The sequence below is a fragment of the Lepidochelys kempii genome, chromosome 1 (assembly GCF_965140265.1).
Source record: "Lepidochelys kempii isolate rLepKem1 chromosome 1, rLepKem1.hap2, whole genome shotgun sequence".
Classification (NCBI taxonomy): Eukaryota; Metazoa; Chordata; order Testudines; family Cheloniidae; genus Lepidochelys; species Lepidochelys kempii.
Genome location: NC_133256.1, coordinates 294,698,672 through 295,852,104, shown reverse-complemented (window position 1 = coordinate 295,852,104; position 1,153,433 = coordinate 294,698,672). Strand labels below are relative to the sequence as shown.

Below are 1,153,433 nucleotides of genomic sequence, written 5' to 3'. Positions count from 1 at the left end.
TTGTACAAATAAGCTTTGAAAAAATACATATGGGCTAAAAAACTCATATTGTGGGAACAGCGATGAGCCACAAAAAAGGAAATGTTTGTGTATTACAAAGAAAAAGGTTCTGGACTGCTGTGCAGAATCAAATATGAGACAGCTTGATGTATGCACAGCTGTTCATGTTTAAGGACAGAATACAGACATAAATATGGCCAGAATGCTTCGCTTTGGTGCTACAGTATTTTTATAAACCAGATTCAAAGGCATATCTGTCATAACTGAACACAAGGCGAAATGTATCAGAAACAGAGCACAGACGCCTTTCTCCACAGCCAGGATAAACAAAACCAATAAGAACCTCTCAAGTCATGGACATGTAAAATAAATCTCATTGTGCAAAAGAAAACCACCTTATTTATATGAGATGATTCAATGTCAAATATTTCGCCCACATCAGATAACGCTTCTGTTGAATGAAATGCAGAGGGTGGTTCTTTTTCCCCTCCTGACTGCCATTATCACTGTCGCTTGTCTGTCTGAACTGAAGCTAATATTTCCAGGAAATAGCTCTTTTTAACAGCAGAATCCTACTCTCTCTGTGATTAGTTTGGCTTGTGTCCAAAGCACACCAGTAAGAGAGCCTCACTAATTAAGACATGGGATAAAATGAGTTCCTGCTTGTTTAATTCACATGTACAGTGAGGTCCATCTTGAGAATCACAAAGGCGCAAGAAAATGTGGAGACGTACCAGAAAAGAGCAAAGCCGGCCTACAAGTGAGGTTATGGGCAGGCAGTCAGGAAACCGGACCTTTTCCCAGGTTTGCAACTGTGTGATCTAGAACAAGTCATTTAGGGCCAAATTCTGCCACCCTTATTCACAATGAGTAGTATTTTTATATGAGCCAAGTCAGTAAAGTACTACACAACCTGAGAAGGGGTATCAGAATCTGGCTTTCAACTTGTCATGGCTCAATTTCCTCATCTATAAAATGGGACTAAGTAAACTACTATGTTGTGAGAGTTAATTTTTAACAAATGCTTTGGTATCCTTTGCTGGAATGCAAGTGGAAAGTGGTGTCATTTATTTATAAAGGTCAAACAAAACTGTAGAGAAGTCTTGGAAATACTCCAAAGGTAGATTACAGCAACATCTCTACTGTGACGTTGTTGTTTATGGCATACACAGTCCTGTTTGAAACAATCCCATTTATGAGTTAGGATTTCTCAACCCAAGTGATCTTTATTTTTCTGCTACCTATTCCTTTTTTAATGTTCTCTGATGGTTTTTAACTTAAGAATTAAATTGTTAAAATATTTGAGAATCTTTTGGGTTGGTTTTTTTCGTTTGTGTTTTGTTTTGTTAACTGGACACTACTTTAGGGAGACAGTCTTCTTTCCAGGGAGAACCTTTAAATAAGACTATAAAGGAGATTTGGATTTTTTTAAAAAAGACATGAGAATACAGAAGATGCTTGTAGGACAGTAACGCTATAAGCACCAACATGGGAACAAATATTTAATAATGGTCTCTTCACTCTAGCGGAGAAAGGTATAACAGGATCCAGAGGCTAGAAGTTGAAGCTAGACTAATTTAGACTGGAAATGAGGTGTACACTGTTAACAATGTGAGTAATTAACCACAGGAACAATTTATCAAGAGTCCTCACTGACAAGATAGGATGTTTTTCTAAAAGATATTCTCTAGGAATTAGTTTTGGCCTGTGTCACACAGGAGGTCAGACTAGATGATCACAATAGTTCCTTATGGCTTTAAAATCTAGAAATGAATAAATGAAAAATACTCTTTGCTTAGATTGTAAACTTCTTGAGCCGGAGACCATCCTTTTATTGTGTGTTTCTATAGCACCTTGCCACATAAGGTCCTGGCCCGTGACTGGGGCTCCCAGGCACTACCGTAATACAAATAATAAATAATAACAACTCTACACTTTAGAACTTAGGTAAATAAAGTATAAAGAGTTTTTTGTTCAACCCCTTAAATAAAATTGAGAAGCTAGGCTAAAAACATTCAAGATCTATGGAGTGAAAAAAAACCCCTCCACTGTGTTTAAAAGCTCATCTTGGATATTATAGGCTTTAAGTTAGATAAAGCCACATAAAAAAATTAACACACATGTGCATGTACTCCCACCCTCACATTAACATACTAAAGATATTCTCTGCAGAACCTAAGATCTGGCTTATTGTGTCCTGTCCCTACATATAGTGGGGTGGCTGCCCACACAGGCGGAAGAAGGGTTAAAGCAGCCTTGGGGAGGCTGCGGAGAAACCAGCCAATTAGAAGAGGGCGTATTGAGCCAGCCAATAGGGAGAAGGCTTAGTGAAGCGGCCAGCCTGGCCCATATAAGAAGGCCAAGGGAGGAGGACTGGCTGCCCTGTAGAAGGGTTGAGAGAGATAGCACCACGGACAGAGCAGTGCTCGGCAGGGTCAGGGGAGAGCTCCAGCCTGATGGCTGCCAGACTGAGGCCCTGGTACAAGGGCGGAGAAGGTGCTAGGGCTGCCGGGAAGTGGCCCAGGGAAACAGACAGTGGAGTAGGAGGAGGGGCAGTACATGGCCACCCCAGCAGTTGATGGCCACCTGGAGTAGAAGGTGGGCTCAGGTCCTCCCCTTTTGCTCCCCCCCACTTGCCACTGAGTGGAGTGGCCAGTGCATGGACTGCAGTTTGCCACAGAGGCAAGTGGCTGGACTGAGGCCTGTTGGGTCCCCTGGAATGGGGGAGAGAACTGAGTGGGGCACAGCCAGAGGGCTGTGTGCAGAAGAGGATGCCGTGGAGGCGAGAGTGATGACGGGTGAGACACCACCTGAGGAGGGCACACTGGCAACCCTGAGTTAATTCCCAGGACAGCCAGCAGGAGGAGCTGTATTGGTGAGTCAAATGTGACTTGTAAAACTACAATATTCTGGATCAGATTCTCAGGTGCATTGTGCTATTTTTGCACTGCTTTGGTGGCACAAAGTGGCTGGAAAACAGACTGATCTGGCCAGATGTGACTTCATGCAAGTTGAGATGCTCTCAGCTTACACAGATGCAGTGAACTCAGCTCCTGTACTACCTGTCGCATATGGCTGTAGTATGTGGGCGTGAGGGGAAGAAGGGCTCTAAACCATAGCTATCCCCACCTGACATACAGTCCTTTGGGGACTGTTGCCAGATAGTGCTGGTTAGAGCAGTCCCCAGACAACCTACCTGCCAGATTCTAACTAGTGACTTGAGTGACATTTGCTGTTGAGTGTGTGAAAGGCAAGTCTTTTCCCATTCAGTCTGCCTCCCCATATCTAACAATAAGAAATGAATGCTAATACTTCCACCAGAGTCAATATTTCATAGCTGCATAAGGAGGGGGGTTCACCACGTTGGAGGTTGTTTAGTATTATTGTCCCCATTTTCCCAATGGGTAAACTGAGACGCAGGGATATAAAACGACTTTCCCAAGGTCACACAGCAAATCAGTCGTAGAGATGGGACTGGAACCAAGTAGTCCTGAATCCTAGCACTTTCCATTAGCCACAAGATCGTCTTTCCCCTAATTTTACTTGCACTGGAAAAATCAATGAAGCAAAGAATCTGGGCCCATATTTTCAATACGAGGAGCCCAGTCCTCCAGTCCTTCCTAGGTTAACGTGTGTGTGTGTGTACTCACACACTGCTGCATACAAATTGTTTTTTGTTTCTGTTGTGGCTGTAGAAAAGGGGTTGCAAATGTCTCTGAAGGTTTAGTATTGATCTTCTTTATTTATAATCCATTTATACTCTCGACTCACATTAGAGCTTGCTGAACCTGTGCATTTAGGGCCAGATCAAGCTCACAATGAAGTCAATGGGTTTTTTCTATTGATTTCAATGGGAGTAGGATATGATCTCTAATAAGCAATAGGAAAAAAGCCTGTCTTTCTCTCAGGAAAGGCTTAATAGGTGATACTGTAATGAGGTGCCCTCTTACAAAAAGGTCATGCTTTTTACAAAAATGTGGCAGCCCATTTACTGGGACAGGAGGAAGAATTATTATAAATAATTAAACCTGAGAGAGACTTGCCAAAGTACGAAGTACATGTAGTCACACAATATTCTTGCATTTTAAATGATGCCTATTCACTAGGGGTCACATGTGGCATTTAGCCATGGCCTTGTCTGAGGGCATGAAGCCACTTGATTTCCCAAGCGGTGCCGGGAGAGTGCTGGAAGTAGCATAGCTTTAAGAGGAGCAACTTTCGTCTCTTTTTATGTAGCCAGTCAGCTCTGCTGGGCTGCACGTGGGCAATGGAGCTGTGACTCCATGTAGTCCTCATCCCTTCCTGTCTCCTTTTTGGAGTACTGTTTTGGGAGCAAGAGGCTAGCACCTCAGAAATAGTCTCTGTGCTTACCATACATCAGTTAGTGTTTGCGTATAATATATACGTGTGTGTGTGTAAGTGTATATATACTTTACATTTTATTTGGTGATTTAGGTAAATTATCAAAGTACTTTCTAAACTTTACAATTCTGTATTTTTCTTAGTGTTTGGACAATTCGTATAATTTAACCTTAGCACCAAAAGAGACAAGTATAAAATAAAATGACAAAGTAATATACAGGTATTTGTCCACTATTTCACTTATACTATGGGTATGTCTACACTGTGGTTGGTCACGTGTGGCTGGCCTGTGCCAGCTGACTTGGGTTCCTGAAGCTCGGGCTTTGGGGCTGTTTAATCGTGGTGTAGACATTCCAGCTCTGGCTGCAGCCTGGCTCTGGGACTCTCTCACCTCACAGGGTCCTAGAACCCGGGCTCCAGCCTCAAACTGAATGCTTGCATCAGAATTAAACAGCCCCACAGCCCGAGCCTGAGTCAGCTGGCACAGGCCAGCTGCAGGTTTTTAATTGCAGTGTAGACATAGAATCATAGAATATCAGAGTTGGAAGGGACCTCAGGAGGTCATCTAGTCCAACCCCCTGCTCAAAGCAGGACCAATCCCCAATTAAGTGTAAACCTAAGTGTAAACTAAAACTGACTAGTTTTCCAATTGACATCATGCAGTTTATCATGTGTAACAGCCACAAGATGGAGCTCTGCACATAACATTAAGAAGGTTCATCATATGGAGCACAGATCCGGCTTCAGATTGTGGTATAAATTTTGTGTGATATCAATTAAAGGAAATGAAAACATAATATTATAGGAACGATACATAGTTTTCATTTCAGTACATGAGATTTCGAACAGGAGCAAATATGTCAACAATATCAAGTAGCCACATTTATCAGCACTATTCATTAACCTGCATGTGTCCTTTAAATACCCTTTAGATTAAAAACTAGTGAGTTTGCACAGAATGATTGATTGAAAACCCCTTCCCCTCCCAAACAAATCAAAATCCGAAAGTGGGGAATTCATGAAATGCCAGAACAGTGAAGTACATTCGCCCTAACATTGGTGCTGAAACTCAGGCAGACAGAAGCATAAAAGTCATGCTCCATTGAAGAATTTATTATAAAAGTATTTTCAATGGAAAGAGGAAAAGGAATAAATTCAGCCCCAGCTGGCATAAGTAGAGGTTGACTTTGGTCCACAGGTTTTTAATGACAAAGAGCTATTTATTCAATGTCACTACAGTAACCACATTAAAACTCTGCTATTTTGTTGTGACTTTGATGTTAAAAGTCTAAACAAACACGGTTTGTTTAGTAAAAGATAAAAGGACAGACTCTGCACTTAGAGATCTGAAAACTGCCCAGCACTCAGAAGGAGTCTTTTATTCCTGAAAGGGCAAGGCCAGGGGAGACAACCAACTACCTCCCTCCCATAAACTGCGGCATGATCTCTGGCCTGTTAGTGGCCAAAGCCCTGCCCCCAGAATGTGGGGAAGGGAAGGAGTGGGAGATAAATTCCCAAGGTTGGCGCATGGCTGGCTGCGCCCAAGCACCTTTCAAAGATTCGGGGTGGCCATCAACTGCAAATCCAGTCAACCCCCCTTCCTACTGAGACAGAGAGCATCTTCTGTTATTCCTGCACCAGGAACTGGAACACAAGGTTAGAGCGTGAAGGGCAAAAGAACATTTAAGCCACTTTTATGCTCCATTCCCCCACCTAAATTAGAGTAGTCCTAAGGTTGCTCTAATTTGTGTGCTCCAGTAACATCTCTTCCCCTCTGACCTGCCCACAGAATACCCCATACACTACAAAGTACACGTTGAATGATGCAGCAGTATCCAGCCTGAGGAAGCTTCCTCCTGTGTAATGCGGTCAGGGTGCAATGCTGATTTTACCCTATAAATAAGAAAATAGCTTGAGGTTGTGATGTTACTTGATTAAAATTTCAATCTGCGCAGTAAATGTAATAGCTTTGATTTTATGTCCCATCATTAAGTGCATTGGAAAACTGCAGTAGCTCATACCATGGTGTGGCAACTGTTGGCAAATCAATACTTAATGGTGACCATGGTAGTGGGGTATGATGGACAACATACCTGTATTGAAAAACTCTGGAGCACTGCCAATGCCAGTATCAGCTAATGGGGCACTTTCCAAAATTAACAATATGACTTTATTGTAGCTTATTGAAACCGGGAGCATTTCAGAAGTCGAATTCTACTTTATATGCATTCTACCATCTGGCTGTTTTTAGTGGCTATTGCCCACTCCCAGAGTGGCACTGCCTAATTTCTGGTCCCACCCTACCCTGTCCCAGTCCTTCTCTTCTTGTGGATCCCTGTCCTGAGAACAACTTCCTTGGAGTCCTGGGGAGGGGGACAGATTGCCACTGAGGGAGCTGACTGTCTCCCTGCCTGCACTGGAAGAGTTAGGTCTGCATGTAGAGGGTCCCCTCTTCATGAAGGTCAGGAGGCAAAATCTGCCATTATGTATATATGGGTGATATTAATACACTAGAATGATTCCCCGATGTTAAGCACTAAGGGCTAGATTCACAAAGGGCACCACTTGGATTCACAGAACCCTCACTCAGCTGCCTTCTAATCCTGTAGGTGCCTAAACTTGCTCAGAGCCTAAATGCTGGCAGTAAAAGTTCCCTTGCTGCCTGTGTTTCTGCCTCTCAGCATGTGCACTGGAGCCCCTCTCTAGCCATCCGGCTGGCTTAAGCCCCAGAATGATTCACAACTGGGGGAAAATAGACGCTCCTCTGCCTAACACATGCAGGGCCCTATCCAGTAGGCACACTCAGAGGCTGCCTAACTCCACACAAAACAGGCAGCAGGAGGAGCGCCCATATAACCTTTAGCCCAGTGGTTAGGGTATGTGCACAGGGTGTGGGTTACTCCCATTCAAGTCCCCCATCTGCCTGCTGAAAAGGGATTTGAACTTGGAGCTGCCACCTCTCAGGCAAGTGCCCTAATCATTGGCCTATGGGATATTCTGATGTGAAGGTGCCTCATTGTCTCCTGGCAAAGCTGTTCTACTTTGGATAAATAAATAAATAGTCATTGGCTACTGGGGCTCCCACCTCTGAGGTAAGTGCCCTACCCATTAGGCTACAAAGTCATTGTCATAAATATAAAGGGAAGGGTAAACCCCTTTGAAATCCCTCCTGGCCAGGGGAAAACTCCTCTCACCTGTAAAGGGTTAAGAAGCTAAAAGTAACCTCGCTGGCACCTGACCAAAATGACCAATGAGGAGACAAGATACTTTCAAAAGCTGGGAGGAGGGAGAGAAACAAAGGGTCTCTGTCTGTCTATATGCTGTCTTTGCCGGGGATAGAATCATAGAATCATAGAATATCAGGGTTGGAAGGGACCCCAGAAGGTCATCTAGTCCAACCCCCTGCTCGAAGCAGGACCAATTCCCAGTTAAATCATCCCAGCCAGGGCTTTGTCAAGCCTGACCTTAAAAACCTCTAAGGAAGGAGATTCTACCACCTCCCTAGGTAACGCATTCCAGTGTTTCACCACCCTCTTAGTGAAAAAGTTTTTCCTAATATCCAATCTAAACCTCCCCCACTGCAACTTGAGACCATTACTCCTCGTTCTGTCATCTGCTACCATTGAGAACAGTCTAGAGCCCTCCTCTTTGGAACCCCCTTTCAGGTAGTTGAAAGCAGCTATCAAATCCCCCCTCATTCTTCTCTTCTGCAGGCTAAACAATCCCAGCTCCCTCAGCCTCTCCTCATAACTCATGTGTTCCAGAGCCCTAATCATTTTTGTTGCCCTTCGCTGGACTCTCTCCAATTTATCCACATCCTTCTTGTAGTGTGGGGCCCAAAACTGGACACAGTACTCCAGATGAGGCCTCACCAATGTCGAATAGACGGGAACGATCACGTCCCTCGATCTGCTCGCTATGCCCCTACTTATACATCCCAAAATGCCATTGGCCTTCTTGGCAACAAGGGCACACTGCTGACTCATATCCAGCTTCTCCTCCACTGTCACCCCTAGGTCCTTTTCCGCAGAACTACTGCCTAGCCATTCGGTCCCTAGTCTGTAGCTGTGCATTGGGTTCTTCCATCCTAAGTGCAGGACTCTGCACTTATCCTTATTGAACCTCATCAGATTTCTTTTGGCCCAATCCTCCAATTTGTCTAGGTCCTTCTGTATCCTATCCCTCCCCTCCAGCGTATCTACCACTCCTCCCAGTTTAGTATCATCCACAAATTTGCTGAGAGTGCAATCCACACCATCCTCCAGATCATTTATGAAGATATTGAACAAAACCGGCCCTAGGACCGACCCTTGGGGCACTCCACTTGATACCGGCTGCCAACTAGACATGGAGCCATTGATCACTACCCGTTGAGCCCGACAATCTAGCCAGCTTTCTACCCACCTTATAGTGCATTCATCCAGCCCATACTTCCTTAACTTGCTGACAAGAATACTGTGGGAGACCGTGTCAAAAGCTTTGCTAAAGTCTAAGAAACAATACATCCACTGCTTTCCCTTCATCCACAGAACCAGTAATCTCATCATAGAAGGCGATTAGATTAGTCAGGCATGACCTTCCCTTGGTGAATCCATGCTGGCTGTTCCTGATCACTTTCCTCTCATGCAAGTGCTTCAGGATTGATTCTTTGAGGACCTGCTCCATGATTTTTCCAGGCACTGAGGTGAGGCTGACTGGCCTGTAGTTCCCAGGATCCTCCTTCTTCCCTTTTTTAAAGATTGGCACTACATTAGCCTTTTTCCAGTCATCCGGGACTTCCCCGGTTCGCCACGAGTTTTCAAAGATAATGGCCAATGGCTCTGCAATCACAGCCGCCAATTCCTTCATCACTCTTGGATGCAACTCGTCTGGCCCCATGGACTTGTGCACGTCCAGCTTTTCTAAATAGTCCCTAACCACCTCTATCTCCACAGAGGGCTGGCCATCTCTTCCCCATTTTGTGATGCCCAGCACAGCAGTCTGGGAGCTGACCTTGTTAGTGAAAACAGAGGCAAAAAAAGCATTGAGTACATTAGCTTTTTCCACATCCTCTGTCACTAGGTTGCCTCCCTCATTCAGTAAGGGGCCCACACTTTCCTTGGCTTTCTTCTTGTTGCCAACATACCTGAAGAAACCCTTCTTGTTACTCTTAACATCTCTGGCTAGCTGCAGCTCCAGGTGCGATTTGGCCCTTCTGATATCATTCCTACATGCCCGAGCAATATTTTTATACTCTTCCCTGGTCATATGTCCAACCTTCCACTTCTTGTAAGCTTCTTTTTTATGTTTAAGATCCGCTAGGATTTCACCATTAAGCCAAGCTGGTCGCCTGCCATATTTACTATTCTTTCGACTCATCGGGATGGTTTGTCCCTGTAACCTCAACAGGGATTCCTTGAAATACAGCCAGCTCTCCTGGACTCCTTTCCCCTTCATGTTAGTCCCCCAGGGGATCCTGGCCATCCGTTCCCTGAGGGAGTCAAAGTCTGCTTTCCTGAAGTCCAGGGTCCGTATCCTGCTGCTTACCTTTCTTCCCTGCGTCAGGATCCTGAACTCAACCAACTCATGGTCACTGCCTCCCAGATTCCCATCCACTTTTGCTTCCCCCACTAATTCTACCCGGTTTGTGAGCAGCAGGTCAAGAAAAGTGCCCCCCCCAGGAATGGAGTCTTAGAACTTTTAGTAAGTAATCTAGCTAGGTATGTGTTAGATTATGATTTCTTTAAAAGGCTGAGAAAAGAATTGTGCTGAATAGAATAACTATTTCTGTGTATCTTTTTTGTAACTTAAGGTTTTGCCTAGAGGGGTTCTCTGTTTTTTTAATCTAATTACCCTGTAAGGTATCTACCGTCCTGATTTTACAGAGGCTGATTTCTTTACTTCTATTTACTTCTATTTCTATTAAAAGTCTTCTTGTAAGAAAACTGAATGTTTTTTCATTGTTCTCAGATCCAAGGGTTTGGGTCTGTGGTCACCTATGCAAATTGGTGAGGCTTTTTATCCAACATTTCCCAGGAAAGGGGGGGTGCAAGTGTTAGGAGGATTGTTCATTGTTCTTAAGATCCAAGGGTCTGGGTCTGTAGTCACCTAGGCAAATTGGTGAGACTTTTTACCAAACCTTGTCCAGGAAGTGGGGTGCAAGGTTTTGGGAAGTATTTTGGGGGGAAAGACGTTTCCAAACAGCTCTTCCCCAGTAACCAGTATTTGTTTGGTGGTGGTAGTGGCCAATCCAAGGACAAAGGGTAGAATATTTTGTACCTTGGGGAAGTTTTGACCTAAGCTGGTAAAGATAAGCTTAGGAGGTTTTTCATGCAGGTCCCCACATCTGCACCCTAGAGTTCAGAGTGGGGGAGGAACCTTGACAATCATTCTCACTCTTCCCACCCCTGTCTGGCTTCTTGCAAGAAATGCCGTAGGCACCTGACTCCAGGAGAGGGTTCACAGCTAAGAATCCCAAGCAGAGGTAGGTTTCTCCCTCCAGCCAGGATTTAGACACTCAACTCCCTGAGGGGGCAGGGCTTAGGACACATCCTCTCCTTGGCATCTCCCTGTGGCTAGCTTAGGCAGCTCCCCACTCAGCGTGTTGGCTGTTGTGAAGCCATTCTTAGGTGCTCATCTCCCTCCTTTCACTGTATAAGGATTCTACGTTCCTAACTCAGGGTTTGTGAATCCCAGTGGTTTTCTACATGCTTAATAGCTAGGTACTGTGACACTCAGCAACGTAACACCTACCCTTCGTGAATCTAGCCCAAACTTTCTCTGCATGACAATGAACTGGGAGGAGCTGGATTTTCTTGATCATAAAACAGTTTTGGAATGAGAACAAGCATCATTCATTTTGTGATTTTTGTAACAAAGAATCCTATATGGAAGCTGTATCCTTTATAGTTCTTGATTGAAATGGCCAATTATAATAATTCAACAGTCATTATTCCAAATCCTTTAAAAAAGGATAAAGCTTACTAAGATTATCCCAAAAAGGCATTCACTAAAATGCTTTTAAAAGTTAGTTACATAGTAGCTGATGATATCTGCATCTTTTCAATGTTTCTTTATTGAATGTAGTGGTCCATAATCTGAACAGCCACTTCCTCTGTAAAGATGTCTAGACTCCTGTGATTAATCTTAATCAACCAAAGACCTCTACATGGAGGACTCCTTAATAAAACGGCATAATATCCTGTTGCAGGACTGGGTCTTTACTTAGAATTAATATTGTCGTGTTAGGATTATGCTTTCTTCTACAGAACAAAGTACTTTCCAACATTAAAGTTTCCTGTAGCTCTGTTGCTATGTTCTTTGCACTCCCCAAACTCACCTGTGAGTTTTAAGTGCACAAGATTTGCAGGATTAGGCCTTAAATCCATGAGACATGAATACAATTCTAGATACAAAGGAGTTTTTTAAATAAAATATTTAAAAAACGAATCGCTCTACACACTGATTTCTGTTTGCCTGTATAGTGAATACAACTGATTGTGTGGCAATTATTTCAAGAATTAAACTATTGCATTTTGCTCAAATGATGCTAGGAGTTTTAACTGTTCTGAAGGTATACAAGAGCTTCATTATTTTTGGAACACTATACTATACTTCACTGTGGAAAAAATATACTAAAGTACTCAAGTGTCAATCACACAAGCATATTTATTATATAAATATTTTATAAATTAGAACATTTTAATTATAAATGTAAACATTTCTAGGAAAATAGTGTTATATATTTCTTATACATGTTTACAACTAGTTTAAGGCACATAGTGCAAAAATACTTTTCTGATACAGAGATCACAAAATAGTCATCTACATGTGTTACTTTTAAGCAGTTGCTTTTTAGATATGTGGTGCAATATAGCCTTTCATTAAAATGTATTCCTAACTCGGCTAATACTTTGTGGGTAAAACCAAGATATAGCTGCCATATGACCTACCAGTTCTCACTGGCATATAAATAGTTAGCTGATATTTGGTTTAGAGTTGAAAAATGCCTATAATTATCTAGTACATAATGTGTGGTTTTTATGCACATAGAAAAGCTTATTTTGAATACCTGAGAATTTACCTGAAACAGGTAATCTTTATGCTGTACTTATTTCTGCACTTCTGGACTTGGACTAATTCTAAACAACAAATCAAACAGCTAGATCTTGTCTGAAATGGAAACGTTTCCTCCTATACATTTAATTTTTCTAGGATGAAGCACTTCTAACAGTGCGCATTACAGTTGCATTTATTGCCCTCTGAAAAATTAAACTGTACTTCTCAAAAACGTGCACTATGCACACTTTGACCTAATCCTGCCTTCCCTTGTTGAACCCAGAACTTTCACTGAGGTCAATGGGAATTCTGGGTGTGGAAGTGAGACAAGATAGGGCTTTTGTTAATATGCTGTTGGCCACTTCCAACAAATAAAATGTCTGGAGTATCTGGGCAGAGGTTAAGTAAATATGTATAGTTATATAACCGCAAATTGTACAACATACACAATATATTGCTCTTACAGTATACACAGTTGTGTGAGAGGTAGGGTTTTAAAACTAGATTTTCAAACTATGACGTGTTTCTTTATTTTCTTGTACCCACAACAAAACAGCGTTTTGATGTTTAACATTTTTCCTGGAGACTACAGAGATTAAACCACACATTCCAGAACTAATATTACTGTTTGAGCACCACAAAAAGAGAGAGAAAAAATGAATGTTTTTAATGACAGAAATGGGGGGGGAACCTTTGGAAACTGTATCAGGAAAAAGTATATTGATGATGCACTCTTCTGATGTAAATTGTTGACAAAACATAATTCCCAACAGGTTTCATAAAGCTGAAAGTAGTTGAAATTATTAATTGGTGTCCTTCTTTTCTTTCTACATTTTAATATAGTTGATCCAGAAAATCAACACAGTATATGCATTTTACTGTACATTGTACAATGACGTGCACTGATTAGTGGCAGGTACAGTATTACAATTATGGTCCAGTTTAAGGTGTTACCAGTAGTAACATCAGTGCAGTTTATTTTACTTGCTTGTATATACTGTACATTGAATGAATACCTCTTTATTAAAACCTGAGGGTTTATGATTGTGGTTTATGCACCTGTTAGCCCATCACTAAATGATTAAACAATGATATGCATCCCTGAACACTGAAGAAAATGGGAAGGAATTCTTAGTAGTAAATTAACATTTCAGAGATGAAAGACTGAAAAAAATAATAGCACCTAGAATTTGCACCTTAAAGACAGTTTTTCTTGCTTTTGATGTTCTTACCACTTCAGGGTTTTATTTGAAGTTGGAGACCAATACTTGTGTTAGGAATACATTTCCCACAGAACCCTCCACATCTTCCATATATTTTAGTACCATCCTGGAAATTAGAGAGGCAAAAATAGCAAGAACTCAGTCATGAGAAACTATCAAAGCCATAATTACACACAATAGTTTAATAAAATGGTGACTCATCAGAACCTTTGACACAGCCCACTGAAGACTACGGTATCTGGGAGACAAGACCAAATTAACTTGAACACACTGGGTTTGTCTACACGTTGTAGCAGTGTGTGCCAGAGGGCTGTAAACTGTAGACACTCTGAAGTGTTGCACTCTAACCGCCCTGTGTAGACCTTGCTAATGCCCTCTAAAAGGTTCCTAGCATGTGTTAACTTAGCACTGTTTCAGACAGGACTATGTCAATGGGCAATAGGTACCTATTAGCACAGGTGCCAGCTTCCTGCTTGTTCCAGGGGTACTCAACCCCAGGTCCCACCCCCAACCCCACTCCACCCCTTCCCTCAAGCCCCCATCCTGCCCTGCTTCTTCCTGCTTCTGCCCTCGGCCCCATCCCCACCCATGCTCCGCCCCCACCCTACCTCTTCCCTTCCCCTTCCCTGAGCGTGCCCCATTCCCACTCCTCCCCCAGTGCATTCTGCATGCTGCAGAATAGCTGATCGCGATGGGCAGGAGGCACTGGGGGAGGAAGAGGAGCTGACTGTCAGTGGGTGCTAAGCACCTGCTAATTTTTTTCTGTGGGTGCTCCAGCCCTGGAGCACCCATGGAGTCAGTGCCTATGCCTATTAGGCTGGGTCAGCAGGGTCTATGCAGGGTAGTTAGAGCCCAATCCTTTGGAGCATTCTACAATTTACAGCCCTCTGGCTAGGCATTGTCCTACCTAGTAGACAAGTTCATAAATTCATAAAGTATCTGTGAAAGTGTCTCAGTCAAGTCAAGAATGGACAAAGAATATGCACCCATGGAGCACACATTACTTACTTGAGATTTGTGTATATCAACAGTTGCATAATTGCCCTGAGCAATCCATCTAGCTGTACTGGATAGCCTCAGGCCAGTGCCTGTCAAATTAATGCTGAACTGCCCCTATCAAAAAAAAAAAATCAAAGCACAGAGCTTATGTACAAACTTTAAGACACTTAACATTAGCAAATACTACTTAGAGTATTGCATTGTAACCTTACGGTTACATACCGAATTTTGTATTTCTAAAGTCAAAAAGCCTAGAAACCTCTATGTTGGCACACACAAGCCTTTTACTGTATTTAGCTCACTCACCATCTCTTATACCTGAGAGTAAATTATTATTTTAATATTTTTCTCTCCTATTATAATAAAAAATTACGTTACATCAAATACTCAGACATTTTGTGATGTTCCCAGATAGTTCTTGCAAAGGAATTAATTATGGACAAAAACATAATGATCAGGAGTTCAGTTTAGATTAGAGAAACATCCAAAAGTGCTGATATTTATTTGAAACATAACCAAGCATTTTCATCAAGAGACATTGCTGGAATTCTGGTACAAACTGTTTTTTGTGTGATCCTTGCAGTCATTTCTGGTTTGCTAGTGGTGGGAAATAATGCTGAATAATACCAATTATGAGTTCGTTGGCATAATTACAATACCATATAACATAACATCAGTTATCATAATAATCAAATAACAATTCTGGTCAAAAGCCAGACATTTTGAGAGATGAAAAACAACAAATTTCAACAAAATACTTTAAAAATTATCTGAATTTCTGAAAATCTCAAACTTTTTGGATTGGTTCATGTTTTTGGTTTGATTCACATTTTATCTGAAGTGAATTGTTTATTATTCCTAACTGAAATCAGATTTTATTTTAATTAGTGTGCTAAAAAATGTGAGACCTGCCAGAATGAGGCTTGCTTTCTTAAAAATAGACAAAGTGGGTGAGGTAATATCTTCTTTTGGACTAAACTCTGTGGATGAAAGAAACAAACGTCTGAAGCTTTGAAGAAGAACTCTGTGGAGCTCAAAAGCTTGTCTCTCTCACCAACAGATGTTGGTTCAGTAAAGGATATTACGTCGCTCACCTGGTCTCTCTCATATCCTGGGACCAAGATGGCTACAACAACACCCGAAACAACCATTTCTCAAAAGATAAATATTTTAAACTGTGTTTTGAACTTTTTGGAGCAACATCGGCATGGTCTGCCATACTCTGGCAACTACGGACAAATCCTTCTCTGCTACTCACAGCTCTCAGCCTTTTTCAAGTGTAGTTTCCAGTCAAGTGCCTCACCCTATTCTGAAAGTGATAGCTCACTCTTCCATGCTTACAGAATACTTAATATACCTCTTAACAAAGCAATCAATACAGATACAAACAAATATTTAAATTAAATTCACTGCTAAATACAAAGTTGTACAATAAACACAATTTCAGAGAAATACATAGATTCCAGAGCCCTTTTATATGCAAACCTTTATTTAAAAATAAAAATCAAAGATGGACTTGAAATACACTTTAGAACAGACAACATGTTCGGAACTAGAAACTATACTACACTTTTTCCACTAATTTTTTCCACTTTAGAAAATAAATGGTGACACAGAAGACAAGTTGCAGAAATTGAATAAACTACAATCATGCAATATCATGGTTGAGCTTTTAAACAAACATGTCAGTAAATACTCTGTATGTGTGTGTGTGTATATATATATATATAAAGGTGTGTATATATATATATATATGCACTGTACATACAAACAGTGACAAAACTTGCTCCCCTTAGTAGCCAATGAGGATTTTGCCATCGACTTTAATGAAAACTGAATATAAGCCTGTCCTGAATGTGCTTGTTTCAAATTTTGTAAAGTGACAAGGGGTATGAGATTAGTACTATGCAATCGAAATCTCCATCAACTCCAGTCATACTTCATGAAAGACTTTCCCATTTTACTGTTTTATTCTTTTGCCAAAATCCAACATGGTAAATATATGTACTACTTACTGTTGGATGGTTTCATCTAGGCTTGGCAGAATTTCGATTTTAATTTTTTTTTACAATTTTGACAGATAATATCAATATTTATTTTTAAGCATTTTTTTTTCAATTTTTATCTATCTAAATTTTCACAATTGTGAAATTCTAAGGGGGTCAGTCAATTATTTAATGACAGATATTGAGATTCAAAAAGTTAAAGCTTTATAAATATTAAAACACAAATTGTCAACATCACATGCAAAAATATACAAAATGAATATCCTTAAAATCAACAAATCATACCTGGTTTTCCTATTGATTCACTAGTCCATTTTTAACAAGCTTAATTCTAAAATCTAATTACTGGATTTTGACTCTAATAAAGTTTTCAAACAGTATTTTTCTTATTTTGCTTATCTGTAAATTTCGATGATCATCAATGGAAATACTTTTTTCTCAGTTTGTGGTATACAGTGAAATCAACATTTACCAATTTTTACTGAAATCGAATCCTTCCAAGCCTAGTTTAAAGGTATAAATGTTAAGGTGTTCATGAGATACCTGTATTTTGATAGTACCCAAACTTTATCAAAAATAAACTACATACAAAGGACTGTATGAAGAGTTTATTTTTATTTCAGGGTTCTAGTGATGCACATACACCATTCAAGCTTCACTCTTGTGATTCATATAGATGCTGAAAACACCAGTCTCATATTGTATAGTTTGGTATAACTTATTTCCTGTATATTTTCATGTCTAGTTGCTCTTTTTATTTTTTAGGACTCATACCCCTGGGTGTACTGGCACAAGCTGATGTGTTACACAGGTGAGGTGGTTCTTTGAGTACCAAAGAAGCGGAACGTATTAATTTTATGGCATACAGCATCTGGAGAAAATTAATGCAAATGGAGTGTAGCTTATTCCATAATCATAGGCCCATAGTATTTCATGAAGTAACTTCATCCACAGTGATGTCATGTTGCAGAAATAAATGAACATTGCATATGTGCAATTATACTGATGGCACAGCAGTTGCCTGTCATGTATAATATTCAGGCTTGGGAGCAGATCTGAAAAACTTTGAGAGTGAAGGAAGTGGTGCAATTGATCTGAACAGAGACCAGCAGCACTCCTTCAAGGCATCTCCTGAGGTGTGACCACTTCAGTGCAGAGATATATCCCCAATTAGCGGAATCCATTATCATTAGTTATTAAAGGTCATGTTCACCACTGGTGTAAAGAGATGCAGTTCAATAGAGCTGTGCCCACTTAGGTCAGTAGTGGATTTGGCCCTATGATTTTTTTTTTTTTCAGTATCCAGTGCTCTGAAGCACTTGTGAGGATTTTTGTTTATTTGTGGTTTAATTTTCTGGTTACTGTATTCTGGTCCTGGTCTTAGGCCAGTGAATGACATTTGGCTGCTTGGGATGCCCTATTGTATCTGCATGTATCAGACCTCTGCTCTTTCTCCACACAAGTATTCCAACATGTTTCATGAAGTCCCAGGTGATAGATCATTAAGGCAACTCACAACACATGCTGGGAAGTATTCTTTTGCTGGTGAGCAATGAGAATTCTATGATTCTATGATCTTTAAGTACTGCCTTTCAGCTCCTCCACTCTTTATGTGAATGAATGTCTCATGCCATATACATCATGGGAGCAGAGAAACCAAGACAAAAATACAGAGAAGGGGAGTCAGCTGATAGGGATCTGACGAAGAGGAGATGGAAAGGGATGGAGAGGAAAAGAGAAATTGATGGGGCCATAGCAAGGGAGGAGAGCTGGAAAGAGGGATTAGAAGGACATACAAAAAATTTAAGGGGTAATGCACATCAGAAGAACACCAGTGCAAGAGGCAGGAACACAAGAGATCAATAGCAGATTGGATACTTATACATGGAGCAGGAACATGAGGGACAGCAAAAGAGACAGCTGTGGGGAAAACAATTTCAGGGAGCAAATGTAACGGATGATGGACTAAAAGAGAGAGGAGCAAGAAGCAATTACTTATTAATGTACTGTATTTTTGTACAGAAGATTGAGTGTACATTAGTCGATTGCATCTCCCTACTACGACCTCTAGTAAAATGGTCTTTTTCTTAAGTGTTAATTTCATGGAAAAAAATTATAAATACCTGTGGGCATCTGGCAGCACTATAGCAATCTCCAGCTGTAGCAAAAGGAACAGCTCTCCCAAATACAATCTGAGCAAAGAGAAGGTCTGTAGCTAATAAACAGATATGACAATTATTTAGCACTGGAATTGTTGCTTTAAAAACTTATTAGTAGACAAGCAATATGCAGAAAGTAGCAAAAGTGGGTGGGTTGGGGAATTTGGGGAAGGGGTGGAGTGAGGGCAGTGCAGGAGCGGGGCCAGAGGCAGGGCAAGGTGTCAAGCACCCACCAAGCAGAGGGGAAGTCGGCGCTATGGTGTAATCTGCTGTAGGAAAAGGCTTACTTCATGGAATATCAGGGTTGGAAGGAACTTCAGGAGGTCATCTAGTCCAACCCCCCTGCTCAAAGCAGGACCAATCCCCACTTTTTGCCCCAGATCCCTAAATGGCCCCCTCAAGGATTGTGTAGAACTGATCAATGAAATTGTTTTTAATTGTTCACTTTATTAATATAACTTCATAAGCAAAGTTTTATGAATGAAACAACATTCATTCATAAAACCAGTTACCCCAATAACTGGATAATTGAGTTTCACTTTCAATCCAATTGCTGCTTGAATCACTGAAACTTGCACTGCTTCAACATTGTAACTTCTGTTCACTATTTGCCATTCCTTACACTTGTCCATGTTGCAACCCAAACTCCATTTTAACTTATCCCAAACTCCATTTTAAAATGCTCACTTCATTTTTGCAAAACCCTGCTGTAATCTTATTAGTTTAGTTCAGATGTGTGAATGAAGTATGGATGGATGATGGAATCAACCTCCAGTCCCAGCCTGTCCTGATGAAATAAAGTGTAAACACCAACGGCTGAAGATGCAGACAACAGCCCTGACAAAGTAAGAAGAGTCCACCCTCAAAAGAAAAGAACAAAAGTACAATTGAAGAAACATCAAAGCCAGGTCCTAGGCTGAAAGTCATGTCTGCAATTGACAGGTGATCAATCACACTGGACCCAGAGGCAGCATGACACAGCAAGACCTATAGACTCTGGATTCAAACTAAAGCCTACAAAAAGGATGGGTGAGATGGAAGACTTTAGAGGGTAACATTCTGCTGCCAACATGGAAGGGCATCGGTGCACGCCCAACAAAGACCCAGCTCTTCCTTTTGTCCAGCTTTCCTGGCCAGTTAGCCGCCACAAGCTACGAACCCAAGCCACGAACTCAAGCTACATTCAGAACTGGTAACTATATAGCAGCTACAGAACATTTGGTGTGTGTGTATGTATGTGTGTGTGTGTGTGTGTGTATATACAAAGGTATTAGATATTAGTTATTGGTCTTAAATCAAATTGTGTTATTATAATAAATGTGACATCTTGTCTTGTCCCCTGAAACAATCCTGTGCAGTTTTGTCTGTATAACAATTGAACTCACAACCCTGGGTTTAGCAGGCGAATGCTCACACCACTGAGCTATCCCTCCCCCTTAGTTCTGCTCTTGAGAAACACATACATCGGATTATGCATGTGTATTAAAGTTATGAGACACCCATGAAAGCTTAAGGTTTGAACCTGTGAAGTTTCATTCATGGAAGTGCCATTGAAGTTAAGAGTTTTGTTTGCGTAGAAATGGCGCAATTGGGTTCTAAATTTGCATTTATAGTAGTCACTTTAAAATTCCAAGAGAAGGGTCATTACATAGAGTTCTGTAATAATATATAAACACTTACTGTCAATTTGCATAGAGATTATATCAATTCTTATTTTGCTAAAACTGGTATGTCCAGCAGCAAGGTAGTCATTTCTGCATGCACAGTCTTGCCTTCTGCTTCCATTGAAAGGACATTCATATGGATTTTGTAACCTGTAATAGCACATTTGGTTTCTATTTTTGTATGTTTTCTAAAGTAGTATCATACTGAAAAACAATCAAATCATTTTATACTACGCACAGAATATCGAACAAATACTGAATAGTACAGTAACTCCATGCTTAACATTGTAATTATGTTCCTGAAAAATGCTACTTTAAGCAAAACGATGTTAAGCGAATCCAATTTCCCCATAAGAATTAATGTAAATGGAGGTGGGGGGAAGGGTTAGGTTTCCAGGGAAATTCTTTTTGCCAGACAAAAGACATCATATATACACATACACAGTACAAGTTTTAAACAAACAATTTAATACTGTACACAGCAATGATGATTGTGAAGCTTGGTTAAGTGGTGAAGTCAGAGGGTGGAAGAGGGTGGGATATTTCCCAGGGGATGCTTTACTGCTAAATGATGAACTAGCATTCTGCTGAGCCCTCAAGGGTTAACACATTGTTGTTAATGTAGCCTCACACTTTACTAGGCAACACTAATGGAGGGAGGGGAGACAGCATGGCAGAGAGAGACAGAGACACACACCATGTGTGAGAGAGACACGCATTGCCCCTTTAAGTAGAGTGACCCCACCCTAAGTACACTGCCTTTTTAAGTAGATCAGCAAGTTGAGACAACAGCTGCTGCCAGCAAGCTCCCTCCCTCCTGAGCCCTGTCATGTCCCCCCATGCTCTGTGGAGATTAGGTACAGGAGTGGCGGAAAGGGGGACACCCTGACATTAGCATCCCTCTCCCCCCCTCTCCCTTGCACAGCAAGCAGGAGGCTCTGGGGAGCCGCTCCAAGGCAGAGGGCAGGAGCAGCACATAGCCATGGGGGGAGGCACAGCTGAACTGCTGGCAATTGATAGCCTGCTGGGCAGCTGCCACACAGGGAATTTAGGGGAGTGGGGAGCTGATGGGGGGGCTCCCAGTTCACCCTGGTTCCAAGCCCCCACCAGCTAGCTCCAACGGGCTGCTCTTCCTGCAAGCAGTGGACAAAGCAAGTGGCTGCTAAACAACGTTATAAGGGAGCATTGCGCAATTTTAAACGAGCATGTTCCCTAATAGATCAGCAACGTAATAACAAAACACCATTAACTGGGACGACATTAAGTGAGGAGTTACTGTAGGACCTTTATACACTTGGGCCAACAGCAGCACTGGTATAACCAGGTACCATTTCCACTGAAATAATAAAAGGTCATCTGTAAGATCAGTTACTGCAGGTACACACAAATTCAGTATGGAAATATATTTACATTAGTAATGTACATTTGTGTGCCTACAACTTTGAAAATTGTGCCCAAATATGTTTCTATGCATATGATTCCATAAAGGAAAACTCTGCTTTATAGTTTCAAACTACGAAATACATTTCATAAAGTAAGAACCCCACTGATTTTATACCTGTAACCATATACTTCAGAAAAGTTGTCTGCTTCACCTTTAACCAATGTTAAATATTCTCTGGGATTCTCAAACTGCATCCCCGAACAATAAATCTACAACCAAAAATATAACCCTTATTATTATATAATACACGTTTTATTTCACAACCCACCCCTTTGATAGAAATGTTAATAGTACCTTTATCAATCTTCCTTTAACGTTCAGTAAATATTCACCATCCTTTCTAATTCTTTTTTTACTCTGGATTTCTTTGCAGCTGGTGAAAGCTTCACCTTAAAAATGAGTGATTGAACCATATCAATATTTCATGAGCTGAGAATTGAACCTGAACAGCTAATTGTGTATATTTGTGTTGCAAAGATATTTATTTTACAGTTTTACATAAATATCCCAAGAAAGCATTTGGTACAGTACATAATCATCACTGTCAATTACTTACATTCTTTTGCATGACAGATCTTTCTGGCTGCTGGTTTTAAACGTGACAGGCACAAGCTACTGGATAAGCCATTTTCAGTCATGCATTCTACTCTTCTTTCCTTTATTCCCACTCCACAAGCTACTGAGCACTACACACAGATAACAACCAGAAGTTCAGAAGAAAATAAACCACTAACACTATCAGCAAATACATTTTGGTAAACTTTTTTGTGTTTGAGGAAACTGTAAAGTTTTAGCTTGCACATTTATACTCACTTTGCTCCATTTCCCCACCTTCCAAGTAGCTGGTTGTAAACATCCCCTGATATTACATTTATAAATGTGTGGGGAAGGCACTATTGGGCAATCTCGATATGCTACCGAGCGAAGACCATAAGCACGATTATTCCGAATAGTGTGGATTCCAACACAGTATGTGATCCTTTGTTGGTAATCAAGCCCACAGCTGGCTGAACACTGAAATAATAACAAAAAGCATTATTTTTGGTGATATTTGCAGCATCAGAATATAGTTAGTGAGTCCTGATCCTCTCTTCAGTGAGAGTATGGGGCGTAGTAGACATTATTCCTACATATGCTGGCCCAGCATTTTTTTAGTAATGATCTGGCAGAGTACAGAAATGGAGCTCTATAATAACTATGCCTCAAGACCTGTGGAGCCTTTGGAGGTGGGAGCTCATGCTGTCCCAAGACAGGAACATGGCTCTGCAGTTACCTCCACACAGTGCAGGCAAGAAAGGCCCAAGGGACCAGGAGCCTGATGTAAAGCCTACTGAACTCAATGGAAAGACTCCCACTGACTTCAGTGGGGCTTTGGATGAGGCCCCAGGAGAGGTTCTTCAGTACACAGAAAAGAAATTTGGTGGTAAGGACCAAGAGGAGCAGCTGTTCTCTAACAGGTGGGTCATGAGTTGTGCCTAGTAGATCATGGCAAAATCTCTAAAACATGGTGGCTGCTGCAACCAAGGTGGAGAAAACTGATAGGAGGGAAGAACCTCCTTTTATCTTCCTGCTGATGCCACTTCACCCCATTACAGTTCCTCCTATTCCTTCACCCCCGGTACTCTGCTCCAGAGAAGAGTCACTTAAAGATGGTGAGACGCTGACGGTCTAGACCCAGTGCCCTCCAGCACTCACAGTTCTCAGCCCCGTCCCCAGGCTCAGTGCAGCACAAATGCAGTGGGAGGAGGGAGAGAAGGAGAAGAGCTTAAGTACTCCTCCTGTTGCCCCCACCCACAGGTATCAGAAAATACCTACCCATCAGTACTCCTCCCACCCAGAGCTGCAACGGATTGTGGAACACAACCACAGAAAATTGTGGTGTTGGAGTCACAACAAGAAATCATGGTTGGTGTGAATGTCCCATGCGGAAAAAGTCTAAATTATTATTTTTTTACACAGAATGTACAATTTATATTAATATTCTCTTATATACAACATCAAAATGAAAATTTGGTTAGCAACATGATTAATTTACCTGTGACAAGTCTCCTGTAACCACAGCATATTTACAGGGAGTAATCCTGCATTTTTTGATCGCTAGAGGCTTTGTGGCAGGATCACAGGAACTTTCATTTACTTGGATCTTGTTTTCATCCACACACGTGACCTTCCGGCGTGTTTCCTTTTTCCTACATGATGCTGAGCACTGAGTATGACATAAATAAATTACAGCTTTTCCATTTAAAATGGTTATTTATACAACAAATCTATCTGGTGGTTGCTATTCACAAGTAAAACTTTGAAACAAAGATGTAGTGAAACCTGTTATCTATTTCAGTACAAAACACCCAGGGTGTCCAAACCTTTCACTTTGTTCTCAAAGCTCGGATACCAGTACTTGTAATTATACACCCTTATTGTTTCATATATGACTGTGTAACATGTGAGGTGAGCCAGAGGTTAAAACGAAGAAAATGTCAGGCCATGATAAGGGGCTGGGTCAAAATGACTCCTCTGTGTGAAAGGATAAGAAACAATAAGCATTCAATTAATGTAGGCTGGGTAACTTGGTCTTTAGAAAATGAAGGTCTTGCAAATGTTAAGTTATAAAGGAGTTTTGATACAATGAATCCAAACTCTACATTAGTAACCATTAATACTGGATATAACTGTGAAAGAAGGGGCAGGGAGAATGTGAACAAAGGAGTTTCACACAAAGGGTATCAAACATGAAATGAGTTACCAAGAAGAGACAGCAAAGCAAAATGCATTTACGTTTCCAGTTCAGAGCTCTGCATTTCTAGATAAAAAATACGAGCATTTGGAGAACAGGGAAAATCCATACTTATGCTTGAAAATTTGCATTTCCTGTTATAAAACTCATTATCCTAAACATTTCTGAACAGTCTAGCGAATCTCTGCACCACTGGCTAGCACATCATGTTTATGTTTGCCTTGGCTAATATTCATCCCCAGTGTGCCAATACCACAGCACTCCCAATACTCCAACAGTGGGTGCCTCAGGACTTCTTTGTCAAGTTAGTGCCACTTCCTTTGTCTTTGGTGAGGGCTGAGAAGGAGAGGTGGCAGCACTGTGCTTGTTGGGATGGGGGGAGGATGAGAGGAAGAGGCAGCCAATGAGGAGCAGAGACACACAAGGATAGAAGAGGGGCATTGAAAGCACCATACAGAGAAGCTGAAGCATAAAGGCTAGAAAATGGCAAAGGAAGACATGTGGGAGCAAATGAAGCTAGATGATGAAATTTTTTTAAAAAAAGTAATTAAAATAGAAATTTCAATTCTCAGTTCAGATAAACATTTTTAGAGGATTTTTTTAAAAAGGAAAACGAAATAAATAATTCCCTTAAAGAAAAACAGCCTTCACCGGGATGGACCTGGAAAGGTGCATGTGCACAGCTCCCCATGAAGCCAGGGTTCAGCATTAACATCATCAGGCGAGGTGTTCACATGCATTATGTGCAAAACATTCTTGTGATGCTAGCACTAATGGCTAGTACCACAAGGATGTTCTGTGTGTGTAAAGTTTGGTTCCTCCCCTCTGTTCTGCTAACATCATAGTACTTCAATGATTACAGTCACTCACATTTCATAAACCGAGATTTCTCAAAGTCTATTACAATGTGGAGCACAGCTTAATAGAGATTGTCTCTAGGACACCTCCCTCCCAATCTCAGTCATGTGGACACTCCCATTCCTGATCACATAATGTCCCTCTGACAAATGCTGCAGTTGCTTACATGAGAAAGTGACAGTAGGAAAGTATTTATATATCTTCAACTTTCTTGTAATTGATTTAGCACAGGAAAATATGCCCGAATCATGTGACCAACACCCAGCTCTTTGCAAACCACCAGCAAGTGATCTGTGGATTATCTGTGGTTTATGGCATGTATGTTAATAGCAAGTCAAGAGGACTATACTTTTACAGTATAAATATTGCACCATTTACATTTAAAAATCATCATACCCAAATCTGGGACTTTGTTCCCCTAGGAGCCTGATTCTAAGAGACAGCATCCCTGAGGATCAGGCTATAAATTAACATTACATAACAGCTACGCTACCTGTGCATCTTCCTGGCTATGCTTTTTTAAAAAAAAATTATCCACAATACTTGTTTCACATTTTTACTTCTTTATTTTTTCCTGTTACTACAATGTCAAAACCATCTACAGTTCTGTGCCTTTTGATTTTTCTTGAACGGGTATGCCATGTTTTATTTTTTTATTTTTAAAGGCAAATCTTCCCATTGTAGAACTTCCCATTGTGGAAAGAAATGTTCCCAAAAGGATTATATCCTTGGATGAAATAGTTCATCTTCCCTTATATTCCGGTTGGTTTTTTTGATTCTTAAAAGTTGATTCTTTTATAGTTTCTGATTTCTGAGGCCCCCACTGTTACACATTTTCTACACTACATACAGGTTACATGGGATTGGAGAGCGAGAATTATTACATTAAAATTAGTTTTAAAACTCCCCCTTTAGGGACCTGCTGATACTTCCTGCACTATTTCTGCCTACAACTCTAGACAAAAACGTTCTTTATTAGAAAGAAAAAGTGCCTTTGAAATTTTATGCCACAGCTTTTGAATTTTGCAGGCCTGTTCACATTTGCAGGCAAATTACATCAAATTAGTTGAAAGGCCATACTTACATCTTGCCATTCATCTGTCAGCCATTGGTACAGCACACAGGCAGGCAGCCAACAGGGCTTCTGACTAGGGGGCTGGGCATCATGATTGCACATTGCTTCATTCACTCGACCCCTGCCTTTCAGCCGACAGTAAACATCCCGTTGTTGAATCCCCACTCCACAAGTCACCGAGCACTACAGAAAATACATACATAAAGAAAGAAAGAATATGAAAAAGGTAGCCACCAAATATGGTAAAAACAACGAGGAGTCCTTGTGGCAGCTTAGACACTAACAGATTTATTTGGGCATAAGCTTTCTTGGGCTAGAACCCAGTTCCACGAAAGCTTATGCCCAAATAAATTTGTTAGTCTCTAAGGTGCCACAAGGACTCCTCGTTGTTTTTGCTAATACAGACTAACACAGCTATCCCTCTGAAACCTCTCACCAAATATGGTGTCATTTCCATTATCACATGTCATTCATAAACAAAGGTGCTTGCATATTACCCTTTTACAGTGCACTTATTACACTAACACACCTCTGTTTTCTACTGTTTGTTAACATAGTTCAGGTGTTTACTTCAATTTTCTACATTTTTGTCAGAAGAGATTTAGGATGAAAATGTCAAATTACAATGGAAAAAAACACCCCTTCAACAGGTGAGGTTAAATATATACCACAGAATAAGGACGATGATCCTGCGAAGACATATGGCAACATGTTTAACTTAAGTCTCAATGGGAATAGTGGCTATTCACATATGTAAAGTTAAGTACATGCACAGGCTTTGCAGGATCAGGCCTATATAGCTGAAATCTTAGAGTTTGTTCAGTTTTAGAGCCCTGCGCAGGACTCAAAAATGTGTATCTGCATCTGATCCGTGATCCACAAAAACTGTTTGCAGATATTTGCAGAGCTCTACTAACAGCTCTGTGGGTCACCGCACACCAGTGACGCAGGGCTGAGCCAAGCCCCCGACCCCCAACCACCCACCACTTCTCTCCAGACACCTCCACCCCCCTTGGGCCTCCTTCCCTGCTCCAGGCAGGGAGGCTATAATCCTGGGCCCTTATATGCCGCACCACCCTCCCAGTGTGGGCTCGGACATGCCTACACAACCCTTGGCAGCTCTAACACACACATATCCAGCCGGAACAGACAGCAGTGACAACTACTCTCTTCACAGCCCCACTGTTGCCACCCGCTAGCCTAAAGTATAATCAGACCTCTTCAAAATGGCACTTGGCTCACTCCCTTCTGGGAGTTGTAGTTTACCTTCTCCATCAGAGCAAGCTGGGGTCTACAACTCCCAGAATGCCCAGCGGGCTATTTCCACATGTCACAGCCCGCTGCTGCATGATTCAGAGAGCTGAGCTGGAGCCTGAGGGCTGGGTGACAGCCACTCCATTCGGGTGAATGTGTGCTGCAGAGCCCTGCACACATATAAAATTTGTATCTGCATCTGAGCTGTGATCCGCAAAAATGGTCCATGGATGTGAAGCAGATATCCATGGATTTGCAGGGCTCTATTCACTTTGCTAAATTAAGAAATGATAGGTAGAATTACATGTGGTCTTAAGGAGTACAAATATTATGGTCAGTATATTAGCTCACTCTGAAAGTGGCACATTCTGGTTAAAGAGAAAGAAACAATTGTCTGTATTACTGGTTAGCTAGAGATGTTTTCTGTGCCAGTCTACAAGATAAAATGCATGTGTAATTCCATGAAGTTACATCAAGATCCTAAGGAACATTGACTAAGCTGGTTTCATTTAAATGTAATGGGCAGAACGTAGTTTATACGTTCCCCTTCAAGGAGTAAGCTTAACTCTGCTGCATTCATTAAAGATCGCTGTTAACTGTTGTAGTTAAATGAAAGAACTATAATAACAGCTCTGAAAGATTACAGAAGACTAATCAGCTACTTATGAAGCAAGCCACTAAGGAAGACATTTGAAAATTTTTTTGTTTTAATCTTTTAATTAAGTACACTAACATTTATTTATATTACAATTCTATGTGATAAGATCTAACCTATTCTTTTAAAGCTTGTGTATTGTGTGGGTATATATCATATCAGCTATGTTATATTCTTCCCAAAGAAAATGTTAAATTAAAAACCACACAGTTATCACCAGTGAACACGAACAGTCACAACATAACAATACTTGAGATTCCACACTGATTTATTATTCTAAGTATTCAGAATTCCAGATACGAAGAACTCTGACAAAGAGAGACAGAGGGCGTGACATGGGATCCATGCTGACAACACACATTTACTGTCAGGTAAGTAACCTTCTTCAAGTATGTGTCAATGTGGATCCCACTCTAGGTGACTGACAAGATGGGACAGAGGAGTCCTGATTGTCTAAGCAAACAGTGATTGTAATACTGCTCTCCTGAAGCTAGTATCTGTCCTTGCAGATAGATCGAGGGCATAGTGTTTAACAAAGACCACTGGTGTACTCCCATTGACTGCCTCAGGTATTTGTGATATAGGAATATTCCTGGAACAGGAGGAAATCTTGACCTCGAGATGAGTGAGTTTTCACATTCAGAGGAAGTGGTACATCAGCTGTCTGGTAGCAGATTGAAATGCACTGCATGTTCGATTGAGATATTCTCTCCAGGAGATGGCTTGACTCTTTGAAGGCCCAAAATGGCAACAAAGAGATAGGGACAGAACTTGAAGGGCTTTGTTCTGTCCACATAATACAATAAAAATCTTAAAACATACGAAGTGTGAAGTTTCTTCTCTCGCGGTGCAGAATGAGGATTGGGGAAGAAAACAGGCGGGTTGGTGTACTAATTTAAGTGAAACTTTGAAGACCACCTTAGGATGAGTTCTCAGCATCACCCTGTCTCTGTGAAATGTTGTGTAAAAAGGTCACTCATATAAGCTTTGCAGCTTGCTGATCTGCCTGGCTGAAGTAATTGCAATTAAGAAGACCATTTTAAGGATAAGATGGTATAAGGAGCACTCTGCAAAAGGCTTTAAGGGGGCCTCCATGAGGTTTGCAAGGCCAATGTTGAAATCCCACACAAGAGGGAGTTCCTAGACTGATAGACAATCACTGTGGGATGTGAAAATATGGAACAGGATTAGGCAGGTGGTGACAGGCTGAAATGGCTACTAGATTAATGTTAATGGAGCTAAATGGTCTTTTAAATGCAGGAGATTCTCCAGGGGCTTTAGTATGGGCTCCTCCATTGTGTTAAGCTTACATTGTGTTGTCCATACTGAGAATCTTTTCCATTTAGAGAAATAAGTTTTCTTTGTGGAATGCTTCTTGTTTTGCAGGAGGATTTCTTGCACCTGAAAGAAGCAGTCTGTCAGTACCACTCAACTAGCCAATACCCAGGCTGTCAGATACAGTAACCGTAGGTCTGGATGAAGTATTTGATATTGGTTCTGCAATATTATGTCCAGACAGTCTGGAAGGCTGGATGGTATCCAAAGAAGGCGCATTAGCCAGAATTGTCTCAGGCAATATGGAGCTATCAGAATTACTTTGGCTTTGTCCTACCTGATCTTGCATATTAACCCAGGGCTTGGGAATGGGCAGGAAAACATACATGAGTCCCAGAATCCATGGTATGAGGAAGCTGTCTACTAGCAAGCCAGGCTCATACCTCTTTTGGAACAAAAGTCTGGACATTTTTTATTGTTCTTCAAGGAAAATAACCATATCACAGGATTTCCCCATTGATGAAGGTGTGCCTAGGGATGGGGAAGAAGAGTATATCTTTTCAAGGAGTGGTGCTGCGGCATAAGGCGATCTCAGTGCCAGGATGATGGTGTACACCAGTTCTGAAGAAGGTCTTGGGGCCAATGATGTAGACTCCTCTACTAGTATATGCTTCAGTACCAAAGTGGTCTTGGAAGCTGGCACTAATGTCTGTATCTATTTTGCTGATGGTGTCCATGATGGTGTTGAGGTCAATACTGGAGGGTCAGTGTTTGGAACTTTCCTTATGAAACAACACCAAGTGGTCTCTGGAGCTTCTGTTTGCTCTATGATCAGCCTTGTCTTGGAGTACCAATCTTCAGTGTCAGAGTTGTCAGTGTGGGCTCATCAATGCTGAGTCCTTTTTCTACATGTTTTTTCCCCTTTGGTGCTATGTCTTGGCATAGCATGCCTGGTGATGGGGGCTTTTGTCAAAGATCACTTCTTTGGTGCCTGATCAGACAGCTAGAAGCACCAATCTCCTCAGGCTCAGAGGTGACTCTCATCAATTTTTCCAAAAGACAGAGCTTGAGATGAGTGTCTTGAGACTTCCATATCCATAAGGAGAACAAATGGCAGACAGAACACTAGTTCAGTATGTGGCTCTTCCTGAGGCAAAACAAGCAGAGACTATGGCCATAGGTGAACAGAATGAGACTGTCACTGGAGAAACAGAACTTAAAGCTGCAGGGCTTTGAGTCTGCCATGAGCATGTGGCATGAAGCACCTAACAGTGGTTGTACAGGTTGTGTGGCTTTTTTAATGTTTCCAAATTGGTAAATTAAGGAGAAGAAATGGTTACCAACCTGTTCCATAACTATTGTTCTTTGAGATATGTTGCACATGTCCATTCCATGAGAGTGTGTGCGTGCCCAGTGCTCTGCTGTTGGAGAGTTTTGCCTCAGTGGTATTGGTCGAGGCAGTGCATGCATCCTCTGCCTCCTCATGCTGCTGTGAAATGGTATAAAGGGGAAAGCCAACCCCAAATCCCATTGGTTCCTTCTAAATGGACAGATTTTGATATAAAGGGGAAGCGGGTAGGTCATGGAATGGACATATGCAACACATCTCAAAGATCAATAGTTACAGAACAGGTTAGAAATAGTTTCTTCTTCTTTGAGTGATTGCACACATCCATTCCACTGTAGGTGACTCCCAAGCTTTTCGATCTGAACGTGGGATCAGAATACATCTGAATAATGATAGAAGGACCACATGTCCAAATCTGGCATCATCTCCAGATTGCTAAGAGATGGCATAATATGATGTAAGGGTAGGCATTGAAGACCAAGTTGCTGCTCTACAAATGTCTAGAATAGGCATTTGAGCTAAAAAGGCTGCAGAGGCTGAGTGTGATCTCACTGAATGTGTTCAGTAGTTCCCTTTTCAATGGAGATACATCAGCCAAGTCATAGCACAAATGTATATAGGAAGAAATCCACTATGACATTCTTTGAGAAGAGGCCAGAAGTCTTTTCATCATGTCTGCAATTACCCTGAACAACTGTGACGATTTAGTTTATGGTTGAGTTTAAATGGCTTAGTCCTTTCCAAATGAAATGCTAATGCTCTCCTAACATCTGGAGTCTCTTCTCATCCCTGTGAGCATGAGGCTTAGGGAAGAAAGTTCGTAAATATATTGCTTGATTGATGTGGAAATGGGACTCCAGCGTGGTGAGAAATTTTGGGTGAGGATGTAGGTTTACCTTGTCCTTATGGAACGCTCTATACGGACGGACAGATACTAGAGCTCGTAACTCACACACTCTCATGGCCAAAGTGATCACTACCAAAATGGTTACCTTCACTGAGAGATGGAATAAGGAACAGGTAGTCCAAATGGAGGACCCATTATCTTTGTCAATGGCAGATTTAAGTCCCAAGAGGGAATAGGATCCTCTACTTGGGGATACAATCATTCCAGACCTTTCAAAAATCTGATTGTCGTGGGATTGGAAAAAAGATAACAATTATCAGTTAGAGGATGGAAAGCTGAGACAGCTGCTAGGTGGACTCTGACGGAACTAATGGCCAAACCTTGCTGGTTCAGGTATAACAAATAATCCAGCACACGACATATTGAAGCCCGGACTGAGGAGACCCCTTTCTATTGGGTCCACATGTACAATCTCCTCCACTTCACCAGGTAAGTATACATACTAGATGGTTTTCTATGGTTTAAGAGTATGTCTTGCACTGCCGTGGAACAGATCTCCTTCTGAGGTGTCAATCACAGAACTTCCAGACTGGCACGTGAAGAGACTCTAGGTCAGGATAGAGAAGGTGACCATGGTCTCGTGAGATCAAGTCTGGGTCCAGCAGTAGAGTCAAAGGAGCCCTAATTGGGAGGATCAACAGAATGGAAAACAAGTGTTGGTGAGACCATGCTGATGCTATAATTATTAATAATGCATAGTACTGATTGATTTTCAACACCACCCTGAGCAGGAGTGGAATAGGAAGCAATGTGTACAGAAGCTTGTCTGTCTAGTGCACCACAGTCAGAAAATGAAACTGGCTACATCTAGACAGAGAGACCACTCATTGTGGCTGGAGAAAGACCTGCTCAGCTGCTTTATCTAGGGAGGTGGTGGAATCTCCATCCTTAGAGGTTTTTAAGGCCAGCTTGACAAAGCCCTGGCTGGGATGATTTAATGGGTCTTGGTCCTGCTTTGAGCAGGGGATTGGATTAGATGACCACCTGAGGTGTCTTCCAACCCTAATATTCTATGATTGTATGAATTTATTATCTGCCAGACTGTTGTGAACACCTGGAAGGTGGGATGCTTTGAGGTGGATTGAGTTGGTGACATAAAAAATCCCACAATAGCTTTGCCTCTTGCAGAGAAGAGTCAACCAGGCCCTTCCTTGCCTGTTCACATAAAACATGGCCACCGTATTACCCATAACTACTAGCAAATTCCTTCTGGTGATATGGTGAAGAAAAGAGTAACAAGCTAATCAAATGACTTTCAGTTCTCTTACATTTAAGTGGAGAGTTAAATCCTGGGCAGACCACAGACCTTGAGGGTGTAGTAATCCCATGTGAGTCTCCCAACCTACGATAGAAGTGTCCATAACTAAGGTCAAAGTAAATTGAAGACGGGCAAATGGAATGACACACACACATTGGATGGGTCTGTCCTCTTGTCCAGAGAGACCAAGATTTGAGTGTGTACCCAAACCAGAGAGACCAAGATTTGAGTGTGTACCCGAACCACCAAGCTCAGCCATTTTTGCAGCTTCCTGAGATGAAGACTGGCATGTTGAACCACATAAATATATGAGGCTATATGCCCCAGAAGTCTGCAGCAATTCCGTACTGTTGTGGTAGAATGGGCCTTCAGGTTTAAAGAAATGGCCAGCATCATCTGGAACCTGGCCTGAGGGAGGAAGGCCCTGGCTTCCATAGAATCTAAGACTGCTCCTATGCATTCTATCCTTTGTACAGGTGACAGAATTGGCTGTTCCTCATTGAAGAGCAATCCTAGCACACCAAAGATGAATTGAACCATGGCCATCCTAGACAGCACTTGGTCTTTGACACAACTTCTCACCAACACTTGAACGCCTGATTTCCTCAGGAATGCCACCACCACTGCCATGTACTTTGTGAAAACACATGGTACTGTGGACAGGCCAAAGACAGGACTGTAAACTGGTAGTGAGAGTGAATGATGAACAACCTGAGGAATTTCCTGTAGCTTTGATGTATTGCCACATGGAAACATGCATCCTTTAAATCAAGGGTAGCATACCAGTCACCAGGATCCAGGGAAGGAATAATGGAAGCCGGCATGATCATGCAAAACTTTATTTTCTTTAAAGGTGTTTGTTGAGTTGTTGCAGGTCTAATGTAGCTCTGAGACCTTCTTTTGCTTTTGGGATAAGGAAGTAGTGAGAATAAAACCCCTTCCCTCTGTGAAGTGGAGAACTTCCTCTATGGCTCCCAATCAGAGAAATCAACTCCTTAAAGGAAAATTTCATCATGATCTCTCCTCTAACACGTCAAAATCATAGAATCATAGAATCATAGAATATCAGGGTTGGAAGGGACCCCAGAAGGTCATCTAGTCCAACCCCCTGCTCGAAGCAGGACCAATTCCCAGTTAAATCATCCCAGCCAGGGCTTTGTCAAGCCTGACCTTAAAAACCTCTAAGGAAGGAGATTCTACCACCTCCCTAGGTAACGCATTCCAGTGTTTCACCACCCTCTTAGTGAAAAAGTGGCTGTCTGGAGTTCCCAGGCTGTCTGGATGAGCTGATAGCCACTGATGAAGTGAGAGAGGCTGGTCTCCTATAACTTCTGGTCCTCTTTCTAGGCTGGTCCTGGTGGTGGGGCATACACAAAGCATACCAGTGTGACTGCTGGGGACAAGAAGAGAAGAAGGTATTGGTGAGATCATTGTCAATTTGCCTCTCAATGGAGCTGAATGTGGTGCCTAAAGTATCAGACACTGAACCACCGCAGATGGCAAATTTTGACTAGCAGTCATTGGTACCAGGTGAGAAGGTTCTTGGACTGCCAGCAAAACCACTGCTGAGAGACTCAGCAGATGGTGTGCTGCAACATATGCTTCAGGAGTTAACAGTATAGGAATAGTCTTCTGTTGCTGCTGAGCTGATGAAGATTGCACTGCTTAGTCAGGCAGTGCCACCTTAGGGGTCATAACAGGGAAAATGCTAAGAGTAGTGGATCAGATATTGCTGTTCCACCTCAGTGTCAGATATAGGCATTAGAATTCTCATTGTTACAATAAGAAGCAGAAGAGCAATTGAAAAGTTTCTGCACATACATTTTCTATTATTGTTACCCCTATACATTCTTGACATATGGGAGGAAAGAGACCCACCTTAACTATTCACATGCTAATCTAAATAGCGCTCTCTCTCGCACACACAAACAAACGTTCTTTGTGCAGCTTCATCTTACCATTTCCATCCAATATTTTTAAGACTTCAGCAACCACCAAATCATATGAAACAGTTCTTCCCCCTTTCTCTACATCTTTATTTCCTTTTAGGATACACAGTCCACCCCAATCACATAATTGGCAAAGTTCCTAAAGTGTGCACCTTTTTAAGAGACAGAATAAATTATCTGATACAATTTGAATAGATATGTACTAAAACTTTTTTTATTCATTTCATTTGAAGATCACAGATGCAAGGGTGGAGGTTTTATTCTCCAGACACATAATTGTTAAATTTCCAGGTGCCTACATGTGAGGGTAAAAGAGACAGTAGACTCTGTATACGCATTTTTGTTTTCATGTAGTATTTTTCATCACAAGTACATGCCTGTGTCAGCTGGATTGTAATAGAAACTGTGAATTTCAAAATAACAATAAAAAGTCAAGGTGCTGAAATGAAGAATTCGCTATAATTCTCCAGGGCACATCTTTGGTTGCAATTTATGAAACTATAAGGATAATACTTTCAATTATATTTTAATAGGAAAAAAGTACTGAAATGCAATTATTTATGATGCATGATTATACTGTAGAAATGTTATAATTCAGTCTCAACATACAGTCACCCAGACACATGACTAGGGGTAGACTTGCCAAATATGACTCAGACAAAACAAATTTAAGGTGCAAAACAAAACATCTATTAATGCTAATACAACAAAATGTTTCTGAGTGTGTAATGCTGGAGCACATACACAAACTTCCACACAATCTCTGCTTCCAGTGTTGTACTAGATTTCTTTTACCAAACCCTTACTGTCTCTATTTCTTTGAGTAACTAATTACCACACTGGTGATTCTGTAAACTAGCTCCAGCAAGGTTGCCCCAGGCCTACTATTAGCAATTGTCAGGGACTGACTGACCAATTCACAGAGCCATGTTCTTTCTAGAACAAACTTGGGAGTAGAGGCAACTGCCATTTTCTCTTTAGGTTAAACAGACTTTACATTGAGAGGCTGATATTGGGAAGTCAAAACAAATTAAACTCAAGTTTTTTTTCCCCATTCACTGGGGAACACTGTTTTCTTCTTCTGGCTTTATCGAAGCTGACGCCTCATTGCACTACTCATTGTTCTCCTTAAAAAGGAAAATTGTAAGAAAAAGGGTTGACAGATGGTTTCACCTCTGCTCTGGGAAAGAGTTGGAGAAATAGAAAGTTACAGCGATTAAGGAAAAAGGAGTTAAAGGGGAGGATTGGTAAGTACCATTCATTCTCTATTTGTACCATAGACATAGGCATTCATAGATTGGGTCAGTTTTTCTGCTGTGGTCACTTCCTCTGGGTGTGGCAGAGAGATGAGACTGTCAGGGTGCTGGTTATAACTTCCTGATTCGCCATGTACTATTAGGCATAGGTCAGAGCAGCCTGGTTCACTAACCTGTGCCAGCTGGCTATGGTAATGAAAGGAGCATTTGCCAGCTAGTGACTGCCAAAGCACATCGTGCTGCAGGCACACCCCTTCGTGTACCTCCACACTTCTCCAGACCCCCCACTAGAATCTCCCTCTGTTTGCATGGCCTGAGTAACACAATGGAGACAGGGTAAGGAAGTGAGCTGTAGCTCACGAAAGCTCATGCTCAAATAAATTGGTTAGTCTCTAAGGTGCCACAAATACTCCTTTTCTTTTTGCGAATACAGACTAACACGGCTGTTACTCTGAAATCCATAATATCAGGCTCCCAACACGCAAGAGACTCTTAAACAACAAGGAAGCATCCTGGGAGGGTCTTTGTAGCAGGGAGCGGGGGTTTGGAGGAAAAGAATGGCGCTTCTACCCATCCCCCCCCCATCAAGTTCTCCAAAGTCAGGTATCCCTAAAGAGACAAAAAGAGGATGGGAAGAAACCCAGCTTTTGGCCAGGCCATTTGTCGGAGTTCTTCCCCTTCAATTCCAGGGGACTGAAGAGTGTGTGTGACACTATTCAGTTAAACAGGTAAACTAATCTGTCCCATATATACACAGAAGAATGACAGCAACCTGCAATATTTCTGATGAATACATTATTATACATATTATGATAATACCATAGCTTGCAAATGTTTGTGTAGATTCTATTGCTTATAGATGACGGACAACATTTTCAAAAGCATGTGGGACACAGTGGGATTCAGGCTTCTTGGTGCCTAAGACATTTTTGAAAAGTTTACCCTTAGAGAGCAAGTTAAAAGCAAAGTACTGCAATGTGATGAATTATGACACAATACATTATTACACACTGATAAGAAAACCTCAAAAGATTTGAAGTTCTGTTTAAAAAAAATCACAAAATGTAAATGTTTATCTTAACAATTTCATCTTGAATATACATATTAGGTTAGCTTCCCTTCAAGAACAGGCTGCTCTGTGAGAGGAAAGCCCCAAACTATTAATCAGCAACAGATGCATATTATCAAATAGATTTGCATTTTCACTTGCAAATTTGTGAGTCGTTTCTGTGATTTAGTTTAAAGATAAAAGCAAGACCTTAGAGTGAGCCACTTCAGTTTAAACTGGAGATATAATTAGTGTGGGTATGAAACATCTTCCATATGAAGACTAGGACTTTTCAGCTTGGAAAAGAGATGACGAAGCGGGGATACAACAGAGGTCTATAAAATCATGACTGGTGTAGAGAAAGTAAATAAGGAAGTGTTATTTACTCCTTCTCATAACAGAAGAACTATAGGTCGCCAAATGAAATTAATAGGCAGCAGGTTTAAAATAAATAAAAGGAAGTATTTCTTCATACAATGCACAGTCAACCTGTGGAACTCTTTGCCAGAGGATGTTGTGAAGGCCAAGACTATAACAGGGTTAAAAAAAGAACTAGATAAGTTCATGGAGGATAGATCTATCTATGGCTATTAGCCAGGATAGGCAGAGATGGTGATCCTAACCTCTGTTTGCCAGAAGCTGGGAATGGGCAACAGGGGATGGGATCACTTGATGATTACCTGTTCCTTTCATTCCCTCTCAAGCACCTAGAATTGGCCCCTGTCAGAAGACAGGTTACTGGGCTAGATGGACCTTTGGTCTGACAAAGTATGGCATGTGTGCAGCACATGAAGAACAACTTCTGTCTAGCACTTTAATTGAAGCAGTATGGCATTAATATGGCCTTTTATGCTTTGCTTAGAAGGAAGAGTGGTATATAATTACAGTACATTTTACATACCTCCTTCCACCTGTTGGCCTTCCATGCAGGACATCTGACAGCTCTACAAATTTTGTGGGTTCGAGGCTTCTTTATATGTCTACAGTTTTCTTCCTCTAATTTAATTTGGATGCTGTTCACACAATGTACATCACGATACTTTATACCCTTTCCACAGGAAACAGAACACTGGAAAAGAAGAAATAGATTTGCTTTATTCCTTTTTCTTTATTAGAATTTTAAAAGAAGTTGAAAAAACAGAAAAAGCAACCACTTAGCATATGCCATAATACAAATAAAAAATGACGGTTTTATATTGTGCAATATCTACTGTACATGTCTACTTTGAAGTTACTATAGAAGTTGTTTCATAATGGACAGTACTTATTGTTCACATCCTGGCCAACAATCAGTTAATTGTTCATTCAATCACTCATTTGTAAATATATGAGATCAGCCGTCAACACACGAGATCTCATAAATATGCTGTTATAATTCTTGGAGTCTGATTTGTGTCCATTTATTCTTTTACGTAGAGACTGTCCAGTTTGGCCAATGTACATGGTAGAGGGGCATTGCTGGCACATGATGGCCTATATCACATTGGTAGATGTGCAGGTGAACAAGGCTCTGATAGTGTGGCTGATGAGATTAGGTCCTATGATGGTGTCCCCTGAATAGATTGTACATTGGCCAAACCGAACAGTCTCTACGTAAAAGGATAAATGGACACAAATCAGATGTCAAGAATTATAACATTAAAAAAACAGTCAGAGAACACTTCAATCTCCCTGGTCACTCAATTACAGACCGAAAAGTGGCAATATTACAAAAAAAACCCTTCAAAAACAGACTCCAACAAGAGACTGCTGAATTGGAATTAATTTGCAAACTGGACACCATTAAACTAGGCTTGAATAAAGCCTGGGAGTGGATGGGTCATTACACTAAGTAAAACTATTTCCCCATGCTTATTCCCCCTCACCCGCGCCTACTGTTACTCTCATCTTCTTGTCAACTGTTGGAAATGGGCCATCCTGATTATCACTACAAAAGGTTTTTTTTCTCCTGCTGATAATAGCTCACCTTAATTGATCACTCTCATTATAGTGTGTATGGCAACACCCATTTTTTCATGTTCTCTGTGTATATATATATGTATCTTCCTACTGTATTTTCCACTGCATGCATCCAATGAAGTGGGTTTTATCCCATAAAAGCTTATGCTCAAATAAATTTGTTAGTCTCTAAGGTGCCACAAATACTCCTTGTTCTTTTTGCTGATACAGACTAACATAGCTACCACTCTGAAACCTGAGAAATGATAGTTGCAACAATGATTTTATTTTTAATGTAAAGGTTATTTTTACTCCATGCTTATCTAATGCCTGCTGAAATAACTAAATAAATCAGAATAGTTTGGGATTATGTTTTTAAAAATTTCAAAAGGCAATAAGACCTCATACTTTAAGTATAACCTTTCTGGAAAACCTACAGACAGGAGCTATAGATTTTGTATCCTGATCTTGAATTCCTGCACACCCAAAATTCCCATTCATTATAGGGATCAGGACACAAATTTTTAGCTTCACTGTGTAGGCTATATTATTTATGTTCCGATAGAATGTTTTAATTCACCAGCATTTTAGTGGTTACTAAAAACATGAAAGTCTGATTGACTTGTTTAATGTACTTTTGTTGTTTCAGTGCTCACACCACCTATAGAAGGAGGAACAATCCTTGATATACCAGTAATAAAGAAAAATACTGATGATAAACATTTACTGCATTTTAAATTCTTATTTTGCATAGTTTACTGTTGTCATTCAATTTGTAAACCTCAATCTCTACAAAATTATTTAAAACCAAACAGACTAACAAATCAAAAAGAACCACAAACAATGCAGGTACTGCTCAACGTGTAAGAGTGGCAGAATTGGACCTTAGTGAATTTTTTTTTTCACTAAGAGGGTGGTGAAACACTGGAATGAGTTACCTAGGGAGGTGGTAGAATCTCCTTCCTTAGAGGTTTTTAAGGTCAGGCTTGACAAAGCCCTGGCTGGGATGATTTAACTGGGAATTGGTCCTGCTTTGAGCAGGGGGTTGGACTAGATGACCTTCTGGGGTCCCTTCCAACCCTGATATTCTATGATTCTATGATTCAAAGTCCACTCTGATCAATGGAAAGACTCTCACTGACTTCAAGTGGGGCTTAGATCAGATCTTTGTTAGTTAGCATACAGTAGAACCTCAGAGTTACGAACACCTCGGGAATGGAGGTTGTTCACAACTTTGAAATGTTCATAACTCTGAACAAAACGTTATGGTTGTTCTTTCAAAAGCTTACAACTGAACATTGACTTAGTACAGCTTTGAAACTTCACTATGCAGAAGAAAAATGCTGCTTTTAACCATCTTTATTTAAATGAGAAAAGCACAGAGACCGTTTCCTTACCTTGTCAATTTTTAAAAAAACTTTTCCTTTATTTGTTTAGTAGTTTACGTTTAACACAGTACTGTACTGTCTGCTGCTGCCTGATTGTGTACTTCCGGTTCCGAATGAGGTGTGTAGTCGATGGGTCAGTTTGTAATTGTGGTGTCCGTAACTCTGAGGTTCTACTGTAGTTGGTACAAGGCTCAGTTGTGCTATTTATGCACAGGCCTGCATTTCTACCCAGGTTCTCTGATGCATGGGAGGAGCACACTACCTCTTTGTGAGGTTTAGCTGTCTGCCAATTTTGTTCTACATGCCGTTATGGAGGTGGCATCCCCAGAGGAGGAAGCAGTCCCATTGTTCCCTTAAATGCAAGGACTGCAACTAGACATGGCTCTCTTCTTGTTGTTCTTCTTGGCCCTTGTCCTCTTTTCACTCTGCACGCTTCCGTAGGAGCCGGGCACAATTTGGCCCATAGTGCTCAGCACAGATATAACACTTTTATTTGTATAACATATTTAAAAGGAGGTTAGTTATTTTTGACTTATTGATTACAAACTTGAATTGATTTTGGAGTTGTGTGAAGAACACATTTTCCATATATCATGGATCACATGTGTAGAAAGACTTTCACAGGAACTTTATATCTTGGAAAAATATGAACATTTTTCTTAAAACAAATACAAGTTGAAAAATAATCCACAAGTTTTTTTCCTGAAATTTTAGCATTTGTCTCAACATGGGTTAAGATAATATTTCCCATATTGCAGATCCTTTAAAAAATATTATAAAATGCAGTGAAAAGCTGGAGTTGATTAATATCGTTCAATGTCATTCTGTAACCCTGGAAACTAGGAGTCATCGGTTAAGTCTTTTTTTCAGTATTAAACTTTTATGAGGCTCAGCCTAATGCAGCTGCTGGCACTCTCCGAAGTGTACAAGTTAATTCTTATGCAGAAGGAGCATAATCAATTGCAAGCAAATTAAGGCTCTTTTTTGAAGCAGCTTAAATATAATTCTGAGCAGTTGCAATAAATAAAGCTTTACTGGGAGGTTTTAGATGTATCCTTTTTTATAGATACTTTAAAAAAAACTAAGCAGTTGGATTTTTCTTGGGATTTTAATCTACATTTATTTTAACTTCTTTTCAAGGGAACATTTTGTGTCCGTACCCTAACCAAGCCAAATGGGATTTTCCAGTCTCCACTTTGAAAACAGCTTAGCAAGTGGAAAGGATATAAACAGCTCCTGCTTGTGCTTTTGTTAGCAAGTGAATGGCATAAAAGTTGTAAGGCTATGGGCAAGACGGGAAAAGTAGCATCTAATGAGAATAATATATCTACCACAGTGTAAAAAAAAAAAAAAGACTTTTAGGTGTGATTGTGTGACCGTACTGAGCCAGCATATTCAAAGATTACAAACTCATACAAATTGCAAGAAATTGGACTAGAGACTTTCAAATTCTAAGGCTCAATCCAGAATCTATTCCAGTGAGGTAACAGGGATTCCAGTGAGGTAACAAGGATTGGAAAAATGGTGGATTTCCTGTTGTGATCCAGAAGGCATGTTAGAGAAGGGAGGAGACACCACTACAATGTCTTGCACTCTAATGATCTTTGGTTGGCACATTGACTCCTAGGGCCATAGTCAAGTGGGAGTAGTTTAAGCTGCTCTAAAACTATGCAAGGACTGTAATGGTTCTTGGTTAGCTGCAGGATGGTGACTCCTTTAATGGCTTCTTAGCCCAGCTGTGCCCACTTCAGGGGCCAGCTGGAAGCTACTTCAGTCTCTGCCATTAGTTAGAGCAGGCTCTCTTCATGTCCCCTTTCAGTTGGCCATGCCTCCCCCATGCTGGAGGGTTAGAAGCGGTGGTGTAGAGTTGTTACACCAATTCTGTACCAAAACATGCATTCCCTCTCTGCTGAAGGAATTCTCAGCTGGAGAAATTCATAGGGTTTAACTCACCTTTGTAGTTGTGGAGCATTGTAAGGAGGCCATATCAGACTCTAGAACTGGGCCTCTCTCATTTCTGATTTGTAAGTTATTAACCCTTTATTAAAATAAAGCGAGTTCTTTACAACACAAATTACTGTAATACACAAGCACTAAAAGAGAAGGTGACAGGGATGAAAGACCAGAGAAACCAGCAGAGCTGAGACAGAGGAGCTTATCGTAGGTATGTATATTATATACAGTCATTGCAATGATTTTCTATCATTTCATCCTACCTTGCCCATCTTCAGTTAGTTCATGGTTGTATTCCCCATAGTCCTCTTACCATGGTGTTAGAAAACAGGGTAAGGGGCTACAAAGTGCCCCGTTACTGTTACGTGCAGGCTCACTCATTGTGGGTTACAATGTGGGGGTGAGAAAGTAGCAGCCAACAAGCTTCAACAACATGCTCCATAAGCCAGAATTCTGGACTCCTCAAAGTCAGGATTCAGACCAGGACACAACAACAAAGATCACCTCTTTGTGTCCTGGGCATAGGTAAGATCTCCATGCTCAGCCTGCTGGATCTTTGACCCAGTGGACTGCAAGACACTGCTAACACAGCTACATGACAGAACAGGAATAGATGGCCCAACACTACAGTGGCTCCAATCATTCCTCTCCAGCTGAACTCACAGAGGTGTGATGGGTAACTGCTTCTCCTCCCTGAAGACCCTCACCTATGGGCTCCTGCAGAGATCCATATAACACTCTTCAATATCTACATGAGCCTACTGGGAGAGCTAGTAAGATACTCTGGCTCAACTGCCAGAAGTATGGTGATGACACTCAATTATATATCCCATTTGCAACTGATGCAACCAGATTACTACACAAGAAAGTATCAAAAAGGTTCAGTATCAGGAAGCATGACAGTCATATCATGTGTGTTAAAAGCGTTTTGTTTATTATATAAGAAATACGGTGACTACGGAATTTAATAACTTTAATTTGTTCCAAATACTCACTCTTATTTGTATATTGCCCAAACAATTTTCTAAAGTACTGATTGCACAATGGATAACATTTTTCATGAACCTTTGTACTGAAAGCAGCAAAGAAATTATACACACTCATTACTATGCCACTGTAAAATTATATATTCCTAAATGAAAATTAACCCAGATGGCTGTTTACATTTATTAAATCAGGTTTCTTGTGCTGTCAATAATAGAGTATGTTTATTTATTGACATTAAAAATAAAATCCATCTGTTTTTTTAAAGAAATAGCATGTTGTAGTATTTTATTAGTAAGAAATAATTTTTGTACTTTATCTATGTTACTTCCCGGGGACTTTTGAGTCAGCTCTTGGAGAAGTAGGTTTTGCATTGTGGCTACAACATTCCAATTAATTCCATCAATTGTAAAATCCTTTCTAACCTCTCCTTAAAACTCTCCTCTGCTAAATGCCTACAAAATACTTGACAATGGTTTTGCGGCTATTGTGCGATGCCTACTGCTTATCATGTTAATTAGCATTGTCTCATTGTTACCTTGTGCTCCCCCAATCTGTTATATCCAACTTTTTTTTTTAATACTGAGCCTGTAAGCTCTTTTGCATAAGGACCATCTTTATTATGTGTGTACAGTGCCTAACACAATGGGGCTCTGATTTCTGACTGGGGCCCCTAGGCTCTCTGCAATACAAATAAATAATATTTAAATGGCAGCGGCAGACATACATTGAAGGAAAAATTATACCCACCTAAAAACCAGCTATGAAACTGGTCATAGAATTTAAAAGGATGAAATTCTGCCCTGTTTTATATCCAATACAGCCCCTTTGACCTGAGTCATTTTTCACAAGTTGCAAGGCAGGGCAAAATTAGACCTATGGAATTCATAGAGTAGAAAAGTATTGGTCCAGTGTGTCATGACTTCTTGTCAATAGAGAATAGTCCCTTGAATACATTTTCTAGTGTTCTGTCCAGTTCAGTTTTAAATGCTTCAGGTATTGGGATGTCTACCACTTGCCTTGGGAGACTATTCAAACCCTAATAAATCTTATTTTTACTTTACTAGAATACAGTCTAAACATTCACTTAAAGTTATCTGATTCATTATTTCCATTTATACCACCTAGCACCTTAATTTCTCTCCTCTTTGTTGTTTCCACTCTTCCAGTAACATAACCCCCTTTGCTGTCTTTCGGCCAAGCTAATTATTTCATTTTTCCTCATAAAACAATCCCTGTTGTTCCTTGACACTTTTTGTTGCTTTTTTTCTGAACTCTCTCTAATGTATTTTTCTAGTAAGGCAGTTCTTTCAACTGAACCCAATATTTCAGATACAGTAAGTTGAATCACAACCATTTAGGGCTGGGTTTTGCCAGCTTTATTCAAGCTGAGCAATACCTTACTCCATGAGTAGTTACACTGAAACAAATAAGACTACAGCAAAAGGTACAACTCAGTACAAATAAGGATGGCAAAAACTGACCCATAGAAAGGGATGTGGACACAAATGGTGCCCAAATATTACACTGGTCTCTTTTGCTGACATTTTACATTGCAATTTCATGTCTAATTTGCTGTCAATTGTCACCCCTCACTCCAAGTCTCTTGATGTTATCTTTTCCCAGATTTGTCTCCCCCTCATAGAGCATATGATATGTGCTTTGAGTTATTTTCCCCCATATATATAAGATTGTAATTTTCAAACTTTAGTGATTTTGTTTTCTTCCTAATACTTGTTCCATTATTATGGAGGCACATGTCATGGCTCCCTAATTAAGGTTGATTTGAACTTCGCACTAAAAGTAGGCATTCAATCTATTTGTTGCGTATGAAGAATACAGTGCATCCTCAAAATTACAGCACTTACACTTTGAATACAAAATGAATTTTCTGATAATTTCAATAAAACCATTAGACTGAGTTAAAAATTATTTTAAAATGGGTCCTTTCATAAGTTGAAAACCCTGACTAAGACCATGGTTTTTGTCCCCAATGATCTCAGCTCAGTTATTACCCATTTATACTAAAATTGGCAGAGGTAAATCTGGTACAATGGGTAGTTTTTTAAAATAAATATTTAGAGTTAAAAGTCACTTTCCCTTTTATCCTTCATAACTGAAGGATATGAATTCTCTTTCAGCAGAAGCTGGCTTATAGAATCTTCAGGGAAACTCATGAAGAATGGCCCTTTACCAAAATGGCTGCCCTCCCCTACTGTTCTTAATGGTACTAAAGCCACAGGATACCTTACTAAAGATAGCTACCACCTTCATTCTCTTGCTCCTTGGAGTGCTCTGCTCTACCTTTTGAAAGCATAGGGCAACCATCTTTCCTAGGCCAGTTTGGAAACAATGGGAATCACTAAGCTAAGCTAAGCTTTTGCTAAGCTCAGCCTGTGGCGTCAGTCTCATTGAGAGCAGTGGGAGATGGTGGCTATTTTGAGGCAGCCATCTTAACCATGCACAGCATATGTGCCTTAGTCCCATTAAAAAGAACTGGGTAAGGGTGGCCCATTTTAAAAGAGGACAAGCCTGTGTGAATAATAATGCCTATTTCTTATATAGCACTTTTTATCATAGGTCTCAAAGCACTTAATTTTTAATGTACCAATTCACCAATACTCCTATGAGGTAATGAAGCAATAATAAGCTCCATTTCACAGATGGGGAACTGAGGCACAGAGACAATAAGCAACTTGCATAAGATCACACAGAAAGTCCATGCTGAAGCAAGGAACTGAACGCAGCTCTCCATGCTCCTAGCCAAGAGTGCTAGCCACTGGACCATCTTTCCCATTCATTGAGTTTCTTTGTTGAAGATTTTATGTGTCACCCCTCTGCTGAAAGAGAAACCTTCTATTTTGAAGAATAATGGCAAAAATATTGCTCTTAATCCAAATATTTATTTTCAAACCTACTTGTTGCATCATATTTATTCAACAGGTAGGGCATATAGGGAAAGTGTGTGTACACACAACACATGTGAATGGGAGTGTGGAAGGCAGGAGGGAGACAACTGAGGCTCTGTGTGCAGGGAAATGTAGAGAATAAAAAAGGAAAACTGGGATGTAGATGTCTACACTCCCTGTAATATATGCTGCTCTGGTGATGCAAAGCAGCTTAAAACCAGGCTTAACTGTCCCATCTGCTCTTACTTTTTATGCTGCTCCAAAATGACAAAGCATCCAGAGTACAGCTATAAATCTACTCCTGAAATTTAAAATTAAATAAATAAATAAAATATCTCAGGTTGACAAATGATGTGAAGATATGCATTCGGGTTGGGTTTCTTGTATAGTGTTCATATGTGATATTTTTAGTCATTTCAAAAAACACAGAAATCTCCAGCTAACAACCTAGTTTAAGATGAACATAAGGTCAGAGCTGCTCGACCCCAGCAGGGGCAAGGCTGGCCAACAACCTGATTTCCCTGCCCTTAGGTGAATTCTCTCTTCCTGTGCAGCTGCTCCTAAGTCTTTATTCCATATCAGCTCTCCTGGGGCAATCTGGTGCGCTAGATATATCTACATTTCCCATGGGAAAGAAGGTCCTTCTGTGATTATAGCTCCCCTCACTGTCATACTAAAAATCTGCAGATATTTTCAGATGAACGTATCACGCATCAAGAAGTTAGTGGGGAAAATTCCTGCCTAAGCAGAGCAGCAGTTATATCTCACTTAGGTGCATAAGAAACATAAGCATCTCCTTCTGCAATTGTCTGAAATAAAATGAGAACTCGTTTGGAAAGTTAAACACTTAAGAAAGTTAAAAGGCTTGTCAATAGAATTTAGCTTTTTCTGTCTAGTTGAATTTTAAAGAGATATTAGACTTCCATTTATTTGGCAGCCAAAATAGTTTAAACTTAATTAAATCAAATTTTATAATTAATGTCTTTCCATTACATAGTACCACCTTTTCTTTTGGGAGATTCAACTACATCCACATTTTTTTAAGGGTACATTCATTGTATTGAAGTGCATCCGATATTAAAAATTAATAATACAGTCCTTGGAAATATTTTCAGAGTTACTTTTTAAGCAGTGTCCTCTTTTTACATTGGACTGATACTTTTTTTTTTGCAAATGAATAACCATCTTGCTTTCTCTATATGCACAGTGAGTATTTTCTCCTGAAGTTCTAGACTGTATTCTTTTCTCCTTAGAAAATTTAAAATACAGTAATTGATCAATCTTCATTATTTAAAAGGAGACCTAAGACCAGTAATTTTATTTACATTGCTCCTCTTCTGTGTGCAGAAGAACATAACTTCGCGCCTATATGAGATTTTCTTTGTAGTGCTCAAAGCACTCTACAAAGGTGTTGTTAGCCTCATTTTACAGATGAGGAAATGGAAGAACAGCTGGTGCCAAGTACACTTTGGACACATTGCCTGCGGGTGGCAATATGCAGTATGTTCCTGGTGCAATGACTGTGAGCATGAAAACAATGATCGTTGTTGTTTGCCTCATCCAAACTGCCATTTACTTCAATAAAAAAGTGATACCATTGCTGCCGTCCTTATCTATCCCTCCGTCCTCCCTTCAATCCTTGAGAAAACATAATTGTATTTGTAATACAAAGTTGCAACAATCCAGAGATGTGTGAGAAGGGTTGTTTATACCCTTGAGATCTCCAGTGTGGGTGCAGAACACAGGAGTATGAAGTCAGAACCTTTTGCTACCTCTTTTTATGGGCCCTGAAAATTCTATCTGTGGCTCTGAGGAAATCTGTAAGCTTCCTGACTGAATCAGAGATTCTATTTCTGGCTTGTGCTCTGAGGTAAAATGGGCGTGGTATGGCATGGCATTCCGCGGCACCATGCTTATTGTGTCTCATTTTTAAACTGATTTGCAATATTAACATGCCCATTTTACCAGTAAAAATATGCTTTCTAACTGCTGGTCCTGCAAACCCAGCTTGGACTCTGAAAATCAAGCTGGATTAATTCTTTCTTACACACTGTCAATTGTGATAAGGATTCTGGTCAAATTATGCCTTCACTCATACCTGTGCAATCATTTTGAGTCTGATTCTCCAGGATCACTCTATCAGTGTAAAGTTTTTCTGAATTCAGTTTATCTGGTCTTTGGAGAATTCCCACAGGAAGGGCAATCATTGGGTGGCACAGAGTCAATATATCAGCTCCTATACCACCCCCCAACACAGGGAGCAAGGACAAGGGAAATGAGATATAATGAGATATATCTGCAACCTGTCAATCTCCAACTGATGTAACTTGCATTGAGGGATGAGACAGGCACAGAATGGCCCCAGTACAAGGTGACTAATCCACTGAAGTCAATGGGAGCTTTGCCATTGACTTGAATAGGGGCAGGCATAGACCCGTAATACCAATAGATCCCAAATTAACTATGAGGTGAAGCTATTGTGAAGCATGTTATAATGCATTTTCTTAAACCAACAGAACTATGGTGAACCAAGTGCTTTTCAAAACAGCAAAGGCCTGTAAGTCTGGAGTACTCCACTGAAGTCAACGGAATAACACCAAAGTAGGCGAGGGGAGAATCAAGCCCCCAAATGCCTGTGTTCTTCCTATGGATTAACAGCATGCAAAAATGCCATTTTTGAAAATTACATAATTTGACATTTTGAACAAGGGATAATAGCCCATCTAAAACTGACGAAATAATATATTCTGTTTGCTATTCTCTTAATAAATGTAAGTCAATGAATTGATTTTTTAAATTACAAGTATGTGTGTCCATACTGAAAACAATGGCAGAGTTTCAGCCTTCTATAAATTATAAGTCCCTAAAAATGGGCTGATGTTATCCTTGTGGTCCATTGAGAGCACAGAATGTCTAGCACGCAGGAGTGTCAAATACAGACCACACAAACTCGGATGCTCATTCCCACCTCCTTGGGATAGGAAGGGATTTGCCATGCTTACCAGTAGCTGCTTCTGGTGAAAAGATAGGGTTCCACTTTCTAGATGAAGTTTTGTGTGTGTTCTTTCAGCTGAAGAGTGATGGTTCTGCCTTGGTTGGGAGTGACTATAGAGTGAACACTGATGAGCTTGGATAAGATCGTGTGGTTGAGAGAGATAGAGGATTAATGAAGGATAAATAGCAGCCTTTCACAGAAGTCCAAGCTAAACCCCAAAGTCCTCGTTATTATAATTCCCAGAGGGGAAGATGGGATGTACAAAACATTCAAATCCAAATTTCATAATATAAAATTGAATTTAACTGAAATTTTGGAATTTGTCCCAAGCTGAATACAAACCAACACAAAACCCACAGAAGAGACAAGCCATTCCCACTGTATTTCCAGTAAGCATATACTGCAAAATACCCGAAGGCAAAAAAATTTGTAGTAGTCCATGTTGTGATAGCACCATTTCATAAGCATGGTGAAGCATTCATTAAGAGAGTTCCAGATGGAAAATTGTGTGGCAGACAGTAAGAGAAGAAAATGACAGCAGGATATAAGACGAACACAAGACAGGCAAAGATAGAAGAAAGGGCAAAAGAAGAGAGATTATCAGAAGAGAAAATAATGAAAATGGCTCAGATAGAGGACAGAATACAAAATAGAAAAAAAAAAAGCCTACAGAGGCAATATTCTTATTTGTTGTATACAGATATGAATACTGTACTCAAAATCCGAAACCAAATATGAATCTGAGACCTGTCCTCCAGAAACTACTTTCTTGCAGGTTTTTGCCATTCTGGAAGAGGTACTCAAATGGAGGCAAGAGTAATCCACTGGGGAACCGGCTAGCACTGGCAGAACTAGGGATGGCCCTATGTTATATAGAGGGTAGATAGTAATAGTCTATAAGGTTCTATAATTGAAATGCCTGAACAAGGCTTGAGCTATCTAAACAGAACTGTGTGTTGGCACAAAACTTTTAACTGTGCTAGATTTTTGTGATTGCTTTTAATATTTAAAGAGAGCAATTACTATATCCTGAATGAATGACAAATGATTTTTAACAGCAATGTCTGTCATGTTTGCCACCTCATTTAACATTCCTTTTTTATATTCCATTTCATCTCCCTATTATCCCTGCCTTACTCACTCTTGACTTGAATTCATGGCATCTGGTTACCAGCTGAGAATTAGACAAACAACATGTATTCCTTTTTTCTGCCATCACTTTGCTCGTGGACTCTTCTCCCTCATGTGCAGCCCAAAATGCTGAGCTTAAGTAATCTGGAGGATCTTGCATGCTGTTTTTTACCTTCAACCCTTATTTAGGCAAAACTCCCACTGAAAATTATTATAATAGATATTAAAAAATTGTAAGGGGACAATCAGTTTATTAATTTGCTGGAAAAATAATTTAACAGCATTGCTCAATCAGTATCCTTTTCCACAAGTCCAGTACATGTGCCTAACTCTTTATCACTATTTTGTTTAGTAATATATAACATGGAGACAGATAGCTGGAGGCAAGTAAATAATTTAGAAAATATCCGACAGGTAGGATATTCAAAAACAATCACTTTTTGAAATCAATGGCAAAAAATGGTAAGACTTCAATGGGAAGAGTTAGTCCCATGCTGGCACTTTTGAAAATCTCATGCTAGGAGTATAAACTTTCTGTCATTACAATTCTACATTCAGCCCTACTTTTTGGCTCCATCTCCAGGTAATGCCAGGTATATACTATACATTTGGTACCTCTACTGTCACAGTGGACCTCAAATTTACTGACTTCACTAATCGTCAACAAGACCCCCCATTTCCTCTCCATCACTCCACACATGTATAGTGCAAGATTTCACTATGGGAGAAGGGTACCATCAGAAACAAATGACAGATGGAACAGAAAAGAAAAGAAACTGTGTAAGAACCAGTTTGAGGCCTCTAAGTAACAAAGGGTAGGAGTAAAAGAAACACGATTTGGGTCTATTGCTGTTATCAACAAACAACAAACAAATACACTCAGGGATACCTTTCAAAAGAGTGGAAATAGACATTCTTGCACTGTCCACTGTGCATGAAAAACAATAATAAATTTAGAGAAGATCCATTATTACCTTTGGGCACAGAGCAGTGGATTATGTCAGATTATGTCAGAGAGAGCAGATTATCTTCTGTTCCAACCCCTTCTGAGGAATATATGTGTTGTTAAAGAAAGGCAGATGGTACCACAGAGATGATACACCGCCACTGCACATGAAAAAGGGATGATCTGCACTTAAAGAGTGCCTTGTATATGTGGATCTCTACAATACAATCTGGACCATTATTTTAACTTGACAGAGCCCCTTTAACTGTATGAGCCAGCTGAAATTTAAGGATTTAATTTATGTGCTTTTCTCTATTTTAAAAATTATATGGATCTTTCTTTTTCTTAACAGAAATGGGCTCCATTCAATTAACCTAAAATGCAAAAATATATACAGACTACCCATTCACAAAATGGCAGACTAGCAGAGTTTAGCTGTGTGTGTACGAAAATAAATATGAACACAAGGAAATAATTTATACTGTCTCAGTGAAAATGAGGTAGGATCACAGGCTCAAATAGGGAAAGAACAAGTTAAAAATTACTTAGACCAGTTAGATGTTTTCAAGTCACCAGGGCCTGATGAAATACATCCTAGAATGCTGAAGGAGCTGACTGAAGAGATATCTGAGCCATTAGCGATTATCTTCTAAAAGTCATGGAAGATGAGTGAGATTCCAGAGGACTGGAAAAGGGCAAATATAGTGCCAATCTATAAAAACAGGAATAAGGACAATCCTAGGAATTACAAACCACTCAGCTTAACTTCAGAGCCCAGAAAGTTAATGAAGCAAATAATTAAGTAATCAATTTGCAGACACCTAGAAGATAATAAGGTGATAAGTAACAAGTCAGCATAGATTTGTCAAGAACATACTGTGTCAAACCAACCTAATAGCTTGCTTTGACAGAGTAGGGGGGAAGCAGTAGATCTGGAGTATATATATTGACTTTAGTAAGGCTTTTGATACTGTCTTGCATGCCCTTCTCATATACAGAAACTAGGGAAATACAACCTAGATGGAGCTACTATAAGGTGGGTGCATAACTGGTTGGAAAACCATTCTCAGAGAGTAGTTATCAGTTGTTCACAGTCAAGCTGGAAAGGGCATATCAGGTGGGTCCCCGCAAGGATCAGTTTCGGTCCAGTTCTGTTCAATATCTTCATCAATAATTTAGATAATGGCATAAAGAGTACACTTACAAAATTTGTGGATGATACCAAGCTGGAAGAGGTTGCAAGTGCTTTGGAGGATATGATTAAAATTCAAATGATCTGGGCAAACTGGAGAAATAGTCTGAAGTAAATAGGATGAAATTTAATAAGGACAAACACAAAGTACCCCACTTAGGAAGGAACAATCAGTTGCACACATACAAAATGGGAAATGACTGCATAGGAAGGAGTACTGCAAAAAGGGATCTGGGGGTCATAGTGGATCTCAAGCTAAATGTGAGTCAAGAGTGGAACACTGTTGTCAAAAAAGCAAACATCATTCTGGGATGTATTAGTAGAAGTGTTGTAAGCAATACATGAAAAGTAATTCTTCTGCTCTACTCTGCACCGATTAGGCATCAACTGGAGTATTGTGTCCAGTTCTGGGCACTACATTTCAGGAAAGATGTAGACAAATTCGAGAAAGTCCAGAGAAGAGCAACAAAAATAATTAAAGGTCTAGAACACATGACCTATGAGGGAAGATTGAAAAAATTGGGTTTGTGTCATCTGGAGAAGAGAAGACTGAGAGGACACAGGACAACAGTTTTCAAGTACATAAAAAGTTGTTAAAAGGAAGAGGGAAATTTTTTTTCTCCTTATCCTCTGAGGATAGAAGAAGAAGAAATGGGCTTAAATTGCAGCAATGATGGCCTAGGTTGGACATGAGGAAAAACTTCATAACTGTCAGTTAAGCATTGAAATAATTTTTAAGAGCAAGTTAGACACACACCTGTCAGGGATGGTCTAGATAATACTTAGTCCTGCCTTAAGTGCAGAGGACTCGACTAGAAGACTTCTCAAGGTCCCTTCCAGTCCTACAATTGATTCCAGTCCTATGATTCTTACCAACTGCAATCTACACACTGTCATTTTGAATAATGTTAGCAGAAACACAATGACGACCCAGGAGGTAAATGCCATATCAAACACACATCTGTAAACACCTCCCTTCTCACCTCCCCAAATGTAAACTTTCATATATTTTATACTGTTAAAAACTAGGTTTGTGTTTGGAGAAAGCCTCAATTCTACTAGATAAAATTGTTAAGAGTCTTCAACTACAGTATATTTATTACTTAAATCTGCATGCAGAATAACAATAGCACTATTTATTTATAAAGTGCTGAAAATTTCAATGACAGCAAATATGTAATTGTACCTCATTCAAAACATTTTGTTACCCTTTCACCCCACACCCTTTCCTCCTATTGTTTGTTATATTATTAATATAGGCCTCCATCTTGCGTAACTTTAAAGCTCATGAGCAGTTCCACTGGAGTCAATACCCACTCATATGCTTAAAGTTAAGTGAATGTGGAAGTGTTTGCAAGATCAGGGCCTTACACTGTAAGGTCTATAGTGACTGCACTGTATACAAAAGGGACTCAATCCTGGCTGGGTCTTTAGGTCGTATGGTAATAATAGGAATTTATTCAAATATAGTTGTAGAAAGTTTGCATAATATGACAAAGATTAAGAAATACCCAGGCACTCAGTTCAATTCTTATTTTATACTTCCTTTTTCTGGTTAGGTTTGAGATCTTCACAAACACACAACAGAGACATATTATCTAAGCATGTGGTGGTGGGAGTGTTTTAATGATCTTGAAAAGTGTAGGTGATTTTGCTCATAACATAGAACAATGTGGAACACTCGACTAGGGAACTAGCTTTTTTCCACAGAACACTTCACTATGGGTCTGATCCTGCTCCACTGTAGTCAATGGGACTTTGTCATGGACTTCAGTAGCATAGCATCAGAACCTCAAAAGAACAGCTACTTACCCTTTAGTAATTGTGGCTCTTTGAGACATGTTATCCACCTGGATTCCACTCTTGGTGCACATGTGCCTCATACACTTTAGATATGATTCTTTTAGCCAGCAGTGTCTGTTTGGGCCGCACTTACATCCTAGATGTCCTTGTGTCCCCCAGGGTATAAATGGCAGAGCGGGCCAACCATCCCTCAGTCCTTTTGCCAATACATTATCCCAGAGAAGTAGGAATCTGTAGCAGCGTAGAAAGTGTGTGGGTGGGAAATCTATATGGACAATACATCTCTAAGAATCACAGTAAATGTAAGGTAAGTAAACACTCTTTCTTCCCAAGTGATTGTCCACATGGATTCCACTCCTGGGGACTAAAAAGCAGTTTTTTGATTGTTTGAGCAGGACTCTTGGTACCCACCTCCAAGCAATGACTTCAGGATAGCCTTATCAAAATGGACGTCCTATGTGGAAGCCTTTACCAAAAGAACGGTGTCTTGAAAATCTATGGACCAAACTCCATACAGCTTCCCTAGAGACTTAAGAAATAGGGACGTTCTTCAAACAGGAAGCCTGAGCATGAATGGAATGAGCTCTCACATGGGTTGGTGGCTCTAACTTGGTTAGTTCATAACATGTTTATAACTGCAGTGGGGGGGAATGTACCTAGTGAGGTCCTGCAGGAGTCTGTCTTGGCTTCTGTACCATTCAATACATTCATTAATGATTTGGACAATGGAGTGGAGAGTATGCTTATAAAATCTGTGGATGCCACCAAGCTGAGAGGGGTTACTAGCAATTTGGAGGACAGGACTAGAATTCAAAAACATCTTAACAAATTGGAGAATTGATCTGAAATCAACTAGATGAAATTCAATACAAACAAGTGCAAAATAGTACACATAGGAAGAAAAAAAATCAAATGCACAACTACAAAACGGGAAATAACTTGCTGGGCAGTAGTGCTGCTGAAAAGATTCTGGGTCTTACAGTAGGATACAAATGGAATACAAGTCAACAATGTGATGCACTTGCTAAAAAGGCTAACATTCTGGGGTGTACTAATAGGAATGTCATATGTAAGACCCGGGAGGTAATTGTCCGCTGTACTTGGTGTTGGTGAAGTCAGCTGGAGTACTGTATCCAGTTTTTGGCACCACATTTTAAGAAAGATGTAGACAACTTGGAGAGAGTCCCGAAAAATGGGGCATGTTTAGTTTTCAGAAAAGAACTGAAGGGGGACTTGTAAACAGCCTACAAATAAGTTGAGGGCTGTTATAAAAAGGACAGTGATTGATTGTTCTCCATGTACACTGAAGGTAGGAAAAGAAGTAATAGGCTTAATCTGCAGCAAGGGAGATTTAGGTTAGCTATTAGGAAGAAATTTTCTAACTATAAAACTAGTTGAGCACAGCAATAGGCTTCCAAGGGAGGTTGTGAAATCTCTGTCATTGGAGTTTTTTAAGAACAGGTTAGACAAACACCTGTCAGGGATGGTTGAGGCATACTTCATCCTGTCTCAGTGCAGGGGCTAGGCTGGATGACTCCTTTTAACCCAATGTTCCAACGATTTCTATGTTCTCATGCAGTTGGACACCCATTCTTATAAGTATCTGATGACCTCCCTAAGGGGACAGGCCCTGAGTTTGAATTCCATTTCTATTCTATATAGGTTCTTATATTGCATTCACTTCTGTAGTATCTGAGCATCTCCCAGTAGTGCATTAAGCAATCTGTCATATTTGTTTCATTTTATTTTTATAAAGTCAATGGACAAAGAACTAAGGCCCAGGTCTTCAAAGGTAGGTTGAAAGCTGTTGAAATCAATGTAAGTTAGACAGTTAAATACTTTTAAGGATCTGGCCTAACTCCAACCTTTATGCCCTCAGATGGGGGATGTGGGACATCTAAGGTGCAGGCGTGGCTGCAACAGGCACTGCTGGCCAAAAGAACCTGATCTTGTGCATATGGGGCACATACGCACCAGGAGTGGACTCCATGTGGACAATCACTTGAAGAATCTAATGTCTGCTACAGTCAAAACTGCTATTTATGCATTACAACATATCAAAACAATCATGAGTTTTATTCTACTTCTGTATAATTTAGAGATGAAACCCAACTGTAGTATTTAGATCCTGGTCTGGCCTTCTCGAAGTTCAGTGGTATTCAGATCCAGAAACATCAGCCATCTCTCAAATTTGTATCTGCATCTTGATTCTAAGCCTCACAATATTTGCAGATGTTCAGAGTAGGCCCATCTATACTAATGTATAAACTGTACCAGTTTATCTTAGTTCATTATACCCAGGTATTACAATAATATCTTGCATTTAAATAGCACCTTTTATATAAAAATGTCAAAGTAATTTACAAACTTTCCTCTATGAAATCCCACTGAATCATAATAAAAGAGCATTTTAAATAGACACTTTTGTGTTTATACTATATTAAGCCATAGTCTTAAGACACTTACTGCTGCAAAGTACTAACTCAACCCCCCTCCCAATCAAACTGAATAAGAATTAAGTGAAAAAGACAATAGTTCAGTATTCATAAACTTGCAAAATATAGTTTCATTTTTACACAGTGTTTTAAAAAATTCTATATGAATTTAAGAAATAGGGAAAATAAGGTAATTCTTTTTTGTTTTTAAATGTTAAATAGGAACAAAATATATTTTTGTGTAGTCCGAGTCATGAGAAATACAATATTTTACCCACCTCTTTACGTCATCTTCCATTTTCTTTTCAACCTATTACATTCTTCTGTATTTTTCAGTCTACATATTATTATTTAGGCCCCAATCCTGCAAACGCTTATGCACAAGTTTATGCACTGAGACTACTCATATGCTTAAATGTAACCATGCATGTAAGTGTTTGGAGATTTGGGACTTAGGGTGCTTCAGCAGGAAAAAATCAAGAAACATAGGAATAGCCACACCAGTCAGACTAGTTGTCTGTTTGTACAGTAGCCTGATAATGGTCATTACCAGAATCCTCAGAGAAAGAAGCAAGGACCCTCATAATGGACAATTATGGAATAACCTGCCCATTTGCTAACCCCTGTAGATCAGTATAACCTGAAGCATGAGTGTTTACATCCTTTATATATTTTAAACATAGCTAAGATAACCACAGATATCTAATACTTTTTTTGAATCTTGTTGAGCTTCTTGGACTCAATGATATGTTGTGGCAATGAGTTCCACAAGCTTATTATGGATTGTAGCTGGATTTTCAAAGGTGCAATAGGGAATTACGTGTCCAGCTTCGAACTCCTATTCAGAGATGGGTCCCTAATTCCCTTAGGCTTCTCTGAAAATCCTAGCTTCTCCAAAAAAACCAAAGTAATTTTTAAAATTAGGGTTTTTTTGGTTTTGGGGTTTTTTTTTTGCTTTTCATTTTCAGTGAATATTCCATTGTTTTTGTATTATTAGGAATGTTAAACAAAAGTACTTGCTTTTTATTCTCTATGACATTTATTATTGCACTGACTTCTATTATGTCCCTTCTTACTTGTCTCTTCTCTAGATGAAACAGTCCTAATCTTTTCCAACTCTCCTCATATGGAAGTCTTTCCAGTGATATAACAACTTTAATTGCCCATCTCTCTCTCCTTCTATTTCTGATATATCTTTTTTGACATGGTGTGATAATAATAAACAGTGTTGCAGCTGAAGGTGTACCATCAATTAACATAATAAATAGCATTAAAATATTATCAATATTGTTTTGTATTATTTTGCCACTGATGTTAGTGGGAGCAGGATCGGACCCTAAAGTTACAGCTACAGTCCAAGGAGGTCTGCCACCAATATCCTTTAATTTTATCTCCAAAGATCATGCATCAACCTGGATATTTCATGCCAATCTACCCATCTTCATTAATTGCTGCTGTTGTTCCTAAGTAAGCTTTCTGGTGGCAACAATGATTAGTTAGAGTAATTCATTTTAGGTTCAGGTATAAAAGCCATGACAAGTTCTATAATATAACAACCTTTAATATTTTACAAAAGAAATCCTTAACATTTTGCCCCTGTGAAAATAATGCTACTGAAAAACCGTAGAAAATTCATTACAATACAAAGATCCCTCAATGGTAACAAAACATTTCCCACAATAGTGGTTAATTCCAACATTTTTTTAAAAGAAGCCCAAATATTAGGATGCATTAATAAAGCACAAATTAAATATAAACACAGACAAAGCCACAAAACATGTGTCAAACAAATAAGGGTTAAAATGCAACTGTATTTCACACAGACACCAAGTCACATCAACATAATAAATTATCAGACATAAATTATAAATTATTTATTTTTTTAAACTACACAGACAATATAGTATCAAAATGGATGAATTTATACTAAATTTAATAAAACCAACACATACAAATCTTCTTTCTGGAATTTTGGAAATAGCTATTTTGATCCATTTTAATCAAAATTATGGTATAGTTAATAGTCTACTATTCCAAGTCCATTTTATGACACAGTCTGGATAGTGGCAGCCATTATCAGTTGATCTCTGAAAAGGCATTCCTTTCTCTCAAAGTTTTAAAGAATGAACAGCATATGCTACCATTAAAGATTTCAGTCAAAGGGACATTAAACATGTTGTGTCAGTAATGAGGTATTCTGAAATTTGACAATATGCAGCAGCAGTGGTAGAGGTATAAGAATGTAGCTGGTTTTGAAAACCATGATTTCTGATCCTGAATTCCCTTTTAATATAAAAGGTTAACTTTAAGGATATAAATACTCTGTATATACTATAGAAGTGAATGCAGGCACTTTTAAGAAACATAATAGGATCTTTGCATTAAAATGAAAGCAAATAAATATTTCTACTTATGCACCATTGGCCTGCTCCTGCTCCTAGAGAAATCAATGGGAAATTGGCATTGACTTCATTGGGACAGGACTGGAACCTCAGTTTTTTAAAAAAATACTTTCATTCATAAAAATAAAATAAAAATTACATTTCTTCCACTAGTGCAAAGACAGAGTTCTTCAGTGAAGTAATTCTGGAGTTAATGACTAAAGGGAAAACCTTGAACACTAAAGAAATCAGCGATATTTGTCTCAGAGCTTTAAAATACGTGACTGAATGATAGTAAGTGATGCCATTAAAAATCTTTAAAACATAAAACTAACTAGAGAGAGGAGTTCATCCTCCCATTTATGCACTGGTAATACTAACGACAGTTGCATGTATCAATATTTGCCCAACAATAGAAGAAAAAACACATAATATGCCACTGGTATGTTGAATATGCCTCTAGAAGGGGTACCTTATCTGATCTGTATAAATATCCTAACAATATACTTTATTCTAAAAACAGAACTATAATTTTGTCTTTATTTAAGGAGAAGAGGAATACCTGATTCAGCTCTAGTCTATACATGAATCCATTGATAAGAAAGATACCTGAACACGGACCAGCTGAGGGTGGCTCCCAAGTATGCAGGACAGTTAGCATTCTTAAAATGAAGCTTCCTAATTCTTAGCTCCAATAGTAAATGTTGATGTACCACACTCTTTCTCATTTAAAATTATCTGAGCACTTAAATTAATACTTAATTTGGGTTTTTCTCACTCTGTCATGTTGGAGCTGTTCCAGTTTTTATAAATAATTAAATATTCATTAGGTCAGAGAGAGGCTCTATAGTCCGATGATGGAGACTTGGGTTCAGGTTCCTATTCCAAACCATGCAAAGCAAATATTCAAACCTGGGTTTCCTATATCCCAGTGGAGTGCCCTAACCACTACGCTGTTGGCTATTCTACACTTGCCTGAAGACCTGGCTGTTGCTACTTGAAACAGAGTGCAGAGAGACACACCTGTCTCCACCCTAATGATGTATGCCATTTTTCAGTTTTCGCTTTGGTATTCCATGCTAAAGCCCTGATTCAGGAAAGCATCCGTATTCAGGCAGCACTTAAGTTCACGTTTAAGTCCCATTGAAGTCAATGTTAAGCATATATTTATGTGCTATATTGAATAGGGATGGACTTAAACATCTAAGTATATTCTTAAACTGGAACCTAAATTAGTAAACTTCATATTGTGATGAAATACCTTTCCTGAACTTTTTATGTAATTATTAAAAATACTGAGAAATGCAGGAGCACCTACGCTACTCTCTTTCAAACCCTTCCTCAAGACAAACTTGTTCTGTGAAAACGTACATAGTTTACATAGACTTTAAGGCCAGAAGCGACCACCAGGTCATCTAGTCTGACCTCCTTCTATCACAGGCCATTGACACCTGCACACTAAACCCAACAACTGAAATGGGACCAAAATATTACAGCCCATGGGACATTAGACGATTATGTACTACAGGGAGAGAATAGGAGGGACTAACATGCACCAGTGCCCGAGGCCCCCGAAAGGCAGGGAAATGATTAAATGAAATATACCCAGATAATCCTGGCAATGACCCACTCACACACTCTTCAGATGAAGGCAAACCTCGCCCCCTTTCCAAGGTCACTACCAATCTGACCTGGAGGAAATTCCTTCCCTAACCCACATATAACCGTCAGTTAGACTCTAAGAATGTGAGGAAGAACCAGCCAGTCAAGCACTTGAGAACGAGAATGGTCAGTGCCACTACAGAGCCTTGGCCCACCCTGTCCAGTATGCACTCTCCAGCTGTGGCCATCTCTGATGCTTCAGAGGAAGGAATTTTTTTTAAACCTCCCAGAATACACCGGGGGGAGGGCGGGGCTAAAATCCCTTCCTGACCCCGTACTGGTGGCCAGCCAATCCTCCTCCTAGTAAATTCTATTCTATTGTTTTTTTAAAAAAAGCATAAACTCTGGAGCAACTATGTGATGTCTGCAGACTGTGCTCAACCAGCGCTCTAAATGAAGTAACAGCTTTTCATTTGTCTTTTACAACGTAAAATCTAACACACTGTCAGCCCTCAGAAAATAACCATATATTACTATTTAATTTCACAATTTGACTATAAGAATCCTCAATGAAAAAACTAAACAATTATTGAATAATAATATTTCATGTTGTCTGAAAAAATATTGTGACAGATGGAAATTTCCTGCAATACCCTGGACAAACCTTACTGAATTAAGTTAAATCTTACTGAATTAAGTTTAAGTATTTTAGGAGCCCATTGTATTAAAAATGCAAATGTTTATATACTATTGTGGGATTGTATGAAAACAGGATTAATGCAATATCTTGCAAGTATCATGAACTTCAAAAGACTCTGTTGAACAAGGTAGCAAACATGACTAATCTTTTGGGATGCTATACGTAAAGCGGAATTCCTGGGAAGTACTGGAACAGAAAGGATTGCAAACCCCCAACTACAAATTCAGCCTTTGAAGCTTCACCCTGAGGGGAGGTCCTTAGGTATGCTGATCACCTATTACATGAGGACAGTTCAAAGATCAAAACTGATTCTCGAGGAATCAACAGACAAAGAAAGGACTTTTGAAAACATAACCAGAGTTTAAACTGACTCAGGGCCTTCTTCCTGAGCTAGCAAATTGATAGGATCTCTGGTACATGGAAGGCCGCAATCCTTAGGGAAGGATTGGAGGGACTTTGGCCTACAGAGGTTCCATACAACTGTGTTCCTGTTTGGAGCAAAAGGTGTGATCAACCTGAAACCACAGGAAAACCCCTGGATGGGAGTTGAAGGACTACTCCTGCCACCACCCTTTGTGGGGGGAGAGGATGATCTCCGGTAAGCTTATTAGTATGTCTGTTTTCTCTGTAGTGCTTTCACCTTAAGAAAAAATATGCCTGCTTAGAAAAAAACAGTGTGGTAGCTTTAGCAATTAAACAGTGTGCCATTTCTGAGGACAGAAGTGAAGCAAGTCTGCTTAGGCAGATTGTCTTTTGCTGGGAACAACACAGTGAAGGCAGGAAACTGGTCAGCCTCGAAATACCGCTACTGGGAGGGAGACAGATGTGGGTCTCCACCCAAGAAAGGCAATGGCAATGGGTAGGACCATAGCTGTATGTACTACGGCCATTTTGGTTTGCACCGCAAGATGTAAGCTACAGAAGGGAGGCTGCCACAAGTTAAAGCCACCTTCTGTGTAGTGCCTCCAGGGGGAGCAGCACAGAATCCAACCTCCTGTTCTCAAGAGAATAAGACAATCTGGAATGTCTTACTAAAAGTTTCCAGAACTAAGTCAAGATGTCTTACTTCGTGCACTACAGACAAGAACCCAACACAGTATAATGAAAGAAGGAAAGAATAAAGTATAAATCATTAATAAAAATGTACTGTTAGCAAACTGATAAAATACCATGGAATTTTCTCTTGATATTTTACAGTGTGGCATATGGTCTCCATATATTTTTTGTTTTAAGTTTTTTTTAATTCTTCCACAGAGTTTTGAATGGTTGGCTCAACTCTTTCACACATAAAACCAGGGAAGACTTAAAGGAAAACATCCTAGACATACGGGGCGGAATATTTTCCTGGTGTAATTCCACTGAAATAAGTAGTTATATGAAAGGTTAATTTAGCCCATGTACTATCATGCACTGAATGTATCAACACAGAGATATTGTACTCAAGTATGCAGCAGTTAGCCTGAAAGACTGTACCTACAAATTTGACTTACAGGTTTTTTGTACACATGCCACTGCCAGAGATTTAATAGATTAATTATATTAATAATCTTACTTTATTTCAAGAATGTGACAAATGTATTATTTTGGATTGATTTGTATCCCCACAAGAATAATTGAAATCATTCAGAGTCCCTGAAAGATATATGGATCTAGCATAGTCACCTGACCTGAAGTGTACAGGCGGAGCAGACCTGTTAAGTAAAAATGTGCACATTTTTACACTAACACTTTTCAGGACCGAACTGCATTTTAATTGAATTTCAGTAATCTTCAAGCAATTACAAATCCTATTGAAACTGATCTAACACAGTCTCCCTATAGTGAACCAACTATTCTACACACAGTAGCACCAATCTAGTAGTGAAATATGAAGCTATCACATCTCCACATCTTACAGACCTGGCTATAGCATTCTTTGGAGTCACTTCCAGCAGTCTATCAAACATCGAGGCCAAAAATATGCAATTACCAATGACAGTTACTCTGAAGAAGCCAAGAGCTTTTAGTTCTGAAATATAATCTGATAATAGCTCATTTCAAGTGCAAATTGTTATTATTTCTTGCTTATACCTATACCCTCATCTGAAGGCAGACACATGACGAACTCCTCACTCTATACTGGAAGAAAAAGAAATGACAATTGGCAACTGACACATTCTTTCTAACTCTTGTATCACACTTATTGCCTGTCCTGAGGATTCTAAATTCTTTAGCTCAGTTAGTCGTCTTCTCCATCAGCTTATGCCTGAGGCTAGAACCCAAGAGGAGGATCTAGTACAACTAGTACTTTTGCAGAATCAATGAGCCAGAGTTTCTGGGCCAGCTGAGAAGCAGTCAGAGACAGATTTGAACAGGGACAAAGCAAACTTTACACTTCCTCATAGGTGCCGACTCTGTGGGTGGTCTGGGAAGCACCCATGTGGAAAAAACGGTGGGTACTTAGCACACACTGGCAGCTCCCCTAGCAGAACCTCCCTCTCCCCGCAGTGCATCCTGCCCACCGGCAGGCCCCACCAATCAGTGCCTCTCCCTCCCTACCAGCGCCTACTGCGTGCCACATATCAGTTATTTTGCAGTGTCAGGAGGCGGTGTGGTGGGAGAGGAAAGAATTGGGCAGAGAAGAGGCAGGGCGGGGCCTGGGTGGACCACGGGGCAGCACTCCCGGCAGATTAGAAACTTGGCACCTGTGCACTTGCTCAAACCTCAGTAGGGCCTGGGCCAGCTCACACTGTAAATTAAAAGTAACTTCAGGGCTGCTCTAATTTATGCTCCACCCTGTGTTCCCTCAAAGGCCATTCCACAGCCAGGGATTGATGGGGCATAGTGATGCTGTATCTGTGTCTCCTTTCCCCTAGTCCTCCCCTCTCCCTCATGCAGTTGGCAAGGAGCAGAAGATTGTATACAACACATTATGACAACTCTATAGTAATTGCATATTCCCTGACAAAGAGGGAATCCTTCTGGAGCCAGGTGCATAAGATTTATAGCTGCTTTGCACCACCAGAGATGGGCAAAGCAATGAAACAGGAAAGAGAATCTGCTTCAGTATACTTTTAACTACAAATTTCTATTACACAATTTTTATTAACTTTTTATTATTGAAGTGGATGAGACAGATTGTCAGATGGTGTCACTTGGAGTAGCTCCAATGAAATCAATGGCGCTATGTCAATTTACACCAACTGAGAATATGACCTCATATTACTAACCTCCACACCTGTTGTAAAGAAAACTATAACAATGTGCAGATATACTATGCAGTAATGTTATCAATATTGCTGCAAGGTTATAGAACATAAGAATGGCCACACTGGTTTAGACCAATGTCTTTCTAGCCCAGTATCCTGTCTTCTGACAGCGACCGGTGCCAGATGCTTCAGAAGGAATGAACAGAACAGGGTAATTTAATAGAAACATCCATCTCTTCTCATCCAGTCCCAGCTTCTATCAGGCAGGGGTTTAGGGACACTCAGAGGATGGGATTGTGTCTCTGATTGTCTTGGCTAACGGCCTTTGATGGACCTATCCTCCATGAACTTATCTAATTCTTTTTGAACCCACTTATATTTTTGGCCTTCACAGCATCCCCTGACAGCAAGTTTCACAGGTTCACTGTGTGTTGTGTGAAGAAGCAGTTCCTTATGTTTGGTTTAAATCTGATACTATTTATTTCATTGGGTGACCCTGGTTCTTGAGTTATGTGAAGGGGTAATAACATTTTTATTCACTTTCTCCACACCATTTATGCTTTTATAGACCTCTACACCCTCTCCCCCTTTAATCCTCTCTTTACAAAATTGAATAGTTCCAGTCTTTTTAATTTCTCCTCATATGGAAGCTGTTAAATACTCCTAATCGTTTTTGTTACTCTTCTCTGTACTTTTCCCAATTCAAATACATCTTTTTTGAGATGGGGCATCCAGAACTGCATGCAGTATTCAAGGCCTGGGTGTACCATGGATTTATACAGTGGCATTTTGATATTTTCTGTCTTACTATCTAACCCTTTCCTAATTGTTCCTAACATTCTGTTGGTTTTTTTGACTGCCGCTGCACACTGAGCAGATGTTTTCAGAGAACTACCCATGATGAAAAAAGGTACTTACTCATACCTGTTGTTCTTTGAGGTGTGTGCAAATGTGTATTCCACATAGGCGTGTGCATGCACAATGCACTAGAGCCAGAGAATTTTGCCTAATAGTGCCCATAGAGATTGTGCCTGCGCCTTGTGGCTGTAGCCAGTCTCCCTCCTGTATGAGGTGGCCGTGCCCCAGCCCCCCTCAGTTGCTTTTCCCTGAATGCCAAGAGCATAGAGTCCAGTGCAGAGGGGAAGGAGGATGAGTTCTGGAATACATCATATGTCCAAGAACAGTTACAGTACAGGTAACTGTTTTTTTTTTCTTCAAGTAGATGCAGCTGCGTATTCCACATAGGTAACTCACAAGCAGTAGTTGCAAGAAGTAAGGCTCGGAGTTTATTTAAAAAAGGATTGCAGAGATGCCTTCCCAAAGTTTGCATCTGCTGTGGATGCTGCAGAAATGGCGTAATGATCCATTAGTTGAAGTCCTATATTTAAACATCACTTAACAATACCATCAACATAGCCTGTGCTCTCCTAGAATAAGCTCACATCCTTTGAGGGGGCATAATCAGAGTTATTTCATATTCTGTCTTGATACAGGAAGTTAACCACCTAGAGATCATCTGCGAAGAGATTGCTTGTCTCTTCATTCAGTCTGCATATGACACAAACAGATGAGGCGAAGCATGAGAGTTTAGTCCTTCCCAGGTAAAAGGCTAGGAATTGCTGATGTCCAATGTGTGAAGATGCTGCTTGCCCAGGGTTGAATGCTGCTTAGAAAAGAATACAGGTATATATCCCGCCAGATTCAAATGAAGTTGAGAAACCACTTCAGATAACAACTTAGGGTGTGGCCACAAGGTCACTTTGTCTTTGGAAAATTGTGTGTAAGGAGGCTCTGCTATCGAAGTCTGCAACTCACACACTTTCCTCGTAGATGTCATTGCCACCAGGAATATAGTTTTTTGACACAAAAGAGAAAAAGAAGAAGATACCAAAGGCTTGATTGCAGGTCTGATCAGAGCTGCTAAGATCATATTAAGGTCCCACAAAGGAACAGGCTCTCTCACTGGTGGGTGGAGACAAAGCATCCCTTTCAAGAACCTTGTTACCAAGGTATTTGAAAATACTGACCTTCCATGGATGGGTGGAGGAACACCAAACCTGCCACCAAATGCATCCTCAATGAGCTAAGTAAAAGACCTTATGACTGAAGACGTAACCCATGGGCAACCATGTCATGAGATTCAGAGAGCTGAGCACAGGATGCAAAGTCTGACTGTGATGCTGAGTCCGGAGGTCGGAATGAAGAGGAAGGCATATGGGAGGCCAAATTGATAACAAGAGAAGGCCAGAGAACCAACACTGCCTCAGCCATGCTGGAGCAATGAAGATGACCTTGGCATGGTCCAATTTCAGTTTGAAGATCACCTGCAGGACGATTGGAATCAGTGGAGAATGCATATAAGAGTGCTGGTTCCCAACCCAGGTAAAAGTTATCAGTCAGGGAGCCTGGATCAAGCCCCCCTTGAGAGCAAAACAGATGGCATTTCTTGCTGTCTCTCATAGTGAACAGGTTGCTTCAAAGATGGACTTCAGGATACTGGGCTTCAGGGACCACTCATGATTCAGGGAAAGATTCTTGCTGAGGTAATCTATAAGTTCATTTTGGAGTCTAGGTAAACGATCGGCCGCTGGAATAATACTCTTCCCAATGCAAAACTGCCAGAGCCACAAGCCTGTTCTGGCCACAAGCCCTGAACTTTCAGCAACCCCAGATGTGCTCCCCACAACAGTCCTGGTTGTTGGGGGCTGAGCAAGGAACACCCTGGCATATGTTATCCTGAACTCCACCACCATAAAGAGACCAGGAACGGTGGAGAACGTCGGACCAGTCTGTGCAAGTGATGATGAGTCAGATGAAAGACTGACTTCAGCCATATTTGGAGAAGGAGAAGACAGTCTGGCAAAATGGACCACGTGTGTGCATAAGGCCATGTAACCCAGCATCCTCAGGCACACTGAAGCTGTGACAGAGGGTTGAGACTGCAGCTCCTGACAAAGGTGCCAAATTGCCTGAAAAGGGTTAGTTGGCAAAAATGCTCTCAAACTTGTAGACTCTATTAAGGTCCCAATGCCCTAATCAATTAACTTGATTTTTCAAATGGGGACCATTGTTGACTTCCCATTGTTTCAGATGAGACCTCGGCAATTGAGTAAGTGTAGTGTGACGTGTACATGAGAGGACTTCTTCTCTGGACTTGCCTCTCAGTAACCAACCATCCAGATATGGCAAGATGAATTCTCTTCTTCCTGAGGTATGCCGCCACCACAACTATACATTTGGTAAAGACCTGAGGAGCAAAGGATTGATCAAAAGGGAGTAAGGTGTATTGATAGTGCGAGTTCGCCAAAACAACCAGGAGAATTGCTACATGGAAATAAGTGTTCTGAAGGTCCAGGGCAGCAAACCAGTCATTATGATTTAACATGGGGATGATAGCTGTTGGGGTGACTCACCATATCGGATATATTTGTTGAGGCTTCAGAGGTTGAGAATAGGTCTCACCCCTCCCTTGGATTTGGGAACCAAAAAGTACCAGGAATAAAACCTCAGACCTCATCACTGCAGGGGAACCTCCTGCACAGCTCCCAAAGCTAGCAGAGAGAGACTGAACCTGTTTAAGGAGCAGTGTATTGTGAGAGGGGCCCCTGAAGAGGTGTGGGGAAGAGGGGTGGAAAGGAACTGGATGACATAACCTGATCTGACACTGCTTAGGACCCAGCTGTCCTAGGTCCCAAACATTATAAAAGCGACACAGCCTGTTCCCGAACAGTGGGGACGCAAATGTAGAAATCACTACAGGCCCCAGACACAGAAGCCAAAATGGGCACTTTGTAAATGCCAGGGGTCGTGTCGACTGGCTGAAAGCAGAACCAGAAGGCCTTTGCCTCCAGGAACTATGACCCTTCTGTAACAAGAGGTTTTGCTTTGAATGTTCTGAGATACCTTGCAGCACCTTAACAGAGACTTGCAGGAAAACCTCGGAGGGGGTATAAAACACTGAAAAATTCACTTCTCCCAGTTGACATAATTAAGGTGGTGGCAGTATCAGGACACTTTGATTTGCTTAAAACAATAATTAATTTTAAGATTAAGGCTCTAAATAAGTAGAAAATAATGACAGTTTAAATATAGAAAATCCAACATGGTGGATCAAAATGGCGGAGACAGGGATGACATATTTTAAATTTAGAGAGTGGAAAATTCCAGAAGGTTCCAGGAACTCAGAGGGAGGAGCTCTGCTATCTAACAATAGGTCAGAGGGAGGAGCTTTTACCCAAGATGGCATCAGAAGGAGGAGCTATCTAAAAATAGGAATGACATAATAGGAAAGATCTAGAATTATGCTAATATCTGGAAGCTGATTGGCTGAGATGAGCTGACCTTGGGAGAGCAACCACTATATAAGGCTGACAGCCAGCAGGCTGAGTGTAGTGGGTTTGGGGTTTCTGGAAGAGCAGAAGTGGGAAGACACCTGAGCAAGAGAACGCTACCTGGAAAGAAACGAAGAAGGAAAGCAGCAGCAAAGGCGGAACTTTCCTGAGAGCCGCAGCAGAATTCCGAGGTTGCCTTGGCAATCGCCTTCAGAGCAGCTGCTTGCCAGCAGCAATGGCCAGCAGCAACCACTGCTACATCCACAGCTGAAGGCGCAGTAGCAGGAAGACTGCGGCTGTGGAAACCTCAAACACAGAGAGATCAGAAGGACCAGTAAGACAATACAGAGGGAATTTGGGTACAGTACAAGTGTAAGTCTGATCTTCTTTCTACCTATCATTTAAGGTAGACACACTGCGTGTGTCTATTAATAAAGTTGGATGCCTGTTTCTGGGGAGATCTCCCCCGCCCATTCTGTGACTGGCTGATCACCACTCTCACAGGATGTTAAATATTAAACATCAGATATTAAATGTTTAGTGTTAAGTGTTAATGTTAGTTTTAAGTAAATGTTTTCTTTTTAATCTGTGAATATGATCATGGTTTCTCACATGTGTGTATAAAGGCTGCATATACTACATTGTATTAAGTAAAGGATTAGATTGTAACACTAAGACTTGTGTATGCGGAATCTTTATATTCTTGTTACATTGGACCTACTGTAGTCTCTATATAGGTTAGGTATTTTATGCAGTCTGTCTCTTTTATTTTGCTATGTCACTTTACTGTATAATTCTTAAATGTGATTCTGTTGAGTTTTACTATATCCTATGTATCTTTTTTTGCTTTATTAAACTCACTGTAACTTTTATTTCTGTTAAATAAATAAATACTTTGTTTTCGAAGAATTTCTGCTTGTGTGTGTTAATCCTTGAGCGGAAGGCTGTATCCGTGTCCTTTCAGGGGTTAGCAAGACTAGCTTCCTCTGGGGAGCCCTCTGTGGGTCAGAGACAAGCCCCAGGGTAATACCCTAGCAATTCCTTTAGGGCGGGCCACAATCTGGTTACCTTTTTGTTAAATAAGAAGTGCTATCGTAGGCTAATTTAATTGGCATCTAAAATTTAAGGTAACACTTCCTGGGGTACTCCAGCTCCCTTGCAGAAAAGAAGGATTGCCCAATGAAGCATTGTGAGAGTCACTGTTGCTGCTGGCCATCATAATGACACCTATGTATTGCTTCTCTGTAGGCAGCACTAAAGCTGGAGTGCTCCGGAGGGTCTTTGCAGGTTCCAGGAGAGTGTCATTAATAGGGAGACCTACTCTCCCTGGAGCAGATAGTTGGAAAATGTAGAGGAACTTGTGCATATTCTTCTGTAAAAACTCTGCCTGGATGCCCAAGGAAGCAGCCACATGCTGCTAAAGGTCCTGGTATGCCTTCAAATTCTCAGGCATTGAGGGAGAAAGGAACCTGGTATCACTGAATCATCAGGAGATGATGCAGAAGTAGCCAAGTACATCAGGGATGTATTCTGTTCCTGAATAACCGGACCCAGATGAGACAAGTCTGGAGGCCCTGAAGAAGACAACAGTTGTCTGAGCTTGTGGCGGATCAGCAACAACATTAGCCACCAACAGGACCCGTGATTTCGCTCTGGAGCAGGCTGAAGAATATGATCTCTGGGACTGAGGAGCATCCCAGGGATTCCAAGGAGGCCTCTGTGGGTACAGATAAGGCACGGGTGGCCAGTAGGCACCAAGCCAGGAGCCCAGGTCCTGACTACAAGGAGAGTGCTCATCTCAGTATCAATACTGCTCCAAGAATAGTCCCTGGTGCCAATCAAGCGATGAAGGCTGGGAGTAGGACCCTGACCTGGATACCGAGTCCTCCCATGTTTCTGGTGAAACAGTGAAGCCAGTCCCAATGGTGCAAGCAGATGGTTAGACTCATCCACAGCCCAACAGGAACGTGGTACTGGCGCTGATGAGGAATGAGGAATCGGCATAGCCGGTACCAAATATCTGACACCTACTCCCGGTGCCAGGGAAGGCATTGGTACCCGAAGTAGAAGGCGGAAACTGCTGCCAAGACAATGTTGGTGCCGAGGAGTGCACCAGTGCTGAGGAGGTCCTCAGTGCCAGGCCCTACACTGGCCTCAATTCTACAGTCTGTGGTGCAGAAGGACCAGGCTGCTGTGCCGACTGACCCTTTGTCTCTGCAACACCATCAAAGGGGGTCACCAAGGCGATGGAGGCCGTTGCCCTGGTAACATCCTGGATAAATGGAGAATCCGGAATAAATAGGCAGAGTAAATCTGCTGCCTCCTAGTATGCCACCAGCTTGGAGATGGTTGGGGCTCTCAGTGTTCTCAGCACAGTACCTGGATCCTTTGTCTCTTGGGGGAGGTACCAGCAGCTTCATTTACAAAGTCTGAAGGCAACAGCTGATCTGGGGCCTTGGTAGCGAAACAGGCCTCATGGCCTGCTCGAGAAGGTGCTGTTCCAAGTGTAAGTCTCTGGCCACCTGGTTTCTTCTGGTAAATGATTTACAAATAGAGCACTGCTCCTCAGTGTGTCCCCCTACACATGGCAAGCATCTCATGTGGGGATCACTATTAGGAATTGCCCACCCACATGACGGGCAGTGCTTGAACCCTGGTGAAAGCATCACACAGGGCAATAAGTATCCTAACGAACTAAGCTAACACTATCTAGGGTATTAGGGACTATCTAAAAAGTATATAATGAAGAGAAAAACTCAGAAAACTGAGACAGAGAATGTGAGCTGATAACCATAGAGAGCTCCAGCTTCAGCCATGGGCAATGAGAAGGAACTGGGGGTAGAGGGTGGAGGTCAGGGCAGAACTGCCTCATATAGCCAGGGCCGCAATGTTCCCTCTAATATGGAATGAATTTTATTATGTTCAGCACCAATATCAAGGTAACGTGTGGATGTGCACCACCAGTAGAAACAAAACACCTAGATACAATATACATTTTTAAAAAGTTACCATAGGTATGGAAGAAGAAAGAATATTAAAACAAGGGATAATTAACAAGGTGCACTGCTTACAATGTTTATTTAATATGAAATCAAATAAAAAGAAAACTAACACTGCAAAATGTTCAGTAATCCTCTTTTCCTGCCGCAGCCCTGGGGCTCGGCGTCTCTCCCCGCCACAGCCCCAGATCTGGGAGACAGGTGTCTCTCCCCACCACAGCCCTGGAGCTGGGAGAAAGCCCTCTTTCCCCACTGTAGCCCTGCATGCCACAAGTTCCCCCATCACCACCACCCCACCTCATTCCACTGCCCCCACCCACACCCTATTCCCCACCTCACCCCACACATCCTCCAGGCCCACCTGTGGTTACCCCCGTGTGTGCTGCATGCATGCCTGTGCGGCTGTACTAATCAGGTGTGCAGCCTTTGATGACCTCTCGTGCGGCTGCACAGGCGTGAAGGTTAGAGGGAACATGGGCCAAGGGTAAGGTTACAGCCCAAGGCACGAGCACTGCATCTACAGATACTGCTAGGCAAAATTCTCCAGTTTTAGCTGGGCGTGCACACACCTAGATGGAATACATGTCTGCATCTATTTGAAGAGCTCTGAGATCTCTTACTTGAATGGTATTCTGTTAATTTAGACCCCATCATTGTGTATGTATAGTTGGGATCATGTTTTCCAGTGTGCATTACTTCACATCTATCAACTTTAATTTCATTTGCCATGTTCTTGCCCAGTCACCCAGTTTTGTGAGATCTCTATGTAACTCTTCACAGTCTGCTTTCGATTTAACTATCTTGAATTTGTATCATCTGCAACTTTGCCACCTCACTGTTTCCCCTTTTTCCAGATCATTTATGAATAGGTTGAACAGCACTGGCAACGGTACTGATCCTCAGCAGACCCCACTATTTACCTCTTTCCACTGTGAAAACTGACCATTTATTCCTATCCTTTGGTTTCTTTTAACCAGTTACTGATCCATGAAAGGATCTTTCCTCTTATCCCATGATTCCTTACTTTGCTTAAGAGCCTTTGGCATGGGACCTTGTCAAAGGCTTTCTGAAAGTCCAAGTACACTGTATCCACTGGATCCCCCGGCCCATGTCTGTTGACACCCTCAAATAATTCTAGATTGGTGTGGCATGGTTTCCCTTTACAAAACCCGTGTTGACTATTCCCACCATATTTTGTTTATCTATGTCTCTGATAATTCTGTTCTTTATTATAATTTAAATCATTGTGCCTGCTACTGAGGTTAGGCTTACCCCTGTAATTGCCAGAATAGCCTCCAGAGCCTTTTTTAAAAGTTGGTGTCATATTCGCTACCCTTGGTACAGAGAGTAATTTAAGTGATAGGTTACATGCCACAGTTAGTAGTTCTGCAATTTCATATCTGAGGTCCTTCAGAACTCCTGGGTGAATGACATCTGGTCCTGGTAAGTTTTCACTGTTTAATATATCAGTGTGTTCCAAAACCTCCTGTACTGACACCTCACAACCACTGCAGTGAAGGCCAATGCAAAGAATTGATTTAGCTTCTCCACAACAGCCTTGTCTGCCTTTAGTGCACATTTAGCCCCTTGATTGTCCAGTGGCCTCAGTGATTGTTTGGCAGGCTTTTTGCTTCTGATGTACTTAAGAAAAAATATCCTGTTTGTTTTTGTGTCTTTTTCTAGTTCTTCAAATTCTTTTTTTGGCCTGCCTAATTATACTTTTACAATTGGCTTGCCAGAATTTATGCTCCTTTCTATTTTCATTGCTAGGATTTGACCTCCAATTTTTAAAGGATGTCTTTTTGTCTCTAACTGCTTCTTTTACTGTTGTTTAGCCATGGTAGCTTTATTTTATTTTATTTTTTTGGTCCTCTTACTGTTTTTTCTATTTGGGGGATACAGTTAGTTTGAGTCTCTATTACAGTGTTTTTAAAAAGTTTCCATGCAGCTTGCAGGCATTTCATTCTTGTGACTGTTCCTTTTAATTTTCATTTAACTAGCTTCTTTATTTTTAGGTAGTTCCTCTTTTTGAAGTTAAATGCTAGTGTGTTGGGTTCCTTTGGCATTTTTCTCCCTACAAGCACAATGAATTTAATTTTGTTATGGTTGCTATTACCAAGCAGTTCAGCTATATTCACCTCTTGGACCAGATCCTGTGCGCCACTTATGACTAAATGAAGAATTGCCTCTCCCCTTGTTTCCCCTTGGGTTCCAGGACTAGCTGCTCCAAGAAGCAGTCAATAATGGTGTCTAGAAATATTATCTCTGCATCCCATCCTGAGCTGACATGAACCAAGTCAATATGGGGATAGTTGAAATTCACCATTATTATTGAATGTTCTATTTTTGTAGCCTCTCTAATCTCCTTGAGCATTTCACAATCACCATCTTGGTCAGGCAGTTGGAATTATATTCCTACTGCTATACTCTTTTTATTCAAGCATGGAATTTCTATTCATAGAGATTCTGTGGTACATTTTGATCCATTTAAGATTTTTACTATATACAACTTTATGCATTCTTTCACATATAGTTCCACTCCCCCACCAGTGTGACCTACTTTGTCATTCCTATATATTTTGTACCCTGGTATTACCGTGTCCCATTGATGACCATAGTTTCACCATGTTTCTGTGATGCCTATTACATTAATATTATCATTTAACACCAGGCACTCAAGTTCAGCCATCTTAGTATTTAGACTTCTAGTATTTATATAAAAGCACTCATAGAATTTGTCAATATTTAGTTGTCTGCCTTCATGTGATGTAACTGAATGGGACCCTTTTTTGTTTGACTGTTTCACTTTCAGTTCCTAGCTGTACTCCATCAACTTCTAGCCTCACCTCTTTACTAAGATACAGATAACTCACAATTTTATATAAAATATATAATGTGCTCTTACCCAGACTCATACTTGTTATCCAATAACATTTTTATTTAAGAATGCAGAACTAGATTCTACCTAGTTCCTACAGAGCCTTTAAGGGGGTGGGAGAGAATGGGAGGGGCAAGGTGAAGATTAGGCAAAATCGAAGAGCTCCGGAGATTACAGGGAGGCTACCAGAAACTCATCCAAGGTTGCCCAGCACTACAAAATGACACTCTCGAAGGCAGAGTCATGGCTTCTCCCTATCCTTCCATACACACTGGTCAGCAGAGCCAGTGAAGTGGGAGTGAAGAAATATTCTAAGTGTAGCACTTTGCAGCAGTGCACACCACAATGCACTGGGGAGCTCAGGGTAGGCTTTCTGCTTCTGAGACAGAACACCTCTGGTGCTCCTCCAGGGCTCTGCGACTTTGCACCACTCCAACTAAGGGTTGTGTCAAATACACACAATCTAGCCCTTAGTGATCAATAATTCCAGACAATGTGCCTTCATCTAAGCCCTACTTAAAAGGTGATTTGAAATATTTTTTTAAAATGTTCATTATAGTTTTATGTGCTGAATACTCCCAATAGTAAGATTAAGAAGCATAGTCAATACATGTAGCATTTGAATATACTTTCATCTTAGGTCCCCCTCCTGGTTTTGATGACCAGCTCCCTCTCAGAGTGACACCCAATAGGCAATATGCTGGTGATGTTAACATCACCACAGAACCCCACTAGGGCATGGAGTCAAGAGAGGGTCCTAGTGGGTGCTAAAAAGTGCCATTTTAAACCATATGGCTTAGTTTTGAAAGATATAAAATGCACTTTATATTACTTGGGATATAAAATAATATGAAAATCTTTGCAAAACTACATCACATACGGTTTAATTAAAAGGGCATTTACCTGGACCCCACTTCCTCAACAGATTGGCTCTATGCTCCACCAGGTTACCATCCCACTTATGACTGTGAGGGCACCCACATATTGCAGTGCAATCTGCAACATCACTCAGAGAACAAACTGGCAGTAAGTGATTTCAGGAGATCGAAAAGGAATAGACATTGAGCTTATTGTCAGTGATATGCTGAAAGTTCTGCTTACCCTTTCAACATGTAATTCTACAGTTAAACAAAACAAAACAAAAGCATATATTAGTAAGTGTTTGCAAGTCACCAGTTAACATATGGCAAATGGCTAAACAAGATTTGCTTAAGACATGCAGGCACCAGCGTAAGACTGAAACTCTGATTGCACAGTGGAAGAAAGAGATACTATTATAAATTATTAATTAAAACATCTATTTCAATTTATATTTGTACCAAATTTAGGTTATAACATTAGATTATTTAAAAATATTTTAAAATTGAAATCTGAAGTTCACTTAATATAATATTTCCACGTTCCTTGATCAAAAACACGAAATTAAATCAGCTTGTTAATATAAGTAATGTTTAATAAAATTGTGATCCTGGTTCTGCTCCCAATGAAGTGAATGGGATTTTTGCCACTGACTTCAGTGGAGCTGGATCCAGACCCTACAGTAGTTGCCATTGAACTTTTTACAATTTTTGCACGTTGTCTAATAAATGTTACTGTGGCATTCATAACATAGGGAATACTACCAAGTACCTTAGCATAGGGTCTACTATGATTATTTCAGGAATGTAAATTATCTGCAAATGGGAACTGTACAGATTTTAATGGTGATCACTGTATTTGTTTTTACATAATAATAGATAGTGACATATAGATAGGAGCTCTATTATAATTATACAATTATACAGACACCTTTAATTAGTCATTGTTATATCCACAAATGTAAACCTTTATACACAATTGTACATAAAATGAAGAGTACAGTACTGACTGATTACAGGGGAAACAAAATATACGTGTGTGAGGTACTTAGATGTATCTTTGATTAGAATGTTATGCATTAGATATCTACATACAAATATAGATATAAATATTTAGTTAATACTATAGTACAAATTACAGTATTTATTTTAAAAGTAAAATCCCAAATTGATTCCTCCTCCTGCAGAACAAACTGTTAATCAGCACTATAATCCAGGATGAACAGCAACAAAATTTAAAATGTGTCTTATGATGGTTTACATCCTACTCCCAGACAAGTCAATGAAAGTTTCCCATTTAATTAAATGGGAGCAGGAGCAGATGCTTAATAAAGCTACAATGGGTACATTCCACACACAGTTTTATCTCCCTGTGATCAATCAAAAATACTATATACAATTTATAAAAGGAGAGAGAGAGAGAGAGAGAGAGAGAGAGGGAGGAAATAGTGAATACTATCATACCGATTTCCATGGTCCCCGTTGCCATGAAACATCACCAGGGCAAGAACGCACATTACATTGTGCCATGTTAGGTGGCTTGTCTAGAATTTCACAGCTTTGATCATTCAACATTTGGCCATTAGGAAGCTGACAAATCACTAATCTTGTCTTTATTCCATCTCCACATGTATGAGTACACTAAAAAAATTAAAAAGATATAGTTTAGGGGTCTCATCAACAGTCTTCATATACTAAGCAGATATTTGTGTAATCAGTAAACTGTTATTACTATTTAATATTTTTATTGTGCTACTGCCCAAATGCCTCAGGCAAAAATCTTGGTCCCATTTACTAGGTGCTTCACCCATACATAATGAAAAGGCAGTTTGTGCCCCAAAGAGCTTACAAAACTACATTTTTATATTTAATTAACATTTGTCTACAAAAGACAAGAAGATAGAAGACAGTCTGCTCCTTCAGGCAGAAGTGAACACTAGTGTGAGAGAAAACAAATTAAGAGAAACTAGTCATTCTTCAGGGTTAGCACCCAGAGTCAGTGTAGCATGTACCCCTTCTTCTGTGATAAGGGCAAATGGAAATTGGACATGAAACTGAGTTTCCTGTTTGAATAAGAGAACCCCCAGGAACACTAAGCAACAAAGTACACTACCCATCCTGATGTTAATATTCTGATTCTTAAAGGCCATTTGTTTTGTAGACATAGGTGTCTCCTGATATACGCACTACATATTTATTTTTTCAAATTTAAAATTATTGTTTTGTAGAACAGAAACAAAAAGAGAGAAACAAACTTTAGCCAGAAGTTCTGTTAAACATTACATGCACTGCTAAAACAAATGGAAAAGCTAGTTTGCGTTCACTCTAGCCCAAGCTCACTCCTAGTTAACTTAATCCATTCTTCTCAGAAAATATTGCTTATTTATAATAAACTATCAGAAATAAATTATAATCTGATGAGGAAACAGTATGTCCTACTCCTTTATTGTTGTATACTCTGATTCTTTATTAAAAATACTAAACCAAAGGAGGGCTGTATATACTGTACAAAGCAAATTCCTTACTGTGCAGCTATTAACAGAGAAATTGCCATGATGCACAGGCTAGGCCTAGGGAACCAAGTTACTAGAGCTGGTGAATAACATATGAAAAAAATCAGATGCTGAATTTTCCATTTTACTCATAAAATTCAAAAAATTATCTACTAATTATTGACGTACATGGGATTCGATATGTAGGAGGTGATGCAAGTGAGAACCTAGGTCAGAATAAACTGAAAATATTTGTTTTAACTGTACATGTGGTCTTTGGCATAGAATCTATGGTCAAAGTTTGCTCATACATGCAATAGAGAATTCGTTTCTTACTTTCTTAATTGAAAACAGTTCATACAAACCATCACAATTAAAGAGTAGGAGTTGATAGAAGAAAAGAAAATCATTACTGATAAAGTTTGCAGATGCCACAAAGATTGGGGGAGTAGTAAATAATGAAGAGGACAGGTCACTGTTACAGAGTGATCTGGATCACTTGATAAGCTGTGTGCAAGCAAATGATGTGCATTTTAATATGGCCAAATGTAAAGTTCTACATCTAGGCACAAAGAATGTAGGTCATTCTTACAGAATGGGGGACTCTCTCCTGGGAAGCAATGACTCTAAAATGACTTGGGTCAAAAGGGCTAACACAATCCTTGGATGTATAAACGGAATATCAAGTAGGAGTAGGGAGGTTATATTAACTCTGTATTTGGCACTAGTGCAACTACTAGTGGAATACTATGTCCAGTTCTGGTGTCCACAATTTGAGAAGGATTTTGGCAAATTGGAGAGGGTTTAGAGAAGAGCCACATGAATGATTAAAGGATTGGAAAACATGCTTTATAGTGAATCAAAGAGCTCAATCTGTTTATCTTAACGAAAAGAAGATTACGGTTGACTTGATTACAGTCTATAAGTAGCTACTTGAGGAACAGATATTTGATTAAAATAGAGGGCTCTTTAGTTTATCAGAAAAAGGTATAACCAGATCCAATACCTGGAAATTAAAACTAGATACATTCAGACTAAAAACAAGGTGTACATTTTTAACAGTGAGGATAATTAACCACTGGAGCAATTTATGAAGAGTCGTGATAGATTCTCGATCACTGGACATTTTAAAATGAAGATACGATGTTTTTTCTAAAAGATATACGGTAACTCCTCACTTAACGTTGTAGTTATGTTCCTGAAAAATGCGACTTTAAGCAAAACGATTTTAAGCGAATCCAATTTCCCCATAAGAATTAATGTAAATGGGCGGCAAGGGGGCGGGAATTAGGTTCCAGGGAATTTTTTTTTTTTGCCCAACAAAAGACTACACACACACACACACACACACACACAGAGTATAAGTTTTAAACAAACAATTTAATACTGTACACAGCGATGATGATTGTGAAGCTTGGTTGAGGTGGTGGAGTCAGAGGGTGGGACCCAAACCCCTTCTCCTCCAGCATTTATAACAGAGATAAATATAAAAATGTGTTTTTAATTTATAAGGGGGAGGAGAGTCACACTCAGAGGTTTCCTGTGTGAAAGGGGTCACCAATGTAAAAGTTTGAGAATGACTGCGTTAGACAATGATTTTTGGAGTAAAACCTTATCCCACCCAACTCATCTTTTTAGAAAAGAAAATAATCTTAAATCTCTCCTGGTTCAAGACACTACCAGAGTGGAGCACTGAATTAAAGAAATTTTACAATAACTCCTAATTAGACTAAGGAATAATTGCCATGTGTCAGGCAGCATGACAAAGCTATAACCACTAGCGAGTCCTACTGATCTATTGCTTATAGATATGGTGACCAGATGCCAGTAATCAACAGAAAGAGCATGCCCTTTTATAGGCACTCTGTATCACAGAGGCTGGATTAATCATTCAACAAATAAATTGCTTATTCATTGTGAAGACAGTGGTAGATAAAAATTGTTTGAGTTTGAAAATGTTTGATCCTTTTGAGACTAGTAAAAAAGAGTTTCTGTTGCATACATACTTAAATAATTATTTTACCTTTTTTTTAAAAAATGCTCAAAAGGTTCACAAATATATTTTTTTAAATTGTGAAATAATCTTACTTCTCCCCAGCTCCCATAGTTCCATCGTGGACAGTGTCCAGAATCACAGCGTCTTGACTCTGGTGGCTTTGTTGCCTCATCACAGTAACTAGCACTTATTCCATCCACATCTTGACACACTACAACCCGACGTTGGAATCCGCCTGCACAAGTACTAGAGCACTAATAAAACATAAGGCAAATATACATCTTTGTTAGTTGTGAAGACACTGCAATGTACAATATATTGCTTAAATGAACTTGAAAATAAGAAAGTTGGAAATTGGCACTGAACTATAAATTTAAAACCCCAAAAACCAATTTTGTTAAAGGTCTAAGCGTTCTAAATTTTAAAATCAAAATAAGTTGTTTTTGATTAAACATATTGCTTTTCAAATAAAAATGTATATTTAAGCTTACCAAATAGATACTGTACTACAATGTCATTTTCAGAAATGTTAAAAAAGATAAGAGAGAACTCTAATGCATACAGAATGATGAACATAGTAAATACATTTTAGTAGTTTGCTTACTGCTCCCCATGGTCCTGTTCTCCACTGGTTTCCTCCTACAGAAGGATGGCTCCATTGATTTACATTATCTTGTGGGTGATGGCCCCTGTGTATTGGAGGGTAATCTAGTTCTGGAAAATGGCTTGGATAGTCATTCATTTTAGGAATATGACGATAAACTGGAAGGCATGGTGGCATGTTACACTCTTGCTCTTTGGAAGGACGGCTTTCAGGATCACAGTAATTCTCGTCAATTTGTTGATGGTAGTTGACACAGACAACTTGTCTTGTTGCTATTCCATTATCACATGTAACTGTGCACTGACCAAAAATTAACCCAACACGTGTGATACAACATAACATCAAAAAACAATAACTAAAGATATTCATATTTACTTTTGAAATTAATAAATGTATAACTATTTTTTTCAGGGCACGGACAGTCTCTTCATATACCTCTACATAGCACTTAGCACAACGAAGACCCAATTCTAATCAGAGCCTTTAGGCACTAACATAATATAAATATGCAGCAGCAGCAGCAACAAAAATAATACTTACGGGTGACCAATTTCCAGCTTGCCACTCTCCACATGGACTAAAACAGTCTGAAATCTCAGGTGGTCTGGGTAAGTGTGTACAGAGTGATTCATCAGCAACTCCACCATAAGCATCCCTACAACTCACATAGCGAGCACGGTTACCTTTTCCACAAGATGCAGAGCACTATGAAGCAGAACAATATATGTTAATCATATTTTATTAGATCAAAAAATCCAAAATTAACTTGCAAACGTAAGCATATTTAGTACTATCATGATTTAATACAGGTTTTAATCCATAAATTAAACACAAAGAGCCAGATTCCAACCTCAATTATACTGCTATAAACCCAGAGTCATAGAATACCAGGGTTGGAGGGGACCTCAGGAGATCATCTAGTCCAACCCCCTGCTCAAAGCAGGACCGATCCCTAATTTTTGCCCAAGATCCCTAAATGGCCCCCCTCAAAGATTGAACTCACAACCCTTGGTTTAGCAGGCCAATGCTCAAACCACTGAGCTATCCCTCCCCCAAGTTACTCTTAAAGTAACCCAAGATGTGTATTTGTCTCAGCCTGTATCACCTTTCTTGGCCTCTCTCCATGGTGAATAGCTCCCTTTCAGGTGTAGTCTTGGGCGCAACTGCTAGTGGGGAAACCTTGACAGTGTGGCTCTAATGGAGCTGTGCTGTCGGGGAATGAGGGGTAGAGTACTGCTAGATGGGCCTGACATGTGCAGCTTACAGAAGGGCTATGGGCTTTGGACGTGCAACCGTAGCTGTTTCACATGAGTGTATATGTTAAGATGTAGTCCTCAAAATATATGATCGCATTATCACGTAATTATTATTATTTTCTACAGTTTAGATATCTATAGGTAGCTTCTTCCTATACTTTTCAACTATTTTATAGTGAGACTAATTTTATTGACAATGATAAAGTATATTTAGGGTCTGATTTATAATGTCATTACTCTGTTTTTGACACCAGCAGAAATCTATCAGGCCCTCCCTGATGTGTTCATATCTCAAAAACTGTCCAAGAATTGAGTCAAAGGCTTTTTGAGTAGGCATCATCTCAACCCGGTCTCAATTTCAGTACACTTTGCACGGCACAGCTAAATTAGACATGCATGCATGTCTCAGTTATACACTTTATGAACTTACACAAAAATATACAGTAGCAGTGCATCTTTTCAAATGTTCATATCTCAGATAAATCAAAGCCAATTTTTACCAGAGTACTCAGACACTTCTTTGCAATGAAGTTTATTGACACGGAAAATTACAACTTTAACCCCACCACTGTTCAGCAGTACAGCTGTTTAAACCAAAGGCATCAATAATCCTTTTATAATGGGAAAAATATATATTTTCCCTCTCCCTATACTTAAAAACTGGTGAATCATTTTTTGCACAGCTGACCCCCAAAAGTTCTTTTGAGAGAACTCAGATAGAATATTTCAGACAGAAAGGTAAAATTTAAGTTCTAAGCACTGAAAAATGGGACAGAATGGGAACTTTCTTAATTATATAATTAGCTACTATGCTCACTATAATATATTACATACTGGGGTCCATGATCCATATCTCCACTGAGTCACCTTCCCTATAATAGGAAGCGATGTCGTCCATAATTTTGTGGTTTCTGGACAAGGAGGCATTTCACAGTCCTTTGAAAAAAAGAATAATGTAAACTTTAAACATATTTTTCAGAAGTGCAAAAAACAAAGCAAATCACCATTATATTATGGTAACACTATTTTTCAGTAATACTGTTCTCTACTTTTCCATAGCCTTATTCAATGGTGTTTAAAAGAACATTTACCCCATATTAATTATGGTTCTTTAAGATGTGTTGTCCACACAGATTCCACTTTTGAGGACAGATTCATAAAGTACCAGATTTAGGCACCATTAGTATTCACAAAACCCCCATTCAGCTGCTGCCTAAGTTTTTGCAGTACAAGTTCCCTATGTGCCTATTTCTCTGCCTTATTGGCATCTGGGTCCCTAAGCAATAGCATGATCCACGAACTAGGGGAAGATAGGCGCTAACTCATCTGTGGGGCTTGATTAGAGATCACCTAACTCCGTACAAAACAGCCAGGAGGAGGCGGCGCAGGAGCTTCCTGATATTTTTTAGCCTAGCTGTGAAGGTAATAACGCAGGATGTGGGAGACCACCAGCTCAAGTCCCCACTCTGCCTGATGAGACAAGATTTGAATAAGGAGTTGCTACCTCTCAGGTAAGTGCCCTAATCACTAGCCTATGGGATATTCTAGTGCAGGTTTCCTTCAATTCTCCTGCTGAAGCGATTACAATTTGGATAAATTATTAAATAGTCATTGGGCCTGAAAGAGAGAAAAACTCCATAGCTGGCAGGTAGGGCATTCTTCTGAGAGGTGGAAGACCCAGGATCTAATCCTCCTGCTCCAATGACCCTTGTAGAGAAGGGAGAGGAAAAACCTATCTCTACATAGTCCTTAGTCTGCAGATTTTTGTTTTGTTTATTTTGAGCCTATGGGCAGAGACAACTTATTTAAGGCTAACAATGAATTAATAATGAAGTAACTAGCAGTAACTACTCTATTATTAGTAGTTAGAACTGTATTAGCTAACTTGCTCAGTCCAAGGAAGGCGGACATGATCTATCTCACAACCACGGGCAATAAGAAGAAACAGAGTCTGAGTTGTGGCTGCCCTGTCCTTTATGCCCTCAGCTACAGGGCACAGGCATGGCCTCAGCAGATACTGTTATTCAGAAGAATCTGATCTCCTGTGTATGTGGTGCATGTGCACCAACTGTTGAATCTGTGGGGACAATCACTTGAAGCAGCAGCTTTATTTCAACATTTTAATCACTTATTACATGCCTATACATTTGCAAGGCTTGTTTAAGTAGCCCTCTTCTGCAGCAGCCTGATCCCCAACAGCAGTCAAATTAACTCGCTGATTCCTCTTAAATAATTCTTTCGCCAACGTTACAATCAGTCAGCCCTATGTTCTTTGTCTTCCGTGGGCTGATGATTGGACTCAGCCCTAGGAGTTTGCTGGTGTTCTGGAGCTGTACTGGGTACTTAATCCAGTGGCTGGATGTACATATGAATAGACAATCCCTATGGACTCCAGAACATTTGCATTATATTATTAGAAGGAATCAAAGATCAATTGAGTGTAACAAAGAAGCATTTTATTAGGGGAAAGGATAGGATTAAATTAAAAGAAAGGGAAGGATAGGAATCTGGAATAAAAGGAAAGGGCAGTGAATCAAGTTATACCAGCTTATACAACTGAAATATATTAACCTCAGAGATTCCTCCCGCAAGTAGTCATATTCCCCCTCTATTAACTAAACATGATCAGAATCCCACAACAGAGTCTGGCCCCGCCTGCAGGTGGTCAGCCTATGCATATTGCTCCATGCACTGGAGTGTTTTAGTATTAATCAAAGGTTCTTTTGACTGTCTGCAAAAGTCTTGGCAGTCCCAGTCATGTGCAGGCTATTCAGGGAGTGGTCGGCTGTCCAGGAATGTCAGTCAGGCTCCTGCCCCGTAACGCCTTTTCTCTTGCTCAGCGTCCACTATCCAGATTTGAAGTACACAGTATGAACACTTAGTTTCAGTATAATATTCCCAGCCTCTAGGCTACTGGGAGATACTTCTCTGAAGGCCCTCGCCGCAAATGGCAATGAGGCTACATTTATATAATTGGGTTTATTTAAATAAAAAAACAAACAATTGTTTGCTTGAAATGCATTTGTTTGACTTACTTGACTATCTCTAGGACGGGTAGCAGCATTACACTCTCTGTCATCCTCTAAAATAACTCCATAAGTGCCAGTAACACATTTGACTGCACGCATTTGGTATCCACGTCCACATGTCACAGCACACTGTTAAAGACAACAATTTTAGTTGCTTCAAATAGTTTAAAACTTGGTCATCATTTTAAAATGATAAAATTTCTATTTTTAAACAACATCCGTGTAACAAGAACAGGAATGTAATAATCTAGAAATATTTTTTTTCCACAGTCCTTTTTTAAATTTAAATTTATTCTTGCTCTAAAAATATTCTAATGATAATTTAACAGATGGAATAACTTTAATATTGAATAATAATTCTGAATACCTACTGCACAGGAGCTAATTTACATGCTTAATTACCATACCCATAATTGTATTCAATGCATCTACAAATGAAAAGTTACACATAACTTGCCATTTTATGCACAATTAGCATTATTTAATCTATTTTCAGAGAACTGCTTGTCTAAAGCCCTGAAAATCAGACCCCCATTTTACAGCAATTGGCCTGCTCAACAACTATGGCTAATGCAAATACAGTAAATTTATATCCCCGATAACCATCTTTATCCACAATCATGTCCCCTCCAAACATTGCTCAAGTCACAGGAAGTGCCCCTTTGAGATCCCACTGAATATCAAACCTCACCCATCCAACCCCAACGTCTCTCTCGGACAAAAAAGAAAAGCAGCAGTATTAGAAGAATATGCAAAAACACCCTTTGTGCTTCTCTAATCCTGATAATATTCAGGCTTCAGACTGCTCCAGACATAAATCAGAGCAGCCCTCAGGATGCTCTAATTTACACAGGCAGGCAGCAGCTCCAGAGGCCACTACAGCATTCAAAGATTGCAAGACACAGGGATGTCCTCGTCATTTAAAAGGCACAATGGATATATGCCACCCCAAGCATACCCCCAGGAATCCTCCAGGGCTGGTTATGCTGGCCTTAGGCAGAGTGACCATATGTTGTGGTTTTTCATATAGTGTCCCAAGAAATTATTTCAGGATCATATCAAAACATTTGGGTTTTTATAGCTTCAAAATTTGCGTTTAAGATCCATTGTACACCAAGCAGAATTAACTTTCTGTACTAGAAACAAACTGCCAATGAAATAAGCTTCCAGTGTGATAAACATGGTAGGGAATGAAGTGAAAAGTCAAATCAGTATAGATCAGTGGTCAGCAACGTGCAACCCGCATGCTTCCCGCAACTCCCATTGACCGGGAACGGTGAACCACAGCCACTGGGAGCTGCGGGAGGCTGGGCCTGCAGAAGGTCAATGTAAACAAACTGTCTCATGGCCTGCCAGTGGATTACCTGACGGGCTGCAGGTTGCCCACCACTGGTGTAGATGCTATGAAAGCTGTTCTTTTGCTCAAAGCTTTTATTTCGTTATATACTCGTTCAGGACTCTGAGTTATCAGAAAAAAATCCTGTATTCTAAGAAATATGCACATGTTGTTAAGTCAGAAGTTGGCAGTAAAAATTGCAGTTTATCAGTAGATGCCAATTCATGGAATTTGGAGTAATGTGAATGGAGAGTTTTGTTTTGTTGTTATTTCATGGATTTCTAATTTGGCAAATTTCTTGTAGGTGTTGTATCAGAAATGCCAAGTACAGCAATTGCTTACATGGAAAAGTAATATTATGAAAGTATTTAATGGATTTTGAGCTCATTTTAATGCAATTTAGCAGCTGGAAATGAAGAGAGGCCAGCACCGGTGACAGATCATTAGCAATTGCTCTGCAGACTCCCAGCACTACACTAAATTTGAGAATTCTGCCTTGGATGGAGAGAGATTAAATAGATTAGACAGATGAAAAGTTCTATAGAAGTGAAAAGTATAGTTCAAGGAAGTGCTTATAGGCCTCTTCTCCACAAGGTCCCTGCATCTCACAGGTAAAAGAAATATTATCATATGTTTTCCAGCTCCCTAGCTACAAGTTCTCACTGAATATCAGAGACTTCTTGTGAATAACCTGAAAACAATGCTGGTTTGATTATTCAGACAGAGCTCCACCAAATTAAGGAATCTTCTTTTGAACTATTTTTCAACTACTTTACTAGAAATATCCCTCTTTCAAACGAATACATCCTATTTTGGAATTTTGCAGTATATCGGATATATACCAGATATATGCCTTTAGAAACAAAGCACACTGCTAAATTGTAAATACACTTATTTTAATTAAAATAAATAAACTGTGCATTTTTCCTAAAGATTCTATATTACATTAAGCAGCCAGAGATTCTTAACAGTATCATTAGCTTGGCATATATAGTCTTATATTTTAAATCAAGGTTGCCCCTAGAAGTGCAGATTTGTCTAGAAATGACTGGCTGGACATTTACCACCAATATGACTGCTCTGGGAATTGCATCTACTTTCATTAATTTTAGGTTAGCAACACATTTTACTCAACACACATAAAACATGCTGAAGTGTGACAGAATCTTACAACCTTAGCAATTATATTCCAACAGAAAATATTTTAAAACTTTGTTGTTGCATGATCATTCAAAAGTCTGGAATAGATGAAAAAAGCAAAAATGCATATGTACTCACTGATCCCCATGGTCCTACTTGCCAAGATGCACATTCATGAAGTTCACATGATCTTACTGATTCTGGTCTAGAGTTTGGATTACAGAAGTTCTCTCTCAGTTTTTCATCATTCAGTTGACACCATACTTGTCGATGCCTCATTCCCTTCCCACATGTCACAGGACACTGCAGAGTGGTAACATTAAATTTGTCAGCTGATAAAAAGTATGAAATATAAATGAATAGATTCACCTTTTCCAGTTATTTGTTGGACTTCAGTTAATATATAGCTAATCACAAAAACATTTTTATAGTTTAATACAACCAATTCTTTATTTTCTTGCTTTCTAACCAGTTCAAGGATATACCAGTCCAATGATCTATAAACATTTCCCCAGCTATAAAAATGTGAATACAAATTAAAGTTCATTTACTCATTAATATTAAATTAAAGTATCATAAAATGTATACTTATCATAAATTATGAAAAAACATATGCCTTAACTTCCAGAGGAAACATGTTTAGCCCATTCCTAATTCAGAGAAAGCCAGTATAATCTACATGAAAATATAAATAATAATGTTCTTTGCTTGATTGCATAGTTTTTATTACTTCACAAAAATTAGTGGTAAGATATTAGATAAAATCCCTATAAGAACCCTCACAGTCTTGCAATAACATATCCGGGAAAAACTGAATTACTGGTAAGTTTTTCACAAGACATCAAGCAAACTATCAGGAGAGCTCTGCAAAATTCTAGCACTAGAATATGCTATATTTAATGTACAATGAAAATAACTAGTAAAACCAAAACTGTGAACATTTAAAAAGTACTGCTTACATTTAAAGAAATTTTTAAAGTAGTATAATAATATCAAAGGAGCCTGAAGTTTTGCGTGATTAGTGTTACCTCACTCCAATCACTAGTAGCCCAGTTTGGACATAAAAACTCATTACAGTTCTGCGTTATAATCCTTGGAAGCTCATGACATTCTCTATCAGCTAGCCGACGACCAAAGTTGTTCACACAAAAAGCTTCTCTCGTTCTTATGCCTCTCTCACAGCTCCTGGAACACTGGAATATAGAAAAAAGTAAAACAGAGCACAAGAAATATACTGTAATAAAGACCAATTCAAGCTACATTAAAAATAGATCCATTGGGCCAAATTCATCCCTGGTGTAACTCTACAGACCTCAAATAAATATCTCAGAGATAAATTTGTTCCTTTGCTGTTTAGCTCCATGATATAGTTCATAAACTAATGTTAAGGCTGCAATTTTATACCTTATCTTCTTAAAATACATATAAAACATTATGTTAATAGAAAGCAATTTAAGTTACAAAATAAAGCACTTCCAAGTTAGGAAATGCCAGATTTATGATTGCCCATGTAGCCTCTTGCATCCCTCCTGTGTATTGAATGATGCAGGGATTCTGTGGAAAAAATAGTATATGATCATGCAATTAAAGACTAACATAATGCATATACACAAGGAGGCAGAATTACAGTTGCATGGACAACCTTAATTCTGGCATTTCCTAACTTTCAAGTGCATGACTTTGCCATCAAAATAATTTTCTTTAAACATAATTTTTGTGTGTAATTTCTTAAGTATTTTTAAAAAGTAAAAAGTTAAAAAAAATTATCTTATATATGAGTATAACAACACCCCTGCCACTCTACATCATCAGCAGGGTTTGAACACTGAACATTCAGCATTGCTCTATCACAAACTGTTAGCACTTGAGCTTCAAAACTAATTACATTAGCTGGCAGAAGGAGAAGGCTGTTATCCCAGAGGAGGAAATAAATCACTGATGTCATGTGGTAGGTCTTTTTTTCTTCTTCTTGTTTTCTAACCAATGCCCAATTCAAGGATATACCAGTCCAATGATTCATTAGCATTTCTCCACCAACAAAAATGTGAATATAAATGAGAGTTCATTTACTGGTAATGTTAAAGTATCACTCATGCTAAAGGAGTTATTGGAGAAGCCTAGCTTGGGTAGGTTTAGGGAGTTCTTACGGGAGGCTGGCCTGGTCTGGCTCTCTCTCTTGCCTCTCTCTCCAGAGGAAGTGAGCAGCACCTGCCCTAGGGGATGGGGAGGATGGGTTTCTGAAGCCATATGCTAGGTCCAGAGGGGTTACAGATGAAGATCAGTCCAACTCTTTCCCCCCGCCCTCCCACCTGCATTGGGAGCTGGGGGAGCTCTTGCCCTTTGTTTTGCCTGCTTAGAGGAGGATGTGACACTGGGACTATGTATCACGTTCATTGGGGTATGGATTGGGAAGACTCCAGCACTACAGCTGCTCTGACAGCTCCCAGTTGTTCCCAATGTAGTTTGTGCTGGTGCTGTGATGATGTGGTTGTGTTCAGTGATTTGGCATCCTGCCAAAATTTTCCTGAAGAATGAAAGCAAGAGATGCAAAATGGCAATTTTAAAACTGTTTATAACTCAACTAAACCAGAATGGAAATGTAACTGGGACAAAGAAAATGCTCTTCTCTCTGCTGAATTTCAAAGGCCAGTTTCAAACAATCAAGGTGTTAGAGCTTCTATAAAAAAAGTTTCAATAATCTTTTAAAATAGAAAGTGTCAGGAAACCTAAAGATAGGGTTTGCTACCAATTCCCCTATAACAACTCATATTTTCCGAAGATATTTTTCTTTCGGTTACTTAAAAATCAGAGCAAATTACTATCAGAAAAAAATCAAAATCTAGTATGAGCACTAATCAGACGAATTGCAATCGTACAATCACAAGGGTTTGAATTTGTACCTCTGACCATTCCGTGTAGTGCCAGCTTGTTAACAGACAGTCACCATGACAGGGTTCTCTGATTGGTGGTTTCTGCTGATCAGCGCAGTATTTATCATCCACTGGAACACTCAGTCCTTTTGAAACAGAGTACTTCATGCAGTGGATGTCTAAAGACCGATACCCTGGGCCACACCGTGATGTGCACTCACTTTTGCCAATATTATGCCACCTACAAGTATAAACTGTTATATAAAACTAAATATATTTTAATAAATACAAAATAAATGCATTAAGCACTCAGATACTATAGTGAGGAATGCAGTATAAAATCGATTTAGGCAATAGATTAAATAAATTGAAAGTAAACATAAGGATTGAAATTTTCAAAACTGTCATGGGGATTTAAACACACAAACTGAGGGTTTGCCTACACAGCATTTTGGACCGAGCAGGAGAGAGCCTCCCAGCCCAGTTTGACAGACTCCGGCTAGCAGGGCTCATACTAGTGCTCTAAAAATAGCTACATAGACAGCGTTTTACACATTGTGGCTCGGGCTGGAGCTCAGCCGCTGAATCCTAGGGAGAAGGATGGACTTCCAAACTTGAGCTCCAGCCCAAGCCACAACGTCAAAGTGCTCTCTCTGTACAGCTATTTTTAGAGCATTAGCACGAGCCCTGCTAGCCCAAGTCTATTGACCTAGACTGGGAGGCTCACTCCTGCTTGCTCCAAAATGCTGTATAAACATACCCTGAAAGACTTCTAGACAGTTTTTTTAATTAACAGAACTTGTGACTAAATCCCTTGGGTGATTTTGAAAATCTCAATCAGTGATTCTAACCATGTATTATTTGAATACTGCAACCTGGGCATTCCTGGTGCACCAGCAATAGAAGACTGGGCCCCAAATGATTTCCTATTGAGAGTATAATTCTTGGTGAAATTCAGTAAAGTCAGAGTATTTTGGATGCTGGGGAGGTGAAATTCAGCCCCCTCAACAAAGAACCAAAATAAATACAATATTTCTTAGTTTCACAAGTGTAAATCCAGAGTGTGACTCCATGCAATCAACTCATTTTCTTTTTTTAAAAGGCTGGAAGCTCACCTGTGCATAATACTTTGTTTAGATCGACAACTACAAAATAGTTAAGTGTTAAAAGAGCCTTTTCATAAAAACATCTTTTTACCTTAATTCACACTCTGTGTTGCACTTTTCAGAGACTGCTGGTAGAGGAGGTACATTTTCACATCTTTGGTCAGACACTACCAAGTGATCGCTCTTACGTATGCATGTAACTTTTCTTCTACGAAGACCTTGAACAAAACATTTGGAAAAGTTTAAAGAGCTAAGAAACTCTCTCTACTTGCCTCCCTAGGAGTCTCACAAGTCATCGCTGGTCCAACCCACACAGCTGGTCACACCCTGGAAGATGTTGATTAGGGTTGGCCAACAAACAAGAATTCCATTTTGTGAGAAATTTTAAGGTTTCAGAATTTACTTTTGTTTCTCATCAGAACCTGAATTTTTTTCACAAAAAAAGGGAACAACCTGAGAGAGAAACAGAGAGAGAGAGAGAGAGATCCCCTTAGCCCAGAATAGCCAATACTCCAGTAGTTAGGGAACTCACCTGAGATATGGAAGACCCAGCTTCAAGCTCCTGAAACTGGTTCCCAGGTATCTATCTGGAGTTGCTCACTGTCTTCTTTTGACCAAAAACTCCAGCCTGGACCTGAGAAGCCTTCCCAAAGACAGTTTCCTTGAAACAGCCACAGTTCCATAAGAAGCTTAGGTTTTGACAAATCAGCATTTTCTGACAAAAATGCTTAGTCAAAAAAATTCCATATCAGTTCTTATGTTGATGTAGAAGACAACACAATCCAGCTACTGCGTCAGCATCACCTGATTAAGGCAGTGGCCAGAGCTCTGCTTACTTCCAGGCAACTAGAAATACCCACAATCCTATCTGATCAACCCTATCAAATTCCAAAGCATGTTAAAAGATCACAGTACTCCACCTACAGGCAAGGAGTTGAGAATCTGGAGAGGTAAGATAACTGTAGCATGATGACAGCTATCAACATTCTGGCCCCCAAATTGCAAAAGGCCAAGAGAACTTTTCTTTCTATCTCTGCAGAAGCTGCCAAATTTCACCCATATGAGGTATTCACGGTGGTAAACAGCACCATCAATTCTGACCACCTACAGTCCAAAGCAGAACTTAGCACCAAACACTTCATGAAAAGATCACACACATTCAGGAAGTCTCTTAGGCTTCATGTAGCTAATATCCCTTTGCCAGATAGTAAACAGCACTTCTGTTCCTTAAATTCAGCCCATTCACTCCACAACTATAGAACATTCTGAAGGAGACTCAACCAAAAACCTGTGAGTCTAATCCAGGCCCTTTCTGGTTCATGAAAAAGAGTCACAAGCAACTAATATCCCTCTGACTGAAAGGACCAGTGTCTCTTCCTCTTTCAGACATACAACAGTCCTACCGATAATGAAGAAATCCATGTGGCGGTATATCAGAACTGACTAACTACCACGCCATATCAAACTTTCCACTTCTGAGAAAGCCCAGAGAGAAGCTACCCAAAAGCTGCTTTCAAACTCATCTAGCTGCAGCCAATATTCTAGACCTAGCATAATCTGGATAGAGGCCAGGACATGAAACAGAAACAGCATTAATGGCACTGATGGATTATCTCTTGATGTCAACAGATGGAAGGCAGACATCCAATCTCATACTCCTGGATCTCTACAGCAGTACGATCAATCATGTGAACCTGCTGTCCTGCCTAAAACACAAAGCAGGAGTCTAGGAGAATGCAATTCCTGGAGGGAATCACCCAAAGGGTAGCAATGAGAAACTGCCTCTCTACCTGTGGAGTGCCATGATTAGGGCTCCGTGTCTTTTCACGGAGGTCGCGGAAGTCACGGCGGGAACAGCTGTGGGGGGAGTGGGGAGCAGCAGCTAAGATTTAGTCCGGGGTATTTATGGTACAAGTCATGGACAGGTCATGGGCCATGAATTTTTGTTTATTGCCCATGACCTATCCATGACTTTTACTAAGAATACCTATGACTAAATCGTAGTCTTAGCCATGACATACATCTACACTGCAAATTAAAACCCATAGTGATGAGTCTCACAGCCCGGTCAATTGACTCAGACTCGTGGTTAACCGTTGGGTTAAAAATAGCAATGTAGACATTCCTGCTTAGGTTAAGAGCCTGGGCTCTGACACACAGTGAGGGGGTAAGGTCTCAGAGCCTGGACTCCAGCAAGAACATCTACATGGCTATTTTTATCCCCACAGCCTGAGCTGCAGCCTGACCTGGGCTCTGAGACTCGTTGCTGCGGGTTTTTCTTTATAGTGTAGACATACCCAAAGGGATCAATTCTCTCTTTAGTTCTATGCAACATCTACACGCAGCAGTGAGACATCATGGACTCAAATGCCATGCACATGCAGATGCGACATAGCTTTTTGTTATCCTCTGCAATGTCTATTGTGTGGACCTCCTGGTTATTCATAACAAGCTTGGATATGAAGCTTAATCCACTATGATAGGTTTCTTTAACTGAAAGATTTTACTGAGCTTTCTCTGACTTTTAGGAGATTCAGCTAAGGTTTAGAAAACATACAAATGGCTCCTTTTGTTGGCGCTCTGGCTTAGTTCATGTCAAGCAAGAGCACTAGCCGTATCAATCAGATTCTTGTAAGGCAAGTGGCTAGTCTTTTATGAGATTATATAATGCAACCATTTTTGAGTCAAACTGCTTCCATAATATAGAAATTCAATTATTACTGCTAGAACTGTTGTGAAAATGTTAAAATAAAACAAAATAAAATACCTTTCTCTCTATATAAAATTTTAAACTAAATAGAATTAATAGAATAAATCCTTTGAATAACTCAATCCATGTTGTCACACTTTTCTGGATGACACATATCTTACGTGTACCTTAATTTCAATATCACTCATTTTAATCTCTAAATTTAAATTGCCTATAATTTCATGCAAATTTTACACTTTTACAGTTGAAAATTATTTACATTACATATAAATTGTTTTCAGAATCCAGAATAGAAGATACAGAACTCTATTTACACTAAGGAAATGAATCCCTCACCATTTAATGTTTCCTGCATTTATTGGTGTACCTGGTTTTCAGGACTTTATCCCAAATTACGTGCCACATTTGGGCATACACAGGTTGAGATGCATGATGTGACATGATGTTAAATACTTCTGAATTTACATATAAGAATATGAAATAACATCATAAACAGAATTCTGATTTCAAAAAGAATTCACAATACCTTGGCACATTTTGCTGCACTCTTGCCAGGGACCATATGGATCCCAGGTAAACAGATCACTTCTCTCTTCTATAGGGATACTGAATGAATAACGCACATCAGGATTGTACAAATTCCCTACACACAATACCTTTAAAGATATAAAAATAATACTTTTTTTCAATAAATTGGCCAGACTATAAAAATATAAACACTTATTAACTTTACAAACTTATTAAAACATAAAAAATTCACCTGCAAAATTAACTCTTCTTCTAGTCGATCAGTGCTGTTAATTCGCTCTACAGTGTTGTTTGAACCACTGTACTCAAAAATGGCTCCTTGTATACCGATTTCTTTTTTAGACATGCTTACAACAAAATTTCCATTCAGGATAAAATTCCCATGAGTATCAGATAATGCTAAAAGTAAAAATTTGGGAATAAACATCTATCCCAATTAAAAGGTATAATACACATGAATACAAATTTGATATTTTGTTTGCATTTAGTTATTCATTATGATAATTGGTATTTTTTTTTATTTATGACAAACAGCTTTGGAAACATCAGAAAGATCTGATACCATTAGTAACATACTTCTATTCAGTAGGTTCTATCTACATCATTAAAATTTGGGGGACCTGATTACAACAGCGTAGTAATACCAGAAATATTTTTTAAATGATTTGGTCCTGTCAGTATACCTGGGAACAGTTTGTATTACTGAATTATTCTACAGTCTTGTATTCTACAGGGCTATAGTTCTATTCAGTAACATTGTTAAAATTGGGTAAGTCCTAGGCCTTTATTGGCAACACTGAAATGTGCATTCTGGCATTACATGATCTATTTTAATATTGTAAGATAGGCTTTTAGAAAACTATGCTTCTTTTCTCCTGGTAGTTTTCATCAATGGATCGAATGTATGTATAATGTATGTATAGGTGACCATCTGAGCTTGCTCTCTGTGCATGCTTAACATTCTGACAAAAAGCTCTGAAATGTGCTTGAAATGTGTAAGCTCGAAAGCTTGTCTCTTTCATCAACAGAAGTTGGTCCAATAAAAGATATTACCTCAGCTACCTTGTCTCTCTAAAATTAATGAAACATTTAACTGCAAATGTCATAACACTATTGAAAATAAATGTTTTCTGCAACAATTCTACTCTGTCCAAATCTCGTTCTTCCACTTTACATCCCATTAAATAAACTATGTAGTTCGGCTATAACAGAGATTTCAACTTATAAATAAATGGTATGTTTTCAATAAATATGCATTTAAAAAAATCCCAATACCTGCTCTAATTTGATTTGGTACTAAACAACATTTTGATTAAAAAAACAGAACAATATAAAATTAACATGACACACATTAAATTAATTAAAAACTGTCTAACTGGTAGATCTCAAAATGTAAGTATAAACAGGGAATCGTCATTGAGCAGGTTTGTTCCAGTGGGTCCCACAGGGATCTGTTCTTGGCCCTACACTATTTAACATTTTTACCAATGACCTAGATGAAAACATAAAATAATCACTGATAAAGTCTGCAGGTGACACATAAATTGGGGGAATGTTAAATAATGAAGAGGACAGGTCACTGATTTATAGCAAATTGGATCACTTGGTAAACTGGATGCAAGCAAACAATACGCATTTTAATATGTCTAACTGTAAATGCATACACCTAGGAGTAAGGTATATAGGCTATACTTATAGGATGCAGGACTTTCTCCTGGAAAGCAGTGACTCTGAAAAAAGATTTGGAGGTCATAGTGGATAATTAGCTGAATGTGAGCTCCCGGTGCAAAGCTGTCGTTAAAAGAGCTCATGCAATCCTGGAATGCATAAACAGGAGAATCTCAAGAAGGAGTAGAGAGGTTATTTTACCTCTACATTTGGTACTGGTACAAATAGTGCTAGGAGACTTTATCTAGTTCTGGGGTCCACAATTCAAGAAGAAAGCTGATAAATTGGAGAGGGTTCAGAGAGGAGCCACAAGAATGACCAAAGGACTAGAAAGCATGTCTTACAGTGATAGACTCAAGGAGCTCAAACTATTTAGCTTAACGAAGAAAATGTTAATGGGTGACTTGATTACAGTGTATAAGTACCTACATGAGAAATGGGTATTTAATAAAGCTCTCCTTATTCTAGCAGAGAAAAATATAACATGATCCACTGCCTGGAAGTGAAAACTAGACAAATTCAGACAGGAAATAAGGCATAAATTTTTGACAGTGAGGGTAATTAACCCCTGGAACAATTTACCAATGGTCATGGTGGATTCTCCTTCACCAACAATTTTTAAATCAAAACTGTTTTCCTAAAAGATATGATCTAGGAATTATTTTGGGGAAGTTCTATGGCCTGTGTTATTCAGATCAGACTAGATTATCACAGTGGTCCCTTCCAGCCAGAGAATCTCTGAATCCCCAAAACCCATTCAAGTTCCTGGTTTTTTTCCAGATGAAATTACACTTGTGTAACTTCTGCAGAGGGAACCAGGCAACCCAGGTGATGGTAAATTATAATTACACAATTGCTCTTAGGACTTTATCAGACTTCTTATATTTTATGTCTGCAGTAGACCTTTGGCAAAGTACACACAAACCATCTATCAGCTGTTGTTTACTGGAAATCTTTACCAAGGTAGTTGTCATCTTCTGGTTTTCCTGAATAGCTGTGCTGACGAATGTCAATGTTTGTAGCTCCCATGGGAATTTTTACTACAACATTATAACCTGGAATATAATTGTACATAAATTAGGTCTTTCTAACCACCACAAACATTCATATACTTGTAAAAAGTAATTTTCTGAACATTTGTTTAATCAGCTTTCTTCCCATACTCTGACAACCAGTGAGGGATGGCCAGCTGTTAACCCAGCTCATTTTTTGGCAGGAAGGAAATTCTAGTAGCTTCTTTTAAAATAGAGAAATTAAGCTATATAAAATCTAGTCAAACTGAACTGTTATAATACTTATTGATTTCATATGTAACAAAGAAAATTATTTTTTCTGGTTTTATGAAAACTGAATGACGTTAGTGGACTCTATTAATAACGTTAGTGGACTCTATTAATAAAATCCTTTCCATACACATGTCTACAGAATAGGACCTGGAGGACCTGGCTTCAAACTTTCTGTGAGAGCTCGGACAAGTCACTTAATCTACCCTGTGCCCCAGCCCTCCATCTGTAAAACGGAGATAATACTTCCCTATTTTAAAGGGGTGCTGTGAGGTGAAAATCCATTAATGACTGCTAGGTGCTCAAATAGTACAGTGTGAAGGCCAGGCAGGTAGGTAAGTTATATACATTAGACAAATTAGTCGTGTTAGATCTGCATCTTCCAGATGTGAGCTGGGCTACTCATTAGAGTACGGGTCTAATGTGCTCCCTTCAAGAAGCAATTCTTCATAAACGAGTCACCACATTCTACAATTACTCCAGCTAGTCCCAAATAATAGGTATTGAAGCAGCATAGTTTTGAGGTAACAAAATAATAGATAGCCAGATCCACATTTGAGAGAAACAGTCACACTCTTCTCACATGTACAGTTAAAATGTTTATTCACAGCTGCTATCTGAACATCCAGGAGCACCACACAATCTAAGAACCCTATATTGTGAACCTGCTTAACACATGATAGCACAATCAGTCAGAAGAATTAATATAATTCTTGATAACTCCTCCAATTGCTTCTCTATCCACTAACATTACCTCAGGATTATTATTAGCACTAAGCTTCAACTGGCTAGCGCACATCCATGGGTAATAAGCTAAAAATATAACTATAACACCCCTCCCCAGTTTCATTATCCACTAATTGTACAGTATTGTATTAATCACATAATAATCAATGTGTATAACCCAAACAGCTTAGTGTTAGCACAGATTTATTATGTCTACCACTTGGGGGCAGCACTGTAATTGCAAACTGTTACAATTTGCACATCTTTAGTCAATAGTCCACTACCTGCTAATTACACAATATATCTTCCCAATATAGAATAAAAAACAAACACCCAAAAAGCCCCCTATCAGTCACACCCAAGAGAAGCTAAAAAGGGAGAGAGGAAAGAGGTAGTTGGAGGAGAGAGGAGAGAAGACAAAAATGGGAGGAAAGAAATTTTAAAATAACAGAAACATTGCCATTTAGCATGCTGACATGAGACAAGTAACTGGAAAATTACATCACTGACTTTTGTGGGTGAAGGGACAATTCTTTGTCAAGTACTCAGATACTTCAGTTAAAAGTGCAATATAATAGAAAGACCATTAAAAATACCAAGTGTGAGTAATTAAATGTAGCTGTCTCCTCAAACCAGGATGCCAGTATATTTGCATTTAGTTGCAATGAATTGCTGATGACTATTTTATTAACATTTAAATATGTAGGGCAAAACTATAACTTAACACTACGTGGCACGCAGAGCACTGCTACAGTGACTGATCACACAGGCTGCTCCTGCAGTAGCATAAACCAAACCTCAGATTGGTCCCTGGGTACATAAGGAGTGAGAGTGACTACTACTGCACACCCCTGAGAATATCAAAGAGGCAGAGTATTGCATCACAAGCTGGTGAGGCCTACACATACCAAACTTCCTGGTAAAATCAATTTGCTTGTACAATACAGCCTTGAGAGAGCATCTTATCTCATCAGTGTGACTGGAGATGTGCTTGTGCTATCTTGGGGGTCACCTCTCTGTTTCTAGGCAGATGCTACCGATCAACTGAACATCACATTCTGTGAGGGCTGTTGCATTCCTGCTTGAACATGACTGTCAAACTGTTAGAGCTGTGTGGGCAGTGCAGGCTAGAATATCTGTGGCATATTTGCTACTACCTGATACTGGTTTAGGGTCTGTAGACATGCCCTCATATGCATAACCCTGCCCATTTTGAGTGACTCCACCATCATTTTCTTACAGAGCCAAGCCATGTCATAGTAACAGTGGGCAGAGCTAGTGACAGTTATGAACTATTCCCTCTGATCGTGCATGCAGCAGGTAGTTGCCTCACTACTTGCTACCACACATTTAGTTTTCTGGAAAACCTAGTGTAGTCACATAGGATGTATGATGATTTAGGGGCTTAATAATTAAAGCACAATTTAAATTTTACAATTAACTGTATAATAGAAGAAAAGAACCCAATTTTACTTCCCCCAAAAGAAGCTTTATAATCTTGCCATGTCAAATTCTGCACTGACCAACACGCTTTGCTGCAAGCCCAGCAAAGTCAGAGGATTTGTCGAATAAGTAAGGGTAGTAGAATTTGGCCCTAAGACTACATCATACCACGTTGTGTTGCTCAGAGAAGCCTAGTGGGAGGTACAAAACATAATGGGTCTTATTCTCACTGATAGTAAGCCCTTTTACACAGGCTCATGGAAGGGGGGTAAACACAGGGAAAACAATCTATTAGCAGTCTAAATGGTTGTTCAAAGTGCACACACCCTGCACACAGGGCACTGCACCACACCTACGGATGGCACTGGAATAACTGCCACGACCTAGCCCTTCTGGCATATGCACAGATTTGTTTTCCTAACTAAAATGATTAGGTCTTAATTGTGTTATTTCTTCAAAATACAAAGTCCTGCAACCTGTCAGCTGAAAATGAAAAAACAGCCCAAAAAAACCCCTTTTTCACTTCCACCATAGAAAGAAAAAAGTGCCTGAAGCTACAAACTTCATTATTTTTCATAATTTACTAATTTTCAAGACCAGACTTAAAATAAAAATGACTAAATTAACAATAATTTATTTTTTAAATTTTATTAAAAAAGAAAACCTATTTTTAAATGGAAAATTCCATGCTTGAGCATGTTTGCTTTTAATAAAGAGCAAACTGACTCAAAAATATGTAAGGTGGTAACAGATATACTAACACAGCCTTGTTGACAGTGGCATTAATGCCATTTTTATCAGAATATGAAGATTGGTATCAGACACATTCTTAATTCAATTCATGTGCTAACCGTGCAGTACATGATCATTAATGGTGATAAAAAAGCCCACAGTTCCTTTACAGTTTTATCAAATTCTTACATCCTTTCACTGTTACAATTTTAAATGTACATTTACAAATTCATATTGTTTCTGATTTAATAATAATAGGCACTTACTGTGCCTTCGACCATCCATCAGCACAGAAACAAGAGGGGATTGTGTGTATATACATGTGGGAGAAGGGAGAGAGGGGAGACAGTGGCTGTGTGCCACTTTTACACCTTCTGGTGTTTTTGCCTCATCCCCTGGGATGAGCACAGACCATCTGCCAGGGAAAAAACAGCCAAAGTCCAGCAGCATTTTGCACATTCCCATTCTCCAGGGGACAAGGGGAAGGTGCCAGCACAGAACCTTTCTGGCAGCTCTACATTGGCCAGGAATCCCCCCTTTTTACCAAGGATCATCTCCACCCAGTTTGCTGCCCCTTTAAACTAGTGGAGCACCCTAAAGGGGCCACTGGAAAACTGATGTCCAAGGTCTCCTGACCCTCTGTCCCATGCTCTTACTATGAAGCTATGGTTCTGTATGCTATGCTTGACAAGAGTTTCTATTTATATATACACTAGTCTCTCGAACCCTCCTACACACTGATGTAAGACCTACAAATAGTGTTAATGAAGAAACTGAGATAACAGATTCTCTGTGTAAGAGGTTTTCCCACTAATTGTCATTGATCAGAAGAAGGACATACATCTTCTGGTAATCTGGGATAAGAGAGGGCATGACATTTTATGGGTCTATATTTGTCATTTCAATAAAAGAAGAAAATCAGCTAGGAGCTCACACCTGGGATTCATCCCTCTCTCTCCTCATGGGGCCAGTAGGAGATGCTGGAGCCCCATGGGCTGTGTAGTTTCAGCACAGACTGATCACAAAGTGCAGGAGGCAGGAAGCACTCTTTTCCAAAGACAGCTCTGCAACTTTTCACCACCCCATTTCCCCCCTCCTTTTTGCTTTGACTTTACTCAGCAACTGACTTTTTCCTAAATAGGTCAGCAAACCACAGCGTTTGTCTCTGTATCCTTGAAAGAGCTTTTGTGACTCAAAATCATGAATATTTTCTGTTGGCAGAGGATAGCTCAGTGGTTTGAGCATTGGCCTGCTAAACCCAGGGTTGTGAGTTCAGTCCTTGAGGGGGCCGTTTAGGGATTGGTCCTGCTTTGAGCAGGGGGTTGGACTAGATGATCTCCTGAGGTCCCTTCCAATCCTGATATTCTATGATTCTAAAGAACGTTCACTGAAATCATACTTTAAACACAACTCAAATGTAAAATAAGAGAAAAACATACCATAATGAGCACTGTTGAAAGTACCTGCAAGTGTCTTACATGAAGAATTATCACCGCCACAGATTCCACACTTATCTCTCCTTGCCTTGGAATTCAACACATGATCACAGCCAGCTTGCTACAAGAAATACAATAAATCTGTGTTGCATATACTGTAATAAGTCATTCAGCTCAGTAGAAAACAGTGAAAATGGCACATTTTAAGATTTTTCCTCAAAAAGATTTTATTCACTATATATATCTATATATCTATATCTATATCTATCAATGGACTATCTCCATCTTTGTTGGCAAATCACGAACAGTCTTTTATATGATCTTAGGTGCTGTGATGTAAGGACAAAGTATAATAGTTCTGTTATTCTAAGAAAGAACAATGCAAATCTATTTAATATTTCTGCATTTCTTGATGCATTAACATTTTATAAAGCTTTTCTATCTACAATATTGAATGTTCACTATAAATTTTAAAGACAATTTGTTGAAAAACCTCTGTAATGTTAAAATGAATCAATTCCTTTAGTATTATGTGCACATGAACATCAATTTCTTTTAAACTCCATAGTTGTAAAATAAAGAATGATCTGATTTATTGACTATTTATATGACCTTTAGCTAAGATACTAAGAATAATAAATCCAAGATCACTATTTTAATTTTTAATTCTTTACTCAGACCATTCCCTTTCCCTCCTCCACATAAGTACAGTTGCTCTCTGGCATTCCTCCCTGTGGTTTACCCTAATAAAGGGTCAAATTTTACCTTCACTTTCACATTATGCAACCCACTGCCATCTGTAAGGTTGCATGGGGATGGAAAGCAAAATCTGGCTCAAAGTTCTAGGTGGTTTTAGCTTCCCTCTCCCTATAAAAAGGCCTGTGGCATTACCATAATTTTCATCCATCTAAGAAAACTGAAATAATCCCCTTGGGAGCTAAATTGCCTCCTGATTTTGAGAAATGTGATGTAAAACCTTCTCTCCATAGAGGTAATAGCACTTTTCTCTGATATTTGACTGGGGACGAAAACACACATTCAGAGCCTTATTCATTTCCCATTACTCCAATTTTACATCAGTGTATCTCTACTGACTTCAATAGAGTTACCCCTAATTTACACCTGTTTAAATGAGAGAAGAATTAAGCTCTTATGATTCAAATCTGGGTCTTTATTTTATGAGCTCTATCTCTAGGTTACTAAGCTGACTGGGATCAGAACTTTGTTAAAATTGGTTCAAACAACTTTGCTTTAGTGGTTTCCAAGAGGATTTGCTTTGCCATATATTTTTATATTTAGAGAGACACAGAGACACAGAGAGAGAGAGAGAGACTGTGTGTGTAGTGTATAGTATGTATATAATAATATGTAGTATACTGTAGCATATACTATATAGTATAAGGTATACATACTATATATAAAATGAAAGAGCACAACTGGGTACCACAGCAGAAGTCATCTGCATAGATGAATTTGCGGACTGAGTCAGTAGCAGGTCGATTGTGTACAGACTGAACAAGGTGGACACAAGCACACAGCGTTGGGGTAAGATGTTGGATTGTCTTCTCCATTCACTTGTTCCATCTCATGAAAATGCCTGTCAGGAAGTAGAAGTTCAGCAGTGTCCACCACTCATGCTACGCGAGCTCTTGACAGTTTTATCAGAAGACCAGTGTGCCATCCTGTATCGTAGGCTGCTGTCAGGTCAAAGAAAACAGTTCCGGTCTTCAAGTTCTGTTGAAACCTGTTTTCTATATATGTAGTGAGGGCTAGGACTTGGTCACATGTGCTTCAACCCTTCTGGAAGCCAGCTCGGTCAACGCTGAGAATTGCCACCACCTCTGGAGATATACGCTGTAGGATAAGCCACTCCAAGTCTTTGAATCTGACAGATAGCAGTGAGATCAGTTGGTAGCTTGCTGCATTGTGTGGGTCTTTTTCAGGTTTTAAAAGGGTAATGATTTTTGACATTCTCCAAATCCTTGACAAGTTGCCGACACTGAGAACTCACGTCAGGAATTTGGATAATCATTGATAAGCGTTGGTTCCAAGGTGATTCAGGAATTCTGGTGAAAGTCCAGATTTGATGTTGCACAGTACAGTGTCTAGTTCAGTGTTTGTGAATGGTGCTATGCACTAACAAAGCAGATTACATCATCTGAATTGCCGCCATTCATCGCAAATCTGCCTTTTTACAAGCTTATTCAGGGGAACCTTTGCAACCTGAAACAAGTGGTGAGCAACTTGGTTTGGAGTAACAGGAGGATGGGGCAGCACTTGCTGTGCCAAGTCAACACAAAAGGTTCCAGGGTTCTGGCTGGAATGGATGAAATTCATATTCCTTGTTGTTTGCTCCCATCTTGCTTGTATCACAGCAGCTAAGGACTTTATTAGCTGGTCAGCAAGATCTGGATCTCCAGACAATTATACTGCATAAATAGTTCTGCACATATGGTGTCAAAACAAGGAATGTAGACACAGCAAGAGCCTTGTGGAATGGATTCTCACGCTGCTTTCAAGATGGCTCCATGGAAATGGTTGTAGGTGTCATTGACTGGCATGAAGCATGATGGGATAGTAACGATACTTCATTCCAGGATTTAGCTAAATTTCTCCCATTTAGGTTTCCTGAAATTCCATCTTCTTTTGTCTAAGTTTCTAACAATGGGCAGCTGAAGGCCGACATGGATAAGTGCTTGTCTGTGTTGACTGTGTGGAAAGCTGTCCAAGAGAAACATATGATGCTGGTTAGAGATGACCAACTAGTGATGTCACCCAGCAGAGGTCACATGAGCAATCACGTGACCATCTGGCTGAGTGAAATGTACCCCATTGTTTTCGGTCATGGACGAGAACAAGGTTGTTGTTTGATGCCAACCTGCCCAAGATGGCAGACTACTGTAGCACTTGACGTCTCCAATGAAGTATGACCAAGCCAGTTTTCAGTGTCTTCCACCTCCACAATGCAAGTGCTAAATGTACGTTAGACATCTTTCTCACTGGATAACGACTGAAACACGAGGCAAACCAGTCTACCTTGGTGTCACACTAGACCACTATTTGACTTACCACAGCATCTAAAACAGATTGCTGCCAAAGTCAGGACCAGGAACAATCAAATCAGCAAATTAGCCAGTTTGACACGGGCACAGGTGCACAGAAGACTTCGCACATCAGCTCTGGCACTGTGCTATTCCTCAGAAGACCATGCCCGCTTGGTGTTGTTCATCTCACAGTAAATTGGCTGATGCTGAATTGAACTCAACCATGCACATCATCACAGGCACCCTATGCCTGACTCCTATTCCATGGCTACCAGTTCTGAGCAACTTAGCTTCTCCACATGTCACAGACAATCAACAGCCAAACTGGTGGAAAAGCTACATGCCAATCCAGGACTACCACTGTATGCAGACATCTTCAGTCACCGCAGAGCATGATTCATGACCATCATGGTCTTAACTGCCAGATCAGAATTTTTCAGCAGCAACCCTATGGTGCAATAAGTGGTCAGCTAAAGAGATCTGGAACGGTTTCACTGTCGCTGATCTAACCGTTCAACATCCGGGATTTGACCTGCCACATCATCTTTGGACTCTGTTGAACAGGTTCCAAACTGGCCAAGGAATATGCACAGCCAACCTCTACAAGAAGGATCTACGTATGACCCACTTTGTCAGCATGGTCTCTGTCAGTCAATTGTGCATGTTGTCAATAAGTGTCAACTAAACAGACTTCATGATGGCCGTAGGGCCCTTCATTATGCTGGTGACGCTCCTGTCGGGGGGCTCATCAAGCATTGCAAATGCTAGAACAGTGGTTCTCAAACTTTTGTACTGGTGACCCTTTTCACACAGCAAGCCTCTGAGTCCAACCCCTCTTATAAATTAAAAACACTTATTTATGTATTTAACACCATTATAAATGCTGGAGGGCGGGGTTTACGGTGGAGGCTGACAGCTCACAAACCCCCATATAAGAACCTTGTGACCCCCTGAGGGGTTCCAACCCCCAGTTTGAGAACCCCTGCGCTATAACAACTGTATGTAGTATACACTATAGTATACTATATAAAGTATATATAGTATACATATATATGTGATAAATATTTATTAGTATGTTAATACATTGTATATATATCAGTGTTATAATATCCAAGTTAAGTTTAAATACCCTGCATAAGCCTTGAACGCATATGTCATTGGTTTCAGTTCCACAGGGAGTACCATCGGCAACTCTGTCTTTCAGCTGGTAGTAGGAAGTTGTTCCAGACACTCGGCAAAAAAGTTTACAGCGATCTTTCATAGAAACTGTAAAGAAAATCCATCATGATTTTTGTCTGTTGTAAAGCTTTAAGTGAATGAACATTTTTATTTAGTTAGCAAAGAAAATCTGTATTTACTTACTGCCACTGTATTTTGGAAGCCAGCGTACAGCAGATGTAAGACCATTGATATTGAAATGTTTACCATTGAAATCAGAGCACTGTTGCTCTCGAAAATCTTGTTTGCCCTTTGGACATGAATCAGTACTACATGATCGAAATTTCATCCTGCGACCCACACAGTATTTCCCTCCATTTCTCGGCCTAATCAAAATGATTCAAAGTAAAGTACATAGGATCAACATCACTTCCATCATTTGTTTCTAAAACAAGCAGTTGATCCTAATGGCAAAACTTCAAAACAGTCTTTTATCATATCCATTCAGCATTGTTTTTCCCTCTTACACGTTGATATTCAGACCTGATTCTCCACTGCTTTGTGCAGTGAATAGTGAATGCAAAGTGGGTGTATAATACTACCATTTTAGAATCAGGCCTTTCAAGTCTATAATAATCTGAATAACATGAACATCTACTAATTTGTAAGAGCCACATTTTATTACCCTTGTTAGTTGCAGTACTTTACTCTGCAAGAATTAGTAATTAGTTTTACACTGCAGTGGTGCCTAAGGGCCACAATCAGGATCAGAGGCCCATTTTATTAAGTGCTGTACAACCATATAGTGAGAGAGAGTCCTTGCACTGAGGAACCTCATTCTAATGAAGTTACTTGCAGTAAGGGAGGCAGACTCAAGCCCTAAAGCATTATTCTCCAAAGTTCTAACATTAGTTTCATTACCACTGGAAGAGGCAAGTCACATTTACAAGTCTCTACACGCAATTTTAAAACATCTGAAAAACACATACAATTCACCTGAGAGAAATTATAAAATTAACTCAGAAACCTTCTGAATATCAGAGATTATAGACTGACCTCCTCCAGCTTTAGAAATGATTGAAATGGCTATTTATTTTCCTATTGCCTTGAACTAACTTGCTGGGATACAACAATATCAAAAACATATTGATATAAACAAACGAACAACATACTCAGGTCGATTACACAGCCTGGTTGTGCTTTTGATTCCACCTCCACAGGTTCTTGAACATGAATTATAAGGTCCCCAAGGTCCCCATTCTCCATCTACAGGACGTGTTTCAATATCTTTGCTTACACAAATCCCATGGTAACAGTGCTGTTCAGTTGACAAACAATAAAATTTAAAAGTTAGCTATGTGTGCTTAAAATCTGAAAACCAAAATGGAAATAATAGAAAAATTATATAAAAAAAGATATTGTGAAACAAGATTAATGGAAATCAACCAAGTTTATTACTGCAAGGTTACTGTATCACAGAAGCAAAAGAGAAAAAATCTTATTAAAAAAAACTCCACAAAATTAAAGCTCAGCACCAATGGTTAACATCAGATTTTCCAAACGGCTTAGCTTCCATTTTAGGAATGTAAATGAAGTGCCAAAATTTCAAGAGTGTTTTGCAAACAACAGCTCTCATTGAGAACTTTTGAAAAGATGGCCACTTCATTTAGGCACCAAAATGGGAGCCAAGTTCTTTTGAAATTCTGACCCTAAATGCTTATTGATATTTTACACACAAACTTTAGATTTAGATCTGCAGCAGTCTTCATCTTATAAGTTCCCTTCTATTTGCTTTGAAAATTCATGATGAAAAGCAAACCTAAAAATTCTACCATGTTATCAAGCCACCACGAAATTCAAAGTGTTTTAAGTATTCTACGAAAGCAAACAAAGCTAAAGGAAATATTAAGTAACATTCAGAACAATTTGATTTCATTATGATGTATGCAGTGTTCTTGTAGCCATCCTAGTCCCAGGATATTAGAGAGACAAGATGGGCAACTTCTGTTGGTGAGACAGACAAGCTTTTGAGCTACACAGCGATCTTCCTCAGGACTGGGAAAGATACTCAGAGAGTCACAGCGAAATCTCAAATATCATTTTGATGACACTCTAGATCTGATTTGTGCATGAGCCTGAAGACTTGCAGATGAGAGTGACTGGCAAAAAATACTGTGAATGGAACTGGCCAAATTCAGCTATGGCATAAAGTGCAACTCTCATGTTAGCTGCTGGGGGTTACATTAAGACAGAGATAACATAATTACTGTATATTCTGTTAGGGCCACTGCAGTTATTAGATTTGGCACCTTATACCTGTAACTAACATATTATTGTTAATACAAGCCATGAATGAGCATGGTACATTCCAGCCAAGTGAGAGACAGTATTACTACTTCTAAGAGTGTACAATCTAACCTCCCAGTCCTGCACACGAGTAGCCCTACTGAAGTCACTAGGAATTTTCCTGAAAAAGCAATTATTAAAAACTGAGTAAGGACCTCAGGATTTTGTGCATGGGTGAGATTTTTGTAAAAGCACTTAAGGGAGATAGGTGCCCTACTCCTATCGACTAACTATGGGAACTGGGGGACTAATTCCTTTAAAATCCCAGCCCACATTTGGTCTCTACACATGGGCATAGCATCAATCCTACACTATGACTCCCAGTGATTGCCTCATTGGACCACAAAGAATGCAACTAATGATAATACTATACAAAAATTCCCAAGTAAGCATGGGAGAAGGTTCTAGATTGGCTCTGGAGATCTAGCAATTAAAATAACTATGGCAGAATGGATAGAAACAATGAGCCCAGTCTTCCTCAATAGAACTGAATAGATCACATCAACACAGGTTTATGCTATGGGTTTATTATCCACATATACAGCATAAAATGGGTCTTGAAAATTACCCTTTTTGTTAGTCAGCCAATACCGAATACATCACGTTTAATAAACATTTTGCTCTGGATATTGGAACTTATTCACTAATCAGATTTCAGAGTAACAGCCGTGTTAGTCTGTATTCGCAAAAAGAAAAGGAGTACTTGTGGCACCTTAGAGAGTAACCAATTTATTTGAGCATAAGCTTTCGTGAGCTACAGCTCACTTCATCGGATGCATACTGTGGAAAGTGTAGAAGATCTTTTTATACACACAAAGCATGAGGAGAGTGGGGTGGGGGGAGGTTTCCACAGTATGCATCCGATGAAGTGAGCTGTAGCTCACGAAAGCTTATGCTCAAATAAATTGGTTAGTCTCTAAGGTGCCACAAGTACTCCTTTTCTTTTTACTAATCAGATTCTCCATATTGAATGCTGACTGATCTCTTATCTGGTTGAAATTCTCTGAATTTTTTGCCCTGGGTCACCTCAATGTCCACACTGATAGTATATTTTGAGCATTGGATCCTATGGATCCTATCAATCCTATGGATCCTCCAGAACATGGGAGGATGGGTCTACTCAAGGTAGATTTTGGCCTACAAACAGAAGAGCACATGCTGGATTTTATCTTAGCTTAGGACTGGTTACAGAGAGAGTGTGGCAATTTTACAGTCAGACCATCACCCCCTTCATATTAGGATCAAAACCTAGATTAACATTAAATTAAAAGGACTAAAGGACTTGTTTCATTAGTCCAATCTCACAAAATGATGACAATCTCACAAAATGATGGACCTAATACATTTTCAGTACACTAAGGGATATGACTATTGAGCTGTTGGACTATGCCAATGGCCTAGAAGGACATTATGATGATGATAGCTATTGAAAAACTGGCTCTTGAATATTTCTTCCCTCTGCATCATCCTCACAGGTCACCTTGGTATTGATATAATCATTGTAACAAATGAAACAACCACAAAAGATACTAGAGTACCATAAGCTGTTCTATCCCACCTACTCATATCCTTGAGTGGTAAAGAAGTAAGCCTTCCTAACCCCACTAGCAAGGATGGTGGAAAATGCCCCCCTTGACACTGTTCAATGCATGGCCCTTCTAAAAAAGTTGCCATTTTCATCAGAACTCATTCATTATTGGCTTTCTGTTTCTCAGTGTGGCAGGATATGACAGCATATTTATTTCCATAGATATCTGTATTGTGCATATCACTTTCTTGCAGTGGTGTCTATTATAGGGTACAAATATTCATTTTATATCTGATATGTTTTGGGTCCAATTCCATCTGCTTAGCCCAGTCTTCTAGTACCTCCAAATTATGAAAATGTGATGATACTGTGAGAGACCTCAAATGGGAATATGAAGAAACAAAGCTCCCGTATGTGCAGAATTTGCCAAGAGGATGACCAGAAATCAAATATGAATACAGTGGACTGAAAATTCTAGCTCTTATTTTTTTAAAAAAAGTACTTTATTCAAATCTGAAATTTTTACTGTACAACTGTTACAGATATCTGACAGCATAGCCTAAGCCAAAATTTAAAAAGGGCTACAATAACTTCATGGGAAATTTCTGAAAAGTTGCACATAGAAATCCTATGTCTACATCAGGATTATTTCTCCCCATAAAAGTGGTAAACACCTGTTCACATCTGGGATCTTAATAGTTTCTTCAATGAAGTTGTATCCGCTATTGTTCTGCTACATTCCTTCAGAAGCAACAAGATGAAGTCACAGTAGAAAATTGATGCACCAGACACATTCCAGATGTTCCTTTGGGCTTTCTTCAATCATTTAAAAATTTTCTCTTTTCTTTCAAAAAGATCCTTGTGTGTTGATTTACATTATATATATATACATACACACACACACACACACACCATGAGAAGTGTGCTAGGTAGTTTATAATCCTGCACATATGTACACAAGAATAGAGACAATGGAGAGACGTTAACCTTCATGACTGTACTTTAACTAAACAATGGGTTAAACTCAAGCCCAGGAGAACCAGTTTCCCAACCTCTCTTCAGGGATCTGGCGGTTGGAGAGTGGAAAATTCCCAAACAGGACAAAGAAGTCAAGGTGTTGATACTAACCTTTTCAAAACCTCAGAGACTGGGTGTGTCTGGCAGAGAGACTCACAAAGCAAAATAGGAAGCTTTTGGGTAGGAGTGAGAAAGTGGCTGGACCAGCCAAAGTCAGAGAAGGCTAGTGGGGAGAGAAGGATCCATGTTTCAGAACACAAGCTATGCACTACATCAGAAGGATCCTGAATACCCCAGATGACTCTGACCCCAGCCCTAAGAATGCTCTGGACTGGTGGGGAAACTGAAGCAGGGAACTGCATGTAGGGTTTATTATTTTTGTATAGGTCTGTGTATCTCTCATATGATTCACTAAAGAGCAATATTAGAATCCTGTTCAAACTGTCTGTATGTTGTATGTTACCACATGCCCTTGAAAAGTTAAGTTGTGGACCCAGAACACCCAGACAGCTGGAGTTCTGGGAGAGCATGGGGGGACTCTGAGTGGTAAGTACTGGTACTAGGAGCTTGGCAGTGGGTCACATGGTCACAGCTCTCAAGATGGGGCTGCTAGACACAGGGTCTGTCCCGATGAGTGTGTGCCTAGAGGTCCCAAGACAGCTGCATTGCAAGGACTTCCTTAGGGCTCGCTTCCAGGGGCTTAAAGCACCCAGGATTCAAAGGTTGGATCTCCTCACAGCAGTCTGGCAAATGACCAACAGGGGGCACTCAACTGGGTCTGTGACATAGGGATTGGTGATGATGCATGCTCTTCTAGAATATCAAGTTCAACTACATTCAAATCTCAGAAGACCACGAAATGAAGACTTAAGATAACGCCATGCCGACAATGGAATCTTAACTCTGCCCTCTTTGAGTCATGATGCAACACACGGCTAACACACGCATACTAGCATTTTACCCTTATAGATGCTGCAGAGTACACGATGTCGCACATCTTCTCTTTGCTAAGGCAAAACTAAGGTTCAGGTCAGCATAGCAAACAACAGCTACCTATACCTGGCCTACAGTTAAGCAATGACCCTACTCCACACAAACCACCCCAGACTTACTACATATTACCTCCCCTTCACCCTTGCTCTGAGAATTTGTTCTGAGACACTAAGCCCTAGAGACCACTGTCTCGTACACCATCACACTGCTGACAATTCCCATAAAAAGACCACTGTGCATTGCTACTGACACAGCTTACTGAAATGAGGTATATTTGATCCTTTGAAGTATACATCCACCTCTCATTATATCACAGTAACAACTATGCCAACCTGCGCCAACTAATCCCTCCAGCATTCAGTGTAGCTAAACCTAATGCTACAAAGGCAGTTGGAGTGAATGCTGGAATTCAGATCTGTGGAACAAAACACAACACAAACAGCAGCACATTCTCTTAGTCCTTCCCCATTTCTACTTTTTATGGCACCACACTTACTGAACCACACTTACTGAACCATTCCCAGTGGCTATTGCCAGCTCCAAGAGGCAGAGTTAAGGTTCCATTGTGGAGGTGACATGGTACCTTAACTCTTCATTTCTGAGTTTTCAGAAGTTTGAGGATAGCTGAACCAAACAAAGGCACCAACCAAATAACAATACTGGAATGTTGCAGTAAGTTTAATCAATAACAAATATAATTTTCTAAATTTTATATGTATATATATATAAAATGTTTATTTTTTTGAAAATTCCATGGTGCTGAATCCATTGGTGATTTGTGGAAGTGTAGCACTCCACTTATGCACACCAATATGTAGGGCTGGGGCCCAAAACAACAAAAACAAAAAAATCCCAAAAATGTAGGCCGTCACTCCATCCCGAAATCCCCACATTTTGCCACGTGGCATATGCTATATCAAGCATCTTCCCCCAGAGCACACCACCACTTAGGAACATCCAAACTAATTAAAAATTAAGTAGACCTGTTCAAAAATGGAATATATGTCCCAATGGAAATTCCAATATTTCAAAATTTGTTTTCAACCCGAAGTGGAACAAAATATAGAAATATCTAAATTATTGTAGAATGAAAAGTTCCATATATTTTGGGTTGAAACTTTTTTGTTTTTACATATTTGATCTCAACAAAACATTTAGACATTCCTGAATCAAAATGTTTTGTTTAGGCTCAGTTCAACACTAAAATGCACACACCTGAGTTGCCACTATGCTTCACTGAAGCTGTGGTTTGGGCACCTCATACCTTCATTCTCATCCATGGGTAGGCTCTCTTATCAGACTATCTCAGACTATATTGATTTGGTTCAACCAACTGAAGTGTTTTGATTCAAGACAATAGTAAAATACTTTGTTTAGATTTTCCCAACAGAAAATTGAAAAAAAAATTAGGAAAACTTAAACTTTCCCAAAACAAATTTTGATTTTGAGGAAAGCATCTTTTTCATTGAAAAAACATTTCAACAGAAAATTCCTGACCAGTTGTAAAATGAAATCAAACCTTACCTGTATTTTTCATACTTTTAAAGTCTGCATAACAATGTTTCTTTCTGATAGATATTATTTAACAATTTTTTTAGTACACAAAATTTAAAGAAATAAAAACAAATGCAGGCATCTACATATCAATTCATGTAAAGCTAATTTGGCATGGCTCTGAAGTCAGGTCAAGATGCAATCTCGTTTAGGCCTGGTCCCCACAAAAACTTGCACCAGGTTAACTAAAGGTAGAATTTTAAACCAATACAATTTTGCATGTGCGGGCTTGTCTACACTACAAAGTTAAATCAACATAAGAGAGCTTACGTTGACTTAACTATCGAGGTGTACACACTGCAGTGCTCCTCCCGCTGGTTTTACTCTCCTGCTATAATGACATAAAAAAAACACCTCGACAAGAGGTGTAGCACTTAGGGTGACACCGTTGGAGCAATACAGTTTCAGAGTTAACACTGTGTTGCTTATATCACCCTAGACAGAAGTTGTCTAGGAGTTGTCCCACAATGTGCAGCATGACGGCTCTCGTCACCAGTTTGAACTCTGCTGCCTTACAGCCAGGTACACAGGCATGCACCCCTCCCCTTTTAAAGCCCCGGAAGTTTTGAAATTGCTCTTCCTGTTTGCTCGGCATGGAGAGCTCACATAGTATTTGCCTAGCTGAGCATGCCAGCTCCACGCAGCAAATGCGCTTCTGCCCGGAGTACACAGGCGGTGGTGGATCTCCTGGCTCTGTGGGGAGAGGAGGCTGTGCAGGCACAGGTCTGCTCCAGCTGGAGGAACTTGCTTGGGGCACGGAGGAGAAGGGCTATGATAGGGACAAGCAGCAGTGCTGTATAAAAAATCAGAGAGCTGAGGCAGGCATAGCAGAAAGGAAGGGAGGATATATCACTTCTACCAGGAGGGGACTGGGGTCAGGGTGGTGGTATATGGGTGGGGGGCTGGTCAGGGGAGCAGTCAGGCTGGAGGTCGTGGGGGAATATGGGAGCTGGGGCAAAGGAGGGTGTGGGTATATGGGAGGGAGAAGCAGTCAGGATGGGTGCTGTGGGGGAAGGTGGAGGGTGGGGTCAGGATGGTGGTATATGGGTGGAGGACTGGGCGAGGGAGCACTCAGGGTGGGGATCAGGGTGCTTAGCCTCAGGTTGTGGGGGAAAAAGGCCATGGTTTTAAAGAAGAATGAAAAGAAATAGAATTAAATCTTTCCCTGGGTAAGTAAAAACAGATACCACTGCCATTCACTTTTTCATATAGATGTAAACTGTGCTGGGTTAAATTATTGATGGAGGAAGGGAAACTGGTAAAATTTTTGTACATCTATTGTAGATTATTCATTAAAGAAAAAAGATTTACTTTTCCTGAGGAAGGTTTTTGTATTAAAATAAATCCCAGTTTTCAAGACATCTTTACTTTAGTAAACACATTAAGTTAAAATACATTACAGCATTACATGGCTCTGTATAGTATTATTAAAAGCGAGTCAGTGTCATATGGACCAATACTGTATTTCCATTACATTGCACATATTCAGAATTGGAATGAACTTTGGTTATCTGGGCAATATGATTTGGGTCTCTACCTCCACCGTGATCACAGATGCAAAGCGGTATACTTTTCACTCTCATCTCTGTTAAAGGAAGGAAGGAGGTGTCTCAAAAGCAATCAGTTTTCAGAAAAAAACTGGACCAGTGCCTCCACTTACAAGAATCTCTGTCTTTCTACTGCACCTGTAGTTATTTTTGCTCTGATATGCTCTTTTGAATTTATTGCCTCAATTCTGTATTGAAGTGGTAGTACTGAAATGTATTTACAACAGAATTCATAAGAGCTAGTAGCTGCAGAAAAATCATAAGCAAAGAGGATCAAATCCTTTCCTCTTTTCACAGGTGCACAAGTCCTGATATAAAGAGAAATTACTGTAGGGAGGCAGAGGGAGAGAATCACAAGGGAGTTCTCTGTACACCTCATACTGTGCTGCATGTGAGTTACAACACACTACAACAAATCATTAGATAAAAATGTAAATAATCTCTATTTGAAACAAGGCGAGGGATTTCCAGTAGAGATAAGGAGGTTTTAGTACCGTTATACAAGGCACTGCTGAGACCTCACCTGGAATACTGTGTGCAGTTCTGGTCTCCCATGTTTAAGAAGGATGAATTCAAACTGGAACAGGTACAGAGAAGGGCTACTAGGATGATCCGAGGAATGGAAAACCTGTCTTATGAAAGGAGACTCAAGGAGCTTGGCTTGTTTAGCCTAAGTAAAAGAAGGTTGAGGGGAGATATGATTGCTCTCTATAAATATAACAGAGGGATAAATACCGGAGAGGGAGAGGAATTATTTAAGCTCAGTACCAATGTGGACACAAGAACAAATGGATATAAACTGGTCATTGGGAAGTTTAGACTTGAAATTAGACGAAGGTTTCTAACTATCAGAGGAGTGAACTTTTGGAATAGCCTTCCAAGGGAAGCAGTGGGGGCAAAAGACCTATCTGGCTTTAAGATTAAACTAGATAAGTTTATGGAGGAGATGGTACGATGGGATAACATGATTTTGGCAATTAATTGATCTTTAAATATTCATGGTAAATAGGTCCAACAGCCTGTGATGGGATGTTAGATGGGGTAGGATCTGAGTTACTACAGAAAATTCTTTCTTGGGTATCTGGCTGGTGAATCTTGCCCATATGCTCAGGGTTTAGCTGATCGCCATATTTAGGGTCGGGAAGGAATTTTCCTTCAGGGCAGATTGGAAGAGGCCTTGGAGGTTTTTCGCCTTCCTCTGTAGCATGGGGCACGGGTCACTTGCTGGAGGAGGATTCTCTGGTCCTTCAAGTCTTTAAGCCACGATTTGAGGACTTCAATAGCTCAGACATAGGTGAGAGGTTTTTCGCAAGAGTGGGTGGGTGAGATTCTGTGGCCTGCGTTGTGCAGGAGGTCAGACTAGATGATCATAATGGTCCCTTCTGACCTTAGTATCTATGAATCTATAAGTTAATCATATGTTTGAGGTTTGTTTTAATTGTGGCTGAAACCTTCTCCAATCATACAAAGCTTAATTAGAAAAGAAAAAGCATTCCAGGACCTCCTTACACTCTCCTCACCCCATTCCATGTATCTTCTGGGGCCGCAGCTGTACCCAAGGCACTCCACTCCACAGGAGATTAAACACGACAGCCGCACATACACCCAGCTGTGAGAACCTCGTTGGTGTACGTGTTTGTGAATTCCCTCTTCCTTCCCCTTTAAAGATACTTTGCCGTGCATGTATGAAGGTTACCTCATCATTACATAGGTATGTTTCCATGGTTATGGAATAAAAATCTACTTATGGAAACTGAATTTATCTTCAAATTCTCCACCATAGGGTGGCTGCTGCTAATATTCACCAACAATAGGTGCATGTGCATTGTTATAGTTGGGCACACAGAGCAATCATTTCAAGGTTCACAGCATGGTGCAAACAAACAATGCCAGGGTCAGCACACTATAGCAACACACATTACTGTGGCTCATTTGTTAAAATGCTCCTTCAGGGCTTCCCTCCCCTGAAGAGTCCGTCTGTTAAGTTCCTCTTATAGCCTTGTGTTCATAATGCACAACACAATACTGAAGAGCAGTGCAGGATCCGTGCTTTCTGACAGAGATGGCTGGTTCACAAGTTACCAGGGCAGTTGAAAAGCAGCTGGAATGATGGGAGTGAGAAACCTGCATCATGTGACGCTGAACCTGCCTTCATTGTAAACCCTTCCCAAAACACCCAGTAGGCCAGTTGCACAGTGGAATAGCTACCCACAGTGCACTGCTCTCTGTGCTGATGCAAGAGCTGCTACTGTGGATGTGTTCTACCAACACAAGAAGCATAGCGTGAACATGAAACAGCAGATTCATTACAGCAGTGGCTGTACATCAGTGTAACTTAAGTCAACTTAACTTTGTAGCAGTGTCGCTGAAAGCCAGCAAAACTATCCCCAAACTTTTTACCTTATGCCCCCCTTCTGCCTCCCAGAGCTGAGGCTGGGAGCAGGGCTGTGTCTCCGGGGGGGGATATGGACAGGGGTAAGGGAGCCGAGGCTGGGGCCACAGCTGGGGGCAGGCACGGGGCAAGTAGCAGAGCCCAGCAAGTAGGACCAGCAGCCCGGACCCTGCATGTATGGCCAGGTGTGGGGCCGGCAGCCAGGACTCTGCATGCGGTTCTGGGCGCAGGACCAGCAGCTGGGATCACGTGTGAGCAGCTGGAAGCGGAACCCTGGGTGTTGGACCAGCAGCCGGGACCCCTCGTGCAGGGCCGGGAGCAGAACCCCAGGCATGGGGCCAGCAGCTGGGATCCCACATGTGCAGCCAGGAGCAGGGCCGGCAGCTGGGACCCCACGTACACAACTGGCAGCCAGGACACCACATAAAACCTGGAGGTGCTGCAGCACCCCCTGCACCCTTACTTCCCACACCTATACTTTATAGTGTGGACATAGCCACTGTAGTTGACTTTCTTGTCAACTACTTCCATGATTTTACTACGTATAAGTACTGAGAAATAGCAAATGTTAAATCTTACCATTCCAAGACCACATTCCGTCCCATCAGCCAATGGCATATGCTGAGTACGACAGCCCTTGTGAATTCCTTCAGCACTTGTGCACCATAAGCGTTTGCATTGTTTCTGAAAAGAAAACAAAATTTCAGTTCCTTTGCTACACCCGTAACATCATTTTGTTCAATGACCTACATATTAATTACATTTCTCTTACCACATGCACCTTGTAATATTTGCAAATAGGAGAATTCTAAAAGCTATCATTAAAATATTTTTCACAAATGATACTCCTTATAAAATAAGAGAAGAGATTCTGCATAAGGAAAAACAAGTAATATGGAATATTTTGATTGGACTCACTGGATTAGCAAAATCAGCCAACTTCACATCATAACTTGGTGATCATAACTTTATGGCATATTGGCAGTGCTTGCTCTTTAATTATTAGCACTGAATGAATCCATCATGACATTTTAAAGTTTGTACAGATATCCAACAACCAAAATTCCATTTTTTATTTATCAACCTGTGTATAGCTTTGTTTCCAGTTCACTGTTCTGCTATTAAGAAACTGCTGACCTTGACCTGTAGGTTAAGCTTATCATGAAAGCTATTCTAAGCACTGCAATTCTAACAGGCATGAATTATAAAATAAAGAAAAGAACCCCTTCTCATTCATTTCAGCATGTATATGAATTACTTATTTAATGTAAAAATTAAGCCTACTTTTTAAAACCAAACTCACAATTAAGAACAAAAAACTGTGTAGTGACTAGGTTATTGTATGGATAATGTAAAAATGAATAATTATTGAATACATTTGTAAGACAATAAGAGAAAAATACTGAAGTCAGAATACATCTGTATAAATTCAGGTTTCCAGCAACAACCACTTCATGCATAAATGCACAGATCTAAATCACCTTATTCCACTTACTCTTCAACGCCACATAAAACTCTCCTAGCACTTTGAACTACCAAGCTTTCCACTGAAGTTTCTTGTCCTCTACCATGCTAATTTTTTAAACTCTTCCACATGCTCAAGGAGAAAAAAAAAACATTTGTTTAAGGATAAAGAGTCTGTGGGATTTCATTTCAATTTTGAAGAAACTGCAAATAGTATTTTTTCAAAAATTGTTAAATAAATGTTAAAGATGGTTTTCTGTGTTGTGAGGCTTACCAGATAGGGGCATACTTGTGACCCAGGACCAAACATAAGTTCACACTGCTTGTTGACATCATACATTGATCCAGGCAGCTGTGATGAAAGATCATATATTCTTCCACTTGGTTTGTCGAGAAGGCATTCCCCATAACCAGTACTGTTATAAAATTAACAAAATGTAAATAAATTGTTTTTATTGAACTTTTACAAAATATACAACTTTGGAGATAATCCCACTTTGTGATTATATTACAAAATGTAAAACACTAATTAATTGATTGTTGGGAGTTATGCATATGTAAATACTGTAAGATCTGCCCCCACAAAGTAAGCTGTGGGTTTGCACGTATATTTAGCTTTGCACATATACTTAGCTTCACAACTGCCTTTCTAAAATACCACATCAGAGCAACAACAAACATAAAACTTCCAAAATAAACCACAAGAAATAAACAGCTGTTACGATTTGAGGACAATCACCACTATAATTATGCAGCAAAACAATATGCATTTTTTGTAATATAAAATAAAATTATAGAGGTTTCTATTTATTTTCAACTGTTTCATGCAAACTGTTTACAGTAATTGATATTTTAGATGCTGATCTACAAGTTTGCATGTTAAAATGAAAATTACAGGCATGGATGAAAAATTCCCCTATTTGATTCTTCTTAAGATTATCTTACAATTAATTAATCAACAATGCTCTCTTTTGTGAATTTTTGAGAAAATGAGAATTGAAAAAATTGTCATAGCAAAGAAAAAGATCAAAAGGTCTTGACTCAGGAAAAATCTAATTATAACCAGCATTCCTCATTTTAAAAAGAAGCTTTTCATAAAAAGAAGAGGGTGTGCATTTTGATCTAGATACACCATGTTAAATATATTGATGTACTTGATTGTGTTGCCAAGGCTCTGATTCTAAAAAGACTGAAGCATGTCCTTAACTTAATTTTGTGAGTAGTTCAGTTGAAGTCATGAGACTACTTACAGTAAGTAAAGGTAAGCACCTGCATCAGTCTTTGGAGGATTGAGGACTACTTTTCTAAGAATGAATATTCAAATATTAAACTGTTCAGTAGTTGAAAAGCAAATCCATGGCAATATAGCATATGACAAATACAAAGGAACACAGAGTGCTTTTAAAATAGCATACAGTTATATTTAAGCAATGTTTTGTAAACAGTTTCAAGAGACGACAATTGAAAAAACAGACTACATTATATTGATACTTACTCAAGAAACTCAGTGATATATTTTTGACTGCATTTTGACCAGGTCCATGGACTTGTGTGATAATTTAAAGTTGGGGCCATTACATGGTACTGATATTTTATTCCAGCTTCTTTACACTTAAAACTATCATCATGGGGTATATTAAATCTAAAAGACAAACAAACACACTCCAAAACAAATTCAGTAAAAATTCATTTTAAGTTTACTTTATTACATCACCAAAAGTTCAAGTCTTAAGTTTCAAAATGCCTTTCATGTATAACAGGACTCACCTGTAATTGTGGCTCTCTGCTAATATGGTGATAGATGCCCTAGAAATGCCTTAGATAAATTCTGTAGCATCTTTTATCCAAAAGGATCCTAAAATATATTAATTCTTACAATTGTTCGGAAACTATGAATATCTAAAAAAATGTAGTTGTATATTTTCACACTATGACCAAATTCTACCTTTAAATACCCAAATGAGGCTCCAGCTGTCTTACTAAAAACACACCAAAACTTACACCTTGTATTGCTCTATTTCTTTTAACATAAAAGTGTGTACAAATCTTCTTATGAGTGGGGTTTCACTATGCATTCGTCTTCCACCTATACTTTCAGTTTTTCACTTATACTTAGGATCAAGTATGAGTCTATCAATTCATTTTTATCTGCAATGAGAATTATTCTGAATATTCAGTCCAATGTAGTCTTACTCGGTTTGTTTTTTTTTTACTATGTATAATATACATGTAGATAAAATTAGTTATAGAGATTAGTATTACATTCTCAAAGAAAGAACCACTCTGAGATTTTCAAGGCTAACTGGCATAAGTGCTTGAACTAGGGATGCTTCCGCACCCCCTGGCTTGAAGTGGTTTCCATCACATACCAGGTTTACAGTTTGGTTCAATGGCTCTCAACACCCCCATCATGCAAATTGTTCCAGCACCCCTGCCAAATGGGGATTAATTTCACTATAAGCTATGTGGCTAAACACCCTACTTGGCTTTGAAAATGTCAACCTCTTTGGAACATGTAGTTTTAGAGAAACGGTTTATCCAACATACTGTATTATACATTAATAAATAGGATACACATAATATATGCTCCCATACACACACCTTAATTGTGACTACTAAATACACAAATTACATAAAGCCCAGCATTATTATATTTATGCAACCAGCAAAGTGCAATATTTTGCTCTTTGAGTTGAAGCATTGTTACATGTGGCATGCATCTAAGTGAACATGAAAGGCATATCCAATTCACAAGCTGGCTTCTAGGCTGTGAAATGCCATCATCACCTAAACTGTGGCATGCCTCACAGACCCAGAGCATGACACGCCTTTTACTTCAATGATAGGCATGCCACTTACCATGTGTTGTCCTTGTCTTCCTCTCAGATTTTTAATAAGATATTTTTATTTGGTTGTGTATTCCTATGGTGCTCTAAAATGGCGAACACACTTAAGAATATTTCTAAGTTATATTAAAAACTTGGTATTTATTTAAACTGAGGTTATTTATTAAAGCTAGATTGTGGTTGGGGTAATAAGGCTACCCTGGGAGGTGGGTGGGTGCAGGAGGTACCCATCCCTAGCTCCCTGAATGCAGTGTTTGATCTGTTCCGATCACAGCTCTGGGCACAAGGGACAAACAGGGGCTTTTGCAGCCAATGCTCCCCACGCCCACTGTGAGCAAGTGGATGGGGAGTGACAGAGCCACAGTTTTATTCCGGAAGACGTGTTTCAGTCAAACACAAGGTATTGGTCTCAATACAGGGGTAACTGGGTGAAATTTAATGGCCAGTAACATCCTGGAAGTCACACAATATGATATCATGGTCCCCTCTGGCCTTAAACTATGAATCTATATATATTAAAAAGAAATCAAAACATTTATTCCATTGGAAAATATATACTTACACATGCCCAAGTTCATGTGCTATAGTAAATGCAGCACTTAATCCATTTTCTTCACTTATAGAACAGCTGCGCAGTGGGTCACACATTGTACCTAATTCCGCTAAACCTGAAAAAATGAATTTTTATATAAAAGCCTTACAGTAAAATATTCATCTAGAAGTATTGACTATATAAATGAATATTAAGGGGGTACATGTTCAAAGTGATGCCTAACGGATACAGCCAGAGGCACACAAATTAAGCACCTACCTTGATCCAGAAAATCATTCCCAAAATATATACCAAGGCAAGGTTACTTTACCAAGGATGCAGTACCATAAAGGTTGACTTTCTAAGATGCACATTATAAACTTTACATTTACAGTATGATTTCCTCATATCTGTAATACAATTCTCTTACAAGTTCTCTTAAAAATATTATACTGATTTAACAAAGTAGCTTACCTAGAGTATCACACTTCTCTCTAGCTCTGCAGATATCTTCCCTTGAAGAAAAAGATGTTATTTGAAACTATTATAATATCCAAAAGAGAATCCAAAATTGTATTCCAAACAACAAAAAACACAGAGGACCAGATCTCGAGCTGGTATAAATTGATGTAACTGTATTGACTTCAATTGAACTACACTGATTTAAACCAGATATGGATTTGATGCATAATTTTTAATATATAAATGTACAGATCAGTTTTAAATTCTTGTGAACAAGTTAATTTAAACTCAACAGACTTAGCCCACACTATCACTGTCTCTCAAACTTGCACTGAACAAGAAGCCTAAATACTACATCCCAGATCTCCAAAGATACTTAGGTAACTGAATCCTGTTTTTAGGTGCTGCTGCAACCCACAGAATTCCCATTGTTTGGCTGCCGCCTTACCCCGTAGGCATCTAAACTCACTCAGTGCCTAAGCTTTTGTAGTAAAAGTTCCCTCGGTGCCTACATTCCTGCCTCTGAGCTTGCGCACGGCAGCCTAACTCTAGGCCTCTGGGCACCCACCTCCTGCCTAAGTGCCAGAGCGATCCACGAGCTGGGGAAAGACAGGTGGTCACCTGCCTAAGTTTGCATGTGGACCCAGTCCAGTAGGAATGCTTAGAGGCCACCTAACTGCACACAAAACAACTTGCGGGAGGAGGGGAGGACAGAAGGTGGATCTGCCTTATAATCTTTAGCCCAGTGGTAAAAGAATTCACTAGGATTTGGGAAACTACCAGTTCAAGTCCTCCCCACCCATCTGACAGGGAGGGATTTGAACAGAATCGTCTACCTCTCAAGTGAGTGTCCTAATCTATGAGCTATAAAGTCATCCCCACTCTGTCTTTGCCCCCAGATAACATTTAATTATTCAATTATTTGATTAAAGTGGAACAACTTCAATAGGACAGATTGAGGGAAACCCACACCAGAATATTCTATGGACTAGTGATGAGGCCACTCACCTGACAAATAAGAGACTCTGTTCAAATCTCTTCCCCTCAGCAGACAGAGGGAGGAATTGAGCTAGTGGTCTCACACATTTCGGGTGAGTGCGCCATCCACTGGGATAAAAGTTATGAGAGTTTCCTCCCAGTTGTTTTGTGTGGAATTAGGCAGCCTCTGAGTATACCTACTGGACTGGGCTCCACATACACCTTAGGCAGAAGAGCGCCTATTAGGGTGACCAGCTGTCTGGTTTTTGCCAGGAACCGTGGCCAATGGGAGCTGCGGGGACAGTGCCTGCAGGTGAGAGCAGCGTGCAGAACCACCTGTAGTACCTCCACCTAGGAGCCGGACCTCCTGGCTGCTTCTGGGGCGCAGTGCAGTCTGTGGTGCCAGGACAGGCAGGAAGCCTGCCTTAGCGCCACCTGCTGCGCCACTGACTGGGAGCGACAGGACGTAAGTCCGCGCCCAACCCCGAGCCCCAGCTCTGAAACGCCCCCACAAACCTGGAGCCCCCTCCTGCACCCCAAGTCCCTCATCCCCTGCCCCACCCCAGGGCCTGCACCTCCAGACCAGAGCCCTGACCCCCTCCCGCACCCCAACCCCCTGCTGCAGCCCAGAGCCCCCTCCCACACCCTGAAACCCTCTGCCCCACCCCCAGCCTGGAGCCCCCTCCTACACCCCAAACCCCTCATCCATGGCCCCACCCCAGAGCCTGCACCCCCACATGGAGCCCTTACCCCCCCTTTACCGCAACCCCCATCTGAACCCACAGACCCCTCCCACACCCTGAACCCCTCATCCCCAGCCCCACCCCAGAGCCCATACCCCCAGCCAGAGCCCACACCCCTCCCACACCCTGAACCCCTCATTTCTGGCCCCACCCCGGAGCCCACATTCCCAGTTAGAGCCCTCACCCCCTCCCGCACCCTAACCGCCTGCCCCAGGGCAGTGAAAGTGAGTGAGGGTAGGGGAGAGAGAGCCATCAAGGGAGAGGGAATGTAGTGAGCGGGGGGCAGGACCTCAGGGAAAGGGCAGGACAGGGGGCGGAGCCTCTGGGAAGGGGCAGGGCTAGGGTGTTCAGTTTTGTGGGATTAGAACGTTGGCAACCCTAATGCCTATCTTCCCCCATTTTGTGGATTGCGAGCAGAGCTAGGCACCTCTCTGCAGCCCAAATTGAGACACTGAACTCCATAAGATGGGCAGGGTGGGTCTTAATACACCTCCTTCTTCTACATCATTTATGGGCAGGGTGGGTCTTAATTACACCACCTTCTTCTTCACCATTCACTGGGTTAGGCAGTTCTCCTCCTAGCATGCTGGCTTTGTGGATCACATTCTAAGGTGCCTATCCTTAGATTCCCATTCATTGTATAGGAGTCTAGGGGCCTAACTTCAGTTCTATGGATCACAGTGTTGTTCCTGTGGTTTTCTAGGGGGCTAAAAGTTAGGTGTCATGACACTCAGCATCACAATGCCTAAGTCCCTTTTGTGGATCTCAGCTTATGCTATTTCTCTGGCGGGTTCACAATGCACAGCAAGCATAGAAATGCTGCTGAAAATTGTGCAGTATTGTTCTGGAAATTTGAAACTGCCCTAAGCAGAGGAACCAACAACACTGCTGAAATTAAGAAAATAAAATTCAGGACAAGATCTAAATGCAGCTTATTATTTTTTTTCAGTGGATATAAAACAAGGTTTAAATATCAGAGAAACTGAAAGAGAAAGAACAATTAGGGAGGGTATATCTTTTATGCTTGAACACCAGAAAGACCGAGAGAAGTGGAGACAGGAGGAATATATATTAGATCTAATGCTTCCCCCCATAAAGTATTAATTTTGTAAACTGCTGTTCAAAAGTAGACCATCATTAAGTCAGTGCAATGGATTCCATTAACGTTATTGCTTTGGTACAGCACCCTAGCACTGACTGAACTGTACTGGTACAATGGATAGAACCTTCATTTCACCAGATCACAATTTCAGGAGTGATCCTGCTCCCACTGACTTTAATGGGAACTCAATCAGCTGGTCTGTTACCAATACAACATTGTCACTGTAATTTTTCATGCATTGTTTCTCTGTGGTCTCAGGATACAACTGCACTTGAGCTGAAGATAGTATCCAGCTCAGGTAGATATATGCACGCTAACTCTGATTGAGCTACCATGCTAAAAACAGAAGCATAGCCGCAGAGCTGCAGGCAGCGGAATGGGCTAGCCATCAGAGTAAGTATTGAGAGTCCCTGGCAAGACTGTACTTGGGCAGCTAGCCAACCCTACCACCTGCACCACCATGGATACACTTCTATTTTTAGTGTGCTAGCTCACTCAAACTAGAGTGTATACATTTACCTTAGTTGGAAACTACACCTTCAACTCAAGTATAGATGTATCTTCAGAGTACAAAACATTTAATTTTATTCCACTATTGATTTCTTCATTTACTTTAATTAACTTTGAAATAGTTCAGTGCAACAGTTAAAAATAATGTCAGAAACAAACTGTTACTTGTCTGACATAGTTCAATAAATGTGACTATTTCAGAGGCTGTACCTTGTAATGAGAACAGCAGTATCATGATGAGAAGGGTGAGTATCATCCAGAATGTTCTGTGTTTGTTGCCATAAACAAAAATTACGAAGCGTGGTAGCTGCATTAAAATTGATGGCTGGTCCTTCCTGTATAGGAAATTGCCAAGACACAACAAAGACTGTAAAACTCATTCACTTGCAATATTTCAGACATGTGGTATCCAATTCTGCAAGCTGATCTGTGTGGGTGAACAGCAGGCGAGGAATCAATAGGGCTCTATGCAGGAGTCCTCCCACACAGATTAATTTGCAGGATCAGAGCCGTAATGTGGCCAGTAGTCAGACAGACAGTAACGTAACCAGTCTTTTAAATCAGTAAGTATAACCCTGTGTCATATACTGATTACAAAGACGCTGTTAGAAAAATATTTATAACAAAATAAATCAACATAAAAATATTTTTAAAAATTCAGATCTACGTTATGCACACTATCTTGGACTGATATAATTTATAACATCTAATTTGTCATGTTTATTTTTTTAATTTCACTCAAGTTTGGACAATGAAACACATGGGTCTTATGGTAAATATCATTTTCTCCTTCTTATACACAGCTGCAATGCTGCTATAATTGAGGCCAGATTATTTTGTGCTACTGACAGACCACAGACGACAACTAGGGAGGGAGGAACAGTTTGTAAGATTCACTTTGTGGCATTTTCAGCAGATTGTATGAGGGGAGGGGATACCATCTCCCATGCACCCTGCAAAACAAAGGATCTCAGGGGATCCATCAGCAGCTAGGGCCTCCATACTGCCACCCTGTCGCACGACCCCTTACAGAACTCCCTCATTCCTCTGGCAACATGGTATTAATGAAGCTGCGCCCAGGAGACTTATCCTGCAAGTAGCTGCCCTATAGCCCCTTATGAGGGTCTGACTTAAAGGCCATTTAAGTCAATGGGAATTCCTAAAAGAAAGGATGGAAGGAATTCCACAATAAAAATAAACCTGCAGTAAACCTCTCTGTGTGTGTAAACTAATTCCACTTGGGGCTATAGTTAACCCTGACACCTACATTCTTTCTCTGTTTTGTTTGGTTTTGGTGGAGGGGCTTTTGTTTGGGGGGGTTGTTTGTTTTTATATCAACAAAGTGATGGTCATAGTAAAGGTAAGTATAACTGACCTTAACATTTAAAAAACAAACTGTTTTTGTTGAAATTATTTTATTTTAAAAAATTAGCATGCAAACAAATCTTTTGTGCCTAATCTGCTGGAAAATATCCTATTAATCAATATATTTTTCTTACCTGTTCATTGTGAATTACAATTAGTTTTACAATCATTATATTTATGAGATTTCCAATACTTGAGTCTTTGTAGATTGCTGCAACCTAGAGAGGAAAAGGTAGTAGGATTAGACTGTTAAAACTATATGGCAAATTTGAGATCTCTGAGTATTTTCATACTCAGTTATTTAGTTAAATTTTTATATTCAGTTATAAGCATTCAAATACCACACTGGTTACCAGAAGATGGACAGATTATACTCAGTTACACCTTTTACGATCTGTCATTTGTTCACTATAACTGAATATACCTGTTTACTATAACAATAATTAACACTGAATAAGACTAAGATCAAATGGACTCTCCACAGATATGACAGAGACAAGGTAGGTACTGGACTGACTTCTGTAGATGGAAAGTACAAGCTTTCAAGCTACACAGAGCTCTTCTTTAGGTTTGGGGAAGGAAGAATAGTGTTTGAGCTAAATATAAGTTGGAACAGACTGTTAAGCAGAAGGGTTAACATGTTGGAGGCAGTCACTTGAAATGAAGTGGGAAATTGGATTAGATTATTATGCACAGAGGGTCTGAAATGGGCAATTTAGGGCACCAGGCACTGCGGTGTGTTACAAATTGTTGTAATGAACCAGAAAAACAGTGTCTCTGTTAAGTTTATGGCCTTTGGTGTCTAGCAGAGTTATGAATTAAAATTCCCAAGTTCGCCTTTCATTGAAGGTGTTGTGCAGGTTTCCCCTGAGGACAAGTATTGCAAGATCAGATATGGAGAGATCCTTTTGTGAAAAATAAAGGAGTACTTGTGGCACTTTAGAGACTAATAAATTTATTTGAGCATAAGCTTTCGTGAGCTACAGCTCACTTCATTGGATGCATTCAGTAGAAAAGGTTCACCCACAGGTGAAGTTTGTCCTTTGTCATTTTTCTGTGTGAGTTCCTTCGAGAGTGTAGTGATTGTTCCATTTCACTCACACAGTTGTTGGGGCATTTGATGCACTGGATAAGGTATGTTCTTCAGGTATGTTGGCAACAAAAAGAAAGGAAAGGAAAGTGTGGGGCCCTTAATGAATGATGGAGGCAACCTAGTGACAGAGGATGTGGAAAAAGCTAATATACTCAATGCTTTTTTTGCCTCTGTCTTCACGAACAAGGTCAGCTCCCAGACTGCTGCGCTGGGCATCACAACATGGGGAATAGATGGGCAGCCCTCTGTGGAGAAAGAGGTGGTTAGGGACTATTTAGAAAAGCTGGACGTACACAAGTCCATGGGGCCGGACGAGTTGCATCCGAGAGTGCTAAAGGAATTGGCGGCTGTGATTGCAGAGACATTGGCCATTATCTTTGAAAACTCGTGGCGAATGGGGGAAGTCCCAGATGACTGGAAAAAGGCTAATGTAGTGCCAATCTTTAAAAAAGGGAAGAAGGAGGATCCTGGGAACTACAGGCCAGTCAGCCTCACCTCAGTCCCCAGAAAAATCATGGAGCAGGTTCTCAAAGAATCAATCCTGAAGCACTTACATGAGAGGAAAGTGATCAGGAACAGTCAGCATGGATTCACCAAGGGAAGGTCATGCCTGACTAATCTAATCGCCTTCTATGATGAGATTACTGGTTCTGTGGATGAAGGGAAAGCAGTGGATGTATTGTTTCTTGACTTTAGCAAAGCTTTTGACACGGTCTCCCACAGTATTCTTGTCAGCAAGTTAAAGTAGTATGGGCTGGATGAATGCACTATAAGGTGGGTGGAAAGTTGGCTAGATTGTCGGGCTCAACGGGTAGTGATCAATGGCTCCATGTCTAGTTGGCAGCCGGTGTCAAGTGGAGTGCCCCAGGGGTCGGTCCTGGGGCCGGTTTTGTTCAATATCTTCATAAATGATCTGGAGGATGGTGTGGATTGCACTCTCAGCAAATTTGTGGATGATACTAAACTGGGAGGAGTGGTAGATACGCTGGAGGGCAGGGATAGGATACAGAGGGACCTAGACCAATTGGAGGATTGGGCCAAAAGAAATCTGATGAGGTTCAATAAGGATAAGTGCAGGGTCCTGCACTTAGGACGGAAGAACCCAATGCACAGTTACAGACTAGGGACCGAATGGCTAGGCAGCAGTTCTGCGGAAAAGGACCTAGGGGTGACAGTGGATGAGAAGCTGGATATGAATCAGCAGTGTGCCCTTGTTGCCAAGAAGGCCAATGGCATTTTGGGATGTATAAGTAGGGGCATAGCGAGCAGATCGAGGGACGTGATCGTCCCCTTCTATTCGACATTGGTGAGGCCTCATCTGGAGTACTGTGTCCAGTTTTGGGCCCCACACTACAAGAAGGATGTGGATAAATTGGAGAGAGTCCAGCGAAGGGCAACAAAAATGATTAGGGCTCTGGAACACATGATTTATGAAGAGAGGCTGAGGGAACTGGGATTGTTTAATCTGCAGAAGAGAAGAATGGGGGGGGGATTTGATAGCTGCTTTCAACTACCTGAGAGGTGGTTCCAGAGAGGATGGTTCTAGACTATTCTCAGTGGTAGAGGAGGACAGGACAAGGAGTAATGGTCTCAAGTTGCAGTGGGGGAGGTTTAGGTTGGATATTAGGAAAAACTTTTTCACTAGGAGGGTGGTGAAACACTGGAATGCGTTACCTAGGGAGGTGGTAGAATCTCCTTCCTTAGAAGTTTTTAAGGTCAGGCTTGACAAAGCCCTGGCTGGGATGATTTAATTGGGGATTGGTCCTGCTTTGAGCAGGGGGTTGGACTAGATGACCTCCTGAGGTCCCTTCCAACCCTGATATTCTATGATTCTATGAAGGTACATCACAAGTTGTGACAAGCATGTGAAGGACCCATAAATCTTGAAAGGTGTGTTGTGGGGGTACTGATCATCAGAGCAGTGGAGATATGTCCACAAGTTTTGCATCTATTGTTCTGGCAGTGTCTGGTGCTGCTTTGAGTTGGTGTGTCCTGGACTATGGGGAGATTTCTTCAGATGATGATCTTGGTGAGGTTGGGGGGTTATTTGAAGGCCAGAGGAGAAAGTCTGGGAAAGATTTCTTTTAGGGTGTGGTACCCTGAAAGAAATCTTTCCCAAATTCCAATATAACAGTCAGCCTACATAGATCCCTTTGAAAGACCAGGGAATAACACAGCAGGGACTGAGACACACCATTGAAGGTAATGGAAGCTTTGCCACTGACTTTAGTGGGAGCAGAACCAAACTCTAAGAGACTAGTTTCACAACATGCCTCAAAACTGTACCAAATATTTTGCAGAAGATATTTTCTGCCCATGCAAAACCTACATTTGCATAAGCAAAGAGGCATTTCTGCACATAAATCAGGTAGCTAGACCACAGCGCTCACTGGCTAAACCCATGGACCAGGGTGAAGCCACAGTGAAAGCTTACCCTTCATGTAGAAAAGTAACTGTGTGTGAGGGATCGCAGGTCTCAAACACAGACCTATAAGTCTCCAAGCAATGCCCAGACCACAACTGCCACAAGACAGCTCTCCAGAACCATTAGGGATAGGTGCTAGCAGAACTCTGGCGCACCAGATGCTCTGCCTATGAAGCTCCTGATTGGAGCAGACATCCAGCCCTACCAATTGGCCCACACTACCTAAGCCAGAAGGAGGCACAGGAAGTTGTCTAAGCAACTGAATGAACTCCTAATCAGCAGACGTACAGGACCCAAAGCCCCAACTTTGGTTTGATCCTGGCATTGTTACCTGACTCCAGTTTGATCCTTGATACTGCTACTAATTCTGATTTTGGCTTCACCCCAAGCATTGTTTCCTGGTTCCTGACTCTGACTTGACCCTGGGCATGGCTATCTGACTCCACTCCTGACCCTTTGCATGAGTCCTGATCCCCCCACTCTGGCCCCAACCCTTGGCATGATCCTGACCCTGTCTCTGGCTCTGACTCTGGCTTTGGTTGCTGGCTTCTGACCCTGACTCTGACCACTAGGCCTGACCGCCAACACCCCTATCCCTAAACTGTGTCTCTTCAAGATGTGTTGTCTACATGGATGCCACTCTTTGTGTATATACATCCCATGTGCATTAGATTGGCTTCTTTTGGCCAGAAGCGTCCATCGGAGCTGCACCTGTGCCCTAGATACACTCACATCCTCCCTCAGACCCCAGTATAAAAGGGAGGCAAGTCCAACCATTTTCAGTTCCTTCACCAATACCCAACCCCGATGTGGGAAGGAATATATAGTAGCAGGAAAGGAGGGTGAGTTGTGGCATCCATGTGGACAACACATCTTAAAGAATGACATTTATTCTAAGGTACATAAGTAACCATTCTTTTTTCTTCAAGTGATTGTCCACATGGATTCAATTCTTGGTGACTAACAAGCAGTAGTCTGATTGCTTGGAGATGGGTACTAAGAATCCTGCCTAAACAATGATTGCAGGACAGCCCTACCAACATGGGCATCCTATTTGGAAGCTTTGACCAAAAGATTAGGGTCTCGTAAATGTGAGGACCAAGCGTAATGTATTTGCCTTACAAGTCTCAGGAATAGAGGCATTCTTCAAATATACAGAGGTTGCCTGACCTCCAGTGGAATGAGATATAATGTGTTCCAGTGGATCCAACTTGGGCAGCTCATAACATGTTCTTATGTAGCTGGACACCCATTTTGATAGATTTCTGTGAAGATACTGCCTGATACTTAACCCTATCAGCAAAGGCCACAAAGACCCAGATCTTCAAAGGCATTTAGGCTCCTAACTTCCAGTGAAATCAATGGAAGTTAAAAATCTAGATACCTCTGAGAATCTGTGCCAGTCTAGGTATGTTTCTAAATAATTTTGTCTTGGTAAGACAGTATGACAATGCCCTTACCACATCAAGTGTATGAAGTTTAGCTTCCGCTGGGATTGGGTGAGACTTGGGGAAGAAAACTGGGAGATGAATAAATTGGTTCTTATGGAACTCAAACTACTTTTGGCAGGAACTTGAGGTGAGGCCTGAGAGTAACTCTAGCCTTCTGAAATACTGTATAAGGGAGATTCATAATATGGGGGTGAATCTTTCCCCTCCCCACCTTTGAGCTGATGTGATGGCTACTAAAAAGGCAGTCTTCACTGATAGGTAGTAAAGTGAAGATGTTATTAAGGGTTCAAAGGGGAGACCCATGAATCCTGTTCATACCATAGAGGTCCCAAGAGGGAGGGAGCTGCTGAACTGCAGAAAAAACATGACTGAGGCCCTTAAGAAATCCAGTCACTGTAGAGTGAGAAAATACAGTGTGCTCCTGGATAAGAGGGTAATGTGCAGCTATTGCTGCTAGTTCCCTTTGGAACTAATAGAAAGCCCAAATTGTTGCAGGACTAGTGAATAGCCCAGTATCAATAGATGTTGTCAAGGGAGACAGCTGGTGCTGAGACATCCAAATAAAAACCTTACTCACTTAGCTTTATAAATCTGTCTAGTTGAGGATTTCCCATTTTGAAACAGAATGTTCTGAACTTCAGCTGAACAGCTTCTTTTGGTGGATGTCATCCAGTCAGCAGCCAGGCTGTCAGATGTAACAATGATGAGTCTAGATGTAGGATCTTACCATTGTTCTGTGAGATTGTATCAGGCAAAGGAGGTAAAGTGATCAGAGGCTGCACTGAGAGGTTCACTAGATCTGAATACCAGAACTGCCTGGGTCCCAGACCGGGACCACCATGATCATCATCTCTGCCTCTTGTCTCAAGATCCTCAGTATTATCAGACCTCAGTCCCAATATTGAGGAGATGAAAAAGACAACTTCAGGGAGCCTGAACTGGAGCACCATCTAGATCAGAAAACTTGGCATAATTGTTCTGGTCTGTGAGAAATAATTCCATTGATGGCTATCCCCATTTGCAAATGATGATCTTCAGCACTGGGTCCTTGAGCAACCACTCATGGTTGTCTGAAATGTCTGTTGTGGTGATCTACTAGTGAGTCCTGTATACATGGAAGATGCAAGGCCAGTGGCATGATCCAGTGATGAATGCACAAATCTAAGCCAAATGGCTTTCTGGCAGAGTGGAGATGACCTGGTTCCTCCGTCTGTTGACATAAAGCCTAGTTGTGGTGTCGGATTGTGTCCATTATGTCCATGTGATGACTGCTGTGTAGATACACTGATTTCAACCACCCCGTCTGGTGCACAGGTGAAGTCTGGCAAACTGTATCACATAGGTGCATGAGGCCATACGTTCACGAGCCTGAGGCATATTCTCACTGATGTCCTTGATTGAGTTTGAAGTTGGTTGAGGAGGTTCCATCTTGACAAAGGTAGGCTCTCACTGACCTGGAATCTAACACAGCTCCTATGAACTCTCTGTTTGAGTCAGAGAAAGTGTGGATTTTTCTCGATTGACTTTGAGGTTCAGAGTGGCGAGTACCTTTAATGTTATTTGGTGACCTATTGAGGTGATCTTCCTCAGATGAACTAGTCATCTAGGCATGGACAGAACTGAATCCCTTCTTTCCTTAAAACAGCCTTCGTTAACAATTTCGAGGACCCAGTGGCCCAAGGTCATCTGAGTCTAGGCTTCCACAAAGTAAGAGTTAGTTGATGAAGGGGGGTCAAAGGAAGTGAACCTTGATAAGTTGTCAGGCTCTTGACACCTGCTTCCTAGTAGAGGATGCAGACTTTGCAGCAACAAAGGAAGAGGTGGAGGGTTGTTGTCGGAGGAACCTCTCTGTCTTGGCAGCTCGGAGGCTGACTGTGCAGAAGGACACTAACTGAAGAAAGCCCGTGGTCTGACTTGCTTCCTTCTTGGGACTGGAATGGAGCTTTGCCAATTTATGCCAGCTGCGGATCTGGTGTACAGTATTTTATTTTGAACATTTGCCTATTTTTGTTTAAGTCTTATCTGACACCCTGTTATGTTGCTGGAACATACCTCTGATCTCAATGTATATCTGCCCCAGGTCAATATAAAGTTACCTTTATATTACTGATGTCGCTCACAGATCTCTTTTTGTCCAATCTGAATGCTCAGCACCAGTTGGTTTTCCTTCAGTGCAAATGGGTTGAGTATGCTAAGGACCAAATTCTTTCATTAAGGGACATACTAGAGTAGGCTGTAGGAGGAATTCAATGTCTCTCAGATCTCAGAGTTCTAGGGTGTGCAACCACTGCACCATTCCTTCAAAAGTAGCAGTATGTGCTTCTGTCTGCAGCTGACCAGAGAGTCAGTGTGCAGGAGAGGAGGAGCAGGACCAGAACCAAACCTCCACCCCCTCCTCATCCCTTTTGTGATGATGAGCAGATACAGAGACACTATCCCTAAGCTGCTCTAGCATTTCAGTCTTCTCTTCCCTCCAGATCCTCAGCTGGTGTTAATTATGTATTACTATTATTAATTATTATTACTGTTGTTTATTACCATAGTGCCTCAGAACCTTATTCAACATGAACCAGGACTCTATTGTGCTAGGTGCTGTACAAACACAGAATGAAAATCACAGTCCCTGACACAAACAGTTTACAATTGAAGTAGTTCAATTACCTGAAGCCATCTGAGAATCTGATTATTATTTTGAAAATGCTACAAGCACCAATATAAAATAACCTGGGCATTTTGTTTCACAACAGCTACATGTTCTTAATATGTTTTCAAAAACAGCACTGCTGTGTACATTTATTCATTTTACTTAAATATTACAGTGAATTATTACCTATTACTAATTCTTTTAATGTTTTTTCAGATCAAGGGCTAGATTTTACCACATTCAGTTATGGTAAGTAGCACCTTACCGCACTGAAGTCAACAGAGCTACCAGCTAAGGTTCTGGCCCCGATCTTCTATGTTTACAGAAGTTCCTTGTTTCAATACAGAATTCCATCTGACTGGACGCAGATGCTCCAGTAGATTTAAAGGGTGTAAAATTTAAAGGGAAAATACCAGAACAGTAATAAATTCACTTACTATTGGCAACATCACTTAGGTTTACTTACTATTGACATAAGTGTTAATATATAGTGCTGCAAGCTCCGTCCATGGTGGCGAACCATTTTGGTATCAGCTGTAACCATCACCTCTACATATCTTGGATAGGAAAGAAAACGTTTTTTCCGGGAATGTGGATTGCTTCTATCATCCTCTATTGATAGATTTTTAGAAGCATACTCTAAAACTGTGGCCTTTTGTAAAATATTTAGGTCTTCATTTAAACTGCCATAGTCTGGAAAAGGTAAAGTGATTTTCTTCATCTCTTTTTCTGTAAGATAAAAAAACCCAGTTACTATAGCATGCAGTTTCTAAACTTAAAGAGAGTAAGGAGAAAGATTGCACAAAATAAAGTGCAAAAGCTGTAATATTTACAATCTGCTTCCAAAATTAATCAGTGTAATTACAAAACATTAGATAGGGAAGCCTGAAACAGGAATATCAAATTGGATATTTACAGTACACTATTATACAGTGTACAGTTGTCCCATATATGGTGTCATTGTAAGAAATGATATTTGTATTACCATAGTGCCTAAGTGCCCTAGTCAATGTGGACCAGGACCCTATTGTGCTAGGTGCTGTACAAACACAGAGCAAAAACATTGTCCTTGTCCCAAACAGGGGAAAGAGACGTATTACATACCTTTTAGAATGCAAATCATTTTAAAATTCAAACTGACAAGCTGGAAGGACAAGAGCAGTATGATGTCCACCTGCGTGAACCTCAGTTTAAAGGGTGAAATCTGATACAATGCAGTTGTAGACGAGACAACAACTCATTGTAATAGCTACACTCACCATCAAGGCTTACAGGAAACATGGACAAATAACACATAAAAGAAAGATCTCAGAACTGCTATACCCAATTGCTGTTTCTGCCCAGACTGTGACTGCACATGTTCAAAGGGGTTCTGCAAGGACACAGATTAATTGCATTAAATGTATGTGTAGGAGTCAAAGAAGCAAGAATTTGACACACAGAGGAGGAAGAAAGAGAGGACAAAGGAATACATAATCAAGGGCCAAGTTGTGGAGTCTCCCCGTTTGTGCTCCTCAATCACAAGGCCTGCTCCAACACCACTAGTCTCATCAAGGGAGGTAGGAAAGACAGAATGAAGTTGGGGCCATTGCCCTTCCCTTTCTGCCCCCCTCAGCCAACTAAGCTGAGCCAGCACAGGGAGGAGGAACTCATGATCTATACTTCCAGAGGGTGATGGAACTGTAATGCCACTGCAGCACATAGCTAGCCACAGCCAGGATTCCTTCTGACTTGCCTTTGGCACCAATTTCTCCCTTCCCCCACCCCACCCCCAATGTTCTTTAGCCCATAATATGATCTGAATGATTTTGATACTATAGCACAAAACAAAAAGTTACCACTACAGTAATTGATACGTTAAGCATAGAAAAGTCTTATGCATGCACAGGTGCTGCTTTTCACATATATTTCATAAGCTTTATTAAATGTCAAAATGAGCAGTGTATTTTCATGATAATAAAGGGCATTATCATCTAGTGAGCAAAAAACATACACATTTAAAACATTTACAATCAATGTTTACCAAATACTCAAACAACTCAGAAGAAACTGTTCTGTACAATCAAATAAATAACACAACTTTAGACAAATAAAAATGTAGAATACATTAGCAATAATGTTGCTTAAGTTTGTGTTTACCTGAAAGACTGGAAAGGTACCAGTTCTGGTCTCTTCAGGTAAATAATGTATGTTTTATAATCTTCCATGAAAGGGTTGAAATTGTTTTTCTTTAAAATAAAACAGGGACATTAAATACAAAAAATTACATTTAAATAGTAAAATTGTGACACAAACCAACAAAAGCCAGGAAGTTTATAAACAAGGCTGACACTGAAGACTTAATTCAGGTCATTACAGGGATTTTGTTTTGTTTACACTTTTATGTCCTTACTCTCATTTAAACATAATTTTTTGTATTTAATTAATTAAGGGCTTGAATTCTTTGTGCACCCAAAACCCCTAGTTCCAATTTGAGGAGACATACCTGTGCTAGCTCTGATAGAGCACAGTCTTAGAGGCACAAGCTCCAGGAGGGGCATGCCACCCTGACTATGTCCCAAGAGTCTCCTATGGGTACATGCTCAGGGCACCTAGCCCCTTCCATCACTTGTATTGCCAGGGCTACCCACTATTTTTAGCACACTAGCTTGATCAGCACTAGGGCAGGTATATCTCCTCAAACGGGATTACACCCCCAGCTTGAAGTTCAGACATACCCTAAGACACCCAGACTCCCTATACAATACCTGGGGAGAGTTAGGCCCCAGAGAATGGGATTCACAAAAGCCAGCACACTGACCAAGGAGCTGCCTAAGCTAGCTAGAAGGAAATACCAAAGAGAGGAACTTGGCCTAAGCCTTGCCTTCAAAGAGACTCAGCACCTATGCCTGGGCTGGTGTCATTCTTGTTACTGCTCTAGCCCAATGTATATGAACTATCTGGCAAATGACCTATCTGGCTTTAGGATTAAACTCGATAAGTTTATGGAGGAGATGGTATGATACGATAACAAGATTTTGGCAATTAATTGATCTTTAAATATTCATGATAAATAGGCCCAATGGCCTGTGATGGGATGTTAGATGGGGTGGGATCTGAGTTACTACAGAAAATTCTTTCCTGGGTATCTGGCTGGTGAATCTTACCCATATGCTCAGGGTTCAGCTGATCGCCATATTTGGGGTCGGGAAGGAATTTTACTTCAGGGCAGATTGGAAGAGGCCTTGGAGGTTTTTCACCTTCCTCTGTAGCATGGGGCACGGGTCACTTGCTGGAGGATTCTCTGCTCCTTCAGGTCTTTAAACCATGATTTGAGGACTTCAGTAAGCTCAGACATAGGTGAGACGTTTATTGCAGGAGTGGGTGGGTGAGATTCTGTGGCCTGCATTGTACAGGAGGTCAGACTAGATGATCATAATGGTCCCTTCTGACCTTAATATCTATGTATTTATACACAGTGGAACAGTTCCAACAGAAGAGACAGGGAGCCCTGCTACAGAATATCCCCATAGCCTGGTAGTTAGGGTATTCTCCTGGGAAGTGGGAGACAAAAGTTCAAATCCCATCTCACATTAGGCAGAGGCAGGAATTGAACTTGGTCTCGCACATCCTGGGTGAGTGCCCTAATTGCTGAGTCATAAGGGAGGAGCTGCTGCTACTCTTCCTCCTTTCTGTCCTCCAGCTGTTTCGTGTTGGTTTAGATGTGCTTTGAGAACATCTACCGGATCAGGCCCCAAATGCAATATAGGTGGAAAACGCCTATGTTTTGAATCCTACTCAGAATTATCAGTGAGTGAGGTGCTGAGCCGCTGTGCGCTGTCAGGACTGAGGCAACTTTGCGCATGCTCAGCAGCAGAACCTTAAGTACCTCGGGACTTCAGGCCCCTGCATAATTAGGAGGCACCTGAACAGGGGTTTTTAAAATGCCAGTAAGGCCTAAGTGCTGGATTTAGGTGCTTAAGTGGCACCAAGACTCCTAGTTCCCCTTGTGACTCCCACTCTGGGTGTCTAAAGCAAGCCAAACAAAATAAATAATCCAAAGTCTGATTTGCCTGTCAGAGGCTAACAGTGGATTAACTCTGTTGAAGTCAGTGGAGTTATTCGGATATAAAATCAATGTAAATGAGGAGAGGCAATCAATGTAAATGAGGAGAGGCACCCAACAGCAATTTTCTGAAGGCATCTTCTACAGAATACAAAAGCTGTGAATCTACTTGTAAATGGCTATTAGCCAGGACAGGCAAGGAATGGTGTCCCTAGCCTCTGTTTGTCAGAGGGTGGAGATGGGTGGCAGGAGAGAGATCACTTGATCTTTGCCTGTTAGGTTCACTCCTTCTGGGGCACCTAGCAATGGCCACTGTCGGCAGACAGGATACTGGGCTGGATGGACCTTTGGTCTGACCCAGTAGGGCTGTTCTTATGTTATGGTTCTGCTACTTTTCACTAGTAAATGAATCTGATCCTTTATTTTTTAGCACAACTCTGTCTGAACAAGTACAGCAAATACAGCAAAGGTTTTCAGTAGAGCTGATTTGTTATCTGATATTTAAAAAATGGAAATGCTAATTATTCTGTGACGATCCAATCATAAAGGGTCACATTCTCCTACCCTTACTCACAATGAGTAGTTCCATATTCCATGAGGTACTACCATGCACTTTGATATCAGTGCAAATATGTAAGGCGTAAGTGCTCAGTGAGAGTAAGGGTGACCGAATATGGCTACAAATGCATAACATTACTCCTAATATTTTTAAAAGCACTGAACTATAATTTATGCCCACAGTTAAAAGAAAAATTACCATACAATTTCCCATGCACAGCCACATGACTACATGTAAGGGGGCTTAACTGGGTTTTAGTATCATAATTCACTTGATTGTGAAAACAAAGGTATCATTTTTGAGAGCATTACACTCCAGGGAAAGCAAGCTGGTGGAGGAGTACTCCACAAATAGTATGTAATTGAATTGGCATACAAGTCACTGGACAACGTCCAGTAATGTGCCTTCAGGAGGTCACTGTATCTCCACTATGTGTTGCCATATGTTGTCCGCCTTCAGAACCAGGAAGAGCTTACAAGAGGATGGGGATTGGGATACAATGAACAATATCAACAAAGACCTATTAAAATTAGAATCTGGCAGCTTTCAGAAAACTTACAATTATCAATTTAATATGTCGATGGATCTGATCTGTGAAGATATGTCTACACTGCAAAAAGCAGTAGAGAGTCTCAGAGCCCGGGTCAAATGACAGGCTATAAATAGCAGTGCAGACATTTCTGCTTGGGCTGAAGTCTGGGCTCTAAGACCCTCACCAGGTTTCAGAGCCTGGGTGCCAACCCAGCAGGAATGTCTACACTACTATTTTTAGCCCTATAGCACAGGCCCCATGAGCCCAAGGTAGTTGACCTGGGCTCTGAGACTTATTTCCATGAGGGTTTTGTTGCAGTGTAGACGTATCTTGAGAGGCTTACCATGCCTATGTGTTTAATCTTTGAAAATCTAGGGCAAATTTAAGTTTTGGAGTATGAATGCTTTGAAAAACTTTATTTTAAACTGGAGACGCAGTTATGATGTGGGATACTTGTTCACAGCTGCACATTTATAAATGTTCATGAAAAAAATCAGATTGTGATCTCATTTATGCTCATGTTAATTCATAACCATTCACTATCAAGGAATTGTTCAGTAGTGCTATGTCATACAATGCTACCGAATTACAATTCAAGAAAAATAGTGGATATATTTGTGACAGATATGGGAGTTTCCTGCAATCTCTTTTAGAGATCTTACTGTATTAAGTTTATGCATCATTTCAGGCCAGGAATTTTATGTAATTCCATGGGAGAAGGTAACCACAGTCCTCCAAGAACTAAAAACAGTGGGGGGTGATTAGGCAAATTCACTCAGATTGTAATATCTACAGAGTGGTACCACCTCCTGAGGAGGCTTGCCTGTACTAGTTCAGATTGGATTTTCAAGAGGCCAACAGACAAAAACAAATTTTTGGATAAATAGCCTGAGTTTAAACTGACTCAGGGATTTTTTTCTGATCCAGCAAACAGAACCTTCTGTCCAATCCTTAGATGAGGTGGGAAGGACTGACATCAACCAAAGCCCTTATGGAGATGGGGGTTCTTTTGTGCTTTTTAATACATTTTCTCTGTAATACTTTTACCTTAAGAATAAATGCTCTTGCTTAGAAAAAACTGCACTGTAACTTAAAACTGTGGGCAATTACTCTGTTTATAGCCTCTGAGGAGAAAAGCAAAACAGGCCTGCTTAAGTAGTCTGACCTGCTGGAGAATTCACACTGTAGGCAGGGAATAGTACAGCCTGGGGAAAAAAACCCAGTCAGGAGGGGGAGAGACGCATGTCTCCACCCAAGAGAGATAGCTGCTTGTGATCCAGAAGCCTCAGTGGGTGCCCTTGGTGGGCCACAGAGGAGGAATACCGGAACAGTTGGCCTGAACTGTGACAATATTGAATTAACAAAAGGAGACTTAGCCCTTGCTCTCTAAGCAAACTTCTGGCAGTTTCACTAAAGGAGTATTTCTGAACTGATTTAGTAAACTGGGTGCAAGTTTGTGAATAGATATTCTTAGGTTGGTTTAAAAGTAGCTTAATTTGGTTATGCACAAATTTATACCGATTTAACTCAATAGTTTTAGGCCTTGTAGAATCTCTGATTTAGGTGAAATAATTAGTGTGACAGTGAACTAGTCTGCTCCTATATTCTGCTCTGTCTGTCTACACAGCCAGAGAGCTTCAGCCATTAAACACCCCACTTCAGTTTATCTACATTGGCTCTTTCCACTACCTTACTGATCCATACACCATACATTAACAACAGTTTCACCTCTCTTCTCTGCTGAGGAAATGGAAGAGCTCACAACCCAGAGAATGTTCCTGGTTCTGACCCTGCTAGCCTCCCTCTCTCTCCCCTACACTTGCTTCCTGTGCCTTCTTATTCCTTCTGTGTTGATGGGCCAATTTGATCGTTAATCCTCGCCCAGCCCATTCTAACCCACTAATTAGGCCCCCATCAGGTCCATCCTGGGGGGACTTAATTGGTGTTTAAGTGACTAGAGTGCTGGCTCAGCTGTTGATTCCCAGCGCACTCTCACAATTACCTTTACAAAGCTAGTTTCCCAGAATCTTTCATTTTGTGGATATGATGGAAAGGGTAGAGAATGAAATGAGTTTTCTTTTGGATTTGATTAGAAAAACTGCAAAATCTGACACACCAGTGAAATGGCAGTGACCATGATTTGGATAAAGGATAATGTGTAGTTTTTTTAAAAAGTGCAATTATTATTAATTTTGTTTATTACAGTAGTTCCTAAAACTAACCAAGAATGGGGCCTTATACAAACCTAGTGCAAGAGCAGACATTGAACAGAAATATAAAAGACAATGTCAGATCAGAACTCAAAAATTATAACTGGCGGTGTAATATTTACATGAATTTGACTGAAACTCTTGCTTTTTTTTTTTAATACAAGGAATAATCTGATGACTGATATTTCCATGATTTTCAAATAAAGTACAAACTACCTGATAGACAATACCAATCAATGGATATCACCATGTTTTTAAAGTAACCTTCAACAAAATACATATATAGAAATATAATTTATATGCCATTTGTAATGCACAAGATTAAACTGTATGATCATAATGGTCCATTTGTGCCCTTAAAATCTATGAGTCCACAGAATTTTTATCTTATACTTACTGCTTCCAAGTTTAAAATCCACCTAACAAGATTCTAGGAATGTTACTGTGTCACTCTGAAGCCTAAAATGTCTTCTGAGTCAGCGTGAGGTGATGGAAGCAGCTACAAGCATGACAGAGCTCTTTTTGTTCAGAGTATAACCAACTTGAATCATTACTCAGTTTTGCGGTCTGTTACCGTACAATTTTTAAGTTCTCAGCCATTTTGACTTTATGAATTATACCGGTGAGGTGTACAGTTATAGTAAGGCATGTATCTATGTCATGCCAAGAGTCCTGGATCACTGTCAGATTAGAGGTAACTCAACTAATCACCACCCTTCCTCCACAGCTAATCTATTTACAATTTCATTGACTGTATGAAGGGAAACTGCATAGACGGTGGATTACTTGGCTCAACTGCCACACCTATGCGCCCAACTGCCGCCCACACATCCCTCCCAACACAACACCCCTAGACTTAAATCAACACAATCACCCAACCACTACACACAATAACCCCAAACACACATAGCTCCTCACCGCAGCACACCCCCCTCATTTGCCACTCCTAAAAATCCACACAACTTTCCCAGAACAACACAACCCACACACAACACAACCAGCACACACAATAACCCCACACATAGCTCCTTACTGCAGTACACATCCCATTCACCATCAGCACAAGTCTCCCAACACAACCCCAAACATAAATCAACACAACCACCCACACAACAGCAATATCTGTGGTCTGTTACTGTCCAATTTTTAAGTTCTGAGCCATTTTAGGATTGTTATTGTTTTTACAAACAGCTGGTCTTACTAATTAAAGCCAGGTGACAGGATGGGCTTTCAGCTACTAGTATGTGATAAGAGATTTCAAAGATTAAAATCACAAGCACAAACTACTAAAACCACACCACTACACATTTTCAGGGCATTGATATTTTCAAATATTTAATTATATATTCCTTAAGAGGAAAGGGTACAGTCTGACTTTCTTTTGACCACTATCCTCCTGAGAAAAGATGGTAATTGTGAATTTTCAGCGTTGCATGTACATGCAGAATGAGCACACATTGGTTTCAATCTCATCAAAACTAAAGAATTCATTAAACAGGATGCTTCTCAATGCCAGGTCAAACCAAACATCATAACCTACTTTCTCCAGTTTTCTACTATGAAGCTGCACACATTTGTGCTTTCTTTGAAGTCACATAAACAAAGCCCTTATGCTCATATTAAAAGCACAAGAAAGGCATCTATTATGTCAATAGGTTTAAAACACTTAGACACAATGAGGAATACTTCTAAAATGGCACTCTTATAATAGTAAGTTGATATCCTACTGTTTGGAACTAAAGTTGACACCTAGAATCTCAAATAAATTATTTCTAAACCCACTCCTTGGTCTAGATGTGGAACTTTGAAGGTAGCTGCAGATGTCTTTTTCCCCCTGTTTCCTCACGTTGCAGTCTTCAATAAACCATTAAGATGCATGCATGTCTACACACACAAGTGTAGAAAAATGTACACTATACTACAAAAGCACAACGCGGAATTACAGACCAGTCAGCTTAACTTCAGTACCCAGAAAGATAATGGAGCAAATACTTAAGCAATCAATTTGCAGGCACCTAGAAGATGATAAGATAAGTAGGGCCCTGCTAAATTCACGGCCATGAAAAATGCATCACAGACCATGAAATCTGGTCTTCCTTGTGAAATCTGGTCTTTTGTGTGCTTTTATCCTATACTATACAGATTTCACAGGGGAAACCAGCATTTCTCAAATTGGGGGTCCTGACCCAAAAGGGAGTTACAGGGGGGTTGCAAGGTTATTTTAGGGGGGTTGTGGTACTGCCACCCTTACTTCTGCGCTGCCTTCAGAGCTGGGCTCCCAGCCAGCAGCCACTGCTCTCCAGCTGCCCAGCTCTGAAGGCAGAACCGCTGGCAGCAGCAGTGCAGAAGTAAGGGTAGCAGTACTGCAGCCTACCCTACAATAACCTTGCAAACCCACCCACCCACCCCCAATTCCCCTCCCGCCCACACACACACATCTCCTTTTTGGGTCAGGATCCCTACAATTACAACACCGTGAAATTTCAGATTTAAATAGCTGAAATCATGAAATTAACAATTTTTAAAATCCGATGACTGTGAAACTGACTGAAATGGACCATGATTTTGGTAGGGCCCTAGTGATAAGTAACAGTCAGCATGGATTTGTCAAGAACAAATAGTGTCAAACCAACGTAATAGCTTTCTTTGACAGGGTAGAGGGGAAGCAGTAGATGTGGTATATCTTGGCTTTACTAAAAGTAAGGGTTTTGATACTGTTTTGCATGACCTTCTCATAAACAAACTAGGGAAATACAACGTAGGTGGGGTACTATAAGGTGGGTGCATAACTGGTGGGAAAAGCATTCCTAGAGAGTAGTTATCAGTGGCTCACTGTCAAGCTGGAAGGGCATATCAAGTGGGGTCCCGCAGGGATCAGTTCTGGTCTGATTCTGTTCAATACCTTCATCAATAATTTATATTATGGCATAGAGAGTACACTTATAAAGTTTGTGGACAATATCAAGCTTATTAAGGGTTGCAAGTGCTTTGGAGGATAGGATTAAAATTCAAAATGATCTGGACAAACTGGAGAAATGGTCTGAAGGAAACAGGATGAAATTCAATAAAGACAAATGCAAAGTACTTCACTTAGGAAAGAACAATCAGAGCCACACATACAAAATAGAAAATTCCTGCCTAGGAAGGCATACTGCAGAAAGGCAGGGGGTTCATAGTGGATCACAAGCTAAATATGAGTCAACAGTGTAACACTATTGCAAAAAAAAAAAATCAAATATTCTGGGATGTATTAGCAGGAATGTTGTAAGCAAGACTCAAGAAGTAATTCCTCTGCTCTACTCCATGCTGATTAGGCCTCAGCTGCAGTATTGTGTCCAGTTCTGGGCACCACATTTCAGAGAAGATGTGGGCAAACTGGAGCAAGTCCATAGAAGAGCAACAAAAATAATTAAAGGTCTAGAAAATATGATCTATGACAGAAGATTGAAAAAATAGGTTTGTTTAGTCTGGAGAAGAGAGGACTGCAGGGGACATGATAGCAGTTTTCAAGTACATAAAAGATTGTTGCAAGGAAGAGGGAAAGAAATTGTCTTTCATCTCTGAGGACAGGACAAGAAGCAATGGGCTTAAAATGCAGCAAGAGTGGGCTAGGTTGGACTTTATGAAAAACTTCCTAATTGTAAGGGTGGTTAAGCACTGGAATAAACTGCCTAGGGAGATTGTGGAATCTCTATCATTGGAGATTTTTAAGAGCAGGTTAGACAAACACCTGTCAAGGATGGTCTAGATCAGTGCTTCTCAAGCTGTGTGATGTGGGGGACCAGCAATTTTTTTTTCCAATGTGCGCGCAGACCGGCTGCCAATGGCTGACGGACCGGCACCGGTCCGCAGACCGCCACTTTGAGTAGCACTGGTCTAGATAATACTTAGTCCTGCCTTGATTGCATGGGCCTGGACTAGAAGACCTCTCGAGGTCCCTTCTAGTCTTACAATTTTATGAAAATATAGATGTTTTAAAGCACTGTGCTACATCCATTATTTGCCCTTATGCTATTAGTAGTGCTTTTTTCCTTTCATATGCAAGTGAATCATCTCCTAAACTGTGAAGCTTTGAAAATTACTGCCAATATGTTGTGACATATACTAATCCTATGTTCCTCGGGTACCCCTTTTTCTGTTTCTCAATGTTAATATACTAATACAATATGGATATGTAATATGAATATACAATATTTTAAAAATGCATATAGTTAGAACAACAGTACTTACGCTAATGGTAAATATTAGATAATACAGTATATTATAGGACAGGAAGATTTAATGTATTACTTTTTAGATTTATTTGCAATAAATTTCATTTATTTTGTGAATCTACACAAAAATTGAAAATATGTTCCTGATGCTGAAAAATTTAATCTATGGAACAATCATTGTGAAAAATAAAACATGTGCATAAGTGTTTGAAAGACTGATGTATATTTTTGCAAGCTAATTTATTCTTACATTTAAAGTGGGACATTTGTTTTTCACCAATGTTTGTTAGGTCTATGTGAAACAAATAAAATACATTCTAAGGCCTCAGTGACAGCGATAGTCATTAATACCACGATGGAAAAACATTTTTTAAACATACAATTTGTTAAAACACTAAAAACCATAATGAACAGACATAGACATCAGAATTTAAAGTGTAACTATACCTGAAACTTCACAAGGTTTATGGGATTTCTGATAAATGTCATTTTTTAAATCTTCATGTCTGTATATAAGATGTGGTTTGTTATGATCATCTTCATGTTCATCTCCATCTGCCTTCATCAAAGGTTCTAAAAAATATTCACCATCATGTGCTTTAAAGGTGCCCATCTGAAAATAAGACAGAGGCCGTCAATGTATTTTCCTCTGAAAATTATATTTTACACCAGTGATTTTATGTGTGCAGTAAAATTTGTATGAAGTACTCAAAATTAACTACAAATGAAAATGTACTATATGCTCTATTATGCTGTCATTGAAGTTTCTGGGTTTTTTTAAAATTGTGTATTATACACAAATCTATACCACCACCCTCATTCTCTATGGCCCCAATCTTGCAAGTACTTTCACATATGCAGACCCTTGAGCCCACTCAAAGTCCCACTGACTTCCAGACTGGGGCTGAAGTTTGGAATTTTCTGCTCCAAGGTCAGCTCAGATTTGGGGAGCAGGGCAATCTTAACTACAGGGTTTTATCAGCATGTCAATTTCTGTGTTGAGCTGTTGCCCATTGTTTTTTGCAGATATAACGATTTTCTCTTAAAATTTCAATTTTACGGTACAGTAAAGCAACTCTTTTCTTGAAAACTAATCTACTTCAAAATTTATTTAAAATAAGGTTTTAATACATTTTCTTATAATGGTTTTCTGTCCTTTTGCTGAATGAAAGAACCACACAAACAACAGAGAAAAGTGACTGAGCATATAGGGGAATCATTTGCACAAAAGCAAAAAAAAAAAAAAAGTCCCCTGCAGACCCTTCAACTGAGACACCCTATACAGCATCTTTCCTTTTCTACCCTTCTTATAATTATAACTGTAACTTGTTGGTTATTTTATTTTATAAAAAGAAAAGGAGTACTTGTGGCACCTTAGAGACTAACAAATTGATTTGAGCATAAGCTTTCATGAGCTACAGCTTGCATCCGATGAAGTGAGCTGTAGCTCACGAAAGCTTATGCTCAAATTACTTTGTTAGTCTCTAACGTGCCACAAGTACTCCTTTTCTTTTTGCGAATACAGACTAACACGGTTGCTACTCTGAAACCTTTATTTTATAAAAGTACATGCACATAAGGAAGGTATACACCCGAAGGTAGAGCTTCTGGCAGTGGGGAAACACTATATTCTTATGCCTTTGGCTAAGGTTCATTTGGAATTCAGAAGGTTTAGAGCATGACCTGAAAATGAGGGTGCTACACAGTATATCCACGGAAATGCTGGTAGGCAATGATATTTTGCATATGACTAAGCCTGTTCATGTTGTAACCTGTAGTTAAAACAAATATTGTGCTGGGATCCCAATGAGAAATGATAAAGAGCCAGAAACTGCTCAGGGGGGAGGGGAAGGACCCTCCATCTCCACTGCAGCAGAAGAAATTAGTCTGTTTCCGGGTGTGGGAGGGGCAGAAACCAACTTCTGTATGGCAGAGGAAAAGCATTAAATAAGGTAAAGTACTTGTCCTGCATACAGGATGTCCCACTGAAGACAAATGAGGCATTGTGTAGCATCCAAGGACAGAAACCTTGTTGAATGCATTCCAAGTTCCCTCCAGGAAGGGGAGAGCTACGCATGAACTCATCCCATCAACTTGGATTCTGAGTTGAAGGGGATAAAAATCACTGACAAGGAGAAACTCCATCTCTTTATGCTCTCTGGACTCTGAGGGGCAGAGATTCCTAAACATAAGTAAGAGATCCCCATGTTGCTTGGCATGGGTCATCCCTAAAGAGCAGTTTATTATAGAAGTGTATATCGCCTTCTTAAATTTGAGACTAAATCCGGTGTGAATGTTTTCTGCTTTAACCTAGTAAATAACATTTCTTTTCTTAGTTAATAAATCTCTAGTTAATTTATTACAGGATTGGCAACAGGAGTTGCCTTTGGTTTGAGATCTGAGTAGAAATGACTTGGGATAAGTGACTAGTCCTTTGGGACAGAGAGTCCTGGAAAACACCACAAGCAGTTGTTTGTGCCTGCCCAGCATTGTGGAGAATCAATGTTGCTAGCATATGATTGGCCTTTTGCTAGTCACTTGTGGGCATAGAGAACCTATGAGGGATTAAAGAAAAATTTCTATTGGCCAGGGATATAGAATGATGTGAAAAATTATTGCAGGTCTTGTGAATTATGCCAAAAGGAAAAGACCAGCAGGGCCTCAGAAAGTTCTCCTACATCCCTTGCCTGTGATACAAAAGGTATTTTATAGGATAACAGTGGACACTATGGCCCCTAAGCCATGTTTTACCCAAAGGGGGAAGAAATATATCCTTGTGGTAGTGGATTTTGGCATTTGATATCCTGAAGCAGTAGCTCTAATAAACAGAGACTGATTCTGTGACAAAAGTCCTTTTCACTATTTTTTGCAGAGTGGGTTTCCCTAAAGAGATTTTATCTTACATGAAGTCAAATTTTATGTCTCAGCTTTTCAGTGAGTTATGGGAGTTGTGTGGGTTGAAACAAAAGCTGTCCCCTGTCACCCAGAGACAAATGGTCTGGTGGAGAGATTCAATGGACCCTTTAAAATCTATGCTGGATTATGATCTATTAATCCGATTGATCTGTCGCATGTGAATCCTGCCAAGATTACACCAAATATCATGCTGTCTGGAGTGGCTCATGACCATGAGTGCCAATCTCAGGACAGACCCTCCAAAAGCAGGGCAATAACCTCAAACTAGTTGTATGTTCTATAATCAGATTTCACCAATGCAGTAACAAGCATGAACTCCTAAAGCACTAGAACACCTTACCATGGAGTCACAGGCCAGACTGGGTAGGTGTTGACAGAAGACAGGAACAAGGGATTGGCTGGTTGAGAGGGAAGACAGGTTCAAGAACAAGAAATGGAAGCACTAGACAGCATGAAGCACCAGCATTCAGGGACTCTCTGCATAATCCATAGGACAGGACAGAAAAAGCAGGCAGGAGAAGAACACCTCAGAGGAAACGCAAGAGAGGGCAGCACGTAACAGCTAAGAGGTCCCAGTCAGCAACAGCAGCAACAGCCAGGAACGAGGCCCCAGAGAAAGCCTCTCTCAGAGAGCCTAGAATGGCTTGGAAAGGAGGTCCACAGGAAAGCTCCAATCAGAGCTTCGCAAAGGCAGCTAAAAGGTGGGGACCATAGAAGAAAGCCCCTATATAGGAGCAGTATGAAGCAATAGAAGAGAGGGGCCTGGGTAAACACCCTGTAGGTGGCAGCAGTGAAAATAACTGATAGTCAGGAAGACAAGGACACTGACTTCCCCCTCTAGATCCTACCACTACTGCTTCTGGTAGCGTACAGCAATTTGTCCTCAAAATTTTAAGGTTGGAAACCCCTTTTTCACAGTCAAACATTTTCATTAACCCCCCCCCCCCCTTACTTTTTTACTCTTCTGTAATACAGTAGAACCTCAGAGTTACTGATACCTTGGGTATGGAGGGTGTCCCTAACTCTGAACCAGGGGTAGGCAACCTATGGCACGCGTGCCGAAGGCAGCACACAAGCTGATTTTCAGTGGCACTCACACTGCCCGGGTCCTGGCCACCGGTCCGGGGGGCTCTGCATTTTAATTTAATTTTAAATGAAGCTTCTTAAATATTGTAAAAACCTTATTTACTTTACATACAACAATAGTTTAGTTATGTATTATAGACTTATAGAAAGAGACCTTCTAAAAACATTAAAATGTTCTACTGGCACTCAAAACCTTAAATTAGAGTGAATAAATGAAGACTCAGCACACCACTTCTGAAAGGTTGCCAACCTCTGCTCTGAACAAAACACAGTTCAGGCTCCCATCAGCTGACACTCCAGGCCAGGCTTCAGCAGCAGCTGAGCTCCCTCAACAAGGGCAGTTTCCTTGCAGGTAGCTTCTTTCCCTGGGTCGCACTGAGTTTGCAAGCTTGTCCCTCTCCCGTCTGTGTAAACAGCGCATCCCCCTCCCAGCCGGAGGAAGGGCAGGTAAAAACAATCCCCCTCCCCGCAGGGTGAAAGCAGTGCAGACCCCGGCGCTGCTCCTGCTCTGCTGGCTCCAGCTGCCTTGGGCTAGCAGCCCCAACATCTTCACCGCCAAGCTGTAAGTGGCTGCCCCACATGTGGGGGTGGGGGTGGGAATGGAAACAGGCAGCCCAGATGTGCCTACTTTTAGATGCAATACAGTCACAGTACAGTATTTGCTTTTTTTTTTTTTTTTGGTCTCTGTTGCTGTATGATTGGTTACTTCCGGTTTCACATGGTGTCCAGTTGACCAGTCAGTCCGTAACTCTGGTGTTCATATCTTTGAGGTTCTACAGAGTATGTATCAGTGATAATAATGATAAGCCAATGTGAGTTATTTTTGAGTATGTTTAGAGAGGTTGACAGAGAATACTTGGCCTTGAAGGGTAACGATATGCAAGGAGTAAGATTTTCTTTGCTTTATATTATAATAAAAATTTCAACACGTTACAGTTCCCGATTGCCTTTTGTGACCCTCCTGAAAGTTACACCTATTTGTTGGGAAGAACAGGTGAACAGGAATTGGGTAGTATCCTTTCGAATAGTAGGTGAGCCCTCTAGTGGTGATCAACATACTATGTCTAGTAATCTGTCAGAGTAGTAGCATATTTTATGGTTATGTCTACACTGCTGTTAAACACCCACGGCTGGCCCATGCCAGCTGACTCAGGCTCACAGGGCTCAGGCTGCAGGACAGTTTAATTGCGGTGTAGATGTTCAGGCTCAGGCTGAAGCCTGAGCTCTGGGGCCTTTCCACTTCACAGGACCCTTGAGCATGGGCACCAGTGCAAGCCCAAATGTCTATTGTGACCCACTGAGGCAGACAGACAACTGAGAATACCAAATTCAGGACAAAAGTAAACTTGCTAGCCAGTGTGGTGAAACAGAACAAATCAGAAATGCAGCCTGCTTAGGTATTCCAGTCCTCGATTCAACACCCAGACACCAGATTTAATGATTAATGGTTATTTAAAACCAATTTCATCAAACAAAAGGTTCTCCAGATCCCAAAGGACCAGCCACATACCCAGGTCAATATATAACTCAGATCTTACCCAATAATCACACTATTGCCAATCCTTTAATATCTAATATCTAAAGGTTTATTTATAAAAAGAAAGAGATGAGAGTTAGAATTGGTTAAACGAATCAAATACATACAATAATAGCAAAATTCTCGGATCAGACAAAGTAGTGATGGCATAAACTGCTAATTGGTTACGTTTCTGATTGCTCCCAAATAATTGGAAAGTCCTCGGTCCCTTGGCTAGAATGCTCCCATTAGTATAAGTCCATAATCCAGAGATCAGAGCAGGAAAGAGGCAAAATGGAGATGTTTCCAGGGCCTTTTATAGCTTCTGCCAATGTGGAGGGAAACCCATTGTTCCAAACAAAGCCCTCAGCACAGCTTGTAGAAAAATACAGGTAACAACATGGAGTTTAGAACCACATGGTCTCATCACATGCCCTTGCATGCTTTGAAAAAAGTCATAGCAGAGGGCATTGCCCATATTCTAGCTAGAACATTCACAGGAAGGTTCATCAGGTAGGTATACGCCTCTTCTATATGTAAGGTGACTGTTGCCCCCTTACTAACATTCAGTGGGGGATGTTTTAGTTGCTAGTTCCCAGTACTAAAAGGGGGAAGGGTCGATGGGGAATCAGGACCCTGAGACTGACAGCCCCCAGGAACAATGGGGAGAGGCCACTGCTCCAGGTCCGCCTGAATGACAGGGCCAGCAGGCTAATCAGGGAGTCAGGAGGCCAGGGAGGTCCCGTCCTCCGTGTGAGCGGGGTTTGTCTGAGTCAGACAGAGTGGGGCTGAGCTAAGGAGAAAGCAGGGGCCCAAGCTAAGCTGGAGAGCAGAGCTGTGCCAGATCCAGATCCAGAGGGACCAGAAAAGCAGCCCAGAGAGAGCAGACCCTGTCCTGGGAGCAGAGCTGCAGCCCCAAAGCCAGAGGCACAGCCCGGAGAGAGCAGACTTGCCCTGGGAGGAGAGCTGCAGCAACCAGAGCCAGAGGGGCCAGAAAAGCAGCCCACGAAGCAGGTCAGTGCTGGGAGCAGAGTCACAGAAGCAGCCTGCAGAGCAGACCTGTCCTGGGAGCGGAGCTGCAGCAACCGGAGGCAGAGGGGCCAGAAAAGCAGCCCACGAAGCAGGTCAGTGCTGGGAGCAGAGTCACAGAAGCAGCCTGCAGAGCAGACCTGTCCTGGGAGCGGAGCTGCAGCAACCGGAGGCAGAGGGGCCAAAGAAGCAGCTCAGGGAGCTGGAGGCAGAGCAGCAGCAGCAGTGCAGAGACAGAGTGGTGGAGCTGGGGCTGGAGCAGTCCGGAGCTGGGTGCGGTGAGCAGCTGGGGAGACCAAGGGGGACCCTGGACAGCAGGCCCAGCACAGGGAGACACCTCAGCCAAGGGGCTCTGCAGGTTAGGCTTGGATCATAACCCCGACAGGGCTGGGGCGACACTGGGAAGAAGGGTCCTACCACTTAGAGCCTGAGAGCGTGTGGCCACCACCAGAGCTAGTGTCCAACCCACAGCATCCCTGCAGCACAGTCAGGGCCTGAGAAGAAGGCCTGGGACTTACAAGGAACAGACTGTGAACTGCCCTGACATTCCAGAGACACTGTTTGTGATGTTCCCTGCCACAGAGCGGGTTGATGTTTCCTTTAACCTTTCTCATTTTTCCTTATTCTTTTTAAAATTAATTGTTGATTAAATAACTTGCATTTGCTTTAAATTGTATATAATGGTCAGTGGGTCAGAGAAGTGCCCAGTGCAGAGAGAGTACCCTCGAGTGGGAACACCCTAGCCCCTGTCCTAGGTCACCACAGCAGGGTTGGGGGTCAAGACCCCCAGGAATCCTGGGCCCAGCCTTGTTGGGGTTACGAGGACTCTGCCAGACAGGAAAATGGAAGGGGAGTCCTCAAGGGCAGGGAGGCCACTGGGTAAAGGAAGTGGGAGCGAGGACTCAGATCCTTTCGCTAGCCCACTTCACCAGGGTAGTACAGAAGCCAGGACAGTTCCTCACAACAGCGGGACTATTCCCGCTTACATATAGTCCATTGTGAGTTACGTGTTCTTTGATGGGCAATTCAACTTGAATAGTCCCTTCACAATATGCTGGCCAGACTAGAAGTAAGCTGCCTTGTGAGTGTGACCACAGGAGCGAACACATTTGAAATACAGGTATATAGTCAATATTCATAACTTCAGATACAAAAATGATACTTGCATACAAACAGGATAATCATTCAGCAAATCATAACTTTTCCATTGACACCTTACATAGCATACTTTGTACAAGATTTGTTGCAATTCTAGAATAGTGGTAGCAACAATGATCTACACATGGTCATATTTTTTAATCATATGAAGTGACATCTATACTGCAATTAAACTGCCCCTTAGCCCGATCCCTGCGAGCCCAAGTCAGCCGGCACAGGTCAGCTGCAGGTTTTTAATTGGAGTGTAGATCCTACCCTATGTCACCACATGTAACTAGGCCTTGAATGTGATGTAAGTAAACACAGTTACATGAGTCCACTGTGTCTGTTTGACGCTTTCATATTATGCATGCTGTGTAAACAGCAAGAGACAAAACACCCCCCATAATTGATACATCCATTTCCCCACCACTGCCTCCTCTCATGCCTCACTCTGCAGAGGTAGGACTTTCTTGGTGTCAGATAGATCTAAATTCTTGGCAATGCCTGGGCACACAAACAGCCTTCAGGTCTCTGTGGCACAGCATACGCTCAGCTCAACTTTCCCACACTCATTACTTTTGTGCTGTGTGGTTTTTGAGGGAAGGGGGGGGGGCAGCTCAGAAGCTGGGATTCCCGGCAACCAGAAGTTCTACAGCCTGTCAGAGACAGCCTTGAGTGGATATGACCTTCTGGTCCAAAAGTCCTAGGGGCAGAGAGAGGGAGGTCCTGTCACTCAGACTTAAGGAAGAAAGCTTTTGTTAAGATTTAGATTATTTCATTATTTGAATTACCAATACAGTCAACCCTAAGAATGGGGTAAGATTGACTTTATGCAGTGTGTACAGTTTTTATTTATACATTAATTCATTCTGTGGCCCCCTTCTCTTTACACTCTACACCTTATCTCTGGGCAGGGAAAACAAAAATCATTATAAAAATCAACATTTTAAATTTAAACTAGATTTTTTATTTACATGTTGCTACTATTTTTCTTTCTTTCCATTTTATAGTTTCAAATTACCAGAGTGGATAATTTGTACTTGTTTCTTTAATTAGTTTTCCAGTTGAGAATAGAATTTAAGATTTTACATAGAAATGTTTTCTACTAAGAAGTTTCACACTTAAAATGCTTGTCTATACCAAAAAGATAAGCCCAGTCATGTGCCTCCTTAATATCTTACAGTGAGAACACAAACTCAAACACAGAATTCAGTTGATAAGCAAACAGCTTGTGATAGGTTTTAGAGTAGCAGCCGTGTTAGTCTGTATTCGCAAAAAGAAAAGGAGTACTAGTGGCACCTTAGAGACTAACCAATTTATTTGAGCATAAGCATTGAAAGCTTATGCTCAAATAAACTAGTTAGTCTCTAAGGTAGCTTGTGATATATTTGTAACCAACATCTTGCAATATATTGAACTGCCAAAAGTCAAGAAAACTGAAAGGCCTGGACCAGGCTATATTCCTCCATCAGAGTTTGCTTTTTGAAATCAATAGGAAGTGTGTTCTTAAGTCACTTAAACAATTTTGAAAATTCCATTCTTAGGTGCATATTATATATATGCAAAAAGAAAGGGAGTACTTGTGGCACCTTAGAGACTATAGCTCACGAAAGCTTATGCTCAAATAAATTTGTTAGTCTCTAAGGTGCCACAAGTACTCCTTTTTGCGAATACAGACTAACACAGCTGCTACTCTGAAACCTGTTATATATATGGGCTCCCCTGAGGAACCTAATATTAGGCTTATATTTTTAAAAATTTTGGCTTGTGTATAGCAAAGTTCACAATAACTTTATTAATGTATTTAAAATCAAAATAGCATTCCATTGTTAACACTGAAGCTATTTTGTTTTGAATTAGCAGATTTTATCAATAATAAAAATACATAAAAATGTTTAGCTCCTGATTCTGCAAACCCTTATGTATATGCTTAACTTTTGGTTTAAGTAGTTCCACTGAAGTCAATGAGACAAGTGGTGTGGGTAATGTTATACAACTAACGTAAAATTTTTGTATCATCAGGGCCTTCATTTTCAATATTAAGGATTTTGTCTGCCAGTTTTGTAAATTTCAAATAAGATACCTTACCCCTAGTGGAGTTTAAAAACAAACCAACAAACAGCAACATTTATAATTTAGGTCATTATATATATCAATTTACAGTTACAATAGCACGTGTTTTCAAATCAGTTTTACAAATCCTCAGTCTAATTTAAATCAATTATTTTGTTTAAAAAAATCGAGTGATTTAAATAAATAATTTAACTTGCCTAGATTTAAAACATTCCATCCTGTCTCTGAGTGATCTTCTCTGTAAACGTTACTTTAGCTATCAGCTTTATGCTGTAGACTCACAAACCTTCCTCTCTGCTCCAGATCTGTCTTCCTCTATTCATAAGAAAACCTCAGCTTGTCTTTCTGACATTTCAATGTGATGACCAGCTCTCGACTAAAATTTAACATGGGCAAAACTGAGCTCCTGATCTCTCCACCAAAGACCTCACTTCTACTGTCTCTATTATCAAAAAGTGGACAACACCACAATCCTCCAAGTTGCTCAGACCCATAATCTCATTTCATCTTCATCTTTGATTTGGCCTTCTCTTTTGACCCACACATCCAGACAACAACTAAATCTTGCTGCTTCTTGCCACACAATACATTCAAGATCGACCTTGATGCCCACTACCGTGACTACCTGAATTCCATTCTTCTTGTCTGCTTTTTTCCCATAAACACCTTCAGGCTTTCTCCAATACAACATATCTAATATATGGGAAAAACTCTCAGTCAAAATCCATAAAGTCACCATTTTATCCTTCGTTCAATCTCTCCTTAAAACTCTATTCTGCTGTAACACACACAGAAAACTACCAACTGGTAAAGGATAGAAAGGAGACAAGTAGTGACTACTACCACTGGTAGGTTAAGAATTGTATCTACAGTTAATCTGTGATGAAATATCCAATTTTTGTTGTTACCTACCCCATCTTCACTCCCCTCTCAGCTGCCTATATGTTTGTCTAATTCACCTGTTATGTCTTTTCTTTTAGACTGCAACATCTTTGGGACAGTGACTGTCATTTACTATATGTTTATATAGTGCCTGTTACAGTGTTGTCTGGACGTGGCTGAGGCCTATAAGATCTACTATAACATAAATATTAAATAATAATATTTGGAACAAAATTGGAATGGTCCCTGCTCAGGGAGCTTTTTAAGATACATCTCACAAACCATCATGGCCAGAATACTTGCAATTAAACCATTGGAAAGTTAGAAATTTCTGCTTTGTATATTTGCTCTGAATATCAGACCATTTCATCACTTCATTCCCATTACCAAATTGCCTCTATTCCCCGTTTAATTTCTAACCAAATTTAATCACTGTTGTCTTGAAAACAAATGATGTACACCACTTGAAAAGATTAGAATCTGAATTTTTAACTGCAGGGGAATATGGAACTATGGACTATTACAATTATGCCATAAATGAAATGTGGAGAGGAAGCACACCAGGAATCAGAATGATCAATATTTTTATTACCAAATGTTAATTATGTAAATTACAAAGTTCTCTAGTTAAATAAAACAAAGTTCATATTTGAGTGGCCAGTGTGGTTACATCTCTTTGATACATTTGAGTTTGATTTCATAAAATAGTTCCTTTTTCTACATTCAAAAGATGTTTCAATGACCCAAATAAGTTAAAATTGAAAGAATGTTGGATGTCATCTGCTATTTTTCCCTTTGACAGATATTTTCTCCATTTAATAGGACTCTTATATTTCCCATTAAATCTGGAAAATAAACCATAGGTGACATAAGCAACAGCATGGATTGAAATTACCTCTAACCTTTGCTGGGAAAGTAATCTGCAGTATAAAAGTCTTGTGAAATAATTAAAGTTAACATTCAACAACATAGCAAACATACTGAAAAATGTATTTTAGTAAAGGCTGTGACAATCGTGAGTTAAGGCCCAGTATTTTGTAACGTGCCAGAGCTTGTGGTCTGAGGAGAAAGGAAGACAAGGCTTTAAGAAAGAGAGAAGTATGTTAGTTGCAGGAATTTCGAAAAGACAGTAATTGTGACCCCTATTACATATGAAGAAGCAAACACCACTACCTGTCTAGATGTCTTGCCAAAAGGATTACTCAAGAAAAAAAAAAAAAAAAAAGAGGGATATGAGCCGAAGATTACTTCTATGAGCCCAGGAGGAGTCAATAGAACCTCTCCAGAGTCCAGGTTAAACAAAACCTCAATATCATGCATGAGAATCACAAAAGAGAATGGGCAAGAATAAAAACACTCTTCTAGTTTAACAGAAAGAACCTGCATTTGTCATTTAATGCCCAAGCAGATCCCAGAATATCCAAATGTCAATGAAAGAAATTCATAGCGTGCTGTTTACATAGCAAAGTCAAAATCCCAGCTTTAGGGGACAGAAAAGCAAATGTGTGCATAGTGTCAAGTTAATGGGTGGGAAGTTAATCTCTCAAACTCAGGTCTTAGGCTACATCTACACTACGTGGTAGGAGTTTGATTTCAAGCTCATATACACGAAGCCCTCACCAAGCTAGTGTGAGTAAGGCAAATATAAGATTTTAGTGTAGCTATGTTGCACGGGCAGCGCAGCAGAGCTTAGCCATGCAGAGTACAAACCCACCTGAACCCTGTAGGTATGTACTCGGCACAGCTAAGCTGTGCTTCTGCAGCCAATGGTACCACAGGCACACTATTTATCTTTGTGCTAGCTCTCATCAAACTAGCACCAGGATGTGGATGCAAGCTGGGAATCACACCCCTAGCTCATAGTGGAGACGTAACCAAAGAAAGCTTGACAAGAGTTATTGGAGTGGAAAAAAGTCTCGGATTTGAAGCCACCAGTACAGTTCAAATCCCTAACTAAGACAGAAGTCTGGGTTTCGTTAGTTGCAAGTGGGGACATTATTTAGACCAGCAGTTCTCAAACAGGGGTCTGAGGCCCAGTGGGGGGCTGTGAGCAGGTTTCAGGGGGTCCTCCAAGCCGGGCTTGCATTATACTCATTGAGGCCCAGGGCAGAAAGCCAAAGCCATGCTGCCCTGTGCCCCACCAACCAGGGCTAAGCAGCTTAGCTTCACATGGCCCCCTGTGGCGTGCGGCCCCGTGCAGTTGCCCTCCTTCTTAATGTAGGCCCTGGCAGTTGTTGTGGCACAGCTGGGCTGTGGAGTTTTTATAGCATGTTTGGGGGGGGTCTCAGAACGAAAAAGGTTGAGAACCCCTGATTTAGACTGTTAGGTTCTTATACTTGTCAGTCCATCTAAAGAGAAATCATAGGCTTTAACACTGTAGCCAGTCTTGCAATCCTTTATTCATGAAAGTAATCCTTACTCTGTACGTAGCCCATTAATTCCAGTGGAACTACTCATATGAGTAAGGATTATTCACATAAAGCAGAAGAGCTGCAAGCTCCAGCCCTTATCAAACGGGATAACCAATCAATAGTACAGTGTTACCAATATGAAATGAGGTAGCACCAACAACATGAAACATAAAGCATGCTGTAATGCGGGGTGGAAAAGGAGGTTCTTGTAACACCCCTTGCACTTTTTCAATACATTAAAATATTGAATGAAAAAGAAACATTTACAGTTAAGCAATTCAAATAAGTATCCTAAAATTAACTAGCACAGCAGTTCTCAAACTGTGGGTCAGGACCCCAAAGTGAGTTGCAACCCCATTTTAATGGTGTCACCAGGACTGGTGTTAGACTTGCTGAGGCCAAGGGCCAAAGCCCGAGCCTCACCACCTGGGGCCAAAGCTGAAGCCTGAGGGCTTCAGCCCTGGGCAGCAGGCTTCAGGCTTTGGCTTCAACTCTGGGCACCAGGGATTAAGTTACAGCCCCCCGCCTGGTGCTGCAATCCTTGGGCTTTGGTTTTGTGCATGCGCGCGCACACACACACACCCCCACCCCCACCGGAGGCTGCAGGGCTCAGGCTTCGGTCACCCCTCCTGGGGTCATGTAGTATTTTTTGTTCTCAGAAGGGGGCCATGGTCCAATGAAGTCTGAAAACCTTTTGAAGGTTTTCTCTCCCCCCACCCCACTCTCCTGCTGGTAACAGCTCATCTTAAGTGATCACTCTCCTTACAATGTATATTTTTTCATGTGTGTATATATAAAATCTCCTCACTGTACTTTCCACTTTATGCATCCGATGAAGTGAGCTGTAGCTCATGAAAGCTTATGCTCAAATAAATTGATTAGTCTCTAAGGTGCCACAAGTACTCCTTTTCTTTTATTAAAAGTAAATGGGCCATTGTACAGCATCACGATACAGAGACTCGGCTGATGGCCCTCTCACACCTGTAAATGTGCTACATGCAAGAAAGCTTGTCCCATTAGTGTGAATTCTGGAAGGAGGAAATAAATATATCTGACATGAAAATTCTTCATCTCTTTGCTGTTTGGAGTCTCACAGGGTTGGAACTAGAAAGCAAAAGCAGAGATCCCCACAGTCAACCTGGGTAAGCCTTAAAAGACATTCAGTGCTGATAGATTACTACAACTCAGTCACCTTTTGAAAGTACAGACTATAACTCATGTGTATACAAGTTTCTTGCTTTAATCTATAAATAACTCATTTCTTTTTGCTAGTTAATAAATCCTTAGTTTGCTTTAGGATTGGCTCATAGTATTATGTCAGTCCCACATGACATTCTGATAAATAAGCTGAAGAAATGTGGGCTTGACAGAACCACCATTAAGTGGATACAAAATAGGTTAAACAACTGCAAACAAACTATAGTTAGTAATAGTAGTAACTATTAATGGAATTATGTCAGATTGTGGGAGGTCTCAACTGGGGTTCCACAGGCATCTGCTCTGGGTCCGGTGTTGTTTACCATCTTTATTAATGACATGATAAGTATAGAAAGCATACTGATCAAGTTTGCAGTTGACAGAAAGCTGTGGGGGTTACCAATACTTTGGAGGATAGAGCTAAAATTCAGAGGGATCTTGATAAACTGGAGAACTGGGCTATAAACAACAAAATGAAATTCAACAAAGACAAAGCATAGCACCTACCAAGGACAAATGTTAGGTGCTACACTTCGGAAGAAAAATTAAATGCACAAATATAGAATGGGGGGGAACTGGCTTGGCAGCACTGCTTAGAAGGATCTCAGTTGGAGTCAGCAATGCAATGCTGTTGCAAAAAAAGCAAATGCAATTTTAGGTTGCATTAACAGAGGTATAGCATGCAAGTCCCGGGAGGTGATAGCACCGCTCTACGCGGTGCTGATTAGGCCTCAGCTTGAGTACTGTGTCCAGTTTTGGTCACCAATGTATAGACAGGAAGTTGAGAAACTGAAATGATCCAGAGGCAAGTGACAGAGATGATCAAAGGGATGGAATAAAAGCCATATGAGCAAAGGCTGAAGGAACTGGGTATGTTTAGTTTGGAAAAAAGGAGATTAAAGGGGGATATGATAGCGGTCTTCAGATACTTGAAAGGCTGCCACAAAAATGATGGACAAAAGTTGTTCTCTTTTGCCACAGAAGGTAGGACAAGAGGCAATGGATTCAATCTACAGCACAGCAGATTTAGATTAAATCTCAAGAAAAACTTCCTAACTGTAAAAACAGTAGGACAATGGAACAGACTGCCTCTGGAGGTTGTCGAAGTTTCTTCACCGGAGATTTTCAAAAGGACGCTGGACAGCCATCTGTTTTGGATGGTTTAGACACAACAAATCCTGCCTCTTAGAGGGAGTTAGACTAGATGACTGATGCTGTCCCTTCTAACCCTATGATTATCTTTGGTGTGAAATCTGAGGTACAAAATGAACTGGGGTAACTGACTAGTCTCTTGAGACTGGAAGCAACCTGAATTTTTTGTGGTCTTTATTGTACATAACTATTTATCAATAAGTCCAACTTGCCTGGGTGACAGTATAGACTGGCATGCCCAAGGGGACTGCCTGTGACTCCATGGTAAGATTGTTACTGTGCTTCAGAAGTTCACATTTGTTACTGGGTTGGTGAAGTCTAAATTATAGAACAAACAACCATCTGGGGACATCTGTCCTGCTTTTCCAACTGTCTGCCCTAAGGTTGGCACTCGTGGTCATGAACAACTCCATACAGCGTGATCATGAGTATGAAAATTTATTTTAGACTTCAGTGGAACATTCTGCTTTGCAAAAAAACAAAGACTTTTAGTTCATTTCCCAAAACTGGCAACATTAGTCAAAATGCTTGAATCAGAATGTTATATCAGATAAATGGCAAACTCAGTAATCCATAAAAACATCATATCATCCTGACGTGCAAAAACTTTACTGCAAAGTTTACAATAGATTAAATATGAAATTCCAGTGCATTGCCAGACAGTGAGATTCCTGTAGGAGACATAAATGTTACAAGAGAAATGATGTAATTGTAGATAATGGACTAGCCCAAAGAAAAACACAGCATTTTCCAAGCACAGTAAATGAAAAAGAATTGCGGAAAATCAATGAAACCCAAGTCACTTAGCAGATATACGCAGACAAGTTGCCAAATACATGTTGAAATAGAAGTTCAAGCCTTTTCCAAGAGTTGAAGATGGAATTTGGCTGACTCACATTCTGCAGATACATGTCAAATCATATAAGCAGAAATCTGTCTAAAACACTTCCATAAAGAAGTAAAGGCATATCAAAAGTAGATAGATCTCATAAGCAGATCTCATAATAGAAAAAGATTACAAAATCAAAGTCATCTTCTCTAACACATACCTCTGTGATTCTCATAGACTTTAAGGTCAGAAGGGACCATCATGATCATCTAGTCTGACCTCCTGCACATTGCAGGCCACAGAACCTCACCCATCCACTAGACTAGAGTGAATTAAACAAAAAAATCAGCATCGGACAAACAACCCATTCCATGGATCAAAGATGTTCTGCATGAGTTAGGCAGTTGTCTGTATTAGATCAAAAGAAAAATACATTTAGGTTATATGGATGAACAATTCTGTCTACTATATGGAGTCTGTTTGAATAGTTTAAAATTTCATTAGGCTTAACTAACATACTTGCTACCCTACAAGAGTAATGGAAGAAATTAAGAAAACCTTACAGAATTTATTGATGAGGTATATATGAATACACATGTTACAACCTGGTGTTTAATAGCACCTTTGAACAACACATGGACAAGTATAGCAGCAGAGGCTACAGAAACATGAAATTAACCTTAGTTTCCAAATTGAAAAGGGTTCAGAAAAGAGCTACAAGGATAGGAGTTTGGGAAGACACACCTTGGACTTAAGAAGCTGAATGTATTTAGTTTATCCAAGAGAAGATTAAGAGGTGACCTGATTGTAACCCACAAATGTCTACATAGAGTAGAGATTTCTGACAGTAGATAGCTCTTTAATCTAGCAGAAAAAACCATAACAAGATCCAGGGGCTGAAAGCTGAAGCTAAATAAATTGAGACTAGAAATAAGGCACAAGTCTTTAACAGGGAAGGCAATTAGCCATTGGAACAACTTACCTAAGGACATGGCAATATAGGTGGCAGGTATAAGAGGCCAGGGAAGACTAAGCCTCCCCAAACAGCTGACCTGACACCTTTGGAGCACTCCCACCAAAAAGGTGGGCACCCCAGCTGTGGCCCTGTCAGCGCTCCACCCGGCTCCCGCTCATCCTCTTCCCTCGAGGCTCCACCTCTTCCCATCTCTGCTCCACCCATGTGGGGGCCTCACAGGATGGGGTGAAGAAACAGGAAGCTTTATGCTAGGAGGGACCAATCAGCAGCTGGCTGCTAGTCAACTGATTCTTCTGAGTCAGTGGTTGTAACCTCTGCTTGCAAGATATCAGCTGCAGTTTCCCTATATAGCCTTGCAGCATGGTAGTGCAAAGAATAAGGCTCATGCTTGGCAACCCTACAGGCCTGACTTCAGGACGCATGGTGCCTGACAAATGATGAGTACCCTTTTAGATTCTTTATAATTATTAACAACAACACTCTGCCATTATCATTAGTAATTTGCACTGGCAGGAAGGCCCTGGTAGAAAGTTAATAGCTTGACTTGGAGGAATACAGAAAAAGGGAAAGACAGCTTAGGCACAGACATTCAGTGATCCAATGAGAGGCGATCCAGCTGGAAGGTTCCAATTTTGCAGTTTTTATCTTGAGGCAAATGGGGGTGGTGGGTGGGAGTAAGTAGTAAGGCTGGAGAGACAGGAAGGCAAGAAAAGCAGAATCCTCAAATTTAGAAAATCTCCACATGGCTACTGTTGTGAAGAATATGGATGTTGCTCTCAAAAGAGGTAACGGACTGTCCCACATCATAGAGCTGTTTCACAGCAAAACACCCTTGCATCCAGCAAAGAAAAAATTTGTGCTGCTTCTACCTGCTTTCAAAAGTGAACGGGCCTACCAAAATGGACTCTGGATAGACAAATTAATTCCGCCTAAGAACAATGCACAAGATAAAGCAGACAGTTTCGTGTACTTCTAACAACATGTGGAGAATGTTAAAATCAAAAGATAGTACTAAGTCCCTAAACCGATATTCATCAAGAGCTCAAATTGCCAAAACAATCTAATGGGGATATCAGGAGAACTGATGGAAGCCATCCATTTTGACTGTTAAAAATGAACTGGACAAAATACTAAAACTATACTACAAGGAACAATCTTTCATTTGCAAGATGGACTGGATGATCTAACATGTCCAACTTTTGTAAATCTTCATTATGAGATATTAATGCTATATCTTTGGAAAGCGGACTTGTACTGAATTGACTAGTCTCTCAGGTACTGTAACTGTAATTGCCGCAGAAAGCTCCCACTCAACTGGTGAAATACATTGGAAACATGTCCAAATGTTCCAATCTCACCAAAAGTACCATAACGCGTACAAAAGAATGACAAACATATCCTAACAGGAATGCCTGTTATGAAGTTGTGGAATTCAGAAATTACAACTTAATATGCGATTTGCATCTTGTGTTGACAGAAAGTTGTGATATTTAGTTTATGAGGGAAAACAATATTCATGTGTGTTACATGGGAAGATGTACTGTACACTATAGCACATTTTCATTGTAAATTGAGATTATAAGACTTTATAGGACAGGGGAGCTTGTCTTGTTATTTGTTCTTAAAACCCAGTGAAATAAATAAAAGCTAAGAATCTATATTTCTACCCCTCTGTCACTCTAATTTAGAACTGCCTATGCCCAGGTTAGTTCAACTCTGAGAAACAGGAAAAAGTTTGCTACATATGTTTCTGTCCCTTGTTACTAGAGATGGCAGAAAATTTTTGAATTTCAAGACTGATGAAATTTTGAATTTTAAAAATCAAACAATATGCTTCAACAAATTTTTCCACTCATTTTTTCCCTTTTTTGATCAACTATAAACCTGTTCAAACTGTTTCAAAATTTCAATTAAATATTGAAATTTGAAAAAAGGGGTGTTTTTTTTTTCCAAAATTTCCCCTCTCCACTTTTTGACCAGCTCTATTTGTTACTACCTCAGAATGAGCCACACACAAATATGACAATATTCAGAAGTCTAGTAAGGACCACTTAACATATAAAGATAAAAAGTTACTTGGTCACATTATGCAACAGGTGATCATTATTCCCATTAATGCATAAACAGTTTTAAAGTTCTATATCCAAGATATTGTGCGCGCTTGGAAATGTGAATATGATTGGACAGGAGAGGAAAATTTAATTCAACTGCTGATTAAACACTGATTTAACTTAGTTTAAACAGCATTAAGCTTTCCTTAAATATGACCATTAAACCACTTAAACAGATAATCTCATCTACAAGTCCAATTGTCTGAACAAAGTTGTTTATATATTATGGCAACTAAATCGAAGCGGAAAACTCAAGTCTCAGCTCATATGAATTATCAAAAGATCAATATAGCTGAGCATTACAAATCACATGAATAAACACCTTCCACATTAAATAGAAATAAGGCATGGGAAATTCACAGTAATATATACCAAAACCTGAATAACCTATAAAAACTCTTTAAAATATTTAAGGAAACTGCATATTTTTCAGTCTAACCAAAATAGCATACAGTAAGTCATTTTCCTAATACTCATGCTATTCTGAACAATTTCTTTATTTTAAATGGGATTTCAGCATTATTATTTATTAATTACTATGTTTCTCAGCACTTCCCAATGGAATGGTAAAGACTACTAAATACTACATAAAAACAAAAATAATAAACTTGTTTAACATAAGACTTCAATTTAATTTTGAAACAAACTGAATCTGCCAAATATCTCTGTAGAGCAATTGACTAGACTCTATCAATGATTGCCTCAAACCCAATTACATACCATGGAGTCAAATTCCCCCCATATTTACACAAGCTTAAATCTTACTGAGTTAACTGGGAGTTGCACATGCCTGAAACGGACAAACTCCTTTTGAAATAATATATAATTAAATGAAACAATATATAAATAGAACCATGCAAATTAGGAGGCCCTTATAAGTTGGTGTATCAAGAGACAAAGAATAAACAATATAATCTAAGATGTTAACACTTCACAATACAATGTTTAAGTTTGAGTTAACTCAATGTATATTAAGTTTTAAGCTAATTGATGAGGTAGTGATCAACATGCTAATGTTTAACACTTGGGTTCTACACCATACAGATATAAAGCCACAAAGACTATCAACAAAGGGATGCTAGTTACACAAAGGATCTATTTACACTTCAAATACAGCCAACTCAGACAACCTAGTTACAACACTGTTGCAATTAGCAGTGTAGATGATAACCATGTCGCACAAGCTTGCTAAAGCTTGGGATATGAAACAGTTAACATAAACTTTTACATGTCTGAAGTTTTAACACATCTACACTATAAATAGCAACCACATTGTAACTAGGTTGGAAGTCAAAAGCACTGTAATCAGGTTTTGTAAATTGGTTGCATTTGCAATATAAATGGGCTCAAAAATATACCAACTACACAGAGAGAGAGAGAGATTGATCTTGCATACATTTTGCTGCATCATATCATACAAACTTGCAAAGAAAAGGACAGGATAGGCCTCTGAGGAAGCTATCAGCTTGGAAGCAGAGATGAAAGGTCTTATTAGCACATAAGGTTTTTATATAGCTTAACTCAGTAGTTTTCAACCTTTTTTCATTTGTGGACACCTAAAAAAATTTTAATGGAGGTGTGGACCTTTTTGGAAATCTTAGACATAGTCTAAATTTAGTTTCACCCTAGGGGTCCGCAAACCACAAGGTGAAAACCACTGGCTTAACTCATATTTTGTATTTAAATGCAGAGCCTAGCTAATGAGTTCTACAGTGGTATTAGCCTAGTTATTTCAATATTTTGTATGGACTTACCTTTCATTATTTTGATTTTTTATTTATTTTCAATTCCATGCCAAATAAAATTTGTTCTGTTTAAGATATCTGGAATGGTGATAGATAATGGTTTGCTTGTAAACAAGCACTGTTTGATACAAGATGAACAAAACTCTCTTAAGATCTTAAGGAAGGCTGAGACAGAAGAGAAATAACTACTGGAACAGTCTGTGAAAAGTGAGGAAACCCAGGGTCTCTTCCACAAAATGGTTCTGAAAGGAAGTTGGGATAGGCCAGCAAAGACACAAGGAAAGTTTAAACACCTGAAGAAGAGTGATAGGCATGGTTAATGACCCATATAGCACTTCGGTGAGTACACACATATAATCACCTTCTTCCCCAAACTTTCCAAAGTACAGAATGGGACACAACTGCCCAACTCAAACCAGAGCAAGAAATTATCGAAGTAGTAAGCCTGACAGCAAATCAGCTAGTTCTTTTGCTATTCAGTGGCATTTACAAGCAAATGGAGATCAGTTTCCATTTTCAGTCTTAGTTCAGATGCACTTGTGTGTCAAATATAACAAGATACACACCATGAGATTATTTTTCTCTCCCACATCAGGAGGTGGTGCTGCTTCATGTGGAATGAGCCATAAACCCAAAAGAAACCTTATAAAAATCACTGATACACATTCTGATCCATTTCAACACATTAATTTAATGTGGATAAATGTAAAGTAATGCACATTGGAAAAAATAACCCCAACTATACTACAATATGATAGGGGCTAATTTAGCTACAACTAATCCGGAGAAAGATCTTGGAGTCATCATGGATAGTTCTCTGAAGACGTCCACACAGTGTGCAGCGGCAGTCAAAAAAGCAAACGAGATGTTAGGAATCATTAAAAAAGGGATGGAGAATAAGACTGAAACTATCTTATTGCCCTTATATAAATCCATGGTGCGCCCCCATCTTGAATACTGCGTACAGATGTGGTCCCCTCATCTAAAAAAAGATATACTGGCATTAGAAAAAGTTCAGAAAAGGGCAACTAAATTTATTAGGGGTTTGGAACAGGTCCCATATGAGGAGAAATTAAAGAGGCTAGGACTTTTCAGCTTGGAAAAGAGGAGACTAAGGGGGGAATATGACAGAGGTATATAAAATCATGAGTGGTGTGGAGAAAGTAAATAAGGAAAAGTTATTTATTTGTTCCCATAATATAAGAACTGGGGACCACCAAATGAAATTAATGGGTAGCAGGTTTAAAACAAATAAAAAGAAGTTCTTCTTCACTCAGCACACAATCAACCTATGGAACTCTGAGCCTGAGGAGGTTGTGAAGGCTAGGACTATAACACGGTTTAAAAGAGAACTGGATAAATTTATGGAGGTTAAGTTCATTAATGGCTATTAGACAGGATGGGTAAGGAATGGTGTCCCTAGCCTCTGTTTGTCAGATGGTGGAGGTGGATGGCAGGAGAAAGATCACTTGATCATTACCTGTTAGGTTCACTGCCTCTGGGGCACCTGGCATCGGCCACTGTCGGTAGACAGGATACTGGGCTGGATGGACCTTTGGTCTGACCCAGTATGGCCAGTCTTATGTTCTTATAGATTCATAGATATTTAGGTCAGAAGGGACCATTATGATCATCTAGTCTGACCTCCTGCACAATGCAGGCCACAGAATTTCACCCACCACTCCTAAAAAAGACCTCACACCTATATCCGTGCTATTGAAGTCCTCAAATTGTAGTTTGAAGACCTCAAGGAGCAGAGAATCCTCCAGCAAGTGACCCGTGCCCCATGCTACAGAGGAAGGCGAAAAACCTCCAGGGCCTTCCAATCTGCCCTGGAGGAAAATTCCTTCCCGACCCCAAATATGGCGATCAGCTAAACCCTGAGCATATGGGCAAGATTCATCAGCCAGATACTACAGAAAATTCTTTCCCGGGTAACTTGGATCTTACCCCATCTAAAAACCCATCACAGGCCATTGGGCCTATTTACCATGAATATTTAATTACCAAAACCATGTTATCCCATCATACCATCTCCTCCATAAACTTATCGAGTTTAATCTTAAAGCAAGATAGATCTTTTGCCCCCACTACTTCCCTCGGAAGGCTATTCCAAAACTTCACTCCTCTGATGGTTAGAAACCTTCGTCTAATTTCTAATCTAAATTTCCTAGTGGCCAGTTTATATCCATTTGTTCTTGTGTCCACATTGGTACTGAGTTTAAATAATTCCTCTCCCTCTCTGGTATATTTATAGAGAGCAATCATATCTCCCCTCAACCTTCTTTTAGTTAGGCTAAACAAGCCAAGCTCCCTGAGTCTCCTTTCATAAGACAAGTTTTCCATTCCTCGGATCATCCTAGTAGCCCTTCTCTGTACCTGTTCCAGTTTGAATTCATCCTTCTTAAACATGGGAGACCAGAACTGCACACAGTATTCCAGGTGAGGTCTCACCAGTGCCTTATATAACGGTACTAAAACCTCCTTATCCCTACTGGAAATACCTCTCCTGATGCATCCCAAGACGACATTAGCTTTTTTCACAGCCATATCACATTGGCAGCTCATAGTCATCCTATGATCAACCAATACTCCAAGGTCCTTTTCCTCCTCCGTTACTTCTAGTTGATGCGTCCCTAGCTTATAACTAAAATTCTTGTTATTAATCCCTAAATGCATGACCTTACACTTCTCACTATTAAATTTCATCCTATTCCTATTACTCCAGTTTACAAGGTCATCCAGATCCTCCTGTAGGGTATCCCTGTCCTTCTCTAAATTAGCAATACCTCCCAGCTTTGTATCATCTGCAAACTTTATTAGCACACTCCCACTTTTTGTGCCCAGGTCAGTAATAAAAAGATTAAATAAGATTGGTCCCAAAACTGATCCTTGAGGAACTCCACTGGTAACCTCCTTCCAACTTGACAGTTCACCTTTCAGTAGGACCCGTTGTAGTCTCCCCTTTAACCAATTCCCTATCCACCTTTCAATTTTCCTATTGATGCCCATCTTATCCAATTTAACTAATAATTCCCCATGTGGCACAGTATCAAACGCCTTACTAAAATCTAAGTAAATTAGATCCACTGCGTTTCCTTTATCTAAAAAATCTGTTACTCTCTCAAAGAAGGAGATCAGGTTGGTTTGGCACGATCTACCTTTTGTAAAACCATGTTGTATTTTGTCCCATTTACCATTGACTTCAATGTCCTTAACTACCTTCTCCTTCAAAGTTTTTTCCAAGACCTTGCATACTACAGATGTCAAACTAACAGGCCTATAATTACTTGGATCACTTTTTTTCCCTTTCTTAAAAATAGGAACTATGTTAGCAATTCTCCAATCATACGGTACAACCCCTGAGTTTACAGATTCATTAAAAATTCTTGCTAATGGGCTTGCAATTTCTTGTGCCAATTCTTTTAATATTCTTGGATGAATATGTTTTGGTGGAACTTATACCCCGACTTTTGTCCTTCAAAAATATTTAATAAACTGTCACCAACTCAAATATCCCAAATACTGTTTAACAAGAACTTCCTGGATCTGTGTGGAGGCACTTCACACTCTCACTAGAGGAAGAAGAATACAGAAACACAGCCCTATCCTGATGGCTAACAGTTGGAGAGCTTTCTCCTGTTCATCGTGTATGGGACTATTAGGAGAGTTAGTGAGAAGAACTGGATTCTAAAGTCTTATTATGCTGATCACAACCAGTTTTCTATCTCCAGTTTGTGAGACTCATAGGGTATAATTAAGTATCTCCCCCCCAGTATCTGGTAGAGATTGTGTCATGGAGCACAAATTGGTCGTGGTTCAAAACTAATAAAATTGAGATGATGACGATGATAAGGTTGGCAAAGTAACCAGAAGATATGACAAAGATTATATTGATCCCTTTGCTAGGGATGAGAGATAGGACGCATATCCACTCCGTGCCACTCCAGTACATAATTCTGAGGTCCTGGTAGCTTTTCAGTTGTTTTTAGATGATCAAACAGCAGTGGTGACTAGGACTGCTTTTTTCAATATACAGTGAGTCAGGAGATTGTGACCTCTTCTCACAGTTACAGACCTTGCTACCATAATCCAGTCTGCTGCAATACACTTTACATAAGGCTACATCTGAAATCAACTGGAAGCTAAAGTGAGTGAAGTATGTGTTATAGACTGCTTAATAAGCGGCTCTCTCCCCAAGAGCACATGAGACCAACCTTCTATGATCTCCATTGGCTACTAGTTGGTTTGCTGGTGAAACTTAACGTGTTAGTTTAGTCCTATAAGCCTGAAAAGGTTTGGGACCTGCCTGTATGAGAGCCAGCATCTCTCCTGTGTGAAAATACTGCAGTTGAGATCACCTGTAGCACTCAGGCTGAAATCCCTTTGGTTTGTAAGAGCAGGTCTGCAGACAGGTCATTTTCTGTGAGGGAACCTCAGATGTAGAATTCACTCTCCCACACACACCTCATGGTTTGAAATAATAATAGCTGCCAGAATTTGCTGACCTTTGTGGCATGCTTAAAAGACTATCTATTTGCATATGTGTCCAGGGAGAGCAGAAGGTGTGTGGAGTTTGGGGAAAACTGAAGTGTGGAAGTTTTGTTTCCTGCTGACTGGCTGATGAGGTTTGCTGCTGTTCTGCTCTTCTTGTTTTTATTATGAACTGTTTATACAATGATTTGTCAATGCACTCAGAGCCTGGGATAGGTGTCCAAATCCAAATAAATACATATATCATGTAAGTGTCACAATACAATATAAGATGTATGTGGAAATCCCTCTGTGTACTTTCAGAGGGGTCACATACAGAGGTGAAAGCTCAACAATACATAGTCAAGGTTGTGGTTGCATAAAATTGGTGAAAGACAGTGACAGTAGAATTCATAGGATCTCTGCAGAGAATATGTCCATGTTTGTCCTAGAGAGTTTGGAGTGTGACATTCCCCTCAATCAGAAAAGAGAGAATTTTCAAGAGCAATTTGCAACTATGGTATCTACTTTATGATAAGGAGTCCACAACTTTACTTTCTAAAATGTTAGCTTATATCCATGAGGGTGAAACAAGAATTAGATGCAACCCACCTATTATCAAGTACAATTTTGTCCTAAGAATTCATTGTACTAAGAATTTAGAGATATTTTTGTATAAGATAGGTATATTTTGATGGGGAAAATAACTAATTTGGACAGGAGTCCTCTTCAAAGAAATCAGGTTCAGATATATCCATATTACATGAAGCATTTGGGGACACATGAGGTTTGTCTTAAATAACTGGGATAACAGAAGCCTAGCTTCTCTGAACTGAGTCGTTGGAAGTGAGACCTATGTTATTTAAGAAGATATAGGACAGGAGTGGGCACTATTTTAGCTTTGACTAGCAAGACTGAGGTGGCTTTAACAATAAATCTTTTTCTTGTTTGTGATGGAGAAGAGATAGTTCAAGCCTTTGGTGCCCAGAATGCAGGTGAGCTATCAAAGACAACTCTGGGAGAAAAAGAGGAGAAAGTCATGCCTCTAAGGCAGGGGTGGGCAAACTATGTCCCGCAGGCTGGATCCGGCCCGTCAGGGCTTCGGATCCAGCCCGCAGGATTGCCCCTTGTGGTGCCGCAGGTCCCTGCGGCCCGGGAGGGAAGGGGGTGCAGAGGGCTCCACGCGTTGCCCTTGCCTCCAGGCATTGCACCCCGCAGCTCCCATTGGCCGGAAACAGGGAACCACGGCCAATGGGAGCTTCGGGGGAGGTACTTGGAGGCGCGGCAAGGACAGCGCGCAGAGCCCTGTGCCCCCCACTTCCCCAGGGGCCACGCAGAGACGTGGTGCCAGCCACTTCCCAAAGTGGCGCGGCGTGAGGCCAGGGCAGGCATGCAGGGAGCCTGCCCTAGCTCCTGTGCGAGCTGCTGCCACCCCGGAGCTGCTTTAGGTAAGTGGTGCCAAGCTGGAGCCCAAAACCCTCCTGCACCCTGCCCCCCCAACTCCCTGCCCTAAGCCCCCTGAACACCCCCTACACCCCAACCCCCTGCCCTGAGCCCCCTGCTGCACCCTACACCCCAACTCCCTGCTCTGAGCCCCCTGCAGCACCCCGCACCTCTCCTGAACCCCAACCCCCTGCCCTGAGCTCCCTCCCGCAGTCCACACCCCTCCTGCACCCCTGCGCTGAGCCCCTCCTGCACTCCACACCCCTCCTGCACCCAATCCCTTGCCCTGAGCCCATTCCTGCACACTGCACCTCCTCCCACAACCTGCACTCCCTCCCGCACCCCACACCCTAGCCCCAGCCCTGCATACAATTTCCCCACCCAGATGTGGCCCTCAGCCCAAAAAGTTTGCCCACCCCTGCTCTAAGGGCATGTCTCACTTTAGAGTCACAGGTTCATATGAGTTGTTGGTTCTTCAACTGTTAATGGTTGCTCTTCCTTGATTTCAGTTGAGGCAGATACCTTTGATCACTCAGAAGCCACCATACACAATGACTGAGTTTTGCCATGAGAGGCAGAGAGATCCTGTTAGACATGCTCACATGATATGGTCATAAAGAGCACTAAATAATTTTCCTATTCTTCTATTTCACACATTTAAATGTCCCCTTAGGTAGAATGCCTGACTAGACTGGGGCGGAGGGGGAGCCTAACAAAAGATTGTGAAGCAAACCTGAGAGCTTAAACAGGCAAAGTGAGACTGAGGAGCCTTGAGACAACTGTGTTGTCAATAAAATATTCTCTTAGTTACAAATGGCTGTTCAAGTGTGACATATGCAAAACCCATTTAGTTAGAGATTGGCCTTGTCTACAAGAATGGACAGTGAGGGAAAGTTAACAGGAAGCAGGCCAGAGTATGTGAGTAGTAGTGTCAGTGAGAAATCATGCTGAAGAAAGGAAAAGCGAGAGCACAAAAGACAAAACTATGAGAATCAGGGAGAAAGTAGCAGAGAAAAAAATCAACTGAAAAATCCAAGTGAAAAAATAAAGCATTCAACTCCCAGTTCTCTCTCATTGCACTGAGTGCCTGGAGAGTTTGAACAGATTCCTGTCCTGTCTTTTTTGCTTACATATAAACATAACAATACTTAAGTTTTACTCAGTGAGTAAATTCCTGTCTCTTATGCCAATTTGTGTTGGTGAGGGATGACAATACTAGTAGTACTTAAGTATTTCCGTGACATATTATGGAGATTTAGGGTTACAGCTTCATCTACCAGAATAGAGGATTCCTAATGAACTCAGAATGTTTAAGTGTTTGTCAGCAGCAATTAAATTTGTCCAAAGAGTGATTGTTTGTCAATTGTTGACAGTTGGTAACATTTTTCCTATCTTTTCCCCATCTGATTGTAAGCGGAGTCAGGATGAGCTCCACCCTGACATCTGGTGGTGAGTTGTGGCAAGTTGTGGAAAAGAACATCAGGGACTGATTTCATTTGCATATGCACACCCACCCCCCCCCTAGCATGAGCCCATAGCTGCCCAAATGGTCACTTTGGCTGCTATGGGATCCCCAGTTTCTCTGTTATTGGGGCAGGAAAAATAAATTATTATCCTGATTATGTGAATCAAGGACAGTGGAACTGTACTTGGCCTTTTGTTATGATGGAGGGACTTGCCATCAACTACGTAGCACTCGCTAGGCAAGGGACATGGGTCCCAAAACTCAGTGAATTGTGAGAGGCTGGGGACAGGTATTAGTATCTGGTGGTATAGCCCCCTGGTAAGAGCCTTATATGCTAATTGCACTTTCTCCTCTCTCTACTGTGGAATATCAGAGCTAATTTTGATTCTATTAGCAGTCTAGTTACACGCTGCTGAGCTGAATTCGCTTTGGGCCTATGGTGCACCAGCACTGAGGCTCCGCTACTAAAAGCTGAAATCACAAAAGAGCTAAACTTACTAAGAGCTGAAATCACTGAGTGTAGTGTTAAGTACTGGGGAGCCTGAAGATATATTGCGGAGCAGTTTGCGAGACAGCTGGAGCGGCTCATGGGACGGCTGGCAGAGCGGAGCGGCTGGTGGAGCGGAGTAGTTTGTGGGATGGCTGGAGCAGCTCATGGGGGTAGCTGGCAGAGCGGAGCAATTTGTGGGATGGCTGGCAGGGTGGAGCAGAGCTCCATGGAGAGGTGGGCAATCGGCTTTGGATCACGTAAGGTGCCCCTTAACCCCCACTCCCTCCCCATCTCCACCCAGGTCGGGAGGTAAAACTCTGCAGATAAACTTTCGAACTCTGGGGCTGCACTGACCAGGGACAGAGACTTCTGGGTTGTTGGACTTTTGGGACTTTGGGTGACTTTGCGGGACTCAAGAACCAAAGGGAAAGGACACACCCCAATTTGCTTGGGGTGGGTTTTTTTGCTCATGGGTTGTGTTAGGAATCCTGTTGGTGGTGTTTCCCCAACATAATGCCACATTGTTTCTCTCTGTTATTAAAAGGCTTTTGCTACACTCAGACTCTGTGCTTGCGAGAGGGGAAGTATTGCCTCTTGGAGGCGCTCAGCAGGGGTGGTAAATATTTGTCCCAGGTCACTGGGTGGGGGCTCGAGCCGGTTTTGCATTGTGTTATTGGAAGGAACCCCTAGATACTGAACCCGGCCCTTGTTGCTGCCAACTTTGATGGGTAGAAGGGTTACATGATATAATACTGATGCTCATGTACGTTATATGCTTAACTGAGCTTCTGCACACTGATCTCTTCTTCAGAGTTAGGAAGTAACTATTAGTTAAAATTAAATGTTACCTAAAAGGAAAATTTAGCATCCAGTGACAAGCACTGTAAAAGTTTTCTTTGAAAACCCAATTTATTCCAACTCACTAGTACTGTTGTACTTTAACTACATTAAAGAGGGAAAAACCAAATACCAGTGGGCTGTTATCTGTATAATGTAATTCCAGATGAGTCTAACCACTGGCATATGTTAGTACCAGTTTCTGACGGCCATCCAATTTTTAACCAAATATAATTAAAAATAACACTTCAGTAAAACAAATTCCAGGACTGTTTACTTTTCTTGAAAAGAAGCTACTACACTCCTACTTAGTAGCAGACACAATTGTTTTCAGAATCCCCAGAAAGGTGATCCACCCACCCCCTATTAAAACAAAACAAACAAAACCTCTTGCACTGAGTAAGTTCTGGAGATCAACGCTTGGGCCCAAATTCTCCCCCCTCTCCCAAAATCAGAATAGCCACATTTAGTGTGGAGAAGAGGGGCGTTACCAGAAGGGTCTGAAAAAAATTCTCTGCTTAAGTGACAGAGGTGACAATTAAGTTACTCTGAAGACTATTACACACCTGACACTGCTTTAGTCCTTACCACTTCTGTTTTTCTATGCTTCATGTAACAGAAGATCCAGTGGCTTTATGTTCAGCAGAGTTTGGGTGTGGCAGAGACAAGCTGGGATCTGTACTACATACAAGGACTGCACCTGCAAAAAGGCTCCACGTATCCCTACATATACTCCCTTCCCACACATACAACCCCACAATAGAACCATGCTGGATTTGGAGTCCTCTGCAATGAAAGAAGGGGATAACATTTGGCAAAAGATTGGCCAACCCATCCTTCCAGCTGCGGAAAATGGTTTATATCTCGCTAGAGTCCAACAACATATCCCTGTGTCTGTCTCAAGAACAACACAATTCTCCTCAAGGGGCTGAGCCTACTGTTTCTACAGCATTAAATAGTTTAATTTTTTTTTAATTCTCACTTTTTCTTTAGATAGGAGCTACCTTGAATTGAAGACTCACTCCAGTCATGATTATTAAATAACGGTGTCATCTACTATATTGAAATATTCTTTTCAATAGTATTTCCCTGTATTTCTCAATCAACTTGTAAAATTAAATGAATTTTTACCTCTTTTGTTTTTTCCTGTCTGGATAATGTTTGAGAGGCCACTTTGGTCCACATGCAGCCAGTGACATCCACAGGAGACCTTGTTTCCCACTCTTGTAGGAAGCTAAAATTGACTAATGCAGTAAAAGTAAAAACAAAAACAAAGAAATAGAACTTACGAAAATAAAGTTTGAAATTTTAGAAATGACTCAAAAGATGTAAATTGTCTGCTTGCAAGTGATCAGAAGTCCAACTGTGAGCCCACTTAACCTCCTGCCTTTGACTGCATCCCCAACTTTCCTAATTATAGATTCTCTCCTGCAATTATTACAAACTCCCTAATAACCTCTTAACCTCCCCCTGCCATTTACATCCCTGAACCTAGTGAAAGTTCTGCCATGTAACACATCAAAAGTGCACACAATTTGTCAACAGCCTTTAAGCAACATTCCCTGGGTACTGTGCAACCATATATGCTCTTGGGAGCAGCTTACACGGAGGTCAGAAAGAGCAGCAGAAGCTTGAGAGGGTGACTGGAGTCAGGGATGCAAACAGGAAGAGGGTAGGAACTTAGGAGGCAGTACTGAAGGATGTGGATGAAGTCAGGGAAGTGGAGAAAGATGCCAAAGAGATTAAGTGGGTATTGAGACCTGGTTTACCAACTAAACTTCTGATCACTCTCGGGTACATTGTATACATCTTCAGAGCAATTTTTAAAAAAAATTTTAATTTTCCTGTAGCATTTTTAAGTCCTGTTTTTTCCCCTTAACTTTTACAGCATTGGTCCATAGCAGTTCCCCTGAAGCATATGAAACTGGAGAACATAACTGTCATCACTTGGCTCAAAACAGCCTTTCAAACTTCACTCACTTCTAATTTCTTGGGAATTGCAATGAGGGAAATTCTCCCGCACCTTTCACTTCCACATGCCAGGCTCAAGTAACTGGGTTTAACATGGAGAAAATGGGTCCCACTAAGAGACAGGATTTGTCCCAATATAATTACAATAAAGGGTTATAAAATAACTAAGGGCTAAATTCTACTATCCTTACTCACAGTAGTACTTTCTCCATGATTAGTCCCATTTAAAACTATACATGACAAAGACTGGCTGTTGACTATACAACACAAATAAACTAAAAAACTGAGAAAAATATTTTTCACTAACTTCTTTCAGTTCCAATAAGCTTACATATTATTTATAAATACAATAGGTACAAATATTTCAGATAGTTGTGCCTTTCAGGTTAGTGATGTCCCTTCAAGTAGTGAAAAACTGCTTTACATGGGATGGGAGTTCCTAGATAATGAAAACTGTAAAAGGAGAAAGATCTATTTGCTGCAGCTTATTATACCAATCTAGTCTGAGCACCTTTCAATAAAACATTAAACATGATGAACTTCTCATCCTCTCCCAAGAGGGAGAATTGTACGTGCAATATAGTGTTTTGTTTTGGTAGAGTTTTGGGTGGAGTTGGTTTTTCATTTTTTATGATGTACATCAGTATTTATTAGGGATGCTTCAAAAGCAAGATTGGATATGCACATGAAAACAGTCTCTGGTCTAGACCGTTTACTTTTTCAGCTCAAATAGTCAATGTTTTAGGGCTAGACCAAGTCTGCAGGCTCAGGTCTGAGTATACAATAGCACATAGTTACACCATCCCAAAAGGAGCACATGGAAGGAATTGAGCAAAGACACCCCTCTGAAGTATAGTTTCCTCTGGGGCTCCCCTTTTAACACTGTCGCAGAAGGGAGTATGCTATTTGTCAGCCTTTTGTAAATTGCTGCATAATCCCCCCACTCACATCCAGCTAGCTCTGCTCTATTTTCTGCATCTTCCTTGCTCAAGTGCTCGTAGGGAAGAGTATAGTATATGCAGCCCTTGTGCCCCCAATGCCCAGACCTAAAAGCCTTACTCCTTCTACTTGCATGCATGGCAGCACGGGACTAGGCCTGTACACAATCTAGTCCTAAATTAACATAGCAGCAATTACACAATCATATTTTTAAAGGGAAATGTTTTATAACATTGTGCTTGGATGGCAGGTCTATTGAACATAACAGCCCTCACTCTATGGCCTAGTCTACACTTGGAAATTAGGTTGGTGTAACTACATCACTCAGAGGTGTAAAAAAATCCAGACCCCATAACACCTCAGTTAAACCGCCTCTCGAGGAGGTGGAATACCTATGCTGATGGGATAATCCCTCTCGTCGACACAGGTAGCGTCTTCACTGAAGAGCAGCACGCTGCTGTAGTGTTTTAAATGTAGATAAGCCCTATATCTTACTCCTTTACCACATCTGCAATATGTTCTAAGTGGTTTTTTTTTGGTTTGGTTTGGTTTAACTAAAACAAAAATATACTCTGTGTCAATACGTACTACTTGATATTAAAAAGCTCTGAGATACAATTTTATCATTACAAGTTTAGAATGCTTGATCTATAAAATACCAAATATTAGACAGGATAACTTAAATAACTGCTTTATAATGTCATCCTCGTTTTAATATAAAGCAGTATTATCACAGTGAAAAAACAAGAAATTGACAAAAGTGGCAAAAGAAGAAGCCAGTGTACATCTTCAAAGAGTGTTGGGTAGTTTGTGATTTGTAAATAAAGAAGAAAAGGCCAGTTCTCATATTTTGTAGCCCAGGGTGGGAATCAGAAGAGTAAATAAAACAAATCTACTTAGCTTTATGGCTCTCATGAGCTCAGTATATACGTGGCCTAATTCTGTTCTCACTGAAGTCAACAGAAGGTTTTTTTATTTACTTCAATGCAGAAGATTTGGATGATTGTGGCACAGGGAACACTGGGAGCTTCTCTTCTTCATCTTCTTGTCCTACAGCATTTGTGGAAGCAGACGAAGAAATAGCCAGGGAAAGGCTAGTGTCTGTACTATCCCAGGACACCACATCACTAGTCCTGACTTCTTACCCGTCTGTACATATATAATGTTTAATGCTGATTTACAGCATCACTTAATCAAAACACTGGTTTATTGTATTTCTGAGGCAGAGTTTTTTCTGTGTTAAAATGCCATACCAAACAATCCTATAATATGCCAGTAGCAGATCTTATGAAAATGGCATGCGTATAGCTCACCAAAAAAGAATCATCAATACAACACAGTGCCAACACCTACACATACTCCTGGCATGACCAGCTACCTCGAATAATGCTTGAGAATTTCAGACTGAGCTCTGCTGCAAAGGAGCCTCTTTCAAACAGGGAAAGAAATGAATGAAGGAGAATAGGAAGCAATAACCAGCATGCTTACCAGGCCACCACAGAGGCTGAAGACAGCCGTATGTGTCTCCTGTGCATTGACATGCCCCCGGTAGAAGCAGTGGCGCAAGTCAGAGGAGGGCTGCTCCTGTGGGGACCCCACATGCATCACTTTATAATGAGCAGCAATGAATCCTGCATCAGTGCTCAAGTTCAGTTGGAAGAGCTGCCCATAAGCATTGAGCTGGTAATGTGTCCTGAAAGCAGCAGGCTCCCCTGGTGCCTCCAAGCTCCTTTTCCTCCTCCTGAAGTGATGTGTGTGAGGGAAAACGTCTCCAAATTCATTCACTCGGGTAGGTGTGACTATCTCGTAGGAAGAGAGTTCCTTCACTAAGGTCTCTGCAACAGGAAGAAAGAGAGCCATCCTTACCAAATAGTGTGGAAATAAGCCACACTTTTATCCAAAATTTGCCCACTAACATGCAGCTGCCTTACTTGAGGAGACATGGGTCAGGAAGGAGACTTTGGGTCTCCAAAGGAATCCCTCCTGTGTCTCCTCTCCAGGAGACATACATTATCAGTGCATACACACTCCAAACACTCGTACATACTGTAGGTACCAGCTCCCACTACCGTACACACGACCGGCCTCCTACACCCCCACACACTGTGTGCCCCCCCCCCGACCCCCAGCATGCTTAGCAGGAGGCTGAAGACTGCCCTGTGTGCCTCCTTTCCATTGACATGCCCATGGTAAAAAGCAGAGGCGCAAGTCAGTGCCATTCACATACAGTGTGTGTGTGTGGGGGGGGGGGTAATGCACCACACTCAGCCTGCCTCCCACAACCCAACTCACAGACCCTATGCCACACAGTCCCTACTGACCCACCCCGCCAACCTAGGCTCCACAGCCTCCCCACTGACACGAGGTACTACACGTTCACTCCCACTCCGTTTTGCGCCCCACACATTCAGGGCACACACAACCCCTCTCTCCTTTTCACCCCCTCCCCCCATTCCAGTTACACACACCGCACAAACACACACGAATATGCGCTCCACACTCACACGCGTGGCCCCCCACACACGCACCCGGGCACGTGCTGAACACACACACACACACACACCCCCACACCCCTCCCTCCTTCCCTGCACTTACAAACGGGGGGTGAAACCCCGGCCCCCCTGACATCAGCGGCACCATTCCCAGCGCCCTCCAGGGAGCCGGGATTTCCCTCCGCGTGCGCCCCGCCACCACCACCCGGGCGCCGCGTTCCTCGAAAGCACCGCGCCGCGGTGTCACCTCCAGCTGCCCGGGGACGCCCCGCCGCTCGGGGCCGAGCCCAGCCTTCTTTGTTGCCGCCTGTTTACCTTGCGAGGGGTGAAACCGGACTTCCCAGGACTTGGTGATGAGAAGGGAGAGCGGGCACAGCAGACCCGCTAGCCACTTCGCAACCCGCATGGCTCGCTCCGGGGGCGCCCCGCCGCGGAGCTCCCCCGCCCCCCCGCGCCCCCCCCCCCCGCGCCGCCGCTGCTCCAGCAGCAGCGCCCGCTTCAGCAGCCGCAGCCGCCACCCGGCTGGGCCGACCCCGCACGGCTCGGCTCTTTCATGTTCCTGGCGCCCACCCTGGTCCCCTGCGTTGTCTCTTCCTTTCCCGGCTTCCCCGCTACCCCTTCAGAACGCTGCCCGCTCCGCAGCCCCTTCCCGGCTCCCCCCCGCCTGCACTCTGGCATTCGCTCTCGGCTCGCTCTCTGCGCCGGGGTGGGCGAGGGCGGTTCTTCCCCTCCTCCCGCAGCCTGTGGGGAAGCGAGGAGCAGCATGCCAGCTTCACTCAGTCCATGGCCATCCCAGGACCCCCGATCAAAGAGACTGCCCGCCCCCTTGGGGCAGGGACCTGGCCAATGAGTGGAGCCGGCTCACTCCAGCCACTCCATCTCACACACACACACACACACACACTCTCTCTCTTGCTGTCTGACACAATCAGGCACCGCAAAGTGTAATGAATAATAATAATCACTCCCAACTACAGAAACCTACACATAAGAAGAAAAGGAGGACTTGTGGCACCTTAGAGACTAACAAATTTATTTGAGCATAAGCTTTTGTGAGCTACAGTGTGGGGGGGGGGGGGTACGCACCACACTCAGCCTGCCTCCCACAACCCCCTCCGATGAAGTGAGCTGTAGGGCACCCGAAAGCTTATGCTCAAATAAATTTGTTAGTCTCTAAGGTGCCACAAGTCCTCCTTTTCTTTTTGTGAATACAGACTAACACGGCTGCTACTCTGAAACTACACATAAGAGTTCATCTCAAAGTGCTTTCATGCCTTCGCCAACCAAAAACACACAATCCTCAGCCAAAACTTTTTGTGACTCTAGAGGTAAGCCCGGAAATATGTGTCAATAAGAAATGTACTCAGAGCCCATTGTCCTAGTCTACAAAACACAAACACTTGAAAAGCCTGGAAGTTCAACTTTTTATGCTCAAAGAAGAAAAAAAAGAGCTCCATTAAGCTTGGAAATACACAGCAAAATGATCACCTAAAAACCTTAATTCTGCCAGCCTCCCACACTAACCTTCTACCCATTGCACATTAGGTGTAAAATGGAGCCATTTTGGTAAAGGATTTTGTTTGAAGGGGGTCCTGATAAGGATTTTAAGACGTTTGTAGCCTGTGGCTGTAAACATCATGGACTTGGTTTTCTGTTACACTAGGTCACCTTAAGTTTGCTGTGTGGGAGCAGTTGTCATAAAAACCCTTAACCAACTATTCAGGAAAGCACTGGGTCAATCACATAATGATTATGGTCCAGATTACTAGCTTTATGGAAACGTTTTTAAGAGGTATTTGAAAGATAGTAATCTGGCAATAAGAAGAAGTGTAGTATTGCCAACCTCAAGAGATCCAAAATCTTGAGCTGGACCCCCTTGAGAGATCATAAATCAGACACCCCAAAACATGAACTTTTTAAAAAAGATTATACGGGGGAGGGGGTTGGTGTCTTGATTTTTATACCTCCCCTGCCCATCATGTGTGTGAAAGAGAGAATTAGTGTTGCCCACTATCCAAAATTTAGTGGGTAAGGTAATTCTGGCCTGCACTGCAAAAGCTCTCATCCCCACTTCTGCTCCCCAATTATGTTTGCTCCCAACCTCCAGATCAAAACTGCCTTGGCCCCCCCATCAGTTCTGCTCCCAGACAGCCCCCAACTCTCCAGCAGTTCATCCCCTCCCCCTTGCTCTTCCTGGGGTTCTTCACACCCTCCCTCTTCCAGGTTTGGAAGGGGAAAGCTGTAGCACAGTCCCCTCTTCCCTTCCAGGTTGGGGGGGCAGCTCCAAGGGATTTTCACTCCCATACACCTGCTCCTTCCCAAGTTTGGTGTTGCAGGGGGAAGGAGTAGAAGAACCCTGTCAACTGCTCACAGAAGGGAGTAGAAAGAAGGAGCAGGAGCTGTTCTGAGCTGCTGAGCTATTTCTGCTCCCTCCTGTGAGAACAACTTTAGGTAGCTGCAGGGAAAGGCAGTAGAGATCTCTTCCTACAGCAGCTCTGGTTGCTCTGCTCTAAGGGACAGACAAGTGGGGCAGGCAGCCAATCAAAGGGGTCTTCCTTCCCCCAAAGCAGGCCTCAAATTCATTAAAGAGCTAGAGCTTCTCCCTCATGGCCAGACTCAGCTCCAGCCCAGCCAAAATCCCTTCACTCAAAATAAAAATAAAAATAAAAAAATTAAAAAAAGGTAGCATTAGCAATACTGAGCAGAATGTCCACAGGCAGCCTGGAGCTGGTAACATCCACCACCACCACACACACTCGCTGCCAGAATGGTTCCTTTAGGTAGTTGGGTTTAAATTGGAGCAACTTCAGGACTGCTCTAACTTATGTTAAGGGCCAAACCAGCCACTGGTCAGCCCCAGAATCAGGGAATCAGAAAAGTGAAATAAAATTACCTTTGTCCCTACTGCAGGTCTTGTGCTGAGCTCAGCTTGGCCAGACAGAAGCATGACTTTCTTTAAATCCACATTGTTTCCTTAGTTGTCAGTGGAGCTGAAGAACCCTAAAGTACTGGGCTTGATCTTGTATATGTCTATGATATGTAAGGGTGATCCTTTTCCACTTTGCAGCCTTTCACTATTTTTCACTGAAATCTTTGAGATGTTCATATCTCCAACTACAGTGTCTATATATCCATGGTTTCAGAGTAGTAGCCGTGTTAGTCTGTATTCGCAAAAAGAAAAGGAGTACTTGTGGCACCTTAGAGACTAACAAATCCATGCTATGTGATGCAGTAAAATAACACTTTTAGAGTTGAAAACCTGTATACATTGAGCACCTTTCCCTGAATGATTATACTGAATGTGCTCAATTTTGGGAGTGCCTTTATGTAAAAGTCTCCCTTGGATAACTGGGTATGGTCTTAAAGAAAGTGGGTATGTTCACTGTAATTTGTAGAGAGGTATTTTTCACTTTAAATGCTGTAACAGTGATCTATCCACAAGCATTCAGTACAGTACAGTACAGTTGGATAAGTGCTCAGTATTTAGAGTAATTGATGCAATTAAGCAATAGTGGATGGTAGCTCCTGGTATTTATTTCTTCTGAAGACATTCTCATACAGGGGCAGAGTAAGATTGTTTAGGACAGTGACCCTAACTGTGCATTTCCTTACTTTCTAGTGGTTCTGTCTATTGTAACCTTAGCTTTCAGTATCCAGCTTTATACCCTCAACTCCAGTTTGACATTTTTTGCCTGGGATTTTTCTTAGATATTAAAAAATACTTAACCATTGCTTGGTGACAGGAAGCCCCTGGAGCTTGGGAGCTTAGTACTATACAAACATATAGTACACCATCCCTACCTATTTCTAAGCAGTACAGACACACAAAAATATCAAGGTCGATTACCATTATTATGGACTGTGTCCTTTGTGGAAAATAAGTTTTTAATGTGGCATTTGAAAAGAGGGTAAAATCTGGGAGCAAGGAGAGGAACACTGTTACAACAGTAAGGACAGCATGCAAGAAAGAATAGAGATGAGAGCTGGAGAAAAGGAGAGCGGGGGAGAAAGAGAGAAACTATTTATCAGTGACCCTTTTCTGTGTTCTCTTTATCAGTTCTCAGGATCATGGGAAATGACACTAAGCTAGTGCCCAATAAAGCAGTATGATTTAAAAATTGCCAGTGATGGAGAATCTACCACAACTCTTTATAAATTGTTCCAGTGATTAATTACCTTCCCAGTCAAAAATTTGCCACTTATTTTAGTCTGAATTTGTCTAGCTTCAACCTGCAGCCTTTGGAGCTTGTTTGACTTCAAGACAGAAGAGAATGCTACTGTAACCCACACCTCCATTTAGTGGCACTGAGACCACTTAGAGAGAGATTATGAGTCTGTTGTACAGATTTGTACAGACAGTTGGCTTTTAGCTCATGCAGTAGAGGCTCATGCATTGAGGTCCCAGGTTCAATACCATCTGCCGATGTTACACTATTATCAAATTTCCGTTCTCCATATAGGTACTTACAAACTATGATCAAGTCACCCCTTAACCTTCTCTTTAAAAAACTAAATAGATTGAACTCCTTGTGTCACTCACCATAAGGCAGGGGTTCTCAAACTGGGGGTCAGGACCCCTCAGGAGGTCGCAAGCTGTCAGCTTCCACCCCAAATCCTGCTTTGCCTCTAGCATTTATTAAATATATATAAAAGCGTTTTTAATTTATAAGGAGAGTCACACTCACAAGCTTGCTATTTGAAAGGGGTCACCAGTACAAAAGTTTGAGAACCACTGCTATAAGGCATGTTTCCTAATCCCTTTGTCATTCTCTTGGCTCTTCTATGAATCATCTCAAATTTTTCAACATCCTTCTTGAATTATGGACCCCAGAAATAGATGCAGTATCCCAGCACTAGTTGTACCAGTACCAAATACAGAGGTAATATAACCTCTCTAGTCCTACTCAGTATTCCCTTATTTATACATCCAATGATCATATTAGCACTTGTAACCACAGAAGCATTGTGGCAATTCACTTGGAGATCTAATTGAACATGAGTGTCAACAGTGGCACTTCAGCATTACAGAGTCAAATGGTGGAGGATGAGACAGTGATTAGCATTGCTCAGAGCAATTGCACTTGCGCACAATGATGGTGTAGGTGCCTATGCGCACAATGATGGTGTAGGTGCCTATGCATTGGTGCAAGTGCTTTTGTGTGTGTAGATGCATGCTGTGTTGGGGTTGTAGTGGTGCCAGCACCACCAAAATGCTCCAGTGGAGACAAGGCTACAGAGATCAACAAAAAGATATTCCCATTTTGTCAATAAGGAACAAGATCAAATGTGATCAACAAAGTGTGCTTATGGAAGGAGAAAGAATCACACAGCTCAGTTTTGATTTTCTATACCAGGGTGGCCAAACTTACTGACCCTCCGAGCCGCATCTGACAAGCTTCAGAAGTTTGAGAGCTGGGGTGTGCCTGCTGGAACTTCGGGCTTCTGCCCTGTGGGAGGCACCTGCCAGAGTTTGGGGCTTCTGCTCCACTCATGCGGAAGCCCTGAGCCCCAGCAGGCGTGCCTGGCGGGGCTGAAGCCCCAGGACCTCCCTCCTGACTGGGCAGAAGCTCCTACCCCACCACTCTGGTGCAAGGCAGAGGTCCTGAGCTCCGCCACAAGTTTGTTAGGTGGAGAATGGGGGGGTTGGAGAGGCTCCGTGAGCTGCACTTTAACTGTAAAAGAGCTACATGTGCCCCGCAAGCCACATTTTGGCCACCCCTGTTCTGTACGTTGTTTACCAATATCTGAATTAAGGCTCTCTATGTTTCAGTTCTTAAAGTACACTCATCACTTCTTGCTATGCTGTCTAATGGCTAGATTTGCACAAGCTTTATTCACACTGATGAGCTCTTGCAACAATGCATAAGCATTCACTCCACCTTGCACTTGCTCTAGGCAAGCCTAATGAATCTGACTCCAGGTTTTGAGTATGCTCCGCCAAGTGGGAGTGGGAGTTTTCACCATTGCTGCTGTTATTTGTCTGGCAATATTTTTCTATCCTTTTACACCGCAGTGGCTATATCAACAACATGGAAAAGAGATAAACTTACTTTTTTTTTTTTCTAAAAATGAAAGCTTAGCATTTACTGAATATTGCAGAAAGCAGCAAGAACTGCAGAGTCCTTAAAATCATAGGCTCTGCCATTCTTCCACGCCTGCAGTTTCTCCCATCCCTGATGTTAACGGAACATTTGTTTGGGCGGATTTTTTTGGATGATTAGGCTATCTCTGTTTTAAAAAACTTTCCCTTATGTAAATTATCCCACCAGTAGCCTTAGTCAAGTCAAGCAAAAAGACTATACAGTGATGTCATACATTGGACAGTAAATTGTTAACCTCTGATAAAATCTTAGCAGATGCCCTCTGATAATGCTCTTAAGTGATGCTTCAACTAGCTTATGATTTTCAAATATATGGGCCAAGCTCCAAAAGCCCAACCCATTTATGTTCCCAGGGTGGCTCCGCCCTCCTCAAGGACAATGCGGCCATTAAACAACGCTGGAAGGAGCACTTTGATAGCCTACTAAACTGTGAATCCATGGTCTCTGAAGACACCATCAAGTCTATTCCACAATGCTCAGCAATGCAACACCTTGCTGATCCCTCATTTTCTGAGGAAGTCCAGTGTGCCATCATCCACACAAAAAATCACAAGGCACCAGGCCCCGATGGCATCCCAGCTGAGGTTTTTAAAGCTGGTGGAACAATGCTCCAGCACAAACTTTGCCAACTCCTCGACAAAATCTGGACATGTGAAGAAATCCCACCTGACTTTAAGGACGCCAACATTGTTACAATATTCAAGAATGGGGCCAAATCTTTGTGCAGGAACTACAGAGGTATTACCCTGCTCTCCATTGCAGGGAAGATCCTTGCCCGGGTCCTACTAACCCGCCTTCTCCCCCTTGCTGAGGAAGTCCTCCCTGAATCACAGTATGGCTTCAGGCCATCCCGAGGCACAACTGACATGTCTTTGTGGCATGACAGATTCAGGAGAAATGCAGAGAGCAACACCAGAATCTGTTCATGGCATTCATTGATCTAACCAAGGTGTTTGACTCTATCAATCATGATGCCCTGTGGAAGGTGCTGTGTAGGTTTGACTGTCCACAGAAATTCATTTCCACCATCAGACTATTCCACTATGGGATGACTGCCACCATTCTGTGCTATGGCTCAGAGACCGAACCATTCACCATTCGCACCGGTGTCAAGCAGTGCTGTGTCATTGCTCCAACACTTTTCTCCATTTACCTTGCTGTGATTCTGATTCTCATTTGCGACTGCCTTCCTGATGGAATCAGGATAGAGTATCGTATGGATGGCCAACTCCTCAATCTCTGACATCTCCAAACAAATCACAAGATCACAAGAATTGGCATCACTGACCTTCAGTATGCAGATGACTGGGTCATTCTTGCACACATGGAGGCCGACCCTAAATCTTTCTGCAGATGCCTATCACAGCCTAAGTCTTTCTCTCAACATCGGGAAAACCAAGGTACTCTACCAGCCCTCACCTGCACAGACTACTCTTCTTACTCCACAAATCACCATCAGTGGAGAACCCCTGGAAAATGTGGACCATTTTCTGTACCTTGGCAGCCACCTCTCCCAAACAGCCAGCATTGACATAGAAATTGAATACAGGATCTGCTGTGCCAGCCCAGAAGACTACTCAAACAAGTCTTCAGTAATAGGGATCTGCAAACAGGCACCAAGATCTTAGTTTGAAAGGCAGTTGTCAGCCCCACCCTTCTCTATGGGTATGAGACCTGGGTAACCTACAGACAACATCTCAAGTGACTGGAGTGGTTCCAGCAGTGCTGCCTCAAGAGGATTCTCAGGATCAGCTGGGAAGATGCTGCACCAACATCAGCGTTCTCCCTGCAGCCAACATCAGCAGTATAGAGGTGTAGGCAGTGGTGAGCTGGAGCCGGTTCACACCTGTTTGCTGGAACCGGTTGTTAAATTTAGACGCCCTTTTAGAACTGGTTGTTCCGCGAGGGTTCGGATTGTTACACGAAGGACCAACCGCTTCTAAAAGGGCTTCTAAATTTAACAACTGACCAAAAGTGGCGCCTTAGGCGCCGACTCCGTGGGTGCTCCGGGGCTGGAGCACCCACAGGGAAAATTTGGTGGGTGCAGAGCACCCACCGGCAGCTCCCCGCCCCGCACCCAGCCCCAGCTCACCTCCGCTCCGCCTCCTTCCCTGAACATGCCGCCCTGCTCTCCTTCTCCGCCCCCCCACTTCCCGCAAATCAGCTGTTCCCGCGGGAAGCCTGGGAGGGCTGAGAAGCAGGCGGTAGCTTCGCACTCAGGCCCAGGGAGGCGGAGCAGAGGGGAGCTGGAGCAGGGGGGCTCGAGGAGGGCCACCCGCGCCGCAGCAGGTAACACGGGGGGCGCGCAGGGGAACTGCTCCCAGCCCCAGCTCACCTCTGCCTCCCTGGGCCTAAGCGCGAAGTCGCTGCCTGCTTCTCAGCCCTCCCCAGCTTCCCGCATGAACAGCTGATTCGCGGGAAGCGGGGATGGGGGGGGTTTCAGGGGAGGAGGCAGAGCGGAGGTGAACTGGGGCTGGGCGCAGGGTGGGGAGCTGCTCTGCACCCACCAAATTTTCCCTGTGGGGGCTCCAGCCCCGGAGCTCCCACAGAGTTGGTGCCTAAGGCACCACTTTAGATGTGATCAGTGAGGGGAGCAGCCACTCCCCCTGCTCCCCCTCAGCTATGCTCCCCCGCCCCGAGGAGCCAGAGGGACCTGCCGGATGCTTCTCGGGAGCCGCCGCAGGTAAGCATCGCCAGGACTTCCCATCTCGCCCTCCGGCAGGTCCCTCTGGCTCTTAGGGGCGGGGCGGGGTGGGCACCCACTACGGTGGCCCATGAGACCCTCCTGCCCGGTTCTGGGGGCAGTCAGGGGACAGGGGAGGCGGGTGGATGGGGCAGGGTCTGGGGGGGGGCGTCAAGGAATGCGGGGGGGTTGGATGGGGCAGGAATCCCGGGGGGCAGGGGCGGGCCACTACCCCCTCGTGGGGTGAGGAGGGAACCAGTTGTTAAGATTTTGGCAGCTCATCACTGGGCGCAAGTCATGAAATACCAACTCCGCTGGCCTGGCCACTGTGTAAGTATGCCTGACACTCATCTCCCGAAACAAGTACTCTTCTCTCAGTTAAGTCAGAGAAGAAGGGCTCACAGAGGGCAGTGGAAGCATTTCAAAGATGTACTGAAAGTACACCTTAAAAAGGGATGCATCAACCCAACAAACTGGGAGGACTTGGTGCGGAACAGAACACAGTGGCGCTACACCATACACCAAGCCACAGCTCACTTTGAGGAGAACAGACGTAGAAAAGAAACAGAGAGGTGACAAAGGAGGAAAGAAAGGGCCATCAGTCCAGCCAACAACTATGTCTCCTCAAAGATTACACCTGTCACTTCTGTGGGAAAATCTGAAAGGCACGAATTGGGCTCCACAGCCACTTAAAAACCCACCTATGAACCCTCTTGGCAGACATCATCCTCGCATCGAGGGATAGCCGAAGAAGAGATTTTCAAAAATGATTTCTTCCAAAAATGAAATAAAGGGACTAGGCCTCAGTGAAAAACATGCTAACTTTCACATTTCAAACATTTGCCATTTTTCCTGTAGCCCAGTTCAAAACAAGCATAGTCAGATTTTTGTTTTGTCTTGTTTTACAGTACAAAATGTATATTTTTCTAGCAATTCAGCTTCAGGAGAAACCAAGCCTGGAAAATTTCAGCTCAGAATGTGAATGTTGCAGAAATTATGAGCATGTTAAAATGGAGTTAAGGAAACTGTTCTATAATCTTAACTTTTTCAGTGTGGACTATATCTTAATAAAAAGATTCTTATGGCCACCTTGCTCCCCAATCATGATGGCAAAGAACACTTCCCCTCCTATTTGTGATTACAAACTATTCCTAAGGTAGCTATTGCAATTACTTACACAAAAATTTAATGTTTGGGAAGTATTTAATATTTTTAGCTTCCTTTAACACAGTTTAGCAATTAGAAACATGAAGAGAATACTACCATGTGACCAGCCAGCAACATGCAGACAACCTGTCAGTGGTCCAGTGAGCTCTGTAATAAAGGGCTCTACAAGGCAACATGTACGGTTGTGAGAAAAAGTGAGGAGCTAAAAATGCCACTGAGGTTGCAAACCAGGGTGACAGGTAATATAGAGGAATTATCAACAGTAATGGAAAACAATGTGAGTTTTGTAAGGAATACGAGGAATTCAGTTTTCAACATAGTGAGTTTGAGTTGTCAGTGGACATCTAGAAAAGTGTTAGCGGGACAGAACTGTGAAGGAAAACAGAAGGAGACTGGGGATGAGGAGATTTGGGAGTAGTCAGCCTAAAGGTGATAGATGAAGCCCATGAAGTAAAGTGGAAAAAGAGGAAGGAATCAGAAAGAGAACCCTGAGAGAAACCAAAGAGAGCAGAATAGAGGAGGAAAAGGAGTCAGCGTTACAGCTACTAAAGAAACAGAGATATAGGCAGTGAACCCGGAGAACACAGAGGGCATATCTACACTTCGAGCTAGGGGTGTGATTGACAGCTCAAAGAGACATACCCGTGCTAGCTCTGATATAGTTAGTGCTAAAAGCACTGTAGTGGCATGAGCAGTAGGAGGGGCTAGCCTCCCCAAGTACATACCTAGCATCTCAGATGGCCCCCCTGCTGCAAGCAGCTAACCCCCATGCTGCTTGCACTGCCAGACCTACATTCACTTTTAGCTCCCTGGCTCAATCAGACCTAGTGCGGGTAAATCTCCTCAAACTGGGAATTACACTCCCAGTTCAAAGTGCAGCTGTACCATGAGTCATGAAATCTGAGAAAAGGAAGAGGAAGGAGTGAGGAGTAGTTGAAATAATATATTTTTAACAATTTTAGACTTGCAGGGCCAGATTCTCAGATGGTATAAATTGGTGTCAATCCAATGAAGTCAATGGAGGTATGCTGATTTACCCCTGAGAATCTGGCCCTCAGTGACGTAATGCTTTCTGATTTCATGAAGTCTGCATTGATATTATTTCGTGTTAGTAAAAAGCTGCCTTTAAAAAAACAGTTCCTACAGTAGTGGAATGAGTCCATTAATTTACATTGTTTATTCTTTTCTCTCATCTCTTCTAGTGGCAATGTTAGGAATAAAGTATGTATGCCAATCACTTTACAAACTTGTAAAGTACAAGGCTATTCTGTGCCTATTGAAACTTTCTACCTTCCTAGCAGTTTCACTAAAATTGCATGGATTTCCAGGACAACATGAATTGTAATGCTATGGTGAATATTTAAATATTTGCACATACTTTTAAAGACATACAGTAGATAAAGCTTATTAGTTAAAAGAATAGAATTTGTAAAAGTAAACATGGTAAGCAGTTAACAATAATACAATTTCTTTCTCAGCTACAGTACAACATTTAAAATGTAGTCATTCAACTGCATGCAGATTTTTTGTGTACTAGAGTCTTGTATATGGGAATCCGGAGTTAGGGGGGTTTGTCCCAGCACTGCCAAAGATGGGCTGCTAAATATCGTATCCTGTCTGTGTTTTCCTTTCTGTAAAATTGAGGTAATACTCACACAACTTTGTAAAGTGCTTTTTGCTGAAAAGCACTATTTATGTGCAAAGTAGTAGCAGTAGTATAAAAAGGCAGTTGCTTAGAAAGAGATAGAGTTGGAGTTTAAGCAAATTAATTTATTAACAAAAATAAGATTGATGTACACATTTAATTAGAAGAATCTTGATCTATGCAATACATATTGCAATAAAATGGATAAGTATTGCTTTCTCCTCCTCATCACCATTCCTTGACACTTTGCTGTTCTTTTGGAAAACAACTTAAATCCATAAATCCTATTTTTGTTTGTTAAGACTCGTTTTTTGTTTACATTTTATTTTTCTCTTCATGATATTAAACCCATTGCACAATTCTGTTCAGTCAAGGCTAACTTTCCTTATTTGTCAAATCTCTGGCTGCATGTCCCTATTGAAAAGTCCTATCAAATTTAATTGGGATAAAAAGAATAGAGTTCTTTAGAAACCTGCAGGGTTTTTTGAACCATCCTACTGAAATCAATAGTTGGGATATAATTTTTAATCTGATTTTGTAGGATGGATTTTGTAGAAAACCTCTAGGAAAGTCGTTGTTTTCTATGGTTTCATGCGTATTCATTTCTATAGGATTTTTTCATAACGATGATTTATCATGTATAAATTTAATCCCGTCATGTTTATTCTGCCTTTAAACACAACCTAACTAAAGCAGCTCACAAATTACCTTTACACAATTTCTGTCTCCCTTGATTGTTAAAGTGAGCCCATCATTGCAGCTGAAGTTAGTAATTGCTTGTCAGACCAGTAATTTCAAAATCTGAAATACTAACCAGTTAGTACGGGAATAGTGTTATATAAAAGAATTCTAATGTATGCTACATATTCAGAGCTACAGATCTAAATGACTTCAAATATATTTAAATAATTTGTTACTATATAAGCAAAAACAAACACTTGAATGGCATTAGTTCCATGAAGAAGCAAAGTGAAGAAGTAAATCCCAGTTACAAGGTATAATGTGCAGTACTATGCAGTCACTATGTAAGTAATAAGGCTAAATTTCACATGATCAAAAATTGGCAAAAGACTTCTATGCTCATTCTGCCAAACCTGAAACAGCAATCCTGGGTATGAGCTTCACCCTTTTTTGGAGCTCCATCAGCACATTGCAGCTGTTGTATCAGCCACTGGGAATTTCAGCTACAAAAAAAGAGACTGAAATATAGGTCACCGCAAACTAAGAGGGAGGAGATAGGAAGCAAAAAGATGTAGCATAAGGACTGTTAGTGACTTCATGCAAATCATTATGTAAAAATAAGACTTACTACATTGTAGAGTCAAAAGGCCTTGCACATCACTATGCTGAAAAAAATATAGATTTTTTTTTAACACGTATGAGTACACTGCAGCTGTTACTTTGGCCAGAGAGAAAATATTCCTCGCAGATAAAGAGACACAGGGCCAAATTCATCCCTAGCATAACTTCACTGAAGTCAGTGTAGTTATGCCCAAGATAAATTTGGCCCACATAGTTTTCTCCTAGCTACATAACTTGTTCATAGTATTACCCAGGGCAGTCCTATAGATTTACTTCATTAAAGCAATATAAATTTAACAGTAAAACACACAAATAATAATAATAGTGATTAAATCTAAGCATAAAATTCAGAAATTTCAAGCTGTCAAGCTATCTAGAACTCATCTGACTGTATATACATAAGAGCACCCAATTTTCTGAGAACTTTGGGATACTGACCCAGGCTAGGTATTATTTTAGAAAACTAATAATTTGGACTATCTGAGGTGACAGTGTAATTTTAAGAGAACTATTGAAGACACCTGGAGGAATCAAACTGTATACAGTATTATATGTGTATATATATGGGGAGGGGCAGCACAGCACACCCTGCAAAAAACTTCTACAGAAAAGCCTGTCAGTTGTCAGAATGAATATCACTGAGTCAGCCATTGTGCCAGAAGAGAGACCTGCAGTCTCCACTATGATTGCTTTAAGCATACAATTCTTAACCTTTCTATGTCTCTATCAATTTTTCCCCACAGTTAGAAGATTCATCCCAGTACAAATATTAAGCTTAATACAGAGACAAAGCCTGGATTAGGGGATCAACAGAATCAACACAGTAAAGAAGCAGATATAGAAAACTACATTCATTCACAACACCAGAGTTCACGAGACATGAACTAAACTATGGCTGGAGTAACTTTGAATTTCTTTGCCTTGGTAAGTTTCTCTTTAATAGATCTTGTTATTTTTGATATGGTTTTTCATGTTGTTTTTCATCTTGTTATTTTGATAGGGATTTTCATGTTGTTTTATGTTTCATGTTTAATTTATTTAATTCAGGGTAGTTTACCAAAATTAGTTAGTTTCCTTACCTGTAATTTTATCTGGTCTGAGTAGTAATCCACTGCTCAGTTAGGCTTGGGACTGCTGAATTTGTCTACCTTTTCCATCTCTTGAAACAGATAAGAAGTTTCTTGCCTTGCTACTCCTGCATGCTGTCTACTTGCTAACTGTTCTTTACAGGCATGTACTGATATAGCTAACCAGGCCACAAATGCTAAAGTTCAGAGGAATAAGAAAACACTAGAAGAAACAGATTAGATATTGAGACATCAGGCTGAAAAATTTTCTCCAAAAGAGAGAGAGGATGGAATAAAAGCAGACTTGTCATCTCCTCTCTCTTTTCCCAGAGAATCCGAAGATAAGGATCAATTACCATCTCTGTGTGGCCAGGCACTAAGAATGTGTCAAACACAATAAACCAGGATTCTGCCAGAGCAGCAGACTCCTGTTCAGAGAAGTCATAGTTGCAGGTATTTTTAGTTATTCTCTATCATGGGAATCTGCTACCAAAAAACTTTTGGGAAGTTCCCCCACCACTACAGGCCCCAAGTAAGTTGGGGAGAGAAAGTGAAAATGTCCAAAGTGGAAACATCATATAAATCAAGGCAAATTGTACAAACAGACCAAAATGTATAACTTTTTTTTCCCCAAAAGAGACTTTTCATAGAAGAAAAACAAGCGAATTCTCAAGGCAGTGTTGGACAGTAAAAAGTGCATCAGTGCTTCATGAATGAGCATACAGCTACCCAAGTAGCTGTTCAGCACCATAAGATGTTTGATGTCTTCATCCACAAAGTAGCTATGCTCCAGGTGGAACAAGCAATTATATCATCAGGAGGATCTCAGCTAGCTGCCCAATTAGCTTGGAAGATAGTTGACTTAGGAAGGGGAGTAAAGCATCAAAACTAGATCCTCCATGCTCTACATAATACCAACAGATTAGATTTCCTCCACAGGTTTATAAAAGTAGAATTTTACCACCGTGACCGTTATTACCACATAGAATTGTTTTTCCAGAGTGTGAGAAGGTTTAGGAATAAAAGAAAATTGACTGGTTTAAGTGCAATTTGAACTTCTTTTGTGAAGAAAGTTAAAGACTCCTTCTACCACCTTATCTGGAAAACATTGGAAGATGCAGCTGCTTGATGGAAAGAGCCCTATGTTTACAAAGCTTGGAAGCCTTTAGACTTTAGAGTAAAAGTACAAGGACATTTTCTCCAATGGTTCAAAATGCTTTAGTACGAACTTGTAAATGAAAGTTACTCGTAAGTGCAGTTCTTTGAGATGGACTCTGAATATTCCCACTCATTGGTTGCACCAATCAGTGCAGCCTGGAAGGTAAAACCTCTCGTAGGGGTTTCAGTGAAGGTATCATGCACCCATCCTACCCTTCCCCTCAGTGTTCCTGAACATTTTGAGGTTGAGACTATAAAAGAAGGCATCTCGTCCACTATTACCTCAGTTCCTTCCATCACCTCTGCAGAGTCATGTTTCATTAGGACCCTGAGGAAGGGAAGGTGAGCAGGAAGTGTGAAGATGTAAAGTCCATTTTGAAGAACTCTAGTTACAAGAGAATAACCTTAATTTTTTCTTTCAGTGTGCTCTGCATATTCCCACTCATGAGATAGTTTAACAAGTAGTACTCCATTCATGATAGGTGGGACTCAGTCTCCTGATTCAGTGTTCTCAACCCTTCCAGACAACTGTACCCCTTCCAGGAGTCTGATTTGTCTTGTATACCCCAAGTTTCAACTCACTTAAAAACTACTTGCTTACAAAATCAGACATAAAAATACAAAAAAGTGCCATAGCACACTATTCCTGAAAAATTGCTTACTTTCTAATTTTTACCATATAATTATAAAATAAATTGATTGGAATATAAATATTGTACTTACATTTCAGTGTGATACTTGAGCTGTTTTTCACTTGTGAGCTTTGTGCAAAGCCCAAGCCGCAGGCAGCGGGGCTGAAGTATGTAATGTAGCTTTGTGGAGGGCCCTTGTGGCGTGGACCACTGGGCAATTGCCCTGCTTGCCACTCTCTAATGCACTTGTGACTCCCCTAAACCTGTCCCATGATCCCGCTGGGGGCTGCAACTCCCAGGTAGAGAAACACCGACCTAGATGAGTTGAGTACCCCTGGAAGACCTCTGAGTACCCCCAAGGGTACACATACCCCTGGTTGAGAACCATTGTCCTAATTAAATAAGAATACTGAAACACTGGCCAATTGAACTGAGCATCTGACCTGGACACCAGGTCTAATACTTAGTGCTTTCCAAAGATATGTGCTCAGCTCCAAGTTGCAGCCTTACAGATCTAGATCTGTAAGGCATTTTTAAGGGGTGCCAGGGATATAGCAACTGCTCTAGGACAATGAGCTCTGATTCTCTTAGGTAGAGGGACCTCTGCTGCAGATCAACACTCCAAATTATACTGCCTGACCCATCTACACAATATTTGAGAAGCTATGGATTTACCCTTGTGAACTTCTACATAAGATTACTCCTGGGGGAATTCTGCGCCACTACGTATGTGCAGAATTCATGTCTCTCACAGATTTCTTTGCTTCCCTGCAGAAAAATGACTTTCTGACAGGTAAGCAAAGAGAAGCTGCAAGAGCAGTCATGCACCACTCCCTAGCAGTGCAGGTACATCATTTCAGGCACCCAGAGCAGCCGACAGTGAGGTAAATCACCACAGGTCTGGGGACATCCCGTACATCCAGAACCTCCCGAGCCCTCCATACCCGAACCCCACCCCACTGAACTTCAACCCCTGTATCTGGAGCCCCCCCTGCACCCAGATCCCTTGCCTCCAGACACCCACCCCTGCACCCAGACCACCCCCCACTGAGCTCCCTGCACTCAAACCCCCACCCTAATGAGCCCCATCCCCTGCACCACCCTGAGCCCCCACATCCAGACCCCCATGCCACTGACCCCCAACTAGCTGCACTCAGACCCCCATCCCACCAAGCCCAACTCCCCCAGCACCCAGACACCCCTGTTGAGACCCCCACACCCAGACCCCTCCACTGATCCCCGACCACTTTCACTTGGAAGCCCCTGCAGAGTCCCATTGCCCGTGAACTTGGAACCCCCCAATGAACCTCTCTGCATCCAGATCCCCCCACATCTAGACCCCCCACTGAGCTGCCTGCACCCAGATTGTCGCACACAGAATCCCCTCGCCCCACAAATGGATCCCCCCCACACTGAGCCCCTCCACACTTGGATTCTGCCTGGTTGAACCTGCCTACCCCACACCAGGTGCACATAGAGCAGAGGGGCAGGGCCCCAGGGCGTTTCTTGGGCAGGCCCAGGCCTTGTGCTGTGTCAGGGTTGGGTGCAGCCTCACCATTAAGTCTGTGTCCCGGGGGTGGGGAGGTTGCAGGGTGAACTCCCACCTTCGTACAGCCAGTGGCCTGTGCTCCCCACTACCATGCTGGAGCCTCTGCATTTATTTATTGACAAATAAAACTTGCAGAATTTTAAAATATTGTGTGCAGAATTTTTAATTTTTTGGTGAAAAATGCCCTCAGAAGTAATAAGATATAAAAATAATAGTTCTATGCAGTGTTGTTGTAGTTGTGTTGTTCCTAGGATATTAGAGAGACAAGGTGGATGCGGTAATATCTTTGGAAAGCTTGTCTCTATAACCAACAGAAGTTGGTCCAATAAAAGATATTACCTCACCCATCTTGTCTCTGTAAAAAAATTAGGAAGCTTTCAAAAACTCTTGCTTCTATCTAGATAGGAAGCAAGGGTCCTTCTAGTATCCACTGTATGAAGTCTCACCCTTATGATTATGAGGTCCAGGGAAAACCACTGGTAGTTTTATTGTTTGATTAATCTGAAATTCTGACACTACCTTTAGTAAAAACCTTGGGTTAGGACAAAGTATGACTTTATCTTTGTGAAATATAGTGTATAATGGGTGAGCCATATGGGTGTATAACCCTTCTATCTAGTTCATAGATTATAAGGCCAGAAGGGACCACTGTGATCTTCCAGTCTGACCTCCTGCATTATTGCCACAATAAAAGCAGTTTATATAAACAAATAGATCAATGAGTACTCTGCCATGGGCTCACAGGAGTACTTCATAATTTGTGATAAACCCATATTCATATGCCATGAGCAAAGACAGATGAGTTATCAACAAACTCATGGCTGATATAGCAGCCAAGTGGACTTTGACAGATGATATTGAGAGACTTTGATGTGGTATATAAGCCCCACACAGGGGAACAAAAGGTTCATGAGCAGCTCTGGGCCCAGAAAGCCCTGCCCAGCTGCACCTGCTGGGCATACTCGTAATGGAAACTAAGCTCAAAAGAGAGTCACCCAGTTCAGTCGGGGGCAGACAGAGCAAGGAAGCAGACAGGGTGCAGGAGCTCCACAGCGCCTGATCCAGACCCCACTGCGAAGCCGCCAAAGGCCCCTGGAGACTGGGGATGGCGGGCTGTGACTGAAGGAGAAAGTTCTTTGGATCATGATTAGGGAGAACCTACCCCCTGCCCAGGAGTCCCTAAGCACCCCCTGTAATGACTTTATAGGAGCAGAGGCCATGGGAGGAAGTGACCCAAGGAGCAGGCTTGGTGGGGTCTTCCCCCACGCTGCATATCCAACCTGCAGCCACAGGCAGGGCCGGCTCCGACTCCAACGAACCAAGCAAGTGCCTGGGGCGGCAAATGTAAAGGGGCGGCAGGACATCGGGCTCTGGGGCGGCAAACTGCCCTCAGCAGCAGCGGGAATTTGGCGGCCACTCCATCACAGCGCGTTTTGCGCTCAGCTGCAATTTGGCAGTGGGGACGCGACTCTTCTTCGGTCACCGGCTGCACCATCACTCCGCCTCCGTGTTCGGCGAGCAGGATTCCGCCTCCCCATTCGGTGGCAAGTTTTGTTTTTTTTATGAGAACTGCAAACCAATCTATGGATTGCAAAGTAAAGAATAATGGTTACTAACACTAACATCCAGAAAAGACATTTTTTGATGAAGGTATGGGCTTTTTCATAAGAACATAAGAACGACCATACTTGGTCAGACCAATGGTCCATCAGCCCAGTATCGTGACTTCCTTTATTTTTCTTGTAACCATTTCTGACTTTAATGTCTCATTACTTGTACTCATTTAAAATCTCTCCTAGTAGTTAAATAAAACAAGTTTATTCTTTAATTCAAATTAATCCAGTGTTGTGAATTGTTTGCGTAACTCCATTTAAGGTATCAGAGTAGCAGCCGTGTTAGTCTGTTTTCGCAAAAAGAAAAGGAGTACTTGTGGCACTTTAGAGACTAACAAATTTATTTGAGCATAAGCTTTCGTGAGCATAAATTATTTGAGCATAAGCTTTCATGAGCTACAGCTCACTTCATAGCTCACGAAAGCTTATGCTCAAATAAATTTGTTAGTCTCTAAGGTGCCACAAGTACTCCTTTTCCATTTAAGGTAGCAGACTGGTGTATGTTGATCCCCTGGGAGGGACAATGGACCTAATATAGCTGGATTGTCTAGGAGGAGGATGGACAGAGAAGGACACATTTCTGGGGGGAAATCCAGGACTGGGTGTGTGTTAGAATCACCCTGCAAGTAGTAACCAAGGCTGCTGGAAGCCGGAGTGTTTGCTGACAGGCTTCTGGGGTCAGAGCTCCTGGACAAGGGCTGTGGCTATACACAGACACTCAGGGTGTGACCTGCATGCTGTTTGGCTGTCTGTGAGCAGCCCAGGTTGGGAGTTACAACGCAAAGCATTGTGAGGCATCCCAGGTTGCAGGGCAGGTGGTAACACAGCGGGCCCTCACTGGTCTGGTCACTACTTTTTCCACTTGCTGGAACAAGAAGTTGTTCCCAACACTTTTCAAGAACTTACTGAACATTCTGTGTTTTGACTAATTGCTGTATTACTTTTCCAAAAGATCTATGGATAATTAAAGTCTCCTATGAAGAAGAAGGCTAGAGCTGGGATCCAGAGCTGACACTTGTAGTTTCAAGAAACTAGAACTCAAACTGAAACAGTAAGCACCGCAGAATATCTTCTGTGGACAATACCAAGGGCTTTGTGCTGAATGAAACAGTGGCCTTGAGATACAGACACCTGTCTACTAAGACCTGGTGTGAAATCATCCATTCATTCTGTACAGAACACTGAGCAGCCAGGAGATGGAAACAGCTTTTGATCTCTACTAAGCTAGTCTGAATTTGATCTGGCAACCTAGAGGTGAAAGATAAACCCTACAAGATCTTTATTTGTCTCCTTTTTCCTTCATCATTTTAAATTACATAAGTTGAACAGTGAGCTATATGTACACAAATACACATACTATCAAAATATCAGTATTTTTTCTAAAACAAAATATAAACTTTACCATCTAAGTTTACCTCTCCTAAGGTTAGGGTTATGATGAAAAAGGGTTTTTATCTAAATGGAAAAACCAATGAAAAGATACTTCAATCTGGCATCCTTATTCCCTGACAAAAAACATTGCAGAGGGCCAGCACAAGATCTAGCCACCATTTAACTACTACCATTTAACTACTAAAATGAGGGTTTAAATGGGACTTAAGTAGTAGTTCCGGGCCTCTGCAAAAGGGGGAATTTTACCTTGAACACACACATATTTTTTTGAAAACTTCCACTACAAAACACTGTAGACTATGTACCTTTAAATAATGAGTAATCTGAAGATTGGCATTACTTTGAGACATGCCATAATGTATCAAATGAATACTGATTGTGAGAAATTAAACAATGGTTATCTTTAGTTCACATACCCTGTGAAAATATTCAAACAAATAGATAAGCCATAATCATTTAAAAAATGGTGGCTTGTATTTCTATTTCTAGTTATCTAGGATGTGCTCCATAACATATGTGCTAAAATCAGATACATAATAACATTGTGCCAGATCCTCCACTCCCTTACAGCTTGTGCAGTCATTTAAACTTCTGCAAAATGAGTGCACAGTGGGTAAAAAAATGTTACCAAATCATGGTGGTTAAGCAATTCTAAAACAAATTCCATATTTGAATTTGATGAGTTTTCTTTTTTGCAAGTTTAAATGTATAATGGCAGCATTTTGAACAAGTTGAAACCTTGCCAAGTTCTCTCAGGAAAGCCCCTAGTTTAAGCTACAGGTCACAAAAAAAATGGATTACAATCTTGTCACCAGTCCATAAAAGCATTGGCTGAATTCTGGCTACATTACAGACAGCAGGTGGTACAAGGAAATAGTAACTGACTTGACAGACTGATCCAAAGTTGACAGTATCCACGGCATCACTCAGGTTTTTAATAAAGAATGAATCAGATGAACATCAAGAGAGAGGTTTCCAATAAATAGAAGGAAAGCCCAGTTTTTAACATTTATTCTAATGATTTTCTTCCCAGAGATTTTTGCCAGAAATAGGTTGAAATAGATTGACTATTTGGGATTCATCTGACTAGAGACATTTTCATATTATTAAGTCATCATATATATTTAATTTGTTTATTTCTTCAAATTTTTAACATACAGCTATGCCTTCTCCTTTACGGTTAGTTTGAATGTATATCTGCGGGCCAGCTTCTTGTTGTAGTAGCCAGGCAAGGTACTAACAAACTTCAATAGGACTTTATTTTTTAAAGTGGAAACCTCTTTTCCAAGCTGCTGCTGCACCCTCAGTAGCTCTCCCTCAGCCTCTTCAACTCCTCCTACCTCCTTCCTGTTTCCTGTCCTTTCAGACTCCCAACAGCCAGCGCTCCCAATTCTAATAATTACAAGCAACATCTAAACACCACATTCCCTCCTCTCTTAAGAAACTCTCCCAATTACAATAAACATTGTTGTTCTAACCACAGGAACAAATAGGAAACAAGGCAGTATACTGTTGACAGAATTATTATACTAAAAACACTATAGATACTACATAACATAGTCTCATCCAGACAGGTGATCGTCTGGGTCTGACAGGCCGTCTCTCAAGCCCCGGTTCCAGTGTCATGTCTTGTTGTGTTGATACTACGGTGAAGTCATCCAATGCAGACTGGGTGTTGGCTTAATCTCCTCTTGGTGCATAGGCAGGTGCAAGATAAGAAGCATTCCATACCAGCTCATCAGAAAGTTGATAGGTGTAAGGTCCCTTCTTCTCTATGATTTTAAGAGGAGCTGTAAATTTATGGTCCCCTTTGCATAAAATTTCAGGTTTTCGTATTCTAATGAAGGAACCACACTCAAACTTTGGTTCCTTAGTACCCCGCCACTTGTCTGTGAAAGCCTTATACTTTGCTTGGTTCTGTTCAACTGTTCTCACTTCATCCTCGGTTGGGGCCTCAGGTCGTGCCTTTAACAATCCAGCAATGTTCAGTTTAGTATTCATCTGTTTCCCATGCAGTAACTCTGTGGGTGAGCTTTGCATTGTGGTATATTGTGTAGCCTGGTATGCTTGCAAGAAATCAGTAGTGAAGGTTATCCACAATCGCCCATCCAGTTTAGCCGTTTCCAAACTCTGTTTCAAACTTCTGTTAAACTGTTCGATTTCCCCATTGGCTTGAGGGTAGTATAGGGATGACCTTCTGTGTAAAATGTTCCTCTCTGCTAGAAAAGTTTCAAACTCCGGGGAAGTAAATTGACTACCATTATCTGAAACCAGTTCTTTGGGGTTACCTTCCCTGCTAAAAACTGAAGAGAGGAACTTAATTACTGTAGCAGAAGAGATTTGCGATGTAAACGCTACCTCAGACCATTTACTGAAATAGTCTATTAAGGTGATGGCATAACAACAGTCAATTGGAGCAGTATCAAAGGGTCCTACAGTGTCAATCGCCACTTTTTCCCATGCAGATTCAGGAAGAGGAACAGGCTGTAATGGAGGGGTACATGTCACTGCTGTCTTATCATGCATTTGGCAAGTGACACAGGATTTTATGACTGCTTCAGTTTGAGAGTCCATCCCTGGCCACCAATACAGATCCCGTAGTTGTGTTTGGTTCTGACAATTCCTTGATGAGTATCGTGTGCCAGGTGTATGAGTTTTGACTGTAATTCTTCTGGCACAAGTAGCCGGTGTGTACCTCGTAGCACACAGCCATCCAGCAAAGAAAGTTCATCCCAAACTCTAAAATAAGGCAGCAAAACTGGGTCGAGGTTTTTAGGGTGACTGGGCCATCTCTTTGTCAGAAATTCCCGTAGTTTTTGTTGAATTGGACACGCTGAACAAGCAGCTTGAAATTGTTCTCTTGTAACTGCAGTAAGAGTGCTTGTAATAAGCGCAACTACTACATCCTCATCCTCCGGTGGACGATTTGGTGAAGGCAAAGGCAGGCAAGAAAGGCAATCAGCTACCACATTTTGGTTTCCAGGCTTATATTCCAGTTCATAATTGAAAGAGCGTAGTCTTGCAGACCATCTAGCAATACAATATCCTGCTCTTCCCAGTCCTTTCGTGGTTAGCAACGTTGTCAAAGGGCTGTGGTCTGTGCACAACTTGAACATGCGGCCCCACAGGTAAGTTCTCCATTTTTCAGTAGCCCAGACACAAGCAAGTGCTTTTTTTTTTTGACTGTAGAATATTTTCTCTCAGCAGTACTTAGTGTCCTTGAAGCAAATGCAACAGTCCTCTCTGTGCTGTCCTCATGAAGTTGTGTGAGGAAAGCCCCAAGTCCATAATCAGAAGCATCAGTAGTTACAGTTGTGGGCAATGCTGGACTAAATAGTGCAAGTACTGGACTATGTACAATCAAGTCTTTCACCGTTTCAAAACTAGCTTGTGCATCCATTTTCCACACTAAGGTTGAACTTCCCCGTAGTAATTCTTGTAATAGTTCAATGACAGAGCATAATTGGGAATGAATTTTGCATACCAGGAGGTAAGACCCAAGAAGGAACGTAAGGTTTGCAAATCTGTTGGAGGAGGAGCATTTGAAATTGCCAGGATATGAGCTGGATCAGGTTTTAGTCCAGCCTGTGAAATTGTATGCCCCAGAAAGGAGAGTTCAGTTTATCTAAATTTGCATTTGGACCTATTGAGCTTAAGGCCTGCTTTGCTGATGCAGTTTAGTACAGACTGCAGGTTATTGTCATGCTCCTCCAAAGTATTTCCAAACACAACAATATCATCCAAATAGCACTGAACTCCACGTTGATTCTTCAAAATCAATTACATCATTTTTGGAAGGCACTTGGGGCTGATGCGAGACTATATGGAACACATTTAAAATGGAATAGTCCTTCATGTGTAATAAATGCTGTGAGGTCTCTCCTATCTTCATGCAACATAACCTGATGGTATGCATTCTGAAAATCAAAAGTAGAAAACATCTTTGCTCCACGGAGTTCTGCAAATACTTCTTCTATGTGATGAAGAGGATGGCTGTCAATCACAATAGCTTTATTTGGCTCCCTTAAGTCCACACGAAGGTGAATGCCTCCACCCTTCTTCTGCTTCACTACTATAGGTGAAACCCGTCTCGAGGAGTTAATCTCTTCAATAATGTCCTCTTGAACAAGTTTTCTAAGTTCCCCTGAAACAGCTTCCCTGGCTGAAAATGGTAAGCGCCGTAATTTCTGTCGTACAGGCATCACATTATTCCGCATTTTAACTTTATGCAGAAACCCATAAGCACAGCTGAGTTTCTCCTCAACCTGGTGTTGCGTCCCAGCTGAAACTGGTGTGTGTATCGCAAGAGTGCTTTGCTGAGGAAGACCAATTTGTCCATTAACTACCCTGAGATTTAAAGCAGCCAATAAATCTCTGCCAAGGATAGGAGTGCCTTTGTGGACAATGTAGAACTGTGCAGTTACACAGCAATCACCAAAAGTAACTACTGCTGGCAGGCAGCCATGTACTGGAATATGTTTTTTCAAATAGCACACCAAGTGAAGCTTGGGTTCAGTAAGAGGCACATCTTTAAAGTAATGCAAATAGATGGAATCAGGTAGTATAGATACTGCTGAGCCAGTGTCCAACATTAGCTGAATAGAGTGCGATTTGCCTGAGGGTATGGCGGAAACGTTTACCATGCACTTTATTTGTTCTGGAATATGTGCAGTAGTGATTTTGTCCATGCTCAGCACAGTAACATCTGGTATTGTAACTGCATGCACCTGTTGATTGAACTGGCTGCTGTGACATACTTCGGCAAAATGCCCAATCTTTTTGCAATGATTGCACTGAGCTACTTTTGCCGGACATCCTGTGTAGCTTGCAAGGTGTTCTGGGGATCCACAGCGAAAGCATGCTTTTACTGAATTTTGAATTTGCTGATTTGGTGGTTTTTCATTAGTTTTCCTCTTGTAATTGTTTGTCTGCAGCGATAGTGAACTTTTCTGCAAAGGAGTCACAGCCTGGACTATGCCTCCTGTATCCATGCTCATTATTTTGGCTTCAGCTGTAGCTGACTCAATCTGGGTAGCAATGGTTATTGCTTTTTCTAATGTAAATTGTGGTTCTAGAAGTAAACGTTCTCTTACACGAAGCGTGGTTGTTTTCTCAATCAGCTGGTCTCTAATCATCTCATCTGCCATATTCCCAAAGTCACAAGTTACAAATCAGACTCCTCAGGGAAGCAATATACTGCATTATAGTCTCCCCTGGTTTCTGCTCACGCTGGCGAAATCTGTAGCGATTAGCTACTACATTCACTTTTGGTACAAAAAAGTTCTTTAATGCAGTGAGTGCAGTCTCATATTTATTGTCTGCAAGGGGAAAAGTGTAAAATATATGCTGCCCTTCTGCTCCAAGGCAGTGGATTAGCCAAGTATGCTTTCTTACTTCAGAAATCTCTGTAGCACTGATCGCAAGCAGATAAGTCTCAAACATATGGATCCAGGCAGTAAAAGCAATTGGAGGCTCACCTGGGCTTTGTAGAAAGGGTGCAGGTGGGTTCAGAGGCAGAAGATCCATCCTTGTTGCCAAAATGTTGTAGTAGCCAGGCAAGGTACTAACAAACTTCAACAGGACTTTATTTTTTAAAGTGGAAACCTCTTTTCCAAGCTGCTGCTACACCCTCAGTAGCTCTCCCTCAGCCTCTTCAACTCCTCCCCCTTCCTTTCCTGTCCTTTCAGACTCCCAACAGCCAGTGCTCCCAATTCTAATAATTACAAGCAACACCTAAACACCACACTTGTTAAAAGTGGGATAAAGTTCAGATTAAGTTTGTAATAAACATCCTCTCCACTTCCAAGGAGATCAAACACAATCATAAATTATTTTTTCGTGTATTAGTTTATGGTGAAAACCCTCTCTTCTCAAAACTGTGTCAGACTTGATGTCTTCTTCTGAACAGTTTTTATTCTCACAGCTGAGATTAATTTTACAACCATCTTGCATGCATATTGCTTAGACTGTCTGACAATTCCAGGTATGTCTTGGTAGGTCATACATATGCAGCATGTCAAAGAACCATGGAAATTATAGATGGAAAAGACGTACAGTATGTTACTACATGAAAGCCTATAATGGACAATAGCTTTCTAAGATTGCAAATTATAGGTTGGTTTATACCCTGAAGCAAGCGTAAGGGTTTATAGCAGTTCTACTTTTTTCCCCAAACCTGTCAAATTTAACTGTGGATGTTCTCATTATGTATATAAACAGCTAACCTTTTTTCATTTTTTTCTGAGCTCTTGGTCTCAATTATGTGCGGTGGTATGAGTATCCCATATGTGTTGTGTAAAAAATAAATCAGTTTGGCAAGAAGCAGTGCTCCTTGGTGTGGTTATTAATTCTGATAAAATTAAGTCCCTGGCCATTATTATCAAGCAGCCTTGATTACAACCAGTTCAGTATAAACCTTGTCTAACCAGGACATCGAACAGGTGGCAACTGTCAAATACTTGGGAAACATCATAACTAGTCTGGCCCAAAAGATGTGGACGCTTGTATAGTAGCAGCTACTGCCATGCTTTGGGCCCTTCAGTGGCCTCTGTGGCAATGCTGTCACATCAAGCTTCCTACGGAGCTGCAAATCTGCAGAACCAGGGTTACACCAACTTTATTATAGGACCATGAAATGTGGGCACTGAGGAAGGCTGAAGAGCAGCAGATTGATGTTTTCAATTCTCATTGTTGTCTTAAGCTGTTCTATATTAAGTGCCAGGACAAGATCATCAATGAGAATATTCATAGCCAAACCCAGCAACCACCTCCATCAGCACTGGTCAGATTTCGTGGCTTTCTTTTTATAGACATATTATCAGGATGGAAGAACAAAGAATTACGAAATGTGTTTACCAAGGAAAGTTACTACATGACCAGCAATCAAGTGGTCACCAAAATCTTTCAGTGGCACAATAAGACCACTAGTGACAGACACAGACAGAACATCCAGCCAGATTGTCTTAAGGATCTAGGTAGAGATTGATCTGGGTGGCAGTCCGTCTGCAAGGAGGCTACATCCCTTTGGGATTTGCCTTGATGATGACAATGATGTATAAAAAAATATTTCTTATGTCAGTTTTAAATTTGCTGTCTTTCAATTTAATTGAACATCCTCTTCTTGTGTTATGAGAGGGCAAATAGGAGCACCTGATTTACGTTTCCCACACTATTCATTATTTTTATACTTCTTATCTGTCTTATTAGACTCCCCATAAACTAAACCATGCCAATATTTTCACTGTTTATGGGCAAGTCTTTTCATGCCTTAATACAGAACTGTTGCTATGGTATATTTTCTGGAATTTAAGACAGTCTAATTTTAAATGTAACAAGTAATGAGGTTCTTTTCCTTGGAAGACTATTTCAAAGACCAGTAGATCTCCTGATGCCCCATGGTCATGTTACTCTCATAATGCACCATGTTGGTTCAACAAGAGGGTAGACTGTAGTGCATCATGGGACATATTGTCCAGCCAGAAAGCCCAGCCCATAGAAAAGAATGGAGACATAAGGCATCATGGTAACTCAAGCAGTATAAGAACCTATATAGAAGCAGCCATTGATTTCATTTTAGACCAGTTCAACATTAAAGTTTCGATTTGGTTTGACAAAATATATTATTTCAATTCAGAAATATTTTGTTCCTACTTTCAGGAAGGAAAATTAAGAAATTTCAGCAAAATTGAAATTTTTCTCCAGAAAATTTCAGTTTTGCAGAAATTGCATTTTTCATAGAAAAGCTGTAGAACAACTCTGTTGTAGATATTTAACTTTTTAATCTTCCTTTAACAGTCATTAGGAGATTGGGATGGATTTCATTTATATTATTCTTTTCAGAACATCCATCAGTTTGTTACTACCTTGATGGTAATTCAGAACGATTGCAGTATTCCAGTTGCAGTTGAGCTAGAACCACACAGAAATGGTCTTATTTCCCTTCGGTCTTTACTGAGCCTTTTTTTTGTTGTCTGATTATTGTAATCTCATGCTTAATTTACTCTCCACTTTAATGATCATCATTAATATAGGCCAATGGAGAAATATATCTTTGAGGTGCGGGGGGGGGGGAGGAAGAGGAACAAGCATGCCTACCAATCAACAAAAGCTCATACCTTGCCTACAGGTTTATTCTGTGTATTTATACCCCCACACCTTACCTCCTTTTCCTGTTATCTCTGAGTGTTTTGACTTCTGGATATCAGTTTAGATTTTAAACAGTTTGGGTCAAGGACATGCTTTTACTCACTACATAAAGTGTCATGCACCCATGATCCACTCCCTCGCCACGACTGAAACTGTTGGGGGGAATCATTAATTTAGATAAGAAAAGGAGGACTTGTGGCACCTTAGAGACTAACAAATTCATCTGAGCATGAGCTTTTGTGAGCTACAGCTCACTTCATGGGATGTATTCAGTAGCTGTAGCTCATGAAAGCTTATGCTCAGATAAATTGTTTAGTCTCTAAGGTGCCACAAGTCCTCCTTTTCTTTTTGTGGATACAGACTAACATGGCTGCTACTCTGAAACCTGTTATTAATTTAGATGTTGCACTCATTTCATCTGAGCACCATATATAACTACAGTATGTTACATATCTAAGACTATCGTAAACCTTCCTTCAGGTTGAGGTCCTCCATTACTCCACGCTCCTTCACTCCTTCTGATAGGGGAGCTGCCTGTGCAGATTCTCTGCCTACTGCTCTTTCTGCTGTCATATCATCATGAATGAACTAAACACTGGTTACTCTGCTCCTCCTACAAGCAGTTCTCCTTTTGACATCAATGCAGACATGAGAGCAAATTTTCCCTTAAAATTAGGTAATTACTTATATCTTTCTTCACTGAGATAGAGGTATGTTTTTAATTATTTCCCTTTTTTAATCTCTAATTTCATTTCACATGAGATATATTATTTTAGGGGTTTTCTACCAAATTTGTTGCAGTTCATTTAAAGTGCCAGAGATCAATACATTTTCTTTTGACAAATGGACTTAATGGGCTGTAAAAAGTCTTACATTTAATGCATTTACCTCCAATAATGAGGTTTTTAAAAATTGATGTCTCTAAAACATTACAATGTGCATTACTCCATAGCAAATACATATGTACCCAATGATATAGAGCACTTATAGAGTTCTCATAATTAATTTTCTGGGCCTGACACTCCAGTGCTTGTACCTTGTGAAATCATTTACATCTGCGCAAACTGAGTGCAAAATACTACCGTTCTGATCTGGTAACATTTTGCACCTGCAATGACTGCATGCCATAAAGTGCATGCCGTGGAGAATCAGGTTCTCTAATTTGAGATCATTTTATAATACGTGATAATTCTTAATTCAGATTAAACTATAACATTCTAATCTGAGAAACATAGCGTGCATTATTGCATATCCTGAACAATCTGCTTTTGTGTTGCATTTCATAGTGGGCTACATGGTACTTCAAGCACAGTAAAAAAAGTCTCAGAAATATAGCAAGCACACCATGCATCTGAAATTAGAATCTAACCCATAATGCGTATATACTTCCATTATTACTATATCTTATTCCTTTTTGGAAAAAAATATAATCCACCTCAACTTTTAAAAAACATATGGGGACAAATTCTGCAGTGAGTTTCACCCATATATCCCTATTAAATTCAATGGGCTTGAAAGAGTATAACTGAATTTGTCCCAATATTTCTAGGTTGTAATTTACTGGCAGTCACACTGCAGAGTAGAGGAACATAGTTATATTTATCTTTACTGCAATTTCTTATGGATGAAAAATGTTAACTAGCTAAGACTAAGATCGTAAGACAGTCAAATAGCAACTTCAGTTTGCTAATTCATTTGAAGTAAATAGTAAAATAACCTGAACTGGAACACACTGGAAAGAGCCCCTGTTACAACAGAATTGACACCTTCTTGATACACTAAATCTCAATCCCAAAAGAAGAACTCTGCTAACTGCTTTCTGATCATTAAACAATAGGAAATGTTCCTCACATGTGCAAGACTCAATAACTATAAACACAATAACAAAGCACATCTTGGTCATAGCCCTCCAGGATCACTCAAACTCATTTCCTACAGATTGTCATTTCATTTACTGAATCTTCCCGTTTCAAACAGCGTTTATGTCTGTATCCTTAGTCTAGATTCACAAAAAACAACATTTCTATAACATTTGTTGATTTTAAAAATCAAAATAATTTTATATTTATGGAGTGATTTAAAAATACTATAATTTGAATGTCAAAACTTCTTCCATAACATGATAAATTTGATATGGTGTTTTAAGTTTTGCTTCTCAACTACCATATCTGTTGGCTTATTAGATGCTATTCTCTGCACTGAAGTTTAAATGACTAGTTATAAAAACTGGAAATCACAAAACGAAATGGAGGGAACAGAAGATGAGAGGGCTGCTAGTAGGAAAGCTTCATGTTCAAGTAAGGCAAAGGTGTCCTAAATTTAGAGAATTAGAAAGTAACTTCCTTATTAAGAAGGTGTTAAAAAAAAATAAAAGGGCACTATATGGCACTTATCCAGCCAGATCCCTTGCCAGGAAAATAATCTGGCAGGAGATTACACAGAAGTTAACTTATTTTAGAGTTTACCCCAGTGACCTGACAGGATGCCAGATACAGTGGAACGACATCAGGGCAGGGGTAAAAAGAGAGGCAAGGAGCCTTTGGCAGTCCATGTCAAAGAGAAGAGGGCAGAAGTCCAAGCATGAGTGGGGAGCACTTTCTCTGCCTTTAATTAAAGAATAAAACTCAGTAAATACAGCAAACAATTCTTTGAAAACACTTTTTCACACAAAACTGATGTGTACACTTTCTTTGTATTTGGAATTCCTTTCAATTGCTACTGGCAAATATTTGCTGTTTGTGCAAAGTGAAAGAGCTGTGAATATTTGTGAAAATAAATAACTCAAGAGTATCTACCCTGAAAATGCTCCTGCTGGCATGCTGAAACCTCTTTGTGGATTGGAATTTGGAATGAGAGAAAAGGAGTGTGGTTGCTTCAGATGAGCTGGAGGACATTTTTTAAATAAAATAAATTTGAAAATTGAGCAGTAGCAAAGAGGGGTGGAGTGATGTGCAACCACCTCTACCAGAAGTAGTGGGAGAGGGCTCTGTACCATAGGGGCAGTACAGAGCCAAAGATTTGCTTATCCTTTCTTCTGAATGCCTGCATTGCTACCTGGTAATGACGAGAGAGAACTATCATGCTGGAACAGATACTGTCTGGTACCATCTGGAAAACCAGCATCCAGAGGTATATCTGTGTTGCATCTTGAGACATGGGCATAGTTCGGGGGAGCGTTGCAAGACTTGGGCAGGCACAAAATTTGTCCCCCAACCCCATGTGCAACTCTGTGGCCTGACCAGAGCTACCCCCACAATACAGAAGTCAAACTACGCCTATGTCCTGAGAGGCCATCATTCAGAGAGCAGAGAGCTGCTGGAGAGCCTAGGTAAAGATGTCATAGGAAGGAGGGGTGCTGAACAGTACCACTAGGATCTGGCAAGACAGAGCAGTGCCTGAGGAAGAAAGGGGTGAGCGCTGCAGTAGCAGGCTACAGTGGTGAAGAAGAACCTGCCTGCTGCCTTGAATGCTGGCCTTAACTGAGCGAGGAGAGAAAAGTTCTTTTCCTGTTTTTGTTGTATATATAATAGTAATAATGTAAAGCTATTTTAAGTCAGTTTTATTTAAGTTAGTATTAGTTAAGCAGTAGTATTACAGGAGTGCCCACAATGTACTAGGTGCTGCCCATGTACAGGAAGACACAGCCCTGCCCCGAAGATCTCCCCATCATAAGAGGGGTAGGGAGTTGGAAAGATAAATATTTTTATTGTTGTTTTTTTAACAATAGTCATCGTCCCCACCTGCCCCTGTATATAGCACAATTAGTAGTCTACTTTCTTGTAGAAGCCATGGTTGAAGTGTGTCTTGAGGACAGGATGTGACAGAAGAAAGGGTAGTGCCTTTCTGGATAAGGAAGAATTCCATGCGTAAAGGGTGGAAGAAAGCACAGGGATGATTGTGGGAGAAGCAAGAGAATAGTAGGATTCCATCCCTGAAAGAGTGGACAGGGCACAGGAAATTATAATTTGTACTTCTAATAATATTTGTTAAATTTTGATTCCAAATAATTTGGAATCAAAGCTATTTAAATGGAATTTATGGGCATTATACAAAATGAGCATTGATTTTGTGACATGCCTGGCTCAAACAAGGCAAAGTACTGAAGTCCCAAGCTGGCAAGGAAAACAGGCTCAGAGGTAGTCTAGGCACATCAGGTGGCAGTCCCAAAGGGGTTTCTGTGATCCAACCCATCACAGATGTTTGCTGCCTTCAGCTTTTGGTTATGTTAGATCTTTTGCAGAGTAAAACCTTAAAGAAATTGTTCTCAAAAGACAGAGAAATGTGACTGCAGGACCTGTTATTATTCACCAGTCAATTTGTTGCTGAAGGACTTTGCACTCCTTCTTTCAGGCTCATATAAAGCAGAATTCTCAAAAAGATGAGAGGAAGTTTCACTCCTCAAAATGTTTTTTATTTTTCCCTCTTAAAGAAGTGAATACTGATTCTCCAACCATGATACTTCCTTACTGCTTGTGTGTGTTGTGAGCTAGTGTATCACAGAAAAACATAGGAATACTTGTGCTCTGCACAGTAAGAGGAGAAGAGTAAATATATAACCAAATCTTTTTAGGACCAAACCAGTTTTAGTCATGTCAGTTCAGATTCTCAGCTAGTGTAAATGAGTGTAGCTCCACTGAACTCTGAGAATATGGTCCACCGTCTTTGTTTCCACACATTTATGTTTGAAAATTTGTTGTGGAAAACTTATGTTGTACAAAGATCCAGAAATTCATTTCTAAACTCTGAAAATAGCAGGAGGAAAAAGTAGAAGCAGCCTAATCATCAACAGACATGCAAGGTGTCACACAGCATCATCATTAATAAGGTCCATATACCAAATAATAAAACTCTTCCAGAGAAGTTAACACTAGCAACAGGGAAACATTCTACTGCACTGGAGACACTGTAGCCCAAAGGAATGAGCATAAGTTTGGGAGACAAGATGGGTGAGATAATATCTTTTATTGGACCAACTTCTTTTGGTGAGAGAGACAAGCTTTCGAGCTACACCAAGCTCTTCCTCAAGTACCTTTCCCAGACCTGAGAAAAAGCTCTATGTAAGCTCAAAAGCTTGTCTCTCACACCAACAGAAGTTGAACCAATAAAAGATATCACTTCACCCACCTTGTTTCTCTAATATCCTGGGATCGGCACAGCTACAACAACACTGCATTCATAAGGTTGGGAGTCAAGCAGTCCTCCAGAGTGCTAATTCTGCTTTGACCATTAACTTTCTCCATAGCCTTAGGCAAATCCCTTCAGCTCTCAGTTTCCTCATGTGTAAAATAGGGCTAATAATACCTATGGCTGTGCATAGCTGCTTTGTTTACAAGACCACTTGCATCCAGTTATATCAGGTTCCTAAAAAAGGTGACCTAAAGTATGGAACATTTAGTTGTCTTCAAATAAAACAGTGAATTCTCCCAAGCCTGGATATCACAATGACACATTTGTTCTCAGATGGCATCTACAAGTTATGCCTCACAGCACAATTAACAAACACATATATTTCCACAAACCACATTTTGTGTACTATTCAAAATTGTCCTCCAAATTTCCCCATGTGACACCTACATGGCTGAAAATATATTAATCTCAGTTCCATACAACAGAGACACATTAGCTACATCTCTTTCACAGGGTTTTTGAATAGTTTCCATGTTTTACTAAGGCATTACTGTATTTTTATGGAATGCAGACATTCAATCACAAAGGGAGCTGCATCACATAAAAAGAGAACTGCAGGCCATATCCTTCTCCTGCTGCTCATCCCCAGCTGAATGTTGAAATTAAATGTCTGGTTTTTTACTACTCACTTTTATCTCCTCTCCTTTTCATGTTTATCAGCAGAGGAAGGTGTATCTCAATTGCTACTGCTGTGTTACTGGCTATGTGGACACGTTGGGTATTTCAAAACCTGACCTGTAGTTCTTCAAGCCCACTCCCATTAGTGGATGCCAAAAAGCATTTTAATGAGAGCAGTGGAATTATGAATGGTCGGGAGGAAGGAAGGAACTGAAAATTATGCAAAAACTGCCCTTCATTAAACAGTCTGAAGCAAGAATGATTATGGACCAGATTGTGACTGGCCCCTATGTTGGGTGTCCAGTGGGGGAAGGATGCACAGAGCCTTTCCCCCAACCTGTGTAAATGCCAGGCAGGACTGCAGTCCCTGAGATGAGGGAAGTACAATGAACATTCTCTATCAACTCCCCTAATGGTACCCTGAACACCAAAGGGGGTGGAGAGGAGATGCAGCCACAGCTACTTCACCCTCTGCAGTAGCTCAAGGGGCAGCATGCAGAAATGGGTGTGACAGTAAGCACACTCCACTGCATGCCAGATAGCTCTGGAAAAAATTCTGTGTCTTCCAGCACACTGCGGAGTTTCACCACTACTCACTATGGGTTATGTCTAACAAGCATGATCTAACCCTATGAAAGGAAACATAGTGGATTTAATCTTGCTCTCACTAAAATCAGTGGGAATTTTCCTACTGAGAGCAGAATTGAGTTCATTTTGAAATAAATTCTAAAAGCACCAGATGAATCCAATGAAGTGAGCTGTAGCTCATGAAAGCTTATGCTCAAATAAATTGGTTAGTCTCTAAGGTGCCACAAGTACTCCTTTTCTTTTTGAGAATACAGACTAACACGGCTGCTACTCTGAAAAAAGCACTAGTGTTTGTCACTGTAACACTTTTTTTATTTTAATACAGATAAGATCAAAATCACTACTTGAAAAAAGTAATTATAGTTCTACTGAAACAGTAAATTTTACCCAGTGTTTAAAGAATAATCCTATTTCTTCTATAATGTAAAATACAATAATTATCGTAAATTTACTTCTACTAGAAATCTTATAAAATCTAGTGTTTTAGGTTTGAAAAAGGATTCCCTAAACATTAATGTGATTGAAAAGGAAAGAACTACAATCCTTTAGAAAAATAAAATTGAAAAGTAATTTAAAGGAACATAGCCATTTTAGGTACAAAGTGTAGGGGATTGTTTTTGTTGGTTACTTTGGTATTTTGAAGAGGAAGAGTTTTAAAAAAGATTTCTCAAAACCTAAGATTAACAGAAATGTTCTCATTTAAAAAAAAAATAAATAGTACCCTGCAGTGTTGAACTCAATCTGAAACTGACTATAAAGTACAAAATTATTATGTAAGAATGTAACTAGAATTTAAACTAACCAGATTAGTTTCACTGTCCGAGCTGAATAAAAGTGCAAACATATTTAAACAAAAAACGTGAAAAATACTTGAGAATTTTAAAATTCTTTCAGCTATTGTTCTATGGTGTTATTGGTAACACAGATGAGGTTTTTTGTTTGTTTTTGTTTTTAAATTAAGGACCTCACAAGTTATTCCGACTGAGGATTGTATGTGGAAACCATGGAGAATGTAACTATCCATGAGCAGAGGCCTGCAAGATTGTGCCCTTTGTTTTGACTTGATAACAACCCTCTAATACCCACAGCCATAAACTATACATTTGCACATTTCAGCAGTGAAATCCTGGTCCCATTTCACTCAATGGGAGTTTTGCAATTGACTTCAGTGGGGCCAGATAGTCTCTCTAGATATTTTGAGTCTGATCCTGAAAAATGCTAAGCATACTCTCAGATTACATTGTCTTCATCGGGGATTGAAGGTGCTCAGCACCCTACAGGAGGTACACAGCATGATGTAGTATTAGGTCCAATACGTGAACATTTGGTGTTGTGTTTACAGCTGTTAAAGTCAATGTAAGAGCTTAATCCAGTTTTCACATCTAATTAAACAATTTTTGGAGAGACTACAGGCTTCCACTGTATCTATTTGCTAAATTTACATACAGATGCTGCAGTGTGCTTGTACAAGCTTGTGCCTATGAACAAATTATAAGCTTTTAAGATCACAGGGAAGTTTTTGAAGTTAAAAATTAACCACTATTACAGACACAACAACCTGTCTCTTCTTTTACAATAAAATAAAGTATTGGCAAGAGGCAATCAAATGTTCTGGAGAACTGCCAGAGCATAACTTACACTCTTTCACAAACATAACCTCCAAAGCTAAATTATGAGAAATGTCAGCAAGTGGTTTATTATTAAAATACAGGACTTGTTGAAAAGAATTATTTGTGATCTTTTTGATTGACAATACAGCAGGGTTATAATGCACAAGGTAACTTGCTGCACTACAATAATGGTAAAAGTATAAGAGCTATTTTAAAATTTATCACCAGGAAATATAATTAAAGCACTTTTTATGAACATCTAACAGTGCTAAGCAATACTATAAAAAAGATTTACACATGCACAAGACAAAAAAACCTGGTATTACTTGTCAGTGAATGAAAATTTAACTTACTATTGAAATAGAAAAACACACTGTATCCTGGATGAGACATTTATTCTCCTGATTCCCCTAATCGGAGGTCTAAATTGTCTAGTACGTTTTGTGAAGCTGTATATTTAGAGTTGGCTGCAAATATGCTGCCACTGAATCAGACCCTTATATAGTAAGAGGTAGACTGTGGGAGAACCAGGCTCAACTAATCGTCCACAACCATGTGTCCCCATGAAGAGACTAGACACAGTCCCATTTATTGTGCTCAGGGAGAGCAAGAACTGCTACAAGCTCATCCCAACAGCAGCAGTAGCCTTCAAAAGAGGAGAGCAGGGCTATGGGCATCCTTCTGATCCCCTGGAAGCCAAGTTTCAATGAGATCAGGAGTGAGAATCACATGGGAAAATGCACATATATACACAGTCTACTTTTGTATAGCACAAAAACATTTAGAATATTTGTGAAAATACATATTTAAAATATTACAAAAAAGGCCAGTTTTCATGCTATTAAAGATATATCTAAAACCAATGTAAATATGTTGCCATGTATCATTTACAACATTCTGTTATTTTATCACTTGTCTTAAAGGTGTTTAATGCATTTTATTATAAAAGAAATAGAAGAGACATTTCTCCCATTAAAGTCAGTGGTAAAACGCCTATCAACTTCAGTGGGGAGCATGTTTGAGCCCATTGCTTATCTTCCACCATACGGGAGGTTGGGGTAACTTAATTATGTCTGGTCATAAACTATTTTACATGATTTTTTTCCCATTTCCCAATCTTCCTCATTGTAACTTCATATGCTTACCTTCTCTCCAGAGCGATTACAAGATCTAAGATAGAAACAAACAAACACAGTTAACACACACAGATAGCCACTATCTTTAAGAGCAACAGCATTCATCTAAGTTAATGTGGGACAAATCAGCCTTCTCCAGAGATAATTGGATTCTTCATTGGATGAGAAAATAATTTTACCTATTCCCTCACCACAGTCAATGCTCATTATCCAGGTTCTAAAACTGATATTTGTATATCTATAGTAATGAGCACAACCTGAAATCAACAGCATGGTGCAAATGATCCTTTTACTGCTTTTTTCTTTTCCCCTCTGTTCTTTATTAAAGGTAGGTTTGACATGGCACCTTTTCACATCTTCATTACACATCTTCTAATTCACTGATGTCCTATTTTCAAAGAGTTTAATTAGTAGAAGTAAATATTTGTATTATTACACTCACACACTTATTTGAAGAACTTTATTAAAGTTGTAACATCAAGCACTAAAAAGTTAGGAAATGTCAGAATTTATGTTGCCTGTCACCAAAATGTTTTTAACTTGGGCAAAACAATGTATTTTTCTCTAGCCTCATTCTCAGAAATGGCTTTTGAACTACTTTGGCTGAAATTTTACCAAACACTTCAACCAAAGGTAGAGGTGCTATGTGGAAAATACCAACCCAAACAGTTAAAGTTTGGCAAAGTTATAAGCACCTGAAAACAGCATCCTATACAAGGAAGTATCAGGCAACCTCAAAAATAGGTGGTGCTGTCAACCTTACTTGTAACACCACCACCCACCGTCCTGAATTGACATGGGATCCCATTGTGCTGGGCACAGTACAGCATAGAAGAGAAACAATCTCTTTCCCTAAGGCCTGGTATACACTGGGGGAGGGGGGAAATCGACCTAAGATACGGAACTTCAGCTACGAGAACAGCGTAGCTGAAGTCGATGTATCTTAGATCGAATTAGAATCACTAACTTTGCATCCTCGCAGCACGGGATCAATGGCCGCCACTCCCCTGTCGACCCCACTTCCGCCTCTCGCCCTGGTGGAGTTCCGGAGTCGACAGCAGAGCGATCGGGGATCGATTTATCGCGTCTACACTAGAGGATAAAAGATAATTTTCGGATATCTTTGTAGTCTCGTTCCCCTTTGCACTGTGCAATAGAGGAGAATATTAGAGCCTGAATTCTGTCTCTGCACCTCCCTTCAATCCAAGAGACAGTTCTTTGACCTCCCTCAGAACAGACAAACTGTAAAGCAGTGTCAGGATAGGGTCTGCCTATTAATAACATTCTTCAGATATTCATTCCTATGTACTTTAACATATGTTCTCTTCCATGGCAGCTTAGGCAGAAGTTAGAACAAAGAAGGTCCATGTTAATGATCTCAGCAGTAAGGTCTGATATTACTGTAGTTCTTCATATGGAGACAGCAAGTTCAGCCCATGCAAAAGAAAAAAACTATTCACAGTAAGAAAATCCTCACACATCTCAAAAAGCCCATAGCCATGGAAACTAGTAAGCCTTAGCAGCAGATTTATCCATGTCTGTGCTGGATTCAACTGGGATTCAGATTTCTGTTCAAATATTATCTCCACCTGTCCCTATGTAAGCTTCTCATTTGATTTACAGCAGTAAAATCCAATAGTCCTGAGAAGTGAGCTTGTTAAACTGCTTCCCCCATGGTACACTGACAGAATACCGGGTTCCTTACAAAAATGAGTAAGGCCAGATTCTGATTACATTTAAGCCAATGTAAATCTGGATAAGCTAAATAGAAATCTGAAAAAGTATCTATCAGTCACTAATTCAAACTTTTGAAAGGATAAGATCCAAATGCTTACAGAGGAGGTTTTTTTGTTTGTTCCCTCCTGCCCCCCCAAATTACTGGGCCAGATTCCCCTTGAAATAAACTGACACAGTCCCATTCACATAAGTAGAGAAAAACTATGGGTCAATTGTGCCCTTGAATTCATGTGTATAATTCCCAGTGACTTCAGTGAGACTGCACATGTGCCTCCAACAGTGGTATTTGGCTCTACAGTAAGGCAAATTTTAAGCTGAGATTTTAATTACACAAAAATCAGAACATTTAATGTTACGGTGTGATGCTCCATATTCTTCATAGAAATATTGTTATGATATGAATATGGCATAACTAAGATATATTTTATGCAAGATCAGTCATGTGAGGTATCATTGGAAAGGTTATGTTTTACGGATTATGATTATCCTATTTGTATGCACATATCATTTCTGTATCTGAAGTTAGGAATATTACAACTGTGTGTGTAATTGGGGGAATGCCTACCAGACAGTAGGCAATCAGCCTGGATGGGCCATTTAAGGAGGACAATAGAACTTTTTGAAGATACTAATCTCCCACCTTCCTGAGAAGCTTCCTGGGATGTTGCTTTGACACTGTAGGGTCATGTGATGATGCCACCTGGTACGGAGTACTACCTTGGACACTGCTGGTATTTTTCCATTGGAAACAAAGGATTCCCTCCTTATGTAAATCCTATGTAAAGCTGGAAAGCGAGTCAATGAGGGCTCTTCTCTATTGCCTCCCCAGTCCCTGCCCAAGAAGGAAGACTGTTAAAAACACCTGAAGAAACAAACTAAGCTGGGGAAAGGCAACGGCAGAATCTAGGCTGAGACAGGGGTCTAGCCTGTAAAGAGAAATAACTGGAACTTTGAGCTGCAGAAACTCTGAAGCCTTCTGAAAACAACATTTAGGGTGAGAAATTACTATTTGTAACCTGTTTCTTTACTGTATTAAACTTAGTTTGCATGTTTTGCTTTATTTGTTCAATAATCTGCTTTGTTCTGTTTGCTATCCCTTATAATCACTTAAAATTTACCTTTTGTAGTTAATAAACTTATTTCTTGTTTATACCAAAATCCAGTTTGTGCAATTCATAACTGTGGGGTGTGGTGCAAAGAGCTGTGCATATCTCCCTCCACATTGAAGGAGGGATTGAATTTCATGAGCTTACGCTATATGGATTTCTATCCAGCATAAGACAATATCATTTTGGGTTTACACTCCAGAGGGTGTGTGCACAGGCGTGCTGGTCATTCCCCTAGCTGAGTCCTCCCACAGCGAGCTGATCGCAGATTCTGTGTGATTCTACAGTTGGGTGTGTCCCTACTTGTGTGTGTGCTGAAAAGGGGCTTGAGAGCCGGTCACAGCAGCAGAGAGTGAGAGAAACCCAGGCTGGTAAGACAGGTAGGCTTAGTGGGACCACAGCACATTCAGTGGCACCCCAAAAGTGGGAGGGGGGTCCAACCCATCACATATGGGACCAGATTCTTTGTTCCAGCTGAGCTACACTTGGCACAAGACATGGGGATGGAAGGCAAAAGTGACATTATGCTACTTTGCAGCTTCATTATTTGGGGACTGCCTGGGGGAGCATTTGTCCCCTGGCACAACTTAGACCAGCCTCAGGACCACTGTAAGTTATGCAAAGCTGCCTGTGACTCATATGGGGTTGTTCTGGCAGCCAGGAATTGCTCCAACCATGCCTTCTTTCCACCAGCCATGCTCTCTAAGCCAAGAATCTGCAGTAGGAGTGATATAGTGCCACTATACTGGTTCTGTGGCATTCACAGATTCCTGTTGCAAGGCAAATTCTGAGGCTCTGGATCATTAGCCTTCCAGTTGCTTTGCACTGGAAGTGTGGTGCAAAGCAGCCAGTGTAGAAGAGGACTGGGGCCACTGTTTGCCACAACAGCAGTAAGTTGGTCTCTAGAATGTACAGGATGCAGCATTTTGTATTTCTGTGTATGGTGTGTTATCTTTAATTCTTTAAACATATACTGTACCATATATGCTAAGTTATAGATGCCACAGATATCAGAAGCTCAAATATACTGATTTTGTACAATTAGAATCTCAGTTCCGATATTGCTTTAATACAGAATACTGCATTTAGTTTGTGAGGAAAATAAGAAAAAGGAAAAAAATCAAAGGTGCTAGGTGCAATCATTATATCACAACATATTCTTTTCACAATGTGCACGCTTTGAGACAGTGCTCTGCTCTCCAAGAAAATGCAAACTCTAATATTAGAATGTGTGCCAGGGCCCAAAGGACAAGGACAAACCTGCTGACCCTTTCTTACACTTTCTTAAAACTAGAGGGCATTCAAAGCATCTGTAGTGGAAGGATGGCTTTCCAGAATGATGGGAGGGTTCAGGGAGGTCATGAATGCTGAGTCTGTGAAACTATTCAGATGTGTGTACTTGATAATTAAATTTGGCACCCTCTTAGGTAAAGAATATAATATATTGAGTATCTAAACTAGATAAATGAACCTCTTTGTATCTTAAATTATTTTTTAAAGATTTAACAAAGCAGCATTTCATGTTGAGGATTACTGTACATATGTGCTAAAAACCAAACTCCAAACACTCTTGCGCCATTTCTTTAAAAGACAAACAAGACTGTTTTTTAAATACCCTGTATGGATTTTCATCAAAACTTTAAAAAAAAAATCATTTCTGGGCTAAGATAAGCATGAAAAATTTCAGTCCAAGGTAACTGACAACAGCCATTGAAAACAAAGACTTAAAAAGAAAATATCACAATTATTACTATAGTATCCCATGATAATAAATACAATTACTAATTAAAATAATGCTATATAAATGTAAAGTAACTTCCAGTTGCAGATTTCAAAGTGCTTTATGAACAACGATTTAATTCTCACAAATATTCCAATTAGGTAGCTGGCATTATCCTGGTTTTACAGATGGAAAAAACTGAAACATACCATGATTAAGAGATTTGCAAAGGTCACTTAGGAAATCTATGAAAAAGATCCGGATCTGCAGTCATATGCTTAAAATACAATGCGACCCTCATAATAAAACTTTGTTACAGTTAACTGTTTCTTTCTCAACATAAGACCAATATATCTTTGTTCCAAACTACTTTAAATATATTATCAACACCTTGTTATTACAACACCTACTGCAGTATGCATGGACCTCAGAAATGGTGTTAAAGTGAAGAGAGAGTTAAGTATGCAGCCTGACATTCTTTAGAGGGCTATATTAGTTCGTACTTCCAGTCTGAGAGAGTACACTCTTACACCCTCTCTAAATGTATTAGAAGTTATTTCAGGCATGCAGTAGGAACAAGAATGTGCTTTAACAAGATTCAAAACATTGATTTCAATGGTTGTAATGTAGCAAAACATCTCTTTTAATCCCCAAGTGGTTCTGTGACAGCTGAAAAATATCAAAGTCTAATCGAACTGGCATGTTTGCTGAACAATGAAGCATTGCAATGTCCTACTTTCTCTCTTCTGAATATCAGTTTATTTGTATCAGTGAAATAGTTCCACCTAATAATTTAATCATTTCTCAGATATCATTAGCTGAGGCAGGGCATCAATATTAAAGTGACTAAATAGATAAATAAGTGAGAAAATAACCTATGATTATTGGAGACGAATATGTACTAAACTGCAAAGTTTCATGTGTGATCAGACATCCTGATATTTTTTCCAAGCTTTACTATTAGAGAGAGTCATTTTTTCCACTACTGCGGGAGTAGAGAGCTCATTAAATCAGTCTGTGTATGAGGGAGGAATTGCAGTTTTTCATTCTCAAAATAACTCTTTTGGCCACTAAAATAGTTACTGCTGTCCATTTCTTAATGTTAACTGGTAATACCAACTCATCCAGCACCCTTAAAATGCACAAAGCTTGGAGAAGGAAAGATAGTGACACTTACAGTTTCTGAGAGAGAGAGCACTGAATATAGTATCCAGACACATGAATTTTTGACAGGTATAAAGGATGTGCAAAAGATTCTCATGTAGCCGTCTACATCTCCAGCATTCACTGTGTGTTGTCAACCTAGCCTTAAACAAATGTTCTGGTGTCCACTAGTGCCTGTTTAATACCTTGTTCTGGGAATAGCAAAGATAAAGAACTTGAAGTATCTTTCACATTAAGCCAGATATCCTCCCAGGTTTCTGTTAGATAGTAAGGTTAAATTCTTTTCCCCATTTTTGGGGAGACTGAGATTGAGAGGGTACTGCAAAGCATTAAGACACCTGCAAGTAATTCCTATAAAGTGACTTTTATTTCCATATTTCGTAACATGTTCTTCTACAGGTGAGAGAGTTGAAATGGACCAGTTGCTCCCCATCCTCATATGAATCCTCGAGTATAGCTGCTGAAAGAATGAACTAATTCTGTCATTCAGTTTCTGGTGCTAAAAGGTCAAGATGGTAAATATATCTGAGGTCAGTTAGAGCAGCTGCCTCTACAACAGGAGTGGAAACTAAAGAGATTCTGAGAAGCTGAAAACTACTGTATGTGTAAACTAGCTATTAAAAATAAAGATCAGCCATGACATACAAGTAAGAACTCTGGAATTCCATTAACCATTTAAGCACAGTAACAGTAAAAATCCAGATTAGGGCATATGTGTAGGCACAGGCATCTGACAAATATATTACAACATTGTTTTAAATCATTGATCAGAAGATCCTTTGCTATGTTTTCTCCTCTGCTGCTCCCATAATGCCAGTATGAAAGGCTTCTCAGTGACTTAGCAGTGGCAGCAGAAAAATCAAATGCACCAGCCCAGGTATACTGTATTGCATGAAACACAAGTTAATGACCTCAACAATCAGCATGCTGAAAGAGCTGTCACTTTTAGGTTCATGACAGAAAACATCAGCAGAAAGTGAACTCAGGAAGTGAGGTATTTCTCTACCAACAGCTATATAAAGCAATAATATTTGAGAAACCTCTGCCTGAATGCAATTCACTTTATAACATAATATAGGGACAAGACATGCCTTCAGAAGTAACTTGGAAAGGCATCTGCTAGTACAGTAAGAAATATACCTCCAATGAACTTTGAAGTAAGAAATGTTTCTGAAAACTGGACCAGACAAAAGAAGCTGAGGTTGATGGAGTTTGCTGGACACGAAGCAGACAGATTGTCAACAACTCAAAAAAGACTGTAAGTGTTCACATATACAGTAAAAGCTTTGTTACCCGGCATGTTGGGGAAATGCAGGGTGCTGGTTAGTCAAAAATTCTGGTTAACTAAGAGTTATACTTACCAATGTAATACAAATTTTCAAAGAATTAGAATACAATAAAATGAATAAAGTATAAAATAGGACACAGGTACTCACATGTCCAATAGTAGTACTGCCCTGCAGAGTGGTTCGTTTCTTGAAGCACTTAGGTGTACGCAGGTAAAGTTTTCTGTACAGTAGGTTATCTTATGCCACTACATATCACTAGGGGCATGGCGTATACCCAGATCACTAAAAATACACTTAACACGAAGACACACATACACATATTTATCAAGTGTGTATATATATAGGCATGGGAAACTAAAAGAAAAAATCATCCCAAACAACTGTAAACCTACAGGCAAATTATTTATAAGTGTAAGATGCTTCTTGTACTCCATATAAAAATGATCCAGTTCAAAAGAAAGTCTTATTATAAGAACAATTTGGGCCCAATACAGCCAATAGATGAATAGTTAATACTGCTGAAACTCATAATGAAAGACTGCCTTTGCAGATGAAGATGACATGTTGAAAGACAGAATTTTATTAGGTGTCAAACTCCAAAGAGCTTTAGGAAAAATTAGCTGAAGTCCTATAGAAGATACAGAAAATAGCACAAATCCACAGGGCTTCCAAACTAAGATACTGAAAAATACCAGTTGGAAAGTAAATGCATTACCATATGGCAAGAATGTATAGAACTGAACAGCAGAGAACATAATGAGGTTGTTTCACACATTTTCCCCTATTCTGGGCATCTCTGATTTTGAGCCCTTTGGAAATGGGAGCTCAGAAAAAGTGGGCAGACAAAAAAGGTAAATGGGCACACCTGCAGTAAATTTAAATGGAAGCACAGGAAAACAGACATGCCAAGCACAAGGAAAAATGTGTATCAAGTGTAAAAAGGGAAAACATTTTTCCTCACCTCTGCCAGTTGGGTAATTTTGAGTCCTCGAAGGGAGAGATACATACCATCATGGAAAGATACGAATCAGAGACTGATACTGAACAAGACACTAAACTGTTTCTGGCATCACTACAATCAGCAGTGACAGATATGGATGAAGCAATCATCACATTACTGACAGGGAAAGCTAAAACACCCATAAAATTCAAAGTTGATACAGGAGCATAGATCAACTCTGTACCAGAATCAGAATAAAGAGCACACATCACCAATAAACCATAGCACTAATACATGTGACTAGAAGGCTATGCTGGATACCCACTCCTGGCACCAGGAAAGTGTACAGTGACATGTGGCAAAAATCATTCATTATACAAAAGCTGTTGCAACATTTTACATCATATAACCCCAATATTAAATTGACATTTATAATTTTGCAGCACCAACTGTGAACATGTTGTGACATTTGTTATTTCAACTAAAACAGCGAGGTAAAATGAGCTGGTATATAACGGCTAACAGTAATGCAACATTTAATCGATAAATGACTATTCATTTTGTCCATAAACAGCTTGATATTAGTCAAGGCCAACATGTGATACATTCTTCTCACAATACTTGGGCATAATGCTCATTAATATATAGAGAAAAGAACACACTAGCTACTCTGATGATAGTCTGTACATTATAATGACAAGAACGTAGACAAAGATGAAAGGAAGGCCAAGATTTTCAAAAAACAGTTTATGTCCTTAAAAAGGTCTAGTGTAGACAAGGCCATGGAATGCCAGTCTCAAAGACAACACTCTTGATACACATGCTCTGAGGATCTCTATGCAACTTGTGCTTTTCAGGTTGCAGGCTTTGGTATTGGTATAAAGGGCATTTTCACTGAAGAGGATGCTCTGAAAAATGTTGATGAAGCTTTCTCTGAACTATGCATATGTGGTACGGCTACCATTGTGGCCAACTCAAGAGTCCTGGCAACTTCAAAACCACTGAGCTTCTTTCTGCCTTCCAGAAAGGAAGAAAGGGAAGAGTAAAATATCCTGCACTAGAAAGAAAAGAATGCAACAAACTAATTTTGATGTAGCAATGAGCACCAAAGAAGCTTGTGCAGAGGCTCCTTGTATGCTTGCTGCTGCACAGTTCTTTCTCCTACTCGTTATGCAATGGAACTATAAGCCTTATGTGGACCCTGCTATTTTGGATGAAATTCCCCTAAATGAGCATAACACTTTATTGTTATGCACAGTAAATGTAACTGTGGCCCTACAAAGCAGCAAACAGTAATGTTGCATGCCCTTGTGACTGACGGTTCTTGGCAGAACAAAACTATTAGCAATCTTTTTCCACAGCTGAAAAATAGCCTTTGTGTATTCATTTCTTCTGGGCCTAATGGTAATCAAAATGCAGAATTCATTTCCATGTAACTGAATGTATCGTATAGACATCTGATTTCATTGTTGAAATATTCAGTGACCTAAGAAGCAAGCCAAGAAGTACACACCTTCTCAGATGCTAAATATCAGTTAAGATTACTTTCAGATACCATATATATGTACAGTGTTGCATGGAGCATGCATGAAATTTAAATAATTTCAAATGGCACTGGATTATTTGGCCAAAACTTGCAGAATCGTATGCATGCCAGAAATATTGTGAGAAAAAATGGAGCTCAGAAAGGTTTCTGGAGGACTGGAATGTTACAGTTTGAAGTTAATATCCACTGACATATTATCTAAGAACTATAACAATTTGGAATTCAAAGTGTTTGACGTAGTGGACACCACAAAGCTGCACACAAATACCCAGTGTGGAAGAAAATCTTACTACATCAGCCCCTTCACTGCCACCCAGAGATAATAAATTCAGTAGAACCTAAGAGTTATGAACACCTCAAAAATGGAGGTTGTTCGTAACTCTGAAATGTTCATAACTCTGACCAAAACCCTATGGTTTCAAAAATTTATGACATTGACTTAATACAGCTTTGAAACTTTACTATGCAGAGGAAAAATGCTATTTTTAGCAGGGCTTTGGAGCGGAGCACGGAGCTAGAGCACAGAGCAGCTCCGGAGCAGTGGAGATGCAGGTTTTTGTCTGGAGCTGGAGCGGAGCCAGAGCACAGCTCCAAAGCCCTGGTTTTTAGCCATCTTAATCTAAATGAAACAAGCACACAAACAGTTTCTTAGCTTGTCAAATCTTTTTTTTTTTAAACTTTCCCCTTTTTATTTAGTCGTTTATGTTTAACACAGTACTGTACTGTATTTGTTTTTCTTGGGGGCCGGGGTCTGTCTTTGTTGCTGCCTGATTACATACTTCCAGTTCCAAATGAGGTATGTTGTTGACTCTGGATTTGTGCCGGAAATGGCCCACCTTGATTATCATGCACATTGTGAAGAGAGTTGTCACTTTGGATGGGCTATTACCAGCAGGAGAGTGAGTTTGTGGGGGGGGGGGGGTGGAGGGTGAGAAAACCTGGATTTGTGCTGGAAATGGCCCAACTTGATGATCACTTTAGATAAGCTATTACCAGCAGGACAGTGGGGTGGGAGGAGGTATTGTTTCATGATCTCTGTGTGTATATAATGTCTGCTGCAGTTTCCACGGTATGCATCCGATGAAGTGAGCTGTAGCTCACAAAAGCTCATGCTCAAATAAATTGGTTAGTCTCTAAGGTGCCACAAGTACTCCTTTTCTTTTTGCGAATACAGACTAACACGGCTGTTACTCTGAAATTCGTCACTCTGGTGTTCATAACTCTGAGGTTCTACCATAACATAAAAAAAATGTCCAATCAACAATAGCACCCTACAAGGATCTTGAAGTTTTTAAAGTGTAATCAGCAAAGAATTTGTAATCATCTGATCAATAAATAAAAAGCATTTATGGAAAATATTCCCAGTATGAAATGTCATTCTTCAATAATAACTGATTAAAAAGTGATGCTTTACAATAAAATAGAGAGAAAAAAAGATGGTGTGGAATCAGAGTTTTATCAGCATGTATTTGGGATAAGCACATTGCTCACATGCAGGGAAGCAACAGGAGTTATGAAAGCCATCTTAAACAACTGCCAATAATATATTCATACCATACCACACTTTTTGCTATGCCTCCAATTTCCTGTGTGACAGATCATTTTATCTCCCGGTGCCTCAGTAGTCCCATCTGTAATATCCTTTTACCAACCTCCACTTTATTGTATTTTGTAAAGCTTTCCAAAAACAAATCAGCCTGAGGCAGACATCTGACATGTAAAATTTCAGCCCAAATGGTTACAGTTTGGCAAAGTTATAAGCAACTGAAAACAGGGTCTTATAATGGGAAGTGTCAGGCAACCTCAATAATAGATAACATTACCGCCCCAGACTATAATATGCCTCTTACTTTTTTAAACATCTCTTTTAGAAATATATGAATTGTAAAATAATACAGTATTACTGTTTTTATGACCCTTTGCCCATAACACCAAGATGGCTCAGGCTCAGTTTGCATCTAGGCCTACATGATTGCACAGGAGAAAGGGGACGTAAGACTTCACTATGCTTTTGGCCATCCTCTTCTGCATCTCTACTCCAGACATAGTGAGCAGGCCAGTACTTTCCCCACCCCTATGTAGGCGAGCATGGAGTGGCGGGGAGAAGGGCGGGGAAAGCGGGGAGACTTGGCTGCATCTTCATTGTGCCTGCCAGAGCAGCTGAGAAGTAGGAATAGTAATTTGCTATTATTAAGCACTAGAAGGAAGGGGAATATATTTAGGACCTCTCCTACTGACTCATCAAATTGAAGATTTTTCTTCAGACACGTGTTCAAGACACAGACTGTGTCCTTCAGTACAGTTTCCTTATTATTTGTCAAGTCCCAACGGTGAGCTCAGGGCTCAGACACAGTCCTCACCTGAAGAGGTTACAATATAAGGGTGAAATTCACTCAAGTGCAGAGGACCTACGCAAGATCCTGTGTACTACATAATCCCTTAACATGTAGGAAGAAAGATGGTCTTGTGGTGAAGGTACCAGAAGTGGGAGTCAAGATCTGGAGTAGAAGTCAGACACCACATTTCTTGTGTGATCTTCCACAAGACATTAAATCTGCCTTTTCCTTAGTTCCCCATCTATAAAATAGCATACTGATAATATTTTCCTACATCACCTAAATTGCTAGTTTAATTCATTAATGTTTGTGTAACACTCATACTGATTTCCTGGTGCCTCCTCCAAACTCTTTCCTTTTGCAATCTGTGCTCCTCTCTCCAAGTTCCGTGTGGGTTGCTCCAGGATCTTTCTGCTTTCTCAAACATAGGCAAGAAATTCCTGTTTTCCTTGACAATGCAGCCTGCCTGTTAGCACCCTCTAAATGGGCTTAAAAAGGGCTAAAGAGATGAAAAGGGTCTTGCACAGGTTTTCTACATTAGAATGCATTTCATCCTTAGCATTTATTGATGTCTATGTCCTTGCCACAGAATTTTACAAACTTTGCCTGCCTTTTCAACCTCACTGTACATTACAGTATCAAACATGTTTCTCCAGGAGATGTTTCATGTGACTCACTGGATAATGAATTGCAACTGATCATGGCATAAAGATAATTTGTGAACCAAAAGAACTCTAAAACTTTAAACACACCTGTTAAAACCAACTAGTCTGTAACAGTATTACAGCTACCAAGATTACCAACATTTCTCTTTAGATCTCTCTAGTTATGGTTTTATGACTTAGCTGTAAAAGTGTAACTTGAGGAGGAAACTGAAGGCTTTCATTTTGAATAAGAAATTTAAAAATAAAAATACAGAACATTTCGTACATTTAAATCCTGCAAGAACAAAAGAATCTACCAGTTCAGGGCTGGCTCAATTGCAGTCTATCGGTGCAGCTGTAGTGCAGACCCATGCACCTCCACCTAGAGCTCCTGGAAGCCCTGTGTCACCTTTCCACAAGATGCAGCATGCACTGCCTGCCCTAGCTATGTCAACCGCTATGGAGGAAGGAGTAGGACAGACCATAGCTTCCTCAGCGGTGGCGAGGCTAACACTGGTCGTGGCACTACACTGGATCAGCCCTTGCACTTGGGGAAGCACAAGCCCAGCCATTTTGATTGGCTCCCGCTCCTTGCATTTCACTGCTCCATGAGTCCTAGTTCCACGCCCCTGTGCAATTAGGCAGACCCAGGCAAAAACTGATCCTCTTTTGGAGCGCCTATAACTTTATATTTCATTAATGTTTTAAAACAGTCAGTTCATAAATGTGTTTTAGTCCCTTTTGTACGTACTTTATCAAAATTAAGACTCAAATAGCCATGGACAGCGAGGGTTTTATAAATTTGTCTTTAGCACTTGGATACAAAAAGATAGAAGACAGGCACAGCCAGGGAAGTGCTACAAAAATGGTGATTATGGACAAAAACTGTACAGATTCATTTAGTTAAAACAACCAATTATGTATTGTACAGACTTGCTTTGAACATGTTTAAAATAATAATCATGCAACTATCAGCAGGACATTTGTAATAGATACAGAAATGTTAAATTAAACCAAGTTTTTAATTCATTAACCTTGAAGTCAATGAGAATATTCCCATGAGAAAGGTATACACTCTTACATATCTGTAGGATTGGGGCCCATGAGATTTAAATATATTGGTGTAAAGGTGTAGGGACAGTTTAAAAATCACTTGCAAATATGTATCTATATAATAATAATACATAAATATGACTTCAAAAACCTTTACAAACATTGTTTACTTATTCATATAAACACCAAAGAAACCATTATAGTCAAGCAACAGATCCAAAATTTTAAATTATTGTTTTAATATAAGAGCTTGATATGAGTTGTCCAAAGGGAAGAGGACATTTTGTTTATCTACTTCCCTTTTCCATATACTACTACAGAAAAAAAAAAGCTACAGGAAATGCTTTCTGTTATGTTAAAAATGTGATTTAAACACATGAAAACAAAACCTGATAATGCTGAAACTTCTGTTTAAACATACCCTGTTGTGCCCAACTATTTAGGCAACACTACCAAACTGTGGATACTCTTCCATGTGTGATGCAGTACCTAGGCATACAGAGGTGTGTTTAGGATGTTACACAGTTTCAGATTCCTAATATCTGATTTTCTGAGGTTGAGTCAGAGTTTTCAGATTATCTGAAAGCAGTTTTTGGTGGTTTAATTACTTATCTTTTTCCTGGGCTAATTAAGGTCAGTTCGCAAAAATCCCCTGCAGGACATTGTAAAATATCACTTGTTAAAAAGATTGTGTTGTTTGTTCTTGACAAATGTGAAGTGACATCCCACCAGTGTCTTTTGTAAGAACATATAAAGGAGCTGATTCATGTAAAAAAAAAAAAATCCTACCAGGAACCAATGAAAAAGACAATGCTTATCGTAAAGAGGAGTGCCTCTAAGTAAATGGTTCACACATTTTGCTCACATGAGATGAAAAGAGATGATTTTGAATTCATTTTACATTTGATCACAGAAGAAGAATGTTCCAGATCAAAGGATACCATGGAGAGTAACAAAATGCAACTAGATCCAAAAACATCTGTCAAAGGTTTGAGGTCTAAAATTGCGCTCTCTTACATTTATGTACTGTTATGTAACCACAAAAGAGCCAGCAGACGTTAAGCCCCTTGAAGTTTGTACTTTGTAATGTAGCGTGGTTGGGAAAACTCCATCAACTAAAAGAAAATAGAAATAAATTTAACATTTTAAGATAAAGAGAATGTACAGTAACCAATGACTGAGAGTTCAAACTCTACTCTCCTTATGTATAATCAGACAATATTTCCACAAGACTAACACTGTCAAAGTGGTACTGACCTGAATAAAAGCTTTAGTAATTTCAATATATCATCAGCATAGGAAATGAGTTTGATGGTCTTAATCCAATTCTCAAAAACCTCCACTACAATTAGCACTAATTGGCAACTTTTTTGGCAGTCTCTTTAGAGAGGCCAATGATTGAATGGTCATGGGGCTTGAACTGTCCTTTCACTCCTAGAGATATCTCCTTCGAGCCAGGATTGAGGCTTATTGGTGGGACAATATGGAGAAGTTTGCCCTGTTACTGCCTGTGTTGTACCTGTTCTATGGATAAACAGACTTCATTCCAGGGCTGTCATTGCTATCATCTTTACAAGAAATAAATTGCAGTAAAAGAGAATGCAATTTTTTTGTTTACCTCTTTAGGACAAGGCACTTAAAAGATAACAAATGATTGAAGGCACTGCTATTTCAAATATAATGTGCCAAAAAAATAATTCAGCTGAAGTGAACTAAAAATAGGTTTGGAATGGTTTGGGGTTGTTTTTTTAGTTCAGGGTGGTTTGTTGAGTAGTCAGCATGACAAATTCTTCTGAAAACTTTGGATGAAGTGGGATACTTTTTTTGGCATTATCTGGATGCTCTGAAAAACTAATGCTGTTTTCGTAGTGTATTTAAATTGTCAAATTTCAAGACAAGGTTGATTACATGGTTGGCGTCACGTCACTCCCCAGAGTAAGAGACTTGTTGGAAGCTTGTTGTGCTCTAGCTATCCCTGCTGGTATGTAGCTCCTTGGAAGCTGACCAGATTTAGAGCAGCTCCTGGTGCCACAAAGACCAGGGCTGGTACTTGCACAGCACTAGCTTTGCGATGGCTCTCACATTTCTTCTGTGATGACTGGAGCTGGCACAGCAAAGAAACTGGTCCGTTACATCAGCACGTACAAGGCAAATCAGAAGCTAGAGCAGAGCCTTTTCTCCAGTTAATAGACTTATCTTGTGTAGAAGCTGAAAGTAGATGACAGGGGATGGATCGCGCTATGATTGCCTGTTCTGTTTATTCCCTCTGAAGAACCTGGTATTGGCCACAGTTGGAAGACAGGATACTGGACTAGATGGACCATTGGTCTGACACAGTATGGCTGTTCTTATGAGTTTTCAGTGTTATTACTACCAAGGAACTAGATGATTTTTGCAGCATTGTAGATTCCTGAACCTCACATTATTAAACTTCTAGATGTTCAAGGAAACATATGCAGCCCCTTCACTAAGGAAAACCATTTCTGTTCTACCAAAAATCACACTCTTTAATCTGTTGTCTGCTATCTCTTTACTCCTGGCCAGGAATATAACAGCCTAGTTACTGTTGCATTCCCTTAGTCTAACAGCACTAACTTCTAGAAAATGGAGTTATTACTTCCCGAAAACTGTTTCTTTTCACAGATGTCTGAACTTCACAGAATTAGTGACATTCAGTTTTGCACACTCAATCCCTTTCTTTTGCAAGATCACTAATCTGTTTTGTTGTTGCATCATAATACTATTTGTTAAATGCTACCAATGTGCTCAGCCCGGTACAGGGCACAAAAGACAGGCTGTGCCTCACCAACATAGCTTACAGTAATATAAGGCAGACGCAGAGTAGATAGGAAGAACAGGTAAAACCAAAACAAAACTTCTGCTCATACCCTCATCTGATCAATTATTAGCATCACTAATTAATTTCTTGTGGGTGTTGTGGAAGAAGTGAGCGTTTTGGGAGGGATTTAAAAGAACATGAGTTATACAGGCTTGGTAGATCAGTATTTGTAGAGTGTTCCATGAGCTCTGAGAAATGTATCTGTTTCAGGCCTGACCTCTTCTAGGCCACTCCCCTTTGTTATTCTATTAAATGGTCAAGGACCTGATGTGATGTGGTATGCCTGGGACAGCCCTCACTGGAAATGCCAATGTCAAGGCAGGCTGCAAAAGGGAGAGCAGATACTCCCAAGACTGGTGGGTAACTCTGAAGTTAAACTCCCCAACCAGTCACAAACTGTTCTCCTGATCCCCCACACTGGTTATCTAAAAGCAAAAAAGAAATCACACAGCCCCCTTATTGCATTCCAGTTCTCTGGCTCCCAATCAGTACCTAGGTCCAGTACAGTGAGAAGTATTTAAAAGAACTCTGCTCTCAAAAACAAAATGTTCTTCTGACCCCAAAGGGTGAGCCACATTGCCAGATCAGTATAGGTTTGGATCTTGTCCAAAATACCACACTGCCAGCCAATCCTTTAGTGTCTAAAATGAAAGGTTTATTATAAAGAAAAATGAAAGAACAAGAAGAGAAATGTTAAATGGTAAAACAGTCACATACATACAAAGGTTTCAAAGGCCATATATCAGGTTCCTAGCAGTATTGGAAAGTTTGCTGGCTTGAAAGTCTCTCTGGAACACATCCACAGCTTGGATGGGTCATTCAGTTGTTTGTTCAGAGCTTCAGTTTGTAGAAAGGTTACTCCAGAGATAAGAATCAGGAATGAAGACAAGAAGCAGGACTGAAGACAAAATGGAGATGATGCAGCTGCCCTTTATAGTCCTTTTGCCATGCGTCTGGTACTTCCTTTGTTTCAAACACAAACTCATAGCACATGGCATTGAAAGGCCTTTGAGTTCTCTCCATAGGCATGCCCCTGCATGCCTTGCTGAGTCATAAGGTGTAGTCCCTGGCCCTTTCAATGGGTTCATCGTACAGTTGATGTCCCTTGATGGGCCATCAAGCAGACCTAGTGCTCATGCCAGTCTGTCTGGGAGTGTCACCCAGAAACACAGCCCAAGTTTGGAAATACAGATATACCCTACATATCTATAACCCATAATACAAAGGTGATACAAAACATATAAACATGATTATCATACTTGGCAAATTATAACATTTTCGCAGATACCTCACACGGCATATCTGGCACAACTCATTGCCATTTTATAATATTGGTATTCATAATATCCTAAAGTGTCCCCCAGATTCCATACAGTGTCACACATGACCTGTTACAGAGTATTGGAGATTCTAATAAAGAATCACATTAGGCCACATCCAATAAGACACCAAGTGCCCTTAACTACCCTTGACTACTTATTAACATTTGGGAGGGAAAACTGTCCCCTGAAACACTCAATTACTGGACAAATAAATCAATTCTGAGACTGTATGAGTGAGAGAATAAAGAAGGGTAGTAACTTTCAGGAAACAGGTTTCAATAGACAGATTCTATGCCTCTGATGCAAAGTAGAAAACAACTATGATTTGTCCCTGTTAAAACTTCCCTTCTAATACTTTTTCAGACTCAACTTTTCCAATAACACCTATTCCTTTTCATATAAAGGTGAATTTTGCATGGAAAACGTGGGAGAATGTGTTTTTTCCTGTTGTCATTTTGCCAAAATTTTAAGGAAAAGGGAAATTCATGAGGCACAAAGTTACCTAAGATTAAATGGCAAGAAATATTTGCATGAAATTTAGTGAAAAGCGTTCATCCTTTCTGCACAGGTCCACTTTAAGTCCTGTGCCCCTTGACCCACATTCCACTACCCTTGCTCACATTCAATAGTCCCTTACCCTGTGGGTAGTTCTGTTGATTTCAAAATCAGAGAGACGCAGTTACTCCCAGAGTAATGGATCATTCAGCATTAGCAAGGGCATCAGAATCCAGCCATTTAGGATTATAATCTGGTGATATTTCACAAAGGGTTAATACTGTAGAAATGGTAGTGAACTGAATTAAAGCTTTACTATTTTCAACATATCAACAGCATGGGGGTGTTGAGTGTACTGCAAGTATGTCCATGAAAATGAAATGAATTCAGAACAACTACTAGCTAAAAATAGCATTGGAGATAAAGATGTATGGAACAGTTCCCGGCTGTCTTTAAACACAAAATCTGACAGAAATTCCAGTTACTATAAATGGGCATGTCTGTCTGTTTAGTTGTGTAAGTTACATGTGTGTTCTTTTAATTTAACAAAAAATAGCAATTACATTTTTATTGCCCTATGGATGAGTATCATAAATATTTATATTTAGGCAGTACAACATGTTATCTAAATGAATGTGACTTTGTCTGCTAACGTATGTTTCTAGGCTTCTAGTATTTCAGGTTGTTCTGTTTCAGTGTCAGAAGTTCAATAGATTTTGTGTTTTCTGTCTGTGAATTACTCATTTTTGTTATTAATAAAAGCGGTTAGCAGTGATTTCCATGTTATTTCTTGAAATCAAAATAAGCTGCCTCTTTAAGCTGCCAGCTCAGTTAAAGAGCATGAGCAAAAAATATTGTCACTGTGATGAAGATTTTCGTCTCTACTATTATTATTTATTTTTAATGCATTATACACATTTAAGACCAAATCCTGGCCTTAGGGGTAGCAAATTAATCCTCATTACAACATACTGTATCCATAGAGTAACACAAATGGTGACATCCAAGCTCCATTTACGCCAGTGGAAGTTTTGCCATTGTCTTCAGTGGGGCCAGGATTTTCCTAAAACCTCTTCAGATGCACAGATGACCCAGTTTTGGCAGAAGGGAGGCCAACAGTGAGGGATGATGTGGCCCTGCATATGTTGAGCTGTATCCCGCATTTGCCCACCTCATTCTGAGGAGGCACTACTATTAGTGGGGCTAACTGTGTGAGAGAAAGGTGCAACAAAGATAATGAGAGATGATGTGAGTGAGTAGAGGAGTCTGTGCTCACTTGCAGTGAAATTTATACCCCTGCAGTGGACTGGCAAAAGACCTATGAATAGCTCAGGTTTAACCTAAGTGGGTTTAAGTGGGACATAGTAGAGCTATTTGAACATTTTAGCCCAAACTGGTTTTCAACAGAAAATTGGGTTTCCAACAGAACAAATTTATTCACAAAAAGTGTCTGTTTTCCATGGGAAATGTCAACTTTTCATCCAAAATATTAATATTCAAAATCTGAAAAGTGTTCTGTTTTCTGCCAAAAATGAAGATGTGAGATGCAGAAATGCCACTGTGGTGCATCATGGGAACTGTAGTTCTGGTGTCTCATTGCCCCATTCTTCTCTATAAGTTGTGTTCCCTAGACAACATCTCCTGTTATATGGCAGGGCTAAGAAGAGGACAGTGTGTGTCATAGGAAATGAAGTTTAGACAGGAACCTGGCCTGGAGAAGGGGATAACGAGGCATCACAGCAGCATATGTGAACAGAAATTTTCAGTTTAACACGATCACAAAACAAAAAAAAGATTTACATAGCTCCACTTGCTCACCGTTACTGACTGAAAAACCAAGCACAAAACTGCAATAACCTACCTTCACCAGTTTGATCCTGGTCCCACTGAATTAAAGGGGGCAAAACTCTCATTGATTTCAGTGGGCGTAGGAGCAGGCTCAATCAGACAAAGAAAATACATATATACTATTCAAATGTAACATTGATTACAATATCTAAAAAACCACCCTGCAATGCCACAATTTGAGAGGATTTGGCTGGGCTGCATCCTGGGCCTGCCTTTTGCTGATCTTTTGGAAGAAGATAGGAAGGGATCGCTGGCATCATCTTACCGTAGAAGGACTTCCTGAGGCAAGACAGAGATATTAACCCTCCTAACCCCTTCCTACTCCTGAAGCGTAGCCTCCTCCAGTGATGAGCTGTCAAAATCTTGACAACAAGTTCCCTCCTCACCCTACGAGGGGTTCGTTGCCCACCCCCACGAGACTCCTGCCCCATCCAACCCCCCCTGCGTTCCTTGACACACACCCCCCAGGACGCCTGCCCCATCCACCTCCTCCCCTGTCCCCTGTCTGCCCTCAGAACCAGGCAGGTAGTTGGTGCCCACCCCACCCCAAAGAGCCAGAGGCACCTGCTGGGGGGCGAGGTTGGGAGTCCCGGAGCTGCTTACCTGGGGCAGCTCCCAGGAAGCATCCGGTAGGTTCCTCTGGCTCCTAGGGGCGGGGGAGCATAGCTGGGGGTGAGCAGGGGGAGCGGCCACTCCTGCACCGATCACATCAAAAGTGGCGCCTTAGGCACCGACTCCCTGGGTGCTCCGGGGCTGGAGCCCCCATGGGGAATCAGCTGTTCGGCGGGAAGCCTGGGAGGGCTGAGAAGCAGGCAGCGGCTTCACACTCAGGTCAAGGGTGACAGAGGTGAGCTGGCGCAGGGAGCGGTTCCCCTGTGCCCCCCCCCGGGTTACCTGCTGCAGCGCGGGCGGCCCTCCTCACACCCACCCCGCCCCAGCTCACCTCTGCCTCCCTGGGCCTGAGCAGGAAGCCGCGGCCTGCTTCTCAGCCTGCCCCAGCTTCCCGCGCGAACAGCTGATTCGTGGGAAGCCTGAGGGGGTGGAGAAGCAGAGCGGGGCGGCACATTCAGGGGAGGAGGCGGAGGTGAGCTGGGGCCGGGGGTGGGGTGGGGAGCTGCCGGTGGATGCTCTGCACCCACCAAATTTTCCCCTTGGGTGCTCCATGGCTAGAGCACCCATGGAATCGGCGCCTAAGGCGCCACTTTTGGCTGGTTAAATTTAGAAGCTCTTTTAGAACCGGTTGTCCCTCGCGGAACAACCAGTTCAAAAAGGACTTCTAAATTTAACCGGTTCTAGTGAACCGGTGCGAACTGGCTCCAGCTCACCACTGGCCTCCTCCCTCTGGCCTTTGCTTACCTTCCCTGCTCTGTTTCCGCTCCCAATCTGTAATTCTTTGTCTACTACAGTGTAGCCTCAAATTCTGCCATTTCCAACTCCCCATGGAACGCTGGAGCAAAACCTTCTCCTACTGATTAGGAGATCACAAATCCCTGCTTCTAGCTAACTCTCCTTTAAGTTTCTCCTCTATAAAGGAATTTTTATAAAGATGTGATTGCCACATTACTAGGTTGCTGCAATATTGCCAGAAGCAAAGGTTCAAAAATCATAAGTCAGACTCCCCCAAAATTATGGGATTAGCCACAAAATCATGATTTTTTTTTTAAAAAAAAGGCTATACTGTGTTTTTTGAACTTCCCCGGCCCATGCTCAGTGTGTGAGACAGTGTTGCCAACACTCCCCAATTTATATAAATGTTTCGGACCCCTGCTGCAGGAGTTCTCACCCTGCCATCTGCCCATCTCTTGCCAAGCAATTAATTCTGCCTCTCCCTACCTCCACATCTGCCCAGCCCCTAGCTTCCTATCAATTCTGCCCTCCCAGACCCCAGGTCAATTCTATGCCTGCATCAGTTCTGGCCCTTTACCTCCCAACTCACCTCTGCTCCTGCAGATCCAGGGGTTCTTCACCTGTTCTCCCTGACCTGGGGGAATGGGGGGGGGGAGTTGCAGTGGGATCCCTTCTCCCCGTCTTAGGACAGGTGGGCAGCTCCAAGGGTTCTCTTCACCCTCTTCCCCTTCCTGGGCGTTTGTTGCTAGAAGGAAAGGGGAAGGGGAGGAGCAGGTGAGCAACAGGAGGCTCCTTAGAGGGAAAGGGGAATCGGGGCCACAGTGCACTTTCTGTTTCCTCCTTCCCTCCTGTGAGAACTGGGTTAGGTTGCTGAAGAGGGGAAGAGCTCAGCCTGCTTCCTACAGCAGCTCAGATTGGCTGCTCTTCTCCAGGAGGCAGGCAATTGGTGGAGACAGCCAGCCAATCAGAACAGGCTCCTCCACCCCCCTGCAGGACAGGGCTGAAATTGCCTAGGGGGCTAGAACTTCTCCCATCATGCCAGACTAGCTCCTGCCCGAGCCAAAATCCCCTCACTCATGGAAAAAGTAACGCCCATTGTTATTTACCAGATAGCGTAGTCTCACATTAGAAGCCACAGCTCAGAGTAATACATACTGGAGGATGTTGTAATTAATTATCAGTGAGCACAGTTAAAATGTTTCAGGTGTCTTTGATAACTAAACGTTAGCTCAGTACCTACAGTATTGCTGAAGTATTCCATGTGCTAATACTGAAGTAATGGAATACAAGGTAAAATTGGAAAGCATTTTAGCGTGATCACTGTACTATTAACGTCACGTATCTTGGTAGCATTCAATTTTAATTTTCCATTTCACCAGCCATGCAACTAACCTTTCTAAGTGACAACACGAAACAATAATAGAGTCTGAATAAATCAAGGAAACGACATGGGATAACTCTGTTCATTTTAATTTGGAGTCCCATCCTATGTAAATGCCTATATAACTCCTACTCACACTAAAGAAATGTAGGTTTTGCCCTCAGTGTGTTTCACATTAGTCTCTAAACATTGTTGATTGGCTTTGCTCTGAGATTCAAAGAAATGAAAGATGATTTGTGACCTAGATAGGAAGTTTCTATCATGAAATATTATTTAAACAAAAATAATCTACTTTTTTTGGCTGTGCATCTTTGGAGTCTGTTTAATTTAAGTTGATGGAAAATCTGATAATTAAACAACAGCCCTTCAATTTCCTGATATTGTTTAGGTTTGCTCTTCTACTTGGCTTCTTTGAAGGTCCTTTGATATGCACTCAGATAATAGATTTAGACATACTACAGATCACCTACTATCTATTAAAATGTACTTGAATTAGCAGCCATTTGTACCATTTTGTTGTCTGTGTCCTGACTTTTACAATCAAGTTATCTATGTTTAATTAGACAGAGGTTATCTATGATTATTTCACAGATCTTAGCAATGCACAAATGTTCTTTTTATAGTTTAAACTTCTAGCCACAGTAAACCTTAGCAAGACGTACAAAAATTTTACTGAAAGTACTTCTCAAGAGGAAATTATTTGTATTTTAAACATTAAATAGATTCATGATATTTCACCTCAGAAGATTATAAACTCTTTCAGATCAGACATTGCATTTATTCAGTAAAATATCAGCAGGCCAGTGTTGATTTCACTACAAAACTTAAAAATTTGTGTTAATCCATTAGTCTTTTTATTGTTATACATTCTTTTTGCTAGAAATGCATTAACTGCCACACAGATATGCACGGGGATCATGAAAGGTAGCTGCTTCTTGTCTGCACCTCTCTTCACTCCAACCCGCAAGTCATATTCCCACAGAGCTCACTTTGTATGGAACTGCACTTAAGGAATTTCCACAGGGAAACAGGAACATGTACATTGTTGGCGCTGCTCTCCTTCTTAATACTACTTTTTCTATGTGACGTGGTGGCAGTCAATTTGAAAATAATCAGGACTGTTAGAAGTGGAAAATCCCACATTTGTTAGGACTTTGGGCACTTACGGAAATCCAGTGGTTATTTTCATGGGGCTTTTTCCACTTATTTCTGAAGTACACTGTATCCTCTTTATCACCAGTGTATAAAAGGCAAGTGTGCAACACCATGGCTCTTTACTACAATGCACTAAATTTCATTTAATTACTCCATTAAACCAAACCACTCATGTGCACTAAAGAGAGGAGTTATCTCTTGATGACAATGTTATTTAATAGAGAAAACATCTAAGAGCAAACCTTTGAGCAACAAAGAAGCCAAACTAGATTTCAGCTAATAATTTCTCTTTCCAATTTAAAAAAAAAAATCTGTTTTTACGTTAGAGGTTCAATAAAAAAAAAAGCAAGCCTTTTCCTTCTGTTTTTGAAGACTAGAGCAGCTTTAGTTTGAAACTTTTTAAACTTGAGATTTTGCAGGCAATTAGCAAAATGACAAATGTCTTAGTTGCATTTCTGTTTAAAAATTGTCATTCTAGGTTTCAAAAATGTCTTTGATTCATATAGAATACCTAGTCACATAAATTCTTATATTTACAACCACCATCTTTAAAGGTTTCAGAGTAGCAGCCATGTTAGTCTGTATTTGCAAAAAGAAAAGGAGTACTTGTGGCACCTTAGAGACTAACCAATTTGAGCATAAGCTTTCGTGAACTGCAGCTCACTTCATCGGATGCATAAAGTGGAAAATACAGTGAGGAGATTTATATACACACAGACCATGAAAAAATGGGTGTTTATCATACACATTGTAAGGAGAGTGGTCACTTAAGATGAGCTATTACCAGCAGGAGAGTGGGGTGGGGGAAGAGAAAACCTTTTGAAGTGATAATCAAGGTGGGCCATTTCCAGGAGTTAACAAGAACGTCTGAGGAACGGGGGCAGGGGGGGGAAGGAATAAACAATGGGAAATAGTTTTACTTTGTATAATGACTCAACCACTCCCAGTCTCTATTCAAGCCTAAGTTAATTGTATCCAATTTGCAAATTAATTCCAATTCAGCAGTCTCTCACTGGAGTCTGGTTTTGAAGTTTTTGTGTTGAAGAATTGCCACTTTTAGGTCTGTAATCGAGTGACCAGAGAGATTGAAGTGTTCTCTGACTGGTTTATGAATGTTATAATTCTTGACATCTGATTTGTGTCCATTTATTCTTTTACGTAGAGACTGTCCAGTTTGGCCAATGTACATGGCAGAGGGGCATTGCTGGCACATGATGGCATACATCACATTGGTAGATGTGCAGGTGAACAAGCCTCTGATAGTGTGGCTGATGTGATTAGGCCCTATGATGGTGTCCCCTGAATAGATATGTGGACACAGTTGGCAACGGGCTTTGTTGCAAGGATAGGTTCCTGGGTTAGTGGTTCTGTTGTGTGGTGTGTGGTTGCTGGTGAGTATTTGCTTCAGGTTGGGGTGCTGTCTGTAGGCAAGGACTGGCCTGTCTCCCAAGATCTGTGAGAGTGATGGGTTGTCCTTCAGGATAGGTTGTAGATCCTTGATAATGCGTTGGAGAGGTTTTAGTTGGGGGCTGAAGGTGATGGCTAGTGGCGTTCTGTTATTTTCTTTGTTGGGCCTGTCCTGTAGTAGGTGACTTCTGGGTACTCTTCTGGCTCTGTCAATCTGTTTCTTCACTTCAGCAGGTGGGTATTGTAGTTGTTAGAATGCTTGACAGAGATCTTGTAGGTGTTTGTCTCTGAGGGGTTGGAGCAAAAAGAGCTTGGCTGTAGACAATGGACTGTGTGGTGTGGTCTGGATGAAAGCTGGAGGCATGTAGGTAGGAATAGCGGTCAGTAGGTTTCCAGTATAGAGCGGTGTTTATATGACCGTCGCTTATTAGCACTGTAGCGTCCAGGAAGTGGATCTCTTCAGAGAATATCAGGATAGGAAGGGACCTCAGGAGGTCATCTAGTCCAACCCCCTGCTCAAAGCAGGGCCAATCCCCAATTTTTCCCCCAGATCCCTAAATGGCCCCCTCAAGGATTGAACTCACAACCCTGGGTTTAGCAGGCCAATGCTCAAACCACTGAGCTATCCCTCTCCCCCTCTTGTGTGGACTGGTCCAGGCTGAGGTTGATGATGGGATGGAAGGATGACCCATCACTCTCACAGATCTTGGGAGACAGGCCAGTCCTTGCCTACAGACAGCCCCCCAACCTGAAGCAAATACTCACCAGCAACCACACACCACGCAATTTCCTGCCCCCCCCACCCCACCCCCACTGTTCCTCAGACGTTTTTGTTAACTCCTGGAAATGTGCTGGAAATGGCCCACCTTGATTATCACTTCAAAAGGTTTTCTCTCCCCTCACCCCACTCTCCTGCTGGTAATAGCTCATCTTAAGTGATCACTCTCCTTACAATGTGTATGATAGACACCCATTTTTTCATGGTCTGTGTGTATATAAATCTCCTCACTGTATTTTCCACTTTATGCATCCGATGAAGTGAGCTGTAGCTCACGAAAGCTTATGCTCAAATAAATTGGAGCCATCTTTAAAGGGGCTCCAAACCTGCCTCCAGTTTTAAAAGTTGAATTAATTATGAATTTAAAAAGCATTCAGAGGTCTAACGGATTTGTGGGCATAATCAATTAGCTATGCTGTCCATTTTGCACTGCCTTTCCACCTTTTATATCTGAATCACTTCAAAGAATGTATAAAATGCTACCATTCTGATTTGATAGAAATCCACACCCACTTTGCATAAGTGAAAGTGACTATGCTAAGTGCAAGACAATGAAGAGTCAGGCCCTAGTATTAGCACCTGCAAAATTGCAGGTTGTTTTAAAAAACAGGCCCTAGGTGCTATTGGTCAGCAAACTAGATTTTGTCTTTGTGTTTTCCCTCAGTGTTGACTTAATAAAAATTAAGTACTTTCAAAATCTTGTCATTTGATCCTAGTATTTAGTAACTTACTTATACCAAACTTCAGCAGCCTTTCACCTGCATAGTGGATCAAAGATTTAATCTACATACTTTACTCATGTCCTTACATCATAACTTGTTTTGAAGTGATCCCTTTGAAATATGATCTGTGTAATAATCTTCTCTGATTCCACTCAAGGTAGTGCTCTCCCCTTAAAACAACAAATACAGGGCCTGATCCTACAAGCATTTGCTATAATGAATAGTCCCCTGGACTTCAAGTAATGTCATAAACTCACTTGGGCTACTTATTGCAATAAGCACTGGACTCGGCAATGTTTGCAAGGTCAGGACCGCAACTGTAAAAAAGTATGTTTGGATATTTTACTAAAACATGCACTGTGATAGGAAAAGATTGAAAAAATACCATTTCTTTATATAGGACTATCGCTTTCGTACACTTTCAAATACCTTACTGTAATTTAAACACATGTCCATGTATGAGCAAACCCAACAATTTTTAGCGGTACAAGTAAAATACTGAAGGCTTTCATCTCTTTTGTAGGGATGCGTTGATTCTTTTTCCTAAAATGATATTCATGAGATGTGTAGCATGAGCAATTATTATTTATTTGTATCATTTTAGTGCATAGGAGCACCAGTCATCAATCAGGACCCCATTGTACAAGGCGCCATGGGCGGCCAGTCACCTGGCCGCTGTGGGACGCTAGCCCCCAGCCCCTCTCCTTGTGCTTGAGGCCCTGCCCCTTCCCCTCCCCATGTTCCCCCCTCCCCATGTTCCCCCCTCCCCAACAGAAGCCCAAAGCACCCCTGCTGCGGCCCCCAACCCCAGCACCGGGCAGTGTGGCCACAATGCTCCAGGCCCTGGTGCGCCAGGAGCCTGGGTGGCGTGGTCCAAGCAGGTGACCCAGCACCAGCCACTGCGAGTCCCTGTGGGAGGCAGGCCAGCCAGCTCCAACCCCAGCCCTCCTGGGCAAAGGCAGAGTGCCAGGAACTGGGGGCAAAGCATGGGTGGGGCCACACCAGGCTGTTTGGGGACGCACACCCTCCCCACACCTACGATACATGCCACCCATGCAAGGCACTTGTACAAACACAAGAACAAAAAAAGACAGTCCCTGCCCCAGAGATTTTACAATCTAAGTAGACTGATACAGCATCTCTTCCAGCTTCTGTTTCCTAGAAACTTAAGTTACCCATCATGTGTCCTAGCTCTAAACAAAAAAAATAATAATAATAAAGACCATACGCTGTCAAATATTTGCAGTTTGTTGGACAGATTCTGATCTCAGTTATGGTGTTGTAAAAATGAAGTCGAAGGAGTCTAGATTTATACTGGTGTAATTGAGATTAGAATCTGGGCCTGTATCTCTCATAGGTTATCTTTTCAGAGTTTCCAGATCAATTATTCTGGAACTGATCCGGCATGAAGCAGAGTTCCCTCATTCCATTAACTGTATTCAGAGTTGAGAGCTCTCAACACCTCATAGGATTTGGCCCTCAAATAAAACAATCTACTTTCACTGCCAAAATTTAAAATTTCTTGGCCATCACAGAAGTATAGGGAATACATTGTTTGTAAAGGTCCATAAGCCTTGGGGAGTTCTGTATATTACATAAGTTAACCAGGATGATTAAGAGAGATATAGGTATTAAGGAAAAATTAATTTTGTTGTGTTCCTACCCACTAAAACCCTATCATTATGGTATACCCACAGCTGTGTAAAATTGAGCTTCTAGGACACCAGCATCTCAGAAATAGATCTGAAACACTAATTTCCACAGTACATAACCTGGCTAGGTCATAATATGTATTAATAGGAGTTATTGGTTATTCAGATAGTGGGAGGATCTAGATACAATTTGAATATTCTGACTTATCATATTTCATATTATAGCAACTATTTTGAGTTTAGGTTTTGTTCATCAGTAGCTCAGTATTTCTCTACATGAAGCCTATAAGAAAATATATTCAAATTTTCCTTTAAAAAGATTCAAACTCAGGGGAGGGTCAGGTGTATCTGGTATATTTGGTCCAAATATACTAGTCAATGGGCGACATGGCTGTAAGTATTGTTAGCAATTGAATTTGTGCAGGTGGAAAGAGGTGCACATACCCTCAAGAGACATAGGGTGGGAAAAAGCAAGCCATTTTGAGGGATAGCTCAGTGGTTTGAGCATTGGCTTGCTAAACCCAGGGTTGTGAGTTCAATCCTTGAGGGGGGTATTTAGGGATCTGGGGCAAAAATTGGGGATTGGTCGGTCCTGCTTTCAGCAGGGGGTTGGACTAGATGATCTCCTGAGGTCCCTTCCAACCCTGATATTCTATGATTCTATGATAAATAAAATTTTAAAAACACGCCCACTTTAGACTTTCCCTCAGAAATGGCCTGTGAACCAAAACCAAATTTTTTTGACGTTTGAAACTCTTATTATTTTTTCCATTTTTGTGTGCCTCTTTGCTTCCATTAGGAACCAGAAGATAAGTTGTTCTCACCAACCACTCCCCCAGACCTTAGCTCTGGTTTCTCTTGCCTCTGCCTTGTATCTATTTGAATAAATTGCCCCTCCAGCGCCTCAGTATCGGGATCCCTCCTCTTCCCCTGACTTATCTTGCCACAGGCTGAGGACTATCTGGGTAAGTTCACCCCCCAGGACCTCATTATCAGGACCCTTCTCTCCCTCCTCAATACACCTTTCATCCTGGGCCTTGCCAATGGCTTGTTCCTTTGGGCAGTTGGTCAAGCCTCTTCTCCGCTAGGTGTGTCTGATCTTTCACTCCCAGATCCACTGCCCCCCTTTCAAGAACTTCTTCCCCAAGTCCTCCAGCGTGTCGACTTCGAACTTGTTGCAATATGTCTACGTCTTTAAACAGTGCACCTGGAGGATTACCTGGAGGTTCTGCTCTTGAGATTTCTTTAAGCAGACCCCACCGTTGGGGTGTCTGTGTGTCCTCTGCAATTTTTACATCAGGGAAATGGAGCACAGTACATTCCTGTCATCACCGCATAGGGCACAACCTTATAACACCCTCCCTCTGCAACTTAAATTTTCCTTCCACTTCCAATGGAATGACTGCCATGGGGTAAGTATGCTTTCCCGCCCCCCATGTATACAGTGGATTGTTATGGTCACCCCTTTCTGTTGCTCTTGCCATCTAACCAAGGTACTCTGTACAAGGGAAGACGTACCTGCCGAATCCACCACATCCCTTGTGGTTCTCCAGCCTACTTTAGCCCAGGCCCAACTTTTATACCTGTCCACCCACAGAACTCCGCAAACCCACAGTCCACCTCTGAGCAGTCTTTCATTGTATGTCCTTTGCCAGCACACGGGTAACAAACAACTGAGCAAGCACTGGGGCACCCTTGTTCACCTCTTGCATCCCCTACCTGGGCTTCGATGAATGAGGTTCCTCACGCTTCTTTCCCCACTCCCTATTTGTGGGGGAACAGAGCTCTTTCCATGGAAAGTCCGCTTCCACATACGCCTCCATTAGCTTTACAGCAGCCTCTAGCAATTCCAGCTGATGCCTTCTGACCCAAACTCTTGTAGCCTCAGGGAGATTCTGGGTAAACTGTTCAGGAATAATTGAGTCCATCAGGGCCTCTATGTCCTGTCTATCTGGCTTCAACTACCAATTGGCTAGTCAGATAATTTTTGCACAAAAGCCTGGAAGTATATCCCACTGTTCCACCTAGCTGCCCTGTATTGTTGATGATATTTCTCCAGACAGGCTCCACCAGCCAGCGCAGGATCCCCCACCGCCCCCGTTGCACCAGGAGAAGTCACTGCTCAAGCCTCAACTGAGAGGGTTAAGATCCTGGGAGCTGAATTATTTAGGGACCAGCATGCCTAGTGGGCTTACCACAGCTCCATAGTCCCCAAAGTCCCCAAGTTAGTCTGCCCTTCTACTGATTCCCCTGGGCAAACAAGGGGTGGAGGGAAGGATGGGGGCCCCAGCTTTCCCTCTCCACTGGGTCCTGGTCGAGGGCCAAGGGAAAGGGGTGAAGAACATCCCAGCCTCTCTAGCTGGTACCCTAGACCAGCCTCTCCTGGGCTGCTTCCTATCTCCCAGGAGTTCAGGGTGTGGCCACAGCACTCTGCTTCCCTCCCAGGGTTCCTCAAGCAGTCTCAACAATTCAAATAATCATTTGGGGCTTCCCAGCTCCCTTCTTAGTACCCAGTCATTCCCCTCATCAAGGGGAAGGGGAGGGAAAAAGGAGTCCAGTGCCTGTTCATACCCCAGTCAAAGAAGGCCCTTCCCCTGTGGATTTCACTGTTCCAGAAGGTAACTGGCTTCCTTTTTGCAGACAGCCTCTCCTTCACACTCCTTCTGCTTGATTTCCAGAGTCCCTTTTTCAGCCAGTCCTCCATATGGAATATGCTCTGCAGCTGCTGAGGGGTGAGGCCTTCTTGACCCAGTACTGCTCCATCACTCCTGTAGTCTTAGTGAGGGGCCTATAAACCTCATCACAATCCTGAACAATCCCCCACATGTCACAGGGCACTTCTTTAGCCACCCATTGATCAGTAATCTCCACTAGAAACTGGCTGACTGGCTTCAATTAAGCTTTCAGCTTTCTCTGTACTGCAGCAAGGTCAGTGACCAGTGACTAGGCCTCTGTCACAGACTGGAACAAATACGAATCAAATTACAAGGTTGGATTCAATTATTAATCCAATCTGAATCAAGGATTCATTCTAACCCTGTTGGGATAAGTATTTGAACCTTTGGGTTCTTATCTAAACCAAACCTGAACCTTTTAAGGTTCTCCTATCACTATAAGTGATTTCCCCAAATAAGCCATTTCCTCAAATCTTTTAATGTCTTTTCATTAAAAAAAAAAAAAATACTGTGAGAGTCTATGTCCCTCAGCGATTTCAGAGATCACAGGAGTGATTTCCTGCTGTGTTCTGAGGAATCAAATTATTCTATATGAATGATCCAGAGAAAAAGCTGATTTTAGGCTCTCTTACAATACCAGAGCATGATACTTCCTGACTTAAAACTTCAACAGTTAGATTTCTCAGTATTTCTCAGTAGGTGTTGTTCAAGGTTGGCAAGATGTTACAATCCCTTACTACATAAGCCCCATGTTCTAGATCTAGTTATGCTAAATGGGAAGAAAAGGACATGTTATTTATGGTTTTATTTCACCTTGTTGTCAAAGTTGTTCTGGGGTCTAAACTCCAGGCCTGGAGAGCTCTTTAGAGCCCCAGCTGCAGATTTCTGGCAGTGCTTCAGCACGAACAGGATAAAAAGAACCCACTGACTCAGACATGTAGAAAGGAGATACACAATGTAAACCCAAAACACATCTAATTGAGCATAGAAGGGGGCTGCCACATGATAGCAAAAGACTGCCAAATCCTAGGAAATTTTTGGCATCTAATAATAGGGGCAGTGCAATAAAAGAAAATCAAGTAAAGAATTTATTAAAGTTGTAGGAAAAAGCGTAGGACTTGTGTCACTTTTCACAGGGCAAATTCTTTATCCCACTTCATTAATACAAAGATTGTTGAGTTGATAAAAGCTTTAACACACAGCACATCTGTTGTGGGACAATAACTGCTCTCCATTTATCTCTGCTATGTGCATCAACAAAGTCTAAAGAGAAGTTCATGCTCTTCCTACACTCCAACCTCTCACCCCAGTACCAGTGTCAGGGCATTTTCTTTCCCCCTGCTTTGTTTCAATCAGAAAAGCTCTAAAGTATTGCCTTTGTTTAAACTACAGAGGGTCTGCAGCCTGCTGTAAGCTTTAGGAAGAAAGACATTGCAGTAGGTTACCCCTCAAGAAACTATGGGATGTAAAAAGGAACACAAAAGGGAATGTGAAAATCTGAGGAATAACAGATATTTTAATAACATTTTTAGAAAATTTTAAGTGGACAAAAGTTTATTTTTGTCATAGAGCAGTAGTGTAGAAACAGTAACTGAATACAAATCTAATTTACATAAATTATTTACAATTTGTTAAACTAATTTGTAATAATTATCGAATTCTGATTATGTCTAGAAAGTGTTTAAATCAATTGTTTTTCATGAATAGTTTCTAAGGCTGTGTCTACACTATGGACCTTACAGCAGCACAACTGTATCGTTGCAACTGCACCGCAGTAAGGTCTCCCGGGTAGCTATGCTGTGCCAGTGGGAGAGAGCTCTCCCGCTGGCATAATTAAACCACCCCCAATGAGTGGCGGTAGCTATGCTGACAGGACAGCATCTCTCACCAACATAGCACTGTCCACACCGGCGCTTTTCTCGGTGAAATTTATGTTGGTTAGGGAGGTGGGTTTTTTTCACATCCCAACCAACAAAAGTTTTGCCGACAAAAGTGCTAGTGTAGACAAAGCCCATTATAATAGGACAATAAAAGCAACAACACAAAATATAGTGACGCTGAACAGACCTAATATCTTCATGGGATTAGTCCCATGATAACATAGTTCAGTAAAGGCAGTTAATACTACTGGCCTTGACTTTTATTTCCGTTTCCAAATTCTGGTGTAAACCCAGAGTAATTCCACTGAAGTCAATTGAATTTTCTCTGTATTGAGAAATGTTACACAGAGACACATATGGAAGGTTCAAAGGGCCATATTCTGAAGACAGTGTAGTCATTTCAGATTTACATTACTGTATCAGACAGCAGCCAGTATGTACAAATCAAATGTTTTACCAAATTGGATGAGATGAATCCACAAGCCCTGTAACTTCCTTTAAAACATTTGGTTTCTTTTTTGGTTCTTCTGTCTTACCTGTACTGTGAGCAGAGGTGAAAGTAAGCCGGTACGGTCCAGTACGGCATACTGGCTTCCCCGGCGGTGATTTAAAGGGCCGGGGCTCCCGCTGCTGGGGGGAGCCCCGGCCCTTTAAATCACCGCCGGAGCTCCGGCAGCGAGGCTCAGGAGGCGCTTTAAAGGGCCCGGGGCTCCCGCAGCAGCCAGAGCCACGGGCTCTTTAAATCTTGATTTAAAGGCCCTACCTCTTCTGGTTGAGGCCATGCCCCTGCTCAGGTCTCCAGCTTACTGGTAAATCCTTTAAGTTACTTTCACCCCTGACTGTGAGGGACAAGATGGATGAGGTAATATCTTTGATTGGTCCAACTTCTGTTGGTGAGAGAGGTGAGCTTCAAGCTTACACAAAGCTCTTCTTTAGCTCTGAGAAACTAAGGGCTTCTCTACAGTGGTGCTTTACAGCGCGGCAAGGTTCTCGCTCAGGGGTGTGAAAAAACACCCCCTGAGCGCTGCAAGTTTCAGCACTGTAAAGCGCCGGTGTAGACAGTGCACCATCTCTGGGAGCCGCGCTCCCAGCGCTGGTAGCTATTCCCCTCATGGAGGTGTTTTTTTATAGCACTGGGAGATCTCTCTCCCAGTGCTATGCCGCGACTACACAGTCATGTTAAAGCGAAGTGAAGACATGCCGTAACTTAGAGTGTCACAGTTAAATACAAGGTGGAACAGATTGTTCAGCATTAGTAATTAGCACATATTTCAAGGGACCATTCAAGATGAAATGGCCCATTAACACCCCTCCAATCATAGGGAGGAAAGAGGGGTGGAAGTTGCTGGGGGTAGGTCTTGTAATTGGATTACAGATTGTTGTAATAAACCATAAATCCAGTGTCTCCATTCAGGCCATGATTTTTAGTGTCTAGCAAAGTTATGAATTTAAGCTCCCAGGCTTATCTTTTGAAAGTGCAGGGCAGGTTTCCTTTGAGGAAGAGGACTGATTGGTCAGATACAGAGTGATCGCTCCGTGAAGAGTGTTCATCCACAGGTGATGTGGTGTTTTTGTCTTTTAACATATTCCTATGTGAGTTTATTCAGAAGTGTAGTGACTGTCTGGTTTCACCCACACAGTTGCTGTTGGGGCAGTTAGTGCACTGGACAAGGTACAGTATACCACATGTTTTGATAGGCATTTGTAGAACCTGTGGATCTTGAAAGGTGTGTAGTGTGGGGTGCTGATCATTGTGGCAGTGTAGATATGTCTTTAGGTTTTGCATCTGTTGTTCTGACAGGGTCTGGTACAGCTTGGCTGCTGTAGCTCTGTACATGAAGACAAGCCCTGAGTTAGTTTCCCAGACCTGAAGAAGAAGAGCTCTGTGTAAGCTCAAATGCTTGTCTCTCTTACCAACAGAAGTTGGTCCAATAAAAGATATTACCTCACCCACCTTGTCTCACTAATATCCTGAGTCCAATATGACTACAACAACACTCCATAAATTACCTGTACCATGTACCTCCCAGAGGTACTGCCTCCTAAAATGGTAGTTCTACTTCAGTTATAATGTCAGGAAGCAGCCAGTTAATTCTGAGAGCTTTATTAATCATTTGTTAAGAAAAGCAATCAACAATAGGAATTCACTGGCTCTCTGGAACCCAAACTAGATAATCTGGATAGCAACATATAAACCACTGAGTAACTGTGGAGCATTTAAAGATTGCAGAAGATGAGAGACATAAAACAAATAAAGAGAAATCCACTGTGATCAAAAGCCTAGTCAAGAAAAATTAAGATGCAAACAATTTTGGGGCTTAGAACCAAAACTTTCCCAATTTAATTGAAGTGTCTTTCATAGACAATTGAATCTGACCAGTAAAGAGGATCCACTATACATAGTATTTTGTAGCTTCATTCTGCTAAGAAGCCCTCAGAAGCATAAGAACATTATCTATGAGTATTTTCCCTGGAGCAAGGACTTTCCAAAACTAAGAAAATGTGGAGCTCTCTAGTTACCCTTGAAAGGTACTGACATGTAGTATGGAGTACTAGATAGAAGTCATCTGTGGCAAGGTTTAGCAGAGATAGTGCAAACTCCACCAAGGTTGATAAATCATCCCCACCTTTTAATCAGTGGGTAGAACAATTTTAACCAGGGATTCCAACAAGTCCCCTGACACATTACATTACTGGTTATGGGCCAAATTCCTGGCCCCAGTGAAGTCAAGGGGAATTTTACCATTTCACTTCAGTGGGGCCAGGATTTTACCTATGGAGTTTAAGGCATCCACAGCTCCAAGTTGTAAGCTTTTTAGGGTTGCTATACAAACTCACAAGGAGTCTTGTGGAGTTTACAAGCTGTGCACATATCTAAGACACATATTAAGTATCTTTGTGAACTACCTTATTTCAGAATGCTATTTCAGTGAAAGTCTGCGACTGATAGTTATTATTTGTATTACAGAGGGACATAACTCAGACTGTGACCCCAGTGTGCTATACAGGTGATAAGACAGAGACTTGGCCCCCAAAATTTTGCAATCTAAATAGACAAGGAAGACAAGGAGTGGAAAAGAAGTAAAATAAGGAGAACTGAGGGACAGAGAAGTTTGGTGACTTTCCCAAGAACTGGGAATGGAAAACAGATTTCTAAAGTCTCAGGCCACTGCCTGAACCACAATATCATCCTGCCTTCTAACAAAATATTATGAAGTCAAAAATTACCACAGGTACACAATTCTAAATGACAAGTGCCTGAAAAAGTGATTGTATGGTGGAGGGGGAACACAAAGTATTAATAATGAGGAGATGAGGAATCAGAACTACTTTCTTTTTCCTTTTATACCTTTTAGTTTTAGAAAGTTGTTTTCCTTCCCTCAAGTCAGCATGTGTGTTGCTGCTATTGTGGCAAACAATAATTTTCTTTGAGCTCGGAAGATAAATGAAAGGTCACAGAAGTATAGTTTTCTTGCACTAAATCTTCAAAGGAAAAAGGCTGCTAATCACCAGGGATGAAGTCTAGCATAGTAGAAAGGTCCTGAAACAGCTTCTTCAGAGAATGTTTTAACAATCAGACCCTTTTCTAAGGCGAAAATAAGTACACAATTGCAACCTTTATCTAATAATCGCTACCATGGGCTGCAACAGTGCCACTGCCTCAGAAGAGTGTCACATCAATATCTAAAGGCAATAATCAGAGGGAAAGAACATTAGCATCATTCAAGAGTGACTGTGTATTCTGGCCTGAGTTCTTTGATTTCACATCTTTTATCATTTGTTTAGGCTTGTATATTTTTTTCCTATAAAACAATGGAACTCTGTGTCTTTATCCAACTTTCTGTGACTTTGCATATCTGGCACATTTGGAAAAAACAGAGTTAAACTTCAAAATATTTAAAGTCTTTTTTTTAAAAAAGAGCCAATTCCCCCAGTATTTTCTAGGCAAACTATATATGATACATCAAAGACTCCTCCTAACTGAATGTAGTCACTGTTATCCTACAATGTACTGACAGTAGGGTGACCAGATGTCTCAATTTTATGGGGCAGTCCCTATATTCAAGACTTTGTCTTATATAGGCATTTATTATCCCCCACCCCCATCCTGATTTTCTACACATGCTATCTGGTCACCTTAACTGACGGATACCCTGATTCAGCTAGGAATTTAAGCTCATCAGTAGTCTCATGGATTCATGTACTTAATATTAGGCACATTGTTAAGTACCTTGCTGAACTGGAGCATAAACATATGAACACACATTTATGGATGAAGTAGTTCTTAAAATTTAAGAAGGAAGCTCCTAGAGACAGAGATATAGTACTGTAACCTACTAGCAAGGCTTAGTAACAACCAGTTCCATGCAAATAGGTTTTCTAAGATTTAGCATGAACCAGAAATCACTAAGGAATGAAGAGTGTTTTTATTAGATTTACTGAAACTGAAAATATAATGCCTACAAGGTCATTTAATATAATCTCCTCAGTAAGTGCCAGCTCACACTTCAATCACCAGCACAGTAATTCACGGTAGGGAAAAAAATGGCATTTGGAATATATATTAGTCCTAACAGACATTATCTGTCATCAATACCTGAACTGAAAAAAAATCAAACATTGGTTTTGACATGTTGATAAATGTTAGCCATTTTTAAATGCAGGTCTTTCATCACAATATTGTTTAAAAGGCAATCGGATAATAAGTGCTTTTTTTGGTGCACAATGAAATATTTTTATCAGCAGATCTATTACACATCTCTGAAAGTGTGATCTGTCTTACATGCTGTTATTCTAAAACTAAAAAGGCCATCAGAAGTTTAAGACTGCTAAACTACTTCAGATTGGACAGTTGTTACAGAAAAAAGCCTAATCTATTCTAAAAGGCCATGCTATATTATACGAGGGAAAATTTACAGTTGACTCAGTCAACCTCCTTCTGCCTGAAAAACAAGAAATATTTCCACTTTACTTCAAGAAGAAATTTCACTGGTTTTCAATGACTGTACTATTATTGTTAGAAAGGCAATGTGCTTTTGCTGATGGCAGCTACAAGTTTTATATCATTGCACTAAACTATATTAGCTAGGTTGCGCTATGACTCAGTCAACAGCAGTGCTGCATTCATGACTACAGGTTGTGAATTCAAGTCTCTCTTAGACTCGGGACTGGATGATAAGCACAGCAAGTTTTCTCCCAGTGGGAGATTAAAGGAGCCAGGCACAGAAAAGCAGACACAGGCAAAATGTAGGCAGAGGTGGTTCACCGAAAGAAGCCTTTGGAGATGCTTTCCTGGATATACCAACATAGTGCCTCCAGCTCTGGCTCAGACATGGAGTATATCCATCCGCAGGGCACCTTTGCCCTGGGCTGGAGGTCCACTGGGCAGTCATAGTCTATCTGTGGGGGAGTGAGTCAGCATTTTTCTTCTTGAACACATCCAGGTAGTCAGTGCTTGCCAGGGAGGCTGAGCCTGGAGCTGTTTCTAAGAGCTCTTATGACACTGACAAAGACCCAGCACTAACCTTGTTATCGGAAGCTGGAGTCAGAGCTGGGTCACAGTGTTGACTGAAGGCATTCCTACAAGAACAGAGCTTGATACTGGAGCTGCTGTCTCACTGATTTGTGCATCTACCTATCACCAGACTTTGTCACAAGTCCCTCTGGAAGACACATCCATGGTTTTGAAGATTTATACCAGAGAAAAAAGTCTCAAAATGGATACTCCAGGTGAAAGTTCAACTAGATGGACAATCAGTCATTTTACCCTTGTATGAGACAGAAGCAAAATATCCACCATTATTTGGCAGATCTGGGCTTGAGAAGCTCAAGGTGAATTGGAGTGAGATCAAGGTGAACAAAGAAGCATCTTAAAATCTTCAAGAAATACGTTTTTGACAAAGAACTTGGACAGATGACGAATGTATCAGTGAAGGAAAAAACAAACAGTTACCTGTGGCAGTGGAGACATCTGGGAGAGCACAAAGTCCAAACTTATTTGATTGGGCTTCCTTCTTTGTGTCTGTAGCAGAGAAACTTTTATGGACAATGTTAGTGAGTTCAACGAAAACTAAAAATTATGGGTGGTGTACCTTGGATGTTTTGAGCAAATGTAGCTTGCAACATCATTCCAGATGGACAAAGAGTTTCAACCATGCTGACAGTGATGGTCCAAAGGCATAGAGACTGCAGCATGACCTGTTGTCTCCAACTGTCATGGAACTGCCACATTCGCTGCAATTACTACAGCAATGCAGGAAAATATTTTTCCTACTCCATCAGTGACATCAGAGAAGTGGAAATTCAGTAGCACAGATTGTTGCTACTCTAAGGAAATTGTCAGAGCACTGTCAGTTCAGGTGCATTACTTAGGAATTAGGAGATTCCTTCCTCATTAGTTTGCCCTGTACATTACAGTGGTGTATTTGGTTGTCTGAAGTTAATTTTACCACTCTAATGCTACTTTACCATATAATCTAAAATTCTGATTTACTGTCTTGAGCAGCACTAGAAATTCTATTTACCTCCTCCTTAGTGAGCAACATTAATTGATGCCCTGCATGACCAATTTGTCTCTGGATCAATGGTTCTCAAACTTATTTGATTGGGCTTCCCTTCTTTGTGTCTGTAGTCATTTACGCCCCTCCTCCCAGGTACGTATACTGCCACCCAGCTCTGAAGGCAGAGCAGAGAGCAGCGGCTGCTGGCCAAGCACCCAGCTCTGAAGAAAGAGTCATGCCAGCAGCAGCACAGAAGTGAGCATGGCAATGTGAAAAGTGATTTTGCCACCCTTACTTCTGCATTGCTTCTGATACTCAGGGCTGATAGCCAGAGCCCCGCCGCCTCCAGGTGAGGGACTGGGCAGGGGTGGGAAGGAGAACCTGAGCTGCCTCCTGGTGAGGGATTGAGGAAGGGAAGAGAGCCTGAGCCTACGCTGCCTCCCGGTGAGGGATTGACAGAAGTGGGGAAGGGGAGCCTGAGCCTGGGTGGCAGGGCTCTGGCTGTGCCCTTTATCCCCACTCCCGGATGTGCATGGCCCTTCCACACAAGTCCCAGCCACCTGGGGCTGATAGCCAGAGCTCTTAAAAAAAACAATAACAAAAACCACAGCTTACACCTCTCTTGAAATATTCCCATGCCTCCCTTGGGAGGACCACCCCATAGTTTGAGAACCGCTGCTCTGGATTATACAATGAGCAAATCTGAAAGATATTACTGACTGTATCAGTACTTACAAGAAGGCTGTTGAAATAGCTATTGCCATGCAAACTGTAAAGAAGAATTCTCTGGAATTTAGTGGGAGCTGAGGAAGTTCACCTCCTGAATCAGTGAGACAGAGGAACGGGGAACATAAAGAATTTCTGTGTGACCATTGTGTACAAACTACACATGCTGAGAAGGATTGCAGAGCATGCCAGGTTATTTGCAGAAAGTACCAGAAGAAAAGACACATCGCCATCGCCTCTTGCACAGCTCAACGACCAGCAACACAGACAATCTAAGAAGACAACTATGAAGACTGAACCTAAGAACAGACAGAGGTCAGGAATTCATAATGTGGAAAGAGACAAAAGCTCTAGGATTCAGTATGGCTGTAGCCACGTTGGTCCCTGGATGTTAGAGAGACAGGGTAGTAAGGTAATATCTTTCACTGGAGCAACTTAAGAAGAGGATAGCAAGAGCAGACAAAGTTATGGGGGCAGCAAGGGCCCCTCAACTTTGCTTCTTTCTCATTAACTATGCAATGCCAGGGTCCTTGCTTATCAGTTTGGGACCTTTTTCCACTGTTGTTAAGTATCATAGAATATCAGGGTTGGAAGGGACCTCATGAGGTCATCTAGTCCAACCCCCTGCTCAAAGCAGGACCAATCCCCAATTTTTGCCCCAGATCCCAAATGGCCTCCTCAAGGATTGAACTCACAACCCTAGGTTTAGCAGGCCAATGCTCAAACCGCTGAGCTATCCCTGCCCCCAGAAGGCTAGAACATATGCATATACACATGGCAGATACAGACTTTAATTAGCTGGGCTAGTTCTTCAGGCAGTGTAAATTGACATAGCCCCAGTGACTTCAATAGTTACACTGATTTAACACCAGCTGAGAACCTGGCCCTCTAATTCTGGAGACGGGAAGAAACTGTGCTGGAATAAAATGGAATAATGAAGATGGACTAGCAATTATGGGAGATACAGGGCCTGAGGTGCCCAAAATAAGTAGTTGATCTTTAGTACGCCACTGAAGACAAATATATTCATCCCTGAGGTCATGATAGTTGAAATTCTCTTCTGTTCCCTATAAGATTTGAAGCAGAAGAAAATACATTTTCTTTATTTTGGATTGAAGATTCCTTTTCTTGCTAGCTGACCTTAATATTTGTACACTATCTCTGGCATCTGACAGTTTTGCATTCTTAGTCCCTCTGAAACTTGTGCTACCAGTCTGTTTTCATGTTGGGATAGTTCTATTGTATCTACACTTTCCATATTTATATAATTAACTCCAAAATTATCTATAATTAACTCCAAATTTGTTGGAAGAAATTGCTATATAAACAGAATAAAATTAGGAGATTCCTTCCTCATTAGTTTGCCCTGAATATTACAGTGATATATTTGGTTGTCTGAAGTTAATTTTACCAGTCTAATGCTACTTTACCATATAATCTAAAATTCTGATTTAGTGTCCTGAGCAGCACTAGAAATTCTGTTTACCTCTCCTTAGTGATCAATATACAGTCCCACTTCCATATGCCCAGCTAAAATGTTGCTCCTGCAGTTCACTAGCCCAAATTTCTCCTCCACAGACATGGATGCTTGTATTATTGCGAGAAGTAGTCTTCTCAAAGTTCCTCCAACAAGCTCTCCTTCTCCTGAGGCACTTGATGGGATGCCTGTAATGTTTAAGCAAAATGCAGAGAACAGCAGCAATGTGATAGTTTAAAAGAAATAGTTTTAGAAAGTTAACAGTTAGCAGAGTTCCATATTAAAGATAATAAAGTACTTTTCTGGAAAGTAAAAATATACAGTAATTTTGTTTATAATTTAGATTGCCAGGGAGAAAAGTACGATACTAAAAGTACGATATTGTACACCTGACAAGCACAGTTGCGAGTTTACAATCATAGGGACAAATCTTGGATTTCAGAAAATGTGCACAGAGGTAAGCCATAAAACTCAACTTTGCACTACCCTGATTTTTGGAGCTGTTCTGCACAGAGATGCTCTAGTGGTGCAAGTGGGCACCATGAGGGAGGTGGTGGAATCTCCTTCCTTAGAAGTTTTTAAGGTCAGGCTTGACAAAGTCCTGGCTGGGGTGATTAGTTGGGGATTGGTCCTGCTTTGAGCAGGGAGTTGGACTAGATAACCTCCTGAGGTCCCTTCCAACCCTGATATTCTATGATTCTATGAGAAGGGAATAAGTTAGAGAAACCCTCAGGCTGCCTTAATCTAGCATAGTGGCAACACTTTTCCTCAGCCACACACTATACCCTCAGCAGAGAAGAAAATGTCAGAGGACCCTCTATGCCAGTTCTTTGCCACCAGAGGATTCCCTTTGCATTCAGGTGATCACCCAGGTCCAGTAATGCTGGCTCTATGGCCAGATGTCCGTGGCAGTGTGGTATAAACTGGCCCATGGATTTGTTTAACAATAACAATAATAATAGGGCAGCTTTATTACTCTTGATATGATATTTCTATTATCTCATTTTGAGTTTACATGGGAATATAATGTATTGGCCTTTAGTCTGCATCTACTTCCTCCACGTATTTATGTGTTCACATTATGTAAATGCTAAAGAAAACTCATTTCTAACATCTTTTTGAACAGACAATATTTTATTTTTCTTCCTGGGTTTACTTCATGGGTTCTGTCTTACACTATTGTTATCTGTTTCTAATCTTCTCTGATGCCAACAAGACAAGTTCACACCATTTCTTCTAACATTGCTTATCAAGTCTTGAAGTCAGTGAATAGTCTTCATCCAGATACCTCCTTGTCTTCTTTCCCACACTCGCAAAAATGAGACAACAGTAGTGAGTTAGTTTCTTTGGTTACTGAATACATTTTATTTCAGTCTTTGTGAATATATCTGAAATAGGAAAATGTATATTTGCCCTCCACACACAACATTGTGTATGAAAATTAGGTTAACTACAAAACAGTATGGGGAATCTTTCACTGCAGAAAATAAAGATGCATAGTGTAGGATTTCCATTTAATTGCAAAATAATGAATTTTACTTCAGTTTAGGCTCTTAGATATGATCCAGTTTATATGTCTTCAGTAATTGGATAGAAGTTTCTTGTATTAAGATGCATTTAAATGTAGGGATAGTGATGGTTTACAATCCAGCACTGTGTTTATTTGCTCTTGAGTTATTACCCTACTGAAAAAGAATTTTCCATACTTCATAAATAGGAAGTGCACCCAAGTTAGCATTTAATTAAGCCAGAGGGGATGACTTAATGATCTAACCATCAGGTTCAAAACACCTAGTTACTGGAATGATCTGTCAAGTCCTAGTGGGGTCAACTAAGTCCTTCATCCTTTGAGCTATATAAATTAAGATGCATGCAGTTTACTAGTGAATAACTTTTAAATGACACCTTAAACAGAAGTCTGATTGCTTAACATGGTTATTATGGATCTATTCATTGCTCTTTTGCCAAAATTTCTCCTCCTCCATTGTTTAATGTGCTGCATGCTCTCCTCCAGAATAGAGGTAACTGCATACCCAACGGTTCTGATTACAATAATCATAGGCTTTAAAACTGTGGACTCAAAACACTTGTTTCCTTTCCCTTTTTTCTGTCAGTTGCAGTTGATCCTTTGGCTCTACTTTTTGACAGTAGCACTCAAAAACAGCATTATATGTGGATCATCTAGTTCAAAAGCATATTCTGATGATAAATCAATTAAAATTTCTTTAGCATGTTGAAGACTTGATGGGACAGAAAATCATTTTAGAGAGAGCAGACAGGGCCATCCCTAGCTATTCTGGGGAGGGGGGTGTGGGATACTAGGTCTCCGTGTGGGAGGCGAGGCTGGCTTGGGGGGCAGGGTGGAACTGTCCCCCAGCGCTCAAAGGGGACGCGGCTGGGGCCAGGTCGCTGCACTTCCCGCCACTGGGGAGTGCAGGCCCAACCCTGCTGCGGTCCTCAGGGGAGTGGAGGTGGGGCTGGGGTGGAGCAGGGGCAGGAAGAGGTGGGGTGGGGGCAGAGCAGGGTGGGGGCTTTGGGGAAGGGGCGGAATGGGAATGGGGATGGAGCAGAGCAGGGGCAGGAAGAGGTGGGGCTGGAGCAGAGCAAGGGTGGGGGGCCTGGGAAAGAGGCAAGCAGGGGCTGGAGCAGCACATAGCTATGCTGGGCACCAGGAAATTTGGAGCACCAAATTTCCTCGTGCCCCAAATTTCCTGGTGCCCTACGCAGTTGTGTGCTTTGCGTATGGGTAGGGACAGCCCTGAGAGCAGACATTTATTATTATCCCCAATTACAAATGAGAAGTTGAGACACAGAGAAATTACACGACTTGCCAAAGGTCACAGAGGAAATATGTGACAGTGCTGAGAAATGAACCAAGATCTTCTGAGTCCCAGTCCAGTTCATAACCACAGGTCATAGAATCATAGACATGTAGGGCTGGAAGGGACCTCAAGAGATCACCTTGTCATCGTTTCTCTCTGTCTCTGGAGAATAAGTCAGGGCATCCTGAGACTCTGCTGCAGGCTGTGAAACAAATTGATGTTAGTGCTGCTTAGGTTCACTCCATTGTGGTAGTTCTTTGAAAAATACTTTGGAATGAAAGGGCTGTATACCTTCAATTTAAGATGCTAGTGCTATTACTAACATAATCCTGATGTAAATGAAAAACATCATGCTGTCAAAGTGTATAGTTTACCTCATTTATTATTTTTTGTTTCTGGCATTCCCTTTTCATCTGCATGAGTTTCTTTGATGTCAGTTAATACTTTTATTTGGAGATTTAAACAGCTAGAGTCTACAAGACAAAAGCTTCCATTGTCTTCACAAATAGGGGTTTTTCCTCACCTGCTATTTCATATTATCTCATAGTTCAGTTAAATCAGGTGTTCTTCTTTTCATGGATCAGCTTCTGGTTGACCAAGCCAAGCTTTGGATCAAAAGAGCAAGGACAGATTCTTTACCTATAGAATTTCACATTTAGCTGCAAAGAGTAAATTGCTTCCATCAATTACTTTCATTCAGCTATTTATCGTTATTAAAACTTAAAGATCAGTGACCGGTAACAGGATATGGAGGCTCTCGGACCCAGATCCACAAAGGAACTTAGGCTCAGTATTGCAAAACCTAACTTTTAAGTGCCTAGCTACCCAGTGGAACCCACAAACCCTGAGTTAGACAACTAGGCTCCCTATACAATACATGGGGAGAGATGATGCCTAAGAATAGGATTCACAGAAGCCAGCATGCTGGACGGGGAGCAGCCTAACCTAACTAATAGCAGATGCCAATGAAAGAGATGTAGCCTAAGCCCCATCCTTCTCACAGGGCTTGGCTACACAGATTCAGGCACCTAAGTCCAGGCAGGAGGGAGACACTTATCGTGGGATCTGCACATGGGATCTGCAGCCAGGAACCCTCTTCTGTAGTTTGGTGCCTACGCCATTTCCTGCAAGAGCAGTGGTGGCCTATGTCAAATGCACCCGGGGGTGGTAGGAAGGCAGAGGCAGAGGGAGCAGCAGCAACCTCCCTTATAACCTTTAGCACAGCAAAAGGGAACTCACTCAGGATGCGGGAGAGTCTAGTTCATTTCCCCCCCTCTACTTGATGAGGAGAAGGGATTTAACCTTGGGTTTCTCACCTCCCAGGTCAGTGCTGTAACCACTGGGCTATGGGCTATTCTGATGTGGGTCTCTCTTAAGCTCTCCTACTGAAGCTGTTCCACGGTTTTTTAAATACTTTAATATGCATTGGGTCACAAAGAGAGTGAGAATGACTCTGTAGTCCAGTGGCAAATTTAAGCTGTGAGGGGATGGAGCATGCTCAGTGCAGACCAAATTTTTGTACAAAGCAGCTGCCAAATTCTACAAATCTCTATTGAGTATGTGCAAACAGAGATTTTTTATTTTTGGAGGCTTATAACTCGGTCAAATTTGGGCAAAAATTCACAGGGATGGCAGAAGGAACATCCTTGACACCAGCGTGACTCCCCGCCAAATTTACAAAGCATTGAGGAATTAGAGCTTCTCAAATAAACTGTTCCAATAATGTTTTCAATATGGCAAAACAACATTTCTCCTAACCTTGGTCTTGGAAACAGCTGAACCATTTTTGCTGAAGCTTTAAAAAAAATAAGAGAGAGACAGCCTGACAGACATCTGGCATGGAAAATTTCAGCCTGAATAGTTCAAGTTTGGCAAAGTTATAAGCAACTGAAAACAGGGCCTTAAATATAGGCATTGCTACCAGTACCAGAGGTAATAACCATCAGTCTGGGCTACCCACGATTGTGCAGAGACATGTTATTTATGACTCCTTGAACCTTCCTGGTCCCCTACATTCCTAAGGAGGACTCCCCCCCAGAAAGGCTGGCAGTGGATCACACAGTGAGTAGGTTTCCAGAAGCTGTTCAGGAAAGGTGCTGCATCTGTACATCCTTCAGACACCTTTTCCACACTTTTTTGTTTACACTGACCCTCTGCAAGCTATCCAGTGGAAGGGAAGTTATAGCTATTTTTTCAATTGTTGCAGCATGCCTGCACCCCAACAGGGCTTCTGATGCTAGAGACCCCCACTTGCATAGACCTTGGTGTGAATCTGGGCCCTTGTGGTTCTATGTACAGATTCTACTGAAATCAATAGAAGTTGGGTGCAGATATCTGAGGGAAGAATTAATTATAAGGATTCAATAGAGTATCTCCATTTGTGGAAGGGTCATCCCTACACTTAAGGGGGGGAAATGTTAGCACCTTCCTTGATGTATAGACAACAGTTGATTGTCAGAGAAACACTAAAGAGCAATAGCCTGAAGTTTAGACGTATGCTGATTCTGGGCTGACAGGTCTGTTTCTGATGGCAGATGGGCAGAGCTTTATAGGCCAGCCGTTTGTATCTACTTCCTTTACTATTAATAGAAAACCTGACATTTCAGATTTCAGTCTAAATATTTGGCAGTGCTAATTTTCCCTCCATTGCAAATCTCCTTAGATACATAAGTTCATCTTTATGTTTAGACGTTCTCAAAGCTCATTACTTCAACTTCACCAAAGCTATCACTTCTCAGAGTACAAGTTTTTAAATTACACCATGTCTGAAGCTCTTTGCAACAGATCTTTAAATATTTACTCTCCAATCTAATTAAATTGCACCAAGGTAATCCAGCAGATATTCTAAATATTTATCCTGAGGGAACCTAATTAAACAATCTAAAGGAAATAACTATAAAATGAAGCTGTTTGACATGCTCATTGTGAAACACACCAAATAGTATTTAAAATAGTGTTCACTAATATGAACTCTTTTTTTACATTTAACCATATCTACAGGCCATATTTTGAAAATGGGGAATTTATCTACAAAAATTCATAAACTGCATTAATTTATGCCAGTATTGTGGCCAGTAGAAGCCCCAGGCATATCCACCTTTCACACACAAATCACTCCTGCTCAGTGTAAGAGTGATCTGTACCAGGCAGACACAACCACACACAAATGTCGGGACCCAATCCTAGAATGCATCTCCACTGTTCTCGTCACAAAGGGCCCATGGAGTGACTTCCCCACGTTTTGGGGAGACCTAGAATTTGGGTTTCAGTGCTGCTCTGAATAGGTTTTCTTGTACAGCCTTTGCTATAATTTGGTCTGTTACATTTTCATTGACTTAAACATTTATCAGATTCATAAATGTCTTTCCGATTACTTTGTAGTAACCACCTGCACATGTAATTTTAAGAATAGTCTCTTTGGATCCCCAGTTTCTCCTCCATTATAGTCTGCCTGTGGGTATAGACTTCTTTATAGTAATTATATGTTTACTGAACACCTTTTTTCATGCTACCTCTTTTCTCAGTTCTGCCTCATAGCCCTTGTGTTTGGAACTTATGGCATGTGAAATTAACCTTCCCCCCTTCAGTGAATTTGTCTAACTTGTCTCGCCTTGTTTCCTGATATGCTCCTATGCAGCCATGTCCTGTCACTAAGATCCTCAATACAATTTATTCATCTACTCTTCATTCACATATGCAAAAACACGAAAGTTCTGGAAATATTTTTTTAAAAGTCTAAAATTTATGAAAATCTTAGGATCCAAGTCCCTTGTGATGTTTGAGGCAAAAACAAGTAACTGTATTTCAGACAGATGATTATACTGTTAAGAAACTGAGTCATGACTAGTTTATTTAATCAGCATAAATGGTTTTCTGAAAGAAGAATGTGTCAAGAGACACAGGAGGCCACTTGTGTATTACCAGTGAGAAACATCCAATGAGCTCAAAAGCAGCTTGTGAGAGGCTTGAGTTGTTACAGACGGCATGTACTAATCTATGATCTTCTCTCCAGGCCTCCCTTTCTCTGCTTTATAGTGCATGCATATAGTACTGAAAGGGAGGAAAGATCAGATTAGAGAATAAATACACCATCCTGCAACAGGAAAGTCTTTGATACAATATTGCTGCCATTCCTTGGTAATGCTGTGTAGTTAGAGCTGTATTGGTTCCAGGATATTAGAGAGACAAGTTGGGTGATGTAATATATTTTATTGAACCAACTTGTGTTGGTGAGAGAGACTAACTTTTGAACCACACGGAGCTCTTCTTAAGGCCTTCTTTGTTAATGCCAGTCTGATGGTTTGATGGCCCACAAAGGCCTTTCACAACTATCTGATTCTCACTTGTAAATTCATTAGAACATTTTGCATTGTCTACCGACAGAGAGACCTACGTCTTTACTTCACACTAGATATGACATTTCAGCTGTTTGTTAATCTAAGCCTTAAAATTACTAAAGACAAACCTATCCTTTGAAGATGACAAGTCACTTCCTCAACAGAATCAGCATAAAAAATCTCCTGAGGGGAAAATCAAGTGTCAGCTGTAAGGCAGCTGCTTTGCCCAAGCAAAAATACTGTAGGCCTTTTGCAGACTTCCTGTTTGTGATCATTGTCAAACTCTTTGTGTAACTCAGAGTGGGACAGATCTGTGAGGTGCTGGAAGGTGCTACTGCAATCCAGTTCTCCCTGTGAAGTCCTGACTTGCTTGAAGGAATGGGATTAGTGTGAGAGCAAATAAGAAGCTTTTGTGCGTGTCTAGATTCTTTAGCAAAAATAAACTATTGCATTGCAGTTTACTATACTTCGCATAGTTCTTTTCATATCAGTGAGATATGAAAGCAAGTCTGGCATGAGTTACATAAGCTGTATGGATGGGAGACGTAATATTTCTTATTGGATCAACTCCTGTTGGCGAAAGAGACAAACTTTCAAGGTTACACAGAGCTCTTCTTGAGGACTCTCTGTAAGCTTGAAAGCTTGTCTCTCTCACCAAGAGAAGTTGGTCCAATAAAAGACATTACTTCACCCACATTGACTCTCTAATATCCTGGCACCAACACAGCTACAACACTGCAAATAAGCTATATTGGTGTCAGCAGTGCAGCGCTGCATCTCGTTTTGAAATCTGAGTCGGCACTGGTGTTGAAGGAGTGAGGCAGGTTCTCTAACTGGAATGATTAGCATTAAAGGTCACGTTTTTAGCTTAGTAAAGTGCTACATACTACTTCCTATACTGAAGGCACTTAAGACTGTACTAGTGGAAAGAAGGGGCTTTAAATGAAGGGAGAAAGGTTAAAATGAAGAGTTAAATATTAAATAAAACAAAAAAAGAATGTGATGGGGAGGGAAAGGATTTGAAACACACTTTTTCCCGACTAGCTGCCTAACATTAAACACTCAATATGGAATGAATAGAGAAGCCATAAATTAACAATGATACACAACCATTTAAGGAAATTTGTGGCATCCCATTACAGGAACCAACACAAAATGAAACCTTACACCAAATGTAAGGTTAGAAATGTTACAAACACACTGCCTGTGCATCTATAGTAATGTAGACCAAAACTATGCTTTTTTCTCCATGGCTTTCTCCTGTATTTTAAACTCTCTTTCTGTTTAATCCCTTTAATCAGTTTGTTTCAGGAGAGCCTACACTGGTTCCTCCGATATATCTTGGCCATCTACAGTCCCTCATGAGTACAAACTGGCACTCCATAAAATAATGATGCATATCCCTTTTTCATGTTCATGACAAGATTTGGAAATCCCAGATAATTCCAAGGGATGGATGCCTTCTGGGCAGTGACATCACAGGACTAAGTCTCCACTGACTTGTTCCTTGTGTAGTCATTTGCACCTCTGTAAAATAAGTGTAAAGCAGCAGTATTCTGACCTGGTAGCATTTTACATCCATTCTGTAAATGTTAATGCCTGCACAAGTTGCAAGTAGGGTGACAAGATGTCCTGATTTTATAGGGACAGTCTCGATTTTTGGGCCTTTTTCTTATATAGGCTCCTATTTCCTCCCAGTTCCCCCCCCCCCCCCCCCGCAATCCCAATTTTTCACACTTGCTGTCTGGTCACCATAGTTGCAGGGCAGTGAAGAACCAAGCCCTCAATTTCTGTGCCTTCCTTATTTCCGTAGGACCTGGCAATCCCTATTGTCTTCTGAATATCATTAATATCCACATAGCACTCCTTCTCCGCTAGCCCAGCTTTTAACCTGCTATCTTTGAGAAATATGCCTCCTTCTTCCAATCTAAGATAGCTCCAATTCTCAGTGGGCCAGGCTTTCAACAGGTGTAAATCTGCATAGCTCTCTTGACTGTCATGGAGCGATGCCAATTTATACAACCTGAGGATCTGGTCTTATATCTCCTTTACCCAAACTTGAACTCACCGACACCTTTGTCTTCCTTCTAATTTGCTTCTCCTTTCCTGCCATCAACCACACTTACAAAAACTATCTTCTCTCTAGACTGCCTCTCCTTCCCAGCATTTCTACCATCCTGCCTTGCTCCTTATATTATCACTAATCTCTTTTCACATGATACCTTCTCCAACTCTCTAAAGTCACTTCTTCACAACACCCATTCCACCACCCCAACTCACTAACAACCTTCATCCCAAGCTTTCAAGCCACATGGAGCTCTGTTTTCTCAATCAGACAAGTGATCAAGAAAATAGCTTTCTCTTACCTTGCTAATCCTGAAACATGCCAATCCCATGTTGTGGCAGGGAACATATTGGGTAAAATAAATGTTAGAGGCTCTGTACCTTCAATTTAAAATTAGTTTGTTCTTTCTTGGGAAGCATAAATAGAGATCAGTTATAAATTTATTGTTATATTAAGGCACCCAGAGAGGATATGTATAATATTGTGATTTACGTTTTGCTAAAAATACCTTACCTTGTTTTGCTTATGTGAAAATATGGTCAGTGAAACAAGAAACTTCTGCTTACTCTGAATGTCCTGATAGGAGTAGAGAGCTACCTGTAGTGGGTGCACTACTGAAAATTAGGACTTCTTAGCGCTGGCATGATAGTGTGAACTTTGACTTTTGGCACATAACTTTTTGAGGAACGTGGTTTAGCAACATGGTGGCCATTCTGTTGACAGGCACCATTTGCAATGTTAATTAAAGAATGTGGCTATACAAAGGGAATGTTGGTATTAAGTTACCTGGTCTGTTTGCAACCCATGTGGTGGTTGCATTTTTTCATTAGAGACTTTTAATTATTTGGGGTACAGGATTATGGTAAACTTCCTCCTATCAGGAGGTCTGAGTTTGGGGTACATCCTCACAATTCTCTCCGGTTTCCCTCCTCAACTCAGACTTCAAAATCTTTGATATCATCCATGACTCTAAGCTCTCTCTCCTCCCACACCGCCAAGTTTTCTGACTCTACCTATCACCACTTCAGCAACACTGCCCATGGATACCATTGCTTTGACTCCACCACTGCTGAAACTCCAACACACGCATTCTTCTCATTTCACTTTGAGTGCTGAAACTCTCTCTCCTGAACCCCAGACTCCAACTCCAGAATGTGCACAGCACTGCCACCATCCTGTCACACATACAATTCATTGCAGCATCTTTCATGTAGATTCACAGGGTGGTGGCTGGCTGGGCTGGGCTGGGCTTCTCAGGGTGGATGCGAGGGCCACCTTACTCCTCCTGACAAACTATGGCCTGGCTTGGTGTTGGATTGTGCCACTGGTTCTAAGAAGCCCTCTGGTTTAGATGGAGGTGCCAACCTCCCCACCCTTAGGCTGAGTAGGGAGAAGCAAAGCTGTATATATTTTTTTGCCTGCCAGCGTCCTGGGGAGGGGGGTTTAGTGCAAGCAGCTAGTCTTTTCCTTGAGATTTTGTATTGGCATTTAATTGCTGACTCTTGTTAATGCTTACTAGCCACTGCATTGCTGTTTTGTTTGGGTCAAGCTAGGATTGTTTGGGTTTCCGTGTATTTCAGTATGTTATGTCACAACTTTGGAGATGGACCGAGGATAAAAATTGTAAATGTGCTTACACGATTTAGGAGCCTAAATCCCATTGACTGTCTATTAGACATAGGGTCCCAAGCCCTAAGTCCCCCTTTTAAACCTAAGTTATGTGCTTTTAAAAAATTTACCCCTAGCTTTAGCAGGGGGTAAATGTATTGGTCTTTTTGGGCCAGTTTAATAGGGAGGGATAGTTATATATATAAAATCCATAATTCTGCGATTCAGCTAGCAGCTAGGACCAAGAGACTGAGTAGCAGAGACTGCCTGGAATCTGTGTCAATTGAAGCTCTAGTTCTATCTGCAAGGGTAGAGACTGTAACTTGAATCTTAAGCCTCGTGTCCAGGCCTAGTTGGACTGCTTGGTTTCTTTGGATGGGTAGCCATTTTGACCTTGGGATCAGCCCGTCAGAACTAGGGCTGGATCATAACCAGGCTGAGGATCTACAACCCCCTTTCCCACAAAGATTTTGTTCATCAGCCTCTTTTGTTTGCAGTCTTGTTATTTATTTGCTTTATAGCTGGGCCATATTTCATTCCAAATGAACTTTCCCTGGATTTCTCAGATTTGACCTATGAACTTAAAAGTTAAAAGGAATTAATGGTCTCAGTACAGGTATAAAGGTAAAATGACAAAACTGTGGATGTGGGGCTTTGGTTTGTTAAATTGCTAGGATTTATTAAAATAGATATTTCACTTACATGAAACTAACTCATTCCTACACTTTGACTAAATATACCCATTTACTGGTCAGGTAGCACAACTACTATGAAAATTAAAACATGCTTTTGCATGGCATTGGTGGAGATGGCGGTCTTCAGAAGCTGGAAACAAAAGTCTGAGCATGATCCTGCCTTCCCGGCACTCCTAAAGCTCCCTTTGTCTTCTAAATGCTTTGCAAGAACAGATTTGATTTGAAAAAGATGAAATAAAAGTTCAAATCATCCTTTGACTTGGATCATTGTACTTCTGTTGTTGGTTTCTGTGGGAGTTCAGAGCACAAGGAATGTAGGACTGGGTTTATTAGCTGAGTAGAACAGGCCAAATCCTCAGATGGTGTAAACTGAAATCAATATAGAAGTCAATAGAGCTATGCAGACTTATACCAACTGAGGATCACAAAACATCTACCTGGCTTCTAAAGAACAGAAATACACATCATATGAAGAAGTTTTTTGTGATGTGAATGTGTGCATATAAATCCATTCCATTCTGAAAGCTCTGCACATTCTGATTAAAATTAATAAGATATTTGTCCAATTTGAGTCAATAAAATTAACTATTGCACAAATAAAGAACATTTGAATTTTTTCCATTAAAAATGCACATTCATCATCAATGACTAGAAAAGTGAACATGCCACTAAAGATTAAAACCTATTTTGTTAGGAAAAACTTCAGAGCCTGCCTTCACTAGTATTAACAAAATGCCTACAAGGTTTATCAAGGAAGGGTGACTACCAATAGAAATACAAAGAATCAAGTCAATGGGTGATCAGCTCTTTGATCTTTCCTTCTTAAAATCAAATCTGTGCATAGTGATTATCTTTTCATTGTATTGCTAAAGCTCTTGCGCTTACACAGAATGGCTTTAAGAGTCCGATACTACATCCCTTTCTCAGGCAAAACTCTCATTAAAGTCCATAGTTTTTACAGAAGGAAGGGTTGCAGAGTTGGACCTGAAGGCTATACATATGAACAAACCTATTTTTTTTTTTGCACTGAAATCTTTCTGACTCTTTTTTAAATATAAACTAAGCAGGCAGAAGATCATCATATATACAAACAACTTAATGACCACCGTGACTTCTTCCAAGTAAAATGCTTCTATTGTAGGAATTATACTTATGGATATCAGTACATTAGCTCTTTCTGCTCAGAGTTGCTGAAAGAATGATTTGCTTAAGAAGATTAGTCCTTTCAATGCTCAGAAGTAGTACTGGACAAATGAGCCTAAAATTACTATAGATTAACTCCATTAACATCTTCTGAACATTTTTAAAATGGCAGACCTTTCTGTAAAAAAAAATCTTTCAATCTGACCTTTTATGTGTCCCTTCAAATAAAGTATCAGCTATTAACACACATATTTTTCACACTTAGATTTCATTTGTTGTGTTGATGCCAGTAAAAACTGATGATCCTCAAAACTATTTTGAGCCAATCAGCGAAAGCAACAGTCTGTTCTCAATAAAAATTCATCGGCTCTAATAATTCCCTCTGATGAGTGATATAATTCAGCAAATCTAGAAAGCTGAAGTGGATGTGCTGTAGGAAAACATGTTTAGGATTGGTTTCTCAAGTGATTTGTTGAATCTTTAAGCAAGTTGTTAGTTTTCACATAGGTTCTAGTTTAATAGGATTATATGCATTAAAATTATATGTTGCAATAGTCACAATAGTTTATTTAGTGTACAATAACACTGCAGATATTACTGGTATGAGCTTATTTCCCACCTGAAACTTGAGTGCCAAATCCTGCAATGCTTACTTATGCCTTGCAAAGATGAAGTTTCACTGAAGACAGTGGGGACCTGATCCTTCATTCCAGACTACCATTTTTAGACTTCCATTGAAATCACTGGAATTACACTTCTGTCAAACTGGTGTAAAGAAGTGATGAATCAAACCTGGAATATTTGCCTTGCTAAGGACTGAGCAAGAATTATAGGACTGGGGTCACAGATAGAAGCAAATCAATGTTGTGTGTACCAGAGTGTGAAAAAATTGACACGTTTCAGAGCAGCAGCCGTGTTTGTATTCGCAAAAAGAAAAGGAGGACTTGTGACACCTTAGAGACTAACAAATTTATTTGAGCATAAGCTTTCCTGAGCTACAGCTCACTTCATCAGATGCAAAACTGAAGCATTTGTAATTTACATATCCCTTCTCTCAAAAATGGCCAAAGTAGTTCTCTTCCACTGGTTATTTTTAACTCACAGTGCCATCTACAGATTAAATATAACACATACAACTCAAAGCTTTTGTGATAGTTTTGCTTCTTAGTTTATTATTCAGTTTTCTCCCCTTTCATGTCAATATCATCTTTTTACAAATTTTTTTCACAGAAGAATTTTATAAATAACTTTTAATTGTGATAATGACAAGGTTTCGGTGACAATCACTGCAAGATTTCCTCACACCCTTAAGCTTATGCAGTGAGCAGGTTTGGCCAGCAACAAAATAAAAACATTAACTGCCTGAAATAAAAACATTAACACTCTTCTGTAAGTGTATTAATGGCATACTCACTCCTGGGTCTCGAAGTACCCATTTACACAGATTTTTATTTTGAGCCTGTTTTTTTCCTTCAATTCCTCAGTACAAGAATGAGAAAGACGAGCACGCTGTGGGCTTGAAGAAATGTCCTCTAATCAGCGAGATGACTCAGCACTATTACTCACATCACATATCCTTTTAGCTCTGGGTTCATGTGCATAGTGAAAACAGGTGAGGATGAATGGGCCATAGAACTCAGCAAGGTTTCAACAGGCCTGGATTTTCACTATAGTATGGCAGCTTTCCTAGTAGACAAATAGTACTAGACAGTAAACGTGTTGTGGCAGAAGCTGTCTTTGTGTGTCTTATACAGCACCAAGTATATAACTAGCCCTTAAGATGACAATAGAAAAGGCAAGGAGGAAATGACCATTCACCATATTCCCCTTTCCCCATAATCCAGCTTTGGTCATGCAGTTGTAAAGCTTGTGCAAATATCACTGGCTAAAAGCCAGGCCTGCAGCTCTTGGCTCTGCTAAGTAAATATGACATAATATATAATTTAGCACTGTTTGGCTCCAATGTACTCAGGACTATATATTTAGTTTTAAAAACATAGTAATAAAACCCCAAGTTATTCTTTAATTCTTTCTGAACTACAGTGTACATGATGAACAAGATTTGTTTTCCCTATTTTATAGGCAACATATGTAAAATACCTCCATGGATTATGTTACTCCTGTAACTTTTTACTATGAACATTCTAAAGGTCACATTTCATTATTTCCCTCAGACAAACAGTTGCATAACATGAAGGATCAAGGTCAAATGACAAAAGAAGAGATGCTTTTGATTCATTTAGGTGACTGTCTTCTTCAGTTTTGATTCCCTTTTCATTGTCCTCTAAGAAATGATACGACAGATTGTGGATATATTTCAAAATGTGTCTGTAGCATCCAGGTGTGTTCAGCTGTAATGCAGACACCCTGAAGCTGCATGTCTGCAGCCCATCCTTAGCAAGCCTTTCATGGTACCACTGCCCAACTTTATTATTGGGATACTTTATACTGTGTCCAACCATTGGAAGAACCACCTCAAGGAAAAAAAGAAAATATATGTGAGCCACAAATGTGTTTGAAACAAAACCACCACTTACCCCTTTAAAATTTAAATTCCTTTATGTTTTAGGGCCTGATTCTGCAAAGAAGCCACCTTGCTTCCACACCATAAAAGCCCAAGCAAAGCCATGGAAGACAGTTATTTGAGGCTTAGACTGAAAGGCACAGAAGCCAGTCAAAATGCCAGTACTCTCTCTAATAACAGACTACAAACATACCAAATTGATTGTTTTCTGGATTGTTCTGAGATATAGAAATAGAGAATATGTTAGTATTCTTTGTGAGTCTCCAAACCCTTGTATCTTCAGCCTTTTCATACCCTGACCTTCAAATACTCTTGAACGCTTCTCCTAACACTGGGGGATTGAAATAAAATGTTTCAAGAAAACTAGAATTAGTAGTTTGCTAACACTCAATTGATAGTAATAGTGCACAAAAAAGCACATCCAACCTAGATAATATTGCCCGTATGTTCAGTACACATGAGTGAAGACTTTCATCTCTGTGTTTGCTGTGAGTCCAGATTAATTTCTATGCCCATTTTCCATAAAGGTGCACTCTGAAGAGAAATAAAACTGCACCTGTTAATTAATCAGATCTATTTTTAAAACAAAAATTATCTTCATTAACTCATAAACCCCTGAAACATGATTTTTCAAACAAACTTACTTGGTGTATTGCATATTTGTTAGCTGACTCTTCTGGAGCAGTTACTACGTGAACCTGGTATAAAATGTTTAAAAAAAATACTTATAGCTTGACAAATAGTAGAAAAACTAGATTATGAACCAATCACATATTTGTATTAATCCCAGCCTCTATTAAAATTAAGAATTCTAAGGCTGTCTGACTACTCCAAGGAGAAACTGTTTCACTCAACAAAAAATTAGAAGTGTTTAACACAAAGTAATCATTTTATTAGTACAAGGCCTTGCATTAAATAGAAACTAAATAAAACTAATGTTAATTACTGCTGTATGAACCTACCATTATAGTTCTAATATGCTTACCCACCTCAAGTTCATGGTGCCAATGTAATTTCATGCTAGAAGATTGGTTCTCATGCTAAATGTGAATGTTACTGCATAAAACTCCATTGTTTAATATTAAATTTTATAGCTCAGCTTTCCACTGAATTTGGTCTATTCAGTTTATTAAACTCACTCTTTTTTTTCCCCCTAACATTTTGGCAAAAATCACAAGCAGCATAGGAAGCTATTGTTTTAGAGCTCTGAAAATTATTTACAGTGACCTCTAAGCTGCTCTAACGCACAGAAATATCTACAAGAAATTCACTCTTCAACTAAACAATTTGGGTGACATGCTGGCTATGTATGTGCCATTGTGCACACCATTACAATAGTGCAAAAATTCCACAATGGTGCTGATACATAGGGGAAAAATAGCTGCCTTTTAGGTCCTCCATGACCAGATCCACAGAAGGATGTAACAGAAAATAGCTTAGAGGCATCATGTATGAGTAACCATTCAGGCCAAGTCCAGGTTCCTACAAACACCATCATACATTCCTATTCTTGCCATGAATACACTGAACAGTCAGGACGGAAAAGAGCTTTTATGGTGTATAGAGCATGTATGCCTATTTGTGGGGAGTTGAGGGCAGGCTAAGCCACTCCACATTAGCCAAACTAAGTAGCATAAATGGGTTAGAATGTTTAGCTAAACATAAAAAGCAGAACTCCTATATCTTAACCTATTTAAGAGTGTTAAGCTAACTTTTACAAGAAATATTTTGTAAACTCACTCTATCATTCAGAGAAGAATTTTCACCAACATTATCTTCAGAGAGGACCAGATCACCCTCCATTACTTTTGAACCATACGTCATAAACCTAAAAGATGCAGCTTCATTCCAAATTTTACTGCAATATGCATGAACGTAGAATATACGCATGGAATGAGGAATGCTGAGCCATCCTCGGGTACAACCCTCGTGGTGTAAACCATAGCGATTCAAGGCGCGAAGCAACATCTTCTCTCTTACTTTAAATTCGGGCAACATTGCCAGGGTTCCCTTCGCATCATCTGAAATAAACAGAAATAAACGTTGGAACAACCATCTGCTTTCCAAGTTTAGTCTACTAGAAAGTGAAAAACTTAAAAAGAAGGATAAATTAAATCAAATGAGGAAAAGGATGTCAGACTCATTTATTTACACTGGTTTTTATTGTTTTGTTTATTATTCCTTGCCTTTAACTTCTCATGTCAGATAAATTCCATCTTATTTACCTTGTAACCTATGCTAATTAATTCAATTTTCTGTAATTTACACTAAATATAAATTAAACTGGCTTTACTATGTTCATTACTTCAGTCCAAAGAGTTTCTAGTTCCTTAGAAATAAAAGCATAACACATCATTGCTAGCAGGGTGTTCGTACTAGCAGGAAGAGAAATTGTAAGAGAATTGAAAGAGAACTGTATTCCTATCAAAGAACATGAGGTACTCAGACTTAGGCCTACATTGTCAGAAGATGGACCTCCCTTTTGGAAGCACCCCCAAACCTACACCATTATTAGCACTTGCATTGCTAAGTACCCCGATTCATCAAAGCAACATAAGCACCAAGTCATTTGAGGGAACACATTTTGTAGCAAAAAAATAATGTGCTTGTTTTATTTTGTAGGTGCAAACTGCACTTCACAACAGGGAGTCTGAGCCTCAACCTGGGTAGAAATGTACACCTTTGCATTCATATTTCCTGCTTTCCTTTGTAATTTTATCCAGATTTTTGATTTGGTGAGAAGTCATTGTGTAGCCTTTTATTTCTTGCTTTGGGAAAAGATAAGCAGCTGTTTTCAGAGTTATCAATGCCTTTTCATGCATCATACAACAAACTACAGTACAGAAGGACTCATGGCTCTCTTCTGTGAAATGAAGCACATCTGTACCCCCTGAAGCCACATACCCTAGCTGTTCGGGCAATATACAGCGATAACTGGATTTACAGACATGAGAGATTTGGGGTCAAGAGTGACTTCAAGATTTCTGACTCTGGGAGAAAAGTTAGGGTCTGAAGAATGGTTTCAGAGTAGCAGCCGTGTTAGTCTGTATTCGCAAAAAGAAAAGGAGTACTCGTGGCACCTTAGAGACTAACAAATTTATTTGAGCATAAGCTTTTGTGAGCTACAGCTCACTTCAACGGATGCATGCAGTGGTCTGAAGAATGACAGCAGAAAGAGATGTGACAAAATGGGGCATTTTACTTAGAAGACAGATATTAGTTTTTGAAAATATGTTTCAGTGAAGAATGGAACTCAAGAAAGGAAGTAGGTGAGTCAGAGAGAGAGAGTGGAGGGAGATGAAGAGTTGAAAGTCAATTACACAGACATTATGGCCAAAGTTGTAAACAAAGGCTGTGATTTTCAAAGAACCTAAGAGAGTTTGGCACCCAACTTTCATTCAGTGTCAATTGTAGTCGGGCTCCCAACTTTCGTACACTCCTTTGTAATTCTCAATCAAAGAGAATATGATAATTCAAAAGAAGAGAGGTGGAGGGCAAAAGCAGAACACAGCCTTTAGGAACTTCTCATATCTTTTCCAGTATGTAGATGTAAAGCCTCTACCAGAAATAAAGATTCTCCACTGCCCTGTACTTGGGAGATGGTAGCATTTTACACTCACTTGCAAGGTGTAAATAATTACACACGGTGCAAGGCAGAGGAGAATCAGAACCCAAAACATTTTGAGATGCAAAATTCCAATGCCCTCAAGAAGCATGGAGCGATTTATTACATTGTGAATTTACATAAAAGAATGAATCAGCTACTGGCAAAAGCAGAAATAGTATGAAAAAATATGACTATTAAGAATAATTTTAAGTGACAAAAGAATTATTAACTCAGGCAGTATGCAGCAAAACCATCACCCCCCAAAACACACGTTCCAAATAATGACAAAAACATTTTAAATGTGGAGTTTACCACTTTGAAGAAAATATCTCTTTGCCTGGTTTACAGGATCATCTGTATCTTCTGGTGTGAAAAACAACTTCACAGCTTTTACCTTTAAAAAAACAACACACATGAGGTTATTGTGTTTTAATGTAACTACTTGTTCGATGAAAAAGACAACCACATGTCAGTTCTGTGATAGGATACCATATAGCATCTCAAAACTCTGACCATTTCTTATGCATGATGGCTCGAACTCTCTCCTCTGACAGAAAGTCCTAAAATGTCACAAGTTGTGAAATCAAGTGCCTACTGTATTCTCCCCTTGGAAGGAAGGAAGGGGTTGCAGTCAAATAGAAGGGATGGGAACAGCCTTCAAAACCTACAAAGGGGAAGGTAATGATGCAGGGAGTATTATTTTTTTTTTTATAGGTTTCCAGCTGGAAATCTTCCAGGTTGCAAGGTGAGCATGCCGCCTAAAGCAGTAGCACTCTGGTTCTACCTTGTGGCCCCCAAACAAAGCCCACAGAGGCCTAACCATACAATGTTCACATGGAGGGGCTCACACACCCTCACACAGAGGGGACAATGATATGCCTAGGCTGTGTCTACACAAGATTAGATGATATGTTGAGAGAAACACCTGAGCATGGTCTGTATTACAGCTTCCATTATTTCTACTACCAGTGGAGCTAGGTATTTTGCAAGTGTATATAAGACCCTAGTTGCTTTTCCCCTCACCTGTCAGTTTCAGGCCATTAGTACCTGTTTTCCTGCTCATTTGTCCCCATCTACACCAGGCAGTGCAGCAGAGCAACTGCCTCAGCATCTTTAGTAAAAAATTACCAATCTGCAGCAAACTAGTCACATTAATTTCTACCTTGCCTGAACTCAAAATTTTGCACAGAGTGTAAGTTATTTTGGTGGATAGCATCCTGTGGGATCTAACAGCTTGATTCTCTTTGCATGCAGGTGTAACTATATTGACTTTTATTAAATTTCTCAGATTTAGATCAGTGTAACTGAAAAGGAAAATCAGATCCTATATATCTAGTTCAACAATAACTTCTGATACCATGGATCTCATTCTCTACAGCCTCGTATCTTGTACGATCATTTACCTGTGCAAACTGCCACACAAGTTACATGACAGAGAAGAATCAGGACCTATGTCTCATGAAATATTATTTGAGAAATTAATTCAAATTGGCTTGCAAAGAACAACTTATGTGGAAAGAAGACTGGCTGAGGGATGGTAACCAAGGGATAATGAGAAGCAACAACATATTGAGATATACAGATACATCTACTGGGATCTTAAAGGGTTTGGGTTTTAGATCTGGTCTTACTTAATATTCTTGCAAAAAATTTTTTAAAAAAATCTCTCCCAGTGTACTCAGCTCAACAGTCTGAATATTCACAAGTTAAAGAGCACTTATCATCACGAACAAACTGGAAAAAGGAACTTTTGATTTACATTGTTCTGAGCCTAGTATTAAAAGCAGATGTCTTTATGTAAAATTATATTATTTATGACAATTGCAGTGTAACAGCCCCACAAAAACACTGAAAACTACTTTCCACGCTATTTAAAATAAATAATGTTTAAGCTTAATGTTAAAATTAAACATTTGTTTTGTTTAAATGTTAAAACATTCATGATTGTGACACAATATGGTTAAATCATGGTGGGAGTTGGTTTTGCAGTCTCCTACAACAACACTCACACTACTACTGCTACACATTGAGATCACCGTTCAATAGGATGGTAGCCTCCAATGTTTGACTCAGACATGCTAACTGTAGCCATGGAAAAGAAGTGGACTAGTCATTTGGATCATGAGGTGAATTATACCATTTCTTCATTCAGCAAAGCCAGTCCAATTTGATCTGTCTGAACATTCTGTCCATGCCCAAATCGCTGAGGTCCAAAGTAGTTTACAAAACCTTTTGTCTACAATTAAAAAAGAAATCAACTGGTTAAAACATGAAAATATTAAATATTCATTAAAACCATAAGGTGCATATTTTTAAAGGTATTGCTCTGCTTAGAGTTGGGAGGACTAAGTAACTTAGACAGCCAAGTCCCATTTTCAAATGTGACGTAGGCACTTAGGTCTGGTCTACACTGTGTGTGTGTGTGGGGGGGGGGAGAATCGATCTAAGATACGCAACTTCCGCTACGAGAATAGCGTAGCTGAAGTCGACGTATCTTAGATCAACTTAGAATCACTTACTTTGCATCCTCGCGGCGCGGGATCGACGGCCGCCGCTCCCCCGTCGACTCCACTTCTGCCTGTCGCCCTGGTGGAGTTCCAGAGTCGACAGCAGAGCGATCGGGGATCGCTTTATCGCGTCTACACTAGACACAATAAATTGATCCCCAATAGATCGATCGCTACCCACCGATCTGGTGGGTAGTGTAGACGTGGCCTTAGGAGCCTAAGTCCCATTGACTTTCAATGAGAGGCTGCTAAGGCACAGATCCTCAAATGATTTCAATGGGAATTAAGCACTGAAATACTGTTGAGGATCTGGGCCTTAGGCTTTGCAATGGTGAGCAGAGCAATGCCTGAATATCTTTAAAAATCTGGGCCTAAATATGGCAAATGTTAATTTTGTTTCAACTCTTATTCAGATAATGATTACAATCAGAACGTATACTAAAATGACAAGAGTTTACACTTATCGGTATACAGCAATTTATAAACATTAATGAAATAAGCTTAATTACATCCCTTTAAGTATCCCCATTTTACAGCTAAGAAAACTGAGTCAGAGAGAGATTAAAGGGGACACTTTTTAGAAGTGTTAAACATCACAGCTTCAAATGGTATCAATGACAGCTTTAGGTGCTCAGCACATTTGAAAAACCAGGCACTTAATGACCTGCCTTACCAAATACACACAGGATGTAGCCAGGAAGAGAACCCAGAATTCCTGAGTCCCACACCTCTGGGACTCTCATGCAAGCTGAATAAATAAGCATGAAATCAAACCAAACTAGAATCTTTCTCCATATGTATGTATAATCACTTCACGATGAATCCTACTAAAGATCACGTCAAAGAGTTGGTATTTTCCCTGAGCAACGCCAGAAATATTTACTCAGGCAAAGTTCACAATGAAGTCAACGGGAGTTTTGCCTGAGTAAGCACTGTGTACAAAACGAAGCAATGGCCTCATCAAAACAAACATATAAATAAATAATTAATATTGGGCATTTTTTTAAACACAACTTATTTCACAGAAGAACTCCACCTGCAAAGCTATTACTATCGTAAAGCCCAAGAGCAACTGCATTACTGATGTGTGGGGATCAGAATTTCCTAGTGCTTTGCTGGCCACTACCTGTCTGAGTAAAATTGAGCCAGTGAGGTCACGATCACATGACCCAATGAGGGTTAATTTTCTGGAAACCAATAAATACACAGAGCAAGGTGAATGTGAAATAATGTAAGGGCATTTACCTTTCAAAAATACATAACAGGAGAAGCTACATAGGTATAACCTTACTTAGGTTGCATATGCCAGTGTGTGTAATTAAGAGATAAAATCCTTAAGCTGGACTAAATGGAACAAGTCTTTTCATATTCTGACAATAGGTTAAGTCTAATAAAACAGGACCAAATACAGGCCATGTTCATTTTTCAGGAAGAGTTGCACCATAAAAAATATCCCTCAGTTGATCATCTTCTCCTGTGCATTGTGAAGTCAAAAGAAGGAAGGGCACAGAAAAGAAAATTAAAGCAACAACTGAACATTTCTTTTGTTTGTGAAAAATAACTTCCAATAATTTTCTACAGTATAATTACTCTTTTGAGACAGGGTACTTGTGGCACCTTAGAGACTAACAAATTTATTCGGGCATAAGCTTTTGTGGGCTAAAACCTACTTCATCAGATGTGGGTTTAGCCCACGAAAGCTTATGCTCAAATAAATTTGTTCATCTCTAAGGTGCCACAAGTCCTCCTCATTTTTTTGCTGATACAGACTAACATGGCTACCACTTTGAGACAGGGTGTTTCTCAGTTTGGTCTTTAATTCCTGACTTAATTATTTTGCAAAAAATTGGTACTATGACCATTATTCAGAAAGACTGAGAGATGGGAAAAGCGATTAATGTCAAATAAAACACTTCTAAATAAGCTAATATGTTTTCCCTTTTCCTGACCTTCTACTTTTCTGAGGAATTTAGAGATCCTGGCTTGTGGCTCAGGAAAGCATCTACAAAGGGCTCCATCAATTTCTTATCACTTTCTTCTTCTGCTGTTTTTTTTTTTAAAAACACAGTTATTTATCCCATCCCCTTTCCATGAAAAGTCTCTGCATTTTTGCTAATGCAGCCAAAGTCTATAATTGTTTGGCAGGTATTACTCTATATTTTCTACCTGTCGGAAGTCAAAAGCATCAGCTTTCTGAAGATACAAATTTTCTCCATCAGGGCCAGCCTTAGGCCTCAGCAGCACAGGTTCATACAGATACCCCATATCTGTCAAATTCCCCATCTGTTGTCCTGTACTATTCTGGAACCAGAAAGCTGTGGCACAGAATGAACTCACTACCTGTCCTCCCTTTTTGGCAAGTTGCTCTGTTCCTGGTTTGTTGAACCACAGAGACTAATGATCAAAGGGCACACAGCTTCTATATTTTAAAATGAGTGGAGATTGCAGGTAAGAGGTAGCATGAGAACCATCTTGTTCTGAAAAAACAGCATGATAATTTTTATGAGGCAAAAATATTTCCTTGTTGAAAATGAAATCATGGCATGGCATCTCTTTTTACCTTAACATTTTCAATTGCTTCAGATATTCTCTCTTTCAGATCTGCAGAAAAGTCATTGCTTTGAGGTTTTAGATCTCTCACAATTATATCAAAGTGGTTCCCCTTCAGCTGACCGAGTCTAAGGTGCTGGCACACTGAATGGATATTATACACTTTCATTCCTTTTTTTTCAATTGTGCTTCCAATTTCTTTCAACCTACACAAATGATAAATGGGGAGTTTATGAAGAACTCTTGATAAGACATTCCAACTGAAAAAAACAAACGTTTCCTTCACAAATGCTTTGTTTGCCTCAGCACTAATTACATGTAAAACTAAGATTCAAAAATACTTGTCATTCAAAGGTTTTCCCTTCGTCTTACTTGAAATAAGTCACAGTCATGCTTACTGACTAAGTATTTAAAATAATTTGTGATCTAGAAATTAACCCCTTATCAAATGATGCTTAGAAGTTAATACAATTAGTTTAACGGAAGGTTAACAACAGTCTATGAGTGAAAAATTATCATCAGGTGGATTTAATGTTATATAGGGGTTTTCAAATTTTTCATAACATGGACCACGTTTTAATAAAGAGATTGTCTGATGGACTACCTCATTCCAATTCATAATCACATGGACCATCTTTCCTCTTATTTGTGATTGAATGACATCTTTGTGGTGACTACAGCAGTGCTTTCATGGGAAAAGCCATAACCTCCCCCCCTACTATTACTATTAAAATTAAGTGGTATTTATAGTTTCTTTAACGCAATTTAGTAGCTGGAAACGAGGAGAAGGAGCCAGCATCATGTGACCAAACAAAACTCTGCAGACCATCAGTAAATGCTCCCTCGTGGTCAACAAGTCACAGTCTGAGAACTGCTGCTCTTATTACAGAAAAAAGTAAAAGAAACAAAGAAAAAAGAAAAAGTTCACAAATGTGTTGCAGATAGACAATTTCTCCTTATACATTCTAAATTTATAATCTTATTGTACTTCGCATTTGGAAATATGGAGGTAAGTAAGAAACAATTTGCCAAAGTCGGGACAAAAGTAAATTCTAAATAATGCACAAATAGCACTATTAAATGTTTTCCTTTGTTTGGTTTTGTCACACTCTCTAGGTAAATAATATGAGTGAGTATATTCAGTTCTGTTAGCTCTATAGTAAACATATCCAGGATCAAGCTCTTAATAATCTATCTCCTGTCTTCACCTTTTTGCAGTCAATTTTCTTGTGGTCTTAGTCCTGAGCCACAATGAAATTGGCTTTGCAATAATGGGAGGTTAAATACAGCTTATTAAGGGCCTACCAACTGCAGTATTTATCCACAGTAAAATTCTGCTCCAACTGGTCTTAAAAACTAACAATAAATAATAAATTAGCAAAATTTTGCATTGATATTTAAATCTATAAGCACATATGCATAAACAGTACATATAAGCACATATGCATAAACAGCTTGCTATCTCTGGAGGAAAAAAAAATCTACATTTACCAATATACTAAAGTAGATTATAAAAATGTTATTCAAAATTCAAGATCAATCCTGCCGCTCTTATATACACAAAACTTCTCTTGACTTGAATGAGTGTAAGAACTGAAAGATTAAGAGGCTATATAAAGGCCAAATATTTGAACTGTCAGTTGTGTTTCCAATTACAAGCATGTGCATGCAAACCCAAGGAGAGAATCAATGCTCTGAGTTTGCTTTTATAAGGCTGACCAGAAGAGAGTAATAGTGTTTTAGAGACTTCTATAGTACAGCCTTTATTCTTGATGAAAAACAGATTTTAAGGGATCAGAAAAATGAGAATGAGAAATAAAAATTCAGTACAGTCAACCTAGAGACTGCTTCTAAGATATTCAAGTTACTCCATTTTGGTGAATGTCCAATGAAGGCTATAAACACAAATCAACCAAAGTGTCTTTAAATATTTCTGAAGTACCAAATTAATACTTTGAATACAAGGATGATCATTTTCAATTGAGCTGCAATTAAAAATTAGCTAATATTTGAATTAATGATGACTTAGATGATGATCCTGCATAAACTTATTACCGAGTGCAATGTTTACTACTGAAGTCCCACCGGCGCTACTTATCATAGTAAGCAGTACATTTAGTAGTAATTATTTGCAGGATCGAACTAAGACCACAAAGAAGGGATGTTCTTGTGGTACCAAAAGGAAAAAGGACCATACATTTCCCAATCCCTGGTGTTCCCAGTATTTATTCAGCAACTAGCTCCTGAAGTTTAACTTTCCTACAAAGTTTCAAGATAGATGTATCATTAAATTGATATTTTAATTTCAGATTTCTGTTATTAGGGAAGGTCAAGCTACACAAAAGACCAATCTTTTTTCCTCTCTTTTAAAGGTAAAATATTTCTTTCTTTCTTTAAAAAAAGAAAAACAAGTTTCCTCTTTGGCTTCCCCTTTCTTACTTGTGACAGAAGAAGATTTTTGTCCTGTTTATGACAACACAGAGAAATCTGAGCTCCAACACTGTAAATAGCAAAATCCCATTGCAGTGGCTTCTGCTCATCAAAGGGCAAAAAGGGCTAGAAGGGAAAATCTGTCATCCTCCTCCTTAATAGGCTATCTTACCTCATCATATTAAACTCAGGCCTATATGTGAAGGGAGACTGCTGGAGTCAGAATCATGGTTCCCCTCTTATGAGCTGTTTCCTACTCTATGGCTGTCAAAGTATAGCAGAACTTGCCTGATATATCTTTATGTACTAAATCTCACCAGTTAGAGTGCTGCTCACTCCCTATACTGTGTCAAGATCATTGACTCTCTACTGAGGAAAGGAGTACTTGTGGCACCTTGGAGACTAACAAATTTATTAGTCTCCAAGGCGCCACAAGTACTCCTTTTCTTTATGCGGATACAGACTAACACGGCTGCTACTCTGAAACCTCTCTACTGAGGGTGATGGAGACAAGCCACTACCTAACTTGCCTCCTTTAGCAGGGTCACAGATAACTTGTTTTATCGGGGGAGGGGGAGCTAGATTAATAATAATAAAATAGCTATTGAATAGTGCTTTAATAAGTAGTTTTATACTACGACAAAATTTGTCCACTTTTAATAATGTGAGATAAATGAGCTTCTGTTCCAAACTCAGTATCTCCTTTATTTATTAATGTAATCCCTAAATTTCTGGGGGGCTAAAGCTACCTCAAGCCTTCCATTGTCTATGCCCACACTCATGGGAAAGAACCTGCTGTTTCAGAGATCATATAATACTGGAGAGAACCCTTACAGAGAAAAACTATCACTATTGTTGGTCTTGTGGGGCATCTACCCACATGCCTTCCCCTCTCCTGATCCAACAAGTGCTGACGTGTCATTCATACTCTCTGAGGAGAAAGGGCTGTACGACACAGTCACTTTTTCGGGTGACATGCAGCTTCTACTGTTCATTTCCTGAGGTTGCAAGGGGTGGCACATCAGTGACCATGGCTCTTTTCTCCATGCTGGGTTACAGTAGCAGTTCCTTTTCTTCACTTCACTTAGAGAGGGACTAAGAATTTTGGGATAGAGGGGGTTGATGGCAAGTTGCACCCTCTCCAACCACATATTTACATCAGGCAAGCACTGTGCTGGCCTGAAAGACAATGCCAAGAAGTAGAGGAGAGAGCAACTTGGCCTGGTTCTCCTATGCTGGGTGATGGCATGTCCTTAGGGAAGACAGCCCTTCGTCCCCCAGGACAACTTCTTCTGATGACACAAAAAGTAGATTTTGATATTCAGTGTGTCCCAGATGCTGCACCCTGATTAGTTCACTAGATCATTGGAAAGGACAGGGACAGCTCTCTGCAACAAGCAAGAATAAGAAAATATATACTTTTTTCCTCTTAAAGTCCAAGGCTAATCCAGTGTCAAACCTGATATTTCCTAGTAAGAAAAGCATTAAGTCACAAAATAATTGCTCTAAGCAGACTCAAACATAGGAGGAGATGGCCCAATATAATAAGATTGGTATTAAAAGGTGTTTTCACATTTATTAACCTATTCCAAAGATGAAATTGCTGTATGTGAGGAACCAAGTTTTTAGTACCTCTCAGGAGTCACTTTTTTCACAACCATAGCTTGGTAGGTGATGGCCTTTTTGTCTTTGATGCCTGTGTAACTGAAGTCTGAAGGAAGCACACCAAGTTCAGAAGACAAATAGCTAATTGCTTCTAGTGTTTCCAGATTTTCTTTTCGAAGGGTAAAACCTGCAACGAACAGCTCAAAATTATTAGAAATCCACCATTCCAAATTATATTGGCAACTCTGTCATCATTAATGGGCTAGCTGCTATTCTTTAACATTAGAACAGGATAGGATTTGGTAAGAACACAATCAATTGTTCTCAAAACTAAACTATAGGTAGAGGAAAAAATGTTTTTGTATTGAAGATTTAGATGGTGATAACTGATGCTCAAAACTACAGCTACTAGAAACCATAGTCGGCCATAAAAGCAACAGAATTTTCAGTGCTCAGAAGATGCAAATCTCTTCATATAGAAACAATCAAACAAAGCAATTTAAAAAAAAAAAGACATACTGAACATTTCTAAGACAGTCTGTGGATTTAATGTTGGGCCTACAAACCATTCTTCTAACAGGAACATCATTCTGCAGATCAAAAAATAATGGTTTTAAAAAATGAAATCAGAAATCAAAACTGGTCTTATTATAAAACTGTGAGAAATAACCTTTCCAATTAATGGTGGAGCTTTAACATCTAACTGATTAGGAACACCTAACAGAACATCCAGAATTATTCAGGTTATTTTAAAATGAGAAACTATAAAGCATGCAATTTACACAGGGAAAGAGGTTGCACTGAGGGTATTTCAGCCATTTCCACTGTACTATTTATTTAATTCACTGCGGTAACTGGATTCATCTCTCACACCAATTTTACAGTAATTCAACTCCACTGACTTCAGTAGAATTATTCCTGATTTATGCCTGTGTAAATGAGAAGAGAATCAGGCACTCTGTACTCTTTTAAAAAACAATTATTACAAAACAATTAACCAAGGAAACTATACAGCATTATTAAATATTTACCTGTATAAATATCTTGTTTTTCCTGGCAATCCGCAGCTGGCCTTTTCCTGGACAAACTCTTCTCCCGAAACCTTACTATTATTGCTACATTTTGCTGACCATTTAAGTCTGTCACAGAAAAAGACTTTGTTTCTACAAGTTTTCCAAACTTCTGACTGACAAAATGGTGGACTGCCTTTCTGTGCTCCTTATTCCCATCAGGCTTAAAAGAAAATTTAGAGTTTTCCAGTTTTGCATCTAAAAATTTTAAAAAATCAAATGCTTCCTCCTCAGACACTAGTTGACAGAGCTGTTTGTAATCAGTGTTTGCTTTGACAAGAATTTCATTATTCTTTGTAACAGTCATTAAGAAAGGAAATTTCTGTCTAATGGCGCTGTGTAAATCAGCTCGATTCCTCTTGTCAAGGACAGGCCCCAGTGAGAACTCGGTGGGATGAGCGGCTGGATCATATTCTGAGTCCCACCAATCTTTTATGTTACAAGCAAACTGATTCAATAGTTCATTCACAGACTCGTCTAACAAGGAGTCCAATGTACCTACTTCATGGTGCCCACCTTCGGGTGCAGTTCCAGCCACGTGCTCTGTGCTGCCTTTGGCTGGTGACAGGCCCTCTACTGGAGCATGACTGGGGCTGTTGAATGGACCTAGCACCTCTTCTCTGCGCAGCTCCAGAGGCTCTGGACAGGACCTGCAGGGGCTCTGTGGACAGCAGCTTTCTGGGGCTGCAGGCGTGTCACCGAGTGCACGAGGAGTCTTGGCTGTGCTCTCGCTAAGCAGCCGCCCAAGGGTATCAATTTCTGTGACGATAAAGTCATTGGCAGAGGTTTTTACGCTGCCCTGGAAGCCGGCGTGATTGCTCCGCATGCTCAGCACACCCAGCATGGTGCCAGTCCTGCCCCGAGGCCACACACCTGTGAGAGAGTGCACCAGTCATCGCACAGCGGCCAGAGGACCCCCACATTTCCCAGGGGTTATTGCGGCTTACCAGCTACTAGCGGGGCCTCCTGAAACAAAACATTAACACAAGGGGTACCACTTCCCATCCTGTGGGGGCAGCAGTCAGCGACCCTGGCCCTATCCCCTGCCCTGTGTGCGAGGAGCAGCAGGACCAACAAACCCACTCCTCCCCCTGCCCTGTGCATGCGAGGGGCAGGAGCCAATGAACCTGCCCCCAACCTCTGCCCTGTGCGAGCAGGAGCCAGCGAATCTGCCCCCAAACCCTGACCTGTGTGGACAGGAGCCAGCGAACCCACCCCCTGCACTGTGTACCTGGTGGGCAGAAGTCAGCAAACCCAGCCCCACCCCTGCCCTGTGCATGTGGGGGGCAGCAGACATAGCACAGCGCAGGGCCTGGATAGGGGACCATGAGGTGAGGTGATGCCCCCATCCGGGGAGCAAGAGGTTCCCAGCTCCTGCCCACAGGGGGCGCTGCCGCTATCAGCCCGGTGACAGTGCCTTGGGATCAGCCCTGCAGGGATGTCAAGGTTCAGGATAGGCCCTGGGCTGTGTCTCAGCCCCCAGTGACGGGCGCTGACCATACCGCACTCGCCTGCCCAGTGGGGGTGGGGGGAGTTACATCACAACATACATGAGGCTCCTTGGTGCCATCTTGGCGTGAGAGGTGTGTGGGCAGTGTGACACATAGCAGACAGAGGCGAGTAGGCCCAGACAGTGAGACCGCCTGCCCCGGGCAAGTGATCCCAGCAGGAGGGGTCCTTCTGCGAGCCAGACCCTGCTCTCAGTAGCACTAATGTGTGTGGGGGTTGGGCTGGAGGAAGCCTGACTCAGGGCTTGGCTTCACTTGCGAGTTACAGTGCAATAAAGGAGCCCTGGGCGCACTAGCTCACTACCCGTCCACACTGGCAAGGCACGTAGAGCGCTCTGACTCCGCGGCTACAGCGCTCTGGGACTCCACCTCAGCGAGTGGAATAACGTTTGCTGCATCCCCGCTGGAGCGCTGCGGCGCCAGTGTGGACGAGGTGTTGCATTACTGCGCTCTGATCAGCCTCCGGAAATGTACCATAATCCCCTTAAATCAAGTGGCCACTCTTGTCATTGTTTTTGAATCGCTGCAGGAATGCGGATATGCCCTTTGAAAGCTCCGTTTCTGACAGCTGGCTGCTCCGAGACAAAGCAACCATTAGTGTGGAATGCTGTGTGAGAGAGAGAGGCCGGGGGGGGGGGGTCTGAACTTACAAGACAGCATGCTGACATGCTCTCAGCCCCCCCAAAACACACTCTCTCTCCCCCCATATACTCCCTGTCACACTCCACCCTCCCCCCCGCATTTGAAAAGCACGTTGCAGTCACTTGCATGCTGGGATAGCTGCCCATAATGCACCGCCCCAGTGCCGCTGCAAGTGCCGCAAATGTGGCCATGCCAGTGCACTTGAAGCTGTCAGTGTAGACAGATTGCAGCGCTTTCCCTACTGTGCTCTCTGAAGGCTGCTTTAACTCAAAGTGCTCTACATCTACAAGTGTAGCCATGCCCTCAGGCTCTGCCGTGAGTGAGGGCCAGCCCCTCCCACTGGCCTGGAGCGAGCCATGTAGGATTCACATCTTGCACTGGGTAGCAGTGTGCTTGGTGCTGCAGAGCCGTATCTAGTCATTTTAGCGCTCAGGGCGAGCAAATATATTTGCACCCCATACCGTTTTTTCCCCTGTCATTTTTCTCCCCCAGAGGCTTTGCGCCCTGGGCGGCTGCCGTGCTCGCCCCACCCTGGTTTCGGCCTCTGTAACTCTGCCACTTGCCTCCTTTGTGATCTTGGGTAGATCATATGTTTTGGTGCCTCAGTTTTCTCTTATTGGAAAGATACTCTACAGAGGGACGGTGGGAGGCATAATTCACTGGTAAAGAGTGCAAACTAGAGTAGTTCATCTCTCCAGAATGTGTACAAGGTGAAAAAGGGACCCTTTCCCCATAAACCAGAGATCACAAATTAAGAGACCTCACAGAAAGCAATATTGCCATTGTAAACTCTAGCCTTAGAGATCATGAAGTCACTACAGCATTTGGGACCAGTGCTATAGTATCTATTTTATAAATATTTCAAATATGCCTTTCTGAAACTTAATCCTCTGAACCACTAAAACCCATGCCCACGTGTGGCTTCCAGAGAGAGAATCCTGCCTAACATATGTCCCAGTGAATGGGATCCACCAGTGTAGCTGGAACTCCAGCTGGGCCCCTCCTACTCTGTCAGTAATCTGCCTCTCCCATCCTAGCCCACAAGAGCTGTGCTAAACAGCTCTCTTCTGGGAAGCATTCCCATACTCATGTCCAACAGGCATAAAAGCCTCTTCCATCAGTATTTTGCTTCCAGCAAAAAAGTGCAAGTTTTATGGTGATAGCAATTTCTCTGTCTCCTGATTAATAACAACAAACCAAGGCCCACAGGCTGGGGAGAAGAAGAGAGCTTAATTTACTCTGAGTTTTGAAAAGGGGTCTTAATGTCTAGATTAAATTAGCCAGCATCGCCTTTTCATCTGGGGAACTGAAATGAAATGTGATTTTCTACAGCAGGCCATGGCTAGTCCTGGACTAGTAGTCCAGCTCCCACCACACACAGCCCTTTTAAAACATGTGTCAGATAAAGTAGGTATCTTCCTCTTTCACATGCTTCATTATTTTCCTCACTGTATTGTCTGAAGTACAGATTTTAACACCCCTCCCTCCCACACACTTATCTAAGCCCCCGTGTTCTTCCTGCAAATCAAGAGGATGATGAGATCTGGGGGGAAAGGAAAACAAAAAGAAATGGCTTTAGGCTGTTTCGTTTTCCCAGTGAAATAATAAAACCTTATCCCAAAGCAAATTAACATGTCTAAGTGTCAAAAGAGCAAGACATGATTTTCCATCAGCAAAAGCATAGGGGCTGTGGGATAGAAAGTGCAAGTGGAAACAGTGACATCCAAACAACAGTAAGTAATTAATACCTGACATTTCCCAAGGCTGAATTCTGCAGTAATGGTGCAAATCACAGCAAGAGCACGGACAGCAACTAGAACTGGGCTTGACACAAGTCTGGGAATCAGATCTGTTTCCCAGTCCTAATCACTGCAGCAAGGCACTCTGCCTGCTCAGTTTCTCCATCTAAAAATTGAGATAATGGTGCTACTCCCTTTTTGTAAAGCACTTTGGATCGGATCCACAAACGGACTTAGGTGTTGCAATGCTGAGTGTCACCGCACCTAGAAAATGACAGGAACACACCATGATCCTCAGTTAGCTCTCTGTACAATGTATGGGGAGAGATAAGTGGCTAAGAATGCCATCCACAAAAGACAGCACTGCTGCTCCCTACCTAAAGTAGGGAATGGGAGATGCGGACCACAGGCATATGTTATGTTAAGCCCTGCCCCGTTCTCAGAGATAGGCACCTACAGCCAAGCTGCTTTGAGGCACTTATGTCAGTTTAGCAATCCCCAAACAGGAACATTCACCACCTGGAATAGACAGCTTAATAGGGATGTAAATACGTTTAAAAGTTAACTGCTTAAATGATTAAAAATATTTTGTTTAAATGGTTAACCGATTAAAGGCTGATCTGGCCCATCCAGGGGTTAATGGTTAAGGTGGGTTAACAGGTAAGACTAATGCTAACATTTTACATCCCTACAGCTTAGATACCTACTTTGTGGATCCGACCCTTTAAGAGCTAGAAAATGCAATCTAACAGTAAAGTGTTATTATAAGCTGTAATGCTTTGGATCGATGCTGCAGAACAATTTAACATAGCTCTTTATGTCCTCAGTGAGAGCTCCTGAGAGAAGCCATGGAAGCCCTATTGCTTGACACACTTAAAATCTGCCTGGACCAAATAGTAATAAATGCACAAACGGGCACAATCCTGTGTTGGCAGGGAGAAGGACTAGAAGGTCTAACTGGTCTTTTTAATCTCCAGAGTCTGTGATTTACAAACATTGTGAAACAATGCATTCGCAATTGTCCAATGTGAGTGGAGAGGGGACCGGGGTTTGAGGGACATCAAGAGTGCAAACTCGTTTATTAAAATGCGTGGAATAGGTAGTGTGGCTGAACAGATTGGGCATTGGTCTAGGAGTCAGGAGCAATGAGCTCAAATCCTGGTTTTGCCACTGACCCACCATGTAATCTTAGTCTTAAACTCTCTGTGCCTCAGTTTCCTCATATGTAATTGCACTTATGTATGTTTGTAAAGTGCTTTGAGAGCTTTCAGTGAAACATGTGATGTAAGATAGATAAATACAGGAGTGATGTATAGGTAGATAAATACAGGAGTGCTGCCCTGAGGAGCTTACAAAATCAATGTAAATCAGAAGCACAGTAAAGATAGGAATGGGGGAATGGCCTATGAAAGAGCAGCACAGCAAGAGCCTGACACAGAACAAACCACGGTTGTTGCATTTACTCCTTGCCTATTACATCTGTTGCACTAGATTTCTGTTATCCTGGGTGTGCTTAGCAGGCTAATTCACAGCAGCCCTGCACCTGACCAAAGCAAGAGCCTTTTTACTGGGCTGTCTCTGGGCGACATTTTCCTGCGTCTGAGACAAATAAACAGCCCTGCGCGGATCAAAACGTTACATTAAAATGTGCAGACATCAATACTCGCAGCTTTTAACCTCACTTGAGAGCATGCAGGTGTCAGTCGTCCCCACCCCCCCTCTCCCCAACTACCCCCGTGGCCCTGGCCCTGGCCCGGTGCCCCCCTCCCAGGCACTTGGTGCAGCCACTCCCTACCTCCGGCGCGCGGTTGCAAGCAGAGCGCGCGGGCCTCCTGCCCTGCCCACCAGCCCGGGCGCTCAGAGCTCTGCCGCTGCGGTCCTAGCGCCGGGGCCGCCTGCTCCGCCCGCGACACTGGGCCCGCGACGCTGCGGGGGCGGGGCCCGAGCGCCCTGGGCTGCGGCCGGACGCCGCTGGGCCCGATCCTGCACGGCCCCACTTTTGCGCCCCCGGCGGCGCTCGCCCCGCCCTAGTTGCGGCGCGGTACGAGGTACCCAGACCACGTGCTTCCTGCCCCCGCGAGTTCAGAGCCTGAGGCCCGATCCAGCAGGCCCGGGGATCCCTCCTTGTCTGCCCTCGCTGTAAGTCCCGCGGCCGTCGGGCCCCGCTCTCTACTCTGGGTCTGGGGGGGGGGGGGGTGCGCGCGCGAGAGCCGGGTCCCATGCAAGGCACTACGGCCCCGCAAACCTGACTGGGGGGGTCGGGTATCAATAAGGTCACCTGGTGAAGTAGGTTGGGTATGTACAACTTGTAAAACCTGTTTTGGGGCAGAAGGCATGATGTGGAGCTGAGATGAAGGGGAGCTACGGGGGAGGGACTCGGAGATGGACATAAATGGAGGACTCCCCATGTTTATATAGCACCTGACACAATGGAGCTCTGGCCTAGTTGACTTCTAGTACCACAATATAAATGTTAACGCTGGGGAAGTAGAAGAAAGAGCGGAAAGAGTAGTGGCAAGAATCAAGGGGATGAAAGCAGGCGATGGTGTGATTAAAAACCAGTGAATTAAAACAAGATAACTGTGAGTCTTATGCCTTATGTCAATTATAGTTTTAATTACAAGCCTGTATTAAAAGGATGCAATGCATTTGTTAGGAAGATGAGCAAATCCATAACTCCTTCAACATACGTGCGCTGCATTGGCTATAAACTCATGATGCAGCTGGCTGATTTCATTGATCCACAAGAAGGATGGAAGAAGCTAGCAGTAGATATAAAAGACCCTTCTGGTGAAAACAGATACAACCAAATGCATATAAGGTATTGTATAAAAGTCATGCGAAAATAGATTTGTTGTTTTTAATCAAATGCCAATTCCTCATTCCTGTGACTTGTAACAATTTCCATGTGAGGAGAGATTTAAAAGACTGGGACTGTTCAGCTTAGAAAAGAGATGACTAAGGGGGATATGTCAGAGGACTATAAAACCATGAATGTGTGGGGAAAGTGAATAGGGAAATGTTATTTACCCCTTCTGTCATAAATATAAAGGGAAGGGTAACCACCTTTCTGTATACAGTGCTATAAAATCCCTCCTGGCCAGAGGCAACATCCTGTTACCTGTAAAGGGTTAAGAAACTCAGCTAACCTGGCCGGCACCTGACCCAAAGGACCAATAAGGGAACAAGATACTTTCAAATATCTGGGGGTGGGGGGAAGGCTTTTGTTTGTGCTCTTTGTTTATGTGTTAGTTCTCTCTTGGGACTGAGAGAGGCCAGACAGAAATCCATCTTCTCCAACCCATCCTAATCCAAGTCTCCAATATTGCAACCAGTATAGGTAAGCCAAGCAAGGCGGATTAGTTTCTTTTGTTTTATGTGAATTTTTCCCTGTGTTAAGAGTGAGGTTTATTCCTGTTTTCTGTAACTTTAAGGTTTTGCCCAGAGGGGGATCCTCTGTGTTTTGAATCTGATTACCCTGTAAAGTATTTTCCATCCTGATTTTACAGAGGTGATTCTTTTACCTTTTCTTTAATTAAAATTCCTCTTTTAAGAACCTGACTGATTTTTCATTGTTCTTAAGATCCAAGGGTTTGGGTCTGTGTTCACCTGTACAAATTGGTGAGGATTATTATCAAGCCTTCCCCAGGAAAGGGGGTGTCGGACTTGGGGGGATATTTTGGGGAAAGACGTTTCCAAGTGGTCTCTTTCCCTGTTCTTTCTTTAAAATGCTTGGTGGTGGCAGCATACTGTTCAAGACCAAGGCAAAGTTTGTGCCTTGGGGAAGTTTTTAACCTAAACTGGTAAGAATAAGCTTAGGGGGTCTTTCATGCGGGTCCCCACATCTGTACCCTAGAGTTCAGAGTGGGGAAGGAACCCTGACACCTTCACATAACACAAGAAAACTAGGGGTCAGCTGATGAAGTTAATAGGCAACAGATTTAAAACAAACCAAAGGACGTACTTCACACAACACACATTTAGTCTGTGGAAATCATTGCCATGAGTTGTTGTGAAGGCCAAAAGTATAGCTGGGTTCAATAAAGAAATAGATAAATTCATGGATAAGATTAAGTTTTTGTCATGGTTATTTTTAGTAAAAGTCACAGACATATCGCGGGCAATAAACAAAAATTCATGGAAACCTGTGACCTTTACTAAAATAAGGAAACCTGTGTCTTTTACTAAAATAAGGGGAGGGACTGACAGCTCCTGCCCCTGCTGTCTGTGGCAGCTGCTGACAGCTGCTGGGGCCCCACATCCGCTCAGAGCTACAGGGATGAAGCTGAAGCAAAAAATGTCATGGAGGTCTCTGAAAGTCATGGAATCCGTGAGCTCCATGACAAAATCTTATTCCTATTCATGGAGGATAGGTCTATCAGTGGCTATTAGCCATTTTACTTTATTTTAAAAACTGATTGTTTAGTCTCTTACTTGAGTTATTCACGTAAAGTCTCTTTCTTTAAGGAGCCAAAAGGAAGTGAGGGGTGGAATTGCCCATCCCCTCTTTGTTTTATCTACCAGCTGGGTCTAAAGTCCAACAACTTTGGTTCCTTAATTTCTGGTTCCATATCTTCTTCTTTTTACAAAGCATGATTTTAACATAGCCCTTGAACCATATCAGCAGGCCCTTTTATTTGGATTAATTTAGTTTTTTTGTCTCCTTTTCATACCTTTTCCCAACAACATTTATTATTATAGGTTATTGTACGATCTTATAAACTTTCACATAATTTTTTTTTACAGTTGAGCTCACAATTAGGATAAATTTTTAAGCCCAATTGTTACGTATTTTTAGTACCCTTTTAACACTAAAGCCTCAATAGCCTTTCTGTAATAATAATAAAGTGGTGAAGACATTTAGTTAGGTTCCAGTTTCATTCAGTTTCTGTCCCTTTCAAGTTAAATAGTCTAAGCAAACTCAAAGTCAAAATGGAACAAAAATTATAAGAATTATTTTTATTTTGATAACACACCATGTAGTTGTTCACATATGCAGCAATATTGTGTGTATTTGGAAGAATGCTGCAAATGATCTGCACAGATGTATTTTAAACTTGGGTTTATGATCTTTCTGATGAAAGAGATTTTTGTTTCTGTATGTGTGTTCTTTGTTGCTGTTTACATTAGGTCTTGTTACCTTGCATTTTCTGGAAGACTTTATGAATAACTGAAGAACTAGTTGTACAATATGATGAATACCAAGGAAGTGAAACCTACCTGAGGGATTTAGTCAAGCTGTCTAAAATTTCTTAACAGCTTCTTAATTGGAACACCTAACAAACAGGTGGAAGAAACATTCTTTTTGCTAAATATTCAACACCCACGCCCCTTCATTTGAGGGCTGAGAAGGCACCCAGTCCACTTACCTGGGTCTTCCAGCAGGACCCTCTAGCAAAAACAGGAAAAATAGATTTATTTTTCTATCATTAAAATATTAGGAATAAACAGGAGAAAACTTTTTTTTTAAACTTTTCAGGTCTCCTGCCTATGCCATGAGGAAACACAGAAAGGGTGAAAACCTATCACCCTCCTCCTCCTCCTCCGCCCCGCCCACCCTACCTGTCTTTGCAGGTCACTTCTTATTTAAAAAAGTAATTTGGTTTTAATTTGTCTTTTAAGGAGATTTGAAGGGCTAATAAAGATGGGAAAGAGCCCCACCTGCGAATTACTGTATGACTGGGGAACATCGAACTGTACGGTTGGTGATCTTGTGGAGCTATTGACCAGGAATCAGTTCCTAGCACCAGCTAGCCTTTTGCTTCCAGGTAGTTCTGTTCTCCACAGTATGTATATATTGCATTCTCCATTTACACAGATTTTTTTTGTAATTTCACAGTAGCTCTCTATTTAAAAGAAATGAAATGACTAGCTTGTTTAAATGATAACTGAAGGTAGTTACATCTCTCCTGACTTATTTTTTTTTAATAACAAAGATTAAGAGTAATTGTTTAGGACATTACAAGGGGCATACATTTTTAAATTTTAGACACATACAGAACATGTCACCTTTAGTGAAGCTTAGATCTGTCAGCCTTTACTAAATGCTGATGCTATGTAACCTATGATTTTCTGTTTCCCAGCACTCTTTGATAGATTTTTAATTTCATTTGCAGATGCTGTTAGGGGGGCAGATGATGTTACGGTACCTCTTTCTTCACAAGAAACTATGCCTATACATGAAAAACAAGTGCCTGTACAGGAAAAACCAGTAATATCTGCAACACCTCTATTAGCTCAGAGTGAGGGACAACCTTCAGCTCCTTCCTGCTTACCTCAAGAGAACAACAGTCTGCAACTTAGTGACACAGGTATGCACTTTGGTAGAATTAAATGCAGCTTCAGCTACTGCCTTCCATCATTACACACATCCTTGACCCAAGTTCTAGAAGTGAAAAGGACCTACAGTAGCACCTCAGAGTTAAGAACACTTTAGGAATGGAGATTGTTCGTAACTCTGAAATGCTTGTAACTCTTGAACAAAACATTATGGTTGTCCTTTCAAAAGTCTTACAACTGAACATTGACTTACTACAGCTTTGAAACTTAAACTTAACTATGCAGAAGAAAAATGCAGCTTTCCCTTTATTTTTTTGATAGTTTACATTTAGAACAGTACTGTACTGTATTTGCTTTTTTTTGCCTCTGCTGCTGCCTGATTGCATACTTTTGATCCCAAATGAGGGGGGTAGTTGACCAGTCAGTTCGTAACTCTGGTGTTCGTAACTCTGAGGTTCTACTGTATAGCAACCAAGGGGCCAGATTTTGATATGCCTTTGCAAGTCCCTGTAAAAAGCCGCCTACCCCTTGTCCAGTTTTTGTGCTGCCTGCACAAAGGGATTTTGGCCTGTGGTCATCAAACTTCCAGTATGCATGCTCCATCTTGATATTAACAAGGCCACTGAGGTGGAGTGTTGGATATAGAAGCTTCTAATTCCAATGTGCTCTACATCAATGTTAGTGATGAGGTTGGACTGTTGGAGTACTTGCTTCATGGGCTACGCTTTAGTCTCCTGAGTTCTAAAATTAAAGCTGAATTGACTGTATATCTGGTTTCTTCCACACAAGGAACTGGAAGATATTTGTACTCAAATTACCTGCAAGTAGTGAGCAAAGTTATCAAAGAATAGCTAACTCACTTGTAATTTGTTTGCTTTTCTTACTTTCTGGTGTCTGCTCAGAGAGAGCAATTCTGGCTTAAAACTCGCAATGAATCCAAAATTAAAGCTCCACAATGCCATTATTTGTACTCTGGTAAATCTGTTGTTTAAATAGAGCAAAAGCAGGGAGATAGCCACTTCACACACAAGTAGCTTAGAGTGAAATTGACCTTTCAGTTCCATCCTAAATGTGAAATGTTTTTGTTTCAGGTTTCCACAGCTTTTGGTTCCATGAGTTGAAAAACGTTACAAACAACTTTGATGAACGACCTATATCAGCTGGAGGTAATAAACTGGGAGAAGGAGGCTTTGGAGTTGTGTACAAGGGCTACATCAATGGCAGAATTGTGGCAGTGAAAAAACTTGCTGCTGTAAGTTGTCATAACTATTTTGTATGGGCGTCGTATGCTTTATGGTATTACTACTGTGTATTTTAAGTGGACGTATTCAGTATTATTATAAGTGACCGGGATACTCCAGAATTTGACATCATTGAAAATTCAGTTGGGTGAGAATCTTTCTCAGATTTTAACTTTTTTTTTTTTTTTTTTTAATGTATTATTCTTTCATCAAAATGTAAGTCACCTGTTGGGATTTTTAGTAACATAGGCTTTACTATATAAGAGGTTAATGGTTCATCTACTGAGTTGTTTGTCTCCAAAGGGGGCCAATACCAGATGTTTCAGAGGATGGTGTAATTTTCCTCACCTACTGTGGTATACCAGATGATGCAGTAGTATGCAACTGACAGAGATGAATTGTAGAGGTTAATTTTTTCCTGGCCTGGTGATCAGTTTGTGCTCTGAAGTTTCAGAATGGATAGTCTCTGTAACTTTATTCTAGTTCAACTTAGGTGCTTCCAAGGTAAGACGTGAAAGCTCCATTTTAAAAAGAGTTTTCTAAAGGCCAAGAAACTATTGTAAGGAATAATCCAGTACTGGTAAGGATTGGAGCAATGATTTTATAAGTCTTTCCCATTCTGATTTCTGTGATTCTGTGCTTCAGATGTGTCTGGTCTTTGGTTTTTTTTTTTTTTTTTTTAAGCTCTCTGCCTCATTACTGGGTGGGTGACCCCACAAGTTAAATATACATTACATTAATATTTTGACTTTTATCTATTATACACTTGCTGGCTAAGTATAAATATTTACTTTTGTATTATTAAGCACAGTATTGCAATTAGAGGAAAAACAGGTGATCTAGCTTCTATGCTGACATCCTAGATCCAGTTATCTTCTAATCAAGGAAGTAAATAATAATGCTGTGATATCTCATTTTCAAGTTCCATTAAAAACCACACAGTAAAAAATAACATTTTCTAAATGGGAAAGGATAGAATTGCTAAGGAAAGAATCTTTTCAATTCTTGAAAAATATTGGTTATTACATACTGTTCTCTGTTTTTAGCTTTTAAAGTAATTGACATTGTCATTCATGGGTATTCAGAGGGACAATGTAACTAACATGTTTGTTTTTGGAGGAGAATGTAGCTTGTCTCAAATTAGAAGTGAAAAAGATAAGCTTTTATCTGCATTATTGTGCTGCTATATCTTGAAATGCTGAGTAAAATACCTTAATTTAAGGTTCAGCTGCCAGAATTTTGTGTAGGAGCCCAAATTTCTCTTTCCAAGGGCGCAGTCTTGTAGCTCGTGGTAAACTGAACAATGGGAGCCTACTTCTGCAGCCCTCTCCCCTACCAGTGGTCCAGTGAAATCAGTGGGACCACTCAGTTTACAAACACATACAGTAAAACTGATCTGTCATACGAGGGGATAAACGTCTTTCTACAACCCTGTAAGAGTTCTGATATTACCCTAATATTTTACTGCTCCTTTTTATCCCAGGCCCTTGAGGCTCAGTGTCAAGACCACCACCTTGGCTGTAGAGGATCTGAAAATTTAAGAGGGAGAGAAGTCTACATAGCTACTTTTTTTTTGTTGCTAAAGGGAATGTTGCAAGTTTGGTGTGGAAGACCCAAAAGAAATTCTGTCATTCTAATCAGCATTTCAAAGGACAAGAGAATACTGTGTAACAATGATAAAGAATGACTGTATAGAGTCAATGATTCCATCACAAGTAGTGGCAAAAGTTTACACACAAAATTTGGCACACTGTAAACATCCGCAAGGGGGAAATTGAGAACATCCTTCATTGACCCCCTGAGAAAGGTCCCTGTTGCACAGAAGCCAAGTTATTTAGTCAAGGGGGTAAAAACCAGGGAGGGAGAAGAACTATTTAACTTACAGGGAAAAGTTATCAGAAGAACAATTGGTATAAACTGGCTATGAATACATTTAGGTTAGAAATTAGGTTTTCTAACTGTCGGAGGAGTAAGGTTCTAGAATAGCCTCCCAATATTACTAGTGGGGGCAAACAACCTAATTAGTTTTAAGAGAGAGCTTGATACATTTAAGAGTGAGACAGTATGATGGGCTTACCTGCCGAGGCAAGGGGCTGAGTTCAGTGGAACATGGGGTTCCTTCCAGTCCTGTGTCTTATGTTCCCTAAATCTCATGCTTCAGGGTTTCAGCTGGTCACCTGCAGGGACTCAGGAAGGGAACTTCTCTCCCCATTGTATTCTGGGTTTTCTTTTATTCTTCCTCTGAAACAGAAACAGCCACAGCTGGATATGGGACATGGTATGCAATGGGCCAGTTCTCCATGGCAGTACAGAGATTCTTTCTCAGAAGCTTGGCTGGTGTGTCTTGCTCACATGCTCAGGATCAAACTGATAGCTATTTTTGGGATTAGGAAGTAAATTTCCACCAGGTCAGATTGGCAAGGGCCATGGGTTTTTTTCTGTGGCATAGGTAGGGATTGCTTGCTAGGATCATCCGGTTATATTTTACCAAATCAATTCCCTGCCATCGAAGGGGCCTCTGGCATTAGTGCATTCATTCCCTCCTATTCTCTGCCTGTGGTACACAGTAGTTTAATTTCCTGAGGGCTGTAATGTTTTGATTAGACTCAGTACAGGGATAACCGAATGGGGTTTAATGACCTGATGTGCAGGAGGTCATAGAATTATAGAATATCAGGGTTGGAAGGGACCTCAGGAGGTCATCTAGTCCAAACCCCTGCTCAAAGCAGGACCGATCCCCAATTAATGGTCAGACTGGATGATCTGATGATTGCTTCTGGCCTTAAACTCTTATTCTGTAAGGTCACAAAGGAAATCTCTGGTAGTGCCAAGAATAGGATCCAGTTCCATGACTTTAAAGTGTGTGCCTAAATGTGGACTAAGGAAGTGGTTTGATCCCCCCTCGCCTCCAAGTGTTGAGCACCAACTAATTTCCATTGACTGCAACAGCTGTTATATAGGACTGGACAAATGCAATGAGCAGTGTAGTGGCAAATAGGAAATTCCCTTGCAAGCATGTGGACATGGGTGGGGCTGCCCATCAGTTTCTGCAGGAGGATGTTGGTTGGGGGAGATGGGGAGGGGAGGGGAAGAGGTGTTTGCATCTATGAGAGTAGCCACCTGAATATGAATCAGTACTGTCTTTCTGGGTCAGCAAAGACATGTGATAAGGATGTTACATAGTACATATTGTACTGCCAACTGTTTCAAACCAATTTTCTATGGTTTACAAAAAGAGGTGTCCCCAAGTAAGATTTGCAATAAACTTGTTTTATATGTAATATCACCTACAAAATTAATGGAGAACTAATATTTTCTTTGTAGATGGTTGATGTAAGCATTCAAGATCTGAAACAGCAGTTTGATCAAGAAATAAAAATAATGGCAAAGTAGGTACTAAGTCATGCAAATTTAGCATAACTGTAGGTATAGAGGACCTACATTTGCAGAATTCTCCTTGTTAGCATGCTGCCTTAGGGTTTCATTACTATAGTTTTGCATGGGATAGTTTGGAAACTGTTAAGTGAAAACATTGTAAAACTATTGTGGATCTTTTCTGCTCAAGATAAAGGTTTAGGCTTATGATTAACTCTGCATAGTTTAGTAGTGCATTGAGTTTGCAGGTTTGCGGGCTGTTAGCCAGTGTCATGTATTTCCAAAATGCTTTGCATTTAGGCTAAGTTGTAAAACTATGAACTGAATTCCTAGAATGCTTTGTAATCATGCTAAGCTTTATTGTAGAAATTTACTAATAGCTAAACTGTTCCAATGTTTGTTCTCCGTATGTGTGGAGTCTGTCAGAAATAAGATGCATGTTCTGTTAAGGAATGTTGTATATAAATTGTATTGGGTACCATTAGCACAAAACAGTTCATGTCTCTATATGCAACTTGTATTCTATAGTCTACTACAAACTTTTTGGCCAGAGGGCCACATTGGGCTTCCAAAATTGTATGGAGGGCTGGTTAGGGGAGGCTGTGTCTCCCCAAACAGCCAGGCGTGGCCCGGCCCCTGCATCCTATCTGACCCCCCTGCTTCTCGCCCCTGATGCCCCCCCCTTCCTCCCCCGTTCCCTGTCGGCCCCCTGGGACTCCTGCCCCATCCACCACCCCCTGTCCCCTGACCACCTCTAGACCCTCCCATCCCTGACTGTCCCTTGCTGCCCCATCCAACCCTCCCTCTCATTCCTGACTACCCCCCTGGGACCCCTGCCCCATTCAACCCCCCTCTCCCCTGACAGCCCCCCCAGGACTCCTACCCCATCAACCCCCTCCTCCGTTCCCTATTGGGCTCCCTGGGACTTCTGCCCCATCCGCCACCCCTGCTCCCTGTATCCTGACCACCTCCGGACCCTCCCATCCCTGACTGTCCCCTGCGCCCCATCCAACCCCCGCTCTCATTCCTGACTACCCCTCTGGGACCCCTGCCCCATCCAACCCCCCTATTCCCTGCCCTCTGACCGCCCCGACCCCTATCCACACCCCCCTGACCGCCCCAACCCCTCACCCCCCCCGCCCCGCTGCTCTCTGCCCTCTTACCACCCAGCACAGAGCACTGGGTCAGGCCGTGGCTCTGCAACTGCGCTGCCTGGCTTCCCAGAGCGTTGCGCTGGTGGCGCGGTGCACTGAGGCTGCGGGGGTTGAGGGACAGCAGGGGAGGGGCCAGGCAGGAGGGTCCCGTGGGCTGGATGTGGCCTACGGGCCGTAGTTTGCCCACCTCTGGTCTACCAACATCTGGAATGTTGTTGCATATGGTTGGTACACATGTCTTTGCACCCTGAAAAATAGTTATGAAGCTAGATTAAAGAAAGGGGAGTAAGGTATATTAATCTTCTACTTGTCATAAACAAGTGGACTATAACTATAGGTCAAATTAAGTTCTCACTTTGAGATGGACTGAACTGCTACAACTCTGTTTCCCAGAGATTGATAATGTATGAACCTCTCTGGTTATGCTGATCTACCTTTGATTAATAAACTAATTGAGCTGAGTTATCTGATGTCTTACTAATCAATAATCCACACCAAACCACTAACAGGACTCAACTTTTTTTTTCTAAATGTTAGAAGTATCATGCAGCAGAACTAATTATTAAGGTTTCTCTTTGCCACAGGTGTCAACATGAGAACCTAGTAGAACTGCTTGGTTTCTCAGGTGATGGTGATCAGCCCTGTCTGGTTTACGAATACATGCCCAATGGTTCATTGCTTGACAGACTGGCTTGTCTGGTAAGTGAGATTTATTATTACTTTTCTAACTTTGTCTTCTACTTCTGTCAATGACTAGAAGTTTATTCTAATGTCCTTGAGACACTGATGGATTTGAAGTGGTCAAGCTATGATATTCTACTTCCAGCTGGGAGGCAAATACAGTTAACATTTTATACAAACATATTAACTTATTAGGAGATCAGATATAATATTAATTAATTAGAACAAGCTAGACCATTGTCCTTAACAACCTGTCTGAAAAATAGCAGCTCCCCGAGAGACTGAAAAAAGTCTGAAAGTTTTGTGAAATGTTTAAAAACCTGTAAGTTTATCAGTGAGTGCCAGAGTTCTTTGTTTGGTTTTTAAATGTCATCGTTCATAGAGCAATCTATTATCTTTTGTGATAAGTTGTGGTCTTCCCACCCTGTCCATTGTAACCATTTTTGTCAGGCATAAGTGTTTGTTTCTTGCTCTAGTCTCTGTCCTTGTAACATCAGTTGAAACTTCCAGAGTGTGGGAGTCAGTGTCAAAAACCGTAAACCAGGCTTAGCAAGCCGAAGAGCAGTATTTAAGCAATAAATATTGTCTGTATTTAAGAAATATTTTCTGTAAGTAAAATTCTTCCTTTTGATGTAGGGAAATGACTTATCGTGGAGGCTTGAGCCTCTTAGTAACTGTAATAAATGCCATCCGTGTTTGGCAGGTGTGCAGCTACCTACATGAGGGAGAAAATGTTCCCTGGCACAGAAATGTCAGTTTGATTTACAGATGTAACTTACAGTATGAACATGAGAAGAAACGCTTCTTACTTCATGTGGTTTCCTAGTACGGTGCTGAGCCAAATGAGCTTAGCTTCCTTCTAACTATAATCTAGTATTGCCCCTTTAGAAGACTTCAACAACAAAAAATAGTGGGTTAGTAATAAAACTAGTTGTTCAAAGATTATAAAGTGACAGTATACACATTCATCTCAAGAACTTCCTGTTCAGGAAAAGAGACCTGAAAGATCACGTCTTTCTGATGTTGGTGACTGGTTTCTTTTGCATTAGTCTCAAGAGGGAAACAACTGTCTAAGAAAATACAATCATTTAAGAAAAACTATAATGTAACTTTTAAATGGACCTTACATGTACACATGAAATAAGCAAGCTAACCACTATGTCCGTGTTAAGATTCTAAATGCCAGTCAAGTCTACACACAGACTTGCACCAGTTTCAGAAAAGGTGTTTGTTGGGGTTTTTAAAAAAACGGATTTAGTTAAACCAGTGCAAGTCTGCTTATAGATATTCTTTATTTTGGTTTAAGAGTAGCTTATTTCAGTTTAGCTTAATCCTGTAGAAAACTGATCAAGCTAAACTGAAATAAGGCCTAGTGTAAAACACAATCTCACTGTTTTTACTAAAGGTGTAACTTTAAACAAATTTAGTTAAACTGGTGAAAGCCCCAAACTAAGCCATTATAAATCAGGGTTAACCCTATAAGAGTGTCCACTTACATTTGTATCAGTTTAGTAAAATCATATTAAAAACTGACTTAAAATGAATGCAACATCTGAGTGTAGACAAGTCTTAAGTGTCTTGGTGTACAAACTTGTGCCGGTGTAAATAAATCTGTTTAAAAACAACTAAAAAAACACTTTAAACTGATGCAAGTTGGCTTGTAGACAAGCCTCTTTCTTTGGAAGAGGTGTGTGTGAAAATCTTTTGCTATTTGTCTCTGTAACCTCAGGAATCAGCACTAGGGAAAGAGGAAGCTGGGCAGAGCACTCCTAGTCTGAAGGGGAGGCAGAAATAGGCCAGGCCCTTGCATGTAAGGGAGAGAGAGCAAGCTTATTCCCTATTATGTCCCCAAGGCTTCTCCATCCAATGACTAGAGGGGGAAATGGGTGGTTGTCAGAATGTTTATTATGCTTGCTGACTTTCAAGAATTCCCATGGGTACTTGGCACTGCTTTTTTGGCTCATCCCCTTCACTACACAGAGCCTAGGCTGAGCTGAGCTGGAGAAAGGGGATTCATGCCAATCCTCTTCCCTAGGTGGCTGACTGGGTACGGATGGCGGGGGGGGGGAGTTAAATGTCCCCATTCTTCCAGCCTAATTAGTGCCATGAACTAAAGTGAAAATCTTGTGCTGGTCAATTGTATGTTTGCAATCATTTATTGAAGGAACATTAGCTTTTCACTTTGTCATTCATGTTCATAAAGATGTTTATTGACTGGAACAATTTGCTTTGGTTGTGTAGATGTGATGTTGCGACTGCTGTGGCTGAAATAAAATATAGGATGTAATTGTTGTCGATGTAGTTAGCTCTTTGTTTTGCAATTTGGTGTTTGCCGGTATGTAGGTAAAATCAAAGCAATAAAGAGCAAGTTTTGAAACAACCTAATGCAGTTCTTAAAATAAAAAGGGGTGGGAAGAGGAAATCTATATATTGCTACACAAGTGAAGAAAGAGAGAAACATTTATTAGTCTTTAAAATGACCTACTGAAAGCAGCTAAAACTGTCAGACCAATGTTGAAAGCAATGCAAGAGAAATGAAACATATCAGATTATTATCACTTCAGATTTTAATACATCTAAATGAGTTTGCCCTAATTACAAAGTCAGGTATTTCATTATCCTAAAATGTTTCCTCTTCCCTAGGTCACTTGAGAGATCAGGAAAAGGTGTTAATGACCTAATGATAAACAGTGTCTCCTCAAGTTTATTTGGCATCCAAAACCTACTCTCTGGAGTTTGGATCTTGATCTGTCATATAGAATTGTTTGTTGGGGCTTGCTGTGTTCTATCAGTACTGAGGGATTCACAAGGGATGGTTAAAATCTAAAGTGTCTGCTGTCCGTTTAGCACAGAAATTAATTGGCCTCAAGTGGAGTGTTGATATATGTACCAGTGATATAAATAATATTTCTATGTCTTCTGTTTTAAAGATCATCAGTCTTTTGAGATTGCAGAGGCAAGCTTTTTAAATTTTTATTCCTGAGTTGCTGAAACCAACTTTTTATAGACTATAGTCTCTTTACTAAACTTCATGTAATCTTCCTGTTTTAGACCCAAAAGGAGAGAGAAGCAAAATGAACACCTAATCTCTTACTTTTTTCATGCTTCCTCCCCACCCCCATTTTAATGATACGCAAGTGTCTTAGTCACTAGGGGCCACATTTTAAAATGTATTTAGGTGCCTTAAGATGCAGATGGGCACCGAGGCATTTTTGAAAATCCCACTAAATGCCTAACTCCCATTGATTTCAAGTCTTTCCATTGACTTGGGATCAGGCCTCTGTACTTCTATTCAAGAGTTTAATGCAGCACTAGGAGGCCTTCATCTGTCGTCTTATATGTTGCAGCCACTTTTGATTGTATCTGATCGCTGTGTTCCCCTTTCAGGAATAGAAATGTTCCTGGGTCAGAAATCAGACCATGCCTGCACGACAGGGACTAGAGCGGCACAGCTGCGCACCGTAGTGTAGCTGCAGCCTACAGTGATGGACGGGATTTTTCTCTCACCGGAGGAACACCACCTCCCCGAGTAGTTAGGTTGACACAAGCGTTCTTTCATTGAGCTAGCTATGTCTATACAGGGGTGAGGTAGGCATAGCTGTGGGACTCAGTGGGTTTTTTTCACACCCCTGAGCGCTGTAGACATGTCGACCTAAATGGTAAACATAGACCAGACCTCAGACTTACCAGTTACCATTACAAGCACATTTTTTTTGGGTGGAGAGCGGAAACTGACATGGTGAATGAAGAATAAAGTCCTACATAGATCTACCTCCTCTTCTGGGACACATATTTGTAAATCAAATACATATATTGATGTCTTTTCACTCTTTCCCTCCCCCCACTTTTCTCTTTTAAGGATGACACTGCACCAATTCCTTGGAGTACAAGGTGTAACATTGCTCAAGGTACAGCAAATGGCATCAGCTTTTTACATGAAAACAATCATATTCACAGAGATGTTAAAAGGTAAAAGCTGCTAACGCTCAATAATGCCCACAGATTTTTCACGGAGTGCATTTTAGAGAGAGTAGAGAAGAGAATGGACTAGGAGATGAGTGATGTATGTCCTCTTTGCCAAGGTAGCCTAGTTCTTACAAATACCACTTTGATAGAATTGTTTTCTATTTTTCTGTATCAGGACTGTTTACCTACAATTTTAAGGCCTGTTTGTCAGTCATTTTAAAGACAACTTTATTTATGTAGTGATTTACCTATGAGAATATCAGAACATCTCTGTGTATACAGAACAGTTTTATGCAAAGTAATTGACCCCTAGATCTTTTCACATTTTCCAAAGTATCGTAGTGGCTTTGCAACTTACTCTTCATTATGCAGTCTTTCTGGATTTTGTTTTATGCCTAACGCTTGCACTGTGTGAGCATATTTTCTCCCTTTTGAGTATGGTGTCTCTTTCCAAAGTCTGTTTCATCTTTCCTCCACAAATGAAATCTTAGTGAGACTGAACAGACCTGCAAAACGTCACTTCAGAAATTACTCAAGGACATGAACTTTTCCTGCGAAAGAGTCCTGTCATACTATTTTTGGGTCTGTGCTGCAAAGACCTGACCAGATGAGAATTTCCATAGCTAGAGTTCTAAAACGTTGCTCCTGTCAAGGTGGCGTGAGCTGCCACCGTAGAACAGACGATGTGTGATCCCTGAGTGTATCCAAAAGTCAGTTCTTGTCTAACTGCAACCAGTGTAAGAGCATTTGCTGGTCACTACACATGCTTTAGTAGTGCTGCACCATGACAGCTTCGATGGGGGATTTTTCACTGAAAAACCTCTTTTCTGGAGCATTTCCTCTGAGTGTACCTCCTTTCAGTTATTGCTATTTTTAATTAAAAAACCTCTGTAATGGAGACTGGCTTTAATCAAGTTTGCATGCCAATGGTGTACAAAGGAAGTGGACTCTTCCACTTACTTGTTATCCCAAAAGTAATTTCTGCTATATCCAGCTCTTAGAGCTAAATTTTTGTGTAGCGTTTTTCAGAGTAGCAATGCAGTTCAGCTATTTCAAGAAATGCCTGGGAAGGAATCAAGCCACATCCCTGAGGGACAAGCATCTTAGACCTTGAGAAGGATCGTGACTGGCTGAACTGTAGGATAATGTCATGCAGAAGGTCCTGAAGAAGTCCTGTCTCCCGCAACACTCCTGCTGAGTCCAGTTCACCTCAACCCTGCAGTCCTCTCTGGGTGCTGGAAAAAGGGAGTATTCTTACTCCAGCTCCCACCCCAAAGGCTCCTTGCTGCTTTGACTCTGTGTGTCAGAACCGCCCCTCTGCTCAAGCTTCCCAGCAGCTGGAATTTCTGGGGAACAGAGTGTCTTCTACTTTACCCCTCCTCTGGTCTCCTGACCTCTGTGAGAGGGAGTTGTTCTCCCTTTGTACCACTTTGTCCTCCTTTCCTCCCCGGCTTGGACTCTGTTTTTTGTCTTTTTCCACAGTGAATAGCTCAATGAGAGAGTGTGACTGCTACCACTGATAGTTTTTTCAAGCAGAAAGAGCACCGTAAACAAGGCAATTCTTGTTATAATTTCTATGTTCATGGGTGTAATGAATAGCTGTGGAGAAATCAAACAAGGTTCTGGTCAGTCTTCACATTGCTGCAGTTTGGGGAAACTGAATATTAACAGAGGCACGAGGATGGGGTCTCTGCAGATTTGGGAAGCCATCACTGAATTGTTGTTTTCATTGTTGCTCTTAACTCTTGATTGTGTTGTATGCAGGAAAAAAGTGGGTTGTTCTTTTGTAGTTGGACACAATCACAACAGAACTCGCTTCCATTCTGCTCTGTGAAGCATATCAAATTATGGTCTCTCTTATAAGCTGCTTGCCTTCTCAATCTGAGAAGAACTATGACTTACTTAAAAAGTTGTGTTTTTTTTTTTTTTTTCACATATGGTGTTCCCACTGGCCTATTTGGGAGTTATGTGCATCACGCATTGGTGGATGGACCCTTGGTTAGTGTTTGGCCTGTTGCTGTGATCATGTATTAGGGATCCTTTTATAGCTGGTCTATTTTTTAAGATTAAGGCAGCTAGTAATCTTTCATAAGTGATGGTTGTGCTTAAACATTTTGCTTAGAAAGCTCTAAGAGAGGGTGGAGATAATAATGTTTCTAATAGGCTTTGTTTATTTGAGATGTCTCCTATGGATCTCTTACGGTTCCAGTAGTATGTTCATAAAATGGAGAGATACTGCCTAGGTTTTGAGGTTCTTTAATCCTGTCTCAGGTTCAAGAAGCCAAAAATATTTAAATTTAAAAACAGTAAAATATATATCTACATTCAGTAAAAAGTATGAGTATTTTTCCTTTCATATAGCTTAGCCTAGTTCAGTGCAGTTTTTCTTTGAGGCCACTAATGACTTATATGCATGGAGTGGTGTTGTAACTGTGTTGGTTCCAGGATGTTAGAGAGATCAAGTGGGGTGAGGTAATATGTGGACATGCCTAGGTGACTTCCCTTAACTTGGTATGTTCATGCCTCAAGGGGAAAATAAACATCGTTGTATTCCTTCTGCCTCCTTAGTAATTTTTGTTGGCTCATGGATATGCACCAAAAGCAGCTCTTTGGTGTTTTGTGTAGGATAGGCTAGAGAATCGAGAAGGTTTTGTGGAGGATTCTACATCAGGAACTTTACTAAAATTAACAAGCCTGTACAGTTTTGCTTAAAGGAGGAGTATTCAAACTGTGCCTAGAATTTTGGGATGTGAATGTAACGGGATTAGTAGCCTTTAAGTAGTTTCTGTATTTTAGTTTTTCTCCCTCTTAGTCTCCAGGAGAGCTTGTGCGTGAATTAGTCTGCTGGCCAGCCAGTTACTGATTTATTTAGTGAGCAGTTTGTTTTGATAGTTATGGTAGATTCCCATCAAAGATCACTTGCCTATATTTTGCTTACTAAAGTAAATCATCAACTTCAGTGAGTTCTCCAGATTCCAAATATCAGTTAAAATAGTGATTACAGTTCATGTACAGATGTTTAAATGCTTTTTAAAGTGAGATAGAAAACACAGAGTTACTCCACTACTACAGAGAACATTATTTTTGTTTTTCAGTGCAAATATCTTACTAAATGAATCATTTGTGCCAAAAATTTCTGACTTTGGACTTGCAAGGGCATCCGTGAAATTCACACAAACCATCATGACTGATAGAATTGTGGGAACAGCAGCCTATATGGCACCCGAAGCCCTGCGTGGAGAGATAACACCCAAATCTGATATTTTCAGTTTTGGTGTGGTGAGTAGCAAATAAAAAACTGTTATACTTTCTAATTAATGAGAACTGGCGTTTGAGTCTATTACTGGTGGCTGCTATTTTCCTGAAAAGTGAGTTTGATGATGTGGAACATCAACGTAAGATCACAAACTTAAGTTCCAATTATCTTAAATACCAGCTTTACAATCTTTAAGATTACATTTATATGTTAAATATGGTTTCCACTACCACAGTTTATAACAGGGAACTGGTTCTCCTACTTTTCTGCTTTTGAAACAAACAACCCCAAACCTGAACGCTGTGTGCTGCTGAAGGATAGTAATTGATGCCCGTCATGCCTAGCTTGCTCGTAAGTCAGTATGAGTGGAGGGTTAGTGCTTCTTGCTCTACCTGAGGGGTACTCAGGAAAGTGGTGAACCCAAATCTGAACAGATTATCCAGCATCACAAGAGCTGCCAACGCCTGCTTTCCAACTATCAGCTTGGGGGACAAAAAGACAAGGAAAATGTTTAAGTACCTGAAAAATACCTATCATCTGCTGGGGAGGGAAGGGGGCGTGAATAGGAAAAATAAACGCCACCATATGGGGTCGAGAACTCCAGGGAGTGCCCATACTGCACACGAGGTGAAAATGGAAGGGAAATAGACTTGGGGTGACAAACCAATTTCACCCATCAGCTAGGCAGGAGAGGGAGAAAATGGAGACCCTCATTAGGTGGGATAGGGTGAGAGAAGACGAGGAGTTCACCTGCTCTTCCAAAAATGGGGAAATGAGAGAGGCAGGAGTCAGCCAGTTATGTCCACAAATGTGTTCTTCTTTGCAAGCTGTGATCCTAGGGACTTGTACTTGAAACTGTTATTAATATAAACTGAAGATCTTGTTCCTTTGTTTCAAATTATTTGTGTGTTAACTGTTTCTGGATGCTTTCCTAGCCGTTACCTCTTTTGTGTTTCTTGTAGGTTTTACTGGAAATAATAACGGGGCTTTCGCCAATAGATGAAAACCGGGAGCCACAGTTACTGGTATTGACTTTTTTTTTCTCCTCATCCCAGAATTGTTTTATAATAAACCATAGTTTCCAGATTGAAGAAGTCCCAGCTTTGTCACCCAGGAGGTACTGACGGTGCATCCAGTTGCTATGCCAAAGTCTGTTTCAGGAGTTTTCTTGAGCTAGTGGGAGAGAGTCTAATCAGGAATAAGAAAAACACAAGGCCAGTTTTGAGGAAGCTGCCCTATCCTACCCCTCTGGGCCACAGGTGACACATTGCATCAACATCTGGGAAAAAGGCCTCAACAAGTCCATAGAAATAAATCCTTTCCTAACAAAAGAAAGGAACCAGTCACACTCCATCATGCATCCTTCATCATTTCCTGAGGTAAATTTAGTTATCTCATGGCAGCTATCACATCTTTGTTTTGCAAACAGGAGAACTGGGGAACTTAGTAAGGGACTGTTGAGCCTTAACTGGGTTAAAAGTTCACAGCTTGTGTTGCATCTAAAAGCAGAAAATTGCTTTACAACTTCTATTTAAAATGGAATTTATAGTTAACTTATACTAAGTTTGTATTAAAAGAACATAGGGATGCAACCCCATATTCCTGGTGTCTCTACATTCCCCACTGCCAGATGCTTCAGAGGGAGTGAACAGAAAAGGGCAATTATTGAATGATACATCCCCTGTTGTCCAGTCCCAGTTTCTGGCAGGGGGAGGTGGAGTATGGGACTGTATCCCTGATGATCTTGGCGAATAGGTCCATCAGTGGCTATCCCCAACAAACTTATGTAATCCTTTTCTGAACCCAGTTATTCTTTTGGCCATCACAACATCCCCTGGCAATGAGTTCCACAGGTTGACTGTGTATTGTGTGAAGAAGTACATCCTTATGTTTGTTTTAAACCTGCTGCCTATTAATTTCATTGAGTGACTTCTGGTTCGTGTGTTATTTACCCCTTCGCATAATACTTCCCTGTTCACTTTCTCCACATCTTTAATGATTGTATAGACCATCATATCCCCCCTTAGTCGTCTCTTTTTCCAGACTGAACATTCTCAGTCTTTTTAATCTCTCCTCAGATGGAAGCTGTTCCATACTCCTAATCATTTTTGTTGCCCAATTCAAATGTATCTTTTTTTGAAATGGAGCGACTAGAACAGTATGCACTATTCAAGGTGTGGGCATACCATGGTTTTATATAGTGGCATTAGGATATTTTCTGTCTTATTATCTCTCTCTTTCCGAATGGTTATTAATGTTCTGTTAGCTTTTTTGACTGCTGCTGCACATTGAGCAGATGTTTTCAGAAAAATAACCACGATGACTCCAAGACTTCTTTCTTCAGTGGTATCAACTAATTTAGACCCCATCATTTTGTATGTATAGTCGGGATTATGTTTTCCAATGTGCATTACTTTGCACTTATCAGCTTTGAATTTCATCTGCCATTTAGTTGCCCAGTCACCCAGCTTTGTGAGATTTCTTTGTAATCTGTAGTCAGCTTTGGGCATTACCATTTTGAGTAATTTTGTATTGTCTGCAAACGTTGCCACCTCACTGTTCACCCCTTTTTCCAGATCATTTAGGAATATGTTGAACAGCACCGGTGCCAGTACAGATCCTTGGGGGACCCCACTATTTACCTCTTTCTCCACTGTGATACTATCCATTTATTCCTGTCCTTTGTTTCCTTTCTTTTAACCGGTTACTGATCCGTGAGAGGACCGTCCCTATTATCCCATGACTGCTTACTTTGCTTAAGAGCGGTTGGTGGGGGACCTTGTCAAAGGCTTTGTGAAAGTCCAAGTACGGTGTATCAACTGTATCACCTTTGTCCACATGCTTGTTGACCCCTCAAATAATTGTAATAAATTGGTGAGGAATGAATTCCTTTTACAAAAGCAGTGTTGTCTTGTCCCCAACATATTGTGGTCATCTATGTGTCTGAAAATTTTGTTCTTTACTATAGTTTCAACCAATTTGCCTGGTACTGAAGTTAGGCTTACCAGCTTGTAATTGCCAGGATCGCCTCTGTAGCCCTTTATAAAAATTGACATTACATTAGCTACCCTCTAGTCATCTGGTATGGAGGCTGATTTAAGCAATAGGCACTTGCTGGAGGATTCTCTGCTCCTTGAAGTCTTTAAACTACGATTTGAGGACTTCAATAGCACAGATGTAGGTGTGAGGTTTTTTTGTAGGAGTGGTGGGTGAAATTCTGTGGCCTGCATTGTGCAGGTGGTCAGACTAGATGATCATAATGGTCCCTTCTGACCTAAATATCTCTGAATCTCTGAATCTATATCACAGTTAGTAGTAGTACAATTTAATATTTTATTTCCTTTGGAACTCTTGGGTGAAGAGGCCTGGTGACTTATTACTGTTTAGTTTATCAATTTGTTCCAAAACCTCTTTTATTGACCCTTCAATCTGGGACAGTTCCTCAGATTTGTCACCTAAAAAGAATGGCTCGGGCATGAGCGTCTCCCTCACATCTTCTGCAGTGAAGACCAATGCAAAGAATTCATTTAGCTTCTCTACAATGGTCTTGTCTTCCTTGAGTGCCCCTTTCGCACCTTGATTGTCCAATGGCCCCACTGATCGTTTAGCAGGCTTCCTGCTACTGCTGTACTTAAAAAAATGGTTGTTAGTTTTTGTGTCTTTTTGCTAGTTGCTCTTCAGATTCTTTTTTGGCTGCCTAGTTATATTTTTATACTTGCCAGAGATTATGCTCCTTTCTATTGTCCTCATTAGGAGTTGATTTCCAATTTTTTAATGGATGTCTTTTTGCCTCTAACCGCCTTTCCTAGTCTGCTGTTTAGCCATGGTGGCATGTATTTTTTTTTTTTTTGGCCCTCTACATGTGTGCACACACATGCACGTGTTTGAAGCTTGTGTCTTTTACCAGCCGAGGTTGATCCAATAAAAGATATTACCTCCCCCACCCTAACTCTCAGTAAAATGTAAAGTACTCACAAGTTTAAACCTCACTGCTCCTTTCAAAAAGTTGCTCTACTCAAAACAGTTTTAACACTACCAAATTCTCTTACAGTTAAGTATCAAAGAAGAAATTGAAGATGAGGAAAAGACCATTGAAGATTATGTCGATGAAAAAATGAGTGAGTGGGACACCATTTCCATTGACAAAATGTATTCAGTTGCTAGCCAGTGTCTGAATGAAAAAAAGAACAGGAGGCCAGACATTAAGATGGTACATGGATTTTCACTTTAAGGTTTGTTTGGCCAATATATTTTGTGTGCTGGTGGTAATGTAACTAATTCACATCTGTTCTACTTTTGCAGGTCCAGCAGCATCTACAAGAGATAATAGCCTGATATCTGTTTCTTACCAGTTTGGTGCTATTCCTGCATTCCAGGCTTTTGTGGCCTCTATGTGCAATCTGTTGTTGGCTTTTCACCACTGTGCCTTCTTTCCTTGAAAGACCAGGCAAGGAACTTTCTCATAGACTTTATGCTTTAGTCATTTAAGGGAGTTGATGTCCCATTAAAACAACGGATATCTTAAATCACTTCTATAAGACTTTCTTCAGTAGCCAGAGAGAGCGAGAACACGGAGGTTCTTTTTATGGCAACACATTGTGCTTCTGCTATACCATCTCCACTTCGTTTTCTAAATATATTTCCTGACTAGAATCCAGGCTTCTGCAGCTCCCTGGGTAACACGTACCTGTTACAAGGAGACTATGATAAACAAATCGATGACTTGTAAATTGCTTCTAAGCAGAAAGACTAGCCCTTTTCGGTTTCTACTCTAAGCAAAAACATTTCAAACTGAAGAGGTCAGTCTGTATTGCTCTCGGACAGAGTTCAGGTAACCTGCATTAATCTGTTGTTCCATGTGGTCATAGAGTCAGAGTTCAAGGCCAGAAGGAACCAGCAGATCATTTAATCTGACCGGCTCTATATCACAGGCCAGCACCTGCACACATCATTTAAAAAAACATCCCTTCCTGACCCCTGCAGATGGCCAGCTGAAACCCTGAAGCATAAGCTTTGAAGAATGTATGATATAAACTGGAAGTGAGCCCCAAGGCTGCTGAGCTCAGCCCCCCACCACCATAAGCAACCTTGTCATAGTCACACTTGTTAATTTGTCCAGCTCTTTCTTAAAACTACATGATCTTGGTAATACCCATTTAAAACAAACTGAGCTACTTTGCTCAATGTTTTAACTTATGTTGGGAATCGAAATTAATGTGAAGTCCCTTTGGCAATAGCTATAAATATAAGCTGCCATCTGTGAGTTTGCAGATTTGTGTTTTTAAAAAGCCTACACGGGAGCAGTGGTATTTACATGGAAGCATATTTTGCAGTCTTTTTTTTTTAACAAGGAAAAGGAAAAGCTGCAGAGCAGTGCAAATTGAGAGTAGAGAACTGAGAATTGATAGGTGTGGGTTTACTTTTACTGACTCATATGACCTAATGACAAGCCATTTCATCTCTATTCCTCAATTTCCCCATTTAGGAAAAAGCTGTTTGACCTGTTTTTGTAGTACTCTGAGATCTTTGGAGAAAATGCTGTATAAATGTAAAGTATCATTAATACTCATTTTGTAAGTGATCAGTATTGTCTTCACATCCAATAGCCGAGTTTAATTTAAGAGCTTATATAGACTAAAATGACTTGTGTACTTGAAAGGTTTTATAATAAAAGAATATATGATGGACCAAACCACAGGCTAAAAATTGATCACTCCACAGTGAAAGAATAACCTACATTGATCTTGTATAAAAATGCTACTGTTTGTAAATAGAAGATACGAATTTCAAATAAACTTTCCTTTTTGCACCTGCCATTCATTTAGCTCTTTCTTGACCAGTTATTGTGCATAGAAAACAATTGAACAAACTGAAATCCATACTTGTGATGGAACAAGAACAGTAGAATTTAGGGCACCTCAAATCAGAGTAGAGTAGATTGACCTCTCTCCATTAAAGGTGTGGTACGTGTCATTTTCAAATTATTAATTATATTAGTAAACAAATTCTCCCATACAGCTAATAAGTCCTAAAGTGCCTCTTTAAATAAATGGACTAACACGTACATCTAAATACAAATTAACTTTAACATTGTTATGGTGGGTGACTTAAATTGAGCATAGGTTAAAGGGTTTTAACATGAGTCAGAATAAGCCATAATTGTTAATATATATTCTTATTACTAGAGTGTTATGCAGCTTTGGGAAACAGTCACTTTGTAGCTCTGGTGCTAGAATTGGAGGTGTCTGAGGACCCTGAATGAAGCTCAGGCTGATTGGGAAGAGATTCCTGTTAAGAACTGAACTTTACAAAAATGAAGAATAGCAGATTGTGAAGACAGAAAGTAAAGATGGCTATAAGAAGGCAGAAAAAGTCTCTCTGAGCACTTCTTGAGGACACCTTCCTAGGACATATTTGCTCTCCCATACCCCTGGGAGCTTGGGTGCAGCCTTACTACCCTCTAATGTATGAAATATCAGCTCTCAAGCATTTTTGCTTTGGTGGGTAGAGAAGTGAAGACAATATCACTACTCACCAACAATGCAGTAGAACGATTTGACTTACCTGTCAAACATGCATCTATTCACCTATTCTGTAGCATTAGTGGATCACTCATTTGTATGTCAGCAGCCAAGGATTTTTGCATTTTCTAGTTCAGGATTTGTTTTTCAACCCTGGTGTGCTGTTTAGCTCCCACCTGGACCTCCGTTTTCTATCAGTACTTCAGTTAATGCCAGTATGCTCTTTCTCGCTGTTATTGCAAACGATGGGTGATTTCTACTGTTCCATTTCCTCAGCTGAATGGAGTCTGTATCTTCTCAGTGCACCTGACTGAGTTCTTCATTGTCCAGTGCAAAATGTTACTTAAGTCAAAGAAGCCATTTTCAAAAGAAAGCACTTGGCCATTTCTTCATAACGAAACGGATGTAAACCTCAGCTTGTAAGTACTAACATGGCAGGAATGTGTCACTTAAGCCCATTTACGGTAAAGCTTCTCCATTTTCAGAATAAAGATACTAGGGTTTTCTTACAAAAGAGTCCTTAACTAAAGAAGCTTTGGAATAAAGGTTGACCCACAACTGTTTCCCCTCCTCCTCAGACACTTGTGGACTTTGTTGGGGGGTTTTTTATATGCAGGGAAGTAGTGTGAGGCTCCTTTATCTCTGCACACAGCATGGGTGAGACTGATAATGGACTTCTGCATCCAGTTCTAGCGTTAACATTTTAAAAAATATGTTGAAAAATTGAGCTTGCCAGACATAGCCCCACAAATTATTTGAGGGCTAGAGAAAATGCCTTACAGCGAGTGACTTAAAGAGCTCAAATCAGTTTAGTTTATCAAAAACACTGATCAAATCACCTCTCAATCTTCAAATACCTTTACATGGGGAGAGAATACCAGGTACTAAAGGGCTCTTTAGCAGAGAGAGTCAGAACCAGTGGCTGGAAGCTGATGACAGATACTCAAATTAGGCACAATTGTTCAGGTTTTTTTTTTTTTTTTTTTTTTTAACAGAGTGAGTAGCCATTGGGAAGTGGTGGAGTCTCAATCTCTTGGTGTCTTCAAATCATTCCATACTGGATGTTATGCTTTAAGCAAACCAAGTTATTTGGCTCAATACAGGGGTAACTGAGTGCAATTTAATGACCTGTGAGATATAAGAGGTAAGACTAGATCTTAAACAGGATGAATAGGAACTGTGGGTTCTCCGCACTTCTGGAAAATGGGTCAAATGTTTCCAGCTGGACAAACACAACCCACTTTTGAACATTTGGCTATGAACATTCTGGGCTTGGTACTACTTCCTATTCTCTGCCAGAGGAGCAGGAGGAAAGGCCCTCTCTTTTGGGGGAGTGGAAAGGCTGTATTGTGTGTGTCACATTCTAATGTGGCTCAAGAGATGGATAATCTACCATGGTTTTCCACATACAAAATGTAAGTGTGCTGAAAATGGAATAGACAGGCTAAACATTAGATGTGATTAAAAGGATTTAAGTATATACTTACTGTTGATAAGGACAGTGGCCTGGACTCCTTACATTTGCCATATCTAGTTACCCAAATGACTTTCATTTGCTATGAGATCACTAGTATCAATTTACTGTTATGCTGTAAATTCACTCACACTAGAAGAAAGTCCCAACTAAAACAAGTTAAATAGTTTTATTGCATTTAGCAAATGAAAAGGGTTTTTCCCTGTAACTTTTCTAAAGCCCAATGCAACTTCACTGGACAGAAACCCAATTCCCACTCAGAGCTACTTCACAGCAGTGTTGCCATTTTCAGTCCCCATTTTGCGCTTGTAATTCAGCCACAGACATTCCTAAGAGCCTGACTTTATTCCCAGGTGGATGCTTTAAATCTAAAGTTTTTGCTTACATACATTTGTGTGTGTGAGGGGGGAGAGGGGATAAGAAAAAGTCTTTTCACGTGTTTTTTCCAAATTAATTCAAATCTTAATTTTTAAAAATGGACTTCAACTTAGTCTGTAAAAGTCATACAATGCATTTAATAGGGTGGGTGGTGTCAAAACAAAATCAAGTAATCTTAAGGATGTAATCTAATTATGGAACTAGAGTCAACTCAACATTCAAGACAGAGGTAGCTCTATCAATGTTAATAAGATGTGTGCCTGCAGGGAGGGGAGTAAAGACCTCCAGATCAGTTTTAAGTGGGGATAGCCTGGCTTGCTTTGCTTCCTAACTTTAAGTATTTGTATCAATTCACTGTACAGAAATTTCTTTTCTTTTAATGGAAAACCTCGTTCTTGATCCTGTAGCCCAAAGGTTCCAAACAAATGTGTTGGCAGTTTTTATTTTAAAACAATATCATTTAGGTAAAATGGCTGCCCTTAGTAGACTCAACTGCCAATGATAGCTTTCGAAATACTTTCCTTAAAATGAATAAACTCTATGCTTATCTTTTGAACTGCCACATTAAACAAAGTTAGTATTTTTATTTGTATAGACTTGTATAGATTAATTGTACAACTTAAGAAAACCACTCTTCACTTAGATTCAGCTACATGTTCAGAACAGTTAAGCCTTTTAAAAGGAGTGTATTCAAAGTATAGTTAAATTGTAACAGCTGTTCTTACGCCCCACTGCCTTACATGGATATTTTGGACATGGATGAATTACTATATGAACAAGCATTAGTTACCAATAGATACTTAAGGCTCTTTTAGAACTTTAACCATTAATTAAGTATATTTGTATTTTGACACAACTCAAAGTGGAGTTGACATAACTGTAGGAAGCATTCACATTTAATATCATTACACTCACAAGGGATCTGAAAACACTGTCAGAATAATCTAAAACTACATCTTATTAATGGTGTTATTTCTTTATTAATGGTCTTACTTTTTAATAAGTATTTCTAGGACCTTCAAGCAGTAAGTGACACAGCATCTGACAGAAGATAGGATGCACTTGTGAATTATATTAAACTGGTTATTTTAAAATTGAGCAACACCGTGTCTATTTTCACATGAGTAGCACAGGGTGAAGGGCCAGTGGAGGGAGTAAGTAGACTCCCAGTGCTTACTGTACCCAAACATATATGCTTAAAGATTTATTTTTCAGTGTTTGAGCCCATGCATCTGAGGCACTTCAGACAGTGGTAGTTCAGGTGCTAGAAGACCACATTTTGCAGAATATACTTCAGATTTAAAATGAAAATTTCACTGCCTCTGCCTGCCTCTATGTGGGGGGTTAGCTACATCCCTGGGTGATATAGTCAAACAAACCAAACCCCAGCTACAGACAGTGCTCAGTTGATGGAAGAATTCTTCCATTGACCTAGCTAACACCTCCCAGGGAGGTGGATTGCCTACACTAATGGGAGAATCCTTGTGGTCAACATAGATGGTGTCTATACTGAAGCCGATAGTGGTCCAGCTGTGCTCCTGTAGCATTTCAAGTGTAGACAAGCCCTAAAACTACAGTAAAGCTCTTCGGAGCAGTAATGTAGCTAAGCTAGGTCTGGGGACTCTGAGCTCAGATGACCTGGTACTGGTACCAGCACCAGCAACCCAGGACCACTCTGGGCCAGAGGCAGCTAAAGAATGAAGTCTAATTCCAGATTGTACTATAAATGCAATTGCTGTTGTTCCTGCCTTGGAAAGGAGGATGGTGGCAAAAGGCTCAGTTCTTAATGGAAGTTTCAAACCTTTTTGTATATCAATGTCATGGAGACCTGTAGATCAACACAATTTAGTCATCCAAGGCATGAGACTCAAACGAACAATGGCAGGACCCATCATGCTTCTCATCCACTGGTACACAAACTCCTAAGAGGCAGTGGTGGAGTGGAAGAAGCCAAGAGACAGGCCCTTCTCAGACCCGCTAGAAAATCCCTCCAAAGGCAGCCTTCTTCTATCAAATTACTAGATAAAGGAGTTGTTACAGGACTGCATGTAGTAAGGATTCATTATACCACTTGTTCCTCCAACCTCACTTTAAACTTGCTTCTCTTTGACCTTTACCTCAACCTTCTTTCTATTTTTATGTGCCACCTTCAAACTTCCCAAACAAGATTTCTCCCCAGTTGGTCAGAAAGGCAGTGTGATAGCAGACCAGGATATGTTGATGAAGTGCTAATATACCAGAGTTGTTCTCCCCTCAGTTTGAATACTCCTCTACTGAAGTTCTAAATTATTCTCAAAATTCTGCTCAACCTCATCTAATCTCTTTATACTGTTTTATAGTATTCCCATATGTAGTGTAAAATGGACATTGCAACTGAACTGTGATTACTGAAGTATACCACAGTATATCTTGCATGGGTGCTACAGTGGTAGTTATAAATTCAGATTTTTTTTTTTAAAGTCAGAGTGCAGTACACTGCTTTACAGTTTTCATTAAAAATCACAAGCTTCAGGTGTGAAAGGCACAGAGATTTCCCCCACGATGAAGGCCTCTCTGCTGCTTTATAGAAGCAGCTGCCCACTGCCTCCTCAACCCTCTAGCAGGCTGATACTCATCACTAGCAGCAGCTGGAGGATTTTGTTTCCCATGAGCACATCTCTCCCCAGCAATGTTTTTATTCTGTGCGGTGTCTAAACATATGTTGACAATTATGTACTTATACATGATGGCTTTATAATGTGAGTTCTTGCTGAAAGATCTTACAGAAAACCCCAGATAACACTGAACCAAAACTTCAGTTTTTATTGATATATTGAAATGACAAAATAGACAGTAAGGAGAGGTTTATTTAACTGAAACATTTGAAGGTGTTTTACATTCAATAGGTATGTACTGGGGGAAGTTTTCATAATCAGTATTTTAATCACTTTTAGATTTATCTAGTGCCTACATAGAGCAAATGATATTAACAGCTTGATTTGTTATACAAACCTCTAACACAAGTTAACTTTATTTAAAAATCTTAATCTTAATCTTAAAAATACAGCCTTTTGCTGTATGAGTGTTTCAAAAGTAGTTTATCACTTGCTCATCATCTATATTTTTTCTGTTAACAAATCTATTAAATAAACTAGGGGGTTTGAGTTGTTATTCATCACATTCCTAACATTCATTTGTTCAAGCAGCTACATCTTTCCCCATGTGCTTTATGAAGGCAAACAACATTTTAGAAAGGAGTCATTCAACCATCAAATGGCCAGTAATATTTCAAGGAACAGTAGTTCAGGGTTTTATTAATGCCCTTATTGTGTGCTGCTTCTGAGTGTTCACTGACAAAGTATTAACCAGATACTACTAGTGCTTTTGTCCAGTGAACATATATGACAGAATAGATAATGTAGTGGGGTGAATACTCAGACTCATAGATATTAAGGTCAGAAGGGACCATTATGATCATCTAGTCTGACCTCCTGCACAATGCAGGCCACAGAATCTCACCCACCCATTCCTGCAATAAACTTCTCACCTATGGCTGAGCTATTGAAGTCCTCAAATCATGGTTTAAAGACTTCAAGGTGCAGAGAATCCTCCAGCAAGTGACCCATGCCCCATGCTACAGAGGAAGGCAAAAAACCCCCAGGGCCTCTGCCAATCTGCCCTGGAGGAAAATTCCTTCCCGACCCCAAATATGGTGATCAGCTGAACCCTAAGCATGTGGGCAAGATTCACTAGCCAGATACCCAGGAAAGAATTCTCTGTAGTAACTCAGATTCCATCCCATCTAACATCTCATCACAGGCCATTGGGCCTATTTACCATGAATAGTTAAAGATCAGTTAATTGCCAAAATCATGTTATCTCATCATACCGTTTCCTCAATAAACTTATCGAGTTTAATCTTGAAGCCAGATAGGTCTTTTGCTCCCACTGCTTCCCTTGGAAGGCTATTTCAGAACTTCACTCCTCTGATGGTTAGAAACCTTCATCTAATTTCAAGTCTAAACTTCCCGATGGCCAGTTTATGAAGAGTTCATGTAGCGTTCATGCACCTGGAAACAGTCAGGGCACACCCTGACTGTTGTGTAGGAGCGATGCACACATTGCTCTGCTCTGTCCAAGGACATGGACCATGGGAACATGGACCATTTGGGAAGTCAAAATAAGGACATCAACCGTGGGAAGCTTCCTGGGCCTAGGCTCAAGGCCTGAGAACAAAGATTGTAGTAGATAGAGGCCGGTAAATAAGAATATTAATCAAAGTCATATTATTTCCTTTGTTGATGCCTTTTGCGGGCGGAGTATGTAATGCGCAGGGGGGAAGGAAATAAAAGAGAGGTGGAAAAGCTGACAGGAAAGATCCTGTCAGCAGACCAGCCTGCTTGCTTGCCTAAAGCCGTGTCCTGTCTTGTATTGAACCGCCATAAGTTTATATCCATTTGTTCTTGTGTCCACACTCGTACTGAACTGAAATAATTCCTCTCCCTCTTCGGTATTTATCCCTCTGATATATTTATAGAGAGCAATCTTATCTCCCCTCAGCCTTCTTTTAGTTAGGCTAAACAAGCCAAGCTCCTTGAGTCTCCTTTCATAAGACAGGTTTTCCATTCCTCGGATCATCCTAGTAGTCCTTCTTGTACCTGTTCCAGTTTGAATTCATCCTTCTTAAACATGGGAGACCAGAACTGCACACAATATTCCAGGTGAGGTCTCACCAGTGCCTTGTATCACGGTACTAACACCTCTGTATCTCTACTAGAAATACCTCGCCTGATGCATCCCAAGACCGCATTAGCTTTTTTCACGGCCATATTACATTGGCGGCTCATAGTCATCCTGTGGTCAACCAATACTCCAAGGTCCTTCTCCTCCTCCGTTACTTCTAATTGATGTGTCCCCAGCTTATAACTAAAATTCTTGTTATTAATACCTAAATGCATGACCTTACACTTCTCACTATTAAATTTCATCCTATTACTATTACTCCAGTTTACAAGGTCATCCAGATCCTCCTGTATGATATCTCGGTCCTTCTCTAAATTGGCAATACCCCCCAGCTTTGTATCATCCGCAAACTTTATTAGCACACTCCCACTTTTTGTGCTCAGGTCAGTAATAAAAAGATTAAATAAGATTGGTCCCAAAACCGATCCCTGAAGAACTCCACTGGTAACCTCCGTCCAGTCTGACAGTTCACCTTTCAGTATAACCCGCTGTAGTCTCATTTTAACCAATTCCTTATCCACCTTTCAATTTTCATATTGATCCCCATCTTTTCCAATTTAACTAATAATTCCCTATGTGGCACAGTATCAAACGCCTTACTGAAATCTAGATAAATTAGATCCACTGCATTTCCTTTGTCTAAAAAAATCTGTTACTTTCTCAAAGAAGGAGATCAGGTTGGTTTGGCACGATCTGCCTTTTGTTAAACCATTTGTATTTTGTCCCATTTACCATTGACTTCAATGTCCTTAACTACTTTCTCCTTCAGAAGTTTTTCCAAGCCCTTGCATACTACAGATGTCAAACTAACAGGCCTGTAGTTACCCGGATCACGTTTTTTTCCTTTCTTAAAAATAGGAACTATGTTATCAATTCTCTAGTCATACGGTACAACCACTGAGTTTACAGATTCATTAAAAATTCTTGCTAATGGGCTTGCAATTTCATGTGCCAATTTCTTTAATATTCTTTAATTAGATTTAGTCCCATTAAACTGTTCAAGTTTTGCTTCTACCTCAGATATGGTAATATCTGCCTCCATATCCTCATTCCCATTTGTCATGCTACCATTATCCCTAAAATCCTCTTTAGACTTATTAAAGACTGAGGCAAAGTATTTGTTTAGATATTGGGCCATGCCTAGATTATCTTTAACCTCTACTCCATCCTCAGTGTTTAGTGGTCCCACTTCTTCTTTCTTTGTTTTCTTCTTATTTATATGGCTATAGAACCTTTTACTATTGGTTTTAATTCTCTTTGCAAGGTCCAACTCTACTTGACTTTTAGCCTTTCTCACTTTATCCCTACATGTTCTGGCCTCAATAAGGTAGCTTTCCTTGCTGATCCCTCCCATCTTCCACTCCCTGTATGCTTTCTGCTTTTTCTTAATCACCTCTCTGAGATGCTTGCTCATCCAGCTTGGTCTACAACTCCTGCCTATGAATTTTTCCCCCTTTCTTGGGATGCAGGCTTCCAATAGCTTCTGCAGCTTTAACTTGAAGTAATCCCAGGCCTCTTCTGCCTTTAGATCCATAATACTTCAGCACGCAAATCATGTGGCCCTATTCAACTCCGTTAGTGTCTGTGGCTGCTTCCTATTCCTGGGGCAAAGACTACACGGTGCACGCTGGCCATCAGTTGACATTAATTTTTTTTTCTTTTAAAAGGCTGCAGTCTGACATGGTCTGGCTTTGGGTGAGCTCCAGAACAGTCCATTAAGTGATTGTGATCGGGAGCTCATAAGCCCCCACAACAGCAGTCTTATGATTAAGCAATGGGGACAACAGTCTCTCCTACCCACCTTGTAGGGTAAGTGGAGAAGCCAATTCTCCCCCACAGCCTGAGGCACCATTGAAGACTTACTCCTGACATAGGGCTGATAGTTTCATGGTAACCCGTATCTCCCCCTTCATGGTCCCTTGAGAGCACCCAACTTCTCTCCCTACTGACTGGGAGATTTAAGCCTGCACAGCTGCCTGCCTTACACTGTGATATCCCTAGCAAGCCAGTCTGCCTAAAGGCCCACGGCTCTGCTATACTTTCTCTCCAAAAGCTATGAACAGCATATTGCCAACTGTTACCAGTTACTGCACAGTCTAAGTAAGCACATTTATTCTTAAGGTAAAAGCATTACAGTAAAACGTGAAAACCCAAGTTCCTATACAGGTGCTAAAAGCTTAGCAGAGGTCACCCATCAGTCTTATTAGGCCCAAGTCTTTCCAACCCTCCTGCAAAGGTTGGAGCTCTTGGACAGATGGTCCTGTCTAGTTGCTGAATCAGCAAGGCAGCCCCGAGTCAGTTTTAACTCTGGCTTTTTATTTCAAAAGCACTTTCTTTGGCTGTTGGTTTCTGGGAAGACCCAGTCTGAACCAAACCTCATGAGGGATGGTACCTCTCTGTAGGTGTTTACAACCTGAGTGATTCACCTTAATCACCCCCTCCTGTTTTTAATTCCTGGTGGAATTGTAACAACACTCCCCCCTTGGAGTTACATACAATTCCTGGCCCAGCGAGTGTTACATAGACCACTCCTACAATTCGGACAAAATTGTCCCCACAGATATTGCATGCAGTTGTAATATCTGTCACAAGGGGTATAAAAAGTTTCCTGCAGACCTACATCACAGGACCAGAGGGTACAGAAAGGGCCTATATAGGGTATTTTGTGGTACAAGAGAACATTCATTTTGCTAGTTCTCCTCCAGGTCTATAATTCCTGCCCTTTTGTAGCAGCACCCCTGGATAGGCTACAGTAATGGTGCTACATCTCCAGACTTCAGAAAGTTGTATGGATCAGCAGATCACATATGTTCTATTTGATTGAGTCCCAAGATTACTACAGCTAGTCTTATTATTTTCCTTTTAAAATTACATTTAAAACAAAAACTTAAATTCCATCCCAAGTAAGATTTCCAACCCTCACCCAGTTAGTAGTGCAATGTAGTAATATTAGCTACATATATCCAACTAGACTTGACCATTTCATTACCAAAACCCATAAGACCTAAAATATGAAAGCCTTTAATATTCCCACTTCAGAGTAAAAGTTTACATGCACAAGTCAACTGAGCCACAAGTAGAGCTGATAAAATTCCTGACAGAGAAACAGTGAGAAAAATGTTTTCACTGCTGAAATGTGTTTCTAAAGTTTCTTCTGTGGCAGTGCTTTTAAATCACGAGGTTCTAACTTCACATTTTTTAAAAATGGAGTTGTGAACACTAAGTAGCTCCTGATTCAGTTATTTTAAATAAACACTTAGCAATTTTATAGTGATTTGTTCAACGTACTACACAGACATTATGTTGTTAAGCAAAAACATGAGACATACCTGATAGGTGCAGGGAGAGAGGGGAAAAAAACCTATAGAAGAACACACCTCTTTGCCCTACAAGAGGGCAAAAGGGACAAAGGAGGAAGATCAGAGCACTGAGGGGATGGAAGGGGATTAACGGAGGATCAGAGAAATATATTAAATAGCACTGATACAAGATATGTAATTTTTTTAAAATAGCTGAAATGTAAAATTTTATTGCAATATAAAATAGACTTAAAAGTCTCTATTGGAAATAATAGGTGGAACTAAAGTAAATCACACCAGGAAGTATTACTGTTAATGCATTATAGCCCCAGAAAATGAGATTAAAATACATCCCCAACTAAATAAGCACAATTGTGATGTTGCCATCTGTTAATGTACATGCCCAACACCAGGATGTATTATGAAATGATCTAAGACTTGCAAACCCTTTATATTTATCTTTAAAAAAATTCAAGTCCAATTAGTACAGGGATCCTCAAACTGCGGGTTGTGACCCCTCAGGGGGTCGTAAGGTTATTACACGGGGGGGTCACCAGCTGTCAGCCTCCACCCCTAATACTGCTTCTCCTCAGAATTTATAATAGTGTTAAACATAAAAAATGTGTTTTTAATTTATAAGGAAGGTCACACTCAGGCATGCTGTGTGAAAGGGGTCAGCAATGCAAAAGTTTGAGAACCACTGCATTATTAGGAATGTACTTTGCCCACTGGACCATCGGTTGCATTTAAGCACATTTTAATTATTTAAGCTCATCCAGAACTTAACTCACATGTCTCATACTTGATTTTCTTACCTACTTATTACAAAATGTGTATTTTTGCTATTTCTATTGAACAGATTAGGTCTAGTTAAAGCAAATTTAGACTCTCCTTGGCTTATTTTAGTAACTAATTTAGAAAAACAATAAAAGGAGTAAAGTGAAAGCTATTAAGGCTCTGCCAGCAGTTTTTTTTTTAAACAAGTTGGATTTGTAAATGTTCATGCTATTTAATTTCAAAACATTCAAGGAAAAAAGCTGCCTTTGTAATGTATTTATTATATTGCAGTAGAAATGGCAAATGCATTGGAAAACCATTTGTAATCAATTTGTTTTCTCTCAAGAACTGATTCAGTATCATGAAGCCTTTTTACTAAGCATAAACAATTTTGCATCAGAGTATACAGGTACTATAGTTTAACAGCATGATTTAGAAACATTTTAGTATAGTGATTTTAGAGCAGCTCCATAATTGATTGAATGCATTAACTTATGCAAATTTGTAGTGTTTTACTTGATCATACAGTACTTAACAGTTTAAGGATCGTATAAAAGTATGAATAATTCTAGTGCTTTCAATGTCAGATTTCTTTAAATGACAGTTCCACAAAACCAGAAGTTAATTTCAAGCAGCAACTCCTCTATGTGAAAAATAATCTAGCTATTCCTGAATATTTGCATCAGGTATACTAGTTTCATTCATCTTCTCTATTTAAAAAACCTTCAGAGACAGACATTACATACAATAAAATGTTTTCCTTCATGATGGCTGAAAGGAAAAAAAATAGGTCTTTATTTGGAATGCTGCTACAGAATCTACTCCTGCAAATCTTTACTCAGATGAGTACTCATTAGCTTCAGTGGGCTACTCGTGTGAGTAAATGTTTGCAAATCTAGCCCCACAGTGACAGTTAAGCCAATAGTAAGAACTGACTGAAGATTACATAGAATCAATATTCAATACAGAGATCAGAAGTTTATAATAAAGTGTGTAGCTATTAAATAATTAAAAATAAAGCAGTACTAGTTTTGTAATCCTTTTCTAGTTTTGAACTGATTAACAACTCTTCCACAATATATGGACAATATAAACTCTAAAATGGCAGAGCCAGATAAGTGCTATGGAAAAACAAGGCTTATTTCTAGCATATATCAGTGTGGAATGATTTCAGTTCATTACTAAAAATTGGAATTTTTCATCTCTATTGTAATGTATTACCACGAGTGCAAGTAATAGATTTTAATCAGTAGGTGTTTCAGAGTCTGCAGGACCCCTAATTAGTCTTCGGATTCCCCTTTTTCCTGCAGGACCTTTTGGCTTAGCAAAATTTTGTTTGTGTGCATGATGTTTTGGATGAACCTCTTCATAAAGGAAGTCAGGAGTTAACTCATCACCATTATCTATTTCAATCTGCCAAGGGAGGATAAGAGACAGTTAAACGTATTTCATGATTTTGATTAACAACCTGTGAAAGAGTTTATATTTACTGAAGCACTAAAACTATATTCAAACAAACATAAGCAAGAAAGTTCAGAGTTCAAGGTGAAACGTTGACCCTTAATTCATTTGTGTCCAGTGCCCTCTACAAAACTGAACAAATCCTCATTTGTTTTTGAGTTTGTCAGACCCTTACTGGTATGCAGTTTTTGTGATTTAGCTTTCCAATTCATTTTTCAGGAGTATAACAGAAATGTGCAACGTATCTCTCAAGTTGGAAGAAACTCCTTCAAACCTCATGTTCTATCACAACCTTTCAACTTTTAGTAGAAAAACAATCCATCATTTTACTTATTAAAAGTGTTTTAAAAATAATGTTTGTAAAGGCAACCAATATACATGTTGCTTTCCCTGCAGAGAGAATAAAATGGACCTGAATGATCTGCAACCTAATGAGCAGCCTAATGCAGCCCAGCCCAGTGTAACTATTCAGACAAGGAAGAAACTATAACAAATTAAAATCTTTATCTATAAAAGTATCAAAACACAACCCTGCCTGGAAGAAAACTATTGTTCTCAAGCCAAAATCCACTGGTTTTATTGTATGAACTTAGATCTCTGAAAATGCTTTGACCCTGTACCACTGAGCATTTAGAATTTCCTGGCACCCCAGTTACGGCCAGTAATAGATCCATCAGCAACTACTTTGCAGCAAGAGGTCAAACAAATCCTCAGGAATACTCTTCCTAGTGATTTCAAAGGTCATGTCAGGCCATTATTTAATTTTAAAGAAAGGAAAAGCATATTGACCTCCATCTAAGAAATATGTATATATAAAGTTATTTTTGACATAGCTTCAATAGATGAACATTAGACAATGAAAGAGAATCTCTGGTTGATATTAATCCTGCCATGTGTTTAATACTGAAATGTTATCCACAGAAACAAAATTAAAAAGCTCTCCCTCATTTGTAGTATCTGTAGTTTAAGAACGTGGTCTGATGTACTGCAGTCCTTGAAGAGCCCCACCAAATATTATCAGTTCTTGAGTACAGAAGCAATTTTTTCTTTATGGTAATATAGGACTGGAATTCTTGATAAGAAAAGGCATGCACTTAATTAGTGCAAACTAGGATTTGTAAATAAGGTGCTTAAAGATAGCAATTAAAGTTACAGGGTCACTGCCTAAAATTAATTGTTTTTGAAAGTGTAATCTTTTTATCATGAAAGTGCAACTTACAAATGTAGAATTTTTTTTTTTAAAACATAACTGCACTCAAAAACAAAACAATGTAAATCTTTAGAGCCTACAAATCGAAGCATGAAGGAGCATATGAATGTTTACCATATCTGGCACATAAATATCTTGCAACACCAGCTATAACAGTGCCATGCAAACACCTATTTCACTTTCAGGTGACATTGTAAATAAGAAGTGGGCAGCATTATCTGCTATAAAAGTAAACAAACTTGTTTGTCTTAGTGACTGGCAGAACAAGTAGTAGAACTGAGTGGACTTTTATGAGGTGAATTGAAAAATACATTTTCTTATGTTTATTTTTTACAGTGCAAATAGTTGTAATAAAATAAAGTGAGCACTGTAGACTTTGTATTCTGTGTTGTAATTGAAATCAATATATTTGAAAATTTAGAAAAACATCGGAAAATATTTATAATAAATTTAAATTGGTATTTTATTATGGTTTAACAGGGCAATTGAAATGATGATTAATCGCAACTATTTTTTTAAATCTAGTTAATTTGTTTTGCGTTAGTCATATGTATTAACTGCAATTGACAGCCCTAAAAAATTTGCTTGACCTCATAAACCATTGTTATCCAATGCATACGGGCTACACTCACATATTAATAGAATCATAGACTATCAGGATTGGAAGGGACCTCAGGAGGTCATCTAGTTCAACCCCCTGCTCAAAGCAGGACCAATCCCCAATTTTTGCCCCAGATCCCTAAAGGGCCCCCTCAAGGATTGAGCTCACAACCCTGGGTTTAGCAGGCCAATGCTCAAACCACTGAGCTATCCCTCTAGGTATTATGCACATGGTATATTATATTAATATTAAGTGTGTGGTAATCATAAATTGTATTATGCCTTCTCTTGCTCACTTAAGTATCCCACAATACCTTGTAAAAGTACAAGTCAACATTTTGCATAAGCAAATGGGAAAACTGTCAAAGGTAAGATATGTAAATATTCTACCCTGGTAGAGGTAGGGGAATGCCTTCATGACCCAACTAGTTTGGAATTCGGTGTTCGAAAACAAGAGACAAGAGGGGTATACCATGGTACCAGTAAAATAAAGTACCATAAAATAAAGTAATTGGGGAAATTTTAGTCTGAGGGGTGATGTATACAGTGCATCTTACTTGTAAACAGGTCTAATTTAAACAGAGGTAGTTTTGGGGGCGTATTCTGGGATCACACATTCTGCGTAATGTTAACTGGACATACAGCGAAAAGGACTGGTGATGTATTAAACTCTTTCTTTCTTGTACCATACTGTTTTCTCTATAGACAATAAATTGGCTCAGCTTGGTTATTTGGTCTCAAATGTTTTTAATATTGACAAGCAAGTGTAGTCAAAATTAATTGGCTATACATTAACCAACACAATTCAGCTATACAGAAGGTAAAACTCAAGATAAAGGAAATTAATATTCTTCCCGCACTGCACAGATATGGGACCTCTAATATGCTTACCTTTCTCATTATCTGCATCCACAGTTGTCTTTCTACAATTTCTAACAGAGGGCTCTTGCAACTAGAGTATAGCATCCGTTCTCGAATACTGCACGTATACCCAGGCATAGAGTAGATAAATACTGCAGAATGAAAACGGTGTAAGAACTATTACCTTAAAATCATGACTTGTGACAGACATTTAAACAAAATATTCTACAAAGTCTGAAGGGGAAGAAACAACACCACTATACATCTTTAGTTACAATGTAAACTTATAAGTGACCAATGAATGGAAAGATATTGGCCAATATTTTCAAGTGAACAATGGTTTTGGGTGCCCAACTGGAGACACTCTAAAAAGTGCTTGATTTTCAGAGTGCGTGCAGCACTTTTGAAAAATCAGGGCTTTTTAAAGCAGTTTCAAAGTCTGACACCCAAAGGACATTGAAAATCAGTGGCCACTTTTGAAAGCCTTAACCACTGAAACTATGCACCAAATTTTATCATTTATATACCATCTTCCCCATCTCAAGATTACTTCTAAGTTATATGAAATGAACAAATGAAATTTCACATATAGGAATTCTCATACCTATGGATTCCAAGTAATCTCCTTCATGGGAATGCTTATAAAGGAAAAAATGATAGCGTGCAGAATCCTTTGGAATCCTGTTTGGCAAATCCTTAAGTTCAGTATGGAGTGTGCTGGCCAAAACAATAGTTTCATTTTTTATATCAATTTGCTGTTAAACAAACACAAGTTAGAGCAGATACAGAGAGCAGCATAATCAGAGAAGCTGATATGAGAAAACAGATAATTTAGAATCCTATTCTGAATTAAACATTGCAGTACATGTTCATACATGTACAATTTAAACAACTACTGCATAATTGTATTCTGTAAAATAATTAAATGCAATATTTTGTACTTGCCAGTTGCACATAGTTAAGCTGTTTATTTTTCAGTTTTTCCAAAGCCTGAATAGCTTCCTTAGCCAAAGGGAATGCTACTCCTTGCAGTGTCTGATGCTTGGTATCTACACCAACTTCCACTTGGACCTGGAATTAATATAAATCAGTTTAATTATAATCTAAAATCTTCAAAGTATTCACACAGATTTTAGTCTCAGAGTAAGTAGTATTTCATTCTGCATTCAGTAAGTGACAGAGATTTTTAAAAATGACTAAAATGGCATTGCCTTACTCAACAGTTCTGTTCCTTTTTATGTTTATAGAATCACATCTACTTACTTTTCTAAAAAAACAATTTTGTTTTTTTATATCAGTCTCCCATAACTCTAAAAACCTCTCTGCAGTGCTGAAGTATCAACAGAATAATTAGTTAAGTTGCAATTTCAGAATCTTTAATTCTGATGATTATGTATAAACCAGAAAGAAGAAAGCTTTCATATTCCGGTGGAATCCTAGTGCTGGCTGGCAGTTAGAAAAAACATCTCTTTTCTTGTAAACTTAGCAGATTTGATATGGAACTCATCAAAAGCCTACAAATATGGAAACCAATTATGTCACTTCGAGTCACTTCTCAGAGAACTATTGTCCACATATGCAATGTTCCAGAAATGAACTCTGTGCTCTGTATTTTATTTTCCAAATCGAACTGATCAGAATTTACCTTGGCAGCCTATTTATATATAGGCTATATCTTCCAAAGCCACACAAGCATTTTCCTGTGGCTGATTTATGTTCATCATCATCACTGAAGTACAACATTAAAAAGGCTAGACTTGGATCTAAATGAACGCAATGTTAATATTAAAATCAAAAACTGAAGTTAATGCAACATTGAAGTTTAAAAATCTAAAATCATACAAAACAGGAAATGAAAAGATAAGGTATTTGGAGCAATGCTAAATCACACTGCACATACTTGTGTTACAGTATACATTTTAATCCCAGTTAGTAACTGAAAATATGACATTCTTTCTGCTTCGGCTTGGCAAGCCAGTCAATTGACCAGTCAAGTAATGTCAGTTGACTGCAGCCAAACTGTCAAATATTCCAGCAAGAATGTTCTGATGTAGGCAGCAGCCTCTTGTTAGAGCAAGCCTACTTAGAAGTCTTGACCACTCACATGATTACTCACTACCTGCTAATTTCACCTATTGGGGGAAAAAGGAGAACTAACTGAAAGCAGAGCATCATGATTGGTAGGAATCTTCTAGAACAGGGGTAGGCAACCTATGGCACGCATGCCGAAGGTGGCATGCAAGCTGATTTTCAGTGGCACTCACACTGCCCAGGTTCCGGCTGCCGGCCCGGGGTTCTGGCCGCAGCCGGGACCTGGGTCCTGGCCACTGGTCTGGGGGCCTTTGCTGCTGGCCTGGGGTCCTGGCCCTCAGCCTGGGGCTCTGCAGCTACCCCCACCTGTGGCCCACTGGCCCCCGCCCTGGGGCAGTGAGGGGTGCAGACGGGGCAAGGGGGGCACAGCTCAGCACCCTCACCTTAAAAATTGTTCCAGTGCCACTGTACTGGGATATTTTTAAGTCCTGATTTTCTGCTTACATCGCTTTCATGTCACGTGGAACAGCACACTGCGTTTGACGTTGAGATTAGAATGTACATGCAAGAACTGAAATCAGAATTTTCTGACAGATTTCAAGATTTCCAGCGATTTGGCCCATTCTTTCTTTTCTAATTAAACCTGGAAAGTTCAACGAAAGCGAATTGGATTTGTCTGTATTTCAGTGGATGGACGTTGAAGATTTCGAAATGCAGCTCATTCAGTTAAAAAACTCAGAATTGTGGGTATCAAAGTTTGGAGATCTGCGGAGTGCCGTTGAAGCTACCGAGTGAGATCATAGGGCTTTTATTCTGACCTGCTGGACGTCCCTGCCAGTGAAATTTAACTGTTTGAAGAAAATTGCGTTTGCAATGCTTTTAGCATTTAGATCCACATACCTGTGTGAACAGGTATTTTCACACATGAAATCTGTCCTTTGTCCCTCTCGGAGCCGGTTAACAACTGATCACTCAGAAGCCTGTGTGCAGCTTAAAGAATCCAAATACATTCTAGACATTGGAAAACTCAGTAAGGGCAAGGATCACACTAAACTGATAAGATCTTCATTTTAATTTAATTTTAAATGAAGCTTCTTAAACATTTTAAAAACCTTATTTACTTTACATACAACAATAGCTTAGTTATATATTATAGACTTATAGAAAGAGACCTTCTAAAAACATTAAAATGTATTACTGGCAAGCGAAACCTTAAATTAGACTGAATAAATGAAGACTCGGCACACCACTTCTGAAAGGTTGCCGATGCCTGTTCTAGAACAAGTACGTATGTATAGCTTTATTTGTCAGGCCATCATTGCACACGTTGGTTTACAAACCACATTAAACAAGTTAAAAGACACAGTTCCCTGCCTTGAAGAGCTTATAATCTAAACTGACTAGACAAACACACAGAAATCAATGCAGAAGGGAGCGGGAAAGGGAATGGAGGCTTACCTGTCATTAAACCTCCTCCCCCAACACAAAAAGAAAAAAGATGGACAACCACTAAACTGCTTAAAGAGTTGGACTGCTGCCTACTTAGCAAATATAAAAGGAAAAAAGTCATTTTAAATGCACTTATGCTATGTGTTTTATTTATTTATTCCTTTGTTTTGTAATTCAGTCTTGTGTTATTCAGTCTTGAATCATGTTCACATTTAAACGCTAACCTAACATTACTAAAAAAGGTGATATGATTATACTTTCATTTATCATTTCTTTTCATTGGGTTTCATGTTTTTCTGAGCTAACATAACTCAATTAGGTCTTTTTTTTTTGTAATTAGGCACAAGTATCTATCTAAGGCTAGGCCTACTGGAGATCACCAAGTTTTATTCTTTTTTGTTACTCTGCTAATAAGTTAGTAGTTGAAAATATTGGGTCATTTGAGACATTATTTAACCAGTCAATTGGCCAATTATATTTTGGACTGGTCAAATGCCCAACCTGAGTTTGTGTGCCCCTGTCCCACCCTGCAGACTTTCTGAAAACTTTCGACTGGTTTGCTTCTCTCCTCCTGCAAGCTTCCTCCTACAACACTTCAGAAATTTCTACTCATCCCCCTGCCTGTCTTCCCAGACAATGTTGTACCTCATTAATCTTAATTTGCCGAAGTTCCTCTTCTGCTGCAGTCAGAGGGGCAGGGGAGGACTGTGATATCAAGTATTTTCTGTATCCATTCAATGAAACATCATCCTGAAAACACAGAATCAGTATTTGGCATCAATGATTCTTCAGTTAAAGTTTTCTTTGAAGATTCTTCCTTCTGAGTATTAAGTAAGGGAAAGAACAGTTAATTTACTTTACAGTATCTGTGGTTCTTTAATATGTTTAGTATGCGTGCATTCACCTCATGAGCGTGAGATCAAAATCTTTGAGTCTTTTTGGGCCCTGCATATCCTCATGACCTCCCCACACAAGGGCATAAAGGGCAGAGCGGCCAGAGCCATCCCTCAGTTCCTCACTAATCCAGAGAAGACTGAAGAAGCAGATATGGAGTGAGTTGTGGGATCCACATGGACAGAACATCTTGAAGAACCACAGCTATTGCTGGGAAGTAACAAATCTTTCTTCAAGTATTTGTCCACTTGGATCCCTCTCTAGGTGAACAGCTAACAGTACCCCATGTGGAAAATGGAATCAAGAGGTCCTAGCTGTCACTAACTATGATTGTAACACTGCCGTCTCACATTTGGCATCTGATCTCAAGTCCAGGTCAAAGGCATAGTCACAGAGTCAGAATTTAAGGCCAGAAGGGACTATTAGATCATGCAGTCCAGTGGTTCTCAACCTGCAGCCCAATGAGCACACAGCTGAGGCCCATGTGACATTCTCAGGGCCATACAGACAGTATTGGATGTGGCCCACGATGGTAAATAGGTTGAGAACCACTGGGGTCTGACTTCCCATACATCATATGCCACCATCACCACACAGCACCCACATACTAAATCCAACAACTGAAATTAGACCAAAGCAATACAGCCCAGAGGAGACTAGACTTTTATGTGCCACAGGAAGAGAATAAGAGGGACTCAGATGCATCAGTGCTCGAGGCCCTTGTAATGGCAAGGAAATGATTATGTGAGATATACACAGATAATCCTGACAAGTGACCTGCTCCCACATGGTGCAGGGAAATGCTAAAAAACCCTCCAAGGTCACTCTCAATCTGACCTGGGTGAAAATTCCTTCCTCACTCCACGTATGGTTATCAGCTAGACCCTGGATATGTGAGGAAGAATGTGCCAGCAAGCCACCTGAGAGAGAGACTGCTCAGTGCCACCCAAGAGCCTTGGCTCATCCCGCCCAGTGTCCCATCTCCAGTTGTGGCCATCCCTGATGCTTCAGAGAAAGGAGATTTAAAAAAACCAAAAAACCCTTCAAGAATACACATTAGGGGAAAAATCCATCCCTGACCTTGCTGGTGGCCGGCAGAAACCATAAAGCATGAGATTTAGGAACAAAGCCTCAGGGCTGTTGAGTCATGCCCCCACTATCACAACCAATCCCATCATACAAACTGCACTCATAAATTTGTCCAACTCGCTCTTAAAACTAATTAAGTTGTTTGCCCCACAACTCCTATTTGGAGGCTGTTCCAGAACCTCACTCCTCTGATAGTTAGAAACCTTCTTTTAATTTCCAGCCTGATTTTGTTTATGGCCAGTTTATATCCCTTTTTTCTTGTACCAAGATTATCCTTTAACTTAAATGGCTTTTCACCCTCCCTGGTATTTACCCCCCTAATGTGTTTATACAAGGCAATCATATCCTCTCTCAGCCTTCTTTCTGCAAAACTACACAAGCAAACTCTTCCAGTTTTCTCTCATAAAATAGGCCCTACAGCCCCCGATCATCCTTATAGCTCTTCTCTGCAATTGTTGCAGTTTAAATGCATCTTTCTTGAACATGGATGATCAGAACCGTACATAGTATTCCAAATGAGGTCTTACCAATGCCTTGTACTTCTCTATCTTGCCCCAAGCAGCATCTTGAGGAAGAGCTCTATGTGGCTTGAAAGTTTGGCTCTCTCACCAACAGAAGTTAGTCCAATAAAAGATATTACCTCACCCACCTTGTCTCTCTAATATCCTGCAACCTACATGGCTACAACTACACTACCTTGCAGATGTCAGATATGGGAATATTCCCATAAATGTGCAAAGGAGGCAGCCTGAGCTCTGGTTGTCCGAGTTTTGATATTTGGGGGATGAGGTACGCCTGCCATGAGGGAACAGATTGAAATACAGTGCACAATAGGGATGTAACCTTAAAATTATATTGTTTAACTGGTTAACTGATTAAAGGGAGAGGGGCCGGGGCTGCTCCAGCTGGCCCGGGGCTGCTCCTGCCAGCACACAGAGGGTTAAGGTCGGTTAACGGTAAGCCTAATACATCCCTCCTGCATAATCCATTTAAATAATCTCTGAGAAGATAAGGATTGCCCCTAACCTATATTATTTAGTGCAATAAAAAGATAGGGAGCTTATCTAAAGAGCTTTCTTTGTACTATTTAGGTAACATAGCAGGGCCCTAGAAACATCTATGGTGGCGAGTTTCTTCTCCCCTGGAGTTGAATGGGGTTTAAAAAAAGAAAACGGGGCGGAATCAACTGGGTTCAGTGGAAATCTGAAACTACTTTGGGAATACATTTAGGATGAAGTCTCAACACCAGCCTTATCTTGATTGATTATGCTATGATGAGGGTTGGCCATGAGGACTTGGAGTTCACTAATTAACTGGCTCTTTCAGATGATATAAAAGGCCATCTTGAGAGGAAAGTGGTGAAGAGAGCATTCACCAAGAGATCCAAATGGGTTGGGGGGCTCCACGAGACTCACAAGGACAATGCGAGATCTCAAGAACAAGGGCACTCCCCGAGTGGAGAGAAAGTTAATTTTACACTATTTATTTCTCTCCTCGGTGAAAAAGTGTAAAGTTAACCCTTTAAAAAAAAACTAGAAATAGTAGTGTGGAAAAATACAGAGCATGACTGAACCAGAGGCTCAAGGTGGGTGAGGTGTTATCTTTTATTGGACCAGTTTGTGTTGGTCCAGTAAACTTTTGAACCAGAGGCTGTCATGCTGAATTTGCTGCAAGGTGGCTCCTGATGAAAGTGATGGAGAGTCCAGAGAGTTTCAGGTACAGAATATAGTCAAAATCTTGGGGATACGGCTCTCCAAAGGGTCGTAGTTCTGCAAAGATTGAGAATCATTTCCATTCTGAGGATTGGATTCCCCTTATGGAGGGCTTCCTGCTTTGTATACCCCCATATCTCAATGTCTGTACTTTGACTGGTTAAACTTTTACCCCCAATTGGGGAGATTGCAGATTATGTATTCCTTATGCCACCAACTCCTAAACCGACTTTCGCATCCCTTGATAATCTGTACCTTATTCCCTGATAACCAGAAACTTCTATGCTTGAACTCTGTACGTTTTCTTTTTATTTCAACATTATCTTAATAAATTTTATTAAGATTTCTTGTACCTGCAACAAATAGTCTCTCAGTAACACTTAGCCAGCCAACTTCCAGGCTGTTAGCTGTAATGATTTCAGGTCTGAATGTAGAATTTGGCTATGATTTCTGTGATATGTCAAGTCTGCAAATGTATTTTAGGCTGAGTTGCTGAATTGGATCAGTCAGCCAGAATTGTCTGGATGTCTAAAAAGCTATTAGACTTGTCTGATTTGTCTTATCACTCTGGGTATGAGAGGAATTGGAGGAAATGCAATAAAGAAGACCCTGATTCCTGCTGGTGTGCTGAGACTGCCGCCTAACATATATGTGTAGTCTCACCTTCCGTGTATCTGAAGTTGATCCAGGTAGGCATCCAAATCTGTTCCAGAAGCATCAGTATCTTTGTGGCTGGAAGGGTGGAGAAGGGTACAACTTTGCAGATATTCTGAGAATGTGTCCACCAATTTGATAGGATGTTAGCTGGAACAACAATATGCATGTCCATCTAATGTCTCATGGGGTGATAAACCAACCTTAGTCAGCCCTGTAACAGTCATAGGTGAAGTCTGGATAGCGGCATCATGTAAGTGCAAGTTGACATGATCTAAGAGTTTGAGACTGATCCTTACTGTGGTTGATGGACCTGATGCTGGGGATTATTGTTTTGATAGACTGAAATCTTTCATTTGGGAACGTACACCCTTGATGATCTGAAGTCTACGAGAGCTCCTATAAACTCTGTATAACTGCAATGGGCTGAGAAATTATTTGTTGCAATTTATCATTTGGCCTAATACTTTAATTATGTCAAGGACACAATATAGGGCTATGGGAGACTTCCTAATGGGATCTGCCTTTGACCAGCTAATCATCTAGATATGGGTAGATGTGAACACTCTGTCTCCTCAGATGTGCCACTACCAAGGCAAGACACTTTGTGAATTCTCTCAATGTTGTGAAGAGACAGGACCTTGCATCGATAGCACCTAGACTCTAATGTCAATCACAGATACTTCCTGTGGGTCAGATGGATCTCAATATCGAAGCGTGCGTCTTGGAGTTCAAAAGCCAAACTGGTCTTGAGCTTGTAAAGAGAGATGATGAAGGCAAATGTTACCATTCTGAATCTGAAACTATGTAGATATTTGTTGAGTCTTCTCAAGTCACAGACAGTATGAAGAACCCCCTACCCACCAAATAAAGAAATACTCTTCCCTGAATTCTAGAGGTACCTCTCCTAGACAATGAAGGGAAGCCACTTCTTTCAGTTGTTTTTTGTGAGAAGAGTCCCTGAAAAGGGAAGGAGAAGGGGGATTGAGGCAGAGACTAGAACTGAATGGAGAACCTGCAGAAGATGATTTCTTGTACCCATTTGTAGGTAGTTAAGGATAAGGAAAAACAGCATCCCACGGCAGGGTTTGGGGAGGCAGGCTCTGTCCTGGCTGGATTGTGACTCTTGACCTTGCACCTCAAACCTACTACCTAGATGACTATGCACGAGGCTGGTGGTTACATATGACCAAGGTCTCAGTCATGAAAACCCAGGATTCTTTCTAGTGGGATAATCATAGAATATCAGTGTTGGAAGGGACCTCAGGAGGTCATCTAGTCCAACCCCCTGCTCAAAGCAGGGCCAATCCCCAATTAAATCATCCCAGCCAGGGCTTTGTCAAGCCTGACCTTAAAAACCTCTAAGGAAGGAGATTCCACCACCTCCCTAGGTAACCCATTCCAGTGCTTCACCACCCTGATAGTGAAAAAGTTTTTCCTAATACCCAACCTAAACCCCACCCCACCCCTGCAACTTGAGACCATTACTCCTTGTTCTGTCAGCTGGTACCACTGAAAACAGTCTAGATCCATCTCTTTGGAACCCCCTTTTAGGTAGTTGAAAGCAGCTATCAAATCTCCCCTTGTTCTTCTCTTCTGCAGATTAAACAATCCCAGTTCCCTCAGCCTCTCCTCATAAGTCATGTGCTCCAGCCTCAAACAGCAGGCTGTTGTCAAGAATAACTGGGTGTTCTCTACCTGGTCTGGCTATAGTATCTGAAGGGCTTCGGCAATGAGGCAGGGGTATAATTAGTAATCATAAAGTGACTATTGAATCCTTTAGCAAATAAAAATCATCATCTGTATGGGTGATGAATATGTGTATGCTCTCAAAGGGCATGTCCTCAATGGTATTCTGCACCTCCTTTAGGATGGTGCTGGAGAACTAGTGACTTCTGATAACAAGTCTGCTGGAACTATTAGGGCTTTGATTGTCATCGCTGGTACTGAGGGATTTGGTTCAGACACATTGGTAGCAGATGTAAGTACTGGGGTTGTTTAGGTGTTACTAGGTACAAAGTAGGAAGTTGATCCTGTATCACTTGCCCCTGTATTACAAGAGGGCTCTGCACTCAATTTCTGTGGATAGATCAAAGGCAAATAGTTCTTCTTATGCTCTCAGCCAGGGGAGGTAGACTGGTGACGGGAACCATGTTTGATCCAGTATCCTGCTCTACCTTTCCTTGGAATCTAAACAGGAAAAGGGGGAGAATATACTAAGGAGCAGCACGTGGATGGACACAGCCTGGTTTTGTCTTTCCGCCACTGACAGTAAGAGATAATTACAGCTGATATGCCCTTTATGTCATTATGATGGGGAGGGCAGCAAGACATGCACAGTTTAGGTGAAACCCAACACACACTGCTGTTCAAAGATTCCTATGTCATGCATATGAGGTGTATGCACAGTGAGAGTGGAATCCATACCAGCAAATACTCGAAGAAGCTGGGATTTTTCCACAAATGTAAATCAGACATGAAATACAACTCAGAACTTTATACACACATTAGAACCTTACTGAATAAACAGGTTTAGGAATAAAAAGCTAGGGAAGTGAGGATGAGATTGTAAGGGATGGAAATGAAAGAGGGAAGGATAAATGGATGGTAAAAAATGAAAAACATGGGGAAGAAAAATCAATGGGGATGATGGGAAAGGGTGTGATAAAGACCACAATAGGTTAAAAAAAATAGATACATCTAGCGAGAAGAGAATGAAAGGAAGAGATTGCAGAACACAGTAAGCTATAAAAGCATGTGCAAATAGAGAAGGAAATGTAATGCTAATATATAACAATAAAATAAATATGATCATCTCTCTCGCTCTTCTACCCCCTCCCAACCCCATTCTACCTGAAAGAGAGCAGAGAGATTTCTGTGCCACCAATGAATTCATTCGCTCCTGGATTCTGCTCTAAATTCCTTCCAGGGATCACATTTTTGCCTGGGTTCAAAGAAACCCTTTTGAAAATGAGCCAAATTCCCCCAAACAAGAAGGTATAAAAAAAGGTTTCTGTTGGAACATCTGCCAAACCTTCTACAAAGGAAAGTTATCTACTTTGTAACGTTTCTTCTCTGAAGATATCTTGCAGGATTCTTAGTCCTAGACGTAGCTCAGTAGAGAGCCCAGCAGAACTCTCCTAGCTCTCAAAGTTTTGTTTTTTTACCCTTAAAGGCAAGGGATAACAAGGTAGGGTGTAAGTGAGGGCCCCCTCAACTGGCTGTCATGCACCATCTCCTACGGAGTATTAAGTATGCTTACACCCCAGTCAGTTCCATTTACTGCATGGGAGGTGAAGCACCCAGAAAGAAAAAGCCAATTCAAGAGGATCAACAGGGGAAAAATAATAAAAGATGTCTCAGAAAAATTAAAAGTGCGCAAAGGGAGACACCTCTAAATAGTAATCTCCAAACTTTCAGGGGTAAGTGGATTTGTGAGTGAGAATCTTGCAAGATGATCTCTTCAGAGAAGTAGAATTACAAGGCAGAATGATTTTCCTTTCTCTAAAGATATCATCTGTGCAGGAAGAGCACTCCAACTGCAAGACAAGCTCCTACATCTGCCGACACAGGGCAAAAGGAAAGCCTGGAAAGGCTTAGGGCTTTATGGCAGCCTGACAGATGATCAGAATTCACTGAGCCCAATTGTAGAAGATTTACTGATACTTGAACACTGCTCTCCACCCTAGCACATAAATGCAGGAGCGGAAAATCTGGAGATCTTGATATGGAGAGGCCTGGAATCGAGAGCTTTCACAAAGACATACCATGGAGCTCCTACTTATATATCCAGGTATATGATTCTCATCACTGTTGTATCAGAGTGCTTCATGGGAATTCAAAAAAACCAAAACAACTCTCTCTTTTCCTTTCTTGCTCCCAAAATGAAAGCTGAGACTCTGGGGCACAATCCTTGGGCAAGTAAGAATTTAAAATGGGAAGATCCTCCAACTGTTCCTAGAGGTGACTGTTTACCCTTTACAGTAATTAAGCACAAGAACTATACAGCCTCAAAATAAACTGATTGAAAAAGGAATTTAAAATAAAGTGACACTTAAAACAGAAATGCTGTTCTGTGCACATTTTATACGGCTGTTCTCTTTCTAAATAACAGGAAAAAAGATTTATATTTAAATTATTGTACTAAGAAGAGGGTCTGAAACATAAGGCCTTGTATCAGAGGCCTGGTATAAGGCCTAGGTTAAAGCAGTGGTCAAAACTTTGCTGATATAAAGCAAAGTCAGGTTGTGAGCATGAGGCAGGCCCTGCTCACAGAATTTGGCAAGCATAGGGCTGATATTGCAAAACACATATTCCTAAGAGATGCGAGGCACAAAACACTCACACAAGCACATTCCAGAAGGTTGGTACCAGAGCACCTCGATACCAGTACATTCCCCAAAGGTAACAGGAACACGCTGACTCATCTTAAGGATAAGGTCAAGATGACAGCATGATGAATAGAGATGTTTTGATTGAACCTATAAGTGCAAGGCAATGGGTGGCGCCCAGAGTTGGCCAACCTGCGGCTCTGGAGCCACATGCAGCTCCTTGGATAGGCACAGACTCCGGGGCTGGAGCTACAGGCGCCAACTTTCCAGTGTGCCAGGGGGTGCTCATTGCTCAACCCCGGCTCTGCCACAGGCCCTGCCCCCACTCCACCCCTTCCCTCCCCATCCCCTGCCATGCTCTCGCTCCTCCCCGCTCCCCCCACCCCAAAGCCTCCTGCATGCCACGAAACAGCTGATCAGGAGGCGTGGGAAGGGAGGGGAAGGTGCTGATCGGTGGGGCTGCCAGTGGGTGGGAGGCACTGGAAGCGGGGTGGGGGAGCTGATGGGGGGCTGCTGATGTATTACTGTGGCTCTTTGGCAATGTACATTGGTAAATTCTGGCTCCTCCTCAGGCTCAGGTTGGCCACCCCTGCGTCAGAGGGTGGCATCCTGATACATCAGAGGGTGATATATAACTTGTTTGTATCTGTGTATAAAGATGTATCTCAAAGGGACTGTCTTTGTCCAGCCGAGGGGGCAGTGGAAAGTCCTGTCACTGACTGAGCTGCGTCCGTTGTCACAAGCATACATGCCTTAGTATCCTCGTAGAGTCTGCCAGGTGCTATTACCGTGCTTCGTCGACAATAAACCTGCCCAGGCGTGTTTGCTACTAAACGAAGTCTTGTGGTTTTATTGGGCAGTTCGTTTGAGATCTGCTGTGGCAGCTAACAACACATGCATGCAGACGAACATCTGACCACAATTATTATTTAAAACGTTTTACTATGCAACTTAACCCATAGAAGAATTATTCCTAAAAAACAGCATATATGCTGACATTAAAAATATACCTTTGTTGTTCCAAATACTTCGTCTTTAATGTGACCACCTCCAAATTCTTTTTTCAGAGTTGCCCGTGTTGCTGCATACAACATTTTTTGACGTACCTGGTATGTTGCAAAAGAGTTGCTTTTGATTTTTTTATGTACGTGGAAGCAAGTGCATTTGCATGCTAAAATTATTATTGGACTTCTGAAATACTTCATAAAGCAAAATAAAAGTTACAAGAAGAAGTAGTTACAATTTAAAGCTATAATTAATAATAGGAAAACACTCTGTACAATGAGCTTTGGAGTGTGATAATTTGACATGCTATTTCAAGGGTACAATAATGAGAGAAGTTTTACAACAATCCAATCAAAGTGTTCTATATTGCAACTGTTAAGGTAATTTTCAGAGTATGGGGGATGTTTTCAAAAGTTACAAACAACACAGTAACATCTTTAAAAAACAAACAAACAAACAAACAAACAAACAAACAACAAAACACCTGTTCTAGATTCTGTTGCTGCTGGTCTGAATATTGATGGAAGCAACTGGCTTAAAAAAAAAGAAAAAGAGAGAGACAGACACACACAATAGCCTACAAACCCCTGTTTGGTTCAGTAATGGATCTGAATAACTATCGCAACCACAGAAGGAATAAAAAATAACTTGGATATCCACTTCAGTATTTAAGATGTACTTAAGAAAAACTTAATTAAAAAAATTTACTGGAGCCTATTAAGCATAGTCACCTGCCTCACAAACAGAAATAACTCTATATATCAGCCCTGTCAATCCAATTTTTCTTCTTGATTAGGGTGGAGTTTAAAGGATAAAGGAGATTTTTGAGGAAGACATCTGTATCACAGAAAATATTCAAGTTCTTGTTTATTTTATGGCTGAATGCTACTAAAAAGATGGTGTTTCCTTTCATGAATTTAATTAATGAAATCAAAAACTTACACTCTTCAACTAAATAAATCTAATATTTGATAAAACCTTTTATTTCAATACATAATTAGCATTAAGTAGACTGTAATCTTTACCGTTCAGGAGTTCCTCAGTTACCCAATTTTCTATTGTCCTTTTCTCTTCTGCAACCCAATCCTGAGACAGTACGAAGACATTAATATTACAATACAAAGACATTAATATTACTTACATGAGAGTGATCTGGTGACCATGCAATGAAGATCCATTCATATCCTTGAGCATTCTGAGAATCTAATCTGTATAATACATAACATGGTTGCTTGTCTTCAAGAAGGGGAAGAACAAAGGAATCATAATCCTTTTCCCATGATTCAGCAGGATGCCTAGAGGATCCCACTACAAGCTGCTCTATAAACAAAAACAAAAACTGCAGGTCAGTACAATGGTCTGACACATTAAGCTTTTGCAATTAAAGATACTTATGGCTTAATCCTGCAAAGTTCTGCCCAAGAAAATGGAAAACAATGGCACTTCATGCAGCAACAGGTACACACATGTATAATTGTTTGCAGGATCAAGCCCTAAATTATTTCATCTCAAATACTAGAACATAAGAAAATATCCACGGGTTGGTCTCATTTCATTGTTGGCCTGCAAGGTCTTCAGAGCAAGGACTTGCAAGTAGATGTGGAAGGGATTTTCACTTAAAATAAATCCGGTTTGGAGAGAGAGTAATGTATGTATGTAACACTACGTAAGTAATAGCAGATAGCGCTCTTCTTCTATAAGACTCAAGTTCATGGGAAGCCAGGACAATATTCATTATTATTGATTGTACCTAGAGGCCCCATCTGAAATCAGAGCTGCAACAGACCTGTACATACATGCACAGGTGTCAGGGTTCCTTCCCCACTCTGAACTCTAGGGTACAGATGTGGGGACCTGCATAAAAACCCCCTAAGCTTATTTTTACCATCTTAGGTTAAAACTTCCCCAAGGTACAAACTATTTTACCTTTTGCCTTTGGACTTTATTGCTGCCACCACCAAGCATCTAACAAATATATAACCAGGAAAGAGCCCGCTTGGAAATGTCTTTCCCCCCAAAGTCCTCCCAAACCCTACACCCCCTTTCCTGGGGAAGGCTTGATAAAAATCCTCACCAATTTGCATAGATGAACACAGACCCAAACCCTTGGATCTTAAGAACAATGAAAAAGCAATCAGGTTCTTAAAAGAAGAATTTTAATTAAAAAAAAAAAAAGTAAAAGAATCACCTCTGTAAAATCAGGATGGTAAATACCTTACAGGGTAATCAGATTCAAAACATAGAGAATTCCCCTAGGCAAAACCTTAAGTTACAAAAAGACACAAAAACAGCAATATCCATTCCATTCAGCACAGCTTATTTTATCAGCCATTTAAACAAAACAGAATCTAATGCATATCTAGCTAGATTACTTACTAAGTTCTAAGACTCCATTCCTTTTCTGTTCCCAGCAAAAGCATCACACAGACAGAGAGAACCTTTGTTTCTCCCCCCACTCCCCGCCAGCTTTGAAAGTATCTTGTCTCCTCATTGGTCATTTTGGTCAGGTGCCAGCGAGGTTATCCTAGCTTCTTAACCCTTTACATGTGAAAGGGTTTTTCCTCTGGCCAGGAGGGATTTTAAAGGGGTTTACCCTTCCCTTTATATTTATGACAACAGGGTAAGCCTACACAAGAATAAAAGACCCAGCGCATAGTTGTGGCTGGCCTGGGTCAGCTGACTTGGCTCACAGGGCACAGACTGCAGGGCTAAAAATTAAAGTGTAGACATTCGGGCTTGGGCTGGAGTCTGGGCTCCTCCCCCCTCATGGAGTCCCAGAGCTTGGGCTCCAGCCCAAGCCTCCACATTGCAATTTTTAGCCCCATAGCCTGAACCCCACGAGCCCAAATCACCTGACCCAGGCAAGCCATGGGTGTTTAATTGCTGTAAGAGACAGTCGCTGCCCTTCAAATACTTATAATCTAAATAGATAAGATAGGTGAAGGATGAGAGAGGAAACAAGCACAGAAGTGACTTGTCCAAAGCAGGTTATCCCAGTTCTGCTACTGACAACCTATGTCTCCTGACTCCCAAGTCCAGCACCATAACCACTAGACTACCTTGCAAAGATTGGAACTTTCACTCCCCCGTCCCTTCTCTACAAACCTAATTGGACTACATGCAGAATTGTGTTTTAACCAGATCCGTAATTATGGAGAATGTATAGAAAAAAATGTGTTTTCATTATTTGTATAGAATTTATGTAGTAACCTAAACGGAATGAAATTTTGCATATATATAGACTTTGGCATGAATTAAGCAACAGCCCTTGAGATAGATTATTAATTTTTCCATATTATTCTGTTTCTTTTCCACTGACAGAACAAGAGCAGCTCTTCTGAAGGGAATTGTAGTCCCAGTTCAAACAAACTATAGTCAATTAAAATCTTTCCATTGACTTCACTGGGAATTGGACTGAATCCTTAAATAGTAACTTTCAGGTGTGTTGCTAAAAAGTTGAACATTTGTTAATAAAATTCCAGAGCTGGAAGAACATGTACATGGCTGAATAGTATATATGTAATGCTATTGTTTAAAAAACTACAAAAGATACTGCAGATAGTCTGGAGCAGATAGCTCCGCTCTCCAAGAGTATATAGCATCATGTATCAGCTACTGTAAGCAAAAAGAATTAAAACAAACATTTTGAATGGAATATGTGACATGTCATTCCATTTTCTTTATGAAAATATGCTTATGATATGGACATAACTGAGACATACTTTATGCAAGATGGCTCATGTAAGGTATCATTGGAAAGGTTATGATTTACTGAATGCAATTATCCAATTTGTATGCATATATCATTTCTGTATCTCAAGTTATACAGATATAGTCAATATTCCTTTCAACTATGCTACTTTGGGTGACGCCCACTGCTAACATTTCAGGTACAACAACGGAAAAGCCAGACAGGGAGGATGGTCCATCAGCGAGGACATTAGATTTGTGAAAAGCTTGGCCTTCCTGTGCCCACTCCATGCTGCCACTGACTCATGGACGCTGTGATCTACAGAGTCAGGTGGTCTTGTTACCTGATACTAAAACATTACCTGGGACTTCTTGTAACTTTCCACTGTAAGGGAAGGAGGGTCAAGTTTGGGAAACAAAGGATTCCCGCCTTATGTCAATCCTATTTAAGGGTGGGGAGAAAGGCAAACAAGGCTCCTCCTCTCCATGGCCTGTCTGCCCAAGAAGAAAGACTGCAAAGGGGAAGGCAAGGTAGGGAGGAGGGGAACTCAAACTAAGACAGGGGTCCAATCTGAAAACTGGAACTCTAAACCACAGAAACTTTGCAAACTGCCTGCAACAATATCTAGGGTGAGAAATACTATTTGTAACCAATTTCTTTAGTGAAACTAGCTTAGTTTGCATGTTTGATTTCCTTTGCTTAGTAATCTGCTTTGTTCTGTTTGTTACCCCTTTTACCACTTAAAATCTGCCTTTTATGGTTAATAAAATTTGCTTTGTTTATTATTAAACCCAGTTTCTGTAATTTCTAACTGGGGGAACAAGAAGTGGGAGGGGGCGAATTTCATAATATATCTTTGGGTCTGCACTTTAAGGGAGGTGGACATTTGAGTGCTGGAGCAAGTCCCTTAAGATGAGTATTCCCAGAGCTGATCTGCAGCTGGGTGTGGCCCTGCCTTTTTGTGTATGTTAGAGAAGGTTTCAAGAGCCTGGCTCAGCAAGACAGGTTAAAGGGGGCCCATGCTGGTAGAACAGATAGACCCAGTGGTATCTCAGCACATCAGGTGGCTTCCCAAGGGTCCAACCCGTCACAGAATGGTTCTTTGAAACCTTTGTTTATGGTAACTATAAGGTCACTCTCACTAGTATGGAGGCCAAGAAGTCCCCAGTTTAAATTTCTCAGGATTCTAAGGCAACAGTATCTTTCCGGACAAATAGTGATGTATTTTACTAGAATTTGAGACATTGTACACAATGGCTATATACCTTTGTCGTAGTTTGGAATCTTGAAGAGCTATAGATTTTTTACACTTATAAGTCCCCGTTACAACATTTAACCAAAAACTTAAACATTAAAACCTCTCTGTAAACCTAGATTAAACAGGTAGTGTTCAAATTAAAAGTCCAACATGGAATGCCTCAGCACCTCACAAGATCAGGCCTTTAATTTGAACTTCCTTGACTTCAATTGGAGGTTGAATCAGACCCAAACTTAGCACCAGATCTCCCTTGTTATCACTGAGTAACAGAAACAAAGAATCATAAGGAAAAAGAATAAAAATCTAATGTCAGAAATTTGATGCTTAAATTCATCCCAAGAACAGTATACATGCAAAACGTCCTTCCTCATCAACTGAATGCATTGCGTTTTGCAGCTTCCATACAAAAGAGAACATTTTTTTAAAATGTAAATGGGATTGAGGGTGCTCAGCACCTTGCAGAATCCAGTTAAAAGGCTTACATTTTATTGAAATTTCTCTTATTTCCATCAGTGCACAGACAGTTCATCCTAGTTTGCTGCAGTTTAAGAGTTACCAGCTAGAAAGCATCTCACATAAAATAAACTGTATTAGGGAAAAAACCTATTAAACTCTCAGTCATACATGAAGAGTAGTCACATCAAAAATCCACTAGGATTAAACCTCAATCCTGCAAAACACACATCAATTGGACTATTAAGGTATGTAGTTAAGCATATGCCTAAAGTGTTTGCAGCTCAGGCCTGGTCTACACTACAGCATTAGGTCAACATAAGGCATCTTACGTTGACCTAATTATGTTAGTATATGCACTACAATCTTTGCTCCCACCCATATAAGTGCCGAACTACACGCACATAACTCAACAACAGGCGCAGGGCTTATATCGGAGTCCCTGCAGACACTGCATTACTTACATCTATTGGCTGTCATTCTTATGCATTTCAAAGAAAGCTGGCTTCCAGCTCCTGAGCTGGGCTGCTGCCCAGTCTTCACTCTAAGCCAGGCTGCCACACAGGCTCCCGGCTCAAGCTGCTGCCTGGGCTCAAAGCCCCGCTGCCCCCCAGGGTCCCAGCTCCCCACTTCAAGCAAGGCTGCTGCCTGGGTTCTCAGCTCCCCACTGGGAGCACGGCAGATGTCCCCGCTGGGAACTGAGCAGCCGCACCGGGTTTCTTGGCTCCCTGCCGGGAATGGAGTAGCTGAGCAGACATGGATCTCCTGCCAGGAGCCTGGCTGCTCCCCCAGGCTCTCAGCTACTTGGCATCTCCCCCAGAGTCTGGTCGGCTGGCCTGTTCCCGGCAGGGAGCCTACAAGCCTAGTGTGGCTTGCCCCGTTGCCAGTGAGCAGCCAAGGAGCTGGGGGCGGGGGGCAGGCAGCCCAGCTCCCAGTGTGGATCTGTGCATGGAGCTGAAAGCCCTGGCTCTCCACCCTTCACCTCTTAAGTTAGTGGAAGCGCTCCTGGTGAGGATGCGCATCACTGACAAAAGAAGGGTAGCGTGGACATGAATTACTGTGGTGGTTGTTAGTCAACCTAACATAGGTTAACCTATGTTTATAGTGTAGACATGCCCTCAGTGTCTTGTTTCTATGTCAGAGGATTCAGAAACCCAGTTATAAACTGCAAATAGGTTGGGAAGACTATGTTTGCATTAAATGTGTCTTGCTTAATTTGACCATTAAGTTGATAAACTTTTTTCAAATATGATTTTATAAGTATCACAGTTTTATCCAACTGACTGAATATTTTTTATTATCGTCTTTAAATAGGCTTAATTTTCATATGAAATGTTTTGGAAGACTTAATTACTGAAACAGATGTGACAATAGGATTCCTCCCCGCCCCCGGTTATGAAGCATATCTCAATTTCAAACAAAGTATGTCAGTAATATCTCTCAAAATATTTACCTGCCTTATAAAAAATACTAAATAAAAATAAATATTTAAAATACATAGTTTGATATGTATGAAAATACACAGCTTGATAAAATACATAGATATGGTGCTCGTTTGAGAGTCTTATTGTAGTGTTGTATCCTGCCACGCAGAATGTGTTGTTAGAGTCCTAGACCTGGCCTCTAGTACTCCAGCCCACTGCAGACTAAGTGTGCTGCACAGTGGTGGAATTTCTGCCAACTCTCAGAAGTGGCCACTAACACTATTTTTCAGAGGTGCTGAGCAATCATAGCTTACACTGACTTCACTGGGAATTTGAGGGTGCTCAACACTTTTGAGAATCAGGCTCAAAGTGTCACACATGGGACACCTAAAATATCAGAGAACTCAAAATCAGTGGCCACTTTTGAAAGCTACAGAACAGGGGATTGGAAGGCGGAGAATGAAATTACGTTGCTCAACAGCAATCCTACTAGCTGATTAAGGAGGGATATCAACATGCTCCAGAATGAGCCCTGTCTAGTCATGGTGACTAAGAGGTGCAGAGAGTTCCACCAGAGATATGGGACAAGCCCTTCCATCTAGCTCAGAGTGTTAAGAGTTTCTTTTCAAGACAAGAAAAGAGGTGTCTGTGACCCTAAGAGCATCTCAGTGCCAGAAGACAAGGGGCTCCCTGGACTCCAGCAGTGGCCTGACCAGCTCAGTGTACACCAACTCACTACTGTTATAAGGGCTGTCAGGTGATTAAAAAATTAGATTACAATTAATCACACTGGTAAACAATATTAGAATACCATTTATTTAAATATTTTTTGATATTTTCTACATTTTCAAATATATTGATTTCAATCACAACACAGAATTGAAAGTGTACAGTGCTCACTTTATATTATTTTTGATTAAAAATATTTGCACTGTAAAAAACAAAAATTGTATTTTTCAATTCACCTAATACAAAATACTGTAGTGCAATATCGTTATCATGAAAGTTGAATTTACAAATGTAGAATTATGTACAAAAAATAACTGCACTCAAAAATAAAACAATGTAAAACTTTAGAGCCTGCAAGTCCACTCAGTCCTACTTCTTGTTCAGCCAATCACTAAAACAAGTTTGTTTACATTTGCAGGAGATAATGCTGCCCACTTCTTGTTGACATCACCCAAAAGTAAGAACAGGCATTTGCATGGCACTGTTGGTAGCCGGCTTCACAAGATATTTACGGGCCAGATGCACTAAAGATTCATATTTCCCTTCATGCTTCAACCACCATTCCAGAGTACATCATTCATGCCGATGACTGGTTCTGGTCGACAATGATCCAAAGCGGTGCAGACCAACGCACACTCATTTTCATTATCGGAGTCAGATGCCATCAGCAGAAGATTGATTTTCTCTTTTGGTGATTTGGGTTGTGTAGTTTCTGCATCGGAGTGTTGCTCTTTTAACTCTTCTGAAAGCATATTCCACATGTTCTCCCTCTCACATTTTGGAAGGCACTTCAGATTCTTAAACCTTGGGTCGAGTGCTGTAGCTACCTTTACAAATTTCACATCAGTACCTTCTTTGTGTTTTGTCAAATCTGCAGTGAAAGTGTTCTTAAAATGAACAACATGTGCTGGGTCATCATTCGAGGCTGCTATAACATGAAATATATGACGAAATGCGGGTAAAACAGAGCAGGAAACATGCAATTCTCCCCCAAGGAGTTCAGTCAAGTTTAATTCATGCTTTTTTTTTTTCCCCCAACAAGCATTACCAGCATGGAAGCATGTCCTCTGGAATGGTGGCCAAAGTATGAAAAGGCATACGAACGTTTAGCATATCTGACATGTAAATACTTTGCAATGCAGGCTACAAAAGTGCCATGCAAACGCCTGTTGTCACTTTCAGGTGACACTGTAAATAAGAAATGTCAGTATTATCTCCCATAAATGTAAGCAAACTTGTTTGTCTTAGCAATTGGCTGAACAAGAAGTAGGACTGAGTGGACTTGTAGGCTCTAAAGTTTTACATTGTTTTGTTTTTGAGTGCAGTTATGTAACAAAAAAAATCTACATTTGTAAGTTGCACTTACATGATAAAGAGATTGCACTACAATACTTCTATGAGGTGAATTGAAAAATACTATTTTTGTTTATAATTTTTACAGTGCAAATATTTATAATGAAAAATAGTATAAAGTGAGTACTGTACACTTTATATTCTGTGTTGTAATTGAAATCAATATATTTGAAATGTAGAAAATATCCACAAATATTTAATAAAGTTCAATTGGTATTCTATTGTTTAACAGTGCGATTAATCACGATTAATTTTTTTGAGTTAATCGCGTGAGTTAACTGCAATTAATTGACAGCCCTAGTTATACTCTGTATCTAAAAGGTGTAATGTAATAAGCCATTGGAAAGCTAATAGTTCACTGATCATTAACATTCTTGCGTGATATATGTACCATCAAACCACAAAAGATTATACAGATGTGCTAGAATTATGATGAAAATGTGTTTAAACCAGGCATGTTGGGGGAATTAATAAACAGGTTTTCTTCAGATAAAGGAATGTGGTTCTGTCTGACTGAATATGTCTCCCATATAAATTGAGCAAGGTGTGACCAAAGAAAGACAAGCACACAAACCATTTGGAAAGCAAGTAGAGAAAAAGCGATCACTTACTCTCTATGGAGGATAGAGATTGCACCAGCAGGAAGCCTTCTACCTCTTGAAACAGGGTCAATGAACTTTCAGAAATATACTTTTCAAAGGTTTACTGGACTATAAAGACAGGGGCAGAGAACCCCTAAGTTATCCTTCACTTGAAGAAACAGAGAAAACGAGCACCTTGGACTAGCTGTTAGTCAGGATCCCCATATCCATTGCTGGAAAAGGAAGACTGGTAAAGAAACTACCTATAACTACTACAGTGGCTCTCAGTTCTGGGTATCCTGAACAGCATGTTACAGTATTATATTGGTTTTTGTTTCCATTTTCTGTGTCTACACATAGAACTCACAATGGAAGACACTCCCCTCTTATTGCCTCCATGCTTTATTTAAAAGTGAGATGAGATGGAACATAAAATTTACACACACAACCTTGCTGATGTCAATGAAATTCAACAGGCATACAGTGTGTCAATATTTGCTAACCTAATCTGGAAAAACCTTATCACATTGTCCCGCCTACACTAGAATATCTATTGTTGATTATTCCAGTGCTGTGGTGCTGGAGCAGGGGTATTGCAATGGCGGGAGATTTCCCAAAAAAGACAAAGGCAGGGAAGGTCAAAGTGGACTCATTTACATTGTAATACCAAAAATGCTTCTCCAGCTTACAGCTGTTTCAGAGCAGTGCTGATGCCTGAGCTCCAGGAACAAACCAAAAGGTCTGTTTGTGCTTAGCCAGACACTAAATTATGCAATGTTTCAAAGAGATTGATTCAACTGTAGATTTAAACACAACAAGCTTTGTTTAAAAAGCTAATGGCTATAAGTTAATTTAAAAAAAAATAAAAAGCTGGTGAATGCCATATTTTGACCATATGTTTTCAGCTTTGCACATTTGCCTCAAAACTTTCAAAGATAAATTTCATGTATTGCACCAAATTATTTTCAATAAAAAATAATCTGGTTATTTGTGCATGAGAACTAAGGAATAGTTATACTTCTTGCAAGACTGGGGATGCAGACTACATTACTGTAGTTGTAGGAACATTTAAAAGTCATCCAAAGGGGTTTGCTGTAGTGTTAAAATCTTGAGTAGAAAGCAACCAAAAGAATCTACACAAGGGTTCATACCACTCTCTACCCACCTCTCCTTTTTAACTGTTTTAATAAGTTGTTTCAATCCTTTGAGATTATTGACGAGCCACACAACACTACTTACTCTGACATGAAATGACAATTTTTTTTCCAATATAAAGCAAAAGATGAAAATACTGGAAAGCACTGAAGCATCACTGAAATTCAATCACATCTTCATATGTGGAAGACACTAGCACTGATTAGGTGTGTGTGTTCTTTACTTGCACATGCAAGTCACTAAAACATAACTAGTAAAATACTAAAATAGAACGAGACCTAACAGAAATAAAATATATATTAAAATAAAACTAACCATTTTCAATAACTATTTTTAAAATCCTGTATTGTCCATATCTTGCTCTGGCAAAGGTATCTTTAACATCTTCACTAGCTGGAAAAGAAAAAAAGATATTAGTAATTGAATTAATGCATTTCACCTATTTACAATTAGTATGTTTAAAGTACACTTGTTCATGTGATCGTAAAAAGAGGCTAGTACTAAACCATTCAGCTGCACCTTTACCAGAAGTCAGACTGAAAACAAATAATCAGTTATTTTTCCCCAATTTCCACCCACAACTCCTGCTCCATTCACATTATCTTATGAAGGTCTGAACATAAGGTTGCCAGTTTTGGTTGGATGTATTCCTGTAGGTTTCATCACAGGACAATCTTTAATTAAAGATTAATTTTTAATTCTTGAATCTTTAATCCAATCCTGGAGGTTTGGCAACCCTATCTGAACAATTAGCTCTCTTTCCTGTATTCCTTACTCAGCAATAAAACACTTAACAATGCTGACATTTACGTCATCATTCTTAGGTTTCAGTTAATACTCCATGGAGATGGATTATGTTACATCTCTTAAAGCAATAGCTTCAGGATTCCTGCAGGCTCAGGTATATACTTTTCAAATTTATAAACTGCCTACTAGCTAGATACATTGCAAGAGTGATGTGTAAATAGGGTGACCAGACGTCCCGATAAAATCGGGACTGTCCCGATTTTTAGGTCTTTGTCCTGCGTCCCAACCGATGAACAGTCGGGACGCCATTTCTCCCAATATTGCGACTTTGGCCGCTCCGGCGTTTTTTATTGTTTTTTTGTTTTTGCTTTGGCAACTCCAGCAGCTTTTCTTTCTTTGTCTGTCTTTCTTTTTTTTTGCTTCCCCCATGTGTCCCAATATTTTCTCCGCTTCATCTGGTCACCGTATGCGTAAAAGAGAACCCCAAGAAGCATACAGGTGGATATTTTTAGCATCTGGTTGTTGGTCTTTCCTAGGGGCCCCTGAGTACCACTGATGAAGCTTCCCTTTCATCTTTCATATCTATCTCACACTAGTATGTGTCTGATAACAATTTTCAGTCCCTCACTTTTCATAATAGGACAAGTTTAGAATGAAGCATCTGTCTTAACCTCTAAATTTCCTTTGTAGCGCTTGTTGGCTGCATCTTTTTACACACTCAAATATACTTTGCAAAGTCACATTTTAATCATTTTTGTAAATGAATTAATTTATAGATGATTGATTAGATCATCCAGAATGTTTGGTATATCTTTGTGTATTATAAGGATCTGAGGTTGAACTGGGGCAGCTTCATTCCCCTGGAGGGTTTTTCCCTTGTGCTCTACCATCTACGTCTGCATTTTAAAAAAATATTAGGGGGAGATATTTTGAGGCACTAACTGCAGTTAGACTTTCAACTCACTTTGAAAGTCACTGTAAATTAGATTAAAATCTCTCTCAAAGTCTCTAGCCCTAATGGTTGTGAAAATAACTTTCAAAATGCAAATTGAAAGCATTGCCCCCGCCTAACTGCTGAAAGTGAGAAGCAGCATTTTGGTTTCTTTCATTCTTCCTTGCCAAGCACAGCCTGCTGGCCACTGGGAAGGAAATAGGAGAAGGTCTGTTACTCCACTTTCCCACAGAAAAATTCAAATTATCTTTGTTTATATCTGTAGTATCAAAAAACTACTTAAATGAGGTCTGCAACCGTAGAAGGCGCACTAACTGGATGCTTGTGGTTTCATTTTCAGAACTGAAGTGATTAATATGCAGGTGTTAGGTAGTCATAATTAGGTTTCAAATCTACTCCACCAAGATAAACAGTGGGATTTCACCACTTCCAGTGCTATTATTTTTCTATAGCCCTATCCACACTACTAAACTATACTATGAAAGTAGTTAAACATGTTTTAAAATCATTAACATCTATATGAAGGAAAGATGGCAAATTCATTTATACAAGCATGTTGAAGATTGTGTTTGAACCCTGGGAGGATTATTCTAGTAGTAGGTAGAGAGACTGAGACATAAGTCCTTGTATCAGAGGCCTGTTATGAGGCAGGACCTGCTCACAGAATCTGGCAAGAATAGGGCTGATATTGCAGAAATACACGTTCCTAAGAAGTGCTAGTCACAGAGTACTCATGCAAACACATCCCGATATCAAGGATGGTACAAAATAATTCCCCAAGGATGACAGGAACACACTGACTCCTCATAAAAGATACGGTCAGGATGACAGTACGTAATAGAGATGTTTTGATCGAACCAATACGTACAAGCTGATGGGTGATAACTAGCCACGTCAGGGGGCAGTAACTAACTATGTTAGAGGGACAGTACTAACTTGTTTGTATCGGGGTATAAAGATGTATCTCAGAGGGAGTATCTTTGTCTGGCCTAAGGAGAAACAGAAAGTCCCGCCGTTCACTGAGCTGGTCCATTGTTATGGGCATACATGTATTAGTAGTCCAGTAGAGTCTGTGGGATACCAGTACCGTGTTTTGTTGACTATAAACCTGGCTGAAGGTTTATAGTCAACAAAATAGTCGTTCCTTAACAGATCTTGTGGTCATTGGGCAGTTCTCTCAAGGTCTGCCGTGCCAGCTGTCTGTACAGGGCTGGGGCAGCACACAAAGGGAACTCACACACACACAGCCAAATGTCTATCACCACAATTCTAGTCTTAACAACTCTGTTGAATATAGCTGAATTTAAATTAATTTATTTATAGGATTTACTGCAGAACTGTGCACATTGCCCTTCCCAAGTAATCACACAATATAACCATAGTTACAGCAAGATGAAAGTCTACTACCAAACCAGGAAACAAACAGTCTTGATTTAGTCACATGTCCAGATCAAAGAGACAGGTGCATATGTGGTGCCTAACTATGCTATCATCCATGCTCACATATAAATGCTTCAGTTTATTTTCATCAATGGTTGAGGAGACTTCCTACCTCTCTTCAAATTTTTTGAACAGGGAGGTTTTATTTCTTCCAGTTACCAATCCAATACACAACTAACTAGACTAATTTTTTTTCCCCCAGGGACACTTCTGGTCTTGGTCATCCAAGGGTTGAGAAGTATGGTTAGCAATATAAAAAGTAAGATTTTGTATTGGCCAGATAAAGCTGTGATGCAACAACCTCAAAAGTTATGATGTCATAATGCCATGAGACTTTGTCCCATGCAGACCAAAATCTAAAAGATGGCAGCCAGGTTAAAATTGATGCCTGAATTGAAGATGTGAATTTTATCTTATTAAACTTGCCTGTCCCATGTTCCAACAAGACAAAGGAACTAAATAAAAGCAATATCAAATATAAATTGGATTTTTTAAACAGAAAATGAATTCCTCAAAAGCAGAGACATTGAAATACATAGAACATCTCATTAACTCCCCTATGGATACAGTAAGTGTCTGCAAAAGAGGTTTTAACATAAAGCATCCAATTAACACAATATCAGCCACAAGCCAAGTACTCAGATTTACTCCAACAGGGAGCAAATAATCAATTTATACTGGGGCACAAGGAAGGAATAGAGAAGCCATAACTCCCCAGCTATTCTAAATCATCAGATTACATCTAAAACATTTGATCAGTTCCCAGCCATCTCAAACACCTGTCAGGGATAGTCTAGGTTTATTTGGTCCTACTCAGCGCCAGGGGCTAGACTTGATGACTTCTCTGGATGCTTCCAGCCCTGCATTTCTATGCTCCTCCTTCCAGCTATATGGTTTGTACAATTATGCACAAAACATATTGTGCCCTTCTGTGCTTCACCTTGCCCCACAGTTTTGGGGCCACTGGGTGCCCCACAGACTGCTAATCAATCATAGATGCGTGCTCTAGGCAAAGGATTACAGAGGACCCAAGCATCATAGTCAGGGCCCAGGTGGCTTGTTAGGAACAAAGACCTTGTTCTGCCTGGTCTCTAACCCAGAAGGATAAGGGCAGAAGAAGGGACAATTTCAAGGTTTCGGGGAGGGAGGGAAAACCAGGCAGTTCAGCCCTCAAGAGAGCAGGGGCAGTTTAAAAGCCCTAGAGTGGGATGAGGGAGAAGGCAGCTTGGAGGAAAAGAGGGGAGGAAAAGGGAAGGGGCAGTGCAGACGCTGGGGGAAGCAACAAGGGGGCGGTGGAGAAGCTGGGGGAAAGGGCACTGGGAAGCCCCGGGGGGGGGGTGCAGAGGCTGGGGGGGGAGGGGCACTGGGGAGCCCGGGGGGGTGCACAGGTTGGGGGGAGGAAGGAAGCACTGGGGAGCCCCCGAGGGGGGGCTGTAGAAGCTGGAAGGAGAGGAAGGGGCACTGGAGATCCCCGGCGGGGTGCAGAGGCGGCGGGGGGGGGGAAGGGGCACTGGGGAGCCCCAGGGCCGGTGCAGAAGCGAGAGGCTGGGGGGAGAGGGACACTGGGGAGCCCCAGGCCGGTACCTTGGATGCCGGTTTGGTGGGACATGCCGCGATGGAGCCGGGACGCGACGCTGGGGCTCTGTCTGCACGTCGGTCAGGAACCGGCGGGCTTGGGGGGCGGGGGGTCAGGCTGGCCCGGGACACGCACGTGACGCGCCCCCGCCACTCAGCGGCCGGGAGCCCGGCTCCTTCCGGGCGGGCCCTGGGACGGGAGCCGGCTCCAGGCGTGAGCGAGCGGGCGGGCCAGCCGGTAGCTGGGGGATCCCGATTCCCGCCCAGGGCGTGTCGCGGGCCGGGGCCGCCCCTGGGACACCCGCGCCGCGCCGCGCTGAGGCGGGTTTGTCTCTTTCCAGCCGCTTCCCCCCCGCCTGCCCCACGCGGCCAGACAGCTCCCGAATATCCCCGGCCGGCTTCTCCGCCCGCCCTGGGCTGCAAGGGGCCCGTTCGCAGCCCCGGCGGGGGAGAGGCCCGAGAGGGCGGGCGCTGCAGGCGGGGAGCGGGGCCGGAGCGGCGGGGCGGGCAGCCGCGGGAGCGTTTCTAGAGTGGGGGATTATTCGGGGCTGGCGGGGGGAGCAGGGGCTTGCCCGGGGTTGGGAGCGCGCGGCGGGGCGGGGCGGGGCGGGGCTAAGCGATCCGTGCACAGGCAGGAGTCTTGGGGATACACAGCACCAGGGCCAGAGGTGCAACTGTGAAGCGTCCATCAGACCGTTGGGAGGTTTGCTGGAGGCTGCCATGGTGATTTCAGTGCACCTGAAGCGAACAATTCCCTAGTGAAGTACTTCAGCCTCTGAACGAAAACCCCGTCAAGGGCACTTACCTGGAATACATTTGGCTGCCAAGCTATTTGTAAGAGGATATCACGCGCACACACAAAACAACTGGAGGACTTGCCATTAAATAAGCCACAATTATTGGTTAAAAACTTCATCTCCGAAATAGCTTCTCTGATGAACTTTACATTTTGTCCGATGTTCTCCATTGGCAGCAGAGCACAGATGATGTTTAAGGTGCTGTGTAGACCTTTAATTACAGGTTTCAGAGTAGCAGCCCTGTTAGTCTGTATTTGCAAAAAGAAAAGGAGGACTTGTGGCACCTTAGAGACTAACCAATTTATTTGAGCATGAGCTTTTGTGAGCTACAGCTCACTTCATCAGATGCATTCAGTGGAAAATACAGTGAGGAGATTTATATACACACAGAACATGAAAAAATGGGTGTTTATCATACACACTATAAGTATGCATCCGATGAAGTGAGCTGTAGCTCACAAAAGCTTATGCTCAAATAAATTGGTTAGTCTCTAAGGTGCCACAAGTACTCATTTTCTTCTTGCGAATACAGACTAACACGGCTGCTACTCTGAAACTATAAGGAGAGTGATCACTTAAGATGAGCTGGAGGAGGGAATCAAGTCTCAGTCTTAAAATGGAAAACACTTCACAACTTTCTAATAAGGAGAGGACTTAATACTCTGTAATGCTTACTAACTGGAGTAATAGGTCTGTAGACTATGCTTGGGTAGAGTGGCCTCAAATACGCTACAAAGTTAATCAGTTGCCAAAGTACTTGATGAAAACATTAGATAATCTCATGTTTGTGCTGTTTTTAGCAGCAATATCAGTTACAGGGCAAAGGTTTTTCTAGCCCAGTGGTTTTCAAACTTTTTTTCTGGGGACCCAGTTGAAGAAAATTGTTGATGCCCATTGACGCAATGGAGCTGGGGATGAGGGGAGTGGGAGGGGCCCAGGGTTGGGGCATGGGGTTGGGGTGTGGAAGGGGGGTCAGGGCTCTGGGCTGGGTGTACAGGCTCGGGTAGGGATCAGGGGTGCAGGAGGGGCTCCATGGTTGGGGGGCTCAGGGATGAGTCAGGGCTCTGGGCTGGAGGTGCAGGCTCTGGGGATAAAGGGTTTGGGGTGCAGGAGGGGGTTCCAGGTTTCGGGGGCTCAGGGCTGGGGCAGGGGATTGGGGCATGGGGTTACCTCCAGTTGCTTCCCGCCTGTCCTGGCACTGCGGACCACATGGTGTCCTGGAAGCAGCCAGCAACAGATCTGGCTCCTAGGCGGAGGTGTCTGACTCTCATCCGCACGCACCGCCCCCGCCCCCTCCTGCCATGGGCGCGCGGAACCAGTGCTTGGGGCAGCGCACAGAGCCCTGTGGCCCCCCCCCGCCTAGAATCCGGACCTGCTGCTGGCCGCTTCCAGGGTGCAACACGGTGTTAAAACAGGTAGGAACTAGCCCACCTTAGCTGGGAAGCACCGCCAATGGGACTTCTAATGTACCGGTCAGCAACTCTGACCAGAGCAAGGCAACCCAGTGCCTTACGTGCTGCGACCCAGTACTGGATCGCAACCCACGGTTTGAAAAACACTGCTCTAGCCCATTCTTTCTGTTGTGGCATTACTTTCTATCCTGCTGACAGATGCACATGCCTATGTATGGAAAAACTGTTGTAGTTCATCATTGCAATTTAGATGTTAATTTAAACATGTATCTCTTGTTCCTATTTGAATGTTTTATGCCAAGTATTAGTTTAATCAATTTACATTCAATAGTTTCTGTAAGGATACTGCCACATATGGAGGGCAGAAAACTGCCAGCTGACTGATTTAACTCACATAAAACTACATTAAAATCTCAAATTTTAATCTGAACTGCATTGTACTCCAAAGGAGAAGGTTGGGTATGATCCCTGGACATACACAAATCTGTAGCTGTCCCGGGACCTCTCCTCCTTTTGAGACCTTCCATTCCCCCATCCCCCTCCCTGCTGATGAATTTTTTCATTTTGACTCTCTCCTCTGGTTGTTGTCTTTCAATAAAAGGATTGTGTTTGTTTGAAAGCAATCTTTATTCTATTAAGTGAAAGCAAAAAGAGCACTACAAAGCAACATACAATTGTTAAGGTCCCTTCTTGCATCATGTGCACCAATCACCTCCTAGCATTACAAGCACTGCAATCCCGAGCATAGCAACAAATATTCCTGGCTTTCAGCTTCAAATTGCTGCCTCAAAGCATCCCTGATCCTTATGGCTCCATGCTGTGCCCCTCTAATAGCCCTGGTCTCCGGATGTTCAAACTCAGCCTCCAGGCACTGAGCCTCTGTGGTCCAGACCGGAGTGAAGCTTTCACCCTTCCCTTCACAAATATTATGGAGCGTACAGCATGCAGCTATAAGCATAGGAATATTGTCATCGGCCATGTCCAACTTCCCATACAGGCATGGCCTGTGGGCTTTTAAACAACTGAATGCACACTTCACACTCATTCTGCACTTGTTCAGCCTGTTGTTGAACCACTCCTTGCTGCTGTCAAGTTGCCCCATGTATGGCTTCATGAGCCATGGCATTAAGGGGTAGGCGGGGTCTTCCAGGATCACAATGGGCATTTTGACTTCCCCTACGGTGATCTTCTGGTCCGGGAAGAAAGACCCTGCTTGCAGCTTCTTGAGCAGGCCAGTGTTCCGAAAGATGCGTGAGTCATGCACCCTGCGTTGATGTCAGTGAAACGCCCACACTGATCCACAAGCGCCTGCAACACCATGGAGAAGTACCCCTTCCTCTTGATGTATTCCATTGCAGGGTGGTCTGGTGCCAAAATTGGAATGTGTGCCATCTATTGCCCCTCCACAGGGAAACCCATTTCTGCAAATCCATTCACTATTTCACGCATATTTCCCACTAATGTCATAACCTGTATCTGAAAGGTGTCATGTAAGATCACCATAGAAAGCTAATATAATACTGATCATGAATATTAATGTGTGCTGTATGTATGGAGGACAAATTCAAAATTACAACGTATTGGAAATTGTTAGCAAAGTGTGTCTGCCAGGCAGGGCTAAAGTTACCCCACGGTAGACAAAGGAATGAGGGTCAGCCACCTGGAAAGTATTTCCATAGTACATTAAGAGGCATTGGGAATGCAATAGAATGTAAACAGAACCATCAAGGCAACAGAGGGATCAGATTGCAAGAAATAGATCAATTTGCATGTTAGCAAACACCAGTGGGGGAAGAAGCCAGCATGCTGGTTTCATGCTGAAACTTCCTTCACCAGGAGACTCCATGTTGCCTTCCTCACAATTCGAATGGACTTTCTTTGCGGGGAGATAACCTTCAGAAGAATCCATTTAAAGGTTCACTGGGCTATAAAAAGAGGGGCAGAGAAACCTAAGTTATGTTTTACCTAAGAAGAAAAAGGAACCAAGCACTTTAGACTTTTGTGGGAAATCCTGACCAGAGGGGTTGGTCAGCCGTCTTGCTGGAGGTAGATTACTAAGGAAACTACTTTGAACAAAGGCTGTAGCTTGTTTTGTTAAGTCTTAGCCTCTAGAACGTGTTATTTGCTTTTCTTTGCTTGTAACCATTTCTAACTCTATCTTTTATACTTGAACTCACTTAAAATCCTATCTCCTTTTGTTAATAAATTTGTTTTACTTTTAATCTAAATCAAACACATTGCTGTGTTTGATTTAAAACAAATATTAACTTCAGTTAATGTGGCAAACTGCTGAGGACTGTATCTTTAAAGGACCAAAAGACCCTTAATTTCTCTCTGAATGCTCCAGGAGAGGGCTGGACCTTGCAGAGCACATGATTTTGGGAAAATTCAGAACTGTGAGCTGTCAGGGTCATCTTGCCAGATGTACGAGGCTGGATGAGGTCAGAGTGTGGCAAGGATGTAACAAGCAGGCTGCTGGAATCAGATCTGCTTAACGACATTCATTGCATGCTTTTCTGCTAGCTGGAAGTGTCCAGACAAGAGAAACACAGCAACAGAGCATTTTGAGGCACTTAGGGTTATAAGGCAGGTAGGGACACAACCCCCTACTGGCCTGGACTGCACCCCAGAACATGACACCATTTCCCTCATGTAATGGACTAATAAGATTCCTTTGTTCCTGTGTAATTACAAAAAACCCTCCTTCATATTGTCCTTAATTCTGCTGGCCATAGAGTTCGCCTTGTGACCTTTTGCTTCCTTTATCAACTGTCTACAATTCACAGCAATAAATATAAATTAGAAGCTATTAACTTTCCCTTTGTTCCATTTGTTTTATATTATATATAAAAATGTATAACTGCTTTTGTGTCCCTCCTGTTATCAAGTTGGTGATAACTTTGATGTCCTTGAATGTAGTTTCAGGATATAAATGAGGCCTGTCTACTGAAGCCATACATATGAATTTTTTGACCTAGGGATGCACTTTTTGAGGGACTGAATAAAATTCATATTTGTAGAACAAATCCTAAGTAAATTGATTATTGCTTTTTCCAATCACTTGTGCAGCCACTCCTTGGAGTCCATAGGTTATAAGTAGTAGCTGCTAGCAAACACACTTGTATCTTCATGTTGTTTGTGGACAGCATATATGCACAGTTTGTAGACCAACTAGTCAGACACCCGGCCTATATAAAACCCCATGTGCTCCCACTGAGTAGGCTGCCATGGCACTTGGCTCCATCCCACGGGGAGCTATGGAATTCTTTTCCTCCTTCAGAACAACCTCTCAGATTCCTGGCCTCCCACACTGTCTAGTAGAACTACAATGGTCCTGCTGCGTATTGGTCCTTCTAGAGGTGAGCAGGCTTCATCCTTAATAGGGGAAACCATAGGAAGTACATAAGTTTGTGTTTGGTATGCACTTTCCTTTATGCATTGTTTTAAAATAGTACGAGTGATATATAAATCCTATAACTACTGATCTGCAGCCTTACCACTACTATACATTTTGTGTGTGTGTGTGTTTTTAAATCTGTCCACTTGCAAAGATGCAGTGTTCTGAATTGATTTATATTTGAATGAGACAGCAGCTTCTTTCACAAGAGCTTTCAGAGGGAAAATTACAGACCAATGCACAGGAAATCTGTTTTTCCCGACTTAGGTGAAAAATTGGTTTTGTAGTGGTTGATACTGCAATAAAATAAATGACCTCAAACTGCTGGCAACTGAATGTGAAAAGATTATTCCCACACTACTACTCCTATTTTAATCAGGTGCATGTGCTGGTAATACTTGTGAGAGAAACCATTTTAAAATTAGCCTTACTGGCTGTCAAGATGACTCATCATCTTGATTCAACCTGCTTTATAGCTTCGACTAACTGATTTTGACTGGTGGCCAAAAAGGGCAACTTAGTTAGCTGTTTACAGTTTTGTAATGGAATTTTGTATTTTATATTTTTGTACCATAGACAACCTCATTTTTCAATGAACCAGAGTATTTCTGTCTACTGAAATTATTTGCTTCAGGGCTGTGTTTCTCAGCACCACCAAATCTGGGTTACTTTGAAGAAAACTGTAGACCTACACTTCAGGCTGCATAAGTATTTATATTCTAAAAGATAATTTATAAACATGTCAAATGACCCTTTTGAGCTGAAATTTGTCCCATTTGTTCAGAGTTATGAAAATACAAGCAAAAATGGTTCAGGTTGTTTTTTAAACAAAGGGAATGGAAAAAAAAACCCAGTTCCTGTGAGGATGTTTTGTTTTGTTTTTTTGCAATTTCTTTTTGAAGAATAATAGCAACCCAATAGGAGCTGTTGGAAATATGAACTTTGGTAAGGAGATAGTATGTGTATATATATGGCAAAGATGTGCATTTGGCTATTCTGGTGGAAAATTAGTTTTTCATTGGGCTGAGTTACAACAGTTTAAACTTAGTTTGTCCATGCCCACTGGTTAGTTTTTAATATAATAACCTATGAATGATCTGTGGGTACTGCACATATGTGCATAAGTAAGCTGAGTGGAATTTAACGTTAATGTGTAAGTGCAGGAAGAATATGATCTGGCCTTTTTGGGGAGCACTTCCCCTCCAATACACACTTTCATGTTCGCACACAAGGAATCCCCCTGTGAATATACTGGGTTGTACGCAGTGTTCTAGTTATAGCTAGTAAATAGTTATATATGATGGCATTTCTTTGTTTTTATGTTTCCTTTAAAAAACAACAGAACTTCCCTTTACAGTAAAATAATCTTAAGGTTGCAAAGTGAAGGAGTAAAAAAATCAGGAATGCTCAGGCAACTTAAACCTTGCCTCAAATACTTTATACCAGGCCTAGCCAGGGCCAGCCTACAACATTTTGGCACCTGAGGCGGGGAGCTCAAATGACGCCCCCATGCTCCCTCGCTTGAGCCAAAACTTTGAAAGGTCTCAATTCTGCCTTCTTCCTGTTCTACTCCTCTCATGGTACTGCTCTGCTACCTACCCCAATAAAGGAGAACTAACAACTTAAAATGCCTTATTCAAAAATTTTAAGTAACACTTAACTTTCAAACGCCTGAACAGCAAATGTAACTTTTCTTGTCTTCATAGTAAACACTGGCATTTTTATCTGTTTGAATAATCAAAGTGGTGCTTTCCATGCCTTCTTGGTTGCAAAGATTTGAACTGCTTCCTGAAGGTCCACAGTCTGGGCCAGCTCATGATCTACTGAGATGGTTGCAAGGGCGACCAGCCTCTCCTGTGTCATTGTGGAGCGTAGATATGTTTTTATTAACTTCAGCTTGGAGAAGTTGTGTTCTTCACTGGCAACAGTTACAGGAAGTGTTAGAAGTATGCGCAGAGCAACAAAAGCATTTGGAAAGAGGGTGGTCATCTTATTTGTGCACATATATTCCATAACAGCCTTTGGAGTAGATCCTGCTGGTCATAAATATAAAGGGAAGGGTAAACCCCTTTGAAATCCCTCCTGGCCAGGGGAAAGCTCCTCTCACCTGTAAAGGGTTAAGAAGCTAAAGGTAACCTCGCTGGCACCTGACCAAAATGACCAATGAGGAGACAAGATACTTTCAAAACCTGGGAGGAGGGAGAGAAACAAAGGGTCTGTCTGTCTGTGTGTATATATATATATATATATATAAAATGCTGGTTTCTGCAGGGGATAGACCAGGAATGGAGTCTTAGAACTTTTAGTAAGTAATCTAGCTAGGTATGTGTTAGATTATGATTTCTTTAAATGGCTGAGAAAAGAATTGTGCTGAATAGAATAACTATTTCTGTCTGTGTATCTTTTTTGTAACTTAAGGTTTTGCCCAGAGGGGTTCTCTATGTTTTTGAATCTAATTACCCTGTAAGATATCTACCATCCTGATTTTACAGGGGGGATTTCTTCATTTCTATTTACTTCTATTTTTATTAAAAGTCTTCTTGTAAGAAACTGAATGCTTTTTCATTGTTCTCAGATCCAAGGGTTTGGGTCTGTGGTAACCTATGCAAATTGGTGAGGCTTTTTATCCAACATTTCCCAGGAAAGGGGGGGGGTGCAAGTGTTGGGAGGATTGTTCATTGTTCTTAAGATCCAAGGGTCTGGGTCTGTAGTCACCTAGGCAAATTGGTGAGGCTTTTTACCAAACCTTGTCCAGGAAGTGGGGTGCAGGGTTTTGGGAAGTATTTTGGGGGGAAAGACGCGTTCAAACAGCTCTTCCCCAGTAACCAGTATTAGTTTGGTGGTGGTAGCGGCCAGTCCAAGGACAACGGGTGGAATATTTTGTACCTTGGGGAAGTTTTGACCTAAGCTGGTAAAGATAAGCTTCGGAGGTTTTTCATGCAGGTCCCCACATCTGTACCCTAGAGTTCAGAGTGGGGGAGGAACCTTGACACTGCTGAAATGTATCTTGAAAGGGCTTTTAGTTCATCACCTAAATCACTCGCATCAATATCGCACATGTCATCATGTGTCAACCCTGTCACTAGTGCCCTGCATTGCTGGTGTAGGTCTTCTTCAGGTATAGTGAGGAGTTTTGGAATATCATACAACATCCCAAATACACTGCTGTGTTCCCTGAGCTGCATGAAATGTTCTTCAACTGACTGTATTGCACAATCTAGCACCTGGTTAAAGAATTCAACTTTGAATTGTTGTTTGGGGTCTCTTATGGGATTATCCTGTGCCTCGTAATCAAAATGTCTTCTTCTTCGGTGACTCTTGTATTCTTGAATGGGTGGGAAAATAGCTTCAGTGCGAAGTTTCTCTGCCAACTTCTGTGCACTCTTCAGAACGTTTTGAAATCCTTCATCTGACTGGTAAGACAGTAGGTATGACTTTGCTTTGTCCAGTTGTTCCATTGCTCCAGATATATCAAGGTCAACACCTTGGAGTCTCTTGCTTACAACATTTATTTCAAACAGTATATCCTGCCACAACACTAAGCCACAAAGAAATTTGAAGTTATGTATGTTTCTGGTGATTCCATTTCCCTCTGCCACTGTTCTCCCATGAACAGTTCCTGTCATAGCATTATCCTCCATAATGGAAACTATGGCATCATCTATCTTCCCAATCTGGTGTTTGATAGGCTTTATCGCCTCCACTAGACTTTCCCATCGTGTGGCACTCAGTGGTTTCAGTGTCAGAGAGGATGTTCCCAGATGTTGCTCAAAAATTGCCATCGATGAGTTGATGCAGAGAAAAATACATAGATGCTTTGAATTACATTAGAAAATTCAGCAGTCTCACTAGAAGCTGATGCTGCATCACTGACCACCAAGTTCAATGAATGAGAACTGCATGGGACAAAAAAAGCTCGAGGGTCGGATCTGTGACTGCACTCCTCTGTTCTTACATCTCATGTTGGCACCATTAGCCCTGACCTCTCATGTCAGCTATTGCAATTCCCGTATCTTCCAGCTTTTTAAGAAGCACATTTATCATACCAGCTCCTGTATCATCAATGTCAATAAATTCTAGAGAATGCTCTCCGACAGTCACCATTGCAGGGACATTTTCACTAGGTTCTGTTGTTGTTACAAAATGCACCATTAAAGTAATTTGTTCCGTATGGCTGTCAGGTGTGCAGTCCAGAATAACAGAGTAATATCTTGCTGACTTCAGATCTGCCACAATCTTCTGTTTGACTTTTGTTGCCAATAACTGTATGATCTCATTTTGAATCGTTCTTCCGAGGTAGTGGTGTATGTACATTTCTTGGGTGGTGACTCTTCTTAGATGCTCCTGGAGTACAGCATCAAACTCAGCCATCAGCTCCACAATTTTAAGGAAGTTTCCATTGTTTGGTACATACAGTTGATCTGAAGTGCCACACAGTGCTAGGTTTTGGGTAGCAAGCATTCTCACAATGGCAATGAGCCTTTTCAGAACATTTTGCCAGTAAAGAGACTCTGATGCAATTTTCTCTGCATGCTGATCATCTATGGTGGCCTTTAACCTTAGTCTCATCTCAAGCTCTTTCCACCTATGGAATGCTCTCTGGTGATTTGCTGCCTTCTCATGGCATGCCAGATTTCTAGCCAGATTTTTCCAGTCCTTTGTTCCTGTCGAACCCAATGGGACTGGAACATTAGACTGGAAGAGTTTGCAACAAAAACAGTATGCAGCATTTTGGGTTTTTGAGTACATAAGCCATGGCCTCTCCACTTTGTTTGGGGATTTCACGCCAGTAATGTGTTGGATGGAAACTTCTATTTTCATTGTCTTTGGGAAACATGAAGTTTTTCACTTGCTGTGGCCCATGCAGTACAAGGAAGTCCCTCAGGCTACTGCTCAAGTGGGTCCACAGTCCTGGATCACCTAGACTTAAGGAACTAAACTCAGCAGCAGCTGTTTCTTGCGCCTCCACCACACTCTTCTCTGATCTATACTTTTCTTCAGGAATATGCATGGTTACATCCATTTGAGATGGAGATATGGATGCTGCAGTAGCTGCCAGGTCACCTGTACTCTCACTAACTGGAAGATCAGGCATCTCCTCACCACTCACATCCTCACTGGGGCCAGAAGGCTCACCATGAACATTTGTGTTTATGTATCTCAGGAGAGCTCCTTCCTGCTTAGATAGAAAAGCTTCCTTTGCTTTCTTTCTTTCTTCTGAATGCTGCTCCAGAGGCGCGTTTTCTTCTTTCACTCATGACTGCTGTTCTGAGCCAGCTATAGTGGCTCTCAACACTCAGTTGAAGGGGACAAATAAACAGGCTGGTAGCAGGGCCTGAGTGAGGGAAGATATCAGCGTCTTAAGGGCTTAACTGGCTCCTACTACTTCAGTTGACTGCCTGATCTCCTCAAGTGGGTTCAGGAAAGCAGCAGGAAACAGGAAGCTCCCTGAGAAGCTGGTGTTAATCAGTCCAGGCTCTTCCTCCTAAGAGGCTCCTCCTCCTCTCTCTCTCTCTCTCTGCAGCTCCTGCTGCTTTCTGCTATTCCCTCTCACCTTTTCTCCTGCCTGCCTGTTATGTCTCTTGTGCTCTCCTTCCTCCAGCACAGTACTCCACCATCTCTGTGCATCTAGAGCAGAGAGAATAAATATGCACCAGCAGCAGACACCATTTTCTACACTCTGGGTCCTAGTGGCGCCCTCCCACAGTCTGGCACCTGAGGCGGCTGCCACAGTTCGCCTCATGGTAAGACCAGCTCTGGGCCCAGCACTACCAATGGGAGACATTTACCCCCAAAACTATCTTAAAGAGCCCCCAAATTATTTTTAGAGATGCCAAAATTATAAATCACAGCAAAATACTGACACAGTGGCCAAATTTTACTCTCCTAAAGTCTTAAAATCCGTATTTTCCAGGGATCTAACTAACTAGCCCCTGGACTCCAGGAAGATGGTTTTTTTTTTTTTTTAAATAGTGACATCTTGGGTCCCCAAAATACCCACTTTCACACCCCCCCAAATAATGGGACCCTAGAACTGGTCTTGCTTTATGCATTACTATGTTACAATGCAAATTTACTGATAGCATTCCAGAAGCTTATCTGTGGGTGCCAGCTCTAAGGATCAAATCCTGGGGAAGATATCTGCAATAAAGAGTCGGGCAACCTCACCCAGCCACACTGCTGTGCAGCTAGGTTTCAGCCACTAATACAGCAGTAATGGATGTGCACCACTGCTTCCCACTAAATGCATGATTTTGATTCATGGCCATGCTGACCGTGTCCCTGTCTTGCTGACAATCTCCCTCCCATGGGACTGCCGTAGAGGTCCTCTTTGCAACCTTAGGGCTTGCTGAGTCCTCTTGAGAGAGGGGTCTCCACTGTTGTTATTCCCACATTTTAAACTGCCCTTGGGCTTTCTAGGGGTGCCACAGAATGTGCCCCTAAAAGGGTTAATAATCCACCCCTGTGTAAGATTTCATACAAGGGTATCCTGTGCAAGACTGGAGTTCAGCGGCCAGAGCTGGGTGTTGGGAACCCATCTCCATGGGGCCTGATGAGCCATTGCCTGCCCTCCCATAATTGCATCTGAGCCACCGGCTCCCCGGTCCAACATCTTCCTGGGGGAAGAGAGGGCCTCGCATTGTGTAACAAAGAGAAACGCTGCCCAAGCAGTCCCCGCAGGAGGCTCAGAATGGAGCCCTACAATTGCACAGGTGGCGCTTAGATACCGGACCACGCCCGGTAAAACTCGGAAGCGTCCACGCATGTTTTCTGCCCCACGCACAGACGGCTCCGGCCGCCGCATTCCTTCAGGCCAGGGGCGGGAAATATCCCGCGTCTCTCCCAAAGCGGCGGAAATGAGATTCCCGCCACGCACCCCTGCTTGTGCGGTCGGCTCTCGTCCTTCACGCGGCCCCCTCTCGGGAGCTGCCCGGCTGCTGACCCGGGCGGTGGGCGCGCGAGAGGAGCCCAGCTGCCAAGCCGGCTGGCCAGGCAGCGAGCGGGTCCCCGCGCCGGGCGCCTGCCCCAGGGGCGAGCGCTGCGCAGGCTGTTGGCAAGGAGGGAGGCCCTGTGAGGACGGCGCAGCAGGAGGACGCGGGCCAGCCAGCGGCTGGTATTTATAGCACCGTGACAGCAGCGCCCTGGCGGAGCCAGAGCCTGGCTCACGTAGGCGTTTCCCGCTAGAGCAAAAGGTGGCTTCCGAGCTCGGTGAGTACATTGCATTTGTCCCTGCGTATAACAGGCTAGCTCCCCCGCCACCCGTGGGCGAGAGGGAGCTTCAGCCTGGCCCCGCAGCGGCTGTGGCCACGCTGCAGCGGGATTTCTCCTGCCGATGGGCAGGACTTGGCGCGGGAAGGGGGCTGCTGCAGCTAATGGTGTGACACCCCCGGCGCGGGAGATTACAGCCCCTCTTCTGCCCGTATGATGTTGGCAGGATTCTTCCCAAGCAGGCACGGAAGCGGGGGTGCGCGCGCGCGTGGGTGGGTGTATCACGGTGTCAGGTTCTGCTTTCCCTAACAAACAAACCGCAGTCTGTTTTAGTTGGAGACAGTCGGTTTTAACGAGCTCCACTTATTAATTCTAAAAAGATTTTTTTAAAAAAAAAAAGCCAAATTCTTGTATTGCCCAGGAATAAAATAGGTTAAATGAGCATGCTGCAGTCCAAACGTGTTTTTAAAAATTATCCCCAAATTTCGGAACCTTTGCTAGATGCAAAGAGCACTCTTCTGTTTATTTTCTAACCTAATGCAACTAGTTAAAGCATTGGTTCCTGTTGTGACCAAATAATGTCCAGTCGGCTATGCTTTTGCTCGCTATCTGGTAACTCTAGGTTAACCTGGTGGCTAAAATATTGGGTGGACACACAATTGTCTTTGCCCACCCACCTCTTAAATTTAAGATGTCTAATTGAATAGAATAATTACGACTTTTCTTCATGCTAACAGTAGCACAAAAAGAAGACAGGAATGTACTGACTTTGTAGTCTTAAAGGTATCTTTGGTTTCTTAATGTCTGTGACCTTGCTAAAGTCCTTAGCTTGTTTGAGTAATAACTTCCCACTTCAGGTCACTTTCTTCAATTCATAAAGTTCTTCCAAGGATGACATACTTCCTTGTACTAGCTAAGCAACTTTTAAACATACTAATATATTTTGTGCTTTCTCTAATAAAATTTTTGTTTTATATGAAGTTTGACATTGTTGCCCTGACTAGTAAATGGAATCTGTTGTTTTTAATATTTACTGAATGTAATATAGGAATCTGACAATAAGAAAAATCAGATACTGAATTTTTTTTAAAAGTGCCTACATAAAGAGCTATACTTATCAGAAAGACCTTTGCCATTGAAACAAGTATTATGCTGTAAACATTTTCAAGAAGCATCTTATTTTTTTTCCAGGTTGTATGACACTGGCAAAAAACTCTTTTTTGTTCAGTCATGTAGACTATATTTTTAAATGCTCATCCTGTAAAAACAACTGTTGGATTACTCCCCCTTCCACCCAGCCTGCCCACCCTGGTCTGGTTGTTTTGAACAATTGTAGTATTCTATTGCACTCCTGGCTTGGTGTCTGCATGAATATACAATGAACCTACACTCTGAAAAGTTTATATAGAGACAAATATGTAGATGGAAAAGCACTGAAACAGACCACATTGGGGAAAAAAATATAAATCTGTGCTCTTATAAGTAAACATTTCAAAATTAGAATTGTTCTTGTATTCATGCAAAGTTGTTTTGAAGTGCAGGAAATGGGAGTGCCCTGCTTGTAAGGTTGCATTTCATTATGGCCTTTATCCCAAACCAATTGAAGTAAATAGAAAGACTTCCATTGATCTCAATGAGCTTTGGGTCAAGCCCTCCATGTGTAGTAATCTCTGGTGCTGTTATTGGGACATTTATAAATCTCGTAGGTGATAAAAGAATGGACTATGTGGCTTTCATGCAGACTCAGTCCAGGTTCTTTTGAAAAAGGTGATAGAGTAGATTTAGTAGTAGGCCTGGGATCTATGTGTATGTGTGCAAAGGTGTTGGAACAATTTGTATAGTGGGGGGTGCTGAGACCCATTTAACCAAACTGTAAACCCTGTATATAATGGAAACCATTTGAAGCCAGGGGGCGTGGCAACACTGCCAGCACCCATAGTTCCAGCACCTATGTATGTGTGTCAAAGAAGAGGTAGAAGGAGGGATGAAAGGTTTGGAGGCTTTGCTATATCTTTTTGAATGCATGAGACTGGCACTATGAATTTCAAGTGCCATATAACATGTTTTGTGCTGACCTATATTCATGTAGTTGTACTTTAAAAAGAATGTAGACATTTTAAAAATAAAAATGGTGTGCTAAAATGTATAGCATGCCTTTGCTGAAACTAACAGGAAGTCTTAATTTTTTTTTGCCTGGGTTCTAACACAGCTTTTGATTGGAACTGTTTATCACTGGGTTAGTCTAGAATATCAAAAGTAAATCACTGAAAATGTAAAGTGGTTTGACTTTTGAAATGTCTAGGCAGCTTCCGAATTCGATGCTGATTGGTGTGTATAACAATGTACTGATATCTTTTATACACAGGCAAACAACTGTACTGAAGTATTTGAGAATGGATAAAGGCTTCCGCTACTACTTCCAGCACCCCTGGTCTCGCCTAGTTGTGGCTTACCTGGTGATCTTCTGTAACTTCTTAATATTTGCTGAGGATCCAATATCTCACAGTCAAACAGAAGCTAATGTTATTGTTGTTGGCAACTGCTTTTCGTTTGTAACAAATAAATACCCTGGAGGAGGAGGCTGGAGGTTTCTGAAGGTGCTTCTATGGCTACTTGCCGTTCTCACAGGATTGATAGCTGGGAAATTCCTGTTTCATCAGCGTTTGTTTGGTAAGTTCTGTAATACATTAAATGACTTCTCACTAATGTTATCACTGTGTAGTTCTTTCTCTTTTTTTAAGCTTTGTATTCTTTATAATGCTTAAAACTTTGCAATAAAAACCCTCTGAAACAATGATGCAGAATGCCCTAGAGAATGTACAACAAAGATTACATTCTTGTGACACAGAGACCCATTGGTGCCGGCTGGCAAAGGGTTCAGTACTCTGTGTCAGCAATTCCTAACAGGCCTCACAACTCACTACACTGAAACACTGCTTTCATAGTATTTATCCATAAAGAATGTCCTGTAAGGTATCTAATACAAGCGTATGTCATACTGATCTTCATAATTGTGAGATATATGTGTGGATGATATTTAAGAAGTTACATATATAGACTGAAAATATATCCTGAGAGTCTGTATCGAGGTATGAGCCACCAGCACAGAGGGGTTTCAGACCAGGAGTGCTTGTCCATCTAGCAAATTGAGATGTACGTTAAGCATTGTATATTTTTTCACAGTGGGCCTCCCATCACTGGTTTGAACTGAATGCTAATAAAAAAAGAGAGACATGGGACGTCAACAGGAAAAACAAGTAACGGGGGAAAAGAGTTTTATCTGGGGGTGCACTTCAAAGGTTTACTGGACTGTAACAGGGGGACAAGTAAAGCATTTTGTTATCTGGCACTTCAGGAACTAATCAGGCAGTGTGATTGCATTTATGAGAACAGGATCTCAACTAGGGTTGGTTGAAAATTCTGCAAATAGGGTTTGGGGTGAGATAAAACTACTTTAGACAAGGATTTTAGCGTGTTAAAGTTAAGTTTAGTTTATGAAATGCATGTTATACCTTTTTGTTTTCTACGTCACCATTTCTGATTCAGTTATCCTTACTCAGTATTTCTTGAATCTTAATCTTTGATGATAAACTTATGATTTTCACTATAAATGTATATCTCAGTGCTGTGATATTATCAAGGACCTAATCCTGAATTGTACCTATCAAGCTGTGTGTACACTGTTCTTTCGGGGACAGCTTTCTGGTAATTTCTGTGAGCGTTCAGTGATAGGGGCTGAGTGTTAGAGGGAACACTTCAAGAACTTGAGGGTTGGTTTGAGCCTATTACTAAACTGAACTGAGAGCACGAGGTCTATGGTGGCTTGGAAGGCAGGGGTGAGTGTTGCCAGAGGCTGTTGATTTCAGAGAGCTGAGCTGCAGGAGGCACAGACAAGACTGCTTCATTCAGAGAGAGGAAAGGTGCTGGTGAAGTGCCTCATAACCCTGGGTACCCCTGGGGAGTATCACAATAATCCTGGACATTAATCCAATGCTAATCAAAGCCCGCATCAAGCACTTAAATGTTCATCTCAACTTTACAAGTGGGGCTGCATTTTAGCCTGCCTCTCTCCATCCCATCTTTTACTTCATCTGCCCTTTTTTTTCATCTCTTCTATTTCTGGGTCTTCATTTCCATTTTCTCTTAGCTCTTCTCGTCTTTCTCTCCCCCCCACCCCTCGATTTTTGCACCATTTTCTATTTTTTCGTATTCACTTTTCCTCCTGCTTTTCTGCCAAGTTCTGTTTGCAAAAGGGAACTATGGTCTGTTACTCCTTGCAGCCTGTTCAGAGCTTCCTACAGAAGGGAAGCTGAATAACCTTAGGTTTCAGAGTAGCAGCCGTGTTAGTCTGTATCCGCAAAAAGAAAAGGAGTACTTGTGGCACCTTAGAGACTAACACATTTATTTAAGCTTTCGTGAGCTACAGCTCACTTCATCGGATGCATTCAGTGGAAAATACAGTGGGGAGATTTATGTACACAGAACATGGAACAATGGGTGTTACCATACACACGGTAACGAGAGTGATCAGGTAAGGTAAGCTATTACCAGCAGGAGAGAAGAAAAAAACCTTTTGGAGTGATAATCAAGGTGGAACATTTCCAGTAGTTGACAAGAATGTCTGAGGAACAGTGGGGGGGAGGGAATAGTTTTACTTTGTGTAATGACCCATCCACTCCCAGTCTTTATTCAAGCCTAAGTTAATTGTATCCAGTTTGCAAATTAATTCCAGTTCAGCAGTCTCTCGTTGAAGTCTGTTTTTCAAGTTTTTTTTTGTTGAAGAATTGCCACTTTTAGGTCTGTAATCGAGTGACGAGAGAGATTGAAGCGTTCTCTGACTTGTTTTTGAATGTTATAATTCTTGACGTCTGATTTATGTCCATTTATTCTTTCACGTAGAGACTGTCAAGTTTGGCCACTGTACATGGCAGAGGGGCATTGCTGGCACGTATCACATTGGTAGATGTGCAGGTGAACGAGCCTCTGATAGCGTGGCTGATGTGATTAGGCCCTATGATGGTGTCCCCTGAAAAGATATGTGGACACAGTTGGCAACGGGCTTTGTTGCAAGGATAGGTTCCTGGGTTAGTGGTTCTGTTGTGTGGTGTGTGGTTGCTGGTGAGTATTTGCTTCAGGTTGGGGGGCTGTCTGTAAGCAAGGACTGGCCTGTCTCCCAAGATCTGTGAGAGTGATGGGCTGTCCTTCAGGATAGGTTGTAGGTCCTTGATGATGGGCTGGAGAGGTTTTAGTTGGGGGTTGAAGGTGACGACTAGTGGCGTTCTGTTATTTTCTTTGTTGGGCCTGTCCTGTAGTTGGTGACTTCTGGGTACTCTTCTGGCTCTGTCAATCTGTTTCTTCACTTCAGCAGGTGGATATTGTAGTCGTAATGTTACGAATTACACCTGGTAGGACACGCACAGTTCGAATCTAGGCTGAGGCACAGAAACAAAGTCCACAACTGCAGAGTTCCCAAAAAACACTAAGTTTATTACACTCGAGCCTGGTGCCCCCCTGCTAGCCGGGGGGGACCACGAATATAGATTATACAAAGGTTATATACTTTTTAGCAAAGCATGTTGCCCTCGTGCATGGGAAACCTTAGCCAATAAACAAACCCTTGTCTTATCTACCACCTATCCCTGCTTGGTGCATTCCTCGTGCTATACCAGTATGTTAATTACACAGCATGGTCCTAAAGCCATGCATCAGTAACTTTTATTATCAGAATGGGAGGCCTCACATCAAGGCCAAGAGACAGGGAGTTAGAGACTGACAAAAACCAGATACTGGGAGTCAAGGCAGGCTGGAGACGAGGAGGATTTTCACAGGGATTCAGTATCTAAGGATCACTCCTCCTGGTGTATGATGTGCTGGCATTTAAACAATGGTGGGCCCCAAACCAAAATGGAGTCACATGTGCTAACTTTTCCTTAACAGTAAGAGTGCTTGATAGAGATCTTGTAGGTGTTTGTCTCTGTCTGAGGGGTTGGAGCAAATGCGGTTGTATCGTAGAGCTTGGCTGTAGACAATGGATCATGTGGTGTGGTCTGGATGAAAGCTGGAGGCATGTAGTTAGGCATAGCGGTCAGTAGGTTTCCGATATAGGGTGATGTTTATGTGACCATTGCTTATTAGCAGCGTAGTGTCCAGGAAGTGGATCTCTTGTGTGGACTGGTCCAGCCTGAGGTGATGGTGGGATGGAAATTGTTGAAATCATGGTGGAATTCCTCAAGGGCTTCTTTTCCAGGGGTCCAGATGATGATATCAATGTAGCACAAGTAGAGTTAGGGCATTAGGGGACGAGAGCTGAGGAAGCGTTGTTCTAAGTCAGCCATAAAAACGTTGGCATACTGTGGGACCATGCGGGTACCCATAGCAGTGCTGCTGATTTGAAGGCCTTAGTGAGTTTCCCTGTGTGTAAGATCTTGGCTCAGGGAGAAGCTGCAAAGTGAAAATGAGAATGACTAGTCAGTTTCTCTGTGCAGCTCAGCTCAGTTCAGAGGGAGAGGAGTGAAAAGGCTTTTCTGTCCCTTCCTCTTGCTGGTCAAGTCCACATGTGGTTAATTTGACTTTGCTGCTCAATTTATAGGTGGAGTTGGACAGTGAGGGAGCTAGAACAAAGTGTCCATCTGTATATCATAGAATCATAGAATATCTGGTTTGGAAGGGACCTCAGGAGGTCATCTAGTCCAACCCCTGCTCAAAGCAGGACCAATCTCCAATTAAATCATCCCAGCCAGGGCTTTGTCAAGCCTAACCTTAAAAACTTCTAAGGAAGGAGATTCCACCACCTCCCTAGGTAACGCATTCCAGTGTTTCACCACCCTCCTAGTGAAAAAGTTTTTCCTAATACCCAACCTAACTCCCCCACTGCAACTTGAGACCATTACTCCTTGTCCTGTCATCTTCTACCACTGAGAATAGTCTAGAACCATCCTCTTTAGAACCACCTCTCAGGTAGTTGAAAGCAGCTATCAAATCCCCCCTCATTCTTCTCTTTTGCAGACTAAACAATCCCAGTTCCCTCAGCCTCTCCTCATAAGTCATGTGTTCCAGACCCTAATAATTTTTGTTGCCCTTCGCTGGACTCTCTCCAATTTATCCACATCCTTCTTGTAGCGTGGGGCCCAAAACTGGACACAGTACTCCAGATGAGGCCTCACCAGTGTCGAATAGAGGGGAACAATCACGTCCCTCGATCTGCTGGCTATGCCCTTACTTATACATCCCAAAATGCCATTGGCCTTCTTGGCAACAAGGGCACACTGTTGACTCATATCCAGCTTCTCCTCCACTGTCACCCCTAGGTCCTTTTCCGCAGAACTGCTGCCTAGCCATTTGGTCCCTAGTCTGTAGCGGTGCATTGGATTCTTCCGTCCTAAGGGTCCTTGTTGAACCTCATCAGATTTCTTTTGGCCCAATCTCCAATTTGTCTAGGTCCCTCTGTATCCTATCCCTACCTGCCACCATATCTACCACTCCTCCTAGTTTAGTATCATCCGTAAATTTGCTGAGAGTGCAATCCACACCATCCTCCAGATCATTTATGAAGATATTGAACAAAATCGGCCCCAGGACCGACCCTTGGGGCACTCCACTTGATACCGGCTGCCAACTAGACATGGAGCCATTGATCACTACCCGTTGAGCCCGACAATCTAGCCAACTTTCTACCCACCTTTATAGTGCATTCATCCAGCCCATACTTCCTTAACTTGCTGACAAGAATACTGTGGGAGACCGTGTCAAAAGCTTTGCTAAAGTCAAGAAACAATACATCCACTGCTTTCCCTTCATCCACAGAACCAGTAATCTCATCCTAGAAGGTGATTAGATTAGTCAGGCATGACCTTTCCTTGGTGAATCCATGCTGACTGTTCCTGATCACTTTCCTCTTGTGTAAGAGCTTCAGGATAGATTCCTTGAGGACCTGCTCCATGATTTTTCCGGGGACTGAGGTGAGGCTGACTGGCCTGTAGTTCCCAGGATCCTCCTCCTTCCCTTTTTTAAAGATTGGCACTACATTAGCCTTTTTCCAGTCATCCGGGACTTCCCCGGTTCGCCACGAGTTTTCAAAGATAATGGCCAATGGCTCTGCAATCACAGCTGCCAATTCCTTTAGCACTCTCGGATGCAACGCATCCGGCCCCATGGACTTGTGCACGTCCAGCTTTTCTAAATAGTCCCTAACCACCTCTTACTCCACAGAGGGCTGGTCACCTTCTCCCCATGCTGTGCTGCCCAGTGCAGTAGTCTGGGGAACTGACCTTGTTCGTGAAGACAGCGACAAAAAAAGCATTGAGTACATTAGCTTTTTCCACATCCTCTGTCACTAGGTTGCCTCCCTCATTCAGTAAGGGGCCCACACTTTCCTTGACTTTCTTCTTGTTGCCAACATACCTGAAGAAACCCTTCTTGTTACTCTTAACATCTCTTGCTAGCTGCAGGTCCAGGTGTGATTTGGCCCTCCTGATTTCATTCCTACATGCCCGAGCAATATTTTTATACTCTTCCCTGGTCATTTGTCCAATCTTCCACTTCTTGTAAGCTTCTTTTTTGTGTTTAAGATCCGCAAGGATTTCACCGTTAAGCCAGGTTGGTCGCCTGCCATATTTACTATTCTTTCGATTCATCGGGATGGTTTGTCCCTATAACCTCAATAGGGATTCCTTGAAATACAGCCAGCTCTCCTGGACTCCTTTCCCCCTCATGTTATTCCCCCCAGGGGATCCTACCCATCAGTTCCCTGAGGAAGTCGATGTCTGCTTTCCTGAAGTCCAGGGTCCGTATTCTGCTGCTTACCTTTCTTCCCTGTGTCAGGATCCTGAACTCGACCAACTCATGGTCACTGCCTCCCAGATTCCCATCCACTTTTGCTTCCCCTACTAATTCTTCCTGGTTTGTGAGCAGCAGGTCAAGAAAAGCTCCCCCCCTAGTTGGCTCCTCTAGCACTTGCACCAGGAAATTGTCCCCTACATTTTCAAAAAACTTCCTGGATTGTCTATGCACCTCTGTAGTGCTCTCCCAGCAGATATCAGGATGATTAAAGTCGCCCATGAGAACCGGGGCATGCGATCTAGTAGCTTCTGCGAGTTGCCGGAAGAAAGCCTCATCCACCTCATCCCCCTGGTCCGGTGGTCTATAGCAGACTCCCACCACTACATCACTCTTGTTGCTCACACTTCTAAACTTAATCCAGAGACACTCAGGTTTTTCTGCAGTTTCATACCGGAGCTCTGAGCAGTCATACTGCTCCCTTACATACCGTGCTACTCCCCCACCTTTTCTGCCCTGCCTGTCCTTCCTGAACAGTTTATAACCATCCATGACAGTACTCCAGTCATGTGAGTTATCCCACCAAGTCTCTGTTATTCCAATCACGTCATAATTCCTTGACATCACCAGGACCTCCATATATCCTACTATATATCCAAATTTGACACCAGTTCAACAAAGACTGTTGCTGTAGATTATAAATGTGGTGCAATTTGAAGCATGCTAGACTGCTACACACAGTGGAAGAGATGGGAGCAGTTTAGACATTTTCCTGAATTCATGGAGAGATAATGGGGTGTAGTCTCCTCTTGATGTGTTCTTATTAAAGTGTGTGAAATAATGTTAACAAGTGGATATCTTGACTGTAAAGGACATCTGTGAAATGCTTTATTACATGGTAACATGCAGTGCAGCCTTTGAAGAGGAAGCTCCGCAAGGGTTTTCCCATTTTGTTCTGATGACTTAAAAGTAAAGCATGCGATAATCTGCATAAGGAGTAAAATAAATGACAAATTTTCTCCTGTTCAGTCAAGCCAGTCCCTTATTTCATTCGATGAACATCTCCAAAGAAAACAGTCTTTATCTATGTCAAGGTTCCTTCCCCATTCTGAACTCTAGGGTACAGATGTGGGGACCTGCATGAAAACCTCCTAAGCTTCCTTCTACCAGTTTAGGTTAAAACAAACTATTTTACCTTTTGCTCTTGACTTATCGCTGCCACCACCAAACGTCTAACCAGTATTATTATTATTAGGAAAGAGTCCGTTTGGATACATCTTTCCCCCCCCAAAATCCTCCCAAAGTTATCCCCCTCCTTTCTGGGGAAGGTTTGGTAAAAATCCTCATCAATTTGCATAGGTGACCACAGACCAAAACCCTTGGATCTTAAGAACAGTGAAAAAGCATTCAGTTTCTTAGAAGAAGAATTTTAATTGAAGAAAAAAAAGTAAAAGAATCACCTCTGTAAAATCAGGATGGTAAATACCTTACAGGGTAATCAGATTCAAAACAGAGAGAATCCCTGTAGGCAAAACCTTAAGTTACAAAAAGACACAAAAACAGGAATATCCATTCCCTCCAGCACAGCCTATTTTCTCAGCCCTTAAAGAAATCAGAATCTAACGCATCTCTAGCTAGATTACTTACTAAATTCTAAGACTCCATTACTGTTCCGTCCCCAGCAAAAGCATCACACAGACAGAGAGAGAGAGTCTTTTTTTTTTTCCTCCCTCCCCCCAGCTTTTGAAAGTATCTTGTCTCCTCATTGGTCATTGTGGTAAGGTGCTAGCAAGGTTATCCTAGCTTCTTATCCCTTTACAGGTGAAAGGGTTTGTCCTCTGGCCAGGAGGGATTTTAAAGGTGTTTACCCTTCCCTTTATATTTATGACAATCTAGCATTGTTGTTCTTGTCCTTAGTGTGTTTGGTAAGAGTAAATTGAATTTTAAGTGTGCCTTTTGGCTGTTAACATCATTATAGTCATCTTGGCTTATGCCTATGTATCTTGGTGAACTATAGATTTTTCCATGGGTTTAATTTTGCATTTGAAATGGAAAGTTCATAAATGAATAAGGAAGAACTAGGAAAGGAATGTTTAAAAATATGTATCTGTCTCTCAAAATGGAACAAAGAATGACCATTACTCGAGGTTGGGGAGAAGATGGTGCCTGCTGTGCGCTCACTCTAGGGATTTCCTTAAGCTTGCTGATTTGTCATCTGCCTGGATAAAAAAGCAGAAACAACTTACAAACTGATTTGATTAAATGGAATTCTCGATCTAAAAATCGTGTTAAAAGCCCCAAACACTGCCAATAAAAATAATAATCCTGAATCAGATCTTGTACACATATATTTCAAATTACTTTGGGCCTTTGTCGGAAAAACAGTACAACACCCAGCAAAGTGGAAAATTTACATATTATTCAAGTTGGGCTCAATTTTATCAGCTCACATACTAGAATTCTTGCATCTTGTAAGGACAAGTCTTGGAGTCTTAACTTGGGCCAAAATCCTTTAGAATTAGTGGGAGAGATTGGGCCCAAAGTGAGGTCTCTAGTGTAAAGTGTTACAGAACAACTAAGTAAACATAGCCCAACATATGAACTTAAAGCTTCTTCCATTTTAGTAGAGTCTACCTGTTTGAGAAAGAGGCCCTGCATGTAAAATGAGGAATACACCTGAAATGGGCAATATCTGTAAAAACTGGAGAAATGTTTTCAGTCCCTCATATGTATGTTATGGTATCCTTTGTCATAATTCTCATCTCCATGCATGCTCACTAACATTTAAAGAAGTATTCACAGTCTAACAAATTTACCCGCATGCATATTTATAGTTGCTTAGTTGGAACCATAAAAGACAGATTAAAACACTGATTAAAAAATTGGTCATTACAGAGACTGAGTTCTGCTTACTGGCTAGCCAGTGTGCCTAGAACAGGGGTGGCCAACCTGAGCCTGAGAAGGAGCCAGAATTTTCCAGTGTACATTGCCAAAGAGCCACAGTAATACATCAGCAGCCCCGCATCAGCTTCCTCCCAGCCACCAGCAGCCCCTCCAAACAGTGCCTCCCGCTCCCTCCCCGCACCTCCTGATCAGCTGTTTTGTGGCATGCAGGAGGCTCTGCGGGGGAGGAGCGAGGCCATGGCAGGCTCAGGGGAGGGAAGGGGTGGAGTGGGGGCCAGGCCTGTGGCAAAGCCAGGGGTTGAGCAGTGAGCACCCCCTGGCACACTGGAAAGTTGGTGCCTGTAGCTCCAGCCCTGGAGTCGGTGCCTATCCAAGGAGCCGCATATTAACTTCTGAAGAGCCGCATGTGGCTCCGGAGCCACAGGTTGGCTACTCCGGCCTAGAGCTTTACGCTTATTTTAGCTCCTTTCTAAATGGGGTGGAGAGAGAGTCAATGCTGAGTATTTTAGTTAGAAACTATCAAAAACACAAGATAGGGTGCAAGCAGTTTGGACCAGCTATCTCCTATTTAAAACAGGAGGCACCATCATACCACGCAAAATCACTTCTTCAGGCAAGCAAATGTTGAGGTTTTTAATGGCTCCTGCTCTACAATATGGAGACCTGAAATTCACAGTTGTTTAGAATTAAAATGATACATTCGAGTCTGAACATTGGAATGAATGCCAAATAAAATTGAATCAAGTCAAACCTTATTTTAGGAATTGTATCTTTCTATGGTCCAGTGATGACAGTTGCACCTTCAAAGCAGACAAATGTGTGTTCAGGCACGCCAATTAGAGACCAGTCCCATGGTTACTATTTCAGACAAAACTTCCATTGAAGTCAAGGCTTTCCAGTAGCAAGACCAATTGTCTGCAAACATCTGACTTTTTTTTGTTAAGTATCTTGTATTTATATAGCTCAGAAGTAGTTAGTGGCCCACTCAGGCTTCCCTGCTGCTTCCGATGGTGCTGATGGCATGTGGAGTGTCTGGAGTTGGTCCCTGCTGCTGGGAAGAGAAGGGGAAGCAGGGAATACAGTGGGGGAAGTGTAAGGGGCGGGGCAGGACAGCTGATTTGCAGACCCTTTGTGTCAGCATCACTGGCCCAAAGGGGCCCGAGGGCAATGGCAAAGCAGAGCCTGAGTGTTTCAATAAATATTGCACCATCTACTTGTAATCCATGGTAACAGATGATGAACCCATGGCTCTTTTTGTAAACACACTGACATTGTGTTAACTTAAATTCCCACTGTAGCTTCACCTGACTATACCTTTCTTCTTCATGTAGTTTCCTAAGGTGCTGTGTAGTACTGTTGTGCCCTATTACATTCTGCTGTGTTCTGCTCCAGAGATGGCTGCATTCTAGTGTTAAGTAGAGTGAATTCCTGTATGTGTCCCTTGCAGGAGGGTTGAGAGGTTTAACCAGTGTTCCACTGCCTAGGTGCTTGGATACCACAGTTGATGGGGGTGGTATAATGACCTACCTAGAACAGAATTTCACCTTGCGGAGTCATTTAGACCTATGCAAGCAAAAAATCAGATTTGCCATTTGTAAAATGCTTGAAATCCTCAGATGAAAATTAGTACTTGTGGCACCTTAGAGACTAACAAATTTATTGGACCATAAGCTTTCGTGAGCTACAGCTCACTTCATCTGATGCATTCGAATGAAGTGAGCTGTAGCTCACGAAAGCTTATGCTCAAATAAATTTGTTAGTCTCTAAGGTGCCACAAGTACTCCTTTTCTTTTTGAGAATACAGACTAACACGGCTGCTACTCTGAAACCTGTCAGATGAAAATTGTAGAAGTGCAATGCAATGTCATTTTGCTATTTTTATGGCTCATTGTCAAATGCCTGAAAGCAGATTTAAAAGAAAAAAAGCTGACAACTTTATTTACATCCATCAGACAAACTTATTTGAAAACCAAATAAGGTCACTGAAGTGCATAAACTGAACAAAATCCAGGAAATACCTAGCTTACCCCTCACCTGACTACTGCAACCTACAACCACAATTTCACCTTTCCCATTATTCCACCCCCAGGTATCACTCGCAATACACATACCTTCTGCCTTCACTTCCATACACGTACAACCTTGAATTCCAGTCAAACAGAGTGATCAGAAATGTATGTCTTCTAAAGGTTCAGATTAAGAGTTGAACTGATTTGTATTGAAGCACATAGCTAGTTTGTGAGGCACAGATTTTTAGTTGATTATTTTGATTTATAAAAATATTGACAAAAATCTCTAACAAAGGTTATGAAGACAAACAATAAAGCTAACTGCTAACACCAATCTTTTTTACGTCCCTCCCCCATTCCCAACAAAAATAAATCTCCAATAAAAGGTTCCCACAAGCACCCTTACGCTCTCACAAGCCTCAACACCCACTAACTCCTTCCCTCCCCAGCAGACTTAGAAAATAGATATGCTTTGCCATGGGCTTAAAAGACAAGAAGTGTTTCAGAGCAAAGTGGCTGTTAGTTGAAAAGCTGCAGGCGTCTCCACTGAGGGCTTCCTCTCTTTTGAATTGAGTGGGATTCAGGTAGGGCGCTTCTACTGATCACAGCTACAATGGTATAGCATGATCTCTCAAATCGGCAGCCATTTTAAAGCTTTGTAGGTTGCAGCTCACTTGGTAACCAAGTGCATATCCTTGTTGGGAACACTGGGGCATGGCCACTAGGTAACTCGAGGGGATGGAAGACCACGAGTGTCGATGAAGCCCCCTCGCACTAGGCCCCTGTGTCCTTGGCCCCCCCCCCCTGCCTGGAGGCACTCGCAGCAGCTCTGCGTGCTAGGCCCAAGTGTCCTTGGCCCCCCCGCCTGGAGGCACACAGAGCAGTTATGCTGAGAATCTGCAACAGTATGTTGCAGAGTCAGACTGCCTGAAACTAAGCAAGGCCAAACAGGGGAGATATGGAAGAACAATGCTGAATAAAGCAGCTTTATGTATAGTTTAACAAATGATACAGAGAATCAGGGAACTAGCTGGGAACTGGATTGGCTGGCTATATGGATACTTGAAGCAGCTTGCTATTGGATAAGTATGCTGGGAAAAAGGGTGTATAAAAGCCTGTGTAACTTCCTGCTTTGTTGTACAGGATTTGAGATTCAAATCTCCCTGTACCTTTTTGAAGCTTCAAATAAACTTTTCTGCTTCTCCACCCCGTTGTGATTATTGGGTGCAGCACACCGGGTAACGAACCAACTCAAGCTGTTGTTCAGCCTCTCGGCACTGGGTGCCGGCAACATCCTGGAGCACTGATTTAATGTGCTTTTAATATAAATAAAAACACATTTTTATTTATATTACAAGAAAGAGAAAATTAACCCTATAAAGCCAGGGGAAAGTCATACACACTTAATAGAGAATAAAAGTGACAAATCTTGGCACAATCGTCTTAGACAGAAAAAGCAGAATGCAGAGAAACATCTCCCGACAATCACACCAGCAACAACAGTTCATTTTAATTTACTTGAGGCACTAAGATCAAAGCCTGAAATTTGGGACAATCCGCTTGGTTATTTGACAAGAAATTCTAGCTGCCTGTGGACAAGTGATCAGAAAAAACACTTTCCCAGCCTGCTGCCTCACACATCTCTTCAAGTCAGTGTGGTTGCATAGAAGTGAGAAGAGAATATGGGTCATGATTTGCAATGTTGACACTCTTGACTGTGTAACTTATTGAACTTTTTTGAGGAACAGAAAGCAATTTTGACACTAGTAAATATTAATGTTCCTCGGTGTTTGAGATAGAATGTTAAGGACCATTTGTGAATTCTGAAATAAGTTCTTTGTATATTAGATTTAATTATATATAATTTTTTAAAATAGGCCACATTTTGGGACTAAAGTACCTGAATATGTGTCTTTAACTTACCAAACTATTTGAGTATTCTTAACTATGCATCTTTACTTAAAGTCTATTTCATCTGTCAGGCTCCAGTCTAGGAAAACATCCCTATTCAGGAATAGCACTTAAACACATGCTTCAATTTGTGTATTCTGTTCTGTGCTCATTAGGTTCTTACACTAATCTCAAAGAAGTCTCAAGTACAGAATCTTAGATAATATTAAATGCATGCTTCTCCCATGGATTTAGCCACTTAAATATGGATTAATATAGACACATATATTGTAACTTATTACAATAGTAAAATATGCAGGATCAAATTCTGGAGCAGCTTTGACTTACGCCAGCTGAGGAGGATCTCATCTGCCCTGCACAACTCATGGTGTGGAACTGAACTTGCAGAGTTCTTGATTCTCCCTTACCAGAGATGAACGGCAGTTATTGAACCTCATAAAGTGAGGGACTTTCATACCAGGCAGGAGGTCATTCTGTACTTCAGCACTTGGATTTTCATGTGCCTCTACACACATTGTAGCTTCCCTGCTCACTGTACACAGGAGAGAGAGATTGTGTTTGTGTGAACTCTTGGGGAGAGTTTGCATCCCTCAGCCCCAAACACTGCAGCAGGTCCAAAGCAGGCTTGGGGCTGAAAAGAGGAAGAAAAAGGAATGAGAAGATAAGGTTTTAAGAAGGGATGATAGGGTAGGAAAAGCTCCAGTCCAGAGAATATGAGAGTGGAGACAAGGAAAATGGCAGTCAGAATACAAAAAACCCGAACTGCATTGGAGCTATAGCAAGGAGCCCTATAAGAAGAAAGAGAGGGGCCATCTCCACAGGGTCATAGAGAGAGTGACAGCGCAAATGCCCTCAACGGGACAAAAGCAAAATAAAGAGCCTGGAGAAGTACAAGGATAATGGAGCCAACAGCTCCTCTGATTCTCCACCCTGCTACTCCACCCATGCTTTAATTTTGTCGTTGAATCACCCTGGCTAAAATGGCTATACCATGATGAACAATTTTCAGGTGGAATCAGGACTTGTAAAGAGTGAGGAATACCAATTTCCCCATATTCATCATGGGCGGGTGGGGGGGGAGGGAGGGAAGGAAGATGATATTCTGCAAATATCAGGCCTCACCGAAAATCAATAGAATTAGTATGAAAAAGTAAAGAAAATGCTTATTTATTTCACTAAGAAGCCTGAGCTGTTCCACATTAACAAAAAATAAATGGTAGATGCAAGGAAAAAGGAAGAACACGGGGAGATGCTTGCATAGCATGTGGGAACTACGGAGAGTAAAAGTAACAGTTGGGGGTGTGGAGGTTATGGCAAAATCTTTGACCTACACAAATAGTTTTCATGAAGACTTTGTGAGAGAAGAATTTAACAGAGGAAAACCCGAAAGAAAGGAAAGAGGAGATCACAGCAGGGAAGGCTACAGAGCTCTCGAACTCATTGCAGCTGTGCTGAGAATGGTGGAAAAATATCCCAGAAAGAGAGAATTTCTACAGCAGACCTGGCAACAGAGCTTCATGGCACTAATATGAGAGTGAAAAAGAGCCAGAGAAAGAGAAGTGTCTGACAGACGTGATTATAGAGTTGCAGATGTTGGAGTGTGATACTGATCAGAATGAAGTTCTGACTCCTCTGCTGCCACATCCTTCCCCTGAGGAGCAGTTCAGTGATGATTGTAATCATAAACCTGTGCTGGATTTATCAGCAAATTTAACAGATAAGCCCACAAATGTAGAGATTGATGCCACAGAAACTAGATCAAGCCTGGAGCTTATTGCAGATGAAAACAAGTTAGTTCACTGACTGGATTCAAATTAGGCTCCACACAAAATATTGGTGCTACTATGACTTGAAAGATGCCTAATTTGCCTGAGAACTTAGACTGGTGCAGAAGGCAGGCAAGATGAACTCCTATTCCACAGACAGAGGGATGACCTCATTCATGGATATAGTGAGAGCTATACAGATGTAGACTTGCAGGTGACAAACCTTATGAAGTAGAAGAGGATTCTCCATTTGATCAAGAAGACTGTGAACCAGACACTATGGGGAACCCAGAGCTAGCAAATGTAAAAAGCAACTCAAAGAAATACAAACATAATAACGCCAAAGAGCAGGAAAAGGGCAGTACAGAGACAAAGAGAGTACTGAGACGGTCAAGGGGCAGGAGAAAAAGGGAAAGCCAAAAGTCCAAGATAAAAAAAAAAGCTGGTGAAATAAAACTTAGTAGCAACAAAACTTCAATATTTATCACAAAGCGAAAGGATTAGTAGAGGTGAGGCCAGGACAAAAAGTTTTGGCTCAAGAGCTTTAAGAAGATTTTAATGTAAATCGTTTTAAATGATTTGGGTTTTATTTTGAATTCTTTATATTAAGTAAAAACAGCTTTAAAACTATACAGAAAAGGAAATGTGGAGCTGGGTTAAACTTGTAGAGTTCTTGGTCCTCCAGTAAAGACCAGCATGTGGTGTAGGGGGAACTTAATAAAGGGAGATCATGCTCTAGCCCTCTCCTAAAGCAATAGGGGGCAGATCCTCAACTGGTAGAAATTGCCATCGCTCCACTGACTTCAGTGTACTTACATCAGCTAAGGATCTGTCACTGGCATCTGGTGTCTAACTGCTCACACCACACATGGTACTGCAGTGGAGTTCCTAATACTGAACATTTGCAAATTTAGTGTTTATGCCTATGGTTTAACAAAGTCTGTGATCAGTGTGGTTATTAGATATAAATTATACATCATGTTACATAAAGACATAAGGCTTATATTAAGTTGGGAGAACAGAATTAGTTGTCTTCCAATAGAGGAGCATCTTCTAGTGGGACTCGCTGAAAATTACAGTTAGTTAAATTATGAATTTCTGGTCTTTAAAATAGCTAAGTTGAAGTGTAGCACTTAAATATGATGGAGAAAAATTAGAATAGTAGTGATTTCATTTCCTCTCAATGTTTGTGTTGGTAAATGGATAATTCCCTAAAATCATAGGGGGGAGAAAAACAGAGCCTGACTAGTGGAGAGAATGTAAATCAATCATATTTGCATTCAGTGTTGTAGCTATGAGAGATAAGGTCACTGGGTGAGGTAATATCTTTTACTTTACCAACTTTTGTTGGTGAAAGAAATACAGACCTGAGGAGGAGTTTGAAAGCTTGCCTCTCTTACTAACTGAAGTTGGTCCAATAAAGTATATTACCTCACCCATCTTGTCTGTTGATCACATTTGCCTGTTTTGCAGCAATTTATTTCTGAAGACCTCTTAAAATTAAAAACAAACAAACTGACACACTTCTTAGCTTTTGATAAGGAAACATTCAGTGGTTCTCTGCCAAAAAAAAAAAAAAGAAAAATCCTAGATGCAGCTGGACAGATGGAGGTGAGAAGAGTCAGTAGGTTTCTAGTGTGTTGCATGAATTACCTTTCCAGGGAAAAGAACAAGTACTTAATGGCACCTTAGAGACTAACACATTTATTTGAGCATAAGCTTTTGTGGGCTAAAGCCCATTTCATCGGATTCATGTAGTGGAAAATACAGTAGGAAGATATATGTATGTACAGAGAACATGAGGGCAACCCCCATTTTTTCATGTTCTGTGTGTGTGTATATATATCTCACACACACACACACACACACACACACACACTATGAAAAAATGGGGGTTGCCCTCATGTTCTCTGTACATACATATATCTTCCTACTGTATTTTCCACTACATGAATCCGATGAAATGGGCTTTAGCCCACAAAAGCTTATGCTCAGATAAATGTGTTAGTCTCTAAGGTGCCATAAGTACTCCTCGTTCTTTCTGCTGATACAAACTAACACGGCTACCACTCTGAAACCTTTCCAGGGAAGATACTAATGAATTGCAAACATGCTAAAATAACCTGTTTTTAGTGCAGGAAATGGAGGCTGCCATTCTAGTGTGTCTCTACAAGGTAACTTCTATTTTCACATCAGTTTAAAAAAGTACCAGTGTCCAATATGTGACAGTTGGATTCAGAGCAGCTGCAGCATTCCTTCCGAAAGGGGTGAAAAGTTCCCAGCTACCCGGCTGGCTGCCAGTGAGCTGGGCAAGTTAGCTGCCTGGCTACCAGGCTCTCTGGGCTTCCCAACTCCCTGAATGACATACATAGAAGATGAGCCACCTCCACAGCTTGCTGGGTGGGGAGCCTTGGAGTTGGCCAGCTCAGTAGGTCATGGAGAGAGGAGACTGGGAGCCTTTGAAACAAAGTAACCCACTGAATGGGCTGCTGTGGATCCTGGGAAGCATATTTTATTTTGGAAACGCCACCAAAACTTTCCTGCTATGGGAACATTTTGGTGATTCCAAACCAAAATAATGTGGAATTTCAGTTCCACAAAACATTTTGAGATTTTTGGCTTTGTCCTGATTTGGTATGAAAAAGTATTCCACACAGTTGAAATTTTTCATGGGGGGTAAATTCTATTTCTCAGCCAGCTCTAATTTTGTTTTTTGGATGGAGTGCTTATCCATCATCATTCTTTGTAAGGCATAGAATCAAATGTGTGCTAAAACAATGTCTTCTGCTTATTTTACTGAATATTGTTAAATGCTGCAAAAATAATCCTATGCTACGAACACATCACTAAATTATGTCTACCTTTAATACAAAGTAAAATTTAAGGGGAATGTATTCATTACCTTATCCCCGAGATTTGGGTACATTTTTGAATACATATTTGTACATTTTCATCTGTGTTTTCCACAGTTGTGCATGCAAAATAGGGCTCTCCAGATGCAAATAGATATTTAGGCATTCATGTACCCATTTTGCATATACAAATATTTTATATGCTCACACAGCTTCACAAAAGTAGGCACAAGAAACCACGCAAAACGTGGGTCTTGCTCTATGAAAATCTTACCCAAAACTGAATTTGTTTGTCATTTCTCTCCTTCTTCTAAAAGGAGCCCAGTATTTCCTTGTCAAAACCTTGATTAATCTCCTATTTTCCTTGTGTTAGACTGTTGAGGGCCAGATTTTCAGCTGGTGTGTATCATCTTAACTCCATTGGGGACCTGGCCCCACATCTTGCAGTTCTCTGGTTATGGTGAGTTGTGGTTTCAAAAACTTCCTGTAGAGCCTATAAAATTGTTTATTTGGTCTAGTGTGTCAGTGTTAACACAAATTGCTCCCTCTCCCAGGGTTGAATTCCCTTCTAGCCTACTTTGCAGATAAATTAACTTTCTGAATATAGTAATTTTCTTGAGCTGGTTTATTTTATAGGCAACATACTGCAAAATAAACCTGCTTAGAAATTCATTTGCTTACAGAGGCCTTTAAATAAAAAGGTTTTGATTACTTCTTAAAGGAATTTGTACTCTCCATTTGTACATACAAAATACATCTTCTTTGACAGCATTCTGAAGGTTGACAACCTCAGTGAAGATGCATGTGTAAATAAGATGCAGGGGCTATCTAGTATGATTGATTAATGTCCCTGAAGCCTCCTTTTCTGAGAGGGGTTATGTACTTTAATGGGAACTACTTGCATGAGTTTTTGAGAGTCACTTGGAGACCTGGGCTCCTATGTATTTGTTCAGTATAAATATGAACTTTCTCGAAAAACATTATTCTACAGGGCCATTTTTGCAGAGAGCCAAAAAAGACTTAACTGTAGTTCCTCTTTCTACTTCTGTGAACATTAATTCTTTTAACAGGGTGGCTTGCCCCTCTAAGGGTTAAAGGCCTGGAGCCAACCAACCCTAATTACTAAGGGCTTGTCTACACTTAAAACGCGACAGTGGTACAGTTGTGTCATTGTAGCACTTCAGTGAAGACACTGCCTATGCCGACTGGGGGGATTCACCTCCCTGAGAGTAAAGAAGTCTTCTGTTGACCTATCACTGTCTGGGGGTTAGGTCGGTATACCTACCTCTCTCAGGGGTATGGATGCTGACATAAATTCCTATGTAGACCAGGAATAAGTAGGCACACCTGAGCAAGGATCAGCTCATTCTCCTATAAAACACAGGAGGAAGCTACAGAGATTATTTCCCAGTTTCACTGAGGTCTTTGGTTTGTGACTGAGGGGTCTGGGCATGAGCAGTCAGTCTCCACAGTCACATAGTTGAAGGCATTGGTGAACTGGGAAATAAAGCAATTCTCCCACTCTTCTCGGCAACCTTCTGTTGCTCTTTATAGGGGAGTCCACTGATTCCTTTGCAGGTGTCCCTACTAAATAACTCGGCTTGGCTGGCCCCTGGCCTAGAGCCCTTAAAGGGGCAAGCCACCCTGTTACAATCCTTACATATAAAAGTTCAGAACTATGCATTTTTTGCTAAGGAAACTTTTAAAAAAATCTTTAAGGGGCTTCAGTTCAAGTCTGGCATATACCCAAAACCAGGGGAAGCCCATACAAAACCAGGGGAAGCCCATTCCACTGTTTTCTGGCGTGGAATCAAACACATTTATTGAAATAGCTGATATTTTTGCTGCATGCAGTACCTCCCGGCCTCAGAATAAGAATGGCATGGTGTCTGTAAGGTAATAAACGACCTGAGACAAACTTAGCACAACTCCTAGTTAAGGGTCCTTTGTTAGAAATGTTGCTGATACCCACAAAGTCCTGGTTTGAGGCTTAGCTGTAGTATATTCAGGTTGCACACAGTAAGTCCAGCCACTGGGTGGAGGACTTGGTTAACTAGTTGCATCCACTTTAGTGCCTGCCACCAACAAGCAGACATGACTATGCCCATTTATAAGGTGTTATGCTAGTTTCATTAGGACATGGGTGTGGGAAAAACTGGTTTAAATGATCAGCCTGGAACATATTGAAAGTGCCATTCTGTTGCTGCATGAAGTCCCTCCTATCAGATAGTATTAACCTTGGTACAGCAGGGCTCTCTGAGTATAATCACTTTTTTCTTGAAAGATGCATCAGGGATGGTACTGTATTTGGGGCTGCTCAGATGTTATTGCTGTGGGGTACTTGGGAAATCAGTTAAGAACTTTCAAAATATCACGACAACCCAAAGGCACTAAGTGAATATATGACCAACTAAAACAAAGGAATTCATAAATTCATAGATTCCAAGGGCAGAAGAGTCCATTGTGATCATCTAGTCCAGGGGTCGGCAACCTTTCAGAAGTGGTATGCCGAGTCTTCATTTATTCACTCTAATTTAAGGTTTAGCATGCCAGTAATGCATTTTAACATTTTTAGAAGGGCTCTTTCTACAAGTCTATAATATAGAACTAAACTATTGTTGTATGTAAAGTAAAGATTTTTAAAATGTTTAAGAAACTTAATTTAAAATTAAATTTAAAATGCAGAGCCCCCCGGACCAGTGGCAAGGACCCGGGCAGCGTGAGTGCCACTGAAAATCAGTTTGTGTGCCGCCTTCGGCCCCTATGGCATAGGTTGCCTACCCCGATCTAGTCTGACTTCCTGTATAACACAGGCTACAGAACTTCCCCAAAAAAGAACATAATAAATTCGTTAGTCTCCAAAAAGGAACATAATCTTGTAGTGTTCAGACACAGCATGTTTCCTTTTGGATGGCAAAGCACAAAAGACTTTTTGTGTGTGTTTATTATGGATGATAAAAGCCCATGACTATGTGAGATGTAGGGGAAAGTTAGACAAAAGACAAGGGATCACTTGGCTCCTAACTATGACAAAATGTAGATGGAACTCATCAGATTGGACCTCAATGATCTGGAACCTGTAAATGACAGAGCAGAGGAAGGTAGAAATAAAAACATGCATCTTTCTTTTTAAAGCATAATCTTTGACTGGGTCATTATCAGTCTGGCTATATGCTCAATTCATTCACTACTAATCCATCACTATCAATAAACTCATATAAATGGACCAAATTTTCAACTACAGGAGCATATGTTGCAATCACAGAACCTCACAAATACAAATGTGAGTCTGATAGATGTGCATGTTAGATAAATTACAAGAGATGAGAGGTTCATATTCTTTCATTAGGATCAATGAACATAGAGTAGAGAACATACCCTAAAGAAGGATTCCTTGGAATCCTGTGTTCCTTAGGACACCATCAGAAAGAAGAGGGTACTGGGGGCAGGAGGGGGGAAAGTAAAGCCGCTATGTTGTAATCTCAGAATAGTGATCTGTAAAACTCCTGGGAATACTGTGTGTGATAACTACAGGAGATAATGAGGACAACGATGCAGCATGTCTTTCCAATTGCTTTTTAAGATTTCCTCACTGTTTACTGTTGGTGCACTACTATTAATCTCTAGAGAGTGAGACTTGAGTGAACTAGGGGCAGGGCTTTCATGATAGCAGGCCCTGGCCTCCAGAATTTTGCTACCTCCAGAAATTAATCTGAAGCAAAGACTAATCATCTACAAAAGCATATAAAAGGCAATTTTTTTTAGTGGATTTGTAAGTTCTGGCTGCATTTTCCCTTCCTTCAAGTTTGCTACCAAGATCTTTCTGATCTTTGTTCTTTTAAACTGTAATGTAAAGGAGGTTAAAGATTTCTCTATTTATGTTGGTCCAGTAAGGTTCCCCAAGGCATTGTATGAAAGCTGAGAACTGACAGAGCACAGCTGCATTGCAGCCTCTTTCTGTCCCTGAAAACCTACCCCCCATCTCTGACATGCCCTTTATTGCAGGTTGAGGGAGGAACATTTGGCATAGGAGCTCGGTACCCTGGCTTTATGCCAGCTGAGAACTCCCCTCTCTGGGATAATTCTGTCCAGATTCCACTTCTCTGCACTGTCCAACCAGTGTAAAGAAGCCAGTTTAGGTGAAGAGAATCTGGCCAAATACATTTCCTGTAAACGTTGTGAACGATTTGGAAAAACCCACAGACTCAAATACATTTGTAAAAACAATTTTGTCAAAGAGTTATAAATAACACATTCATAAATTGTGATCAGTTTGTGAGCAACTATCAATGAGCAGAATGACCCTATTCAATGAATAAATGGTTTGTAACATTTAGTTTGATAACCTCTATTTCATGGTAATGTTAATTTAGTATTGAGACAAAGAAATCACAGCACTGCCCACCATAGGTTAATGTTGGTATTACCTTGGATATGTACTATACTGGAGCTAGAGACACAAGGAAGGTGGATGAGGTAATATTTTTTATTGGGCCAACTTCTGTTGGTGAGAGTGACAAGCTTTTGAGGTTACACAGAGCACTTCTTCAGATATTACCTTACCCACCCACCTTGTCTGTCTAATATCCTGTGACCAACATGGACATCAACACACTGAATACTATACTGGAGCTATTTTTTTCAAGGCAGAAATGTCACCTGTGAAGAATCTGGATTCCAGTTAAACTCTTTTTCTGTGAAGTACTGGAAAAAACCCCTCTAATTACTGCCTTGGATGGAGTTCTGAAACAATTTATGAGAAGTAGAATGAAGAAGAATCTTGCATTAGTTTCGGAGTACAGAAGGCCACAAGAGAATTTTAAATATGTTGTAGTTCGAACGTATGTAGTTTTTGAAACTTTTCAAAAGGGGAAGACAATAAAAGCATATCACCACACATTCCCTAGGTGCCTTCTAACTAAGATAATTTTCTTTATATTGAAGTTATCTAGAGAGAGGAGAAATTTATTCACCAAAGTAACTTTCATTGAACATTTTATAATCTGGAATGTATCACACCTGCTGAGCTCTTGCACTTCAGCAAGAAACACATTTGCTTTTTCAACTGCTAAAGCAGATTTTTCATCTGTTTGTTTACTCACTGAAAATTGTTCTAAAGCATTACAAGAAATCAGTGTCGTCTATTTTCACTGTTTTCTTTTGAATTGATTCAGCACAGTTGTGTCAGCCTGATGTAATACTAACAGCGGTAAATACAAAACTTATATTTAAAAGGACATCACAAGTCTACCTTAAATTGACCAAAGCAAAGAAATTCAGAGTTAAACTTGTCTGCTCACCATAACTCAGGTGGTGCATTAAGGGCTTGTCTAGATGACTAGTTAATACATGGCAATCCATCGTTTGAATCTACAGCGCACTAGCTTGCCAGACTAACTCATTAAGTGGACACTGCTACTATGTACTAGGGGGGTACATCTACACAGTGGATGTGGCTGGCCTGGGTCAGCTGACTTGAGCTTAGGCTGTGGGGATGAAAGATTGCTGGGTAGACATTTAGGCTCGGTCTGGCACCTTGGGCTGGAGTCTGGACCAGAATGTCTATATAGCAATTTTTAGCTCCAGAGCCCGAGCCCCATGAATGGTAGTCAGCTGACCTGGGCCAGCCATGGCTGTGCCACAGGTCTTTTATCCCTGTGTAGATGTATCCTAGAAGTTCAGTAGAGCACTTTGACATGCTCCCAAAGTGTACTATGGAACTTTCAGTGTCCTGTAGCGGGGTCCACCCGGCAGTTGATGCGCTGTTATGATATCTCTGAGCCTGCCTAATCCTGATTTAACTTTGAGCCCTAGCCTTCTTAAGCCTGATGAGCCATCTTTGATCCAGAGTGTGATGAGTCAGAGGCAATTACCAGCAGGTCTTGTGATAGGCCCTGTGCCGTTCAGCCAGTTCACAGGCGAGGACACATCTGTGTGATGCCAAGGCTGGTATATAGGTTCTTAAGGAAAGCAGTCCCTCCAGTCTGCTTGACACCACTGCCTGTGATCCATCTGGAAGTATTCCCATTGCCAGTAGTTTCAGCAGTCTGCTCTCACTCCAGCTTCTGCTCCAGCCAGCCCTTGCTCCTGCTGCAGTCTGCTGCTGCTCTAGTCTATGCCTGTGTCCATGCTAGCCAGCATCTGATCCTGCCTTAGCCAGCCCACCTGGTGACTGACAGCTGTCGATTCACACCCAGGCTTGCTGTGCAGTAATTTGCTGTATAGACGAGGCCCCTGCCTTTCCACAGTGCCTAGATATTGCAGTTTCAGTAATGGTGAAGGTATAATGTCTAGGTATAATGGCATTTATGTTAGAGCGGGATAAACTGAAAGCAGAGAGTCAGATTTTACACTTATAGCCTTTCATGCTTATTGAGTTCAATCCTAAAATGCTCTCAGCTCACACTTAATACAATGGGGGAAGGGTGTCTAATTTCCCTTATTAGCAGATCATTTTTTAATTGGCCAATCTAAGGTTACTTGCACCTTCCTACTGGCCATGGTCAGGATATACTGGGGTAGAGGAACCATTGGTCTGATCAAGAATGACAATTCCCATGTTCCTTTATGAAGTACTTACCTTTGAAGAAAATAAAACTTCTTGCTCTGACGGTTGCCCTGCAGAGTTGAGGATACATGTTAACATTTTCTATGCTTTCTATTTATTTCTTTTAAAATATAGTAACTGTTTGTTAAAGACTCGAGACTTTGAGATGCCCTCAGCACAGCTGAACATACCACCTATTCCGTGGGTATTTAAAAATGAAAGGGAGTTTACCAGCCCTAAAGCTATGGGATTTTTTCCCCTCCGTATCATACAAATATATTTCTCATGTAAGGATACTCTTTGTCCCCTAATGTAAAGATTTTCATGTCACTTTGGGATATTTTCATTCAAAACTACATTTTATTTTGTTCCCTACTAGAAATATGAATTATGGTTTTATCAGAACGCATTAGAGTTCTATTATTTTATGCACAGTTTAAGAATTTACTATTTTCTTTCCCCTCTGCCTTTTACATTCCAGTGGGTGTCTGATATGTCCTAAAAATAGCTCTGCTGAGTAAGTTTCAGCCTTAAGTTAGAGGTGGATTTAGTGATATGTCTGCATGGTTTGTCCCACAGCTTTTTGTTGCTATAGTTTGTATCTTTACTACACAAGTTCTTGAATTTTATTCTTGGATATATAATTGGCTTAAACAGAAAGTTATAGGATGAATTTTCCCCATGGTACAGCGCGTCAGCACTAGGCCTTCCACGCCACTAAAACCCTACTTGTAGGCTGCACAGGACACCCGCTGGTGGAGCAGCCACAGAGGAATGTCTGTTCACCCCTACCAGTTACAGAAAGTATCTCTGTGCCTGCCTTGCATAGGCTGGGCTGGTGCATGGCCACAGATCCACATTTATGAGGATCTAGTGGCCCCCAAAACAGTGTGGAACTGGTGTGGTTGGGCTGTAACTGTTATCCCTGTTGATAGGAGAAGGGACTCATGGTGATGCCACACCCTCGCCCTGGGCTGGGGATAGATATTTCCTCTCCATTAGAGCACTTGCTGTCAAGGTTTCTTCCCCACTCTGAACTCTAGGGTACAGATGTGGGGACCTGCATGAAAGACCCCCTAAGCTTATTCTTACTAGCTTAGATTAAAAGCTGCCACCACCAAAGGGTTACACAAAGAACAGGGAAAGAGTCCACTTGGAAACATCTTTCCCCCCAAAATTCCCCCAAGCCCTACACCCCCTTTAATGAGAACCTTTGTTTCTCCCCCCTCCAGCTTCAAAAGTATCTTGTCTCCTCATTGGTCATTTTGGTCAGGTGCCAGTGAGGTTATCTTAGCTTCTTAACCCTTTATAGGTGAAAGGGTTTTTCCTCTGGCCAGGAGGGATTTAAAGGTGTTTACCCTTCCCTTTATATTTATGACACTTGCACAGAGTCTGAATACTCACACTTTATTGCAATGGAATGGATTTCACCTGTAGATTGTAAAGACTGAGGGCTAGATCTCCAGCTGGTGTAGATCAGCATTGCTATATGACTTCAATGAAGCTATGCCAATTTACAGCTGAGGATCTGGCTGAAATTTTTGTTATCTGGGGGTTTTGAAAAGGAAAGACAATTTTTTCTGATGGTATTTATGTAAATCAAAATGAAAACCACAATTTCTAGGAAAACTTGGTTATTGCGATTAAAGAAGTGTAACTTTTACCTTATTTCTTAAAGTTTCAGTTCAAGGCAGCTCATCAGTGAGATCATAGCACTGGAAAGCAAAATTAATGTTCATGCAGGTGTAAAGATACCTTTTCATACAGCAGTTTAAAGACACACGGCATGATTTACCCCTTCAGCTGATAGATTTCTACAGTAGCACTTTAATTCTTGCTTCTCTGATGAAACATGCCCCAACTCAACTGTAATAACTGATGAAGCTGGTCCTCTATTTCTGAACACAGTCCATCACATCCAGAAATGTTCAAATCTTTAAGGAGTCTGCAAAATTTGGATCTCCTCTATCTGTATCTATCCAGGTTTCTAGAACAGTGCATATCTGAGAGTCTGGATGTGCTGCACAGCATGTTGTGACCCATACCATGCAGGTTGTTTTGTGGGCTAATGAATTACAGTGTTTAACTAACTTATTAAGACCATCTGGGCATTTTATTAGGCACCATATCCTCAGAATTAATGCAAACAGTGACCTAGGAGAACACAGTATTGCAACATACATTGTAATCCGTGAAAATGTTGACTTTGTCTCTTAATTATTCAGTTTATTGTTCTCTTATTGCAGCAAAATGGAATAGTTTTATTTTACTGTATTTGCATGTGTCAAACTGAAATGGGGAATATTATAGTAAACCATTTTAGGACCATGTGTTTCCAAATGAAAATATGACTAGGTAAATATAAGCAGATGTCTCAGTACCTTTTAACTTTTGTTTTGCAGGGAAACATTAATTTTAATCAGGACAACATTAGCATCAGCTCTGCATGGTCGAGTAAATACATTTTTAAAAAAGTGCTATCAACTGATTATAACCTCATTTATCAAGAGGAGAGAGAACTTCTAGAAATGTTGTCAGCCATAGAGGACTATACACTGTTGAATGATACAGAGATGGAGCATGGCTAGGTGGTGATAGTAGAAGAGGGAAGGAAATTTCATAGTAATTATCAAAAACAACGCGGAGTCCTTGTGGCACCTTAGAGACAGACTGATCAAGTAGGCCGGGGTGCATTCGTTACCCTATGGGAGGGTGGCAAGCCTGGGGTCTGCCGTGTTTGGGCATTGAGGGCTTACATGGCAATATGGTGGAAGGGAGAAGGCCCCCTTTTTGTACATGGAGACAGGATTCCCCTCATGGCATATCAACTGATTACCATATTGAGACGGGGGATAACAAGGTTGGGGGTGCCAGCACATTAATTTGGTCCCCACTCGTTCAGAATGGGGGCGGCTATGGCAGCAGTGCAGATAGGTATGGAAACAGAGGCTATTCTGGTAATCGGGCACTGGCAGTCAACTGCATACTGAATATATGTAAGACTACAGGTGGGAAATCAACATTAATTGGTTGTGTTCTCATTTCAGATACAGGACAGCCGGTTATACATGCGAGGGTGTGGATCTGTGGGCACAATATTGTGTTTTGGGTGCATAGGCATGCATCCAGGTTGCCCGAGGACTCCCAGCTGGGATTTGGTGGCGAAGCATTACTCAGTTGGCATGCATGGAGGGGTATGTTATGGGATCAACTGATACCGCTCTTGTATGCTGTGCAGGCGTGTCAGTGGCCACCAGATATTTTGGTGATATCCCTGGGAGAAATTGATCTGGGAACACTTAAAGGGGTGGAGTTAATGCTTCAAAGTAGGAGGAACCTGAAGCAGATCCTGGCAATTTTTCCAGGCATTAACATTGTCTGGTTGGATATGCTTCAGCGCAGTGTCAGGTGGGGAGCCATGAACCCCGCCGGGGTGGACAAAACCAGGAAGTATGTGAACAGGGAAGTGGCCAAATTCTTGTTGCCCTTGTGGGGGACAGTAATTTCACATCCTGGCATATTCTATGGGGCACTGGAGTTATTTTGGGAGAATGGGGTGCACCTGTTAAACTCAGGTGCTGCCATATTTTTGGCTGATATGAAAAAAAGCCTTGGAAGATGTCTGGGAACCTGGTGGGGTGTGGGGAGGATGTAGCCAAGCTAATGGCTGGTGCCTCTTTGTGGTGGATGTTCAGCACAGGTACTCCATAAATGAAAGCACAAAAGAATGGATAAATGGCTTGAAAAAGGAATTAAGGAGAGGTACTTGGTAATTGAGCAAGCTGGTGGCAGTTGAGGACTCCTATGATTGGTACAGCAGGGAGCCTACCCTGCATCATTATAGTCCACTGTAACCCCTCCTACGAGCGGGGGTGGTCGGTAAGGTCCCAGCAAGGGAATTGCTGGAGGGACCTGGATGAAAAAGTGGTGGAGGCTCCCCCTTTGCTCCCCCCCTGGAATGGCTGGAATTGGAGGTTCCCGGCAGTGGATCTGCTGGAGGGACATGAACGGAAAGGGGTGGGGGAGGGGGAGCCGTAAAAAGCACTCCTCCCCTCCTCCCCAGTGAATTGTGGGGGTTTTCACTTGCACTGCACATTTTATCTGCCGGATTAGTCCCAAACATCTAATAATAAAGTTGAGGCCTGATTAAACCCATATCTAATGTCTCCTGTCATTCTTTCGGCATAGCTAGACAGTCACCGCCCTGCACTTTAAGTGGGTGAGGGGTGGGGCAGGAGGGTTTGTCTGGCTGTCTGGGAGAAGAGGGCAATGCTTTCTGGCTTGGAGGAAGAGGGGAGACCTAAACCTGCTGGAAAAGCAGCCAGGTGGTGGATGACTCACCACCTAGGAATGGGGGGTTCTAAAAGGTCAGCCTGGGCCTGTTAATCTCTAAGGTGCCACAAGGACTCCTCCTTGTTTTTGCTGATACAGACTAACAGGGCTTCCACTCTGAATCATAGTAATTATGTAACCTAAAATTAACCTCTAAGGGTACATATACACAGCAGCTGGGATGTGTGATTCCCAGCTCCGTACACACACGAGCTGTGCTCTAGCTAGTGCCTCAAACTAGCAGTGTGGCTGTGGTGGCATGGGTGGCGGCCCAGGCTTGCCACCAGAGTACGTACCCAGGGGGTCAGGTAGGATTGTACTCAGGGGGCTAGCCTCAGCCTCTGCCCCTGCCATTGCGGCTACACTGTTATTTTTAGGTGCTAGCTCGAGCAGAGCTATCTATGTACACCTACTTGAGCTGGGAATCACACCTCCCAGTGAATGTGTAGACCTACTCTAAGGACTAGATGTTTGCCTTTGGGCTCAGCCCTTAGCAAGGTGTGGAGCCTAAGATGTACCACCCCAGGAGCAGCTGCGGGGAGGCATTGTGCCTTGGACACGCTCCTGAGTCACAGTCTCTTTCCTGCTTGCTTGGAGGTTGAGGGCAGTCATTTGCTCCTGGCCTATACCAGCAACAAACTACAACAGCTCCCATGCTTCCTCAGCTGTATTGGCCAGTGAGTAGGGGGGATTAAGCCCGCTCCTGGTCCTTCTTGGGAGGGAGTAAATGGGTGAGCAATACCTGCTAACTTCTGTGTACAAGTTCTGGGTAGCCCTACAACAGTGTGTAAGGGGGTGGTTCTTACTCCTTCTTACTCTTACCCTTTCTCTCCTCTGTGGGCTTGTAGTCCAAGTCACAATCCAGCCCTGTAGTCTTTAGACTTATATTATCGTTGCTTTTGCTGATATGAAGAGCCTCTGTGTGTTTTTTTTCAAGCAACCTCATTTGGCCAAACCCAACCTCATTTTGGCCAAGCTAAGATGGAAACAGACATGTAGACCAGGTCATACTTTCTCACACTTTTCATACAGCAGTCCACGTGTTCCTTCCTTTGAACAAGTGTATGGAGGGGAACAAATTAATACAGAAACTGTGTGGCTTCACTAAAGCTACAGAGGCCAGATAGAGGGTGTGCAGGACCACTGCAAACGTAGAATAGATGGAGAGCTGGATCTGAATAGGTAGCAGTGAACTGAGGATCTGGACCACCAACCCTGTGGGTCCTGCCTAACTAAACCAAGGGGAAAGGAGTACTTGTGGCACCTTAGAGACTAACCAAGGGGATCATCCTTTGTGCATCTCACCAATCTGTTCTCCCTGACCTCCCAGCGAGGAGTGTGCAGCAGGACTTGGAGCCTTGCTGCTTGGGCTGCTGGTCATGGTCTGCATTCTGACTCTCTGGAGGAGTTACTGAGGGAGCAGTGGGAATTGCTACTGTCTTATTTTTATCGGATTAATTGGTTGCACTATGAGCTCTCTGCAGAGCAGGGCTATTCACTCTCTCCTTGCTTCATCCCCATTGGCCATGCAGCTGTTTATGGAGGGAGGGGAAGGCCATCCTATTTTGCCACCTTCACTCTTTGCATGGCCTCACTGCACAGGGACCTGCCCTATATAATGTAGCACACAAACAGCATTGTGATCAATTACATGTATGCACCTTCTGATCACTGGATACCACTGTGGTAGTGGCAATCATTGCTCTTCGCTAGCTGATATAAAGAGTTTGTAAAGTCATACTGGGTGCTGACTAAACCATTTCTTCACTGTTGTCCTTGAAAAATTGTTATTCCTTTTTTTTTTACTGTGGAACCCAAGCATCCAAAGCATGGATTGTGCTAAAGAATCTCTGAAATCCACTTTAGCAATGCTTAGAAAAAGCATTGCATACCAGTTGCTGTAGGGCTATCTACAAAACTGTCTAAAGCTTGCTAAGCATATTCAATCCAACCTCACTTGGAACTTCTAATAATACAATTTTTCAACTACTGGTTCCCTTGTGACCAGAGATTGAATTCTCAGGTCTTGTAAAGATTGGGATTTTACGAGGAAACCATTTTAATCTTGTTTCTAAATCCAAAAAGTGCCTTCAAGTGCAGTTCACATGATTCCTTCTTTGAAGGGGGTGCTTCTTTCATAACAAAAAAAAGAGCCTTCTACTTAATGTGCAATACTACTATTAACACCCCAAGCATCTAATTCAGGAGTGGCCAACCTGTGGCCACATGCCCTGCAGGGTCAGAAGATATTGGACTTTACATGTGTGACATTATGCCTAGGAAAGCTGTTGCTGGTCCCATACTGAATCTTGCCCATCCAGTGTTCACTGAGGTTAACTTTATTGAGTGCAGTATTACATTGGGGAGTGGAAATGTGCCTGTGGCAGGTCAATTTAAAGAAAAAAAAATGGCAGCTGTTTGAAGCTGTTCAGTGGGGTGATGCTGGGGGAGATGGCCAGTTTGCCAAGGGCAGGGAAAGCAATCAAAGGTACACATATTCATTCACCCCCTGGCTGTGTAGTTCTTCACATGGGATCAGATTCTTGTCCATTCTCTTGATGAGATGCACCTTACTCCGTAAATGGTGTCGGAATCTGGCCCATGAATATTACTTCCACACGTTCGGGATGTATGTGTCTATATTTAGTATTCTCAGTATTTGTCCAGTGATGCATTTGTGAGGGCTTATATTATGGAACACAGTGCATTGTTAACAAACTTGTCCAGTTTGTACTGGACCATCAATGGATAAAACAAACTCCACAATATAGTTTTATTTTTTTCCTTAAAACAAAAGCACATTTAGGATTAAGAAGCATCTGGAGGAAAAGGAGGGCTCGTCTCCCCAGTTGGGTATAAAACTCCTTAGGAAAGAATAGATCCAAAGATGTACCATTTTCATGTGAAATCTGATATTTCAGTTTGAATCAGCTTAACAAGTACTTTAGATGCTTAAGTCATAGTCCTTTATTTCGCTGTCTAAAATAGCTAGTGACAACATAAAAAATCCATTGGACTAGACAAAGACAGGTATTGTTTTTGCTTGACAGAGTTGAAACATGTATGGTAAAGTGAATTTGGTCCTGATAGAACACGGAATTAATTTTATATCAAGTCATTTTCAAACTATGGAAACGAAACAATGACTGAACTGTACAAATACAAGAATAGATTATCCAAGGCTCTTGGAAAATAATTTAATATTCTTACTGACACAGCTGCTTTAATAATTAACAAATTGTGTAAGTGCTGTCAAAACACCATCTCACTAGGTAGATGAATCAAAAACATGAATGGATTTTGCTAGTGTAAGGTGTTCAGAAAATATGTTGGAGAACATTTGAAGTTAGTTGCTCAGTGATTGATTACATGTTTCCCTGTTATAACTGTGGTGGTTCATGTGTATTCTTAGTTTGGAGATTGAGTTTTGTCTGAACTTTCTTTTTTGAGCCTTTGTTGCATTAGATCTGGGATTTTCAAAGAGCCACTAGGCTTCTTTGAAAATCTAATTCTAAAGCCCTAGTTTAGCAACAATTTATACTCCAAAGCTTTGCTATATAGGGATGGACTTAAGCACACGTACTTAAGTACCTTGCTCACTTGGGGCCCAGCAGCACGCGCTCTCTTTGCAGGTAGATTTACTTTCCACTAGCAGTGTCAGTGGAACTCCAGTGCAGATAAGGCATGAGTGTTTGCCTCATTGCAGGACTTCAGTCCTTGAAGGACATCACCTTTCTGCTGGGTGGCTGTGCAGGCGTGAATTTAACCCACAATGAATAAACTGCTGTTTAGAACCCTTTTTGGTTTGTTTGTGCTACACAGAATGTTATGCACTCCTGAGAGAGAGAGTGTGTGTGTGTATGTGTACATGTAACCCACCCACCCCTTGGGCGTGGTGTTCTGTCTCATCTAGTGGCACCGAGGCCACTTAGAGAGCAGTTAATAAGTCTGCTCTACAGCCTTAGTTAACAGCCAGTTGGCTTTTAGCTCATGCTGTAGAGGCTCATCCATTAAGCTCCAGACGCCCCAGGTTCGATCCTGCCCACCGATGACCAGGGATTTCAACTGGGAAGTCTCTGAAGCTCGGGAAGTGCTTCCTTAGCTAGGGGAAGTATGAAACCCACACACCTCCTGGGTGTGGTGTTCTGTCCCATCTGTTGGCACTGAGACCATTTAGAAAGAGAGATAAAATGAGTCTGCTCTTCAGCCTTAGCTAACAGCCAGTTAGCTTTTAGCTTATGCTGTAGAGGTTCATGCACTAAGCTCCAGAGGTCCTCGGTTTGATCCCACTCGCTGATGACCGGGGTCTGTTGGTGTTACATACTCAAATGGATAATAATATTTAAACTGTCAACGGTATGGCCAAAAACCCCCCAAAAGCCTGTTCTTCTTTTTCAGTGGATCCGTCTGGCAATTCTAATTTCCCAGATGGCTTCTCAATATTTTTGCTTTCCCAAGAGATTGTTGTAACCATGCTGAAAAAAAGAAATTAAAAAGTGCATGACACTGAAACTAACTGGCTCATGAGAAACACGTGGGGTGTTTTGTGGATTGCAGTTTAATTCCGCATTCTCTGCTGGGCCACAGTGATATCCCTGACCTTCCGTGAATGGCAGCAGTGACGCCCAGAATTAGCAGGACATTTTATCATTTGAAATCTTTGATGGAAATTCTTACTTACCAATATAAAAATGATAGGGTCTAAGCAACTGCTAATACTGCAGATGATTTCAGTGAGTTCATAAATGGTAAATATCATACTTATATTGTCAGAGTTTAGTTGGTAATTCAATCTGTAAATTAATACTGCTATCATCATGACATGATAGGGAATGAATGCAATAGCAAAAACAATCATTGCCACAGAAATCAACATCAGAGGTTTAGCAATTCTATTTCTTCTCTGTTGACGCTTCTTCAGTTGTTGTAATGCCTTAAGAGTCAACATATAGCAGGTAAATATGACTGTGGCTGGAATTAGGAATCCAAATACAACTCTGGAGATTGTGAATGGCACTACGAAGTGTAAAGGTTCTCCAATGTATTCCAGGCAAGCTACAGTGTCATTTCGTCTTCCAACTGCAAACGTATAGTAAAAATCAGGAACTGATTCAATGAAAATGAAGATCCATATTGCAATGGTACAAAATGTAGCCTTGTTTTTGTCCCACCACTTTAATGAACTGATAGGATGGACAGCACCTACATACCGATCAAAGCTGATGAGTGTCAGAAAATAGATACTTCCGTAGATATTAATATTGAAGAATATTCTTTTAAACTGGCAAAATGTCTGACTGGAGTATATGGCTAACTTCTGTAGATTATAGTAAACTGAAAAAGGAACCATGAGAATCCAAGTAAAGTCACACAGTGCCAGATTGAACAGAAATATAGTGCTACTAGTCCATGACTTTATGCTGTATGCATAATGTAGTATTGCAAAGATATTTCCCAGAAATCCCAGTAATAAAGCAAAAAGGCAAACCATAATCAGAAAATAACAGTACCACTCCAGTTTACTATAGGTGTTGCAGAAGAAAGTAATGCATGTAGCATTCAGCATCTTTCCATGATCTCTGCCTAAAGGGGAAAGTGAGACCAAAAGCTTTTGAAATAAAATGAAAGCATGAATTAAATCTATTGAATTTACAGTTCAGAGCTCTGAGTAAAATCCAACTTGTTTTAATCAGTAAAAACAATTCAGAAACCAGACGCTATTCTGTAATAGCTCATCTTCAGTACCTGAAGAATATATATATTTTAAAAAGATAAACCATTGCTTTATGGCAGCAGCAGCTCAGGCCATCATTATGAACCTATAGCAACACATTCTCTCTTTTCCACCTAATATTTGTAAGTAAATTTAGCCCTGAGGAGAAAATCTAGGTTGAACGCATGGGACAACTTATTTTTTCATAAGAGAGAGAGAGAGCGCATACAGTAGCATGATCTTCCCACTGTCCTCCCAATGTGCCTTTACCCAGCTCTGGAGGAAAGACCTCGAAGGGTCGGAGTATAGTTAATGCTCAACGCTCATTGTATTCTTGGCCTTTTTTACCTTGAATGTCAATAAGTGTACCTTTATTGAGAGTGGCATTTGTAATGTGGACATCTGCTCAGCGGCTGGCAGTCTGAGACCTCAAACTCTGAATCCTGAGAACCTGGGATGAAATCCTGACCCCACTGAAGTCAATGGCAGTCTGATGCCTAGAGCATTTGATAGGTCCCTTTTTATTTTTTGTCTAATTCTAATAATAATCTAGCCCATCGACACTGTATTTGCTGGGACTAAGGGGAATGAATTTTGTCTCACTTTCCATGGCATTGCCTGCACAAAGCCCAGTTACTTTGGCTTTGTCTGATAGGGGGAGGTGACGAAGAGTGGATGGGAAAATGGTGATTTTGACTCTAACAGAGTAGCATAGTGTGTAGCGTTGTGTATATTTCACAACAAGGGTTTTATGCTGATAAAGCTTGTTGTAAATTGGAGAAAATAAGAGTGGTAGTTTTTGTTAAATATTTTCCAAGTCAAGTTAACCCTGACAAGTTAACAAGTCTTTTTTGTGGTCATTTCAATGAAAGGGTTTCTTTTACTATACTGTATGATTTGGTTTCAAATAGTCCTTTGATCTGAAGTTATATGAATAGTTAGCACTAGACTTGTCTTTTTCCGTTATTTAGAGTGCTGGAGTGAAATCATACTCTGCCTTAGCTTAGCTTGCCTTTTAATTTTAATTTTTTTCTAAGAATTTTGCATTCTTAACAAATAATTAATTGAAGTTTGAATATTTTGCTGGGCTGGGTCACAATTAAGTCTAGCTGGTTATGTTTGTCACATCTCTGTCCAAATTACTGCAGCAGCTCCCAAGGGTGGAAAATCTGTCCAAAGCAGGGGTGCAGAGCAGAGCAATCTATTCACTATCCACACTCCAGTGGAGAGGCTCTCTATTTCTGCTGCTTAGGGAATATTCAGAAGTTTTTCTCAGAATAAAACGCACATACAATAATACCTTGTGTGAAAGAATACACTGCCTTCCAACGTGCTACTGATTTCCTGAAAAACATCAAGACTGAAGTTGTAGATGTGGTGGCATTTCCATCATGGGTCAGAGACCTGCAAGGTAAGCAAGTACTAGTATCTGCACTTTATTAGATGGAGAAACTGAGGCTCAAATTAAGAGCTTGATGCAGCAAGGTGGTAAGGGCACTTAGCTCCTTCTGGGGACATTTAGCTCTAATGGACGTAGATGGGAATCGAAGGTGCTCAAACCTGCCAGTTGAGGCACCCAACAGCTTGGGGATTGGGGCCAAAATTGCTGAGAAACTTGTGGGAAAGTTTGGAAAAAGGCTGGATTTCCTGACTTCCAGCTTGTATTTGAACAAGACCATTTTGATTATGGCTCTCTTTTGATATCTGGATATAAAGTCTTACTTAGTAAACATACATTTGTAACAGGCTTACTCATGATGGCTAAATCATGATACCCAAATCTGAAATATTAAAATAGCTATGATGCCTGTGCAATTATTATCCTTAATTATTATTTATATTACAATATTGGTCAGAGCATCAATCTGGATTAGGGCCACATTATATTATCTATTGTATAAACATTTACAAGATGGTCGCTATCCCAAAGACCTTATAGGTACTGATAGTGCTTATTGTACCATGCCATAAATGTATCAAAGATTTCTAGTGATAACGGAGACCGTGAGAGAGAGAGATGTTGCATGGAATTTACAGTCACATCAGTTAAAATATTTCCTGTAAGCTTATCTAAAACATTCGTTGCAGTCCGGGATCCATTAATTGCAAAGGATGCTCTTGCCCTTCAGTTTTATCCCCTCTACCCACAACCTTTCCTCAACTCCCCTCCACCCTCTGCATCTGCCTGTCTGCCCCACACCACAATAGAGTTCTTTCTTCCCATCCTGGCATCCTGTCCTTAGCCACTGAAATGGTTCTTCTTTACTGCTCTGCTAGCCAGTACCACCAGAATAACACGATCCAGTGGATTTGATTAGATCAATTTCAGAATTTAGGGCTAGGACATTGCACTTGTGAGTTATGAGAATTTTGTCCCCACAGATTGCAGTGTTCAAGGCTGTGTTCATGTATCATTAATCCATAAATAACCCTTAACGGTGACAGCAGGAAAGGAAATTGTTAGTGCAGTGACTAAAACAATGAGCAACAGAAGCATGAAAATATCCTTCTATTGCTAATGAGCAGTCACAAATGCTGTTAGTGCCTGGTCCTTCTCCCACTGAAGTCAATTTGTGTTTTTCTCTTGACTTCAACAGGAACAGGATTGAACTTTGGGGCTAAGAAATATTCTGGAGTCACTGCAAGTATTTTTTTTCAGTTGATCAATGTCCGCTTTTGATGGAGATGGCCTGGAAGAATGAGTAGATGCAAATGACAAATCAACTGATGGAGCATCCAAAAAACCCCAAATACCTATGATTTGAAAATTGGACGGATATCTGAATACCCTGTAAGCACTCAGCAGAAGTCTGAGTCACTCCAGGAGCCACACTGACCCCTTCAGCAGTCCTGAATTGGGAAGATGGAAAGGAGAATAAAAGCCACTTTAACTTCCCATCCACAAGGGCTGCAAGTTTTGTACTATGTCTAAGAGGTATAGAGCAGACTCTTACTCATGCTTTGTTTGATAGTGTGCTACAGCTCTAAACAACATAGAAGCATTGTAGGTTTAAAAAATGTGATCCATTTTATTGGATTAATTTCTACATCTTTTCATTAGCATTGTGGTTTTTCTTTAGGATCAGAAAGAAATATGGGTTAGAACTCTATGGCAGCTCCCCTCCCTCTGAATAGCTACAAGCTGTTATAGGAGCCAACTTGGCTTCTGTTTCTAGAAGAAATTAGGTTGCTCAATCCTTTTAATTATATAGAACAAATAGGGCCAGATCTTCACCTGGTGTAAATTGCCTTAGCTGCATTGTGGCGTGAGGTATATTGCTTGTAACAGGTATGCTAATTCACCTCTTGGCTTGCCTCAGTGCTCTAAAATCCCCAGGGCTCTGCTTTCCATTCATGGAATGTCTCTTAGGCTCTACAGAGCCTGGCAAGCAGTGGATAGTGAGATAACTGAATCTCCTTTGGCTACTCTACCTGCCTTGGCTTCTAAATTGTTGGGCTCAGTAGAGTTCAATGTTTGTACAAAAATGATTTATTGAACTTGTGTTTTGAGCTGGGAAGACCATATTACATCACTGAAATTAATCTGACCTACCTACAGTTAATTTGTGGTTACAGCTTATTAAACAACCATTCATATGGCATCTAACATAAAATATTGGGCAAAGATTGTCTTCCATTAGACTTGGGCCAATATTTTTCCAAAAATATTTTATTGTATAAGTAATTTTTTACCAAGGACCATGTTCTGCTGTGGTATAACATTCTTGATTTCAGTGGAGTTACACCAGGCATTAATTTGGCTCTATTATTGAAAGATTAAATCCAATTACAATCTAGAAAGACATTACATCACATGCCATTTATATAATTTAGTTCCTTAAGATCCAATCTCTCTCAGTCCATTTTCCCTTCTTCTCTGCTGTTCCTTAAAATTAATGCCGTGATTTTGAATGAATTGCTTTCTTTCTCTTTATTGACCTCCATAGTGCTACCTGGCCATTCATGACTGTATTTGAAGCTGCCTGGTGCTATTTAGGTTGGATTACTAGTTTTTGTTGTTGTGGTATGGTGTTCCATTGGTGTCCTTTTCCGTATTACTGACTGAGCACCATGTAATATATTCCCATTAGTTGCATATGCTCTCAATACTGTTCTTGTTAGTTCACATTCTACACAGCCTTATAAAACTAATATTAAGAGGAGTTTTGTTATAAATATATTATCAAACGTAGTTTGCAATGTTTGTTCACTGTAACATCTTATCTTTTTGGTTATTAATCATTCAGTACATTATGTTGTGTGCAGAATTGAGTTGCTATAATAAAATGTAATGGACTGTTAAAGTCGAACATTTCAAGTTCAACTGCATTCAGCATATTATATTTTCAGGATTTATGTCTGTTAGTATGAATGGAACAATATACAACATAAAACTATTCCTATAATAGTAAGTGAGCATATGTTGTTGTTCTCAAATATTTTGTAAAGTTTTTTGTAACGTTTTAACAGATAATCCACAATATAAACTATTTCTTTCACCAGGCAATGAAGTTATGCACCTATCTGAGAGTGAGAGTAAATCAAATCCTATATGTCAGAAATAAGCTACAGTAGTTGGATATTTAAGAATTTGCCAAGATGAAGCAAACATTACTTCATTTAAAAAGTTATATGCATTTGTATATGTATGTGTGTATTAATCAGTGTGAGTGTGATAGATGTATTCCTATAAAATAGGAAAAAGGAAGGCACTTTAAAAGAATAGAAATGGCAGGAGTATCTAGTAAATCTTTCCCTTACCTTGTCTGAAAATGCTGAAATTATCTGTGATACAGAATTCTCTGTTCCAAACCATGTTTTTACTTTCCATTAACCTGGAGTCTTTTCAAAGTACAATGCTATTTTGCAAATATTGTTGTTAATCTGTGGATTTAGTAATATTCCATATACTGTGATTACTCTTCAGAGAGCAATTGTCAAACTGCATAAGAGAGATGTCTTTTACTGTTAGGCTCCTCCTTTCAGTAAGGGAGGATACATTTCTATTACCATATTTTTTTTCTGCATCCACCCAGTTTTGCCATGAGAAAGACAGGTCTTCTTGTAAATCCCAGAAACAGATAAAATCATGAAAATATGCTTCAGTTGTTGTACATGATGTGTTAGGATAGAAGAGTTGCTCTTTCCTGTGCTTTTTGGAATGGAATGATTCCATCAGTTTGCCTTTGGGCAGTGGACATGCAGTCTGATCACAAGCCATTAGAAGGTAACATGAATAAGCCGCTGCTGATTGCACCCAAATCACTACAACACACGTTATTCAGTCTCCAGTGCTATGAGGTGAGGATAAGTTACTGCCAAGAAAGTCAACAGTGGTTGCACATACACTGAGCAGGGCATAGTTTTCAGATTACAACATTTCAGATTACAATCCAGAACAGATTGTCTATCACCATGCTACAGGAACTTCGCCTCTCTTGTGGGAGTTCCAGGTAATTCAATAAAAGCACCAAACAGGATTGGGTGCTACAATCAGTAAAACGATTCATACTCCAAGCCAGATCTCAAGGAGCAAGTGCCAAAGTAGATTATCCCGTAATATCAGGTGAAGGATGAGCTGTGTGTGCAAAACAGGTTTTTGTTTAAAAGGGACTGAGCAGTAATCCCAGCTGAATTAAGAGCTGACATCATTAGATGGTTACATTCTTCACACCTGTGTAGAGAAGCATGCCTGGGATGATCCAGGGAGTGTATCTACTGGCCAGGCATGAATGTCCAATTGAGAAAGTCCATGGAATAGTACGAGATGTGCAAAAAGTATAGACATCAACAATGGAACGAGACTCTACAGCTCCATGAAATCCCAACCCAACTCTGGGAAAAGGTTGGAACAGACCTGTTCACTTTTAATGATCATGATAGATCATGCCATTTCTGGGAGGTGGGCTATCTGCCAGATGCTCAGGCAAGAACTGTGATCAGGAAACTGAAGGTGCTTTTTTGCAAGGTACGGCAGACGTGACGTGCTATGCTTAAACAACGGTTCTCAGTACACTGCAGCAATATTCAAATGATTTAGCACCAAAGGGGAATTTGAGCGCAAGAAGTCTTACCTTAGCTTTGTGGTTACGTAGGGGTAGGCAGAGTCAGCAGTAAAGGCAGCAAATGCAAAACAGATAGGAAGGAATCCCTACCTGGAAATGTTGAACCATTTGCAATACATCCTCCCATAAACTAGATACAGGAAAAGCTGTGTTCCCTGGCACTTTACAAACTGGAAAGCTCTATAAACTGGCATTTCGGGAGGGAGTGCGGGGCGCGGGCTCTGGGAGGGAATTTGGGTGCAGGAGGGGGCTCAGGCAGGGGATTGGGGCATGGGAGGGATTTTGGGGTGCCGGATCTGGGCGGCACTCACCAGGGCGGCTCCCCACAAGCGGCAACGTGTCCAGAGAGGCATGGCCAGGTCAATGCTCCTAGGTGGAGGAACGGCCACAGGAGCGCTGTGTGCTGCTCCTGTCCCACCACGAGCGTTGGCTCTGCAGCTCCCACTGGCTGGGGACCGTGGCCAATGGGAGCTCTGGGGGCACCTGCAGGTGGAGGCAGAGTGCAGAGCTGCCTGGCTGTGCCTCCCTGCACCCCCTCTCGCACCCCAACCCTCAGTCCTGAGCCTCCTCCTGCACCCAAACTCCCTCCCTCTTAGTTAACTAGAATTTTTGGCTTACCAGTACCCCCCCATTCCCCCAACCTGATGGATAACAAAGCTTTTACTGTAGTAGGCTGGCACAGGGGCTGATGGTCTGGAGAACCAAGACTCTGCTTCCCATGAGAAGTTGCCATGGTCCAGCAGAAGAACGATGGGCAGTACACATAAGCAGTTAAGAGAATGTCAACCTAGGTGGGCAGCTCACTACAATAAAGCCAAGAACCTGATCCCACTACACACGGATGAGCAGGCCTGGGTCCAGCCAGCAAATAGGCACACAAAACAATAGCAAAAGGCAACACAGTGGACACAGGTCCTGTGATATAGCTACAGAATAAGAACCGTGGTAGAGACTTCATTGAAGACAACTGTTGAGTAGCAGCAGACAGCCAGAACACCCAGACATACTGGGCTCAGGCTAGGACGAGGTGGGCTTAGAAAGACCCTCAGCCATCAGCTAGCCTGATGTAGGTGGTATACCTGGAGAACTGAGGCATATGAGTAAGCCGACCAACTGATTGAATACAGCCATAGGGTGGAAGCAAGTCCCCCACCAGCAGCTGCAATGTACAAGAAGTGGGAGGCTGGTTCGAAGACAGCCCACTTTAAAGACTATGAGGTCTAACAGACTGCAATGTGCTGGTGGTAAAGGCCATGTCCCTGAGTTGGTCTATCTACTAGTAACCTCTGGCCCCAGCAAGTCAGCAAATGGTGGCACAAAAGACAACAACAACAGCAGTTAAAAGGAAAGATGTCACAACCTGCCTGGAACGTGAAGGGAGGCACACAGACTGCGGGAAGGAATAGGTTGGTAGAGGCAGCAAGCAGTCAGTCTGTTTGCACAGTGATTAAATTCTAGGTGCAGTTTCAGCATCTCTGTTAATAAAGAGCCAGTTTAACTTTAGAAACATTTAGACTTTAGAAACTTTAGAAACAAGTTTTTGCAAATAAATGTCTGACAAACTTCAGGGCATATCAAAAAACCTGTGACTGACATACTTTATTCCCAAGTTAAATGTTTTTAATTACAGGTTTCAGAGGAACAGCCGTGTTAGTCTGTATTCGCAAAAAGAAAAGGAGTACTTGTGGCACCTTAGAGACTAACCAATTTATTTGAGCATGAGCTTTCGTGAGCTACAGCTCACTTCATCAGATGTTTACCGTGGAAACTGCAGCAGACTTTATATACACACAGAAATCATGAAACAATACCTCCTCCCACCCCACTGTCCTGCTGGTAATAGCTTATCTAAAGTGATCAACAGGTGGGCCATTTCCAGCACAAATCCAGGTTTTCTCACCCTCCACCCCCCACACAAATTCACTCTCCTGCTGGTGCTAGCCCATCCAAAGTGACAACTCTTTACATAATCAAGTCGGGCTATTTCCTGCATAGATCAAGGTTTTCTCACATCCCCCCCACCCCCATACACACACAAACTCACTCTCCTGCTGGTAATAGCTCATCTAAACTGACCATTCTCCAGGTTTAAATCCAAGTTAAACCAGAACATCTGGGGGGGGGGGGTAGGAAAAAACAAGAGGAAACAGGCTACCTTGCATAATGACTTAGCCACTCCCAGTCTCTATTTAAGCCTAAATTAATAGTATCCAATTTGCAAATGAATTCCAATTCAGCAGTTTCTCGCTGGAGTCTGGATTTGAAGTTTTTTTGTTTTAAGATAGCGACCTTCATGTCTGTGATTGCGTGACCAGAGAGATTGAAGTGTTCTCCGACTGGTTTATGAATGTTATAATTCTTGACATCTGATTTGTGTCCAGAATTATAACATTCATAAACCAGTCGGAGAACACTTCAATCTCTCTGGTCACGCAATCACAGACATGAAGGTCGCTATCTTAAAACAAAAAAACTTCAAATCCAGACTCCAGCGAGAAACTGCTGAATTGGAATTCATTTGCAAATTGGATACTATTAATTTAGGCTTAAATAGAGACTGGGAGTGGCTAAGTCATTATGCAAGGTAGCCTGTTTCCTCTTGTTTTTTCCTACCCCCCCCCCCAGATGTTCTGGTTTAACTTGGATTTAAACCTGGAGAATGGTCAGTTTAGATGAGCTATTACCAGCAGGAGAGTGAGTTTGTGTGTGTATGGGGGTGGGGGGGATGTGAGAAAACCTTGATCTATGCAGGAAATAGCCCGACTTGATTATGTAAAGAGTTGTCACTTTGGATGGGCTAGCACCAGCAGGAGAGTGAATTTGTGTGGGGGGGTGGAGGGTGAGAAAACCTGGATTTGTGCTGGAAATGGCCCACCTGTTGATCACTTTAGATAAGCTATTACCAGCAGGACAGTGGGGTGGGAGGAGGTATTGTTTCATGATTTCTGTGTGTATATAAAGTCTGCTGCAGTTTCCACGGTAAACATCTGATGAAGTGAGCTGTAGCTCACGAAAGCTCATGCTCAAATAAATTGGTTAGTCTCTAAGGTGCCACAAGTACTCCTTTTGTTTTTAATTAGGTACTCTCTGCATGTCCATTGTGCGTGAGGGAGAGGGTACGGGGGTCTCTGCAGGGAACTGTGACTCTCCGCCACTGTGAGGCAGGCCGGGAGTCTCATTATCCTTTGCTGTTTCGTCCGGCCCCCGGGCTGCGGGCTGCCATTGGGCATAGGGGCACCAGTTTAATAATACTGCGTAGGGCCCCATAAATCCTAAGGATGGCCCTGATTCTGTGCAAACTAAAAAGGCAGAAGTAGCAAATCACCTGTTAGGTGGATGAATAACATGCTTAGTGCCAAATTCTGCCCAGTCTTATGCCCTTTGCTACCCCAGCGAAATCAATATTGGATTGCACAGGATGTGTGTCAGGGCAGAATATGGCCTTTGGTATAACAAAAATTTACCAAAAATGCACTCTTTTCTACTTCAAATATTTGATAAGAGAAAAGGCTCCCATTAGATAGATCAGAGAGAATGGGATGAGTGAGTCAATGGGCTTTCTCCAATGGTTGAAATGAATCATAATGGTCAGTAAACCTTCCCAGCTCCACCTCAAAAATGCAAGTAATCTGTTGCACTGAGTTTCATATTTAGCCTGTCATGTTTGAAGATACAATATTGGAAATTTGTGGGTAAAATACTGAGCATTTTCAGTGAATAAATGATGAAAAAATGTTTAAGATTTTAGCTGATGACCCTTTAGCATTGCTGCCTACAGCAATGTGCTGTATATTACCACCTGTCATATTTAATCAGGCAATCTCCTTGCCTGGTATTTAGCAGCAAGTCTTTTATGTTTCTCATATGTTGCCTCATCAGTAAAAATTCCTTCTGTGTCAGGTTATTAGTGGGGTGTTAAATGTAATATGCTGATCTAAGCCCTTTTAAAAATCAAATCTGTGATATTTCCTTTCTGTTTTTGCTGGGCTTCAGGCCCCGAATGCAAAATAATTCTAAACCTTCCTGCTTTCACCCACCCACTCTTCCTTCGATCTTTAATAGCTGCAAATGAAGAGCCAAACAGAAGGTAGGAGTCATTACAGCTAAGTGTAAACTGTAGAACTGGGGGATGTCATTATATTGCAGAAAGACTGTTGTGCCTATGACATTAAAGCCAATCCTACTCCAAATACAGTTGTAATATTATATTTATGAAATGGTAAGAACATTAACATGAAAATAATCACAGCTCAGACACTCCAGATAACATTTAGTCCTCTGAGATGCAGTGACAATTTCTGGCTAGGAAATAAAAAATGATTATCTTGTTAGTGGCACTGCAGGCTCTGCTTTGCAATGTGATTATTTACTATTTCTACTACATTAGCATTTTGGGCATGTCTACTCTGCATCTGGGAGCTAGCTTCTCAGCCTGGGTCCACAGACTTGTGTTAGTAGGGCTCTAATGCTAGCTGTGTGGACATAACTCTGACATTGCAGCTGGGGCTGGAACTCAGACTCCCAAGTTCATCCATGCCAACAGGCTTCAGAGCCCAAGCTGCAATATCTATGATGCTATCTTCAGAGGGCTAGTGTGAGCCTTGATAAAACAAGTCTGTGGATCCGAGCTGGGAGGCTCGCTCCCAGGTGTAGAGGAAGTATTGTTATTCCCATTTTACAGGTGCGGAACTGAGGCACAGAGAAAGTAAACAGTTTGACCAAGGTCAACCAGGAAGTCAACAGAAGAATCAGAAACTGAACCCAGCTGCCCTGAGACCGAGTGCACAGCCTTAATTACCAGACCTTTCTGTGCGGTTGTTCCACCTCAGCCGTTAAGCAGAGTTGAGCCTAGTCAGTACTGGAATGTGAGCTCTCCAGTGTCTTGCCACAGTAGTGGTTTTGAGTAGCTCAAACCATCTCAAAATCTCCCATATTGGCATTCCGTGGATATGGAACAGGACACATGGCAACCTGCAGAACTCTACAAGAAAGGGGAAATTGCCCAGCACAATTGTCTTGGATCTTTCTGAGAGGAGGTTACAGAACAACTGTAGTAAACCAAACCCTCTGACCCAGGCAGTACTGTTTGTTAAACACATGTGGTAATTAAGGATGCCATAGTACATTTTGAAGAATAGGTGTGTCCTCGCTGCAACTGGTCAGAAAATCACCATCTAAATGAAATTTCAAAAAGAAGTGTGTGTGTGGGAGGGGGAAAATTATGTGAATAGTTTTGTTTGTTGTTTTTGGCCAGTTCTAGGCTAGGCCAGATTCTGATTTTGGATTTCCCAGTCTAAGGGCTCAGTCTAAGGTGCTGAGCATTGTGGTCCTGATTCAGTATAGCACTTAAGCATGTGCATAGATTGGAGCCAATAGGATTGCTCATCTGCTTAAAGTTAAGCAAGTGTTTAAGTGCTTTGCTGGATCAGGACCAGAGTTCTCAGGACTTTGCAGGATGAAGCCCTAATTTAGGAAATACCCCTTCAGTTGTATAATTCCCCTTCTAAACAATCACCTTCCTACTCCTTGAACTGGAGTCCTGCTACTCCTGACTCAGTAGGACAGTCTGTTTCCACTTCCGATCACTGCTTTTCAGTGTACATATTATTTGTAAGACATTTTGGGAGAACAGTTAAAGTAAAAGATGCTTAGACAATTTAAAAATATTTTAGTAGAGAAAAAGGTGATAGGTGCTGAGAAAGACATGGATTTAATATTAACAGGGTAGTGTGTGTTTGATTATTGTTTATTTTACTTCTTGCAAAAAGAAGTAAAATAAACCCCGTTGTGTTTTCATTGTATTTATGAACCAGATACCCTGAAGAGATATTAAGCTTGGTTATACTTCCTGTTATAGAGCAAACCAACCTTCTTTTGCTTCAGTATGGTATTTACACCATTTTTTTTTAAATGTCTTGCTGTTTTGCTTTTTGGCTTTTCCTGAGCCTAACAGTTTCCTGTGTTTTTTGCACAGGTTGCCATTTCTTCTCTCTGCTTGCATAATGGTTCGTTATTGTTTCTTTTGGGGGCAAAAGTTATCCTGCTTGTAGTGAAAACTTTTTAGATCTAAACCATTTTGTCTGGCAGCTTTATGAATTTTAGCACCCCTATCAGATCAAATAATAAGATTAAGGAATTCTATCAATGCCACAGGGTGTGGACATCATCTGCAAGCCCTTTGGTGGGGAATTTGAGAAGTGTGAACACAGAACCCTAAGGCACATCCTTTGCAAAAGTATATCCTATAAAATAGTTAACATATAGCACAGTTTAAAAAAAAAAAGTGACTCTTGCCTTGAGTATTAAGTTGGCTTTTAGATTAATTCCAGAGATAGTTTTCCCTTGTATAGTAATTTGTCTTAATTGAATTAATGTGTTATTCTCCTTGAACAGACTAGGGCTGAGATCCTACAGTTTGAACCACTAGTACAGACTCTTGCTCAGCCCATGGGATTCTGCATAGGTACAGGGGTCCACACTAGTGTATCTGATTGTAAGAGCAGGGCCTAAGTTGGGTGGACAGCAGTTTATGGAGCGCATACCCAAATACCTTATAATATAGCAGGAATATTCTCCAGCTATGCTGAGTGCAAGAAAAGGCTGAAAATGGTATAGAAACTGTAAAATCCTGAATTTTTTTTTTTTTTATACACAGAAAATCGAGTTATTGCATTTCATAAGTAAGTACAGTTTAGCAAACTGTTTTGCTTTTGCTATAAAGTAGAGATACATTTGTATTCTGGATAAAATAAAACTGATTTCTTATAATATTCACACCACAGGTCAGTTATTCCGGCTAAAAATGTTTCGAGAGGATCATGGATCTTGGATGACAATGTTCTTCAGCACCATTCTCTTCCTCTTCATTTTCTCTCACATTTACAATCTGTGCCTCCTTATGGCAGGGAATATGAGGTAGGCCTTGGGTTTCTTTGTCTTCTATTGGTGTATATATTCTCTCTGGAATTTATTTTATAGTGTGCTCCTGTATAATTAACAGTTTACTATAATGAAAACACATTAGCATTTGAAATCTACCTTTTTAACACCTCTGTTTTTCTGTATTTAGACATGATGATAATTTAGCAGTTTGACTGACTAAGAGGTTTGATGATCAGTGATGAGGAGGATGAAGCTAATTAGTTCACAATTATAAAAATGTGACCTAAGCTATTAATTATTAAGCCAACTTACTAATGATTCTTGTATCTACTGCTTATAGTTTGTTCACAGAAAAAACTACATTAAACTGAAGTTAAGGTTGAGTATGTATCAGTAATTTAAGGGTAAAAACATTACAGAGACATTGTAATCATCCCAATACGAAGCATTACAACCCAGGAAATTCAGATGATCAAATGGGTGAATATCTTGTCTACTTAGCAAGCCAAAAAAAAAACTCTTAAAGAATGTGATGATGTGTTGTTTAATGGACTGAAATACATTAAGGAAATATAAATGTGATGTATTATAGGTCCCAGTGTGCTGCCAAAAATATATGCAGCATGTGAAGTCCCATTACCAACATAAGATAAAATAAAAGCTGAACTTAACTAGTTGATAAAACAACTGTGCTAATAATGTGGTCACCATAATACCACCAAACAAATTATGAAGTTGTATTGGTCCAATAGATATGAATAAGGGCATCAAATGCAATTGCTATCCTAGGAGAGCAAGTGTCCATGTGGTCAGAAAACCATCAAGGCTCTGAGGTGGTAGTTACTGACAGATGCCTAATATAAGTAAGGTAGGATAATCTTCCCAACTCATGGAGGTTTAGGTCTTACATGTCCATCCTGCATTTGTGTCGGTTATTGACTGTCATTTTGTTACTATTATGCTTTATTTGCATTTGATTTTCCAAAAAATAGAAGATATATCTAGCTCTTGGAGTCAGTGGATACTGGGCCCTGCCAGGTGACAGCTTTAAGTTTTTGTAACCTTGACTCATATTCAGAAATGAAGTTAATTCACTCTTGCCAGCACGTCTGTGCCTCGCCTTTGTTACTCTCTCCCTTGGTTTGTTTGCATACTGCCAGCTGTGCTGAAATGACCCCCTGATAGTGAAAGCCCATGTACACACAGACAGACATGATCTATTTATAAAATAGCATGTATTAGTCAATCTATCTTCTTATATAACATGAAATAAAGTCTCTCCATCCTTGGTATTTATGCCAGTCTGATATTTGAAGAAAATTGTTATGAGAAATCGACTGTGCTATGCCTAGTGAATCATTTGGACTCTGAAGGTTTATTGGAATGCGCTTGGTGCATTTCTAGCGTTGGGACAGTAGGCAAGAATGTAAACAAACAGTAAAAAAAAATCTCACTCTTCAGCTATGTCACTTTGATGTAGAATAATATCACTTCCTCCCACATCATATACGTGTCTCTATACTTTTCCTGCAAAATTCTTCCATTCAGAAACAAACTTTTCCGCTGTAGATAGTGTATTCAGACAAAACAGAGCTTGAATTGGCTCTCTCAGAGTACAGGTATGCAGTATGCATTGATTCTCTGAAAAAAACCCCACCATTTGGGTTTGGGAGACTCATCAATAAAAGAGAGAATGCCAGAGCCCACTGTTTAACTCTCTCTCTTACAATGACATTTTCGAGAGTTTCAGAGTAACATCCGTGTTAGTCTGTATTCGCAAAAAGAAAAGGAGTACTTGTGGCACCTTAGAGACTAACCAATGTATTTGAGCAGAGTGGATTTCCTCTCATTTTTGTGAACACGTTTGTGAAAGCTGCTTGTTTGACTCTATACAAAGGGGTTACAGCGTGGACAGCGCACTTTGCCACATTGCCTTACTAGTGGAGCCCAATCCTACACTGGAGGAACTGGCATTGAAGGTAAAGGGGTAGGTCAGTATCCATGGTCAGACAGTCTGTAGTCTCTGCACAGATTGCTGACGTGCCTACTTACTGCGATGTGGACTCCTGAACATTAAATACTTTAAAATAAAAACATTTACAATAATAAAATCATCCTTCCAAAACAAGGGCTGAGAGCAGGGCTTGTTTTAGGGGTGGGCAAGCAGGGTGGTCACCTTGAGTATCAACTTCTTGGAAGGTTCTCCACCCTGACTGGCAAAAGCTGGCTGAGAAAGCCTTAAAATCCCAACCCCTAAGGCTGAGTGGGAAAAGATCAACTCTTCTTGTGCAGTGTGCACATCACTTTGTCCCTCTACCAGCTAGCTTTGTGTGATGGCAGGGGAATGAAGCTGACAAGTTCCTTCATCTCTGAATACTTGATCTTGTCAATGAAAAGTCCCTAGTGGCTCACAGAATGGTGATATTGGGAGAGTGAGGAATGTTGCCAGATGCATGTTTGCGCTGGTGATCACAACAAAAACAATGTCCTGTTGGGGGTTGGAGTGGGTAGGTTTGGAGTGAGTGAGTCCCAAGACAGGAGATAGAGCTTTAACATCGTTTCAAGACTCATCTCGGAGTATGGGATAGGTTTGTGTTTATTGATGAGACACTTTTTTAAAGTGCTATTCCAATGAGTGTCTATGTTTGTCAGACCCAAGAATGTTTCATTAGTGTCCCTTTAAAAAATAAAAGTTTAGGAATTGTGCTTTACTGGGAGCTGCAAATAGGTGGCCAGTTTGTTGGTGGCTGAATACACACTGTGCAGCCAAAGGTTGCTTTGAGAGTATGAACAGCTGGATCAAAATCTTTGATTAGCCTTTCGTGACTGACAGAGTGAGGATAGAACTCTACTCTATTGAGAACACCATCTTGCCCATTAATGTCATTTCTTATTAGGGGCTCCCCTTTGTATTGAAACCTCCATTGTAGGTTAGGGCATCCATTTTTTGGCAGTAGGGGCTTGACACCTAGTTGGATGACTGTCTGAGAAGTTGGCAAAGAGCAATATAATGCTATCAGGTCTGATTCTCTCTCAATTACCAGCCCAACCACAAGAACAATGAACTCTCTCAACCTGGGTATATGGTCCAATGAGGTCAGAGACTACATTTAAGAGGGGAATTCTCTCTCTGACAGGAGTGTGTGTAGCAGATCATAGCCACCATGCAGGAAGACTGGGCTAAGGAGGTAGAAAATCAGAAAAGCTGCTTATCCTATGGAGGCTCACCAGACACAGGACACAGAGGGGGCTGATTTCAGGATTGTTTGTTATTTTCCAAAAATCTGTAACTCTCTAATGCTGTTGAAGAGTAAAATGCCTGTGGTTAAGAAATTCCTTTTCTAAACCTGAGTTCCTTGCCTGCCTGCCATCTTGTCCCTGAAGGGCTGGAATGCTCCTTTGAGGATCTAAGGCAGCTGGACTGAAGGATCTTACTGTCCAAGAAGGGTGCTAGATACAAGGTGTGTATCTGGGAATATGCCTGAGAGACCCACAGCTACAAACTGTGACCAGTCACCACTAGAACAGGTCGAGAATCTGCTACAGAACAATTTTTTTTTAAATGCCAATTCATTGAAACAAAACCTGTGTGGAAATTATTAATTTTTGATGGAAGTCATCTCAGAACTAGGGGTGAACTAGAAAGAGAGCCCCTGGAATAGCCAGGTGGCTAGGGCACTCACCTGGAATGTGGGAGACCCCTCTTCAAGGTCCTGCTCTGCCTGATTCAAAGTAAGGACAGGAACATGAACCTGGGTCTGCCACATTCTAGGTCAGTGCTCTTTATCTCTTTTCTGTTGGAGCTGTTCCTCATTGTATAAATATACTTTGGATCTGAGACATTGACTAGCCTAGTGGTTAAGGCACTCACATAAGATATGGATACCCAAGTTCAAGTCCCTATGACTCCCACATCCCAAGAGAATTCCCTAACTACTGGGGTGGGTCTCTCTGCTTTTCATGAAGCATTTCTAAAGGTTGCAGTTTCATCCCAATGTGGAACAGGAAAAATGTTTGAAATTGTGAAAATTTCCCACCCAGCCCTTGTCACTCTCCAGACCCAGGGGGCGGATGAGATGTGATTCCCAGCAGGTGGGTTCACTCACAAACTGGTGTCCATCCAGACAGAGAGACCGGGGGGTAGGTAGTGACAGTGACCTTTGTAACACTAAGATGGTGTGTAAGTTAAGGCAACTGAGAGTGGTTTATGCACAGATGACAGAGGTTTTATTTCAGAAAGTTTTCTCTCTTTTTTTTTCTAAGAGCACTAGAGTCTAAAACTGATTAAAGAGAAACTGAAGAATGCTAGCCTGAGTGGTGATAAAGGCTGAGATTTTCAAAGGATCTGAAGGCAGTTATTTCCCCCAACTTCCATAGAATTCAATGGGATTTGTGTGGTTATGGCCCCTTTGAAAATCTCGGCCAGAGAGCTATGTCTGGGATCTGCCTGCTTGAGAGGCTGCCTTGCTCCTTCTGCCGTATTGCCAGGACTGAGGCAATAGTGAAAAGGGTGGTTTTGGGCAGTCATTCTTAGTTTTCATATAGCATTTCATCCTTAGGTCTCAGAGCACTTTCCAAAGGACAGTGTATAGCAGTATCCTCATTTCACAGGGGGGGCTGCTGAGTCACAGAGATGAGATGAGTGACTTGCTCAAGGTCACATGGTAGGTAGAACCCAGGTCTCTTGACTACCAAGCCAATGCCCTGTTTTAGGCCCAATTGTTTAGCCACCTTCATGTTGTTTTAATCTACTATGGCCTTCCATGGTCTAAATTCTGTTATCTTGTACTCAAGTCCACTAGTGCTGGCCTGTTGTGGAAAGTCCTGCCTAGCTCCTGATATCTCTCAGGCATCTCTAGAAGATTATTGGCTCTGCAATGTCATAATGCAGACAGGACTTCCAGCAGCTGCCAGGGTGGGTGGACAGCATATCTATGACAGGACAAAGGTACAGATGAAAAGCAATATTGTCCCTTCTATTTCAGTGTTACTGAGAATTATTTTTAAAGCAATAGTTGGTCTTTTGCCCTTGTGCAGTATTGGTTAACTGAGACCATTCACATTCTTACAAACCTCATCACTGATTCTGATGCAAGAAAGAAACTGATACATGAGAAGACAGCTGTGTTAATTTAAAGCTTCATTTGAAACATATGGAAGAGGGGGGAAAACTCCTTGTTAGCCAAGTGGAAAAGAACAAATTATGAGGATGAGAGAAAATGGTATAAAACCACAGTGTTGTAATCACATAGCATTTGACATTTGTAAATGTGTTCTGGGAAGAGCCACATGATGGCAGCAAAAGTCATGTTTTAAAAATAAATATGATGGTTATGAGTTAAGAGCAGCAGGATTTTTTCTATTGAAAACTAATTTTTATTCTGGATTATTTGGTGTCAAAATCTCAAACTGAATTTTTATTTCCTTTTCAATCTGTATAGTTTCATTTAAACATAGACATTTTTATTTTTGAACTGTCTATTTCATATTACTTGTTCTCATTTGACTATAGACCACCCAATTATACTATTGTATGGAAAGATAGTATAAATTCATAACAAGATTAATTGAAGTTTGTTTCAAATGGGACACTTTAAAATGGAATATTGGCCTCCTGTTTAAAGAAAGATCTATCTATGGATGTGTTCAGATATACCATTATTCAATAGTACAAAGTAATTTAAAGCTGTAGCCACAACACACTTTCTTTCTGGTTGTTGATTATGACCTTCTGCGGTTAATAATACAGTTGTCACTATTGTCTCATGCGAGTGCTGGGTCTGTCATAACAGTTTTTGATGCACTTTCTATATGTATTCTTTCACTGTGATTCAGTTGTTTTTATAGAGTTTGAGATTAACATTTCTTGGTACTTCTGTGTCTTTGCTTTTAATGTAGAGTGTTTCAAGCATGTGCTTAGATCCTATTGAAGTCAAGAGGTGAAACTCTGGCTCCAGTGAAGTCAATGGCAAAACTCCCATTGACTTTAACAGAGCCAAGATTTCACCGAAGGACTGTGCTGAATCCACAAAGGCCCTGAAGCCCTTAAGTCCTGTTTGTAGGCACCACTGCATTCCACCAAACTCCTGCTCAGCTGCTGTCTAACTCTGTAGGTGCCTAAAGTTGATCGGCACCTAAGTTTTTGCAGTAAAAGTTCCCTAGGTGCCTTTGTTTGTGCCTCTAAGCATGTGTGCTGTTGCCTTACTTCAGACATGCAGGTGGCTGTCTCCTGCCTAAACCCCAGAACAATCCATGAGGAAGATAGGTGTTCCTCTGCCTAGGGGTTTGTGTGTGTGCACACCTTTAGCCCAGTGGCTAAGGGCACTCCCCTAGGAGTACAGAAGATCCTGGTTCAAGTCCTCCATCTGCCTGATAAGGAGAGAATTGAACAGTCTCCTATCTTGCAGGAGACTACTCTAACCACTAGGTTATCTAAGTTTTTCCTCTTTAATTAAATATTAAATTGGCCAATGACTAAGAATGACACTATAGGCTAGGGCATTCACCTGAGAAGTTGTAGAACCCTGTTCAACTCCTCTCTCATTAGGCAGAGAGGGAGACTTGAACCAGGGGTTTCCTATATCCCAGGTGAAAATTCTAACCACTAGACTATAGATTATAGTACTCTTCCTACTCCTGTTTCCCTTCCCCTAGCTGTTTTATGTGGTGTTCAACAACCTTTGATCAGGCCCTGCAGGTGACTTAGGTGGCTAAGTGCCTGTCTTCCTGGTTCATGAATCACAATAGAGCTAGGCACTTTCTTTAGCAAGGGCTTAGGGACTGAACTCAGATGAGCAGGGCTTAGGATGCATCCCTTTTGTTGGATCTCCCATTAGCTACCGTAGGCGATTCCCCACCTAGTATGTTGGTTTGTGGACCTCTTTCCAAGGCACCTCTCTTCCCCGCATACATTGTATAGAAGCCTCAGCTCCTAACTCAGGCTGTGCGGATCTCAGTGTGTTTCTGTGATTTTTCTAGTCACCTTAACTTTAGGCATTGTGAAGCATAGTGTCACAACATCTAAGTCCCTTTTGTAGATCTGGCCTTCGAGCCTAATTGAAACAAATCTCCAGTTGACGAATACAACAAACACTGACATTCTTATTTATCACCAAAACAAAAAACAGGAAACAAGTTACATATTTAAGAAACACAAAAGTAAATACCCCTTGAAATACATTAACTTTATCCTAATCCTAGCTAAATAATTACTGAACCTTTAGATCTTTTCCAGTGCAGACAAATGTAGACCCTTGTGCCTCTGGAAACGGGTACTAGCTGTTACTCAGTTGTTTACACCAGACCTGATCCAAGGTGGTGTCTCTTCACTTGGGTTTTATATGAAGTATATGATAGACATATCACCAGTTTTGTTTTTTTCAGCAAGTTTCTGAGGCAAAGGTGGTTCTCAAACTGTGGGGTGGGACCTGAAAGTGGGTTGTGATCCCATTTTAATGGGGTTGCCAGGGCTGGTGTTAGATTTGCTGAGGCTCAGGGCTGAAGCCAAAGTCTGAGCCCCCACTGCCCAAGGCTGAAGCCAAAACCAGAGGGCTTCAGGTCTGAGCATCAGGACTCAGGCTTCGGCTTCAGCCATGGGCAGCAGGGCTCAGGTTACAGCTCCCACACCCAGGGCTGAAGCCCTCAAGCTCTGGCTTCACCCCCACCCCCAGGGCAGCAGGGCTCAGGCTTCAGTCCCCTTTCCTGGGGTTGTGTAGTCATTTTTATTATCAGAAGGGGGTCGAGGTGCAAAGAAGTTTGAGAAGTGCTATAATCTGCTCCTCTTGGGGCACAGAGCTATGTCAATAACATCTTTTGGTCACAGGTTTCAGAGCGGTAGCCATGTTAGTCTGTATCGGCAAAAAGAACGAGGAGGTGCCACAAGTACTCTTCGTTCTTTTATCTCTTGGTCAGTTGCTGAAAAGGCTGTGACAGAATTGGAACTGTGCTGTTACAATTTACGACTACTGTAGGTTGACCTGGTTATTGGGGTGTTTACTGTGCGAACATATTGGATTAGTGTTGTAGAGTCTGTAAGGAAAAACAAACAGGATGGTAAAATGACTGAAGATAAGCCACTTTTCCGCAAACACATATGGGTGTTAAGACAATGCCAGGGCAAGAAAAGGCCTGGGAACATACAAGATCAAAATACTATAGCAATTAAAAAAAAAACCAGACTCTCTTTTTAGAGACAGGGAAATTTTTCAGAAGAATTAGGCTGAGACTCAGCCACCTGCTGGGGTGTATGAAATTAGGCCTGCCTAGGTTACTAACCAAGAATGGTTACGTTTAGACCTTTTGCTGTTTTTAAATCCTGCAATGCTTTGTTTCTACTGTTTAAAATAAACAGTACTTAGGTTTAACAATGCTATCTGATCACTGTACTGAGCACTGATCACACTGCTAAAGGGAAGAACTGCAGTTTTCAGAACCTAGCTGGACCTGCTGGGTAAACACGGTTGATAGAGGGTGCTGTAGACTAGGGCCCAGGCTAAGAGTGGGAGAACCACATGATTCCTCCCTAGGAGAAGTAAAGGCATGTCTGATATCTGAGGTGATACACTCAGAGAGACCACAAAGGGGACAGAGGTGCAGCTGACCTTGCAACTATGACATATGGGTCCTGTGGAGTTGCCATGGTGACAACTGGAATGTGCTTGTGATGTAGTCAATCTCTACAGCCCTATGATTCCCCCACTCCCCCTTTAAAATTAATGTCCTTTTAAATGTGAGGAACAACACAAGGCCAAATAAATTGATCATAAAGCTGTATATATATTTACACTTCAGCCATAAGTTCACATACAACCCTGTTAAGTGTTTGACATATTATCTTGTTCTTCTTTTGAAACAGTGTATTTGTTTAACAAAATCAATCAATTTAAAATGTTCAGAATTTCAACTAATGTATCTATTAATTTGTAGTAAATATAAAAATTTAGCTATCACAAGGGAAATTTTTCCTTTTTCTTTTTGCTGACATTGTAAATTTGTCATTTTTGAAAATTTTTGTTCACATCGTTAGTATACCTGGCTAAAAGACTATCTTTTCCTTTGCTCACACCAGGGGCATTCACTGACACCACTGACGCTTTGCTAAGACCAGTGTAGTGACTATGACACTGCTTCGTTTCATCTTTCACAGTTCAGAACATTGCTGTAATAGACTCTGATAATGTTATTAATTTACTCACGCTGTTATGCTGCAACTATAATCTTGGACTGCAGTAGCTTTGTACTTTGTCCTTGTTCAAATGGCTTGGTATTAAATTTGCACTCGGCCAGAGCTTTTGCTGTTGTAATCAGCGTAGCAATATTACAACCAGTCGAGCTATCCCAGTTTTTACCAGCTGAGGATCTGGACATTATTTTCACTTTCTTTCCACTGTTCGGTGATAACCAATTGAACTTGCTTTTGCTCTGTCATGCAGGCATTCAGATAAATACAAATGCAATTTTAATAGATGGAGAATTAATATGACACAAAAAACTTCATGAAAATAGCTTTTCAAGATGAAATAATTTAGGATGTCAAAAAATATTATTTTAAAAGAGGAATGTATCTGCAAAATTAGTCATCAATCCTGCAGAGATTTGCACATGTACTTTACTTCACATTTGAATAGACCCATTGACTTCTGTGTAATTACTTACGTGCATTAAGGTAAGAACATAAGTAAGTCTGTGCAGGATTGGGGCCTTAATATTTACGGATGAGACACTAGTTAGAGAGGGTAACCTAATTATCTAAAAACAATTTTTGTATCTTTTCTTCGTAAGATTCAGGATTCACAGTGTTTAGTTGTTGAGAGAATGTTTTAATATTGTATGAGCTTGGAGGAATACTTTTTGATATGTTACTACCCCCAAGAATGTTATCACACTTGCAAGACATGCTATTTTGTTGTCAAGATGCAAAATTGGGCCATAGAAATTTATACTAGTAATATCAGAGTTTAGCAGAAGCTAATATATGGTGTCAACCTCTCTTGTTGCTTTATCCATCAGTCAAAATGAAACCACAGAAATCTAATTAAAAAAATTTCAATAGCCTTTCCAGCTGAGAAAAAAAAATCAAATACAACTGTGCAACTTTTAGGCCTGTTAGAAGGGAAAAAATGTGGAAACATAGATAAGAGGAATATTGACTATTCAAGGTTGTAGTGATAATCCTGCAGCACTAACCCTATTTTCCAAGGTCTAGATTTTAAACACTGAATGCCTGATTGCTAGGTGCACAGCCAATCATTTATAGGTACGCCTACCTGTATAGATATGCAAATCACGGGTTGTGCTTGCACATCAGAGTTTGTACATGGGTTTTGAGAATATGGTAGTTAGTATTAACTGAATAATTAAATTGTCAAAAATCCTCTCCCAGTTCTTGCTAATGTTAAAAATTGAAGGAGTTGAATACTGAAAAATGAATACAAAAAAATTCTATTTTTATAAAAAAAACCTGAAGCTTTTCAGCCAAAAACGGAAAGATTTTAGGTTTTGGCTGAAAACTATTCAGTTAAAATTTAAACATTTTCCCAAAAAGCAGTTGCTTTTCAATAAAAATTTAATTTAGTCTAAAACCCAATTTTCCATCAAAAAACGTTGTAGACAGAAACTCTTGAACCAGCCCTACTCAGTAGACAGGGTAATGCAGAGTTCAACTCAGAGTTCACTTTACAGGGTATTAGAGGGCACAAATGAAGATGGCCACATAATAGTACATTCCACTCTTCTTATATACATCATTTTATATAAAGAAAAGGAGTACTTGTGGCACCTTAGAGATTAACCAATTTATTTGAGCATCCGATGAAGTGAGCTGTAGCTCACGAAAGCTTATGCTCAAATAAATTGGTTAGTCTCTAAGGTGCCACAAGTACTCCTTTTCTTTTTGCAAATACAGACTAACACGGCTGTTACTCTGAAACCTGTCATTTTATATGATGCCTATTGGGGTCAGTCCTTCATCTGTGAAGTCAATGGGAGTTTTGCCCTGGACTTTGGATAGGCCCTTAATCTTCCTTCAGCGATTCCTAAAATGGGGAGTGAAAAACACTACCTCCACTACAAACAAACAAAATCTCAGCCTTTGGAACAGCAAATTACAGCCTGCAGGTGATACTCACTGAAGAAACTTAAGGCTGCTTTTCAATTCTTTTCATTACTGTTTTATTATTATTTTAACCTCAGTTCTTTTTCCAGTTCCCTGTGAAGCCATGATGGTCCTTTATTCTTCCTAAGAGCCTTTGAGTCAAATCGTCTATTCCCTAATCAAATGCCCTGACTGCTGTGGGAACTTTGCCTGAGCAAGTTCCTCTTTTCAGAGGGACTGCAGTCTGTTGTATCTTTTAGGATTTCTTCATCCTTCTTCCACGCTCATAAATTGTAATGTTTCTTCCCATTGCTCCTTAGTCTCTGGACTTATTCAATTATTATTTTTATTTGTTGTCCTGAAGTAGCATCCAAAACCTGCAAATTAATTGATTGATACCTCATTTTACTTGGCACTTGGGCCAATACAGAGGTAGACATGGTCTCTGTCCCAAAGAATTCACAATTAAATAAACTGACTTTCCTGAAATCTTGGTTCTATATTTATTCTGAACTAGGGTGAATTCAATGATCTTGTGATCATTAGTACCCAGGTTTTTCTCTTATGTTCTTAATCAGCTATTGTCTGTTGCAAAGGAGTAGCTTCCTCTCTAATTGGATTTTCTTATTTCTGGGTCCTAAATTTAAAAACCTCTTTGATGAATGTGCTCAGATATCTGGATAGTTAAAACACCAGTTATAACCAACCATCACAGATGGAATTTTAAATATTGAATAGTGAATATTCACTATGAATTGTTCATGGTCAATCCACAGAATAATAAAATTACTCAAGAATTCATAGACTAATATTGAATAATGTGTATATCTGTGGTAACTAATTTTCTTGTAGGTGGCAGAAAAATTAATCAAATAACCTATTTGTAGTGAATATTCACTGAGCTCTCTACATTTATATACTATTGTTTTGTTACATCTAGTGTTAACATTTTAAAATTAACATGGAGTTTTCAGTGTGATTCAGACTAAATCCATGTACATGTGTTGAGGATTGTTTCCCCCTTCTGCTAAATAGAACTATTCCATAAAAGGGAGGAACAGGAGGAGGAGGAGGGAAGAGAAACAAGAAGTGGCCTGTGGATGTGGGGAGGTGCATGAAGACACTGAGTAATATTAATACATGGTTGTTTCTAAAGGATTGAAAAGGATCTTCATTAATCTGAAACACATCATTGAATGAAGGCATTATTAGAAGTCTCTTCTTTGGAGATTTTTTTTCCAGATTTGTTTAAAATAAGTAAAACTCATTGCATATTATTAATCTAGGAATTCATGCGGTGGTAAATAACTGAGGGGAAAATTCCCACATACTCCTACAAATCTCTGCATGCAAAGATTTCTAACAGTTACTTGAAATTCTTGAGTGCTTTGTGGCTTGATTAGAGATTTTTGAGCTGTCATCTATGCTCACCTAGCAAAATGTGGGTTGGAAAGTTATTTTTAAAGCCCTTTTTACTGCAAGAGAAGCAACAGGACTGGGATGGAGAGCATAGCTTCTAGTAAAAGTTAAAATGAAACATTGACAATTAAAAGCTTAGAGCGTATTTAAATGAAAGCAACCTTGTGAAAAAAATTGTGATAAAAATTATTTTTAATTGGGAACATGTTCTGAAGTGAAGAGCAAAGATACACAAAAGGTTCTCCTTATTTCACATGAGCCATTGAAATACCTCCATTGTACTTAATGAAAACTGAGAACATAATTGATAGTGGTTAACCGTAAAATTTGTCACCTGGGATTAGTGCTATTAATTAATAATAAAATCAAAAGAACTTTTTAGCAATAAAAATGCTTGTAGAGCAGAGAGAAGCAATTTCTGCAGTATGTAAGCCTCTGTAGCTGCCAAGGGAGGGCTACTGTGCAATGGATAGGGCAAGATTTGAGGAGATTGCACAGGCTTCTGGATTTTAATAGCCATGGAATTGGAATATTCCATTCTATCACCTCTTAGACAATGGAAGCTTTCTGCAATCAACTGTGGGAGGTGAAAACAAGATTTTTCCTGTTTGGCCCTTGAACCTTGACTTGAACCTTTAGTGACCATTTCCTGGTAGAAACACAGACGTTTATAACTGAAAAGAGTCTGAAACACCAAGCAACATCCTGGTTTCTGTGCCACACAGGGATGTAACTGAAAAAACTTCTCATGAAGGTTAAACGAATTTGTGGCACAGAAGCCAATGTGTTGCTGGGGCTGAACTCATCCTTTTCTTCTCCCTGGGTTCTGTTGTCCCACAGCTTGCACCAGTGTCAATATGGTGAGCCAAACACAAGAGGCTTTAGGATTTGAAAAAGCCTAATCTGTGATAATGAAAAATCCTTTGTCCAAAGATAATCCAAGTGATACCCTCTGAAAGTATTCAGTGTCCTGCAGTTATAGGAATGGGATGTACATACACATACAAAAAAATAAGCATAAATTAGGATAAAGGAATTATCACAGAAAAATATCCCTTCTCAATAAATTTAAACTAAAATCAATTAAGCGAGAGTATAAATCTAAATTCAGTTTATGTTCAATTCCTGTGACTCAGAAATATCCACCTTCTTAGGGATATCAGGTTTTTTCCAGTTATAATTGTCTGTGTTTCTCCCAGAAAATGGAGAATAAATGCTCAATTCTGAGTTTAAGCAGGATCAGACAGGAAAAGTCTTGTTTTCACCTCATAGAGTTGATTGCAGAAAGATTCCAATATCCAAGAGGCGGTAGTCTGGAATATTTCAACTGCATGGCCATTAAAATCCAGACTCTCCTTATTCTACCCTGCCTTAAAATGTGCTTCCTCAGATGAAGTGATTCACAAATGTAACCCTTCTGCCAGGTGGAGCCAGCAGCAACTAGGGCCGGGTTCAAGATCTAGGGGTTCCTTTTCACTGATACGACACAGAACCAGGTTGAGCCCCCACCCAGTGACCTGGGAAATTTACACACCACCTCTGAGAGGCAATACTTCTCCACTCACAAGTACAGAGTCTGAGTGTAGAAAAGAAACTTTTAATTAAAGGAGGGAAGTAACTGGGTGTTAATTTGGGAAAACACCGCAAACAGGGTTCATAAACATAAATCATGAGTAAAAGGCCCACCCTCAAGTAGGTTGGGCAGTGTCCTTTTCCCTTCAGGGTCTTAAGTCCAGCAACCCAAAAGTCCCTTTCATATGCCCGACCCTTCTCTGCACCCAGGGGTGAAAGTAAAATACAGCTTTTACCGGTACGGGTCCTACTCTTTCCCCCCCGGAAGGGGCGGGGCCGCAGGCGGAAGGGGCAGGGCCAGCAGTGGAAGTAAGTTACATTTCTTACTCATACAGTCCAAACACAAGCAACCTACCTCTCCTGCATACTTCATGGATCCCTACTATTCCATGACTTACAGTACTACTATTCCATTCCTACTATTCCATGACTTACAGTACTACTACCAGTACTGTCTGTAATAAAACTTTACTATTGGAATAAGCCTGAAAACTCACTGTCACATTTTTCTCCTTGTCCTCCCTCCTCCTCCTCCAGCCAGGCTGCCGACACGGCTAGGCTACCCAGGTAGCCTGCTGCCTGCATAAGAACAGTTTAAATTTAGCTGGTTTCAGAGTAGGAGCCGTGTTAGTCTGTATTCGCAAAAAGAAAAGGAGTACTTGTGGCACCTTAGAGACTAACCAATTTATTTGAGCATAAGCTTTCGTGAGCTACAGCTCACTTCAGACTGAATGCATCCGATGAAGTGAGCTGTAGCTCACGAAAGCTTATGCTCAAATAAATTGGTTAGTCTCTAAGGTGCCACAAGTCCTCCTTTTCTTTTTAAATTTAGCTGTTCACTCTGCGGTCTGAACCGGGGAATGAGGGGCTACTTCTGGCTTCCTTGTTAATTTCACTCAGGGTTGTTGCTGAGAGTGGGGGAAGGGGGCGGTTGTGTGAGACCAAGGCAGGGGCAGAATACAACAGCCATTTGGCTGCACAGCTTAAATCCAGAGGTAATAAAAGCCAGTGGAAGGGGAAAACTCACTGTCACATTGGTTTCTCTCCTCCCTCCTCCTCCAGCCAGGCGGCTTGCGGCTAGGCTCCCCGTTTCCCCCCTGCTCCCCAGCAGGGGCTGCAACGGCTCCTCTCTAGCTTGTAGCAGGGAGCAGGGGGACTGGCTGAGGGAGAAGCCTACCAAGGATGACTGCTGACTGCATAGGAACAGTTTAAACTTGCTGCTCCCTCCCCGGTTCAGACTGCGATTCGGGGCTCTTTCTGGCATCCTTGTTAATTTCATTCACAGTTGTTGGGGGGGGGGGAGGTGAGACCAAGGCAGGGGCAGAATACAATAGGCATTTTACTGCACAGCTTAAATCCAGAGCTAATAAAAGCCAGTGGAAGGGGAAAACTCACCGTCACATTGGTTTCTCTCTTCCCTCCTCCTCCAGCCAGGCTGCCCGACCTGGGCTAGGCTCCCCGTTCCCCCGCCCCGCCCCCCCTCAGCAGGGAGGAGACAGAGGTCCGAGGGGCATGCAGCAGCAACAACACAAGCGATAGGGGATGGTAGGTGGGGGCTGCAGCTCCAAGGGGAACCACTGCCCACAGCAAAGCCGCCCCAGTCCCTGGCTCAGTCCTGGCATGTGGAAGGTGTGAGTTGGCTAGCCAATGGGGGCAAGAAAGGGGCATCCCTGGGTGGGACTAGATGGAGCAAAGCATCCTTATAGAAACTCCCACATTGGGCCATACAGCTGATCTCGCTCCTCTCCCTGTTGTCGTGCCATGCCTCGAGATGAATGTGCTGCACGTCTGCCCTTTCCAAGCCACAATTTCACATATGGCATGGGATTCCATTTAGTATAAGGAGGTCCCACCCATGAAATGAATAGCAAGTCCAGCACATGACAAGTGGTAAGTATAGTCCGTTTCACTGTAATGATGTTGTTCATCGCACTGAATCCTCTTTTGCAATCAGCGTTGCTTGCAGCAAGGGTGTCCACTGCAAGGACGAGTTTTTTAAGTTTACCAGGAATGTTTTTTCCTCCAGAAGCCGTGAATTCAACAAATTCCAAGTGTGTTTCTTGTTGATTGATTCTCAGTTGATCAGCCAATGCTCTTATTTCCTTTTCTCCAAAGTGGGGATTCTCTGGATTCTCTTGCCATTTTTCAGGATTCAAAACTGACAAATTGTTAATTAAGTCCTTATAATTGGAAGCCCTTTCTTTACGTGTGCTTTGATCGGCTTTGTTTGAGGCAGTTGTGAAGAGTTTTGTCCTCATGTTGTCAATGACTTCTTGAATGAATTGAGATGAGTTGATTCTGGGGCTTTTTCTAGCGCCATTTAATTTGCTGTTTTTGAACATCATGGATTGTTCAGCCTTCTGAGCTCCTTCAGAGTGAATTCCTGGGTCTCTTTTTAGGCTTTCGATTCTCTTGATGTATATTTGTATTAGGTTGTCTGCTTTTGAATGGTCATGTCTCTTTCTTGAAACATCTCGGACAAATTCTTCAGTTCTGTCAGAACATCCAGCATTAACGAAAGGTTTCTAATGAAATTTACAGAACACAGCTTTGAGTGCAGTTCTTGAAATTTAATACGTTCGCTTCCGACTCTTGACAGGTCTTGTGGGGCTGTCTCAAAGTGTTTTGCCAAAGCAGGGTATGTTTGCCACACTGCATTGACTGCTCTCCATGTTGACGCCACCCACCTTAAATTGAATATTTTGCCGATTTTTTTTTTAAGTACAATGTGGAATTCATTGGCATGAGCATTCAGTTCACAAGAGTTTTTTGGTGATTGACTGTACAAGGAATATAATGCATCCAAGAAGGCCTTAAAGTCATTTGTACCTCCGGTGACTTCTAAAGCTTCATCAACAGCAAGTTCCAGTCTATGGTTGAGGCAAGGCCATAATATCCCATTAGGAAAGTCCATTTGTAGTAGTTTTCCAACACCAGCTTTGACTCCTAACATCACATTTGCGCCGTCACTACAAAAGCTTATCATCACTTCCAATAATAGTTCTTTAGTGAACCCACAACGCAACAAGCATTTCAAAATTTCCCCTTTAATGGCTGCTGCTTTTGCACTTTGCAGCTTTATCAAGTCCAGAGGAAATGTAAGAGGCCTCATAATTCCATCTATACTGGCTTTCAAAAAAATGATGAAAGTCGAGTTTCCAGCGAGAGTAGTCGATTCATCGACAAGTACTGTAATTTTTGCCTATTGTCGATGATTTTGTTGACAATTCTCTTTTTCATTTCAGTGGCTATATGACTGATTATGTCTACACAAACTGTTCTACTATGCAACGAACGCCCCATTTCAATTCCGTTGATTTGCTGTAGGTCAATGAGGCTCTCCTGATCACTGAGGGGTCGACTTGTTTTGGCAATGTAGTAGGCTGTTCGGAATACACGAGCAGTAGTTTCAAATGCTGCTTCTTCACTTTTAGCATTCAGATTAAGAAGAGTTTCATTTCAATTCACTTCAGCAGGTGGGTATTGTAGTTTTAAGAATGCTTGATAGAGATCTTGTAGGTGTTTGTCTCTGTCTGAGGGATTGGAGCAAATGCGGTTGTATCTTAGAGCTTGTCTATAGACAATGGATCGTGTGGTGTGGTCAGTACAAATCACCTTAGTACTGAATGCAGGGGTAGTGAAATATGGTTACCCATGTAGTAATTATTGTAGGAATACAGAATAGTAGGACTGTGCTTAATCTGTCCCAAATGAGGGGTTTACCTCATTTGAAAGAACCTTATTAAACCAGGGGGTCAAATGTCAGAGGGGTGGGGACAGGTATCCCCAGCCAAGAATGTCCTCAATAGACTGGTTTAAGCTGTTCCTCCCCACTGTTCAAAGACCAGAGCTAAATAGGCTTCATTAGGAGCCTCTTTCTTATGTTAGGTTTCAGAGTAACAGCCGTGTTAGTCTGTATTCGCAAAAAGAAAAGGAGGACTTGTGGCACCTTAGAGACTAACCAATTTATTAGAGCATAAGCTTTCGTGAGCTACAGCTCACTTCCTCAGATGCATATCGTGGAAACTGCAGCAGGCTTTATATATACACAGAGAATATGAAACAATACCTATTCCCACCCCACTGTCCTGCTGGTAATAGCTTATCTAAAGTGATTTCCAGCACAAATCCAGGTTTTCTCACCCTCCACCCCCCCCACACAAATTCACTCTCCTGCTGGTGATAGCCCATCCAAAGTGACAACTCTTTACACAATGTGCATGACAATCAAGCTGGGCTATTTCCTGCATAAATCCAGGTTCTCACATCCCCCCCACCCCCATACACACACAAACTCACTCTCCTGCTGGTAATAGCTCATCCAAACTGACCACTCTTCAAGTTAAAATCCAAGTTAAACCAGAACATCTGGGGGGGGGGGGTAGGAAAAAACAAGAGGAAACAGGCTACCTTGCATAATGACTTAGCCACTCCAAGTCTCTATTTAAGCCTAAATTAATAGTATCCAATTTGCAAATGAATTCCAATTCAGCAGTTTCTCGCTGGAGTCTGGATTTGAAGTTTTTTTGTTTTAAGATAGCGACCTTCATGTCTGTGATCGCGTGACCAGAGAGATTGAAGTGTTCTCCGACTGGTTTATGAATGTTATAATTCTTGACATCTGATTTGTGTCCATTTATTCTTTTACGTAGAGACTGTCCAGTTTGACCAATGTACATGGCAGAGGGGCATTGCTGGCACATGATGGCATATATCACATTGGTGGATGTGCAGGTGAACGAGCCTCTGATAGTGTGGCTGATGTTATTAGGCCCTGTGATGGTGTCCCCTGAATAGATATGTGGGCACAGTTGGCAACGGGCTTTGTTGCAAGGATAAGTTCCTGGGTTAGTGGTTCTGTTGTGTGGTATGTGGTTGTTGGTGAGTATTTGCTTCAGGTTGCGGGGCTGTCTGTAGGCAAGGACTGGCCTGTCTCCCAAGATTTGTGAGAGTGTTGGGTCATCCTTTAGGATAGGTTGTAGATCCTTAATAATGCGTTGGAGGGGTTTTAGTTGGGGGCTGAAGGTGACGGCTAGTGGCGTTCTGTTATTTTCTTTGTTAGACCTGTCCTGTAGTAGGTAACTTCTGGGAACTCTTCTGGCTCTATCAATCTGTTTCTTTACTTCTGCAGGTGGGTATTGTAGTTGTAAGAAAGCTTGACAGAGATCTTGTAGGTGTTTGTCTCTGTCTGAGGGGTTGGAGCAAATGCGGTTGTATCGCAGAGCTTGGCTGTAGACGATGGATCGTGTGGTGTGGTCAGGGTGAAAGCTGGAGGCATGCAGGTAGGAATAGCGGTCAGTAGGTTTCCGGTATAGGGTGGTGTTTATGTGACCATTGTTTATTAGCACTGTAGTGTCCAGGAAGTGGATCTCTTGTGTGGACTGGACCAGGCTGAGGTTGGTGGTGGGATGGAAATTGTTGAAATCATGGTGGAATTCCTCAAGGGCTTCTTTTCCATGGGTCCAGATGATGAAGATGTCATCAATATAGCGCAAGTAGAGTAGGGGCTTTAGGGGACGAGAGCTGAGGAAGCGTTGTTCTAAATCAGCCATAAAAATGTTGGCATACTGTGGGGCCATGCGGGTACCCATAGCAGTGCCGCTGATCTGAAGGTATACATTGTCCCCAAATGTGAAGTAGTTATGGGTAAGGACAAAGTCACAAAGTTCAGCCACCAGGTTAGCCGTGACATTATCGGGGATAGTGTTCTTGACGGCTTGTAGTCCATCTTTGTGTGGAATGTTGGTGTAGAGGGCTTCTACATCCATAGTGGCCAGGATGGTGTTATCAGGAAGATCACCGATGGATTGTAGTTTCCTCAGGAAGTCAGTGGTGTCTCGAAGGTAGCTGGGAGTGCTGGTAGCGTAGGGCCTGAGGAGGGAGTCTACATAGCCAGACAGTCCTGCTGTCAGGGTGCCAATGCCTGAGATGATGGGGCGCCCAGGATTTCCAGGTTTATGGATCTTGGGTAGTAGATAGAATATCCCAGGTCGGGGTTCCAGGGGTGTGTCTGTGCGGATTTGATCTTGTGCTTTTTCAGGAAGTTTCTTGAGCAAATGCTGTAGTTGCTTTTGGTAACTCTCAGTGGGATCAGAGGGTAATGGCTTGTAGAAACTCGTGTTGGAGAGCTGCCGAGCAGCCTCTTGTTCATATTCCGACCTATTCATGACGACAACAGCACCTCCTTTGTCAGCCTTTTTGATTATGATGTCAGAGTTGTTTCTGAGGCTGTGGATGGCATTGCGTTCCGCATGGCTGAGGTTATGGGGCAAGTGATGCTGCTTTTCCACAATTTCAGCCCGTGCACGTCGGCGGAAGCACTCTATGTAGAAGTCCAGTCTGCTGTTTCGACCTTCAGGAGGAGTCCACCTAGAATCCCTCTTTCTGTAGTGTTGGTAGGGAGACCTCTGTGGATTAGTATGCTGTTCAGAGGTATTTTGGAAATATTCCTTGAGTCGGAGACGTCGAAAATAGGATTCTAGGTCACCACAGAACTGTATCATGTTCGTGGGGGTGGAGGGGCAGAAGGAGAGGCCCCAAGATAGAACAGCTGCTTCTGCTGGGCTGAGAGTATAGTTGGATAGGTTAACAATATTGCTAGGTGGGTTGAGGGAACCATTGCTGTGGCCCCTTGTAGCATGTAGTAGTTTAGAAAGTTTAGTGTCCTTTTTCTTTTGTAGAGAAGCAAAGTGTGCGTTGTAAATGGCTTGTCTAGTTTTAGTAAAATCCAGCCACGAGGAAGTTTGTGTGGAAGGTTGGTTTTTTATGAGAGTATCCATTTTTGAGAGCTCATTCTTAATCTTTCCCTGTTTGCTGTAGAGGATGTTGATCAGGTGATTCCGCAGTTTCCTCAGAAACAACTCTGACATCATAATCAAAAAGGCTGACAAAGGAGGTGCTGTTGTCGTCATGAATAGGTCGGAATATGAACAAGAGGCTGCTCGGCAGCTCTCCAACACGAGTTTCTACAAGCCATTACCCTCTGATCCCACTGAGAGTTACCAAAAGCAACTACAGCATTTGCTCAAGAAACTTCCTGAAAAAGCACAAGATCAAATCCGCACAGACACACCCCTGAAGTTACCTACTACAGGACAGGCCTAACAAAGAAAATAACAGAACGCCACTAGCCGTCACCTTCAGCCCCCAACTAAAACCCCTCCAACGCATTATTAAGGATCTACAACCTATCCTAAAGGATGACCCAACACTCTCACAAATCTTGGGAGACAGGCCAGTCCTTGCCTACAGACAGCCCCGCAACCTGAAGCAAATACTCACCAACAACCACATACCACACAACAGAACCACTAACCCAGGAACTTATCCTTGCAACAAAGCCCGTTGCCAACTGTGCCCACATATCTATTCAGGGGACACCATCACAGGGCCTAATAACATCAGCCACACTATCAGAGGCTCGTTCACCTGCACATCCACCAATGTGATATATGCTATCATGTGCCAGCAATGCCCCTCTGCCATGTACATTGGTCAAACTGGACAGTCTCTACGTAAAAGAATAAATGGACACAAATCAGATGTCAAGAATTATAACATTCATAAACCAGTCGGAGAACACTTCAATCTCTCTGGTCACGCGATCACAGACATGAAGGTCGCTATCTTAAAACAAAAAAACTTCAAATCCAGACTCCAGCGAGAAACTGCTGAATTGGAATTCATTTGCAAATTGGATACTATTAATTTAGGCTTAAATAGAGACTTGGAGTGGCTAAGTCATTATGCAAGGTAGCCTGTTTCCTCTTGTTTTTTCCTACCCCCCCCCCAGATGTTCTGGTTTAACTTGGATTTTAACTTGAAGAGTGGTCAGTTTGGATGAGCTATTACCAGCAGGAGAGTGAGTTTGTGTGTGTATGGGGGTGGGGGGGATGTGAGAACCTGGATTTATGCAGGAAATAGCCCAGCTTGATTGTCATGCACATTGTGTAAAGAGTTGTCACTTTGGATGGGCTATCACCAGCAGGAGAGTGAATTTGTGTGGGGGGGTGGAGGGTGAGAAAACCTGGATTTGTGCTGGAAATCACTTTAGATAAGCTATTACCAGCAGGACAGTGGGGTGGGAATAGGTATTGTTTCATATTCTCTGTGTATATATAAAGCCTGCTGCAGTTTCCACGATATGCATCTGAGGAAGTGAGCTGTAGCTCACGAAAGCTTATGCTCTAATAAATTGGTTAGTCTCTAAGGTGCCACAAGTCCTCCTTTTCTTTTCTTATGTTAAATGCCCAATCAGAGCTGAAATCAGTTGTGGTAGGACTGTATTTCTGACCAGCCTGCAAAGAGCTAAAAATCACTGAGAGCTGAAATCACTTGAGATGGGGGCAGTGTTTCTGCCAAGAATAAATGGACACAAATCAGACGTCAAGAATTATAACATTCAAAAACCAGTCGGAGAACACTTCAATTTCTTTGGTCACTCGATTACAGACCTAAAAGTGGCAATTCTTCAACAAAAAAACTTCAAAAACAGACTCCAACGAGAAACTGCTGAATTGGAATTAATTTGCAAACTGGATACAATTAATTTAGGCTTGAATAGAGACTGGGAGTGGATGGGTCATTACACAAAGTAAAACTATTTCCCCATGTTTATTCATCCCCCCCCCCCCCCGCTGTTCCTCAGACCTTCTTGTCAACTGCTGCAAATGGCCCACCTTGATTATCACTACAAAAGGTCCCCCCCCTCCACCCGCTCTCCTGCTGGTAATAGCTCACCTTACCCAATCACTCGTTACAGTGTGTACGGTAACACCCATTGCTTCATGTTCTCTGTGTATATAAACCTCCCCACTGTATTTTCCACTGAATGCATCCGATGAAGTGAGCTGTAGCTCACAAAAGCTCATGCTCAAATAAATTCGTTAGTCTCTAAGGTGCCACAAGTCCTCCTTTTCTTTTTGCGAATACAGACTAAGACGGCTGCTACTCTGAAATCAAAATTACTAAGAGACTGATGTGCAGAGATCACAGCAGAGAGGCAGGTGGCAGCAGAAGGCGACTGCCAGTCAGCTAGTGAATGAGTGGCTGGTGCAGTGGAGCGTCGCAATGAGCAGCCAGCAGGGCAGCTGGTGGAGAGGCTCAGTGAGAGTGGGGAGCAAGCGGCCCGCAGGAGTGGCCAGTGAGAAGCCAGCAATGTGGCCGGCAGAGAGGGGTGACGAGCGAGTGCCTGAGCAGCAGAGTGAGTAAGGTACCTCTTTACCCCACCCAGGGCAGGAGGTGAACTCTGCATATGCACCTCTGAACTCTGGGTCTGCACTGACCAAGGACAGCAACTGTGAGTGGGGTGCAGACAGAGGTGAAAGTAAGCCGGTACGGAGTACTGGTAAAAAAAGATGCAATAGTATACTGGCAAATAAGTGGAGCATTCAGTACCGGCTTACTTTCACCTCTTTTGGCTGCAGAACAAAAAGTTCAAACTAAAAGCTAATAAAAGCTTGGAAAGGGAAAACTCACTGTCACATTTGTTTGTTTCTCTCCCTCTCCTCCTCCAGCCAGGCTGCCAACGGGGCTAGGCTACTCGTTCCCCCGACCCCCACACTCAGCAGGGGCTGCAGGGGCTCCCCTTAGCTTGTAGCAGGGAGCAGGAGGACTGGCTGAGGGAGAAGCCTCCCCAGGTAGCTTGCTGCCTGCATAAAAACAGTTTAAATTTAGCTGTTCACCCTGCTAGTCTGAAGCACAGAATGAGGGGCTATTTCTGGCTTCCTTGTTAATTTCACTCAGGGTTGTTGCTGGGAGCGGGGGAGGTTGTGTGAGACCAAGGCAGGGGCAGAATACAACAGCCATTTGGCCGCACAGCTTAAATCCAGAGGTTATCATCCCTTGCTGCAAAGTCCTCTCAAGAGCTTAGGCTCCTCAGGGAAAGGAAACCAGTAGGCTGGACTCCTCAGCAGAGTCCTTGCAATAAGTTAGGAGCCCTTTCTCTGTTCAGGTCCACTGTCTAATGAATTCTGATTTTCTATATAGTTATAATTAGGGCCCTACCAAATTCACAGCCATGAAAAACACGTCATCCTATACTGTACAGATTTCAGGGGGGAGACCAGGATTTCTCAAATTGGGGGTCCTGACCCAAAAGGGAGTTGCAGGGGGATTGCAATGTTATTTTAGGGGGGTTGTGGTACTGCCACCCTTACTTCTGCGCTGCCTTCAGAGCTGGGCAGCCAGAGAGCAGCAGCTGGTGGCCAGGATCCCAGCTCTGAAGGCAGCGCCCCACCAGCAGCAGCAGCGCAGAAGTAAGAGTGGCAATACCACACCATGCCACCCTTTACTTCTGCGCTGCTGCCTTCAGAGCTGGGCAGCTGGAGAGTGGCGGCTGCTGACTGAGGGCCCAGCTCTGCAGGCAGCAGCACAGAAGTAAAGGTGGCAATACCATACCATGCTATCCTTACTTCTGCGCTGCTGCTGGCAGTGGCTCTGCCTTCAGAGCTGGGCTCCCTGCCAGCAGCCACTGCTCTCCAGCTGCCCAGCTTTGAAGGCAGCACCGATTAGAGAACTGATTAGAGTGGAGGCCCCTGTAGCACAGAACTTGTGTTCTTGTATATGTATAAAGTACTAGGTGTGTTTATGACACTCTGTAATTAATAATGCAATACTAAGAATTGCTGGGACTTAATCCTGAGAAGTTTAAAGTGCTTTGCACCATACAAGATTGGGCCCATATTTAATTAATATTAAGGTAAATTATACATGTGTGACTAGCATTCTGGAGAAAAGCACAAAATATAATTACTGATAATGAGTAATTATACTCTTGGGGTTAAGATTTTAATAGTGTTGGAAGAACCACATAATTGTGCTGGTTGCATTTGGATAACAAATCAGTATTCAGATACTTCTGCAAACATTTTCTATAATACCTGAGCTCCTTTGGTCTGCAAAACAGGCCTAGAAAACTCATGCAAATGGGCGTACTAATGGATTTCCAGTACTTTCTGTGACAGAGTGAGATATGTCTACATCAAATTGTGAACTTCATCTTGTCTTGTGAATGCCATTTTGGTTTCAAGGGCTCAGTTCTGGATTGTAGCCTTCATGTTGGAGTGTGACCTTCATGTTGTGTTGCAACCTCTGTTACGGAATAGAGCATCCATTTTGTAATAGGGGCTTGATACCTTTTTGAATGACAACCTCTGAGAAGCTGGCACAGAGTGACATAGTGCCATCAGCTCTGATTGTCTCTCATTGGCCAGCCCATCCCAGGGGACAATGGACTCTCTGCACAGAAGCATGTCTGGGGAAAGGGCTGGAGTTTTCTTAGCCTGGACACAGGGAAAGGATGGTCAGAGACTGTACTGAAGCGGGTATATTCTCTGCAAAGGGGAGGCTATACCATCACATGCCAGACAGCTGGGCTGGAGAGATAGAGAAGGAAGGAGGGACTTTGTCTTCCCAAAAAGTTGACCAGACCATGGACTCACCAGAAGGACTGAGATCAGACTAAAGGGGCGACAGCATCTTAAGACTGTTTGTTATTTTGTAAAGATCTGTAATTCTAGTGCCTTCTTAAGAGTACAGCGACTGGGTAAGATATTCCTTTGCTAAGCCTGTGTTCCTTGCTTGCCTGCCACATTGTCCCTAAAGGGGTTAATCAAAATGCTCAAAGCACACACAGTGAGGTGGAACTCTGAGGGAACGTGTCCATGTAACTGGGGGCATGGGAGGTCTAGGCACTGGTTTCAGAATCTAAGGCAGCTGGAAGACCTGCATCCCAAGCAAGTCAGGCAGACACAAGGTCTTCCCCTGGGACTGTGTCTTAGAGTGCAAGAGCTGTGGGATCCAGGAGCTGGGTCTACTCTCAATGAACAGGCATCTATCCAGAGTGGGGACTGAATTTGCTGGAACTATCACAAGAAGAGTGGAGACCTCGGCCTTTGAGGACAACAAGGTCTGACTTTCGCTTACAAAGGCCACAAGGCCTCACCTTATCACATGAGCCCAAGGCCCATTGCCAAAATTTCTTATCTTTTACCTCTGGGAACCATTCATTTTATTCTCTTAACCTTACTGGAAACCAGCCAGAGGGGGTGCCAGCTGTTCCCCCCACCCAACCACATTGTCTGGTATCATTATTCCTGCCCAATCCATTCCCTCACATTCTGTAGTCTTATGTCAGCACCTCCCTCTGACAGAAGTGCACCATCATTCCTGAAAACGTCTGACTGATTGTAATGGATGTCCCTGTGCTGTACCACTGAACCACCAGTGTCCAGGAATAGCATGGTGACCTCTCTATTCACTTTCTTTCTAGCCTTGCCAACACAGGCTGGGTCTGCACCTGACCACCAGACCCACCTTGTGAGCATTTCCAAGTATATTAACCTTAACTCTGATCATGATTGCCTAATTAAGCTAACATCCCTCTGGATTCTGTCCCTTTAGTCAACTTCTGTACCAGGTTATTCTCCCCAAGTGAATAACCAGGAGGTGAGATGGGTGCGCATCACTTCTCAGTGAGTGCAGAAGTGGCATGAGCTGATCCCAGTGCATGTTTCTTCTGCTGAACCACTGGATGCAAACTGCTTAGGCCCTGAAGGCCAGCTGAGATCCAGCTGCCATTCTGACTGTTCTCTTGTGGGCCCTGCAAATCCAGATATTGCACACACTCTGTGTTTTTCTGAAACAAATGAGTGCATTGGGTGAATTATGTTTTGCCGTTCCCTGTCTTCTTTTCTTTGATGCGGACGTAAGACCTGTAACCTCTCAATTTCCAGTGCCCAGTTTCCTGCACCTGCCATGGGCCAAAACCCCCTGCAGCCACTGATACTGTTGTTCCCATCTGGAAAGAATGAGTACCAAATTTTGGGGGGCCAACTCCGCAGTAGTGCAAGGTTTTTCTCAGTATCATGCCTAATTGGTAACTTGTCAGGCAGCTGCCATCAATATGTATGAACAGTGGTCCCAGTTCCAGGCCGTGGATTTTTAGCAAGGCTCTTATTGCCTTTAAGGCGCACAAGCACCCATCTGCACATTCCTTCAACACGGCATAAGCCCTTGTTCCCTTCTGGTCTGTTTTTGAGTACCTTAAGTGCAGGGATATGGCTTCTGCAGATAGTTGCCTGTCTGTTACATTTAATGCACACTAAAAGAAAAGGAGTACTTGTGGCACCTTAGAGACTAACAAATTTATTTGAGCATAAGCTTTCGTGAGCTACAGCTCACTTCATCAGATGCAGTATGCTGTAGCTCACGAAAGCTTATGCTCAAAGAAATTTGTTAGTCTCTAAGGTGCCACAAGTACTCCTTTTCTTTTTGAGGATACAGACTAACACGGCTGCTACTCTGAAACCTGTCTTAATGCACACTGGGACCTGTCCGCAGCTGCCATAAGCACCAGCTCACTCACTCCAAAAGCGCCAAAGAAGGCAACGACGAATGCTGTCTTTAATCAAGTGGCCTCCCTCCAACAGCTGCAGACCCACAGCAGAGCCTGTACTAATCCTGTCAGGGTTTCTAGTGTTATGGGTAACCTGTTGTCCTTCCGGCACCTGCCTTTTCTGGCCCATCCTTCTAGGATTTTCCACACTATGAAATGCCCACGTGTGTCTGGGAAACCCACCAACCTACTCCAGTAGGACAGGCCTGCTAGCCAGCCAGAAATAGCGGAGGGAGCCAAATCACGGTGGGTCGGACACCACATATTGCACTACCTGGTGTGTAAGTACAGGCCACTCATGGTGAGGCCCTTCCTGTGCCCTAAATTCCATGAACTCTGAATGGCTGGTGTTATAGGCCCTCAGAGTCCACGGGGCAACAGAGTCCTCTGCTCATGCCACAGCTGTCTTGAGCCAAGGTTGTGGTATTGCCCACGGATCCTTGCTGGCCGGCATGTGTTGTCCTGAAATCAAGAGCAACACCACTATCCACTCCTGGCAGATGCACTTCATGAAAAAGGACGTTAAACAGCAAGCAGTGTAAAAGAAAGGCCCTCACCAGCCTTATTACCCAAGCAGTCTTAGCCAACTGTCTATTTACAATATGGACCACAGATTAGTTGTTGCACCAGAAATGGACTTTCTTGTTCTGAAAGTTTGCTCCCCAAATAGTGACTGCCACCAGCATAGGAAAGAACTCTAGGAAGGTGATGTCCCCTGTAATACCTTGAGCCACCAGCTTTATGGTCATCTCTATGCACACCACTCTCCTTGAAAGTAAACCCCAAAACCTATGTCTTCCAAAGCATGGCTTTACCAAAATAATACTGGCCCTCAAACTGAGACTCAAGCAGGTTAAAATCCGTGAGGTGCATTGGAAGCAACTGAAATGCAGACTTGATGTTGCATTTTGCCAACAGCGGCCCAGGGCCACGCTCTATAACCATGGCTACTGCAGCATCAAATGATGAATATCTCACTGAACACTGCTGGGGACCAGTATGGTCATTTACTGATGAGCCCCAGGGGTAGGACAGGTGATAGATCAGCTTGTATTCCTCCGTTGCCTTCTTTGGAACCACCGCCAGGGGAGATTTGCACAATTCTGGCAATGGAATACGTTGGAAGGGGCCTGTCACTCTTCCTGCTGCCACTCTGTGGTGATCTTTGGCTTACTATATGCTCAAAGCTTCAACGGACTTTAGGTTCTCTGCCTAGCAGTGACACCTCAGACCTTCATAATGGATTTGAAAACCGTCTGAAAATCCATTCCATAAATAAGCAGTGTCTTTTTTCTTAGGATACTCCATTATCAAGTTCCATAACACCCATTTCTTAATTGGAAAAGGAGCCCTTGCCCCTGAGTGCTGAGGCTCAATATCTGAGAACCCCACTGCCACATCCTGAGGATGATTGCTGAACTCTCGTCAAGTTATGGGAGTGAGGTACAGGCCCCGGGGTACTCACCTGTTCCTCACTATCCTCAAACTTAGACCCCGAATCCATCATGTGGACCTTCTGTATGAGGGGTTCTAGGTCCCAACCTGGAATTACACGCTCTTGACTCTCCACCATCTGCAAAATGAACTGTCCATGCCGAGATCCCAGCTCCTGCCCAGCTGCTCCCCTCAACTTTTAATTCTTCTCCTGCGCCTGTTGCAGGCATTGGTCCTCACCTGAGCTCCATTCTTGCAAAGACTGAGCATGTCCTTCCCCACAGGGCTGTGCTCCCAATCCCACAATTCCCTGGCAAAGCTGCTCCTATGAGTCATCATCCACCTCTGAGGCCACCATGCTTAGTGCCTCCATTAGGGCCGGGCTGGGTCCCTCCCATGCCTGCAGAAGGGCACCCAAACTACTGATGTCCTGACTCTTACTGCCTCGCGCTGAGGTGGGGGGAAGACCATAAGTCCCTCAGGGGGGCTCCTGGCATGGGCAGCTGCAGGCAGCCAGCCGTACCCTTGGCCAAAGCCTCACAAGCCTCTTTCCCCACCAGACACCAGATGTGGGGGCCGTACAGCAGGACACAAGGAGTAGTGTATGCCTGTGTCTCCCTTTCCCACATGCAGGGGTGGGGTGGGAGCCGAACCAGTGGACCCCGCTCTGTCAGGGACACCCAAGGCCCCACCCAGCCACAGTAGTGGCCTTTCCCGGTGAGTAGTGGGAGAGGAGGGGGCCAAAGCAACAGCCCCAGCTTGGGCAGAGCCACCCAAGGAGCTAGGATCCCTTCCTCCAATTGGAGATGCACCACGTGACCGCTGGGCTCCCCACCCGGTGGGAGGCGGAGGGTAGTAGAAGCAGGTCTCATAGGTCTGGCTCTGGTAGGGCCATCTGAGCACACAGCGCCAAGGCCCTTTCCACCACCATAGTGGTGCCCTGTGACCCCTGTCCCCCTCCAGCAAAAGGAATGGGGAGGGCCATGGCAAGAACCTCTGCTCTGGCCAGGCCACTTGCAGCTGCATTATGTGGCCCCTGGCTTTCTCCTCCATGAGCAGGAGGGCCTTGGCTGCAGGTCCAACCTGGGCTGCACCAGGGTCCCAGTGGTTTCCCCATGCAGCCCCAGTTCCCCCTCTCTCACCCCCCTCCCGCACCTCAACCCCGTGCCCCAGCTCAATGAAAGTGAGTGAGGGTGGGGGAAACCGAGCAACGGAGGGAGAGGGGATGGAGCGAGCAAGGGCGGGGCCTTGGATAAGGGGTGGGGAAGGCGTGGGGCCTCGGGGCAGGGATGTTCGGTTTTGTGCCATTAAAAAGTTGCCAACCCTAAGGAGCAGGACAACGACTGCTGCTGTTGGAAGCTACCAAAAGAGGCTCCATATGGCCCTTGTGCTTAGCTAAATCCTAAAAGCTGGGGAATGCAGGCCAGTCAGCACCCCTTTCCCCAAGCTGGCCAATGGGTGCTAGAGACTTCCAGGGGAGGGGCTACTTATTGTCCCTTGGCATATGTCTCCCTCCTTTTCCACAGGAATGTCCCCATTCCACCACCAGCCCCATCAGTTTCCCCCACCTGCAGGTGGGTGGGATTTCATTAATCTTTGCTTTGACAAGTTTCCTATTTTCTAATGCCAAAGCTGACTTCAGCTTTGCAGAGTGCTATTGGATACCTGACATGGGTGAATAGAATTATGGGAAGTGCATAATACATTCAGTTAACATAAATTCCCAATACCATATCTATCTATCAAGTATATTAGTACCATGCTTATAATACCTATTAATGTGGTGAATATATTTTTAGCACATATGTATTGGCTAACAAGACATTCTACTTTTTCAAGTCATGATAAGGTAAAACAGGTTGTTGGGTTCTGACCTATTTTTATACAGTCTGTACGCCAATCTCTCATATTCTCTCCAGTGCAGACAAATTCCTTTCACACTGTTATAAAGCTAGTGGCTCATTCAAGAATTCACTGCTTATGCATGTTGAAAATTGTACTGAAATTATGAAATCAGAATTAAGGCAGCTAGAGGGCACTGTGGTTAAACATTTGTAATCCGTTCTTAACAAGACATAATTTACTTGCCAGAATGTAGTTGTAATTCAGAATCAACAATAGTTTTAAACTAACCCCTCATGTCTTCTGTCATTCGTTACAATGCAGCGGATGGCTCAAAATTACCATGAAAAAATAAGCAGCTGAAGGGTATTTAGTTTGCCTGTTTGGTGAGTTTATGAATGAAGAATTGGAAACCACATATAGCAGAGTAATGATTCCCCACAGAAGAATACAGTCATTACAAAGCACATGGATATTTACCACTATTTGCACTTTTTCAGATGTTGAGAGCATCTATCCATTAATCTATGTGTCTAATTATTTTTCCATATATGTATTACATAGTTGATAAGGAAAGATGGTATCCATATGTTATATCTGGACCTTTCAGAGTGTAAGTAGGTGACAGATGGGATTTTCCTATATATGCCAAATTTGAAGTCAACTATCTCTGCCTCTCTGAACAGCTAGGGAAGCAAACCTAAAGGAGTTATCTAACGCATGAGGTCCATAAAATGTATTTTGTGTTTGATGTCCGACCTGGATGTTTGTAAAACTGAGTTAAATAGAAATTCCTTCTGTATAACCTGAACAGTCCCGTCACACAATAACAAGTAATATTTTTATCCATAGAATGAATTTTGCTTAAGGAAGGACTTCATGATTTGACTTACTGGGAATGACAGCTTTTGAACATGCAAGGAAAAATTAAAGGTCAGATTCTGCCACCTTTATTTCCTCTGAGTAGTATCTTACTCCATGAGTCACCCCACTGAAATCAATGTAAGCTATTACTCAGTGTGAGTTAGGCTAGCTGAAACTGGCCTTAAGTAAATTTTTATGAATTAAGACGCACAGGTGCCAGATAACTCACTCTAAATCCATCTGCTAATCTACAGTGGATATGCTATGTGTGCATAGCTGATTAATAAAATAATAGTTTGGTTCTGCTCAAAATCCATCTGAACAAAGTATTCAGGATACTACAATGAAAGACTGAGGTTTGCAGCATTTCAAAGCATGTAATGCACAATAACGTTCTGCATCTCCTGTATAGAAATGATGCCCATTAAGTACAGGATTACATTATTTTTTACAATAGCAGAGATGTTTTGGCTTGATGTACCATAAAAGAAGAATTTGCATACTGCTCATGGTTTGTATGTCTATATCTATATCTATAGCTATATATATCTTTAATGCAAGGTTTATATCTGACATGTCTAAATGCTGTTAGCTGCATAAATTGCATGCTAATTAGTAATTAACCATTTATTTAATTAGACTATTTAGTGAATCATTCATTAATCACACCCACTTTGGTGTGTGCCGGCTGTTGGTGGAGATTGTGCAGCTCAGCTGGGATTAGTTTCATGCTGCGTGTGGCAGCTGCACCATGACTCAGTTGTTCTCTGCCTTTGTCTGTATTTTAGACAGGAAGGTAATAGTGTTGGTAACAGCTGACCCTGGTTATCAGTCTTGAGTTTAGTGGTGGATTACAGCTCATGCCCAAAGAAAAGATAAAATCCTTTGTCTTTAGGAGGTGAGATTTTTTTCTTCACAGGCTGCTCATAATCTAGCCAATTGTTCCAACATTGTCTTATTATTTTCCAGTCTCGCTGAAAAATGTATGTGCATGCCTTTGCAGAAATTCTAAATGTATCCTCCAGAACAACTGAATTTGCAGGATTTGCAATAGAAAAGCAAACAATAAATACAGATAATGAATTCTTGTTGCCTAACACCTAGCTATCCTCTTTCTGTGAATATTATGCAAAGTGTACCTCAAAGAATGTTAATAGGAAACTGCCATGACGGTTTAAGACAAATGATTGTTTGTAAATGTGTTAATACTTTTTAAGATTTGTTACCAGCTCGACCTTCAAGACTTTTAATTAAGACAACTGATTTTATCAGTTAAGTTGTCCTTTACTTTCAAACAGACATACTATTATAATAAACCTCGGGAAGGAAATGAAATTTTAGTGGCAAGGCATGAAAAGAACCATGCTGACCTAGCTTAGTCCGCAATTTACAGAGAAAGCACTCAGGATAATTGATTTCACTCATAATGACTCTGAGCCTCAATATGAGACTAAACTCCTTCACATTAATGCCCTACCAGTTCTAGGGTATGTTTGAAGCAGTGTGACATGCAACTGATCGTTACTATCTCTCTTTTCCTTCCCTCCATCTCAAAGGAGACTTACTTGAGTCCCTTCTCCTTTGTGGTGTTAAACGTCAAATTTGCAGTATGTGAGGGACTCAACAGAGTATACAGTACATTACACATTTTAAATAGAAACACTGTATTTAATAAGGAAATCCAATTTCATATAATCTCAGAAGTCTATGGAGAATAGTTTTTCCTTTATTTATTCAAATAAAACTAATGTAAATGGTGGAAGTTTTGCTCTGCACCAATTTTTTTGTGAGTGCTTAAACTAAGACCTCATGACTAATGAAGCCTGGAAACCACTTTTATTTGATAATCTCTTCTTTTACAAACTTGGTCCCCATAATGATTTTTTTGTTGTTGACACTAAATTGTAGATCTGGATATTTGTTATACTGAACAAACAGAATTACCTCTGCTTGCACCTGTTCATTCTTCCTTCATACATTATATTCTGAACAGATGTAGACAGGCTGGGGCTGATCCAACTCCTGTTGAAGTTAATACAAGTCTTTCTATTGACTTCATTGGAGATTGAGCAGGACACACACAATAAAGACACACAGAGATGGATTTACATGGCTCGCTGTAATTTTATTAACTTAATGCTTGGGGGTAGGTGCTATAAACTCCACTCCCTCCCTCTTCCTCCCCCCCCTCCACCAGAGTAGTAGGGTTCCCACCACATAATAACCTGTTACTTGGGTCAGAACTTCCTCAGCCTGCCCCTAGGACTCAACTCACTTCTGAATCCTCTCTGCCTCAGAGAGGAGTAGAAGGATACCAAAGGGGAACCCCATTCTGTGAAGACTTCAGCTCTTGCCTTCTCCCATAGGCGCAAGGTCCACCAGTGAATCTCAAGATCTCTTTTACCTGTGAAAGCTGGCCTTTGGCTTTTATCTTCACTGGCGACTAGCGACACCAGCAATTATTAATAGATCCACAGAGTTTAAGGTCAGAAAAGGCCATCAGATCATCTAGTCTAATCTCCTGTATATCACAGGCCATTACATTTCACACAGTTATCCTTATCTTAAGCCCAGTAACTTGTATTTGGGTAAAGCATACCTTTCACAAAGGCATCCAATCTTGATTTGAAGAGACCAAAAGGTGGAGAATCCATCACTTCCCTTAGTGGTTTTTTCCAGTGGTTAATCACCCTCACTGTTAAATTTTCTTGCTTTATTTGTAATTTGAATTTGTCTGGCTTTAATATCAGCCATTAATTCTTGTTATGCCTTTCACTGCCAGATTAAAAAACCCTTTAGTACCGAATATTTTCTCTCCATGATGATACTTATAGTCTGTAATCAAGTCACTTCTCAGTCTTTTCTGATAAAAGGGATCAGTCGTTTTAGCTTAAGTCTTTCTCTCTAAAGCATTTTCTCCTGCCCTTAAATCAGTTTTGTGGTTCTTTTCTTCACCCTCTCCTATTTTTCAACATCCTTTTAAAAGTGTGGACACCAGCACTGTACATCACATTCCAGTGTGAGTTTCACCAATGTTTTATATGGAGGTAAAATCACCTCCTACTCACTCGTTTGTATAGCCACAGACCACGTTAGCCTTTGGGGCCGAGCATTGCACTGGGAGCTCATGTTCAGTTGCTTGTCCATGAAGACCGCTAAATTCTTTACAGAGTTGTTGCTTTCTAGGATACAGTTCCCCATTCTGTAGGTATGGCCTACATTCCTTGTTCCTTAATGTTTAACTTTGCATTAGCCTGTATTACAAATGCATTTTGCTTGTTTACATCACTGTCCTGTCCTCATCACTATTTACCACTCCGTCAATCTGTCTGTCATCTGCAATTTTTATCAGTAGTGGTTTTATACTTACTTATAGATAACTGATGATAATATTGAATAGTGTCAGGCCTAGTAATGACCCCTGCAGAACCCCACTAGAAACACTCCCCTCTCCCCCCAGGTATGATGATTCCCCATTGACAACTACTTTTTGAGATCTGTCAGGTAGCCAGTTCTTAATCCACTTTGTATGTGCTTTATTGACATTGTATAGTGCTATTTTTTTAATCAGAATGTTGTGTGATACGATATCAAAAAATGCCTTACAAAAGTCTAAGTATATTACATCTAAGCAGTTATCTTTATCAACCTAGCTTGTAATCTCATCAAAGAATGAAATCAGGTTTGTTTGACAAGACCTATTTTCCATAAAGCCACATTGACTGGAATTAATTATATTCCTGTCATTTAATTCTATATCAACTTACTCCTTTATTAGCTTTTACGTTATTTTGCCTGGGATTGATGTCAGGCTAATTAGCCTATTGTTACCCAGGTCATCTGACTTGCCCTTTTTGAACAGTGGCACAAAATTAGTATTGTTCCAGTCTTCTGAAATTTCCCTGGTATTCCAAGGCTTGTTCATTTTTAATATCAGCAGACTAGAGATCTCCTCAGCCAGCTTTTTTAAGACTCCTGAGTGGCCGTTATCCAGGCCTGCTGATTAAAAATGTTTATCCCTAGTAGATGTTGTTTAACATCCTCCTGTGTTGCTAAGGGAATGGAAAGTACTTTACCATTCTCATGTGATAGCAGGCGAATATACTTGTTTTTTCCAAAAACAGAACAAAAATATTTATGAATACTTCTGCCTTTTCTACTTCGTTATTAACAAGTTTACCATCTCTCTCTAATAATAGGCCTATACTATTTCTATCATTGCTTTTGTTCCTAGTATTTTTTTAAAAGCTTCTTATTGTCCATGAGGCTTTCCAGGCATCAGGTTGTTTCCCTCATGTCTTTAGCTTCCCTTATCAATTTCCTACATTTTGTAACTTCTACGTTATATTGATTGTTATTTATTTCCCCCTTTTTCCATTTGTTATCTATTGCTTTTTTTATTTCTAATTACTGCCTTCTCTTTGCCACTGAACCAGGGTGGTCTTTTAACCCAAATTGTTCTCTTTCTTGATTGTGAATTCATGGATTTTCAGTATTCTAATAAACTGGGAGTTCTTTCAGAAGAGTTTTCTTTCACATTTTTCTTTGTAAATTTTTCCTCCCAATCAGTGTCATTCATAGTTTCTCTCAGTTTTGGAAATTTGGCCTTTTTGAAATACCAGGTAGATTACATTCAATCTGGGCAAACACAGGACAGTCCCAACCAGTAATCAGTTCTTGATTATTGGTCTGTACACAACCACCAACTTCAAGTCCCGTGATTGGTTGATTTTTATCAGTCATAATGAAAAAAATATAACTTTTGTGTTAGAAAGTTATGATGCATTTGCCATCCCCAGGGACAAATAGTGGGGCTGGCTCCCAGTTCCATAAGAGTAGAAAGGCTTTCATGTCTTGTACGGGGGACACACATTCATCCAAGCATTCTCTTAGCTCTACTAATATCCCTTTTTTGGTTTGGTTAGTTTCTGAATATGTCAGTTTTATGCAAGGAACAATATCCTTAAACTATAGATCCATTCATTCTAATGCACACTGGACCTGTCTCCAGCCACCTTTGGCACCCGCTCACTAACTCTGTAAGAACCAAAAAAGGCCAGGGGCATAGCAAGGGTGGGGGAGTGCCGCTGTCTGGTTGCTCATCTCTGAAAGCAGCACTGCTGTCAGCAGCAGCACAGAAGTAAGCCTGGGCAGGGACCTGGCATGTCTGAGAGAGTAGCTCCTAGCCTGCGTCCCTGCCCACCAGGGCGCACCACCCAGGGCAGGTGCTGGGTCTGGGGCTCCCCACAACAGTCCAGACTGACCTGTTCCAGCCTGGGCTCCGCCTCCACAGTTGCTGCTCCCAGAGGTCCCCCAACCCGGGTGGCTCTTATGGGCTGTGAACAGTCAAAGTGGTGGAGAGCTGAGGAGCAGCCATGGCCCTGCGGCCCCGAGCAGTGACAGCAGCAGGAGGAGATGGGGGAGCGCCACAGCTGCCTGCACCATAGCACCAGCCAGAACAGTAGTCACCTACACTGGTTGGCTCCGGCTTCTGGCCTCTGCCCTGGCCAGGGCCTCAAGCGGAGGAAGTAGGGCTCACCAGAGGAGGAGCAGGGGGCAGGGCCACACAGAGGGGTGGGGCCTCATGGTGAGGGGGGTACAGATCCCCCAATTTTCTGTCTAGCCCACCTCTCTCAAGCCCAGAGTCTCGGTGTAGCAGAAAATCTTTAACAACATGAGGTAAATGACATAAGCATTAAATTGGGAAATTACCACAACTATGGTTCATAAACCAAACCAGGAGCAAAGACCCACCCCAGCAAATTGGGGCGTGTCCTTTCCTTTTGGTTCTTGAGTCCAGCAACCCAAAATCGCCCAAGGTCCCAAAAGTCCAACAACCCAAAAGTCTCTGTCCCTGGTCAGTGCCCCCAGAGTTCAAAAGTTTATCTGCAGAGTCTTACCTCCCAGCCTGGGTGAAAATGGGGGTGTTAAGGGGCACCTTACATGGTCCGAGGCCGACTGTCCCACCTCTCCATGGAGTTCTGCTGCAGCCTTCACCACAAGCCACTCCGCCAGCCGCTATGCTCCACCAGCCGTCCTGTGAGCTGCTCCAGCCGCCCCGCAAACTGCTCCACTCCGCCAGCCGCTCTGCTCCATCCCTTGAGCCACTCCAGCCGTCCCGCAAACTGCTCCGCTGCGCTGGCCGCTCTGCTCCGTCCGTTGAGCCACTCCAGCCGTCCCGCAAACTGCTCCACTCCGCCAGCTGCTCTGCTCCATCCCTTGAGCCGCTCCAGCCATCCCACAAACTGCTTCTCTAGCTGCTCTGCTCTGCCAGTCATCCCGCAAACTGCTCCGCTAGCCGCTCTGCTCTGCCAGCCGCTCAGCAATATATCTTCAGGCCCCCCCACTACTTAACACAGCACTCAGCAATTTCAGCTCTTCATAATTTTAGCTCTTTAGTGATTTCAGCTTGTAGTGGGGGAGCCTCAGTGCTGGTGCACCATCGGCCCAACATTAATTCAGCTCAGCAGCCTGTAACTAGACTCCTAATGGAATCAAAATTAGCTCTGATATTCCCCAGTGGAGAGAGGAGGCAATGCAATTGGTGTTTCAGGCCCTCAAAAGGGCCCCACACCACCAGGTACAAATGCCCATCTCCAGCCTCTCTCAATTCACTGGGTTTTGGAACCTATGTCCCTTGTCTAGCAAGTGCTGCTTAGTTGATGGTGAGTCCCTTCATCATGAAACAGTACCACTGTCCTTGATTCTCATGATCAGGGTAACAACACTTTATTCTTCCTGCCCCAATAACAGAGAAACTGGGGATCCCAGAGCAGCCAAAGTGACCATTTGGGCTGCTGTCAGCTCATGCTAGGTGGGGTGGGTGTGCCTATGCAAACAAGATCAGGCCCTGAAGTTCTTTTCCACAACTTGCCACAATTCGCCACCAAATGTTGGGGTAGAGCTCATCCTGACTCTGCTTACACTTATTATACCCTGTGCTGCCACTTATTATACCACTCCTATCGCGTCTTCTGAGCATACCACTGCCCTTCATAATACATTCCCCCAGAAGCATCCAATTGTATCTGAAGCGTCATTCCCAGTATGCAGTCGGGTCACCAGATTGATATCCCATTAAATTGTTCCAGAAATGATACTCATACCTCAAGTCTTCCTTTCTTCATTTCACTTTGACAACGGATGAGGCTTCTGGACTCCAGAGGTGGCAGCTGACAGATGAATACAAAATGCTCTCCTTGGTGCCACCATCCTACACACAAAGTTTAAGTACCTAGTAACTATTTGCATCTGTTTTAGTGTACTTTTCTTAACACATTGGGTTGCCTTCATCATTATCTAACCTGTCCATGGGTAGCCACGATACATCCTGCATTGTAGCCAGTTTGATTCCCATATATATTAACTGTTGGGTTGGGTCTTAAATGGAACTCCATCCAGAGGGCCAGCGGGACCACCAGTAGCCATCTTCTGAAAAGCCCTCAGTAGGTGGGTGCATTCACCTGACCCAAATCCTACTCCAAAGAGGAGACCATAGAGATAGCCATGTTCAAAGAATGTGGCTACCACTGTACCAAATAAGGAATACTTAACATAACTGAGGGTCAATATTGTCATTTACACAGGAGCCTTGAGGATAAAATAGATGGTGGATAATTACGTACTTTCCTTTAGCTTTTTTAAGGCACAGTATCAAAAGGGGATTTCCTCAGGTCTACGATCAATAATTTCAAAAGCAGCTTAACTATACTTTAGCTGCTAAAGGGACAAGAGACCCTCAAAAGCCTGGGCAGAGGCTTAAATTAATGGGAGTGAAGGGGTGGAGTGGGGGGCCAATCAGCTCCCAGCTTCCCTCTGGCTATCCAGTGGGAGGCAGAGAGCCCCTGGAGGAGGAGGAGCCTAGCCCAGCCTTCCGAGGCATATCCCTTCTTTCCAGGCTGCATATTCCACTGCCAGCTCCACTGGATCTCACGTGGTGAGACTGGGCTGGGTAGCATTTGATTGGACACTAAATACACTTCCTTTAATTTTTTTCAACTCCTAACTATGTAAGCAATGCTTAGCCAGCAAGTGGAGCACTAATAAATAAAGTTGCCAGATGGAGCTAGGAAAAACCCAGCCCAATGATATTTATTTGTTTTTTCCCCAGGGGATTTTAGTGGATTTTTTTTCATTATTTTTAATTTCTATCTCAGCCTTAAGTATTTACATGACTATAACATGCTGGAAAGCTTTTGTTACAAAAACATTAGGGTCTAATTTCAAGCTGTGAATGAAAAACCTTTTAAAAGTTTAAGGGTGGTGATGAGGCCATTAGATGACTCCAAAAGGATTTTGTCTTTAGCAAAAGTATTTTAAAACATGCTGAGAGGCAAAACGATTGGGTCATATATATATGTACTTGTAGTTGGCCAGCCCTCAGCCTGGATTCAGATGTATTCTCTTTGAGACTCTTGCCCCTGGGCTCCTTACTGGTGCGACCGCTCCTGGGCAATATCACTGTTCTCAGCATGAGGGCACTTCTCTCCTGAGGACTATTCATTGCGGCTACAGTTCACTTGTCTCTAGTCCCTGGAGGCACTCCCTGCATCCTGCCACAGGTCACTGGCAGGAAGCATCCCGTCAGGGCCCCTCACCTGTATGAAGCTTATAGTGTCAGTCTGTCCCAAACAGAGGGAGATGGGGAAGGAAAGGTCAGCCTCAGGCTGGGCTCCCTCTACTACTGGAGCTCTCAAGCACTTGGTGGCAACCTCTTTGCTCCTGGGAAATCTCCTCCCCCTTGTCTGTGGTCAGTCTTACCTGTTTAAGCTCCACGTCTGCAGGAGGAACGTGTTCACAGGTGTGGCTAACTGGTGCTGCCTGATTGCAGGAAGGCTCATTAGCCTTTCTACCAGCAAGATGGGGGTGTGTCACCTCCCAGTACTCCTCTGTCTGTCTGTATCCATCTTTTGACTCTTCTCTTACAGTTAGATAGTGAGTTCCTTCGGTCGGGGGCCATCTTTTTGTTCTGTAGTTTCACAGCACCTAGCACAATAGGGTTCTGGTCAATGCCCGGGGCTCCTCGGTGCTACACAATAATAGAAATAAATAATAATAATAATTAATAATGAGCCAATGAAAGTGTGCAATCACAGTGGGTATGCTTTTAAAATTGGAGCTATGCTAATTTACACCAGCCGAGGATCTGAGCTATGGCATATAGAATTACAGAAGTCTGCCTCCCTAGAAGATTTCTGCTGATAAATGTGTTTCTAAGATGACAACATTTCGTGGTATTAAAGGCAATTGCTTAAATCGGAGATCTGTTAGTAAAACTAGATCTGAACAATGCTTTCCTAAGCATATTAGTCAGTCCACTTTAGAAAAAAGTCATCAGATTCAGTTGGAGACGGATTGCATAACACGAGAGAGTGACAATGTACCTTTTTAAAGATTATCAGGGATATTCAGAATGCTTCTGTTTCCTACAGTAAGTTACCTGAGAAGTCTAGATGTAAGAAATTTTGATACTGTCAGCAATATTCAGATTGCTACTGCTTCACACATATTAAGTCTTCTTTTATTTTTGGCAACCCATTTTCTAATGTCCTTAGAAATTCAGATAACTGAAGAGACTAATATCTTATTTCTGTAGTACATGTTTATATAATGCTCCTAATATTGAGTGTATGGCCTCCATTTATGTTTGAATAAACAACATGCTCTCACTAGGGGACAATACTCTCCTTTTCTTAGTTCCAGTCATACTCCTAATGAATCAATGGAAGTTTGGCCTTTGACTTCAACTGGTTAATATTGGGATGTTCCTATTTATTGCAACAAATGCTGAGGAGCCTCAAACAATGACTATACAATAATCATTTTACCAACTGCTGAACACAGCCATGTGCAAAGGCAGAATGTGGCAATTGGTTAGCGGTAACCCTACATAACTGGTCAGAAACAGATTTGAAGCAATAGAGACTTTAAATAAATTAAAATAAAATAAATTCCTTTAATTAAAAAATTGTATTGTTCCCTAAAAACATATTTACAGCAGAAATACAGTATAACTAGGTTTGGTCTTCAGACATCTGTATTAACATCTTATCTTAATTTTATTTTTCAATGAATTTGTGGAATTCTGTTGATTCCTTGATCATGGTTATGAATGCTGAGTCACATGTTTATAGATTTAGGAGTTATTTTAGGGAAATTGTCTCATCTCTAGTAACAGATATAATCAGATACAGAAACATACGTATGCTGCTTCAATTCATCTTCATTTCCATCCTTAAATCTTGTCTGAGTTTTTATATCAGACACTTGGATTATTATACAATCTAGGGACTCTATCAATTAATTATCATGAGGTATAATTAAGTATATTTCTGATGTTCCTGCATTAATATTGAACAATTCTTTTTTGAGAATTAAGACTAATTTGCAGATTTCAGGGCAGATCTTCAGTGTTCTCAAGTTGCCATAGCGCCATTGAAGTGGATGGAGCTATGGTAATTTATACCAACTAAGGATATGCCCCTTTGGGTTTTGAAAATTTAAGTTCAGGTTTTCTGAAATATCTCAAATGCTCTGTTTTCCAGAACAATACATTTAAGCAGATCTGCCAGCATGCTCTCTCTCTCTCTCTTGCTCACACAGCAGAAAATATACATACCAAACAGCCTGATTAGACCCTTAAAATGCAGCTTTTACCATAGAAGCTGAATGCAGCCAAAATTGCAAAGAGCAAACAAACCATCTAAAAGGTTGCAGTCACCTCTCCCACCTTTGTTTCATTACATGTGTGCACGAAATTGTGTATGGTGTCACACTGTCTGGAATGGCTTACAACTGTGAGTGCCTACCTCAGGGCAGACTGTCAAAACCAGGGCAGACACCCAAACTGGTGGTATGCTATAATTAGATTTCACCAACCCAGTAACAAATGTGAACTCCTGCATCACTGTAACAGTCTATCTTGCCACCCAGGCAACCTGGACGTAGTGATGAATGACCACTTACACCAAAAATCACAAAGTATTCAAGTTGTTTCCAGTCTCAAGAGACCAGTAACTTACTTCAGATCAATTGGTATCTTAGATCTGACACCAAAGACAATGTCTGTAGCCAATCCTGTAATAAACTATCTAAAAGATTATTAACTAGGAAAAAGAAATGAGAAATATTTATACTTTAAAGTAAGCAAGCATATAACACAAATGAGTTGCTGTTTACATCCTAAGAGTGACAGAGTTGTACTGATCCTGCCAATTCAAAATGTTTACAGGGCAGAGTCAGTTTGACCCTGAGGATCTCTGCTTTAGTTTAGTGTCTCTGGCCCTGTGAGAGCTCAGACAGCAAAGAGATGAAAAAATCTTAATGCCTGCTATTTTTATTTCCCTCTTCAGCATTCAAATTGATAGGACCAGGCCTTCTGCACATATTTCTCCATGGGTGGATGGGGCATTTAACAAAGCTTTTGTCTTATGATGACCCATTTAATTTAATTTAATTTAATTTAATTAAGTCCATACTGGTCTTGCTTCCCCTTTTTTGTAAGGTCTATTATGGGGGCTACAGTGTCACTAAACCCCTTTACAAACCTCTGGTAATAGTTGGTCAGACCCCAATAGAGGATTGGATCTGCTTCTTGGTTTGTGGGGCAGGCCAACTCTTAATTCTACTTTTAAAGGGCCAGGAGAACAAAACCACTGCCCACCCTGTGTCCTAGGTAAGATACTTCTGCAGGCCCCATTTTGCATTTGAAGACCTTGACAGTGAGGTTGGTTTACTTAAGCCTTTGTAACACGATTCCCACATGATTCAATGGTCTTGCCAGGAGCTACTGAAAATAACCAAGTCATGTATATAGACCCTGGCAAAGCTCTATAATCCCTGCAACACTTCACTGACAAGCATCTGAAAGGTAGCTCCTGCACTGATTAATCTAAAAGGCATAACTTTAAATTCATATAAAACAGATTCAAGTATAAAAGGAGATTTTTCTTAGGTATCACTAACTGAGAGAATTTGCCAGTACCCATGAGTCAAATCCAATGTGCTTATGAATTTTGCACCCCCCAATAGATCCTCTATTTGAGGCCTGGGGGAATGGGTCAGGTTTGGGTGATAACACTTAACCTGCTGAAGTCCATGTGGTTTTATTCTTTTTAGGTACCATCACAACAGGAGACATCCTGGGACTTTTTGACTTAATAATTACCCCCATCTCCAGCATGCAATCTGTCTCTTCCTGGATCTGTTTCTGCATTTCCCCTTTAGCACAAAATGCCTTGCTAGGAGTAGGGCGGGGCCTTGAAGTTTCAATGGAATGTACAATCCTGTCAGTCAAACCTAGCCGGTTGGAAATATCTGTTTGTGGTGCAAATATATATTTCTTTCCATTCCAGGAAGATTTAGTGAGGGGGCCTACAATATCCACAGACCCTTGCATAAATACCTCTTGAACGATGGGCAGAGGTTGCAACAGTGCTTTTCAGGATCCTTTCAATCTCTTATGCTTCTGACATAAGTTGCAACTCTTACAGTAATCTTTTACTGTCTCAAACATGTGAGGCCAATAGAAATTCTGTTTAAGCCTGTCACAAGTTCTCTCTACTCCTAAGTATCCTTTCAATAGACAATCATAAACTAATTGGAGCAATTCTCTACTGTATTTCTCAGACACAAATACCTGCTTGCAAACTCACCAGGGCATCTCTTTTTCCCCATGTAAGCCTCCCGATAGAACACACTTCCTTCTACAAAAAATCTACCTTTTCCTTCCCCAGCTGGGGTATAATTCTGAGCTGCAACCCACTCCTGGGCCAGAGAAGGGTCATTTTGTTGACCCTTCACAAACTCCTTTTGAGCTTCACTTAAGTTTAGAGCAGACTTTGGCACTGCAGAAGAATTCTCAAATTCCCCCTCTGAAGCCCTGCTGTCCACAGACAAAGCAGGTGAGTCAGAGCCAGAGTCTCTCTGGTTGCATGTTATAACATGAACCTGCTTAGACATAGCTAAAATGTTATTACCTATTAAAATATCAGTGGGCAGAAAATTTCCGATGTCTGCGATAACATCACCCTTAGAATCCTCTCACTCAATGTGGATTTTAGTCAGGGGCACAGTAACAGAAAATTCAGCCAAAGTTAAAATATTTAGACTTTTGCCAGGAGATCTGTCTTCTTCCCTTATGAAAAGCTTTCCTTAACCAAAGTGACCTGGGATGCCATGTCCCTCCAGCCCTTTCATTCAATGCCATTTAATCTAGCACTCTTCATAAACTCTTTCACTACCTTCCCAAGACTCAGTCTCTGCGTAAAAGAATAAATGGACACAAATCAGACATCAAGAATTATAACATTCAAAAACCAGTCGGAGAACACTTCAGCTCACGAAAGCTTATACTCAAATAAATTTGTTAGTCTCTAACGTGCCACAAGTACTCCTTTTTCTTTTTGCGAATACAGACTAACACGGCTCCTACTCTGAAACCAGACCTAAAAGTTTCAATTATTCAACAAAAAAAGTTCAAAAACAGACTCTGAGAGACTGCTGAATTAGAATTAATTTGCGAACTGGATACAATTAACTTAGGCTTGAATAAAGACTGCGAGTGGATGGGTCATTACACAAAGTAAAACTATTTCCCCATGTTTATTCTCCCCCTTCCCCGCCCACTGTTCCTCATACGTTCTTGTCAACTGCAGGAAGTGGCCCACCTTGATTATCACTACAAAATGTTCCCCCCCACCCCGCTCTCCTGCTGGTAAATAGCTCACCTTAAGTGAGCTTAACAGCTTAACTCTCGTTACAGTGTGTATGGTAACACCCATTGTTTCATGTTCTCTGTGTATACAAATCTCCCCACTGTATTTTCCACTGAATGCATCCGATGAAGTGAGCTGTAGCTCATGAAAGCTTATGCTCAAATAAATTTTTAGTCTCTAAGGTGCCACAAGTACTCCTTTTCTTTTTGCGGAAGGTTTTTTGTCACAGGTGGCCACTTTTACTTTATCAGCAACCATCCACAATTGTTTTGCGCCATCAGATCAAACAGTTTTTCATAGTTTCTTTTCCCTGACCCATTAGCCATTTTCTCATAAAATTACACATTTTATGCACATATTTGACATGAGTGATATTGTCAAACAAATTAAGATTTCTATACTTCAAATCGATTTCTATACTTCAAATTGACTTGGGGTAATCCAAAGCCTTTTCAGTTCATTTTCTTTACATTTCTTATACAACTTAGCATCCTCCTCCTCCATATCATTAAAAATGTGTCTTGCCTTCCCAGTTAACCTGGTCAAAATGATTGGCATCCACTTACCCTCTGGAATCTTGTGGATCCCACACAATCTCTCAAAGGTGTACAGGAACTCCTCCATACGGTCAGTCTCCTGATAAATTGAACGGGCTTTCTCCCACTCCCTGGTGCTGTGGGGAGGTGTTTGCACTGGCTGAGGCTGCTGCTTTTGTTGCTCCAGTACTTTGAGCTGCAATGCGTGAGCTTCCATCTGTTTCTTGTGTGCTCTCTCCTCGTCTTGTAGTTGTTCCACACATCTGTGGTGAGCTTCTTCCTCAATTTGAGTGCTGGCTTTGTGTCTTTGGTAGGCTCTCTCCTCTGCCGCCTCGGTTTCTTTCTTCTTGATCTGGAGTTCCACCATGAGCATGCTGTGCTCATGTTCTTCCTGCGCTGCCTGGCGCTTCAGCTGAGCCAGTTCCACTGGAGTGGTCTCTGTGGCATCTGGAGTAGTGGGGTATTCAGACCCTGCTCTTTGGTCAAAGTTTATGAGCAAAGCTCTCAGTTCCTGATCTGAGGATTTCTTTTTATGGGCTATTCCCCTATTTTTACATAATTTTTCAAGGTTTTTAGTATCAAGACTTTCATATCACTACGGTTCACTCATTGTAATCTTTAACCCTTAGAAATTCTCAAATTTAAACTTTTAACAGCGCTGCAGTTATGATCTATAAACTCAATTGACCCGTGACATGTGAATCCTGCCAAGACTATGCCAATGGTCATGTGTCTGGAATGACTCATGACCGTGAATGCCTATCTCAGGACACAAGAACATAAGAATAGCCATAGTGGGTCAGACCAAAGGTCCATCCAGCCCAGTATCCTGTCTACCGACAGTGGCCAATGCTAGGTGCCCCAGAGGGAGTGAACCTAACAAGTAATGATCAAGTGATCTCTCTCCTGCCATCCAGCTCCACCCTCTGACTAACAGAGGCTAGTTTGACAGGACAAACTGTCAAAACCAGGGTAGACACCCTAAGCGGGGGTGGTATGTTCTATAATTAAATTTCACCAACCCAGTAACAAATGTGAACTTCTGGCTTACTGTGATGGGGCGTCTGCCTCACACTGGTGGAGAAAGGATTAAAAGCAGCCCCGGGGAGGCTGCACAGCAGAGAGCCAATCAGAGAGGAGCTGAAATGAGCAGTCAATCAGGGCAGAACAGGCCCATATATAAAGAGACCTGCAGGGCAGAGGTGGCAGTTCCCTCTTGGGAGCCCAGGGAGAAGGGATTGGGTCCCTGAAGGGCTGAGGGAACTGCCAGCACCCTGGGCAGGGCAGGGCAGGGCAGGACAGGACAGGGCTTGGCTGGGCTGGGCTGGGCTGGGTCAGGTCAGGTCAGGTCGGGTCAGGTCAGGGGAATGAGCAGGAGCTCCAGCCTTACTGGCTGAAAGACTGAAGCCCTGAAACAGGGGCAGAGAAGGTGGTAGGGCTATGGGGAAGTGGCCCGGGGAAGTGGCCCAGGGAAATGGACAGTGGGGGTTGAAGGAGATGCAGTGTGTGGCTGCTGCCTGGAGGGTCCCTGGGTTGGGATAGTGGGTGGACTTGGGTGTCTTCCCCCCCACTTGCCATGGAGGGGAGTGGCCAGTGAAGGGCTGCAGTTTGCCACTGAGGCAAGTGGCTAGAACCTTGGGCTGCAGTTGGCCATGTAGGCGAGTGTCTGAACAGAGGACTGCTGTTTCCCCAGAAGGCGGGGAGAATGGAATGGGGCATGGCTGGAGGGCTGTGTCCTGAAGAGAACACTGTGATTCTTGAGGTGACATGGGTTTGGAGCAGAAGTGATGGTGGCGAGACACCACTAGAGGAGGGTGCCCTGTGAAAAGACTGACCTAATTCCCAGAATGACCAGTAGGAGGTGACACAGTGGTGGGTCCCACCCCATTACACTTACTTATAACAATCTTGCCCTGGCGTCAAATGTAGTCCCCTTAAACTCTCCACCCTATCTTGCCACCTAGGTAACTTGGATGTAGTTATAAATGGTCACTTACACCAAAAATCACAAAATATTCAGGTTGCTTCCAGTTCCTAGTGACCAATCACTTGCCCCAGATCAATAGATCTGACAATAAACCCAATGCCTGTAGCCAATTCTGTAATAAACTATCTAAAGGTTTGTTAACTAGGAAAATGAAATAAGAGATTTATTTATAGGATAAAACAAGCAAGCATATAACAGTCTAAATCCTAAGAGTGTCAGAGTTGTGGTGATCTGTCGATTCAAAATGTCTTTCAGAGCAGACCCAGTAGGATGTGTGTACATGTGCAGGGGGTGGGCTGGAGCACAAGCCAGCCTGATGACAGAAAGGGGAAGCTCAGACCATGCATAGACGTTCTGTACTAGTAAATGGGCATGGCTGCCAGCATAGAATGTGATCTTAGTTACTTTTAAAAAGAATGTCATTGTGATACTTTGAGTTCACATACAACTACACTTATTTGGTGCCCAAGATTTCCCTCTGTCTCTTGTGGGCTCTTTTCCAAAGGTTCTTTGAAGCTGTTCACAGTCATATGTGAAATTACCTTGTTCTGCTCTTGCTGAGGGCATTCATTGTTCAATATTTGATTTTTTTTCTTGCCCGCTAGTGCACAATAGATCTCTCCTGTTTGTTCTTTAGTCAATAAATAAAATTGGCTTTTACCAAACAAGTTGAGAGTTCAGCATTTTTCACTTTCCAGAGAGCATTCAAACACATTGCTGAAGAACCGTGCATTGGTTTTCAAAATACTGCTTGCCAAGACGTGAGCTTCTTTAGACCAGAAAAGCTCTTTAATCTCAAAAGCTTGTCTCTTTCATGAACAGGATTTGGTCCAATAAAAGATATTACCTCACCTACCTTGTATCTCTAATATCAGGAATGAAGACACTGGCAAATAATAGTTTTAATAAAAAGCTGTCACTGTTTTGTAGATGACGGATAACATAAGGGATTCAATTTTGGAAGAAGTTTTTTCTTTAAAAGAAATATTGTTGCCAACAAAGTCAGCAGCAGGTGGATCAGCAGGTTTGTGGATGGAGTGTACTTTAAAAGTCCACTAAATGATGTTAACAAGTTTCAAAACCTTTGAAAAAGTCTTCTGGTGATTAACAGGATCTGATTTTTGGTTTGTGTAGCATGTTTTAAAGACAGACTGCACTGCTTTAGTTTGAGGATTTAGTATGGAGCTGGGCTAGGATAACTCTTACATTGGTGCCCAGTCTAGAAATCAGTATAAACAAAAAGGCCATTACAAATCTGAACACAGTTTTTGGTACTTTCAGGTCAGAGTATTAGACATTCATTGGCCTGTCAAATGTAATGACAGAATAAAGGAAAGTGTTATCTAATAGTTGACATTAACATCCCATTCGTATAATGTCATATGGAACACATATCAAAATGTACTTTTTAAATCATTCTCCCTCTGCTACCCTCTCAAACAAAAGGGAAAAGTTGGGCAGAAAATCCCTCTGCTTTGAGGTCACAAAGTTTCTGGCAAATCATCCCATCAAAAGTTAAGCGTTTCCTTCCATATGTAGTGGGCAGATGGTATAGTCAGATGTTGGCTGTGTGTGTGTGTTCTCTCCGTGTGCTGCACTGGCTCGGGCCAGATAACCTGTACAGCAGGTTCTGATCGAACTGCCCAATAACCATAGACCTGTTCAGTAGCAAAGGCACCCGGCCAGGTTTATTGTTAACGAGGCACAGTCCTAGTATCCAGTAGACTACAGGACCACTAACACATGTATGCCCATCACAATGGACGAGCTCAGTCAGTGGTTGGACTTTCCTCTGCCCCCAAGGCCAGTCAGACTTCATTTTTATACATCAATACAAACAAGTTACTCATTGCCCTTCCGACATGGTCAGTTACCACCCATTACCTTGTGCATGTTGGTTTGATCAAAATATCTCTATCCATCACACTGTCATCCTGACCTTATCTCGAGGAGGGGGTCAGTATATTCCTGTATCCTCCTCGGGGAGTGTCTACATCATACCTGGTATCAGGGTGTTCTGGTCCCATCCTTCTGGAATGTGTCTGCGTGAGTGTCCTGTGCCGAGCCTTTCTCAGGAATGAGTGTATTTATGCAATACCAGCCCTGTTCCTACCAGGTTCTGTAAGCCTGTATGCATGCAGAGCCTGACTTCTGCTCACAGTCTGTCTCACTAACTTTGCTTTATATTATCAAGGTTTGACCACTACTTTAGTTCAGACCTCATACCAGCCCTCTGATACGAGGGCTTATGTTTCAGGCTCCCTTTCTATTACAGATGGGCTGATGACCCTCCAAATCTAAGAATACCCTAATATCTGAAGAGAAATCTAGCACATTTGGGCATTCACAGGAGGCCAGTGAACTCACATCAAGGGCATGATGCTTCCCAACCCATCCTGCCTTAGCCAAATCCCTTCTTGCTTTTGAGAGAATCCTTGTGGATTTTCAGGAAAGAGTGACTCATCAACCATCCCCTCAGACAAGCAAACCAAGATCCTTCAGTGGGCAGATTGTCTGAAAACTCTGCAGTTGAGGATCTGGCCCTCTGACTTTAAGTTTATACAGTTTCAAAATCCCAACATGGAAAAGCCTGCAAACGGTAGCATGTGGCCCCCCTATGTGTATTGCTAGATATTCAGTTATGGTTTCATAACAAACATAAGAACGGCTATACTGGGTCTATCCCAATAGTCCATCGAGCCCAGTACCTGTTTTCTGACAGTGGCTAATGCCAGGTTACCCACAGATTTCTCTGCATCCCCGCAAAAAATGACTCTCTGACAGAGAAGTGAAGGGAAGCCATGTGAAGTGAGCTCAGCTGTTAGTCCTGGCTGGGTTGGGGAGAATGGGACTTCCTTTTCCTCTGTACGGCATCCGGGGCCGGGTCAGACTGATCCCCAGCTTTCTCCCGCAGCTGCAGGAAGCTCTGCAAACTTCCCCCAGCCCCTACTTCCTGCACCCATCGCTTCTCAGCTGCAGGGGGAGGGATCCCTGTACAGGGAGCTGCTCCCTCATCCGCCCACGCCCTGTGCATCAAGACCCCTCCAACCAAGCCTCACCATCCCCTGTACTCAGAAACCCCCAATGACCCCTGCTCCCTCTGCACCTGGACCACCCATCATTTCAAAAGTTACTAATAAAATATTCATTAGAATAGAGATTGCTCAATGTTCTCATGATGCTGTTAAAACATGAGGGGGTGTGTAATGCAAAACACAACAGAATGTAGCAAAGAACATGGGAGTGGGTGAGATTATTATAAAGTGAATTATGGGTAACGAATAAATGAAAGATCTGGTAATGCCACATAAATATTCTTACAGTTTCTAGTAGCAAGCTTTTCATTTGGGCTCTCTCAACAACATTTACCACCAAGTTGTTATGACCACTTCTCTCCCCCGGCCTTATTTACTTCAGCTGATAATGCAAATCAGAGAAAGAAGATATACAGTATAGACATGAGATGATGGGAATGTAAAGTGAGGTTTTGAAAAGTCTGTTGTAGTGCATTTACATAACATTGTGAATTCAAAGGAATCCTTGTATTTTCACTGTTGTATATCAGAGGTACCCCTCCTCTCCAAATCCCTCCTTTTTTAACAAGCTTGTATGAAAGAGGAAAGGCCTATTTATAGCAAAAGTCTACTTTTTTATTATTCATTTGTTGACTTATATAGCACTTTTGACAGCTCTGACTAGGTGCTTTCCATCAAATATTTATTATTTTTTTCCTAGTGTCCTAAAATAATGGCTTAATAACCCATCAGTAATCTGCCCCTGAAGATGTAACCGGTCATTCATACAAATAAAAAAGACATTAAATTTTCACTCAAAAGCCTGACAGAACATAAATCTTTTTTTCTCTCTAATATATAAATATTATATATTATATATATATATATATTATATATATATATATAATATATAAATATAAACACAAACAACAAAATCCTATAGACATTTAAAAACCCTAACTAGTTACACATATGCCTCCACACATCTCATTTAAATCTTGTTTGCGACCAAATGTACACGTGCTGTGGTTTCTATTTTATAAATCATGTATGAAACGTAATACCATTTTTATTGCATGTCATTGTGCAGATATATAGCATAATTTTCATTTTTGTCAGCAGAGAACTAAATGACCGTCAAGTGCCTGCAATGTGTATAAAGTAACATCTTGTTATAGTCTGCAGGTCCCATGTGAGAACTTGCAATGCACTCATTAAAATTACAACAGCAGAGTAGCCAGAATAAATTGCCACCAAGCATTTGACTATGACACTTATGTGTGTTTTCTCTTGACATGTGAATAGACATAGTCACTGTAAATTATCCATGAAGATCAGTGACAGCATTATGGACTTCAGTTAGTGGTCCAGCCTCCTACTTAGCTACATGGTCATAGTCTAAATAAGAGGGGATTGAGTGAATCTAGCATAGGAGTAGTTATATGGCTGTGATATGACAAATTTGAGACACTTACAGTACTGAGAGTCTCCAGGGATATGCAAAGGGGAAAAATAGGGCAGTGGGTGTCATTCTAATTATACTCAAATAATGCAAACGTAAATTCAACTCAAACAAGTATTAAATTAAAAAACAAATATTACAACAATGCAGATCAAGGTTAAAATGAATATTTTACTGATTTTGTTTCAATTATTCCAGAAAGTAGGTATTTTAAATCTGTATTTAATATTTTTTTAATGTATAATGTTTAGAAATTTCAGGGGTATGGTCTGATTTCTATTTGGTATGGTAATTCCCAATGGTTTATGCTTCTATGTGATAGAGTTTAAGGACAGAAAGGACCATTAGGGTAATCTAGTATGACTCCTTACATCACATCGGCCATAAAATTTTACCAAGTAATTTCTGCATCAGGCCCATAACTTCTGGTGGAGCAATAGCATATCTTTTAGACAGATATCCAGTCTTGATTTAGGTCATGGAGAATTCACCACATTCCACTGGTTAATTATCTTCACTGTTAAACATTTGTGCTTATTTCCACTTTGAATTTGTCTAGCTTCAACTTTCAGCCACTGGACCTTGTTATGCCTTTGTCTGCTGTACTAGATTAAAGAGCCCTCTACTATAAGAAATCTCCCTATGCAGGTACTTACAGACTGTGATCAAGTAACCTCCTAACCATCTCTTACATAAGATAAATAGATGCATATTCTTAAGTCTGTCAGGGTAAGGCAATGTTCCAGACTCCTGTCATTCTTGTGTCATTTTTCTGAATAGTTTCCAATTTTTCAACATCTTTTTTTTTTGAAGTCTGAACACCAGAACTGGGCACAATATTCCAGCAATCACCTCAGTGCTGTATACAGAGGTAATACCAACTGCCTAGTCCTACTAATATTTCCCTGTTTATACAGTCAGGTATTGTCGCCCTTTTAACACAGCATCACACTGGGAGCTCATGTTCAGCTGGATGTCCACCAGGATCCCCAAGTCACTGCTTTCCTGGTGGGAGTCCTCCACCGTGTAAGTGTGACCTACATTCTTGATTCCTAAATTATTAATTTGTGTTTGGCTCTATTAAAATGTTTGAATGAGTCCGATTTACCAGATTACTGTGTTGCTGAATTGTCTGTCACTACTACCACGTATTTCTATGTCATCTGCAAACTTTACCAGCAATAATTTTATATTTTCCCCCCGATCATTGATTAAGATTTTTGAATATCACTGGACCAAGAATACACCCCTGCAGGACCCCCCCATTCAGTGATGAGTCCCATTAACAATTACTTTGAGATCTGTCGGGTAGTCAGTTTTTAATCCATTTAATATTTAACCATGATCGTATCCTGTAATAAGGAATTTTCACTGACTAGTATTTAAATCTTAGTTGCTGAAGTAGTTATTCTTTCAGATTTACAGTAGGGCTGTAGTTAATCACATGAGTTAACTGCAATTAATCTCAAAAGAATTAATCACCATTAAAAAAATTAATCACAGTTTTAGTCGCACTGTTAAACAATAGAATACCAATTGAAATTTATTAAATATTTTTGGATTTTTTCAAATATATTGATTTCAATTAGAACACAGAATACAAAGTGTACACTGCTTACTTAGTATTATTACTTTTGATTACAAATATTTGCACTGTAAAAATGAGAAACAAAAGAAACCGTATTTTTCAATTCATCTCATACAAGTACTGTAGTGCAATCTCTTTATCCTGAAAGTGCAATTTAGAAATGTAGATTTTTTTTGTTACATAACTGCACTCAAAAACAAAACAAGGCAAAACTTTAGAGCCTACAAGTCCCTTCAGTCCTACTTCTCGTTCAGCCAATCGCTAAGACAAACAAGTTTGTTTACATTTACGGGAGATAATGCTGCCTACTTCTTATTTACAGTGACACCAGAAAGTGAGAACAGGCATTCACATGGGACTTTTGTAGCTGGCATTGCAAGGTATCTACTTGCCAGATATGCTAAACATTCATATGCCCCTTCATGCTTCAGCCACCATTCCAAAGGACATGCTTCCATGCTGATGATGCTCATTAAAAAAAGAATGCATTAATTAAATTGTGACTGAACTCCTTGAGGGAGAATCGTATGTCTCCCGCTCTATTTTCCCCGTATTCTGCCATATATTTCATGTTATAGTAGTCTCAGATGATGACTCAGCACCTGTTGTTCAGTTTAAGAACACTTTCACTGCAGATCTGACAAAACGCAAAAAAGGTACCAATGAGATTTCTAAAGATAGCGAAAGCACTCGACCCAAGGTTTAAGAATCTGAAGTGCTTTCCAAAATCGGAGACGAATGAAGTATGAAGCATGCTTTCAGAAGTCTTAAAAGAGCAACACTCCAATGCGGAAACTACAGAACCCGAACCACCAAAAAAGTAAATCAACCACCTGCTGGTGGCATTTGACCAGATGATGAAAATGAGCATACATCGGTCCACACTGCTTTGGATTGTTATCAAGCAGAACCCATCGTCAGGATGGACATATGTCCTCTGGAATGGTGGTTGAAGCATGAAGGAACACATGAATCTTTAGCACATCTGGCATTTAAATATCTTGCAACGCCAGCTAAAACAGTGCCATGAGAATGCCTGTTCTCACTTTCAGGTGACATTGTGAACAATAAGTGGGCAGCATTATCTCCTGCAAATGTAAACAAACTTGTTTGTCTGAGTGATTGGCTGAACAAGAAATATGACTGAGTGGACTTGTAGGCTCTATAGTTTTACATTGTTTTATTTTTGAATGCAGTTATTTTTTGTACATAATTCTACATTTGTAAGTTCAACTTTCATGGTAAGGAGCTTGCACTACAGTACTTGCATTAGGTGAATTCACAAATAGTGTTTCTTTTCTCATTTTTGCAGTGTAAACATTTGTAATAAAAAATAAATATAAAGTGAGCACTGTACACTTTGTATTCTGTGTTATAACTGAAATCAATATATTTGAAAATGTGGAAAACATTCAAAAATATTTAAATAAATCGTATTCTATTATTGTTTAACAGTGCGAGTAATCACATGATTAATCGTGATTAATTTTTTAAAACACGCGATAGCCCTAATTTACACACAACTTTGTTGTTTTGAAGGATAGTGTTGCACTGCTGGTTCACCCGCTGTACCTGTTTAGAAGGTGGACTTCAATTGCTGGAGCTCCAATCCAGTTCCTGTGGGGACTACTCACATCCTTATAGTTAAGCACAAGTTCAAGTGACTTGAGGGATTGGGGCCAAACTTGTTGGAACTTGGAAGTACTGAGCCCTCAATGAAGAACCCTGTATCCAAATGCTTGTCTCAAGTATTTCCAAACAGGAATTCTCCCTTGTCTTGTTAAAGAGCTAATTTTCTTTTTCTAAGGTAGATAAATCCTGTGTGCAGTATACCCTTAAGAATGGCACAGACCAAATAAAGAGAGACCAGTGTTATAAAATATGTTGGACTGAGACCCTCAGAAATGTGAAATATCCTTTCTGGCCATTGAAGTCAATGGAGCTATACTATACACCAGCTGAACATCTGCCCCAGTGTATCTATGTAGTTTTGAGTTCACTGACTGGCTGCACAACCAGATGTTTTGAATTTAATCTTCTAGAAAAAAGAGTTGTGACTGCTGGAGATATCCATTTCTAATATATGCTAACTTTTTCAATACTATTCTCTGTACTCTCTGAAGATGATGCTTTACCCAGTTACATAGCAGCAGATGAAACAAAAATGTCCTGCCTTTCTAGACAGCAGTAGTTAAAATATCCTCTTTTCAGAATCTGAACATTATCCACACTTCTTTCTCCCTGAATCTGTTTCTTTTCTCTCTTCTCCTTTTTCAAATTCAGAGACACTAACACACTACAAAGAATATTTCCCACTATGAGCAGCTGTTGCGCTTGTTTTCAAACAGCTATTTCAACTACTGTACTTGGAGATATAGACACACAATGATCCCTTGTTAGTGATCACATTTTGCAGGATGTGAGGACAGACTAACTGACAGTTGAGGGAATGTGCTGCTATTCTGGTAGGAGAATACTATTTTGGGAGTGCCACTTTCATTCTGTGGAATGATAGTGGTTGTTGTAGACTACAGGTATGAAATAGTTTTCATATCACCATAAGGGCAATGTTTTCTTCTTGGTACCATCTGTGAAAACTTGTAGTTTGAAGATGAAACATTTCTCCTCCCCATTTGTGTGGGAGGTGCAATACTTTGAGTTTTATAAATGAATGTTAGCCTTGTGTACAACATATCATAGTTTACTATAATTTGAACAGTACACGTTTTATTGAAAATGTATAACATACTTATTTTATAATGGAGTTTGCTTATGTTTATACCTAATTTCCCCTTCACAAGGAATTATAATTATAATTTAATTTGTTATCCTTTGGTAATGCACGCTGGTGTTCCTGTCAGTTTACTGGGTGCAATTAATTCATTAGGTAAAAATGACAGAATTGTAAAACAGATGGACATAGATAGGGAGAGTAACAAAGTGTGTGGGAGACTGAAACAATTATAGCTTAATTCTAGAGGTCAGACTTTTTTTCAGCTGTTACTCGTGTTGAACATTATTCTAGAGATCCAGCTGTGACATGTCTGCATTGAATTGTGAACTCCATTTTGTATTGTGACTTCCATTTTGTGTGTTAAATGACTTTTGAGGTTCTCTGTTAAAAAGCCAGCCTGATCATGACAAGGTCTATTCCAGACACTGTTCTGCCTGGGAGGTCTGTGGGACAGTTCAGAAAGAACTATCAGTGAAAGAGCCATTAGAGACCATCAACTTTGAATGACTCTCAATGACTGGCCCACCTCAGAAGACGTTGGTTTTTTTTCACTTGGGACTCACATGGCTAGGGGCTGAAGTTTTCTAGTTTGGAACATAGTAAACCAGGGACAGAGACTGTATTTAAAGGGGGATTCTTTATGAGAAGGGGAGGTCTTCCACTGCCACATGCCAGAAGACTGGACTGGCGAGAGAAGGCAGCAGAGAATCTGCCTTGCCTGAACTGCTGACCTGACCTCAGACTCACAGCAGGGGTGAGATCATACTAAAGTGGGGTGTGGTGGTGGGTGGGATATGATTGAGGTCTATAAAATCATGACTGGTGTGGATAAAGTAAATAAGGAAGTGCTAGTTACTCCTTCTCATAACACAAGAACTAGGGGTCACCGAATGAAATTAATAAGCAGCAGATTTAAAACAAACAAAAGGAAGTATTTCTTCACCCCAGGAATTGGCCACTGTCGGAAGACCGGATACCGGGCTGGGTGGACCTTTGGCCTGACTTAGCATGGCTGTTCTTTTGTATGTTCTTACCTCTCACTTTTCAATGGAGTATTCACTCCCAGGTCTGTTTCCTGGAGTCTTTCTCCTGACTGGCCCTAGACTGCTTTATATCTCCCGGCAGGTCTGTTATTCTTATGCGCTGTTACATGACCCTTGTACTTGTACACTCTGGCTGGGAGGTTGGCTAAACTTAGCACAGGTGAGGCAGAGCCAGCTTATACTGGGACAATCACTTTGAAAATTTACCCTTAAATTTTGGTGCACATTTGTGTGCATGTTTGGGGGGGACCTGGAGTTTAGCCTTTGTATTGAGAGTCTGCATCTGCTCTAATAAAGTGTTTCTGTGTGTATATGTATGTGTATATTTTGTTAGGGGATGTCTTGTCTACACAGGGGGGAAGAGTAGGCACAAGGGGCATTCTTCTTCTCACAGCCCTGACCAAGGTCCAGATACAATCTAAGTGACAAGCATAGGCATTGGCTAGGCTAATGTCACTGCTGGCCTCCTCCAAGAGGATGAGGTGAGGGCAGCAGCCAGCCACACTGAGCAAATGCAGAGAGAAGTGTATGCTGTACTCTTTGTAGGGGTAGCATAGCACCAGCTCCAAGAATTCTGGCTTTCAGCCCGTATTTCTCCTCACCTCTCTCATACCAATTCTGGCTCTGTACATATTATTTTTATGTGACAAAATGCCTATGAAACAGGTAATGATGGCTAATAAAAACTCCAGGTCTGAACCACCAGTGGTCACAGGTACTGTTCATTGTAAAGAGTTTCAAAATCACATTAAAATATGACTCAGTAAAACAACTGTTTTAATAAAATCAGCAACTTTTGGATATCCTGGGTTGAAGAGTTCCATGAATCAGAGTAAGGACATCCTTCTCCATCCTTTCTGGTCACGAAGTGTGTGCCACAAGAGTTCTCACCTTCCCACAGCTAATGGTATTATGAATGAGTTTAAATTGGACTTGCTGTTCTTTCTCATGTCATCTTCATTCTTGTCTCTTCACTCTGTCCCTTTTCTCTGCTGTCTTCTCTTTTCAATTTTTTGTCTCTTTCTTATCACTAGAATATACCTATCTCCACTGGGAGGAAAAGGCAGTTTATCTCCAGGATCACAGCCAACAGTTCTGTAAATCAGCCTCAAGGGGTGAGAGAATGGAGGGTGGAGAATGACATCTGTGTCTTGGAGAGGCTTTTTCAATAAAGAGATGTGGTGTAGAGTTTGACCAGGTGGAAAGAGAGTTCCAATTCTGTTCCTCTATGGGCTGCCCAAGGAAACAGGGAAGCACATTACTGCCAGGCCACTAGGCCTACTAAATTATTTCCTTTCCAAGAGATTTCTCTGAGATTCTGGTTATCAATTAAATGAGATGTCAAGAAAACAGTGACTCCCTAGGTGAAACTTATTTGTAGATTGCAAGTACATACTAACTGATCTAATGTGAGCTTAAATCGCTCTACACTTAGTTATTTTGATTAAAGTTTGATTAAATGTTAACTAGATTTAGATACATCAGGTTCAGTAATGTGTATGTTTTGTGTCACGGGACATTGTAGCTTTGGAGGTATTGTATTGCATCACCGTATGCTCGTATGGACATTTTATTCTTCTTTGGGAAGAGACGGTGGTAGTGAAAATTAGCCCTGGTTAAAATTAGCAGAGTGGCAACACAGAATTGTTAATGAAGCTTTGGTTTTGTCTGCAGGCAAAGCAAGCTGTAGTTAGTTGCTCATTAATGTTTCCTGTAGTACCTTTGAATGAGCTTCACCTAGCACTGGAAGGGGACATGAGTGTCAGTGGGGTCAGAATGAGCTCTCCCTTGCCATTTAGAGAGAAACTGGAGTAAAAGACTTCAGGAGCACACTGTGTTTGCATAGACCAGTGGTTCTCAACCTGCAGCCTGTGGGCTGCTTGCAGCCCAGCCAGCAAACAGCTGCAGTCCATGTGACCTCCTCAGGGCCATACCGGTAGTACTGGATGCAGCCCACAATGGTAAATAGGTTAAGAACCACTGGTATAGACACACCTACTCTGCCTATGTGCACAGCAAATGGAGCTACTTTGCCAAAATAATTAATTTCGGCTGGTTTTGGGTTGCAAATCACTCTAGTATTTGAATGCAGAAGTAATGAAAAGTTATCCTATTTGTACAAGTAAAGGGCAGCAGAACTGTGCTTAGCATGCCCTGATTGAGGGGGTCACCCTAAACTGAACCTTGCTTGCTAAGCAGGGAATAGGGATGACAGGTGTTTCTATCTGGTGGTGTGGAGTTCTGGACACCATTTGACCTACTGCTTTCCAGTGTTTACAGATAGAGCTGACTAGACTCAATGGAGAGTCCTTGTTTTCGGTTGGTGATGCTGATAGCTGACATCGCTGCTGAGCAGGTCTAGGGGCTAAGCCTTAGACCTTGTGTGGGGACAGTGTTGCAGTGAAAGACAACATAGAAAGTGCACTGGCAGGAGATTCCTCACTATCTGCTGAAATCGCTGAAAGCTGAATTAACCCAGCTCTTAGTGAAGTGGCAGAACCTCAGAAGGTGATACTGTGGGAGCAGCGAGCAGCGGTGGCCCGTGGCGGCAGAGAAAGAGCAGTGGCGGCAGCAGCCAGCGGTGGCAGAGAGGCAGTGGTAGCTGTAAGACCAGTTGCACAGGCAGCATTTAGCAGAAGCATTGCTCAAACCCCACCCCCTACCACCCCCAGGGTTGGGAGGTGAATTCACCTCTGAACTCTGGGGGCATGGCTACTCTCGAAACTTCAAAGCGCTGCCGCAGGAGTGCTCCAGCGGCCATGCTTTGAAGTGCGAGTGTGGTCACGCACCAGCGCTGGGAGAGAGGTCTCCCAGTGCTCCTGTACTCCACCTCCATGAGGGGATTAGCTCCGAGCACTGGGAGCGCATCTCCCAGCTCTGGGGCACTGTTTACACTGGCGCTTTACAGTGCTGTAACTTGCTGCTCTCAGGGGGGTGTTTTTTCACACCCCTAAGTGAGAAAGTTGCAGCGCTGTAAAGTGCCACTGTAGCCATAGCCTTAAGTCTTTGCTAACCAAGGATCAGCAACCGTGAGTGGGGTGTAGCGGAGGGATCGGAGAGTGGCATGTTAGGGACAGTTGTTCATCAGACTTTCACAATACAAGCTGAGAAACTGAGCCAAAGGATACTGCCCAACACACTGGGGTGGTGTTTGCCTATGGTCACATGCTTTTGAATTGTGGTTGTGGTGTTTTCCCAAATTAATGTTGGGTCTCCTTTTCCCTTTCAATAAAAGTTTGATTTTGTTACACACAGACTCAGTGCTTGCAAGAGGGAAAGTATTGCCTTTCAGGAGTACCCAGGAGTGGTAAATTTTACCAGATTACTGGGTGGGGGCTTGAGCCAGTTCTGTTTTGTGGTGTTAAGAGGAACCCCTAGATCAGGGGGTTTCACGACAAATTTTTGGTGGCCTCAGAATGCAGCCACCAACTCTTGCTGGTGGCTGCTCTCACATTTTTCCTAAAATTCCTAATTAGTTTAGGAAAACCAAATAAATATTCACATATACATGGCCAAATCATTGTAATTTATTTATTGCTAGCTAGTAAGTCTGTTGTGAAAAGTGATATTAACAAACATACAAGGGTCAGGGGAGGAAGTAGGGGGCCAGAGGAGATAGGCTGGGGAAGGCAGCAGGGGGCTGCAGCCTGAAGCCCTGTGGCCAGAGCCTGGGGCCTGTCGTCGCACAGCCAAAGCCCAGGGCAACCAACACCAGGATGGTGTATCCAGGAGCAACAGGGCGGAGGAGGGGGCACTACTTTGCTGTGGCTGCAAGAAAAGCCCTTGGTGGTCACATGTGGCCATAGTGGTCGCCTTTGAGAAACACTGCCCTAGATATCGAACCCAGCCCTTGTTGCTGCCAACTCCATCTGGCAGAAGGGTTACATAAATAGGTAGTAAAATTATTTTTCAGTCTTTTGTGCTGGTGCCAAATACCTGATAGGTCAAATATTTTGCTCTTGTTTTGGTTTAGTGGGTAACTAGCAATAACAGAGACCCTCACAGTTTATAAATGATAGAAGACTCTCTTGGTCTTTGATCCAGTGTAAAACCAATATGAAATACCTTTTAACAGTAAGCCCTTTACCTACAGCCTTCTAATGGTAGCTTGTGCCTATCTTAAGGATTACACAGTTTGGCCTTAATATAAATGGCTATAATTTATAAGCTTCCTTGAAGATTTGAGTGTTGAGAAGGGACATGAAAAAGAAGAGGGTGTAGGTGTTGTGAATTGGATCGGAAGTGAGTTCCAGGCGGAGACTGTAGGGAAGCATGGATGTAGGCATGGGAACAGGATGTGAAAGGGCCCGAAGGTGAGCAGCTTGAGCTGAGTGAGAAGAGCATGAGGGTGAAGCAAAACTAGACAAATGGAGAAGTAGAAAGCGGGGCCTATATTGTAGAGGACCTGAAAATTATTGTAGCATAGGGCAATGTGCATTACTTTTATGGTGTCCTTATGCAAAGCTTAAGTTAGCTGAGTCTTGGAGAGGTCAGTGAAGAGGAATTTACAATAGTCAAGGCCCTTTCAAGACCTGGACCAGGGTTTTCATGGTGTCAGAGGCCAGGAACTGGTGGGTTTTGGAGATGAAATGATAGGGCTGAGGGAGTATGTGTAGAAGGAGAGAAAGGAGGAAAGATGATTGAGCCTGTAGGACAGAGAGGATGATAGATTTGTTGACAGTGATAAAAAATAAAGGGGAAGAGGAGGAGTTTAGTGCAAAGATGATTGAGGAGTAGCAGATTTGAACTTTGAATCAATAGTCTCCATAGACTGCACCACCATATTTAATAGATAGCAAACTGCAACAGCGTTGTGTGTTCTAGGACTTGGCAGACCACATCTGGGCACTTACAGCATATCTGAAATCACTCTTCTGAACCTCTCAAAAGACTCAGCCTAGGAGATGGGGTGTCAAAGATGGCTTTATGGCCCTGAGATACTTGGGTCCTCCAGGGGCTGGAGTGATCTGCAGTATAAGTTATAGTAGTCCTAGGGGCTGCTTTAATTTATGGCAGCCTCCCCTCTGCTGGCTACGGCTGTTTATCAGGTCAGGACAGCCAGTGATTGTCCTGCAGTCAATCCCCCTCATGTCCCTGGCTCTACTGTAGCATACTCCTACATGGAGGTCTTGTGTAGGGTTGCATATGCCAGCCCTATGCTTGTCTTGCACCAGGACTGTTCCCTTGGGGGCTGTTACTAGCACTGCACACCATTGTAGCAGTATACATGGGCCAGGGCCTCTTTGGGAGGAAAAGTGACTTCCGTTTACTAGGATAGGAAAGAATCACATTATAACATCCAAAGCAGTGAAATAAAAGTGGATCGTAAATATATCCTCTATTCAGCAGTTGGCACATTGTAACTTAAAAGGCATTATTCTATCTGCTACACAATGATGCTGCTCTGCAGGCTCGGGAAGAGACAGTACGATTGAAAATACCATCCTTTTAAGAATTGCTGCCCCCCTTCTATTTATTGTAATAGCATGTATAATTCCAAAAGATAACATGCTAAAAATATTACGTTGCTTTCCTTTTCTAAACAACAAAAAAACCTTTGTTAATCTGCATCTGTCAGCAGATGGGGTGCTATCAAGTCTGGCAGGCCAAAATGTGACCTATTTGTGTTTTTCATTGTGGATGCATGTACTAAAAGCTTTTCCTCACTCTGCTTGTCTCTTCACAGAGAGCTGTCTTACAAAATTTTATCCTATTACCTGCAGGCAGAGTCAGCTAGAAAGGGACAGAGTCTGCCTTGATGAGTGAATGACCTGTGCAGCAACACAGGGCACTGAAAACTCAGGGGTGTTCCCACGTCCATCATTGTGTTGCTCCTGCTATAACCTTGCACGGCACTAAAGTAGATAAAAAGTATTGAGTCAAGAAGCAGTGCTTCCTCTTCTCCAGTAGGTTGTGAGCTTAAGAGAGCCCCTGCATGCTGTGTGAAGGGGCATTAGATGGTTGAATCTTGGAGGAGCAGAAAGAGCAATGCTGTGGCAAGAAGCACTAATGTGATTCTTGGATGTATGAATGGGGTGTAGTGAGTAGGAGTAAGGAGGTGATTTTACCTCTGTATACGGCATTGGTTAGCCTGATACTTCAATATTGCATACAGTTCTAGTGTCCACATTTTTAAAATACTTGAAAAATTGTAGAGGGTGCAGAAAAATGATTTGAGGGTTGGAGAAAATGCCTTAGTGAGAGACTGAAAGAGCTTAATCTGTTTAGTTTATCAAAAAGAAGACTATGGGGTGACTTGATTACTGTAAGTACCTTCACGGGAAAAATACCAAGTACTACAGGACTGTTAAATTAAACAGAGACAGGTAGAACTAGTGGCTGGGAGCTGATGCCAGACACATTCAAATTAGAAATAATGTATACATTTTTAAGAGTGAGAGTGATTGACCACTGGAACAAACTACCAAGGAAAATGGTGGATTCTCCATCTCTTGATGTCTTCAAATCAAGGCTGGATTCCTTTCTGGGAGATATACTTTAGTCAGACAAGTTATTGGGCTCAATACAGGGGGAACAGGATGAAATGTAATCACCAGTAACATGTAGGAGGTCAGACTAGATCTAATGGTCCCTTCTGGCCTTCAACTCTGTGAACTTATGAAAGTGATCATAGAGTAATGAACAAGAGCTGGGAGAAGGAGACCTTGTATGGGGAGGGGGAAGAGAAAGGGTTACTATTACCTACTCTGAATATAGGTGGGATAGTTTGGGTTTAGAGATTATCCTGTTTGCCTGCAGGAAAAAGACTGGAGAGAGAGAAATCATGGGAAAAGAGGTCTAGAGAAATTATGGTGGATGACAGAGGATGGGAACATTGCTTCCATTTCATTTGACTTCACTACTGCATCAGATAAAGAATGATGCCAGTTTATGCCTATGGCTCTTGCCTACGCCTTGCCAGTAAAACCTTTTAGTGACCTAAAATAATTCAAATCCCTTGATTAAAATCTACCGTTTGTTGTAATAATAAAATAGCAATGCTACTTAGCACCTGTACAGTTCCTTTAATCTTCAAGGCAATACTCAGACTTTTATTTAATTCCACCTCAGATCACCCCCTTTGATGTAGACAACTAAGTATTATTATCACCACCTTGTTAATGGGGAAAATTAGACAGATAAGTTAAATGACTCTCATATGTTCACAGAAGTAGTCAGAGTCATTGCTGGGGGAATACTCCGGAGCTCTTGGTTCCCGGCTCTTTGGGGACCAATGTATTCACTAAAAGCTTTTCTCCACTACACCATGCCTTTCTTTTGTGTCTTTCCTTAAACTAGATCTATGCAGAGGCAACAAATTTTGGGTCATCTGATGTGCTGTTTGGCACTACAGACTGGTCCAGAAGGAAAAGCTTCTAATTATATAAGTGCACATTAGAGTTGGTCAGGAATTTTATGTACAAATGTTTTTTGAAAGAAAATATGGTTTCCACAAAATTTGAATTTTTCATGGGAAAATGCTCATTTTTTCTGAAGTTTTTCAATTTTCTGTCGAGGCAAATTGAAATAAAACATTTCATTTCAGTTTAATTTGACATTAACCTCTGTGCCTGCCTGAGCCAAAGCAGTGCCTCATGGGCGTTGTAGTTTGGGTGCCATATGCCCCATTCTCCCCTGGAACAAGTTCCCCAGCCAGGTGACATCTCTTGTGCGGTGTCTCAGCCAGAAAGAGAGATTGCAGAACAGCACGGGAGATGTAGTCCAGCAAAACAGCATTTCCAAACTGAGAATGTTCAGAACTTTTCTTTTGGCGAAGTTTTAATAAATCAACTTTTCATCCCAATTCAGGTTGAAAACTATTGTGAAACTATTGGAATTTCCTGTGGGAAGGAAATTCCATTTTTCAGTCTGGTATAGTGCACATAGGTAAAAACAGTGTCTTATTCCTGGGTCGCAACTAGTACAGGCTTTTTAAAATCACCTTTCCATTCCTCATTTTAAAACACAAGACACAGTTACCATTGTGGCACTCTGAATGAATTACTGAATAGATAACTTTACATGTTTGGCCTATATTTTGTTATGCCCCTTTTTGATAGTCTAGAATAGTTCCAAGTCAAGCCTTGGAGCAATAGTCCTGAACTGTTTCTTTTCTTTTTTTCCTTTGCTAAAGCTGTGATTTGTGGGAAAATACCTAGTTTATAATGAGATCACATGGAAGTATCAACAATGGAGATCGGGGGAATGAAAAGTTTGCTACAATCTTTACACCATATATGTCCATTACATGGGGTAAATAATATGAAGTGATGCTGAGGTTGTTGATGCTGAGCTCATATTTATACTACAGATTTAAATACAGGTACAACACTAGCTAATAACACCAATTACTCACTGAGTTTGTTCTGCTGAATAATCAGTGTTCATTCCCCTATGTTAATTATCGATTATATTAGCATGAAAATAAGGATTTTGCTTAACAGTTGCATTTGTGGTATAGTAAGTGAAAGCCACTTGAAAACAGCAGTGGAGAGAAATAAGTCAAGGCAGCAGTGGTAAGATGCAGCAATGAATACATTAGTTTATCTGAGGGAAACTACATTAGTTACACACACTACCGGGATAGCGAGGGTCATGTTCAACCCCTCAAACTGTTCATTTGCAGCACTATACTTTATTGAAATATAGGCCAGTTCTCAACTCAGACTTCTATAAGGCTGTCAAGTCTGCCATGTAAATGAAATATGTAAACTATCGGGGACCTCACCCAGGTGTTTTCCTCCTACCTGCTGGCAACTGCAAAATGTAGTAGCATCTTATCCTCACCAAGAGACATTATGACAAGTTCCTAGGGAGATAACAAATAGAAAATATCTAGCTATGCTCAGCAGGAAGAAAGACTTAATATTCTTAACCTGCTGAAAGTAGTACAAATAGTTCATGAAAACAGTTGTTTAAATGAGCCACATCTGTATTGTTTTCTTGTATTGACTCTCTCTACTGTCTGCAGTGTTGAAGCAAGATGTTTATGCAGATAAAAATGCTGCAAATGTTCTTTCTCTGAAACATTCCCAAATGACCATTGCACTTCATTTTTGGATTTTTTTCTTTGGGCAGGGGAAAGAAAAGGAGAGACATTACTTTTCGTTTAATAGTCAACATAAAACACGCATTCAAAAAACAAAAGTTCTTTTGTTTGTCATCAGAGGTAAATTTCGATGGAAATGTAAACAACCAATGGAACATTCTCTAATTGTGACTAGACAGGAAACAAATGTGTCACATTTCAGTATTGAGTTTGATGAGTACACTGCACCTTTATGTTGATCTGAAGGGACCCATACTTTTTTGCAGCCCTAGGGCTCATTTGAAATACCATCTGTTAAATAGCTAAATTATGTGCAGTGTTTTTTGTGATGGGGGGTTTTCTGTCTACTAGGAATTAAAATTTAAGCTAGCTGTACTTATGATTATGACCTTGAGATGTATGCAGGAATGTCAGCTCTTCAGAGTTTGGCACACTCTTTCAACTGAGGCAGACAATTTCAGCAGTATAATTTTATTTATTCTGCCTGTTCCAGGTGGTTTCCTTGGTCTATATTCAGAATACTAATTTTTAAGGAAACAATTTCCTCCTCAACTAGGCAGGTTTGTCAGATCAGGAGCTAGTACTCCACTCTCTGGTACTGTAATCCCTAATCTAAACAGAAAAAAATGAACATAAAGAGGAGAGAAAAAACAGAGAACCAAAAAAGAATCAATCAAAAGTCGTATAAATTGAATCAGGAGTCAAAGAAAGAGACAGATAGAGACATGCAAGGAAATAATGTCAGAGAACCCTTTAGATCTCTAAGGCTAGGGGTGATAAAGTAACACCTGGGAAAAAAACAAACTTGTATACAATGCCAATTATTGCAAAATGCAGTAAAACAGAGAAAATAAAACAAGGCAAACAATATGTTTCTTCTTCTTCTTTTAGGCCCTGAATCAGAAAAGCTCTAAAACATCTGTTTAACTTTAATCATGTGAGTAATCTCATCGATTTCTCCATGGGACAACTCACATGCTACAAGTTAAACACGTACTTAAGTGCTTCATTGAATTGATTGTTCATCGTACAGCAAACCCAGGTTATAATGTGGACAGTATTTTGTCAGTAGTTTTCCAAAACAAGATGCCTTTAGTATCGAGACGTGTGAGACTCTTTGACACTATTTAACATACTCTACAACACATGGTGGAATTAATTTAAATAAGAAGCCCAAGTTGAAAACAGTTGATAAATTCTAGCATTCTAAAATACATGATAGTTAAATAATTTAGAAATTGATTTTCCCCACCTCGATAATCATTATCAGTATTGTTAATGCTCCCACAAGGTACATTAGTCCCAACAGGATGAATATAAAATACAGGGCAGATCCACAGCTGGTGTAAATAGTCTTAGCTCATTGACTCCAATGAACCTATGCCCATTTATACCATTCAAGGATTTGGCCCAGAGTTTAGCAACTCTTTGCTTTATTTGGTTTACATCAAACTCTTTATATTATCTTGTAGCTATATGTTGTAATTAGTAAATGCAAAGTGCGTGTGTCTAATGTTGAATGAAATCAAGTTTTATTTTAAGTGACATCTCCAAAGGGAATTGCACTTATCCCTAATAACTTATTAAATCATTTATTTTGACATCTGATTTTGAGGTATCTGTGGATACATGGTGCCTTTGTAAAGCCAATGACTGTAGATTTGAAAAATGTAAAGATTAGACTACAAATAAAAAAATAAAGGTGACTGGCAGAGATTTTCAAAGCAGCATATAGCATGGTTGAGATTTTTAACGTCAGTCACAGGGTACACAGAATTCCATGGTTATTCTTATTAGTTTAGAACTACGTAAAACTATAATTTTTAATAATTTATGCTTAAAGTTTTATTATGAAGAGAATTTGGAATTCGAACTTCTTAAAATACAAATTTATCTGAATCCTGTCACAGTGTTTTTTAATTAAAACCTTTTTCTTAAACTTCAGACTCATCTGTTTGGTTAAGTTGGTCTGAAGCTGTACAACTGAGCTTCTAGAATTATTGATTATAATTACTTTGAAAGCAAATTACTCCCACAGGTACCTCTTTGGAGGATAGAGTGAGTCCAAGATATGAGACCTCTGACTGAGGTAGTGTACCCATAAATCCCTAATCTCATCAAGCAGGTTATTTTAGGGAAGCCTAGTAGATTAGTAACATGATGCCATTAATGAAGTCCTGTCTGAATAAATTAATGAATCACATACAGACTTTTTATGATTTTGAGCTCAATTCACAAGTAACATAGTCGTTTAACTCATTGGGCAAATCGTTTTCAATATTGTCAATGTTAAAATGATAATATATTTGATTAACTTGTTATACCACCTTTCATTTTAATGGACATGTAACTCATTTGTTGAAGGGAAAAAGTAACATGTAATTATTTCCAGATATAATATATTGCAGAGGACTTCGGGCACAGTCCTACAAGCCCTCCCCTTGGTTTCTGCATATGGGTGGCTTGCAAAAACAAGACTTCTGGTTTTGAAAGATGTTCATTTTGAAATCAGAGGAGCCTTTCCTCTTCCAAGAATATCATAATAAAAGCCTGTTTGAAATCGTAGCAGGAATGAATGAATCTAACTGCCTCCATGCATAGGAGACATAATGGATCCTTTAAAACAAAATGCCTTCTCTACCTACTGATGCAAATTTTACATTTTAATATTGAAAAAGCAATACAAGAATACAGTCGACCTGGTTGGAGAAGAAGCATGCTGCAGCAGCGGGAAGAGCAATCATGTCCAGTCATTTTAAACATGAGTGACTTAAAGTCTTGTTTCCAAAAGCATTATTGCACAGAGGTGAAATGAAGCTGGATTGGGAGTCTCTGAGGCCTCACCAAGAAGGTTTGAGCACAAATGAGCAACATGCCATGACATATTTAGATGTACCCAACAGTGGTGTTGGAACAGTTTTTATAGTGGGGGGGAGCCAATGAACAAACCTGTCAACCCTGTATATGATGGAAACTGCTTCAAGCCGAGGGGCGGCTGCCACGCCCCCAGCACTCCTAGTTCCAGCATCCCTTGTACCCCAAGAGCAGTGCTTAGACTTCAGCGAAATACATCTTAACTATGAAATCTCTTCAGTTAGCCATAGGAATGCCCACACTTTATTCTCCATGAGACTGTGTGAAAATGTCATCAGAGGCACAGAGAATTAGACGTAAGGAGAAGAGATAATGAACAGCAGAGCCTTAGCATGTATGTAACCAGTATGTGTGACACAAACTAACAGTCAAATAGTGAAAAATTAAGGCTCTGAAACTAGAGGCAATGCTATGTGCTGCCTGACTTTGTTTTGCCTGTTTTGGCTTTGTTCTGTCCATGTTACATTATTGAAATGTAACTTTATTTCATTTCTCTTTCTTAACTGTAAGTTTCTCCACCAATGTAGAGGACTCGGTTTTGGGAAGGTCCCACCCAATCATCCATGGAATCAGCTGGCTCTTGTAGCAAGAGGAAGCTCTGCTAACTAGCTGAACAACTCCAGGCAACCTAGGTTGAGCTGCCTCCATCCTCAGAGGCAGCTGTGCTCCACCATTTCCCGCTGAGCCACTTCTGGTTTTAGCATTTTTACTCTTCAAAGATCCGGTGATGAGTGTTATAGATAACAAGGCAGACAGATAGATAGTCCCACTGCTGGGAAGCCACATCTCCAGTCTCCAAAGCTTATTTATCTCTTCTGCAGCCTGTATTCCTCTTGATTGAAGTGGCAGTTGGGTCTCAGAATAGCTGCTTCAGTGATGCTCCCCACTGAGCCAGCCCTGCTGCAGTTCTACAGCAATTGCTTAGCTTTTTAGCTACTACCCCAACATTGATTCCTAAGCAGCTTCCTTTCCTCTGGTTTACTTCAGGAAAGCTTTTCCACCTTTGCGTCTCTCTAGCAAGGACAGACTAGTTATTGGTAGATTCCTCAACTTACAGGTCAAGATTGGAGCAGGCCTTACTAGAGGAAAATCAAAACACTCCCACTTTAACTTGTTGGGGAGGGAGCAGTAGGTCCATGATATATGGAGTTTCTCTAAAAATAAATAAACAAAAATCAGTGCCAAACTAAAATGTTCAGCTTGAAAAGTGTCTGTTAAGCACACTACTGCAGTATATAGTGATCTTGTCAGCAAGTCAGCTAAATAAGTTAGGCCTAGCTGACTGTCTACCTCCAGGTCTTTAGTGTGTCCTTAGTGCTGTAGTGTTTTTTCCTTCGGGACCCAACTTTACTACCATGTTTGCAAGGACCATGGCACCACTAAACTCAGGAACCTTTCCTTCAAGCATGTGGGCTTTCACTACGCTTCATCCAGATGTGAGCAATCAACTCACTGCTGTTCTCTTCCTTGAAACAATTAGGGAGGGATTTTCTCAACTTCAGGAAACAAACAAAAACAGAATGTGTGTCCATGCTATCTAGAAACATGAAAGAAGACTAGAAAAATGAAAAGAAGAGAGATCTTCTCTTTTCCCTTTCTTCACTGCTTCATTAAAGGAGTAAGCAACTTCTTCTTTCTCTCCATAATACAAGAAAAGAATGTCCAGATCTGAGAACGAATCCAGAAAGCATGTAAGGTTGCCTACTTCGACGGAAGGTGAACTCCCCTCTGATCCTTCTCAGTCTGAGATATGGACAGACAAAGATGAGAAAAATGGCCTAACTAAGGATTAATTGTTCTGACAGTGGACATTGAGAAGTACCAAGCATCCTAATGTCTCAGAGATCTGCCCAAAGGGATATACATTAAATTACACTTCTACCCAACTTCAGCTTGTGTGCATGAACAAACTTATGCCTGCACTTGGCAGTTGTAAATGCTTACATGTGTGCTAATGTAGCACCATAGAGAATGCCAAGGCAATACTATGCATAACTATTACAACCCTCTTCTTCTGGTACATTAACGCTTTGCTGAAGCACAGGCTGGTCAGAATTCTGTCTTTTCAGGACTTTTCAGAAAGCATTACAAAGAATCAAACCTCAGAACTATTGTTCATAAACCCCTGATAAACAGATGTTAATAGTTCCCTGTCAATTTCAAAAAGAGAGTGCAATATACTGTCTTAGTAACATTTAATGCACACAGAAAACATTGTAAATCGTATAAAACATCATAAATAGTAGTTGAATAACTTTTAAACAAACTATTAGACAGTAAATCTACAGGTGTTCCTCATTCTGACTGCTCCATTTTGTTTCTCCCTGTCTTTGAGAGAAACAAAGTCAAATACTGCAATATAAGGCATGTGGGCTATACTAACAATTGTGTGCCCTCTTTAGATCGTCTCAACTACTCAGCACATTCAAATATTAGGACTTGTACCTGCAAAACCCATTGTCCTGAATGTACGATTGCAAGTGCACAGGTGTTAAACTTTATAAAGGGCATGGACAAACTTTAGCAGTAGAAACTGGTAGAATAAGCACTCTCACAGGATTTTTTTGAAAAGCTTACCTTAACATGAGCTCCCAGTGCAATTCACTGGCTAGGTGGGCTAACTTGGTCCTTGGTGTATAAATAGGGGAATATGGTGTTGAAGTAGGGAGGTGTTAATACCACTGTATATTGCATTACTGAGATCATTACTGGAATACTGAATCCAGTTCTGGTGTGCATGGTTTAAAACAAATTTAGAAAAATTGGACAAGAAGGTGCAAATGTTTTACATTGAGGGTAATTAACCACTGGCACAATTTACTTGGGGATTCTTTGGATTCTCCATCACCTGAAGTATTTAAATGAAGGTTTTGATAGCTTTCTAAAGGATCCAGTCCAACTCCTCCACAAGTTATGGACTTGAAGAAATGTTATGACTTGTGTTACATAGGTTATACTATATAATCATAAATGTCTCTCCTGACGTTAATATATGAACAACGTTTTAAACCCTCCAACATTTTTAACCAAGATTTTGGGGATTTTTTTCAATTGAAAATCAATTTTTAACAAAAAATTTCATTGAAAAGTTGGAATTGGGAAAATTTCAACCAGTTGTAGTCAGCATGGAGACCAGTGCTAAATTACGTGTGCACAAACCTTCATACAAGTGAAAGGCTGAAGTCTGAAAATTTTGCTGCAACTGAACAAACCCAACAATTAAGCAACATTCACTATTCCACAATAGTAAGCTTGTGAACTCCTAGTGTGTTCACTCTCTAAGAAAAGACTGATCAGTGCAAGGATTTTCACAAGCCCGCAAGGTCTGAAATGACAAATGTACAAATATCTCCTCTTTTCCCAAGATTGATTCCTCCACCTTGGCCTTGCTAAATAACTACAGGACAATTATCATTCTAATGGATGATATTGGGTTCCCTAAACTCCTCAATAAACATACATATAAGAGGATTTGCTTCTGTAACCACGAGATGACCTATAATAATAATTTCCAGGGCCTCTCTGTTGTGGCTAAAATTCCTTTCCAATAAGAAAGCTTGGTAGAAACCTGTTCACTCTCCAAGAGAAGATAAAAATATTTCAAGCACCTTCATTACAACTTCACCCTCATTTATGATGCTGTGGCATGACAAGATTTTTGTGTTTCTCTGTCCAGGAGAAATTTTGTAATTCAGCATGTTGGACGTAGATTCTTACATTATGTGTAACTCAAGCTCCCCATGATGTGCAGAATAATTTGAAAACTCCTTTGAGAAAGTATTAAAGAATCCTTGGTAGCTGGATAAGCTTTCTAGCATATGAGAGCAAGGATTCTAGGAGTCAGCCTTTCAAATATTCATGTCAATTTTTTACTACCTCAGTACTATAATCCATTTGTTCTTTTCTCACCTCTCTTGGAGGACATCCCAAGACTCTGTCGGAACAACCTGTCCCAGTGACATCAGAATTATGCTGGTTCAGAGTCCCATTCTGTGCTGGGTGATGTTTGAGGCCTTTTGTATGCTGATTCAGCTTAAGACAAGTGGGCATGACTAGTGATATGCAAGGGATGAATGATAAGAGTTCTGGCAAACTCCCCTTTCTTTTTCTAAATATCCCTTCGCTTCAACTAGGTCAAAAGACTAATGGTTCTTCAATCCATTCTTAAGTTTAGAGAACTGGGCTCAATTACTTCAGTGTCAATTGAAGAACAAACAACTCCATCTTCTTCCTTCCTTCAAAACAAACTGGAGACTTTTTTTCTAATCTAGAGGCCCCTCCACCATTTAATTTAATCATAATCGAAACAAGAATTTTAAATAGAAAACATAAATCTTCTCATCCAGGAGGTACTCCCAAGGATTACCAGTTTCCATCTTTCCTGTCTGAAGCCATTTTGAACTTCCACGTGGACTCCAAGCACAGTCTACTGTGTTATGACAAAATGGGCACTTGAAGACATTAAGTTACATTTTAGATAGCTGCTATTTTAAATTAATTGCTTTCTGTAAAGAGACCAGGCGTAATGATAAGCAACTAGACAAAAGAATTCTTTAAAATATATACGTTTAGAATTAAGAATTTAAGAATTCTTTAAAGAACGTTTAAGAATTCTTTAAAATATATAAAATATATAACATATATATAAAATATATGTTAAAAAGGGGAAAAGCGGAAAGTTAGAATTGATTAAATCCAATAAAAAAGTTAAAATTAAAATAGCTAAAATGGCTGAAAATCAAAAATAAAAAAATAAAGTATTTCTTCACAAAATTTAGAACATTCATTTTGTGAAGAAATACTTTATTTGAACACAAAGAAAAAGGATCTCAATCAGGGTTTTTACCAAGTCCCCTGATAGTCATGTCCATTTTAGCGGGAATGGAAGCATCAGTTAAACACTGAATCTTGGCTCATGAGTCATTTTTGTTAATATTAAGCCTATAACAGCAAACATATGAATATAAGAGAAAGTGTTCTAATCTTTTCTGTCCTCCTATCTCTGGTGTTTCTTCACTGATATGCTGCAGGCAGGATATCAGGACAACTCACTCACTCATTCTCTGGATGCTGGCTCACTTTTCCAGCTGGAAATAACATGTGGCTGGTGGTCTCTTCTCACAAGTTCTCTTTCACAAGAGAGGACCGTTCATGTTGCTATAGTTGGGCATACTATTTATGGTGGCATAATGGATTTGAGTCAGTTCTAAAGATGGTTAAGGTTGGAGACGATTAGACAGAAGACAATAAGGATGGTTAAATTGAATCGGTTAAAAAATCTATGTACAAGAAAAGGAGTAGTATGGATCTTAAACATTGTATCCTAGAAGTTACTTAGGACCCAGCAGTCTTGTAGAGAAGTTCCAAAAACCTCTCTGATCTTTGGTCTGGTTTCTGTCATTCTTTAGTGGTCTGTTTGTGACCTAGAAAAGTGCTCAGCAGATAAATGCCTGCTGACAACCAAAGGCCAGAGATGATGGTGTAAATGAATGCCTTAACCTATTTGTGTTCCCTTCCAGAAATGTTCAGACGGGGAATGGATGATCAACCATTACCCAAATCAGATGTCCAAGCAAAGATGGTTCTGGGTATATCTAAATGGACGTATCTCATTCTGTTTCAAGAATTTTTTTATCATTCTGATGGTAATGAGATCTCAATGACTCTTCACCATCATTTTCAGTCCAAAGTCAATTAGCAGAACTTTTCTTACTCTGTTCTGTTTTCAGTAATATCTTTCAATAACAATATGCTTATTGTCAAAGTCATCAAAATTTCAGTGAAACTTTTAATCAATTTGGAATGTTGATCACAAACCAAAACAAAACAAACAGGAAAAATTTGGGCAAAATTTTTTTGTTTTGTATAATTTACCTCTCAGTTTTTCACCAGCTCAAAGATGGCCTTTTTCACCTTTCACCAATCTTATCTTAGTTTAAAATGTAAAGTTATATGACATATAGGTTTGAACACAACATTGTGAGTCATGAAGTTTAGAAGGGACCATCAGATCCGCTAGTCTGACCTCCTGTATATCATAGCCATCCAACACCACCCAGCACCTGCACACTAAACCTCAGACTGAAATTAGATCAAAATTGTGATCTTATCCTTTGGACTTGCAGCTTCAAAAAATCTGGAAGTAAAAGATGATGCATGCAGTATCCCAGCTTCAAAAGAGGACATGCATATTTACCATGATATCCTAATAATAGACTCATCAATTTCCAAAAAACATGCGAGAATCACTGATTAATTATTAATCTTAAAAACAGCTCCATGATTCCTTCAAGGATTTCTTTGTCTATCTTGGGACAAGGTCTGACACATCCGTTACAATCTTGTCCATGGGCACATTACAGAAATTATTGTATCTTGCTCACCTTCGGTGATCCTCAAAAGTCACGGCATGGCAGTGCTTTCAGCTTCTGGGAGATATGATCTCTTATGTGGAGATTGTACAGTGGGCATTTTCTCACCTCAGAATTCTACAGGAGTCCTGGAGATTTGGAACTTTTCGCAACACCCCCTGGAATGTGCTCTACACCTGAGTATGAAGTAGTGGCTGTCAAACAAAAAGTCATATCAGGATATCTTAAAAAAATAATCAAACCTCACAACATCCACAATAATGTCAGAAATCAACATATCAGTTTAGGATGCCCCAATGAGGAGCCCTTTCTGTAAAGTAAATGGCTTCTCCTGGGACTTGCCTAAGCATATACTGCCTGTAACTTAAAACATCATCAAAGGCCAATGGAACCCAATTTCCAAAACCTTCAAAACAAATCTCTGCAATTCTGCTAGTGAATGGCAGCTGAACAAACCTGGTTTGTACAAACCACCAAAGAAATAACAAAAGCTACCCTCTGAGGGCATAGATGGTAGAACTAGAGATAGCTGGAAAGGATACAATTCACAATCAAAGAAGCTTACACAAAAGGAAAGTTATATAATCCGGTGTGATGGCTGTGCTTCAGACTGTCTCATTGGCTGGATCAGTCTCTGCACCTGAATGCTGCAGTGATGTGAGGCCCTCCTTGTTCAGATCTCTTCTGTTGTTTATTACTCTGGAAATGTTTCAGAGTAGCAATTCTTTTGTGTGAATGTGTATTAAAACACATAGGTCTGATGCATATCTCATTGAAGTCAACTGGAATCTTTAAGTTGACTTCAATAAGAGATGGATCAGGCCTCTAATAAAAAAACATAATAAATGGTAGGGAAAATGTTGCGAATCTTTCGCAACAACTACTTTTCCAAGTTTAGTGTTTAAAATTTTTTAAAGGCATTTAAAACTGTTTCCCCAAGAATACCATATTAAATAGTACTATGTAGAAACTCCTTGTTAAATTTAATGCTGGAAAATCTTGGTATTTGTTTTGTTAAAAACTTCCTTTTTAAGCCAGAAATTTATTACTTAAAAGAGTATGCATGGGAACTGAAGTCCTCTATACAAAAATCAGATACTTTTGAAATATGAGACCATGTGAAGTATGCAAAAAACAAATTTAATCATGGTGTTGCTGGAACCCAGTGCCAAGAGGCTAAACAACAGCTGGGGTTGGTTTGCTACCCGGTGTGCTACACCCAATAATCACAACGGGGTGGAGAAGCAGAAAAGTTTATTTGCAGCTGCAAAAATGTACAGGGAGAACAGAATCTCAAATCCTGCACCCAGAGCAGGAAGTTACACAGGCTTTTATACATCCTTTTCCCAGCATACTTATCCAATAGCAAGCTGCCCTAAGTATCCATATAGCCAGCCAATCCAGTTCCCAGCTAGTTCCCTTGTTCCCTTGTATCATTTGTTAAACTATACATAAAGCTGCTTTATTCAGCATTGTTCTTCCATATCTGCCCTGTTCGGCCTTGCTTAGTTTCAGGCAGTCTGACTCTGCAACATATTGTTGCAGATCCTCAGCATAACTGCTGTGAGTGCCTCCAGGCCGGGGGGGCCAAGGACACTTGGGCCTAGTACGCAGAACTGCTGCGAGTGCCTCCGGGGGGGGGGGGGGGGGGGGAGAAGGGTCAAGGACACTTGGGCCTAGTGCGAGGGGGCTTCATCGACACTCGTGGTCTTCCATCCCCTCGAGTTACCTAGTGGCCATACCCCAGTGTCCCCAACAATGGCCTTTTTTCCTTTTGCACTTGTATAACTTGTCTTTTTTTTTAAAACTGGAACAAAAAGTCACTTTGTAGGTCAAGTTTCAATACCAAGCAGACTGAAATACCACAGCTTTTCCTTTAAAAAAAAAAAAAAAAAAAGTGGTGACAAATGGCCACCCTATAATAAAAAGTAAGGCAATCTTCTAGTGAAACTAGATTCCTGCAAGGGGCAGACCTTCTGCCAGTTTTAAACTTTCTAACCTTTCAGGAATTCAAAGTGATTGCTCAGTGTGATGCACACTGTTCTTGTATGACCAGTGAATCAAAAAGGACAGGGTCAGAGAGCATTATTTTTCCTCTGATGTAGCAGGCTATTTTGTTTTCATACGCAGTATGTAACAAGAAATGAAAACTCTGGCTAACAAAATTTGCAGGTTCCTGCACTGAATATCCTTCAAGGGATGATAGGGTTCTTAAAACTTTATAGAATTTTTGTTATAAAAGAGTTGAACTCCTCAAGCACTATTAACTAGAAATATTTATTTTCTACAATTTCCACCAATCTTCAGTGCCTTTCCTATTAATGTTGAATTTTATCATTGGTTAGGTAAGTATGATATTTTGAAGGTTACTGTTCCATAAAGTTTTAAATAAAAGGCTAAAGGTAGGTAGTGAATGAAAGTGGATATAAGATTAATTTATAATAGAAAATAGAGTACTTTTATAAAGAGCATGGTCGAATTAGGGAAAAAGTTAAATGGAATTTTAGTGTGTGAACTTTTGGTGGTGTTCTTGTAAATAAATGATTTAAGTCAATGAAGATCACTTACATATTTGAAACAAGGAATAGTATGCTATTTTAACAAGGAATAGTATGCTATTTTAAGGATGTATGGCAAAGGTTAAAAAAATGTGGAGTGAAAGGTAACAATCAGAAGGATAAGTTGCCTAATTTTCATAGGTGCTGAGCCCGCCATCAGCTTTATACTACATGGCAAATTATAATTCATGTTTGAAGTATTGTTGCCATAATATTTAAATAATATTACCTTTAAATCAGAGTAAGTTGCCTTAGAAATGCCTTTTTAGCAGTGAGGAGCTCTATTTGCTACAGCATGATAGGATATAAGTCAAAGGAAATTATAAGACTGCCCTGGGAGGTGTGACTTTCCACAAAACTTTAAAAATCTGCTTCAGAGCAAGTTTAATAATTTTTGTTAAATTAAATGAATGCCAGGAATTAGGGTTTATATCTGATGCTATAGCTATTTAAAGACCTCCGTTTTGTCAGTGAGCAAAAATAAAAAATGACAAGTTTAAAATTTCTGTTATAAAGTGGGATTTAAAAAGTCCTGGAACATAATTGATTAAACCATAGCCTATCTTTCTGTTGAGCAGTCATTAAGGACAGGTCGCCTAACGTCTTATCTCCTTCCACCCTAGCTCTGCTTGAATGGAGTATTGTGTGTTCATTACTGTTTGGAAGTGCCTGAAACTGATATAAAAGTATTTAAAAAAACAGAAGCATTTTCCTGTGAGGTTCAAGTTCAAAAGACTTGACTCTAAACAGAGAAGTTTCAGAGTAACAGCCACGTTAGTCTGTATTCGCAAAAAGAAAAGGAGTACTTGTGGCACCTTAGAGACTAACCAATTTATTTGAGCATAAGCTTTCGTGAGCTACAGCTCGCTTCATCGGATGCATACTGTGGAAAATACAGAAGATGTTTGTTTTTATACACACAAATCATGAAAAAATGGGTGTTACTACAAAAGGTTTTCTCTCCCCCCACCCCACTCTCCCGCTGGTAATAGCTTATGTAAAGTGATCACTCTCCTTACAATGTGTATGATAATCAAGGTGGGCCATTTCCAGCACAAATCCAGGGTTTAACAAGAACGTCTGAGGAAGGCGGGGGAGGTTAGGAAAACAAGAGGAAATAGGTTACCTTGCATAATGACTTAGCCACTTCCAGTCTCTATTCAAGCCTAAGTTAATTGTATCCAATTTGCAAATGAATTCCAATTCAGCAGTCTCTCGCAGGAGTCTGGATTTGAAGTTTTTCTGTTGTAATATCACAACTTTCATGTCTGTAATCGCGTGACCAGAGAGATTGAAGTGTTCTCCGACTGGTTTATGAATGTTATAATTCTTGACATCTGATTTGTGTCCATTTATTCTTTTACGTAGAGACTGTCCAGTTTGACCAATGTACATGGCAGAGGGGCATTGCTGGCACATGATGGCATATATCACATTGGTAGATGTGCAGATGAACAAGCCTCTGATAGTGTGGCTGATGTTATTAGGCCCTGTGATGGTGTCCCCTGAATAGATATGTGGGCACAGTTGGCAACGGGCTTTGTTGCAAGGATAGGTTCCTGGATTAGTGGTTCTGTTGTGTGGTATGTGGTTGCTGGTGAGTATTCGTTTCAGGTTGGGGGGCTGTCTGTAGGCAAGGACTGGCCTGTCTCCCAAGATTTGTGAGAGTGTTGGGTCATCCTTCAGGATAGGTTGTAGATCTATCTCATTTGCTTCATTGCAGGCCTTTCTAACCATCCTCCCAGCCTCAATTAGTTTTAAACTGCCAAGGGAATGTTGGCAGCTGCTGTTTCTTAACAGAGAAGGATTTAAAATTCCTCTGCAGGGCCACCAAAGTGAACTTTTACTGCTTACTGGCTTTCATGATGGAAGAATATCAGCTTAATTAGGTAGCTTCTTCACAAAAAAACAATAAATAATCTAAGAAAATATTTATCGTAAGTTCCACCTTTACCATTGGCCCCCTAGTTCATATGTGCATCCAAAGAAAAGCTCTCAAGTTATTCTTAATAATGACCCAATAATGGTACAGCTTTTGGCATGTGGCTGTTAACTATTCAAACAATATAAAACGATTTCTGAAGAACACCCTTAAACAGTGACAGCATGAAGTGCCATCGAACACTGTCCCCAGGCAAAGATAGACTAGATTTTTTACTTCAAGTTGTATCTTTCATGATAATTTTGAGTTCAACTTTAAAAATTAATCTATTTTTATGATTTTTGTCATTTCAGTTCAGTAATCATTTAATTTTTTTCCTTAAAGTTTTGTAATTGAAAATGTACAATTACTTGGCACTACTGTCTTCAGCCTAACATGTAATTAAAACATTATTTTTTCCATTTAAATTGATTTGTTCTCATGATGCATATTTTTCTTTAGTAATTAACATATATAAATTACACTTTAGGGTCTGCATATAGGATCTATAAGGACATAGAATCATAGAATCATAGAATATCAGGGTTGGAAGGGACCCCAGAAAGTCATCTAGTCCAACCCCCTGCTCGAAGCAGGACCAATTCCCAGTTAAATCATCCCAGCCAGGGCTTTGTCAAGCCTGACCTTAAAAACCTCTAAGGAAGGAGATTCTACCACCTCCCTAGGTAACGCATTCCAGTGTTTCACCACCCTCTTAGTGAAAAAGTTTTTCCTAATATCCAATCTAAACCTCCCCCACTGCAATTTGAGACCATTACTCCTCGTTCTGTCATCTGCTACCATTGAGAACAGTCTAGAGCCATCCTCTTTGGAACCCCCTTTCAGGTAGTTGAAAGCAGCTATCAAATCCCCCCTCATTCTTCTCTTCTGCAGGCTAAACAATCCCAGCTCCCTCAGCCTCTCCTCATAAGTCATGTGTTCCAGACCCCTAATAATTTTTGTTGCCCTTCGCTGGACTCTCTCCAATTTATCCACATCCTTCTTGTAGTGTGGGGCCCAAAACTGGACACAGTACTCCAGATGAGGCCTCACCAATGTCGAATAGAGGGGAACGATCACGTCCCTCGATCTGCTCGCTATGCCCCTACTTATACATCCCAAAATGCCATTGGCCTTCTTGGCAACAAGGGCACAATGCTGACTCATATCCAGCTTCTCGTCCACTGTCACCCCTAGGTCCTTTTCTGCAGAACTGCTGCCTAGCCATTCGGTCCCTAGTCTGTAGCTGTGCATTGGGTTCTTCCATCCTAAGTGCAGGACCCTGCACTTATCCTTATTGAACCTCATCAGATTTCTTTTGGCCCAATCCTCCAATTTGTCTAGGTCCCTCTGTATCCTATCCCTCCCCTCCAGCGTATCTACCACTCCTCCCAGTTTAGTATCATCCGCAAATTTGCTGAGAGTGCAATCCACACCATCCTCCAGATCATTTATGAAGATATTGAACAAAACCGGCCCCAGGACCGACCCTTGGGGCACTCCACTTGATACCGGCTGCCAACTAGACATGGAGCCATTGATCACTACCCGTTGAGCCTGACAATCTAGCCAGCTTTCTGCCCACCTTATAGTGCATTCATCCAGCCCATACTTCCTTAATTTGCTGACAAGAATACTGTGGGAGACCGTGTCAAAAGCTTTGCTAAAGTCAAGAAACAATACATCCACTGCTTTCCCTTCATCCACAGAACCAGTAATCTCATCATAAAAGGCAATTAGATTAGTCAGGCATGACCTTCCCTTGGTGAATCCATGCTGGCTGTTCCTGATCACTTTCCTCTCATGCAAGTGCTTCAGGATTGATTCTTTGAGGACCTGCTCCATGATTTTTCCAGGGACTGAGGTGAGGCTGACTGGCCTGTAGTTCCCAGGATCCTCCTTCTTCCCTTTTTTAAAGATTGGCACTACATTAGCCTTTTTCCAGTCATCCGGGACTTCCCCGGTTCGCCACGAGTTTTCAAAGATAATGGCCAATGGCTCTGCAATCACAGCCGCCAATTCCTTCAGCACTCTCGGATGCAACTCGTCCGGCCCCATGGACTTGTGCACGTCCAGCTTTTCTAAATAGTCCCTAACCACCTCTATCTCCACAGAGGGCTGGCCATCTCTTCCCCATTTTGTGATGCCCAGCGCAGCAGTCTGGGAGCTGACCTTGTTAGTGAAAACAGAGGCAAAAAAAGCATTGAGTACATTAGCTTTTTCCACATCCTCTGTCACTAGGTTGCCTCCCTCATTCAGTAAGGGGCCCACACTTTCCTTGGCTTTCTTCTTGTTGCCAACATACCTGAAGAAACCCTTCTTGTTACTCTTAACATCTCTGGCTAGCTGCAGCTCCAGGTGCGATTTGGCCCTCCTGATATCATTCCTACATGCCCGAGCAATATTTTTATACTCTTCCCTGGTCATATGTCCAACCTTCCACTTCTTGTAAGCTTCTTTTTTATGTTTAAGATCCGCTAGGAATTCACCATTAAGCCAAGCTGGTCGCCTGCCATATTTACTATTCTTTCGACTTATTGGGATGGTTTGTCCCTGTAACCTCAACAGGGATTCCTTGAAATACAGCCAGCTCTCCTGGACTCCTTTCCCCTTCAAGTTAGTCCCCCAGGGGATCCTGGCCATCCGTTCCCTGAGGGAGTCGAAGTCTGCTTTTCTGAAGTCCAGGGTCCGTATCCTGCTGCTTATCTTTCTTCCCTGCGTCAGGATCCTGAACTCAACCAACTCACGGTCACTGCCTCCCAGATTCCCATCCACTTTTGCTTCCCCCACTAATTTTACCCGGTTTGTGAGCAGCAGGTCAAGAAAAGCGCCCCCCCCAGTTGGCTCCTCTAGCACTTGCGCCAGGAAATTGTCCCCTATGCTTTCCAAAAACTTCCTGGATTGTCTATGCACCGCTGTATTGCTCTCCCAGCAGATATCAGGAAAATTAAAGTCACCCATGAGAATCAGGGCATGCGATCTAGTAGCTTCCGTGAGCTGCCGGAAGAAAGCCTCATCTACCTCATCCCTCTGGCCCCCTGCACATGTTTGTGCAGCAGTGTTACTGGACCTTCAGTCTAATATTCAAAAACAGTGCCATTCTTAAACCATAATCCACACCTTGTTATGTCTTAACTGCTTAAGGCTCTAATAAAGAAAAGTATTTACGTAGGTGTTTAAGTTTTAAACTTAAGAGATGTTGTTATTAGGACTTAAGCATGTGCTTTACTGAATTGACATGGATTTAAGCAGGTGCTTAAATTCTTTGCTGAATCAAGGCCTAATGTAGACAAGGTCCCAGCTGTGCACAAGAATATCTCTGATAATTGTTGGACTTGGAGCAGAAAGGGAAGTGGTGTCTCTTACCCAAGCAGGGAGTTTGCTATGGATGAGGATAATTGGAGCCAATAGATATATAATAAATCCATTTGAATATAAACATTTAGGAAAACTCCTTCACACCCAATGCTTAAAAAAACAGCCCAACTAGGAAGTTCAAGCACTTGTGTAACAGATATGGACATCTGTATACGTGTAACTCATGCTGCTTGTTGTTGTTGTGTTGTTTTTGGAGACCTGCTAGTTCTTCACTTGGGACAGATTGGGACAGATGTTCCATTGGGTGGCAAATTTACATCACAATGTCCATCTATGCCTTCTCCTTCTTGGTCTCAAGAAGACAATGATGGTTTAGCAGATTCTCTTGCAGACTGCGGCCCTGACATTACTACATATGATACTCATTCATTGTAAAGGTCATTACAAAAGCTTTTGGGTTGATTTTAGGGTAGAAGCTATAAAATGGAGCTTCACTAATTTACACCAGCTGAGAAGTTGGCCCATTATTATTTAAGTGACAGTTAGATTAAGGACAGTAAGGTAAAGTAACAAGGAGTAGGGTGGATGTTTCTTGTGGTATTTTAATGTTTCTTCAAGTAATATCAACCAGTAGGTGACTCAGGAATAGCAACCAAGGTATTCTGTTTTGGTTGGTTAGATAATGGGTTGAAGAGTGCGCTTTCCTCTTCCTCATTGCAGTATCCATATGGCATTCTTGTCTTGATTATATACCAGGTCTTGCAGAATGACTGGTACTGGTCCCAGTTTGTCTTTATAGACTGCTTGCTTCTTCACTATATCAGTTTAAATCTCCATAATTTGTTAATTTCTACAGTACTTGATATCTGGTTCCGTTCCATCTGCTCTGCAATCTGCTGCTGTTCTATTATAAAGGAAGCCAACCTGACCCTCCGACCAGCTTGTCAATTGTCATCCCACTTCTTCCTTCCTTTTCATCTCAGAAGTATTAGAGGGGGCCAAAGCTCATTATTTCTCCTCAAAGCCAACAGGTTTTGTATCTGTCTGATTTTTGGGAGCTGCAGTGGGGTGGAAAAAGCACTGGCACAAGTGACTAATTGTTTCCAATAGACATCAGACTTTGCGTACTTAAAAACAGCAAGATATTTCCTCTGCTTTTGCCACCATAAATCATATTTTATGGAATTACTTGCATTTCCATAGTGATGTTTGCTCACAGAATATTCATTGTTCGTTGTTTTTAGGCTTTACAGAACTTGGATGTAATTTTATCACAGAACAGTTTTGAAATGTTTTCCTTGGAAAGCTGCTGTTCTTTGGGGTTCAGTGACAGCGCCATGTATTATATTCTGAATCTTTTATCTCAGGGTGGCATAGCTAGTGTTTTGGACTGAATTGTCATTTTTTGCAGAAATAGTTCTTTGAAGATTCTAGTAAGGACAGTATGTCAACAATTTTTTTTTCCAAAACTGCTTCGGAATTACACAGTGCTAACCCAGTCAGATACAATTTTCTAATTGCTTATACTCACCTCTTCATTCTCTCTTCTTACCCATATAGACCCTGCTCTAGCAAAGCAGTTATGCATGAGTAGTTGTCACGGTGCCTGGAATGGGTCACAGCGGAGAGGGCCAATCTCAGGTCAGACTGTCAGAAAACAGGGCAGATACACCCAAACTGGTGGTATACTCTATAATTAGATTTAACCAAAACAGCAACAAATGTCTGCTCCTGGATCACTATACTAGTTTATAATAGACCCACAGCCAGTCCCCTGAGACACTCCAGCCTATATTACCACCCAGACAAACTAGACTTAAGGATGAAAAGTTATTAAAACCAAAAATCATCTCACATTCAATTACTCCCAGCTCCAAAGGGCCAGTCACTTACCCCAGGTCAAGGTACAATTCAGATCTCACCAAAGACAATGCTGAAGCCAGTTTCTTTAGTAAACTACAGATTTATTAGCTAAGCGAAGGAAATGAGTTATTGAGAGGTTAAAGCAGGTAAATAAACTTTAATTCATTTGTAACGTATAAGTCCAATATGATATCAGAGATGTAGTCATTTGTTGGTTTCCAATAGTCTCCCAGGGTTACCTAGAATGGCTCTAGGGATCTCGGTCCAATTGCTCAGAATTCCATCCTGTCAGAAGTCATCAGTCCAGAGATGAAAGATTATTCCCTTAAACTAGTAGTTATAAATCTTGCTCACAGCAAACAAGCTGACAGGTGTCTCCACCCATGTGGGTTTTGATGAGTAGCAGCTGCCCATTGAGCTGTGAACATCCATTGTTGAACATGAAACAAACCTTGCTTTGAAGTTAACATTCTACTTCCTATGCATACACAAATAATCCAGTCACAGTGATATACATAACGTAATTACCGGCTATTCATTAAAATAGGGATGGCTAAGTGGGAATAATACAGGTATCTTTCTTTAATATTCATGAAGTTCTGCACGCTAAGTAAATGCTAATCTTTATATGAACAACTTTTGATCTAGGGTTATTTACTATAGGGCATGCATAATGGCAAATAAATAACAGGATATAGTCAAGCTTAACAATACAGTTATATCTTACAAGTGAATTGGTTTGAACATACTATGACCTTTTAACATTCCTTTGGTCTCTATTAACATGTGAGTGAATTAGCCTGCTGGCAACCTGTGAGACAGCATCACAGTAGTCCAATAGAAGTCAATGGAACTGCCCATATAATTAAAATTAAGTCCATGATTGAGTGCTCTGCTGGATTGGGGCCATAATCTTTTTGTTCTTTTCATAGCAGTATTTGCTTCTTGGCATCTCTCTCGATGAGACATTACCTTGTTGAGCAGCAATTTTGCAAAGGGGCTTAAAGTAGAATTGAATATGCACTTTTCCTTAAAACTCGTGAAGATCATGGGCTGTTCACAGTGTACTCTCCCATCCTGTGAGCTATTGCGCTGGTGTTTTCTTTTCCCTTTATAAGTTGTTTGCACTTTATAATATGTCACTCTTATGTCATTTCCCTCCCCTCTGGTTTAGCACTACCTCACTCTGCTTGCTTGTCATTCTGTTTTTTCTTGTTCTCCTTCCCTATTCCTTCTCTTTTAAACATTGTTTGTTCTTCTTCCCCTATTACTTTTTAATTTTCTCTGGTTTTGCCAGATTGCTTTTCTCCCTCTTTATGTTGATTGTCTCTCTCTGGTATTTACCAGCTTCAGTGTTCGAGAACTGGGCATGCTGATGGAGCCTGACACCTGCTACTGGAATCCATGAGGCAACTAGGTGACAAATATGAAAGCCAGTGGTGTTCATGCGAGAGTCAACTGAGCAGAGAGAAACAAACATTCATTCCTATTAAGCTTTTTCCAAGTGTTATATCTCCAATTCCCCTATACACAACACACAAAGCCTGCAGGACAGAGTTAATATTTTAATTTGACTTTGTACTATAGCTTTGAATTATGCCATCTCATCATGTAAGAATAAAATTCATTTTCTGTATAAACCCATTTATATTTGCATGTGTGTATATTTATATGCACCTTAATATAAAATATATGTATGTCTCATTTTATTTTGGGAAGCAAGGAAAAAAATCTTAAATTGTGGCGCTAAGTGAGTGGCTACCTAGTCTTTCTCCAAACACTTCAGTGTAAAGTCTAGCAGAATATACTTGATTGTATTTGACCGCCCTAATGCCAGGATAGTTTCAATTATTATGATGATTACCATAGTGCCTAGGAGCCGTAGCTGTGGACCAGGACCAATATTTGAATTAGTGGATTTTGTGCTGGATCCTCAGCTGCACTGGTGCTATGTCTGGCATAGCGGAGGAAGAGTTCTTCGTATCATGAAACTGGCCTCCTTAACTGGAGGACTGGGGTAGTCAGTTCTGAGCTGCGCCTACTCCATAATGCCCCTTTGTTGTCATTCTGTATAATTCTGCATCTCTCTCTGCTTTTCCAATTCAGTAATTCTGATCACAGTTCTTCAGCTGCATGTATTGAGTGTTTACTTATGCCACTTTGCCACTGAGACTAGTTCAAAGAGATGTTTTATTCTACTCAAAGAGTGTTGTTTTCAGTTTAGCTTTATTATCTGTTCTTACAGCAGTTACAACCTGAACAATTAGATATCTTTGTAAATATAAAAGATGATAGTATAAATTCCCAAATTAACTCCCCAAATTAGACATAAAAGTTGTTTTTAACTATATATTGGCCAAACTAAAAATACTCACTGAAGCTCCTACACAGTCCCCATGCTCCTGTGCTCACTTTCTCAGTGCCTTGCTCATTCTTTCTGTGGTCTCTGTCCACACATACATACCAATAGTGCAAGTATATTGTTAAAGAATAGACTGGTAAGTAAAATATATTTTTTAACAATAATTAGTCAAGTATCAAAACCAAACTGAACAGCAATTTACCTCTCCTGCCTCTACAGGTTAAAAAATGGTGATATCCTAAAGTAGACTTCAAAATATTGTATTGTTAATTTCTCTCTGAATTATTCCTGATGCAGAAATATTACTGTACTGTATTGTATACCGTACTTTGAAGGAGAAATGTATCTAACACCTTACAGATTTAACTAGAGCTGAATGGGAAATGGTTTTCTGAAAAATATTCCTGTCTGAAATCGGGCTGGAAAGTTGAAATCTTTAATATTTTCACAACCCAAAAAATCTGGAAAAATTAAGGTCAGGTCAATCACAACATGTTGCTTGATTTCAAAATATTTTGTTTTAGTTTTTATTTAAAAATTTTTTTTACTATGCACTAACTTGCATCTTGAAAGGAAAAGTTGGTTCAACTAAAAAAAAAAGACATTTTGATAGTTTTAAACTTTTTCCCCCTAGCATTTTTTAAAAATGGGAAATGTATTGAAACTGATGCTTTCCCGTAAATAGTTTCAGTTTTGGTAGATCAACACTTTCAGATGAAGGAATGTTTAGCCAAAAAATTGCCATCCTGCTCTCTTATAAACCCCTGTATTTCATATGTTCATGTACTGTAATATGGGTAATACAAGTACGCTTAGCAACAAGGCGTCTTTATAGTCCACTTGTAAAAGACAGCATGCATGGACCTGAAGCCATATTAACTATGGATTTTTGGTCCCTGTGCTGCAGAAACCTAAAGGACTTTCTTCTTTTCTACTTTTAGATATTCAAGAATATCACTGTAACCAAACTCAATGAGCAATACAAATTAAAACTAACACATTATGAGATATTGGAGGAGTAAGGGCCAGATTTTTAAAGGTGTGTAGGCACTTAGTGGGGTTTTCAGAAGTACCTAGGCGCCTAACACTCACTGATTTCAGTGTGAGTTAGGTGCCTAGATGCTCTTGAAAATTCTGATAGGCATCTAAATACCTTTAACAATCTGTCCCTAAGTTTTTGGTTGCACTTGGAAGCAATACTCTCTCTTTCTGTCATATACATGCATGTGCAATTATGATGTAAATAGTGATGCAAGTTGCATGTTGAGTCTAAGTTAATTAGCAAATGGGCACCCATGGGCAAATTGCACCAGTTTGAAGTGCATAAGAGTCTAACTCTGCTTATTTACTCAGGGGTAGAAGAAGAAAATACCTGCAAATAGGGTGGGTCTAAAAAGAACCATTCCAAGAGTGGTGTGACAGTTTTGGGTCTGTCTATCTGAATATATAAATTCCAGTTTGATTTTTATGAACGCTGTGTTTATACCCTTAGGATTGTCTTTTGCTGTATTCTTGCATCATACCACTTGTGCTAAGGGAAGGGGGACTGGCACCTAGGTGTCTGCCTCTGAGTGGTACATCAATAAGGACTGTCAACAATTGAATAACCTTGCATTAGCAGGACAGTGAGCTGACTAACCCCCAGGGAAACCCATTCTTCCAAGTGACCTGGTATCCAAGCAATGGATCATATGAAGAGGGGTTTGAAGTCACTGAGAGTGGTCACCTGACAAATCAGACTGCAACTTTATAAAAGGGAGGCTCTGTCATGCGTCATCCTGAGAGAGACAGGGGAGCAAACCAGGACTGGAAGCAGAGAAGGCTGAGCAGCAGGAGAAGGAGGAATCATGGATCCCTGACCGACATTGACCAAATTCAAAGGGCGCAGGTTTTGTTTTTCCATAGTGCTATATAGCTCTTGTGCTGTCTAAGAGTAAAGTGTGTGTTTAGAAATTCCTTTGCAGAAACTATACATTACTTGTTTTCGCTGTCACATAGTCCTCAAAGAGGGAAACAATATATCTGAGGGTCCACAGCCTTCGTGGAACTCTGAGAACATGCAACCGCTACTGGGGAGGCTTGGGAAAGCTGGCACTTGTTTCAGGGCTGAGCCAGCTGGACTGCAGGGTCCCCACTGCCAAAAATGGATGTCAGACATGGGGTCAGTACCTGGAGTGAGTGTCTGGACGCAGCCCAGAGAGACAGTGCCTAAATTCTGCACAGCCCCAGAAAGCCAAGAGCACATGGGACTAAGGTTTGGGTCCAGTGCATTATCCTAGAAAATACCCACCAGGGGTAGCTCATGTAGGCTTGTAGCTCAGTATTACAAATAGACAAAAGGTGCCAAAAAGGATGGTGTACAATAAAGCAACCCCTTTTTTTTAAAATTTATATACATCTAGTAATAAACAATCCAGCACACTCAATAGCATGTGCAACGATCCATATACCCTTGCCCAACCCCCATTAGTGTTATATTCAAGCAGGTGGTAATTCCTGTAGTGACAATAAAATGTAATTCTTTATTACCAAAAACTACATTAATATGGCAGCTCTGACAGAATTCTGGTCCTTTTTTGATATCACTGTATATAGTGAAAGCCAAAAGCAACAAATTAAACAAGATGCGTGACCTGCTAGTGAGTGAGTTGCATGAAATATGCTACAGAAGCTTACTAGCCATTAAAAGAGGTACTAGAAAGAGAAACAAGGCTTTTCAATTGTTGACTTACTAAGCAATTTACAGTATTTAGCAGTGAGAAAACCTCTTAACAGCCTCCCACGCTGCCAAATGGCTTTGTAAATAACGGCCAGCCTCTGACCCCTTTATTTGAAGAGTCCTTTCTGCTCAAAACAGCCAGGGTGAAAGAGCGTAGTCTTTGAAAAAGGGAATGAGCTCTGGATATTTACGTGAAGAGTTCACCTACTAGCATAGTAGTGTTCGGAGGGCATTTGGCAGCCTGTCCTTGACCTGGCAGTGGAATTCCTTGTTCTCATCAGTAAGCAACCAAGTGAAATCTGCAGCTACATTTTTATTGTCTGACTAAACAAAACATAAATTAAATGAAGTGTATTACACAAAAGTAGTAAAAATACTGAATAATGTATAAATTGGATGGTAACAAAATGCAAGAATAAACCTAAGCAGCTGACGCAATTCAAAATGTTACTGCTGTGAATGGGGAGGATATGAATTTTGAAAATGGTAGATGTTCTTCTGCTTTTGCAACTCAAAGGGTCAAATGTTGTCCCAAGTTATACCCACTGCAAACCTACATATGACAGTCAAATTTCCTGTCAAGCACCTTCACACTTTCTCCTATTCTGGCTCTTATGCATAGGAAGAGCTTCCTATTTGAGCTGGGTGACATTTTTTGGTGAATAGTATATTATCTGAAAAATGCATTTTGGGGGAGCACTGAAACTATGCACAAAATCAGGTTGAATTCGGGGAATAGTTTTCAGTGGGAAAACTGAAAATGTTGGAAATAGCAACAAAGTTTTTAAAAAATAGAATGAAAGGTCAGATTGAAATGACATTCAACACTTTTTTTTAATTTGACTGGAACTAAATATTTTCAGTCTTTTTGTTTTGGCAAGAAAAAACAACAACAAAAATTCAGCTTTGGTATGAAATGACACCATACTGAAAAATCAGTTATTCCCCCAGCTCTTCTTCACACTGATATCCATAACAGCAGTAGGTTATTTTGGAGAGAAAGGATAGCCCAGAAGTTAGGCCATTAGCCTTGAAAAGCATGGACCTGAGTTCAATTTCCTGGTCCGCCACTGATTCCTTGTGTGATGTTGGTCATGTAATTTAGTTGCTGTGTGCCTCAGTTTTCTGCCTCTAAAATGGGCTTAATAGCACTTCCCTCCTTTGCAGGTATGTTGTAAGGACAAACATATTAAAGGTTGTGAGGTGCTCAGGTACTATAGCAGCAGAGGCCATGAAAGTATCTAGGATAGATAAAACCTCCAAATTCCTTTTTAAAACTTACCTCTACCATGATACCTACAAAATAATTAATAATGGCTGATCGCTGCTAATCCTCATTGTATTACTGTTATCTTCTCTTTCTCCATTGATGGTTTTATTGAGACAATGTTTTTCATCATATAGTAGATTGTAAGATCTCTGGAGCAGGGACTGTCATTTTCATAGGTCATGGAGCCGGGAGGGCCATCCAGGTCACAGGTTTGGCCCAACCAAAATGGTCATGCTGAGTGGCTCTGCGACCCCATGAGCAGGTCAGAATGCCACTCACTCAAATTTGGGGAGGTGGTAGTAGAGGCTCATGGATCAGGGGTGTCAGGCTGCCGGTGGTGGGCCTGAGAAGGGAAGAGGAGGGTAAGGGGTGGAGGAGGAAATCGATGCCACCCACACACTTTAAGTGGTGCTCTGCAGCCCCTGGTCATTGATTACAGTTGTGCAGTTCCTAGCTCAATGGTATCCTAGTCCCAGACTGATTGGTTCTAGGTGCTACTGCAATACAAATAAATAATAATAGTACATTGGGGTGGAAGGATGCATAGACTTTTGCAGGTTTTCCATGGCGGGATGTATTTCACTACCTATTATGCCAATAGGGCAGCAACTCCATGTTCTCTTGCTGTCAGAACTTTTCTTGACCAGTTCACTTTTCTTTTTTCTGTTTTTTTTTTTTTGCGGGGGGGGGGGGGAAGAAGGGGAGATAAGTAGCTCCTTTTACCTCTGTTTTGTGATATCATGATATTATATCTGCACTGAAATGCACACCTTTCTCTTGAGCTTCTGTTCTGGTTCTTACAGCACTTTCCAAGAGTTGGGGGACTAGAGAGAAATTCCTGTTATTTCTTGAAATATGTATGTTGGATGACTTTGGAGAGGATTCAATGTCAATTAATACTGCCCTGAAATACGAATAGGAGGCAATGGTAACATTATTTTTGTTAGCTTGACTAGCCTGGCTCCAGCTGGGGTGCGCACCATTGGGTGAATATCAGAACACTCTGGTATTTTATGGAATATTCAGATCTCCTGGTTTAGTTGTGGGTTCCTCACTTCAACTCTACTTTGGCAATGTAGTTCTGTCCTCCACAGACTGCTGACAATGAAATCATAGAATATCAGGAAGGGTTGGAAGGGACCTCAGGATATCATCTAGTCCAACCCCCTGCTCAAAGCAGGACCAATCCCTAATTTTTGCCCCAGATCCCTAAATGGCCCCTTCAAGGATTGAACTCACAACCCTGGATTTAGCAGGCCAATGCTCAAACCACTGAGCTATCCCTCCTGCACCAGTGAAAGCCCCTGTACTCTGCAGCAAACTAGATGTAAATTCTGCAGGATTGAGTTTGCGTCCTGCAAAGCTCCAGTTCAGACTGAAGATTCTGTGGCAGCATCCAATACATTTAAAACATGAAGGTTGTAGTGCATTAAGTATGAAAATGAACAATATGGTCAGTGCACCATTTCCTGTGTCATAAATTGGAATTAATATTGGTATTACATTGTTCCCCCTTTTTTCTGTTTTCATTGTGCTTCATATTTTGTATGAAAATACAGAACAGCATTGTAAGGGGTCAGGAAAGCAGGAAGTTTGGGCAACTAACGAGGAGAAAATAGATTTTTCTGGCACCTGGGAAGGAGCAGGAGGCAGTTTGACATTGCGAGATAAACACATTAATGGGAAATTTCTCCTAAATAGTTAAAAATATTGGCACTTATATTTTCAACATTTGGTTTCAAAGTTAAGTGCCAACTGAGATAAATTCATGCCTCTCAGAAGTATTGCTTGAGGCTATCAGACACTATTGCATCATTTTGTATTTGTTTCACATTTGGAAGAGTTTCTCCACAACTTGGAGTGCTAGGAACCTTTTTTTAAAGAAAAGCTTGGATTGTGAAGCACAATTCTGAAACAAAGAGTAGATTCTGTGGCAAATTCTGTGGATGTGGAATCATAAAGCACTGATGATACTATAAAAAGAGCACTGATGATACTATAAAAACTTTCTCTTGATTTTTTTCCGCACCATCTAGACTTTTCAGGTAATTATTTGCTCAAAAAATTGATGTCTGAGTTTCCAGTCTGAGTATTTGGTCATAGGTGAAGAGGTACCTCTGTCCTTTACAGCCTTATCTGCACTGCCAAAAAGGTGACCCATAATTCACCACTGATGAAGCTCCATCAATGGCAGCACTGATGGAAGCTGTAATGTACATAGGGTGAGGTATTTTTACCACTGTCTCATCTCACCCTGCTCTGAGCTGTAAGCAGAGTTAGATGGAATGTTGGTAAAATTACAGGTGAGTCGCATCATACGCGCATTTATCTCACGCGAATTCAACTATACACGCTCGGCAAAAAAAAAGAAAAATAACAAGATACCTGTAAATATTGTGGGCGATTCACCCACCATTCCACTCAATGAGCATATGCCCCGGAGTGAGCGTGAGATGAGAGATGTGAATCTGCTGTTCCCTCAGTCGGTCTCAGTTCCCGCGTGCCTCTCATAGTGTAAGCATCTCGCCGCACTGAGTGTGATTCTAGTGTTTAAAGATACGTATTTTTTGTACAACATGGCCCCTAAATGCAAACCAAATACTTCATCTGGTGCTCAACCGAAGAAAAAGTGATCTGTTCCAATGCTGGAGGAAAAACTGACTGTGTTGGACTTATTGAGGGACGGTATGTCGGTCTCCAACGTGGCGCGTAAATATGGCCACAACGAATCTAGCATCCGTGCCATCAAGATTCAAGAGAGAGAAATTCTTCAAGCCGTGGCATCAAGTGCTCCAATAACTGCTAAGGTGATGAGCCAGGTGCGTGATAAGACTTTAGTGAAGACTGAAAAGCCATTAAACTTATGGCTGGAAGACATGAACCATAAACATGTGCCTATCGATGGCAACACATTGCGAGAAAAGGCTCTTAGCCTCTATGCGCTGTTCAAACCTCCCACCAAAGAGGGACAGCCTTCTGATGAGAAGGAATTCAAAGCCAGCCAACAGTTTTGGGAACCGCTTCAACCTCAAAACATGCAGACTACTGGTGAAGCTGCATCTGCCAATGAAGAATGGTCTAATTTCTGAATACAATCCCTCTATGGAACAAAGCCTCAAAATCACACGTAGTATTACGGACGATTTGAGACCCTATCAAGAAATGTTTGAGCAGCTCAAGAGACAACAGCGACAGTTGCCGATCACCATGTTTTTCAAGGAAAAACAACCAGCAGCAGATGAGCCTACGCAATCAACTTCTCGAGCTGAACCAGAGCCAACCACTTCATCTACGACTCACTCTCCATCACCCAAGCTCTCCGTCACCTCCGTCTCCTGGATCGATCGACATCAAGCCCTGACACCCCCTGTAATTACCCCCTGTAATTTAAAATACAGTGCTGTAAAATTATATTTTGCATATGTACTCATTATATACTGTACATTACTGTATACATTATATATTTATACATATTACTGTACAGAGTTGTATACACAAAATCATGCACAGTATACTGTACTTTATGGGTGATTGAAGGGATTTTCAAGGGTAATTTTGACTATACGCGATTTTAGCCTTACATGCTGACTTCAGAAACTAACCTGCGCGTACGATACGACTCCACTGTACATACTTTCCACTATTGCTATCACTAGTGGTGAATGTCAGTGGAGACCAGTCTGAATCCTGCAAAGGAGAATTTGTCTCAGACTTGCTTCTTTCCATGCACATGAGGATTTTGCTATGTTAAAGTTAATTCCTTGTGCAGCACTATGCAAATATATCCTTCGAGGTCAAATAATGGTGCAGTATACTTTAAAGAAAATGTGTACTTTTATTAAAACTTGAAAATTGAGAATCTCTCTCAACTGCAGTAATTGAAACCAAATAAAAATTTATATTCCTAATAGTGGCCAAATTTCTGCAATTACATATTTTGTTGTGTTCTCAAATGAAAATTATTCCAATAGAACATAAAAGAAACAGAATAATTTTATGCCACTAGCATTAAAAAGGAATAGAAAGTAGTGCATTTCTGTTGTCATTTTGAATGAGGCAATGGTAAAGCCAGATATTGTTTCCTGATGTTTCACATGAAGTTGTTCTTTATTTCATTTGTAGTTAATGAATACAGCTAAAAATATACACAGGTTATATTGCTTAATAGCATCTTTGTAATAATGTATTAGATTAATTATAAGTCACAATTTGATACTCATCTACATTATATATCTAAATTAGGCCTTAATTATTTTTAAAATCAAGCGCATCATTTACACCAGGTTATTATATATTAACAGCACGTACGTGTGTATGTGTGTGTGATGAAATGGCAAATGCTTTGGGCTAGTGTTGCAGATCAGATAGAAAATGGCACTTTGAAAGTGGTGAGTAGAGAAGTTCTCCTTCCTGGATGCTCCATGCTTTATTTTATGCAACAAGGTGACTGCAGACTTTATATTTGCCCTACCCCAAAAACAACAAAAAATATTCTGACTAAAGCTCTGTTTTTGAGGTGCCTGGCCCAAAATTGATACAAAGCCAAAGGATGATGACAAAACCAAAAATAAAGCAAATGGGTTTGCTTGACTTCAACTTCCAAGGGACCATCAGTACACTCTGACTCCTTCCAGGTCTTTCTCCATATTTGGGCATTACTGTCACCATTCACAATTTTACCATGAATCTCGAGATAGTTTACGTTCTTTTTAAAGCCCCAGCTAAAGCATACTTTAATAAACTCAGAGAAATGGTAGGTAAGGTCCCATGGGAAGAAAATCCAAGTGAAAAAGAAGTTCAGGAGAGCTGGCAGTTTCTCAAGGAGGCAATATTAAAGGTACAACGGTAAATTATCCTTCTGTGAAAGAAAGCTAGAAAGAGTAGTAAGAGACCAATATGGTTCCATCAAAAGCTCTTTAATGACCTGAAAATCAAAAAGGAATCCTACATAAAGTGGAAACATGGAAGAATTGCTAAGGAGGAGTACAAAAGAATAACACAAGCATCTACAGACAAAACCAAAAAGGGTAAGGTACAAAATGGTTACACCTAGCAAGGGACATAAAAGGAAAATAAGAAGAGATTCTTGAACTGAATTAGGATCAAGAGAAAGATGAAGTAAAGTGTAGGTCCTCTACTTAGCAGGGAAGGAAAGCTAATAACTGATGACACCAAGAAGGTTGAGGTGTTTAATGCGTGTTGCGCTTCAGTCTTTACTAAAAATGGTGACCAGATACTCAACACAATTAATATTAAAAATAAGGAGGAAGGAATGCTAGCTAAAATAGGGAAAGAACAGGTTAAAGAATATTTAGATAAATTACATGTATTCAAGTTGCCACAGCTTGATGAAATTCACCCTAGGGTTCTTAGAGAACTAGCTGAAGCCATCTTGGAACTGATAGCAATTAAACGGGAGAACTCCTGGTGGACAGATCAGGTACCAGAGGACTGGAGAAGGGCAAACGTGGTACCCATCTTTAAAGAGGGGAACAAATAAGAACCAAGAATTATAGACTAGTCAGCCTGACTTCAATAACTGGAAAGATACTGGAATGAATTATTAAAAACCAATTATCCAAGAAGATAATAGGATAAGTAATAGCCAACATGGATTTGTGAAGAACTAATTATGCAAAACCAACGTAATTTCCTTCTTTGACAGGGTTACTGGCCCAATGGATAGGGGAGAAGCAGTAGATGGGATATATTTTGATTTTAGTAAGACTTTTGACACAGTCCCCCATGACATTCTGATAAGTAAACTAGGGAAATGTGATCTAGATGAAATTTACTATAAAGTGGCTGCATAACTGATTGAAAGACCATACTCAAAGAGTAGTTATCAGTGTTTTGCTGTCAAACTGGGAAGGCATATCTAATGGCATCCCACAGAGGTCAGTTCTAGGTCCAGTACTATACAATATTTGCATTAATGACTTGGGTACTGGAGTGGAGAGTATGCTGTAAAATTTGCAGATGACACCAAGCTGGGAGGAATTGCTAGCACTCTGGAGGACAGGATTAGAATTCAAAACAACCTTGAGAAGTTATAGAATTGGGTTGAAATTTGCAAGATGAAATTCAATAAAAACAAGTGTAAAGTACTGCACATAGAAAGGAAAAATCAAATGAACAATTACAAAATGGGGAATAATTGGCTAGTTAATAGTACTGCTGAAAGCGATTCAGGGGTTATAGTGGATCACAAACGGAATGAGTCAACAGTGTGATGCAGCTGCAAAAAGGCTAATATTCTGGGGTGTATTAACAGGAGTGTCATATGTAAGACATGGGAGATAATTGTCCCGCTCTATGTGGCACTGGTGAGGTCTCAGCTTGAGTACTGTGTTCTATTCTTGGCACTATATTTAAAGAAAAATGTGGAAAAATTGGAGAGAGTCCAGAGGAGAGCAACAAAAATGATAAAAGGTGGAGAAAACCTGACCTATGGGGAAAGGTTAAAAAAAAATGGGCATATTTAGTCCTGAGAAAAGAAGACTGAGGTGGGACCTGATAACAGTCGTCAAATATATTAAGGGCTGTTATAAGGAGGACTGTGGTTAATTGTTCTCACTGAAGATAGGACAAGAACTAATGGGGTCTGCAGCAATGGAGATTTAGGTCAGAAATTAGGAAAAACTTTCTAAGAGGGTAGTTAAGCAATGGAATAGGCTTCCAAACACCTGTCAGGTATGATCTAGGTTTGCTAGGTTCTGCCTCAGTGCAGGGGGCTGGACTTTATGCCTTCTCAAGGTCCCTTCCAGCCCTACATTTTGCTGATTCTATGATTCGTGGTATCGGCCGATTACTTGAGAATTTCTGCTTTCGTTAAAAAAATTAAGTTAATTTCTAGTTAATTCTAGTCAGGGTTGCGGAAGAAAGTTTGAAAATATGAAGTTTAAAGGTTCAAAAAACAGAAGAGAAAAAGAAGAACCCCAAATGTATTATTTTTAAAAAATGCTATGATTTTTAAGCCAGTCTCATGATTTAGAGTGTGACGTGATTTTCAATGCTTGGGGTTGGCAATACTGAGAAAGGGGTATTGTTTATAAACTTATTTCCCAGCATGCCTTATTCTCCTGGGTCTCTGAGGGAGACTGACTGAAACAACCAAGAACTAGCTATTATGAAGTCCTTTCTCTTTACTAAATTCGCAAGATCTTACTTTAAACTCAACATTGTTCCTCTTCCTTGTGGTTGTATTCTTTTTCTGCATCAGAAGGGTTTGCAACCCTGGTGCAAGGTTTCAGGATGCATTTCTGACCTTCTCAGAGAATTCTCACTCACCTACTCAAACCTCAGGGAGATGTGTGTGGTGGGGTATACTTTCTTGAATTATTTTACTTTAAATTATTTATTGTGGTAAATTCCCCTGATCACAGTATCAAGGTGATGATCATTGTATATTGCATTTCCTCAGGAGAAGCTGTCTGATGTACTGTATCAGCTATAGTGAATGCTCTTAAAGTTGTTTCATTCAGATGATCTTCCACGTCCATGTCACTGCAGTTATGAAATCTGCTTCTTGGCACCTAAGAAATGATGCCAGAATTTTCTTTCATTCTTCTGACAGAGATTCTAATCCCTGCTTTTTTGTGCTGCTTAATTGAGTATTACAATGCTTGTCTTGTAGTATTTGGTTTGTCATTTGATTAACAGTCTGCATTTGGTACCAGGATTCATTTGAGTACTTGGAGTTTTCACAATGTGATCCGGTCCTGGCGCAATTGCACAGCATAGCAGTCAAGTTCTGCAATAATTCTAAAAATGTTTATGCAGATTTTTTTTTAAATAAAGCCCTTCACAGAGAGGGACCTGACAGCATTTGTGAGTTAATGAGTCTATATATGGGTACCACTCTGTCTGCAGAAGTTAGAATCTACTGAAAGTGGTTGAGCAAGTTCTGCTAATTCATTGTGGAAGGTGTGGCTTATTAATAGGACCAGTTTATAAGAAAGGTCGGTGTGGCTGAGGTTTATGTTCTTTATTATTATTTGAGTTCTCAATAAAGCCAAACCCCAGAAAAGAACAAGTCTGACCTTTCACAGCATGTGTGGATTTTATCTGGGTCAGTGTGTCCCTTGCTCAGACTGGGTCAGATTCTGTGATGTGCTTCTTAGGAAGGGCAGCACAGAATGCCCAGCTATGGAGATGGGGATGTAAAAGTAGCTTTAATGACTTTCTAATTCTGCTTCTTTAAGTGGCTGGCACAGCCCCAGGGCTGCACTAATTAATTTACAGCAGTCTTGCACAACTGCCTGTGCGTGGCTCTCCTTCTCAACCCTTACACACTCCTATGCTGAGGGCTGCAAGATGAAGAGACATAGAACCACATAAGAAAATTCCCCAGAAGGCCATTCCAGGCCCTTAAGCAACAGAAGCTAAATAAGTGGCCTGTTTTTCAGATGGGGTGAGATCCTTTGTTTCTTGGTACCTTGTGCAGTCATTTGCTACACCTGTTGAAAATGGTTCTAAAAGGCTACCAGTCAGAATTACATTGCTTTACACCAACTTTACACAAGATGACACAGGACGTGGAGAATCAGGCCCATTTACTATTTTTGGCCAGTCACCCACACACCAGGCATCATCTATGGTTGCCAGCCCTCCAGGATTGGCCTGGAGTCTCCAGGAATTAAAGATTAATCTTTAATTAAATATTATGTCATATGAGGAAATCTCCAAGAATAAATCCAACCAAAATTGGCAACCCTAGCATCATCACTGTCCATTTTCTTGATAATACCCTCACTTTAGGCACCCCAGCTTGAGTATTTTTGGGTTTTCAGAAGTGACAGTGTCTTAGATGTTGAGAACAGACAACAGAGAAGGGAAAAAATTAAACACGTTTAACTTGACTTTATGGGACACATTTAAAAATTGCTTATAACAATCTCTCTCTTTTTTTGAGCAGTCCAACAGGAAATCTGAGCTTACATTTACATGCTGTTCAACTGATTAACATAATAGACATCATCATGGTTTGTTTTGTTAATGACATGCTAGCTAAAATATCTCTAAATTAGCTTTTAATCCAAGAGCCATTATGGTCTGCCAGGCCATACATCTGTGCTAAAAGTAGGTTATTACCTCACACTGTAACTTACTGTTCCCAAATACAGATACAAGGCCATATCCTTCTACTGGATCAATGCAGGCAAAATTTGACTTTAATGGGCTCCACATAGGCACAGGGGGTCCACCTGCACAGATACAGTTGCAGGGTCTGGCCCATAAGCTCCTAGATACTATGGTGATGGATTCATAATAAGCATTTAGATAGATTTGCATGTAACTCCCATTTCCTCCCTGGGTTACTCGGGAGCAGGCAACACTCACCTGTGTGCCTGATGTTGTTGACATTAAAGAAGATCCTGAGTATCCCAGTGGTCCTGCTGGATAGGTAGGAATCCTCTATTCACCCCTCTGCTGCAGTCCCTTCACTCCTAAAATTGGCAGTGCCTCCACCTGGCTGTCCCCTCCACACACTCAAAGGTGAGCCTTGGGAAACTCCAGGAATAAATCTATTCTAATAATAAATAATATAATCTGTGGTATGGGTGTAACTCAAATACCAATTATAAATAATGTACATTCAATATACTTAAAATAGAGTTAATGCACCTTTACTTAACAACTTAAAAAATGAGGGTATAACAGACTAAGATTATATGTCACTACTAATTTAAATCCATAGGGGCAGTTGAATAAAATCAATTAACAAATATACAGTAATAAACTTATCTAACTGGCATTTACACTGCCACCATTTACCCAACCCCGGAGCGTACACTCCTCTGGATTTCAGAGTCCTAGGTGCTTGCGTGGGCGTGCTTGGGGATCTGCAGCTGGAGACAGTGCTTTGTTGGTTCTGTGTATCAGTCCAGCCCAGGCCACAAGCTGCGCAACCCCTGTGACGATTGGAGCCAGCCCCACCACATGTCAGCAGCTCTGGGTCCTGGTTCGGTGGGAAGATCACTCTGCCTCTCCTCAGACGCCGTCTTCTGCTGTGCCCCCTCCCTTGCACCTACTTTCCCAAACCAGAGTGGGGGTTACTCAGAGCTCCTTCACTACAGGCCCACCTCAGTCATCTCTAGGCACAGTCTGTGCCCTGGCTCCAGTAAAGCCACCAACCACCGCTGAGGCTCCCTGCTCAATCAAAGCCCCTGCAGGCTCTCAACAGCTCCTGATATAGACAGAGCTCCACAGCAGCAATCTCACTCCTTTTCCCAAAATGGCGTCCACTGCCTGCTCTCCTTGCAGGAGGAAGTCTCCCCCTCTTTCCCCAAGGCATTATGGGAGTTGTAGTCTCTGAGGCTAGATTGCAGCACACAGGCTTTTCCCCTGGAACACTCCCAGTAAAGTTCAGAGGCCCTTCTAGTAAAGGGTGCCTACATGCACAATAGATAACACTAGTTTCCAAGAAGTTGTTACAGTCAGTTGGCTTCATCATCCATATCTTTGAACATGCATAACATTTATATAGTCTGTTTTAAGAAGCCCGTAAATACATTTTTACTTGAAAAGATACAATGTAAGACCTATTATTGTTCAACTTATTAGCTCTTACATAAATGAGCAAGAACAAGCTTTTCTTTAAAAATAAACAAAGAGATTGCTAACAAAGGAAATAAATATGCACTACGCTGTGAGTAAGAAAGTTCAAATTTAGAATTGGTATTTGTAGTTCCCAACTTGAGCCTTTGTGCTAAGCTTGAAGTGGATAGAAGACCATCGTGTGATGTTACATATTCCATTTGCTCCATTGCTTGAGTAGAATATTTGGGTTTTTGTTTTGTTTTTTGTTAACTCCGTCCTTCCCTGAACATAGCTTAATGTGTGTGAAAATACATTTCCATTCATTTTTAGATAAAGTATGTCCATGGAGATTTTGAAATTTAACAAGAACATGAGACCATTGCTTCTCACTAGAATTAAATGAAGGGTATTTTTACTCTAATGTTAAAAGACACATGGTTGTACAATTCACAGAATTTTAAGGTCAGGTGGCTCAATTATTTTTAAAGAGAGATGAAAGGACTTTATTTTTATGGGAGCTCTCCAATTGACAGAATGCTACAGTTCTGTTTGTGCTCAGGGAGAGATGAAAAGTATAGAACTCTTGTTACAGTCTTCAGAAGCTTTTGTCAGTCTTTTGGCTTTAAAACATAGCATGGTTGTACAACTGTATTCACTTCTCCATCTCTAATTGGAACTGACTCCGGTAGATGTTAGATCTGGCCGAATGTGTGATCATACAAAAGCTGGAAAATCTTTCGTGTTAAAAATATTTCTCCTCAGTAAAACAAATGAATGTGTGTAACTTACAGTCTGTGTGCTTATTTCCACAGGGCATACATCATAACAGACTTTATGGGCATCAGGAACGAAAGTTTTATGAAGGTTGCTGCAGTGGGGACTTGGATGGGAGACTTTGTCACAGCTTGGATGGTAAGAAATGTAATAATATACTTTAAATGCAAAACACAAAAACTGTATCACTGTTGACTAAAGCAACAAAATCCTGAACCACTTAAAATCTAAACAATGTTTCAACTCAGACAAGTACAGATGTAACAATGGCAGGGTTTGGTAATGAGCTGGGAATCCAAAGGAGAGCCCATTAAAATGAATTGGGTCCTAATTTTACTCTTCTCATGTCAGTGAGAGTTTTGTCACTGAATTCTGTGGAAGCAGAATTGGGCCCCTTCTTTGCTGTGGAATAGCACCAAGACAACATAGTGGCAAAGTGAAAAAGCAAGTAACAGCACAGTCTCCATCTATAGTGACAAGGAGAAAGTCGAGGAGGAAGACTTGACTGAGCAAACTGATTCTAAGAATGAAGCGAGAAAAGAAAAAGGAAGAGAACCAATAATATGTCTAAGATACACTCAGATATTGTCTGGAAAAAGCCATCTAAAGGGACATTATCCGATTAAATTTGCCCCACATTTAGGTTTTTGAAAAATAAGCTTTTACGAAACCTAAGACTAAATGTTTTCATGGAGCTGCTTTAAATTCCAATGAAAACCATTTTTAAAAAGCATGTTCCCTTGCCATGTTTGCAAACCAAACATGTTAGCAATGCATGAGAATGGGAAAGTGACAACTAACTACACACCGAAGTGAATTTACTCATATATTTCTTTGTCTGAGCTGAAAGAAGTACACTTTTTAAAAACAGCATGAATAGTTTAAAGTAAATAAGATTTTTTAATTCTGTTGATTTAAATAATTGAAGGTTTTAATTTGAATATAGGCAAGATTTATTTTTAGAGAGATCTGATTCTGCCACCACTGATGTCAATGGTGGCTCTTCAGAGAGAAGTAGCATCTACAATTTTAACCTTACAGAATCCATTGAAATTCATTTGCCATTTTCTTTTTCAGGCAGTTTTGCTTTCTCTAACCAATCAATGGTGCCCCAATTTGTGACCCCAAAAGAGACAGCAGTGTTCAAGTTGCTTTTCCATTAATGCAGGAAATACAGCTCTGAACACATTTCAGAGGAGTACAGACAGATGGGGAGAAGGTGTCAGCATTTGACATGTCTAGTTAGTACTCACTGCTACCTGTGACATAAAGCACTGAAAACAAAGTACCAGAATAGAAAGAATCTTAGGGTATCTGTAAGAATTAGGAGCAAGAACTGCTGGTACCATTTCTTAGTCCTTGGGGAATCATCTGAGTTTCTCCCCATTTATCTTCTAACTTCTACATATTTTGAGCATCATCAAGGATTTTTTCAGGATATTGTACAGTAAGTGTCAGTGGCTTGTCCAAGACAAATTACCATCTACAAAATGGTGGCCATGAAAACCAAATACACATCAAATCATCCAACTGAACGGGTTTAGAATAAGAACATTGCACAGCTGATCTGTGGACTTGATGTTGACATTTAATGTGTTTTTCTATCAAACCAGTAATAAAATTCATGGCTGCATCTGAACCTCATTAGCATGGTCCTTCTTTTATGGACTTCCACAGCATTATGCAGCTGTGCAAGGAAAGATGAGGTATGATCTAAACCAAATGGAGTGGGGTCATGACTATTGTAGATATATGGCTCATGGTTCAAATGGTGGATTACGTGTTGGTCACAGTACATTAGGCGGCGTTCCAATATGTCAGCTCTTCGCCCATGTCCTCCAAAGTACGTGTCACAAAGAAACATGCAGTACAGTGTATTATCACTTTAGTCATTGTATAAAACAGTTGACGGGTCAGTTTGCTATGCAAATGTCTGAGTTCAGAGGCCACTGGCATCCTGGACTCCCTTTTCATACGTGAATCTCTCTCCCTGTAACCCGCATTGCCGAGCATATTAAAATCACTTGGGGATGTTATGCATGTTAGCTTGTTCTCTGCTTCCTTCCACTGTGATATGTTGAATCTGAAGGTAGAGCGCTATGAAAAGCAAAATGGTTTGTGGCTTCCCTTCAGGTTTTCACTGATTGCCACTGAAAAGGCTATTTGATTTTAGAGGCAACAAAGGAGGGTGTGTGCTCTTGCACAGAGCTAATATGAGAACGCTGACTTCTGTGTAGAATTTCAACTTACGTTTTACCCACACGTAACAGCATTCCTTGGGGGAAATGATAGTTTTTCCAACCTTCTGAAATGTGCAAATTCTTACTTGCAAAATTTGAATGCACATGGGCAAAGCCTCAAAGCAAAAGTGAATAGTGAGACTGCTGCTGCTGGATCAGTCATGCTATCCACTTTGCTGCACATAATGTGGAAACAGCAGACTACAGCAGCGGCAGTGCTTCAAAGCTGCTAGGCCTAACAGTATCAAAAAAGCACCAGTAGCAGTGGCATCAGGAGGCAGACTGAGGTATGCTGACAGGAGAAAGCCATGAACATGCTGCTGCGTAAAAGTCTCCCCTAGAACTTGAATATTTTTGTGGAAAAATCCATCACAGAATTCAGGACCCTCTCCTGTTCTACCATTAATCTCAGTGACCATTCCTGTCCACTCCTTTGGAAGCCATGGCAAATCATTTTAGCTATGAACAGGTGCGGTATCATGCTTTTCCGGCTATTTGGACTTGCTTATCAACGTTGTGAATGCTAATCAAGGGACTGAGATATCTTGAAGTGGCACAAGTGACTTGTAGGCACTTTCTATTCTGAGAAGTCCTCCAATACTGGCAGAGCTATAAAGAGGAAAAGAAGGAGAGAAACATCCAGTTTTGTGGCAGGTTCTAATTTACTGTAACCATTATATTCTAATATGCTTAAGAGGCTTCTGCAATAACTAGAAGTCAGCCATGCCTATGGTACTAAGTATAAGATGAGTAGAAGCAGGTGGTATTCTCATTTTTGTGTACTGGAATCCTGTTGGAGTTCAGATCCCCATGCTCTGTTGAATTGGTGGCTGCAGAAGTCAGCACTGATAATGTCAGTATGAGTTGTGGACTTTCATTTGCAAAATGAATAAGAAATAAAAAAATGCTATTCTAGCACGGGGTAAGACATTTCTTAGAAGTTGTCTTAGGATTCTAATATCAGGAACATATTTGAAAGGGAAGAGTGTACTTTGGAAACATTGCATGATTCATATATGGAAATGGGAATTTACCTCCTAAACCCACTCCTTGTGGACATTGGCTCACTCTGTGTCAGGTCTGATCCAGCTCCAACTGAAGTCAGTGAGAGTCTCTCATTAAGTTTAAAAGAGCTGGCTGAGCCCTAGGCATACAAGCAGGGAGCATGACAAAGAGCTGCTCTTCCTTTCTGCCCCTGCCTAGTGGCTGACTATAGTTGTACTTCCTGAGGTCTGCCCACAGTGTTAGACTCTCCAAATGGGTCTGGAAAGGGAGGGTTGCAGACAAGACACTGACTACCCCACCCTTCTGCACTTGTCCAGGTGTAAGATGGGCGGAACGCATGCTTCACATTTGAAATGGTGGCAGAGCTCCTGATCTGATGTGCCCAACCCATAACTCTCCAGAGGCAGAGGCTCAATAGGTCAGAATACCTCCAGATAGTCCTGTTGCAGAGTAGACTCTCTACCTCCCTTCCCTACAATACAGACCAGGGCTGGGTAAACTACAGCCTGCGGGCCGTATCCGGCACTCCTGCACTCCAACACCCTGCCCTGAGCCCCCAACCTCCTGCCCTGAGCCCCCTCCCGCCCTCCACATCCCTCCCTGTATCCCAACCCCCTGCCCTGAGTCCCCTCCCACACTCCGCACCCTTCCTGCACCCCAACCCCTTGCCCTGAGCCCCCAACCCCCTGCCCTGAGCCCCCTGCCACACCCCAAACCCCTGTTCTGAGCCCCCTAACCCCTGCCTTGAGCCCCTGCCGCACCCCCTGCACCCCAACCCCCTGCCCCAAGCCCCCTCCTGCACCCCAACCGTTTGCCCTGAGCCCCTTCCTGCACACCGTACCCCCTCCCATACCCCAGTCCTACATTCATGGCCCTGCATGCAATTTCGCCACCCAGATGTGGCCCTTGGGCCAAAAAGTTTGCCCACCCCGATATAGACTGAGGCCACTATACAACCTCTGTATTTTTGGATGGAAGAATTTGTCTATCAATAACTGCTGAGTAGGTTGCTTAGCTCTTTGTTTCAACCTTGTTAGCAATATATTCCTCACACACACACACTACTTGAATATATGATGTGGTGTAGGTTCAAGTAATATCAATAGTAGTTGTAAACTTTGTTCAGATTGTTTTATTTTTGCTCTTCTTTGTAGTAAGAGTAGCTTATTATTTCTTGCCCTGAATTCAATTTTTAAATAGTTCTGCATATCCCATTGGCAAGAATGTGTTTTATTTACAGTATTGGAACACATTTTGTTTGTGTCTATTTTGTTATCATTATGATTTTGAAAGACTGTATTTAGTTGAAGAAAGTGGGAGAACAAACTGTTAAAATGATATTTTTTCACAATGCAGCTCTTGTGTCTATTAGAACAGAAGATTATTTTAATCCTCATTTGTTCTCTCACAAGCTTGCCTATCTTGACATGCTAGAGGAAATAAGGACACACGGATACCAGGCACTTATTAGTTTGTGCCACATCTTTGTTTTTCTTTTATCTGCTAATGTATATGTTTTGTTATGGTTTAATAAAACAAATTGAGCAGAGAAGGAATTCCACTTGATGCTGCAAAAACTTTTCAGTTGCTGAAAATAGCCTGTGCTAAAATGTACTACAGCCCAAATGGACAAAAATAAAATAATGAAGTGGTTGAAAAAGAAATCTCCTTTACTACAGGGCTGAATTTAAACAGAATGCATGTTTTGTATGCAAAAATAAAATGCAACATATTCTATAGAAATAGTAAAATTCCTGAGATACTGTCTTTGTTCCCTAGAAGTAGGTTTTAGACAGCCACAAATATTCACTCTAAAAGTGTATGTGAGTGAAAGAGTAATCCATCTGTCCACACATATGGTGAGAAAAGCAGAGAAGTTTGTTCTGCAGAGTACTGCATATTGTCTCATTCACAAACAGTGAAAGAACTACCGTTTGTGCTGCACCTTCCATGGCAGTGTGGCGTGTCATGAGCCCTGGAATGACTGACATTGCCTCTAACTCATTATTCTGTCAAGGGTTGGGCATGACAATTCAGATTATGATCAGTGTCAATCTTTTTGATTGTTTCCCTTTCACTGACATATCAAATGACAGAATAAAGCTGTAATTGAATTTGAAATGGCATCTGAAATACAGGGTAGCTAACAACTCTGCTCTACTTCAGAGGTGGAAATGAAATTAAACCGTGAACCATGAAATGGAAGGAGAGGAATGGATGATAGACGTTGCTAAACTCACTTAACCACACTGCACAGGGATGTAATTAATGACCTCATTGGAGGCAACAAGATTCTGCCCATTCATAGAAGTACGCATGGTATCAAGTGCTCTTTCTCTCTCACTTCTTCCTTTCCCTTTTCCAGGGCTCAGTCCAGTGTCTGAGGGATTTCTGATTAAAAAACAGTTTAACAGGCTGTCCTGCAGCTAACTCATCCATTTCCCTGCAGCATTTATGTAGTAAAAGATCAAAACCCTAGTCCAGCAAAGTTTTCTTGGGCCAGAAGAGGACTTAACCTCCCTTTAATCATCCAACAATACAAGGCCAGAAGATGATAATGGATTGTGAGGGGCCCTATAGTTATAAAACTTACCTAGGATAGATGGAAATGAAAACAACTTTTCTTGATTGTTGGATCAAAGGCTGGTATGACATCTTTTTTCAGCATTAGTTTTCTAATTATCTTTTGATCAAAGACAACCTAGACATGTTGCCCTCATGTACACAGCTGTCCCTGATTCCTAGATGTAGTTATTGCCATGGAATTTGTTCAGCATAGCAAGCTTTTCTGTAAGAAAATCATGCACACATTTGAAAATAACACAGGAATCACTATATCGGAACAGACCACTGGTCCATTATGTCTAGGATCATGCCCTGGTCCATACTAGATGTTTCTGAACAAGGCTCACCTCCCTCCCCATGGTGCACCTAGACAGTTGCACAATGCTGTGCCTGGAGGTTATGGTGATTTCCTTCTGGATCCTGCAGTCGTGACCTAAAACCAAATATTTGGATTACCCTTATCTTAGACCTATCCATGCATGTTATTTGCCATAACAATTCTTAAAGTAGATCAGTACCATTCTAACAGTATCCAAAAGTCGTATGGTTCTGAGATTTTTAAAAATGCAAATACAGTATAATGCTGAATCTTAACGAAAAGTATTAGGCTAATCTGTTTTCCCAATGTTGCAGCAGAAAGATTTGGCTCTGTCACTTTCTCAAAAGACATGAGAGTGAGAGATAGAGAGCAAGCAGAATTTCTTCTATTGGAGCATCTGCTTTCCCAAGTCTCAAATCTTGTCCAGCTGATACGTTTTATAGAAAGAATCTATTATACAGTAGGTGTGTATATTAGGCAGAGAGTGGATAGCAGAGGATGATGCCTAGACTATGGAGTACAAAAGGAACAACATGTTCTGCACTAGAAGTGGTGCATAGACTTATCTGTGTGACTAAGTCACATCATTGCATACTTAGACATGTTATGCCCGGATCCTGAACCCACTGAGGTCTATGTCAAGCTTCCTACTGACTTCAGTAGGTATAGGATCAGGTCTGCTGTTTAACTATATCTTAATGGTGAGGACAGTATCTTTCAGACTGTTTTTTTGTGAATAATGCCCAGACAGAAGAGGGAAAACATGGCAAGAAAGATATGTGTCCTGAGATCTTAAATTTTGCATTATATCAGAATTCCTTTTCTTCCCCAATGGACTTTGCATTGGTGCTTTTGAGCCCTTTCTTCCTCCCACTTTTGATGATTAAAGAAGAAAACCACTGTGTGCTTCTTTATAATATATTCATAGACACATCCTTTTTAGTTCTAAGTTCTTTTTGGTCTTCATTTAAACAAATATTTGTCTCTATAGCACTAAACATTCTCTTTTGACATACAGTGTGTTGGGTTTTTTTTAATTGGATACTTTGGAAACCAAAAATATGTACCATCAAAAATAAATATAATAACAAAAATACAATAACCATCCAGCACTTCTACACTCAGAATTCCTTGCATGGCCGTTTCTAGCAATCCTACACTCAGATGTGATGTGTTCTTCACGTACACTGTAAAGGTGTGGGCAACTGAGGGGATACAGAGATGGCTCTGGAAATAGCCTGTTAGCCATCTGTACTTAGATCTCTTCAGAACAAGTTCAAGCTTCTGTTAAGGTCTTTAACATGGAACACATCCTATCGAGAACAGTTGTCTGACTCTGTACCCTAATGGCTGACTTGAAGAACACAAAAACCTTTTACATTGACAGAAAAATAAAGGATAATTTTTGGTGGAACTGAAGCCCTTGCCAACAGCTTCAAAAAGCCTGCCAAGATACAAAATGAGCAGACTTGTACCAAACTTGGAGCTGCAAGGCTGATATTATCATAAGAGAAGGATTCAATTGACCATGCAAATTGAGCTGCAGAACTGCAGTGGACTAAATATATGATCAAATAAGATCCCCTGCATCTTCCAAAGGGAAAGATGAGCAGCAGATGGCAGCGGCATGCAGCAAAGTTTTTCTTTAATCCTAAATTCCTTCAGGGTTTGTAAAAGGAGATATCTGAAACCCTGAGCAGGGGAAAGAGGAAATCAGGATAATCTGTGTACTGATAATGTACCATCACGTCACTCTTGACTCACAAGATGATGCTCTTGCACAGTGGATGTTAGGGGGCTTATTCCTTCACCCACTTACTTCCCTGGTCCTTCTCGCATGAACAGAGAGCAACAATACCCGAAGTCCAAAGGTGCAAACAATTCAATGTTTATTGGCGTGAACTTCCAGCAAGCATGATTCCAGTTTCCTTCCTTAGTATCCTCCTTCCCAGCTCTGACACCACAAAGCCTTACACCTGTGTCCCTGTTCCCATTCCTGCCCTTAGCCAAACATGATTCCAACTTCCTTACTCCCATTCCCTGTTCCCATTTCCCCCTTTAGCAAAACATGATTCCAATTTTCTTACCCCCATTCCCTGTTCCCATCTCACACACCCACATGCCCACCCACACCCCGTCACTTCCTCATTGACTACAGATTATATAGTAAAACTTGAGTTCTGCTTAGCTATACCTTAACCAATCATTTTCCTGAAATTTAACTAACCAATCCTAACATATTGTAACATGATTATGTAACCAATTATATCCCACCACCTTAATTAGTTTACACCCAGCAAAATTAAGTGGGAACTACAATGACAAGACAACACAGAAGTGAGGATTTCACATCCCAGCTATTGATAAGTGAGTTCTTGCCAGACAGGATGCTATCAAACTGAGGGCACAGCCTTCTGGTTAGCATCTTCTATTGGCTAACTTAGGTGGCTTCCCACCTAGTATGCTAGCTTCTGTAGATCACATTCTAAGGTGTCTCTCTTTATGCATTGTATAGGGAACCTGGGCACCTAACTCAGGCTTTGTGGATCCCACATTTTCCAGTGATCTTCTAGGTGCGCTCATTGTCGCAACACCTTAGTCCCTTGTGGATCCAGGCCATCCTTACCTCCTCCCACTTGTATGAAGGCTTATGTCTTCACTCATTAACCTCTTCAGCTTATATATCAGCGTGAAATTCTGCTCCCATTGAAATCAATGGCAAAAACCCCATTGATTTCAGGGCAGCAGAATTTCACCCCAGTGCTGTGATGTGGGGACAAACCGTGCTGTCCTGTTACCCAACAGTATTTACGCTGGAATTAGCCTAAAGTGTAAAATAAAATCAGACTCAGAAACTGTGGTTAACAACTTCCAGCTCCAAGACCTAAGAAAATGTATCTGGTATTACCATAAAACTATTCAGTACAGACAGGCCCTGATTCAGAAAAGTATTTAAGGACATGCTTACCTAGTGCAGACCTAATTTTCCTGTGCAGTGTTTAGACACTACAGGGCTGGGCTGTAATAGGGTGTCAGAGCTCTTCTGTTAACCCATCCAATTAACAGATGTTGGAAACCTGCAGCAAGCTGATGACATTCTGCTGTGGCAGGTGCAGCTCATTAACTCCACCTAGATAATAGGGGAGGTGAACAAGGGTACCCAGGGCTAGGATGAAGAGATCTTAGCAAAAAAGCTTTAGGAACAGCCAAGCTTAGGCTGATGTTTGTTGTCTGAGTCATTGTTAAAGTCAAACCACAGGAAGAGGGTAAGATTTTTGGACACTAGCTCAGAGTCTGTGTGCTCTGCTGAAGGTTTTTTTTCCCTCTTCTGCTGGTAATAGCTCACCTTACCTGACAACTCTGGTTATAGTGTGTATGGTAACACCCATTGTTTCATGTTCTCTGTGTATATAAAATCTCCCCACTGTATTTTCCACCGCATGCATCCTATGAAGTGAGCTATAACTCTCAAAAGCTTATGCTCAAATAAATTTGTTAGTCTCTAAGGTGCCACAAGTACTCCTTTCCTTTTTTTAGAGATTCATTATGTTCATATGGCTGTTGTAGGAAAAACTTTAGATAGTATGACAGATACTGCAACCCCATGCAGTAGCTTTGGGGAACAGTGTATTAAGTTTTATGAATGTTTCATTTGTTACTGTGGACCAGAGATTGCATGCAACTCTGGGGGCAGAGGTGGTGGTGGTGGGGTGTCACTCAACTCCTCCAAGAACTAAAAATAATGGAGAGTAATTACGGTGAGTCACTCAGGTAGTAAAAGCAGCAATGAGTCCTGTGGCACCTCATAGACTAACAGGCGTATTGGAGCATAAACTTTTGTGGGTGAATGCCCACTTTGTCGGATGCATGGTGTAGTAAACCCCTCCAGACAGGTACCACCTCCGGGGAGGTTTGCATATACTGGTGCAAACTGGGTATTCCAGAGACTAATAGGCAAAGGAAGGGCTTTTGAGATAAAAAGGCTGAGCTTAAACTTACTGACATTTTCCCCTTTTTCTCTAGAGAGGGGAGGGATAGCTCAGTAGTTTGAGCATTGGCCTGCTAAACCCAGGGTTGTGAGTTCAATCCTTGAGGGGGCCATTTAGGGATCTGGGGCAAAAATTAGTCCTGTTTTGAACAGGGGGTTGGACTAGATGACCTCCTGATGTCCCTTCCAACCCAGATATTCTATGACTCGGGGCTATCTGCTCTAGCAACCAAACAGGAGCTTCTGCCCAAGGAAGGACTCAACTTTTGAGGAAGGGCTGGAAACACTTTGGCCTACTAGAGCCACATAAAACTAATGGGTGACTCCTGATAGATTTTAGTGTGTGTTTAAATCTGTCTTTTGTCTTTATTCTGTTCTCTTTAATACTTTTCCCTTAAGAGTGAATGTGCTTGCTTAGGGCTTGTCTGCACTTACCGGGGGATTGATGCCCGGCGATTAATCCACTGGGGGGGGGGTCGATCTAGCAGGTCTAGTGAAAACCTGATAAATCAGGGGTTCTAAAACTGGGGGTTGGGACCCCTCAGGGGGCCACGAGCTGTCAGCCTCCACCCCAAACCCCGCTTTGCCTCCAGCATTTATAATGGTGTTAAATATATAAAAAGAGTTTTTAATTTATAGGGGGGGGGTCTCAGTCAGCAGCTTGCTATATGAAAGGGGTCGCCAGTACACAAGTTTGAGAATCACGGCGCTAAATCGACTGCCGATGACTCTCCCGTCAACTCCGGTACTTCACCGGAATGAGAAGCATAAGGTAGGAAAAACTCTCCTGTTGACTTATCAACCCAGTGCAGTGTAGATACTGCACTAAGTTGACCTAAAGTACGTCAACTCCAGCTACGTTATTCATGTAGCTGGAGTTGCGTAATTTAGGTCGACTTAGCCCCGTAGTGTAGACCTGCCCTTAGAAAGCGCTTTGTGGTAGCTAATAACTGCTGGCAATACACTGTTCATAGCTCTTGGAGAGAGAAAGCCATGCACAGGTGCTGGCCTCTAGGCACATTGGCTTGTTGGGGGTATCACAGTGTAAGATGGGGCTGTGCAGCCATATAATCCCCTAGCCAGAAGGGAGTGAGGGACAGGGGTCGCTGCTCAGAGACAGGTGTTGGCCTGGAGACTTGAGATCTGACTTGGCGTTCCTGGAATGGACAATGGAGTGAGGGAGACAGGTGCAGCTACCCTGAAAATGTGACAGATGGCTCGTGGTAATTCAAAACAAAACTGAACCCTGGTGTAATTCTACTGACTATAGGAAGTAAGATCAGAGGTGAATTTGGACCCAGGACCTTAAATACATAACTGTTTTTCCTGAAATTGAAGACATTCAAATGAAAAAGTTCAGTGATTTTCACTGAATCTCATTTTAATATTGTGTTTAATAAAATGGGCCTGGTATATATCAATCTCATCTTGTCTTTGTTCTTTTTGTATTATTGCTTTACATGCCTTGAAATGCGAACTTCAAGAACTTAATTAAATGGATAGAAAGGTTGCTGAGTTTCACTCAACTATTTTAAGTACCTTTTGAAAACTCCATTAAAAAGCTATTTTTAAAGTTTCTTACAGCAGCACACCTCTGCATATCACAAAAGTAATTGCTGCTCCTGTACTGGGTAGATTATTATTATGATTTTTTTTTGACATTTCACAGCTAAGGAATTTAGCATCACAGCAACCCTGTGAGATGAAGGCATTATGTGTCCCCATTTTGCAGACTGAGGTATGTGGCAGTTAAGGGGCTTGTCCTTGGACACACAGTAAGTCTGTGGTGGAATTGAGAATAGAACCTAAATCTTTTGACTCCAGTCTTGTGTTTGATATCCCTGTTCCCAATTGTAATTACTATTATTTTTTTTGTCTCCATTGATGGCAGCACCCTGGTGTAAGTAAAATGTGTGCCCTCTCTGCCCAGTTGCCAAATACCTTCTTGTAGGGGAAAACCAGACCCAAATGCCACATCTGCTGGGCAGGGAGTTGAGGAGATGTAACGGAAGAAGTTGGAGCTGTTCGATGGAGGCTACTCCAGCTAATGGCTGGATCAACTTATATGGCTTTGCTGTGGAGGTGAATGGGAACTGCACCCTGGTATGTCTCCTGGGATCTCACCTCCTTTTCCAGTGGCCCACGCTTGAGCTGCCTCCAGCCATGCAAAGCTCAGGGCTGTGAAGATCACTCTCTTGGCCTGACTCTCCACTGGCTTGGGCTGAGTTTACCCCTGTCCTGAGTAATCCCACCACAGTCAATGGATTTATGCTAAGAGAATGGAGACTCAGGTCCTGTGCACCACCCCTTACCTACAAAGTAAAAGAATGTCTGCTTAATGAGCATCCTGTACCCCATGTAGGATTTTGCAGAAAGCAATTTCATCACCATAGAAACAAGCTCTATAGTACAAAACTCACATGGAAATGGTTGTCAGACACCCAGGATTTGTTGCACTGTGGCTGCTCCACATACAGCCCAGCACTTTTATGACCATATGCCCTTGGAATTGTATGGTTCCCTGATCCCTGGGTCAATAGGCTTATCTAGACGAGGGAAAATTGGATGAGTGTAACTACAAATCAGTGTAGCTATGGTGGGACAAATCCTTAATGTAGAGATACTGTCCTGCTGCAAAATGGGGCTGTGACTCTAGGCCTGCTCTATCTTACACTGGTCCAGGATCACCAGCGTGCAGCACCTTGTGGACTTACTTCCTCTTGTCTCTGACATGCCGGAAGAATGTCCACTGTGCTGGCGGGGGCCAGGAGCAGGTAGCAGAGAGTCAACTGTGATGGCTTTACTCCGCCTAAGAATTCCTCTGTGCCAGGGCAATACCCAGCTGCCCTGTTACACCAGTTTTCCATCAGTTTTCCATCTTTGCAGTTTGCACCATGGGAGCGGTACATAGAATGGGACAGAACAGGAACTGAAGATCTGGCCTAATGAGAGTTGCATGCAGCTCTAAAGCTGCAGGTGGGATAGCACTGCTCTAAGTGGATAGGAAAGATCAGTTTGTGCAGGATCTAACACGGCAGAGCCCTGATTCAGATTAGGGCCTCAGGACCCAGCTGAAGTATTAAAAAATACAAATTAATAACCAGTGTCACAAAACAGTGTAGACAAGTGCAGTGTAGACAAGGTCGACCTTAGGAGTGGGCCAATTGGGTGACTGCCCAGGGTGCCATGGTCAAGGAGATGCTGTGCAGTAGTACAGAGATGCAGGTTACTGGTTGGCAGGGGAGCGCCACGAACTCGCAGAGGCAATGCGTGGGGGGCAGATTTCTCCCTGCTTCCTCCTGGCAGAGGAATTGGGTGGGGAGCAGGGATGCACAGATACTGCTTCTCCCCCATACACCCCAAATGTTGCTCTGTGCCCCACTGTGGGGCTTTGAGGAGGGGGAGCAATGCCAGGGCCCCCATGTTCAGGTCACGTTTACTACATGGGCTGTGTTGTGAGGCCAGCATCGAGAACTGCTTCTCTCCCCAGCTGGGTTGCAGAAGGGAAGGGCAGGAAAGTGACCTGGATGCAGTGAGCCCTTGTGTTGATCCTCGCTTCTCCCCTCACAGCCCACCTCGGGGGGCACAGAGGAGTAGCATTCGACCTGGGGGGGTGGGGAAGCAAGCAGCAATGCCAGCTGCTATGTGCATCCAGGTCAGTTTCCCTACATGGATACAGGAGAGGGATACAGAGGTTGGGGTACGGGGGGGGTGCAGGGGTCAGGGGAGAAGGGGACACAGTGCAGGGGTTAGGGGCAGGTGGGGTTGCAGGATGGGGTTAGGGGAGAAGGGGGCACAGGACGGTGTTAGGGGAGAAGTGGTTATTCATTATTATTGTTGTTGTGTATTTTAAAAATAATTTCAGGCATACATCTCAGATTAGATGCCTGAAATCATGCTCAATTTGATCAGTAACTACCATCTTTCAGCTTCTCTGCACTAGCACAAGATGGGTCCATCTCTTCCTCTGTCTGCCTGGGATCTCTCCTTCCATCACTTTATTCTTGAGAGCATGCCTAAACCTATCAGGAGAAACCAAATACTTGATCCTGAAACCTTAACTCTGCAAGGAGTCCTTACTCATACACTTCATCCCATTGAACTCATGAAGGTTGCAGGATTTGTCCCCAGCTCCTACTGTTGCTCAGCAGTTTGGAGTTTTGGAGCAGCACTTTATTTGTGTTAATTTATCTGCAAACATTTGAATGTTTTGCTGCTACCATGAACAATAAAGGATGATTCTATGTTCTACCATATAGTCTTTGTATCCTGAAATGGAATCACATGTGGCAGACTTCTGTTCGCTCTATCTATCACGTATTGTGAGAGAGAAAGCATGTTTTCTTGCTGATTCTGAGACCGACATCGCAGACGTGTAATGTTGTTAAAGCTAGAATGTATGGGTTTGCACAGGAGGAACTTCCCTACAAATACATTCCTAATAAAGATAATTTCTTCAGAATAAGCACTGGAATCAACTTTTGCTATACTGACTAGCCTAATCAAATTATTATTTTTGTAAAGACTGATTAATAGCAGTGTATGTCCAAGCCCAAAATTTATACCTGTTATGCCATGGTTTTTTGCACTTGTTTATATATTATTGCTTTTTTTTTAAGCTAACATAGTTATTAAGGGGTTGTTTAACTTAGCAATTATACCAACAGAACCCGGGAGAAGTAAACTCTGTGTTCTGTATTCTGTTTGACTGGTTATTGTGAATATATTTTTTTTAATCCTTAATCTCTTAAAACACCAATTCCACACCTATGGATAGTGGAAATTCCTGAAGTAGATGATGCAGTATCCATCTTATTTTACCGGAATGTGGGAATTGTGTTCTTCTGTTTTAAATTGCTTACCTCCTACTCTTTTTTTTTTTTAAAAGTACAAATACAAAATGGGCAAAATAAGTCTTTATTCTGTTTGTTTTAAAATGTTAACTCTGCAATCACAGACCAGCAAGAAGGAAATCCGATCTATAAACGATCCTTTCTCATGGCATTGTACTAAACTAGTTGAATAGAGCAGATATAAGAGACAAGCCCTAGGAAGTGGCATCTTTTACGATGTACAGAAAGATCTGTTGTTCTGTATAGCACTTTGAAGCTGACATTTTTTGTCCAAATCATGTCTGTGATATAGTATGACCGATTTCTTGTAACTCAGCGGTTTTCTGGTTTTTTGCCTTCAGAGCTGGGTGGCCAGAGATCAGCGGCTGCTGGCTGGGCACCCCGCTCTGAAGGCAATTCCGCCGCCAGCACAAAGTAAGGTAGGGAATACACCCTACCATGCCACCCTTACTTCTCCACTGCTGCTGGCGGTGGCACTGCCTTCAGAGCTGGGTGCCCAGCCAATAGCTGCCACTCCCTGGCCAGCAATTAATTTGTGCTGGGGCTGAGCCCTGGAACCTCTTTCAATACAAATTAAGCACTGGGGAGGAGGCAGTGGGACCCTGGGGGCCAGGACCAATGGGGGGGGGAGCTCACGGGGGCAAGGGGCACCAAAATACAAGTTCGCCCATGGTGCCATTTTCCATAAGGCCAGCCCTGATGTAGAAGTGCCCTGAGTGATGACTATACTGAGCTATATTATACAAGACATTAGTCCATGATCTCATAATCTATTGCCTCAGTTACTGCAACGCTCTTTGGTTTGTCCTTCTCCTCTTTGGTTTGTCCCACACTCATCTCTTTCCCTCTCATTCGGTCCAAAATGCAGCTGCCAAGATCGCTATCTTTTCCCACTACTACGCCTCACTCTCACTATCCCTCCCCTTGGTCCTCACTATTGGCTCCCCCACTTCCATATATTATTCAAACTCCTTGTCTTTCAAGCTCTTTCCATCTCCATCCTTGCATACATCCCTGCCATTATTGCCATGTGCAGTGCCCTCTCTCCTGCAAGTCATACTCTGCCAAATTTCCCTTTTCACGGCTGCTTTTGGCACATTTGCCTAGTTCAGCTCAGCTTTCTTCCATGTCACCCTGTATGTTAGAAAAAATTGTACCCAGCTCTATCTAACTACCCCTTTAAGGAATGAAAAACCCATCAATCTAATCCCTGAAACATTCATGGCATAATTCCGGTGCCTCACTTTGCATTTGTTCTTTCTGTCTTGTACAGGCACCAGTGAAAACAAGCCCTAAGCTGTAAACACTTGAGGACAAAGACCTATTGTTTCTTTGGCACTGACCTCCTAATTTACTTCATAGTTTACTTTACAATATGCTGCACAAGGCTATGTAAATGCTGCAGTATAATAGTAAATACTGGCTGTAGCTGATTTCTTTGAGCTTTAGCTCAGTTACGTTGCCTGCCTTCAATATTTTTGTCCAGAGTCACAGGGCAGACAGTGCACATGAATATGCTGTGCCATCTCTGCTGCAATTCTGCAGTTTGTTCAGATGTTCTAGGGGAGGCAGCACATGAAATTACAGCTTTCTCAGTCACCGAGTACAAGAGCCCAGCGTTGATGCAGGTCCTTTGCAGTCTACTGGACTTCTGTGCAGCTCAGTGGGGAATAGTGTGTCAAAAGTGTCAATAAAATTTAAACAGTTGAATACATTTTATTGAGATTTTCATCAGAGTATCCCAAAAGATTGTACAGGAGCCTAATAGAGATTGGGAGATTGACAGGGAAACAGCAGAAGCATGACCACACTCATGCACTAATCATTTCCAAGGGCTATAATTTCATAAGGCTCTTAGAGCAAATTACAGAAGACACAATGGGCCAAATTCATCCCAGGTGTAACTCCATTGACTTTACACTGGAGCGAAATTTGTCCATGATAGTCTTCCATAGGCATGCTAACTACATGCCCACCCCTACATTCGGTAAAAAGGTATCAGATTGTGGGAGAGCATATCCTATATATTTGAATGAAAATGTACAGGTGCTGGCTGAAATCCATTGACTGTAGTATTCATAAATAATGGTCAGAAAAAATTCAGATTGGCTTCAAAAGTGTTGAGGCTCCTGAAAATGCAATAATTGCTAAAAATATGATGCAGTTCAGAAATATATTGGTTGCAGCAAATGTATAATGTATTTTTTGTAAAGAAAATCAGATTGGATCTACTTGCATTGAAATAAACATGGTTTTAGGAATACAGAGTTAGCACAGGGAAAATAGTCACTTTGTCTTCTGCTGTAGACTACGCTGAAATAGATGAGTGACATCACCGAGCACAAAAAACAATACTTTTCACAGGCATTAGTAAAGTGGTAAATATACCTCCCCCGGGGTAAAGGCCTTTGTGTGCACTTTTGTCCTCTTTAACACCAGTACAGTTAAAGAAGAAAAAAAAAAGTACCACCCCTGCAGTTATACTAGTAAAAAAGTGTTTATGCCTTTAAGAGAATGGGGAACCTGTATAAAGCACCTTTATGCCAGTATAATTGCATTAGGGGTTGTACCAATGTAACTATTTTGGCAAAAATTCACACCCCTAACTGAAATAGTTGTACCCCAAACACTGGGTGTAGTGTGACCACTAGTTTACTTCCTTACATGTAGACAAGGCCAAAGTAAGAGGGAATGTGGAAGGACTCAGCTGAAAAGAGAAGGAGAGCTCCTTCTCCTCCTTGGCTTGTACATTGACAGCTCCCTGTCCTGGTTCAATCCACTTTAAACACTGAGCACCCTCCCCTGCCCCAACCGTTTCACTGAGGTTACTTGGCGGGGAAAGTAAATTATTCATTGTGTGTATAAACAAAGTTTTGGAAACATTTAAAATCTATTCTATATAAAACACTGGCTGACTTCATAGAAACTGTGGTGTGCATTTGGCTCTCAGGGCTCTGTCGCTGTTCATAAACCATTCCACAATGTTCATTTCGTTTGATGTCAGTAGTATAATCCCTCAAGTAAATTATGTATTTTGTATTCACTCTAGGTCATCTGTTACCCTGTATTTTATAGTTAGTTGTATTGTTTCTGGTTTTGGAAAGTCTGGGCAGCTCTTATCTGATTGTAGATTCTATATCATAGCAAAAGAGAGTGGCGCAGGCTTTTAATTTTGATGGCTTGATAGTGTGATGAGGGAGGCATTTAGGTTTCAATCCATTGCATCCGAATAAATGTTTGTGGTGGGCCACATCCTTTTTCTCTTTTGTACTATGATTTTTCAAATGTACTTGTTTATACAGATATAATAGTCTGAGACTGAACCCTTTTCACTTAAACTGAAACTTCCAGTAGCATATATTGACCTTGCTCTTGAGCAACAAGTACAATGTTGCTTAATGCATGGCACTTGTAGGCAAACAGCAATGAATTGGACGTTACTGAAAATTGAAGAGTGAGGCATTCTATTGGTCGTCTTTTGTTTTTTAAATAGGATATTTTTTGAAGGGCTATGTAAACTTTTATGCTTTGGGGCATAAGCCATCTACTAATGGGGTTTAGGGTGAAATTTGTTTTAGGGTAGATTATTCCACTCTTGGCCATTTGTGGGTTTCTTACACCTTCCTCTGAAATTTCTAGTACTAAACTACCTGGCCCTTCAACACAGGGTCTCAGAGCCTGAGCTTCAGCCCGAGCCCAAACATCTACACAGCAATTGGATAGGCCCCGCAGCCAGAGCCTGACTCGACTGACCCAGGCCAGACACAGCTCTGCCATGGGTCTTTTCTTCTGGTGTAGACATACCATTAGGCTTTGCTTGGGAAACAGCCATGCTCCCTGATTCCACAGTGGCCAGCAGTATTGGCTCAGTAATGGGACAGGGTGTGCTGCTTCTTTTGAAAAGTCTAACAGGAGCTTTGCAATCTAGTCTTACTGCTGTCGGGCTCCGCGTTCAACGTGGGAAGTGTTTTGTATGCAATCAGTGTGACTTATGTGAGTTCTGGCACTTAAAACATTTCATTTGCTATTTTCTTGATTTGTCTCCTAATTTAGTTTATCCAGACCAGGCCTTCCCAGCCTCTCTCACTAGACATTATTAAGCAAATATTTCTCTGTCTCTTTTTTGGAATGCTCAGATTTCTTACTTCATCATATGCAAGTTTTTGGATCCTTGACTTCCCAGGAAAAGACCTTAAGTTGTTAATACCAATTCTTTTAAGAACACCAGCATAGAGCTGATAAGAGTGATTTTCAGTATTTGCTGGGTTAAGTAAGAGGTAAATTTGTGGTGTTCCTAATTGGCACTCTTCCAGCCTTCTCTACCCAGCACCAGCTAAGGACTTGCCATTATCAAAAAGAGAATAGGAATCATAGAATCATAGAATATCAGGGTTGGAAGGGACCCCAGAAGGTCATCTAGTCCAACCCCCTGCTCAAAGCAGGAACAATATTGGACACTTAGCATGCAAATTTGCTTATTTATATTTTGGATTTATGCTTGGTACCTGTTTCACACTCTTTGCTGTCTGGCTCCAAGTCATCAAAAATTTAAGCACATATTTAAGTCCCATTGATTTAGAATGTACTTCAGGTTAGAAAGTACTTCAAGTTAAGCATGTGCACAGGTTCTTTGCTGAATAAGGGCCTCTCTCTCTGTTTCTCTCTCTCTCTCTCTCTCTCTCTCTCTCTCTCCTTTCCCATTCTTTAGGGAAAAAATATTTTTGTAGCTTTTTCTTTTGTTTCCTTGTTTATGAGGAGTGTGTTTGTGTGAAAAATAAATTAATGGAGGGAAGACCAAGAACTGAGTTTTGTATGTACTTTGCAGAAAGTGAGGTCTGCAGTCATCCACTTCTCTTGTGAGCAGTAGTTCCATAATCTAGGTTGAGCTTCTGTGAAAGCTAGGTCTCCTGCACTCATGAGTCTTTTCCCTGGGTTGACCATTTAATTGTCCTTGAGGACTGTAGCTGTCATAGGAGGTCATAGTTGCAGAGAGTGAAGCAATCCATCAGGTAGCTAGGGCCAGTCCCATGGAGAGCTTTAAATTTCATGGCAAAGATTATGGACTCTGTATTCAGTGAGAAACCAGTGCAGAGAACAAGGGGGCAGGGGAATGTGTTCACAGTGACTTCTGTTGCTAAGCAGACTGGCAACTTCTTTTTGTATCAGTGGGAGATTTTTCACAAAGTGTGGTTTCATTCCTAGAAATAATGAGATGTAGTAAATCAAGCCTGGAGGTCAAAAATGCATGGATTGGATTGGCCAGGTCTGTGTCTGATAGGAAGCCAATAGATGTGGGTTTCTCAGTTAGCTAGGACTTTTTATAAGAAAGCTTTGCAATGTGGCAGGATCCAGGCGTTTTCAGATGCAGACCACGGTGGTGGTTTTCTCTTGTCTTGCAAATGAGGGAAGTTGTCATTTTCATTTGCAGGAGGAAATAGTCTGACAGGATAGGGAGTAGTTCCTGCATTTCTAATGTCCACATCCAGCCCAAGGCTCCAGTCTCTAGGGTTAGTGCAGCTGTTTGTGGGTCCATTGATTCCCTATAAACTCCCTCCTAAGGAAGACACTTTGAATAAGAGATTAAGAATTTACTACTAAGGGTGGTGATTAAAGCCACAATGTAGCTCTTATTATTATACATTTTTAGCATACAGAATAATGATTCCACTAGAATGTAGTTGCTATACATGTTTTCTAGATAACGGCTGTATTGCTGTGGAGACAACAGATGGTTCCTTTCTTCTAATCTGACATTTAAATTAACTTGGAAAAAAAAGTATCTCAACTGGACACTTGCTCCGTATAGTCTAATAACCGTTGCTATAATTTTTTTAAATTGCATCTTCCTCTCTCTCTCTCATACGGCAAAAAGGAGTTAGAGCTCGTTAGCATGACTGGCAGTTGGGCTGACTATTGTGTCCTTTTTCAGTTTTCATGCCATGTTCTTAAATATTTTTATACATCAGCCAGGAAGATTTTTATGGATTATTCACTACTATATTTTGAAAATATGTTATCCTGGAGGATATTGAGGGGGCTGCCATCAGGTGTGTCTTTGATCTTTAGGCAATCCCAGACTTCTTTGAGGCCGGTGAGTGTGCTAGCCACTCTTCGTTCAGGATAAATGTCTACGGCACATTTAGCAGGGCTCTAAGAGGAAGGCAAGAGAGAGCTTCCTTTGGTCATAGTGTCTGTTGGAAGAAGGCTTGGAAATGCAAACAAGGACACTGCTTCCTGTTGCTTGTTCCTGCTGTGTTCTGGGGAGTGGGAGTTTGTGTATGTTCTTGGTGAATAAGCAGGATCACACTCACGAAATACCAGAAACTCCATCATCAGTTTCTCTTCCTATTAGAAACAACCCCAAGACCCTGAACATTGGCTAACTGGTTCCTCAGGCCCAAAGGAGTGACCATCTGATTCTGCACATAAGGTATGCCAAGTAACTAGTTCTTTAAGCTACCTAGAGGTGTGTATTATATACTAGAGATTAAGGTTGAACATTATAGTAAAAGGTGAATAGGCAGTATCCTTTGCGGTCTCTTACACTAAAGAACAGACTAATCTAAATAATTACTTTTTAATTTGTCTTCAGAAAAATCTTTGCTTTATGAAAAGCAAAACAACCTAGAATACATTAGGATGATAGTTCACACTGAAAAGAAACATTTTTCATTCCCTCTTTATATCTTTCCCCAGTTTACACTGTTTGTTTTGAAATCACTTTGTTTGAGAATCCTCCAGGAACTCCTCTAGGGATTCCTCTAGGGACTCTACAAATATCGTCATTGAATAGACTACAATCATGAATCAGTAGAAGAATCAAGTAAAGCTTGGTACACACACTCACTCTCTCTTTCTCTCTCTCTCTCTCACACACACACACACACAGATACCCTGCTAACCAGCGGTACTGGTTTTGGACACACAACCTTAAATCATTACTGTAATTGGTTCTTTCCTGTTTACTGTTGAGTAGAAACAAAGGTGTCATCCCGCCTAGAGCAATGGTCTTGTTGGATCTACCAAGCTCAGCAGGGTTGTGCCTGGTTAGTAATTGGCTGTGAGCCTTCCAAGAAGAGCTCAGAATGGAACTGATATATTTCTATGATGTAAAACTCATGCAAGGTAGTCTGTGATAGTGATCCAAGGGTCGTACAAGAAAACCAATATAAAGCAACTGATGGATTGTGCTTTCCATGAAAGCCCCCTTTGGCGCTTGGGCAGCCACAATCAGGGGAGTCCATGGTGGTGTAGCTTCGCTGGAGTCATGCTGCCAGGGAGTCAGGAGTGGGGCAGGTAATCCAGTGCCAGAGGAGATGGCCCTGGCTCCCTGCAGATCCATGGGTCTCAGTTAGGTTTGAGGGTAGGTTCTGTCACCTATTCCGTGACATGGAGGAAAGCCCACCCCCATGACAGGACAATTGAGAACTCAGAGGGGACAGCTCACTGGGAGATCCTCCCACATAAAAAGTCCCAGGCCCTTATTTATTTTTAGTCCTTACTCAGGCAAATCCCAATTGAGTTCAGTAACAGTACATTAATTTTTCATATCTGCATATGTAGTAAAAAATTAATCATAATGAAAAAATTTGTTTCTAGCAAAGCGCTAGCAGCTCATCTGCAGAAGATCACCCAGGAACATGAAAATAATGTAATGCAAATGTGTGGCCAGCCTCGGTAGCACTAAAATAAACAGATTGGTAGTATTTTTGTTTGTATTAAAGTCTGGGAAACTGTTCATATTTTGAGAAAGAGGCTTCAAGGGACACTCCCCAGACTAATTTAACCCAAAATATAGGTGTTTGCAAAACAAGCTTTTATAAAATCTAAAATGAAATGGTCACAGTCCATTGAATAGAAAACAATGAAGCAATCTTTAAAAAACCTTCAGGAATGCAAACAAGAAACCAAAAATAAAACAAACATAAACAAACCCCAACCTAAAAGCATCAATAAAAGCAAATTAGAGTCATAGAATTATTATTGCTACTAATTATTGTACATATTGGTAATCTAAGGCAGGTAATATAAGTAAAAAAATTTTAAAATGTTAAGATGGACTTTTAATACATTTTAAGAAACGTGAAAATGGTAATAACAAAATTTCGGTATAATACAACACCATAGTGAATGAAGTTTATCAGAAGCACCTCATCTTGCGGGTATATTATGTTTCCACAACATTTCATTGGCTGTCTATAGAAGTGAAGCTCAGAAACAATTAAGGTACAACTACTAAAGAGTTCAGTAGCAAATCCAATAGAATAACAAGATGGCTTTTAAGCCAATGGTTTAGAGGAAACTGCCATGCAAGAACAATAACTTTTGAAGCACAGTAGATCTTGACAGGAGCTCAGATCCCTGATATTTCAGCCTTGTTCATTTGTCAGCATAAAGGCAAAATAAAGTCTTGTGGGATTAAGCAGACTCCATGGCTAAAAATATAGTTTGACAGTTCTTGTGTGCATTTGACAAGTCTACACAAAGAATATGTTAGTATTCTTTTCAGCTTTGAAGGAATATGTTTTTAAGAGCAGCTGCAGTCTGTTATTTGAATTGAAATTTTAATCCATGTTGTCCTGGTACCTTCAAAGAATTGTAACCATGTGTTAGGTTTTTCATCTTTTATAGCTTCATAAATGCACATTTTAATTAATATTTGGAAACTATTTTTCAGTTAGTCTAAGTTTATTTCTCATTACAAACTATTTGTTTTCTTTTATTTCCATCAGTAATTACTTAAATAAGGTGTTCAAAATGGCTCACCACAATCTGACATTTGGAGTGAACACTTCTTAAATATTGGACTTATTTCAGATAGTGTGACTTTTTTCCGAAGTTAATCAATGGGGTCAAGTTTTGAACTTGAGTTCTGAGTGTTGAATGCATGTAGGAATGGGACCTTGTTTAAGAGATTTCTGGTTTAACTGTACCTCCCATTGATTGAAATAGTATTTCCAAAAGCCTATTTTCTTATTTTGTCCATGCAAGAAATATCAAAGCTAATTGTGTTATATGAGTTGCATATTATTCATAAGAAATAAATGATAGACAGCCAAGAGTATTAGGTCTGTAATTTACATCAGAGTTCTGATGAGAGTATAATAAAACTGCAACAGCAAAGCGAGACTGATTTGTGATGCTCCAGAATTCCAAAATAGAGTTAAAGCTTTTGGGCCAAATTATCTTCTCTGTTACACAGGTATAAATCTGAACTTCCTAGTTGGCATCAGTTAACATCGATGGGTTTAACTCTAGGTTTGCAGGACAGGTGCTGGAACTAGGGGTCCTGGGGGCTGCTGCCACACCCTCTGCCTGCTGCACCCCCTTGTTTCCATTATATCCAGGGTTTACAGTTTGTTTCAATGGCTCTCAGCAACCTCACTATAAAAATTGTTCCAGCACCCCTGCTTTGCAGCCATGTAAAGGAGACCAGAATTTAGTCCTTTAAGCTTTTCTCATAGTATTCTGTTTGTCATTCTTTACAAGAAAAAGCTCCCACTTCAGAACTGCTCAGTTCCAAGGGGCCACAGCAGAGGACATTTCTCATGCATCTTTGTTTTGCTCTTTCTGACGAACAAGTTTGTCTGGCCACTTGCAAAGCAGTTAAAGTTTCTTTCGCATGCCAGAGGAAGATCACATAGCTGCTGTTGCAAAGGGCAGCTGTGGATGAGAGGAAGGTCAGCCTGCCATGCCTACAAAAGCTGTTGGTTTGAGATTCAGTCTCCTGTGGAGTTTCTCGCCATTGAGACTGCCTTCAATATCCAGGGGATTTTGATAGTGTCACAGCCATGGCTGCATCAGTCTCGCCATTAAAGTAACAATGAATAGAATAGAGGGAGAACAAAGAGTCTGGCAAACCCTTATCAAATCTCACCATGGTGTAAGGTAGGGCTACCCCTTGTGGCTCCCAAAATTAGTGATGCTTGCAGCTATAACAGCATTGGGGGCAAGGGGGAGGGCTGGACAGAGCAATAGGGCATGTGGCAGGGCACTTGTGGGCCTGACTGATCACTAGCTGTCCGAATCGGCCCTTAGGCTTGTGTGCCCATATCCCCAAGTTAAAGCAGCCTGAACACTGAGGACTGGACCAGACCTTGGACAGCCTTGGTATCAGTGCAGGTTTAATATATTAAACCGTATCAGTACATGCGGTTTAATGCCACCCTTTCCCACTCATGCCCTGATCTCCAACTTAGCACAGCTCATCCAGATTGGGGGATCTAGTCAAATACTATTAGTCTCTTAGAAAAATATGTTGAACTCAAACCATGGTAAACTGTTTTCTTATGCAAAAAGGAGCTTTGTATGTTTTAAAACTAGCTGCAAAGACTTAGTCCCAGAAAAAGCACATCCGAGATGGTGCCCATTCTTCAATACCTACTGTGACAAAAGATGTTGATATCTTCATTATCGTGCACCATCCCTGCCACAGTCACTGCAGCATGGGCAAGTTCACTCAAGCCACCCTAAGAGCTCAATATATTTAAAAAGGGCTGATGCTGTGCCTGCTGTATCCTACACCGGTGTTGCCTTTTGTTCTTTACTTTCTCTAACATTTTCTGCAGGTCTGATGGCCTTTGCCTAGTGATCTTCTTACATCCTGTAAGATCAGCACAGCAGCAGGTCTCAGTGCTACTTGTTGCCATGTCAATTTCCAACTCTGCCTCTTTAATTTAACAAAGCCAATCGGCAGGTTTAGCAATTCTCCTGCTTTTGCTCCTTAAAGATGAGGTCATAAAGCGAGCGAAACTGCAGGAATCCGTTACTACTCGCTTCCCAATTGACATTTTTACTTTTATTTTTAGCCATGGTGCCACCATGTTTATTGTTGGGTAGTTGTTGTTTTACCACATTCTGCTTGTAGTTCATGGGAATATGATGCAGCCAAAGACACAAGATCTAGTTTCAATCTGAAACCTAGTTGATGTCATGTATCAATGAATAGTTTTTTGCAAATACATTCTTATCTATAAACAAGTTAAAATGATTATTTTAATATTTTTAATGACTTTGCTCTTTGTAGTTAAAACCTAAATCCGTATGGGCTCATTTGATACAGTATTGTCTAGAAGAAAGTTCTGCAAAATTGAAAAAGCTAGACGATTCCTGGTGAGAGAAATACAAAGACGGAAATGAGTGAAGACAAACAAATGCAGACCACGTAGACAAGCATTCATCTGAACCCAAGGTTTCCATCTCAGAAACAGAGATTAAAACTTACAAAGTGATCAGAGGGTAAAACAGTAGCCAAAAGAATGTAGAATGAGAAATGGCAGATTGTATGTTAACAGGACTTTTGTGCTTGCCCACAATCAAAGTGAATATTTCTTTAAGATATTTCCATCAGAAGTTACACTGCTTATAGTGCATTACTGTATAAGGGTTTGTATACTATATTCCTTGCATAGTTATATTAAGAGTGGCATGTAAATCTCCCTCATAACAGTTGTGGTCTTTTAGATCATTACAACTAAGAGCATGTCTAACTTGCTTCACAGCAAGTCTAGACGCAACAGCAGAGATGAGCTATTTCAGGTGGTGGAATTTGGAGCACTTCCTCTGCAATGTAATATCTCCAGCTTCTGCTTCCTTTCCTTCTAGAACAGGGGTGGCCAACCTGTGGTCTGGAGCCACATGTGACTCTTCAGAAGTTAATATGCGGCTCCTTGGATAGGCACCGACTTCAGGGCTGGAGCTACAGGCGCCAACTTTCCAATGTGCCGGGGGGTGCTCACTGCTCAACCCCTGGCTCTGCCACAGGCCCTGCCCCCACTCCACCCCTTCCCTCCCCTGAGCCTGCTGTGCCTTCGCTCCTCCCCGACCCCCAGAGCCTCCTGCACTCCACGAAACAGCTTATTGGGCAGTGTGGGGAGGGAGGAGGAGGCACTGATCGGTGTGGCTACCAGTGGGTGAGAGGCTCTGGGAGTGTGGGGGAAATGCGGGGGTGCTGATGGGGGGGCTGCTGACTTATTACTGTGGCTCTTCAGAAATATACATTGGTAAATTCTGGCTCCTTCTCAGGCTCAGGCTGGCCACCCCTGTTCTAGAAGCTCTTGCTCACTGTCTGCTTTTACAATTCCCACACTTTTTGAAGTCTCTTATTTTTGGTATTGCCTGCAGAGGCCAGTTTACACAAGTTCAGCATCCAGCCAACTCTTTACACACTGCAATGCAGACTGATGTGCACTCTGTTTTCTTATTTACTCCAAAAAAATCATTTTAGGCCCCATCCAGTGACCATGGATGTCAATGGAGAGATTCCCATTGAAGTCAGTGGTCACAGGATTGGGCCTTAAATGTATACCAAAACCCCCTTAACGGTAAGAACTCCCCCACATACCAGACAACGTTATTCTCAGTTAGGAATGGGACAGGAACGGGAATACTGTGTTGTGGTCAGGGAGGGGAGGGAGCTGACAAACACAAAATAGATAGCAACCCAGCACTGTGGTGGGATGTAGGAAGGATCAAGTATGGTGGGTTCACTGCACAGGGGACCTGGATGGGCAAAACCTGGATGTGGCATAACTCAGGAAGGCTTCTGCCTCATGGCCAGTTATAATTATTCACCGTTCAGATTCATGTTTGACTCTCATTCTTCCTGGTGTAAATCCCTACAAGGGTGCTGGATTCATAAAAGATCTCAATGTGAATAGACCATTCTTAAATAACAAACAGTGGGCCCTGGGATACTATGGCCTGTTGATCCTAAATTGGATGGCAAGTTCAGGAACATTATAATTGATTCATGGTTTCACTTTTCATGAATTATCATCCCCGCTTTCATTTATGGATGCTACTAGTATAACTACCAGCCAGTGAGACCAGTGTATAGGAGGCAGTGTATATCGGAGCTTTGATAAATATACCAAGAGCCAAGTTTGCCATGCCAACAGTCTCACTGTGACATATCATGTCCCTTCTGAAATCCAATCTTCTTTCTCCAGTTCCACTCATTATTCTACAGATTTGTTTTGTCGGGCCTTTACCAGGCACACTTACATTTTTAGTCCAATGTAAGGCCAGGCTATACTAAAATGTTACAGCAAACTTGCTACATCACTCAGAGATGTAAAAAACCCATATCCCTCAATGAAGTATTAAGCTGACCTAGCCTTGGTGAAGACAGGGCTAGGTCGATGGACCTAGCTACTGCCTCTCGGGGAGGTGCATAAACTACAGCAACGGGAAGGTTCTCCTATCTACACTGAAGCGCTACAGCAGCACACCTGCAGTGTTTCTAGTGAAGACATATCTTAAGGCACCAATTCTGTAAAGTCTTTAGCCTGTTGCCTTCAATGAGACTATTCAGAATGTGCAAAGTTAAGCATGGTTATAAGTATTGGAAGGCTTGGGACCTATTATACTATGTTGCTCTAGATTCTGGCCTGTCTCCCCAGTCAAGAAACGACTCATTGCCATGCCCAACATGTGTGTGTTGGACGTGTATTCAGAGATGGGAGACTAATTTTACTGAGTCTGGCCAAAGTTTCACTTTAAAATAGTGACTTTATGAGCAACCTGCTGTGGACACAAATATGAGAAAGAGGAACCTGATTCTGCTGTCACTACATGCACTCCCAGGGCACAGATGGGCTACAACATTGAATCATAGAATCATAGAATCATAGAATATCAGGGTTGGAAGGGACCCCAGAAGGTCATCTAGTCCAACCCCCTGCTCAAAGCAGGACCAATTCCCAGTTAAATCATCCCAGCCAGGGCTTTGTCAAGCCTGACCTTAAAAACCTCTAAGGAAGGAGATTCTACCACCTCCCTAGGTAACGCATTCCAGTGTTTCACCACCCTCTTAGTGAAAAAGTTTTTCCTAATATCCAATCTAAACCTCCCCCACTGCAACTTGAGACCATTACTCCTCGTTCTGTCATCTGCTACCATTGAGAACAGTCTAGAGCCATCCTCTTTGGAACCCCCTTTCAGGTAGTTGAAAGCAGCTATCAAATCCCCCCTCATTCTTCTCTTCTGCAGGCTAAACAATCCCAGCTCCCTCAGCCTCTCCTCATAACTCATGTGTTCCAGTCCCCTAATCATTTTTGTTGCCCTTCGCTGGACTCTCTCCAATTTATCCACATCCTTCTTGAAGTGTGGGGCCCAAAACTGGACACAGTACTCCAGATGAGGCCTCACCAATGTCGAATAGAGGGGAACGATCACGTCCCTCGATCTGCTCGCTATGCCCCTACTTATACATCCCAAAATGCCATTGGCCTTCTTGGCAACAAGGGCACACTGCTGACTCATATCCAGCTTCTCGTCCACTGTCACCCCTAGGTCCTTTTCCGCAGAACTGCTGCCTAGCCATTCGGTCCCTAGTCTGTAGCTGTGCATTGGGTTCTTCCGTCCTAAGTGCAGGACCCTGCACTTATCCTTATTGAACCTCATCAGATTCCTTTTGGCCCAATCTTCCAATTGGTCTAGGTCCTTCTGTATCCTATCCCTCCCCTCCAGCATATCTACCACTCCTCCCAGTTTAGTATCATCCGCAAATTTGCTGAGAGTGCAATCCACACCATCCTCCAGATCATTTATGAAGATATTGAATAAAACCGGCCCCAGGACCGACCCTTGGGGCACTCCACTTGATACCGGCTGCCAACTAGACATGGAGCCATTGATCACTACCCGTTGAGCCCGACAATCTAGCCAGCTTTCTACCCACCTTATAGTGCATTCATCCAGCCCATACTTCCTTAACTTGGTGACAAGAATACTATGGGAGACCGTGTCAAAAGCTTTGCTAAAGTCAAGAAACAATACATCCACTGCTTTCCCTTCATCCACAGAACCAGTAATCTCATCATAAAAGGCGATTAGATTAGTCAGGCATGACCTTCCCTTGGTGAATCCATGCTGGCTGTTCCTGATCACTTTCCTCTCATGCAAGTGCTTCAGGATTGATTCTTTGAGGACCTGCTCCATGATTTTTCCAGGGACTGAGGTGAGGCTGACTGGCCTGTAGTTCCCAGGATCCTCCTTCTTCCCTTTTTTAAAGATTGGCACTACATTAGCCTTTTTCCAGTCATCCCAAATGGACCAGTTTCTGTTCTATAGTAGTAAATTATGTGATGTTACATATAGACATAAGCAAAACCAGGGGTGGATTTGCACACCAGAGTTGTTTGAATCTGTTTCATGTTGTTTGAGTCCAAACATTTTAGGGTAATAAGAATAGCCCAGTTTGTGTCCCAAGTTAAACAGTCAATAACTCAGATGTTTTATCAGAAGGCTGACTTTTCCTACAGAAGATGTGTATTTTAGCATTTGATATAGCCAAAGCCAGAGGACTCAGGCCTCCATTCATGTGATAAACTAAATTCTACTTTTATTGCTACCTGTTACAAGCAAAAAAGGAGGAGCATATCACAACACAGTGCAATTCTGTAGCCTATACATTGTTCTGCAAAACCAACCAAAATTCAGATTCTAAAGCACTTCACATCTAATTCAATTAGAAGCATTCATTTGTCAATTATGGAAACAAAGGCTTAACCTAGACAAAAGTTTCGTATAGTATTACCCAAATAAGGTCTTAAAACTTAAAAGTTACTTAGCAGATATGCTATCTCTTCTCCAGCAGACAGCAGGGGCTTTCAGATGAAAACACTCACATGTTGTGTATTTTAAATAACTCTTAGCTAGAGCTTAAGGTGGAAAGTCTTAGATGATACTCCAGCTAGACTTTTAAATACTTTGGGGGTAATGCCCAGTCTCTGTCCAGGTATAGTGCCAGGTACAAGATGAGGCAGCTGGATGGAGACAAAAGACAGGATCCTCTGCTTCTTAAGACTGGCTTGATGTAGTTCATGGCCCACAGACTGGTCTATGGTATGAGGTGCCCAGTTTTCCTCCTCTGGATTTGGCCCTGGACTCTGTAGAAACTTGTGGATACACTTAGATGTCCTAAACAATATTCTTAAGGTACAGAGATGACTTTCTTTGACCTATTTGACCTATTTGACCTAATTCTGCATCTCCTAAAGTACTGAGTTGTCAGCCCTTAGTTTATACTGAACAAGGTGTGAGAAGTATTTTTAACTGGACTTATTTCTGCCTCACATTCATAGGTGCTGACTTTCTCCCTTCCTGTGGGTGCTTGCCCCCTCTCTGCTTCTGGCCCTGCCCCCACTCCACCCCTTCAATGAGGCTCCACCCCCTCCCTGCCCCTATTCCAACTCCTTCCCCAAATCCCTGCCCTGGCCCCGCCTCTTCCCCACCTCCCCCCCCCGAACACGCCATGTTCCTGCTCCTCCCTTTCCCTCCCAGAGCGTGCTAATGCTGCCAAACAGCTGTTTGGCAGCAGCCGGGCAGGAAGCGCTGGGAGGTAGGCAGAGGAGCGGGGACACGGCGCACTCAGGGGAGGAGGAAGTGGGGCAAGGGGTGAGAGGAGCTTGGCTAATTTTTCCCCGTGAGTGCTCTAGCCCCAGAGCATCCACGGAGTTGGCGCATATGCTCACATTCTCACTCATGTATACTGCTTCTGTTTCTCTCTCTATGCACTCCTTCTAGGAGTCTGTCTCTCTTTCCAGAAATCTTCTTCCTCAGTCCCCTCTATACTGGCTCCTTTCTCTTTTCCATTTTCCCACAAAATATTGTTATTCAGAGCCGATAAGGGTCTTTTAACAAGACTTTTCTGGTTTTGTGGGGAAAGTGCAAATGGCCTTGTTTTAATCTAGGAACATTTCTGAAAAATGAGACTGTCTTTATTAAAATTGCTTCATAAAACCCTGGGGCACACAAATTTCAGCCAATAATTATAAGATATAATCCTATTTAACTTTCATTTCACCAGTTCTAGCACATTCAGCAGTATTATGCATCTGTGCCTACAACACTAATCGATCTTCAGTTAACCAATAATTACAGCTGTTTTGAAAAAATTCAAAATCCATTTTTATAGGAAGACACATTTTTGTGGTTATTTTCACCAAAACATTCATACTGTTTTTCAACTAGCTATAGAGCTGGCCAAAAATGCACAATGGAATTTGTTTTAACAAAACAAAGGACAAAGTTTTTGCAAAAGTTGTTTCCATTTTTCAACCAGCCCTACTAGTACTTGTTTTCTTGAGATAAGGCCTTGTAGCTGCGTATTGTAGCTTCATATATAACCTACTGGTGAATATGTATTGCAGGTCATCCTCTGAGCCAATCCACAGAGGTTATGAGTTACTATAGTCCCTGTCTGTGAGGTGCTAAAACCCCAGCTGTATTAGTTGGCTTTTCTGATTAAACTGCACCAGCTCATGCTGTGAGTACTGGAGGTTCTTGGTTCAGTTCCTGGTGTGTTGGTGATGAGGGATAGGAGTTGTGTTAGAGATCCCTTGAGAAAGACTCAGTAGGACTGTTGATTAGAATGGTTTAATATATGTATTACAGTATGTATTTCTGTTTGAATTATTATTTTAATGCTTCTAGGGTTTTGTTGCAATGCTAATTGTGTGTTAGAGAACCTAGAACTTCTTATAGGTGTCTTTGATTATTTAAATCTAAATAAAAAATAAATATTAATGTAAGCTATATTTTGTCATTTATATTTGCATATTCATTTTCCTTAGTCAGTTTAACTCTGGTAGATAGCACATAAAATAAATAATATAGTTCCCAGGTTATTGTCAACTTTAGTGTCTGTCTGCACCTACAAACTACCTTTTACAATGAATTGGCTCAAACATTCTGATATTTTGTGTCATAAAATTTTTATGAGTTCCATCTCTTCCACCTCCTATACAAAGAAGTCCTGAGTTTGCATCATAGTTTCTGAACAAATGTAAATGCAACAAGTGTAGGTTTCCTATGAATCTATGCACTAAAAGATCACAGTGGACCTCACATTGGATTTTCTTATACAATAGGTCTCCTGAAAGATAAAAATACACATTGCATATTTATTATTACTATTAATTATGTTAGTGTAGCATCTAGGGTCCTCAGCTGAAAGGCATATGGATGCCTCATTGGGCTAGGCACAGTACAGACATCTAATAAGAGGCTATTCCTTTTCTAAAGAGCCCATTGCAGTCTAAATAAACAGGACAGACAAAAGGCTGGGAGGATGGTCTGCAAATCTCATGTTAGTTCCATGGCTCTTGTTTTGTTCTTTAATGAGGTTTTGTTGGGAGGGGATTAAACCGAGACAAAGGAAGGGAGAAGCAACATTGAAGGGACATGGAGGGCAAGTGGCAAGAGGTTAATGTGGGAAGGATTGGAACAGGAGTGGAGCAAGCAGTCAACCAATCAGCACAGAGGGAAGTCTTTTCAAAGGGAAGGACTGAGATTTTCTGAAAAGCAGTGGTGTCCAAAGGCCCTGCTGCAGCTGCTTGTCTAGGCTCTTGCTGGCCTAGGCTCTGGGTGGCTCTTCCCAGAGTTTTTCTTTCTCAAACTCACATACATGGGGCAGCAAGAAAGTTACAAGTGTCCTGATGCCCTAGATTTCTGAGTGTCGTTCCCATACAGTACTGAATCTGGGGGTCCTAGAGTGGTAACCCCTGCTGAGTCTCGTTGATTGACTACATCTGTCTTCCCAGTGCTTCAACTGCATTTCAATAGTCTAGGCAGGTGTCTGTACAGACATACACATTAACCGACTGGATACTCATCATGCCTGAGACTCCTTGGACATACTGAGAATTCAGAGAAGACGGTATCTCTTCACAGCTTACTTGTTACTATACTAGAATATAGATACCGGCTCAGTGGTTCTGCAAAGTATCCATCCTGAGTACAGGGAGAAGGGAATAACTGGGCAGAGCATGCAGTATTTTCCTGAGCAAGTCCCTAGGGTTGACTGAACATCAGGGACTTGCCCTGCAGACTCAAGTTCAATAGCCATTGCATGTGTGAGAGGACTCCAGGCAGGCAGGTTCAATATATTTGACTTTGCCAGTCATTCCCTAACTATTATTACACCAATAGAAATCCAGTAAATATCACACTTATAGCAAAGCAAAGTCACATCCCTGTAACCCAGCCTCTGTGGGCATTTGGCCTTATTTTTCAAAGGTACCGAGTGCCTACAAATCCAATGACATCCTTGGGAGCTGTGGGTGCTCAGCATCTTTGAAAACCACACCAAGAGGAGAGTGTAGTCTATGTCTAAACACTCCTCTGCTTTGGTACCACAGAAGATGGCACCATTGACTCCACCACCTAGGTAGGTTTCATCGAGTCCAGAGTCAGAAGGAGCTCCTTACACATCTGCAACACCACAGTGCACCAACACTACCTCGATACCGACCACTCAGGAGGAGTTTGTGGCTGCCAAGGACCTCCTAACCCTGTCAGTGCTGGTATCACTGTCAACAAGAGTTGACACTATCGGACATAGGGCAATCAACAGAATTGCTAGATCGCTTGGTACCATGCCAGCCTCATGTACCCCTGACGACTCGCCCTTTGGTACCATCAAAAAGAAAACCCACAATGCTTGCTTATCTATGGGCCTCTCCACCTTGGCACTGATTGCCAAAAACATCTGGAACTGCGTCTCCATGGTCAGCAGAAGGAAAGTCATCTTCTTCCAAATCAGAGGTCAGGTTCGACATTTCCCATTCTTGGAGCCGCTCTCGCTACCCCTCCTTCTGATGTTTCTACCCTTCCATGGATCCTGTCACAGGAATACCATTGAGTGGTTGGTCAGCAGGTCACTGGGGGCCTATGCCTGACCGGTGACCTTTTTGGAATACATGGGACTTTCCCCCAGTTTCTGAAATGTATTCCAGGCACTTCTATTTGTTAACTTTGGAAAGGCATGTGGCACCGAGCCCAGCTGGACATCAAGAGCCAGCTCACCAGGACCCTGCAGATCAAAAATTGGAGGAAGAGCATCCACAGCCAGAGTGGGCCTCCTCTTCCTCCTCCCCAGATGAGGCAGTCTCAGGAGAGGGCGTGTTGCCTCTCCCAGATGACACTAAGGCACACCAAGAATTGTTAGAGAGTGCTGTAAGTCTGGGTGTACGGGTGGAGGAAGTAAAAGAATCCTCTCACTGCCTGGTCGATATTTTAGCCACTGCAGGTCCTTCCAGAGTGGCCCTGCCAGTTAATGAGGCCATTATGGGCCATGTTATGGGGCTGAAGTAGAATCCTGCATCCCTTCCCCTGCCCAACTTCAAAAGGGATGAGCACAAGTATTATGTACCTGCCCAAGATTATGAGTTCCCTTACTCCCATCCACTCCTCCTCCCCCCAGGGGTCACTGGAAGTATCTGCTGCCAATAAGAGGGACAGGCAGAGGCGTCCGGGCGCAACCCCAAAATCAAAAGACTCAAAGAAGTTAGACCTGTTTGATACGAAAGTTTATTCTATGGAGGGGTTGTAGCTCAGGATTGCAAACCAGCATGCACTTTTGTGCAGGTATGGCTTTCCCCTTTGGGACTCCACACTAAAATTTAAAGACCTGCTCCCAGAAGTTGCTTGGCAGGAGTTGTCCTCCCTAGTGGAGGAGGGGAAAGTTGTAGCAAGGGCCTGGATGGGGCTGACTCAGCTGCCATGTCCATGGCTTTGGCAATGGCCATGCATAGGAGCTCCTGGTTGCAGGGAGGAACTTTCTCATCCCTCCTTTATCAGGAAGCAATTCACCTGTGGGGAATTTTGCATAGCTCATTCAATCAACCTCAAGGACTCTTACCCTCAGGGGAGCAGAACAAGTTAGCAGACCACCTAAGCGGGTCATTTTCAAGTCACCATGGTTGGTCACTTCATCCGGATGTAGCCAGGCGCATTCTCCAGCAGAAAGGGCTCCCCAGATAGACATATCTGCAAATAAGTCCAACAGAAAATGTCACCAATTCTCCCCCCAACAAGACCACAATCTAGGTTTAATCACAGATGCCTCCCTGCTATCTTGGACAGAAAAGCTTTTCCCACTATCCCACTCCTCCTACGCAGGGCACTACTATCAAGCGGGACTATACCCAGGTTATATAAAGAGCCCCAGCATGGCCCTGCCAATACTGGTTCTCCATTCTATTGGACCTCCCAGTTGCAACTCCAGTCTCATTCCCATTGCACCCAGATCTGATCTCCTAAGACCATGGTCAGCTGCTCCACCTGAACCTGGCATAGGCCATCTCTGGCCAGAAGGGTCTCTGAACTGCATGCCATTGCATCCAAACTACCGTACACAGTCTTCTTTAAAGATAAGGTGTACTTATGCCCTTATCTGAATTTTCTCTCTATCATAGTTTCAAATTTTTATATCAATCAATTTACTTACATGTCTTTTTACCCCAAACCACATGCAAATAGGGATGAGCAATGGCTACAGATATTGGATGTTAGACGAGCACTTGTGTTCTACTTAGGACCAAATCATTTTGCCGGATATCCAACTGTTCGTGGCTATAGCATGAACTATAGGCTATAGAATGAAAGGTCCTACAATTTCCTCACAGAGAATTTCATCTTGGATAACTTCCCGTATCCATGCTTGTTATGATGCGGCAGGCATTTCACCACCAGACAAGCTGATTGCTCACTCCACAAGATTGCAAGCATCCTCAATGGCATTCCTAGCGCAGATCCTTAAGCAGCAACCTGGTCATTGGTGCACACTTTATCCTCCCATTATGCCATTACCCAGTACTCAAAAGATGATGATGATTTTCTCGAACTATACTACTGTCTGTGTGTACGTGCACTCCGATCCTTCTGCCTATATTATTGCCCGGGAGTCACCAAGAGTGGTATGCACAGGTGCAATCACTTGAATTAAAACGGTTACTAACCTTTTGTGAATGTTGTTCCTTGAGATGTGTTGCACGTGTCCATTGCATGACCCACCTTCTTACCCCTCTACATTGGAGTTTTCAGAAAGAAGGAACGGAGGGAGCTTGGGGTCTGCTCGGCCCTTTGTACGGACGCCAGCAATGCAAAGCAGTCGAGGGTTCTCAAGCTGCCCCAATGGGTACCACTGAGGGAAACATTTCCAGCAACTGTTCATGGGGGCCACGCACACCAAGAGTGCAATGGACACGTGTAAAATATTTTGAAGAACAGTTACAAAAGGTTAGCAATTGTTTGGGTTTTTTTGAAAAATGGAATTTCCAAGAAGTTATAGCATAACAGTTATGATAACATCATTTGAGTAGCATGTGACATTGTGAATGGAAAAACTGGTTTTTAACCTACACACTGTAGGTTATTTAAACATATTTGTATTTACTATAAGTATCATTTAAGCTAAATTTTATAAAAACATTGGGGAAAATATGGTGTTTGCTTAATCTACATAAATAGAACAGCAGAGCTGGCTGGAGGCAGAAGGAGAGGTTAGCAAAATTGAGGCAGATGAGAATAAGTGAATTCAGCACTTAAAAAAAACCTTTTTGTATGTGTGAGAGGCAAGAAGGTCAAAACTTAAGACAGGCAAAGGAAGGCAGTCAAGTCTTGCTATTCTCCAAGGTATTATACTAAATGTAAACAGCTTACCAGCAGCATCAGAAGCTGCTTAGCAACATCATTAGTACAGGATTTTGAAATGATTGGGGAATATTTTGTTATTGTTTTATATATAAGGAAAGGCACAATTTAAAATATTGATCTTAAACCGTTAAAAATGATGAAATGAGAAAAATGGAAAGCCTGGATAAATTGTTGACGTCAACTAGTTTTCAACTAAACACCAGCCAAACATGATTTTCAACAGAAGGTGCACAGTCCTATGCAAAACACTGATTAAAATGCTTAATCAAGTAAGCTGAGATGACAAACAAGACCAGCTGTAGAGCAAAGATTGTACCATATCAGCTGTGCACACAGGACGGCTTAGACTGGGAATTGTCCACTCTGGAGAAGTCATAATGTTGAAAATTATTGTTCAGAACAGAATCTGCTAAAAATCTACATTTCACCATGTTGATAGTGCAGCATTTAAAAAAATTGTGGCATCTGAACTCTTGAGAGGCACATTTTCTGTTTGTGGGAAGGTGGTCCTTCTTCATGCTGGGATATTCTTTTGTTTGTTTTCTGAAAGCACATGTTAGTTGGCATTATATATATTCATAGAAGATGCTGTATAAGGCAAAGATGCATTTTAATGAGCGACCATTAGTTGAGTTGATATGACTTTGTGTATGGACAATAGAGGAAGAACATGTCAAACAAATGACCAGTAGCTGTGTAGCAGTGAGCTAGTGTTGCTTGCTCTTTTCCAAATGTCATCAATGAGTATCAACTATCTCCATTCCTTATGGGATGAAGGTTTGCAAACTGGCAATGGACAGTATGAAGCATGGGGGGAGGAGAACCCTGAGAAATCACTGATTTGGGATTTATGTAGAAATTTTCCAATTTCAAGTTAAAGCGTAACATGAAAATAGACTTATTTTGGAAGCTTAGTAGTAACTACATAGTGTGACAGGGTCAGCAGAAGCCCGCCCACTGCTAAAGTACCACCCCCCCAGCCCTAAGGGGAGGATCCACAGGACCTGGAAGCCAAATGATTCTGGGGGACAACTAATGAAATAACAGTGACAGGAATGCGATCAAAGGGTCAAACGACGGGAACCTGACGGGGACACTGAGCAGAGAACCCTGGACAGCGCCCACTGCTCCTTGAAGGCATCAAGGGACCCAGTGGACGCCGCCCAGAGGAATTCTGCCCGGATGCATGAACGGACAGAGGATCAGAAATAGGCCCCACAGTCAGAGGAGGCCCCATCAGCCAACCTCCTCTCCCTGGTTTTATAGATGGCCACTTCAACCAGGGCCAAGAGGAGGTTGACCAGGAGGTTCCATGACAGGAGAGTGATTGAAGGCAGATATATTAGCCCCAGGTTAAGCAGGTCCCTTTTTCCTGAGTAAAGTAACAGGGGCAGTTCCAAAACAATCAGGAACTTGCTGGAACCAATTAAGGCAGACAGGCTAATTAGGGCACCTGGAGCCAATTAAGAAGTTGCTAGAATCAATTAAGACAGGCAGGCTAATTAGAGCACCTGGTTTAAAAAGGTCCTCACTTCAGTCAGGGAGGGGCGTGCAAGGAGCTGAGAGTGAGAGGGTGTGCTGCTGGAGGACTGAGGAGTACAAACGCTATCTGGCATCAGGAGGAAGGTCCTGTGGTGAGGATACAGAAGGTGTTGGGAGGAGGCCATGGAGAAGTAGTCCAGGGAGTTGTTGCTATCACACAGGTGTTACACAAAACACTGTGGACAGCTGTGATCCACAGGGCCCTGGGCTGGAACCCAGAGTAGAGGGCGGGCCTGGGTTCCCCCCAATCCCCCAACTCCAGGAGGAGTTGACCTGGACTGTGGGTTCCACCAGAGGGGAAGGTCCCTGGCCTGTCTACCACTAGGTGGACCAGCAGAGACTGCAGGGATTGTTCTCCTCCCTTTTCCCCATGGTGCCAGTGATAAGTTTACCTGAGTGAACGGCAGGTTTGAGCCAATAGCAAAAGTGGCCAAACTGAGGGCTGCCATTAATCTTTGAGGTGAGCAAATCTGCCAATAAGCGCAGGACCCACCAAGGCAGAGGAGGAACTTTGTCACAATAGTTAGGATTGTTTTCTAAACTGGGCTTAAAATAAGGGATACATTCCTTTGGAGTCTCTAAAAGCAGGTGGCCTATCAATGTGAAATTCCACACCAGGGTAGTTTTTATTTTCTTTGAATTTTTTTGTGGCCCTGGTACCACTATTCCTTCACCCTCTTTTCTGAACTATCCACTCCTAACACAACATACTAGTCGAGCAAACATCCACAACTAATAGTATTGGCAGGGGATACTTTGGTAAAAGGATGTTTGGAGCAGGGTAAGCTGAGGGGTGGGACCTCAGACTGCAGTGTGTGGTTTGTGGTGTACGGTAGTTGTAATGGTAAACTGTAGTCCTGCAGCTGGAAGAACACAGGATTCAGACTAGTAAGTGGCTTAACTTTTAATTTCCTTGATTTTTGTAAGGTTAATGTCAGGTGCGTTGTTTGTGCAGCAGCACTAGATATTTCATAAGAAAGGTTTTTAAAATATATTACTATTATTGGTATTGCAGTTGTATGCACATTTGGAGATGCTGTGTGCTAGGTGTTACCAAACGCATTTATACATGCTGCCTTCCTTGAAGAGTTTACAATAAAATTTAAGAAAGGGGGCATGTGCGCAGACACCCCCCGCCCCCTCCTCCCACACATACACACAAGAATCCGAAGGAAGAGGACAGGGTGGATAAGAGTAACTGTCATATGCCATACGGTGACATGGGCTAGCAAAGTGCTAACTTGATAGTTCTGAAACATTTAACATTTTTTATCAACATTTAAAAAATTCTTAACAAACCACAATCCCCGGAGACCTGCAACATTTCCTCTACACATATAACAGTAAGGCCTGGTCTACATTAGAAAATTAGGTTGGTTTAACTTCCTCAGTCGGGGGAAGAATTCTTCCATCTACCTAGCTACTGGCTCTCAGGGAAGTGGATTACCTATGCTAGTGGGAGAACCATAGCTATTGTCAGCATAGCTATTGTCTACACTAAAGCACCAAGTCTTGTGATTTTATCATGAGTCTTTGGTATTTTTCTTGAAGCCCCAGGTCCTTCTGAGCTTTCATTTAAAAGAAAAAATAATTTTCTGGACTTCACAGATGTTAGGGGGCTTATTCCTTCACCCACTTACTTCCCTGGTCCTTCTCGCATGAACAGAGAGCAACAATACCCGAAGTCCAAAGGTGCAAACAATTCGATGTTTATTGGGGTGAACTTCCAGCAAGCATGATTCCAGTTTCCTTCCTTAGTATCCTCCTTCCCAGCTCTGACACCACAGAGCCTTACGCCTGTGTCCCTGTTCCCATTCCTAGCTTATGGCTGCCTCTGCTGCTTAGCCAAAGGCCTTAGCCTAAGAACAGGGCCTCAGACTGTCACAGTAAGAGAAGGCCCTTACACCAGCAGACAGTGATTTTAATTCTTTCTTTTATACCTCCAGAACTAGCCAAGTGATAAGAATACACCTACATTCTTAAAGTACAGGCCTTTGCAGACAAGCCTGAATATCTTTATCCTAACAACAGTTACAGAGAAAAGATAGAAAACCTAAATCCTAAATGCTCAAAAAAGAGAATGCAAATAAAACAAAACCTCAAAAAAAATTTTTTTTTAAAAAAATCATGATTTTTAAGGAAGTCTTATGTTGTTTTGTGGGTTGGCCATTATTGCTATGTTTAGAACAGGAAATGCATCCAATATTTAGGCACTGTAATGTGGTAACCATTGGTAAAAGTTGACTTTAATAGAGGAATCACTGTTTGCTTAACGATTAATCCCCTCTGCTCCCTAATCAGAGAAAAGTAACAGAAAGAATGAATTCCTCCAATTTGTGTGCCTTTTTCTTAAGGATGCCAGTAACTAAACACAATCTTCCAGATGCAGGCTCAGAGGAGCTGCTGTTTCTTGCTGTCTTTCAAGGGTCTCTGTCTGTAGTGAGCCTCAAATCATTGTCTGTCTTTGGTGGCAGTTTTACAGGCCTTTTTACATTTTTTTTCCTATGAATCAAGCTTTATAAAGAATTGTTTACCTGGACTATTTTTAAATAAAGAGTCTTACATTGAAAGTGGTTTGTCATTTTCACATGCCAGTATTCTGAGTCAGTTTACCAATTGGAGTACATGTGACAGTGGAATAGCCTCAAGAGAATTGGGTATATTCAGTAAGCATGAAGAACAGTACCAGCGGAAGCTTAGCTTCCATGCAGCACCTTTGTTCTCAGAAGTCAGACATTAGAGGAGCTTTTAAAAAATGGGCTTGACTGATTTATGCGGAGGATTTGCCTTTTCTCCAAGGGCAGTATTTCTTTGGAAGTATAATAAGATATTGCTTAATATAGGGATTTCTAAACTCTGAAGGCTTTTGTTTTTTGACTGTGGTTGGAGTTTCTATACACAGGGGCAATGTTCCCTCTAATTTTTAACAGGCCGTGTGCGCAAAAAATTTCTTCTGTGCCGCCGCTGAAGCACACACAAAAAAAAGCCGAAGCCGGGATGTGTCGCCGTGTGCGCGGGGTTTAAGATCTGTGTGCACGCGCCCACGCGCATGGCTTAGAGGGAGCAGTGCACGTGGGTGATTAAAACCGATATTAATGTTGCACATATGTAATTTAAAGGATATTTGGTAAAAGGCTTGTGATCTGAACAGAAATTCATTTAGTTGTGTACTTTCCTCTTGTGTGATAGAGGCAATGCTGAAGAGAGGCTTGGGAAAGGTTGCAAAATGTATTACATAAGTAGCTGCCGTTTATTTTTTTTGTTGACAGCTTCCATTTGCTGGTTACTCTTTGTAACTAGAAGCTAATTATTTGCAGAACAGTCACAGAACATTACATACATTTCTGTTAAGCTCTTGTATACAATGTTGTGGTAACAGGTCCCAGGATATTACAGAGGCAAGGTGGGTGAGGTAATATATTTTCTTGGACCAACTTCTCTTGATGAGAGAGACAAGCTTCAGAGCTTACACAAAGCTCTTCCTCAGGTCTGGGAAATGTACTCAGGGCTTGGCTACACTTGCGAGTTACGGTGCAATAAAGGAGCCCCGGGCACACTAGCTCACTCCCTGTCCACACTGGCAAGGCACGTAGAGCGCTCTGACTCCACGGCTACAGCGCTCTGGGACTCCACCTCGGCGAGTGGAATAACGTTTGCTGCGCCCCCACTGGAGCGCCAGTGTGAACGAGTTGTTGCTTTACTGCGCTCTGATCAGCCTCCAGAAACATCCCATAATCCCCTTAAGTCAAGTGGCCACTCTTGTCATTGTTTTTGAATCGCTGCAGGAATGCGGATATGCCCTTTGAAAGCTCCGTTTCTGACAGCCGTCTGCTTATCTGCTCTGAGACAAAGCAAGCCATTTGTCATAACCATACAGCTAAGGGTAGCCTAGAATTCCTCCTTACCTGTAAGGGGTTAAGAAGCTCAAATAACCTGGTTGGCACCTGACCAAAAAGACCAATGGGGAAAGAAGATACTTTCAAATCTGGGGGCGGGGGGCGAAGGCTTTGTGCTCTTTGTTTGTGTGTTCCCTGGGGAAGCAGAGAAGCATCAGCTCAGAAAACTCCTTCTTCTAAAATCATCCTAAAATGAGTCTCAATATTGCAAAAAGAGTAAGTAAATAAGGCAAGGCGCGTTAGATTATCTTTTGTTTTTAGCTTGTGAATTTTCCCTGTGCTAAGAGGGAGGTTTATCCCTGTTTTTTTGTAACTTTAAAGTTTTGCCTAGAGGGGAATCCTCTGTTTTGAATCTGATTACCCTGTAAAGTTACCTGCCATCCTAATTTTACAGAAGTGCTTCTTTTATTTTTTTTTCTTTATTATAAATTTGTGTTTTTTAAGAATCTGGTTTACCTATTTGGTTGGTAGATTATTCTCAAGTCTCTCCAGGAAGAGAGGTGAAGGGGCTTGGGGGGACATTTTAGGGAAACAGGAACTTCAAGTGGTTCTTTTCCTGAATCTTTTTCTAACTCACTTGGTGGTGGCAGCAGTACTCCTCCAAGGACAAGGAAGGATTTGTGCCTTGGGGAAGTTTTTAACCTAAGCTGGTAGAAATAAGCTTAGGGGGTCTTTCATGTGGGTTCCCACATCTGTACCCTAGCGTTCAGAGTGGGGAGGGAATCCTGACACCATTAGTGTGGAATGCTGTGTGTGTGAGAGAGAGGGAGTCGGGTGGGGGAGAGGGGTCTGCTGCTGTCTGAACTTACAAGACAGCATGCTGACATGCTCTCAGCCCCCCCAAATCACTCTCTCCCCCCCCCCCCACATACACACAACACACTGCCTGTCACACTCCACTCCACCCCACCCCCATTTGAAAAGCATGTTGCAGTCACTTGCATGCTGGGATAGCTGCCCACAATGCACTGCTCCCAATGCCGCTGCAAGTGCCGCAAATGTGGCCACGCCAGTGCGCTTGAAGCTGTCAGTGTGGACAGACTGCAGCGCTTTTCCTACTGTGCTCTCTAAAGGCTGGTTTAACTCAAAGCACTCTACATCTGCAAGTGTAGCCATGCCTTCAGAAAAGGAGTACTTGTGGCACCTTAGAGACTAACCAATTTATTTCAGCATGAGCTTTCGTGAGCTACAGCTCACTTCATCGGATGCATACCGTGGAAACTGCAGCAGACTTTATATACACACAGAGAATATGAAACAATACCTCCTCCCACCCCACTGTCCTGCTGGTAATAGCTTATCTAAAGTGATCATCAGGTTGGGGAATTTCCAGCACAAATTCAGGTTTTCTCACCCTCCACCCCCCCACACAAATTCACTCTCCTGCTGGTGATAGCCCATCCAAAGTGACAACTCTTTACACAATGTGCATGATAATCAAGTTGGGCCATTTCCTGCACAAATCCAGGTTCTCTCACCCCCTCCCAAAAACCACACACACAAACTCACTATCCTGCTGGTAATAGCTCATCCAAAGTGACCACTCTCCCTACAATGTGCATGATAATCAAGGTGGGCCATTTCCAGCACAAATCCAGGTTTTCTCACACCCCACCCCCACCCCCATACACACACAAACTCACTCTCCTGCTGGTAATAGCTCATCCAAACTGACCACTCTCCAAGTTTAAATCCAAGTTAAACCAGAACATCTGGGGGGGGGGGGGGGTAGGAAAAAACAAGGGGAAATAGGTTACTAAATACAAGGTAGAACAGATTGTTTAGCATAAGTAGTTAGCACATATTTCAAGGAACCATTCGAGGTCAAGTGGCCAGTTAACACCTCTCCAATCAAAGAGGGGAAAGGAGAAAATAAAAAAACTGAGTGGAAGTGGGGGGGGGAAGGTTAAGTAGATCGTTGTAATAAGCCATAAATCCAATCCCTCTTCAGTGGATGATTTCCCACTCCACCAAGAGTGGAAAGGTGTTGACTGGCCAATAAAGGAGGACAATAAAGGAGATGGCTCTGAACTCTGAGTTTATGCTGTAGGAACTTTCCTCCAGGAACTAGTTCTTGTATTTGGTGCCTAGGTGCTATAATGATTGGCACACTATAAATACACACCTGGGTGGTTGCCAAGTCTCACAAGATAATAAAGCTGCACTGCCTTTCAAAACAAGCCCAAGCTACCCAGCACAAGCCAATCCCATTTTGGTCAGCACTGGTCTGTATCCACAGTGCCACCAGCCGACTGCCAGAACAGCCATAATACCACCAGACCCCCAAAAGATACCCCGTGGTGTGCACCACACGACTGGAAATGCCCCAAGAGTCACTGACCAACAACAGTGGCATGGTGCCACTCTACTCCCCTCCACAGCTCTGTGACCCAAGCCGTGCTGCAGCCCCCCGCACTCAGCTTTGCCACCCTCTGCCCCTCCCCCACACAAACCCCCACAGCCTGCATCCCACCACCCCTTGCAGCTCCCCCAACAGACCTCCCCCCAGTGGTGCAGCTGCAACACCACCACCAGAGGTGCACCAACGGAAAGACCACCGACCACAGCTGAGCTTTTAATAATAATAATAATAATAAATATTTTTTTAAAAAGCACAAGCATTGCAGAACCAGCAGCCAGCAACGGCAGGCAAATCCTAGGCTGCTGCAACCTGCCAGCGTACTGCTATCAGTACCCCGCTCCCAACCACCACCCCCATACCTACCAACCAACCAACCAACCAGTGAACTCCCCTGTACCTAGTAGTGTAGGTAGGAGGTAGCCCATGGGGAGAGAGTAGGCACTGCAGGTCACTCAAGAAGCAAACACATGCAGCAAACTCATGTGGACACACACAGGGAGAGGAACCCAACCCAAGCTGACTGAGTGAGCTGGCTCCCTCCAGCTCACATAGATGGAGCTCAAGCGGGCTGGGCCAGGCCCCCATCCCTGCTCTGGGCTCCTGGTTCCCCCCTTGACCTGCTATTGTCCTGTTAATCGGGCTGACCTGGAGCATTGGCCCTGGGGACTGTCAGTCTCCAGATCCTGATTTCTTCCTATCCCCTTTCTTTTGGTGTTGGGAGAGGGATTGTGCAACTAGGAGACAACCACACTCTCTGTGGGCAATTAAAAAAAAAAAAAAAAAAGCAGCAGCCACACCTCCCAGAAAAGCCCAAAAGGAAAGCCAAAACAAGCAACAAGCTACTTAAAGAGCCAGAAAAGCCTAGAAACAAGCAAATAAGCTACTGAAAAAGCCTAGAAACGATCAATAAGTAACTCAAAGAAATGATAAACCTAGTCTGCTTAAAACAAGCAGAAATTGGCTTTTTCTTGGCAAGCCTGAATAGGTTCCTGGGAGGAGAAAAGGATGGATAGGCTCATACGTATTGTGTAATCCTGGGCTATAGAAGACCTGGGTTCAGTTCCCTTTTCGACCAGAGATGTCCTATGTGACTTTGAGCAAGTCACTTAGCCTCTCTGTGCCCCAGTTTCCTATCTGTAAAGTGGGGATTATACCACTTGCCTTCCTTAGAGGCATGTTACATTAAAGATTGTGAGGTGCTCAGATACTACATTTTGGGGGGTTTATTAGTACATAAGCCAAATAAAGGAAAAAGTGCCTTTAGGACAAAAGGAAACTCTCAGAGTCCCAAGGTAGAGAATGTTCTAGCTCCCTGATTTCCATGGGATTAGAGGGAAAACATAGAAATCTGCTGCTCCAATCTAATAGGAATGGATCTGTAACAAAAATCTTTGTCCGTCCATGCTCTGAAGGAGAATAGAGGGCATTTTTCATTGCTGTTAGTTATGAAGAGGTGTATTGATTGAACCCTCTTTCTGAGCAGTAAGTCCACTATGTACTGCGTCAGAGATCACTCATGCTGACCTTATAGTCTGTGATTTAATGTGTTCATTAATAAGTTATCTGTCCTTTCAGGTACAAAGCCATTGGAAACGCTCAATGTCCCAGGCATTATGACCACAGAGTCAGAGCTTTTAGACAACGTAGTTGGGAAAGAGCACTCCTTGTTTGTTGACATAAAATGTTGCTGTGGTGGTGTGTGTTAGAACGTAAACTACTCGGTGCTTAATTCGAGGTAGAGAAGATTTCAGAGTCCATCAGATGCTTGGTTTCAGAGTGGTAGCTGTGTTAGTCTGTATCCACAGAAACAACGAGGAGTCCTTGGGGCATCTTAGAGACTCACACATTTATTTGGGCATAAGCTTTGAAGTGGGTTCTAGCCCATGAAAGCTTATGCCCAAATAAATATGTTAGTCTCTAAGGTGCCACAAGGACTCCTCATTGTTTTTTCATCAGATGCTTGTAATTCTAGAGAGTTCTGATGGACCATGGCTTCCAATATTCCGTCCTCTGTTTATTGTTTAATTCTTGAGGTGTGTGCCTCACCCAATTTGATGACCAGGGGATGACTACTACAAATGAAATAGGTTTCAGAGTAGCAGCCGTGTTAGTCTGTATTTGCAAAAAGAAAAGGAGGACTTGTGGCACCTGAGAGACTAACAAATTTATTTGAGCATAAACTTTCGTGAGCTACAGCTCACTTCAGACTGAATGCATCCGGTGAAGTGAGCTGTAGGTCACGAAAGCTTATGCTCAGATAAATTTGTTAGTCTCTAAGGTGCCGCAAGCACTCCTTTTCTTTTTACAAATGAAATACTGAAGGAAACTCCAGTGAGCTCATTGTTCTCTAGTTCAGGCATTTCCAAACATTTTCATAGGGTAGTTCACTTCCTAATAACAGAGATTGTCTCATAGTCCATTTTCCTTCCAATTTACACATACTCCAATTATTTACATAGAAAAAGGGCTGTTATGAAAGCATTTAATAGATTTTAATTATTTTAAAATGCAATTTAGCAGCTGGAAACAAAGATGATGAGCCAGCACCATTTAACAAACCATCTCTCCACAGACTAGCAGCAATTGCTCCAACGACTACAGTGTGGGAACTTCTGCTTTAGTTCCTACCCAGGAAGGGGTTTGAAGATTTTTGAAGGAATGGTCAAAAGTGTCCCCATGTTGTCCTTGTTTAGAGTTTTTTATTTGCAGCTAAATTTATTTTCAGGTTTGTAACAGGCTGTCAGTGTTTGTCTGAAACACCTCTTAGCAGATGATTTTACTGTGAAAGGATTAAGTGGGTCTGTTGACTCACTGAGGTGGGGATCTCATTACTGCACCTTTGAAGTGACTTTCTTGGGAGTGTGTGGTCTGAGCAGCCCTGAGGGAAGAACTCTAAAAGCAGCTAAACCTGATAGAAGGAGCAAGCTAATCTTATGGTATTTTATTGTTGCTTTCTTTGTTAATAAAGTCAAACATCAGAAGAAGAATGAATTTGGACTTTACAATGTGAGCTGAGCTCATAGCACAGATTTGGAAAGGTTCCTGTTTGCAGTTATTTGTTATGCTGTTTCACTGGTAACATCTTGTAGGATTCTCTGCCCATGCTCAGTCCCCTCAGAGTTGGGAGATTAGCGTTTGAGTTGTGTTCACACTTTGGTTTTTCATTTTTTCTCTGAGGCACATGTTTTGATCTTAAATTGATCGTTTGAATTGAGATTTTTTTCCTCCTGGGAGCTTCACCTTCCACTCAGTCAAAGGGACAGACTGGAATATTCAGAAAGCAGCATTTATACACAGCAAGGGGCGGTTTGCAATAACTGCCTTGCTATCATAGCCCTCAAAGGTCATAAAACCTTAAGAACTAGGAAAGGTCTGCCAATCTCACACTAAGCCAAGAGTAAAAAGAAAAGGAGTATCTGTAGCACTTTAGAGACTAACAGATTTATTAGAGCATAAGCTTTTGTGAGCTACAGCTCACTTCATCGGTGCCACAAGTATTCCTTTTCTTTTTACAGATACAGGCTAACACGGCTGCTACTCTGTAAGCCAGGAGTGAGAATCCTGCAAGATACCTTCTAAGAAGCAGAACTTCACAATAATTTTCTCTGTCTGCTGTAGGTGATGTAATAAAAAAGCAGTGGTTTGACCAGTGACAAAGGTAGTTTTATGAAAAACTGATGCAATGATAAGAATAAATAAATAATTAGCTTTCCTATAACAGTTTTCGTCTGAGCATCTCAAAGCACTTTACAAAGATGAGTAAGTATCATTATACCCATCTTATACATGTTCTCTACTGGTAATTGTATTGTCTGGTAGTTGTACTTCCCATAACGGTTCATCTCAAAATCAAAATTTCCTGCTTCTACATGGTTGCAGTGTACCATTTCACAGTGGGCCGTAGGGTTTTTTTTATCTTTAACATTGTGACTCATAGCATTTCTGCATATTTGACCATGATGAAGAGAGATGTGCCACTAAAGTATTCCTGGGTTACCCTCCTAGATAACGTGCAGCCACACTGATATTTGTGTCTTGTAAAATGAAGTCTGTGGTTCAAAAAGGCAATACAAGAAATGCCAGTTTTATTTTTCACTGAACAAGCATCTGACTGTGCACACCATGTAACTGTAGTTTGTAAGTCTTTATAGACAATACCCATTTTTCTAATGGAACATTAAGTGAAACATAGGAACATAGTTATGCATAAAAAGACATACACTTTTAAATTGAGTCAGTATAACCAATGTTAATACAAAAAGAAAAGGAGGACTTGTGGCACCTTAGAGACTAACCAATTTATTTGAGCATGAGCTTTCGTGAGCTACAGCTCACTTCATCGGATGCATACTGTGGAAACTGCAGAAGACATTATAAACTGCAGAAACATCATGGTCTCTGTGTGTATATAATGTCTTCTGTAGTTTCCACGGTATGCATCCGATGAAGTGAGCTGTAGCTCACGAAAGCTCATGCTCAAATAAATTGGTTAGTCTCTAAGGTGCCACAAGTACTCCTTTTCTTTTTGCGAATACAGACTAACACGGCTGTTACTGTATTAACATTGGTTTCAGAGTATCACGTTCCGAGTCTTTCATAGTTATAGATACAAAATTAATTAATTAAGTAATGGATATTTTTCAAGTGGCTTTTCCCATTTTATTTTGACTATACAAGATACATACATAGAATAATTGAAGAATGCAAGAATTGCACGTCATGGAACATCTATTCCGCAGTATACTGTAACAGAGCATTTTTCCAGATAGTCTGATCTAATAGAGATGAATGTTTGCCGGGCAGTGCATTGGATTTTGAGATGTGAAATAAAGTCTTTAACTTGTAGAAAACAAAAGGTTTGAATTTTTGTTTTCTGCCAATGCTGGTGGACGTTAAAACAACTTATTGCTATTACATCGATACTATCCCAACAAAATTATTTATATTGTGACAAAGCTGAGTACCTTCCTCCCATGCACCATGTTCCACAATGACTGTCCTTGACCACCAGCAGAAAATGAATTTGATTTCTCTAATGCAAAAGATAATTGGATTTTTCTTTATTGAATGCATCCCTTTAATGACTGTCTTTGCTTCTGCCAATTTAGCTGCAAGTGACCTGACATTGATCTGATGATAAGACTTAAAATAAATGCTGAAGCTAAGAGATGAAAAAGACCAGCTGTCTGATATCAGAATGAACATTTCCTGCTTCATCTTGCCATTTTCCTCAGCAAATGTCACTTACTTGATTGCCATTCTTATAAAACATGCTGCTGTAATAACTGGTCACACAGCTGCAGATTGTTTCCTTCTAGCAAATATAAGTATTTCCCAGAAAGTACTCTGGAGAAAACATTTTGAAAATTGAATAAAACCCATTTGGTAATCATCTGTTTCCTTGCAAATATTTATTACTGTACAGAATCTTCCTGGAACTGGAAAAGTATTTCTGAATGAAATTAATTAAATCTTTAGAGGGCCTTTTAAGCATTAAATATGTATCCAAATATTTATTTAGTTAACCTTGGGAGTCTTATTAACATGGGTGCTTGGAGAAAGGAATTACCAAAGGAAAACCATTGGAAATGGTAGTATTTCAGGATACAATCGATTCTTCAAGCTAAGATTGATAGAACCCTGGAACCCTGGATATGCTTAAAGTTTTCATCATCATTTAGGACTTAGTTCTGCAATGTGTTGAACACCTTCACCCGCTGAGGGCTGAGAACCCTCATATGTGGCTTCGATTTAAACATAGGCTTTTTGTTCCCTTCAATAAACACTGTAAAATGTCTTTGAATGAAAGTACTAATTCACATGCTAGCTGATTAAATTAAAAGACCCAAACCAAAACAACTCCATGCTTCAAAAATAAACCAGGAAGAAAATAAAAATAAGAAATTCTCCGTAAAACTGGGTTTTATTTGGAAGTGAGTAAAACTGGGGGAGAAGGGAAGTCTTGAAATCTCTGTAGGAGTTACTTTTATATTTATAAAAGGAATTAATAGTTTAAACAGTGTAGTGATGCTAGTGGCAGACAAACATTTATTTTATTGCATATCACAGCCAGGGCTGTGTACTGACTTTTTTTTTTTTTTAACATAAACATTCTGTGTATGTTTTCCCCACCACTGGGTTTTCTAAATAGCATGGTGGATGAAATGACTATACTGTATTTTTCAATACTTAAGAAGAGTGTTAATCTGAAAAAAAGGATATGAAAAAAAGGATATGACTCAAAGATCATGGATATCCAAATCTATTGCTTTAGTTCAGGCTCATTTCTAATTCTTTTTGTAAATCATCCAAAAGTAGAATGTGTGTATGGGTCTCTGGGCAGAGTTTGACAGATGGTCCATTTAAATATGAGTACTGAAAAGTAGAATAAGCTTTTCAATTTTTAAATACCATGTAAGGGGACAGCACAGGTTTTAGGGTCATATATGGCCTTTACTCTGTGTGTACATTTCTCATTGGCATCTGGGATCGAGGGTAGCATATGGCCCTTACTGCACAAGCTTCCCTGGCTTCAATCCTCTGGACTGCAATTCAGATTTCATAGCCAATATTCTCCCGACACTATGCTCATTGAACTTGAACTTACCTACCCAGCTGGACTGGAATAGTACTGTTTGCCTTCTTCATATGGCTATGAAGAAAGTAACCTACATCCATTTTTTCCTAGATCTTCATAAGTAACTCGTTTAGATTAACTTCTGTCTTCTCTGCATCTTTGGCAATGCATGAGCCTTCTCACATCTCTTATGAAGGGGTACACACAAGTTCTAGAAAGCAGACCAGAGTTCATGTAGGTTTTGAATAAGAGAGCTGCAGATAATATCTTTGTTCAGATTTTCAGCTTAGCTGTCGTTACAAATGTTGATAAGAATGATCTGAAATGAAAAACCTTTTGGAATCTAAAAATTTGTGTTTAAAACTTTGTGACACTGATTTAAATGATTTCCTTCTTCCTCCATAGGTCACTGATATGATGCTTCAGGACAAGCCCTACCCTGACTGGGGGAAGTCTGCCAGAGCTTTCTGGAAGAAAGGAAATGTTAGGATCATTTTATTCTGGTAGGAAAACAGTAAAATCCTGAGCCTTGAATAGACTGAGCCTTGAATAGACATCCAAACCTCTGCCAAAGTACCCTCTAACGCTCTATGTCAGTGAAGAAATTTGAAGTGAATACATGATCAGAATAAAACTGGTAAAGGATTTAAGCTATATTTTCTAAAAAAATGTCAAACAATATTTGCCAGCCTGTTTAAAACAATTTTTATATTAATAAAAAAGCTTTACAGCAATTTAAATCCAGGCTGCACATGCATGCACACCCTCAAATAAGAATATATGACATATGAGCCAAATTTTAAAATTGCCTCAACCTGGCTTCCATTTTTTGTCCAGGCAATTGTGGGCACAGAAGTGTAGGAGCAAAATTGCTGGCACATGTGATAACATTAAGATATCTCATTACATCTTTGTCCCTGTATGTAAGTTAACTAGACATCTAAATGTCCTCTCATGTGCTTGCAATTAAATGTGGTAATATTTTGCATTCACAATTTAATGTGAACGCAAAAATAGATTGGACCCATAGATTTTTTTTTTGAGAAAGAATATAAAAAATAGACAAGAAGTAAACCAGTATGGCTAAATAACAGGGTAAAAGAGTTATATGAACCAAAAGGTATACTTCACAAAATGTAATTCCAGCCCAGCCCAAATCATGCTAATAACAAGGAATATAAACTATGGCAGGTAGAATGAAAAATGGAAACTAGGTGGTCTAAGAAGGAATTTGAAGAGCATATTGTCAAAGATATAAAAAGGACAATAAGACATTCTTCAGATATAGGAGGCCAATGAGAATATCAGTGAGTGCTATTCTAGCAAAGGGTAAACGGAGAAATTCAGGAGGTTACGTTATAGAGAAGCTAAATGATTTCTTTGCATCAGTCCTCACCACAGAGGATACTGGGATACTTACTTTTTTCCAGATAATAAAGATGTGATACTGTAAAAAATGGGAGTGTCAAAAAGAGGAGACACCCAGGAGTTCTGGAATAACTTAAGAATGAAGGGGCCGAGCTAACAAAAATATGCACCTCTCATTAAAATCAAGCATACTGGAGGACTGAGGGTTAATAAATGTACTTGTTTTGTTATTTTGTTTTTTTAAAGTGATGCAATGGTTTCTGGCAATGACCAACCACTGACAGTTCAGTACCAGGTAATCTGATTGAAATGATAATTAAGAATTATTTTAATCTAAGGAGATATATATGATAAAAGAAACCAGCATAGTTTTTCTAAAGGAAAATAATCCCTCTCTGATCTATAAGAACTCTTTTTTGCATAGGAAAATAGTAGATGAAGGAGAACTGGTGGATCTAATGTATTTGGATTTTCAAAAGGCCTTTGACAAAGTTCCTCTCACAAGGCAATTAAGAAAACTAATAAGTCATGGGGTGAGAGATAAAGCAGATTAGAAATTGGCTAAGAAATAGATAACAGAAAGAATAAGTCTTTTTTTGCCATGTTGCAAACTAAAAATGCGATGCCCCAAAATTCTGAACTAGGATTTGTATTTAACCATGACCTGGAGGAAGGATTGCACAGTAATATGGCAAAAATTGCAGATGACATAAAATCATTTAGGCTTGTCAAGACTCGAGCAGACTATGTGGGATGTAAGAATGCTAGGTGAATGGGCAGCAGAATTGCAGATGAAACTGATTGTTCACAAATGCAAGGTAATGTATATTGGAAGCAATAATGAGATTATATATATATAATCTTTTTGACCACTCCCACCTCTGAAACAGTGGTTTTCATTCTGCTGTCCACAATGGTCAAAAAGGCAAACACAATGCTAAAATATATATCTAGCAGGATAGAAAAGATCAAGTCATGACCTAAATCAATGGTATGCCTTCATCTGGAATGCAGTATTAAATTCTGGTCAATCTGTCTCATAAAATAGAGAGCCTCTGGTGAAGTGAAGTTAGTCATGAAGAGACTCTCATTTGAAAAAAGATTGAAAATACTGAGGCTAGTTAGGGGACAAGTAAGAAGTGCCATGGTAAAGATATTTTATTTTCAAAAGAGAGCATTGCAAGACACAGAGAGCAATCAAACGCTTTAAAAACAACAACAACAACCTTCAGTGTCCTTACAAAAGATGTTTTGAATTTTTTACAGGCCAAAACTGTATAAAGCCATATTTGCTTTCACATAACATTCACACTAAAATTGCCACAAAAAATTGAAAATAGAAATGGATTAAGTAAAAGATGTTTCTTTTCATGAATACGTTTTAAAATAAAGAGTGTTTTTAATGAGGACTCAAAAGCATAAAGGGCAACAAACTTTTATTTGTAGCTATCGGCAATGAAATAAAATCACCCTAGGCAAGACTCCATATTAAATAGAGACATTATTTATTTAGTATGTGTCACACATACAGTAACAGTAGACTTGTGTTTTTTCTTTTGAGGAGGAGAGAGAGAGAGAGGGTGAGAGGGAAGGCTAACTAAAATTATGTGTGGTAATATAAAGTATTAGTCTTTCTTTCTTTGATTTGTTTAGCGACTTGTGACATAAATGGGTTCATTTTGGTAAGCTGTCCAAAAGAAACATCCTAAATAGAAAATGCCACAGAAATATAGATGTAGTAGAATCTGCTTAATTAGTATTTCTAAATGGCACATCTCCTTAATTGGGATAAGTGTCAGTTTAGTGCGCTATCGTTTAGTTACTCAAAATAAGGGATAAATCACAAAGATGGCAGAATTTTAAATATCTCAGAAACCTAGGACTGAACACCAAATAGGTGTGCTATTCAATACCTGATGTACATGTGCAATTACAAAAATAGTGCAAATAAACTGGATATTTGAACAGGCAAATCACTGATAAGGGTCAGATCCTTCAAGGTGCCCCTTCATGGGCATCCTTTGTGCATATAGTTCATAGTGACATGATTACATACTGTTTTTTCCACAGGTCACTAGTCTCATTCAGTGCATAGAATGGACACACAAGGGGAAAAAATTCCGGTCTCTCAGACAATTGTAAAACTGGTATTTCCTAACATTCGTGTGCCTGACTTGGAACCTATATAACTTTCTTATAATAGTTTTTGCATGTCATCTATCTAATTTTCTTTACATTTTAGCATTTTGGTTTTTTTAAACTAGATGTCATCTTAATTTGATTCAACAAGTTAGGAATATAGTTCAAAAAGAGTCAAAAACGGTATGGCTTATTCAAAGGAATTGATCAAAAATTACTCAGTTACTACAGGAGACTATCTATTTTATGTTTAAAAAAGACTATGTTAAACATGGTTCAGTGTGGGATTTCTTACTATGTAAATGTGGGAGTTTCCATCTGAGATTGATAGCCATGTCTCCAGAATGGAAATTAAACATGGGCTTTTTAAATGGTTTTTCTGTGATGTACCTAATTGAGGCTTTGACCTGATCAGCTGTATTTCAATATTTCTTGCTTTGCAGTAGTCACAATAATAAAATGCATTACTGGAGCATTACGTTGCTTTTACAGATTTGAAAGCGGTTCTTGTATTTGTTTGAAAAGACAACTTATTAAAATTAGTTATTTTCATTGTGCGCTGCATTTAAAAGAACTAAGTAGATTTCATAGCTTTGTCAGCTTAAATTAAATGCTGTCCTAGACAACACAACCCTTTCATTAAAGTTAAGATTTCTAAATTGCATATCACAAAAACAAATGTAAACCAATACAAAGCAAAGAACTAGCTAGTTATGTTATTCACCTTCCCCCCCCCCCATTTACTTCACTCATTAACTCTTTTTCTCATTCTAAATCAGTGTTTTCAATCAGGGGTACGTGTACCCCTGGGGGTACGCAGAGGGTACCGCAACTCATCTAGATATTTGTCTAGTTTTACAACATGCTACATAAAAAGCACTAGCGAAGTCTGTACAAACTAAAATTTCATACAGACAATGACTTTATACTGCTCTATATACTGTGCACTGAAATTTATATTCCAATCGACTGATTTTATAACTATATGGTAAAAATGAGAAAGTAAGCACATTTTCAGTAATAGTGTGCTGTGACACTTTTGCATTTTTATGTCTGATTTTGTAAGCAAATAGTTTTAAAGTGAGGTGTAACTTGGGGGTACACAAGACAAATCAGGCTCCTGAAAGGGGTACAGTTGTCTTGAAAGGTTGAGAGCCACTGTTCTAAATCACTTATCTTCCATCACCGCAGTCCACGTATCAGTCAGCAGTAATTCCCTGAACAGACTAGCATTATATATCTGTAGCACTCCATCTTGCTAGCATCTGTTGATCTTGCTCAGAAACTGTTAAATGGGGTCTGCCAATTCACTGAGACAGCTGGGCGACTGATTACTCCACGTGTAAATAAGGGAAGTGGTTGTGGCTCTCTGGGGAGAGAGGAGCTAGGATGGGGGTGAGAAGCGCTGAGAGAGGAAGCCAAAGAGCAACCAAGCCTGGTGGAAAGATTTGAGATTAACTTTGTTGTTAATTTATTTTTTTATATTAAAAAGAGAGCCCCGAAAGTGCTCAATTTGGACTCAGTGTGTGGACTGAGTTTTACGAGCCAGTGAGGACATGCATTTGTTCATGCTTCCCCTTGAGACCTGCAAAGCATGCTGTGGCTGGAATAGTGGATGTCTGTGCGGCTGCCAGTAGGCACAACAGCATCATTCCTAGAGGAGCTATGAGGCCTTCGGGGAAGTGGAAGCCAGAGGGAACAATGTGTGGAGGCAGTGAGCCCTCCTGGGGCTGCAGACATCTTGGGATCTTTGCAGGTCTCAAGATTTCCTTTGGGCTTTTAAAACTCAATCCACTGTGCCAGTGTGGTACAAAACAGACTTGAAGCTGATGTAACTGCCTATATGGGATTATCCCCTGGTTAGCATTGGACTGGTATGGAGGTTCCCATGAGACCCTCACCCCTGCATAGGGTTGCCAGGTATCCAGTTTTCAACCAGAATGCCCTGTCGAAAAGGGACCCTTCCAGCTCCGGTGAGCATCGCAGACCGGGCTGTTAAAAATCCGGTCTGCTTCCCACAGCGCGGCAAGCAGGGTGCCTGCCTGGCTCCATGCGGCTCCCCAGAAACAGCAACATGTCCCTCTGGCTCCTAGACACTGGGGCGGCCCTGGGGACTCTGCACGCTGCCCCTACCCCGAGCCCTGCCTCCGCAGCTCCCATTGGCCAGGAATTGTGGCCAATGGGAGCTGTGGGGGCGGCACCTGCAGGCAAGGGCAGCATGCTGAGCCGCATGGTTGCGCCTCTGCTTAGGGGCCACAGGGACATACCGGCCACTTCCTGGAGCCGCCTGAGATGAGCATCACCTGGAGCCCTCACCCCAAACCCCTTCCCATGCCCCAACCCCCTGCCCTACCCTGGAACCCGTTCCTGCACCCTGAACCCCTCACCACCTCCCACACCCTGAATCCCTTGGCCCCACCCCAGAGACTGCACCCCCAGCCCAGAGCCTGTAGCCCCTCCCACATCCCAACCACCTGTCCCAGTGAAACGCCTGCCCTGGTGAAAATGAGCAAGTGAGCAAGGGTGGGGGAGAGCGAGTGACAGAGGGAGGGGGGATGGAGAGAACAGGGGTGGGGCCTCGGAGAAGGGGCAGAGCCTGGGAGAATGGGTAGGCTGGGGGCAGGGCAAGGGTGTTCAGTTTTCTGCAAATAGAAAGTTGTCAACCCTACGCCTGCAGCCTGGTACATTTCCCTGATCTCAAACATTGAAATGGCTTTTTCAAGGGCATAGGCAGTGAGTGTACGATAGAATAGACTTAAGGGTCCCAGTCACAAGCCAAAAGGGTGGTTTAGACCATGACTGGTCCTGTGAATCTAAACCAGAAACTCTATTTAAATTTAATTCTCTATTATAGGATAATTAGTCTTAAAATCCATTGAAGAAGTAAATAATATACTCCTCTAGTATAGCACAGGCAAGTTCTTCCTTTTTTTTTTTCTTAGTGTCAATAGTGAATGTGACTATAGGAGCAAAGTGATGTTTGGTAAAGGTTTAAATTTGATTGATCCAAGCTGCCCTTCCCCAACAACATTGGTTATTTATTTCTGGGTAGGATTTATGATCTTGTAATTCCGTAACATAAGGAAATGTCCATCTGTGTAATACTAGAGACTGTGATATTTAAATGAAATAGTCATTGGAGCAGGGACTGGACTCCAGGTTCCACCTGTCCCGACCTGCCTCGCCACTGGGCTACAGGGTCATTCTCTCTCTCTCTCAATTTGCCCCAATGACTATGCAAGTAATGTATACAAAATGGAACAGCTTCAACAGAAGAGACTGAAAGCACCACACCCTAGAATAGCCAATAGCCAGGGGACTAGGGCACTCAAACCTGGGATGGGGGGAGACCTGGGTTTGAGTCTGCTCCAGAGTGGAGATTTGAAGCTGGCTCTTCCCCTCCTCCCTCCCAGCTGAGCGTTCTAGCTATTGGGTATAAGGCGGGCACCGGCTTTCTGACTACTCTGGCTTTGTGACTCTAGCTCATCATTTCTGTTCTTATTAGCAATGGTTAAGAATGCCCAGAAAGGAAACAGAACACTTTATTTTGACCCAAAATGGATTTTTTTTTGACTTTTTAAACTTTTCAGAAATTCAGAAAAAAATCACTTTCAGTTTGACCAGAACAATGTTTTTGTTTCAGGACTGCCAGCAAACAGAAATTAACACAACTCCATAAGTGACAGTATTTTATCAATGCAGGCAGTAACATGATCACACAGACTGAAAAAAATTAAAGTGTGGTTGCATGCAATATCTAATAAATATCTGACACCGTCCCAGGTACAAAGTTTCATAGTATAAGTACACCATTTTACATACTGAAGCAAAATAAATTTCAGACTGTAAAGCTAAGAAAGAGTTTGATCCTGTAAGACCTTCAGTCTCAGAATTTATTTTTTTTCCTTTCTCCCTGGCTTCATTGTGCAGAGGCCTTGTACTCTCATGCCCCCAAAACGTCACACGGATGTTTCAAGTTCAAGTTTCATGCAATGCTTTCGAAAATCTGTCCAAAAATGACAGAAAACTCTATGTGAAAAATACAGCCTCAGCCAATGACCTATGCAAAATATGCACTCTCAAAGCTCACGCTGGGCTTCAAAATTCAGTGTAGGTCAAAAATAAGTATTTCACCTTCCTAGTGGTTATAGCCATTGTTCACAGCCTTTGTTGTGGCTGCGTTCCAGAAATCAGGTCAGTTCTGTAAAATAAATGTAATGATTAAAGCAATTATGGCATGCTGGAGTCATTTTTTTTTAACTGTGTGGCTCCATAATGGTATATTTAAAGATGTGTGTTAGAATTTGCTGACGGCCAGTCAGCCAAGCTTTCATGCACGTAACTGAACCCTTGACTCATTTTCAGAGTATCTGTTCCCCTATTCTTCACCACTGTGTGTTTACTCATTTTGTTTTAGAAAGCACATTAGCATGTAAGCAACTCTAAATTATATAAAAGGCAAAAGATAATCACAAGCCATATTGGTCACCGAAGATATCATTTCTTAATAGCATGCACATTTGAAAGGTTATATGGCTCTCAGTTGAACAGAAGGGAGTAATTCCATAACATACATAATGTGAATGGAAAAAACTGTTTAACTCATATTAGCATACTTTGGAGCCTGATTCTGCATATTTTACTTGTTCTGAGAAACACTAACTCACAAAAGTTGTTTAATTGACGTTAATGAGATTATTCGTGTCAGTATGTGTAACACAATGTTAGGGTTGCAGAATCGGGTCCGTGTTGACTTACTGGGCCAGGTTCTTAGCTGTTGTTAATCAGTGTAACTCCATTTACTTCAGTGGTGCTATGCCATTTAAACCAGCTAAAAATATCTTACCTCTTTTGACTCTTGTTCATCCTGGTGAGCTGAATTTGATTTCTTCTTGGGCATCATCAACAGAATTGTTTGCTAAATTACAGTTGCTGGGCAAATTATGTAAAGACAGCAGGGTTACCCTGGTGCCACTAAGAGATGTTGACCAGTGACCCAGGACCGGATCCTATGGAGATTATGAGGCAAACTTAATTAATATATTGCTTGCTAAGTTACTTTATTATGTATACAAGATATTAACATAGCTGAAATGCAAGTAGAGAAGCCTGTAAAGTGAGGATTATTATTAAGGTAGGCTTGGCAAGAGGCTGAGGTGTAATGAGGCCTGATAGTACAAGTAGAGTGCTTGACCGAGGTTAGGAGACTTAGCAATTTGTAGCTTGTGATAAACAATTAAACCTCAAAGAAGAAAAAACAAGTTAAAATAGCAGTTTTTTTGGATATTAGGGTACACGTATTCATAAAGTGAACTGCATTGATTTATCAAAAGCATTTGGAAAGGGGTTGACACAAATGACTTATGCCTAGGGTTGCCAACCGTCTATTTGCACAAAAACAAACACCCTTGCCCCACCCCCTGCCCCTCCTCCGAGGCCCCACTCATTCTCCAAGGCCCTGCCCCCTGCTCACTCCATCCCCCCTCCCTCTGTTGCTTGCTCTCCCCACCCTCGCTCACTCATTTTCACCGGGCTGGCTCAGGGAGCTGGGGTGCAGAAGGGGGTGCGGGCTCTGAAGTGGGGCCAGAAATGAGGTGTTCAGGGTGCGGGAGGAGGCTCTGGGCTGAGGCAGTGAGTTGGGATGTGGGGTGGGGGTGAGGGCTCTGGCTGGGGGTGCAGGCTCTTGGGTGATCCTGGGGATGAGGGGTTTGGGGTGCAGGAGGGTTCTTCGAGCTGGGACCAAGGGGTTCGGAGGGTGGAATGGGGATCAGGGCTGGGTCATGAGGTTGAGGCACAGGAGGAGGTGCAGGCTCCAGGCAGCACTTACCTCAAGCAGCTCCCAGAAGCAGCGGCATGTCCCCCCCTCTAGCTCCTACGTGGAGGCACGGCCAGGCGGCTCTGCGCGCTACCCTGTCCACAGGCACCGCCCCCACAGCTCCCATTGGCCAGGGTTCCTGGGCAATTGGAGCTACAGAGCTGGCACTTGGGGCTGGGACAGCACATGGAGCTCCCTGGCTGTCCCTATGCCTAGGAGCTGGAGTGGGGACGTGCCACTGCTTCCGGGAGCCACGTAGAGCCACAGCAGGCAGGGAGCCTGCCTTAACCCAACTGTGCCACTGACCAGACTTTTAACGGCCCCATCGGCGGTGCTGACCAGAGCCTCCAGGGTCCCTCTTCGACCAGGTTTTCCGGTCGAAGATCGGATACCTGGCAGCCCTACTTATGCCAGCCTGAGAAGTTTAATTAGCCAGAATACCAAACAAGGTTCTCTGGAATAGCACACAAGAGCAGGAGGTCTGAAATCTCATCAAATATGGCCCCGGATATGTGTGGATAGAATGGGACGAAGGTGTTTATCCAACCCTCATTGAGCACATTGGGCTTGACAGGATGGTGTAAACTGAATCATCACATCCCACTTACGATGTACCCCAGTGGCTATCATCTTATTGCTGTATTTTCTATGGTCTTAATGTGTGTGAGCATGACATCCCTAGGGACTTCTAAATTATGTGTATCTATCATTCGTGGAACTTTATTTTTCCACTAATTTTGGTGGTAAAATCTTCAAGTGCTTATGGATGTTACTCACCCATACCCTCTATTAAAGAGATTTTTATTTAGCTGCTGAGGAAAGGACCTGTTGTTTGCGAAAAGTTCAAATTGCACCCCAAATTAATCCAGGCTACAGAGTGTAATCTGAAGACAGTGGAACAGTTTAGGTATAACTGTAGTCACCCCTGGGCCCAATAAACCTTTGTATCTGGTGGTGACATGCAAGAAAGAGAAAGCCCAGCTTGACTGCCAGATCCTAGTTGGATTTAAGTTGTTGTTTTTTTTGTCTGAGTCTTCCTGCATGGATTCTATTTCAGGATCAGGGTCTCAAAGTGGAAGAGAACATTGAGAACAGGAAACAATGAATTGAATAATGGCAATTGTTTTGAGAGCTTTTTCCATTCTGTTCTATTCAGGTTCTTATTCCATAACTATCATTGGAGTAGAACCACTTTAAATTAAAATAAATATGTTGTCTATATGTACTTTAACACTATTGTAAATATGAGTTAGGTTGTGCTCAGTTAACTTGTATATAAAACATAAATATGAGTTAGGGATCCTTTCTTACTTTTTTTGTACTTTGTACTTTGCAAATATTAATACAGCTTTTAAACTAAAAGAATCTACTGATGGCTATCTATACTGAGGCATCCAACTTTAAAAATCTCCCTTATAACATAGAGGTAATAATGAGAACATTGTGTTAATATGTTTATTTCATGTAATTGTATGTTGTCTGCTCACAATTGTGACAGCAGAAAAAAGCAGAAGCTTGGATGGACTAAAATGTCAATAAATCACATTGTGTTAATAAAAGGTGCCCTGCAGGCTCTTCGGTGTCTAATGCACACGCTGATACTTATTTTTATTTTTATTTTTTAATGGATCTCTCCTTTTTTTTAAATCCCGAAGAAAAATCATGTTAGCAATTAATGTTCCAAGTTCTTACAATAAAACGATTATTTAACTTTCAGAATGTACATATTCTAGTTACTCTATTCAAGCAGGAGGTTATTCTGATTAATATAAAATATCTACAGGGCTAACTGCAGTCAAAAGCATAGGTAAACAGCCTGTAAAACAAAGACACTGTTGGTACAGTAGTCAGTAATTATTCTGCATCTTCCATTTATTCAGATGTTACCTACTGAAATGAATGATCTTTCCTTGAGAAAGACCTTGGCTCTCATTTGGAGTGCTTTGCTTTGTATGTAATGGTTACCATAACGTTTTTCTTGGCCCCATTCTGTTTCTAATTAAGACAATGGGAAGAGCCCCATGGATTTCAATGGGAGTAGGATCAAGATGTTGTGTGTGAGCACTGAAGGGGGAATGGCAGCACCAGGGAAGATTATTTAAAAAAAAAAAAAAAAGAGAGAGAAAAAAAGAAGAGAGAGGGGCTAATTTTTTGGGAAGCTTTTTTTCTCACATTCCAGCTAACCCATTGCCCACCACTAGCTCTGCCACAAAGTATTTGAACTTAATTTCACTAGGCAGCAAGTATCATACAATTGAGAGAGAAGGAAACACAAGCCAAAAAATTGTCAGAAGGCTACATTAAAATGGAGTTGGCAGACATTTAAATTCCATTTGTTGCTCCAGCAGTACTAGCCTCTTCAAAGACATGCTTGAAAGAAAAAGAACAAGATGTTGCTAAGGTCAAGTATATTATATGTGGCTTTTTCCTACCGCTGAATACATTTTTCTCTTTGAAATAGTCTCAATCGGTTGACTACCAGTGCAAGCTCCAAGGCCAACAATGCTTTTGGGAATGGTGGGGTCTAAAGGATGTGGGCGATATTTCTTCTGTTGTTGTTGTTGTTGTTCTGTTTGGCTGCTTGCTTTTTTTTTTATTATTAAGATGCATTGGATTGAGTTTCTTATTTTAATTTTTGGAGGAATTTTTTATGGGTTTAGAAATGATCAATCTTTTTTATTATTCTGGAAGCACTTTGATGGTTTTGAATTGGCACTTTTGTTTAAAAACTGAAAAATACTAAACAAATCTTTCGTAAATGGGAAATACAGAAATAGATTTCTTAACTGTCAGCTACAGTCTATTAAAATACATGATTTTTAAAGTGTGCTTATCCATACACTCTGGGCACAGGTATTATGTATTTGTATTACAGTAATACCCAGCAGCCCCAGTCATGTACCAGCACCTCATTGTGATAAGCACTGTACAAACACAGAACAAAAAGATGGTCCCAGCCCTAAAGAGCTTAAAATACAGCCATCTAATTTAGAGAACAAGCCAGCAGACAAAGGAGCCACTATTGTAGTTGTCAACTGTGATGATTCTGTCAACAAGGCCAACTGACAACTCTCCAACGTCACCTGCTATAAAGAACTCAAAGACCCTATACTATAAGTCACACAGGAATTTAAGGATATCAAATACTTCCCCAAACAACTTCAAGAAAAATTCTATGACCTCATCCCCCACGAACCCATCCCAGGGACCTTCAGCATGCTTCCCAAGATACACAAACAAAGAAACCAAGCCAGATCTCTCATATCTGGCCATGGCACTCTTACTGAAAGAATACCAGGACTCACAGAAACCATCCTCAAATCACTCAGTGCACACAGGGCCAGCTTCCTCCAGGACACAACTAAAGGTTTGTCTACACTGGCACTTTACAGCCCTGCAACTTTCTCACTCAGGGGTATGAAAAAACACCCCCCGGAGCGCAGCAAGTTTCAGCGCTGTGAAGTGCCAGTGTAGACAGTTTACCAGCGCTGGGAGCCGCGCTTCCAGGGCTGGTAGCTACACCCCTCATTGCCAGTGTAGACTAGCCCTAACTTCTTCCAGAAACTCTGCACCATTAACAACCTCCTTCAGAAGGCCATCCTGCCACCATGAATGTCACGTCCCTAGACACCAACCTTCCTCACCATGGCAGCATCACTGCCTGCCTCAGATATCTACCAGACAATGGACAACACTTATATATCCACTCCAAAGACAATTGCCAAACATCTATTTCATCATACTAATGGTATACCTGAGATACATTTGTAACCCCCTTTTCTTTTTTTTATTGCATGGTGTTCAGCAGAAAAAAAAACAAAGAAAACCCCACACCTTATTGCTGTAATTACAGCTGTTGTTTCCACTTACTCTGAGTTGATATGGAAACATTCCCAGGCAAGGAGTGCAGGAAGTTGTTCACCATGCACAGTAGCTGTTTGGAAGCTGTCATTTAAGAACAGACATTCCTGCATGTGCACACATGCCCCCTTAGCTGTAAAGTGGAAGCTCCTGGCCAATCAATAGTGAAATCTGTCAGGGGTACAAAACTGGCAGCCATTCTGAGCTGCCAGATCCAGATCCAGCCCAACCCTGCAGAGAAAAGGTAGAGCAACACAGGGTAACCTGGACTGAATCTGTGGATTGGATCTCAATGCAGTTTACTGTAAACTTACAGAAGTCAGTGGGATTGAGAAAATACCGTAAAGGAGGAATCACAGGCTGGAGGCCAAAGGTCTTTGTGAGGTGTATTGCAATGTTGAACCAAAGATGGTGTGAGAGCCTAACAACTGCAGGCTGTGTCAGTTTTTTTCATATTTGAAGTTGTGTATATGCTCAATAACATGGATGCTGAAACAATTGGTTATGTGGCACTACTAAATATTTTGCAATGATATTAATAATCAATGTGGTGTTAGCTTTCATAGGATATCTCACAAGGCATATTTTGTAGAAATATGATTGCAGTACTGTGGAGGGTGTGAACACGGGGTGTGTAGGATCACACACGCACTCTATACCAGAACCTATACACGATATCATCACCAATTACAACCCATACTAGATAGGGTTGATACTGGAAAGAAATTTTTCCCAAACCTGCTCTTCTGGCCTTCAAAGAACCCACACCTTACCAAGTTCATTATCAGAAGCAAGCTCCCCACAGACCAGGGCATACTAACTTGAAGCGGCACCAGACCCTGCCAAAACAACAGATGCAAAGCCTGCAGACTTATTTCAACTGCTAGGATAATCAATATCCAACCAGAACACACCTTTCAAGAGTCATGGTCCTAAACATGCCTCTCACAACATGTGCTGTACCTCATCCAGTGCATTAAATGCACCAGCAACAACTCTGTAGATGAAACCAGACAATCACTATGCTGTAGAATGAACTCACACAGAAAAATGACGATAGACAAAAACATCCTATCACCCATGGGCAGACACGTTTCATAAAGCGATAACTCCACATCTTATCTTTCAGTTCTCATCTTCAAAGGAAACCTGCAAACAACACTTCAAAAGGCGAACCTGGGAATTTAAATTCATAACTCTGCTAGACACTAAAAATCATGGTCTCAACAGAGACACTGGTTCTATGGCTCTTCACAAATATTTGTAACCTACTAACCCTCCTTTGTCCTACGGCTGCAGAGGTATTAATTGCCCACTTCACCTTAACTAGTCTCCTGCAACGTGTAATTTTCTTATGTTTAACAATGTGTCCTACCTTGTACTTAACTGTGACACTCTGATTGCCTTCTCCAGACCTGAAGAAGAGCTCGATGTAGCTTGAAAGCTTGTCCCTTCCACCAACAGAAGTTGGTCCACTAAAAGATATGGCCTCACCCACCTTGTTGCTTGCTTAATAACCATCAGGGATCCATTGATCCCCTGGCCTCCTGGATTGCACTATGTGCAAATGGTTGATCTCTACCCACCTGAGACAAAGCCTGGATGAATGAACAAATGAGTCTTGCAGCATGACCAGAACATGAACCTATTCAAGCTTTGTCAGTTGAGGGCAAATGCACACCTGGCCTAGAGTGCTGTGTGCGGTTACTAGTAAGTACCAGCTGTTGGGCACACTATTTCAATAGGCACAGTCTCCCCTGGATTCAGGGCTGGGGCTGCCCAGGCTCCTCAGGGACACATTGACAAAAGGTGCTAGGTATCACTATTGTTATCATCCCCTGAGCCCACTGGGGCTGGCCTGGAGAAATACAATAAAATGAACAAACCCCAGTCACTGTGTCAGGAATATGGGCAGCCCCAACATAACAAAAATTAATTGTCTTGCTTGCTCAGGTCCAGGCCTCTTGGTCACACTACAGTTCCCAAACATCTAAAACCCACTCTTGGGTCCAATTAGACTAAGATTTAGTGAGAGGGGCATATAGGAGTGGCTCTCTGCTTTGGTTCAGTGAAATCTGCACCACCAGGTCCTTCTCTCATGCACAGCTACATAGTCCAGGTCTGCCATCAGCTCTGTCATTTTTGGTCCACTTGGGCATCACTGTGAAATGATCTTTGTGTATACACACCCCTTTTCAGGGCACTGTGCAGTTAGCTGTGAGCTGCCACCACCTGTGGCAGAGCTGTTAAGTCATCTCTGCACCATCACCTGTCTGGGGCACTGTGATGTGAGCTCTGTGCTACAGTGGCTGGTCTGGTTGGGCCTTTCTGCAAAGTCAGCTCTGTCTTGTGCCGCCAGTCTGGCCTTGCCTATTGTTAAACCAACTCTGCACGGCTGCCACTTCAGACTGAGCTGATGTGGTCCAGTGCAGGGCAGTACAGCCCAGCATAACCCCACAGTCATTCCACACAAGGTTCAGAATGTCCAGGTGAGGAACCCAGAGCAAAACAGGACCCTTGGGGAGAGCCCCTCATCTCTAGGGCAGAACCCTATCCTCCTTCTTGTTGAATTTGAATCCTTAATTCTGAAACCAGAATCATGTACTAGTGAAGGCAGAGTGACCCATGTACTCCAGGGCACTTCTTGCACAATTCCTGTGCCCTTTAATGAGTACAGTTACAGTAACAATTTATTAGCACTTTTACAATCAGAACACATACAAATTCCAAATACAGCAACAAATCACAGTAAGTGGAACTATGGGCAAGCCACATTGGTAAAAGCTGGCTTTTCCTCTTGTCTGCTGAAGAGGAAGTGGAAAGTTCTAATCCTCTAAGCCCTTGAGCTCTAGGGCTTACCCGTAAAATGTCATTGCCACATAGGCCTACCTCTGGGGTAGAGAGAAGCAAATAACTGATTTTTCAGTTTAGTGGCTGAACTGAATAATCAAAAACAAATTAGATCTTTTCAAACTGAATCTGATTTTTTTTTTCCATTTGATCTCCCTAAAATGAAAGGCTGAAACTTTTTAATTCAGGTCAAACAAAATGTTTTGCATGTAGTTTTGAAGTGACATTCTGAAATGAAATGTCTATTTGAATGACATTTTCCAAACAAAATGGTTTGACATTTTGGGGGGAAAAAAACAGTTTTTTTCCCAGCTGAATCTATTTGCTGAATTTGACCTGAATTTAAAAATAGTTTCAGTACCCCGTCCAGTGAATTTGTTACTCAGTGAAAAAAATTAGCCCAGCTCTGCTTTCGAGGCTCTTCTTTTCTAGGCAAGCCACCTGTCTGTTTGGAGTCACCCTCACAAACACATTAGAACAACCTCAAGTATTCGAAAGTCAGGAGTCAGGCCCCAAAAACCACGGGATTCACTTAAAAATAATGAGATTTTTAAAATAATAAATTTGACTAGGATTTATTTGCCTTTTGGTGTTGGAGCCGGTAAGGTTCGCATTTTCAAGCTTTATTACATAACGACAAGGGCTAGAAACTTGTTTTTTTAAATGGAAGCTGAGACACTCAGGTAATTACTGGTGCCAGCAGCTGGGGCTTGTAGAAAAAGATGAAATATCACAAGACTCATCATGAAATCACACTGCAAACAGCACTGGGCCAGACTCACTAGTGCTGGCAAACGTAGGACTAAATTACTTCTCCCTGCACGAATGTGGCCCCTTTGTCCCAAAGCGTATTTACCCTATTGGCCTGCTAAACCCAGGGTTCTAAGTTCAATCCTTGAGGGGGCCATATAGGGATCTGGGGAAAAATTGGGGATTGGTCCTGCTTTGAGCAGGGGGTTGGACTAGATGACCTCCTGAGGTCCCTTCTAACTCTGATATTCTATGATTCTATGATTCATTCCTGCTGCACTATCCCTTGGGTCTTTCTAATATATGTGTGAGGGGTAAGAGACAGCTTGAAGTTGTGGCTGTGGCTCTATCGGAAGCAGAATCAATCCTAGCCATCTCCACGCCACTGGTCCCTTGGATTTCACAGCAGAAGGGAGGTTTCAGCCAATTTGTCTCCCAACAGACATCTCGAAGGGATGTCCGAGTTCCTATCCATGCCGGACTGAGTATGCCCCGCTGAACTCTTTGCTGCCTTAATTGACTGCTGTTTAACCTGAACTGTAGGCTGGCCTGGCTGCAGTTTTTGCATAGGTTTGACTTTTTAGAAAGGGTGCTTATTGGATTTTATGCAATAAAGTTGCAAATAGCCAAGGCGTTATGTTAATATTTGTACTTAACATGTGATTCAAAAAATTTTGAAGAACCCCATGTACCTAGAAATAATATATTTTGCAGGAACCTTGTATCAGAACATAGCTAGGATGACATGTATGTAAGTAGAGTTAATTAAATTAATTTGTTAAATTATGAAAAAGTAAGCCAATCTCAAGAATAACACCATCAACATTTCTTTCATCTCTTTTATTTGTAATACTTTGGTAAAATCTTGAACACTGAAATAACTGGTTCTCATGGGAGACTTCAATCACCCTGATATCTGCTGGGAGAGCAATACAGCAGTGCACAGACAATCCAGGAAGTTTTTGGAAAATGTAGGAGACAATTTCCTGGTGCAAGTGCTGGAGGAACCAACTAGGGGCAGAGCTCTTCTTGACCTGCTGCTCACAAACCGGGAAGAATTAGTAGGGGAAGCAAAAGTGGATGGGAACCTGGGAGGCAGTGACCATGAGATGGTCAAGTTCGGGATCCTGACACAAGGAAGAAAGGAAAGCAGCAGAATACGGACCCTGGACCTCAGAAAAGCAGACTTTGACTCCCTCAGGGAACTGATGGGCAAGATCCGCTGGGAGAATAACATGAGGGGGAAAGGAGTCCAGGAGAGCTGGCTGTATTTTAAAGAATCCTTATTGAGGTTACAGGGACAAACCATCCCGATGCGTAGAAAGAAGACTAAGTATGGCAGGCTACCAGCTTGGCTTAACAGTGAAATCTTTGCTGATCTTAAATACAAAAAAGAAGCTTACAAGAAGTGGAAGATTGGACAAATGACCAGGGATGAGTATAAAAATATTGCTCGGGCATGCAGGAGTGAAATCAGGAAGGCCAAATCACACCTTGGGTTGCAGCTAGCAAGAGATGTTAAGAGTAACAAGAAGGGTTTCTTCAGGTATGTTAGCAACAAGAAGAAAGTCAAGGAAAGTGTGGGCCCCTTACTGAATGAGAGAGGCAACCTAGTGACAGAGGATGTGGAAAAAGCTAATGTACTCAATGATTTTTTTGTCTCTGTCTTCACAAACAAGGTCAGCTCCCCAGACTACTGCACTGGGCAGCACAGCATGGGGAGGAGGTGACCAGCCCTCTGTGGAGAAGGAAGTGGTTCGGGACTATTTAGAAAAGCTGGACGTGCACAAGTCCATGGGGCCGGATGTGTTGCATCCGAGAGTGCTAAAGGAGTTGGCGGATGTGATTGCAGAGCCATTGGCCATTATCTTTGAAAACTCATGGCGATCGGGAGAGGTCCCGGACGACTGGAAAAAGGCTAATGTAGTGCCCATCTTTAAAAAAGGGAAGAAGGAGGATCCTGGGAACTACAGGCCAGTCAGCCTCACCTCAGTCCCTGGAAAAATCATGGAGCAGGTCCTCAAGGAATCAATTCTGAAGCACTTAGAGGAGGGGAAAGTACTCAGGAACAGTCAGCATGGATTCACCAAAAACAAGTCATACGTGACTAATCTAATTGCCTTCTATGACGAGATAACTGATGCTGTGGATGAAGGGAAAGCAGTGGACGTGTTGTTCCTTGACTTTAGCAAAGCTTTTGACTCGGTCTCCCCCAGTATTCTTGCCAGCAAATTAAAGAAGTATGGGCTGGATGAATGGCCTATAAGGTAGATAGAAAGCTGGCTAGATTGTCGGGCTCAATGGGTGGTGACTGGTGGCTCCATGTCTGGTTGGCGGCCGGTGTCGAGTGGAGTGCCCCAGGGGTCGGTCCTGGGGCCGGTTTTGTTCAATATCTTCATAAATGATCTGGAGAATGGTGTGGATTGCACCCTCAGCAAGTTTGCAGATGACACTAAACTGGGAGGAGTGGTAGATATGCTGGAGGGTAGGGATAGGATACAGAGGGACCTAGACAAATTGGAGGATTGGGCCAAAAGAAATCTGATGAGGTTCAACAAGGACAAGTGCAGAGTCCTGCACTTAGGACAGAAGAATCCAATGCACCACTATAGACTAGGGACCGAATGGCTCGGCAGCAGTTCTGCAGAGAAGGACCTAGGGGCTACAGTGGATGAGAAGCTGGATATGAGTCAACAGTGTGCCCTTGTTGCCAAGAAGGCCAATGGCATTTTGGGATGTATAAGTAGGGGCATCGCCAGCAGATTAAGGGACGTGATCGTTCCCCTTTATTAGACACTGGTGAGGCCTCATCTGGAGTACTGTGTCCAGTTTTGGGCCCCACACTACAAGAAGGATGTGGAAAAATTGGAAAGAGTCCAGCGGAGGTCAACAAAAATGATTAGGGAACTGGAACACATGAGTTATGAGGAGAGGCTGAGGGAACTGGGGATGTTTAGTCTACAGAAGAGAAGAATGAGGGGGGATTTGATAGCTGCTTTCAACTACCTGAAAGGGGATTCCAAAGAGGATGGCTCTAGACTGTTCTCAGTGGTAGCAGATGACAGAACAAGGAATAATGGTCTCAAGTTGCAGTGGGGGAGATTTAGGTTGGATATTAGGAAAAACTTTTTCACTAGGAAGGTAGTGAAACACTGGAATGCGTTACCTAGGGAGGTGGTGGAATCTCCTTCCTTAGAAGTTTTTAAGGTCAGGCTTGACAAAGTCCTGGCTGGGATGATTTAATTGGGGATCGGTCCTGCTTTGAGCAGGGGGTTGGACTAGATGACCTCCTGAGGTCCCTTCCAACCCTGATATTCTATGATTCTAACTTTCTCTGCCTCGGTTGCCCTTTTCTGTTAGGTACAAATGGATTCCTTCTCAGCTTCTGGACTGTTTTTCAATGGAACTGCCATTTCATATTTTTCTTATTGTTATTGTTTTTATGTTTATGATTGTCTATAGACTTCACCAAAGATCATATCACAATTATGGGAAGGACAGTGTTAAGTTATGCTGCTTCTGCTGGCTGGTACTATCTACAGCAGAAGAGTGCAAAACATTGTATGGGTTTCCAAAATTGTGTTTGATTTTAATTTCTTAGTAACATAGTTGTAATAGCCAATGAATTGGAGGATGTTACTATGATCAAATTAAAGCGCAGCTCTGCTCTGAAAAGTGATTTTTGTAAAATGGCACCTACTTGCTCTTATTCTTTCTATGTGTCTGAATCATATCTATTTATTTTAACTGATAGAAATATGATTTTGCTACTTTTCACTCCTCTTGATAGTGGAGAACCAACACAGCTATGGGGGAGTGAGCTGGGTTGTATTCTGGTTCACACATCATCACAATAATTGTCATTCAAATTCCAGTTGCTGGGCAAAATTTTGCCCTTGGTTTCACCCATGCAGTCCTATTGAAAACAACAGAGCTGCACAGGTGTGGTTGAGGACAGCATTTGATCTTTAGACCCTTTGTTTCTTGTGATGATAAGCAAAAAGAAAAGAACATAGTTTGACTCAGATTATAAATTGAGGTTACAGAGCTGGAAATTAAGGGGAAAAACACTCTTCTTTTAACTGAGTAAATTTGATACGGAAAACCTTGAGAAACGCTGAAAATAGAATGCACATTTCTACAGAGTTACTTTTCAAAGTAGATCCTCACTATAAGGCTGGCCAAGTTTTATATCTAAACTACTTAGCAGTAGCCTACCATATAACATCAAACATACTAACGTTATTGTGCTTTATGAATAAAATATTGTAAGAGGGTTTCTTTTCCTAGGGAATCTCCAAATGTCTGATGTAGACTCATCTAAGGTGCATAAACATAGCTGCATCTTATGGAATTGTATCGATGAATGTGAAGTCCTTTTCATTAAAACTGTGCTATTATTAATTTTATTTTCAATTAGTTTAGCGAGCAGAGAATTTTAAACTAGCCTTTGCTTTCAGATTAACCATAATGTGAGCTAATGTGAGATCTGAAAAACCAGTGTGTCAGGCTGAGTCACATCATAAGTAAGGTACTTATATTTAAAAACTTTTATATGAAGAAGAAAGTTTGTTTTGTAATATAATCATTTAAACTTCACAACATTATTTCTGTTTGAACAAGACCTTACAAAACATTTAGCTTTCCCCCCTGAGTATAGCTGAATTGATAAAACTATTGGTGTTTCTTTAGTTTTATTTTTATGCATTGTAAAACATTTATATTATCTCCCAAAGCAAATTAAAGTACAAGATCCAAGTACAGATGAAAGCATCTGGCATGCAATATTAATATCTCACAGAAAGTTTGTTCTATGTTTCAGAAAGGCAGTCTGTTGTTAAACAAAAGTCAAAATAGACTTTTAAGTACATCAGAATTTGTACAACCAATCATGTACAGTTTCCACCAGCTATTTCTTAAAAGGTTTCTTGAGAAGGGAATTTTGGTGTCTTCAGTTAAAAGTGCCACTTTTTTTTTATATCATGAGCTATTTCAATGACAACAGTATATTTTGCTGGTTTCTGAAAACGTACGCTTTCTTTTAATCTATACACAACCTCAATTAGTGTTCAGGTCAGTAAGTGGGAAGACATTTCTGGAATCAATCATTTTGGGTAAAGGAGTACATATACTGCAAGCTTACTAATGGAATGGAAATAATGCCTGGAACGTCTCCAAAACAGTCACTGTCTCAATGGAGCAATTAAATATGTATGAAGAATGTTTGCAGTGAAGTTCAAACACATCAGCCTAAGGCTTATATTTTTAGTTTAATTTATTCACAGCCTTTCTGTGTGCTGCTGCGTGATGGTCCAAAAACATTTCTGAGCACAGTGCCTATTGCACCGTGTATGTACCACTGACTGACAGATACAGTGACAGTTTCTACTTTTGATCACCATCTCAGGAACCAGAAGTAGACTCTGTAGTAAGAGAATGGAGTGTTAGTATTCAGGTTAGCAGAGTTCTATTCGTTCATCCATTCGGCATCATTCCAGCTGTGCGAAGCAATCTTCTGCTTTAATTCATACCATTTATCTTAGGATATGGGTGTTTAACTAAACTTCCTTTTCTGGTTGCTGCAGCATTATTAGGATTTCAGATAAGAATCCCCTATGATATGGCCTGAATCCTGTGTCTTCAGATCATTACTTTTATCCTTCACAAAAGAGAAGCTTGTGTTATAGCTAGAAGCTGCTCTTTATACCCTCAGTGAATAATGGAGCTCTTTAGAATGCTAGTGATAATATTTCCTGATTATTACACTTCTTTGCCAAACATATAAAAGAACACCTGTTATTTTGAGGGTCAGTAATTCTTTGCTCTCTACCATTTCAAATGATAAAGAAACTCAACCTACTGCAAAAAGATTTTGTTTCAGAGCTAGATTTTCTTTGGACTTGCTCTTAGCATTGTGGTGTGTTACTGATCAGATGGCACCACAACGTCACTTCGTTCATTTGTTATCAATTCATGGGATTCAGGTAAGTGGGATTTTCAAATAACTAGGCTTCATGCCATTGGCAAGGCATCTAAGCAAAACCAATATTTTAAGAGGAATGCTGATAGTGTAATAACTTGTGGGAGATGTATGGATATCCCCCATATCAAAACCATATCATCCTAATGTGTTCTTTAAGCAGTAACATTAGTAGAATGAGAGTTTGCGCTCCAATAATGAGATACGCTCATGACAGATAGTGGCATGGTGAAGCAAAGGCATTTGTGTACACTCAACACTGAAGCAGAGTCAGAAACGTTTGTTTTTTGAATGAGTTTTCAGGCTGTTATTAGAACAAAACCTGTGTTCTAGTGATATTGTAACCATTGTACTAAATGCAACAGGTTGTGATCCTTCTAAAACTCTCAGTGGGTTCTTTTTTGTGCTGGACAAAATACTGAATCATGGCCATATTTTGAATCTCCTGTGACTAATAATAATAATGTTTATAGTACATCTGTAGTACTTATATGGCCCCCATTACTGTAGTATCTAAGCGCCTCAGAGTCTTTAATGGATTTATCTTCACAGCACCACGATGAGGTAGGGAAGTGCTATTACTCTCATTTTACAGATGGGGAACTGAAGCATAGAGAGACTAAAGGCTGAATGCTCAAAAGTTGGAGGTTAGGAGCCTAAATAGAAGTTAGGAGCCTAATTCTCTTTTTGGGGATTCAGCCCTAAGGGCCAGATTTTTAAAGGTATTTAGGCATCTAAAGATACACATAGGCATCCAGTGGGATTTTCAAAAGCGTCTGGGTGCCTAACCCATGGGTGCCTTTCTGCATCTGTAGGCACCAAATACCTTTAAAAATCTGGCCCTAAGTGATGTGCTCAAGGTCACATAGGAAACCTATAGCAGGGCAGGGTATTAAACTTACATGGCCAAAGTCACAGACTAGTGCCCGTGCCCCAGCCACAGGACCATCCTTCCTTTCTATTTTCACTTTAACATGCTGAATGCTTTGATGTCCAAAACATTAGGTAATTAAGAAGGAACTCAAAACCCAGACTATTCCATTTAAAATTCTACTTTGAGCATATTGGACTCAAAAATATGAATTTTAGGACATCTGTTCTTGCTGGAGATGTCAGGAACAAAGGGGAATATTTATAGGATATGGGAGTGCCCAAACATCAGCATGGAGGCAGGTTTTTATATGACTCATGTTTGCAATTGCATCAGGATCTACAGTTTGAATCTGAGGCCAATGATCTTGGAGGTGCTCCGAGTTTAAGGAGACCTGGGTATCTGCAAGAAGCTGTGGTTGTTGGCTTTTGAGGTCTACATTAGCACTTAAAATGACTGATTGTCCCAGAGATATATTTCAAGGGAACAAGGGCCTGATCCTCTTCCCATTGAAATAGATGCTGAAATTCCAGTCGACTTCAATGGGGCAGGATCAGGCCCTAATTCTGACTGATATTTAACTTCAACAGTTAGCTTCCACAGTTGTAAACAAACTCCATGCAGTATATACAACTAGATTTTGGAGCCTTTAACTGACAGGTATTGTGTTTGATGAGTTAAGTCTTTAAACACTTTCTTCTTCAGCTTCAAGAGCATCTTCCTGATGTTACCCCAATGGTAGTTCCTTCATACTGCTGACTCATATCTTGTCATTATTCCACATGCGAAACTCCCACTAAAACCAGTGTGAGTCGGTATTAAAAATCTTTCCTATGATACAACCATTGCTTGGCGTATGTGTTTGTATTTGTGCATATTGCTTCCTCTACCTCATCCCCTCTCATCCCTCCATTTAGTGAGTTTTCCTTTTGGCTTGTTGTTTTTCTTAAAGGTTTATGTTCCAGTTTTGAACAGTAATAACATTCTCATGATTTATGATGTATCAGAAGCCTGCTCTGCTGTTATTTTTATGGCATAGAAGTACATAATTAGCTTTATGAATTGTAGGATGTCACATTCTTACATTTTATGAGATGAGATTATGAACTGTAATATTAATGTGTTCTGACAGAAAATAAGAACATAAAAATGGCCATATTGGATTAGACCAATGGTCCATCTAGCCCAGTATCCTGTCTTCTGACGGTGGCCGGTGCCAGATGCTTCAGAGGGAGTGAACACAGAAGGGCAATTTAACTGAGTGATCCATCCCCTTTAGTGCAGTCCCAGCTTCTGGCAGTCAGAGTTTTAGGGACACACAGAGCAGAGGGTTTCATCCCTGACCATCTTGGCTAATAGCCAGTGATAGACCTATCCTCCATGATCTTATCTAATTATTTTTTGAACCCCATTATAGTTTTGACCTTCACAACATCCCCTGGCAAAGAGTTCCACAGGTTGACTGTGTGTTGTGTGAAGAATTACTTCCTTTACAGTATGATAACTCATCTAGTTAGTTTCCAACTCCATTACAAACCTACTGCTTTGGGGCACTGAGTTAACAAACAGTATGGTTAAAATATGGTTTGCTCATATCTATATAGAGCAGAGCTCAATTTTAAGCATATCATTGCACTATCATGATTCCGCTGGATGCCATAGCAAAGTGGTAGTACAGATGGGAACTCAATGTAATATAATATGCTTATATTTTAATTGTATTAGTACCATATATTATATGTATTATAGTTCCACAAATACATCTATATATCTATCTATAATTCCACAAACCTGGCAGAATTGAAAAATATAAGGATACTTTTTTCCAAGTGTTAGCAGCTTTCAAGTTTAGAGTGAAACAACTATAATAGGCTAATAGTTTTGTATGTTCCCCATTACGTTAGCTTTGTATTTTTGGCTTTATATTAGACTGATGCAATAGCAAATTTTCTGTTATGTTAGACTTCACACACTGTGATATCTTGCAAGATGTAACTTCTCATTCATCAAGACATCTTGTAAGTACTTTTTACAATAAAATTTGTGCAAAGCTTACCAAGGTAAAATATAATTACAAGTGTTTTGAACAACTCTTTAATGTTTTTTCAAAGAGTTTGAATAAATATGTCTCTTTCATCTAACCAGGATGATTAATCTAGTGCTAGATATATTTACGAGCAAAAAAAAAATCCAAAAAGGTATAACTCTTTTTTCTCTGGCAATTTTTTCATGTTAAAATGTTTCAAGAGAGTACACACCATATGTCACTAAGCAAAGGAGTTTGTTTTTTTGCACAAATGAAAGACACCTAATAACCAGGCACATAAGTTATAAATCGATTACACTTATGAAAGAAATATAACAAATCATTCAACAGAGAACAATCCTATTTGCTTGTTAAAAAAGATAGTAATTGAACTGAGTAGCTTCAAACCAAAAAATATAGAAATTTCTATTATTAAATTTTACACAGTAAATACAGCAATAAGGATTTATTTCTGTTTGAATTAGTATATAAGACCTATGAGCTTCAGTTGTCACATCTGCATCCTTTAGTATTTTACCAAAGTATTTTACATGCTCAGAATGTCATCTGAAATTTGTTGTCACTGTAGTAAGTATTATTTTTACTATTTGGTTCAACCGCAGTTGACCCTCCACATCCCCAATACAATAAATGTCACAGGTAACAAATGAACATTTGTCTTTTTCTAAAAATTGAGCACAGCCTACTCCTACCTAAGAAGATATTATTGATCTTAGACTATGAATAAGCATAAATTATCCAGAATCTCATGCTTTCCATTTATCTGATAAATAAAACTTTTCAAAAACAAAACTAGTTTTGACAGAGAACTGAACAGAAAGAAACGGACGAGGAGGTTTCCGAGAACATGTTCTGAACTTCAGAGATTGCATGCTTTGTGTTAAAAGACTAATTAAAGACCCAATCCTGTGAATTGCAGAGCCACCCTCAAATTCTGTTGACTTCAGTGACAATTGAGGGCAAACAGGACCAGTATCTTATACCAATGTGCCATTAACATGAATTAGTACAGTGAGGTGCCTTTATGCATTGGGGTGAAGTTCTCTCTCCTCCCCGCACAGAGTCTGAGTGAAGTTGCTTTGTGTGGGACATAGTGTGGAACTTGAGGGGGAATGGAATCCCCACTCCAAAACCAGAGCATGGTGTAGGGCAATTCTTTAATATCTTCAGGGTTACTGTCCCAGCTTGGCTGTTGCCAGTGTCCCTGCCCATACTGCTAGATTCATATGATTGCTGACTAAGTGGTCATATTCTCACCTCTTATGCAGCATGGCTCTAAAGCTTGCCTCAGGAATGGCTTATATGGTACTGGGATGGAGTCCAGCTCTGCCATACACAGGAAGCACACAACACCCTAGTGTCCACTTTGCAACCTGCCCCACTCACAGTCGAACCTCCGTAGCTGTGTTCAGCTGGAGGCCTTCTGCAGCCTCTGTGCCCTTGAGGGAATTTAGCCATAGTAGAATAAATTCACACAATGGTTCAACTAACTGTTCCGATAACCCCTTCCTCTATAAACCAATTTATACCTTGGCATATCTGAATCTCCAACAGCATACAGAGGACCCAATTCTCATTTCACTGATCGCTGGGCAAATCTGGTATAACTCTGCTGCTGTTGCTGGAGTTACAGTTGGTTTAAGTGATAGATGATTTGTGTCCATAATGGATGGAAGTTCTCTTCTTCTGTTCCTCTATAAAATGAAATAGAGCCAACTATGCATTACTGAGGTACATTTTTTTCAAGGTTTCAGGAGACAAAGCAAAACTCAAAGAGTTTTTATATGTTACCCGAACCTTAAAATAAAAACCACAACCTTTCAAAATGCAGAGTTTGGATTTATGATATTATAAAGTATCTCAGAAGGCTCATCCACCAGCTGGATTTACCGACTGACTGAACATTCTCAACCTCTCTTTTTAGAGAGGCAGTTATAGGACAGCTTATGTCTAGAAATGTCTCACAGACTATTAGTTTGTCATTGGTGAGAAGGCTGTTTAAGAGCTTGACTGCTGCTGAACACAGACTACCAACAGTACACCTCCTACCAGCAGACAGATATCTGACTTAGGCTGCCACTCCACTGATTTCGCTACAAAAAGCCCTGCATTAGGACCTGCTGTAAAACTTTTGAAAACTTTTCCAGGAACTTCTATAATTGATGAGCAGTACTCCTCTTTGTATCACATCTACTCCAATTTGTTAAGCCTTCTTTCTTTGCAACCCAATGCCTACTTGTCAGTTATTGTGTTTTGTTCCTATATTACTGAAAAAAATAATAAAATATAATTAATTAAAACACTTCTTTAATTTAAGGCTGTTTCATAATATATTATCATCTGCAGCCAACACAAGAGTTCACTCAGGGTGCTCATATAGCAAAGATACTCACAAAATACATCTCCCAGCAGTGGCTGTCTCCAATGAGCTGACAGCACAAGTGCCCCATATTACCTCGTGTGGTTCTCAGACTAATTCAGATATGAACCTTGGATTGTGCTGCATCATCTACAGCCATCTCAGGACAGCCAGAAGCGGCAATGAGAGCAAGCATGTTTCCTTTCTGACTACTGCTGTACTGGGCAAGTCCTGCCTCCACACTTACTCGAGATCTTTTTAGGGTTAGGTGATCTTTAATTGCTGGGCCCTCACAGTTCCTGTTTGGAAAGGAGTCCACCAAGAGGACTGGGCATTGTGCCCAAGATGGTGCCTTCCCTGTAGATATCAAAGGTAGGATGAGGGAGCCTGGAGTAGGAAGCCTGACCAGATACTTAGCCATGCAGTGAAAGCTTTATCCCATTGCCACCACAAAGCTGCTTTAAAGCCAATGTATATGTTCACAGGGAGGATTCCCCCTGTGTAGAGGAATTACTGAATAGTGTAGAGCCACTTGAGAGTGGCTGGAGAAAGTGTGGGCACGTCTGAAGCATTACTAATTCCTGCTTGGTCCTCCTGACAGCTGCTATTACAATGGCAGTATAGTACCTCCTGAAGGAGCTGTGTTATTACAGGGGAATCCATGAGGATGTCTTCTACTTCCTTCATCTCTAGGGCTTCCATTTCTTGCAGACCCTGGTATCTGATGGAGGCTGAGAGACCAAGCTGTGTACACACCCTGTGATGTCCCGAACCTTCTCACCTACTGGTACATGTAAGATAGCCTGGAATTTCCACTAGGTCAGCCTGACGAATCAAGATTTTTAAAATTATGAGCCAGAAGTTAGAATCCAAGGCCAAGATTTCCAAAAGTAACTAGAGTTTTGGAGTACTTCAGTTTTTGGGTGCCCAGCTTGAGACAGTTTACAGGAGCCTGATTTTCAGAGGGTGGTTGCTCAGCATTTTTTTAATATCAGGCTCTTTTTATCTGTCTGAGTTTGGACACCCCAAAACTGAAGCACCCTAAATAACTGATCACTTTTGAAAATCTCAGTGTTAAGTCCATATATAGACACGACCTTGGTTTTCAAAAGGGCTAAATTTCCAACAGTTACCATTAAGTTCAATGGAAGTTGAGTGCTCACACTTTTGAAAATCAGGAAATATATTTTAAAAGTGTATCTTTAGCCTCCTAGGATAACATTTTCAAGACTTGCCCAAGTCAGTTTTCAAAATGGCACTTAGTATCCTAAGCCACTAAGGTGCTTTGAAAATTTTCCCTTATTTTTGAAAAATCTTGATTCTGCTGTTTCCTAGACCAGCTGCAGACCCCCCCCCCCAGTTTTGCTGGAGAATTAGGTTACCTATCCCACATAAAGTAAGCCTGAAATATCATTTCCCTTTTCTTTATGTAACTCCCGGCTTGTGGGTTACATTTACATATATAAGGGTTGTTTTTCAAATTGCTTTCTACTAGAGTTAGGCAATTAACTTTTGACTGAAAGTTGACCAAGAGGTAGAATTCTATGACTAGAACTCATGTGAATCCTACCCTACCTTGCATATGATAGGTGTTGACTGAGGAAACTTTTTACAAGCAAGCTGTCATAAACATACAGCTAAGGGTATCATAAAATCCCTCCTTACCTGTAAAGGGTTAAGAAGCTCCAGTAATCTGGTTGGCACCTGACCAAAAGGACCAATAAGGAAAGAAGATACTTTCAAATCTGTCAGGGAAGGTTTTTGCTTTGTTCTCTTTGTTGGTTGTCTCTGGGTCAGCGAGGAATCAGGACAGGGAAAATACATCTCCCAAAGCCCTACTTGAACTAATCATCTAGATTACAAAAATTGTAAGTAAAGCAAGGAAATGTGTTAGCTTATCTTTTGTTTTAGCTTGTGAATTTTCTGGCTATTGCTAACACCTTTGTTAAAAAACCTAACACCTCTGCCTCCAGGCAAAGAGATAGAAAAGGAAAAAAACTCCAGCTGTTCTCAGCTCCTTCTTTCCCCAAGCAGCTAAAAGAAGAAAAAAAATTCCTAAGGTTTGTGCTCCTGTTTCAAAATGATCTCTGGTTCAAAATGATCCCACCGCTCTGCCACCATGTCAGGGTTCCCTCCCCACTCTGAACTCTAGGGTACAGATGTGGGGACCCACATGAAAGACCCCCTAAGCTTATTTCTACCAGCTTAGGTTAAAACTTCCCCAAGCCACAAATCTCTGTTTGTCCTTGGACTGAGGTATGCTGGCCCCACTAAGTGATTTAGACAAAGAATCAGGGAAAGGACCACTTGGAGTTCCTATTCCCACAAAATAGCCCCTCAAGCCTACATCCCCTTTCCTGGGGAGGCTTGAAAAATAAACAAGGTGAGCACAAACCAGACCTTTGGGTTTGTAGCACACTAAAAACCCAATCAGATTCTTAAAAAACAGAACTTTATTATTTAAAAAAAAAGTAAAAGAAGCACCTCTGTAAAACCAGGATGGAAGGTAATTTTACAGACAATCAGATTCAAAACACAGAGGATTTCCCTCTAGGCAAAACTTAAAAGTTACAAAAACCAGGGATAAACCTCCCTCTAACACAGGGAAAATTCACAAGCTAAAACTAAAGATAAACTAATGCATTTCCTTGCTTTACTTACAGTGTTTGTAATCTAGATGCTTAGTTCAAGTAAGGCTTTGGGAGATGTATTTTCCCTGTCCTGATTCCTTGCTGACCCAGAGAGAACAAAGCAAAAACTTTCCCCCACAGATCTGAAAGTATCTTCTCCCCTTATTGGTCCTTTTGGTCATGTGCCAACCAGGTTACCTGAGCTTCTTAACCCTTTACAGGTAAGGAGGGTTTTTATGATATCCTTAGCTGTATGTTTATGACACAAGCCATGAACTTTCTTAGACTGCTTTCCTTCTTCTATGTTACAGATAGGCAATGGCATTCGAAACTTAAAGGTTTAAGGCTAATTAGTTTAATTTAAATGAGCTAGTGTTTGAAATAGATAACACTTTCACTTTGATAAATTAATGGTGTGGCAAAAAAACCCGCTAAAAGATGCTTCTACCTATAATAAAATATGATGCTCTCTAGAATTCTAATACTTCATCATATAATTATATTACCTAATCTGATTTATTTTTCTGCATGAAACATAGTACAAATATTTCCTCTCCACATTAACATAAATATAATTTTAGATTTTATACAAATGTTAGTGGAAAAAACTCAAGTAACTCTGGAATCATATTTATTTATTGGGCATTTTGGGTAATGACTAGTATCAGAGAAAAGTGTATTATGATTTATTTTGTTGGCTTTGCTGATAGCATGAAATATCAGATTACATTACTTTGTTTGCATAGAACATCCATCTGCAGCCACACGTGGACCCAGGATTTGATTAGAACTGGTGAATACTGCTTAAATTTTCCCACAAATATCTGTGTCCAATCTTTAAATGAACTTGTTGCCTCTGTTTTTCTCCCTCTTTCCCATCTATTTTCAACAGATATTTGAACAAGTGAGGCCTGATCCAAAACCAAATGAAGTAATCATAAGACTCCCTTTGATTTCAGTGGTCTATGGATCAGGCCCTTAAGGGTTACTGGAATGAAGGTTTTCAGAAAATGAATTTCAAATTCATATGCACAGCAAATAAGTACTGAATGCTACTAGAGTACACAAAGGATGAAATACATCCTAGCCACATAAAAAGGTGGGTGTTTCCTCTCAATCCACATAGCTAAGAGAGAAGCTGCCCATAAACATCTGCAAAGCTACCTTGTTATCCTCCACCAAAACTCTCCTTAGCCATGATGCCTACAAAAATCTTCCGGTGTGCTGAGATCACTGCCTATCAGGCTGACCAGTATTGTCTCATTGTTAACTCATACTCCCCCATCTATTGGTCTATACCCAGTTTTCATCACTTATCTTAGATTGTAAGCTCTTTGGGGGCAGGGGACTGTCTTTTTGTTTCTGTGTTTGTCACAGCACCAGCTATAATGGGGTCCTGGTCCATGACTAGGGCTCCTAGGCACCAGAGTAAGACAAATAATAATAATAATTAATAATAATCAGGGTTTATGTGGATGAGTATGAAGAGGTGGAGGAGATGATATCTACCACACAAATCATGGGCCAGTGAGCTGCACAGGGCTCTCAGACACTTGAGGTTGGAGCAACAGCTGCAACCCCTCTGTACCAGTAGTACAGATGTTTTGGGCATGAGTAGTATGAAATGTTTTGGTATGCATGAGGCTGGCCAAAGGACCATTTCTACCACATATAGCGGCTGTAAAGGCACCCCGCGTTAAACCGTGGCATCTGCATTCCTTCTGCAGCCCCTACATGAGGTTTAAGACATGTATATTTGATGCATTATGCAGAGTAAATTGACTTAGAACTGTTTTCTCCGCCTTCAGAACGTTTTTGTCTGTTCACTCTTGTCTAGTCCCTTCATCCCACCTAACAGAAACGTTGTATGCACAGACCAGTGATATCTTATGGGGAATGTGAGGCGCCCAAAATGTTTAATTTCTCTGTTTTTTAGAGCCCAAATCTTGTATACCATGGTTACTATTAAAAAATCAACATTTGTGAACAGGTCCCGCTACACAGGTCCCCTTGTTATTTTTTATTCTAAGTCAAGGGAACTGTACTATTCCAGAATTATATAGGCAAATACCAATTTCTTAATGCAGATCATTTATCAATTAATTTCAACCATGGGAGAGAGAGAGATTGGGGTGAAATCTTGCAATGGTAATGTTTCTGTCTAAAGGGATCATGGTATAGAAAGTTTAAAACAAAATTATATTTTCAGCTAAGTGATATTTAACTTTGGTAATTAAAGTTGCGATCTTCGTAAGTAAAGTATTTTAATATAGTAAGTGTATACTAGCTCTAAAATATTCATTGGTGTATTTCTTTTTTCTTTTCTTTTTCAAAACTTTTCATTAAGGCAAAGTTACAATAATGTTAACATACTAGATCGTACATTACTTATTACTTATTCAGATTCAGGTTAATGTTCAATAAACCTGGCTAAAGATTCTGGCTTGCTGGCTGGGGAACCCTCCTTCTCTGAGTTCACTAAAAAGGGTGACCAAATTTCTAAATACTACTATCTTGGCGCTTCTCTTCTGTAAGTACTTGGTGTGAAAAGATTTTCCACTACCGGGACCATCCATATTTTACTATATCACAATTCCACAGGACAAGAAGTCATGTTTTTCCAATAATGTGAAACACACATTAGTGCATTTCTAAGTGCTATCTGGTACATGTATTGTGTAACACTACTGTTCGAGCAAAATAGCTTTAGGGGCTAATCCCCATTAGCCTACACCTATAGGCCATGTCTTATTACTTGGTGCTGCTACTGTACACTCTTACCATACAGCATTCTACAGCAAACCAACTGTAAGTGAGTGAATGGTGAATTAGCCCTTGTGGATCTGGGTCTAAGCTCACTTACACCAGTGTAAATCAAGAATACCTCCATTAAAGTAATTGGAATTACATGACTGTAAAAACAGGCAAGTGAAGTCACAATCAGGCCCACTGTGCTCTGCAGTGACAGCATTAAATGCAGTAGGTGATGTCAAGAACTAAAGTGAGATCATATCAAATAAATCAAACATTATTTTTAATGTTGGAATTTAAGACTCTAATTGAAATATATATTTTGACAGCATTATCACTACCTGCCTTCCCCATACACCCATCCCCACTGTAAGAACAAACACTGGCATTATTCTCTTTGTGATCATAGTTAAACCAAAGGAACCCAGTGCAGATAAGTCTCCCAATGCATCCCCTCTGGCATTCCCAGGCTCTGCTGTTGTGAAAGCAAGAGATGTCAGGCAGACATGCCAAACCCATGAAAAAAACGCAGAAATTGGGCTTGTTTTTGTCTTAATTGGCTTGTGGATTGCTTGTTGGCTAGTTTTTGGCTTGTAGCTTGTTGCTTGTTTGGCTTGTAGCTTGTTGTAGCTTGTTGCTTCTTTTTTTTGATTGGCTCCCAGCAAGCAGGGACAAGGGGTGGCAAACAGGGGCAAGGATGGGAGACAGTCAGGGGTGCACAGCAGGCCACCACAGGCCCAGACTGCACGCCGGGGGGATCTAGTCACATAGAGTGTTGGGGTTCTTAGGGATTGGCTTGTTTTGGCCTTGTTTTGAAATGGGATTAGCTTGATTTTTGGCTTATTGTGAAAGGCGGGGTGCTTATTTACTGCATGAAAGTTGGTAACTGTGATCTAAGGCCATTCTGGAAACGAGGAAGAAGATCCTCAGCTGGTGTAAATGATCATCACTACATTGTGTTCAGTGGAGCTTGACATTTTGCACTAGCTGAGGATCTGTCCGAAACGGGTGTCGGAAATGGCAGCAAGTGGTGCTGATACCAAGCCACTGGGCTGACTAAAAATCTTACATTTCATTTTTTAAATGGTTTTAGGAAATTCGTTTTTTGAAACAGATTTAGTATTGGAAACCTTGCGAATTAAAACAAGAAAAATAAAAAATGTTGGCATTTACACATGAACAGCTGCAGCTCTGTTGTGCTTTATAGTTACTGTACACTGTGGGACAGCGTTTGAGCCAGTTCTGAAATTAAAATTGATGAAAAATATTTAATTTGCCTGACAATCTTTCTTTTTGGAGGTTTGTAAAGCATTTCTAAATGCCAAGAGTTGCAAAATCAAATTCGTTTTTGCCTGCTCTATCTCTATTTTCAGCGTACTTTTAACTATCCTGGCAGGTTTATGAAATGTGTCTTTAACTTATTGCTATTCAATGCATACCCTAATGATTTTGAAAATAATGAATAGCATGGTATTTTATATCCCTGTAACACCTCCATCCAAGGAGCTGAAAGTGTTTGACAAATGCTAATTAAATATTAATTAATATTAGTTTCAGTTTCAATATGCCTGGAGAGGATGCCAGTTTATTTGTTCTATTACATAAGTACACATTAAATAAATTACTAAGTGCACATGCTTCATGCAATGATAATGATCAGTAACTTAACATCTGATTCTCTACTCCTTGCTCAAACAAAACTCTATGGAAATTTCTATGGAAATTTCATTCCGAATATTAATTCTGGGTAACTGATGTTCTTATTTTGCGTAAGAAGTTACAAGTATTAAGCTGTATGCTCTTCAGTGTCCATTAGCTGTCTTTGCCAATTCTCAGTCAACTGAGTTCAATGGGAATTACGCCTGGATACACTCGCAATACAAGGCTCTTAAAATAGTGTGCCACAGATATTTCAAAACTTACTTTTCACCAAGCACACTGATTTTTTGTTAACACAGGAAGATTTGTAAAAGGGAAAAATAATGCACTTTTTGGCCTGTCACAAAAGACAAGAACTGAGCAGGAAAATAGTCAAAGTATGACTTTCATCTCATCACTTGATCTTAGCAGAACTCTTACTTCCTGATCATCAAAGCTGAAACATCATAAAGGCTTTTGCAGAGGAGGGAGGGTCATGAAAGGTTTAGAAGAAAATTCTAAATAAGAATTGCAATAAGTAGCTCAAAGTTGCTGGTAATTGTAGGTAATAATATCTACCACCTACATGTGGCTGGATATATCTTGTATGCAAACCTTCTGCATTTTCAAATTTCACCTGTTACTGACTGGGAAACTAAGTTACAGGTTGTGCCTTGCTTTGGGTGTGCTGTGACTTAGTGGAATTGTCACAGGCTTGAGAATCTGGATTCTGGCACTGATTTTTGTGGACTTGGGTTGGTTATTTAACTTATCTTTAGCTTTCTAGGGACAGATTCTGTGCTGTTCAGGGATCTACTCAGCACAGGCAAGTGGAAGAGAGGGGGGTCATCAGTGAGCTTGTTATGGTTCCCTGTTTTTGTGGATAGATCTTTGCCAGGTCTGGCCCAGCATAAATTAGAACAGCCACAGGTTCCTTTAACTTGTGCCTCCTGGCTGTGATCCCCCACGGACCATGTGCCATCTGAGAGTTGCCCAGGCACAGCTGCGTTCCGATCCCATTCCTCCTCACATGTTGTCTATGGAGAGGAGAGGGCGGTTGGTGGAAGACCTAGATGTAAATTGATTTTTCCACTAGCTGAGGCATCTGTTCCATTGAGGAAACACTTAGCAGGCTAAACACAGCCAGTTTCAACTGGTGCATAAGAGCTGGCCCACAGGGAGAGAATCTGGTCCCCAAACTGTGAATTGGGGGTAATAATATTTAGTTACTTCACAGGGTGATATGAGGCACTGCATAAATGATGGATGTAAAGTGATAATTTAATTGTGTCTGTAAAGTTCTGTGTACTGTCAGTCAGAGGCAGAGTAGGGAATATAACTCAGGATTTCCGAGCTCCCACCACTTCCTCCCTCTACTAGACCTTCAGGGTGAGGGAGAAATATTAATTTTCTAGTATAAATTGTGAGTGGAAATGGGTTTTTCAGGCTTTTGAAAACATCTAGAAAATGGCAAATATTAGAATTTTTTTTCAATATTTTGTAACATTCACCCCCAACCTCAGACACAGGGAGCCTTTGTCTCAGCCAGCAGGGGAAGGAAAACTCTGGGCCCTTTAAGGATTTCCCCCCCTCTTTTTTTAACTCCCCTCCTCGTGGGCACTCAGCGTGCTCATGGGCTTGAGAAGGGAGGTACTGCTTGGCTGATTGGTTGGACAGAAGGGTGCAATGTAAGCCAGTTGGCTCCTATGAACCTTAGGGAAGAGCTTAGAAACCTTTGCACCTGGCAGCAAAAGATTTGTGATTAGAGTAGGGCCAGATTTTTAGGTTTTTCTGTGGACAAGATGTTAGCTGTTTCTGGGGGGCTGGGAAGAATTTTTTCCCCCTCATTGCAAGCTAGAGAGGCCTGGGCGATATGGTGTTTATATATCTTCATCCTAGAAGCCAAGAGACCTGGTGGGAAGGGAAGGTTGTAAACTGTCTGTTGTCACTGCTTGGCAGGTATCCAGTGCAGGCAATCATTCAATAGGGAGCCCAGTTTCCTGATAAGCTGGAATTGAAAGTGAATTTGGAACAGAATCTCCTAAAGAAACTGGGGAATGGTCCTGGGCCTCTTAATGTCTGGTACAGCAAAGAGACAACACTCTCTTCCTCATCCCCATAACTCTTGTCTAAGGGGAGGACGTGGGGTACCAGTTATGCTGTTCAGACCAGATTAATGGTGGGTGTGTAGTAGCTAAGGGCAGCCCTCCCCAGGTAGTATGGATTACAAAGGAAAAGCGACCTGCACTGGATGACTTATTGCTGGATAGCTCATGTTTCTTAATAAAGCTGTGGTCTAATTAAATGATATTCCTGGCGTCTTCTCTTTCCTTCTGGTGTGTCGGGACAATGCTCCAATTTTGCAAAAATTCAGTGAACTCAAAACCATACCGATTTTGTTTTTAAAAAATAGCTACAAAAAGACTTGTATTAAATATTTGGCTCTGCTCCAGTTTCATATGTTAAAAAAAGCAAGTGAACCTTACTTGTGTTCTGTTGAATTTAGCCATTTCAAATAGCTTTCCCTTTCTAGCATGACTGTTTTATTGCTATCAGACCTTAACTTAGCTGAAGTTCTTCTGGTTTACCCTGGTTTAAACATATAAAGAGCCAGATTTTCAAAAGTACATGTACCCAGATTTCATGCATGAAAACTCTAATTCTCATGTTCAACCTCTGTTTTGTGCATGCATCAAGATATGAGTACATGCAAATCAGGAACTGGGCACACACACTGGAATTTGTGTCCCTGCAGGTGAGGCAGGCATAAAATTGTGTGCAAGCTTTTTCATGTGCACACCCTGGAATCTGGTAAGGCCCAAATCCTGGTGATACACCCAAATGACAACATGGTGCTGCCCATAGTAGTGCATGTAACTAAATATGTTACATGTGAGGTGATTACAATACAAATAAAAATAAATGTGTGATGCTTTGCTTCTGGTTTACCACTCTTGGAGGGTTCCTACAGGAGTAGTCTATTTGCTGCTGCAGCACTAGTTTACGGCTTGCTGTAAATAGCAGCATACAGACCGGACCAACCATGTTCTGTGTGGTGATGACATGTTCTAACATATTTTCAAGATGTATCTGATAGTCTACTCATGTGTGCCATGGCAGCAGGGCCACCTGGGAGGCAGGGAATGAGCCCCAGGACCCCCATTTCAGAGAGCCACCAAACTGAGTGGCATTGCAACCCGGTGCATGGGTCACAATGCTACTCAGGTTTGGCCCAGCTGCCTCTCCATCAGGCTGAACCTGAGTGGCACTGCGATCCTATGTGCCATGTCACAACGTCTGGAGCGGGGAGCCCAACTCAGCCCCTGTGGGACTGGAGCCCCTGCTGCGGGGTTAGTGTGGGGCATGCCAGCTCTTCAACGCCCCACTCCATCCTTTTTTCATGAGTGTTTTTGTACCATTGGTGTTCTGGGGAGGGGGGGGCACTCACTTTCAGATTTTGCCCCAGGCCCACCTGCATGCCAGGATACTATCTAGATGCCCACATGAATACACTACTGCTTGTGTGAAGGTCTATGGCTTTTCCCTCCTGCACAGATGTCAGCAAGATTTATCTCTGTAAATGTATGTCTCTATCAGTGTCTATCTGTTTGCCGTTTTTTTACTCTACTGGATATTGATCATGTCTGGAAGTATTCTCAAGTTTGTTTAGCCTTCTTCCCTAGCTGAAGAAAATGAGTAGAGTTTAAATGCCTTGGAATGAAGCCAAAAACAAATATTTATTTTTGGATGTGTATGTGGGTTGTCTGGTGACTGGAGCCAGGAGTAGCATCGGGCTCGGGGTCATGCCATGGGTCAAGCCAGAGTCTGACTCAGAAATCATGCCAAGGGTCAAAGCCAGAGTTGGCAACTGGGGGTGGTAACAAGAACAGGGATGAGGTGTGGTAGCAGGCATGAGGAACAGGAACCAGGCAAGGAAGCAGGGACTTGGTTTCAAGGTCTGGGCAACAACAGGCCTAGCGACTAGTTGCTCAGGCAAGGGATGGGACAGGAACAGGAAGCTTTATACCCAATGATGTCCAATCACTAGTCTGCTGTAAGTCATCTGACCCTGCTGAGTCAGCGGGTATAGCATCTGGGGTGGGGTATTAGCAGCAGTTGCCATGTCAGCCCTTGCAGCTTGATGGCACAGAGGATAAGGCTCCCGCGTGGCAGCCCTACAAGCCTGGATTTGAAACTTGATTCCCACAAACACCCATTTCAAGGGTGATCCCTGGATGCCTTGGGCCAGGCTGCTCAGGATGATTCCTGTGGAAGGCCCATACTTTTTCAGGGGTGTGCACATGATGAGTTGGCTCCCAAGAGTGTTTTTGGGCCCATAGCCCTCCCAATCAATCACAGAGTACAGGGTCCCTCTGTGACTTTGGAAGTCCAGGATGTCATGGACAAGGTACTCCTCATGGTCTTGAACTTGAACCAGGGGTGGAGATGGCATATGCTGCCTGGGGAACGGATTGTCAAGGAAAGGCTGCAGGAGGGAGACATGTAAGACTGGGTGCATCTTCTAGGATCGAGGGAGTTGTAATTCAAATGATCTGCTGAGTAATAATGAAAGGGCCTTCTTATTGATGACCTAATTTGTGTGCAGGTCAGCTGGTCTGCAGGTGTTTTGTGGACAGTCATATTTTCTGGCCTGCCTTTATAGTTGTGGCTTCTGGTGGTGTTTGTCAGCATGGCATTTGTAGGCTGTTTCGACCACTTCCAGATGCTCATTTAGGTTGTCTTGGGTTTAATGAATGGTCTGCACCAGATCAGAGGCAGCAGGAACCATTGTGGACAAGAGGACAGAAGGGTGGAAACAAGAATGAAAACCATGGCTGGAGGAAAAAGAGGCTGGATTGGGTAGAGGAGTATTCCACATTATATGCAAATACAGTGATCAGGAATACCACAACCCAGTTGTTTTGGCAGTGGTTCAGGAAACAGTATAGGTATTTTTTAAGCACCTGGTTAACCCATTCCAGTTGGCAAGTGGTGGTGTGTGGAGGATGCTTGGGGCCAGACATTTAGGAAGTGAAACTCCTAGATCAGCTGCTGCTGATTCAGAGCCTTGGCAGATTGTAGCTATTCTAGATTTTTATGGTTAGAAGATTAGGATGAGGTGTTTGACTCCCCCATGGTATTGTCGCCAAGTCTTCAATCCAGGCTTGATGGTGAGTAACTCCTAGTCTGCTATTTCATAAATGTGTTCAGTTGAGGTGAGTTGTCATGAAAAATATGCAAATGGATGCATTTCATGTTGGGACCCTGTTTCTTGGACAATACTACACAGAAATGTCATACTCAAGGACAAAGGTCAGGATCAGGGTGGACCAGATCTGGGGAAGATGTGAAAGTTATCTTCAGGAGTTCAAAGGCCTCTGGGGGCCAGTGAAACCTTGCAGGTTTTTGGAGGATTGCAGTTATAGGGCCAGCGACCTTTGGCAATCCCAATGAATCTCTCAGAATCTCAGATGCTCCAGGGTTCTGCAATCCCACATTGCAGATACCTGCAATCCATGCACAGTCTGTTTGCTGACACGATGAACCCCAAAATTTGATGGATGATTGCTCAAATACACAACTCTCCAGTTTTCCATATAACCCCTGCTAGGGCAATTATGTGAGAACTTCACGGACATGATGGTTGTGGCTTGCTTGACTACTGGAATAGAGTAAGATATCATCTAGATATGCCAACAAACTGGTCTAGGATATCCCAAAATATCTTGTTGATCAGGTGCTCAAAAGTGGTGGGAACATTGGTGAGTCCAAAGGGCATTACCAAATACTTGAAGTGTCTATACCTTGTTCTAAAGTCTGTCTTCCACTCATCCCCTGCCTGGATTTGAACTAGATTATATATTCTTCTGAGGTCCACTTTAATAAACACCCACACTGATCGTACTCGATCCAAGAGTTTGGGATTAATGGTAAAGGGTAACAATTGCATGTAGTTATTTGGTTCAGAGCTTTGTAGTCTACAAAGTCTCATAGTACTGTCTTTCTTCTTTGGTAAAGGTACCAGGATGCCTTCAGGGGAGGCAGAGCAGTGGATAAAACGATTAGAATAGAACCTCAGAGTTACAAACACCTTGGGAATTGAGCTTGTTCATAACTCTGAACAAAGGATTATGGTTGTTCTTTCCAAAGTTTACAACTGAACATTGACTTAATACAGCTTTGAGACTTTACTATGCAGAAGAGAAATGTTGCTTTTAACCATCTTAATTTAAATGACAGGTTTCAGAGGAACAGCCGTGTTAGTCTGTATTCGCAAAAAGAAAAGGAGTACTTGTGGCACCTTAGAGACTAACCAATTTATTTGAGCATGAGCTTTCGTGAGCTACAGCTCACTTCATCAGATGTTTACCGTGGAAACTGCAGCAGACTTTATATACACACAGAAATCATGAAACAATACCTCCTCCCACCCCACTGTCCTGCTGGTAATAGCTTATCTAAAGTGATCAACAGGTGGGCCATTTCCAGCACAAATCCAGGTTTTCTCACCCTCCACCCCCCCACACAAATTCACTCTCCTGCTGGTGCTAGCCCATCCAAAGTGACAACTCTTTACATAATCAAGTCGGGCTATTTCCTGCATAGATCAAGGTTTTCTCACATCCCCCCCACCCCCATACACACACAAACTCACTCTCCTGCTGGCACAGAAACAGTTTCCTCACCTTGTCAAATCTTTATTTAAACTTTCCCTTTATTTTTTTAGTAGTTTACTTTTAACAAAGTACTGAACTGTTTTTGCTGTTTGTGTGTGTGTTTGGTCTCTGCTGCTGCCCGATTGCATATGTCTGGTTCCAAATGTGGTGTGTGGTTGACTGATGTGTTCGTTGACTGGTGTTCATAACTCTGAGGTTCTACTGTAGTTAGTTTTTTCTGGAGATACTCCCTTAATTATGATAGCTCTGGTTTGGACATAGAATATATACGCCCAAATGGAACCTTGGCGCCGGGCTGAAAGTTGATGGGGGTAATCGTAAACACAATGCAGTGGTAGTGAGTCTGCATTCCATTTTTCAAAGACACCATGGCAGTCTTGGTACTTTTGCATGTAATTATTGGTTTATTGTATTACATTTGTCTTTATTAGTCTTTACAATATATATGAAAAGTATGAAACTGAAATATAAAAGGATGTAGCTCAGCATTAATTTCTCAGCTTGTTTGGAAACAGCTAGCACATTTCTTTGCACTAAAGATCTGTTCAGTGCCTTTTATATCTTGAGTAAAATTACCTACTTTGACACAGAATTTTCTTCAAGCTCGCTTGGTCTGCAGTACAGTATGATAAAGTATTAGTTAACTGTTAGAGGAGAGAGAAAATCATGTAGAATTGTATTATACAGTATTGTTTCTGAAGTATTTTTTTCTCCTTGCAGGACTGTTCTATTTACTTTGACCTCTGCAGTTGTGCTTGTCATCACTACTGACTGGATCAGCTGGGACAAGTTGAATCGTGGATTTCTGCCAAGTGATGAGGTCTCAAGAGCCTTCCTGGCTTCTTTCATCTTAGTGTTTGACCTTCTTATTATCATGCAGGTACATTGTCTCAATGTTTCATTCAGGCTGCTGAAGCTGCCTAGTCACCGTATTTCCACTAGAGCAAACACTGTTCAACTGAGACTTCATAAAGTTAAAGAAATGTTTTGTTTGCAATCACTACTGAGAGATTTTACATCAACAATTCTCAGGGACTTTGTAAAAAGCCAGTTGGCCTTTTATTGTGAAAACATTGCTGATTTGTTTTGCTAAGAGTGCCAGGTAAGAACTTGGTGACTTTCCAAATGGGAAGGTATCTTCTGCCAAAACTACACTGGGGGTGGGGGGAGGGAAGCTAGTCATTTTGTAAATGTAAAGCCTCTATTATGAGGATGAGAGAAACTCAGCAAAGCAAGGAAAAAAAGACTGCCTGTCAGGTCAAAGGCTTACAATATTTGAAATGTACACAATATAGGGATGCATTTTTGTGATGAAAATTAACACTTGCTCTCAGTATTCAATATTTCCATTTTCATGTAAACAATATTTTGACAGTGACAGTTTGCTGCATTGCAATGTCTTTCACCAGTCAGTGTAACTAGGCAGATAATTTGTTTTACTCCTTCCAGTGGCTGCTCTTTGGTATCTGGAAATTAAGAAAGGAGTATATGCAGTAGATATAAGTCCAAACAACTTGTTTCATGTGCCATTATGCCTTACCCATCACCTCTGTCTATTGCTTGAGTTTTGTCATAGTGGTGTCTGAAGACAACTCTGATACTCTATCAAGAAAGGTCACTTTGGCTGACTTGGTGGAAGAGGCTGTTTGGTGTTCAAAATGACAAATGTTATTTGTCCGGGAGTTGCATCATTCTGTTAAAGTTTAATGAAGACGTCCATAATAACTGGTTGGGTTTCCTCTTTTTTGGGCATGCTACTGCATCTTTGTTCACAATTACTGAAATCTATTCACAAAGGTAACCAAATCGAAGAAGTGTTCAGTTCTGTCTGATGAGGTACCAACTTTCCTGTAAATAGTGACAAGTATCCATCACCAGAGTAATTACCACAGAAGTGACAATGTCATAGCAGCTAGATTTTATCAGCACTGTGATGGGACATCAGAGGGGTATAAACTTCTACAGTTTTGCTTCATTTTAAGTGTCCAGGAGTAAACCAATGTGCTGTTTGTTGTTTGAATAGAAGGTTAAGAAAAGAAGTTCAGATTAAATGTCTAATGAGCCCTTCAGAGAGACAAGGTGGGTGAGGTAATATCTTTTATTGGACCAACTTCTCTTGGTGAGTGAGTCCTTTATCATGTTTTCTTCTCTCCCATTCTGCATTTTACATTTAATTTGGTCTTTTAAAAAGATGCAAGAGGGTGTATAATAAATGGATCTACTTTGTGTAACTGTAATGAAAGCATGAATAGAAATGCACCAGACAGCCTCCTATCCTGCACTGACTATTGTGTGCCACATATAGAAATGGGGCTGTCTTAATCCCAAAATCATTATTAAACCATCCTTTGGAGTTTGAAAAATGAAGTCACCATATTTTGACCTTGGGGGTTTTGAGTTTAGAGAATTTGTATTTGAAAAGAACTGTCTCATGCCCTATTCCATATTTTTACGACATAAAGTAAGACTTGCTCTAATTGCATATATGTGTGTGTGTATGTACATATAGTTGCTATTTTCTCTTCAAGGTTGGTAATGCAGTGTCCAGTGGCCAATTGAAGACATCGGTATGTTAGTGAATTTGAACAAAGCACAAAAAACACTGACACTTAACAAGAGCACCACATGCAGGTTGTCATCTTGCTCCAAATTTCTGTCTGTGACTGTGGTCACCAGGCACAAATGATGTAGCACATCAGACCTTAGTGTCCCCTTCGTTCTTTCGTCAGAGGCCTGAAATATATTCACCAGCTCACTGCTGAAGCAATGTGCTGGCTATCAAATCTAGATATAAATTTGTGATCGTTGCTACCTATCCAAGCCATGTGAAAGAATGATGTTTGTACAGTGGAGTTACTTACTTTTTAAGATATTTATTCAGAATCCACAACTAAGATAACACATTTTATTTGCATTGTGGTTATAGTATCAGTGCTTTGCATGGGAATAAAACCAAGCTGACCCAGCACAGTATTGAATTACAAGCAAAAATCAATATTAAAATCAGAACCCTGTGATTATACTACAGGGAAACAAGCATATTTTGGAATTAAATGTATGCACACATTCTCTTAAGGGCAGTGGCAGTTTTTACAGATCTCAGTAAGCTTTTCCAGCAGAATAGCAGACTAAACAAAAACCAGTATTGGGTTAAATCCTCTAATTTCCATGTGAGGATGATATTAATTAAGGGCACAGATGAAATCTCATTTAGTGTTCTGAGTAGTGTATAGAAATATGTTTTTTCTGCATTTGAATGGTAGCATTACTCCTATCAATGTGGCAAAGTTTAGCAACAGGAGAAAAGTAACTGAGTTTGGAAAGCCATTCTTGATGCTGTGAAAAATAATTACATTAATGTAAAGGACAAGTTTGCTTGCTGAATATTATTAGAATTTAATATTTATACAGGCCCCCCTGTAGAGCAAAGCACTTTAGAAACAAATAAAGAAGTGACAGGACCCTGCCCTGGAGGGCTAAAATTATAAATTAGACATAACATAGCAAGTGATGCCATAAACAGAGGGTGGCGGTGGGAATATGGGAGGCCAAGTGTTACCCAGGGAGAGATATTAAGTTATGCTGATTGTATTGTGCACTTCTTTTCACTTCCTTTTCGGGGCCAGGCAGTGTCAGGAAGCTATAGCCATGTCTTCCCTCCCCGCATCCAGGAGGAGAAGCCAGAGATCTCAGATGCCATTTGTTGAAATGTAGATTTGAGAGTCATGAATGTATACACAGTAAATAAAGCCATGAAAGCAGATCCTGAGTTACACTGAAAATCCACAGAGAGGAGAAAGTCAAGGAAGATCAATAGGGGATGTTGACTGTCAAAGGCAGCAGATAGATCAAGAATGATAATGTTGGAGAAGAGCTCCTTGGATCTGGCTACAGGCAACTCATGAGTATACTTAATGAAAGCAATCTTTGTAGAGTGGAGCAGGCAGATGTGAGATTACACAAGCACCCAGAAGAGAAAGGAGGGGAAGTTAAGGCCATGAGAATGTGGAGGTTAAAGGCAGGAGGGAGATGATTGGTAGTTGTATTTTTTTAAAAGAAAGAGAATGTGTAACCCACACACCTCCTGGGAGTGGTGTTCGGTCCCCTCTAGTGGCACCAAGACTACTTAGAGATGAATGTGTCTGCTACAGCCTTAGCAGAGCCCTGGAGCTTTCGGCTCATGCAGTAGAGCAGGGATCGGCAACCTCTGGCACATGGCCCGCCAGGGTAAGCCCCCTGGCGGGCCAGGCCAGTTTGTTTACCAGCCGCGTCCGCAGGTTTGGCCAGTCGCAGCTTCCACTGGCCGCGGTTCACTGCTCCAGGCCAATGGGGGCTGCAGGAAGCAGCGCAGGCTGAGAGATGTGCTGGCCGTCGCTTTCCACAGCCCGCATTGGCCTAGGACGGCGAACTGTGGCCAGTGGGAGCCACAATTGGCCGAACCTGCAGACGCGGCAGGTAAACAAACTGGCCCAGCCCTCCAGGGGGCTTACCCTGGTGGGCCACGTGCCAGAGGTTGCTGATCCTTGCACTAGAAACTCATGCATTTAGCTCCAGAGGTCCCAGGTTTAATCCCGCTTGATGATGACCAGGGTCTGTCAGTATTACAAATGCACATTTTTTCATGGTAAAACTAAAGTCCAACTTCAGACATGGTGGAAGCAGGTGCAAGTCCACTGACTTTAATGTGTGCTTAAACCAAGTCAGAATTTAGCCCCAGTTTTGTCATCCTTTCCCTACACTGAAGTTAATTAAGCTGTCCATGTTTGTGATTTGTTTGGTTGTATCTTTCCTGATACATGTGATGCCACAATCAACACGTACAGAGTCCTGCAAATCCATGGATATCAGCTTTATATCCGCATCTGCAGATGTGGATATCTGCAGACCATTTTTGCAGATTGGATGCATAAACAAATTTTGTATTTGCACAGGGCTCTAAATATAGGATCTCAAAGGTGGGAAAGCAGCTGTCTGCACCTCATAGTCTACGAGGTTGCTTCCCTGCCTTCCAGATCCTATATTCCCTCACCTCCTGGCCCTGTACTTACTCACCTTGCGGAAGCACTTACATGAGAGGAAAGTGATCAGGAACAGCCAGCATGGATTCACCAAGGGAAGGTCATGTCTGACTAATCTAATCGCCTTCTATGATGAGATTACTGGTTCTGTGGATGAAGGGAAAGCAGTGGATGTATTGTTTCTTGACTTTAGCAAAACTTTTGACACGGTCTCCCACAGTATTCTTGTCAGCAAGTTAAAGAAGTATGGGCTGGATGAATGCACTATAAGGTGGGTAGAAAGTTGGCTAGATTGTCGGGCTCAACGGGTAGTGATCACTTGCTCCATGTCTAGTTGGCAGCCGGTGTCAAGTGGAGTGCCCCAGGGGTCGGTCCTGGGGCCAGTTTTATTCAATATCTTCATAAATGATCTGGAGGATGGTGTGGATTGCACTCTCAGCAAATTTGCGGATGATACTAAACTAGGAGGAGTGGTAGATACGCTGGAGGGCAGGGATAGGATACAGAGGGACCTAAACAAATTGGAGGATTGGGCCAAAAGAAATCTGATGAGGTTCAATAAGGATAAGTGCAGGGTCCTGCACTTAGGACGGAAGAACCCAATGCACCGCTACAGACTAGGGACCGAATGGCTAGGCAGCAGTTCTGCGGAAAAGGACCTAGGGGTGACAGTGGAGGAGAAGCTGGATATGAGTCAGCAGTGTGCCCTTGTTGCCAAGAAGGCCAATGGCATTTTGGGATGTATAAGTAGGGGCATAGCGAGCAGATCGAGGGACGTGATCGTTCCCCTCTATTCAACATTGGTGATGCCTCATCTGGAGTACTGTGTCCAGTTTTGGGCCCCACACTACAAGAAGGATGTGGATAAATTGGAGAGAGTCCAGCGAAGGGCAACAAAAATGATTAGGGGTCTGGAACACATGACTTATGAGGAGAGGCTGAGGGAACTGGGATTGTTTAGCCTGCAGAAGAGAAGAATGAGGGGGGATTTGATAGCTGCTTTCAACTACCTGAAAGGGGGTTCCAGAGAGGATGGTTCTAGACTATTCTCAGTGGTAGAAGAGGACTGGACAAGGAGTAATGGTCTCAAGTTGCAGTGGGGGAGGTTTAGGTTGGATATAAAGAAAAACTTTTTCACTAGGAGGGTGGTGAAACACTGGAATGCATTACCTAGGGAGGTGGTAGAATCTCCTTCCTTAGAAGTTTTTAAGGTCAGGCTTGACAAAGCCCTGGCTGGGATGATTTAATTGGGGATTGGTCCTGCTGTGAGCAGGGGGTTAGACTAGATGGCCTTCTGAGGTCCCTTCCAACCCTGATATTCTATGATTCTAAGCAGCTGCCTCCCTCTCCAACTGACTTGATACGGCAATAATGAAGTCGGGAGAGGTTTCCTAAATAGCTTGGTTGCTTAAACCGCTGCAATAGGAGCATGTGGGATTCTGTTGCCTGCCTGGATCTATCACCTCCCCTTTCTCTGTATATGGGGGAGTGGGAAGGTGAGGAAGCAGTTTTATAAGCTATGAGCTGCATACAGCTTTTCCCCTGCCTTTGAGATCCTATATACAGTACACATGCATGCACACAGATGCTCCTCCTGAGAGGCACTGTGCTGCTGCGGGTGCCGTGCGCATGCGGATATAGATAAAAGATGGAGTGCGGATTGAAGGTTGGATATGAGTTGATTTTTGTGGATGCGGATTAAAGAGTCTAGACCACAAACCCCAAAGTACTCCATTTGGACAAGTTAGATTTCAGAGTGTGCATTACTTACTCTATGCAATACAATTTTTGATATCAAGTGTTTGAAGGAAGTTTCCTAATGGTTAGAAGCCAATGACAGCTAGATGATTAAATACCATCTATCCAGAAGTGTTGGATCCCTGCAGAGTACGTTGTGAGCGCTTCCTGGACTCTGTGGAATTTTGAAAGATTGTGGAATATTTTTAGTATGTCTGTGGAGTTACACGGAGTAGAGGCCTTGCTGTGCACTTTACAAAGTTCAGGGTATACATTCCTATACTTCTTACAAATCATGACACTTTTTAACTGACAGAGCAATAAGATACAATGTCTGAGAGATATCAGAGCTCTGTAAGAATACTGTCACATTTAGTCATTTGTTTTCAATAGATGAAATTTATTTCTTCAGGAAACAGAATAAGCTCCAAAGTAGTACAGTGGAATAGGCAGAAAACAGACAATGTTTATATCTCAGCCTCTTTGAAAAATTGTAGTTTGGGGATCTAGGGCCAAATCATGAAGCCCAAAAAGCCTGTATGGGTTAAAAAAAGTGACCTGGTTTAGAGGGGAACTGTAGGTAGCTATACAAAAATTAAAATATGTATAACAAATGAAAGAAAGGGGAAGTTGATCATAATGAATATGAATCACAAACTAGGAATGGTAGAAAACTGATAAGGAAAGCAAAAGGACACAAAAAGAAATCCACGGCCAACAGAGTTAAGAACAATAAAGGGAGTTTAGTATATTAAGAGGGAAAATCCTAACAATGGCATTGGTCCATTCCTAGATAGAAATAGTAGAATTATCAATAATAATGCAAAAAGGCAGAGTGCTCAATAAATATTTCTGTTCTGTATTGGGGGGGAGATGATGTAGTTATATAATAACATTCTTCTTGAACAGAAAGAGCCCACAACAGAGGGAGAGAGCATGGTAGCGGAGTGAGCTTCCATGGTAAGGAGAGTTTGGCTACAGTAAGAGTTCAGCTGCGGCAGGGGAGGCTGAGGGATCATAACAATTAGAAAGGCGCCAAGTCCCCAAGAAAAATAATGGACAGGAAAAAAAATACATTTACCCAACACACCCATAACTTAAGCTACATAAAAAAAGTCACAAGAGTAAAACAATGCATGCAGAAGAACAGCAGCAAGATGGGGACTACCCAGTTTATTGCACAGAGTGAACCATGTATGATTATCTGCCTCATGGACAGGTGGTATATGTGTGTGTGCAGTGCAAGCAACTCATGTATCTCAGAGACAGAGGTGGAGGAGCAAAGGGAGACAGAAAGGTACATGGAGGAGATGTTTAGAGACATAGTGGAAAGGCTCAGACCCCAAATCAAACAAGATATATACCCCAAGTCAAAAAAGATAGTAAGAGGCCCAAAAGAATGTCACCATGGCTGAATAACAGAGTAATGGAGCCTGTTAGAGGCAAAAAGGCATCCTTTAAAATCCGGAAATTAAATCCTAATGAGGAAAATAAGAAGGAGCACAAACTCTGCAAGTAAAATGTAAAGGTATAAGTGTGAGGCAAACCCACAGCCTGACCAGGGCTTCATGCATACTTCAGCAGCCTATCCCTAAGCTGGGCCTGTGTCAGATGATCCCCTGGCACAGGTATTTCACTGACCACTCCAGAGCTGCAAGTTAGTCTGTGCAACAGCACTACCCAGCCAGGAATGCTCCTGCTGCCTCTCAGTGTAACAAACTCCCTCGGCTTCTGGCCTGCCCCGGATCCAGACCTGTTCCTGCCCCAGCCTTGACTGAGCTTTGTTCCGCCTGCCCCTGCCTTGTTCAGGCCCTTCTGTGACCCTGCTTCAGCCCTGTTACTGACCCATTCCAGCCCCGCATCTCCCTCTTGACCCCCAGATCCTTGGACTTACTTCAACCCACCTTCAGTCCTTGGCCTGCATCTGGACTCCGACCACAGTACTGACCTGGCTTGTCTATGAACTCTGACCTCAGTTCTGACCCATAACCTGTCTCCAGGCCTGGTTTCAACACTGCCCTCGGCCCAGTCCTGACCCTACATCCGGCTTTGACCACTGTACCAACCACCAGCCCTTACTGCCTGGAACCAGAACCTGACACTAAGGCAGACCAAGAAAAAAATTGAGAAGCGACTTGCTAAAGATGCGAAAACTAAGAGTAAAAAAATGTTAAGTACATGAGAAACAGAAAGCCTGCCAAACAGACAGTGGGGCCATTAGATGACAAAGTTGTTAAAAGCTAAATGAATTATTTGCATTGGTCTTTAGCGCAGAGAATGTGGGGAAGATACCTACATTTGAGCAATTCTTTTTGGATGATAAATCTGAGGTACTGTCCCAAATTGATGAGATTACAAGTTTGGTAGATAAAGATACTAAGAGCTCTGTAAGGCTTTTACATGGTTCATGGTACCACGTGGCATTTGATTAAAAAACTAAAACAATATATAAAACATGGCACACATTAAATGGTTTAAAAGCTGGCTAACTGATAAGTCTCAAAATGTAATTGTAAACAGGGAATTATCATTGAGTAGGTGTGTTTCTAGTGGGACCTCTCTAGGAGCAGTTATCAGCCCTATACTATTTAACATTTTTATCAATGTCCTTGAAGAAAACTTACAATAATTGCTGATAAAGTTTGCAGATATCACAAAAATTGGGGGAGTTGTAAATTATGAAGAGGACAGGTCACTGATTCAGAACAGTCTAGAATACTTGGTAAACTGGGCAAGCAAATAATATGGATTTTCATGTGGCTAAATGTAAATGTATACATCTGAGAATAAAGAATGTGGGCCATACTTACAGGATGGAGGACACGTTCTGGGGAGCTGTGACTCTGAAAAAAGATTTGGGGGTCCTAGTGGATAATCAGCTGAACATGAATTTCCGATGTGACACTGTGGCCAAAAGAGCTAATGAGATCCTCGGATGCATAAACAGAAGAATCTCAAGTATGAATAGAGAGGTTATTTGACCTCTATGTTTGGCATTGGTGCAACTGCTCCTGGAATACTTTGTCCCCCAGTTCTGGTGCCCACAATTCAAGAAGGATGTTGATAAATTGGAGAGGGTTCAGAGAAAAGCTACAAAAAGGAAAAAGGATTATAAAATATGCCTTATGGAGGTAGACTCAAAGAGATCAATCTCTTTAGTTTAACAAAGAAAAGGCTAAGGGGTCACTTGATCACAGTCTATAAATAACTGCCCGGGAAACAAATATTTAATAATGGGCTCTTCAATCTAGCAGAGAAAGATATAGCATGATCCAATGGCTGGACGCTGAAGATAGACAAATTCAGACTGGAAATAAAGCATGAATTTTTGACAAAGAGGGATTAACCATTGAAACAATTTACCCAGGGCTCCTGGTAGATTCTCCGTCACTGGCAATTTTTAAATCAAGATTCAGTGTTTTTCTGAAAGATCTGCTCTAGAAATTTTTTTTAGGAAGTTCTATGGCCTGTGTTAGACAGGGGGTCAGACTAGTTGATCACAATGGTTCTTTCTGGTCTTGGAATCTATGAATCTATGGTCACTTACTCAAGTAATCCCATTGAAATCAAATGGGACTCTTTTTATAAATAAGTCAAGCAGAATTTGGCCCACTGGATCACTTGAGGGGAAATATGATCAAATAGGTTCAGATAGTTTGCAGTCTTCTTCATCACAGGTGCTGGCTCTCTGTTAATATGGAGATGAGAAGGTATATAGCAAAGATTTTAATATTTTCCATTCTCCTGTAGATCCTTTCCCAAGTCTCTTAATCTGTTTCTCCGCTGAAGAAAGTAGTTAATTCAGGCATTTCTTAATTACTGTAAACCCAATATTATTAATGAATATACATGTGGCCCCAGATGAGGTAATGCATTTGGATGTACTTTACAGAGAATAATAATCATATTGCTTCATTTCAACAATCTGTTTTATTATTCAAAGCACTTATACTGTACCCCTTTCATTCGACACAAAATTTTAGGAGGAATAATTCTCATGCTAACTCATACTTAAAAAAATCTCATGCATCCTCAGTGTCAAGAAGAAGAGTTAAACAGTAGAAGGTTAGTAACTGGTAGAACCAGAAGGAAAGTTTCACAAGTGAGAGATTGATATGACTGAGAAGTGGAAACTTGAATAGGGAATCCTTTTAGGAGATAAAACCATAACCACGAAGACTAGCATGTAGAATACCAGACCTAATGGATGATTCAAAAGACTTCCATACTTTCCTAGTCATATACAGTACATAGATACTGTCATAATTTGTCATTAAATATGAACTATTCACGAGAACTTTTACTATAGAAAATGTTTTCTAATTCCTATGTTTTCTGATGGCATCAGTTCTTTATTGCTGAATTCAGAAATTCTGTCTTCTCACTTACAATTTAAGAAACTAGAATCTTGAGGAACTTGTGATATAAAGTCAATGATAACTGCTGAACTTGAAAACACAGAGTTGTTAAACTTAAACTGTTTCCAGACCTCCCCTGAAAATAAGTTATGTGCTGTAATTAATAATGAACATATTTAACCATGCTTTTTGTAATTTCTTCTCTAGAGCTGATACTGTACCTTTGGATGACAAATATTAATATGGAGAGTAGAAGTTTGGTAGATAGAAAAGATTTTAATACTTATCATTTTCCTATAAGTATTTTCCCCAGCCTCTTCATCTGTTTCCCTGCTAAAGAAAATAGTTTATTTAGACATTTCCTAACTCTGGCATTATGAATGTTTTAATTATGTCATTGGTAAGCCATGTATTATATAGACAAAATCAACAAGATTCTGATCTCATTTACATCTGTATAAAGCAGGAGCAACTCTATTTACTTTTAGTTAATATGGGTTTACACCAATGTACTGGTTACGTAGATTAGAATCTGCTCCCATGAATGGTTAATTTGTATAGTACATTAAAAATGTTTCAGTTAGCAATAAGCTGTTGATTTGCTTAACTATAAATAGTAAAAAAACAAACCCTTCTATCTGTACATAGAAGAGGTAAGATTTACATTCTTCCCAATTCTTTAGAAAATCTACACATCTTTATCAGTCTGATTTTCCCTTAACTTATTCTGGTTTTACACTACTGTAACACTATGGACTGGTGAAATTAATTTACAGTTGATGAAAATGAGAGGAGAATCCAGATTTACACTTATGTACGTGAGAGGAGGCCCCATAAGTATAGTTTTTTTGAAACATAGTGAAGATATGATTTTGTGGTTAATAGACAAAGCTGGAAGTACAAAACAAAATAACTTCATTTATACATTCTTTTGAGAACAGTGTCCTCACAGTTATACATTTAGTTCAGGAACGGTGTACATGTTTCCCCATTTCCTGTCAAGCAACAGAAGAAAATGTCCATGCACAGTTTGTTCCTGAGACAGTTTCCAAAATTTGAATGAAGAACCCAAGAAAAAGCTCTCCCTTTCGTGATCTGGTTATTAATGTGCTCCTTTCCCAATTTGCATGTTGTTTGTTTGGATTTGGTTTCAGCAAATGTGCTTGTAAAAATTTCCCATTCACTGTGAAAACTTCTAAAGAAGTGAATCTGTGAATGTCACAGTAGTTTCCATCATGCTTTTATTGGGTTTTGTAACATTTGAAAGCACAGGAAAATGAGCAAACACTAGCCGAACCCATTGAGAGGCAGCTATATTAATGAAGTTGGCAGCCATTTTGGAACCTTTCTGACATTTAGGCATTCTGTATGTGAGACACTGTTACATAATTTTTTATTTGCTACTGTTTTTCAGGAGGCAGATTTAGACGTAAGGGCAGGTGTTCAGTGAGTGATATTCTAAAGGAGTCAAGATAAATGAGTTTCACAAAAATATGACAGCAGGTCGAAGTCTCTCACTTATGTTCCTGGCCATTGTCACATGGCAATATTTTATGGTTAGGAGCAGAAAACACTAAGCTATTTCTTTCACTGGTTAAATGAAGGATTCTCTCTAGCTCAAAGTATATCGCCTTTCACTGGCATCTGCAACACAGCATTGTTTTAAGTTTTATCAGGTATTTTGAAGATGGGTTGTATTCAGTTAACTGAACAGTTTTTGCCTGTAATGCCTTATAGTAAAGGATGATTCCACAGCACTGCGTCTCTCTCCATGACGTCTATGAATACTGAAATGCCTAGGAAGCATCAACTCCTCTTGCCTTATAACCCAACTTACAATTCATCGATAATATGAATCCCTATGGTAGACTCAAGCTCATTCATAAACACAATTTCAGAAACATATTAGTAATGCTCCCTATGCCTTTAGTGATATCACTACAGTTCCTGCTGTTGGCTCAGGCACTGATCTTTCTGGCCTATCCTGCAATTGCTGTCTTTTCTGTATCTGCCATCTCTGCTGCTGTTTTTTGCATTTGCATCAGTATTACATTTCTCAGTGCTAAAGTATTTTGTTCATTTGCCCCTTACAGTTTTCTCTCCCTCTGGGCCAAGTCCTGGCCCTGCCTGGTTTCATGGTATGGAACTCTATGGAGTGGCAGAGCTGTGTATGCTGAAGTGCTCTCTGAGCTCCTCTCTCATGTCTCCTCAGAGGCACTTCCCAAAGGCTTCCTTGGATGCTTTCTGTGAGCATTCCTGTAAATCTGCCCACAGGTGCAGTCAGTGGGAACAGGGAATGGATCACTTGATGATTACCTGTTCTGTTCATTCCCTCTGGGGCACCTGGTATTAGCCACTGTCAGAAGACAGGATACTAGGCTAAATGGACCTTTGGTCCGATCCAATATGATCTATTCTTATGTTCTTATTAACAGGTTCTTTCCTGTCTGTCACTCATCCAGATGGACTAAGTGGGCCAGTGTGGCCCCCAACAATGATTCCCTAGCTGACAGTTCAGGAATGGATTTCAGGTTCCTGTGGGGTGAAGATACCACTTGCCTAGTGGAGAGAGATGTGTGAGAACTCAGAACAACCAGCGCATGATCCTCATTCCACCACCTCCCCCACACTGACATATTCTGTGATGAGAGCAATGGGAAAAGAGAGGTGATGTATCTGTAGAGGAAATTATCTAAGAAGTGGCTGATTCTTTAGCTGTTCTCCTTGAGCAGCCCCTCTGTATCCCATTGGTGCCTAGTCTGATTATTGTCAGAATAGGTCAGGTCAGTTCCTTGCCAGCAAGCATGGGAGTAAGAGATTTCCATGCCCCTTGTTTCTGCATATAGCTCATGAATTCGTCTTTTATCTCCAGCTTCCCATCCATAATCCTTGCTCTGTAGGTTTTGCCAGGAAATAAAGTAGAGCTGTGCCTCTCATACTAAGAGTGCCAGTCTTCTGGGTTTCCTTTTTCATATTAAGAATTAGTTTTGTATTTGGAAATGAATTAAAATAAAACCCATTACTTTTATTATGCATGGAATCTGAATGGAAACTTCTGTTTGGGGATGAATTTAATATTGCAAATAGAATGGTGTGAAATAGTCATAGCTAGGGCCCTACCAATTTCACTGCTGTGAAAAATGTGCCATGGGCCGTGAAATCTGAGCTCCCCCATGAAATCCAGCTATTGTAGGGGAGACCAAATTTCACAGAGTTGGGCAGCCGGAGAGCAGTGGCCGCTAGCTGAGAGCCCAGCTCCAAAGGCAGCACCATCACCAGCAGCAGCGCAGAAGTGAGGGTGGCATGGGTTATGCCAGGTGCTTTGTAAAACAGGAGTTACAGGAATTATTGTATTTTGAAGTCTGCTTCTCCTTCTGCATTAATAGAGGATGGTTGGGTTTGTGGTTAAAACACTGAATTGAGTCTCAGGTGATACAGATTCAATTCATGGCACCACCAGACTGCCTCTGTAACCTTGAGGAAAGTATGTAAGGCCATATCCTCAGTTTGATAAAGTGGTATATGTCCACTGAGCTCCAGTTTACACCAGCTGAGGATTTAGCCCTTAATATACATGTCACAGTTCCCCATCTGTTAAAGGTGAATAATACTTTCTTTCTCCCACCCTTTGTGTGTTTTGTCTATTTAGCCTGTAAGCTCTTCAACAAGGGACTGTCTCTTACTATGTACAGCATCTAGTATAATATGGCCCCAATCTTATTAGGGGCCTCTAGGTCATATTGTAATATAAAACTATATATAAGTAAGGCCCAATTTAATGTGTGATAGTGTGAAAATTGCAGATCCTGCAATATTAGGCTTCCACCAGTTTTGATTTTAATTATGTTACTTTGTACAGTCCACAATTTTGCATACATTTTGAGGTTTGCAACACACGTTTTTCCCCATTAATACAGAAGAACTCAGTTTATCAGAGCTGATAGTGGCTGGGGCTTGGGCTGTCAGGCCCATTCATTAATGACTGTAATATAGTTGCAGCAAACTGTCTGGTTTAAAAAAATTAGCAGGCACAACATCATACTTGAATGTGTATATTGTTCCAGCAAATTTTTCTTAAACAAACATATCTTCCCTGGCTTCTCCAAATTACCGCAATTAATAGGGGTCCATTATTACTTTTCTGCGATTTTCCATGTCTTGTCCACAACTCAGCTGCAATTATTTGACAATCATGCCACAATTCAAGTAATAATAATAATAAAATAATAACAACAACAATAAAAATAATAAGAACAGTTGACTTACCATTGGCCACAGTCTTTCCCTTTTACCTTGTATCTGTTGTGCTGATGCCATTATTACAGGCCTAGTGTTTGCGTCACATGATTGAGCGGTTCTGCAAAAGTGGACATAGCATTGTTCATATACTGTTCAAACCGCCATTATTGCTAAAATTCACAGAAAAGCAAAATTCTAGGAACAAGAAAAGGCCTACATGCTTTGCAATTTTTTTTCTGTTTTCTCACAGCCCTAATTGCAGCTCTAATACAAAGCAAAGCCCTTGTAGTGATTATCCATCTGCTGTAGTCACTGTCTGATAGACTTCATTGTTATGTGATGTTTGTATGATGATTGCTTTGTTGTTTTGTTTTTTTTGTTTCTGTGGCACTTTAACATGACAGGTTTCAGAGTAGCAGCCATGTTAGTCTGTATTCGCAAAAAGAAAAGCAGTACTTGTGGCACCTTAGAGACTAACCAATTTATTTGAGCATAAGCTTTCGTGATGCTGCGTTGCAGCTGGTGAAGTGAGCTGTAGCTCACGAAAGCTTATGCTCAAATAAATTGGTTAGTCTCTAAGGTGCCACAAATACTCCTTTTCCTTTAACATGACAGTAGTTAAGAGGCTATGAGCATTTTGACTATCTAAAGCAACATTCAGAAATATATCATTTGACCAAGAAAATCTAGTCCAGACTGAACTGAAACTTGTTACACAATTTCTCATCTTACTGTTATGGGGTTTTTAACGGATTCAACTATTTTTAAGTTGTAGAATCTTGAAATACCTAAGAACAACTGTGTGAATGAAAAACAGAATGAAAGTTCTAACTTGCCTTAGTCAGACCCTAAATATTACTTTAAGGTAATTCTGTTTCTATTCATATTTTTAATAGAGCTATATGGAGTGCTGGGTTTTACAGGACTCACTGATTGAAGGGATAATATTTGGGCATGCAGATATACTCAGCAATAATATTGAACACAGTAAATAAGAGGGTCCAGAACAACTTGTTCCCTATTAGGCTTCTTGTATAGACTAGTAACAGCAGGATAAAATATGCATCATGTTCTCAGTCTGAGTGCATAATTTCTGCAAAGCTTATTAAATGGCAGTTTACATTTCCTTAGAAAGTTTGATATAGTACGTTAACTGAAAGACTTGCTTATTTTTATTGCCTTTGAGTTCCTGTAATGTACAATAAAGCTGCTGCATTCTTTTGCATAACAAAAGGAATGTGCATAGTTAATCACTGAGTGTCTTGGGATAATGAGTGCATTAGGTATTTTAGCATCTGTTATAGTTAGACTTTACTGTGACCATTAATAGATAATTCTCACACTGTACAGAGATAGGGAAATTATTTTTTCCCAATGTTACACAGCAATTTGAAGTGATAGTCGTAGTATTTTCTTGCTTCAAACTAGCATTTAATTACTCAACTATGTTGCATTTGGAGTCAGGTCCGTGTGGACAAGGACAATACAGCTGGAGTCTTAATTCAGCAAGATTTCCAGTTTCCCACAGGTCAGAAAATAAAAAGATTTTAAAGTTTCAGTATTTCTTAGTATCTAACTGGGTTTGCCTGGCTGTCTTGTAATACTTATTACAGAGAATGGATTCCCCAGCATAACACTTAGCAGATCTGACAGCTAGACAGGGGATCAGCACTGCATGACACAGTATGAATCTGTTTTTCCCACTGGAGAGCAGTGACAACATGCCTATAACAAGTACACAAACAGTCTCTCTCACTGACTGTAGCCAGTCTGGAACCTTCTTATGTCTCATCTGGCCTCAAAAAATGAACCCATTCTCCACCTTCTCTCAGCTAAATAGATTACCCTTTTAGTACAATTACAACATTGTTTTTAGAGTAGCAGCCGTGTTAGTCTGTATCTGCAAAAAGAAAAGGAGGACTCGTGGCACCTTAGAGACGAACAAATTTATTTGAGCATAAGCTTTCGTGAGCTACAGCTCACTTCATTGGATGCATTCAGTAGATGCATCCAATGACGTGAGCTGTAGCTCACGAAAGCTTATGCTTAAATAAATGAGTTAGTCTCTAAGGTGCCACAAGTCCTCCTTTTCTTTTAACATTGTTTTTAGTGTCCCTAGAGCTCTGAAGGAGTTCAACATTGAGTGGTGTGCTATGGGAGCAATAGCACACTGTCACTGTCTTTGAAATAATATGAAGAGTACTAAGTACGTTCAGGCTACAGTTTATATTGAGAAAGTGGCATATCTCAAAGCCCTCTCCAAAACTCTGATTCTACTGGTGCAGGACTGTGTAGTTTCTATGCAATATCTCATTGGCATTTCCTCAGCGTAACTCCAGCAGTCACTGGAAGTGCTGTATAAGTCTTCTTGTAGTCCACTAGGTAGAAGCAGTGAATTGCTTCTATCCTGTAAGTCCTATTTAGTCTGTGAGAATTCCATCCTTGGCAGAGCTGGTGGACTCTTGGTTGCGAAAGCAGTAATCCTATGACACCTGCTAAAAGAGAATCTCCAATAGCTGGTGGCAGCAGAAGCAGAACTGGCTTCAGCTGATCAAGAGAGGTGTGGATTTCTAGGGTAAGATTTCAAAAGGGCTCAATGCTGACTTTCCTCTGTTCCCATTAGAGTCAGTGTAGGGAATCAGCTGGTGTAAAAGTAGCATAGCTGGCTCAGTGCCACCCCTTCCCACTCCATCAGCAGAGACAGCATGCCAGAGGCAGGATGCAGCACGGCTGGTACATTCCGTGATCCAGCAGTTTCTCAGTACAACAGCTTCAAAAGGCCATTACATACCAGTGCAATTTAGGTAAGCTAGGAGGCCAGCTCTAAGTAATGTCAGGGGCTGAAGCAGCTCCTGGTTGGCCACAGGACTTGTGGGCGGGGTGGGGAGGGAAGGTGGTAGAAAGGGAAATTTGTTTCCCTACCACTCACACATGTATAGGTTCACTGAGCATAGGTTCAACCCCACATATGCAAATTCTGAGAGAGTTCTTTTATTACACTATTTCCTACATCAGGTGTGGTCTGAGGAATTAAATGTGTGTCTAGATGATTTATTCTAGTGACTGTAGATGTAAATGAGAAAATAATGCAAATTTCTTCTTACATCTATCCTGTTACAGATTTGAGAATATAATCTTATAATCCTTCTTGGATGGCTCTTGTCTTTTAGATTCTCTCCAGTGTTCTCTCCTGCTTGGCTACAATGTGCAGTACACATCAAGGTTAGAAATTAAATTTACTTCTATTTTCAGAAGTAGGCACCCAAAGCAAACAATCCTGAAAAGCAACAAATGATGCAGTTCCCAGAATGCAATTTACTTTAGAATAGGTTGCAAAACAAAAGATAGCAGCAACAACAACAGCAATCTTCTCAGGCAGCCAGTGTTAAGGGAAGTAAAAGGGAAGATTGTTTGTGATGTCTAAAGTCACAGGAACCCTTTTATTACCACTTCGCTTTGGTTCTGATATATATATATATATGTTACTCCAAACTCAGCACCCAATGGAATTCTGGAATCAGCCCATTCCCTTCTGTATCAGTTAGTTGTTATTGATGTCTAGCTAGCTACTTCCAAGGCAAGATCAGCAGAATGTTCTCTTGGCTCCAAGAAGTTACTTTGTCCTGATCTTAAATTGTGAACAAACAACTCTGTCTTCTGAGTGAATGTTAAATACTTCTGGGGATGTTTTTGGCATGTGATCCAAACAATTACTGAACTAATGATACAAACTCCTACTATTCATCAAGGTCAGTCTGCAAAGATTTGCATAGCTAGACAAAAAGTTCCAAATACAGAGGATAAGGCAATGAAAAGCATTGCACAAACAAGACTAAGCTCAGAAATGAACACTTGATCATTTAAGCAAACTTAACATAGGGTTTTTTGTGTGTAATTATATTTAACAGCACAGTATTGGGGTTGCAAAATCAAGCACTAAGAAGTTATGAGAAGACAGAAATAAGGTTGCCCATGCAACCATAATAAAGCCCCTGTGTGCATGTACATTATGATTAAGGCCCTACTTAATTCACGATATTGTGGATCCCGCAATATTGGGCAATCACTGCAATTGTGACAGCAGGAGCCTTGCTGTGCGCAGTGCTAACCTGAGAGCCCTGGGCGGCCGGCAGTGGAAAATCACCGAAAAGTAATAAGGACCTTATTACCTCAAGTAAAAAGGTTCATTACTACTTTTCCGCAATTTTACATGGCTTGTCCACAACTCAGCCTCAATTTTTGGACAATCATCCTGCGATTCAAGTAGGGCCTTAATTACGATACAATCTTTAATTACAGGATTACATATTTTTTCAGTGCACTGGATGGACAGTGCTTAATTAATGAGCAGCTATTCAATATTTTGTAGTATTGTCATTGTTCGATGTGTGGCCCCATGCCTTATTTACTGTACACCATTCAAATCCTGCTCTGAATACAGAATTATTAATTTCCTCATAGGATTTTCTATAGCCCTCATCACTATAGTATTTGAGAGCTTCACAAACGTTCCTGAATTTATCTTCACAAAACCCCTGTGATGGGAGAGGCTATCATTACCCCCATTTTACATAGAGGGAGCTGAGGCACAGAGAAATTAAGGTCAAAAGTATCCACTAAATTTGGGTGCCCCATTTGAGACACGTAGGCCATGATTTTCTCTAAGGTGCTACAAGTACTCCTCTCTATCAGTGTTATAGAGGGCAAACAATTTATAAGTTTACCCTGGATAAGCTTTATACAGAAGCATTGGTCGTACAGACAGCAATCTCCTTTACTTGATTCACCCCCAGAGTCGGTCCACCAAGTGTACTGAATGAGGAAGGAGTCCTGTGGAAAAAATAGTATGTGAATATGTAATTTAAAACTGTATCATAATGCATATACACAAGGGGGCCAAATGAAGCTGTCACAGGCAACATTAATGCTGGCATTTCCTTTATTTTCAGTGCTTGACTTTTAACCTTAATAATATTCTCCTAACATAGCTTTTTGTATGTAATTACACTGGCTTTTTAAAAAGCAAACTGAAAAATATAGAAGTTTCATCACGTGGCATCATATTGACACCCACATGGGTCATGAGCTGGGTTGAAACCTATAGATTCTCACACAGACCTCTGACACTTGAGCTAGTGGAGTGACTGATAGCAGTAGTTTGTTGTCCTCCTCTGGGTGGCTGAGCACTAGAGGGGAATGAGACACACACTTTGCTAGTAAGTTTCAGATATTTCCTGACAGCAGAGGAATGCTGAGACTCAGGAATCTTGGGTTCCATTCCAAGCTTTGGAGAGGTGTGTGCTCTAGTGGGCACAGGCTCATCTACCCCTTTCCCCCAAGCTTGAGCTTTATGCCCCATCCCCTCCAGTCTCTCCCTGTCCCAATCCTGTCTCTTTCCCATCCCATTCTCCTTGCCTACCCAGTCCCGGTCTTCACTCCCTCAGACTTCTCATCCCAGTCCCATTCTTTTTGCCTAGTCAGGCCTAGTCACCCCTTCTGAGCTTGCTGTCCAGTCTGTTCCCCACACCCAGTGCCCTTGCTCAGCCAATTGCAGTTCCCCACTCCTAGTTCTGTCTGATCTTTCTCTCCCCATCTACTGGTACCCAGTCTTCTCATCCAATCTCAGTCTCTTCCTCCCTGCCCATTCCCTCTCTGTCTCCTTGTCTTTGCTCAGCCTGTTCCCGTTCTCTCCCCAAATGCCAGATCCTTGTCAGATATCTCTCTTTTTCCCTCCAACCCCCCCCACCATATCCTCCCTGATTGGTTCATAGTTCCAGTCTCTTTTTCCATCAAGTTTCAGTCACCCTGCCCTGTCTGTCCCAGCCTACCTTCCCCCACCTCCAGTTCTCAGTCACATTTCCTCTCCCCCCTTCAGTCTTAGTCTCACCAGTCTCCTTGTCCCATTCTACTCCTTTCCCTGCTCCAGCTTCCATCTTTTGTCTGCTCTTCATTTGAATCAAATGGCTTCCTCCTCCATGCTGCCTGGGTACCAGTAAGGGATTTGCGGGGGGAGAGGGGGTCATTGAGTGCACAGGAGAGACAGGCTCCTTGCTCTTACTCCTGGTGCCTGGCCCCAACCCCAGCATGAGCAGCAATAACAGGAAAATTCCTTCTATGCCCCTGTAGTCCTTGGCTGGAGCTTTTTCAGTCGTTCTGTAGGGATGGGGCATGCACTGTCTTATCCACATTGGGAGTTGTGAGAGGGTCAAGCATGCTCAGTGAGCAGAGCATCTTTGAAGATTTGTAGCTGACTAACTATCAAGTCTCTAGCGAGCATGTGTGAAGTGCAGTTTTTCAAAGGCTTATAACTTGGCTGCATTTGGGTGGATTTTCACAGGCAAAAGGCACATTCCTGACACAAAGGCCATCCCCTTGCCAAATTTCAAATCTCTGCTCTAAAGCATGGGTGGGGGGGCAATAAAGCTTCTCAATTTTTTTTTACATGGACAAAACAGTGTATTTATTCCTAGACTCATTCTCAGAAATGGCTAAATTGTTTAGGCTAAAATTTTCCAACAACATTCAGCCTGAGGCAGACAGCTGGCATGGAAAATTTCACTCCAAATGGTTAAAGTTTGGCAAAGTTATAAGCAACTGAAAGCAGGGTCTTATAAATGGATGTCAGGCAACCTTAATATTAGGCAGCAGTACCAGCCCTACTTACATAACCATAATGAAACTCCATGTACTAGAATACCTATCTATTTTATGTAGCACCTGTCACAATGGTATCAGAGTATCTTTATGACGTAGGTTACATAAATTACTCCCCTCTTGCCACTCCACAGCTATTAGAAATTATAATGTCAAAATTCTATTTTTGGTATCATGTAAATAGTTTCATCTCTCTTTTATTGTACTTGAATCCATATTACCCAGGGGTAAGAAAGGAGGAAATCTCTGAGGTTCTCCTTACAGAGTTTTCCTGGCATTTCCCAATCTGGTTGGGAGGCAGTAGAGTAGGGAGACTGTGCATTTTGAAGGCTATATGCCCTCATCACTTGCTTAATTTTGGGGATCTTCAGGGATGAGGTTCCCCTCACTGTGAGCTATTCTGGGACAGCCTCTGGCTTCATTTTCCACTCCCACTCCCTGATAGAATGGCTCCTAATCGAGCCATGCTGACAATTTTGAGTATGTTCAGTTCTATTGAATGACATGCTCGGAGGCTTAACCCAAGCGCTAGGATAGTCACATCCATACAAACATTCCATAATCTCATTTCCATAGTCATTCCTGTAGCAATTACTTAATGCTTTTCTTTACACCCTCCTTTTTTTAGTTTCCTTAATTCCTCTAAGACCCACCTTTAATGTGGGAATAACATAACATATCCATACTAGGACAGATTGAAATTTTTCAAGTGACATTTTTTGTTGTTGTTATTGGGGTTTTTTGGGGTCAAAAATAGTTTTTTTACAAATACAATTTTACTTTGTGAAAAGTTGTCAACTTTGTTGGAATTTGTTGATTTGTGTGGGGATTGGGTGGGATTGTATTTGGGTGGCTAACCTGTGTACCCACAGCTACACTGCTCTTTTTAGCATGCTAGCTCAATCAAAGCTAGTGTGGGTACATCTGTCAGAGCAGGAAATTACACCCTTGGCTGCAGCATAGACATACCCTGAGTGTTGCCTTCCAGGGCCTGATCCAAGCCCACTGAAGTCAGTGGAATGATTCCCTTTGTGATTTGAGAATTATTTATTAATTATTATTAAATTCTGTTTTGTTTCTTCTAATCCAGAGTAATCTAAGGGATACTCAAAACAAACTAAAAGGGCAATACTAAAAATGGAAAAAAAGAAAGAAAGAAAAATCCTGAACCAGGATCCAGAACTTGCATGTGAGCAACAAACTAATACATTAGTTCCCTTCACACAATGCAGACAAACGATATTTGTAGTAATTCGGAGTTTGAACTTTAATTTGCAGAAACCTGTGCAATAACTTTCAGACCAAGTCACAGCAATTGGCCAATGGCTGTCGCATCAGTCATGCTGATGCAGACCCCGGCCTCGTATGTTTTAATTCCTAAATAGCACATTGCTCTTGTAATAACCTGTAGAAGTGGCTCTAAATTGCTTTACCTCTTATACCTCTGGACCTCCTTTTACACGGTATTAATTCTTTAAAACTGCAGCTCTGTTTGTTACAATTTGTATGGTTCTTATTCCTTTGATGCATTCTATGCTTCACAGCTAATGTACAGGTATTCAGCTATGAAAACCGGATTAGCCTCTACAAAAAATGAATTGTGTTTGCAGGAATGTGAAAGTAATTTTTCATGTATTCATTTTAAAACATTGCAGCAAGTGTACTGATCCCCAGTTCTGAGTGGATTTACATACTTAGCAATAGCGATGTTTCAGACAACAGCCATCAAGCGCTAGACGGCAGAGGAGATCTGCTTAGATGCTGTGGTTTTAGTTTCACCTTTCATGCTAAGAAGCTTCATTTAAGCATGTATTTTTGAGTGTTTCTTTATTACACCAAGTTAAGATTGCCCTGTATCCTTCAATGTATAATTATATATTTGATTGAGCATGGCAATTTCAGAAACAGACATTTGTTCTGTGATAGAAGGGTTATAATTGATGCCTTTTTTATTACTGAATGTGAAAAGATAAACGTGGTGCTATACACTGTAAGTCAAAATAAATTATGTAAAATGCATAATTCACATAATGACTGTCCCTTTATAAATGTTCATATTCAGTAACCATATCATTTGGGATAATGCCTCCTTTAGGAATGCCATGAAAGAAAGGCTCATTCATTATCCTGGCTTGGTGAATTGCTCTAAAATGATTCCTCTGATGACAGAATTGATTTAGCATTTCTTTAAACAATTGAAAATAAACCTTGATTCTTATCTCTTCCCTGCCCAGAAAGTCCAAAGTTAGCTATCTACTTTAGATGACTTGGCCTGATTAAAACACTGTCCCCCGCACCGGACAGACACACAGTATACTTTTAAACCATTAGCTGTTCTATTAATTGTTCTGGGCCAGATCCTCAGCTGGTGCAACGTGGCTCTATTGTCTCAAATTGAGCTCCGGGAGTTGAGGATCTGGCCCTTATAGCAATGCACCAAAGGGCACATTTTACATTTTGGGGCATCTCTACCCAGAAGTACAAAATTTAAAATGAGCAGAATCAAATCCAGCCCTTCCACCTGCTGAAACTGAGGGAAAGGCTATGGAGCCTCCCACCTAAGGAAAAAATGCTGCTGGGGGGGGAAGATGTACACAAACACTCTCACTAGCATGGAGAGGGTGCCAGATTTTCCTTCTTTTCTGAGAAGAGGTCATATGGGAAGATGAAGTACAGAACCACTCCTCTCAGAGGATTGTGAGGTAAGAGAACCTGCCCTGTGTCAAAAGGAATAAAGCTATCAGCAAAGGTTGCAGAGCCTACCTCCTAAATAAATTCTCTGCATAGGATAGCTGGCAGGCTGCCTTCCCGAAGCGCTATTGCAGTCAGATGGGAAAGGGATTCCTTCCCAGATCAAAGGTAAGGGCTGAGAAGGAAGGTTGCAGGAGGGCATTCCTGTTAGTTTGGATAAGCTTCAGCCAAGCATTTGAAATGTAGATCTTTATCTAGACTGAATTTTTCAACTTTTGAGGTTTGCCCATCACGCCTCAAATGCCATTTCTTAAAATTATAATTCAGCTTTTGCTTTTGAAAAGAGATGGTTGCTATATATAGATTCACATCTGACTGGAAGAATTCTTTAATTCATTCCAGGCTCACCACCAAACTCTGACTCTGTCTTTGAGATTCAAAAAGAAGCATTAAATACATGCACTCTCTTTTCCCAAGGATTTTGATGAGAACGGTTTTGAAATTCAAACCAAATTGTTTTGTTTGTCAAAGCCAGGGTGAGTCAGTGCAATTAGAATTTGGTTCACTGTGTTTTTGACAATTCTTCCCAAGTGATTTTAAACACTGAAAGCCTTTTAGGATGAAGTTCATGTTTTCTGCATGGAGCTGGCACTGGTAGATATATTGCTCTGGAATAAAATGCTGAAATTGCATTTCTCTGCTCTCACACACGGTAAGGGAGCTTTTGCAGTGGGGTCAAAGAGAGGGCTGGAAAGGAGATTTATCTTCCCTGGGTATTTATTCACATTTGAGGCCATATTTTTAGTTTTATGATTTTGTTCATACTTTAAGGTATGTAATTTATGGATGCATTGCATACAGACTATGCTAGATGCATTTCCCCAAAGAGAAGGGAGAGTGATCTGTTTGTTTTTATTTTGTAAATAATTTCTGTAACTATTAAGTCACATACACTCTTAGTAATAGAAGGTTATTTCATGTCATTGAATTGCTGTGAGTGAGCAATGGAATACTATGGTCTGGGTGGAAGGTAAAGTATAATAATCCAAGCAGCACACTAGTTTTACATCGCCTCTTATTATAAATATTGAAAATAATAAAACTAGTAGACCCTGCGTTAATATAGGGAAACTATGGTTTTCTTCTTATTCTCAAAGTCTCATGGCAAACCCTGGAGTAAATGAAACACAGTAAAATGAAAAGGGTGTCTTATGACACAGACCTTGCAGGGTCAGAAGCTATACTTTTCTTTGATTTTATTTTAGCATGCTGATGTCTGGTTTGTTGATTATTTTATAACTAAATAATGGCTTGTCCTATGTGAAATGTAAAAGGATTTTGAATTTATATGGCACCTCTGTTTTAGGCCCTGATCCTGTAATGAGCTCTGTCATAAATATAAAGGGAAGGGTAAACCCCTTTTAAAATCCCTCCTAGCCAGAGGAAAAATCCTCTCACCTGTAAAGGGTTAAGAAGCTAAAGGTAACCTCACTGGCATCTGACCAAAATGACCAATGAAGAGACAAGATACTTTCAAAAGATGGGAGGAGGGAGAGAAACAAAGGGTCTGGGTCTGTCTGTATGCTGCTTTTGCCAGGGACAGAACAGGAATGGAGTCTTAGAACTTTTAGTAAGTAATCTAGCTAGGTATGTGTTAGATTATGATTTCTTTAAATGGCTGAGAAAATAGCTGTGCTGAATAGAATGACTATCGCTGTCTGTGTGTCTTTTTTGTAACTTAAGGTTTTGCCTAGAGGGATTCTCTATGTTTTGAATCTAACTACCCTGTAAGGTATCTACCATCCTGATTTTACAGAGGTGATTCCTTTACTTCTATTAAAAGTCTTCTTGTAAGAAAACTGAATGCTTTTTCATTGCCCTAAGATCCAAGGGTTTGGGTCTGTGGTCACCTATCAAATTGGTGAGGATTTTTACCAAACCTTCCCCAGGAAGTGGGGTGCAAGGGTTGGGAGGATTTTGGGGGGAAAGACGTGTCCAAACTACATTTCCCAGTAAACCCAGTTAAAGTTTGGTGGTGGCAGTGGAAATTCCAACGGCAAAGGATAAAATTAATTTGTACCTTTGGGGAAGTTTTAACCTAAGCAGGTAAAAGTAAGCTTATGAGGTTTTCATGCAGGTCCCACATCTGTACCCTAGAGTTCAGAGTGGGGGAGGAACCTTGACAAGCTCCATGCAGGTAAAACCCTCACTGAAGTTAATGGAACTCCTGGTGCCTAGCCAGATCTCTGTGAAGCCATAGGCTGTAAATTCTTTGTGTTGATACAGAAGGTATTATTGATTTTTGAACCAGTTTCTGGACCAAAAGTCAGAAGCCACTGAGAAGAATGTGATCTTCCCTCCCTCTGTTCAACAGGCATTCCGCTGTTTGCCTTTCATATCTTCTGAGGGAGCCCCCACTGAAATCTTCAAGAGAAGAGGTGGCCAGCTCCGCTGTCTTACGTCACCTACTAGACTTCAGATTGGCTGGGAAAAGTAGGCAGGTTCCTACACATCATGGGTGGTGTGTGAACCATGGGCTGAGGGAGGCTAGCCCCCACCCCCGCCCTTTCTGCCCGAGACCCCGCCCCTTCTGCAACCACCCCCACTGGAGCCCAGAGCCTCCCCCCACCACCGTGGGTGCTAGCTCCCACCCGAGGCTAATGTCCCCAGCGCCAGGAGAGCGGATGGTGCGGCCCCAGCCAAGGAGCGACAGCAGGGTCGGCAGCACAACCCCAGCCTCCACAGCCCCAGAGCGCTGGGAGGGTGGACAGCATCCCCCCAGCCCGAGCCCAGGCCACTGCATGGGGAACTGCAGAGCAGGAAGCAGGAAGAGACCTGGGGATGAAGCACAGGTGGTGTTAGAGAGCTTATTCCTTCACTCTCCCACTTCCCTGGTCCTTCTCGCATGAACAGAGAGCAACAATACCCGAAGTCCGAAGGTGCAAACAATTCAATGTTTATTGGGGTGAACTTCCAGCAAGCTTAAATACAAGTTCCTTTTTCCTTATTTTCGAATCCCAACTTACTTCCTGTTTGCCCCTAATTTATATAGTAATATTCTTAGCTATACCTTAACCAATCATTCTACTGAAATTTAACTAACCAATCCTAACATATTGTAACATGATTAGCTAACCAATTATATCCCACCACAATAATTAGATTACACCCAGCAAAATTAATTATACAGCAGACAGAAACAATCACAGAACCAGACAGAGATTATACAGACAAACAATAGCAAAGTGGGAACTATAATGACAAAACAATACAGAAGTGAGGATTTCACATCCCAGCTATTGATAAGTGAGTTCTTGCCAGACAGGATGCTATCAAACTAAGTTTCCTTTTACATTTTCTAGGCACTTCCCTTTCTCTGGAGGTGATAGGAATACAATCCTGTCCTGATAGTGCCTGACAGCCCAATAGCACCTTATTTCAATGTGACTAGTTTGGAATGTGAGGATGTGACCGTTCGCTTCCTAGCTTATGGCTGCCTCTGCTGCTTAACCAAAGGCCTTAGCCTAAGAACACGGCTTCAGACTGTCACGGTAAGAGAAGGACCTTACACTGGCAGACAGTGATTTTGATTCTTTCTTTTATACCTCTAACTAGCCAAGTGATAAGAATACACCTAAATTCTTAAAGTACAGGCCTTTACAGACAGGCCTGAATATCTATATCCTAACAGGTGGGACCACGCCTGGGGCACCGCCTCCCCCAGCCTATGATACCCGCCACCCATGCTACACATCCCAAGAGGGGCTGTCGGGGCAGCAGGCCACCCTCCGTTGCCAGCATCCTTAGTATCAGCAGGCTGTCAAGGCTCATGGTACATCTGCGTTTCATGGATGTTAAGGTCAGAAGGGATCATTATTATCATCTAGTCTGACCTCCTGCACAATGCAGGCCACAAAATCTCACCCACCCACTCCTGCGATAAACCTCTCACCTATGTCTGAGCTATTGAAGTCCTCAAATCATGGTTTAAAGACTTCAAGGTGCAGAGAATCCTCCAGCAAGTGACCCATGCCCCATGCTACAGAGGAAGGCGAAAAACCCCCAGGGCCTCTTCCAATCTGCCCTGGAGGAAAATTCCTTCCTGACCCCAAATATGGTGAACAGCTGAACCCTGAGCATATGGGCAAGATTCACCAGCCAGATACCCAGGAAAGAATTCTCTGAAGTTGGGAGACAGGGCCTCAGGGCTGAAAGGGTGCCTTCTGTACTGTAGATTTGTTAAGTTTAGGATAAGCCTTCTGTCTTTTGGTTGCTTATCTGATCTGAATCTAAACTTTTTTTATGTTCCCCTTTTAGTGCAGTTTGTGTACGTGTGTCAGAAAGCTAAGAGCGTAAGATAAGCGCATACAAAACCAGTGCCAGTATGATTTATATAATTTTTTTTGCAGCGTTAATATTAGTTTTGGTGCATGCCCTAAAAGTACAAATGTACAATTGGCGTTGGTGTTATTATATGCATAGCTGGTAGGCCTTATGTATTCTCTTATATACATTTTTGTTATGCTGGGCTTCTCGGGTTGTTTCTATTTTATTCTTCTGCTAGTTCTAGAAGCACAGCAAAGGCTACTTAAAGGGCCCAAAGAAGTTATTATTTCAGTTTGAGTTAAAAATGAATGGAGGGAACTGGGAAAACAAAACATATTCTATATTACTATTTTCCATAAAATCAAAGCATTTCTAGCCAGTTTTTGCAAAAAGCAAATGCTCTTGTTTTTCCATCACTACCTATTTTAGCAAAAAGAAAAGGAGGACTTGTGGCACCTTAGAGACTAACCAATTTATTTGAGCATGAGCTTTCGTGAGCTACAGCTCACTTCATCAGATGTTTACCGTGGAAACTGCAGCAGACTTTATATACACACAGAAATCATGAAACAATACCTCCTCCCACCCCACTGTCCTGCTGGTAATAGCTTATCTAAAGTGATCAACAGGTGGGCCATTTCCAGCACAAATCCAGGTTTTCTCACCCTCCACCCCCCGACACAAATTCACTCTCCTGCTGGTGCTAGCCCATCCAAAGTGACAACTCTTTACATAATCAAGTCGGGCTATTTCCTGCATAGATCAAGGTTTTCTCACATCCCCCCCACCCCCATACACACACAAACTCACTCTCCTGCTGGTAATAGCTCATCTAAACTGACCATTCTCCAGGTTTAAATCCAAGTTAAACCAGAACATCTGGGGGGGGGGGGGGTAGGAAAAAACAAGAGGAAACAGGCTACCTTGCATAATGACTTAGCCACTCCCAGTCTCTATTTAAGCCTAAATTAATAGTATCCAATTTGCAAATGAATTCCAATTCAGCAGTTTCTCGCTGGAGTCTGGATTTGAAGTTTTTTTGTTTTAAGATAGCGACCTTCATGTCTGTGATTGCGTGACCAGAGAGATTGAAGTGTTCTCCGACTGGTTTATGAATGTTATAATTCTTGATTATTTTTAATTAATTATTTTAATTTTAATTATTTTAATTAATTTATTAATAAATGGACACAAATCAGATGTCAAGAATTATAACATTCATAAACCAGTCGGAGAACACTTCAATCTCTCTGGTCACGCAATCACAGACATGAAGGTCGCTATCTTAAAACAAAAAAACTTCAAATCCAGACTCCAGCGAGAAACTGCTGAATTGGAATTCATTTGCAAATTGGATACTATTAATTTAGGCTTAAATAGAGACTGGGAGTGGCTAAGTCATTATGCAAGGTAGCCTGTTTCCTCTTGTTTTTTCCTACCCCCCCACCCCAGATGTTCTGGTTTAACTTGGATTTAAACCTGGAGAATGGTCAGTTTAGATGAGCTATTACCAGCAGGAGAGTGAGTTTGTGTGTGTATGGGGGTGGGGGGGATGTGAGAAAACCTTGATCTATGCAGGAAATAGCCCGACTTGATTATGTAAAGAGTTGTCACTTTGGATGGGCTAGCACCAGCAGGAGAGTGAATTTGTGTCGGGGGGTGGAGGGTGAGAAAACCTGGATTTGTGCTGGAAATGGCCCACCTGTTGATCACTTTAGATAAGCTATTACCAGCAGGACAGTGGGGTGGGAGGAGGTATTGTTTCATGATTTCTGTGTGTATATAAAGTCTGCTGCAGTTTCCACGGTAAACATCTGATGAAGTGAGCTGTAGCTCACGAAAGCTCATGCTCAAATAAATTGGTTAGTCTCTAAGGTGCCACAAGTCCTCCTTTTCTTTTTGCGAATACAGACTAACACGGCTGTTCCTCTGAAACCTACCTATTTTAGATTTCTTTACATTACAACATAATCTTTTTTTAAATAACAAAATTTTGAGGAGAAATAACAGTTCTGGAAGGAGTACACACATGACATTTTAAAAACAGGAAGCCCCCGACCACCACCACTAAATTTACACTGTGCATTCCACATACTCCCTTTCTTAATTTATGAAGGAACGCAAAATTCCATCACTCATTCTATATTTATCCTGCCTCTTGATAAGTCTTATTCTCTGTCATTTTTAAGCTCCACATATCGGTCAAATGCAGCACATAATCCCGTTTTCTTTTTCAGTGGAAAATGCACATTACAATCTCACAACCCTAATCACAGCAGTTGTATATTGGACAAAACTTGCATGGAACTGCACAGGTACTTTTACTGAAAGATGAGCCAAAAGCAGCAGTTAGAAGGGAGGTTTTAGATTCAGACCCCTCAGTCCAAACCTACACCTTGTGTCTTGTTGTAGGCTGAGCTCAAAACAAGACATATTTTTGAGTTCTGTTTTTTGATCAGGCCAAAGAACAGGGGATGGTACAAATCTCCGAAGTACATCTGCCCTTGTGGGAGTTCTTTCCATTTATAGTGGCACAATTTTTTCAAGATCACTTAGAGTAGTTTGTGGGATTTCTACTTCATGGGGCTAAAGTCTTGTGAAACAAGCATGGGAGATTTCAGCTCTGTCAAATCAGAACTGGACTCTAGCCCTGATTTGGTCTTTAATTTGAATCCCAGCCTACACCCAGTCCAGAACTGAATACTCCTTCATTCACCCATCTCTAAATTTGAAGCTGCTTCCTTGCCTTCCACCTGCAATGAGGATATACATTCCCATTGTCTCAGATAGTCCTCATCTCTTTTCAAGGTACACTACCATTCTGATGACACAGCAAAAGCCTATAGTTATTATTAGGAGAATAGCCACTCATGTATTTTACTGCAAAAATATATTATCGTGAGCAGCACTAAAATACACCAATAACTCTTTCCTACTAGCCAACAATGGAAATCTATAAATGTGGACATGTGGGAGGAGAGAGGTGGTGGTACATCTTTCATCTCATTTGAAATAAACTGGACACAGAAAGGTTTTAAGAGGGAAAAGAGGCAAAATGATAACTATATAGCTCAAAATAGAGACTAATCTTCTAAAGTGGGGACAGATAGCATGAATACTTTTTGAAAGCCCTGAAATACTCCAGTTTTTATATTATTGTTGTACAGGGGGTATACTAGTTCATAACAATGTATTTAATTAATTTTATCCTTCACATTGGTAACTAGAGTCAGATATTTGGGTCTCTTTTGGTGTTACAAAATTCCCAAAGCCATTAAGCTCTATCTCTTTTTTTTTTTTCTAGTGTTGCTTATTGATTTCATGTTATTTAATAATGGTACAAGATATGTTTCTGTTAGTTCTAAAAATACATTCAAATACATTATATCTCCTCACAGCAAGCTGCCATCTCAGGAAATCTGTAAATACACATATTGCATGTCATCAGTGAAAGTTCTGCACTCCTAAACATGACACACAAACACTGTTTTGCGGATTTATGCATACATGCAGAGATGAATCTCAGCTAAAAATTCAAATGTGGATGCAAATTTCAATGGTATTGGGTTCCATGGTTTGATTTGGGCCTGTGCGAATATGTCCGTTCCTCTTACCTAATTAGATGGGAGTGGATGATAGATGGACCCTGAACTTCAGAAAAGCAGACTTTGACTCCCTCAGGGAACTAATGGGCAGGATCCCCTGGGGGGGCTAATATGAGGGAGAAAGGAGTCCAGGAGAGCTGGCTGTATTTTATAGAAGAAGCCTTATTGAGGGCGCAGGAAGAAACCATCCCGATGTGCAGAAAGAATAGCAAATATGGCAGGCGACCAGCTTGGCTTAACAGAGAAATCTTCGGTGAGCTTAAGCACAAAAAGGAAGCTTACAAGAAGTGGAAATTTGGACAGATGACTAGGGAGGAGTATAAAAATATTGCTCCAGCATGCAGGGGCGTAATCAGGAAGGCCAAAGCACAATTGGAGTTGCAGCTAGCAAGGGATGTGAAGGGTAACAAGGGTTTCTATAGGTATGTTAACAACAAGAAGAACATCAGGGAGAGTGTGGGACCCTTAGTGAATGGGGGAGGCAACCTAGTGACACATGATGTGGAAAAAGCTGAAGTACTCAATGCTTTTTTTGCCTCGGTCTTCACAGACAAGGTCAGCTCCCAGACTGCTGTACTGGGCAGCACAGTATGGGGAGGAGGTGACCAGCCCTCAGTGGTAAAAGAACAGGTTAAGGACTATTTAGAAAAGGTGGACATGCACAAGTCCATGGGGCCGGATCTAATGCATCTGAGAGTGCTGAGGGAGTTGGCCGATGTGATTGCAGAGCCATTGGCCATTATGTTTGAAAACTCATGTCAATTGGGGGAGGTCCCGGATGACTGGGAAAAGGCAAATATAGTACCCATCATTAAAAAGGAGAATCTGGGGAACTACAGACCGGTCAGCCTCACCTCAGTCCCTGGAAAAATCGTGGAGCATGTTCGCAAGGAATCCATTTTGAAGCACTTGGAGGAGAGCAAGTTGATCAGGAACAGTCAACATGGATTCATCAAGGGCAAGTCATGCCTGACCAACCTGATTGCCTTCTATGATGAGATAAGTGGCTCTGTGGATAGGGGGAAAGCAGTGGACGTGATATATCTTGACTCTAGCAAAGCTTTTGATATGGTGTCCCGCAGTATTTTTGCCAGCAAGTTAAAAAAGTATGGATTGGATGAATGGACTACAAGGCGGATAGAAAGCTGGCTACGTCGTCGGGCTCAATGGGTAGTGATCAACGACTTGATGTCTAGTTGGCAGCCAGTATCAAGCAGAGTGCTGTAGGAATCTGTCCTGGGACTGGTTTTGTTCAACATCATCATTAATGTTATGGAAGATGGGATGGATTGCACCCTCATCAAGTTCGCAGATGACACTTGATGGGGGGAGTGGTAGACATGCTGGAGGGTAGGGATAGGGTCCAGAATGACCTAGACAAATTGGAGGATTGGACTAAAAGAACAAGTGCAGAGTCGTGCACTTAGGACGGAATAATCCATGCACATCTACAGGCTGGGGACCAACTGGCTATACAGCAGTCCTGCAGAAAAGGACTTGGGGATTACAGTGGACGAGAAGCTGGATATGAGTCAACAGTGTGCCCTTGTTGCCAAGAAGGCTAATGGCATATTGGGGTGCATTAGTAGGAGCATTGCCAGCAGATTGAGGGAAGTGATTATTCCCCTCTATTCGGCACTGGTGAGGCCACATGTGGAGTATTGCATCCATTTTGGGGCCCCCACTACAGAAAGGATATGGACAAATTGGAGAGAGTCCAGTGGAGGGCAACAAAAATTATTAGGGGGCTGGAGCACATGACTTACGGGGAGAGGCTGAGGGAACTGGGCTTATTTAGTTTGTAGAAGAGAAGAGTGAGGGGGGATTTGATAGCAGCCTTCAACTACCTAAAGGGGGGGGGGTCCAAAGAGGATGGAGCTAGGCTGTTCTCAGTGGTGGCAGACGACAGAACAAGGAGCAATGGTCTCAAGTTGCAGTGGGGGAGGTCTATGCTGGATATTAGGAAAAACTGTTTCACTAGGAGGGTGGGGAAGCACTGGAATGGGTTACCTCGGGAAGTGGTGGAATCTCCATCCTTAGAGATCTTTAAGGCCCGCTTGACAAAGCCCTGGCTGGGATGATTTAGCTCAGGTTGGTCCTGCTTTGAGCAGGGGGTTGGACTAGATGACCTCCTGAGGTCTCTTCCAACTCTAATCTTCTATGATTCTATGATTCTAAGAAGAGGAGTACTTGTGGCACTTTAGAGACTAACCAATTTATTTGACCATAAGCTTTCGTGAGCTTCGTGAGCATCCGATGAAGTGAGCTGTAGCTCACGAAAGCTTATGCTCAAATAAATTGGTTAGTCTCTAAGGTGCCACAAGTGCTCCTTTTCTTTTTGCGAATACAGACTAACACGGCTGTTACTCTGAAACCTATGATTCTAAGAGTGAATCTTTATGGACTTTGTAATGGGGTGTGCTGTGCCTTTAAGGACAGGCCCACATCCAGCAAGGAAAGGGGACGACATGTAAGCACTGCTACCTTCCCTCACAAAGAGGAGCTGCTTATAGGTCATTGTCATCATTTCAACTAAAGTGAGGAGGTAACTGGGCAAGACTAGCAGTGGGACTTCCACCGTAGATGTCAAAGCAAGGCTGGGAAGGTGTCTGAGCAGGCTTGTGGGAAAAGCCTTGTGGAAAGGGTTAAGAAGAAGGCAAGGACCCTCGGTGCTGTATCTATTGAAGAAACGTGACTTAATCACAGGCTACAGGTAATGGGAAAGAGATTTCTGACAGGAGAAGGCAGGAGATCCAGTGGTTGGAGGCTGAAGTTGGACAAATTCAGACTTGAAATAAAGCACAATGTTTAAGAGGTTAATTAACCATTGAAACAATTTAGCTGGGGCCATGGTGCTTTCTCTGTCTCTTGAAGTCTTTAAATCAAGACTGGAGGTCTTTTAAAAGAGGTATGTGTGTTATAGCTCACAACACAGTTATAGGCTAGATGCAGAAATTACTGAGGAAGGTTCAATGGCCTGAGTTATCCAGGAAGTCAGACTAGATCAGGGGTGGGCAAACTTTTTGGCCTGAGGGCCACACTGGGGTGCAAAACTGTATGGAGAGCTGGATAGGGAAGGCTGTGCTTCCCCAAACAGCCTGGCTCCTGCCCCCTATCCGCCCCCTCCCACTTTCCACCTCCTGACTGCCCCCCTCTGAACCCCCGACCCATCCAACACCCCCCCCACTCCACTGACTGCCCCCTCCCAGGATCCCCCACCTTAACCGCCCCCCAGGACCCCACCCCCTATCCAACCCCACTGCTCCCTGTCTCCTGACTGCCCTGACCCCAGCCACGCTCCCCGCCCCCTGACAGGACCACCAGACGCCCATGCCTATCCAAACGCCTCCTGCACCCTGTCCCCTGACCGCCCCCTCCCCCGAACCTCCGCCCCATCCAACTGTCCCCTTCTCCCTGTCCCCTGACTGCTGCCCCCGGGACTCTCTGCCCCTTATCCAACCTCCCCGCCCCCTTACCATGCAGCTGAGAGCAGCAGGAGATTGCAGCCACGCCTCCCAGCTGGAGCCAGCCACGCTTCCCATGTGGTGGCATTGCTGTGGGGGGGAGGAGGAAGGGGGGACAGCAGGGGAGGGGCCAGGGGTAGCCTCCCCAGCCAGGAGCTCAAGGGCCAAGCAGGACGGTCCCGTGGTCCGGATGTGGCCTGCGGGCCATAGTTTGCCCACCTCTGGACTAGATGATCATAATAGTCCCTTCTGGGCCTTAAAATCTATTTATGTTATTACCACATGTCATAAATATAAAGGGAAGGGTAAACCCCTTTAAAATCCCTCCTAGCCAGAGGAAAAATCCTCTCACCTGTAAAGGGTTAAGAAGCTAAAGGTAACCTCGCTGGCACCTGACCAAAATGACCAATGAGGAGACAAGATACTTTCAAAAGCTGGGAGGAGGGAGAAAAACAAAGGGTCTGGGTCTGTCTGTATGCTGCTTTTGCCGGGGACAGAACAGGTTGGAGTCTTAGAATTTAGTAAGTAATCTAGCTAGGTATGTGTTAGATTATGATTTCTTTAAATGGCTGAGAAAATAGCTGTGCTGAATAGAATGACTATCGCTGTCTGTGTGTCTTTTTTGTAACTTAAGGTTTTGCCTAGAGGGATTCTCTGTGTTTTGAATCTAATTACTCTGTAAGGTATCTACCATCCTGATTTTACAGAGGTGATTCCTTTACTTCTATTAAAAGTCTTCTTGTAAGAAAACTGAATGCTTTTTCATTGCCCTAAGATCCAAGGGTTTGGGTCTGTGGTCACCTATGCAAATTGGTGAGGATTTTTACCAAATCTTCCCCAGGAAGTGGGGTGCAAGGGTTGGGAGGATTTTGGGGGGAAAGACGTGTCCAAACTACGTTTCCCAGTAAACCCAATTAAAGTTTGGTGGTGGCAGTGGAAATTCCAACGGCAAAGGGTAAAATTAATTTGTACCTTTGGGGAAGTTTTAACCTAAGCTGGTAAAAGTAAGCTTATGAGGTTTTCATGCAGGTCCCCACATCTGTACCCTAGAGTTCAGAGTGGGGAAGGAACCTTGACACCACAGATTCCACATTATTGGGAACTCAGCTGATTGTGCTCAGCACTGCTTACGTTCTTTTGGTCAATTACCCAGATTAGATTAGTTCACTTGCACTTTTGCGGGGTCTGGTGTATTCACAGTTCAAACATATACCTCCTTTGCAGGATCTGGTTTATTCACTCATTCTACAGAGGGTAACTCATTTATTTAGCTGCTCTAGTTTGTGCCCTCTGCAGGTCCATGTAAGAGTCCCAGTTGGTTTCCTCCCTCTGGTGAGGAGCTGCCAGCCCTCCTCTCAGAGTTGGGGTGTATTGCAGACATCGCTCTGTCTCTCTCCTGAAGACAGAAGCCCCATACCTCTCCTCCTGGGAGCTGGAGTTGTACTTTAGGCCAGCTGCAGAGCCTCAGGCAGCTTCTCCTCCAGCTAGCCCTTTTCCCATTCAGTCCTTCCACTTGCTGCTGTCTGCCCTGCTCTGAGAAGGAGGCGGTATATATGCTGGTCCCCCCCCTAGAGCTCAACCCCAATTGGTTGGGTGAGAGGGGAGCCTTACCTTGCCCACTCTGCAAGGCTCCTGATCCTGGGCCCTTACGAACCAGTGCCAAGAGTTTCTCCCAAACACCACTTACTGCTTTCTACCCATACCTTCTCCACCAAATCTCCTTGGTCTTTCTGTATGTCAGATCTTTCCACGTCTTAAAGGGCCACGCCACGTGACATGGTTGGGCTGACCCCTACGCACCCCTACCCTTAAGGGGGGCAGATCCCGCCATCACATTTCATTTATTAGCAATCTCTGGGTTCCCAGCAAAAAGTTGCTATTATCCGAAGGTTGCCAATAAGGTAAAGGCAGGTTGGTGGAGCTGCAGCCAGGGACAGAAGCACTGGAGTATGCCTAGCCCGGGCCCCTGATGCCAGGGCAAGGCATAGCCACAGAGTGCAGGGAAAGGTACTGTGCAGCCCACATGCTCCTGCTCTCCATGGAAAGCCCCAACATCTGGGCCGCAGCCCCTCTCCCTGCTGCTGCCCAGCCCACAGCCTCCCCTCTCAAACACCCTCTGACACTTCCTAGGAATACCCAGGGTTGTGAGGCACCTTGCTACCGCCTGCCCTTAGCATGAGGAAGTTTTGCCTCTGCCTGCTGTGTCAGCTCCCTGAATCCACCAGCCTCTGGCAACACAAACACTGCCTTCCTGGCCTTCACAGGCCTCGATCTCTCTGTGTAGGTAGTAATAGACACAGACCAACCCCGCAGTCCTCCGAGTGTCCCTCAGGAGTGCTCAGCCCCTGTTCCACTGACCGCCCACAGAACTCTTAGATTCACTATTCCCAAAGGAACAGTACCCACCAGCTTGCAAAATTCACCTCCAGACCCACTCTGCTTAACATACTGCACTTAACATTTGGCATCAAGAGGTCCTTGGGTCATGCTCCCCTCTGGCAGAGCCTCTCCCATTGGAGGGGATACGGATGCCCGGCCCAGTCCTTCACCGCCTGTGCCGGCAGTGTGTCCCTGCCTGTAGGCCAGTTTGGTGGGGCTGCAATCGGGGAAGGCATGTGCCACTCTTCCTGCCTGCAGTGGGGTCTTTCTTTAAAAAAAAAAAAAGTTCTGAATAAGTGGCATAAAGCTGAATCCCATAACCATTATAGTCAATGGGACAGGATTGGTTCCTAGCAAAACGTTGCTATTAACTGAAAGTTGTTAATAGTGGGGTTGCTGAGAACCAGCATCCGCTGTTTTGTATTTAATAGTGCCAAAGTGATGCTAGGTGCTTTACAAACAGGAAGGTCCCATCCTACAAACATTTATGTGCATAGTTAACTTTAAACATGCATGTAATTCCACTGCAGCCAGTGGAAGTACTCACATGCATAAAGTAAAGCATGTGTATAATTGTTTACAGGGTCAACAAAGAAAACCAAGCCCCTTCCTCAAAGAGCATATTATCTAAACAAATATCTTGTTGGCAAACGATGGGATGCAACAAACTGGAAGAGACTGAGTTGGCTACTGGTGCACTGTAGAAGTGCATAATCATCATCATCTGTAACTTCTCTTTTATGTTTGAGTGTGGGATTAAAACACTTATTTGTATTTCAGCTATTCACAGCTGCCACCGTTAGGAACATTGAATCCTGCAACATCTCACTGAAATTAGGGGAAATAAATAACACAGCATGCCCAGCTGACTATCTTCCAGCTTTCAGTTTCTTATTTCAGAACCAGATTTCTTCAAGCAAGGCAAAGCCATTACTTCTTATTAAGAATATACATACAGTATAATTCCAGTTATCTGAATTCTCTTTATGCAAAAATCCTACTTATCCAAATCCATGGTGTGGATTGTGGTCCCATGAGGTCCCCCATGTAGTCCTATGTTAGTTAATAGCATTTCAGTTTACCCAAACGCCCAGTTGTCCAAAAGTTTCGGAGGTCCCCTAGCCCATTCGGATAAGTAGGATTGGTGGGTGTGTGGGTGTGTGTGTGTGTGTGTATTTACATCATATGCTGAGATTGAAAAATAAGCTATTTAAGAGGTATCCAGTATTCTGAAAAATTCTCAGTATCTGAACAATACTTTCCCCTCTCACACAGCATTACACCAAACAGATTTTCCTGAAATTAAGTAACAATTGTTCTAGGCTGAAACTGAACAATAGAAATTAATTTTTGAACTGAAATAGGAATTTAAGGTGGAAATGCCTTGTCAGTCTTAACTACAGTATTTCCATTGTTCCATTCCATTCTAAATCTTCCTTTGAACATCAAATAAAGGATGTCCCTTTATTTGGCTTGGGATATTAGATGCCAGTCAGAGGAAATCAAAATAGTTTTGTTCTCAAGCTTGATCTCCTTTTTGCGACATGCACTCCTTTCCTGGAGCTCTCAGCACTGAAGCATGTCAGTTTAATGAGGCAGCCTTTGGAAACTGTAAATCAGAGGTGTCCACTTTGGCAGCTGAGGGTCCAGTATGAATCCTCAGGGTCTTAAATGCACCTGTGGCTGCCCTCTCCCTGTAACTGCAGGATGAAATCAAAATGGATCAATAGCAGGACTTGGTTGCTGTTGAATTCAAAGAAGAAATCAGTTTTAGTCATGGATTATGAGAGATACTAATATGAGCTATGAGTATGGTTGTGTACATTTATTTTTAAAATTACACAAATGTGTATGATTGCAATCTAGTTATGGCATTCAGGGGTCAGTTGTTAATGAGACCCTAGATATTGCAAAGCAGGGGCACCACTATAGCAAACACTAAGACTGATCAAGTAAAATCTACTTTATCATCAGTTGAGAAGTTAAAGCACGCAGCATATGTCACCTGCAGTGATTAACCTTTGATGTGGGAGCAGATAACATAGAGTGAAGACTGGAAGCTGTGGGGAAGGCATGATGTCAGATATGAAATCTGTTTCTAACACAACAGTAAAGAATTTGTGCAGATTGTAAATTGGAGCTGTTGATCACCTCCCCTCATCAGTGGGGATAATTTCTGTTGGATATCATGGTCTTTCTGCAAAAATTGTTGTCTGAATATTACAGAAGCTGAACTGTGTTTAGATTACCAAAGAACAACAATTATACCCATGCTGGGACTGCACTGGTGACTGTTTAGGAAGCTCCCTTATTCAGTGTTGTTGTATCTGCGTTGGTCCCAGGATATTAGAGAAACAAGGTGGGTTGGTCAAATAAAAGATATTACCTCATCTACTTTGTCTCTGGATAGTTCCTGTTGGTTTCAGGGTACTTGCAGCTTTGACCTTCTCCTGGCCTATTCAAGGAATCCCCTCTTAGGTCTCAGGCCTCTAGCCTTCACCTTTCTCTGGGCGGGGACACACACTTCTCTCTCTTCACTACAGATTTAGGCTTGCAACCCCCTTTCACTTCACTGTGTTTATCACAGCAGGTCTGACTAAAGTCCGGCCCCTGCACTTTACTTTCCTCCCCATGGGCTACGATCAGTGTCAGTTACCAATAACCAAACAGTTCTCTGAAAGCACAGTACATTTCTTTAGGGACAAAACACATAAAATAATAAAAATGTATAAATACATACCAACAGTCACCCATTGTCCCCATGTGGGAGTCTGGCAGATCAAAGTTCTTCCCAACCCTTCAGCAGGACTGGGTCCCTCGTTGGACATGTCCATTTGCTGAATCAAAAGGAAGGCCCCTGTGTCACTTCAAGATGGCCCGTTATACGCCAAGTTCTTTCTTTTTTTGTCTGCATTTCTTGAAACCCCGAAGCATTATATGCAAGCCACCTGGAGGCAGGGCACTTCTCTGGAGCTGTTTACAGGGACTTTTTTTCATTCTTGGAGGGGATGCAGTAATCTTCCCCCATGAAGCAGAGTATAATCCCTAGCCCACAATGATACATTAATGCAATATGCCACAAAGATACCACGTGGCTGCAGTATCGGTCCCAGTCCCCAGTTTGTTAGTTAGAATATGGAGGGGAGCATGTCCCCTTCAGATTATTTGGGTTTAGAGTCTCGCCTCCTGAGACTGGTTTTAGCCAACAAAGTTGATAGGCTCCCACTCCTCTTCTCTTCCCATTGGCCTGTAATTCAGTGGAGAAGCGGACCAATTATTATCAAAAGGTATGTCTACACTTCGCGGTGGAGGTGTAACATCCAGTTCAAGCAGACATACCTCTGATAGAACTAGTGCACTAAAAACAGAAGTGTAGCTATAGAAGCACAAGCAATGGGACAGCGGCCCAAGAACATACCTAGTATCTCCAATAGATACCTATCCAGGGCAACTAGCCACTCCCGCGGCCCATGCCGCTGTGACTCCACTTCTATTTTTAGTGCATTAGCTCAATCAGAGCTAGCATGAGTACAAGATGGAAATTACCCCTCCAGCTTAAAGTGTAGATGTACCCTGAGCTTCATGTGCTCATGTAATGTGTTACTGCCTGCTTTGGACTCTGGCCCCCACAGAGACACACACACACATGCACTGCCTGGCCAAGATTATCAAATTTAGGATCCCGAATTTAACTCCCAAATCTGTGTTTAGGCACCTAAATAAGGGGTTTGATTTTCTGCAGTACTGTGTCCCCAGCAGCTCCCATTGAACTCAATGGGTTTAAGAGCCTAACTTTAGGCTCCTATTTTTTAAAAAGTCTAGGCCTCTCTCTAATGGGAAGTCATTACCAGAGAAGGCAGAGGAATTTTGGGAAGACTTAAGAACAACAATCCATGAAACAGCTTTAGCTACATTTGGGAGAAAGAGACCATCAAAAAATGACTGGTTTGAAGAAAATGAAGCAGAACTATTAGCTCTCCTCAACATTAAGAACACAGCCTATCAGGAACACAAGAAGCCAACAGAGAGCACCAAAGTGAGATTTCGACATGCAGAATCCGAGGTACAGCGAGGGAGCAGACATTGTGCAAATCATTACTGGATCGAGCTCTGTGAAGAGATGCAGAAAGCCTCAGACACAGGAAACCTCAAAGTCATGTATGACGGCCTGAAGAAAGCTCTAGGTCCCACTATCAACAAAGTTTCCCCTCTCAAATCGCACAGTGGTGAAATCATTACAGATAAATGTCTCGTTAGGTTGAACATTGTTCAGATCTATACGCACAAGAAAGAAACATCACCAGCAAATCACTGGACCAAATACCAACTCTACAGGTCATGCCAGAGCTAAATGTGGAGACCGCTGTAGAAGAGCTAAGCAAGGCCATTGATTTGCTATCAAGTGGCAAGGCTCCTGGAAAAGACAGGAAAGACAGCCTGTTACCATATCTTCATCAGCTGCTACTTAAATGCTGGAAAGGGGGTGAGGTATCATGTGTGTGATGCAAACATCACCACTTTGTATAAAAATAAAGGCGAAAAGGGCGACTGCAACAACTACAGGGGTATCTCGCTACTAAGTATAGCAGGAAAAGCTTTCACAAAAGTCATCTTAGTGCACCTACAACAGCTGGTGAATCGTGTCTACCCTGAATCACAGTGCAGACATGATATTTTCTCTGCGTCAACTCCAAGAAAAGTGCAGAGAGCAAAACTGACCATTGCACATGGTCTTTGTGGACCTAACCAAAGCATTCGACACAGTCAGCAGAACAGCAGGTCTATTTGCAATACTAGAAAAGATAGGATGTCCACTAACCCTGTTAAATCTTATACATTCATTCCACAACAACATGAGAGCAGCTGTCCAGTTTTACAGGTCCACTTCGAACAGCTTTGAGATGAAAAGCAGAGTGAAGGAACAATGTGTTTTTTCCCCTACACTCTTTGGCATCTTCTTCTTGGTATTCTTGAACTGTGCATTTAGAACATGAAAGATGGAGTTTATCTCCACACAAGATCAGATGGGAAACTCTTCAACCTGTTTCAACTTAAGTCAAAGATCAAAGTAAAAAAAGTGCTAATCAGGGAACTTCTGTTTACTGATAAAGCTGCCTCCATAGCCCACAATGAATATCTATTACAAGAACTCATGGACCACCTTTCAAGTGCCTGTCAGGCATTTGCTCTGACCATCAGCATCAAGAAAATGGTTGTATTAAACTAGAGGGTTCAACAAGATCCTTCAATTACCTTAAATGCAAACCATCTAGAAGTAGTCCAAAAATTCAGCTATTTAGATTCTACAGTGACCAGCAACTTCTCACTGGATGAAGAACTAAATGTTCACATTGGAAAGGCTGCCACCACCTTTAGCAGACAAACTAAAAGAGCATGGAACAACTCAAAGTTTACCATCAAGACCTAAATGCTAGTGTACCAAGCTTGCGTCCTCAGCACTCTCATGTATGGTGGGGAAACCTGGACAACTTATGCTCCTCAGGAGAAATATTTATGCCACATACTCATCACCAAATGGCAAGATAAAATCACCAATGAAGAGGTTCTTCAAAGAGCAAATTTACCACGTGTGACAGCCCTGCTCAAGCAAAGATGACTGCACTTGGTGGGACATCTGCGTAGGTTGGAAGACAGATGTGTGCCCAAGGACATGCTATACAGGGAGCTATCAGAGGGAACAAGAACAACAGGATGTCCCAAGCTTCACTATAAAGACACATGCAAGTGAGATATGAATAAATTTAGAATTGATCCTGACCAATGGGAAATGTTGGCAAGTGATTGTAACAAGTGGAGCCATTGTCTCCATCAGGGTATCAAAACCGATGATAGAAGCTGGCTCCTACAGCTTGAGGAGAAAAGAGCCCATAGGAAGCAAGCAACTCCCAACCAAGATACATAGATTTGCAATAACTGCCAAAGATCATGCAAATCTCAGATTGAATTATTCAGTCACATGAGACATTGCAAACCATCTACATCATAGGCTTCAGTTCCCATCGTCTCTCGCAGACAAAAGGATACCAACGTAGCCTCTGTCTCTCCCACACTATCACTCTGTCTCTTTTTTTCTCAGTGATCGGGTAGTTGATATTTAGAACTAGTTTTCTAGTGTGGACAGTCTGCATTAATATATTGTGGCTGTTCTGGGGGAAATCAGTTTCAGGAGGAATCACTAAATTCCTATTTGTAGCATCAGCCTATTACTTTACTTTAACCCCTTGGCTCCAAGCTGGTTGGGAGTTTCTAAATTAGTGCTAGGCCATCTTGTATGAATGCGGGATTAGAAAATCCTGAGAACTCTTATAGCAGGACATTTTAGAACTGCAAATTTTCATAATCCAAGTGTATATGTCTCTCCTGGCACTAGAGAAGGTTGGTATTGCATAGGTGCAGCCATAATTGACACCAGCTCGCAACAGTCCAAGGATTGCGAAATGGGGATATCATTACTTACTTACTTCTAAAAAGTGTTCCTTTGGTAGCCCAAATGTATATAATGCCTAGGATCAAATACATGGAATCGGTAACCATATAAGAGAAAAAATGAGTGGGATCTGTGCATGCTTTTGAAGAAAAAAATAACAATGTTAGGTGAAACTCTTAATGTGCTTCACTGAGAGTGTTACTTAAGTCAGCATTATAGGATCAGACTCATAGAGGTCATTGGAGAGTTCAGACATATTTAATAAAATGTGGGATGTGTATGGAAAACAGTTACAGCCTGAGGGTATCCATATAACTTTTGTAACCATGGTATTTTTTCCTTTGAGATCTCTCAACTCAGCTCCCTCTTTCAATATAAACTGATAGTATATACCAGTAATAATAAAGGTCTCAGGTTTAACATAATGTTTTCTGTTCTCAGTGCTTTTTTTTGGAGACAAAGGACTGATAACCAGGGTTCCAATAATCAATAATAAATCAGTACAAATAATTCTCTCTCTAATCAAATTAACAATGTTGGACTGGTTTCAATTTATTAAATAATTAAAGAGACATTGAATAAGTCAGAAGGATTGGATTTATTAAGATTATTTATTTATTTATTTATTTATTTTATTAATTAGACAGTGCCTGATCCTGCAGTGATCCCAGTCTTGTCTTGGGTCTAATGACCCGTTGACAGCCTTTTTACCATTATACCCCTAGTTTTTTGGATGTCTGCAGTTTCAGGTCCTAGTACTGTAGTTCCCTTTTTCTGACCTGAATTTATCTTGCTTTTCCAGAACTTGGAACTTTCGTAATATTTCATTAATTTCTAGCTGCCTGACCACATATCTATTGCTTACTCACTGTTTGTCTGTTAACAAGTTATTTTACATATGTTCCTATCTCTTTGAGGTTAGTACATTGTTTGCTCAGTTAAACAGAAGGACACTTGGCAAAAGGTTATTATATCTTTCCTCTTAATAGAACTGCAAGCTGATAAATTTCCACTTTTTAACATTCCCACAAGCATTCTGGTCCCTTGGCTCAACTTTGGCTCACAGACCAGCCAGAAGGCCTTACAAGGCTGGCCTACTGGCCCACAGTCCCCACCCTAATACCATAAATGTATTTATGGTATCACTTATCACTTATTTAATTCATGCAAAGCCTATAAACATACTATTATTTACTTATCTACACAACACTACATAAGGATCAACATAAGTTATAAAAGTATTGGCATACAAAGCTTCAGTTTCAATCTTTTCCTCCTCACCCATACATCTTAAGCAGCAAAATAGATTGAACACCATCAAAAGTATAATGAACTACAGTTAAAGCCTTGAAAGTAATTTTTACCCAAGTGTGTGACAACAGGACCTCAAGATCCCTATCTTGGAGTAACTAAGTGAGATCCTCTCTGCCTTTTTCATGCTGTTACTAATTTGTGTAAAATGAGCATTTTTCCAATTAACAAGATTTTCAGGTTTAAAGTTAGTGGAGTGATGTATACATCAAAACCAGGGACCAACTCCTCAATTTCATCCCAGTGGTCAGATTCACTGTTGATTATGGATATCTCACTGGAAATTGGAATGGCGGTTATACTGGTTTGCTCAACCACAGTTCATGTTTATAGGATAAAGCAAAAATTTAGAGTGATGATATCAGATTTATGACTCCCATAAATATATATGAGCATATATATATCGAGCAGGGGGTTGGACTAGATGACCTTCTGGGGTCCCTTCCAACCCTGATATTCTATGATTCTATATGTTTCATGATCAGTAACAACACAGTACTGTCCATCCATGTTATAGGTTACCCTCTCCTCTGGTTGTCTTCACTTGGTTAACCTTACCGGACATGAGACAGCAGAAGCTAACTCATGTCTCACTGAGCTGGTATGTGCTGGCATGGCCACACACCAGAGTGGCAATGTCAAAGACATCACACCTACACAAGTAAAGAACATTTTCAGTAAAAAGTAAATCTTAGGCTATGTCTACACTGCCGGAGCTTACAACAGCACAGCTGTGGTGCTAAAGCCTTGATGCTGTAAGGCACGCAGTGTAGCCACTCTTTGTTGGCAGACGAGAACTCTCCTGCCAACAAAATAAACAAGGGGTGTCAGCTTTGTTGGCGGGAGAGCATTTCCCCCACCCCCGACAAAGCGCTGTCCACACCAGCACTTTTCATCGGCAAAACTTTTGTCAGTCGGGAGTGTTTTAAAGTGCAATGTAGATGTAACTTTAGTTCCTGTCATCACAGAGCTGGTGTTCTATTTTTTCTCTATTGTTATTTATACAGTGCAGAAAATGCGTCAGGCACTTTACAGAACAACTTCAGAAGATGTGATCCCTCACCAGAATGCTTGACAATGTAAATTTAGATTTGTCTCAGTGAGTGAGAGTTAAAAGCAGTAGGAGAAATGGGGTGAGGAAGGACAAGGGTTATAGAAATGAGATCACATGGTTTCTCCGTTTTAGTATGTGTGAGGTCTTGAAGGTTCCATGTGTGTTTCCTAATGTGGATACAATCGTATGCAACATATTTTTTTGTCATGTGAAATATTGGCCTAGAGAGGTAAACTAGGCAAGAGATACTGTGAGCTGAGAACACACGCACACAAACAAAACAGTTATATTTTGTTTTACACTTATGCACAATATGGTATCTAGTATCACAGTAAGCACTGAGAGCCATGTGTTGGATCAGAATGTCCCCAGTTATATCCAGCTGAACCCGTTTAAGTCAATATCACAACACTTGCCTCAGCTAATTAGATGTGCTTAAAATGGGCTAGTGGATAGATCACAGGGCCATGACTCAGAAGATCTGGATTCTATTCCCAGCTCTGCTGCTGGCCCACTGGGTGACCTTAGGCAAGTTGCTTTCCCTCCCTGTACCTGTTTCCTTATCTGTAAAATGATGCTAATGGTACTGACCTCCTTTGCAAAGCCTTTGTGATGTGTGGATGAAAAATGCAACGTAAGAGCTAGGTATTATTAAAATCCAAAGGCCCAGATGTTTCTCTGCATTAGGGCTTCCTTACTTTGTATCACAAGTGCAGAGTGGCTTTGAACACGGTACAGCAGCAGTGCTCAAGTCATGCCAGAATGCTGCTCTGGCACTGGTTTGGCAAGCTGGAACAGTGTTCTGGTACTTTCCATAATTGCAAAGTAACCCAATGATTATTCATGCTAAAAATATTGGATTTTTAAAAAGCTTTTTATTAAGGCAAAGTTACTATTTCCAGAAGAGCCCTTTTTAAAAAATCCTGCATCACAACTCTGCTAATTCTAGCCACTTCCCAGCATCTGTTTATCAAGAGACAATCCGAATCCTATTAGTCTACTTCAGGGGTCGGCAACCTTTGGCACACAGCTCATCAGGGTAATCCGGTGGCAGACCGTGAGACATCTTGTTTACATTGACCGTCCGCAGGCACAGCCCCCTGCAGTTCCCAGTGGCTGTGGTTCGCCATTCCCAGCCAATGGGAGCTGCGGGAATCCGTTAGAAGACTATTGCAGCAAAACATAATATGTCTGCAAATTCTTAGCATATGTAAGGGACAGCTTTCTGAGTCAGAAAGTTGAAGAAGCAACTAGGGGCTCACACATTTTGGATCTGGTGTTGACCAACAGCGATGAATTAGTTGAGAACATGAAGCTGGTCAGGAACTTGGCAGGAAGTGTTCATGATCTGATAGAATTCAAGATCCTATGAAAAGGAGGACATGAGAACAGAAAAAGAAGGACGCTGGACTTCAGAAAGGTGGGTTTCAACCAACTAAGAGAAATAGTAGGCAAGGTCCAAGGAAAGACCAATTAGAAAGAAAAGGAGTTGATGAGGGCCTCCAGTTCTTAAAAGATATAATACTAAATGTTCAACATCAAGCTATTTCCGATGCAGAGGAAAGATAAGAAGAGCCACAGCAGGCCACTGTGGCTGCACAAGGAGCTTTTTACCTATCTAAAAACCAAAAGGAATACATACAGGAAATGGAAGGAGGGACATGACACCAAGGAAGTATACATGGGAAAAGCGTGAGCCTGCTACTAACATTCCAGGTACTGGTCTGTGAAGGTACCTCCCCAGCTTGTACAGAGCAGAACATTAATGTATTTTGCCTTTAACAAGTTTCTAATGCCAAAGCTTACTTCAGTTTTGTAAAGTGCTACGAGATACTTAGCATAAGTAAACAGGATTATAAAAAGACAGGCCAAGTTAGGACATGTAACTGCTGGAAATGTATACAATATAATGTTATATTGTTATTATGTGCTTCATGCATATTAATATATGTGATTGTGATTGATATATAATTAGCCCAGCATATATTGATCAACAGGTCCAACACCTGTCGCTTGTATTATCAAGGCAACATCTTTGACAAATTAATACATGAAACAGTGGTGAGGACACTTATAGATGGTTTATATATGATTTCTAGTGCTTTAATAAACTGTCTAAGCAGCAATACATGATTAACGCAACTAAAACTAATTTCCTTGTAATACAAACAAGGCTTTAAATGCAAGTTCTATCCTAGTTTGGGAAATTAGTATTTTAAGATCCCTATTATTGCTAAGGTCATTTAAGGCTTCTTTTGCCTTGCACATGTTATTGCTAATTTGAATAATGTGAGTGACTTTTTAAATTTAAGGTTAGTGGGTCAATATGCATGTTAAAAACTGGTGATTTTTTTTTTAATTTTATCATGATACTGGGGTTCACTTTAGGTCAAGGATTCACTTCAAAAAAATGGGATAGACATTATTATAGTGTGTTCCACAGTACTATGTCTGTGAGAATTAACACAAAAATTGGGAGCAATTGCCTTCTGTTGGAATTCTGCATGCATAGCACTTTCAGGATCAGGCCCCTTCTTGCCAGATTTGTTATGTATAAATGTATTAAATGTATAAAAAGCACAGAATCATAGGGCTGGAAGGGACTTTGAGCAGACATCTAGTCCTGTCCTCTGTGCTGAGACAGGACCAAGTATACCTAGACCATCCCGTTTATCTAAGCTGTTCTTAAAAACCTCCAATGATGTGGATTCCGCAACCTCCCTTGGAAACCTATTTCAGTGCTTAAATATCCTTATACTTAGAAAGTTTTTCCTAATATCTAACGTAAACCTCCCTTGCTGCAATTAAGCCAGTTACCTCTTGTCCTCCCTTCAGAGGGCATGGACAACAATTGATCTCTATTTTCTTAACGTATTTGAAGATGGTTTTCCGGTCTCCCCATAGTCTTCTTTTCTCAAGACTAAACGTGCCCAATTTTTTTAACTTTTCCTCGTGGGTATGATTTTCGAAGCCTTTAATCATTTGTGTTGTTCTCTGGACTTTCTCCAATTTGTCCACATCTTTCTTAAAGCGTGGCGCTCAGAACTGGACGCAGAATATTGGTCTTTTTTGCAACTGCATCACATTGTTGACTCTCATTCATTTTTTTAATGATTATAACCCCCAGATCATTATCAGAAGTACTACTGCTGTCTGTACTATTGCCTAGCCACTTATTCCCCAGTTTGTAGTTTTCCTTTCTAAGTTTACTACTTTGCACTTGTCTGTAGTGAATTTCATCTTGTTGATTTCAGACCAATCCATCAATTTGTCAAGATCATTTTGAATTCTACTCCTCCTCCTCCAAAGTGCTAGTAACCCCTCACAGCTTGGTGTTGTCCACAAATATTATAAGCATATTCTCCACATCATTATCCAAGTAAACCCCCCTAGATATGTCCCCGCAGTCTGATAGCAAACCATTGATAACTACTCTTTAAGTACAGTCTGTCAGCTCATTTTGCACCCACGTTATAGTCATTTCATCTAGACCACATTTCCATAGTTTGTTTATGAGACTGTCATGTGGGACTGTGTCAAAAGCCTTACTAAAATTAAGAAATATTACATCTACAGGTTCCTCCCATCCACTAGGTCAATAACCCTGTCAAAGAAGGAAATTAGTTTGATTTGGCATGATTTGTTCTTGGCAAATCCATGTTGGCTATTACTCATAACCATTTTGTCCTCTAGGTGCTTGCAAACTGATTGTTTAATAATTCGTTCCAGTTCTTTCAAGGTATCTAAGCTAGGCTGACTATTCTGTCATTCCCCGGGACCTCTTTGTTCCTCTTTTTAAAGTTAGGGACTATGTTTGCCCCCTCCATACCTCTGAGACCTCACTCATCCTCTAGGAGTCCTCAGAGATAATTGCTGATGGTTCTGAGATTGCTTCAGCTAGTTCCTTAAGTACCATAGGATGAATTTCATAAGGCCCTGTTAATTTGAATACATCTAATTTACCTAAATACTATATGACCTATTCTTTCACTATTTTGCTTTTCTGTGTCTTCTTCCTTGTTATTAATATTAATTGTGTTAAATATCAGGTTACAATTTACCTTTTTAGAGAAGACTGAAGCAAAAATAGGCATTAGCCTTGTTTCTGTCATCCATTATTAGCTCTCCTTCCCCGATAAGTAGAGAGCCTACACTTTCCTTATCTTTCCCTTGCTCCAAATGTATTTATAGAACTACTTCTTAATTGCTTTTTATGACCTTTGTTAGGTGTAGTGCATTTTGTGCCTTAGCTTTTCTGATTTTGTCCCTACGTGCTTGTACTATGGTGCTTGTGCTTTGGTACTCCTCCTTAGCAATTTGTCCATGTTTTCATTTTTTTGCATGACACCTTTTTGATTTTCAGATCATTAAAGAATTCCTGATGGAGCCACATTGGCCTCTTACTATTCTTCTGATCTTTCCTTTGCATCAGAATTGTTTGCTGTTGTACCTTTAATATTGTCTCTTTGAGAAATTGCCAGCTCTCCTGAACTCCTTTTTCCCTTAGATTTTCTTCCTATGGGACCTTACCTCCCAGTTCTCTGAGTTTGTTAAAGTCTGCTTTTTTGAAGTCCATTTTCCTTATTCAGCTAATTTCACTCCCTCCTTTCCTTAGGATCATGAAATCTGTAATTTCATGATCACTTTTACCCAACTTGCCTTCAAATTCTCAACCAATTTGTCCCAGTTAGTCAGAACCAACTCTAAAATGGCTGTCCCCCTGAAACAAAATGTTGTCCCCAATACATTCCAAGAACTTGCCATATTTTTGTGTTTTGCCATATTACTTGTCAGAATCCTTTTTCTACTATTAATTTATACCATTGTATAGGGGGGTAATATATTGTAAGAAGTTATTTTTTCTGTTCTTTCTTTAACAGGATTGGGAATTTCCACATTTCATGGGTGATGTTGATGTAAATCTTCCTGGCTTGCCATATGCACATCTGCAGTTCAAACTACCTTACTTCCAAAAGATCTTCAAGGAAGAATATCACATACATATAACAGGTACGTAATCTTATACGTGGTGATAGCTATCTCACATGGTACTCTTTTCTGCTGGGATGAGTCTGTTGACCATATGATTTTTACCCAGATTATGTTTTTTCTTCAAAATAACCCATTAGTGAAGAGAACAAGAATATATATTCCATGAACCAAACAGGCCTACAATTCTTCAAGGAGTTCACAACTTCTTGTGCCATTAAATACTACCTATCGTTGAAGCAGAAATCATATTTATCTGAGATGATTCTCCTAAAGAATCTTATTACATTTTCAGATCTGTTCCGCTTTCAGATTGCTTCAGTATGATTTTTTATTATATTCTTTCTTAACTCCAGTCTTTCTCATCCAGGAAAGATTATCTAGAGCTACACTTTTATCAGTCCTGTAACCAGAAGCAGACAGCAGAGTGATCACAAATCAAAATGGGTTGTAGATGTTCTAAAGCATGGCAAATTTAGAAATAAAAGACCCAATCCTAACGTATGACTGAGTCATGTTCAGTGTAAGAGCCATGAGGGCAAAGGGGGCTGTAAGATGTGGGCTGAAGGGTACTAGTATGCGTCCTGAGGATGGGTAGTTTAAACTTGGTACCATGGGCAAGTAGTAGAAACCATGGTAGCAGACAGTAATATCCAGAAGTAAAGTGTAAGTGAAGGGGCCAATGATAGAGCCATGTGGGATTCCCATATAGAAGGAGAAAGAGCCATTAAAGAATATGCCTAAGGTGAGGTCAGAGAGAAAGTAAATGAACCATGAGAGGACAGGGTCACAAAAGGCAAGGGAAAAGAAGTTGCCAAGAAGGAGGGATTGATGAACAGTACTGAAGGTCGAGGAGGATGGAACTGAGCACCTATTGCTAAGACAGGAGGACATTTTGTGAGACTTTGGAGATGGCATTTTCAGTGAAACAGAAATCTGACTGGAGTGGAGCTAGACATGAGCTAGAGTAGGATTTCTCAAATGCGACCACTGTGGCCGCATGCAGCCACCAGGGGTTTTTTTTTTGCGGCCACAGCCTCCTGGGCCAGCAGCCCCTCTCCCTCCCTGGTGCTCCTGGTGCTCCTGGGGGCACAGCCTTGGTGTTGTTTGCAGGGGCCTCCAGAAGGGGTTGGGCCCTGCCCCTCCTCTGGAGACACCCAGGGCACAACACTGGAGGAGCAGGCAGCCGGTGAGTTTCCCACCTTCCCAGGGGCAATGGGGCTCAGGCTTTGGGCTTCAGCCCTTGGGTGGTGGGGCTTCAGGCTCTGCCCTCCTGCTGCCTCCCCTGGCTACCCACTCACCCCCATCGCCCCTGGCCCCCGCTGCCTCTCCCGATTCCTCATCTAGGGCTTAATTTGTCCCCAGATTTGCTGGGGCTAAGTCTGTTGTGAAAAGTGGTACTTGTATGTTTAATATCACTTTTCACAGCAGACTTACTAGCTAGAAATAAATAAGTTACAATGATTTGGACATGTATATGTGCATATTTATTTGTTTTTCCTAAAGCTAATTAAGTATTTTAGGAAAAGGTGTGAGAATGGCCACCAGCAAGAGTTGGTGGCCGCACTCTGAGACCACCAAATAATTTGTCTTGAGAACCCCCTGAGCTTAGGTGACCATAAAATATCAGGACACATTGGGGTGCTGTCAGCCCCACCCACAGTCCACCCCTGCTCCTTCCAAGCTCCACCCCCACTCTGCCCCAGGTCCAGGTCCCGCCCCCTCCCCACTTGGGCCCCCCCCACCCCCAGCCACCGAGCCCTTCCTCATCCCCTGGCCCACCGCTGGCTTGCTGCATCCCTCCTCAGTCCCCCACCCACTGCTTGCCTCTTAGAATCATAGAATCATAGAATATCAGGGTTGGAAGGGACCTCAGGAAGCCATCTAGTCCAACCCCCTGCTCAAAAGCAGTACCAATCCGCAATTAAATCATCCCAGCCAGGGCTTTGTCAAGCCTGACCTTAAAAACTTCTAAGGAAGGAGATTCCACCACCTCCTTAGGCAACGCATTCCAGTGTTTCACCACCCTCCTAGTGAAAAAGTTTTTCCTAATATCCAACCTAAACCTCCCGCACTGCAACTTGAGACCATTACTCCTTGTCCTGTCCTCTTCTACCACTGAGAATAGTCTAGAACCATCCTCTCTGGAACCACCTCTCAGGTAGTTGAAAGCAGCTATCAAATCCCCCCTCATTCTTCTCTTCTGCAGACTAAACAATCCCAGTTCCCTCAGCCTCTCCTCATAAGTCATGTGTTCTAGACCCCTAATCATTTTTGTTGCCCTTCACTGGACTCTTTCCAATTTATCCACATCCTTCTTGTAGTGTGGGGCCCAAAACTGGACACAGTACTCCAGATGAGGCCTCACCAATGTCGAATAGAGGGATCTTCACCCTCCCCATCCGCTGCTGACTCTCTGCTCGTCTTTTCACACCCCTGCCCACCGCTCACCTCTTCACCCCCTTGCTTGCCACTCACCTACTATGGCGCCGACTTTCCCTCTTCCTGGTGGGTGCTTGCCCGGCCCCCGCCTCTTCCTGCCCTTGCTCTGCCCTTGCCCTGCCCCATTCCACCCCCTTCCCACAAGTCCCCGCCCCTCCCCTGCCTCTTTCCATCTTCCTCCCCTGAGTGCCTGAATGCCCTCTCCTCCCCTCCCTCCCGGAAAGTCCCAAGTGCCTCCAAACAGCTGTTAGGTGGCAGGGGCGCGGAAGTGCTGGGAGGGAGGGGGAGGAGCGGGGACGCGGCGTGCTGCGGGGTGGAGAAGGAGGCAAGGAGTGGGGAGGTTGGCTGCTGGTGGGTGCAGCGCACCTGCTAATTTTTCCCCATGGGTACTCCAGCCCTGGAGCACCTATGGAGTCAGCACCTGCCTCCCACTCACCTCCTAATCTGAATATCGGGACAAATGGGGTCCCAATCATACATTGATCAGGACGTGGGACAAAGGGTTAAATATCAGGACAGTCCCAATTTTATCAGGACATCTGGTCACCCTACTTGAGCTAGAGGCAAGGAAATCAGTGCAGCAGTTGTAAATTGCTCACTGAAAAGGAGAAGGGAGATGGGCTGGTAGTAGGAAAGACAGATGGAGGGAAAGGGGTGTTTTTGGAGGTTATGTTATTTGGGGTATGTCTTAAAACTGAGAGAAAAGAGACAAAAGAGATAATAGGTAAGAGTACGGCAAGAGAGGCCAGTAACAGTGAAGGGATAGAGACAAAGGGATTTCAGGAGGGATTGGAAATTAGGAGCATGTGTGTGTGAACTAAACTAAAGACTAAATACTCAACTAAAGACTAAATACAGATTAAAGGAAGAGAAAATAGAGAGAGGGGAGGGGCAAAAGTGTACGTGAAGGGAGTACATAAATCTTCTCTTTGAAGTCAGTAAAGTCTTGGGTAGAGAGAGAAAGGAGAGGAAGAGAGAGCTCAAGGAAGGTATCAAAAGTAGCAGATGTATGACATGGGTTGTGGGTATGGGATTCAAGATCAGTGGAGAAGTCCTGGTGTTTTGTGAGGAGGCAGTACTGAAGATGGAGAACATGAATTTGCTGTGGCACATACGCACAAGGTCCTTAGATTTCATCCAGACCTGTTAACTATTGTTTGAGCAGGAGACAAGGAAATGGATGGGAGTGTGAACCGTGGCTGATGGTTGGTGGGGGAGACTGTGCAGTGACAGAAGGAGACAAAGGAATTATGGGTAGTACAGAGTGTAGATGACAAAACAATGAATGGAAGAAGAGGAAATAAAGGGCAAAGAAGATTGACTCAGGGATGCAGAGAAGTCAGGGGTATTGATGGTTGAAGGCTGTGCAAGAGAAGGGAGAATGAGCAACATTAAAGAAAATAAGGTAGTGACGAAAAGAAACTACAACAGTTGAAAGATTTCCTTTAACTACTGTCTGTGCCGCTGTTTGAAAACAGACCCGCTAAGGGAAACGGATACCTATGCATTATAGAGTTCTCTGCAGAAAGAAATGGAGGCCTCTTTGATTTTTTGGAGAGGAGGCACTCTTGAATGAGAATGAGCTTATGAATAAGGACTGAGGAATATTTTCTCTCTTGGCTCAGAATTAATAAGACCCATTTATTAGATTTACTAGACAAATCAATCCATTTGAGTGCATGTCACATACCCTGGATACTGAGTGCTTGTTTTATCTTAGTGCTTCGCCACCCTTCAGGATATCTAAAAGCAGCTGTTAACATAGATGGCATGAGAACCTTCCTTTGGGTGGGTGTTTTACCTGGTCCATCTGTTCTTGCCGTCAGCTCTCCATCATCTTACAGCATTTTCAAGCTCTAGTTACTGTGTGCAGATATAGCAATTCTCAATTCAAATCAAGGAGCTAATGAAAAAATCAGGAATAACCAATTAAAATATTTTAGACAGTAGCCTAATAAGAATGCCTAATTCGAACATATCTTTTTTGGAAAAGAAATTCCCTTTTTTGTTAATAATAATGGTCAAGTAGAGGAGTCTAGGGATGGCAACAATGTTTAGTTTAGTATAGGGAGAAGCTCAAGCTGCAAAATTGTGATCTGGACCCAGACATCCAGACTCTGAATATTGTCCACCCCTGAGGTCTTGACCTGGGTTCAGATTTTGATCCCTAGTCAGATTTGATGTGGGTGAGCTGGTTTGCATAGCATCCCCAGTGTAATCTGTTAATAAAACCAGCCTAGTGAAAGAGCATGCACATGTAAGGGTAGTTCTGTACTGGCACAGACCTGGCTGCCACTAGCAGAACAGGGAAAAGGGGGCGTGACTGGAGAAAAGGAGGCATTGTTGGGCTGCTCCTTTGCCCCCCCCGGTTACTGGGCTGCTCCTCTGGCCCTGAGGCTGTTGCAAGTCAGCCTAAATTAGAGCAGCATGAAGAACAGGTAAGTGCAAAGGGTTGCTTAACCACTTTTTCTCTGCTATGCTCAGTGTATTTTTGCTCTGTTCAGTGCGGCTTGAAGGTTTTGTGGTTACAATTCTCATGATTTTATCAAAAAGAAAAGGAGTACTTGTGGCACCTTAGAGACTAACCAATTTATTTGAGCATGAGCTTTCGTGAGCTACAGCTCACTTCATCAGATGTTTACCGTGGAAACTGCAGCAGACTTTATATACACACAGAAATCATGAAACAATACCTCCTCCCACCCCACTGTCCTGCTGGTAATAGCTTATCTAAAGTGATCAACAGGTGGGATTTGTGCTGGAAATGGCCCACCTGTTGATCACTTTAGATAAGCTATTACCAGCAGGACAGTGGGGTGGGAGGAGGTATTGTTTCATGATTTCTGTGTGTATATAAAGTCTGCTGCAGTTTCCACGGTAAACATCTGATGAAGTGAGCTGTAGCTCACGAAAGCTCATGCTCAAATAAATTGGTTAGTCTCTAAGGTGCCACAAGTACTCCTTTTCTTTTTGCGAATACAGACTAACACGGCTGTTCCTCTGAAACCTGTCATGATTTTATCATAAATCTTGTGTTATTTGGTGTTTTTCTTGGAGCCTGGAGTCATGTGATTGCACAAGAATCTCAGCGTCCATTTAAAAAAATAACTTCATGGCTGCAGAGAAAAGCTTTAAAGTGCTACTTGGGTGCACCCCAAAGGCTCAAAAAACCCCGACCCCCCACCAAACAAACCCAGGAGACAAATACAAAGAACCCTCAATGTATTGTTTTTAAGCCAATCTCATGATTTTTTAACCTTTTGGAGTTGGCAATACGGCAGAATTAACATCTTCTGGCCCTAGTTCTCATGCTTTAGTTAATTGTCATTTTTTATAAAAAAAAAATCTTTTTTTCCTGGAAAGACAGTATTGCTTCCTGCTTTAATTCTTTTGTACCTAGGAATCCTAGTGTGTGTTTAGTCCATGTTAAATATTTTTATCCTGTTTTCATACTTGCTTTTATCTCTGAGTATCAGAAAGAGCTTGAATTTTTGCATCTGCTTAAATCATCTGGATTTCCTTTGACAAATGGTTCACTGCAGTGTATGTGCTTTCCTTCCTGGGCTGCAGTTTACGAAAATATACAGTGTAGCCTAGTTTCTACAGTACCCAGGGAAATCTGTACTACTTAAAAGTAAATGTTGTTACTGAACCTTCGTATTCTTTCGTTGTTAAAAATGCATCTAGAGGCCAGGGTGGTATTTTTAATACCAACATATTATTCTACCACACAGGAGATCCAGAGTCTTGAGCTACCCAAACTCTGTGGATAGGGTTCAAGTTGGAAATGCTGTGTGTCAAGTGTCAAAACAAAGGGGTGTGGGGAGATTGGGCTCACTATTAACTAAGCCTCCTTATTGGGCAGTTTTTGGAGAGGCCTTAACGCTTATCTCAGAAAGGACTGGGAAATCCAGCCAGCGGAGAAAGTGTCTCAGTGGTGGTTGTCATCTAAATGGCAAGGATGGCTTGTGGAGGTAACCCAAAAGTAGCATGTCTAGGTCCAGGATGAGCACTGTCTGCACAGAGATGCCTGAGGGAGCCTGTAGGCAAAAATAGAACAGTTAGAGGCAAAAACAAAGCAGTCCGGGCACACAAGATCTGAGAGAAATCTCAGAGGGTTTCCTGTTTGGTTCAGCTGTGCACAGTATGTGTGTATGCATTTATCGAATAACACCAGCAAACAGCAAAGCACGCAGCTACCCGAGTGCATTACAGAGACGTGTGAGCATTTTTATCCACACATTACACGTGGGGAAACTGAGACAAAAGAGGTTATGGCCAATATTTCTGAAGTAGACTCTGGTTTTGGATGCCTAACTTGAGGCTGCTTGAGAGTGATTTTAATACGCGCAGCCACAATTCCATTGGCCTCAGTGGGAACTGTGGGTCCCCAGCTACACCTGGGACAGGCTTTCAGGAGCGCTCTGACAAGCTGGACCCACCAGAACAAAGGCACCTCAAATCAGAGGCCAGTTTTGAAGGTTTTGGGCTGAGTGCCTTGCCCAGATCACACAGCAAGTCAGTGTCATTGGGATTGCAACCCAGGTGTCTGACACCCAACTCCTGGGTGTACATACACATATGCCTTTGGAGACCTTTTAAAAGTGGACATAATTCAGTATTTAGTGGACAAAAGTAGGTGCAATGCTGGAAAGGGTAAAATGAAAAATCCCTACTTTAATTGTGAGAGCAAATTCTAAGATAAAAGGTCCCCTCATTTTAAATATAGATATCCAGGAATATATTCTAGACTGAGGACTCAACCTTTGGATCCACTTGGGTCCCTTTGTGCTATTTTTCTGGTATAAAGGAGAAATCTGGGTAGGTGGGAATCCCCATGTCACTCTAGTGGGAATCCCCAGGTAGTTTAGAGCCACTCATAGTTCTTGTGTGTACAACACATTGTTTCCATTTAATTTACCAAACTGGCTCATCATATGACCCACACAGTCATACCTAATGACATCAAGACATTAAAACAAACAAGCAAAAGAAAGAAAAAGAAACACAAAACGGGTGTTTGTGGTGTTTTGGTCCCAGCAGGAAGGAATATCGTCTTAATCTAAGTTGTGCTGTCATTTGTTTGGCTGATTAAAGACATGTTGGTTGATGTAGTAACTTTTAAAATTAATTAGCCTGTTATTTTATTACTTTTCATCAGCTACAAAAACAAAATTGCCTTGACAATCGCAGTTTTGAAAATCAATGTTTCATTACACCACCGAAATATAAAAGAACTAATCTGCTAAAAACTTTGAAGTGAATGCAACATCATTAGAAGAGATAGTGATATAACTTTATTAGAAAAGGGAAATAATAGATGGATTACTACCACAGCTCCATGCAGAGATACATTACACTTTCTCTGTGAAATAACAGGGGCATATAGCTAATGTAAAAATACAAAGTTTCTTGTTTTCATTGACTGATAGCTTTAAAAAACACCTTTCAATTAAAAGATTTGTTCATATATAATGTCCACATCTAGCAAAGGCCCTACGCACTTGCTTAACTTCAAACACAGGGGTAGTCCCAGAGATTTCAATGGGATGTATGTTTCAAGGATGTATTCAGAGTAGCAGCGTGTTAGTCTGTATTCGCAGAAAGAAAAGGAGGACTTGTGGCACCTTAGAGACTAACAAATGTATTAGAGCATAAGCTTTTGTGGGCTACAGCTCACTTCATCAGATGCATTCAGTGGAAAATACAGTGGGGAGATTTTATATACACAGAGAACATGAAACAATGGGTCATGAAACAGTCTCTACGTAAAAGAATAAATGGACACAAATCAGACGTCAAGAATTATAACATTCAAAAACCAGTTGGAGAACACTTCAGATTCTTGACGTCTGATTTGTGTCCATTTATTCTTTTACATAGAGACTGTCCGGTTTGGCCAATGTACATGGCAGAGGGGCATTGCTGGCACATGATGGCATGTATGACATTGGTAGATGCGCAGGTGAATGAGCCTCTGATAGTGTGGCTGATGTGATTAGGCCCTATGATGGTGTCCCCTGAATAGATATGTGGACACAGTTGGCAACGGGCTTATAAAATTCAAAAACCAGTCGGAGAACACTTCAATCTCTTTGGTCACTCCATTACAGACCTAAAAGTGGCAATTCTTCAACAAAAAAACTTGAAAAACAGACTCCAACGAGAGAATGCTGAACTGGAATTAATTTGCAAACTGGATACAATTAACTTAGGCTTGAATAGCGACTAGGAGTGGATGGGTCATTACACAAAGTAAAACTTTTTCCCCTTGTTTATTTCTCCTCCTACTGTTCTTGTAAAGTGCTGGAAATGGCCCACCTTGATTTATCACTACAAAAGGTTCCCTCCCCCACATCTCCGCTCTCCTGCTGGTAATAGCTCACCTTTCCTGGTCACTCTTGTTACACTCTGTATGGTAACACCCATTGTTTCATGTTCTCTGTGTATATAAAATCTCCCCACTATATTTTCCACTGAATGCAACTGATGAAGTGAGCTGTAGCTCTCAAAAGCTTATGCTCTAATAAATTTGTTAGTCTCTAAGGTGCCACAAGTCCTCCTTTTCTTTTGTCAAGGATGTATGTTTACATCCTTTGCTGGACCAGCAACTAAATGTTTGCCCATTTCCCGAATGTATGTTAGGTGTTTTGTTTTGACTGCTGCTTTCACCCTTGAGTGCAGCACTGAGTATAATACTACATACAACAGCTTCCACATGAGGAGTAGAAAGAGTGGGACTGTTCAGCTTGGAAAAGCAGTGACTGAGGGAGGGAGATGATAGAGGGCTATAAAATTGTGAATGGTATGGGAAAAGTGAATAGGGAAAGGTTTACCTCACGCACAGACTAGGGGTCACCCAATGAAATGAATAGGCAGCAGATTTAAATCTAACATAAGGAAATACTTCACACAACGCACAGTCAACCTGTGGAAGGCATTGCCAGGAGTGCTGTAAAGGCCAAAATATAACTGGGTTAAAAAAATTAGCTAAGCCCCTGGTGGATAGGTCCATCAGTGGCTATTAGCCAAGATGGTCATGGACACAACCCCATGCTCTAGATGTCCTTAAACCTCTGACTGTTGGAACCTGGGACTGGACAACAGGGGATGGATCATTGGACAAATTGCCCTGTTTTGTTCGCTCCCTCTGATGCATCTGGCACCAGCCGCTGTCGGAAGACAGGATACTGGGCTAGGTGGACCATTGGTCTGACCCAGTGTGGCCATTCTTAAACTCCCACTTCAGGCAGCTTCTGTGCTAAAGCCCTGCTGTGGGCAAGGCTAAAAAACATGGTGGCAAAAATGCCAGCGGCCACTGTATGCTAGTGCTCGTGACTGAATGAACATGAGTAGAGCTGAATCCATGCTAGAGCAATAGTGGGACCATTGCTTACAACTATTTGTTTAGATGTGGCTGACATTAAGATTTCATAATGAGTGACTCCAGTTTCCCAGCTTCCATTTTCGTCTACAAAATGTGAAATACTGTAAATAAAAGCTGGAAATCATCAAATAGGTGGTTTCTAGTGGAGTCTTGCAGCGGTAGTCTTGGTTTTGGTCCCGTTCCCATTCATTATCTTTATCATTAATCTGAGAAAAAAATTGCTGGTAAGGTTCGCAGATGACACACAGATTGGTGGTGTAGTAAATAATGATAAGTCAGCCCTATACAGCAATCTGGATTGCTTGGTTAGCTAGGCTGATTCAAACAATATACATTCTAACACATTATATGAAAGTTGCACATATAGGAACAAAGGATAGATGTCACAACCACAGGATGGGTTACTGTGTCTAGTGTAACCCCTCTTCAGAGTTTGCCAGCTCCTGGAGTGCCAGGCCTTGGAGCATCAAGCTGGGTCTACCCTATGAATTACAACCATATGGCTACCAAAGCCTCCAACACTATTTCCCTGCATGCTTGGAGTCAGTGGTGGGGACAGAATGGACTGGAACCTCCTGCTGAGCCCAATAATGAGGCTTCTGCATGGGGTGATCTGGAAAAGCAGTTGCTGGGCCAGTGATGAACCAGGGCTGCTCAGCTCCCTCCAGAGGAAGGGTCAGCCCGACTCAGAGGCAAAGAGACTAGGTTTAGTTTAGCTTCTTTTGAGTTGGGAGCTGAGAGAGAAGCAGAACAGCTTAGGTCCTACTCCCCATAGATGGGGGCTTTGAGCTGCTGTAGGATCCAGTCCATGAGTCAGGCCATTCCAGCCCTGCAGAGACCAGCATCCAGAGAGGCAGAGATATGACCTGGCGCTAGCTACTGAGAACCAGCTGAGACTTCCACAGGACTCCGGACTGGAGCCAGGCAAGCAGAGCCATAACTAAGCATTTTAGTGCCTGGGGTGAGCAATCATAGTTGCACCCCCTAAAGGTGACATGTGGGAGGCACATGGGGTCACGTGGTCCCCCCAGATTTCTGCCTCCCATTTAGCACAGAGATTGTCAAACTATGGGGCGGGCCTCGCTAGTGGTTGCACCCCACAAGTTTGAAAACCATCTCCTCCTGCCAGGAGCCAGCAGATTGGAAGCTGGTGGGAGCTGCCCAGCCCACTCGGACCCCTGGCTCTCTGTGCGGTGGGAGACATGGTGCTGGTTGGCTGCCTGGAAGCCCTAGTTGCCCTGCTCCCTGAGCTGGGCCAGCTCTGCACAGCCAGGTGCTCCCCAGGCAGGGTGGGCAGCACAGCTCCGAGTTGCACTCCTGACATGCTCTTGCCTCTGTCCTGAAGGAGCCTGGTGCCAGCCGGTGATCCCCCCTGGAGCCAGCTTCTGCCCATGAAGCCTGGCTGCCATGAGATGCTCCCTGAGGAGCTCCCTGGAGTACTCATCCCCCTTGGGCTCCTACCTCTCAGCAACCCGGTCACACCCCGTCCCTGCCCAGGGACCTGCCATTGCCACCAGGTCACTTTCCGCACACTCCCTGCGCACAGAGCAGAACTTCCCCTTGCTCCGCTTGGCTGCCCTGCCCCAGCCCCATGGCTTCTGGGCTTGTGGTCACACAGCCATTGCATCAAGCCTGGTGCGCAGCCCAGGTGCTGGGGGCAGGCAGCTGCTGGCAGGGTGGACTTGCTCCCACCAGCTCCAGAAACCAAGACTGTGAGAATGGAGCAACCCCCAGGGTTACCATATTTCAAGTACTCAAATAGAAGACATTACCAAGGGGAGGAGGAGGAGGAACTGGAGGGGTTATTTGGAAAGGTGTTGGGGGTGTCTGTGTGGGATATTTAGGGATTATTGGCGGGGGCATTTGGAGGGCACTGGAGGGGATACCTTCAGCAGGGGTATACACTGGAGATGGGCTGCCAGTGCTCGGGGAGGGGGTGGGAGCCAGCTTAACTGAGGAGACCCAGCTGCTGCGGAGATGCTGCATGCAGGGCTCGCACTTCCCCCCATTCTCCTATCCCCTTCTCTTCCCCTTGCCCTATCCCATCCCCCTTCCTTCCCCACTGACTCTTTCCCCCACCTCACCCCCTTCCACCGTATCCCACCCTGGCAGGCACTAACCATTGTATAGAAAACAGGATGGTGGCCATATGGGGCGCCCAGCACACGCAGAAGGGAAGACAACTGGCACTGGGACCCAGGAGACGTCGTCCAGGCACAGAGGCACCGAGCACCTGGCAGGAGAAGCAGCTCTGGACAACCCTCTCCACTCCCAACCAAGGCCTCTGTTTGAGGGGGCAATGCCCTCCCTGCCCCAAACTACACTCATGGTCTCCAGCCGACGCTGCTGTGCCCAATCCTGCAGGGGGAGCCGGCACTGCTGGTCCTGATCCTGCATCGCCCCATTTTTGCACCCCTGCCGGCTCTGCACCCTGGGCAGCTGACCCTCTTGCCCCACTCTAGCTACAGCCCTGCAGGGGAGGACCCTGCCCCACCAGGAATGAAGAGAACCATTTTTGTTTAAGCTGGCCAGCATTCACAGCACTGCAGCACTTGTCTCTAGACTCATTTTCAATGCACACTTGCCTGGGAAGCTGGCAGGCTTGGAGCTAGTGCCTGGGAAGAGTTGTGAGTGTTGGGAAGTGGGACATTTCTTGATTTGCTAATGTGCTAGCACAAGGCTAATCTTTGCCTTCCCCAGATCCTATTTTCCTGCTCCCAGTAAAGTCCCCCTTTGTTATATTGTTGTTTGGGGTGTGTCATTATTTTGCTGGGGTTCCGTTGCTGTATTTTATTGTGTCTTATGTACTAGGTTTTATACTCCTTGCCCATTAGTAGCATTATTCATTTTTCCCCAAGGGACATGTTTCTCTGGCACAGTGAAGAGTCACCTTGGGTGAAGGCACCTAGCATGAGAAAAAAATAACAGGATCCTATTCACATGAGGAGAGGGAAAAGCCACTCTAAGTAGCCAGCATCAGGGAGGAGGTTTGCGCTTAGGGTGACCAGACAGCAAGTGTAAAAAATTGAGATGGGGGGTGTGGGGTAATAGGCGCCTATATAAGAAAAAGCCCCAAATTATCGAGACTGTCCCTATAAAATTGGGACATCTGGTCACCCTACTTGGGCTATGCCTCGAGGGAGGGGCTACACTAGAAAGAAGCGACTCTAAAAAGAACTTAGGTGGATAAGCCCATGAACATAAGCTCACAGTGCAATTCTACATCTAAGAGGGTTAACATAACCCTTGGATGGAATGCATAGAAGAATTTGTGAGTAGGAAGGTGGTGTGAACTCAGTATATGGCATTAGTGGGACTGGTACTGAAATACAGTATTCAGTTGCGGTCTCCACACTTTAAAAAATGTGTTGAAAGACTGTGTATGGTTCAGAGACGCGCCAGAAGAATGATTCAGAGTCTGTAAAACTTGCTTTGCAGTGAGAGATTTAAGAAGCTCAATCTATTTAATTTATAACAAAGAAGGTTAAGAGGTAACTTGATCGCAGTCTCTAAGGCACAGATCCTTAAAGTATTTAGGGGCTTAACACCCATGGGTTAGGTGTTAGGCCCCTAAATACTTTAAGGATCTGTGCCTTAGAGACTATGATCAAGTCTCTGGATCTGGGCATAAGCATCTACACAGGGAAGATATTTCTGATAGGAGCTCTTTAATCTAGCATACAAAGGTATAAGAAAACCCAATGGCTGGAAGCTGAAGCTAGACAAATTCTAGATAAAGGGCAAATATTTTTAACACTGAGGGTAATTAACCGTTGTAACAAGTTACCAAATGATCTGGTGGATTATCCATCACTTGAAGTCTTTAAGTCAAGACTGGATGTCTTTCTAAAAGACATGCTCTAGCCCAACTAGATGTTATGGACCTGATGCTGAAATTATTGTGTGGTGATCTTTGGTCTGTGTTATGCAGGAGGCTAGACTCGTAATGGTCCCTTTTGGACTGGCCATCTACAGATCTATACAGGAGTATAACATACATTGCATTATTGTATTTTTTTTAATTTTTTTTTAATTTTTTTCCTAATTTCAATCTCTTCCGTTACTCCTCCTATCCCACTTCACTTGCAGGTGTGTCAGCTTGAAGCAAAGTATTATAATCTTCCTACAAATGCCCATAACAGTCCACCCATTTCCTACCATCCCCTACACCTAGCAAGGCTCTCTGCAGAGTCTCTTGCCTTGTTTCCATGGAAACAAAAAGCACAGTAACATAGCCTATTTCCTAGTGGTGCCAATCAGAGAAGAAAGCATGTGAGGAGGTAGCTCCTCCAGGCAGGCTGAAGAGGCATGAGAGGACCCTCCTGAATGCAGGTGATGGCCTCATAGCCTGTGTGGGAGGAGGTGTGAAAACTGCTAGTGACCTATTTCCAACTTGGAGCTTGGCACGCAAACAGAACTGAACGTGCAACCCAGCAAGAACCTTTACATTCAGAGTGAAAAATATAGCAGAGGTTTGATGATGAGTGTGGTGCCATAAGATATGACAAAACAGGTTACTGTTGCAGAAAATCCAGAATAATACCAATAGCTTCAGTGGTGTTTGTGAGGACTTATACTCTTGAAACTGACAGCAGAATTTCCTCCCTGGTCTTTCAGTAATTTAGTTTCTGGATAGGGCCACAAGAAAATTAATGCTCATGTTTATTCTCACCCAGAATGGCCATCTGGGTTAAAAAAATCACTTTAAAAACATAAATACAAATACCAAACTATAAGGAGTTACTTTACTGAGACATTCAAATTAATGGCAGAACATGAGTGCACAGCCTGACAGTAATTTCAACCACACCACTGCTTACCAAACCAATAAAGTAACTCATCTTTGAGATTCTGTTTCATGTGTATATTTTTATTTACTGATGTAAGCAGAGTCAGGATGAGCTCTACCCTGACATCTGGTGGCGAGTCATGGTGAGTTGTGGAAAAGAACTTCAGGAGCTGATCTCATTTGCATAGACACACCGACCCTACCTAGATGGTCACTTTGGCTGCTGTAGGAGCCCCAGTTTCTCTGTTATTGGGGCAGGAATAAACTGTTATTATCCTGATTATGTGAATCAAGGACAGTGGAACTGTACTTGGCCTTTTGTTATGATGGAGGGACTCACCATCAACTAAGCAGCCCTCGCTAGGCAAAGGTCATTAGTTCCAAAACTCAGTGAATGGAGAGAGGCTAGGGGTAGGTATTAATACTTGGTGGCATGGGCCCCCTGGTGAGGGCCTTACATGCTAATTGCACTTTCTTTTTTCTGCACTGTGGAATATCAGAGCTAATTTTGATCCTATTAGGAGCCTAGTTACAGGCTGCTGAGCTGAATTCACTTTGGGCTAGTGGTGTACCAGCATTGAGGCTCATCTACTACAAGCTGAAATCACAAACGAGCTAAACTTACTAAGAGCTGAAATCACTGAGTGTTGTGTTAAGTAGTGGGGGATGCTGAGGATATATGGCGGAGCAATTTGCAGCACGGTGAGTGGAACAGCTTGTAGAGCAGAGCAGTTTGTCGGTTGCCTGGAGCAGCTCATGGGGGTGGCTGGCAGAGCGGAGCCCCATGAAGAGGTGGGGTAATCAGCTTTGGACCACGAAAGGTGCCCCTTAACAACTCCCCCCTGCCCATCTCAACTGCAGATAAACTTTCGAACTCTGGGTCTGCCCTGACCAGGGACAGAGACTTTTGGGACTTTGGGTGATTTTGGGTTGCTGGACTCAAGAGCCAAAGGGAAAGGACATGCCCCAGTTTGCTTGGGGTGGGTTTTTTGCTCATGGGTTGTGTTATGAATCCTGTTGGTGGTGTTTCCCCAACATAATGCCACATTGTTTCTCTCTGTTATTAAAAGGCTTTTTGCTACACTCAGACTATGTGCTTGCGAGAGGGGAAGTATTGCCTCTTGGAGGCGCCCAGCAGGGGTGGTATATATTTGTCCCAGGTCACTGGGTGGGGGCTCGAGCCGGTTTTGCATTGTGTTATTGGAATGGAACCCCTAGATACTGAACCCGGCCCTTGTTGCTGCCAACTCTGATGGGCAGAAGGGTTACATTTTAACTAAACATCAACACAGCTCAACATTGGTAATTACCAGCAAATATACTCCTTAGTGTCTTATGTCCAAAATCACTTAATGCAGCAGTTAGATATACTTGTGCATCCACAGTTCTAAAAATGTCTTTAACTGTATGTGAATGTGATGAGTTCTTGGACATTGCTAATACCGTGTCAAGGTAAGATCTTAAGATGTTTCCAGTTAATAAGTAGGCTCTGACAATACTGCAATGGCATCTATACAAAGAATAGTTACTAAAGTAGTATCTTGTTTGTACTTTGGATACCATGTCTCAGAACCACCATACTTCCCACGTACATATGTCTGGGCTTCACTGCATGAGTACTAATCAATCACAGTACGTACCATTAAAGCAAGGTAATTGTCATCTTTTCAAAGCATCTCACCACTAGCATACAAAGAGTTCTATCAAATGTAGCCTTTTCAAAGAGAATTTTCATGCAACTATTTTTAAAATTGATTGATGTAAACCACATCACCTAATGGTTTAATCAACAGGTCACCTACAAACTGCAGTATGAATTCAATTGATATACTGTTGTACTGCTCTACAAAATGATTTATTATGTGCCTAGACATAATTATGAAATACTAAGAGAGATTCAAGAATAAATCTGGGTCTGCTGAGAATTTCATTATAACTTTGTTTTACAGGTTAATTGAATGAAACATTTTATCTGAGGGGCATTTACTGTGTCAGCACGGTTGTGATACTTATAAAAAGGACATCAGATGACAGTTTTCTTTTTTCAAACAGGTAAATGGTTTAACTATGGAATTATCTTTCTGGTTTTAATCCTGGATCTAAATATGTGGAAGAATCAAATATTTTACAAACCTCATGAATATGGTCAGTATATTGGTCCTGGACAGAAGATCTACACAGTGGAGGACTCAGAAAGCTTAAAGGACCTTAACAGAACCAAGTTATCCTGGGATTGGAGATCAAATAACACAAACCCTCTGACTAACAGGACTTATGCTGAGGGAGACATGTTCTTGCATAGCAGATATACAGGGACTAGCCTTGATGTCAAATGCCTGGCCTTTATTCCAAGTTTGCTCGCTTTTGCTTTGTTTGGGTTCTTCATCTGGTTCTTTGGGCGATTTCAGAAAACTGAGCAAGGCATGGAGAATCTGGACAAATCATACACAAGAATGAAAAAGAAGTCACCATCAGACATGGGAATGACACGAGAAAATACACAGGTTTTAGTGGAGAAAACTTTAAGTTTTCAAGATCCACATTTAGTATCCATAAAATCAGACTTAAGTGAAATTGTCTTTAATTCTTCCCTTCTAACTTCTGAAAACTTGAGCTTACAGTTGAATGAACAAGACAGCCCATTACAACCAATGACAGAGGCTTCTGCACCTAAGAGTGATCCCATGACCTAGAGCCAACCACCCAGAAAAGAAAGATTTAAATAACCAATTATTGTGAGAGTTCAGTTATTGTAAGTTAAGGTTTACATAGTGTTTAGCACAAGAAATATAACCCGTGCCACAAAGGTGCTCAACATGCTTTTTCTAGGAATTTTGTTTTCTATTTGTATTATAATATATGTGCCTACTGTATAGCTAACATTCCTTTATAGATTGCTTCTCAGAATTGCACAAACTATTTATTAATACATTGATGTTACTGTGTAATAGTGCATAGATAAATATTTGCAGGTATAAAATTCTAACCGTGTTGGTGCCTTGAAACATTAAACTGATTTTTAACTCAACACCAGAAGATATAGAGAACAACTCTTCTAACCTATTTTGCAAGGGTATTTTTGTATGCAATTATTTAGAATGTCATTTGATTTCTTACCAATAGATGTAGAGATTTCTGAAGAAAGGTTCCTGATAACATGTCACACTAAAGGTTTCAGAGTAGCAGCCGTGTTAGTCTGTATCTGCAAAAAGAACAGGAGTACTTGTGGCACCTTAGAGACTAACAGATTTATTTGAGCATAAGCTTTTGTGGGCTACAGCTCACTTCATCAGATGCATTCAGTGGAAAATACAGTAGGACGATTTTATATACACAGAGAACATGAAACAATGGGTGTTACCATACACACTATTACGAGAGTGATCAGTTAAGGTGAGCTATTACCAGCAGGAGAGAAAAAAAAACAGATGATGAAGATGTCATCAATGTAGCGCAACACCACATTCTACAAGCCATTACTCTCTGATCCCACTGAGGGTTACCAAAAGAAACTACACCATCTGCTCAAGAAACTCCCTGAAAAAGCACAAGAGCAAATCCGCACACACACACCCCTAGAACGCCGACCAGGGGTATTCTATCTGCTACCCAAGATCCTTAAACCTGGAAATCCTGGACGCCCCATCATCTCAGGCATTGGCACCCTGACAGCAGGATTGTCTGGCTATGTAGACTCCTTCCTCAGGCACTATGCTACCAGCACTCCTAGTTATCTTCGAGACACCACTGACTTCCAGAGGAAACTACAATCCATCAGTGATCTTCCTGAATACACCATCCTAGCCACTATGAATGTAGAAGCCCTCCACACCAACATTCCACACAAAGATGGACTACAAGCCGTCAGGAACAGTATCCCCAATAATGTCACGGCAAACCTGGTGGCTGAACTTTGTGACTTTGTCCTTACCCATAACTATTTCATATTTGGGGACAATGTATACCCTCAAATCAGCGGCACTGCTATGGGTACCCGCATGGCCCCACAGTATGCCAACATTTTTATGGCTGACATAGAACAACGCTTCCTCAGCTCTCGTCCCCTAATGCCCCTACTCTACTTGCACTACATTGATAACATCTTCATATCTGGACCCATGGAAAAGAAGCCCTTGAGGAATTCCACCATGATTTCAACAATTTCCATCCCACCATCAACCTCAGCCTGGACCAGTCCACACAAGAGATCCACTTCCTGGACACTACAGTGCTAATAAACGATGGTCACATAAACACCCACCCTATACTGGAAACCTACTGACCACTATGCCTACCTACATGCCTCCAGCTTTCATCCAGACCACACCACATGATCCATTGTCTACAGCCAACCTCTACAATACAACTGCATTTGCTCCAACCCCTCAGAGACAAACACCTACAAGATCTCTATCAAGCGTTCTTACAATTACAATACCCACCTGCTGAAGTGAAGAAACAGATTGACAGAGCCAGAAGAGTACCCAGAAGTTACCTACTACAGGACAGGCCCAACAAAGAAAGTAACAGACGCCACTAGCAGTCACCTTCAGCCCCCAATTAAAACCTCTCCAGCATATCATCAAGGATCTACAACCTATCCTGAAGGACAAACCAACACTCTCACAGATCTTGGGAGACAGGCCAGACCTTGCTTACAGACAGCCCCCCAACCTGAAGCAAATACTCACCAGCAACCACACACCACACAACAAAAACACTAACTCAAGGAACCTATCCTTGCAACAAAGCCCGTTGCCAACTGTGTCCACATATCTATTCAGGGGACACCATCATAGGGCCTAATCACATCAGAGGCTCGTTCACCTGCACCTCTACCAATGTGATATATGCCATCATGTGCCAGCAATGCCCCTCTGCCATGTACATTGGCCAAATTGGACAGTCTCTACGTGTAAGAATAAATGGACACAAATCAGACGTCATGAATTATAACATTCAAAAACCAGTTGGAGAACACTTCAATCTCTCTGGTCACTCGATTACAGACCTAAAAGTGGCAATTCTTCAACAAAAAACTTGAAAAACAGAGTCCAACAAGAGACTGCTGAATTGGAATTAATTTGCAAACTGGACACCATTAAATTGGGCTTGAATAAAGACTGGGAGTGGATGTGTCATTACGCAAAGTAAAACTATTTCCCCAGGTTTATTTTTCCCCCCCTACTGTTCCTGACACATTCTTGTCAACTGTTGGAAATGGCCCATCTTGATTATCACTACAAAAGGTTTTTTTTCTCTCCTGCTGGTAATAGCTCACCTTACCTGATCACTCTCGTTATAGCATGTATGGTAACACCCATTGTTTCATGTTCTTTGGGTATATAAAATCGTCCTACTGTATTTTCCACTGCATGCATCCGATGAAGTGGGCTGTAGCCCATGAAAGCTTATGCTCAGATAAATTGGTTAGTTTCTAAGGTGCCACAAGTACTCCTTTTCTTTTTACACTAAAGGTTGACTTTGTTATTTACTCAGCTGTAGGGTCAGTGACTTTGATAACTGGACTGCAGAGAAGCATTTTGATTACCTTTTAATTTTTGCTGGCTGCCTGCCAAATACAAATACAGCTTCATAACAGAGTAACAGTGGAGTGATAATGCAGCATGGGTCATACTTGTGAAAATAGGACTTTCTCGATCAGTAATTGCAATTAGATGATAATGCCAATTATATTTTTCATAATTAAAGATAAACTGCTACTTGATTAAAAATCCTGCCCTTCACCTTTCAGAAACAAAGGTTAAAATGATAGTTGGAGCAACAGTCAATATCCCTTCATCAATACAACCTGTACAATGCCAAATAACCAGTGTAGTGATTACAGGAAAGAATACAGAGCCCATAGCCTTCAGTGTTTTACAACTTTATGTAACTATGGTTTGGGATACATTATACTGGGAAATGTACAACACAACTGACAGCTTTAACTTCTTCAAAGACTGAAACAATAGTGTGAGGGATGGATAGTGAATGCATGGAATAGATTAGCAAGTGAATTGTCCTGAATTCCCCCCTCCCCCTTTCAAGAATTAAACACTGTCCGTTAATGGAACCTAGCAGCAAAAACATGCAGGAATTGTTTTTGCAGCCTTTTTAAAGGCTACTTGGAATCTGAATTCCTCTGATGTCTGTTCAAGGTATATACACTAAAAACATAGCAAATCTAAAATACCAGAAAAACTCTGACTTGCCTCTAATTTAGTTTCATAAATTGTTGTTACAAGTTACTAAATAAGAAGTCATTTTAAAGTCTGAATTATTTCCCTATCTCTTACTGATGTTGCTGTATTTTGTCTTCATGTTTTTTTATCTCAGTTGTTTTGATCTATCTGCTTTTAAGTTTTCAGCATGGTGAATTTAGCATGCATAATAGAACTATGCATTTATTATCTGTCTCTTGAGAGCCAAGTGAATAAACATCATTCAACAATTGTTTATCATGTGGCAGGAACCTATCCTCTGTTAGGGTTTTTTTGTGTTTTGTTTTAACATTTCGCCCATACTTTGTCCTATTTAGAATCATAAATATTTCTGACATTAAAAATACAGACATCGAAATCATTGTAATATCAAAACCAACCATTTTGCCTATGGAACATTTAATATTTTATCAAGAGAAAGTTTCCTTTTTAATGAGGCTGAATTTTTATCTACCAGAAATTATAGCTACAAAAAAATCTATTATTAGCATTTGGTTACTGCAGCCTGTAAACTTGTTCAGTCTGTTTAAGATAGAAGTTATCTATTCAAAGCCATTCACTACTTATGGTAAAATACTCTCAGATTCTCCCTTTATTGTGTAGGAAGTGATTATATTTATGCTTTATGTCCAAGCAGGATTTGATATGGACAAATAGGTAGACAAAATGGCTAATTATTTTTGCAAACACATGCTCCTCCATGTGATTTGGAAGACTTACTCTAGAACATCAAACCCGTCTGTGAATTGCTTTGTTTTTTCTGTGCATAGGGTGACTAAGTCCATTAATATATAAGCAAAAAATGAAAGACTGACTTGAGCCTTGCTGCTTGCATGATTACATGACTCTAAAGCAACCGTTATTAAGCAACTGATCCACAGCTAAAATAATTCTGTGACCTTACAAATTAATGCTTTTAAGGTCGCCACAAGACTGCATACAAGAGAGAGAAAAACAAGTAATCCTGAGATTTTCCATGAGTGCTCAAATTAAGAGTCAAGCAGAGAAACTGTACCCAAAATGGATTCAAAAGGAGTCACAGGATTCAGCATGACCCTTGCAGTCAACTCTGCATTTTAATTAAAGGAAGCAATTGAAAAGGCACTAGTTTTACAGTAACTGTTGCTGTATATATTTGTAAACACAGAAGTAGATATGTTCATTCTTTCCATGGTAGTTCTTATTTAACATTCACAATATGCTTTCTTACATCAAAATGGAAACCTTTTCTAATCTAAGGGCCTTATGCAGCACCAGTAGCCATTACCTTGATATGTATGGTCTACCTACCACAGAAAATGAAAATAACCCCCAAGGACTCCAAAACCTTGTCCTCAGGAGTGAGTTGGTGAGGGGAGAGCACTTGTGGTTCTCAAGCCTGAACCATTCAGGAGTTGCTCTCCCGTTATAGCTGAACTATATCTGCTTTATGAGAGAATGTATTTGGTACAGTAGCTTTTTACATTCACATATATTGCAAGATATCATAACAGGTACCCTAAAAATAATAGCAAAGGTCATCCCAGGGATAAGCATGCAGGATTTATGAGCATACAAGTGCTTACAAACGTCTCTATGAGCATCTGTAGTGATTACATTTGCTGACACAGAAATGACGTGGAACAAATGGAGGGTAAGTACATTTTTGAAACAGCCCTTCAAAACAGACTCTGCTTACTTGGCTATAGGTTTTGGTTTTTTAATTATTTATTCGGAAGAAATGGCCCATATCCTTAAGGAGACACTTCAGTACTGCTCTCCTTATTTTATAATGCTCCAGGAAATTGCTTCACTCTACCTCATTTCTTCCCCCATTCCTTCAGGTCCTCATCCCTGGTCCTTCCTATAATTTGGCATTATTAGTTTTAGAACATTCTCCTCTGCAGTTGCCATTACCTGGAACAATTTTTCTCTATTTTCCCACCTGTCAGCTGTAAAAATCTGTAAAATCCCAGCCAAATCTGTATCTTTTCTTCCGAGTACATTTCTCTTCTCTACTATTTTTTTTTTAACATTTAGCTGTATTAAATGTTAACTTAAATTGTAGCTCTATTATCTGCCTCGCTGAATGCTTTTGAGTTAATTTGCATGAAAAGCTAACTTGTTCTGTTTTAAATATATTCTCTACTCTGGCTCTAGGCACAGTAATTGTGAATTAACTTCTTGACTGCATTTGCACCTCACACTCCTAATGTGTTTCCCTTTCATCTTTCCTTCCTTGAATAGCCTCCATAGCACTAGTCACATGAGAGACAGAAATAGGACAACAGAAGCTGGAGATCTAAAACCCCACTAGATTGTCAAGTACAGAGGATCGGCCACCACTAAATGATGCATCAGACACTCAACACACACTTCTAGATTTTAACTAATGAATCCAATGAGCTATTGTGCAAAATCTTAGTAACTTGTTAACAGAGGTACAAGGGAAGTTTGTATCTCAGGCCATAGTCTTGTAGGTATTCAAGAAGCTGCATGTGGTTTTGACCAGCACTTTGGGTAGCACTTACAAGGAAAGGTCTGAAGTTTTGAACAGACTATAAGAATAATAAATGTCAGAGACAGATCCAAGCTTGTATAAGTACATAAAGCTGATCCTCTTGCAATTGCTGGGTATAGTATTCAGATGAGGAATGAACTATATCAGATGTTAAACTGATACTATTCTTGGAGTTGAGTGGCAGAAATACTCAGGATGACGTACTGCAGATGCTTTGGTTCAAGTTACATTTATGAACAAACAATTGTAAACCTTTTATCACTATAGAGATTTCCCAAGTTACAGCAAACACATCAAACACACAAACAGTTCTGGCACAGTTACTATACAGCCATTCTTTGGCCAAACTGACGAAGGGGCTGTTCATCCTACCCATCATCATTTCACTAGGCTCTTAAACTATCCACATTGGGGAGCTGGGGCTTTCAGAATGTAACACATAGTTTCAAACTACTAGAAATGGGCAAATTAATAACTCCTTGAATTTGTACCCCAAACTTGCGATGAAGTTGGGGGCATGGGCGTGGGGCAAATCATTTATTTAAACAGTTCAGAAACAAAAAGTCCTGTTTCATTTGCATTCTCAAAGGGAGATGTGGAACACATTAACCCTACACTCTGAAGTGCCAGCCCCTAAGCTGATAAAAATAAACATAGAAGAAACTATAACCAGTAGGACATTTCCCCTACCCTAAAGAGAGGCATTAGGAATCCTCTTTTTCCAGCCTTTAGGAAGATCTTCTACCACAGTAGGAGGGAGCTAGGGTATGTTGAGGTAGGGGACTGTGTTAAAGAGAGGTTGTCATGGCTTGGAAAGGAGTGAGACTGAAAAACACTGGCTAAGTAAGACACACATATGAACCTTTGGATGCTTGTCTTGAACTTTAAACCTTTGAAAGTTTGCCCAGCAAAACTGAAAAAGTTCAGAGGTGAGGTACAGAAAACAACGAAACGTTCTTTTTCTTACCCAAAACTGGGGAGGACATTCCTGGAGGAGCCTTGATAGCCTATTGGGTAAAGTATCAGACATTTTTATTTTCTTTGCCTTTATGTGATGTCAGCTCATCCTGGTGACCTGGTGTTTGCTGTGGTTTGGGGTAGGGAAGTTGTCTTTACTTGGTGTTGAAAGGCTATGCATATCTTTGGAACAATAAAAAATGAAAATCTGCATTATTTTGAGGCCTTCCCTATAGTGCTCACAAGCAGCTCCTAGCTCCCTGATTCATAATTATGGCTTCTTTCTGATACCCACTAATAGCTCCTCTATGCAGAGGAAGTTTGAGATTAGCAATTCCTCTCTGCGTGTTTTCTTGGGAGAGGCACATAGAAGAAGAAATTTGATCCTTCTTTTGGGAGGAAGAGTTTGAGTCTAATCTTCTACCTTTCACTCCATGGCAACCCTTCACGGGAGAGGGAAAAAGCCTGAGGCCAATGCCCCCAGCAGGGGAACCACTAAATACCCTTCTCTCTGCCAGCTTCTCCATAGGACAACAGAGATCCTTCTTCCTCCTCTTCACCAACACTACTTGCTCCACATTAAGAAGACCAGGCCTCAGCAAAGCCCTCCTCTTATTTCCAAGTTCCAACAGGGCCTAATCTCTCTGCTAGGTCTTGCTAGGCCCCACTTCAAATTAGCTCAGCGTTAGTCATAATACTAATAATAAAACACATAGCATTTACAGTGTGCTTTTCATCTGCAGCGCTCAAAGCACTGGCTAGGCATTGTTAGCCACATTTTACAGCTGGGGAAGCTGAGGAAAGTTATACCAATATGTCCAAGAGTTAAATCCACTCCATAGGGTGGCAGATGGATTCAGCAACAGATGGAATTACATGGATGAGCTGGCCTCTGCAAATGCTTCACTTGTGGTGAGATGGAGTTGTGGCTGCACAGAGCTAATGGAGCCCAAATGACTAGTGATGGGGGATAGTAGAAGGCACATATCCTGTGCTAACCCTTCAAATTAATATTTGGTTTAAGTTTGTGTGTGTCTCATCTGAACTATACCGATATATACTATATGAGCTATATCCTTAGAAAATCTACGTCTGTCACAACATCATTGTGTGATTGGCGTATTTGCCAAAGGAATTACTTTACGTCAAACACTTTCATAAAGATAAGTTACAGTAGAAGGCCAGACCCATAGACATAAGAACAGAACATAAGAACAAAGGAACGGCCACACTGGGTCAGCCCAAAGGTCCATCTAGCCCAATATCCTGTCTTCTGACAGTGGCCAATGCCCGGTGCTTCAGAGGGAACGAACGGAACAGATAATCATCAAGTGCTCTATCCCATGTCACCCATTCCCAGCTTCTGGCAAAGAGAGGCTAGGAACCCCATCCCTGCCCATCCTGGCTAATAACCATTGATGGACCTATCCTCCATGAAATTATCTAGTTCCTTTCCGAACCCTGTTATAGTCTTGGCCAATACAATACTCTTATTGCCTTGCTATTAGACACTGCTAATAGCACTTCCTTTGACTTCAGATTGGCGGTGGGGGGTGGCAGAAATTAAAGTATTTTAGCTCATTGTTGTAGGCTCTGCACTTGACATCTGAATAGCTTATCTGCAGGTGAAATTCACCCTCCATTGCTTTTCTCATCAGAGTGATTTGGGGGACGGGAGGGGTTAGGTCTGTTTGGCTCCTGCTTTCCCTTCCATGCACTTTTTCCATTGGACAGCTCTGAATACAAAACACCCATTGGAGGACCATAGCTGGTTGTAATTATTTATCTAGTGCCCTTTGTGCACAAAGCTGTGCTCAGTTGATGAAACTATGTTTAAGAAGCAACAGTTTCCTTCCCCAAAGAGTTAACAATCTGAAGACACAGTAGATTCAAGGTCAGTTCATTACAGTACTGCACAAACAAAGACTGGGGCTGGTCTTTACAACCAGGAGGTTTCATGAAATACATAAGGTTTTAGCTCACTGGGGTTTTTCATGAAAAATTTGTTATTGGTTCTAGTAATATGCAAACAACCATAACAATGGAACAATCTCTGCTACATTTTTCTGATTATTAAGGGAGCACTCTCTGCCCCTCCAACTGCTAGATTCTGGGAAAAGGTGGGGCAGCAGGGAGAGTGGTATTTCTTCCCAGCCCCCAGCATTCCTCTGCTGCTCTCTCTCTAATTCCTACAAGGAACAAGTGACTTCAGCTTGCCATATCTTTGTCTAAAAGGGCACTGGTGATCTTTACACGCACAGCCTTTTCCTTCTCCCCACCCCATGACTGCTATGGCTTCTTCTTGGGGCTGCTCCCCTTCCCACAGCCCTCCAGGTTGTCTGTTTTTAAGAAACTGCAGATCCTCCCTACTCTTCAGATAGCTACAACTGCTACTCTCTGTCCCCCCAGTGTTTTGATGACACAGGATTCTAGCTGCAGAAGAAGGAGGCAATCAGGAAGGACAATGAAGACAAGGGAATCAATCAGTCAAAAATTAAAATACAAGTTTACATTGTTAAAAAAATCAAGACTGGCCATTTTCTTACTTTTTTCCAAAAATGGCATTTGGGGACAGAATCACACATTCCTTTCCTGAGTCAGGCTAGTTCTCAGTTTCTTAACTGCTCAGTTTTTCCATATGATTTTTTCCCTTTCTTCCATTTAAATCATTCCCTTTTCCATTCTTTGCATCCTCTCCAAGTCCTCAGTCCCCTTCCATCTCCCCCTTCTTATGTTCCCACTCACTCCCATTCCCAGCTCCTTACTCCATCCCATTAAGGAATGCCAGGTGCACAGGGGAATTGAGCCATTTTTTGCTGTTTGAGAGCTTTACCCTTTGGAAAGGAAGGGTTGCTGCTGAAAGCAGAGGGGTGCTCTTTTATAACCATCTTGCCCAGATGCTTGCAGTTGATTTAAACAGTTTTGGATAAAGGTTAATATTGATAGAAAGAAGGAATTAAGAGTAGCAATAAACAGCAACGTTCAAACTATCACACATCATTAATGCAAATACCTCAAGCCCTGCCTACGGCCCATGTAACACTTATGTTCTCAGTGTTCAGATACCCTTTGGACTGTACTATAGGGACAAATGCTACACCAACTCCTATTGCTACAACTGGAAATTGCACATGAATAATTGACAAGCGGAAATGGCTTTTAAGAGTTGAAAAAAATTAAAGGAAAATTCTTTGTGATGCTGAAATTAATTGCAATGATACTTTGTACTGATATAACTAATATCTATTAGCTGGTATTGTTGAAGTCAATTAGCTCTGCAATTTGCAACCTTTGGTTCATGTAATCAATTATCTTGAGTCAGTGTTTGGAATTATTCATGAAAGAGTTTTACTTTATTCTTGTTCAAGTAGAAGAACTAGTAACATACAATAGTTTGATTAATTTTTAAAGTTTTTGGGGAAAACGGCTAGAGGAGGCAGTAGGGACTCAGTATTGTACAGTTTGACTAGGTCATGATTGCAGAAGTCATTATTCTATAATCTCTATTAAATGAAAAAAGTATTAAAATAAAATGAAAAACAAAATTCAATCCAGCGTTCTCACTCAGGTTGCACACCCTATCATTCAAATGGTACAAATCAATACTAAATGCTGTGTTAGAGTTTACATTTACAAAGGAAAAACAGAACAGCAAATACTCCACATGTGCAACATGGACAAGCTGGAGTTGCTGGGCTTTTGTTGTTAGCTTTTAATTAAAACCTACATGCTGGACCTAAATTGCCTGACAATGTTCCTTTAAAAATAAAAATAACCCATCTACTACAGGGTAACTGGAAGGAAGAAAGAGCTGATCAGGTTCTTGTTTTGAAGGTTGCAGATAGTTTAAACACCTGGAAGAGTGTGCCAGTGACTTTGCAAAATTTCAAAAGAATTAAACACTAGCAAAATGGTTCAGATGCCTTAGGGACAGGTGGGGCGTGGAAGAAGCGGATCTATATAGGAACTAAATTCATGGGCATTTGCTCAGTACAATTTATTAAGCATTTATCTCTTTAAGAACTGGCTTACATAAAGGTCCAGGGACTAACACAAAGTTCAGAAAGACAAAATAACACAGACCAGATAATAAGATAATGTTAGATTAAAACAAGATTTTCAAAAATGTAATATCAATAGTTTTTTCGCTTGCTAAAAATGATTGATTAGATACAGCATTAATGATTTCTTAGGGCAATCACCTAGTCATGCTACATTATTGGTGGCTCTATTGGCTCCTCTGTAGATGGGTTCAAAAAATTTAAAATGAATCCTATTAATGGATGTTACTAATTCTTCTAGTTGAATAAAACAAATATTCAAACGTGGTCACCGTTTTACCATTTAGTCATGAGTAAAATCACTGCTTTAAAGCAGACACATCTGAGAAAATGACAGCTGGGGGGCCAGTGTGTTCCAGAACACGTGGGTTAAAGCTGTTCCAGATTCCAGAGGTCCTTTGTGAGTTTCCTTACTTGTTGACTGTGAAAGCTTTGCCAGTTAGCACTGCTTAACAAGCATGTGCGTTTTATCTTCCATGTCATCTGGAGATAATGCAAACCTGTTCTCTCAAGTACAGATCGTTTCCAATAATCATTGTTTCCATGGTGACTGGAAGGGCAAAATGTTCTAGTTTTGCATTGTGAAATGATATGAAAATGTAATGTTTTCCATAATTTTTATAAGATAAAAATAAAATTTTCAATCCACAAAATACCCATCTTCCCCCATCTGTCCCACTCCCTTCTCCCACCGTCACCCACATATGCCCCACCAGCTCCAAAGAAAAAAACTTCTTTTAAGAAATCCTTGGGAATCCTCTTCTACACTGAGATTGGAATGGAGGTCAATTAGGGACTCCTGGACTCATTGGTGCAAAGTCAATACTCCTAGGGCTAGTGAATACATTATTGACATAAGAATTGCCATGTTGGATCAGACACTAACCCACCCCATGGTCCTTCTCAATTTACACAGTGAGTCCTCAGTAAGGTAAGGTTACTTAGGTGTTCTGTCTTTCTAATAGATGGACTTCCCAGGCTGGAGTTATCCAGAGAAATCCACCAGTGACATGTACAAAGTTCTACCAAAAAGAGGCCTGGATTTTTAATTTTTCCTTTATGCATAGACCCGGTGGTGTTTATTAATTATTATTCGCAGCAGGTGGCAAAAGCCCTTCACCCTCTGCCAGTGAGCAATCCCAAAACCCAGCTGAATTCTAAGAAATGATGCCAACATTCTAGCACCATAATAAAGTACCAGTTCTCACAGGGGTCCCCATTGTATTCTGGCAAAAAGGTGTGAGGAAAAAACAAAAATCAAGAAATCAGACAACCCTGTTGGGTTCTCATAACTCCATTTTGATTGGACAAAACATAACATAACATAGTGATCAATGGCTCCATGTCTAGTTGGCAGCCGGTATCAAGTGGAGTGCCCCAAGGGTCGGTCCTGGGGCCGGTTTTGTTCAATATCTTCATAAATGATCTGGAGGATGGTGTGGATTGCACTCTCAGCAAATTTGCGGATGATACTAAACTGGGAGGAGTGGTAGATATGCTGGAGGGGAGGGATAGGATACAGAAGGACCTAGACAAATTGGAGGATTGGGCCAAAAGAAATCTGATGAGGTTCAATAAGGATAAGTGCAGGGTCCTGCACTTAGGACGGAAGAACCCAATGCACAGCTACAGACTAGGGACCGAATGGCTAGGCAGCAGTTCTGCGGAAAAGGACCTAGGGGTGACAGTGGACGAGAAGCTGGATATGAGTCAGCAGTGTGCCCTTGTTGCCAAAAAGGCCAATGGCATTTTGGGATGTATAAGTAGGGGCATAGCGAGCAGATCGAGGGACGTGATCGTTCCTCTCTATTCGACATTGGTGAGGCCTCATCTGGAGTACTGTGTCCAGTTTTGGGCCCCACACTTCAAGAAGGATGTGGATAATTTGGAGAGAGTCCAGCGAAGGGCAACAAAAATTATTAGGGGACTGGAACACATGAGTTATGAGGAGAGGCTGAGGGAGCTGGGCTTGTTTAGCCTGCAGAAGAGAAGAATGAGGGGGGATTTGATAGCTGCTTTCAACTACCTGAAAGGGGGTTCCAAAGAGGATGGCTCTAGACTGTTCTCAATGGTAGCAGATGACAGAACGAGGAGTAATGGTCTCAAGTTGCAGTGGGGGAGGTTTAGATTGGATATTAGGAAAAACTTTTTCACTAAGAGGGTGGTGAAACACTGGAATGCGTTACCTAGGGAGGTGGTAGAATCTCCTTCCTTAGAGGTTTTTAAGGTCAGGCTTGACAAAGCCCTGGCTGGGATGATTTAACTGGGAATTGGTCCTGCTTCGAACAGGGGGTTGGACTAGATGACCTTCTGGGGTCCCTTCCAACCCTGAAATTCTATGATTCTATGATAACCGTGTCTCAGAATTTAACCAGACAAGCGAGGCTTCAGGCAGGCCTCTTTTCCATCTGCCAAGTGCTGCAGAGGAAAATTGTATTTTAGCTGGGCCAAGCTCCCATCTTATTAGTATTGTTATCGTTTATATTATGATAGCACTTAGAACCCCCAGCCCTGGCAGAAGCCCACTGTGTGAGGTGCTGTACACAGATAGGAAGAGCCAGACCCTGTCCGGAAGAACTTACCATAGAGAAGGCACTCAAAGGATGGGAGGGAAAACTGCAGCAGAGTGAGATGAAGCCACTTGCCCAGATCATAGAGCTGGTCAATTGCAGAGCTAGAAATTGAAGCCAGGTATCCTGCATGCTAAGCTAGTGCCCCTTCAGTCTCCCATCATGCTTGAGACAGACTTATCCTGCACTTCCCCAAAGTAAAGGTGAGTGTTTTCTTTGTGCCTTTAGGTTAGCACAGCAGGTATTGTTCTGAATTTGCAGAGCAAGGGGGTTGGGGGGGTATTCTTACCATACACAGAACTGTCCCTTGGGTAGGGTGAATCGGGGCGACCACCCTGGGCCCCGTGCTTTGGGGGGGCCCACACTTCAATAAAATAAGGACTGTCACAATATTTAGTCCTGTCTCCCGTGTCCTGACAGATGTATGATCACAATGCCTTTTGTCCCAATATTCAGGTGAGGAGGCAGGTGGGGAGGTGAGGTGGGTGGCGGGCGGGCGGGCGAGCGGGGTGAGGAGGCAAATGGAGAGGTGAGCGGCAGGCGGGAGGGGGGTGAGTAGGCGAGTGGCAAGCGGGTGGGTGGATGGTGAGGAGGAGAGCAGCAGTTGGGTGGATAAGGGAAGGGGCACGCCAGACAGACGGCAAGGCACTAGTGGGGAGACGAGTGGCGGGCAGGTGGGTGAGGAAGCGAGTGGCAAGCGGTTGGATGGCAAGGAGGAGAGCAGCAGGTGGATGTGGGGGGTGAGGAGGAGAGTGGTGGACTGGGGGCGCACCAGACAGATGGCAAGGAGACTAGTGGGGAGGCGAGTGGCGGGCAGGTGGGTGAAGAGGCAAGTGATAGGCAGGCGGGCGGATGGCAAGGAGGAAAGTGGCAGTCTGGCGGGCAGGCATGCCGGATGGATGGTGAGGAGACTAGCTGGGAGGCTGATTTTTTCCCAGGCCCCACACCCCACTAGGGAGGGCCCTGACCATACTGTATACTGTATTTAGTTTGGGGAATACAGGTTTTGTTCACAAAAATTATTTTTGCTAACATGAGATGACATGCATCGAGTGATGGGAAGAATGCCACCAGGGTTACATCCAACAGAATAGGAAACACAGCCCAGATTTGCTGGTCTCATTTTGTAGTCAGACATTGCATAGCTCTAAATATAGCATAGGCTGGTGCAAACCTGTATGCAAATTACACAGTAAAGCACACTGGCCAAGAAAATAAGGTACCTCACAGCTGTACTTTCTTTTATTCCAAGGAATACATAAATTCCACTGCTTCTTTGAACTATTTTTTTCTTATATTTAACCCGCTCTTGAAGGTAGGTGCAGGGTTTGCTGTTGTTTGTGGAGTTGCACTTTTAGAATTTGTGCCCATTTGTGTTTTTTTCTTTGGTTATATTGAATGTCACCAATGAGCAAAGCTGGACGTTCAAAAGCCATGCAGTGAAGATTATTCACTTAACATGTTCCCCTTCATGTACATTGCACGTGCGTTAATTCTTGTTTGAACGATGAGACACGGAGACCTGTAAAACGACAATACATTTGTAATGGGATTCTACACCAAAAAATCCTGATGCGCTGTCTCATCCAAGATGTGAAAAAGCACAGCCAGCATCAGCATGATAAATAATATTTTTAGTGACAAGCTGAGGGGAAAATGTTAGCCCAGTGAGGATCACTGCGTGCAGCAGGCCCATGACAAGATCCTTCCTATCTCTCAGAATACTCACACCCAAGATGTTGTGCTCCATCAATCAGTGCCTGCATGATGACTCATGAAATGTGGTCTGTGACATGTAAGAAATGTTGGGTTCTGCCAATATGCTGGGCCAAGCCAAGTGTTCATGACAAATCACGGAACACAGCCTGTGACACATAAAAAAAACTTGACCACCCCCTACTTAGCCTGGGTGCCAATTTACTCCTGAAAGCAGATGGGAACTCACTGCTGGTGGGACCTGCTGCTGCCATAAATGCAAGTTGCTAAATGTAATCATATTTATAACTCATTAATGGGTGGGCTGGCCTTTAATTAAAAAGTTTCTCCACCAGTTTGGATTCCAAACGCAATCTGTGTGGCTAATGACACCATCCACGATGCTGTTCTCAGGCCAAATCAGAATTGCTGTAGATGTGTAACTTCCGCGCGACTCGGTGAAAGTTACAACAATAGCCCCTGCAATGTGGGAATACTGACCCCTGAAGCATGGCAGGTTATACCCTTTTGTTACCCTGACCCATGTCATGTGACCGGGAAGAGGCAATAAAGGTCACGCTCTTATCTGTATGCGGCACCAAAAGAACGCTAACTGGCAGGTGCAAACAAAAGATGAAGCCACAGCACTGGACTGGGGGAGAACAGTGGGGCCCAGCTGGGAGCACCCCTGCCCCCAGAGGACTCCAAGCCCAGCAGTGTGCAGAGGTAACCTTCCCCTGTAGGTGCACTAGGACCAAAGTAAAAAGAAAAGGAGGACTTGTGGCACCTTAGAGACTAACCAATTTATTTGAGCCCATTCCCCTGAGCTCTGTAGGCTTGGAGAAGAAAGATATTCCACGGAGGAGACAGCCCCAGGGACAGAGAAACTCTCAAACCAGTAGCAGCAGGTACAGAGGCAGCCTCAGTAGAGACTGCAACAGGGACCATGAGCATCAGTGATGCCATCAACCTGCTTTCTGCAGATCTGATCTCTCTCCCCTGTGCTGATTGGCTGCTTGCACCAACCTCTTTCTGTCCTCACCCTCACTCTCCACCTGCCCTCCCATGCTCCTTTTCTCCCCTCTCTTCTATGGCCCTCACCCTTTGTCTTTCCAGCTAGCCAATCACGGACTAATTAAACCCCACCCAAAAAATGAAAGAAGCATGGCGCTGACATGCTGCTTGCAAACCATCACCACTCACTTTGGCTTTTACATCCCTTCCCCCACCCCATGTCTGTTCTGTCTATTCAGATTGTAAGCTCTTCGGGGCAGGGAGTGTCAGCTACTCTGTGTTTGTCTAGTGCCTAGTACCATGGCCCCTAGGCACATGTAATAAAAAATAACCACCTTTATTATAGCAGTTACTGGTACGTGGAAGCTCTCAGGAGCCAGTCCTTTGTACTCAGATTGCATAGGGTTGGGTGAAAAGAACAAATGCTTCACAGACACTCGCATGAGTGATGAGTATGCATAGATATGTAAAAAGATATAATCCATAATTATATAGATGTAAGCAGTGTCAGGATGAGCTCCACCCTGACATCTGGTGGTGAGGTGTGGCAAGTTGTGGAAAAGAACTTCAGGGGCTGATCTCATTTGCATAGGCACACCCACCCCACCTAGAATGAGGCCATAGCTGCCCAAATGGTGACTTTGGCTGCTGTGGGATCCCCAGTGTCTCTGTTATTGGGGCAGGAAGAATAAATTGTTACTACCCTGATTATGGGAACTGTGCTTGGAACTGTACTTGGCCTTTTGTTATGCTGGAGGGACTCACCATCAACTAAGTAGCACTTGCTAGGCAAGGGTCATGCGTTCCAAAACTCTGTGAATGGAGAGAGGTTGGGGAAAAGTATTAATAACTGGTGGCATGGGCCCCTTGGTGAGGGCCTTACATGCTAATTTTACTTCCTCCTCTCTCCATTGTGGAATATCAGAGCTAATTTTGATTTCATTAGAAGTCTAGTTACAGGCTGCTGAGCTCACTTTGGGCTAATAGTGCACCAGCACTGAGGCTCCCCTACTGCAGGCTGAATTCACCAAAGAGCTGAACTGACTAAGAGCTGAAATCACTGAAGGTTGTGTTAAGTAGTGGGGGAGCCTGAAGATATATAGTGGTGCAGTTTGCGGGACGGCTGGAGCGGCTTGTGGACAGGCTGGTGGAGCAGTTCATAGGATGGCAGGAGCTGCTGGTGGGACGCGGAGCAGTTTGTGGACTGGCTGGTGGAGCAGTTCATGGGATGGCGGGAGCTGCTGGTGGGCCGCAGAGCGGAGCTGAGCGAAGCAGTTCATGGGGCGGCGAGTGGAGCGGAGCGAAGGCCTATGGAGCTGTGGGGCTGTCAGCTTCAGATCATGTAAGGTGCCTCTTACCCCCGCCCCCATCTCCACCCAGGTTGGGAGGTAAAGCTCTGCAAATAAACTTTCAAACTCTGGGGCTGCCCTGACCAGGGACAGAGACTTTTGGGTCATTGGACTTTTGGGACTTTGGGTGATTTGGGGTTGCTGGACTCAAGAACCAAAGGGAAAGGGCATGCCCCAATTTGCTTGGGGTGGGTTTTTTGCTCATGGGTTGTGTTATGAATCCTGTTGGTGGTGTTTCCCCAACATAATGCCACATTGTTTCTCTCTGTCATTAAAAGGCTTTTTGCTACACTCAGACTATGTGCTTGCGAGAGGGGAAGTATTGCCTCTTAGAGGCGCCCAGCAGGGTGGTATATATTTGTCCCAGGTCACTGGGTGGGGGCTCGAGCCGGTTTGCATTGTGTTATTGGAATGGATCCCCATGATATTGAACCCAGCCCTTGTTGCTGCCAACTCTGACGGGCAGAAGGGTTACATATACACTGGATGAGAGAAATCCCATGGATTGGTGGCTGGATTCTCATTTATGGCTTACAAAATTAGTGTGTAATTATGGTCCAGGCTACCATTACACTAGGATGACCGGACAGCAAGTGTGAAAAATCTGGACATAGGGTGGGGGCTAATAGGAGCCTATATAAGACAAAGCCCCAAATATCGGGACTGTCCCTATAAAATCAGGGCATCTGGTCACTCTACATTACACTGAAACAAAAGTTCATCTCTACCTGTCTGCCGTTTGAGAATTGTAAGTGCAATTTGAGTGCACAAGCTGCCAGAAGAGGAGGGAGGAAGCACTGGTTCTAAAAGTCATGGTCAATACGCTGCTGATTTTTGTCTTGAAGGTTAGATTGGCTAAGAGTGAATGGTGCAAATGTTTTTCCCTACACCCCCAACCTCTCTGACAAGCTGATCTTTACATGTCCTTGCCAAAACTCACTACAGTATACTTGAGCAAAAGCAAGCCTCAAAAAGGACAGTAGAGTTTATATTCTGCCTTTGTTTATAGCTATGTACAGCAGCATTGACTTTTAGGCATTTTCAGTAGAAATCATCCAAAACAGGAACCGTTCAGCTGATCCCATAGCACTTTCGAGGTTTCATATAACTGGACTACAGGCCCAAGCTTCCAAAAACTTTGGTTTTGCAAAATTGCCTTCCATGGCCCATGTCTCACTTAATGAAGCAGCTTTATGAAGCTATGTCATGACATGTGTCAGAGATGTGCCTAGACAGCTGTGGGTATTATGGGTGTGTAATATTGTGACTCTCCATTGTTTCAGTTGTCATGGTTTCACATGAAACTTTTCTTTGTTTTTGGATTACTGCTGCCTCTTGAATTTTGGTTTCAGTTTTAAATTTTATTGGACCCAAAAACTCAAAACAAACCTCAGTCAAAACCATTGAGTTTAAATTGTTATAGTGTGGAAACCATAGACTGATTCAAGTTCCTATCAAACTGGACCCAAAATCATAGTTTTTTAAGGCCCAAAGGGACAATTATGATGATCTAGTCTGACCTGCTGCATAACATAATCCATAGCATTTCACCCAATGATTTCTGCATCCAGCCAATAACTTGTGGTGCTTTTGAATGTTTTGCAAACTGTAACAAATCCTTAGACGCACTGCGGTTGAGATACAAACTTGCAATGGCACATGCTTGTTTGGGGAAATTATAATGACAGTCTCACACAGTTCTAGTTTGCAGTCCACTCCTTTGCACTGGAGTATAAACGGCCAATCCTTGCACAAAAATTCCCCTTGTGACTCAAGCAAATTGAGCTGCTGCTGTAGCTCTCTGGAAGGTGAACTGTAGAAAATGTAGTACCTGCATTTGAATTTTAACTACTTCATCTTGATATATAATTAGGCACTCTTGATAGCAACGTGTTAGCTACTGGAATGTTAAAAATTGACAACACTGGTGTTCTTGGAGGCATGTAGATGACGCAGGTCCCAGTGGGCAGGGCTGCCGCTGCTTCCTGCCCAGGCTTAGCTTCTGGGGACAGGAGCTGACTCTGAGCATGCCGGGGCGGAGGGGCCCCAACTTGCTCAGCTGCTGTCCCAGAAGCCAAGCCCAGGTGGGAAGCAGCCTGCTGTCACCACAGCCAGGCATTCTCCCAGGTAGCTGCTGTGCTGGGCCAGGCAGCATCAGGGAGTAGCTCTGGGGCCTGGCTGCTAGGGAGAGCAGCCAAACATGACCGGGGGAGCTGGCACAGTGGGAGGACAGAGCCCCACCACAGGTAACGTGGAGTGGGGAGGGGACGGGGAGAGTGCGGGGGCGGGGTGGGGACAGAGTCATGTGGGGAGGTCACGTGTCCTTCTCATTAGCTGGTGCCCCCCCAGTGGGGGCCACCAATTGTCTATGCACTCTATTGCAAAAATTAATGGTGTTGGTTGTTAAACCCCAGTTACATGCTTGACGCTGTAAAGGCTACAACTGTTAGTTCATAACCACATAAACGGTTGTCTGTGTGAAATATTTACATTGAATCCTGAATTCTTCAGTTTTTCTTCCCAACTCAGACTCGGTTCACATGAATGTTGTATAAATGTTTGGGAACCATGCAAGTGAACATGGGCCCTCGTCCTCTACCCAACCACTCATTTGCCTGAATTCCCCAAGCCTGTAACTCTCCAGCATCTGGATCCTTCAACTGTCCATTCCTAAGGTGACCTGGCAAAGTTAATTCTGGCATTGCTTAACTTTTGAGTGCCTGACTTTTCTACCTTAATATTCGTTTCAGGTATTTTTGGGCTGTAATTACGTTCTGTATGTAGGTGATCAATGGTATTTGAAATAATTTGCATTGTTATACTAATGTACATAGGCCCAAAAAATAACACACTCTTTTAGAAAGCTTTAAATTTTGAGATAGCTCTTCTATAGAACATTTTAACACAGATTGTTGATGTGAATAGTAATGGTACTTCAGAAGTGGGCATTAAAAATGATCTTTTGTTTTGACATGTACCATGATAGACATGGTGCTGAAGAATACAATCACTGTTTCCACTGTTTCCACCGGCATACTCTGCAGTAGCCGTTAAGAGCTGTGCTATTTACATATGCAGGGAAAATAATTTCTTCATAATGCACAAAAATGCAGTTTCTAGGTTTTTTTGGTTAAACAAATCCCGTTTACATCTTTCTGTGTGGCTCAGCAGAATCAGGCTGGCTGTAAATTAGATTAACTCTGGAAGAATTTAGTGTTAAAATGGGGACCTAAATGTATGAGGTACTGTTCAGATCTATGAGTGTTCACTTAGGGTTCCCTGGCTTTGTAGGTGATTCAGAACATCTATGCAGTTTCTTGGCCACTCTTCTCATTTATTGAGCACGTTCAAAGATAGACACCACTTAAGGAATTTATAATTGTACTTGGCAGGTGAGGGTATTTAGAAATACACTTATAGCAGACTCAATAGTGCCTTGAAGCTCCACCATGATGGATCTCTCCTGGAAAAAGTGCTGCAAAGCTGTCAACAGCAGCTTGTAACCTGTAGAGCTTGAAATGGGAAAAACATGGTTTTTTGCCCTGTCAGAATGACACAAGTCCTCAGCTGAAGCCCTTGCCTGGCCTATCCAGTGCAAAATAAGAGATTGATTTTTCTCAAACCGTACAATCAGAAGCCTAGAGGAGCCACAAAAGTGGCAAGCAACACTGCCTGTTACAGTTTAAGTGAGCTGTTGGAAAACTTTTGCTGAACCACATCTCTCTATTTGGCAAATGCATCTTAATTCACAGAATTAATTAAGATATTATAAAACCCATTGGTCCATAGTCTCAGCTGGCATACTTCAAGGTTGCTGGGACCTGGCCCATTTACAACAGCAAGCCAGGTTGTAGATTATGCATTCACTAGAAAGAATTGCTTCATTAAAAATTATATAAAGTACGGCTGAGGTTTTTTTCTATGTTATCCAACAGATTTAGACACAATGTACAGATTCATTTTAATAGGTTTCAGTGGTAGCCGTGTTAGTCTGTATCAGCAAAAAAACCTGAGGAGTCCTTGTGGCACCTTAGAGACTAACACATTTATTTGGGCATAAGCTTTCATGCTAGAACCCACTTCATCAGATGTATGAAGTAAAAGATACAGGAGCAGGTATAAATACATGAAAGGATGTGGGCTGCTTTACCAAGTGTTAGGTCAGTCTAACAAGATAAATCAATTTAACAGCAGGATACCAAGGGAGGAGAAATAACTTTTGAAGTGGTAAGAGCGTGGCCCATTTCAGACAGTTGACAAGAAGGTGTGAGTAACAGTAGGAGGAAATTAATATTGGGGAAATTAAGTTTAGGTTTTGTAATGACCCAACCACTCCCAGTCTTTATTCAGGCCTAATCTGATGGTATCTAGTTTGCAAATTAATTCCGGTTCATGTATTTATACCTGCTCCTGTATCTTTTACTTCATACATCTGATGAAGTGGATTCATTTTAATGTGCAGCTAAATCCCCTATACATCTTTGAAAATTTCAGCCTAAGTGTCTATCATTAGAATCATAATATAAAAGTGTCATGAGATCTTGTAGTCTTTCAAATCAAAGTTATCCACCTGCAACAGCCAAAATGGAGACATTTGAGGCTTCCGAGACACTATTAGGAGGGTGAGATGCTTCTGAATGCAGGATTTAGCCTCATTAGCAAGTTGGCTTTATTATATTTCTGTTAGAGAGACACAGTAGTTTAAAACTTTCTTAATAAGCCAAGCAGTTCCAGAGGGGCATATCAGTCTATAGGAGGTCTTTTAATGATGGGCCAGCACTTTCAATATAAGTATCTGTTTGCTAACAGCTATTATTATAATAGTCACTCTGTCTGCATTTAAACATGAATGTAGATAAATAGACCTATTTTGATTTTAAAATTTCATTACTAGTGAAATGAATAAAACAGTACCAGCTGGATGGCCGCAATGAATAGCTGAAATCCTGTCAAATGGGTGCCCCACAAGGTCATAATATTTTACAGAGCGAGTTTCTGGGTCTTATAAATTCTAAAGGCAATGAACTCATTGGTCACCAGTACAGATGAAAGGACGCTCAGGTCAGAGTCTTATTTAAGAAAAACAAAATGCACACAACTATTCAGAAGTTGGGACTGTCTGACTTGTCCCACAGGAGATGAGTTTTTGCCCTAATATTTGAAAATGAGAATTAAGGTCCCTCTAATGGAAAAGGATGAGGACTATTGTAAATGCAAGACTTTGGCCCTCTTGTGTTTATGTGTGCATTAATGTTTAGAACTCAATCTCATGAAAACAGAAGTCTGCCTAATTGGGGCAACTGAAGGAATTGAAAAAATACTTAGTGAACCTGACACCTTCCCAGACTACAACCACCTAGGAGGACTTCCTCCTCAAGAGTCATGTGCCTTGATTTCCACCTCAGAGGCAAATGGAAACACTGGCTGAGTTTAACTCTATGACGATGAGGAAATAAAATCCAAACCCAGAAACTGACATAGCCAAACTTCATATTAAAGCACCAGGAAACCAGCCTTTCCATAGCCACAGTTCATATAAATCTAGTGAATGCAGCAGATTTTAAAGATTCTGAGGTTGGATATTTAGCCATGATACAATGCTGTTGAACCTGTGGAGACTATGCAGCAAGCCCTCCTTGACAAACCCTACTGAGGGCTTGTCTACACCTAAACCACGACAGCGGCACTGTGGCACTACTGCTGCTGTGCCACTGTAGCACTTCAGTGAAGATGCTACCTATGCCTCCCATCAGCATAGGTAATCCACCTCCCTGAGGTGTGGTCGCTAGGACAACAGGAGAATTCTGAGCTATGTAGTTCTACTGACCTAATTTCCTAGTGTAGACCAGGCCTTAGTGCTGTCTTCTGTGTTGTCACACAATGACCTGTGAACACTTCCTGGGTATTTTGTGGAAAGAGTCCCGCCTTTCCAGTGTCTTGGGAAGGCCACTGTCCTCCTCAAATTCTACGTGGTCTCCCATTATACCAGTTTTCCCAGTGTTTCATGAATTTGACTAAAGACAAACATTGTGCTGTGTATTTTTCACCCAGCTCTAGTTATATTTTACATCTTCTGGATGGTTGCCCTCACTTTTGATAAAATGTAGCTTCACATTTAAATCCTATGCAAGTTAAAGGTGGTCTGGCTGGTTGCTTTGATCTACAGGTTTTTAAAGGGAGCTCTTGTGAATATCCATTTTGTATATGCAAAACATCCTATGAGAACAAATCAGGATTGTGCAGTTGCAAAGGAACACTTTAAATAATTTAAGTCTTTAAGGCTTGGCTTGACAAAGCCTTGGCTGGGATGATTTAGTTGAGGTTGGTCCTGCTTTGAGCAGGGGGTTGGACTAGATGACCTCCTGAGGTCTCTTCCAACCCTGATATTCTATGATTCTATGACCTATGTAATGGCCACACCCAGGACACATGGTCCAATGAAGTTCATCATTTGGGGTTTCCACTTATTAATTTGATGGGTCAATGTTTTGACTCATTGCTTGTTTCAGATTGGACCTTCCCCACTTCTGTCAATTTATGATGCTGACTCTTCTTCTTCTTCTTTCTTTCTTTCTTAGGTCCAGGCTCACAAGCATATTTGTTCAATTAGACTTGGTCATAAATAATTTGACATGCACTAAGATGTGGTAGTTTTGGTTGATTTATACAATGAGCAAAACAAAGTGATTGTGACCTGCTGGTTTTACCCTTGCCCAGCATTTAATTGGGAGACCAGAAAAAGGGTCACAAATGTGCTAGTACATGGAAAACAAACCAGTTTGTATGTATAGAGAACTATATTAGCTTTTTGAAATTGCATTTGACTCATGCAATACTATCCATAATAGAAAAAATGCTTAAAACCCATAATTTTTCACCAATGTGAAAATTTAAATAGATTAAAATTTATTAAAAATAAACATCTATATTATCTTTTGAAGTTGTATAAAAATAAAAATCCGTTTCTGACAAGCCTACCTTTACAGCATCCAACTCAATGAGGGAGTCGGAGCATTGTTCTAAGAATACCAGCCATTTGGATACCATTGTTTTTGTTTTTCTGCATTGACCTAATACTTTCAAAAAGGTGTGTTATTAATAGAGACAATTTAAGCTCTCATGTAGAATTTGTTTTTCTTACAGAAGAAGCAAAATACGGTTTATTAAGTGTGAATTGCATGACACTTTGTATATTGCCAGATCTTAATGCCCTATAGGAATACACTTTGTATGAGTCCTTGCAGCCCTTATATTCAATTTTTTATTAGTGTTTCCTTTGTAATTCTCAATATGCTTCTGTTACATTAAGGAAGTAATATGGGAGTTCTCCGTCACTAATTTAACATTTGTAAATTCCCATAGATAGTAACAAAAGACTGTACAGTCTAGTGAATAAAAGTTATGTAGTAGATTACAATGGGTTTGAGCTCATATCTTGTGAGGTTTCTATTTTATTAAAAATTATTCTTTTTCTTTCTTACCAGGCTGAATTTTCAAAAAGATTTGTTCATCTGTAGATGAAATGGGCAACTGCATGATCAAGTATCTCCACAGTTTGATTTACACTAAATCAATGTGGGATGTGAGTGCTCAGCACCTTTCAGGATTAGATCCCCAGTTTGTAGCATTCTGATTTCTTTTGCCTAAAGCTCAAATTACTGGGAGGTATTTCACTGTGAACATACCTGGAGTTTATCTCATTCATATTTGACTCTATATTCTGCAGCTCAAATTTCAAAACTCCACAACCAACAGGGACAAAAAGCAAATACAAAACATAAAATATAACAGTTTATATTGCTCTATCCCTAACAATTACGTATGGGGATATTAAGCAACCCTCATGTCATCTAATTAAAAATACTTATCAATGTGTGAGCCACAAACATATACTTCCATGTTGCTATTCACGTAGGTCCTGATTCAGCAAGGTACTTAAGTGTGTGCTTATGTTTAAGTACACAAGTAGTCCCATTGACTTCAATAGGACATCTCATGACATAAAGATAGGCACACCCTTCTGTAACTCACCTTGCTGAATCAAGGTCATAACAAATAACTTATGCTTGAAAAGAAAGACCTATATTTGATTTATTTCCTCACTGTTCCATAGAAGAACGGTGCCAAATCTGACAATACACTGCACATCCCAATGCTCTTCTACATTTGTTTTCATTGTATGCATTGGAAAAATGTTTTTATCCTTATGACAAAAGGCTAGGTTTTGATCTGTAATGGAGGAGGAAGTATAGCAGACCTACGGGACTGATAGAGTTTATCTTTACATCAGAAAGGAACCAAAGGTAATTAAGAGGAAAAATCCCATCTAATGTTAAATAGCAGTTTTCTCCCAGTATAAATAAAAGTAAGCTTTTATATGCTACAGTAGTATTTTTTGGAGTAGCCGCCGTGTTAGTCTCTATTCGCAAAAAGAAAAGGAGTACTAGTGGCACCTTAGAGACTAACCAATTTATTTGAGCATAAGCTTTCATCTGATGAAGTGAGCTGTAGCTCACGAAAGCTTATGCTCAAATAAATTGGTTACTCTCTAAGGTGCCACAAGTACTCCTTTTCTTTTTTAGAAGTATTTTTGGCTATAGAGGTTATTGATGATTTGAACAAAAAGAGTGAAAAGACTTATAAGAAGTCTTATATGAAGTCAATTTGGAGTTTTGTCATTGAGTTGAATAGGATCTGGATTGGCCCATACAGCAAATCATAGCATAATTAGGAAGGATCGGGTCTTTTAATAAGGATATAGGCATTTGTCAGGGACCCACTGTGAATCCAGGCTTCTCACTGAAACCACTGAAAATATGCACATAAGTTACATGCATAATTTTGAGTGCTAAGGTGCACAATTAGGCTATGTCTACACTGGCACTTTTGTCACTAAAACTTTTGTCGCTCAGAGATGTGAAAAAATACCCCCCATCATAAATATAAAGGGAAGGGGGGTATTTAAATCCTCCTGGCCGGAGGAAAAACCCTTTCACCTGTAAAGGGTTAAGAAGCTAGGATAACCTCGCTGGCACCTGACCAAAATGACCAATGAGGAGACAAGATACTTTCAAAAGCTGGAGGGGGGGGGGAGAAAAAAAGGTTCTCTCTGTCTGTGTGATGCTTTTGCCGTTAACAGAAAAGGAATGGAGTCTTAGAACTTAGTAAGTAATCTAGCTAGATATGCATTAGATTCTGTTTTGTTTAAATGGCTGATAAAATAAGCTGAGCTGGAGGGAATGTATATTCCTGTTTTTGTGTCTTTTTGTAACTTAAGGTTTTGCCTAGAGGGATTCTCTATGTTTTGAAACTGATTACCCTGTAAGGTATTTACCATCCTGATTTTACAGAGGTGATTCTTTTACTTTTTCTTCAATTAAAATTCTTCTTTAAAGAACCTGATTGCTTTTTCATTGTTCTTAAGATCCAAGGGTTTGGGTCTGTGTTCACCTATGCAAATTGGTGAGGACTTTTATCAAGCCTTCCCCAGGAAAGGGGGTGTAGGGTTTGGGAGGATTTTTGGGGGAAAGACGTTTTCAAACGGGCTCTTTCCCTGTTATATATTTGTGAGACGCTTGGTGGTGGCAGCAATAGAGTCCAAGGGCAAAGGGTAAAATAGTTTGTACCTTGGGGAAGTTTTAACCTAAGCTGGTAAAAATAAGCTTAGGGGGTTTTTATGCAGGTCCCCACATCTGTACCCTAGAGTTCAGAGTGGGGAAGGAACCTTGACACCCCCTGAATGACAAAAGTTTTTGCCACGAAAAGCACTGGTGTGGACAGTGCTTTGTCGGCGGGAACTGTGCTCCTGTTGACGAAGCTAGCGCTCCTCATTGGAGGTGGTTCTATTTTGTCACTGGGAGCACTCTCTCCCGGCAATAAAGAGTGGCCAGACAGCGCACCTGACAATGGTGTAGCTGCAGTGGCATAACCACGCCATTCTAAGGTGTGCTGTGTAGACATAGCCTTAGACAGGACATTCTTCTTTCAGATACACTAGGTGTTTCAATCACACATCTGCAAGTCATTCTGGGTTTTGTGTGTGTGTGTGTAATTTTTTGCATCATTGCTCCTAATTGCACACTCAAAAAATCCTGTCCTCTGGCATATGGGCCATTTTCAACACTTAAAGAGACATGGTCAGGTTAAAAATCCATACATGTACAATAAACTAGTTCCTTACTTGTGTTGTTAACACCATCTTAAAGTATGAACACTGAAATAGCTTTAAAATGTGTTTTTTCTAGTACTTTGGACTATGAAAAATGGATGATTTTGTTTCTAGACAACCTCACTTTCAGTTGTATAAATTTATCGTTTATTTATTAATTAAATTTATCTAGCTGAACTTAGTTCACAACAAAAAACAAAATACTTTTCTGTACCAACCTTAAAGCCCACAGAAATTACACCCACCAGCCCTGACCCCTTCTCACATAGAGCCCTCAGAGAGACCCCCAGGCTTTGCAGTGTGAAATGAAAGCGGACAAATTTGATGCATTCATTAAGGCACTGATACTGCAAACAAATGTACTTAATGGAAGTCAATGGGAATACTCATAGTAGTAAAGTAGAGCCTTGGTGGAAATATTTGCAGGATCAGGGCTTAAGGGCATTGGGCCCAGACTAACGCCCACAGAAAACAACAAGAACTTAACTTTAACTTCAGAGGACCATGGATGAAGCCTATTGTGCACAAGCAGAAGCCTTCCAAATGTCACAGCAAATGGAGTTCATTGCCATAATCAATTTTACAAGTGGTAACTAGGTTATGGGTAGCTATAGGCAAGTCCCTGGGCACTTTCCCAATGCCCTAATGTTTGCAGTACAAATGTTCAATTTTTAAAGGTGACATAGGCACTTCTGAAAACGTTACCATTGGCCTAAACATGTTATATTTGATTATTTGTCATTGGCTCATCATGTATTGTTGGAGTGTTGAAAGTGAAACTGCACTTTCATAAAACTAGACGTTTTGACATCTATTACAAAGTAGACTTGCTCAGCAGTTATTAAATAGCTCAGTGTGCAATGTTACATTAAGAAAACACACTACTAAGAAATCTTATTTTCATATTTTTATGCTATATGAAATATTGGTTAATGACTATTTGTTTCATGCAGGAGTGATGAAACCAACTATTAGGGTTAGATTTTATAAAGCAGTTTCACCATAAAAATGGAAATTTCAGGGCTTTTTTTTTTCTGTGCTTTCCTTTCTTTTTCTCTTCCTTATAAATTAATTAGGAAGTGGTGAATGTAAAGCTGAAAGACATCTGAAGGAGTCGGCATTTGAGTTCTGTGCATTTCTGAAGAATGGTGCATGACTGGCAGAACATCTTGGCTAATATTTTGCAGGTAACTTAATTTTTGCTGACATGCTTGCTGCTTTATGAGCATACACAGCAGCAGAGAAACAAGGTCATGAATGAGCCTCGACAAGGATAATTACAATACACAAATCTGAAGAAAGACTTTCTGGCAAACTCAGCACCTTGTTATTTAGAGCCTATCTTGTCTTCCAGGTATAGTGAAGAACCACTATTTCCCATGACAACCTAGGAGTTGGTGCAGTCCGGGCACAAGTTGTATTTCCCTTCTTTACTTTCTATGATTTTTATATCAAGTGGTGCAACCAGTGCAATAGCACTAGTATACATTATGAAAATGGACAAGGGCAGACAAGTTTTATATATGAAATTATCAGGAATCCAAGTTTCATGAATGTTAGTACAGCCAAAAATTCATCCTGCATGTGCAGCACCATTGTTTTCACTACATTCCTATTTAAAAGGTTTGTCATCCCCTCCCAAAGAAGAAACTAGGCCTCATAGCCTCAGCTAGTGGCAAGTGTCATAGCTCCACTGATGTGAATGGAGGATCTGCCCCAAGGTGCCTAATCACACACTGGGAATAGCTGTATTGAAAATCCTGCAAACAACCCCCTAGAGTGAAATGTGCTTAAATAAGCTATACAAACTATTATATTATTTAAACTGTATAAAGCGAAGACTATACACAATGATTCACTAGAAGACATTTTTTTAAATGGGCCCATGCCTCAGCTGAGCTACATTGGTGTAGCTCCATTGACTTCCACGTATCTATGCCAGTTTACACTTTCTGAGGATCAGGCACACTGTGTTTTCCAATGACAATGTATAAGTTTAGTTATTAAAACAATTGCCAGCGAATAAATATTGGCAGCTGTGATGGATAGCTATATTGGGCCATTGGTGTTATAATGTTCTAGTACAATTCAGCAGATTTACAGTATAGAACTTTGCTGGCTTGATTCAGCCACCTTTACTCACATTGAGTAGTAGTTTTTTTTTTTTCAAGTAACTATTGAAATTAGTGAGACTGCTCATGGAGTCAGGTGCTTTTCAACATGAATAATGCAAGGGTTTGGGGACAGTTTCTGGTCTTCTGTGGGTTTTGGGGTTGTTGGGTTTTTTGGGTAATATTGGTGGTTTGGGGAGAAACTGACAAAAGACACACTTGTTTGTTTGTGTGTGTGTGTGTGTGTCTTAAGCATGTTAGTTAACATGGTTTAACTAACTCTTGTTTAAACACTGTGATGGAATTCATCCCTGTATTCAGACCCTACACATTATTATAATAATCTTTGTACAAAATATGCCTTGCAAAGTATCATTTGAAAACTAACATCACACACTGGTCAATAATAGCATGGTGAAATGTGTGCAGCAACATTATATGTCAAGTTATTAACATAAACAGATTTTGGTCATAATTTACCAGACTAATCTGGGGAGAACCTGTTTTTCAAAGACAAAGGACAAGCTGATGCCAGGTGTCATCCAAGTTGATTGGCAATCACTGCTCTAGTGGCCATTCTTTGACAACATAGGGGGACCAAAACAGATCAATCTTCATTTTAACAACAACATGGAACCTCTTTCACCACAAAATTCCATGTCTCCATTCTCACACTGGGAAGGAACTGTATCTAGGGGTAACCATCACGAAAGGGCGACTGGATTAGAAAAGTGAGAGGCAAACACACCAGGTAGTCTCTCATCCTTTCTCACCCTGTCTCGCTCTTTCTTTCACCTAAGAAGACAAAGGAACCAGCCTTTGGACTTTGGGATGGGTTCTGATCTGAAAATTTGGTCCGTCCTGTTACTGGGAACTGGTGATGGGGATTTTACCTTGAATCAAGTCTAGGTTGTTAAGTTATAATTACTAGGTTGCAGTTTATCTTTATTTCTCTTGTAACCATTTTGGACTTTAATGCTCTCTCTGTGTGGTTAAATACATCTGTAATATTCTTTAATCAAAACTAATCCAATATGGTGTTTAAACTGAACTGTTTGGGTAACTCCAGTTAAAAAACAAACTGTTGAATATTGACTCCCTTACAAGCACAACAGATTTCTAATATCTGAACTGGCTAGGGGAGGGCTGGACAGTGTGGAACCCACATTTCTGGGAAAATTCGGGACTGCGAGTGTGTTAGGGGGGGTCACCCTGCAAATGGCAACCAAGGCTGGTGGAAGCCAGAGCATGACTGGAGTGTAGCTGGCTGGCTGCAACTACACACGACACTCAGGGTGTGACCTGCCTGCAGTTTGTCTGTTGGTGAGGCAGCCCAGGTTGCAGGGCAGGTGATGACAGCCCTGAACTAATCTGGATTGCACCCCAGAATGTGACAAAACTATGTTAGCACCCATTGTAGACAGGATTTAACACATTTTAGAACTGTGTTAGCTGGTAATGACTGACCTTATGGACAATCAGCTAACTTGGTTTAAAGGTGCTTAAACCCTGTCTACACTACATATTCAAAGTAATTAGTGGTTGGAGGTTTTGGTAGATGACATTCTTCATCTTGACTAAATTATCTCATTATTAACTGGCTATACCTGTGGTAGTCGGTTACTGTTTCCCATGGGTTTGCAAGTGGTTAGCGGTACAATACTGAACAGCCATTCAATATCTGTAACTGTCTCATTTTTCCTCTTATCTTTATTTCACTAAACTAGATGATAATGTGTTGCTTCCTTAACCTAGCACGTCATCTTCTCTCTCCTTTTAAAGGAAAACCATGTAGTTGTCAGACTGCAGTGAATTGTATGGCTGTATTCATTACTGTAAAATTTAATGCCTCTTAGTTTAAAAACAAACAAACAAAAAAACCCAAAAAACAAAAACAAACAAAAAAACCCCCTAAACTGCACAGATGGGAGGAAATGTCCTCACTCTACCTCATATTGACTGACTGTTCAATCAATCTACATTTATGTTTCTAAAGCATTAATGCGAAGACCCTGGGGAACTACAGAAGACTATTATGAAACACACACAAAAAAATGTTTTAAATGCCAAATCACACACAAAAAGTTCAGCTTTCAAATTATACACAATCGGCCAAATTCGGCCTATGTGTAAGAGGTGTGACTCTGCTGATTGGAGCTCTACCAGGGATAGATTTACTAGGTGAATCCCAAATTCTACTAGATTAGAAAAATGAAATGCAATAGCGGAGAAGCTTTATGTGCAAGTGTGCATTACCCATAAGAGGCAATCCAAATACATGAAGCATGCAAAAAACCATTTAAAAGCCAAATGAATGAGGGAAACCTGGTTATAAGAAATAAAAAGATCCCTTAAGTGTGCAGGTATTCGTGGCTTTACTTGAAATCTTTAAATCTAGCTGTAATGTGATTGAAGGACTTAGATGTGGGGAAAGAGTTCAGCTGACAAATTTTGTCTGAACTATGTTAGGAAGCTGTTGCTGGAAGACCTGGAATAATGATTTGCTATAATTATCCATTCAGAATGAACACAAGATTGGAATTAAAATTTCAATAACAGGTCTTTCAGTCTGGTTAGATTCCCAAGACGGCAGTAAGTAAAGAGGAGCCTGAACTACAGAGTTTGAGGCCAGATTCAGATGTGACTCCAAACTTTACAAGGTTTGTGGGCATTAGGTCTTAAAAAGAACGGTCTATGGTCAGAGGTATTAAGTATTGTAGAAAAAGTTACCATTGACTAAGACAGTCATAGACAACACTACAAGCTGCTCTATCAGAGAACTGTGTGTTTAAAAAAGTTTGAAGGCCTAAAAAGTAAAAACATTGTTATGGAAAACATCAAGAACCTTCCCAAGAGACTGAAAATTGTATATCTTGATATATAAAATGATGGTTAGCACATTATAGGTAGCATAAATTAGATATGGAAGGATGGAGCACCCATTGACCATGACTTTCTCCTCTCCTAGCCTATCCAAATAGAATTACAAGTAGAAGCTAATTACAAGTAGACGCTAGATACCCTCCCACACTCTGCCTGTCCGTGGAGACCTCATCCAAATCCTGACTAGTGAGAGATTGGTTTGACCCCTGAAGCATGAGGTTTTTAATCCCTTCCAAAACACCTTTTTTTTGCATTAATTGTAATAACTCTGGCTATTATTGTTATCCATACAAGCAATTTCAGTTTCTATTGTGGTGGCATCCAACATATGCAAAGTGTTTTGAAAGTATAGTCAGATGGACTCTCTCCAAAGAGCTCATATTCTAATGCTAGTCATGGCACAATACGAGGCAGTTAAAATAGTAAGGGAAAACAGGAATAGAGGCAGATGAAGGTTACAAAAGTAAGGCCACATGATTCATTAGTTATTATGCACATTTATTCTGACAAAACATACGTTGCCTAATGTGTACAAGACTGCCCACGGCCCCCTCAAAAGCACGGTGCTCCCTTATACCTGCCGAGCTATAGACTGCTGTTGTAGCTGTGTTGGTTCCAGGATATTAGATACAAGGTGGGTCAGGTAATATCTTTTATTGGACCAACATCTGTTTGTGAGAGAGACAAGCTTTCGAGCTAAAGAGAGCTGAAGAAGAGCTCTGTGTAAGCTCAAAAGCTGGTATCTCTCACAACAGAAGGTCCACCCACCTTCTCTCTCTAAGCTGCTGTTCTAGTCCACTGTCCAGCCATCCTTCAGTTTTGTCCAACCTTCCTTTCTACCCCCATCCTGACAACCTTTGGCCTCTCTTCACTTGGCAAGTACAGGCAAGTCATCCTATGAACCCTGCTCATGCTGCTTTGACTATCAATCTCCTTCCTTAGCACAAGTTCCCTTCCTTCCCCTCACCCCTGCCTCCATTGCTCTCATGTTGCAGGCTCCCAGGGCAGCAAAGGCTGTCATCATTCCTATCCCCTGCATCCCACTACAGTGAAAAGACAGCTGGCAATGTCTCTCAGGCAGAGTTCACCCTCACGAGGTGCAAGGAGAGGCATTCCTGATTCATGTGGTGCCAAGGGGAGCCACTTGGTCCTTCTCTTGTCTGATCCCTCCCCTCATGAGGAGGTTATCACAGAAAAAACTGAAAAATCTCAGGCTCTGGTTCAGCTATAAAGCAGCAGGAGGGGAACTTGTTCCTTGGGCAAGGTTTCTGCCACCTTACCATGCAGGTGCCTGGATCCCAGCTGGGGGACAGGGGATTACCCCAGCAGAGCTCCTCTGCCCTGTGCCGCACTGATGCATCTGGGCTTGCTGCTAGTGAAATTTCTGGCTTCTAACAGGCTGTCCCTCACCTCTGTGATACTATGATCCTAAATTATCCTGACATATTACCAGAAAAACAGACTGGGAAAAGAAATAGCAAATGGTCAGAGCCAACAAAGTCGGAAGAAATGTCCAAGAGCAGCAGTCCGTAAATATGCCTTTGGCTGCGGCACCTGTAAGAAATTTGTTTAAGTGGCACATGCAAAAAGTAAGAAAAATCCACTGCACACTAATTTTCTTTTTCATCTTAAAATGTCTCATAATTAAAAGGGGAACGAGTGCTTGACCGGTTAGCAATGGGATGGTTTGGTTGTTTTCATTTTATAAATTTCTCTTGAGGCAGAATTTTTATGAGTGATCTGCTTCTTTATTTAGGGTAATATTCTAGAAGCAATGATGCAGATCAGTTTGTTTTGGCTTTGGCAGTTCAAATACGTCTCAGTCCTTGCAGTTTAAATAGGACCCGGGGAATTGTTTATATTAGCAATTCGAAGCAATACCTCTGATGCATCCTGGGAATTATATTAAAGTATAACTTAAAGGGTAAAATGATATTACTGAAAAAAAATACTTTTAAGAAAAGCAGAGTAATTATATGTGGTGGCTTTATGGATGGAATATAATGTGATTAGTAAACTATTGCGGTTTGCAGTAATTAAGGGTTTATGTTATTTAAATGATTCACTAAAGTTGGTAGAACATAAGGTGCACATTTTTTATTTATATTAGACCAGAGGTTCTCAAACTGTGATCGGTGGACCACCAGTAGTCCACGAGCTCCATTCAGATGGTCCGCGGATAGTTCCCTCTAAGATGCATGCCTGGGTGGCCGCACACGAGAGAATGAAGGGCCACCCACCAAATTAGTGGAGCCGAGCAGGCATGGCTTCACTAATGAGGTGCCTGGACCCTGGAGAAGACGCCCATGTAAGGTGAGGTGGGAGGGGGCAGTGGGGTGAGAAGAGGGCGTCGGGGAAATTTGGGACCTGCAGGGCTGTAGCGGCCAGAGAAAGAGGCAACTTTCCCCAGCTCCAGTGCTGCAGCTGCCAGGGAGAGACGGCCCTCCTTCCCAGCCTCAGCTCGGGGGCTGCTGCAGTGGGGGAGAGAGGGAAAGACCCCCCTCCTTCCCAGCCCCAGCCTAAGGGCTGCCACGGCAGGGGAGGGAGGGCACATCCATTGCATTAGAAAGGTAAGACGACTGATATTAAAATATGAGTTGTGTGCTTTTATTTGTAGAAAAAAAAACATTTATGATTACTTTTTTTTATATAGCACTTTTATCCAAAGGCCTTTACAATACTTAGTTAACAATATAAACAACACTTGGAAAGATCATTAAGTGGTCTGCTGAGACCCTCAGCAATTTTCAAGTGGTCCGTGGATAAAAAAGTTTGAGAACCACTGTATTAGACAATTTTTTCTTAGTTAGCATTTTACAGAAGGTGTAAATTCTGGAAATCAGAAAATACTAATCAACACTGATCTGTAGCGTTTTAGTATGTGGGCATTTATATTTTAAGAAGTGAAGCAGTATCTATATCTGGGATTTTCAAAAACGCCTAAGTGAGTTAGGTGCCCGAATTCCACAGATGCAATGGAAATTGTGCATTTAATTTCCTTGGGCTGCGTAAAAAAATCCCAATCTATAAAGTACAATTTTCTGAGCAACTTTTTTTCCAGGTTACTCTGTACTGAATGGATCATATTCTGATTATATATTTAGATTTTTCGAGGGGTTATTCTAGATTTACACTGGTTAACTGAGATCAGAATCTAACCCACTACAAGTCTGATGCAAAGTCCATTGAAATTAGTGGAAAGACTCCCACTGACTTCAATGGGCATTGAATTGTGCAGCACTTCTGGTTGTAAACCCATTGTGCACCCCATATAAGAGTGATTAGGAGCAATGGGAAGCTGACCATCCAGGCTTGAGACACAAGCAATTCTATGGCACATTTCTATTATAAACTAATATTTATCCCCATTACTGTTACAGTTTCTTCCAGTAAATATTGAGTTCAACCCTAATTCAAAGGCTCTACTTTTGAGGCAAGACTGAAACAGATGGAGATTTTGGAGAAAACAGGAACATTTACTGCACCATAAAATATGCATTATTCTTTGTCCAGTGTTACACTAGGCTACTTTTCCTAATAACACAAAGAACCTCTTTCTATTGTCTAGACAGTTTCAACTCTTTCCACTAAGTTTAAATTTGTGAACTGAGTATGAAAGCTTTTCTCTCTCACCATCAGAAGTTGGTCCAATAAAAGATATTACCTCACTCAGTTTATCACACACAAACACACACACACAAAGCTATATGCATAGTCACCATGTTGCTTTAGAGCTTTGGTACTATATATATATATTAATGTAAGTTTATTGCACAGTATGATGAATAATTGGGACGCACAGTTCAACTTCTATGAATCTAACCTCTGGAATGAAGATAAACATTTCACTTTGAGGCTCAATTGGTCTCACATAGAAATGTTTAACACCAGCACTGAGTGAAGAGAAATCTAGCTTTCTCCCTCCTCTTGCCCAGGGTGAATTTATAGATACCAGAAATTTCCAGTTAAAGAATTTAGTTTTCAACAGTTTACAATGCAGCTATTCATTGCCAATTTGTTTCACCATAGAATTGAATCCAGTGTAACTGAAGACATTTCTGCCTTTGTATCTGCAGGTCTATTAACTTAGGGCAATTACTCTGCAAACAGGTGACAACTCTTCTATGGGAGTTATTGAATTCTAATGCTGAAAACAGTGCACCAATAATGAAAGGTCAGTAGAAGAACACAACAGAGCAGCTTCACTCTGACTGTTCCTGTGAGATGGCTAAGAAATACGTCAAATTAATTATTTGTAAGGGAAAATAAATGTTTGATATTACCTGAGAGATTCTTTAGGCCTGGAATTCTTGGAGATCAATTTTCAGTAGTATTTAATTTTTCTGTTTGGGGGAAAATTAGAAAGATGAACTACTAATTGATGGGTCAATTTAGCTGGGGGGGATTATTGAGATGTCTTTGTGGAATTTATTGACCTTTACAAGAACTCCCATCTAATTAGCAACCTGGATTAGAAAATGCTCACTCAACCCCTTCTCATCTTTTATTCATTCAACTCTGTTCAACTGAATAACTTGTGCTCCTCAAATACCTATAGTATTGACTGGCTGTCTCAGGATTTGAGAACATGGTTCATTTTGACAAAAAACTATTATGGTATGTCTTGGCTATATTTGACCTAGTTGTTGGCGAAGTGCAGGTTGTTCAATGAGATGGTAAAAAAACCCCACAACAACCCAAAACATAAGACACATCATTCCAGGGGCGGGTCGGCAATGAATGGAGAGATTTGTTTTCCATCATTCACCATTCTGAGTTCTGAAGTACAGGTTGGTATGAAGTGTAAATGTTACTGTGCCTCGAAGAAGTGAAGAAAAAAAAATGAAGAGATCTTATGATCTTACCTTTGTCTTAGGGCCAAACCTGATCTCTGTGCATAACCCAAGCCAGACTACGTGCAGAGAAAGTACATTGGAGGTTAGGGGAAACAGAATCCCAGCCCACAGAGAAGGCATAGAAAACCCTTCTAGCCTCTTTGTGGCTGCTATTACAGCTCCAGGCATGGAGTAATGCCCCAAGCCTCATCCTTAAGCCTTACAAAGGGTGTTAAGCTATTGGATTCATGTAGTTGTGGACCAACTGAACAGACTCCCCCCACCCCCCCACCCACTTCCCCTTCATGACTTTTAAATCCCTTGAGTCCAACATTAAGTGTGCATGAAGCTGGGCTATGTATCTCCTGCCCCTTCCATGTGCTAGTTTCACAGTGTTCGTTCAGGGCTTTCTGCAGCCTTTACTTGAGCTAGAGGATTTTGCCCTCAAGTAATACGTTAACTCATTTTTTTACCCTGCTCAACAAAAAACAAATGGTCTGAGCTTTGTGTATTTCTAACACACGTTTTATAATGAAATCACAGCATAATCCCCAAACAGTCACACCGTCTGTCAAATCTGCCCTCGGATACAGGCACAAAACTGCCATTGAAATCAACAGGAAATGTGCCTGTGTATCTGAGGGCAAAACATGACCCCTTACAATTATTTGCAGACAGGAAAACAGTGCACAAAACAGCCTCTTTTTAAGGAGCAAACATGCTTCTTCAAGAACATTGATTGTAGCTTGTCAGAAACGGAGGATAAAACAGAAAATCCCGTGAGTAGCTATTATTTATGGACAAGGTCTTGAAGAGAAAAAAGATTTATTCAGTTTGAAAACCTTCATAGCTTTAATAGTCCACTGTAGAATGTTGCACTCGTTTTTTTCCTGAATATTTTTTAGATCTTTATTTTATTTGTATTCTTTTTTCCCCTCATATGTAGCACAACACAGCTTTGGTCATGTTGCCTCTTTTGTTTATTGTCACATCAGTAGTGAAAATTGGGTTTATTAAATGACATTTCCTCTCATGGCTGGATGACTGCCCTTGCAGCAACAGAAATAAATATATTGGGAGAATCATCACACGTTAGCAGAGGCTATTAATTTTCATTACAAAATTATCAAAATCACCCCAGGGGGCTGGAACAGTTTGTATCGTGGGGGTGCTGAGAGCCACTGAACCAAACTGTAAACCCTGGAGATAATGGAAACCACTTCAAGCCAGGGGTGTGGCAGCACCCCCCGCACTCAGAGTGCCAGCACCTCTGAAATCACCAAAGTTGTGGAGTTTAACAGCAACAAAAATGGGGCTTCGAATCTGGAGAGAATTTTCCACCAGTTAGAACAGCTTTAAGGAAGGTCAAATGTTGTGTCTAACCAGTTTGGCAGTATCCTATCAACATTTAGAACTTGATCCTTCAAACCTTTATGCACATGAATAGTCCTGTCAAACTCAATGGGACTACTGACAGGAGTAAACTTTCTCACATGCATAAGCATTTGCAAGATCAATCCCTTAAAGACCAGCACAAATATGAAATAATGTCACAACTTTTGCGAGACAGAAACATCTATATTCAACCCTATTCACAAAGGAGAAACAGTCATGTATAATATATAAAAGTATCACCTGTAACAGTGAAGGAGACTCAAAGCCAGAAATATTATAAGGTAAGAGAAATATTTATTTTAATTTTGCACAAGAACGAGCTTATACTGAACAAATTCAATCAAGAAATAATAAGTGCAGTAAAACAAGGAAATATAGATGACTTTCCCCATCAGAAAACATTAAGTAGCCATGCCTGTGCATCACTTTTTTTACAATAACTTATATCTTTTTTCAGAGCATGTACTGTACATAACACATCTTAGCTGCTATATTCTTTGTTCCTGAAGACATCCTCCCTTTATTCAAATTTCTGCTAGAGTCTGCAGGGAGCAATCAAACAAAATTTGTGCAGATTCAAATATTATTAAGTAAAAATCTCTGTGCCTATTGAAGTGTTGGACTTTCAAAGCTTCAGTAGACTCAATGATCACTTCTATTTGTCTCTCGATCTTGACATCGTTAGGTACAATGTTACAATGTGTCACTTTACCACTAACCTAATATTCTGCATAATGATGCCAGACACATAAATAGCCAGAAGTTGAGCCTGACCTCAAAGAAAGGTTTACACATCTGAGCTTTTCTCCAGTTCCATAGATTTCATTCTCACTCAGGTAATTGAAAGCTCACTCAGTTCAGAACATTTCTGCACTTTAGATGGACAAAACTGATATGATTTCAGTTTTGGCTTTATACAATTTTTGGTCTAAAGGTCTTTTTGTGAAGGAAAATTCTGTAACCAGAAACTGCTTGTGAGACACGGTTGTTAGCGTCACAGTTCCTGAAGGCACTGTGGATCCACTGAGCAACAAACGTGACCATTCTGTGTGGGGGGAGGAAGGGGAAAAGAAGAGAGATATTTAAATGGTTAGTATTTTGTAAAATCAAATTAACAATCAGAATGACCACCTGCAAATACCTGCCCAGTAGAAAAATGTTTCTAAATAAATGTATAAACTGTTTATTTTTTAGTTCTTTCTATCTTCACTTCAGTCCCATACTCTGTGTAAAAGGAATCTAATGATTTCACTCACTAATCACTGTTGTGATCCATACCATAAAACTAAGACATAGAATTGAAGTCATTTGGCAATATGCTATTTATTTCACATGGATCAGGATTTGGCCCAATGTGTGCAGTAAAGATGACAAAGAAGACAAGGCATTAGGAGTTTTATTTAGATTTGACACAGGGAACCACGAGTTTTATTTAGCATTGAATATCTCAAGTTAATACTTTCAAGCTGTAACACTGTCAAAGGTTAATCTTTGAAGTTTCTCCTCCAGATCTTAGTATAGACATATTTCTATAAACATTAGCAATTAATGGCACAGGATGCCTAGAAAAGTGATTGAAGTATTGAAGAAAAGATATATGTTGCATTTCTACCTCTTCTTCTCAGTATGACTCTTAATGCAGATAGTGCATATAATTTTTAAAAAGAAAAGGAGTACTAGTGGCACCTTAGAGACTAACCAATTTATTTGAGCATAAGCTTTCGTGAGCTACAGCTCACTTCATCAGATGCACCTTATGCTTATGCTCAAATAAATTGGTTAGTCTCTAAGGTGCCACTAGTACTCCTTTTCTTTTTGCGAATACAGACTAACACGGCTGCTACTCTGAAACCTATAATTTTTAAATTACTGTAAATACATTTAGTCGATTGAAGTGTGGTTAAAGATCAGGGATGTAAGAATCATTCATTCATTTTCTTGACTGTATGTGGCAGGAGATTAGACAACCATGCCAGCAATCCTAGAGTTCACCTTCTTCACTTGTGATTTGAAATGGTTTTGTGGCTAAGTCAGCTTTAGCTGATGCCTGGCTTTCTGAATTCTTAAAGGATTTCATGTAAACCTATTTTGCAATAGCTTGGTTAGAGAAGCTTATCCTAAAGCTTTGACCTGCCATGTGATGTACTGCTAGAAAACAGTGAAATGAAGCAGTACAAATGAGACACATAGCGGTATGGTATGTATATTTTGTGATACAGAATCAAAACTATACAAGCTGTACTATGGTATTCGCCTTGTTTGCTTGGATTAGGCTGCTTGGATGGAAAACAAAGCTAAAATACTTACAGTACATGTCAAAAAAGAACACAGTGTTGGAAAGAAACAAAATAGGTTTTGTTCTTTGCGGAACAAATGGTACATGTTAATTATTAAGAGTCTCAGGCTCTAATTATACTGTTATGCCTTGTAATACTTGAAAATTCATAACATAGAATTATAGAATCATAGAAGATTAGGGTTGGAAGAGACCTCAGGAGGTCATCTAGTCCAACCCCCTGCTCAAAGCAGGACCAACCCCAACTAAATCATCCCAGCCAGGGCTTCCTCAAGCCGGGCCTTAAAAACCTTTAAGAATGGAGACTCCAACACTTCCCTAGGTAACCCATTCCAGTGCTTCACCACCCTCCTAGTGAAATAGTTTTTGCTAATATCCAACCTCGACCTCCTGCACTGCAACTTGAGACCATTGCTCCTTGTTCTGTCATGGAAAACCTAAGGATAAATGGTGAATCTAGTTTAAACTGGCACAATGACTATTTGGCATTTCTGTTTCTGACTATCCTAAAAGAAAAGGATTACACTAATGTCCATCTGGTCACTGGAATTATGTGGAGTATACTAGCTGAACTGGTTTCCTCTGTAGATCTTAGAATGGATTCTGACATGACACATTGGGAGCCCATGGAGCTTGGCATAGTATCTATATTACTCATATAGGGTCAAATCATGATCTGAGTTTACAAGGCAACAATTGGTACCAGTAGCCCATAGCTCTGTATAAACTGGTTGTGAAAAAGAGAGACCAGTCTTGGAGCACAAGAGGGTAGAATAGATGGGACATGTTCCACAACTGACAGCCAGTGGAATTTATACAAATAAGCTCCTTCTACACTCCCAGGCATCTCAACAGAATGGGATTCTGATCCTGTTTCTTCTTCCAAGTGGAGCCTTAGGTGTTATTATATAGCCCTATGGGAAGGACATGGGATGAGATCTGAAATTATTTGGGAGGGTTATAGATCTTCATCCCAATGGATCCTGCTCTCCCTCTCTCCCGCCTTCCTCCCGGCTGATCACCTCTGTTGGGGAACTGCTACTGGTCATTCTTCAGTTATACACAATACAAAATACAGTTCTCCTCACATCTATCTATCTATCTATCTATCTATCTATCTATCCATCCAATGGAAATACTTTATTCTAACATCCTTTTTTTTTTTAAATTTCTTTTAGAAGAGGCAGCGGAATTCACAGAAGCTTTTCACCATGAACCTTTCTCCTTGAGATAATTTGTGCCTTACCCCTGAGGAATATAAAAGGCCCAAATTATGTGGATTCTGCTGTCATTTTTAAACCAAGGAAGAGCAGACTTTCCATTTTTGCCATTACAAAACTTAAAATATTTGATCAACACAATCCTAAAGGAGAAAATAGCATTGGTAATTTGATGCTCACTCTACAGTATATATTTCCTGTATGAGGTCAGATCATACAGACCTTTGGAAATTATTTGACCCTATAAGTATCTGCAAAATAGCAAGGGGCTGGCAGGAGTAAGATCTGCCATCACAGTCAAAGCAAGATGTTTCTGTGGAAAGGATATGTTTGTTCACTTGCTCAAGGTGAGATACAACATGGGCTATGATGCTGTGAGATTTCTGTCCTGCTGGCACATTAAAATCATCATCTCGTTCTTGAAAGCTCTGCACCACTGACAGGAGAGACTGCACTTAAAGGTGAACATTTCATATTGCAACCTTTGAACAGCAAGTGTAGAAACTGACTTCCCACTGACCAGACTAAATGTATTAATATTTATAAGCCACAGAACCACCTGGTAAGGAGGCATCTTGGCTTGAGTTTTATGCTCTTTACCTTGCATTGGCAGAGGGTGCACTCTGTGCCGTGTTTAATCCAAGAAGATCCAGTGAAGCGAACTACATTAGTTTCATCCAGACATGTCTTAGTGATGTCATTACGAATGGTGTCTGCCTGGCAGGGGTCAGTGACGCAGCGCGGACAACACTCACTCTTGGGGAGTACACTGAATTCACATTCCACCTCTGGACAAGGCAAAGGCCAACAGTCAACTTCACCTTGCTATTTAAAAAAAAGGAACAAAGAGAGATCACTTTAATTATTCTGTGTTGTTTCTGATGTACTATTACATGTTTCTATGACTCAGTGTGTTGTCTCTTTCTGCTGGCTGATTCTCCCATGTGGCTGTATTTAAAAGACAGTGAAAAGAATTCTGATGCTCATTTCCTATTGACAATGCCAGAAGTTACATAGAAAGTGTATGTATTTTAAAAATCAATGTGTCATTCTGGAGGGGTGGTGTTGGTGGTAAATGGAAGGGTGGATTGATTTAAATCAAAGCAACTTAAATCACTGAATGTAATCAATTGAAATCAGCAATCAGGAAACTTGATTTAAATAAGGATACATTTCTTATTTACTAGATGATTAATTTTTTACTTGTGATTTCTGTCCAGCTCTAGTTGGATGGAAATTCAAATTCAATTATAAATGAACCAAAACAGAATTTTATTTATTTATAAATAAATAAATGTATAAATAAAACTACCTTAAATGCACTGGATACATAAGAAAAAAAGTTTATCAAAAAGTTCATTAAAGTATGTATTGCATTTAAAACTAACTGATTTATTAAATAAAGGAAGTATCTGTAGTTAGTGAATTGAAATGCTTGTTTCTGGTCATCATGTCCTTCAAGATTTTAGAACTGCTTGATTTCATCCTCACACACCTAGTTTTTATTCATAGATTGGAAGAGGAAAAGGAGCTTTCCTGCTTTTTCAACTCCCAATTGGTTTCTTAATTTTGAAGGATTACATCAGTTGAATAAACTGGAATGAAGAAAATATTCTCTCTGCACCTGCAGAAGAGGCTATTGCCATCAAAAGCTGGTTTACTTCAACAATCTCTAGTTCCAGATGGTTAGCCAGGGACTTCATAGAATATAGACTATCAGGGTTGGAAGGGACCTCACGAGATCATCTAGTCCAACCCCCTGCTCAAAGCAGGACCAATCCCCAATTTTTGCCCCAGATCCCTAAATGGCCCCCTCAAGGATTGAGCAGGCCAATGCTCAAACCACTGAGCTATCCCTCCCCCGACCAGTTCAGTGGTTTGACTTTCTTTAAAATTTGGCTGCAAACATGTACTACTTAATATTATTTCTTGAATTTAATTTAAATGATTTTAATAGGTTGTAAAAGGTTTGAGCCTTAACATAGGTTGTCATTATTTCAAACTTAACTTTAAATAGGTTTGATTTAAATTAAAACAATTATTTAAGTTAAAAAAATCCAATTTTTAATTTTTTTAAACTATCAGTTTTTATCCACTCTAGTAAATGGACATCTTTCTGCCTCCCCATTCCCGTTTCATTCAAACATCTTATTTTGTCTCTGCTGTATTAGGGAGAAAATGCTACTCAGACATGCTGTGGATGTACAAGCTCAATGTGCAGCCGAATGTATTTTGGCTGCATAGGAGATCTGGAATGCCAAGAAGCCATGAAAGGGAGTAAAGTGTTGAAATATGGACAGAGATTACAAAGTAAATAGTTCTGATTTATGTCAGGGTAAGTACAAGGATAATCAGGCCACAAGTATGTAAAGCTGTCCTTGATATCATTGACTATGAGGTATTGTTGAGCCACACTGGATCCTAACAGCGTATAAAGGCTTGATCTAAAGTTACCCCCTTCTTTTCTTTTGAGGGACCTCACTGGGTAGTGCCAGGTGATCACTCATTTGCCTTCAGGGTTTTCTCATGCAAGGCTCTACAGGGTTCTGTTCTAACATTCAATGTGACTGAACAAGAAAATGGCAGATGAAATTCAGTGCTGGTAAGTGCAAAACAATGCACATGGGAAAACAATCCCAGCTGTACGTATAAAATGATGGTGTCTACATTAGCTGTTACAATTCAAGAACGAGATCTTGGTATCGTCATAGATAGTTCTCTGAAAACATGCACTCAATGGGCAGCAGCTGTCAAAAAAACTAACAGAATGTCAGGAACCATTAGGAAAGGGATATGCAATAAGACAGAAAATATCATAATGCCACCATATAAATTCATAGTACACCCATCCCTTTAACAAAAGTACAGAGGAGGGCAACAAAAATGATTAGGGGTATGGAACAGGTTCCATTTGAGGAGAGAATAAAAAGACTGGGAATGTTCATCTTGGAAAAAGAGATGGGGGATATGATAGAGGTCTACAAAATCATGGATGGTGTGGAGAAAGTGATTGGGGAAGTGTTATTTCCCCTTCACAGAACACAGGAACCAGGGGTCACCCAATGAAATTAATAGTCGGCAAGTTTAAAACAAATATAAGGAAGTACTTCTTCACACAACACACAGTCAACCTGTGGAACTTATTGCCAGAGGATGTTATGAAGGCCAAAAGCATAACTGAATTAAAAAAAAAGAATTAGATAAGTTCATGGAGGATAGGTTCACAAATGGCTATTAGCCAAGATGCTCAGGGACAGAACTCCATGCTTGAGGTGTCCCTAAACCTCTGACTGCTAGAAACTGGGACTGGATGACAGGGGATGAATCACTCGATAAGTTGTCCTGTTCTGTTCACTCCCTCTGAAGCATCTGGCACCAGCCACTGTCGGAAGAGAAGATACTGTGTTATCTGGACCTTTAGCATAACCCAGTATGGCCATTCTTATGTTCTTACATGTTAGGGAAGTGCCCATTAGGGGAGTTAGCAAAGTACTACAGGCTTTGATGCCTCCACTGTGTAGATGACAGCCTATATATCAATTTTGCTGGACCATAGTACCAGTTGAGCTTCTTGTCCAATGTCTATCCAACAATGGGGCTTGGATGAGCATTAGCTGGATGAGGCATGGCTAAAACCAAGACGATGCTGCAGGTTTGGGGAAAGAACTGAAGCTATGGCGGAGATTTTATCATTTCTATCAATTAAGTGTGCTAGCCTTGTTAATTATATTTGATACTCATTATATATTATACTTATATATTTACAGCGGGTGTTATCCTCAGCTATTTATGATCCTTTTTCGTCTGTGCTTGGATGTGGACCTCATCACAATGAGCTGGCCCTTGCCATCTCAAGACTAGATTACTCCAAAGCACTCTACATTGAGTTCCAACCAATGACCACTTGGAAACTTCATCTGGTGTAGAATGTGGTTACTTGCTTAGTAAATCACACTTTTGACAGTGACATAAGCCACAACAGACTACATTATACAAGTACTTGGTAGTCTACTGGTGTTTCAATTTGTTTCTGATTACAAAAAGAAAAGGAGTACTTGTGGCTCCTTAGAGACTAACCAATTTATTTGAGCATAAGCTTTTGTGAGCTACAGCTCACTTCATTGGATGCATACTGTGGAAAGTGTAGAAGATCTTTTTATATACACACAAAGCATGAAAAAATACCTCCTCCCACCCCACTCTCCTGCTGGTAATAGCTTATCTAAAGTGATCACTCTCCTTACAATGTGTATGATAATCAAGTTGGGCCATTTCCAACACAAATCCAGGTTTTCTCACTCCCCCCCCCCACCACATACACAAACCCACTCTCCTGCTCTTTTGTGTGTGTGTGGAGGGGGGGGGGGGTTGAGAAAACCTGGATTTGTGCTGGAAATGGCCCAACTTGATTATCATACACATTGTAAGGAGAGTGATCACTTTAGATAAGCTATTACCAGCAGGAGAGTGGGGTGGGGGGAGGTATTTTTTCATGCTTTGTGTGTATATAAAAAGATCTTCTACACTTTCCACAGTATGCATCCGATGAAGTGAGCTGTAGCTCATGAAAGCTTATGCTCAAATAAATTGGTTAGTCTCTTAGGTGCCTCAAGTACTCCTTTTCTTTTTGCGAATACAGACTAACACGGCTGTTACTCTGAAACCTTTCTGATTACAGTGCAAACTGATGATTTTGCCCTATAAAGCCCTAAAATGCTTAGCATCTGGCTACACTAGAAATCTGCTTTTGGTATGATATTGAGCAGATACAATCAACACAGGCAGTAAAGCTAACTCTCCCAAGTATAAAATGGAAGAGGCTGATGTCACAGAATTTTCAGTGAAGGGTCCTCAACTCTGGAGCTTACTGCCCTTTTGGTCTGACCCAAGGACCAGATTAGTTGATTTCCCAAGCCTGTTTTCCTAAGCTTCCCCAGAGGGGTTGTGTTGAAACAGGGCAGGAGTAACCGAAAGCAGGGAATTTTATTTGTTTGGCATCTGAAGATTCTTCTGGGTATATTTTTCTATTTATAATTTCGCATAAAAGTCATAAGGTGCCTAGAATATCAGCGCTCAATTGCATGCTGTTCACTGGGGCCATGCGTGTTTGAGGCTGGAGTGTGGCCAAGGGATCAGTATACTATCCAATACTGCCAGTCAAAGTACGGACTTCACAGAGGCCAGAGCTGCTTGGTTGTCCTACCTGTATCACTAGGTTTGGGTTTTGGAGCAGGATTCCATCCCTGATCCAATACGTGTTTAGGTCCCTTGTACCTGGCTGATCTATTCAGGATTTATATGGAGAAACCAGCATTGGGCCCTAAGAAAGTATTTTGTTTACAAAAATCACATATAATGCATTAAACAGTGGTGGTTTAAGTGGCCCCCAGAGCATGGAGTTGAGAAAGATCATCTAAGAATTTGCTATAGCTTTTGCTTTACTTTTTCCCCTGGAAAAAATATTAGAAAGTTACTGTTTTTATACAATTCCCATCTGGTTCAAATTTCCCATGTTCTTCAGAATCACATGATGCTGGGAATAAAAGTAATCTTAAGAAACAGTGACTGACCTTGCCATTTCAATTGATTTTCTTGGATTGAATGAAAGTACAAAGAGTAAATAAAAGAGATGTCACCTAAAACATCCATCTGGTAATTGTATGAAAGTTACAAACTATAGGGTTTTATTTTTAAGGCATTTAACGAATCACATGGGGACCTATTTTATTGCATTGTAGCAAGAGTGAACTTGAAACCTACAAAAGTTTGTCCATTTGGAATTTGTTCCTTCCTATTCTTATTCATGACTGTCAGACCAGAGAAAGCCACTGGATGGACCAGGATTTACTTCCGTAGATGAAACCAAGGTAAAACACCATTCATTTTCATCTGGGGATTGTTTGTGACAGGGAAGTTATCTCTATACTGAACCCAATGACTTCAGTTAGACTAAATTTATGTCAGTCATAAGGAGACTAAACTATTGTGTGCCATAGATAGAGAACAGGAAAAATCAGGATGGCACAAATGCCTGAAAACCCTGCACCAGCAAGAAATTGATTAGCTACAATATGCTCAGATGATCCTTGCAGATATGCCATCTTCCATGCTGCAGAAAAAGGAAAACAATCCCCCAAATCCTTGCCAATCTGACCTGAGGAAAAAACCCTTCCTGACCCCAAAAATGGCACTCAGTTTCACCCTAAGCATGTGAGGAAGACACACCAGCCAGGCACCTCTGTACTACCTCAAAGCACAGGTCCACCCTATTAGATGACCCATCTTCAGCTGTGGACAACCCCTGGTGTTTCAGAACTAGCCAAAAAGAAATCCAGAATACATCTGGCCAATAGTTTATTGGGGGAAAATATTCCTTCCTGACCCATAAAGGTGACTGGTTGAAGCCCTGAAGGATGAGATTTAATTACAATCATTGTCTTAATGCAGAGCTGAAAGTGTTTTATTGTGAAGTTGGGGGCAATGCAGAGCTTCTTGCTCTCTCGGTGCCCTATGAAGGAAGGGAATAAACAACGGGATTCATAGACACAGACTCTAAGACAAGAAGAGAGCACTGTAACCATTCAGCCTTATCCTCTGCACACACAAGCTGTAGGATTTCTCCAAGAAGCTGGATTAAAGCTTCTTTAGAAAGACATTGAATCTCGTTTTAAAGACTCCAAGTGATGATGAGTCCTCCACCTCCCCTGGTGAGATGTTCCAGTGTTTAATTACCCTCACTGGTAGGAAATTGAGTATTATTTTAAGATTGAATTTGTCTAGCTTCAACTTCCAGCAACTGGATTTTGTTATGCTTTGTCAACAAAATTGAAAAGCTCTCTGATATCTTTTTCCTATATAATTATTATACAGAGTGATCAATTCATCTCTCAACGCTCTTCTTGATAAGTTAAGTTGAGCTCCTTTAGCCTCCTTTAGCCTCACATTGTAAGGCTGGCTTTCCAGTCTCTGGATCATTTTTGTGGGTTTCCTTTGAACTCTCTCCAGTATTTCTACATCCTTCTTGAAGCCTGGACATCAGAACTGGAACAGTATTCTAGCAGCTGTCTTAAAAATGCTGTGTAGAAAGGCAAGATCACTTTCCTGCTTCTATTTAATATTTCCCCTTTTATTTATCCAAAGATCAAATTAGCCCTTTTTGCCACACCACTGCACTGAGGCCTCATGTTGGGGTGGTTACCTTTGATGATCCCTAAGTTCTTTTCTGAGTCGCTGCTTTCTGAGACAGAATCTCCCATCCTGTAGCTATAGCCTGCAGTCGTTGTGACCAGATGTACTACCTTGTATTAAAACACATTTTGTTGAATTGTGTCCATCTAACTCAGGGATTCAGACTTCTCCATAACAGATATCTATCCTCCTCATTATTTACTACCCAATCAATCTTTGTGTCATCTGATAAAAATACTGAATAGCATTGGACCAAGAACATACCCCTGGACTACGCCACTAGAAACGGCCTCGCCAATTGATGTCTCCCCATTAACAACTACATTTTGAGATCTAATCGCACTGCACTATGTCTAAAAGACTTAAGAACTGTTGCCTCTTAAAACTTGCAAGGGACATTATTTCAAACCAATGCAGTAAAGTGCAGCTTGGTGAACAATTCTCAAGAAATAATGTATTCAAGAAATGTAATCTTTTTTCACGTTTGTGAATGGGTCGTGAACAGACCGAGTTTTTACCAACTTGTCTTCTATTTGAAATTCTTCCACAAATAGTTTAACAAATAAATTTCAGGCTATGCACTGATCAGAAATTGCTTGTTGTGATACTCATTTAAAAATTCAATATTCAGAATTCGCTTTTCAGGATGTGATTGGCCACTTAAGCCATTATTTAGGTTCTTTAACTAGATGACCGCCACTCTCCACTCAAAACAGTTTTATTTCACAATTAAACAAATTTCATTTTGCGATGAAATGAATCTTGGCCATAGGCCTGAAATTTGCTGTTTGGAAACATTTGTGCAAACCAAACTTTGATTACACAAAAGGGAAACAGAAAAGGATTAATTCAAAAATACATTCAAAGTGAAATCCCATTTAGATGTTGCCAAAATGCTTGGAGTTCATTTTTCTTAGTGCTATTCTACACTATAAGTGCTACAAGTGTTGTAGCGCATCTGGTGAAGACACTTTCCCGTTGGCATAATAAATCCACCTCCGTGAGAGGCGGTAGTTAGAGAGGTGGGAGAAGCTCACCGACATAGTGTTGTCCGCACTTAGGCTTAGGTTGGTGTAACTTACGTCACTCAGGTGAGAGATTTATTCACACCCCATAGTGATGTAAGTTATGCTGAAGTAAGTGGTAATGTAGACCTGGCCTTACTATAGGCTCTGCTGTTGTAGGAAGACTTACCAAGCATCGACACTGCTGACAGTTCTGCACCCAGGTATCTCCACTGTTGTATGAGAGCTCCCCACTTTGATGTAGACATTGACTGCTGAGCCTTGAGTCACATTCAGGGCAACAAAACAGGTCAACAGTAGGGTTCTCACAGTCACAGACCATCCGCCGACACATCACATAGCCACTCTGTTGTTCCAAGACCAAACAGCACATAGTGATAATAGAAATTTGCATAACTCTGGTCACTATACAAAATTGGGCATGTTGGCTTAATTCTAAATCACATGTTAATTGGCATGTCCTTAATTTCTGTGTATATCCTTCATAACAGCAATTCTTCAAGCAGCCCTCTCCTGAGGTGATGAAAGACATTGGTTTTCCTGAGACAGTCAGATTAACAGATTTTACTAAGATTATACTAACTTTTGTATGCCTGTTAGTAAGTGCTGATAGAAACTTCAAGACCAATCCATCTCTCCTACACCTATTGTAAAGGGTTCATATTAGAAAGACTAAACATAGCCAGGGTTCAACTTAAATGGTGGTGAAACCTTAGCTTTTAGAGAGTTGTCCCTGTTTTTGCCAGCAGTGAATTTGGCCCGGGTTCTGCTTCAACATTTTCAGCACTAAGCATGAGTTTAGGGGAAAGAACACCTTCACATTAATATCTGAGGAGGATGGACAATATTACTTTGGGGTATATGAGAGGCCGGGAGGGTGGGGGAAGACAGCTTTTTTCCTTCACATTTCATCAGTTCTAGCCAATCTAATTCTGGGTCCAACTACATCTCAAAGATCTATGCACAGGGGAAATCTTCTGTGCACTAATTTCACCGCTCCCACATGGCTAAGGGAGATGGGTGTCTCTGATGGCTCTGTCTTCCTTTTTTCAGGGTTGCACAGCAAAGCCTCCAAGGAACTATTATTCATCCAATGGGAAATGGCCGGGATTGAGTAGGACTGGGATAGGGTGCTCGGTGTTGGGTACAGGGAAGCACACTGATCCCAAATGGTCCTGTGGAAATCACCTTTCCTGTGACATCACCTCCATGGTGGAGGAGGCCCAAGAAAAGCAGTAACAGAGTAATTTCACTGGAATCATAGCCTTTTCTTCCACCCTAGCAATCTCTCCCTTTTCCCCATCAGTAATTAAAAAAACAGTGAACTTTATACTAACCTGGCATGAGCAGACGGAGCACCGGTCGTTCTCCAGAACCCAAATCTGCCCATTGTGTTTGATTTTGTCATCATGGATACAGTCTCCTGTGCAGTTTTTCCCATGAGGACATCGACAGTCATACCCACCATCCAAGTTAAAGCAAACAGTGTCATTGGCACAGCTGTGCCTTCCAGTCCCACATTCATCAATGTCTGTGAAAACATGCCGCGTAAGGCTTTTAGACCACATTCAATTAACAAAAATGGCCTTGCTACAGCCAGTATAAATGATTCTCAGCCATTAAAGCCTTCAGCTGAAAATTAATTTGCACTCCACCAGAATGGGGAGAAATAACTCACAAGTTCACACAATGTCTTTGAAAAACCGCTTCTCTGTTTTAAAAGAAAAAAACCTTTATCATTTGAATTTTTCTAAGTGAAAGTTGTAGAGCAAGAACAAGGCAACCACAACTTCTAGACAAGAGGCACAAGAGCAGAGATAATACTAAGCCCCAGAAAGACCATTAGTCTATGGAAGCCTGCATCCATGAGAACTAAAAGGATACTTAACAAGCAAAAAGAAAAGGAGTACTTGTGGCATCTTAGAGACTAACAAATTTATTTGAGCATAAGCTTTCGTGAGCTACAGCTCACTTCATCGGATCCGATGAAGGTGCCACAAGTACTCCTTTTCTTTTTGCGAATACAGACTAACACGGCTGCTACTCTGAAACTTAACAAGCAAAGCAACCGACAACTGAATTTGCTTCCAAACTCTTTTGCTTTCCCTAGTGCTTTTGAGTCACCTACACATCTACTGAAAAGTTAACATGAAAGGTGAAGTCTGACCTGTACTTTTATTCAGTAATAAGGGATCACATGGTTTATCTAAGGTACCAACAGAGCAAATTAGTTATTCGAGTTACAGAGGCATCCATGATCTTTGTGTCTAATATAAGAACAAAATAAATCTCAACGGGGATTAAGCTGAACAACTTTGACACAATATTACATTTCAAAGATTTCAGAGTACTTTAGAGACACATTTCATTAATGCATACACACACATCTTTCGCAAAGATAAACTAACGGCATACACTGCCTTGCATTTCAATGATTTTATTTAGCTTTTCGAGCTGTCTCCTCCTAGAGGGAAAATCCCACCCATTTCTCTCATTTTAGGATTCTGAAAGAGCATATGATAAATAGCACTACTCAATATAAATACATTTTGGAATGTATCTGAAAAATCAAAGGCCACATCCTTGGCTGTGCAAATCTGGGTAGCTCCACGGACTTTAATCATAAATCAAAACTTTATGACAATCTGGCCCCATGTTTTTAATTACAGATTGGACAAAAAAGTGATATTTGTGATACTTACTGGACAGCAGAACAATAAAAAAATCAACATAGACATGTGTATCTTTCACAATCAATCTCAAAGCCTCAGACAATACTCAACTACTTTTGGCTTCAAAGATGGGAAGGGAACCTTCTCCAGACCAGTCTTAAACCCAACACTTACAGCAAAACAGCTCAATTAAAACTTCGGCTCATTGTGCAGCTACAGTCAAAAAAGTAACAAGATGTTAGGATTCATGAGAAATAAGATGGAGAAAAACACTGAAAGTTATATAATACCATTATCTGAATCAATGGTGTGGCTTCACCTACTGTAGTAACCCCATCTCAAGAAGGGATACTGAAGAATTAAAGGGAGTTCAGACAAGGGTGACGAAAATTATTAGGGGCCTAGAAAAACTCTCATATGAAGAGAGATTGAAAAGACTAGAATTATTTATCTTACAAAGGAGACAAATAAGGGGAGAGGATAAAAGTATATCAAATAATGAATGGACCTAAAGAAGTTTGGGAGAACAGAACGTCCAGATCTATCTCATGACACAAGAATAAGGGGTGTCAAGTTTCCTTCCCCACTCTGAACTCTAGGGTACAGATGTGGGGACCTGCATGAAAGACCCCCTAAGCTTATTCTTACCAGCTTAGGTTAAAAACTTCCTCAGGGTACAAACTTTGCCTTGTCCTTGAACAGTATGCTGCCACCACCAAGTGTTTTAAACAAAGAACAGGGAAAGCGACCAGTTGGAGATGTCTTCCCCCAAAATATCCCCCCAAGCCCTATACCCCCTTTCCTGGGGAAGGCTTGATAATAATATTCTCATCAATTGGTACAGGTGAACACAAACCCAAGCCCTTGGATCTTAAGGACAATGAAAAATCAATCAGGTTCTTAAAAGAATAATTTTATTTAAAGAAAAGGTAAAAATCACCTCTGTAAAATCAGGATGGTAAATACTTTACAGTGTAATCAGATTTAAAACATAGAGAATCCCTCTAGGCAAAACCTTAAGTTACAAAAAGAAGACACAAAAACAGGAATACACATTCCCTCCAGCACAGTTTATTTTACAAGCCATTAAACAAAAGAAAATCTAACGCATTTTCTAGCTAGATTACTTACTAACTTTACAGAAGCTGGAAGGCTTGCATCCCTGTTCTGTTCCCGGCAAAGGTATCACGCAGACAGACAAAACCCTTTGTCCCGCCCTCCAGATTTCCCCTCATTGGCCATTTTAGGTCAGGTGCCAGTGGGGTTACCTTACCTTCTTAACCCTTTACAGGTGAAAGGATTTTGCCTCTGGTCAGGAGGGGTTTTATAGCACTGTATACAGAAAGGTGGTTACCCTTCCCTTTATATTTATGACAGGGGGTGTGCAATGAAATTGAAAGGTGGCAAATTCAAATCTGATAAAAGGAAATACTTTTTCAGAGAACACATAAATAGTGGAATTTGTTGCCACAGGATGTTGTTGAAGCCAAAAATTTAGCAAGATCCAATATGCGATTGTACATTTATATGGATAACAAGAATATCCGGAGTTGCAATATTTAATGCTAACAGATTTTGGAAAAGATATTAAATGTCATGCTTCAGGGTGTATGTAGACTAGTGTCTAAGTATTAGGGATAGGAGGACACTTAATGTGATTATTCCACCCACTGCTTAAAGCAAGATTTCTTGTACCTCCCTCTGAAGCATTGAAGCTGATGCTGGTCACTGTCAGGAACAGGATACTGGATAAACTGGACCATGGATGTAATCTAGTGTGGCAATTCCTATGCATTGAAGCTGATGCTGGTCACTGTCAGGAACAGGATACTGGATAAACTGGACCATGGATGTAATCTAGTGCGGCAATTCCTATGTTCCTAAGTGAGTAAATCACGACACATCCTGACCCTATTATAAAAAAGAAATTGCTGAACCCAATGTGAACCAAAACTGGCATTTTGGCATTGATTAACTACTCTGTAAACCAATTTCCAATCTCCTGCAACATTGGCTACCACCATAAGAAAAAAAAAGTAAATGTTTAATATTTTAAACAAAATGATTAATTTCTAACACTGGAATTCTCTTTATTATTGTTAAGCCATTTTTATGGAGGGACTTTTTCTTGTTTAAAATATTTTCACACACAGGGCTCCCACACTTCTCAAGCAAGTTGGTGACTACCTTCATTTGACTCAAAACTACCACATTTAATGAGAAATTTTGGGTGAAATTCATATCTGTGTAAATGAGAACATCTCCATTACAGCAAGTGGAGCTGTGCCCGTTTACACCAGGTCTGAATTTAGCCCTTCATATTCAGGCACATTTCACAACTTATTCATTGCGGTGGAATTTTCCAAAGGTTTCAATGATAGTTTAACTCTGCTTCCACAGAAGTCAATGGGAGCTTTACCACTGACATTCCAACTTCAATGGGAACAGAGTCTGGACAACACTGAGAGCTTCTGATATTCCCACCCTTCTGCTTCTGAACTTTCAGCTTGCTGAACTCAGAAAAATGAATACCCTGCACAAGACAGGTTAAATATCCTCAGCCCAAATCAGTGGGCGTCCATATTGTGATTCTAATCTACTCTGAAACAGCAACATGCTCAAAATGCAGAGAGAGAAAAACAAACTTGCATACATGAAATTCATATCTGCATTATTCATCAGCATCAAACTTCATTCTTTATCTGCAAAGTGCTTAAGCACAAATCATCCTTCCCTGACAAAAGCTTACTTCAGCGTTTTGATTTTGGACTTGCAACAAACCACCATAAACCATGAATTACGTTGCTGACATTTTGTTTACGACCATAACCGGGGCACCAAACACCATAAACTACTGAGGCTGCTGGGGACTGAATTCGGTAGCTGTTACTGCTGAACACAATGAATGTGAGGAAAATAATCCAGGCTGCAAATTTCCAGCAATCTCAGACCTAGGTGTTATATCACTATTATCACTCCCATGTCATCTTCCAAAAACACATAAACACTGCAGCCAGCTTACAACAGTGCTTAGGAAGCTAGTAGTTTGAATGGTACAGATAGGAATGTGTGAGCCTCAAAAGATTTGGAGGAGTGTGTTGGATAAATCCTACAAAATGTGAATAGCTACCCAGAGCTTAACTGAGGGCCAAATTTTGCTTACCCAACCCATGTTCGATAAGATGTACATTTTAAGGTCTTCCTTCTCCCTCCTCCCATCCCGCACCTCCCAACCCAATCACATCACATGACCATAACACTGCCCAATTTCCCCTCCCCCAACACCATTCTCCTGCTCCAGAGGCCTCCTGTCTTTCTATTTCATTGAGAAAGGAATCAAGGGTGGAACACCCTCTCTTTTGGACTTTGGCTGGTTCCTTTATACAAATTTTGTAAATTCCAGGCCTTGCCCAGGTCAGAGAAACCTCCAAACACACTGGTCCCTTGATACAGCAGAGAGCTCCTAAATTAGAAACCTGGAAGATGGGAGCCAGTCCAGCAGAAATTGCCAGATGTGCTGAAATCCAAAGATATTTCAGCAACAGGGGAAGTTCTTATTCAAATGTTTCTGGACAAAAATGGCCTTGAGCTTTGGGCCAATTCTCTTTATTTTGCAAATCCTTTCTTGTAAAGGCGCATCAGTCAACTTACACCAGAGATGAATTTGCCCCAAACTGCTCAGACATGGGCAAAACCTCAAAATGAATGGTTTTGCTTACGTTCAAATAAAAGTGGATGCTTATCTAGACTTATAAAAACCCTTTGGGTCTAAGAGTTGGTCTAGAAATCTTGTACTTTTCTGACATTTCTCTTGCTTTCTTTTTCTGCACAGGTCAGGCATAGTATTCTTTTGCTGCATTTGGGAGCTTCCACTCCTGGTCCTGACATAAACCCGCAAAGTGAAGTGAGGAATTTTTTTTAAAAAAGTTTATAAATCTTTTTGAACTTCAGAAAAGCTTTGGTTCAGTTAGAGTTCTGGTTGGAGGTTTACCTTGGTTCTTAGTTTATCTGAGCAAGTCTGTCTAACTAATATTGGCCCCAAGATGTTCAGCTTTCTGAATTCAATAAATTAGGCTGTGTCATATCATCACACTTTGTTCTGACTTTATGTCCTATTTGAGACACAATGCCATAGCTTCAGTCCAACAAAAAATAATGCAGTGTGATAACAACAGAATATCTAACCTCCCTTGTGCTGTTACATATTTTAAAGTTTAGAGTAGCAAACAGTCAATCTGAAAGTGTTCCATTGTTAGTGTCTGGGGTTATCAACAGCATGCAGGTATTTTCCTGAATTAAGTCTAATCACTTGTCCCTTTCTGTACATATTTACTAATGAGTTGTTGATGCCTTGTAGAAAATCCTAAAAAGCTTTCTATTTAGCAGCAATTCTGTATTTCTTTTTCCTTGGCTTCTCACTTTTATAGAAATGGGATCATTGTTGCTTAGAAGAAGTTTAAATGCTCATCTTTAGTGATGGACACACTGCAAAAAATTTAGTATATCTGAGTTTTAAGTTGGTTGAACAACCAAATGTCTAGTAGACAGCACCAAATCACAATGTTAAAGCTAGAAGGCAAATACAGTATGACAGTCACAGATAAAACCTTGTGTTTGGATGGTTACCAACTAAATATTTTCATGGACAATTAGTTAGTGCATCACTTGTGTACAGACAGATTTTTCCAAAACTATTTGGCATATTCTAAAATCTGTCTGACCAGCATTGAAATTTAGCCAGTTCTTGATGGAGAAGCTCAACTTTACAAAGTCAGTAGCCAGGTAGCTAATCCACCTGGGAATACAGGCTTTCAAATGTGGTAAAAATACTCTGAAGAAGTGGTGAGAGGGATACTGAAAAGGTAACCCTTGCTCTTAGTGGAAAGCATTCTTTGAGTCTGCATCACTGAGATTAATTCCATTCCTTCCCTTTGGGATCGACACTGCCTACAGACCTGAGCTTAAACAAAGCTGAGCAACTCACGCTGTGGGAGCGTTCCAAGTTTATAATGACCAAATATGAAGGAATATGCACAATTTTGGTCTAAACAAACCAGAACAGAACACGCAGCCTTGTTTGTCTTAAAATAGCCTTTAGAGTAGAGGCTCATAAATGCTTCAAGACTAAGTGCTTCATACAAGGAGAGCTGCATCTTTAAATAACTGTATACCCACTAACTTGCTGTTCCCATTTGCGAGAGCCTCTGGAATGATTCTACACAGCAACAACCCCCCATCACCACCTCCAGTGTTTCCAAGCTTCTAATGTTATTCTGCAAACTGCCGCTTTCTAAAGGCAAAAAGAAAAGGAGTACTTGTGGCACCTTAGAGACTAACCAATTTATTTGAGCATGAGCTTTCGTGAGCTACAGCTCACTTCATCGGATGCATACCGTGGAAACTGCAGCAGACTTTATATAAAGAGTAAAGAGTTGTCACTTTGGATGGGCTATCACCAGCAGGAGAGTGAATTTGGGGTGGGGTGGGGTGGAGGGTGAGAAAACCTGGATTTGTGCTGGAAATGGCCCAACCTGATGATCACTTTAGATAAGCTATTACCAGCAGGACAGTGGGGTGGGAGGAGGTATTGTTTCATATTCTCTGTGTGTATATAAAGTCTGCTGCAGTTTCCACGGTATGCATCCAATGAAGTGAGCTGTAGCTCAAGAAAGCTTTATGCTCAAATAAATTGGTTAGTCTCTAAGGTGCCACAAGTACTCCTTTTCTTTTTGCGAATACAGACTAACACGGCTGTTACTCTGAAACCTTTCTAAAGGCAGTAATTCTATGAGCAGTAAAAGCAACATCATAGTACCCTGGGAGTGAGCAGTGGCCTATTCGACCCCCTGAATCATTCTTTGCAATAGGACAAGTTTCTTAAAGAGGAATATTTTAGTGTACAAGGTAATTGGAGAGGAGGAACTGGCTGGATAAGCTTCATTTCTGCATGTAAAAAAATAGTTTCCTCAGTCTACTTCACCCCCTCTGTGATGTCACTGATGAGAGAATGTGGTGATCTTTACAGCCTGCTAGCACATACAGGGGTCACCTGTTTAGTAGCATTTCATTTTGGAAAATCTCTCCCTAACCACTGGACTATCTTTCTTCTCTGTTACTCCCCTTTACAGCCAGCTAGTGAAGAAAGCCAGTCCACAGAGAGGCTGGAACCATCTCTTTGCTCTCTTTGGGTTGGAGAGTAAGCAGAGATAAGATCCTGGCTTCCCAAGAGCAGGGACTGCAATTCTGCCTGGCTTATACTGGCTGGGCAAAGAGGATGGGAGAAGGGCTGCTCACAATCTGGTCCCAATTATTACTGCACACAAGCAGGTATGAGGCCAAAGAGATTCTGTTCCTGGCTCAGCCGCAGACTTCATATGTGACCTTGGACTAGTCGCTGCATCTCCCTGTGCTCTTCAGTTCCCCATCTGCGCAGTAGGGAAAATAATACCTCCTTTCTCCCGTTTTTGTCTTATCTATTTCCGCTCTAAGGTCTTTGGGGCAGGGACCGTCTCTCACTCTATGTCTAGACAGTGCCTAACACAATGGATCCCCAATATCAGCTGGAGACTCTGCACATTATCATTCATAATACAGTAATAATATGTGACCTATTAGACATTTTCCTCTTTATTGGGTACTGACCTTCACATGATTCTCCACTCGGTGAAAACATCCCATTGTCATGGTAGCCGTCCCTGCACTCACAGTGGTACCAGCCAGGCAGGTTAATGCAGTTAGCACGGCTGTCACATTGAACAAAGCCATCTGAGCATTCATCAATGTCTGTTCAGCAACCAAAAAAGAAAACAGGAAGTCACACAGCTGAATCCGTTACATTAGTCTGCTGACAATACAGTATCTGCTGCATTACTAAAATGGTTTTAATCAATATTATTGGACCCCCATAATGGTTAGCAGTAAATCAGAAAAGAGATTGAATTTTTTAACCTCTTCCAATAAAAGCTGTAGAATAATAGTAAGGCCATACTAATGAATGCAAAGGACTATCTAGAAGCCTTCTCTATTGTTAAACATTAATAATTAATTGAATCACACCAAACTGTAAGCAGTCTGTTATCTATGTAAACCTCCCAAAGCACTAAGAAAGAAAAGGGTCCCAATTCAAGGAATAAATACTATATTTCCAACTATTAACCCCTTGATCTATCCAGACTGTCTGACATAACTAACATTATGTATCTCACTAGCATATCAAGACAACAAATCCCTACTCTCACTATCAGAGAAGTAATGCTCTTCTAAAATATTGGACAAAACTACTGGTGCAATCTGGCTGCATTAAAAAGAGTACCTGTAGCCAGGGGGTGGGAAAGGGAAATTAGATATTTTACTCTTGGTTCTTGTTTTAAGTAAATGTTTTCCAAACCAGACCAGATTTCCTTCCTTCCATTTTTTTCTTCCCCAAGAAGAAAAGGACATCTTCTGGACTTGATTATGTTTCCACTTATACCAGCTTTACACTGGTGAAATGCCATTATCCTCAATGGAGATACTCCTAATTGACAGCAGTTACTCCTGCTCTGAGCGTAAGTAAGAGCAGAATCAGCCTTCTATCACAAAACATGGTGAGTTCTTATTGACACAGTGCAACTTACTTTTCTCCTCCTGATGTGGATCTCTTAAAAGTTAGCCTTCCACTGACTAGACTTCTTCCAAAGACCGCACCCTTGAAGGATTTCTGGACACCTTAATTAGGTCCAGTGTACAGCAAGGCCTGCCCTACTGAATTCTAAAAGCTCAGTACGTGAGCTGATTTTATAAACTAGGTGCATCATGCTGTACCTTACATTACATCCGGGAGGCCAAATTCTACCCTTCCACACCTGTGCAACCCCATTCCCAATACAGACTATTACAAAGTAGCACCCATTCTCAGTGATGTGACTAAATGATGTTAATGAGCGGCACGTAGTAGGGCAGTGGAAACAAACAGGGATATAAAATATGACCTTCATTATCAAATCCCAACATAAGTTTCTTGAAATCTGGAAGGAATTGTGCTTTACACCACATGCGGCACAAAGTTCTAGAAACCAGCAGAGTGAGTCCAAGTCTGCAATGACTGACCTCTTGGCCAATGCTAGTGATAGAACTGGGGACCTTCAGTGCTAGAAGTATAAGTTATAGTTTGAGCTACAGAGCAAGGATGTGAAGTGTGCAGCTGTAATGGACCTAGTATCATCTGTCAATTGGTCACAAAGGGGGACATGTAACACACTGAGCAGTGAGTCACATACAGTGGGTCAAAATCCTGCCCTCAAACCCTGTTGGCTCACATTAATGTGATCTGTTATTTCCAGAGAGGACAGCCTACTCTTGTTTAAGGAGCTAACTACGAGATGTAATAAGTATCATCTCCCAGTAACGTGAGTACATATCACCACTCTACCCTCTTATGGAAACTACCCTTTGAAAAGTAAAGTTACAAATCAAAGTTTCCTCATCCCTACACACCACCACCGTCAGTTTGGAGGAGCTGAAGTAGTACAATATTTCAGGGACACTTGAGGACTTCATTGCATAGTCCTAATTTAGCCAACCACATTCATCCTTCTTGTTGCATTTTTTCTATTCATGCTGTTGGGTGTTTTATTTACATATGAAATAGACGCAGACCTACCCTTTTGTATTAAACGGTTGACATAGTTACTTTTTACAGTTATATACATAGTCAAATTACCACCATATTGACTTTAAAATGGGTTATAATTAATCACAGCGCCTCTATTTCTTCTCATTAATATATCTCTCCCTGATTATAGCACACACTCTGTCAAAACTCTCTCTAGTTACTCTACTTTGGTGCTCACTAACAGCATCAAACTCTACTGTAATGAGTCTCATTCAAAAATGCTTTTGCCTTTGTCATAAATATAAAGGGAAGGGTAAACCCCTTTGAAATCCTTCCTGGCCAGGGGAAAGCTCCTCTCACCTGTAAAGTGTTAAGAAGCTAAAGGTAACCTCGCTGGCACCTGACCAAAATGACCAATGAGGAGACAAGATACTTTCAAAAGCTGGGAGGAGGGAGAGAAACAAAGGGTGTGTGTGTCTGTCTATAGTCTCTCTTTGTTGGGGATAGACCAGGAATGGACTCTTAGAACTTTTAGTAAGTAATCTAGCTAGGTATGTGTTAGATTATGATTTCTTTAAATGGCTGAGAAAAGAATTGTGCTGAATAGAATAACTATTTCTGTCTGTGTATCTTTTTTGTAACTTAAGGTTTTGCCTAGAGGGGTTCTCTATGGTTTTGAATCTAATTACCCTGTAAGATATCTACCATCCTGATTTTACAGGGGGGATTTCTTTATTTCTATTTACTTCTATTTTTCTTAAAAGTCTTCTTGTAAGAAAACTGAATGCTTTTTCATTGTTCTCAGATCCAAGGGTTTGGGTCTGTGGTCACCTATGCAAATTGGTGAGGCTTTTTATCCAACATTTCCCAGGAAAGGGGGGTGCAAGTGTTGGGAGGATTGTTCATTGTTCTTAAGATCCAAGGATCTGGGTCTGTAGTCACCTAGGCAAATTAGTGAGGCTTTTTACCAAATCTTGTCTAGGAAGTGGGGTGCAAGGTTTTGGGAAGTATTTTGGGGGGAAAGACGCGTCCAAACAGCTCTTCCCCAGTAACCAGTATTAGATTGGTGGTGGTAGCGGCCAGTCCAAGGACAACGGGTGGAATATTTTGTACCTTGGGGAAGTTTTGACCTAAGCTGGTAAAGATAAGCTTCGGAGGGTTTTCATGCAGGTCCCCACATCTGTACCCTAGAGTTCAGAGTGGGGGAGGAACCTTGACAGCCTTTGTCTTAAAAAGATGGTGGCCACCCTGTCTATTAGGGACTTAGGAGGAAATATCCTTGGGTTCAAAAACCAGAACATTCAACTCTGAAGCATATCCCAAGACAGGGATTCTCAATCTTTTTCTTTAAGGCCCCCCCCAACATATTATAAAAATTCCATGGCCCACCTGTGCCACAACAATGGTTTTTCAGTAAATTAAAAGCTGTGGCCAGCATTAGGGAGTAGCCAGCAGAGCAATTGCCCAGGGGCCCATGCCACAGGGGCCCCCGCAAAACTAAGTTGCTCAGGCTTCAGCTTCAGCCTCGGGCAGCAGGGATTGGGATTTGGCTTTCTGCCCTGGGCCCCAGTGAGTCTAATGCTGGCCCTGCTCTCTCTGAAACCTGCTTATGGCCCTCTGGAGGCCCTGGACTCCTGGTTGAGAACTGCTGTCCTAAGACACCAATACAATAAGCCCCGCCATAGTATTCAGAAACAACTTTCAGCTGTTCAGTTTGTCTAGCTCTCGACCACTACAAACCTTCTTTATAATGAGCAGACAGGAGACAGCAAAACTTCAGGAGAGTTCAAGAGATCAGAGAAAGATCAACAAGAATTCTGTTGCTTAAGTGAGAAAAAGCTGGTTTGTAGTCTGCGCCTTATGCGACCGGTGTTCACTCAGATACTGGCAGACCATAAAAAAAAAAAAAAGGTCTGAAACTTTGGAACTTCCCACGTCACTGGGGAATGCGCAGTTTGAGAGCTAGCTTGCTTGCCAGTACATGACCTATGGCTTGTCTACACTTACTGGGGGATCAACGAACCGTGATCAATGCATCTCCCGTCGACTCCTGTACTCCACTGGATTGAGAAGAATAAGGGGAGTCGATGGAGAAACTCCCGTCGACATCATGCAGTGTGGCCCCCGCGGTAAGCAGATCTAAGCCATGTCGACTTGAGTTGCGCTATTGATGTAACTCAAATTGTGTAGCTTAGATCGACTTTTCCCTGTAGTGCAGACAAGGTCTAAGTCATTGTGCTAAAGGCTGGGGATCATATGTCCAATACACGACAGCTTGTTGGGGTGGGCTGAAGGTGCAAACCCCACAGAATCAATGAAGCACGCAGTCTAAGGGTATGTTTACACTACGAAATTAGGTCAAATTTATAGAAGTCGATTTTTAGGAAGCAATTTTATACAGTCGATTGTGTGTGTCCCCATTAAGCACATTAAGTCAGCGGAGTGCGTCCACAGTACCGTGACTAGCGTAGACTTTTGGAGCATTGCACTGTCGGTAGCTATCCCACAGTTTCCACAGTCTCCACTGCCCATTGGAATTCTAGGTTGAGCTCTCAATGCCTGATGGGGCAAAAACATTGTTGTGGGTGGTTTTGGGTACATGTCGTCAGTCGCCCCTCCCTCCATGAAAGCAACGGCAGACAATCATTTTGCACCTTTTTTCCTAGCAGATGCCATACTGCTGTCAGCAGACGGTGCAGTAGGATTGCTAACCATTGTCGTCATCCACCGCTTCCACTGCAATTCTGCTCTGCTGCTCTTGTCTCAATAGTGAATTTCTTTATGTTGTCTGTCATGTGCTCCCAGGTACTTGTGTTCTTCCTTGGGAAATGTGCGTGGTGCTAACTGTCGTCCTCCACCGCTTCCACTGCAACTCTGCTCTCCTGCTCTCATGAATCCACTTCGCAGGTCCTCTAGTCATTCTTTATAAATATCTATTCTTGTGGCATCCAACGTCAGCCACCGCTTCCACTGCAACTCTGCTCTCCTGCAGACGCCATACCATGGCAAGCATGGAGCCCGCTCAGCTCACCGCTGCTGTTGTGACCATTGCAAACACCTCGCACATTATCCTGCAGTATGTGCAGAACCTGCAAAAGCAGGTGAGGAGGTGATGACAGCGCGATCACAAGGTGTTTGCAATGCTCACAACAGAAGTGCAAGAATACCAAGATGAGAGCAGCCCTCACAGTTGAGAAGTGAGTGGTGATAGCCCTCTGGAAGCCAGACAGCTACCGGAATCAATTTGGAGTGGGTAAATCTACTTTGGGGGCTGCTGTGATCCAAGTAGCCAACGCAATCACTGAGCTGCTGCTATCAAGGGTTGCTGCAATAGGGTTCCTTAACTGCGGTGGAGCAATAGACGGAACACATATCCCTATCTTGGGACCGGACCACCTTGGCAGCCAGTACGTAAAGCACAAGGGGTACTTTTCCATGGTGCTGCAAGCACTGGTGGATCACAAGGGACGTTTCACTGACATCAACGTGGGATGGCCGGGAAAGGTGCGTGACGCTCGCATCTTCAGGTCCGTTTGAACAGCTGCAGGAAGGGACTTACTTCCCAGACCAGAAAATTACCGTTGGGGATGTTGAAATGCCTATAGTTATCCTTGGGGCCCCAGCCTACTCCTTAATGCCATGGCTCATGAAGCCATACACAGGCACCCTGGACAGTAGTAAGGAGCAGTTCAACTATAGGCTGAGCAAGTGCAGAATGGTGGTAGAATGTGCATTTGGATGTTTAAAAGATGGCTGGCACAGTTTACTGACTAGGTTAGACCTCAGCAAAACCAATATTCCCATTGTTATTGCTGCTTGCTGTGTGCTCCACAATATCTGTGAGAGTAAAGGGGAGACGTTTATGGTGGGGTGGGAGGTTGAGGCATGGCCGATTACGCGCAGCCAGATACCAGGGCAATTAGAAGAGCACAGCTGGGTGTCCTGCGCATCAGGGAAACTTTGAAAACCAGTTTCATGACTGGCCAGGCTATGCTGTGACAGTTCTGTTTGTTTCTCCTTGATGAAAACCCACTCTCTTGGTTGACTCTACTTCCCTGTAAGCCAACTGACCTCCCCGCTTCGATCACCACTTTCAGAGGCAATAAAGTCATTATTGTTTCAAAATCATGCATTCTTTATTAATTCATCACACAAATAGGGGGAAAACTTGCAAGGTAGCCCGGGAGGGGTGGGTGAGGAGGGAAGCACTGGGTGGGGTAGTGGATGAGGGGAGGAGGGAAGAACAAGGCCACACTACAGTTCAAAACTTATTGAATGCCAGCCTTCTGTTGCTTGGGCAATCCTCTGGGGTGGAGTGGTTGGGTGCCCGTAGCCTCTCCCCAACCACGTTCTTGGGCATCTGGGTGAGGAGGATATGGAACTTGGGGAGGAGGGCAGGCGGTTATACAGGGGCTGCAGCGGCGGTCTGTGCTCCTGCTGCCTTTCCTGCAGCTCCACCAGACGCCTCAGCATGTCAGTTTTGCTCCCCCATTAGGCTCAGCATTGCATCCTGCCTCCTCTCAGTGTGCTCCTCCCTCCTCTCATCGCATTCATTTAACGCTTTCCTGGACTCTGCCATTGTTTGCCTCCATGCATTCTGCTGAGCTCTTTCAGTGCGGGAGGACTACATGAGCTCTGAGAACATGTCATTGTGAGTGAGTTTTTTTCGTCTTCTAATCTGCCCTAACCTCTGGGACGGAGATGATAGGGTGAGCGTGGAAACATTTGCAGCTGCAGGAGGAAAAAAAGGGAGAGTAGTATTTAAAAAGATACATTTTAGAGAACAAAGGGAAGACTATTTCTTACTGAATCAAGTGATTCACATTACATAGCACATGTGCTTCACCCCCCGCCCCTCCACCGTGTGGCAAAGTATCAGGGAAGATCCCTAGCCAAACACGAACAACTCAGCATGAATGGGCCTCCCCCCTCCACATGGCAAAGGCTTTTAGAGTACCTCCACGAGAGCTTCATGGAACAGAAATCCTCCAGGGACATCTCCATCCCTGGACACGTTAACAGACTTTTCCAGTAGCTATACTGGCCGCAAATGCATCCCAAGTCTTCAGGGCAAATTAATTATTAAACTCGCTTGCTTTTAAACCCTGTATTATATTTACTAAGTAACACTCACCAGAGGTGCCTTCTCCGGCTTCATGGTCCGGGATCCCGCCTTGGGAGGGTTGGGCGGGTATTGGCTCTAGGGTGATGAACAGTTCCTGGTTGCTAGGGAGAAGGGATTCTTCACTTGCCTGCTGTGCGCTATCCTCAACCTCCTCCTCCTCCTCATCTTCCTCATCCACAAAATCCTCATCCCTGTTGCATGAGACTCCCCGCTTGCAGGTGTCCACGGACAGTGGTGGGGTAGTGGTAGGGGCCCCCCCTAGAATTGCATGCAGCTCATCATAGAAGTAGCATGTATGGGGCTCTGACCCAGAGCCACCGTTTGCATCCTTTGTTTTTTGGTAGGCTTGCCTCAGCTCCTTAACTTTCATGTGGCACTACTGTGTGCCCCTGTTGTGGCCTTTGTTGTAGCCTCTGTCCATCATGCCCTTGGAGATTTTTGCATATATATTGGCATTTCGTCTTTTGGAACAGAGTTCTTCTCCCCATAGAGCGATCAGATCCAGTACCTCCCATTTGGTCCATGCTGGAGCTCTTTTGCGATTCTGGGACTCCATGGTCACCTGTGCTGATGAGCTCTGCATGGTCCCCTGTGCTGATCAGTTGGCTATGCTGGCCAAACAGGAAATGAAATTCAAAAGTTCCTGAGTCTTTTCCTGTCTACCTGGCCAGTGCATCTGAGTTGAGAGTGCTGTTCAGAGCAGTCACAATGGAGCACTCTGGGATAGCTCCCAGAGGCTAATACCGTCGAATTGCATCCACATGACCCCAAATTCGACCCAGTGAGGTCAATTTTAGTGCTAAACCCCTCGCCGGGGAGGAGTACAGAAATCGATTTTAAGAGCCCTTTAAGTCGAGAAAACAGGCTTGATCATGTGGACAGGTGCAGGATTAAATCGAACTAATGCTGATAAATTCGACCTACACTCGTAGTGTAGACCAGGGCTAAAAGGTGGAGGGGGTAGAGAGTTGTTGTTCTGACTTGATGCAAATCTTTATAGCTGCTCTAAATAACATGCATTAAAATGACTTGATGGCACATTTCTCCCATTGAAAAGTCGAATTTACTTATTGGGGATGATGGAGAGGAAAGAGGGTGATTAAGGCCAAAGTAACACAGACGAATTAAAAGAGGCCTGTGTTCCTCTCTTCAGAGCAATTTATTTGTGGAGCTGTATGCTTTCTAATTATGAATACAGCATTGCAGGCACAGGTTTTATGAATCTTGATGAGATCACTTACTGATTATTCAGGAAAAACAAGCCTTGAATGACATGTCAGTTTGGTAAATTGACAGCCAAAGTAGCTATTCTGTATTTATTTGCAAACTAACTGACAAAACCTATATCATAAAAAATATTACTTGGGATGAAATGCTTTTACAGATGTCAATAAGCAACGAAATACATTCTCCCAGGTTCCTTATGGCTGAATACAAGATGTTGAGTGGAGTTATGTACGATCCCTAACATGAAATGTACTGATGGAAGCACTCTGTTGGTCTTTAGGAAATATCATATTCTCGACTGATTGTTTGCCTTCAAATCATTTCATTTTACCCAATGCCTGCATCAGTGTTGAACAATCCATTGTCCTTTAAATGGTTTTGCAGCAAACAAAAGTTTCTCCCCACAACTATGGAAAAAAATTCCAATATGTCTTCTTGTCGTTTATAAAACATAGATTTCTTTAAGTATGAAATCAGTTCCTAAGAAACTAACAATTTTAAACATTAATTACAATAATGAGTCTCACTGCAGCAGGACAAAATACAACCACCACAACTCTGTGAAACAAGTAAAAAATGTAGAAGGAAAGCATTTAGAAGAGTTGAACTGCTTATTTCACAGAAATTCTTCTTGACAGTTGAATAAAAGGATTTCTATTTTCAAATGGGCAAAAGATGGCTCAGGAAGGACTGTGAAAAGATCTACAACTAACATGATCTTCTTAGCAAAGGAAAAGCAGCCAGAAGAAATTTTTCTCTCTGCCATAGTGAAATGTTCTCCGGTGAATCATCTTGCAGCTGCTCACTGAGAGGTATGAGTTGACAAAGGCAGAAGAACTGATTGAAAAGTTTTGCCTGGCCAGTGGCTATGGTAGATCAGTGAGTTTTGTGCAGCATTAACAGCTCTAATGAGCTCCTGTTTTATGCTGTACTGGTTAGGCACAAGAAAACTGAATGCTACTCATATAAGAAGGTTACCAAAGCAGACATTATCCTACTTCTTTTATTTAAAAAAAATCCCACTTACAAAGAATGGTATAATTCAATGAAGGGCCATGCTTGGCATGTGCTTTGTTCAGAGGGGGCTGGTGACATCTGAAGGCAGGTAGGCAAAATAGACAAGGAAAAGTGCTGCTCAGAGCCAATTTATTTTAGCAAGAATGATCAAACTGTATCTTATTCTAACACGGCAGATAAATTCCTCTTGTGTCTATGCTGAAAAGACTGTTGGTTTTGTTTTGAGGAGTTCCTTATATAATCAGTGAGACATTTTAAAGAATATTTAATTCCACGTCTTTCACTTTGCTCAACAAAATGTTTGGATGGTGGCATGAGAAATCATGGAGTGCGGGGATGGCTTAAAGAGAAAAATCTACAATCCAACATGTGTGGGAAATAGGATTGCCAGTTTTGGTTGGATGTATTTCTGGAGATTTCATCACATGATATAATCTTTAATTAAAGATTAGTCTTCAATTCCTGGATACTCGAGGCCAATTCGTGAGGCTTGGCAACCCTAGTGGGAGAAGACAGCATTTAGAATCTACGTGATAGGACACACCCTTTGGCTCTGTGGGCCTATAGCTGAAATCCTGGCCTCACTGAAATCAATGGCAAAACTCCCTTTGACTTACATGGAGCTGGGATTTCACCCTATATCTTTTTCCTTTGTCATTTACACAGTACAACATGTACCAAATCCTCCATCCTGCCAGGCTTTGTGTGTGAAATTATGTGGCAGCTAGTGAGAGCAATCTTCACCTTCAGGATGAGAGGAACACAAAGCCACAACTGCTACTGTAGTCCAAGGCCGCAGCAGCCCCTGCTCCTGCGGCAGTCCAGCTCAATGGGCAGGGGTGCTGGAGCAATTCGTATTGTGGGGGTGCTGAGCGCCATTGAACCAACCTGTAAACCCTGTATTTAATGGCAACCCCTTTAAGCCAGAGGGTACGGCAGCACCCCTAGTTCCAGCACCTGTGTCAGTGGGATCTGCACAGTGATAGATCTGCCACTGAAATTTCTGCTTTTCTGAAAGCCATCACTCCCCTGCCACTAGGACATGTTGCTCCAGTGGGGCTGGATTCAGCTAAATATGTGTATGTGTGTATGTGTGTGTGTGTGTGGGGGGGTGTTAAGGCTCTGCCCAGCGCTTCCTAAATACTCAGCCCCCATGAAGCAGTACCACATTGGCTCTACTGTCACAAAATGTGGCGATTTGCCCCCAACACCATTTTGTTTAAAAAATACAAATTGAACCTACCTATGATTTTAAAAACTAAAATAAGCCAAACAATTCACTTCTGTACTTCCTTACGTTAATCTATTCTTTTGGATGAAAAAATGCTTCCAAAATCTTGCAAACTGAAGCTATTCTAATAAAATACACAGGTAGCTACTATGCCTGGCATTTTGGAATGAAGTACCACATACATCTAACTTCCTTTAGCATAAAAAAACCCCTTGCATCTTCTAAATCATCTATATTTATGCCTCATAAGCACTTGTTTCCTGAACTGTGGCGATAGCCTGCTGTAACTCTTTTCTATTGTATCCCTTGCTTTTGGGAAGACTAAGAAAATTTTGCTTCTTGGAGAGCTGGAATGTAACAGTCTATGTCGATAACTGATAAAATCAAGGTAAAATACAAACCTTTGCAAATTATCGACTGGTACTACATACCATTGCTGCAGTAAAGGAAATGGAGTAGCTGGTAGCCTGATTAATATGATTCGAGAATGTCCGTATATAAGAGCCTTTGAAGACTCACAATGGAATCAAATTGCTTTTTTAAAGGCAGGCTAATTCTTTCATCCAACTATAGGCCTCTTGTCTGGTCAATCTATGCTCAGCACAAGATGTGGGCGGAGGGGAGCAAAGATGGATTTACACCATCTTTGCATTCCTCTTACTTCAGTTGTTGTTGGATCAGACCCCTATTTAGTGGAGTTATTCATATTTAACATTAAGCACCAAATTCTGCTCTCAGAGACACACACGGACATCACAGGTGTAACAGAGCAGAATTCAGCCCTAAAATTCTTCTATTTGTAAACAACTTGTTCATCTCGATACAAACTGAAGGTCTGGCAATCATTTTCCCTCAAGGAGAAAATATCTCCAGATATCTGCAGGATATTTCAACTTAATATTTTTCCATTCTGAACGTTTTTCAAGGGAAGGGTAGCAGGACACCCTACATTCTTCGGCTGTCAGCTGACACTGCCAATTAGTAGAGACATGGTAATCAGTCTACTGGTAGCTGGATAGACACTACTAAATGTTTCACACAAGCTTATGAACAGCCAATAGGTGCTAATAACTTTTAGTCACTTGTGACCTGGGCTAAATGTGAAATAGCAACTCAGAGGTGAAAGTCTTTCCACCCCTGTGCTAACTCCCAGAGCCACACAGTCCCCAGCCACTAACATACAGTACTGTAAATGAGGTTCATCTGGTGAAGACACTGAAAAGGGAAATCATTTCAATACAGATCACAGAATAAGGAGATACAGCAACTCTAGAGATACTTAAAAATAGTAGAAGGTGAACCTGAAATGGTCGTTACCTTCTAGTGTCCTTTGGCTCAGCCAAATACTAACATGCCCATAGATACATCAATCCACTTAAAAAGGTGGTTTTTCTGCAGAGGATGCAGAAGACAGTGAAGATGCTCACAGCAGGTAGCAAGTTCTACATGGAAAACACAATACCCAGCTTAGGCTTGTTTGACAACTTGTTTGGCTCATGAAGACTCAGAAAACACTGAGTGCAATAAGGAAAGGACTTTGTCCCATACAGTGTTCAATACACTCGAAATCCATTGAATAATATACCTGCTCCATTAACTCAATCTTTTAGAGTACCTGGGGAAATGTTTCATTTTCCCTGCAGCAAGTTCTAATTCACCATCTTTTATATTTAAAAATAGAAAATTGTTTTTGCGGTTTTCATGTGACAACAGAGTTCGAATACTTGAAGAGATCCTGCTGTTCAATTGGATCTATGATGTGAGATCTGACTTGGATCTGCCCCCAGTGGGGAAACTAAATAGCCTGAAACTAGTTCGATATACAGCAGCTATCTCTTTTAAAACACGATATCAGCATTTGGGATTTCCGTCCCGTTGAACTACTGCTACATATGGTTAGAATATAAACATCATACAGAGGGGTGAAAAACAGAAAAATACAGAGCTGAGGTAGCTGAACTAAGTCAGGAAGATTTCAGTTTTAGAAGAAAACCAAAGTTATTCTGAATGCCTCTTAAATTTGTTTTTATAAAGGCCAAATCAACTCTTTTCTTCTAATGTCGCTGCTTGTACCCAAAATAACTTCCCTTCTTAGTTATTAAAAATTCTACAGCCTGTTTTCTTCTGGAATCTTATTCTGTTTATCCAGTTTGCTGTGAATGTTAAAAGATCTGACATCACATTCTGAGTGCAACCAGAATTTCATTCACCATATAGGATCTCCAAACAAAGGTTCCACTGAACCACAGGATTTTCTTGAGTGTTACTATATGTGGACTTCCACAGCTCACTGAAAGTTTAATTTATTTATTTTAAATATAAAAGATCAGATTATGGCTGGCTTGTGAGATACAGAAGAAGAAGAAGAAAGAGAGTTATGCATTCTTACCTTGTGCCATAGCTCAGCACAAACCCTGAACACAAGGGTTCTTCACTATAGCACGACAGATACTAGCCAAGTAAAAGAAGAGTTGAAGGAAGGGATTGAAGGTAGTGCTATGGCTCCTCTCCCAGCACCACTCTGGGGAATTGGGCCAGTGCAGGAGGAAGTGCACCTTGAAGTCCTTGAAAGAGTGGTGGAATTGCTGCTTCTGTGTATCCTCCCCAGAGCTCCAGCAGAAATTCTGGTTGAGTCAATTTAAAGCCATAATCTCGCCCAAGAGGTAGGAAATTAGTTAGATCAAAGAATACAAAAGTAATTTTCAAATCTACTTCAACAGGCTGAATTAATACTCTAGGTTTGTTCTTCGCCATAAATTTCCTACTGTCATGTTGCATGAAAGAATGAACCTACTCTTAAAACAGGTCAGTTTTTTTACCATAGCACAAGCACGATTGCATTTTTTAAAGTATCCTGTCCATGGAAAACTAATTTAGTTCCATTAATGAAAAAAAAAGCAAAATGTGATTGAGGATGTAATACAGAATTATAGTTCATTAATTCTTCAAGTGTGTAATTTTCCAGACTCCTGATCCCCCATTGATTTCTGCACACCCCCATAGGTCCTGCTAAATGCCAGCAAAAGGAAATTCAATCGTGTTGTTATTTCATGTGTGGCAGTGGCAACGCTCCAAAATTAGATAGAAACATTATGAAAGGGATTTTTCCAGTTACTGCTTCACCATGCAGCCCTGTTCACATTTCTTTGTTGTCAAAAATTGATCAATCACAGACTCACAGACAACTGAGACTATGACAGTTTCTCATTATGCAGCCAATACCATCAAAGGATATGACACTTGCAACAATTGAAGATGATAATTCAGAACACCTAATTAGGCATGATGAATTGGATGCATGCTTGAATTGTTTAAAAAAATCAGGTAATATATTTTTCCACTAGGATCTGTGAAATGGGTTACGTCAGTGTCCATTAAAGAGTTAGACTAATTGATAGTACTGAAGTTCTATTTTTAGATGTTGATTAAGATACAGTTTTGCTTTCAGTTTGTGTATATTCTGTAATGCAGCAACCAATCTTCAAAAATAATTGCATGCTTCTGCTTCACTGTTAACCTTTCCTCAAAAAAAGTAAACGATTTTCCTGAGAGAAAAAAAACAGTTTCCCTTTCAAAGTATATGGAAATAGCCATTTTTGGGCTACAAACTTGTCTTTGGGATTTATATTGCTTCATTTGCAAATGTCAGTAAGAGGACAAATTTACTTGCAGTACTTTCTTAAAATGCTGTCAATTAGCGGCTATTAGGAACTGAAGCCTAAAGAACTTGCATAGGTACATTATGTCCAAAGAGAAAGGATTTCATTTTGCAAGCTATTGTCTGAGTCTCATTTCAAAAGGGCTATCCTCTGTCTTCAATCCACATAGTAGAGCCCTTATTGAAAAGAATGTGAATTCCATGTGTGGATGAAGTATGTGTCCCTGAGTTTTTATACAATATGCTTGATCCCAAACATTTCAGGTCAGATTCTGGCTACAGCATACAGTGGCACATGCTAGAAATCTTGCTTCCAATAGTAGGGCTAAACCCCACTGAAGCTTTTGTGTCTTTCCATCAACTCCAATGGCCTTTAGTTCAAGCTGGAGGAATGCAAGGCAGAAGTTTCGGATCATTTTAAAGCCCTTCAGATACTTGTCCATATTCCTCCATGAAAGGAAACATTGAGTGGCAATGCCAAGGTGTCAAGGGGTGTGATTGAAGTTAATGTGTGTCTTCCAATAGAGCCCAATTGTGGAATGGTACTCATGCTGGCAAGCACTTACTCACTTACATAGTCTCATTGACATTATTAATTAATATTGAGATGTCCACTTGAGTGACATGGATGTAAACCCATGGTCTGAATCTCTACAGGGAAAGTGCTTTCTGCTACCATCTATAGGTGAACCAGAGGAAGAGACAGAATAAGCTGGATCTTATTTGCAAGTTTGTTTCCTGCCATCTCAGTGCAAATAGTTTAGTTAAATTACATTTATGCTTTGAGTGTAGGGATAACAAAATGTTGTTATCCTTACTGTGTGACGAAAGGGTAACAGAACTGTACTTAATAGGCCCTGAGTGAGAGTCACCCTAACCAAAGTCTTAGTCTTGCATCGCTAGGTAGTTGAACTTGGACAGATAGAAAGAGAGGAGAGCTCCTACTTTTGGCTAGGAATAAATCCGTTGTGGCAAGGTCTCTGCTTAAGGATCATATATGACATTGAACCCCCTTCCACTGTGCAAAAATTGAGCTGCGTGAACTCTAGTCAGGGCCCTTCTTCCCAGCACTACGAGAGCTGGGTTAGATTGTGGCACGTCTGGACTGGGCCTGGTACAAAGAAGGCATTGTGGCAAGAGGCATAAGGTGTCTCTTCATGGAAACCAGGCAGTGCTTCCACCTTTAATGTTTGTCCCTGGCCGAGTGCACTAACAGACTCTAGGACTTCACTAACTACCAACAGCAAACCATGAGTGGGATGCAGCCAAGTGGAAAAGGAGAAAATGATGTGTTAAAGGGATATTTACTCATTGGATGTTCACACAAGCAGATGGGGAAACTGAGGCAAAGGACTACTGTCAAAGACAGTATGGGGGTGGGTGTTTTATTATTTGGTATAAAATATTGTTGATATATTGTTGTTGTGTTTTCTCCTTCAATAAACCTTTCCTTGTTTTATACACAGACTCACAGCTTGAGAGAGGGCAAGTATTGCCTGTCAAGGGCATGCAGGGAAGGTGTTTAAATTTTCTCGTGTTGGTGACTGATTGAAACATCATTGAACCTGGTGCGTGTGCAGCCTTTCATTTAAGATAGCTCTAAGAAACAGTTAAGCTTCTTTATGAAACAACAGCAGGCTCCACCCAAATCACTGACTCATGTGAGACCTCTCAGGAATTTGAACTATATGAGAAAGGGGCTTGGTTGAGTATTGTTTTTGATAGAGGTGCGTATGTGCATGTGAGAGAGAAACAGGAGAATCACATCGAAACACACAGAGATAGAGCAAATAGCCAGACTCTGCCTGAATAAGCACTGAGAGCCTAGCCCTGAGAAAAGCCTAGAGAAAGTGCTTTTGAGCTGCGTGCTTCCTGAAAGGACCTTGGAGCAAGAAACTAATTCCTGTGGTTTGATTCCTCCTGTGTTCAGGGAAACAGGAGTTTGTACATTCTTTGTACATGCATGGAATTGCATCAGAGATACCTGACTCCATTGTTGTTCATTTCTCCTCCTAACAGAAAGAACTCAAAGGGCTCCAAACTTTAAGTTTGGCTAAACACTCAGGTCAAAAGGGGGTTACACCAAGTTTCGGGGGGAGGGGGGGAGGGGTGCTCAAGCCAGTACTGTTTGTTAATTTTAAGAGGAACTTCTGGATATTTGAATCCAGATTTTTTTGCTGCCAACACCACCAGGCAGAAATTATTTGATTAAAAATTGAGAATTTTTAAACATGTTTACAGAATTCAGTAAATCAGCATTTCCTAAATAGTCAACATACTCTGGACCCTCAGCCTGCACTGCTATTCTTTAGTGTGAAATCAACTCGATGTGGCACAAAACTGAGGAACTGTAGAAAAAGAGTGAACGTACTGTACAAATTTGTTTTTCTTGGCTTACTCCTAAAAATACAAGTTTGCAAATTAATTTTGGCAGGTTTTCAATGATAAATAATAAATATCTATTTCAACTGGAGACTGAAGCCTTAGGAATATATTTGGTGCATATAGATACCCACACAATGACAAGCAAGAGAGAGAGAAAAAAGATGTAAGGATGGAAGCATTATAGATCTTATTTCCACTAATAGTAGAATGTCTCATAATTCATAAAAGAAAGAGCTTAGAATGAGTTATGAAGGTCATTCCTTATTTCTTTCATATATGGCAAGAAATTCTATTATGGTACTGTCCAGCTGCATTGTACATGTTCTATTATGCCATTTTAAGAACCTAATAATTCAAATGTTTGCTTTTATTTCTTTTAATAAACAAATCATGTGATTTCCCAGAACAAAATAATAAATAAGTATTTGGACACTTCAAAACATCCTCCACAGGCATATTTTAATAAAATATTAGAACTTTCTTTCTCCTCAAACATTTTTGCCTAAAGTTACTTTTTCTGATCTCCTACACATGAGAGAGTATAGACTGGCTCACGCCAAACAAAACACTTCCCTTCTCCCCCAAGCCCTCTAAAAAAAGTAAACCTGGATAAAATTTGGCTTTCTAGCATTTTCAGCCTTGGAGTAGAAAAAAGTCTTTTGTTATTTCACAAATACTCTGAGGAAAGCAGAGAAAAAATATAGAAGTCAGTCAGAGTGTAACTCAGAGAGAGAAACTGGAGAGAAAAAAAGACCCAAATAAAAGCAAGCAGTGCAGGCCACTATACAGGAAGAGAGAGAGGAGATGAGGTAAGTATGGTTCATGCCTGAAGGAATCATGGTTCATCCACATATGCTGTTTATGAGAGTATAATTCTCAGTTTCTTTATCCTTTATGTACATGGAAGTGGAATGCCCCCGTTTCAGCCCTGTGCGATAGTCCCCCTTTCAGTTTGTTTTTCCTCATCCCCAGTCCCCCTTTTGAAAAATATAGAAATACACTTAGTACTTTTGGGACAGGCTACTTTTGCCTCCCCAAATTTTGAAATGTTACTGATGGCCTCCTTGGCAATGATCTTAGTGCTCTGGATCTCCCCAGGATATCATTTAGGCCAAGAGCTTAGCAGGATTCAAGAAATGATTAGACATTTCTACAGATAATGAGAATACACACAGTTACATTACACAGAAATATATATAAGCCAAACACTAAGCAATGGGGTCTAAAGTTACGCCATAAATGTCCACTATCAGAGACAGGATACTGAAGTAGATGGAACACTGCTCTGATCTGTATGGCAATTTCTAAGTTCCTGTGAGCTAATTCTCTTTCTTTTGCATTTGGGTTGCAAAAGAGATTCCTGCAGAATTCCACAGAATTCTCTGTGCCTTCAAAAGCTGTTCAGTCTTAGCAAACAGTTTTTAACACAGATACAAATGGCCACACATCGCTAATAGCAGTAATACTACAATCACAATTGTCCCACTATATTTACCACTTATTGGTCAGTGAAAAAATAGGCAGGCAAGGATTTAAAAAAAGGTTGCCTGAAATTAGGTTCTAAATCCCTTAGTTAGGCTCTAAAATAAATGATCTCAGTAAGAGTTAAGGTGTACTCTTAACTTGAAAATCACGTTACTGTGGTCCCAGTCCTACAAAGACTTATGTGAAGGATTAGCTTTCAGCATACAAGCGGTCCTGCTGAAGTCAAAGGGTCTATTCATGTGCCTAAAGTAAAACATCTGTGCAAGACTTTGCAAGATCTTTGGTCCTTGTTTAGGTTCATAACTAAGGATTTAGTAGCCTACCTTTGCCAAGACTTGCAAAAGTGGGTGCCAAGAGGTTTATATAACAACTCTATGAAGACAAAGGTTTATAACTATCAGAGACACTGGAGGCTTAGAGAAACTATTTGGAAAAGACCTGTAGTAGAAAAATCAATAATTTAAGAAGTTTCTCATTAAATGACTAATTAAATGCGTATTTAGACTATATCAATCCATTTAATATTCAAATGTATGAACAAGGGGGCACAGTTACTGTATTCCCACCACTGAAATCAAGAAATATTCGTTATGGAGGTTGTATGTTTACACACTCGGGAAGAGGACACTGTATTTGTCTATATTTGGTCCATATTTTGAATTTTATCTTTGCAACTATAAGTAATGGAATCTTAAATTCTGCAAAAGGTAAAGGCAAAGACACCCCTCCCCTTCTCATACACACACATCAGAGAAAGTTTTCCACCTGGCACTGGTAAATGGATCTTTCAATCCCTCAGTAACAGAAAATTGGGGAATTGAAGGCAATTAATAAAGAAAATAATACTTAAAATGTATACGGCACTTTCTATTTTCCAAGCACTGTGCAAGTGTTAAATAGCCAATCCTCACAACTTCTTGCATAGCAGGTATGCGTTACTACCCCTCGCTGTACAGAAGAGGAACGTTCACAGACAGATTGTGTCACTTGCCCTAGCTCTGTGGTAGAGCCAGGAATAGAACTGAGGAGTTGCTTTCATCTAGTCCCTGTCTCAGTCCACTAGACCATGTTGCCTCAGAGAAAAAGAAAAAGGAAGGAAAGAAAGAAAGAAAACATATGAAACTGACCAAACATCCACACACACCCAACACATAACAAAACTGAAGGAAAACTATGACATTGGAGAAACTTCACACAAGAAACTCAAACAAAATTTGAAAATAGTTTCAGGAATTACTTAAGTATGTTACTAGAAAGGTTTTGGGTTTTTTTCTGTTTCTACAATGGTCAATACTGATGGTGGATGAAGATGAATACAAATGACATTTATTTTTTGAAGTGTTACAGATATGTCTGCAGCACAATACAAAGTCTTTAAAGCTTCTAAAACTGTAGCTCATTTCCCTCTGCTTTCACAATGAGAGAATCCAAGATGGCAGCTGTAATCAAGTTCCCTGAGACCACTTTAGAAAGTTTCATTTGGTTCAGAAAAATCGTATGAGCAAATACAATTGAAAAGAGCATTTTAAAGCAAAATAAAACTTTCAAAGCGTCTAAAGCCACCAGCTGTTGTTTCTCTTCTTATTGAGAGAAAATACAGATGGTGACTATGATTAGTTCAGCCTCCCAGAGGACACTGCAGCCAACCAGAAACTAGCTAATTCATAGAAATATAGCTTTCCCATTTGTTTATCTCATAGCTAATTTGCTGATTAGTATGGAAGACTTTTTCTGCAGTTTTATTCATTAGCTATTTTAGAATTGGTTAATCAGTACTTTCAAAACTTTTATAAATGATACATTTTCTAGCAATATGACTAGTTGCTAGTGATTCCATTTAGAATATGTTTTAAAACAACAGCACATCTCTTTTCAGTAGTAATAAGCATGGTCCAGTAGCTAGAGTACAGGAACGGAAGTCAGGAGCCTATATATTCTGCTTGACTTTCTGCCCCTGACTTCCCATCTGACTCTTGGTGTTCACTTAGGTTCCCTATGCCTCATTTCCTACACTGTAAAATGCTTACAAACATTTTTTGAAATGATGTGAGCTTTATGGCTGAAAAATGATAGATAGTAGTATTGGGTTTTGTAGGCAACACATGACTCTTGGAAACTCAGACTCAGAGCTGCTTGAAGTTTGATGAATTAATTTGTCTTATCTAAAATAATGTTTAATTTATGGGACAAAATAGCATTTTGCAAAAATTATACAGTTACATTTTGGAATTTAATTTAATATCTTAAATCACACACAGAGAAGATTACTGCAATCCAGACACAAACTTTATTATGTTACCTACTGCTAGATTGTCTCAAGCACAAGAAAGAGGTGCTACATTATTTGGAATGGGAAATGTAAGTTTTATTATTATACATTTGGATGATTGCATTGCTATTGTGTGGTGGAGAAGCATGTCCATACACTATTGATGGAAACTGAAATGCAAGGTGCTGTGCAATTAAAACTGTCACCAAAGCAGAGAGGGAATCATAGCACAAGGTTATGCAACTAACTGTTCTTAGTTATGCAACTAACTGTTAGTTACGCAACTAACTGTAGGGCTTGTAAATTTGAGGGTAAAGAAATCAAGAAATCATAGCTCTGTGTTTTCGGAAAACCCCAGATATCTGATGCGTTCATAGGCCATCCTCAGTTAACCTTATTTAAACCAGATCTAATCTGGAAAATTTAAAGAGGTTGTGCTGATTTGTACCAATTTAGGTTTTGTATTTCTGTTTGCACAGTGGAGATCACAACTGTAGGATTGGTTTCAGAGTAACAGCCGTGTTAGTCTGTATTCACAAAAAGAAAAGGAGTACTTGTGGCACCTTAGAGACTAACCAATTTATTTGAGCATAAGCTTTCGTGAGTTACATCTCACTTCATCGGATGCATACTGTGGAAAGTACAGAAGATCTTTTTATACACACAAACCATGAAAAAATGGGTGTTTACCACTACAAAAGGTTTTCTCTCCCCCTACCCCACTCTCCTGCTGGTAATAGCTTATCTAAAGTGATCACTCTCCTTACAATGTGTATGATAATCAAGGTGGGCCATTTCTGGAAATGGATAGGGGTCAGGGTGGTCAGAGGGCGGGGAACAGAGGGGTTGAATGGGGGCAGGAGTCCTGGGGGGGGCAGTCAGGAAGGAAAGGGGGGTTGGATGGGGTGGTGGGGGGCGGTCAGGGGCAGGGGTTCCGGGGGGCGGTCAGGGGACAGGGAGAAGGGGTGATTGGATGGGGCACGGGTCCCGGGGTGGGCAGTCACGAATGAGAGGAAGGGTTGGATGGGGCGGGGGGTCCGGGGTGGTCAGGGGACAGAGAGCGGGTGGGGGGGGTGGATGGGGCAGGAGTCCCAGGGGGGCCATCGGGGACAGGGAACTGGGGGAGTTGGATGGGGCAGGAGTTCCAGGGGGCTGTCAGGGGGCGAGAAGCAGGTGGGGGTCAGATAGGGGGTGGGGGCCAGGACATGCCTGGCTGTTTGGAGAGGCACAGCGTCCCCTAACCGGCCCTCCATACAATTTCGGAAACAATTTCTGTGACTGACAATCTTTTTTTTCAATTTCCTGTTAGTAAATATGAAAGTAACTGTAAATCTAATGGACAATTGCTACTTTTGCTGTCAGTCAGTCAGTCAGTCAGCTGAAGTTTGACAGTACAGTGCCTTACACTGACAATTCAGCCAATTTATTAACTGTCTACTAAATTTAATCTGCAATGTGGGATATGCAGTATTATTGTTCCTTAAGGTGACAAACCTCTTCAAACTCTATGATACTGTTAAACTACCAGGATCAAGTGCCACAAGTCCTGGAGCTAATCTATGGTCTAAATCCTGCAAACCCTTTTTAAGGCCAAAGTATGCCCAGTTGTGAAACATTTGGTGGGGAAAATGACTGAGAGGAGAGTCACTGGAAGCAATGCACAGCAAATCTCTTGCTTTTTAATTCCTGGAAAGGATTTTCTGAATTCACTGGGAGGGAGAGGTGAGGTTGGCCTGGAAACTAGAGCCGGAGTACATTTGTAATAGAATGGACAACTGCAGCTGTCGTAAAGAAAAAGAATTCAGCACCCAGATCATATGTGATTGAGGCCAACAGGGAAGAGCTCAACAGAAACCATCAACATCTACAGTTTGCTCCTCAGAAAGAGCAAACTCTACAGATGGCAGATGCAGCACAAGAAGAAGATGACTCAAGGATTCTAGACTGACTAGCCAGCCATTTCACCTAATGGACAGCCAGATGACCAAGCTGTTATGCATTTGAGTTGTGTAATGAGAAAAACAGTATGATTTAGAGACAGACTGATCTGTACTGAACTTCAAAGACTGTGATAGTGAAAAATTTTTAAATGCTAGGAATGTAGAACTTAAAAGGTAGAAGATGTAATGGAATGCTAAACTCTATTATACTATTCAGCCATTACGTAGTGCTGTGTGCAACATACCTTATTGAAGCTAATCTCAGACATACCTGGCAGAACATTAAAGGATCTTATGTTGAAAACAAGTTCTGTAGCCAGTCTATATCTGGTACAAGAACATGACAACACTATTCCCATGAATCAACAGGGCTAGTCTCAGCCATATTGCTAGGGAGGATGGGACAGGTCAGCATTCTAGCCAACCTCTTCCCCTGCCTGGTTGCCCACCTGGCCCTAATCAGGCAGCTGCCTGGGGAGCAAGATAAAACATGTTTTTTCCTGTTCTCCCAAAATGGATTATTTTTTAATAATTTTTCCTCCCATGAGAAATTTGAACTGTTGACCCTTTGTCCTGATTCAGGGCACATTTTCTTTTTCAAAAACTTTAAATTATTTGCAGGAGCGAAATGCCCTTTTCCAGACAGCTCTACTCAGAAGTTATGCTGCCACTGTTTCATATTTCTGCACCTGGTCCCAGCCCTTCCTCTTTACTTGAATGAAAGCATCATTAACTGTCATGCAGATTAGAACAGGAGTACACCCAGAAGAGAGCTAGCTCTTAAGCTCCACCCATTCTTTAACCCTCCCAACCTGTTAGCTTCCATTTATCTTGGGAAAGGGGGGAAGCCTCTCCCTGATTTCTACCAGTTTCTGCTCCTCTCTATCTGAGTAGAGGGGAATACTTAGCCTTCAGTTAATGGAAGTTTTGCCTGAATAGAGGCTGCAGAATTTGTTCCCACACTGCTCAGTGTTCTTTAGGATGTAGTCTACTAAGTGCTCCGCAGGGTGACTTTGTAGACAGGAAAATTCAGGATGTTTTTTTGTACAGACAGCTAAATGGCTTAGAAAAATGTATTGCCCTGGATATCCTGATATCACAAAGCATCCATTGTAATTGACCCTAGTTTGACTTTTATTAAATCTTGGTATATTTCTTACTTGATGAAGGGTGCAGACATTAATGGTCACCTGTTTTATCTTTATACGTGCGGAACTGGGCATCCATTTGTCTTGAATACTAAAAAGGAAGGTGATTTATGGGAGTAAAGTTCTGAACATGTTACACTGAATGTTACAGCTCCTTCACCCAGACTCTAGCTTAATAGAATTCCTGCCTCATCCAAGTCCTGATCTACAGAAACATTTTACAACGTTGAGCTGTAAGCAGCAACGTGCTTTCTGGGTCCCAGTTTTTCTTATTGCTGGTTAAAAATATCAAAATAATCCTGACAGACATTGATAGTTGAGTTGTCGTTAAACCACATTAAGCCATACAATTATTTTTTAGGACAGCTCTTATTGGAATTTATTTCTTAATAAAAAATAATTTGGAGAAACAGAGGGATAATATCTAAAGATTATGGGTGTGATGGGGTGTCTGCCCCACACTGGTGGAGAAAGGGTTAAAAGCAGCCCTGGGGAGGCTCCACAGCAGCTGACCAATGAGAGAGGGGCTGCAATGAGCAGCAATCAGGGCAGAGCAGGCCCATATATAAAGAGAACTGCAGGGCAGAGGGGGGCAGTTCCCTCTTGGGTGCTCAGGGAGAAGGGATTGGGTCCCTGAAGGGCTGAGGGAACCGCCCTGTCATAAATATAAAGGGAAGGGTAAACCCCTTTGAAATCCCTCCTGGCCAGGGGAAAACTCCTCTCACCTGTAAAGGGTTAAGAAGCTAAAGGTAACCTCGCTGGCACCTGACCAAAATGACCAATGAGGAGACAAGATACTTTCAAAAGCTGGGAGGAGGGAGAGAAACAAAGGGTCTGTGTGTCTGTCTATAGTCTGTCTTTGTTGGGGATAGACCAGGAATGGAGTCTTAGAACTTTTAGTAAGTAATCTAGCTAGGTACGTGTTAGATTATGATTTCTTTAAATGGCTGAGAAAAGAACTGTGCTGAATAGAATAACTATTTCTGTCTGTGTATCTTTTTTGTAACTTAAGGTTTTGCCTAGAGGGGTTCTCTATGTTTTGAATCTAATTACCCTGTAAGGTATCTACCATCCTGATTTTACAGGGGGGATTTGTTTATTTCTATTTACTTCTATTTTTATTAAAAGTCTTCTTGTAAGAAAACTGAATGCTTTTTCATTGTTCTCAGATCCAAGGGTTTGGGTCTGTGGTCACCTATGCAAATTGGTGAGGCTTTTTATCCAACATTTCCCAGGAAAGGGGGGGTGCAAGTGTTGGGAGGATTGTTCATTGTTCTTAAGATCCAAGGGTCTGGGTCTGTAGTCACCTAGGCAAATTGGTGAGGCTTTTTACCAAACCTTGTCCAGGAAGTGGGGTGCAAGGTTTTGGGAAGTATTTTATGGTGAAAGACGCGTCCAAACAGCTCTTCTCCAGTAACCAGTATTAGTTTGGTGGTGGTAGCGGCCAGTCCAAGGACAACGGGTGGAATATTTTGTACCTTGGGGAAGTTTTGACCTAAGCTGGTAAAGATAAGCTTAGGAGGGTTTTCATGCAGGTCCCCACATCTGTACCCTAGAGTTCAGAGTGGGGGAGGAACCTTGACACGCCCGCACCCTGGACAGAGCAGTGCTGGGTCAGGGGAGCAAGCAGGAGCTTCAGCCTGATTGTCTGAAAGACTGAAGCCCTGATAAAGGGGCAGAGAAGGTGCTAGGGCTACAGATAAGCGGACCAGGGAAACGAATGGTGGGGGTTGAAGGAGATGCAGCATGTCACTGCCATCTAGAGGGTCCCTGGGTCAGGACTTGGAGTAGTGGGCAGGGCTGGGTCTCCCAACCCCCACCACTGAGGGGTGTGGCCAGTGAAGGGCTGAAGTTTGCCACTGAGGCAAGTGGCTAGAACCTTGGGCTGCAGTCGGCCATGGAGGCAAGTGGCTGGACAGAGGACTGCTGTTCCAAGAATGGAATGGGGCACAGCCGGAGGGCTGTGTCTTGAGGAGGATGCCGCGATCCTTGAGGCGACACAGGTCCAGAGCAGAAGTGACGGCGGCAAGACACCACCGGAAGAGGTCATCCTGTGGAAAGACTGTGCTAATTCCCAGAATGACCAGAAGGAGGCGCCACAGTGGTGAGTCTCGCACCGTTACAATTGGCCTCATTCTTAGCTAGTGTAACAAGCATAGCATCACTGACTTCAGTGGAGCTACATCAATTATGCCAACTGGGATCTGGGTCCAGTTTTTTCAGAGACTGAGGGAGGAGGAGATTACTTTTTTCCAGATTTGACAAGAAGTAAAACAGAAGACACAATAGCTATTTGATTTTAACAAAAGGGAAAAAAAACAATAGAAGATGAATGGATGTTTCTGAATCATTAGAAAAGATTGACAGACAACAATTTGTTTTGTTTGTTTTTAATTTTTGCTACATATTCTGAAACAGATTGGAGATGTTTAATGTTAAAAAAAGTAAAGACTGGTTGCTTCAAATGTGAATCTTGAGCTGACCAGCAGGGGCCAGAACTTCATAAAAGAAATAAACAAAAACAAAACAAAAACCAAAAAAACCCCGCACACAACCCTGCGTACCTCTTAATGCTCTAAGAGCCTCAACCGGTATGATGTTGAGAAGGCTCATCTCTGTTTGACCTCAGTGGGAGTTGAAGGTGCTCAGTACCTCACAAGATCAGGCCCTTACTTTGCTGTTGCACTTTGCAGTGACTGTACCCACAGCAAGCATCCCATATAAATAGAAGCTGTGCACTGGAAACAAGGCTATGCAGAAAATAGCTCCAGACCCTGTTGTTTTATGCAAAATATTTTTGAGAGAGAAAGCAGAGGATTGAAAGTTACTTTGCATTCTCCATTCTAGATCAGCCAAACAAGATTTTGGCAGACCTTAATTGGTGTCTAGGACGTGACATTGCACAGTCCAGGTTTGTCCTGCTCCTGCTAGGCTAGCTGGTCACCTTGTATTACACTGAATGTTTTTGCATAAAATCCAAGTTAATTAGCCACATGTCACAACAACAGATAATTATAAAATGGTTAGGACATGCTGGATGTTAACTGCTGATATATAGAGGGACTAAAGCAATTCTGAATAAAGCAACCTAAGAGTATTAAAAGTGCCCCAAACAGAGCTTCAGATGTATATATTCATTATTTCCTAAAGGTACTTTCTTGAACTGGAATACAGCCAAGAAGAAGAAACTGAATGAAAGCCCTCCCCAAGTATAAAGTAGGCTTGAGGGCCCTGCCAACAACTCACACTCCTCTGGTGCTGGATAAGGCAAGATGGGCAGGATATCAGAATGCCGAATTTAAGATTTCTACCTTACATGAAGGATCTGAAGGTTTCTGGCCAGTTTTCTGAAGTCAATGGAATTACAGTGGTGTAATATTAGTGAAAGTAAGAGGGAATTCACGCCCCTTTTTCTGAATTCTAATTTCATCGTAACATTATGGTATTATGGAAACTTACAACTCCAAGCCACTATTAAATTTGTATCAAATCTGAAAAAATATTGGGACTGACCCTCAGCTGATATAAACTAAGATAGCTCAGGATCTGGGTCACTGTTATTAGGCTCTTCATGCCCTAACCTAGCACAGTAGATGCATCCGGTAGCTTTTACCTCCATCAACATGAAACCTAGATAAACCAGTGAAGACGAATTTGGTGATTTCAATCTATTCCCCCAAAAATGTTTGTCCACATTGTCACAGTTCCCCCTCTATGGTCCACCAAGGGTACCCACTCTCACACTTCCAGCTCTCCACCCATCAACTTTCTTGGGCAGAGACATAAGTCTCTATCCACCCTGATGGAGATAATTCCAGGTAGCCAACACTATGAAGTCAGCAAGTCAGACTTGGCTCAGTAAGCCTGCTTTGCTTTTCTCCTTAAAGGCTAATAACAGCATAATTGCCCACTATTAAGTTACCACACAGCTCTTTCTATACAAGCACATTTATTCTTAAAGCAGAAGCATTGCAAAAAGACAACATTTAAAACAATGAAAGGACATACGTGCGAATACATTTACCAGAGATCAGCCCAGTTTCCACAAGGGCTCTGGCAGGTGAACAGTCCTTCAAACCCCACCAAAGGGTTTACAAGTGTGGTTACAAGTTCATAACTGTCCCGGTTCAGAACAAGCACAGTCGTGAAAAATGTGGTTCCTCCTTCCTAGAACTTGGGTCTTTGAACTGGAAATAAGTAATTCATAGACAGTGGGTCTCTCCCCAGGGCCTAGCTTCAAAGCCTGGGTTTTTGCATAACCTGAGGAGTTACATTTGCATATACTCCCCCTACAGATTTCCTAGGAAACTCACTTAACTTTAAAAGTTCACATTGTTTCAAATAGTCCTTTGTAGCTCAGAACACTTCTCAAGGTTTACATTAGCCAGGTCTCCTCCCTACAGACTTTACGTATAATCCCGCAATAATATATAAGCATTTATATTTGGAATATAATGAACGGCTAAGATACTTAATTCAATAAAGTTTGTCTAGGATATTGCCATAACTGTCACACACTTCCCATAAGCCATCTCACCATTTGGAATGACTTCAAGACTCCAACTACTAAGAGATACAGACTCCGAAAAGCCAGGTTATTTTGTGTCTAATCAATATACTGGCAGAGCCTGAAGGGAAACTTCTTGTACACTGATGTCTACTAAAATCTACTAATGTCATCAAAAACATTTATACAGATGTTTTTAAAATGGCACAATTATTCTTGAATTATAAGAGAGCAAAAGAGAAAGTACATGTGAGTAATTTAAAAGACGCTTTCAGACACCAAAGTATTTAAAAAAAATTGTGCAGGGGATTCCCTGTAACTTGACATCTCTAAACCATGATATGAGGACTTCAGTAACTCAGCCAGAGGTTAGAGTCTATTACAGGAGTGGGTGAGTGAGGTTCTGTGGCCTGCAATGTGCAGGAGGTCAGACTAGATGATCATGATGGTACCTTCTGACCTTAAAATCTATGAGACACAATACTATTCATTTCAAAGTGGAATTACCCATTATCCTCAATGAAAGACTTAAACTTGATGGCTCTGTACTTCCCCATGAGTGTGCACATAACTGTACACTATCTGCTTTCCCTACCGCACTTTCATTTAAATGAACTTTTCCAACGGTTTTCCATATAGAATATTTATAGAGACTGAGTAGGCCTATTACATACACTGAACGGAGAGACCATGACAGCTCCAAGGAAGTTATTCTGTTCTACTGAACTGGTAAGTTACATACAAAGTGACCAGCTTTAAGAAGGTCTGACTGTAGTGTAGTCAGCAATCCATTTCACTCCATATATCAGGGCAGGATTTAGGCAGACATGTGGTGATACTATGCCCCATATGCTGTATTCCTCAGTTATAAGGGCTCTGTACCCCAGCGGTTTCAGGAAAAAAACCCATTTGTGTTTTACACCAAAGTCCTGTCTCTTCTTTGTTCTGAAGGACTGTGATGGGGTTTACAAACCCCACACTGGGCCAGAAGGGGTTAAAGGACAATACTGGACCAAGATAGCCTTGCCGCTCCAGGTGGAGAGAAAGCTTAAAAGGGAGTCACTCAGCTCAGAAGGGAGGAGGCTGGAGAGGAAGAGGGACCTACCCTGAGGGCTGCTGAACAAGGGTACTGAAGAAGCCTCATTGTTTCCCTACATTGTTGTCCCTCATAGAGCCCAGGCTCCCTCACCAACTGCCCTTGCTGCAAGAGAGGCATAAATCTCATTTTCACCGTCCTGCTCCAGTAAGGGGAGGATAAGGACAGTGAAACCCTGAGTTGAGGATAAAGCCATGTACAAGGGTTAGAAACTGGACTTAGTGCCCTTCCACTTTGGAGGCAAGATACTGGAAACGGGATGTGCTAACCATTAAGCCACCTGGCCCACAGAGGACTCCACTAGAGGGTCACTATAGCAATGTATGCAATTACTAGGAAGTTTATTATTTAGGGATTCTTTTTAAAATTTAATGTAAAATAAAGGACATTCAACCACAAACACTGAGTGATGCCATATTCATTTTTCGTACTTGTGAAAGTTTCTATTGACTGCAGTCAGTTCTGGGCATGGACCAAGGGTAGAAAATGTATTCTGAAATACTGAAAGCAATGTCAAAAGTTTAAAACACCTTAAATTAAAAAAAGAAAATTCAGATTGAAATGATCATTTGACATTTAAACCGGACCTATAACATTGTTTGTTGTTTGTTTTAGTTTCATCACAGGGAGCAATTAGACCCAGAGGCCAAGATTTTAAAAAGTGACTAGTGATTTTTGGTGCTCGACTTGAGATCCCTAAAAAGAGACTGATTTTTAGTATGGGTGGAGAACACCTCACCCTCTGAAAATCAGGTCCTTTAAGGTGTCTCAAGTCAGGCAACCCAAATCATTAGTCATTTTTCCAAATCTTGAGCAGAGGATCTTCCTGAATCTGCACTTATTCAGACCTTTTTGTTTGTGCCTCTCTGTATTTAAATTGGGCCTTTGATACTATTAAAATATTACCCCACACCCCTCAGACCAAGAACTGCAGATAGGGGACTTCCCTCAGGGGGGCACTAGGACCCATGCATTCTTTCCCTTCCCCTCCCCCCCAGCCTTGTGACCTTGGGGAAAGAAGCTACAGGGAGTAGCCAACCAGAGACTGAAGCTAGCAGAGCAGCTGTAGTTCAAGCAGGGACTAAGGCCTGGTCTACACTGGGGGTGGGGATCGATCTAAGATACGCAACTTCAGTTACGAGAATAGCGTTGACGTATCTTAGATCGACTTAGAATCACTTACTTCGCGTTCTCGCAGCGCGGGATCGACGGCCACTGCTCCCCTGTCGACTCTGCTTCTGCCTCTTGCAGTGGTGGAGTTCCGGAGTCGACGGCAGACCGATTGGGGATCGATTTATCGCATCTACACTAGACGAGATAAATTGATCCCCAATAGATCGATCACTACCCGCCGATCCTGCGGGTAGTGTAGACGTGGCCTAAGGAACACTGATGGTGTAATCCAGTGGTCCCCAACCTTTCTTGTGGGAATAGCATATTGCTATTCCCAGAAGACTGTAGCGGGTGCCAGACACCCTGCCGCTGAAATGCCGCCGCCAGAAGGTGGCAGCGGGAAAAAGCAGCCGCTGAAATGCCACAGAGAAACGGCGTAATCAGATTGCTTCAGTTTTCACTTTAAACATTCCATCCCCTGAGCTGATTGGGGATTAGTTCACTCCAACCCAGCCCACCCTTCATCCATCTGCTGAGCTACTCCCCTCCCACAAAATCCACCTCAAAGGATTTAATAAACAAAAAAAATTGTGGCACGAACATACTCTTTGCAAACCGTCACTCTGCTCGTGCTGCTTGTGCGTTACACTTCTTGCCCACATCCCACAACGGTCTTGTCTATTTGGATTGTAAATTCTTTGGGTCATGGGCTGTCTCCTAGTCTGTTTGTACAGTGCCTAGCACAAAGAGGCTGTGTTCTCAACTAGTGCCTAAACACTACTGTAAGACAAACACATAATAATATTAATAATCGCAAACCCTTAAAACATCAAATCTGACAGACAGTTTGTTGGGGTTCACCAAGAAGGCAAGCCCATTTCTGGTGGTTGACTTTTATTTGCATTTTCTTGTGAAAAGGTAGTCTTAATCAGTTTAGCTAGTAAAATATATTTCATTTTGAGAAATTTCCAAAGAAAACTGTTTTTCTAAAATGTCATGAGTTCTAAATGTGACATTGGAAAAGTTTATTGTGAGTTTCTAATACAATTTGGTATCTAGAACTTTTAATGTTTCTGCGACCAGCCATTCCAGTTCTTTCAGAAAGAGTTCAGTACTCTGCAGGTTTCAATTACCATTTGTGTCATAGTTTGTTAGATTTAGGACCTACCCGGCCAGAGGCTAGCTGTGGTTCCTCTAGCTGAACACCAGGAACAAGAGGTTAAATCAAAACAGTTCTCTTGTGATGCTAAAGGTGCTAAAATATTTCACCAGGTTTAGCAATACAAGCAAACTTAACAGGCTTTGTAGTAGCTTTGACAACAAATTATATTCTGAGTACTGGTACAACTATTTTTCTACAAGCTATGAATACTGGAATTAAAAGATTTTCGCACTATCCCCTGGGAATAATAATAATCTGAATCTTTCTATTATCATGGTCAATGCACCTTAACAAATTAATTTGAAGTTGCAGTAAAGAGCAACAGTCACACATGCTAAATATTTAGCTTCTACAGAAAGCGGCACACAACTCTAGAGAGATCTTATCTATAGCAATTACCTAGGCACATCACTGACCTGAGTTGAATTTTAATCTTCCAAACTATAGATATTAGAAGAGAGCTTTTAAAAATTAGTTATAAATATCAAATATATTTTGCATTTTCTAGACCACTAAGTATTCACAAAACGTATTTTATTTGTGTGTGAGGTTTCAACACACTATGAACACTTTACTTGGATAAAAACCCCACATGGGAAGAAGTCAAACAAAGTGCATTTCCCTGAACTCTGCCTACACTGTATGATATTAGTGAGCATTCTTCTGGACATGGCTTTGGATGCTTTTTAAGCTATTTTATCATAAATTTAGTTCTACATTTAATTTAAGTGAGCTGTTACAGAATACAGTGTAATGAATTTGGAGTTATGTTAAACTGCATCTGAACAATTTAATTTAAATGACTGTTTTGTTTGATAATTTATTTTCAGTAGATTGTCATGAACTGATTTATTGAAGATTAATTACTCTATAAATAATTGACGTTACAGAGCTGATTCTCTTGTCTGATGCAGATGCAGTTACGGAACGGTAAATTATACCTAATCCTCCCCCCAAATGCTATATGTTCCCATCCTGTTGCTTACAAAAACTGCCCAAAATCCTATGCACACAGACCAAATACTCCTACTTGATTTGATGCCACAGCAACACAAAAATGGTCCAGAGAAATGCTCACAAAGCACAAAAAGGGGTGTGGCCTGTGAGAGGAATCAGGGAACAGGAAAAGTGCAGTAATAGCATTGGAGGTATGCACTATTGCTATGTTGGAGGAAATTCTCAGGGATGCCTAGGAGCCCACTGTTAAAATTTTGGAAACAAATTAAAGGGAGAGTTGTGGCAATTTCTCTGCCTCTGATAGAGCCACCCCACTCTGTGGATATTAGTAAATGATCCTTTCCAGATATGAATTACCTCTGGGACTCTCAAATATTTCCAATGAGCAAATTTTGTGGGTTTGGAATGAAAAAGTCCGACACTGGCAGGTATTTTCAAAAAATTTCTTGGGCACAGATATCCCCAGACTTCCCATAAATGTCTAAATCCCCTCTTATTACACCTACTGAACACTGTGTTATACTATCAATTTTTCAAGAGCAATGAATATAGTTGGTTTGCTAAATGGTGCTGTCTCCTCTTTTAGCAGTGAGAAATGGTTTTGCTTTAAATGGAAAAGCAAATCAACACATTTTCCATTCCCTCCCCCTCCTCTAGTCAACGCCTGGGGTTATCACAGGCTCAGTGAGGGGCTTTTGGTGGGAGCTCCTTGTTAAAATTATGGTTAGCACTTGACTGACCTTGACATGGGTGCGGGAGGATAAGAAGTATTTCAGAGAATTCCAATGCCTCTGCAAATGGTTGGGTTATATGGACTTCATTTCCTCCCCAGAAACAGCACATGCCCACCCATGCAAAAAAAAAAAAAAAAAAGCGAGCAGCTGTGATCAGATGTGGTGTTTGAGCTGGAACCCACCTGATTTAAGAGCAAGGGAGCTGCTAGAAGTTTCTCTGCCCTTTATCTCTAAACCATTGGTCCAAAATAGTGTGAATTTGTTGACCTTTGAAGCATGATACAAACTCACCTATTTATCCAGGCTTCTAGGGAGGGAGGACACAATAAGGGCTGGTGATTGTGGATGCTGGGTTATTATATAGGTTTTGATTTAATCTCTGGTTAACCGTTTTATAGTTAGGGGGGTGAGGAGCAACAGCTGGTCAATTTTTATGTGATTGTATGTTTAATTTACTGCAAAGACTCCTATAACCCAGGGTAGACACTTCTTAAATATAGGTATTGTAAAGTGAAATACATAAATAAAATAAGAAGTGTGCAATTTAAAACTGCCCTTGGCAGCTTTAAATCTGTCCTTATTCCTTCTCATCTGAGAGCACAGCCAAACAGTAGTGGTGAGGGAGGTGTCATTGCACCTTGAGGGATAAAGTGAGAACACACAAAATGAATGAGTGACAACTTTCCAATAGAATTATTTGTGATATGGATGTCCTGATCATTTCATACCAACAAGACATGACTCTTGGAAGCTGTATTCTATTTTCAAAAGGAGTGTGCTGTTTGGAGCTCAGATTTTCACTACGGAGGGCTCTCTGTCCATGACAGTTCTGTGTCTGAATCAGCCAGATCTTGCCTGTTATGAACAGGCTTGCTCTACAGTTTGGTGCTTTGAAGGTATTTTGGATGGAATAGCAATCCACTGTGTTTCCAAGTGACATATAAGTTAACTGGGATCCTGTTCCAGAGCTTGAAAGGAGGTGCAAAGTGCAGCTGGGCTATCAGACAATGAACATAGCAGCATTTGTTGTCAATATTAATATTCAAACCAGGTGACCAGATCTCCTTGGATCCTTCTAACTGACCCCTACTGTTCCAGGTTATTCCTTCTACTAGCACTGAAGTCTGTGACTCCTTTCTGGAAGTCTGCTGGGCAATGGAAGACACTTCTCTCTGCAAAGTCAAATCTTTCAGTGGTCTGGGCTGCCATAGTGGCTCCTACACCACCTTCCATGATGGTCCATGGCTTAGGGGGTGGTCCATGTGCAGATCACCACACTTATATCTGACCTTAAGTTATGGATCATAATTATCTTACTAAACTCAAGTTAAACATTTGGTAAAGCATATTTAGGCAACTTAGAGTGGGATTTTCAAATGCACTCAGCACTCACCTAACTATGCTCTCAAAATTCCCATTGGCTTAAGGGGAGTGAGAAGGCCAATGCTAAAAGCTTGTGAATCTCCCACTTTTAGTGTTTCATTAACTGTACACGTGCAGTATGTTTTGCTGATAACACTGAAACGCTGCAAACTGTATGTCCTATAAAAGGAAAAATATCACACTACCTTATAAGCCATCTTTATATCTAAAGCATTATTTTAGCACATAAACCACTAAAAGTAAAAACACCATGAAACCAAAACCATGAAACAGCTACATGAAAGAGACCTTTATATTTTGCCCCACATCACTTCCAACACTGCACAGCAAATGCAACGGTCAAGAATGTTTGACATTCCTAGAGAAAGATATCAACTACCGGGGGCTGCAGCTATTTCACACAGTGCACCTCCTGTGCAGAACAGCAATATCCATTCTAGTTACTGTGACATAGAATGACAACAGGCAAATTTTTCACCTCTCAAATGAACCAGAACCGTTTTTGTATAGAAGTCTGAATTTTTACTAAATTGGACAATGTTTGCAAGTATAACAGAGGTAGTGCTTCTAAAACTACCTCCTCGATCCCATGCTGAAGATTTATTGAAGACAATATAGAATGGCAACAATAGTCAATCAGAGGTGGCAGATTGTCCTTTTAGTAGGAATAGGGAGGCTAATCAATCTAAAAAAGCTTTCCCTTCTACCCCAAGGCCATTTACTGTTAGAATCCATTTAAAAATTCAGTAGCCAATAAAAATGTTGAAATTATTTTAATTTAGGAAAATTATTGACAAGCGCTCAAGGTGCTAAATATGAGCAATCCAGATACTTTTGTTTGGTAAAGCATTCCGCTAGTGTAATTTACATAGACCCAAATTTTAAAAGAAAGTTTTAAAACGAGGTTTTGTGGTATTGTTATCCCCAGAGATATCAAGTATAGAAGAAAGGTTGTGAGAGAAAGTAAAACAGTGGGAAGCATTGAATCCTATTTTACTGTGAGTTGATCAAAAAAGTCCTCAAATGAGGATGAAAGGGAAGGTGGATTAGTGAACTATAATCACAGGTTGACAATAAGGTCGTGAACAACCATTTGCGTTTATTTCTACATGTCAGATGATATACCGTCAGTGGGAGCTACCAAAAACTGTTTGCTATGAAAAGTGAGTGAATAATTATGTTAATTAGGGAGCGACAGAAGGTAAGCTAGTCAGATGTCAATATGCTGCTAGTTCAAATTGTTACAGTATATGCTTTTGGGAGGTATATGAGAAAAGTGAGTCATTGAGTTTATCTACTGCATATCTTAGTAGTTTCCAGCAGCAGCTCCCTCTTTTAGGAGGCACAGTAAAAAAAAATATTTTCTTGGAATAGTGCAGACATTGGCATAAAGATAATTTTATAATAAATGAAGTTATCATCTTACCAGTTTCACAGTTGGGTCCAGTGAAGCCCTGTGGACAGGCACAGACATTGGAAGCAATGCAGGCTCCTCCATTCCTACAACCATCTTTGCAAAATGCTGAAACAGTAAAAGTAGAATGTATCAGAACCTATTAGCTAAGGGACAGATTGTATTCAGTAACTGTGCAGGTGTTTGTAGCCCCCCAGCCCACCCCTGATGCAGCAGCCAGACACATATGCAATCCCTGCAGCTTTTCTTAATTCTTAATTCAGAGGCTCCAAAAGGTTCAGGGAGGAAGCTGAGTTATGGCCCCCTACCACACTAACCAGATGAGCTGGCAGGGTGCAGAAAGGGGACTAGATTGTACCATCTGAGACATTTCAGCCTGTGCATTGCCTCCTACTTCACAAGGAATTGTCCCCTTGAGGCACAAACCCTCCTGAGGGCTTTGCGACTCTACACTGCCTCCCAATACAGGTCTGTGCCTATTAGACACAACTGAGCACTGAATCAATTAGCTATTTGATTCTTTGTATTCAGCTATTAGATCCAAACTATAAAAATGGTAATAACACCCAAGGGATAAAGTGCTTTAAAAACTGGCTTTACCAATTATTGTCCAAAATCTGTCCTCACATTTGCACTTGCGCCTCACACTGATGGCAATGAAGCTGCATCCATTCATTCAAGAATCACTTTCTCCAGATACAAATATTGGAATTCTGCCAGGACTCTGGGGGTTCTTAGATAGTTACAAGTGGCCTGCACCTTGGCTTTGCATCTATCTGAAATATGGTACCACCACCAGAATGGGACCCAACGCCCTCACATCTCAGTAACTTCTGTGAAATGCAGCACTAGACAGTCTAAAAGCAGCTTTGCAGCTCTGTAAAATTCAGCTTCTTTGTAAAACTAGCGATATAATCTGTAATGTTTAACAGGGTCTGACAGTGGCTGTAAGCTTCTCCTGGAGAGTAAAGGTTTCAGGGGCAACATCTACTGCTCTTTTTTTCCACTTACAAAAGAACATTACATACGCAACAATATGCAATTCAATCTGTAGTTCATTCAGGTACAATAGCAAGTGATTGATGGTGAATAAATTGCATTTGGTAATAGGTTTTCCTAGCTGTAATGTTGCTGGTTACTGTGGTTATCTTGAATGGGATACTCTATATGAAAACAAAATTATCTTGGGATAGATACTAAAAGTATTTTCTCCACCATTTCAGAGCTTGCAATTTATAAATGTTAAATTCTCAAACTACTTGGAACTTTGTAAAACACAAAGTCAATGGATATCGGCCCATGCAATCCTCTTTGTGGGATCAGGGCTTAAATGCTAATGTTCTACAGTGTCGTCTTCAAGGTACACCAACAGATTTGTGTTAACCATGACAAGATAAACATTATCAAGTCCAAAGACAGTACATGTTACAGCCCAGGGTTTCTGATAATTTACCTTTACATACGGTACCATTTCCTGTATAACCTGGCTTGCAGACACAGTTGTGCCCACCCACAGTGTTGAAGCAGAGTGCGTTTTCATCACAGCTGTGCTGATTTGTGATGCATTCGTCGTGCTCTGAGAAGTGAAACAAATGAATGTTATTGAATTGTGACTCTACAGCAATATACAAGCTTTAACTATATTTCCATGTAAATAAACCATAAACTCAGCAGTTACTAACCAGGATTTGCATATTGACCAGAAGTGGGTTAAGCAGTGGGCAACACCCTGAAATTTGACATATTGCTTTCCTTTGTTATTCACATCGCACTCAGTTCTGATCTCTGTTCGGGAAAAAAAGATTAGCTTGAAAACAAAGGTGTCTCTCCTCTTTCAGGGAAATGGGACTTTTACTTTATGCTGTTCTTGGTTTTGGCCGATCAGCACACACAAGCTACGCTGCTGCTTATGTTTCCATGTTGCTTCTAGCAAATTTGGTCACTGTTTAATACATTTTTATTTATATACCATATGCCTTGCTCTGGCTGTCCAATATAAAACCAACTTCTGCTTCAGGCATGTTCTAATGGCCTCAGCATGGAACTGGGACCCATGAACTCCTGAAATTTTAATTTGGACTCAGATACTTTCTTCTGTGGCCTTGGTAAAATCACAAAGCCTAGGTTCCCAATTTGTCAGACAGGGCTAATAGTCACCTACTTCACAGGGTTGTTATGAGAATTAATCCCATTAGTGTTTGCAAAGCACTGAAGTGCTAGTTATTATAACTAGCAATTTCTTTACTAGATATAAAATTATGGGTATACAGAATTTGTTTTACTGGCTCAGACCTCTGACCCATCAAATCTGTAATTCTGCCTCCTGTAATGACAAATTTTTTGCTTCAAATGACAGTTAAAGCATCTATGATTCAACTAGCCAATTGTACAATACTGTATGGGCAGAGGAGTGGGAGAGAACTCATCTTCTGTTTGTAAGCATCTACCATGACTGACCTACTCCTGAGCAGGGCCTCTCGGTACTAGCAGAGTACAAATAATAACCCTAGGTAGAATACAAGCTGAGACCCCAATCCTGCAATCTTCACTGAGTTGAGCCTCCCATTGAGTGTAATGAGTAAGGACTGCAGGCATGAGTCTTGAGGCATGAGATTTAATGGCCCTGATCACAGCATGGATAATTAAAAAGGTTATTCATAAAATGATCTGGCTCTTTTAAAAATCCAGTTACAGTATTCGACTGACCTCCTGCAACAGTGAATTCCACAAGCTAATCTCATGCTGGGTGCTGTAACATTTATGTGGGATCAGTCCATTATAAAAAAGAAAAAAATGTCACAACTATGCAAATTAGGCACACGAGTATCAGTTGTGCTGTACTGATATCCTGGCTTTTTGTCATTATCTTAATGTTATTTAAATATAATTTAAGTTCCTTACTTTTTTCATTCCCTACAACAAAACAGAGTAACACCTATGGACCTGTAGGAAACATATTATTTACTTGATGCACAAAAATATCTTTCCATGCCATTATGATGGTCTCTTGGGTTGTAGGAGATGTACAGCAATACTTCACAATTACTGGGGTTTTCATTGCAATGTACTGAATTTTACAAGTTATCTATCACATTCAGCCAGGAAGTGTGCCCATCTGCACTGTTCCTTGGAAATGGTGGGGTAGGCCAAACACCTTTGATATCATTCCAACACCCACCACTACCCTAGAATACAGACAAATGTATACTGGAGAAAAAGGGCAAGTCACAGGTTGCAGATCTAGAAAGGGTAGTACAAGGCAGCTGTTGGGGAGAGCTCCAAGAGGTTGTGGCGACATCCACAGCTGCTGAGTCATGGAGCTGTTGTGGTTTCCAGGCCAAGAAGACTTGGCCCTAAACTCCAGCTACTTAAATATTTAAGTATTCCCACTGAAATCAATAGGGTAATTCATGCATTTAAGAAACTAATTGGGGCCTCAGAGTACCTGGTATGATGTATGTCCTACAAAGAAATAGAAAACTACAGTACTTTTGAATGTTGTTTAGCCCAGAGATTACATTATAATGGTACTGTATAGTATGTGGACTCTTAAAAGTGGTATTTTCCTTTAAATCCATGGTTATAGATGAAATAAATACTATAAGTAATAAAGTTTGGATAAAAAAAGATTATTTTTTGCCTTGTCTTTTTCTGACTCATTCAAAGTGAGAAAGTTCATGTCAAAATGGCCATTATTCCTCCCAGATCTGTGGCTAAATTACCCAAAACTGTGCTAGATTTTTCTCTTTTCAACTAATATAATACACTATTCTTATAAATGATTTTCAGAATGAGGCTTAAGGGTATGTCTACACTTGCCGGTAGATCGGTACTGCTGCAATCGATGCAGTGAGTGTCGATTTAGCAGGAGTGGTGAAGACCTGCTAAATCCCTGGGAGAGCACTCTCCCATTGATTTGTGTATGCCACCTCCCCGAGGCACATAAGGGAAGTCGATGGGAGACCCTATTCTGTTGACACAGCGCCGTATAGCCACCGTTGTAAGTGGATCTAACATCATCTACTTCAGTTACGTTATTCATGTTATTCACGTAATTGAAGTTGCATAAGTTAGATCGACTTACCACGGTAGTGTAGACCAGCCGAGATATTGCTAGTTTAGAAGAAAATGTGTAAGAGCAACAGGAAGATTTTAGATTCAGTTACAGAAAGAGACATTTTGAAAAGTGTGGGGGAAAGTGGGTTTTCATGTTTTATATTCCATCTAGATTTCTGACTTTCTATGATCTACATTTAGTGCAAGTATATTATTTTTAAAACTGTTTAAATTTAAGGCTCGTTGACATGTCTATATGCTCCATGCTAGAGAGTGGAAGTTCTGATTGGTTGTACGTGGCTTTGTCATGACTTTGGTGCATGGTGCATTAAATAAATTATTTGGGGGGAGAGTGGTAAAAATCTCATAAAAAGGAGGGTTTGTATGCATTTTTTAAAAATTGAATCTGTCTATAATAAAACTAATGTCAAAGCTGTCTACCTATATTTATATATGGATCATAATATAGCCTGACATATAAGATAAGGACTATCAGATAATACACATTTTAAAAACTGAATACATGCATATTTATGAAGGACTGTAATGGCATTTTGTTGCTTAAAAGCTAATGAATTCTCATGTCTCTTATTTTGGTTTCTTTTTCTAAAAATGTTCAATTTAAATAAAGAAAGACATTAGAGGGATTTAGGTGAGGGATCTCACACACACAACAAACCATATGTTGCAAACAGCTGATGTGAACATACATCATGAAGCAAAATAAACTTTAAAAAAATACTTTGCAGCTCATCTTTAATACAGTTTCTTCCATTTGGTAAGTATAACAAATTCTACACAAATTAGAACTGTAAATACAGAACAAACATGTTATTTCTTATGGAAGATGTATACCAGGAGTTAATATTTAGGCCATTTATTTCAAGCACCTTTAGAAATAATGTGGAAGATTTAACAAAAAACTAATACTCGCTTCACTACACATCATTATGATGATGGCATGGTCATGCCATTTACAACAGTAATAAAGAGTCAAGGAAATAAAATTACTTTTGCAAAGAGATTTTAATGATTTACAAATCTGAATTTGCATAAATGCACTTTCCATAAAGAGCAAATGCACTGGTTTCAGTGATTACTTCTAAAGCTATATTATCTAATACATCTAAAATCCATTTAACACTGGCCAGAACTCTGTGCTCAAGTGCATTAACATTCGTAATATCTCTGCTTTGGGAATCAACAGAAGCCTTAAATATGGTATTCATGTTGATTAAGCTGTTCCTAGAGTAATGGACTCTACAGAGACAAAAATCATTTTAGCTCCAGAATTCAGCAAGCTTTTGCTATTACTTCACAGTGCCAATAAGTGCATATGTATGTTCCATTTAAATCCTTCAGAAAACAGATGCCTTAGTTAAAGAAATATAAAAGTGTGACTATGCAAGTTGTTTCCCTGTGTTTACATAAGTTAACTGCACAGCTGGGCCACCTTTACTGATATACTTTATTTCATTTTACATCTTTAACAGTACTCAGCACTGTATTTCAGAATGGCTTCTCTTTGACAAAATGTTATTACTTTGCTCCAAAAGACAGACTACAAAGTCCTGAACATAAATAAAGCTGATAGTAACTCCTGATTGTGGAGGTAAATAGCAGGAGTTGCAAGGGCAAAAGCACTTCCTCATAGGGACAGATCCCCAGCTGGTGTAAATTGTCCTAGCAGCAGTGACTTCAGTGAAGCTAGGACAATTTACCCCAATTGTCTCAAGTGGCATGGAGAGTTCTGAAAAATGAAGGTAGTAAAATCCAGTGTTCTATATACACAAGAGACGTTTCACCCTCCCTTCTTTTCCTACTCCCATGCTCCTGTTGACTCAACTTCTTCGTTGTTCCCCTTACTCCATACTCCACTAATAAATATTTAAAACAATTAAAAAGAAATATGAGACTAATATGGCATTTGCCACTCATCACACTGCTTATGTGATGTGACCCTTTTCCATCTCCCTACTTCTCCTTTCTGTATTTAGATTCTTTAGGACATTGGCCCATTATTCAAGATGGTGGAAGTGTGAGAGTAACTATATTAAAAAGGAGTTAAGATTGAGAGTACAGCAGTAACTTAAGGGTAAAACACATTACCGGGATATTATAATTATCCTCAAACCAAGTACAGTATTACCAATCCAGTAAATTCAGATTTAAAGTCATACTTAAAAGAAATCCAAATGTGTTAAGGAATCGAAATGCACAAACGAGACACACACATAGCCTTAATTCTGCCCTGTAGTGATGCCCACAGTAACTATTAAGGCATTTTGTGCTTCTGGGCCCAGATTATGAAAATGGTTTTAAAAGACATTAGGGGTTTTTTTGGTTTTTTTCATATTTTCCCTCTTATGAGTCACAAAATCCTAAATGTCTGTGCCTCACAGTGGAGCTCACACAACAGGGCCATGAAAAGCCTTTCACGCCCTGATGCCCAAACTAGAATGAGGAATCTTTAAAGGGCAGTGATAGCTGGACCAAGTAATCTACCACACACATCCAATCTCCCTCATACCATTGACACACAACCAATAGAATGTTCAGGATTGGTTGAGTTACCTTTGATGTCATAATGACAGACCTGTGTGAATAATAGATTTTTTCAGTTTACTGGCAATTCCTTTCTCCGCCCCCCCATTTTTTTTTTATTTTGAACCAAAAATGATATTTTCTGTGAACTGAAAAGTTGAAAAAAATGCCATTTTGGATTGATTTAAATGTTGTTTGACCCACAACAAAATGTTTTGTTGATTTCAAGTATTTAATGTTTTTACATTTTTAAAATAAAACTGAGGATAATTTTGAAACAGTCACTTTGAAATGAAAAATTGAAACATTCTTTGGATTTCTTTGGAATTTTTTTAACACGAACAATTCAGTAAAACTGATATGAACGTATGCAACATTTTGGTGTCACTGAATCTGCATTTTTTGCCAACAAGTTTCAGCTGACAAACGTCACCCAGCTCTAATAATGATACTGTTTGAGTGTCGCCTGAACTGTTTGACCCAAGCTGGTCTGTAGCCTGTGTAATCAAAATAATCACTAATAATTTAGCTTCATTACAAGCTAATTCCTTCTTGTATAGCTCATACATAAGATTTAAATTAATTTTAATTAAATGGAATAACACAGTCTCTTCAAACTTTCCGGAATTAGGATCATTTGGGAAAAGACAGACGTTACATTTCTTAAAGGACTCAGTTTTAATTAATTTTAACTCAAATTAATTAACAGTTTTACTAATAAATGCGCAGAAAATCCGTTCTATACTCAAAGAGGGCAGTAAGTTTGAGGATGATATACAGTACTGTATTTTTTATGCATAAGCAGTTGACCCCCCTGCTTTAAGTGCAACATGAAATCATTCTCAACTATGGCATCATGACGAGGGCCACCATAATGTGTTTGCAGCATAAATAATAGTAATAGTAATAAGAGATTCTGGCATAGTGTGTGCCTGAAATGGTTTTTTTCTTTGTAGCCATTTAGAGACCATTCTGATCTCTGAAATGCCATTTGTCTGTAATTACTCAGTCCATCATTGTTCTTCAGGGAGAACAGGTGCCATTCTGCTCATCCAGATGTCTGTGTCTCTTCGTTTTTATTTATTGGTTTACTTACTTATTCTACATTTGGAGTCAATATAACACCAACAAAACACCTAGTATAGGAGCCACTAGCAAAACTTCTGGAGAAAAACACTATCACTGGACACTGTAAAAATGCAGCAGCCATTTTCACATCCATTATCAGAAAGATTCAGGAGTTCACAAAACTCAGTACTAATGAGAAGAACAGAAGGGGAGAACATATCACCAAATGAAAGCCGTAGATTAAAGGGCAATCAATCGGCTGAGCAATAACAGGTCAACAAAGGGCAGTGGGAGGGTGATTGGAGACTGTGAGGGGCAATGACAAGGCAGCTATTCTTGGTGGCTGGCAGTATTAACTGAGAGGGGGTTTCATGAGTTGCCCATGTACAGCTTGTCCTATCTCAGTTGAGGTTAACAAAACTCATGTACATATCATAAATGAATTATGAATTCTGTAACCTTGGTTTCTCTAACAACAGAAATTGATCTGCTGCATAGCCCTGAAAATTGACAACACTGTGGCTGAGAGGCATCAATACAGTTCAGGGCCAGTATTGGGGGTGGGGGAGAACCATATGGAGCACCAGGATGGAAGGGGAATTTATAAATACAGAAATGCAGTGGGCCACTCATTCATGTCCTCATAAATTTTAAATAATTGCTCTATACTGACACTACCCAAGTGCCATTTTTAACCTCACTGAGGGGAACTTCCAGCCCTGCTGCCTCCCATGCGTGCACATCAGTAACATTAATAATATCTTTAGCTATCAACATGGTAAAATCTTTATCTGCCCACTGACATTCTTTGTCTGAAGTGAAGAGAAATCCTAAAGCTTTTGGTCTAGTAGTGAAACCCCCTGCTAAAATATCTCCCATCTCTAACTCCACATGATCTTTTCTCACTAGGAAAGCCTGCTTTGCTTTCTACCTCCATGAAAAGATAAGAAAACCTCTCAAGCCAGCTAAACCTAAGAGAAACGTTTCAGTATTATCTTCAAATACAGCCTTTCCATATGAAATCTAAATCCAAATCCTCCTGAACTGTGCTCTTTGAGAATGTAGTCTAAGAAACTCTCCACAGATTTTCTGGTAAAATGTCTTGTTTCACTATGAACTCTCACACTCAGAGAAAAGACAGAGGTGGCTTCACAGACCACAAGGCCTGCTGCAGCAGAAGGATTTGTTCACCTTCTCACTGTTTTGTGTCTCACAAATTGGAGAAATAGATAATCCTCATCTAGGAGTCTCTTTGGATCATGCCTTAGTGACTCTAATTATGGATTTTATGGCAAAGTGAGAGCAGGATATTTTCCAGCCTCCTCTGAAACACTGGACAGCTAGTGTGTAGGTTCACCTTCTTACTGAGGTTAGGATCCCTCTCATAGCATCTGTTACACTACACCCCATATTCTTTATAGTAATATTATTATGATATGAGTATGGCATAATGATATATTTTATGCAAGACAGGTTCTGTAAGATATAATTGAAAAGGTTATGATTTACTGAATATGATTATCCAGTTGTATGCATGTATCATTTTGGTATCTGAAGTTAGGAATATTGTCTATGTATCTATTTCAAATGTGTTTACACCTGGGGAATGCCCACTAGGCAAAAGACTGTCAGTCTAGATGGCTGGCTGGGAATGGCCCATTCAAGTCAATGGACCATTTGGGAGAACAATAGGTCTTAGAAGAAGCTAATCTCCCACCAGGGAGCTTTCCTGAGGACGCTACAAATAGCCTCTGAGTCATGGCTGCTATGACACTACAGGGGCATATGACCAGATTACCTGGTATTGGACTCCATCTTGGAATTTCAGTGTTTTTCAACTGAAAAGTGTAGAAACCAAAGGGTTCCCATCATATGCAAAAGCTATTTAAGGCAGGGGAGTGACATCATCATGGGTTCTTCACTGACTCCCCATACAAAGGAGACTCTTGGAAATACCTAAGTAACAGGGACTGAACTAGGGGGAAGTGCTGGACCCCGGCTAGAGGGTTTCTAGCCTGTGAAAGGAATACCTGGGGTTTTTAAGCTGCAAGCAAGAATAGCTGGCTTCTTAAGAATCTCTGCAACCAGCTTAAATTATGATTTAGGGTGAGAATTTGCTACTCAAATGCAATCGCTATAATATATTAAGCTTAGACTGTATTTTTGTTTATTTGCGAGGTAACCTGCTTTGATTTGTTTGTTATCCCTTATAATAACTTAAAATCTATCTTTTGTAGTTAATAAATTTGCTTTTGCTATATTACACACCAGTGTGTGGGAGTTATAACTTGGGGCAAAAACTGTTGTATATTCTCTCTCTACATTGAGGGAGGGGGTGAATTTCATGAGCTTACGCTGTACACATCTCTGTGCAGCGCGTGATGGTATAATTTTGGGTTTACACTCCAGAGCGGGGTGTGCTCTTGAGCAGCTGGGCAGTTCCTTAGCTGTAGCCTCCCCATGCAAAGTTGATCACAGCAGCTTGTAAATTCTGCAGCTGGGTGTGTCCTTACCTGTGTGTATGCTGGTGAAAGAGCAAGCTTGGAGAGCTTGGCAACTTATCATAGCACCACAGTGTGAGAGGGAGCCCAGGCTGGCGGGTTAGGGGGGCTCAGTGGTACACCAGTCACAGGTGGCACCCCAGGGGGAACCCATCACATCATCCTTGCTCAGTCACATGAGATGGGCTTAGGGCATGCTCTTTGTTTTCTCTTGAGCCCCCAATGTAACCTGGTGGTTGCCAGAGGACCTGGTGTTTAAGCATTCTGTGGTGTCTCCCCATTCATGAGCCAGTTTTATGACTTCCTAGAGAACAGGAGAGCCCAAAAGTGTTCCTTATCTCACCCCACAACAGTTGGTTGGGGTAATGACTGAGATGCCTCCCCCTAATGTCAACCCTCCCAAATCCCTACGTACGCAAAGTTTGTGCTCATCTTCTCCATTTATATGACACCCAAACAAGTAGCTCAAGATTATTGCAGCTCACTGGAAGGAATGGTCATATTACTCAAGTACACCTGTGAATCATTTTCTAGTCCTGGACTAGCTATCACCCTAAAAAATTCATTAGTAGGCATTGATGCCAACAGATGTGCTGCCAGAGCCAGGGTTAGTGCTGCAGGAGGCTGCCTTTGCATCTTAGGCTACTCCTTATCAGCAGCCATCAATGCTGCCAGAGAGCTGGTGGCTATCTCTCTGGAGGCTTTAAGTGGTCTGGCCTTATGGGAGGACACGGAGTTCCACCAGGACTCTTTGCCTGGGTTCAGAGGTGTTGGTGCCAGCTTTGGAGCTGATTTTGGGATCTGCTTCAGAGCTGTGGGTGTTGGTAGTTTCTGGCAGACCGGGCATTAAATGAGGCTGGCTTGTCTGCTAGCCCGATTCTGGAGCTCATTTCCTCAGCGTCTGATGAGTCCTTCATGGACTGTTTCAGAAGATGGCACTTCAACATCATGTCTTGTGATTTGTGTGTTCTTGCAGAAATTGATAGGTACAACTAATATCAGCTCAGTATATCTGATTCTTCTGAACAGAATAGACGAATCAGTCCATCACAACATGGTCAGGGTTTGAAACCTGAAGGTTTTGAGTCTGCTTTACTAAGTTGCTCTATACAGGAGTGGGTTCTGTGCAGGGTCAGCAGGTATATGGCGGGGGTCTGACAGTCAATACTCATTTCAGATGGGCAAATATAGATCGCGGCAGTCATATGTCAAAGGATTAGAAGAGTTCTAAAAGTTTGTAGAAGACTTTTGAGAAGGTTTAGCCAAAGGTTAGTTGGAGGATTGGGCCAAAAGAAATCTGATGAGGTTCAATAAGGATAAGTGCAGGGTCCTGCACTTAGGACGGAAGAACCCAATGCACAGCTACAGACTAGGGACCGAATGGCTAGGCAGCAGTTCTGCGGAAAAGGACCTAGGGGTGACAGTGGATGAGAAGCTGGATATGAGTCAGCAGTGTGCCCTTGTTGCCAAGAAGGCCAATGGCATTTTGGGATGTATAAGAAGGGGCATAGCGAGCAGATCGAGGGATGTGATCGTTCCCCTCTATTCGACATTGGTGAGGCCTCATCTGGAGTACTGTGTCCAGTTTTGGGCCCCACACTTCAAGAAGGATGTGGATAAATTGGAGAGAGTCCAGCGAAGGGCAACAAAAATGATTAGGGGACTGGAACACATGAGTTATGAGGAGAGGCTGAGGGAGCTGGGATTGTTTAGCCTGCAGAAGAGAAGAATGAGGGGGGATTTGATAGCTGCTTTCAACTACCTGAAAGGGGGTTCCAAAGAGGATGGCTCTAGACTGTTCTCAATGGTAGCAGATGACAGAACGAGGAGTAATGGTCTCAAGTTGCAGTGGGGGAGGTTTAGATTGGATATTAGGAAAAACTTTTTCACTAAGAGGGTGGTGAAACACTGGAATGCGTTACCTAGGGAGGTGGTAGAATCTCCTTCCTTAGAGGTTTTTAAGGTCAGGCTTGACAAAGCCCTGGCTGGGATGATTTAACTGGGAATTGGTCCTGCTTTGAGCAGGGGGTTGGACTAGATGACCTTCTGGGGTCCCTTCCAACCCTGATATTCTATGATTCTATGATTCTAAGCTAAGAACTAGCGAGTCAGACACTCGCCAAATTGTTTTGCTGAGGAAACTGAGGGGTGTCATCCCCCTCCCAATTCTCTCATATGTGAGGTGGCTCAGGGCATACACACAGCCCCAGACACGATTTCAAAAATCTGATCTTGCACACATGAATACCTGCAGTGGGATCCAGAAAGACACCTACTCAAAGAAAAAGAACAGTTATCACCATACAGTCTTTAATCCAGGACTCCACAGCCTGTTGATGCACTGCTTAGAGAAAGAGATCACAGTCTCATAATCACCCTTGGCTTTGCACTCACGTTATTACTCCTGGCTCTACAACCCCTGAGACCACCATTAGATGCAGTTTCCTTAAGGAACTCACTAGTGATTGACCCTAAACAACAAAATCCAGGACCATGTGGGTTATTTTTACACACACAGAGACGCGCACACACACACACACACATCTCTATATTTGGTAACACATACACACACACACAAAAGCAGATTTTATTGGTGGATTATAAAAATACAGAGAAAACATACAATAAAAGTCAGTTAAACAAAAATATTGTTACCTAATACTATGAAAAGCTCCATTAAACAGGACCAAAACTTAAGTTACAAAGTATTGTTTGGTCTCAAATACTCAAAGTGTTCACGATCAATCCTTACAGTTAAGAAACAAGCTAAAAACAAACCAAAACCATTTTCCCTGTGAAGTATTTACTTTAGCTCTACTCACATCCCAGGATGTGTTTGGCTTTGTAATCAGAGCTCCTTCTTTGCTTTTGCCTACTCTTGCTGTTTAAATTCCAAAGGTAAGACTTAGGTCCTGATCCTGCAAGCTGCTCTGCCTCAGAAGAAACTGCACTGACACTGAGCCCGCTGAGTTTAGGATTGTGGCCTAAATTAGTGTTTACATTATATCATATCTCTGAAACCCTACCAGAATGGTAACCCTGTTAAGACTAGCCATTTCAGATAATTATGTTCACGTCTTATCCCAAACATCAAAAAAAGCTATGGAAGTAGAAATTACATAGAATTCAGACATTACTGCTAAATCAAACCACCATGCTTCCCTTCTCTACAACCAGGGGCTAAGTAATAAATTCTTCTTACCAAATATTTTTACAGTCCAGTATTTCCAAACTTATTAAAAGCACAGGAAAAAATCTGAAGCACCAATATTTTTGATGGGCTTCATCAAGAATATTGGTGCTTCAGATTTTTTCCTGTGCTTTTAATAAGTTTGGAAATACTGGACTGTAAAAATCCAAGAAATCAATCCTCCTAACTCGAAAACTGTCCAGTTATGCACAATCTACCACTTTAAAACCTTCTTCTTCATTATGTTTTTAAATGCACCATCACTAAGACATTGTACAGTTTTCCAGACTCCTGAACGTCAAAGCTAACAGTGTGTGACAGCTGGTATGTCCCATGCTCGTCACATTCAGTGGTCTGTAACAGGGTAAATGGCACAATTACCTGCTGTAATTACTGTTGCTGACAATGTATTTTCCCTAGTGATTTCTCTAGGAGATTCAGAACTGCTTATCTTGTGAGTCCAATCCAAACCTTAGTTTGCATGTGATGCAGACATTAACTACCAGAATATTTAAGAATTAATTCCAATATCTATAGAGATGGATATTTAGAATGATGAAAATAGTGTGAATACATTTTTGCATGGTTAAATAGCCTATAATTTTAATGCTTTGCATTACAAAGCAAGTATTCATAATGAAAATATGTTTTCCATTCAAATTCTGTGGTCACTGATTTTATGAATACAGTGGAAGAAATGTGCAGGGGAATGGGTCATAAGCAGGACCAGATTTACACTTTACGCGCCCTTAGGCACAGCATCTTTAGTGCCCCTACCCTAACCCACGCCCCGCCACCTACAGCTGACCTTCGTGTTTGCCATAAAAAAATGAAACTTTTTTTTCAGAATGCCAAGCACCCTTAGGCATGTGCCTACTGTGCCTAATTGGAAATCTGGCTCTGGTCATGAGATGCATAAATAAAAACATTCAAAAAAAATTTCATTTACAAAAGTAAAACTTGATTAAAAAAATACAGCCACATAGATTAAGGTATTCTCTTCCTGATTATCCTCTCACTCCTACAGTATAACTCTATTGACTTCAATAGAGTTACTCCTGATTTAGACCAGTGTAAATCACAGGCTAAATTCTTGTTGCATTTCATCCATGAATGTATGACAGTACTTATGTAGACATATGGAGAGTGTAATCGTTTGCTGCTTCTAGGTCTGGCAAAGAGCCACAGTCTCCCACGGGTTACAGGTGGCTTGTCAGAATCTTGAAAAAAATTCACTGAAGCCTAGTAGGTAAAATAGCTTCCTCTTATTAGAAAAGCTGTTCCCCACAATGCCAATTCTTAACACATAAGCTAAGATTTTCACAGTAGCTAGTGGAACTGTGTGAATTTTTTTTCACAAATAGTAAATTTGCCAAAAAATGCTTTCTGGGGCTTACCAAGATTATTCATGAATTATTTGATGAATAGTCTTGAATGAAAGAAATATATGTCAAGAAGTAAAAACTGTTCATTTCAGTCATTTCAAAATTAAACATTTCGACTTTGTTTCTAAATGTTTTGTTGAGAAATTTATTTTAAAAGGTGGAACACCACCCAAAAAACACACACCAAAAGAAAAGTGTTTTGGATCAAAGAACATCCTGAAATTTAACTAAAACCCGATAAAAAAAAAAAGGTGTCATTTCAGGTCTTTGTTTCATTTCATATATTTTTTGATCTAAAATAAAAAAAATTGGTTTTTCATTTTGGCAAGAAAAGCCACCAAAAATTCATTTTTGGGCACCCAAAACTCAGTAGTAATTTTAAAAAAAAAATTTAGTACCTTTATATTATTAAAGTAGTCTCACATAAATCCAATACTTGGACATGCTGGTTTCAGAAGCATTCTCCCACAATTTACAGCTTAACTTGTCAGATCAGACTTCATGCAACAGAATCTTAATTGCATTGTACATACAATGGGGCTTCCAATACATTTTATATCTTAACAGGACAAGTTAATACTTCTTCCAGGTTATGAAATGGTCCCCTATATTAATATATGAAAAGTCTGGGCTTTTTCAATGTATTTAAGCTAGTCTGAGTCCCAGATTCAGGAACAGTATGCATGGTAGAATTACAGCAGGGATATTTATAGAAGTTAGAGATGAACAAGGCATATTGAGTCATCTGGCCTCCTCACTTGTGATGGGACACTCCAACCAGGACCCATGCAGGATTATTTAGAACAGTATATCTTATAATGGTTTGCCTGGATGGGTTTTAAATGTCTCCAGGGATAGAGCTTCCTTTGGGATGCTATTCCAAAATCTAATAGTTCTCCCTGCAGAGGTGAGGCAGTGTTTGGCTCTTAATCTTTCCTCATACATCGGTTCCTCTAGCCCTTTAATTATTTTAGTTACTCGTCTCTTTACTCCTCTCAATTTATCTGCATCTTTCAGGTAAATAGGAGCCTAGCATTGAAGGCAATATTCCAAGTGTGGTTTCAAAAGACCTGTAGAGAGAGATTTCAGAGTAGCAGCCGTGTTAGTCTGTATCCGCAAAAAGAAAAGCAGTACTTGTGGCACCTTAGAGACTAACAAAGTTATTTGAGCATAAGCTTTCGTGAGCTACAGCTCACTTCATCGGATGCATTCAGTGGAAAATACAGTGGGGAGACTTATATACACAGAGAACATGAAACAATGGGTGTTACCATACACATTGTAAGGAGAGTGATCAGGTAAGGTGAGCTATTACCAGCAGGGGGCAGGGGGGAACCTTTTGTAGCGAAAAGAAAAGAAAGGTAGTTCCCTCCCCCCCTCTCCTGCTGGTAATAGCTCACCTTACCTGATCACTTACCGTGTGTACGGTAACACCCATTGTTTCATGTTCTCTGTGCATATAAATCTCCCCACTGTATTTTCCACTGAATGCATCCGATGAAGTGAGCTGTAGCTCAAGAAAGCTTATGCTCAAATAAATTTGTTAGTCTCTAAGGTGCCACAAGTCCTCCTTTTCTTTTTGTAGAGAGAGAGGCTTTTATTTAACATACATTTACTGGCCTTTCTTGCTGGCATGTCACATTGCAAACTCCTGTCTAATTTGTTGTCCCCTATTATCACTAGGTCTCTATTAGCATTCCTGTGTTTCAGGTTTCTGCTTCCCATTGAACATCTGGATTTCAGATTATCATTGCATTAGCTGCATTTTCCCCATTTGAATCTTACATTTTTTCCTTCCCATCACTAATCTTCGTGTCCCTTTGCATTATATCTCTGCCATTTACATGACTGATAGTCCACCCTATTCAGGACTATATTGTGCTAAATCATGTCAGGGAACTGGCCACCCAAATACCCCAAGAAAACCTGCTTCAGTATAGAAATAAAACACCCTCTGACCGCATACCCCTAATGATCACATATCACTCCAGCTGGACCCCATCATCAAACAACTACAACCCATACTCAATGGGGACTCTGGCTAGAAAGAAATCTTTCCTGAACCCCCACTTCTGGCCTTCAAACAATTCCCAAACCTCTCCAAGCTCATCACCAGAAGCAAGCTCCCCACAGACCAGGCCACACCAACTCACATCCAACCCTGTCAGAACAACAGATGGAAAACCTGGAGACATATCTCCACTGCTACAGTGATCAACACCCCTCCACAACACACCTTTCAAGATCTATGGGCCCTACACGTGCCTATCTCAACATGTGGTGTACCTCATCCAGTACACTAAATGCCCCAACAACAACTATGTGGGTGAAACCAGATAATCACTACGCTCTCACATGAACTCACACAAAAAAATTGATAAGAGACAAAAACACCACATCAAGTTGTGGGTTAATACTTTTCACAAAGCAATCACTCTATATCGGACCTCTCAGTCCTCATCCTCAAAGAAAATCTGTACAACATTTTCCAAAGACGAGCCTGGGAGCTTAAATTCATTATTCTATTAGACACTAAAAATCATGGACTGAGCAGACACTGGATTTGTGGCTTAACTATAACCCACTAACAACTCCCCTTCCTTTCCTTCCTATGACTGGAGGCCACTTCACCTTGAATGGTCCCTTGAAATATGTGTTAACTGCTTATGCTGAACAATCTGTTCCACCTTGTATTTAGCTGTGACACTCTGAGTAAATTTTCTGGAACCTGAAGAAGAGCTCTCTGTAAGTTCAAAATCTTGTCTCTCTCACCAACAGAAATTGGTCCAATAAAAGATACCACCCACCTTGTCTCCCTATATCAGGGGTGGCCAAACTGTGGCTCGCGAGTCACATGCAGCTCTTTTACTCTTAAAATGTGGCTCACGGAGCCTCCCATGCCCCTCCCTCCCATTCTCCACATACCTGATGGAAGCGGGAGAGCTCAGGACCTCTGCCTTGCAGCAGGGTGCTAGGGTAGGGACTTCAGTGGGGAGGTGGGTCTCGGGGCTTCTGCCCTGTGGGCCACACCCGCCCGGGCTCAGGGCTTCAGAAGGTGCAGGGCTGAAGCCTGAGCCCCGTCTGGCACCTCCCACATGGTTGAAACCGTGAGCCCCGGCAGGTGTGCCCCAGCTCTCAAACTTCTGAAGACTGTCAGATGCGGCTTGGAGAGTCAGTAAGTTTGGCCACCCCTGCTCTATACTGTGGTTAGTAAGCCACATTTTATATGGGTTGGTGAAGAGATGCTCTGCAAAGAGCAAAGTGGGACTCTCCAAAGAGATTCTGTTGACTCAGCCAGGAATCCTCAGGGCAACAGCACTGTACATGCCACAGATGGGCTCCAATACTTTCACAGCAGGCAACATTGATTCCTCCTTGCCACCTAGTTCCTCTAGGTGGCATGGAGGTGGAAATGAGGCCAGGGCTCTGCCCTAACCCTGTCCTCTTCCTTGCTCCTTTTGGTAGCTTCTGTGCTCAGGGAGGACAAGCTACAGAATTGTAGCTAGTCCCTGTGCAGGAGTGCAAGGGCAAGAGAGGTTTCCTCTAACTTCTCTTATGTATCCATACAGGAGCAGGCACAATCTGGCCCTGGCTCATCTACTAATTTCAGTGTGAACAGTAACATGCAGAACTAAAAATACTTGCATTTTGTAATTACATGTGGGAGTGCAGATACTGAATGAGGAGTGAGTTGGTGACGCGGATAAGCCTGATGGCTTGGCTCACAAAATAAACCTATTTCAGCAAAAATTTCAGCCTAATGTGATGTGCAAGAAAGCACCAGCAAGTGTGCAACTCCTGCTGCTGTTAGTGGGATGCACCACATGGGCAAAGCAAGTAAGGCCACTAATCCAAGATGTGACTTTTCAAATGTGGGAAAACGTTTGTGAATCGTTTTGTCTGCTGCAGTGACCAATCACCTTTAATTTAAAGAAAAAGTTTGATACAAGATTTAAGTGCAATCTATTTAAATAAGTGAATCAAACATTATCTGACCAGAAGATCTAGTGAGGGAAATCTTAGTGATAAGATTTATTCTACAGATAGGATAATCTACCAGACAGGATTAAAAATAATAAGATTATCCAATATTGGGTGGTGGTGTGAAGACACAGTAAAAGAAACAAGTTTGTCAAATAGCTTAGGTCAAGTTTACTCCTTATAAAGATGTTGCAAAAGACAAAGTACATAGACAACTGTCCCAAGTTGCTGCAAGAACACTTTTTCACTGGACTCACACAGAGTATGCTGTTCAAAACAGTCAAAGGATAAAGAATTAAAAATCCTCCATAGTCATGGATGTTCTTCCCAGAAGTAATTTAGAGATTCCTATCTTTTGAAGGAAGCTACAGCCATTTTTATTAAAATGAAGCCTTTTTGATTATAATACTAAGGGAAAAAGTCTCTGCAGGCGTGTGTAAAACCAAAACAATGGTACAGTGCCTTTTGTGAGTCTCCAGGGGCAGATGGTTATTTGTCTTATTTTTTTTCCTTGTTACGACTGCGTTATTACTTTGAGATACGAAATATTTTTCATCAATAATGTTGCCACAGTCTAACATTCAGACTGAAAATGTTGGTTGCTAAATTATCTGCATTGAGGCAGCAACACTTTACATCATCAGAAATTGGGCTACTTTCTTATGGTTTCTGCTCTAATTGTAGTAGCTTTTATTTTTATTGTGTATGTGCAGAAAGCTGCTGCCTGGGTTTAAAAAAAGCATAACAGCCTAACCTCCAACAACCTGACTATTTCTGTTTAAAAGCTGCCCTCTTTGCCCCAGCTTCTCTCATGGATGGTGGGCTAGATTTTCTCCCACATCAGGCCAGCAGATCTGCTCACCTGAGGATTCCTCCAGCATGAGGAAATTCCTAACTGGCACAGAGCTAATACAGCTGCCTTCCCCGCCACAACCTCCACTCGTAGCCCCAGCATTGTAGATGCTTTGGGGATGTTGTCAAGTTGGAGCTGGGGGAAGGGAATGTGTCTGGAGCCCCCAGAATCCATAACTAGTGGACATAGGTTAGAGCAGCTTTGAAGCTGCTTTGAATGGGGTCAGGGCCCAGGTTGGTAGAAAACCAGCCCCAGGATCAGGGAGCAGCAGCTGTCTCCTTTGGGGATAGTAGTTGCAGCTGAGGTTCCAGGTCCTTGTCTTGCCCTAAATCCATTGCTGCTCATCTAGCTCTAGCGCGTTTTCTCTCCTCTACAATATCATACTCTTCTTGGTGACAGAGCCTGCTTTTGTGGAACTCCTGACATCTGGAAGAGACCTAATTTATCTCCCTGATTAACTGATTCTCACCTCACTTGCAATGGAACGATATCTTCTTCCCTTATCTTGCCTTACCGCTAATCTTCTTTTCACTTTTTAAATTTAAGTCTGTAAGGGCTTTCTTCACTCAAAAAATGTAAATTGATGTAAATAGGAGTTTTGTGTTTGTAAGCTGAGCAAGACTTAGTTTTAATTGCGTTAGGTGATGCAGTAAAAAAGTAGGGGATACAGCCTATACCATAAAAATAAAACTGTATTCAATATGCCATAATTTAGCCCCTAGGTAAGAGCTTTCTAACCTCCTTCCATCAAACTCAATTCACTCCCTGCTCGCTCAGGGAGATAGTTGCAGATTTCCTCTTCCTGAACCAGCAGGATCACTGCAACCCAGAAGGAAATCACCCTTGAAAAAAATCCGTGTATTTTTTCCACAGCCATCTATCCCATGGGCTGATCTACAGGGTGGCCACCTTAAATTGTGGTTGGGGCTCTACAGAAAGACTACTGAGGAGTGTAGTGAAGCAGCACATTACTTGGTCATGCCCCCATCCCAGGCCAATGCCATGCACTCTTGGGGTGACGCTTGCTAGGGAAGGAATTCTGGGTGTCTTATATTACCACAGCTTTACTACAGATAGATTTTGGGAGCCCTGTACCCTGGGCAACGCTAGCAAAAGCTGCCTACCCAGGGGGAGAATCTGGCCATAGATTTCTCTGTATGCAAGCAAGTCTACATGGTTTTATTTTCTTAAAATAAAGCTTGCAATAAAGAGAACTATGACAACTTACTGTAAGTGACTAGCTGTTAATTGGTGCCAGTGTCTAATAAGTGGCAAGTAATTACAGCTTCCTTGGGCATTCAGTGTAATAACATCAATCATTTAGAAACTGCTTGATATTCATGAGCTGTAATGTTTAATTCCATACAAATTTCTTTGTATTTAGCATTATTTGATCTGCATTTATAAAATGTTACTGAGCAATTAAAAGAATATATTTTTGAGCAGGCAACCAAATATAGAAAGCAATACAATGGGTAAGAGCATCTTCCTGTTCTGGCCCCAATGTGCAGCTGAAGCAAAGAGGATCCAGAGTCTGGAAACAGGTGCTCTTCTGAGAATGTTAACTGCCCTTATAAGAGATATATTGAACAGATACTCCTTGAATGATTAATAGCTAATGATTCCTTCTGACTCTCAACTAATTAGAAAAGCTATCCACCCCTGTTTATCCCAGAATGGGATCCACCTACAAAGACAATAGGAAAATTATTAACATCATGTGAGACACTTTGTCTAAGGACCCACAGATCAGCCAAGGTTGGGCATTCCCCTTCTCAACTATAGAAACTAAAATGGCTAAATGAGGGTATTTTAATTACCTAGGCAAGAATCTTTCATTATTTGCCTATGTATAATCCTCTTTCTTCCTTCAGCCTAGCTAAAAAGAACTCCAAGTTACCAAGTAAGAGTTACACCCTGCTTACCTACTTCAGCATATTTTCAGCCTAAACTATAACCTCTGTATTGTGTTCCTTGTAAATTGAATATACAGTGAATAATCTTTCAGCCCAAATCAGAATCTGCCCATTTGTTTGCTTTGTGAGTCAGATCTACATCCTTCCATATGGGAAAAATGTCTCTTGTTCTATTGTAAGTCCTGAATTTGGTGGAATTTGGTGAAATGCTTATGTATAAGCAAAGACTGTCTGCAGTATGTCCTGCAAATTTAGACGATTATAAGGATCTTGTTGGTTTTCATTGTAAATAATTGTTGCACTCTAGAAGCAGGGCCGCCCAGAGGATTCAGGGGGCCGGGGGTCTTCGATGGCACGGGTCCTTCCGCTCCGGGTCTTCAGGTCACTTCACCGAAGACAGGATCAGAAGGACTCCACCGCCACTGAATTGCCGCCGAAGACCCAGAGCGGAAGAAGTGGCAGCGGGTCTTCGGCGGCGGGTCCTTCACTCAGGGTGTGTTCGGCGGCACTGAAGGACCTGCTGCTGAAGTGCCGCAGCAAACTCTCGTTGGGGCCCCTGCAAGGCCTGGGACCTGGGGCAAATTGCCTCACTTGCCCTCCCCGCCCCGGGCGGCCCTGTCTAGAAGTAATAGGAATTGTCTGGGACAAAGAAAGAGAAACGTTAAAAGATATAAACCAGAGTATAACTTTGGGATATTAAGAGAAATTGCTTAAAAGCGGGAATTCCAATTGACAGCAGGGCAATGGTACCCAAACTTTAATTACCCAAACCCCTCTTCCTCCTGTCTGCACCCCTCTGCCCTCCCAGAGCCAGGGCCAGGAGTGGGGCCTGCGGTTCCAGGGGCGGGAGGGGGCAGATGCGGTCAGGGGTGCAAGGCTGGGACCGCAGCTAGGGAGTGGGTCTGGGGCCAGGAAACTTGTCCCTTTTAGACCAACCTATTCAAAAAGAAGTAACCACACTCTTCAAAGTGCCATAAAGACAAGTGCACCCTTGGAAGTGTGATAAATGTGTTAGGTACTAAAGAATTGAGAACTGCTGATCGTAAGTAAGTGTAATAAGAAATCTTGGTAATTTGCATTGTTCTTTGAAATAACTGCTGAGCCTGAACCCCAGCCTGTGATAACTGCTTGCAAGACTGTATTGTGTGTGTGGTACACACTACTGGTTGTGTCTGCATTTGAGTGGTGAACTGTTGATTATGTATTAACGTAGTTCTGGGAGAATTAATAAATTGTTGGTAGGTTAAGAATAAGCAAGGGTCCCGATTTGAGAAATACTGTTCAACTTAAGAATTGACCTGAAAAGAACCCAGTGTTCAACTAGTGAGCTAATGCTCTCTGAACTCAATAAAAGGGGGTTATCCTATTAGATTCTACTATATACTGGCACACCTAGTTTGTTAGATTCCAGCTTTAAAATCTAACTGGCAGCCTGGCAAAGTCTCAAATTGACTCCTCTCACATATGCCCCTAACCCAAACATAATGAGTATGTGGGGATTGGGAAAGGGCATTCTGGGGGGAGGTGGAGCTTTGCTCTGTTAATTTTCAGGTGGTCTATAGTCCCTAATGGCAGCTCACATAAATTAGAGCAGTCCCAAGGCCACTCTAACTTACTCCAGATCTGTGGGGGCCAGAGCAGCTCTGGCTGGAGAATCAAGGAGCTGTAAGTGGCTTCCTGATGCACCATCCACCCAGCTCTTCTCTCCTGCACCAAACAGATCTTGGTGGAGAAGAAAGTATGGTCCTATGAATAAAACACTTAATGTTGGTAGAAGGGCTCCAAACATCTGACTGCATGGACTCTAAAATGGATTTTTTCCAAGGGACTCTCACCTTTCCCTAGCAACAGGTATAAAGTTGACCAGACCAAGAGATGACTCCCACACAACAACCCTATAATGTGGGTCAACCTTTGTCCCTCCTTTAATTTGTTCTTTTATACCATCATACTAACTCATTATCTTTTCACTGGCTCTCCCACAGTTACTTCTGAGTTAACATTACAAAGCCATGAAGTGAGGAGTACAGCAGGGTCCCATGAATTCTGTGGTATGCAGGACTGGAATTCTTCACCAAAAACTCCTAGTTTCTGTAGCACTCCAGTGCTGTGAGCTAGAAACTCTATCAGCTTTAACTACATTCTAAGATGAGGATTTCATTGAATTAAATATTAAAATGAATAATGCAATCAGCGCAGTATTCCTTATCTTGTTTATTTTGCTAATATATTCCATTTATTTCACTCTGCTCCTTCACATTTAATTTGCAATGTGCCATATATTTTTGTAGTGACAACACATAATAGCTTTGTAGAAGTTGTCAAGCAGAAGCTGGAGGTTTTGACAGCTGGGGTTTTTAGCACCCAGGTATGTGTGGGATAAATAGCTTATCTGGTTATTTGTACTGACTCTATTAGAGAAATGTTGAGCAATGTTGACATTTATAATGATCATCAATAGGTTTCAGAGTTAAAGGGGAATTAAGATGAATGGAGGCACTCACTCTTTCCAGAACTATTGCTTCAAACGATCTGTAGCCTCAGTGTGTCCTTTTATGCTTGGTTCATAGTTGGAAGGTTTTCTTTGCTATAGAAAAGGCTAGAAATGTATTTCATATAAAATGGAAAGCACTGATGCATGGATTCTGGATTCCAGTTCTGTGGCAAGATGTGGATTCTGTGCATATAGGGCAGTTCTGGAACTGCAGAATAGATGGAGACATGAGCATAAGTAGCACCTTCTTCATCTCTCCATTGCAGATTACTCAAGGAGTGCAAGACATTAATTACTCAGTCTGAGAAATGAGAATCTTAGGGCCACCAGTGAACACACATCTACCATGTCATTCAATGTATGGTGTTGTCTCCTGTGCCATTTCACTGGCCAATGATACACTTTTATACGTCTGTTAAAAAAACAATCCTTTTAAATTGATAAGCTTCCAATCTGCAAAATGTAAGAAATCATATATTCCTGCCTGTTGTATGAATATATGTTCTGTTTAACAACCCAAATCACATTTCAACAGAACAGTCCTTTAACAGGGTTGTCTTTTGAGTACCTTCCTCAGACAACTTCTTCTGAACCTATTCCTCTCCTTTCCACAATGCTGGCTGTGTTAGCCATACAGAAAACCAACCCTCTGCCTCCATATTAATCCTCCCTAGCTTCAGCTGCTGCTCTCAGCTCCTTTCACTGCTTCATTTAGGCAAAACTGGAGGTTTCTATGCCTCTCAGCACTTTCTTAACATGAGCGGATTTATGGGATGCATCTTTGGCAAACACTGGATGAAAGTCCTCAGAGGCCTGAGGTAGCGTTAAAGATGGCTGTGGCAGCAAACAAGACAACATCTGGGTTCCAGACCAACTTAATTAATAAGTAAGAGTCAGGAGAGCAGGTGGGTTAGTGAAAGAAACAGAGAAACAGATCCGGCTATAATTGGATAGCTGGATGAACAGTTGCTCTGAGCAAGGTTTATAGTGAGGAAAAAATGGAACCGGAACAACATCCAACAAAATAAAATAAAAAGGTCTGAACTAAGAACCTCACCGATAACCCAAGAGGATCCAAATGAAGCAGAAATATAAGCTCTTGTGAGGAGGATCTAGCAGGTATATAATATCAACTTTTGTTGCTATTTTAGTAATGTAGTAGCATAGCAACAAATATACTCACTCAGAAGGATCATTGCACTTCTAGCTTTGTGAATTATTTTAGGGTTAGAAAGTGGACATTGTGCAACAGATTATGAGAGAATTTATCCTGAAAGAGGTTAGAGCGCTTCATGTGGATTAAAATAACATAAAATACAATAAAAATGGTGTCAAGTGAAGCAAACCAGAATCAAATTGGTTTTGAATTATAATGCTTTGTGCTCGTAAGCTGGCTTTTGGAGTGTTTATTATTAACAGCAATCCTGTAACCACAGCCAACCCTCACTATTTTAGCTTCTTTTAGTTTACATAAAATTTTATACAGTTTTTAAATTACATGTGGTTTTATATTATTTTTATTATAATTTCTAATTCTGGAAGAAATCAGAGCTGGAAGAGACAGATGGTCCATCTTGGCCATATCATTGCCAATGCAGAATTGCTCCCCATCGCATTTTCTCAGGTGGTTTGCTGAATCAGATATTACTTAAGCCATGGCACTTCACTGCTTCTGTGGCCTAGCAGAACTCTCTGCTTGGAAATTTTCCCCATATTCACTCTGATTATATCCTTTGTTTAGTTGTATTTCATTACTTTTAGTCATCCCTGCCCCTGTACAATTATTATTAGTAATTTATTATTTAAATGCAGACAACATGCTCAACTCACAAACAGAAAAATTAAGACATTTTGAAAAGTTAGCAGTTTTATAAACAGTCCCAGAAGAGAAATGACATTCATGACAGGAGGGAAGTAGCTCAAGTATTTATTACTATTATTAAATGAGGCCAAAATTTTTGAATATGCCATTAACAAGGAGGGCTGCTACAGTTAGAACAGCTAAAACTTATCTGGGTTCTCAGAGGTATAATTTTTGACTTGTTCCTTTTCATAATTGTAACGAGTAAATGGCAATGATGAATGTTTAAAGTTAGAGTCTTGTGTCCATATTTAGGCATCTAGTAAAAAGTGGCCTGATTTTCAAAAGGTACTGAGCACCAGCACTTCCTATTAATGTCAGATTATGTTGTGTATGTTCATGCACCTCTATGGATTTAAGTGCCTAACTTTAGGCACACAAGTCTGAGAGCCTGATTCAACCCTGTCTTACTCCATTCTTCCACCAACTTTGCTCCACTGAAATCAACTGATTTACTCCAGCATAAGACTGGAGCAGTGTGATGTTGAATCGGGGCCTCAAACTGTTGTTATTTCTCACGTGCAAATTAATTGTGGGTTTTTTTCTATTGATAAATTGAGAAAATAAGATCCCATTTAATTGCTCTGAAATAATTTAAAGCAATATATACACAGCCAGAATATACATAAGCGACCATTACTTACCTGTAACTGGAAGTCCTTTGAGATGTGTGGTCCCGATTTGTATTCCAGTTGTGGGGGAGTGCATGCACGCCATGCACTAGAGCCGGCAGGTTTTCCCTAGCAGTGTCCATTGACCCGCACATGCAACGTGCATCTCCTCAAGCTCCCAGCCAAGGTTATAATAGGCCGTGCGGGTCAACACCTCTCAGGGACCCTCTTACTGTTGAGTAGTGCACTCTGCAGCAGAAGGGATAGAAGGCAGGTATTGGAACACAAATAGGGACCACACATCTCAAAGAACCTCAAGTTACAGGTAAATAACCTCCTTCTCTTCTTCGAGTGATGGTCCCTATATGTATTCCATACGTGGGTGAGTAGCAAGCAGTACGTGATGTGGAGGTATGTGCCAGGATTCAAGAGAAAATGCAGTCTGTAGTATGGCACAGTCCATTGTAGCATCCTCAGCCGCCCCTTGGGCAATGGCATAATGAAGGTGTGAACCGAGCACCATGTTGCTGCAGGACAGATGTCTTACCAGGAGACGTCTGTTAGGCACGTGGATCTGGCTGCTTGCACTCATGTAGAGTGTACTGTAACTCATACAGGCAGTGGCACGTTGGGTAGCATGTAGCATTCCTGGATGCATCCGGAAACCCATTTGGAGATTCACTGGAAGGAGAGGGCTTGGCCCTTGCACCAGTCGGCAATGGCTACAAAGAGTTTCATGGATGCTCGAAAGGCACAAGTCGTATGGCGGTAGAAGGTTAATGCACGATGGACATCAGGGGAGTGAAGGATCCCGTCTGCATGGAAGGCTTGAGGTTTGGGTTAGAAGACAGGGAGGTGAACAGATTGAGATGGAACTCTGACACCACCTTCAGGAGGAACTTAGGGTGAAGCTATAAGGAAACTTTATCCTTGTGGAATATGGTGTAAGGGGGGTGGGGACAGCCATCCTGGTTGACAGTTTGCTGACCCATCTAGCTGAGGTAATAGCTATCAATAATATCACTTTCGTGGAGAAATGGGAGAGGGAACACATTGCCATTGGCTCAAAGGGTGGCTTCATGAGGGTGGAGGCTTGAGTCCTAGGAGGAAGGTATTGAGGAAACCTTTCAGAAAACGGGTGGTGATAGGGTGCCTAAACACCAAGGTGCCCAGTGGACCTGTATAGAGCTGAGGGCAAGGCCCAATGTTTTGAGCTCAAGGAGGTAATTGAGGATGATAGGTATGGAGATGTCACTCAGTTGATAGTGTGGTCAATAAGCCCAAGCACTGAAATGTTCCCATTTAGCTCGGTAGCAGGCACGGGTGGATGCTCTCCTGCTTTGGCTAAGGATGTGTCACACCGGGATGGAGTATGCTTTGTCTACCCATGAGCCCTAGCCAAAAACCAAGCCAGGAGGTGAAGAGGGCCTGGACTGGGATGACGGACTCTGCCTTGAGCTTGCATGAGGAGATCTGGGATCACTATGGCTGTCATCACTATCTTCTGAGGCAGAGTGGTGTGCAGGCAAAGAGTCTAAGGAGGTCAGTAAATCAAAACTGATGGGGCCAGAACAGGGCTATGAGTATTATGGTAACTTGGTTCTGGAAAATCTTGCATAAGACTTGTGGGAGGAGAGCACTGGGGCAAAGGCATAGCAGAGGTCACATGTCCAGGATAGGAGAAGCACGTCACCCTGCAAGTCCTTCCCCATGATTTCCCCGGAACAATAAAGAGATAACTTGCCATTCTTGCAAGTGGCAAAGAAATCCCATAGCAGGGTGTCCCGCGTGCGGAAAAAGCAGTGGAGAGTGGCATTGCAGAGTTCCCAATTGTGGTTGAGGTAGGAAGTTCTGCTGAGCATGTCAGCCAGGGAACTTTGTGTGCCCGGGAGATATGTGGCTTGGAGCATCATGTGGTGTTTGATGCACCAATTCAAAGGTGGACTTTGAAAAGAGGGATGGAAACTTGGTGCCACCCTGTTTGTTAATATAGACACCCGCTGCAATATTGTCTGAGAGTTGTTGAACATGCTGTGATTGGATCAGAAGAAGAAATGCCTGGCATGCTAAACAAACTGCATGCAAGTTCTAGGATGTTTATGTGCATTCTGGCCTCTCACTGTGTCCAAACACCTTGGGCAGTATGATGGTCTAGGTGGGCCCCCTATCCAGCAAGGGGGTGCCCATTGTGATGTTAGCCTTTGGGATGGGGAAGGCAAAGTGGGTACTGACTTAACCATGGAGATATCAGTCCACCAGGTGAGGGAGGCCAGAACTGTCAGAGGACAATGACTCTGATCTCCAGATGGTCTGTGTGGGGTCTGTAAAGAGAGAGGAGCCAAAATTGGAGGCAACACATGTGTAGACATGCATGAGGTGTCGCATAAGTGCGGGCCACCATATGTCCGAAGATGGAGAGGCAATGGTAGACCATGGTGCAAGGGTTGTGGCATAGGTCCATCACTATGGCTGTCAGCATTGCAAAGCGGTCCGCTAGAAAGAAGGCCTGTGCCACAACCGAGTTGAACCGTGCTCTGATGAAGTTGATCATCTGCGTAGACACAAGGACTGACTTCTCCTTGTTGATGCAGACACCCAGAGAGGTCACAAGAGTGTGAAGGATGAGGATGGCAGAGGTAAGCTCTTGTTGGGTGAGTGCAACAAGGAGCCAGTCATCCAGGTATGGGTACACCGAGTAGCTAAGGTGGCGTATGTGTGCTGCCATGACTGTGAAGATCTTTGTGAAGACTTGCTGAGCTGTCATCATACCAAAGGGGAGGACTCTTAATTGGTAGTGGTGTGGCCCTACGTGGAAACAGAGAAATTTCCAGTGAGAGGTGTGAATGTTGACGTGGAAGTAGGCATCCTTCATGTAAAGAGCTGTGAACCAGGCCCTCTGAGGGAGGGAGGGGATAATAGATGCCAGTATCACCATATGGAATTTGGACTTTTTGATAAAGGTGTGGAGTAGGCGAAGATCAAGGATGAGGTGGTGTACTCCACCCTTCTTGGAGATGAGGCAGCATGGGGAATAGAAGCCTCTTCCCCCATAGGTGGTGTCACGCACTCTATGGTGCCTTTTGTGAGTACAACATCTGCCTCATGTTGTAGAAGGCACGTATAGGAAGGTCCCCTGGAGCCATCCGGGGAGGGGGTCAGTGTGGGGGGAAAGAAAGAATTCTATGGAGTAGCTGTGATGGATGATCTCCGGTACCCAATGGTCTGTGATGATCTTGCCCCAACTGTGGGTGAATAAGACAATACAGACCCCAAAGATGACATAGGGGGCCACGAGTGGCAACAGGGAGGATTTGCAAACCTCAACCAACACATCAAAAATGTGCCTTGGGATGCTGTTGGGTGAGGATCAAGGAGGTGTCAGTGGCAGAGGCCCTGGATCGTTGTCATTGGAACCAATGGCACCTGCATGGGGGTTAGGATAGGGCGCGTACTGCTGGGAGCAGAATTGCTGGCACTGCTGCTTGCGACTTGGGGCCAGGGTATAGATCCCCAAGGATCACAATGAGGCTCTAGAATCCTTCAACATGTGAAGGGACTCATCAGTCTTGCAGTAAAATAACTTGTCCTCAAAGGGGAGGTCCTCTATAGTTGTTTGGACCTTTCGAGGAAAGCCTAAGGACTGCAGCCAGGAGTCATGCTGCATGACAATGCCTGTCATGAGGGAGTGTGAGGATGTGTCAACCGTGTGTACTGCCGCTTGGAGCCCCACCTTGGCGACAAGTCACCCTTCCTCCACCAGTGCTTGGAATTGCTGTTGCTGGTCTGGTGGTAGCTTGTCTCTGAACTCTGCTAACCTAGCACAGTTATTAAAGTCGTATTTGACTAGCAGCTCCTGATAATTGGTGATGCAAAATTGCAGCACCACTGAGGAGTAGACCTTCCTCCCAAAAGGTCTAAGCATCCCAGTCTGGAGGGGTGGACTTTTGAGTGTGCTGGCGCACCCATTCCACTGCTGTGTGCACCACCAGAGAGCTGGGGGTGGGTGGGAAAAAAGGAAGTCTGCTCCCTTAGCTGGTATGAAGTAACGATGGTCCACGTTTCAGTGTGGGGGTACAGAAGGCAGGGGTGTGCCATGCTGCTCATGCGGGCTGAAGGATAGCATCATTAATTTTAAAACCACCCTGAATGGTCCCTGAAGCTGGAGTATGTCCAGGACCTGGTGCTGCTAGTCCTGAACCTCCTCCAGTGGTATGCCCAGGTCTGCTGCCACCATCCGTAATAGGTCTTGATATTGCCTGTGATCATCCAAGGGTGATAGGGAGGGAGGAATGAGCACCTCATCCAGTGAGGAGAAAGTGGCTGTGGAAACTGGTGGTACCGGCTCCACCTCCGCCTCTTCCTTGGAGCCGTCAGTGCCTGTGGATGAGCAGGGACAGAGTGGTATGAAGCTTGGGAGTGTGGGTACCAAAGTGCTCCTAGAGTGCTCAGTGTGGTCAAGGGGTCAGGGCGTCGGGGTGTGTCAGGCCGCAGGGGTACCAGTCCCACACTAGCAATGCCAGGTCGTAAGCTGGAGGATAAGACGGTCATGGATGGGAGTCTGAGCTGTGCCTAGACATGGGGGAGAAGGTCGGCTCCAGATCAGAAAGTCTGTCCAAGTCCGAAAATCACTCCAGCAAAGCTGGCGGAATGGGCGGGCCACACTGCAGACTCAGCAGGGGCCTCTCCCGCAGGAGCAGTTCGTCCATTGGAGTGGGGACTTCACGGTAAAAGGGGGTCTGGAGAGCAGCAGTGAGGTTGGGTAGGACAGCTCTAGTTCCTCCGTTCACAGAAGGGGCTCCAAGCAGCCAGGAGTCCGGGGAGTGTCCTTGGAGATGCCTGAAGACTGAGATGGAGTCCACAGGGCTGGCTGGACCGAAGGGCACAAAGGTGGTGATGGGAGGGGCACTGTGCGTGCAGGGGATGGCTCCACGCAGACAGGTACGGGGGCTACCAGTGGTACCGCCGAATCTCTTTTGCATTTCACTTTATCCTGTAAGTGGGGAAGCTGGGACGCCAGTGCGGCAGTGTCAGCACACAATATCTCACCTGACCTGTCATCGCTCGGGAAAGAAACGCTGCCTCAATGGGGACTTGCTTCTACGCCTACAAGAGCGCTTCCTACTCTCATGATTAGGCTTGTCCAGGACTGCCGGATCTGAGGCATGAAAAGCGTTGGGAGGAGCGCTCACTGTCGGTGATGGATGCTGCACCGCCAGTTCCAGGATCCAAGTGGTCTCATGGCTTCCTCCATGAGATATTTCCTGATGCAAAGTTCTCGCACCTCCTGAGGCCAGGGTGGGAAAGATTTACAGATTGCACAACGAGCAGCGATATGAGCTTCCCCGAGGCAATACAGGCAGTGCTGGTGCTTGTTGCTCATCAAGAACAAGCGTGGGCATGAAACATAGTTTTTAAATTCCAGAATGTGGCATGGTCCCTAGGGGTGGGGGGAGTGGACCCCAAAAGGGGTAAACTATTGGTAGCCAATGAAGAACTAACAACTACTATATACAACTATCTACACAAGAACAACAAATAAGAACTAGGAAGAAATGGACTAGATCACTCTCTTAGCCAAAAGACCAAAAGCACAAAGGAACAGTGATTCCGACTTGGGCCATGCAGTGCTAAGAGGGAACTGGAGAGGTGACATCCCACACAGACTTTTATAACCTCATCTGGGAGCATGAGGAGATGCATGTCATGTTGTGGATCAACAGACACTGCTAGGGAAAACCTTCTGACTCTGGCACATAGCACGCATGCACATCCCCACGGTTGGAATGAATATAGGGACCATCACTCAAAGAAGAACTAACAAAACACAACTCAGTTAAACTACTCACATTCAAATAAAACTCTCAGTCACATCCCAGAACCCTTAATACACCTTCTTCTTGATTGCCTGGGAGAAAAGATGGACTTTGCAGCATTTCTGGAAATTTAACTGATCTGGGCTCAGTAGGACCAAGAATGCACACCTTGCCATCCGCTTTCTCACAAGTAAACCAAGAAAACTTGAGCTTGAGCACCATTATTATGCACCTGCTGCAGAATGGCACAGGGAAAGAAGTCACCTCTCCAGCTGTAATATCTCAACCCATTTAGCGACTTAAGTGAAAAGCAACACCTTGAACTCTACTTGGAAGCCCATGTGCAGCTGCATTCTGCATCAGCTTGAGTTCCTGAGCAGTGTCATAGTTATCTAACTCCAAAGTGACAAAACATAAATAAAGGTAGCAAAAGCCACATCCAAAAGAAATAGCTATATTTGTCTTTCCAGGAGCAGATGGTGAAAAGTACTCAAAGCAACAGGTGTACTTAAGAATCGAACAGCAGTTTTGGGATTTAACAAGACTCCTAATCTGTGAACCTGTGTCACAAATGGTAGTCACCACTCCCTCAATCAGCAGTGTTATTGCTAGTTCTGTTTTCCAGTCATCCAATACTAGCTCTATTTTATCTTAATGGAGTCACAGCCAGGTATTCGTCATCCAAGCTCCTCTAGCCACTGGCTTATTTGTTCCCATCACATCAGTTGTGGGAGAACAAACAGAGACACACACACACACACACACACACAAAGACAGGTGTCATCACCAGAGCTATACTTTCTTATGAACCCTCCCAGAGGCCTCTTATATATTATACACTAGGAGGGGAGATAAGACAGAAACTTTTGGGGCAGAAAAACAAATGCAAAAAAAATACTATCTAAGACCCCCTTTCTAAAAAGAGAGTGGAGCCACTGAAGTTTAACTCTACTCACTTCCATGAGGAACTACAACCATATCAACAAGACATGTTCTAAAAGAAATGGCGTGGACGAATAATCATCCTCCACGGCTTGGAGAGGATCATTTCCCAATCATTGCTCAACTTCTCTCCCATATCCAGATTCACTGGGACAAATTAAATATGAGAATTCCTGAGTTGTTACTTTACAACCTTCTCAATAACCTTTGCCAGAAATGGAGATTAGACACAGGTCAATAGCTAGCAAGAACAATCAACATATTATTCCCTAAGTAGAAGCTTCACAGGGCCTCTTTGAGACTGACAATCTCCATTAGCAGTAGGAATAATGTCACTTTGCTGGCCTTAATGAACCAGCGTGGGCACATGTCCAACATAGAAATAGTGACCTAAAGTACTCTCCCAACAGTTCCAGAAGATTGTCAAACCATATGAGCAGAAACCCAAGTAGAGTGGACATTGTTATTGTATTCTCATGATATTACACAGAAACCAAAGCAGCAGACAGCTCCATCCAAATCCAAGTGATTACATTCAAACAAAAACTCTTTAGAAAAAAAAATCAATTCTATCCAAGTGGAGTCACCCTGGATTAGCCAAGTTCACCATCATCAGGAACAGTTCCTCTGTGTGGAGACACTATGGTGAACGCAAAGAAATCTTTCACCATCGGCTGGTGTCTCACATCTCCCATCTTCTTATGCAGGTTATCTTTAAACCACAGTTATCTGTGAGGATGCAACCATGTGAGACAGGTTTTTAGGGGCCACTATATTGAAAACTGTGGATGTAAGATTGGTGTAAAGTAAATCAAATAATCAATAATATAGTCTGCCAGAAAAACAGAGTGACCTGAATGAGGAGAAGGTGGTGGCTGTGTTGCAGAAGAAACAAAGGCCTGGATCCACAAAGGAATTTAGGCATTGCAATGACCATGAAGTACCTAGAAAACGCATGGAATCCACAAAGCCTGAGTTATGTGCTCAGACTGCTGATACAAGGCCTGAGGAGAGACAGGCACCTACAAACAATCTACAAAAGCCAGAACACTAGTTGGGGAGCCACATAAGCTAGCAAATGGGAGATGCCAACAAGAGAAGTGTGTCCTAAGCCCTGACCCTGACATGGGGTTCAGTGATCATCTAGAGTTGCCAAGTTTCTAATTGCACAAAACTGAACACCCTTGCCCCTGCCCCGCCCCATCTCTGAGACCCTGCCCCCACTCACTTCAGCCCCTCTCCCTCCGTCGCTTGCTTTCTCCTACCCTCACTCACTTTACTGGGCTGGGGCAGGGGGTCGGGGTGTGGAGAGGGGTGAGGGCTCTAGCTGGGGGTGCAGGCTCTGGGGTGGGGCTGGGGAGGTTGGGGTCGAGGAGGGGGCTCTGGGCTGGGGCTGAGGGGTTTGGATTGCTGGAGGGGGCTCAGGGCTGGGGCAGGAGTGCGGGAGGTGGTGCAGGCTCTAGGAGGGGGCTCAGGGCTAGGGTAGAGGGTTGGGGTATGGGAGTGGATGCAGGCTCTGGGAGGGAGTTAGGGTTGGGGGGGGTCTGAACTGGGGCAGGGGGTTTGGGGTGTGGGCTCTGGCTGGGTGGTGCTTACCTCAGGTGGTGCAGCAGGGCTAAGGCAGGCTCCCTGCTTGCCCTGGCTCCACACTGCTCCCTGAAGAGGCCTGTATGTCCGGCCCTTAGGTGGAGGGGCCAGAGGGCTCTGCATGCTGCCCGTGCCCGCAAGGTGCCACCCCCTGAGCTCCCACTGCCTATGGTTCCTGGACAATGGGAGCTGTGGAGCCAGCACTGGGAGCAGAACGTGGAGCTTCCCTGATCACCCCTGAGGCTTGGGGCTGGACATGCCGGTTGCTTCCAGGGAGCTGTGCAGAGCCAGGGCAGGTAGGGAGCCTGCCTTAGACCCGCTGTGCCACCGACTGGACTTTTAACAGCCCAGTCAGCAGTTCTGGGTCCCTTTTCAAAAATGCTCAGCTCTGGGCTGCAAGAAGATGCCTATCTCTGACTGCGATCCACAGTTGGGAAGTCCTCTTCTGGAGTTAATTGAGTAAGCTGTTTCCTGAGCCTGCCTAACTCCACACAAAATGGCCAGAGGAAAGGGAGGTGATGCTCATATTATAACTATTAGCCCAGTGGTTAGGATACATACCTGAGACCCAGGTTCAACTCCCGCCCTCTGCAGAGAAAGGATTTGAACAGGTATCTCCCACTTTTCAGGAGATGGCTTTAACCACTAAGCTATGGGATACTCTGATGTGGGTCTCCCGCAATCTCTCCTGTTCCAGTTCAGATATATAATTAAGGAATCATTGGAGCAGGGAGCCTAGGTCTTCTACCTCTGAGGTGAGTACTCTAACCATTAGGCTACAGAGTCATTCTTACTCTTTCTCTCTGGCCCAATGACAATGTAAGTATTTACCTAAGATGGAACAGCTTCAACAGGAGACACTGAGGGAGACCCACACCAGAATATCCTCAAGCCAGTTTTGAATTGGGCCCAATATGGTAGGCATGTTCTGAATACACCTAATGGAATTGGCCTCACGGGCAAGTTAGTGGACAAAAGTCTATCTTCCCTTGGTTTGTGGATCGCACTGGGGCTTTGGCGAGCAAGGTGTCTGGACAACTAGAGGGAGACAGCAGTACACATGCCTGGAGGCAGAAATAAAGGTGCCTAGGGAACTTTTACAGAAAAATTTACCTGCTGAGTAAGGATCAGCACCTACAGGGTTAGGTAGCAGCTGAGCAGGGGTTTTGTGGATCGCAGTGGTGCCTAAAATTGGGACTTAGGTGCCTGTGTGTCCCTTTGTGGATCTAGGCCCAAGACAGGAGTGGGAGTAGGAGATAAACAAGCATCGAGGCTGGCAACCTTCGTGGAGAGTGAGGGATATGCAATAAAAGAGGGTGAGGGATATGCAATAAAATAAGGTCCAGGATATACAATACAATTTGGTGGAGTGTTGCAGGCCTTTCCCCTACCTTGCTGTTTTCATTCTTCAAATTATGAATTATTATTATTGACTATTATCAAGTCTCAGCTTTCCACACATTCTTATCATGTAGATAAGCTACAGTATGAAAATTTCTCTCTTTAAATCTTTCCCATATGTCAAGTCAATCTCTCCAGACCCTCAATTATTTTATTGCTGTTATCAGAATTCCTTCCAATATGCCAACAGATTTGTGGTTTAATTTAATTTAACAAATATGCATAGCTTCCAAAATTGCAGAGAACTAACATTTCATGTGTCATTCAAATTTGCTAATAAACTGTTCTTGACAATTAACTTGGAAACAATTATTAGACTTCAGTCTCAGGTTATTCATAAAAATATGAAATACTCCTGAATTTAGCCATAGCATTATGGCAAATGTTGTTGGGGAATTTTGAGCCATTTACATGACTCATATGCTGTATTGGCCTGATCCAAAGCCCATTCAAGTAAATGATAGCCCTTCCATTGACTTAAGTACACTTTGGATCAGGTCCTATATGGCTGAGATCTTATAAAAGAATTGAAGATCACGGCTATGCATCTACCATGTTCATTCCTTGAATATGTGAGGGCCATCCCTTTACTTTGTTTAGTGCCAGATTTGGCTACCCTCCCTCATAATGCCCACTGAAATGGCAGAATGACCATTTAATCACCTGTGAGCCTTGTTTTTGGCAGGCACATTAAACATTTTCTGAATAGGTAACTTCCAAAATACTGACTTCATCAGGAATATAATGTCTAGTTAAAATATTTTGCATTTGCTGCATCAAGTTTCTGTTAACATAAATGGGAATCTTTGCAAAAGTGTTTAAAAACAATATTTTTTGAAGTGAAGAACTCTATCGTCTGCTGAGCATATCTACACAAAAAAGTATGCAATTGTTAATAGGTCAGAAAACTCATCATCACAGTGACTTTAAGAAGTAATTCATTCATTTTACATAATAATGTTCAATACTTGTTGGAAGACAAACTCTGAATACTTTTTAGAGGAGCTCTTTACAATGAAGTTTCACATATTAGAAAAACAATTGCAGTACATAGCCTACTCAAAACTACCTTGTATCAAAAGTTGGCACTTGAAGGATAATTTTATATACAATTTTTCACTAGTTTCTTGAAAGATTGAAACAAAAGTGGGTCAGAGGAATAGAGGCATGATAGTACTTATTAATAACACATAATAATGTTCACGTAGCCTCTTAGCATGTGTTAGCCCTATTTTGCCATTTCATTTGGCCTCCAAATTTTTTCCTTCTAAAAATGAAAGTTGCACCAGAAATTTAAGTGCCACTTGACCAAGTTCAAACAGAAAAAGAAGACAAAACTCTCTGGAAGATGCTTAGCAAAAGGTTATGAAAAAAGGCGCCAATTTTGCTAATATTTAGGCAAATAACCTTACACATGTGTAGTCCCATTGAGCTCAATGTACCTACTCACAAGGATTAAGTTAGTCATAAGAACATAAGAATGGCCCTTCTGGATCAGACGAAAGGTCCATCTAGCCCAGTATCTTGTCCTCCGACAGTGTTCAGCGCCAGGTGCCCCAGAGGGAATGAACGGAACAGGTAATCAGCAAGTGATCCATCCCCTGTCGCTCATTCCCAGCTTCTGGCAAACAGAGGCTAGGGACACCGTTCCTGCCCATCCTAGCTAATAGCTATCCTCCATGAATTTATCTAGTTATTTTTTTAACCCTGTCATGGTCTTGGCCTTCACAACATCCTCTGGCAAGGAGTTCCGAAGGTCGACTGTGCGTTGCGTGAAGAAATACTTCCTTTTATTGGTTTTAAACCTTCTGCCTACTAATTTCATTTGGTGACCTCTAGTTCTTGCGTTATGAGAAGTAGTAAACAACACTTCCTTATCTACTTTCTCTACACCAGTCATGATTTTATAGATCTCTATCATATCTCCCGTTCGCCGTCTCTTTTTCAAGCTGAAAAGTCCCAGTCTTATTAATCTCTCCTCATACGGAAGCCGTTCTACACCTCTAATGATTTTTGTTGCCCTTTTCTGAACATTTTCCAATTCCAATATATCTTTTTTGAGATGGGGCGACCACATCTGCACACGGTATTCAAGATGTGAGTGTACCATGGATTTATAGAGAGGCAACGTGATATTTTCTGTCCTATTATCTATCCCTTTCTTAATTATTCCCAGCATTCTGTTTGCTTTTTTGATTGCCACTGCACATTCAGTGGATGTTTTCAGAGAACTATCTACAGTGACTCCAAGATCTCTTTCTTGAGTGGTAACAGCTAATTTAGACCCCATCATTTTATACGTATAGTTGGGATTATGCTTTCCAATGTGCATTACTTTGCATTTATCAACATTAAATTTCATCTGCCATTTTGTTGCCCAGTCACCCAGTTTTGAGAGATCCTTTTGTAGCTCTTTGCAGTTTGCCTGGATCTTAACTATCTTTAGTAATTTTGTATCATCTGCACATTTTGCCACTTCACTGTTTACCCCTTTTTCCAGATCATTTATGAATATGTTGACTAGGACTGGTCCCAGAAAGAGACCCCTGAGAGACACCACTATTTACCTCTCTCCATTCTGAGTACTGACCATTTATACCTACCCTTTGTTTCCTATCTTTTACCAGTTACCAATCCATGAGAGCACTAGTCATGTGATTAGGCGTTTTTGAGGGCCACAGTTTGCAACAGACACAGCTAAATTTAATAATTAATCAGTTAAGATTTCAAATGTATTTGTCCCAAAAGCATAATGTAATTTTAAACCCTCACTGATGCATGGGTACAATCTTGTTGATCACTCCTCTATGTTGATGCAGATAAGCATTTAAAAGATATTCTGCTTAATGCCATAGAGTAGGACAAGCTCAAATATCATTTGGAAAGACAGACTATGGAGAATAATCTATACAGAGGCAATTTAGCAGGGATACCATTTTTTCAAAAAAATGGCTGGTGCCCTTTTCAGTTCCATAGTGTGCTAAAGGGCTCAACACTACTGCCCCAGGTGGATGTTAAGGCACTCAGATACTACTGTGATGGGGCACCATAGATAGCCATACCTTTTCTCTGCCCCCCAACATAGTATCTTTTAGGTCCTGTCCAGCCCTGTGAAAGAGGGTGAGAAAACACAGGTACTTGCTCAATATGCTAAGGATGGGACACATTTTTTATGTCTTGCATTTACTGCCTGTGAACCTCTTGAGCATTTGGGTGAAGATCAGCACTCATCTCCCATCCAAACTGCACAGGGACTTTCAAGCTTAGTCTCTGAATAGAAAAATAGTCCCTGAGCAGTAGATTCTGGGGTGAATGTGTTTTTTGATGGATCCAATCTATATAAAACTCACTACTAAGAAAACAACTGCAAATAACAAAAATCTTACATGTATGCGATCACTGCCTCTCCTGTTGTGAAAATCAAAATGGATACAGATATAATGTAACATTTCCATAAATATGCCATGAAGAGATTTTGGCTGCTTTGTAGACTGTTATAGCTAAATTGTTTCTTTTGTGCATAGAACTCTGACAGAGACAGATAGTACTGATTTATTTTTAGGTTTTTCATCTAAGAAAAAATAAATTCAGTCTCCTTGCTTCTATGCACCCGTTCTGTTATGAGCAATGACTGCTGAGTTGTGTGTGTGTGCATGTAAGTTTCAGAGTGGAGAGAGTACAACATTTTACATTAGTCTGCACAAACAAACAGAACTGAGATAACTTACTCATTTTATCAAGATTCATACCTCTGCTGCAGCCACCATGTGCAAATAATGACATATTAATGTCAAACTGCGGAATCTTTTCTTCCATATAGTTTACTAACATTCCTAATTATGGGCCACAAACAGTTGTGTGTTCAACTCACAGTAAGTCAGCTATTATATAGACCACGGGTGGGCAAACTAAGTCCCGTGAGCCGTATTAAGCCGGCTAGTGAGCCGCACCACACAGCTTGGCCCCACTCCATTCGGGCCACTGGCTTGTGGCTGCACCACGCGGCTCCCAGAAGCTGTGGAATGGCCCCGCTCCGCCTTCTATGCACTCCAATGGGAGCTGCAGGGGCAGTGTCTGTGGATGGGGTAGTGTGCAGAACCACCTGGCCGCATCTCCACATAGGAGCCGGAGAAGGGACATGCCACTGCTTCCGGGAGCCACTTGAGGAAAGTGCCGCTCAGAGCATACACCCACTGAGCCTCTCCCCACACCACAACTCCCTGCCCCACCCCTGAACCCCTCCCGCCCTCCAAACCCCTCTATCCCAGCCTGGAGAACCCTCCTGCACCCCAAACCTCTCATCTTGAGCCCCACCCCAGAGCCCACACCCCCACCCAGAACCTGCACACCTTCCCGCACCCCTGCCCCAGGCCCGATTCCCCTCATGCCCTCCGAACCCCTCAGTCCCAGCCCAGAGCACCCTCCTACACCTCAAACTCCTCATCCTCAGTCCCACCCCAGAGCCCACACCCCAACCCCAATTTTGTTAGAAAGTTGGCTAGATTGTCGGGCTCAATGGGTAGTGATCAATGGCTCCATGTCTAGTTGGCAGCCGGTATCAAGTAGAGTGCCCCAAGGGTCGGTCCTGGGGCCGGTTTTGTTCAATATCTTCATAAATGATCTGGAGGATGGTGTGGATTGCACCCTCAGCAAGTTTGCAAATGACACTACACTGGGAGGAGAGGTAGATACACTGGAGGGTAGGGATAGCATACAGAGGGCCCTAGACAAATTAGAGGATTGGGCCAAAAGAAATCTGATGAGGTTCAACAAGGACAAGTGCAGAGTCCTGCACTTAGGACGGAAGAATCCCATGCACTGCTACTGACTACGGACTGAATGGCTCGGCAGCAGTTCTGCAGAAAAGGACCTAGGGGTTACAGGTGACGAGAAGCTGGATATGAGTCAACAGCGTGCCCTTGATGCCAAGAAGGCCAATGGCATTTTGGGATGTATAAGTAGGGGAATTGCCAGCAGATCGAGGGATGTGATCGTTCCCCGCTATTCGACACTGGTGAGGCCTCATCTGGAGTACTGTGTCCAGTTTTGGACCCCACACTAAAAGAAGGATGTGGAAAAATTGGAAAGAGTCCAGCGGAGGGCAACAAAAATGGTTAGGGGACTGGAACACGTGACTTATGAGGAGAGGCTGAGGGAACTGGGATTGTTTAGTCTGCGGAAGAGAAGAATGAGGGGGGTTTGATAGCTGCTTTCAACTACCTGAAAGGGGGTTCCAAAGAGGATGGCTCTAGACTGTTCTCAGTGGTAGCAGATGACAGAACAAGGAGTAATGGTCTCAAGTTGCAGTGGGGGAGGTTTAATTGGATATTAGGGAAAACTTTTTCACTAGGAGGGTGGTGAAACACTGGAATGCGTTACCTAGGGAGGTGGTGGAATCTCCTTCCTTAGAAGTTTTTAAGGTCAGGCTTGACAAAGCCCAGGCTGGGATGATTTAGTTGGGGATTGGTCCTGCTTTGAGCAGGGGGTTGGACTAGATGACCTCCTGAGGTCCCTACAAACCCTGATATTCTATGATTCTATGATTCATGACCCACCATACAATTTCTATTCCCTGATCTGGCCCTCGGACCAAAAAGTTTGCCCACCCCTGATATAGACACAAGTCAGTTTTTATATAACCAAAATTATCAATCATCATTATATAATGAAATGCCACAAATGGATTTGCTCACACAATGCTACAATAGATGGTGCAAGCTGAAATAGACTTGCTGAAATTTACATTTATGAATCCGGAGTGCGGTTGGGGGGGTGGGTGTCAGTTGTTGCTTATTTTCCATATTCCTAACATTCCCGAATATCTGACTTTCACTTCTTTGTTTTCTTTATCGGTTTCAGAGGTGCTTCAGCAAGCAACAAGAATCTCCCACAGCATGAATGGAAACATGGCAAAAGGGTTAGCTACTGAAGAAAGTAAAGTAGGGCTGAATAACTGATTCAGTTGTACAGCATGGTAAATCCAACAAAAAAAGTGTACTAGTGTAAAAAATTCTTATTACATTTGCTATAAGCACAAGCATTGAGAAGCCAGGACAGGATTACATATAATATAACCAAACTATTATGCAGCCACACCAACTTTACTCTTGTAACCTTAGGATAGGGTTGCCAGGTGTCTGGTTTTCAATCAGAACACCTGCTCAAAAAGAGACTCTGGTGGCTCTGGTCAGCACCACTGACTGGGCTGTTAGAAGTCCAGTTGGTGTGGGGCTGGCAGGTTCTGTGCCTGGCTCCGCACAGCTCCCAAGAAGTGGCCGGCACATCCCTCCAGCTCAGGGGTGGTCATGGGTGCTCCACACACTGACCCCGCCCTGAGCTCCAGCTCCATAGCTCCCATTGGCCAGGAATGGCAGCCAATGGGAGTGGTGGGGGTGGGAGGCAATGCATGGAGCCCCCTGGCTGTGCCTCTGCCTAGGAGCTGGACATGCTGGCCACTTCCCGGGAGCTGCCTGAGGTAAACTCCGCCCAGAGCCTGCACCCCTTACCCCTGACCCAGCCCTAAGCCCCCTCTCACACCCAAACTCCCTCCTGGAGCCCACATCCCCTCCTGCACTCTAACCGTTGCCATTCCCAAAGTCCCCACCTACACCCCAAACACCTCATCCACAGCTCCACCCCAGAGACCACACCCCAACCAGAGCCCTCATCCCTTCCTACTCCCCAACCCCTGCCCTAGCCCAGTAAAAATGAGCGAGTGAGCAAGAGTGGGGGAGAGCGAGCAAAGAAGGGGGGGGAATGGAGTGAGCAGTGGGTGGGGCCTTGGAGAAGGGCTGGGCCTCGGGGAAGGGGGCAGGGCAAGGGTATTCAGCTTTCTGCTATTAGAAAGTTGGCAATCCTACCTTACAGCCAGATCTTTGGTTGCATAATTCTAGCAACATCAAGCTGCCCTAAACCTGGCACTACATAGGAAAGGGGTTTGTCACCAGGACACCTGGATACCAAGGCAATCTTTGGCTGCTGGAACAGGTTGGCAGTTGGTACAGTTGTTGGTCACCAATACAGTTTAGAACAATCTTTAAGTTTAGATTAATCTCACTGATGCTTTCAGCTACCTTTAGGAAGAAACATGACAGTGACTTGTCACAATGCAGAGGACTGAGGTCCACCAACACGTGCCCACTGCAGTAATTGCAGGAAATGGATCATGTATAATAAAGTCCAGCTGATATTAATGGATTGTAAAAATACTTTTAGTAGCAATGTCTAAATTAATATTAAAATTGCAATTCCATTTACAGTTCATCTTTCCCACTTCCCACTCATCTGTACAGGCAAATGCAAGGTCTCTGTACTCACACTGCGAGGTACTAGAGAGTCACTAAACTTGCAACAACAAGGCTGGTTATTAGGGTGAAATTAAATTAAGGAAGAGTTGAAATTCTTCAAGGAATATGCTTGGCCTTACTCCCATAAACACAGCAAGTTCAATACTATAGTCCTAACAGGATCTTTCAAAAATATTGATTACATCTATACCAGGTTCTCCGCTCGGCAATGAATACTTTTCTTCTTCCCACACTTCTTTTCTGTCAGAATAGCAAATCTTGGCTGCCCTTTTTTAAGAACCACTAGCATCACAAGAGAAAAAAAAAACAGATCCCATTCAAAATTATTTCATGATGCAGGGAATGATCTTGTTCACGGCATAACCTTATAGGTACACTAACCATGAGAGCTGCTGCACCTAGAGCAGTTGGAAATTGTCTGGGTGCTCAAAGGTGAAATCTTTGACTTGCTCCTCTTCACAGTCATAATGGACAGATGACAGTGATGTGCTTATAATGAGTGGAAAGAGCTTATTTTTAAGACTGTGACTCTATATCAAACACTTCAGTGCTTTTCTACTGTAAACAAATTTTTGTTTTATAAACATTTTAATTCTCAAAATCTAAACATCATTTGACTAGCTAGATGCCATTAAAGTTCTCTTTAAAATACAGAACACAATATATGGAAGTATAATGGGTTTTTCTATAAGTTGCACATTTAAAAAGTATTACTGCCTGCTATGGGGGGAAACAGTGGTTCTGAAGAGTCTGCTGTACCTAAACATAATAACCCAGACTAAATCTATTGGACTGTTTATAGAACCTCACATTATTATTTCTTTTCAGCAAGTGCTAGCTCTCTCCCAGCATTATTCAGCACCGCTGTGTTAAACACATCTTGCTGCAACATACCCTGAACCAGTCTTTTTGCTATTTAGAACCCCCATAGGTTCTTAGAACACAATGAATTTCTTCAAGGCAGTCAGTGTTAAGTACCTTAACAGTGGATATCAAGGAAAATCTCCTCAAAGTACATGTTAAAGTAATGATGATGTACCTTCATTATTTATGTTCACAATACCTATCAGATTTATAACTGGGGGAAGCAGTTCACGTGAATGCCTCAAAAATTAAAAGTTAGTATCTGAAGCACATTATTAAAGGAATAGATGGCAAGCCCACTGCAGAGATAAATTCATGCTCCCATCACTATGGCCAGGCTACAGCAATCTTATATGCAGATTTATGGTCCTTCTACCTGCTTAAACAAATTGCTGTAGTGAAAATGCTTTCTGTGTCAGGAATACAGGCTAATAAAAGCATAAAGTGCTTTTTACGGATCAAAGCAGTTGACTTAAAAAGTAATCTATGTATCACACAGATGTTTTAAAATAATTATCTTTTCAATCATTCACTTTTAGAATACTTCATAGTTGATTGAAATGCAATGGAGGAGCCTCATAGTTCTGCATATTTCAATTAACTACTAATGGCTGCATTGGAAATGCTCAGAAGTAATTGAAAGACTAGAAGAACATATAGTACCTCCGTAGAATGTATTCCTAATAGCTTCTCTAGTTGTCATTAGCAGAAATTCCACTGTCAAGAGACACTGCCTTCTCAGGGTAATATCATAGCACCAAACAAACCTATCCAGTGAGGCAAATTCACTGTCAAAGAACCTCTTGTCCCAGGGTGGGTGCTTTTAGGAAATATTTCCAAAACATTGCAAGCTGCACTGCTCTTCAGACATGGGTGTGTCACAAGCAGTCATACTATCTAAGGTTCCTCTCAACCTAAAGATGTTTGGGGAGCCCTGTTCAATCCACTTCCTCCTGTTTTGGAGTTTTCTTCTTTGATCAGGATGGGCAGAAAGTGTAGAGTTGGGATGGGAGAGGGATGGAGAGAGGAAATAATTCATCTTGTTATTTCAAAAAGCGTGGTTGATTCCATTAGAAATTCTATTATACTTATTTCAGGATGTGGGGCAGAGCTTGGTTTGGAGATGCTGAGAAAGGCAATGTCTAATGAACTTCTAGCCAGTTTTAAAATTTGGTAGAGGCATCCAGGTTTTTTAAATTATATTGCATTTTACAGCTATGCATTTCAGCAAATCTGGGGCACACAGAGAATCCTAGCTGCAAGATATTCTCAGGTTTCAACACTCTATATGCATGAACTTACAAGAGTGATTTCAGGGACAGAATAAATTAAAGGGACCAGTATACTAGATATATTCATTCCAAACACTAACTTCCATTTACAGGCTATATCAATGTAGAGCAAATGAACTCCAAGAAGGTTTTACAGCACAAATATTTTCTTTTGCATAAAGAACAAAAGGATTCCACATGGTAAATAAAATATAATTTTTCCCACACACATTTTTCTCCGCCAAATGAATGTCCCACACCTTTGAACAGCATCTGCCCTATCTGTCTAATGTGGAAATAAACAGGCCCCTCCAAGGAGCTGCAGCCGTCAGCATTTCTGGGAGAAGTAATACCTTTTAAAATGTTGCTATATTAGATTTTAAATGATCATTTTATACCCCAAATTGGTTTGTAATAAAACAGAAGAAGGTGAGAACAGAGCTGTACTGGAGGAAGCCCACATGAAGCTGAGTCTATCCCGAGAGGAAGCTAGTGGCAAAGAGGCAATAATGGAAGTTGTAGAGAGGGGCCAGATCCTGCACTTCAGTGGCACAAAGGGGAATGGAGTGCTGCCCTGGGAGTGCAGTTGCAGACTCCCTGTCATAGGAGAATCCCAAAAGGAAAGAAAAACATGTATCTAACACACAGTATGTTTAGCTCTGTGAGAAGTCATGCAAGCTCCATTTAGATGGTGGATAATGATACAAAAACAATGAGGAGTCCGGTGGCACCTTAAAGACTAACAGATTTATTTGGGCATAAGCTTCTGAAGGAGTCTTTTTTACCCACGAAAGCTTATGCCCAAATAAATCTGTTAGTCTTTAAAATGCCACCGGACTCCTCATTGTTTTTGTGGATACAGACTAACATGGCTACCCCTCTGATACTAGATAATGATACAGAAAGGCTGCAGGCATAGTCCTTTGTTGGAAGTGGTACGGAAGGTGCACCACCCAAAAGGGTGACTCCTTCACAGGGACTCCCAGTACTCTAAGGAGTGTAGGGTGAGTGTAGCCATCACGCTACACAATGAACACTCACCTCTGTGCCTGGCAAGCTCTGCGGGCTAGTGGGAAGGCCCCATTCCCCACACCCTCCCTCCATATTTTGGAGACTAGTGCCAACACTGTTGTTAGCCTCCCATAAACCTTGCATGCAGGAGACACAAGGACTGCAGTTGTGCCCTGCCCCTGTGTCAGGGGTGCACAACCCCCCAAAGCACCCCATATTGTGTCCTATGTGGAAGCTGGGCACCATCTGGCCCTATAGGATTACCATAGTGCTTCTTTCCCTTGTCAAGCTCTCTCATCCAATCCCCTTTTCCCTACAAATGCAAGATAAAAAGTGACAGGTTTCAGAGTAGCAGCCGTATTAGTCTGTATCCGCAAAAAGAACAGGAAGACTTGTGGCACCTTAGAGACTAACCAATTTATTAGAGCATAAGCTTTCGTGAGCTACAGCTCACTTCATCGGATGCACAGAATGGAACATCTGTATGTGTGTGTATATATATCTCTATATATCTTACTATATGTTCCATTCTATGCATCCGATGAAGTGAGCTGTAGCCCACGAAAGCTTATGCTCTAATGAATTACAGTACTCCTGTTCTTTTTGAAGATAAAAAGTGTGTATTTAATACAGCAAGCCGATTTAGCCTCTATATTGAGGAAATGATGCAACATGTATATGACTTGTAATATGCACTAGCTTTTCTGAAAACTGTACTTCTGTAATTATTCTGGTGCTTCTTTTGTTGTATAGAATTTTCATATAAAATAACAAGTTAACTAGAACAAATTTTAGAATAGTATTTGACAGTATTGAGATGACTATCAGTTATTTTTCTTTGATAAATAATCAGCTCTTACCTGTGCAGGAGTAATCATCAATTCGTATGTATCCTGTTCTGCAGATGCACATGAAAGATCCTGGTGTATTTACACACATAGTATTCTCACGACAATAATGCCGTCCTTCAGCACACTCGTCAATATCTGTGAACAAAGCAGCGGGGTCAACTGATCAAATGGTGCTGAGCTCTTCAGAACCACTCAATATATTGCCCTATTTGCTTCCATCAGTATTTAGCAGGAATAAAAAGTTGCTTGAACAGCAAAGCATTTTAGAAAGTTGTTAGGTTCTCTCTTCTAAAATAACTGTTTGAAGTGTTCAGACAACAGGAGCAGTGTGAGCTTTTTGGGAACAGCTGTTAGTGGAGGTACAAAGAAGATTACATCAGCTTAGATCTTGCCTAACTCCTTTTGAAATGTCTGTGTTGTTATAGCCCTGATTTAAATCAACCAGCACATATCTAAGGGCTCGAAGACCAGATTGACTGCACCAGCACTGCAGTGTCATTAATCGCTATATATTCTACCTTTGATCCAATAGGTATCCTTTGTTTCTTTACCATAGGGAGGCCAGTGGCAAGTTCTTAACAGATACTGGAACTCATTAAAAGTTTTTCCGAGAAACATGAAGTCACCAATTGGTAGTTTATTAGATATGTGGGTAGATACTTAGTCAAAGCTGTGAACCTTACCTATGAGCCTGAAAGGAACTTATTTATGTGGAGATCTTACATGATGGAGAAATTCGTTCCCTGGTAAAATCTCACAACAGATTGAACACCTGCTGCAATGTTAATTTATAGAGCAAGTTCCTGGTATAAACTACTGTAGACATGGATCTTGACTAATCTGTGGCTCACTAAGTACACAGTATTAGTTTCATTTCTGGTAGCATGACATAATGGAAAAAAGAGAATATGTAGCACAGGCATATATATACACAGCAACTTCTGCACATTATTTTATGGTGTTTGCTGCTGCTTCAAAAAAGGATTATACTAATTTGGGAGTGGTTAGTAGCACACTGTGTAATGCTATCAGGTTAAATATGACCATGTAGATCATTTTGCTACCACTGTTATATAACTGCAACAAATCTTGTACAAAGTGTGGCATGTAAGATGTCTATGGAAAAGTTATGATTTGCTGAATAAGATTATGCCATTTTTATGCATGTATCATTTTTGTATCTGAAGTTATGAATATTAACGATGTACCTGTATTTCATATGTGTTTGTTTCTGGGTAACACCCACAAGGTATTTAGCCAGCACATTGTGAAGAGACTATTCAAGTTGAATGACCCATCAAAGAACACTTAACTCACAATGGACCATGGAAGAGGCCTATCTACACTTATCAGAAGGGGTAGCCGTGTTAGTCTGTATCAGCAAAAACAACGAGGAGTCTTTGTGGCACCTTAGAGACTAACACATTTATTTGGGCATAAACTTTTGTGGACTAAAACCCACTTCATCAGATGCATGGAGTGAAAAATGTAATAGGCAGGTATATATATTACAGCACATGAAAAGATGGGTGTTGCCTTACCAAGTGGGGGTTCAGTGCTAACTAGACTAATTCAAACAGGGTGGATGTAGCCTATTCCGAACAGTTGACAAGAAGGTGTGAGTATCAACAGAGGGAAAATTATTTTTTGTAGTGACCCAGCCATGCCCAGTCTTTATTCAGGCCTAATTGATGGTGTCAAGTTTGCAAATTAATTCCAGTTCTGCAGTTTCTCATTGAAGTCTGTTTTTGAAGTTTTTTTGTTGAAGTGTTGCCACTTTAAAATCTGTTATTGAGTGTCCAGGGAGACCGAAGTGCTCTCCTACTGGTTTTTGAATGTTACAATTCTTGATGTCTGATTTGTGTCCATTTATTCTTTTGTGCAGAGACTGTCCAGTTTGGCCAATACATGGCAGAGGGGCATTGCTGGCACATGATGGCATATATCACATTGGTAGACGTGCAGGGGAATGAGCCCATGATGGTGTGGCTGATATGATTAGGTCCTATGATGGTGTTCCTTGAATAAATATGTGGACAGAGTTAGCAACTGGGTTTGTTGCAGGGATTGGTTCCTGGGTTAGTGTTTTTGTTGTGTGGTGTGTAGTTGCTGGTGAGTATTTGCTTCAGGTTGGGGGGCTGTCTGTAAGCGAGGACTGCCATCTCCCAAGGTCTGTGAGAGTGTATTTTACTGTATTTTTCACTCCATGCATCCGATGAAGTGGGTTTTAGCCCACAAAAGCTTATGCCCAAATAAATTTGTTAATCTCTAAGGTGCTACAAAGACTCCTCGTTGTTTTTATCTACACTTAATGGACTTCCCTAAGGACATTCTAATTAAAGTATGGGTAATGGCTTCTGCTATGACTAAGCGAAGGATGCATAGACATGTGACTCCCAACTGCATCTTGTTACCTGTAATTTTCCACAAACTAGAAAAAAGGGTTTCTCTTCATTTGGCAGAAGCTATAAAAGGCCCTAGAAACATCTCTATTTTGCCTCTTTCCTGCTCAAATCTCTGGACTATGAACTTATACTAATGGGAGCATTCTAACCAAAGGACTGAGGACCTTCCAATGATTTGGGAGAAACCAGAGACTTATCCAGCCAGGGATTTATTCTATCACGGCTACAAGCCTGATCCAAGAACTTCACAATTGTTGTATGTATTGGATTCCTTTAACCAATTTTAACTCACCTTTCTTTCTTTTTTATAAATAAACCTTTAGATATTAGATACTAATGGATTGGCAACAGCAAGATTATTGGGTAAGATCTGAGTTATATATTGACCTGGGTACGTGGCTGGTCTTTTGGGATCACAAGAACCCTTTGGTTGATTAAACTGGTTTTAAATAACCACTTATCATTAAGTCTAGTGTCTGGGTGTTGAATACAGGACTGGAACACCTTACGAGGATGCATTTCTGACTTGTTAGCCAGTGTGGTGAGACAGAAGTTTACTTTTGTTGCTGGATTGGTATATCTTATGGAAGAATAACCACCAGTTTTGGGGTGTGGCGGCCCTTTTCCCCAGGAGCTTGTCCTGAATTTGTGACCTACTGAGGCATGGTAACACACTGCCCCCATGATACAGTGCACAGAGAAGTATCACTGAGCTGTTCAGTGCATATATGGACCTCTAATTATATTAGCAAGCAGAACCCCATATATTTTCCACAATTCCATGACCACGGAATTTGCCATAGAATCCAACCTTGCTACAAAATTGCACCCTAGAAACTAAGGGTTGGGGTTTTGTTTGTTTGTTTTTTAATTGTGCTTATGACCTCATGGCTACAAAAAACAACAACCCACCAAACAGAGAACAGTGTGAACTCATGCACTGTTGTGTTCCTGCTGACAAGTCAAAATATAGACAGGAGTTACAAACTCAACTGGTGTTGATTTGCTAGTGATGAAAAATTAAATGTCAGCAATGATAGCTACTGTACCTTACTGCTGATCCTTATAGCACTAACATTCAGCTAATATACTCATCCCACAACACCTTCTACACCTTTCCCGCTGGCAAAAGCATCAACTGTCTGCTACCCAGCAGCCACCATCTCCTTTCTCCCTACAACTCCAAAATACAGTTTTGCATTGTCAGTACAAAGGTCTGTGGCACACTGAACATTTAGAAGCAGAATAAATCAAATAAACACCACATGGATTCTGCACTGATTCTGTGTTGTCATTTTCGTATTTAATTGAAAAAAATCCTCTATTCTTTATTTTTTCTGAAGCTGCCATAGATTTTTCCAGTTCTGAGTGTCACAGAAATCTGGGGACTCTGTTGCAGAAGTTAGATCTTACTTGCCAAAGTATGCAAGCCTTCACTGTCAGTGCTGAGTGTTAGTGACAATGGGCTGTTCTTCACAAACCCAGTGCCCCCAACATTCCTGACTCTGATACTCAGATTGCTTTTCTTTCCCTTCCTTAGGAGCTCTGCTGCTGGAGGGACAGAACCATTAGCAATACTGTGGCACTGCTGTAGGGCAGCAGTCGCTATTTTTATGTATTTTCATACAAAGTGCAACCTATACTTACAATCTGCACTTTCAGGCAATATGGTTTACTAAAACTAAATAAGAAAAGAACAAAAGAGAAATCTCCATAAGAGCACAGTGGATGCATCTCCTCAGCACCTGAATTGAGAACAAAATGGCAAGCTGTCTCCAGCAGAAAAACACAGTCACAGAAATGTAAAGGAATACAAAGGAAATAAGAAAGAGCTGCTCACACCACAAGTACTGCAGCAAACGATGTAACTCATCTGAGCCCTGGATTAGTGCAATTTGTGTGCAGATGGAAGCGGGGTTAGGCTTAAGCCTGAGTTGAAACCCTCAGTTTACACTGCCTTGTAGACATACCCTTTAAGTCTATCACTAAAAGGCGTGTTTTCAAATCCTTTACTTATTCTTGTGACTCTTCTCTGAACCCTCTTAAATTTACCAAAGTACTTCTTGTACTGTGGACACCAGAAATGGACATGATATTCCAGCAGCAGTCACACCATTGCCAAAGATAGAGGTAAAATAACCTCTGCTTCTATTCAAGATTCCTCTGTTTATGCAGCCAAAGATTGCATTTGCTCTTTTGGCCACCACATCACACTGCGAGCTCATGTTCAGCTGATTATCCCACCATAACACTCAAATCCTTTTGAGAGTTGCAGCTTCCCAAGATAGAGTCCACCATCCTGTAAGTATGACCTACATTCTTTGTTCCTAGATGTATATATTTAGCTGTATTAAAATGCATATTTTTTGTTTCCACCCAGTTTACCAAGCGATCCATACTGCTCTGACTCAGTGACCTGTCCTCTCCATTCTTTACCACTCCCCTGATTTTTGTGATATCTGCAAACTTTATCAGAGATGACTTTATGTTTTCTTCCGGATCACTGATAAAAATGTTAAATAGCATAGGGTAAAGAACTGACCCTTAAAGGACCCCACTGGAAACTATCTGCGTGATGACAATTCCCCATTTACAATTACATGTTGAGACTTAACAGTTAGCCTGTTTTTAATCCATATAATGTATGCATATTAATTTTATATTTGTTAATTTTTTTAAATCAAAATGTCATGCAATACCAAGTCAAAACATTACAGAAGTCTAAGTATATTATGTTAATATTATCTTTATCATCCAAACTTGTATTCTCATCATAAAAAGATATTGAGTTAGTTTGACTGGATCTATCTTCCATAAACACATGTTGATTTGCATTAATTACCCTCCTTTAATTCTTTATTAATTGAAGCATATCAGCTGCTCCATTATCTTGCCTGGGATCGATGTCAGGCTGACAGGTCTATAGGTAACCAGGTCATCCCGTTTACTCTTTTTAAATATTGGTACAACAACACTGACTTTCTTCCAGTCTTCTGGATGTTGCCCTGTGATACAATAATTTTTGAGAATCAACAGTAATGGCCCAGTGAGCTTTTATGCCAGTTCTTTTTAAACTCTTGGATGCAAGTTATATGGACCTGCTGATTTAAAAATGTCTGACTTTAGTAGCTTCTGTTTAACATCCTCCAGTGATACTAGTGAAATGGAAAGAATGTTATCATCATCATATGACAAGGCTATATCATCTGTTTTTCCTACAAATACAGAAAAGAAATATGTATTTAATATTTCTGCCTTTTCTGCATTATTATTGATAATCCTTCCACTTCCATCTAGCAATGGACCAATACCATTATCAGGATTTTTTTTGTCCCTAATACTTTTTTAAAACTCCTTCTTATTGTCCTTAATTTTGCTGGCCATAAATTTCTCCTTATGTCCCTTTGCTTTCCTTATCAATTTTCTACAATGCCTAATTTCTGATTTATTTTCATTACAATCAACTTCACCTCTCTTCAATTTGTTATATATATATATAAGATTTTATAGGTACCTTCACTTCCCGCTAAACCAGGTCATTTTTTTAAACCAGTATGACCTTCTTCTTCAATTGTGGGATTGTGGCTTTGGGCATCTAGTAAATTGTTGTCAAATGATTCCCAATTATTATTCACATTTTTCTGATTAAATTCTTCCTCCCAGCTGAATTGGCTCATAATTGTTTTTAGCTTTGTAAAATTGGCCCTATTAAAGCACCAAATATATATTGGTATGGACTTCATTCTGCTTGCATATTATAAATGAGATCAAGTCATGATTACTTGTACCTAAGCTACCATTAATTTTTAGTTCTGTGATCAGTTTCTCTTTATCTGTTAAGATAAGGTCTAAAAAAAGATTTCCCCAATGTTGGCTGCAACACTTTAACTTACAAAATAGTCATCTATAATGCTCAAAAATTCCAAGGATGTTTTAGTACTGGCAGTATGAAATCTCTAGCATATGTCACTCAAATTGAAGTCCCCCATGATCATACAGCTTTTATCCTACATATTATAGATATGTGCATAAGGAGCTGGGCATCCCCTGTTCCTTGTTCCCTGACCGCCCCCTCCAGAGACCCCCATCCCTAATCACCCCCAAGACCCTACCCCCTACCAAACCCCCCTGCTCCCTGTCCCCTGACTGCTCTGACCCCTATCCACACCCCCACCCCCTGACAGGCACTCATCGGCAGTGGTGGGAAGTGAAGCAACGCAGCCCCAGCCCACTCCACTCTTCTATCTCCCAGCTGCGGAGCTCCGCTTCCTGCTGCCGGTGAGTGCAGGGAGGTTGGGGAAAGGATGCCCTCTGCACTCACCGGCGGTGGGAAGTGGAGCGACGCAGCCCCAGCCCACTCCGCTTTCCTTGCCCCAGCCCCAGCCGTGTCACTGGGGTGGGGGTTAGGGAAAGGTCCCACACTCACTGGCGACGGGAAGCGGAGCATCGCAGCTGGGAGCTGGCGGAGTGGAGCGGGCTGGAGCCAGGCTGCTCCGCTTCCACCGCTGCCGCTGAATGCATGGGGGGGGGGGGATCCCTTCTCCCCAAGTGACATGGCTGGGGCCAGGGCGAGGGAAGCAGAGCAGGCTGCTCCCGGCCCCCTGCTAATCATCTGGGCCACTCTGGGACTGTGGGGCCCCCAAAAGTGCCCCCCCAGCTCCTGCCTCCCAGACCATATTGGGGGGGAGCCCCTGAACACCCCCGAACCCCCCTGCCCAACCCCTCGGCCCCCGCCTGGCACCCTTAACACGCTGCTCAGAGCAGTGTGTCAGAGCTTTACCATGTTGTATGCGAACCCGCATTATATCAGGTCGTGTTTGTCCAGGTTCCTTCCCCACTCTGAACTCTAGGGTACAGATGTGGGGACCTGCATGAAAACCCCCCAAGCTTACTTTTACCAGCTTAGGTTAAAACTTCCCCAAGGTACAAACTATTTTACCCTTTGCCCTTGGACTTCCACCACCAAACGTTTATCTGGGTTTATTGGGAAAACGTTGTTTGGAAACATCTTTCCCCCGCAAATCCTCCCAACCCTTGCACCTCACTTCCTGGGGAAGGTTTGGTAAAAATCTTCACCAGTTTGCATAGGTGACCACAGACCCAAACCCTTGTATCTTAGAACTATGAAAAAAGCATTCAGTTCTTGAAAAGAAACATTTTAATAGAAGAAACAGTAAAAAGAATCACCTCTGTAAAATCAGGATAGTAAATACCTTACAGGGTAATTAAATTCAAAACATAGAGAATCCCTCTAGGCAAAACCTTAAGTTACAAAAAAGAGACACAGACAGGAATATTCATTCTATTCAGCACAACTTAATTTCTCAGCCATTTAAATAAATCATAATCTAATGCATATCTAGCTCGATTACTTACTAAGTTCTAAGACTCCATTCCTGTTCTGTCCCTGGCAAAAGCATCACCCAGACAGACCCTTTGTTTTTTGCTCCCCCCAGCTTTTGAAAGTATCTTGTCTTCTCATTGGTCATTTTGGTCAGGTGCCAGCAAGGTTATCCTAGCTTCTTAACCCTTTACAGGTGAGAGGATTTTTCCTCTGGCCAGGAGGGATTTTAAAGGGGTTTACCCTTCCCTTTATATTTATGACAGTGTTATATCGGGGTAGAGGTGTAGATAGAATATATGCACATAAATAAGCAATTTCAATTCCTCCTGTTTGTTACCCAGGCTCCTAGAAGTGGCATACAGGCAATCCAAGAATTTCTTCTCTTTGTGCCCTTTGTTTCCTTGATTAATTTCATTCTCAACATCTAAAAAAGAAAAGGAGTACTTGTGGCACCTTAGAGACTAACCAATTTATTTGAGCATAAGCTTTCTAAGTTTTTACTAACTGAGTGTTCATATCTTCCTTATTTTTACCCTCTCCATTTGCTATTAGTCTCCTGATTACTCTAGCCAGCCTGTTCCTGAGACTGGTTCCCCTTCTACTGAGGGGAGGCCATCCAAACAATACAGCCCTTCTCCCCATTGATCCACCTTCTATGTTCCACAAAACCAAAACCCTCCACCCAGTGGGGTAGTCCTGACTGGGCTGTACACTACTGAAATGTCCCCGTCAGTGTGACCTCACACACGCATGCAAGGACATGCTGTACAGAGGATGCCATTTTGCTCTACAGAAATGGGATCCTCCATGTGGCGTGAACTAGCACATATGTGTGCAAGGTCACAGGGAGAAAAGGATGCCATTTTGAGAGCAAAACAGCATTCTCCATGCAGCAAAACTGTTGGAACGCTGTTCCAAGGCATTCTGGCTCCACTACACCTGTGCCTACACCGTTTACCTAGCCACCAGTTCACTTCTGAAATCTTCTGCCTTCTGTCTTCTTTCACTTATGGGACAGGAAGGATCTCACAGAAGATCAATTGGACATTCTTCCTCTACAGCACCCTTCCAAGTTCCCTGAAGTCATTTAGTATCTGCAAAATATCTTGCAATGCACTGTCATTACTGCCAATGTGAACCATCAGCAATAGATCCTGGCCCATCGACTTCAGAAGCCTATCTAATAGAGTGACGTCTCATGTTTTGGCTCTGGGAAGGCCTGTTGTCCACCTGTCCCTGGTAGAATGTTCATTTGATTCTTCTGAGTATTGACTCTCCAGCAAGAATAATCTGTCGTCCTTCCTGTTTGTGGGGAAGCTTGATTTTCTTACAGGTTCGGCTGAGCTGTCATCCACATGTATGTCCCATACATTTCTCTGTTACCCTGGACCTGCTGGATCTTGTGAGGTATCTTCCATAGTTTTTCAATTGTTTCTTACCCACCCATTTAAGAACACTGGGAAATATTTATTTGTTTGTACTGCTGTAGCACCTAGAGATCCAATTAGAGATCAAAGCCCTACTGTAGCTAGGCATTATATGCATATCTGATTAAAAAGTCCCTTCCACGAAGAACTTACAGTCTTAGCATTTGATAAGCTACAATGGGGGATACAACAGACAAGCAGGAGGGAGAGAGAGAGGGAAAGGACAAGACAACTGTCAAATGACAACCAGCAGTTGCACAATATCAACTACCGAGGTACTGTGAGAAAAAAATCCAATCAAATAAATCAGCTCCCACTCTAGCATACTATATGGGGCATTAATTTATATCTCTTTTGGGGGCTACAAATGAAATCAAACTATTTTGTCAGAGAAGAAGAAAGCTCACTTTAGAAGCCACCAAAATAAGTCTTTTTATCTCCGTTATTAATTGAAACACTGGTTTAGCCCTTTAGTCATCTTTAGCTACAGACTCATGTAATACAATGGAAAGCCCAATGCATTTTGAAACCTAAGAAAGTCTACAGAATTTATCTTAATTTTGTCCCATCAAAAGGCCCTATTGGCATATTAATGGGCATTCATGTCTTATTGCTTAGCCAGTAAGATCCTGAAGTCAAACAGTTCAATAGGATGAATGTATCACACCAACAGTTCTACATTCTTGAGAACAATCCAAACTAGCATGCTTTAGGTCTGTAATTGGACACTGGGCTAGCAGTTCTGATATACTAGATACTCTGATATAACAAGACAGCGTAGTCATGGAGATCAACATGCATGAGTCCGAACGGAAGAGACAAAGGGAAATTCCGGAAAACCTGGTAAGAGGGGAAGTAGCTGAAATAAGTACTTCTATCTTTTTATTCACTTTATAAAAAGCACCTAACCCAGCTACTCTAGAGTGCTTGTACAAAAATTATATAAGCATATACAAATCAGAGCAAAAATCTCCCAGACCCCATTAGATTTGCCTCCTTAGGACCAAATTCTGCAGTCACTTACACCACGCCACCCCATAAATAACAGCAGAATTTGAGCCTTGCTCTACAATTCAGTCCTGACCAAACCATCATCATAACCACCCCTGTTAACAAACAAAGAGACCCTCTTGAGACTTCTCTAGCTTTCAATTCCCTTGACCTCATAAGGGTCAGACAAAACAGATGAGCCTTGCACCTGTCTACAGTGAATCTGGGATTTGAAGGTCTGGGAAAGGAAATTATTTCCAGAATTGAGGATCCTTCATGGATAATGCCGTGACTCCCTTTTAAACCAGTGGGGATCTAGCTCATGTGCCTCCACTGTTCACAACTGCAGAAGCATCTCCTAGGGAGAGAGGTGCTCTCTCAGGATTTTAGCAACGGATAACCTACAAATGGGGGAAAACAGGCTGGACCAGAATAGTAGTCCATAGAAGAACAGAAAATAATAGTTATCATAAATATAAAGGAAAGGGTAACCACCTTTCTATATACAGTGCTATAAAATCCCTCCTGGCCAGAGGCAAAATCCTTTGACCTGTAAAGGGTTAAGAAGCTAAGGTAACCCCACTGGCACCTGACCCAAAATGGCCAATGAGGAGACAAGATTCTTTCAAATCTGGAGGGTGGGGGGGAAGAGACAAAGGGTTTGGGCTGTCTGTGCGATGCTTTTGCTGGGAACAGATCAGGAATGCAAGCCTTCCAACTCCTGTAAAGTTAGTAAGTAATCTAGCTAGAAAATGAGTCAGCTTTTCTTTTCTTTAATGGCTTGTAGAATAAGCTGTGTTGGAGGGAATGTGTATTCCTTTTTTTGTGTCTTCTCTTTGTAACTTAAGGTTTTTTCTAGAGGGATTCTCTATGTTTTAAATCTGATTACCCTGTAAAGTATTTACCATCCTGATTTTACAGAGGTGATTCTTTTACCTTTTCTATAATAAAAATTATTCTTTTAAGAACCTGATTGATTTTTCATTGTCCTTAAGATCCAAGGGTTTGGGTCTGTGTTCACCTGTACCATTTGGTGAGGATATTATTATCAAGCCTTCCCCAGGAAAGGGGGTTTAGGGCTTGGGGGGATATTTTGGGGGGATATTTTGGGGGAAGACATCTCCAAGTGGTCTCTTTCACTGTTCTTTGTTTAAAACGCTTGGTGGTGGCAGCATACTGTTCAAGGACAAGGCAAAGTTTGTACCCTGGGGAAGTTTTTAACCTAAGCTGGTAAGAATAAGCTTAGGGGGTGTCCAGGTTCCTTCCCCACTCTGAACTCTGGGGTACAGATGTGGGGACCTGCATGAAAACGCCCTAAGCTTATTTTTACCAGCTTAGCTTAAAACTTCCCCAAGGTACAAACTAATTTACCTTTTGCCCTTGGACTTTATCGCTGCCACCACCAACCATCTAACAAATATATAACAGGGAAAGAGCCCGCCTGGAAATGTCTTTCCCCCCAAAATCCTCCCCAAACCCTACACCCCCTTTTCTGGGGAAGGCTTGATAAAAATCCTCACCAATTTGCATAGGTGAACACAGACCCAAACCCTTGGATCTTAAGAACAATGAAAAAGCAACCAGGTTCTTAAAAGAAGAATTTTAATTTAAGAAAAAAAGTAAAAGAATCACTTTGTAAAATCAGGATGGTAAATACCTTACAGGGTAATCAGATTCAAAACACAGAGAATCCCTCTAGGCAAAACCTTAAGTTACAAAAAGACACAAAAACAGGAATATACATTCCCTCCAGCACAGCTTATTTTATCAGCCATTTAAACAAAACAGAATCTAACTCATATCTAGCTAGATTACTCACTAAGTTCTAAGACTCTATTCCTTTTCTGTTCCTGGCAAAAGCATCACACAGACAGACAGAGCCTTTGTTTCTCCCCCACCCCCAGCTTTGAAAGTATCTTGTCTCCTCATTGGTCATTGTGGTCAGGTGCCAGCGAGGTTATCCTAGCTTCTTAACCCTTTACAGGTGAAAGGGTTTTTCCTCTGGCCAGGTGGGATTTAAAGGTGTTTACCCTTCCCTTTATATTTATGACAGGGGTCTTTCATGAAGGTCCCCACATCTGTACCCTAGAGTTCAGAGTGGGGAAGGAACCTTGAGAATAGCATTAACAAAAAACCATGCTTTTGAGATCCGAAAAACATTTAATTTTTGCAAGTGCTTCAAAGATATTTCCTTGAATAGCATCTAAAGTAAAGATGCAGTATAAATTAGCCTGATCAAGAAGAAAACTTTTCATATAAATGAATTCAAATATAACCAAACTTTTAGAATTAGCATGTATTACAATGTATTCCAACAACTCAACATATGGCATGTGTACTAATGTGAAGCAATAACCCGCAAAACTGCAGTAATCATGCTGACACCAAAATAACTCTTTTCAGAATTGAATGGGAAGGCAGAGCTATTATTCTTTTTAAAGTAACTGTGTGAATTTTAGTGCTTGTGAAAGGTTTTGACTTGACAGCCCTTGAAAGCCAAGCTCTATATTTATCCACTGAACAGGAACAGAATGGGATAGCTCTCCCACAGAGCCTCATCAACAAGTCTCAATCTTGACCTGGAGGAACCGCCTTTAGGTTAAGGGTGTAATTCACTTACCACTTCTGTGCAATCTTTGGTGTCTCTGCTCAGACTGCCAAATAAAGTTACCAGTTAATACCATTTCCAGTGGCAGTGTATGTGATGTATACACTGGTCAGTTGGAAACTGAAGTAAGATGATTAGGAAGTTAAGTGACAGCATAACCCACACAACTCCTGTCCCATCTGCGGGGCAGGGAAGAGAGAGATTAATGAGTTTACTCTACAGCTTTAGCTAAGAGCCAGTTGGCTTTTAGCTCATGTGGTAGAGGCTCATGCACTGAGCTCCAGAGGTCCCAGGTTCGATCCCGCCTGGCAACAACAGAGGTCTGTCGAAGTTACAACAGCACAACATTCTTTATATGTATAGTACCGAGTAACCATCAGATGTTAATTTTTGCTTGTTTCAGATGTTATCCTGGCTCATATTTAAACAGGCAAACTAGCTTAGAAAAGCTGTACTGTATATTCCACTATGAGTCACCTAAAAAGGAAAAAGGGTATTTTGAATCTTAGAGCATCATAAATTTTGTTATTCACCTATTAATTGTATCAATCATTACTGGCCTTTCCTTCCCTTGTTAGAATCACAGGAACATGATGGTGAAGAGTAAATATAACTGATTACTGCAAATGCAATCAGAAAAGGAGGGTAATTTAGCCTGACTCAGAAGGTCACTGATCTTTTACATATCATAGAATCATAGAATGTCAGGGTTGGAAGGGACCTCAGGAGGTCATCTAGTCCAACCCCCTGCTCAAAGCAGGACCAATCCCCAACTAAATCATCCCAGCCTGGGCTTTGTCAAGCCTGACCTTAAAAACTTCTAAGAAAGGAGATTCCACCACCTCCCTAGGCAACGCATTCCAGTGTTTCATCACCCTCCTAGTGAAAAAGTTTTTCTTAATATCCAACCTAAATCTCCCCCACTGCAACTTGAGACCATTACTCCTTGTTCTGTCATCTGCTACCACTGAGAACAGTCTAGATCCATCCTCTTTGAAACCCCCTTTCAGGTAGTTGAAAGCAGCTATCGAATCCCCCCTCATTCTTCTCTTCCGCAGACTAAACAATCCCAGTTCCCTCAGCCTCTCCTCATAAGTCACGTGTTCCAGTCCCCTAATCATTTTTGTTTCCCTCCGCTGGACTCTTTCCAATTTATCCACATCCTTCTTGTAGTGTGGGGCCCAAAACTGGACACAGTACTCCAGATGAGGCCTCACCAATGTCGACTAGAGGGGAACGATCACGTCCCCCGATGTGCTGGCAATGCCCCTACATATACATCCCAAAATGCCATTGGCCTTCTTGGCATCAAGGGCACACTGTTGACTCATACCCAGCTTCTCGTCCACTGTAACCCGTAGGTCCTTTTCCACAGAACTGCTGCCGAGCCATTCAGTCCGTAGTCTGTAGCGGTGCATGGGATTCTTCCATCCTAAGTGCAGGACCCTGCACTTATCCTTGTTGAACCTCATCAGATTTCTTTTGGCCCAATCCTCTAATTTGTCTAGGTCCCTCTGTATCCTATCCCTACCCTCCAGCGTATCTACCTCTCCTCCCAGTTTAGTGTCAACATATGGTTCAACATGCAGTACTCCACCTGCTTTGTATCATAGATAAACAGACAATGGCTGATTACACCACTGCTCCGTGCTCTGCATTGCTCTCCTGAAGGGTTCATGCAGGGTTCATGCACCTGAAAACATTCAGGGCACACCCTGAGTGTTGTGTAGGAGCAGTGCACACACTGCTCCTTCCAAGGACATGGACCATGGGAAATCGCCCAGAGGACATGAACCGTGGGAAGCTTCCTTGGACTGGGCTCAAGGCCTGAGAGCAAGGACTGTAGTAGATAAAGGCTGGTAAATAAGAATATTAATCAAAGTCATATTATTTCCTTTGTTGTTTCCTTTTGCGGTTGGAGTATGTAATGCGCAGGGGGGAGAGAAATAAAAGAGAGGGTGGAAAGCTGACAGGTGGCAGCCCGTCGGCAGACCAGCCTGCTTGCTTGCTTGCTTAAAGTCTTGTCCTGTCTTGTATTTGAACCGCAACACTCTCCACTGCATCTGTTCTTGTTCCTGTGTTGCTGAACACTTGCAGACTTCCTCCACTTTAGACAGGTTCTCTTCTCCAGAACTGCCTTACTCCTTGACAAACAGCACTACTTTTCTGCTTTTGACATATTCCCTTCCCTTCCCTCAATACCATCTCCTCTTCCCCACATATCTGATGCCAAGGTTTCTCAGCTGCTTTTCTCCTTTAACCCCCTCTCCACCTGCTGTAGTGACACACCCTCCCACCTCTAGATCTCTCTTACCCTAACTGTCAGCACATCCTTTGCCCTCCTCAGTGTCTCACTCCCCTCTGGTTCCCTCCCTTCACAACACAAGCACAGACCGGTTTCCCCCAATCTCAAAACTCTCTTGACCCCATCTGTCTCTTCAAATACTGCCTTATAGAATCATAGGACTAGAAGGGACCTCAAGAGATCATCTAGTCCAGCTTCCTGCACTCATGGCAGGACCAAATATTATCTAGGCTTGACAAGTGCTGTCTAACCTGCTCTTAAAAATCTCCATTGATGGTTCATTGGGTCACACTGTTCAACAGCTACTAGCTCTGTGTGTAAAGTGGCACTGTTTCAACAAGTGAAATATTTAGTCCAGACCGAATAAGTATCTCTGGATCACACAGACTCCACCTAGTTGAAATTCACTCAAGTATCCCACACAGGAAGTCTGTGAACACAAACATTGCTTGCCATCATTTAATGTTCTACTTTGCAAACCACATCTGCTTATTATTTAATATCTTATCATGAATTCATACACTAGGTATACATGATAAAACAAGTAATTATAAACTGTTATCTGTCAAACATGACAGCATCGCAGGAGGCTTTCCTTACACATAAAGTAAGTAGTCTGATGTCACTGCATACTGTGAATAGAAAGGGCAGTTATATATCGTTAATTAGTGAATTACACCAGTCAGAGCACCTTACAGCAACAACAGTTAATATCTTTTTTGACATTGTGTTAGGATAAAAAATTTAAAAATTGACTTAAAAATTGAGTAATTTTTTAAACGTGATAGTATTTCTTGCAACTTCCTAATTATGAGCTACAGAAACAATGATATATACAGACAAATAGGCAAGGGTTTAAAAAATGAACAACAGAAAAAAGAGGATTTTATATATAGAATATACCAGATTCTATCTAGGCAAATATAATAAATATTAATTATGCTTCATCTGTTCCAACACTCCATTGTCTGTATATTGTGTACATAATCCAGTGCTACTTCAGTGGATCTCCAATCTGGAATAGGACCCATATATGGGGGTTGGTTTGCATCAATTGTCCATTAGATTGGGCAAGGCTTTGTTTTGTTGTACAACTAAAGAACGCAGCACACTTTTGGAAGCTATAAAATGTAATATTACTGCCTATTCTACAGGTATTGCTGATGCTATCTCAGATCAGTCCGAATTACATCCAGCCTCTGAAACAATGCCACTCTTATGGTTAAAGAATGATATAATATATACGTCTATATAGCTATCACTGCTTTACATATTTTATGTAAAAAGAAAAGGAGTACTTGTGGCACCTTAGAGACTAACCAATTTATTTGAGCCAAACATCTTCTGTATTTTCCACAGTATGCATCTGATGAAGTGAGCTGTAGCTCACGAAAGCTTATGCTCAAATAAATTGGTTAGTCTCTAAGGTGCCACAAGTACTCCTTTTCTTTCTGCGAATACAGACTAACACGACTGTTACTCTGAAACCTGTCATATTTTATGTAGGGATCTTAATTTTGACTTTCCTTTGGTTTAACATCTGGCACTTGTCTCATCTTTTCAGCTCTTGGGGACCCAGCCATTGCTTAACAATGATTTTAGAACTATTGTAATACACTGGGATTTTCAAATAAGCCTAAGGGAGTTGGGCACTCTACTTCTATTGAATCTCAACATCATGCAGGAACCTAAATCCCTTAGGCACCTTTGAAAACTCCAGTCTCATAGTTGATAACTGGGATCAAACCAAGGTTTGTTCATGTTCAATTATTATTATGTTTCAGTTTTAGGTAGTTTATATGGGAAATAAGATCTTCATTTAGAGCCTTCATAGAGCCTACAAAAGTCTTTGTTTCTCCAATAAGGGGAAGCTCTTCCATTTAAGGCATTAGCATGCCTCATTAATGGCAGTGGCTTGAGAGTTTGAATGTTTCCAGTAGATTCCATTCATATAAATAGCCAGATTTTTTTCATCCTAATAACAACTGCAATGTCAGCCACGGCTGGAGAGAGATGATAGAAGTCAGTCTGAAAATCAAACACCATAGGTATGATTCTGCAATCCACATCCGCTCAAATTGGTCCATCAATAAAGACAATGAGACTATTCATTTGGACTTCAAGTGAGCAGAGCTTTTAGGTACATACCTAACTTTGAGTCAATGAGACAACTCACATGCTTATAGTTAGGAACATGATGTAGTGCCTTGCCAGACTTCAGCCTCAGGGAAGAACAGGATTTGGCCTAGCCTTTGTAAACCACATTGCCATATTAAGATTAGCCCACTAATTCCCAGTATCATAATGATGAAAATAAACTGGCATTTATTGCCTTTCTTCAGAAAAATAAATGCAGTTTCCTTTCTTTATGTTTAATTACTTTTTAATATAGATTTTGAAATCATGTTCTGCCCTCCTGGAAAGAAAGCTTTTCAACTAGATTAATTTTCCAGCCCAACCTGACAAGATAATCACTCAAACACTGCCAGCTAATGGAGATAGAAATCTCAATTCCTTAGTTACAAGCAATTTCAATGCAGCATCCCCCTTACAAAATGGAATTGATGTAACCAATCCTCCTGGGTTCAACTGCAGACTGACAATCTTTATAATTTCAAAGCTCCTAGTAGGACTGGGTTCTACCTACCCTCCTGTCATAAATATAAAGGGAAGGGTAAACCCCTTTAAAATCCCTCCTGGCCAGAGGAAAAATCCTCTCACCTGTAAAAGGTTAAGAAGCTAAAGGTAACCTCGCTGGCACCTGACCAAAATGACCAATGAGGAGACAAGATACTTTCAAAAGCTGGGAGGAGGGAGAAAAACAAAGGGTCTGGGTCTGTCTGTATGCTGCTTTTGCTGGGGACAGAACAGGAATGGAGTCTTAGAACTTGTAGTAAGTAATCTAGCTACATATGTGTTAGATTATGATTTCTTTAAATGGCTGAGAAAAGAGCTGTGCTAAATAGAATGACTATTCCTGTCTGTGTGTCTTTTTTGTAACTTAAGGTTTTGCCCAGAGGGATTCTCTATGTTTTGAATCTAATTACCCTGTAAGGTATCTACCATCCTGATTTTACAGAGGTGATTCCTTTACTTCTATTAAAAGTCTTCTTGTAAGAAAACTGAATGCTTTTTCATTGCTCTAAGATCCAAGGGTTTGGGTCTGTGGTCACCTATGCAAATTGGTGAGGATTTTTACCAAACCTTCCCCAGGAAGTGGGGTGCAAGGGTTGGGAGGATTTTGGGGGGAAAGACGTGTCCAAACTATGTTTCCCAATAAACCTAGATAAAGTTTGGTGGTGGCAGTGGAAATCCAAGGGCAAAGGGTAAAATTAATTTGTACCTTGGGGAAGTTTTAACCTAAGCTGGTAAAAGTAAGCTTAGGAGGTTTTCATGCAGGTTCCCACATCTGTACCCTAGAGTTCAGGGTGGAGATGGAACCTTGACACCTCCTGTGGAGTACGATACTTAATGTCAGTAGAACTATGCATGGTAGCAAGCACCACAGTCTTTAATAATGACTTGTAGTATTTAACATATTTAGATACCTGATTCTTTTAGGCTATTCAAATGTCTCCATTTGATTCTATCCCAGAGTTTAAAAAAAAGAGCCTGCTTTTTTCCAATCAGTTGATAGTCTAATACAGTGGTTCTCACACTTTAGTAGCCCGAGGACCCCCATTTTTAATTTTTCACTGACCCCCAAGATGGCTTCTAATTTTCCCCAAGGGTGCTCAACCCCCACCGAGACCCAGGCCCCGCCCCCACTCTACCTCTTCACCCAAGGCCCCACCCCTGCCCTGCCTCTTCCCTCTCCACCCCTGCCCCTCCTTTTCCTGACCCCCCCAGTGTGCTGCATCTCTGCTCCTCCCGCTCCCTCCCAGTGCCTCCTGCATGCTGCTAAACAGCGGCGTGCAGGAGGCACTGGGAAGGAGTTGATCAGCGGGGCCGGCGGCTCTGGACATGACTCGTGGATCCCCTGGAGTACACTTGTGGACCCCCAGTGGTCCACAGAACCCAGTTTGAGAGCCACTGGTCTAATATACAGAAAGATCTGAAATTCAACCTGACAGTTTTTTGCTGTTGAATGAAGCAGTCCTGTACATCCCTACTGATCCAAGCACAGAGTTCGCTAGTGCTGGTCAGAATTTTCTGTATTGACATTTTTCAATTAAATCTTTTCTCAAAAAAAAAAAAGAGGAAAAATATTGATGAAAATGTTGTCAATATTTTCCTTTCTGCTACTCTACCATTTCTTGGGCTTTCTGAAGGAATCTGCAATTTCATACAGCTAGGAACACATGCTAAAATTATTCATTCTGACTCTTCTCAGTCTTTTAATATTGCAGTTCGCTATACAGAGTGATTTGTATACTTTGCATTGATTGCATGTCGAGGCACATATAAATGTTACAGATATTCTATTGCAATCAGACTTCTTCTGTCTTCTGCAGAATTGCCCCTTTATGCCACAATCCTTAAAAGTCTGTTCCTATAACTGGTTAGCATTCCAGAAATAATTAGCATTAATTACTATCTTTCACAAAATTTAATTTCTCTTTTATTTGGCTTGTCAGTAGTTAAGTAAGATGATTAATAGCATTAGATTATACAAAGTTAAAATGAGGAAATGTGTTTTTTACAACATGTTTGTATTTTACACCTTATACCCAGAATAGAAATGAGATGTAGTAACTGTTGCTTAAACTTTAAGCCAGAATGACAATGTAGAACACTAAAATGTGAGAATACTGAAGATGGTGGGAAAGACCTGATTGAGCATCCAGAGAAATAGCAGATTATAGTTTTGTTGAATGGACTATGTGAAATTATTAGGCTGTCTCACTTTCATTCTAGCTCCCATTAACAGAACACATTCACAAACCCACATTTGGGGTGACCAGATAGAAAATGTGAAAAATCGGGATGGGGTGGGAGGTAATAGGTGCCTATATAAGAAAAAGCCCCAAATATCAGGACTGTCCCTATAAAATCGGGACATCTGGTGACCCTACCCACATTACAAAATCATTGCTACAGCTGGCAATAATTGGCACCTTTCTTGGCATTCTCACCAGATAGAAAGAAGATCTGAAGGTTTCAATGGACTTAGATATTGAACCACAACACTCCTAAGGCCTCTCTACACTGGAAAATTTCTCCATACTTATCAATGGATGTCAGCAACAGTTGCATCTGGACCAGTGCTGTAGACAATGGCAATCAGTGTTCAAACTCATTTCAGAAACTGAGGTTGAAACACGGACAGACCTAGGTTATGTCTACACTTACCGGGGATCAACACTGCGGCCATCGATCCACCGGGGGTTGATTTCGCGGTTCCAGTGAAGACCTGCTAAATCGACAGCAGATTGCTCTTCCGTCAACTCTGGTACTCCACCAGTACGAGAAGTGTAAGGTAAGTGGATGGGAGAGACGCTGCAATAAGTCAATCTAAGTGACATTGACTCCAACTATGTTATTCACGTAGCTGGATTTGCATAACTTAGGTCGACTTAACCCCAAAGTGTAGACCTGCCCTTACATGGAGCAACTAAGATCAGAAAATGTCCCTTGATATCTGGAATCAGAAGACTATATTTTCATTTAAGCCTATGTATTAATATTAAAATGGCACAAAACTTGGCTAATACAGAGTTCAGGTTGCCTTGTGCCCTTCCAGCATGTGAACAACAACTATATTTAAACCATTGAAAACCAGGAAATACAAAGTTAAAGTTCACAACACCCCAGAAATATAACCTTATCTCTGCTCCCTCCCTCACCCTGCCTCATCCCTAGCAATAGCTGCTGGGAATTGTTCAATAAGCTGTGCAACAGTTAAACTACCAGGGGAAGTGAGGGATTCTCCATCTTTTTTGGTGTCTTCAAATCAAGACTGGATGCCTTGCTGAAAGAGGTTTTTGTTACTCATAACTTATTAGATTCAATACAGGAGTAACTGGACGAAATTCTCTGGCATGTGATGGAGGTAAGACTAGATGATCTAATGGTCTCTTCTGACCTTAAAATCTATGATTGTACAATAATTAGATATGAAGTACTTTAAAAATGTGCCATTGTTTGTATTGTGTTCTACAGATTTGAATTCCAGCATTTATCTGCATGCGCTCCAGCTGCCTTCACTGTGTTAGGTATAGCTGTATTGCATGGTGGATGGATTAGCTGGAGCAGTTAGAAAGAATTGCGACTATGATATGAAGAGGTGCATGTGGACCTTGAAGGATCAAGTATTCCTCATTTCAGCACAGAGTTTTGTAGGTTGTGCTCATGGAGGTGCAGAATGGTGTCTTCTTGCCATGGGGTTTGTGAACAGTGTGGTGGCAGACATGACAGTGGTCTTCAAGGCTTAGTCGAGGGTTAGAGAAGGCAATATCTGAGAGGAATCCTCTACTTAATCTTCTGGTGAAAGAGTGGTGCTATTTAGCAAATCTGGGGTGGTTTTGAGGAAAAGGCTTAGTATTAAGTATAGGCCATATGTAGGTAGCTCGTTTGTTATGCCTGACAAAACCAAAGTTTCACTGTCGCAGAGAACATGTTAGACTTTTTCCTACAGTACTCACGTGCTCTGCAGCATCTCTGAGGGTAGAATGTTAGTATGTGTTAGCAGTGCCCCAACATACCAATAAAAGAAGGAAGAGATAAGGTTACATTGCAGAGCTGGCGTATCCGTAACTTTGCATTTCCTGGTTGTTCGAGGTATAAGTTACACCCTTTCTACATTCTGGAAGGGCATGAGGTACCACCGAGCCACCTTACCTCTCTGTTAATGAAGTTCTGGAGCATTTCATTTCCTTTTTTTAAAAAAATATAAATAATTTCTCAACGTCTTTATGTACCACAGCGCAGCTTTCCCCTTCCACTCCCTCTGGCTCCTTGGCAATGATTACCCTGGCTACAGAATGCACTGGCTGCATGTTGGTTTCTTCACTGCCCCTGCATCATTCCCCATCTGTCTGGCTGTTCAGCACAGCTCAATTCTCCCTCCTCAGAACTTCTCCCCATGAAAAGATGGGCAGCATCAGCATTGACCTTGCAGATGGAGGATCTGGGGAGAGGATACAGGAAGAGTAGAGACTAACCTGGAGTAATGTGGTCATTTTTGAAAGGGAGGGACCAGTATTGGGGGCACAGACATGGGGAGTTTTGAGGGACAGAAATAAAGCCCCTCCAACATCCCTCAATTCACATCTCTAACTCCCTCCTTTCCATCTCACTCTTCCCTGCACTGTTCCAACACCCTCCCACATTTCCAATCACTGTTCCAACCCCTTATATATTTCCTCCAACTGCTCTGAAACCGTTCTAACTTCTCTGACATTCCACCCGTCTCACCTATTGCTCTGATTGCCCCCCACTGGTCTGAGGCCCCACACCAGCTCCACAGTCCTCCTTGCCATTCCACGCCCTTGGTAAGCCTGGAGGGGCCAGGAGGAGGTGGGCTCTGATGAGAACATGTGCTGGCTAGAGGCAGGAAGGGACAGGAGAGTGGAGATGTAGAGTCCCTACTCCAAATCTAGGCCTCATATGTGAGGACAGGGCTTTATACATCCATCTGCAGCACAGGAGGCTCAGAGAGCAGTGAAATGGCCCATTCATCTCAATGAGATATTCACAGTTGAATGACAACACCCCTTGGAGATGAATGCAGCCTGAAACAACAGCTCTGAGAGGAGTGAACTGCTCCATTCAGCTCACTGTCTTGTTCTTATTCCCATTTAGTATCCCATCTCACACGAAGGAGGGCAGGGAGAGGAGATCAGACCACCCCAGAGAGACAGCCTCACCCCCGAAGGTCCCAGCTCACAACCAGGGAATGAAGTGTCAAGGGAGGGGCTCAAATCCTCCATAGAGGGGCAAGGCCCCACAGACCCCAGCTCACACATTGTAAGTGTCCCTGCTTTCTCATTCTCTCCCTTCCCTCTTTGTGTGAGGCACATCCCCTTCCAGCCCACAAATGTTGCCCTAAGAAATGAGGCTATGAATGGGAGGCATCACTCCCTATCACATGGCCTGGCCATGACAAGGGGAGAGGGGGAAGGGGCGGTAGCTTCAAATGTGAGGGGAAAATGTGGGGCTGACAGACACCCCCATCCCTAATTTCCCTCACTGCTCCTGGAACATACACACGTCCTCCCACCTGACCTCCCAATCCTTCCCTCCCTCGCTCCTAATCCAGACCTCAGTATTATTTTCACAATACATTTTAATTAATAAAAGATGAAGTTCTATATTTCCTTTAACAAAACCAAATTCCTTGTATTGTTTCTTAATAACAATAACAAAAAATTCTTTCTGAAAATTATGAACTAGATTCACATGCTGACATTCCTGATTCATCATTGCTTCCTGAATGTTAAAAATAATCTTATCTTGTTTTATATTGTTCTTAGACTATCATTCCTGGCTACATTTCTTTTTACCTCAAGAATTCTAAAATCTAAAAATGGACTTGTTCTTTTCTGACTTAAGAAGCTCAATTATGTTCCATTTTTGGGACACAACGTCTAGGAACCTACTTACAGACCAGAACCTGTAACTTGTATATGAAGTATTATTTGATTTTTACAACTACAATTATTGCTATATATTATTACAAAGGCACAATAAAAAAATATTAAAAAATGGTATTCAAGAAAAGCAGTCATGATACTTGAAAAATACTGATGCATTTGCAAGAAGTTGGTATGAGAAACAATGTTCATGATTTAAGTTGACTTTAAGAAACAGCTAATAACATACAATACAAAGAATTAGAGAGACAAGGTGGGTGAGGTAATATCTTTTATTTGTCTGTCTCTCCAACAGAAGTTGGTCCAATAAAAGATATTACTGCACCCACCTTTTCTCTCTAATATCCTGAGATGGACACAGACACAACTAAACTGCATATACAATTAATTTTTTTTTAAAATCACATATAGGTTATTAAGGTTGCGAAGTCAAGCACTCAAAAGCTAGGAAATACCAGACTTAAAGTTGCCTGTGGCCCTAGCTATGAAAACCTGCTGTTCCCTCATCCAAACCATTTCACTAAAGGGATCATGGATAAGGGTCTCATTTTTCACATATTGTGTGAGGAGCGACCGCTAAATATAACAGGCTCTAACTGGACTGTGTGCTGGGGAGATCCACAGAGATCAGGATTCCTTCTCTCCCTTACAGGCTGTAGAGTAGAGCAAACCATTATTAAAGTCTCAGGCCAACAGTATTCCCCACAGCTTCTGCACTGTCCTTTCAACTGGGAAATAGCTGGTGGATCCATATACAGTAACTCCTCACTTAACATTGTAGTTATGTTCCTGAAAAATGCGACTTTAAGTGAAACCATGCTAAGCAAATCCAATTTCCCCATAAGAATTAATGTAAATGGGGGGGGTTAAGTTCCACGGAAATTTTTTTTGCCAGACAAAAGGCATTATATACATTTTAAACAATGTTAAACAAGCAATTTAATACAGGTATATGTTTTAAACAGAGGAGGTGCCCCTGTCTTACCCCACACAGGCACAGCCCACTGGCACTAGAGATGAGGCAGGCAAAGAGGCTGAAGGTGCTGTAGGCTAGGAGAAGCATGTTGCGCAGCAGAGGCAGCTTCCCCTACTCTGCAAGCATCAGGGGTGTGGGGGGGCTCAACCCTCAGCCCGCCCACTCTCTCCAAGTCCCCATCCTTGACCCGCCTCTTCTCCCCCCACCTCCTCCCCCTTTACTTCGCATGCTGAGTCCTCGTTCCTCCCCCCTCCCTCCTGCCCGGGGCAATCAGCTGGCTTGCCGCTTTTGGGAGACAGGGGAGGGAGGGAGAGCCTGCGCACCAAGTCCTCGCTCCTGCCTCCAAAATGCCGCAAGCCATCTGATTGCTGCGGGCAGGAGGTGGGGGGAGGAGAGGGAAGGTGCTGATCTGCAGGGTCTGCCAGTGGGCAGGAGGCGCTGTGGGGAGGAGGGGCGGGGCACAGGGAGGTTGTCAGCTGCGGAGAAAGCAGGCAACTAAACAATGTAAGAGTGGAGCATTGCACAACTTTAAACGAGCATGTTCCCTAACTGATCAGCAATGTAACAATGAAACAAAAAGTTAACTAGGACGACTTTAAGTGAGGGGTTACTGTAGTTGCAGATCCAGGACCCCAACTCCTACCTAACCTCCAAAGACTGTGTGTGTGCTATGTCCCAGCATTATTTCCTGCCTACATAAAAGGGCTATTTGGGTTATCCTACAGCCAAATCTCTGCAAGGCCATGGAGAGAGGTGCAGGACTTGCTCCTGGATGACTTAAAGCTCTACTCAAGACAATAAGTCAAAAATGCTGTGCTAGTCTTAGAGTAAACATTAAACAGAGGTCTCTGTGAAATGGAATTGCAGTCTAGTCACGCAGATTCCTATGCACATTATTAATTTTACACGTGAATAGTCCCAATAAAGTCAATGGGACTATTTATTTCATTAAAATAAAATTATATGTATTATTGTTTGCAAAGTTAAGCCAAAGGAATCAACCTCCAAATCCTTACAACCTGAGGGCCCTAATCCTACAAGCACTTATGTCTTACTTATATGACTGGTCCCACTGAAAGTTATTTATGTTGTAAGCATTCACAGAATCAAGGCCTTCATGAGAAAGGCACAGGTGGATGGCAGGAGAGAGGGAGGCAAGATAAAAGCAGAGTGATATTTGGCACATATCTTGCTACAGCTGCGATGTTTTTATTAGAATTTTATGAGCATGTTAAAATTTGAACTATAGAAACTGCCTCTATCTGGTAAATGGGACATTGATTTTAAATCAGTGGGACTGTTAAAATAGTAAGTTTTTACACAATGTGAATAAAGGTATTAGAATCTGGTCCCTACTGTCTATTTACTATATTTTGGGGGAGGAGACTAGTGGCAAAATAAAGTCCTGATTAAAAGCTACATTAAAATGTGTACCAACTAAAAGCTATTCTAATGTGTGACTTTTAGATTATCTGATTAATGAAAAGAGAACAGATTTTGCAGTGGAAGTATTGCTTCAAATTCAAGAACTTAGCCATATTAACTTATAACTGACACAGATCAGGGATTTTTAAAAAATTCTTAATTTGAGAGATAATTATTTTAGCTGATTAAATTTGCTGCATTTAATGGTCCCATCACTTTGAAAACTTGTGAATTAATACATTCTTCATGCAGTAATCCACAGTACTTTATACAGCTGAGCACCTTCACAACGGGTTACCTTCACAGTAGGCATTGTCCTCTCGAAGGGCTCTGAAACCATCTCGGCAGCTACACACAGCCCTGTCCTCTAGGTTTCTGCAGACAGAATGCTCCATGCAGTTATGTCCTTCAGAACAAAAGTTATGGCCTGCATGAAAACAAAAGTGATAGTTAAAAATAGGCTTGAAAGGATTAGATTTTTACCACTGTCAGTAAACATCGATTTCACCATACACGCCCAAACTGATGAAAAAATATTTTCATCTATAATCATCAAAATTTACAGGCAGGCAAAGTAAGAAAAATGCAGCTTGATAACTTAGAGTCCTACTGTAATGTGTATACAATGGGAGATAGTGTAGCTGGAGCAGAGCTCCCCTTAGGTAGCTTTAAGTTTTTAAATGTAGATGTCTGTCATTAAATATTTATTGTCTGACAAACACACACACACACACACCCCCCTATAATTTCACACAACTTAAAAATTTAAAACAAAGAACTCAGAAAATGCTTAAAAATAAACATCTACATAATCTGTCAAAATTATAAAAAAAAAAGTCAAATTCTCAAGCCTAGTTAAAATGAATCCAAAGATAAAACATCTTCTCTGTTGAATGCATTCCAATCTTTTCTCAGTTAGGCTACAGAATCCTATTCAGGAAACTATTTTTCTTAGGAGACACACAGTTTACCTTGATATTAGGAGTGTAGCATCTCAGGGGGAGTAGGATAGGCTACAGAGCCTGTCTCTCTTGGTCTCAAGTTCAACTCCAGGTCAGTGATGAAAAGAAGCTATTATCATCTGATGTCTGTTAGGTGGCATATTTAAATCTCTTTACCTTCTTTTTGTCAATGGTTATTTTTACAGGATCTTCAACTTTTTTCATTTTTCTTATTAAAGCTGTAATTTATGGACGTTGCTCAGTAACTCAGCAGCCCATTTATTAATGGGATTGCTTTCCTCCAAGCCCTTATTGTTCCCCAGGTATATTTGTAAAACCTTTCATATTCCCTGAAAGCTTCGGCTAACATTAACTTATTTTACTTTTTTGTTGCCCTTCTCTTTTCCCTTCAAGCGCTAACTGACTGAATATACTTGTATAAGTGCTACCTCTGATATTTCAGTGATGTTTTCTTTTTAATCTTATTGTTAGCAGCTCCTCTTGAAGTCACATTGGCTCTTTGTTTCTTGCATTCCTCTTTTTAAGAGAGATTTTTAATGTATTTTTAGCTTTCTCCCAAATAGCAGATTTAAATGAGTCTTCCCATTCACTCAGTAGGTTTCTTAATTTCCCAAATTTGCTTTTTTGAAATCCAGCACCACTGTATTGCTATACTTGGTGAGTCTGTTCTTTACTGTGATGAATTCAAACAGGTTATGGGTAATTTTAAGCTGCCATATAATTTTCACACACTACATCAATATTTTCTACAGTTGGGCTGCACCACTTTTTCCATCTTTTTATTAGGGTTGTCAAGAGATTAAAAAAATAAATCATGACTAATCACACTGTTAAAGAATAACAGAATACCATTTATTTAAATATATTGGATGTTTTCTACATTTTCAAATATATTGATTTCAATTACCACACAGAATACAAAGTGGACAGTGCTCACTTCATATTATTTTTATTACAAATATTTGCGCTGTAAAAAACAAAACAAATAGTATTTTTCAATTCACCTAATACAAATAATGTAGTGCGATCTCTTTATCATGAAAGTTGAACTTATAAATGTAGAATTATATACAAAAAATAATTGCACCCAAAAATAAAACAACATAAAACTTTAGAGCCTACAAGTCCACTCAGCGCTACTTCTTATTTAGCCAATTGCTCAGACAAACAAGTTTGTTTACATTTGCAGGAGATAATGCTGCCCACTTCTTGTTTTCAGTGTCACCTGAACGTGAGAACAGGCGTTAGCATGGCACTGTTGTAGCTGGCATCACAAAATATTTACATGCCAAATGCGCTAAAGATTCATATGTCCCTTCATGCTTCAACCACCATTCCAGAGGACATGCGTCCATGCTGATGATGGGTTCTGCTCAATAATGATCCAAAGCAGTGCAGACTGATGCATATTCGTTTTCATCATCTGAGTCAGATGCCACCAGCAGAAGATTGATTTCTGTAGTTTCTGTATCAGAGTGTTGCTCTTTTAAGTCTTCTGAAAGCATGCTCCACACGTCATCCCTCTCAGATTTTGGAAGGTACTTCAGATTCTTAAACCTTGGGTCGAGTGCTGTAGCTTTCTTCAGAAATCTCACATTGGTACCCTCTTTGCATTTTGTCAAATCTGCAGTGAAAGTGTTCGTAAAACGAACATGTGCCAGGTCATCATCCAAGATTGCTATAACATGAAATATATGACAGAAGGCGGGTAAAACAGATCAGGAGACATACAATTCTCTCCCAAGGAGTTCAGTCACAAGTGTAATTAACATATTTTTTTAGAATGAGTGTCATCAGCATGGAAACACGTCCTCTGGAATGGTGGCCGAAGAGTGAAGGGGCATATGAATGTTTAGCATAGCTGGCATGTAAATACCTTGCAATGCCAGCTACAAAAGTCCCATGCAAACGCCTGTTCTCACTTTCAGGTGACGTAAATAAGAAGCAGGCAGCATTATGTAAACAAATGTAAATGTTAATGTAAATAAACTTGTTTGTCTTAGCGATTGACTGAATAAGAAGTAGGACTGTGTGGAATTGTAGGCTCTAAAGTTTTACATTGTGTCATTTTTGAGTGCAGTTATGTAACCAAAAAACAAAAACAAAAAAAATCTATATTTGTAAGCTGCACTTTCACGATAAAGAGGTTGCACTTCGGTACTTGTATGAGGTGAATTGAAAAATACTATTTCTTTGTTTATCATTTTGACAGTGCAAATATTTGCAATAAAAAATATAATGCGAGCACTATACACTTTGTAGTCTGTATTGAAATCAATATATTTGAAAATGTACAAAAACATCCAAAATATTTAATACATTTCAATTGGTATTCTATTGTTTAACAGTGTGATTTATCGTGATTAACTTTTTAAATCGCGATTAATTTTTTTGAGTTAATCTCGTGAGTTTTCAGAGATTAATCGACAGCTCTACTTTTTATTATTATTTTCAGTGATTTAATTGCTCTAGACTTGTTTAAAAAAATCAGTATTAGGATTAGCCAAACAGTAATCTTTCACAATTCCTTTTTCAGTTCCTGCTTCCTTGCACAAGGCTCCTATAGTACAATGAACAGAACTGATCAGGGTTCAGGAGGGACCTAGTTTGGTATGACAGGAGTGGCTGAGTAGTACAAGCTGGGGTGAGGCTGCCGCCAGGATAAACCCAAACCTGTCATTATGTAGCAAAGATCTATATGCATGCTCAATAAAGATCTCTTTCCCTACAACTCCACTTGCCTGCTTCATCATTTCTTGTTAATGAAATATCCCCCATCTTCTTCAACTTTTCAGTAATGTTTATGTTTGCATTTAAAATAGAGAAAAAATTAGAATCTGCTTTAAGGCATAGTCAGAGGTGTGGGGGTCATTGCTGTTTTGGCCTGGGGGGATGGGAGTGTCTCTGCATGCATGAGCCCAGTCTGAAGGTGTAAGAACCAGGCAGACCAGGATCAACAGTACAGGCAGAGAGAATTTTGAATTGCTGATATGATGACACTAACTTCATGTCCCTACCATGGTAACTCAGGCACACTTCTTTTAAAGTACTACAATAATACCCTCCTTGGCATGGTTTGTTGCAGTAGTGTACATGCATTTCTCAACTTCCCATTCATTTTTATTTTTTTAAAATACTACCACACTGCTATTATGTGAAACAGGAGATTCAGGAGCAAAAATCCCTACATTTTAAACAACATTAAGGGCCATTTGTTGCTCTCAGCACATTTCACAACTCCCATTGATGCTGATGGAGTGCTGTGCACATCAAGACCAGTATTTGGCCCTATAGCTGACAAATGGCAAAGGCCACCCTTTGTCCTATTTTTTTTTCTTCCTCACAGAAGTCTGAAATAAGGACAAAGTGTCAGCCTTTAGTTTTTGATTTCCTGGCTTTTATCAGTTTGTATCAGAACCTTAGCATTACAGAATAGTAAGTGTACAATTTTCCACTAATCAATAGATCGCCATAAACTACAAAGCAATATAGGAGAACATGTGCTGCAGATTAACACTGTATCAAAGTATGATTTTAAGAATAAGATCCATAGCTCATGAGAGATAAGGCTAGGATGATTCATTCAGGACTGAAAACGTTCAGAAACAAGCACTACAGCTGCCAACTATTAGATTTATTGAGCTCAGTGAGTGAAGTTTTTTTGTTTGTTTTTAAGATTTCACTGTAAGTTTTTACCAGGAAAAAAAAATCCCTTTTGACTGTGATAGACTTCAAGACTTACACACACTTCTGTTAAGTTATTTTCTTCCATCTTAGTCTTATCTCTCTTCTGGATGTCATTAATCATATCATTTGTGTCTGTGTAGCGGACGACTTGCATGTCTCCAGTATTCCCCAAATCAAAATGTATATCTAACCCAAGCCAAAGACTGTGATGGCTTGTTTCCTGCCAGAACTCAGTTTATCACAGTTTAACTATTGGAGAAATAGGAACAGACTTTCTGCTTTGAAGATGCAGCTGCTCACAGCTGGGAGGGTACCAATATTACCCAGTATTATAACAGTACGTCACAGAGCCCTTGGCAGTTCCTTACATCTCTAGCCTTGCACTGAAAGTCCAGGCACATTCCATCTGTTTGGCCGATGTGTAAAAATTTGAGAAGTACAGTACACTATAATTCCCAAAGCTTTTGATTCTATATTCAGAAGGCAATCGAAAAGTGCTAAGAGGGGGAAATGATACAAATTTACTCTAATTTTCTATAAATCTGCAAAGCACATGTCCACCGCAGAAGGGCCCTTAGGGATGTGTGTGTGCGCGCGTGCATGCATAAATGAAGCACTTTAAAATGGTGACATCAATCATGTATAATCCCTTAGGATTTCTCTTTTGTATGTAATACATGAATGCTGCTGGCCCCATTCAGCAAAATTTACATTATTACACCTGATTCACACAGTTTTCAGACTCCTTGATGTGTACATTATCTATTCAGTTTTACAGTATCTCCAGTGACGAAAAAGATGTTTTACTCCAAAACTATAAAAAATTAATAAATGATAAATACTGCACATTACACTGAGCACAGGCAGATCCTGCTACTTTCTTACCTTTACAAACTTTGCAGCAACTGTGAGACAAGGAGATTTGTTGAGAATCTGGGCAGTTCAAGGTTGGGCAGTCTGATTTTGTAGTGCGCTGCATTTTGTGGTCCTATTAAATTAAGGTAATTATTCAATACTGGAGATAACAAATGCAGATGAATAATGCCTTTATTTTATTTATGCATTTAGATTTATAACAGACAGACAGCAAAGGGTGCCCATCTCAAACTCCAGGTACCTTTGACAATTTGAAATCACAACTAAACAAAACCAGCAGACACCTCCACTATATAGCAGAAACCACACCTGTTTAGTAAATGAAAAATAAGGAAACATTCCTCATCCTTCCCCAAAATTATCCACACGCAGCTTCCCTGTCCTCAAAAGCTTCTCCAGAAATCATGCCTAGAAGGTCAACAAATTAGTTCTCTTACGGACTGCAGGGGATCAAAGCTAGGGGGACTGCACAAATAATGCCATGCTAGCAGCTTCCTTTCTTTTACCTTAAGGGATCTCTAGTCTGAGTAACCTGTCTGATCTCAACTGTGGCTGTATGGCCCAAGGGAGAGGCAGTGGTATCTCATGAGAAGAGAGGTTTCTCAAATAGATTGGTGCCAGGCCATTTAGCACTTCAGAGGTCAAAACCAGTATGTTAAACCCCACCTGTGTATCCACTAGCAGCCAGTGGAGATCAGAGAGAATAAATGTAATATGCTCATAGTAAGATACCCAGTTTAACGAGCAGGCTGCTACGTTGTACTCCAGCTTTAGTTTCCAAATGGCCCCAAGTAGAGTGCATTGCAATGATGTAGTCTTGGAGACACAAAGGTACAAATCACGGCAGCACAACACCTTCCTGAAAAGCCCCAGAGTCTTCTGAAATTCAGAATTTTTCTTAGCTATAAAGCTCTGTGTGTGGAAAGTGCCTAACACTTTGCATATACCATTATTATATAGTTGGTGTTTCATTTAAAATTATTATCCCAGGAAAAAGATGAGGATGAGACCAAAAAAAAAAAAAGAACAGTCTTCTGATCTTCCCAGACTCCATGGCACACAACCAGAATGAAACCTGAACCTGTAACAAACTAAACTAGAGCGTGAACTATACTGTATGTCACACAAAACACTCAAAAACCACCTAAAAGTGAACACATTTATGTAAGTGTGCGTGCTGAAGATTGGCCATTATAACAATGTGGTCTATTGCTAAACATGACTGAAATGTTGCAGAGTTTCTTTGTTTTTTTCAGATTTGAATGGGACAATGTGCTTAACTGCAGCAACCAAGAAAAAAAAGAAAAGTGATTTTCCATGTTTATGCACAACAAAATCCAGAAGGAGAAATTCCCTAAACTGCCCTGATAACATCAACACTGGCCTACAAGCAAGAAATCATGACCTATGCCATAACTCTCAAGTCTCTCTTGAGCAGAGGTCTTTAACTAGATTCTATTATATGTAGAAATATGTAGGTAATAAAATAGCATCTGCCTATGGGTACTCATTTTATCTACACATCTGACAGTATGTAGATTTGTTGCTCTGAAATGTCATTTCTAGTGTTGCTTTCTTGGCAGCAATAAGTAGTTCAGTGCTTGAGATTCTGAATTTTTATCACCAAAGTTCCCATAAAACATTTCTAAAAGCACAGTGAGAGACAAGTAAGGTGGCCAAATACGTACCCATTACCAATAGGCAGGTAGAGTCAAGCCGGGTGTTCTGGCTCACTATGTTCACTAATGTGCCCTCATAATTTCTAACTGCAATAAATATAAGGCAGCACCGTGCAGACTTTGATGACTATTATTCATATATAGATTGATCACCAATAGGAATTGTGTTGAAAATAGCAATTCACAGCCCTTAAAAGCGTAGGGCAGATTAAGCTGCATTTCCAGAATTACTTCAGACCTTATTTCTCAAGCAGCTGATTTTGCACCCTCCCTCAGCCCCTTGATTTCAATGTAACTAGTAGGGAGATAAGGTACTACTCACAAATGACTAAGGCCATCAGCACGTATTTCTTGATCTATAGACCTAATTTCTGAAATAGATTTATTGACAAATTATAATCACCAGTTCATAAAGCTACAGTAAAGTGGCTCAGAAAGCAGCTCTGGCACAATATCCTACTGGAGGAGGTGACAGCAAGGTCCAAGGACAGATGCACTCTTTCCAATAGAGGGGAAAAGGATCTGCTAGATTCAGGGGAAGCATCAGCCCTGGCACTGAGGCTGGAGTATTATCTGCCACATTTGCCTGACATCCACAGCTTTAAGGGGCTGGAGTTGGGAGAGCCTTTGCTCCCATTCTGTTTGACAGCACAGTTTCTTCCAACTCAGACCTTGTGGAATGTATATTCTTTTGCATACGGCAGTTGCACTCTGAGACAACATTACAATAAGCAGACAGGTCTTGCCTCTCTTTCCCCCACTAGAAATGCACACCCAATTCTTCAGCTCCACATTGAAGCATGCATTTCTCTACCTGATAGCAAGCTCCACACCTAGGGAAGCAGAGTAGCATTCCACCTCGGTATCTCTCTGTGCACTTTCCACATGTAGAAGCACACTGCAGCATTTTGCCCTTAAATTGCATTTCTGCTCTGAAATGTGACTGGGTTAAAATAATCTTGTAAGGCTCAATGTTTAGTGTGTCTCACTCAATATTCAGTATGCTCCATTTACAAGTAGAATGATAGATTACCAAACTGCCAACCCTCCAAACACAACCTGAGATTTGACAGTCAAGTAGCATTCTTTCCTTCTCATACACCATTGCCAGCAAGAAATATCCTGTGGGCCAAATTCTGGTCTCATTTACATTTGTGTAACCCCCTTGTAGCTGAGCACATAAGCTGGAGAAAATAGGGCTGCACAGATATAAAAGAGAGCATAATGTGGCCTGCAGGATATTTATTATTGATGATAATGTATAAGAAATAAAAAAAGAACCCAGCTCAACTGAGAGATCCCAGATTGAATTTTCAGGGCTGGCAATTAGAAAAAATATTTGATTTGTAAAATTTGACATGGAAATCAGCTGGACACAGTAAGCATGGAAACCCCTTGATGCCCTTTTAAAAGTCACTTGTCACAGAAGATACGTACACATTTTTATTCATCAGGACCTTATATGACATTTTAAACAGATTTATTGAAAGAAAAGTGTCCCATCAATGGTGTTCTTACCTTGCACTCAAAAAGAACACAGTCCCCTGAATTTGAATACACAGTTTCTCTCTGTCCTTCGAAGTAGGTTCTGCCTTCAAATACGCACACCACTTTAGGATAAAACAAAACAACAATTTGGGTAAGAAAGTTTTCAGTACTCTGGCTATAAAACTGGCTTATTTTCTTAAAGCTAAGCATATTTCAAAATTAAGTGATCAATTCAACAACAAGTATATTCCATTCCAGGACACAGGAGTTTGGACAAGAGCAAAAAAGAACTGAAGAGGAGAGCCAAGAGAGGAGAAGGCCTCAAAAGCTAAGGGAGGAGAAGGTGTCAAGGAAAAACAGACCATGGGAAGCTTGCGAGAGAACACAGGACAAAATAGAGCCTGCAAGTCTTGACTAGGAACAAATCACTGATGACCATAGTAGGAGCAGTTTCAGCCAAGTGCAGAAGGTGGAAACCAGGCCAGAGGAGATTTAGTGGAAGGCAAATCAAGGTAGGCAGTCTAAAGTGCCCATCTGAAGGATGACATGATAGTAGTGGAACAGGTGGATGGAAAGCCAGTTTCCTGAGGATGGGGATGCTACTGCATGATGGGTAATCCCTGAAGTTGAATATGTTATATGTTATCATAGTGCTCTGATGTTTAACTACTCCAGGTAGGTATTTAAAAGTTCAGTTCTAGTACCTCAATTATTACCATTATTAAGTTTTATCTTTAAATTATATTTTATAATTTAAGAGCATATCTTCATTGCACGAGTTACTTGCACTGCAAGCAGGATCCGGCCTACAATTCTCAAATAGTATGGCTATATGCCAGCCATATATTGTGAGGTTTACTGTATCACACTGAAACATGTTTATACCAGTTTGCTCACTGACTATATTTTTAGCATTTAAAATTTTACGTAAAATATTTTCACATAATTTTTTTCCTTTTAAAAGGAGATAGCTATTGCAATTATTATGTGGAAAATATAAAGATTGAATAGTGCAAATGTCAGAAGCAGAAAATCTGATATATCTGTGTTGCTTAGGACACTGTCAGAACTTAAACAACAATAGTCAGACAGGAATAGATAAAGGCTTTAAAATTCTAGATTAAATGAGAAAGGTCTAATTTACTAATCATTGATGCAAAAACAACAATTCTAGATATCACTGAGATGATTTAAATCAGTTGCCCTAGAATTCATTTACAGATGGAATTATCTATCCCATTTAAATTGAGTTTACAATTTATGGGCAAATCTAAAAATAGATTATTTTCCATTTCACTACCATTATCATTACTGGTTTCAGAGTGGTAGCCTTTAGCCCACAAAAACTTATGCCCCAACAAATTTTTTAGTCTCTAAGGTGCCACAAGTACTCCTTGTTGTTTTTATTATTAATTATTATTATTATCATTATCATCATTATAGTGTTTAGTTTTTCCTTTACTCTTTTCACTATCAGACTATAAACATTTTTGCAAAATTTGTATTTATATTTTTGGAAAATTACCAACCAACTTTATATGTGTATGTTGGTGGGGGGAAGGAACATGGGAAAGCAGACTAAAACAACTTTTATTTTAATTTAATTTCCAAAATTTTACCTTCACTTTTTAAAGTATGGGCTGCATTTATCCAAGTGAAACTTGCCTACAGATACCAAATGCAGTCCTTTAGAATCATAGAATCATAGAATATCAGGGTTGGGAGGGACCTCAGAAGGTCATCTAGTCCAACCCCCTGCTCAAAAGCAGGACCCATCCCCAATTAAATCATCCCAGCCAGGGCTTTGTCAAGCCTGACCTTAAAAACTTCTAAGGAAGGAGATTCCACCACCTCCCTAGGCAACGCATTCCAGTGTTTCACCACCCTCCTAGTGAAAAAGTTTTTCCTAATATCCAACCTAAACCTCCCGCACTGCAACTTGAGACCATTACTCCTTGTCCTGTCCTCTTCCACCACTGAGAATAGTCTAGAACCATCCTCTCTGGAACCACCTCGCAGGTAGTTGAAAGCAGCTATCAAATCCCCCCTCATTCTTCTCTTCCACAGACTAAACAATCCCAGTTCCCTCAGCCTCTCCTCATAAGTCATGTGTTCCAGACCCCTAATCATTTTTGTTGCCCTTCGCTGGACTCTTTCCAATTTATCTACATCCTTCTTATAGTGTGGGGCCCAAAACTGGACACAGTACTCCAGATGAGGCCTCACCAATGTCGAATAGAGGGGATATTAAGGGCTCCTTTGTAAACTGGGTACCTTAACTAGTAAGACTCTGCAAGGCATGCCAGTCAGTATGCAATCAAAATTAACCCAAGTCTTACTTGGCTTTGTAAGTAGGGAAAGGCAAAAGATTGATGAAAATAAAAACCAGTCCTAACATTCAGGAAAAACTTGACCCAAACCAACTGGTTAAATCTCACAACTCACCTCCTACTAGTGGCATGATCTAAATCTGCTGCTGCTGAGTGGAACTTCCAAGAAGTTCCCCCAAATCTTGGGAGTGATGCAAATTTGGGGGAGGGGGTGTATCTTTAACAAGGAAGTTGGGAAATTCAAAAGGAATAGCAAAGAGCCCTGTACTGCTGCCTGTTGCTCGTACAAGAAGGAAGGCAGTAGAGCAGCAACTGCAATCTGAGTGAAGGTACAAAACCTCCCCCACAAACAGTGCAAAGGATAGATGCAGAGCCTCATGGAGATGGGGGCTGCCCTGTAGTGACTCCTGACAGTGGGAGGAAGGCTGTGGATCCCCAGTGAAGACACCTATAGATGGGTGGAGGGCAAAGTGCATTTCCAGAGAGAATGCTGTTGCTTCTGCTATAGTGAAATAAGAAGGCAGGAATGGATCAAGGGTGTCAGGTTGAGGGGTCCCTTCAGAAGATATATTTATCTCAGTTAACTTTGTATATGTTGCAAACACACAGATGCTTTTCCAAAGTGAATCAAGCCTTTTTACATTCACCGAGGACTAAGTTTAAGGTGGGTAATGGTGCACAATACATATTTATGGGACTGTTCTAAACTTACAGATTTGTGGAACACCATAACTAGATGGCAAAAATAATAGTTAATAGTATTGTTGGATGAAATCCATTTTTTTTGGTTGCTTATTTACTCATAGGTTAATTGATGATTAGTTGAGAGAAACGGAGAGGGATACTGAGAGCTTTCCTAATGGCCAAGAGATTAATTCTAATTAAATACAAGTCTACCCATCTTACATATTTATGTACGAAGGAGGCAAGATCAGCATCATGAATGCCTTATTAAGTGCTAGTATCACAGGACACAGGATGTGAATGAACCGAGGGCTTCTTGTGATCCCAGTGACTGTGCTAGTATCCCAGTGGTGTTCCATATATTTACGTGGTATGTCTGCTAGAATCCTGCAATTAGCCTGATTCTAATCCTTCTAATTATTGATTTATTTTTTAAAAATAACCAGGGCATATTAGAATAAGATGTAAGAGAGCCATTTAGGGGCCTGATCCAAAGCCCACTGAAATCGATAGGAAGTTTCCCATTAGCTTCAGTGGGTTCTGAATTAGGCCTTAAATCATCTAATCCATCTCTTTGACAGTGCAGAATTGTTACATACAGAATATTTTACAATGCTTTGTCCAGTCCTCTTTAAATGACTTGCTTGAGGGTGCTTCCAGCATTTGTTAGTGGAATAATTTCCCCTAATAGATTTTACTGTGAGGTAGTTTCCTTGCTATCCATCTTAAATGTTCCTTTTCTTAATGCCGTTCCATCCCACAGATATTTAGATTCCTTAGAACCCCAAATAATTTCTCTCCATCTGTGGTGTGTGTTCCATGCAAATACTTAAACAGTTTAAAAGCAAAACAGAACACCACTTCGCCCACTTCTACACATAGGTGTTGTCTAAGAACAATCCCTCAAAGGCAACTCAGAAATAAGCACACACAATTGTAGCAGTCCCTTAAACAGGTCTAGAGTGTGTAAATCATAAGCACTATATCGCATTTTGGGTGCTATATAATCTATATTATAATTATTTTAATTTTACATATTATATACTTATCATATTATAGGGCCTGCTCTAGGCCTTCCAAAGTCAGAGGGTGAAATTCGGCCCCACTGAAGTCAATAGCAAAACTCCCATTGGCTTCAGTAGGGCCAGGATTTCATCCCACAGGATTTTGACTATTCCAACAAAAACAGGATTGAGCTCACAACATCCTCAGATGACCAGATATCCCGATAAAATCGGGACTGTCCCGATATTTAGTTGTTTGTTCCGCGTACTGTCCCAATGTACGGTCGGGACGCCATTTGCCCCAATATTTTGCTTTGGCAGCACTCCGGCTTTTTTTTATTTTTTTTTTTTGCACTTGGGGCGGCAAAAACCTAGAGCTGGCTCTGGTTGGGGGGAGAGCCTGTGGCTGCCCCCGCACGTGTCCCGGTATTTTGTTCTTGTCATCTGGTCACCCTACAACATCCACATGTAAGTCTACTCACTTTTGTGCTATAAAATCTCAAGCTTGATGTTGGATTAGCATACATTTATAAGAAATTTCATAGTTGTGTTACTGATCCATCTAACACAAGGATATGTGAAATATACTAAAGAAAAGGTGATTGCCCTTTGTATGTATAAGTGCATTAATGTAAATTAGAAAATTATTAAAATAATGTTGTTGTAAAGTCTTTCTAAATGTTTATTTGAAGATGAATGCACTTCATTACGGAAGACAGAAAATTGAAATCTCATCATTTAAACTTCTTTTGTTGGATAACCAACTTAAAATAACTGATTTTATGTACTTTCTTTTCTGTTGAAATACAGCAGTTAGAAATGTCAAAGAACTAATTAGAAATACATAAGAAGTTTCAAAGAAATGTCAGGATTAATTTAAAAAAATATGTAATATCTGTTAAAATCTGCTGAAGGCTGTTTAATGTATGTGTCCATTTGTATTGATTATACATTTTTAATTTAACTTTCACACTAAGAAATATGATCTTCAGTGTTAAAGATAATATGGAATTGAAAATTAATCACATCAATGTCTAACGTTTTCTTTTGTGTTAATAATAGCCCAGGGAATATTTATTTTAGGATAATAATTTGATATAACATATAATTGCAAAAAATTGCACGCTTACTGAGCCATCACATGTCTGAATGACAATCACTGTCAAAGAAACATACCCAAGACATATGCTCAAAGCCTAATGTTCACATTTAGAGTATGTAGGAGGTTCATTTTCAGCACCGTACCCAAGGAGTTAGCTGCAAAAAATTTCTCCCATTGAAGTCCGTGGGGGCTGCATATCTAATGTCTCACTCACTACATTCAAAATGAACATATATTGTAGATTTCCTCTGAAACCTGCTGAATACTAAAAAATTTGGTTGTAGAATTTGTTTCCTCCATTTCCCATACTGGGTAAAACACAAAAGGTAAGAGGATATTTCATGGACTCATGCAAACCTCTGACCGCTAGAAGCTGGGGCTGCATGACGCAGGATGGATCACTCGATAAATTGCCTGTTCTGTTCACTCCCTCTGAAGCATCTGATACTGGCATCAGATACTGGGTTAGATAGACCATTGGTCTGATCCACTATGGTCGTTCTTATGTCTAGAGTTGAAAGAAAGCCTGTAGAGCTTGTTATATTCCCTTTCCTCCTCCTTAATGGCCCACAAGAGAGAAAAGAGGGGATTTGGGGAATAAGGGGAAGATTAAGAAAAAGGGGACATTGTGGTTAACATTCTCCTTCCCCCTGCTAGTTAAACAGCATCTGAGGGATTCTGTGCAGAGAGATGGGGTTCGTTGGATGAAATGTTGGGCCTTCAAGGTTCTTTGGTAATTGGGGGTGCCTGGTGAGTTGTCACATGAAATGTTGAGGCACAAAAAGGTTCCACAATATTTGGACAGTTCCCTTCAAAGAGAACATACACCTGAGGAGGAAGAAGGTGAGGAAGTTCTTGTGCAGAGCACCAGCACCTAGATTCCTGTTTCTCTCATCCAAGATAATTCAGCCAACAGAGCTTCCACAGCAACAACTTACATGCACTTCAGAGGTACCAGTTCCACTGTCTCAGTGCCACTTTGTCAAGGCTGATATCAGAGACATTGGCTACTATGCCAATTTGCCAGTGAATAGTCTTCTCACCCACTCCCTCCACAAAAGCTTCCATCTTCTTCCCTTTCTTCCTCCTATCAGTCCTCTTTCTCTATCCTTTGGCTGGCCACCCAGGAGCCCAAAAGAAGCAGCATTCTGGGTGTGTCAGGAGCGACCCAGAATTCTTGCCAGTTTGTCATCATACTTCATGAAACCCCAAAGGCTTGTCCCCTTAGGTGAGCACTGTCCACACTCAGAAAAATGTGATGGTGCCAGACTTCCCACTCCCCACTTTCCTCAGAAGGCACTTGGACCCTACTTCCTTGTCACTCACAGCTTGTTTTTTCTTCCTCCTGCCAGCAGATGTCACAAGCTTGTAGGTGTCCCATGATGATTGGGACTTTGTATTTCTATTTAGCTTAAGAAGTCCAAGAACATGAACATCTGGACCATAATTCTGTAACTGCAAAGTCTAGTGAAGATTTAACTTCTACCTGGCTAAACACCTCCCAGAAGGGGATGAATGATTAGTTTGTCATTCGTAACTCTTTGGACCATATCATAGTTCATCTTCTTAACTCCTCCTATTCCAAAGGACTATTGTATCACAGTCAGTAAATTACCTGATGGCTGATTGTTCTGAGACTTGATAGCTATTGTCTGTGTGAGAGTCCATCTGTCATTGTGTGGGATTCTATCACAGATGGAATCCCACACATACAATAGCTATCCAGTCCCAGAACAATTATACCACAGATTAATTTGTCCCATTATTTCACAGCATTAACCACATCCTCTCCCCACCAACCTCCCCAAGCCCCTACCTAAAACAAAACTACTTCAAGCACAGCTTTCTAGAAAGGCAGAAGAGCAGGGATTCTATGAAGTCTATTAGGGATTCCTTCATTTCTGTTTGTACCTCATACCAGGTTATATTCAGTATGTTATTGACAGCTCATTGTCAAGCCATCATCTGTCCTCCATAATACCTTTTCCATCCTACTGGCCTCAAGATGATGCTATCCCTTCATGTGCTTTTTAGCACGCTGTTCTTTGGTGACAGAACAAGCAATCCAACTAACTCTTGCTATCTTTGCTATTCCGGTCACTTACTTATTGCTGTGAGGTACATGTGTACATCTCCCTGTAGTGTCTGAGCTAATTCTGTTTCAAACTTATCACCAAGTGACAGAGGGCAATTCAGGATGTCACTGAACTGTTCCATCCATCTTATTGAATCATCATCCTAGTCAGCTGATGAGCAACAAAACTGGTTTGAAAATTTGAGAAAGATTTCAATAATTTTGACATGTACTTTAAATCTTGGAATTTTCCTACCTGCCACATCTTCTGTTTGCCACAAAATTTTGCCTGGTTCTTCTCTGCCAATTTTAGGATGTCCTCTTTGGCCTCTTCTTGGTGACATTCTTCACTGTGCAGTCACCCTGCACAAGGTTTATGCCCTACATAAGTCCAACTTAAACCCTATTTGGAGGACTTAAGTGGTGCCTACTCTTTGTGCTGGCCTTTATCCCTGGGAATTTACACAGGGGTCCATTTCATCCTTTGTGAATTTCTATCTGTCTAATGCCAAGTCACTATTAAATTAATATGCGCTTCCTTCTCTCATTTATCCCTGGCAGTGTTTCATACAGGGTCTTCTTTGCTCACTTCCTGGGTATATGATGCTTTGTCAGAGTAGCTAGTGAATAATGAACTTTTTCCATTATTATTCTATGCCATCTCCTTCAACAACTTAAAGTGATTCCAGATTTCAAGATGGAAAATTTGCTGCTAGCTCTTCAAGTTAATCATTGTTGGACAACAGTGGAAGTAGGCTTCAGCAACTTCAGTAGAGAAAATCTGATTTGAAATTTCCTAAGGATCAGAAATTAAATAGTATTTATATCTTGCTTCTGATTAGTTGCAAAACAGGAGAAACTTTCTCCATTATTCTGAAAATGCAAAGTGGTTGGTCTAGTACTTTTATGAACACCTGTAAGTATCTGCAATGTGAGCCATATCTAATAATGCTAATAGGCAGTTTAGTCACACTGATGATGAGTCAATTTAAAATAATACAGATATCATTACACAAATATTTCTTATATTTTCATGGACCTTGCCTACTATGGGGAAATTATATAATTTATCTTGCCCACCTGTTCCTAAGCGAAGGCTCCTAAGCCATTCCTCTTACCCCCAAACTGAAGGCTCATCTAAGTATTCTTTGTGTCACCTTTCACAAACCAAAAAACAATTATACCGTTATCTGTAAAGGAGATGCTTGCAGAAATGTCAACTGGGCTGGCAGCCTAGAAAGTACTGTTGGAACCAGCAAAGTGAAGACAGATGGATCTGACAGATGAAGTAAAACTTTTATATTAGACAGCAGGATACAGAGTTTGAGAGAGAGTTTGTAATCGTATGAAGCCAATTTGGAGATCTCATGAATAAAAGTGAATGTGTGGCTGCCTGTAGTTAAACAGAGACCTGGGCTATCAATGACAGAAAAGTAGTGGCTAAAGGTACCTGACTAATCAGATATAAGTATAGCTAGCAAGAGGCAGAGGCAGAGCCAGATCATATTCCAGCAATATAGTGAGTCTATCTATGGTACTTATATAGCATCAATCACCACAGTATCTCTGTGCCACAGATTCCACAGCCAAATATGCACACTGGAGTTGAAAGGACAGTAAGTTAGAGCCCACTAATATGGCAAAGTTTATTTATGTCAACAAATAAGCCTCTACTGAAACAGGATAAAAAGATCTTAAAAATAAAAGTAAGCCACGAAACATGTAAATACTTATAGCCTCCCTTTCAGTTAAAACATATTTTATTGAGACATGTCACAACAGTATGAAAAGCCAACAGGAATATATACCTGTCTCTCCGGCAAAGGGAAATAATTTTTGTGAAAGGCTCCAAAGAAGCCTTCGGTGGAGGTGTGAGGCCTTGTAAGAGAAGTAACAATAGTTGTGCTATGGTAACCCGCAGTAACAGGTATAGTGTTATCTGAATTCAACACTATCATAAGTGGGAGATTGAAAAGGATTCCTCCCACCGCTTCACACACACAGGTTTCAGAGTAACAGCTGTGCTAGTCTGTATTCGCAAAAAGAAAAGGAGTACTTGTGGCACCTTAGAGACTAACCAATTTATTTGAGCGTAAGCATGCATCCGATGAAGTGAGCTGTAGCTCACGAAAACTTATGCTCAAATAAATTGGTTAGTCTCTAAGGTGCCACAAGTACTCCTTTTCTTTTCACACACACAGTGGTACTTCAAACTGTCAACCTGGGTAAATTGGGACAGCTCACATCAAGAGACTATTCCAATATCCTCATACAAAAAGACTGGTATGTGTAAGAGGTTCACAGCAATAGGAAAGGGGAACTATTTGCTTTTGAAAATGTTTGCATTATATATTGTGGCACACTTTGTTTATCTAGTGTCCATTCACAGTGAGAAATCACAGTACACTAACTCATCCTCTTTGTTCATTTCCTAAAAGCCTGATTCTGCAGCCTTTATTCACAAAGAGTAGCAGTTACTAGATAGTGGGGAAATTTTAAAAATGTTCTGTTTTTTCAAAATTTCCCCTGAAAATTATGTTCTCAATGAAAAAACCAAAAAGGAAAAATAATGTCATTCAAAAGTAGTTAACAGAAAAAAAATTGCCTTTTGGTTTTTTGCATTACCAAATATGTAAATAAAATTTTAATCAAAAGTTTTCTGTATACATTTTTATTTTAGCCAGAAAGCCCCATTTTTTTTAAAACAAAAAGTTATGACAAAACATACTCTAATCATTGCTTGGACAATTAGTCCCACTGGGGATCTCTCAGACAAATGCTATTCAACATGAGCAAGAGTGGCCTGTAATGATTAAAATGCTCGAGGAAACATATCCTCTTCTGTGTTTTGTATAGCACCAAGAATACTGACAGCATTCAACAAATAATAAAACCTCAAAATTATATATGCTCCTCATATCTGTTGATAAGGCAGCACTAGCTCATAAATGTTGCCTTTGCAGAAGAAAACACTATCTTTACATAGGGAATTTGAAGAAAGCATTTAATATCTTCTCTGTAAAAACATTAGATTGCTATTATCCACATGGCAACTATAATGTGAGTTGAAAACCTCATCCAAAAGATTGGATATTGACAGACATGCATGACGCTGATTGGCTTTAGGAGATTATACCGTATTGTACTTACTCAAACAGTACTGGGATTTTTTTTGGCCTATAAAACCAAAGCTTTGAAAGCTTGGGCATGGCTAATCCAATCAAAATGTCAATTGCCAAATACATTGCCTTGGTCATCCAATCCTCAAAGCAACTTTCACAGTTGAGCATTCAGACAATGAAATCCAATACCAAAGAAGAATGTTAGAGGCTACCAAGAGAAAAGAAACAATTAATTCCATTTTATAAACTATTGTATTCTGGTATACACGCAAGGGCTCATGAATAATACCTGCTCATATACATATACACGCATATATACTCATATACACGCAAGGGCTCATGAATAATAATAGCCTGCAGGGGGCGGGCAGTAGGGTGTCTGTTTGTTTGCGACAGGGAAGCCTGGCTGTTTAAAAATAGCCAGAGCTTCGCGAACCAGCTGAGCAGCGGGGACAGCAGAGCAGCACACAGCAGGAGTTTGCCTGGGAGTTCGCCTGGAGGGAGCCCAGTGAGGCTTACGTCTTGCAAACTGCTCTGAGGAAGCTCATAGTAGGAAGGTGATATGGAAGGGGGGGGTTCAGCTGTTGTGACCTGCACTGAATGTGCCATGTTTGTCTTTCTTCCACAGGACAGAAGCGACTTTGTCTGTACAAAGTGCAAGCTGGTCTCCATATTGGAAGAGAAGATTGAAGGTCTGGAGCAACAGATAACAACCCTGCGTTGCATACGGGAAACTGAGGATTTCCTGGACGAAACTCAGGATAGGCTTCTAGGGGCACAAAGCTCTACAGATATAGAGCAGGTTGCACAGAGGAGCCAAGAGACCAGTGAAGAAGCTTGGCAACATGTGACCTCCAGAAGAGGTAAGCGGAATGTCCGGGTTCCAGTAACACAGACACAGGTAACTAACCGCTTTCATGTTCTCTCCACAGGTATCGTTGCGGAGAGTGGACCAGATGATATGTCTGGGGCGAGAAAGCAGAAGGAGACTCCGCTGGTTGGAAGGCATGAGATGCGCTGTCCTGAGGTTGGGGGTTCCACGACCACCACCCCCAAGAGGAGAAGGCGGGTGGTGGTGGTCGGGGACTCTCTCCTCCGGGGGACTGAGTCATCTATCTGCCGCCCTGACCGGGAAAACCGAGAAGTCTGCTGCTTGCCAGGGGCTAAGATTCGTGATGTGACGGAGAGACTGCCGAGACTCATCAAGCCCTCGGATCGCTACCCCTTCCTGCTTCTCCACGTGGGCACCAATGATACTGCCAAGAATGACCTTGAGCGGATCACTGCGGACTATGTGGCTCTAGGAAGAAGAATAAAGGAGTTGGAGGCGCAAGTGGTGTTCTCGTCCATCCTCCCCGTGGAAGGAAAAGGCCTAGGTAGGGAGCATCGAATCGTGGAAGTCAACGAATGGCTACGCAGATGGTGTCGGAGAGAAGGCTTTGGTTTCTTTGACCATGGGTTGGTGTTCCATGAAGGAGGAGTGCTGGGTAGAGACGGGCTCCATCTTACGAAGAGAGGGAAGAGCATCTTTGCCAGCAGGCTGGCTAACCTAGTGAGGAGGGCTTTAAACTAGGTTCACCGGGGGAAGGAGACCAAAGCCCTGAGGTAAGTGGGAAAGCGGGATACCGGGAGGAAGCACAGGCAGGAATGTCTGTGAGGGGAGGGCTCCTGCCTCATACTGGCAATGAGGGGCGATCAACAGGTTATCTCAAGTGCTTATATACAAATGCACAAAGCCTTGGAAACAAGCAGGGAGAACTGGAGGTCCTGGTGATGTCAAGGAACTATGACGTGATCGGAATAACAGAGACTTGGTGGGATAACTCATATGACTGGAGTACTGTCATGGATGGTTATAAACTGTTCAGGAAGGACAGGCAGGGCAGAAAAGGTGGGGGAGTAGCACTGTATGTAAGGGAGCAGTATGACTGCTCAGAGCTCCGGTACGAAACTGCAGAAAAACCTGAGTGTCTCTGGATTAAGTTTAGAAGTGTGTGCAACAAGAGTGATGTAGTGGTGGGAGTCTGCTATCGACCACCGGACCAGGGGGATGAGGTGGATGAGGCTTTCTTCCGGCAGCTCACGGAAGCTACTAGATCGCATGCCCTGATTCTCATGGGTGACTTTAATTTTCCTGATATCTGCTGGGAGAGCAATACAGCGGTGCATAGACAATCCAGGAAGTTTTTGGAAAGCGTAGGGGACAATTTCCTGGCGCAAGTGCTAGAGGAGCCAACTAGGGGGGGTGCTTTTCTTGACCTGCTGCTCACAAACCGGGTAGAATTAGTGGGGGAAGCAAAAGTGGATGGGAATCTGGGAGGCAGTGACCATGAGTTGGTTGAGTTCAGGATCCTGACGCAGGGAACAAAGGTAAGCAGCAGGATACGGACCCTGGACTTCAGGAAAGCAGACTTCGACTCCCTCAGGGAACGGATGGCCAGGATCCCCTGGGGGACTAACTTGAAGGGGAAAGGAGTCCAGGAGAGCTGGCTGTATTTCAAGGAATCCCTGTTGAGGTTACAGGGACAAACCATCCCGATGAGTCGAAAGAATAGTAAATATGGCAGGCGACCAACTTGGCTTAATGGTGAAATCCTAGCGGATCTTAAACATAAAAAAGAAGCTTACAAGAAGTGGAAGGTTGGACATATGACCAGGGAAGAGTATAAAAATATTGCTCGGGCATGTAGGAATGTTATCAGGAGGGCCAAATCGCACCTGGAGCTGCAGCTAGCCAGAGATGTCAAGAGTAACAAGAAGGGTTTCTTCAGGTATGTTGGCAACAAGAAGAAAGCCAAGGAATGTGTGGGCCCCTTACTGAATGAGGGAGGCAACCTAGTGACAGAGGATGTGGAAAAAGCTAATGTACTCAATGCTTTTTTTGCCTCTGTTTTCACTAACAAGGTCAGCTCCCAGACTGCTGCGCTGGGCATCACAAAATGCGGAAGAGATGGCCAGCCCTCTGTGGAGATAGAGGCGGTTAGGGACTATTTAGAAAAGCTGGATGTGCACAAGTCCATGGGGCCGGACGAGTTGCATCCGAGAGTGCTGAAGGAATTGGCGGCTGTGATTGCAGAGCCACTGGCCATTATCTTTGAAAACTCGTGGTGAACCGGGGAAGTCCCGGATGACTGGAAAAAGGCTAATGTAGTGCCAATCTTTAAAAAAGGGAAGAAGGAAGATCCTGGGAACTACAGGCCAGTCAGCCTCACCTCAGTCCCTGGAAAAATCATGGAGCAGGTCCTCAAAGAACCAATCCTGAAGCACTTGCATGAGAGGAAAGTGATCAGGAACAGCCAGCATGGATTCACCAAGGGAAGGTCATGCCTAACTAATCTAATCGCCTTTTATGATGAGATTACTGGTTCTGTGGATGAAGGGAAAGCAGTGGATGTATTGTTTCTTGACTTTAGCAAAGCTTTTGACACGGTCTCCCATAGTATTCTTGTCAGCAAGTTAAGGAAGTATGGGCTGGATGAATGCACTATAAGGTGGGTAGAAAGCTGGCTAAATTGTCGGGCTCAACGGGTAGTGATCAATGGCTCCATGTCTAGTTGGCAGCCGGTATCAAGTGGAGTGCCCCAAGGGTCGGTCCTGGGGCCGGTTTTATTCAATATCTTCATAAATGATCTGGAGGATGGTGTGGATTGCACTCTCAGCAAATTTGCGGATGATACTAAACTGGGAGGAGTGGTAGATACGCTGGAGGGGAGGGATAGGATACAGAAGGACCTAGACCAATTGGAAGATTGGGCCAAAAGGAATCTGATGAGGTTCAATAAGGATAAGTGCAGGGTCCTGCACTTAGGACGGAAGAACCCAATGCACAGCTACAGACTAGGGACCGAATGGCTAGGCAGCAGTTCTGCAGAAAAGGACCTAGGGGTGACAGTGGACGAGAAGCTGGATATGAGTCAGCAGTGTGCCCTTGTTGCCAAGAAGGCCAATGGCATTTTGGGATGTATAAGTAGGGGCATAGCGAGCAGATCGAGGGACGTGATCGTTCCCCTCTATTCGACATTGGTGAGGCCTCATCTGGAGTACTGTGTGCAGTTTTGGGCCCCACACTTCAAGAAGGATGTGGATAAATTGGAGAGAGTCCAGCGAAGGGCAACAAAAATGATTAGGGGACTGGAACACATGAGTTATGAGGAGAGGCTGAGGGAGCTGGGATTGTTTAGCCTGCAGAAGAGAAGAATGAGGGGGGATTTGATAGCTGCTTTCAACTACCTGAAAGGGGGTTCCAAAGAGGATGGCTCTAGACTGTTCTCAATGGTAGCAGATGACAGAACGAGGTGTAATGGTCTCAAGTTGCAGTGGGGGAGGTTTAGATTGGATATTAGGAAAAACTTTTTCACTAAGAGGGTGGTGAAACACTGGAATGCGTTACCTAGGGAGGTGGTAGAATCTCCTTCCTTAGAGGTTTTTAAGGTCAGGCTTGACAAAGCCCTGGCTGGGATGATTTAACTGGGAATTGGTCCTGCTTTGAGCAGGGGGTTGGACTAGATGACCTTTTGGGGTCCCTTCCAACCCTGATATTCTATGATTCTATGATAATACAACAGCTAGCAAGGCCAACTGAGCACTGATAGAGATATCATTAAACTAATATTATTTCATGCATGCTTAAGTCCCACATGACGGAATTAGCCATTTTAATGGGGGAGACCCTCAAAAATAGCTGACTTGGTTGTACTTTATCAGCAGTGGCACTGAGTATTGGATCAGAGTTTGACACCTACTGGCTGCAGGTGATTTTCTGGTTATTTCAATTCCTGCTACTCGCAGCAGGTATTGCTGAGGGGAATTGCAAAAGGAGCCTGTCATAAATATAAAGGGAAAAGTAACCACCTTTCTGTCCACAGTGCTATAAAATCCCTCCTGGCCAGAGGCAAAACCCTTTCACCTGTAAAGGGTTAAGAAGCTAAGATAACCTCGCTGGCACCTGACCAAAATGACCAATGAGGAGACAAGTTACTTTCAAAGCTGGAGTTGGGGGGAACAAAAGATCTGTCTGTCAGTGTGATGCTTTTGCCGGGAACAGATCAGGAATGCTCTTCAGAACTCCTGTAAAAAGTTAGTAAGCAATCTAGCTAGAAATGCATTACATTTCCTTTTGTTAAATGGCTGGTAAAATAGGTTGTGCTGAATGGAATGTATATTCCTGTTTTTGTGTCTTTTTGTAACTTAAGATTTTGCCTAGAGGGATTCTTTATGTTTTGAATCTGATTACCCTGTAAGGTATTTACCATCCTGATTTTACAGAGGTGATTCTTTTACTTTTTCTTTAATTAAAATTCTTCTTTTAAGAACCGGATTGCTTTTTCATTGTTCTTAAGATCCAAGGGTTTGGGTCTGTGTTCACCTATGCAAATTGGTGAGGATTTTTATCAAGCCTTCCCCAGGAAAGGGGGTGTAGGGCTTGGGGGGATCCTTTGGGGGAAGACGTCTCCAAGTGGGCTCTTTCCCAGTTCTTTGTTTAACACGCTTGGTGGTGGCAGTATAGGGTTCAAGGACAAGGCAAAGTTTGTACCTTGAGGAAGTTTTTAACCTAAGCTGGTAAGAATAAGCTTAGGGGGTCTTTCATGCAGGTCCCCACATCTGTACCCTAGAGTTCAGAGTGGGGAAGGAACCTTGACAGAGCCTCTCTGGGGAATTTTGTGGATGGAGAAGTGGTGTAAAGGCAAAACGATAATGCACATCTCACTAGCATATCTTATCAGTTCCTCACTTGTTTAACACACAAATACATCATTTCTCTCCAATGCGAGAATTCATTAGCAATAGGAACAGTTTAAGGCAGCTATTAGGAGTAAGCGTTCGATTGAGTTGTGAAAATAATAAAGGACTGCTTAAAAACTTGTATACTTTTTATTATTTTAAAGGGAAAGTATAAGATAAATAAAATAATGATCATGTCTCATCATTAAATTATTTAGAAGAAAACAAAGTTTTCTTCATTCTCATGTCTCAGCTGGTGGTGCAGAGACATGAAAATGATTACAGAGGATAAGCAATCCATAGAGAGAGGATGCCGCATCTTCTATATGGGTTATTTCCTTAGTAGGTGGTCTAGGAGGACAGAACCCCCTAGAAGCCAATGAAACTGCAATTGTTGGTGGCTGTTGCCCTCTCCCATGGGGAGAGATCCCATTCAATATATCTGGAAGCTATCAGAAAGGCTGGATTTAGGCACAGATTGGGTAGCACATCAAAAGTGGCGGCTAGGTCATGGTTTCTCCAAAGCACTTTACCCATGGGCCTGGATACAAAAGGAAATTGACTAGCACTTTGCTCCCCCATCCCTATCTCTTCACCCCTTCTCTCTTTCCCCTATTTGAATTCCTTCCTCTTCTTCTCTCCCTGCCCTGAACTGAAATAACAAGAGTAATTGGCATGATTATAAACTCTGCAGACAACCCTACTGAATGTTCCTTAAGCAAATTGTAAGCATTACTTTAATAGAGAGTAGTTTTCCATTTAATTTTAGGAAGTCTTGTAAAACTGAAAACAAGGTAAACACATGCTTTGTCAATCTTGATTAACAATTCAGTTATGCAAAACTACCCAAATTAATTCTATATTAAATTTCAACATTCATTATCAAATAGCACATAAGCAAGAGGAAATCAAAATCAGGCACCACCAACAGAATCAGACTTTTAAAAAGCAAAGACATTATATAGGGTTTTATTTAGCTCTAATTCTAAGCCCCTAGTTCTCATGATTGCAAGAAGTTAGAAACCAGTGTCATTTAGAGTTGTCATAAATATAAAGGGAAGGGTAAACACCTTTAAAATCCCTCCTGGCCAGAGGAAAAGCCCTTTCACCTGTAAAGGGTTAAGAAGCTAGGATAACCTCGCTGGCACCTGACCACAATGACCAATGAGGAGACAAGATACTTTCAAAGCTGGAGGCGGGGAGAAACAAAGGCTCTGTCTGTCTGTGTGATGCTTTTGCCGGGGACAGAACAGGAATGGAGTCTTAGAACTTAGTAAGTAATCTAGCTAGATATGCGTTAGATTCTGATTTCTTTAAATGGCTGAGAAAATATGCTGTGCTGAATGGAATCCTAGAATCCTAGAATATCAGGGTTGGAAGGGACCTCAGGAGGTCATCTAGTCCAACCCCCTGCTCAAAGCAGGACCAATCCCCAATTAAATCATTCCAGCCAGGGCTTTGTCAAGCCTGACCTTAAAAACTTCTAAGGAAGGAGATTCTACCACCTCCCTAGGTAACGCATTCCAGTGTTTCACCACCCTCCTAGTGAAAAAGTTTTTCCTAATATCCAACCTAAACCTCCCCCACTGCAACTTGAGACCATTACTCCTTGTCCTGTCCTCTTCCACCACTGAGAATAGTCTAGAACCATCCTCTCTGGAACCACCTCGCAGGTAGTTGATAGCAGCTATCAAATCCCCCCTCATTCTTCTCTTCTGCAGACTAAACAATCCCAGTTCCCTCAGCCTCTCCTCATAAGTCATGTGTTCCAGACCCCTAATCATTTTTGTTGCCCTTCGCTGGACTCTCTCCAATTTATCCACATCCTTCTTGTAGTGTGGGGCCCAAAACTGGACACAGTACTCCAGATGAGGCCTCACCAATGTTGAATAGAGGGGGACGATCATGTCCCTCGATCTGCTCGCTATGCCCCTACTTATACATCCCAAAATGCCATTGGCCTTCTTGGCAACAAGGGCACACTGCTGACTCATATCCAGCTTCTCGTCCACTGTCACCCCTAGGTCCTTTTCTGCAGAACTGCTGCCTAGCCATTCGGTCCCTAGTCTGTAGCTGTGCATTGGGTTCTTCTGTCCTAAGTGCAGGACCCTGCACTTATCCTTATTGAACCTCATCAGATTTCTTTTGGCCCAATCCTCCAATTTGTCTAGATCCCTCTGTATCCTATCCCTCCCCTCCAGCATATCTACCACTCCTCCCAGTTTAGTATCATCCGCAAATTTGCTGAGTGCGCAATCCACACCATCCTCCAGATCATTTATGAAGATATTGAACAAAACCGGCCCCAGGAACGACCCCTGGGGCACTCCACTTGACACCGGCTGCCAACTAGACATGGAGCCACTGATCACTACCCGTTGAGCCCGACAATCTAGCCAACTTTCTAGCCACCTTATAGTGCATTCATCCAGCCCATACTTCTTTAACTTGCTGACAAGAATACTGTGGGAAACTGTGTCAAAAGCTTTGCTAAAGTCAAGAAACAATACATCCACTGCTTTCCCTTCATCCACAAAACCAGTAATCTCATCATAGAAGGCGATTAGATTAGTCAGGCATGACCTTCCCTTGGTGAATCCATGCTGACTGTTCCTGATCACTTTCCTCTCATGTAAGTGCTTCAGGATTTATTCTTTGAGGACCTGCTCCATGATTTTTCCAGGGACTGAGGTGAGGCTGACTGGCCTGTAGTTCCCAGGATCCTCCTTCTTCCCTTTTTTAAAGATTGGCACTACATTAGCCTTTTTCCAGTCATCCGGGACTTCCCCCGTTCGCCACGAGTTTTGAAAGATAATGGCCAATGGCTCTGCAATCACAGCCGCCAATTCCTTTAGCACCCTCGGATGCAACTCGTCTGGCCCCATGGACTTGTGCACATCCAGCTTTTCTAAATAGTCCCTAACCACCTCTTTCTCCACAGAGGGCTGGCCATCTATTCCCCATGTTGTGATGCCCAGCGCAGCAGTCTGGGAGCTGACCTCCTGGATATTCCTGTCTTTGTGTCTTTCTGTAACTTAAGGTTTTGCCTAGAGGGATTCTCTGTGTTTTGAATCTGATTACCCTGTAAGGTATTTACCATCCTGATTTTACAGAGGTGATTCTTTTTACTTTTTCTTCTATTAAAATCCTTCTTTTAAGAAACTGAACGCTTTTTCATTGTTCTTACGATCCAAGGGTTTGGGTCTGTGGTCACTTATGCAAATTGGTGAGGATTTTTATCAAGCCTTCCCCAGGAAGGGGGGTGCAAGGTTTTGGTGAGGATTTTGGGGGGAAAGACGTTTCCAAACGGGCTCTTTCCTAATAAAATAAAACCGGTTAGACGTTTGGTGGTAGCAGCGAAAGTCCAAGGACAAAAGGTAAAATAGTTTGTACCTTGGGGAAGTTTTAAGCTAAGCTGGTAAAAGTAAGCTTAGGAGGTTTTCATGGAGGTCCCCACATCTGTACCCTAGAGTTCAGAGTGGGGAAGGAACGTTGACAAGAGTACTTTCCAAAATATTAGCTTTCTCCTGTCACTTCAGTACCTACAAATCACATGTAAATGGTAAGCCAGTTGAGGATTTGAAATCCTTAAATGGGTAAAAGACATTGGGCCAGATCCTCACAAGCTGTATATTGGAGTAGTTCCAGTCTCCTAAGTAAAACTACACCTGTGTGCACCAGCTGAGAATCTGGCTCAACTACAAACACACAATAAACTGGAATTAAAAAAAAAAAGTCTGTTAATGACAATAATCCTTCTTCATTTGCAATGGTAGGCATATTTCGGTGGGCAATGCCGTATAGTCCCTGGTCCTGCAAACAATTACACATGTGCACCTTAGCTACATTAGTACTCCCATTGAGTTCAATGAGACCATTCACATATGTAAAGTTGAGCCTGTCTGCACTATAACTGGGTTATAGTATATGCTTGTCCATGGGAGTGTGGCACTACTTTTTCTTATTGATGTATGACAGCCAGCTTATTATTTTTCCCCCAAGAAATATATTTGTGCCCTCCTTTTCTCACTCTGAACTGCCTTTCTACAGAGGTCGAGATACACAAAGCATATTTTAACTGTGGTCTACTAATGTTAAACCTGCAGAAGACAGAAAGTACAATTTTCCAACCCCAACACTGAATATGTGAGTTGATGATTTTTACCCACTCTTCACAGTACAAGAGTCCATATTAATTCATGGCTTTTGTTGCGTTTTTACAAAACCTCAGGTGTGCGCCAAGGATTTATTCTGACCCTGGCAATATTCTGTCAAGCTATCAGTTGGATATTAGGACTTGCTGCACCACACATCGGAATCAAGGTTAGACAAAAGTGTTCACCAACCAAGTCTACATTGACGATGCTGCCTTGCTTGTGGAGAAGTCGGAGAATTTCAGTACCCACCCTCCAAGCTCTCCCCGTTACAACCCGCATTATGGGGTTGAATGTCTCATGGCAGAAGATCAAGGTCTAGAACTCTGGAGCTGAGCCACCAAAACCCCTGGTTCAGGTGGGATCGAGTATCGTGGAGAGCACTGACAAGTTTATTTACCTAGGCTGCAAGCAAGTTCCAATGGTCACAGCAAACCAGACATTCTTTGATGAATATGTCTCACCACCTCCTGCATGAAGTTCATGTCCTACCTATGGATGCAAAAAATGTCTTTGCACGGAGACAGAATTCAGGATCTATCAAACCTGTGTACTACCTATATTATTATATGGGTGAGAAACCTGGACCCTCTTACAGGCAGACTTGGAGCAGTTAGAGGCATTCCATATGCATGGTCCGCAACAAATCCTGAACATAAAGTAAATATTTGTCAACCTCTCAGAGATCTGCCCTTGCTTCAGTCACTCATTATATTCAAACGCAGCATTGCATGCTCTTCAGTCATGTGGTCAGGACTGACAAAAATAGCCCCCAAGTCCAACCCTTCTTCTAGTGCCAACAAGCATCTGTGCCCAAGTTCAGGAGTCTCCAACACTCCTCCTGGAGCTAGGTTATAATTCAAACAGTCTCACTCTCCTTAAATCAGGAGTCCACGGCCCTCCTCCTAGAGCTGGATTATAATTCAGGCCAGGTGCAGTCCTCCATCAACTTCTCTCAAACTGACTCCTTTTTACTCAGTCCTTTCACCTGTCAGTTTGGAGAGGTCAGCAGTCCTCCTGGTGCTGCTAGTCTCCCTCATGCTGGAGAAAACAGCATATATGCGGCCCTCCTTCCCAGAGCTCCTCCTGATAGTCTGGGCAGGGCCGTCCTTAGGCATACGCAGCATACACAGTTGCGTAGGGCACTCGAAATTTTGGGGCACCATTCCCCTCGCTGGCCGCGGCTGGAATCCTCTCTTCTGCGGCCCTCCTCCGCGCTGGGCCGGTGAGCTTCTCCCCGCCCCCAACCACATCCCCTCCCTCACTCACTCCTCAGTCTCAGCTCCAGCCTCTGGCTCTGCTGCCCCAGCCCAGGGGAGCCCAGAGCAGTGCAGCGGGTCACTGGCGGTGCGGTGACCAGGGCCACCACCGCCCAAAGCGGAGTCCCTCCCTAGACCCTGCCTGCCTGCGCCGCTCGATCTCCAGCAGGGGCCGGGCCAGGCCAGGAGGAGCGAAACTTCCACATGAGTCAGCAGGGGGTTGGGGAGTGGGGGGAAGGAGAGTTGGGCTGAGAGGGGGCGGGAGGAAGGGAGGGAGAGGGAGACTTAAAGTGACAGTGCGCTCACCGTCTCTCACATATACTGTCTCCCTCACACACAGACTGGCTCTCACCCCCACATACACTCTGCCTCTCACAAGTCACAGTTCCCCAGTACAGATTGTCATACACACAGCCTCACACTCTGTCACACAGTCTCCCAACACACAGCCACACGCACACTGGCTCTTTGTTGGGCTCTCTCTCACACACACACGTGCACACACACACTTATTGTTGTTGTTGTTATTACTGCTTGGTACTTCCTGTCAAAATGCTTGTGGTGAGCCAGGAGTGGCAAGGGGCTGCAGGAGGGCCGTGGGCTCTGGCAAGATGCAGCCCCCATGTGACAGCGCGAAGCCTGCCTTGAGCCACTGCCGCAGCATCTGCTGTGTACGAAGCTTGGTATGTGTCAGCAATGGGGGGGTAGGGTTCTGGGGGTCCTGGGTGGTGGCTGTGCCCCCTCGACACACTGGGATCAGCGGCGCTGGCTGGGGACCACCTTCAGTAGAGCATAGGGGCATCAGTTTAATAATACTGTGTAGGGCCCCATAAATCCTAAGGATGGCCAGGAGTCTGGGACAGAGGGGAGCCTTGCTCCCCCTGCACTCCAAAGCTCCTGGTCTGGGCTCTTAGAGGAATGGTAGCGTGAGTCCCATTCCCCCCCTCACCAAAGCACTAATTGAGACCACTCCCTGGGATCACTTTCTCCCTCCCAGTATCTGCCTCTGTCCCTTCCTAGGGCTTGTGTATATCCAAACTCCCAAAACTTTAAAGGACCATGCCATGGAATAGGAGGTTGGCTGACTCCTACTACCTTTAAAGGGATAGACCACTCCTGTAAAAAGGTCCTGGTGTAGTCTGAGGCTCCAACATGCTACCACAATATCAATAATACGACAAATACAAATATTGTTCAAATGAACCCATTTGTCCTTGAATGACATTTTTCAACTTAAAGACCTGATGATACATCTGTTTGGTTCCAGATCAACCCTGGAATGCTGAACGTTGCTCCCTGAAAGCTACAAATCTGTGTATTTGTTTTGCAATGTGACCTTCAGTCTCCAGAACAAGGAATAAGCACAGAGCCTTCATTCTTCAAGGGTGAGGAACTCTTCTTTTTCTTTAAACGTTTTATTTAACAAACAAAGCATCTTGAGCTCTGTTCAAATACACTTAGATAAGATTAGACTAGAAAAATGTGAAGTTTTATGAAAAAAGAAGGAAGGACAGGGCTTTTGCAACCTACGATCAATTGTCAGCAAGAGGGAAGACTGATTGGGATTAAATTTAAACAGCCCTGGTAAAAAGCTTTCCACCCACATGAGAGAAAAAAAATGTTGTGCACCACCTAACGGAGCAAGGAAAGAGCAAGGAAACAGAAACCAGGGGGGTTATTTTTATTTATTTGCTCACGCTTTTAAGACTCAGTCCTGCAGTTTTTACTCAAGCAAAAAGCTCCATATAACATGGCACATCACCACAGGGGCACATCCTACTGTCTGCCCTAAGGATTAGCTCCTCCAGTGGTGCCTCTTTTGGTGGTACCTCTCCTGACATTGTCTTTCTGTAGACCCGTGTCACTCCAGAAACCTCAGTGTCCTCTTCATAGCTCCAGCCATGTCACCAACTGTGTTTTCCCCTTCCAGGGGTGGGTATCACTGTCCTTAGGCTAGCCACTTCCCCAGTGGCTGGTGGAGGGGACCCAGACCTACCCACTACTCCAGATCCCAGCCCAGGGACTCTATAGATGGCAGCCTCCTGCTACATCTCTAACGTCTCTACACACTGCTACAATTCCTTGGGCCTCTTCCCCACAGCATCAGTACCTTCTTCGCCATCACCTCAGGGCCTTCAGCTGTCCAGTCTCAGTAGACAGCCAGGAGTTCCCTCTTGCTCCCCTGATCCCTGCTAGCAGCTGCTCTGTCCAAGGCACTTACAGTTCTCTCAACCCCCCGAGACATAGTCCTCATAGAATCATAGAATATCAGGGTTGGAAGGGACCCCAGAAGGTCATCTAGTCCAACCCCCTGCTCGAAGCAGGACCAATTCCCAGTTAAATCATCCCAGCCAGGGCTTTGTCAAGCCTGACCTTAAAAACCACTCCTCCCAGTTTAGTATCATCCGCAAATTTGCTGAGAGTGCAATCCACACCATCCTCCAGATCATTTATGAAGATATTGAACAAAACCGGCCCCAGGACCGACCCTTGGGGCACTCCACTTGATACCGGCTGCCAACTAGACATGGAGCCATTGATCACTACCCGTTGAGCCCGACAATCTAGCCAGCTTTCTACCCACCTTATAGTGCATTCATCCAGCCCATACTTCTTTAACTTGCTGACAAGAATACTGTGGGAGACCGTGTCAAAAGCTTTGCTAAAGTCAAGAAACAATACATCCACTGCTTTCCCTTCATCCACAGAACCAGTAATCTCATCATAAAAGGCGATTAGATTAGTCAGGCATGACCTTCCCTTGGTGAATCCATGCTGGCTGTTCCTGATCACTTTCCTCTCATGTAAGTGTTTCAGAATTGATTCTTTGAGGACCTGCTCCATGATTTTTCCAGGGACTCCCTAAGTGCCTAGCAGCCACTGACTACCTCTGGCACTGCAGCTCCTTTTATGTGAGGCCCCTGGGCCCTGATTGGCTGCTCCTTTCAGCCTCTCTCTCTTTGGCTGTTTCCCTTGTAGCCACTCTAGGCCCTGTGGAGGACTCACCTCCGTTGCTCCACTGTAGGGCAGGGCATGGTTAATCCCTTCTACAGCTGTGTGGGGTTAACACCCCATCAGACTCCCATGGAATAATGTTCAAGGATTCATGTCAGGAACATGGACAGAGAGCTAGGCTTAACTATGTGGAACGGATAAAAGGAAGAAGATTTGTGTGATGCTCTGTATCCCAAAGCAACACCTTGGCACCCCTATATTTACCACGGTCATATAATTATGATATGTTCGCACAAAGTATGCCTTGTGAGGTATCATTTTAAAAGTCTTGATCTGTTGAACATTAATATCCTGTTGGATTATATACGCTATAATTGTATGCAAAGTTATGAAGTTTTGCTATGTGTGTGTTACTGAAATATGTTGTAAGATTGGAAACACCTACAACCAGCCTTTCAGGTACAACAATGGAGAAACCAGACAGCGTGAATGGCCCATTAAGGGGAATCCACGCTACCAAGGACTATACAATGAAGACTTCTTAGAGGTCGCACAGACAATGGACACTGCTTGACTCACCTCATAGCAAAAGATCTTTTCAGCAAGCTGGAAGAACCTATAAAAGTGGGGAAGTGACTTCATCATTTGTCCTCACTCCCCTCACAACTCAACACCTGGGAACATGTCTGGAGAACAAACACTTTGAATGGGGGAGGTTGTCACAAGCTGGAAAGGAGAATCCCAGCTTGTGTATTAAGGAACTATACCATCAGGGTGAGACTGCTTGATTCAAATCCTGTCTAGTTTACAGAACTCAGATTGCGATTTTACTTTTTTTTTTTTTAGGTAACGAACTTTGATCTGTACACTTACTACTTATAATCACTTAAAATCTATATTTTTGTAGTTAATAAATCTTTTTTACATTTTACCTAAAACAGTGAGTTTTGGTTGAAGTGCAAAGGGAAGCGCTAGTGCATGTCCTCTCCAAGGTGAAAGAGGGGCAGACTGGGTAATAAAATTACACTGGTCAGGCTTCTGACCAGGGCAAGACAGTACAGCTTTGGAGTCCTAGGCTGGGGAGTTGTGGGAATTGGCTGAAGCCTCTCTATCATTGGTTCATGAGTGGCTGGCAAAAGGATTCATGTACCTCAGTTGGGTGTGTCCCTGTCGTGGATGTCTGTGTAAGTGCAGTACCTGGAGGGGTTTGCAGCTTGCCACAGCATCACAGTGTAAGAGGGAATCCAGGTTGGTAAGACAGAGGGCTCAGCTGTACCCCAGCTTCAGGTTTCACCCCGGGGAACCTGTCACAATTTGGCAGGGTATTGTAATGACGGGAAGGAACGATTGGAAACTAGCATGTGATTCCTTTATTAACCAATAACACTTATTAACCCAAAACTCAATAACATGAGAAGTTTTTGAATATGCATCCTTCCCTGACTAACAACTCTGTATATATGGAGGTAAAGACCTAATGGCCAATGTTTAAGTCTATAATGATTTTTATAATTTTATGATTTCCTACCCTGGTAAAAGGCCTGCAACTGTATAATGCAGCATACTGTATGCAAAAGTTGACATTACCTCTGTGTTTTGTGACAAAGTTCCTGCTCTGCCTTTGTGGGTCTTGCCCTTATTGGCGGATTTGCTCACCTTGGAGCTTCACGGCAGCCCTCAGCTTGGCCGTTTTTCTGAACCCACAGTCCAGGTCAACTCCTCCTGTGTCTGACCAGGATTTGGTGGGAACCCGGGCCCACCCTCTACTCCGGGTTCCAGCCCAGGACCCTGTGGAATGCAGCTGTCTAGAGTGCCTCTTAGAACAGCTGTGCGATAGCTACAACTCCCTCAGCTACTTCCCCATGGCCTCCTCCCAACACCTTCTTTATCCTCACCATAGGCCCTTCCTCCTGGTGTCTGATAATGCTTGTACACCTCAGTCCTCCAACAGTCCGCGTTCTCGCTCTCAGCTCCTAGTGCCTCTTGCTCCCAGCTCCTCACACGCACACCACAAACTGAAGTGAGCTCCTTTCTAAAACCCAGGTGCCCTGATTAGCCTGCCTTAATTGATTCTAGCAGTTTCTTGATTGGCTGCAGGTGTTCTAATCAGCCGGTCTTAATTGTCTCCAGAAGGTTCCTGATTGTTCTGGAACCTTCCCTGTTACCTTACCCAGGGAAAAGGGACCTACTTAGCCTGGGGCTAATATATCTGCCTTCCATTACTCTCCTATAGCCATCTGGCCTGACCCTGTCACAGTTTATACTAGGAATTGACTTTCTGTTGATTTAGATGTACAAAGGATTCATTCAAAGTCATTTCTGTGGACAGAACAGTGCAGAGCACCTTGATAATACAACCTACCATTCTATAAGTCTGTAAAATCGGATTACTAGAGGATGCTACAATTTCAGGAATGTATGGAAGTAATCTGCTCAAAACTAGAACAAACATCTACAACCAGAAATCTGTCTTTGTTATGGGGGCAAACCTGAATATAAAATGTCAGACACAAAACATATATCTCAGAAAGGGAAATGTGAGCCTAATTTAAAAGAGGCAGCTTAAGGAACTGACGCTAGAGTTTAGATGACTTTCTCAAGGGAGAGATGATATAGGGTGAATCAAAGTACTTCATCATTCCCTACCTACGGAGAGTGCAAAATTCCACTTGCTACAATAATAAGCATTTGGGTGCCTTTTTCAGAACAAGCTAGAAAAAAAATCTTATTTTCAGGTTCAGAACAGGGTAGAAACTTCCCCTGCTAACAGACATCAAGGTTTTCATCCCCGTTTTATTACATCAGGCAATGATGCCCATTGTAGCACAGTTTTAATGCCAAGATAGATACATAAGTAGGATACAGCAATCACCACAAGCCAGCTATGAAAATTTACCAGCCCTAGCACAAAATCTTCTCACTTTATCCCCCCATTTGCCATGATGATTAACAATGTAAAACAAAAACAAAACAAAAAAAACAGTAAATGATATTTTGATATTTGATTCATCCATTAAGAAAAGTTATGTTTAACAAAAAAATTAAGAGAGTTTCACAAAATTCCACCAATTAAATAACTGGCTAAAATGAAATTTGGGAAACCAGAATTAAAAATTTCAATACAGTATACTTTTTCCAAGATGGAAACCAGTGGAGGGTTACTGCCAGAATTATCACTAGGAGCTCAAACTTATAGTCAAAATTTATGCAAACACATTTTCCAGATAAACTAGTAGTAAATTTGATAGAAACAGTATATAAAAGAAAATTCTAGTCAGCTATTTTAAGCTGTTGCATAATTTTCTACACAAGTGGATAGCACTTCCCTCTTAATGCAAATAAATACAGAAGGCAAGACAAAAAGGACACATCAAAATGACTTCTAAATGGTTAGAGGTGCAGAATAATGATGAGAGAAGAAATCTAGGAATTATTGTAGCCTTCAGCCCAATACCCAATTGCAGTGAAAAAAGCAAATATGGTGGCAGAGTACATCAGATAGGTCACGAGAGTTTTTAAGTACAGGGGTAGGAAGACAAAGATCTTTTTGAAGGGAACAGACACAAATAGAACTGAGGAATATGTGACAGGATTGTCACTAAATATCCTAATCGTGTTACAGGTTTAAATTTTTATTTAATTACAAACACATGTGTCATATGTTCTAAGGTTGCCCCAGTTAGAATTTTGGGATGCCTTATTAGACTGTTAATATAATGAGACGTAGGATAATAAAGCAATGACAAAATGTCTGACCTGTGAAAAGAGCCCCATCTAATTCAAATGCAAGAAATCTTGGATTCCTTACTAAACTCATCATTAGATGCTCCTTGCTGTATTGTTTATATCAGTATCTTTTTTTAAAAAATTATATTATTCTTTGTTTAACCCTATGTTACCCTTCTCTTATAATGTCACATGGGTAAGATCACACTCTGTTGTGTTTTATTTTTCAATTTAGTTTTATTCTCCCCATTCCTTCTATTTTTTAAGAGCTGTTGGGACACTGCACATATGGCTCTTTTGACAATGACACCTTGCCTTTTTGCAGTACCTCCCCTTCTATGCTCCTCTCCCTTCCTCCAAGATCGCCCTGTCCAGTGTAGCAGTTCTGCCATCAAAAAGGCCTGAAACTGCCATTGTTCTCTTTTTTTTTTTGCACAAAGTACATAGCTCCCACCGAGTCCTAAATCTGTTTTGACAGTCTAGCCCATCAGATGCTGTGATGTGCTCTCATGCTGCACTTTGTTATTCCTTTGTGACCTTAATGGATCTTTTCAAGCCTTTCAGTTCTTGGGTTTTCAGGTACAACCAGACTCGTCCTTTAAAAGAGCACACAGTCCTCTACAGATCACTGTTGCTGGTATCACAGGCATTGTACTCCAAAATACAAACTTTCAAGCATGTGCTAGAATATCTAGTACAGGTTTCTGAATTGGCCATGCACTCCCTGAAATATAACTTAAAAAAAATCAAATAGGACAAGTGTAGAGTGCCTTTAGCTCATTACCAGCAAGAATGAGCATCTTGAAATCACTACACAAACACACACACACACACACACAAAATGTGATTTTCCTACATATAGAGTGAACCATATTTTTCTTACTACTTACAAGATGACAGCTATTGAAGTAGAAGTAGTGACATGCTGGAAAGATTGGAACACTGTCGAAATGCCTACTCCCAGTAGTATGAATGCCAAAATATTCATATCGAACATATGTTCGATTTTATTTGCACTGGAAATAAAAAAAATAATTTGCTGCAGGAATTTTATATTTTGTGAACTCCCTGGTGAGAATGTTATGAAAAGGAAAGGAAAAGAGCTAAAGTTCTACACAAGAATAGGTTATAAGGGAAAAAGATGCCTACAGCTACTTTTCAATGTGAAAATATTTTAAATTCTCTAATGGTAATATTACCAATATTGTATTTCAGTTTGTTCTTAGGACACATAGGATTGCTGTACATGAATGCAAAGATATTTTAACGAATAGCAATATGCTTAAATTTACTTTATTTTATCATTCATTCCTTAGGCAAAGAGACTAAAATTAGGTTACTTACCATTAACTGGAATTCTCCTAATACAGTGATACATTGCCCCCAGATCTATAGTCTTCCAGTTGAGTGCCATTATGTGCAGATCCCCCATAACCATTAAAAAACAATTATCCAAGGAGGGAGCCACAAACTCTGATGCATGAAAGCTTATAGAGAGGCACAATGCATTTACTTGCTCAGTTCATGCTTGTTCAGGACTCAGACTCCGATTAAAAGGGGACAGAGGAATGAGGAAGGGAGAGCTGGAGTGTGTGTAAGTGTCAAGGTTCCTCCCGCACTCTGAACTCTAGGGTACAGATGTGGGGACCTGCATGAAAAGCCTCCTAAGCTTATCTTTACCAGCTTAGGTCAAAACTTCCCCAAGGTACAAAATATTCCACCCTTTGTCCTTGGATTGGCCGCTACCACCACCAAACTAATACTGGTTACTGGGGAAGAGCTGTTTGGACGCGTCTTTCCCCCCAAAATACTTCCCAAAACCTTGCACCCCACTTCCTGGACAAGGTTTGGTAAAAAAGCCTCACCAATTTGCCTAGGTGACTACAGACCCAGACCCTTGGATCTTAAGAACAATGAACTATCCTCCCAACACTTGCACCCCCCCTTTCCTGGGAAATGTTGGATAAAAAGCCTCACCAATTTGCATAGGTGACCACAGACCCAAACCCTTGGATCTGAGAACAATGAAAAAGCATTCAGTTTTCTTACAAGAAGACTTTTAATAAAAATAGAAGTAAATAGAAATAAAGAATTCCCCCCTGTAAAATCAGGATGGTAGATATCTTACAGGGTAATTAGATTCAAAAACATAGAGAACCCCTCTAGGCAAAACCTTAAGTTACAAAAAAGATACACAGACAGAATTAGTTATTCTATTCAACACAATTCTTTTCTCAGCCATTTAAAGAAATCATAATCTAACACATGCCTAGCTAGATTACTTACTAAAAGTTCTAAGACTCCATTCCTGGTCTATCCCCGGCAGAAAACCAGTATATAGACAGACACACAGACCCTTTGTTTCTCTCCCTCCTCCCAGCTTTTGAAAGTATCTTGTCTCCTCATTGGTCATTTTGGTCAGGTGCCAGCGAGGTTACCTTTAGCTTCTTAACCCTTTACAGGTGAGAGGAGCTTTCCCCTGGCCAGGAGGGATTTCAAAGGGGTTTACCCTTCCCTTTATTTATGACAGTAAGCAATCTATTCTGAGCATTCCAGTAACTGTAAGTAAATTATGTTTTAGTTTCCAGAAAGTTGCCTTCAGGGTGCAGGAGACTAACTAGCAATGGGTTTCCTTCTCAGGAGGAAACTGTTGAGTAGCTAGTAGATGAGAGACTGTAGCATTGCTTTCCTGATGCAAGGAACTCATCTATTTTATAAATTCAAAAAGTAGTGCTCATTGAAGGCACAAGCCAAGCCCCAAGTGGTCCTCTAGAGTGTTTGGCAGTGGAAACAAAACATGATTGACGCAAAATATAGAAGTTGCTACTGCCCTAGATTAATAAACCATGCCAGAATCTTAAGACAAGAAAATCAGAGCAAGAATGGAGCAGTTAGGGCCATATGCTTCCTTATACCGTTATACCTTTATTCTCCATGCACATAGGAATTGATCCAAAGTCACTGAAATCCAGTGGCATCTTTCTATTCACTTTAAAAGACTTTGGGTCAGTTGCATATTAGACATACAATACCTTTTTAGGGTAGTTGAATTTTAAAGGCTCCAGCAAACATTTGTGAAAAATCATGGGGACAGTTACATGAAGATGAATAAATATGGAGGACCAAGTTCTATTTTCAAGTTACACCCCTGTAAATCTGGAATAACTCCATTCATTTCACTGATCAACATAGATGCAGCAATATTTTCCCTCAAATTTGTTTCTTTTTGTTTGTTTTTAGTAATTCGTACTATTCCTAAATTAAGAACAATTCCATTTTGCTTGAGACACTAAAACTCAAGACACAATATTACAGAACACTAGTACAACCTGGGTAAATATCCAGTACAGTATGTTGTGACAGTGTAATTCATCTCTGTAGGACAACCTGGTACATAAGGCATTTATTTCTGTCATTATCACATAGTACTATCATTGTATGTTATTCAAAGGCTTGAGGAATCAGGTCACCAGAGCCATTTCAGAACAGGAGAGCTAAAGCTGTAGGGAAAATACTTTCCAAAAATGCTAAGTAGCATTCAGAAAGTATGCACACCGAAAGCAGGAGTCCACCATAAACGCTAGATTGTTCTATTGAACAATCCAGCGACCGTTATGTCTAAAGTTTTTTCAGAAACTCATACCAGAACAGTAGAATTTCTTCTCTGTTTACATTGGTATCTTAAAAGGACAAGTATAAAGATTTATGACTGAAGAGCAGCTGGTCCTCTGCAATGGCTGAAAAGCTTAATGTCCCTGACTTCCTACAACATCCATATTTTGTAAAACCCACAACATTTGAATGACTGTAGCACCACTACCAGAGAAACAACAGACCAGAAAACAAACATTTGACCCAATGCAGCTTCTCCATATTTTTGATCTATTCACTGTCTCACCAATGGCCTGATCCAAGACCTACTGCAGTCCATCAAAAGACCACATTTACCTCTGGTGCTATTCCATCAGAACTAGAGCTGTTTTAGAGTTGGTAAAGTGTCCACAAAATGAAACCAATTTAATGAAAAATTTCAGCAAGATTTCATGCATTTAATTCTTCATGAATTGGAAGTTTAAGAAAAACTGAAAAGCTGCTTTTATTGAAAAATCCAAACTTGTACATTTTAAAAAGTGTTCCCAAAGAAGAAGCCCCCCCTGCCTCCTTTCCACAAAGCTATGTGGCCTAATAGGTTAAGTACAGGGCTGGTCCTAAATTCTCCTACTGTCAAGGCTAAGCAATATTTTTGCACACAAATAGCATTTTAGAAACATTTAGTTGTGAGGTAGGTACATTTCTTATCACTATTAGATGACATAGCCAAGATTACACAGCAATTAGTGTCAGAACCCGGTAACTCCCAGTCCTATTCCTAATCCATCAGATTCCCCACTAGAGTCACTGAAATAGTTCACAAACCTATAAAACACTTAGAAGCCTGTCATCTTAAATCCTGTACATCTCCAGACTTCACGTATGTCAGGTAGCATTAAGCCAGATACTGGCCTCTGCTCACACCCCTTGTACAGTTCCAGTAGGTCATAAGGGGTGGAAAACTATGCTAATAAAGTAGTGGATGGAAGAACCCTGCCTCGTGTGTGACAGAATGGGAAGCAAGGCTGCAATAGGTGCCCTGCTCCACTCCCCCATAGAAACAAAACAAAGGCACTCCACTCTTGCCCTTCCCACCACCACATGACCAAGCACAGTGACTACAGGGCACTAGAGCTTCAGTAACCTCCAGGCACAAGTTGAAGGTGCAGGAAAGAAACAGGGACACAGTCTACTTAGCATTTGCATGAATCTGCCAACACCACAAGCAACTCCACAAAACATGCCTGTGAAGCAAATACATATTCCATAGGTGTCCTTACCCTCCCTCCCTATTCCCTGGGGTCTACCATCACCAGGAACAATCTGACCTCTGGCACTCTGGCTTATGATGATTAAGGTCACAAACTTAGCCAAGGATTTCATCCAATTTTGATATACAGTAAGTTCCATGATATCATTTTTCTTTTGTACAGTTTCATAAAGCAATGTAAGTGTTAATATTACTTTACTTTTCCCTGTACATATGAAAATTTCTCTTGATGAAGATTATCAGCTTAATAATAAAGATTAACTAATAAAAAGGAATTTTAAAAAGTGAAAATGAGAATACAGCAAACAAAATGGAACCTATAGTTATAAGTTCATATCCCCAGAGTCTACATTTCTGCCTTTCATGAAATAAATTGAAAAATGAATTATTAACTTTAAAAAACAAGATGAAATAAGGGATCATTTTATGCTCTGACCATTTATTTCTGCTACTTTATTAGAAATTGCATATGTGTGTGTATTTGGATGACACACTGACTGAACAACGGAATTAATGGTGCAAGAGACGCTGGATTAACAACCCGGGAAAATGAAGTCATCTATTATATTAAATACACACAAAAAGGTAATAATGGTGCAAGTTTCATCATATTGTGGTACCAATGCATTTCAACCATTACCAAAAGGTCCCACTTTCTCTAAGACAGGCTGAGTGTTCATCATGCCCATTCAGCTCTTGCCCTCTCTGCTGAGCCTGCCAACAAAAATACCAACTGTGACATGGACACTTGTCCATAGGAGATCAACAACTCATTTCAGATATTGTAGCTGACCAAATGGATTTCAAACATCTTTCAGTCTCTGTCAACATGGGCAAAATTTGAAATAGTGATTTAGAGTTGACAAGTCTCATATCCTATTACCAATTCCCTGAGCCATCTATTCCTCACAGAAATTCTATGTTCCTGGTAAAAAGTATATTTGAATTCCAATTTCCTCTCAATTAGATTTAATCTACTAGAATAAGGTAATAAGGCTTCATAAAATGGATGGTCTTTGTGTAACTTCTAACAAAATTAAATATAAATGAACTGTGTAAGTAAAATCAATGGAGTATAAAATGTCTTCTTGAATTTTCCTTACAACACGTCATTCTAATCAGCTGTGAGTTCTTGCATACTGGGTAAGAAAAAATTGTACACACCACCACACAGGACACCCTCAAAAATTCTAGAACAAAGAAATACACGCACAATTTAATGAACAGAAACTTAAGAAAAAGGTTCTGCCATTGCTTAGTATAAAATACCGTATATGTGTCCACCATGGATCATAATCAACCTCAAGTACTATATCAGCTCTCTCATGGATTTGATTAACTTAAAAATTCTCCTCCACAATCGTGACTGCAATCAGTACCAAAATACAGTGAAACCACATGCAAACCCCTATTTTAAGTGATCACTTTAAATTATCCCCATGCAGTATCCAGTAGATTTTTGTATGACCTCTTGTGAAAGAACACCTCTAGCTATCGATTTTTTCTGGTCTCTTGGGTGGTTGTTTAAGCCAAGGTCTACTGTTTCCTTAATTGCAGAACAAGATTCATAAAGCAGATCATTATTTCTAATGCTCTAATGTTATTTTGGAAGTATATTCTTCTAGACTGGAATAGTGCTGAAAAGTGAGTTCAAGGCACAAATATTCTGAGCGTTTTTTCTCTCAGGTGCTTGGCTGACTGGTTCTTGCTCAAATAACTATCGTCATATGTGGGGCCAGGAGGGATTTTCCTCCATGTCAGATTGGCTTGACGCTGGGGGGGGGGGGGTTCACCTTCCTCATAGTGTGTGGGTCACTTGCCAGGATTATCTGGGTATGTCCCATTTAATTATTTTCCTGGGGGGCCTTGGGCACAGGTGCACCTCAGTCTGTCCTAGTCTCTGTCCATGGTACATAATAATCTAGTCTCCTGTGGATCTCATTTACTTTGGTCTCATTTCCATTGTTGGATTTAGTGTGTGTGTGCCGGATGGTACTGGTGGCTGTGATATACGGAAGGTCAGATTTGAAGATCTGGTGGTCCCTTCTGGCCTTAAACTCTATGACCTGATGTATCTGCATGTCCAGCCAGCCAACCAATCAAATAAGACTGCATTCAAAGATGGGCATAGTGGTGACTAAGGCTTGTAGACACAATTTTTGTCAACTTTCTTTTTAATGGAAAATAAGATTTTTGTTTAAATGAAAATTTTCACAGAAAATGTCTGCTTTTTTTTAAATGTTTTGATTTTTTGCCAGAAAACTGAAACCTCCAAAACCAACATTTTTTGGCTAAAAACTGAAAAAATGTCAGTGGCTAAAAAATTCGCTGTTTTCCAACAAAGTTGAAATTTTCCACAAAAGGCCCCAAACAAACCATTTTGCAACCAGCTCTGTTGGTGACATCTCTATTGAAAGGTACATACATCTTCCTTTCAGATTTCAAAAATACTATTTGACAGAAAGAAGCACCACACAATAAAACTTACATTGGCATTCTTTACAGCATTTGCCATCCACATATGCAGGAGCAGAATTCAGTAGGCAATCAGAAAATGGGCAAATCAGTGCTTCACATTGCACAGTACCATTCTGGGAAGAAAAAAAAAGATGTTTTCATATAAAGTTTTTGTGAAATACATGAATTTAAAAGTTGCTTCTTAAATGTGAAAAACTCCTCAGCAATACCAAATTAAGTCATATTTACAATGTTTCTCTTAATTATTAGTATAAAGAAAGATTCAACCCTAGGTCTTTAAAAAATTATTACTCCAAGTAGGCTTTTTATGAGTCTGATGTGTTCATTAAGATGAAAACAGTTTTGCTTGGTAAAAAGAAATCTTAAATCATTTGGAGCATAGACATTCTGCCAATCAATTGCAAATTGGTAGATTACTGTGAAGTATAAAAGCCTCATAGAACAATTCTGTGCCTTACAATTTTCACATGAAAGACTACATTAATTTTAAAAAAGATAATATCACCATAGCTGTATGAAAAATCTGAGACAAAAACATACCACGCATTTAACACTTTATCTCAACCACAGGCATTTTATCTGACTATATCAGACTCGGTTTGTTACTGGTAGTTCCTTCTACTTACAACTTCTACTACCTAACAATAAACTGTTAAAAATTTAACTGGTAATTTCCCGCCCCCAGAAATTTGTGGAACAAAAAGACAATAAGCCTAAGAAAAACAGTTCAAGGTATTAAAGACTGCAGCACATCTATCTAGGGCTTTTGGGCCTACTCCAAAATACACGGCAGTCAATGGAAGTCTTTCCATTGATTTCTAATGGGCTTTGGATCAGGCATTTAATGAGAGTTTTAAAATGGATGTGCATTAACCAAGACATTATAATTTGGTACTTGCAAAGATACATGCAATTAATTCTGGAATTTTGGTACCTGAGGGGGTCTTTCATCCATCTTACAACAAATCCTTTTTTATTTGTGGTATAATAGGACATGCATACAGCATTGACATTTTACATTTTATTACATGTTGATCTAGATGTAACCAAAGGAGACTTAATGGAATCAGGCACAAGGGGTCCATTAAATCATCTGCTAGGAACAAAACTGTATTTATAGTATAAGAAAGAACCAGGGAATTAATTTTCCAGAGAAACAGTCTGTAATACAGTACTTGGGAAAAACTTGATGGGAAAATATATTGCTCCCAGTATAGTTCTTACTTTACCTAGCATCCTCCTAGGCATGCAAGAAAAATGGGGCAAAACTACATATACTGGTCCTGCTGAAAAAATATATAAAACATTTTTAATACACTGTGGTTAATAAAAAAGAGGTTTGCTAGCACTTGACTGTTGCTACCTTGAGGAAACTGTGAAAGTTTCATCATTATATTGTTTCATTAAAACTGTAAATAAAGAGGACACTAGGGTCCCTGAGTCTCTACTCAAATTGTAGCCATACCATGCAAGTGCAGTTCTTACAGCCGTCTGTCCAGGATTCAAATTCTCTGTAGGTGGTGCCCTTCATGGTGCAGGTCCTTTCACAATAGCACTGATCCAATTTAGTCATCCTCTGCTCAGCTCGGGACAGCTGTACACGTTTCACAAAGATAGGTTATTACATTGGTAAACAGTTTCCATATAACTAATGATCTAACTGCCCTCTACCATCTGCCCTCTACCATCCAGGATTGCACAGTGAAAAAGTACATGTGTGAAAATTCAGTCAGATGAGGACTAAGTGGTTATTGTGAAATATTAAATGATTAAGTGTTCAGCCATTACAGCAGAAAAACTGGAAGCTGAGACATGCTGCTGCTAACTTTATTCAATGATATCATGGGACTACGGATGTGAGTCGGGCAAGAAGGATCTGGCCAGTGGCTTATCATCTTTATACTCTGTGAAGCATCCATTTTGCAATACTCAAACTACTTTCAGATAATTATCAGATCACGTGCAAAACACATGAACTTGAGAGATGGGGAGGCAAGAGTCCTCGTTGATTGCAGTAAAGCTCACATTTTACATGTATAACACTTATTCCTGCACTTGAACCAGGATATTTCTGTAATTTTGTGCTCTATTGTAAACCAATGCAGTGTAACATTACAGAACCCATGTGATGTTGCACCCCAGAATGCTTTATAGAAATACGCTTATGAATGTAAATATGACATAACTGGAATGTGTTTTATGCTAGATATGCCATGTAACATATCTTTGCAAAGGTTATGTTCTACTGCATTATTCATCCTATTCGTATGCATGTATCATTTTTATATCTGAAGTTATAAGCGTTGGCTCTATGCTTGTGTTTAAAGTGTTTGCTGTAGAAAGCACCTAAGATAGATTTGGTCAACTTAGTGTGAAGGGTTATTCAAGTAATTGGGAGTACTTGGCTAGCAGTGGACCTTGACAGACACCAATCCACTTTTGAGCTTTCCTGAGAACATGTGGGCAATGGCATCGGCATGTAGAGAACTGAGTCATGCCTGGACATGTGACTTGCCCATGTGACTCCAAAGCTCCATCTTGTAGCTGTGATTCTACACAGGGGGAAGAAAGGGGTTTCCACCTACAAGAGAGAGACTATATAAGCCCCTAGAAACCCCACCATTTTGTCTTCAGCTGGCTCAAAAGATAGCGTCTTCACCCCAAACAGATGCCTGAAAGAAACTGGAACAAAGGACAGTAACTATAGGGGTGTGAGTTATTGCTGGATCCAGACTAGGAGGAAGTCTAGTCTGCAAAAGAAGCTTATTGGAACATCTCTGAGGGTGAGTTTTACCTGCATTTAGTTTCTTACTGTATTAGGCTTAGACTTGAGTGTTTTTGTTTTATTTTGCTTGGTAATTTACTTTGTTCTGTCTGTTATTACTTGGAACCACTTAAATCCTATTTTTTATATTTAATAAAATCACTTTTTAACTTATTAATTAACCCAAAGCAACTACTAATACCTTGGGGAGCAAACAGCTGTGCATATCTCTCTATCAGTGTTATAGAGGGCGAACAATTTATGAGTTTACCCTGTATAAGCTTTATACAGAGTAAAACAGATTTATTTGGAGTTTGGATCCCATTGGGAGTTGGGTACCTGGGTGTTGGAGCACTTCTGGGTGGGAGACAGGAGCACTTCTTAAGCTGTTTTCAGTTAAGCCTGCAGCTTTTGGGGGATGTGGTTCAGACCTGGGTCTGTGTTTGCAGCAGGCTGGCATGTCTGGCACAACCAGGTAAGGTACTGAAGTACCAGGCTGCCAGGGAAAATGGGCTCAGAAGTAGTTCCAGCACATCAGGTAGCAGTTCCCAAAATGGTTTCTGTGACCCAGCCTGTCACACCCAGTATTAAACCAGTGTGACAATAGTACTGCTACAGACATTTAAAGCACTGGCCTTTTTTAAACAATGGTGTAAACTGATGTATGCCCATTGGTAATTGGGTATGTTTTTGATGTGATCATCAGATAGTAGATGTAGATACTGCTTGAAAGTCCTCAGCCCCAGTACTTTCATATTTTTGATCTGTTTTTTGAACAGCTCGGGTTTAGAAAACTCTTAAACCAAAAAAATCCTGCTGCAACAAGCACTGTAAATGTGGTAACCTGTTTCATTCCAGTTTTACTGAATCCTTAGTCTGACAGATAGAGCTTGCATATTTGTAAACCCTTGTCCAGGAATTTTGATGCTATTTATTTTGACAATGTACAATGCCATGAAAACATTGAAATGTAAGAAAGCTCTTTGAACGGAACATCTGTATTTTTTGAGAGAGATCTGAATTGAAGCCTGAAAATTCCCTATGCCCCACACCATGTCTCTGAGTAACTGTTACCTTAGCTGATGTTTTGGCTAAAATGTCCTGCAGCTCCATGATTTTCTGTACAAGTCCATGGAAGTCATTACAAGTTGGGCAGGCTGGAATTACAAACACCACATTTGTCAAATTGTATATACAATAGGTTCAATCTACACAAGTCACAGCTGACAATCAGTATATTGGAGCTCAAGGTTTTAAGAGAGCTTGCAGGACAAAAAATGAAGCAAGAAGCACACCTTTGATTCTATGGTGTACGAACTAATAGACTTACTGCGATTAAGATCTGGGCACTGAGAAATAAATCCTTGAGGCATGACAAGTAGCTGCACATCTTGCATTATGCCCTGTGTGCAAGTACAGATAGAAAAGAAAGAAGAGCGTGCATTATTTTTACTGTCAAAATAATATTCCACAGCAATGTTCACCACATAAAACATTAGAGCTCACACAGAAAAACTGCATGAAAAGAAAAACTGCATGAAAAAACCACTATTTATGAATACAGTACTTCTTATTTGCATCCACTGTGGTGATGGGAGAGCAAAGAGTAAATAAAATAGATAGCTGTACATGTACACACATACTGAACCATTTTTAAAGGCATACGATTAAATGTCAAGATGTAATTAAATGACAAGAGTCTGGTTGTTTTGAATTCATTGTTATTTTTAGTTACCCATTGAAGAAAAGCTTGAAAATGACCTTTAAAGGAACTTAAAAAATAATTTTCAGTTTCCGGGTCTTTGAAACACTGTTTTACATAAAATGCAAATTTTCACTGAACTACTGTTGTCAAACAGAAGTGAAGATTAAAGAAACTTGAATCATGAAAAACAGATTCAGACAGCCATTTCATGATTTTGATATGGATCTTGTTATACAGCATACCTAATTCAGAGAAGCAACATATCTATTACACAGCTACAGTGGAGCATGTTGACAATTTAGGAGAACAGTACGTTTAGCATAAAATTCAAATATGCCAGCTGGAAATGACCCGTTTCACCCAGAGGGACAGATCACATGTTTACAGCCAGAATTCACATACATCCTTAGTCATTAAGATATAATTAGCAGCCAGCCACTTTGCTACTCTCCTAAAGCAAAGGCCAAACAGTAATTTAGAAATGAACCATCCTATCACACACACTGCAGATGTCCCTTTCATCTACCCTTCCTTCCATGACTTACACTGATCTTCAGAACTCATTCTTAAAAGAAATGCAATGAACTGGCAATGAATTTCAAACTGATTTATAGCGCTATGAAGAAAAGGTATCAAAACACTGTGGGCTCAATCCTAATTAAAGGCCAAATCCCACACTGATTCAGCGGGAGCAAGTTTAGGTTCAAAACCAAATAAAACCCTAGACCAGGATTTTCACAAGAGAGTCATGATTTTGCGGGCCTCATTTTTTGGCTATCCAATGTGAGACACCTTAAAAGGGCCTGATTTTCAGAAAGTGCTGGGAATACACCTTCAGAAAACCAAGCCCCTAGGCACCCACTAGTCATTTATTAAAATCTTGGGTTACAAGTCTGAAGAGATTTACAGTCCACAACACTATGTTCAATTCTTTTGTTTTCAATGTAACCATTTGTAATATCATATATTGAACAACCAATAAGATCAATGTATTTTGGATGGATTGGTGCTACGATTCATTGCTGAATTTCATTTAATTTGGCTTTTCTCAGTAAGAAAAAATTCTCATGGTATTTTGACTCCTCTAGATTTTCTTGACAAACAACTAAAATAAACCAAAAAGCAACTACAAATGGTGTCTTTCATTTTACACCTTGATGTGTGTGCATGTTCCACCACAGTCCCAGACATTTCAGAAAAAGGATGAGTATCATGTAAAGTAAGGCTTGAAAAGAAAGAAATAACTACATGTTAATCTAAAAACGGTATTAGTCATAAGCAAATACAGCAAATTAAATGAGTTTTGGAGCACCATAAGCAATTGTGGAAGGGCTCACTCACCGTTGGAGCAACCCCTTGAGTCAGTGTGGGCTGTTGCCACTATCTTTGGCTCCAGCACCCCCTGCTGGCCAGCTGCCTCTGGCCCCAGGTCTTGTGGCTCAGCCCTCCGGCCACAACAGCTAAATTCAGACCCCTTCTGGGGTATCATAAACAAGCCCTCACAAAATCCAAACTGAATACTTCTCCCACCCTCTTGGGCTACTGTGGTCTTTTCTTCTCTACTTACAAATCCTATCTCAAGGCTTCCCTTGCAGAAGCCTACATTGCTCCATCACGTCCCCATTCTGTCTATGTAACCTAACCCTGGGCTTCGCTCAGCCAGAGAGACTGGTCTTCTCTGCTATCTCTCCCCACAAGTACCTCCTTCAGTCTACTTATTACGACTAGCTCCATCACCCTCTCTGGTTGGGAGCCAATTAGCTACTCTCCTCCCCAGGTGCAAAGCCTGACTAATTGGGCGCTTTCGCCAGCCTTGCAGGTGTTGGGGTTAAGTCCCATTACGCACATCTCTCAAGATACTGCCCATCAGAACTCTCTCTCCCCATCACTGTACGGGGCCCTGCAGTTGCCTCCTCTAAGTAGTACTCAGATAAACAATCAATTTTTATAACCTAGCATGTCTTCAGAACATTCCTTCTAATATTCTCTAGTTTGGATGTGTATCTGCAGGGCCTCTTTTGCAGCAGTTAATCTCTCTTGAAAGTCCCGGATCCGTTTACTCTCCATGGACAGGCCAGCCTTGTATGATTGCCCTTTGGGTGCTCGGTCAGGGTCCATGATTGAGGCAACTTCTCCTCTCTCCTCATTCAGAGCATCCATTCCCCATGAACTCACCCAATCCATTTCCTTTTCTGCAGGGGACTGTTCTTGGTTTCTAGAGGTTGGAGCACCCTTGCCATGTATTTCCATGGTTCTCAGTGCAGCCAGCTCCCATTTGTGTTGCTGCCAACAATTCTTTTCATATGCCAGCTCTAGTCTTGTCCAAATCTATTCTTGCTCTTGTTATGTGGCCTCCTCTATTATTTTCTGTCATTAGAGTTGCCAATTTTGTTTGGATGTATTCCTGGAGGTGTCAATCACATGACAATCTTTAACTAAAGATAAATCTTTAATTCCTGGAGATTCCAGGACAATCCTGGAGCATTGGCAACCCTATCTGTCATGAGGCTTTCACCTCTTCCAGCTCTTAGTTTGCCTTGTGCAATTGTGTTTCTAGGGCCTGTAGCTGGCTTGGCATTTCTTGTTCGACTCTCTCAATTACATTTCCCCAGTCCATTGAGTACTTGGCCCTGTCTCTAGGCCACCCGGCCCAACAGCCTGTGTCCAGATGAGAGTTGCCTTATGGTTAATTTGTTCATGTGATATCCTTTCTTGTAATAGGACTGGGAAATTAGGCCAGTTTCACCCTACAATTACAGGTGAGGGGAGGTTTCTTAATATATCAGCTCTCAGCTTGTACCTCTGAACTTGCATTTCTATTTCTATCTCTGCTGTCGGGTAGACTCGGTCTCTCTGTGCATGCACGAGATGTACACCTGCAGATGCCAATCTGTTTTTGCAGATGGGAGTCTACTCCCTCAAACCAGTGTCCACCCGCACCTGGAGTCAATCAGTCCTCTCATTTCACATCTAGACACATCAGCAGTTTTGGTAAGCTGGAGCATGCCCACTACTGAGGAAACATGCCAAACTGCAGACTTTCCTGCAGTAACAATCCAAATAGCCATGCTCCATGAAAGGGCAGTCCTTTCTTTTGTGACCTGGTTGACTACACCCGAAACACACCACAAATCCAAATGAAACTGATTAGTTCTTCTACGCTATTGGGCTACTGTAGTCTTTTCTACTCTATTTACAAATCTTACCTCAAGGCTTCCTTTGCAGGAGCCTACACTGTCCCTGTAGTGTGCAGTCCCCATTCCCTCTGTCTGTGTACTTTAACCCTGGGCTTCTCCCAGCCAGAAAGACCTGTCTTCTCTGCTGTCTCTCCCTCAAATTAAGCTCCTTCAGTTTACGTATTACGGCTTAGTTCCGCCCCCTATGGCTGGGAGCCAGTTAGCGACTCACCACTCCAGGTGCAAAGCATGACCAATTGGGTGCCTTCATTAGCCTTGCAGGGGATGGGGGTTAAGCCCCATCACAGTAATCTTAAACAAAATAATTAAAAATTAGAAAATAATTAAAGTCAAGAATGCCACTTTTCAGTGGATTCTGCCTCTGTAGGCTTGATCACCTCTCAGCCATTTAACAAGGAGACTGACATTTAATATAGAGAAGAAAAAATATACTGAATTTAAAAAACAGATACAGGGCTCAGTTTTCAAAACAGAGTGCCTGATGGGACATCCATTCCATATCTCACACCCACTTGGGATTTAAATCTGTACTTGGGCATGGAAAACATGCGTTTACACATCTAATGCTGATTTCAGCACCAAAGGCAGGACTTGCATTGAAAATTAAAATCAGTGTTTTAGCCAAGATTTAAAAATTAGCAAGGCAGATTCAGCCAGGCCACAGGGCCCAGCATCCAAAGAACCCTAGCCTTTAGGGCCTCAAGTACCAAAACATCCTTGTGGAGACAGGGCTGCAGTGCTGCAAGGACCCCCCGAGATAGCCCCAAAATGGGTGATGTCAAACCATGGACAAGGAGTATGGCCAAGGATTCATCAAATAGGAACTAAGCATGACCATAAATCTTACCATTTTCTAGTCCAAATGAAAAATCTTACTTCTTCAACCTTGCTTTCCCATATAGCAACATGTAGTAATATAGTCATTGTAAAGTTAAAATGCAAACTAAAACACTTGTAACTATTCTCCCGGCAGAGGAAACTTCTCTCTCTTTACTGATGTTAGTCACCTTGTTAATTTTTAACCCTGGAAGATGCTCAGAGACCATGGTGAGAGGTGTAGTTTAAGAACCTAAACACAATAGAAGAATAATGGCATTGAGCACCATGTATTGTATTGGAGTAGATAGCTCTTTCCTCTGGTGAAAAATATTCTGAGACAGAAAACATACATCTAACTGTGCAACAGGCAATACAATCCCTATTCCATTATCTCCGGGGATCCCCTTTTACCTTGGTCACTGATCATGCCCCTCTTAAATGGTTATCTTGCTCTCTAGCCTTACTTATTCACAGTACACCATAATTTGACAGCCACCCAACTGAACTCAGATTTCTTTGCTCATGGGTGTTGTGGCTCCTGTCACATGCTGTGGATCTCAATTTGGTGTGAGGAAGTGTGTGACAGGATGCATGATGGTTGTGGTAACTTATTTTCAACTCTAACTAATAAAGATTGGCTCCTGATGACAATTCCTTGCTGATCACAGCAGTTTCATTTCAGATGCTTAACCCCACCAGCTGATTCAGCACATGGTCCAGGCATTCTCCTCTGTGGAACCTCTTACAGACTCCTGGTAGCAAGATAAACCTTACTTGTCTCAAGCAAACCCCTGGGAGGAAGGTGGTGGATCAAGGATCCTCTCACCTCCCATAAGGGTGAATCCTTCTGGAAGACAGCTGCCCACACTGGTGCTGGAGGATGAAATTTGCCTGCCCCTATGCCAAGGAGTATGTTCCGCTTAGGGGAACTGGATCAACAGCAACCTCACATGATAAAGCCTTTATGTACCACAGTATTTAAAATATTCCCACTGCTGCAGATATAGACGGAACACTATTGCCATTTTTACCTATGTTCAGTCTTTTCCTCTCAGGGAAAGCCTACCTTAAAATAACCATGTGCGTTATTCCTCTGTCCCAACCAAAATGCTGTACCCAAAGGTAAATCCATGTAGGGCTTCTCCACAACCCTTTCATAAATTCTGTTAAGAAACAATAGAAGAAATAAACCTCAAATCATTATCATTTCATTTATTACTGAGCTGGAATGCTCCAGACTACTATTTATTAATATGAAATATCACTCTTCACTTACCTATTGCAGTCCACATGTAAAATCAAGTGTGAGGCACTGATTGCTAAGGAAAGCCTGTGCCACTTATCATCTGCCAAAATGTACGGAAACACTTCTGTGTGTGAGCGATGGCCGCCTGAACGGTAATGCAACCTGATTTCATTTCGATGTCCACTGCTCTCTAGTTCCAAGTACCTACACCAAACATGCAGCATTGAGTCATTAAGCATTCATATCAGGACAGGAGAATGCAACATTGCATATAATGTGGTGCCTGATTATCATATATGAACGATTAACAAGAGGAAGAAATCAAGAGAAGGAGGCCCTCAGTCAGAGTGCAAATAGAGGCTGTGCAATGTTGGTCTCTTATTTACCTTTTAAATAACTCTTTTAGGAGCAGAATGCAGCCTTCATACAAGTGTGTCAGATCCCAAGCTAATAAGAATTCCACTAATATCATCAAATTAGATCTCTTCTGTTGCTCTTTAAACACCAATGTGTTCCTTAACATAGTACCATTAGAAATGCAATTCTTTCTATTATTAAAATAATCTGATCCAGAACCACACAAAATCCAGCGCACTACCCTCAGAAAGTGGGCAGAGTATCCTGGAGACGTACAGGCACACTAAATACAATGAAGACAACACCAACCGCTGTGAGTGGAACTATTACCCATCATTAGGGCTATTGGGGTAGTAATAAGCAAGCAAGAACTGAGGCTGGATATTGCCCTAATGCTTTAGGATATACTGTAACATCCCTTTGCATTATTCATAATCATAGTTTTTGCCAAAGAACTGGAGGTGAAGAAATGCTAGGCCCTTCTGAACTCATATACACTTGGTACAAAACAGCATTATATGTATACCAAAGTTGGGTGAATTTGAGCACAGACAAGCTGGAGATGCAGTGGTAGGTGGATTTAAAAGCGCCTCATGGTCCGACCCACACCAGGATAGACAGAGTTACACCCTGCCTATCCTGAGAACTAGGCCTCTTCTAGTAAGCATGCAACTGCCTGATAAATCATCCTGGGAAGGACAGGGCTTGCTCACTCCTTGCTCAGGTCCTATGAAGCCCCTTATTGCTACATCCTGCAAAAGGGAGCTAAGGGTGGAATGATGGTGATAGTCGGAAGGGACAATCAAAGCCTGAAAAGGGATTCTGTGTGTGCTGTACCATCAACACATGTGTTTTATGCAGCAGTGTGAGAGTCAAGTATTTATTTCATTTCCAAGTCAGAAGTAACTGATCTTACAAAACCCAGACAAATATCCATTACCAAACCTATGCAAATGTATGACCCCTTTAATACCTGCTGCAGATCCACAGCTACTGGCTGGCATAGAGCACACCACTAGCAGTAGGAGTAAGAGAAGGCCCAGGAAAACCTTCTTAAACTCATCAATCAGTATTGCCTGCCCCACGCATTCAAAAATCACAAGCCAGGTTTAAAGATTGGTTTAAACATCATGAGATTTTTTTAAAAGAATAAAACGTGGAATTAATTTGTTTTCTGGGTTTTGAATCTTTACTGTTCACATTTTCAAGCTTTTCTCTGAAACCATGAGATCTAGAAACTTTTTTAAACAAAATCTGGGATTCTCCAATAATCACATAAATGCAGGAGCTGTCACTTTAAGAGAAAAATCACTAAATATCATGAGAGTCGCAATACGATGGCAAGAGCTGGCAATCTCCCTTTTGTTCTGCACAAGATTGATGGAATGGTTGTAGTTTGATACCATGTGTGTGGTTTTGTTTGTTTGTTTTGTTCTAATAGGACACGTGTTTTTCTAAAGTACTGGCAGGATAAGGAATTTAGTTTGCAAGGTGGGTGAGAGGAGACAAGATAAGTGAGTAAAAATAAACTTTTATGACCCCTGTTTCAAGGGAGGGCTCAAATCACATCGCTCCTTTCTTTTAGCTTTTATTTTAATTAAATGAGCCCTGCAATAGCACCAAAACAGTTAACTCTCTCAAAATGGCAAAAGGCATGTTCCCCTTCCTCCCCATAAAGAATATTTCAACATGCTCTAATCTCTGCATTAACAAAGCAGTTAACTGACATCAGCAATCAAATTTACACTCTACAATAATTTACCTCCTTGTGGCCCAACAATCATTTTTTCATTGGCAAGAAACGTAAACTAACTGAAGGCTCGGCTGCAAAGAAAATGGGCAATAGTGACAGGGCATCAGTCAACTTAACAACCTCCTTCATAACTCATGCTTAAAGGATAAAAATAAGGTCACTCCTGATCAAACAAAGAGGTTGAACATATTGTACAGCTCTTTCAGCAACTGATCACAGATCTAAACCTGAGCAAGAGAGATAGGAATAGGTTAAAAGATCATCTCTTAGAATAGACAAGCGTTTGATCCTGCTCCCTTGGAAGTTGATGGGAAAATGGACTTCCATGGAAGGAGGAGCAGGCCAAGTGCATAGGAACTTTTAAAAAATGAAAAAATAAGTATACTAGTTGTAAAATAAACAACTATTTTGCTCTTTGGTATATTGAGGACTACACTGGCATTGCAAGCTATCACTTTAAGGGTATGTCTATACTGCACCCTCCTTATGGCGACACGTAGAGTACATACACAGCATGTCACCCAAGCACGGGTATAAACAGCAGTGTAGACAGTAAAGAAGCACAGCACTGCTTAGGCAAGTAGAATAGACATGCCACAACCTTAGGGTATGTACCCTACACGTCTTTCTACATGCCCAAGCAGTGCCTCTCCTGTCTACACTGCTAAAAATAGCATTGTTCTGCTGCCTCCCTCCTGCTGAAGCCTTTCCCCACTGCCAGAGCCTTACACTGCCATGTATTGCTACATACCGCAATGTGGACACTTTTCACTGCGACATGTACCCACATACCCTACATGCTGCTGCCAGTGGTGTGCAGTGTACAGGTACCTTAAGAGTGAGGGTTTCCTGGCCCTGCTTGCAGGCTAGGGGGCTCTGTAGGGAAATATGCAATCTGGGCCTAGCAGCCGTCAGTCTGGAAAGGGCCAGCTTAAAGCAAGGTGGGCTGGGTTGTGCCATAGAGCCTTAGGAGTCAACCGGTTTCCTCTCTCTCAGTTTTTGGGTTCTTGTGTGTTATCATGCTGAATTTTAAGAAATAAAGTAGCTTTACATTGCAACTGCCAGTAAACATAAACAGTGTTTATGTTTTTTAATCTAACTTCTTTGTGTGTATGCTGTGAACATAACACTTACATAGATGGGCTAGAAGAGGGTTTGCTGGGGAATATTTGGGCCTCGGAATTTACGTGAAATTTTTGGCAAGTGATGGAGTCTGGCAGAGAAAAGAAGGAAACATGGGGTCAGCCCACAGCATTAAAGCAAGAACTTTGATGGGATAAACCATGAGGCTGGAATTTGGATGTGCGGCCTTCTGGATAAAACATGAACTGCAGTTCAGGACTCCTGGTTCTATTTCCAGTTCTGTCACTAACTCACTGTGTGAACTCTAGGTAAAAAACTCTGTTTATTAATCCATAACAAGAGCAAACCACTATTTATCTGCCTCACAGCAGGGCCTAATTAGTGTTTTTAAAAGCTCTTGGTGATTGTTAAACAAAAGGTGTGCTGCTGTATCTAAATGTAGATGATTACCAGTTTCCACCATCTTGCTGTTATTTTTCATGACTACAAAAATAATAAAGGTCCAAGCAAAGTCTTCCAGTGAGTAAACACTGACCAGTAATGACAATGTAACTTTAAAAACTCAGTTTATAATCCAGCTGGAAATAAAACATGCCTTCAGCAAGGGGAAAGACCAGCCGTACAAATGATTATGAATTTACGAGGGTGAGTCATGGCACTCAACATGAGAGCGGGGAGCCACTGTCCTCCTCCTCCATCTTGTCAAGCTTATCTTAAAAGTTAAAAAATTAAAAACAAAATAAAAAAACCCCAAGCACCACTAAGGGAATAATAGTTTATTGTTCACAAACAATGTATAGAGGCATCAAGGAAACACAGTGACAGAAGCAGCTGAAACAGCACCACCTTAAGCATGAACTAATGTTATGAAACAGACACAGGGGAGGGATGGGGGCGTTAATCATTTTCATTTCATATCAGATTCACCACAGAGTGGGCCAGATCCTCAGCTGGTATAAGCTGACTTGACCCCATTGATTCAATAGACCTATGCTATCTACATCAGCTGATTTTCTCTAAAGTATAAAAGGGATAGAGTGTCCTCAAGATCAGGGGCATCATTTCAGAAAAATTCAGGGAGCCTGGGAAGCGGGGGCCAGTTGTGTCAGCATAAAGAACACCATATTATATCCTGCAAAGTTGTGGTGGGGAGAGAGGGGGAAGAGTGTAAGACATAATGGAGCATATAGCTCTATGAAAAGTCAGGGGGGCAAAGTCATACCAAGGTTGGGGGGTGGGGGGCTGCCCTCCCTTTAACCCTTAGAAAATGATGCCCTGCTCAAGATGGGCAAATATACTTAGTGATGGAAATCTAAGGCCAAATTTTGCACAGAAAGAAACTACAGTAACTTCTGTTAACTTCAGAGGGAGCCCATGTGAATAAGTGATGGCAGATTTGGGCTGTGATTCTCACAGATGCTCTCCCACACCTACAGAAAAGTAAACTAAACCTTAGAAAATCAACTTGGATAACGGGTAACACACAGTGACAAAAATATTCTAAATGTCTCTGCTGTGCCAAGGAGTTCTAAATGTGTAGGCGTGGAAAATGACTGCTGGTAAGGGGGTTTACATTTGCATTCTGGGAGCCAGCTGTTCTCCAAGGAAGATTTACTTCCAGGGAGAGCAAGAGGTGGTTTGTACTGTTGGCCTCTCCCAGGGGTTCTGCTGAAGGAGCCTCATCAGCTGAACTAGTGTATCCTTTTTCCTGCACCCACAGCCCAAATTCATAGATTCTAAGGCCTAAAGCCGTGGATCTCAAACTTTTGTACTGGTGACCCCTTTCACACAGCAAGCCTCTGAGTGCGAAACCCCCCTTATAAATTAAAAACACTTTAATATTTAACACTATTGTAAATGCTGGAGGCGAAGCAGGTTTTGGGAGTGGAGTCTGACAGCTCGCAATCCCCCCCATGCAATATCCTTGTGACCCCTTGAGGGGTCACAACCCCCAGTTTGAGAACCCCTGGCCTAAAGTGACCCTTGTGATCATCTGGTTTGACCTCTTGTCTAGCACAGGCCATAGAACTGCCCCCAAATAATTCCTAGAGTAGATCTTTCAGAAAAACATTCAATCTTGGTTTAAAAATGGTCAGCAATGGAGACCCATTGTTCCAATGATTAGTTACCCTCACCTTTAACGATTTACACCTTATTTCCAATCTGAATTTGTCTAGCTTCAACTTCCAGCCATTAGATCTTGTTATACCTTTCTCTGCGAGATTGAGCAGTCCATTACTAAATATTTGTTCCCCATGTAGGTACTTAGGTAACGTCTACACTGCAATGTAAGCCCAGGGTTAGTGGGACTCAAGTCAGCTGACCCTGGGTTAGAGAACCCAGAGCTTGAGCATCTACATTGATTGTTAACCTTAGGTTAAGAATTTTCTAACCCAGGCTCAAACCTGCGGCTCAGACATCTACCCTGCAGCACGCAGTCCCAAACTCCTTAGTGCCCACCTGAAATGTGGTCAGTCTAGCCCTTTGACTGTGGTGCACTTGGGAAAACTTGACTGTCCATCCTGCACATTACAGGAAGTCTGAACAGCCAGCAAACAGATCCTGCCAAGCAGTCATTTTGGTCAGTGCATTCCCAGCTACCTGAGCCACCAACATGGAGGAGGCACTTCTCTTCCTTGCGCTTTAACTTCTGTGTCAGGAAATGTGCAGAGCTTTTGTAAGGTGCTGGTGGACATTTCAGCAGTGTTTTCTGGCCCATCAAAGGCACCTGACACAGCTTATGATGGAGCAGGAGGAGGAGGAGGAGTACCCAGGCTTGGCAGACTCAAACTTCTGGTGCAGGGCCAGAAGTACAGACTGGAGGGATCACATCTCCATGCAGACCTGGGATGACCAGCAGTGGGTCCAGAACTTTCACATGAAGAAAGCCACATTTCTGGAGCTTTGTGAGCAGTGTGTTCCAACCTTCCAACATAAAGTCACACATATGAGGCCACTCCGCCAGTCCAGAAGCAGGTTGCTATACCCATGTGGAAGTTGGCTACTCCAGACTGCTGCCCCAGATCCATTGCAAAACCAGTTTGGTGTTGGAAAGTCAACTATGGTTAAAGTGGTCGCAGAGGTTTCTGAGGGAATCAGGCATGTGGTTTACCCCAAAGTGGTAGGCATAAAAGATATTGCTGAAGTAATTGCTGGCTTTGAGAGAACAGGGTTTCCAAACTGCTGGGGATATTGATGGGACTCATTTGTCCTCCTCAGTGAGCACATAAACCACAAAGGGCACAACTCCATTCTTACGCATGGACCACAGAGGGCAATCTATGAACGTCAGCGTGGATTGCACCGAAAAGGTTCATGATGCCAGGAGACATTCATGGGCAGGCTGGGACACTATTCACACCAAGTGACGATATCAATGGAATTACTCTTGCACCACCAGCACATTTCTGAACAAAATGTCAACCCCCAGTCTCATTTGGGACAAATGATTTTGTCACCTATGGATTACATGGACTGCCTCTAACTGAACTGGACTAGATTTGGGAATGGAACACACTTCCCCAAACATACACACAGAGTTAATTGTTTTCAGGTGGCTCGATAGACCATAGAATGGTTACACAGCAGCATACTTACAGGCATGGCAATGTAAGGCTATTACTTGTAAGAGACAGGAATGGCCCTAGCAGAAATCAGCCTTTCCACTAAAAATACACTTTAAAGTTGCCTCTTTACTGTTTGCATAGCCCAGTCACCTTTTTGGAGGGGGCGGGGATTAAATCTGTCATTAATGGATGCACCCTGCTAGCTGGGCTTCTCATAACTTTTGCATTGGTTCATAGAGCAGAAATCCCTCCCATTACTATATTAATACACATCAAAATGGAGCCAGACACGGACTTTAGGTGTAGCTTCTCTCCCGTCTGTGTCTGCTGCAGGCTCCACAGCAGGCTGTTTCTCAGTGGGGTGCATCAGCTCCTCTGAGTATGGATCCAGAATATGCTGCTGCTCCAAAGCCTGTTCTGGAACTGCTTTCAGCAACAGAGTGACTTAATTGTCCAGATTCAGTGCCTGCTGCTGGCTCCCATCGGTCCCATGCTGGATTCTGGGGTCAGTAGGTCACCATCCTGGCTGACTAGGTCATCATACACCACTGTTGGCTCCTTGCCAGTGACCAGCACACAGTCAAATTCCTCATAAAATAGGCATGATTTTGGTGAGTTACCTGAGGTGCAGTTCTGGTCTTGGTTTTTCCAATACTCACCCCTGAGCCACTTAATCTGCTCCCTGCACTGGTTACCGGTCCAGTACATTTGCATAGCTGCCAGCATCTTCACTATTTGCTAGTATGCATGATCATTGCTGGTACTCTTAATAAAGTCCACAGTTTTGCTGGCCTTGCACTAGAGAGAGTTACCAAAATCAGTGTGCTCCTGTGACCATGAAGCAGCATGCTTTGCAAAAGGCATGTTCTGTTCAGTCTCCACTGCAAACACAGAAGGGTCTCTGATGGTGCGTTTGTAGCTCAATGGGAGGTCATGTTCTGCTGACTATCCACCAAAACCCCCAAATCTTTTTCAGAGTCCCTGCTTCCCAGGAGCAAGACCTGTATTCTGTAACTGTGGCCTACATTCTTTGGTCCTATATGTATAGATTTATATTTTGACATATTAAAATCCATTTACATTGCTTTGCATCGATGCCCTTACCTGTCCTCTTCATTATTTATCACTCCTCAGATGTTTGTGACTTCTGCAAACTTTCTCAGTGATGATTTTATGTTTTCTTCAGATCACTGATAAAAATGTTAAACAGCATAGAACCAAGAACTGATCCGTACAGGACCCCACTGGAAACACACCCATTGATGACGATTTCCCATTTACAATTACATTTTGAGATCTATACGTTAGCCAGTTTTTAGTGTGTGCCATGTTAATTTTACAACGTTCTAGTTTTTTTTTTTAATCAAAATGTTGTGAGGTACCAAGTCAAATACCTTACAGAAGTCTAAGCATATTACATCAACACTATTACCTTTATCAACCAGACTTGTAATTTCATAAATAAATATATAATTAGTTTGACAGGCTCTATTTTGCATAAACTCGCAGTTATTTGCATTAATTAGATTACTCTCCTTTAATTCTTTATTAATCAAGTCCCACATCAGCTGCTACATTATCTTGCCTGAGATCATTGTCAGACTGACTGGCCTATAATTGCTGAGGTCATCCCGTTTACTCTTTTTAAAAATTGGCACAACAACATTAGCTTACTTCCAGTCTTCTGGAACTTGCACAGTGCTCCAAGATGTATTGAAAAATCAACATTAATGGTTTAGAAAGCTCCTCAGCCAGCTCTTTTAAACCACTTGTATGGAAGTTATCTGGACCTGCTGATTTTAAAAGGTCTAAATTTAGTAGCTTCTGTTTAACATCCTCCAGAGAATGAAAAGAGGTTCATCATGGCCATATGATGAGACTATATCATCTGTTTTTCCCCAAAATACAGAACAAACATTTATTGAACATTTCTGCCTTTTCTGCATTATTATCGATAATTCTACCATTTCCACCTAGTAATGGACCAATAGCTTTGTTAGGATTCTTTTTGTTACTACCATGTTTTTAAAATTCCTCCTTATTGTTCTTAATTCTGCTGGCTGTAGATTTCCACCTGTATCTCTTGGCTTCCCTTATCAATTTTTGACAATTACTAACTTCTTTATATTCATTACTATCAACTTCCCCTTTCTTCCATTTGTGGTGATCAGGAACAGTCAGCATGGATTCACCAAGGGCAGGTCATGCCTGATTGCCTTCTATGATGAGATAACTGGCTCTGTGGATGAGGGGAAAGCAGTGGACATGTTATTCCTCGACTTTGGAAAGACTTTTGATATGTTCTCCCAAGGTATTCTTGCCAGAAAGCTAAAGAAGTATGGGCTGGATGAATGGACTATAAAGTGGATAGAAAGCTGGCTAGATCGTCGGGCTCAACGGGTTGTGATCAATGGCTCCATGTCTAGTTGGCAGCCAATACCAAGAGGAATGCCCCAAGGGTTGGTCCTGGGGCCGGTTTTGTTTAATATCTTCATTAATGATCTGGAGGATGTTGTGGCTTGCACCCTCAGAAAATTCGAAGATGACACTAAACTGGGAGGAGTAGTAGATATGCTAGAGGGTAGAGATAGGATACAAAAGGATCTAGACAAATTAGAGGATTGGGCCAAAAGAAATCTGATGAGGTTCAACAAAGACAAGTGCAGAGTCTTGCACTTAGGATGGAAGAATCCCATGCACTGCTACAGACTAGTGACCAAGTGGCTAAGCAGCAGTTCTGCCGAAAAGGACCTACGGGCATTGGTGAGGCCTCATCTGGAGTACTGTGTCCAGTTTTGGGCCCCACACTACAAGAAGGATGTGGAAAAATTGGAAAGAGTCCAGCGGAGGGAAACAAAAATGATTAGGGGGCTGGAGCATATGATTTATGAGGAGAGGCTGAGGGAACTGGGATTATTTAGTCTGCAGAAGATAAGAACGAGGTGGGATTTGATAGCTGCTTTCAACTACCTGAAAGGGGGTTCCAAAGAGGATGGATCTAGACTGTTCTCAGTGGTATCACATGACAGAACAAGGAGTAATGGTCTCAAGTTGCAGTGGGCGAGTTTTAGGTTGGATATTAGGAAAAACTTTTTCACTAGGAGGGTGGTGAAACACTGGAATGGGTTACCAAGGGAGGTGGTGGAATCTCCTTCCTTAGAGGTTTTTAAGGTCAGGCTTGAAAAAGCCCTGGCTGAGATGATTTAGTTGGGGATTAGGTCCTGCTTTGTGCAGGGAGTTGGACTAGATGACCTCCTGAGGTCCCTCCCAACCCTGATATTCTATGATTTACAGCTGCTTTCACTTCCCCTGTAAACCACAATAGTTTATTAAAACGCATGGTCTTCTGTCTCAATTGTGGGATTGTAGCTTTTTGAGAAAAACTCATTAGGTGGTAGCAGGCTCTAGCAGGAAGCTTTCAGTGGCACTGTAGAGTCCCTCTGGGAAGACTTACCACCACAGGCAGCTGAGTGTATGGTAGAAGTTATAAAAGACAACAGCAGGCTTGTATGCATTTTAAAATGGGAGATTTAAAATTGGGAAAATATTATAATAATACTCAGCCTTACACCGTGTCTCTCCATTCTGGCTAACTGCATCCATGGGAGGTCGCCTTATCTTATGGTGTTATAAGGGAGATTGAAAAGATTCAGAGAGGGAAATGGAGATGGTTAGAGTTATGGTGAGACTTAAAGATATTTAAAAACTAGGATTAGATAGTCTGGAAAAGAGAAAATGCTGGGGATGAGGGTTTTTTAAATTGTTAAGTGCATGTTATCTACTAACTAAGGCAAGTCTTGCTCTGACACCCTCTAGCAGGGGATCCATAAAGGATAATAGCTATACTATGATTACAGACAATTAATAAAAATTATACTTTAGCTCAAAACACTTTAGACAAATATTCTGAAAGCTTAAAATTTCTGAGTTCTAGCCACACTGAAAAAAATTAAGTCTATCGTGCATAGATTCATACCAGGGATTTCCATAAATTATTCATATACATACACAATGTTAAAATCCATCAATTTACCTTTTGACTCTGTCCTGTAATATGAAGAAAAGGACAATACTCAATTAAATGAAAGCCAGTAAGTATAGAATAAATAAACTGAAATACTGAGCTAAATTACTGAAATATTCCAACTAGATTTTGAAATGGGTGGGATTGTGACTATTGAGATCTGTTATTATACAAACTAAGGTAATAATAAGAGTAAGCAAATCTTATTATTCCAGGCATAGGTTGCTTCTGAGGTTCTAGAAGGAATCCACACCACCACATTCAGCACTGTACAGTTGGCTAAGTACATTAGTTCATTGTATTCCATGATGATACATGTGGCATGATAATGAGACATTAAGGATGACAAACCCTATTTTCCAATTAGTAGCTGGCACTTTAAGTGTTATGAAGGATTAAATATGGGTTTCTCTCACCTGCCCCCTCCCCTAAAACAGATAATGCATATAATCAAAACATCCTCATAGTCTAAATTCTAAATGCCAAGTATATAAGTAATATCTCATTAAAGCCCTTGTGCTCATCTCTCTCTATACTGTCACTTCGATTCAATGGCTTTGCCCTTTTCCTTGTCCTGCCTAGAGCACTATCCAGGGAAGAAATTACTTACAGTGAAGAAATGACTGACAGTTCAGCAAGACAGAGAAGAATATAATAATGGCCTTAGCCTTAACGGATAATTTCATAACACCTAATGCAAGTGCAATGGAAGGAATGACAACCAATTCGTTTTCTGCACCTACCCCTTGGTTATGGCATTTTTAATCAAGGGAACTTGAAGACTGAGGGACCTTTGAGTGTTTCATTCCTTTTCTTCTCATTCCTCCCCACTCACCCCATTTACCAAGATGTTTTTCCTCTCTGTGTACTTTTACTATTGCAGTCCCACTGGCTCAAATGTTTCCTTCCTAATGCCATCTACCCTGTCTTACCTTCCAGAATTATAGGGTGAAGGGAAGAGAATTATTACATTTATCGTATCAAATTTTTTAAAAGTAGAAAAACAATATACAACAAATATAAACTCTTCTACTCTCTGTGACAGCCTTCTCATGCCAACTTTACCCCATTGTGAGACAGAGATTAGGGGAAGCAAAAAGCCAAATTACCAATCATAAGAAAAAAGAATAATCTGATTGGACACCACATAGCAGATGAAACCACATTCTGGATCATTACTTGACTGTAAAATCCTTAATGAACATCACATCCACCACAATCTCTCCACTACCGAGATGACAGCTATACAATCCCTGAAATCTAATGAGCAGATAGTGATCAAATCAACAGACAAAAGGGGCACTATTGTAGTCCTCAACTGTGATGACTACTTAAACGAGGCTGACCGACAACTCTTCAAACACCATCTGCTATAAAGAACGCAAAGAAGACTCAACACCACAATTTACGCAGGAATTTAAGGATATCATTAAATCCTTCCGCAAACAACTCCAAGAGAAACTCTACAAACTCATCCCCCATGAACTCACTCCAGGAACCTTCTACATACTTCCCAAGACACACACACAAGGGAACCCAGGCGGGCCCATCTTATCTGACCACGGCACTCTTGCTGAAGGAATATCGGGTCTCACAGAAATGATCCTCAAACCACTGACCACACAAAGGGCCAGTTTCCTCCAGAACACAATGGATTTCCTCCAGAAACTTGAATATTAACAACTCCCTCAGAACACCATTCTTGCCACCAGGAATGTCACCTCCCTATACACCAACATCCCTCATAATGACAGCATAACTGCCTGCCTCAAATAGTTACAAGACATTGGACAACCCTCAAATATCCATCCCAAACACATTACCAAACTCATCCATTTCATCCTCCCCCATAACAATTTTACATTCAACAACAAACATTTTGTGCAAACCATGGGAACAGCCATGGGTACTAGGATGGCTCCCCAATATACCAACATCTTCATGGGCCACCTTAAAGAAGAATTTCTGGGCAAATGCACCACAAAACCAAGGATATAGCTGAGATACATTGATGATATTTTCATCCTCTGGACAGACAACTTAAACATAATAGATTTCCCCACGAATTCAACCTCCACTACCACCACCATTAAAATGTCTCTGAAACACTCCCACACTAGCATCAACTTCCTGGATACCATCATCAGCGTCAGCAATTGAACCCTACAGACAACTATGTACACAAGAAACCCACAGATCACCACACCTACCTTCATAGAACCAGTAATCACCCCCAAAACACACCAAGAAATCGGTTATCTACAGCCAGGTAATCAGATCACAGAATATGCTCCAAAGAGAAAGTTTGGGATATGTACACCTTACCACATACAAAACTGCCTTACCAAACAAGGACACTCCACCAGAGAAGTTGATTGTATCATAGAACGGACCACCAATGAGAAGCTGCTTCAATAGAGAAGTAAAACTCTCTCCAGCTGCACACCCTTAGTTGTCATCTACCACCCCACACTGGAACCCATATGGGGTATCATCAAACAAGTACAACCCATATTTGATGGGCACCCCATCCTGAAATAAATCTTTCCCAAATCCCCTCTTCTGGCCTTCAAACAACCCCCCAACCTCTTCAAGATCATCATCAGAAGCAAGCTCTCTATAGACCAGGACACACCAACTCAGAGCAGCACCAGACCCTGCCAGAACAGAAGATGCAAACCCTGCAGACATATCTCCACTCCTACAATGATCAACACCCTCCAAAACACACCTTTCAAGATCAATGGGTCCTACACATGACTCCACATGACCTCATCCAGTGCACTAAATTCCCCAACAACAACAACAACAACTGTGTGTGTGAGACCAATCACTACACTCTCCCATGAACTCACACAGGAAAATGATAAAAGACAAAATCACATATTGCTGGTGAGTGAAAACTTTTCACAAAGCAATCACTCTATATCTGTCCTATCAATTCTCATCCTCAAAGGAAATCTCCACAACACTTTCAAAAGATGAGCCTAGGAGCTTAAATTCATAACTTTGCTGGACACTAAAAATCATGGTCTTAATAAAGACACTGGATTTATGATTTATTATAACACCTGTAAACTACTAACTCCCCTTCTTGTCCTATGGGGTGGTGATGGGCCCCTACACTTTGAATGGTCCTTTAAAATATGTGCTGACTATTTATACTAAACTATCTATTCAATCTTGTATTTAGCTCTGACACTCTGAGTACCTTTCTTAGTCCTGAAGAAGAGCTCTGTATAGCTCTAAAGCTTATCTCTCTCACCTACAGAAGTTGGTCCAATAAAGGATATTAACTCACCCACCTTTTCTCTCTAATATCCTTAGACCAATATGGCTACATCACTGTATACAAATTGCCCTCTGACATTCTCCTTCCCCTTGCTGTGACACACAAATTTTGTATGTTTACAGCAGTATTTTCTAACTGTCAGTAAAGGAAAAGTGAAAGCTGCCAAAACACTCAGTTCAACCGTCCTACCTCATGTATAAAATTTCTCAGAGTTCCAGACAACATGGGATAAATCTTTCAACTCTTATTCAGGTAAACTGTCCCATTAAAGTCAAGATAGTTTTGCTTGATTTTAAGGAATGACTAAGGACTAAAGGATCTGGCCTCATATAAACACTGTGGGACAGATTCTCAGCTGATGTAAATCAACATATCTCCATTGGCTTAGATGGAACTATCCCAATTTACATCAACAGATGGTCTGTCCCAGTCAATTAAACTGAAGTTGCTAGGAAGCTGTTTATAATGTGGTTGCATTCACCACCTAGAATAATTTACATCCTGTTGTCAAAATTCATTTTTTCCATTTTCAAGAAGTATAAACTAACTGAAGGTTAGACTGCAAAGGAAAATAGGCAATAGTGACAGGTCATCAGTCAATTTAATAACATCCTTTACAACCAACAGTTAAAGGATAAGGTCACTCCTAACTTGACAAACAGAATATAAACCAAGAATCTTTCAACTGACTTAAAAAACATTTTCACCCAACTATGGATGCAAACATGATTAAAAGATTTAAGCATAGACAATCTCCGAAACCAAGAAAAACAAGATGTTCATTCATTAATGGGTAGAAGGAACTCATCCAAACTGACAGTGTCCATAGTAGAAATTTTTTTGCTCACAGGATCTTCTTCAGCACTACAAAAAATAAGAATCAGTATGAATGAAAAAAGCAAAGAAATTATGCTTTTAAAGAGCTATACAAACCCAATCAAAAAGAAAATGTGGTTGGCCCCAATCGGATTCTAAATTTCTAGGTGAAACCAATGCAAAAGCAACAGATAGCTTTTGAACACAACAGTTTGAAGGCTTCACACTTACAGTACATGGACAGCAATTGAGATCTACTGCCAAAATAATTATGGTACAATACAACATTCATGTATTTTAGCAAAGAATACCAATATGCCAAAGGCTAGCAACATACATTGGTTTGGAGAACAGAAATGGACTGGTCCTTGTTGGCATAGGGTAACTAACAAATGGTTTTAATATTTAAAGGAATAAGTTATTGCTTATTCAGTGCCTACCCTGGAATCTTTTAGAGTGAAAGAATAAAAACAAAGAAAAACACAATGGTGCAAATGTTGAATCTTGAGAGCTTTTCTCTTTCAATGGAAGCCAATGTCTCTGTGATGGCAGAAGGCAGAAGAAAAGACACTACACACTGATTTAGAAATATAGGCAGTATCACACTGGAAAAACAAGGAACCTTTAGTTCTTGAACCATGTTACAGAGGGCTAAATGATACAGTGACTTAATTATTTTATTATTAATCATATTTATTATGGTAGTGCCTAAAGATCAAGCCTATTGTGCTACACACCATACAAAACACCGCATAACAGACAGGCCCTGCCCCAAAGAGTTTACAATCTAATTAGACAAGACAGACACAGGGTGGTGGAAGAGATACAACACACAAGCAGCACGAACTACACAACAGTAGCAAATGTCGTGTGAGTTCCATGGTTTTTGGGGAGTGCATTTACTTCGGATAGGATAAGTTAAATGGAAAGAAAATGTAGAGAATGGGAAGAGCGGAACAAGGCAGGGGAGGGGAGGATCAGAGGAGCAGGTGTGGAGTGAAGCCAAGGTGAAGAAAGTGTGAGGAAGGGGAAGAGGGATGGTTGGAGCAAACAGCCAATCCCAGTGCAGGACAGAGAAAGTCCAGTCAAAACTGCAGCAATCCCTTCTTTGGCTGCTTCTGCCCCTACTGGCTGGAGTCTCTGGCTTAATGCTCTGGGTTCACTTCTGGCAACCTGTGTCCAAATATGGATTAATCCACAGGTGAAATCACTTTCATGGTTTCAGACAATTCCCTGGTGGACACTGAAACAGGCCTAAAAACACTACATATCATAGATTCATAGATACTAAGGTCAGAAGGGACCATTATTAACATCTAGTCTGACCTCCTGCACAATGCAGGCCACAGAATCTCACCCACCCACTCCTGCGAAAAACCTCTCACCTATGTCTGAGCTATTGAAGTCCTCAAATTGTGGCTTAAAGACTTCAAGGACCAGAGAATCCTCCAGCAAGTGACCCATGACCCATGCTACAGAGGAAGGTGAAAAGCCTCCAGGGCCTCTTCCAATCTGCCTTGGAGGAAAATTCCTTCCCGACCCCAAATATGGCAATCAGCTAAACCCTGAGCATATGGGCAAGATTCACCATCCAGATACTACAGAAAATTCTTTATTGGGTAACTCAGATCCCACCCCATCTAACATCCCATCACAGGCCGTTGGACCTATTTACCATGAAAATTTAAAGATCAATTAATTACCAAAATCATGTTAACCCATCATTCCATCTCCTCCATAAACTTATCGAGTTTAATCTTAAAGCCAGATAGGTCTTTTGCCCCCACTGCTTCCCTTGGAAGGCTATTCCAAAACTTCACTCCTCTGATGGTTAGAAACCTTCATCTAATTTCAAGTCTAAACTTCCCAATGACCAGTTTATATCCATTTGTTCTTGTGTCCACATTGGTACTGAGCTTAAATAATTCCTCTCCCTCTCTGGTATTTATCCCTCTGATATATTTATAGAGAGCAATCATATCTCCCCTCAACCTTCTTTTAGTTAGGCTAAACAAGCCAAGCTCCTTGTATCGCCTTTCATAAGACAGATTTTCCATTCCTCGGATCATCCTAGTAGCCCTTCTCTGTACCTGTTCCAGTTTGAATTCATCCTTCTTAAACATGGGAGACCAGAACTGCACACAGTATTCCAGCTGAGGTCTCACCAGTGCCTTGTATAACGGTACTAAAACCTCCTGATCTCTACTGGGTATACCTCGCCTGATGCATCCCAAGACCGCATTAGCTTTTTTCACGGCCATATCACATTGGTGGCTCATAGTCATCCTCTGATCAACCAATACTCCAAGGTCCTTCTCCTCCTCCGTTACTTCTGATTGATGCGTCCCCAGCTTATAACTAAAATTCTTGTTATTAATCCCTAAATGCATAACCTTACACTTCTCATTATTAAATTTCATCCTATTACTATTACTCCAGTTTACAAGGTCATCCAGATCCTCCAGTATGATATCTCGGTCCTTCTCTAAATTGGCAATACCTCCCAGCTTTGTGTCATCCGCAAACTTTATTAGCACACTCCCACTTTTTGTGCTGAGGTCAGTAATAAAAAGATTAAATAAGACTGGTCCCAAAACTGATCCCTGAGGAACTCCACTGGTAACCTCCCTCCAGCCTGACAGTTCACCTTTCAGAAGGACCCGCTGTAGTCTCCCTGTTAACCAATTCCTTATCCACCTTTCAATTTTCATATTGATCCCCATCTTTTCCAATTTAACTAATAATTCCCCATGCGGCATGGTATCAAACGCCTTACTGAAATCTAAGTAAATTAGATCCACTGCATTTAATTTGTCTAAAAAATCTGTTACTTTCTGAAAGAAGAAGATCAGGTTGGTTTGGCACGATCTACCTTTTGTAAAACCATGTTGTATTTTGTCCCATTTACCATTGACTTCAATGTCCTTAACTACTTTCTCCTTCAAAATTTTTCCAAGACCTTGCATACTACAGATGTCAAACTAACAGGCCTGTAGTTACCCAGATCACTTTTTTTTTTCCCTTTCTTAAAAATAGGAACTATGTTAGCAATTCTCCAATCATATCATGGCACAATTCAGTACATGTGGCAGTATATGGTCTGGAGAGGCCAACAACTGTGAAAACAAAAAGTTGTTTAAGGCAGGAACGAAATACATTGGCAGAGAGATACACTGAAGCTTCAGGAATGCCTGGCTTCACTATTCCATTGATTTCAGTGCTTCATCTCATGGCATTAAAAACATTAAATGAAGAAAAGAATGATTAAACTAAAATCAAATGATTCTATCATTAAGGCCTTCAATATGCAAAAATGAGATAAATGAATACATTTGTAGCATTTGTCCATATAGCCATAAAGTGAGGAAAGGCTTATTACGCCTTCTCATTGTGGCCAATTAAATGAAAACCTATGATGGAGCATTGGGACCTAACACATAATAGAATCCTGACACTGATTAAAATGATCAAATTGCTGATTCATTCAGGAAGAAGCTGAAAGATTAATTCAAAAGTCAGGTGAAGAGGCAGTCAGCAAGAGCTCAGCAATCAATGTTTAACAGTGCCTGTTTTCTCTTGGACTCAGATTTAAGGGATCACTTGGTTCAGGGGAGGAAGATGGCAACCTTTACATGATGTGTACATCTAATGGAACAAACCAGCAGAGCTCGCTTACAGAGCAACTGGCTCCCACAGGGATCTATCTTGGCACTCTAATATTTATATTAGTGACATGCCATTGGCCCAGTCATGGAAATTTGGATATGCAGATGATCTTATGCTCACCATCCAAGCAAGCACTTTCACCCAACTGGGATGCATTCTCACAGATATGACAAAAGTAGTGGAGTACTACTGGTTATGGAAACTGACTAAATCCTCAAAAAATAGCTGTCTTCACATTCCACCTGAGCACCCACCATGCAAAGAAATACCTCAATGTCACCTTCTGTGACATAAAACTCAAGCATGAGGATTTTCTGAAAGATTTTTGTGCGGTTCTGGCTCACAGCCCCACATACCACCAATATCTGACAAAGACCGCTGCAAAGATAAAGGCTAGGAACAAAATAATCAGACACAAACTAGTCAGGATCAGCTGCTCGCCCATTGTTGGCAGCCACCTTGGCACTCATATTCTCAACAGCTGAATACTTTGTACTGGCAAGGGTTGGTAGAGTACATATGAAACTTTTTAACATGCGATTGAATGCTCCTATGGGAACTCTCACAGGCATATCTTAACTCCATCCCCTCCAAAGATAACCAGCAATAATACAAGAATACAACTGTGTGATAATAAGCCCAGACTTGCCCATCTATGACAATCTCCAACCCCTCCCCCCAAGATGCCACTTTAATTTAGAACTCCTTTTGGTTACTAACCAAAGCTCTTAACACCTTTGGACTATCACTAAAAGACAAGTAGTGGAGGCTGTGGGGAAACAACAGGGTCAAGAATCAAGACCTGATTATGGATCCCACAGACCAACCACCCAGCTTCACCATGCCACTTAACATCTGGATCACAGCGAATGTCATCAGAACTTAATACGGGTGTTGCAATTACCTACTACACAAGTGGAAAATGAAGAGTAGTCCAATATGAGAATGTGGAGAAGACATCCAAATCATGGAATATCTAGTGAACCGCTGGCCCTCTAAGATCCTTCTCTGGAGGGACAGCCTTGATTCATTCCACGTCACCAGAAACCATAGAGTGAATTACAAGCTTGGACATCAACCTTAATATTGCTTTCCAAGCTGCTATGTGAAAGAAGATGACAACTCTGGTAACATCATTCAAAATATTTAGTCTTATTGTAAAATAAAATCAGTTTTCAGCAGTGCATGTACAGTCCAGATGATTTCCTCAGTTAAAGGCAGCATTTGTAACTTAAATGTCTCAGATACCTATAACAGTACATGAATGTTCCCAAAGACAGGTATTTAGCTGCCTGCCACTCAGCTCTATGATTATAGTTCTGAAATTCTGATTTACTGACACTAAAATAGCTTTTTTCCTAAAGTACACCTCTGAACTGCATCGAAGCTTGCCATTTTCTGAACTCTCCAGTAATTTCAGGTCAGTGGGAAAAAAAGACTAATCATGGGTGCAAGCAGGGAGATTAGAAAGTAACAGCTAACAGATATTTTTAGATACTTCAGCTTTTAAATCAGTTTAAACCAATTTGAAAGTAGTAAATATCAGACAAAACATAGTCACCATAGAAGGGGAAGGAAGGAAGAAATGTAAATACTGAGAACTTTAATTGCCAGCTAAAAGAAAAATGAAAGCGTGTCATTCCCTTTAGCTGACAAAACAACAGAAGATGACCATATGCCTAATACATCCCTCTGAAAGCTGTGATTAGAACCTTACATGGCGACAGCCACAAAGGACAGCTACATCAAGTAGCTCTGATCTTGCATTCAGATCCACACAGGTAGAGGCTTGTGTTTATATGAAGCCCCACTGATGTCAATGGGATTGTACAGGCTTAAGGATTCAGCCACATGAATCCAAATGCAAGATGGAGGTGCAAGAGTGAGATCACAGTGGGAATGATCCTGTCTGGTGCTGAGTGCCCTTAGTTTCCATAGTGTTCAATAGTAGATGAGGGCAGTCAGCATCTCTCAGGAAGTATGCAGAACCTTGTAGGACTGGACCCACTCTAGAAGTCCTAAGAAGTGGTGTCCTACAAAATAGTACTGGCAAAAGAGAAAAGAAAAAGTTGAAAAACAACACTGGACTGGATAGGATGGAATAAATCAAGAAAACCATCTAAAATGTCTAAAGAAAAAATAAATCAAAATCAAATGGTAATAAACAATTGGGGCAGATCCACAGTCAGTGTAAATCAGCATGTCACTGTGGCGGCACTGATTTACCCCAGTGGAGGCTCTGGACCTGTGCGTGTTAGTGTGGTTTATGTTTAGAAAAGATATCTAAACATATTTCCTAAATTATTAATACAGAAAACATGCCTCTCTCTATTTCTTCAAATTCTCTTTTCATTTGCCATCTCAATGAAAGGAAAAAGTTTATTAACAAACAGAATTTTTGTATAAATTTTTAAAAAATGGACAAAGCCACTCCTGTTGATTAACGGATTATTTATTTCCCTTGGCCGTCTCCAACTCCATTCTCCCTTGCCAGCCTGTAGGTGTTCCACTCTGATCTCTGCAAAGAGGTGAGTGATGGTACAGAATTTTGTAAAAAATGAAGACGGTCTGGGACTGATTCTCCTCTGCCCCGGTTTGATGCCAGTTTAATTCTTTTGACTTCAATAACCATCTTTTTACAGCACCCAGCACAATAGAGTCCTGGTCCACGACTGGGACTCCTAGGCACTATGATAATATAACTAATAATTAATAATCATAATCATAATCTGCAATGTAAAGCTGATGAAGTGGAGTGGAGAATCATGTCTTACATGGTTACTTCTCCTTCCGACTGTGAACATTTGTATGACAGAGAGAGTTCGCTAAAAGTTGTTTAAGAATTTATGGCCTGTTAAAGACAAGTCTCTGTACAAGGAGGAGGGGGCTGCAAAGAGAAATTAAAATCTGATAGTGAAGAAGCAGTAGTCTACATTTATCAAGAATAAATGTTTCCTTTTAACTCATACATTCAATTACCTTTATTGTCATTCATAAAAAATATCAAAACCATAAAAGATACTTAATGAGATTTAAAGGTGCTAGCCTTAATCTCAATTTCATCAATACTGTACTAAATTAAGTCATTCCTCACTTCAGTATAATTAAACACAAGTCAAATATCACTAAGATGCATTTATAATATTTTTACTTCCTAATATTGTGAACAATATATATTATAAGCTTTAGCAAACATCCAATTTTATGTTCACAAATTCTACTTGTGTATGCTTGTGCTGAGCCCAATCCTATGCCCATTGCAGTCAAAGGAAAGACTCCCATTGACTTTAGTGGCCACTGAATTAGGTCCCATCATTTAAGAATCCATTGTTATAGCTTCCTGACAGAAAGATCTATTAGGTTGTAGAATATTCTCCCAAGGGAAGCGGTGAAATATTTAAAACTAGACTGGACAAAGCAATTGAAGATATAATGTATGGAACAATCGTAGGATCATAGGACTGGAAGGGACATCAAGAGGTCATCCAGTCCAGTCCCCTGCACTCAGGGCAGGACTAAGTATTATCTAGACATCCCTGACTGGTGTTTGTCTAACCTGTTCTAAAAACAATCTCCAATGATGGAGATTCCACAATCTCCTTGAGAAATTTAGTCCAGTGCTTAACCACCCTGACAGTTAGAAGTTTTTCCTAATGTCCAGCTGAAACCCCCTTGCTGCAATTTAAGCTCATTGCTTCTTGCCCTATCCTCAAACGTTAAGGAGGACAATTTTTCTCCTTCCTTCTTGTAACAACCTCTTATGTACATAAAAACGGTTATGTCCCCTCTCAGTCTTCTCTTCTCCAGACTAAACAAACCCAATTTTTTCAATCTTCCCTCATAGGTCATGTATTCTAAACATTTGATCATTTTTGTTGCTGTTCTCTGGACTTTTTCCAATTTGTCCACATCCTTCCTGAAATGTGGCACACAGAACTGGACACAGTACTCCAGTTTAAGCCTAATCAGTGTGGAGTAGAATGGAAGAATTACTTCTCGTGTCTTGCTTACAACACTCTTGCTAATACATCCCAGAACGTTTGTTTATTTTTGCAACAGTGTTACACTGTTGACTTATCTTTAGCTTGTAATCCACTATGACCCCCAGATCCCTTTCTGCAGTATTGCTTCCTAGGCAGTCATTTCCCATTTTGCATATGTGCACCTCATTGTTCCTTCCTAAGTGGTGTACTTTGCATTTGTCCTTATTGAATTTCATACTACTTATTTAAGACCATTTCTCCAGTTTGTCCAGCACATTTTGAATTTTAATCCTATCCTCCAAAGCACTTGGAACCCCTCCCAGCTTGGTATCATCCGCAAACTTTGTAAGTGTTCTCTCTATGCCATTATCTAAATCATTGATGAAGATATTGAACAGAACCGGACCAGAACTGATCCCTTTGGGTCCCCACTTGATATGCCCTTTCAGCTTGACTGTGAATCACCAATAACTATTCTCTGGGAACCGTTTTCCAACCAGTTATACACAACCTTATAGTAGCTCAATCTAGGTTGTATTTCAAGTGAGACAGTATCCAAAGCCTTACTAAAGTCAAGATATAACACATCTACCACTTCCCCCATCTACAAGGCTTGTTACCCTGTCAAAGAAAGCTATCAGGTTTGTTTGACAAAATTTGTTCTTGACAAATCTGTGCTGACTGTTGTTTATAACATTATTATCCTTCATTGGCCTAGATGAACACACACATCCTTTTCATTATCATTATTATTTAATTATCCAAAGGTGTGCTAGGCACCTCCCGAAACAAACATAAGACATGATTGCTATCCAGAGAAATTTTGCAAACAAATGATGGACATGATACACGAGGAAGTACTAAAACTGAAGGGTGGGGAAGAGAACAGGAGGCATATTATTGAAGCAAAAGAGCCTAGCATACAGTCCTTGGGTTACCTGAGAGGGAAAATTAAGGCAGAGCACCACAGAGCGACCCCAGACCATGAGGAAGCACTCAGGCGACAGCTGGTCCTGCTACAATGGGGGAGATGGGTAGTTAATAAAAAAAAAATGTAAACCTCAAATTAGTTCCAAGTTTTGGGACTGTCTGGAAAAGAAAGGGAAGCAGAATTGCTCCTATGATATTGAAATCTGATCCCTTGTATTTAGTAATATACCGGTTTTCCAGTAACAGTAATCCTATTATGAAAGTGTTTCCTTTATAATCAGCCTCTTTACAATCATATATATACACATGACTGTTTCATTTAATAGCACAACTATCAAGTAGGGAAGCGTTACAGTAATATATCAGAAAAAAAAGTAATGGTTCACACACTGGAGGGAGAGAAGGTCTGTTGCCGGGGTGATGACTAATTTATTCAGAAAAAAATTACAGGTTTTTAAAATTCCTTCTTACCCTTTCATAGAACCAGAGGTTGGCTAGCTTCAGTAGCTATAGCTGGTACAGAAAACAGAGAATATCCCTTCTGTATCTCAAACAATGATTATACTGTCAGAAAGAATTAAATCTCAAATGCTTCATGTCTTTCAAACCTAAAACGTGTTCTTTACAAACTACTGTGCCAGTTTTTATAGGTGTATGTCCATAACCCAGAGGAAATTTTTACTATCTTTAGAAACTTACGAGCCAGCTAGTTAACTATTACAGTTATAGGGCAGATCCAGAGCTGGTGTAAATTGGTATAGCTCTATTGACTACAATGGAGCAATGCTTATTTACACCATCTGGGTATCTGGCATATAATGTTATGACCAACAACAGCAAAATGGCTTTTTATGCCCTTAGCAGCAGGAGACATTTAAAGAGTGACAGTTGTTCCACATTCTGTTGGCAGATTTAGATTTGTGAATATCTATGAATTTGCATAGTGCGTGTTTCCTTACACTATAGCTGCTTCAAAGTGATCTTCTGCACAACAAACCTTACGTCATTTTCTTGAGCTTATTTTTCTGATTTAATTAAGGCATGCATTTGTATTTAGTAGTATATGAATAATACAGGAAATACAGGTGGCAGTACTTACCTATGATCTAAATGATGAACAGAAAGAATAACACCTGAATTTAAATGGGCTTGTTTTAGAGTCACCAAAACTGTGAATTCATATTTATTTCTTAACTTCTGAAAAAAGATTTCAGCTGTCTCTGGGGATGCTTTTACATTTCTTGAAGTATCTAAAAAAGAAACAGAAAATCATTAAGAATAGACTCTGGTTTTAAAGAGCACTCTAAATCCAAAGACCTTACAAAATAACTAGTTACATATTAGTAGTACAGTGACAAATAGGCAAGAACAGCCATAATATTACGGTCAATAATAGCTTACACACAGCTCTGGACATCAGAGCCTGTTTTAATGAAAGAGGATATATTTTCTAGGACACAAGTGCTATCCTCTGTTCTTTTTAAGTAAGTACCTTAGGCTCTTTTACCTCTCCATAGATGGACAGATGGTACCTTTAATATCTCATCCAAAGTATGGCACCCCTAACAATGCAGCTCTCCTGAACTTTACCACATAAAATGTCAACACTGGATATGAGCCTAAGCTGTCTTGTGAGACCTGAACCTTGGTCTTATGGCTTCTATAAAAATGAGCTTGCATGGTATCAAAGGACAATTAATTTTGTTTAAAAAGAGCGGCTCTTTACAGAAGGTTTACTCAATTTAAAAGGTTTCAGAGTGGCAGCCGTGTTAGCCTGTATCAGCAAAAAAAGATGAGTACTTGTGGCACCTTAGAGACTAACAAATATATTTGGCTATAAGCTTTTGTGGGCTAAAACCCACTTCATCGGATGTATGCAGTGGAAAATAAAGTAGGAAGATATATACACACACACACACAGAGAACATGAAAAAATGGGTGTTGCCATGCCAACTGTAACAGGACTAATCAATTAAGGTGGGCTATTATCAGCAGGAGGAAAAAATATTTTGTAGTGATGATCAGGATGGCCCATTTCAAACAGTTGGCAAGAAGGTGTGAGTAACAGTAGGTTAAAAATTAGCATGGGGAAATAGTTTTTACTTAAGACTGGGAGTGGATGGGTCATTACACAAAGTAAAAACTATTTCCCCATGCTAATTTTTCACCTACTGTTACTCACACCGTCTTGTCAACTGCTAGAAATGGGCCATCCTGATCATCACTACAAACGTTTATTTTCTCCTGCTGATAATAGCCCACCTTAATTGATTGGTCTTGTTACCGTTGACATGGCAACACCCATTTTTTCATGTTCTCTGTGTGTGTGTGTGTATATATCTTCCTACTGTATTTTCCACTGCATGCATCCGATGAAGTGGGTTTTAGCCTATGAAAGCTTATGCCCAAATACATTTGTTAGTCTCTAAGGTGCCACAAGTACTCCTCGGGTTTTTGGGTTTTTTTTTTTCAATTTAAAAGGTTTGCTATCAATCAATGGATTAAAACACAACTTTCGAAACCTCTCAATATAAAATTTGTAAAGATCGCCAAAATGAGTGTTGGGCATTTTGCTGATATACACACACATGTATGTGAGTGTATGCTTGCCAGAAACTAACTGTAAAAATGAAATTGTTAAAAATCCAAACACAAACAACAACAGTACAGTGTGGGGTAGATCTTCATTCTAATTTGCACATAATGTTAGCAGAGTACAAAGAGCCCAACTTTGAGTCCTACAGAGCCAAATTTAGAGAACAAGATGTCACATGATCAAAATGAAGCAACAATTCGCAGGTTTTTCATAATACATTTTACTAGGAAAATATTTAAGATATGTATTTTATATAAAGAACGAATTCATCAGAGCGTGCAATCAACCATGTAAAATCTAAATCAATTCATAAGCTTCCTGTCTTTGCAATTTGACCAGGCAGCACTAATGCAATGACATCAGCAGTAGACAACCAACTGGAATGTAAATGCTGACTTCTCAGTTGGCAATACTGGAATCTTACAAAAAGCTTACCTCATTATTCTGGAAACATGTTTTTAAGCTTTAAGAGGTACCTATAAAAGTTGTACTCTGCATCCCTAAACAAACACGTTTATTGTTTTGAAAATAAATATTTTGTAAATGTGAATAGAGGAGATGCAGAAATTTATAACCCACAGAAATCTGAGCCAAACTTATCCAGGTTTTCATACCAGGCTAAAATTTGGTCCATTTTTCTTTAAAATGGTGTACCCAAGAGGCAAAAAGTTTCCTTTAAAATGCCTTTTTTATGATTTCTTGTCTTTTCTATTGTGGCTTATATAACACCCTGTATGTAGCAGACATCCATGGTATTTTAATGAAACTATTAATAAATTATGAAGCAACTCAAATGAAATTACATCAAAATGTTCATTTTTAGCCTTGGGACACTAGCAAAATGGAGTGACATAGGGTTGCATCTACAAGATGGCTTAACTGCATTAACAGTTTCTAGCAATATAAACAATTTATTTCCAACAGATAGAGAGGGGAAAAGGAAAGACACACATGGGATATCTTCTCCATCCACAATCACGAATTCTTAATGCACTTAAAATTCCTACTGAATCCACTGGGAGTGGAGGATACACAGGAAATGCAGGATAAGACCGAAGAACTAAAAGCAAAACCCCAGCCTAAGGTTAAACCAACAGAATCATCTATCAAGATGCACAAAAATACAAGCAGTGAGAGTTTTCAGAAGGGGAAGGCACACACCACCCTATCTGCAGTTAACGACAGCTGTCAGTTCTCAGAAGCTCTGACAGTCAGGCCAGCAGTTTTTATGCTTAGGGGTCCATTATTTTAGCATTAATACTACAAATATATTCCAATTAGGATCGGGGCCTATTTAGTGCCACACGTCATACAGACACATTTTGTTCTGTATTTCTATAATGCCGAGCACAATGGGATCCTGATCCATGATTGGAGTTCCTAGGCAATACAAATAATAAACAAGAATCTCTGCCCTGAAAAGCTTACAAGAAGTCTCAAAGTAATGGAGTAAGCTGCAACTCAATGTGGGTGGCAGAAGCAAGCCCTGAGTGTGTTCAGACCAGAGAATAATTGTTCTATTAACCTGGAGTGGATGGAAATTTTCTTAGGTATCTAAATTTAATGTATTAAACCAACTGAAGTAATGTTGCTTGTCTCTTGCCTCTAGCAATTCTATAGACTTCCTGCAAAGTTTATGGGCCTGGTTTTGCTCACTGGAAATTTTGCTACTGACTTCAATGGAAGTATGATCAGTCATTCTAAATCTGAATTGATATTTTTGTGTATAATTACAATAATAAGGTATAGAACAACATGCAAATCCTAGTAGGATGCTTGTGCTGTCCAATATTAACTCTGGTTGACTGACAGTGTTCCAGGCTTTCCCGTATTGCTCTGTTTTAGACAGGGGTTGCATAGGGGTCTATTGTTGCTTTGGGATGTTTGAATGCACAATAACTAGGAAAACCTATTAGTGTAAATGGGCATTCTACACAAATGGGCATTCTACACATGCAGAGAGGGGCAAATAGTCTATACAGTTGACATTTTAAAAAAAACTTTTAATAAAAGGAAGAAAAATATTGGTGAAATCAATATAATGTGCACATTAGGAGAGAATATATTATGGATGGGGAAAAAGTATTTTGAGACCAAAACTCCCAATGCTATACGCGCACATTTATACACACAATTGATTGCCTCCACACGTGTGTCCACAACTCCCATTGGGGTTACAAGAAGCTTCACACACCCATTGCTCCAGATGATCAGGCCTTTTGTAAATAAACAAACCATGGGCACTGAGTGTAACTGCCTGCTCCCATGCTCTGACCACATGCCCTTCTACCTGGGACGCGCAACCTATGTTGGGAGGGTAAGGCACGGAGCACATATTGCCAGCTCTATGCCGACCAGTGGGGGAATCCTCAGTTGCCTATTTAAGGCAGCAGTACGACTCTTCTGTGTGCTGCCTGAGTAAGGCAAAGGGACTCTAGTGTGAATCAGTTTCTGGCCTCCTTTCATTTGCAAAACATGATTCTGGCACATTCCTGAACAAGAGTTACGCCCAGCCTCTATAGGCTTTCATCACAGCTTTCTACTTGAATCTCAAATATAGGCAAAGGGATTCTCCTTTGGACCTTTGTGCTATTACATATTTTTGACCATATTAGGACGCTCTGAATCCCAACATGTTAAAGAGACAAAAATTAAATTTAACTCCCAGAATATGAAACTGCCAATCTCCTGGTCACCAAGCACCATTACTCTGGGCAGGTCTGTTTGTGCTGATTATACTGGAGAAACTATCTGTTCTTTTGAAACTAATATATAAGTAATCAAGTCTCACAAAACACAGTGTAGGCTTAGCAGTGCAGGGGTCAAAGAGGACTGCCATTCCATGGACAATATGGCAAAATTAGCCAGTAGAGTTTTCATAGTGCTCCTAAGGGAGTTAGGATATTGGACCCAACTGGAACAGTGCTCTAATAAAATAAGGCAAATCTTTTATTTAGATTATCCTTAAAATCTGAAAGTCAGTACTTGATAGATTACTTTGTCAGGTGTCAAAATTAACTGTGTACCAATATTTATTCAACATGGTAGGTAAATTTTTATGAATTAATGAAAACCCCTTATTATATGCACCTTTTCAGACATGTTAACAATCCCCAAATATCTTCAAGCAGTGGTTTTCAACCCATAGTCCACAAACCGCTGGCTGTCCGCAGACTGTGTCTAAGATCTCCAAAAGGGTCTGTATCTCCATTCAAAAATTTTTTGGGATCTGCAAATGAAAAAGTTTGAAAACCACTGTCCATTGAAAACCATAGAAAAATGAACTCTCTCGTGTAATCCAGATTAATAATTTGTGATTTCATGTAATTTACATAGGAGATTTATGCTGCACATATTTTTAGTGTAGTTCACAAAAATCTACTTAAAGCAGAGGTATAAATCACTGGAGTCTAGGGCCCCAAAGTATGTAAACTGTAAGAGCTATCAGTTTGTATGAGAAAATTACTTCTGACAGAGATACCTGAATAAAGGGTTTAACTTTATTATAATACTACAATTGCATTTGAGAGAGATTTGGACCCCTCATAACAATTCATAAATCCATATGTGTTAACAACACTCGGTTTTCAATTTCTACAAGAATAAACTCTATAGTACAATGAGAAAAAAAAGAAACACACCAAAGGATTCAATTTCATAGTCTGCTACATGTCTCAGATTGTTCCATTTAGCGGCTACAGAATGAAAATGTCCTATAGTAAAATAATGCCCATGGAGAAAGATGTATTACTAGATTTGAGATAGTCCAGTTGTCAAAAGTACCGAAAAATGGTGCCGTTAGCAGAGATTTTTTTTAAATATGCAATATTAATCCTGGTCAATAAGGATGCCAATTCATTAACTGTATGGGTAGTTTAATGCCTTTTTTCCCCAAACCACTTGCAATATAAAGTTGGGACCAAGTACCATATTCCTGTTATGGCCCAATCCTGCAAGGTGCTGAGCAGCCTTAGCTCCCACTGAAGACAAATATTAAAGTGGAGGACTCTATTCTTCACATGGGGTGCTCAGGGTCTGTTAGGATCAGGCCCATGAGATGTAGAGATGTTATTTTCTGCTCTATAACTGAAGTATTGAAGCCCAGCTGACCAACCCTCAGTAATGCCAAGAAACTGCATACAAAATGTTTAAGGACTAATAACCTACTGTAGATGCTTTCTTGGCTAAAATAAAAATAGATAGTTATTAAAATAAATAGGTAGCTGCACCTAACAGATGGTATGTCTTCAATTGTTTGGGTTGTTGCTTTTTTTCCCCATTTGGAGCTAAACTTACAATATGCACCTAACTGCTGAAAGAGAATTCTTGCAAAAAGTCCTTTAAGGAACACTTGCTAATGAATCAAGCTCTGTGTTTTCAGTGTAATGTGCATACAATCAGCTTTTAATAGCTATAAATCAATTCTGCACATAAGTGAAAATTTGCTGAACTATCTGAATTAAATTCTAGTGGCTTGTAAGGGAAGAAGGAGGGCTGCAAGGTATAACAGTATGGAGAATGTAATAAGGCTAGTTTGATTTTGTACCATTTTCCAGTCCTTGGTGGAATCAGTAACATAAGCATATATTCACATTGTGTCATTTCCTCTTCCGATTACAGTGTTTGACTAAGAACGCTTTGACCGCGGATTTTTAATCCTTCTGTCTGCAAAGGACACAGGTAACCGCACTACATTTACTTTACGCTGTTCTTTAACCTAACTAGCTGATTTGCAGGGTCAGGTTCTTTTGGTAAATGAGATAGAATGGCAAGCCAATCAACATGCAGAATCTTTACGAAGTTGAAACAACAGCACACACTCTCAAGTGTAATACTGTGCATTCAAATTCATGAATCTCATTCCTGTATCAATGATTGTAATGAAACCCAAAAATGGAATAAAATGAACCAATTTTATTACAATAAAAGACTGCAATATTAGGATGCTTATTTGATTCTGCACTGGGAATGCTTTATTTTTTAAAAACTTGAATTTTTATTTGAATTGGTACATGAGATACTAACTTGTAATGCAGCATGAGCTACCTGTCTTTTACAATTTTTCCTTCCCCCGCCATCCTCTCCCAACCTCTACTAATATGTTCCCAAATGTCTGGCATGTAAAAATGTGTCATATAGAAAGGCAAAAACTAGAGACGGTGTAATTTTTCAAAAACACTTGAGCCTAATTCAATTTTTCAAAACCAAAGCCAGGGGAAGTTCAGCTCAAAAACCTATTTCATCTACAAGTAAGGGATTTGGAGAACTGGTTCCAGTTTTATTCCATCTGTAATATACTAATGTACTAATATACATTATTGTATACTAATATACTAATCCTGGAACAATTTTTGAAAGAGAAAATAGTTAAAGATATAGGGGTGAACGGTAATTGAGTTAAAATACAACATGGTTTTACAAAAGGTAGATCACGTCAGACCAACCTGATCTCCTTCTTTGAGAAGATTACTGATTTTTTTAAGAAAAAGGAAATGCAGTAGATCTAATCTACCTGGATTTCAGTAAGGTATTCGATACGGTTCCACATTTCCACAGGACATTATTAGTTAAACTGGAGCAGATGGGGATTAATATGGAATTGAAAGGTGAATAAGGAACTGGTTAAGGGGAGACTACAACAGGTCATACTGAAAGGTGAATTGTCAATCTGGAGGGAGGCTACTACTGGGATTCCTCAGGGATCAGTCTTGGGACCAATCTTATTTCACATTTTTATTACTGACCTTAGGCACAAAAAGTGGGAGCGTGATAAAATTTGCGGATGACAAAGTTGGGAGATATTGCCAATACGGAGGAGGACAAGAATATCATACAAGAAGATCTGGAGGACCTTGAAACTGGAGTAATAGAAATGGAATGAGATTTAATAGTGCAAAGTTCAAGGTCATGCACTTAGGGACTAACAAAGAGAATTTTTGCTATAAACTGGGGATGTATCAGTTGAAAGTGACAGAGGAGAAAGACCTGGTTGATCAAAGGATCACTATGAACCACTAATGTGATGCGACTGTGAAAAAAAGCTAATGCAGTCCCATCAGGCAAGGTATTTCCAGTAGAGACAGGGAATACAAGGCTCTGGTGAGACCTTATCTGTAATACTGTGTGCAATGCTAGTTTCCCATGTTTAAGAAAGATGATTCAAACTAGAACAGGTGCCAGGATGACTTGGGGAATGGAAAACCTACCGTATGAGAGGAGACTCAGGGAGCTTGGCTTGTTAAGCCTCACCAAATGAAGGCTGAGGGGAGATAGGTTTGCTCTCTATAAATACATCAGAGGGATAAATACCAGGAAGAGAGAGGAATACTGTAGTTAAGTGCCCACGTGGGCACAAGGACAAATGGATATAAACTAGCCCTCAGCAAGTTTAGGCTTGAAATTAGGTGAATGTTTCTAACCATCAGAGGAGTGAAGTTCTGGAAGGGGAATAGAGGGGGCAAAAAAACCTAACTGGCTTCGAGACTGATCTGGATACGTTTATGGAGGGCATGGTATGATGAGACTGCCTACAATGGCATATAGCTGACCTGCAACTGCTAGCAGCAAATTTCTCCAATGGCTGTTGATGGGACACTAGATGGGGAGGGCTTGGAGTTACTACAGAGAATTCTTTCCCAGATATCTGGCTGGTGGTTTTTGCAGAGATGCTCAGGGTCTAATTGATTGCCATATTTGAGATGGGGAAAGGAATTTTCCCCTGGGTCAGACTGGCAGAGAACCTGGGGGGTTTTCACCTTCCTCTGCATATTGGGGCATGGGTCACTTGCAGGTTTAAACTAGTGTAAATGGTGGATTCTCTGTAAATTGAAGTCTTTAAATCATGATTTCAGATTGTCAGTATCTCAGCCAGAGGTTAGGGGTCTATTTCAGGACTGAATAGGGGAGGTTCTGTAGCCTGCAATGTGCAGGTCAGATTAGATGATCATGATGGTCCCATCTCACCTTAAAGTCTATGAGCCTAATTCATATAGAATGACCTTCTGACCTCATTAAAGTCAATAGCAAAACTCCCATTTACTTCAATGGGACAAGGATTTCATTCTTCTTCAAAAGCGTCCACTGATTTTGATTGCCTCCATTTTTAACCAGAGACACAAGTGAAAATTTAGGCATCAATAACAAAAAAAAATTAAAAAGAAAGCAAAACTAAACGAACAAAGTGACATGAAACCAAATCACATCACATCACATAAAAGCAAGGGGAAAATTTCAGTTTGTTCTGCAGCAACTGGTGAAGTTCCAATCATCCTTGTTTTGCAGCTTTCTCTAGTCTGAATGTCAATCACGTTCTTGATGTGTAGGCCACAAAGGGATATCCTCTAATTTAAAACAACTTCACTTTACTCTGATACTTGTAGGTAAAAGTTGATGGTCTACATTTGGAAAAAAATATCCATTTATGCTGCATGTGTAAAACCTGACAATTGCACCCCTAAAATGGGTCACAATGGATACACTAATCTTTTCTACAGTCGGCATCTCAACAGAAGCTACTGTGTGCACAAAACCAATCTGGGAGCATTGAGAGAATGGACATCGCTTTCAGGCTGCAATGTAGGTGGATTCAAAAAACCCCGCATTAAGGGCTTAACTTGCATGCCTAACCTGAGTAGTTTGTATTTGCATAAGTATTCATGATTTCTTTCAAAGCACTCTGTATATAATGCTTTGTATTCTGTTGCCTGGGGACTGACAATTTTAGCTTGATTTATTAGTTTTCCTTTCTATTAATTTTATACATAGTGTGACAAAGTGGATCCTGCGCTCATAGGCAGATTTGCTCGCCTCAGAGATCTCACAGCAGCCTTCCATAATTGATTCTAGTATGTTCTTAATTGGCTCCAGGTGTCTTAATTAGTTTGCCTGTCTTAATTCGTTCTTGCAGGTTCCTCATTGCTCTAGCGCAGCCCCTGCTCTGGTCATCAGGGAACAGAAAACTGCTTATCCAGTATATCTGCCTTCTACTACTCTGCTGTACCCAACTGGCCTGGGTCTATCACAATAGTTTAAGAGACAAATTGTCATGTGACCCAATAAAACAAAAGAATAAAAAACACTAGACAATATAGTACAATATGATAGTTGACTGGGAACAACCACGCAACCTTGGGACAACAAGCAGTTACAGTTCATCAGGACAGGGTTTGCAAACCTGAGACTGTCCTGGGCAAATCAGAGCTGTTGGTACGTTAGGCATTCAATGTTAATCAATAATAGCATTTCACATCTATGCTGGAGCGTGCTGCAAAACAGGTGATAAAATATGAGGGTGAGAATGACTATGCAGTGTTCAGCCTCTAAATATGCCCACCGTGAACTAGATTTTTCTAGAAGCCTGAGGAAAGTCATGCCAAGCTGAGAGTTTGTGTAGTGCCTTTTCTCAAACCCGATCCGTGAGTGTGTACTTAAAATAACCATCCTTAGCATTTTTTGTGAGCCTGCAAAACAATTTTTCAGCACCTACACCTTGAAATATACTGAGTGCTCTCAACCATGATCATACTTCAGGGGTAGCCTTACAATTTTGGATAGGGTCATTTAAATGACTCTTTGGAGCATATCTGTATTAAACTAACTCTTTTTATATACATGTAGGAAGGTGAGTCTGTTTCTCTACCCCTAGCCACCTGCTGCAGAAGTGAAGGCCAACTGATTTTGAGCAGTTGCCAGCATTTAAACAGCCATTGCCAGGGATAATTCCTCAAGTAAACAGCAGGTCAGGGGAATGCTGTGTGCCTTCTAGTGAACTTCAGCATATACACTGCACTTCACAACTGCCTCTGTCTGGTCGCTACATATTATCATCCCCATTTTAGAGACAGGGGAAACACAGGCTGAAAGGTTAATTGTCTTGGCTCAGGCCACAAAAAGAGTACATTTAAGTGTCAGGATTAGTATTAAAGAGTCCTCTGTTACCCATTTCAGGTGTAATCCAGTACCAGACCACACTGTGATTACTAAAATACCCCCATCCTCCCTTTGGCCAAATGTCACTTTGATGTGAGAAGAGTTTATACTGGTGGGGCTACAGCTTAGAGCCCTTGACAGCATATGAGACAGCCTATCCCACACAACTGCAAATTGGCTTTCATTCTCTCAGAAAAACAAAGGATTCATGACCATAGGTTTCATGCGTCCCAACAACCTATATATTAGGGCTGTCAAGCAATTAAAAAAATTATTTGTGATTCATTGCACTGTTAAATAATAATAGAATAGCTTTTATTTAAATATTTTTGGATGTTTTCTACATTTTCAAATATATTGATTTCAATTACCACACAGAATACAAACTGTACAGTGCTCACTTTATATTTATTTTTATTACAAATATTTACACTGTAAAAAACAAAAGAAATAGTATTTTTCAGTTCCCCTAATATAAGTACTGTAGGGAAATCTCTTTATCATGAAAGTTGAACTTACAAATGTAGAATTTGTACATTTGTACAAAAAATAACTCCACTCAAAAATAAAACAAGGTAAAACTTTAGAGCCTACAAGTCTACTCAGTCCTACTTCTTGTTCAGCCAATCGCTCAGACAAACAAGTTTGTTTATATTTGCAGGAGATAATGCTGCCCACTTCTCGTTTACAATGTCACCTGAATGTGAGAACAGGTCCTCTGGAATGGTGGCCAAAGCATGAAGGGGCATACAAATGTTTAGCATATATGGCATGTAAATACCTTGCAATGCTGGCTACAAAACTGCCATGTAAATGCCTGTTCTCATTTTCAGGTGACACTGTAAATGTAAACAAATTTATTTTCTTAGTGATTGGCTGAACAAGTAGGACTGAGTGGACTTGCCGGCTCTACAGTTTTACATTGTTTTGTTTTTGAGTGCAGTTATGTAACAAAAAAACCTACATTTGTAAGTTACATATATCAGAATGGAACATCCAGCCCTAGTGACTGGTTTACATCAGGATATTTTCATATTATATATACATACAGACACACATATACATACTTTCAAGGCTGTTTGCAAGTAAACAGTGAGAAACACACTTTTAGAAAAAGGTCAAAACTATGATTGTCCTTTATATTTCTAAGTCTCCAAAATAGAAGTAGGTGGCCTCGGCTTCCAGGGCTCTAAAGGCTGACTATGCTTAATGGACATTACAGACATTAACCTTCCACACTTTTATTGCAACTACTAAATCCTATCAAAGAGTCAAAGGAAATAAAGACTCACTCAACATACATTGGCACCTTTTTAACCTTCTTTTTATCTTGTTTTGGAATGGAAGCTGCTAGAGAAAATTAGGCAGTAGAAAGTGACCCAGTGAGGGCAACTCGACAGGCACCTTGCCAGGTGCTGTTAGAGCCCAGTGGAGAGGGCAGGCCTGGGCTCCTCTACCACTGCCCCTACTACAGGAGGGACCCAAGCCACCTGCTGACCTCATTGTACCTCCATTTAAAGGAGGGCCTGAATTGCAGGACCCAGTCACTGGGATGTGGCACTAAGTGTGCTCATCACTAGGCCACCTAACTCACCCACATATATTGCACTATGATTTTTATTTTAATTACCAGTTTTCCATGGCCCCACAGTCTATGTTCTGACAGTCTTATTGATAGCTAGTGCAAATTTGGAAGATGCTTTCTTTTGTTTGCTTTCCTCATTAGATAATACAGAACATCTGCCATATTTCCTGCAATATCTGGCCAGTAAGCTTGTTCGTGGGTTGTCTGGGGCTGATGCCAACCCAAAAGTCCAGCCATTATTCTGGAACAAGGACTTAGAAGTATTAGTGAAGAGCAGGATTTCTGTTTGTTATAATCATCCTCCAATTCCATTTGGAGCTTGTGACTAGTATAGATAATTTTTAACTCTTGAAATCGTCTAGAAAACTGTTTTGGAAAACCTTAAACCTGTGGAGAAAAATCAAGCTTGTCTTGGTTTGTGCTGCTGCTGCTAGCAGCATATGCACTTTGGTATGCTCTACTGTATATTGCCACATGCACACAATGTACCAAGCTGACCTAGCAGCGAACAAAAATATCACACTGAGCAATGCTGCTAAGGCTGACACACAAACTGAAAACAGCAAGGAAAATATCCCACTGTCTTCCAGCACAACTAGTACCATAAAAGGGCACAACACACAGGACAGTTGTTAAAAAATTTATCTTATTTCCTAGCCTGAGTTCCATAACACAGATCACGGTTACAAAAGGCTATATCCATCACATGGCAGGCGTTGGTATAAGAAAGAAAGAATCAAACTAAACTAATAAAGCCAATTATTACACTGAACAAACAGGAAAATCTAAATTCAAGGTCTCCAAAGAGATGAGAGGATTATGACGAGTTATTGTACAAGCGTCAATAAAATTCAGAGACTAATGGTTTCTGATCACACAGTCACTTCTTGTTCACCTAACCATTTCTTCTGTTGAGGCCTATTTGGCTGCCGAGGTGGATTTAACACCTGAAGCTTGTTTGCTGCTCTTGTTTGCTGCTCTTCATTGTCAGCGACCATGTGGGCACGTGTTACTTCTGTCAGTAGCATTCTGAATATCCTAAAGAAAGTCTGTGTTCTCTGGTTTTCTGCAGATGTCTTCTGTTCTTCCTATAGTACTGACCTTCATATATAGTTATGATGTATGACACTAGAGAGGATGGTATAGCTGTTATTTTGATAGGTTGACAGCTACTTTCTGTTTGCAAGCTAATCCCTCACATTTGCAATGGCGGTTATTGTAATAGGATCTGTTGTGTGCTGATTTCCTGGTGTATAGTTCTTTTGTAACTATTTCAAGGTTAATTGACTGTTCCACAAGCTTGTTAGATGCTAGGGCTAAAGTTTTTCTCTTTCGTCTAAATTGATGAATAAAGTGTTAATAGAGACTGATCTTTATTTCCGGGTCCCAAACACATGACATGGCTTATAATTACTAAAAATTAAGGCGGGTCAGTAGCTATTGACTTGGAGGTGATCAAAAACCAGAATTTCGCCCTCCCAAGGGAAATTCTGCCATTTCAACATTTGTTTTAATGCCAAACAGGGATAAAAAGTTGAAATATAAAATCTTTTTGTGTGTAAGAAGTTCTTAAAAAATTTTGATTATGAATGCAGAAGGAGAGATTTCCATGTGCGATGGGAGATGTAGTCCAGCTAGGGAGCACAGGCCATAGGAAGAATGGGGACATGAGGGAAGCAAAACTACAGGTCCCATGAGACACCACACAAGAGATTAATATTGACCCAACACAAAACTATTTAGTTTTAATTTTTTTCTAATGGAAAATTGTGCCCAAATCAGATTTCAATGAATACCCATTTTTCTAGGAAAATGTTTTATTTTAAATTTTTTTTACGAGTCCCAGTGAATACTATCATAGGTACTAAAAGTAATGCCCAATCTACAATGCTAGGATGAACAAAGGTTAGAACAGCAGCTTGAACTTTGATTTTCTTTGCATTTGTATGTTTTAGTTCATTATGTCAGTTTTATGTAAAACACTTTTAAAGTAAACTCTAAAATACATGAAAACTATGGGAATGATTTTCAAAGGCACAAAGGAAAACGCTTTAATCTTAATTGGTGTTGGGTATTTAATTCCCCTTTATATCTTTAAAAATCTGCCTCTCTAATTCCCCTCACATGCGCGCACACACACACACACACACACACAATGCTCTAACTGATCCTTCATCACCATAGATTTATATAAAATAGAGCTGAAAAATGCTAATTAGGTCAGCCAGTCAGTCCCCACCCAATGCATTAAAATATGACTGTAATCTATCTTATAATTTTCTAGAATTTTTCCACCCTGCCTTTACAAGAGCAAAGTGATGGGAACTTCCATCATTTCCTTTCAGTGACTAAGCCACAATATAATATAGCTCACTGTCAGGAAGATTTTTCTGATTGTTACTTGAAATTTTCTTTCTTAATATCATTACATTATTCTTAGTTTCACCTTTCAGAATACTAAATAAATCCTTCCTTCTTAGGGTTTACAGCCTTCTAAAACTTGTAGACTGTTATCATCTTACATCATAGTCATTGCTTAGACAAGCTATATATATTTAGTTCCTTTAATCTTTCTTAGTAAGTCAATCCTCCTTGCTATATAATCATTTTTATTGTTGTCCTCTGAACTCCTTGCTTTCAATCAATGTCTTTTTGAGATGGATGAGCCCAGAAATGAATGCAAATTGCAGGTGTGGTCTCAGTAAAGCCAACTATCAAATTCCTGCTCCATGACTGGCTGCCTCTGCCTTTGCAGCAAACCCCCTCCCCTCAAACCCCACATGGTCCATTGGATTAATCTATTTATACCCCAACATTTTAAAAAAATGTATTTAGAGAAAATTTAAAGAGGATTATTGACCAGAGAACTTACTTATTCCTGTTGGGCCCTTAAGACTTTTACAGGTGATGATGTTTAAAGTCCAGTGATACTAGTTCCAGAGATAGTGATTATAAGGGCTGCCTTGAATGGTCCATTATGCAAATACGTGTTTAGAGAGTTATTAAAACACAGATTTTTTACCTCAAAGCCACAAAAGTTCCTTTGGAACGTTTCTGGTTTACTATTTGCCTTTAGGGACTTTTACAATGCAATCTATGTTGTCAAGGCTGACATGAGTCTTCTTTATGAAAAGGATTCTTGTGACCATAAACCATAGCCACTGTGGTCCAATCAGGTCAAATTTCACTAGAAGAGTCCACAGTTTATGGATCACTAACAATACAGATTGTAATAGCTCCTTTTGAAGAATGACAATCGGCCCTCAATATTTTGCTGCTGCAAATGTATGTTCCATCTATATGCTAAAACCCTCATGAACATTGTTTTCAGAGTTCTGTTCTATTCTATCCATGTGCCCATCTTTAGCCTTCTTTTAAGACTAGCATCTGTCAAGAGTTGCTGGTTGGGTACAAAATCCACTTTTCTAAAGTCATATTACACAGCTATCACCCAACTGTTTGGTGAACCTGAGGAAACTACAGAGGGGCAGTGCTGAACCAGAAAAGACATTTTTGAATTACAGGAGTACAAAACAACATTTGAAACCACTTTCTATTTTTTATCTGCAAGACTGTAAATTAAAAATAGCTACATTGATTTTTTTTCAGGTTTCATAAAAATAAACATATTCCCTGGCTTAACCTTAATCATGTTATGTTAGCAACAAATTTGTTTTATTATTTTTAGGGCTAAGTTATAATTACCTGAACTATCCAAATAAGCATTTATAATGGAAAAGCAATGTAACTCTTGCTACCTCTAACCAAAAAGGTTCCACTATAATATTGGAACCCCTTTTACATCATATTAAGTCTATTTTTTCTAGGGCAAAACCATTAGATACCATAGTGATGGGCATATTAGTGTATCTTAGAGCTTGAGATAAAGCTAAAAGAAAAGGAGTACTTGTGGCACCTTAGAGACTAACCAATTTATTTGAGGATAAGCTTTCGTGAGCTACAGCTCACTTCATCGGATGCATACTGTGGAAACTGCAGAAGACATTATATACCCAGAGACCATGAAACAATACCTCCTCCCACCCCACTCTCCTGCTGGTAATAGCTTATCTAAAGTGATCACTCTCCTTACAATGTGTATGATAATCAAGGTGGGCCATTTGCAGCATAAATCCAAGTTTAACCAGAACGTCTGGGGGAGGGGGGACCGGGGGCGGGGTAGGAAAAAACAAGGGGAAATAGGCTACCTTGCATAATGACTTAGCCACTCCCAGTCTCTATTTAAGCCTAAATTAATAGTATCCAATTTGCAAATGAATTCCAATTCAGCAGTTTCTCGCTGGAGTCTGGATTTGAAGTTTTTTTGTTTTAAGATAGCGACCTTCATGTCTGTAATTGCGTGACCAGAGAGATTGAAGTGTTCTCCGACTGGTTTATGGATGTTATAATTCTTGACATCTGATTTGTGTCCATTTATTCTTTTACGTAGAGACTGTCCAGTTTGACCAATGTACATGGCAGAGGGGCATTGCTGGCACATGATGGCAATATCACATTGGTGGATGTGCAGGTGAACGAGCCTCTGATAATGTGGCTGATGTTATTAGGCCCTGTGATGGTGTCCCCTGAATAGATATGTGGGCACAGTTGGCAACGGGCTTTGTTGCAAGGATAGGTTCCTGGGTTAGTGGTTCTGTTGTGTGGTATGTGGTTGTTGGTGAGTATTTGCTTCAGGTTGCGGGGCTGTCTGTAGGCAAGGACTGGCCTGTCTCCCAAGATTTGTGAGACAGACAGCCCCCCAACCTGAAGCAAATACTCACCAACAACCACATACAACATACCACACAACAGAACCACTAACCCAGGAACCTATCCTTGCAAAGCCCGTTGCCAACTGTGCCCACATATCTATTCAGGGGACACCATCACAGGGCCTAATAACGTCAGCCACACTATCAGAGGCTCGTTCTAACCAACCATGGGGGGCTGGGTTCTAACCAACCATGGGGGGCTGGGTTAAGAGAAGAGAAGACCTGGAATTTTGATGATGGATTTCAGGCTTATGGGATAGGGTCAGATCTTGTGGCCCTTGCAGGTCAAGGTGAGTCCTTGTGGCCCTTGTAGGCCATGGTCCCCACCCTCTGTCCCCTCATGGGGAGTAGGATACTGGGACCCAGAGAGAGCTGAGTCCTGGGAGGAATGGGCTGAGCAAAGCCTACTCTGAGTTATAAGTTATACAGTAAGGAGCCCTGTAACCCACACACTGGAACCAATTAAGTGCCTGGTATAGGAGACTATGTGTGATGGGTGGGTAGCACCCCTCCTCTGTGTTCAGATTTACCAGAAAGTTGTGGCCTGCCGCTTAGTTCTGTGCATGAATCTGTCCTCATTTTTCCACTGTGTCCACATCAAAGTTCTACTTGTTCAACTTAACCTGCATTCAGCTTCACTCTTTGCTAATGAAACACTGAAGAGGTTTGCATATACTGGTTCAAACTGGGTATTCCATAGACTCACACAAAGAAAGGGATTTTGATATAAAAAGCTGAGCTTGAACTGGTACAGGGCTTTCTTTCTAAGCCAGCAAATGGACATGACCTTTTGTCCAAAGGGGCTTAAATCCTGCTGAAGAACTGGAAGGACTTTGGGATACCAGGGCCCCGTAAGATTGATGGGTGACTCCTGGTATGTTTAGTGTGCATTTAAATTAGTTTACTGGGTTTTTTAATGTTTTGTCTTGTTGCTTTTTCCCTATGAATAGATTCATAGATACTAAGGTCAGAAGGGACCATTATGATCATCTAGTCCGACCTCCTGCACAACGTAGGCCACAGAATCTCACCCACCCACTCCTGCGAAAAACCTCTCACCTATGTCTGAGCTATTGAAGTCCTCAAATCGTGGCTTAAAGACTTCAAGGACCAGAGAATCCTCCAGCAAGTGACCCGTGCCCCATGCTACAGAGGAAGGCGAAAAACCTCCATGGCCCTCTTCCAATCTTCCCTGAAGGAAAAGTCCTTCCCGACCCTAAATGTGGCGATCAGCTAAACCCTAAGCATATGGGCAAGATTCACCAACCAGATACCCAGGAAAGAATTTTCTGTAGTAACTCAGATCCTACCCCATCTAACATCCCATCACAGGCCATTGGATCTATTTACCATGAATATTTAAAGATCAATTAATTACCAAAATCATGTTATCCCATCATTCCATCTCCTCCATAAACTTATCAAGTTTAATCTTAAAGCCAGATAGGTCTTTTGCCCCCACTGCTTCCCTTGGAAGGCTATTCCAAAACTTCACTCCTCTGATGGTTAGAAACCTTCATCTAATTTCAAGTCTAAACTTCCCAGTGACCAGCTTATATCCATTTGTTCTTGTGTCCACATTGATACTGAGCTTAAATAATTCCTCTCCCTCTCCGGTATTTATCCCTCTGATATATTTATAGAGAGCAATCATATCTCCCCTCAACCTTCTTTTAGTTAGGCTAAACAAGCCAAGCTCCTTGAGTCTCCTTTCATAAGACAGGTTTTCCATTCCTCGGATCATCCTAGTAGCCCTTCTCTGTACCTGTTCCAGTTTGAATTCATCCTTCTTAAACATGGGAGACCAGAAATGCACACAGTATTCCAGGTGAGGTCTCACCAGTGCCTTGTATAACGGAACTAAAACCTCCTGATTTCTACTGGAAATACATCGCCTGATGCATCCCAAGACCGCATTAGCTTTTTTCACAGCCATATCACATTGGTGGCTCATAGTCATCCTCTGATCAACCAATATTCCAAGGTCCTTCTCCTCCTCCGTTACTTCTGATTGATGCGTCCCCAGCTTATAACTAAAATTCTTGTTATTAATCCCTAAATGCATAACCTTACACTTCTCATTATTAAATTTCATCCTATTACTATTACTCCAGTTTACAAGGTCATCCAAAACTTCCTGTAGGATTTCCCGGTCCTTCTCTAAATTGGCAATACCTCCCAGCTTTGTATCATCCGCAAACTTTATTAGCACACTCCCACTTTTTGTGCTGAGGTCAGTAATAAAAAGATTAAATAAGATTGGTCCCAAAACTGATCCCTGAGGAACTCCACTGGTAACCTCCCTCCAGCCTGACAGTTCACCTTTCAGTAGGACCCTCTATAGTCTCCCTGTTAACCAATTCCTTATCCACCTTTCAATTTTCATATTGATCCCCATCTTTTCCAATTTAACTAATAATTCCCTATGTGGCACAGTATCAAACGCCTTACTGAAATCGAGGTAAATTAGATCCACTGCATTTCCTTTGTCTAAAAAATCTGTTACTTTCTGAAGGAAGGAGATCAGGTTGGTTTGGCACGATCTGCCTTTTGTAAAACCATGTTGTATTTTGTCTCATTTACCATTGACCTCAATGTCCTTAACTACTTTCTCCTTCAAAAGTTTTTCCAAGACCTTGCATACTACAGATGTCAAACTAACAGGCCTGTAGTTACCCGGATCACCTTTTTTTCCTTTCTTAAAAATAGGAACTATGTTATCAATTCTCCAATCATACGGTACAACCCCTGAGTTTACAGATTCATTAAAAATTCTTGCTAATGGGCTTGCAATTTCATGTGCCAATTCCTTTAATATTCTTGGATGAAGATTATCTAGGCCACCCGATTTAGTCCCATTAAGCTGTTCGAGTTTCACTTCTACCTCAGATATGGTAATATCTACCTCCATATCCTCATTCCCATTTGTCATGCTACCATTATCCCTAAGATCCTCTTTAGCCTTATTAAAGACTGAGGCAAAGTATTTGTTTAGATATTGGGTCATGCCTAGATTATCTTTGACCTCCACTCCATTCTCAGTGTTTAGCGGTCCCACTTCTTCTTCCTTCTTTGAATAAATGTGCTTTCTTAAGAAAGAGCTGTTTGGATTACTGGTAAATCACATCTATCATAGCCCTCAGAGAGAAAGCAAAGCCCAGGTGCTGGCCATTAGGCAGACTGGCTTGCTGGGGATAGCACAAAGTAAGACAAGGGGCTGTGCAACCTTAAAACCCCTGCTCGGAAGGGAGTGGGATATGGGTCCCTGCCCAGAGATAGGTGCGGGCTGGAGGTCTGAGACCTGACTGGACACTCCTAAAGTAGACCATAAAGGAGGATTATAAGTGCAGTCAGCCTGAAACTGTGACAGACTCTATATTCAGCAAGCAGTTCTACAGCTACCTTTCCATCCCACTTCTATGGGCTCTGGACAATATGAGTTAAAAGTGGGTAGGCAGGACTGGACCACAGGAACGTTCAGGCACCCTGTTCCTTATATCATACCTGTGCTTTCACACACAGCAGACACTGGAGTTGGGTGTGGGTAAGGGGAAGAAAAATACATTCAGGCACTGACCCAGAGTATCAGGTACTGTGCAGGAAATTCCTATGTTCTAAGACCATTGCTGTGAAAACCCCCAAAAAACCCTTATGTAGCTGGTCATAGCTGTTCTCTGGTGACCACGTGTCCCATCAGAGACAGATTACAGAAAAACAATTACATACAGAGTAGCAACACCTCACCCACAGGATGCCATCTCTTTGCTCTGGGAGTATTGAGCAGCAACGTGGGGGCAACACATTTAACGGGTACCAGATGTACAGAAGTCCCTATCCCCTATATCTCATTCTACATAGTGGATCAAAATGCTATGCACTATACCATATGTAAAACATAAGATATTTTACTTCAACAGAGTCCATTGTGTCCTGCTATACTTTCAACAGAGGTTGTTTGGTGACTGCCATCTATGCTTATCTGCTACTGACCAGCTGCCTAGGTGTCCTGTCACATGCAGACAGATGCCCATTCCACTTGCTGGCCTTCATTCTTCTGACTTACTCAATAGTCTCCCTCATCAATTTAAGCAAGAATTTAACTCCCATTCGAATATACTGGTACTGAGTGCACGTATTTTCCTACAGTGCATACTTTGGAGCTATGCGCCATATTAATCTCTCTCTGGTTTTCACACAAATATACTGAATTGAGCCCTATGTGTTTAGAGATACAATCAGCCAAGTTAGGAATTTTCTTCTTGAGATTCTATTAAGTTGGCATGTGGGCCTTCTTCAAGAACAGGAAAGTGATGTACAATAGCAATTATGATTATTTTATAGCTATAAGTGAATAGCTTTAGCCAACAGTTATTGTGTAAATGGTGTGTAATTATTTGCATTAAACCAGCTAACAGAATTGCTATGGAAAAAGCAGTTCTTAGACAAAAGAAGGTTTGCCCAGATTGTAACCTGAGTCCCACAGATTTCTGCTCATATTCTTAAAATTAGAAGGGTCCCATTCTCACATTCTTATGTGAGCAGTACCTTTCTCCATGAGTAGTACTATTAAAATCAATAGGATTACTTGCAGAATTAGGTATTACTCATTCTGGCAGAATCATACCCCAAATGATTATTACGTGAACCGATATAGTACTACGGCACCCTCACTTTTGTATTGTAAGTATTCCTAGAATTCAACAATGCCTGTTACCTATAGGTATACAATTAAACAGCAGGGGTAGGAGAAGTAACTGAAATTGAATTAATTACCAGATTCTAAGCTACATTGACCATCCTATCCCCACCCTCTCCACAGACATTGGAAATGAACTCCATTGAATACAGGCAGAGGTAAAAAAAGAGCGAAGTGCCAGTCCTACTGCATCATCTCCCCCTTCCTCAAAGCTGTGGAAACCACAAAGGGATAGCTACTCTCTTTGGCATCATATCTCCCCAGCCCACCCTAATCGCACAAGATTTTGGCAGGTAAACTATTGTGTCCATGTCAGCATAGACTTATCTGCTTTCTCCCCCTACGCTGCATGAACCCTACCTTTCCTCCCACATACAGTGTCTTCCTGCAGGAACCATGCTGTTAAGGAACTGGAAGGGCCCAGGGAGAGCCAGGAGTTAGTACAAAGGCACATAGCCGTCACGCTTACAGCCCTAGCCTCCAGGGAGAGCCAAACCCCTGCTACTTCCATAGAGACAAACCACTATCTCTCCAAAACTAGAAAGGGAATGACACTGCAAGTACAACCTTGTGAAGTGCAAAGCCAGAATCAAATTTTCATGAAACCTATTCCAGATACATAAAAGTTTATTTCATTTTAAAAAGTTCTAAAGTTTCTTTCTAACTCATTTATTTGGCACTGAGAGGAGCTATAATTACAGACCAAAACACAATGAATGCTCCTTCTGACAGGAAACCCAGGGACACATAATAAGTGCATATAAACTGCAACAGTGTACTGCTAACCTTTATATATACTGAGCTAGCTGTCCATATAGTCATGATGAACCATTGTACAAACTGGTCTATTTTAGTTTTATTTTTTGGCAGTAGTTTGTGCCAATTCAAAAGCCAGTAGTACTAAAGTCATTTCATAATTCATACTGACAGATTAAATCTGCTCTTTTGTGTTTTATACCACATATCATTCTTCATTGGAACCTACCATATACTGCCACTAGGACCATTTCTGCTCATCAGCTATATCTGGGCTTTGACTATAAACACTTAAATGCTAAATATTTCAACTGAAGAAACTAGTTGCTTTTCTGAACGAGCTCCAAAATCCAGCATTCCAATCATAAGATTTCTTAGGGCTTGTCTACACTTACCGGGGAATCAATGTGCGGCGATCAATGCATCGGCAGTCGATTTAGTGGGTCCAGTGAAGACCCACTAAATCAATTGCAGATTGCTCTCCCATCGACTCCTGTACTCCACCAGATCAAGAAAAGTAGGGAGAGTCGACGGGAGAGCGTCTCCTGTCGACATCACATAGTTTGGACCCCGCGGTAAGTAGATCTAAGCTACGTCAATTTGAGTTATGCTACTCATGTAATTCAAATTGCGTAGCTTAGAACAAAATTCCCCTGTAGCATAGACAAGTCTCTACTCTTTCATATTCTTTTTACATTTATCTTATGTAAAGTCACTACAGCCAAAAATATTCCAGTATTTATTAACTGTCTGACTTCACTTTTCTGTCAGTCCTCTTATTTTCTCTTTCCTTTGATGGATATATACTTTCCTTAGACTTCCATCCAATAATAACACAAACATCATGCAGCACCATTCCTTGATACTCTTTTTTATATGCCTATTTTTACATGCTGTAGAATGATCTGTTCACCCACTCTACGTCTCCTGTAACTTGATGCAAGAGGAGTTCGTGATGGACTGTCTGATCATTTGTGTTTGTGCAGCACCCAGAGCAAAGGGACCGGGGCTTTTGGACACCACCAGAGTATAAAAGATACAGAGCCTTAACTTCAGAGACAGAATGATACAAAAGTATTACTCACAGTAGTGGTTTAAAGAAACTAAGTTACACTTACTGTCCTTATTTTGGTGCTAAAATCTGAGAACACAATTTTCTATTAGCAGTTAAACAATTTATTTAAATGGGATTATATACGTGTGTAAATATTTTACTGGACTCTGACAAGATCAGCATTTGGCATGATCAAACCCATAATGTTCAAACTTTTCATTAGTCTCTAATGCTGTAGTTGTCCATGAAACTCCTGAAATAAAGAAGGGCAGTTCAAAATGCAACAAATACTCTTGCAGTCATAAAAAGAAAAGGAGTACTTGCGGCACCTTAGAGACTAACCAATTTATTTAAGCATAAGCTTTCATGAGCTACAGCTCACTTCATCGGAGCTGTAGCTCACGAAAGCTTATGCTCAAATAAATCGGTTAGTCTCTAAGGTGCCACTAGTACTCCTTTTTGTGAATACAGACTAACACGGCTGCTACTCTGAAACCTGTCATTATGTAGCTCAAGGGTGTGGATTTTTCATACTCCTGAGAAACACAGTCTGTATATAGTCCTGCCTGGGGTACCAGAGTTGTTCCTTGCAGTGTTCAAATAAGTCCTTTGGTTGCTATAAGCAAGTATTACAACTGATACTTCAACATGGCAAAAGCACTTTTGCCTGAGAAGCAATTTACTGGTCATGCAGATGAGACTGGAAACTGCAAGTACTTGATAGACTTTGAGCTAATGATCACTGTGATCAAGTGCACTGATAAGAAAACAGCATAGTACTTAGTGTTTTAGTTGGTGATGTCAAAGCCTTTTACCAGCAGATTCCTAGTGTGGATCACGGATCGTATACACCGTCATGCAAACACTTGTGCACTAAATGCCACAACAACTATGTGGGTGAAACCAATCACTAAGCTCTTGAATTAACTCACTCAGGAATATGATAAAAGAAAAAAACACCCTATCACTTATGGGTGAACACTTTTCACAAAGTGATCACTCTATATCTGATCTATCAGCCCTCATTCTCAAAGGAAACCTGCATAACACTTTCAAAAAAGGAGCCTGGGAGCTTAAAATTCATACCTTAACTAGACACTAAAAATCATGGTCTTTATAAAGGCATTGGATTTATGGTTTATTACAACAATCTGTAACTCACTAACCCCCCTTTTTGTCCCATGACTACAGGGGTGTTAACAGGCGACTTCACCTTGAATGGTCCCTTAGTTTAGCACAGGTGTCAGCAACCTTCGGCACGCAGTCCCATCAGGGTAATCCAAAGGCGGGCCGTGAGACATTTTGTTTACATTTACCGTCCGCAGACCCAGCTCCCCACACCTCCCAGTGGCCACAGTTCCCCATTCTCAGCCAATGGGAGCTGCAGGAAGCGGTAGCCAGCACATCCCTGTGGTTACAATTGTGAAAACAGACTGGAGTTTCCTGAAAGGTATGAGCTGTTAATTCCCAACCTCAGGGTGACTCCTTTATACCAGGTGCAACTTGGTGGGCTGAACTGCAATACTACATGTTTCCTCAGTGCAGCCGTAATTATCTCAGTCCTTTTATCCTTCAGTGACTGCACCACCTAGGGTAACCAGACAGCAAGTGTGAAAAATCAGGATGGGGTGGGGGGGTAATAGGAGCCTATATTAGAAAAAGACCCAAAAATCGGGACTGTCCCTGTAAAATCGGAACATCTGGTCACCCTAGCACCACCATATACTTCGAGGTGTCATGCATAACCAGCAAATACTGATTTCCAGTTGGTGTTTTGGTTGTGGGCCTTTCAAGTCAATCCTATGAAATCCCGAGGTTTACAAGATTCGGACAGTTCCTCTAAAAGAGCTCTTGCCATACTTGTGTTTGTGGTTGCTTGGTGACTGGTATATATCCATATTTAGCAACATCATCCTTTTTAGAAGAAGACTTCCCCCCATTTTCTATTTAAAAATGTGTTCTCCCATCAGCAACACTGAAGTACTTACAATTATGGTGCAATTACATCTCTGCAGTGATGGAAACCCTTGTAGCTACATAGTGCTTGATCTTGATCCTTTTGAAGTCAATGGCAAAAGTACCAATGACTTTAATAGTGCAGGATCAGTCTGACACAGAATAAGAGGGTCTTAGTGGCTGTGACTTTGGAATGTCAAATTATTTTTGAACCTGAAACTGCATATGAAGCAATCTAGATTCTACTGAAGGAACCATGAAAGAGTGAAACTAAATTCATAACCCATTAGTTAATTATATCTCCTGAGAATATAGGTTCCTATGAGAATTAATTCTGAAAGGACAATTTTATCTGAATACCTAATTAGGCAAAAAAAAAAATCTGGTGTTACAAAATGGTACAAGACCCAATTCTGCAGTCTCTTCTCAGGCAAAACCCCCACTTACATCAAAATGACTTTTTCTCCAGGTAAGGACTGCAGGAGAGAGACCACTATTTTACATTCACTTCTCCCTTTTGTTTCTTTAATTGTCCTGTGACGGTTAGCTGTTCATGCCTCCACTGTTCTGAAATGTTCAAAGATAATGATACATTCTGCATTCAGTTCTTTTATGCTTTTTAAATAGATGTATCAAGAATATTTGTTGTGAATAGGATTGAATTAGGGGCCTGATTCTGCTCCCATTCAATTTCGCCAAGAACTTCCATGGGAAGAGCAACACAATTAACAAATAATCAATAGAAGCCACATTGATTTACAGCAACTGAGGGTGTAGCCCAAAGACACTCTTGATAGAAAAAAAATCATCGCAAAATCTCATGTAGTTAAGCTATATGAAAAGAAGAGAGGGAAGATAGATCCCACAGAGCTAGTAAAGAATCCAGGATGTCTCCAGTCTGTTCATTTCAACTACTTCTGTTATTTGGTTCTTTCAGAATATGACTAAGGATTTATGTCTCTGACTACAGCCCTGGCAAGGGTGAGGAAAAATAAAATCAATAATTTTGCATTCAGCAAATTAATATACAGGAAGTAAAGATGGTCTCGTTTGCCCGGTCCTTTATTGTGGAAGACCAGAATGAAAATGATTAAATAGAGCACTGGTCTGATACAGTATGGCAATGCCTATATTCCTAAATGCAAGTAAGAAAAATACAAGTCTGTCCATCCAGAGAAGACTGTCTTTATTGTAAGAAAATCAGTCATTTAGCCATATAGCAATAGGAGAAAAGCATCCAATCCTGCAATGTGAGGAAGGCTTCCCAAGAGATGCTGAGTGCCCTCAGCAACCACTTTAGACAAAAGTATTTTTATTAGATATAATAAGGGGACCAGGGAGAAGAACCACAATAAAAAAAGGCCTGAGAGTTTAAGGTCCTATCAGTCCCATTTGTTTAGGGTCCTTGACCTTTAACAGAAGCATTGTATCTGATTAGATTGGCAATGCATCCCAGAACGACATAGCAGTTACATAAGGAGAAAGGCAGTAGTTAAAAAACCTCCAGTGATTTTTAAGTCAACACTGGAGAAATATACAATAAAATGGACTATTCTTGAAAATGACCAGTCCCATTACCATTGAAGTTAATGTGAGTTTTGACTCCCCTCCCACCCCCCAATAAAAACAGCATGGGGCCTTACACTGGAACAACTAGGTATACATTTAAAGTATTTTGGAACTCAAACTACAGAGCCACACAAACATGTTGCCATTCTAAGAATTATCCATTCTTGTAGAAGTCGAAGCTCTGAAATAATGAGCCCATTTCTGTTTAAATACAGCATGTGTCAATTGGCTCCTTTTTGAAGGCATATGCCGATGCTTCAATGTTAATGATCATAGTGACACATGCTGGCTGTAGCAGGGAAACACACTACTATGGAGATTCCCCTTTAAAAGGACCTTTAGTGACTATTTGCTTTTGGATCATTAATGCAAAAGTGACAAAGAATTTCTATTCCCACATTATACCTCTCTCAAATTACAACTGCCCTCTCTGGGTAGCACTACCTCTTGCCTGTTGCACCAGAAATCATTTCAGAACAGAGTAAAAACTCCTAACCCAACAAATGATGTGAACAATCAATCCTCTCTGTTTTAAAACTGCAGAGTGATGCAGGGCTTTATTCTCACTCCACCATATGTTGAACCATCTTCCCTGCTCCTGTTTAGCCACATTTAAAAAGCACATTGTAGCTGCTTTCAGATGACAGATCTACTTCCAAACATCCACCTTTCAGGATTTTTTTTTAATGAAGCCTGCAATTTCTTTTCCTCAGAATTTAATTCTTGTTAGCAGCTTGATTTAAAATCCCATGACATTTTAAAACTATAATTAAACTTTAATTTGAAAATTAACAGGTACAGACAAAATAACCCAAACCAATGAGTTCAAATGATCTTTTTATCATTATTATTTCATTAAGAATGAGAACTAGATTATACGAAGGTTTTATTATTTTGGAATTAAGACCTGAAATTTATTTATTCAAACTGTGACAAGACTACTGCTTCTGTCCTTTGGCTGGCATGAGAAATAATCAGAGGTTTTAAGACATGGCCAAAATTCATTCTTTCTTTCTCTGGTATAATGGGCGCAACATTACAGTTCAGAAGGGACTCTTTTGTTCCCTGCAAATATTCACGTTTTGAGCCCCATGCCTCAAGTCTCTGGACAGTTCATTTCAGCATTTTGGTCTATTCACATAAAACTTTCAGTGAGTATTTTCTTAGCTAGAACTGGAGCTTAGTTTAGCGTTTTCCAGCTAAATCAATTGCCTCCAGCTCAGAAGAGTGTGTTGTTCTTATTCATTGCTCCCCACAACTCACAAAATAAGCCATCTGCCATCATCGTTCCTGCTGTACATTAATTAAGTTTCCATCAATCAAAAAAAATGGGCAAGAGAGTGAAAGAAAAGTAGGCAGGGAGAGGGGGAAAAAAACATGGACTCTTAAAGAGCAGGACGCAACCTTGCTGTTAAAAATGGATCATCTGTGCATCATCCCTCAGGAATAGTGTCAGCCATCAAGCTAATGCAAAAGTTCAGTCAAACACATTTGCCGGCAAGTTCAGAAATTATTCAAATAGCCTTGGTTGACCCCAGCCTGGAGTATAGGAAAGATGCTCGATACCTTGGAAGAGAAATGCTCTGCTCCCATTGTGCAGCCCTTGGACCTGCAGCACTCCGGCTATGGAATTTCCCAGCTGCAATTCTGACAGCACGTCAATCTGCAGCGAGGGGTCCACACCAAACCCTAAAACTGACCCAGAAATGATTAGTTACTCCATTTGCCGAGCATTTAACTTTTCGACAGCGTGAAGAAACAACAAAGAGAACAAAGTCGACTAATCCCCTAGCTCCTTCTCAGCCTAGTACCTGTCATCAGCAGCGCCTGGGAGAGACAAGCACTCTGCCCGACTGGCATGACCTACTTTAACATACATCTCGCCATGAAGTTCCATTTTGACTCAAAAAGCCACACGAGTTTCCGCCAGAAAATTCATGCGAGTCCCCCTCCCAGACGGCTGTGAAGAGAGAGATCGCCCTGGCTTATTCCATCTGTCTCTTCCCAGATTTTGGGGCGAGCTGTGGGATTTGGGAGATGGGGGGCGGGGGAGGTTGGTTGGTTTTTCCTCTCTCAATCTCTCGCTTTCTTCATGCTGCTTTTCAAAATTCTGGGCGTCCACTTACCTGGTCTCAGACAGAAGAGAAAGCAGAAGGTGCTTAACCAACTCGCGGACTCCATGGTACAGAGCTAGTCAGTCCATATCCCACCCCCCCTTTGAAAGCTGTGGGGGAGCAAAATCTCAGAGCCGCGCACCCCAGCCGCCTCCTCTTTCAGTAGAAAGCTCGGACCCAACAGGCGAGCGAGCCACTTAGCCTCCCCGCTGCGCACATCATTCCTGAACGCGGAGCAGCCGCCGCCCCAGCCCGGAGCCTCCGCGCCCCACGAGCCAGGTGCCGACGCCTGAGCACACAAGCCAGCCGCTGCCGACCAATGGAGCGAGCCGGCGGAGTGAGGCGCGCAGCCCGGTCCCGCCGCCGGGCAGAGACAATGGAGAGCCTAGCGGGCTGCGAGAGAATAAATTGCTCCTCTGGGGCGGGGGAGGAGGATGAGACGCTCCCGTGGCCCTTGCTCCCCCGGGCTCTGTCGCCAAGCCTCCCCGCCGTTACCAAGCGCAGCTCCCGGGCTCAGGAGCAGCTGGCGCCGCCGCCTCCCCCTCGCGGGCTCCCGCAGGAGCCCCAGTCTCCTCCCCGAGCTCGGAGGGGGGACACTCGTGGGGCAGGGGGCGGCCTGGGGCCAATAGCTGCAGGCAATGGGGGCTGTCCAACAACGCCCGCCTCCTCCCGCTCCTCCCGCCCGGCGTCTCGGCACCTCCAAGTACCGTGCTGGGTTACAGCCGGGAGGCCCAGTCTTCCGGGGTGCTGCCTTAGATGGAGGCCCTCCCAGCTGCCCCACCCACCCCCTTAGCAGGACAGGATTCCCCCTGTCCAAGGGCTGGGAGCCCCAGCTCCCATCATCAGAGAGGGGCTAATGGGCAGAGGGATGGGAGCCTCAGTTACCCCTCAGAATACCCCCCCAACCTAGCAGCTAATGGGCAGAGGGATGGGGAGCCCCAATTACCCCTCAGCACACACACCCCACCTAGGGGCTAATGGGCCAAGGGATTGGGGGGTCCACAGCACCCTCCCCAGCTCCCCACTGTGCAACCCACTGGCCAAGGAGCTAAGGGGAAGTGATATGGGATGAGGGATCCCAACAATATAGGGAACAGCGGGATGATCTCCAGGCACCTCATTAAGGGGGAGCCTGTGTGAGCCCCTCTAGCCCCTGGACCATGGTGTGTAGGGCAGGGCCCAGCTTTCCCGTGCCCATCCCACTGGGCTTCTAGCTAAGGACAAGGTGGCAGGCAGCCCTGCCTGCAGGAAGGGTGGGATTTCAGCTTCCTGGGGGCTCTGGAAATAGCAGGTGGCATGGGGGTGTGAGTGGGAGCCCTGAGAAAGAAAGTGCGGGTTCATCTTGTATGACGGGCAGGAGCTGTCCTGGAGTGGCCCAGCCCAGGCAGAATGGGTGCGGCGCTGACATGCCCTTCCTATGACAGCTTGCGAGATTCAGAAAAGTCCATTCGAACATTTCTAATGGGAACCCTTCCAGAGAAGCGAAGCTGCTTCGGAGGTGGGCTGCTGCAGTGTCAGTGGGACACTGGGGGGTGGGCGGTGGGCTCAGCATCCCTCTGCCTCAGGTTACAGAGGGGGTGAGGCATATACGCCACATGCCTCCCAGGGAAAATCGCGTGGAACTTTCCTGTTAAAACAACCTATTGAAAAGCCTCCGAGGTGTGAGAATGCTGGTGGGTAACAAACTGTCATTTCCCCATTAGACGGAGGCTGCTGATCTTTTAATAAGCCCTTGTACCACTTACTGGTTGATAGTGATACTGCTTTACCACTTTATTTTCATGTTCTTGTTGGGAATCAGTGTCAAAATATTAAAGTAAGAACCCTAAGTGCTATTCCAATATATCATTTTCTAGGCTCAGGGGAAGTCTCAGATTGATCTTTTAGCACAAATAATAATAAAAATCAGACATCTCCAGTAATTAAATAAAACTTACATATGAAGTGGCACATCAGCTAGTGCAGTGATCTTTCAGTGTAAGGGGTAAACTGGAATCCAAACTGGATTGCCAGTGTAATATTACAGATGAGTATATTACATATGCTCCCCCAACAAAACTTCCACACACTATTTCACTGAATTGAGATGAGAAACGGGACAGCCCACATCTATTTTGTCTAATAACTACCAAAAATATTTTTTACTCTTAAGAATGGGTGAAAATTAAGTTTGCCTATTGGGCATTTTTGTAGGAAAATGGAAGATTTTTAGAGAGGACATTTTGAAAATCGTGAAAATAGGTATGATGGAGTGCCTACCCCACAGAGCCAGAGAGGGGTTAATCATGCTCTGCCCCAGAAGAAGCAATGGAGGTGAGTCCTCCGAACAGCCCAAAGAATCTGCGTGAAGTACAGCCACTCATGGAGGAGTTGCAGGAAGCAACCAATCCGGGCCTGGTAAGCTCCCATAAAAGGGACCTGCAGGGCAGAGTAGGTCAGTTAGAGGGCAGAGAGAACCATAAGCACCTTGGACAGGAAGTGGTTGGCTGCTGGAACTGAGCAGCTGAGTGCCTTGAGGTGAGGGTGAAGTGGCCCAGGGAAATATAGCAGCATTGACAGGGGTTACAGAGAAGCAGCAGAAGGCTGGTATTCACAGGGTCCCTGGATTGGGGCCCAGAGTAGTGGGCGGGCCTGGCCCCTTCCCCTCACTTGCCACTGGGGAAGTGGCTGGACTGTTAGACAGAGATACACCCCCCACCTGGCAAGGGGAAACACAGATGATGACCTAGCTGGAGAACTGAGTTGCAAAGAGGACACTGAAGTTCTGGGAGCTGAGAGAAGGGTCATAGGCAGGAGCAGACAGAATGCTGGTGCACAGCTCACGGACGTGGGTGTCAGCCTCAGGCTAATCCCCAGCTCGACAAGGAAGAGGCACCAGTCTGGTGATGAGGGCTGTAACTTGTGACAACAGGGTTTTTGTTGGCCATTGCCTGTAGAAGGATGAACCTTAAACTCATACAAAGGTTTTGTTTCCAGCTCTGAAACAAACTTCCCTTGTGCAAGATATTTACATTTCCACACCTTTGTTGCCACATCTCTAAGTGGGGGTACGAACAGTTATTTGCCTGTGTAAAATTGTCAGTGAAAGAAAAAAAAAGTACAAAATATTAGTTTATCAAACCTTAGAAATTTACCACTATTTTATGATTGCTGCAAATGTCACATTAATGTGTATGGTATTTTACAGTCATCTTGTGACTTTTTTTTGTGCCTAAAAAACCAGCCTTTTATCAATCACAAAATAGCACCCAAGAGTATCTGGAGGTTTCCCTTTTGCTCAAAGGTCACCATGGAAGTCAATGACAGAACTCCCATTGAGATCAGATCCAAAGCAGTGAAGAAAAGTAAAGTAATGAGAACTGCCGACCTCAAGGGAAATCCACTCTTTTTCCATGAAGCCTGAGTAAATAGGTTTTCTGAATATGCAGAGATTCTAAAGCCAGAAGAAACCACTGTGATCATCTAGTCTGCCCTCCTGTAAAACAGGCCATAGAACCTCCCTGAAATAACTTCTGTTTCAACTAGAGCCTATCTTTTAGAAAAACATCCAGTACTGATTTTAAAAATTGCCAATGATGGAGAATCAACCACAACTCTTGGTAAATTGTTTCAATGGTTAATTACCCTCACTGTTAAAAATGCATACTTTATTTCCAGTCTGAATTTGTCTAGTTTTAACTTCCAGCCATTGGTTCTTGGTATACGTTTGCTGCTATACTGAAGATCCCATTATCAAGTATTTTTTCCTTGTGCAGGTACTTATAAACAGTGATCAAGTCACCCCTTTACCTTCTCTTAGGATACGTCTGCACGGGAGTCAGAGATGCAATTTCCAGCTTTGGTAGACACAACCTTGCTAGGTCTGATCAAGCCAACATGCCTAAAACTGAAGTATATGTAAAATCCTTCTCTTTGCTAAACGCTTTCCAGATTGTCAACCCATTAAGAATAGCCTGGAATAGCTCTCATGAAGAAAGCACTCTGATACCACAGTAATGGACATGGTGTAAGTACCTAAGATGCTCTCCATGAAGGTTGTCCCAGAGTAGGTGACTGGAAACTTTCTGAGTTTGCGTATACACAGTTTCCTCTTCCTTCTGTTAAGGAAGGGGAAAAGAAACATAATTTGACCCACTGCAGAAGGAGCAGGGGGGTTCAGCACTCGTAACATGCTGACCATAATGCTTTGCATAACTCAGGGATCTATAAGAGATCAGGGCCACCAGTGAGAGGCCATGTGCCTTCACACTGGCTCTACAGTCCCATATCAGTGCACCTCCCAGTTGTTGTCATCAGAACTCCCTCTCCTAGTCCTCATAAAGAAGAGGTCATGGAGGAGAGGAGAAACCATTCAAGGGAATGCTGATTCAGTAAGTGCTATCTTGAGCCAGTTGGACCCATGAGCTGGGTAAAGACTGTGTGTGGAGTAAGGATGTGGCTACAGAGACTAAAAGTCATCATCCATCTTGGAAGGTGGGCTCTAGACCAGACTGCTGGAAACTACAGACAGCCCACTCTGGACACTGTGCTCTACTATGTTTAAATGAAAATAATTTTTAAAAAGTGTTGAATACAAGGGGACAGATTCCCAGATGGTGTAAATTGTGAGCTGTGACAGTTTGCACATGCTCTCTGTACCTTACTGAGAAGAACACCACAGAAGTGTTGATGGTGAAGAGAATACCTATTACCCCTGCCATGCTCCCACACAATCCACAGAGGCCTACATCTGCAGAGCTCCTATGGTAGCACTTCCACAAGCACTAATAGAAGCAGGTCACAGATCCAGCTCTTCTACTTTCTTCCCCTCCAGTTGGCAGAGATGGAGGGGAGTAATTCAGCCTAACTTCCACTAAAATGGGTGCTCTGTAACATGACTAATTGAGGACAGATTTCTGGTAAGTTAATGTTGCCTTTTTATGAGGCCTTCTGGATAAAGGAAAAAATGTCAAAATAAATATTGACCAGTAACTATTAGATCTAGAATTTTTTAGAATGTACTGAGAAACAAACAGACCATGAAATGTGTTTTAAGTTCTCAGTTTGCATGAAAAATTAAAGTTAGAGAAACTTTACAAGCATCAGACTCATGAACAACTTCACTGCAAAAAGAAATTCATTAATTGTGATATACTAATAAGATGAACTGAAAAAAGCTCAAAAGCATGCAGATGACAACATTGCATTAGGAAACCACTACATTTTACTGCAGCTCAACTGAGTCTATTTTTAAAGAAAAACAAATATTTTATTCACTGTAATTACTGCCATGTATTCCTACCCCGAACCTGGAGAGTCCATGTGAGTTTAAGAAATATGTAGAGTTTTCACTGACCTACTTATAAAACAGTGATATGCTTTAGAGTCTTTTTAAAAAAAAAGTGCAAGCTAAGAAACTGTGCCTCTAGTGTTGCAAAGCATACACAGTTGTGTATTCAACACTGTAAACTGGAATGTTTTAATGCAGCAGTTATACAGAAAAGGATTTGTAAAACATGATACTACATAGTTTGAAGTGGAATGTGGCACATAGTCTATTGTCAAAGAGCAGCAGTTTTTTTAATTTGGTGTGAATTTGATGCTGCTGAAGGTGAGGGTCTTTATGGGATCAAGTTAAGGAAACGGCAGATGGATTGTGCTCTGGGAGCTTCTTCTCATACACCTCAATCTGGACCTTTACTACCTCTGCTATTATAGCTGAGGACTCCCCCAAGTGCCCTGCACAGAAACTGCCACATGTGCAAATTGTGAGAATGTTTTGCAATGTGGAAAAATGTCATATGGGACTAAGGTGAAACCACCAAACCCATTTTCACTTGTTTTCTAAACCAGGGTTTCAGCTAGAGAGGAGCAAAATCACAGGTGCTCTTCTGTTCTGTTTGGATTAGCCTCAAAACGTTTAGATGCTTATCCACTCTTTATGAGATCTTCTTCACTATCCCTCCCTCCAACTTCCCGATCAGATTGATCCATAAACCTTTGGCACCCTCTCTCCTACCTATTTTTGTACATATATGTACAATCAGTTGGCTTCCTCTCACCACCCCATAGTACCCTAGTTGCATGCATTTCCTTGTATCACTCTCAATTTTCCCTCAGACATCCTTTTCTTCCTAACTCCCCAACTGCTTCCTGCTCTTTAACAACCTCACACACACACACACTTTTGCCGATATTCCTTTGCAAGGTGTCAGACTCTCAGTCTCTGCTGGGTCAAGGCTGGCAGCTAGATTTCAATCTTGCATGCAGCAGGGTTCCCTCCTCAAGAATGCATTGTGTGGCTTTGACCAGGGAAGCCCCAGAGAACTCAAGATTTAAATAGAGCTCTTGGCCTGGGCCCAGCAGAGACTGTCAGACTGGCTAAGATTTGAGACATCAGCCCTGTTAGAAGGTCTGTTAGGCATCAGAGGCACACCTCTCAAATGTACATCAACTTGAGGGGCATTTCTTATTTTAGTTCTAAAGTTACCTGTGTTCCACACACATTTACGTTCACTTTTAACATGGAAAATGATTTATATCAGAAATAAAGATTCATGAAACTCCAATTATAAATATTTACAGCAAATGAATAAATCTCACATCTCTTTAAGCTTCCTAACTTTTTTGTGTGTTCCTCATTTTGGGACATGACACATGCTACAGCCTAAATTTAGACCTTGGTATAGTCACAGGTGGAAAAAGAAGCATGTGGGAATAGATACATGGGAGTTCCTAAATCAGCACAGGTGGATTCATCAGAATATAGAAAGCAGAACTGGGGTAATTTAAAAACTAAAAGGGGGAGATGAAGATATTTTCAGGATGTATTTACATAGGTTCTTGTTTGATTCAGGGCCAATAGGGAAAGGCTGAAGGTTCAGGCTAGGTTTTATTTTTCCTCAGATTTGAACCCTGATCTCCAGAGGTGAAAGGTGACCATACTAACCTAGCTTGCTACATTCCACTGTGCTTTATTTTTTTAAAGCAAACTTAGCCATGCTACATTTGATAGATACAGTAGAAAGGCCATCCTGCTAGTAAAGTTTACACATTATGGTGCCTAAAATTTCTATTTTTAGAAAAGGTCAGCTACTGTATCTAGTTAGGAGATTTGACATTATACTCCATATGTACAACTGTACCAAACAGGGATGGTTCAAACAGGTTTATGATCAGGATTTAATTATTTCAGTTTTGTTAACATTTTCAAAGTCCAGACCTAGTTTCAAAATAACACTTGCAGAAGGAATAGGCACTCAGATACTATGGTGATGAGCTCACTGTAAAAACCTATCTAGAAAATTAACTTAATGAAAGTATACATCTGTTCTACTGTATTATAATTTTGCTGTCTGAAACATTATAGTTAAAGAGGAGTCAGCATTTCTATCCTAAATGTTTCCCATGGTATTATAACCTTGGTATATAAAATATCTACTCTGCTGGGATGTATTTAACATTTTGTACTTAAGGAAAAAAAAAAAATCTATATGATCATTCTTGGAGCCAAATATGGTCTGGTGGTTAAGTCAATAATAGAGGGCAGGTGACATTTTTCTACTCCAACTTCCTGATCCAATGAGGGAACTCAATCATTGTCTGCAAAGTACCCATATGGGGAGAAGATTCCTGACAGTAGAGAGTTCTTTAATCTAGCAGACAAAGGCATTACAGGATCTAATGTCTGGAAACAGAAGCAAGACAAATTCAGGCTGGAAATAAGGCACAATTTTTTTTAACAGTGAGGAATTAACCATTGGAACAACTTACCTAAAGAGGTGATGGATTCTTCACTGCTTGAAGATTTGATAGCAAGACTGAATGTCTTTCTAAAAGATATACTCTAGCTCAGCTAGAAGTTATAGCTTGAAGCAGAAATTGTTGGGTGAAATTCTAAAGACTGTGCCAGGGGTGGCAGAACCAGGGGAGCAGTGGGGGCTAGTGCCCATACAATGGAAACATTGTGGGGGCTGATCTGTGTTTCTTCCCCTGCATGCAGTTCCCTCTAAACTGCATAAACACATGTGAGGTGAGAAGGGGAGGCAAGAGCACGCCCCAGAGGGCTGGAGCAGTTGCTGTGAGCCCAGGAGCATATAGTGAAACACACCTAACCCCACCCCTGCAGAGTCTCAGTAGCTCCTCTCACTTCCCAGGCCGAGTACCCACCCAACCTCCCCTCTACCCTAACTCCGACTCCTCCTGCTCCCCTGGCAGAGAACCTCCACTCTGCCGCCCAACATTCAAAAATGAGCTTCCACTGCCTTTGGCATGTCCTTTCTGGCCTTAACATTTATGAATCTATGAACTGAAAAGCCCATTAATTTAACTGAAAGACTCCACTTGACTTTGGATCACACCCCAATTTTGGATCCCATACAAACCTTGCAACAGTTCATTCTCTAGCCCTTCCTTATTTGGAGCCAAAGAGTGGCAAAGACATGTAGTCAGGGGTCCATTTTCCCCCCAGAATATGTACAAACCCTAACACAAAGAGTCTTCAAGACCTCATGCAGATTATGCCTGACAAAAATAATCTGTGTAGAGGGCGGTGGCTCTCCAGAATACACAGAGTACACATTCAAGCTAGTTTTGCAGCAATGGTATGCATCCATTTGTGTGGCAATTTAGCAGAGCCAGATTTTGGCTCTTGTATTATACAAGAAAAAAAAAAGGTTTAAAATGTGGTTTTGACCTTACATAACTCAAAGGCTGAAATTTAACACTTTCTGCTGTGGTCTAATTACTTCTGCAACATTGGAAAAGAACATATCACAGGATCTGTTATGCTCTGGATAACAAATAGGCTTTTCAAACTTGATATGCAGAATTTGTAGATCCTAAGACATTTATTTGGTAGATTATGTAAGCGGGGGGAATAGTCCCACTATTGTGGGGAACTTTCCTGGCTTCTGTACTACCCCGGTGTAGTGGGCTAGCAAAAGGATCTGAGTCCTCGCTCCCACTTCCCTTACCCAGTGGCCTCCCTGCCCTTGAGGACTCCCCTTCCACTCTCCTGTCTGGCAGAGTCCTCGTAACCCCAACAAGGCTGGGCCCAGGATTCCTGGGGGGGCTAGGGTGTCCCCACTCCAGGGTACTCTCTCTGCACTGGGCACTTCTCTGACCCACTGACCATTACATACAATTACATACACCCAGCTCTGGACTGCTCCAGCCCCAGCTCCACCACTCTGTCTCTGCACTGCTGCTGCTGCTCTGCCTCCAGCTCCCTGGGCTGCTTCTTTGGTCCCTCTAGCTCTGATAGCTGCAGCTTTGCTCCCAGGACAGGTCTGCTCTGCAGGCTGCTTCTGTGACTCTGCTCCCAACACTGACCTGCTTCGTGGACTGCTTTTCTGGCCCCTCTGGCTCTGGTTGCTGCAGCTCTGTTCCCAGGGCAAGTCTGCTCTCTCTGGCTGTACCTCTGGCTTTGGGGCTGCAGCTCTGCTCCCAGGACAGGGTCTGCTCTCTCTGGGCTGCTTTTCTGGTCCCTCTAGATCTGACACAGCTCTGCTCCCCATTACCAGAAAACTGGTATTAAACTTAATCAGCTACCAATCCTAGATTACAAAGATCCATTATGCATTTTAAAAATAGTATTATCTTGGTTGTGCTCTCAAAGTCACATCACCACAAAACTCCACGACCTAGAATAGTGAGTTTACCACCAAGCATGAGAGCCATTAATCTCCTTTTTCAGACAGAGGGGGGAAAACAAAACCAAGGAAGATTGTGGCCCAGATTTTAAAAACAAATGTCTATGGTTAGGCTCTTCAGTCTATATTTAGACATTTAAATAAGTGGACTGATTTTCAAAAGTGCTGAGCACCCAGCATCTGTCATTGACTCCAGTAGCTTAGGAAAAGATCCCGAGTGACTTACCCAAAAGTCCCACAGCAAATCAATGACAGAATCAGAACTAAATCCTGGGAGTTCTTGGATCCCAGCTTCATGCTCTTAGCATTAGACCCTGAGTAGAGCTAGTAAAAAGTGTCAAAGGTTGAGAATGCTTTGTATCAAAATTTCAAATTTTAGTTAAAGAGAAATATTTCCACAGAAATTACATCCTGTTTTCAACCAGCTCTAACCATGACATATTACTTGTTACTTATTGTGTCCCAACCAATGGAGACTCTCACACCTACCCAATTGTCTGCTTCAGTGCTGCATATTCAGTCATGGGGCTTAGAATCGTAATGGCACAGAAGGCTAATCAATATCTGTATTGTTACCCAATCTTCAATATCAGATGGTTGCTGTACAGATCCAAATAAAAGCTGGGTATTCTTCACATCCCTAACTTAAATAGCTAAAGACAATACAACCTCTAAATAATAATAAATAATAATAATAATAATTTATAGACCTAAAAAATAGCAGTTTCTTCTTCTTCGGGTGAGGGATGAAAAGACTGCGGATGGATGTGACAGAGTGAATACACAATGCATGGTTACTTGCCATACAGCCATATGTTCAGAAATTAAGTACCGTTTGAGTTGCTGAACCACAGATGAGTAAGAAACAGAAAGATGTACAGATAGAGTGGAACGGGCTTACTCAGCGTAAGAAAGCCAGTATTACATTGCAAAAAGATCAAGGAAGGATGAATGGGTAATTTTCCTTAGAAGGAAACCCCTTTCAGCAATAGATGGTATAGTTGATCATTCTTCTGACAGCAAGAAAGTCTTTTAGGGTGAGGGTTGAACTGAACTGTGCTAAGCAAGCCAGTTGTGGAGGTTGGGAATTCAGAAATATAGATATCTGGGTGTAGGATGACCATGAGTAAACTATGGTAATATGTCTAGTAGGAATAAAGTGTCAGATCTCATGAGTAATGTAGATAGCCTTTTAGAAAGCGAGACTGACAAATCTGTTATCGTACACATTCCAGAGCAAAAAAAAAAAAAACAAATGCAAAATTGAAAGCATACTATAGACCTCTAGATCAAAACAAGCGATATAGTGCTGAGATGGACCAGGTGGAACAAAATCCATTAGCACAACAATGAAAGTAGTTGATTCAGGAAGTAGTTAGTGTGGTTACAATGCTGTAGCAATGATCAAAATGAGCCAGATTTTGATCCCCTAATTTAAATGAGTAGTCCCATTGAAGTTAATGGTATTACCAATATATGAGTAAAGGGGATCACAATCTGGCATTATATAGTTAGGTTTACATATTGAGAGGCAGTATTTTCTCACTATGTTTCAAAAGAGGATTTTTTTCTTTAACTGAAAAACTTATTTGGAATGAAAGGGAAAGTCAGTAAATTATCTATAATTTCAACAAGGAAATCTCACAAAAGTCTCTCAAAGAAGGGTCACAGAAGAAGGTCTGTATATTTCAGGAAAAAAACAAAAAAGGAAGGAAAAAAACAGTATGATTAAATGGCAAGGTACAGGAATTCATCTGGGTCCTCAGAAATGGAAACCCAGCTACAGCAATGCTAATAGAATGGAACATTTGGCAGACAACATCTAACACAGAGATTAAAAGGAAGCTAAGAGGACATACAAAGAACAAAAAGTCAAAGATATGAAGAATAAGAAATTTAAGAAAATTATTTAAGTAAATCATACATAGGAAGCTAGCTACAGTAAGCAGATCTGCTACACTGCTAAGTGATAAGGGGGCAAGCAAACAGCATAAAGAGACTTCAATGAAGCTAAATGATTTATTTGGCTGTCTTCACTACAGGAAGTTGGGATGAATTTTTACCCTGAAGTTACTCAAGTTACAGCTAGTGATGCTGCAGCCCTAATGGATAAAGAGCTATTAAAAATATTGGTGATGGTACAACTTAAGGAATTTCAATTGTAATCAATCACAGGATCAGATTATATTTATCTGAGGTTCTGAAGGAACTAAAGAATGAAACACAATAGCTGGCATACTATAATTTATCACTAAAGACATGTAATTTATCATTACAACAGACATTCTCCTGGATAAGTGAAAGGTGGCCAACATTGTACCAATCTTTAAAATAGCTCTTAAGGCTGACCCTGGGAAGTGAAGATCAGAGAGGTTTAATTCAGTAACAAGAAAAACAGTTGAGTAAATCATTGAAGGTAATTATGAAACACCCACAATAGATAAGTATGAGAGAGAGAGAAATTCAGTATGGATAAATTGCAAGTCACTGCAGATAAGCGGATATGCTTATCAATGAGGATAAATTGTGCCTCCAAAACCTGCTAAAATTTTATTTTAAAAAGAGTTAACAAAATATTGAAAAAAGAATCAGTGGATGTACATTTAGAGAGACATTTCAAAGGTATTCGACAATATCATTCACAAGAGGCTTTTAAGGAAACTTGGTGACTAGGGGGGTAAGAGATAGTCTTTGTTATGGATTAAAGGGAAAGCGAAAAGGACAGGGATAAATGGCCAGTGCTTAGTATGGAAAGAAGTTAATAGTGGGATGACACAAGGAGTACTACAGGATCAGTATTGGGATCAATTTCACCCCCTCCCTCTAGCCCCATATATTTGTTAATGACTGGGGAGTGAGGATGAATAATGAGGTGGCAAAACTGCTGACAACACAAAGCTATTTAAATTGGACAAAACTAACTCCTGGATGATGTAACAAAACTGGCAACGGGGTGGCAAATGAAATTCAATGTAGCCGAATTCAGTGTAATAGCTATACAACAAACTATTTAAACTACTTGTATACATTACTGGATTCGGAGTAAATTACAGTAGAATCTTGCTAATTCACATTACTAGCTTGGAAAGTGATTAAATTTTGTTAATTAATTAGTGAACAAACAAAAAACCCACAAAGAAGGCATCATGTATTCTGTCCATCTATTTTTAAAATATTGACTTTCATTTTATTTTAATACTTCATAAAATATTAATGATGGACAGTTAATATGATCATTTGCCATTCCTAGCAGTAGGGGCTGCAAAGTGTTTGGCTCCCGTAATATTTATGAAGTCTCAGCAGGCAAACAATTCTGAACAGTGGGCCAACTAATGAGCCTGGCCTTCCTTTACCCACACCCAGATCCAGATGGCTCCTGCTGTGGAGAGTTCTCAGATGCCTTCATAAAAAACACAGACATGGGCCAGAGAGTGACCAGAAAGCAGTCCTCCCAAATTGAAAGCCTGACCATCTCCAGATATCCATGTGCAGGGGGGTGCTTCTGGATGGAAGGTGGGGTGAGACAACCATAACAGCATTTCATCTACTTCCTCTGGTCCTGGGTGAGGCCAGGGAGCCATGAAGGGGGAAGAGGAAGGAAAGAAAAAGCTCAGAACCAGGCCTGGATAGGGGGAACAAGTTAAACTTACATTGGGCCTAATCCTCCCTTCACTTACATTGGTGTAAATCAGGAGCGACTCCACTGAAGTCAACAACATTACTCTGGTGTAAAACTGGTATAAGTGAGAGCAGAATCAGGCCCATAGTCTCCCCCTCAATTTCTCAGAAGCTAATACTGTTAAACTATATCAGGTTCTGAGTGGAATTCCCTGCAGTGCATACCCAGGGGCAGCAGCAGGCAAAGGAAACTCCAGTTGAACCAAATGTGTTTATGAACGTAGGGGAAGGGATAGGCCCCATAGTCAGAGCAGTCAGTTCTGAAGCATCCAGCTGTGGTCTATGTTGGATGACTATTTCATAGAATATCAGGGTTGGAAGGGACCCCAGAAGGTCATCTAGTCCAACCCCCTACTCGAAGCAGGACCAACACCAACTAAATCATCCCAGCCAGGGCTTTGTCAAGCCTGACCTTAAAAACCTCTAAGGAAGGAGATTCTACCACCTCCCTAGGTAACGCATTCCAGTGTTTCACCACCCTCTTAGTGAAAAAGTTTTTCCTAATATCCAATCTAAACCTCCCCCACTGCAACTTGAGACCATTACTCCTCGTTCTGTCATCTGCTACCATTGAGAACAGTCTAGAGCCATCCTCTTTGGAACCCCCTTTCAGGTAGTTGAAAGCAGCTATCAAATCCCCCCTCATTCTTCTCTTCTGCAGGCTAAACAATCCCAGCTCCCTCAGCCTCTCCTCATAACTCATGTGTTCCAGTCCCCTAATCATTTTTGTTGCCCTTCGCTGGACTCTCTCCAATTTATCCACATCCTTCTTGAAGTGTGGGGCCCAAAACTGGACACAGTACTCCAGATGAGGCCTCACCAATGTCGAATAGAGGGGAACGATCACGTCCCTCGATCTGCTCGCTATGCCCCTACTTATACATCCCAAAATGCCATTGGCCTTCTTGGCAACAAGGGCACACTGCTGACTCATATCCAGCTTCTCGTCCACTGTCACCCCTAGGTCCTTTTCTGCAGAACTGCTGCCTAGCCATTCGGTCCCTAGTCTGTAGCTGTGCATTGGGTTCTTCCGTCCTAAGTGCAGGACCCTGCACTTATCCTTATTGAACCTCATCAGATTCCTTTTGGCCCAATCTTCCAATTGGTCTAGGTCCTTCTGTATCCTATCCCTCCCCTCCAGCGTATCTACCACTCCTCCCAGTTTAGTATCATCCGCAAATTTGCTGAGAGTGCAATCCACACCATCCTCCAGATCATTTATGAAGATATTGAATAAAACCGGCCCCAGGACCGACCCTTGGGGCACTCCACTTGATACCGGCTGCCAACTAGACATGGAGCCATTGATCACTACCCGTTGAGCCCAACAATTTAGCCAGCTTTCTACCCACCTTGTAGTGCATTCATCCAGCCCATACTTCCTTAACTTGCTGACAAGAATACTATGGGAGACCGTGTCAAAAACTTTGCTAAAGTCAAGAAACAATACATCCACTGCTTTCCCTTCATCCACAGAACCAGTAATCTCATCATAAAAGGCGATTAGATTAGTCAGGCATGACCTTCCCTTGGTGAATCCATGCTGGCTGTTCCTGATCACTTTCCTCTCATGCAAGTGCTTCAGGATTGATTCTTTGAGGACCTGCTCCATGATTTTTCCAGGGACTGAGGTGAGGCTGACTGGCCTGTAGTTCCTATAAGTCTACAAATTTCCATGGCTTGTATGCTCTATTTCAGCTGGTTCAAACACAGCCAAACCTTCATTCCTCAGAGAAGCCCAAGCCATCAAGGCCCCAATCCATAAAAGCCAGGAAAAGAATGCTAATGTAGTATATAGAGCTCAAAACTCCTTGTTATGTGGCATACAGGTTACTCTGTGCTGAGAGCTGTGGTAATCACTTGAAACTTGAAGGGTGGGTCTTTAAAAAGAGTGGGTTTAGCTCCACCTGTGACTAATTAGCTGCCTCCCAGGTGATGGGCTGCCAATAGGGATCAGGTGATCTGCTGATCATCTGGTCCTTAGCTAAGACCTATAGGCCCTAGGAAAGAGGCCAAAACTGTTTTGGTTTAAGAAATAAACCCATTCCAGAGAAAGGGATTGAAATTCTGCTACTGTTGCTGGGAACCTTATTTCTTGCCTGGCCAATGAGTTGTCCCACTGGCTCATACTCACTCTTTATGACTCTGGATGAAGCACATCAGAGATTCCACCACATGTGCCTTCTGTCTAACAGAAAATCTCTATCCATTGTACACCTAATTCTCTACACAAACGCGTACTGACCTCTGTGGAAATGCACCTCCATTCTAAAAACTGGAATGGCAAAGGAATTTGATGGTATTACCAACACCAGCAATTTTACTGTGTGTCTTGCAATATATGGTATTATTCTTAAAGCCCCAGTTGCTGGAGTCAAGCAATTGCAAAGAATCTCAGCTTTCATTTAAAAAAAGTGAATAAAAACTTGAACATGTGACCCGGGTCAGAGACCAGAAGATAAATAAAGAGAACCGAGAATGTATTATCTTTAAATGTGCACGATTCTTAAGCCAGTTTCATGGTTTTGGGGTCTGACTCATGATTTTTGATTGCTTGAGGTTGTCAGTACTGTGGTAAGTGGAGGGAAAGAGGACTGGATTGAGACAGGCCACTGAAGATGTGTAGTGGGAGAAGGGGGAGGCAGCACACAAAAAGCCTTTTGCAGTTGGAGTCCCTGTGCTCTGGACTGCAGAGACTCTTCCCTCAGATTGCCCCAGAGGGGTGCCTGGCATTCCAGAGAGGCAGGGGGTGAAGGGGGTGCCACTCACCACCAAACTTCAGTCACACCAACCACAGCAGGCTTCATCATCCCAAAGAACTCTCTCCCCAAGCTCCTGAAGTGGTGCTGCAGCTCATAACTTAATCTGTGACATGCTGCTTAAAATGGTTACCATGGATGCAACTTTGGTAGCAAATCATATATATTCATCTGCCATGTTTACATTATCCTCCTCACACAGGTGGAGTATTTATTATACACATTAAGATACTCTGAGAAGCACTAGCTATGCTTGAACACATCACCTTAATAGCGACAATACCATTACTGGCATATGGTACCTCAACAATAAAGCAAATTTGTGGTAGAAGAATGGGACCATTTAATGCCAAAGCCTTTGTACTATCAATTATGTTTGGGCTCAGAGGCAAGTATTAAGATATCTATTTTGTTTTGTCCAGTTTGATACTTAATAACTTTCAGTAAATCATTTAAAAAGTCAAGTTACCATACCATAGGCAAAAAGAAAAGGAGGACTTGTGGCACCTTAGAGACTAACCAATTTATTTGAGCATGAGCTTTCGTGAGCTACAGCTCAGGCTGTAGCTCACGAAAGCTCATGCTCAAATAAATTGGTTAGTCTCTAAGGTGCCACAAGTCCTCCTTTTCTTTTTGCGAATACAGACTAACACGGCTGTTACTCTGAAACATACCATAGGCAGCACAATAAGAGTATATAGATTTCTGACAAAGGAATTACTTGGTTATGTCTTGAAAAGAGCTAGTACCTAACAAAGGGATCATCCAAGTACAAATAATAGGAGTAGGAGCCTTCCATTATTTTCAGACATCATTTCCCAAAAGTAGTTTACTTTGGTTTTTTTTCCCCTCCCTGGCTGTTAACACACGTGTGTAGTTTTCCAACTGAATACGGAGTCCATGTGGATGCCATTTCATCTTAGTGTTTACAAGGTTATAGTAAATAAAACACAGAGCATTAATAAGGAGCAGAACAACGTGTATTGCAATTCTGAAGAATTCACACTACTGTTATTCATCTTCTGTGACTAAATAATAGTTGAGGTGTCTGAAAGGACAGATGGGAATTGAAAGCAATGCACTTGGAAGAAAACGGAGATTACAACTATCCCTTCTATAATTTGAAACATATTCTCAAGCTTCTTCAAAAATAAATGCAGAGCTCAAGGTCAGAAAATACATTACTTAGAATCAACCATTAGAATGCAGAACAGCCTCATAACAGACTTTGCTGTCTGCAGAGATCTTGCATTTATCTTCATCAGTAGTGTAGTATCCCAATACTAAGAGTGTCTTGATATAAAATATTATGACTATATTGAAGTTACTTATTGATTATAGCTATAGTGCATGACTAGCTACTTGAAAATTATACTCCAAATATCCTGTTCTGGAATACACTGGGCCTGGTGTAACATTTGTGATGGATTCTTGGGGCTTTGTCTTTCTTTCAGCTGTTCTGAAATCCTGGTCAGGAATTTGGTGGGAAAATTTTTCCAGGATGTTACACATCACTCCTCCCCCACACCCCAAAATGAAAATTAACTGGGGTTCATAACAGGAAGGCAAATGGCCTTTTGTTTGTCTCTCCTCACTCTTTAATCTAATCACCATTCTCAGTGCATTAACTTCAGTTCTAGTAGTGGCCTATATGGCTTTCTAGTGTGCTGGGTCCCCAAGCACAATGGCAACAGGAGTTATACCCCTGAGTAAGCAAATTCCTGGTCACCAGGAGATTTCCTCCAGTAGATAGCAAAAGTGTGGCTCTATTACCAAAGTCAGCAGGTTGGCATAAGCAGCAAAATGTTAACAGGAACAAAATTCTCTCTTAGGAACGGTTTGTTTAACAATACTAAATTTTAAAAAGATAGGCTTTATGGGCTAGATCAAAGGGGTGGTTTGGTCCTGCAGGGAGGGAGTTGAGTTTTGTATCATAAAGGAGTAATGGTTATATATGATGTAATATACTTAGACTTCTGTATGGCATTTGACTTGGTACTGCATAACATAATTTTGATTAAGAAACTAGAATGATACAAAATCAATATGGCACACATTAAATGGATTAAGAATGGACTGATAGGTCTCAAAATGTAACTAAACCGGGAATCATCATGACGTGGGTGTGTTTCTAGTGGGGTCCCACAGGAATTGGTTCTTGGCACTACACTATGTAATATTTTCCATCAATGACCTCAACTGGAACAGCTTCAACAGAAGATATTGGGGGGGGGGGTCCCCATACCAGAATACCCCATGGCTCAGTGGTTAGAGCAAACTCTTGGGAGTTGAGGACACCTAGTCAAGTCCTTTATTCCCCTTAATTATCTGAAGCTGGGTCTCCCTCATCTGAGGTGAGTGCTCTAACCCCTGGGCTAAAAGTTATAAGATAGGCACCACCACCACCATCTCCTCTTCCTCAATGGCGTAACTCATTTTCACAAGAAATTACTTTGATGCCTAAGCTGTGACTTCAGGAGAGGGGTTCCTGGGTGTGGATCACTAGCAAAGATAGGTGCCTCCCTGCAGCCTGGACATAGGCACCAAACTCTGTGAGAGCCACAGGGCTTAGGACACCCCTTGGCCTCAGCATCTCCCATTAGCTAATTTAGACAATTCTCCACCTAAGTTGCTTGCTTTTGGGGATCACATTCTTGGGTGCCTCTCTTTCCCCCATACATTGCATAGGGAGCCTGGGCACCGAACGCAGAATTTGTGGATCCTAGTGTTCTAGGTGCCTAGACGGTAAGCCTCACAACACTGAGTGTTGCAACTCCTACATCCCTTTGTGGAGCCAGGCCAAGGAGCTCAATCTATTGATCTTATCAAAGAGAAGGTAAAGGGGTGACTTGATCAGAGTCTATAAGTACCTACAGGAAGACAAATTTAGACTTGAAATAAGATACAAAATTTTAACAATGGGGTTAATTAACCATTGAAACAACTTCAAGTGTTTTGATAGATTCTCCATTATAGAAAATTTAAAATCACGATCAGATGTTTCTCTAAAGAATATGCTCTAGTTCAAATGGGAATTAATTCAGGAAAGTCCAATGACTTGTTATGCAGGTAGTCAGATTAAATGAATCACAAGTGGTCCCTTTTAGCCTTATCACCTAACCCTATAATCATTCATCTGTGACTTCAAGTTTATATTTTAAGTTGACCATTGAGGGGAACAGAATCTTTTGCATTTCTAGAATTTAATATCCTTGATCTGTAAACAAGCATTTCCATTATTTGGCTTGCACCAGTGGAATGACAGCTTGTCATGAGATTTCTTACATTGCAGTTCTTATCTGTCCTTACTTTAAGGATGGTATAAGTGAGAAAAAAGTGTGGACGAGCTTCTGCTGTTTTCATAGCTCTTAAATTGGTAGCTGTTGGAGATGAAAGATGTTGGGAAAGGTGGTTTGTGGGGCTGTTTAGGATTTTTTTTTTGGTAACAGACTACTAGAGATCACAGTTGTAGGTTTCGAACTTGAGCATCCAACATGCTACACCCTGTGGGCTACTTGCAGGCACTTGAGTAAACAAACATAGGCTGCACATGGGTTCCAATAGATCTGAGCTGTTTACAGTGATGGATGGACGTCTATGAGTAAAAAGAAGTGTGCATCCCTAGAAAATGACAAGGTCTTCTTATTCAGTTTGAGAGTCCTAAGCCACAGGTTGTGGCGAGCCATATAGCTGTGTTCACCACTTTGGGTCAGTGTTTCTCCTAAGGCAACAGAGGTTATGAGTAGGATTTGGCCCAAGCTATTATGAGGTCAGCCCTCAGTGAATGGAAGAATAGAAGTAAGATTGTTCAGGATAAGGATATGCTCATGGGGAGAGTTGGTGATCTGCCAGCTTGCTGTGCACTAATTGGCCAAGTGGAGCTTGACTCCATGCAAAAGATCCGTAGCACACTTAGATCTACTTCTGTAGGAGAACAAGTTGCACAACAGAACTTTTAGCATCTGGTAGCAGAAGCCACATGGCCAGTTAGTGCACAGCAAGCTAGTCCACTGTAGATTTATACCTCAGCTTGCAACACATTAAGTGATTGATTGATTGGTGATCCCTCAATTCAAGGAGGATCTCTACCATGAATTTACATAGGAGTCCTGAGATGACTCAGGAGTCCGATCCTGGAACTACAGTAGTTACAGACATTTTGTGGCAGGCCAACTGCCTGTTGGGAGAAAGTTCTCTCTTTTTCCTTCCTTCTCTTTCTCTCTTTTAAGCTTCTCCTTGAAGCGGACCACTGCCTGATGGAGGATATGGTGCCATTGGGGTTGGTCGGCGGCTTGCTCCTCCCAGCTTGTGATGTCTACATCAGTTTTCTTAAGATACACTTTCAGTGTGTCTTTGTAGCATTTCTTCTGACCACCATGGGATCTCTGACCATGGGTGAGCTGAGAGTAGAGGACTTGTTTTGGGAGGCGAGAGTCTGGCATCCGCACACAATGTTGGTGCATAAGGATCATTGCTTCAATGCTGGTGACACTGGCTTCAGCAAAGATGCTGGCGTTACTGCAGTGATCTTGTCACTTGATGCAAAGGATCTTCTGGAGGCATCATTGGTGGTACTGCTCCAGATTCTTGAGGTGCTGTTGATAGGTCACCCATGTTTTGCATCCATAGAGGTGTGTAGGAACAACAGTTGTCTTATAGACCTGGATCTTGGTGTCCTGCTGTAGGTCACGGTCCATGAAAATGCATTGGAGCAATTTCCCAAAGGAAGCACTTGTACACTGGATCCTGTGCTGGATCTCACTGTCAATTTTTGCATTTGAGAAAGTTGGCTACCAAGGTAGCAAAAGTGCTCAATTGTATCCAAAGTCTGATTCCCAATGGTGATTTGTGGTGGGTCATGTGCAAGGCCTGAAGCAGGTTGACAGAGCACTTCAGTAGGGCTGTCGATTAATCACAGTTAACTCAGGCGATTAACTAAAAAAAAAATTAATTGTGATTAAAAAATTAATCACGATTAATCGCACTATTAAATAGAATATCAACTGATATTTATTAAATATTTTGGATGTTTTTCTACATTTTCAACTATACTGATTTCTATTACAACACAGAATACAAAGTGTACAGTGTTCACTTTATTTTATTACAAATATTTTCACTGTAAAAATGATAAATAGTATTTTTCCAATTCTCTTCATACAAGTACTGTAGTGCAATCTTTTTATTGTGAAAGCGTGACTTACAAATGTAGATTTTTGTTACTTAACTGCACTCAAAAACAAAACAATGTAAAACTTTAGAACCTACAAGTCCATGCAGTCCTATTTCTTGTTCAGCCAACTGCTAAGACAAACAAGTTTGTTTATATTTATGGGAGATACTGCTGACTGGTTCTTATTTACAATGTCACATGAAAGTGAGAACAGGCGTTCGCATTGCATGTTTGTAGCTGGCGTTGCAAGGTATTTAAGTGCCAGATATGCTAAACCTTCATATGTCCCTTCACGCTTTGGCCACCATTCCAGAGGACATGCTTCCATGCTGATGATGCTCATTAAAAAAAAAAAGTGTTAATTAAACTTGTGACTGAACTCCTTCAGGGAGAATTGTACATCTCCTGTTCTGTTTTACCTGCATTCTGCCATATATTTCATGTTATAGCAGTCTCGGATGATGACCCAGCACATGTGCATTTCAAGAACACTTTCACAGCAGATTTGACAAAATGCAAAGAAGGTACCAATGTGAGATTTCGAAGGATAGCTATAGCACTCGACCCAAGGTTTAAGAATCTGAAGTGCCTTCCAAAATTTGAGAGGGATGAGGTGTGGAGAATGCTTTCAGATGTCTTAAAAGAGCAACACTCCGATGTGGAAACTACAGAACCCGAACCACCAAAAAAGAAATCAGCCTTCTGCTGGTGGCATCTGACTCAGATGATGAAAATGAACATGTGTTTGGTCTGCTCTGCTTTGGATCGTTCTTGAACAGAACCCATCATCTGCATGGACGCATGTCTTCCAGAATGGTGGTTGAAGCATGAAGGGACATATGAATCTTTATCACATCTGGCACGTAAATATCTTGCAATGACGGCTAAACAGTGCCATGCTAATGCCTGTTCTCACTTTCAGGTGACATTGTAAACAAGATGTGGGCAGCATTATCTTTTGCAAATTGTAACCAAACTTGTTTATCTGAGCGATTGGCTGAACAAGAAGTAGAACTGAGTGGACTTGTAGGTTCTAAAGTTTTACATTATGTCATTTTTGAGTGCAGTTATTTTTTTGTACATAATTCTACATTTGTAAGTTCAACTTTCATTATAAAGAGATTGCACTACAGTACTTGTATTAGGTAAATTTAAATATACTATTTCTTTTGTTTTTTACAGTGCAAGTATTTGTAATAAAAATATAAAGTGAACACTGTACACTTTTTCTGTTTTGTAATTGAAATCAATATATTTGAAAATGTAGAAAACATCTAAAACATTTAAATAAATGGTATTCTATTATTAACAGTGCAATTAATCGTGATTAACTTTTTTAATTGCAATTAATTTTTTTAATCACTTGACAGCCCTAAACTTTACTCTTCTCTATATTGAATGAGAGTCCTAGGCTTCAGTAAGCTTGTGCAAGAAAATCTAGTATGGACTGAAGGTCATTCTCAGTGTGAGCAAGGATGACACAGTCATCAGCATACTGAAGATCAGTAATGGACGTCATGAAGACTTTAGACTTTGAGTGGAGACGTCTAAGATTAAAGAGCCGCCCATCCATTCTGTATTGAAGGTAAAGATCACCTTCCCAATGGAGTTGACAGAGGACCAAAATGACTGCTAAATAGACGGAGAACAGTGTTTGGGCAATAATGCATCCTTGCTTAACCCCAGTTTTGACGACGAAAGCTTCTGTCTCAAGGCCATTATAGAGAACCCTGGCAGTCATCTGATCATGAAGAAGCTTTAGGACCTTAATAAATTTTGGAGGGTAGCCAAATCTGGCCAGCACCTTCCACAGGGCTTCATGATTGACAGAGTCAAAGGCCTTTGTCAAATCAATGAAGGCCCTGTACAGGTCCTGATTTTACTCCTGAGACTTTTCCTGGATTTGGCAGGCAACGAAGATCATATCAGTTGTCCCACAGGATGGTCTAAAGCCACACTGAGATTCCAGCAATATTTCCTCAGCAAGGGCAAGTAATCATTTAAGAGGATACAGGCAAGAATTTTCACTGCTGTCGATAGCAAGACAATGCCTCGATAGTTTGTATACTCAGACTTATCTTCTTTCTTAAAGATTGTAACAATGTTAGCATTTCTCAAGTCTTCTGGAATCTTCTCATTCTCCAGACAATGGACACTAAGTGTCCTTATACCCAAGCCCTAAGAAACCCAGTGTTCTACCCCAGATTAATCAAGTAGGAAAAACTGAAGCTATATAATGTTAAATCCTCCTGTACTGTCACTTATTAAAAATAGAAGAGGTGGTAAAGAAAAAATTAGTATCAGATGTGAAGAAAGTAAGATCTCACTGCAGACAGGATTCTAAAAGGAACATTTCTTCATAAAAATGACTATAAAATGTGGCATTTGCATATTTAATCATTGCTTTTTAAAGATCTTTCCACTTCTCTGAAATTTCAGAGCATAAGCAATTTGTCAGTAAAAAGACTTGCAAGAAATTATTTTGTATTGAATTTCAATACACTACAACTTCGATTCTAACCTTTATACAAAGAGAATTTTTTGGATGTATTCTCATTTAAAATTAACAGATATACATTCTATGCAGCCAACTGTTTAATTTACTACAAGGACTGCCACTATTTTTAACTTTTTTTTAAAGTCTTTAAAACTGTGCTGACAAGCACAGTCATCTTCATATGTACACAATTTTTTTCCAAGTATGTTTTAAAAGTAGATTTGATTTCACATTAAAAAAAATGTGAAAGCCATAGAAAGACTATTCAAGTCACTGAAATGTGCCAATATCCTTATTAAAATATGTTTGGAAGTTAGTAAACCAGACCTGAAGTTTTAGTGTGACTTGTGCACCACATTACAAGTACATTGCTTATTGCTGCAATGCACAAAGAGCAAAGAGAACTTGTTTTAGATACTAATGCTATCTATTCCCTAGTCATGGTAGGAACAGCTTGCACCAAAACTGTCAGTTTTTTAACAAAAAATCTGTCAACATGCAACCCATTTTCTGTGGGGAAATGTCAGGGTTCATTTTCCTGATATGCATGTCATGCATCTTTTTCATCAAACATTTATTTTTAGGAGAGCAGAAAAAAGAAAACAAAATTAAATTAATGTTCTACATGACTTACTTTCTTGCTTAATATTTTGGGATACATTTTATGCATTTTACACTAGTTTCTACAAACATTTATAGTAATAACCTTACAATAGCTGTGTAAAATCAAAATCTTTGTATCATACACCTGTTGTCTATCAACTAAGTGTCTATATTGTTACCCATTGTTTGCATCGTTTTCTTATCTGCTTAGGGCATTTCTGAGCCGTGGAAATGTATGTATAAAAACAAAATAAAAATGTCTATGCTTTAAAAAAAGGCATGGATTCTACTACATTTCCCCATTTGCATTCATAACCTGTATGCTTGGCCCTTCATAGTTCAAATACTGAGGGACCCTCAGCTACAACAGTCAAAGAACACTGCAAGACCCACGAATGATAATCACCTTGTCAATTGAATGAATAAAATATTTTCTGATTATGTCCATTGAACACTTTATCCTTCTAGTATGTTTAGATTAAATGGTTTGTTTGCTTGTAGTTTCCTTTTGTGACTGCACCTGTGATCATTTTTGTTATTTAAGAGTTTTCTCTAAAACTACACTAGTTAACAGGGATTGGTCTGATGGGAGCAGAACAGAGGCCTCCTTGAAACAGGATGCAAAAGGTAGCTCATCATAGCTTGGTCTAGCCTGGTAGAGGCCACAGAGAACAGAAAGGCATGGTGTTTTGTGAGGCTGTGCTAAAGATATTACAAGGATGGCCATAATCAAGGCAATAATGAACTTGCCCTTATTGCAGAACAAGCTTTTTAAACAAAAAAACAAACAAAAAAACCCAACAAACCTATTAGGAGCATAAGTAAATAAGTCATTTGTGAAAAGGAGCACACCCTTACTCAAACGGACTGTGTACTTCCAACTAAGGCATTTTCTCTTTACAGATGTTTATAACTACCGTGACAAAGTTCCTCCTCTACCTTGGTGAGTCCTGCACTTATTGGCAGATTTGCTCACCTCAGAGAGTCACAGCAGCTCTCAGTTTGTCCACTTTCATTGCTCAAATCTGCTGTTTTACTCAGATAACCTCATCAATGGCCAGCATGGGGAAAAGGAAGGAGAACAATCCCCGCAGTCTCTGCTGATCCACCATGAGCATCAGGGAACAGCCCAGAGACCTTCACCTTTAGTGAAACCCACAGTCCAGGTCAACTCTTCCTGTGTCTGATCAGGAGTTGGGAGGTTTGTGGGGAACCCAGACCCGCCCTCTACTCTGGGTTCCAGCCCAGGGCCCTGTGGATTGTAGCTGTCTAGAGTGCTTCCTCGAACAGCTGCGCGACAGCTACAACTCCATGGGCTACTTCCCCACGGCCTCCTCCCAACACCTTCTTTATCCTCACCTTCCTCCTGGTGTCTGATAATGCTTGTACTCCAGCAGTACGCCTTCTCACTCTCAGCTCCTCGCATGCACGCCATGAACTGAAGTGAGGTCCTTTTTAAATTCAGGTGCCTTGATTAGCCAGCCTGTCCTAATTGGTTCTAGCAGTTTCTTCTTAATTGGCTCCAGGTGTCCTACTTAGCCTGCCTGCCTTAATTGGTTCCAGCAAGTTCCTGCTTGTTCTGGAACTACCCTGTTACCTTACCCAGGGAAAAGGATCTACTTAATCTGGGACTAATATATCTGCCTTCTTCACTCCTGTCCCTGTTGTTCATTAGTTGTCCCCCGTAATTATTTGGTTTTCCAGGTCCTGTGGACCCCCCCCCTTAGGTTGGGGGGGGGGGATCCTTTAGCAGTGCACTTTGCCCGCCCACTTCCTGGATCCCAATAAGGAACACACTCCTGTAGCCATCTGGCCTGACCCTGTCACACTACATAAACATATAATAAGTAAACAAAATAGACAGGCTTTTCAGAGCTGAATAGGTACCTAAATATGGAAAAAGAAAAGGAGTACTTGGGGCACCTTAGAGACTAACCAATTTATTTGAGCATGAGCTTTCGTGAGCTACAGCTCACTTCATCGGATGCATACCGTGGAAACTGCAGCAGACATTATATACACACAGAGATCATGAAACAATACCTCCTCCCACCCCACTGTCCTGCTGGTAATAGCTTATCTAAAGTCATCATCAAGTTGGGCCATTTCCAGCACAAATCCAGGTTTTCTCACCCTCCACCCCCCCCCACACAAACTCACTCTCCTGCTGGTAATAGCCCATCCAAAGTGACAACTCTCTTCACAATGTGTATGATAATCAAGGTGGGCCATTTCCAGCACAAATCCAGGTTCTCTCACCCCCCCACCCCCATACACACACAAAATCACTCTCCTGTTGGTAATAGCTCATCCAAAGTGACCACTCTCCCTACAATGTGCATGGTAATCAAGGTGGGCCATTTCCAGCACAAATCCAGGCTTTCTCACCCTCTCCCCTTTTCCCGGGGACACACACACACACACACAAACTCACTCTCCTGCTGGCAATAGCTCATCCAAACTGACCACTCTCCAAGTTTAAATCCAAGTTTAACCAGAACGTCTGGGGGGGAGGGGTAGGAAAAAACAAGGGGAAATAGCTACCTTGCATAATGACTTAGCCACTCCCAGTCTCTATTTAAGCCTAAATTAATAGTATCCAATTTGCAAATGAATTCCAATTCAGCAGTTTCTCGCTGGAGTCTGGATTTGAAGTTTTTTTGTTTTAAGATAGCGACCTTCATGTCTGTGATTGCGTGACCAGAGAGATTGAAGTGTTCTCCGGCTGGTTTATGAATGTTATAATTCTTGACATCTGATTTGTGTCCATTTATTCTTTTACGTAGAGACTGTCCAGTTTGACCAATGTAAATGGCAGAGGGGCATTGCTGGCACATGATGGCATATATCACATTGGTGGATGTGCAGGTGAACGAGCCTCTGATAGTGTGGCTGATGTTATTAGGCCCTGTGATGGTGTCCCCTGAATAGATATGTGGGCACAGTTGGCAACGGGCTTTGTTGCAAGGATAAGTTCGAAGCCTTTCATATCTGCTTTGACACAAGCCTCCACATATAACTTATATATGCAAGGGACTTTCAAAAAGGTGTCAGAGCACCCTGGGGAGAGTACATCCTTTTGAGGGTGTGGTCATAAGTTTATAAACCCTACTGGAATTTTCAGATTGTGTGGGGAGCATTACAATCTCTGAGCACTGCAGGGCATGCCTAAGTGGCTAGCCCCTAAAATTCACTGCTCTACAGTGCTGCTGAGGGAAATGGCTAAGGTAACTGCTGAGGGACGAAAGAGCGCTAAGGAATCGTGTGTAATGCTGAAGTGATTTGTTGCTAATAAAAGCGTACAGAAGGTGTTTCCAAAAGAAAGAGTCACGGAAATGTGACGATATGTATAACTTGTAAGGTGAAAGATGGTTATCCTCTACCTTGCAGCTTTGGATCATTCTCCTTGAGGTCTGCTGCAAGGTTACCCCACTCTGCTGGGTACTGAGACATGTAGGGTTAATGAGGCTCGCATTTCTGGTAGTCTCGGGAGTGCATTTTGTGAAGGCAGATAGCTAAGGGAAAGGTGCTGTGTTGGAGTTTTGGTACCACTAGTGGAACATAAGGAAGGCTCCTGAGTAGGGGCCATATCAGGTAGAGAACGCTCATCTAAGAGTTTGGAGAGCAAACCAGGGCCCCAATATAGGGCTGTGCAACTTTAATTCAGCCTCCTTGTGTGAATGCCTTATGATACAGTCTTTACTTACATGATCACATACTGTTTTTCCCCACAGGACCCCTGCCTTGTTCAGTGCACAGACCTGTTCTGGGAATGAATAAGGATTGTCTACTACTTCATAGTGAGATTTCATTTAATAGAGTTTAAGGCCAGAAAGGACAATTAGATCATCTAACCTCACTTCCTGTACATCACAGGCTATTAAATGTCACCTAGGTACCCTTATATTGAGGCCAACGACTTTAGTTAGACTAAAGCTATTTCAACTCTCCCAAGACCAAACTGTTCTGTGCCACAGGCAGAGAACAGGAGAGACCGAGATGCCACTGATAACTGAGGCCCCTGAAATGACAGGGAACTGATTAGGAGAGAAATGCCCAGATGATCCTAGCAGTTGAACTGCACCCCATGCTGCAGAGGAGGGTGAAAAATCCCCACAGTCCAATCTGACCTGGGGAAAAATTCCTTCCTAACCCCAAAGTCTGGCGATTAGTTTGATCCTGAGCATGTGAGCAAGACCCACCAGACATGCGTATAAGACACAGAATTCTCAGAGACCAGGTCCCCATGTCCAGTGTTCAGCCTCCAACAGTGGCCAATCTCTGATGCTTCAGAGGAGGGCAACTCCCGCCAGACCCTATGCCCTGGAATATAGCTGGTCAATTTCACATCAGGGAAAACTTTCTTTCCTGACCCCTTCAGGCAACTGGCTGGAGCACTGAAGCATGAGAGTTGATTGTCTGAATGCAGAGCTTCAAGAGTTATGAAAATGTTGAGAGCAATTCAGGCAATCCTGTTCTCCCCATGGCTCATGAAGGGAGGGAGTGAACACAGGGATTCATAGATTCACAGATTCCAATACCAGGAGGGATCACCATGACCATCCAGCTTCATAGGCAGTAGAATTTCTCCCAGAAGCTGGATTAGATCATATCTTCCAGAACAATATCTAAACTCTTTTTAAATTCTCCAAGCAATGGCAAATCCACAACTTCCCCGGTAAACTGTCCCAATAATGTTGGATCATATTAAAGAAGTTCTGTATTAAAATCACAAATGAGTTTAATACAAATGAGTCCCCATAATTTAAATTCCAGGGTATTACTAATTAAGAGGTCTCTTGGGTTTTGGTACTGTTTCTCTCCCTCTATGTGTGAAACTTGCAAGCTGTTAATTGCATTAGTACATTCTAAGACAGAGTCTGTTCTCAAAGTAATTCACACAGAGAGAGACTCAAAGCAATACTCTGTAACAACAGAAACAGCACCCAGAGACTCCCCGCCCTTTTGTTGTATTAACAATTGTGATTAAAATAGAGATAGAGGATGTATGTGGATGGATGCTTGCTGTGGATAATAACTGAATGATCAGGGAGGTCCAGCCTAAGAATCCAGTGTCCATCGGCTGAAGAAGGCGTCAAGTGGAAATAACCAGAGGACCCCCGGAGGGCAGACTGGAATCCACCCAACAGCCTCAAGAACGGGAGAACCAAAGAACAAGATAACATCTGGCAGCACGGAACCATCAGGAATGTGCTATCTGCTGATTGATTCAGCAACAGCATGATGAAGCAATTCCCATATATTGGCATAGGAAGAAATTCCTATAAAAATGGACTCTGGAAAGTGAGAATTTTGAGGTCTGATTCTGAAAAACCAACTTCCAGGAGCATCAGATGAGCATCTGACAAGGCCCTGCTCCCTCCTCATGTCCAGGCCACCTGGCCAGTGGCTTGGCATGAGCAACTCTAAGCTGGTAACTATGATAACAACCTTGCAGAACCTGTGTCTGTGTGTGTGTTTGTATGAATGAATGTGTGAATAAATATGAGATTGAATGGAATGTTATAGATATAACTAACTGCTTACTATGATTCTTTCTGTATTCACAATAAATGTGGTATTTTGCCTTTTTCCTCTTTAATAAGATCCTGCTGGTTTTTATTTTATTGGTATAACAATAAGAACATAAGAATGGCCCTGCTGGGTCAGACCAAAGGTCCATCTAGCCCAGTATCCTGTCTTCCGACAGTGGCCAGTGCCAGGTGCCCCAGAGGGAATGAACAGAACAGGTAATCATCAAGTGATCCATCCCTTGTCGCTCATTCCCAGCTTCTGGCAAACAGAGGCTAGGGACACCATTCCTGCCCATCCTGGCTAATAGCCATTGATGGACCTATCTTCCATGAATAGATCTAGTTCTTTTTTGAACCCTGTTATGATCTTGGCCTTCACAACATTCTCCAGCAAGCAGTTCCACAGGGTCACTGTGTGCTGTGTGAAGAAATACTTCCTTTTATTTGTTTTAACCTGCTGCCTATTAATTTCATTTGGTGACCCCTAGTTCTTGTGTTATGAGAAGTAGTAAACAACACTTCCTTATCTACTTTCTCTACACCAGTCATGATTTTATAGACCTCAATCATATCTCCCCTTAGCTGTCTTTTTTCCAAGCTGAAAAATTCCAGTCTTATTAATCTTTCCTCATACTGAAGCCGTTCTATACCCATAATCATTTTTGTTGCCCTTTTCTGAACCTTTTCCCATTCCAATATATCTTTTTTGAGATGTGGCGACCACATCTGCACACAGTATTCAAGATGTAGGTGTACCATGGATTTATATAGAGGCAACATAATATTTTCTGTCCTACTATATATCCCTTTCTTAATTATTCCCAGGATTCTGTTCACATTAAATAATGTTTAATTACCCTGGCTGCTAGGAAACTGAGTTTCATTTCAAGGTTGAATATGTCCATCTTCTAGCCACTGTATCTTGTTATGCCTTTCCTACCAAAACTGAAAAGCTGCCTACTATTAGATATAGTTTTCCATGTGAAGGTACCTATACACACTGATCAAGTCACCGCTAAACCTTTAATAAGATGAATAAGTTGAGCTCCTTAAGCCTCACATCATAAGACTTGTTTTCTAGCCTCTGGGTCATTTTTTTGGTTCTCCTTTGAACTTCCTGCAGTATTTCTACGTCCTTCTTGCAGCATGGATGTCAAAATTGGGCACAGCATTCTAGTAGTGATCTCACCTGAGCTGTTGAAACGACAAGATCACTTCCCTAATTCCGTTTGATAGTTCCCCTTTTATACATACAAGGATCACATTAACCCTTTATGTCACAGACTTGCACTGAGTTCATGTTGAGGCAATTATCTACAGAGACCCTTAAATCCTTCTCTGAGTTACTGTTTTTCCAAAACAGTTTCCCTGCCTGTAGGTATAAGATGCATTCTTGTTCCCAGATGTATTACATTGCATTTGATTTTATTACATCTCATTTTGTTGGATTTGACCATTTAACCAGGCAATTCAGATCACTCTCTAACAATAACCTATCCTCTTCATTATTTGCTACCTCACCAATCTTTGTGTCATCTCAGACTTTACCAGCAAAATATATATTGTCTAGATCATGGGTAAAAATATTGAATAGCATTGGATCAAGAACCAATACCTGGAGGACTCTGTTGAAAATGGCCCCACTCATTGATATCTCCTGATTAACAACTATATTTTGAGATGTCAGTGAGACAGTTTTTAATCCAACTAACGAGTGCCCTGTTCATGCCAAATGGTATTAAGTCAAATGCCTTTGGGAAATCCAAGTATAGTTTATCAGCATAGTTACTTTTATCAACCCAACCTGTAATCTTCTTTAAAATAAAAAAAAAATTGATTTGTTTGACAAAAAACCATGCTGACTGGCATTAGTTATATTTTAAGACTCTAATTCTTTGTTGATGGAATCCCAAATTAATCATTTCATTAATTTACCTGGGATTTACATCAAGCTAATAGATCTATAGTTCTCTGGGTCATCCTTTTTAAATAATGGAATTACGTATGCAGTCCTCCAACCCTTTGGAATTTCCCCAGTTTTCCAAGATTTATTAAAAATTAACAGCTAGTTTCTGTCAGGCTCTTGGTTGTAAGTTATCCAGGCCTTTTGATTTGAAAATATTTAATTTTAGCAGATCCTGCCTCACATCCTCCTTTGTTGCAGATGGTAAACTTTCTATTCCACCTACAACATCATATGGGATGGATACATCCTCCTGCTTCATTCTAAATACAGAACAGAAATATCTATTCAACATTTCTGCTTCTTCTACATCATTATTTTCAATTTTACCATCTGCATCTCACAATCAATCTACACCTGAAATAAAAGGGTTTTTTTTTTGTTTTTGTTCCTAATATATTTTTAAATGCCTTCTTATTGTATTTTATCCTACTGGTTATTAATATTTCATTGATTCCTTTAACAGCACTTACCAGTCGCCTATGTTTCCTAGCTTGTAACGTATGCATTGCTAACTACTGTTAGCCAATATCATGCATTTCTAAAAGGTTTTGCACTTATGGTAACGTATAATCATGAACTACATTCCCAGCATCCTTAGCACTTATACTAAAAGAAATTGCATTAGCAGGTGAATTGTATATGAACTCTGTTCTCAGGTATGTGTAGGAACAGTCAGGGATAAGATGTATGTCTTGTTAAGGCTTGCCAAATTGCACTTTGTGCTGGTACGGAGTGATAAGGATGGTTGGTATGATGTCTTTGTCACTTGAAAAATATGTTCAAAACAAAGATAAGAACCTGGTAAGAACACTGCATGTTGTGAATATATATATATATAGCTAGAAGCCCATGATCTTGGAAGCAGATTGAATGCTGCAAGTCTGTGCTTCTCAAATTGAATTGGTAAAGTATTAATCCTTCCCTTTCTCTATTGTGATGTTTTGTCTGCTGATTGAGCCATGGTTATTTGACATCTCATCAATAATTTAAATTAAATTCTAACACTACTTCCCCTTTTTTTCCATCTTCATATATTGATTTTTTAAATTTTTTTATTGCTACTTCTTACCCAGCATAAACTTGTTGGTGTCTGTGGAACTGTGGCTTTTTGGGCATCCAGTAGGAAGCCTTCAATAATTCCCAGTTTTTGTTTACATTTCCCACTTTAAATGTATGTTCCTAGTCAGTTATGCTGACAATTGCTTTAAGATTTGGCAAACTGACCCTTTTAAAGTTCCAAATGTACATATTATTGGTTAGTACCATAATCTGTGTCCATAAAATAAATGTAACCAGATCATGATTACTCATATCTAGATAACAGCTAATTTTTAGGTCAGGGATTAACTCTTCTTTTTCCATCAGAATGAGGCCAAATGTTGAGTTATCCCATGTTGAGTGCAGGGCTTTTTCTGTTAAGAAATTATCATCTATTATTTTTAGAAACTATAAGGAAGCTTTGTTATTTGCCACGAGATGTCCAACAAATGTCCCCCAAGTTGAAGACTCCCATGACAACATGATTTTCTTCCTATACATTACAGGAGGTGCTTAAGGAGCACCCTAACGAGATTACAGGAGGTGCTTAAGGAGCACCCTAGTGAGATTTGGTGGTCTGTAACAGATGCCAACCAGTCCCCCATCTTCAGTTTTACTAGTGAGAACTTTAATTCATAAACACTTGAAGTCCAGTGATTCTGAATTGTCTAAGTCTATGACTTCATAACAGTTAACTTTGTCTTCGACATAAAGTGCACTCTTGTCCCTTTTTCCCATTCTATCCTTATGGACCAAATTGTAAACCAGCAATTTTAACAGTCTAGTCATATGGCCCATCCCACCAAGTTTCAGCAATACCAACTTTTGTAAAGGGACCGACTGCTCAATGCAATAAATACAGTTTAGTTATGGGACTGCAGGCTGGGGACCTGTTGCTTCATTTAACTGCATCACAACAGAGTGTGTGTGTGTGTGGGGGGGAATTCCCACTAACTCAACAGGAAGTAAAGAGGGGATGGAGCCTGGCTCCAACCCATAACACTGAGACTCAGTGAACCCCTTGATGACCACTCTATTACACCAATCATATTTCCTCTCACACATGAGCACTACCAACTCTTCTTGCTTATTACCTAGACTCTGAGCATTTACGGACAACTGTAAAATGTGTTCCATAAATGCCCCATAGTGCTTGGATCTGTCACATGCATGCTGCCTTGGGATTGGATTATATATTTGGCTGTTTGTACCATGACTGCCCACTTCACGATTAGTTTAAATCTCTCCTGCCTGCCCTAGCTAATCAATCACCCAGGAAATTAGTATGCCTACTACTGAAATGGAGGCTAGCAGAACCACACAATCCCACTCTCCACAGGAGGTGCCACAGTGTTTCACAAAATTGAAGTCTTCCCCCCTACACCAATTACCTAACCAACTGTTCACTCTTGGTATCTTCTGCTGTCTCTCTTCTCTCACTCAAGGGACAGGAAAGATTTCAGAGAAGATTGTCTGATATTCCACTCCTACAGCTCCCTGAAATTTTCCAAGATCTGTGGAATGGTGCCCATGTGGATCAACGCAAAAGGAGTCTCTTCTGCTGACCTCAAAATTTTCTTTATTCTTGTTGTGATGTCCTTTCTCTTCTCTACTGGAAGACAGAAAACTGTCCTGCTATCCTTCTGCCACTTCCAGAATGTCCCGTCCATGCTTTTTAGCATGTAATCCCCAGTGAGAATTGTCTGTCTTCTTTGGCCAGTTGTGGATGCTCTTTTGGGTTTATCTGAGGTCTGTCTGGTTTGAGCAAGGCAGCACTTCACTTCCTTCACTGTTTGTGGGTCCTTTCCTCCAGCTGGTTTTTGAACTTTATCTTCTTCGGATGTCTTACTCAGCACAAGGTTGTGATTTGGTACTTCCAGATGTGAAGATATCTTTCTGGTGGTGACAAATTTAAGTAAAGAAGGCTGTTGCCTGTAGCACCTATGCCTCATTTGTTGAAGAACTTGGAAGGTGCATAGTGAATGAAGCAGAGGATTGCAGGGAGAGAAAGGAGGTCTTCATGATTAAAACAGTTGAATGCCACCTTGGAGAATTGGATTCCATCCCTGAGTCTGCACAGAGTTCCTATGTTATGCTAGGCAAGTTACTTAAAAGCAATCTTTTTGTAAGTGATCTCTAATTGCATGCTCCTCATCTTCTGGGTGCCTGAATTGAGACCTTCAGGGCTGATTTGCGGAAATGCTGAATACTCACAGCTGCAACTGAAGTTAGTGGGAGCTGTGCTTAAATATATAAAGTGCTACGTAGTGCCAGATACTCTGAAGAATCGGGACCTAGTTGTCTCAGATTGGGCACTCAGAATTAATGGATAACTTTTGACCATAATCTCTCTGAGCCTCAGCTCTAGGAAATGAGCCAAATGTGGGTAGATTTTCATAGGTATGGCAAAAGGTGCATCCCTGATACAAATGCTCCCTTCCCCTGCCAAATTTTAAGTCCCTGTTCCATACATAGGGGTGCTAGACCTGTTCAAAGAAAGGTCTCAAGAATTGAACATGGGCAAAACAATCTAATTTCCCCCAGCCTTGTCTTAGAAACAGCCATAGCATTTTGGCTGAAATCTTCCAAAAACACTTAGCCTAGACACACATGGAAAATGTCAGCCTAAGGGCTTGTCTACACTACCTGCCAGATCGACACCGCGGTATGTAGATCTAAGTATGTCGACTTCAGCTACGCTATTCACGTAGCTAAATTTGCATATCTTAGATTGAGCCTGCACAGTAGTGTAGACAAGCCCTCTGCAATTACTTTTGGGCAAAGTAGAAAACAGGGCCTTCTAATGAGAAGTGTTAGGCAACTTTAGTAATGGATAGTGCTACCAGCCTCACCAATATCAGAGGTACAGAAAATACATTTGCCTAAGATTATTGTACATGTGGTGCTAAAGCAATGTAAACTGTTGAAAGCAATGCACTGTGCTGAATGTAATATAATGTAATTATTCCAGAATATTACAACAGAACATGTCATGTTAAAAAAAATCATTTTCTTTTGTTGCAACACACTGATTTATTGGATGCTTCATTAATAAAATCAGGTGTTTCTGACACTAAATTCTTCCTAACTCACTCTCAAAACTGCTTGCTTCCCTCCTTATCCTCTATATCGGGGTGGGCAAATTTTTTGGCCCAAGGGCCACATCTAGGTATGGAAATTGTATGGCGGGCCATGAATGCTCATGAAATTGGGGGTTGGAGGGCGGGAGGGTTCCAGCTGGGGGTGCGGGCTCTGGGGTGGGGTTGGCGATGAGGGGTTGGTGGTGCAGGAGGGTGCTCCAGACTGGGACCAAGGGGTTCGGAGGGCAGGAGAGGGATCAGGGCTGGGGCAGGGGGTTGGGGCACAGGAGGGATTCAGGGGGCAAGCTCTGGGCGGTGCTTACCTCAAGCAGCTCTCAAAAACAATGGCATGTCCCCTCTCCAGCTCCTACGCGGAGATGTGGACAGGAGACTCTGCATGCTGCCCTTTCCACAGACGCCGCCCCTGTAGCTCCCATTGTTTGCGGTTTCTGGCCAATGGGAGCTGTGGGGGCAGCACTTGGGGTGGGGGCAGCATGTGGAGCCCTCTGGCTGCCCCTACGCATAGGAGCTGGAGGGGGGGACATGCTGCTGCTTCCAGGAGCCATGCAGAGTAGGGCAAGACCCCGACCCCGCTCCCCAGCTGGAGCACCAGAGTGGGCAAGCCCCAGACTATGCTTCCCAGCGGGAGCTCGAGGGCCGGATTAAAACATCTGGAGGGCCAGATGTGGCTTCCGGGCCATAGTTTGCCCACCACTGCTCTATATAGTCCCAAGCAGAAAGAAAAAGTGATCATGTAACAAGGAAGATGTCATTTATCACTAATCAGCCTGTGAATTTTTTGCTGCTATGTATTTTTTTTTTAACTAACACACTCCTTGAAACTGTGCAGTTGGTGTAAACTAGAAATATTAGCTATAACTTTGTGCCTTGTAATTTTATGAAAGATAATCTTTCTGTAATCTCCTTCATAAAGTTTCACGAACAATTACAGAGCACTGTAGTCTATTATAATCATTGATGTACACATTGTACAGCTCATATAACCTCAGTTATTGTTGTGCTAGCTACTGATGGGAATTTAGCTAAATTAAAAGTCTGTTATTTTTTTCTGTTACCAGATACACTTGTTGATATTAGAGCAGAATGGCAAAACCCAAATATACCAAAAATGGTGAAAGTTTTGCCAATATCTAGGTAGTACCAACAGTGTAATAGCATACTCTTACAATAAATACATTCAACTACCCGTGTTCCTGTAAAGGAATCAGTGTGTCATGGCCTGGCAAATTTCTTACTCTAATTGTTAGTAGAATTACAGTAGCACTCAGGGGTACAAACAAGGACAGGCCCTCATTGTGTTAGGTGCTGTAAATATGCACAGTAAGAGACCATCCCTGATCCAAGAACATTTGTGCTCTAAATAGACAAAACAACCAAGGGAGAAAGGAAGGAAGAGAGGATTATAATTCCCACTTTACAGATGAGGATGGAGGAACGGGGAGAATAATTGATTTACCTAAGGTCTTGCAGGGAGTCTGACAGAGCAAGGAGTTGCACACAGACCCGTTTAAGTTCCAATCCAGAGCATTAAGCACAAGACCATCCTCATCCTCTTTAAAAAACATCTGCAAGACAACATTATAATAAAATGAAATAATTTTAGCATATTTTATTCTATTGAATAAAGAATATATTGGGGTTCCTTAATTTACTGTGAATACTGTGAGGCAGCATGGGGCTCCAGTCATCACTGTGGCAAGCTGGACCCAATGATCTCTGCCCTTTGTATCATCACTGGTGCAACCTGGACAACTCCAGTTTCCAACCTTCTGACCCCAGCTGGCATTGCTCCCCTGGCAATTAAGCATAAAAGCAGGCCCTCGTCGTAGCCAACTATAAAGACAGCTTACTTCATAATTTCATCTCAAACCCATTTCAGAAATACCAGTTAAGGTTAAGACCCCCTTTTTCTGGCATAGTCGAGTCTCTCAGTCAGTACATCAGACACAACCTTTCTAAGGGTATGTCTACGCTATGAAATTAGGTCAATATTATAGAAGTCAATTTTTAGAAATTGATTTTATACAGTTGATTGCGTATGTCCACACTAAGTGCATTAAGTCAGCGGACTGCGTCCTCTCTACCATGGCTAGCATCGACTTATGTAGCGGTGCACTGTGGGTAGCTATCCCACAGTTCCCGCCGTCTCCACCACCCATTGGAATTCTGGGTTAAACTCCCAATGCCTAATGGGGCAAAAACATTTGCATGGTCGCTGGCGCAGTTTACTGACCCAGTTAGACCTCAGTGAAACCAATATTCCCATTGTTATTGCTGCTTGCTGTGCACTCCACAATATCTGTGAGAGTATGGGGGAGATGTTTATGATGGGGTGGGAGGTTGAGCCAAATTGCCTGGCACTGATTATGCGCAGCCAGACACCAGGGTGATTAGAAGAGCACAGCAGGGTGTGCTGCGCATCAGAGAAGCTTTGAAAACCAGTTTCAGGATTGGCCAGGCTATGGTGAGACAGTTCTTTTTGTTTCTCCTTGATGAAAACCCGCCCCCTTGGTTGATTCTACTTCCCTGTAAGCCAACCGACTTCCTGCCTTCGATCACCACTTGCAGAGGCAATAAAGTCATTGTTGTTTCAAAATCATGCATTCTTTATTAATTCATCACACAAATAGGGGGATAACTGCCAAGGTAACCCAGGAGGGGTAGCGGAGGAGGGAAGCACTGGGTGGAGTGGTGGATGAGGGGAGGAGGGAAGGACAAGGCCACACTGCACTTCAAAACTTATTGAATGCCAGCTTTCTATTGCTTGGGCAGTCCTCTGGGGTGGAGTGGTTGGGTGCCCAGATGGGGCCCCCCCCCACGCGTTCTTGGGCGTCTGGGTGAGGAGGTTATGGAACTTGGGGAGGAGGGCAGGCGGTTACACAGGGGCTTCAGCAGCAGTCTGTGCTCCTGCTGCCTTTCCTGCAGCTCCACCAGACGCTGGAGCATGTCAGTTTGATCCCCGAGTAGTCTCAGCATTGCCTCCTACCTCCCCTCATCATGCTGCCGCCACCTCTCCTCTTGCTCCTCCAATCTCTCATCTTGCTCGTCCCTCCTGTCCTCATGTTCATTTTCTGCTTTCCTGAACTCCACACATTCTGCTGAGCTCTTTCAGTGTGGGAGGACTGCATGAGCTCAGAGAACATTTCATCATGAGTGCATTTTTTTTTGGCTTCTTATCTGCACTAGCCTCTGGGATGGAGATGATAGGGGGAGCGTTGAAACATTTGCAGCTGCAGGAGGAAAAAAAGGGAGAGTAGTATTTAAAAAGACACATTTTAGAGAACAATGGGTAGACTCTTTCACAGTGAACCAAGCTGTTAACATTACATAGCACATGCGCTTTCGGTACAAGGTCACATTTTGCCTCTTATATTGAGGGCCTGCCGGTTTGCTGTCAGAGATCACACACGCAGGGCGGGGCAACAGAATTTGGCTTGCAGGCAGCCATGGTCAGCCACAGTCTTTTGGCTTCTTCAACCTTCATAACATGTGGGAATGGTTTCAAACAGCAGTGCCCTCCTTTCCCATTCCAAGCACCCATTGGGTTGGCCATTTAAAAGAGGGGCTGCAGTTTTCGGGTGAACGTGCAGCACAAACCCAACTAACCCCCACCCACACACACACCCAGTTCTCTGAGATGATCACTTCACCCCTCCTCCCACTGCATAACTGAAAGCAGGGATGATTTCTTTTCAGCCACAGGCAAACAGCCCAGCAGGAACGGCCACTTCTGAATGTACCCTTAATAATGTCCCTGGAGGATTTCTGCTCCATCCCCAGACACGTTAACAGACTTTTCCAGTAGCTATACTGGCTGTGAATGCATCCCAAGTCTTCAGGGAAAATTAATCATTAAACATGCTTGCTTTTAACCCCTGTATTATATTTACAAAGGTACACTCACCAGAGGTGCCTTCTCCAGCTTCATGGTCCAGGAGCCTGCCTTGGGAGGGTTGGGAGGGTATTGGCTCCAGGGTGATAAACAGTTCCCGGCTGTCTCTTCGCTTGCCTGTTGTGCACTATCCTCATCATCATCATCTTCCTCGTCCCCAAAATCCTCATCCCTTTTGTGTGAGACTCCCCCCTTACAGGTGTCCACGGACAGGTGTGGGCTAGTGGTAGGGGTTGATGAGCTCGCCATGCTGGCCAAACAGGAAATGAAATTCAAAGAAGTTCCCGGTGCTTTTCCTATGTACCTGGCTAGTGCATCTGAGTTGAAAGTGCTGTCCAGAGCGGTCACAATGGAGCACTCTGGGATAGCTCCCGGAGACCAATACCATCAAATTGCGTCCACACTACCCCAAATTCGACCTGGAAATGTCGATTTCAGCACTAATCCCCTTGTCAGGGAGGAGTACAGAAATTGATTTTAAGAGCCCTTTAAGTTGACAAAAATGGCTTTGTTGTGTGGACGGGTGCAGGGTTAAATCGATCTAACGCTGCTAAATTCGACCTAAACTCATAGTGTAGACCAGGGCTGAGAAACAGCAGCAACGGCTGGTACAGGACTATGTTTTGAATCAATAGCACATTTTTTGGCAGGTAAGGGGATGCAGATCTGCATTCCCTAGTCTATCTGAATCAGCTCTCACATGCACCCTAGAACCACCATGTGAACCAAGATATCCTTCTTTGTTAAAACAGGATACACTGTGGTTATAGGCATTTAACTTACATCTGTACCACTGGGGCTTCTTGAGCAACCTGTCCTGCCCCTGTGGAGCTCAGGAACAAGCAGCATGCCTCCTGGTTATGGACTCTTTATCATCTTGATGGTTCATAGATGCACTTGATGTCTCTGGATGATGCTGCCATGATAGAGCGGCTACATGCCTGACCCAATATCTCATTGTTTGTGCCGTCAGAATCCATAACCCAGAAGATTTACGTTAGTTATTATATAGTTACTGTGTTTGTTGTATCTGAAACTTACTGTAATGCTAGCAGTCCAAGTGCTAGCACACGCCAAGGTTCCCATGTCTCAACTTAACACTGACAAATATGAAGCTGGCTCAGTCTGGCTCACCTGAGCGTCAGGATTGCTAAAATAGGTAACAGAATTATAAAAGAACGTGTTTAGACTTTATTGAATGTTTGTATTGTGAAACTCTGTGACATGTAAATCACCAGACAGGATAAAGACATTAGTGTGAAGGGCCTAGAAAACCTTGCCCCCTGGAGCCCAAGCAGCACAGAAATAATCAGTTCCTTCTTGTGATGGTTTTTATTCCCCTTCTGCCATGTGCTCTGAGCTGCAAACTCAGATAATGGGAGGGATCCACTTGTGTGACTCATGTTTGTGGGGAGGAGGGCAGAACAAAAAAAATCTTTTGTCCTTTTGTTGTTGGTGTGTTGGGAAATTCCAGCTGCAATGTCCCACAATAGGCTGCTATCAGTGGACCTTTCCTAACACAAAAAGTGTTACACCCTTCCCAAAAGGAAAGGTCCACTGATAGCAGCCTATTGTGGGACATTGCAGCTGGAATTTCCCAACACACCAACAACAAAAGGACAAAAGATTTTTTTTGTTCTGCCCTCCTCCCCACAAACATGAGTCACACAAGTGGATCCCTCCCATTATCTGAGTTTGCAGCTCAGAGCACATGGCAGAAGGGGAATAAAAACCATCACAAGAAGGAACTGATTATTTCTGTGCTGCTTGGGCTCCAGGGGGCAAGGTTTTCTAGGCATAAGCAAGAGATCCACAGCAGCTTAGCCTGGGTTAGCCCTAAAGGACATATAGCATTTGCTGATTACAGAAGCTTCTATTGCCTTCAGAAACTTAAGATTTTAGCTCATTTGTGTACTTATGTTTACCTGCTTTAACCTTGTAAATAACTCTCTGGTTTTCTTTTCCTATTTAATAAATCTTTATATAGTTTATTATAGGATTGGCTACAAATGTTGGCTTCGGTGTGAGATCTAAGGTGCAAATGACCTGGGGTAAGTGACTGATCCTTTGGGACTGGGAGTAACCTGAACATTGCTGTGATTCTTTGTGTAAGGGAACAGCTATAACAAAGGTATGCTCAGCTGGGTGGTGAGATAGATCTGAGTATCCAAGGGGACTGTCTGTGACACCATGCTAAGGCTGTTATAGTGCCCAAGGAGTCTACACTTAATAACGGATTGCTGAAAGCTAAGTGTAGAATTCACAACCAATTTGGGGTTTGTGCCCTGGTTCATAACAATCTGCCCTGAGGCTGTTGCTCACGCTCTTGAGTCACTACAGGCAGCGGATATAATTGAAATAAAGATTAACCTTTCCAGACATTCTTCCAGGTGCATTTGAATAGATACAAGGTAAGTCCGACTCCTGGAGCCTTCAGATCTAGAATTCACAGCCAAATTGTGGAGGAATCATTCTGACCCATAGTCAAAGGGTATAATACACACATTTGAGCTAATAGTTCCCCATTCACTATCCATCCTTCTCTGCTGGGATTCCTGATGTTCCTCACAGAATTAATCTCAGCTGCAACTATGTGGACACTTCTGGGCCATTAAGAATATGGGTGAAAAAAAACCCCCAGCATTATATTTGCAGTTATTTTGCATCTGTTTTGGGAGAACGGGGGCACTGGCAAAGAGGCCCAGATTTTGACCTAGTCTGGTCTAAAGCCTTCGTTCAGCAAAATACTTAAGCATAGTAAGTCCAACTCTGTTAAGCGGAGAATGTAAGTGTGTGATTATAATTAAGAATATGTTTAAATGCTTCGCTGAATCAGGGCCTAAATTACTGAATCATTAATATGACATTTGAGAATATACTCCACTCCAAAATTCCTCAGGTTTACCCTGGGAAAATTGCAAGGGGTAAATCTGTTAAAAAAATTGATTTTCTGTTTAAGTTTGTTTAAATTGATTAAGTAGAAAATTTAAATTTACTTCTGCCATGATTATCAATAACAATAATTAAAACCGCCATCCAAAGTTTCTTCTCCTAGGATTTTAAAGTTGTTGCTATAAAATCTGCTAGAAACAGTCTCTTCATAGTGTTGTTTCCTATGTATGCTTTGAAAGTTTGTATCTAAAAAGTATATTTTTAAAAAAAGTTGTCATCCTTCCCTTACAATTATCTACAGGATTATAGTGCCATCTTGTGGGAGAAAATCCTTTTAAAATTGTAAATACAATGCTGAACATGATTCATGAGACGATGAAATAGAAACAAGATTTAAAAAACCTAAATAAATTGTCTGATGCAAACCTCCAAGATGTTCCAGCTCCAAAATACATTTTAAATATAAAAACGTTCATAAAATGCAAAAATATTCATGAATTATTAGTGCAGCTCCATAAGCTAGGCAGATAATTAGAAGTTGTTGAGTAATTTATTTTAAAGAATCACAAAATTCATCTAAGTGTTCAGTGAGTTATCTGATGAGCTCTAGTCTTAACCCTTAGCCTACCTCCCACTGCACTAGCCTTCCAAATGTTAAGAATCTCCTAGTACAGTACCTTCCAAAATGGAGTTATGGTTTATAAGCGCAGAGACAAAATATGTACAGCAACTATTTCAAACAGATATTTGTATAATCTGAAAACATTTAATAGCCTTCACACTGAATACTTCACTAACATCTAACTGAAAAAATATTGTACCAGCAGGTTCAAAAGAAGTGAAAATTTGTTATCCTGTATTTTAATTGTTTAGAGCATTCATACTTCTTTCGTAATTACTTGTATTTGTATTTCAAAAGAGGAAAGGATTTGCTACCAATGTTGCTGGTGAATTAACCATAACAGGAGGGGAAATAATTGCAACATTACACTTGTCCATGTAAAGTTCAAGGGAAAAGTGTTTGCCCACAGGTGATATGTTTTTCTACGTTAGCATTTTTCTGTGTGAGTTCATTCAAGAGACTAGTGTGAGTGAAACCAGATAATCACTGTGCTCTGTAATGAACTCACACAGAAAAATGATGAAAGACAAAAACACTCTATTACCCATGGGCAAAACCTTTCACAAAGCGATCACTTCATATCTGACCGATGAGTTATCAACCTCAAAGGAAACCTGCACAACACCTCTAAAGATGAGCCTGGGATCTTAAATTCACAACTCTGCTGGACACTAAAAATCATGGACCAAACAGAGAGAGTGGTTTTATGGCTCATTACAACAATTAACCTTCTAACCTTCCTTTCTGCTGCAAGGCTGTTAATTGCCCTACTTCCTTTTAAATGGTCTCATGCAACATGTGTTAACCCCATATGCTTAATAATCTGTCCCACCTGACACTCTGGTTACCTTTTCCAGACCCAAAGAAGAGCTCTGTGAAGCTTGAAAGCTTGTTCTTCCACCAACAGAAGTTGGTCCAGTAAAAGATATTATCTCGCCCACTTTGTCTCTCTCATATCCTGGGACCAACACAACTACCACAATACTGCAAACAACAATGAATACTAGCATGCTGACATTGTACTAGCTGTTTTGCAAATACAAGTGTTGTCTGTGATCATAAATCCGATACAGTTTATCCGATTCTCCATTATCCGGCTCTCTGTATTAACCAAACAGCCAGCGCTCACACAGGGAAATTGATATCACCTCCATGGCAATACTATTGTAACCATCGTGTCTTTTCAGCCTTTTAAAATGACTGTGACTACTAAACAAAAACATGTAGTGCTGTCTTTGGATGCTAAAATAGATGATTAATACATTTTAAAAAAGGAGAGTCACGGGCAAAAATAGCCAAGATTATAAAACATTGGAAAAAACACAGTATTGGACTTCAAACACAATGCCAAGCAAATTCTTATATATAGCATGAATAACTCTGCATCACAAAAGATTATGAAGCATCCGAAGGACGCTGGTCTCGATAAAGCCCTTTATTGGGGGCTTATATAGGCAAGGGAGAAGGGCATTCCTGTGTGGTCCTTTACCATCGAGAAGGCTAAGAGCTTTAATCAAACTTTAGGAGGGAACAGATGTTTCTCTGCTAGTCAGGGATGGCTCAGACAGTTTAAAAAGCATCACGACATCCAACAACTAAGTCATAAAGGAAAAGCTCTCTGCTGATTCGGGAGTTATTTCTATCAAAAACTGTAAGATATCTTAGCCAAGCACAACTTGTCACTGGAACAAGTTTACAACTCTGATGAGACTGGTTTGTATTGGAAGATGTTGCCATCAAAAACACTTGCTGCCAGAATGGAAAGATCTGCACCTGGCTACAATCAGAGCAAAGAACATTTGACAATACTGGCCTGTGCTAATGCCAGTGGCACACACAAGCTTCCATTAACTGTCATTGGTAAAGCAATGAATCTGCATGTGCTTAAAAATGCAAACATAAATGCTTTGCATGTCATCTACAAATTACAGGGAAAAGCATGGATGGACAGTGCTTTGTTTCATGATTGGTTTTATAAAACTTTTGTACCAAATGTATGGGCTCATCTGAATTAAAATAACATCCCACCGAAAGTTATCTTATTTCTGGACAATGCACATGCTCACCTTGATGAGAGAGAGGTTACCTCCCAAGATGACCTGATCTTCTGTTTTTTTTCCTCCCTCCAAACGTAACATCTCTTGTGCAGCCTATGAACCAGGGCATGCTAGAGAGTCTAAAACAGCATTATAAACAGAATCTGCTTCATCAATTACTGATGTCAGATGAAGCAGCTGAGAATGAAGGCAACATGTTGCAGAACTGGAAAAAAATCAATATCAAGGATGCTATATAATGGGTTGCAGAGGCATGTGAAGACATCCCCACATCAACCTTGCAAAAATCGTGGAAAAATCTGTGGCCTGAAGTTACTCCTGACACTCAGGAAAGTGAACTTGCAGCTGCAACAGCAGCATTGGCAGCTAAAGAAGAAACCAATGCATTTGTTGACCTCCTCCATAGACTTCCTGACTACAGAAGTTGACAATAATGTTGCAGATTGGATTGAAAATTATGCTAATGACCTTGTCCATCAGTTACTGGATGATGCTGAAATCAGACAGACTGTACTACATGCTAACACCAATGATGAAGCTCAAGACTCTGCCAAGGAAGAATTGACGGGAAAACATTCTCACCGTGATGCTGCAACAGCAGGAAACCTCTTCCTTCAGTACTTGGAGCAGCAGCCCGACACTGACCCACTGAACTGTTGTTGATGAAGCGACTCTGTGATCACAAAACAAAGAGGAGAACCTCTCATCTAAAACAATGCAAACTGTCAGATTTTTTCCAGCCATTATAAATGTGAGTGCTGCTGTTTCTACCGCTGTGGTGTATACAATACGGTATTTTAATTTGGTACTTTATGGAATCTTTTCAGGGCCCAGGAGGGGCCCATCTGCTCACTCTGGGGTCCTGTGAGGCCAGACCTCTGTTTCGGAATCAACAAAGATCATCCTGAGGAGAGCTGGTTCCTTGCCTATGACTCCACTCCCATGCATCAGGATGCTAACCAAAGGAGGACAACTGACACCATGGAGTAGAGGTTCATCCTGTTTCTCCTGGGCAGTAATATTTTGTAGACTCTCCCCTTCTCATTTTCTAATACAATTTCCTGGATCTCCTCATTATCACTGTCACTGATACTCTCCTTAACTAACTTCAATGTCATCATGTCCATTAAGTGGTTCAGTACTATTACCAGACCAAACAGTAACATACTAACATCTCCTTCAACCAGTCCCACAGCATCTGGTCCCTGCCTTTCTGATGACTTGATCCCCCTTAAGCATTTGAAATTCAATGTTTAATGTAATATTGCATGTCTCTGATGTTTGAAGGAATAATTGATTGACAGGTGGGTGGATAATAAGGAGGATGCTATTCAGTCCTGGTCACTACCCCTCCCTATGTCTAGCCACACCCTCTTGAAAAATGCTGCCTCAATCTAAAATATTTTGAGAGAAGAATCACATCTGATACTACTACTGACTCCCTTCATACTTTTTTTTTTGCTGGTGTTATGAAACATTTATCTGTGCGAAGACAGAAAAAAACTCTGACCTCCAAGATAGAAGTATAATACTTTCCAGTTAGAATGGAAGGCCAGATTTTCAGCTGCTGTAAATCAGTGTAGCTCCACAGAGCCAATTTACATCAACTGAGGATATGACCTGCAGTTTCAGTTTAGACAACTAGCTGAACCATCACTGAATGAAGAAAAAAGTTTTTGCCTTGTCATGGAGTCACAGTCTCGGTGCTCTGGAACTGCTCTCAATGAAGTCAGAAAGAACTCTAGCAGATGTAAGCAGGGTCTGAATGAACTGACAGCTAGCTGGGAGGGGGAGAGATTTCAGGGGCAAACTGTATTTACATGAACACACCTACTCTGCTTAGATATCCAGAAGATAGAGCAGTATGGCTCAAACTTTGGCTGGTGTTGGGTTACAAATCACTTTAGTACTGAATGCAGGGGTAGTGAAAGTGAAATTAATGTGTTGTCATTATTGTATGAATGAAGGGGAAGCTCTTTATTATTATTATCATTAGGAGGCTCTTTATTATTTTAAATGCTCAATCAGAGCTGAAATCCCTTGTGGTGGGACCAAGTTTCTGCCCAGCCTGCTAAAAACTAAAGATCACCAAGAGACTGACCAGCAAAGAGGCAGGTAGCAGCAGAAGGTGACTGACAAGCGGCCAGCAAGAGTGGTAGGCGGCCAGTGGGATGAGCGTTTGGCGAGGCGGCCAATGGAACCAACGGCTGGTAGGGGGGCCAGCGGAACAAGCAGCTGGCAGGGTAGCCAGTCACAGCAAGTGCTCAGAGGGCAGAGAAAGCAAGGTGCCTTCTTCCCTGGGTGGGAGGTGAACTCACACAGATGCACCTCTGAACCCTGGGATCTCATTGACCAAAGACAACCACTGTGAGTGGGGTGTGGTGAGGGAGCAGAGGGGGACACAGTGAAGGAACTTTTGGTTGTAGAACTCAAGAATATGAGGCAGAAGACACTGCCCGACTCTGGGGGGGGTGTCCTGCTCACAGTTTTATATTTATGAATCCTGCTCCTGGCATTTTCCCTAATTAATGTCGGATGACTTCTCTCCTTTCATTAAAATCTTCTTTTCTACACTCATACTCTGTACTTGCGAGTGGGGAAGTATTGCCTCTCAGAGGCACCCAAATGTTGTGTGTAATTTTTCCAGGTTACTGGGTCAGGGCTCAAGCCAGTTCTGCATTCTATCGATGGAAAGGAACCCCTAGATATTGAACCCGGCTCTGGTTGCTGCTGGCTTCACCTGCAGAAGGGTTACACACAGTATATCTCCCCTCAGGGCACACTCTTACCAGACAAGAAGCCTCCTCGGCTCCAGAGCCTCCTGGGGTTGACCTCAGAGCATTCAGCACCCCTGCCCTCTCGGGGTCTCTGCAATGATCACACAGCCTTGTCCCACTAGTTGAGAAACACATAGGAAAACTATGAGGCACACACACAGTATTCAGACAAAACATTAAGAACATTCTAACTTCGTCACATCTCTCCCCACTTAAAGACGAAACTGAGCGGGGTCACTTCGGCCTGTGACCTGGGGAAGTTCGAACCCACCAGTTTCCATGCATGTCACAGCATCTCTCCCATTCCTTGGTGGGAGTTACACCAGGCCCTTCCAGTTTCATGCCCTCCTTTAGGTCTGGTGTGCTTGATGACACTTACAGGCCACACATGGGAAGGTTTGTGTGTCCTGTGCCCTTTTGCCACCCCAAAACCCTTGGTGTTGAAACCAGAATCGGGTCCTCTTCCTGCCCCTCCCCCATCTGGACGGCTGTGACTCGGGCTCTCTTGGTTAAGGTTAAGAGACTCCATCTTGACCTTAGCCATCCTCTAACCAGGAGTCTCTGTCACCAGCAGCGCCCTTCCTGGGGCATCATGCACCTCAGGCAAGACAAGGCAATCCTGGTTGGCAGTGGTCCTGCCCTATGTCTCCCCACACTCAGCTGGGGTCTCAGCTCCCACCAGGCTCAGCTCTGCCTTTGCTGTACCAATGAGGTTAGGCAGCGAGCCTGCTGCTTTGGTCACAGTGTCAGAGCCAGCGTGAGCCACCTCCCCTGTGTGTATGGGATCAGGAAGCATTCCTCTGTCCCACTCAGCTCCAGGGGTCTGGTTATAGATAGTCATGTTTCTCTCAAGCTTAGCAGCTCCTCCCCACTGCCAGCCAGGTCACTCGCATTTACACTGATAGCTTCAGTCCTAACCAATTGGTTCCCTGGATTCAAATTTGAATCTTTGGCCGTTACAGGATCAGGGCCTAGATCCTGTCTCAAAGAGACCCAGTCATTCCCCAAAAGGTTGTCAAAGCTGATATTTTGGAGGACTCCAACTACTAGCCACCCCGATCCTTCCTGTGTCTGCACTGGGATCTGAGCCATAGGCAGGGCAAATGGCTTCATACTTGGGACCTTCACCCAGGTCACACAGCCCTTCAGCATCTGGTGAGGCTGCACCACCCAAGGTCTGACCAGAGTTCTCTCTGTCCCAGAATCTCCCCACTGACCACCACCTTCTGCTCCTACTGGGAAGCAGAGGGGCCTGAGCCCAGAAGAGAACAACCAGACATATGTGCTGGGGCTGGGCGTGGAAGCCTGCCTACCCCCGACCATCTGGCTAATGGCTTCTATGGCCTGGGGACATAACAAGGAAGCTAGATACCTGAGCTTTTCTTCAGGGTCAACCTGATTCAAATTGCAAGCCTTCTCAAAGGCAGTGAGGTAGGCATCCATATCCCCCCTCCTTAAAATGGACCAACAATTTAATATCTAGGTTCCCTGCAGAATTGGCAATCCAGGATCTATCCCTGCTTACCACTGGAGGAGTCCCTCTGCCTCTCCGCTCAGCCATCACCAGTTAATGCTGCCGCTGCCTCTCCTGCTGTTTTTCCCTGTGCTTTTGCTGTTTCTCGTGGTCCTCTCATGCCTTCTCATGGTCCTCCAGCTCTTTTAGTCTCAGCTCCAATTCTATCCATCTCAGGTCCACTGACAGGAAACACGATGAAGACCCCCTGTTGTCTGGGGACACAGTTCTTAGGGATGCCCAGCTGCCACTCAAGCTGCTCCCAAACCCTTTTGTAGCCCCATTTGGGTCAGGATCCTGCTCCTTAGAGCAATCATTCTCCTCCAGATGTGTAATCAGATGCCTCTTGGTGAACTTTCCAATGTGTAACCCTCTCCCTCTGCACAGGTCTATAATGTCCTTAAGGCAATTATACACCATTTTCCACTGTTCCCTCTTATTCCCCTTTGTCTTACTGCTCCCAATCAGAAAAGGAGTACTTGTGGCACCTTAGAGACTAACCAATTTATTTGAGCATGAGCTTTCGTGAGCTACAGCTCACTTCATCAGATGTTTACCGTGGAAACTGCAGCAGACTTTATATACACACAGAAATCATGAAACAATACCTCCTCCCACCCCACTGTCCTGCTGGTAATAGCTTATCTAAAGTGATCAACAGGTGGGCCATTTCCAGCACAAATCCAGGTTTTCTCACCCTCCACCCCCCCACACAAATTCACTCTCCTGCTGGTGCTAGCCCATCCAAAGTGACAACTCCCAATCACTTATTGTAGGATGCTCCTGGTGCCCTCAGCAGCCAACCATGAGGTGCAGTTCATCCCACCACTGCCACCAGCAGTCATGGAGTCTGTCTTGGTGCTCTGGAACTACTCTCAATGAAGTCAGACAGGACTCTAGCATAGTATGTCTCCCCTCAGGGAGCACACTCACCAGGGCAAGAAGCCTCCTTAACTTCAGCGCCTCCTGGATCTGACCTCAGAACATTCAGCACCCCTATTCACACTGAATGGGACACCTGGGGAAGCCTTACACACACCCCAAAGGGCTATGCACCCCAACTGCAGTCAGTAATGACTATCAGCCAGCATTGTAAAACAGATGGGTGCATTAGTTGTTGGGAGCACAGTGTAGAAAAGATCTTGTTACCACAGAAAGCACAAAGTTACAGCAAAGTTCATCTTGGAGGGGAGGGATGCCAAGCCGAGGGCTCTGCCCCCGAGTTGCAAACTAGGAGACTGACCAGCTTCTGGCAGCCTGGGCTCAGTCATGACCCTCTGCCCCACCTCCTTCCTTTGTCTCTTTCCTGGAAAAACAAGTCACTTGGCCTGCACCTCTCACTTCGCTCTCCACCACCTCTGTCTGATTCTGGCAGAGGATGGGCCCCAGACATCAGTTGCCAGGATAAAAAGTGTCGGACAGTATCTGTGCCCAGGCAGCCAGACAGCAGTCACACTTGCCCTCTTGGGGTCTCTGCAATAATCACAAACCCTTCTCCCACAACCTAGATACTTGAGTAACATATAGGGGAAACTGTGGCACACACAGAGTATTCAGATAAAACTTTAAGAACATTCACATTTCATTACATCTTCTACTGGTGATGCGGTTTTCTGGCTCTGCAGAAATTCTAGCCTGCACAATGAAACAACAGAATACCTTCCAGTTAGAGATGGAAATGCTGCTAGTGGAAATTTCTTCAGAGGGCTATTTGTCACCCAAACAAGGACAGTCTCCCATTTAAGAACTTTAATCCCATATGTTCTACATATTATACTAACAGTGACATTTTATGGAGTATCAGTATTTTATACAGACGGCTAAAATATCTCAAAGTAATAGACTAAACGTTGATAATGAACTAAAAAAAAGTAAACATTGAAATAAGTTTGTGACATCGTCAGTAAAGACATACAGAATCTCTAACAGATCCATGGTGCATTTTTACTTCTGGAAAAAATATTCTAGATATAACAAGATCAACTATACCTATTGCATTAGACACAGGTTTATTGTGTCTTATATTGGTTTGGTGGCCTTTCAACTCAAGTCAACTGTGCTTTACAATTGAAGAGATCACAAATTACTACATGTAGGAAGACTGGCACTGTGATCAAAGGATGCTTACAATTTAATGAGCATAGAGCAGAAATGCCCTCATATCCAACTGGAGGGCAGTGCTGCAGGTCAGTATTAAGATCAATTTATGGAGCAGCATAGTCAACCCTGTGTTGTGATACCTCTCTCTCTCTCTCTGTAAAATGGAGTAAATCGTGGTAAAAGTCATCTTTATTTAACCTTGCATTATGAAATGGCTTAGTCTCTGCCTCCTAGCTGTTAAAAATCTATCACATGATAGGGACGGTAGTCAAAAATTAGTTCCACGTATGTCCGGCTCATGCTTGAAGCACACTTTTAATGATTTGAGCCACATGAGTCACACATTTGCTAGTGGGCAAAAAAAATTATTAAAAACTAGGCTGAGTTTTCCAGACAATATTTATTGCACAAAACAGACTAAGAGTGATATGTTCAAAGACACAAAAGGCAGTTAGTTCTCCAACTCCCATTGAAAGTCAGGGGGAGTTGGAGTTGGAGACCTAGCCCCCATTTTGTCTTTGGATAATCTCCTTCTAACTGTTATACTGTACATGCCCTTTAGCTGATTATTCTACATACAAAATACAGAAATCTCTCACTAAACGATATTCTCAAGAAAGTAGCACTTTTGCTGGGATGAGGGACTCTACCAATATAACCTTTAGGCAATATTATGTTTCATCTCTACTTTTATAAATTTTTATTTAGAGCAGAGGTGGGCAAACTACGGCCCATGGGCCACATCCAGCCTGCAGGACCGTCCTGCCCGGCCCTTGAGCTCCTGGCCGGGGAAGCTAGCCCCCTCCCCTGCAGCCTCAGCTCGCCATGCCACCAGCACTCAGGGCGGCGGGGCTGTGAGCTCCTGCCAGGCAGCATGGCTGCGAGAGCCACCGGCCTGCCCTGGTGCTCTAGACTGTGCGGTAGCGTGGCTGGCTCTGGCCGGGCGGCGCGGCTGCCAGTCTTGGTGCTCTGAGCGGCATGGTAAAGGGACAGAGAGCAGGGGGATTGGATAAGGGGCAGAGGGTCCCAGGGGGCAGTCAGGGGACGGGGGCAGTTGGATAGGGCATGGGAGTCCCGGGGGGCCTGTCAGGGGGCAGGGGTGTGGATAGGGGTCGGGGCAGTGGGGACAGGGAGCAGGAGGGGTTGGATAGGGGGTGGGGTCCCGGGGGGGGCAGTTAGGGGTGGGAGGTCCCAGGAGGGGGCAGTCAGAGGACAAGGAGCAGGGGTCAGTTGGATAGGTTGGGGGTTCAGAGGGGGGCAGTCAGGGGGCGGGAAGTGAGAGGGGGCGGATAAGGGGCGGGGACCAGGCTGTTTGGGGAGGCACAGCCCTCCCTATCCGGCCCTCCATACAGTTTCGGAACCCCGATGTTGCCCTCAGGCCAAAAAGTTTGCCCACCATGATTTAGACAGTCAAGTGGTGCCAAATTTTCAAAAGTGCTCAGCACCCAAAGTGCTTTAGAGTGACGACTGCAACATGGGTGGTCAGAGGAGGAGTCAGGAGCCAGGCAAGGTCAGATACCAGGAGATCAGAGCCTGAGATATACTAGAGGGTTGAGAGTCAGGTGTCAGGCAGAGTCATGTTACCATACCAGAGGCTAAGACAGGCCAGAGAGCAAACTGCGAGTCAGTGACAGGAGGCAGGCATAGGGTCAGGTTACAGGAGATCAGAGTCAGGCAGTGGGAAGAGGTAATGCAAGGGAAGCAGTCCTAAGCAGGGGAAACCCAGCTGCACAGACAGCTTCCTGTTCCTGTGGTTTGTTCCAATAAAAGCAGGGAACAAGCAGGACCCCCAGAGTTCCACCAATCAGAGGCCAGCTCTAAAGTCCTCTGTCCGAGTTGAGCTACTATTTCTGACCACTGTTAACTGGCTGGAATATACTAACTCCTCAGAGTCTTGGAGACCTGCAGTCCCTGACATTTAGCATGGCTCTAGGGGTGAGCATGAACCCCAAGTCCAGAGATGAACTTTGAAAATCTTTCATGTATCTTTAACTGTATTTTGTTGTGAGGGCTGGGAAATGAGGACATTTTCTAGAGCACTGATGATGGTTCTCTCTAGAATCCCCAGTTCCTGCCCCTCCAGAACAGTGAGGCCACACAAACTGTGACGGATCTGGGACTCCTGAGCTGCAGAGGTGGGGACAGGATCAGTCTCTATGATTTCAGGCCCTGATTCAGCAAGCTGTTTAAGCAAGTATAAATTTGAGCATACAACATCAGGGTACTCAGGTGGACTATGCATATGCTTATAGTATGCATGTGCTTAAGTACCTGCCAGACCCTGAAACTTTATATTTACTACTTTACTGGACAGTTGCTTTTTTCCTTCAGTGCATAAATTTTCATTAAGACTTGAGCTTTCCTCAGCAATGGAAGATGGCCATTGAATCATTTAGTTACATTATTTCAGCCATACTGAAATATGTTTAGTCAAATGCTTATTGTGTCCCCATATGGCTCTTTAATGTCTTACTCTGTCATTGACATGTGAATTTATATTATAGATCTATCAGTGACAGGGTCTGAGAAAAATATTAAAACCATTTCAGAACAAGATGAATTCACTTTAACCTCAGGTGAACCATGAAACACTCACACCAATTTATATAAACACGAACACACATTTAAAAATAACAGGACTGTTGTTCTTAATAGGCCTTTATTTTAGCTCAAAAGTTGTAGTATGATCATTAAAGAAACAATGGTCTTATTTAAATAAGAAAGATGGTCTGACAATGTATTTGCCTCTAAAAGTCCTCCAGTGTTTGGTTCAGTAATTCTAAACTAAATACATTCTTGGCAATTAAGTTCCACTGTCAACATGTTCAGTCTGTAGTTTAAAGAAATGAACATTTGCTAATGAGTCTGTCTTCAATAGTTTCTTCAGGGTTCACATGTTCCACTACCAATTCTATGACAATTTTGCTGATAGGCATTGTCTTTCTTAAAGATCATTGATAGCTGTTGACACACAATTATCGCTTATTTCTTAATGACATATACAATTTTCCATATGATCCCATGATGAATAATTCAAATGCACACCCATGACTAAATATACCTGCTTTTCCAAGAATAATCAAGCAGTTTAACCATGCAAACAATGATGACACATTGATCACGCAACCTTAAGAAATGCACAGCCTAATAAATTACTGTTTTTTTTCCAGAAAACTCCTGTCAGTTGATTATGCAAGATATTTAAAATCCTGATTGTAAATTGTGGGGTACTGAAAACTGTATTAAAATTACAAGCTATCACTTTAAATGTAAAGGGTTTACCAGTCCTGCTTGCAGGGCTCTTTAGGGAAGCTTGCTATCAGAGTCTTGTGCAGACAGTCTGCAAAGAGCCAGCCGAGAGCAAATTAGGTTGAATTGTGCCTTTCTATCTTATGGAGCAGCCTGCTTTGTCTCTCTCTGGTTTTAGTTTTTGTGTGCTAGAATTAGATGCAAATCTGGTGGATTTTAGGTTTTTTTCCCTGTTTTTTCCTCCAGTTAGTTAACAGGTAGAAACATTAATGTGGGTTAAAAATAACCCTCGCATACTATGCTTGCCACAGAAATGCAAGAGCGTGAATGAGAGATGGGTTTAAGTTACAAAATTCAGATCCATAAATAGATTTCAAACACCCAAATTTCAGGGTTTTGGTTTAGGATCATTATCAAAGGCAAGGGACATTTGGGAAATTCAGATTCAGATTTCTACACTCCCACCACAAAGGTCAAGTGTGTTTGGACCTAAGGTTTTGAGTTGGGCCAATTTCTAGTAAATAGATAGAATTAACTGACCTAAAAACCTAACTCCGTGAGACCCCTGGTGTACAACGGCAAAGTGGCCACAGCAGGAGCCTAAAAGAAAGATGCACTGCAGAGCAGGGTTGGGGGGAACAGAAGCCCTCTGAGCTCCCGAAGCTAGGCACAGACTGGTGGTAATTTCAGAGGGCTCAGGCAAACACAAATACACCTCATCTGATTCCTAGGCCTCTCCTTTCTCTCAGGGAAGCCTAAAGGGGCTCAACAAACTGTTTGAAAATCAGAAGAACAGGTAACTCAAATTAGAGGGAGAGGAGACATAAACACAGCTGGTCTTCATGCTTTCCCTCACCTCAAAGGAACCTGATCCTGTTTTCCCACTTGCTTAATGGCAGAACAGTGTACAGGCTGAGCTTCTCCTCAGGCAAGTCCCATTGCCCCTTCACACTCTTCTAGGAGGGCTGAAATTCTCAGACCCCTAGAGTCCTGTTCCTTTGGGGCTTTAACGAAGGAAAAGATCATCCCTTCACCAGGACAGCCAGTCCCCCAAAGCCTCTTTCCTCCCTTTTACTCTGATTAGTCCTTCCAGGCTTGATATTTCTGTCTAGCTTTGGGGGATGAAGCCAGTTGCAGTCTTAGCAGCAGGTAAGACCATTTACCTCTTCCTTATTGGCCAATTACTCAGGCCTGATCTACATTTAAAATTTAGCTGAGCTACGGCTCTCAGGGATGTGAAAATCTATACCGCTGAGCACTGTACCTATGCCAACATAACCCACAAGGTAGACACAGCTAGGTAAACATAAGAACACCTCTGTCAACCAATCTACCATTGCTTGGGGAACATGGTGTTCCTGCAGTGATAGAAAACCCCCTTCCATCACTATATGATGGGTCTGCACTATGAGGTTAGGCTGCCATAGCTATGACTCTGTAGCTGTGCTGCTGTCAGGAATAAGGCCTTGAAGATGTGCCTGCTCAGTCTTCTGACTGTCTCATGAGCACAGTTGGGCTGCATCAGCTAGACTGGAGTGAGCAGAACACCTCTCTTGAGGCTGAGGAATTTAACAGGGTTTCTCTGCCTTTCTCTAGCTGCCCAAGCATTTCCCCTTGGCTGCAACAGCTCCTGCACCTGCCTTGCCCCTGCCTTGTTCCAGCCTTGGGCCCAGCCCTGCTATTGGCTTGGCCCAACCTCACCAGGTAACCCAGCTCTGACTGTTGGCTCCTATTCCTGGCTACCAACTCCTGCTCCAACCACGAGGCCTGACAGTCCATGTCCCAGTCCCTGACGGTTTGAGCAGCACCAACAAAAAACAGAAAAAGGGCTGATAATGGGTCCAGCCCAGTGGCTAGAATGGATCCCTCGCAGGTCAATATTTCCCAGTTGGATAAAGTGGTGCCTTACAGACCCTGCCGGTCCCAGTCACCACCTTGCCCATGCAGAATGCAGTGCTCAAAGGACAGGCATCAGTGTCTCAAATGCCAACCCCACCTTCCCTGAGCCAAACATTCCCCTACCCGACAAATGTAACAGCAATTGTGATAAAATTCAAGGGTTTCTTAATCAGTGCCAGCTCCTATTTCTGCTGCTTCCACAGACATTCCCCACTGGCCAATCCAGCGTGAGACTGATTATCAGTCTGCTGACTGGGGAGACTCTGGCCTGGGCATCCCCATTCCTAGAGAAAGCAAGCTCACTCCTGGGCCAGCTTGAAAACTTCATTCAAGCCATGACTGTGATCTTTGATGACTCTAATCATGAGCGGACAGCCGAGGCCGCCCTTGAGGTATTGCAGTAGAGGTGATGGCCTCTTACTAAGTATGCTGTGAGGTTCCACTGCTTGGTGGCAGACCCCAGGTGGAACGATACCATGTAGCGATATCATTTTCATTCCAGCCTAAATGACGACATCAGAGATTAGCTGGCACAGGTAATCTCCCCACCTGGCCTGGACTGACAGTAGTATAAAGATCAACCACCACTTGACAGAATGCCATCAAGAAAAAGGACCAGTCTCCTGGCCCCCACCAGCCCAGTTGGCTCTGCCCCCTCCCACCACTAGTATCTTCTCTGCTGCCTGAACCCACATAAATCAGTCAGGCTAATTCCCACTCCTCTGACACAAAGAAATTTTGATACTGGGCTCCAGATTTATATCCATACTGCAGAAAACCAGGACACTTTGCATCAAGCTGCTCTGCAAATGCCCAATATGCACCCTGGTTGGAAAATGCTCCAACAGGGGGTCTGGGCTAAAATGGCGCTCTCCCCTTCTCTTCAGCACCCAGTATCGGTATCTGTCTGCAAGTACCTTGACAACAACTAAGCAGGATCCAACACACCTCCAATCCCCCTACAGATCTGACACCCCACCATGTCCAAAGTCAACCCGGAAGCACTGGTGGATTTGGGTGCCTCCAGCAACTTCATGAACTTGGACTTTGAGCGGGTTCATAAAATCTCAAACCAACACAAGAACTCCCGCTGACTTGGTGGAGTCATTGACAGCTTGCTCCTTTCATCGAGCTTGGTTACTCACCAAACTGCCCCCTTGGAGGTTCTTACCCTTCAGGAGCACCGATAAACCCTCCCTTTTGGCCTTATTTAAGCATCACACTCTCCAGTTGTCCTCAGCATGCCCAGACTCACCACCTGAGACCCACACATTTATTGGCTGGTGAGCAGAATACAGTTCAGCTCCCTGCATTGGCAACAATTTTGAAACTCGACCATTGGGAACCAGAGGCCAGGAGCCATCTACAGTTCAGTTTGCCTTCCCTGAGATTTTGAGTCTGAGTAGATTAATCCACAGGGATTCTCAGCACCCTGCTCCCTCTGTTCTACTTCTAAAATACAAGGACTTCACTGACAAGTTTGACAAAAAGAACAGGTACACCTTACCACCCCATTGTAGCTACAACTCTTCCTTTGACCTCAAGCTTTGTGCAAAAGTTCCTTTTGATCATATCTACTCTTTGTCAGAGTCTGAACTGCATGCTCTTCACAACCACCATCAGGAAAACCTACAACGCTGGTTTATCCATCCTTCCACATCTCCAGTTAGGGATTTGATTTTCCTTGTTAAGAAAAAGGATGGATCTCCAAGGCCTTGTGTTGACGATCAGGCATTATTCAGGATTACTATTTGAAATCAATGCCTCCTCCCTTTCATTAACAAGTTCTTTGAAAAACTCTGTTACACCAAGGTTTTTACTAAGATGGACCTTTGTGGGGCCTATAACTTGGTCAAGATTAGAAAGGGAGATGAATGAAAGACAGCCTTCAATACGTGGTACAAATGCTTTGAATATTTGGTCATGCATTTGGTCTATGCAATGCTCTGGTGACTTTTTAGCACTTCATAAATGAAATCTTCAGAGACTTCGTAGACCACTATGTAGTCATTTATCTTGATGACATCCTCATCTATTCTGACAAATAGAGCCTTCACAGTCATCACACATGCAGCTTCCTTGAAAGACTTTGCCAGTACCATCTATATGTTAAACCTGAAAAATGTGAGTTTGACCAGCATATGATAGAATTCCTTGGCTACAGTATCTTCTCCCAAGAAGATATGGGCCCACACAAGATGATGGCCATAACTGATTGGACCATGCCAAAGTATATCCTCAAGGTACAATGATTCCTAGCCTTTGCTAACTTCTACAGGTGGTTCATTGGGGGAAGGGGACAGTTTCCAGCCTAGTCACTCCTCTGACTGCACTTCTATGAAGGAGAGTCCAGGTCACCTGGTCCTTGAAAGCATAAATCATCTTCAATCAACTAAACAAGAAGTTCATCACAGCTCCCATCCTGATCCACCAGATCCCACAAAATTATTTACATTGAAGGCTGACAAGTCCAATTTTGCCCTGTTTGCAGTAGTGCCCCAGCCAATGGATCCTGACAGTCGCCTCACCCCTGTGCCTTTCGTTCTTGCACGCTAGCCCTGACAGAAAAGAATTATGGTATATGGGACAAGGCACTCTTAGCCATCAAGGCAGCAATTGAGCAATGGTATCATCTGCTGTAGGGGGCCAGGTTCCCTCTCCTGGTTCTCACAGATCATAAAAACCTGGAGTATTTTCGAAAGGCCAGACACCTTAACCAATGCCAGATCCACTGGTCCCTCTTCTTTGCTCAGTTTTACTTCGTAATCACCTATCTCCCAGGACCAAGAAATAGGAAGGCCAGCACCCTGTTCCATAAGGATGAGTACCTGAAACCTGGTGGGGAGACTCCTTCCACAATCCTCAAGGCATCCAATTTGATTAATGGCACAGTAGACAACAGCCTAATGGTATCCATTTTGTTCCTTGTTGCTCAATGACCCCATCGCTGTTCAGATATGCCAGATCCTAGATAAAGCCATCAACTCACTAGCTGCCAAATTCTGGTTTCAAGATGGGGTTCTCTGCCACATGGGCTGAATCTACATCCTGTAGGGACAGCTGAGGCTTCAGGTTCTGAAGTTATGTCATTACATGCCTCTTATGGGGCACTCCAGTCACCTCCAGACCTGGAACCTACTCGCAAGGAGTTTCTGGTGACCAGGCTTGCACACCACAGTCAAGAACTATATAAGATCCTACAATCTTTGCACCTGGACCAAATGTCCACACTTGAAACCGCTTGGCCTTCTCCACCCCATGTGCGTTCCATCTGAGCTGTGGGCTATAATATCTATCAACTACATTGTGGTGCTGCAGCTTTCTCAGGGGCATACACAAATCCTAGTTATGGTCAGTCTCCTAACCAAGATGGCACATGACCTGCTATGCTATCACTTCTGCCAGGGAAATGGCTTGCTTCTTCCTGGAGAACATCTTTCATCTTCGTGGATTACCAAAAGGCATTGTGTCAGACCCCAGTTCTCAATTCATTTCTTGGTGCTGGTGGGAATTTCTAAGGCTTCTAGGGATTGAGGCCCTCTTCTCAACTGCCTTCCCTCCACAGTCCAATGGACAGATAGAGCAGCTCAAGATTCTCAATCAGTACCTTTGCTGCTTCCTGAATTATCATCAGGACAATTGGTTGTCTCTGCTTCCATATGCTGAGCTTGCTTATAATAATGCAAACTATAGGTTCCATCCTCACTTTCATCTGAATGGTCATCCCGTTACCTGCTGTCTTAGATCTAGCTACCAATCTCCACCAAGTGCACCAGGAACTCAAGGTGCAATTACAAACCAGTAAAGAAACATGTAAGCATTGCACTGACCAGGATTGCCAGGGAGCCCCCGACCTTGCTGGAGGAGACACAGTCTGGCCGTCTACCCACAATTTTAAATTGACTTGTCTTCCTGGGCCAAACTGAACCACCACTATCTGGGCCCTTTCAAGATTGAGGCACAGATTAACCTGGTAATGTTCAAATTGCAATTACCTGAGTCCCTGAAGATTCACCCTGTATTTCATGTCTCCCTCCTGAAGCTGTAAACTGAGAATACCTTCCCACACCATTTCAGCCCTCCACCCCTGCCTGTAACAGTCCAAGGGTAAGAAGAGTATATAGTGCAAAAAGCCTTGACTTCTGACATGTTCTGAGACAACCCCAATACGTGGTGGACTGTGAGGGCTAAGGCCTGTACATATGGTCCTGAGAACCAATGGAACACATCCATGCCCCCGATTTGCTGTAAACTCTTCACAGAGATCACCCCGAGAAGCCAGGCCTGAGGTGGTGTCTGGGGTGGGGACTCAAAGTGGGGGATACAATCAGAAATAAGGCTCTGCAACTGCACCTGCTCAGTCTCCTGACAGTTTAATGAGCACAGCTAGGTTACATCAGCTAGATCATCTGATGGAAAGACGCACCTGACTGGCTGAGGAAGCTAGCAGGTTTGCTCTTAAAGCCCAGCAGCAGCATTTCACTGGCCGCTCAAAGCTTTTGCCCACAGCTTCAGCACCTACTTGTTCCCAGCCTTGCCCCCACCTTGTTCCAGCCTTGGACCTAGTCCTGTTCCTGCTTTGGCCCAACCTTGCCTCACTCCAGCTAACCCAGCTCTGACCCTTGGCTCCAGCTCTGACACCTGGCCTCTGACTCCAGCTCTGACTCTAGGCTCCTATTCCCAGCTACCATTTCCTAGGCCTGACTCCTGCTTCAAGTCCCTGAGGGCTGCTATAGTCCTGTGGTGTAGACTTGGCCTTTGGCTTCATGCGGAGGAAGCAAATTTTATCCTGTGTGACTCTGGAAGTATTTTCTTACTGACTAATTAAAATGATTCCAGTTCTGAGGGACACGAAGGATTTTTAGAAAATGTTACTGTGACAGATATTGCAACTGCATGCAATATCTTTGGGGACCATATTGTATTAAGTTTATGTATCACTGTGGGTCAGGGATTGTTTGTAATTCCAGGAGGGGACGGTTACCGCAACTTTTCCAGGAATCAAACAGTGAGTGGTTGTTTAGGTGAATTATTTAGCCTAGAAACACCTCCAGAGAGGTATCACCCTGAAAAGGTTTGAATATACTAGTTCAAACTGGGTTTTTCAGAGACTAACAAAGAAAGGGCTTTTGATGTAAAAAGAGTGGGTTTAAACTGATTCAGGGCCTTCTTTCTGGTCCAGCAACTAGACAGGACCTTCTGTTCAAGAGGGCCCAACCCTTGCAGGAGGGTTGGCGTTGGCAAGACTTTGATCTACTAAGGTTCCATAAGACTGATGGGTGACCTCTGCTAAGCTTTTAGCACCTGTATAGGAGCTTGTTTTTAATATGTTTTCTCTGTAACACTTTTACCTTAAGAATAAATGTTCTTTCTTAGAAAGACTGTGCGGTAACTGGTAGCTGCTGGCAATACGCTGTTCACAGCCCTCAGAGAGAAAGCAACACACAGGCACTGGCCTTTAAGCAGACTGGTTTGCTGGGGCTATATCAGTGTATGGAGGGGGATGTGCAGTCCTAAAACCTCACACACAGAAGGGAGTGATGGACAAGGTCCCTGCCCAGAGACAGGTGATGGATGGAGACCGCAGACCTGACTGGGCACTCCTGGAGTGGACCATAGAGGCCCAGGGGGTAGGGCAGCTACAAGTGCAGTTACCCTGAAACTGTGACTGTTACAATAAAGCCTTAATTTATGCTTCAGTAGAGTAATGCTTTAATATTTTTTCTTTACACTGAATTAAATATAAATAGACATGCATGTGGGTAATACATTTACACTGATTTTATATACACATACACTTATATGCTCCAATTTGTTTTATTATTTTTCATCCTTGTCAAATAAAGTATACAGCTGTGGAAGTGAATGCTTTGCTTTTATGTGATTGTGTTTTTCCAGTGAGTTCTCACACAGACACATGACATGCTTACGGAGACTTAGAGTCCATGTGACAATAAACAAATGATGAGAAAGCTGCTTCTCTGAGTGAACTATTTGCATCATATTATATAAGAAAGTTGGCCATTTATTCCAATCTACGAAATGGTTTGCAGCAGTTTAGTAAGAAAACCTTCAGGCTTTCTCACTGTCATTTGTCGTCATATGGCTGCAGTCTGGGAATAATGGAAGGGTAAAGCCCACCAGCATGTGAATATATATGGAAGCAGACGTCAGTGATTTGAAATTAATTAATTAATTAATTAATTAGCTAAATAAATAAAATAAAGAAGCAGAATTCAGAGATAAAGATAATCTTACATATTTTATGGCTTCTAAATAGGAGCAACTTTGCTGTTTTAAGCAACATATTTTAAAAGTTATGGAGCATAATTCAGATGCTTAGTACAAATCACAGAACAAACACTCCAGAAAGAGTATTGTATGCAACAGTCCTGCACTGGCAAGGAGATCAATTGTATCTTTCAGGAAGGACAATTTTTGACTTAGAACATAGGACCCAGAGTCAGAAGATATGGATTCGAGCCCTAGTACTATCCCAAAACTTCCTATATCGCATTGAACAAGTCACTTTACCTCTGACTGGTTCAATTCTCCCATCGGTAAAATGATGTTTGGCAAACTCTTTCCAGCCCTTGAGTGGAACAGAAGTGTACATTACTCAGTTTATTTTCTATTACAAATTTCTCTGAAAAGATGAAGGGAGGGATTTTCCCTCCCACGGAGGGTTCTGCACACTCCAGTGGTGGTAAAGAGGGGCCACAAAAGCCCCTTAGCCATGCCAGGAAGGTTACTTACCTGTAACTGGAGGTTCTTCAAGATGTGTGGTCCCTGTATGTATTCCACTGAGTGTTTATGCCTGTGCACCATGCCTCCATAGCCAGAACATTTGAAAGTAGTAATGTCCATTGGTTCACGCATGCGCCCTGATTCACCTCATGTTTTCGTCCAAGGTGATAAAGGGCAGGGAGGGCTGACTGCATCTCCAGTTCCTTCTCCATCACAAATCCAACAGATCTGGAGCAGAGGAGGAGGAGGGCAGGAAGTGGAATACAGATAGGGACCACACATCTCAAAGAACTTCCAGCTACTGGCAAGTAACCTCCTCTTCTTCTTCTTCAAGTGATGCTCCCTATTGTATTCCACTGAGGGTGATGAGCAAGCAGTGCCTAAGTTGGAAGGATGGTGCAAGGATGAAGGCAGGAGAGATGAGTGGAGAACAGCTGCACCAAAGGAAGCAGCTATCGCAGTGTCCTGCACTAAGGCATAATGTATAGCAAAGGTGTGTACCAAAATCCACGTGGCCGTTCTACAAATATCCCAAAGCGGTACATCATAGAGGGAGGCCATGGTCAAATCCTGGGCTCTAGCTGAATGGGCCCGCACCCCTGAGGATGGCTCGAGGCTAGATGGTGGATAGCAGAACATAATGCACCCCGAAATCCACTTAGATATTCATTGTCTGGAGATTGACTGCCCCTGAACTTTTTCAGCTATTGCAACAAACAATCTGGGGGAATCTCCTGAACAGTTTTGTCCTCTGCAGGTAGAAGGCCAAGGCCCAATGGACATCAAGAGGGTGGAGTCACTGTTCCTCTTCTAAGGGTAGTCCCTCACTACGAAATTAGGTCGAATTTATAGAAGTCGAATTTTTAGAAAGCAATTTTATACAGTCGATTGTGTGTCCCCCCACTTAAAACCATTAAGACCATTAAGTCAGCGGAGTGCGTCTGCAGTACCGAGGCTAGTATCGACGTCCGGAGCATTGCACTGTGGGTAGCTATCCCACAGTTCCCGCAGTCTCTGCTGCCAATTGGAATTCTGGGTTGAGATCCCAATGCCTGATGGGGCAAAAAACATTGTCGCGGATGGTTATGGATATATGTCGTCAGGCCTCCCACCGTGAAAGCCACGGCAGACAATCGTTTTGCGCCTTTTTTCATGGGTTACTCATGCAGATGCCATACCACAGCAAGCATGGAGCCCACTCAGCTCATCGTCTCCTGGGTGCTGGCAGATGTGGGACAGCATTGCTATACAGCAGCAGCTCATTGCCTTGTGGCAGCAGATAGTGCAGCACGACTAGTAGCCCACCTCGTCATCTCCTGGGAGCTCTTGGCCAGCATTGGTCAGGGCGCCTGGGCAGACATGAGTGCTCCTGGCAGATCTCAGTAAGGTCTCTGAGGGGCGCCTGGTCGGACATGTGTGCTCCCAGCGGACCTCGGTAAGGTCTCTCGGGGCGCCTGGTCGGACATGCGTGCTCCTGGCAGACCTCGGTAAAGTCTGTCAGGGGCGCCTGCAAATAAATGGGAGTGACTCAGGTCATTCTCTTCTTTAAGTTTTGTCTAATAGAGATTCAGTCCTGCCTGGAATATTGGCAGAGGGATAGCGCAGTGGTTTGAGCATTGGCCTGCTAAATCCAGGGTTGTGAGTTCAATTCCTGAGGGGGCCAGGCTGCTCTCCCAGCCAGCAGCACCATCTTCTGCCAGCGTACCCCTCCCTCCCTCTGTGAAAGCAATGTCCGACAATTGTTTCACGTCTTTTTCCATGAGGGCGCCGTACTGCTGTCAGCATCATCATCCACCCGCCGCTTGCGCTGCCACTCTGCTCTCCTGCTCACACCGTACCACGGCAAGCCTGGAGCTCGCTCAGAGCACCATGGCAGTTGTGACCGCTCTAAACACCACGCGCATTATCATGCAGTATATGCAGAACAAGAACCAGAACCTGCAAAAGCAGGCGAGTAGGCGATGGCAGCACGGTGAGGAGAGTGATGAGGACATGGACACACAGACTTCTCTCAAAGTACGGGCCCTGGCAATTTGGCCATCCTGGTGGCAATGGGGCAGGCTCATGCCATGGAATGCCGATTCTGGGCCTAGGAAACAAGCACAGACTGGTGGGACCGCATAGTGTTGCGGGTCTGGGACGATTCCCAATGGCTGCAAAACTTTCGTATGCGTAAGAGCACTTCCATGGAACTTTGTGACTTGTTTTCCCCTGCCCTGAAGCGCCAGAATACCAAGATGAGAGCAGCCCTCACAGTTCACAAGAGAGTGGCGATAGCCCTCTGGAAGCTTGCAACGCCAGACAGCTACCGTTCAGTCGGGAATCAATTTGGAGTGGGCAAATCTACTGTGCGGGCTGCTGGGATCCAAGTAGCCAACACGATCACTGAGCTGCTGCTTTCAAGGGTAGGTACTCTGGGAAATATACTGGTCATAGTGGATGGCTTTGCTGCAATGGGATTCCCTGCCCGTGGTGGGGCCATTGATCCCTATCTTGGGACCGGACCACCAAGGCAGCCAATACATAAACTGCAAGGGGTACTTTTCAATGGTGCTGCAAGCACTGGTGGATCACAAGGGACGTTTCAACAACATCAACGTGGGATGGCCGGGAAAGGTACATGAAGCTCGCATCTTTAGGAACTCTGGTCTGTGGGAATGGATGCAGCAAAGGACTTACTTTCCAGATCAGAAAATAACCATTGGGGATGTTGAAATGCCTATAGTTAACCTTGGGGACCCAGCCTACCCCTTAATGCCATGGCTCATGAAGCCATACACGGGCACCCTGGACAGTAGTCAGGAGCAGTTCAACTATAGGCTGAGCAAGTGCAGAATGTGCATTTGGACGTTTAAAAGCACGCTGGCGCAGTTTACTGACTCGGTTAGACCTCAGCGAAACCACCATTCCCATTGTTATTACTGCTTGCTGTGTGCTCCACAATATCTGTGAGAGTAAGGGGGAGACATTTATGGTGTGGTGGGAGGTTGAGGCAAATCGCCTGGCCGTGGATTATGCACAGCCAGACACCAGGGCTGTTAGAAGAGCACAGCAGAGCATGCTGTGCATCAGAGAAGCTTTGAAAACCAGTTTCATGACTGGCCAACCTACGGTGTGAAAGTTCTGTTTGTTTCTTGATGAAAACCCGCCCCATTGGTTCACTCTACTTCCCTGTAAGCCAACCGCCCTCCCCTCCCCACTTTGATCACCGCTTGCAGAGGCAATAAAGTCATTGTTGTTTCAAATTCATACATTCTTTATTAATTCGTCACACAAATGGGGGGATAACTGCCAAGGTAGCCCGGGAGGGGTGGGGAGGAGGGAAGCACCGGGTGGGGTGGGAGAGGAGGGGAAAATGGAAGGACAAGGCCACACTGCACTTCAAAACTTATTGAATGCCAGCTTTCTGTTGCTTGGGCAGTCTTTTGGGGTGGAGTGGTTGGGTGCCCAGAGGCTCCCCCCCACACGTTCTTGGGCGTCTGGGTGAGGAGGCTATGGAACTTGGGGAGGAGGGCGGTTGGTTACACAGGGGCTGCAGTGGCGGTCTGTGCTCCTGCTGCCTTTCCTGCACCTCAACCATATGCCGGAGCATATCAGTTTGATCCTCCAGTAGCCTCAGCATTGCATCCTGCCTCCTGTCCTCTCACTCGTCTCTTGTCCTCGCGCTCATTTTGTGCTTTCCTGGACTCTGACATTGTCTCCCTCAATGCATCGTGCTGGGCTCTTTCAGCATTGGAGGCCTGCATGAGCTCAGAGAACATTTCATCGCGAGTGCGTTTTTTTCAGCTTCTAATCTTTGATAGCCTCTGGGACAGAGATGATAGGGGGAGCGTTGAAACATTTGCAACTGTGGGAGGGGAAAAAGGGATATTAGTCTTTAAAAAGAGACATTTTAGAGAACAATGGGTAGACTCTTTCACCGTGAACCAAGCTGTTAACATTACATAGCACATGCGCTTTCGGAACAAGGTCACATTTTGCCTCTTATATCAAGGGCCTGCTGGTATGGTGTGAGAGATCACATACGCAGGGCCGGCGGGCAATAGAACTCGGCTTGCAGGCAGACATGGTAAGCCACAGTCTTTTGGCTCCTTTAACCTTCCTAACATGTGGGAATGGTTTCAAACAGCAGCACCCTCATTTCACATACCAAGCACCTGTTGGGTTGGCCCTTTAAAATGTGTTGGCTATTTAAACAGAGGGGCTGCGGTTTTTGGGTTAATGTGCAGTACAAACCTAACTAACCCCCCCCCCCCCCCACGCATACACATCCAATTCTCTGGGATGATTGCTTCCCTCCTCACACCATGTGGGTAACAGCGGGGATGATTTCTGCTCAGCCACAGGCAAACAACCCAGCAGGAACGGCCACCTCTGAATGTCCCTTAATAAAATTCCCCTATTTCAACCAGGTGACCATGAATGATATCACTCTCCTGAGGATAACGCAGAGAGATAAAGAACGGATGTTGCTTGACTGCCAGCAAACACCGGGACCATATGCTGCCATGCTTTGTTATGCAATGATTCCAGACTACGTGCTGCTTGCCTGCAGTGGTAAAAGTGTCCTACCATGGAGGACAGAATAGGCTGCCCTCCCCAGAAACCTTTTGAAAGGCTTTGGGAGTACATCCAGGAGAGCTTCATTGAGATGCCCCTGGAGGATTTTCACACCATCCCCATACACGTTAACAGACTTTTCCAGTAGCTGTACTGGCCGCGAATGCATCCCAAGTCTTCAGGGCAAATTAATCATTAAACACGCTTGCTTTTAAACCAGGTATTTATATTTACAAAGATACACTCACCAGAGCTGCCTTCTCTGCCTTCAAGGTCCAGGAGCCCGGGTTGGGAGGGTATTGGCTCCAAGGTGATAAACAGTTCCTGGCTGTCAGGGAGAAGGGTTTCTCCGCTTGCCTGGTGTGCGCTATCTTCAACCTCCCCCTCATCACTATCTTCCTCATCCCCAAAATCCTCATCCCTGTTGCATGAGTCCACGTATGGGGTGGGGCAGTGGTAGGAGCACCCCCCTAGAATTGCATGCAGCTCATCACAGAAGTGAGCATTTGCCTCTTGGGGTTTTTGGTAGGCTTGCCTAAGCTCCTTGAGTTTCACTCGGCACTGCTGCGGGTCCCTGTGATAGCCTCTGTCCCTCACGCCCTTGGAGATTTTTTCAAATATTTTGGCATTTCGTCTTTTGGAACGGAGTTCTGATAGCACAGATTCATCTCCCCATACAGTGATCAGATCCAGTACCTCCCGTTCGGACCATGCTGGAGCTCTTTTGCGATTCTGGGACTCCATGGTCACCTGTGCTGAAGAGCTCTGCATGGTCACCTCTGCTGATTAGCTCACCACACTGGCCAAACAGGAAATGAAATTCAAAAGTTCACGGGGCTTTTCCTGTCTACCTGGCCAGTGCATCTGAGTTGAGAGTGCTGTCCAGAGCAGTCACAATGGAGCACTCTGGGATAGCTCCCGGTGGCCAATACCATCAAATTGCATCCACACTACCCCAAATTCAACCCAGTGAGGTCGATTTCAGTGCTAATCCCCTCGTCGGAGAGGAGTACAGAAACCGGTTTTAAGAGTCCTTAAAGTTGGAAAAAATGGCTTCGTAGTGTGGATGGGTGCAGGGCTAAACCGATCTAAACTCGTAGTGTAGACCAGGGCTAAGGCATGTAGCTTTGGGAAGAAAGCAGGTAAGTGAATGGATTGAGTAACATAAAAGTGGCTGATGTCATTTGGCAAAAAATTGGGATGCAGGCATAGGCATACTTTATCTTTATAGAAAGTCATGAAAGGAGGGTCCGCATCATAGCCCCAAGCTCACTGGCCCTTCTCATTGACATGATAGCAATAAGGAAGGCCACCTTCATGAAAAGCAGGGACATTGAACACAATGCCAGCGGTTTAAAGGGTGCTTTTGTTAATACAGATAGAAACAAGTTGAGATCCCATTCGGGAGCAATGGGTTGTAGAGGTGGGAAAGTTCTGACAAGGCCCTTCCAAAAAAGAGCAGTCAACAGGTGAGTAAAGATGGAGTGTCCTTCCACAGGGTGGTGAAAGGCTCTAACTGCCAGTAAGTGGACCTTGAGAGAGCTATGGGTCAGACATGATGCCTGCAAAAACAGGAGATAGTCCAGGAGGAGGGGAATCCCCACTGCTTCTGTGTTCTGCCCAGGAAGCAAAGCATGTCCACTTGACTCAAAACAATGCCTAGTGGATGCCTTCCTGCTGCTGGAGAGGATGTTTTGCACATCTAGAGAAGATGCCCATCCAAATACCAAGCTCTGATGTGACACACCTGTGGATTGGGATGGCTGATGTTGCCATTGTGTTGTGTCAGCAGATCGTGGAGAGCAGGAATGGGGATTGGGGGATGGAAAGACATACAAAGGAGGTTGGGAAACCAAAACTGTAATGGGCAATCAGAATGACTGTTGCTTTGTCCCATCTGATCTTGTGATGGAGTAGGAGAGGAGGAAAGGTGTAACTGAGTTGGTCCGACCAAGGGAGGATGAGAGCATCGCCCTGAGAGTGGCGTTCCAAACTCCCTCAGGAGCAATATGCTCTACATTTTCTTTTCACTGGGGATGTGAAGGGGTCTCCGGTTGGAGTTCCCCATTTGTTGAAGATGTCACATTGTATGGTGTCATAGAGTTCCCACTTGTGGTTGATCATGAACCCTCTGCTGAGCATGTCTGCAAACACATTCGGAGTCCCTGGGAGATAGGCTGCAGATAAGATGATCTGGTAAGTGATGCACCATGCTTCTGAGCACAGAGCCATTGACTTCATGCCCCCATTTGTTGATGTAGCATGCAGTCGTGGTATTGTCTGACATGATGAAACTATGATGGGAATGGATGAGTGGGAGAATGGCCTGCCATGTCTTCCTTACAGCTCTGAGCTCCAGAATGTTGATGTGCATTCTGAATTTCTGAGGAGTCCATGTTCTCTGTGCCTTGTGTTCACCCATGTGCACTCCCCAGCCTCGGAGGGAAGCGTCAGTGATAATTGTCTTGTCCAGGGAGGTGTGGGAGGGATGAGATGATCTTGAGGGAACTGACAGCCTGAGGTCCATGGTATGATAATTGGGTGAGTAAACCATCTGGAACCACATCTGGAGGCAGAGAAGACGAAGCAAAGATGGTGACATATGTGGCCCAGGAGGGATAGGTAAGTCCTGGCTGTGACTGAAGGAATGTTGACTACGTGATTTATGAGTTCGTACAGAACCTGACCTGAGGTAGGTAGGCTCGTGCCATGACTGAGTTGATGGCAGCTCCTATAAAAAGTCTAGGCATTGTGTGGGATTTAAGGTTGATTTTTCAACATTGATACTCATCCTGAGTGAAGAAAGGAGGTCAAGCAATATGGACCTTCGAAACTTGGCTTGCAGATGAACCAATTGAGAAGACGAAGGTCCAGAATTAGCCACCCCCACCTTCACTTTTTCTTGGATATTAGGAAGTTGAATAAAACCCTATTTCTTGATAGTCCAGAGGAACATGCCCTATCACTCCTCTTTGTAGTAAAGAGTTCACTTCTTGGGTGAGGATACTGTGGTGAGAGTGGTCCCTGAGGAGAGATTGGGGAGAGGGGCTCTGGATGAGATAGCATGATGAACTCATAGATGACATTTAGCACCCATTTTGTCCTGTGTTATTGCACTCCAATCTGGAAAAAAAAGAGTGCTAGATGACCCACGAAAGGACTGAGGGGTTTGCACAGTAGTAGGCAATGTGGTTGACAGCTCTTTAGGATTCTTCAGAAATATCTTTTCTGGGAGGTTGCATCTGGGAGGTTGCATCTGGGAGCTACGTTGCTGTAAGCTACGAAAGCTTATGCTCAAATAAATTGGTTAGTCTCTAAGGTGCCACAAGTACTCCTTTTCTTTTTGCAAATACAGACTAACACGGCTGTTACTCTGAAATATTTCAATATGGTGGCAGATGGGAAGCCAAAAGCCGAGACATTGTTTCAAACCAATGGATTGTCCAAAGGAAAAAAAGTCGGAGACTTTGGGAAAAAATGAGGGCCAATTCAGAACAATTTGTTCCTATTTTATTAAAATTTTCAAGGTCTCTATACCAACCAAGTAGAGGATGCTACATAATTTTAATCTGCTTTAATTTCTTAAAACAGGGAATGTAAAAAGGTATTTCTTCCAGATTAATATTACAGAATTAATACTGCAGATAACATTCATTTTTAATTGTGGAAACTAACCAATAATACAGACTTGGGTCTGATTACAAACTCCCTGACATTGGAATAAATCCAAGCTAAATCCACTGAAATCAAATCAGCTACACCAGTGTAAGAGTCTAAACCAATGCCCACTGAAGTCTTTGGAAAGACTCCAATATACTTTAATGGGCATTAACTCAGCTATGCATTGCTGCAGATATTAGGGCCCTGATTTATCTTCTTAATTACTTAAAATTTTGAGAGCTCTGGATTGACCACTTTATCTGAAATTTATCTCCAAAAATTTTGGTTAGCAAACTAAAAAGCAGCTGTCCTTGATTAATAAATAACACACATTTTCCAACCTTTAATGGTCCCTTTAACGTATCATCATATAGAAGGCATGTTGTTTCAAATATAAGCATGCCCTCACTGAAGTTTAACAGTTTTTGCAGAACTAACTATAGAAAAAATTCTGCCAATTTCATGGATCTCTGAAGTCAAAAATAGTTTCCATGATAATCTTCTGTACCGCATAAGAAAATATGAGTGGACAAGATTGGCATATATCTATAAAGTTAGGGTGCAAGTTCCAGTGGGTAATGGTGGTCCCTGTTAAGGTTGTTTTTGAGTGGCATACAGCTCTATTATAGTATATTGTACAAAATCCATAGTTGGTAGAATATGACGATTGAATATTTCATCTTTGCCAATGACATCAATTGCAGATATATATGGAGTAGGACCCAATCATGTCTTACTCTCATTCTTTTAATTCTTTCCAGACTAACTTGATTTGATATTCTTAGGCATGTGGGACTGTCTCATCTAACTGTAGAAATCCACAGAAATCCATGGACTTGCACTCACGCAAACCATAGTTCAGTTTGTCCTAATGATCTGTGGAAAGCCTTTTATTTTATGCTGATCATGAAACGGGTTGCCATGTTCTTCCTGTTAACACGGGAGTGTAGTCAAAGCTGCTCCTTCCATTCATCTTGTACGGGCACTGTCTCTCCCTCTTCACAATCTCTGAGAGATACACTATACATACCCATGTCTGTATGAAATTAAACTAACATGTTTTTCTACAAAAATCATAATTTAACGTTTCTACTTAAGATGGCACGTTTTTTGTTTTGTTTAAGTGGATCGGTGCTCTTATTTGGGAAGTAGTTAGTTTTATTTTATTCCTGGCGAAATCATACAGTTGGAGGTTATTATGAAATCTAGTGAGCCAAATTCACCCCTGATGTAACTGCAATGCAATTCCACTGAAGTCAATGGAATTTTACACCAGAAGCCAGTTTATCCAAATGATCTGTGGAAAGTGTTTGTTCCGGATCACATTTAATAACTTTATTATAAATTCTCTTACAGTCAAATGCAGTCTTTTGTTTCTCAGAGCAAAAATATTTTTTAAAACATTGTTGTAGACTTTAATTGTTATAATCAAAGTCCCATGATAAATATAGGTGTAGTATATGATGCAGAATTTAGTTATAAGGTCCTAAAAGGGTCCTATTGTGGGATAGCACAATGTGTACATTGGGATAGCAAACTATCTTTTCACCTCTGGTGACCAGAGTTCAAATTTAAATCTGGTTCACAAGCAACACAAGTGTGCTGTTCTTACCCTAGTTTCCAAACACACACACACACACACACACAAAATAAGCTCATCACATTGTGCAGTGGCTGCTCTAATACGTTGAATGCCAGTGATGTTGCAATACAAGATTGACACAAAGAGTCCTGTGGCACCTTATAGATTAACAGACGTATTGGAGCATAAGCTTTCATGGCTGAATACCCACTTTGTCGGACTTCGTACTCACCCACGAAAGCTTATGCTCCAATATGTCTGTTAGTCTATAAGGTGCCACAGGACTCTTTGCTGCTTTTACAGATCCAGAGTAACACGGTTACCCCTCTGAAGATTGACACAGTTTCCCCAGCACCTGCTTGTCCCTGTGCCTGACTCAATTTGTTCAATTCATTAGCACTAAATTCATTGATAAAATAGTACGAATTCTGCTCTCAGACCCCATGCAATACCACTGAAGTCAATAGAACTGATGGTAAAAAAATCACTCCCCCTTCAAGGAAAATATAAAGAGTTCTCCTTCAGACGTGAAATATTAAGACATTGATCATCTCACTTCATTTCTGTGATGAAGGGCCTCTGATCCTTCTCTGATGGAAATTATTGATTTAGGACTAGGAACTCTCAATAAGGCAACTCTCCCGCACTCATTCCCACTTCCACCCCAACCTGCTCTACACAATTGATTCTGTTCCCTTAGCAGGAAATATGTTGAAGGAGTTCCTGCACACAGAATACTTGAATTTCACATCTGGTTTTTTAAGTAAAATGTTACTTACCTGTCATGTGCACGTTGTTCAGCCCATAAGATGACATGCCAGCTCTTTCTGAAAAATAAATAAGTCAGCATTTCAACGAATGAATGGAAGTTTTAGTTTGTCCCATTGTTCAGAGGTCTCTAGAGAGTCAGAAGAGAGTGTTGATTCCTGTACAGTGTTTCTCTTCACCGTTATACTACAGTTACCAAAGACAAAAAATGATTCTTTCATGGCTGCTGAAGCAATTTGCTTGAGGATAACCTTTCTGGCCCAAAGTGAGATGGATGTGGCATACCTACAACCACAGATGAAGTGATTGGATAAGTCCCGCATTCGAACACAAGCCTCCTTCTTTGGTCACCACTGATATGCATGGTGCTTTACACACATAGGAAGACCCTGTCTTAAGGAGCTTACCATATAAAGGCTTGAGCCCATATCCTTAATGATTTCAATGCCAATTTGCCAGAGTATGGAAAGCAGGATCAGGCCCTATATTGGATAGTTAACACAGTGAACCCAATCCTGTTCCCACTGACGGAAATGGCAAAATTGTTACTGATTTCCCCTGGAGCAGAATCCAGCCCAATGACAATAGAAAATGGTGAGTAACGGTAGGATTGGGGAATGAAGACAACAGTGCTATTTTATTCTGTTGAATGGATTTCCCACAACAAACATAAGAAAATGCACATAGCACGTTCGGCCACGTTGAATCCATCCTCACACAGGCTTCTTTTACAGAATGTCTTGAGTCTGATGTTATTCATCTGCAACCCAAAGTATGTACAACCCACATCCATCTATTCCCCAAAGTCCAAACTTGCTGAGGTGATCAGAGACACGCAATAAGACAGTTTGAGCTCCTTGAGGCAGATTCTGCTAGCTGTGGAAGAGAGTCTAGAGCAGTTCTCTTTCATCCCTGCCCACTAAATTTATGCACTGTTTAGCAATGTAGAATAATCTGTTACTGCTGAGTCTTATTGCTTCTCTGATGCCAATACATGTTGACATTCTTCTCCATTCTCTCTTGCCCTCCAGTCATTGATAAAGACTCTACAAGAAACGTTGTACAAATCAGACAGCGTAGCCCTTTTAGCAATGCCAGGTTTAGTCTTTACAATGGAAGAGGGGTCACAGTGGTCTTCTGCATACCAACCTCTTCCCAGCCTCCAGTGTCACTGTCCATCATCTAGTGATCTGTTCTAGGGCCCTTGGCTTTCTGACTCTCCAGTACCATCGTACCCAGTCCAGTGACTATCATAACAAGGCAATGGTAGTTCCTGGACCACAGCCATTCCTCTACTGCTATCTTTGTTGACAGTTGGTTAACCAGCAGTCCAACCTGCCAATAGAAGACATTATTTAATAAGACAGACAGGATATTGGCCATTTTCAAGCAGTCACATGTTGCCATCTTGCAGGTTGGGAGAGAGGGCATGTTAGTCTCCTTTATACCTCTCTCTCACACACACACCATTCCCAGAGCCTTCACCTGGCACATGGAATACTAGTCTCAGCTTTCAGCTGTACAGTGCCTAACATAATGGGGCCCTGGATACTGAGCCCTGCTGCAATATAGACCAATCAACCAACACTGTCTACAACTATAAATAGTTCTGCACACTAGTCTGCAACAACAAGCAAGAGATAAGTATGGTTCATACTCCAACAGCCTTATTCATTAGTGGTGCAAAATGAAAGCCAGCTTCAAGTGTGCTCTCACAAGGTCCACAAGACATTCATTATTCGGATTCAGACCTGGCCTTCACTGAATTGTGATAGCTTTTATACATGGAACTTAAAGAAACACACACCCACACATTGTGGATTTGTCACATCCCTAATAGACCCATGTTTAGGACGCATTTTGGGTTTTGCATTTAGTAATTCTACTTAACCATTATGGCCAGTTCTGCTCTCAGTGCCACACTGTGTGACTAAGTATTTTTTGTAAATGAGGCCAAAGAGCTGATATCCTCCTTTGCAACCATTTTATTATTTATTTGTATTACCATACCACCTAGGAGCTCTAGTCATGGAGCAGGACCCCATTGCACTAGGTGCTGTACAAATACTGAACAAAAAGACAGACTGTGCCCCAAACAGCTTACAATCTAAGTATAATACAAGAGACCACAGATAGATACAGACAGACATGGGAGTACAAGGAAACTGAGACAATATTGGTCAACATGGTAGGCAGTGGTCTCAGCACACCAGCATTTCGTAGGCATCACAAAACTCACAAAAAAGGAGAGTTTTAAGGAGGGTTTTGAAGGAGAATAATGTGATAGATTTGCAGATGTTTACCGTGCATTCCTCCCAAGAGTGAGGAGCAGCACGGGAGAAAGCATGAAGATGCTTGTTTGAAACTGTAAAAAGTGGGCAATAGAGGCTGACTTGGTCGGCTGATCAGAGATGGGAGTCAACATTTCCATAGTCAAGGAGAGATGATAGGTCATGAAGGGCCTTGAAATTGGAGATGAGCAGCATATGTTTGATGCAATATAGAAGGTGGAGCCAGTGGTGGCATTCAGAGAGAGCAGTGACATGGTCAAAGTGACAGGGTCATAGAATCATAGACTATTAGGGTTGGAAGGGACCTCAGGAGGTCATCTAGTCCAACCCCCTGCTCAAAGCAGGACCAATCCCCAACTAAATCATCCCAGCCAGGGCTTTGTCAAGCCTGACCTTAAAAATATCTAAGGAAGGAGATTCCATCACCTCCCTAGGTAATGCATTCCAGTGTTTCACTACCCTACTAGTGAAAAAGTTTTCCCTAATATCCAACCTAAACCTCCCCGACTGCAACTTGAGACCATTACTCCTTGTTCTGTCATCAGCTACCACTGAGAACAGTCTAGATCCATCCTCTTTGGAACCCCCTTTCAGGTAGTTGAAAGCAGCTATCAAATCCCCCCTCATTCTTCTCTTCTGCAGACTAAACAATCCCAGTTCCCTCAGCCTCTCCTCATAAGTCATGTGTTCCAGACCCCTAATCATTTTTGTTGCCCTCCGCTGGACTCTTTCCAATTTTTCCACATCCTTCTTGTAGTGTGGGGCCCAAAAACTGGACACAGTACTCCAGATGAGGCCTCACCAGTGTCAAATAGAGGGGAACGATCACGTCCCTCGATCTGCTGGCAATGCCCCTACGTATACATCCCAAAATGCCATTGGCCTTCTTGGCAACAAGGGCACACTGTTGACTCATATCCAGCTTCTCGTCCACTGTAACCCTTAGGTCCTTTTCTGCAGAACTGCTGCCGAGCCATTCGGTCCGTAGTCTGTAGCGGTGCATGGGATTCTTCCGTCCTCTGCAATTGTCCTTGTTAAACCTCATGAGATTTCTTTTGGCCCAATCCTCCAATTTGTCTAGGGCCCTCTGTATGCTATCCCTACCCTCCAGCGTATCTACCTCTCCTCCCAGTTTAGTGTCATCTGCAAACTTGCTGAGGGTGCAATCCACACCATCCTCCAGATCATTTATGAAGATATTGAACAAAACCGGCCCAAGGACCGACCCTTGGGGCACTCCACTTGATACCGGCTGCCAACTAGACATGGAGCCATTGATCACTACCCATTGAGCCCGACAATCTAGCCAGCTTTCTATCCACCTTATAGTCCATTCATCCAGCCCATACTTCTTTAACTTGCTGGCAAGAATACTGTGGGAGACCGTGTCAAAAGCTTTGCTAAAGTCAAGGAACAACACATCCACCGCTTTTCCCTCATCCACAGAGCCAGTTATCTTTTCATAGAAGGCAATTAGATTAGTCAGGCATGACTTGCCCTTGGTGAATCCATGCTGACTGTTTCTGATCACTGTCCTCTCCTCTAAGTGCTTCAGAATTGATTCCCTGAGGACCTGCTCCATGATTTTTCCAGGGACTGAGGTGAGGCTGACTGGCCTGTAGTTCCCAGGATCCTCCTCCTTCCCTTTTTTAAAGATGAGCACTACATTAGCCTTTTTCCAGTCGCCCGTGACTTCCCCGGATCGCCATGAGTTTTCAAAGATAACGGTCAATGGCTCTGCAATCACATCCGCCAACTCCTTTAGCACTCTCGGATGCAGCACATCCGACCCCATGGACTTGTGCTCGTCCAGCTTTTCTAAATAGTCCTGAACCACTTCTTTCTCCACAGAGGGCTGGTCACCTCCTCCCCATGCTGTGCTGCCCAGTGCAGTACTCTGGGAACTGACCTTGTTTGTGAAGACAGAGGCAAAAAAATCATTGAGTACATTAGCTTTTTCCACATCTTCTGTCACTAGGTTGCCTCCCTCATTCAGTAAGGGGCCCACACTTTCCTTGACTTTCTTCTTGTTGCTAACATACCTGAAGAAACCCTTCTTGTTACTCTTAACATCTCTTGCGAGCTGCAACTCCAGGTGTGATTTGGCCTTCCTGATTTCACTCCTGCATCCCTGAGCAATATTTTTATACTCTTCCCTGGTCATTTGTCCCATCTTCCACTTCTTGTAAGCTTCTTTTTTGTGTTCAAAATCAGCAAGGATTTCACTGTTAAGCCAACCTGGTCGCCTGCCGTATTTATTATTCTTTCTACACATCGGGATGGTTTGTCCCTGTAACCTCAATAAGGATTCTTTAAAATACAGCCAGCTCTCCTGGATTCCTTTCCCCCTCATGTTATTCTCCCAGGGGATCCTGCCCATCAGTTCCCTGAGGGAGTCAAAGTCTGCTTTTCTGAAGTGCAGGGTCCATATTCTGCTGCTCTCCTTTCTTCCCTGTGTCAGGATCCTGAACTCTACCATCTCATGGTCACTGCCTCCCAGGTTCCCATCCACTTTAGCTTCCCCTACTAATTCTTCATGGTTTGTGAGCAGCAGGTCAAGAAGAGCTCTGCCCCTAGTTGGTTCCTCCAGCACTTGCACCAGGAAATTGTCCCCTACCCTTTCCAAAAACTTCCTGGATTGTCTGTGCACCGCTGTATTGCTCTCCCAGCAGATATCAGGGTGATTGAAGTCTCCCATGAGAACCAGGGCCTGCGATCTAGTAACTTCCGTGAGTTGCCAGAAGAAAGCCTTGTCCACCTCATCCCTCTGGTCCAGTGATCTATAGCGGACTCCCACCACGACATCACCCTTGTTGCTCACACTTCTAAACTTAATCCAGAGACACTCAGGTTTTTCTGCAGTTTCATACTTGAGCTCTGTCAGTCATATTGCTCCCTTACATACAGTGCAACTCCCCCACCTTTTCTGCCCTGCCTATCCTTCCTGAACAGTTTATATCCATCCATGACAGTACTCCAGTCATGTGAGTTATCCCACCAAGTCTCTGTTATTCCAATCACACCATAATTCCTTGACTGTGCCAGGACTTGCAGTTCTCCCTGCTTGTTTCCCAGGCTTCTTGCATTTGTGTATAGGCACTTGAGATAACTCGCTGATCGTCCCTCTTTCTCAGTATGAGGCAGGACCCCCGCCCTCTCGCGCGCTCCTGCTCGTGCTTCCTCCCAGTATCCCACTTCCCCACTTACCCCAGGGCTTTGGTCTCCTTCCCCCAGTGAACCTAGTTTAAAACCCTCCTCACTAGGTTAGCCAGCCTGCTTGCAAAGATGCTCTTCCCTCTTTTCATTAGGTGGAGCCCATCAGAGATTAATTTTTGCAGCAGCATTCTGGATAGATATGAGGGGCAAGATTCCATTGGTCAAGGCCAGAGGAAAGGATATTGAAGTATTCATGATGTGTGATAAGAGCCTGGAGGAGAATTCTAACCATGTGGATGGACAGGAAATATCTTATCTCAGAGATTGCTATGCAGAAAGAGACTCAAGGATGTGAGGATCTAGAAAGAGGTCGAAGTCAAAGACAATGTCTGGTTATGGAACTGAGTGACAGGCAAGAAGGTGTTGTCCAAAGGGATGAAGAAAGGAGGTGCGGGGAAAAGAAAGGAGGGAAGATGAGGAGCTCTGTTTTAACCATGTTTAACTTGAGCTGACAGCTAGACATCCATGAGGAGATGTCAGAGAGACAAGTTAAGATTTTAGTTTGGGTAGGAGGAGACAGGTCTGGAGTAGAGATGTAGATCTGTGAGACATCATTATAGAGATGGTAGTTGTGTCTGTATGTGAGATTACCCACAGATAAGGCGTAGCAGAAGAAGAGAAGGAAACCAAGGACAGACCCCTATGGAACCATCACAGAAAACTTGAGGGGAGATAAGGAGAATCTTTTGAAAGAACAAGTAGAGAAGTATGAAGAGAATCAGGAGAAGATAGAGTCACAGAAGCCAAAGGAGGACAAGATTTCAAGAAGAAAAGCATAGTAGACAGTGTTGAAGGCAGCTTACAGATCAAGGAAGATGGGAATGGTATAGTGCAATGGATCTCCATTTTTTGTACTGCTGACCCCTTTCAGACAGCAAGCCTCTGAGTGAGACCCCGCCCCCCTTATAAATTAAAAACACTTTTTTACATATTTAGCACCAATATAAATGCTAAAGGCAAAGCAGGGCTTGGGGTGGAGGCTGACAGCTCGCAACCCCACATATAATAACCTTGCTACCCTCTGAGGGGTCCCGACCCCCAGTTTGAGAACTCCTGTGGTTCTGAGCTTTAACTAAGCCATTTTTAGAAACATTGTCAGGAGCCATTTCAGTGGAGTGTAAGGGTTGGAAGCCAGATTGGAGACAGTCAAGGATGAAATTACTGGAGAGGAATGCTAGGCAGCAATTGAAAACAGCACAATCAATGAGCTTAGAGATTAAAGGAGGAAGGCTGGGTAGTTGCAGAGACGAAGGCAGTCCAGTTTTTATCTATTTTATTTTATTTTTACATGAGACTAAAGCATGTATGTAAGTGAGGGGAAAGAGTCAAAGAAGAGGTTAAGGAAAAGAGTAAGGGAGGAGATGAAACTGGGAATGAGGGAGATCAGGAGATGGGATGGGGACAGTGAGGCAAAGGGAGGGATTACAGGACGAGAGTAGATGAGCAACTTCTGTTTCTGCACTGGGAAGGAGGAGGAGAGAGCACATTTTGTCAATTTCTCCTGCTCCATTGGCACCTTTGGAATGGGGCTGAGTGGCTCTACCTGCATCACACACACATTTTGTCATTTTTTTCTTGGAAGAAATTGGCTAGATCCTCTTCAGACAGAGAATTGGAGGTTGGAGGTGAGACGGGGTTGAGGAGTGAGTCAAAAGTGGTGAAAATGTGGCTGGGATTGTGGGTGTCAGATTCACTTAAGATGGAGAGGTACAGTTGCTTAGCTAGGAAGACAGGGGAAATTACAGAGAAGAGAACAATTCTGTCATGGAGGAAGTCGTCCTGGTCATGTAATTTCCACCAGAGATGCTCCACAGCACAAAAGCGGGAGTGGGGCAAGTGGCTGTTGGAGGTGAGCCAGAGCTGGGGATTGGCCAGGTGAACCTTCTGATGGGAGAGAGGGGCAAGAATCAAGGGCAGAGGAGAGTGAAGCTTGGAGAGAATCAAAAAACGTATCAATGGAGGAAAGGGAAGAAAGGGCAGGGAGGAGAGGGCTGAGAGCAGATGAGAAGTTATCAATGCTAATGGACTGGAAGTCAAGGAAAGACCAAGTGATGGGGCATGAGGATGGGTGCTAATTGGTCCCTTTCAGCATTGCCAGGTGCTGGTCAGAAAGGGAGAGCTCTACAACACTGAGAGAGCATTGCTTGGTGAAGACTGTGTCAAGTGAATGGCCCTTTTGGTGAGTGGGAGACTTGAACCAGGGCTGCAGATCAAAAGAAGAAGTGAGGGTAAGGAACCAGGCACCTAAGGGTTAGGGTGAGTCATCAAAATGGATGTTGAAATCACTGAGGATGACTGTGGGAGATTGTGAAGAAAGGAAGAGAGAAAGGCAACAATCAAAATCAGAGAGGAAGGCTGATGGAAAGGAGTTGGGTGGATAGTAGATGACAACAACATGGATGGAAAAGGAGAAAAGAGTCAGATGCAGTGCTGCTCAAAGGAGGGAAAAGAGTGGGAAGAGAGATGGGGGAGAAGTGGGATGAGGCAGGAATGGGAGACGTGAAGATAACACCCCTTCCATAGTCCAATCCAGGATGGGGGAAGTACTGTCCTCCAAAAGATATGCATGTGCATTTGTGCTAGTTAATGTCCAAAAAGCAAGTGAGATTTTAAAAATATTGAAATTTATTTAATGCTTTTGTTTTTTCCTCCCAAGGAGAGTTTGAGAGAGGGGTAGCGATTGAAACTAACAGAGTTACTTCAAAATGGATGTAACCCAGTATTTTCCATGTACATTTGTACAGCATCTAGCACACTTTTACTAGCTACACAAGCAAACGGCTCAGGCTTCTGGAGTCATCAGGCTAACTGGGCATGCTCAGAACCTGAATGTATAATCACTCTCATACTAATTTTACATCATCTCATTTGCATAGTTATGCCTGTACGTATAGCATGATATCTATCTTTAAAGAATTATTGAGACTCCCAGACTGTCACTCCAACCATTAGAAAATGCTGTCTCCTCTGGGTGGACAATTTCTCTTTTACTTAACGGCTAAGACCCATGTTCATTATTCTCTGTTTCTTATTCAAGAGCTGACATCACTGACATTTAGAGCAGGGTGCATGGATTGTATCTTCCTGTACTGTTAATGTATATATCATTAATGGTTGCAGGTAAAATAAATAAACTCTGAAACCAGGTATAGACTGGAGCAAAGCCATCTCAAATCACCTTTAAAACCACGCAGCCTTTACTCATACAAGGTGTATGTTGTGAATGGGATTTGATCACGTAATAAAAATCTAGTTGGTGTATTAATCCTGCGTTGTTGATATTAATAATGGCATTCCAAGAGTACAAAGTTGTTAAATAGACTAGAAAGACATGAGTGTCTCATTGAAGAGTCAGGAAAGAATTACATAAAAACATCTTTTTAAAAGTAGACACAGTGCATAAGCAAACACATCATCCATTTTATAAGAACCTATAAGTCAATACACTGCAGACCATCTCTCTCCCAGTTGCATATCATTAGCTGTGTAATTAGCTAAATTGATTTTCCCTTCAAGAAATCAAACTCCTCCTCCTAAACTCCAAAGTTCTCTTAAGACCTACAGGGAAACTGCTGAAGAATAAGACTTGAAAATTTCAGATCTACTAAAAACAAAAGAAAAAGGCTACTAGCCAGTAAAGACAAACTACACATGCCCATTTATTGACAGGCCCCCTCAACCCGCTAACACATACTGACAATGACCATCCATTCCTGTCATATGAATGACTATTGCTTTCCCTGCAGTGACTTGCTGCTAATATTCAAACCAACATTTAGATCACACGCAACAAACAAGCTTGCTACCAAAGAGGCTCAATGCAGTTACCAAAAGTTATTGTACCATGATTCCTATGAACAAATGGCAGTCCACTACTCTAACCACTAAAATTACCTGCCTTCAAGTGTATTCATTAGCAGGGATCCTAGAAATCTGTTTGCCACGGGAAAATGCAGAGAATCTTTAGTTTTTACATTTTGTGAAAAAATAAAAACATGTATTAACTAAATTCTACTGAATGTTATCAGTGTCACTTATTCAGTATGCGCAACCTCCCCTTCTTGTGGTTGATTTTTGAATATGCTTTACATTTGCAGTGGAGCCCTGTTCATCTGATCTAATTGGGACTGGGGCCAGATCAGATAATCAAAAATTGGGATAATCAGGAGAATTGGCAAAGAGCTTTCTATCCCTGATTTTAAGCTGGGAGGGCTTGGGCAGTCAGCCCCGGGCTGCTGGTGGCTTGGTTAATACAGAAAGCTGGATAACGGAGGCTCCGATAAACGGGGTTCTACTGCATATCAATAAAACGTGTTCAGCTGATAGCTACATATATTGTGCCTAGGGGAGATAAAGTTCAGTGTTTCATTTCAATTGTGCAAAAATGCAGATTTTGATGTCTTTAGGAGAGAATTTTGGTTTGTTTAATCACAGAAAACTAGAATCCCTTTTCATTAGTGAAAGATACAGCAGAGCTAAGAAAGTGAGGGCAACATTATGTTGACTTACTTTAATGATCCACTTTAAAAATTAACTTATGGCCTCCCAACAAGGCACAAGTTCTTGCAACAAAGTATCATTAGGATCTGTGCCACAACCAACCCTTCCAAGCTAATTCTGAGAGCCATAAGTAAACTGATGGACTCAACGATATGTGGATTTGTGTTACTAAATGTGGACGCTTTGGAGGGTGTGGAGGGGCAGCATGGATTAAGCATAGGTGGAGGATTTCCTGAATTTACCCACATTAACTAAACCAATTTACCTCTTGCTTAAATCAGTTTAAGTCCATCTACAGTAGGGACTTGCACTTATTTAGCTAAATCGATTTTAAAGCAGTTTAGTTAAACCAGTACAAATCCTGTTTAGTTAAACCAGTACAGTACAGACAAATCCTGAGGAGTATTCCATGTTCATATATAGTTCTTTCTCCACAGAGAAAAGTCATCTTCTTATTAGGGTAATGTGTGAGTGAAGTCTATATAGATAGGACAGTAAAATGCCTTTCATGGACTTTTGTTCAAATCATACAGCTTGCTACCTTTTCAACCTTTCTTCAGAGTAAAAAGGATTCTAATTTTTCTTCTTTTTTTCCTCTCTCTTTAAGGATTTATCTATTAACAAAGAGACTAGAGCTTAGCTAAAGCTGGAAGGAAAACATCTTCTAGTAAAAGCAGAGGCTCTTACCAGCATGGGGAATCAATGGTTGTTTTTTTCTCTCTATTTGCCTCCAGAAAGAGTCTGAACTTGATTTCAACCATTTTCTAATCGTTGGTTTCCATTAGCACCCAGCCAACCTAGCTGTGGCTAATTTACATAAGTGACAGGTGTAGTAATCATAGGTCAGCAGAAACAGAGGTAACTTGGGTGTCCTGCTGTATAAAAGTCCTCCAGCAGAAGCCTCCCTGATTCTCTCATGTAGTGCTTCAAAGGGGATAAAATGCTAGTGAACATGTTAAGAGTCATATCTAGCGTCTGATTCTCTACTGTGTTATTCCAGTTTTTTTGTCAGGAGAGCTCTACTGTAATAAAACTGGTGTTACATGGAGACTCAGGACTCTGGAATCCAAATGAACAACAAAATGAGAAGCTGTAACCTATACTTATTGTTAATGTTTCTCTATTTGGTTAATGTTTTTATTCTGTGCATTCCATATGCTTGCCCTGGATTGTTATTTTTTAAGATTATCCGTGGTTCTTGCCTGGTGATGTATTCAACCTGAAGCTGAAAAAAATAAAGCATTATGAATCTGCATCAGCGAGAGAGAACTTAAGCACTGTTGATGTTGGTGATGAATAGACTGAAGGACATTTTTACCTCATGGTTGAGGGTTGTATCAATGGTATCCAGAAAAATGTAACAATGGCACAATAAGGCCCAGATCCACAAAAGGATGTGGGTGCCTAACTTTCCACTTTGGACACCTAAATCCAAGATTTAGGCATCACTGAGATCCTCAAAACCCCCACTCAGGTGCTGCTTAATCCTGTAGGGACCTAAAATACCTCGGCATCTAACTTTTTGCTGTAAAAGTTCCTTAGGCACCTAAGTTTCTGCCACTGGGTATGCAACTAACAAGTCACTCTAGATGCCTGCATGCCTCACTTATGCCTCAGCCTCACTGGGATCCTCAAACCAGGTCATAGTGGAAAGCATTGCCCTGCTTATATTGCCCAATCAAGTAATCAGCACATCTATCAGACTGCACCCCATAAAAATCTGTCCAGTGGAGAAGCTGATGGTGCCACCTCCCATTTAGCCCAGTGGGGAGAACACTCACTAGGGATATGGAATATCTAGGTTCAATTCCCCCGTCTATTGCCTGAGTAGGGCTCTCAGAAGAGCCCTCACGATTGGGAAATGGGTTATTCTGATATAGGGCTCCCACAGGAGAGATTGAGGAGGCTGTTCCACTTTGTATATGTACTTAAATAGTAACTGCAGAATCAGACTGGATCCTAGATTTTCCTCTTTGTAGGACAGAGTTCTAACCACCAGCGTAGTCATTTTCATATTCTACCTCAATGATTACTTAAGTAGTTATACACCGTGGAACAGCTTCAACAAGAATCATTGTGAGAGCCCCACATTAGAAGACCCTGGTGATTAGAACACACTCCTGAGAGCTAAAAGCAGTGCTTCATTTGTGCCATGGCTTGCCAGAGCTGAGCCTAGCACCTCTAGGCTTGGCAATTCATAGCCCCGACACCTCTGAGCTTGCCACAACAGTTATGAAAGTAAAAAAATTGTTTGAGCGCCAGCATCTAATTGTTTGAGCCCTGGAACCTCTTTCATTACAAATTAAGCACTAGCTAGGAGACCCCCAGTTCAAATCCTCTCTCTGCTACAGGCAGAAGGGGGAATTGACCTACATCTCTGATTTCCCTGGTGAGTGGGCTAACCACTAGTCTGAAAGATATAAGGGAGGTTCCACCTCGAACATTTCTTACAAAAAATAGCTTAGGCACCTGACTCCAGGAGAGGATTCATGGCTAGGGATCCTAAGCAGAGAGAGGCACCTTCCTTTAGCTTAGCACGGGAGCTGCCTATTTTGTGGATTGCATTCTCAGGCACCTATCTCTCCCCATTCGTTGTACAAGGGAGTCTAGGGGTGGCCTCTACAAAGGCACTTAAGGTGTTGCAAAGCTGAGTGCCACAGCACCTAACTTTTAGGCATGTAGAAAAATCTGTGCTACTAACGCTGCTGCTGGCAAGATGGTGAACATCCCCAAAACCCGCAGGACTTACTGCAAGAAATGTGGCAAGCACCAGCCCCACAAAGTGACCCAATACAAGAAGGGCAAGGACTCTCTCTATGCTCAGGGAAAGAGGAGATATGATCGGAAGCAGAGTGGTTATGGTGGTCCGACAAAGCCTATCTTCCATAAGAAGGCCAAGACCACGAAGAAGATTGTGCTGAGGCTTGCGTGTGTGGAGCCCAACTGCGGCCATTAAGCACTTTGAGCTGGGAGGAGACAAGAAGAGAAAGGGCCAAGTGATCCAGTTCTAAACTCCATCTTGTTCATTGTTATCGAATCCATTAAAGTATGTGGAAAGAAAAAACAAAACAAAACACTGAGATTCACAAAGCTGAGGTAGGTGCCTTGGCTCCTATACAATGGCTGGGGAGAGAGAAGCACCTAAAAAGCAATCCACAAAAGTCAGCAGGCTGGAAGCGATGCCACCTAAGCTAGCCTGTAGGAGAAGAGGTAGGCACTAAATCCAGGCTACAGGGAGGCACTGAGTTCTGCTCAGTAATCCACAAACAGGAGCCCCTCTCCTGGAGTCAGATAGTTTAGGCACCTGAGGCATTTCTCATGAGAATCAGCTAAATTCCTGCCTCGCTCCACACAAAAAGGCCAGAGAGAGAGCCCACTTTGTAGCTTTTAGCCCAGTAGTTAGAGCACTCACTGGGATGCAGGAGACCCAGAGGAGTAGAAATGTGGTGGGAGACCCCTGTTCAAATCCTAAGTGAGCATTCTAACCACTGAGCCATGGGATATTCTGATGTGAGGGTCCCTCAATCTCTCCTGTTGAAGCTGTTCCACTCTGGCTAAATAACAAAAGAGTGACTGGAGTAGGGGGACTGGACCCAAGGGGTGTCACATCCCAGGTGAGTGCCCTAACCCCCAGGCCATAGCCCCCACTTTTTACCAGCCATAAGGGCGAGCGACTGGGGAGAGAGGGGGCAAAGAGGAGCAAGGGAGAACAGGGTTTTGGGGTGGGGGAAGAGGCAGTGTGAGGGCAGGGAATAGGGGAGAAGGTGGTGTGGGGGTGGGGCTCCAGTTTGGGTGCTGGTGGACCCCCTATTTTTAGGAAGCTTCCACCGCTCCTGCACCAGGCTGTTGACTGACCCCCTCTCTTCCAGTCATCCCCCCAACTATTTAAGTATTTATCCACAGTGGAACAGCCGTTGGACCAGAGAAAGAGAGTGACTCTGTAGATGCTGAACATACCACCACCTAAAGTCCATCCCCAAATGGGTGTTAGAAGCCTAAATACCTATGTGGATCTGGACGTAAGGTCCGCTTTAACAAATTTACATAAACGAATTATAGGATTACTCACATGCCTGAAGTACTCACCTGTCTACATGTTTGCAGGATTGGGCCTAAATATTATGAAGTTCTAGATTAGAAAATTTGGAGGAAAAACATGCATAATGATCTGGGCCTAGGTGCTTTGCTGGATAGGAATGGACCTCAGCAGGGGCTGAACAGCTTTGCTGAATCAGGACCATAATTCCTAGATCCTAATAACAGGATCCCTGATATTGTAATGCAGACCACAGAACTGAAACAAATGAACAGTGAAACAAGTACATTTAACCTGCCAAGTGCTCCCACAGTATAGATACCAGGCATTGTCCCCTTCATTGATCCTGCTGAGTGTTTCCCTCTGCCTTCAGTAAGCATAGAGAATTTTTGTCTGTTTTCTCTTTCATTATGAACTGAAAAGGCCTGAGAGGCCTTCTCAGACTTTTCCTCTCTTTTACACACCTAATTTTTGCCTTTTACCATCCTTCACTCTCCCTGCTGCAAAATTCATGCCTTAATTATCTCTTGTCTTGACTATTGCAAACTTCTTTTCGGACCTCTGCTGGTCCTATCAATTCAAAATGCTGCTGCTAAAATTATCTTTTTCTGCCACTGCTTTAAGCATCATACACCATGATGGGGGTGTTCAGGGCCGGCCTTAGGGGGTAGGCAACATGGGCAATCTGTCAACAGCCCAGGGCACCTTGGTTGGGGGGCACCATCCAAGTGCTGCAAGCTAGTGGGCCTGGGCTACCAGAGCAAGGGTGAGTGCAGGCAAGCCCAGGGCTGCAGCACCTGGCCAGCCAGGCAGAAGGCGGGCAATACCGCCCCAAGTTGCCAGTCTGGTGGGGAGGTGCAGGCAGCAGGGCTTGCTCCTATGGAGCCAGTGGGCCAGCCCCTGGGTCCCCCCCTTCCTGTGGCAGAGTGGTCAGTGGGCAGGGGATCCTGCCTGTGCAACCCTTCCTGCAGGTGATGGGGAGGGGAGCCCAGGGAGCCCACAGGGGCCACAAGCGATGGGGGGGGGGGGAGAGGCGCCTGCAAATGCCAGGGTGCCAAAATACAAGTTTGCCCAGGGCGCCGTTGTCCCTAAGGCTGGCCCTGGGGGTGTGTTTGGGAGAGGGGGATGGTATGGGGTCATTATGGCTGCTTCTCTGCCAGCCAGGGGTAGCGGGGGAATCACCAACTTGCCAGCTGTGGTTCTCTGTGTTGCCCAGCGCAGCACGGCTGGAGGCCAAGGTCTGGCCCATAGTGTGCATCCCCGCTCTCCCTCTCCCTGTAGGTACTACCTACAAAGGACCTAGTCTCTGACTTGTGCCCCTAGAGATCAGGCCTCATTCCCCTGGAGTCAGTGGAGCGACCAGTTTAAAACTGGTGAGGCAGAGGGAAAATCAGGCCCCTGGCCCTTGGTCAGGGGCGCACAGTCTGTGCGTGCTGGTGGGAACTATCCAGTACGCACGCGGGGCGTTTCCTCGCCCTCCAGCTGCTCTCCCTCGGGCACCTAGTTGTTGTCTCGGGATTAACACTCGCCGTCTCCGAGCTGCGGCGTCTCCCGGAGCCAGCGCCCCGCTCCGCGCCAGTGGCTAATCCCCGCTGCGGGCCGCGCAAGCCCGGAGGCGCGCGCTGCGGGACCCAGCAATGACGAACAGCAGCCGCCCCGCACGCACCCGCGTGTCCTCAGCTCCCCCTCGTGCCCATCTCCACGCGCGCATATATAGGGGAGCCAGGGGCATCCCAGAGCAACCCGACCCGGCGCCCGCCCGCCCGCGCGCCGCTCCCGCTCCCGCCTGCACCATGGGCGCCGCGCGCCAAGGTAAGCAGCGGGCCCCGGCCCGGCGCCAGGCGGCGCCACAGCGGTGCCCGCGGAGCAGCGGGCTGGTCTTGAGCCATCCGCTCTTGGCAGGTTACGCCTGGCTGTGCGCCCTGCTCTGGCTGCTGGGGAAGCCGCCCGGAGCCGCTTCCGTGGCAATTTGCGCCCGGCAGGGAGACTCGGGCTGCCGCTTCTTGTCCGTGTCTGATCTTTTCGACCGGGTGATCCAGCACTCGGACAGGCTCCACAGCCTCTCCACGGCGCTCTACTTGGACTTGGTGAGTGCCCCGCCCCGCCGCGCCCCAGGCTCCCCTGTTCTCCTAGGGCTCGCCTCCGCTGGGCACGGGGCGATCTCCGTCCTCAGGGCATGTTCGCCAGAGCATCTGGCTTCCTCTCTCCTCCCGACTGTTTAAAACCCTGGGCTGGGTACGCGGTCGGTCCATTGCTCGCTGTCTCCGTTCTGTATCGCTGATCAGCTACGGGAGCAGCAGGAAAGTCTGGGCACTGTCCGATGCTCAGCATTTATTTACTCACACCACGTGTGACATAGTAGCTCCGTGGGCTAGGGTCTGCTCACGAGTTATCCCGCTGTATTTCCGCGTTTTCACTGGGATGTGGGGGTTTGGTAAAAGGAAATGTGCAAGGTGACAAAATAGCTATTGAAAACCACCAGCGTTCCAGCTACAGTTCTACAATATGTGTGTTGGTTTTTCCCCCCCAGGAAAAAAACTTTCTACCCAATGGAAACGAGTTGGGCAAATGGACAGGTAAATGCCACACCTCAAGGATGCTAACGCCTAATGGCAAGGAGTATGTTCAAAAAATACCGGTAAGGCCTTATAAGCTTGCACTGGATTTGATATGACATGCAGTGATGTCAGATACGGTCACTGTTTGTATGGGGAAACTTAAGGGGACGGTTTGTCAAACTGAGCTGTGCCAGATTGAAGTTATTATCTAAGGAGGGAAGGAAGGAATATTGTCACTGAAGAGGCAGGCACGATCCTGCAAAGTGCTGAGCACCCTCCACTCCCACAGGCTTCAAAGGAAGTGGAAAACGCTCAGAACCTGCTGGTAGGGAGCCCCACGTGGCTAGTAGGTGAATTCTCAGCATAGTCCCAGCCAGGGGGATTTTGTACCATTGGAATGTTATAGATATGGCTAAGAGTTTTGTCATAGATATTTTTAGTAAAAGTCAGGGACAGGTGACAGGCAATAAAAAAATGTCACAGAAGCCCCTCATCTGTCTCTGACTCTTACTAAAAATATCCATGATAAAATGGGAAGGGACTGGGCAGCTGCAGGGTGGCTGGGAGCTCTAGGGCCCCCACCATCCAGGGGGATTCAGAGCTCCCAGGGTCCCCCTGCCCCCAGCAGCGGAGGGGAGCTCCCAGGGTCCTCCTGCCCCATGGCAGCAGCTGGGGAGCTGTCGGGTACCCCCCTGCCTGCAGCGGCGGGGAGCTGTGGGTACCCCCGGTGCCTCGGGTGGCGGGGTACCTTACAGCTCCCTGCCACTGCAGGAGGCGGCAGGACCCTGCAACTCCTAGCCGCCAGGGCTGAAATCATGGAGGTCTTTGGAAGTCGTGGATTCTGTGGCTTCCATGACCTCCGTGACAAAATCATAGCCTTAGTTATAGCTGATGCTTCCTCTTTAAAGTTCTTGCATCCTACATATTTGGAGAGTGTAAGCAGGGTAGCTGATGAATTTGAGATCTCAGAACGAATCCCAATTTCCTTCTGATTGTAAGAAATAATGTTTGTGAGTCTCTATAAGATTAATTCACATTCATTAGTTATAAAAAAGGCACTGAAATACTTAAACAAAGGTCAAACATCCCCAAGGAAAGACAGGGATACATTTTCCCTTTAATTTACTCTGGCACAATGAAAGACAAATCTAGGAAGTAGCTGTGAACTCTACAAATAAATTCGATTAACCAGTGCCATTGTAAAAATTTAGAAAGCCATTATGAGAGAACCATGGGGGGGGGGGGAAGAGAAGCCAACATTTTTAAACAGAAATGTGTCAAAGAAAAAAATATAGTGAGGAACAGAAATCAAGCAAAGAAACTGTAGGAGCTCAAAGCTAAGGAAAGTAATCAGTATTTTAAAAGTAGTGACAAAAAGCAGTCATTGAAAAGCCAAAGGCACAAAGACAAGGTGAAAAATATTGTAAAAGAGGGATGGATAAAAAGAAAAAATGGGAGAAAAGAAATCTACAAAAATGTTATTTCGCAACGTTTCTCTTTGGTTTTGATGGTTAAAATAATGGGGAAATGCTCTTCCTGTGATTTTTCTCTTTCTTTGCAAGTGAAAACAGATGTGCTTAGAAAGGATAAAATTTTCAAAAGCAGCTAAGGGACTTGGGAATCTAAGTGCCATTTTCAAAAGCAATTTAGGCATTTAGGAGCTTAAAGCTCATGGAAAGTCAGAGACAGGCTCCTAAGTCTAAGTCACATATATCCAGATCCAAAGGTATTTAGGTGCCTAAATCCCAGTTTTGACTCCATTGCAATCCACAAAACTCCCGCCAAACCCTATAGGTACCTATACTCACTTGGTGCCTACGTTTTTCAGCATAAAAATTCCCTAGGTACATAAGTTCCTGCCTCTGAGCATGCGCATGGCTGCCTCCCTATGCATCCAGAGGCATATCTCCTGCATAAGCTCTGGAGCAATCCATGAACCAGGGGGACAAAGGCATTTGGACACCTAAGGTGTGCTCGGAGGCTGCCTACTGCATGGGGTCCACTTCAAAAATCTCACAAGTGGAGGGGTTTCCAACTTTTAGCCCAGTGGTTAGAGCATTCATCTGGGGCAGGGGTGGCCAACCTGTGGCTCCGGAGCCACATGCTGCTCTTCAGAGGTTAATATGCAGCTCCTTGCATAGGTGCCAACTCCAGGGCTGGAGCTACAGGTGCCAACTTTCCAATGTGCCAGAGTGTGCTCACTGCTCAGGCCCTGGCCCCCACTCCACTCCTTTCCCCCAGGCCTCTGCCCCTTCCCCTCAGTCTGCTGAGCCCTTGCTCCTCCTCCCCTCCCACTCCCAGTTTCCTGCACACCACAAAACAGCTGATCGTGGCAGGCACAGGGATGGAGGATTAGGTGCTGGCGGGTGGGAGACTCTGGGTGGGAGAGCTGACAGGGGGCCGCTGCTGTGTTACTGTGGCTCTTTGGCAATGCAGATTGGTAAATTCTGGTTCCTTCTCAAGCACAGGTTGGTCACTCCTGACCTGGGATGTGGGAGACCCAGCTTCAATTCCACTCTGCCTGAGAGGTAGTAAAAAATTTGACCAGGAAGGTCTCCCACCTCTCAGGGGAGAGCTCTAACCACTGAGTTACATGATATTCTGATGTTGGGCTCCCTCAATCTCTCTTGTTAGCCAAGTGGAATAGTTTTAACTAATGAAAGAGTGATTGGAACAAGGTAACTGCACCTGTGTCTCCCACCTACCAGGTAGTGCCCTAACCACTAAACCAGAGTCATTCTCATGCTCTCTGGCCCAATGACTATTTAAGTATTTATCCACAGTGGAAATGTAACTGTGCCACAGAGAGAGAGACTTTGTAGTCTAGAGATTAGGGCACCTACCTCGAAGGTGGGAGACCCAGAATCTAGTCCCCCTGCTCCAATCACTCTTTCATTAGTTAGCCACAGTGGAAGAACTTCAAAAGGAGAGACCGAGTGAGCCCCCACATCAAACTATCCCATAGCTCAGTGGTTAGAATGCTCAGAGGTGGAAGCTTCCTGTTCACATCCCCACTCAGATAGAGGGGGAACTGAAGCTGCATCTCCCTCATCCGAAAGGAATGCTCCAACCACTGAGCTAAAAGTTAGACAGTAGGAACCAGCAACTCCTTCTCTGGGTGTTTTGTGTGGAGTGAGGCAGGTGCCTAATTCATTCCCACCAGAAACTCCTTAGATGTCTAAGCTGCCTGATTCCAGAAGAGGGGTTTTCCTTTGTAAATTGTTAAGCACAGATAGGCACCTATCTTCCTGAGAGGGGCCAGGCTCATCACACACCCCTCTCATTAGGCTCTCCATTGGCTAGTTTAGGTGGCTCTCCACCTAGCATGCTGGCTTTTGTGGATTGCAGACTACGCTTATACCTCAATAGCAAAACAGCTACAGCTATGCCTCAGCAGCACTTCATAGACCCTACCTATGCCAAAGGTGGGGGGGGGGGTTTTCTCCTATTGACATAGGCAATCTACCTCCCTAAGAGGCAGTAGCTAGGTCGATGGAAGAATTCTTCCATTGACCTAGTGCTGTCTACACTGAGGGTTAGGAAGGCATAGCTACATTTCTCATGGGTGTGGATTTTCACTCCCCAAGAGAAGTCGCTATGCTGATGTAAGCTCCCAATGTAGATCAGCCCTCAGGCAGCTATCTCTCCCCATTCATTGTGTGGGGAGCTAGGCACCTAACTCAGGCTTTGTGGATCTCAGTGGTGTTCCTGTGATTTTCTAGGCACCTAAAAGTTAAGAGCAGCAGTGCTCGGTATTGCAACGCCCAAGTCCCTTTGTGGACCTGGGCCTTCGGCACTTCTGAAAGTTTTCCCTCAAGACTTTTTCCATCTAACAACTTGGCAGTTTAGCATTTGATTTCAATTTAGCATTATTTAATGAAGTACCACCACTTGGATGCATTTTAAGACATTACAGAACGAGATCCTAAGCAATTTGGGAAGAAGTTGCATGTGCAAAGTCATTTTGGTTTTTTGTTCATACAAATGTACAACTAGAGAAAAGAAGCCCATGAAACTGTTATTTTCTAAATATTTGCAAGTTAGTTATGAATTGTATGCATAGAAATTAAGTGTTAGTACCTGTTTAAGTATACTATGCCCAATGAAAACATCACTGTTCATATGCTTTGATGCAAGCTAATAAGAAAGTTCTTTCATATTTTGTTTTCAAGAGAGAAGAACTAACTCACTTGATACTGAGACTCTTGCAAGCCTGGAAGGAACCACTTTCCCACTTTGACCAGAATATTGGTCATCATCAAGAATTCTCTAGTGATAGCCTGAGCAAAGCAAAGCAAATCAGCAGTATGGTGCATGAGTTGAAGACTGGAATGGAGAAAGTAACAGAGAAGGCAAGATTTTCAACCTAATTTTTTCTAATATCAATTATACTGAAACACCAAAGGGTCTTCGAGGCCAAATTCCGCTCTCAGTTACCAAGATATAACCTTAGCATAAGTGTTCACAGTGGAACAGCTTCAGCAGGAGAGGCTGAGGGAGCCCCACATCAGACTATCCAATAGGTCAGTGGTTAGAGCATACTCTTGAGCGGTAAGAGACCCCACTTCCAGTCTTTTCCCTGCCTGCCAGAGTGGGGGTAATTGAACCTGTCTCCCCCACATCTCAGTTGAGTACTGGACTAAAAGTGATCAGGTGGGTCCCAGCACCATTTCCTTCTCTGGATGTTTTGTGTGGTACAAGGCCAGCACCGAACTCCTTCTGGCAAGAAACTACATGGGTGCCTAAGCCAGGGACAGGGTTCCTGTTCATGGATAGCTAGCAGAGCTAGGCACTTCCCAGCATCCTGGACTGAGGCACTTATCTCTGAGAAAGGAGCAGGATCTTAGCATGTCAGCATCTCCTATTGGCTAGCTTAGGCGGCTTCCTGCCTACCATGCTGGCTTTTGTGGATCTCATTCTTAGGTGGCTTTCTCTCCCTATTCATTGTCTAAGAAGCCTGGACACCTAACTCAGCGTTGTGGATTGCGGAGTTGTTCCTGAGATTTGCTAGGGGCCTAAAAGTTAGGCATTGCAACACTGAATGTCACAACACCTAAGCCCCTTTCTGGATTCCACCCCTAGCTACTTTCATAACCACTTTAAAGCCCCGAGACAAATGCCTTCTGGTAAATGTACATTGTGGATTCAGATTATATTTGCAGCTCTCTCACTTTTAATTGCCAGATAGTGGGCCTGATCTTGTATTCCATGTGCACTCACAACTCTCACTAAACTCAGCTGGAGCTGTGACTGAACAAGGAATATAGAATCAGGCCTATTTTCTTTATGTCTCTGACAATTAACATGTTTGTTCCCATGCAGACATCCCACTAAACAGTTTAAAAAATAAGAAAACCCCTTAATATCTCACCACCGTAAGATACAAATTGAAACTGACATAGAACTCAGCATATACAGCAGAGGAGTCATTTCATCCACTGAAATGCAGCCACCACTGAAGTGAAATTGAACAGCACTTCACAGGACAGAGCTATAAACGGAGAAGCCCAATCTTCAGTTTGGCTATGAATATGGATTAGAACTTCCCCAGAATTCAGGGGCATTTAATATCTAGATTTTTGTTTAGTTAATCATAGACTTGGGGCCAAACATAAAATTCAAAAACAGATTCAAACTTCGCCCAAGTTCAGGATATTTGTATCCAGGTTTGTAGCTCAGGCCCATTTCTACAGCATGTTTTGGGGAAATTCTTGGATGAGAGGCTCAGGGAACGGCAGTTATGTACGTGCTACCAAGGTTTCACAAATAGTAAAGTATAAGAAGGAAACAATATCAAATTGAAACTACTTGTTGCATAAACAGTGTCATGTGACAGTATTTTTCCATATTACACTGAGTCTGGGCTTGATCTTGCCCGGGGGCCAGTCCTTCTAAGAGGTGCTTATCTTGCATTGACATTAACAGCTCTTGCGGATGCTCAGCACCTGCTAGAAGGCCTAGCACCTTACTAAATGAAGCTTGTTAAATAAAGCTACAAGTCTGAAGAAAACTGATCCACTGTACTATCTTGAGATGGGGCAGCCATACTGAAGAGTAGCCTTTACCTACTCCATGTTCAAAGGGTGTTATGTTGATAGCATTGCCAAAGTTCTGCTTCCAGAGGCAGAATTTCTTGAAATAATATGAGACCACTTCAGGCTAGTAAGAATCTTATGTAGTCCCTGGATAGCAGGAAATGCAATACCAGCCTTTCTTTAGAGAACTTTGCACATATTTTTTCAGTACTTGCATAAAAAACCTGGAGGTGAGCAGTCTACGTTAGCTGATGATTTCACTAGTGGTGTTCTATAAACCCTGATTTTGTTAGCTTCAACATGAGCATTTTGGTTCTATGCACATTTACACCTATTGACAAGTTACAGTCATACATATTCTGTTTTCAATTCAGATGCAGTCGATGGGGATCATCAGCAATTCATTGAATGGAATGGGATCATCAGAAGCAGCTGGTTTATCCATTAGTAATGAAGCAAATTTGATGAGTGACTATGAGTTTATTCACTGCTTCAGGAGAGACTCCAATAAAGTACAAAGCTACTTAAAAATTCTTAAATGTAGGATTTGGCCAGGAAATAGTTGTTGAGTTTTAATCTCTGACAGGCAATTTTCAGAATTAAAGCTACATGTTGTCTGCAAAGATCGAACAAAATAATTTATAAAGGTTTTATGACATTTGCAGTAATAGTAAATTATTAACAAAGAAAACTAGTTTTGAATGGCTTTGCCAATTATTTATTTTACACTGTTAACCTACACAGTTGAAATATTAAGTAAGGCATAATGTGTGAATGTGGGTTTGACACACCAGGTAGAGTGGATTTCAGTGGTAGTGTGTAAATCAGTTTCTGTAGTTACTACAGTATGTCAAACTGCTATTTAAATAGTTCATATATTTTCAGGTGTACATATTGTCATTGAAGCTAAACATCAATAAATTAGCTGAGTCTTCATACAAGACATACATAGACTTTAAATAAAGTATATTTTTATAATAAAAGTTGATTCATTTATCACCACGTGACAAAAGTACCGATGTTTAAGAGTAAGCAACATATGGTATTACTGATTGGTTTAGGATACGTGACTCTCTGACTACCCTTCTTCCCCATCAAACTTCTAACTTCTTTTCCTAAATTGCTGCAAGCTTTTACAAGTATTGATGCCGTTTCAGGAGTCCCTAAGAGCAGGAGTCTGATACTGTGACATTGAGTAGCACCTTACTCCAGGAGTAGTCCCACTGAGCACTCTTATGGAAAAAAAGTACTATGGCACATGAATATGGGTCTAATTAATGGGTCAGTCTCAGTGCCAAGTTTGGATAGGGGTGTGTTTCCTGCACACATATCCAGAATCAGTGCCGAGATATGGGTGCTGTAAATTCCATGGTATAGGAAAAACCTTAGATTCATCTGAGTGATAAGGGAGGAGCTATTTTATATTTTCCTAACTATAACGAATGGATGGCACATAATTTGAATTTACACTAATCAGGAATGAAACATCTCTGCCTTCTCAGTCCAGATAATGCATATGAATAGGCATTGGACTCAGTGTTGGCATTCATGATTACCTGGGCCCTGATCCTGCAAATACTCATGCATGTGCTTAATTTTATTACCGGGAGTAGTGCCATTAGGACTACTAGTGTCCATTTTTGCAGGAATTAGGGCACAGTTTGCAAGCATTTGAACATTTACTGTGGGAAACCATAGAAAATCAAAGAGATGACTTAGAACTGAACACCAAGCAGCAACTTGTCAAGTTATGCCTGAGCATCCATAAGCTCAACCAATGCAGAGCTGGCCTGACCTTTTCAGAGGAGATCTGCGAAAACTCAGCACCTCTGCAACTCCACCCAAGTGACTGTCCTTAGGTTGTCTTCAGACAGCAGAGTGGAAAAGGTCACATTTCAAATAGCATGTTAGTTATCCCAAGAGAGCTAGATTCATAAAGGGACTAAGGCACCTAAGTCAAACATTTAGACACCACTGGCATTCACAACCCCCCCTACTCAGCTGCTGCCCAACATCCCTAGGCACCCAAGGGCCTGCTAGAGGGCCTACATTTAGGAAACTGAGCACGCACACAGCCTTAGCCCTGATACCACCCAGCAGGTTGGTGCCTAAGCCCCAGTGGGATTCACAAATGAGGTATTCTCTTGCCTGTTTTTCCTGATCTGGTAGGTGTGCATTGAGTATGCCTTAACCCACACAAAATGGCCTCACAAGGATGAGCAGGAGAGCATCCTCTGAAGCCAGCGGGTAGAGTACTCAGCTGGGGTGTTAGAAACCCAGATTTGATTCCCTCCTTTGCATGATGAGGAAAAGGGGGTTGAACGCAACTCAGCTGAGTGCCCGAAGTACTGGGCTAAAGGTTATAGCTACTTGGTGCTACATTTTTTGCAAAAAGTGGCTGAGGCGCCTTCTCCAGGAGAGGGTTCACAGCTATGAATCCCAAGCAGAGTTAGGAACCTAGTTCTGTGAGGGGGCAGGGTTTTGGCCATAGCCATCTGCTTGGCTTTTCCTAAGGCCTAGCTCAGATGGATCCCTACTCAGTGTGCAGGCTTCTGTGAATCCCATAACTTTCCCCATGCATTGTACAGGGAGCCTGGGCACCTCACTCAGGGTTGTGAATTCCACTGGGCAACAGAGCACCTAAAAGTGAGGCATTGCAGCAGCGCTTAAGTCCCTTTGTGAATCTAGCCCAGAGTGCCTACGCTATTTGGTAAGTTGCAAAACTGGTGAAGGAGACAAAATCCAAAGCTCTTCCTAAGCCTATGAATATCCAAAACTTACAGCTAACCACAACAAATGTACAATGTCTTATACTACCATAGCAAATACAGTAAAAGGGAAGAGACCCAACCAAAGAAGTTCCCTGAACTTGCCACTTGTCCTCTTCTTGTAACAGTACAACCAAGGAGGGTACCTGAATGTTGTTTTCCTCTACTGGTGGGATGTGAGCTGCTCAAATGGAGATGGTCTTCATGAATCAGGCTTTCTATGGCTGGGCCCTTACTTGTCTCCTACCTTTTCATTCTCTGCATTGTGTATCTCCTCTGATGGGAGAAAAGAACTAGGCACAGCCAATTAATACTCCTTTCCCAGCCCATTCTGCTCTGCATAAGGGCTATCTTTGTATTTGCTGATTGAGGTAGGAGGCAAGTCATGCAATTTATTCCTGCTCCGACTTTTCACAGAGTAATCAGTAATTGAATGGAGCTCACATTGCCAGTTGCGGGGAATATAGCAATTATTAATGACTATTTATATTGCATAACCACTCAGAAGCCCCAAGCAGAACTGGGGTTCTGTTGTCCTAGACATAGTACAAACACACAGAAACACACAGCTCCTGCTCTGAAGATCTTACTCACTGTAATTCCTTAGACAAGATATTACATATATATTATAGAATACAAAACTAATTATTTCTGATTTCCAGTGTTTTCTAAAGGAACTGAGGCTTCTTATAGTAACGAAACTAGAGATTTGTGAGACTGACAAATGTAGGCATATGGAAAAACTACGTCTTGTGACTATGCTCCTCTCTCATGCTCCCAATGCCTTTTTATATTCCCCTCTCCCCCCAACAGTGACATTGCCTCTATCACCAATCAGGAATAGCTATTTACTGATCAGCAAAAGAAAGTTAAAGGATAACCCATCAATTGCCATTTAAATAACCTCTCACTTAACAATACCATATTTATCACAATTAGATTTTATTGTATAGATAATTAAATAAACCAAGATACCAGCATAAAACTGTGAAAACAGAAGAAAAGAGGAAAACCCATTGAAATGTTCAATGTAATACGCATCCAAACAGCTCCTTCAATATTAAGGCAATGTATCCTCAGAGCAAGTGTTAAGAGGGAATTGGAGATGGACACCTACTAAATGTAGCCCTTATAGTGCAAACTCTATGTGTATGTTCATGACTGTCAAGATCCAGTAACAATTCATAAGTGCACCATCATTATGATTGTTTACAGTTCTGATCTAGTGATTTCATTTCTTTTACCTGAGTAACAGGTCTAGAAAGCAATTTACACCACGCTCTTCTACATCAAGCAAACATGAAAGTTGGTCATCAAAAATATGGTTACAGCTATGAACCAATACAGCCAATTTACACTGTATTATGGGCAAAAATCACGCTAAGTTGTGGTACAGTATTACCATTTACTCACCTGTACTAGCACCCAAATGAATGTGCGGCATATATTGTGCCAATTAGGGATGATCCCATTCTTTGCTATGCCAATAAAGAGAGAGTACAACAGGAAAACACATTAATTAAGGCAAAAAGATTTTCTCTGATGTAATCTGCCCACTTACCAACATTCTCTCTGCAAAGTTCATGTCAGTCAGAGGCTTTACTTTGGTACCAGTATCACGCATCAGGAATCGAAAGGCAAAAAATACTGTAAGGGTTAAATCATCAAAAATGGAACCAGCAAAGGTGCAGCATGAAGGAACTTTATACTTATGAAGGATATAATATGAATGTGTCAGCCACACAAAGAAATATTTCTACTTCTTTGATCTTATTGAATCTTATGAGAAAGGAGGCTATACATTGTCTCACCTTTCGGAAGGCTTCAAGAATGCCATTCTTTTATTAAGTGGCAAAACCCAAAGCCAACAGCCAGATAAAGGGATTAAGGACAAAGGAATCTCTTAAACCAACATGGGCTAACTAAAAAAAAAACAAGATGTACGTTGGGCATAGTGGAGAACAAGTCTGATTTTCTTTCTTTTCGCTCCCTTTGATGTGATGCCCAAGCTGCCTGTATTTGAATAAGCATTATTTGGAATGCTGTCCCCACTCCTCTGTTTACATCACAGATGTCAGGTGGGATTCATTTCCTGTTTCTTAGTTAATCTTCTTGTTTGTGCTCCAGGTAATCTTGGCTCCCTCCACTCATGCTGCCATTGCTGCAGCACCAGAAATGTCTGAGAGCCAGGCCAAAATGTTTTCCCCTCCTTCACTTGTCATTTAAATGCTCTGACCAGGCAGATTTTCAAAATTAAATATGAAATTAGCTAACACAGTGGAGTTCATTCATTCTGATCTCTCCAGTGCCGGTTTTATACTCATGTGATTCCATTGGCTGTGATGGAGTTACTCTTTCATGGGGGTAAATTAAATCAGAATCAAGCCCAGGATGTTATTACAGGACACTCAGGAAGACAGCATCTGTGGCGGCTGGTCATTAGGGGCAAGTTGCCAGATACACTGTAGGTGGGTATAGCAGTGATTGATGCACTGCAGGATGCACAATCACTTGCTGTCACTAAGGGACTCCTTCAGGGGGTGAAACCGTTCCAGGCCCTCGAGGCTGTAAGGACTGGCTGCCCTGGGGGGGGCTCTGGGCCCTGCAGCACAAATACTGCAGGCAGAAGAAGGAGGAGGCACAGAACAGGGAATCTGTGGGGCTGATTTCCTTCAGTTCCACAGAGGCAGAATACCGGGCTCTTTGCACATGAATGCCGCAGCATAGAGCCCCTCAAGTCCCTGCAGCACAGGGCCTGCAAGGAGAAGAGATAGGATTCCCACCACTGAGATACAAAAAACCAGGATATGGATGACCTTGAGGCCATAAAACTGGACACCTGGCTATGTACTAAGCACCCTTACAGATATCCCAGGATGGCTACCTCAAAAAAGGGATGGTCCTAAGAAAATCTGGCCAGGTGGCAACACTAGAAGGTGCAGAGCAAACACTCTACATCCTCACAGAGACAGCCTACAGGGTTCCCTGCACATGCACCCAGCAGCCACAGTTTTTTCTTCCTATCTCTGCTCCTGCATCTCCAGGTCCAGCATGAAATAGGGGAAGGCAAGGTGGTGACTGTGGGCTAGTCAAGGGGTTCTGAGCTGAGCGATGCTGGTGGGTGCCAGCTAGGGAGGGAAAGGGTTCTGGGCTGGGGTTGGGTTTTGTGACCTGGGGGGGTTGCGTGGCAGGGGTATTCTGAGCCTTGGTAGGGGAAGTTACAGAGTTCAGGAAGTGGTTTAGATTTATGAAGAGGTTTGGTAGGAATCGGAGGGGTCAGGTGTGTGCAGAATGTCTATGAGCAGGAAGTGGAGAGAGGCTGGGAAGGTTTTGAGCTAGAATGGGGACAGGATGAGTTGGCAGGGCTGAGAGTGAATTAGGTGGGTGCAGGTAGAGATGCAGCAGGAAATTTGTATCCCCCATTTCTGTTCTCCTTTGTTCTGGCATAACTGATGTTTATAAATTATTTAAAGAAAATGCACGTTTAGTGGGGTGGGAGGAGGTATTGTTTCATATTCTCTGTGTATATATAAAGCCTGCTGCAGTTTCCCCGATATGCATCTGAGGAAGTGAGCTGTAGCTCACGAAAGCTTATGCTCTAATAAATTGGTTAGTCTCTAAGGTGCCACAAGTACTCCTTTTCTTTTCTTTTTGCGAATACAGACTAACACGGCTGTTACTCTGAAACCTGTCACGTATACTATTTAATCGATCGCTAAAGTATGACATTTCAGGAGAGAACAGCAAAGTAAATGCCTTGTGATATTTACAACATTCATGATGAGTGGTGCTTCTTTGCTGAAATTTCACAGTGCAGGTTGAAGGAAAATTTCCACTTTAAATACATAAAATAAGAGGGATCAAGGTTGTATGTGTTGCAGGTTTAACTTTATTTTGGTGTTAGGGACTCAGACCACTTTAGTTATGGTCCAAAATTCACACACTGTTTCCGGGGGACTGTAGAAAGTTAGACTGACATTGTAGAGAACATTTAAAACCAACACGTTGAAACTTTTCCCTTTGGTTTTTGGAAGTCTTGTTGCACACCTAGAGTATTTTATGGCCAGATCCTCAAAGGTACTGAAGTGATTAACTGCCTCTTTCAGTTGCTGCTATCTAACCCTGAAGGTGCATATGTTTCCTCTGGTGGGCACGCACAAAGCCACCTAAGTCCTAACACCTACCCCACAGCTAGCAAGTTGCTCGGAGCCATGGCACAAGACAGAGCCCCAGCAGCACCAAACTATTAGGATTCTCAAACTAGACATGCTCCAGCCTGAGCCTTTAATTGTGCTCTGAGCACACTGAGGGGATATCTACACTGCAAAAAACCTCTGCAGCAATAAGTCTTAGAGCCCAGGTCAACTGATATGGGCCTGCACTTCACAGCTAAAAATGGTAGTGTAGATCTTCCCTCTTGGGCTGGAGTCCAGGCTCTTTAACCCAGCAAAGAAGATGGGTCTCAGCCCCTGGGCTCCAGCCCAAGCGGGAATGTCTGTTATTTTTAGACTCAATACACAAGTCCCAAAAGTTCAAATCAGTTAACCCAGGCTCTGAGACTTACTGCCATAGGTTTTGAGGTTTTTTTGTATGCAGTCTAAACATACCCTTATAGGCTCAGGCCCTGCCAGACATAGAGACAAGAGACATAGGCACAAATGTCAGAATAACCCAGTGGTTAGGTTCATGGCTGAGAATCCCAAGCAGAGATAGGTGCCTCCCTCTGGCCCATGAATCAGGCTCCTAATGCTGAAATCAATGGGATTTGGCCCCAAGTCCTATCCCTTTCCTTTGCATTTCACTCCCAGCTGGCTTATGTAGCTCCCACTTAGCTTGTTGGCTTCTGAGACTCCTTTCTTAGGCACCTAATTCTCCACATGCATTAAATGGGGAACCGGGCACCTAACTCAGGGCTATGAATTCCACTAGGCAACTAGGTACCTAAGGGTTAGGTGTTGCAGTGACTAGATACCCTTGTACCCTATCTTGAGCGGCAACTCATCAGAGTCTCTTCCTCCCTTCTCACCAAGTCCAGGGGCAGCTTGGAGTCTCTGGCTCCCAGAGCTGTAGATATGAGAGGAGCAGTTTCATTCAGCTTGTGGGTTGAACACTTCTGGTCCTTTAGGGGAAGGGGGTGTGTGGAAACTCTGCCTAGTCCATGTGGTCAGTCCCTCAATGCATAGCCTAGGTGTGATTGGTTACTCTTCCCCAAGAGGCAGGGGAGTGGGGAAGGCAGCCGATCAGATTCTATAGCTATATCCCTGGTATGAGGCACTGAAGACCTGCAAGTTATGAACCAAAGCATGTAGAGTTGGCAGCCCTGGATGTAAGTGTATAGAAATGAATACTTAGCCAGAAACATAAAGACACACTATCTGAATTGACCTTTAGCCAACTAGTACCAGTTAACTCTACACGGACCCAATATAGTTCTTATACATGTGACTAATCCCTGTGATTTCAATGGGATGAAATTCACCCCTATGAATAAGCCATCCATTCAAATAGGGCCTATGAAGGATTTACATGGTGCATAGGCCCTGCATTAACTACCTCAATACAGGAGAGAATTTAATCTCAAATGACTCAACTACCCATATGAGAGATGGTTTACTGACTCAGGTTCCCTATGTGCAGCTAACTAATATCAATGACAGGAACCTGGTGGTTTTTACCAACTAGTGCTTGTTATTTAAAGAACAGAGGACTTATTACTTTTCTTTGCTTTCATATTTCCTTTAAAAAACCTGGTTAAAAACTACATTTGCACAACATTAAGACTGCACAATTAAGCACTCAAAAGTCAGGAAATGCAGAAGTTAAAGATCAATACATAACTTTAACTCTGCCTCTTTGTATAAACAGACATATCATAATGCATATGCACAATCTAAAGTTTTCTTATATTCACACACACACACACGTATCTAAAATTGTTGAAAATATTTCATTGTTTAGTATTATATTGTATTATTTGTGATGTAATGCATGATCACCTAGGGAAAACCTTTAAATCTAGATTGAATGTCTAAAATCCATGCTCTAGTTCAACCACAAGTTTAGGTGTCCAAGCAGTAATTACCAGGTGAAATTCTATAGTGTGTTGTGCAGAAGGTCAGACTATATGATCATAATGATCCCCTTTGGCCTTAAAAATCTATGAAGGGAGTCAAGCAGCTCTGCCCTTTTATGTCCTAAATTTCTCCAAACAGGTATTACATCTGACATAAAATATCTCTAACCATTCTCCTCAACAAACACATTCACAAAAATTGCAATAAGAAAACACATTCCTCTTTTTTGGAGCTAAAAAGTTTCTCAACTGAACAATAATTGATTCTTAAATCCAATAAAGTGATTTCCTTAGAGTGGATGAAGCAAGCAAATCATTTCAAGTAAAGCTATTTTAATACTACCATTTCAAGCCAGTCATATATATAAAATACTGTATTGTATTTAGGAACAAATGCAAACCCACTGGAACCAGCTTAAATTGTCAGGAATAAGTCTGGTACAGCATGTTAGCTGTCAATTTTTTTTTTTTTATATAGAGCAAGAGTGTCAGTTTGAACAATTATAGTACTGCTGTCAATTCCATGTGGGTTCTAATTTTCCCTTGAGCTATCACCAATTTTAAAATGCAACACACAAAACAAGAGACTTTACTGACAATCTGACAAAGGCCACTAAAGCTAAGGACATTGTATTTTTCATCCCCAGGAGAAAAGACTTGACTCAGTAAATTGCATTTCCTGGCATTTCCCAGCTTGTGTCCAAATTAAAGTGATGTAAACAATGAGATTTTTTTAAAATATTCAATTATTTCATTAGGATAACTCGTCTGAGTTGTTGCACTGTACTGTATACACAACTGGATACCGATATAAATGAGGAAAGATGGAGAAATACCAATAAAAATACTTAGATGTTTTCAATATAAACCTCTTGTGAATGTCACACGCTGTAAGCAATTAAAAAAAATGTAAAAAAATTTATGAGCTTTAGAGAAAGGATTTTTTGTCTATCCTATGGGCAAAAAGAGCTTAATGAGTCTGACTACAATAAGAGAGAAAAAGTATGGTATCAGTTTGTTTTAATGAAGATGTATATACAGCACAGTATGTAAATCAAAGCAAAATGTCAGTTTCATACTCTTCGCTTCATTTTACTTACCATCCCTTCCTAATTCACTTATAAGTTCAGTATAAGACCAGAAAAGACATGAGAGAAGATTGAATATTAAAGAATATTTCTTGCAGCATTAATTGTTTGTCATTTTAATGGTGTTAGATTTTAGTAAGTGATGAGGTATAAACTAGTTAGCTTTACAACGTTCAAACACTGTTAGTTTTAAAAGACCACCCATTTAAAGTCTATGTTCTTTGATCATTTGCAGACCTCAGTCATTCCTTTATACTGATAATGTAACTGCCTGGTCTCCAGTGTCTTGTTCAGGGTACAAATACAATGTGCCCTGAAATGAGTCTTCTCCTTGAGGTGGCTGTGCGCTATTTTTATTATTCAGTCTTTCTGAAGGTTCTGGAGAATTCTCCCTCCATCTCGGACTTGCCTGCTGTTGAGACACTTCCCATATAGAAGGACATGGGGAAGTAAAATTCAGAGTGGATCCTGAGAGGTAGTTCTCTTGAAGACCCTCTTCTTGGAGGCACCTGTTTGAAAGCACTTCTTTTTCTTTGGAGTTTCGCCATTTCATCCTTCGGTTCTGAAACCAAATTTTCACCTGTTCCCAAGTTAATTGGAGGTTATTATTGTTTTCTTAAAATAATTTTACCTTAATCCCTTTTTTCTTGAAATCCCTTCAATTTTACACACTTCTCTCTGGGCCTGACTGAAGTCAAGTTCAACATAGCTCCAGTGAAATCAGCAAAGCTATGCCAAATAACACCAGCTGAGGATCCAGCCCGTTATTATTAACAGTCAGACCAAACACTCCCCTCTACTTCCACCAGCATAGATGAGGTGAGGATTTGGCTCAGCAGACTGGAAAGAGGGCAGGTAGTGGCCAAGGAGACGACAACTTTCCACAGCATGGCTACAGGAGCTGTGGCTCTTACACCCACCGGAGCAGCTGAGCATGGCATAGCTGCAAGAACAACATGGCTATTGACAGTGGGCTGCAGGCCAGAAGGCAGAGTGGTGGCACTGTAGGCTCCAGGGATCTCCTAGGATCCATGTGGCTCTCCTGTGGGTTTTGGGACAAAATCCTCTTCCCAGTCCTTAGATGGCAAATCCTGCCCCCAAAGGGTACAACTACAGATTGACACTCACAGTCTCTCCTGTGTTTTATATAGGAAAAACCTAGAGAGGAATGATGGACCATTATTTTTATTAAATTGTTTTTCTTTTAGTATGAGTAGTACCTCCCTCTAAGTCCATTTCCTATTCCCCTGGGCTCAACTGAATATCCAAAAGGCAAAAGAATGTAGGAGGGAAATACCTGCAACATACAGTATTTGAATAGGTTTCAGAGTGGTAGCCATGAAAGTTTATGCCCAAATAAATGTGTAGTCTCTAAGGTGCCACAAGGACTCCTCGTTATTCTAGTATGTGAATACGCACTGTGAGGATTTTAGAAAGCTCACTGCAAAGCATGATTGTACACTGTCAACATGAAAAGAAACAGTTTGTCCTCTGGTGATTACTACTCTGCTTCAGCTAATAGACTGGAAAGGGTCTCAGTCTGTGCATTCTTTATTTTTTATGGCTGAAATGTTCAAGTAAAAAATTACAGTAATGTACAGTGCTCCACCACCATTCCCAGCCTTTACCTATGAGTTATCTTCTCCCTCAAGCTTTAACTTATGCCCCTTATGCATGGGAAAAGCTCATTCTAAAAGTGTACAGCCACTATCTTAGCCTCCTTTGAATTCATCCTTAAGACTCATCTCTCCCAAGATGCCTTCAAAACCCTGCTTGCTGACTATGGCAAGGCAGGTGATGTGTTGGGACTGTTCCTCTTCTTATTCCCTTTCTCTCTCTCACTCCCCCATTCCTGCCACTTCCCCTCTCCCTCCCCATGTAACTAACGAAATTGTGCCAAGCTTATTTTCTTGTGTGTTCTATTCCTGTCCCCACCTTTCGTTTGTGTGTCTTTTAGACTGCGAGCTCTCCAGGGCAGGTACTATCACTTTAGCTACATTTGCAGACACCCCAATACACTGGGGTCCCAAACCTCATCGGCGCCTCTGGGTATGATCCAACTACATGTGTATGACAAGAGTAACACTGTAGTGCTATTAAACACTGGGCCAAATCCTGAAGTCCTATTCTGGAACACATAATACTCTCATATGGAAAAACCCCTGGAAGGTGGCCAAGTAGGAGAGCTGGGAACCTCCAGTAAGGTCACCTCATAGAATTTTCATTCTAATGCTTCTCTCAGCCCCATAGGTCTCCCTCTGCCTGGAGCAAGGATCAGCTCTACAGGGAAGGTTGCTGCCTCCACTGTCCCATCTCCCTAAATGGCATGAGTCCAGTAGCAGTTGTGCTGCCATTAGCATTGCTCCCTGGTGGCTGCTCAGTAACAGGTGCAAAAACAGAGAAAACTAAAAGAGCTCTGAGCCTGGATTTCTATGCAGACACCTAGAAGCAGAACAGAAGACAGTGCCCTGCTCCCAGATCCTTGTGGAGCTTTGTGCATGTAGGGCCCAAAAATGGCCATCAGTTAGGGCAATGGGGCTAGGGGATGCTAGTGTTCAAAGGGGACTTTCCTCCACCTTTGTATGGAAATGGGGATATCAACTTCTGAATCCAGAGCAGTACAGGATGGGGACTCTCTTTTATTCATTCTTTACGCAGGTAAAACTACCATTGGCTTCACTGAGACTTTTGCCTAAGTAAGGACTATAGGACTGGTCCTGGGCTGTTTATATCCCCACCCCCTCCAGCAAAGCTATTTTGAAGATTTTTCTTTCAAAGACAGAAAGCTGTGAATTATTATTATTTATTACTTGTGAAACAGTAGCACCTAGGAGCCCTAAGTCATGGACCGACTTCCCATTGTGCTAAGTGTGGTACAATATCTCCCAATCCTCCATACCTGTGTCTCTTTCAGACCCAGGTTAATGGCGAGTTTCTTTCTGTCTGTTTTGCTGATATACTTCTGTTTCTGAAACATCTTCTCCAAAGCTCTTCTCTGGTCTTCAGAAAAGACAGCTCTTCTTAAAATACCTCTCCGGGCTTTGGAGTTGGAGTCCTGGGTCAACAGAGGCAGAACGCTTTCCTGTCCTAGAGGAAATGGAAGATAGTGTTACACTATGTATAACATATCAGAGGAATATTAAGCACTATGTTTTACACCACTATCAGACTGGAGTCTCACTTTTGAGTTGTTGGTGTTACACATGTGTCACGATGATTCAGTCATGTTCAATAAGGGTCAGATTCTAGACTGGATGCAGCAATGTGGCTCTCATCAACTTCAGTAACACTGGGATCTAGATGTGTTATAGATGGCCAAGATTCTGTTCTTTGGAGTGATAAAAAGCATAACCAGATGAGTCTATGTAGGAGGTTGAATGTAGAGCTCTTTTTATTGTGAAATCCAGAAATGATCAGGGAGAAAGATCTACTTTTTTCCTTACACAATATGATCAGGGTGAGCAAACTGCAGTGAGTTTTTCATGGGTGCTCATTCTGCCCCAGTATAAAATGCATAATGAGATAAGAATGGGGCTAAGTAAGCTATGCTATATATATATATAATGTAATGACAAGGCTTTCGTAGTAGACTTTTCCATAGAAAATCATTGGCCATTCGCATCTTGATTATTATGGAAACTATAGATAGTTTATTAAAAGCTTTTTGGAGTACTTGAATTTATTCCATTCAGTCTCATTTCTAATCCTTTAACACCTTTCAGCAAGCTCTAGTATGGCAGTTTATTTTGGGCCCAGTCACACTCCTTTGATCTGTACTCTGAGGGGACCTTCTGCACATCCAACTCATGGAGCAGGGGCACTCACATCATCCCTCCACCAGCCCCAGAAAGATGATGAAAAAGTGATACAGCTCTAGGCTTTATGTGCCCTTTCCCCCACCTCCAAAGAAGGATCCATTTTCCATGGGAATCCACAAAGCAGCTGCTCGCTAGGAGTGTCCTGACAGTGCACCTCCAATAGCACCAAATTCCAGAGAGCAGGGCTTGCGGGAGGTACCAGAGGCCCACTAAATATGTGCTGAACCCAAATATTATATGTGGCTTTTGGGCAAGGACAAACATACTCCATAACCATTACCTACAGAAAAGCGCCTTCTTTGAGCAAGAAGGAGTTTCCACATCCACATAGCCTTAAACACCTGTGGACTTTCTGTGGGCCAGCAGTCATAGAGATGGTTTTGTTTTGAAAGCACATTAGTTTTAGAACACAAACGTACAATCCAAACATCTCAGATATAACCTTCTCTCTCACAGAAGCTTCAGAATGATTGCCTTCTTAGTATAGTGTCCTGATCATTCTCCCATTGAATTCAGTGAAAAAAATCCTATGTAGAGATGATCAAAATAATTTCAAGTTTTGAAATTTTCCAACAAAAACTAAATTATTTGACAAAACGATTAATGAAAATGAATCCCTTCTGACAATTTTTTTAAAAATTCCAGTGAAATTTTTTTTTAAAAAAACAACATGTCCCCATTGAAATGCTAGTCAAATTCAGCTGCAGCTTTCACTAACCACTAATTGGGGGTGTACTAATCTTTAACTTTAAAACATTATATATATAGATGTATGTGTGTGTTTTTGTAGACAGATATGCGTGCATGCATGCATGCATACAGTTTAGTCTGAATAGAGTCTGAATATGTCCCCATTGTATATATCACAGTTTATTAGATATTTTTGTGATGTATATCTGAGTGGTTTTAAAATTAAATGTTAGTATATATGAAGTTACAGCTTGGAACAGCCACATATCAACTTTAAAACTGATATTTCAAACCACTCAGACACAAACATCAGAGTTTACTGGATACTTTTGTTATGTTTATTTATGTAATACGACATAATAGGATTCTGTTCAGACTCAAATATGCTGACTATGGCACAAAAGCCCCAGAAAACCATATCTGAGACTTCTGAAGAGGGCCAACCTATTCATGGAAAATTTCAACACAGTGCATAGAACCCTCTAAAACCCCATTCTGCTGCTGAGAGCTTCTTGGGGGCAAGAATACATGGCTGCAGTAAGAGGGAAAGAGTTAAGTCTGGGCTGCAGTTTAAAAAATAGCTGGAGTGGTAGTTCCTGACCAGTCCATACAGCCTCCATTGAAACAAGTGGAAGAGATATCTCCTCTCATCCTCACAATTGCCACAGGGGAGGAAGAAAATAATTTCTTAGCCAGCAAGGCTGGTCCTCACCTCACCTCCCTTGCTGAGCTCCAAAATGGAACTGTCAGCCAAAAACAGGGTGTCAGATTATGTGACCCCTTTACAATTTTCTTTCCTTGATTATTGACCGGCAGTCACTCAGCTAAGAAGCGGCCACTAGAAAACTGAGTTCATGCACCCAGGAAGCAGGTAGGTGACTGTTTTAATACCAATATTAGAATTATATAGTAGGGAAGAACCCACCCAGTTTGGGGAGAAACCTCTCTGACTTTGTATACCACAGTAATGGATGTAGTATAAATGCCCAGCTAAACAAAAACTAACAGTGAGCAGAACCACAGACAAGCACTAGTGAACAATGGAGCCAGCCACTTGGTCAAATTTTAAAGCTAACATTTTTGGGGAGGTGAACGTTCTGATAAGAAGGTGGTCTAGGAATTTTGTTTTAACTGCTCTATATTAAACAATATAAAATACACCAAAACTGTACACATAAAAGCCAACCTCTGATCTTGTGGATGGAGTGAATACGCTAATCGTACAAGTGAAATCCACTGAGTGTACATTGTCTACTTTTCTGATACTTGGAGGCATGAGCTTACACACACAGCACAACAGTTATGTCAAAATGAGTTAAGCGAAGCAAGTCTGCAGTCTGTCCTGTTGAACAGACACTGAAAGGTTTAATACTGTGTTGACATAAATGCTAATATGGTACCAAATGTTTGGCATGGGGTTTTTTGTTTTTTTGTTTTTTTTTAAGTCTTTCCTTCGTATCCTAATATATGGTGATAAATGTCTTCTTAATCTGTGGAACAATCTTAATTTGCCTTCATGGCAGAGACCACCTTGAAGGAGCAAGTAAAAGCTTTAGTCATGGTTTCAATTTTTTCATTTGAATTCAATACATTCTAGTTAAATGGACAATTAATAGGTCACTTCCAAAATAGTAGTGTATCAGTCCTGGTTAATAAACAATCCCCACAGTTGATAATGGGCCCTATGTATTCAGCAAGTCCCTGTATACACTCAGCTCATCCACTAAATCCCTTTTCAGGTAGACAGGGTTATATGGGAAGATGAGCTAGAATGAGTCTATAAAAGTCAGTTTCATTCACTGCTTTATTTTTCAGTCAAGTGCTTTAAATGCTGTCCAGAAATTCTCTTGGAATGTGAGACAGGAGAAAAGACTGGCACATAGAGCATTGCTTTATGACCATACAAAAGGGCAACTGACCCTTGCCCAGGCCTTTTCAATGTGAAATGGTTCCTAAAGTTCATCTGCACAGTGAAAAATTGTGGTGAGGTCGCGTGTGGATGAGTAAAGTGAAAGTGGTGATTGGTCATGGTGCTGTCAACCATTGTGATGGAGCTGGGGCCATGTAAAACGCTCTGTGGGAAAGTGTCAACTCCCTAAAGAGGTGCTCAGAAACTTGCAGCTCATTAAACTGCCAGCATTTGCTGCCTCACTTGTCAGGAATCATTCGACTTAGCAACTGCCCTTCGGAAACATTCATAAAACACATACACATAGTCAGCAGTGGTTTGAATTCAACTGTGATAAAAAAATATATGTTCCAGAAAGCAGAAATTGCTATTTCCATTCGGACTGACACACAGTTCTGTGCTTTTTACTCAATTCTGAGGAACTAAAGTGTATCCTCTGCTTGTCTTCCTTAGTCATAAACATCAAAACTCTTTAATAAATAATCTTATATGATGCACAAACCTCAAAAATCAAGGGTAAATTTAGACTCTGATTAAGTGGTAATATAAAACAAAGCTTTCATCCCAAGTGTATAATACTGGAACCAAATCATCTTCCACATGTCTTCCAGTTTTAACATTATAATCTAAAACAAAATTAAATGAATACAGGTGTTTGTCTGCTATGAACAGAATGGCTGGGTTTTGAGGATTTTTTAAATCAAGTTAACATTTCCTGAGTCATAATTTATGCCAAGCAGACATTAATATGCAGTGTCCATTTTATGATCTTTCCATTCTTTTCTTTTCCTGTTTGCAAATGCATATTGATACAGATTTTAAAAAGAGTTATTGACTCTTAAAAGCAAACTGAAAACAAGGAGCGTTCCTCAGTTAGCTGTCTGGATGTCTCAATGCCATTAGAAATCTCTCACAATTGCTCAGTGTACTTAAGTTTAATAAATCTTTGGAAACCTTCTGAATAGGATTGCTGTGATTTTACTGAGGAATTAGCTGCTGCCATTGCATCACCAATTAGTTTTCCAGAACACATTAAATCCTGCTGCTTTGGTTTACAGAATAACTCAAGCATTACTGATGAAGCATAAAAACTTACTTGGAAAAGCAGTGGGGGATACAGGGTGCTGACAGGACCCACCGCAGCATGCTGAGTAGAATGGTGGGGCTCGAAGAAAAAAATGTTTGGAAAGAACTGCAAATAAAGCATAGATCTAATTGATTATCCATTAATCTTAAGTGATATTCACAACAACAATTTTCAAAAAGTCAGCATTTGAAGTCCTTGCCTCACAAACCCTGCTTCCTTTTCTTAAGCAGAGATTTTTTTATACAAAGGACAATCAGCCAAATAATCTTTAAGTAACTTAATCAAGGCTAGTTTTAACTCATTTATTGCTACAATTATGACATATTGAACCATCACAGTACATTTATCGCAAGACTACAATTCCGAGGATCCAATATTTATTTGTTTTAGTGCCATACATCTTAACTAATATATCTGAAGACATTGGCCAAAATTCATAACTACTGTAAATCCATCTAAAAGTTATTTTATACAACCTTGCTAGGTAAAATGTACTGGGGAGGGATACCTTTAAAAAAAAACAAAACAGAACTGACAGGCACTGCCTGAGAATGAGTATCTTATTTATAGGTCAGTTTTTTTTTACTTTTACTCACACGGAGTAAGGAAATCAATAAACATGTCTCTATGAAAATGCCTGTAAAATGTAATAGGGATAAACCAACTAAGTTCTATAGAAATTATTCTAAAACTACAAGGCCTGATTCTTCCATTCTTCTGTTAAATAGTACCTCACTACACAAACAGTCCCATTTATTTGTAAGAACATGCAGAGAAAGATTCTATTAAATACAACTAATAGCTGCAGAACTGGGCTCAGAGAATTGGACATTTCTATAGCGGTTTTTAAACCGGCCTACAGAATTCTGTGTTAACTTCTACAGAATGTCAAAAAAAAAAAAAAAAAAAAAGCACAATGGAAAAGATCATATTCTGTAGTAAATTCTATACGACATTTCCATTTGGATAATTTTTTTCTAAAACATACTCTTGATTATATTCACATTTTTGCCACACCAATGAACTATTAAAATGTGGTTTTCGTCTTTTTTTCCTCCAAGTTGAAGGCAGACAAGCTATAGGTGAAAAAATAATATATTTTCAAAGTTTGATATGCAATGTAGCCACTGCATCAGTTGCCTGACTTATTGTGGGGGGGGGGGGGGGGGGGGGAGGGAAATCCTCTTTGTGTTGTAATCTGTCTAAATCTCCAGTGTCACATCTGAATAAAAAATATTTTGTAATAAACTGCTTATTTTAAAAAGACTTTGAACAACACTCTTTTTTCTATACAGAACCAGTCAATAACCAGAACTAAAGATAGACAAATGCACTCATTTTGATCCATCAATATACCTCATTTAATATAATTTTTAAAAATTTTTTGGCATGATTTTAAAAATGAGCACTCAAAATTAGGCTCTTGAGTCCATATTCACACACCTTCACAAGTAGCTTGATTTTCAGACGTGCTGCACACCTCCCATTGTAATCAAATATGGTCTTAAAAGCCTAACTTTAAGAAGTTATTATTTAAATCTTGGCCTTTACATTAAATTTATCTTAACAGATGACAACCCTTATTGTAAATGTATTCTCTTTTGATTATACAGCAACAAGGATAATCATTCTTTTGTAGCTGCAACTGTTCATCAGCACTGTGGAATTCCAGGTGCAATATAAATAAATACACTAACGTAACTGATTGCAAGCTGGTTGTCCAAACCTTCGGAATATGCTTTGGAGGCATTTACAAACAGACAGGATCATCAAACATAGAACGGTTTACCATCAGAAACAATTATGGTAGGCAGTTTAAAGGACATAAAAAATATAAAGTCAAAACTTGCCCACGTTACTTATCCAAATAGTCCCATTGGCATCACAATGACCTTACAGTATAGGGCACCAATAGAACTACTGGGGCAAGTAAGGTGGGCAGGATTTGGCACTAATTTCAGAATCACAGAAGACTGAGATGGAAAAGACCTATTAGATCATCTTGTCCATCTCCCTGAAAATGCAGGCCTATTCCTTCCAGTACATTTGCTAATGTTTTGTCCACTGTAGTTTTCACAGTCCCAAGTGAGGGGATTTCACTGCTTTCCTTGGGAGACTATTCTACAGTCAAATAGGGAATACTCTCTAACAGCAAAATCTGCCAGTCAGCCTGAATTATCTATTTCTGAATCACAGCCTATTAGTCTTCACTTTACCCCAGGCACCACACTTTCTTGATGTTTAAATCATTCAAATATTTAATCTGTGGGCTGTTATGCCCTCCCCACCTTAGGCCACCCTATATCTATTTAATGTTTTTATCTTTATAAATCATTCCCTCCTGTCCCCTGATCTTTTTTGTTGCTCACCTCTGAATTCCCTCCAATTTTTTAAATAACTTCTTGAGAACATTGTGCCCAGAATGCCCTTGCAATATTATACTCTTGTCACCTGGATATATCACAATTGAATATACCATCACTTCAGAGGCGTGGGTAGCATATTCCTGCATACAGAGTTCTCTCCATTCACTAAACCTTTATGCTTCTATACATGACTTGTAAACATAAAAGGCCTGCTCCTTTTATGTCTATGTCCTTTTATGTCTATTGAAGTAAATGTTAAAATTCCCATTGACTTCAATGGGAGCAGCATCAGAAACTAAAACACAATCCAGCCTTATAAAACCTGAAATAATCTATGCAGTTGCATGAAAGCTGCAGACAGTACCTGAATCCACTGGGATTCTGCCATCATGCAAAATGCAAAGATCTCTAAAGACCTGCTCTCAAGTCCAACAAAGTCAGTGGGAATCTTTCTTTTGACTTCAGTCGTCTTTTGATCAGGCCCCAAAACTGCCTCTCTGTTGTATTTGTGATGATGCACCCAGAAATAAGATGCAGATGACATCCTTCCACATATCTCTGAAACAGGTGGCTTCTGGGGCTGTTTTTTTAGATTAATCTATTCCAGACCTTGTGGGATAAACAATGGTCCCGAGTTTCTTTAGATGTATAGCCAATGGTCATTAAACATCTTTAAATCTTTCAGCTATGAGATCTACATGCAAATTCTTAGAGACACTGGGTCAGATTTTCAGGAGGTGTACATCAGTGTAGTTCCATTGAAATCAATGTGTGGGAACTACCCAGATTTGCATCAACTCAGGCTCAGGTCCATTATGTAGATGTGTAGCACTCCCCAGCAGGACTGGGGGTCCGTAGAAACATGGATGGTTTATCTTGATTCAGACAAGTACATTTTTTTTTATGTATGACAGATATAGTAAATAGTTTTATTTTATTAAACTTTTTTCAAGTACCATGTGTGAAACAGCATAACAGAATGGAAACTGTCTGCGCAAAAATGATGCAATACATATTGGTCAGGTTCATTTATTCCTGAATTTTATACAGCATGATTGTAACGGTAGGTATCATGTAAAACAAATATTGGATATAAGGATGGGGCAAATATTATATACATTTTATTTCCTTCTCATATATGAAATGGTAACTCAATTGCTATTTGTTGGTCAAGCAATTTCAACCAAACATTTTTTAGTCCTTACATAAGGCCAAAAACGGCTGCAATGCCGGTTGGCTGCTAGGAAACCTGGGGTTTTTTAATAGCCAGAATTAAGCACATGGTAGCCATAAAACTGCTTATGTACAGACCCATATGTGAATTAAACATTAATCTTGGGCCAATCCTGCAAATCCTTACTCCTGGGTCTACTCCTCACTCCCCCTAGCATTCCCATAGAATTAAATGGGACAATGTGTGGGACTAAGCAGCACTGTACACAGGTGTACGGTTTGCAGATTTGGTCACACAGATCATGAAACTCAAAAATCAGAATAAGGAATAAATTCCACTGTCCTGCTTACATATGAAAGAGCTCAAAAATTATTTTATGTGCCTTTTTCTTGAAAGTGACAGTACCTGGTCCTAAATCTCCCAGGAGTTAGTATTTGAAACAATGATAGATTCTTGTTATACTATAACAGGATGGTGAATACAAAATATAATTAATAATGCTTATTTATATTCAACTTTAGAAACCCAAAGCATTTTACAAACACTAAGCAATTAAGTATACTGTAGTATACTTGTACACGTCAACTGAACTCTAGCATTCAGCAAAGGGTAATACTTAGATATTATCTCAGACACTGACAGCCTAAAATGCTTTCCAAATCTGAAAACAAAATAGTTCTAAAACTGAAAATTCTGGCACACTAGAAACTCATGTCTATAATGCAGATAGAGGTCCCAAAACACAGTCCTTTCCATAGTCAACTTCCTAAGTACAGTTCACATGAAATGAGTTTAGATTAAATCATTATGAAATTCTAAAGTGACTTGTTTTCAAGGGGCTTCGGGGGTGGGGTATTTTTTTTTAAAACTCTATCACTTTGAAACATGTTAGGAAGTATTCTAGGCCCTAATTCTAAAATTCGCTGTATATTCTACAATTCACATGCACCTATGTGGAACCCTATTTTTTTTCAACTGCAGCACTGAGGCTCTCCTTTCTGCGTGATTGAAGACCCAGGTAAACGTGTTTGAAAATATACCTTTCCAAAATATTAGACCTGAACAAATAATTCATCTGACAAATTTAGCCTCCTTTTCTGGCCATGGAGTAGATACTAAAAAAAATGTGATTTCCTCACATTTATTCATTCTTCAGAATAATTAAAACACATTTTCAATAAACAAAATTTAACCCCTTAGAATAATCATGAACAGTTCTCTGCAAATATACAATAGTGGATAGCCCAGGGGCATTGGTTAGTTGTGATTGGCCAAATAAGTCACATGGTGTTGTTTCTGTTCACAAATTGGATGAATGTTCAAGTCTAAGGAACCAGAGCTGCCCACACCATGGTCACAGAGGGGATCAATCCTAAGACTTTTTCAGCACCAAAAGCACAAGCTTTCACCACTTGACCTAAAGATGAAATTCCTGTCTGTGAGACAGTAACAGATTGCAGAGTTGCTGAGATCTGCCACCAGAGGGAGTCACAATCACATGTACTTAGCTAGTGTATTGTGCAAGGTCCAATCCTGGGGGAATTCTGCATCTAAAAATTAAAAATTCTGTGCCAACAAAAAATTCAGCGCATAATATTTTAAAATACTGAAAAATTCTGTGAATTTTATTTATCAAAATAACACTACATAATCACATCAGTTTCAATTATTTTGGTAATTTATTTCAAAATACCTGTCAGCAAGTATGTCTGTGACAATACAGACACACACACACAAATTCTCCCAGGAGAAGAAAGTTTAAGACAATGCAGTTCGTATTTCTCTGCCCCCTCCCCCCAAGAACCCAGCTGCAGGGCCTCGCTAGTTCAGATACCCACACCCCCTCTGGAGCTCAGCCACGGGGCACACCCTTGTCCAGATACCTGCACCCCCTTCCCTCAGAGCCCAGCCGCAGGGCCCACCCAGCCCAGACAACCACCTCCTCTCCCTCCAGAGCTCAGCCATGCCCCCCCAGCCCAGACACCAGCCCCCCTTTGCCCTTCAGAGCTCAGGGATGCAGAGGGAGAAACAGCTTGATGCTGGGTCCCAGGCATGTGTGGAATTTCCTGTATGCCACCGTCTCCTTCCGTCAGGGTGTGTGGGGAACTGCAGCTGCCAGGAACCCTCTAGCTTCCTCCCGCTCCCCACAGCAGTGTCTTCTATGTGTCAGCTGGGCTCTGCCAGGTCCAGCGGCTGCAGTGGCAGTCAGCAGCATTGAAGCCCATTTCTGTGCGGGAAAGGAAATTCTGCATGCACAACATTATTTTCTGCAAAATTCTGCATTGTGCAGTGGTGCAGAATTCCTGCAGGAGTAAAGCTCTTCTGATGCATTTACTGTTGCAAATTTAAATTTGGGTTTCTGTGAATATTCACACATGCCTTTCTTTCCATGAACATTCATGTCAATAAAACTTGATGTTCAGACAGCAAACATAAAAGCAGTGCATGTGTGGCAGAAGTAGATCTATTTAAAAATGTGAGCAAATACCCATCGAAAGTATTTTGCAACTCCTTAAAAAAAAACACCAAAAAAAGTATTTTAAAATCCTGCATAGAAAGTTAATGGAAATAATTGTGTTTTCATTTTTATGTTATTAGTTTTCAGTAGGGCTTTCAAAAATTAGCCAGACAGACACTGTAAAAAAAAACAAAACAAGATGCGTCACCCAAAAGGGGTTGAAATATGCAAGTAGCAAGATGATCTTTCCCTTGCAGCCACAAAAATCAGACAGATGTTAAAGATACACCTAAGATTAGGTGACAACAGCTGAGACTCTTTCTTTTCTGTACGCTCCTTATCACTTTAGGGGTTTATGCATATTTCTCTATGTATCCTTTATCTTGGAGACCATCTACATGGCAAGAAGGGTGCACTGGAAGCATGCCATGTGGGCAGACTTTGGTCAATGGCATAGCTGGCATGGATTTCACATATGGGAACTAGAATCACTTCTGTGACGATATTAGGCACTCTGCAAATCTTAACACCACATGTAGACTGCAAAGCAATAGTAGAGCATATAGACTCATTGCCTAAACCATGCCACAAAACCAAACAGTCTCAGCAACCACTTCTAGCACACTAGGGACCAATCATGTCCATTAGAGAAGCTGTAATCAATGATAAAATAAAAAAAATTAAATTAAATTAAATAATATCATGAGGAAGGGTGGGGTTGCAGTACTAAGAAAACAGTCCCTTATTTTTGAAATGCAATGTTGGCAATTCCTTTTACACAGCCTAAGCAGAAGAAAGGGGGATCTACATAGTGGTGGATCCATTGGCTTTGTCACCAGGCCCATCCTGCCCTAGTTTTTCTCCCACATGCTGCCTATGTATGGCTGTGTCAGGGCTCCCTGCTGCTTATCTATTGTCTTATTGTGACACTAGAGTTCTCAGTGGGAATCTTCCTCCTGCCCACTCCCCACCCACCCACCCACCCTCTCTCTCTCTCTCTCTCTCTCTCACACACACACCCCATGTACAACATCAAAAGAATATCCTTCTCTGTGTAACTACTAAGGACACCGTAAGAGGCAAAACAACAGAATTCAGCCATAAATGGACTGACAGATTTTCCTTGTATTCTTCATAAAACGTCTTTGTTTAAAAAGAATTCCCTGAACCCCAGTGAAATTGGGGTTATGTGGTACAATTGATTAGAGAACTTGCCTTTTGCTGCTGCAGACCTTATTTAAAATTCTGCCTTGGGCTACAAATGAAAGTAAAGGATTCTTACCATGTGAAACTGAAATGGACCTGTTATTCTAGTCCTGGGTCTCTCTTGGTCAAAACTTGCCAATTAGGCTTAAAAATCATGAGATTTTAAAATTAATAAATATTGGATTCATTTTATTTGCCTTCTGTTTTTAAGCCTTTAAGGTTCACATTTGCAAGCTTTTCACTGCAACCACAAGGGCTAGTATTTACACTTGTTAAAATGAAAACTGAGATTCTCATCATAATCTCATGACTTTGAGACCTGGGGCTTTAGAAAAGACACCAAATATCACAAGAGTCATAATAAAATAGTGAGATCTGGCAACACTGTAAATGTTGTATAATAACCTAGATAGACCAACATAATTTGGTAATATACAGAAATAGGCATCCTGCTGACGAGAGAATCGTGGGAGTAAGGACTTCAGAATCAGGCCCTTTCCTATTTAAAACCCACTCTCCTAAGAAATAAGTGTCTGATGTTTAAAAAGCCTCCTGGTGTCTAATATACTGAAATATGTTTTCAGCCTTAAGGCTGTTAAAGCAATCGTTAGCTTGCAGAGCTGAGTTCTCCAAGGAAAATTTTCTGAGGGCCACATTCGGCAAGCAACGCATGCACATAACCCCCACTGAAATCAATGGGAGTTTTTCACACAAAGAATCATGGCATGATATAGCCATCATTTTGCACTCAGGAATTTCAGTAACTTGTATGATCAGAGTAAATTTTTTCCCTTTTCATTCTTCAGTTTCTTCATAAACATAAGCATATGCCCTGAGGTTCCTGTTTCAGAAGCATCGCATTGTGCAATATAAAATCCATGTTACAATAACTGATTTCACTAAATTTAGTGAAATGACTAACTCCATCGTTTCCCCCTAAGAACCTGTTTTTTCTCCTACAGACCCAGATCCTTGGGCCCGCTAATGCTGCTTTGTGCTCCTCCAGCAGTGCTTAAACCCTGCTTAAAGGACCAGGTCCAATGCCAATCGTTTCCTCAGACTACAAAGCAGAAGACATGGCTGTGGGGAAAGGGGCATGATCAGACCATCCCTATGATCTGATGATCTCTGCTGCAATGGGCCCTGGGGGCTGTAGCTAAACAGCATAATTAGGCTAGCCTGGCAGCCCCAGCATAAAGCGACCTTTGCACCCACTCTACTGCATTATGCTGGGTACCTAAAGACCTGCGCCTAAGAACTGGCCCACCAACTGCGAAGGGAGCAAGAAGAGGTCCTGAATCATGTGCAAATTAATTTTATATGTACCTAGTCACCACAGAATCCTTTGCATTTCCAGAGAGAATCATGATTGCAATACTGTGAGAGTCCCTAACTCTTAAAACAGGGAGTCTACATTACCTAGTGAGAATCTAGAGAGTTCTGATAGTTAAAAGCAATTGATTCTTTTCTTCTTTTAATTTCAATGAAAGCTACAGAGCTACATGTCACCTGAGGACACATTCGGATTGTCAGCCAGTTTGGAAGAAATAATTAATAATGCCTTTATTAGTGTAAGTCATAAAAAATGGGTATGGGCTAAAAAATCATTTAATTTCAATAAAACGTATTTACCAATTGTTAGATTCTAGAAGGAGTGAAATGTCAATTTGCCACAAGCTTGCTATATGACCTTGAGCAAGTCACTGTCTCTGTGCCTCAGTTCTCCATCTGTGAAACGGTGGTGCTGGCACTTCCCTATCTTATAAGGGTGTTGTGAAGATAACTGCATTAAAGACTGAGGTACTCAGATACTATGATAATAGAATCCTGTAAGTATTTTAGCTAGATTTGTGTTAGTGTCTGATTTATTTTATACTTACACATGTTCTGTGTATATACATGTATATATTTTACTTTAAGCAAAAAATCAATGTGTTCAGTATACCAGCAAAGTTTGTAATGCAAGCATGTCCACTGTTGTATTTTATTTATTTCCTTGCAATATATATCAGGTGTGCTTATCATTACTCTAGGCACATTACAAAATGTAAATGCAAAGGGCCCGATTTTGGTTACATTTACCCTAGTGAAAATTCATTGGCTCCAATGGATTTGCTGTCATATTGCACTGTGCAGATTACTTGAGAAGTACACAGCTTTATAGTGACTGATTTTCACAACTGTTGAGCAACTGCAATGTTCACTGAAATCAATATGAGCTGTGGTCACTTGGCCCTTCTGGAAATCAGGCCATAAGAAAACCTGCCAAAGAGACCTCATAAAAGCCTTCCCAGCCCCCAAACAAACTACATCCCATCAGCCTCTAAAGTGACTCTCTCACTCCAAAAAATGCTTGGGAAAACAAATGAGTGCTGCAGTAATCTAAAGGGAACCACACACAGACGCTGGTGGACTAGAGGCAGAAGCAAATTCCGGAGCCAAGGAACACCTGCTCTTACCAGCCCCCTCCCATTTAAAGCAGGACTGTTAGGCTGATCAGAAGAACCAGGATCTTAAACTTCACCCCCATAGTAACGGATAGCACATAGCTATAAAGTGCTCCACTGGGTAAAACACTGCCGAATAAGCATGCCACCGGATTCTACAACAGCTGTAATTTGTAATGGTTAGATGGTATAGCCCAGGCCTGGGCAAACTTTTTAGCCCGAGGGCCACATCTGGGTATGGAAATTGTATGGCAGGCCATGAATGTTCATGAAATTCGGGGTTGGGAGGGAGTGAGGGCTTAGGTTGGGGGTGGGAGTTCTGGGATGGGGATGAGGGGTTGGGGGTGCAAGAGGGTACTCCGGGCTGGGACCGAGGGGTTCGGAGGGCAGTAGGGGAATCAGGGCTGGGGCAGAGGGTTGGGGCGCAGGAGGACGTCAGGGGTGCAGGCTCCGGCTGGGTGTTTACCTCAAGCAGCTCCCAGAAGCAGCGGCATGTCCCCCCTCTGGCTCCTATGTGGAGGTGCAGCCAGGAGGCTCTGCATGCTGCCCCATCCGCAGGCCCCACCCCTGCAGCTCCCATTGGCCGCAGTGGCCAGCCAATGGGAGCTGTGGGGGCAGTGTGTAGAGTCCCCTGGCTGCCCCTACTTCCAGGGGCTGCGCAGAGCCCAGCATGCACAGAGTGGGGCAAGTCCCCAACTCTGCTCCCCGGCTGGAGCTCTAGGGCCGGATTAAAACATCTGAAGGGCCGGATGCGGTCCCCCGGACCGTAGTTTGCTCATCCCTGGTATAGCCCCATGTAGCACGCACTGCAGTAATTCAGCATTTAAAAGAGATGGTATGATTCTTCACTGCCTTGCATTTTGTGCTGTCATTTAGACTTGTGAGTGTAAAGTGGACGTCAATTTTAACCGGCTCAAAAGGGTAGCATTTTATACAGGTGTAATGGCTACACAAAGCAGTGGAGCATAAGGATCAAGCCCATAGTATACAAATTAGAACAAATTCTATCCTCTGATGTTCCAGAATAAGGTGTAAGAAACCCAGCAGTAGGTGGTTATAGGATAACCTACCTCCAGGGAACCTTCCCTCATAACTCCCAGTAGTTAATGGCTGGCTTATGCCCTGACAAATAAACGTTTATATGCCTCAAAAATCCCTCTTTATTATTTTAATATTTACTGTGATAACTCGAGATACTCTTGTTATTAATATAAATGTCTAAACCTTTTTTTAATCCTACTAACTACAAGGTCACAACTATATCATGTGGTAATGAGTTCCACAGGCTAATTAAGCCTGTAATTCCAGAATTAATGTCCATAGGTGTTTAAGCAGTCAGATGCAACAGTTAAAATATTTTTTCTTTACTAGTTGTGGAGCAAGAGATCATCAGCTGGTATAAATTGACATAACTCCATTTAAATCAATGGAGCTACAACCAATTTACACCAGTTGAGGATCCCATTGTGTTTGCCTGTATGGTTTAACTTTTATACAGTTTACTATTTGCACATGGTGGTAATAATTAAAAACCAAAATAATTTAAAATAAGCTTAAAATTCTATAACTCGGTTGTACAACTAAATAATCAATATAGCAAAGGAAAGTATTGATTTTAACCCCTTCAATAGCCTCATAGCCAGCAAAGGGATGTCTCTTTGAACACTGTTCATTGTGTGACATATCTCATAGCATAATGCTTTGTGGATGACTGTTCGTCATCCAGCTTTTCACTGGGGACATTTTGGCACTATTATTAAAGTACACATGGGGCTAAAAATATGGAATTATAAATGTAGACCCTTTGTAACTCACAACAGGAATGAAAAGGCACACGATAAAGCACCGCTGACAGAGAGTCACAATGGCTGAGGCAGGCAATGACCGAGCTCTAATGCAATCAGATGTTGCCATGGCCAGATGTCACAGATAAAGGGTGTCATCCTGCGTCCCTTGCAGGCATTGATGGGAGTTTTAAGGTTCAAACAGAAATTAGGATTTGGGTTCTTACATGGTGTTAAAAGATTTTATAAATCAAGCCCATTTGTTAATTTTTTTTTTTTTACAGAAGTTGTGGATTCTTGTTATTTTCAGAACTGTAGCAAAGGTTCAGTTCATTCAGATTTTCAGTTCCCAGACTGATTGTGCATTCCTTGCTCCCCTGATACTCCCATTAACCTCACTGGAAGTTTTGGACACATAAGCAATACAGGATGAATACAATATTTATGACACATTTCAGTTCCCCTTCATTGAAAAGTATACTTTTTTTCCTTTTAAATACAACTGAATGCTAAGAAATTCTGCTACAGTAACTAGCTCAAAGTATACATAAAGCTAGAAGAGCTCAATTTGCTTTGTCATGATCATTCATTTTAGTTAAGACTTGGGCCAAGATTTTCATCAGTACCAACTGGTTTTGAGTGCTGAACTTGAGACAACCTAAAGGGGTCTGATTTTCATAGGGTGGATAGATGCCCAGCACTTTCAGAAAATCAGGCCCTTTTGAAGCAGCCTCGCATTGCATATCCAAAAACATAAAATCAGTGGTCACTTTGAAAATTTTGACCTCTGAGAAGTATCCTACTGGGATATATATAGTAACGCTTCCATGCACATTTACTATGGGAAGAAAATTCTTATAATAAACATTGTGACATTACCCAAGCATATAGCTTTTTAAATGGAAAGAAGTAAGTATCCCTAGATACCACCTAAGAATCAAGTCAAAAAGAATAGTATAAATCGTCTAGTTAAAACACCTTTATTTTGCCCCAGTCCTACCATCCTTACTCTGACGAAAGTCTTGTCCTTCTTACTGTTGCAAACAAGAAAAATAACATGAGGGCCCAATCCTGGCACCTTTACTCACAAATATAGCCCTTAATCAAGTGAGTAGTTCCATTTGGATTAGTATAATGAGAAAAGACTCCTTGCTTGAATATGGGCTGTAGAATCCAGCAGTAAAGGCCAGTTTCTGAACTAATTTTCAATCATTAATGTTCAGGGCACCCCCTACAAGGCAACAGCTTCTGCATTTACACTGGTAACTGAGATCAGAATCTGTCCATATAATGTTTATGGCTTTTATAAAACTTTACTGGGAATTTTGCCTGAGTAAATAAGGAAGGATTGGACCCAGCATTTCTTGTTTCAAGTAATAAGGGACTGATCCTTCAACCCAAGGTTCCTAATGAAGTCAATGGAAACTTTGAGCTCAAGAGAAACTCGGATCAGGTCCATTGCCACTTGGAGAGTCTGACCCTGCAACTCTTTACTCAACTGAGTATCCAGAACTCATATCCCAATGGCCTGCTGGCTAGACTAAGAACTAATCATGCAAGTATTTGCAAGTTTGGGCACACAGTAACTTCCACCTAGTTTCTAGTAACTAGGAATAGTGATGAGATGATCTTTGGGGAATCTGCCTTCTTCACTGGCATTTTTGAAATAAATAAATTCTTTTATTTTTTTTAATATAAACAACATTTACTCAAAATTGGGTGAAATGTGCATCCTTTCCCATTTCCTCAACTGCTTTTAACTGAGTTAGTATAAAGTAAGTTAAAATAGTTTTTAATGTTTTGATTATTTGAAAATTTAAAACATGCACCTACCTAGCCCAATCCTGCTAATTTCTTTGAGTAGACTCATTGAAGTCAATGGAACTACAAGTAGGAGCTACTTGCAGGATTTCATTTAAAATAAAATAAAAAATAATTTGGAGCATTTAAAAAGAATATACCATGTTTTCATTTTTGGTTTTAATACACACCTTTTGCAGTGGTAGTTTAAGGTTGTACTCCAAGTAATATTTTTGTTTGTTTGTTTACTTTGATTTTAAATACGTATTTTTTTCTATTTAAATATAATCCAAGACTTTGAAAATATTATATTGGTCTAGAATAAGTAGGTATGTTCTAGTGGGAATTTTAATTGATATACATTTAATTCATTATCCAGTTTTAATGAATTAATTTCTAATCCAGTTTTGAACACTTCCATAACTAGACAAGGTATCTATTCCTCAAACCTATTTTTTTAAATTTCTTACAACAAAATGTACATGACAAGTAACACATTAAAGAAGCATAATTTGTCTGGAAAAGCTTTGTATGGTTCAGACTTGCAGGGCAGTTAAACCTGGGCCTAATAAATAAAAAACTGTGATTGCCAAATAATACAGCAAAACTTTGTGCGGTTCAGATTACTGCCAAATAGCATTACCAGTTTAAGTGACAAATCTTTCAGTATCTCTATAGTCTAATAAAGCCATGACTTTTATTTTAACATACAAGTGACTATAGTATTAGACATATTTTGCAAACTTCTAATAAAGTTTTTGTGGTGAATTTTGCCTCTAGTACTTCAAGAAAATTGTAGCTATGTCTCAATTCAATTTCTTTTTGCTACAAAAGGCCCAATCTTGCATCCTTTGTTGTACCTATTAAGGTCCACAGGATTTTGGGAGTGTCCAAGGACATTAGTATCCAGACTTATCATTACCTAAGAATCTGATCTTTCTTGTATTTCCTAAACTCAGAAGGATTTCTGGTCTATCATGTGTTTGTTCATGGATAAGCCTCTGATATCATTTCAGATTGTGATCATTTAGCAGCACTGAAAGATCAAGGACTAAGGAAGATTTAAAGTCCTAATTACAGTGTCAAAAATTGTTAAACATTTTGCTGTGGTTATTAATCCACAGGCATACAGGACAGTAACCTTGTTTTAATCAGATGTTATATGAGGAAATGGGTCAAATATGACAGATTAATGTTTACTGGTCATTCTGTACTACCCTCTTGAACAAAGAGAAAGACCACAACAGACTTTCTTTCATAACCCCGCCATTCAGAACTGATTTAAAGAACACTTCGGTCTTGCACAGAGGGAAATTTTCCTTAAGAAGATTTAAAACCCTTTACAGTTGTATATTAGGTCATAGAACAGCAGATTCAACCTTTTACTTCGGACTCAAGGCTCTGTTTTTAATCCATCCTGGTAGTCAGTGCTGCAATGAAATCAATATCCAAACTCCCATTGAGATTTCAGTGGGAGCAGAAGCAGCCAAATGAATAGTTCTCAATTTTCGTAGCATCAATCCTGATTTCCCCAGAGGTGTTTGAAAACACTAAAAATATTAATAGAAGAAAAAATATTTAAAATAACTTCACTGATATAGAACCCGAGTGGCTAAGACAGTAGTTTTTTGGGGGAAGCATAATTTTTATAAACAATACTTGAATATCTATCACCCCCTCTATATAATCCATATTGATAGTAATTTGGGGGCAGAAACTACAATTACTTTTACTCAGGCAACAGGACTCTGCACAAGGAATACTATTTATTTAGAAATTTCTAAGGGAAGGAGGGGGAAAATTTACTGCAATCCATTATTGATTTTCCAAATGGTGCAAAAAATTGCTTTTTAAAATGCAGTTGCACTTCTTTGAACTGTATCACTTTATTTACCAGTACTTCGGAACTGGCCAACCACACTCCGCAAACCCTTCTCTCAAGGTGTTTCAAGTAAATCACCAGTCATCAACATCAGCAGTTAAATGGAAGACAAGGCTGGGCAATTACACAGCCGGGCACAAGGGTGGGGGGCTTGAACTGAGCAATTTAAAAACATTAAAAAGCAAAGCGTATTATGCGCGGGGAAGGGGCGGGCAATGAAAGGGCGAAACACCCGCGGGGACATCCCAGCCCCACGGGCTGCGGCAGAGCCAGGCTTTCAGGCTCTGGAGCGGGCCGGAGTCGAGCGGTGTCTCGAACCGATGAATGACTCCGCCCGGCAGGGAATCCGCCCCGCTGCCCGGGGCCCTGGCGCTGCGGGGCGAGCTCCCAAGGGGAAGTTTTGCCGGCGCTGTCGGGGGCCGGGCGGGGCGAGGGGAGCGCGCTCACCTGTGGCTGCAGGAGGGAAGATGCCGGCTCTGTCCGGGGCCCGCGCTGGCGGCCCGCCGCTGGCCACGGCGGAGAGGTGAAGGCGGGGACAAGCCCATCGGGCCGGCCCGGGGCCCCCCGCGGGGCTGGCTGGTTCCGCCGCCGGGCACAGCGTGAGCGGGCCGGGGAGGGGCCGGGCGAGGCTCGGCGGGGCCGCCCGCAGCAAGTTCTCGATCAGGAAACTTTTGCCCAGGTTGCCGGAGCCCGGCGGCGCCGGTAGGTCGAGCAGCGCCGAGGAGCCCGCGACGCCCCAGCCCAGGGCGATGGGCAGCATCGCGGGGCTGCGCCGGCCGCGCCTCGCCCGGCACCCGGGGCCCGATCCGGCCGCCGCGCGGCCCCTGGGCTGAGGAGCCGGGGCCGGGGGCCGGCATGGGCCGGGGGCCGCTCTGAGGAGGCGGGGGCAGGTGGAGCAGAGCAGGGGCGGGAAGGTGTGTCAGCGGCGCGGCGGCAGGAGGGACGCGGCCCACAATAAAGGGCTGCCCGAGCCCCCGGGGCGGGGAGGGGGGAAGCGAGGGGGTCCCCGTCCAGCCCCTCCACGGGCCTTCGCGCGGGGCGGGAGCGGGGCCGCTGGCACGAGCGCGCAGGGCAACCCCGGCCGCGCCCACCCCAGGCAGAGCCCGCCGCGCCGCGCCGAACTGCTTGGGGCTTCCCCCGAGAGCTCAACTCCCGCTGCCGCCCCTCAGGCCCTCCTCTGGGAGTGGCGGCAGCAGCGCTCCCGGCTTGGGGGAAATGGTCCCGCGGGGCGTGGGCAGCGACGTGTCAAAGTCCAGGCAACACCAATCGGGTTCCGAAACTGGCTCAAGCACGTTATGGAGCAAAGGCTGGGGGAGCTACAGGGCACGGGTCATACTCGCCCTAGCTCTCGGGCTAGCTTGTTTTTACAAGAACATGAGGGGAATTTCACTGTTTTATATCAAGAGCCAGTAGATGTAATCACTTCCCATCCTCAGTGTCTTGACATTTTAAAACCTGGGCCAAATCTTCACCTCACTTAATCCAGAGTACCTCCAAGGGAACTACTCCTGGTGTCCACCTCTGTAGCTGAGATGGGCATTGGGCCACTGCTGTTTGTATCATTATGGAAAGATGCCTCTGTTACTAGTTGAGAAATGGATGATCTATAAGGAACAAAGAAGTGAGCTTGCTTTGATCTCATGATCTCACAAACTAAGGTATATTGGTTCTCTCCTTCTGGGCATTTATATTTGCTTGGTACAACTAGTTTATTTTTTAAACATTTGTATCAATAAACCTAATAAAATCAACACTACATTAGTAATAATCCTCAGCAATCTGAAGATGCTTTCTAGGGTTATGAAAATATTTTGGTACAAGGACTGAATTTGTCTGATTCCCATTGTTTGAGGTATATAAAAGAAAACTTGGCAACAATCCTACAATAATTTCTTAGTTAAAAGACATAAAGAGAGCCAAAAAGCAATCTGTTACCAAGATTAATAAAGTGGAATGAAGGGGATCACCAAACTCATATGAACTCTCTTACTTCAAGCAACAGCAAAATATCTCTCCTATTATAGTCCTTCCTTGTAAGCTCCTCCAGATAAGGACTGTCTTTTAATAGGTGTTTCAACAATAATTGGACCATGATTCCTGACTGGGGTCTCCAGGCATTACCACACCAAATAACAATATTCACCCCAATAGTGGACTCATCTATATCTTCAGGTAGGTGAGAAGGATGGCCTCATTGTTAAAGCACTGGCTTAGGACTCACAAGAAGCATGTTCATTTCCTAGCTCTCCCGAAGGCTCCTTATGTGTCCTGGGGCGCTTCAGGTAAGAGCCTGGCCCTACTGAAGTCAAGGGGGAGTTTTGCCATTGACTTCAATGGAACCTAACTTGATCTTATGTGGAGGGGAGGCTCTAGATCAGTGGTTCTTAACCTGGGGTGCATGCACCCCCTGGGGGTGCGAGATGCCCTTTCTGGGGGTGCAAGACATGCCAGATTTTTTTAGAAGGTAAATCATCGAAAACGCAAATTAAGCACAGGCACGTAAGTACAACTATTTTGTTTAATCAAGCCTATCTATTTATTAACATTATATTTTTTTTAACAATTACTGTAATATATAAACAAAAAATATATCTAGGTTTAAAGAACTGACCTACTTCAATGATTTTTGATAAGGGATGTGAGAACATATTTTGATTTTTGATAAGGGGTGCAAGAACATATTTTGAGAACCAAAGGGGTGCAGGCTGCAGTAAAGGTTAAGAACCACTGCTCTAGATGCTATTAGAATATAAATAATAATAGACACAGACTTATTTTTACCATTTTAAAAAGTCTTCCCAGGAGAGCACTTGGTGTTGAGCAAGACAAGTAGCTAGCTGCCTTACCAACTAACCCTCATGAATCTGTTCACACTGAAAGATTTATTCTGCCCTTTCTTCCATAGTTCAAACTCCCATTAAGGCGCTGATACTTTGAAAGTCTCTAAACACACACAATTCAGCACTTGGGAAGATTCTTTTAGAAATCACCTAATATGTCTCTGAATACATTCATAAAAAATACTCATGAATAAAATATGACATCACCAGCAAATCAGGGAGTAGGCCTACCTCATCCAGTCCAAGTGCAAGCCGCAGCATCTTACCTACACAGTTTTCTCCAATGTAAATCTCCAAGAGTTGTAGATAAAATGTCACCACCAAAAATCATAATTTCATAAACATTAAATAATTTAAATGCTCTCTACATCTAGCCCACAGATACACTGACCTAGTTCCCATTGGAACCTGTGATGGGAGCTTTCTGCCACCACATAACACTCCCCTTTGGCAGACTCAGGTTCTCAAACTGATGTGTCATTTAGTAGAGCCAAAAGTGGGGGGATAGACAGATGAAAGAGAGAGATAACAGAAAGACAGAGATGAGGTAATGGGGACTTTCTAATGCTCCTTGTGCCTAGAAACACTAATGACTATCCTACCCAGACTCAGAGTTTTAATGGATTATTTGCATTACATTTTATTACCCCTATATTTTCTCTTAACCATCAAGGATTCCTGATAGGGTATAGCACTGTCTCACCTGCAGAAATATGTGTCTTCTTTCCTGCAAGTAAGCCTCACATATACCAGCCAAACCAGTAATACATATTTCCTATCAAATTATATCAGAACATCTTGGTACTTATGGTGGAGATTCTTTCACAAAAATGCCTTATACATATGCATTATAGTACAGTTGTTTATAACATGATCACATATTGTTTCTCAAGTAAGATATCGTAGCATTTAACTATAGCCTCAAGAGTATTTGTATCCTCTCGCAGTACACTGCTCTGAGAGTACTAGACAAAGTCTGCAAGAGTAATTTATTTTAAAAAACACAAATAATGCCATACTTAATGTATGTCTAAACTGCAGTTAGTCTGGGCTCTTACTCAGGCATTGCCTCTAACCCCACCTCCCATCCACACACAAAAATCTCTCATCTGAGGTTGGGTGGTGCTTTCAACACAGGGTAGTGGGCATGGTTGTGCACATGGATTAGAGCTTAGGTTTCATTTTCAGTTGGGCTGGTAACACACTCGCTTTGCAGTGAGGATGGGGCTAAGTCATTTAGTTGCTAGTAGTCATCCAATGCATTCACATAATTCCCCCCACATCTAGAAGGACAAAGAAGTTCTCCCCACAATTACCGGGAAAGAATCATAGGCTATGTTTACACTTATAGTGGCACATAGAGTACAAACAGTGCATGCCTAGCTAGCATGTGTACAAAGTGCAGTGTAGATAATGAGGCACTGCTTAGGAGAGATATGCCAGAACCGTAAAGTAGATACCCAACAGGGCACACTACATGCCCAAGCCTCCCGCGTCTAGACAGCAACTTTTAGCAGTATAGTGTTCCACTGCCTCCCTGCTGCCAGAGCTCTGGCAGTTCCCCGCTGTTGCAGCTTTTCCCCCAATAGGAAGTTGCCAGAGTTCAGCATACAGTAGCACAAAGAGTCATGGGATCCCCAGATGTTCTAGCAACATACATGGCAAAGTGTAGCAGAAATAAGGACACAGTAACTCAGGTACGGTTATGCAGTGTGGCTACTCACACCCAAACTAGACTAACCCAGATGCAGCTCACCTAGGCTAACGCTGCAGTGAAGATGTACCCTTACACAGTATACTACAGATGAAGTATAATAGAGTGAACATAGCAGCATTAGCATAGGTACTTGGCAGACCAGCATCAAAGCTAATCTCCTGAACTGGAGGAATTTAGCATTTGGTCAGGAGTTTATCTTCATGCATCACTGCTGCAGAGTCTCTATCCAAAGGCCTTGAGGAGCTCTGCCTCTGCGGAGCCTAGGAACTTTTCACTTACCTGGATGCTTCAATGGCTCATTAAGTCCTCAGGATTGAAACTACACACCTGTTACTGAAGACTTTAGGATCTGGTCAGTAATTTACCTGTATGCTTCAATTCAATGCTCCTCACTCTGCAGTGCTTAGGAACTTCTCAGAAGCTTATCCATACACAGGAGTGTATCTTATTTGCCAAAACTTTGGTTTCCCCTGGACAGTTTGGAGTCATTCTGACGATATAACCCACTGCACAGACAAATTAATTGTGCCTTTGATGTAATTTAACAAGCTTAATAAAAATATTATACATGCTCAGTAGGGAATTATTAAATTTTCATGATTTGGTCAAATCAAAACCAATTACTCTGAAACAAGGTTGTGCATGGATCCTTATAGAGAGCTATGTCCCTATGAAATTCCAGCTTTCAAATCTCAACCCTTTCAACTGTATAGCTATTAAAAAAGCATAGCATCATTGAACTGGAAGGGACCTCAATAGGTCATCTAGTCCCGTCCCCTGCACTCATCACGGGACTAAGTATTTTCTAGACCATTCCTGACAGGTGTTTGTCTAACCTGCTCTTAAAAATCTCCAATGATGGAGATTCCACAACCACCCTAGGCAATTTGTTCCAGTGCTTAACCACCCTGACAGTTAGGAAGTTTTTCCTAATGCCCAACCTAAACCTCCCTTGCTGCAATAGGCTGCAACTATTTATTTTATATAATACTGTGTTTTTCTATTATATACACATTTCTGCCATGTTTTTGCTCAAACTTCCGCACAAATGTACCAAAAATACCAAGCCTGAAAAATATAAGCATGAAAAGTGAGACTAGCAGAAATTTACGAAAGAGTAAAAACAGGAATTAAAATGGAAATCAGTATGGAGCCTTCTCTGTAATGGCACTTGCCACTATTATATATTTATAACCTGTTAACAGGATTTTGTGAACAACTTGGAAAATGATTTTTTAATCTATTCCCAGGGTTTATTTCAGATATTTGATTTGTGAGCCTCAAATTGGGCCTGCAGTACTGAACGCTGGCTTGAGACCTTGCTGAAAATCAGGACCATAGGGTCAGTGATCTGACAACTGATCTACATGTGTGCACAGAGGTGAAAAGTTAGCACAGCATGGGCTTCAGAGTGAGTAGAATACATACACAGGATCAGTGTCAGGCTTGCGCTACCTGCACTGAAGCCTGCTGCTATTGTTACCTGCACTAGCTGGATTCAGGTTAACTCAGGCTTTTGCTATGTAGACGTACCCTAAATCAGTGTATGAGAACAAAGTGAATTCCAGCTTTCCATTAAGCAAAGAAGTCATGGAGTCGCTACCCTGGCGGGCTAGATAACAAAGTAGCATCAGTCCAATTTTACAGCTGTTGAAAGGTGAGGTACAAGAAAATTCAACAGCTTGTCAGTGAGGCATTGTTATGTAGTGGATTAATCACATGTTTAGTAATCAGGAGACCTGAGTTCTAATACTGGTTCTAACACTGAGTTGCTGTATTATCTTTGGCAGATCTTTTAGTCTCAGTTTCCCTAACTGTAAAATGAGGATATTATTATTTATCTGTTTTATAGAGATGTTGTCAGACCTACCCAATTAATGTTTGTAAAGTGATATCTATACGCCCAAACTTTTATTCATCTCAGTCAGTGGCAAATGTGAATATAATTCAAGAAGTCTGGGCTCTCAATGCCCTGTACTGATTCTTGTAGGCAACATAATTTCTAGAGAGTTGTTCTTGATTTATGCCCCTCTTCTTCCTTCAGTTCCTATTTCCTGCCTGGGTTTTACAGCCCTGATATGTTGAAATCTGTATAAGATTTGCCAGGTTTGTCAAGCCCTTGAAAGGTTAGATTTAGCTGAAGCATTTCACATCACCCCAGGGAGCATACCCACTTTGGGATGAACAGAAAAACTGGACAGGAAATGGGGGATGGAAGCCTCCAAAACTGGGGATGGAAGCCTCCAAAAGTATCAGATTCCACCTGAACAAATATACTTAACAGGAACTCCTACTGCAATCCCATGATAAGCTTCCAGTGTTCTTAATTTCAAATGATGGAATCAATGTCCTTCAAACTTGGCTTGTTCCTTCGATCTCAACAAATTGTAAACAACAAAAAGAATCCAAGTTTGAAAAAAAATTGGTTCCCTGGTGATGTATTATATATGCACAATATTTCTTACTGAAACATGAAACAAGTTTATTGTGTGATTTTAACACACACGGAACTGTAGCAACATGGATGTTGCTGAATCTTTTAAAAAGATTCACCTCTGGGCAGAAACCATATATGGAAAATTTCAGTCCAAAAGGATTTTACATCAGAATAATATGAGCAACTGAAAAGGAGGTTATATATGGAAGTTGCATTCTAATTTTAACTATATTGTGGCAAGATCTGCTGTTCCAACTATAATATAAAGAGCTCAGTAGACAGTATTTGAAACATATAGCATGTTCCCAAAGATGAGTTACATTCCCGATAGTAACTGCATTTCATGTCAGCAGAGTCAAAAATAGGAACATTTATGTGACAGCCTTCAGTATAGGCTAATATACACCAGTATGAATTACTGCCAACATAGAGGTGTGTTGTTTTTCCCACTAGTCTGCTGATGTTATAAGAAAACATTTCCTGAAGGTTTTCAGTGTCTCATGTATTTCAAGAAGCTAGTACTGTTTACCTTTTCACCCTGAGGAAAGTGAAGCTGTTGGAAGGGTGTGTGATTGTTTTAGTGAAGGTATTTTAGGTATTGGACTAATTGGATGAAGTACATGTAGCATGTGTTCTTGTAGTCAGAGCAGGGCAATTTTCTAGAGGAACGTATCTTTTGCTGTATTTTTAGCCTTATATGAATTATTAAACATACTTATAATAACCTGTGCCAGATTCAAATAGTGTGGAGGAAGTGTTAGAATCACCAATGTCTCCAGTCCCCGTCTCCCACCAGGAAGCTCATTCTACTGCTTCTCTCCCGTGCTCTTGCTCATTCCATCTTCTTCCTGTTTCCAAGATGATCTATTTTATCGCCCCAGCTACCATTTCCTGAGCTTTAGCCACACTCAAGGTTCAGTAGACAAGAGGGCTCTGTGGGCTATTGCACTGTTCACAAATAACTAGGACCCTCTCTGATTGGACCAAAGTATCCAGATCAATAGAGCAAGGTAGACAATTTCTATTTACATTTTCTCAGCCTATGTTGCATGTCATCAGGCAAAATTCCCACTGAAGGAACTTGAAAATTTTCCTGAGTAATGATAATAGGATTGTTGCCAATAAAGGTAGAGATATAGAGTGGGATATGTAGGATTCCAAATGTAACCCATGGATTTTTAATATGAAGCAAGTTCTCCACAAGTGCTTAACTTTTCAGAGGAAACTTATTAGAAAAATTACATCTTGTGTTAAGTATATGCATGCTCCATACTTTATCTTCCCACTGTACGTCTTTCATAATTTGTATGTGCATGGCTGCTTCTCAGAGCAGATAAAGTCTTCACACTTTCTTTGAAACAGTCATGACTAATTTATTTTTTAAAACACCTTTAAATGTTGGAAATAATTGTTTCCCAAAATAGCACAGAATCAAAGTCCATCTGTGGGGAAAGAAGGAGAACATTAGCTTGCTTTATTTGACCTACTTAATTAATTTCTGTTAAATTTAGTAATGTAATGCTAGGGAGATACTGTAGGTGGGTTACTGGATTTGCATTTCAGCTTTAGAGATCCAAGTTCAAATTTTGATTAGGTCCCAAATGGCTATGGGTTTGGAGGTGGCAGGTGCTACTACTTGGGAAGAATAGTGTAGGAGAGTGGCAAAGGCAGATAACTCTTTATTTTTTGACTTCCAATTTGCCAAAGGAAACAAAACTTTGAGAGTCGGATCTCATCCCAGTCTTTAGTGCCCAATGGTGCAACCCTTCCTCAGACAAAATTCTCACTGAAACCCTGAGTAAAAAACTGCAGGATTGGGCCCTTAGTGACAATTTCTCTGTACCACAAAACTATCATACAATTTAGCATGCTGTATGATTACCTTTCCAAGCCCTGATGAAGATCTCTGTGGAGCTCAGAAGTTTTTCTCTTTCACCAACAGAAGTTGGTCCAATAATACATAGTACCTCACCCACTTTGTCTCTAATTTAGCATGTTGGCATTTTTTCTCTAGAGAAGTCCATTACCAGAATAGCAGGTGCTAGTTGGCAAAGATCAGAGCAAACAGGACAGTGAGAGTTGAGATGAACAAAATGAACTATTTTCTCTTTGTATATTTTGTATGTGAAAGATGAAGTCTGCACAATTTTTTCATAATAATCCACTCATTTGACCCAGCACAAGGTTTGTCTGTTACTCCTAGGGTGACCAGACAGCAAATGCAAAAAATCGGGATGGGGTGGGGGTAATAGGAGCCTATATAAGAAAAAGACCTAAAAATCGGGACTGTCCCTATAAAATCGGGACATCTGGTCACCCTAGTTACTGCCAGCAGACAAACTGGGATACAATTTCAAAGTGAGTATAGTGAATATAGAGAATAGTCCAATTGCTAGGGTAACATTAGTAACTGATCACTGTGCCTGCACAATTCAGGGCCATCTTTTTGGTCCAGTAGAAAATAGTCATATTTTTCTCTGGCACATATGAAAGACCCAAACGTATCTTACCTAGCTAGCTAGTTTATACCATGCTTATTGAGGCATTTGAACACTATTTGAGTCAATGGGACTACTCATGTGAGTTCGGCTTTGCAAGACTGGGTCTTATAATTTCCCAAAGGAAATCTCACAATTTTGAGTCCAGAGTTGTTTTGCTACATAGAGCAGTTTTTCCCCCCTCACAAAGCTGCTTTTCATTTTCATGGCAAACAAGCAAAGGACTTGAGGCAGAGACTGCATATGTCTTGCTTCTTAAGAAACAAGTACAAATATTCCATGAGCAGCGAAAAAATTTTTTTATAAAGTTCCAGTCCTAACAGTAGAACAGGTTGGGGATCTTGCATAACACCTGCCACCTGTACAAGGCTATTATTTCCATAAACACAGAACTGACCAGGTAATGCCTTTAAGAAGACAACAGTTTTTCTGAAAATGAAGATCAGAGGGATCAAATACAGATTATCTAAATTCATCCCATTGGTTTCAGTGGGACCAACCATTAGAGTAAAGGGAACAGGATTAGATACTACTGAACAACCCTGAAAGGATGTTTTGCAATTCAACTCCCACTTTCTGGGCAAATCTGCACATTTTTTCCAAACTCCATTTGTTTTATTTTGCACGAACAATTGTTTTAATGACATAATGCCCCATGTAGGATTAGCTTCAGATATTTTCTGCACACGTTCAAAATATATTTAAAATCCCCTATTTTTCACAGTAAGAACTTTGGCATTAAAAATGGGGGGAAACTTTTCAAAGCTAATTGCTCATTTATAGCTTATTTACAATTAAATAACACTATTTTTGGATGTGCTTTACATTTAATTAACTTTAGCTATCACAGAAACCCTGTTGCATTGATTAAACTGTTTCTCTTGTACTGCATATTTGCCAGATAGTAGAAGGCAGTTATTGTCCTGCTTGCTACTAAAATGAATGACAGAAAAAACATATTTACTTCTGCAAACCAATGTCTTACCAATAATATTCCTCTCAAATTGTCTCCAGACACCAAGATACCTGAATGTTTAAGCATTTATCTGTACAAATACAGCCTTGTCTCAAGAGATCATCTGCCAGACAGGAACTGGCCTGTCAGCTTCATCTCATCAAAAATACTTTCAGTGCCATGAGCTGAAGGCAGGTTCCAATTGTTAAGTCATTCTTGCCTGGATTGAATTTAAAGTCAGGCTCCTGTCCTTAACAGAAGTAGCTGGAAATGATTGTTCAGAAAGAGGCATTAAAATCATATGTCTAATAATTATTCTTTTGACTCCTTTACCCTTCTGCTTTTTATTTTCATATCCACTGGAAACTGAGGGCAGTGTATACTGCATAAGGGCAACAAAAACTGCATAATAGTTCTTGTTTTGGTACATTCACTTAGTAGTGATTTATTAAGGGCTGCTGAATAAGCCTGATTAAAATGCATAAACAGTTCTGAACAGTAAACAACCATGTCTAAGGATGAAAAAATGGGACCCACATGCTGTGCATGGAAATTGCCCTTAACAACATGGCCTATTGTTGAACAGATAGGAAGCCAAAGGTTGCTTGTAATCAAATTTGAAGTTTCCCATCACTTATAAAAGCAACACTTCCTTATGTAAACGATTCAATTTGTTGTTAAAAACTGCTTCCTGACTTAATCCTTACAGGAACCCAGGATTTCTTTTGCTTCTAGGTAGAAAGACAATTTCAGACAGAAGAGCATTTAGATTTTAAAAAGGTAAAACAAATCACTGAGCACAAGCATTCCCCCAGAAATAAAATCTAAAGATTTTAGATTTAGATTGAGGTTAACAGGGAAAATACTGAACCAGCTCAAAATTATTCTCTTTTGAAACTCTCCTGCAGATAAAAGAATGCAAAATAATGGAGAGAAGTATGGCACAGCACAGCAGAACCTCAGTTACTTGGTGTAATGAATGGAAGACCATTGCAGATTATAAAAGTAAAACTAGTTAAATACAGGAATTTGCAAAGAAAGGGTTAAATCCAATATCCACTGGAACCAACAGAAGTTTTTCCACTGACTTCAATGGGCTTTGGATCAGGCCCTGTGTGAACAAACATGACTTATAAAAATCAGATACTTTATTAGTTTATTTTAACAAAGTAGTTGAGTTTTACTGATAATGCTTCAAAGCAATGAAGTCAAATCCCAACTACATTGTAAATCCTGTGAGGTGAAATCCTGGCCTCTTTGTCCACAATGGGAGTTCTGCCATGGACTTGAGTGGAACCAGGATTTCACCCATTGTGTTTCGGGACCCAGTTACAATGTGTTGTCCCCTGATGTAGTTAACCCATGGTTTGGTCTTGCAAACCCTATTTTAACTCAAGTCCTAAACCTTGCTAAACAGTTGAAGGACATACCATGATTCAGGAGCAGGGCTCGATATACTTCAGTCTAATCTACACTACGGGACAGAACCAAGTTTTAATAATGTTGTAACTGGGGTCCTCCATATGGCAGAATATTTCAATCTTCGCTGAAAGCAGGGTTGGGAGGAAACAGTGTTGTGCTGAACCCAAACATTTTAACCCAAAAATTAAATTGTCCAGCATAGGTGAAATGTGGCAGGATGTTATTTTAATCTATAAATATGTTAAACAGAATTGTCATTGGAAAAAAAAACATGGAATGAACTCCAATAAACAGTGTGCTCTGAGCTTGTCTGGATGAAAAAAGATATTAATCTGGGATTTTCAAGATATCTGGCAAAACTCTGCAAAACTGTTCTACCAACAAAGCAGAATTGTCAAGATGAGAGGAAATTTCCTCATGTAGCCTATCAGAATGTGCTTTAATTGGACAATGTTTATGCAACTAGTCTGCCACCCTTTAGGGCATTTATTTTAGGTGGCGCATTTGGTGATTTACTGAACATGGCAGGGAGCTTTGAATAGCCACATCCTCACCATAATGATCAGCACTGGCATCATCATTTGTCCACCACTATTCCATCCCCTATCATGTCAATTTCCACCCTCACATTATTTCTTCCCCCCTCTTTCTCTCCTCTCTTTTTGCCTTCTGTCTAATAATAATCCTAGTTAGGCAAGCAGGACAAATCTAACTTTAACACATTGCCGTGGTCAATTTGGCAAGTTAAAAATCATAGAAAAGTAGGGCTGGAAGGGACCTTATGAGCTCATCTAGTCCAGACCCTTGTGCTGAGGCAGGACAAAGTAAACCTACCATATTCCCAGACAGGTGTTTGTCTAACCTGTTCTTTAATACCTCCAATGATGGGGATTCCACAATCTCCCTTAGTAACCTGTTCCAGAGCTTACCTACCCTATAGTTGGAAAGTTTTTCCTAATATCTAATCTACATCTCTCTTGCTGCAGCCTAAGCCTATTACTTCTTGTTCTATTTTTAGTGGACATAGAGAACAATTGATCACTGTTCTCTTTATAACAGCCCTTAACATGTTTGAAGACTATTATCAGGTCCCCCCTCAGTCTTCTTTTCTCGGAGACTAAACATGCTAAGTTTTCTTAACAGGTCAGGTTTTCTAAATCTTTTACAACTTTTGCTGCCCCTCCTCTGGATTCTTTCTTAATGTGGTGCCCAAAATTGGACACAATATTCCAGCTGAGTCCTCACCAGTGCTGAATATAATGGAACAATTACCTCCTATGCTTTATATAAGTCACTCCTGTTACTACACCCCAGAAAAATAATAGCCTTTTTTGCAATTGCACCTCATTGCTGGCTCATATTCAATTTGGAATCCACTATAAATCACAGAGCCTTTTTTGCTGTGCTACTACCCAGCCCATTACTTTCCATTTTGTATTTGTGCTTTGATTTTTCCTCCCTAAGTACAGAACTTTGCACTTGTCTTTACTGAATTTCATCTTGTTGATTTCAGACCAACTCTCCAATTTATCAAGATCATCTAAGACTGTTCTCCAAAGTGCTTGCAACTCTTCCCAATTTGGAGTCATCCGCAAATTTTATAAGCATACTCTCCATTTCATTATCAAAGTCATTAACGAAAATATTGACTAGTACTGGACCCAGGACAGACCCCACTAGATATGTCCTCCCTGTTTGACAGTGAACCATTGATAACTGCTCTCTGAGTAGAGTTTTTCAACCAGTTATGCATCCACCTTGTAGTAATTTCATCTAGACCACAGTTCCGTAGTTTCCTTATGACAGTGTTATGTGGGGCTGTATCAAAAGCTTTACTAAACTCAAGATATATCATGTCTTCTACTAAAATGATTGCCAAGCAACCAGATCTTTGTAATAAACTTTGTTTGCCATACTCTAGCCAAAGGAAAACCAGGGCAGCCTAGCCAAATATCTTCCTGAGCCTGAGAAGTAAACCCAGGGTCTAGGAGTGGCTAAATGGGTCATCTGCTGTGTTTATGGTCTTCCAGTAATTGCAAGCCTCAGAGACTGAAGTTGCACGTTCCTGTCTTTTGCCTTTCATTTCTCTTTCCCTTTTTGTGTGCATTTATCTTGTTTAGTTTTAGAAAGAAACAGCACTGGACTTAAAACAACAGAACCTGAGAGCTACCACCTATACCCACTTTTTTTCCCCATTAAGGACATTTCATACCCTGTGAGAGACTTTCAACCAAGAATCTTTCCCTTAAAAGCCTTTTGGGGCTAGATTGTGACTTTAGGCACAAACCTAAGCAAGAGGTGGCACATAAATTGTAGCACTCCAGGATTAGCCCTGGGAGGCATTGTAATTATATTGCAATCATGAAGTGCAATTGCGATTCTAATAGTCATATGCAAGATTGCTTTAATCTAGCTTGGCTAGTGGAGTAGCGACACCACAGTAGTTCATGCTTAGCATGGACTAGCCTGTCAGTAATTACCCAGGCTTCCAGGTGGGCTTGTAAAGCCTGTGCTGAAGCCCTTGGTGCTGCAGCTTCACTGTTCTGGGACCCAAGCTAAGTAGATTAAAGGTAACTCAGGTATGTCCTATTCAAGCTACAATATCACCCTGTGATTGCTGCATAAACATACTCAGACATACCACTGATGTGTGTTACCCAGCACAATCCTTGTTTTATCCTTGCTCCCAGAGAGCAGTAATTCACTGCTGGCCTATACCAGCTGTGAACTAATTGCTCCCCGCAGCTACTTTGGCAAGCAGGTGGGATGGGAGGGAAAAGGGGGCAAGCAAGACTTCATCTCATTTCTACCACTCTCACCTACTCCAGGGAAGAACTAAGTGAGCAAATAGCCCCACTTACTCCTGAGTGCCCAGACCTAAATTCTCACAGCCTAAAGTTTTTAATCCCTTTGAGTGGGCAAGTAATCTGACGTCTTGTCTACATGGTGCCTTTTAGTCCACACCAGGTGGGGAGAAATTCTAATGCACATCAATGTGTTGTGCACTAACAAGGCTGCATGGACCTTGCTGGTGCACACAAAAAGTTCCCTATGGGGTATTAACATAGTCCCTATCTACCTTTGTTATGTCATAATCACCAGAATATGTATGTTTAAATTATATATAAAGAATATGAATGCACTTTCAGCCTGTATGAACATTAGTGCTTTTCAGGCTTGCCGGTGTAAATGAACACTGTTTCACAGCCTTTACTAAGGCAAAGGTGAAAGCTAAAGGCCACTCTCTGCCTGTTAACTTTGGGTGTTAGCCATTTTGACATTTGAATACAAATAACTGGTTTGTTTTTTAAAAAAAATCTACAAAACTGGTTGGTTAATCAATGTATCACCTCAATGCTTTACCCATCTTTTTGGTGACTTTTATGTGTCTTAAAACAAAAAAACTTCAAATCCAGACTCCAGCGAGAAACTGCTGAATTGGAATTCATTTGCAAATTGGATACTATTAATTTAGGCTTAAATAGAGACTGGGAGTGGCTAAGTCATTATGCAAGGTAGCCTGTTTCCTCTTGTTTTTTCCTACCCCCCCCCCCAGATGTTCTGGTTTAACTTGGATTTAAACCTGGAGAATGGTCAGTTTAGATGAGCTATTACCAGCAGGAGAGTGAGTTTGTGTGTGTATGGGGGTGGGGGGGATGTGAGAGAACCTTGATCTATGCAGGAAATAGCCCGACTTGATTATGTAAAGAGTTGTCACTTTGGATGGGCTAGCACCAGCAGGAGAGTGAATTTGTGTGGGGGGGTGGAGGGTGAGAAAACCTGGATTTGTGCTGGAAATGTCCCACCTGTTGATCACTTTAGATAAGCTATTACCAGCAGGACAGTGGGGTGGGAGGAGGTATTGTTTCATGATTTCTGTGTGTATATAAAGTCTGCTGCAGTTTCCACGGTAAACATCTGATGAAGTGAGCTGTAGCTCACGAAAGCTCATGCTCAAATAAATTGGTTAGTCTCTAAGGTGCCACAAGTACTCCTTTTCTTTTTGCGAATACAGACTAACACGGCTGTTCCTCTGAAACCTGTTAAAACCTTAAGAACACTTTTCTGAGACAACTTTCTTTCAGTCAGATTCCTGAGGTTGAGCTCCTTAAATATTTTAAGTCTGATGAGATTTCTTATCCTGTAGGGATGTAGAGGCTATATAGAATAGTATTGTGTTATGGTGAAAGATTGGAGGGGGGGGATTAATTTTAAAAAATGTGACAATGAATGTTTTGATATTTTGATTGAATGGGTGTTTATCTATTGCTGTTTGTCAGTCTGTCTTGTTTATTTAAGACTTGAACCTGCAATTGACTGTTTTGCAGGAACTTATCAATTTAGTCAAAATTTTAATTGAAAAATTATCAGAATGTTACATTTCAATAAGGTCAAAGCACTTCATTTTGACTTTATTTCAACTATTATATCATATTCAATTTTATCAAAAACAAGTGCTTTGATAAGGTCATTTCAATATTTGCAAAGGTTTCCAGAAATTTCATTTAACGGGAAGTTTTGACTTTTTTTGTTCCAGTTTGAGATCAAAGAAAATTTCAAAATGTCAGAATTTCCCACAGAACAGAAATTCTGATTTTGACCGGCTCTATTAGTACAGGTTTATATGTATTTAGTTGTCTGGTTGTTACCTCTGAGGCAGGCATGAATGGATCACGTTAGCTTCTCTCCAGCTACTATATAGTATGGAGTTAAAGATCACCATTACAGTTACTTCACTTTGACAGTTACAAGGTACAGATTATCCACTGCTGCAGCCTCATCTGTTTCCAGGTGGTCCATTTTATTATTGTTTACTTTTAAACTTAACTTATTCTGGTTTGACTCATTTCCAGATTCCTTTTAGTTTTGTTTTCTTCCCCAGCTGCCAAACATTTATCTGTATAGTAGCATATTTTTACATCTCTGCTTGGCAAACATTGATGTGAAGAAGTTATTCACCATCCCTGCACCATCCACCCTTTCTTCACAGGAGAACCTTAAATTTCTCTCACCAGCCTCTTGCTCCTCATAAAATGTACTTGTCTTTCCATTCACATCTTATGCAGCAACCTCTCTTTCTGACCTTATTAAAATCTTTTCCTTACATTTTCCCCTTTTAAATATTACATTCTAGCCTGGATCTTAGTAGTTTTATATCATTATGCCTTTTAGACCTTAGATCTTATTTTTCTTTGATCACTTGCTATATTTTTCTGGTTATGCTGGTTCTATTCAATGTCTATTCTGTTGTACTGGTTCTTTTCAATGTCTAGTGTTATGCACAATAGTTGTTCTACCTACAGTTAACCTTTGCGGCCCTTGCAGGCTCATATTTCTCTTAAAACATATCTTAGTTTCTTTATTATAATTACTATTTAACATTTACATCCTGGTAACACCTATAGGTTAGCCAGGTCAGAGCCCCATTGTGCTAGGCACGGTACAGATAGAAAATGACAGTCCTCATGAGTATTACTCAATGATGGGTGCATTGTTCTAGATGTCCCAAGGATGATATTTTAAAACATTTCTCTTTCAAGAAATTAAATGTGAAACAACACGTGAAGTCCTACAGTACAGCATGGACCTTCAAACCTGGCAGTCAGGGCCCCATCTTATTTGTACAATTTTATTCTTGTATATTATATCTATTGGCAATTTGCATTAATTTTCAGACTTGTTTTTCGCACCTCCATTTTTACCATTCACTGCCCCTATATTTCTGAGGTGAAACTCTGGCCCCATTGAAGTTAATGTGAGTTTTTGCCATTGACTTCAATAGGGCCAGGATTTCATTCTGATGTTCTCTTGCATTGCTTCACCTTGGTGAGCTCCTTTCCCTTATATGATTTATCTTGCTGACCCAGGGATAGATTGTGCCTTGCCCAAGTGTGCACAAGGAAGGGGCACAAGGACCCTCAGCCAGGTGCAAAGGCTAAGCAAAATGTCAGTCATTGTGTTCAGGGAGTGTCAGGCCAGCAGCTAGCCACAGGTGCTGACTTTGTCCTTTCCTAGGGAGTGCTCAACACCACTCCACCCTAAGCCCTGCCCCCACTCTACCCTTTCCCCCAAGCTTGCACCCCTGCCCCACCTCTTCCCGCCCCCTTCCTCGAGCACACCCTGCCCTGGCTCCTCCCCCCAGCGCCTCCTGCATGCCATTAAATAGCTGATCCGCAGTGGGGGGAGGCAAGGGGGGGTGCTGATTGACAGGGCTGCCGGCGAGCAGAAGGCTCTGGAAGGGATGGGGAGGCAATGATGTGGGGGCTGCTGGTGGGTGCTGAGCACCCACTATTTTTTTACCGTGGGTGCTCCAGCCCCAGAGCACCCAGGGAGTTGGCACCTATGCTGCTAGCTACTCCAAACAAGCTATAGAGTTGGTTAGCCTATGGAGAGAAAAGTACACTGCATCCCCTATAGGAAGCAAAGGACTACTTGTGGCACCTTAGAGACTAACAAATTTATTTGAGCACAAGCTTTCATGAGCTACAGCTCACTTCATCGGATGCATGCAGTGGAAAATACAATGGGGAGATTTTATATACAAAGAGAACAACCCTATAGGGGTTTAGCAGCAGCTGCAGTCCCTTTTTATGCTAAGGAATTCAGGGAGACTGCCACCCAGTGTTCCTGCTGAGCAAGTACAGCTCCACTCCACACCCTACTTAAAAGCCACAACAGGTGAGAAGCGGGCCCTCACAACAAACATAGACTAATCATTTTACCCAAAGTACAGTGCATTGAAAGTGTCCAGAACCAGTACACCACACCTTCATGTTCAAGCATTCACATAACTTCAAACACAAGACTTTAAAACAATCAACAACCTACTAATGTTTTTATGCTAGGTTTTATCTAACAAGCCATCAAGTTGGATAATTCTACTGTTAAAGGAACAATAACTTTTAGTGGATTCTGTTAGATTAACTACTTGGCTTTCAGTCTTTAAGAGGAACAGCAGCTGGAAGTACAATTTATAAAAATGTTTGTTGACACTGTACCTAAATGAACAAAGAGAAAGTCCCACGTTATTAAAGTGATAAATTGAGGGTGCTTCGTGTTTACAGGGGAATGGCAACATCTCAGATTAAATACATCTGAAGGTCAAAGGTCAAGGACTTAATTAGCCCAAGATACAGTTATTGCCAAATCAAGAAAGCACGCTCAAATTATTATTATACTGAACTGTGTGCACTGCCCTTTCAGCCCCGTGTTCCTCTTAGCTACTATAAAACTGTACTTGGCTATTACCATGAGAATTCTCCATCCATGAAGCTAGAGTAGACTTGGCCAGGTCAACCTTTGGCCTCGTCCTTACTCCACCACTCTATCTAAGAGTGGCCTTCTCAGTATCTTCTCTCACTCCTATTTGCCCTTTGAAGAAAGCCCCTCTCTCCCACTAAGTGTGATTCCTTTAAAATTTATATTTAATATCTGGAGTTAGATGGAAAGACAGGGTGAGAATTAGAAGCTGAGGTGACCATGTTTGCATGGGCAGGTGGATAGGAAATCTGAGAGCTGCAATATATCAAAAGAGAGAGAATTGTAGAATCATGGTATAGTTACTAAAAATTAACCTCACAGTTGGTTATACAAATCCCAGTACTCTGGTTTATTATGGCTCCCAGCTGGATAGTGCGCAGGAGTTTGTGTATCATATAGTTATTGAGGATAAATTATACAGTCATTATACAAATTGGCTCCACTCAGTCAGTCTGAGAGCATAGACCGAGAAATAAATGTCAATGTGTATGTCAGTTAGAGTACAACATCCCTGCTCTCTGGTTGATACAATTCCATCTCAGTGTAATTGCAGGGATTTGACATTCCTGTAGCATATTCTGGTTCTAGCTTTTGTGTTTGTTTGTTTATTTTGTATGATTACTCTGCTAATTGGGCCAAACAAATTCATAGTGCATGTTAATGAAGTAAAAAAAATAATTTCAATTGGACTAATAAAGCTATTTTTCTCTCAGGCCATTTGGTGTAATTCAATTTTTGATATGTGTTGTAGATATATTAAACAGAATAACAAATGCTTGCCATATATTATACATGTCAAGATAAAAAGGTATGACAAATACCCCATCTAGATTTGATTTGTACACAAAATAAAACTTCCCTAATTTCGCTTTTCACTGAGTCTGGGAAGTTAAAATGCAGTCCCATAAACATCTATGGCCATTTTTATTTTCTTAAATCACAGTCTTGCTGCATGAGTTTGATAAAAACCCATACCCCAGGTAAGTAGGATTTTATTTGGGAGGGATGCTCTGTGTTGAAATATTAAAGGCAAAATTATCTTTACATTTTCTTGTTTCCCACAAACACACACACAAAACACTTAATACTTGACTGGTAAAAGTGAGACCACTTGGGTTTGCAAATTTGTTGTGACTGTGCTTCTTAGAGAGTGGCAATTGTAAAAATAAAACAGGACCTGCAAATAGCTGCTTCTACAGGTCAATGAGCTCAACCTTTCAAAGAAAATATTGTAATTGATTAAAAACCAGAGCTTTATTTGGTGCCTTAAATATCAAAGCACAATTCAAAATATACTTAGGCATTGGCTACACTGTTATGAGTTGAGTGCCAACCCTGCATGGGGCTGAGTGCCCTCAGCAGAGAGCACTCAGTACCTTAGAGATGGAGGCATTTTATAGTGAATGAAAACCTACAGTGACTTTTGCTGTATACTAAAAAATGACAGACACTGAATGTATCGAAGATGTTGATATTTTAAAGAGACAGAGAGATGATGGAACATGGACCAAGAAGGAAGAAGCCCGTTTTATTAATGGTAGAAGAACAGTTCTATCTTCTCACCATATTCAGGGCCAGATTCTGGGATCCCTACTCCCCTTTAGTAGTGACTGGCTCCTCAAGTAGTCCCATTGAAGTCAAGGAGCAGTACGGTACCACTGAAGGTAAGTAAACAACAGAATATGGCCCTTACTCTATAAATGCTCTGCAGAAAAGTCTGTTAAAAATAGGCTCTGAATTATTGTTTTATTGCCTTTGGAACAAACACACACAGTTACCAAATCCTGTGTTAACAATTGGCAGCGTAGTCCTGTCCTCAGCAAGTCAGTTAATTTAAAAGTTGCTCTAAATGAAACTGGAATTTCAGGAAGCAAAGCTAAGGGATGCTGGTAAATGAATCTCTACCACAAAGGATGAAATGCTGGATTACAAATGAGCACTCCCTTTAGTTAGCTTGCTAAATTGGTGTGCAGGACTGGAAAAAGAGAACAATGAACACCTCCTGACACCAGGCTGTTTGTCTGGTGAGTATCCCTCAGTGCAAATGTTGGTACTGTGGGGGTATTTTCTGTGTTTCTATAAAGTCCTAATGAGCTCCTTGGGTGAGAGTGAAACCCTTTGCTTTTTCACACTGTGCTCAAGACCCATAAACTTCTTGGGGTCAGGCCTAAAGAAAGGGTAATGGACCATGAGGTCCAGCTTAATAGACCCGATATTAACACAGCAGCAAGAATGTCACCAAATGCAAAGTTTAGGGCAGGCAATGAATGAAGTATTTGTTACACTTAAATAATATACAAAGATTATAACAGAGTAGTAGCACTACATCAATGTCATCACTGCAGGACTTTGAAAATACCCCATGTATGAAATAACTTTGCAATGCATCCTTCCATTATAACAACCAGAATCTACACACACTGAATGATATATCAGTATGTGCTAAATGTCATATCTGACCACGAACAACTCATTATTTTAAGACCTTGAAAAATCTCATATATAGGAAACTTCTGTAATGTTCCAGTAATACAAAGTAACACAAAATTTGCATATGAGAAGAAAAACCATTATTTTGGAAAGAGATTCTAGTATTACTGAATCTGTTCATGAGAGCATTTTTGCCGGATTATAGAAAACAGAAGAATCAGATGTGCTCACTCGTGCTCAATCCCGCAGTTCCTTCTTGTGTAAGATTCCCATTGACCTGCGAGCTTGTGCTAAACTATGAACCAATATGAGATCTGAGTCCTCTTGATTCAGATTTAACAAACGTTACAATCTGAGCTGATAAAATAGAGCTCTCTAATGAGATAAAATTGGCAGTCTTCATAACAAGGAGTGCTGCAGACATGGAGAGCAACATCGCAGGTCACCAGCAGAACTACATTTGTAGATATATAAACCTTTCCTCAGCCCTCTCCCGCAATGACAGTGGAGAGGAAGCTGCTTACCTTTTCACTTGAAATCATACAACATTTCATTTCATTTTTATTTTTAAAAAATGAAGGAGGTTTTACAGTTTTCCCCAGTTTGGCTTGTTACAAACATTTTAAAAGAAGTAGGAAAAAGCGGTGTAGTCTCTGGTGAGTTACTAGTGAAACTTGCAAACATGGCAATAATTTTTCTTTTCGTAGGAAGCCTTTTTCTTTTTTTGTGTCTCATAGACCTGTTTTCGCATTTTAATAATTGACGGGGATTGTTAAACACTTTCCAATTTGCATTTTAATTAAGAATGAAAGTTAAAAACTACTCAATGATGGGTGGATGAAGCTGTTTTGAAGGAAGCCCCAGCACAAGTGTGAGGTAAGGTGTTTGGAATACAAAAGTAAAGGTCTGGTCAATCTAATATTTTTAAAAGTTAATTCAGTTTACAACATTAAATATTATTTTGACATTATAAAGAAAAAGAAATGCCATTCGTGTGGCTACAGAACTGGATTCTGATCTCCAGGGCCAGCTTCAGGCACCAGCGAAGGAAGCAGGTGCCTGGGGTGGCCAATAGAAAGGGGCAGCACTCTGTGCGTTATTGGGGCGGCACGTCTTCGGCGGCGGGTCCTTCGTTCCCTCTCTTCCTCTTCAGCGGCACTTCGGCGGCAGCTCAATCAGGTGTGGGTTTTTTTGTTTTTTTTTTCTTCGTTGCTTGGGACAGCAAAAAAGCTGGAGCCGGCCCTGCTGATCTCAGCTCCACCTGTGTAACTCCACGGAAGTCAGTGGTAATAAAGCCTCTGATTTGGGGTAAAAATTTGGGGTAAAAATTTACAGAATGCCTGTGTGATTTAGAGCCTAAATTCCACTGACATTCAGTAGAAGTCACAGCAGAATTTTCAAATTTGCTTCAGTGATTTAGGAATTTAAGTCCCAGTTTCAAAAGCAACAGGTATTTACAACTGAGGAGCCTAAATTCCATTGGTTTTTCAATGAGGCTAAATGCCTGTGTCACTTTTGAAATGGGACCTAGGCATTTTGGAAAATGTTACTGTGATGCTGGTAAACCACGTGCCAGCTCTGGCCAAGGCCATAGGTATTAGCTAAGAATGGACAAACTCACAGCTGGAAACCAAACCAGCTCATCTATACATTAGTTTTGTTCAAAATAGGTATTAGTCTCATCAGAATGTGTTGAGTCTTTAGACTCTATGAAATGCTTGTAAGTTGCTGCATGCATTAATCTTACTTGTAATGTCTGTATTGCATGCTATAATGAAATATGTAAATTTTGCGTTATCACTTTGAAATGTTTGCTCTGAACTTGTGAACCCAGTCACAGGAATCATTCCTACCCCTCCCTGCCCATCCAGGAGGACTATCAAAAATTAAGTGGGTCATTATAAGACAAAAGCTTTGTTAAATGCCCCCATCCACCCATGGAGAAATACTTGTGGAAGGCCACCTCATCCCATTGGTTTGAATGCTGGACGAGGGAAATAAAAATAGTTGTCAAGAGAGATGAAAAATCTTCATGTCATCTCATCACCGGGCTAGAGACTCTAAACAGAAGCAAGAGATCACCAGGGTTATCCCTGGGGTTGCCCTGAAAGACAGTTTGAATTGACAGATCACTACAGTTCTGTCACTCGTAGGGTTTAGATTGGAACTCCTTTGTGTTATATGCTTGCTTGAACCTGTAAATAAGAGTTTTTATTCTTTTTCCTTGCTAATAAACCTTATTATTTAGTTTATTACATAATTGGCTTCAGGCTTGGTCTTTGGTGTGAGATCTAAGATACCAATTGATCTGAAGTAAGTGACTGGTCTCTTGGGACTGAAAGCCATGGGAATATTTTGTGATTTTTAATGTAATTGACCATTCATCTCTAAATCCAGCTTGAGTGGGTGCCAAGATAGGCTAAGGGTTTTGTCTGTGACTCCATGGTAAAACTGTTAGTGTGATCCAGGAGCTCACATTTGTTACTGAGTTGATGGGTGTCTGCCATGTTTTTGACAGTCTACCCTGAGGGAGGCACTCATGCTCGTGAGCCATTGCAGACACTGTGACAGTTACCTGTTCATGTTCAGTTATCCAGGGCCTCTCAGGAATTGGCCCATTAAAAATCAAACATCCTACCAACACTCACAATATATGGAGTGATAAATCAGAATTCTCCCAGTTAATATCCTTTTTCAATTGTCCCTAACACAGCTTATAAGTGAAACTCATGAGTCATCACTTAAGCTTTATAATAAAAAAAAAAAAAAAAAAGCGTACATTCAGGGGGCCAGACGCTGCTCTCACTTGTATTGCTGTAAATCCGAATTACTTCCAGTTTACTCTGGGAGTTACTCAGGATTTACAGCAACATAAGTAAGAGCAGAGTCTGTCTTATTATATAAACTCTCTGGAACACTATACTGCATTCTTTGGTTATTTGTCCTTGATGTCCTCTTGCGTCCACATTGTGATGATTTGTCTCAATAATCAGTTGTGTCCGTTAGATCACCTTCCCAGTCTTTCCCATACCCACCATCAAATTCCCAGCTCTACTCAACAGCTCAGAGTCCAAACCTGATATTACCAAGGTGACGGAGGTTGGTAAGGCTCCACCCATGCTGATGCTGGGAGAGGAAGAGGGGGTGCAAAGGCCAGATGTCCCCAAAACCCTGCCTGTGCAGAAGAGAGATAGAATGTAAAGTATGTTCTGGTGTTAATTACTTAGATTAATAATTAATCTATTAACAATGTCATTGTAGTTTGTCAGCTAATATATGACAAACTCTTACGTGACGCAGCTGACAATAGTAAAGCCTTTTGCCCTGTGAAACTCCTTTGCAATGACAGACCCCAGCAAATGCAATATTAGTAACAGCCTTCAAACGAGGAAACGAACTTTTTTAACGATACCAGAACATCTTTCCTAAGCAACTATCCAAGCCTTTCCACCAAGAGTATAAGCAACATGGATCTTCTGTTCCAGATATACAACTGCACATTCCACATTTTCCCATCTGATCCCTTATATGTAAAAGGGCCTTTGATTTCTAGAATCTGAATAGAACAACTAACCTTTGGTTATTGTCTCAGTTTTATAAATTCAGAGGAGAGCCCCACTGAGGTTCTGAGTCTTTAGTGTTATAGTATAATTCTGAGAACCATTTTTTTCCTCACATGCAAAAAGCAAACATCTACATTTCTGCGATATAATGGCTACATCCCTGTTTGAGTTTTATTTTATTTACACATGGATCTGCACAGTACAGTGTGTCAGACTAAGTGCCAGACTGTCACAGTGGAGACCAGGATATCAGACCTCCTGGTATGACTGGGGGCAGAGAAGAGAGGATGGTAAACAACCCTTCTGCATTGAAATATTTTACTGCAACATACCAAGCTTGTGTAGTTCTGTTACAAAATGAGGTTTTCAAGTGCTTACCGAGGCTTAGACCATCAGTAGTGTGGTATCTGCATCCAAGGGATCAAGCTCCACCCACTAATTAGCATAACTCATCCCACTGTATGTTTGGTGGGGATGGGGATAATTCTACCAAAAGATAATCTCCATTTTGGACTGTTTTCTCCAAACAAATAACTGTTGCAGAAAGAGCCTGAAAGGGGAAAAAAAGAATGGTATGAATGGCTGGAGTCCTAACTCCACTCTTAACTCTGTGCGCATGCACACCCAATTCATGTAAAAAAAACCTGATTCCCATTTGTGGGGTTGTCTCTTATTCCTAATTTAAGACCAAAACCCCCAAATCTTAGTCCAAGTTCCCTCCTTAGCTGCCTGTTTCTGGGGGGTGGGGAGGTTGTATGTCCCCCTACAAGTCTTCTTATATCAGCTCCTAGTACCATTTTAGCTTAGACTCCCCAGACATGACATTGTCCCTGCGAAATGCCACCGGTATTACTACCAGGGGAATTCTGCACCACTGCGCATGCGCAGAATTCATGTCCCCCACAGATTTCTTTGCTTCCTGCAGAAAAATGACTTTCTGACATGGAAGCAAAGGGAAGTCACAAGAGCGGTCATGCGACCCTCCCCAGCAGTATGTTTTGGGTGCCCAGGGCAGTCAGCAGTGAGGTAAATCACTGTGGATCAAAAGGTAGGACTGGGGAAGACCCAGCTGGTGGCTCCCACCCTGTGCCAGGCTCAGTTGCTAGTCCCAGCTGGGCTGGGGAGGACAGGGCTTCCTATTCCCCTGCATGGCATCCGGTGCTGGGTCAGACTCACCCCCAGATTTCTCCCCCGGCTGCAGGAAGCTCTGCAAACTCCTCCCCTACCCCACTTCCTGCGCCCATTGCTCCTCAGCTGCAGGGGGAGGGATCCCTGTACAGGGAACTGCTCCCCCATCTGCCCAACCCCCATACATCCAGACCCCCTCATACCCAGACCCTCCTGCTGAGCCTCATTCTCCCCCTGCACTTAGAACTCCCTTTGCACCTGGATCACTCTGACAAGCCATTTGCACCTGTATCCCCACCCCACTCCCCCACCACTGAGTCCCCCACACCATGTGCCCCATGCCAAGCTCTATTCCCCCCACACCCAGATCCCCCCCGCCCCGCACAGAGCCCCAACCATCTTCACCTGGACCTCCCTGTAGAGTCCCATGACTGTTGCACCCAGAACCCCCGCATCAAGCCCCTGTGCATCCAGATCCCCCAAGCATCTGGATTCCCCACTGAGCCGCCCATACCCAGATTGCCCCCACAGGACCCTCTCAATCCATACCTGGATCCCCCCACATTAAGCCCTGCACACTTGGATCCTGCCTTGCTGAGCCTGCCTGCCCACACAGAGGAGCAGGGTACTAGGGTGTTTCTGGGGCAGGTCAGGGTTGGGTGCAGCCTCACTGCTGAGTTCATGTCCTGGGACAGGGAGCTGCACAGTGATTTCCCACCTCCATGCAGCCAGTGAGTGGCCTGTGCTCCCCAGTGCCATGCTTGAGCCTCCACATTTATTTGACAAATAAAATTTGAATAATTTTAAAATATTGTGCACATAATTTTAATTTTTTTGGTGCAGAATCCCCTCAAGAGTACTGTATAGGGAAATCTCCACTGGCATAAAGCTGACAGAGGCAGCTTCCATGTCTTTTGTTCTTGAACAGGGTCAGGGAAGAGACATGACAGGGAAGGAGAATAGTGGTGGAATGAGGCTCTACTACCCCTGATTCTCCAATGACAAAAAGTCCTTGAGGGACCTTACTTCAACAGTGTAAATTAAAGCTCCTCCCTGTACCAGGGGGCCAAGTGGAGGATTAGGTTGCTGTGATGAGCTGCCCAAGAGCTCATCCTCAAACTCTCAGTCTCTAATTCACCTGATCTGGAGCTAATGAGATGTACTTGCTCTGGCTGCCAGATGAGTCAGCAGAATAACCCTGGATCTATCTGGAGTATAGATGACAGGAAAAGGTCTGACTACTCCACCATATGGCTGACTCTCTCCTAGGACCTTCTTTTAGGGATAAATTTCTGGAGCCTGTGTTCTCCTGAGTAAGTGACACAATTGTAACACAATATTGCAACACAGCATCATGGCAGCAAGGCTGCCAAACCTAATTTCACAATATTTCAAGTTCATTTCTGCAGGTGGGGGTTTCCTCTTCCTCTGAAAGATCATGCATTTGACCCTGAAATCAAGGAGGCTGCACAAGAGTAATTGAAGGCAGAATTGGGCCCAGCATTTGTCTGTCATCATGTGTATTAATCCTTTACAGGGGAATAGATAGTAGGTTATCATCATTCATTCCAACTTCAGGATGAGGAGTTAGACTTTGTTTACTAAGGTATCTTAGGCATAGGGGGAAAAAAATTCAATACATCCTAAAATCTGAGGCTGAGGTATAATTCATACAAAACATTTTCACTCTTATACTATGTGTGGTCAAAATAACTTCTTGATCATCATCATCATAATGGTAATAAATGCACAATGCATTTTATTTATAGGGCATCCTGCCACGAAAGGTTTCTGGTTGCCTTAAAAATGTAACTAAAAATATATCTTAAAGGAGAAAGGAAATATGGCCTGGGACATTTAATTAAGGTGATCAAAATGCTATGAGTTTTACTACAAAAACTAGGGAATCCTGGTTTTGCTCAGATAAATGCTGCCACATCTTTGTCAGTTGCAGAGAATAGTTAGTAATCGCTCCCTCTTTGCCACAGTTTTTGGGTCAGATTGCAAACTGAGACACTGCTGCCACCACAAGGCCACTTTGTATGACATGTTCTGTATTTCACTACATTGGTTTGACTTCTGCTCCACAAATATCTGTAAACAATCTTGGAGCTTTTCACAAAGCTACTGAGGACATAAATAGCAATGGGAAAGAACTAATGAGCTACCCTAGGGCTGTTTCTAAATTATGGCTAAAAGTTACATTAGTTAAGTGACTGTTCACTTGAGCTGCCCAAGAGCTCATCCTCAAACTCTCAGTCTCTAATTCACCTGATCTGGAGCTAATGAGATGTACTTGCTCTGGCTGCCAGATGAGTCAGCAGAATAACCCTGGATCTATCTGGAGTATAGATGACAGGAAAAGGTCTGACTACTCCACCATATGGCTGACTCTCTCCTAGGACCTTCTTTTAGGGATAATTTTCTGGAGCCTGTGTTCTCCTGAGTAAGTGACACAATTGTAACACAATATTGCAACACGGTCAGGGAAGAGACACGACAGGGAAGGAGAATAGTGGTGGAATGAGGCTCTACTACCCGTGATTCTCCAATGACAAAAAGTCTTTGAGGGACCTTACTTCAATAGTGTAAATTAAAGCTCCTCCTCCTGAATGAGGGAGGCAACCTAGTGACAGAGGATGTGGAAAAAGCTAATGTACTCAATGCTTTTTTTGCCTCTGTTTTCACTAACAAGGTCAGCTCCCAGACTGCTGCGCTGGGCATCACAAAATGGGGAAGAGATGGCCAGCCCTCTGTGGAGATAGAGGTGGTTAGGGACTATTTAGAAAAGCTGGACGTGCACAAGTCCATGGGGCCGGACGAGTTGCATCTGAGAGTGCTGAAGGAATTGGCGGCTGTGATTGCAGAGCCATTGGCCATTATCTTTGAAAACTCGTGGCGAACCGGGGAAGTCCCGGATGACTGGAAAAAGGCTAATGTAGTGCCAATCTTTAAAAAAGGGAAGAAGGAGGATCCTGGGAACTACAGGCCAGTCAGCCTCACCTCAGTCCCTGGAAAAATCATGGAGCAGGTCCTCAAAGAATCAATCCTGAAGCACTTGCATGAAAGGAAAGTGATCAGGAACAGCCAGCATAGATTCACCAAGGGAAGGTCTTGCCTGACTAATCTAATCGCCTTTTATGATGAGATTACTGGTTCTGTGGATGAAGGGAAAGCAGTGGATGTATTGTTTCTTGACTTTAGCAAAGCTTTTGACACGGTCTCTCACAGTATTCTTGTCAGCAAGTTAAGGAAGTATGGGCTGGATGAATGCACTATAAGGTGGGTAGAAAGCTGGCTAGATTGTCGGGCTCAACGGTTAGTGATCAATGGCTCCATGTCTAGTTGGCAGCCGGTATCAAGTGGAGTGCCCCAAGGGTCGGTCCTGGGGCCGGTTTTGTTCAATATCTTCATAAATGATCTGGAGGATGGTGTGGATTGCACTCTCAGCAAATTTGCGGATGATACTAAACTGGGAGGAGTGGTAGATACGCTGGAGGGGAGGGATAGGATACAGAAGGACCTAGACAAATTGGTGGATTGGGCCAAAAGAAATCTGATGAGGTTCAATAAGGATAAGTGCAGGGTCCTGCACTTAGGACGGAAGAACCCTATGCACAGCTACAGACTAGGGACCGAATGGCTAGGCAGCAGTTCTGCGGAAAAGGACCTAGGGGTGACAGTGGATGAGAAGCTGGATATGAGTCAGCAGTGCGCCCTTGTTGCCAAGAAGGCCAATGGCATTTTGGGATGTATAAGTAGGGGCATAGCGAGCAGATTGAGGGACGTGATCGTTCCCCTCTATTCGACATTGGTGAGGCCTCATCTGGAGTACTGCGTCCAGTTTTGGGCCCCACACTTCAAGAAGGATGTGGATAAATTGGAGAGAGTCCAGCGAAGGGCAACAAAAATGATTAGGGGTCTGGAACACATGACTTATGAGGAGAGGCTGAGGGAGCTGGGATTGTTTAGCCTGCAGAAGAGAAGAATGAGGGGGGATTTGATAGCTGCTTTCAATTACCTGAAAGGGGGTTCCAAAGAGGATGGCTCTAGACTGTTCTCAATGGTAGCAGATGACAGAATGAGGAGTAATGGTCTCAAGTTGCAGTGGGGGAGGTTTAGATTGGATATTAGGAAAAACTTTTTCACTAAGAGGGTGGTGAAACACTGGAATGCGTTACCTAGGGAGGTGGTAGAATCTCCTTCCTTAGAGGTTTTTAAGGTCAGGCTTGACAAAGCCCTGGCTGGGATGATTTAACTGGGAATTGGTCCTGCTTCGAGCAGGGGGTTGGACTAGATGACCTTCTGGGGTCCCTTCCAACCCTGATATTCTATGATTCTATGATTCTATGATTCACGCCCACATTAGGCATGCACGAGTGAGTGTTGCACTAACATGCTGCCACATTTTGTTAATTACAGCAATGAAAAGTAATCGTTCCATCTTCACCATGACTCTTCCCAAATAGGATCAGGGAAGTAGGAAGTGCCCATATAATTATATATTTCTACTTATGTGATTATGACAATTAATTGTTAACCTCCTCAATAAAAAACTGTATTTACATTGGGACACTGTTCAGAGTAATGGAACCTAGTCAGTTACTTATGTCTATATATGGGGTTAGAGCCTCAGCACCATGTATACGGCACTGACATAGCACCATTGAAGTCAACGGAACTATGACAATACACACCAGCTGAGGATCTGTCCCTTAACCTGCTGCTCTGATAGATGTACACTTACAAAAGCAAAATTCTGCCCAAAAAGTTAAGGAGCCCCTTTTCCCCCTTTGGTTTATATAATATCCAATCCCCTGCACCATCCAGTCTATCTTTCCCTGGGAGCACAGATCAAGTTTTATAGAAAAACACTAGTATTTTGTTTTAAAAAAAACAAAAACACTAGTTTTTGTATAGCTTTGTTTAATGTTGAGAATTCATGAGTCTGTCATTCACTTGGGGAACTTATTTAGTGCCCTGAGATTAAAAGTGGCCACATAAGTATGCGGAATTAGTATCTCTGCGAATTTTAAAGGAGTTTAAAATAATAAACACATAGTAGCCATACTTTCCTACAGTAATTAAAACAACATCTGCTTAGTCTTTCTAGTAACAGCTCATTTAAAAAAAAAATTAACGTTATGGAATAAATGGGTTTACAGCTAGTAATGATTAGGGTGTTTTATAGGTCCCAATGATAACTAGTCAATATTACTCACAATTCCATGGAAGGCCCTCTACAGGTACTCTGGGTTGGGGAGAGGGAGGGTGGACAAATTGGCAGTCCTTAGTAATACCTATAAAGGTAAGACATCATTTCTCCACCCCATCCCCCAAACACACAGGGATCTGCAAAACATGGTATGTTAATTCTGACCCTATCAGTGTTAACTTACATCAGCTCCTCTGCTATACAGTGAATTCCTCTCTAAGTGGGGAGGTTGGAGGGCAGCAAAATATGGAGACATCAGCATTTTGGCTCCTAAATGCCAGCAGTCACAGTGCCAGTGGGCCCAGATTATTCTGGCGTCCAGTGAACTCCGGCAAGATCCATGTAGATCTCAGTAGATCTGCTACTTTGGTGGGCTGAAGATGGACCCCTCCCCCCACTCTGGATGGGGAGAGGGAGCAAATTTTGAATTTCCAATCCCTTAGGCGCCAATAACCCTCACAGGGGCTGGCATGGGCCGTAATTATTTAAATATGCAAGTGGTGTTTGCAAGTGGTTAAATATGCAAGTGATTTCCAAAAGCAGTATTCTAGTTGGGGATGGACAAATTCCACAGATCATGATTCACTCTTATTAAAACAATCAATTATTTTCTAACTTTATTAGAAGCTGGCAGAAGAATGGACTCCCCCCTACCCCCTTCTCTAATGTTATTATTTATTCTGGGGATATTTCGTCTACTAATTCGTTTTTCCTCCTATTCACAAGAGATAGTGAATCTCTTTTGAATTGTTGAGTGCTTTGTACCATTATCTGCAACTAAAACAGCCAGAACCATCTGGAAATTCATTCTTAATGAAAGCATGTGTTTAGAAAATTATAATTTTGCTTTGTTTTCTATTTCTACCATTTTGGTGCCATCACCCTCTTCCCAAAGTCCAGATACAAACAAACATGTTTAAATAATAAGTAGGACTTGAATCTTCACTAGTTTTTTAAATGAGTATAACTACAGAAAGTTTCAAAACTAACTAGAGGATTAACTAGCCCCATAAGGATCAGCCTAACAAATGCCGAAAGCAAATAAACAGGAGTTAGTTGCTGCTTCCAGGCTTGAGCTTCCGTCTTATTTTCACTTCTGCTGAGCCTTCAGTGCACAGCCTCTCTTGTGGACTCCTTATCCCACATCTCTCCTTTTCCTTGCACAGAGCCCTGGAAGGCCTTTTACTCCTTTTCTGCACTGTGGTTTACTGACCCACTTCAAGCCTTGGCTGATCCAGTCAAAAGGTCCTCCACAGGTGATGCCACAGGCACAAAAGCTATAGTGACTATTCTCCTTGTCTGAAGAAAAGATATATTATCTGTCTAGCTCTGTTTTACAAGTCAGTCAGTCATGGAGAGGAAAGATCAGCCCACTCCTATAATGGTCTATACTATTATGGTCACCACTTTTACAAGATTATGACAAATTTTGTACAAAGTGTGCCTTGAGAGGTATCATTTGAAAATTCATAATCTGCTGAGCATTATTGTCTTAGTAAAGTATGCGTATCAACATTATATGCAAAGTTATAAATTGCTACTGTATAACATGTTCCAGAGTTAGAGAGGCAGGTCCATATCACTTTTTCAGAGACAAAGATACCTGTCTGGGGGTGCCAGTGTATCAATAAAAGTTAAGTGGGCTATCAGTTATGTAAGCAGCAATTCTCCAGCAACAGGAGGTTGTGAATAAGAAATTTACATTGCATCACAGCAATGTTTCAAGCCTCACATCTGCAACGGACTACGTGTCACCATGATTCAACAAGGACATTTCTAGCGCAATAAATTGAGTTATAAAGGGGGAGGACTTGATTTCACCTCTCCTCCTCCCATCTCTCTGTTCATGACAACAACAATTCACAAAGAACTGAACTAAGAGGGGAGTGGTCCCAGGCTGGAAGGAGACCCAGCCTGTGAAATTTACAAGTGTATGGGGAGACAACAAAACCTTTGCTTTTAAGTTCATTTAGCTTGTTAAGTTAGGTATTAGCTTGCATATTACTCTTATTTCTTTTGTAACCAATCCTGACTTTTATGTATAATGCATTTATGCACTACCACTTGTAATCATAAATTAACCAGTGTGTTTGGATTAAAGTGTGTGGGAAACTCCATTTAGGATAACAAGGTTGGTACATTATCATTTTCCTTTGATGAAATGATGGACTTATTATGAGCTTGTACTGTCCAGGAGGATACTATGCAGTACAAGATCTGCATTTCTGGGGGACAGTCTGGTACTAACAATTGGTGGGAGTCACCCTGTATGTAATTAATGAGTGACTGGTGAGAGTTCTCCTGTATTTAGCTGCAAGTGAATTTACATGCTGAAGACTGCATGAGCAGACCAGGAGTGGCTGTTCTGGCAGCAAAGCAGTGTAAAAGGCACCCAAGCTAGAGAGTTAAGGGGTCACCATTATTCAACAGTCCTGATTGTACCCTGGGGAATGTCACAATCCCCCCCTTCCCATGATCTGCTAGAGGAAAGAAGTCTCCAGGACTCCGATGAAAGATCCTCCTCAATAGTACAGTAACGACTACATTTATGCCACTTCTGCCTCCTCCAGCCCCCTGCAGAGCCTGACACAATCCTGCTCCTCACACTCAAGGAGTACAAGGATTGCTCAAGGCTAGCACTGACAGCAACAATGGTCTCCCCAAAAGGCACAGGAGGGTGGACTTCCTCCACGCTGGCCACCATAACTGCCCCTACATATAGAGGATGCACCTGGTGCATCCTCTAAAATGGTTGTGGGAGAGGCTGCTCCAGAGATGAATTGTGCGTCCCTCAGGCAATATTGTACCCACAGCTTCTGCTTGGCCATGGGCTTCAACAACCCCATATTATGGGGCAGTGCTTTAAAGGTCCAACTTAGTTTTATATTTGTGCTAACAAAGCCACATGTTGACAATCAGTTTTCTATTGGCTTCACATGAAAAAAAGGGGATAGAGACTGTTATTCCAGGTCAGATGCTGCTTGTTTATATCATAAATGAAAAGTAAGTTACTCCACACCTAATTTATTATTATATATTGGGCCTCATTTAAGAAGTTTTTAAACAGCTGAAATGGCTTCAGTTGTGAGTTGTGTAGGATACACCTCTAACCAGAACTGACTTCCAGAGTCTTCCCTCCACACAGAAGCCAAGTGGAGTGGATTTTGGAATGAGGCAGTATCCTGGAGAATATCACTTGTTACTCCATTTGTCCAGATGAGTTAGCCAATATTCAGGGTCTTGCAGGTTGTTTCTGTTAGGTTGAGACATTTGATGGAGTCTGGTATTTCATTTGATGCAATCCTATTTACAGAGGATGTACAAAGTCCTGTTTCCCTGCACACAGTAGGAAACAAAACAGCAGGAGACAGTTTCTTTGACCACAGTCCCAAGTCTCTTTCCAGCCAGCATTCTACTGGCATTCTATTGACATTCCCCGGGTACAATCAGGACTGTTGAATAGTGGTGACCCCTTATGTATGCATCCGATGAAGTGAGCTGTAGCTCACGAAAGCTCATGCTCAAATAAATTGGTTAGTCTCTAAGGTACCACAAGTACTCCTTTTCTTTTTGTGAATACAGACTAACACGGCTGTTACTCTGAAACCTGTCATTCTACCCAAAAAGCTCTCACTTGCCTTTTTCTGAGGGCCATGCTCCCAGTGCTTGTGCTGGGTATCTTGTACATGGCCTGTGTTTGGGCAGTGGCTCCTGTTGTTTCAGCTATCTCATTCCATAAAGGAGCATAACTGAGTCTTACATTTATCCTGTGTTGTTTCGGCTATCTCATTCCATAAAGGAGCATAACTGAGTCTTACATTTATCCTGAAGGAGCTACAAAGAGATTTCACCCTAACCCCCAGCATCACACACATTAAATGCTTCAACCTACCACAGCCTTCATTTAAGCCAGGTTTCAGCATGAAATAATTGCAGACCTGACTCTGGGATTGACCATTAGCAAGGTCTGTGCTTCCTACAGAAAGCTAATGGGAAGTTCCTTTTCCTACTAATCAGATGCAATGATGAGAAACTCCAGGCTAAAAAATTAGGAAATATTCTCCCTCTTCAACAACAGAAATATAAAATAAAAACAAAATGCTGTATCACGTTACTGAAAGGCAAAGACATTTCAGGTAGTATTAGTGACAGAAGCACTAAGAGTCCCACTTCTTGGGTCCAAAGCATTCCGTAAGGGAAACTTATGATATCTCCTGGTATAATTCAGAATTTACCACTTGGTGGCACCAGAGTTCTGCTTCTCCATTTCGGCTGTGTAGAGGAGTGCGGGGTTCTGCCCTGATATGGGTTTTGCACTGTTTTATGTGCAGGAGTATATACCTTAAACATTGTTGCAATAGTTTCTATAAGTTAAACATTGTTGCAATAGTACAGTTGCTAAAATCTTGCACCACCCAGAAAAAATGAACAAAAACCAAAAACAACTTTAACTTGGCATAAAATGGTCAAAAGAATGTGTGGGGTTTGGGAGGACATTGCTTTGTATGGCAAACTGAATGGATGGATTAGGGCCAAGGCATCTAGAATCATAGAATATCACGGTTGGAAGGGACCTCAGGAGGTCATCTAGTCCAACCCCCTGCACAAAGCAGGACCAATCTCCAATTTTTGCCCCAGATCCCTAAATGGCTCCCTACAAGGATTGAACTCACAACGCTGGGTTTAGCAGGCCAAAGCTCAAACCACTGAGCTATCTTGCTATTTGCTTGTGTAATTGTCTAGAATGTAAAGGCATTTCTTTTCTAAAGCTTGATCCTGAGCTACATGACTCTTATCAAGAGCAGTCAGCCCTGAAATGTTTCAGAGTAGCAGCCGTGTTAGTCTATATCCGCAAAAAGAAAAGGAGGACTTGTGGCACTTTAGAGACTAACCAATTTATTTGAGCATAAGCTTTCGTGAGCTACAGCTCACTTCATCGGATGCATGCGGTGGAAAATACAGTGGGGAGATTTATATACATAGAGAATATGAAACAATGGGTGTTACCATACACACTGTAATGAGCGTGATCAGGTAAGGTGAGCTATTACCAGCAGGAGAAGGGCGGGGCGGGGGGGGGACCTTTTGTAGTGATCATCAAGGTGAACCATTTCCAGCAGTTGACAAGAACGTGTGAGGAACAGTGGGGGGAAGGGGGGAATAAACATGGGGAAATAGTTTTACTTTGTGTAATGACCCATCCACTCCCAGTCTTTATTCAAGCCTAAGTTAATTGTATCCCAGAAATGTGTGTGGATCTGCTGAGTCACAGTTAGCTCTGACTGGCAACTGCGGAACATAGCAAGAAAGTTAATACTGCTATGTCCCCATGTCGCTGCAGTATCTGAGGATTGATTTGTATAACTTCCCCAGGACCACCAAGTACCTTCTTGCAGCCCAGGGGATCTGCCCCTAAATTCAGAAGCTGCTGGATTAGGAGTAAAGCAAAGCATTCATAATCAGTGGCTGAAAATAAAAGAACTGATCCCTTAAATTCAGTGGTATTTCAATGGAAATATAAGATCTATACTCAAACAAAATACAATATTAGAGAAACCTATTAAATTAATATATATTTTACAACAGATTTCAAATATAGTAGATATTGTATGTACAAGCTAGACTAAATTGTATTACACACACAAAAACTACACTAAAAGAACATTAAGGTTGCAAAGTCAAGTGCTCAAAGGTTAGGAAGTGCCAAAGTTAAGACTGACTATGTAACCTTAATGCATAACCACAAAAGGGCCAAATTGTGAAACAGCTTTTAATTATATGATTAGGTTGTTATATTATTTTTTCTACAGGACCACTACCTCATTCAGAGCACAACAAAGGAATGAGCAGCCATTCAAAATTTTGTTTTATCCTCATTATTCAAAGTGTGACCCCAGGCCTTGTTTACTGAGCACTGTACAAATGGAGTGCTGAATACAGAACTATTAATTTCCTCATTATAGTACCAGAGTGCTCCACAAATATTAATGAAATTATCTTCAAAACAACCCTGTGAGGTGGGGGATGGTAATGTTCCCATTTTACTGATGAGGAATAGAGGCATGGTAAATGTTTAATGTGCCCACTAATTTTAGGTGCCCAAGTTAAGACAGCTAGGGCCTGATTTTATCCAGAGTACTTAGAATTCTATGTTCAAAGCACAGCTTCCATTGACTTCAGTTACAGCAGTGAGTGCTCAGCACTTGTGCAAATCAGACCCCAGGGTCTCAATCAGGCACCCAGAAAATGAGGCACATTAGTGACCACATGTGAAGAGTTTGGTTTAAGTAACTTGACCAGCATCACACAGGAACTCTGTGGCAGAGGCAAAGATAGAATACGATTGTCGAAGCCGGTCTTCAACTGCCTTTAAATCATGAGACCAACTTTTCTTAGCCTATCACCTGCCTCATTCACTACAGTCCTTGTAACTTTTGCGAGGATCCTCCAAACAACTTTCTCTTTCACTATACAACCCTGATTCACCCCCAGCCCACTGTTCATCTTATATATTGAATGATGCAGGGGTTCTGTGGAAAAAAATAATATGTGACCATATGATTAAAGACTAAAATAATTGGTATGTACAAAGCATGGACAACCTTAATTCTGGCATTTCCTAACTTTTGAGTGCTTGACTTTACAGCCTATTAACATTCCTTTGATGTCATTTTTCAGTATAATATTACATAGACTGGCAAACAGGGAAGCACAAAATGCTGATAGCACTAGAAGAGTAGGCTGGGACCAAGGAGAGTTCTTCACTGCTAAATGACCAAGAGGAGTTCCCCACCCAGTATACAATAGCTTGAAAATGGCATTTTAAGAACATTAGCATTATTCAGGTTTAGTCAAAGTGGAAAGAGAGGTTATGGGATGCTGATCTTGCAAACAGTATGGGGATAAGTCACCATAAAATGAATCATTTCACAAAACAAGCAAACTAACCGATGCTAGTGAGTCAGGTCAAGTATTATCCTGTGCTGGAATAGCTCACATCCAGGGCTAACATAGTACATTTGTTTAAATAAAAATAAATTAATTAAATAAATAAAAGAGGGCAATGAAAATGAATGAGAGATTTGTAAGTACTTGTTCATCTCTTGGAATTCAGAGATGGGTTCAACTTTTCACTGGGTACCACACTGTGCATGAGTAAAGCTATACTATCAGATTTCCAGATTATTTGCTCAGGATAGCCCCTTACTTTCATAATTAAAATCATACTGAAAGTGCTGATGAAGCAGCAAAAAACTAGCTATGTCAGGTAGTTGTTTATGGAGTAAACTTAAGCGACGATGAAAATTCAGGCGATTTTTCTTACTTGTTAACAATAAAAGTCCTGTGTCAAAGACTCCACAGGGTTTGCACAAAATTGATCATTGGAGAAGTTAATGCTTCAATCAAGCTGCAGTTACTTACAACCCTCATGTGCTTTCAGCAGAAACAATTTTGCTGATGGCAATAGCAACATGGTAAAAGGCATCCCAGATGTTCTGACGGCCTGGCACAGAATGCAGTATCAATCACTTCAGAAAAGGGAACCTCTTGACCTCACTTAAAAGCATGACACAGTCTGTCCAATCTTCAAAGCCAACGGATGACAAAGAAGCCTCTTCATCTATTGCCTCATCTAAGAACCTTTTCTACATCCCCAGTGTCCATTCTTAAGCAGGTTAGGTTAAGTGTGCACCTGCAGATGGCCTGTGAGTAACATATAGGTTCTAGGCAGGAGATGAGATCAGATGCTAGGGTGTCTCTGGCACGGATGTTGAGGTCACCGGGAAGATTGAACCAGAGGTTTCTAGCACCATGCTGAGCAGACGTTCTATTGCTTCCTAAGGAAGTCAACGGGTCTTCAGTGGGATGGTCTGTCTTTGAACCTAGGTTGTTTGTATCCTTCACCTCACAGTTCAGGTGGATACATTCAAATGTTTTTGTTTCTTGTGTGGAGTCTCATGCATCTGAGCTTGAAGGAGAACAAGACTCCATTTTATTTCTTTTGGCTCATTCTGGATCTCTTGGTTTCTAGACACTCAAACCCATGTTACTTATAAGGTGTAATTTCAAGTTCAACTCCAAGCATATTCACAAAGGGCCACATTCTGCCCTTGCTTACACTTTCTGAAATGCCAGCGAATGCACCATGGAGTAAGGGTATATCTACACTGCCATCACAGGTGATTGCAGCACACGTAAACATACCCAAACTAGCTTTGATCCAATTAGCTCAAGTAACAATAGCAGTGAAGTGGCAGCGACAGAAGCTATACAAACTCATCCAGGATCCTTAGCGTGCACTCAAGCAACTAGCCTGTGCTGCTGCTTCACGACTATTGCGGGTCAGACTAGCTCAAGTATGTCTACACATGCTGCAGTCACACCGCTCACGGCTACGTACATACCCTAAGTTACGCTAAGGACTAGATCCTGCCCTCCTCCTCTCCCTCCACCCCCATCCTGCAGACCTTACTCAGGCAAACTCCCATGGATTTCTTCATGTTGATACACTTGCCATGGAAGGGAACATATGCTCATGTAAGTTGCCATGGTAACCAGTTCTTGGGTTTCCTAGGTGATTTCACTGGCAAACAGCCAAAGGAGGGAACAGTAACAAAGTAGGATCCAAGGCACAAGAAACATGGGATTCCTTGGTGAAAAGTGCTGCTTGAGTGTAATACTGTTAGACTGAAGTGACAAACTATAGCAACTAACATTCAAAACTCCCAGACTTAAAAATATTAGTAAGTGTCAAACATAGGGCAGAGAATCCAACTAAAAATATATTATTTCCATCTTTCTGAAACTGATACACTTTGTGTGTCCCCCTCCCTGGATCTGCTACGCCATGGGTGACAAATCTTGTCAAACCAATAGAATACGATTTCTATAAACTAGCTAGAATAGAAAAAGGCCCAAAAGTGTCCCTAGGAGAGAAAATAGACAGTTTAAAACTGATTAATAGGTTGAAGTTAAGAAGCCTACTAAATATTTTTAATGCTTCATACTAGTAAATAACTTACTGCTCCTATAGCTTGAATTTTTCACAGAATGGTACAATTATTAAGCAAGGGATAGATTTTCCCCAAGCTCCCACCAAGGATGGCAGAGGAGCTACACAGGGTCGGAGTTCCCAGTAGGCATTCTGGCAAAGTCTGCCAGAATTTCTCCTGGTGCCCTCAGCCAGTGGACAGAAGCATGGCCCCTCCACAGCCCTTGAAGACAGTACAGCATGCTCCTCACCCAGCTAGAACTGCTGACCAGTGAAGATGGGGAAGGAATCTTTGCCCTGCTCCTCTCTGGCAGTGAGGAGGAGGGTGTTTGAGAGCTCACAAGGCATGGGGCCTCTCCCCCTTAACAGAACAGAAGAAGATGTGTGCACACAGATGTCCTTTAAGTCTTTTACCAGCATAAAGGACAGGCTGTCAGATTTTCCTCACAAAGAATCATGTGGTCTCCCCAGTCTGCAGAGAGCTGATGACTGGAGAAACACAGGACCAGAGGCCAAATATCCAGCTATTAGCAGAGTAATCCTGATTTAGGTTAATAAGAGCCAGATCACAGGCTGTGCTGAACCAATGAGAAGACTGTCAGAATTGCAGTGGTGTTGAGACTATAAAAAGACTGATCCGGAAATAACAGTAAGCTGTTTCCTTTCTGTTGAAAGAAAAAAAGACGAAGGCCTTTGAGGAGACACTGTACAAAGGACCAACTTCTGCACCTTTTGCAAAGAACGGTTGAGTATCAAAACCATAAATATGAATTAGAAAAGGTTACAGCCAATAGAAGATTTGGCAGTGCTCATGAGGTTTCCTACGTGAATTACACACACCACTAATCTAAAATCAATTTATACCCTCTATTTATATATTGTAACTCACTTTTTATTGGTAATTGTTATTACCAATTACCTTCAATAGAGGGCAAAAGTCTGAAGCTGTTATCACAGACTGAAAATTGTGTGCAAGAGTAAGTCTTAAATAGAATAGGAAATAAGACTAAAGTGAAAGAAAATAGTGGTATGGACGGGTTTATGGTTTGTTTTTTAAGATAGTAATTGTAATTTCCTTTAGTGCCCCATCCCTTTGCCTATCAGTGAACCAGACAAAAGCACCTGATGTCAGGAAGTGAACTCTATTCAGTCTCTTAGCCCTGGTCTACACTACGAGGTTAGGTCAAATTTAGCCGCGGTAGATAGATTCAATGCATTTACACAACCAACTCCGTTCAGTAGACACTAAAGGGCTCCTAAAATTGACTGCTGTACTCCTCCCTGGTGAGGGGAGTAGCCTTAAAATCGACCTTGCTGGGTCGAATTTGGGGTAGTGCAGACGCAATTCGACAGTATTGGCCTCCGGGAGCTATCCCAGAGTGCTCCAATGTGACTGCTCTGGACAGCACTTTCAACTCTGATGCACTGGCCAGGTACACAAGGAAAAGCCCTGAGAAATTTTGAATTTCATTTCCTGTTTGGTCAGCATGGCGAGCTCAGCAGCACAGGTGACCATGCAATCCCAGAATTGCAAACGAGCTCCAGCATGGACCAAACGGGAGACACTGGATCTGATCGCTGTATGGGGAGAAGAATCTGTGCAGGCTGAACTCTGATCAAAAAGAAGAAATGCCAATATATATGCCAAAATTGCACAGGGCATGTTGGAGAGAGGCTACAACAGGGGCACACAGCAGTGCTGCATAAAAATTAAGGAGCTCAGGCAAGCCTACCAAAAGACAAAGGAGGGAAACGGTCACTCTGGGTCAGAGTCCCATACATGCCACTTCTATGATGAGCTGCATGCAATTCTAGGGAGGTACCCTACCACTACCCCACCACGGTCCGTGGACACCTGCAAAGGGGAGAGTCTCACATAACAGAGGGGAGGATTTTGTGGATGAGAAAGAGGAGGAGGAGGAGAATGCGCAGCAGGCAAGAGGAGAATCTGTTCTCCCCGGCAGCCAGGACCTTTTCATCACCCTGGAGCCAATACCCTCCCAAGGCGGGTTCTCAGACCCGGAAGCCAGAGAAGGCACCTCTGGTGAGTGCACATTTGTAACTACACTACAGGGTTTAAAAGGAATTGTGTTTAATGTTTGATTTGCCCTGAAGAATAGGGATGCATTCACGGCCAGTACAGCTACTGGAAAAGTCTGTTAACGTGTCTGGGGATGGATCAGGAATTCTCCAGGGACATCTGCATGAAGCTCTCTTGGAGGTACTCTGAAAGCCTTTGCAGAAGATTTCTGGGGAGGGTTGCCTTATCTTGTCCTCCATGGTAGGACACTTTACCATGTCAAGCCAGTAGCAAGTAGTCTGGAATCATTGCAGCACAAAGCATGGCAGCGAATGGTCCTGGGTTTTGGTCGCATTCAAGTAACATTCCATCTACATCTTTCTGTGTTAGCCTCAGGAGAGTGATATCATTCATGGTCACCTGGTTGAAGTAGGGGAATTTTTGTAAGGGAACAGTAAAAGGACCCAGTTCATGCTGGGCTGTTTGCGCTTGGCTAAAAGGGATCATCCCTGAGAATAGCCACGCGGTGCAGGGAGGGGTGAAGGGATCATCCCAGAGAATAGCAGCGCGGTGGGGTGGGTGGAGGAGGGGTATGCTGCACATCCACTCGAAAACCGCAGCCCCTCCTTTTAAATGGCAAACCCAACGGGCATTGCTTGTTATGGAAAAGGAGGGCACTGCAGTCTGAAACCATTCCCACATGTTATGAAGGCATAAGAAGCCAACCCCATGTACCCTTTGGCTTACCAGGGCTGCCTGGAAACCGAATTCTGTTGTCCAGCCATGTGTAATGTGTCACCATACCGGCAGGCGCTCAATATAAAAGGCAAAATGTGACCTTGTACCTAAAGCACATGTGCTGTCTGCTGTGAATTGCCTGATTCACTGTGAAAGAGTCTCCCTTTTGTTCTCAGAAATGTATCTTCTAAAATTCTACTCTCCCTTTTTATCCCCCTGCAGGTGCAAATGTTTCTATGCTCCCCCATCATCTCCATCCCTGAGGTTATTACAGATTAGAAGGTGAAAAAAACCGCACCCGCAATGACATGTTTTCTGAGCTCATGCAGTCCTCCCGCACTGATAGACACAGCTGAATGCATGGAGGTATACAGTGACAGAGGCCAGGAAAGCATTAAGTGAGCACGATGAGAGGAGGCAGAAGGCGATGCTGAGGCTAATGGGGGAGCACATGGACATGCGCAGGCATCTGGTGTAGCTGCAGGAAAGGCAACAAGAACCCAGACTACTGCTGCATCCACTGTACAACCGCCTGCCCTCCTCCCCAAGTTCATATCCTCCTCACCAAGACGCCCAAGAACGCAGGGGGAGGCTCTGGGCACCCAGCCACTCCACTCCAAGCAACAGAAGGCTATCATTCAAACAGTTTTGATTTGTAGTGTGGCTACAATAAGCAACGTGGCCTTGTTCTTCCCTCTTCCCCCCACCCCACCTAGGCTACCTTGTCAGTTATCTCACTTTTTTTCAATTAATAAAGAAAGAATGCATGGTTTCAGAACAATAGTGACTTTATTTCCTTTGACAGCTGTGATTGAACGGGGGAGGGTGGTTGGCTTACAGGGAATTAAAATCAACAAAGGGGGTGACTTTGCATCAAGGAGAAACACACACACCTGTCATACTGTAGCCTGGCCAGCCATGAAACTGGTTTTCAAAGCCTTTCTGATGCACAGCGCACCTAACTGTGCTCTTCTAATTGCCCTGGTGTCTGGCTGTTCAAAATCGGTTGCCAGGCCATTTGCCTCAACCTCCCACCCCACCATAAAAGTCTCCCCCTTACTCTCACAGATATTATGAGCACACAGCAAGCAGCAATAACAATGGGAATATTGGTGGCACTGAAGTCTAACCTAGTCAGCAAACAGCGCCAGTGAGCTTTTAAATGTCCAAATGCACATTCTACCACCATTCTGCACTTGCTTAGCCTATAGTTGAACTGCTCCTTACTACTGTCCAGGCTGCCTGTGTACGGCTTCATGAGCCATAGGAGAAGGCTGGGTCCCCAAGAATAACTATTGCATTTCAACATCCCCAGTGGTAATTTTCTGGTCTGGGAAGTAAGTCCCTTCTTGCAGCTGCTTGAACAGCCCGGAGTTCCTAAAGATGCGAGCGTCATGCCCCTTTCCCGGCCATCCCATGTTGATGTTGGTGAAATGTCCCTTGTGATCCACCAGTGCTTGCAGCACCATTGAGAAGTACCCCTTGCAGTTTACGTACTGGTTGGCAAGGTGGTCTGTTACCAAGATAGGGATATGCATTCCATCTATTGCCCCACCACAGTTAGGGAACCCCATTGCAGCAAAGCCATCCACTATGACCTGCACATTTCCCAGAGTCACTACCCTTGTTAGCAGAAGGTCAGTGATTGCATTGGCTACTTGGATCCCAGCAGCCCCCACAGTAGATTTGCCCACTCCAAATTGATTCCTGACTGACCGGTAGTAGTCAGGCATTGCAAGCTTCCACAGGGCTATCGCCACTTGCTTCTCAACTGTAAGGGCAGCTCTCATCTTGGTATTCCTGCGCTTCAGGGCAGGGGAAAGCAACTCACAAATTTCCAGGAAAGTGGCCTTACACATGCGAAAGTTTCACAGCCACTGAGAATCATCCCATACCTGCAACACTATGCGGTCCCACCAGTCTGTGCTTGTTTGCTGGGCCCAGAATTGGCATTCCACTGTATCAACCTGCCCCACTGCCGCCGTGATGTCCCAATTGCCACATCCCGTACTTTCAGGAACGTCTGTGTCCTCCTCACAATAGTCCTCGTGCTAGCAGCTCCTAGCCAGGTTCTGCACATTCTGCAGGATAATGCGTGAGGTGTTTACAATGCTCACAACAGCAGCAGTGAGCTGAGTGGGCTCCATTCTTGCCGTGCTATGGCATCTGCATGGGTAACTGAGGAAAAAAGGTGCGAACACACTTCAGCTGGTTTTAAAGTGATCTCCATTTCTCTTTATAAGAATGCAAAGAAGAGGGAACACAAAGACCCATAATTTAAAAGATATGTAGGTGCCTAAATCCCCAGTCCTGCAATGAGTTCCATGTGGGTGGACTCTATTACTTTAATATTGCTCCATGCAAGTGGATTGATCTATACATACAGAGCTCATTGAAGAAGCTATTTCTCTATGGTGGCGAGGACAATATAAAAAACCTACACACAGAAACTGAGCACAGAAGCTGAGAACCTAAGTATCCTGCATAGACAAACTTTACATTTTGGTGGAGAGTTCCATTATGCTTGAGAAGGGGAGTTACAGACCACATTCCTTGTTCCAGAGCTTCTGGGGACCTTTTAAAAAACCTGGGCTTAGGCTAAATTCAGTGTCTTCATGATAAAGACTGAGATGCTGAACTTAATTCTATATTCTTAATGTAATTAATCTCAATATTATATGAAAAGCCAGTGTAGTGAGCAGGTTTGATGTCCTCATGGTAGCCCATGTTACTGAGGAGATGTACTGCCACATTCTGTATTATTTGGACTTTACTGGTTGCTGGCTCAGAACCCAGCAATATTGCATTGTTGTCCAGACAGGAGGTGACAGACATGTATAGCTGAGGCTAGTTTATCACCTGCCAGGATGGGATGAAGTCTCTTTGCCAACTGGAGATGTAGACAACAGTACTCTTATACATTGCTCTATATTGAGTTTATATTGAGCAAGGAATCCAAAAGCACTCAAACTAAAGACTAAATTTAACCAATTGTGGGTGTGTGCCTTCAACCAAAGGAAGCTGCATATTGGCTGCAAACTCTGAGTGCTTTCTTTTTTCATACCAGCATCACCTCTGTCTTGCTTTGGCTCAGCATCAACAAGCTGTTCTTCATCCATGAGCAGATCTTGTTCAAGCACTGGGCCATCTTGGTGGTAGTGGTATAGTATGTGGAGTTCTGTATCATCTATGTATGGCTGGCACTTGTTTCAATGTCATCTACGTGTAGCACTAGGTGAACTGGTCAGATGTTAACCAGGTTCAGAGAGAGAGAATTGATCCTGGTAAGACTCCACAAGTCTAGAGGTGGAAGTGCAGTTTCCCCCATCATTATTCTTTGGGCGCATCCCTCCACGAAGGACTTAAGCCATTTTAAACATATTCCCCTGAACCCCTGCAACCTCTCTCAGGAGAGATAGTATCTCATGTTTGACAGTGCTGAATATTGACAAGAGGTCCAGAAAGAATGGATAAGGACAGATGTCTGCCCTCCATCTATTGACAGCAGGAGATCATCCATCAGTGCCACCAAAGCCATTTTCATACCATGTCCATGCCTGAAGTCATATCATGTTGGGTCTAGGATATTGCTTTGATTAGATGACTGTGTAGTTGGACTTTTGGCTAGCTTCTCTATGAACTTGCTAAGGAACGGAAGGCTGATACTGGGCAACAGTGAGCTAGATCCAATCTTCCTAGAGTGGGTTTCTTCAGTGTTGGTGAGATATTACATGTTTGAAGGGGGAAGGGAAGATTCCTTTTCCAAATGAGGCATTCGCTGTTTCAGTCATGAGTGGCACCAGTTGCTCATGACTCTCTCATCAACCAGGAAGGGTAGCAGTCAGATTCAGAGGTCAAGTTTCCTTCAGAATGTCCAGTGCTCCTTGAAGAGTGAATGCACTGAACTCTGGGAATGCAGGTGGATTGTTTATTGGCTAGTGAAGACATAATGGATCCATGCTTGATGAGAAGCCTTCCAAAATGCATGTATATTTTTCTGTTCAGTGGAATGACAGTTCTTTACTTGATGCTGGATTCTGCTGTGGAAGGTAAGCAGTCAGGTAAAATTAACTACTTTACAACTCTTGTTAGTTCTTTTGGGAGGGACTTGGCAGCCTCTGTAGTTTTATATAATTGGCACTCACGTTTCTGTCCCTCTTTCTGCATCTGACGCAGGGTGTCAGGAAACCAAGGAGTTCTGTTGGGATGATAGACAGAGAAGAGCCATTTGGGAGCCAGCGTACTATGGTAATGATTCAGCAGATCCTCAATTCTGTGCTTTACATGAAGTGCTGCTGTACTTTAGTGTGCTCTGGAATTTGATAGTTCATGGCAGAATCAGGAACACTGGTCTTTCTTGTAGGATGGGACCTGGGAGAGCTCTGACCAGTACCTGAATGAGACGTCCAAGACAGTAGCTGGGTTTAGATATCTTCTGTATTGACATGTAATCCAAAGACCAAGTCCAGGATGTGAATGTCTGCGTGGGTTGGACCGAAGATGACCTGTGAAAGTCTGACAGGGACAAGTGAGGAGAATCAGGGGCAAAAGGGTCATCTAAATATTTTGGACAAAATTCTGATCTCATTTATACCAGTGTAAATCCTGATTAAATCCATTGGTTTTAGTGGAGTTTCACCCAATTTACACTGGTGTAACTAAGGGCCTGATCCAAAGTCCAATGAAGGAAATGGGAGCTGGTTTTAAGAGTAGAATCTGTCCCACTGATGGCTTCTTGCTCATCTCCTAGCTTAGAAGTGCTGTCAGCCATTAATACCTTGTGTGAAATCCAGGTCCTATGACGTCAACAGCAAAAGCTTCTTTGACTCCAGTGGAGACAGGCTTTCAGCTGTGGTATGTAACATGTCCAAACTTCCAACTATGTAACTATTGATATGGCTTCATAAACATTATCTGAGCCCCTTGCAACCTGACCAGTTTATCTCAAGACTTGCCTCACTAGAGTAGATCAAGTGTTAATCTAGATTGGTATCCTTTAGCTACAGCCAATTACAGATGCTTTCCCACAGTATTTGCAGCATTCATGAATTTAGAATTCATTTACCACAAATACTGAAAATCCTGCTGCAATAATAATCAAGGTTTTGATGGCAATCACAGCACATTAAGTATTACTGTATTCTTTGAAGGTACACTGTTCAACAGTCCAACAAGTAACTGAAAATTAGTTACAGGGATGTAGGCAATGGACATGAGTTAGTGAACAGTCTGGTAGTAAAACTAATAGGATATTACTTGGGGAATATTCATATGCTGCTCCAAGGTCACTTTGTAGCAGTCTGCCAACACAAGGGAGGTGATCCTTGTAAGGTCAAGGATATTTGGCCTCTAGTTTTCTGTAGCACCTACAGATGCTAACAGACACCAGTATAATGCCTGCACTATTCCAATTTGTATAACAAAATGTATGTGGTAGTCACCTTGCTGCAGAGCCCCAATGTAGGGCTTCAGTGGCCTTCTGTGCCAGCATGAATTTCACTCCCATTGAGTTTACATTAGATGGCTAGCATGCGGTTTTCAGATAGTCATAGCTTTGTCAAGTCAGAGCTAATTTCCTCCAACTGAGAGCTACGATGGAGAAGAATGTGGTAGTGGCATGGGACTTGGCCTCAGGAGACATGAGTGCAATGCCCAACTCAGTTACAGACTTCCTGTGTGCCTTTTGCAAGTCACTTAGTTAGGCTTGGCAGAATTCAATTTTATTTTTGTATAATTTCAGATACCAATGTTTATTTTTATTTATATTTTCAAAATTGCAAAAAGTTATGGGGTTTAAGATTTTTTTAATCCATTTAAATTTTAACAGTTGCAGAAAATTATAGAGGGTCAGAATTAATTACAGTACACACTGAGATTCAAAAAGTTGAAGCTTTATAACCATTAACACAAAGTTTGTCAACATCACATACTGAAGTATACAAAGTAAATATTCTTAAATCAAACTAAGCTCTCAAGCGGTATTTTTCTTAACTTGCCAATCTGTAAATTTTGATAATCAGTAGTGTGGTGGGGTGGTGCCCCAACCCCAGGCAACATTGGGCTACAACAGGCCAGAGCCGCTGTGCGGAACGGCAGCCATTCAGAGAGGGCCTGTGGGGGAGCCAATCAGTGCCAAGCAGAGGGCAACCAATCAGGGCCAGGCTAGGCCCTATATAAAGGCTGTCCAGGAGAGAGGCAGGAGTCTCTCTCAGACCTTCAGAAGGGAAGGTCTGTCTCCTGAGCTAAGGAGACCAGGGGGCAGGCTAGATTTGGGGTAGCGGAGGTGAGCTCCAGCCTGATACCTGTCAGATGGTGGGCCCTGACCAGAAGGGCCTAGAAGGTGCAAAGGGGTTAGAGGGGAAGTGACCCAGGGAGGATGGACAGATGAGGGGAGAAAAGGAGGGTAGAGAGGCTGCTGCTAGAGGGTCCCTGGGTTAGGACCCAGAGTAGTGGGTAGGCCTGGGTCCCCTCCTTCCCCCTTGTACTACACCTGGCTGAGGATGAGCGTGGCCTGATACAGGCTGTGGCTGGCCCCTGTGACAAAGGGGCTAAACTTTGAGGCTAGAGTTGGTGTAGGCTGAAGACTGCTGATAATACCAAACCCCCTGGAAGGTGGTGAGACTGGAGCAGTGGGCACTGCTGGAGGGCAGTGTCCTGAAAAGGATGCTGCCAAGCGGAGACCAATGCGGGTCCCCAAAGCATCAGAGCAAATGATGGATGGGACACCACTGACAGAGGGTGCCCTGCAAAGGACAGAGATAATTCCCAGGTGTGCCAGCAGGAAGCGCTGTGGTGGTGAGTCCCAACTCCATCACAAATAGAAATAGTTTCATTGGTTTGTATATGTATGGTGAAATTTACTTTTAGCAGCATTTGCTAGAAACCCTAATCCTGCCAAGTTTGCACTTAATCTACCCTGGCCTCAGTATACCCATCTGTAAAATGGGAATAATATTTCTTTACCTCATAGGGGTAACATGAGGTGTTCAGTTACAGTGGTGATAAGGGCTATCTAAGTATCTAGATATACTGCTACTCCTCAGATAAGATTTCTGGGACAGCATTTTTCAAATCTTGGCTGTTGCAAACTCTTGTTTGTTTTTTGTTTTTTTTAAGGGGAAAAGTGCATTTTCCCCACTCTTCTTTAAATTGGTAGAAAGGATTTTGCTTAAATTTTTAAGCAGAAATCAAACCATTTCAGTCCAAAAATGGGATTTAAAAAGCATTTGAGCATCTGTGATCAGGGAATTATAACATTGTTTTGCAGCTGTAAATATAGTAACTGACAAATGCTCCAGTGGTCATATGATCTTTCCCCACAACTGACTTACATGGAAGAGTTTGCAAAAAAAAGAAAAATGTAACCATGTAATCTTGGGGGGAGGGGGGTTGGGAGTGGAAATGGGCCTTGTCCTGCAACCTCTTACTCACATCAGCAATTGCCCTATATTCTTCCACTAGTTCTACTTAGTTCCATTGCATTGCTGTTTCCTTTGCCAGGAATGTTAACAGATTTGTATTGCTTTCTTTACAAAAAAGAATTGAAAGCAGCCCTGCTCAGAGTTAGGAAAAGGGTATTTTTAAACACTTCATCCTCATCACAGTATCTGATTTTTGTAAAAATCTAATTGTTGGCCCAGGGTTTACAAAACCAAATTTGATTTAACAGGTTTTCTGTTCCCTATTTGACAAAGGGATTGCAACTGGGTGGTGCTGTTTTATTTCTCTCCCCCCCCCGCACCCATTTGCTACCTTTTTAATAATTTCACAAGTATCAATCATCCTGCTGGGCTTTTGATTCACGGCCAAGAGCATCTATAGATATATTTCAGAGTGGTAGCCATGTTCGTCTGTATCCTCAAAAACAATGAGTACTTTTGGCACCTTAAAGACTACCAAATTTATTTGGGCATAAGCTTTTGTGGGCTAAAACCCACTTCATCAGATGCATGGAGTGGAAAATACAGTAGGCAGGTATATATACACAGTACATGAAAAGATGGGAGTTGCCTTAAGTTGGGGGGGGAGGGGTCAGTGCTAACAAAATAATTTAATTAAAGTGGAAGTGAGCTATTGGAATACGAAGGTGGGGGAAAAAATCACTTTTGTAGTGGAAATGAGGCCAATGTAATCAGGATGGCCTATTTCAAACAGCTGACAAAGTGACTAACAGTAGGGGGAAACTAGTATGGGGAAACTCGCTTTTGTAGTGACCCATCCAACTCAGTCTTTCTTCAGGCCTAATTTGATGGTGTCCAGTTTGCAAATTAATTCCAGTTCTGCAGTTTCTCATTGGAGTCTGTTTTTGAAGGCTTTTTGTTGAATTGCCACTTTGAAGTCTGTTACTGAGTGTCCAGGGAGACTGAAGTGTTTTCTGACTGGTTTTTGAATGTTCTAATTCTTGACGTCTGTGTCCATTTATTCTTGTGTAGAGACTATCCAGTTTGGCCAATGTACATGGCAGAGGGGCATTGCTGGCACATGATGGCATATCCCATTGTAGATGAGCAGGTGAACAAGCACCTGATGGTGTGGCTGATTTGGTTAAGTCCTATGATGTCCCTTGAATAGATATGTGGACAGAGTTGGCAACAGGGTTTGTTGCAAGGATAGGTTCCTGGGTTAGTCTCTTAGGTGCCACTAGTACTCCTCATTCTTCTTTTTGCTGATACAGATCGACATGACTACCACTCTGAAACCTGTTTTGACAGTGAGTCAAGCCACCTCCCCTCTTGCCTGCTTAGCCAACCTCAGTTCAGTATCTACACAACTATTTTTAGCATGCAAGCATTACCGTGGCTAACACATGTTTGTGGACCTGGGCTGGGAGGTTTGCTCCCAGATGCAGTGTAGACATATCCTCTGGGGAAGCAGAAGAGGCCTCTGTGACAAATGGCCTCTCTTTGCTCAAATTAAAAGCTTAACAGAAAGGCTAGCGGACTATAAGCATCTTAGGCCAGTCTGCCTGTGATGCTTACCTGATCTGCAAAGCAAAGGATGAAGTTAAGCTGCAACAGGCTGTACTCTGAAAAACTTCATGCACAGATGCAGAAAAGAAGGTTGTGGTTCAAAGCGGTGGTCTTTCCACTCTTGCCACCAGGTTGCTTTGACCTAACCCACAATATCCATCTCTGCAAACCTGTTTCCCTCCATCCTCACTACCACTAGCTCTTATTCCTTATTAAGCACAGTCCTTTTCCTTCATCCCCACCATCACTCAGCCAGATCTTTCACCTCTCACTCCTTTCTGGTCTCCCCATGGACCAGCAGATGTGAATGGATCCACGCCCCTATGTGGGAGTGCTGTGTGGCATAGCTTCTCCCATTTTAAAGACACTTCTCCCAGTCCTTAAACTGTGTGGGGTACTGGTATTTCAAGAGGTCACAGATCTGGAAAAAAAGGTTAGTTGAGCTGGGTCACTGAGGGGTGCACTTTAAGAACTATTTTACCAAACCTGCATTTCACAGATGATTCTCCCCCCACGCTTTTCAGTCCACTTTAACACACTTCTGCACAGTTGGAAGATGTGTGCAGAGAAGCATACCGTGACTATTCTTTATTCCTCTGTTGTAATCATTGGGCCTACAAATTTGCTCTAATTGTGAGATTAATTGTGAAATGTATGTGCAAGTTCATAAGATGTCAACTGACCACAGCAGGTCTCAAACTGTGGGTTGAGACCCCAAAGTGGGTCACAACCCCATTTTTAATGGGGTTGCCAGGCCAGCATTAGACTTGCTGGGCCCAGGGCTGAAGCCCAAGCTCCAGCCTCACTCAGGACAGCGGGGCTAGGGCTGTAGTCCTCTTCCCCTGACCCGGAGTGGCAGGGCTCCCGCTCCAGCCCTCCCCTGGGGTCATGTAGTAACTTTGTTGTCAGAAAAGGGTCAAGGTGCAATGAAATTTGAGAACCCCTAACCTATAATGTTGATAGGAAAAATACAAAAATGAGACAGATTGAATTAGTCTAAACAAGAGTCTTAGATCATATCAATAGGCCATGTTAAACGCATGCTTGGTAAAAACAAGATGTTGAAGTGGAAATTAATCAAGTTCACTGTCCGATATTAGACCTAACTATTGGACAAAATAGTGAAGGAATGGCAGCTATTCCACCTACCATTCCCTTTGGGAGTCTGTGGCGGGGACACGCGCCTCATGTTGGCCAGGTGCAAACTTGCACTCTTCCTTTTCTGGCACCCTGTTGGTTGTTGGCCTCATCAGGCAGGTCTTCAGTGGCTCAGCCCTCCAGCTAAATCACAGGCTAAAGACACATAGATGAACCCTTTCCAGGGTGACACAGGTCCAACAAGGACTATAATTGTGCCCTTGTCTGTATTTGCAGCCCTTTCTCTGGGCTCAGTTTTCAGCCCCTTCTGGGCTAGCTTTAAGTCTGTCCCTGCCCTGTTATAGAAATGTCCCACCAGGGCTTTCTCCCTGGAGACTCTTCACCTTTAGCAGTTCTTTGGCATCTCAGATCTCCAGCCAGGTCACTCCTTAACTTCAGTCCCCTACCATGGGGTAACAAAGTTCAACAAATGGTTGG

At 41.6% G+C, this 1,153,433-nt stretch overlaps 8 protein-coding genes and 1 pseudogene across 21 annotated transcripts; 4 read left to right on the top strand and 5 right to left on the bottom strand.

The window, feature by feature from the left end:
• Positions 1-13,635: 13,635 nt before the first annotated feature.
• On the bottom strand, positions 13,636-182,809 carry ADAMTS20 (ADAM metallopeptidase with thrombospondin type 1 motif 20). The gene is made up of 39 exons (XM_073331555.1): positions 182,719-182,809; positions 181,400-181,746; positions 147,678-147,843; positions 136,137-136,399; positions 128,192-128,275; positions 126,903-127,027; positions 123,372-123,412; positions 122,928-123,033; positions 121,015-121,161; positions 119,794-119,935; positions 118,635-118,739; positions 107,851-107,996; positions 106,883-107,064; positions 106,650-106,786; positions 102,480-102,597; positions 97,816-97,911; positions 95,421-95,587; positions 95,187-95,316; positions 92,042-92,168; positions 90,875-91,085; positions 89,003-89,167; positions 88,113-88,277; positions 85,505-85,627; positions 83,304-83,405; positions 81,754-81,918; positions 81,214-81,513; positions 80,702-80,863; positions 77,586-77,762; positions 38,413-38,580; positions 26,571-26,744; positions 23,930-24,100; positions 22,708-22,908; positions 22,451-22,580; positions 22,189-22,283; positions 22,009-22,103; positions 20,467-20,600; positions 18,751-18,842; positions 14,631-14,735; positions 13,636-13,728 (listed from the first exon to the last, which is right to left on the bottom strand). Exons 1-39 carry the CDS (start codon positions 182,807-182,809, stop codon positions 13,636-13,638), a joined length of 5,748 nt encoding a protein of 1,915 aa, XP_073187656.1.
• A 92,568-nt stretch (positions 182,810-275,377) lies between these two features.
• Positions 275,378-304,329, bottom strand: PUS7L (pseudouridine synthase 7 like). 5 transcript variants are annotated; one of them, XM_073328007.1, is made up of 10 exons: positions 296,270-296,298; positions 294,597-294,851; positions 290,660-291,571; positions 289,656-289,815; positions 285,604-285,799; positions 282,674-282,772; positions 280,849-280,930; positions 278,670-278,950; positions 277,574-277,627; positions 275,378-276,879 (listed from the first exon to the last, which is right to left on the bottom strand). In XM_073328007.1, exons 2-10 carry the CDS (start codon positions 294,601-294,603, stop codon positions 276,550-276,552), a joined length of 2,121 nt encoding a protein of 706 aa, XP_073184108.1. In that variant the 5' UTR covers positions 294,604-294,851; positions 296,270-296,298; the 3' UTR covers positions 275,378-276,549. The 5 variants fall into 5 exon arrangements, with proteins under 5 accessions (XP_073184108.1, XP_073184111.1, XP_073184109.1 ...); XM_073328010.1 differs by lacking the exons at positions 294,597-294,851; positions 296,270-296,298 and adding an exon at positions 304,185-304,329; XM_073328008.1 differs by lacking the exons at positions 294,597-294,851; positions 296,270-296,298 and adding an exon at positions 296,383-296,610.
• IRAK4 (interleukin 1 receptor associated kinase 4) lies at positions 296,481-320,349 on the top strand. Of its 3 annotated transcripts, XM_073328013.1 has the most exons (12): positions 296,481-296,726; positions 297,244-297,408; positions 300,210-300,355; positions 300,704-300,898; positions 301,958-302,118; positions 305,432-305,496; positions 307,221-307,335; positions 311,177-311,286; positions 314,379-314,562; positions 315,502-315,564; positions 318,591-318,749; positions 318,842-320,349. In XM_073328013.1, exons 2-12 carry the CDS (start codon positions 297,248-297,250, stop codon positions 318,872-318,874), a joined length of 1,392 nt encoding a protein of 463 aa, XP_073184114.1. In that variant the 5' UTR covers positions 296,481-296,726; positions 297,244-297,247; the 3' UTR covers positions 318,875-320,349. The 3 variants fall into 3 exon arrangements, with proteins under 3 accessions (XP_073184114.1, XP_073184115.1, XP_073184116.1); XM_073328014.1 differs by lacking the exons at positions 296,481-296,726; positions 297,244-297,408 and adding an exon at positions 297,487-297,927; XM_073328015.1 differs by lacking the exons at positions 296,481-296,726; positions 297,244-297,408; positions 300,210-300,355 and having other exon boundaries at positions 300,813-300,898; positions 301,958-302,032.
• Positions 320,350-325,744: 5,395 nt separating this feature from the next.
• On the bottom strand, positions 325,745-364,830 carry TWF1 (twinfilin actin binding protein 1). Its single transcript, XM_073328016.1, has 9 exons — positions 364,375-364,830; positions 359,967-360,044; positions 350,149-350,327; positions 349,013-349,108; positions 339,968-340,072; positions 336,788-336,913; positions 336,447-336,597; positions 335,873-335,994; positions 325,745-333,123 (listed from the first exon to the last, which is right to left on the bottom strand). Exons 1-9 carry the CDS (start codon positions 364,397-364,399, stop codon positions 332,953-332,955), a joined length of 1,053 nt encoding a protein of 350 aa, XP_073184117.1. The 5' UTR covers positions 364,400-364,830; the 3' UTR covers positions 325,745-332,952.
• Positions 364,831-376,835: 12,005 nt separating this feature from the next.
• Positions 376,836-736,053, top strand: TMEM117 (transmembrane protein 117). 7 transcript variants are annotated; one of them, XR_012156789.1, is made up of 8 exons: positions 376,836-377,180; positions 379,546-379,850; positions 426,837-426,969; positions 530,294-530,393; positions 582,451-582,548; positions 624,502-624,661; positions 637,357-637,561; positions 675,946-676,032. XR_012156789.1 is itself a non-coding variant. In XM_073328006.1 (8 exons), the coding sequence occupies exons 2-8, from the start codon at positions 379,574-379,576 to the stop codon at positions 735,962-735,964; spliced, it is 954 nt and encodes a 317-aa protein (XP_073184107.1). In that variant the 5' UTR covers positions 376,836-377,180; positions 379,546-379,573; the 3' UTR covers positions 735,965-736,053. The 7 variants fall into 7 exon arrangements, 6 of the variants coding, with proteins under 6 accessions (XP_073184107.1, XP_073184102.1, XP_073184103.1 ...); XM_073328006.1 differs by lacking the exon at positions 637,357-637,561 and adding an exon at positions 735,909-736,053 and having other exon boundaries at positions 675,946-676,075; XM_073328001.1 differs by lacking the exon at positions 637,357-637,561 and adding an exon at positions 692,725-693,905 and having other exon boundaries at positions 675,946-676,075.
• On the bottom strand, positions 732,709-970,724 carry NELL2 (neural EGFL like 2). 2 transcript variants are annotated; one of them, XM_073327999.1, is made up of 20 exons: positions 970,202-970,723; positions 969,642-969,770; positions 941,263-941,413; positions 916,724-916,897; positions 916,514-916,610; positions 911,057-911,129; positions 910,801-910,883; positions 908,428-908,556; positions 906,973-907,075; positions 871,523-871,614; positions 868,335-868,437; positions 863,099-863,227; positions 836,796-836,921; positions 790,733-790,855; positions 789,292-789,387; positions 753,478-753,618; positions 745,501-745,694; positions 744,333-744,509; positions 736,551-736,775; positions 732,709-733,479 (listed from the first exon to the last, which is right to left on the bottom strand). In XM_073327999.1, exons 1-20 carry the CDS (start codon positions 970,254-970,256, stop codon positions 733,429-733,431), a joined length of 2,451 nt encoding a protein of 816 aa, XP_073184100.1. In that variant the 5' UTR covers positions 970,257-970,723; the 3' UTR covers positions 732,709-733,428. The 2 variants fall into 2 exon arrangements, with proteins under 2 accessions (XP_073184100.1, XP_073184101.1); XM_073328000.1 differs by lacking the exon at positions 836,796-836,921 and having other exon boundaries at positions 970,202-970,724.
• An 86,478-nt stretch (positions 970,725-1,057,202) lies between these two features.
• LOC140906818 (large ribosomal subunit protein eL42-like) lies at positions 1,057,203-1,057,506 on the top strand (annotated as a pseudogene).
• Positions 1,057,507-1,060,324: 2,818 nt separating this feature from the next.
• On the top strand, positions 1,060,325-1,067,707 carry LOC140906816 (prolactin-like). The gene is made up of 4 exons (XM_073331525.1): positions 1,060,325-1,060,618; positions 1,061,062-1,061,169; positions 1,065,262-1,065,441; positions 1,067,499-1,067,707. The coding sequence occupies exons 1-4, from the start codon at positions 1,060,325-1,060,327 to the stop codon at positions 1,067,691-1,067,693; spliced, it is 777 nt and encodes a 258-aa protein (XP_073187626.1). The 3' UTR covers positions 1,067,694-1,067,707.
• Positions 1,067,708-1,076,841: 9,134 nt separating this feature from the next.
• DBX2 (developing brain homeobox 2) lies at positions 1,076,842-1,100,434 on the bottom strand. The gene is made up of 4 exons (XM_073331509.1): positions 1,100,122-1,100,434; positions 1,084,567-1,084,662; positions 1,079,953-1,080,140; positions 1,076,842-1,077,633 (listed from the first exon to the last, which is right to left on the bottom strand). Exons 1-4 carry the CDS (start codon positions 1,100,432-1,100,434, stop codon positions 1,077,304-1,077,306), a joined length of 927 nt encoding a protein of 308 aa, XP_073187610.1. The 3' UTR covers positions 1,076,842-1,077,303.
• Positions 1,100,435-1,153,433: the final 52,999 nt, after the last annotated feature.

Coding starts and splice junctions, on each gene's coding strand:
- TWF1 (XM_073328016.1), bottom strand. CDS start 364,399: ATGTCCCACCAAACCGGCATCCAAG. Junction 350,328..359,966: donor AAAAATAGTTATTGAAAATG/GTTAGTTTTATT, acceptor TTTTGTTTATAG/AGCAGCTTGTAGTGGGATCC. Junction 340,073..349,012: donor AAGTATTTGGAACAACAAAG/GTATATTTTTAA, acceptor CTGTGTTTTCAG/GATGATGTTTCATTGAATGG.
- DBX2 (XM_073331509.1), bottom strand. CDS start 1,100,434: ATGCTGCCCATCGCCCTGGGCTGGGGCGTCGCGGGCTCCTCGGCGCTG. Junction 1,080,141..1,084,566: donor ATCCCCCACTGCTTTTCCAA/GTAAGTTTTTAT, acceptor CATTTCCTCTAG/GACAGGAAAGCGTTCTGCCT. Junction 1,077,634..1,079,952: donor TGGGTCTGAAAGAGACACAG/GTATGGAGGATT, acceptor ACTTGGGAACAG/GTGAAAATTTGGTTTCAGAA.
- NELL2 (XM_073327999.1), bottom strand. CDS start 970,256: ATGGAGTCCGCGAGTTGGTTAAGCACCTTCTGCTTTCTCTTCTGTCTG. Junction 907,076..908,427: donor GTAAGAACTGCACTTGCATG/GTATGGCTACAA, acceptor TTTTCTTCCCAG/AATGGTACTGTGCAATGTGA. Junction 744,510..745,500: donor GCTCCGTCTGCTCATGCCAG/GTTAGTATAAAG, acceptor TTGGAACAACAG/AGTGGCTATGTGATGTGTCG.
- IRAK4 (XM_073328013.1), top strand. CDS start 297,248: ATGAGCAAATCCATAACTCCTTCAACATACGTGCGCTGCATTGGCTAT. Junction 297,409..300,209: donor TACAACCAAATGCATATAAG/GTATTGTATAAA, acceptor TTGTCTTTTAAG/GAGATTTGAAGGGCTAATAA. Junction 302,119..305,431: donor CAGTGAAAAAACTTGCTGCT/GTAAGTTGTCAT, acceptor TTTTCTTTGTAG/ATGGTTGATGTAAGCATTCA.
- TMEM117 (XM_073328001.1), top strand. CDS start 379,574: ATGGATAAAGGCTTCCGCTACTACTTCCAGCACCCCTGGTCTCGCCTA. Junction 530,394..582,450: donor ACTTTGTCACAGCTTGGATG/GTAAGAAATGTA, acceptor CTTCCTCCATAG/GTCACTGATATGATGCTTCA. Junction 676,076..692,724: donor ATATCACATACATATAACAG/GTACGTAATCTT, acceptor TTTTTCAAACAG/GTAAATGGTTTAACTATGGA.
- PUS7L (XM_073328007.1), bottom strand. Junction 289,816..290,659: donor AAAACAAGATATTTATACAG/GTAAATATTTAA, acceptor TGTTCGTTGCAG/GTTTTACCCTTCGAAAAGAA. Junction 285,800..289,655: donor AAAAAAGTGACTCCTGAGAG/GTACTAAAAACT, acceptor TCATTTGTGTAG/GTTGAAAGAAATTGGAAGCA.
- LOC140906816 (XM_073331525.1), top strand. CDS start 1,060,325: ATGGGCGCCGCGCGCCAAGGTAAGCAGCGGGCCCCGGCCCGGCGCCAG. Junction 1,060,619..1,061,061: donor CGGCGCTCTACTTGGACTTG/GTGAGTGCCCCG, acceptor TTTCCCCCCCAG/GAAAAAAACTTTCTACCCAA. Junction 1,065,442..1,067,498: donor TGGAGAAAGTAACAGAGAAG/GCAAGATTTTCA, acceptor TTTTCAATTCAG/ATGCAGTCGATGGGGATCAT.
- ADAMTS20 (XM_073331555.1), bottom strand. CDS start 182,809: ATGCGGGTTGCGAAGTGGCTAGCGGGTCTGCTGTGCCCGCTCTCCCTT. Junction 127,028..128,191: donor TTGTAATTCACAATGAACAG/GTAAGAAAAATA, acceptor TTTCCTATACAG/GAAGGACCAGCCATCAATTT. Junction 77,763..80,701: donor ACTATGGGAGCTGGGGAGAA/GTAAGATTATTT, acceptor TAATTTTTTTAG/TGTACTCATACATGTGGAGA.